The 1125865-nt window shown below is 39.4% G+C and overlaps 8 protein-coding genes and 4 long non-coding RNA genes across 72 annotated transcripts; 6 read left to right on the forward strand and 6 right to left on the reverse strand.

The window, feature by feature from the left end:
• Positions 1-1123: 1123 nt before the first annotated feature.
• LOC308193946 (uncharacterized protein) lies at positions 1124-258685 on the reverse strand. The gene is made up of 26 exons (XM_080589144.1): positions 257406-258685; positions 241629-241758; positions 240692-240810; positions 237682-237804; positions 232740-235165; positions 231638-231689; positions 211743-228484; positions 109896-110010; positions 95898-96079; positions 93939-94020; positions 89124-89199; positions 70400-75478; positions 68595-68755; positions 39030-40192; positions 36512-38939; positions 33401-33559; positions 32923-32992; positions 32665-32755; positions 31693-31828; positions 30552-30781; positions 30150-30288; positions 27337-27451; positions 18965-19014; positions 16976-17137; positions 14671-14788; positions 1124-13838 (listed from the first exon to the last, which is right to left on the reverse strand). The coding sequence occupies exons 20-24, from the start codon at positions 30627-30629 to the stop codon at positions 17034-17036; spliced, it is 486 nt and encodes a 161-aa protein (XP_080445270.1). The 5' UTR covers positions 30630-30781; positions 31693-31828; positions 32665-32755; positions 32923-32992; positions 33401-33559; positions 36512-38939; positions 39030-40192; positions 68595-68755; positions 70400-75478; positions 89124-89199; positions 93939-94020; positions 95898-96079; positions 109896-110010; positions 211743-228484; positions 231638-231689; positions 232740-235165; positions 237682-237804; positions 240692-240810; positions 241629-241758; positions 257406-258685; the 3' UTR covers positions 1124-13838; positions 14671-14788; positions 16976-17033.
• A 10763-nt stretch (positions 258686-269448) lies between these two features.
• On the reverse strand, positions 269449-288624 carry GPAT3 (glycerol-3-phosphate acyltransferase 3). 2 transcript variants are annotated; one of them, XM_080589127.1, is made up of 12 exons: positions 288392-288624; positions 281255-281327; positions 275953-276223; positions 275397-275471; positions 274808-274897; positions 274511-274604; positions 274005-274120; positions 272714-272769; positions 272184-272269; positions 271794-271922; positions 271154-271233; positions 269449-270557 (listed from the first exon to the last, which is right to left on the reverse strand). In XM_080589127.1, the coding sequence occupies exons 1-12, from the start codon at positions 288533-288535 to the stop codon at positions 270431-270433; spliced, it is 1341 nt and encodes a 446-aa protein (XP_080445253.1). In that variant the 5' UTR covers positions 288536-288624; the 3' UTR covers positions 269449-270430. The 2 variants fall into 2 exon arrangements, with proteins under 2 accessions (XP_080445253.1, XP_080445254.1); XM_080589128.1 differs by lacking the exon at positions 288392-288624 and adding an exon at positions 288211-288237.
• Positions 288625-298276: 9652 nt separating this feature from the next.
• LOC308193942 (glycerol-3-phosphate acyltransferase 3-like) lies at positions 298277-333577 on the reverse strand. Of its 9 annotated transcripts, none has more exons than XM_080589133.1 (13): positions 333446-333577; positions 320113-320242; positions 309262-309334; positions 307488-307758; positions 306753-306827; positions 305971-306060; positions 304958-305051; positions 304559-304674; positions 302708-302763; positions 302276-302361; positions 301681-301809; positions 300450-300529; positions 298277-300203 (listed from the first exon to the last, which is right to left on the reverse strand). In XM_080589133.1, exons 3-13 carry the CDS (start codon positions 309299-309301, stop codon positions 300089-300091), a joined length of 1152 nt encoding a protein of 383 aa, XP_080445259.1. In that variant the 5' UTR covers positions 309302-309334; positions 320113-320242; positions 333446-333577; the 3' UTR covers positions 298277-300088. The 9 variants fall into 9 exon arrangements, with proteins under 9 accessions (XP_080445259.1, XP_080445256.1, XP_080445258.1 ...); XM_080589130.1 differs by lacking the exons at positions 320113-320242; positions 333446-333577 and adding an exon at positions 317205-319182 and having other exon boundaries at positions 298277-299693; positions 300086-300203; XM_080589132.1 differs by lacking the exons at positions 320113-320242; positions 333446-333577 and adding exons at positions 317205-317259; positions 317384-319181.
• An 88-nt stretch (positions 333578-333665) lies between these two features.
• On the forward strand, positions 333666-385943 carry LOC308193934 (protein transport protein Sec24D-like). 3 transcript variants are annotated; one of them, XM_080589103.1, is made up of 23 exons: positions 333666-333797; positions 336851-337045; positions 338956-339082; positions 341215-341363; positions 343411-343680; positions 345022-345143; positions 348540-348651; positions 350013-350140; positions 365535-365673; positions 367365-367480; positions 370322-370446; positions 373218-373409; positions 374028-374121; positions 376317-376433; positions 376915-377085; positions 377859-377955; positions 378591-378736; positions 380337-380475; positions 380890-381008; positions 382302-382481; positions 382982-383173; positions 383689-383778; positions 384200-385943. In XM_080589103.1, exons 2-23 carry the CDS (start codon positions 336895-336897, stop codon positions 384338-384340), a joined length of 3117 nt encoding a protein of 1038 aa, XP_080445229.1. In that variant the 5' UTR covers positions 333666-333797; positions 336851-336894; the 3' UTR covers positions 384341-385943. The 3 variants fall into 3 exon arrangements, with proteins under 3 accessions (XP_080445229.1, XP_080445231.1, XP_080445230.1); XM_080589105.1 differs by lacking the exon at positions 333666-333797 and adding an exon at positions 333961-333985; XM_080589104.1 differs by lacking the exon at positions 333666-333797 and adding an exon at positions 336527-336756.
• On the reverse strand, positions 373025-384329 carry LOC308193952. 2 transcript variants are annotated; one of them, XR_013950101.1, is made up of 4 exons: positions 384190-384329; positions 382940-383171; positions 379417-379551; positions 373025-376385 (listed from the first exon to the last, which is right to left on the reverse strand). It is a non-coding gene; the product is annotated as an uncharacterized lncRNA (long non-coding RNA). The 2 variants fall into 2 exon arrangements; XR_013950102.1 differs by having other exon boundaries at positions 376251-376385; positions 379417-379512.
• Positions 385944-390183: 4240 nt separating the features above from the next.
• METTL14 (methyltransferase 14, N6-adenosine-methyltransferase non-catalytic subunit) lies at positions 390184-426463 on the reverse strand. The gene is made up of 13 exons (XM_080589113.1): positions 426416-426463; positions 414821-414911; positions 414160-414357; positions 413825-413913; positions 413015-413102; positions 406211-406291; positions 405791-405878; positions 403470-403560; positions 401755-401896; positions 399262-399354; positions 397798-397914; positions 394958-395168; positions 390184-391777 (listed from the first exon to the last, which is right to left on the reverse strand). The coding sequence occupies exons 3-13, from the start codon at positions 414334-414336 to the stop codon at positions 391464-391466; spliced, it is 1491 nt and encodes a 496-aa protein (XP_080445239.1). The 5' UTR covers positions 414337-414357; positions 414821-414911; positions 426416-426463; the 3' UTR covers positions 390184-391463.
• LOC308193935 (bifunctional heparan sulfate N-deacetylase/N-sulfotransferase 3) lies at positions 422276-811458 on the reverse strand. 16 transcript variants are annotated; one of them, XR_013950072.1, is made up of 28 exons: positions 811327-811458; positions 810482-810606; positions 673555-673632; positions 653230-653309; positions 621356-621473; positions 558276-558537; positions 546981-548099; positions 524538-524625; positions 520796-520950; positions 513484-513669; positions 510612-510740; positions 497526-497708; positions 495467-495563; positions 494533-494656; positions 491636-491810; positions 489806-489976; positions 486031-486140; positions 483785-483887; positions 483015-483125; positions 479937-480064; positions 478360-479190; positions 476567-476768; positions 475137-476080; positions 442240-442388; positions 437854-438152; positions 437566-437705; positions 437303-437380; positions 422276-426608 (listed from the first exon to the last, which is right to left on the reverse strand). XR_013950072.1 is itself a non-coding variant. In XM_080589106.1 (20 exons), exons 7-20 carry the CDS (start codon positions 547959-547961, stop codon positions 480017-480019), a joined length of 2661 nt encoding a protein of 886 aa, XP_080445232.1. In that variant the 5' UTR covers positions 547962-548099; positions 558276-558537; positions 621356-621473; positions 653230-653309; positions 673555-673632; positions 810482-810606; positions 811327-811458; the 3' UTR covers positions 479234-480016. The 16 variants fall into 16 exon arrangements, 2 of the variants coding, with proteins under 2 accessions (XP_080445232.1, XP_080445233.1); XR_013950078.1 differs by lacking the exons at positions 422276-426608; positions 437303-437380; positions 437566-437705; ... (1 more) ...; positions 442240-442388; positions 475137-476080 and having other exon boundaries at positions 476633-476768; positions 478360-478499; positions 478593-478697; positions 479094-479190; XR_013950073.1 differs by lacking the exons at positions 422276-426608; positions 437303-437380; positions 437566-437705; positions 437854-438152; positions 475137-476080 and having other exon boundaries at positions 442250-442388; positions 476690-476768.
• Positions 431075-475137, forward strand: PRSS12 (serine protease 12). 5 transcript variants are annotated; one of them, XM_080589111.1, is made up of 15 exons: positions 431075-431686; positions 437791-437934; positions 439844-439982; positions 442214-442392; positions 444551-444701; positions 447867-448045; positions 448692-448833; positions 449782-449978; positions 452964-453105; positions 457069-457274; positions 457848-457926; positions 459812-459934; positions 466383-466663; positions 468170-468522; positions 472208-475137. In XM_080589111.1, exons 1-14 carry the CDS (start codon positions 431431-431433, stop codon positions 468475-468477), a joined length of 2526 nt encoding a protein of 841 aa, XP_080445237.1. In that variant the 5' UTR covers positions 431075-431430; the 3' UTR covers positions 468478-468522; positions 472208-475137. The 5 variants fall into 5 exon arrangements, with proteins under 5 accessions (XP_080445237.1, XP_080445235.1, XP_080445236.1 ...); XM_080589109.1 differs by lacking the exon at positions 472208-475137 and adding an exon at positions 469685-471104; XM_080589110.1 differs by lacking the exon at positions 472208-475137 and adding an exon at positions 469999-471104.
• Positions 811459-838734: 27276 nt separating the features above from the next.
• On the forward strand, positions 838735-865548 carry LOC308193954. Of its 2 annotated transcripts, XR_013950109.1 has the most exons (4): positions 838735-838914; positions 861701-861739; positions 863958-864058; positions 864705-865548. It is a non-coding gene; the product is annotated as an uncharacterized lncRNA (long non-coding RNA). The 2 variants fall into 2 exon arrangements; XR_013950110.1 differs by lacking the exon at positions 861701-861739.
• A 21165-nt stretch (positions 865549-886713) lies between these two features.
• Positions 886714-915938, forward strand: LOC308194067. Of its 4 annotated transcripts, none has more exons than XR_013950225.1 (7): positions 886714-887429; positions 889925-889978; positions 904287-904394; positions 906504-909241; positions 910058-910167; positions 913882-913947; positions 914584-915938. It is a non-coding gene; the product is annotated as an uncharacterized lncRNA (long non-coding RNA). The 4 variants fall into 4 exon arrangements; XR_013950227.1 differs by having other exon boundaries at positions 904291-904394; XR_013950226.1 differs by lacking the exon at positions 906504-909241.
• A 40971-nt stretch (positions 915939-956909) lies between these two features.
• LOC308193791 (uncharacterized protein) lies at positions 956910-1027060 on the forward strand. 18 transcript variants are annotated; one of them, XR_013949924.1, is made up of 5 exons: positions 956910-957244; positions 968670-968888; positions 971022-971072; positions 1012336-1012403; positions 1018102-1018506. XR_013949924.1 is itself a non-coding variant. In XM_080588825.1 (4 exons), exons 1-4 carry the CDS (start codon positions 957060-957062, stop codon positions 999033-999035), a joined length of 321 nt encoding a protein of 106 aa, XP_080444951.1. In that variant the 5' UTR covers positions 956910-957059; the 3' UTR covers positions 999036-1001652. The 18 variants fall into 18 exon arrangements, 2 of the variants coding, with proteins under 2 accessions (XP_080444951.1, XP_080444952.1); XR_013949928.1 differs by lacking the exons at positions 1012336-1012403; positions 1018102-1018506 and adding exons at positions 979420-979513; positions 979761-981334; XR_013949922.1 differs by lacking the exons at positions 1012336-1012403; positions 1018102-1018506 and adding an exon at positions 1024835-1027060.
• A 7901-nt stretch (positions 1027061-1034961) lies between these two features.
• Positions 1034962-1105464, forward strand: LOC308193793. 9 transcript variants are annotated; one of them, XR_013949938.1, is made up of 11 exons: positions 1034962-1035692; positions 1046874-1046966; positions 1053483-1053582; positions 1055991-1056056; positions 1068908-1069054; positions 1076669-1076717; positions 1079505-1079599; positions 1081328-1081444; positions 1094642-1094794; positions 1099644-1099713; positions 1100007-1101857. It is a non-coding gene; the product is annotated as an uncharacterized lncRNA (long non-coding RNA). The 9 variants fall into 9 exon arrangements; XR_013949939.1 differs by lacking the exons at positions 1034962-1035692; positions 1046874-1046966; positions 1053483-1053582; ... (2 more) ...; positions 1076669-1076717; positions 1100007-1101857 and adding exons at positions 1078490-1079146; positions 1101876-1105464 and having other exon boundaries at positions 1079474-1079599; XR_013949940.1 differs by lacking the exons at positions 1034962-1035692; positions 1046874-1046966; positions 1053483-1053582; ... (1 more) ...; positions 1068908-1069054; positions 1076669-1076717 and adding an exon at positions 1078490-1079146 and having other exon boundaries at positions 1079474-1079678.
• The last annotated feature ends 20401 nt before the right edge of the window (positions 1105465-1125865 follow it).

Below are 1125865 nucleotides of genomic sequence, written 5' to 3' on the forward strand. Positions count from 1 at the left end.
AGTGAAGGCCAGGTTCTGGGAGACTACACGTGCCTTTCAGCCTGCTCTGCCGAAGGGGCAGGACGTGGCTGTGCCCCAGGAGTCAAGCAAAGACCCAGCACCGCTGCGGCTCTGCACCATGCACAGGCTGCCTGCAGGCTGCTGTTCTGTCCCTGAGCGCACAGAAAGCCTCACCCTGCCCAGCGTGGGTGACTGGGTGCTCCAGGAAGCAGCTCCCATGTGCCTGGTTTCCACCTCACACGTTCAGAGGACAGCAGGCCTTCTCCTTTTCACATTCCTCTGCAGAGCCAGGCTTCACACAGCCACATGCTCACCCACTGGGGCCAGGGAAGGGCCCAGGGCCCTTCTGCTGCCTGGGCGCCTGTGCCCACAGCACTGCTGGGTCCGGCACCGCAGGACTGTCAGGCCTCCCCACCGCCGCTCCTTCCTGGAACGCACCGACTTAGGAGATCCTGGGCAACACTTGGCTCCTTCACCTAGGCCTGATCCGGGCATAGAATACCCATTATATCCCCGTAGAAAGGAAGTAGGCATGCTGTATGTCTCAACAGCAAGTGAGCCTGTCTTTCTGCCAAGGCTGTTTGGGATTTTATTCCTCTTCCATATTATTCCTTCTTCCTTTTATTACTCTTCCATATTAGTCTTGCACTATGGAGCAGATACTTATATATATATATATATATATACTCTAAACAAAACAAAACAAAAAATTCCTTTGAAGACTAACCACTGTTAAAAACAAAAGCACATCCTGGAAGCAACACTGCAAATTCCCATTCGAACCCCGAAACTTTCCTGGGTTTCTCCCCAAAATCCACAAGCTGTTTTCTAACAAGACAACCTGCCAAACTCCACAAAAAACCTACCTGCCTGAGGGCAGAGAAGCACCCCTGAAACCCCCCTCCAAGCTTTAACTGACAGGTTTCCCCCTGTGCCATGTCCCCGCTAGCGAGCTCAGCTCCCAGGCAGGCAACTGCAACCACCTACACCTTAATTCATGGTGTACATATAGAAGTCAAAAATGACATACTGGAGCGTCTAAGTTTAGTAATTAACATCCATACCTTATTTAGCTATCTTTTAATTGAGTTGAACTTACAAAATTAAACTACCCATTCCAGAATGATTTCTGATTTCTTTATTCAGCTGTTACAAAGGAAGTTATGGCTTATAGGTTTGTTTAGATGTGTGTCTCTAAAACGCAGTAATTTCAGGAGTAGATGACCTATATGACTAATCAACTTCATAAAACTTAATATTTCGTATACCTTGCTGCACATATACATATACAAGCAAATGCTGGACCATTGCTGGACCAAATGCTCCACCACTAAACAGTTTCAACTTGTATGTACTTTAATAAAGGCTACGTGGTTTCATTTTTTCTAGTGTTAATTTGGCTTTGCAGACCCATCTCCCAACACTGTGGCAGTACTCATTTCCTGCAAGACCCCTCTTTTGAAAGCTGCCACAGTGGTACATATGGGAGTCTATTAGAAGAAGAAAGGCTGTTTAACAGGACAAGGTCACCATCAGCAGCCCTGTCCCCACCTCAAGTAGGAAGCAGTTTTATGGCTTCCAACTCAGAGTTCCTGCAAAATGACAAAGTGACTGCCAGCATTTGATGTCCTTGGCAATGACCGATGTGGCTGATTCCACTGTGTTCAGACACTTTTATAAACCAAAGTGAGGATATTTGGCCAAATGAAAGCTTGCATCCAATATGATTGCTTTGGGCTCCATTTCCAATTGTGTTTGATACACCGTCCCCAAGGTTTGAACCTGCCAGTCTTGCACAGGCGTGCAGGAGATGACAATCCCACTGAACGAGTTTTAACATCATCATCTTCCCTGTACTGCATTTAGTGCAGTGCTGCAAGTGTGCGACAGAGGGGAGAAAAGACCTGGTGAGCACATCGCCCTGGTAGTCATGTGGCTTTGGGCCAACGTCACCTGGGACAAGAAGCACAGAAGATGAAGTGGAAGGAAGATGGGGTGAGGCTGTCTACAAATACTGACATTGAACTGCACCCCTTTTCTGAATACTACCCACCGTTCTCAGAGTAGAGCATAAAGCTGTGCTTGCACTGCTAATAAATGGCAGCCAAATGCGACAGTCATCTCAGCATTTTTCTATGCAGAAAGGGCCGTGCCTTCTGAGCAAAGCAGCATGCTGCCCTCAACAGAAATCCCTGTTTATCACTTGGAGATGCAATAAAAATAACGAATGCCCGGGGTAAACCTAATTCACTGTGCTACTTAGTATTTGAAATACATAAATATGTCAAGCAAAAGACCTCTAATAGACCCTTTTATCCTGGTAATAGGGTACATATAATTTTCCTCTCATTAGTACAAAAACTACCTAGGGAACTATCGGCCCATCCTTCATCCATTTAATCTGCATTAGTTTACTTTTACCTTGTGTTTAATCTGCTTTCCCTCAAGGTATTTTGAATAAATCAATAGGAATACATGATTGTTTAATGATTTTTAGAAGAGCTCCCTTCGACCACAGCCGCATGATTTAGAATGACTAATTCCACTTTTTACAATTGATCCCACCACACACGGCCCATCCATTCTTGCCACGCCGGGCTGGGGGGACCAGCAGCTCTGCTCAGGGATGCCTCAAAGGGTCCTGGGCCACCAACGCACCCGTCTGGCTGCAGGGGGCTGCTGGTGGAGCTGCACCACGCCACCCACGCACAGACAAGCACATGCCCACAGGCACTGCTCATCCCAGCGTGGCTTCTTTGCCCCTTCTCATCTGTTCCTCGTACCAGGGTTTTATAAGGAAGATGACACCCCTTAGAGGAATAACAAATGAGACTGACAGCTGTTGGTAGCTCCCTAACGCAGCCCAGCCCTTTACCCAACCACCCCTCGTGTACTCATGGACTTGGGGCACACGGCAGCGCCTTGCTCTTTGAAGCGCTCCAAGGTGACAGCGGGTTTCACACGAGGCGCTGTCTGGGTGCTGCAGCAGTGACTCCCAACACCAGGATCCTGGCCGCGGGTACGAGTGCATGTACTGAGCCTTGGTGTGCAGCAAGAACTTGCCTGATGACAGACACAAAGCCCTCCTGTTTTCAGGTGCAAAGGTCCAGTCACTTCTCATTTCCATCTCTCGTTTACCTCAGTCATTTGCAGCAGTGTGAATAGACTGGTGAAGAAGAACTATCACTGCAAAGTGCTGTTAGAACCTATGTCACACAGCTGCTCAATGGCAGAAACATGCAGAGCTGTCACCTCTCTGGTCCCCAGCACTAGCTTTATACGTGCAAGACCACACCTCCCTCGGAGAATTCACAGGATGCTTAAGCCCCCAGAGCCTCTCCATCTCGACCCTCTCTTTTACAATACCGGTGGGTTCCAGATCAGGCTGTACATAAAATTTATCTGTCCTCCTAACACTAAGTTCATCTTATTTCAGTGTTAGTAAGCTGCATGAGATATGAACACATTGGCAAGCAGAGTAGCACTATATCAACACTCCAGACTGACAGTGCTACACCGCTCGAGGAAAAAATATTGGCAGTTAGCTTCAATAAGTCAGAAATCTTCTTTGATCGGGATGCTGACAGTGATTGAGACAGGCTGTGTAAGACGCTTTACAAAGAGCCAACGTATAGAAGACATTACAGTTTATGGTGAATAATCTATTTCTCAAGGGTTTTTAAGTTGACTGCAGTCCAACAAAGACTGTCAAAGCTTGCTGCTGAGCACTGGCTGAGCATTTATTATTTATTCTGTGCTCTGCTTGCTTAAGCCATTCCCAAAGCTCTTTTCAAGACAATGAGGACTTTTGGAGACACAAAGAATTCTCATGTAAAGATCAGAAAGGGATGATGTTGGGGAAGCTGGCAATGCCCAGGGGTTCATGAAGAGCCACCAACAGTCTGCACGGGAAGAGCCTGCTGCACGCACCCGAGGAGCATCCTTGGGGTATGGACACAGCAGGAGCACAAGTGCCTGTGCCTGGAACCCTGGGGCTGGGGCTGCCCAGAGCTGCTGGGTGCAGTGGCCCCTGGGGTCAGCCACCCCTGTGCAAGATAACATGGATATTCTGAGCTGCCAGTATGTGCGCTGAACATCACGCCGCTGCTCTCGCGCATGCCCCACCACCCCATCAGGAACAGCAGCTGCTGAGAAGGACAGAGGTATCGTAGGCCCCAAGACACGCACTGCAAGTCATGAGCCTCTGCAGGTGTCATTCACCATGAACTCGATGTCCACGTGGCTCTGTTCAGCACACCCTTACGATACAGCCGGGCCACCAGCAGGCTGGCGCCCTCTGGGCAGGCTGCTGAGCCTCAGGCTCCTCTCAGTTTTAGCAGGCCTCAAACCTCCACCAGACAAAGTCTGACCAACTTACATTCAGAAAGTTCATCTGATCAAGTCTGCAGTAAAATGCACGCCATATAAATGATTTCCCTGCTTCCCTCATCTAGTGTTCACCGCCACTTCACCAGACTGTGTCCATGTTTCTTGTCTGCATTGTGAGATGACAGTTTCACAGGTTGCCTCATTACCACCGCAATTCCTTTTTAATCCACATAAAATACCAGCCGCTGTTTGCCAGCCAAGGAGGTCCTGCTTCCTTAGGAAGGGCAGAAACGCCGGACCAGAGCAGCAGGCTCTCCCCAGACACCTGACACGCACAGCACCGACGCCTGCTTGCCATCAGCCATGAGCTCGCAGCACAGGTCACAGCTGTGCAGCCTCACACCTCCGAAGCTGCTCTTCAGCACTTTGTGCATCTGTCCCCAACACCGGTCCCTAAACAGAAGCTGCAAAGTTCTCCTGCAGATCTAGGCATTTAATCATACCTAGCAGGTGGATCCGTCAAGCTTTTCGCACAACACGCTTACATCCCTGAGTCAATAGCATGTCAGGGACTTCAACTCTGTCTCCAAGATTGCAAATCCCCAGGCTATATGCTTTCTCTTACTCTGCCAGCTCTTAGGAGCAGGGCTTATCATGGCTATGTGTGTGGGCAGTGAAGGCAGTACTGCTGCCACAAAGACGCAAGCAAATATTAATACCTCCACAGACCAAGTCTGCATTCCCACAGGAGGGGCTCGAGATGTTTGTGCTGGAATTAACATGACTGATGCAGCATTCATGTCTTCCACTTAACATAACCTTGTGGCAAGCCCTAAGGAGCAGATCAATTAGTTTCTGTGCTCATTTACTGCATCATTGGTCACTTTTACTACTGAGTAAAAGTGCCCCAAATATTGCCAGTTTAAAAGGCTCATGGTTAAGCCCTATAGCTTTTGAAGTGGTAAAGTGCGCCAGAAAACCGAGAAACAGAAGCCTGCACTTGTTATTTGCATTTGTGAGCGGTGAAACTAGCCTACAAGCATCACAATGGGTAGATGCAAGATCTCTTAGCTGACTTTAGAGATGATCCAACACAGACCAGGACCATTATTTATCTCCACGTATTTCTTTAATAGAGAAAACCTGGTGCAGAAATGTCTACGCTTGCACTGAGACGCTGTTTTGGGATGCCTAGCTGTATGGGCTAAACACCTCAGCCTGGCTAATCTGCCTTAGAGCAAGCTCAGCCCCTGATTAAGTATAAAGTTTAATGCTTTTACTAATATACCCTAATGCCTACACATCTACTGTCTACCAGAAGCATGTCTCCACCAGCAAACTTCTAAAAAATGTTGGGAACCTAGCTCTTGTCAAGTCTTCTATGATTTGCAAACATACGTTTTCAAAAAAATCCCACTGTGTTCTTACACATTTCTTTCTACATGGCTTTTGCAGAAGCTGGGCTGCGTGCAGGATGAGGCCCTCCTAGACCACTGTCACCTCCTGGCCTCTAAAACACTCAAGCCTCCACGAAGCTAGGATTATGTTTGACTGTGGCTCCCAAGTCTCCTGTGAGTAATTTCTGAACATGCAAAGACTGGAAAACAGTATTCATAAACAATTGCTTTAGAGCCCTTTTCAACTACAGGAACAGATTTTTTCCTACTCATCCCAAGAAACACAGGTAACCTTGTTCTTCACAGGATACCAGAAGCAACCCTTCTGACCTGACAGTAGGACAAAAGGAGTATTCAGCTGTGATCTGGGCCAGCAAGACATTTCATGATATTCCAAACTGTTGCAAAAAATACTAAGGGAGCCAGCACCCCAAGTCAACACCTTGCTTCAGGGTGACATGTCAATGGCATGCAAAATAAGGTGCTATAGTCCTGGGCACTGCCTTCCCCATCCCAGGAACCATTATCCTATTAATTGCATATAAAAAGTCTGGTAGCAATCCTACAAATGAGTAAACACAGAGATAAAAGTGTAATCGTACTAGCACAGCAAATTGGATTCAGGTCCTCATTGAACAATCCTGTTTCATTTCAGCAATTTTATTATCACTGTTACTGGAACAAATTACTTTATTAAACAGAAAGGGCTTTTGTAAAAGAGTTTCTTCTTGTGGGCAATATCATGAAGCTCTGTAACACAAAACCTGCAATTACACTTGTCAGGGGATTTCTTTAAGCAATTCAGCTAATGGCTTCTGAACATTTTGAGTCCTACCCAGCACTCAGGCCTTCCCTCTGCTACATAGATACATTTTGTCAGCACACAAACATGCTTTTAGTGAAATGAAAGCTTTGTGCAGCAGCTTGGTTGAAATTCTGCAAAAGGCAGGAAGACTTGGGGCAGGTTTACAGGTGGGATGAGGAGATGAGGCTATTTGCATCAGGAATGTGTAAGGACACTTACACAGCAACAGAGACACATATCTGGAGCAACCAAGACAAGCCCCACTGCAAGGGGGAGTGGCATAAGCAAGGTGACTGCTGCTGCACCCATCAAGCATTGAGCCAAGCAAGTCTCCAGCTCCTGATGGTTTCAGATCAAGATGGAAGGACAAGCCAGAGCTAGAAGATGTTTCAATCAAAGACAAGCTATCAGGCTCACTGCAGAAGCTGCTGGATGACACTCCGTGGCCAGGTACTCTGAGAAGGCTTGTTTGGATGCAATTCTGTAAGCTACACCATTTATTACATGTAGTAGTTGGAAGTCTGTTGTCCTAACCAAGCATGCTTGGACAAAGGGCTGCAGGACCAATCAAAGAGAAGCATCCTATAAATAAAAATATCAAAATGCTATTTTAATAAAAGATGGAAAAAGAGCTTCAAGGACAGAGACAAGTTTCCAAGTAACACCGAAACTCAGAGGTGCTGCGGTCTACCTTTGCACAAGCTATGAGGAGGCTGCCACCTCTGAGAATTAAGGCTGGGGTGCCTCATTTGCACCGTGGCTTTGACAAGGTCAGGCAATCATGCTGTCAGTTGTTTGTGGTGAGATCTCGGGTGACATTTTCCATCTGTTCTGCAGTTACCCTCCTCCTCTCAGGTTCTTCCCCATGGTTCCGTGAAAGGGTTGGCCATGACTTAACTACTGCTATGCAGAACAGGTAAAGAACAGAAAAATTTAAATTCCAAGCTTAATATGACATCAAAAGTAACAAAACTAAACTTCAAGAGCCTCTACTACCTGGGAGTTAAAGCAATGACATCAATTCCCAGGTGGCTGGGACCAAGTGAGTGTGAAGCTATGTCAGACACCTATCCTTCATTGTGCTTGCATCTGGGTTTGTCTTTTGTGCACGCTGTAGAGTAAGAAGTTCAGGAGAGTCGATGTAAATCCTCACATTCTCATTCTCCACATACATAGGCTACTAGGAGTCAATAGCAGGGCCCGCCCAGACTCACAGGAACTTCAGCGGGGAGATCTGTGCACAGCTCCATTCAGGCCTGGCATCCCCTGCCTATTCTTAAGCTGTTTAATTCCCAAGGCAAACTGTTTTGGAGTCATCTCGGCCCCCACCTCCCTCCCTTAAACACAAACAGCTCTTCAAAAAGGGAGGCCTGTGCTGGCCCTGTTTACTTAGAGAACAAACATATTCAAGGCAGCGATGTCAGATTAAAGGAAGAAAGGGGAGAGAAATCAAAGCCTCTAAACTGCACATAAAAGACAATCGCTGGCAACCAATCTGTTCTACTTCCAACTCTTTGCACTTCATGAATAAAGGTCAAGCTGGTACTGGCACCCAAATGTTAATGTTCTTATAAGGGATTCAGCTGTTAAAGCAGCTTAAAGAGCGAGAGCGACGCGCAGGGCCACACCTCGTCATCCCCGCAGACACAGCGCTGCAGCGAGACCTGACCGCAGAGCGTTGCTTACCCGCTGCACTAAGGACACTTGTTGATCAAGCACCCCTTATCCTTGTTTTCCATCAGCTCTGCCTGCCGACTGCTGTTACGTGTTCATCCTTTTTGCTGTGCAGGGCTTGCCAGGCTCCTTTCGGGTTCTGAGGCTGTGGTCTGCAGGACATGAGCTGACACACGTGCTGTCACACCCCAGCCCTGACTGGCAGGGACTCCTTTCACCTTTCCTCTTTTAAGAAAGATGTGCTTGTTTTTCATCACCTTTTTTTGTCCCGCCATTTAAGGATAACATGGCACAACTACGTATTCCCCTGTTCTGCAGCAAAAAGTTATGGGCTGAACAGAAGCCAGACCTTATCCCCGTTTTCTTTCACAGCCCAGGATCCAGCCCTCTGTAAACACAGAAGTTAACCCAGCTCTCGCTTTTGCAGGCTTTCCCTAACTGTACTCCAAGTACCACCTCCCAAAAGGAGCTAGCTATTCAATTACCTCGCCTAACTCTCCAGGAGGCAGCAAAGATCCAACAATGGCCACGTTTCCAAACAGCCAGCACACTCAAAAAGCCCCAGACCGACTCAAAATACCAGCCGCCTGCACCAGGCACTGCACAAAAAAAAAAAAGTTTTGCGTAAAAAAGAAAAAAAAGAGTCAATATTTGGGATAGGTTTTCATAAAGTCAGGACAAGTGCACTGCAGAATTAATTCATATCTGGCATTTACAAACAGTAACTTGATCTTTTAGCTGGTGCCCCTGCCAAGTCGAGCAGTTTTTAAAAATTAAATTTCTGTAAAGGTGAATTTAGTGCTAATGAAATTGGAAGACCAGTCGCAGTAGCTCGAGCGAGGCAGTGGCCTGGCAGGCTCCGCAGGGCTCCCCATGGCTGCTGGCACGGCCGCCCCGGGGAGCCCCCCAGGGCCGTGCCCTGAAGGGGCCCAGCGCTCTGCCAGCCCACAGCCCTGCAGCACGCTGACCCACTCGGGTGGGGGCAACACGGGACACGGTGCTGGTGGCACAGGGCAGGCCTCTGCTGCCAGAGTGACCCAGGCAGCACTGCCAACGGGCACCTTCGGTGCAGCCCCCAGCACCTCTTTGTGGGGCTCGATTGGGTTCTGCGGCACCAGCCTTCCCTCAACACGTATGTTCCTGTTCTTCTTCCGTCTGGATGCTTACAGTAACGCAGCCCTCACCAAGGGTTCTCTCCTCCTGCCTCTTCCTCGCACAAACACAGATGAGTCTCCAAGCCACACTTTCTGCCTGTTGAACTTGTTTTCCACGTCATTAAGTACAATTACCTACCTAGCAGGGGGATTAAAAAGCAAGCTCCAGCTCAGGCTCTCGGAAGGGCCAAGCGGAGCACAATTTCCATATCCTGGCTGCTTTTTCTCTGCAGACGCAGCAGGGCAAACCCGCCAAGGAGCGCAATAAACAAAGAGCCGGCAGGAGCACGGAGCAGCAGTGAAAAGCACACACATGGTTTGAGCCCGAATTCCTCCGCCAACAGCCCGAGTTACCCAGCAGCGCGGCGGGCCCGGACCAGGGCTCTGCTGCGTCCCCCCCGGAGCAGGGGGGCCCCATGCCCACCTCCTGCAGCCACACACGCGCCTTGTCCCCCCCCCCGAGCCCCTGAAATGCACATGGGGCCAGTCCCATCTTCTGTCAGCAAGCAAAAGAACGTCGCGATGCATTCTCGGCTTGTGGGGCTGGCCAAGAGCCTCTAGGCCCCCAGCATTTACCAAATTAAACTAAGCGAAGGAGCCTCCAAAGCACATCTGTAGGCTGACGTCTGTCCCTGCCTTTCGCTTTAGGCTGGGGGAAATTGTTCTCCATCCCATTGATCCCCGAATAGTCACGCCTGTCAGGAAGCCACATCAACCATTATCATTCTAATTTTACTGCCTTTCTTGGTCCCTAATCTAATTTGCAATGATGCTTAAGCATTTCGCAAGGCCACAGCACTTTCTTCAGAATTTCAACAAGAGCATTAAACCCCCAATTTACATTAATGAAGTCCACATTTAATTAGGGGAGAGGGTAAATGGAGGGCTCTTCAAGAACGGTTTCCGTGGTGCGGCAGGCACTCGGAGAACAGCGATGCACCGGACACAAGGCTCCCTGTCCCAGGCCTGCCTCCCACCACTACCCCGTGCCCCAGCACACCCGCAGGGCTGCGGGGAGCAGCGTGTGCCAGCAGGAGCGCCCCAGCACCAGGGCAGCGGGCACCACCGCCTGTGTGCACCGACTCTGGCATCAGGGAGGGAAGGGGAAATCAGCGCTGCCGGATCCCGCACGTACCCGGTACGGCAGCAAGGGAGATCCGTGCTCGGCAGACTCCGTGCTTTTATGCACGGCCGTGTTCACTGCCATGGCCCCACACACCCACGAGGTTTGTGCAGAGCCCTCTGCTGGGGCTTTACCCTAGAGGGGAGCCCAGGCACTCTCAAACCTCGGCTCCATGGGGCAGGAACTCCCTCTCTCCCAACATTTTCCCTACAACTGAAGCCAACCAGGCTCCACACCCAACATCAATACACACGTTACAAGGCGGCATAGAAGAAACCACGCACGATGCAATACACCGCTACAAAGCACTGCTTTGGTAAGCTTGAGCGTGCCACCCCTCTGCATGCTCAGGGCCCCTGTGAGCGGCACAGCATCCTAGCTCCCCTGTACAGTGAGGGCCATGCTACAGAGAGACAGAGGATGTGCCCTCTTCCCTTCCAGATGAAGGGGAGTCTCCTTTTCCACCCAGTTATGCTCATTGCAAAAAGCGCAGCTGGCAAAAGACAGGATGCTAAGATGCTGAAGTGCCAAGACTTACTCGTGTTACCTTCGCCTGCCATACAGCCCTACTGGCAGGAGTTACTCATGGGTTATGTGGGTCCATTTAATGTACTTCTTGTTCCAATACCACTCCTAAGAGGAAATGGAAGGCGCATTCCGCTATTAGAGGGGACTCGGGTGAAAACATGCTTTGAAACAAGCAGCGTTCTCTGAACAATTTATCAGGACTGCAAAACGTGACGAAGGGGAAGAAGAGCAAAGACAATGTTTAGACAACATAAAAGCACCACGCAAAACCTGCTACAAGAGATAACACAGAGGGGATCATGAAAAAACCCCCAAACTTCTGACAGAAATATTGTCAGGTGAACAGCAGGAGGAAAAAGGTAACACAAGAACACACAGAGAGAGATACGTTGCTTTACAAGGGGAGGAATCCGAGAAGTAAAATAAAGGAAGTGATTTAGCAATAAGCAACTGACAGAGTGGGAGCTGAGTGATTTCTAACAGCAGAGCAGCAGGAGACGAGCCTTAAGAAGGCAAGGACAAGGGCGAGGGTGAAGAGGTTAAGCAGCAGAGAATGAAGACATGAGAGAAATGTGAGAGCAATGCATTGCAATTATATGTGGGCTGTTATGTCAGCTGAGACACTTGGGGGAACTCAATGCTCGCAGCCATCCCAACATAAACAAGTCTATCAGTGCTACAGACCACCGTGTGGCATGAAGACCCTGGTCCCAGGGCTCACCTGGGGACAGGGGGGCAAAGCAGCACAGAGCTCTGCGCCCTCACCCATGAGCTTGCAGAGGAGTCCATCAACCCCACTCCTCCACCCACGGCCACTCCAGCTCCTGCTCAGACAGCAAAAAGCAGGTTGTGCTGCACACAATAGGCACAAGCCATCAGAAGCCGGGCCGGAACAGCCCACACGCGACCAATTCACGCTCCATTGGTGTGCCACCCCCCATGCCCACCCCCACTTACAGTTTGTTATCTTGCTGGGAGAAGAAGAAAGCCGGAGCAGGGCCACGTCTATCAGAGGAGCCTCACCACAGCTGGAGACTCCAGCCCAGGTCCCCTGCAGGCCAGTCAGCGCCCCAAAGCTGGATTCCCAAAAGGAGCACAGGACTTGGAGGCCTTCACACCCTAAGGTCCTCACCATAACACCCAAACCCTGCTGAGGTGAGGAGCACTGCTGAAATAACCTCCTGGAGCAGCCAGGCAGACCAGGTACCCATGATGAGCAGGTGGGCAGCACCTGCCCCCAGAGGCGGCCCCTTGCTGGTCCATTAGCTCACCACGAGCACCAGCTGGGTGGTTGCTGGCATGGAGGCCACTGCCCCACCTTTGCTTGCCCAAATGTCACCTGCAGGTCAAGTCACTGCTCTTCTGGAAGAGAGAAGGCAGAGCAGGGATGGGGAAGTGTCTGGGAGAACAGAGAAGACTGAACGCTGCTGTGAGCCTGCTGTGGGATGGTGATGCAGCACAGCAGTTTCTGGCTTACGTTGCCAGGGAAAATCTCACTTTTCAGGCCTGGGGGACGCAGGTCTTCTGGTACAGGATCTTACGATTTAACACTTGGCCGGCAGATCTGGATTTGGTTCATGGACTACTGCTATTGCTTTTTAAATGTGAAAGCAACAATGGGTTCTCCTTTCCAAGAGTTTATCATAAGCCCAGCTGTACAGTGTGGGCCATTTAACCAGGTCTCCTGGTTTGTTGACTTGTGTGTTTTCTGCTGCAAAAGGTAAGCCCTTTCCCAGTTAATAGGATAAAGCAAAATACTTGCCTAAATTCTGATGCCCCTGTGCATGGAGGTGTAATAAAATCTAGAGGACATGTGACACAGACCAAGTGGATGTGGATAATGTAAATAAAACTGAGACCTCATGCTGCCATTGCCTTCTTTCTTGGAGTTGCTCTGCTTTTTCATCCCCAGCCATCGTCCAACCCTCTGTGGGTGCTGGACAGAAGGTCTGGGTTTGGGCTGCCTGGCCTGACAGCACTGCATGTGAGACCTCCCCAGGCACCCAACAGAATGCTCCTGCCTGACCCCTGGGGCAGCCAGAGCTGCGGGCAGCAGTGGCTGTACTCACCTCACCTCCTTTCTCACAGCTGGGACAAAAAGCAGGGCTAACTATTACTGCTGCTAAGTATCACTGTCATTGCTGGTCCATGACCCAGAGGCAGACTGCTGTTCACAAGGCGTGGCTGAGCACTTGGAGGCTGTCAGCATCCACCAGTGCAGTTCCGTATGGCATCAGCAGCCTCTCCTGGCACTGTATCTGCACCCGAGCAACCCGAAAATGCCGTCAGCTAGTGCCCGACTCTGCCAAGGTCTTTGTCACCTGCATTCCTACTGCTTGCCATTGGAAATCTGCCTCACTGGTGGTGGGGTTTTGGCCCAGGAGCTGATGGAGTTTTTGCTTAACAAAGGACCATGGTATCAGGCCACGCTGCCCTCCATCTGTGCACACATTGTGCTGTCTGGGACAAGGACAGAGTTTTCTCACTGCTGCACAGAAAAGATGCTTAAGTGGCTTTTTTTTCCCCCCTTACTTTGATTTCATGGCACACAGATTGCTTTTTTCCAAAACTGTGAGCAAAAGATACAGTAATATAAAAAATGTGGAACCTTTTTTCACTCCTTTTTTCCCCAAACAGTCTAGAGGGATTTTTTTTTCAGTTCACAGGAGACGAATTTGGCCCAATTTCCTTGTAAATAAAATGCTGGATTGAAGACATATTTATATCTCCAGTCACAAGTAGCACATGAGCAGCAGGATCACAGGGTTGATGCAGTATGGAATCCCATTTCTAAACAGAAGAGTAGCATCCAGCAGAGTTGTTGAAGCCTGGAGAAAAACAAACAAAGCATTAAGGTGGAATCAAGCAAGTTAACACAGAGCAAGAATACAAGAGCAATAACCAAAATAGTGAGTTGCTTTACAAATGTCCAAACTTGGGAAACTGCTTAAACATCATTATTTCTTTTTAGTCGATCATTCACAGAAAGTGTTAGCTGTTCTTTTTTGATGTCCATGTCAACTAGATCACATCTTAGATGATAGCTGTGCTAACTCATCTGTGCCAGGAGCCTGTCTGCTGAGATGATAGCAAGCTTCTTTCAAAATTTCTACAGCTGTGCTAGTCTGCACAGGAACCTCACCGGAAGTCCTCCAAAAGGGAGAAGGAACTACCAGAGTTTTGTAGCCTTAAAAAAAGCCAACAGAAATCTCTACCAACTAACTTCAAACACTTAAGAATTCATGGAGTTATTTTCCACAATACGTTTACAAAGTCTCTGGATGTTATACTAACGTGAGTGTGCCCTCCCAGCACACCAGGACACTTTCTGAAGGCTTAAGATCCTTTTATAATTCTAATTGTCTCCAAAACACAATATCCACTTCATATAGGTTTGACCTTATTTTTTGACCACAGCATGTTTATTTAGTAGAGGACCACACACAATACATTTCAGATGGCTTTGCCTCCTTTTGGCAAATTAGTAGAAGGAGGAAGCATGCAAGTTATCCATAAGCTGCCAATTACAGCAAATTACCTGAAAACTACCGGGCTTTTAGAAATGCCCACTTCCCACTGTCGGTAGGAGTGCAGGAGCTGCTGGCCTCTGGTAGTGTCTTTATAAGCCTTGCAGATCTGAAACCCCTCCTATAAATTTACCTTGTGACCTGAGGTTAACCACACGCTTGAGACACAGTTTCAGGAATCTGATGGTCCTGTTTCAGTGGCCTCCAGAACAAGGTGGATTTCTGCAGATTAACGGAAGGCTGCTCAGGCTCTGCAGGGTGCCAAAATCAAAGTAATAATGAAATGGAGCATTTGCAGACTTCGTATCGCCAGGCATAATTCAAGTGCTAACCAGTCAGGGGGTAGATGAAAAGCACACTGATAGCATTTATGTTTTACTGCCAACTGAACCAGCGCTGAAAATAACTGCAGCCGAAAGACTGGAAGTGAAATAGCTGCAAGGCCCACAGTTGGGTACATGCGAAGTGACCCATCTTTTTAGCATCTTAATACTGCGTACTGGGGAGCAAAAGTTGATATCTGAATTGTCTAGCTCTCATTTGCCCCTGCTAGGTCCCCCATTTCTCCCCACTGAATTTGCAGAGGACATGTTGCTGAATCAGCCAACTGAGGAGGAAGACCTCCCTGGGAGGGCAGACCAGTGTTCTGCCCTGTGTGCCCACCAGCACTCCAGGCAGTGACGGTGACTTGGGCTGTGTCTGCCATGCTCACAAAGAGGCATCTGAATTTTTAGTGTGTTTTCCCAGTGGTGTGATGTTGGGCCATGTTCTCTTTTGTGTATGTTGCACTGATGAAGAATCTCAGTTCTGTTGTATGGCCATCTCCCTTTCCACTTCTATAAAAGATAGCAGGGCTAACACCTTTAAATGCTGTCCAGCATTAAAAATGTAGGCTACGAAAGGGAAAAGGAAAGATTGGTTTAGGTCTGGAAACTTTGACGAGCCTTGAAGCAGATGCTTTTTCTATCTTCTGTCCCTAATACTGCTCCAAAACAACTGCATAGGAGAAAGCAGGTGCTAGTGAGAGCAGGACCATCCCCATCTGTAGGAAATCTCAGTCTATTTTATATCCAAACTGCAGATATTCATCAGATTTCCCATTGCCGCATTGCCATTTACTTGCCCAGTGCTACGGAGGAGTGAACTCTAACGTGAATCCTTGCCTTGTAACACGGTGTAGGTGAATCCAGCACCGTGTAGCTGTTAATGAGAGCACGTGTGATACTGCCTGTCAGTGGGCTGCCTGTGGAAATGAGATGTGTGTAATCACCAGAGGGGCATTCTACACATTCAGTCATAAATAATTAAGACTAACCTGCCTTCTTCGGCCCACTGAAAGAAGATAATGTCATTTGGCTCAGGTTTGGGGAGGTTTCATTTCCCTTTGGTACAGCTTCAAAAAGCCTTATAAATACACGGCACTGAAACAATCACCTGAGGATAACTGCAGCAAACAAACGGGTTCTTACACCTGAGCCTCCCGGGCAGGGACTGCAATTAGTATCATGATCTGTGTGACAAAATATTATATACTAATTAATAGTGATTGCTCTCTGGGAAGGATGTGGATCAGAAGACAAAAGGAAAGGATGAATGAACTGAAACCTTTAACTGTTCAGAGAGGCAGTGGGAAGATAAGCACAGAAACACATTTAGGATGCAGTCCTCCAGGGAGGTTGTAATGGGTTTGTTAGCAGGAACGCATTCCCCTACAGCGTGCTCCTGAAACCGTACAAAACTGGGTGCAACAGCATCTTTCAGTGCACAATTGTCTCCTGCAGCCACGGCCTCCTGATACACGATTCACAGTTCTAGCATGTCAGGAAAACATTTCTGAGCACACACCAGCATTTTTGAGCACGCATCTGTTACACGCTCCTGAAGCGCTGGTATTCTCCTAACATAACACAGGCGTTTGTGGACATTTTTCCACAGCACAAGTGGGAAATGTGACCTTTTTGGGTACACGCACTCCACCATGCTGCACCCAGTCACGAAATTCTAGCTATCCCAAGATATTACTGTAACAGTTTGAGATGTAGTATTTTGGTAGATAACAATTTTCCTTTGCTTTCTTGTCCATGCTTATTTGCATATGGTCAACTCTCAACAAATTTACTTTTTTTTTGCTTTTTCCAATCATCTGTTCACAGACATTTCTTGACTACAGTTTGTACAGCTTTATATGCATTCAAGGCTATAAAGCATTCACCGTTAACCTTACGATGAAAGGCAATACTGAATATTTTATTGAAGATATTAATATAAAATTATTTGATTTTTGCCTTTTGGTAAACTACAAAACTTTGTTCTTGTGCAGGTGCTTGCCCTGACTAACATATAAAAGACAGATATCATGTGGATGTGTGGCCTTATCAACAGTCCACCACTGTGACTTGGAAGAGTGGAGTGGAGCAAACGAAATGGCTGATGTTTACCTGGATTCCTGAGATGAAGACGACGCCTGGTTTGGCTGCACCGCTGCAGTTCACACGTTTATTTCTGCTTGTTTCCTCCTGCTTCCGCTTTTTGTTTCCCTTTCCTTCTCCTATTTTCTGTCTCTCTATGCTTCTCGTTTCGAGTCTCGTTTTGGGCAGGTGCTATGTGTGAAGGAGAGACAGCTTAATAACAGGACTACATATTTGTCAATCACACACTCTTTCACTGAGCAGAACAACTGAAATATTAGAAACAAATTAATGATAACATTCACTGTTAGATCTCAAAGCTGGGGCTGTAATTACTGTTTCGTTGACTGAAAACCTAAAAAGCAGTAAAGGACAGAGTGATTTGACATACACTTAATGCAGAGGATCAGTGGTAGAAATTTGAGTGCGGCGCTCAATGCATTGACAATTTTAGCTACCCTACAGCACCCTCTGACCCAAGACTGCTATTTAAAATTTAAATACTGTTTAAAACGTCTCCCAGAAGTGTCAGTTTTGATGTCGTCAGTTCTTTTCAGGTGCTAGGAATACGCTCCCACAAAGATAACTTTTCTTTGCTATCTTGGTGGCGGAAATTCAGCCTTGAGCCGCACCCATCAGCTACACTTCCTCTCAGTTATTCCTGCTTCCTCCTAACTCCACACGCTGCCTTGCATGTGCTCTTTCAGGAGCTCATCTCTGGCACTGTCCTACTTTCCCTCACTCCCTAGTATGTACAAATCTTGCTTATCCAAATATTCTTGTGTCTGCTTGTCCTGGTATTTTTGGTCTCTGCTAGCACAACCCCTTCCCTAGGGTTGATTTTTTCACAGTCAAGCTGAGCCCCATTCTGTGCTGCGCAAATTGCAACTACTTAAAGAATGAGAATGAAAAACACTTGTGCATGTGTTTTGAGGCTAAATTGCTGCAAAGTCCTCCAATAGCACTGTAGCAGCTGAGAATCCCCAGAAGAGACGGTACAGTCTAAAATCATGTGAAGTATTTACTCTGGAGGGGAGATCTACCACATACTAAGCAAATTTGGAAACGGTTTTCCTTTCTCTCTTTCTGGTTTCATTTTTTCTTTCCTTTACAGTTGTCTAACACCAGGGTGCTGTTTCTTCATTAACAACGCAGAGCAAAATATATATATATATATATTAAATAAAAGGAAGAGAGTCTATGCTGAGTTTTCAAGCTTCTTCACCTCCTCGTCTGTTTGAAATGCCAGTCCTGGTGTGGGATAAGCTGCCTCCCAGAGCACCTGCTTGCTATCATTTACTGTTTCAGACTGGGCACTCCATCTGCAGGGAGCTCCACCACATCAACTCAAAGCAGCTGAAATCCTAGCAAAGATTCAAATTGGACTCTTCTTGCAGCTTTTGTCAGTAACTAGCAGGATTCAAATAAAAAAAAAATCTGTTTTAATCCTTGCAAGGTATGACTTTTAGCCAGACACCTCACTAGCAACAAGGGAAATACTTTTTTTCGTGAAATCTACACACACCCCCGCTTCCACAGCTTAGCGTAATCTGAAGCCAGTTCATTCATTCGCTTTTGTCCTCAGAGCCTTAGTGTAAAAAGAAAAACAGTGCTCTATAGTCTGATGAAGGAGGGTGTTAAGGGGAAAATGAAGCTCATGTGCTTTGTTCTGAAATAAAGAATTAGGAGTTTTCTGAAAACCCACTTGTGAGAACAGTAGTAGCCTGAGAGCCAAGGGAGAGATCCTTTAAAGGGTGTCAGTCCACAGCCTAGAAATAATTTGTGATACAAAAATAATTTGCTATTACATTATTTTAATTTTGCTAAGTGTTCATTATTGGATTAGCATATTTATCCACTTTTTATACACAGAAAAAGTGTCTGAAGGAGTTGCGGAGCTGCTGTTCCAGGACCCCCCCAAACAATCCAGAAACACTCTCCAAACTGAACCCTTTCTCTCCCTGTTCAGCCAAACACTGCTTAGTTTTAGGCTTCTCTATTCACTTTTTTTTTTAATACCTAGGCTTTCATTGGAGATCACAGACTTGAATTTCAAATCTTGGATGCATCTGAGGAAGAGAAGAGAAAAAAAACGGCAAACACAGAGGGGCTGGCAGTTTGGGTGGCATTAAAAAAAAAAAAAGTATTCAGGCAGAGTGCAGTGAGAATAGTGGTTTGAAAATACAGCCCTAAAGGAAGAGTATCCAGAGAAACAATGGCAAAGGAATAAATAAAAAGAAAGTTATAAATTCATCTATTTGCTCTTCCCTGACCCTTGCTTTTACTCCTCTTCACAGCAACTACCCTGGGAAAGGCACAATGCCTTCCCCTGTCACAATATTGAGAAAAATTGAAATGGGGAAGAAAGACCACCAGATGCTTTATTGTCTTAGGCGTTTCCACATAATTAGCTGGGAATAAAGGTCCTCTGCATGGTTTCATTGCGCTGAATGAACTTGGATATTGCTACACAGTAGTGTGTTTTATGATTCATGCTCTGTTATCCAGTGGCTTTTTGAAAACTGCCAGCTACTTTATCACTGACGGCCAAGCCCGGGCCTACAACTTAAAATGCAGCAATGCAAAGTTAACTGTGCATGACAGATGTCCATGAAATTGTTTAACACATGCACGCATGCACATACCGCACACACACAAACACACACACACACAAAGCTGTCTCTCACCCCCTGCTCTCGCTGCGAGGTCAATGTCGCTGCTAAATGCAAGTACCAGCGGTTATCGCAGAATAAACGATGGGTGCCCAGAGGAGAGGGCAGGCTCCCTCACACCAGGCCTGTGCCACCCAGCCCCGGCAGCTTCGCCGGGCTCCCCTCCCTCCCACGGCATTCTTGCCGACAAGAAATGTGAGGGGAGGGCCCAGGATTTTGAAGTTGTCCTCAGATTTTCAGAGCCCGCAAGGCTTTACCTTAGCAGCACTACTTCCACAGGAGAAATGCAAGGGGAATAAACTTCTCCCTTAACACCTTACACCCATTTCCCCCTGATTTCCTTGGCAGAGGTTCAGGCTGTGTTCCTCCTCCGAGGCCAGCCCTGGACCATGTCGGCATGGTTGCGCCCTGTACGAAGTGGCCCAGGAGAAGCAGGCTGGGGCAGGAGCAAGCTTTTGGCCGGGGGGAGCGCAGTGCTGCGGGTACGGGGTGTTCCTCACGGGAAGCACGGGTTTACCCCAGCTCCCCGGCCCACTTGTCAAACACCGCGGCGCAAAGCAAGAGACGGGCAGGCATATCCCTCTCCTTTCTTGGCCTTCCATGAACAGCTCTATTGATTGTGATTAGGTTATTAGCATGGGAAGGTGGTACCCAATGTGAATGGAAGCGACAGCAGTGAGCCAAAAGAAAGGGACCGGTGAATTGGCTCCCCCCAGAAAGAGAGGGGAGAAGTCCCCTGACCCTGCTTGGACTTACTTTGTATTCTGCAACGGACAAGCCCCTTCCCCAAGGTCTCCTGGCTGCTCCAGCAGGCGGGCCGGAAACCCTGAGAAACCCCGCAAGTGCTCAGCAAATGGAGGGGACGCAACACAGAATCAATCTGTCAGATCACAAAAACCACCCATGACAAATGAAATGTGCAAAGAGAAATCCAGACCCAGGCACAAAACAGAGAGCCTTTTGCTGCCCACCTCCTTACATTGAAACAAACACAAAATTCACTTCTGTTAACTTCACGGTATTTTGCAAGGGAAGTAATAATACCGCTGCGGGGGATATCAGGCCAACTTCTCAGCCTTTGAGCAGGTATGCTTCTGTTTTCACAGAGCTGGCCCAACTTATCCTTCTTAGAGATTTGGGTTTGTGCCTAACACTCGGTCTGCAGCAAACTAAATCCAAGCCCAAACCGAAGAGGATAGTCACAATTCCTAACAGACCTCAGGGTAACTTCTAGAAGACATTTCAGGGTGGAAATGAGGCTGCAGACAGGTGTCGCTGATACAAACTCGCCCATGAGATTTTTATTTTTTTTTAACAGGTATTTTTCTCCCCTCTGACACCCACTCATATCTCAGATCTGTTTTTAATTCCATCTTGCATGCCTGGGGCCGAGCAGAGCTGCTGTGACACAAGAGCACAGAGGTGCCCCAGAGCTGTCGGGAGCGCTGCGCGCTTGTGCTGTACCGGGGACCCAGCTGCACGACTCCCCGCTGCGGCTCCACTGCTTGGTGCGAGCGGCCGCAGCGGCGGGACGCTGCGCGGGTTGCCGTACGGCGGTGTGCCTGCCCGCCTGCGTGCGCATGTGGCCGGTGGGTGGCCTGCTCAACGTTTTGGTGGATGTTTCATTCCCACCCCTTTTACTACGACCCTGGTCAGGCCACTTTTATGCGAGTGACAGCTTCATGAAGCACAAAACATGGAGCAATACATGGCATGAAATTGGCAACAAAGCCGAGCAAAAGAAGGAACAATTCTCTGGCAGGATGTGATCACAATATGGCTGATTGGATCTGGAAGCAGATGCCAGCAGTGGGTATTGTCCTGGTGACTGAAAAGACATGACCCCCGCGGTACAGAAGACAACGAGGCCCTCCTTATGAACCACAGGGGGAGGGGAGAGGAGGTGAAACCAATGAATAAATCAGGCAATGGAATCAGGGGTGAAAAGAAAATGCTAAAGAGGACTTTTATGGGGAGCAGGGCAGCTCAATGCACTATAGCCCTACCTCCCCAGCTAGCTGAACACTTTCTCAGACAATGGCTTTTTAACAGATGGGAGCCCTGCTGAAAGGGGCCAAGTTTTGTGTGGTTGAGAATCCCTGTTTGTTTAGTCTGCTGCTCGGGCAGGTGTCTGCAGAAAGGCAGTCCAGCAGGTTAAGTGTCTCAGTGGCCATTTAATACAGCAAGCCAGCGTATCGAGGAGAGCTGGTTTCACTGGCAAGAGATGGACCTCGCTAGACTGGTGCGTGAAGCCCCGGGGACAGAGAGGAAAAAAAAAAAAGACCTCTTTTTCCTTTTCTTTTAAGGACAGATTTTCTTGTGTTGAGGCAATCGGGCCCCAGCAATAAACCCTGATGGTAAGGCTGCTTCATTTCACAGACACCAACAGGGCATGAAACAGCACAGTTTGCCAGGTCACAACTCTGTGCTCCTACAGGCGCTCAGTCTCTCTCTCCTCTCCAACAACACATTTGAAAATCCAGCTGCTCATGCTGCAGTTTCCTGAATGGGCTTCCTTATCTATTTCTGAATTTACCAGAGGTCCTTGAAATTTGTCTCACATAGCTCCAGACCTCAGCAATGGGGAATTCTCCTCTGCCACAGAGATGCTGCTGTTCCAGTCAATTACAGATGACACCTCGCTGAAAGAGCTGGGGGTCTCACCAGCAGGGTTGATTTTTGCTGGGGAGGTGCGTGGTGTGTGCATGGTGCCAAGAGAGGCCACACCGCACGAGGCAGCCCGCAGCAGCAGGCGCGGCTTTGTCCTGCACGCTGAGAGGTGGAACTTACGGCACAACACGGAGCTGTGCCTGCCCCAGGCAGCAAGACAGCTCTCCTGGCCCCCTGGCAGCCTCTGGTGACGCCAGCCCCCGAGACTACCATGGAGGAAACTGCCCCCTTTGTGGAACCCCCATGTGTTCACTCAATGGCAGTCACAATGAGGCAATTTGCTTGCGTGATCCTACCCATAATGGCCAGGTTATAACAAGATGGCCTGTTCCAGGGACATGAAGCAAGGGGAGTACGAAAGGGGAGAAAAATGCAGGCAGCATCACTCCTTTCACTCACATCGCTCATAAGACATTGCTCCCTTTCTAGCAGGGCAGCTCTCTGGAGGATAAACGGGTGTCCCTAGTTTTAGGGGTTGGATATAGCATCATGGAAGCATTGCTAACCCAGTGCCCTTCCATCCCAGGACCCCCTCTCCTACACCTCCAGGTCTGTTTTGAAAATGGTGGTGAAAGCTTCTTTCCTATACAGACTGCTTTGCAGCACGGCTACAGAGCCCACCCACAAGAGATGTACCAGAACATTTCAAAGCAATACTCACTGTGTGGGGAGCTTCGCCTCCTCCTTTCTACTTTCTTTTCAAAAAAAATCCAAACCTTTCTCTGTCTGGATTGGCTTAAACACTACAAAATACTAACCTCCGCAGACAGCTACATATGCAATTCAATCTTCGTTACCTATTTTCTGGCATCAAAAACTGGGGTCTTCAACTAGCAGCCTAGGCACAAAGGTCTTTCTAGTTAATTTCCAACCTGTAAAGCCCCTTATTTGAATATTTTTGATACAAAGTTAAACATTTTTCTTCAAAGCACCTAAGGACAATGCTAATGCTTTTTCTGAATTTTCCTCTTCCCATTTAGTTATCTTTGTACTATTCATTTTTAGAGGCTTAGAGTGGAGTTTATACGGCATTAGTATTCATAGGCACATGCTAATTTACTCTCATGTTTGGATATGTAAGTGGTTTTCTTCAGATTGAAACAGAGGGGATTAGATCTAGATCACTTGCTCTGAAGAAAAGTTGTAACACGCCTCAACTTTCTTTTCTTTGCAACGCAGAATCAATTACTAAAACTAAACTTTGTATTCCTCCTGCCAAAAGAAAAATAAAATTAATCTGCCGCAGTCTTGCAAAAAGAAAAACTGATGTATCCCAGCTGGAGGGAGTCATGTAGCCCACAACCTCTCCCTCTGCCTTCCTCCTCACTCTGCACGGAGCGGTGCCACCGCCAGCGGTCCCTTCCTCCGCCCCGGGTACCCACTCTGACCCCAGAGACCAGGGCAAAAGAGAGCCTTTGCCCAGCACAGGGCAGGGATGTGCCTGCCCCAGGCAGCCCAGGCGGCCACAGCCAGGGGAGCAGAGGGTGCCGGAGGCTGGCACATCCCTTGCCTGGCTTTAGCAGGCACAGAAATGTGCTTAAACCTACACACACAGCTGAGAGACGCTCGTGCAAAAGCACTTTCTGAGTGTTCAAAAGCGTATTCACCATATGGTTGGAAAGCAGCCGTACTGTGGCTCTGACCCTGTTTTCACTTTATAACTCAGATTTTAAATGTTATTATTCTTAAGTGTATTAACATCTCAAAGTCAGCTTGAATTCCCACTGCTTTTTCCTGTATTTTCGTTTTGGAAGCAGACCTAGCTCCCCGAAATCCAGTTACAGGGTGAATTAGATTTGGAATACGTAACGCTGTGACACAGTAATGAAGTCAGACAGGGTACGAGCAGCCCCCGGCTGCGCTCTCAGGCCACGGAGACTATGAGCCCACCCCTCGGCAAACTCTGCACGCCTTCCGGCCCGGCCCGTCGCACCACGACAGCCCGCAGGCACGTCCCCACGGCATTAATCTGGTGTTTCTTTTTGATGCCCAGTACTGCTGCCAGCTCTGCTTCGCCGCAGCGGGAAGTGAGCGAAGCGTGCAGCCTGGCACTGCAGTGCTACACGGGCAAGGCGCTCAGCCCCCAGGTGCATCTTGAGCGCTGCCAAGGATGTGCCCTCCTGCCACCGGGAAAGGCATGGGGAGGAAAAGGCTTCCCTGCAGGCACCCTTTTATCCAGGGCAGTGCGGGCAACGGAGCACCAGTAGCAAAATGTCATTACTTTAAAAATGTAAACAGAAACTACTCACTTGCTTAGGGAATGTATCAAAGACATTCAGTAGTGTTCATTACCTGATGACGTACCTCGGGTCTAGTATGATTTTTAATGGCTATTTTATATTTTTCCCTAACTATGCCACTAACGAGCATTGACAGGAGCCAGACAAGTACACAGAAAGGACCTGGCTGTACCAATTTTGCACAAAGTCAACCAAAGAAACTAACAGCTTCACTGAACGTGTGGGACAACCACGTCCTGAGCACCGAGGCCTGGCGCAGTCCGACATTGTGGCCGCATCACAACCAGGGCACTAGGCGGAGGAAGGATATGGGCAAGCAGCTGTCCAGCCAAGCAAGCCACTACGGCTTTCCCCCAGCACCCTTCTGGTCCTCACTGGCCAGCAGTGTCCCAAGAGACGCCCCGGCATGGCTCAGGAGGGTGAGCATACCTGTCCCGGGATGGCTCGGAACCAGCCGGGCGCAGGCACCTCCCTGCCCTGCCAGCTGAGCGCATTCACGAGCCAAGCCGCAGTCTGTCCCTCGGCACTGGCCTCTGTGCCTGTGAATGCTCCAGGGCATGTTTAATTGTGTCCTCTTGTATAATTCCGAGATTCACCCTCCCTTGGGAGGTGAAATTACAGCTGTTGCTTAGCGTCAAACTTTAAAACATTGCCCTGCTAGAACTTAAATGTTCCACAGCAGCTTGCTGTACAATCTACTGTGTAATCCACACAGAAGGGGATACAAAGTCTGTCGTTCCTGAGAGGGCAATGACAACCACCCACTCTTATGGTTTTCATCAGTTTGAAATATCTCTACTTGCTTTTTCCAGGTACTGAAATAGTTCTGATTCAGCCCTGTATACATCTGAAGTACTTTCCTGTTGACTTTGGCTGTAGAAATTACTGCACAGCGATACTATCATAAGCATTGCATTTTAAGAGTCCAGAAAGCAAAGAGTAAGTAAGCACCTACCTGCGGTGCTTTTAATTGAGTCTCTGCACCAGGCACAGGCAGCAGCCCTGTTGGAGGCAGGGTGGCAACACAGCTCTCTATGGCACCACTTCCCTGCTCTACCTACAAGAGCACTGTAATGCCTTCTGCAGTCCTGTGCCTGGCCAATCTCTGTTTTTACTTTGTGTTTACCCTGGAGTCCTAATGAAATCTGATTTGTTATGGACTGTGTAAAATGTACTTTTCACTAGATTTGCTTAGGTTGGTGCTTCACACAGTATCTGGGCATCCGACACAGAAAAGCTGCCTTGGGGCAGACAAGAGCAGGTGAGTGCAGACAGGAACCTGGCCACAACGATGGACCTGCTCCTTCCCAGATTTCTCTCCAACAGCTTCGTTTTCCTGCAGCCAACAAAGCCCACTCACAGGAAAAAACTGGCTGACACAGCCACTCTTGTTTAGCTAAAAAAGGTCCTGGCTGGCCTAAAATAAAGCATACAGAAGGTCACACTGCGTAAAAGAAGAAAAAAACAAGTGCCATTTAGCGATAGTGCCATTGGAACCTGCAGTTCTGCCAGCTCTCAACACTTCACTCTGAACCTCACAAAATACTCCCATTTTCTTAAAGCTCTGCTCCTGCAGAGGCTAGATTGCTTGAATGCTTCTGGCTTTCAGTGGAAGAATAAAGCGAAGCATTGCAATCCTTTGTACAGCACAGGGATGCCCAAGATCACCCCAGCACAGTTAGTGCTTCAGAACCAAAAAGCTGGGGAGTCCCCCCTCTACACATCCCCATTTGGGATTTCTGAAAAGCTTGCCATTTGCACAGCAGCTTCACACCACCTGGATCTCCATTCATGCAGGGCTCAAGCTGCACGTGTTACATACAGGCTAAAGCAGGGCTGACCTGTCTTGCGCCTCTGCCTGGGACTCAGGTGGGCATCTCCACCCATGAAACCTCTCAGGGGCAGGGACCCATGGGCTCAGCACGCGCCTGGGGCTGACCTGCCCGGCTCTGGATGTTCTCCTCAGACACCTGGGGTGCGATGTGCCCGGGGGAGAAATGTTTGCTGAGGGCTGCTGAAAGCATGGAACAGACTGAACATGTTGGCCGTTTGTAAACTGGCTTCCACAGGCAGAGCGCTTGACAGATTGGGGCTTCCGACGCTGCTTGTTTAGCAAGGAATGCTCTCTTAATTTCTTATTGTTGTGCATGAGATTTAGTGCAGATCCTTTAATTTAAATGTCAGAATGTGAGCGGTAATTTATTTCCATAAAATGAAAAGCAATAAAGTCAAATATATTAAGCTCTGGCTGTGAGAGCTGAGATTCTACAATTTATAATTGTAAAAATAAAATAAAAAAAACAACACAAACGGCAAAAAACTACACCACAAAGGATGAGTTATTGTCGCTCACTTAAGCATTTGATTCAGAGCTGGTGAAAGCAGCCACAAGAGAAAAAGAATAAAAGAGAAAGAAAAGAAAAGAGGAAAAGCCAGAGCATGTGGGACACTGAGAGGTCCTCAGGGCAGCACCACCAGCTGACGTATCTGTGCCCCCCCGAGCACTCCGTTGCTACTCCCTGAGGCTTACTCTCACCTCTCATTTTCACACCCTGGGTCTGATTCTTGGTCACCCCCAGGTCCCTCCTCACGGCCCTGGCTTCTAGGAGCGAAGCCCTACAGGACACTTCGGTACAAAGCGATCCTTGCATAGGCGAGCACTGGTGAAGCACCCCTGCCACCCAGCAAACTGCAGGATTCAGACCTTTTCCGTAATTGCTTCTTACCTTTCCAACTGCCACCAGCAATGAAGACCCCAAAAGCTCCTAATTTTGACAGTGCTTTCAGACGGACACTTGCGATGACTCACCTCACGCAGATGAGAGACACAGGTGAAGAAGCGCTGTTGGGCCCAGGGCCCTGCAGCCACCGTCCCATGTGGGGAGCTGTGGTGCCCTCTGAACTCTGCATCACGCAGCCCTGGGCTGTTAGAAAACAGAGTGACTACATTTAAAATCATGACAAAGGGACACATGCAATTACCTTGATTTCCACTGAGCCTGTAAGAAACAATGGAAAGGAAAACAATGTCCTTGTGCAGAGGTGGCATTATGCTGGGACTTGAGGGGACCAACTTAAGACTCAGCTTGTGTGGAGATACGTTGGATGATGCCTGACAAATTATCTAGACTTTTCCTGCCTTGCCCTTGTGTGAAGAAGAACAATTTCTTTCCTATTAATCCATAAATGCTGCTGGACCAGAGGTCTGCTTCTGTGTAAAGCAGCAGGTTCAAAACAAGACGAGAGGGAAGTTCCTCCCCCGGCACGCTGAGTGCCTGCCGTGGGACATGGACGGCGCTATAAGCAGGTTCAACAGCACAGAAGTGTGGCAGGAAGATCCCCCCAGGCCCTTCAGTACGGTGACATCCCGTATGTGGTAGGTCTCTGACCAGCAGGTAGCTGGCTGTGGGGGGAATACCACCAGGCACAGCACCAGCACGTAAGGCAGTAAGACTGTCCTCTCAGTAGCAGTGGCCACCTACAGTACCAGCGCCTGAGACAGCAGACCTGGTCCACAGCGTACACCAGCAATGAAATAATTCTCCACCATGATGCGATAGAGGAATTCAAGTGATGATCACCTGAGACAAATCACAAGGACTACATGTATAAGCACAGCCACACCACAGAAACACGTTTCTGAAGGTAGCAGTGGTGCTTCAGCTGCCATCTGCGCCAGAATTCTGGGATTTGGAGCTTTAATCCCTGCTCTGTCAGTCTAAGTCATCCCTCATATGACCATCAAGTAACAGGGAATATCTAAATTATCCCGGCAAAACCTAGAATTTGGAGGAAGCATGTAGACATTGAAGAGCACATTTTAGTCCTGCTACTTGTCCCTTCAAATGCACTTCAAATCCTCACTACCAGCATTTAACTGACAGAGCAGAGCCAGAACTGAGGACAAAACTGCCATTAACACCATTCCAAAATTCTGCCACATACCGCAGCAGTTTGAGCGATTGCAGACTAACAGCAGCCACTGAAGCTGAACTAAAGCAACAAACATCTGGTGGCAGTGCACCTTCTGCTGAGCCTCCCCAGGTTCGTGGCTGAGCGTCAATGCCCTGTGATGTGGAGAGGCTGAGGAGCAATGTGACCTCTGAGCCTCTTCTGGGGAGCAAAACCCAGCCCCTCCTGGGTCCTCATGGCTGCTAGGTCTGGTTTGTGCTGGTGCACATTATTATTGTTTGGTCCCTGGACACAGCAGAGGCTGCAAAAGCTGCAGTGGCAGCAGTAAGGTCACCTGCTTGCAGGAAGGGCTTCCTCAGCAGAAACCAGCTGCTGCACTGCTGGAGACCAGCAGGGCACGATCTGCTGCAGCCATAGCATGCCCAGGGACTCACAAGGACCAGGAGGGCAGAGCGCTGCATGTTGGGACCTACGCAATTGCGCCGCTTTCTCCACCTCAGATAGGCTGTAGAGCCTTCACAGCGGCTCTTCCACCACCGCTTAATGCCATCGCTTGCTGGCTTCAGTGAAACTTGAGGACACAGTGATTAACAGTGTTCACTCCGGACCAGGGCGTACGCACACCCCTCCTTTTAGGTAACCTGTAATGTATTCATTGCCTTATTTTCATACATGCTGATTGAATAGCGATTTATTCCTCCAGTGCTAGGCTGGTCCCCCCATACTAAATGTGAAATCTTTATTCGCACCAACGTCTAAATCATTGTTTTCTGGCGGTGCAGATCATGTGGCAGAGATTATTAATAGCTCTGGTCTCTACACCACTTGACACGGCGCTCCAGCTGTCATTCTGCTCCCTGGCTCGTATGATTCTTGCACTGGTGAAGTGCCAGGCCCGGGCCGAGCCCATCAGTCACTGTCACCCAGCACCCAGTGATGAATAGCCTCGCGAGCGCTGTGGCGGGGCCCCGGCTCCTGTTCACACGCGCCTGACTTTTACCAGCTTCAGCCCGCCAGCTGAGGCCGGTCCCAGCTGAGGTGGGCTGCAGCGACCTGGAAAGACCACCCCCCCGCGCCCCGGATTAGTTAAAAATGAAACAAATCCTAATGCGATCATGTCACTAATTATGCATTTAATTCAGTTATAAGGAGCTAATGGCTCCCTCAGTGACAGCTTTCACTGCTAAAAGGCAATTCATTCCTGAAACTGAGAAATCTAATTACACAAAATGCTTCGTCCTAATCCTTTCAAAGAATAATCTTATTTGTAGACATTAACATCCCAGATGCTGCTGCTGTTTGTCCATTATGACAGTGTTTGTCCTGAATAATGTATAAATAGCTCTTTCTGGACAGTTGCATGTCACTAAATCAATACAATTTGCTGCCTTCTGTTACATTAAGTCAGCCTGGGCAAGCTGGAGAAAATTAACCTTTTGTTTCCCACTCAAAAGGGCCTTTGAAATTAGAAACAAGAAAGGGCTGGAGGGCCTATAGGAATCATGAGGTCTTTTTTTTTTTTTTTTGAAGCCTACAAAGTGTTCGGCAGAATTGCAGGCTGGTGATGGATATATCTTCAGGAATATTGGCGACACATTTCCAGGCAGCAGGAGAAGCACAAAAAGAAAAATTGTGTTCTCCTTTCTCATCTCCTCCTTAAACTTTTCAAGTTTCCTTTACCGAAGCAGCTTAATTACAGTAAATTCTCACCATAGCGTTTTGTTGTCAAGGGAACAGTGCTGCTGCTGAGATGGTCCTTGACAGTTGTAGCTCCCACCGTGAGTGACAGCAGAAGCATCCCCGCAGTGTTGCCCTCTACACAAAAAGCCCTTCCAGCAGATGGAAAACCCTAGAGAATAGAAAGTCTTTTTCTCATGTTGTGCGCAACTGAGAAGATGAGCTGAAGGCATGCAGCTTCACATAGAAATACCACCGAGTGTAGAACTTGGTTTCTCTTGTAGCCTGTTTATTGCATGCAGCAAGTAATAGCTGCCTTCACCTACTGGTGTGCAACAGCTCGCACTTAGTTTTAGGAGCAGGGTTCCAAACTTCTGTGTCATGACCTAGCAGTATCCCAAGAGACAATCAGTGGATTTCTCAAAAGCCACTCACCTTTAGGAAAGCCTCCAAGATACTTGTTTCTAAGCCATAAACCCTGGCCCTACTGAAACCTCTGCCTTTGCCAGGCATCAAGAGGGCAGCTGAGCAGTGCTCAGGGTGGAGAACAGGGCTCTGGTTGAACAGGAACTCACAGCTGTTACCAAACCCATACTTCAACTCACAGTAAGGATGAAGGGTATGTACTTAATGTTCCACCATAAAGTCATTAAGAAGTGAAGTTCCTGGAAAAAAAAAACAGCACTAAGGAATTATGCCCAAGCTCCTTGCCAAGTAGAAGTGACACCTCCGGCCCTTATTTTTTCCCTGGACTTCTGTGTGTCCATTCAGGGAGCCTCAGAGCAACGTCGCTAATGCACTGCCTTCTGAAACACCACTGAGGGAACTCAGCAGGTAGAAGGACTGGGGGAAATTACTAAGTAATCTGCTACCCAAAGAGTGCAGAGTGCCAAGCAGAAAATGCCAAGGCTCCCAGTTGTGATTTCACATTATGTTTGGGTTCCGACTTAGTAGGAAAGCTTTCAAAGGGCCATCTTCAGGGCACGGAACAGATGAAAAAGGGAAACCAGAACAGAGCTTCACCAGCACAGATGCACGTACCCGTTCCTCAGACACAGGCTTGCACAGAAGTGCAAAACCACACCCTTGCCAGCATGCAGCTCTAACAGACGCTAATGGCATAGGAAGAAATCAAAAGCTTGCTCTTGGAAACAAAAATCAAATAACAGTCTATTTACCCAGAGAACTAACAGTACAATAAAGCATCCACGTCTGCCATCCTGTGAAAGGATAAATGAGGGAGCTCCTCAAGGCTGTACACGCACTGCACAGCATTAGAAAGATTCCCTTGCATGGTGACAGCTGCCATTCTGATTCCCTTCCAGACAGATAAACCACATCTGATGGCAGTACCCATACCATTTTACTGTGATTTCAGAAGGGTCCTCTCCCCATTTCCTTGTTTCACAGATTATTTTCTTCTCTTCCAAGCCCACCTGAGTTGCTTCATTTTACATTCAAACACTTCTCAGGGCAAGTTTCTGCTATGAGGGCTGCAATTCAGCTCCCCAGGATTTTTTGACATCTGCGGCTTCCCTGGCCAACTGATGGCAGCTGTTTGCTTAACCAAGTTTACCTTTGCTTCCTCATCCTACCAGCAGCACATCTGAAGTGTTACTGACACAGCTCCTTTTGCTGGCTTTCCACAGCTTTCCATGCGGTTGGATTTGCAGGGTCTCAGGCCAAATCTCCTTGTGAGAGCAGGGAGTCACCTGCAAAATCGCAGTTTTTTTCTTGAAGTCCTAACTATTGCCTTCTTCCAGACAAGAAAGGTGCCAAACACCCATCCTTCCTCCCAATCTAGGAGACTGCTATTTAAAATACCCTGGCCGCATGCCCCACCTGGGCTCGCATTAGAGGCAGAAGCGAAACACTACAGCTCTCCCATGGCTGCTGTTCCATGAACTGATGGCCTCAGCCAAAGCAGGATGACTCCACAATCTCCATACGAACACATATCTTTACTCTCTTCAAGTCAGATTCACAAGGCACTTACCAATTATAATGGTTTTGGTTGCCAAGCTGATTTAAGAATTTCTAGCTTTCTCTTATCCTAACTGCTTGGTCTGGCTCTGGCACCGGACTGAAGAAGGGGCCGGGAATGGAGCACGGTGATGTTTTTAAAACTGACTGCACCACCACAGAAAATATGAACCCCCTTCTTCAGACTCCCTGCTGTTACTGCTCTGTGGCTAGGAGGAGGAGGTAGATATGTAGTTATGTCAGGTCAGCACTTTCCACATGTACTAAATGTATTTAAAATATTCACTGTATCCATTTGAATATTTTTAGGGGGATTAATTGTTCAAATCTAAAAAGTTTATGCCACTCTAATGGACTACTAATGGAAGAAGCTTTTAAAAACATCTCTGCATTGTTCTGAGACCAGACTGTGACCTAGCCACCAGGTATAATATGTACCAATATCTATCTTACCCTGTGAAATTTAGATTGCAAATCTGTTATGATAGAGTCTGTGTCTTTATGTATTGTGCACTGCTGAGCAAGCTCACAGAGCTCAATAAATAATAAGTGGTAGGAACTTGACCTTGAATATTAAACGTGATCTGAACCATTCTTCACCTAGATTTTCGGGTTCCTTTTTCCCCAGAAGCTGTATCGTGGGGACTGAAGGGCAGCTGTGACAGAAAAGAGAAGGGAACATTGCCTTGTTGTGGGGCTGGCTCTGATTTTGAGTCATGGCTGCTTTCCTTACTGATGAAGACAGGGGGACGGCACTGCCCACCTTCCCCACAGGGTTCCTGGCTACACGTGCGGACGGCAGAAGCCTTATGGAGGAGCTTACCTGGGGCAGGAAACGCAGCTTCCCACAGGATGGCTTTCAGATCCCTACGCCAAACCCAATCCGACAGATTCTGGCAAGAAAACGTAATAAAGCTGTTTGGCAGCGTAAAGCCTGCGTCTCACCAGCTGCAAAAAGAAAAGGCCATGATTTTGTCACGTATTTCAAATAATCTTGGGAAGACCATTGCCTTGATCATCCCCCAAATAATTCCTGTACTGGTTAAAGGAAGACAAGGATAAAACACCCAAGCACCATCTACTGACCACAGTGGTTTGAGTGGGTGCCTGGAACCTTGTTTAGTTAACAGGATATCATCAGGTTACTAACTTATTGCTGTAAGTGAAGAGACCATGTAGAAAGGGCTTTCTTACAGCTCTCACGATAAATAACAGTTCCCTCCTGCTTAGTCAGTAACTATTGCTTACCAGTGGGTTTAGTTTTCATTTAATTAAACAAATCAGACATAGCGTCTGGTTACCTGTAAGAAAAGGCCACAGAAACTGGCACATGCAGAGTCAGGAGTGTGAGGAAAGCAGTTTTTGATATATTTTTCTTTCCAAAGGAGTCATGGTTCTTCAGAAAGGCCTTTTCACCCCTCATGGCATACACTGCCGCTGATCTTTGCTGTGGAAAATTGCTGGAGAGAATAAAATACACATGCAAGAGACAAGGGCTGGGGAGCAGAGCGTGATGCAGACGATCTCTACTCCAGTGGAGATGAGAACAGTATAGTATTTTGGTTTGGGGCTTCCCCGTGCAGGGGCTGCCTTCTGCTGCTGAAATACTAAGGACTGCCTTGGCAAAGCTACGAGCTACAACACTGCCTGAAGAGCTGGCCCAGATGAGAAGAGAACCACTTCTGCTACAGGAGTAGGGGAATTAAGAGATCCAGAGCAGAGAGGAAGGCATGGATGTGTGAGTATTACATGGACAAATCTGTCTCCTGATTAAACAGTGCATCACAACCGCATCGATGGGCACAATAAGGGAATCCCTTCGAATCACCAAGTCTTTGGAGCTTCCAGGTGCACTTAGAGAGACCACACAGCCAAGGCAAAGAGCTGAGCCTGTCCTGTGAAAAAGGAAAAGCACAGACTTTTATCATACCAGGGGCACACACGCGCCCAGGGATAGCCTCAGGAAAAAAGCAGGGGGAAGGAAAGACAGGGAACAGCAAGTTCCTGCCTCAGGCTTGCTGTTCTCTCATTTCCAAAGTGAGAGAGGGTGTACTCCGGGTTGTATCTAGTGCTATCATCACGCATATGAACCGAAAAATGAGCATTACAAAGCATATCCCAACTAAGTCCTCTCTTCACACTCTAGAATAGCTTCCAGAAGGAAAATCTATCCCAATGTGATTAAGGAGGGAAATTATTAATGCATTTATCCCCCCCCAAAATACTGCTGGAGAAATTGGCTGGACACTGGCTACAGCACCATACTTTCCAACTGTACTTTCATGTTTTCTAGGTTTCTTCACTATTAGACCATTTTAACAGTCAGTGAGAAATAAGAAGGAAACGATCATGAGCATGACGTGCCTTATGAAGACGGAATGAACATCAGCAGTTTCAGAACTATCAAAAAGCTATAGATGCATATAGTAATTACCTTAAAATGTAAAATAAGTGTGATGTTACTGCTTATCCAATGATCAGTGCAGCAACATTGTCATTCCAGCTGAAAACAGGAAGGTGATCCACGTGCAGCACCAAAAGGCTTTGTCCCTTGGGAACGGCACATCAGGCATACCGCTTGCACTGCGCACCCAAAATATTGAGGTCCCTTAGAGGTCATTGGAACAGCATCCAAAGAGTCAGATGCACAGGAAGAGCGGCGTCTGGCAGGCCACCGCTAGCTCTGCTCTGCCACACGGCTCACTGGCAAGCTGGTGTCCGCCTGAGCAGCCTGTGTGGTCAGGCAGAAAACACAGCTGCGCAGCAGGGCTTAGGCACCCCTCCATCACTGTCACTAAGTGAAATGGAGGGCCCTTACATCATTTCATTTACTATTTCAATGATTACATAGATCATTGCCTTCTCATTGTTTCAGTGATAGATTTAATTAACTTCCAATTAATCATGGCGGGTGATATTTAATGCTCAGACCTGCACCAAGCGCAGTGTCACAGACCAAAGAATATATTTTGAAGGCTTCAGTAATCAAGAGGTCATGGAAGATAGATGTTCCTCACCAAAAGAGAGGGAGAGAGAAGATAAATTTGTGTGTCCACTCTGCTCTGGCTAACTGTTTTAAGATAATTGTTTCACATCCAAATTATAAATTTCCAAAAGGCCCATCCATGCACAAAGCTAAATAAAAAAAAAAGCTAGATAAAAGGGAAGAAGAGGGGCAGGTTATAGGATCATCTCATAGACACTCCATAGGGCTGTAATTCTCACCTGCAGGCAGCAGCAGCGTTTGCAGCTGCAGTGGTTAAGGCCCTAACAAAAGGGTGGAATGAAAATCTCTGTAAAGATACTTCTGTTTGGATAGAATGACTTAAACAAACCAACTCAAATCAAAAACAAAAAGGGGAGCTTTGTTACACAAAGAGGGATTACAAAGCGCAAACCCCAAATCTCATCTGCCGCCTTTCTGGGGGCCAGGTGTCAATGTCAGGCCATATGCCAGTGGCCTTTCAGGAGGGGCTGAAAAGGCCTCCGTTAGAAATAAGAAGCCCCATTATTTTAACTAGAAACATTTCATTAATGGCACTCTCCTGACGTATCCTGACGAACATACTTGAGGTGCCTGTATCACTTCCGAGAAAATCAGACAGCAGGCATTACAGATCTTCGGGGCATTAAAAGCAATTTGCTTCTTTTTACTCTTTTGGCAGCATTCAGGTCAGGCTTGTGCCTAAGAGGGTGCCCAAAGGCACTACTGCTTTCCACCTCTGTGCTGTGCTGCCCGTCTCAGTGCCGCTCCTTCCGCTCAGAAGGGGTCATGAAAGGGGGAATGCTTTCAGACCCTCCTAACAAGCAGAGTACCTAAGCCCATTCTGTGTAGGGCAATGGCGTCTGCATTATGTAGAGTGAAAGCCGAATCAGTGAGAAAGAAAGGAGCAAGTCTGTGCTTGCTGAGAAATCTTCCTGGAAGGCTTTCTCCCATGCGGGCAGTCCTGGCCAACCTGACACTGCGACAGTAAATTCAGCTGTGTGCATGTGTGTGTATGTGTGAGTGGGATGGAGGCAGAGCAGGAAACCTTCTAACAAATGCAGAGTATGATTCTTCCCTTTCCTTTCCTATGGCTAATCTCTGAGTGGAAAGTAATTATCTTTCCCATGACTTTAAATCTCTCTCTCTGGTATATTCTTGCCTGTCCAACATGACTTTACAACTCCTGTATCTGGCACACAGCTGGCATGCCTCACGGTGGATTCCTCTAGAGAGCGATTTAAAGTTGCTTTCCATCAGTGTAAAACTAATGAGCAAGAAACATCTTGACACATGGTAACTGTAAGCAACACACTTGGTCAGCTGCACACGAGCAAGACACCCTCACTTAAGGCTTTCCAACTGTTCTCGTACAAGCACTCACAAGGCTCAAAGCCCAGGATGCTTATTTATTGTGATCTTCGCTCACCCAGGTGTCTCTTTTCAGATAGACACTCCACGCTTCTAATACAGCTTCCCATCTGGAAGTGCTGCTTCTCTCTCCCGCTGTTTCTAGAGATGCGCTCTGGAATTGATCAGTTTTATATCACAGGATATGCCCACTGCTTTCAATTAAAATAAATAAATAAACAAATAATCAACCTGAAGCTTTTTTTGTAGCGCTGAGCGCCACGCTACCTCAGGACCCTGTCACAACAGAATGAATATGGTCTGTTACTTTCCTCCGTGATGCCAGACTTACCTCAGCTGAACTAAAAGCATTGTGAAATCATTTCAGATTTACAAAGCCACACATGAGAAGAGAGTATGACCCCATCTAATTTATCTTCACTTCTCCCCTGTGAAACAGAGAAGCCTGAACATAAATGACACCTTGGGCCAGCCTTTTCTAACACAAATACCTACAGCTAGGCTCCAAGCAGATTCAGGCCTCTAAAGGTAAGCATCTTCATTCACTTCACCTTGATCTAAATAACTCTTGAGGGACAGGAGTTTCAGGGATTTGGCTCACTTGAGCGCTAGCTTTTTTATTTAGTACCTGGATGGGATTCTGTGGTCACTTTCAAAACCATGAACACAGCTGAGGTGATGCTCACTCAGCATCTAACAGCTGAGCATTTACAGCTCCGTGCTTCAGAAGCCACGTTTTTCATAGCCTAAATTTGAAACATGTCAGCCATAACATATCCTTAGCACGAACTCATCTGTGGAGAATGCCTTCTCCTCCCACGTGTGAGAGACCGCTTAGTAAGCACTCGGGGAGCACTAAGACTCTCTAAGCCCCTGGTGCTGTCTTACTTGAACATACGTAAGGCGAGGCTTGCATGATCCCAACCAGATGCAGCTGTGGGAAGCAAAACAAACAAAACCGAAGAAAGCCTTTACTCACAACACATGGAAGGACAGACTGAAGACACAGTTTTGTGCCTGGAAGTCTGTGTGCTTTTTCCAAAACATAACAGTCTTCCAGGAAAGAGGTTCCCAAGCCTGGAAGACTAAACACTCCAAGCCGGCCAACATTACCAAACTAACACCAAATTCACAGGCATTTTCCTTTAAGTACTGTCACTTATAAGTCCTTGGTCTACTGCGTACTCTCTGCCTTCTCAGTGCCTCCTAAGCTGTAATTACCAACAAATGCTTTCTCCTCTGCTCTTTGTGACAAAAGCACTTCGAAAACCCACCTATTTGTAAAAAAAAAAGACAATAAAGAAACCTGCAAGCTCTGTGGGCACCACAACTATTCCTCTCTGCACTGGGGCCGAGAAGGCAACACAAATGGGGTGCTGTAATGTGCACCAAAGCAAAACTAAATGGTACAACCAAAGGGAAGCGTCAGCACAGAGAGCAGCCAGAAGGGAGGTTTGTGCCCCAGAACGCCTTCTGCTGCCCCACTGCGGAGGCAGGCCTCAGCGATCTGACCAGCAGAGAGCCAGGGAAGATGCTACTAGCAACAGGGAAGAGGTTTCCATAGGACTTCTACTCTTGACAAAAATTAACTGGATTTGCCCCAGCTCTGCTGAAAACACTGGATTATGAAGCCTGAGCAGCCTTCCCCTAACACCCCTCTCACAGATGACAGTACTTGGCGATTGCCTTCGTTATACCAATGTGTGAGGGGCTCTGTAGCTAGAGGGCTTTTCTTCTTCCTGCTGCCCAAAGCCTAGCTCCCATTCCCAAATCCAGCTCCCCACCTCCCGGACAGGCACAGACCTCCAGCCGGAGGGGCACTCTCTGTGCTCCCCTCACACCACGGGAACACTCCGGCTCCACCTCCCGCGAGGGCTGCAGAGCGCAGTGACGCACATTGAGCTTCTCCCCATCACATCTCAGTGCACTTGCAACTGTAGCACTCACTACAAGGCTGCTGAAGAAAAACAAAGATCAGTCCCTTGCATATTCTAGCCTTTCTGCCCCATTACATGAGCACAGTACGAGCACTTCTTCAAAAGGAGCTCTGTCGGCACTGAGCAGACATGCAACATGGGGAGAGAGCGAGGACATGCACACGAGTGCATGCGTGGGCACGTACACGTGCTGAACGCACCACCCACAAGCGTGGCCCTGTCGCTACGTGACTGACAACAGGAGTGAGGTCTTGCAATGAGCCTGGTGTAGGAGTATCCTTCCCTTGTATCTTCATTATTCAGCAATCCCAGGCCACTTGGCCGCACTTGGGAATGCAGCGTGCCGGGGCCCTGGCACCTGCCCCTGCCCCGAGCGGCCCCCACCTAAGCAAACTCAGGCAGGGGAAGCGATGGGAGAGAGGCCCTACAGCAACGTGGCACTGCAAGATCCAGCCAGCTTGTCACCTGGCAAGCCCGTGGCCAGGCTGAACGTGATACCTAGGACATCCTGTGTGAATCCAGTGTCCTGGCCACAATCCCTCTGAAACACTGCAGAATGAAAAGGAATTTCAGTCAGGACCCCAGAGTATCTTCTGCAAAGACACATCAAGATACTCTGAAAATGAATCAGCTACAAACCTATTTTCTAGAAAACGATGTCACTGCTTGCTGAAGGACATTACTTGTAGTTTGGATAAAAATAGCAGTACAGTGCAATTCCCCAGAGGCTGTATCCACAGTACCTTGCCACTCCCTTTCCAAACAGCACAGAAAGGAAGATCCGGATGGGTATGAATGCTGAGATGAGTTCCCGTTTATTTACCAGGGGCAGACTGAGACTGCTGACTTATCCCAAGTCAATTAGGCAGCCTGCTGCCAGGGTCTTTCCGAGTCCCGTTCCAGAGTCTTCAGTTCCAGACCCTCCTGCTTCTCCTTTCCTTCCAGTGACAAGAACATGGAACAATCATGCAGGATTAACTTTGGATTTATTTTCAAGAGGCAGTACTGGATTTGGATTTGTCTCAGCTTTCAGTGAAGGCATACACAAGGATCTGAATGTAATGTAGTTCAGGAATACCACAGTGGGATCAGTTTTTTACAGGGAACTATCAAGACCTATGCTAAGCCTGAGTTAAATTGTGTTTCTTTGTCACTGCCTAGGATCCTCCTCTGATTCACTTTCATTTTCTCTGGCCAAGAGACCTGCACAGTGTGTAGAGATAAATCCAGGTCATGCTCTCTGAAGGCGGATCGATAACTCCATCAAAAGCAGAGAAGATGCGCGTTTAACAGGTCTGTGGTCACTGATGGAGTTCGCAGATCAAGCCGGTGTGCTCTCTTCCCCCCTAAGCTTGTGTAAGACGACGTTTAGAAAAAAACTGCTGTCTGAATTTGTCGCCTGATGATAGTTCAGAGTCACGCAGGTGGCCCTTCCGAAAAGTTAGGAACAGCAGGCGCAAAATCCTACTGCTTGCCGAAAGTCGTGCTGCTTCCTTAAAAATATCTGGTGCTGGACACTGCAAATGCTGGAAAAGATGAATTGCTGGTCTGATTTAAGGCAATTCTAGATCTTTCCAGCCGTCTACCTCTCCATTTACTTTCAGAGGTTATAAAACACCCAGGGATTGAGGAGGATGTTTATAGAGCTGAAGGCTCCTGGACATGCACACAGCGAGGAGACGCGACAGGAGTCCTGGGCAGCTGGATCCTGCTAACCTCAAGAGTTTAGGTTTAAATCTCTTTCTCTGCAGCTACTGGAATTCGCCTGTTCTTTGGGTCAATGACGTAAAGGCTCAGAAAAGCTGTCAGGAAGAGAAGAAAGAGACAAGAAAAAAGGATTTGATGAAAAGACTAAACAATGCACATCTCCAGTGCTGGAACACTATTTTGGAGACATCCTTAGGCTGCCTAATTGCCTTCAACAAGGTGACTGCCAGCCTCACTCCCTTTCTCAGCTCCTCCGAGGTGTCCCTCGTGTCCCTGCCCACGGGAGCCATGCAAAGCTGCTCCGTCACACTGGCCCCCAGGAATTTGGTCACTCTAAGACAGATCTCCACTGTGCATGTGGGAGCACTGCGAAACCCACCATTCAGACATGCCCACAACACTGTCAGGTGCTGGCGTTTATCCCTTCTTTTTCTCAGACGGCCAAAACCCCAGCCTAAGATCGCACCTCTCGGTACAGCACGTTGCTGTGCTGCATCTCCTTAACTACTTCTTTCTAGTGTGGTGTCCAGCTCTCATCTGGCTTTCACAGCCCAAATCACAGCTTTTCAGGTGCATTGATAGGTGGGAAAGAACCTCGGGCCGTCCGCTGGTCTGGACCTCCCTTGTAGCTCCCAAAAAAGCACTTGGAGTGTTTATTTCTGTACCCATGAGCATGTTATCACAGGCTTCTATGCTTCCAAGACAGAGCTTCTCAACATCTGAATCACCAATCACCTTTAGTTTCCCAGTAGTCTTAACAAGGTGCTGTTTCACTTGACCGCACGCTTTAACTCTACTGACCTCTTACCTTGGTGCTCTTATTATAACAAAAAAGCAAATATAATTCTGTATAACTACATGGCCAACCCCCCTAACAAATAACAAACAAGTTAAGGGGGCATCTGTCGGCACAGTCTTGATGGATTTCAATCTTGCAACCTCTGCGTCTCTTCCTCTGACTGCATCAGCTTATTTGGCCTAATTAATCTGAGTTTTCCTTGCTCGACAGAAATCATCCCCATGAAAAAGATGGAACTTGCATATTCTGAGAAGGGTTTTTCTGTTTTGAAATATGAATGAGAACATGCTCCAGGCCATCTGGCACTGGCCTTAGTAAATTCCACAACGGATTTATTACAAATTAAAAAGGAATTTTGGAAGTCTATTTTTTTCAGACCGTTCTAGCATTTACATATAGCTTGAGACTGCAGAAGCGTGGTGATGTGTAGTCAATACTTGAACAAAGGTTCCCCCCAAAATCATTCTTCACTTGTAGTGATTAACCCTAAGGTCTGCGGTATTGGTCTTTGTGTATAGGAGCAGATATTGCGGCTTCTCAAAGACAGAGTTGTTCTTGCAATAAAACAAATGTCATGGATAATTAATGTCTGGGAAGCGTTTGCCATGTTCCAGTGGGGGACGGGTGTACCCATGGAAGAAGTCAGCACGGCCAATGTGCACAACTCACCAGGCAAACAGGTGAAGTACCAGCATGCTGCCCACTCGCTGCCACTGCCTTTGGCTGAGGTGCTACCAGGCAACGTGCCGCAGAAGACACGGGCCTCCTCTGCACTAGCCCAGGCAACTGCCAACCTAGAAGCAGCAAACCAAATGCATGCAATGCCTAAGCTCATGTGGTTGCTGTAAAGGCAGGAATGATTAAACTGAGCATTGCAAACATCAGTGCAATTGCACTGCTAACGAGACCTGAGCAAGAACCTCCATACGGTGCCACGCCAAACTGTTTGGGGAGTTCAACAGGGCACGTCACATCCCTTGTGTGATGCTCATAGGACATCAGTTTCCTACAGCTGTTTGGTGGAAATGTGCCCGTTCCACGCAGGTCAGTGATACTAATCTGCCGGAGCAGCAGCAGGCAGTGGGAGCTATCATCCAGCTCAGGAATGAGCGTGGGTTTGTTTCTCTGCTTGCCTGTTGTGAGACAGGAGCAGCATTTAGTCTTTTGAGCACAAAGGAGAGAAATAAAAATAGTGGGAGAGCAACCCTTCGGTACTCCGTTGCTGCAGGAGTAAGAGCTTTAAGCTGGCAATTTTAAAAGCACAGCTCTGTTAAATAAATAATCCAAGAAATTGGGAAAGCTGATTTTCTAGTCAAAGAACAAACTCATTTCTGAGTAGTTTCACTCACTTGGGAATAGTACATATTTAATAGGAAAGAAATACCTACCAAAGCCCAGAAGCAAGATTTACATTCAGCTGAATGAAAAAGGATACCAAAAAGAATTGCTACATTTTGGTGGAAATCTTTAGCTTCTAGCATTTGTGAATTTAGGAATACTTTCATTTAGAAGAGCTTTCACTGAAGCATGGCTATCCCTAAAAAAGAAAAAAGAAAAAGCAAACTTGCTGAAAAAATTAATTTCCAGTGGTTCAGTTCTATTCCCCCAGGTCTTTAAAAATCTCAGATTGAAATGGATGAATATGCAAGTGCCACTTATTGACGGCCTCCCACAAGCAGTGAAATCCTTTGAAATCATTGTGGAGGTAATTGTAAAAGAAGTTATATGCATAAAATTACTTCTCTGGTGCAATACGGATCATAAATCAGTTCACAATCAATCCATCTGCAACTATTTCAATCTAGAAGGTTTAAAAATATGTATCTGTACGTAAAAACCCAAAGTGGAACGATCAGTAACAAAGGACCATGTGATTGAAAAATGTATTTCTCTCTTAATGTGATGCTGCACGTAGAAGCTACAGAATATTTTCATATTCATTGGATTTAGCCTGGCAACTTGCTGGCAGATGGGTTTTGTATTACCTAATAACAGCGAAAATGCTGGGACAACCCTGGCCACGGCAGTTACTGCACCAGGTAAAAGAAAACCGTAAGGCAAGTGAGAGACACCAAGATTCCTTGGGTTTTGTGCTCTTCTCTTGCCACCGCTCCGTTAAGGGTGCCCAGACCCAGACTTCTGCCTGCCCTCTGACCGGCGTCAATGCCAATCGCCACCCCAAACACCAGACTCCAAGCACAGCCCAAGTCCAGTCCAGGCTTTGAGTACTTGGTTTTGCTAATAAGGGTTGGGATTACTTTTTTCCCCATCAAATGCTGCTTCTGTGTAAGGTCAGAGGTGAATGGTTTGACTATATGTGTAGCATAATTTTATTTTTCCCTTAAACCTCTCGAAAGTTAAGAAGTCACCTGCACAGAAACACAAGGGCTCTCAGTGCTGCCGTACCTGGTCATTCCCTCTAACACTTTAATTGGTTTTAATGAACTGGCTTACAGGTGGGGAAGCAGGCACCAGCTGCAAATCGATCAGACCACTGGTGATGAGGGGAAAGCTGTGTTTTTCCAGAGAACCTGGCAGGCTAAGTATCACTAACAGCATTTGTGTGAGGTTCAAGCCAATTTGCAGCTAATCTTGCAAAAATACAAATCTCTGAAAACAAGGTGCTCTTTTTAACTGATCCTACACTTCGAAACACAACGATTTTTAAAGGTTCACAAGAAAGAACGGCAGGGTGGGCTGAGATGACATAGAGAGCAGGACCTGTAAGGTCCACACCCAAATTTTATTTCCTCCTAAGGAAAACCTTACAGCAAGCCTGTAAATCAACTGCTTCATTTTGCAACTAGGAAAATATTATAAAATGTGAAATAAATGCATTCAGTGAACCTGGAGCTTTACAGAGGAAAAGACGCTGCAAAAGGATATTTCCCAAGGACAACATGAGCAGATTCTGACTGTGTTCACATACTTACAATAACAGTAGGTGAAATACATTATTAGTGACTGTTGATGTTGACTTTTACATTTTCCAAGGGTAAGGTTTACGACTAATGAGTCCCATAGTAGCTCCATGTTACCAGAAATAACACCATTATAATATCAAAGCAGTAACCAGGGCACAGAGCAGACTGCAATACAAAGCCGGAGCGGAACTGTGCTTACGCTGTGGGTTTTCTCCCCTCTGCTTTAAAGAAATGAGTTTTTAAATAAAAAAAAAAAGGATGGTAGCTTTTCACCTCAGAAGCGATTTGGAAAACTACCTCTGACCTTCCTGAAGTTTCTCACCTCATGTGCGGTGGGGGCAGACGTCGCTTCCCTTTGTCTTGGGGCCTGCTTTTGGCTTCTCAACCTACAGGATTTCAGCTTTTTACACAAGTCTGCTGGGAGGCGATGGCCTCTCGAAGCAGGCGTTAAGGAACCCTACCAGGTAGCCATGGGGTGGTGGGAACAGCCACTTGAGGCAAGCACCCAAAATACCTTCAGGAGCATCTCTACCCCAGAGAGATAAGGTTGAACACTGACATGATGTGCCCCCAACACAAACTGCTAGAAAGCAGGTACCCCTCTGTCAGAATCATTTTATCATTCTGATCCAGAGTTCTTCGCTATGTATTTTTTTCTAACCTGCAAATTATTCTTGAACATTTCCTTCTGCTGACTTTGAAGAACCAAGGCCACCCTGGGTCTTTCTCACCATTCATGCACATTTTTTTTTTTTCCCCCCTCCCTCTTTAGATTTCTTTCTGTTTGTAAAAAAAAAATGTCTTGACATTGAAAAAGTTTGTGTGGATAAAAAAAGAAAAGTAACTTGAATTCTTCTACGGTCATGTTTTAAAAGCTGAAGTGGTTTCGAATGTTATGTATGATATAGTCAAATCTGTTTAACAGAACTAGTTGAATGGAGAAGCCTTTTTCCATTCCACTACAATCAATGCTAAAAAGAGAGACAAAGGGGAAAAACCAAAGCCTGTTCAGCTGAAAGTTTTCATTGCCAAATTTTTCCACGTTCAACAGAAAAGGCTTATCTAGTTGTACTGTAAAAAATAAATATATCTCATTTAAAGTAATCAAAATGACATATTCCTGTGATAAATATAACTTTTAAAACACTGTCCATAAAAACTGAGTGTATAACATCACTGGCACTGTGATAAAACACTCACAGGAATGACAAGATGCTCCTTTTATAGTTTTCTCACTACTATCAACAGACCTATGATATTCACACTGGAAAGCTGAGAAGGATCGTAATTAATTAGCTTTGAGCTCTGTCTACACATCTTGCTGATTTCACCAGGTCTGTTAGAAGTAAAAATCACACTCCCAGTAGCTGCAACAGTAAATCACAGTCCCACAAGTGCCATTTAACAAAAATCTATTCTTGCTGGTGTAACTTACCATCCACTCTTCACACGCCCCGTTGCAGGCATCGGAAGGCTTGCCACCTGCAGCTCTGCCCGGTAAGCCCAGGTTCGCAGACCCTTCCTTGCAGCTGAGGCTCGCATGCAGAAGAAGCACACGAGGACAGAAGCACAGGTACCGCACGGTGTGCAAGTAGTGAGCATGAGGCGATGAACAAGGCAGCAGAGGCAGACAATGCTGAATACCAAGCTCAGTGCGACTTATCAACAAACTCCCTTATTTTACAGCACGTTACAAACGGCGGCGTTTTCCTTTAGGGAAGCTGAACTGGGCCATAATGTGCCACATGTTGCTACCTACAGAGAAGAGGATACTTGCCAGATAGGGGCTCAACTGCACTTTGTATCATCCTCTAAAATATTTGAAAAGCTGATCCAAACTATGGTATCGTAAGAAAAACAAAAAGTGAGTTTTGAAGCACTGGCTGGAACAACCTGAAAGTTTCTATTCTGTATTCCATGGTCATAGCTTTTTGTTATGTCTTTTAGATAAAAGCAGTCCTGCTGGCTTCAGTGAGTTTAGGATTTAATACTTTTTCCACACACATTCCCATTTAAAAAGAAACAACTTCTTGCACGAATATCCATGGGAATAAAATACACACGTACGATCACGTCTAACCCAACACCTTTGCTCTATCACCTGGGCGATACTCATTACTTTACACGGGCAGCTCTACAGAACGCAGCCTCCCCCTCCTTAGCTAACTTGACCATTGCTCAGCTGAATAAATAAATAGTTTCAGGTAGCTATTTTTATCTTGGGTCCATATCCACTCCCAGAGACCCACACACCCCTTCTCCCCTGGCTATAATGCTTTCACAACGACTTTTTGCAGCAGGCCATAGGAGCAATGAATATCCTGTCCCATCCTTTCTCAGGGGCTGCCCTTCTTCCTTACTTCTCAGAGCTCTCAGAAACAGAGAAAGTCAAGAAAACATATACAGCTGGTATGGGTTGTACTTCTTTTGCCCCATTTTTGCATTTTTTTTTTCTTTTATTATTCCAAGTTTCCAAAATGATCATGACTTTCAGTTTAAAACGCTCCTTGAAGCACACCAAAACATGACATTACTGCTTTGCGTGATTTTCCTTTATTCCAACTCAGGAGCTACCTAATCAAGTCACAACTCTTCAGAAAGAAGCTGTAATTGCTGCCTAAATTGCTAGCATTCACAACAGGATCAGATCAGACATCTGTGACAAAGTCAATCAGTGACTGCTCCTGTGTAGCTTGCCTTCCTCAGAGCATTGTCTCCTTGGTATACGTTAAGAGGCCTTTACATGCCCACAAGCTCCAAAACTACATGATAGATATTTGATTTTAAAATGCTGTAGTCTTAGCTATGAAAGTGATGAGAACAAGGCCAGCTCACCAGCTTTCTGCTTCTCACCAGCCACCACCTTCCCACACCGTCTCCTTTGCGCACAGGGGCACACGGGGTTTACTTGTGGCAGCCCCGCGTGCACTACAGGAAGCACTTACCCGTTCTGGGGGAGGAAGCAGGGCATGGCCGAGCTTGTTTCATCACTGCAAAAAGAGCAGTCACTTCCAACAGCTGCAAATACTGAGCGAATTAACAAGACCAATTAACTGAAATACCAGGTGCGATACGCCTGCCATTTCACTTGACTGACATGCATATCTGCCCACTTACTATTACCTTAATGAAGACGCCATGAAATCCCCTAGTTACTTAAAAGGCAGTAATTAGTACAGTTTAAGCGTGCATAAACCGAGGAGTTGTCGCACTATCCGCGCGGCTGGGTAGCTGCTAGTGAAATGGGAGCGGGAAGGCCCAGCACGCAAATCCCAGTCGTCACCCCCGGGAGCAGCACGGCGGCCGTGCCAGGCCCCCCCCGGCTGCCGGTGCAGGGCTGCGGGCAGGGGCTCTTCTGCTGCACGGGCCCTTGCACAGCTTGGGCTGCTGAGAGGGTTTGAGGCTTGAGGTTTCTATCGGTGACAATGTGCAAAATTCACCCGTTTTTCTTGACCGCTCACAATATTCGCAGGCAAAACTTAGACGGAAGCATCTACCTGTAATCAGCGGGCATGGATCTTGCCAGGAGCGCTGGGCTTGCCGCAGGAACAGCCTTTGTCTCTCCTGAAGCTTTCAGTGAGAAACCGCATTTTCACCAGAAGAACTCTGGGGAGAGCAATCCCCTTCCAGCATGCCCAAAAAATCCCCAAATTCAAATTGTTCCTGGTCTTTTTCAGTGCAAAATTACTTTTCGCTAGTATAATGGAGACCTGCAGGGTAACCCCCTTGCTATGAACCCTGCCTTGCTGTGCCCCAGTGCGGTAACTGCACCGTGGGGATAGCAGGATGCAGAGGACAGAATCACACATTGCTAAGCTGAGTCGCAGTAGGAGCATCCTATCTCTTGTCTGTTGGGTCGAATTTTAGCTCATTAAACCAGACGGTGTTGTATTCATGTCATTGTAGTGCCACAGTCCTTTACTCCAGCAGTTCGGTTTAAAAACCAAACACACAAGTTCTGTGACCACGACAAGCTTGAAACAGCAGATCTATGTGAAAACATCAGCTGGTGTGAGTGGCTGCTTTAATGCATAACTTGCTGCACATTTAACTGCAAACTCCACACAGCTGATCCAAAACAACGGTCAAAATTAAATCTCCGTATCAGAATAGTTCTGAACTTATGAAACACAGCTCATCATCTGAATTATTCAGCTGAGCTCATTCTATTGGTCTTGTCCATAAAAGCCAGAGTGTTCCAAGAATGTACTTTTTAAAACAGGTCAAAATGTAGTTCATTGCCAAGTCAGTGTATTTGTTTTGAGGGTTGGGTGTTTTTTTTTTTTACATGACTGATACAGAACCACAAAGATCTTGCAGAATAAACAAAAGAAATGTTAGGTTTTTTTAAACAGAAATTTTCACAGTGATGATTAGTGGACTGGGGAACTTTTACTTTACAAAGAGACATTAAAAAGGAAGTGGCTGTTTATCCATTTCCTGGGAAAATAACTAAATGCTGGCTGGTATTTATTCAGCTGAATTATTAGAATAGCATTTGCTTCTATACTTAAAGTTGTGTCAGCATTTCCATTATGAAACTTAGCACTTAAGAAAATCAACCCAGAAGCAAATTGGTTAATAAATAAAAATAACCTCAATAAATCAAATTAGCATTTTATAAAGTTAAATTGCTTTTTAAATTCTGATGATTTAAAAAGATGTTGAAAAGAACAAAGAAAGCTTAGTAGCAAACTGTACCAAAAAGCCTTCAGGAGATGCTTTCGTTCTGAGAACTATATAAAATGTCTGTAAGGTGAGATTTGAGAATCACTGAGTTTTTTCCCAGTACATATCAGAATAAAGACAAAATTGGGCATTATCTGCTGGACAATTTTGTCACTTTTAAGTTATTTTTCTATGGAAAGAAATGAACTCTGAATTTCAGATAATTTCTGTGATATTTCTTATCATTTTATTAATGGTTTTGTTTATTAGAGGCTGCTTTCCCATTACAGAATTTCAGTGAACTGAATTCCTTAATAAGGATTTTGATTAATATAATTAAAAAGCCTTTTCTCAATAATTACTAAGTACTATTCCATTTGAAAGATATTGACACTCTCCTGAATATTTCAGGAATAATAATTTCCAGTGACTATAACAAATTGCCATATGCTTCTACTCGGGCAGTACGCATGTATCCACACTTTCAGTCCTATTAAATTGAAGCTACTCTGGTGTGCAGTTATGCACTTGACCAGGTTTTTGAAAAATCATCTATTCTTTTTTTTCCACGAGCAACAGCTACAAATCCCAAGTACTGAAATTGCCAAACATGACTGTACAGAAGGGTCTCTGCCAGAACAACATGGGCGTTTTCCAGGTGCACGCAGCCAAGAACGAAGCTAACCCAGGTGTGGAAGGCTGCCATTTAGACGCTGCAGAGCTGGGTGCTGAGCAAGGCCCGTAGAGCCCAGCTGCTTCTTGGGACACCCGCTCACCCACCCCGGGACCACCGCCCCACCCCGCACCCTCCCTGCAGTGTCCCACCACCTTTTCCTCCTTAGTACGAGTCTGCGTTTTTGTCTCCAGTGCTGGAAGAGCCGACACCCCTCAGCGGGTGTCCCTGAGCGATGTTCCCCCTTGTCTCTGCGCACAAGCTCCCTTTGCTCCCCGTCGCCTGCCCACAGGACGAGAGGGACGACCATGGGTGTCTCCGCCTTGGCGCTCCCCACGGCTCGCTCGATGTCCAAGCCCTAACACCCTAACGCTTCTCGCTGCCAAAAGGTTCACCTGCAGGACAAACCCAGTGTGCTGGCACAATACGCGCCCTGTTGTTACCGATAACATTATTACAAGCTTAATCCACGGCTCTGCCTCTATTCATGGAACCGTGTTAACACAAACATTCCTAACATCGGTCCTGACATCCTTCAGATTACATTTAATGGGTGTGTGACCGAGGGTAACCCCCCGATGCACGATCATGATGCTAAGTGGTTTATTTATTTATTCTTCCTTATTTCAAATGGTTAAGATGATTAATGCAGCTACCTTTACTGCAGTGACCTCTGCTTTCTGGGGGCTGTCCTTGAAGGACATCCACTTAAAGAAAATGCTGATAAATCTAATCTCTCCTCCTCAGGCTATGCAAATGATGACTCTATTAGACCCTGTGAACACCTACTTCATAAATGTGAAAATCTGGTGGAAGAGACTTAGAAACTTCACTGGATGTGGCAATAATCCATACCAGAAAAAAAAAAAAAAGGTACTACAGCGAGTAGCGGTGGTGTAAAACACGACACTGTTGGAGAATGAGGCCGCACAGTTCAGATCGGCTGATGGAGAAGTAAAACACAGCCAGGCAACTGGAAATTTCCAGATGTTGTCTTTAAGACAAAGAAGGGATGGAAACTTTTCTGGTGACGCCGGCAAACTCCACAGTTTTACACAGGCGGTGTCTCCATATTTGATAGCTGTTACTACAAGTTCAAGAAGAGTATTTCATGTTAAACAAATGAGAGTGATTTCTCCATCTCCTGCCTCCACCCTCCGATTTACAGGCAGATTCTGATTTTCTTGGACCGTATTCATCTGTCAGAATGGTTCACCAAGCAGTTCCTGCGAACAACCTTTTGCTCTAGAAAGTTTCTCAGGAGCATGGTTAGAGCTTGACTTGAAGGCATCTCATTTAATCTCTGCTCTCCACCTCTGTTCCAACATCTGAACACCCCCTGCAAAATCAACTGCAGATGCAAACGCACACCGATCTTTGCCAAAGATACATTTGCTAAGTCATAATTTTGCTCTCAGTTAGATCATGGGATTGCTTTTTAAGAAGCTTTTCGAGTGATCTGTTTCTTGTTTTCTATGCCTGCCCATATGGATGCGCTTACGGCAAAAGCACAGCAATGGCAGACTGTCACTTCTGGGTTGGAAAGGCTTTTCAAACGATGGAGTTCAGTATCACCTGCAAAGGACAGAGAGACCAGGTGAATGTGGCCATATCTGGTAAACAGCAGCATTAGCTGAAGGTTTGGTGGTAGTCACAGTGGTCCAAGCATACAAATGAGGTGAAGTCAGCAAGATGTAGCATCTTCTCCAAGTCTCATTGAAATCTGTCATTTTATCCCCAAAATGTGTCCATCAGTCACAGGAAAGAATCAAAAGAGAAGACCCTCTTCCCCCTGCAAGTCACACCTGGCCTACAGATGAGAATGATCCTTACACAGGTAGGGCACAAAGCGCCTTTTCCCTTTACTTCTCTAAACAAAGAACAAGGGGAGTGCCGGAAAAGATGGTGGCAGAACCTAATTGTTCCTCGTTGACTTGGTCATGGTTCCCTCTAATGTGTAACGGAGCTTAATGCAGCACACCAGTTAGGATATGATATCTAAGAAGGAGCTAGAACTACCAGCCAAAATTTCTTCCAAACCAAACAAATTTAACGCTGGGTTGCATATTTCATTGGCTAAATTATGTCTGTATTTAATTTGCACATGCCTGTGTATTTCCGAGTCAGCTGCACTACGAAGTGAGAAATTTTGAGAAAAATTGCTCTCGCGGTGTTCCCAGCTGAGTCAGAAGCCAGAAGCACCCAGAGCTCACAGAAAAGGCACCGGGCGAGCTCCCCTCCCGCTTTCTGGGCCGAGGAGGCTCCGTGCTGGCAGACCCCTAGCTGAGCACACCTGAGGCAGAGCGGGAGGGCAGCGATGAGCCCACGCCTGCCAGCCCCAGCCGCCCGCCCAGCGGAGAGGAGCCGAGGGGAACCCGCCTGCGGTGCGGCCGCGCCGAGCTCAACCCGCCGCCAGGAGCCGGCCCGGCGGCCGCGCTGCCCCCGGCGTGCGGGAGCCCTCTTCCGACCGGAGGCGGGCACAGCTCTGGCACGAAGACCCCCGCGCGGGACCGGCGGTCACCCCGAGTCCCCCGCTGGGAAGGTGGAGCAGCCTCCGGGACAACCGCTTCGCCTCCCCCCCGCTCGCAGACGCGGGCTCTCAGCAGCGGGCTTCACGCTTCTGATGCTTTGCCTTGTTATTTCCAAGAACGACATTACCTGTCAGGGGCGTTTGCTGTGTAGTTTCACCATCACAGCACAACTATTTTAAATACTACTAGATTATTAAAGCTCTCCTTCAGGAATACTTCAGAAATAATTTTGCTGCCCTCTAGCCTACTGCTGAAATCTCTCTAGCATGCCGGCATTATCCTTCACGAGCGTTTCCGAAATAGCTTTACTCACTTTACTGTCCTTTTCATTACTATTGAAACCCTTCCAGAATGCTAAAGTTAACCTTCAGCTAGATGCCAGAATAACTTTCACATTCTGGAAGGGTTTCAACACTGATTTAAAGGATATCCAAATGCACTTTTATCTCTTTTTGTTTTAGAGGAAGGATCGTGGTGGTAAGATATGGATGTATGCGCTTCACTGTGTCATGTCGTGTGTTTGCATCAACGCATATAACCACTCAGGTAGGAATAATAGTGGTCCTGCAGCCCAGAGGAAGTTATTTAGAAAAGAGCTTCTAAAATTTGACAAAGCATGAACTGCGGTGGCAACAGGGAATGTAGTTTTCTTTGCTTAATGGACCTGTAAGTGAATTCTGCTGATCCTACTCTGACAACGGAATTTTTGAGAGCATGAGCCATCTTCTTTGATTAAAACGAGAAAGATCACCAACCTTTGCCCCAAACTCTGCCTGAACCCAAATTACATCTATTTTGAGGCGTGAAAAGTTCCTTCTGTTTTCTGTTGCTACGCACGCCTGGGTGCCACAGGGGAAAACATCGAAATATTGCAACGAAGACCACGCTCGTAACGCTCCCAGCTCCACAGAACAAGAATGTCCCAAAGTCCCGGGATACGCTTCTAACTTACTCATCAACACCTGAGATTATCAGGGAGTCCAGTGTATCTGATGCAGAGAGCACTGACTATTCTCATTAATTCCCTCGGTTCAGGCCTCTGTATTAAACCAGACAAAAATATCAATCAGCCCCAGATTCCCACAGCTGACCTGTGCATTCCTGCTACTAGCTTGCTGCAAACACCAAAAAGGCTTCTACTTGTGGAGTGTGGACCAAGCCAAAACCCCACCTCTTCTGTCAGTCGGCGTGCTCGGCAGACGAAGGAAACCCAGAGACCTTCTTTTGCAGCTCAGAGCCACCCTCAGAACTGTGGGGGGCACAAAGGCTCCCTGGCACCTCCTCCCAGCGGCACGCCGGCATCTGCTCGGCCGGCAGACCTTTCCCTGGCTCGGCCCCTTCCCCAGCCGGCACGGCCAAGACGCTAGGTGCCTCGTGGAGGGCTGTGGGTACCGAAGGCAAAAGGCACTTCCACGCCCCTCCTGCATCCAGCCCAGTCAGTAGCAGAGCCCTTATTTAGGAAGGAGTAATTGTGGTGGTTGCTAGCATTTTCAGGCTCTGGCACGCAATCCTGGCTCTGCTGAAGTCTAAAGCTCTGACCAGAATCAACAGGATAAAAATAAAGTGACGAATGCCTAAGCAGTCACTGACTGCTTCTTTGCCTGCTTCTCTTCAAAGAGGTTTTTGTCCATGAGTGATTTTTCCATTTTACTCTGCAATTTCATCCACAGCTTGTGGAGATCAGCTAGGACCATGGGGTCAACTGAACTTCCCAGAAAGAGCCCAAAGAGTTTTGATTTAAAACAAAATCTTCTGAAAAGACTTCCTACTGTGTCACTAAAAAGTCCTATTAAACTTTCGTAAGGTATCCAATGATGTTTTTAAAATGGTTTGTCATAATGGAAGCCTGTAGCTAAACCAATACACAAACACATTGATGTGATTTTTTGTGAACACCTTATACAAATATTTTTTAATAATAGTGCTATGGAGAAATAAGAAGTTTGAAGAACCTGATCATATTTCATCTTTCTGTCTTAGTATAAAACCAAGACTGTGTGTTCTGTACAGGAGAGCTAACATGCTTATCCTGCTGTAAAAACCTACAGGCAACAAGGTTTTTTACCCCAGTACAGTGGTCACTCCATGCATGGGGTTGCCTGTTAAACAGACAAGCTACCTTGAAAAAAGCCATTGTCTCAGGACTGCTCTGAGGCAGCGAGCTCTTTTTAAGCACATTGTTCTGAGATCACACCTGCATACGCACCAGAGAAGCACCTACGTTAGGGTCCACAAGCAGATGTTTCAGCACAGCTAGCAAGGTCCTGCTCCAGCACAACTCTTGAACACAATCTGAATGTTAAGCACATGAGTGAGCCCTGGGGATTAAAGGGATTATAGTCTCATTTTCACACAAGAGCTTTGCAGGATTAAGATCTATTCAAATGATACAAAGCAGTGACAGGTTCTCCTCTCCAGATCATGAAAACGTCACTTGGATTAAAAGAGTACTTGCAATTGTTTGCTTTAATTCATAGCAGCTTCATTTAGTTATTGGAGGCAAAAACATGTAACTTTTCCTGTTCAGTATGGCATCCCTGATTCTTTTACAGTGCTGCTGCTGGAAGAATTAGAGTACAGTGGTAAAAGCAGTCTTGATCATATTCCCTGCCCCATCACATATTTTTACTCTTTTCCAAGTTTCCACTTCTGAATACCAGCTATTCCTCATCACGAGGGGACCTTTACTACAACAAAATATTATTTTAAAGCCATTCTAACAGTAATTAGAGGCAATTGAGTTTTATCAACTAACACAAACTGTGGGATTTCAGACTTGGATTTCAGCTGGTATTTTAATGAAGTGTGCGCTAACAACACAAAATCTTCTGTCACTCCAGCAGCTGAGTTTCATATACAGACCTTTGATAGGGAGACCATGTGTTAACACTCAGCTGCTTACAGCATGAGTGTACACACCAGCAGCCCATAGATGACTTGGGTCAATTCGCTAACCCCCCTCCCCACCCCATCGAAGGATCTGATGTGGTGGGTATGAGCTCTTGTTCAAGCCCCAGGAAAGCCAACTGCAAGGAACAATCCGGCCCCAACGTCTGTGCTCCCAGTGTGGCACCCAGCACTTTCACCATGTGTCGGCGCACACTACAAATGCTGTTATGTCCTGCAGACTTTGCAGCTGGGGCTGATCCTCTGTCCACCACAGCAGAACATTTTGCCACCAACCGAAGCAGGTGATGAGACCCTGCCCCCCTGGCACTGCACTGGGGAGGAGACTGAGTGCCAGACTCTTCAGCAGCCTGTGGCATCTTTCAGATCGCAAGCTGACTGGATCAAATCTGTCAACCAACATGATTTTGGTGTCCTATGTAATGCTTCGTAAGCTTTCTACTGGCTAGAAATATTTCACTGTGGGGGCTTCAGTGCAAACCCTTTGCAGCATGTAGCCATCCTGATGGGAAGCAGATACTCAAAGTATCTACAGGAAAGAGTCAGGAACGGACAAATCTCTTATTGGTACTTAGCAAGCTTTCTGCATGCAGATGAAAAGAAAATGTTCTGAGCTTAAGTGAAGGTTGTCTGTAATTTTGCACAAGCATTCAAAGGTATATATGTGATACTTTCTCCTTTCTCTTCAAGTTAACCACCTGATTTCATATCATACTTGACACATTCTCAACAAAATTTGAAGTATCCATGCATATGTTATCTCTTTCACCTGTTGCTGTAACAACCACCAGGTAGTAGATACGTCAAGTCTGGAGAGAACAACATGAAAATTCTCTTGCACAAAAGCAAAAAGTTTTGAGTATTTCTTAAAGCCATCAGAAAGCACACAGACTTATTCAGAAGGGTCTGTTTCTTCACAGAGCAGAAACTCCAAAATTCAACTTGAATTTGTGTTAGTTTTTTTCCTCTGAATCTCATCCTGACACAAATCACAAAAACTAACTAGACTACAACTTTGATGAAGATAAGGCTTTCTTTTTTAAGAAGCTGGCCATAAAAGATCTTACGAACTTGGTACTGAAGATGAACTACCAGGCTCATTGGTACAACAATTTGATTAACTTTGAATTCATCATCTGGAGTATTGCTATTTGAATAATTGCAAATTATGCCAGAGAAAAATAGTATGACTTTGCTCGAGATAAAGCATTATTCTTTACAGATGTGAGACCAGTGCTGAAGATGAGCTACTCAATTGAATTATATTGCAATCTGATTAGTCTAAAACATCTATCTACTGTAGCAGCTTTCTGACTTAGGATAAACGAAGCAAGTGAAAACTCCCATTAATTTGTTCTGATGCCTAGTGACCCAGCCTATTTTCTGCTGATACATCTTTCTGTTACCTTGACAAAGTTGCAAACATTTTTCCTAACATCCATTGCTGTTGATGCTAAAAATTAACTCCAGTCTTTGAAACCCTCTGCTGACTGGGCTGGCTGCAGAGAAGGTGACAGCCCAGCAATCAAAGAGGAGAATTTTGGAAAGGAGAAAAAAGATGCTCAATTTACATGCCCCAGCAATATGATAGTGGAGAATGGGTACACTTACAGAAGAGATGTTTCAGTTTGAGTCAGCTCTTGGTACAGTCATGCCTGTATGTACACTCAGGGCAGGTCACCGTTTGGGTTGGAAATACCAAAGATGCATGATTCTAGCCTTCAGAAGTCCATGGTTCTGGAGCAACGTTCCTGCAGGCAGAGTGGCAACTAAATTCTTCATTTTACATGTGAGCTTGATGAAGGTGTGACTAGGACTGCTGGATGTAAAACCTGTGACAGCCAGAGCCCAGATGCAATGACACAGAAAGCACCAGGATGATGCTTCAGTTCTCACTGCCGAAAGACATATGATGACATGATTAATAACATTTCAAAAAGAGAAAAGTGTGGCCTAGGAGCTCAACAGAGAGAGATGATTTACAAACTACCCCAATAGATGGGCTTGAATTCAGAGGGTGATTCTTAGGTGCACTTTCATGACAGAGACAAGTAACCAAACAGAGATAAACCACTACAGAGTAACATCTAAGTTTGCTTAGGGTTAAAGTTCTCCTGTCCCTGACGCAAGAAATCTTGAGAGTATTTCAGATACCAGCTTGTATGAATCGTGATCAAAGGCATTTTGAACCTTTGTTACTACAGTGTCTGTATGGCAGGAAAATATTACTGAAACCCATGTCATTCCACTGCTTTCCTTCCCAAGATACGTAGAAGAAGGAGGTTATTCTCATGCAAATGCAAACACGCACACATCATGCTGGATGCCTGCTGTCTTACCAGAAGAATTTGGCAGATCAAAGAATTCAGATCCATTTTTCCCAGGAAGAAGGAGATGTTCAAAGTTAAGTGGGTGGACAGAAAAATGTGAGGAAGCCTGAATTTGTGCTTAGAAAGTGCAACAATTGATGGACTGCTGGAGACATGGACATGCAAGCAGACCGATGAGAACAAATATTCAGTGCAAACAAACATTTCCGGCTGCAGGCCAGACGAGATGATCATAAAACTCTCTTTCTGCATCCTAATCTGCAATCTACTTATATACATGCAAAGAGAGGATTGCATGTATAAAGATGGCCACGTGAGTACACAAACCAGACTCTGTAGTGGTGCACAGTTTAGCACACCTAATTCTGGCAAGCTGATTTCTAACATTTTTTTTCCCCATGTGGTATTCACAAAAATACCACAAAAATACAACGTGTGCGGCTAACTCTTTCAAATACAGTCAGAGGAAATTGCCTTAGGACTGTATATTATTATTTTTATTATCTGCTATCCCACCAACCAGGAACCATTCAGTATGAGTTCTAAATGTCCGCATAGGAAAATTAAATATTAATCTAGTACTTCTCAAAACTGCTCATTTACATTTCTCAACAACCTTTTACGCTCAAACCACTCTTGCCAGATTTAGGAGGACTAACGCAAGTTCTTTGCTGACATGGAAAACACGTGTGAACAAGGACACCGAAGGCTTCAGCTCCCACATTCATGCCCATGCTTAACGTGTCGTGCTAGAAGGATGGCCGGGTTGGTGCAGCCAGCCCCTGCGCCCTGCTCTGAAAAGCCAGGAGGCCCAAGGGTGCCAAAGGGAAGCCCCTTGGCGGAGCCTTTGCAGGGGGCAGCAGGAGTCCCGGGTCCCAGCAGCCCGTGTCAGCAGCCACCCCACCACCAAGGCCCAGCTGGCGAGCCCCAGTTCCCCCCAGCCACGCAGGAAGGCTGTGCTGATCCAAGTTACGGGGCCAGCCTTCCTTCCCTTTCCTTCACCTCAACTGCAGTAATGCTTCGTCTCAACCATTTGTACAGCACCAGCGATGTCTATCACGGCAACTGAACTAGCAAGGATTGCATAATGCAGGCACTTTAAATATTAATTTAAAATGCAATGTGATGAAGAAAAACATACTTAATAGATGCATTAAACAGCGATACCATAAGCTGTATATACTCACAGCCATTTTTCTCTTACCGAGGCAGGTACAGCACACAGTAACTGACTTTCTGGACGGCAGGACACTGAACGTTCTGCAAGTCTCACCTGTCAAGGACTTGCTAACCTACACTAGCAAGCACTAAAAAGAGCACTGTAGCATATTTTGTTCCCAAGAATTTGATTTCGGTTTGATTTTGGCCTCAATAAGTTATCTAAATGGACACTCTACGACATTGTGGAAATGTGGAAATGAACACAGGAGTGATTAAACTTCTGCTTAAACTTCTCCACCGCCAAAGCTCAAAAGGAACTGAAGAGGGAAGCTATTTGCTGCATCCTGTGTGTACCACTGCAGATGAATATAATGCAGCAATATGATTATAACATATATAAACTAGGATAGACACATTTCAGAGACTCTCCTGCAAGAGAATTATATGTCAAAATAAGGTGCTAACAAAAACTAATTTTAAATTACAAGCTCCCTGTTTTATTTCACAGGACAGAGCTTTACATTGCACAGCTTTCTACATACCAGCATCAGAAGCATGTGACTGCTGGCAGCTGCATGATGTGCTTGTTGGTGGTCTTCGGGAATGCCTTTCAAATAACGAACAAAGATGCCTCTCTGTGGCTTTGAAAGCTCTCCGTCTCTCTTTTACAAAATCGAGCTATTCACTGATCACACATGGTGGTATTATTTATGGGAGGACCTGTGTACCTGGATACAGGTGACAGATTTCTCAAAGGGACACTTTTAAAAGAAGGACAAGAAGAAATACCACAATGACTAGTGTCTTTCTAACTAACTAGGTAGGTAATATCCCCCTTTCTTTCTAAAATGCATTACGACATGGACTGGGCTCATCAAACAACTCAGTTGCCCAACAAAAACTCGCAGCAGAGACAGAAAAAAGAAACAGGGAGCAGCCCTGTAAGTATACATGCTCAGCTCTTTCCCACAAGGACTTAGGAACCTTTATGTCAGCGAGAGCATCAAATCTCTATTATCTTACTTAAGGTTAAATGATAATAAAGGTACAATAACAGAAAACATATCCATTTAAAGAATTACAGAACTGAAAGAGTAAAATTCTTTTGTAAAAACAAATAGTCTCATGGTAACAGAGGAACTTAAAGAAATTAAAATAAAAAATGGTGCTGAAATAAATGCAAAAGCATCATAGGAGTGAATATATTACAGAACAGCCATGAAATGACTGTGATTGGTAGCCAATATGCTTATGACAAAGTCATTTTTTTCCTTAGCAGAAGAAAATACTCATTAATGAAGAATAATGCCCTGAAAATGTGATCTAAGAGCAGAAAAGTGGTGTTTATCTTTGGCTTGTGATGCTGACATCAACAATAGAGCTCTCTTATTAACCCACTGCCCTTAAAAATAAACAGAAGTGCACTTTAATCTTGGAATTTTTACTTTTAACTGAGATTAGTCCCTCGACTTTGTTGCAGTACAATTACACTGGGAGAAAACGTGGAAATTCAGCAAAAATCATGAGTACTTCTTAGAGCACAGGAATCTGATTAAATCCTAGTTCAGGCTCTTATGTCAAAACATTTCTAAGATGCATGAAGCTCTGCACCCTTCCAGCTTCATGGCAACAATCATTTGTGTAAAACGTTTTTAAAAGTATTTATGTTCCTTGTGTTAAATATTAGTCCTTGTAAACACAGCCCTCAGCGTTTGCCCCTCTGCAGTCCCCGTACCGCTGTGTTCGAAGTTTCCAAGTGGGGGAGCCCCCAGAAGTGTTGACTTCTTCAGGCCCCCATCCAGCACTCCAGAATCTGTTGCAAGTGACGCCTTTGATTTGAACTGGAAACGAATCAAGACCAAACTTTGGTGGTTAAACAAGCACTCAGTTTTCGAAAAGCTCTCCCTCGGAGTGGAATTCGGGCAGGGCACAGGGTGAGAGGAGGCAGTGGTGCAGGTCTGGCATCATCTTTCCCAACAGCAGGTCTGGGGAGGGGTTCCCGCTGCCCCAGCCGAACAGGTTTGAAGTGCCTCCAGCTCTCCCCGGTGGTATCGAGCTGTTCCCGACATCGACAGCTAAAGCTCTTTTTTTCCATGGCTCCCTTTGCCAAGCGCCAATCTGCTTCCCTGTCAGAATCGACATCCCAGTTTCTTTGGCCGTAAAGAACAAGAGGAAGCCAAGGAGAGATCAGATGGAGACTGAGACGACTCCGAGCAGGGGAATTAATGGAAACAAAAAAGCACCAATGCATGCACTGCACCTGGATTACAAGCCAAGCAACACAAACTCCTGCACTGTCCTTCTTTCAACTACAGGTCTAGATGGAGTGATTTGCTTGTCTGCTTGTGCTCCTGCTTGGTGCCATGTTTAGTGTCTTCAGGGTTCTTGCAATGAAGATTTGCCCTGCCTACCTGACCGGAGTGTGCTTTCCACTCAGCAGCAGCAGGTAAAAATGCGTGCTGAAATGTCGCTGTGAATCTGTTACTTTAGAAAGTTATGATTACTGCACTGAGAAGAGAGAGTGTTAGGGAACAAAGGCCCATTTTCTGTGCTGAGCTGCTCTAGCATCAAACATGTTACACAAAGCGCTAAAACGCAAACAAGCTGAGTGAGATTGACCTTATTACGCAAGGATCACAATGTAGTGGAAAGTTTGAGCCCAAAATCTCCAGTCAACACATTCTAACATATGAAAATGCTCCACTTGTATCACTACCCCCAGAAACGTGAAAACACAGGAGAACAAAATTAAAGAACGACTTTTTCAGTTTCTCTGAACAAAGAAAAAAGCAACAGCCCTTTTGATCCAAATCAAGGAATCCAAGAAACATCTGTTTCAGTTAACAAAACCACTCTTTTATCCGTTTCTAGCTTTTCACCACTTTCGGACTACTCTAAGCACAGCCTTTTCAGGCAGCTTGTTCCTCTCTGCATCCGATGCGCATTCAAGTGCGCAAGGTGCCCCTCAGTACATTCAGTCTTTTGTGCAAGAGCGAGTTTAAAGAGCAGACCACCCAATTGTATCCTGCCAGATTGGAACTACTGAAAACAGCACCTTACTGTGTATTTTATTTTTAAGTTATTCATGGCCTATAACACTTTTGTCTTTAAATCACTCTTCATTTTACCAACACACTAATGCCAAAACTCGGTGTGACTGCTGTACCTAGGAATTTCAGAGCTGAGAGAACAGCGAGTTAAACACTGGTTTGAAAACACATGCTGATTGTCCTTTAGAGGAGCAGCGTGACAGACAACGCAGAGACAGAAGTTCCAGCCTACAGCACACACGCGTGTCCTATGCACAAGCACCTTTCTGGCGCGTTCTGCCTTCACGCTGCTCCATCCACAGCTGAGATGAGAAGAGAGTCAAGGACCAGCTAAGAACAGCGCGTACTCATCACATTAACACTGCTGGTGAGACAGAAATCAGTTCAAATAATAAACAAGATGACAAATGCACACAGTCATTTTAAGCCACCTGTTGGAAGGAAGGAAGGCAGAGAAGGAAAATAGAGAAAAAGGAATCTCCGTTCCCAGGTGCAGAGTGTTTTCTCAAGAGAAAAACCCAAAGGGAGAGACTTGCTGTGTATCTGACCCTTTTCGGGACAATCAGAGCCAAGTGCTGTGATCTTGTAAATTCAAACAATTTTTTTGAGGATGGCATTAACCCTACACTTGTGATGTTGGCGCGCACACACAGTACCAAGCGCATTTTGGCAAAATCTTCATGTGGGGGCAAGGCTCACATACAACAAGCCTGGAGGTGGGGACGTACAGCGACAGCAGCGTAGAGCATCCTCCATCCTCTCCTCATCTGCAAAAAGGAGCACTGCAGCATGCCACACTGTGCACATCTGGCGTGGGGCTTTTGCAACGTGTGGCACGCAAGTTGCAACCTCTGCAAGCCTCCTGCAGTCTGAGGAGCCGCAAGCTGCCCGTGCTGCAGGAAGCCAGCGGCAGCCCCAGAACCGCCCCAGCCACGGTTCCGACCTACTGTCCGCCCCTTGGCCTTCATCAGCAGACACTGGAGAGCAGGGCCTGGCTCTGGCAAGGAGCACATCCCACAACACTCCTTGCTGGATGTGTCAGGAACCTTTCTTCACCGCGGGGCCACCGCCTCCTGCCAGGCCCCAGCGTCACCCCCTCGTGCTTGGTTTACTCACGCAGCATCAGCCCACGGGGCCTTCACAAAGACGCATTATTCCCCAGAGAGCCTGGTTCTCAGTACATGCTGATTTTTTGGTCTTTTCCCATTTGCTCTTCACATTCATCAGGAAACAGGTGAGATGGAGGGCACCCTATGACAGACCTGACTTTTTCCATAAGCCCCCAAAATTCTTTGAAGATGAAAATATGGCAGACAAAAGATGTTTCATCTCCCATCAGCTACAGCAGGAGGTTTACGGCTCACTGGAACTCTTCTTCCTGCATGCGCAAGCGTCTCCTGAGCATTCAGAAAGCTATGCATGAATATGTAGGTATGCACAAGGCAAGCAAAGCAGATGTTGCAGGGATCTCTGCTGGAGCATCTTAGATCACAGAAGCTAACCTACGGCATCTTTCCCAGCTGCCAATTTGTGCGTTCCTCCTCCCCTCGAAAACGCAGAGATCTCCCCTGCTGCCAGAGCGAGCAGCTTGAGCTAAAGGAGACAGCCGTGCTGACAGGGCTGTGACTGCGGCTCGCTGTTTTTCCTTGCAAGGGCCTCAGAACATGTAGCTCTACACCGCCAGCTGGCTGCAGTCACCACCACCAGAGCACCCGCGCCTCCGGGGGTGAGGACACACACACAATCCTGTGTCGTGCACCAGGTCTACATCAACTGCAACACTTAATTCTGCCTACAGAGCACAGGGGAATCACACGCTGACAACACCCTCTAAATTCACGTCTTGGTAGAACTGCAAGACTTGCAACTCCCCACAAGCCCCACCTGTCTCCCCCCACCAAGTTGGTGGGGTTTCATGAAATAGAGCATTTCCCATGCAGTTTTGCTGGTGGGGGCAGCAGGCAGCTTCCCCCGCCTTGTCCTAGGCAGGGCATGGCCTCAGCAGGCACTGGGAAGGAAAGGAAAGGGCTCCTCTCATTGCTCTGCTCTGCTAGCACGCTCTCTACCTTGCTGCCACTGCCAGATGCGGGGCATAGGCACTGGAGTTCCCACAGGGGCAGGTGAAGATGTCCTACAGCAGGAGCTGGAACTGTTTTATGGGCAAGCCCTGGCAGCTCAGGAGGATCCCGCTGTGTTGTGCCTGGTACAGAGCTGGGGGAGCAGGTGGGATGAACTGCTTTCAGAAGACTCTGTCAGCTTGTTAGGACCTTTGAAAATGCAGCTTAAGGGAGGAAGAATTAAGGTTGCAGGTTACAGAAGAGCGCATGCCCCTGTCAGCTCCCACACTTCCTACCCATTTACCTATAAAAGCGTCTGCATGACCATCAGAGCCCAGAAACCACCATGGTTTTCGGGAGAACAGTTTCTCACAGCACACAATACATCACTCCAGACCTTTCCTATCTACATACCCGTTAAAAAAAGCAAATGTGTTGTTAAACAAACCAAAGTGCATGCCAATGCTTCACATCAGAAAGCAGCAGTGAGCTTGCACTGGGAATGCAACGAGGATGAAGCCTGATGATGTCCTCTCACATTAAGGATGTCAGATGAGAAGCACGACTCTGTCACTTTGCTCCACATGATGCATGGACAGACAGCATTTTTGATAGCTCAGTGAAGGAAAAGGATTCATTCTTCTGTAACCGAGACATACGAGAAACGTGACAGCAGATAGCAGCTTGTACAAACGGTTCTTTGGCTGCTGACACTGGCCAATGATAATTGTACAACTTAAGCAAGAAGGATCAAATGACTCAAGATGTAGAAACAAATAAAAACAAAATTGAACTGATGTCAGGAGAGACTTCTGGAGATCTGAACGTTCAGGTAGACTATCTCCACTAGACAGCAAGAGCGAGCTCATTAAAGAAAGCTTGAGGAGTCAGACCCGGAAGAGGCATGGACCGAACTGCAATTCTCTCTTGCTCAGAGATGACTGCCCGGCCCCCATCTGCTCCTCAGAAAATCTCAGTGTCCTTTCAGGCATGTGCTGGGTCATTGTTCCATTTGACCACCATTACTACTGAGATCTGGTTTTAAGTTTAAGCTTCAGTTTTACAAAAAGAAAAAAAAAAAGGCTAAATGGAGAATGATACTGTCTCTTTTTAGCAGAGGATACTGAACAAATTCATAGTTTCCTCCGCATGCATGTTCCTTCAGGAGCATTTCTGCAGCAGAGATGACTAACCACACACAGCTATGCCAGCCATTTGGGTTTGTGTTCCCTTCTGTGTCTGGATCACGTACGGGCTTACAAGGCAACAGCTGCTGACAAGCTAAGAGAAGCAACAGGGCAGCTCAAGCTGGGAGACTTCAGTTTCCAGGTTCAGAAGTCTCAGCTCATCCAAGGAGCGACCATCCTTATGTCTCCGTGAGATCAGCTGCCATCACAGTGCCAGCAGTCACTCCTGATGTTTCCCTCTGCTGTACCTGCACAGCCTCCTCAGCTTCTGCCTGGTGGCATCTTGTGTGTCTCCTCCAGGGTGACTTGGACTGTGAGGCTTGCTAGCTCCATTCCGCGCACCTTGATCCTGGGGCTGCTGACCAGGGGAAACCCCGTGGCTACCTGCAGCTCCAGCTGGTTCTGTCCTGCAGGCACTGCTGCTGGGATTCGCTCACCAACTCCACCCGCCTCCCGCTACGTGTGCGGGGCGGGACAAGTCCCTCCGCTCTGTGTTCCGATCATAAAAGTCACTGCCAGTGCAACGAGGAGGGAGCACCCCAATGATTTTAGTGCAGCAAAGGATCTCACTTAGCTCAGGAAAAGAAACATAAAAACAATTGCTCAGATGATTTTGTCTCATTTTAAATAAGAGAGCAAGACCCACAAGGCTGGGCTTCTTCAGACAAAGAAAACCACAAGGGCTATCTCCAAAATGTCTGTTTAAATCTGGAATGTTTCTTTTGTATCCAGAGTGTCCACTGAAAGTAACAAATAGATGATGCTTTTTTTACCACTCTGGCTAAGTCAGAGAAGCCAATAATTTGAGGAGCAGGCATTCTGTTACTCACTTAGCTCAACTGAGGCAGGCATAAACTGTGTCCTAATGCAGATGTTTGAAGGGGGAAAAAGCTGTATTTTCCCTGGTAAAGAACGAGGAAGTGACAGACGTTGAGATTTAAATGACAGCATGTGACATTAGGAGCCACAATTAAAAGTCATTATGGGCTCCGCAGTAACAAATTATCATTGTATGCTACTCCTTCAGGAAAACAGCAACAAATTAATAGATAGACCACTGCCTTCAGTCAGGAGGGAAAAAAGACCAGGAAAAAAACGCCATTGGAGCTAAACTGACTTGAGAAGAAGGGAAAGAAGAAGCCCAGATGGCTGAGAAGTATTACCTGGGCACTGCCCATGCACCCAGCCCGGGCAAGAGAGCTGCGGGCTGAGGAGGGGGCACACGGATCTGACATGCGGTGTCTGTGTTAAGGCCAACTCACAGTTTATTATGGGAGTGTTTGGAGGAGCTGCCTTTTTGTTCCCTTCCCCATCAGTTCAAAAAAACGTGACTCCTCCTCTGCATCTACTAAAACTTCAGTTAAGCTTCCTCTGCCTGGTCCACAGTTATGGAGAATTCCTCCCCCAAATGTGCTCTGAAAGCATTCACACCACAGAACTGAACAGGTCTGGGAGAGTCTCGAGCTCCTTCACCAGTTTTTGCAGACACAATCTTCATGTAAGGGTTTTACAGAAAACACTGTATGGCTCTGGCCAGGGTAAGCAGCAAGGGATATGCTGCAGCCTGTCGGAGATGCAGCTCTGGACATACCGATAGCTGTTTGATAAAGCTTATACAATAATACTGTAATTTAGCTAAGTGCTGTTCTTTCCTGTTTTGTTATTTCCAGGTCTGGAAGCATGTCACTTCAAAGATGAAAGTCCCATTCCTTTACATTTGTCCAACTATTTGACACAATATATAAAAATAATAACAATGATCACCAAAACTCTTGATAGTTTACTAATAAGAATCATATTGGCTGCATTTCCTTGGGTGGTTCCTAAAGGTGACCATGGGTTGTTTTTACTGTCTGAATTTCACCTTCAGTGAATAAGCAGAAAGGCTATTTCCCTGCAATGCTGGAGAGAGAAATTGAGAGCGCATGGATGGCCGACAACAGGCTGTCAATCAATGCCATGTCACCGATCTGAAAGCTTATGCCTGCAAGTTACTTTCGTTGCTGGCTGAGCTGTGTGGGTCCCTAAATCCAGAGGGGAACAGCTTGGCAGCTTGGGTTTGCTGAGTACTCATCTCAGCTCTAAGTCTCTGAACCAAAATGAAACGAAAAATAAATACAATTAAATTAAAATAAAATAGAAATAAAATAAAAAGCAATAAAAAGCAATAAAACAAAATAAAATAAAACAAAATAAAACAAAACAAAACAAAATAAAATACAAACAGAGAGGCTGAGTGTCCTGAAGAGCAGGGTCACATCCTCTACATGCCAGAGCAGAGGTCTCCCTCAGATATGGGAACAAACATCTCTTGCCTGCAGAGCCAAGTGCTGTTATTCAGTAGGAAATGGCAGAGCAGGACAGCAGATGCAGCGTCTCGGTAGCAGTTGGTACCCAACCTTTTCTGTCAGTTGTCAATGTTTTCTTCTCCCTCACTGATCCCTCTGAGTTACAACGCTGATAAAACAAACACTGCTATGGCAGAACCCAACGTACTAACTCTTTGTATACTGTAAGCCCGTCCTTCACACAAAGCAAGATCTTTATTTGTAAACAAACACAAGTATGATTTTTTTTATTTCAAAAAATAGAGATGTAATTATTGTTTTATATACCTGATCAGCACCTAGCAGCTCTGCAAGAAACTGGAGGCCTACAGTGACAGGTGAGGTAGGATTCTTTTGCTTAAATCTGAAATTACTACAAGTTAGGTGTACTAATGAGAGCTAATCACTGTAGGTTGCCTTTCTGTTCAGCGTAGGAATTTCTAAGCATCAAGTTTATTTCCTCACAGAATAAGACATCTGAGATAGGTCAGATGAAATTTATCTGGGAAAGCCCAATTCCTTCTGTACACTGACTACTGACGGGACCCAGACAGCAACACCGGGTGCAAACACCTGTGCAGCAGGTATGAGAAAGCTGCCCGTCCCTTCAGTCACAGAAGGCAGTCCCACCCAGGAGCTAATCCTCTGCACACACATGCCCACAATGACAAAAAGGAGCACGGTACTTTGTTCTGCTCACAGCAAACATGCCTGATCTGACCCTCCAGGCCAGGCACCATGCCTCAGATCATGCCTTTTAACCCATCCACCTGCCGTTGGCTTGTCTGCCAGCAGGTCACAGCACTGCAAAACTTCTGTAGGAGGAAAAAAAAACTTACTAGTCAAGAAGCTCAGGAGTGGACCACCCTTCAGCTTCTCGGAGAACAAGGGACTTTTCATCGCTTTCTGAACGGATGCTCACAGGGTTTCAAAGAAAAACAAGAACTTAAGCACTCCTCAATCCTTTACAAGCGCACCACCGCAGTCCATTCAAACAGGCACGTGCAAAAATGGCAACATAGTGTTACGAGAGGCTCCTAGTTTCTCTTCCACTTTTTCATGGAGTTTGGCTGTGGTATTATTTCTGTTTTTCTAAAAATAATCCTTCTATCACCAAATCTCTTCCATAGAGCCAGCAGTTTCACCCTTTACATTCTTTAATTAAAACCAACGAATGCAAGAATAATATATAGGTCTATTACAGTACTTGTATCATATCTATGATATCCCAGTTGTAACAAAAATGTTATTAGCATATATTGAAAAGCCTGAAGAAAAACAGTATGACCTTAGAGCCAGATGAGAGCAGCTGATACAACCAGAAACAATTAGAATCTGATTGTATGATTACAAAAAGATCATAACATCTCCTAAAACCTAATGATGGGTGTTTCAACAGCAAAAGACCCATATTGATGAAAACTCAGTTACATCATCATGAAGTGGAACAGCGAAATGATTAATCAAATTAAAATCTCTAGCTCTGTAAATGAGAACACCTTTGCACATTACAGAGATGCATTTTGTTTCACTTACCTTTTTTTCCCAATACCATGACTTTTTCTACCTTGCTGTATTTATTGTGACGCAGAACAGTTCGCTCATTTTCTGAGGGCTGATTTGCTTCTACAGAAGCAGTCATATCTCTGCACCGAAGCACATACGTGTTTATACCAGTGACAGACTCACCTTTAGCTATCTTGCCTTCACTAGTGAAAGATGGCATGTGAGGAGGCCGACTATAGCCTTGCAAGACACCCAGAAGGCAAATGAGCAGGGCAAAATGTGCATGAAGCTGGTAAATAATACTTCACGATTTGCTCAGCTCTACTGCTGGATTTGCTATCTGTGGGGACCAGAAGGGCTTCCCCTTGTTAACTCACATTTGGATGCCCGGTTAGCAGAAATTCTCCTGGGCCACCGGAGAACCTGTGCCATTGTTTGCTGGGAGCAGCTCTCCTGCTCTCCCGTCCCAGGCAGCCCACAGAGCGCTGCAGTAACATACAGCTTGCAGACCAGGGGCAATCTTCTGGTACATGCACATCTGTGGGGTGAAAAAAATACTTCCTCAAAAGTTGGTCTGCTCAGAAGACTGAGCCCACCAAAAACCTCTCCTTGTCCCCTCCCCGCTCCTCCCCCTAGCTCCCATCACTCACACCCAACGTATTTATTCTTGCATCAGATTAGAGAGCAGCATTTGGATTATTTATAACAGCCAATGTTAATCATACAGACAGAACCTGCAGTTTTTATGATGTGGGTCTGCACTCAGCTGTAAAACACTTCTGCAGGCTCCAGTATGAGCAATAGGCTGAGTGAAAGGATGACCATCAAAGCCTGGGCCAGTGTCACAGAGGTGGCTGCTCAGCCTGAGACTCCTACCTCCTCTCCTTTTTATCTTTGTTGCAAACAGAGGTACAGAGACAGAAACATCTCTCTTGAGCCATTCAACCCATCTTCAATCACTTGATGGGATGTCAGTAAATACCAAATACATTTTCCTACTATTCGCATGAATCATTACACTGTAATATACCAAATACAGTTGTGTAACTATGAGGCTACCTTTCGTGTGCTGCATGTTTGCTGTAAATTGAGACCTTCAGTAGGGGCATTCCCCTCGTCAGTTCAAGATAGCTTGTCATTACAGAGTTATTCACATACACCATGCTCCGCTATAGAAACCTCTCTCCCCCTTTCTTGCTTCTCTGTTTCTAAAATAAAGGTTACGTGGAGTGAAAGAACATTTGTTTTCCAAAGGAAAAACATATAACTTAAACTGAAACCATGCTCCTAGAAACTTCTCCCTAACATGGAGCCATTCATTTGCTCTCTGCAATAGTCATATCACTGTATCTCCCTGTCTTTCGAGCTGCTTTTCATTGTGAGTGAGGAGCCAGCTCCAGAGCACCAGGTGGTATGATATAATATTTATGGGTTTCAACCTTTTCAATAGCTACTCCCCTGTATGAAACTATATATAATATATACAAGTTTGTTCAGGAAAGCAAATTGAATCTTTAAACAAATGTGGCCTACATTATGCAGGGGGTCAGAGAAGGTGTGCATAATAGTCCCTTCTGCCCTGAAAAACTAGGAATCCATGAATTTAGAAATAACTGCATAAAATACTATACTCACACCCTAAATTTTACACTAAATCTTTTCAAATATTAACGAGAAGCTGTGCAGCTGAGAGAGGATGATGCCCTTGGATCCTTGGCTAAGGAATGTTTGCCAAGCCCTCCTGAAAAAACTTTTAGCTTCTGAATGAATGAAAGCAATAGCCTTACAGGCTGGACCAGTGAGTAACGAGCATATCGGCTCATTAAAAAATCATCATCACCATCCGCACCACCACCACAAAACAACCCAAAGGCATTACCAGCCAAACTAGCTGCAAAGAAATTAATTAAAAAGCTTAAGTGACACCTCCAGGTCATTGCCGAGGCTCTGCTGACCCAGTGCCTTTCCAGTGGAGGCCTGGCAGCTTGAATTTCTCCAAACTCCTTGTGTAGCAGAGGCCCCCCAAGGCCTGGGCTTTGACAGCAGCCAGCAGGGACAGCAGAAGACCTCTGGCACAGACTGACAAAAGTGCAGGCAGGATGATCCCATTAACTCCAGCGCGCTCCCCTTGCACAGCCTGGAGGTGGGATGGTGAGCCCACGAGGACTGCAGCAGCACTCACCCCCTCCTCTCCGGTGTGTGCTGCTGGCCAAAGCAGCTAGCTACTGCTTCTCCGGGCTGTTATCCCTGCTTCCTGTACGACGTTATTGGCCCCAAGAGCTGCCACCCCAACAGCCCTACACCCCGTGCCAGCTACTGTGAAAGGCTTTAAGTGACCGTTGTTTGCTGCCTGGGGTGAAGGCAACCAGCAGACTTTTAGGTGAGGAAGAGAGACACCCCAGGATGCAGCGGGACGTGGGCAGGGATTAGATAAGAAGATAGCAGAAGCCTCCTCCAGCAGGACAGCTGCAGATGATGTACACAGGTCTTGCACAAGGCCAGCTTTGCAGAGGCAGCCAGGCTGCTTTGTTCCATTCTGGCTCTGAAGTCGCACAGCCCAGAATCCATGGTAACCGTCACCCCGTAAGCAGAAACACGGGTCCCCATATCCTGTGAGTCAGGTAAGGAGACAGCATCCTCTGTCTTTGTTAATGCTGCTCTCCTTTCTGTGCATTCCCAGGTATGCTCTTTACTGCTACAGATGTTTTCCTGTCTCTACCCATGCAGATACATACAGCACAGACCTCCCATACAGCTGGGCACAGGAGCTGCTGTGAGCTGCTCGACAGGTTGGGTTTTGGCATGCAATGTGTTTCAGAGAAATTAAATCACGTCTCTCTGAGAGGCACTGAAATCTATTTCCCTTTTGCCTCCTAATACTGCTTGAACTTGAAATGTGAGGAAAACCTCCCAGGCTTGCATGGGCGTATAGCTCAGGCTGTTCCCACTTGTCAGAGGAGATGCGGGACCCTTTTGGAAATTCATTTTCACACCCACAGTCTCAGCGACGAGGCCTTGCTCTCTCACAGGGGACAATACAAAGCCCTTCCCTGTCAGTCATCAGGATCTTAATGCTGGTGTTGAATCCTGAAGAGACAATTTGAAGAACTAGCCAGGAAAAACTGTGTGGTCTTAATCCTAGCCTAATTCAGGACACCAAGTGGTTTAAAACATCTTTGGGAGCCAAAGAATGCATCGGTGTGCTAGGGGCAGTAGCTACTTGCCTTCTGGCTAGCAGGAGGAGGAGACAGCGAGGGCTGGAAGGAGCTGCTCTTCTTTCTGAGACCACAGGACTCCCTCAGACCACAGGTGAGGATGAGCACGACTCTGAGCAGGTGGACTGACATGCACGCGACTCTCTGAAAGTACTGCTGCAAATCAGAGCTGTGGGCTTTACTGAGCTGTCTGGATCTGGACTAGGCTGCTGTCCAGTTCCATGGCTGAACCAGCATTTCACAGGTGACAGATGCAATCATCTACACGTCCCCTTCGAAATATGCTGGGATCGTTTATCCTCATACGTCTGGCGTCAGGGCAGATAAAATCTGCCGAGCTGAATTCTGCCTCTGTGCTTTCCGGGGAGATGCCATGGAGACCTGACATACAGGGGTTTGCCGACACTCTTTGTTCTTGGAGGGAAGGTTTGCTTTAGAAGTTGAGTATAAACTAAACAAAATTACAACAACAGAAGCTGCAGCCACCTAAAAGTTCCTTAAAGTTTGGCTTGACCACATCTGAGATAAGACAACACGGAACAAAGTTTTCCAAGACAAACCACCAGGAAAGCAATCCAGCCCAAAGACGTTTACTTGGCGGCTTTTTGGGCAGCGCTGCCAATGGGAGGGGGGAGGACTCCTAAAGCGGCCCGACCACCTCTGATAATCCCCACCAGTTTATTCAGGGCTGGGCCAGAAAATCCCCTTCCCCCAAGACGTAAAGGGAGGGCTCCCAGCCAGGGAACACCCAGGTCCAGCAAGCCAAGATCCTCCCTGCCTACCCGGGACATTTGTGTTACAGCCATATACGTGACAAGGTGAGCTGTCAGATGGCTGGAGCAGGGTTGCTATTACAATGTCTTTAAAAGGGATAGCCGAGAAGCACAGAAATGTTATTTAAATAACCATTACAATAAAGACCTCCTTCTTCAATTTTGGCTAACACTAGAGCAGGAAAAAATGCACACCACATTTCTTAGCTAACAGTTCTTAGTAACATAAAATCCTTCAGCGAACAATGCCCTCCCCCTTTCCCCAAATAATGGGGCACAATGGTGAGATTTACATTTCTGAAGGCAGCGTGCGAGTGAAAGGAGAGCAGCCCCTTAAAGAACTTTAAAACAAGGGGGGAGCGATATCCCCTCACAGCAAGGATAAAATTGTCTTTCCACCACGAAGAATGAAAACTCTCCTTTCCACAGATGCACCTCCACGGCTTGACTGTTCATCCCCCCGTCTGTCCTGCTTGGGCAGGGCGCCACACGCAGACGAGCTGCCGTGCCATCCATGGCAAAGCTGATAGTGCAGCCCTGCTCCGAGGGGAAGTTCGGAAAACTGTGCGGACAGGCATGCAAGCAGATTTGAATATTCCCTGGGATTTTTGAAGAAATAGACATCTAGGTGAATGCTTCCAATAGCTGCTTTCAAAACTGACCTCAGTGCAGCCAGTGGGAAAAAAGTACGATTAAATGGTGCTGCAGATAGACTGCTATCTGCGAATCACACATTCGTGTTCAAGTTGTGAGCAGAAGCAGCAGAAATAAGGCACGGAAATCAACATTTTACTACAGCTTTAGCAAAAATTAGAGAAAACATTTTTTCCCTCCTACATGAAGCAATCATGTTATTTTTATTGTATTCAACTTGGGTGTCTTTTCTTCAGCACCATTTAGAAATATCAAGTGAAGTCCCAGCTAACAACAAAGATGTTCCTGCCTTCGCTTAACTGAGGATTTTATTTATACTCCTGGCAAACCACCATGACAGCGCTGCCCACGCCATTCTAACTCTGTTGGTGCCCGTGTGTTGCCTCCATTTCTGAAAAGAAAGGAAGCAATAAAAAGGGGAGCATAAGGTGGTGTGTTGTGGCCTCAGAAAACAGATAGACAGTATGGAGTGTGGCTATTAGTCTCTTCCTCCTCTTTTGGAAACCACTGAAACGACACAAAACTACTACAAGAGCTGGTCTGGACTGGGTGCAAACAAGGAGCACTCACTGCAATAAAGAAGTTTTCTGAAGAAGGGGGCACTGGGCAGTACTGACTGTGTCCCCACACAACACCTCGAGCATCCCGTACTAAGTCCAAGCCCCCTGTATTAAGTCACGCCTCCATCATGCACCTACCTGCAGGGACGGCTCGGTCTAAAATAACCATGCTGTAACTACGCCTTCACAGACTAGCAGCTTGTATACGCAAAGTCTGAGGGCTTCACATGTCTGTAGGAAATTTACCTGCACGAAACGCCACTAGCACTTCCTTTCTTAAATGCCTCCAAATGTGCTGGGAAAGTCATTATTAGTGCATTGCTTTTAAAATTGTGCAGGAAATAATTTGGAAACAGGAAGCCTCTAAAGGGATCTATGAGATGCACAACCAGGGACGATATGACTGTCACAGACCCTCAGGTACTAGAAATCGTGTGTGCCAAGCCATGGAAAAGCCCACAGTGATTGCTTATGCATTGAGGAACAAAGGATCCTAATTTTAGAACTTCAAAACAAAACAGAGAGAGGGGGATTTGCACCTTTGTTCCCAAATGTGTTTAAAAAATCAAACTGATGACTTTTTATGCAGTTGCAGTGCACCTGCACTTATTTCGCGCAGCACCCTAGGACCTAAATCACCCACCATTCACATGCTTGTTGCAAGAGTAGACCTTATGGATGCAGGGGAAGGAAATCTGTTTGGACTTTATATCTATACATCTCGCTCTCTCTGACTCTTGTTTTAAACAGATAGATGAACACAAACAGTATGCACATGCATGAAAATATATGCTGATACAATATCTTCCAATTGCATGAGCTGGGGATAACCGCTTTAGCTACAGCAGGGAGTTTTCTCTCCCTCCACCACCCCAAAAAACATTAACATGTCACAGGGAAACAGCAGGGGAGGCAAAAAATGCGTGAAAGGAGGAAGAAAGGCTGAAGATGAGAGGAGGTGGGTCACACATTCCCCCACCCTCCACAAAGGACACAGCACTGGCTCTGTGTTACCCAACAATGTCCCCCTGGATGAAAATAACTAAATAAAGAAAGAAAGAGAGGCAATGTTGTATACACAAATCTGAATGTACCCTACAGCCCTGTGCGATGGATTCTCCATAACATGACTAGCTGCACACACCGCTAATTGCAGAGGCTGCTAATCCATCCAAGGAGGTAAATTACATTAGCATTCAACAGGATTTACATATATCCAGTCTTATTTCTGCATCAGCCAGCAATTACAGCTTAAACTGTTGAACATGCAGCTTGCTGTGGGCCTAAGTAACATTTAATAGCATTAACGACGCACTTGCCAGTAAGCCTCCCGATCTCCTTCTGGGCGCATCGATGAACACAGGAACACTGCAGCGCAGCACCGCAGCACGGCCTCCCCCGAGGCCTCTGCTCCTGCCAGCTACGGCCGGGGGAGCTGAGGAGCACCCAGGGGCCACGCACATCCCTCAGGGATGCCCCTTGCCTGTGGCTGGCTCCTCAGCACGCGGCACCTCAGCTACTCGCAGAAGCCAACAAAGTGGGGATCAGAGTGCCATCTGCATGGCACGTATTGCACAAACCATACCTGCTCTCAAGACGACCCGTGGCAAAGCTTTCGTTTTCTTGATGGAGATCCGAAGTTGATGTGGCAAAGGTAAGCGTAAAATCAAGAAATCAAGCAAAAACACAGGTGCTTTTCTGAAGCAGAGCCAAAACCCATGCAAAGTATTTAACAAGTACAAAAGTCTTTTTTTTTTATGAGTACCTCTGTAAATTGTGTTACTGCAAACTTTCCCGCCTGTAAACCCTTCTGCTAGCATTTTCTTCAAAACAGAGCAAAAAAGGTGATGTGTTTGTTCACAGGGAGGCCGTCCGAGGTAGACAGATCAGATGACTGTGAATGACCATCTGTAAGTCCTTGTGCAGTATGCACTCTGATGTGTCAAATAGTTATTACTATTACCAGAAGGATTTAATACAGTTGCTCCACAGTAATATTGTCATCCATTACTAAATCGTTTCCACTTCATTTTGATTGTCTTGGTAGCAGCAAACAGACCTTTAAAACAAAACAAAACAAAACAACACAACATATATTTATACTTTCTTATCTTAGTATTTAAGATATTAAGGGAGACTGAAAAGCCAACTGTAATATAAGGCTGTCAGCAATGCTGTGCCTTGCTCTTCTCCCTCTGTGATGTACTCAATTGACAGCAAGTAAAACAAAGTGAATCCTACTCAAGATGAGTGATCTCTTAGGGAGGCAGATGACTCTGTAAGGCAGATGACTCTGTATATGCACACATCCAGGTAAATATGGAGATATGGAGTAGCCCTTAGAAAATTACAGTACCATTCAGTGTGAAACAACTTTGGCATCCTCTTTCACTCTGAGCAAAACTGGGCTCCCTTAGTTTTCCTCACTACTACTTTGTGAGTAGAAAGGTACAGAGTGATTTTTGATAGCACTAAAGTATTTCAGGGAGATCACTCAAAGAGACCAAATGGTGTAACCAGATGAAAATGCAACTGCTATTTCAGTGCTCAGAATAAATGAACTGGGTTTATCTGATCACGACAGCAGATCAGAGTTAGTATGTACCCTGTTAAAAGTATCAGTGGATCTGCAGTAGCCATAAGCAGACAAGACCCATGACATTTCATAACCAGTCTCACAACTGCTGCCTCTCACCACCCTGCAAAGCAAACTAATTTATTAGTGCCAGCTTAGAGCACCTCGCTGACAGAGCCCCAGCTTCACTCAGTGCAGCAGGGAAGGTATGCCCTACCACTCACGATAGGGAAGCCCAACAACAAACATGATCAGTTCCCTGCTACCACTGTAAGACTACGAGGCCTCCATCCCTAACATCTGTCTGATTGTTCTCAGGTCCCATGACCAAGGAAAATAGAACCTGGATGAGAACTTGGTACAGGGCTTGCTGCAGCTTATGGCAGGCAAGGGCCCAGCTCTCTTTTTGCCATATGCACCTGTATAGGAGCAGATGTATGTTTGTTTCAGTGCAGCAAAAGATAGACACGGGATGACCTCAATATTTCAGGAAAATAAAAAGCAGATGAATGGCTTTCCTAGCACTTCTTGGATGCAGTTAGTCAGGCCAGCAGCAGAAGAAACTTGTCACTTTTATACAAAGATCACTTGAACTGATCTGCACTTTACTGCAGCCTCAAAGTCACTCCACTTTTAGGGATGTCCAAACAGATTAAATACAAAAACAAACTACAAAGGGTAGTCTAGTGAGCAGGGGCTTATGTCAGGATTCAAGAGAGAGGGTTTACAGGTAGCCTTTGGATTCACCTGAGGACACAACATGGGGAGGGAGTAAGAAAAACAAAACCTCATTAATGTTTTTAGCAAGTATGAGTGATGGCGACAAATATTTTTCTGCAATAGAAAGACAACGGGCTGCACCTTAACACAAAACATCCCTACAACAGTACCATGTCTTTAAGGAAAGCTGTGTGCATTTAATAGAGGCAAAAATGTCAATAATGAACAGAAGAGGAGAAGGTTGGAAAGCTCTGAGAAAGTGACAGACTTGTAATTTTCAGAGGCAGACATGAAGTCAAGGGTTAGAAGGTGTGGGTACATAAAATAAAATTATATACATGTGAGTGAATAAGGCAAGAAAGGCATCCAATTACACCATCATCTAGTCCTGCAAATCTGTACTGGTGCCAGTAGCTGCATCACTCTGTTTCGAAGGTGGTTTTATCACAGCTGCATTTGCACTCGGAGCTTTTTGTCTCTTCAGGACTTGTACCTTCAGCTCGGGGGACAACCGAGCGCTACCAGCGTCACTGACACGGCCATTACCATACAGCACACACGCACGGTAACTTGCACCGAAGGGCTTGGCTTCACGAGGCTGCAGAAGCTCTGGGCCGGACAGTGCTGAAGCAGCACAGAAGGACCTTATCGCTGAGCTTCTCCTCTCCCCTGGGCAGCGAATCCTGCACGCCAGGTCAGCTGCTGCCCGGGCCGGACTCCCTGGTGGCACAGCACCCCCGCGGCTCCCCGGTGCGTGCTGGCTCCCTCTTGGCACGGGGATCTTGCCCGAGGCCAGCCCGGCTGCTTCCCCGTGCCAGTACGGACAACGAAGGCACCTGAGGATCGCCACCTGCTGTCTCCTACCTGGCCGCCAAGGGCACGGCCGATGCGGACGCTCCACCTACCGTGCACCGTACTACATGCATGTCAGGCACAGGCTGGACCGGGGCAGGTCAACAGAGCTCTGCAGTATAAAGCAGCTATAAATAGGGAAGCAGGGATCCCAAAATCCCTGAGTGGCTGCTAGCTTCAATAGCAAGAGCTTTTGGTTGCTCAGATTTTTTTTTTTTTTTTTTTTTTTTTTAAATAACAGGCACCCCCTGGTGAAATATGTGCTAGGTGTTTAGGAAATCCATCCATTCTATGTTAAGCATCCTGAAATCCAACCAGTAAATCCCCCAAATCTGACCCTGTTCTGATTTAAAATGGTGGGCTTGGTGGGAACAGGTTCACTCATTAAAACCTCCCTGGAAGGGAAAGATACGATATGACTGAAGGTACCCATAGCAATCAGTAACTTCTCCAAGCTGTAGTTGTCTGCTTTTTATATAGTCAGTTAGTAAAATTTAAATGGAAGTCATTTTGTAGCAAACATTCTATACACTCTGAGCGCAGTACTGTGAGAATTTAGAGCTACCTGCCTTTTCCCACAGATGCGTCCATTTATATGAACAGAAACCTACCTGGAGAGCTGGTGCTCAGTCTCAGATCGTTTGGGTCAGGCAGAGAAGGCCCCCACAAACTTTCCTAAAAAAACATACGCTATTTGAGGTGCTCCACTATTAAACATGGACCCTCCGCAAACCACGCAGCTGCAGTCTGGCAAGGCTTTCTTTCTAGTATCATCTCTGTAACATACAGAAGATTCACACAAACTCTGGCATATACTGTGGGGCAGGAGGTCAACACATTTGGCACAGGATGAAAACATTCTCCATCACAGGTCAGAGGAAATCCACCCAGTGATTTTAATGGCTCTGGCTAAGGCCCTGTATAGACTGCCAGATGCACACAGGTCACACTTACTTCGAAGCAGGTCTTCCATCCTGCACAAAACAAATCTCGTGAAAGAAACACCCTGCTTAAAAACCACAGACTGGAAAAACTGACTCTCATTCATCTGATGGTAATCCTAGCAAATAATTCATACATCAGAAATTAAGACTGATGCTGATTTACCTTTAAAAGCACGATGTAGAACCCATGCTAAAATAAATACTCTGAATGAAGCTTAGAATTTATGCAGTGAGAGCATGATTGTTTCTAATTAAACGATGAGCACTAAAGCAATCCATGGCAGAACCCACCTGATTTAACGCTGGTGGGATAAAAAAAAAAAAAAGATTCACATTATTCAGCATACCTTCCTCTGGTACTTGCTGCAAAATTTCTCCAACGCTTTGTGCTGAGTTTATGTAACAGGATGTGCTGGAGACTGTACAGCAGATTTGGCTTGGGAAGGAGAGCTGCCTTTCTGAGAAAGTCATCCCGGGTCATCTGCTTTCCAGAGATGTAAACCTTCCTAACTGTCTGTCGACGTAGATGCTGAACTGCTCCAGCCAGGTGACTGAATTCAGGGCTGCTGTGAGGCTTGTGAAAGCACAGAAACCCATCAAGGGAATCCAGGGCTGCCTTTCACTTGGCAGCAGTTCAGTTACTTTGTCATCATTTGACTGGGCACCTGTCTCATCTGATTCATTTTCTGGTTTTGCACAACACCAACTCTCTATCTTCATCTGTGAAATTTGAAGAAGTTTCTGTGGTGTACACTGCCTGCTGCTAAATGCCTCTGACATCTGCCTGTGACCTCTGGCAAGGCTGCTGTATATGCCACAGCAGCTGACGTGGTGCAAGAGGCTTCCACAAGACGGTGGTGTATCGGAAGTCTTTTGCTCCATCTGGACAGAGCTCTCTACAGACTTCGGGGCCACACGCTGCTTTATGCCAAAGCCCAGGAATAATTCACTGCTATGGAAAGGCCACCTCAAGAGAGCTAGAAAAAAAAAGGACAGGCGGCACGATTTTCTGTTATTTAAATTCAGTCATTCAAGCAAAATTGCATGTCATCTGTCTCACATTTCTCATTGTAATGGTCACTTCATTTTCATCCCTTTCTTTTGGAGCATTGGTGTCAGCAAGCTTTGCCCAAAGCCATGTTATATTGCAAGCATGTTTGAAATGATTGGAGCTGCTGTTCCCTCCAGATAACATTGTCAGAGCTGAACGTTTTCGGCCCTAAAGGTGAACGACAAAGCTTTTGTAATGACGTATTTTTACAACTGTAAATGATCCCAAGTAATTTAGAGAACATGGGCAAATGCCTGCCTTTAAAATCAAGGGGGTGAATTGCAAGCAGCTGAACTATGCCAGCTCCTCACCCAGCATCAGAGTTTTCCTGCAGCTGCACAGCCAGCGTGCTGAGGGTGGGCCAGCCCAGGGGACCAATTCGCATCTAGCATTTGCAGATTTTGCTCTGTCCTCCTAATCAGCAATTAAAAAAAAAATCCAGAAAGGCCTTGATTGCCACTCCTTTGGGAACTATATCAAAACAAAACAAAACAACAACAGCAAAAGAAAACACCACCTTATATGAATTATTTTTGTATTTTTTCAATTTGGATTAAACCATGTATTCAAGATGACCCTGACGAGGAAATGATGTGGGTACGAGAACCTCCTGCCACTTGCTGGGTTTCGGTGCTGATGACAGCTGTCCTGCTCTGAATTTCTTGTTCCCTGAAGAGAGGTAAAACCAGAAAGCTCGCTTTCCTCTGCTATTATTTTTCCTAGAGAAAATGGCTTGCTATGTCCAAGCTCAAAAGGACGCCAACAAGTCCAAAGACGAAACACTTCAACAGCAGTAACAAAAGCAAATGAAAAAAAAAGTCCAAGCTGTTAAATGTTGGGGGACCGCAACAATACTCTCTGATGTCTGTGGACAGACTAACAGATCACACTGTAACTTCTAACAATCCAATCTTCATTGCTGCTGATGTGCAAGCTGGAAGTAACACAGTTTGACTTTCAGCTTCCAGGGAGACTGTCCGCTGCTGACAGTTTGGAAAACCATCGGACTGCATGTAGCTAAGCACCTTTGATATCAAATTGCTGGAAAAAGTGCAACAGCCTTGTGTGGCCCTCAGTTTTATAGCTGTTTGTCAGTTAGACCCACACCGCCAAATACACTGCATTTGGCTTTTCCTGTCTCCAGAGTTACAGAAATCTAGAGCTTTTGTGTTTTTAGCCTCCAGTAAAATGAGCCCCTTTTCTTGCTGTCAGGTGGAGCAGCTAACTGATATACTTGTACTATCACCAGTGAGCTGCAAAATTGTCCTTTTGTAATTACAGTCGGAGAGTTTACCATGTCAAACAACTGTGAAGAGCATAATCAAAGCTCTTACTTCCTACCTGCCTCTCTGTCAGGCCCTTCTCCACTCAAAGGCTTTAGATTGTTTCTGTTACCATCCAACTCTTTCCCTGTATATGCTTGAATTGTTTGGTAGGATGCATGACATAGATATTAAACTCATACCAAGCAGATAGTGTGTATATCCAATTAAGTATAAAATGGACACTTTTCTACATAGGAGCTCATTGCTTATGCTTGTCTGGTATATTGAAACATGCATTTCTGGGAAGCTGATATAAAGTTTCGTAAAACATACTTCATCACAGTGATAAAAATAAAGTTACATCTGCACTGAAATATGATATTAAGTAATAAGGCAGAGATTATTTTGTCTGGTGGAATAACCAAGGAAGCTTAAGCAGAATGTTTACTCTGAGTATTTGAATAGCATTTAAGAAAAGACTTGGCTCCAAATTCTTCTTGCAAGACAAGAACCATTTTGGCAGAAATATTTTTACTTTCTCTCTCTTGTGCCCTTCAGCACAGAGAAAAATGCAAACACGCTCATAGCTGTATAGCCTTTTTGGAGTGAAGCCCATAAGGCCTTGGCCAATTGAAAGGTACATCCTAGTCCATTACTATATATCATACCTTCAAAAATACGTAAAACCAACCTCTTGTAGGCCCTGTCACCGTGTCTCCCACGTCCACAGACACAGGCAGGGACAGATCTTAGCCACAAACACACAATCGCATATTCACCTAGCACAGCGTGAAGTCTGGCTGCCTGGAAAAACTGTTAATCGTTGTGGAGCAGTTAGAAAGGGGGCTGAGGACTGGAACAACATGGTCATAACACCAACTACCAGCCGCGATGTGAACCCCTGGGAAGATTCAGGTCTGACACTGGTCTTACATCATTCTAACTGTGCTGGAGTTAGGGAAAGCTCTATCCCACACTTCCAGCAGGACTGTGGAATCTGTCTCTGATTCTCCCATGATGTATCTGCCACGTATAGCCATGTTTTGTTTTCCTTATCCAAATATTGCAGATTGTGGTTTCTTTTTCCCCTGACACAGAAGTCTCCTTCTCCAAGTAGGAAGACGGGAAGGGAAATATTTTACTACAACTCTACATGGAACAGTTTCCTTCCCAGCACTGCTATCCAGACTGGATGGTTTATTGTATGTATTTCCTCTAGTATTTTCTGGATGTTGTAAATTTGTCTCAGTCTCTATGGTAAGGAAAGTGTAGAAGTGGGTTCTCAACCATTTTGCTTACTTTTTTTTTTTTTCCTTCAGCAGAGTATTTTTTAGCTCACTTTATTATTTACAGTTAAGCTGGTGCCTTCCTGCCACTGAACAGAAAGAATGAGCATCTGACAGCATGAATGCCATGCTGCTTATGAGGACTGTTTTCATTGGACAGCAGTTTGGAGCAACATAATTTATAATAATTAACACATTAACATTCCAATAAAAGGTAGTCTTCTCTGTACTGTCAGAGTACACCGCAATAACACCATCATCATAATAGTTAAAACATTACCTTAGCCTGCCAGAATCACTTGCTCGCAATCTGCAATGCTGAATCAAGATGCTCCTTCTATTCCCATACACTTTACAGGTTTATTTATTTTCAATTTAGCCTTGGATTCAGAAACCATAACCACACCAGTGCTAGGCCCACCTTTCCTCCCTTCTCCGTACAGGTCTGTACTCATCACCCCCACATTACTGGCTCTCCACCTGGACCACAGTTGCCCTTCAAACATCTTCCGTGCTGCCACAGCCACAGGTCAGGGGAGCAGCCATCCCCTGCACCCCCAGCCTACTGCAGAGGGTTGCAGACTTCAGCTCTCACCACTCCCAGAAGGTGCTTGCTGGTGTAGAAAATATCACGGAAAAGAGACCAAGTCAGGGTATTCTTAGCGTTCAATCTGGAAGATGCTATTCCTTTCTTTCATTTACTCAGCAAAAAAAATGACAGGCGTAATTACTGCACCTCATTCTGCAGCCTTGGGCAGATGATTTGCGCTGCCCCAACACAGCAAGTGAATCTCAACCACAGCGTGCCTTCTGAATCCACACACGAAGTACCAGGGAGGTGCCCTGGCACCAAGAAGAGGCAGGAGAGGGAAAGGGACCACTGGCAGTCAGAGCCCAGCTTCTGACTCTGCTCCATGTCCTACCTGTTGCTGGGTGGATGGCGAGAGCCAGCACTCCGCCATTTGCACACACAGGCCCGGCTTCCCTGTTTAGACAGAAAGCCTCCGACACTGTCGTGGCAATATGTGTGGCCCCTCCTGCAAAAGGGACTTTGATCTTTTGATCCAAACGAGACTCTGATCTTAGCCTGGGGCTCGTAGGTGAAAGTGCTGAAGAAATAATAACAGATAGAATATCACAGTGATATATTAGTTACCACACAGAACCACATAAAGCTAACTGGGGAACGTTTCTGGGCAAAGATCTCATAAATAAACTGAATGCGAATGCATAAATAAGTAGAACGCAAAAACATAGGGCCGTTATAACAGCGTATGTGTGAAACTTATTTTTGTCTCTATGTTAAGCAGTCCTTGACATCTCTTTTAGAATTTATATATTTATACTGGCAAAAGAACAATCCCGTCCACCTAAACTACAGAGAGAAACCAAAAATATGCTGGATAGCTTTACCAGCAAGATCTACTTTGTCTTTCAAATGTATTCCAATTCCTTCTAATGCCTACCTGTCCATCACATTTCTCAAGAACTACGTACTGCCACCTGAGGAAGGTATTTGAAGTTACATCCATGCTCTAATGGTCAAAATCATAAACTAAGCAATGCCTTGGAGGAAGAAGGCATAGTAAGAACTACCTAGTGAATAATTCAGATCTGGCAAATCTTGGTCCCTAAAAGGTACTGGGCTTTCTACTGCTTGCTCCGAAGAAGCCAACTGCTGCCTGGAGGTGTCCAGCCACAGCCCCCAGCACCAGGCTATCTGTGCTGCTAAGCCCCCTGCACAGCACATCTCAGTCACCTTCTTCCTGCTCCCCCTTCTCATGTGAGCTGGTTTCACGCTCCCTCGCACTCTGCCACGGCTCCACCAGGGAAGTGACAGTACCAATCTGAACATTCAACATTTCTTCTAAAACCGGCCAATACTGATAGCCACACAAACACTGGGTCTAGGGATAGCGTTGACTTAACTAACATGTACTGCACAAGGCAGGGTTTTCTCCAATATTCTGGAGCATTAAGCTCCTTTGATGAATTGCAAAGTGTATTTTATGATTTTTCTTAAAAATGTTTCCTTTAAACTGTTCAATACAGCAATCAGGATACTAATGGTTATTTTCAGCCTTGGCAAAGGTTTTCTATTATAATTCCTTGTCATCTGTTGCTTGTAATTTTCCGTAAGTTTCACCTCTCAGGCTGAGATTTTCCAGCCCTGAGGTCTGCCCAAAACCAGAGTTTTTTGGAAAGCTGAAGAAACTTTCCCTTCAGTTCAGCAGTGCAAGTTTAACAAGGGTCCCTTAGACCAGCTCAGTAAAACTCTCCTCGTTGAAACCAAAACCAACACACGTTCTGGTACCTATTGCTACAGTCAGGATGCAGAAACAGGACAAAAGAATTATTCAGGCTAAATAAGACTGTTAGATACACTAGACTAAATTCCTCCATGGTGTCAGCTACGGTGAGCTCCCCACATCCAATGGGATTACACTGCTTCACACCCAGGCTGAGCCAAGCCTGCTCTCTTCCTGTGAGTGCGCAGCTCAGGCTCTCCCTCGTCGCTCCATACTGTTCCAAGAGCTGGCAGGCTGTCCCTTTGAAGTACTTAATCCACAGAGAGATCCCTCGCCGCAAGTTCAGGACGTTTCAGTGCCACACAGGCTGCTGCTGCTCCAGACAGGGCTCGGTGAACACCCCCCAGCCCTGGCACTGCATCCCTCACGAGGCACCCTCACTCCTCTCTTCCCCCTGCCACACAACCCCAAGACAAGTGGCTAGCAGGTGGGATGCAGGAAGGAGAGGTGCTCTCAAAACTGCTGCTAACAGTGGCATTGTTCGTGTAAAACAGACCTGCTGTGCAGAGGCAGGCTGTGCATGGAAGGCACCGCTTCCACTCAGGCTCGGGAGGGCGAGCCCTCCCAACTGGAAAGTCTCCAGATGTCTGTGTCTTCCCCCTTCCCTTGCGCGTGCTGGAAGGGAGCCACGTTGCATGAGGAGCAGCCCCTGCACCCGCGCGCATCTCTGAGGTCTTCGTTTGCGCTGCTGGAGGCAGTCAGGCTCCCGCAGCACCAGGCACCCAGCCCACACAGGTCCTTCTCCAGCTCCAGCAGCCGGTTCTGCTTCCCTCTCCCCAGGGCTACAGGATCACCTGGTGACACCTGGCCACCGCTTCCGCAGGTTCTTTTGCCTCGGGCAAAGAGATCAAGAGCCGCTGGTGCCAGCCGCAAGTCTGGCAAACATGGTGAGCGGGCACCCAGTGCTCCCACAGCCCAGGCCTGCTCCCACCCTTGAGCTCCCTGCTCCCAGATCAGACCTCTCCCCCATCTCTCCAAAGACATGCACAAAGAGACGGATAAAAGTACCTACAAATGGTAAGAGGAAGAATCCTTTTGGCTCTGAAACAGACTCCGGGTCCTAAATTCCTTAGCAGATTTTTTTTTCTTTTAAAGAGAAGTTCTCCTGTTAGCACTTATTCAAGTGAAAATTACCACCTTGCTATGTTTAGAGAAATGGGCTCTTTACAGCTAATTAATTATCTGCCCATTAAACCCAAGCATTCACCCAAACATGTGTTTGCCCTGTGGGAAAAGTGTGCCTTTTTCACACCTCTCATTACAAACCAGGCAGAAACACAGGCTGACGACAGATGAAGGTGAAAACCACCTGCTCTTATTCAACAAGATCTGTCACCACAGCATCCCCTTCTAACAAACCTGTTGATTAACTAGAAAAAAAAGGATCCTATGGAGTTCTTTATTGCAATTAGAGAAAGCACAAAGAACACACGAAACAACAAACAAAAGCTACCGGGAAACATCCCAAGATTCATAAAATGGACTACTTGCTTTCTCAGCATATATGATCCATTCTTCTGAACAAAAATCTTTGTCTTGTCACATGGAGAAAATGGTTCCCTTGCTTGTACATATGGTATAATGATCCCGCTTGACACCTTGAAAGGAACCTACACAATTGCTGACACTGCTCAGCAATTTGCTTAGCTTTGGATTTTGATCTGAACTCTCCCTGGTTTGGGATGAAGATCGGTTTGAACACTGTTACAAGTACTTACCTTGTTGACTCTGAGCAGTTTAACTTGCTCACAGATCAACTGCAAAGAAGAGGACGTTAATGGCAGCCAGGAAAACTTCCCACGCTTTAGACCTGATTTGCACTTCAAACTACCAAGAGGAATTATGTGAAAACAGCAGGAGAGATCTCAAAATTTAATTTTTATGCCTGTTCCTTCTCCTTCCCCCTGCAAGTCTCTGGGTATTTGGCCTACAGAAAGATCGCAGTGTCAGCTTTCATAACCAGAACTGGAAAAAGGTAACGAGTGATCAAAGCACCCCGTCCCTGTCCTTAGTGCACGTCCCGGGAGACCGCTGCTGAGCTCTCAGGAGCAGGCAGTGCTTTGGGCTGGAGAAGAGGTCAGCAGCCACCAGCTGACACAAGAAGGGAACTGCAGCAACAGGAATGCTCACAGAGAAGAGAAGCCAACTCCATCACCCTGGAGGTCTCATTTGTTGTTTTTTTTTTTAAATAAACGATGGATATATAGGAGTGAGTGCATAAACGAAGCTGCTGAGGTGTCAGTGCCCTTATGAGAGAGAGCGTGTGTGCTGGAGAAACTGGTCCAAACCCCCAAATCCCTTAGGGTGCAATGAAACTGCATTAGTACTAACAGACTGCACAAGTCTGCTCTCTGTTTGTAAATGAGGACCCTGATGTGGGTCTGTCACCAACAGGTGAGCTGAAGGAGGACACAGCTATGCAGAGCAGTTCCACCTCCCTCTATTAGAAGATCAAACCCCGGTCCCATTGTCAAACTTCTCCAAGTACCATTTGTTCTTGGATTTCTTTCCACCAGCAGGGACAATCTTGCTATATTTAAGAACAAATCCTTCAGGACTGTTACAATTCCTAGATATGCTTGAAAAAACTTGAGTGCCGTATCTATGCTGTCCTTACATTTTAGCTACTAGCACCAGCAGTCTCTTAGGGCACTCTTCCACATAAGCTGTGCAAGCATGTCCTCCACATGACACAGCTCTGGAACAGAGATCAACTATCGATCAAAATGATTCTCCATTTTCCTTTTTATTGGTTTGCCATAATGATTCTCATGCTGCTGTTCGAGGTACCAGTTATGTTCCCAGGGATACTATCTGTGGAGTCAGATGCTGGGCTCAAGGGCCCAAGGCTTGTAAATTTCTGTCTTAACTCTGACTAGACTACAAATCTTCCTTTCTCCCACCCTTTTAAGCATCAGAGTCCATAACAAAGATCCTCCCTTAGAGGACTATACAGAAAAGGGGACACAATATACTTTTTTTTTTTTTAAACCCTAAAGAGTGGAAGAAACAGAGAACCGCCAATGATCTCCCGTTGCCGCCTCAGAAACATGCTGTATGCAACATTAACTTGTGAGTAACATAGACAGAAGATTTGCTTAAACAGGATCTCTTGATCCTGAACCCAGGAACATCTGAGTTAATGGGAAGTAGTTAGCACAGAGGCTTGATGAAATGCTTATGGCAGTTTATGCTGCCAGTATAAAAGAAGTTCATGCCATCTCCAATACAGCTAACGCTGCTGTCAGGTGGAATAACACATTTAGGCTCAGACTGCTCACATTGCTTGAATGGAAGCAAAGAAGTTTTCATTACACCCACAGTAAAAACAGCAAAAAGTTTAAACAACTTGTTATTAGCTGCAGCATCTCCCCTTGATTGAAGCCGGTGCTTTGTTTAACCATTCACAGTCAGCTGAAACACCTGTGCACAGGCACGGCGCTTTGGCAGCAGCATGAGGTCTCCTGAGTCAGGTCCGATCTCCTGATCTCCTCCTCCTAAAAACAACACTGACCTGAATAGCTTTCTGCAAGTCTCGGAGACTTCATGTACCTCATCTGTCAGTCTTTAAGAAAAATAACACCAGGCTGAATTCAGGGAATCTCATGGGGCTTAAGAGTAGTTTATAAAAGAGCAATGGGACAGACCTAAATAAAATTTGCAGCTGCAGAAGAATTTTGGCAATTCATCAAGGCCATCTCGTACACCATAAAATGCAGAAGCGATTGCTACTATTGTTTCTTCCATTTAAAATGCAGGGCATAAAGTGATACGTCTAAACATGCTAGTGAAGACAGGGTAAAGAAGTGACAATTGAATTCATTTTATGAAGAAAGTGGAAGATGCATTGCCACTGAAAGACTTAAGATCAAATAACTGTATGCCTGCTAAATGGAGTGGCTGAAATTCTGCACCACAGCACAACACAATTGATTTAAAATAATTTGGTCCAAGTGCTGCAAGAACTGCTAAACAGGCAGGGAATATAGCATTGGCTCTGAAAAACACAGTTTCAGCAGAGGAGTTTTCAGAGATGCACTGTTATCTATCAACAATACACAAATAAAGGAAAAAAGACAGAGCCTTTATAGAGTTGATGTGAAAAACAACGTCCAGAAATTCAGCACAGTATTGAAATTCCAGGAGATTAAAAGCTCCCTGGTAGTCAATAAACGACAACTAGATACATTCCTTCTCAAAGAGTTTCCCCGAACAGAAAATAAAAGCATTTCCAAAGTGAATGTTCACTGGACACAGTACATTTTCTCCCAGCTGTATTACCAAGGCAGGACAATTTTGCAAACACTTTGCAACTTGCATGGCAAATAGAGACAATTTGTTTCCAAGGAACCGTGAGGAAAACAGTAATGACAGATGGGCAACTGCCCTTCCTGGTTCTCTTCCCTCAGGAAATGTAAGGCGATTTCTAAGGAGTCTTAAAAAATAAAATAAGGTGCCCTCTACATTGTGTACAACCGCTTATATATGTTGCTGGTTTATTCTTTACAAATAGTCACTATGGGTTGGCAGGGGACCAAAGGACTATCAATCTCACAGTTAGAATTCAGCAGTCACCATCTAGAGGGCCAAAGATCATTTCGTTAGATTCCTGATCCAGGAAGAAAGTAGCCACCGACATCGTTAACAGCATAAAATGAATTCCCTCTCTCCTCTTCCCCTCAATATACGAAGCTCTACCCACCTTTTCGGCTGCTTACAAGTGGCAGCATCTGCCACTTCACACTGTTCATTGCATGTCCATTGTTTTCTTTAGATACCTGTTATACAGTGAAAGGAGGCAAAAAGAATGGAAAGGGGATTGAGAAACTCCGTGGCAACCCTGTTGTCTCCCAGTTCCCTCCCAACACAAACCAACTGCTCTCAGCATGCTAAATGTCAGCTTCCTAGCAAAGCATTAAACCAAATACACCGAACTCAGAAGACTAAATTGCTGCCTGGATTAGGGCTGACAGGCTGCAAAAGCTCACGTAGTCCCTCCAGTTTCTGAAAAGAGGCTGGAATATGAAGCAGTCCATACAATGCTCTTTTCTTACACAGAAGACAACGACAACAAAATATGGAAGGCCATTTCCTTGAGCATTAACCTCATCATTTTGCCGATTCTGAGCATACAACATGCTCTGTCACTCCTGTGGTTAAAGTCTGTCTGCAGTATAGGTAGTTCATCTTCAGGTAGTTTTATTTTTCCCAACGTTCAGTTTACGATACCACCAAATGCCTTTCTTGCATAAAGTGCTTCTCATGACTTGGAACACAATTGTTTTTTATTGACACAGGAAAGGTCACCGCTTTATATCTGCACCTTGTCATCAGTGGTAGGCATAGAGAATGTCCTTTCTGTAGATAAAGGAATGGGTCAATAGCTATTTACGTCCATAAAACCTTCACGAACTTTTCTAGACTGAAGGATGGGACAATCATGTGGGAAGGGCTGCATCATCATCTCAAAGGAGTCTCCAGAAAGCTGGTCACCAGCTCAACTTCGGGTGTGTCTTTCACACCCAAAGTCATTTAGAAAGTGGCACTTGACCCGAAAAATGTGGGGAAGCCTGCAATACGCACAGTTCATTTAGACTTGTAGCGTGAATTAAGTAACAGCTGACATATCCAGAGGACAGCGGTTAGTATGTGCAACCAGTCCTCACTACCTAATCCAACCTGAAATGTAATGCAATTGATTTCTTCTCCCCCAAAATGACTCACTCCCAAAGTCAGCTCTCAGAAAACTTCACCGATGCAATTTGTTGGCTCTCCCAGGAAGCAAACATGCTTCTGCTGCTTGTCACTAGCACTGATTTTTCTCAGTGACAAAGCACTGTCTTCCAGCTTGGGTGAGTTATAACTTCATCAGGTTCAAGTTAACAGAGAACTCAATTCTTTAGGACCTAGCATCCTATTCCTGATCAGCCTTTCCACTTCTCCACTTATTTCCAAGTCTAAAAGGATCAACACTCACTCTCAAGAGCTTGTAAGCACCACCCTCTCCCCATCAGAAACTAATATTCCCCTCCTCCTTGCTTGCAGAGCCCTCATCATGAATGCTCTGCAAACTAGACATTTAAAAATAACCTGTTCAAGGTCCTCCACAAGGAGGAAAAGATACATCCACTGAATTGAATTCACGTAATCTTAACTACCTAAGACAAAACTGGGCAAGACATGCACTGGAATCAAAACTGTAGTATGGGCAGAGAGCTATTTACAGGAAAGAGCAAGCCACAAACACTTTGTAGAAGAGCTGGGTTTAGCAAACAGACTTGAAGAGGTACACCAATGCAAAGAAAGCTCTCCTCCAACTTCCAGTGCAAGTTTTTGTACTCTTTAAAAACTGGAAGGTGCATATATGTGACATGGCTTGACAGCACTATCAGGCCAGTCATTATTCAGCTAGAGACCCATAAGCACGCATAGAGACTGGAAGCAGCTAGAAGCAAGAATGGTAAAGAATTGAGACAAAAAATTAAATGAGAGCAGTCGAAGCAGTAAGATTATTCCTGACTTGGAAGATGAAGATCTGGCAGGGGAATATGGCTTTGTTAAGGCTCATGAAGCCAGAAGAAGGATTCAAACAGAAAAAAGTCAATTATCCTGTGCTATGTGAAAGGAAGTCCATTTTGGCAACCATGTTTTGGCAGATGGCAAGGGACAATGTGACACACAATGGAGGTAGAGAGATGATTTTAGTCTGCTAGTCAAGATCTTGGCATGGACACAAGGTTTAACAGTGAATGATTAGAAGGCCACAGGATGTATTAGCCTCAATTTTTTGAGACTGCTCCTGAAGAGACATGTGCCAGCCTATGGCTTGTTCCTGCACTTTGGTTTGTCAGGGCCTAAGGGAAACACAGAAAAGCACTTAACCGTTGCCTTGGGTCTGTGATTCCATGCAACTGCTTTGCAGTACACACCAAGCTGTCACTGTCTATACCTCTGAACACAACTCTCGGCAGGAGGTCCCCAGAAAAGAGCTTAGGCTCACACAGCACAGTATAGATTGTAACAACAGGGCTCATCTACACCTGCAGTCTGAGGCAAGGCTCGTGTGCTTCTACCGAAGCACTGTGCCTAGCCAGATTTTCTGTATGAAACAAGGACTATAAGGATGTTGCGAGGCTGTGCAGGGACAAAACAAGAAGGGCCAAAGCTCATCTGGAGCTCATTCTGGCTACTGCCATTAAAGACAACAAAAAGTGTTTTTACAAATACATCAACACAAAAAGGAGGACTAAGGAGAATCTCCATCTTTTACTGGATGCGGGGGGAAACTTAGTTACAAAAGATGAGGAAAAGGCTGAGGTGCTCAATGCTTTCTTTGCCTCAGTCTTTAGCGGCAAAACCAGTTGTTCTCTGGATACCCGGTACCCTGAGCTGGTGGAAGGGAATGGGGAGCAGGATGTGGCCCTCACTATCCACGAGGAAATGGTTGGCGACCTGCTACAGCACTTGGATGTACGCAAGTCGATGGGGCCTGATGGGATCCACCCGAGGGTACTGAGAGAACTGGCGGAGGAGCTGGCCAAGCCGCTTTCCATCATTTATCGGCAGTCCTGGCTATCAGGGGAGGTCCCGGTTGACTGGCGGCTAGCAAACGTGACGCCCATCTACAAGAAGGGTCAGAGGGTAGACCCGGGGAACTATAGGCCTGTTAGCTTGACCTCAGTGCCAGGGAAGCTCATGGAGCAGATTATCTTGAGTGTCATCACGCGGCACTTGCAGGGCAACCAGGCGATCAGGCCCAGTCAGCATGGGTTTATGAAAGGCAGGTCCTGCTTGACGAACCTGATCCCCTTCTATGACAAAGTGATGTGCTTAGTGGACGAGGGAAAGGCTGTGGATGTGGTCTACCTTGACTTCAGTAAGGCTTTTGACACTGTTTCCCACAACATTCTCCTCGAGAAACTGGCTGCTCGTGGCTTGGACTGGCGTACACATCATTGGGTTAGAAACTGGCTGGATGGCTGGGCCCAAAGAGTCGTGGTGAATGGAGTCAAATCCAGTTGGAGGCCGGTTACTAGTGGAGTCCCCCAGGGCTCAGTACTGGGGCCGGTTCTCTTTAATATCTTTATCGATGGTCTGGATGAGGGGATCGAGTGCACCCTCAGTAAGTTTGCAGATGACACCAAGTGAGGTGCGTGTGTCGATCTGCTCGAGTGTAGGAAGGCTCTGCAGGAGGATCTGGACCGATGGGCTGAGGCCAACTGTATGAAGTTCAACAAGGCCAAGTGCCGGGTCCTGCACCTGGGGCACAACAACCCCAAGCAGCGCTACAGGCTGGGAGATGAGTGGCTGGAAAGCTGCCTGGCCGAGAAGGACCTGGGAGTATTGGTGGATAGTCGGCTGAACATGAGCCAGCAGTGTGCTCAGGTGGCCAGGAAGGCCAACAGCATCCTGGCTTGCATAAGAAGCAGTGTGGCCAGCAGGACTAGGGAAGTGATTGTCTCCCTGTACTTGGCTCTGGTGAGGCCACACCTCGAGTACTGTGTTCAGTTTTGGGCCCCTCGCTACAAGAAGGACATGGAGGTGCTCGAGAGAGTCCAGAGAAGGGCGACGAAGCTGGTGAGGGGTCTGGAGAACAAGTCTTACGAGGAGCGGCTGAGGGAGCTGGGGTTGTTCAGCCTGGAGAAGAGGAGGCTCAGGGGCGACCTTATCGCTCTCTACAGGTACCTTAAAGGAGGCTGTAGAGAGGTGGGGGTTGGTCTGTTCTCCCACGTGCCTGGTGACAGGACGAGGGGGAATGGGCTAAAGTTGCACCAGGGGAGGTTTAGGTTGGATGTTAGGAAGAACTTCTTTACTGAAAGGGTTGTTAGGCATTGGAATGGGCTGCCCAGGGAGGTGGTTGAGTCACCATCCCTGGAGGTCTTTAAAAGACATTTAGATTTAGAGTTTACTGGAGGACTTGTTAATGTTAGGTCAGAGGTTGGACTCGGTGATCTTGGAGGTCTCTTCCAACCTAGATGATTCTGTGATTCCCAGCACCCACGTGTGACCTTGCTGAGAAGCAGCACAGAAACGGATCCACGGTTCCCAGGGTGTCTGACAAAGAACCTCAGCGAGAGCAGAAGGCCAAACTCTCGACACAAAGTATATTCGTTGCACAGTTTGGTGCCATGCGGATGAGAGGAGGAATGTTGCCCAGGAACCCTCAAGTTCAGTGAAGGTGTTGAGAATGCCCACTGCTTTCACAGGACATCTTATTTTCACTGAGTTACCAATTTATCACATGCTGTACTTCCAACCACCAAATTAAAGACTTTTCTAATGCAAGGTAGATGGTGGAAGAAGGGAACAGCTAATCAGACTTCTTGGGACTGCAGATTCTCTCATCAAACTTTTGTTACCTCCTGCTTCAAGGCAGCATATCAATACCAAAAGCAAATAATTTCTCGGAGCTTAAATTTGGTTCTCCCAGGTTTAACCTAATCTAATCCCATCCTAATACTAAGGCTCTGTGAGCAGAGGTTATTACAAAGAAGGCTCAATCAAGTATGTAACTCACCCATGGCTTTTGAAACAAATCCAAGAGCTGCCTCTCAGTCAGAAAGTCCGTTTGGCGTGAAGGCTTTCAAAAAGTGCATTTTCTGAACACATGGAAACAAAGATCAGAAGAATACTTTAATGCTGTTACAGGCAGTTGAGCAAGCCAGAAAAACAGAAAATGAAACTAAATCAACAGGGGAGCTGATGCCACACAGGCTATGCTCTGTGCAGGCTGCAAGCCTCCTCGCTCACACACACCGAAAAGAAGCCAATTATACCAAGACTTAACAGGCGTTAAAAACATCAAGTGTATCAACAGTACTGCTAATCCTGAATTAGAGGTAGCACATCTTACTCTCGTCTACCTCATGGAAAGAAAGCTTGGAACATCATCACATCTTTCCTCATAACATTCTTGCCTGAGATGCATGTATGTAGCCCCACTGCTGCCAGCAGCAATTTGTGACTGAACTTTGGACCACCATCACCCTTCCCTCAGAACAAGGAAAACATCTCCATGCTGCTGCTTGAGCCAGAAACAAGCAGCAAAATACTCTCCTCCCATATTTCCAAGACAGGTGTTATAGATATTTTCTACTCTTAGAAGCCTATCTCTAATACTTCAACAGCACATGCTATGGAAACATACAGGTGCTGCAATAAGTTCATCTCCGCTCCCAGCAGTGACTGGCAAACCCAACCACCGCCAAGTTCCTGATAATACTGAAAGAGGGTGAAGCCTGTGAAGGCTGCACAGCAGGAATCAAACCTCTCCTTCGCGCGCACAGATCAGGAGACATGCTATAAAATGTCCCAGGTCTCTTACAGTCCACACACCAAGCTTCCCTTCTGTGGACATCAGAGGTAGGAGACACAGCATATGTGTGGCCTCTTCCCACATGGCATTTCTCCTTGGTCCAACACTGCAGGTGCAGCCAGAGCCATCTGTCAAACTGCAAACCTGAGGCCACTCGCAGACCCAACCTGAGGTCACGCTCTCCTGCTCCAACCACCGGGTAGTGAATCCTCCAGTACTGCCACATAAGCTTGCAGCACACATCTACTTCTACCCAAGTGTGCCAAGTATAATGCACGTTAGAAGCTGTGTGGCTTAAATGTGGTGGTGGTGTTTTTTCTTTTTTTTCCTTTCTTCTGTGCAGAGACTCTGCTTATTAAACACCTCCTGCACTATTAAAACAGCTGCACACTGTGCAGCTTTGAGCACAGAGGTCCCTGATTCATTTTTCTGTCACAGCTAAAGCCACGATGGTCATTGCTGGTTTGCAATAGCATGTTTTGAAAAATCACTTGCCATGAAAATGCTCAGTTGAGAGCAGCACTTTTTTTCAGTCATCTTTCACCTCTGCTTCTTCCCTCTTTTTTAATACAAGCATCAAAGGAGACTCAGCACAGGATTTCCATCAAAAGCACTGTATGTCTAAAAACTGAATCCAAAATACTTTAAAACCTTAATTCAAATACACCGGACATGCATATTGCACTTTTTTTTTTTTCCCCAACAGCAATATCCAGTCATAGAAATTTATCCATAAACATGAGAACAAGACATTCTACTGGAAAGCTACACAGACTTTTAGAATTGCCTCAGCTTGGTCTAGTTCACTCATTTAGTTTCTCTGCTTCCTGTTGTATTTACATAACTTCGTTAATATTTTCCTCATGCTATGTTTGTTTGAAAATTAGAAACTGCAAGACAGTTAAGCTCTAATGTATTAGTAAAAAAAAAGTGAAGATTATGTAAAATCAAACAGGTTGCATAGTTCTTCTGAGTGTTTTAGGCGTACATTCCTCAAGACAAATAGAGGATGCCTCATTCCCCTTCCCTAGAAAGGGGTCTAAAAAAAGCGTTCTTGCTGAATTTTCAAAGCATCTGAACCTACCTGTGGGGTACACTGCATGGTATTTCACAGCCCCTGGGAAGGTTTAAAACCTGTGTATACCTTTTTGCAGCCCATACCTTTCTGTGTGGCAAGGAGCAGGTCTGGAGGCGGTTGCAAGCACCATCTCTGCTCTGGAGTTGCTGTTACAAGAGCTGGTTGACGTGGCGCATTCAAAGGACTCCTCATCCTGGTGCGCAGTGCCGTCCTGAATCACTTCCAGTGTCAGCACACTTAAGCCACCTTCAGCATCATCACAAACCTAGACATTAAATCCAAGAACACATTAAAGGGTTCAACCTGCTTTTCTACATTGCTTTATGTTCCCTTACATCCTCACCAGCACTCACCTACTGGAAAAGAAAGGTTGGGAGGGAAAGCCTCTAGGAAGGGAAGATAACAGCACCCAAACCAAAATAACCATTTAACAGCAAACCGCCATGTCCTACTGCCACCAGAGTCATGAGTGCTGTAACAAGTCCAGAAGGAAGACCCAGCAAGGACTGAGTCTGCCCTTCAGCAGTGTCCCAAAGGGAACCTTGGCCCTGGTGGTGATGGAGATGTGGCCAACAACTGTGGTATCATGCTATTGACAACTGGCTGCTCTGAGTGTCTGGGGAGAGCAGATGATGAAAAATGGGCATGTTAAAAAAAGGGGGGGGAGGCCTGACGTCTCCCCCACACATTTTATCTCTATATTGCACATTAAGATGTTAGACAAAATGTGGGAGAGCAGACATAGAAGACAACCTGGGAGAAGACAAGGCTCAGAGGCAGGGGGATCTTATCCATGTGTATAAGTCCCTGAACGGAAGGTGCAGCAGACGGAGCCAGGCCCTTTTCAATGGTGCCCAGGGACAGGGCAAGATGCAAAGGGCACATACAGGAGCACAGAAGGTTCACTCTGACCATCAGGGAATAGTTTTGACTGTGCAGGTGACAGAGAGCTGGCAGAGGCTGCCAGGGAGGTTGCGAGTCCCTCTCCCTTGAGATCTACAAGCACTGCCCAGACGTGGCCCTGGGTGGCCCTGCTGGAGGGGCTGGGACCAGAGGGACCCAGGGGTGCCTCCAGCCTCAGCACGTCTGGGATTGTGCCATGCCAAATGACTTCCCACTGAACATGCTGCTTCTGCACGGATATCCCGGGACTTTGCAGCCTGGGTTGTCAAAGTGCAGTGCTTGCAGCATTAATTGCCAGGTAAGATGCACGGGGCAGTTCAAGGCTTGCACTGCAGTTTACAAATTCTCAGTTGTTATAGAAGAAAGGAAAACTGAATCACCCTGGGATCGCTCAAGAGCTAGAGAAAACATGTAAAACAAAAGGAAGCAGTTGAATGTATTTTTAAAAGCCTAAGACGAAGGTAGAGGCAAGGTGAGAATCAGTCTGGCTTTTGGAGATTTCTTAATGGGGCAGCAGGTTATCTGTGATTCCCAGAACACTACAAAGAAAAACAACATTTGTATTTAAGTTTGACTTGTGGGCATGCAGCGGAAAACATCAGCAGAAATGTCTCAGCCCTGCTTGTCAATGGAAAACAAGAGACAGCGTAAGTGGCCAGTTCGGTGTCAGCTGCAGGTGCTGCAGTACATTTCGCAGTGAAACAAATACTCGTCCCCCTTCCAATAATTCCTGTCTCAGTAGCATGATGACTGAATACTAGGACATTACAAATAATGGAAGAACACCACACATGGTAGAGAAAATCATGGGAAATTGGATTAACAGAGTTTTCCAAAGCTAAAAAAGAAAAACTAACAGACTGTACAGAACTAGCTTATGCATGAAGCCAGTGCCTAAAGTGAATAAAATCTGTTAGTAAAGTAACCTGAAAACTTTTAAGAAGTTAGGGTACACACGGATTTATTGAAACATTAACTAACAAGACCTGGGTCAAAAGTAGTCCAGAATTTTTCTCTTAGGCATTTGGAGGAACAAAACATTCCTTGTTCAAAAGCAAAGCATTTCATAAACAGACCTACTGTGACAAAAAGAAAATGTTTTGACAATACTTATTTTCAAAGTTTTAGATGTCATTTCAGTTGTATTTTTGCGCACTTTTCATCTGATCTCAGAATTGTGTTTTTGACTTCCTGAGCTCTCCTCTGCTTGCAACTGCAAGAGGCTGTTAGCCTTCTCTGCCAAGTATGCTGTTCTGCCTACTCTTGCCGAGAAGCTAAACATTTACTTCAACACTGTAAATGAGAAAATGGACAGAATGGTTTCAAAGGGCATCCGCTCACTCTTCCACCCCACCATCCCCATCCACACATTAGCACTCTCCAGCAGTGTGTCAGCATGCCAGAACGTTCTGTACCTCTAACAGTTAGATGCACCACACAGGTAACACTGTCAGCAGCGTCCCAGTAACGCCCACAAGGAGTCAGTGCCTCCACAGTGCTCCTTACAGGACGTTTAGCAGGGGGCTGGGGCTGAAGGCTCAAGGCTGACCAGCACTCCACAGCTCCCACAGCCCACTTGGCCCACAGCCCGCTCGGGACTGGCTCTACCAGGAGGAACGCGGGATGCCTCAGCCAGGCAGCCCTGCCAGCAGCCCGAGCGGTCAGCGCTGCTCACAAGGCGCAGACGGAGTGGCACTTGTCTGTCTGCTACAGCGCCGCGGGGGCGAGGTGTGGACTGTCGGTAACTGATCCGGAAGGCTTCTGAGCAGGTACAACACCATAAAGCTGCAGCATTAAAGTTCATGTTCTACTGTCAGCCCCGAGGCTGCCAAAAGCACGAGTTCAACAGTGAAATCGTCAAGTGCTGAGGGAATCTTTGCCAGTCGTTGCAGAGGCTAGGGCAGCCAGGCTTCCTGCACAGCCCAAGGTGCCAGCCACGCTCTGTAACGTGATCTAATCTCATCGGGCTTTACAGAGAGTTCAGTTTACAATTCCCCCAGTCTATTCCATTCATCACCGAGTGAATTCACCTAAAAAGAATCCAAAAAAAAACACACCCAGCCTGTATTTTGGTGTAGTTCTCTTCCCTTAATTTTTTCCCTCCTAGAAATTGCCGCCCAAAGTGAATACTTGCAGTGTTTCTGTTCCATAAACAGCTTCACGCTTAGCAGCGGGCAGCAGCCAGGTTCAGTTCTCTCTCTGATCTTGTGTTTACACGGAGCTGGAGGTGGACTTAGACCATCTTCCATATTTGGGATCTACTCAGAGCTGAGTGACCTCAGGGCAATCTACCAATGCTCCATCCATCTCTCTCCATCCATCCATCTGCAGAGGGGCCCTCGGAGCAAGCGGAACACAGACAGAATAGCTCCGCTGTCTCTCCCCCTGGCAGGGGCTGCCCAGGCCGGGGGCTCCTGTCCTGCCTGCGCACAGCATCTCTGCCCCACGCCCGCACAGAGCCACAAGCACCATGACTGTAACAGCCCCAGGAAAACAGCAAGCGCAGGGCTGCACAGCCTGGAGCAACGCAAGCCTCCCCTGAGGCATCTGCGGGGCCATCAGGACGCAGCAGGTCTGGAAGGGGCACCTGCCTGCCAAAGTGTGCACCATGGTGGGTGCGTTGAGCACAGAGGGGCTGTGGGTCAGGCAGCCCCGCGGAAACTGGCTGATGTGCCTCATGAGGACAGCACTACTGAAATCATACATCGTGAAAATCTGCCTTAGTGAATGCTGAAACGGGAACAACAGGAAGAAAGCAAGAGGAGCCCAATGAGGCACCAAAAGCTGTTAATAAAGACAGAAGGAATTTCTGGTTAATCAACATCGAGGTCACAGTCTTGTGGAATAAATTTCACATACAGTGAATAACTCACACAGGGCGATGGCATGTTTAGCATCAACTCTTGCCAAAGATTTGTTTGCTTAATGACTTTTCTCTTCTTTTTCAGGCCAGCCACCTCTGACAGCAGAGAGCTTGTTAAAAGAGCTAAATGCCATTGAAAATGTGCTGTTAATCCTACTCATCAACAAATGTTAACCACGAAGTGATAATAAAGAGAAGAAAGAAAAGATGTAGCTCCAGTCGGGATTATGCCTGGTAAATGCAGAGACCCCCATCACTCTCTGACAAGCAGCTCTCATACTGTTTCTCCAAATATATGTCACCATGCCTGATTTTGCAAAAAGTGCCTTGATGTTGGTTTGCAGATGGATATGCTGCACTTTTCCTTTGGCTTGTACAAACAAAGACAGGCATTTTAGTTTTCTCGGCAAATACTGTCAGATGTTTTATGTGCAGCAATGAAAATTAAGTAAATCTTTGATATTACAAGTCTTCCTGACTCGAAACAAGCTTGGCTCAGCTACTGGTGAATGTGAGGAAAAATATATAATTTTGTTCTAGACAAATAAGTTTACAGATGTTCATAATGTTTTGAATAACTCAGTACTCACCGACTTTAATGATCTCTGCGGAATCTGTTGGGAAGCAATAGTTGTGGAAATAAGCACATCAAACTGGCCTTGAGCTCTTCCCAGATTCTGACCTTTTCTGCACACACACCCTCTCACTCTACATCGTCTCATGGATCAATGTAATTCCATCACGTTGCAGGCAACTATTCCACTCTCATTTGAAGCTTGCTGCTTAAAATTCACATTGAGGGAGCATGCTAGCCTTCAAAAGCTTGCCTGTTCCTCCAAACAGACTGCTTTCAACGAAAAGAACAAAAATTCATGTCTACAAAAAGTCATCGCTCCTCCATCAATGCTCACCTCCCTCTGGGTGTGCTGTTCCATTTTTTTTCCAAGGAAAGCACTTTGCCACCTCCCCTCTACTCCTTTCAAGATCAACCAGTAACACTCTCAGGATGCCTGAGCAAATTCTGACTTGCAGTCAACTTCTCCAAGTAGTTGTGCATTTTGTTAAGTGCCATTTTTGAGCCTTCAGCTGAGTCATTTATAAACGGCTAGGCCGCTAGTAATATTATAGGGTTCAGCTAAATTTTTTCTTTATTACTACTGCTAGAAGCTACTATAAAGTAAGCCTTAGGGTCAGGGTTTGATCAAAAGCAGCACCGAAAGGCTCTCTATTTCACATGGAGGCAAGTGGAGCTAAAGACATGCTTTTTATGGCAGCTCCTGGCACTTGATGATCCTTATGGGTCCCTTCCAACTCGGGATATTCTATGATTCTATGATAGGCAGAAATAAAAAGCATGTCTTTTAAACTTGATTTTCTTGAGCAAAATCATTACTAACTGAAAAATTCATATTTTAGAGAAGGGCGTTACTGTGTTGCAGATAACCATTTAACTACTTGAATATGTCAGCAAAGATGTTTTAAGACACAATAGCACATAAGCAGGCAATGTTCCGTGAAGGAGCTATTTTCCTCCTTTAGCTATCAGACAATATAGGTGTAAAATAACTAGGCATTTCTTGGTATAGTACAGATATACCTATATAAAAGATAGGTAGGTATAAAAAAAATCCTTCCCCTGAATGTCTTTAGTATCTGAAAACCATTCAGAGTCCTGCTGTACTTCTGTAACGTTTATGTTAGAAGTGCTTCTAAGCGCTTTTTCTTGGCCATTTTGGTTGTTTTCCTTCAGCATTGAGTAACCCCGTTTCACAGTGTTATGGAATGCGAAGTGACAGAGTATAGCTACCTATCTATGTCTGCACAAGCATTTCTGTTTTGTCTTTTTCTTTTTTAAATCGGGGCCGAAGTTATTTTTGAGGTATCTTCATATATCCACTAACATTTTGCTTCGCTTTTTTTTTTTTATATATACATAGTTGCTGCTGCTCACTGCTGCAATTAACAGTGAAGCAAATGCAGCATTTTTTTTTTCCTAGAAGACAGCACTAACATCTCATGTGTTCAAGCTTCCAAATATCAGGAAGAAGCACGTGGAAGCTTTGTGAACCTCAGTGTCAATGCAAGGTATGAAGGTCCAGCTCACTCACACCAGGCTCCCTCTTTCAGAAGCTGTCAGGTCTGCCACTGCCCCTCAGTTTCACAAGCCTACCATATAGCTGATGATTTTACAACCAGCCCACAGATTAACAGGCTCTCTAAACCACGACTCTGAAGATATTACTTTTGATTTCATGAAAGCATAAACATGCTGTTTTGTTTTTTTTTTTTAAAACATCACATTTGTTGTTCAAATATTTATCAAGCAGGAACTTTATGTGGGTGCCTCTGGGTGTTTGTTTCTGACCACTTCTCACAAGCATTCAGAATAAATATAAGCACAACTAACATTACTTGAAATGAATTACAGCTCGGACTCCAGCACCACAATCCGGAAAGCCTGCAAGTCATGGCATTTACAGAAACAGTACTTGAAATGGATACAACAGCTAACAGCTCTGCTCTTTGCACTGGTTCCCAACAAAACACCAGTCCAGCCTGCAGTGCCCTGGGACTTCGCAGCACCAACAGGTGGTGCCGTCTCTCTGAGATGTGTTGCGCCGCCACAATCTGAACGCTGTCACCATGACACCGCCAACGTGAGCTCTGCCAGCACCTTGGGTGCAAACTGAGTGATTCCCTCAGAAACAGGACCTAACTTCTTTCCAAATAATGCAAGTCTGCACCGTTTTCAATAATAAATGCAAAACTTTTGCTGAATGGTGACAACCTTCTGTAAATTAGACAGAAATACAAAGTCTTGAGGGAATAAGTTGATCTGCTACTCCAGTTGGCCAAGAGAAAATGAAGGCAGAGAGAATTACCGCTACTTGGAAATTTCAAGCAAGTGCTCAGTTGCTCAGGGCATCAGAAGCAGTAAGCATCATCACAGAAATCCCAACGACCAAGGTGCACGACCGGAATCAACTGGGTTTCCATTTTTCTGTTCCTATAAAGGCTGACTCCAAGGGAAAACAGAATCCCTATTACGATGAAGTTTAGTTTCACACTTTTGATAAAAACAGTTAGGACACCCCTAACTGTCAAAGTAAAGCCAGGCATTATCGGCCGCAGTAACTTCTATCTGCAATGAACAAGAAAGAGTAGGAGACCCCCAGCAAAGGGCTATACACATTCTGCTTCAAAAGAACATCACGCCCTTCACGTAATTTTCAACAATTCTGTATATTCTAAGGTAGGTCCTTACAATTTCTTCCTTCATGCAAAGATTCACCATCTCACTTATCACCAGTGTCCTCTATCTTCTCTCATTTAGTTAGAGCTATGTCTATGCATATACCCTCCCTAAACACATTCCCACGTGTGAGCACACACTCAACCATATTGCTTTACATTTAAATAGATATTGCTTTTAAAATTTTAATGTAGATGTGACTGAAAGATCTCTGGTAGCAGAGAAATTAGATTGTGAACTCGAGTGAGAAAGACAGAAAACACAAAAATATTAAAATACCATTTTCTATGCAAGAGGCCAGAGTTTGATCTCCTCTTTCCCTGTATAATCTCACATCAACTTTTACTGAAGCTGGAGGGGTTTAAAAATGCAAAAAGTAGGACAGCATGTTTACCCTTGCTAGAAAGCAAGAGGAGACAAAATTTGAAAGCACAAGAGTCTCTTTTTCTGCAGTTGTAAGGATTTGAAGTCCTCTCAAATCCAGACAGATGCCCTAAGTCATGAGTATCATGAAAAAGATGCGTAAAGTATGCCGAAACTTCCTTTCCTAAAGTGGAGATTTCGTAAGTACTCCCGGGTGCTGCAGAAACCTGCATCAGCTGCAGGGCAATCATCACTTGGCTTCTATATTCAGGCACCTGTTCAGGGTGGTTCCCCACTTCCTGTTCTAACTTCTTATTCTTCCTGACAGACACCAACTAGAAAAACAACGTTCAAAAAGAGGACATTGCATTAGTTGCCCTTACAAAGAAGGACAAAGCTGTTAGATAAAAAGGGCACAGTTGCCTTTCTATTGAAGGAGATAGGATCCACGCAGATCTTTCAAGTGTTTTCCATGTGTAGCAAACCGCTGAACCAAAATACCCAGTTGCATTTCTGTATACATCGCAAAGAAATGAAAGTGAGGGGAAGATGAAAAACTGCCCTGAGCTCTTTTCATATACAAGTAAGGACTCAACTGGACGTTTCAATTCTTGATTTAGAGTCCTCCCCACCTTGCCAAAAGAAGCAAAGCAGCACTGCCCTTCCTAAGCCTGAACTTCTGAATTCACCCCACGTGGACAGAGCATGCTTTACCACCATAAGCTCTTCTGCAGGGATCAAGTCGATCGCTCTCCCTGTTGCCCTCACCAGCTACTGGTTCCAAGACATACTTCTAGGGGGAACAGCTAAGATGCAAACGTGACCTGAGCTCCAAGCATGGAATTATGCAAACTCTGTTTTGCGTTCTACCAGACCGAGTTATTCCTATGGTACAGAAGCCTAAATGCTGACAAATCTTAACGGTATTTTGTTACTCAGGCCTTTCAAGCTGTTGCCAGTGTTAGCAGAACGGCCCCCAAAGCACTGCACAAACTCAAGAGAATTAGTGAGCAAACGAACATTTGATAGGAGGGAGTGGTAGGCATTATCTGGGAAGGCCGGTCACTCCATGTTAGAGATAGTAAATAGTTCGCACTCTAGGCATCCACTACAACACAAAGACTCAGAGAGCTTTGCTCTCCTGCTCTCACCACCCTTTGTTATCATTAAATCAAACATTCACATAAGGTATTTAGGACCTGCTTGCCAGATTGCAAAGGTAGATGTTGCTTTTGGCTCTCCCAACAGAGCCAAGCCCTGAAACGAAGCCAAGACCTGCAATCATTTGCCTTGGTTGAAACAAAAATAAACACACCCCGTACCATATGCACTTCTGAGGTAATTACTGCCATTAGATCACAGCCTGGAAACGAATTTTAAAATATGCAATGAGACTGAGTACAAAAACCTATGTTAAAACCGTGTTAAATGCCTGATTTTACCATGCCAAAGTGAGGAGAGTACCACTGAAAGAAGGAACTAGAACTCGAGCCCACCTCATTGGGCCCAGCCACTGTGACCTACAGGATTAAGCCAAACCATCTCTTGGTAGGGGATGACCTGCAGGCTCAGCATGAACAGGCCAGTTACCACAGCTGAGGTAATTCTGCCTCTAGAAAAATAGAGGCTGTGCTTCTACAACCCTGCCTGAAGCACACATTGTGTCTACTGTGTGTTCCCTGCTCCCTGTTCTTTGATTTCAGTTTCTAGCTGTGCATCTCTGCTACTGCAAAAGGGCATACCAGCTGAGATCCTCGCAGCCAACACTCGTGCTGTCCAGCCAGCTGCCCCCTGAACTCTACAGCCTGACACTAAGGCCACCATCTCCTTGCATGGAGTGCTGGAAAGGGACATAATACATAGAGAGCACAAGCCAGCTTCAAGTTCCGGACCAGCTTCATAGCTCAGCAAAACAGCCTTCTCGTAACATCGTAGTGTGAAACCATTTCAATCCAGTTTTAAGTGATTTACCTGTGTTAAGTCAGATCTTACCTAACAACATCCCCAGTTGCTGCACTCATTATCGTCAATGGTTTCAAATGCTGTATTGTATGCTAGAGAAAAGACTGAGGACTGCAACGCATCTACAACTGAGATGAAACACTTTCTGGAAAGTGTAAACGGAAAAAAAAGAAACTAGTCTGTACTGGTACATGGGAGAAACAGCAGAGCACCAGTGAAGTTGTCGACTTGCATCGTGGCTGCCACAAGCACGCTCCTTAGCTGTAGGGTGACACTGGTAGCCCTGTCTGCCCTTCCCCTGACCTTGCTATTACTTTCAAGACATCAGAGACTGCTCCTCACTGTGGCTACAAGGTCCTTTGTTAAACTTACTGCTGCTGACCCAGTGACAACACCAGCAGATCTTTAGCTTCTGATTCAGAAAACAGTCATTCAAATGAAGGATACACTGACAGCCCATTAACTACAGCAAAGATTGTTGTTGCGGCTACAGTTTGAGAGAGACCTATTTAAAAATAGATTAGGGTTTTGGAAAGCACTCAGCTTATTCTGCCTTTTTCCCTCTTCCCTGTGAGACAAGTCACCAAACCAAATCGGGCATTTGCTTCCCATTGATCTAGTTACAACTTCATTATGGCAATACTGGCCAGCAGAAAGTAACTTATTAAATAAATGCCATTTAAGTGCTTCTACCTGGGCAGTTGTTTCAGAGAAGGGAGATGGGGCAAAGAGAGGGGCCGGACAGCCCTGCCCCCTGCTGCCCTCTCTTGCACAGCTGGGTGGCCCTGCCCAGCAGGAACCCAGTGCTGCAGTAAGAGGCCGATTGAGACAGCCTGTGCCGGGCCTCGCAAGCTGCTTACAAGCACCACAAGAAGATCCTCATTCCCATTACACAATCTCAGTCCTGTGCACTTGGACAGCTGCAGCCAGTGCTCCTGCAAGGTGTCTTTGTTGAGGGTTTCTTGTACCTCCTCGAGACCAACAGCCCCCAAGGAGCTGCCATGCCACAGGCCCAGCAGAGACCACGTCACACCAGCGGGGCAGGCGACTTGTCCCTGGAAGCTCTTCCCCATTGTAGTGGGTTTACGTGGCAAGGTTTTGGTAGCAGTGGGCCATAGGGGTGGCTTCTGTGAGAAGGATCTAGAAGCTGCGTCATGTTTGGTAAGGGCCCCACTGCTGACCAGAGCTGAGCCAAAAAGCGATGTTGTTTTGCACCTCTGTGAGAGCATATTTAAGTCAGGGGAAAAAAAATGCTGCACCACACTGCAGCTGGGAGAGTGAGAGGAGTGAGGAACAGCCTTGCAGGCACCAAGGTCAGTGAAGAAGGAGGGGGAGAGGTGCTCCAGGCGCCGGAGCAGAAGTCCCCTGCGGCCTGTGGTGAGGACCATGGTGAAGCAGGCTGTCCCCCTGCAGCCCATGGAGTACCACGGTGGAGCAGGGTTCCACGCTGCAGATTGTGGAGGAGACCACGGTGGAGCAGGTGGACCTGCACCGATGGAGGCTGCGGCCTGTGGAAGACCCCTGCCGGAGCAGATTCCGGGCCAGACCTGTAGCCCGTGGAGAGGAGACCACGCAGGAGCAGGTGAGCTGGCAGGAGCTGCTGCCCGTGGGGGATCCAGGTTGGAGCAGTTTGCTCCTGAGGGATGGACCCTGTGGTACGGACCCATATCTGGAGCAGTTCTTGAAGAGCTGCTGCCTGTGGGCAGCCCACGCCGGATCAGTTCGGCAAGGACTGCATCCCGTGGGAGGGACCCCACAGCACAGGGGACAAGAGTGACCGAGAAGGAGAGGCGGAGAAGAAGCGCTATAGACTGACCATAACCCCCATTCCCCCGTGCCGCTCAGGAGGAGGAGGTGGAAGAAGGTGGATGGGGGGGAAGGTGCTTTTGGTTTCTTTCCTTTGTTTCTTGCTTCTCTAGCTTGTTAGTAATAGGCAATAAATCTTACTATCTCCCTATGCTGAGTCTGTTTTGCCCATCACGATAATTACTGCGCGATCTCCTCGTCCTTATCTCAACCCTTGAGCCCTTTTCATCGTATTTTCTCCCCGTTCCTCTTTGACAAAGGGGAGTGAGAGAGCGGTTGTGGTGAAGCCTGGCTGCCCACCCGAGTAAAACCACCACACCCATGTACATGTTGCGCTGCAAAGCCCTAGTGTGCTGTGTTCCACCCTAGAGACGAGCACAGGTATTTCTACCAGCCACTGCCAACAAATTAACTTCTCAAGGACACGTTCGACCTCAGGCATTTACAGCAAGCAAAACCAGCCCAAACCACAATACTGCAGACTTTTGGGGAAGGCCTGCTTAACATCACCTGTTGATGCGCATCCAACACCACATGCAGAGTACCTGAAGATATCATCAATGTGCAAAAGGCTAATTAAGACCTTCGTCTGTTCATAGTGTTCATAGCACGTGCTCAGACCATCACTCACAAGGCAAATACTCCCACCACCCCCTGCCACGGCACTCAACCCCAGTTGAAGGACTGGACACAAATAATGGCTACAGAACATGGGGCACTTCTTGGTCATTTCACTGCGGTGGCCAGAGAAGACTGTGCTAGCCTTGATTTATGGTTTAGTTTTTTTTTGGACATCAAAGGGTAGATAAGCTTTAGGAAGGCATTTGAAAGAAAACAGTAATGGGACCAAGAATATCCAACCCAGCATCAGTGTATGTATATAAACTAGCCTATTTATGTGTGCGTACACACAATTCCTCCAATATTGTTGGCAATCAACAGATAATTGAAATCTGCCAGAGCGGAGCAGAACAAGAGGAATGCTCAAAGTTCATGAAACATGTCTTACGCTACCAACTTTCCGGGACGATGGGGTTCATAAAGTTCACAGGCAAGATCAGTTAGCGTGCCAGTCCAGAAGATCCCATCTTGATTTCGTCTAAGTATTCAATTCTCTGTCCGAGACCACAAGCCTTAACCACACAGAAATGAGGGCACTTACAACCACTGCCACATCTGCCAGACCTGATATTTATTCAGTGTGATTCATCACCCACACTCCCCTTCTCTTTGCTACACAATTTCAAAAGTACAATTAAACAACTTGAGGATTTTTTTATTTTGAAAGGATCATTTGAGATGGTCTCGCATTAACTTTGATTTATGTCCCCCTTTAATGATGTAATCCTCAACATCCATTTCCTGACCATTTTGCAAAGATAGCTGTATTATTAGAAGAATGTTTACTTGCCATCTAACCTCACTTTAAACCAAATGTACAGTGAGTTTTTCCCCTCTACAAAGAGAAACTGTTAAACAATCTTTTCCACAGGCCTATAATCAACCCTTTAAATCACACTTGAATAACAGACTTTCATTTATCAATTGATCCAGTGTTTCCCCTCACCCCTTACTTCTTTGGGTGCAGCAGATAGAGACCTGGCTGTACCACTACAACCCGTTGCTTTGTAACCAAACTCGGCATGAGAGAAACATTCCCCTCTTTTCTTTTTGTGGTGGGGAGAGAGGGAACAGAGAGAGAATAAGAGTTTTGTTTCCTCATTTCTGCCTCCTCTGAGTAAGCTTTTTTTCCCCTTGTTCTTTTGCTTTGTTTTGAGGCTCTGGGAGGAGGGTAATGGTGGTGGCTTCTGTTCCTCTCAAATCCTCGAAAGCCATTGTGTAGGCAGGTCAAAGAGAAACCAAATTAAAAACTAACAACTTTTGAATTTTGGCAGCCAAAGTTAATGTTGACTAAGAACCAAAAAGAAGGGGGAGGAGGGAGGAAAAAAGTGGCCCTATGGAAAGCAAGGGCCGGCGGAGAGATCTGGAGGACGGCAGGTTTAGAAGGGGCAAAGCTGCTCCTTTTGATGTGGGAGGTCTGCAAGTAACCTACTGGGACACTCCCTGGGCTATCTCATTAACCATGTCACCAAAGCCCCCCAAGGTCCAGAGAATCATAACATTATCTCTGACATTACCACACAGATACAAGGTTCCTCAGGCAGTCTATAAACATGCCTGTAGTAACCAATTCATCGTGCCTTGACACCCCTGCAAGGGCTGGATGCCCTTTAGTGAGCCGCATGAATTGCCCCAGTCATTCATCAAAGTTTCTCAGAGTGCATTTCACACAGCATTAAATTTAATTAAAGCAACATTGACTGCATTGTAATCCTCTAGAGGCTCTTTGTCAGAAGAAGCTGGAACACTTTCTACTTAAATATCTATTGTTTAGGTGGGATTTTTTTCCCTTTCATTGTCTCAACCCAAGTGATTTGCTGCCTCTCCCTGTTTCCTATTTGAAAAAACTTATATCTCACGAAAAAGTTGTGCAATGACAAGAGGAATCCCAGCCCGGGAAACAATTCAGCTCTGATGCACGTGCCTGTAAATGCTCTAAAGAATGGAAGATGGTTTAAATAAATATGCAAAACAACAACAAGACACTCGATGCACACAAAAGATGATTAATAGCAGAAAGGAAGCCGGCAGTAAAAGCTGCTTATTTGTCTGTGGGCATCTGTCCACATCTTCCCGCAGAGTTGCCTCAGCCACGGGCCAGCATCGCTTCTTGTTGCTGCTGTGACGAGCGTGGCTCCAGATCCACACGGTGCTGCACAGTCCGGGGAGTCCCTACCAGCATCCACAGTTATAGCTCAGCCCCACAGCCATGCAGGGCAACAGCAGCTAGCGTTATCCTGGTGGAGGACAGACCATTGAGGTCTCTTGCTAGCTGTTGATCCATGCTGGAATCCCATTGGTTTCCCTTACCTTGTATTTTGTTGTTCCCTCCTAGAGCAGCGCCAGAAGACGAGTTGTCTCAGGGTCCCTTCTAGCAGCCGCCAGCATTCTACCAACTCTGCTCTTACTTGGTGGGGGGATTTGCCTGGGAGAAGACATGGAAAACATGGATGGAAACATAATTTTGCACAAATGGGGACAGCTGTTGTGACCACTTTTCCTTCTCTTGACCAAGAGGAGGGTTTGAGACCCATCTTTCTGTGCGCAGCAGGCCAGGGAGTGAGATCTCATCTCTTTTCACAAGCTATGCAACACAAAAGCCACAAAGGTCCCTCGCTGTTGTAAAAGTGAACTGCAGAATAGAGTAACAAAATCTGCAGTACTACATGATCTACACTAAGATTTGCTGGTTAAACCACTGAATTTTTATCCTACCATCTCCACTCCCCTAAATAATGGATTTTGTTTCTGTTGTGCCAGTAATGTTTTGTTGTTCCTGTTACCAAATAGCTTTAGATGACGTGTTCTCAATCTGTCTTCAACAGCCACAGTAACAGTAGCACCCTCCTTGTTTTACTCCTCCAAGCAACCCTACTGAAAAATTCGACCTCATCATTACTGTTCCGGGAGCCCGACAATTTCTGTTCTTTCTATTTTAACGTGGTTTAAAAAAGGAGAGTATAATATGAAGAGCACTCATCTTGCCATCATTCATAGTTGTCAGTGAATGACAGAGAAAACGTCAAGCACAGTTTTGCATTTCTCCAAGTAAAAGCAACTAGGCTGTTCTGACCAGAATGGGACCTGCTTAGGAACTGCAGTTTCAAAGGGCCTGACAGAGGGGACTTGGGAGAAATTCTGTGTTATGTTCTGCCAAGATCAATGTTATTGTTTATTTGAGAGGAGAGTTTATTTCAAGTTCTCAGTACTTCTCATAGCTCCTCATGTGAGACCCTCTGCAGCCATGCCGTCATGGAAATGGTTCTGCAAAATCACAGGAGGCCAAACACTTCCTTTACTTCCTTCACCAGATGCACCCGTTACCACCAACACATCAACTACAGTGCAACACAGCGCGCACTACTTCGACACCTAGCCTCGTTGCCTAATGTCTGCCAGGTGTAAGATGTAAGAGGAGACTGAAAGAGATCAGCAAAGCTTCCTGCAGGTCCTGAGCCTCGTGGCACACCCTTCGCCAGGTAAAAGTCCAGATGCAATCAGGCAGAAGTAATATTAATTCCAACACCAAATTGCTATTTCACAGCTGTGGACTCAAAGCTGTCTTTCAGAAGTCTTCAGCTGATGTCAAGTGAAAAATGCTCTACAGAACGTGTAGAATAGCAGGAACCAGCAGCTGGGGAAGAAATGGCCTCTGCTCCTCATCTCTCAGCAACTCTCTCTGTGTCAGAAGGAATGAGCGCAGCTTGCGTAGACATAGCCCACAGTAATCCTGGCAACACAACTCTACCAGGGTGTGGGCCCCACTTCTCCATTACCCATAAATGCATTCCCCCCAGAAAAATGTTTCTTTAAATAAACATTTCTGCTTTCAAGACACTCAGATTACTCAAGGAATAGCCTCGTTTTTTCTTGCATTGCCATGAGTTCTGCTTTGTGCTGCTGGAGTGTGACTCTGCTCGATATGGAGCTGAAATAAGGCACAAGTCCACTATGTCTCACCCACAAGCCCAGCAGAGCGCAGAACCAGTGCAGCAGTTATGGGCTGCCTGTAAGTGCTGGATTACTGCTGCACAGCACACAGATCTTACTACTGTAACGGCGCAGTCACACCCCCTCGGACAATCTCAGTACTAAAACTTGAGCACGTTATACTTCACATGACCTCCTGCTGCTTTAGAAAACAAAACTCTAACTTTACTCCATTCTCCCTTGGTATTTACTTCAGTTTCCTTTTCAAGCTTCTCAAACACACAATAAGCTTTTGATTACCAGGATTTTAAGTGCTCCACTAGACACCCAGTGTGTATTTATGAATGGAATTAAGAAAGAAGCAATCTGACTCCATCAAGGGAGCATTTGCAGCTACTCTTAAGTGTTACCCAGTGACATAAGTGGAAATTCAAAAGACCTAAAGGTTTCTGGCCTTCATTTTTTACATTTATTTAGTCATACCCAGTACAAGCCATAGGAGTTCACGTTTGTCATTTCGTGATTTCTGTACAACCAGTTCATTTACTGAACTGAAAATTACTTGGATTGCTTGTGTGTGTGCACCTTCTAAACTATAAAACTGCTTGCCTTGCAAAGGAATGCTAATAATCCCACTGCTATTTAGGACAAAGTATTTGGGTTGAGGTTTTTTTCCTCCACAGATTTTGAAGTCACATTTTCACCTTCCCGTTGCAATTCTCTGTGAATTCTCATAGAAGTACATGAAACATGGATTGCAGATTCATTATTAACATAGGATGAGCCCAAGTGAGTTGCCCCCAAAAGAAAACAAAAAGGGGTATCTGTAAGGGGTGGTATATAAGGTCTGTGTGTCTGTTAAGCCCTGCCAGTCCACAACCAGTCCTTAACTTTATGTCCAACCTTAGCATTAAGTATTAAACGCACTTGAGAATTCTTTTTACCATCGATAGGTGTGTTTATAAATGAGCCTACAAGCTAGCAAGTTTCTTTGCAAGACACTGCCTACCCTTCAAACGTGAGCAGCCTGCCCTCTACAGAGATTTTTTTTGATGCACCAAGTATCAGGAGAAAGAGAGAAACAAAGGGAGGTGAGTGGCACTTCAGATACAACAGGGATCACAGACCAGTTCCAATATCTCCATAAACTGCCATCTGGAAGCAAGACTTCCAACACACCATGAGGAAGAGCGTGTGAGCCTTCCAAGGACATCCAGATGTGCTGTGCTCACACCTAAGGTCTTTGTGCAGGCTCACAATCTTTCCCCAGGGTGCTCAGTCACTGACATTTTTGGTAAGAATCATTTCTCATCACCTCCCTTGATTCCAGAAAAGGTCAAGTCTGAAAGGCTTGTCACAGCACCCTGCACCCGGTGCTCACCACAACCCAGTGATTTCTGGTGCAGCTCGTGCCTTGGCCACTACCTTTAAAACGAAACTACAGATGAAATAGCAGGAAGACAAGAAAGCCATTTCTCTCTGTTATAATACAAAAGGCATCACAGCCTGAAGGGGGGCTTCAATGAGCACCCACAGCATCATCCCCAAAGGAGGGAGATGTCTGGCTGCCAAACTGCTGCTACACCAAAACGTGGCAGCTGCCTCCATGTGCCAGTGGCCAGGGCACACGGACCAGGCCAGGGCTGCCAGCGCCATAGCGCCCACCCACATGTAGCAGGACACAAGGCATGGAAGTTTGGCAGAGCTTCAGCTCTCGTTGCCACAAGGCCAGACTTCCACAGGTGGTAGCAAAAACGCAGGTTTTTTCTCTTAATGAGTCATTGCACGTATTGAGGACAATATCTACAAAAATCAAGAAACGGATTAAGAAATGCATCTGTCAGTGTCCAGGCACCCCGATCTCTTCAGGCATCCAGGCGCAGAAGTTCAGTGTTCCTTGGCATTAATTCCAGTCTCCACGGTAAGGAAATACACTGGAAGTGCAGAGGAACTTCCCCCATACAGGCAGGAAGTCCAGGCTGCCCCCGCCTGTTCCATCTAGGCAGGTCCCACAGCCTCTGTGACACCTGCCACACCCAAAACCATGACGCACATCCAGCCAGCCCTTCCTCTGTGCCGGAGCTGCAGTGCGAAATGTGGGGAGCCACAAGAGCCCCGAGCCGCGCAGTGCCAGCGACGCTGCTGCCTCCTGACTCGTTGCAAGGGCCCCGGCTAGGCAAACAGGAAGACGAATGGTTATTCGGGCAAAGTTGGGCCACCGTGATGGGAGAGGTGCAGAGGGAAAGCATTATGAGCAGAGCTCCTTTGAAACAACCTGACAGTTGATAGATGAGCATCCATAAAATGACAAAGGCTCCCTCTGTAAAGCCCCATGCTACCAATGTCTTCTCCCTGGGAAACTAATTACCCTGTACCGTCACTGAAAATATTATTTTTCGGGTAATTATTTTCCCTTTTCAGTGAAAACGTGACCATGCTAAGTCCCCCCAGGTCTGTTTTTTTATTTCTTTTCTTATTGCCAAAAACTTGAGCTGAAAACACTACTCAACGCTGTTCGTGTGATTTTAGCTAACGAGAAGGGGGGTGCATCTTGGTGATGCTGACTTCCCCTGGCTGGCTCGCAAATTCCGAATCCTAGTCCTCAAAACATTCTTACATTCCTTAGCAGCAGAAGAAAACAAGCTCTTACTTCCCAGAAGAAAACATGTTATTTGATCACTCATTAGTATTTGCCTAACTGATGTTCCACAGCACCTGATGATTTTGAGGTTATCACAAGAAAAATGGGTTGATAGCAATCCAGCAGCTAGATACGAATGCAGACAGTCTAAAGTTTCCTAATCTGCATTCCAAATCCATTATGCATTAGCTCTCCTGACAAAGACACAAAGAAGAGAAATAAGCTGTCCCTCAAAGTGAGGAGCAAGATTACATTCGGCTGCAGAACCACCCACTCACAGCTCTTCTTAGAAATGAAGCGGTCCCAGCTCAGCCAGCACGTCACCGCGAGGAGCCTGATGCTGCTGCCCTTACTTTAGTGAGGCTGCCAGCCCCTGGGCCGCCTGGCAGGCCTCCGTCCCGCAGCACTGGGCACGGGTAGGGAAGGCTGTGCCCTGAGGAAGAGCTTCTGGAGGGAAGCAGCATCCTTTGTGAGACTTGCTGACACAGCTGCTGTGGCCACAGCAATGCAAGAATGCATCATAAACTGTACTGCTCCAACTAAATACTGCCAATCCTGCTCTGCAAATCCTGCTGTCAGATAAAGCTGCACCAGCACACAGAGGACTGTTGGAAGAAGTGTGCACATTCACCACCGACAACGAAGTTACCAGCATCAGCCAGCAGCAAATCCTGGTTAGAAACAGCCAAGGCCAGAGGGAGCCTTCTGATGACTGAACTGCAATTCAGAAGGCCAAGAGCTCTCTCCAGCAACATGAGCAAAGCTTCCCTGTTGCCAGCGTGTGACAGATCAGGCTCTGCTGCATGCTGCATCTCCTGTGGGAACTGTTGTCAACTTCCCCCAGCTAACACCACCAACTCCAGTAAATGTTGTCACGCCATCTACTAACAACAGAAGTTAAGTTATTCTATACTGTAGGGCACATTGAAAAATCACCTTTGTTACCACCTCTAATAAAACCTTTATTTCTTACCAAAGCTTTATTCGGAGGTGAACAGACAGAGACCTTCTCTGTCACCTTTTCAACAGTCAGGGCACAAAATAACTGAAATGGTAAATGCCTGACAACTGCATACCACAGTGCCAAACAGGTGAAATAGGCAGCACTGATATCATTTGGACAGACTTATTGTTAGAGGAGGAAACGTCTGCTGTTCAGGCTTCTTACAAAATGTTATTACTGAACTATAAGCATCCAGTCTGTGCTGATCCCGAAAAAGCTAAAAAGGCACCCGCCGGCCTATTTTCTCTGTCACAAACAACTCCCATGCTTTCCTCCCAGTCGTTTTCAGTTTAGGCTTTCAATGAACATGAAAGCCATCTGCAATTTCTCACCCCTACAAGTCAACCTGGAACAAAGACACAGGTTACTTACACAGGTATGCAACATGCTATCTATAAAATGCCTGTCCCTAGAAAGAGAATCTGTCTAAATAGCCAAATAAAAACCATATATTTAAGTCAAATATTATTATTTTTTTCCTTCTTCAGTTACAGGCTCTGCTTAGGAGGAAAGCTAGACATTCCTAATCCTGTGCCACAGTCCTATGTCACAAAGACCTTGCGTCTTGGATGTGCCAACACATTCTGTTATCTCATCACTTGTTAAGTCTCCTGGATCTGATGGCACATGCCTTGCTTCAGCACAGTTGTATGAGTCAGCTGATGGACACTGCCGGGGGAAATTTACTAAAGTGAAATACCCTCTTACCAGCCGTGTTCTTCTTTATGTAAGTATCAGCCCACTACAGCATGGGTGAGTGGCACAGACTTACTTGCAAGTATTATACTTGCAAGTGCTGTTTTGATCTTTGATGCCAATGCAAATTAGTGAAAAGAAAGTCCAGTGAACAAAGAAACGTCCTCCTTTAAGGAGCGTTGCTTCGAGTTGTTGGTTAATAAGTTTTCCTATCATGCTTCACTGTCATACATAGGAGGATGGATCACTGCACACAGAGACAATGCCATCTACAGAACATATTGTTTATCAGAATTATCAGGGGATGAAAATGTCTCCAAAATATAGATGAGCTGCTCTCACACCATTTATTTATTTATTTAAATCCTGTCTGCAAACATAGTAGGGAATAGGAGAAAACACTGCAGCGATTTCAGCACTGGTCAGTAAATTTCGCCACCACTACTCTGAACTCTTAAAGCCTGGCCCAATGGTCACAGCGAAACAGTCAAAATAATGTCACTAAGCAACATGCAAATTTACCCACTCCTCCATCAATTCCAACAGTACTGGAGGTACCATTTATTACAACAAACTTCTAAAGGAGTAAAAGACAGTCAACGTGAGAGCAACACAAGGTTTAATGCTCTCTTATTTTAATAGTCAAGCAAGACATCACCTACAGGTAAGTTACCAAAAGTCACTGTTTCATCACCAGAAAGCTTAACTGAGTCAACATACAAGTCCTGTTTGCAGTAAATGTATTTAAAATGTACAGCTATAAAGAATGCAGTGACTGGAAAAAGACCACTACCTTTTTTTTTTTTCCCCCCCTATCATGGAAAAAAGAAGGTCACATATCACATTATTCATGAAAATGCAATGGGAAATGTAAATGGAGGGATTCATTTACCAGACTGGAAATTGAACAATTGGTCAGTGTAGTTCTATGACAGGCCATGATCTCAAGATAACCAGCAAACTAACTTATTTGGTCAATGGCCAAGGCAAATAACTTTCATCCTTTGGAACTTGATAATCTGATCTACACCAACAAGGTCCAAATTCACATATAAAGTTTCCACAACTCTAGCTACATGGACCATTATCCTAGCACAAGAGGGAACATCAAAGCCCTGACCCACAGCCCAAAGCTCAAGGTTTAAATATGCCTTCGATGCACGTCTGGGAGATGGAATCTGTTCCAAGAACAAGCGACCTTCTCTTGGGGAGGAAAAAGGAAAACCAATCTCCAAGCCTTGGCAAAAGTAACGCATGTATTTCTGAAAGGTGCCACAGCAAGATTTGGAAACTCTTGGAAACATTTTAAATACCATCTGTGATCCAGAAACCTGCCTCTGCAAAGCAGGTGGTTCTCCGTAGTCCTCGTGCAATAAATAACAGGTAAAACTTTATTAGGCTGCTCCTTCGATTAAAATTTGCATTCTAAACCAAAAGAAGACAAAGTACAGAAAGTTTGTCAAATGAAATATGAGTCAACCTTCATTCTTAAATTTAACTAACATCAACAAAATGAATTGGATGAAACTTACAGATTGTAATTTAGAGAGAGCAAGTGACTCCATGTAGCATACCTGAAATGCTTGGGCTGACTCTGCGCTGCTAAGCAGTAGCTTGCATGCATAACTACTGGGTATGCAAACTGCCCCAAATACTGGTGAGGGAGAGGGGCTAATCTGACGTGCATGGAACTGAACCCTCATGGAACTCCTGTAGAGGGGGATTTTAACACTCAGCCTCCCCAGACCACCTCTGCTTCACTCCCAAGACCTCATCCAACCTTTGGGTACCCAGGCAGCCCTGCTCGCCTGGAACAGGGATGGCAGAAGGCACATGACTAGGCACTCGGCCTGCTGGCCCGTATAGAAGTCACATTTCAGAGAGAACAAACAAACACACATCAGTTGGCAGTGGTCACGAAGAAGCTCTTTCCATATGCCTTGCTACTGTAAGCTCAAAAAGCAACCAGTAGAGTTTCCATCATCTGTGAATGGGATACTTCTGCAATCGTAGCTGCCATAGTCCCCACAGAGCAACACAAAGATTATATTACAAAAGGGCAATGAACTAGTGTAGTAATTGCTATTACAAGCTCCGCAGAGAAGTCAGAGTGCATAATGTTGCTGAACTGCTGCCCTCCTGAAGTCATGCTCTTAATTCCCATATTATTTAGTAAACGTTAATTATTTCCAAATGGTGGATTTCCAATGGTGCAAATCTCCATTTCAATGCAAATCATCTCATCATAGCAACTACTTAAGACCTCAACTGTATAGTCTCTAGCCTTTCCCCCATAAAACACATTTCCATAGATTTCTAACACTGTTAACAAATCGGCCATCAGCTTCCTCTTCCTTTATGTCCATGGCCCACGTTCCATATTTTGCCTCTGCTGCAGTGAAAGATATTGCATCTACCCAAAGCAGTGAGGGCTGCCGAGGTCAATGCTCAGCGTATCACTGGCTGTCAGGATACCCACATGGGACCCCTCAAAGCAACTGCTGGCACAGGCAAGGAACTTGACAGACATTTTCAAATACCATCCTTTCAATGGCGCAACAGAAGTGTTTTTGGTTACGCACTAAACATGTTTGTCTGTCTTTATTCGTTAATGGCACATTCCCCAGAAGTAGCTCAGTGTTTACCGAAGATTTATTCATCCTGTCCCTGCAGCAGCCAGCAGCGTATGCCCTGCGAAGGTCCACAGCATGTAATCCACCCTATCAAAACTCTCCAAGCAAAATGTATTCCTGCAGTATATTCTTTTTAGCTTATGTACCTGAGAATCGCCACACAGTGTGAGGTGTTTGACACAAACATCAAGAAAAAAAGTACACACAGAGCACAACGGATGGAACAAACAGTGTCTACCAGTAATGTAAGTAATTTATGAATACCAGTTTCCATTTCCTTCTATGCTCTTCATATACATGTATATTTATACATATTTATGTAGGTAATGGGACAAAGGCACAGGATCATTTTTCACATAAACATCTTAAAGACACTGTGGATCCCCACACCCAACACACATTCTTTTCCCCAGCTTTCTGTGGTGGCATTAGTGGCAAAGGCCCTTTGGTGCACAAGTGAGATGTGCCAGCACAAACACTGACACAAGAGCACTGGGCACACCTTGACTGGAACCCTAAAATTCAACCACTGTGGATTAAACACACTTAAATCTTGTAAGCATCTGACCCTACATCTAGAAAGCCTATTTCAGGCACCTAGGTGCAAGCCGTTTTCATGATCGTAACACCCAATAACCCATCATTTTACAACACCTACACCAGTTCTCACGTGATCTGCAGAATCCTTTACCACTTGAGCGCATCCACAGTGAGCTATGGTCCATCTTAACCATCAGCAGCAGATGCAAGACAGCATCCTTTAGACTTACTGCTGCCTTGTTTGTAACCGACATTTGAATTTCTTACAAACCAAACTCAGTAAGCAAACATCCCATCACTGCCACGTAACCGATGCCAGAATTGCAGTTTTAACTCAGTTCGCTGTCTCTACGCACACATGAACTTCTGCCCAGCTGATTACACGAACAGATATCCTCCACCAGACCCCATGTCTCATTCATTCCAGTTCCCCGCTTCAGTGGCCAACAGCAAGAGGTTAGGAGAAGCATACAGAATTATGGAATCGTATCCCTTCCCAGCCCCCGCAGACAGCTGTGTCCTAACCATTTCCTAAGCTAGACATTACTATACTGTACTTAAAAGCTACAAGTAGCCTTACAGATATTTTGTCAAAACCCCTTCCTCTTTCAATTCATTCATAGTTTTTACACCAATAGAATTCAATAGACGTGACTTCAACGGGATCAGTGTGTACCATATTTCCCCCCACCCCCTTTTTTTTTTTTTTAATCCACTAAAAAGGAACACACAAAATCTTGCTATCAGTTCACTTCCTTGGGTTACTCCATTTCAGCTAACACGAAAAGTGGCAACCAGCCGTTCTCTTCACCTTCCTCGTGCTGTCCCTGAGCCTACACCTCTGTCTGTCTGATAAACTCTACTGAATAACTTGGTCAAAAAAGGGCGTTTTTTTATTTACAAGGAGGAAAAAGAAAAACCTGTCCTTGGCCTAACGGATTTGCTCCCTGTACACTATCCTCTGAGGATCGTTTTTTCTGATCATTTAAACAGATTCAGCTGTGGGGCAAGGATCCGTATCACTGCCACGTTGCGGGGTTTTGTTTTGTTTTAGAAATAGATAAATAGAAACAGAAGAAGGGAGGCAACAATTAAGAGAGCTGAGAAAGAAAATCCTTAGGTATTAAGCAATTTGTCTCAGGTTGTCCGTCATCATTTTCCCTCTCCGAGCCTCACCAGAAAAAAAGAAAAAAAGGCATCTCACAGTGAAAGAGACACGCTGGTGGATGTCAAACATTTAGAGGAGAAGATCACAGGCTGCAGTGGAGATGGCAGGCCTGTGAGCAGTGCCAAGAGCAAGTGATGCATAAAATCATTAAATGTGAAGGGCTGGGCAACAGTGCCTAGACTTATCTGGAAGTTTAATCAGAGAGAAGAATTGCAGAAGAAAAGAATAGAGACGGCTGAAAGCTGCAAAGTTATGTGTTTGACCTTTTTATAACAAACTCCCCCTTCTCCCCCCGGCCAGAAAGAGCGAAAAAAGGAAAGAAAGCCCAGGTAATCGCAGTGCATTATTGTGGCTGTTACCAAATGAGTATACACTTATTGCTCTCTCTGGCTGTCTCAGGAATGCAGATGCAGCCCAAGGACCTGAAAGTTGTTAAGTCAACACAAGCTCCACTAAAGGAGAGCCTCTTCCCATTCGTAGCTTGCAGAGAACGCAGATGGCTCGCTGTAAATGCCTGTGCTGAGTGACGCTGATCTGAAGGCAGCCAGCATCTACAGGCGGGCTTCACATATTTACAAGTTCTGCAGAAAAACTGAATGATTTCACACCAGAGGAGCTCGCTAATTCTCTGAAAGGAAGACTCTTTCTGCCCAGTCTGCAGCCACAGGTGACATTCAGCAAATGCTCCATACAAATACAGAAAACTCTCAACAGCCACAAAGCAGGGAGGAGACAAGACTATCCCTGAGGCCAAAAGGTGTCAACAGCTACTCCTATAGAGAGCTCCCTGTGGATATGATGGTGTAAAAGAGAGAAATGAGCCTGGTCATTCTCATCTTTGAATGGCACCTTCAAGAGAACCAGTCCCATTCAAAAAAGAGACCTGGAGGCTCACCGGGGAAAGCAGGATACAGCATAGCACAAGAACTTACCTGTTTTTCTCCGTATGGAGGACCTGGCCCTAGAAATCAAGTGCCAAGTGGTTATTTGGCTTAAAACGATTGCTGTTGAAACTTGTAGGAGTACTCTGAATTACAGCTATAATGCTATTATCCCACCTGCATCGCTGTGATCAGGTTTCTGAGGGAACAGTAAGCTGTGGTCCAGATCAGTGTTTAGCATGTACTTGACAAACCCATTTCTACTTACAGAGAAAGGCAACACCTCACATGATAAATACAAAATACTCTGTAACAGCAGTCATTTAGCCTGGTATAGCATTTGAATTTCAACATCATCTCATAGCCTTTGACAATCTGCAAGCAGCAAGGAGCCCCCCGCCAGGTACAGGGCTGCAAGGGGCAGCCTCGGAAGCATTCAGCAGAACCAGACGTGGCATGGGCACTCCCCACATAGCTGTTCACATGCTCGGCCCTAGGTGCTGAAGCGATGGCTGGCTAACAAGCCAGGACTGCCTGTGTAAAACACCTCCCCAAAGGGAAGCAGTGAATCAGTGACTCTTTACAGCCACACAATAAAGAACACCAGCTGCTCATATAGCTCTTTAGCAAATCACAAAAAGGGCAGAAGAAATACAAACGTGTGCGCGCAGCAGTCAGTCTCATTTCCTGACTCTGCTCCAAGCAACACAAGGTACTACTAACATGATGGACGATTTTCCCCATATTGGATTTAAGTGGACAGCTTTTCAAGAAAGCTTAACTCCCAAGAGCTCTCCTTTTTCTCCATGCAAACCACCGGGGAGCCAAGTGCTTTCAAAACTGACTCATAAAGGTGGTTAAGTGTGAACCGATCTACCCAGAAAACCTGTCCTGCTGCCCCTTCTTTACTGCATCAGGCCTTTATTGTTTTAATTCCATTAGACATAGCCAACTCCACAGACGTTGGACCTCATCTTGATCTTTTCCTGTTGGCACAAACCAGCTTCATAAATTCGCAAGCAACATGCTTATGCAGCTGTGCTATAAAGTTTTTTTTTTTTTAAAAAGTCTCCTGCAGGTCACCTCATGGTGAACCACAGCCTTCCTGAACATTAACAGTGGTACAAGAGAAGAGCTGACAAGCTGGAATTAAGTTCTCCAGTGCGGGATGTCTAAATAGCCTTTCACGTGCTAGTATCTATCCAGACAGCCTGCTTCCCCTGAACTGTTAGCTACGAGTATTACTGCGAGTGACACTGACATAGCATGGTGTGCCCCTAACTCCCAGCCACAGGAGTGCCACCGATGCAACGAGCCAGAGGAAGGAGAGCAGTGCTCTCTCAGGCTTCATCACCACATTGGTACCCAAAACCAAGTGCTTGAGAAAGCAAAGACAGCCCTTACCTTGAGGATTCTGTGAAGAGCTTCCACAACTGAATTTAAAGACTCTTCAGACTCTTGCAACAGACAAGTCTGATGCAACAGAAAAAGAAACCATTCTGAATTCTTCCGACACAGAAACATCCAAGTACGACACTACATTAATGAATCACAGTACTAAATTAAGTTGGACAACATGCCCTGCTTGTATGGGAGTTTGCAGTAGTAAGTTCCTCCTCATCTTTCACAGAAATGTGTGGGGATACCCAAATTGTGGACAGGCTGAGAATTACATGAGCTCTTTCTTCATCAAGTGGTATTTTCATATCAATGACCTTTGATAGGCCTTCTGCAAAAACTGGGATAAACAGAAGGGACTTAATTTCTCTTCCTGACCCCAGCATTTACACGAGGGGTTGACGATTTGATACACAGCCTCAGTATTTTGAAGAGACTTCATCTTCAGTGACAGAAAAGTTCGAATTCAGAGCCTCACAAAACAGATAATTATCAACTAAGGCTTCTAAGATTAACACCGAGGACCTACCTACACATTTTTGATAATTCCATATTTGCAGATCTTTCACTACTATCACCTTAAGGGTAGTTGTATACAAGTATACAAACATATTTTCTGAACAGCCAGGTAAAAAGCTAGAGTATTGACTCACTGCCATTTTATTTTTTTTGAGCAATGTAATACTATGTGTTGTCTCTTCACGGCAAATGTTTAACCTGCTTATTCTTTCGGGGAGCATGCAGGAAGTCCAGTATGTCCGAGGAACTGCACAGTGCTATGGACAGCGCTGAGTTAAAAAGCCTGAAGCACAGGAGAAGAAAAAAAGGAAAAAGCATGAAGGGACTCAAGGCATGCTTATTTCTGCCTTTCAGCAGCCAACTGCCGAGGTGGCGCACAGCTCCCGGGGGCTGTGGCCATCACTGCCATCAGCCCGGGCACAAAGGCAACGCAGAAGCAGCCGTAAGCTCTTCTGCAGGTGCTACCCGCAGGCTCGCTTCACGGCCCAGCTCCCAGCACAGCGCGCAGTGGGCTCTTTTTGGCCACTGGCTCTCCCCGCAGCTGTTGCAGTTGCTCAGTGGGGAACTTGTCTGTTCTCACAAAGAATTTAACAAATTAACTACGAACAAAGTAGCCTGGAAATGACACAGATTAACACACGCTGTGCCATGCCAAGAAGAAGCTTGTCAACTTGTTTTCACTAACCTGAAAGGAAAATTCCCAAGACCCATTAAGTATATGGAGATGTTTCCATGTTTAGATATGTTAGAAAAGAACACAATCATTGCCGAGGGAAAATAGGAAACAGTGTACATAAAAGGCTGCATAACAACGCTCCTAGGAAGCATCTGCAGCACAAATAAGGTGGAATGGGGGTGGGGGGGGAGAAGCCATCTTTGTGTAAACTCTACAGCCAAAGGAGATGCTAAGGACAGATCTGGGCAACGTCACCTACGTATTTTCTGTTCACAGGCATTAAAAAAAAAAAAGCTCAGGGTTCATGGATGTTTAGCCCCCTCTTTGCTCCTATATATGAGTAACTCACGAACCATTTGAAGTACCCTCCCAGAGAAAACCTAAGCTGGTTGCCTGCATTAGCTTGCAGCGTGCCTTTAGCCAGTACACGTCTTGACAGTTCAGAACAGAATAACCTAAATCTCCTCAAAGGAAAACTGAAAGATCAACTTGGAACCAGCTTGGCATAATCTGAAATATGGTAGTTAACAAGACACAATTTAACAATAGCTAACTTAAAGCATTAATTAAAAAATGTTAGTGGGCACATTAAAACAAAGATAGTATTTAAGCAGGGCAGTGATCAGAAAAACACAAGATTTACCACTTCCCTCTTACAGTACAGGAGCTGTGCGAAGCACTTGCAATGTGATACATGAATATTATAGAGTTGAACAACAAAGACATTTTATAAGTGTTCTGATAAATGTGTAAGAGTTGTTACATTCTGGACATTAGTGAACTTCAGCCTGAAAAGTTTTAAAGCTAACTGGTCAGTCTACTCCCGCTCCCAATCTCAAGCTGAGTATGCCCTTCATTTCGCTGCATCTTAAGATAAGCTAACACCCTGGGTTTCCCTCACACGGTACCTGTTTTCCCCTTTTTCTTACCATACATAGGATACTGGACCACATTGTGCAAGTGCTACTGCAGCAGTAACAAGACATGAGAACAGCCAGGGCCTCACTGTACATAACAGCCCATGGTCCTTGGTCAGGAACCAAGCACTGTGCCAAAACCTTGTGCTCTCCACCAGGGACTAGCAACAGGCCCAGCAAACAGCTCAAGTGACATGATGTCATGTATTGCAACCTCCATGACAGTTTCTTTCATTTCTTTCATTTGACAACTGTATCACCAAATTAGAGAAACAGCTTCTCAAGAAAACTGTTGCAAGGTGGAATTGAAGCTAGTTGGTCAGCTATAGCTGTGCCATAAAAACCAGCAGCCCACTCCTAACAGGGGAGGACCTATACTCTGTGGCTTTGCGAGGGTCTGGTGTTGCTAGATGCTAACTATTGAAAAACCCAGACACCCAGCTTCCATTTGCAACTCAGCCTGGAGTGTCTGCAGCAGTGACAGGGAGCACATGTTCCAGGACAGTGCAACATTTCCAAGCAATCCAGGTGACTGGAGAAAGAAGCTGACATTCAAAGAGGATGTTAGTGCAGGGGATACACAAACCCAGACAGGGGAAGAGCTGGTTAGGCACTGACTGCCTCCTCATATGGGTAAGGAAGCATCAGTAATATGAACACCATGCTGTTGCCAAAGCTGAACTAGTGTTGTGAGAAACACTCCGTAGCCAGTAGCTTAGGCTCAGGCGAGGATCTCAGTGAAGTAGTAATTTATTCGCGATCGCAATGGCACGCGTCCCACAAGCAGGAGCGCGCCTACTAGTCACACAGTACGGTTTATGTACTTTCTTTCTCGACGACCGGGACCCTCCCGTGTTTCCCCACTGACTGGGTATTCCAGGTTCACAACCTATCCGACGCTTCACAGACACTACGTGGCCTTCAGTTGCCGGCCTGTTCAATTTCAAATTTCTTTTGACTTTTTTACTGTTTGAAGCGGTAATGTTTCTTCACTGATCTGACTTGACGCCGTGATTTTCACCTAGCTGCTCTGAGGAGTCCGGTTGTCTGCATTTTACAAGGTTGTCTGTTAAGCTTTCTTATCACTGCGAGCCTATCTCAACACCGCATTCCTTCCCTCTAAACAACGTAACTCTGCAAAAACAACATTTTTATTCCCACACTGTGCAGGGATGTCTTACTGTCCTTATATCCCATATCACACTAACAATACTTCCATAAGAACACAGTGACCCACTTAGGTACATGAAGAGAAACATGAAAAAAACAACAGAAACATACTAACAGTAACTAGGATGCCACAGATCTAGAGAACACAACCATTGAGATTAAAGTAATTGGATCATTTTAATCAAATACGCTACAGGAAAGGGAGAGACTAACAGAAAAATACTTGTGCAAAGGCAAAAGGAATAACCTGCTCCAGCTGTCATCACTAATGGGATCAGACCCAGGAGGGCTGGGCCACAGGAAGGCTGAATCCCGTGGGCTGTGAGGAAAGACTTTGAGACGAATCAGCGACGGCTACCGCCACACCGCGGTCTGAACGCTCCGTCCTCAGGAACAACCCCAGCGTGGGCAGGCCTCTCCTCCCCCTCAGGGCTGCACCGCCACAGCAGGCTGCGGGGTGGCCATGCACCACCCTCAGCCAGCACCTCACAGCCACCACAGGACGAGAACAGGCAGAAAGGGCCAGAACCCGCCAGAATGTTCCAGAAGCTTTGGGGAGGTGCCAAAAAGCACCTGCCCTCAGGGAAGCCCCCGCCCATAGCAGAGACCCCACCTGCTAGCAGAGGCCCTGCCCCACAGCTTCCCCTCTCCTAAGAGCCAGCAGCTGGCTGCAGGAGCCCTTCAGGGCTTTAGGCAAGCAGGAAACCCGCTTACTTTGGTGGTGACCCACGAGTGTTACTTCTCCTTCAGGAATGACAAAGCCAAAACCACCCAGGGGCATGCTTTGCATACATCTCCTCCCTGCCTATTCGCTTTCATTAAGCAAAAGGTGAGGTGCAGGAAGCACAACAGCTGCGGGAAGGTGCGATGCTTGCTGCAACAACAACTCCCAGCCCTGCTTTTTGGGGTAGCAATTGTTACAGATTAATCTTTCCTTGTCAAATCCGGACCATATTTTATTCCACAGAATCAGGAGCAATATTTCAGTGCACTTACTGGAGGCCGAGGGCTCCTGCATTTGAAGGCAGTGGGGCAATTTCACAGAATGTTTCAATCCCACCGCACATTTGGACTATTCATGTAGAAGTTAATGAAAACAAGGCCTAAAAAATAGGAAGCAGCAGTGAGTCAGCAGTTTAGGTATTCTTAGGTTGAATAATTTATTGTTTTCATTAGCCCGTTGCCAGAGGAAAACACACTATGGTACCCTTTAGAGAACAAATACATTTTTCTCAGAAAATGGACATCCACAACATCCTGGTGTGGAGAAAACTCAAAGGTAACCATTTGGAAAGGACAAGAGGAAAGTAAATTAAAATTTCATCAACTGGATGCTGAGTTCCATCTGACAGCTGTAGCTGGTATTCATCTCTATTTGAATTCACCTTTTGAGCCAACAGAGAAGGACACAGGAACTGCCAGTAAAAGTCACTGGAAGCGAGGAACTCTTCTTTGCATACTGTGCATCAGCTGACGGTGCTTTCTAAAAAAAATGTTTCTGTAGCTATCAGTTTGATTATTTGGCCAGTTTTCAGACAGTTTGGAAACACACTGAAAGCCTGAAAATGTAGATATGTGAGGTTTATTTTTTTTTACAGCTAGCCAAACCTTTCTGTCTCTCACTAGGAGCCATTTAAGAAACTATCCATTAGTCCCCACCGGAAATAAACTTGAATAAGCAGCTCTCATCTCATCTTGTAATGCCACACAAAGACACAAGAAGGAAAAGACTACATCACTTCCCACCCTGCCTACACTAAGACTAAATTAACAAGACAAAAAATTAACCAGACCAAAGACAGGGAAAGCCCATGGCAGTGATGGAGCAGACAAGGGATACATGAAAGCAGCAATAAGAGTCATAAAGATATACCCTTCTGTCTCCCAATGTCTTGATACTGGTCATAGCGCTCAACATAACACCACAGCACCAAACCCATGTCATTCCGTAAAGGGCAGTAACCTTGTGGCAAAGCCGCATCTCTTCACCTGCTTGCAACTTCCCACGCCACCTCTGCAGCGCTCCACCAGCTCCTCTTGACCAGCTCAGGCCTTCCACGGCTCTCACGTGCCGCAGGTTCAGCTGGCCTCCCTGAAGAGGTGTCGAACCAAGACTCCATTAACCATGAGTATAATGGCTTTTAAAGTGAGGGACCAAGCCTGAAAAATTAATTTCACATAGAATAATGAAATGATTAATAAGGAGAGCGCACTCACCACCATCTTGATTTGGGGAGAACGGTCCACACTGTGACATGAACAGCTATACTGAGTGAGATCAAGGATCTATGTGCTTCAGCACTGTGTCTTTGTCAGTAGTCTGTGTTAGCCACCTCAGGTGAAACTGAAACCTAGCCAAGGAAGAAAAATTTCCTAGGAAAAGTTTCCTCTAAAACTCCAACGTGTAGTTTAAACTTACAGATTAAACATGCAGATTTTGATCCATGTCCAACAATCTTACTCAGTTTATGACTAGTCTCATCAACAGGACTACAGAACGGCTTTTAATAACTTCCAGTGACACCCGAGAAAAAAGAAACCATGTTCCTGAAGTAGCTGCTGACTGCACAGCCCACAGCCCAGGGCTTCTCTCAGACCACACACTGCTATTGCAGACAGAGCATACCTACCTTCACTTTTTGAAGTGCGTTCGGATGCAAACTGTGAGAGGCCAGGCTCTCCACTGCCTGTTTGAGAATCACTTTAGGACTGGGACTCATGCTATCTTGATAAACACAGTACTGATTTATTTATTTTTTTAATTAACTTATGTAAATTGGCTTAATTTTTATTAGAAAGAAATATAGCAATTTATCCAAGACGTGCATCTGGCCCTCTTTCTAATCTTGGAGATTTTGCATCTCTGCCATGTCAAAATAAATATCACAGCATGGCGTGCCTTTTTCCTTTTGTTTACTGCATATCCTAGCAATGCAGGTAGATTTCAAGAGATGCTGAAAGCATGACTAGTAGGTGTCAGTTTTTATTAGCTATACACAAGATGATCTTAGTTTTTGCAAAAAGATAGGTGGCACATGTTCATCTAAGTGTATTTGGAATGGGTTATATTAGAGCCTTTTTCTTCTAGCCCTGGATAGGCTTCGAAATACAAATAACAAGGCAGAAAGAAAAGGAACAAAAGAATGCCTGAAGGAATGATTAAGTGCTTCTGAATTTACACAGTGAAATATGGACAGTTTAAATGTCCCAGCTATTTGCTTCTCTTCAGCTGGTGAGCAGTTCGAACACTGCATGGTGCTGTAAGATTAATCGAGTTCTGCATGCTTTCAGCCTGCTTAGGGTACCAAGGAGAGAGAATTGCCACAGAATCTCTATTTGCCAAAGCAAAGAGAATATCTCATTAATGTATGATTAATAGCCATTTGTGAAGCAATTAATTAGTCATTTTGACTGTCAATTTAACCAATACACATGCCTTTGCCAGACTACAGGTTTCCTTTAAAAATAGTAGAAAAGAAAAAAGAAAACGGTTCCCCGTTCTCATATCCCACCCTCCAACAAGGAAGGGAAAAAAAAAAAAAAAGGCTTTGCATATTCTGGTCTTGTCTGAATTCATCTGGTGTGACTTTAAGAACAACATCGCTGGAATGGAAACTCTCTAACATGATTGATGGCTTCTCCTTCTATCTGCAAGTTGAAAATTCAGAAAACGGGTATTTTTTCATTGGCCTCACTGCTTATTGGTATAAGAGTTATTTCCACTTTGCTGCAGAATTGATTTGCAACACCAGCATATGAGTTTGTATATTTTTCTCACCAGCCCATCATGAAGTATCACTCAGCAAGTCTTCAGTGGCATGATGGATTGTGGAAATGAGAGCCTCACGACTCCGTTTGCCATTGAAGACTGGGATAATTGTCATTAACTTTCGCAAGTAGTGCAGCATCTGCATCCTTGCTCTGGATATCTGCATTTTTGCAAAGCATATTACCCAACAGATGTACAAAGCACATACCGCCATGCTAATTTAATTTCTTTCTAACCAGGAGGCTAGACTTCTTCCTTCAGAGCAAGCTGTCTTACTCCTAGAGCAAGAGAAATGAAAAGCAGGCTTCTGGGTTGCACACCAAGTTTTTCTTATTCACCAGGCAACCTATGGTCAGCTGCTGACCTTTCCTATACCCTAATCACTCCTCTGTAAAACGGGCACTCATCAGCCCTGCAACAGATTTTTTTTTTTTTAACAACCCATTATAGAGAATTTAGCAATTTTAGACAGGCATTATTACTGGAACCAGTACAATACTACAAACAATACGACTACAAACTCTCCGTTTTTCATCTGTATTGACAATGTTGTTGTTCATCTTATTCAAATGTCTGCAGCATCAGCAACCGTTACAGAAATGAACTTGAACACAAGATTAACTTGGAGCATGGATTTATGCATCAAAAAAGTGAATGGGATGTAACCCATGCCTTAAGTGAAGATGACATCAAGTTTCTTCATTGCACAGGGGGATGGGCTGTTTAATGTGAAAGCTTACTGCTTCACAACAAGCAACGGTCTTTCTGATGCATCCCAGATGAGTCTGAGTCGTTCAAAGTAGGGCATAAAAATGACAATTTGCCCGCTTCAGAGGAACGTTGCATTTGGAAATAAATAAATAAATAAACGAAACTGGGGACAGACTGGGATGCATGCCAATAATCAGAGAAGCTGATGAAGCCTGTGCCCTGTATATAGAGTCATCGTTTTATTCTTCTTTTGTTTTCTTCTCCTTCCTACCTCGGGATGTGCTTGAATATGTAAAGATAGGTTCCCTTACAAATTTCTCATTCTTATACTATTTTAAAGCAGTAGCTTCTCTCTGCAGCAAACCTGCCTGATGACTGACTGGACGTAGTTCAAAAGCTCCTACCCTCAAATGAATCTCTAAGAAACCGCACAGCATGACAAAAATATTCGAAGTGCTAAAATGATATCCAGTAACGTTGATTACAGAGAGCTATCAGGCCTATCACTAATACTTTATAAACTGCCTGTTCTTGAAACAGCACCTCATAAGTCAAGATCTCATTCAATTCTACTTCCTTCATTCATGCCAACCCTTATCAAAAATATTGATTTCAAAAGGGTTTTTTGGTTTTTAAGTGCCAGTATCAGAAAGATGATTTTTCATCTTTCTTTTTTTTTTTTTTTTAAACTAAGGAAGAGTTCACATGAATATTTGAATATTTATCTGTTGCAGTGGACATGGCTCTCCAGCAGGAATGCTGGCATTTTTTGCAGCGGAGGGAGAAGCCCAGGATTCAATAGAGGAAAACCAAGTGAGCCCATCACCTTTAGTAACAATTCTTTCAGGTTAAGTGTGAAAACATTCAAAGCCCATTTAACGCTTCATGTGCCTTTCTGATGCTTTCAGTGGGATCTGGGCTGTCACAGAAGAAAGGATTTTTAGGGAGCCTTACTCATACTCACATTTTCATCTTTTCTGTGTGAATAACAGAGATCCTCAGAGCCATGAGACCATTAGCCTGGCACCTTTGACCAGCAGCACATAAATTTTAAGTATGTACATACACACATTAGTTCCATCAGCCCGAGAGATGAGAAACTTTTTCTTCTATCACCAGTACTGGTGCCCTAGGCTAAAAGATTCCTTTCCTCTCACAAACTGACCTAGCAAGTGAAAACAGCCAACCCTCACAACACAAGTGGCAAATGACACTTCTGGGCAGAAAACTGGGGGCAGGAGAGGAAGCCCCTTTGCCACCTTGAGCCTTGTTGCAGGGCTTTAGGGTATTCCATTGTAACGGAAGGAGGAGAAGGCTGTAACAGTGAACTGTCAAGGGAGCATGAGAGTTTATCTGTGATCCCAGAGCACACGGAGATGTTTGAGATAGGACTCAAGACCTGGGCTAATATAGAGACATCTGAACCTGAACTCCCGTGAGCTGTCTGATTACTTCTGCAGTAACTCGTTGGTTTTATTTAGGAATCTCTCTAGCTGGGAATGGAGTCTCGTATATCCTTCAAGTGCTAGTACTATATAAATGGAATAACATTGTAAAGAACAGACAGATATCTGCACCTTTGCATATTAATGATGTGTTAACATTCTGGAGTGGCCCAGAATTCATAATGAGCATGTTTGCTTGTGCTCAAGCACACGACAGCATAGCTACATAAATAAATACACTGAAAAGCAACCAGAACCTGCTTACTCATGTCCAGGGTAATGAAGTCAATCCACGAAGATGGGGCCAAAACATTTCATTGTTCATTTAATTGTTTGCTATCTGTGAAGTTCCCGTTTCTCTGTCTCTCCCCCTCTCCCCTTCCCCCAAATAACATGCAGCAAAACTGTCTGCAATGACTGCAAATTAACCACTGTGGATAGGGCAGATCAGGAGCTGCATCCTCCATTTGTGTTCATTGCTGTGTCTTTACTCCAGCAAAACTATCCAAATTTGCAGCAGCTGAGAACCCATCCCAGTATCACTGCTCCCTGTGGTGCATGAGGTCAGCAAATGGACCAAGCTTCCTCAGAGCCCTGCACCTCCTGCACCAGCCCCAGCAGCTAATGAACGCTGTGGCACTGCAGAGAACACACGCCTGGCCTGGCCCTCCCACAGGCAGCAGCCTGGGCACTAGGAACACTGGCAGATTCAGCTCAGATTTCCACCACGCGTACCTGTTTCCCTTTCTTACCAGATGACACGAGCAGCAGTGCAGCAGCAGGTCCCTTGTGCTCCCCACAAAAAGAGCTACACCCTCGCTGGGTGCTGAGCTTAGCTGCTGCCACTGGAGCCCTTGCAGATTGCTGACCCAGAAATCCCACCTGGTCTGTGGAAATGTGCGCTCATGCTGTCTGAAGTAGCAAATGCATTACAGCTCCTCCTGAGCCACTAAAATCAAAGGAGAAAGCTTTCACTGCAGAGCCTCAGCTCAACACGCCTCGAGCACAAAAGGTTGGACATGTCCGGGTGGAATTTCGGGAGGGTCGTTTGCATCCTAGGTTACAGGAAAACTTCAGGACAGATAACGCGCTGGTCCTCCTGCTGCCCATCTGGGTTTGACTAGGAAAAACAACCAAGACCAGCTGCTAAGTCAGCAGTGCAGGCACTGAGCAGCTCTGGGAGGCATGGTGCAGATGGTATATGGTGCTCCCCACTGGACCAGATGAAGACAGGGCCCCCAGCTGATCTGAAAAAAGAGAGCACACCAAGGCAGAAGGAGGAAGCTGAGCACCTGTATCAAGGACACAAATCTAAGAACAGGTCCACTTGACATTTTTAGAAAATACCTCTGACAGAAGCAGAGCCCTGCAGACTCCTGTACCCTTCTGTGTGGGCCTGTTCTCATGAATTCCCCATGAAATTTTGTGGGACTTTTTCCCAGCAGCAGCCACTAAATACGGAGAGTGATAAATAACCACAGGCACAGAAACATGGTAGCCTGAGAGAAAATAAACAAGGACGATGAAGAGTACAGAAAGGTTCAGCACTGCCCCTCTCTGTATCAGTCCAATTTTGGGGAGTGATTTCTGTTGACCCTGACCTTGGCACTGACCCTCCTGTTTGAAGTGTGTCAGTACCCAGCCGTAATCGCAGCTACAGATCAGCAGTATCACAGCTCAGCATACTGACTATTACTAAGCAGGTTAAGTAGTCTCCTACTGAAGCTAACCCAGTCACACACATCTATTAGGCCACCACTGAATCAGGAAACAAGTTGCCACTTAATTACAAGCTTCAGAGGAATCCAGGAAAAATGTTTGCACCTGCATAACATTAGGTATTGGAAAACAGAAACAACTGTTCAACCCTACTGACTTTGCTTCAAGTTACCCCTTTAGGAGAAGGTTTTCTTACTGGAAAAACAAATCCAGATGCTTGCAACATTTTGGGTTTCCACATTACCTTAGCTTGGAATATTAACTCATCACGCTTGTTCTTTTCTCTCTCAGACATGGAGACTTCAGGAAGATAGCTGATGCTCTCTGCAAACGTTATCCCAGAACAACAAAAAAAATCCAGTATGAAAATGACCGAAGAGAAATGCAGACAGCGTGCACGTGTGGCAGGGGGGTGTGAAGAAATAATTGCTACTACTCTGCAAGAAAAGCCTGTGCCACTCCCTTGAAGCTGAAAGCTTGACAGGGCACAAAAAGCAAACATCTTTTGTAGAGATGATCCCTACTATTACATTAGCTAGGGTAGGAGTTCACAGTTCTCTCTGCAGTGATGCATTCCCACTTTCATTGGCACATAACCAGTTAGAACACTAATGGAAGCCCTGGAAAACTCAGCTCTGGCTATGCTAACGCACTGGGCTTCACACCAGCTCTTCCTCTGAAGTACCTGTACCTGTACTAACAGGTACAGATTTCATGGCCAGCACTGCAATCACTTCCTTCCTGCTGCTTCTTTTTCCTCTGCCCCAACACACCCAGGATTCTGCTTTCAGCCCCAAAGCCCTTTTCACATGCGCTGTGACTTCAGGACGCATTGAACTGGCAATAAATACACATGCACTGTAATCTAAAACTAGTTGTTGGGGACTTCACTGTCTATACAACGTGTGAAATCCAACTTTGCACAGCCTTAACGTGAAGCTCATACATGACTCAAGCACTCAAAGATCAAAGAGATGTTTAAGTCTGAAGGCATTCCCTCTGTCACCTGATACGGACAAAGAGTTACCAAAAAGCAGATCAGCCAGACAAACAGCTCTGGATATTGCTTAAGGTTGTAGACAATAACAATACAATCTAAGATAAAATATTCTATAAAATATACATTACCTATGAAATAATGTGAAGGTTTTCACCTACATTTAGAGTAACAAGCAGACAGATCAATGCTCTGGATGCAACTGACCTTTTCAGATATTTAAACATGTACTTCTATAAGCATTTGTATACCAATCGTTTGTGTAAAAGGAAAAAATATTTGTTATTTAAGCAAAAACAATCACAGAACTTCTGCATCTTTCTCTAAGGCTGTTCCTGTTACCTTCTGCGGAAGTTCAAGTCCTCGTCCAGGCTCATTAGAAGACCATCACCCCTAACCAACACCTTTGACAAAGCCCAAGCCCCTCTCACAGTGTTGATAGCTGCTCTCCAGCGCAGGAATCCCACCCAGCTGACAAATACTGGGGATGGGGCACTCCTGGGGCACTTTAACCCACACAGAAGCAGAGCTCAGCCTGGGGCACAGGGAGGAGAATGAAGCTGAGCAGAGCCTGCTCATCAGCAAGGCTCAGCACTGAAAGGCGTAACAAGAACAGGTCATGGGACAAACTGCAGGCTCTGATTCAGAGTCTGTGTTTCCTTCATCAGGACCAAGTGCCATGTAAGCCACCTCAAAAGTCCTGAGGCATCCACCAAAGCTGACAGCTTTCTTTTTGGCTGTAGCCTCTGTACTGTGCAACTTCACAGACTGACACTTTGCTCTTTAAAGAAAGCTTGTTCCCTGCCCACGTCAGGACCTTGTTTAGAGCACAGTTAAAGCACTTGCGAGTCTGAGTACAGAAACATCTTACTAACCGTATTTTAGCTGTGTCCTCAGCCCATCGTAAAACTCTGTCTGTGCCCAGTGAACTTCTCGATAGAAGCCAAAGAAACCCCCCATAGACAGGAATAAAAACCTGGCAACCTTCGACTGCAGGCATCATCACAGCACCAGTGACAGCTGCCTCACTCAGATGCCGGACAGTAAATCTCTCAGGGCTGCGGCACTCACATCATAAGCCTGGGAGGAAGCAGGAAGCACAGAGACTGCATGAAAAACGAGATGCTGACCAGCTGAAAGTCACTGTCCACCTAAGAGAGCTTCAGTCATGTAACAACTGCTTACTTTTTTGAGTAATTTATTAAAGCTTGAGTGACTCAGCCAGCATTAGCCACTCCATTTGTGCTCAGACCTGCCAATGACTGCAACAGCCCCAACCATACAGCATGTTCATTCTCAGTAAGCTTAAGGAACAATTTCTACACCAACAAGAGCAGAAAATGATTAACACGTCAGACTATGTCAGAAAGTTTTCTGCAGGTGCTTTTAGTTGAAAATATTTTAAAGAACATTTTAATTAAGGCGAATTTATATCCTTTTATACCCCAAAATCTGGAACAAGACCATGCTCCATGATCAACTGAACAGGCTTTGCACAGGGAATTTTCATATTTTATCCTCTCCTGCTGTAGCTGCTTTATAAGGGTTGAGGTCAAACGCAGCATCCAGTGGCAGAGCAGGAGCAAACACAGGCAGAGGCACCATTCTGGTATTTCACATGCGACGGATCCATGATATGGAGTGTATTTCTAGGTGTAAATAATTCTGTACCTAGTGAAATATCAAGTCAAAAAGTTCTCTCTTTTAAGAACTATGACAGCAGCAGTACTGCTGTCTTTCCTGTCGAAGCTGTCCTCAGCAGGCACCGTACCAGCACCCTCACCACTTCCAAAGCGGCCCCCTTCCTGTCCACACACACCATCCCCGGTACGTAGTGCCGTATCCAGACAGGATTATGAATGGGGTACAACTGTTACCTGTGATAGGCACAAGGACACCTTGTACTTCTGATAATATTTTGCACATGCATTATATTTCCTTGCAGATTACGTTATTTCTGCAAATGAGAAATGCAGACAGAGGCACGCTTGGGAACTCTGAGCAGCAGAGAGTGAAGCTAAAGTATAAGACCCAGATGAAGAAGAGCTGGCCAACTGCTCATGGTGTACGTTCACATTTCCAAAGGGCCCTGATGCTAAACCTGGTCAGAATGCATCGTCAGTGGAAAACACAAAATATCAGGAACCCCTAATATCCCTGCATGGTACAGCCTGACACACATTTCTTAACATTTGCATATTTTTGGATAACTAATTAATTGCTTTGGGAGGGACTCCCAAGTCCTTGCAAGGCAGACATGTTCAGACCACTGGAGACCAATCCCAAAACAAAATCATGCCGATTATTCCCAGAATAAATCCTACTGACAATCTGAAGATCTCCAAGTGGCATGTAAACGATATACCGTTTTTCCTCCTAAATGCTGGATGTGAGAAGAAAACCTACAGACATCTTCCCCCAGATTAGCAAAAGGCTTGTGTCCTGTAGTTCCACAAAGACAAAACTTCAGTTCTACCATCCTTTCACACGTTCACGTGCCTATTTGCTGCGCATTATTCCAGTGACATACGTCCTTCCAGATGTTAATGTTTTATCATGCCCTTTCTTGCAGTTTTTATCAGGTCCATTTACACAAAATGTACTATAAATCCTCCCGCACTTCATATACTATATCATATAAGACACCCTGATAAACATAAAGATACAGATATATGAAGGCTAGTAAACATAACAGGAAATTTAGCATGCTACTTGTACAGATACGCTATTATTCTTAATCGTGTGATTAATATGGACTGGCACTACTGTAGGGATTTATTGTTGACCATATGCTCTTTAACTGTCGTTGCTTCCCCCCGTTTACCCCCTCGCACATCTGCAGCATGTGTGGGCTGATGTGCTCTCCTTTTGCCTCAGCAAGATCTGAGAACAATTTCTCAGCTGGACGCCACAATGAAGAGAAAATTCCAGCAACATCTCCAAAGAGTGATTAATTTTTTTTTTCTTTTTTGGAACTGAGCAAACAGAGGGTAGGGAGGAGGGTAAGGAGAAAACTCACTGTCGTTGATGTTCCTCATCTGCGTGAGCCCAGATTAGCTGGAATATTGTTTAATTGTGAACTGCTAATGTGCTGCCTCAAAAAGACAGCTGTTGCTGGAGCAAATGGACCCAGGGAAAAAAAGACTTTCCAGTCCAAGAGCAGATGAGCTTGCAAGGAATGTGAAAACACTGCCAGAGGGCTCTCTGTGACAGGTCTTACTGATTTAAGATCCTTTTGACTGTAAAACTTGGCCGAGACATAATTCAGCAAAGACTTTGATTCATTTTGAAAAGATTTACACTACAGTTTTAAATGAAGCCCAAGTTAATTAAGTGTCTTCCTACATTACCACCGAACAGGTCCTCTAAGCTATTTTTTCCCTTGTGAACTTTACAACTTCAGTTAAATAATCTTTTTCCTCTGTTCTGAATTATACATAAGCAAAAAAAAACACACATCGGTGAAAGGATTTGGAAGCAATTGCCAGATTATTGCAATAGGTAGAACTTTTGAAGATTTTTTCCATCTCAATGCTTAAAAAAAAAAAAGTATTGAGTATTGAAAAGTACTGAAAAGCGAAGATATATAAAAAAACCTTATGTATTTTCTTTCTCTGCTGTTTAGTTATAATATTTATAAAACCTTCTTTAAATGGGACATCTCAGTGACAATAAGTGCCGTAACTTTACATGCAAATCATATTAAATTAATTAACTAAATAAATTTGCCTGCATATAAATGAGAAACCAGTCAATTTATATGCCTAATAATGGCTTTGAACTTCTTCTGTGTGTAGACTTTGCTAGGAATATTTTTCTTGTGGACAGATTTACCAAAAAAAAAAAAGGTGCGAGTTTAAAAAAATAAAAAGCTTTTTATATCTCCCATTAAAGTGTTTATGAACTTAATTTTCAAAGGGTCATCTTTTTATACGGTGCCTAATTGTTACGGGAGGGAAGCCAAGCCCAAGCGAGCGCTGTACATGCCCCCGCACTGCGGTACAGCGCCTACCCGGGATCGCATCCCGCAGCCCGCTCGGGGACCACAAACCAAAAGCTGTCGGGGTACTGCAGCCGCACGGACGCTGCCTGCGGGCGGCATCAGCCGGCCTGCGCCTGGTCGCGGGGCTCACCTTCTCCATCCTACGGGAGCTCTATACAGCTGTAGGAACACGTAGGCGAAGAGGACACCAACTTCCTTACCTGTGTAAGAAACACTTTACACTGAATAGGACCGTGGTTATTTTTACGTCCAGAAATACTTCCAGCATCTGCAACGAGACATAGCTTAGCTGATTTCTGAAAGCAAACTGCGCTATTCCCTATAAGCACTTGCCATCAAACTGTCTATCTGTCCTTTCTCTGCCCTCTGCCACCTTCAAGAAGAATACACCATGCCCCAACACCAACAGACCAAACAACAGAAAAAAGCAAGTGAAATAGTTGGAAGGGCAATAGAGCAGCAAGCAGGACCTCTGCCATCCTCCCTGCCTGCTTCCAAGCGCCCATCAAAAGGCACCCGGGACTTGGCCTGCCTGACGCGCACACCTGCAGGCGGGGAAGCCCTTGCCACGGGTGGGCGAACACTCACTGGGGTTGCGCTGCAGACCTCCACGTAAATCCACACACCACCGCCGAGCCCCTCGCTTCTCTACTACAACGCCTGGGCTGCTCCCACACTGGAGGAACCTTTGAGCAAGCTGTCAGGAGGCAACAGCAAGCGCTGCCTGCATTGCCTTCGGGCTGCGCCTCGCCACCTGTGCGAGGCAGGAGGAGGCCGCCTGCCCCTTTCCGCACCAACCTGGGAGAAACGTCTACAGGCAGAGCCTGTGGGTTGGGGTTCTCCGAGAGCACCCCCTTCCGGAGCCGGGGGCAGGGCCGGCCAGGCTCTGCCTTCTGCCTGGTGAACATCCCCGCTGGAAGGTGTCCAAACTGCAGGAGAACCATTTGGCACGTGTCTTTGAAATAGCAGATGAATGGATTAATGGCCTGCCCCCTCCCCTGCCCCTGCCTCATTGCTTTAATATCCTGTCCTTTATGAGTGACTTTCAGAGTCACTTTGTGTTATGTTATCTTCCCAGGCAAGCATTTCTTGTTTTAACATTATTTTTGCACTTAAACAGTAATACACTTTTTTTTTTTTTAAACACTGCGTTGATGCTGTCTAGGAAATGGAAGACTGCATCCATATCCCTCCAGAAGCTAAGACAGGCACCATGCACTGCACAAGGGTCATTCCCCCTCACACTCACATCCTCCCTCACTGCCCTAGGACTTCTGCTTTTCCAGGCACTGCAGATGAGACGATTCACCATTGAAGCATGTTGTGCAGAAGCACCCAAAGATTCAAGCACTTACCTGGACATGAGGAAGTCTTTCACCCAAGCAAGTGGCTTTGAAATACATTAGCCCAGGACTTCACATGCTTTGCTGATTTTTTTTTTTGTAAAGCAAGGAAATTAAATTTCTAACCATATTTGGCAGATTCATCAACACCATGTAACACACAAAATAGGAAAGGCAGGTAGGCTGAATTTATTTTTCTACAAATCTTGACTGAAGTCCAGGAAAGCTGACTTAAAAGTATGTAATAGCTATTGTGCATCTGCCTCCAAATTTTCAACAGAATAGAGGACTCTTCACCTCCCTTTGCAAAAAACACAGACTTCTGAGGCTCTGTTCCACTCAACCTTATTCTCAGTAAGATGCTGCTCAACATGATTATGGGGCAAAATCTGTGCAGGCGCCGTACACTCCCCAGTGCCAGCGACTGGGCTGAGGTTGCTGACCCAGGTCTTAGCTTCAAGGCTCAGTTAGACATCAGTTAACTTCGCACAACTTCCATGTTAGCACCAATGACAGCTCATGAACTCTGCCAGGAAAAACAGAAACAACACCTGTGCTGGGGGCAGACAATTGGTGCCCCTAGTTCAACCAAGTATCCTGCTGCTTATTTAACAGCTTACGCTGGGATAAATACACAGCAAGTCTAAGAGAGGGGAGAAGCTTGTTGTGCTTTTAAACTTGCATTTTTCTCAGTATCAAGCGGCTACAGTCAGACGCAAATGACAGAAGCATCTCTGATGTTTTGATGCTACCGGATTATTTGCTCCTGTCCCTTTGCTGTTTTAAACATTAATAAAAATGAGCTGATGGCAATATTCACAGCATGCAGACAGCCAGGCTGTGTGATAGAAGAAGCACAGATATATCCCCCATTACGGGATAATGAATGATGGAGGGGCACGGACAGTTAGGCACACAGCGGACAGTGACAGAAAGCATACTTGATTATTTTAATTTCCTAAACAATGTGAGATCTGAAAGGTTATTTAAACTTCATACTCTCTAGCATTTATCTGAAGCTATTATCTTACCCAAAGCTCTCACCTCTGCGCAACCCAAAGAGACTTCAATACCAAAACAGTGAGATCTAATCAGAGTTTATTGGTTCTGATATAAGCACTGCCACATTTTTTATCTTTTTTATTAAATTTACCAACTTGAACACCCGTATTTGGGACCAAAGGTGATTCCTGCACCCTGCCTCAGAGAGGTAGGCTATATTTCTCATGCAATAAAAAACCTTTTCTTCTAATTTGTTGGAAAAATAGGTGACTTTTCATTACCAAAGCAGGGCAAGACAACTTTTCTTCAGATTATATTCAGAGTTGATAATCTCTTTAGATAGCAGGGGGTGAGTTCCTACACCTGGACCTCTACCAGAGCTTCCCTGCGATTGTACAGAGTAATCCCATCACTCGCAGAGGACCACATTAGAATTGCCTATGCAGGAGAAAAACGAGTTTTGGGGATTCTTCCTTGGAAGCCCTAAATCAGACCTGCCTCGTACTGCTTGATATGCTTCAAGGCACCCAAATGCCACTGACACTTCACCACTGTGCCACTAGCACCTTGTGTTTCTGTAAAACCTCTCACCTGCTCCCCGGTCTGCCTCACCACCGCCCTGTACGAGCCTCTCAGGGGTCCTGCTGGAAGCACAGACTTCAGTCACCACTTGGACATACCTGTTATGGGTGACCCAGCCTTTCTTTGCTTCGCTTACCTGACTGCAGACTGCTGGGGTTTGTGTGTTAGGTTTTAGCCAGAGCATTCTACACCTTGTAGCAAAATAAACTTTTAGTTTTCTGGTTGCTTAGATTTTGTCTTTACATCCTCAGACTTTTTTAAAAAATGACGTTTCTAGAGGCTAAAAACTGATTAAAAACCATTCAGGAAATATTACATAAAAATGGAGGGAAAGCAGATGATAAAGGTGTTGAGCTCCTCGGGGTCAGAAAACAACAAAAGGAAAGGAAGGGGGATTATATTAAAACCATATCAATGCAACTTATATCTGCACGTAGAAGACATACTTCTGTGAGATGACTAGATTTGTAGAATGTCAAAGTTTGGTTTTCACAAATGTTGGCTATTTTTACATGCAAGTTTTGTGCTAGGGCTAAGAGAAATACAAATTAATTCTTTTGCAACTGGAGGACACAGGAGTATCCAGCTCTGACATGACATTAAGGAGCCCCAAGCTCTTCTTAGTGCTTTTTCTAAATGTTTCACCAAATCTTAGCATATTAAATCACGCACGGTTCTCACTAAGTCAAAAATAATACAGCTTAGGCAAAGAGCAGTAATTTTGCCTCATTTCTGAGGGTTTAGTCTGACTTGTATCAGCAAATTGTCCCTTTTCAGGCTTTTTGCTTTAATGAGAAAAATCTGTACTGCTGCCCTACTCCTGCATTGAACAGTCAATGCTCATTTACACACACTGAACAAGTTATCCACATATCGATGCTAATAGCAACAACAGTCATAAGAATAACTCACACAGCCATCTATTGAACTTGGGGGATTGACCTGCCAGGATGACACCCATGCAAAATATTTTCAGAAGTCCTGCATTCCTGAAATCTATTTATTCAAACAAAGGAGTTCGCAACAGCACCAAAACAAAATCTAAACTGAAATCGGGTATTTTTTGCAGATAGCAAAGGTTTACAGAAAATCACAAACCCAACGAGTCAGCAGTGATCTATGAAGCTGAAATCATGATGGAATATTGTTATGTTGCCACCTGGTGACAGCAATACAGCTTTTTTAAGCACGCCGATGGCATCACCTTGGCTCCTGCAATACGCACACGGCTCACCGAGCAGACCAAAGAGAAACCCAAGCTCCTCGGCGCAGAGGAGAGGCGTGCATCAAGCTGGGGTGATAACACGGTTCAGGTTTCTCCAGTGTGGCTGTCATTCCCTAACGCAGCTTTAGACAAGTAGTCAAAGCCCACGTGCATTGTGGGATGATAAAACTCACCTTGGAGGGACTTAATGCTTAATTAAAAGGACGAACAGTGCAATAAATGCTCTAATGAGATAAAATCTCAGTAATTCCTAAATCTTATGGAGCCAAAATGTCGGGCTGAGTTTTAATTAATAGAGTTCTCTACGGGTTCCTCAGAAATAATAAGAAAACCTTAAAGGAGTAAATCATGCCCCAGATCTGTCACAAACTTATTCTAAATCCTGCGACCTTTTCTCCAGGATTCCACAGCCTGCTCACCTCCAAAGGGTGTCCCTTTAAAGGCGTGATTTGACGTCACCACGATGCTTTGCTTTTAGATCCTCTCCTTGTCTCACTGTTGGTTACTGGCACCCTTTGCAGGCACGCTCCCCAGCACTTCCCTTTCCCCCTCCAGCTCTTCCCGTGGGCTCCGTCAGTGCTTGGCGCTCGAGCTCTACCCTACACATGACTGAGCTGGAGACGTTTCTCCTGTAGGTTTTCACCATTCATCTTCACCAGCCAAGACCCCATCCCAACTGAACGAGCCTTGCAGCATGATGGGAACCTCGGCACCAGACTGAGACGCAAAACCTTCCTCTGGGCATTTAACGGAAACCCTTGTGGTGAGCACAGGAGGGCAGCCAAGGGCGCCAGCTGAGGAGACCACCTAAACCCTGCGGGCACTCTCCACGCTGGCGGGGCTGGACCCCTTCATCCTCCCTGGAGCAGGCCAAGGGTGCCAGATCCTGGTGCTCAGGGCAGTGTGTCACCTCCGATGTCCCAGCGTAAGGCTCTGTCACCCTCTAGTGGGTGACGCACCGTGCTTTGCCATCCCACCTGCGCTGCGCAGGGTGCCTGCAGAGCAGGCATGGGCCCGGGCTTCAGTGTCAGGAGGTTACCAGTTCCTCTTCCCAGGGACAGCCCAGACTCTCGGCACTTGCACAGCTTCTCCATTTTCCTCTCCTACTCGCTCGACATCCAATTGTTTATCGAGCAGCAATGACGAAACACTAAAAATGTCAACATATAGTGGTGGGAGGTACAAGAATATGCCCGCATTAAACTTTTATGTATGTATTTATGTATTACACATGTACAAGTCAGCAAATCTATATTAATTTGCAGAAGACATAAATTAATATTAATATACTCATTGCACATGTTAAGCAGATTATGACCCATTTTTTGCCTATTAGTACACAAAATGTGCAGCACTGCACATTATTTTATGCCCTGAAATACGTTACGACAGGGCCAGGACTCTAAGGCAACTTGAAGGGGAATGCAAACAAGACTTTCACTCCTGACAAAGGCACCTGCAGCTTCTTCTCACTTATTTTCCGATTGTTAAAATGCTTTGTAATTCTGACCTACTGTTAGGTTAACACTGTAAATCTTAAAATAGACCAAGTCTGCTTTGGGTGCCCACCCCCTTTTGGAGTGTCTCAGCATGACTAGGAAGCTTTTCGTCTGTCACATCTCTAGCTGGCAAGGCCCAATATTACAAGGACAGGTACTTTCGGTAGGAATACCTTGCTGAAACATCCCCGGCTATCACACGGGCAATCTTCTCTGACCATCTTACTTCTGCTGCACGCCCTGCAAGGGACGGGCCTGGCACGAGGGTTACTGGGTTGCACAGGTCCCTGCAGTGCCATTTCCTCAAGCCAGTATTAATGCGAACTGCCAAGGGAACGGGCGATAAAAACACTCAGTGTTTTTATCTTGGAAAAGTAAATTTAAGAATAAAATTCTTAATAAAAATAAATAAAAATATTAATAAAAAGAATAAAAAGACAAGGGGTAGGACCTATTAGCGTAATTCCAAAATTAGCATATGAACCAAAGCCAGCAGCCTTTCTCCTTAAAACCTTCTTCCAAGTCCCAAAATCACTGCAGCCAATTTTCCCGTCCTGCTGTGTGTTATCAGGTAATTACATTAATGTGGCAAACGGAAGCACCGCATAGGGATCATGTCTACAAGCTGCCAAGACAAAATAACCGTCCCTGTCCTGATGATGAAGGCCCTGCAACCCAACTGCATGTGATGAGACCTTTGTTACCCACTCCTCTTTCAAGGTGGCAGGGGGCAGAGAATTACCCCACGAGAGCGGAGGAATTCAGCTTTTTTTCCCTGCTGCCCTGCTCCAGCTGTCATGGCGAGGCAGATGCTCACACTGTTTGACTTTATTACAGCACAGCCAAATCAAATGCACGGCCACTGCTTCCTCAGATGTCTATATTTCATTTAAACTGGGATAAAGCAAAGAAACTGGAATATTGTCTCATCGTGCATTCTAAATCAGCCAGGGTAGAAAATAATGGGGAGTTAATCAGATCACTGAAACTCTAATTCACTTGGTATCGATCGGGCAGATTCCTAATGGGACGGCAGACCAATTTCAAATTACAGTAAGCTGACTTATCCTGGAATACCAATGACTGGCTCCCGCGAGGAGCCTGGGCAGACCATGGGCTCTCCTCTTGTTATGGCACACGCTCGACCGAATGCATGAATGTATAATAGGATGCGGCATTTAGCTAATTAATAGGAGATTGATGAAAGGTGCAGTTTTGAAAGCAGAAATCTCACTTGAATAAACGTGGGATGAAAGCCCCAGCAGGAATTAGGGACGCAGAGCCTTAGAAACAATTATAAGAAAGAGGAGGTGAGCTAATGGAAGGTAATGCAATTAAACCAGGCTTTTCATTATATTAATCAGAGGCTTCATCGCTGAGATCTAATATATGCAGCATTTAATTCTGCACTGCCGTTATTTATTATTTATTTACAAAATGCTTTACATTTTGACCATGATGTCACAGAGCATGTGTACCGAGCAGGATGCCTGGGAGCAGGGGGTGGCAGGGACAGGTGACGCGCACACAGCCATGCTCCCAGGTCAGCGCTCCTTCCTTGGGGAGCCGTCCTCCCGCAAATCCCGCAGTCCCCAGGCAGCAGTGGTGTACAGGGGCAGCTGCGGTGGTGGTTTTTTTGTTTCTTTTCCTGAGCTACTGGGTGGAAATGGTTACCTTGGCTGGTATGCTCTTCAGAGCAGGGGAGGTCTTTGTCCCACTGGGGATGCTACTACAGAAGGCTGACTGCTAGAAGACATTTCTTGCACTTGCTTTCTCTCAAAAAAGCGTTTCCCTCAAAAAAGCGTTTCCCTCTCAAACAGTGTTTGTATACTGAAGATCACATACCACTCATCTACACCTCTGACTAATGCTTGCTGCCCATTTTTCACATTGTAAGTCAAAGCTACATCAGCACTTTCATTTCGAACACGCATGCAAAGACCTTGTTGCTCGCTGATGCCTGTGCAGAAGAACAGCAATACCTGCTGAAGGAACCGCTGCAGCAGTGGGCGCTGACTTTTGCCCCAAGATGCAGGGTTTAGCATGGCTTGTCTTGCTCAAGGAACTCATTGCAGGTAACAAACGTGCCTTGGCTCTGCATAGCGTGCTCACTTACGTTCTCACAGCAGTCAATGCCGAGCATGTGCAGCTGACCAGGCAGCTTTCCGAAAAGGGGGCCCGTTCTGAAGGCATACAGACAGTCCCAGGGTGTCACGGGAAGGGAAACTAAGGCTGGACTTGCTCTGCTGACCACATACAGCTTTCACTGTCAGGGATACGCAGACGTAGCCCTCCCCATGGGGGTGCATTACAGGAGCTGAGAACAAGCTCCTGAAGTACTACGTGGGCAGGGCTCACCGTCTGGAGGCACTGCTATGTACTGAGAGCCACAGCACTGCAGGGACAATGCAGACTTGATGATGAGAGCAAATATTTTTGCCTGCAGCTTGTAAATGTAAATTACTATGACAAAGGAATATAGTGTTCATTTTCAATTACTGCCTCATCTGCCTAGAACACTAATCCTGACTCCTGAAAATATCCATTATTCAGATTAATATTTTCAAGTACTTATAAACAACCGATGTTTAAGCTATGAGTACTTCACAAAATGTTCACTTACAAACGCAGCCATCAAGCTGTGCGATGGGTTCCCTGAGTCACGGTGTGATTTCTACTCTCTGATTGAAGGCTTACAAGGATTTTCAGCCAAATGCTGTACCTGGGCAGTAGGTACATTTTTCAAGTACGTTCACACAAGAATTCATTAAACTGTGTGGAGATGCCCAGCAGTCATCCAAATCTGGCATGTCATAGCCTACCTCCTGTCACGTACTGCACGAGGCCCAGGTCACCCCTTGTGTGAACAGCACTGCTTCCCGGAGGGGAACACGTCCCTCCGTCCCCATGCGACAGGATAGTAGATGGGAGCAATACAGAGCTGCAGCTGCACCAGGGCTCCAGCAGAGAGGGTGGTCCAGACAGATCATATCCCTTTTGGAAGTGGATTTAGTTCACTGGTCTCCTCTGGGCCCACAAAAGATACTGTAAATACGAAATAAATATATGCGTGCACAGTACTGAAGACATATATCAGCACAACATGCGGTAGTCCTTTGTGGTAAACTTAATGGTCATAATTAATTTCCTGTTTTAATCCTATATTTTCACCTGCTGGGAGTGGCCTGTTGAGCCCAGTCACACCGAACCATTTTATGGTCTGCCCTCAGACTGGTGCATCAAAGTAAATCATTCAAGGCTTCTCTAACAACCAGGCCTTTAGCTGAAGCAAAGGAAAAAAAAAAAAGATCCCCATTTTTGGAGGCACTTTTGCACCCTCCTTTGGCATGTTGGGTGGAAGCACTATACCAGGACAAAAGCATTTATTTCAAAAAACAAACAAACAACAACAAAAAAAAGCAGGAACATCATTGCTGAGCTAACATTCAGCTTAACATGGAGGGTTCCTCAGGGCTTTCCCCAGGCTGGTTTGACTCTGGCCAGCACGATTTCATTTAGATTTCAGGGCTGAAAGCAGCCTGCTTTTTAGCAGGTATTAAAGTTGTTAGATTTGGATTATTCTCATTAGTTGAAGAAGGCATTTACTCATTCCCACAGTATTATTCAAGCTTATTTAGTATTTCCTCCTCTCCTCCCACCCTCTTATCATTTGCTGAACATCACAAGGAGTTTATGAATATACATGAACACATATGCATTTGGTGACAGTTTTTCAATAAAACGTTAGAGAACACCATCCCAAACCGCTGGGCAATAGCTAAAGCGTTCCTCCTTGGGGTCAAAGCAGCAGGGTGAATGGAGCTAAGCCAATGGTGCCCGTTTTTGAGCTAAGTGACCACTAATGGAATAGACGTTTCCAACCAGCTCTGCTCTGCAGCCACCAACACCCTCACTACTGCTGCAAAGCTGCAAAATATCCATGGCTCACCAGAAAGGATTCAGAGGTGGAAGAGCAAGAAGCCCGGAACAGCAAGTAGGATTTTTCTCAGGATCCCTTGGCAAGGTTTGCTGTAAAGGAACAGCTCCTGCCAAAACAAACACCCTCCCCCCTGCAGAGCAGGAAAAGAAGAAAATCTTTACTGAGGACAGACTTTTCCTACAGCAAGACTGACCTTTTAGTCTGTAATTGATGGGCTAAGAGAAAGGTTGGAGAGAATGCCACTGCATTTACAGGGTTTCACGGCATCCTCATAAACTTAACTGAGGGTATTGATTGCTCTACTTCAGGAAGCCCTGGTGGAGATGCATTGCTAGGCTTCAGCTGATGCTGACTGTTTTTCGTAAAGCTATATATCAGCTAGAAATTGTTATTGATAGATGTTTTCGAAAGGCAGCCATGTTTTCTGAATTGCGCAACCAGGTACACATAGTCTGAGCTATTGCTGATCAGCGTCACACAGGATAAACCTAACTGCTGCTGATGGGCATCTGCTCACACTCATGACTGAAAACCAGCATGGAATAAAGGGAATAAACCTTTCGGCCCAGGAAGCGGCATTCTTTTTTTCCATAACACAAATGGGCAGAAGGCGAGCATTTAATGCTTCATGTTGCCGTCCAATTGCGGGGTTCAGGAACAGCCCATCAGGTGGAAGAGCAGGTGCTTCTCCGGGCAAAGCCCAGTGCTGTTTCATACAGCCAATGTACGAAATTTCAGTTTCAAACAGTTTCAAATACAGTCCAAGGGGTCACACATCATCCACAGACCATCTTTACTGTTATTGTGATTTGAACCAGCAACATTCAAATTCCTTATTCTACATGTGAGACAAGAGGGGATAAAAGGAGTGATACCATACTTCCAAAGCACGAGCTTGTTTGGGGAAGGGGCTCAGTTTTTGGAGAACCAATCTTGCACACTGCTAGGACAGCAGCAGTGGGAGGAGACCCGAGCTCATGCTCTTCTCTTTCTTGGGTGCTTTGGGAGGCCCTCTGACTTGCAATATCTCACATTGCTTCCTCTGGAACAAGAAATGCACCAGAGCCCACCACTTCATCTATGCCTGAGCAGTTACCAGCTAATTAGTTGATCCTATCTTAAATGTCATCCCCTCTTTACCTGTTACATCTTACCAGAAGGTATTTGAAGCTATTCCAGGAGGCATTCCAGAAGCTATTCCAGGAGTTGGACTCAATGATCCTTATGGGTCCCTTCCAACTCGGGATATTCTATGATTTGGGTAGCCTGATGACCTTGCTTTCAAACTTCTCTAAGGTCTAATGCAAGAGGTATTTTTACTGCAGCACGTGACCTCAATACCCAGATTTAGGTCTGTTTGTTTGTGGTTTTGTTGTTTGTTTGTTTTTAAATCCCAGTATTTTTGTGTATTTGTTTTTAGACATGTAGCTCTTTGTGTCTTCCGCTGACATTACAGCTCCCACACTCCAGCGGTTCGTTAAAATGCTCAGCTGAAACTGGGGCATGTGCAAAGTGAACTACAGACCTCCTAAGAGGTGGAAAAAACAGAAGAGAAATAAAAGCCACATTCATTTTCAAACAGTTTCACCTGAATTTGCTCAGCATTTGTGTTGTCCCCTCCCATTTTAAGACATTTTAAGCCACCGCTCATCTTGATACAACTAGCACTTACACTCGCAACCGAATAGTACAGCAGGATCGTTTTTCCAGCTTTGCTACACACATGAATTTACTTATGCTTCTTGGATCCCTGTATGCGTCAAAGGACAGATGAAACACAGCTCTGTCCCCTCCTAAGCTGAGTGCTTTCTACTGCCACAACTGAGTTCTGTGCATGCCAGATCTTCACGTCAGAGCAAAGATGCACTGCAACATCAATTGCCACTGCCTCCCGCTACCTGCATCCACGCACACATCCAAGTATTGATTTCCAGAATTTCTCCAAGGAATGCCAAAAATAATAAACAAAAAATAAATCAAAAGCAAAAGCCTCTTTCCATTATGTATTAAATATCCTTCCATGAAGTTAGAACAAATAGGAGATGTATATAGAGTACAATGGAGACATAAATCTAGTGTCATAGTAATCGATTTCTGCCTTGTTCTTTTATTTCCAGTAAATAATGATCTTCAGATCTTTCATGGTGGCACTACAGTAAAGTCTGCTAAGGGAACACAGGCAGCGTTTCATCTTTGCTGCAGCCAACAATAATGCCACTCTAAAATCATTACAGTCACTTATTTCCTGTAGCACTCTCGTAACAACATTTAGCAGGATCAAAGGAAATTTACAGAGGGTATCCCCCCTTCACTAACCTTCATACAATCATGTATATGATCAATAATGCATTTTGTATTGTTCAGCAGCATGCGGAAAGTACAGTTTTCTGCAGAAATTCATTCAGCCATACATTTTTTCTGGGCCTTCAGCTTTCTAAAGAATCCCCCTGGAAACTATAAGCACTATTCAGGCCTGGTTGAATCAATCATATTCAGAGATACTTTTTGTATGTTAATTAAAGAAACTTCTGTAAACAACCATATTTCCACAAGAACATTCACACTTATTTATTGCTAGTGCTGTGCAGAGCCTTGGTGTTGTTTTCTGTATTCAGACTCTGAAGTAGGTTTTTCACTTTGTGCATCATCAAATGAGGCTATCAAACCATAAATTGCCAATAAATTAATTAAATAGCAACCACGGGTTCATATTTACATCCTTCAAAACAACAAAAAGCAGGAATCTCAATGTACCAAATAAGTAAATTACTTGCAAGTCATTGGACGATTAATACAGACATTATTTCTCTACTGTGTAACAATGGGTAGCAAAACACCATCCTCACACACCAACAAGTTGACACAACTAAATAAAAGAAAAGCCCTGCACTATTCATGTCCAATGCAATCAAATGCACTCCAGGATAGCTGCTCATCACTTCAGTCACCATAAAGAGCAAGTAGAATTCATCTCATTTAGGTTGGCATGGCAAAACCAGAAACATTTTTAATGTTTCTGGCCTGCTTCCATGTTTAGTGTGGACAACTGGGCAAGAGAAGCTTGTATGTGGAATAATAATTTTCATTAGACTGATGTATTTTGAAGAAGGCGTATGACTTTACGATACTCTTCCCGACTTCACATTCTGATCTGATCTGAGGAAAAAGCACATTTTCCCTGATCGCTGTGATTTTTCCCACTTATAATTGTTCATTGATTAAAGATAATATTTCCAGTTAGAAGACTCCTTCTGTTGTACCCAGAAATGTACGTGGGGGATTACAACATAGGCATCCAGCTCTGGACAGTGAATCTTTAGGTGGACTTATCCCCTAAGCCGGGGAAACGCACGGCATGTAGCACCTAGTCCACCCCGGCTTCTACTGCTGTGGTTTTGCTCTTGTCCTTTTGAGCACGCTGTAGTAGTGGAACAATGGAAGCAGTTTAATTTACAAACTACCCAGCCCACACACTATGGAGAGAACAGCTTTGCATACATAGGAGACAAGCTGCACCGAAATGCAGCAGTCTGTTTGGGGGCTATTGATCTCACAGACAGGATCCACCCTTTAATACAACAAAGGATGCACAGACTACGCACAGAGGCACGCTGAAATGAAGGCACCAGATCGGGGCCGAGCAGCTGATAGCGAAGTTGTCTGCCTGACATTTTAGCCATGCTCTCACCTGTTTTATCTGATCGCTACAACCATTTAGATTCTGGTACAGTTTCTCAAAGCAGACCCACTTCGCCCTCTTACAGTGTCCTTTTCTTGAAGGTCTTTGTCCAGGGAACAGCTGCGGTAGGTCAGATGAATGGGAAGGTGACAGCTGGGTTTGCTCCCCCACCAGTAAGCACAAGTAAGGAACAGCCCCCGGTGGCGATGCACGCCGTGGGAGCTCTTAGTGAGGGGACAGAAGCTCTCTGAACAGGTTAGCATTGCAGAGACAGGAACCACTAACCATCTAAGAGTGCCATGTTAGCTCCTCTTTGGTTTGAGGATAATTGTCACAAAGAGAATTTGTTTATGGATGTTGGAGGTTTCTTCTGAAACAAAGGAGAACTCAAGATGCTGAGCAGTCCCAAACTAAAAGGATTTAAACATTTAATCTTAAAGAGATGCTCCTGAGTTTCAGGCTAAAACAGTTTATAAAGGTCATTAAAAATTAACTTATCTTGCTGACTGAAGCTTTTTTAATGCACTCCAAGTTACAAAGGAATCACAGCTGGAGCCTTTAGGCCAATGGTGTACTATATTTTTCTCCCATTAGCAAGGACAGCAAATATCCTCCACATTTGGATTTTACCACTGCATTCATTCCCAATTCATTAGTCTTCGTGTCTGAATAAAAAAGAAAGAAAAGGCATGGAGCTAGCTGGGGAGATGTATTTTGTACCTGTTTCGCTGAATACCCTTGCAGTTGTTTGCCACAATAATTTAATATGGAAACTGCTGAGGGAAAAAATGATTCCTTAGCCCAAGCCAAGTTCTTTCTCAGCTCTAAAAACCAGTCTTTGGTTTGGCATGCTAAAGACCACCTCAAAAAAAAGCTAGAAGGATGATGCTCTGTCTGCAGTAAGAAGTTTGGTTACGGGGACACAGATCAACCAGCTGCACCAGCACGTGCCTCTACGCGCATCGCTGAGATGCTGCGTGCGGAAGCTCGGGGGCCTACGGGCCCACATTGGGATGTTTTCTGTTTTCAAGGTTCCCAGCTTAGAGCCAACTTATTAGAAATGACATCCCTAAACTAGATCGTCTTTCATACAGAAAATTCAAAAGCAAGTCGGACCTTCCAAGGATGTTATTAAGGTTGTTCTTTGAAGTAAATTGAATTCTCCCCATTTGTATTAAGAGTGAGAGCCTTTGCTGCTTTATGATATTACATTAGCAGGTAGTGGATAAAACTGGAGGGTTTTTTCTATGTTACCTTTTTAAGCTGCATTTTTCCCATACCTTGATTAAAATACATTCCCACCATCGGCATTATTTATTACATATTCAATCAAGACAAGGGTCACCACTCACATCCTCCCTTAACCACGATGATGACAAACAGAAATCTGACACAGTGCTGATCTCTAAGTGCATTACAAGATCCTAGATCAAGCTTCCTTTTCCTCTGAACCAGAACTTCTACTCTTGCGGAGGAAGGGTTATTGTGTGGGCCCTTACCGAAGGGTGCTCTTGTCAAAGCCCAGATGCCAAACTCTTACCTTTTAAAACCATAACAAACAAAGAAAAAAAAAGAGAAAAGAGGCGAGCTAACAAAGGAACCTGGAAGTGCATAGACATGGCCTGCCTCTCCAACACCTTCAAAATGTTTGACAGGTTGAATTTCAAAACTGACGGTTCCAGAGGCTTTACACACAGCCATCTGACACCTCACCATACACGTCATGGGTTGTGCGACGCCCCTCGGATACAAGACTGGAGAATGGGTAGGTGCTGCAACGATCTCTGAAAGCACATTGAAGAGTCAGGGATGTCCAGGTATCCCAGTTATGAACTGGTATATTCAAACTATCCTAAAGCAACATAACTTTTATTTACTCCTAAAAGGCTCTATTAACAATAAAACTTTGGATGTTTGTGAATAATACTTTCTGTACAATACAAAACCACACTTTAAGGTAGGTCTTTCAAGATGACAGCATTATCTTAAAGGGCAGCCAAATGACAATCATAAGGTTTTTAATTAAATTGGGCCATACCCAATTAGACCAGATGTTCATCTAAACCTGTGCCTGACAATGGCCAGCAGAGATATTTATGGGAAAATGGATAAATCAGGATGAACATATGCTGTATCAGGACAATGGACTGAGTGCAAATGCACCATTTCCAAATTGTGCATCATCCCCAGTGCAAGAGCAATGAAGTTTTACTGGCAGCAAAAGCCCAAGCCCTGCTTAGAACTAGCTCTGCTAATCCACGTTCTCTGTAAGAGCCCTCCAAGAATTTGGCAACATGTTCCAAATCTACCTTACTGGGACTTACAGGCAGGTAGAAAGTAAAAATATTCGAATACTGATTTGCATAAAAATTGGCAGCCTGTTTTTCCACAAATGGTATTATCCATAGTACAAACTGTAAAAATTAAGAGCTCCAATCGATTTCAAGATCTACTCTTTGGTGCATTATAAAGTTGGAAAAGCCTGATGCAAAACACTTTTCTCATTTTATAATGCTGGGTATGTGACATACTCTGGGCTGGATTTTATTTCTTCTTATTCAATTAAGGCTAGTAAAAGTATTTTAAAATTATGCATTTTGTTTACCCGTAACTCAGCCCTTATTTCAAAGGAAACAGACCACAAAGTCAGTCCCAGTTGGATGGTGAGGGTGATGATCCCCCAGTACAGCTAAATACACTCTTTTACTGGTGACTTTAAGTCCCTTTCTCCAGCAGACCTCTTCAGCTGTACAATGGACCTCATCAGTCATAATTAGCAACACGTTCCAGGCCCCCTAGTGAAATCCAGTGTTATGCTTCCCCTCGACACAGGTGTTGTTACACGTTCTGCTTCACCCGTGCTTTCAAGCAGGCATAGGCCCTCACACAGTGTGCTTTATCCAACGCTCAGTTTTCAGATCAAAAGGCAAGATCTACCTGCAATAAACAAACTGGCTCTTTGTTCTCACGCAGCATCCTTTGAAGAACACACTGATACCAGCAGATTAAAACCTCTAACAATGTAGGCAAAGATTTAGCATCACACTGACAGAAGGAGGGGTGATTCTGGGTATATGGGAGTATCGTAGGGAATACTTAAGGCTGGGAAGAGTTGCCCAAGGTTTCTAGAGCCCATTGTGGGCACAGAGCACACCATCCAGACCTCAGCGTGGCTGCTCTGGGACAGGTATGTAATTTCCCTTCACTGGTACCATTAGCCATTAACGGATGTACCCACGGCTAAGGTGTACAGAGCCCCAAGATTTGATATCAAGTACCAAACACAAAAGGTCAATAGTGCAAGCAATGCTAAGAGCAGAAAGTGTTTTTCTGCAGTCAGAAGGACACTTAATTCACAGGATGCACAGAAAGACCATTTCTGATCCATATAGCTGACAGATCTTTGTTTTTATTTTTCCTATCCCACCTGTCCCAGAAATTTGTCCATGCCCAGTTAATAGCCCATAATCCAGTCCCCTCCCGCAGGTTGCATTTCCCTCCCTGAGCCTGTCCTGCAACCCTACCTTGCCAAAGGCTAAGGCCAAGGCAGCATCAGACGCCTCAGTCTTTTCCCTAGTCTTCTTCACTTGTTGCCCACCTGACTCAGCTGGGAGCCCATGTTTTAGTTTTATCTCTTCACATCCCACACCAGTTTAAAATCCAATAGAGCCTTTGCACTACTAACTTTGCCCTGATAATTATCTAAATATCTAAATATCGTCTAAATATCGTCTACATATCGTCTACATATCTAGTTATCCTTTAGTAATTTTATGGGTGATGTCTTTGGACATTCAGTAGCTCATCCTTATTTGTATCTCCCAAAGGCCTTTTTCTCCTCCCTCCTTTTAGTTTAAACAGGATTGCTCTGTTTAACCCTGCTGGCCGGCTGCCTTCCTCGCCTGCAGATTTTTGTGCACATGCGGATGAAAGGTTACTGTGCTTAGGGAAGACTGTCCTTGAAGATGGTTTCTCCTGGACACATTTACCCTACAGAGCAGCCTCCCATGGGATGCTGCCACGCAGATCCCTGGACAGTCAAAGTTTCCTGCCCACAGTTGAGGCTTACCCTCCTCTTAGCCTGCCTCGCCCTGCTGCGGGTCTTAACTCCACCACTTCTTGCCCCTGAGGCCAGCACTGCCATTGACTGCCACGTTCCCGGCCAGTTCCAGGTTGCTGCTGAAAAGGAGATGGCCTCCTTCAGAAAAGAGAAGTTGGAAAAAATGGAGTTTTGATTTCCTGCTAATTACTGATTGATCAAAGAAAACCGCGCTCTGCTTCTTGAGAACCAAATGGCACAATTAAACCATAGAATAAGCTGCTGAGAACTGTATGCCTTCTGCTAAAAATAAAAAAAAAAATATTAGGCATCCAGTATTATGTTATAAAATGAGGACAGTGTTTTTTCCAAGGTAAGGTTATTGCATAAGTCTGAGTAAATAAAAGGAGGCCTCATTTCTGAAACTAAATGAAAGCAGGTTTACTAAACTATTACACATGCAGCCACTTACTGTAAAACCCCGTTTGGAGGAGAGGACATCATTCAATTGTAATCAAGACTGATAATATTAGATTGCCGATCTATTGATCAGTGAACTAATTGTAGATTTTCTTTTGATCTTAAGAGCTATTGCCGTCATGCTCTGTAATGTAACCTTGAGACCGGTAGATCTCAGAGGCAAATCCTCACCAATATACAGATAAAATGAATTCCTGTAGGGTACCACTTTGCAGCACCTACCGAGAAAGACGGATGAGCTCTTACACTTAACTGAGGTGGCAAAGAGGAGGATGCATGAGAACCTGATGTATTTAGGTGCACAGAGAAGCCCCATCCCAATACAGCAAACACACAAGTACTATAGAAAAACCTTACTGGGTAGACAGAAACTCAGCATCTCAAACATTAGCCTCAGAGGTGATCTGCATTTCAGCTGAGTTTGTGAGGAGCAGTATTTACAGCTCCCTGGAGTAAAACAATAATCGCCACTATGAAGAAATCACGAACATGCATCTGTAATAAATAAATGGCAGTGCAGCACTGAATGGCCTGGCTGCATGAGGAAGTCCAGCAGATGGATCTGCACCGTGTTGAATGCAAATACATCTGCATGTTGAAGCTGAATACATTTGCTGCCTCCGAGTCACTTAACTTTGCTGACCCAGTCCATGCCCCCAAACACTCACATGGAAGGCAGCCTCTTTCCAAACAGGGTAAAAAGCCACCTAATCTTGTTCTTTCCATTTGCATATTTATTCCACGATCATCTTTGCTTTGCCCTGGTTTATTAGCCCTAGATCCTGCTACCCTCACCGCTCATCTAGGAGAAAAGTAAAAACAAAAAGCCTCCGACAATTCCATCTCAGCTCCTCGCAGACAACAGTGTATAAACAGCACTGGTGAATACTGGTTTGCCAAAATACAAGAAGGTCAGAAAAAACATTTTCTTTTGAAATGAAAAAAAGGAGGTAAAAGCTAAGAATTGTAATAACAGCCTTGACATGAGACCAACATAATACCAGCCTGAATTACACTTGGTACCAGACTCTCATTGGAAACCCTAGATTACTTTGTTCCTGTCCCTGACATAATATTCAAGACTGGGTTTATATTTGCACAGAATGGGGCTGTTCAGTAGAGTCCATGCAAATCAAACACTTGATTTATGCATCATTCCACTGGAGGGTGTAACATTAAATTTAATTTTGTAAGAAAAGCCTGAGGTGCCTCTATGCCTGGGGCTGACATTGTGAACTAGGGAGAAAGGTGCACAAGAATTCATTACTGTTTCCAATATGCGAAATGCAGCATTTGAATGAAACATTTGTCTCTTGTCAAAAGGGAGTAATGTCTGCTCTTTGTAAAAAATATTTCTCCCCCCACTTTGATTTTATCGCCAATTCAGCATATTGGGAGCTGAGGTTATAAGCATAGTTCAAACTTGTGATGATGGTGGGATGAATTACACAATGAAATGGAGGAGCATTGGTTGAGCTGTAATGTGGCTGCAGAGCACAGATATCGATGGATAAACATTAATGCCTCCTGGTAGCAGCACTTCATCAGAACAATTAACAAAACTGCTCTTTTTTTCTGACCTTACCCACCAGATCCGTGGAGAAGCCTCCTGTCTGCTTGACAGACTCTTTACAGTTGCCTACACCTACTTTTACACATTAGTTCAAAAAACAAGCTTGGAAATACCAGGAAAAAGTTTCCCAGGGAGCTTCACTCTGATGCCTAATCAAGTTAAATTGCCTGAACACTGCTGAAGGATTTTGACTGTCTTTCATCCTAGGTAGCATCTGAGAAGCTCCAGTTACAAGACTTTCCATCTCTTTTAGTTTACCTCTTAAAAGGTTCTCCAAAAAACTTTCCACATTTCAGATCTGGATAAATACGATATAGAGACAAAGATCTAAAAGCAGGGCAGGAACTAAGCGTGGTCAGGATGCCAGCTAATCGTATACTGTAGCCTGGTGGTGCTGATACCCATCAATAAGAGGAATAGTAATCCTTCCTCTCAACCCCTTCTGTTTCCTCCCCATGCTTCCCTTGAGCAAGCTTGCACAACCTAGAGAGAGGGCATCTGGTTCGGGCAGAAATCTTTTTTTCTCCTTCAAAATGATTGGAGCAAAAGCTTTTGAGTGCTTTTTTGCTTTCCAGGCCAAAACAATGCTTTGCTCCACAATCATCAGTATTTAAAGATAACCAAAACAAAATATTTTAGGGTCGACAGCAAGGTTTAGCATTTCCCACAGTTCACTGTAGGTTGGTATTCTGTTTCTGTAAGGGCATTCGTGCGCTGGGCCAACCCCGGAGAACTGCCCTGCTTTCACTGTTCAGGTGAGGAAGCCACCAAGCCCCTCCACTTCCCCACAGCCCTACTGCCATGACACGCCTGCCCACACTGTCCTGCAAAACCATGCTTTCAAGGTCACGCCGGAGCACTCCTGCCCCATGAGGCCACGCTTCTGCCTAAGTTGTACAGCTTGCCAAGCCTTGATAGACTCTTGATCTGAAATCTTGAAGCTATTTTCTTTGTTCAGCTAATGAACAGTATGGTGATGAATACACATAAGGCAAAATTGATCCACTTAATTCATCATTTGTAGATATGTATGGATTTAAGCCCTTTTAAATGGATTCTGGGATTAAACACCTATAGCTACATTTGCTAGCCGTTCAAAAATACCTAAGGGCATTTTGGCAAGTTTGTCCCTTAATTTCTGAGATTCAAGGACTGGCCCCAGGTTTAGCATCTGCAGCTTTTTAAAGCGAGTTGTTTTGCTGGCTGGTTCAGTAGTGCCCGTGCAAGGCTTCGCGCCAGCTACGTCGCTGTTGCCTGGGTAGCTCCAGCAGGTCCATCCCTAGAGGCTGCACCCAGCTTAGAACTGCTCTGCAAACAACTTTGTGGGAGGAGATAAAAAAAAAAAACAAACAGAAAATCAACACCACAACACCAAACTTTAGAAGACAGGCAAGACAGTGTTAGCTAAGAACATAAGCCAAAAGATTGAGAACTAAGAAGTAGGACAACAGTCATTGGGGGTGCAAATTTCATCGCTAGCTTTGGATCCCATTAGCTCCAGTTATCTTTCAGTCCCCAATATCATGCCTTCAAGTGCCTTTCAGGTACCACTGAAACCTTGCTCAAAAACAGCAATGCGAGTCAATCTTACACAAAAGCTTATATCTATCTAGGAAATGTAATTCAAGAGCAAACACCACGCCTGTTATCTTGGGTAACTTTCTTTTTTATGTTTAGATGATATTGGTTGCCACCAAATCGCTAGTCCCCTGGTGATCTTCTATTTTCTTTGGTTTTTCACACTTGGAGTATTTCCCTCTGTCCCTACCCTTTTCGATTTGCAGAAGCCTACAGAAGGAATTTAAACTTACCAACAGACTTAGCTTCCGAGTTGCTTTTTGCTTCTGTAAGTAGCTCTGCGGAGCACAGCTTGGAATCAACTACCTAAGTCCCAGCCAGGCTTCTGTGTGAGATCCGTTCTGCCAGGTGCCTCCTTTGACACCAGTAAATGATTTTTGTATTGCCATACAGCACCAGGTCAGGCAAACTTCCTGATTACATTAAAATCAGTCATGATTTTCAACATTTGCTACTCACAAGCTGACATTAATACATTAGGAATTGCTGTACTTGTCTTTATTAATTCAGTCACTTCAGTAAACTTTTCCCCTGCTAACTACTACCATTACCAAAAAAGGCTTAAAGCTATTTTTCCTCCAAATCTCTAACATTTATTGTCATGCAAGGCAAAAGCTTGTGATGCCTACCCTGCCCCTGAGAAGCCTAATAGCTACTGGGTTAAGAGCAGGTAACTAGCAGCCCTTGAAGTCAGCTTCTCAGACACGGGATATTCAAGCATCTAGAGGAGATGCACATGGGAGGCTCAAGCACAGCCCATGTCAGATAAATTCAGATAAATTATTTTTTATATGTTCCACAAAAGCAGCAGACATGACCATCTGAAGCATGCTTAATTGAGGAAAACAGCTTGATTTCTAGCAGCATGCGTAAACAAAATAACCAGCTTGGATACATTGCTACTAGGGTTATTTCCTCTTGTTTGACTTGCTCAGATCCACACAGCGACTTTCTTCCCCTGTGGCCCCGATCCCGGACTCTGCAGCATTATTTGCCATTGCTCCATCCTCCCTGAAAACTTCTGGTTTGTGCTTCCTGCCCAGTCTTGAACAGCGTTAATTATCTTGGAGCCACGGGTCCTGCTGGGCACTCACTCACTCCTCAGCAGCCAGCAGCTCCTCAGAAATACCTTCCCAGGCTTCTCCTGCCAGTGTTTCAAACCATACCAAGCCCTGTGCTGGCTTTGGATCATCCTACTTTCTTCATTCTAAGTCACATGCAAACAGCAAACACCAATCTCTCTGCAGCCTATCTTTCAACAGCGTCATCAAATGGATCTACAGTCAGCTCCTGTGAAGCTCTTGAAAAGAGCATTAGCAAGGCATTTTAAGGGCCCAACCCTTAAAAAGATAGCTGTGAGTTTGTGCTGACAGTAGCCTCTCCTTCAGAGATTTATTCTCCTGACAGAATTATAAGAAAACAATGATATCACCTCTGAATATTGCTAGGCTAAGCAAGTCACGCTCTTCCAGTCCTCCCTGGGATGAGAGTCAGATCAGTTCTTTAATTATCCCAAGCTCTCCTTTTTTGCACTTACTCACTGCAAGTTCATCCTTTTTGCACTTCATGCTGAGGGCAGCCTTCTGTTCTGTGCGAGCCCTCCCACGTACCTGATGCGACGGCACAGGGAGGGTACGTGCTGGCAAGATCACTGATGGCAACTGAGTGAGAGCCACTGACGAGCAATCCCTGGTGGGGAAAAGCCAGGCTGCCTTCCTCCGGTAGCACCACAACCGCTTGCTTGGCCACCACGTACCTCTGCCATCCCATTCTCCTTTCTTCTCTGATTACTTCCCCTGGGGAAACCTGCTGTGCTTTGACAAATCAGTGCCCAGCTGCTGAGGACAGGTGCTGGGTTAGTTTGTTGATTTGGTTTTAGAACAAGAATATCCCTTTTGATTCCATTCAGCATCTTTCTTCCCGTCTTCAACTAGTTCTAGGTTACATTTAGCCTAGCCTGATGTAATGGAAACCACCGAAATCAAAGCTACCTGCTCTGAAGCAGCAAATAAAGACATTAAATCTACGGTTATCCAATCGCGCAGTACTTAGGCAAGGCACCAAAACAATCAAGTCCCCTATACCTAATGCACTACTCTCAGTCAGGATACAGTCAGATGTGTCTTTGCACCACCCTGAATGAATTCTGACAACTTTGCACCTATGTATATTTAGGAATAGCTTGAATATTGTACCACCGCACTGTTATCTCACCGTACAAGGTAACCAATAACGTTATTCCTGCTGTAACCTCTCATGTAGAATGGGGCTTAATAGATGCTGCTAATTTTGTTCCTGAGTGCAGTTTTTGGGTATACCAACTACATATATATGGCCTACAGATGGAGGTACCTCTATTATCTACCTCCTAATGGAAACCCACGCATCAGAAGCATGCTGGAATATTTCTGCATTGAACCACTCGGCAGTGAAAATATCCCCAGTTGTGACAAAGGAGGAAGTCAGAGGCACACCACAAGACATGGATCTTCTGATTCCTCACTGATCCTGTCACTTGTTTAACTTAGAAATGCATAATGATAATCACAAAACTATTTAGGAACCATGCTATTCAACCTATACATGGATTTCAGGTTAAGAGCTATCAGCAGCAGGGTAAGACAGGATGAAGGAATAATACCATCACTTAATCACAGAACAGAAGTTTGCAGGTAGTTCTTTAGTTTTTATCAAAAACAAATACATACATATATACATATATATATATAATTACCAGAAACTGAAGCTAGATAAACTCATGATACTGATGAACTGTACATTCCTGGTGAGGGGGCCAAACAGCCACTAAAACCACCGCCTTTGAGAAGTAGATGGTATTCATGCCACACTCTTAAATGAGAGTTAGATGGCCATAAGCAGACCAGCAGCAGCAGCAGTCACGACCAACTGTACCATCCAAGGATTTACTCTGTTTTGTAAAATAGAATTTGTAAAATAACTATTGCTTCGATATACTTTATTGCTTATTGCAAAGTGATTGCATAAACAAAGATCCTGTCTCATACCTAAAAAGGTCTATGTAATCAAGGTCAAAATTAAGTATACCAAAGCACCCTCTGCCCTACTAGAAGTCTTTCAAGAGCCCGTATTTCATGCAGGTTTAAGATAAATCCCTAAATTTCCATTACCAGAGTGTTCCCTGCCCCCCACAAGATTTCACTGCATTTACATGGGTCAGAAATGCTTCAGACCTCATTATATGAATATTGATTTCAATAAGGAAATCAATAGGCATGAAGTAGCAGCATTTTCAAAACGTTTTTAAAAGGACTATAATTGAAACTTGCATTTGAATCTTGCACAGGGAGTGCTGATACACAAAGTGCTGCATACGAATCCCATCACACATTCTGACGCTTTGTATGGCTTTTTTGGGAGGGCTGGACCTGACTGCATTCACAACTCAGACACAGATGAGATGCCCAGCATTAGCCTCTTGCATCTTGCAGTGTTTCAATGCAGTGTTTTTTTTTTTGTGGAAGAGGGAAATATTTTCTTCATGGAGTAGAGCTAGGTGAAGGGAAATTTCCCAGACTAAAAGGAGTTTGACAACTGGAGCCTTCTTGAGGGATTGTGAAGAGTTAATTTTCATTTGCATATGAAATGTTCATATGGCTATTTGAGTCCTTCCTCACCGAAGTGAGGAGATGCTCTCTGCGTTAACTTAGGGTTGGTGCAGAGCTTGATATTGGTTTAGAACCACAGCTCATGTAAATTGGATACTTTTAAAATCAATGAAGCTACAGATTTAACTCAGCTGCATCTCCAAAGCTTAAACATGTTGTCATCAACATGTCCTGCGGGGAAAAAAATAAAGAGCGGGAGTTTCCTAAAAAGTTCTGCATTATGCTATCATATCCTTATTCTGAGCTAGAAGATATCCATCTGAGACTTAACAGCCACATTCTCATTAAAGGTATTATGATTATGATATGACAAAAGCTAGATCCCCTTTCTATACCTTGACTGCATTAGAGGCACTTGTACTTCACATTTTATCACCACACACGTCATTCAACCTGGGGTTAAGCAGAAGGAGGCAGTTAATCTCTGTGCAGAATTAGACTTTGTTAAAAATGCAATTCCTTTATATGTTGGAACTCTGAAACACTGCAATTCCTTAACAAATGAAGGATCTCTGTGCAAAAAAGGAAGGAGCGCACACACTCATTAAAGCTTCTCACAGCCTTTCCCAGGCAATACGATCCAGGCCTTATCTGTGAAAGCACCCAAAGAAGAGATCATTGATGACAACAAAAGCTCTTTGCTACACAGAGCCTCCACGCTCTTCCTTCTGAGAAAACTGTATGGGCAATAAGGGAACTACATATTTTGCTGGATGAAAGCTCCACTCGTAAAGTACTCAGCTCTTGGGATGCTCGAATAACCTGCAGATGTTCCTCTGAGCAGTAACAAATGGTGGCAAAGGCATTGCCATCAACTTCTTAAGGGGCAGCTCTTGGATTTTCTGTTTACTCCCTTTAGGTGAACATGCAGGGCATTTCCCAAGGGCTGTTCAATGTAACAAGGATGTGACATTTGAGGATTACCTGTGTTGGGCCAGCACTGCTCCAGGGAGGATGAAACTAGCAGGCATATGTTACAGAATAACTGCTCCACCACTTCTTAGTATTTACCGTCTGATGACCGCTGACAGGATGAGTCCTTGGGAGTTATCCTTTTCCAATTTTCTTATTCAAGACCATTATTCAAACTGATCTAACACAAAGGACGTTAAGAGGAAAGGCTGAGAACCCACCTGCTCCTCAGCACACTGAGCTAGATCACTACCTGGTTTCACACCTGGACCAAGGTGGGTTGGGCAAACTAACCTGGAATTGCACTTTTTTTTTTCTTTTTTCTTTTAATTACAAGCAATGTTTAAAATGTGCATGTCACAGACGTGCTCAGGAGGACAAGAACGTAGCAGAGACTGCTACACAAATCTGACACCGCCTGACGAGCAAAATGACCAAATCCCGACAGAATCCCTGTCACTCGCTGGGCTGCATTGTTCTAATATTCCAGCTGCTTCATTTCAGCTGTGGACATAGCTTCACTGAGTAAAGCACATTTACAAATGAGATGAGCTTCTTCACTACTGCACAACTGACAAGCAGCCTGAAACTTGTCCAGGAACGGAATCCAGGGCAACATTAACAGCCTCACTGGCTCCTTCCTCTGTAAATACACTGGAATGTTACTGCAAAACCAGCCATTTCGTCTACTGAACTCTTACCCTCGGACCAAATTATAATGAAAACACAGGCATTATGCCCATGGACTCAGACAGCAAACAATAAGAGCATTAAGCTATTTCTTTCAGATTTATGACAGACCTATCTGCCTTCTACACACATTTTATAAGCATTTGCAATAAATTAACTAGTGGAGGCCAGCTCAGTGGCACAAGGACAGCATCACGCATGAACAAGTAGTGGAACCAGGTATTTTGCAAGGCCGGTCATCACTCCCTGAAATAAGGACTGCAGCTTCAACTGCAAGACTTGCAGGAAGCCTCACATCACACAGCAACAACGGGAGCCATGTGCTCACCAACTGCTCTAATAATGCTACGGAAGATGCTGCATCATTAGCGGCCTTGGGAAATAAAGTTGAGGGGCAGCAGTAAAATCCTTTACGAAGCATTCCTCCAAAGGTAGTTTGGTACAGGTCAGAATCCATGACTCAGTTTAGAGCTGGAATTTTTTGTTCCCGCTGTGGTTATTTCAAGGCGGGGGGGGGGGGGGGGGGCAAAGTAATGATCACTTACGCTAGGGGATAATAAACAGTCGGTTCAGAAGAAGGAAAGACTGTTGGCTTGAGTCACACTGCAGCATGATGGGTTCTCCTTTTGAGCACAATCTGAAAAAAGAGCTCATAGCAAATCCTGAATTGTTACCACAAAAATCCCAACAAAAATAAAAATTTTGACCAGGTGTCTACAGTGACAGGAATCAATCCACTTCTCTTTTGTGTCTATTTCACCTGTAATCATGTAATTGCTCGCAGTTGATGTTATTTCTGTTTTAGCACAGCTAAGGTTACTGCCCTCATCCCAAAGACGGACAGCTCTGCCTCAACCTCCTGGGCCAGCAGAAGTCTCAGGGGACGAAGGACTGCTAGGATGGGCTTCAGAAACAGAAGCCATTTCGTGCAGTAATACTGTTTCCTTCACTGTGTACCAACTGTCCTCAGAACCTTTTTTTTACAATGGGCAGTTGCACTTCATGCAAACCTTCTGTTTTCAGTCTTTCTGCTTTCCCTCATTCCTCCAAATCATTTTTTTTTTAATCCCCTTGCATTGGCCTCCAGAGCCTGTTTGGAGCAATATTGTGAAGCAAATGACCAGACATAATGACTTTCCAAGGTCCTTGCGATTCGTTATTAACATTCGGTTAGCATAAGTCCTGACTTTATTATTGACTACATTGAATACACAATACACTGACCTCTGCCATCTGCAACTAAATCTCTTCCTGCAGATCTATCACAGTGATTTCATACACAGAGGAAGTGGAAGACAACAAAGCAGTAGCTGCTTAGGTGTTTTGTTTTTTTTTTTTTGTTTTGTTTTGTTTTTTGTTTGTTTTTTGTTTTTTTCTTGTCTTGAGCAACTTTAACACACTGTGGGAAAGGCTGCTTTCCCCTTGGGGTGTTTTGCCACCACTGGTATCGCAACTATTTATTGCTGCTGTCAAAAATACAGTGCACAGAGGAAGTACCATACCAAACCTTCCTTTTTAATTAAGAAATCTTGCTAAAATCCAAGTAGAATCATAGAATCATAGTACTGACTGAGAACCCCAATGAGACTTCTTTTTACAGACCTCCCCTAAAATTGCTGGTGGAAATACAGGATTAAGTTGCTGAAATGTAGCATCTTCAGGTACTGACGACGTCAGTATGTTGGCCACAGGAAAGGGCGGGAGAACAAGTAACATCTGTGTCACAAAGATACACGGAAACGATTATCCACTTTCAATGTTCATGAGTTATCTTCGTATCCCTAAAGGCCTGTTGTTGCACACAGAATTGTTGTGTAAGGAGAAGATGGGGTCATCCCTGTGGAAAACTCAGGGGCAAGCTACAGGAGCTGGATTTCACCCATGTTGAGCAACTTGGTAGGAACCTCAGGTAATCAATTCACAGCCCTAAACACAGAAACACCATCAGCCTGAGCAGCTGAGAAGAAGCAGCAGAAGACAACAGCCAAGAGCCAGAAGAGCATGCTCAGGAAGCTTGCTAGTGCAGAGCTAGGGAGAGTGCTTTGTTGACACAGTTTCACGCCAGGAGGACACAGATTTGGGCAATATTTGGGGGAAAATATACTTTCCCCTGTCCACTAATCTGAAGGGTTAATCCTCTATTCTGAGCACAGGAGGGAGAACACAGCTGCCTCTGCCTGCTCAGTTCAAGAGCATCCCCTTCCAAGAGCCCTAATGTCAGGTACAGTGTATGTCCAGCCCTTGCCACTCCTGTCACAGGTGAACCCACTCGTTGAAGGCTCGTATTCAGGTAAAGCTTTATCTTGCCTCCAGCCTATTTCTGCCTCAGTTCACACTTGCTATGGACTGCTGTCCAACTGCCTCCTATATCATGTGTGCACTCATCACACCACAAATCACAGCAGGAGGAGTGATCAAGGGAGCCATCAAGGTCAGCAGGCTTAAACCCAATCCTCTGTTCATCGCCTTGGCACACAACCACAGCTCTCGGTCTATTGCCCGTTTGGCTTCGTGTGCACCTGCCGTCTATCGACACAGCCACTTCGCTCAGAGCATGCGACTCACGCTAAGGGCAAGGAGGCTGACAAACAAATTTCAGAGTCTAGGAAACCAAAAAATCATTAGCCTAAATGTCTGTGAAAGATATTGCTTGCTGTTGGACTCCCCAGGACGATGGGGAGCAGAGGAAGGAGGTGACTGAGGCTGGGGCTGAGCCACTAGCGTGGCTGTGGCCTGGGACACAGACAGTCGCCAGGCTGCAAAAGGCACCCTGGAGCTCACAGAGATCTTGGCCTGAGCCACTGCCTCTCCCCGGGCCAGCTCAGGCACTCTCCATACCTCCAAGATGTCCTCTGCTCCTACTGTGGTGACAAATCGCCTGCCCAGACCGAGTTGTGGAGCATCCTGGCAAGAACACGGTCGTCTTACACAAGGCTCAGGTTCACTCATAGCACGTTAAAGCGTAGAGATTAAACCAGCCATCTGTATCCGAAACTCAACACTAAGAAAAATCCCTGCCTCCTGCTCCTCCTCCCAGCAGTGGTCAGCACGTGCTGCTGTGCTCCATCCCTGCACGCATGTGGACCTCGAGCTCTGTCCCTCTGCAGTCGGATGTCCCGCAAGCAACAGCAGGGATTGTATTTACAAGACACTGCCAAGTAGAAATGAGAAGTTCCCACAAATGCTGTTAGCTTTTGTCTGTCTTATCCTTCCCATACCATAGAATCATAAAATATCCTGAGTTGGAAGGGACCCATAAGGATCATCGAGTCCAACTCCTGGCACCGCACAGGTCTACCCGAAATTTTAAACCATGTGACTAAGCGCATGGTCTAAACACTTCTTAAATTCTGACCACCATCTTGCTGATGAAGAAATGAGCATGTGAACTCACATATAATGCTCTGGAATTAGCTCCCATTCTCCTCTTGGAAACTTAACAAAATAAAAAATCCGTTACAAATCTCCATTAACTATCCTAGAGGGGAAACTTGTATTTCATTTACTGTAGTTTATGCAAATAGGATCAGAGGAATTAACATATTGGAAGGAGCTGACATTTGTCCTGATATATTGAATCGTTAGCATGACAGAATCACTTAAGCTGGATCCACTAACATCAGGTTTCCTCTCATTATTGACCCCTGCAGAGTAGGCCTGACAAGTGGAACTGCTGCAAAGTTCATTAATAATGTGAAATAAATCAATTGTTCGGGAAATACTGAAAACGGATGACACTGAACTCAGGCTTTCTGCAAATTCAGCACATATCAGTTTCCATCAAGGACACTGGTTATAACAACGTCCTTTTCTGACCTATATTCAGGAGCTACGCTTCACTCCGAGGCAAGCTCACAGGGATACCAGGAATGCTGCCATCCCTGGAATAACGCCCTTCATTGTGAAATGAAAAGCAATGTTATGTTGCGTACGCTGACATATGTACCTACCGACGTTTTAGCCTACTGACTGACACCCTCCGTGTGAATTACGGGCAGGATGTGCTACCAGTAGCCAGGCTTTGTTTTCGTCCCAGAGAAGCAGGACTTCTCACGGACTGGCCAGGCTGCCTTTCCCAACACGGACACATGAAGGCAGAGCTTTACTAGAGGTACACCTAACGTGCACTGTTCTGATACACCCCAGCAAGTTGCACGTGGACACCTATAGTCGCCCCCATGCACACCTATAGTAGCCCCCATGCACACAAGTATAGCAAAGTACCTGCCGAGCGAGCCTCTGAAAGGCACTACCCTTTTCCAGTTGGAAAACGAGTCATTCAGCAGTAAACCACTCGCTCAAGGTCACACAAGGAGCTGACAGCAACGCAAGCCAGGACAAACCTGCGGTCTGTAATCCCCACGTATAAAAGCCTTCTCCCCCCACACCCTGAAGTTCTTTGGCATATAATCAGTATTTGAAAGAGTCTGCAAACAGAACTAAGATGGCATTACAGATGCTGATTATGTGGGAAACTAAATAGTAGACAGAGCATTTTGTGCAGAACAGTTACTGCTCTTGGCCTCTTCTTTTATAACCTTACACTTTCCAAGGTTTAAATTATTGATCCTATTATTTCTGGGCTAGCACTTTAATTTACCATCTCCAAAAATTATAATTATGATACCGTCCTGACTGTTGTGGTCTCCATGGTGGCCTTTCAGTCACATCCTTTTCATTGGTTCATCATTCTTTACTCTATCGATTACTTTTGTCAACATCCTCCCCCCAGCTCGTGCAGACCTGCTGAGGACAGGTAGAGCAAACACTGCGATGCCGAGTCAGCAGTTTGCTTGCTGATTTGAAAGGCAAAGCGTTCCAGGAAGCATGGCGAGCACTTGGCCAAGCGCAGAAGCTTTGTCAGGGTATGATATAGTGAGCATCGAACTAGCTTTCCTCCTTTATGGTGAACATGACAGGAAGGGGTGGCTAAAACGCCTCGTTTATTGCCCTCCTGGTATTCTGATATCATATATTCAGTCATTTAAGGTTTTGTGTCTTCTTGTCATACACTTACTGAACTGGTTAATTTTGGGAAAACTTGGACGCCCATTCAGTGTTCCTGGGTCATGATGACCACACTTAATTGGGAAGGTAAGGCACCCAGGAAGGCTGAACTGGCCCCGTTGCACCTCCCTCCTCTGCCACCTTGTGCTGTATAAGCAAGGTCCAGGTCTGTCCCACTTATTTCTTCTCCATTTAGTCACCACGGAGTCATAGGATCCATTAATTCAGGCACTTTTCCTAGGTGCCCGGCTCTCCATCAATGCCCGAGTCCAACTGAACCATGCCTACAGTTATGTTATGTTTATAGGGTCACACTGCTGACCTGTTACCAAGTTATTCCCTCATCTCCAGCTAGGCTGCCCTCGTGCCACACCAAAGGCCAGACTAAATATTCAATTGTTCTTTAATTAAAGCTCAAAAGTAAGAATTGCAGAAACGATCCACATATGCAGCCTTCAATATCGTATCCTTTTTTTTTTTTTTTTAAATCCAGCAAAGCATCACTGCCATTAATTCCCTTCGTAATAAATTTAGGAGATGGCTTTTGTCTTGCACCTGCTGCGAAACACATGCAGGTGAAGCGCTCTCTCCAGCAAATGCATCTTCCTTTACTGCAGAAACACTGCCAGACTGCCAGCAACTCGCCCTTCCAGAAGCAGAGGGATTTGCTCCACTGCAATGCCCCGAACACCCGAGCAGCAGGCTGCAGCTGGTACAACGTGCTGCTGCTGCGATCCTGCCCGGCACCAGATGGAGCAAGTGCGCAGTCCCCCTCCCGTCTCCATCAGCCACTGGTTGCCAGTCAAATTTCATATTAGCTTCAAGGTGCTCTCCTTGACCTATAAAGCCCTTTAAAATCTTCAGTCATGTTTTCTGCACTGATGTGATTGTCTTACACCGTTTCCTGCCAGTCTCCTGCATTTCAGAGGTAGATAGCCGTTCAGACACGGCAGAGGTGGGCGTGATATAAACATGTGAATAAAATACAGCTGCACAACAGCTGATGAAAATGTTTACCTTCTGATTAAATGATCTTAAAAGATGATGTGAAAAGCAATTCTTTAAAAAACAAGAAGCAATACAAATCGTTGCAGACCTCAGTAAATACTATTTACCTATGTTAAATAAATAAATAAACTTGCATTGCCAATATTTGTAAAAATGAAGTAAGCTCTGGACTGTAATTTGATTCGATATGGATTATTTCTTTTAACTTGTTGAGGTATTTGCATCAAAAAGTCAAACCACACTGTGCAGCACCACAGAACTACCAAACTACACTTCCACCGTGAGTCCCTGGCTGCACACTTGAGGGATGCTGCTGCTTGATTTGTACCAACGCAGGAGATTTGTCCTTCCCTTCCAAATTGCCACCCTGAATTTATCACCTGGATCATTAGTGGAGGAGGAGAAAATCCCAGGCATCTCAAAACCAGGCCTCATCCGGAGAACTGCGTCCAGTTCTGGGCTCCCCGGTACAAAAAAGACAGGGAGCTCCTGGAAAGAGTCCAGCGGAGAGCCACAAAGATGATACGGGGCCTGGAGCATCTTCCCTATGAGGAAAGGCTGCGAGACCTGGGTCTGTTCAGCCTGGAGAAGAGAAGACTGAGGGGGGATCTTATTAATGTTTACAAATACCTGAGGTGTGGGAGACAGAGGGATTTGGCCAACGTCTTTTCAGTGGTTTGTGGGGACAGGACAAGGGCAATGGCCAAAAAATGGAGCACAGGAAGTTCCGCACCAACATGCAAAAGAACTTCTTCACGGTGAGGGTGACGGAGCACTGGAACAGGCTGCCCAGGGAGGTTGTGGAGTCTCCTCCTCTGGAGATACTCAAGGCCCATCTGGACGCCTACCTGGGCAGCCTGCTCTAGGGAACCTGCTTTGGCAGGGGGGTTGGATCCGGTGATCTCTTGAGGTCCCTTCCAACCCCTACAATTCTGTGATTACGTGATTCTTTGAATCCCTTTCCAGCACGTGTACAACAGCAGCATCAGGCAAGGAGAAAGCAGAAGATGGGGAATGAATAAGGGAAGCACAAAGCTATTGAGACTTCATTTTGACTGAAAAGCTCTCGTCTTGCCACATCTCCATATGCCTTGCTAAAGTAGCTACCTATTAGCTATTTTGTTAGCTTATTTGCCCAGTAAATTCCAGGGGTAATCATCCTCCTTCAGGTTTGCAGCCTCAGGCTGCAGACCTGAGGACCAGACAAGGTTGCACAATGGATTAGCGGTACCAGGGCAAACTCAAAGCTTTCAATCTGAAGCTGCTCCTTAAATGAGTAGACCGTGTTGGCTTCCTCACCACTTCCAAGTATTTGATGGGCGTGCAATTAAAAGGGGCTAGTGCTGAACCAAAGCTACTTCAGCCAAGAGAGAAGAGGGGCGAGACATTCAGGCAAAGCTCCTGCTGGCTTCCTGTAACTTACCACGCATTCTTAAAGGCCCGAGTTGGCTTGAACATGCACAGATGAAGAAGCAGCTCAGTTAAGCAGAGCTGAAGGCAGCCTGATAAAGGGTTTTTCAGGGTTTTTGCAGACTTCCCTACAGCTACAGATTACAAACTGAGCCAGTTTTGTGAAACAATCCCATAAACCCCGCTCCACTTCAGAGGGAATTTGTCCTCAGTTATGAACCTCAGAAATGGGCCTGAGCTGAGTTTGGGTTTGTTGGTTTGTGTCTGATGTACTGAAGCCAGAACAGTGTTATAGCAGTAACGGAAGGTGGCTCAGTGCCCCCCAGACCAGTGACCCTCGGCTGCTGTCCACTCCTTACACCGCTTTGCTCTCTGCGGCAATCAGCGGCAGCCACTCCTTATCCGCTGACTAACGTGATGCAGCCCTCACCCAGCTCAAACCACCAACCTCATCCCGCATTCACCTGTCACTCGCTGAAGGACCCCTTCAAAGCGGGCAAAGTAAATGCTCCTTCTCTCTTATTGTTCATTTCCTTACACAGCTCTTTTTAACCACTGCAGGTCATGGTGCTGCACCCTCCGACAGAGCTGATCCATGCACCAGGCAGTGGAGTAGCTCAGTTTGTTCCCCGTACATTTCTAGGAAAAAAACATGTTCTGAAATAGCCCCAGAAGCTCAGAGGCAGCATGAGGCAGGGGACAACCCTGACTTTTCAAGGAGCACAGCCACCAGTGCATCATGTTATGTATATACAGGGAGAGCAGGACATTAGAGGTCAAGCATTCCCCTCCATCACCTGGGGAACATTTCCAAACTATGGAGCAATTGTTTCAAATTTATGCCCACGTTAAGGTGTGTTCTAATAGTCTCAAGACTACAAACACAGAAATGGAGAAGGTAAGGTTGAGGAATGAATCTCGCAAATCCCATTGGAAACTGTTGCACAAAAATAAGCAGGCTGTGCACTGGAGAGCATAAGGCTGCACACTGAGAAGCAGGCGTCTGAGCCTCCAAGAAAACAGTCTTCACTTTATCCCCAGATAAATGTGTCACCTGTACGTATAGGCAACATCACCCACAAGAGCTGCGCTGAGGGTGAGCAGCTTTTTAACATCATGGGGCTAACCAAAGCAACCACGACAGAACATGCCAGTATGCTTCCCAACCTCTTTGCAGCTGTGAGCCCTTCCACCACCTGCTCACATGCCTCCCTCATCCTCTGCCTTTATTGTGTCTTCACTCTGCTGTTTATGGCAGTGTCGTCGTTTAACCTTCCTTGGGGCAAGTCGGCTGTTCACACACAGGTGGCTCTCTGCCTATCTTTTTCCAGCAGACTTTATTATCAGCAAAACCCAAAAAGACAAATTTATCCTTTGTGCTGATGCAATTGACTTGTCACCCTACTTTTACAGCTAATTAGCTCTTTAGTAGATTATGCTGGATGTCAGAGGCCATCTGATAGCTGATCCTGCTAAACTGACCGTAAATATTTCTTTCCAATTGTATGCAATTGCCTCCTACTGCCACAGTCCTCTCAAATTAACATTGCACATTTAACCTATTTATTCAGAAGGGAAAGTATTAAGTCCGGATTTAAAAAATGACACCTTCATATGGCACAAGCACTCAGAAACAAATCTTTCACCAAAGACCTAACCCAGTAGGTGAAGATGTCAAAGACCTCTAACTAGAGCCTGATAACAGTGCTTTTGGTCCACAATTTCTACTGACATTCACTGCTTTCAATATCAATACCTATAGACTATGTATTGTGTATTACAGATACTGTATATTGAGCTAATTGAAAAATTTAAGTCCTCACCTCCACAAAACATTTTCAAAACAATTATCCAGGCAGAAGTTTAGTGGAAACAGCTAACAAGCAGCAGTGGGAAGCCATCACTGCAGGGAAGTTTGAAAAAAGGGGCTGAAAACCTTCCTGTTGAATTGAAGGATTTTCTACATTCATTTTGCCCCCATATAAATAAAAGTCGAAGATGCACAAGCTCTGGCCACCAGTCCTCGTTCAGCCCTCTAAAGACTCACTCATCAGAGAAATCAACAGACACACCAGTCATCTCGTATTTGGGGTTTGACTGACAAGGTTTGTCTTCAGATGCATTTTGATGGCAAAAGCCACACACACACTGCCTGAAATCTCAGCAGACAATGAAGTTTAACTCCTTGTAGGACCACTTCTACTGCAATCAGAAAGCATCTTTAGACCTGGAATTACTGAAGGACAAAGTTTAGTTCCCTTTTAAGAAAATAAAGTTGTTCTCCTGATGAGAACACCTGTGGTTTCACTGATGTGAAGCAAAGGCATGCCTCTGGCTGCTGGGAAAGTGGTGCCCGCCTGCAGCAGGGGAACCAGGGTCCCCCTGAGCACCCCAAGGGGACAAGGCTCCCCAGGAGCCTCCCAAGGGCAAGCCCCATCCCGATTGAAGCCAGAAAGCTATGAGAGACCCTACTGAATGGAAGCCACCTGCACCAAGAGCCAGCGATGGCACTGCAGCTCCATGGCCTGTGCCGAGCAGCAGCTTTCATTTAATCAGCTGATGTTATCAGCATCTCCAGGAGCCACGACTGCAGCTGAGGACTGCAGGAAACGCAGCTTCTACTGGGAGCACTTTGCCCACGTTCTGTGCTTCGGCGAGGAGATCAGTATCTGCCTGGGTCAGGTGCCAACAGCTTGTTGCTGCACCCAAAATCTCGGCCAGCAGCAAGCCTCATGGTGGGGTGGAAGGAGTGGCAGTAGGCAAGACACGCACCTCTCCAAAGGCACCTCACACCCCCCACCTAAACCTGTCCTGCTCCTGCTATGTGAACAGTTCTGTTCTCGGAAGCAAATAGAATAGAGGATGGAAGAAAAGAAAAACCACAGTCTTACAGGCCAAGGATGGAGAAGGGGACACCAATTTGACACACAGCATCAGCTACAGGCTGCTACTGTCCCCACTCTGAGGCCCTGGTTTGAGTCCTTAGATGATACCGACACAGAAAATCCAAAATTGCAACACCCTTTCAAGCCTTCGACATTAAACATGAGTTATATTTCTTGTTTATTACTGATTATCAATCTTGTTTCTACGGCACTTGGTAAGAAGCATCTTATTTTTTGACAAATGCAGAATAAAAAAGTTGATGTGTTTTTGTATTGTGTAGAACTTCAGAAAATACTCCATCTCTGAACAAAATGTCTGCCAGCACTCCTACACAAGAGGAAAACAATATCAAAGATTTCTTTACATTTTCAAGAACTAACAGTTTTTACCCCTTGAAGGCTGTAACCAAAACAAGCTCTTCCTCAGTGAAAGGCGCACTTTACCCTGCCAGCACCCCGAGTGACCCGAGGCAATCCAGAAGCTCCTCCAAGCCACGTGTCTGGGGTACGAGCCGGGGTGCCGACAGCCCGTCTTCACATTCAGCCTCACATTGTGAGTGCGCAAGTCCAAGGACTACTCCTCACGACTGGCCTGGCAAATGGGGTCATGCTACTAGCCGTCTCACTTTGAGGTGCATTTAAACTGAAGAAGCTACTGATTTTTCTCATTTACTGGGGGGGTTACAGCCTATCTTGCACAAAGCTGCCATATCTGTCAGATGCAGTCAAAGAAGTAGTTAGGCAAAGTATTCAATAATCACAGATCAATTTTCCCTTAATTTCATGGGCCAGCTCTGGGGGAATGCACAGATGTGACCAAGAAAAGGATGACTAATTTCTCTAGAACATTTTGCAAACATATTTAGGAAATCACACTAGAAAAGTATTGCTGGTTCACAGATCACAGGCTAAGTGAAACTGCTTGAAAAAAAACAGTGATTATGAAAGAAAGACTGCCAACAAGCATTTAAGAATAGGAGCAGTGCTTCTGTCTCTTTCTAGGAGAACAGTCTTGAGCAGAAGACACCTTTACCTTCAAACGTCAGGCAGCCGGAATCCCCAGGGTGTTAGAGAAGCACCTCCTCAATATTCAAAATTCCTGGCATTCAGAACTGCCTTCAGCAGTGATTGCTTGAAATTCATTTTGCTATTCTTTCTGTATTAAGAAATCAATGCCCCTTTTTTTTTTTTTTATCATTTATCTACCCAAAACTCCTCCTAATTTATTATGAGTTCATTAATGTACTGCCTACTACCTTTCAAGATCATTAAAGAAGTTAAATAATATCTTAAACCTTCTTCCTCAGCATTTTGTCCCTTAGAGCTGTATTGTATATACATGATTAAATTCACCTTACTGTTTCAAGTCTGATCACCCCTCACTTCTCCTAATTATTTTATTTTTTTTTTTTTAAGGGGACATGATTTCAGTTTTCAACCTCGCAATTTTAAGGTGTAACGACTCATTTCTGGAGGTAAAACATCCTCTGTCCATCAGGCCGTAGGCCTTCTGCTCCCTTCAAGCAGGAAGAGGCCATAATGTATTTGTAAGGCTTTGGCAGGACACCAGAGCCTCTCCAACCCAAGGCTCCCCAGTTAATTTGGGTTCTGCTTCGGGAGCAATCTGGGTGAACCAAAGCTGGGCCCATCAGTAGGGTCACCTCTCCCCCCATCGCTGCCCAGTCCCATCCAGCTCCATGTGGTATGTGCTGTTCCGTCCCCAGCCCGACGCGCTGCCTCAGAGCTGCTCCCGTGCGCTGCTTCCTCCGCCAGCCAAGCAAGGGTTTTTTTTTTTCCTACCTCAGCAGTTCAGCGGGGTGATCTGCATGCGATGGACTGGCCTTGGCTCGCATGTTTTTGTGCTGGTACTGTGTAATTACTGCTTCTAACGTTGAGGGATTTATTTTTTTACATCGCTGTGGCACAGCACGCTGATCCTCAGCCACGCGGACACCCAAGGCACCTCTGCTTATTTTGCACTCGCTATGCTTTTGAAGCCATTTGTCATCTACGACCAGGCCTTCTTCTACATGCTACCCTACATCCAGACGGCATCTCACTTCACATCAGTGAGACTTCCATTTGGTAAGGAGTAGAGAGCTTTGCCCTAAATTAGCGGTGACTTTAATGAGGAGCGATATGCCCATTCAGTCAGCAACAGACAGCCCACATTAATATAACACTAACAAACTGCAGCAGCATAAACGACTGTCACACCTGATTACAAGGTTTCATCTGACTTCATTTACACACGGTGCCTACCTGTCTCGTTCTCCCTCCATCTTCGTCCCCATGGTTGCAAACCTCCAAGCCCCCTGGCACAGCCACCCCAGCTCACCCGCAGACTGCCCTGTCACGCCGCAGCCTATTCTTTGCCATGTCCCCAATTAAAGCTGCAGCTTAATGCCAAGCACAAGATTAAATGCTTAGCTCTAAGAATCATGTTTGGTCAGTGTTCAAAGGAGTGTGCTTTAGTGAATGAGATAGAGGGAAGCCAAAGAACACCTTCCGAAGAGCTGGCTGCTGCCAGGACGGTGTGCCAGTTTGCTGAACACCACAGATGCCCCGTTCCCTTTTCCACCTTACAGCACACTCTGTCTCCACCACTTCTCCCTGTCTGGCAGGCCAGGCAGCAGGAAAAACTACTGAGTTTTGTTCTGACAAATAATCCCCTGTTCTAACCTGCAGGCTGGTCTGACACGCAGTCTGTAGCGCAGACTCACACCTCTGCTTGTTCCTCACTTCTGAGCAAGGATCAGCTTGCACTATGACTTACCAGTCCCTAGCACTAAGCACCCCCATTTTCCCTAACGTGTGTGTATCCATCATCTCCTCTTTGCATGGAGCATAATCCCCGGAACTGCAAAAAAAATGAAGTGGTCAGCTGTTTGCCTGACCCCCTTCTCAGAATGCTGCGTCTCACAGCATTAAGGCCTTTATTAGGCCTTAATACGCCGAGTGTCAAGCCACACAAGCACGCTGTAAACAGCAGTGGCAGAAGACTCTGGCTTTTCAAGCAGATATTACAAATGTCATTTAGCAGCTAAGAGAAATAGTGTATTTAAGATCAGTTACTGCTGTAATTAAATGAGGTCAAGGATCATGCGTTTTCAGTCAAGATGCCAAAATATGTCACTTCCTTTAGTGCTCTCCAACTTAAAAAAAAATAAAAATAAATACTTGGCTAGACAAGACCGTATCATTAACTAATTGGTATGATGTATTCCCTTACCACTGAAATTTCTGTCCTTGACAGGATATTCATAATATCAAAAAACTGTTATGACAAGAGTAACTTGGATCTAAATGTAATTTAGAGATTTGTAACTGGATCAAAGGACTTATCAACAGATTTGTGAGCTGTGCTGTGATTTTGAAGATAGGCAAGCATCATTATTATGTTTCCGTTGCATTCATCATCCACGCAGACTTAAATTGTACTCCTTCACACAAACTAGGGACTCCAGTGGGGGCATCTCTCCTCATTAGACACTGAAGACCGGCAGGCACCTTCTTCTGCGAGGAGTTGTCCACGGAAGAAGCTGCGACTCAGCCATCACGAAGGTCACACTTGTTCCAGAAGTCACCTGCAGCCCAGCCTCCCCGATGCAAACCCCCTCTCCTCGCCTTGCGGAGATGACGGCTGGCTCTGGCAGCCTGTCCGGCAGCAGCCCGTGCCTATGCAGTTCACCTTTTCCCTTCAGGGAGCGCAGACTGCTCCTCAGGCACCAACCTTCTGTGCAGCCTTGGACCAGCTATCAGAGGCCTTTTCCAGCATCAGGTGGAGGTTTTCAAGCCAGCCTTGCCCTTTATCCCATGAACTGCCCGAGAACTGCTCATCCAGGTACATACGGCCCATTCTGCTTCATGGGCAGCAGCTTTGCTCTAGGAGGGCTGCTACAGGCAGATCCACCATCCTCTGCAGAAACACTCAGCTCACTGACGCCTGGTGTCAAACTCGAAATCCTGGCCTGCTCGCTCCACATCTGCTGTGCATCTATTTGAAAAGCCAGGGATGGCACAGGCTATAATGGCCAGAGAGCTGCTACCAGCAATAGCTTGTTTTTGCTACCGTGTCCCCAAACACACAGGGGAACTAACCCAGTGCGATTTCACTGAAATCCTGGGCAGTGTCGCTGGAACGCTGGTTTATAGAAATAGCAGACAGGACAGTTCGCTGTCTTTAATGTTTCCAGACAGTGATGGGTGTAAGGAAAATCCTAGAGCAGTTTGTTTAGTGCTGTTCCTAGCTGTTTCTCCATAGTATCCTAACAGGTCTATTTTGGCCTGTACCAAACCAGCACCATACAAGCCTCTGCTATTGAGGTGCCGTGCTGCCTAGGTGTTGCTAGTAAGCCTCTTATTTGTTTTGCTTTTTGCTGTTTTCCTAAGCATTATAGTAGAACGAGTTATGCTTTCTTTATGTCACAGGCCTCCTGGGCTGATTTTGTACACAGAGAAAAAGAAGCTTCTGGCATTTTTCACATTTCAACCAGCAGTGGCTTGGCTGCATTATCAAAGCAGGCCTGGCAGAAACATACAACAGAGCATCCAAGACCCACCACAGACACTGCCTGCACAAATGAACTAATCGCACAGATACCGCTGGGCCACAGCAAGGAGGCCAGGGGAAAAATAAAAGCCCATGGAGACGGGGGTAGGCCATGGCTATAAAGAATCTGCTTTTCTTAGCAGGTGCTTCAAGTTCCAACATCTGCTGGCCATATAAATCAAAGCAGCTTCTACAAGCATTTACGCAAGTGAATGACGTGAATGTATAAATATACTGTAAGGCTTCTTCCCTGTTACTATTCTTGGCATTGAACCCACATAGAAGGTTCACCAATTTTCTTGTCTGAGAAAACAGTAGGCTTACGGTAATAAAAATATCTAAGACTTGTGTAGTGCATTGGGTTTTTAAAGGTATCCTCGCACAAAGTATGTAGAGTACACATAGCATTTTACAGCTGGAAGCCTTCCTACTTTTAGCTGTATTGTATATTCAACTACCACAACTGAGTCCTGATTTTATTTAACTCAAAAGGAATTTCACAAACTTGATCAAAAAGGGTATTTCCCTTCTATTGATCACATGGCTCCTGAAAGCAAGCAAAGCTGTCAAAACAATCAGAACTCCCAGCTGAAGATCAGTGGCTATCCAGGGTGCTATTGTTTGCCACCTAATTGTGTGATAAAGTATCCAAACAAAAGTTTATACAGCACAGGACAATGAAATGCAACACAGGAACAAAAACTAGGTGCTGACCAATGGCAGTTACAGGCAAGGCTGGGTCAAAGGTATCACATTCATTTCGGTTTGGGCACAGAAAACTGCAACATGAATCGTCTACCAGCAAGAACATCTGGCTGGTTGCACCAGATCAAGTACAAGCAAAACGAGAAAACAAAATACTAACTTCAAAATTGAGAGCATCTATCTGGCCTTTGTCCCCACCAAAGCTGGCTTTCCTTCAATTAACTTCCCACTCCCTCCAAGCAGTTTATTTTAAAACTGATTTTCTGTTGTACAGCTACCCACTGATCGCCTCTGCTAAGGGGGGCGAGCTCCTCACCCAACTGCTTAGCCAACAGGCAGTCCCAGCTGGGTCCCCATGACTCCATTGCGCTGGGGGGCTCCCACCATTTCAGCAGCCCCACAGTTTAGCCTTACATTCGGTAATTTTCCAAGTGCATCCCCAGTCTAGTACCAGAAATACAGAAGTTGGGTATCTGAAGTCTGAGGACTGTATGTAAAGGCTGCTGTCTTATAGCACTGTCATAAGAAGAAGGACCACACGCTTTTTAACTGTGATGCCAAAACACTTTCTGACCCTCAAAGAAGCTTTCCGAAAATGTGGAAAGCTAGCCGTTGCAGAGTGTTACTGGTGCCCAGCTTCTGCTGTCTATGGCCATTACCCCCACTTAAAGGTTCAGCCAGCCAGATTCCAGCTACAGCAGCTACATCATCCATCTTCCCATGCAGGTGTTTGCAGTGCACGAGACCTGGTTAACAGCCACCGACTGCCTGCTGTCATCAGGCAGGAGGCCAAGATCGATGCCTATGGCTTACCACCAGGTGCCCCTGCCCGAGTGGCAAACAGCACATCTGAGAGGCAGGCTCTGGGGCTCCAGATCCGATGATATTTCCTGGCCTGTTTTCCACAGTGTCACATGCTAAGTGCCATCTTCATGTTTTTAAACTAGTGTGTAATACCTTGGTGCAAAGGGTTAAACTAGAAGTGCTGAATGATTCCTTGCTGTACCTGGTCCCTGACAAGATCTCGCTTGTACAGCCACTTGGACTGGGAGAGAAACCTCTGCAGAAAATGCACTCAAATATGCTGTCAAGAACAGGCACTGGCCATTTTTGATATCAAGATTAGTGACTATTGAACATTCTCAGCTTGGGCCTGTATTTCTCCAGCCCTCAAAAGACACTTGTCACTTTAATAAATCTTAGCAAGTGAGTCTAGAATGCACTCTCGTGATTCATTTGAGCAAAAAGCAGAATAAGAGGAAAGGAGAAAACTGAACCACCTAAAAGCATTAAGGACATGATACAGAAAATACACCGTAACAGAAAAACATTATCAGGCTTGATTTGCTTTCCCACCTTTGAGCTCTTCCTCACAACACGTTTTCCCTCTTGCCCTATTTACTCATTCTAATACTGCAAGTGATCTGAAAAAAAATCCACGTGAGCATTCCAAGAATAAGCAAATAATGAAAAAATAATGACGTCCTAAAAGACAAATTCTTATGTCAAACTGCACTGAAATACCACTGCAGAAAAAGATTGAAGAAAAAAAATATAATAATGATTGATATTGAATCATTATTGCCCTGGATTTAACATAGACTATTTTGCCATATATCAGAGCAAAAAGTACTGTAAAAAGACTGTAGAACAGCGGTAAGTATTTAAATGGTACGTGATAGCTTTATAAAACAAGCGATGGGTCTGGGGAAAAAAAGTAAATCCTTGCAGAAAGTAACAAGCTCCTGTCTCCACAGCGGAGTTCACAAAATGGCAATACTGTGTCATTAGGCTGGCACGACAGCTGAATCTCTAATACACCACTGGCAAAGCATGTGCAGAATGAGAGCCCTGAAGCCACCGACTCCTGCTGTGTGCCTTGGCACACTGGCCTGGTCGCAGCCCTCGCCGCACACTCACTGGGACACACTGCAGCTAGCAAAGCACGCGGTGAGACTGGCTCTTGCACCAGAAGCAGGTCCAGATGTGTGCTCCACCTTCCGAGCTTCTCTGCACCTCCACCGCAAAGCGGGCAACAGGTGCTGTGCATCTTCAGGAGGGGGATGTCTTCAGGGCAGGGACAAAAGCAACCGCCCGTGTACCAAAGAGACAAGCTCCCCTCCACCCAGACACACTGGCGGTGCTCAGATCCTTGACGGGTCCCTGTTTGCACAGAGGAGGGGGCAAGAACCTCAGCTGGCACTGGAGCTCCACACCTGGAGCTTCTCTCCAACTACTGCACTGCCTTCTTTTACCAGCAGCTGTCTTCAAGCTCTCCCAGCATCTCGTTTTCTGACTGAACTGACTCTCCCTGCCCATTCTGGGACAGCGCAGTGCCTCCTCTAGCTGCCCCTCCGACCACAGCACGAAGGCCACGCCAAGTGCTGCATGTCTTTCCAGATCCACCTGTGCCCTGCTGCGCGGCGTGAGCACCACCCGCCAGGACAACTGCTCCTGAACTGCCAAAACAACGCACGGTTCTCATGTGGATCTGCCACCTGAGCCAAAGCGACAGCAAGACTATAGCTGTGTATTGCGTAGGCTGCCAGCCAGGAGTAATGTGCTTCAGGCCTTTGTCTGATGTAATCAAAACCCAAATATTACCAAAACAAATACTTGACAAGAGCAAAGTGCCTGTATTGTCAGAGTACTGAGCAAACAACGGTTAATAAAGACACCTCCTCCAGATCAAACAAGGTCAGATTAAATATTGAAAGGTTACAACACAAAGGTACCCTCCAGCAATTTTGAGGGTAAACTGATTAGAAATACCAACATGTAGAAAAGCCTCTAGTCTGGAGGAGGAACTTCTTTGTGAATAAAACAAGTGCAACCATCAGTCTGAAGAGGAAACTATCTGTCTCAGAGCAGAAACAAATTAATAATAATAATAGTTCCAAAAATAATTACAGAAGGAAATACACATGCCAAGCAACCTTCTGCTAGTATAAAACAGCAGAAGACAAGCTAAAATTAGTACACATTTGCCTAGCTGGAATTGAGTTATACTTTCCCTCCCCTAAACAACCTAGCTAGCATGGCCAGCTAGGATGTCATTCCTGGCTACAGAAGAAGTCTGCAGCAGATCAGCCAACTGGGACCTCTTCCCAGGTTCAGGTTCAGATGCAGAATACATAGTCATCTCCATCCTGCAAGAGTCGATAAAAAATTATGACAAGGCTCTAGAGGCAGATGCAGCCTGTAAAGACACGTGACTAAAAGTAACTTGAGACCATTTTCTACTGTGGTTAACACAAAACTTGTTGGCAAAATTAACACCCCATTTTAAACAGACATTTGAAGCATTATAGTTAGTTTGGTAAAGAAAAGGAGAATCCCTCAACTGTTAACTATACAGAGCAGGCAACAGTTGTTTCAGATGGTATTCATGGATTTTTGAGCATACACTAAAGCATTGCTGAAAATCTTTCTGTACATACAACCTAGCATCGTACTTGGTCTAACATTTCATAACCGGCAGGACTACAACTGCTTAACATTATGTGCTGATTTCTGTAGATCACCTGCTTAAATTTTCAAGTTCCCTTCAATTATATTTACAAACACAAACCATATTTACAGACAGAAAGGTGGGAGGATAAAATACCTTTGCAAAAATTAAAAAGGACAGAAAAAAAAATCAAAATAAGCTGCCTGAGCAGGGTTTGTTTAGTTAAAAGCTACCAAAGCCATGCTATTAGCTACAGCTCTCTACTACAGCCTGAAATGAGGTTGTTTCACCATCAGTTTCCTGTTCCTGCAACTTTCTGCTTGTCTGACCTTGGTCAAGTCACTTAATACCTGTTCACTAGCTTCCTATCGTTAGACTGAGGACATTGGCCTTCTCCCCTAACCACCAGACGTTTCGATATGAATGCAGTGCTTGTAGAGCAGAAAGCACCTCTGAGCAGGTGTGCAATGAGTCCTCCGTTTGGCTTGCTTTGCTCATTTTATGTAATTTAATGTTGCCTCAGCAACATGACCAAGAACTAACATAGGTCTCTTCGCCACTCACACCCCACTAAAAACATACAGCTCGGCACAGCTGAATTCCAGGATTAAAAAAGGAATTACCCCATGTTTAAGTTCTGCTTAGAAAGACCAGGCAGAAGAAGGAGATTTGGGTGGCTTAAGAAAGAATCCTGAAATCTAAAAGGATACATGAAAAAAAAACCACCACAGGATAAATTACAAGGTTTCCATTTTCTCAGGTAAAAAGAAGTCTCTGTAGGGGAAAAGTGAATGCATTTCTTTCTCCTCGATTCTTGGACGGATTAAAGGGGCATACAGGGCAATGAAGGGCGGAGACCGGTCTGGCCACTATGAGTATTGCCTACACAGTCCTCAGGCTGTGGATCCCAGAGAGATTCTGCCACGTTTATGAAGACCTGGGGTGCCTACTTGACTGCTAGTGCCCTTGGAAAAATTCTACCCATTTCCCAGCTTTGAACCCACCTCTCTCTCCCCACTCTGGGGCCTGCGAGGGAGCACGTCTGGTAGTTCACAGCTACGGCCCTTTGAAGTGCCATTGATATTCAAAGCTTGTGGAGCCTTCTGAATTGTAATGGCACCCTCAAACGCGACTCAGGCCGCACTACAAATAAACTTGCTCTGGTGAACCTGCTAGCCGCTTCACTGTGCTAACGTCAGCCTACCTCTGAGAAAAGGGCTCTGCAGCATAAGCATTGCAAAGGAAAATAAAATCCTCAGCATGGAGCCCTGGAGAAGAAAAACAGTGAGATATTTAAACCTAACCATTTCTTTTTAAATACTTGGGTGTTCTTTATAGAGGGAATTTCCCCCTCCTCTGCTCCCCACCAGAAGCGTCCAAAGCATTACTCACTTTATTTACAGAGCTTTGATGTGAGCCTCCAAATTTTTAGTTCAGCTTTTAGGAATGTGAGGGTCAACTGATTTTCTCCTTCTGGGGAAATTAGGCTGAATTTCGTACTGCCATTTACTCCAAACATGGAAATACACGGAGGAATCCTACTTTAATTCGCAACAGTCAGAAGATAAAATCTCCATCACCAGAAAGTTTAGGCAGCCTACACTGAAAACACATGCAATTTTACAGAGTGTGTTTAGCCACTGTGAATTAGCAGCATTGAAAGATCCATTTACTCTCAACAGTCCAAAATAAAGTGATATCCTTCATGGACACACATTGGGATCATCACGTTCCACCTGTGCAAAAGATGGCAAGTGAAGAAGTAAAGGACTGGGGTCCTTTGGAAAGAGTCAAGCCCGGCTTTCAAGTTGCATCCCCAGAGGCAATGCCTCTTGCAGAGGCTGTTGCTGGACCCACAGGATCCAGGCAGGCTTTCCACCCACAGGTAGGAGTGCTGATAGATTCCCCCTTTCTCAGGTAACAGAAAGGGCCTTAAACTTCATGAAGTGCATACTCATAGCCCCTGGCGTTTCCGTTTTGTCTTCTGACTTCCTTGATTGCTGCACCAGACACTTTTCCCTTTGGTACCAACAACCTCCCAGATATATTGCCTTGTCTGCTGGGATGTGACTGAACCACCATCTCAGATCCCGGAGTCTGACAAGGCACTGAAATATGGCTCCAAATCTAGGAACTGACTCTGCAGAACATTGCGGGCTTCAAATACTCCTTCCTGTAGGAAAGGGTTTGAAATGGTAAGGCTTAGTGGGCTTTGTAGAAGACATGCCCTGAGCACTGCCTAAAACAGCTATTTATTCCCTTATTTATTTAATGTCCTTGGACCCTTACTTGAAGCACATTCCTCTGCAGAGTGTATTTCTCTAGTGGACCACAGGCAAACACACATGCAGCAACGCTACGTACTGTAAGCGTAGTTATAACATGTATAGCTACAATCAACTGTTCCTGAACTCAAAAAGGGAAAGAAGAAACTACTCCCTTCTCTGCTGGCTTCATCTGAAAAAAAGCAGTGCCTTGAAGATGAACTGGTTTGGGTGTTATCAGCCACGTAACCAGTTATGCAGAGTCCACCTTCCTTTCTATTTTCTGGCCGTTTCCCATCAAACAGCACAGAAAACAGCCATCAGATTAGTTCCAGCTCTGTGCTTTGAATGGGATACACACTGAGCAGGTCACCAGGAGATGCGCTATAACTAACAGTCCCTTGTGGCTTACAAGAAGCTTGCTGCATTAAACTAATCACAGATTAAAAAGTAAACTAATCTCACCTTCAGTATTTGGGTTACCTTTGCATAATAAAGGAGCAATCAGGTAACATCAAAGGATGGCCATGCAGGGGCAAAGCAATTCTTGTTTATAATATTAGAGCATTTTCCTACTTAACTCCCTTGACACAAAAACAATATTTACTTCAAGCTGTGAAAGAGACATCAAGCTGGTCCCTGCCCTAGCAAACGTGTTCTAGCAGTATTAAAATAATCAAATACAGTTCTAACTACGACTTGGTTTCAGTGCCTTTGGTATCCCACTGGTTAAGACTGAAGTTTTAACAACATAAGCTAACATTTTCAGATGTCTTCATCTACACTTCAGTAAAGAATGCAAGTGAGCTCACTCACAAAGAGCCTGAGGTCACTCTGCATTGGTTCTAGATACACAGTAAAATGCATTTAGATGCTCAGATTAAACACAACAGCTTCAGGTCACATCTCTGCCTTTCTTATTCTCACTTGGCAGTGAGGGGATGGAATTCCTTCAACTTGTATATGAATATCCGTCTGGTTCTCAAAGTCCCAACTGTGAAATCCATATGAAGTGCAATATTCTGTATCTGATACATTTTAATAATTACATAGTTACTAAAACGCGCATATTTTGCACATGCGAAATTCTTCCACATAAAACCACTATGAGGCATTGATAGGTTTTGAAAACTAAGCCCTTAGACTACAGCACTTGACAGTATGCATTTCTAGCAATGCCAGTAGTTATCTCTCTCATCTCTGTTCCCCAAGAAAGGAAATCTGGCATTAAAACCTGCAAAACCCTTGGTGCACGTTTGGCAAGCCACTGAATGGGCTGCACACTCACTAGGGGGGCTTCCTGTGAAGGCGAGTCAAGAGTTATTGACTGCTCATTGCTATAGATGGGAACATCTAGAAATACAATATGGTTGATGCGGAGAGGTAAACAGTTCGTGTGCTTTGAAGTATATTTGTATTTTATCTTCTTATGCCTAACAAGAAGCATTACCTCTTGTAACAAACCGTGGCATTTTCCAGAGCCAGTACAGCACTTGATACAAGGAAATCTCAATGATCCCTTGGTTTTGGATGCTATTATAACACAAGCCTTCAACTGAAGATCTTGACATTCTCTGAAAGTTTGAAAAGATGGTGTATGATGTAAAGTACTTAGCCTTCCCATGTTTAGATATACTCGCAGACTCTTAGGTTAAACATTTGACTTGGTTCAAAAGCTCAAATAGTCTACTCAAGCTCTACAGATCTATTTCTTCAATTCCTTTGAAGCCCGCCGATGCCAGTGTTTCTGAGTATCTTAAATAGCAAGCTACAGTTTCCTTCAGCTTTTGGACGGGATTTTACGTTAACCAAAAAGGCTCAGGATCCCACTACCTTATACAGCTTGAAATACGCAGGACCTACTCCTTGCAAAATAATTAAGCAAGCTCTAAATAAATTCTTGGAAAGACTGAGTTTATTACAAGGGCTGGGCAAATAATTAACATGATGTTGCTTATGGTGGTAGTTTCTGTAAAAATTGCAAAGACCTTAAAAAAGGTCATCTTGTTTGTTCTCTTTTGAGGCATACATTAAGCTGGGCATTCTATGTAAGATGAGGAAATGAAGTAAACGCATACATTCTTCAGAACTACCGGGGAACTTCTTACCAGGTGACAAAAGGCACAAGGCTTTCCTGCAGGGACCTCGCCGGAGGCAGACAGCTTTCGTCATTATATCACTCTCCAGGATCTTCCTGGAGACACTGCTGTACATATGGGAGTATTGCCATGGACATCAATAAAACAGGATATCCTTGCTACAAAAGCAAGGCCCTTTGAAGTTACATTTCACGTAAGAGAGCAGACAATCCTAACATAAGCTCTGCATGCTGCAAAAAAGACAGACAAAAACCAACACAAGCCACAGCTCAGCAAGGAATGACAAGCACAGCTCTAGTTACTGATGTGCATGTACAATGTCTGCTCACCTACACATTTTCTCCACGTGCTCTTCGGGACACACTAGTAAACTTCTTAGTACCAGGAAGTCACACCGATGTTATTTACTGATTATTTTCATTTTTGAATTGCAGCTATTGCAGGAAGGGCATTTGAAGCCCTCATCTGGCAGAGGTTTAAGCAAGTGCTTAAGTGTAAGCACTTGAACATTTTCACTGACTTCTGCGAACTATATTCAATGACGTAAGCATGTTAGTTTGCCGTTTCACAGGAAAGTAATAAAGATAGATTCATTACTATTTGTCTGCAGCAGTGACGGTTACCACAAAGAATAGCACCAGGAAATTATTAAATGCATATTCATTGCAGAGTTTACGCGAGCCCCAACATTGAGCCATCACTGCAGAAAGAAATATTGAGGAGCTGTTTCGCACTTTTGCATGGTTCATGCTGTGTGCTGAAGCCGGTGCTATCTGGAAAAAAAAGCATGCTTTTATATCACTGAGGTCCGTAATAAAATGTGCATGTGCACACACACCAAATATGTGACTTTGAAGGATAGGTTACCTTAAATATGTTATTTCGCAACTTCTGTGAGCTTGACTTTGAACCTTGCAGTATCGTTTTGATTAAAAGGCTTTGGGGTTTGATTGCTTTTTCCCCCTCTGCTGTCTAATAGGTTATGCATTTACCACTGTAAAGATAGTGTATATGCAGTAAACCATCTGCAGTTACTGAAGTCTTCAACCTTGCTTCAGCATTAAATCAACCACAAAAGCAATTTATTGCTTCATATATTCCAACACCATGAACAATATCCATTAAATCTCCATCTCACAGAGTGACCACACAGCTTTATGCTTGGATTGCTGTCCTGCATTACAGCCTTGCTGAGATCGTGGATTACCTTCAACCTTGCCACGTGAGAATCATTTCAGCATCCTACTGCACCCAGATTCCTAAGACGTGCTGAGTATTTCCACCTGTGAAAAAGCAGTCCCTAGCGTCAGCATTCCTCCATCACAAGGCATAAACACCGAGCCCACGTCAGCACCTGTCCTGGGAACAGGGGAACTGCTGAAAATGCTTCTTCAAGAATCACAAGGTAAGAGCCTCGGAAGGTGCAGTAACACCTCCGCGCTAAATCCCATATGGGACATGAAAGTCTCATAAATGTACCACGTAAAATCAATTACAATGTCACAAGCATTTAGCTTGTTTTTTCCCTGAGCCTGTACATCTTGTTGAAATAAGAGCCTTTCAGTCCACTTTTAGCTAAATCTGAGTCTAATGGATATTGCTTTTTAAGACACTAAAATCACTTTTATTTCTTCCTTTGATGGTGTAGAGCAGGCTCTCATTAATGTACCATGATTATTTTTTAGACTTTCTTCCTCCACAGCCGTTGGAAACACCAATTCAGCAGTTCCAGCTTTGGTGGCTACATCTCAGAAAGGATTTACAATAAGGAATCACTATTCCATCCCAATGAGATAATTTTTGGCCAGTGTTTAGAAAAAAATCTGTCAAGCAATCCACTACCAGTGGCTTAAAAAGGCTAGTGCAACTAGTTTCTATTTCTGCAGTGGCTTCCAAGAAATTTATTGCACCTTTTTACATAAGAGTCTGAAACTCAGATGCAGACAGGCCAAAGAAACACTAGGAAAAGAGCCATCGTGCAACAGGTATCACGAGGACTTTGTTTGCAAACGCAAAAAGTTGTGACGGTGTGTCCCACCCTCCCAAAAAGAGGTGATCAGTCTTAGCTTAGGTGACTACCATGTTGGGCATTTCAGGCAGCTTTTTCAACCTTGGAGGTTTAGGCAACCTGCCAGTAATGAAGATGTATTAATGCTTAATGCAGCTTAATGTAATAGGTGTCATGTTCATAATTTACAGAAGCTCTTTCTAAAGCATTAAATTCATTTATACTCCTTAAAAGCTACTCAATCCTCAGGGCTAAGTTAGTTTGGTTGGTGGGAGGGGGCTCTTTTTTTAGGATCAAATGATATATAAATTGTTAACATATCCAAACTCATCCATTAGTGCGTGTGAAAGCAATAAATGTGCCAAAGTAGCAATAACACGATCGAGGAAAGTCATTGTGGTCATTAGGGCTGAAAGGGTTTCATTTATGGCCCCAAAGAGAATGAAGGCTATAAAATAAACCTTAGTAGTCCTGATGACCAGAAGGTTTGCCATACTATGATAAAATAAAAAATAGAACACATTTTTAGTTTCATAAACGGCCACATATCGCACCACCCATTTCACTGCCCCTTCTGTCACCGTACCCTCCTCTGGGGTGCCATGTCAGATATAGGAAGGAATACAAAGCATGATACAGGCGGACGGGTGCACCCAGGGACAACACTCATCACCTGCATCTTCCCACAGCAACTCAGAGGCACCCTGCAAGGTTGGGAGTCACCTGTAAGGGCCAAGAAAGACCAAGAATTTGAGACCTTGCAGGCTCTGGATTGCATCATCTTGGCAGCAGAGCTTGTGGTGATGTAAGAAAAGGTCTGTGCTGCCTCCTCACCAAGGGGACGCAGCATATTTCTGTCCCAGGACCTTCTCTGTTATACTTCATACCTTGCAGTCTCCTTCCTCCAAGGCATGAAACTGTAGCTGTCAAGGGCACGTAGCACCCAAGAGCACAGAGGAGCAAGAAGGCTTTATTTCCTTTTACATTCAGTAACACAAGGCCAGCCCTGGTGGTGGAGATGTCCACGAGCTGCTGACAATGATACAGACTCAGTGGTTATCAGAACAAGCCAAATGCCAAAGCCCATAGTTCAGTAAATCTTTCCTTCATGACAGCGGTGGGTTAGTCCAATTCTGAATCAGGCAAAAGCTTTGGGAACCCATGATTTTACACTTTAGATCACTGAGGAGCTGTCAGATCCATACTTGCACAACTGTATTTACAGTCTCCGCATTGTCAGAAATGCCAAAAACTTCCCATGTCCTAAAATACAGCACTATCTTTGTCCTGATACAACCATAGGCCATTTTGGAACCCCGGGGTTTAGTTAACATTGTAAATTAAAAGCTTATTTTAGCCTATTCCCATTTTGTTTTCAAAATGTTCTCAGAAACAAAGTACCAAACTCCCTTCCTGGTAGTCTACAGGCGTCCACCAGCTAGGGTCAGTCAAGCAGACCTTGAGCGCTGCTGAGAGCAAAGCCTGACCTGAGGCGCACACGCTGAGAGAAGGACTCTGCAGAAGTCTCTGCTACCTGCTCCTTGTCCACCATGTCCTAAAGGAAAGGCAGGTGTCCCCTAAGGAAGGGCTGAGCACCGGGCAGGTGAGAACTCAAAGATGCCACCAGGTTCCAGAGCAGCAGCCTTGCTCCTCCGTTGCCTGCCTGGTTTTTGGCGAGTGTTTTCCCACTGCCACAGAGACCTGCCCGCAGCTGTCAGGCATCCACATCCACCCCCAGGCCAAACCTGCTGGTACAGCGGTGCCTGCGCCGCAGGTATGGAGCTGAAGCTGCGCCTCCGTGTGCACGCCACGGGATCAGGGAGTAAGTGTGTCTAACAACCCGTAATTAAGTCATGTCATGTAGCCAGATTCAACTTGGAGAAAAATGCCTACAGTAATTGCATTTAGTTCATCTTGTAGCATGGTCCCAGTCATAACTGTTAATTCAATTGTATGTTCATTCTGCCAGCTCACTGCCATTAAGCACACATTTAATTACTTCAATAAAGGATTAATATGCAGCACACAAAAGTAAGGACATCACACTGTGCCAAAGCACACAGCTGCCCCATCATTTAGTGAGGAGATAAAGAAAGAATATCATTGGGTAGTATAATCCTGTTACGAATACATCATTATTAGATGAACATTCGGGACTTTTATTTTCATGCTTGTTATTCACCACTCAGCATATGTCTACTTCCTTGGCACCAGAAAGAGTCATAACAGGCGAGTGACAGCTCTGCCATTGTTGTCCCAGCACTGGCACCGCTGGCCTCCCTCCCCGCTCCCCCCAGCGCTTGTAAGGTTGCTCTTATCTCGTCACCAGGCGAGGGCTTACAGCAGCTACATCGCAACATCCTGAGATAAGGGGCCCCGCTTGACATTATTCCTGTCTGTGCTGCAAACAACTGACAAGCATGGCAAGTATAAAAAAGGAGCGAGAACAACAAAGACTGCTGCCCCCCCGAGCTCCCCCCTCCACCCTCAGAAGACAGATCATCAATTCTCCAGGATGTACACAATCATTATTGTAGGGGAAACAAAGACCAGTGTCAATTGTGCAGTGTTATAAAGCAGTCCCTCAAATTAAAACCATGTACCTAACTGCATCTGATGGCAGAAGCTATTTAGCAGTGATATTTAACGGAAAGGCAATGAAAAGCAATAACTGCTTTATTTAATGTATCTGTTCAATCCAGCTGCCTTGGATGGGCCTTAATAGAAGCTGTCGATCAATGTCACAGCCTTTGAAATAACTGCAGCAGATTGCAATAAACATGAAGGGAAGATAACTAAAGCTACTGATCAGCTTCTTGTTACCGTCCTGCACCCAGAGATTTGTCATTTGTTTGTGCTGGTTATAATAGCCAGGGTTGATGATTATCACGCGAGCATCAGGCTGGCCAAGTGCAAGGAAGGGGAGGAACGAAGCCAACTGGGGAGCAGTGCTGACAGAAGAAAGTTCACCTGGGACACCAGGAATTCAGAGGCCGAACCTCTGGAAGATAAAGGCCTGCCCTCCTGCTGTTTCCGTTCAGGACAGCTACTTCCTCGCTGCTCTCTGGTCTGCAGAGGAATTTAAAACCAGTGTTTGGGGCAACCCATCTTGCTTACCCTGGCTACTCCTCCTCGGCAGCAACAGCTCTTTTATGTAGAGGGTGCCTTGCCATACTGAGCGGGAACGCCGAGTTACCTGTTCACACAGATGCTGAAGGTGGTGATGTAGAAGCTGGTGGTGCGCAAGCAGCTGCCCTTTATAGGATAAGCCTACCCCAGCCAAACCAAGCAGCTACCTTTGAGAGAAGCAGCAAAGCCTGCTTGCCCAACTTGTGGGACTCAGGAAAGCAATTCATGATGCACCCCTCTGCTGTGCCAAGCATTTTGTCCTGGGCCTTGCATCACAGCTGCTCCTGCAAGAAGATCGGACAGCCTGAAACCCACAAATGTTTCCACAAAACAGCTTTTGATGGCAACAGCAGGGAGCCGTGCAGTCCCCAGTGCTCCAAGCGCTTAAGAGGCTCACACAACTGGTCACACAGTTAAGGCACAGCTTTGGAAAGGGCTATACAACTGAATAATTCAGCAAAGAAACGGAGAGAGCTATTGGCCTTCAGCTGATCCGGTTGACCCATTCACCACGGGTTTGAATGAATCTTTAAAGCAAGTTTTGATTATCTAGTTTGCTAGGCAATATTTTAAAGCTTCCTGTTGGCAGCTTTCACAGCAACAAAACTTGTGTTCAATTTAGCTCTCGAGTTTCAATAGGCTACTCTTTATTTGTTTTGCTTCAAGGAGGCCAGGGAAAACTCAGCAGGGATCTATAAAAAACTGCAGGAAAAACCTGAAAGGTCTTCTCACTTTTTGCAGTCCATATATTTTACTGAAAGATTAGAACCTATATATTTTTTTTTAATCTTACCTAAAACCTGATTTGGCAGACATTTTGTGAGAAAGGTGTCAGTTATCTCATACCCTCCATGGATATAATAGGTTAGAGAAAATAAATTCCTTGTCATTTTACATCATTTTTTTACTCAGGTAGATGACAGTAGCAACTGACTACACAGTTTGCTTCAAGGTGTACCACTTGTCAGATAAGATTTTTGTAAAAGGCTCTGGAAACAAATATTGTGTATTTCAGATTTTTTCCCCTCAGTTTTTAGTTGTTGCTAGCATTATGCAGACTTAGGGTTTATCTCAATGCATGCATAGAATCATAGAATATCCTGACTTGGAAGGGACCCATAAGGATCACCGAGTCCAACTCCTGGCACTGCACAGGTCTACCCAAAATTTCAGACCGTGTGACTAAGCGCACAGTCTTCTTGCTTCTTGAACTCCGACAGGCTTGGTGCAGTGACTACTCCCCTGGGGAGCCTGTTCCAGTGTGTGACCACCCTCTTGGTGAAGAACCTATTCCTGATGTCCAGCCTAAACTTCCCCTGCCTCTGCTTTACACCATTCCCACGCGTCCTGTCACTGATGATTAAGGAGAACAGGTCGGTGCCTGCCCCTCCACTCCCCCTCGCGAGAAAGCTGTGGGCTGCAATGAGGTCTCCCCTCAGCCTCCTCTTGTCCAGGCTGAACAGGCCCAGTGACCTCAGCCGCTCCTCATATGTCTTCCCCTCTAGGCCCTTCACCATCTTCATTGCCCTCCATCTGGACACTCTCTAACAGTTTAATGTTCTTTTTGTACTGAGGTGCCCAGAACTGCACACAGTACTCGAGGTGAGGCCGCACCAGCGCAGAGTAGAGCAGGACAATCACTTCCCTCGACCGACTAGCGACGCCGTGCTTGATGCACCCCAGGATATGGTTGGCCCTCCTGGCTGCCAGGGCACACTGCTGGCTCATATTCAACTTGCTGTCAACCACAGCCCCCAGATCCCTCTCTGCGGGGCTGCTCTCCAGCGTCTCGTCGCCCAGTCTGTACGTATAGCCAGGGTTGTCCCGTCCCAGGGGCAGGACCCGGCACTTGCCTTTGTTAAACTTCATGTGGTTGGTGATCGCCCAGCTCTCCAATCTGTCCAGATCTCTCTGCAAGGCCTTTCCACCTTTAACCGAGTCCACAACTCCTCCAAGTTTGGTGTCGTCGGCAAATTTGCTCAAAACACCTTCTAGTCCTACATCCAAATCATTTATAAAAACTCTGAAGAGGACTGGCCCTAAAATGGAGCCTTGAGGGACCCCACTAGTGACCATCCGCCAGCCAGATGTGGCCCCATTTACCACAACCCTTTGAGCCCTTCCCGTCAGCCAATTGCTCACCCATGGTATGATGTTTTTATTTAGCTGTGTTCTGGACATTTTGTCCAGTAGGATCCTATGGGAAACTGTGTCAAAAGCTTTGCTGAAGTCCGAAAAGATCACATCAGCTGGTTTCCCTTGATCGACTAGATGGGTGATCTTATTGTAAAAGGAAATCAAATTTGTTAGGCAGGACCTACCCCTCATGAACCCATGTTGGCTGGGACCAGTGAGTGCGTTGTCCCCCAGGTGCGCTTCAATAACTTCAAGGATAATCTTCTCCATAATTTTACCAGGCACTGACATGAGACTGACAGGCCTGTAATTGCTAGGGTCTTCTTTCTTGCCCTTCTTGAAAATTGGTACAACATTTGCCAGCTTCCAGTTTACTGGGACCTCTCCAGATTCCCAAGACCACTGAAAAATAATTGAGAGGGGTCCTGCGATGACGCCAGCCAGCTCTTTAAGCACCCTGGGATGGATCCCATCCGGACCCATGGACTTGTATGGATCCAGGTGGAGCAGCAAATCCCACACACGTTCAGGGTCGGTTGGGCGTTTATCATTCCCACCGTCATGGTCCCCCAGCTCAGGGCACCCAGGGTCCCGAAGCCCATCATCAGTGTTGAAGACAGAGGCGAAGAAGGCATTAAACGTCTCTGCTTTGCCTATGACCTTGTCTGTGAGGTGACCTTCCCCATCAAGTAGCGGACCCTTTCCCCCTTCGACTCTGGTTTAAAGCCCTATCTATCAGCCCCGCTAACCCCTAGGCAAAAATCCTTTTCCCCCTCTGAGAGAGGTGCAGTCTTAAGCCCTTCAGAGGCAATAGCTAATTTAGACTAAGGTGTCAGTTACCCTGACATAAAAATACACCCTTTAAGGATCTCGACTCCTACTTTGCATGCAATTCCTTCTGGCCTTGGGTTTGTATGGGCTCGCCACAGAGAGCTATTAAAAGGGGGTTTCTCCTTTTCTCTCTGGTGTCCAAATACTATTAGAACAGAGTCTAAACTGAACTGCCATTAATGACAGATGCAGTTGTAAAGGCTTGCTTTTGGATCAGCATCCAAGCATGAATACACAAATTCTCTTTGGCAGTTTCCTAACTTCCTAGACCATAGATCCATTTTTCACCTCATCCCTTAACCACATGTCCCACACCTATGCAAGTGAGTTCTGGGTGCAGGAAAGCAGGATGAAATACGCGCTGCCACTTCTGCTCCGCACGTATGGAACATAGCCCAGCAGGTAAGCTGACTCACCCAAGGGCATCGAAGAGCTGCCCAGTCCTTACCTCCCAAGTCTTTTCCCATCACTGCCCACACCATAATACTGTTCCTCACAGAAGGTAAGGCTCATCTCCTGCATTCGAGCTGACACACCCTGCCCGGGACTGGCCCTTCCAGAAGCACTTACCAACCTGGCGCCCAGCTCACACCCCCGAGCGCTGAATTGCAACAGTCTCTTGGAGAGATCGTGGCCTTCACATGTGGATGGCTTACTGCATGCTGCCGGGAGCGGCACCGGCAGCGCTGGACACGGAGCGGCACCTCCACAAAGTTCACGGCTGAACACAATTTGTAGGAGAATACAGCAAGGGCAAAGTTCTGCTGACAAGTTCAGAGACAACATGCATTGAAATGCCTCTTCACTCACAGGTCACATCCGTGACAGACCCTTACTAACTCTCGCAGCTGAGTGCCCATTCCTTTCAGCTCAGGGATGTTACTTCAGCATCCATATTTTTTCATAGCATAGCCCTCATTTGTAATATAGCACTTCACAACTTTTAAAAGAATATTTTTTCCTTACTCTTGGCTCTACATACATAAAAAAAGAAATAAATGTGTAGGGAGAAGAGAGATGTAGGCTCCTATCTATCCCAGTTGTCTAAATGAAAGCCTGCTTTGAGTTTGATCACCAAACTGTCCTTAGTAGCCCTGCCCCTCTTCCATGCAAAACCCCCTTTCCTGAAAAAGCCTGAAGGGCCTCAGGACTGGACATGGCAATTCCTGTCCAGCTCAGTTTTAATGTACTAATTCAAGCCACTTCATGTTTCCAATACAACTATCTGAAAATTGTATTAGAAAAGATTGCAAGAAAAACATACTGTGGAGCTTAAATGAATGCCCAGGACAAGTCCTGGCCATTAAACCACTACAGCTTTAAGCAGAAAGCATCTGACCAGCATCTGCTTTCAAGGTGCAGGGGCTGCATTGCCATGGCTCCCTCAAACGGCTTCGTGTGTGAACAGCACATGTGCTGGGACGGCACCAAGCGCCATGCGGCATCCAGCACGTGTCTGCCCAGCCCACGTCCTGTCTCCTAAGGCAGTCCACAGCAGATGTCTAGGGAATACCGTGACGAGTAACCAAAAGGGGAGTTCTCCTTGGAAAAGTCTCTCAGCTTCTAGTAATATTTGGTTTAGCCATGCCCTGGACTGGGAGTGGTGACTGCGTTTCACAGGACAGACTACCAGGGAGTGAAGTTTGTACCCTTTAAGTAAGCATTTTACATGAACACTTACTGGAAGTCATTTGCCAGCCAACCAGTCTCATGGCCCTCATGAACTAGCATTCAGGAAATTAGTTTCTGTTATTCCAGTATATAGGACAGAAGTCTTGAGAAGTGGTCTTTTCCGCTCAGGACTAGAGATCAGTGCTTTTTATCCCATTTTGGCCACTGAAAATCCATCAGATATCACCAACAGAAGTTTGTTAGAATTATACCAATCCCTTCCACTTTTCTGTTGGATAGTCTCTCCAGCTTAGAGACATGATGCTTCTCATTTGTGCAATGTACTGGATTAAGCTAAGAGAAACTCGAAAACTACTTTTAAGCCCATGCTTACAGATAAGTGTATTGCTTCCTAAGGCCAGCAGCAAGATGGGTCAGTGTCAGCTGCCAATACATGGAACGATAGCCTGCGCTTGAATATATCCCAATACCAAAGGGGGGAGGAGAGAAAAGAGGAGCAGAAGGAATCAATGTCCTTCCACACTTTGCCAGCCTAGCAGGGCTTTGAGCATCCAGGAGGAACAGACAGCATGCCCTCGCAGCACAGCAACTGCCCCAGCTCCAAGATCTCCGGCACTTCTCCGAGAGGAGTGTGATGAGCCACAGCTCACATTTCCAGACCCACAATCTGCATACCGTCCTCATCAGGATGGAGAGGTATCAACCAACCACATCGCACCCTCCAGTGAAGCTCATAACCCCAAGTGCTGCCAGGTTGCCAAGCCAGGGCTTGGGATCACTGATCACACAGGTGGCTAGTGCCACAAGAGGAACAGTGCACACCCGCTGTGGTAACGCTCCCCAGATAAGCTGCAGGCACTTAACTGTTTAACAGAGGGGATCCAGTCTTTGCTCTACACTCAGAGCTAATCACTGTTATCAGTCCAAAAGAAAATGGGAGTATTACAGACTTTGAGGGGGAAAAGAAAACTGTTACAAATTAATGGTGTGCAATACACTGCAGGAAAACCACTTTGAGACTAATCTTTACCTCCCACCCACGGCCCAGCCAGCTGCAGGCCAGCTGCATGTTGCAATTGTGCCCACGGAGATGGCCCTTGGAGAGTTTGCAACGTGACTACAGTGCCCAACTGCGGGCTGAACTGTGGAGCTAAAAATCCCAAGGCCATTAGCAGAAAAACATGCACAGCCTCCACATGCTGTCCTACCCTCTCCTGCTGCTGGGCTGCCCACTGTGCTTCCACTTCAGTCCTCATTCGGGAGGAATTGAAAGGGCAGGAAGTACGCAATTTAACACAGCGGCAAACACATTTTCAAAGCGCCGTGGCTCTTTAACCTGGGAGGACAACTTGTTTCTAAGGTTTTGCAAAGTAGCTAACAAAGATAAAGGCCCCAGAACAGATGCAGTAGCAGTGGGTGGGTTTTGAGGCAAGGTGCAAGAAGCAATTCCTCTAGCTAAATCAATCAATGTGTGAATTTAAAGCTCAGATACGGAGCAGATGACAGCCAGAGACATTTAAACAGCCTCAGCTCTACACAACATTGACCTCCTTATCCCACCTCCCCATTCATTTCCAACCTTGCACTTGTTCACTTTCAAACCAAGAGCAAAAGAGCTAATATTTCCATTACGTTGCCCTAACTTCAAGTTAAGTAAGAAAATAGATATAGGATTTTGAGCCAGTTATTAACACCTAACCTTAACTAAGCTACCTGCTACTTCTAACCTGAATGGGCAGTTGCTAGAATGCAGAAGTACGGTGTTTATTCTCCATCTTAAATTCTCCAGCATCAACAACAAGCTCCTTAAGTGCCCAGAAACTAAAGGCTGTCACCTGGTGATTTTCTAATCTGACCCTTCTCTCATTTTCGCAACATTTATACCCCTCCACTTCCTCTTCTTAAAATCAAAGCTATTTTTTTGTTCTCTTGCCTCTCACTATGGTAGCCTTTTCTTTCGGCTGCCCTTCTCACACTGAAAGAAATCACCATTAAAATAACGTCCCACATCTCCCACAACACTGCATGAAAACTTGATTTTACACCTTAGTTCACCCCTTTTGTGCAGCTCTGCCAGCAGTAACATCAGTCTCACTCAATGTGTTTTGGAGCAACGCCTCCACCACAACGAGGTGGCATTGTCCCAACGTTACGGCTCCCCCTTGCTGGTACAGTCCGGGTGCTGAGGCAGCCCCAGCTCCCCAGCTGCCCCAAAAACACTGCTGGCGGTCCCCTCCATCACACAAGGACTTTTAATGTAGACAAATGTTCGCTGGAGATTAGCCTGAGCTCAGTAATCTCATTTCCACTTGTGACCCAAACCCAAATTGATCCTACTGTCTCCAGGGGTGAAAGGCTAGTGTACTGCATTAACCCAAAGAAATGGAAGTGTTTCTCCCATTGTTTCTTTGCCTGTTCAAGTCTCTCCACTTAGCATTCAGCCTCTGTCCCACATGTTGGCACAAGCGTCACATAAATCGGTTTTGTTTCCCTGTTTTTCAGAGGTTGGTAGCTCAGACTTTGCCAGGTTCCCCAGCACTGACACTTCTCACATGCCTTGGAGTGCTACAGGACCGTAACTGGAAGACAAGCTCTTTATGCTCAGTCCGTCAAACATTGCACGTTACAACCAATACACGATACCCTGTACCACCTTTTAATTCTCTATGGCCAAAATACAGTGATGAAGAATGGCAAGAACTGTTTCCACACCACAGGCAGAGCAGAACACATGTGCTCTTTGAGGAACTGAGTCCCTGGGTATCCTGCACAGATGCTGTCTCTGTCTCAGCCTTCATGGACTTTCCTCTCTTTTAAAGGCTGGACGGCCAAGTCACAATGACCTGCCACTTAATCAGGAACTGGCGAGAATCAAGGCGGTGTGTGCTTCTGCTCTTAGATAAAAAGAACCCGTAAAGAAAATACTCAACTAACTTTGTTAAAGAGTTCTCAAGCACAAATATTCTTCACTGAACTGGACAAGTACAAGAAGAAACAAAGCTGTTACCACAAAAGGTTATGTGCTGCTCAGTACAGTTTCTAGTTTTCTAAAACTCTAGAGTAAACTGTGGCTCCAGAAAGTACCTATGCACAGACTAACAACAGCCAAAAAAGTTGACAGCACTGACACAGCTTGGTAAGACAAAAATCAAAACACTTTACTACTCAGGATAAGTCAGGGACGTGTTCACATACATACCACCTCAGTCTCCCTGTATTACCTTAGTAACAGGCATCCTTAGAATTGTGGTTTTACAAAGATACTGTCCTGGTTCCAGTTAGGACAGAGTTAAGTAGCTCATAGTAGCTGGTAGGGTGCTATGTTTTGGATTAGGATGAGAAGAGCGCTGATAACATGCTGATGTTTTAATTGTTGCAGAGCAGTGCTTACACCAGGCCAAGGACTTTTCGGCTTCTCGCTCTGTCCTGCCAGCGAGCAGGCTGGGGGTGCAGCAGGAGCTGGGAGGGGACAGACCCAGGACAGCTGACCCAAACTGGCCAAAGGGGTATTCCATACCATCTGACGTCATGCTAAACAATATATAGGGGTGGCTGGCCGGGGTGGGGGGTCCGGCTGCTCGGGGATAGGCTGGGCATCGGTCAGCGGGTGGTGAGCAATTGCATTGTGCATCACTTGTTTCGTACACATTATTATTATTAATACTATTATCATTATCACTATTATTATTATTATTGTTATTATTATATTCCTGTCTTAATAAACTGTCTTTATCTCAACTCACCGGCTTCACTTTCCCGTTTCTCTCCCCCATCCCAGAGAGGGAGGGAGGAAGGGTGAGCGAACGGCTGTGTGGTGTTTAGCTGCCGACCAGGTAAAACCACAACAGATACTTACAGTATGACTCCCATCAGTAAAGTATCTAAATAGCTACGGAGTTTGTAGGACATTCTAGGACTATGTCGAGCAACCCAGTATACCCCACCGCATTTTTCATTAAAACCAGTCATTTCTGTCAGTTTGAGCACATGGAAACAAAGATGACCACTGTCCATAATAGACAACAAGTATAAGATACGTTAAAGAATACTTCAGCTGGAAGGGAGCTATAAAGATTGTCAAGTCCAACTGCCTGACCACTTCTGGGCTGACCAGGAGTTAAGGCCTATTTCACACAGTCACCTCCACGTTAAGCAGCGTGTAAGGCTTCGGGAGCATTTGCCCTGCAGAGGGCTGGAAAATAAAACACTGCACAGCTCACTGACAGACAGAAGTCCCGGCGCACCTCTGCACATCTGCCAGCCTGTATACAGCTTAGCTGACTTTTCTCTTACGCAAGGGGATACGTATCTGCAATTTCATTTTCACTGCTTTTGGGGTTTTCCTCCCAGATCTTATATGCACCCGATATTACTCTGTGCAAAGAAGCTCTGCATTTAGACTGAAGTGTGCATGTGTTAAAGAAAAACCAACAAATCAAGAATATTAGACAAGAAATGATAATATAAATTTACCAGTACCTGTGGAGATGTAAGTAGAGTAGTCCCAAGGGGTGAACTAAGAATAGCATCAAAGAGCTTGGCTAGGGTTATTGTCTTTAATGGACAAAATTGCATTGACCGCATAGTGTCTGTAGTTAATGGCAAAAGTAAATTAATTTACAGCAAATGACACCACAGTATCGTCAAAAATCGGTGTGATCGGTTACTAACAAGTCAAAGACAGGTATCGAGCGAGTCCTGCAGGATAGCAGCAATACAGGGTGGAAGCAGATCCATCTTCAGTGTAAACAGCAATATCCCAAGCTGCCCACCCACCAACTTCAGACATATTTTGCTAGAATCTTACCTACATAACAAGACATTGTCTTTCAAAAAAATCTTAATTAGAGCTCTGTTCTACTTTCATTGCATTGTACCATGCAGAGTTTTCAGAAACCTTTTTTGTATTTCTTTAAGGGAGAGGTACACAAACCCATCAATAAGCTACATAAGCTTCTGTTCCTCCAATTGAGAAACAGTGCGTGATCAGTTGTAATTCACGTAGGCAGCAAACAGCAGCACGATGGCTGCATTTAAGTTGCCTGGCGAGGTTCATGCAGAGCTTTGAACTCTGAGGGACTCGTTGACACTCTAAGGGGCTGTACGTGAAATCTGTGGTCTGCTGAAATAGCAAAAGCCAGGAGTTACTCTTTTTTGAGTAAAATAACTTCTATGCTGATGGTCTCTTAAAGGTCCAGTGTCTCATCACACATCTCTAAACCTTTTTGTTGAAATACAGTGAACCTAGACTCATCCTGAGACCTGTGCGCTCCCATCAGTTTCCTATTGTTTCCACGCTCCAAACCCTTGCCAGACAAGGCCTATAAAACTCTTTCTTTCAAGGAAAGCATGTGCTGTGATGTGCAGCAGCCTGTTCTGCTGCTACAGCCTCTCTGATGGACAGGAGAGCAGGACATATAGGCATGGGGAAGCTGTGGTGGTCTCCCTGTTCTACACAAGATTCAAGCTCCACACCTAAAACAGCTGCCAGCTTTTACTAACCTCTACATAAGCTGCCTGCATCTCCAAGCCATGCTACCTGGAACACAGGAGCTGTTATCACTTGAGATCATGTCAGCAGAGCAAAACAAAATAAAGCCAGAACAGCTGGGAACCTGCAGCCCTTGCTGCATCGTTACTTACTGGATCACCTTGGAAAGCCGCTTAGGGCATCCAGGGAAGCTGAGCACCGTTCTAGCTGTAATCTCTAATACCTTGTTCCAGCCACTACAACCTCTGAGGAATGCAGCTGGTGTCAAAGATTTAATGCTTTTTCACATTAGTGATGTCAGTGCAAAATGGCCATCTTCTCTGAATAATTTATCTCCCCGCTGCATAATTTTCTTACCTCTTTTTTTTTTTTTTCCTTTTGGCTTTTTACTGTAGATGGGAAGGCAAGTGGCTCTTAGTCCTCAAAAAAACCTATGGAGCATCCTTCCCATCAATCAATTAAAAAACACTTACCTTACACTCAACATGATTTATTTCTTGTTAATACAATTGTCTCACTATATCCTTCTATTATTATACCCTTAGTTCCATTAGCTATTCACTTAATGCTCTCTTTAAAGCTGACCCTAGTCTGGGGAGAAGAGAAAGAAAAGTTCGTCTAATAGTGGCAATGCCAATAAAATTTCGAAGCTCTTCTCTTAAAATCCTGTAGGTCACTGGAAAGACAAGTCCAGAACATATCCTGCTTGCTCTACAGGAGAATATTTATTTTTCATTCGTTTTCAACTAAATGACTGTTGGCTCCAAGCTATTTTTATTTTCATATTTCAGTACCTGTCACGCTGTTCTGACGTTTTGGCAGACTTTGGCAGAGAAGGAAACCCTTTACTCGTGTCTGCTGCTCCAGCGAAGGCAGTACCGACTCGCAGAAAGGTGAGGATATCCAACCACCTCGCTTGCTGCAGCTTTCATGGCAGAGCACCTGCTCGTGTACTTCTCAGTGCGCCAGCACTCCCATTAAAGCCTTCACAGTCTCTGGCTGAGAAGCACCTGGCAATTGCTCAGGTGGGCTAGGAGCTATCACCCTCCCTCTCAGCAGGCAGGGGTTATTAAGGCAGCACACGGGCAGCAGCGAGGGTGCTCTGGCACAGCGCCTTGCTGCGGCGCTCCTGGGACATGAAGCCTACCCCTGCGGGCTGCTCACCGCACGGACAGCCTCCTCTGCTAGAGGATGGCCAAAGCCCTCTGAGAGGTACACAGCAATCAGCCCTGGGCTGCAGATGAGCCAGCTGGTGCCTCAGCAATGGAAGAAAACTCCGTTGGTGGGAGAATGCTGCGTGCCTTTTCTGACAGCTCCCTGCAGCTGTTTTCTACATACAGGCAGGGGCTCTGCCCAGCCTCCCCGAGCACCAAGAAAGCTCAGCAAAGACAAGGGCTCAGCCCTGAAGGCCGCTCGTGCTGCAGCACCGACTTTCCCTACTGAATTTTCTTCCCTTTTGGAGACCAGATACGTTGTTTCCTATTATCCCAGATGTGTTTGAGCTCATGCCATTCATACAGTCATGAAAGCTTGGTGCAACAAAACCTTGTTCTGAGCGGCTTAGAGTTCTTATCGGCAGACTCAAAGCAGAAAACTCACAATTACGGTGTGCTGCCTTCCGCCTGAGCGCCAGTGGTAGGCATGACCAAAGGTTGAAGGACCTTTAGGGAAAATTTAAATTTAAAAGAGTAATTCCTGTAGATTGTTTTAGGATCATTATGCTCGCTTAACAGCTTCCAGGCAATTAGTCTTCCCTGGACTCCTTCCCTCCTTTTTGTTTTCAAATTAGAGTAATACTTTAATAACACTGACTATGAAATATTTTCTGCCTCCCTCAGTAGACACTCAGAGACATGGATCTGAGCCAGGGGAACGGTGTTTGAACGTTACTCTGGAAGAGGTAGAGATCAGGATCTCAGACTTTGGCCCAGTCCCTTCAGGCAGTAGCCCAACAACAGGTTTCAGCTGCTGAATCTTCCCAAAGCCAGTTGAGCATGAGACCTTCCTTCATAGCACTGCCACAACAACCCAAGCGGTTTCCAAGCCGCACATAGTATAGCCTTATTTTCTTTTCCTTTTTTTCCTGTATGTAACAAGGGGTGTTATTTCTTATGATTCCCAAGCCCAGCATGCATCCCATGAGCCCAGCTGAGGCCAGCTACACAGGAAGGGCTAAGATTGTGCTCCCATCTCCAGGGGAGCCACGGTGTCGATTTCATCTGCCTCATGCAGACACTGTGCAAAACTGAAGGAGCAAAATCAAAAAGAAGTCTCCGTGCTTCCCTGAGGACATCAATATGAATCCCCCAGAAAAAAAAAGAAAAAAAATAATAATAATAATTCACGGACTAGCAGAGGACATCATGTGCCCAACCAGAGGCTCAGCTTCTCCATTCAGTTTCTTTGTTCCACCTGTATCACCAGACATTTAGCTGGTGTTTCAAGTAAAAATACATAGGTTTCAGTTACTGGTGTCAGATTTCAGGGTGTGATTTTTATTACTATCATGATCGCTGTCAGCAATTCAAGAGTGAAAGGCCCACCTTCTCTTGGTTTGGGGCAGTGCTCCGCATATTTAGCAGTTTTCAAAAAAAAATAAAGCTATGAAAAGTGAAGGTCTTTCCCAACACATGCAAAAGCTTCATAGCATCTACAACAGAACTGCTCAGCAGGCCACATAATACATTGATAACTTACCCCAGCACTCGCATTACCTTTGGCATCAGTTGGCTGAACTCTACACCCTGCAATGGACTTTCTTTACCTTGCACGTTTCCTCCTCATCCTCCTAAAAACTCCTCACTATAACACATCCTATTTCATGACAGCTACAACCAGTGGAAATTGAGCATGTGTTTCCTTGTACCTGGTACGTGTAACGGCCCTGGAGGTACATGCTGTTGGTATGTTAGGCAGTTAAAGTCGCCACAAATTAAATGGAATTCCAACTTATTACCGATTTTCTTTCAAAACTAGAAAAGGGCCCTAGAGTTTTCAGTTACTAAACTTGTGTCCAAATTAAAACCCGATACTTCATAAACAAAGCTATATCTACCTGTTCTATTTTCCCTGGTATTTATAAACATGTACCTTTAACACTGAATCTTCTGTTACGAAATGTCATTGCAGTCGTACCCAGATGTTTGATTTTAACCATGGGCCCTCCCTGCTCTGACTAACTCAAACAAACATACCTCTTACTGTAGGCCCCACACAAACAACCCTGTACCACACACATTCCTATCAGAACTCGAAGTTAATGAAATGGAAGACCGGGAAAAAATCAATCCCACAGGTAAGCAGATCAGTCTGCTGGCCTCTGGCACAAACAAAGGCTGTGCCCGCCAGAGCAGCACATCTGCACAGTAAGGGAGACGATCAGCTCCACCACTACGGAGGCGACTTCCCACCTAACAGATCATACGGGGGGGTTTGTTCTAGGTAAGCAGCTCACACCTCCCCTTGTCCTTTTAGTCTCAGCATTTCTCAAAGTACACGCAGCAGGTCTTCCTTGCCCTAGATGTTTTTAACACATCTTTGTCTATTTAAATGTTCGGCCACGTCCCCCTCCATGACCAGTGATACCTGTAGTTAGCTTTAGCTTGGTTTGAGTCCAAGCTCAAAAGCAGACTTCTTTCTGCTCTTTTTAGTTACCTGAGCAGAAAAGACGAAGGTTTAAGCCTGACATCTCAGTACATCGGTTAGAGCACACAGACCCCGACGGCTGCATGAGAAAGTTGCGTTTGTCGGTGTTTTGCTGGGAGGTAGAGCTCTGCTGGCTCCCCTCCTTCCTCAGCAGGCAGAGACGGTCTTGTGGCCATCATTACGAGTCTCACAAGCTAATAAACATGGAAGTGGGACTGAGCTTTGCACAGCCTGTCCACGGTGCTTCATTCTTTAGACTGAACTGCTTTAACAGTAGAGGAAAACTTCAGATGTGTGCTGAAGAGGAAAGGGTATAGAAAAAAATGGTAGTTTCTTTCCACAGACATGAGACTTTCCTGTAGTATCAGAGTGAAATGAAAAGGTATTTCTTCTGCCCTGGTCAGTCATAACATTTAAACCACAGAGCTAGCCACAAAATCTTACGCATCATTTAGATCTTTGATGTTGAAATGACTACACAGTAAAAATGTGTTGACAGGGCTAAAGCTCCTGCTGTCAAAAGGAAACACCAATTTATTTTTTTGAAGAGTTCTTCTCTTTCACTTTCATGAAGCTGCATTATGATAATCTCCAACTTATAGCTCTGATGAGTAATTACTCCTGCAACGTGATTAGAGAACTGCTACTCAAAATCCTCATTAAAACCCTTATGTATTTCTTCCGCATTTCCCTTCCAGCGATTACCGACTACAAAGATGTGCGTATAAATATATACTTTCCTCCTTGATGATTATGGCTATTTCTCCTGCCTGATTCATTCAGTAAGGCCACAGTTCAGTGCTTTCGAGGCCACAAGGGCCACTATGGGAATTAAGGCTGATGTCAGAAATACTGAGTTGTGGCTTCAGTGAATGAATTAGATGGGAAAATCATGCTGAATACCATTGAGAGACCTCCTACTCACACGGCCAGTGGCAACCTACGTAATATGAAATAAAGACCTCACTTTGAGGAGAATCAGTAAAATTAATTTACCACTGGGGACATGTTCTTCTGCTAAGAAGCAGAAACAGAGCACAGTTGTATACAGACACAATATACATACATATTTATATGTTTATACAGTGGGATCTTCTGTCCAGTGGGAGAAACTATTAGCTTTTGTTCACTTCTCCTGCAGCCTGAGAGGTCAAGGCCAATGCACTCCCAGGAGACCCTCTTTTTCTTTCTGAAAGTAAACAAATTTCCAGATGATGCAGCTGGTCATTTTAAAGAAAATTATCAATGAACAACAGGTTCATTTCTAATGGTCTTTAACAAAAAATAAGGTTCTTGGAATGAGAGCAGGTCCTAGATTTGTTGCCACAGTTAAAAGCTTCTTACCAAGAGAAGGCTGGGAGAAAAACACCAGTGTTACCACCTGCTTTGGAAAGCTATGCCTCCATTAATGCATCTTCAAGGGTAGAAACATTAGGAGTAATGCTCATTCAGGTCTTCTCTACCTGAGGCGGTGGCAATGGAAAAGCATACTGATGAGGCAAGAGAAGGAGAACAATCCAGCACAAACCTTTGGCAACTCTCTGACAAAGTCAAACTCTTAGAAGCAACCTGTCTGTAAATCTAAGCAGCTTGTTCATATGCTAGCTTTAGGTAATGTATACAACATCTGAAGAGCAGCCTTGACCCTCCCACCCTCTCTGGGGCAGAGGTAAGGGCTTGCATTAGGTCCCGCTACCTTCTAATTTCCCCTGTGTCCCAGAAGAGAGGATAAGACCTCTTTTCACAACAAAGCATCAGGGCTGTCTGACAGAAGACCTGCACTGTTGGCAATATTTCCTTGCTTCTGTGTGAAAATGAGGACTTGGGTATCTTTAAACATCAACAAACTCAGTGTCTCAGCTGCCCGAGAAAGTTGTCTAAATAGGGCGGCAATTTATAGAACAAAACATGATGGGTTTAAAATGCTCCAGACACTGAGACAACATTTAAAATCCATTCCCAACCCAAATGGGCTGGGAAACCCAGCTTGGAGAACTGCATTTGGAGACAAAACACCAGCTAGAAAGGTCTTCTCCACTTCCACTAACGCTACAAAGCAGCCCGATAACACATACCAATGAAATGATGCCCCTCTGAGGCATGTAAGAAAACATGTATCTAATAATTCTCTATGTAGTGCATATGCTGTCATCACAAAACAGACCAGAAAAAATCCTCCGCTAAGTGATCCTCCTTCGCAATGGCTGTCAGTTTAGGCAACAGCTCTCAGCAGGGGAAATAGCTGCAGGGCTAATGAAACACCACAGAGTAGCAGAATCAGGTGATTTTTCACCTGGAGAACATCAGTCAAATTGTGAGGATGAGACACAAACCTTGAGGTTAAGTGGAACTCAGTAAATACAAATTATTCAGTGTCTTCATAATAAATATGGCGCCAGTCAGGGAACCCTGGCTTAGGGCACTACTCTGGTGATGAAGAGTGGAAAGGGTTCCGTTTAGCAGTAATGAATCTTTACTTCACCAATGCTAATCTAGAATCCAGATACGCCATATCCAGGGGACAGAGTTGGAAGGGACAGTTAAGAACAAAAAAGCACAAGAGAACACATGTGGCCACAGAGGGCTTCCACAAATCCCTCAGCTTCTGCATCTTCTGTGCTAGAACGGTGCATCTCCCCACAGAGAGTTATCATCCCGCCAGTGAGTTAAGTTATTCTCCTGGGAAGGCTCGCTAAATTGCCCCAATATCGTATTGCATGGTCAGTGACAACGTTCAGTTTGGTACTATTGCCTAAAATGACTCTGCACTAAATATTTAAACTGTCCTAGAAAGTCAGTAAACATTAAAAACACCCTCGGATAGTCAGATACCTTTTCTTATACACTGTAGACTGAGAGCCTTATAGACGGACATCACCTCATTGTCAGGGCAGAGCAGGTTTGATACCCACAGAACAAACCAACACAACTTGCATGAGCGTAAAGACAGCAAAAGATGCAAAATGCTTCATGGCAACAACGTGCTCCTGGCACTGAGTAGCAGGAGGGAAGTTTATGACACTCTGCAAATGCAGTTGCTCCCTGTGATAGTTCACGTGTGCACAATCATTTTTATTTTTTGTGAAGAAGAAGCAAGGTAGATGCCACAGCCATCATTTTTACAAACACAGACGGTCACTTCTGTAACACAGGGTTTGAGAAGTTTCTTTCCTACTTTCTCCAAAAGCTGTACAAGTCTGAGGCTCTTATATACCCATTGAAGGGTCTAAGATGTGCATGCAGAAAGAGCAAAACTAACAGGTCACAGCTCACTCAGTAAATGTGTTTCAGCACCGTAAGTTTACTGACAAGCATTGCTACACAAGCAGAAGTTAGCCAAGAAAACAAGCACTGAATGTCAAGGGCAGGTAGGCTGCGCAGTAAAACTAGTGCATGAGCCTTTCCACAGGAGATGATCCATTTGACCCCCAGCAAGGCAGTCAGAGACGAGAGAGAATAATTCAGCCTGATTGCTCAGTATTACTAAGCTACAACATTCAAAAACCAGACAACTATTCAAAAAGAAGCATGGAGGGTTGAAACAGTAAAAAAAGCAGTTAACTTCCCTCCCCAGAAAAAAATAATAATAATAAAAAAAATTACATAACTTTGTCTTTTCCTCAAAAACCACAAGGTTATCACTTTTTAAAAGGTGAAATATGAGTTTAAGACTGCTCTTTAAATCTACACTTTTACTTCAGTGTCACGGAACACAACCACTGCTAGAAAATTTGCAACAAGACACCAACACTTAGCAACACATGGACTTGAAAAAAATCAAACACATTTTCAAGATCAGATCCAAAGCTGTAACTGACCCATAAATGGACCCTGCCTCAGTACTCTGTTAAATTCCTCCAAAGCAACCAGCAGCATAAGCACCAAAGCAGCAGACCTAGCTTCTGCATAACACACTCCCTGCCCAAGCAAGGTTCTTCCATGCCTGATGACTTCTGATCTGCCCTAAGCAGGAGAGAAAAGTCACAGCTACAAGGGTAGGAACTCTCTGCATTCTCCTAACATAGAGGTCACGTATTTAATGGTTTGCGTGCTGTAATACTGAAGCTGGCAGGTGTTTCAGTAGCTTCAAGAGCCTTCGTGGCCAAGAAGGCTAACATGCAGGACTAATCGCCTGCGTGCATCACACTGTCTGTATCCCAGTTTTGGGGCAGAAATACAGAAAACATCAAGCCTCATCTACAAACATGAAAGCTCTAAAAAGGAGATGAAAAACTGTTGAAAAACTGTTTCTGCTCACTTGCCTCAAACAAAATGAGCATGCTTATCTTTTTATGCATCTGTAACAAGGCTTTAGGAAAACCCCTTAAGTCCCAGGACACCAGCTCTACTTGCTCTCCCAGTATGTTAAGATGCTCCTTTTTTTCAGCCAGAAACTCTGCCAAAAGAATAACCTCTAGTTACTAACATGTGAGGAAGGCCATATTATTTGCAGCACTGAAACTCAGAGAAAGCAACAGACACCTAGAAGTCACAAACTCAACTGAAAATTAAAGGCAGCGAAAACACCCAGTCCCAGCGTCTCCAGGCTAGCCTTTGGGAGAGCTGGAGCTTCCCGGGAGATGGCACACTGTCTGAGCACAAAACAGCCCTTACAGCTCTTGCGTGGGACCCGAAGGCTGTGTGCTTACGTCGCAAGACGCGCCGGCTCTAGTGGCTCACACCGAGTTTAGGCAGCAGCACAGCCTTCAGTTACGCCACACAGCAGCTCTGTGACTTTCATGATAAAGCCATATACAAACTCTTCAAAGGTAGTACACGGACAGAAACAGCACTCTGCTGATAAACACATGGTGGCTATATCGCCCTCTACAGCTCTCACAGCAGTTCCAGCAGAGGAAAAGACAATGTAAAGGATGTTGATAACCCAAAGCAACTCACCAGGAGGATGACTGTCCCAGCACTGCTCTGCAGGACTGAAAAAGCTCACACTCCAGACTGTACGACCACAGCATTACAAAAGGAGAAGAAAAGTAGCATTAATGATTTACAGGTTACCACAGAAATCTCGTTATGAGGACAGGTGAGCCTACTCTGGGCAGTTAAGGTTCCAGGTGCCCTCAGGGCTTGCTCAGACACAAACATTAACTCAAGTTCCCACTACCACCTGGTGCAGGCAAACTGAATCCAGCCACTTAAAACACTTCACACTAATCTAGAAGCATCATTTTGTCACCTCCAAAAGGCAGCTGCCAGCAGGGAGATGTGTGCACATCTATGGTGCAGGCGTCCAAACGCCGCAATGGTGAATCCCTCCCAAAGGTCCACATGCTATCGTGTCCTGCTCTAGGCAGAAGACACAGTTGGAACCTGAACTATCTGTAAACCCATTTGTTCCTTACATTCATGTAAGTTTTTCAAAGCATTTTCCTTCTTAAGGAAGTTGCTGTGTCCATAGGCCCTGCACAGTGCCATAACGGAAACCATGCGGTATTGTTTCTGACAATAAACAACACATTTAAATTTTTATCCCAAGACCTTCAATTTCTGCAAACACACAAAATGGCCAGGCTGAGAGCCATTCCTCAGCACAGGGGCTTTTAGCAAGAAATGGCTCCACAATGTATTTTCCTGTCATTATGTCACGACTTCAAATATACCATGCGGTCCATTCATGCCTGGGAAGTGCTTATTTTGGACTGAGGAAAACTGGGGTTGTTTAAGAGCAAGAGATAGCCATAAATTTGGATCACCTAAATGGGAGTATCATTTAATAAAATACTTTTTATGTGGACCCTTTTTCACAATCTGGTTAGGTAAGTTGTTATAGCCACTGTATATTTTCAGCAGTTGTACCTCTAACTTAGAAATAATGGTGCTGAATTGACCACAAGATAACCCTTCTTCATTATGAGTAACATCAGAGGATATATCTTTCATACATTTTTGCTTTATTCAACAGTTTTTGCTGTGCCTGACCTTATTCTATTAATGTTAAGCAGAATTAATTAAAGCCAAGTTCTTTTTTTTCCTACTGCAACACATTTTGCTTAAAAAAAAAAAAAAGGATCTCTCCCTGATTAATTTTTCATAACTTAAATTACTACCTTTTTCCATGGTTGTCATTGTTCCATGTTTTTTTTATGAGCCACTATTTTTTTAGAGTATAAATCTAAACCTGCTTTGCTAACGTGAACAGCTGTTACACTTACATGGCCCAGGCAGGGCTCCCAAGCAGCCTGGAGCTGAAAGTTTGGCACCACGACCAAAAGACTGGCTTCATAGCAAGATCATTCTGCAGTTTAATGTGTGTTTTGGGGGTGGAGGGGGACGTTTAGAGCCTGCTGGGCCAAGAAACCAGCATTTCGGTGATGTTTGCAGCTCGTCAGGTTCACATATCAAGAAGGAGCTATTTTAAGACACACAGAACAAAATAAGCCATTTATACACAGCAGCTGGTGCTGACACTGGCTGTCCAAGTTTGAAAGCCCTTATCCATTTGAAGCCACAGCTGACAGATCCTTTTTGGCCCTGGTTTTACTGCCACCAGGGAGAAAAATTGTTACCGCTCTGTGGTATTTTTGTTTATCCCATACACGTACCTGTGCTGTACCTACCTCACAGCAGAGTCACTCACAAGCTGGCAGCTCATGTCCTCATGCAAACCAGTGCCTTACACCCCCCTTCTCATACCTGCACAGTACTGGTATTACAACATTGTTGTAACCATGCTGGTCTAGGAGAACAAGCGACAGAGGAGTCACAGTTGTTATCCACCCCGTATTTAAGCAGGGGTAGGGAGATGAGAGTCCAGGCACTCAACGTACTCTTCAGCTCCTCTGGCTCCAAGACTATTCAGGCTGCAAAGCAGCTCAGGTTGTACGTGTCTGATCTCATTTCTATATGGACACATCTGCCTCAGGTTGCAACACACCATTTTTTCACGTGCCATTTTTCTTGTAGGGGATCGATTCGATTTGTGAAACCCAGGTATGCCACAGACTTCTGGGGCAAGTGGAAACCACACGTGGATGTTGTGCAAATGGTTTCTGTCTCATTTCATCACTTCCCTAGAAAGGCTTGGTTTGTGCCTGCGTCACACGTTTGCACAGTTTAGACAGCTGCAGTGAGGTAGGGAAAGACTTTCCATGACTCTCCTGGTGAGTCTGTGTATGTGAGTACTGGAAAAATGGGATTTATATCTGTGACTCTGCTTACTATGGTCAAGGAAAATCTGTTGCTTCCTAGCACTTAGAGAATACCTCTCTGAATTCGTGGGTCACATGTGGAATCCCTTCCCTTGTAATATAGTACATCAATTCTCTATAGTTTTATGTTCAACAAAGTTTTAGATTCAACAAAGTAAGAAAACCATGTGTCAAGAAATTATGGAGGACAACACCAGTTCCTGGACCACACTACATGAAACTGAGATGACGCTTGTTTCATGAAACCTTAAGGGAAAAGCATTTCCCTGATCCTAAAATCTTTGTGAAGTAACCTGACACTATTCCCTATTAGCTCTTGGCTATGATGTGGATATGCTTGTTGCATGGCTTCATCCAGAAACTAAATCTTTGCCTGCCAGTAAAACTTGCACCCACTTCTGCAGCGTACTGAGCAGGTTTCAGTCCATCCAACCTCCATGGGACAGCAGCATCTTCTGGACACTGTAAGTGTTAAATATATTCGACTAAGATGGAAAAGTGCAGTCTTGAGCAATCTGTTCCTGAGGTTATGCTTTACTTCTACTTGACAGCACTACCTTAATTTCTTCACTGTTGACATTTGTTGCCATTCCCCGACAATTCGTGTACAGCAGCAGACAAATTAACAAAGCTAGAAGGCTTATCTGTGCACTACTGGAAAAAGTATTTAAAACCTGCTTGTTTTTTCTCAGGTTTCCTGGCAGGCTTGGACTCCTTGAAGAGTCCTCCATGAGTTCTTCCCCTGATTACTTGCCACATGCCTAATGTGTTTGAAATTAAAATGCAGGGAGAGAAGGAGAGCACGGTGGTTGATTTTTATAAGCGGAAAGGTCTGGAGTCAGAAGTGAAGCAGTTAAAGTAGCAGCAGCATGTTTACTAAGCCATTTGAAGTTGATAGCCCACACGGCCTGGCTTTTTTCTCTATCTTCGTAAACCGCAGTGAATTGATGGAATGACCTGGACTTGATCTTCAGGGCAATATGTCTGATGGCACTGCTGGATTGATAAATTGATTCAAAACTATTACCATGGTGAAAAAGCAATAAGGTCATAAAAATTGCATCAGCTGGCTAAGTAAATCCTGGCATTTCATGACAAGTAATGCAGAAGAATCGCAAGAGGATCTGGGCATGAGGCTGAATGAGTGAGCGAGAAATGACTTTGAAGAGCTCATCATCTCCAATCTATTCTTCCTGCCAGCGATTCATGCCTTCGCATAGTGCCACTTCATTATGGGGAAATAACTGTACACTTCTAGCATATTCCTGGCCGTCCCTGGCGGCCCCTGGAGGACCCTTAGCTGGTTAATACCTCATCATGGGCTTCATTGAACACTTTAATCTGCACTTGTGTGATCAATAGAATCCTGGTGTAAATTAAAAGGACAATTTCATGTAATCAAGCCTGTTAATGCTCATTTTGAAAACCATTATTTGTGGAAGGCATTTAGAGGAAAATTACAAAGCGACAGGCTGATGCACTCGGAGCCAATTCAAAAGGTGGTCTTTTTTGGGACTCTGCGCGTGGACAGTGGGGGCCATCAGCAAAGGTATCGCTGTGCTGGGGGAAGGGGGCACGAAGAGGCAGAGGGGAGGTAAGAGAAGCAGTCCAGCAGCAATGTGTGCCTGCCCGCTTGCCTTCATGCAGGGAAGAAAATGAAATTTTCCAGTGTTCTATTTCTGTGGCAAATTCAATTACTGTGGGGACTTGTTCAAAGCGGTGCAACTTCCAAGAGGCAGAAATTGAAAACCTGGCAGCTAATGAAATGGCAAATCACTAGTAAGTTCAGACAGGGGCTGTCAGTCACATCAAACACCTAGAGAAAAATAGCCCCTTCCTTCCAGTTTTCAACAGGCAGCCTTCCTCCTCCCCGCGTCCCTTTAAAAAGCAAAACAAAACTTTCTAGGGCACCTCAGATGGTCTTTTGCTGAACCTGAAATAATCCTCAGTGTATCAGATGTATCACATGCTGTTTATTCCAAAGCATGCATAAGCCTGATCCACCCAGGAAGGCACATCCTGCTCTGACCACGTATCTGGCTCGCCTTTACTCTGCTGAGTGAGGATGAGACTTGCCTGAAGCATTAAGTGGGACGTTCAGCAGGGTGGTTCCACCCTGCATGCCTGTGTCTGCAGCACTGCAACCTCCTGTTTCCTGCTGGTCAGACACCAAGAATTTTGAGCCTCTGGGAAACAGAGACGGGGAACCCACAGAACGCTTTTCAACTGTTTCAAAACACACTGCGTGACTTCAGCTGCCCAGTGCTGCCTAAGGATGGATGTCATTTGTCTGGTCTCTGTTGAATACGTTGGCCTGCCACTTGGCCGTCCCTACTGGCAGTGTATGGGCCCACGTGAGACCAATTCACATTTGGAAGATGAAGTTCCACGTAGGGACACAGCATACACCCCATTAAGGGCTAATGCTTCTCATTTGTGTCCCCTGTACACAGGATTGTATCCATTACTAAGATCTATATCCTTCCGTAAAATCTTGTCTCTCTTCATTTTTCTGTCTCTTCTGGTACAGACTAGACTTTGTTGGGTTGTCCTCTTCACCAAGATGAGCTTCCAGGCTGATATCTTATGGACTGCAGCCTAAACTTAATTCCAAAACTGCAACTGGTTCACAAGCACTAGAAAGTAACCAGCCTTCCAGGATGTCCTTCTGTGCAGTCCTTTCAGAAACCACTCCTTACTGGTGTACTCAACACAACAAGTATTTGTCTCCAGTTATCCACACTCTGCTCTCCATGAATAACCATTCAGTAATCACACAGTCTCTTAAATAAAACACTGAACCGAATGTGATGCAGTTGACTATTAAGATCAGACAGCCACTCACATACCTATCAAAAGGCAACAGGCAGTCTAAATTCCAGCTAACAAGAACACAGCACATTAAGACTTTCAAGTACAAGGAGCTCAACTTTTTACCTTCAGGGCAGTATTTATACCAGTTTATATGAAAAAAATACTCAGCTGAATTTAATTGTAATTGCAGCCACTACTCCCCCCACCGCCTCCCTGAAAATTCCATGGGAAAGAAAAACGTAGCAGGCCAAGCTCATCTTACAGTAGCTGTTGCCATTTTCAGCCCTATGCAAGTAAGGAGCCGTCATTCTCCATGAGCGCATGCCTGCCCTAAGTCCCTGCATCGGGGCTCTTCCCTCCCTTTCCCATATGATAAAGGCCATATGCACTCCGGCCTTCTGCTTCTGGTGCGGACTGGTCTTAGCACCTAGATAGGATTGAGCACCATCCCAGTCCCTTGGTAGCTGTCAACAGTAAATGACTGGGTCCTTCCACAGCAAAGGTGCTTGTAAGCACAATAGCCACATGTCATATGCAGTTGTTGCATGTCTTTATGCCGCTGTTTCTATTAATGAAGTCATCTAAACTTCAGCTGGCTCCTTCATTGCCATCCAAGCTATTTGGTTCAATTGCCCTGACTTCAGTTCTCTTTTGGAAGGGGCCAACATAAACACTGAGCTGGATGAAAAACGTGTGTGCGCATGTGTGTGTGTGTGGCAGAGTTTATTTAAATATAAAGTATGGAAATATATTTATTTCTCTACAGCCAGATTTCTCAGAGGCCTGTAACAGGTTGGTTGCACACAAAAGGAGACAGTGAATGGTGTGTGGAAGCCTTACTTTATTCATGTTTTCTTTTTCTTCCTGACCCAGCCTAGACATCCATGGAAAGGAAGGCTAAGTGGTAAAAAAAAAAAAAAAAAAAAAAAAAAAAAAAAAAAAAAAAACCTCTGAGGGAGAGAAATCCATGAGGAAAGACACTAATAATGTAGTGCTTCTGCTACTTATTTTCATCTCATTGTCTGTTTTGGAATGAAGATGTTTTCACTCTTCCAAAACTAAGAATGCAAGAGGACAAAATCCTGGTTAATGAGGCTAATCACCAGGAGATGTCCTGTGAACCTGACAGAAGTCTTTCATTGTCTCTGAAAATTTGTGCTGGCTGTGCAGACAGGAGTTCAAGTTCAGCATATTTATTTTGAGAAGGACTACAGAAAGTGAAAGGAAGTGAGAACAACATGAGTGAAGAAAGCAGAGCTTGACCTTACATATTTAGAGAAATAAATTCCTCCAAGTGAATTGCAAGTAGCAAATATGTCTTGTCCTAACAACAATTCAGATTTAATCTTCAGAAGTTTTACCAAGTTTCCCAAGAAAGTAATATAAACCTGATTTTCCATTGTCCTGTATGGCTGTAAAAGCCAATAAAAGAAAAAACAACTAGGTATACAATAGTACCCAGCGAGCATACATTTGGCTTGAATGGTAATAAGCTCCACATTCCCTACCCCAACAAGTCAATTAACCTTCACAGCAAACTTAATGAGTAAGAACCCATCCTGGGCCTAAGAATGACAGGACTGCATCCTGCTGCTGAGATACAAAATCTTCTGTAGCATTACTAAAGGAGAACTTATCCTGTACTTATGAGTAAGTATATCCAATCTGAAGTCAGTGCACAAATCCCAGAACAGAAAAGGAGACGTGGATGACATTCTTGTTTTACATTCTACTACATTACATTTTTAAATATTACAGTAATTAAAAAGGCTTTTTAAGTGTGACTACCATGAGTAATTTTCAGCGTGATTCTTCCTTATATTTCAGCCAGCGCTAGACATGTTTTTTCACTTTGCTTTTCACCAGCTTTGCTTACAGCTGTCAATTTACTCGGTCTCCCTAAAGAAACAAAACTTGCAGTCATGCTACCTGTCTGTGTTTCTGTCCCTCCAACGGCTTTTCAACCCATGAAAAGATTCTGACCAAGGCTGATGGACAAACAGAGATCTCGAAGACAAAGAATTCCCACCACCTTCTGAAGACGGGTGGCCAAGCAGATGGGACAGGGAGGGAGAAAGCCCCTGTCAGGGCCCCAGTAGAGATCAAAGCTGTGACATACGCTCACCAGCAGGGATGCAAATGCTCTTGGACTCCTTTCAGAGAGTCCACACAGAAGCACATTCCTGAGACAGACACACGCAGAGCCGGACTTTCTCGGCTCCCCCGGTAAAGGCACTGCTTGTCCCACCCCTGCAGTTCCTACAGCAGTAACCCTAAATGACTTCCACTGCCCAAGAACCCTAGTAACAGTAACAGGCAAGGAGGAATGGAGCCACTTTCACTTGGGAGATACACATTGCCAGGGCAGTTTCCTCTGTGCCAGTGGCGAGCCCATGTGCATTACAAGGCGCTCTCACATTGTGGTTATGTCAAGGAGCTGAAAAGATGAGAACTAGAAAAAGCCAGCATGTGCGTTCTGGCTTTCCTGGCCGTGTCCGAGCAGGTGCAGAAGCAAACAGAGCACATCGATGCCATCACCTTCCACCCACTTCCTCCTCGATGGCAAGCAGAGGGCCACCGGGTTCAGCACACAACTGCTTTGGCCCAAGGTAGCATAGCACAGGACCATTTCAGTATGCATTACACTGCACAAAACTTATGGCATGCAAACGAATGCTTTCTTCTTTTATCCTACCGGCACAGGCCAGGTTTTGAAACTGGCTCCACCCAGGCAGACAATGCGTCCCCAGCAGAGCTTTGCTGCAATCAGCAGAGCTCTGCAGAAAGACGGCAGCTGGGCTTGGCCTGCAGGACTGGCACTGAGACTCTTGTAAAGGAACAGAGAAAAACGGTGCCTGTTTTAAAACATGATTAAGTCTAAGCATTTACTGGATAATAAATTATTTGCTAAAACTCCAAGACGAACTGGAGCCTTATCGTGATTTTACTGTTAATTCAATCATTCTGGAGTTCTTGATGTTAGGTTAATTAATTGTTGGCATAATTATAAAATATATTCAGTTTTATAATGGGCATAAAGTTCTGAAATATAAATTGAAGATATCTCACATTTTTAACACTTGTTCCTTAACCTTTAAGGTATTTAGTTTTGTGGGGTCAATGAAGTCAATGTGAGGATTTTTTCTTTTACATATAGGACATTATCTGAGATATCATTGATCAGGCGAGGGGAGAGTGGTGTTTCCACTCTCCCTTTTCTCTGTTTGTCCCACTGTGATGCTCCCATCCTTCACATACCGCTATCGTAGCACTTCCCGCTCTGACACCCAGTAGATCTACCAGTTAGGGTCTCGTTTTATTCTGTTTTGCCTGTTTTCACTTTACTTATCAGTCACCCTTGACAAAAGAGCAGGACAATTGCCATGCAGTGGTCCAGGAGATGCCGTCATCTCATTCCAAGCATGTTCCACAACTTGGTCTGCAAAGTCTATGGCAAACTGACAGAGATGAGATAAACACCTGCACACTTGAAGAATCATGCTAGAACAGAACAGGATAACGATGCTGTTGATCTTTGTGCCTAGACTGTTACAATAGTGCCTTACTGGATAGCACCCTGATTTGTTTCCCAACGATTATCAGGTTTTGGTGACAGCTCAGTACTGGTTAGACAGCCTTAAATGTGTATCTCTGAGTGCTTGCTTTGCAATACCACTTTTTAGCAACTTGATTCTTGCAGTGGTTGCACAAACACCTGGAGAATATCCTCAAAAACCCACCGTTACAGATGGGCCTCCCAAAAAAACAACTCAAGTCTACAGAGTGCAATGACCATACTGGGGTTCACAGGCATTCTTCCCACTCTCCTTCCACAAACGATGTTTCAGTAATTAATTCCTTCCAGCTTCACTGAGGGGCACCATACAACTATTTGGGGATCCACCCTTGCTTTGGAAATCACCACCGTGTTGCCCCACATCCCTGAAGGAACTGCTCCTCATGGAGGGTGGGAAGCTGAAAGGTTTCTGTGAGCCATGAAATGATACAAGGTACTAAAAAACCTGAAGGTAATAGTAGACATAAAGTAATGAGATTGCAAGTTCTAAGAAATACAGACTTTTTCAGGGTAAGACATGATAATAATCAGTGATTCCTGCTTCTCTGCTTCTCTTGTTCCTATCAGTCACCAAAATGTCAGTAAAATTAATTCTCACAGCCCTCCAGAAGTGGAATCCCTTCAAGATGATAAATCCCCATCCTTGGGATCCTTTCCCAAAATGTATACTGCCTAGGGGATAAAATCTCCCCAGTATGGTCCCTAAGAGTTAAATTCAGAGCTTGCCTTCCTCCTCGTGGTTCCCTGTAATCCATAAGCTTGCTGCCTAATTGAAAAGTAATGAAGATATTCACACTCAGCATTTCCCCCAAGACTGTTGACTGCTACAGTCAAGCTTTTTCCTAGACATGTAAAGAATGCTTAAAGTGTTCATGTCCCTCAGGTGTTTCCAGGCGGCTTTGTTTACTGGCTGTCTGGGAAATAACTCCATCAGTCAGAGGTGCCTGCAGAATCCGAAGACCAGCGTGGTACTTAACTTGACTATTAAAAAATATTATTTATCCAATCTTCCTTCAGACCAGCAGGGAAGGATTTAGGTCTCAGCTCAGCATACGAGATAAAAAGTCACATTTTATACAATCATATAAAAAAGAGCAATGAACAGAGCTTGTTACTAGTTTTTGACATGGCTCAGTATGTCAGCAATGGAATCAATGCAAGAATTATAACATTTTGGAGTGCAAGACACCCAAACCTGTCGGGATGAGTTTGAAGGACAGTGTGCTATCAAGGAACACAAAGAATCAACTCCCTCTGAGAAGCTGCAAGGTAAAAACTGCCTCGTAAATAGGTCCTAGGAGCATCATCTCCAGAGCAGGAAGTGAACTTCAGAGGGACCATGTCCTCACACTTTTTCCTCGGGACTTACTAGCGAAGGATGGCCTTAGACAGGTTTTGGCTATGCACTCCAGGCTGTCTCCTGAAACCATTTTCTTCTCACGCATCAAGAAAACACAGCTTATTTTATAAATCTGATCCCCTCCCACCCCTCAGTACCCATATTCAAGGCAACTGCATTGCACCTATGACTGTCACCAGACATCACACACCCGTACAAAGCACCCTGCTGTTGTTTCTTTGGTTGCTTTGAATAACTTTCGAACAAGTGAGAGCTGCCAGCAGTGGCACCATTCGTAAACTGCAGTTCCTTACATACTGATTTGAAGTGGACTGCCTTTTTAGGACTGACACTGTTTTCTGTCACTGCCAGGGCAGGAAATAATCCGTTGTATGTCAGTAATAAAAGAAAAAAGTACAGATTTCCATGAAATGTTTTTCCTGCAACCACAGAGTATACAATATCACAGCTAGTAATAACAGTCAGATCTGAGGTATTTTCCTTTTGCCCATGCACACTCCATCTCCTGTCCAGGAGAACACAGCCACAAGCTTCCATTAGCTGAAGACGGCAGCATATTGATGAGGCTGTGGGAAGCTCTGTCATTTTTGCAAGTTGGCGAGACTTGCTTTTCTGACTATGGGGAGAGACGTACTCTATCCTCTGCACGCTTAAACATCATTAGAAGTGCATGAAAAATACCATTAAGGCAACTTCATCTTTGCAGAAAAGAGTATCACATGGATGAATCAATATGCCTCAAAATATACATACAGAGATGATGTAGAGGAAACCATCAGCTGCTCGAATTGATTTTTTTTCAGCTTGAGGAGGTGAAGCTGGATGTGTGACAGAACAGTTGTAAGATACATAAAAATTTTGCTGCAAACAGGAAAGGAACAAATTGTTCTCTGCATTCACAACGGATAAGCCAAGAAGGACAGGCCGTAAAGTACAGGCAGAGAAAACAAGTTTAAACATCAAAAAAGCTTTCTAATGGGAAGGACAACGAAAGCCCTCCAACATACTGCCTGGGCAGCAAGGAACATCTTCAACCACGTGTTGGACAGACATCTGTCAGGAAGGACAGAAGTATCACTGCGCCTGCTTGGGGAAGAGGGGTGCCCAAGACAGCTTTGCAACATCCCTTCCAGCCTATTTTTCTACAGATCCTCCAGCCGGATCAGGAATGCAGCTAGGGTAAAAATCACGGCAGTCAGAGGGAGAAATCCTCTGCCTTTGGTAGCGAAGAGTTCTCCGGGTGCACGTGTCCCAGCACAGTGCTTGTTTATGGGCAGAGGAATGACACTAAGAATAAAGTCTAGCAAGACCTAACGACTGTAATACTAATGCCTTACAGTTGAGCAAGCAAGTCCTTCAAATTCAGATGCCAGGTGCTCCCCTTAGTTTTTATTTCAACTAGTCTATTGGAAACTACACAGCTACTTAGTGCAAAGACAATTTGTGCTTACACCTATGCAGAATAACTCAAATGGGAAACGGATGCCCATAAGAAGGAATGGATATACCTGGGCACAAGGAGAACTAGGTGAAAGCCCAGATTTCAGTTCAGCGGACCACATTCAAAAGACGTATTTAACCTCTGTTTTACCACCTGTTCTGTGCACGGAGCGTACAGTGAGCACTGTGCAGTGCCTTGCGATGCAGCTTCCTTGCCAGCAGCACTACAGCAGCTTTACTGTTTTCGTCGGGCAGTTTGCTTTGCATTCATCATCCCAAGGCAGTTAGCTCTTGCAAGTGCCAACAGTGCAAAGGTAAGGTTACCTTTGATGTGCTGGCCTCTATAGTTTGTCAGACAATCGTGGCACAGCCATTTGCTCAGGTGTACGCACACTTCCTGGGTTGTAAATAGCTCAGTGAAAGGACTGTCTCTAACTGTCCCTAGCCTTCTATTTTTACGTCACCTAGCACAACACCGCTGACCATTCTGAGACCAAGGTGAACTGCAGCAGAAGTGTTATCTACCACACTAAGTAAAGAGGCAAGCATTTAAAGAAAGCATATGTGACTGCCAGAAGCATTCACTTGGTAGAGTATACATTTAATGGTCTATACATTTAATTGCATTTAAAAGTCAACATTTCCTGAAGGAAGACACTGGCGGACAACTACTGGGGACCCATATGAAACCCTTTTTAGAGAAACAAGTCAGGCAAAAAAGATCTCCTCTAAAGGAAATGTTTATTAAAACCTCTTTGGGGAGATTGGAGGGCCCAGTTTATGAGGCTCCCAGTCTAAGGTTCAGAAGAGAAGCAAATGTTTAAAATGCTAAGTAGGCAGAGCTGTCCATTTGACTATTTGGTTCAAAAAAGTTCAGAGGTTGCGCTTGTGAGGCACCAGGTTGAGGCTATCGTGAAAATCATGATAAATGTGTTTTCCAATGCAGTGACCTGGATGTTAGCACATTTTTTTGCTGAACATTATATGAATACTTTGCCTACTACATAATTGATTTTCCAGTAAAGCTTAGCCTCCTTTCTGATTCCAGCAGGAATCTGCAAAACATTTTCTTTAATTATCCAGCACTGGAGTAGGAAAGGGGACAGATTATGAAAGTGTAGCAGTGTTGTGCAGTACCAGAGAATAGTAGCTCTGAGTACAATCTGTTGAATTGTGAGCATGTGTGTGTGCATGCAGGTGTGTAAGTTCACATAAAGTAGGACTGCAAAGCCCAACAGGTCTTTGAAATCACAGTAATAGTTAAGCAAATGGATGCACCCCTGGAACACCCCTGGAACCACCCCTGGTGCTCGAGAGAGTCCAGAGAAGGGCAACGAAGCTGGTGAGGGGTCTGGAGAACAAGTCTTACGAGGAGCGGCTGAGGGAGCTGGGCTTGTTCAGCCTGGAGAAGAGGAGGCTCAGGGGCGACCTCATCGCTCTCTACAGGTACCTTAAAGGAGGCTGTAGAGAGGTGGGGGTTGGTCTGTTCTCCCACGTGCCTGGTGACAGGACGAGGGGGAATGGGCTAAAGTTGCACCAGGGGAGGTTTAGGTTGGATATTAGGAAGAACTTCTTTACTGAAAGGGTTGTTAGGCACTGGAATGGGCTGCCCAGGGAGGTGGTTGAGTCACCATCCCTGGAGGTCTTTAAGAGACGTTTAGATGTAGCCCTTAGTGATATGGTTTAGTGGAGGGCTTGTTAGTGTTAGGGCTGATCTTGGACTAGATGATCTTGGAGGTCTCTTCCAACCTAGACGATTCTGTGATTCTGTGAACATATTCAAGTATTCAAAAATGTTGGAATGAAACAGTGTTAAAATACATGGCTGATGTGGGTTTTTTTTTTTGTTTTGTTTTTAAGTTTGTGGGTTTTTCCCCTCATCCTCGTACTTTCAGTACAAATATATTTTTTTAATTTGCACAGTCCCTCTGCACAAAACTTTTATTATTACTATTCCCAGAATTTTCTCTAATTTGAAGAGAAACTACAAAAGCCTCCTAACAGTGAAGAATCAATAAAATGTAGTATATTTATTTGCTTTTGAAACACATGAAAGATGTTATTTGGAAAAAGACCTCAGGTCACAGGGTAGATGAAGACAGTTTGTGCTGTCCAATCTGTGTAACAAGTGCCACATAAGAAACAGAGCACATCACCTGCCACAAGGAAAAGATTCCTTTGTAAGATATCCCGTAACTTACATCATACTGACAGCAAACACTATCTCTTCTCCTACTTGATACATTCAGGCTGTAGAATTTGGTTCTGTTTAAGAGTGCTCTGGCCCAAGGCACTAATATACATATTCATCCTGCTGCCATTTCGCCACACCTGCCTCTTCCAGGCTTAACAGGCATTTAGAGAGAATGAACGTAAAAAGGGAAGGTACTAGGTGTCATGTCAGCCTGCAAGATGCTGGATTTCTCTGCAAAGCATCAAGAGCCAACTGGCTGCATCCTGTTTTCACATACACATTCCTGCAGTCACATGAGCCCACACTATCATTTGACAGCTTCTAAATATGTAAGACTGCCCCCTTTCAGTGAAGAGAGACAGTACTGGAAAAACAAATGTCCATAAGTGCTCTGCAGAGGCTTGCTTGGCACTGCCAGCAGTGCGCCGTTAGCAAGTGATGGGAGCATAGCACCAAAATGCAAGTATTTTACATTGTTAATCCTCTGAGAGTGGGTCCAAGTACTACAGAGCTTGAAACACAACTGGCAGGAAGAAAACAACAGCCACTAGCACCAAAACCACTAGAAGGGTACAGGGTAAGAACTCAAGATACCTTACCCTTTTAGTAAAGGTAGAGAGAGCTCTCAGAGCTCTCAGTAGGCTCTGGGAGAGCTCAGCTCTCAGGCTGAGCCACCCATGCTAACCCTTGCTATTCTACAGAATACTCTGAATCAAAACCATCCTCCAATGTAAAAGCCCACAACCATTTTGTTTCCTTCTCCCTCTGAAATAATCTGCTTGGCAATCCTGCTTTCCTTCAAAAGACCACCACAAACAGAGGGAAAAATGAGTGCATGAACAGCAGGAATGTGTGGAGAAGGCAGCAAGAAGGGCCCAAGTGCATCCATGCATCTACATGCTTGCCAGAGCCCTGTTTCAAAAAAGGTTCATCATATTGCAGCAGCGATGGCTTTGACTGCTTTAATTCAGAGGTATGTGTCCAAGGGCTAAGGCCTTCTTGTCATTGATACACTTGACTGGCAGGCATGGATCTTCCCTGTCAAAATATCCAAGTGTTTAAGTAATGACTAGTGCCACTTGAGTGGAAAAAACTAGGAGAGCTGTCAATACAACCGGTGTCAGAAGCACATTGTTACTCATCCTAATCACAATAATTGTACACAGGGAGAGGCAGGGAAGAAAAGGAAATGAATGCCTATCTGTTGGCAACAATGCAACTTCATTTAACCTTAACAGACCAGGCATTGATATCATTTCTTCCTGGCACTCTCTGCGATCCTGATGTCAAAACAGCTTCTCATTTGCAATGTATGACAATTTCCTCACATCTGAAAAGACACTGCTGCAAGTCAATAGACTATAAATTGCACTTGGAAATGGGATCATCTTAACTAAAGCCTGCCTGCTTTCCCCAGGAGGCCCCAGCCTGCTCCCCCTCCTTTTAATAATTTGTATGTTTAGGTGTTCGGTCAATTTACTCTACACTTGTAATGTCTTATAGCCAAGACCATCAATCAGATTCGGTGTGACAAAAATATCCTGCTACAATATTACAGGTTATTAAAGGGATGATGGGAGAAGGCTGCATGCATTTACTGGGCCCCTTTTTTCTCATCTCGGGAAAGCTGTCACAGACCTGAGCTGGTGATTCATCTTTTCTTTGCTACCAACAGGTAGCAGCCAGGAGAGGACTTGGATGAGCTTCTCGCACTGCTCTTGCCTCCCTACTCCCTTTCCCCCTCCAGCTGCACTCCTGCACCCCAATTTTCCCCCTCCTAGGAGAATGCGCAGTCCATTTGCCAATGCAGAGGCTAAATGAATTGTTAGCTCATAGCTTTCAAAAAACGCTAGCGAAGAGTCCCCGAAAAGTGTGGTTTCCATTAAATGGCTGTAAGGAAAGGCCCATCACAGCCTGTGGCAATGCACTTTTTGAGGAAGTCAGATTCACCCTGCAAATATTTTGCATAAAGCTCTCAACCAAATGTTGATGAAATGTTCCCATTCAGATATTCTTCTCAAAGGTTTTTAAGGAAATACTCAGTTAGATTATATGCAATATTCATATATGTAAGAAATACACACACATATTTTTAATTATTAGGACTTACACCATTTTTCCTGAGTTTCAAATCCTTGGGCAGAGTGGGGAGGAGTGGAAGGACAGCAGCTCACTCCCCAGTTTCACAGGCTATGAACTGCCTGCACTCAGGGTGTCTATTTATGACACTGCACATCACCACCAGAGCCACATGTCAATCCCAAAATTGAAAAAGAAAGGACTGAAATAAAGTAATAAGCACAAAGAACAACGGGAGGCATGCATGCTACCCTGGGATTTCTACAAGTGACAGCCCAGGTCAGGAAAGGTCTGAAAGGATGCAGCACGCAGCATGCAGACACTGCAAAGGGATAGGTGATCTTCCTTCCTGTGCTTTCTTCAGTGGGAGTGTCACCCTGACTGCTTGTGATATTCCACCAGTCTTAATATTTTAAACCAATGGTCTGACTCAAAGATTGTAATATTTCCTACCGTCCTTTGCAACACAGGTAATATGTATGCCTGACCCAGAACTGTAGCACATCATCCCCATGCTGGCAGATCAGACCCACAGAGAATCTTAGGGACTAACAGGTATTTATTTTCTGGACCCTGTCTGTGGAGTGATCACGAGTGGGGACAGTGTTGCTCCAACAATGAAATATATGACTGCACTGGCGAGCTCTGCTAAAGAAAAAAAAAAAAGAAAAAAAGATAGTCACAGCCCAACTTACCTGCACACTGTGGGCTGAAAGATGATATGTACATGCAGAAATAACCTAAGTGACAGACACAGATCCACCACCTTACCTCGTGCTGTGCCATATTCTGCTCCTCTTTATTACCCACAGGCTCTGATCAGCTGGTGTCAGTGGAAAGCTCCCTGACAGTAAGTTACAACAGGCTGTGTGCAGCGAGTGACCAGCAGTGAATTGTGGAAATCCATGTGTTTGTGGTACTCACCACCAGCCTTGCTCAGGACCAAGTCTTCAGTAGGACACTTCATTTAGAAAGCTTCTGTCACTCACATGATAACTTCTTGCTTCATACCTAGAAAACAGACAGGGGAATCAGAGACTGAAGTTCTTTTGGGCCCTTCCGGACACAGTATTTATGAGGTGGTTGCTGATTTCTGTGAGGGAGTGGACACAGTGATCACTAAAATCCTACATCCCATTTTTGCAAGAGACAGGTGCCTACCAATAGCAGTGAAATGAATGTAAGAAAATCACGGAGCCCATTTCCAGTGTCATTTCACCACTGAATCCTGAGTCTCCAATGACTGTTCTACTACATGCCCATTATTCAGATTCCTCCACAGATGGTTTTGTTTGCATAAGGAACAGGGAACTGGACTAAAACTTGCTGAAGATGCATTTCACATTGCCTGCCCTCCTGCCCTCTGTGCAGTGCTGCTCATGCTAGTCACCCTAACTGAACTCAGCTTCCCCCCGTAAAAGCAAAAGAAACATTTTTCCTGGGTGAAGCCCTGCTGGGAGGATTTCCCATGATCTGACAAAGACTAATACAATGATCACATCATTAGACAAAGATGTTAAGAGTTTATATTCAAAGAAATGTGGAATAATCAGTCCCAGAAGGCCATTTAACAATTAATATATGAGTGTACAAGCTGCATCTAAAGCTTTCTGTGGAATGAGTGAGGAAGGACGGACTGCGGAAAAAAGCATCCCTTGTGCTGGAAAGACCACAGGGCTCTCCTGATGGCATTCAGAAGGAGGTGGTTGTGCAATCTTACCTTCAAGAAGGTATTTTGGTTGCAGGAAACCAGCTGCATCCTATGCTGTGAGCTGACCCTACAGGCAGCCCCTGCGACATTTCCATGGCTGGTACACAGCACAAAGACCCTCCAAACCACCAGCTGTGTTTGCTTTGTTGCTTGTTATTGATGACTAATATAAGCAATGTTGTTGTTTTTTTGTTTGTTTGTTTGTTTGTTTATGTGCAATTTCAAGCTTGGCTGGTTTCCGTATACTGTTTCTTAGCAGAAAAGGTCACAGCCGTTTTGCTTTGTAAGCCATTAAGGAGGATAATCATAAGGCTCAAATCTTCAGCACAAATTAATACAGCCCTCAAAAGCAACCCTGAGCTCCGCAGTTGGCTCCTCTGTAATTCAGGCAGCCCCACAAGGGGGTTGCAGGGCAACAACATTATCTTGAAGGCTGAAGATGATGGGTACAAAATTAGTGTGTTTTTTTTTCGTAGTGGCAATTGTGCAGAGCAAAACAGCACTCCCAAAATTACAGGCAGTCTCACTAATTTACTGTTATCTTGTGTAGCAGAATTTTGACAGCAGCAGCCGTGGTGCGAGTTACAGCAAGGCGTGCTGTAAGATGCTGTGATCTTTGCACAGCCAGCTCATTTTTTTATATTGAACTTTGAACACACTGTAGCATCTGTGCCTGCGGAGAGATGGCCCAGGAAACAGCTAGAATATTAAGTACCTCGATATATGTCTCCCAAAGGAGGCTGCTGCTAATATTATACATTGCAACAACATTGCCTGAATGGTTTATTAATGGTAGCAAAACAGAGTGAATACAACATACAATGATAATAACAATAAATGTTACTTATATGGTGCCTATCCGCGACAGTGCTCTAGAGGCCTCACAAAAACACACTTAAAATGCTAGCATTACAGTATTAAAATGTGCCCAAGGCTTCAGCGAATAAAAGGGATTTGATGTTTAAAATGTGATTTACTTATATGCTGTGCCCTTAGCAGCAAATGTATGTTTTAGATAGACAGATACACATTTTTATAAAACAACTGATGATTTTTTTTTTTGCCTACACATTTGGAAGCCACCTTAAAGCAATATGAAAACCTTCTGAGCACAAGCCATCTGTAGTCAGGTTCCTTTTAGGGCTCAGAAGAGATTCCAGGGTAAAAGAAGCTCCTGAAGCAGCCTGTTACTCTGCATTATGTATGTATGCAAGTATAACTGCAAGGTAAATATCAATGAACTGACAGTCTTTGTTCCTCGTTTTATATTGTTGGAGAAATAGTGGTGCGTATTTGACAGTTCTCTATTTTCTGTGTGTTTCCAGCCTGGGCACACCAGTCAGGAACTAGGGGAAATAGACTTTAAGTTAAGCTAGTAAGTTTTAGGTTATTCAGTGACTATAGCTGGGTTAACTGACAACTTCAAACCTGACTCCTTTGTCATAAACACCACATCTGATCACATAGGCAGACCACACATGCCAGCATGGTGCCAGACGGATGAATGCCAGGCAACTGCAGAGCCATCTTCGAGTTCTGCTTTGTAAAACCACGTGTGGCACGACCCAGGGATGCCTGACCTGTTTGAAAGGTTTATTAAGGAACAGTAACAATACTTTGGCCAATGGCCTATTTATGTGCTCAGATCCTTTCCACATACACTTCTGATGGCATCACAGCAAAGCTAAGGGGAGCATGAGGTCGTCTTTCTGCCTGAAGATTTCTCCCGTTGAACACTGTTACACAGCAAGACACCCCTCGTTCCCTCGTCTCATCTTCCCATACAAAATATGTTTAAACTGGAAAGCACTGAGCATTCAGGGAGTGTGGGTAGTATAACTGAGACTGTCACTGTGCTCATCATATCCTGTTTTACAACAGTGTGCATGTGTATATTCATACTAACATTTTCAAAACCAACTATTGTAATACCATAGATGCTTGACTGCAAGGAAAATACACTAGACTTAACTCAATGTCACCTTTGATAAATAAAGATTAATAGCATTTTGTTGTGGATTAACCCGGGCAGGCAGCTAAGCCCTACACAGCTGGTCGCTTTCTCCCCCGAGTGGTATGGGGCAAAGTGAGAAAACTTGTGGGCTGAGTTACACAGCTTTACCGGTATGGAATGCTCCTTGGACCAGCTGGGGGCCACTGTCCCACCTGTGTCCCCTCCCAGCTTCTTGTGCATCCCCAGCCTCCCCGCTGGAGGGGCAGCCCGAGAAGCAGGGAACGTCCAGAGTCTGTGCGAGCACTGCTCAGCACCAGCTAAAACCTTGGGCTCTTACCAATGTTGCTCCGGTCACAAATCCAGAACACAGCACCCTAAGGGCTGCTATGAAAAAAACTGGCTCTATCCCAGCCCAAACCATACACTTTTATATACTTTAAATGCACTTATGTGAGCTTTTTGACTTTTCTGGAAACAATAAAAATCTGAAGTCACTTACAAGGAAAAGGTCTCAGGACTCCATTGGAGAGAATCTGGCAAACCGGCATGATCTAAGAGTTAAAAAATAAAAAATCAGTAAAGTACCGGAGCACTGTGAAATTTTGGCCCAATTTCGCTGTAGAAGGTATATAAAATCATTACAGTCAAACCATCTTTAATCCCAGGGATTCTCTGTAACACGTAAAAATCTCCTGCCATTCCTCTCCATGCACTAAGCATGGCATTTTTCTTTGACTGTGAACAACGACAATTTCTCCTTTATCAAAGAACCCAGGGGAGAAAAATCATCTTGTCTTTGCATAAAACACCACTCGTTTTTATGCTTTATATAAAATAATAATGAATGTGGAAGGATCACTAAGTTCCAAATCAATCACAGTCTTTTGATGTTATTATTAACTGCACATACTCCATTCTTGTGGTTTATGGTATCATCAGAACCCCTCAATTGATTTATACTCTGGTGATCTAGTTGTCTCTATTCATTATCCCATATTTAATTAATATATCCCTCAGAAGGAGTTGTCAAAAGACAAAGTTAATTATAGCAGCAAAAAAATCTAGTTGAAATCGCATCGTATTTTAGTTTAGCGACAGCTCCCACAAAAGAACATTTAAACTACTTTTGTATTTTTTCCTACTTCTCCGAATAAATACTATTGTATTTTTCCACCCAAGTAATACAGAAGACTAGTCTCTGCTATTTACAAGGCACTTTAGACTGGAAACATTATTAACATTTTACTATATATTTGCAATCTTTGAGCTACTTTTAAAGACCTGTTCCTGAAGAATGGAGAAGTTGGCAACAAGTAATTAACCTTATTCATCAGGTTCAAGTAGCACCCTTTATGAGGGAAAAGTGAGTATTACACCTGTATATAAAACCATCAGAATTTTATTCAAAATTATTCCAGCTGTACAGGCAACCTTTTCTGAGACACCTTCACCATGTTCAAACAAATGACTCCTTCTGGAGGAATGTTTGCAGAAACAGTAGATTTTAAGTTCACGGTGGAAAATATCGATATAAAATGAACATTTTAAGTCTTAAGTATAAATATTCACTGTGGGAACTGGATTCAAAGAGTTACACTCACCCAGAGATGTGGGGCTTGCACATCCAAAGAAAGCTGTCTGGCTGATATCTGTCAAAGAACACTGACGAATAACCTGCACTTTATGACATATTTTTCAGAATTTTAGTGAATGATTTTGCATTATGAATAATATTGAGCCAATCCTATCTGTTTCCAGGTATAACTTCAGGAAAGAAAAATTGGTCCTTGAACTGCACACAAGGAGTAAGCTGGGGATGAATGCCACTACGTATGTAGCACTTGTACTTTTTGTCACATGTTATGTCACACAAGAAATCTATTAAACCAATATTTTTAATACCTTCTGGTTATGGTTCATTTCTCATATTCCTCTCTTCATATGGCCACAAACTTTCGCTACTCTAGCTCTAACAGTAAAATCAGTAAAACAGTAAAAGACTGATGCCAAAAATATATAAAACATGAAAAAATTATCTAAAAGTGTCCCACTGATGAAAATCCATCTTACATGTACTCAGTTGTACACAGTTTCTTACTGTGCACCCAGATGCCTTCACAGAAACCCCTTCACAAAAACCCCTTCACAAAACTTCACCAGACAACCGATATCTCTCATAACTACAAAGATTCCCACATATTTTGGAGTAACAATCACTGCCACCTTCCAAATTTTCTCCACTGCCAGCGCTGCTGCTTAGAAAGCAGTGATTACATAGATGTTAGTCCAGTTTATAGGCCTGCAGACTGGCCATAGACCACTTATTGTGACCCCACGAACCACAGGCTATGATCTGGGAACCAGGGCTTTGAGACTCAGCTTCCCTGCTGTTCGCCAACTGCACAACAGAAACATTCATCCCAGAATGGCATTGCTGCAAAGCCATCGAGGACACCCACACGAAGAGGCAGGACTCTGCTCTTGAGCACACCACCATATGTATAAAAGCACTATAACATGTATTTTATTTCCTGAAATCTTTCTTTTGTTGTCATCAGCAGACTTCTAAATATAAAGGGGGATTTCAGGCTTCAGTTTTTCCCATCGGATTTGACTGGCTGCCATTGTGCAGCGCTGTCACTCCAGGGTAACCCACACCTTCCCTTCGAGTCCCAGAATTTACAAAAGCTTTTGAATGCTGTTTCTGATGTGGGACATATAACATTAGCATCCATGACAGCCATACTGCGATGAAGTGTGAAACGGAAATATATCTCTATCTGTGGGCAATAATAACAATTAGCCCATCAAAAGGGAAAACATGCTCCAGCACCCTCCTGCAGAAGATTAACGCTGCTTCATAAGCTGGCCGGACAACAGTAGCTTTTACAGCCCAAGCAGGGACATGGCAAGTATAGTTCCCTTCTGATCTGCTCTAGAAAACAGCGCTTTGAATGCCAACCTGCAAGAGCCAGATGTTGATGATTGTTTTCAATGCTTTGATAAATTTCCAAAAGCTGATCTAAGGATGCCACTGCAGAAGGTTCCCAGGAGCATCCCAAAAGGGGATACAATTCCTGGAGGCAACATGAATTTATAATAGAGCTGGTCAGCTTATTCTTTCTATGTTATTCAGACGATTTAGTGATATAATTTCAGTTTATTAAGGATTTCTGAGCAGACTTCAGCTTCTTGCCCATTCATTTACTGTTTGCAATCATCTTACACCCAGCTAACCCAAGCAGGTAGTAGCAAACAGTGAAAACACCTAAGGCCACTGCTTATTTAGGTATTTTCAATGTGTGACCTAAACTATTTAAATTAATGAACATAACAAACATAAGAACCAAATGAAGAATAAATATGGATAAACATATTATATAAATCAAAATTAGAAAATAAACACAAGCGTTATACACAAATAATATATACATTATTATACTTAAATATTATTATACATTAATATAAGCAAAGAACATAAGAGTAAAAAAACAAAGAACATAAGAATCAAGCTAGTCTGTCCAAGTGTCCAAAAGGAAGCTCAGCATGAAATAGTCATTCCAAAGGGGAATATACTTTTGTAACGTGTGACTAGTTATGATTGCTAAGAGTGAGACTGCGACCACAGACCAGCAGAGTTTATGACCATCCAATTTACATAAATTTACTTGTTGACTTCAAAAATCTCTCTTGAATATTCATCCTCATTCGTGAGTTTTTCCCCTTCGTACTCATGCAGTCACAGGTTTGAGATTGTTATAACACAGCTATTTAGCCCGGCTTTTTGGTGTATACCACCGAATAAAGCATGGTCCCCTTTTAATTTCAGCTCGGCCGAGATGGTATAGTGACCAGAATCATGGAGCTTTCTTTTTTTTGGGGGGAGCAAACATCTCCCATGACTCTAACACACTCCCTGCTGCAGGCACCATGTATTTAAGGATAAAGTATGGCTCCTTTGCAGTGCTCCTTTCGAGTAACATGCAGACTCTTGCTGGCACTCCAATACAGTGATAATGGATATAGGCTGAGGAAAAAAGGACAACAAAACTGTATAGGATGGAGAGTATCAATAGTCTTTCATCAATACAAGGACATTAGAAACACATTTAAAAAAACCTTCATCAGACCGTCTGTGTGCATCCCTGCCACAAATAACCGATGTTCTCATGAATTTACCGAGAAACCCAGTAAGTAAATACTCCTTCTCTCGTATAGCAAAAATGGAAGGGGAAAAAAAGGTTGTGAAGTGTCTGCCAGGGAGTATATACAAACTAAATCAAAGGTATTGTTCAAAATTTACAGCAGGTCATCTCTTCTTTTTTTCCTATTTCTTTTCAATATCGAATGAAGGGCTGACCAGCAAGGTCAAACTTTCCTTATTAATGAGGCATTGCTAGAGCTTTGTCTCATTAGGGCACTCAGAACTATGCATTTACTGCAATTTGCAGCACTTAATAGAGAAAGGTCAGAGCGGGTTACGTTCAATTTCCACTTGGCAGAGGGAGGAAAAATGGAAGCAATTCATTTGCACAAATTTGAATAATTCTTCTCAGTCTCCTTTTCTTTATCTATGTCTAGATAATTCCTGCATCTTAGCCTACTCACAATCATCCCAAACCTGCCAACAGTCAGCTTTCTATGAAGGCTGTAACGGAGCTGACAGCTTCTATGAATCCAGGTGTCAAAATAAAGCCATTCACTCACCCCCCTCCCCTCACTCACAACAGGGAATAGACGAGCTGCCTCTAGTGAGCTCTTAAACTTATCATAAATGTATCAAGATTGCTGTGGGCCATGAAACAGCTGTAGACAATTAATCTTTCCACAATTCTTCGGCATAAGAATTGCTTTCCCTGCGAAGTAACATCTGCCATGCTGAGGTGATTATTCATGGGCAATGGGTGCCACCATAGTTTTATGCATAGAGCCATCAGTGGCAATGAAGCAAAATTTATAGTTTTCCCTGGTTCAGTAAAAATAACATTTCGGCTGCATTAAAATGTCATCCATCAGCATTGTCCCAGAACACAGGGCCCCATCTCATCCAGAGAAATTAAAAAGTATTCATTTTAATGCTAACTTGTGAAGCTTGCAGTGACATTGCTTTTTTTTTTTCCCTCCTTTTTTTGTAAGCAATATTGAGGAGGAGGAGGAGAACTGAGGGAAAAGGTTACGTGGTGCAGCGAAGCTGAGGATTAAATGTGCTACTAGGGAGTAATGATATACCAATTACTGGGCTGCTGGTTCTTATTTATTCATAACCCCTGAACGCTTAATCAAAAATCCTTGAATCAAATTGAACAACTAAAGAAGGAAAGTTATTTCACAGAGCTAATGTAATTCTTCAGCTTAGAAAAAAAAAGCAAGGGAGTGCCAAATGGATATAAAGGCAAGATATGCCTCTTGCCAGAGTAGTAGGGTTAGTCTTTTAAAACATTAGCTTAAAGGAGCAGGGAAATTTAAGCCGGAAATGTAATGGTTGTAATTTACAAGCGAGTTTCTATTCTAATTCCTAGAGTAAAGCTGATTAATGCCTGCTTTGGCAGCATGCTCGAGGGAGAGAAGTGTGCAAAAACTTATGGTGTGAATTAAAAGTGCTCTGCGTTGCTAATGTGTCATGGCTAGATCTCAGCTACCATGCTGCCTGCACAGTATCTTGCTCGGGCAAACAGTGACAAAGATAAGATTGCTGTCTTTGGAGATGCCACTGGTGTTAGTAAAGACAACACACCTCAGATTAATTTTGAGGCAAATTAAGCTAAATTAATTTCTGCAGTTTGTTCAAGAGAGGTAGTAGTCTGCACATGCAACCTCTTTTAGGACGAGAATTTATACTTATCATCCTCATCTTTAAGGACAGGATTGTTTATAAAAGCTCTGCCCTGAGATTGCAGGTGAAGCACAGCACCAAAAGAAGAGCTTCCCCACAAAAGCAGCCTTCACTCTAGGCAGCTTGGAGCAAACACAGAGCAAATTTTGTCTTCACCTACTGGGTTTAACTCAGCGTGTCCACAGACAGGTTTCACCCATCAGTTTTACAGTCGTGTTTTTGCCCCCTAAGCTTTTTCTTTCCACAGTATTTCCATGCAGACAAGCTTTCCCTGAGGGTTCAAACACTATTCGTTTTGTGTTTCTGTCTTATGATCAACCACCTTAAAACATGATTACCCAAAAAGAGAAATTCAGGCTTGGACCCAAAATGAGATCTCAAATCCTTCAGAAACTTAGGTGATACCAGAACAGCTGTTGTTTTATTAAAATAATTGTAGCAGGTAGATGTACTACTATTACACTAACTAATCCTCAAAGTACAGCTTGCTCAAACAAAAATACCACCTTCTCTCTTCTGAGAGTCTCAAAACCATGGGAAGTGCATGGTAACAGACACTTCCCAGTCCAGCGCCTGTATCTGAGAAGTCAATTAATTATGGCCTGAAAAATAAACTACGTGCTCATAAGTGAGAGGCAACAGTCAGGAGCTGAGTGGTGGTGAGCAACTCCAATGAGGGACAGACAGGCTTGTGACAAAATGTTACCTACCTAGTTTGTTAATTAGCTTCTTTCTTCTGCTTCCTGTATGGTAAGAGGACTGGCTCAAGGCCCATGTCTAGAACGAAGGAGGCTGAGCTGGTCTCTAGTGCATTCTCCATTTTTTACTGATTGCTGCAGAAAAGAAAAAAAAAAAAGAAACAACAACATGAGATGCAAAGAGACCTATCGGCAGCACAGGAACAAAAAAAATCATTGTGATGGTTTGCACAAATTCTTTCAATCACACTGCTGATTCATTGGACAGGACAGGTTAAGCTCTCGGGTCCTGCCTGACCTCACCTGAATTATGAGGTGCCTTGCATAGAAGAAATATTACTGTTGGCAAGATCGGAAAAGAGTAACAGTGCCTGCCAGGCTCTCTTGAGACTCCAGTGTATCAGCCAAAGTGGCACGCTGAAGGACATAAGACCCAAGCGCGAGGGAAGTACTGAAGGAGAATCACAAGTAACATTCCGGTATGGATTAAGAGAGAGAATGAAACAGCTAGTGAGAAATTATTTAAGAAATGGATTTGACATAAAGAGAATATACAGATCAACTCATTAGGGTAGAAGGGGAAACTCATTAGGGTGGAAGGGAAAAGACATTTCATGTTTGCTAGACTGCTTTGTTGAATGGAGGGAACGATGAAGTGCAAGAAGCCAAAAGAAATGGCTATGAGAGGGAGCTAGAGAATGAAAGCAGTGGAAAAAGCACTAGAAAAGTTCTGAAAGGAAAATATAAAGTTAGGAAAAAAATCCACATGAAGGATAATGACAAAAAGAGGAGTAGAAACACAGGCAGCTGATACAGTTAATTTTCAGCCGTCTAAAGGCTCCTCTATTTGCAACCTTACACTTAGTTGTGAAATTCCATCTAGGGAACATGGATCAGATCCCTCCTCATTTCCACAGGCCATCTGAACTTTCCTGGATTCAGTCTACATGCAGAAATAACAACCTTTCAGTCACCCCAGCTGAGAAAGCACAGTAATCCAGAGAAAGTACAGACTTTGCATTTTCATGGAGATTTTTACTTTCACCTGATCTTGGCACACATTCCTTAATCTCAAAAAAATATGTTTTTTTGGCTTAAGAATGCAAAGCTCTTCATGAACAGAAGTAGTCCACAGGCTGTGGCTAACCAGCTTTTCAAAGAAAAAGAACAAAGAAGAAAAACACAAACGGTTCCAATTTTCTTTCTTTTTTTCAAGTCAGAGAGGCGAGGATAAAACAGAAACTTGAATAAACAAGAAAGTCTGCTAAATTTCATATACCTAACTCTAGGAGTCAAAATAATGCAACCTTTACTTCGCGTGCTGTGGAGCTGCCTGGATGCTTGTATTTAGGCTAGACATCAGGAAGAGGTTCTTCACCAAGAGGGTGGTTGCACACTGGAACAGGGTCCCCAGGGAAGTAGTCACTGCACCAAGCCTGTCTGAATTTAAGAAGTGTTTGGACTGTGCGCTTAGTCACATGGTGTGATTTTTTGGGTAGACCTGTGTGGTGCCAGGAGTTGGACTTGATGGTCCTTATGGGTCCCTTCCAACTTGGGATGTTCTATGATTCTGTGATTTTATGAAACTGTTTTAGGGATTAGTTAAGAATGGGGTTATCACAAGCACATAAGAATGGACTTGAGATTTGGTACCACACCTATCTCTGACAGCTTCAGGGAGCAGACTCCCAAGCAAACAGCATGAGACCAAGACAGAACATTTTTTCTCCTGGATGTTAATGCCAGTTTCCAGCTATGATTGTTTCAGGGATCTCCTGAGCCAAACGTTTCCTCTACAGCATCTCTTGTAATATCCAGTCCATCTTAACAGCACTACTGTGCTTTTGATAAAGCAACGGTATCGGGCAGTTCTTAAGACCTGCCCCTAGCTCAGTGCTATCCCCTCCCCGCTACCACCTGTCTCTGAAGAAGGGCAGTAGGAGATACACACTTGACGGGACTACTGGCAACGGAGCCTGGCAGCAGAGCGTGGTGTAAATGGCACACAGAGATCAGCTTTCCTTGGCAATAACCAGCCCTCTGACAGCAGACATGAGGGCACACGGCCTGAGCTCTCCAGATTTTCCCAGCAGCTCTCAGGATATTTGCCAGCCTGGGGAGCCGGGCTTCTTGTGCGTTCAGCGGAGCAACAGAGCTACACCAGGTGACTCCTTTGTCTCTGTGGAGGGGAAACTGGCTGAGATGATCAAGCAAGTGAACATTTTCTGGACGTTAGTTATAGACGCATGTTCTGATTTTCCATCTAAAAATGTTTCAACTCAAATGGTATGCCACAACACTTTTAAAGTTTGGATCTTTTTTAAGCTGTACAATTACCCTTCCCAAGAAACGTTAGGACAAGACTATTAACCATGTTACTGATTTTCTAAAATGACAGTCTTACTGTGACTTCATTGGGAAATCTGCTGATGCCAGGCCGTAACTACACTCAGTGGTCACACCAAGCCATCCTGTCCGACCAGGAAGGTCTCTCTCACCTTGAAGACGCCTGGCTTTCACTATGGTACATTTCCCCTTCGAGAGATTTGCGGAGAGCTTTTAATTATCATTTATAATATGTAGTTTGGAAACCCACAATGTTTTCCCACATCCCACTGCAAATTTCCTCTAACATAGTACAAAGGTTCAATGAAGAGCCAGTCTTACAGGCTGCAGCACATTCTAGCAGCCTGGATACATTCCCAGGGCCTCCAGGGAACTTGGAGATGACATTTTTGGCCAGCATGCAGCCGAACATCTCTGTCCTCCCAATCCAGGTCTATCATGCATAGTATTTTAGCTCACCTGGCTTCACAAACCAGTACAACCATACTTGCCCTTTGCTGGGCCAAAGCACCAGCACAATTGGGAACAGCACAACAACTCCAGCCAAAGGAGTTTCCCATAGGCAAAGGAGAAGAGGCCAGCCCTGGCAGGGAAGTACTCTGCTAGCCACTGATCAGGTGAGGGGATGAGGAGATCACAAGTGACCTGCTAAGAGTCATGTGAGACTGCAACCAACCTGGGAACTGTCCACTGATCCTCAGTCACACTCTTCCATCAAGCGCTCCTTCATGCTTATCTTTGTTCTTGGTACATAGAGAGACATGCTCCTCTCCAGCAATTTCTCAGCAGCAAGACCTGCGCGTGATGCAAGAAGCCATTTTTGGAGAGCTGAGTATCTTCTGTTAATTTTAACAAATCACCATTTTTTTATTTCCTGCGACACTCACAACAAAGAGAGAATTCCCACTGAGAAGAAATGACATGCTTCTGGAACCTCAACTCCCGGCCAACAGCACCCCTTTGTTCACTTTCTACTAGTAACAAAAAATATGTGGTGCTCACATCTGCAGCCAAGCAAAGAGCAAATAACATCCTTTCTCATATTCTTCACATAGGGCTGAACACCTTTTTTTTATATGGTTATTTACTCTAACTTTACTTCATTAGTGTTAAAGACTTTATTTCATGTTAAATGTTGGGGGTCTTTTAAAATAGGAGACACTGGGAAAAAATAGAGGGCTGCTTTATCAAACACATTAAACTCTTATCTCTACTTGATTTTAAAAAATTGTGAAGCACAAATTATCCAGAGCTTAGCACTCAGAGTCTCTTCCTTGGCCTATAAAGTCAACAGTTATGGTGTTAAAGTTTAATCAATCCCATAAAATGTTACTCAGAAAGTGACCCTGGTGTTATGGCTGAAGTACATCTCCTACATTAAAAAGCACTTTTGTGGAAGCCAGAGCAGTGTTACTGAAAGAGCGAGCTAATAGGTATCTAGATGAGGTTAAGAGAGGGAGGTAGGAGGAAAGGAGAGCATTCTGAAAGGCAGTAAAGGGAGGAAAACAGGAGAGGGAGGGGAAATCAGCTTCTTTCAAATGGTTCCCCATGGACCTAAATATGAATAGATGAATGATCATATTGGAAGGATAAAAAGCTCTTTAGACACTTGCCCAGAAGCTGAGTTCTTCATGAATTTCATAGTAAAGATGGATGCAGTTTTCACATTCAGTACAGGAAGATCACAGCAAACACCACCCAATGGTCTCTCACTGTAGAGAGATGACAGGGCATGGCCAACTCCTGCAAAAAAATAGGTTTCAGGATACTGTTAAGATTACATTAATCAAACTACAACTTTATCAGAACATTGTAGTTGTTGGCAAAAGAAAAACTAAAGCCGAAAGATCATTAATTACAGTCTGAACATTCTTCTTTAACTCTATCATCATGACTACCTGAGAACCTTCGTTTCTCACATCCAGCTACCTTCCACCCAAACAAAGGAGCCTGAGGCAAGATGAATATCAGGCCTTATCACATATTCTAATTGATTTCTGTTTTGGATTAAAACACCCAGCATCCTTCAATATTTTGTAATGGTCAAATAACTTTGGTTCTTATCATCAGTAAAGAACGTAAAAGGCCACAAACACTTCTGAGGGAGGCGGTATGGCTTAAAATCAGAATGGTTAAGCCTCCCAAAGAATTCAAACTGCACAGCATGCGACCAGATCTCTGCATTTCACAGAGCACAATTTGGGCTCTCTCACTCACCAACAAGTTATGAAGTCTGCCAGATTTTAGGTCAAGATTGTAAACTGTGCTAAACCCTTGGTCCAATATATCATGTCATTCAGACCCATATCTAAACATATGCAATCCACACAGATCATTATTCGGAAAAAACTAAGGTTAGTATCGTACCAGAAATAGTCCCCTATGTCAGATGCTATGCAATAAGAACTAGAGGCAGAGTCTGTGGTTAACTCAGACTTCAGAAGCAGCTGAACAAAAATTATTTAAAGACTGTAAAAGGAAAAATTCCTCTTTCAAAGGCCTCAGTCTCAGAATTATCTGCTGGTGATAAGCAAGATATTCCAAAATCCTAAATACTCCAAAGGAAAAAAAATTCATTTGCTTACTACCTATAAGGAAGTTTCTAGTGACTTTTTTCCCTCAGGCCATTCTGTAAAGATGATTCCAAGTTAGTTATACACTGAAGTGGCAATCTCATCTGCAGCATCATAACATAATAAGAAACTAGTTTCTCAGCATATTTTAACTGACAAAGATAACCCCAGAATCATAAAATGGTTTAAGCCTTTTATTAAAAGATTATCCTAGCCTGATCTGGGGTGTGTTCCAGTACTGCTGTTCCAGAGAGTCTCTTAATGCAATACGGATTTGTTGCAGCTGTGCAGAGTCGTATCTCTTCCACTTAAAACAAGGAAAGTTCTCAAATTAAGGGAAGAAAAAAAAATTGTTCAAGTCAAAGTTGCAAATTTCACCTGGAAAAGAATGCTGGACAGCTCCCTGAGCCCATGGGGCTCTCAGGCTGGCTGCTCAGCAGCGAGCCCTCCTCAGCTCTTCTCAAAAATCTGCCAGCATCTGAAAGGAAACATTCTCGCAGCTAGTTGGAGTTACATCTCAAATAACTCTGTGTTCCCTCTCACACGGATAACACACAATGCAATAGGTACCTGCAATGATTCCAGCAGAAGACAGGTATTGACTCTGAGAGCTTTGCAGGTCAGACTGAATGTCAAGAACAAGACAACAACTTGAGGAATAAATTATGGAAAGCTCTTCACATTTCCTACATGTTTGCAGTTTTGCACAAGTTAATCTGCAAATGCTATTGTATGCTAGAACCCAGATGAAGCAATTTGAATGCACAAAGGCAGCAGAACATATCATCCAGGTTCACACCTAATGATATTAATATGAAGTTCACTTTGAACATCTCAATTCACATCATAATTTGGAATTCCTCCAATTTTTGGTAGTGTTCAGGACTGAGGTTTTGACAAGTAATCTTGTAATGTATGGCAATGCAAGAAATATTTTAATGCATGTAATATTTTAACCAAATGGCAAATCATAGTACAAATTCAATTGTTACCTCTGAGAAGTTTTCACAGCTGAAACACTGCAGCATTCTGTACAGTGTTTATACCCAACTACAGCAACAATTTTCTTTGACTTACCTATGCTGAGTGCCGGGCCAAGATACTGAGTAAAATGATGGGAACACCCACCTTATTAACTTGAGGGCCTTAAATTGTTCAGGTGAATTTGCAAACATGCACATGTTGACTTCAGCAGATCAACTTCTAAGGTCTCCAGTACACTAATGGACCCCGGTCTCCAGAATGACCAAGCTACAGAGCTACAGACTGATTAACTTACTGTATCCATCACCAAGTCCACTGGAGCAGTTGATCTGCTTCCCGCCACCCCCCACCCCGTCCCCAGGCTACCTTTACACAGCTTTAACCACAGGTTTTCATCCCTGCTGAGCGACTACTACAAAGCCATGGCTGCCACCTCCGAAGCTTTCCTTCACTGTTTAACCTAAACATTTTGCCCTCCTTTTCATCTCACTTTTCAAAGTCTGTATTTCGTATATACAATAAACAATTCCTTCTTTTTTTTTTTCTCACAGAGAAGGAGTATTTGTAGACCATGATTTCTTGCTCAAAACGGAGATGTTTATATGGCAAACAATAAATCACCCGTCTCCACGCCGTGCCTCAGACTGCCAAAAATCAAAGTGAAGTTCTCTTTAAGTAATCTCACACCAAAACGAGGCCCTTTATCATCATCTTGATTGGGAACATATTGCTAGTGAACACAGACAAGTTCCAATGAGAATAAGGGATAGCATTTAGCAGGGATGCAATTAATTACAAAAATATCTAAGTATGCTTTCAGTATAAAATTTAGATACAGATTAGTGTTCAAACCCACCAGCGCAGAGGGAGGATCGCTATTTCAGTGTTCTTCTGACCAGTCTATTCAAATTATGAGCTAAAAAGGGCTTTTTTGCTGTTGTTGTTCCCTTAAGTAACTTCTTATTTAAAAGGATGTGAATTAACTTAGAATGAATGTTCAATTCATATAGTTGAATCGCCATCATCATTATTACAGGAAGCTCTAATCATTATGCAGCCACTAATATCAGACACTCTGCTGGCTTGCCTTTAATGAACATGACTCACATTTCACTTTGATGATTCCTACACCCATGTCTCCTCTGTGCCTTCTGCTTCTACCCAACCATGGGGGAAGGGTGGCCTACGCAGCTTTCTAAAGATGAAAGGCCACCTTTTAAGAAAGGAATCACTCCCAATGCCTGTTTTATAGGTGCTCATGCTGCAAAAGCCTTAGAGATATCCGGAGAGTCCAGAAATTACTCACAGCCATCTTATTTCCAGGAGTCCCAAACTGTGACACCTTTGGTGGCATACCAAAGGAGTGCTTTCCTGAAGAGGGCTGAACTGCCTGTAGCATTTCCTCCAGAAGAGTCACCTTCCCATCCTGCTCACTTCACTCACCACTACAAGAGAACGCAGTAGCTGATGCGGAGTGGGGCTGGCAGGGAAGAGGCTTGCAGAGGTGACAACAGAAAGATGCGAGTGCACTGTACTAAGGACAGGAAACCAAAGGGCCCATGGGAATATTCCTCACAGACCCTGCACCCTCCTTTCTCACCCAAATCTAAATTCAGGGCAAAAATCTGCCATTAAGATACTGCAGCTTGAGATAGCTCAAACAGTCTGCATGGTTCACTTAACTCTATCTCCCAGGGTCTTAAATATATTCACAGTACAGACCATTTTTCAAAAATCCACCTCGATCACATAGCAGTCAGAAATAAGCCTGTGGCACCCACAAACAACTGCTTGAGAAGCATTACCAGTAACAGCTGAGCACAGGCACAAAGTTTGCACTTTACACGTCAGCTACAACAAAACAACACACAACCACAGTGACAGAAATATGGATAAAAAACTGCTACTTTGCACAGGACTTGCATTGAATTTCTTAAACTTTTGTTGCCACTAATTACACCATTGAATCGCAGAATTAATTTCATTACAGACCCTGTCATTTAAACAGAATCTTACTTCTATTAAGCTCACTGCTAGAGCCAATTCAATGCCGTGTGTTAACACTGCCTTCCCAAAGGATAAGACCTTAACAGTTCGAGACTGACAGGTAGTGGTTTTATGGGTGGTGGTTACAGGTGCAAATAAATTACTTCTCTGCACAACAAGAAATCCTCTATTGCACTCATCAGTTAAATTAGACTAAAATATTTTACAGCATTCCTGCTGAACACATAAAGGAAAAGCTGAGAAGACTTTCACAGAAGTGCCTCCAAATCCATCCCAGGTGTGATGTCTGACAACCACAAAGCACTTTGCCACCGGAGGCCACGGATGAACAACACTACAGGCCCTTAAAACACTTGCAGTAGTCTAGGGAGGAAGGATGTCATTTCCAAAACTCATTGACAAGTTTAACATTACAGTTGGCTTCCCATTATTTTGTAGTCTTTAGGTTTTCCCTAAGCTTCATTATGACACACAAATTCCTTTCTTTCCCTTATTAGCATTTGAGAGGCTGGTAAAGTAAAGTGTCACCACAATTTCTTAAATGAGTTCAATTGTTCAGAACCTGTTTGGCATCCACTCTTGCATGTAGCATTGCATAGGAAGGAGGTTTGGTCTGCTCCTGACTTCAAGTAAGTGCCGGTGGGTATAATAACCTGTGTTTATGCAGCACTTAAAAGACAACCAATTCAGCATATATGCCATTATATATATATACGTATACACTATCACAGTTTCTATGCTGCAAGCCCTTGATAGGTCTGCCTGAGACATTTACATCTTTAATGGGATGGCTTATGCTATTTCAAGATCAATTTGCATGAGATATCTGTTGAGGGATAAGGAAAACAGCATTTTTTTTTGTCCATTGCTGCTTCACACACAATCTGAGGAGTTCTCACTCGTCTCAGTCAGGTCCAGCTAGAGATCATCACCACAACTTATCTTAGAAACACGTTAGTGATGCACACTGTACAGGGAGAATGCAGGAAAAATTTGAAAGTTTCCAGACTACCAAACATGTTAAACATGTGAGTTTAACACTCACATGTGCTAAAAATAAAGGAACACAGTACCTCTTGTAGTTTGCTGATAGAGGCTGACAATAGATGGGGCTACATCCTTCCTGCAGTCCTGCCTGGAAACCATGGAATGACGTTTTGGGAGCAAGGCCTCACCCTGCAATCCCTCTTCTTTAGCAGGATGGAGCTTTCCTCACTCAGTGTGCCAAGAAAAAGCTTGTTTAAGCGTCAGGAAACAGGGATGAGAGTCAAGCTCACTCAGGCAATCCTACGCGCCTTCCCAGTGATTCCATGGGCACAGCGTGCCCACGGCAGGCCTGAGCCCATCACTGCTCTGGAGCAGGCCAGGATGTATTTCTGAGCTCAATACTTTGCACCCCAGAACCTCGGTGTGATAGTTGTGTGGCTGCCACATGGGGAAGGCTGGGGGCAAGTGAGCAAACTGACAGTCAAACTTCAGAGGATGCTCCTGGGAAGGGACGAGGATGGGGCACAGTGTGTACCTCCCCTGCCAAAGAGCTTTACTGCAAGGAGGGGGAACAAAGCATCTTAAGAACAGCACAGGGAATAAAAGCGGTCTCTGATCCTGCACTACCTAAAGCAACATGGAGCAGACAGCAAGGGACCCTGTCCTAATTACCAGAGGAAGACAAGAGACTACCCTTTACCTACAATCTTTGGTAACCAGTTATACGTGACATTTATGCCGATGTTTCGCTCCCTAGTTGCATTTATTATTAGTTTACAGTACATGCCCAGTGCTTTTAAGAGATGCAGGACTTCCTTCCATTTTGGTTTGGGGGGACCACAGCTATTATTTTATGCACCCAGTTCCTTCTGCGATTGCTCCCCATTACCTCTGAAACGACACAACAGCCTTTTTTAGTTCTTTGGTCTACAGCACACAAGGATTTGTTGGGTCACAGCTGAACTATTCCTGGAAATGCTAAACATCTCATGCCCAAATTTCATTTGTAGTGCAGCTCAGCAGCTCAACTGGCCATCACTGATGTTAGCCTAACATGTTCAAATAGTTTTGGAACAGGAATGAAAGAACCAAGTCAGCTAAAATAACATCTCTGGTATGAAAGGTTGGTCAGAGCTCTTAGTGATCCCAGAACAAAGTGTTTTCCTTTGTTTTAGATGAAAACAAAATGAATATCCCCAGTACTCACTCACTGCTGTCATCCTGCTTCACACCTATTACAACCAAGAAAAGAAGTAGAACTGCCGATTACCAATGGGAAGACTGTGGTTTTTAGATTGACCTGCCGAAGGAAACAGCAGTTAACAAAGGAAAAGCTGTATGAGTTCAGAAGCCTGTGAAACCATCCTGAGGCACCCAGGCATCACCCACACAAATTCGTTGCCCAGAGTCCCCCGAGACTTTGGGGCCAAATTCTGACATTTCAGCTAATGCTGAAAAGCATCTTCCACAAGTAGCTGCACAACAAGTGAGCGTGAGCCACCAAGTTATGCTTTAACCCTCACAGGCTCGTTCAAGTTTGCAATTATCCCAAACTGTATTCTTGTCAACAACATACAACTTTCAATACATCACTTGCTTTCCAAGTCAAATTAGCACTTCACAGTCAGACTGTGCTTCCTAGACAATTCTGTCCTAATTGAGACTTTCATGATTTTATTTCAAGAGGGCAAGAGCTTTCATTTGTGATTTCAGCTGCGGGGACAGATAGATAATGAACTGTGTAAGTTTCTCCAAACAAAATATCACATCCCCTAGATGCAGCTACCTGACAAAAGACATTAGAGTACAGGAGCCAGGGCTGTGCTTAAGCTCAGACATGTATTGTTAAATGTGACATGCTCAATTTATCATTAGTTATGAAGTGAAAACGGATGAATACACATTCAATTTAGTTCAGCTGCTTTCTTCATTTATCACACTCTTTCATCATCCATCATTCTTCCCTACCACCCTTTTGATTTGAACAAATATCACACTTTCATAAGTTTAATCTAATTAATCATAATTGTAAGGTAATGTTCCCTTAATGAAGCGTATATTGGGCTTTATAAAGTTTGTTGCAATTTTAATAAAATCTGTTCCAGATAGAATCTACAAATGTTTTCAATGGAGCCAGAACCAGCCCTATCTCTCTGTCCCATTCATTACTAAGGTTGATGATGATGTATCAGTACAAAGAGCTGCTCAAGCATATTGCTCTTTTATAGAACAACTGTTTCAATAAATTGAAAGCGTTCATCATTTTATGAGACAAGACATGCAGTTAAAAAAACTTAATTGAAGTAGAAACAAATTAGGAAACCAGCCTTAAAGATTTGTCATACATTATTGCTACGAAATATACAATTCTTGCTATCTTCTGAGGGCATCTTGCATGCCAAAAAATGGAGAAAGAAGAAATTGCTCTTTAGCATCATAAGTGGTGGGCAGAGCTAGGAAGTTTTGCTGCAGTTCTCCAGCTGCAGTTAACCCAGAAGGGCCCCACTGTCTAGCAATACCAATGAACCAAAAACTCAGTGCAGAAGACCGAGTCACAACATTTCAGTTCTGCTCAGGGCTACTGGAAAACTTCTGGCCAACACAGTCAAGCAATGCCAAATTTCATTCTTCTCTCCACTGTCTGTGGTGGACAACATGCCTTACCTTGTCTTGTTTTGATTTTCCAAGGTTCATAAAGCAATTTGGAGCATCTGGGCAGAAAGTGCTGTAGACAGTCAATATGACTTATGACCATTATTAATGTGCAATTTTATTTGATCATTATTAACACACAGACACTCTCCATACCAAGACTAACATAGCCTCCATTTGCTAACATCACAGCACACTCATTTGTATCTGTTTCAACTCTTATATTGGCAGTTATTTCAAAGTTGCAAAACCAGAAACAGGACATTATAGAGTTGACAGTATTCCCACTGGCAGGCTTTCACATCTGCAGGCCACTAAAGACAGATGCCTGTCCTTTTCAAAATTGGGCTGAATATCTGGTTAAAAGCTGTACTTTACTCTGGGGGGTTCTGCATGTGTCGGCAACCCAGTCGTAAAGATTGCTGCAGAAGTACTGGAAAGTTAATACTCTGCCTATCCAACCATACATCCACGATGTTATTTCCTTATTTTCATTTCTCAAGTGCAGTTCAACTACCTTTACTTGAGCTTTGTTCCAAACTTTTGAGAAATTTCAGCAAAAGGAACAATTTTAACCATTGGGTGCTACTACCACCACCTCCGTCTCAGTGAAGACTCACCTGCCAAGGTGACAGATAACAACCCAAAAACCATCTATTCCAGTATGTGATCCTGACGTGAGTCGTTATAGGATCCTTTCATTACAGAAAAGAAATGTAGTTCTACAGCTGGTTCCCTGGTTTATATTGCAGAGTTCAAGAGCTTTTCCCTTCCATTTTGTGAAACAAACGTTTGATGATTTCTGGCAGACCATTAGACCAAATTTGCTTGTGATGTTCCCTCGTTGCATACAGCATTAGAGCTGCACAGCCGCCCGTACTCCCTTCAGACCCAGCAACTTATTTTATATACCTCACCACCAGCAGTGGCAAACAGGGATTTACTTGGTGCCTACAAAGACAGAGGCAACAGCAATTGGAAGTAACTTCATGTCTAATGTGGACTTCCCGAGGCCAATCACCTCTTAACAGTCACTGGTTTCTGTAACTCGCCCTTTGAACCATAGAAGTCCAGGGCTTAATCGTCTGCCAAGGCCTCAGAACACCTATGCAGCAGTGCCGGGAGAAGGAAATACTGCAACAGCAATAAGAACCCTTGTAGTTGGAACTTGTTGCCGTAAATTCATTTGCAAAGCAGCAATGGCAGAGATGTCCAGGTCAGTCTCTTTACAGAGACTGATGTGGTAGTATTATGTGAAAGACAGACTTCAGACATTTAACCTAGTTCTGCATCCTTCTGAAAAAAAGAAAAAATGAGGGCTCAGCTGGTGAGGGAGAAGGACGCAATGCAAGCTTTTCTCTCCACACAGGGGGCGTTTCCACATCATCTCAGCTGTGACCATTCCTGCTGTACTCCCCTTTCCCAGCTCTCTGCTCCACTCCCGTTTTACCCACAACAATTACACAGGCCAATGAGGAAGCTTATTGGTGGCGCTTTCTGTTCCTTGTCCTATGCCCCTTGACTTTTTTTTCCTTCCCCTCCCCCCAGAGCACGTCTTCTAAGCCTAAGCTGCTACAACAACCAGTGTGGCCAAAGCGCTGCTACCAATTAAGGTAAGTACAAAGTATGAGATCAGTTGATCATTTGTTATCTTTACAATGCAGTAGCTGAAGCTCCAGGGTAGGCTGTCCAATAATCTGTACAGCCCCCAAGGTGCTCATCTTCTCCTAAGCTGATCATTCATTATCCAGAGCATATCAGCATACGAAATTCTTTGTTGTTAGAGGCAACCCATCTCACACAAGTGTCAAGACTTTGAAGCTCTGGTCCGTCTCAGACCCATGAAGTTTAAGATGCCTGTAAAACGCATGTAAAATCTTAAGCAGATTTAAGGCCTGATCCCACTTTCAGTGAAAGCCAAGGGAAACCTCTTCTCGAGTTCTTGGAATTCAGATTCAACTGTTCATAACACCGACCAAAACAGGCAACCTTTACGAATGCACTGTTCTGCCATAAGCACTACCTCCGTCCCAAGGCAGAAATATGTGAGTCCAATCCAAGGGGTACACACATGCAGTAAAAACTGCCTTCCACAAATTAAATGGAGGAAAAAGTGCCATCAAGTTGCTGGTCAGGCAACGAACGCTATAAAGCATAGATGCAAAATATCCCCGTTCCTATCTTCCTTGCTCTGAAATGACTGCGACCTCTCATGCAGAGAGAATAGCAAGATGGGGATGCAAATGACACAGAAGACACACAAGTTAACTCTCTACAAAAAAACACTCCAACAGAAAGCAATGCTCACCACCTCTTGTCAAGGTTTTTGAGTAGTTACCACCACCATGATATTGAGGAAAACTTGATTTTGAAAAAAACTTGATTTTTTTTCATCTTGATATTGAAAAAACTTGGATGTACAGCCATCAGATCACACAGCTGGCTCCTGACGCCCTTTCCCCCCAGAAACCTCCCTTCCTTCAGGCCGCAGCCTCCCACATCACCTTGTATCCCACTCGAAGCACGGTTCCCAGCAGATCAGTTGCTGCACTACCACCAAACCATGCACTGGAACCCTTCACGCTGGAGCATGAAGACATTGTGGGGCAGACAGTCAATTTTCCACACAAGGAGCGAAAAGAAATCAGTTCTCCATGGGCAGGGACGGGTCTGGCTGCTGGGTGACAGCAGAGGCCCGGGACCCTCACCAAAGCACAGACCTGCAGGCGTTAACAATGCAGGCGCGCTTGTCGCGTCGGCCATTGGCATCAACCGCACTCAAGGACGAGTTATCTGAAAAACAGGTTTGCCACCAAGGAAAGGAGGGCGTTTTCATTGCTGGGGCACACAGACAGCTCATGGAGCTGCTGGGGTGTGGACACGTTGGAGCTGCACACAACGAAGCAAAGCTGGCTCTCTCCCCATGCAGCGACTACTGAGTTGTGAGTTTGTCATGATGGTGTTCCACGTCCACTCAGATATCAATTGTAAGATCTCGTGTTCGGTCCTTTCCCTCCCTCTGTTGGAGCTCCTTCCATACGATAGGGTTAAAGAAGTTTGCTCACATCTGAGCGATATGAATTCCCCACTTAAATGCTAAAGAAATCTGATCCAACTTTTTAAAGTAAGGGAATACTCCTGAAAAGAAAGCTTTTCATTTTTCCAGAATTAAATAATAATAATAATAATAATAATAATTAAATCTCACAACCAAACTTCAAAATCTACTTCCCTTCTATCTTTTCAGATCTTTTTCCACAGAAACTGATGAGGGAGAAGAAATGTTGTTTGTTTTTTTTATACTGAAATGTTTTGCTGCCTGCTTTTTCTTGGAAATGCAAGGGAAAGAAAGGAGTAACTTTAATGTGGTAGATTTCTAGTATGGCCATTCTGGTAAGATGCTTCCAAGTTAAATTCTGTCATTTCTGAGAAGCACAGAAGAACAGCAAGTTTGCAGTTTTTCGTCCCAGTTTCTACAAGATTTCCACCACCACAATGCATTCCTGGCACAAACTGCAGCCCTCTGAACACATCCAGCGCCGCACCCCTTCCAGTACAGGGGGTGGAGAAGGGGCATGAGTTAGCCCAGGGCACTTCAGCTTCACCTCCCCAGCAAAAGCCAGAGCTGCTGGACAGATGCACAGGGGGAGGCGATCTCCCTCAGAGCTATATAGGGCCCTTTACTGACACCAGCAGCCAAGACCATCTGAACCACTATTATTTTTCCAGTAGTCTTTTCTTTTGTTTTTCCTGCCCCTACAACACACACGTGTGAAGGACTTGAGGCCCCTCCAGGGTTGTGTCCTACTTACTACTGGCAACCGTGTCTGCTTCAGAGTGCTCACTGAGGCTTCGTCCACTGAAGCCACTGGGTAAGCCTTTTATTTAAGAACTAATTTGTTACAAAGAATGATCTCTTACATGTGGTTGTTGTTTGTCCAGGGAGTTCCTTTGTCATTTACTTGCTTGGTGCAAGGTATTTACTGAGCTCTGCTTTCCTGGCAGCAGAACTGAAAGTGCTTGGACTCAATTCATTAGCGTTTAATGTCGTACGCGTAGTAAGATCCACCACTTTACAAGAACTAACAAATGTTGTCACCATACCATGCTGCAAGCAAAAGATAAGACGAAGAGAAAATGTACTAATTATCATCTTTGTTAGATACCTGTCAATGCTAATTTCGCTGTATATGGCCATTATAACCTTCTTTTCAACTCTACTAGCTCAGCTCATAAAATCTGCCTCTGCCGTACTGCACAGTCTGCTCAGAGGCACATCCCGAAGGTTTAAAAAGATGGATTCTTCGTAAGAACAGCACAAGGTAAGAAACAACTACCCCTCCAGCTTCAGCAAAACCGCAACTCAGTCACACAAGCACACCCCCACTGTTTCATCTTCACAAGCATGTAACAGCACACACGTAATCAACACCCGCCCACTCCTGATCTAAGCAGGTGTATTTGTTGCACACCCATGCCCAACACAAGACAGCATTTCATCTGGGCAAGAGTTTGAGTTAGTAACAGAAAAATCTTAAGAGCATATTACTATTCAATTTTTCCAAAGAAAGCAACTATCTTCCAATGTTTTCCAGCTTCTGGTTAAGAAGGTGTTTTCTTGGAACAGTTTTAAAAATGAATTGCCAGGAATGGAGCTATCAATTAACATCAGGAAAGAGCTGCATGCATTTGGGTAAGTGTGGAGGAAGTGAAGGGAAAAAAAGAACCGGTAATAAAGGGGTAGACAAGATAACGAGCGTTGTTTCCTGTGAACTGCCTTATGTATGTTGGCACCTTTTCCCAGCTTTTAAAAGGAGAGACAGTCTAGAGACAAAATTCAGCAGTACAGACTTGAATGGTAAGAGCAAACTTAGACCCTGGCAATTACTAAATAAGAACATAATTAATTATTTCTTCAACTGAATAGTCCTGAATCCTACCACAAATCAATCAGCTCTTCTTGCCTAAGAAGCTGTGACTCTATTTTAGCTCAATAAAAACAAAATCAATGAAGGCCAATTATAGCCCATCTCCTTGGAGTACGCCAACAGTGCGCCATGTAGATGGGCCGTATTGCGTAGGGCGCTGCCGAGAAAGGTGCTCGCAGGCAAAACGCAAACGTGAGCTGGTGCTGACCCCTAGCCGTGTGTGCTGTAAAACGCCAGCGTTCCTCCCACTTAATGAAGGGAATGCAAAACCAGCAGCCAGCCTGTGCCCCCCAGCAGTTGTTCATCAGCTTACCACTCAGTGTTTTAGGACGCAGAAAGCCCACAAATGCGTCTCCGATCGCAGATTCCCGGTTAGTTACCAGAAACGGTGCATGAGTGAATTACAGAAATGAGACTGAGCGTACTTTCCATCATCTGAGACTATGAGGAAAAGGTGCTTTAAGAATACATAAATGTATCACAACAAAAGGATTTCATCACACTGCCACATAAATCAATTAAACATCTCACCCTCCCAAACGGGAACGGAGAGCTCTGTGTGCCCAGAACAGATTTCTGGCTACTAACACAGCAGTTGTAGACCTCTACCACACTGCTACCATGCTAATCTGAGCCTGCTTTCCCTCCCACAACACACCAGGGGACAAACTAACCAAACCTAAACCCATGGCCCTTCAGAAAGATTTCTCCTCTTCCCTCTGAAAATCGTGAAGGAAAAGTTTATCAAAATTTTCACACGTGTACCATACGACTCCACAGCTGTCTGGAGACAAGAGGCTACTGCAAGATGAACTGAGGAGCTGAAGCCTTCTTCCTGCCAGTGCTCCACTGCTGCGCACAGCCCCTCCACCTGGGAGAACCGACTGCAACCCCACAAACGCCCGTGCGGTATGCACGCAGTGGACAAATGTCTGCCATTCCCCAGGATCCAAATTCCCCCAAAATCTGGCCTGCCCGGCTCGCTCTGCAATAGTTTGCTCACAACAGACAATTATTCCAGCTCAGAAATCACCTGCAGGGCCTGAGTCTGCTTCCCCGTTCTCTGGCTGCTGTCCAAGCACACTTTTGGCCAAAAGCCTGCTGCATGCTGGCTTTCTGCCCCTGTAGTGGGACTCCGTGCTTAGCTTTATGGACTATTTTGATTGGCAGCTTCATCTTAGCATGTCTTGATTGCTTATCTAAAAATGAGCATTTTTGCACTGTGGCCCATATAAAACAAAATTTTATCTTCCTATTTAAATGCTGTGACATCTCTAACTTCAAGAACCATAAAAGTCTGAAACTCTGAAAGTAAAAGAAGTAAAACGTTAATTTATAAGCCGCTGTACGCAATATAAAGCACGCTCTTCACACATCTTTGAAAGTAACATGATGCTCAATAGCATAATAGTCTTCTTGAAATAGTATCCTGAGCAGTTTATTTTACCTCTCTGCTAAGTGTGGAATAACCACTCTCATTTCAGAACACGCACACACGTATTTGGCTTAAGTGGCAAGGGTTTTGTGGTGGGGGGCTGCAGGGGTGGCCGCTGTGAGAAGAGCCCAAAAGCGGCCCCATGTTGGACAAGAGCCAGCTCCAGCTGCTCCAAAAAGGAGCTGCTGCTGGGCAGAGCTGAGCCAGTGAGCAGTGCTGGTAAAGCCTCTGTGAGGGCAGATTAAAGAAAGGGGGGAAAAATTGACCCGTGTTGGAGCAGTTCTTGAAGAGCTGCTGCCTGGGGGCAGCCCCCGCTAGACCTGTTTGGGAAAGACAGCATCCGGTGGGAGGGACCCCCCATGGAGCAGGGACAGAGAGCGCAACACGGAGCAGCAGAAAGCGAAGTCCTCCGGACTGACTGCAGCCCCCTTGCACCGCTCGGGCAGATGAGATGGGAGAGGATGGACAGAGAAGAAGGTGTTACCTGCTTTCAGTTTCTCGGTGTTCTAGTCTGCTAGTAAAGATTGTACTAACCTTCCCACGGTAAGTCTGTTTTGTCCCTGATGGCAGTTCGTGAGCCCTGCTCCTGTCCTACCCTCAACCCATGAGCCGTTCTCTATTCCATTTTCCCTTACTGTTCTTTTGAGGAGGGAGTGAGAGCGGCGTGGTGGAGCTCAGCTGCCCATCAGGGTGAAACCACAGCACGCACACCATGAGAAAGCTGTCTGAGATGCTGGAGTAAGGGAATTGTGTAAGCTGTAATGAGATGTGCTGGAATTGTCATCACATGCCCATGAAAAAATTTTCAGGGCTATCGCAGGCATTCTCAAGACAGCACTTGTGCTGTCACATCCTGGGATGTATTTCCTCTGTTTTCTCTCTGGGTGACAACCAATTCAAATAGCAATTTTCTTAGTGGCTGAGAGTTTTACTCACTACAGAGTCCATCTCCTTGAGGAACCACAGAGACGTATCTAAGCAACGTTATTCTTTATCTAGTTACTCAGATAGCTCCCTGCCCCCAAACCCTACAGGAAAAGAGGCTCCACAACAGAGAGCTACAAGCCTGGCAGGAGTAACAGAAATTGCTATGAGTGCAGCAACCCGTAAATCGGGCTAAAACGTAATACAGCGTAAGCACCAACAGCAACCCCATTTGTACAGTTTCAATGCTTGCTCAACTTTATTTCAGCAGGCGATGTGGCAAGATGTGCTAGCTGAAAGACGAACGCAGCTTAAGGTCCCAAACTGTTAAGCCACCTCAACTTTGCAAAGTTAGCCAGTAGGGATTCAAATAAGTAATTTTACCTTTTTTGACAATAAGCCTGCACTTGGCTGGCTTCTATTATTTCTATAATCAAGTTTACTATGATTTAACCAGCTCAAGCTCAAACTGTTTGCTAAATTGGTGCATGTTTCCATCAGGAGGAAGTAAAGGATCTTATTTGCTCCCGTATAATAAAGCAAGGGCGGCAGTAGTCCTGCAGCAGCGCAGCTGCCAGCCCCTGGTGCTACCAGCACGGAGGGCTGGGAAACACCTACCCCAGACCTCTATGCAGAGGAACCTGTCAGAGCATTAACCTTAGAGAATCATGAAAATCCCCATCTCCCTACTACGCTGAGCCACGAAGTTTTTAAGGTATCCGTGCACGCAATGGTGCTTTTTTCAATTTATTTATTTTTTTTTAACTGTAAAGCTTCCAGAGGTTCAAGCACAAGCTAAGAATATGTATGTTTTGGTATAAACCTGCAGCCACCTGCATCTGTATTTATTAAGTAACATAACCACATTTTTATTCTTTTTCAAAAATAATTATAGCTTACCCTGGCAGCAAAACTTCTGTTTATCCAAAGATCTTGAAGGAGGGGTAACAGACACCAATGTGACTGGGAAATATTCGTCATCTAGAAGTATCCATCATCTAGGAGTGCTCTGAGAATAGGAGATAACCCCACTTTCAAGGAGCTTTTTGCCAAGCAGCGAGAGATGCGAAAAACGAGGCCGGTCATTTCGTATCAGGAACATGACAGCAGCGTATACCTAAGGCTTATTTGTTTTTCATTAACCACAGAGGCATTTCAAAGCAGTGAAAATGACCTTTTACTTTGTTGGCGAAGATTTTGCCAACGAATTCTACAGTGTTTTGGGTTCTCGAGCGCTCTAGGCTGTGTCAAAGAAACCAATAAGCCGCATCCGAAAACAGAACCGCCTGCGTATTTTTATTATTTCGCTCAGTAGTCGAGGCCGGCCGCCTCGGAGCCGCCGCAGCCGCAGCCCCCGACCACGCGCTACAGGGCTCCCTCGGGCCCCTGCTCCGCCAGGGGCGGCTCGCGCCAGCCGCGCGCCCAGGCCGTGCCCGCCGGCTCTCGCGAGAGGCTGACATGGGGCGGGCGTTGCCAGGGCAACGGCGGCTGCGCCCCGCCCTCTGCCTGGAAAAGGGCTTCCGGGGCTCCCCAGGAGGGCGGCGCCGCGCGTTGTAACGGCCCGCCGCGTGCTGCAGGGCTGGGCGTGGGGGCCCGTGCGGCGGGGCACAGGGGTTCTGCCCCTCCTCCCTTTCGAGTCAACCCTATCTGCTGGCAGCGTTTGTGACTGCAGTTTTTGCCGCGGGCTCCACCAGGCAGAGAGCTTGGCCCAGAAAAGCTGTGGCGACCCAAAGGGAGGGCTTGTCCAGAATCACAGAATCGTCTAGGTTGGAAGAGACCTCCAAGATCACCGAGTCCAACCTCTGACCTAACACTAACAAGTCCTCCACTAAACCACATCACTAAGTTCAACATCTAAACGTCTCTTAAAGACCTCCAGGGATGGTGACTGAACCACCTCCCTGGGCAGCCCATTCCAATGCCTAACAACCCTTTCAGTAAAGAAGTTCTTCCTAACATCCAGCCTAAACCTCCCCTGGTGCAACTTTAGCCCATTCCCCCTTGTCCTGTCACCAGGCACGTGGGAGAACAGACCAACCCCACCTTGCTACAGCCTCCTTTAAGGTAACTGTAGAGAGCGATAAGGTCGCCCCTGAGCCTCCTCTTCTCCAGGCTGAACAAGCCCAGCTCCCTCAGCCGCTCCTCGTAAGACTTGTTCTCCAGACCCCTCACCAGCTTCGTTGCCCTTCTCTGGACTCTCCAGCACCTCCATGTCCTTCTTGTAGCGAGGGGCCCAAAACTGAACCCAGTGCTCGAGGTGCAGCCTCACCAGAGCCGAGTACAGGGGGACAATCACCTCCCTAGCCCTGCTGGCCACACTGCTTCTTATGCAAGCCAGGATGCTGTTGGCCTTCCTGGCCACCTGGGCACACTGCTGGCTCATGTTCAGCCGACTATCAACCAGTACTCCCAGGTCCTTCTCTGCCAGGCAGCTTTCCAACCACTCATCTCCCAGCCTGTAGCGCTGCTTGGGGTTGTTGTGCCCCAGGTGCAGGACCCGGCACTTGGCCTTGTTGAACTTCATACAGTTGGCCTCAGCCCATCGGTCCAGCCTATCCACATCCTCCTGCAGAGCCTTCCTACCCTCGAGCAGATCGACACACGCACCTCACTTGGTGTCATCTGCAAACTTACTGAGGGTGCACTCGATCCCCTCATCCAGCTCATCGATAAAGATATTGAAGAGGACTGGCCCCAGCACTGAGCCCTGGGGGACTCCACTAGTGACCGGCCTCCAACTGGATTTGGCTCCATTCACCACAACTCTTTGGGCCCGGCTATCCAGCCAGTTTTTAACCCAACGAAGCGTACGCCAGTCCAAGCCACGAGCAGCCAGTTTCTTGAGGAGAATGTTGTGGGAAACAGTGTCAAAAGCCTTACTGAAGTCAAGGTAGACCACATCCACAGCCTCTCCCTCGTCCCCTAAGCGCGTCACTTTGTCATAGAAGGGGATCAGGTTCGTCAAGCAGGACCTGCCTTTCATAAACCCATGCTGACTGGGCCTGATCGCCTGGTTGCCCTGCAAGTGCCACGTGATGACACTCAAGATAATCTGCTCCATGAGCTTCCCTGGCACCGAAGTCAGACTGACAGGACTATAGTTTCCTGGGTCCACCCTCCAGCCCTTCTTGTAGATGGGCGTCACGTTTGCTAGCCGCCAGTCGACTGGGACCTCCCCTGATAGCCAGGATTGCCGATAAATGATGGAAAGCGGCTTGGCCAGCTCCTCCGCCAGTTCTCTCAGTACCCTCGGGTGGATCCCATCGGGCCCCATCGACTTGCGTACATCCAAGTGTTGTAGCAGGTCGCCAACCATTTCCTCGTGGATAGTGAGGGCCACATCCTGCTCCCCATCCCCTTCCACCAGCTCAGGGTACTGGGTATCTAGAGAACAACTGGTCTTGCTGCTAAAGACTGAGGCAAAGAAGGCATTAAGCACCTCAGCCTTTTCCTCATCTCTTGTAACTAAGTTTCCCCCCGCATCCAGTAAAGGATGGAGATTCTCCTTAGTCCTCTTCTTGGTGTTGATGTATTTGTAAAAACACTTTTTGTTATCTTTAACGGCAGTAGCCAGATTGAGCTCCAGATGAGCTTTGGCCCTTCTAATTTTGTCCCTGCACAGCCTCGCAACAGCCTTATAGTCCTCGTGAATGGCCCACCCTCTTTTCCAAAGATTATAAACCCTCTTTTTTCTCCTAAGCTCGAACCACAACTCTGTTCAGCCAGGCTGGTCTTCTTCCACGCCGGCTTGTCTTTGGGCACATGGGAACAGACCGCTCCTGAGCCATTAAGATTTCCTTCTTGAGGAGTGCCCAGCCTTCCTGGACTCCCCTGCCCTTCAGAACCACCTCCCAAGGGACTCTGCCAACCAGTGTCCTGAGCAGCTCAAAGTCAGCCCTCCGGAAGTCCAACACAGCGGTTTTACTGGTCCCCTTCCTGGCTTTGCCAAGAATAGAGAACTCTACCATTTCATGGTCACTCTGCCCAAGACAGCTCCTGACCACCACATCTCCCACCAGTCTGTCACTGTTTGTGAACAGAAGGTCTAGCGGGGCACCTCCCCTGGTAGGCTCTCTAACCAGCTGCGTCAGCAAGCTATCTTCCACGCCCTCCAGAAAGCTCCTAGACTGCTTTCTCTGGGCTGTGTTGTGCTTCCAGGATATGTCTGGGAAGTCGAAGTCCCCCACGAGAACCGTGGCCGTACAGGTCTCTGGCTGCAGGGAGTGCCAGATCCTACTGCTGCCGGGGGAGGGCGGCAGATATTGCACCTGTGTGAGGTGTGAGCAGGTGGAAGGTCTGCTCAGCATGGTGGCAGAGCTGGGAGACCAGGTTGAGAGACTGAGGGCCATCAGGGACTGTGAGCAGATCAGCTGGTGGAGTAGCTCCCTGGCTTGCCAGAGGGAAAGGTGCCATGGAGATACCCCACAATTGGCGGTGGATGCCCTGCCCTGTCCCTGTAGAAGGGGGGGTGGTGGTGGTGACCTGAGGGATGGGAAGGGTTGGGAGAGGGTCCCTGCTCAGTACAGTGGGCAAACCCCCCTTCTGCTTCCCTTGCGTCCCCAGGTCCCCCTAAGCAATTGGTTTCTAGCACTGGACATTGAAGGGGAGGTACGTGAGGAGGCATGGGAAGGTTCCCTTAAGAGGTTACCAAGGACGAGGCAGCAGACTCCATGCATTCACACTGCCTCTGCCAGGAAAGAAAGGGTGGTTGTGGTAGGCGACTCCCTTCTCAGAGGAACGGAGGGCCCCATTTGCAGACCTGAGCTGTAGGGAAGTGTGCTGCCTACCTGGGACCAGGGTCAGGGGCATAACTAGAAAACTCCCGGAGCTGGTTCACCCCACTGATTACTACACATTACTCATAGTTCAGGCGGGCAGTGATGAAATCGCTCACAGAAGCCTTAAAACTATGAAAAGAGATTTTAGGTGTTTAGGGCGAATAGTTCAAGGAACAGGAACACAAGTCTTGTTTTGTTCTATTCCTTCTAGGGAGGTGAAGTACATGGAGCAGGCTAGGAAAACACAGGTAATGAGTAAAAGGCTGAGAGGCTGGTGTCGAGACAGGAACTTTGGGTTCTCTGACCACGGAGCAGTTTACTCGACCTGTTGTCAATGGATGGAACTCACCTGTCTCAAAGGGGGAAACAAATCCTAGCACAGGAGCTAGCAGGACTTGCGGAGAGAGCATTAAACTAGCTATGATGGGGGAAGGGGGTAATACATGGCTCACCAGAGAAGTGCCTCGGGGAACAATGCTGAAGCTGGGGGTGAGGTAGATGTCTCATCTGAAGTGCATCTACACCAGTGCATGCAGCATGGTCAACAAACAGGAGGAGCCAGAAGCAATTGTGCGACAGGCTAACTACGACCTAGTTGCAATAACTTAAATATGGTGGGATCACTCCCACGACTGGAGTACTGTGATGGGTGGCTACAAGCTCTTCAGAAGGGATAGACAAGATAGGAAGGGTGGTGGTGTGGCTCTTTATATGAAAGTGTTTTGATGTTGAAGAGCTTGCAGTTGGGAATGATAAAGTTGAGTGTCTATGGATAAGGATCAGGGGTAGGCCTGTAGGGATGACATCTTGGTGGGGGTCTGTTATAGACCACCTAATCAGGATGAAGATTTGGATGAGGCATTCAATGAGCAGCTTGTAAAAGTTAAACGATCACCAGCACTCGTTCTCATGGGAGACTACAACTTCCCTGATATATGCTGAAAGTATAATACTGCACAGAGGAAGCTGTGACCATGAAATTGTAGAGTTTTCTATCCTCGGTGATGTCAGAAGGGTAACTAGCAAAAGTGCTGTCTTGAACTTCCAGAGGGCAGACTTGGCCTATTCAGGATACTTGTTGCAGGGGTCCCTTGGGAGTCACTCCTGAAGGACAAAGGGGTCCAGGAAGCCTGGATGCTCTTCAAGACGAAAATGTTAAGGACACAGCAGCAGGCTGTTCCTGTGTCCCATAAGGTGAGCCGGAGGAGAAGAAGACCGGCATGGATGAACAGGGAACTTTTACTGAGACTCTGGGAGAAAAAGAGAGTCTACCTCTGCTGGAAGAAGGGACAGGCTACTTAGGGCAACTACAAGGAAGTTGCTAAGACATGCAACGAGAGGAAGTTAGAAAGGCAAAAGCCCAGCTTGAATTCAGATTGGCCACCGCAGTAAAAGAGAACAAGAAATCCTTTTACACATGTATTAACAAGAGAAGAATCAAGGAAAATTTCCATCCTTTATTTGATGCAGCAGGGAATGTGATCACTGAGGATAAGGATAAGGCTCAACACCTTTACATCTGTCTTTAATAGTCAATCAGTTATCCTCAGGGTACTTTACGCCCTGACCTGGACATCCCCTGTGATTCAGGTAGAGAATCCCGCCCTGTGATCCAGGAAGAGACAGTTAGAGACCTGCTCCTCTATCTGGAATGTCACAAGTCCGTGGGACCAGATGAGCTCCACCCTAGGGTGCTGAGGGAGCTGGCGGAGGTAATTGCCAAGCTGCTTTCCACCATCTATCAGTGTTCCTGGTTATCTGGAAAGGTCCCAGAGGATTGGAGGCTTGCTGATGTGACTCCCATCTACAAGAAGGGCCGTAAGGAGGACCCGGGGAACTACAGGCCTGTCAGCCTCACCTCGGTTCCAGGGAAAGTTATGGAGCAAGTCATCTTGGGTGAGATCACACAGCACTTGCGTGGCATCCAGAGGTCCAGGCCTAGCCAGCACAGGTTCATGAAAAGCAGGTTGTGTTTGTCCATCCTCATCTCCTTCTACGATCGTGTGACCAGACTGGTAGATGAGGGAAGGGCTGTTGATGTAGGCTAGTTAGACTTCAGCAAAGCCTTTGACACGGTCTCCCACAGTATTCTCCTGGGGAAACTGGCTGCCCGTGGCCTGGACAGGTACACTCTTCTCTGGGTAAAGAACTGGCTGGATGGCCATGCCCAGCAAGTAGTGGTTAATGGAGTTAAGTCCAGCTGGTGTCTCATTACAAGTGCTGTTGCCCAGGGGTCAGTACTGGGGCCTATCTTGTTTAGTATCTTTCTTCATGACCTGGATGAGGGGATTGAGTGTACCCTCAGTAAGTTTGCAGGTGACACCAAGTTGGGAGGTAGTGTCAATCTGCCCGAGGGTAGGGCGGCCCTTCAGGAGGATCTGGATAGGCTGGACTGCTGGGCTGAGGTGAATGCACTCTACAACTTCCTGAAGGGAGGTTGTAATGAGGAGGGGGTCAGCCTCTTCTCTCAGATAACTAATGATAGGACTCAAGGAAATGGCCACAAGTTGCGCCTGGGGAGATTTAGATTAGATATCAGGAAAAAACTTTTTCTCTCAAAGAGTGGTCAGGTACTGGAATGGCCTGCCCAGGGAGCTGGAGTCACCGTCCCTCGCTGTGTTCAAGAAGCGCTTGGACAAGGTGCTATGAGATATGATTTAGTAGCTTAGTGGGTAGTATTGGTGATAGGACGACGGTTGGACTAGATGTTCTTGTAAGTCCTCTCCAACCTTGTGTTTCTACGATTATACAGGAAAGAATGCTAGATACTCATTGCCTATGTCATGTGGGAACACACAGTATCTCAAAAGGACCCAAAATGAGGAATATATCAAATTGAAAAGGATGTGAAACTCATTTCACAGAAGCATAGTTATTTCAGAGGCCAATTACTGTGTAAAACAATAATAATGCGAAGAAAGTAGCAGCATGCGTTAGTTTTGGCAACTGGAGACAGCATCTTCAGGGCCAATTAAGTAAGCAGGCTGTTGGTTAGCACTCACTAATGAGTGCGCACACATCAAACCTTGAAGTTCTCTATACAGCTACACGTCATTCTCAGCTCTGAGTCTTAGTCCTTAGCACACCTTCTGCCAAACCACTCCAGCCCTCTCAGTGACATCACTCTTCAGTGACAAAGCTTGCGCCTTTCTCTTGAAAAAAAAATAAATTGCCAAGTGCTTCTTCAAAAAAAGAATTAGCAACTAGATTATAAAACGTGATGAGAAAACAAGGAAAGGTGTCAAGTCCTGAAAGGCACAGCACACACAAACACCTGCTGCTGCTAAAGGCTCTGACTCTTGTTTACTCCAGAGGCATGAAGTGCTTTGGCACATCCAGCATCACGCCAACAGAAGGCTCCAACCGGTAGGTGGCAGTGCTGTGGTAAAAAGCAGACAGCAACATCTCTCCCTGCTAACCCCAACAGCAGCGAGCAATTCTTGCAAGTCACTCCATCCCATCCTAGCTTACCCTAGTTCATTAGAAAAAAAAAGTATCACCTGAGACAGCATCTCCACTGTTCTGTAAAGACAGTTTAAGTCACCTGCCAGCCAGTTTATTGCAAATTCAAAAAGAAAATAAAGAAGCCAATCGTCTTTTATGCAGTCATCAAAACAAATGCAGCACTGCTTTGCAAAGAGCTCCAAGTCCATCTCCTGCAAAGTACTGAAGTATTTCCCTGCATTAAGGTGACTGCCTTAAGGTTCTAAGGAAGATTGCTCTTCCATTTCCATGCAACTTGCTTTTGCATGAGAAATCTATGGACTTAGTACTTCACATCTTGATAAAGTCCTGATAAGATAGGACATAAGGTTCAAGCCACAGCCAAGTATCACACTCCTCAGATCCATTCTTGTTTTAAATTGACACAACTGCAGTAAGGCCAACAACTTCCAGCAGTGGAATAGCAACATGAAGACATCACACAGAGCAATTTCCAGAATTTTAAGGTTAAGCACCTCACCCTCTCTGAAATTAAAATCCCAATCAACTCAGGTCTTCTGGCGTATGCTATGCACACAGAACCTCTGGTGCTTGAAAATGAACCGGACAGAGTGCCACCTGTGGATTTTACAATAGTGTGGGGCCTAAGGACAGAGTCACTGTCCCAGACAGGAGCCCTAGCAGTGTCCTGCAACCTGGCAGGGTGAGGGTTAGACCAGGTGACCCTTCCCACCTGACAAAGATGCAGAAAAACAACCTGGAAAGCAAAGGAAGCTTGCTGCCCCGTGCCATGCCTGGCCCACAGAGTAGAGAAGGAGGGCCCAGGGGAATTTCTCTAGGCCTCTTAACCCTGCCACAGGGGCAGCTCCACTGAAGCTCAGGCCCCAGTAACTCCATACCCACCTGCCCAACAGTGGGGCCTTATCAACAGTCTATAACATGGGCAACTGACCCAAGCACTCATCCATCCCATGCATGCTAAATAAGTGGCAGTCTTATCCAAGCAACTGTACCACACTGCATGTCTCTCTAGTATTTAAAAACAAAAACAGTATCATTTTTCTCAATAGCCAAAGGATAAGAGGTCGCACATCATTACAGAGCCTAAAAGCCAGATATTAATTTTCAAGGACTGTAATAACTTTGTGATCTGTGCAAAAACTAAATTAAAAAATAAAAGACACATCACCATTCTAGATGTCTTACATGCACTGGCTTCTCTGTAAAATGAATTTACCTTTTCATTATTATTTAGTGACTGTGCTGGTATTTCATTTGTATAGATATTGTGCAGCAAATAGGGGGGAAAACAGCCTCAGAAAATCTAATAAAGAGATGGAGACAGTGAACAATCATTGGAGTCTGTACCTTCACTCCAGAGGTCACATTTCTGTCTTTATTACGTTCATTTCAGAGCAAGAAAAAAAATTCTGGATGGCAACAAACGAGAGCTGGTAATGGCAAGGACACATTCATCAGGAGCAGCACTGACAAAAAGCACAGCTGTGATGAAATCAAGAGCTCACCCTCACTGTCAGGCTTGAACAACTATTTTATCACCCAAATAAATACTCAAAACCAAAGATTTCTTAGCAGTGTCCTACTTTAAGAGCATACGCTCAGGCATGGCTGCGTCGATACATGTACTTTGATTGCAAACAAAGAGCAGGAATACATCACCACATTTGCCACCTTAGTGCTATCATCGCCACCGGCATCAACATCTACATCATCTGTATCATAGTGTACTGGACATGGACATTAAAAAGCACCTTAAATATCAGGATAAAACAATTTTGATTTTAGCCTGGGAGTTTCCAGAATGAACACAGTTACCTGTAATAGATTTCCAAGGACTCTTGATTTGAGGATTTTCATTAGTCTCCTTCCAGTCCAGACTGAGTTTTCTACAATGAGAGCCTGCATGTATTTCATGTTTGTTCCATATAATGGAAGAAAAAACAGGTAGAGGCAGAGCATGATACATTCAATAGAACCGTTCAACCATGCCTACTATGCTCACAGTAAAAAAAATTAACAGGAGAATTTGAAGAACAGGAAAAAAAGAAATTGTAGGGAAGTGATTGTCCCCCTGTACTCGGCTCTGGTGAGGCTGCACCTCGAGCACTGGGTTCAGTTTTGGGCCCCTCGCTACAAGAAGGACATGGAGGTGCTTGAGAGAGTCCAGAGAAGAGTGATGAGGCTGGTGAGGGGTCTGGAGAACAAGTCTTACGAGGAGCAGCTGAGGGAGCTGGGCTTGTTCAGCCTGGAAGAGGCTCAGGGGCAACGTTATCTCACTTTACAGGTACCTTAAAGGAGGCTGTAGCAAGGTGGGGTTGGTCTGTTCTCCCACGTGCCTGGTGACAGGACGAGGGGGAATGGGCTAAAGTTGTGCCAGGGGAGGTTTAGGTTGGATGTTAGGAAGAACTTCTTTACTGAAAGGGTTGTTAGGCATTGGAGTGGGCTGCCCAGGGAAGTAAGGTTGAGTCACCATCCCTGGAGGTCTTTAAGAGACATTTAGATGTAGCCCTTAGTGATATGGTTTAGTGGAGGTCTTGTTAGTGTTAGGGCTGATCTTGGACTAGATGATCTTGGAGGTCTCTTCCAACCTAGACGATTCTGTGATTCTGTTTAAAAACAACTACTTGCCCCAAAGCCAGTGAAGAACATCCCCATTGTTTAAGAATTTAAAAGGAGACTCCCATTTCCTTTAAAGGGTCCTCCTCCAAGTGTTAAAAAAATTAGGTCCATAAATAATAACCAATGCCCTTAGTTCCCAGCGCTAGGATGTCTCAATCTTCAAGGGGCACCTGGATTTCTTGGGCTCTCCCTACTGATACAAAGACATTTCCCAGACCTCTTAGGGAAAATAATTAATTGTACAAAAAGCCTTCTGAAGGCTGGGGACACGTGAATAGTTATCTTGAGCACTGGGACAAGTGACATTTGCTGTTCTTTGTCCCACTGCTATTATCCACTAGGGTTTACATTGCTGCCCTATAAAAATACTACCCTCAAGATAATAGACTTTTTGAAACCATTCCAAAAATGTGGATCTCAGGTCTAATGAATTAAGGATATAGTCCAGAACCATCTATTTGAAGCTACCACTGTTTTTCAGACATAGCCTGCCTGCATACTGGAGGATGGATGGACCAAGCAATGCTCCATCTCATAGCCATACAGACACTCTACTCATTCAGACCTTCTTGTAAGGTTTACTACTAATCTGTGCATTTTCTTGTGTTCTCCAAAGAGTAAAGATTTAACCATCAGTTCAGTAGCAGCTCCTTACAACTCTGAAACTCAGCTTTAAAACAAGAGACTTATTTGCCTTGCTAGATCTAACTTACCTTGCCTGTCATTGTACTACTTATGTGAGGCTCAGCAGATTTTTTTGCTTTAAAACACAGTTTTACCCTAAGCATGAACCAAACCAGTCTCTGCTGCTTCTTCCAAATCTCAGAATCCTGTTGCTGAAAGCACTTGAACATGAGGCCATCTCAGTGAGCAAAGTGAGATTTTATCATCCAATGCACTTTAACTGCTGGCAGTCTACTACAAAAGCATGATGTAAAAGGATATCAGGCCACAAATTGACTACGAACATTGTCTTAGGCATTCTGTATTTACACCCTAACCTTAACACTAGTTGTTTTATCTGTAGTTGAATATCCCACTGTATACATGAGAAGTTCCCTATGTGCACTCTTATAGATTAATAGTTTTTCGTGCACACTTGTGCATGCATACACATGCATTTTTAAATAATTTCTTACAGAAGTCTTCCTATGGACAAAACAAGCCAGCAAAGCTCCAGCTCAGAGCAAGTATCCAAAAGTTGCAACTACCATGTTCATTATCCCAAATCTTGCACAACCAGTTCATCTTAATAGGACTGCAGCAGCAGGTCAAAATCTAATTACATTCAAACAAGGCAAAAACCTCTGCTGCATCTCACTTGTCTCAACTCCCTAACCCTCCCTCTTCAACAGAAGCACTTTTGCTCTGATAGAGGTCTGTCATGCTGAAGCTGAAAGTGTTATGGGCTGGTTGTTCCCCATGTCTTCTTCCAAGGTCACATATCTCAAAACAGGTTTCACAACCAGATGTCCAAGACCAAGTGAAAAATGCAGTGTGCTTATGTAATACTCAACGAATATACATTTGTGTGTAAATGCATAGAAATAACAGAAAGAGGAAAGAAAGAACAGAAGCAACAAATAACAAACCAAATCAGGAACCGTTATTTGTAAGACTATGTGCTAATAGTATTAAACAAGATTCTCAGGTCTAGTACAGTAAATTTTTCTACTCAGTGTTAAATTCGAACTCTGATTGCTATGGCAAAGTAAGACTTACAAAATCACTCATGGTTTGTTACAAAATTAGAAGCTCGTTATTCTTTTCCAGTTAATTACAGCTAAATTGGTTGCATCTCCATGATGTGAATTCAGGTTCTAATTTCAAGTTCAGTGTGCGTGACAACTCACTCCTACTCTAGACAGGAGAAACACTAAGCCATTTCTGTTCCTTTGAGTCTGGGGGGGGAGAGAAGGAGAAAGTAAGGTTAGAAAACAGGTAGGAGCTCAGCTACAACTTCATATGGTGCTTTGTGTCACACTGACAGAATTCTGCATGACCTTCAGTTTGTTACCAGGAAGTACAACTGTTTTGTTTAAATACACATACATAACAGCATAAATGCCACACAAGACCCATTACAAATATAGAATTTATTTACTCTTTACATTAAGACAGCAAGATACTGCAACCTTGAACATGCCACTTCATGTATCATAGATGACTTACAGATCCCTATGCTTACAGTTGTAGCTATTGCTAGCCCAAAACACCACAAATCTATTTTGGCAGGGGCTCTTCAGACTTTAAAGCCTTTAGCAGCAATTTCTGCTGAAGGGTAGTCTTAAAAAAAACATAATACATCTGTCAAATCCTACCTTATCCAGCTGCTTACTCTATCTTACCTTTCCAGTTTGTGGTCTAAAGAAAATGACTTGATCAGTAGCAGCAGGCAGCGAGATTGATGACTTGCCCCTTTTCTTCCCTCTGGTAACAGTTCTCAGTAAAGGCAATTCCATGTTTTAAGGCCACCAAATTCCTCATTATCTTTGAACTGTGCTTTTGGCAGGGCAGCTCCTTTCCTATCCTTTGAGTTCTGTAGTCCTTGCTTCCCTTTCCCCTTGCACATCCAGGTGCAAGCTTACAGGAACAATGATACGGTTCTGACACCATCTTAAAACATTAATAAGTCTACGTCTAAGAAGTTTAAGCAACAGAAAAAGAAAATTGTTTAAAGCTTTGACGTACCATGAACAACAAGTATTTGCATAACCAGTGTCCTGACAGCATCTGTTCAGTGTACTTCCCTTCATCCTTAAAAGCTCAGGACAACTTGGGTGCTTTTTTTCTTCCCTTTTGTCCCTTAACTCCTTCACGTGTTCCATTTGAGAATAGTCAGAGCTGCAGCACCTCAGTGCATGAAGATGCAGATGAGCAGGGAAGTGAATAGTGAAGAGGGAGAGATACAGGGACACTGCTCTTGGCAGGCTCTGCCATACAGAGAATATGCACACACGAGGGATTTTGTTGCTCTGGTTTCTGTGTTAATTTCAATTAGAAAAAGAAAATATTACTCCTGCTAAGGCTGGTTGTGCAATATTTGTTTCGAAGAGCCACCATTCAGTCTGACTCTGTTCCTGTAGGCAGACTTCCTATTGATCCATTTCTCACTAGCATCTTGCTGTAGTTTTTCTGCTGTTCTTCCTTGAAACTATCTTTGACTTTAGCTCGTTTCAGGCCTCCATCCCTACAACAAAGCAAGAGAAAAGTAAACCTTGTTTGTCAGCAGAATGGTCAAACTATGTAACATAGCCATTTTAGTCAACTCTAGAGTTTTAACATACAAGATGATTTGGACAATTTTCTTAAACTTCTAAACCTGGACTTAAGTTGTTGGGGGGGCTGGTTTGTTTGTGCTACTTAAAAAAAACAACAAACGCCTTAAGTCTTAATGCACATGCAGTCCAAATCCAATATACCTACTGAAAGAGCCTGATCTGGTGTTGCCAACAGGCTGCACCTAGAACAAAATCTTGGCCTTTCTGGGTCACTATTTCCCCTCAACTGCAGACGCAGTTCATCTTGTGCTAAACTGTAGTTGTCTCATCTTAAATTCCTAGCACCAGCTGGGCCTCATAACTGAATCGATTGGCCCCTTCTCCATCCCTTCTTTTTATACACACTTAAACTACTCCCTTACATTCATTTTCCCATGTAGAACAAAGTTAGGCAAACAGTATTTAACACAAACCTAAGAAGCAGCATGCCTCAAGATGTTAAGAGCCCAGAGAAGTCTGTAAGTTCAAGCAGCCCATACAGTATAACAAGGATGGCATCACTCACCAGGGAAGTTCAGCCAGTCCTCCTTGGTGAGCAATGGCTGACCTCACTCGGTTGGCAAACTGAACAGCATCTTCTCCCTCCTTCAAGTGTTTTAAATTCAACATAATTAAAACAGAAATAAATACAAACTTCTGTCATGCTTCTCATCTGCTACTCCCAATTAATTCCATGCCAAACGATCCCTCCCCTCCTCATGCCAACGTAACCTGAGGCTCCTGTGTGATAAACATTGATCTCGTTTTTCAAAAGAACATTCGAGTTCAAGTACGTTTTGCTCCAAAGGGATGCATTAATGGAGCACAGAACAGTTTTCAAGCTACAGATGTATCCTTAACTCCAGCTGGTATTAGCAACCACGTACAGCAGCATATTTACTGTTATTCTTTGCATCCTTATTATGATGCTGACAATACCAGGCTGCACTCCACACCCTTTCCAGGGAAGACCCTCCCAGTACTACAATACATCAGGAAAAATTAAGTCTAATCATACATCAAAAAAGCACTCATAGAAGTCCCATATAAAAATGAATTGGAGACATGAGGGTTGCCAGGGGTTTGGAGAAGAGGGCCAAGACCCTGTGACACTTGAAGAAAGCGAGAAACTTAAATAGTCATCAGTCAACCAGATGCTCAATTACCTTTCTAACCATGGGTGGCATGTACCACACGTTGCAGACAATGGCCCAGCTGGTCATGATCCGCAGCAGATAGCTGACAATGTTGTATTTGCTGCTGTTCCAGAACGCATCTCCAAACTGAGGATCATACTGTAAGGAATCAAAAGAAGATGAAATCCCTTCCTCCCTCCACAGACCACCACAGCCTGTCTTGAATCTCAGTGGATGTTTTCAGTCACAGGTCAGGACTGTTTCAGTGACATACATACCAGGATTCAACCAAGGCAGGTGGCCCATCACAAGAGCTACTGTGCTTTCATTAGCAGCCCCACTGCAACAACTTCCCGCCACCCTGACAAAGACAGACCCTCAAGTCATTCTCAAGTTCAGCAACCAGCTTCTTCCTCATACCTTGATTGCAACAGGGTAGATTGTCCCTCCTATTTCAAAGCTCCCTTTCTTGAACATCATCACAGATGTATTATTGATACAGGTGCCTGTCCAGAAGATAAAATCAAGTTAATATTTCACACAGCCTGCCACATTTCAGTAGTAGCCCTACAGCAACATACAGCCCTTATACTGAGGAGCAAATGCAGACCCTTTATGTTAAGTTAAGCATCTCTCCCCTGCTTACTTGGATTCTTTGTCTTGTGACCAACTCCCTGAATGGAACCACAAGTATGAAAGAAAGCACAAGGCGGACATTAGATATATCATGAATAAGTTCATCTTGTCCTGTGAATTGTGTCCACTCAATTCACCTGGCAGAACAACCACTAGCCAGGGACACAGTATTGTCTTAGTGTAATCTTTAATAAAAGATGAAAAATACAAAAGCTAACACAGAGTAAGGATTCATCTGGGCACCACAAGTAGTGAAAGCAGGAACAGAGACAAGTAAACACTGAATGAAGGGAAGGAGCAGTTAAGTTTCTTACCTTCTGGAAAAATTAAGATTGGAAGCTTGCTCTTATTTGCCACATGTTCCCTGAGCCTGTGGAAGCAACAACAAAGCTAAAAAAAATAGCTACTTCCAATATCCCCCCCCCCCCCATGCATTAGAGTTACCAAACTCTTTGGTAAGAAACCAGAACTGTTTAACAGACATTAGTATGTACCTTCCACTCTGCCACAAATCTTAAGTGTTGTGCAAGGATTCCCTTATGCCCCCTCCTACAAATTACTTCTATTAGTTTTAGACTGAAGCATTAGTTTTAGACTGAAGCAAGCAACTGTCTCCTCTCCTACCTATTTTATAAATTGTTGTCTGGGAAGCCAACCTACATATGCCATTAAGTCACTAACTGATCAACTCAACTTGCAGTAGGTTGCCTACATCAGGAAAAAACCTGTGCAGTGCTCAGTCCAGGCTCTGCTTACTTAACAGGAGACTTCCTATTGCCAAAAGGATACTTCAAAATACTACAGCTCACATTACTTGAATAACCCTTTCTGAACTCAGCAGATCTCTCCTGATGTGCAGAGGGGAAAAAGGCGGTAAAATAATCATCCTGTAAAAGTTAACCTAGAACTTCTTTAAAACATTCACTGGTACCCCTCAGGGTGATATTCTATAGTAAGCTGCCTCTCTCGTTACCAGGTCTTTTTTGGCTAGTTAAATTCCACCCCCTCTCACCCCAACAAGCTAAGCTCTTCACCTGTAATGGCTCCCTTCTTGAATCAAGTCCAGACAGTATCTTTCTAAGCAGACTTCGGTTCAAACGTGAAGTCCTAAAGTTTGTGATGATCTCATACACTTTCCAAGCCGACACAAGCAAGCACATTCGGGTCATTCTGAATGGATGAGTTCACCATACACCACCCCTCCAACCCACTACAAGAATAGCCTGCATCATCCCAGCCTACAATTAAAATTGTAGTAGGCTGCTGTCCCTGTGACTGGGGCTTATAATCTGCAGTCACGATTTCGAATAAAGCAACTACACACTGTCCTTGCCAAAAGGCTCTTACAAATCAGCCTTTTGTCATCTGAGGATCCTGACTTTGTGCAAATCCCGTTTCCTGCTAAAGCCTCACTGCGCCCTTGTGCTTCTGTCTTTCCACAACCACGACTTCTAATACAGGCCTTTCCGAAGTTTTACTTCCCAAAACCACGGTCCTCAGCTGTTCGATGACAGTTCAGGGACTACCCCAGTGGGGCATCTTGTGCACTAGCACATACCAAAGCTGCACGAACAATCCAATTCCCCACTCTAACTCACACCTCACCTTTTTGTCACTAGATGGCGGTCTTTAATTTCTGAGCGCTCAAACCAGACATGAGGACAGGCCTTCACAGTTGCTCTCTGAATGACTCCCATTAGTCCACCATGAACCTGGCCAACCTGCAAGCCCAGGAGACACATTGGCATACAAGACACCCAAAACACAGTTTCACAGCATCCCTGATAGAAAAAAAAAAGTCATACTGGAAACCACAAATCAGGATTGAGCAGTGTCTACAAAAACCATTACACTGCATTTCCTTGAATGGATCTAGAAGTATGTGCGAACACCTATCTCAATGATTTCCAACAGATTAAGAGCCTGACATTGATATTTTCAGGGCAACTTCACCAGCACATAACCTGTAGTCAGACTCAAACAATTTTGTACTTTTCCCCAGTGCTCGAGGTAATCTGCCCACTAATTGATAGAGCTAAACGTTGAACTCCACAACCAATATTCCACAGTTTTGATATTCTCCCTCTCCCCCATCATCAATCCCCTCATACCATTGCATAGCATCCATCATTGGTCAAAATGATCGCATCTATGGGTGATGTGTGGTTGGCAACACAAATGCCTCCTTTCTGAGGTTTGTTTTCCCTGCAATTACAAAATTTGTTGTTAGACTGCCAGTAGTTCCATGAGCACCACATGAAGCACACAGCTCCATAAAGCAATCAGGTCAGTCAGCATCTAGCATTGACAAGGCCTGTGGGTCAGCAGTGAGCTGCCCCCTTCCTGATGAGATACTCCCACCACAGAGCATACATGCTGTTTTGTTACCATAACATAAGCTCACTCACCTGTTATGGTAATGGATAGTCCCAGACAAAGCTCTGACAAGGATCCGGGAGCACGTGAGGTGGACCACTTCGCTCAGATAGTTTTTCACACTGAAAGAGAAGACACAGGCATCTGGGGAATGCTGGAAAGCAGCTAGACACACATGCAATGTTCTCCAGCCTACTCAACTCAGGGCTAGAATACTTCCCTGGTACTCAAGCAGAGGGCTATTCCCAGCTCTACCACTCACTTGCTACGGCAGCTAGGCCAAGAGGCATGGCATGTGCTTCATCTTGTTTACCTAGGCAAGGCAGTCATCTCAAGAGGCTTTTTTTTAATCTCAGCACAGTATCTCATTTGTATTTTTATATTTTAATAAGCCCTGTGAGTGTTTATGACAGAAAGAGGGACTGACCAAAGCACCAGCCTCAGCCCCAAACTTGTCAAGAAGCCACCCCCACCAAGGTAGTGTATTTGTAGGTCGAGTGGACTATCAGTAGGTCGTCCAGGGCACGTGAAACCATTCCCGTCTCAATCCTGAGTGCTTTGCACTGACACAAGGCTACATAATCAGCCATATGACCCTCACACACCAAACAGAGCACTCACCTGCTGTTTGGCAGCTGACCTACCAGCGTTGTCCCCACAATCATCGAGGTAATCCCAATAGCAGCAAGAGTAAAGCTGTAGGAAGAGACATGAAAGCAAAGCAGTTTTGTTTATTTTAACATCACCTCCCCTTCAAAATGGGAAGGGATTACCAAAGGTGAGTTGCCCTGCAGATCCTTTACAGTCAGTTCTCTAATTCACTACTAATTCCCTGACACACTGCTCAAAATGATGGCCTCACTAAGGCAGCAGTATCAGATGCCCTGATGCATGTAGTTTCAGAACTCACTGAGCTTCAGAGATCACAGCACTACATTCACATTGCCAATATACTTGACTTGGGAGAAGCAGTCACAGAAGACATGATCACTAGCCATCATCTACTGTCCTGTGTCAAACAGGAGACAAATGTTCTGAATGTCTTCTTATCCGCTCATATGAGAGTTTAAGCAACTTGTTCTCTATCTGTAATTTTTGCCTTTGGCTAAAAAACCTGGGGAGGCACAGATGGAGGTATTCCTTGAGTAGCAGAACCCCTCAGCACCCGCGAGCTTACCGTAGCGGCAGCAGGAAGCAGTACCGCACTATAACACCAATGACCCACACAACAGTGAGCCTCAGGCTGATGTAGTGGAAGTTGACATTAGTCCTTGTGAGGAGGTTCCAGGAGACCAGCTCTTCGGAGGAAAACCTTTGGGTGACTTCATCTTCCACAATGGCCTCAAAGCCTTTTCTGCAGAAATAGAATATGTCGGAGAATTGGAACTCCATTCGATGTAGACCCGCAATTTCTTTCTCCATAGGCGTTTCATCTCTTTCTATGATACCTTGGGAAGGAAAGGGTAGCCATATGAAGAAGCAGTTCTATTAATTCATCATCCTCCTCAACATTTGCAGCTCTGCTTTGCTTCAGGATAAAAATTCACAGCCAGAAGTACTCTTATGACAGCATGCTCAGATGGGTAGCTGAACACACACCACATACCCTTCAGTAACCCAGTCCTAGCTCCCCTTCCTATATCAACACCCCAAACAAAGAACATATACGAAGTTTTGGTGTGAAATGGAGGTGAAACAAGATGACAAGATGTCTCCCACCACTTGACCCCTCCAGCTTGGCGATTTCATCCAAGACAATCCTACCCTTCCAGAGGTGATCAAATGTGTACTTGCCCTCTCCACTAACTGCTCCTGGTGCTCTGTGTATTTAAGGGTGTTCCATCTCCTCCATGGCGGCTTCCCCACTTCCTAGCCGTGATTCAAGTTTGGATATCCCAGCTTCCCACAGCCATGGTCTACTAAAACATGCTCTACTGCTACCTGTCAAAGCCTGGCCCAAACAGCTTCCATAGCATCTGCACAAGGACCAGCCATGAAGAAATGCACCCGCCTTCCTTCAGAGCACAAGTCTTTTTATAAGCACAGAGAACGCACTATTTTTATTTTAGTGTAAATCGAACAATGAAAACACCACGTCTGAGAAAGTTGGAGGGTCCTCAATGTAATGTGGTCTGCCATTAATGGTTGCATTTCTTTTCAACTCTGCCCACAGGATGTCTGGCAGTAGGAAAGTAACCTGGAGAGGTCAGAATCACGGTACGAGTATCAAGTATTTCTTCTCACTAGCACTTTTTTGTTTATCTTGTTGTCAGATAAGCACCTATAGATCACTTGAGCTTTTGAAAGCAAGGGCAAGTCACGTAAGCTAAAAGATCAAGTGGCTGCCTTCTGGTAAGCAAGTCTGGCTCCTGAAACCGATGACTTCAGAAATCCAGAATAGCATTTAACCAGAACAACCATCCCCAGAGATGCTCAACTAGGGTTACTGAGGTCCAAGTTCAAGGTGCCACTCTATCAAATGCCGACTAATTGCATAATCACTGTGCCTCAATATCAAGATCAATGGGTAGGGAGGAAGCACCCAACTGTTTTGAACTACAAGGACCTTTCCCACAAGTACATACCCTGCAGCACTGAATTCCCCACAAAATCCCAAGAAATCCCTGCCAGCAGCAGAACTCCGTGAATATATTACATGCAACATTTAGATTACAACTGATATGGGTAATCTTTCTGGCATGCATGCGTGAACACAAGGAGCTCCAAGATATACCACTCAAATCACTGAAGTAAATACTAAATAACACCCAAGGAAGACACCACACTGCAACAAGCTTTTAGTACCTGCAGCTCAACTTGCTATTGCACCAGACCACTGCACAGCACACATTCCTATCAGTACCCTGTATGAGTAAATAAATACAGCACACCCAAACACACACGCGTACTTCAGGATCCCCATTAAACAAACAAAAAGCACAAACATCCAGCAGCAGGGATTGCCCCTGGGTAGCATTTACAACCCAGATCAGAGCACTACTTAGAGGCTCCTTCCTTTCCTCCTTCAGCCGTTCCCTTAAACCCATGTCCTGCAGGACACCCAAGTCCACAGCAGGACAGCCCAGCCTCTTTCTCCCCACAACCGCTAGGGTGGGAGCTAAGCCACAGCCCAGAAGCTGGCACCAGTGCCACTGCCCTTCCCCAGTCCCAGCAGAGCTGGGAAAGCTTCCTCCTGACCCACCCGCAGCTTGGCAGCAGCCAAGCAGCTGTTTCCCCTGGCTCACACAGCAGCGGGCAGTGCCACCCTGCTAGTGCTGGCTGCACCCCAGGGCACCAGCCTGCTGCTGTCGTCACACCACACCCCCAGGCGCCTGCTGCCTTCGGGACAAGGTACTCGAGCAGGGTGCCAGCAGCACCTGAAGGTATTATGACCAGAACCAAGCAAAGCACATGCTGCTCAAGCGATATCCTCAGACTTCCTGTAATCACGAGTAACACTTGGTGGCCTTTAATCCCTTGGCCACAGGCAGTTGGCCAGAGACAGACAGCTCGAAAGCAGCATTATGCCCAAGTACAGCAAGCAACTCCCTCCACCAACAAGGAAAACAACAGCTACTGCTTGACTCGGTATTACAGCACAAGCCACAAGCCTTCCAGCTCTCAGACACCACTTAACTCACTATGCAAACTCAAACTTGACACTACATACAATCGATCACATAATCTGCATGTCTCTCAGTCAGTGTCGCTTGTAGAAGTGACCTGAACAGCAGTTCAGCATTTCTAAACCCACCAGCTTCAAAAGGACTGCCTAATGCCCAGGCAGCACCTACACGGACAGCTGAGTAATCAATCCTCAGCTGCTGAGATAAAGAACCAGCCTCCAGACACTGCTGGGCCCACAGCTACCCCTGGGACCACCACTTCAGCCCACTGCCCTCTGAACAGAGGGCACACGAGGTGACAGCACCAGCCACATCCTCATGCAGCACAAGGGCCAGCCAGCATCTCGCCTGGGGCTACTCCTCACACCACCAACACAGGCCGGCCCTTTTCAACAACACATGTCAAATACACTGGGTTTTGGTACTGGAGGCAAAGGTGGCATCTGCTCGGCCACCTTCTCCCTTGGCTTTCCTGTCAAGGGTCCACACGAGATTGAATTTGAGCTTTTTGAGGAAGAATATGGTTCTCCTGCCAGGCAAACTGGACCTTCCATGCGCAATGCTCCCTTCTTTCCTGACCCACCTCCTAGAGAGGACTGGATGGTCAGGACAAATGCAACAGGTACTGCACATGCCCCTCGTGCCAGCCAGCACTCAACACGCATGTGGGTACGCGCACACAGCCCCCTGCCTTGACCCTACTTTAATCAGCTGCTCGACAACCTCTTACCACCAGAACCTTCTCCTCCTTCGGTAAACATTGCGTAACGCCATCAGGCCTCTGCCCGCCTGTGCCCTGACACCTCAGAGATACCACGTCAGCCGTGACAGACCTTTGCCTGCCCTGGTCCCACCGCAGCTTCATACACATACAGGAACTTGGCATCCTGATCAGAAGTGGATCGGCTTCAAGAGCTCCCAAAAGCACAGCCTGGCACAGGACACTACATACCTCCTTGCCCCCCCACACCTCAAGTCAGGAGGAGCCCAGCTCTAGCTTACCGTATTAAGAGCCATGTACAGTGGGAAAAGTTCTCATTTCTTCTTCCAACAAAAGGACTTTATGAACTGTGCTTCAGGCCACAGCTGTGTTTATGTAACCTCATCCAACAGAACCTGAGCACCAAGTCAGCCTGCTGTCATCTCTATGCATTACCCCAGGGCATTTCTGCCATCACTAAGGCTCCAGCCAAACACATGCACGTGGGTTAATCCAGGTTCTCAGCCACCACATACACAGTACACCCCTCAGCCAAACATGCAGGGGGAACAGGTACTCAGCACGGCTATTTGGTGGTTTCAGAGGAAGGCAGCTCACAGAAGTGTGCACTTTCCATGTCTTCTACCCCTAGAGTTGTACTTTCTCTGGAGAAAAAGCAACCCATGTGCCTCGATGACCAAAGGTACAGGAAGGACAGAGCTCTGACTGTGCAGTTACAGCAGCACAGTCACATTCCCTGCCCTCTCAGTGACCCAAAACGTGGTGGGACACCATCACCCTTACATGAAGGAAGGTTTGCTCACTGCTTCACTCAACCTGTAGAGCACAGTAATGGGGCACCTGACAGAGTAAGGGGGAACACTACACCCCTGTCACACCGCAGAAAACTCTTCAAGACACTTGTGACTGATAGAGACAACTCTTCACCACCCCCCAAAAAGCACAAATTAGGTTACAAGTCCCATTTTGACCTGTGTTCAGAACTGCTGTGCAGTAACCTGCGGCTCATGATTACAGCTGTAACTGACAGCTAGGTCTGCTACCCACCCTGCACGCAGACAGCACAATACCCATGTGTGCCGGCATTGGTAAGGCTGCTCCTTTGGAGACGAAATGCACACAACCACTTCGGTCCCCATTACTGTACCACGTTGACATCAGCTAATTGGTAGAATCAGAAGACAATTCACTTGTCTGCTAATGGGCTCCCGCTCGCAGCTTTGCTGCCAAATGAAGTGAGACAGAAAGTGCTGACACTGAAGTGATCAAAACCCAGCAAACTGGCAGCAGTACAGAGGCAATCAAGTACTAGGATGAAACCAAGTGCTGGCCCAGAGCAGCCTGGGCAAACACCAACCGCTCTCACCACACATGCAGCCCCCACGTGCTCTCACAGCCAACTCTGCCCTAGTACAACCCTCCTGACACATGCACTGTGCAGGATATCACATAGTAAGAAAAGCTATTGCTTCATATTTCTTCCTTTAACCTGATTTTGCAACTCTTCAGCTGTCTTTATACAAACAAGGAGACCAAGTTGTTAATCTGGCAAGCAGTGAATTAACTCGAGGAGGCAGCATGTAAGTAGGAGCAGACTAATTAGGGAAAAAAAGTGTAACATCCAGTAGTCCTAAAACAGAGAAGGTACTCTGAGCTTGTCAAACACTGTCCACTAGAAGGCAGATCTCCTCAGAGACTATTAAATGTATTCTGATGCTCTTAAGAGTTGGCCAGCAGCCTTGCAAGTACTGTACTAAACACAGGTTTCAAGACAAAAGCAAACTCGTATTGCAACTGTTATTTCCCTCAACTGAGGACAGTCTCCACCTGAAACTCAGCTTTAGTCAACTTGATGTTATTTTGTACCCCTCATTTCCTCATCCCCTGGTTTTTCAACCATTCACCACAAGCCAGTAGGAGAAGCATTTCACTCTGCAGTACAGCTGTGGTGCCAGTATATTGCCTAATAACGTGACAGAAGTATTGCTAAATAATTAAATATCAAAGTTCATAAACATACTACCACCCTTCTCCATGTTTCTCACACACATGCACCTTTCCATTTGAAATGGCTTATCCTGCCTACTTTGGCAGGTTAGTCTGAACAGTATAACCAGATGCTGAGCTCTTACCATTAGCAGCAGGAGTCTTCAGCACCTCTGGCTGGGGCTTCTTGACACCTTTTTCTATCCGTATAGTGGCCCACTGTTGAAGAGAAAGAATGCATTAGTACCCCAGATGTAGTATTCACTTAAGAAACACTTCTACTGTAGCAACACTTCAAGATCAGTTGTGATTTTCTTTCTGCCTCTTCACCAGGTAATAAGGCACCTGTCTTCCTCAGACGCACACACAGAAACATATACTTCTCCTCTGAAGAACCAGTGCTGAACATATTTAATTACCAAAGCACATGCAGGTCAAGCAAGTGCTTCCTGACTCTGCTTGCCAGTCTTCAGAAGGCCAATGAGATCAACGTACTCTGCAGTGTCATTTGAGGCACCACATGCCCCACAGCCCCTGCCTGCCTCACTACTTGCACAACAGCCTAAGAGCACAGCATGAGTTCAAAGCCCACAGACATGCTGCAATTGACCTTGTACCGTCACTATTTTACCATACTCACGTAAAAAAGTCCAAGTGGGCCACATCCAGTGAGGCCTGAACACAGCTAACCCAGCTATTGGGGGTCACAGCAAGCCTGGTTCGCTTGGTTTTCGCCCATGACTCTTCACCTGCTCGTTTCCTGGCATTTCAGGGCTCCAAGCAGCACAGATTCAGGCCCAACCACACTCACACGGAGCCACTTCCCTGCCCTTAGACAGGGCTGCCAGCTCACCGGGGTTAACCTGCTGTTCTGTAGCATGCAGACTGTCAGAAGCAGACAAAGGGGAATGAAGCCATCCTGCACAGCTTGCAAAGCCCCCCACAATCTGTGCTTGCCCACAAACCTGTGTGGTGGAGGCATTCAGCACCACAAAACACCCGCTGGTTTCCAGCCCTGGCAGGACTGTAGCCAGCCCAACCTGTTCACAGGCAACAAGGCTTCCTCCACCTTCAGCTGAGTCAGCTCCACGCAACGCTGTGCAGCAGCCCCCTGCCACCTGTAGCAGGCAGGATTTTTATGGGGCTGACGGTGGCAAAAGTCCTTCGCTGCCCTGAAGCCTTGCCCCTCACTCTGGGGCAGCCCTTCTGCCCTGGATCCACTCTTTCCCCACATGGCTGCGCTGCCAAGGGATGCAAAGCCCACAGACAGCTGTCTTAAACAGTTGCCAGTGAAGACAATGCATTTTCACTCCTCCTCCATTTAAATTTTATACGATTTCTAGAAAAGCTGTGACAGCAGCTGTTCCAAGGACACTGACCCAGCAGAAGCAGCTTACACGAATCATTCTGTCCAGACCTCAATGGCTCACCCTCCACTCCCCCAGCAGTGAAGCCGTGCTTTTTAGCAGCACCAACAGGCCTCGCCGACCTGCACACAAAGGACTCAGCAATGTGGGACTGAAGTGACTCTCAGGACACACAGCCCCCCAAAATTTAGGCTTTCTGTCCATCATCCCTGTGCTGGACCATGCAGTTTGCTCCTCTTCCCTCCAACAGAGCTGTGGGGCATTTGGAGATCCACGCGCATCCTGAAGGCCCAGCATGCTGGCTGAAGGCATGGCCCCCAGCACGTAACCTCTGAGAGCAGCAGGCTGCCAGTCCTGCTTCCCATATCCACCCTTGCTGAATCACCACCTGCCCTGCCAATGCCATCACTTCTTTTCCCAGCTCTTCTGTGGCTGAAGCAGCAGCTGTTCCAGGAACTACAACTTCTAGGAGCAGCCCTGCACCTTCCTGTTACACATCATCCTTGGCAAACACCAAAAGGAAACACTGCTAAAGCAATGAGCTACACACAACACCTCTATTTCTACATTTCTTCCACTACACAGAAGTAGGGGCACAGGCTGAACTGCAAGTACAGTGACCTAATCATCCTCTGACCTGGCTTGAACCACTGAGTTAAGACGTAATTAAAGTCTCTGTAAACAGGCAAGTCACTTATTACACACAACAGCAAAAACATACTGGGCTACTGCCGGAGCCACAAATACTGCCAGAGAAATGACTTCTCCCAGGTCCTCTCAAAGCAGTCACACCTCAGCTAGGAACGCAGCATGGACTTCCCCTTACAGATGTTACAAGCTCTTACAGATGGAGCTTGTCTTCACCCTGTTTATCAGCTTTAAATATCGCATCCAGTTTAGGAGCCATCTTTGATGGCTACTGAAAAGAGGAGAGCTTACTGAATTACTGAACTGACTGAAATCTGAAGTTACACAGCACTGGATCGCTAGCGTTCCCTTGTTAAGGCCGCTGGCAGGTCACGCTAAGAGCAGATGTGGATATGCTGGTGTAGGTCAGCATCCTCCTTGGAGGCCCTCCACACCTCAACAGAAACACAGATTTCAGAGCACCCCCACACAAGGGGAGGCAGCACAGCCTGGATGCCACTTGGCGTGCTTTGTGTGAGGAGATTAATGCCAAAAGGAGCAATGACTTCAGAGTGAGGGTAGAGGGCCCTCTGGGGTACCCATGCCATTTTTTCCTCATCCTGGGGGGCATCTTAGTCACAGGCTCCCAACAGGACAAAGAGCCCAGCTTGACAGGACAGCATCAAGGGCATTTGCAACATAAATGCCGAGTAGCTTCTTTTACACCTCCACGCACTAAGACACCTTTAGGACAAGATACAAGTAGGGCTGCTGCTGTTCACAAACGGCATTTGCGTATCAGCAGTATCAGAATTGCCAGTGCTCACGCACTGGGAAATCAGGAGTGGCACCAGGTCAGGGTTGTTGACCAGGAAGATGCTGCAGTAATTAGCAACATAAATCCAGTGGAGGGCAACCCCAGCTCCACTGACCCCACCTGTGTGCCAGCAGCCTTCGTTACTAAGCCTGCTGTGCACACTGGTAGGGGCCTGCACGGGACTGGGGCCCAGGTTAACACTGTTGAGGAACTAAGATTACGCAGCAGGTGTGCTGCGGTACTGCCCCAAAACCCAATGCTGACCCTGCCAACAAGGGTCATAGTCCCCATCAGACTCCTCCTCAGGAGCTTTTATTAACCTCTGACCCAGTAGCCTTCAGCCTTGTTCTTGCAGCTCCGAGCTCTCCTCCGCCCCACAGCCCATGAAGGATGCCAGCTACACAGATATAAGGACCTGTAATGACGCTGTCCAACGACATTAGTCAAAGCTTGCTTAAGAAGCCAATGAGTTCAACAGGAAGCAGCAGGAAAGCCACAGTGATTCATGTTTACAGGCTGCAAATTCTCCCTTTTGCTTCCCCACCCTTATACCACATGCCATAGCTCCCGACCCTGACGGTGGTTCAGGGGAAAGCTGCTGCCGTTTTGAGTGCTGGGGAAAGAGCACAGCACAGCCCACAGAGCCAGAGCCTACTGTTTCACCAATGGCACCCAAAGATCCTTTTTGTCCCCAGGTTTCTTCTTTCCAACTTTAGCTCCCTTCAGGTTGCCAAGGTCATCTGTAACACCAGCACTCGGGCCTCCACCTCACAGCTACCAAATTTTTTTTTTTGTTTGTTTTTGTTTTTTTTTTTTTTTACACCCTTGCCTAGTCAAAGTGCATTCCCTGCAGGGCAGCATAAAAAAACTATTAGAAACTTCCTCTGTTACAAGGGGCCACTATTAATCCCAGACAGATCAGTTACATGATGCTAACGCACCTACGACTCCAAGCATCTGCTGCACATTACTGCACTCAAAGCAAAAACAAGCCAAGAAATGTTTCTTCTGCTAACAAAAAGCCCCAGAATTGGAAAGCCTCGATTGAAGGGAGTGTGTGATTGACACCAAAAAGGAACAATGAACAAAATTAACAACTGGAAGCTACCTGAGGGTGTTTAATAACTAACAGGTTGAGTCATCACACACAGTGATGATCACAGGAGGCAGTCTCCATGGCTCAAGAGTAAGAAATACTTCTGTTGCAAATGATTCTGTAAGCGTCAACACAGCAGGGCACCAGTAGTCTGAAGAACTCCTCACAGGAGCCAACAGCTGCTGGAGAAACTTCTGTAGCAGTAATCCAACATTTAAAAAACAAACACGTGCTAACATTGTGCCAGATATTTCCATACTGAAAGGGAATCCATAGGCAGAATAAAGCAAGCCATTTTCTCTGTGTGGCAAAGCAATTCAAGAACAATATATATGTGATGGGGGAAACAGGTCTTCTAATAGCAAGTGGGCTAACAGCAATCCTCTGCCATTAGTATAGTCAAGTCATGCTCTTCCACTTCTTTTTTGCCTTCTCATATAGAAAAGCAAGTACATGTATTTACCCACTCCATATAGAGCTTGTCATCCCCAGTACAATACTGTGTGTTTAAACACAACCAAACAATGCAGTCAAACATAACCACTTCCTCAGTGCCGCTGTCTGTACATGCTGCGTTTTGCTCAGAATAACGTTCCTTGCCAAGGCAGCTCAGCACAGAGAAAATACTGTGCACCGACTGATCTCCCTTGTCAGTAATTTCAGATGACCAGAATACAAGAACATGTTGTTCTTTAAAGGAGCTCTTCCCCTCCCTTTTCTGGGGCCACACTAGCAGCACTGGAAGTGAGCATCACACCTCCTCAAAGAAGCACACGCAGATTTATTTGTATTGGCAGGGAAAAACTCCAGTGCGAGTCCAGTATCATCCTCATCTGACTCCATACCACAGCCTCAAAGACAGCTGCACACCAGAGGCACATATTTGTCTGCCATGACAGTGGGCCAGCAGACACCACACACTTCAGAGCAAACCCAGGTACCTAGTCCCCGGACTATTCTGTCCAAGATTGCGAAGCTGGACTCTCATAACAGATAACCTCTACAGAAAGCACACAATGTTACCTGACAACATAAAACTGCACAGAAATTCAACTGCACAGTCACTGTATCCTCCCATTGTGCCCACAGGGAGCTATAAACAGGCAAAAGACAGAGATTAAATCCGTATTCACCTAGTGTCCGCGAACTGCCACCACTTGGCCAACAGTTCACACACTCTGTCCATCAAAGAAGCAACGAAGGCTGCAGTAGTGCAATACTACCCTGCAATATGCTGCAGGCCCAAGATCATACCGCTCTGCAAAGACAGGAGCCTTTCTGGGAGATCCGAGGCTGGAAACCAAAAAGGAAAAGCCTCAGGAAGCCGCTGAGGTGGCCACAGAGTTGGGAAGGGTCTCACCTGCCTGAGACTGCTGCATCCTGTGACTCAACACTGCTCCAAAACAGTCTACTGCTACTCAGTAGAAAGCCTGCAGATTCAACTCAACAGTCCAGAAGTTTTAGGCAGCACAGTTGCACAAGGCTAGCAACTACGTATTTACCACTTTCCACTGTTAATATTATTTTTTGGCAGGAAAAAGTCAGTTACAACAACATCTATCTTCAGGGCCTCTTGCAGGCACTGCTTCGAACCAATGCTACATCAAGCTGCTGAGGCAAGCATATTCACGAGCCAAGGAGAAGCGGACACCTCCTCAACAAGGCGTGTTCTGTGCAGTCTTCTCCCTAAGCAGGCGTCCTGAGGGAACGAACTATCCACTCCTCGAGTCCCCCTCATTTTGTCTACACGACACTGATCTTATCCACTCAAGAAGTGAAGTAGGTACATCTCTGCAGACTCTTCACCTCAGAACCCTTCTCAATTTGTCATTTAAATATATAATTCATATTGACATATATACGAATAAAACAGAAACCTGTAAAATACAAATACAGCAGTGTAACACATTTTAAAAGTATTAAAGATTAATCAATTAATCAATTTGTAATACATACCATATTTATTATAAATTGCATCTATTTATGAAGAAACAGATCACAGAACTGCACCTGTACCTCCAGAAGGCAGATCTAACCACATCTCCCAAAATATATGATTATTTCCTCCCTTATGCATCTCAACAGCTCGTACTCTCAGACCAGCAGGCCACCACCATCAGCATGCTGTCAGCTGCTTCTCCATACTTCTGCCCAAGACATTTCAAGTCACTTTTTGCTGCTCCATTTGACAAGACTATAAATAGCGATAATGAGATAAGAATTAAGCACATAAACGGCAGTTTGTCACAGGTAAAAGCAAGTTGCTCAGACAAGGCTATCTCACTAGGCCATCTGCAGGCTCCTTCAGGCAGACGAACCTTCACCTCATCAGCTTCTGCTACCCATTTTTAATCCTAGCGGCAACCGGTTTTTGTAGCCTCAAGTTATTCTCACACCATTCACACTATGTACGAAAAGATCTGCCCCACACCCTCAGAAAACACCTCGAATATGCCCATTCTCACCAGAAGCCTTAAAACAGATCTACTTGAGATGCGCTGAAGAGACGCCATTTCGATTAGGCCGTTGGCACTTTTTTTTTGTTTAATTTTAAAGAGAAGTACCCGTTCGCTTTTTCATTATTACTTTAAAGAAAAGTACCAAAGATCCTTAAGGCACTGAAGCAATTTTTAAGCTGAGACCTCGTAGAACAAGACCAAGCGTGACAAAGCCCACTTGCCATGACAACGTACCGATACACACCGCACCACCACAGACCCCACAGGAGATGACTTCTCCTTCGCTCCTCGCCGGGGAGGCGCAGCCCCCTCCCGGCCACGAGGACGAGGCCCCGCCAGCCGCCATTCCCTCACGCTCTCCCCAGCAGCCCCGCTCCCACGAGGGGCCGCCGCCACGCGATAAAACGGCGCCGGGCGCTCTTCGCACCCCGGCGGGCCGGGCGGCCGGCCCGGGCCCCGCTCAGTGGGCACCCCCGGCTCCGAGGCCGGCACAGGTGGCGGTGCGTTGCTTGGCTGCCTTTCCAGCGAGAGCACGGAGCTCCGCAGCGGAACCACGGACGCCTTCGCTCCTTACAGAGCGCAAGAAGGGGCAACGAGAGCACAGCTCGGGGGCCGTCACAGCCCGCGGCGCCGCCGAGGAGGCCCTCCCCGCCTGGCCGCACCACAGCTGCGGGGGGAAGAGGAGGACCAGGACAAAGCTGGAGGAGGAAGGGCGACGGCTCAGTCCTCCCCTCACCGGGCGGCACATGGGGGGTCTGCCCGCCCCGGGAGAAGGCGACGCCCGCCCGGCAGCCCCCGGCACCCCCTCGCAGCGCGTCCATGGAGGTACGAGGGCGCCCGGCCGGCAGGGAAGAATGGAAGCACTGAAGCAGGGATGAAGGGCGAGCGGGCAGCCTCCCCCCCCCGCCCCCGCCTACCTCCAGCGTCTTCACCAGCACCCACATATAGGCCTCGGAGATGCCCAGCGAGACGCCCAACGCCGAGGGCAGCACGATGAGGGCGAGCACCAAGGCGAGCCACGCCGCGCTCAGCCGCGCCGCCAGCCAGCCCAGCTCCTCCATGGCGGGCAGCGCCGCCTCCCGCACCGCCTCCGCTCCGAGAGCGGCCGCTGCCCTCCGCCGCCCTAAAGCCTCGCGGCCGGCCCCGGACCGCCCCCGGGGCCGCCCCGCTCCGCCCGGCCCGAGCCCGGCTGGCCGGCGGCGGGGTGCTGCTGGGCGCCGCTGGGGACGGAGCTGGCGGTGCCCGGCGGGCTGCCGGGGCCTGGGGCGGGCAGCGCTGTGAGGGACTGCGGAAAGCGGCGCCCACAGGCGGTTCTGGTAGGCGTTAGGTAGGAAAAGGGCGCCTTGGTTTCATACTCCAGAGGTCAGAAAGGTGTCTGGGAGCCAAGCAGCCCGGGAAAAAACGCAGGTAGAGCCTGAGGCCTAGCCCTGGCCCACAGAACTACCTCCAGGAGGGACGCACAGACTATGAGGTGGTCCAGGCTCCAAGTTTTGGCTCTGGCACGGTGTATCCTGCATAAGGCACCTCAGCTTTGCATGTGACTCTCTTCTCCCACTCCTTGCATCACCTCGCCTCTCTATGTGATTTCTCCAGGGACAATCGCAGGTGCAGTGTCTGCGCACAGCCACCGCCAAAAGAAGTCTTCCGCTCAGTCTGAGGATGTCAGCCAGCACTTAAGGCTTGTTTTCCCCCAAGTGTTTAATTGTGGTCGCACCAGAGCCCCAGTCCGTGCCACGCACACTTTAATACAAGAGTCCCTGCTCTGCAGAGCAGCAGCTCAAGTGCTGCTCAAACATGTCAGGGCTACAAGGACAAGTCGAGTAAGAGTGCTCAAAACCAGAAAGCAGTTATGAGCAGAAACTAAACAAAAGGACAGTATTTCTGGAACCAGGTACTATTTCCAACACGTGACCTAGGGTTACATTCAAAATTTGCGTTTTCTCTGTGCCTTCACTGACAGGATGCTATACAGGGCAGTTCTTACTGGCCGATGAATCTCAGGTGCAAATGGCAGAGGCCAAATGTGTTGGTTTGTTTACTCAGGGCTTCAGGGAGCTGAAATCTCTGCAAAGGACAGGTGTCGACCAGGTAGCAACAGTGCAGTCTATCCAGCTCCTCAGGTAAATAATGTGTGTGTGGACAGTAATCTCTCATGCAGATTTCATCTCCTTTACTTTACAGTTGCCTCACTGGGATAGTAAAATCTAACATAACTGTCTGTAGAAAGAGTTGCAATATAGATACACCTATGCAACACAGATTTTTTGTTTGTTGACAGAACCTTCAAAACTGAAAATAATGGATTACTTCGATCCAGTAAGTGTCCTTGTTAACCAGTGTTTCAGTAAAACACAAAAAGTTTGAAGTGGGTACAATGTCTGTCAAATTTGATGCCATGCAGCAAAATCAGGACTTAGAGAAAGCAGAAATTCGTCCATGTCCCTTAAAGATCAGAGGAAAATGTGGAGACCTCTTGTCCTAACATTCATTGCGAGGAATTCAGGTGTTACTTTTCCACTATAATGGTGTGGCTATTGTACCTCCCCCTGTCCTGGCTGACATCAGAGGCAGCCAGATTCCGACAACTCTATAAGCAAAGACTAGGAAATGAACAGTCTTCACCAGCATTTGTTCTTTTTCCAGCAGGGAAGACTGCTGGGATCCCTGCTGTCATTAAATGACAATGGGAAAAAAATTGGTAGTGAAAACAAATATTAAGAGTGCAATTTCAGGCATGGCCACTCTCTATAAACTGAACCCACACAGAGGCAAAACTGAACATGTCAACAGAAACTACTGCATCCAGGTTGCCCCTGTAACCTTACCTGAATAATTCACAGCGATGTTAAGGTTAAATTGGAGAAAAATCATTTTTCTTGTTGTGCTCCTTAAAGAAGCTTCTTCTTTGCCTAGTACAGCGCAGAGGGAAGATGTCTGGTAACCTGACATCCTCCTCACAGAGCTGCTGGCAAAGTCCTGTAGTGAATGTGCTGAAGTTTCTTATTTCTCTTTATCTTGCATTCCCATCAAACACTAGCTAGCTGTTAACTGCAAAAACTGTTTACTTATTTGAAACAAAAAAGAGTTGCAGTCTTTGCCAAGTGCCCTTCGTCTTGTAAAAAAGGTAGAGCAGTTATAAACCAGTCATCATTTATCTACTGATAAAGTAGTTTAAAATTAATGCCACCATTCCTGCTTTTTTCTCTCAAGTATTGGGACCGTACTTTCAGCATGGGCAAGAACACTTTCTAGTAGAAAGTGCAAACCATGAGAAAAAAAGATCTTATGAGAATATATCAGTGTTGATAAAATTGGAAGAAAACATTTTCATGTAACCTTATATTTTGACTTATTTCACACAGTGCGGTCAGTGCATTCAAAAAAGGCTGAAGGTGAAATTAAATGCCTCATGTTTATCTAAACCAGGTTCTCCGAATGAATCCAAAAACTTTGGGTGTGTTGACTTTTTTAAAAAAAATCTTTCTGGGATCTTACCAGATTTCTTAATTTTTGTTCTGCAAATACCAGCACTAATCTATTTTTATGACCGTCAGAAGAATGTATTTACATTTTTTGCTTCAAAAGCCCTGTATGCATAAACTGTAATTGTGACAGTTGAACTGAATCAAAGAATAAGAAAAATCACATATAATGTTCTAGTCAGCTGTAGTACACTCGTTTTCTGAACAATTTATTTTTACATTCCTTTGGGTGTAGTTATTTTATCCTGCTTGATTACCTGTGCCTGTAGAGTTTGGCTTTGTGGAGTGTAGCTGCAAAATGTCTTTCCGGGAGCAGGGAAATGCTATTGAACTGACCCAGGACAAGCATCCAGACAGAGCTGCCTCATTCAGCACCACCCTCCCTTTGCAAAGATATTGCACATATTTCTGGCTTTGGGTGGGTCAGATCTGTTAAGAAGTAGCTGTTCATTTGTCTCCTGTCACTAGAGCCAGGCAGCTTCAGAATATTGTGAGAAACACTCTGTAGCCAATAACATAGGCTCAGGCCCGGATCTCAGTGAAGCAGCAATTTTATTCGCAATTGCAGTGGCGGGCATCCCACAAGCAGGAGCGCACCTACTAGTTCCATAACAGTTTATATACTTTTTCGACGACCAGGACCCTCCCCTGTTTCTCCACTGAGTAGGTAATCCGGGTTCACAATCTATATGATGCTTCACAGACGATACATGGCCTTCAGTTGCCGGCCTGTTCAATTTCAAATTTCTTTTGACTTTTTTTACTGTTTGAAGTGGTAATGTTTCTTCATTGATCTGACTTGACTTGACACCGTGATTTTCACCTAATTGCTCTACGGAGTAGGTTGTCTGCATTTTACAAGGTCGCCTGCTAAGTTTTCTTATCACTGCAAGCATATCTCAATACCACATTCCTTACCTTTAAACTATGTAACTCTGCAAAAACAACATTTTTATTCCCACAATATCAATCAGCTTCAGATCATGTAAATATCTGTATTTTATGTGAAATAAATATGGTCCCTTACAGCATAGTTGTCTTAGTACTACCTTTTATCTCCTGCCATTTGGTAATGGCAGGTAGCCAGTGAGCCACTCAGGGGAATTCTGCACTCTTGCGTTTGTCTTCTGATTGCAGGCAGGTCATGCTTTCTCTCTACCATTTCATTTGCTATAACTCACTGTAAAAACTGATATGCTTTACACACTGAGGAGTCAGATGATTTCAGCTTCAGTTTATATCCCGGAACCAAAATGGCATTTTACCTTCTATGAACCTACCTCTGATTCATGTTGCACTGACAATACAGATAAGCATTGGCAGTAGTCTTGCTTTTGCCTAGCTTTTATGGCTAGCAGCATGTATTGACAGCTGCAGCAAACTGCATGCTGTCTCTAGCAAGGATCAGGGCTCAGAAGCACCATGCACTTCACCAACAGTGCCCAAGCATGTCCCATCCTAAACAATTTAAATTCCTTAAGTTAGGGATTATGGTTTCTAGGAGCTCTGTGATCCAGTTACAATTAGAACCCCATTAAAAGCCCCAAATCTAGTTTTTCTTTAGAACATATGGGAAAACGTGGACACCCAAAAAATGGCATTAACAGCAGCAGGCAGAAACAAAGCGGATTCCTGATGAAACAGCTACTAGGGAACGGACTGCGGCAGAGACAACTGCAGCCACAGACCGTGGCTCAAACTCTGCCCAGGGCTCTCAGTTCAGCAGCCTGTCCTGGAGACAACTGCTTCAGGCACTCCAGCCTTCCTCCTCATGTCCAAGGCACGCAGGGCCCTGAAGCACACCAATTTGCAGCAGAAGTTAAAAAAAGTCCAGTCTCCTGATGCCTGCGGAAGTAGCTGGCCAGGTAGCCCCAGGGCCATGCTTTTGCTTTTTTCCCCCTTTGGAGTTGTTCTATTTTGAGTAACCATGATATCATCCTTGGCACAAACAGTTCCCCTGCCCAGCTGAATACGTAACAGGGCTCCCGGGTCAAACTGTTCTTACTGTGCTCCTCCGTCCAGTAAGTGCTGGGTCACACATGGAGAATGCTTCTGAATTAAACTCAAAAGCCCCAAATCCAAGCCTAAAACCCAGAAATAATTCCCGGCTTCTCACTGTGCAAAGGTTGACTGTCCAGGACCAGACACGTTTACAGTGCCTGTTAAAAAGGCGGCACATAGGGCACTTGGGCTGCCCCCACACAGATGGCACGCGCTTCCTTTGGCTGCCCTTCAGCATTCCACCTGGCTGTCATTCCAGAAGGCACGGGCTTCACATGGCTCCTAGATTATTTAGCTGTCAGCCTTGCACACGTGTTCCACGCAACCTAGAGTGTCTCAGATGTGCCTATGCAGAGGTGAGAACCTGAGTCTTTAATGCTGGCTTTAAAAGAAATATGGAGGGAGCGATCTCCAGTTAGCAATGATGACAAGTACATCACAAGGGCAAATTTTCACGGGTGTTCAGCATCCAGCATTTTTCATTTTGGTAAGCAAAGCGTTGAGTTTGTGAGAATTTGTCCTCCCACCTACAGCATGATTTTATTACTAGGGATGTAACAGCTGAGAGTGTTTATATGGAAACAGTTTTTAGAAGATCTGGAGAAAGCTGTCCACCTAAACTTTTTTTTCAGTGGGATGCCTTAGTGCTTGTTCTAACCACTGGCTAAATATCCTGGCCTTTATACAACAAAAACACTTTAGCACATACTTAAAGCTTAGTCTTGCGTCAATAAAGGAGCATCGGAAGGCAACTGAGCAATGGTCTTCCCGTTGGGACAGTCCAAGCACCCGTGCTCAACTGACTTGACAGCCTATCTGGCTTCACCATGGTGTTAAATTGGGAGGGATTTGGTGGGAGTCTCATGGTTCCGTGCATCAAGCACAGGAGGAGGTGCAGACACCGTCTTCAGAGAGCAAAAAATGCTCAGAAAAGACCAGCCAGCAGACGCCTGTTGGTATCATGCCCGAGGCACAAACAAAAGGAGCACACAGGGAGGATGGCACCTCCTTTTACTGTCCACCCTGACCTGAGGCCTCGCAACCTGCCTTTCTGTTGGGTTTGATGAGGAGAAAATATATTAAAAAAATAATAATTTGTGTATATATATGTGTGTGTGTATGTGTATACATATATGATTTCAAGATTTTGGCCATCTCTTAGTAGTTTAAGCTTCCAATCTAACAAAATTACTATTTGTAATGATACTGTTCCTCTCTGTTCATGCCAGTATTGTAAGGAAGGACAAAACATGCTGCTGTGAGTAAATTAACTTACCTTTTCATCTTATTTTTACCAAAGTGCTATTAAGGTTTGCACTTCCCAGAAGACACATTAATAACGATCTTTGTCTCTCTGCAGCATTAGACCTGCATACAGTGCTGCCGCCTCCTGGTCCCAGAGCAAGAGCTGTGTCCTGGCATGGCGCACAAAGCAGACGGTTGGATGAACACCGGTGTATTTCATTCATCGCTCATAACGTGCAACTGGTGAGCAGAGCCACCAGCACACCAACAGTAACGCAACACAATGCAAAGAGGAAGGGTATGACATTGGAGAAAATATTAATTAAAAAAACCAAATGTCTAAGAGGGCGTCTGGATAGAAACCAGCTTAAATCTTGCATTTCATAAAGGCACAGTTCATGTTTTAGATACCTTTAATAAATCTGTGATATATATATATGCATAGCTTTATAATCAATCGCAGGTGCATTTCATGAAATAAAATGAATAAAAGAATGACCAATGGAGTGGTTATCTAAGTATAACAGTTTTATTGGCTGTGTCTATATACTTCTATCTCTTGTAAAGTTATACATCATATGGGTAAAGGGGACTGCCTCTAGCCATATATGATCTGCACTTCAGCCTGATATGCAAGTATGTAGTATTTTCCCCAATATTATTGTGTTTAATATGCACTGCTATGGTTAACGTTTCACCACACACATCTTCCTTTCAGTCAAATACAAATAGCAAGGGATATCAGCTGATGTCAATCATGCACAATTGCACCCAAATCATGACTACTGATTAGTAAAGCAATTATCATATTAAAAGAGTTCAGCAGGGCTCAACATACTGTAAAATTAGAAGTCGGTCAATACCATGGCCATTATATAGAATAGTATTGATTGGATATACTAAATGCTAGCCTTGATAACAATTGATCAGAATGAAGTCTGCTGACAAAGAAGTCTGGTACACTAATTGAGGAGCCATCATTAATTAGAATAATAAATCAAGGAGAAGAAGGAGGAGGGGAGAGGAGAATGGCTACAAAGCCTTTATATCTGTACAGCAACAACAAAAAGAGAAGAGCCAAGGAGGCCTCTGTCTTTGTACAAGCTCCACTAAATCCTAATCCTGCTTTTCCAAAACCAGATAAATGTTGAAACCCTCACAGGTCATCTCCATAGTTTGCTTCAAAGCTGGGAATTATGTTTGAAAGCAGGTGAACAAACAGGATTTTCACTGCAGGATAAACATTGCCAAAAGCAAGTCATCCACAGAAACTAGAAAACCCAGAGGTTCTGCCTGTGATCAGTCTGTGACCTACCACTACTGGTCTACTTGAAATCGAGCCTCTAACTGTGCACATATGCAGGATATATTCTCTAGACACCCTGAAGCTAGAAATGAACACCTCCTGTAAAGCTGCACAGGCTGCTCCCCAGGTGTTCATTCAGGGTAGGCCCCTTCAAGGGGAAGAGAGATAAAACACTGCAGAGCCAAATTTGGAGTGATCCGATGACGGTTTTCACTGCCGCTCAAGGAAATCGTACTGGCAGGAACAAGTTCAGAACATTGCCCTTACGCTGCCTTCGCCAACATCCCAGGCTTGCAGCCTGCCTCCACTCAATTTCCAAGTACAAATCAAAGCACAGGGGTTAGGCCCACACCTGATTTTGAAGCATCTCAAGGGCAGAAGTATTTCTGGATTTGGTTTGTCACAGGAAAGAGATGGCCTGGGGAAACCCCATGCAACACTGGCAAACTTAACTTGGAACAAGTATAAGCTGCTTTTGTACTATACCACAACTGATGGTCAAAGGTCTGGTGTTTGGGGCATAAAAGTTATTTCTACGTTTTCACTGTTACCCAGAAATCTAGGAAAATAAGCAGGCTTATTCATCACATTTTAAGGCATCTCCACAATAAATGAAACGTTAAGAAAGATGTACAAGGGAGAGTTTTCTAGCACTAAGTAGGCGCCACTAGATGGCAGTCTTCGCATTACCTTTAAACGCTTTAAAGCTCGTCTTATAAAAGGCGTATATACAATTACCAAAACAAATTCTTAAAATAACATCAAGTCCATCAAACAGATGCGACGCAGACTGGCTCAGGTAATTAGGAGCGAGGGAGGCATCTCCCCTTAACGTGGAGCGTGTCAGCTTAAGCCAGAGAGAAGAGCGCTGCAGATGTTCCCAAAGGTTTAACACAGATGTAGAAAGACTTCTGGAGAAAATGAGACCAAGGACTCACACGCAGATACATTACAGCAAAAGACTATTAGGTGTTTTAACCAACTGTGACTTAATTCTCACAGAGTCCAAGAGGTCACTAAGCTGATTAGACAACATAGGGATAAGTATCTGTAACATTACAATTGTTATAATTAATTTACGATACTTAAATCTGAGCTGTACTCCTAGTAAACAACAGGCACTCAGACATCCCTTAAATATTACTGCAAAAAATATATATTTATAAATTATAAATGTCTCCTAATTATAAAATTATACTGCAAAACTCTTGATCGATTTTGCTATTTGATTCACGTAAATTCTTGGAAGCCCAGGAAATTTAGAGAAGCTGTCTAAAATACCAGCTCAGAGAAGTTAAGGTAGTGGTAGTCAATTGGATGTAAACTTATGTTACACTGCATTCACACTGGAAAGTTTCAGGTTACTTTTACCCTTTTAGCAAAGCGGCACAATATACTTTAAATGTGACAAATGGTCATGTCCAAATAACCTCATCTTAGTCCGGAAGTGAAAACCCAGAAATATGCACCAGATACTCAAGCTGTTTTATTCTTCACATTTAATATAACAGGATGAAAACATAAATCATTTTTACAAGTTCTACTTCCCACCAAGGAAGACTTAGGCAGTAGTAATGCAAACATCCTAAAAACTCTTTCACTTCACAAGCTTTGGTGTCAAAAGCCTACCTGAGGAAGGAGAGACAATAAAGACCTCACAACCCTTTATGGGGTTCTGGGAGTTACCCTTACTTATTCAGAGCCACAAGACTAAATACAGGGAAGGCAGCTCCAGCCTTCCACTCAGGGCAGAAGCAGGACAGCACCAATGCAGTTTAAGGCTGCAGACCTCTCCAGGACCCACTTTTGTTCTCTAAGACTCTGCATTCTGACAGAAATTGATTTTCAACACACAGCCCACTACCTTAGGCATCTCAGAAGTATGGGATGAACACACCTAGGACCACTGAAAAAAATCCTCTCTTCCATCTAGACCTATCATTTGGCACAGTTAACCACAAGGCCCTGCTCTATCTGCTTGTGCGTAAGTATAGAATAAACAAGGACCTCAACTTCAAGCCTGGTTCCCGGGAGACTGGCAGATGATAAGCACAGAAAAAGGAAGTAACAAACATGAGTTCTTTCAATGAAAGAACAGCATTTCCTAGGAAATAAACTGCAGTTCACCAACTTCACACTCACAAATTATCATGAGAACGTGATCTTTTATTGCTAGCATGTCCTCCTGCTGGAGGAGGAGAACATACTTATCCATGGTCTTTGGGAAAACAACCAACTCCTCCACAATGTCAGCATTCTGAGGGCAGTATACAACCACAGCTAAAGGCATTTGCCAAAGGCCACTACTGAAAAATGCAAATGAAATACAGATCATGCACAGAGTATCAAGAGGAAGGAAAGGGGGAGATAAAGGGTAGGTTAAAAAAACGCCATTAAAAAAACAAACATTTCTGCAAAGCAGGGTAAGACAAAACAATCTCTATTTGAAATCAGGCTGGTATTTTTACCAGCAGGTAAACAGGCACACTTCAGCTGTCATTGACAAGTCCTTGGGTTCATCGTTTGCTTGAAATGTCACGTTTCTGTATAAAAGTACCTACTTGTCAGAGTTCTTAGCTTCTTTTGTCAAGACAGCCAAAAGATGGCAGAGAAAACAGACACACACACTGACTGAGCCCACTCCTCCCACAGCGGAACAAGAGACACGTGATACTTGCAGGTTCAGAGGCCCAAGACAAGTTATAACGATAACAAGGATCACACATCCAACAGCTCTTCTCTTGGTAACCTGGGGAAGCATTGCAGGACAGGAAGAGAGAGACACATCATCAGCTCCTAACGTCTTGCAAAGCCAAGCCCAACTGGGAAAATTCCTTTTCCAGCAGTTCTTCCTGGTCTCCCCATCTCTTCCCACCTTTCACCTGTAGTCTCTCCCCTTCCATCACTGAGCGGGATGAAGGAACATGGTAGCGTGGAAAGGATGCTCCCAACACTTGTCACATACAACTGCTACCTCTGTTAGGTACCATTCATATAGAAGTATTTCCAGCTGTAAACTCTGACACATTGAAGAGGTAGTTACACAGATAGTCTGTTACAGCATTTTGGAGTTTTATGCCAGGAAACTAAGTTAAAAAACTTAATGGATAATGGAAGCACAGCTTCCTACAGACAGGAAGGAGCAGACCTCTTTCCTGTTAGGAAAGCCTGAAGCAATTTTCCTCTGCAGACATTCTGCTAGCACTCTTCCTACCTGGTTGGCTAATGCCTTTTTAAACAGGCTGTTTCTCCTGCTGTTTATACACAATATTGAAGCTGGAACCAACTGACCCATGGAGAGTATTCATGTACTTATAGAAACTAAAGCCTGGGATGATACGTCAGACCAGGCCACATAAGAGCAGAAGTTCTCTTCTAATTGCTGTGTCAAGCAGCCGTAGGAGAGTTACCACCTCCTTCAGCAGCCCCCAAACATGCATATTAGTTTTTAATGTCTAAGCCCTAAACTCTCCATGGCTGGGCAGTACTAAATCTGTGCATGTGTATTTGTGGTCCTCCATCTCTGCTGAGACCTCACTCAATGGGCTGCTGTAATGTAAACCTTATTTACTACCCTTACTGGCTCGTGTCTTCAAGCAGCTTCAGCAAAGTAACACCTATTTGTGTGTGCTTTCTAAGTGACATACAGATCACAGGAGTATTTACATCTCTGATTCTTTAAGTGTACTCACTGTGTTTATTTGTGGATGGTAGGCTTGTGACAGCAATCAGCAGCCTTCACATCAAGTGGTAACACAAGCCAGTGGCTGTCCAGCAATAATTACAACAGAGCATAACAGAAGCCATGATGTGTTTTCTTTAATTTGCGCAATGCATGCAAACAGATACAAAAAGGGATATAGCAAATTCACAAAATAAATATTTAAAATTACGATATATTTTCCTAGGTCATTCTCCTTGATTTACACTAATTTATCCCTTTGTCACACAACCAGGCATCTGGGACACGTTGCCATTGCTGCTGTTCTGCTGCTGATCAGTGGGACCCTGGAAATCTTCCTACCTGGTAATGCCTTGTCTTGGGACGTCGAGAGTAAGGTCAGCAACTGTCTCTTTCCCTCAGACATCCAACTCTTCATCTCCAACTTGCAATTCTCAAAACGTTTTCTTGAACTTCTCCATGTCTCCTCATATAACAGGTGTATCTCTACAGCAACACAGTGCCTGCAGCTCACAGAAAAACAACTAAAACAGCTTGCCCATACAGGATGGGAAGACAGATATGTTTTATTAAAAGTTAAGAAATTAACAGGTAAGTCTTCAGGGTAACTCAAAGATTTCTTAAAATGGTGTTTTAATGAACCTAAGTAATTTTATTACCGATTCTTCTCACTCATCATTGCACAGAATTTCTCAAGTATACCATAAATATTCCTATTTTTAAATTGACATCCTTATTTAAAAAAAAAAAATACTATCTCTTCATGGCTTCCCTGCTGCGTCATATGCAAAATATCTTACAGGGTCAGCAGGAAAGGATGTGGGTTTTAATATTAAAAAAGCGCCCATTTTCTGTGTAGTTAAGTCCTGCAAAAAAAATGAGATAAAATAAATACCATTTAATAAACATTTCCATTTCCCACAGATCCATTTTCTGTTACTATCTGGCAATATTTTTTCTGTTGCTCTTCCTTGAAAGACTCTTTGATCTTTTTTCTTTTCAGTCCTCCATCCCTGAAAGATACAGATAAGAAACAGCCTTGAGTTCACTTCAGAGGCAGAAAAATGTTATAATATTTATGTGGCATAGTCACAGCAACTTTACCCTAAATGCTGGCTTTTGCAATGCAACACTAAGTGATCTGTACTGCCAAAAACATGGAAGAAATTTTAAAAGGATTCCAGGCTTAAGTTTTAAATTACAAAACACCTAGATACATTTTTAACTCCACTTCAAAGGTGTTCAAAGTTTCCTCATACCAAGGAAGTATAGACATTCCTCCTCGAGCAGCGATGACAGCCTTGACTCTGTTGGCAAAGTGAACGGCATCTTCTTCTTCCTAAAAAAGACATCAATGATTTGCTGTGCAACTTTCTCACTTGAGAAACTTTCTCACCTTTTGTCAGAGAGCGGACACTTCGGTTTATGCCACAAGACAAACGTGTGCAGCAGTAATATTCCAGTTGATCCTGAGGAATGCCACCTGGCAAGTCAGCACACTGAGTCTGCCATGTTCAGGGCCAAGAAGAACCAAGTGTGAGGCTCTATGGTTTCCGTGGCAATCCAAGGTAACACACAGAGCAAGGTCGCAGGTCTGGCCAGAGCAGGGGATGTATCTGCACCCAGGACCACAGCATCGGTCTAACCCCAAGAAGCTGCTAACACACTGACAAGATCACCTCAGAGGAGACGGGGTGCCTTCAACAGAGCTGGGGCCGGGCGCATTCAGTGCCAGTGTATTATCATGGTTCTGCAAGGGTCTGTTTGCCTGAACTGCAGAAGACTCTGAAGATGCATTACAGCAGCCTCCCTGCCAAGACTAGAGTAGGGCAAGGGGTGGGGTAGGCAGTACCAGAATGCACTGTGCTGCAGCAAAGGCCTTCACTGTCAGCTTCAGGTTGGTGCCCAGAGCTGATATACCCCTGTTACATGGCTTGATCTGCTGTTTCAGGTGTCCCACAGGATCTCATTATGGAAAAAAAAAAAACAAAAAAAAAACAGGAAACAGAAATGACTGTAAAGAAGAAGCAAGCTAGAGAGAAGATGCAAACCCTTCTTGTAAAGTTTTGCCAGCTTTGTAGTGTTAGCTGCGCAAAGATAAGCTTATTTTTTGCAGCCAGCAGGTATGAATGGTGACTGTACTTCAGTTGTCCAGCTACGAGAACTCTGAGATATCTACTGCACAGATAAATTACTATGCTATAGGAAGCTTACAGCCTTCACAGATATAAGCTTAATTTACTCCAAGAGCACACCATGAATCCTAGAGAAGGAAATGCAGATCTGTATTAGGATGGCTTTCATTGTCCTAATAGGCCACATGCCCTGATTCCCAACCTTGGTTTAATTTTAGGACTACAGTGTCACTGCCTGGCCTTTTTCCACTAGATTGTCAATAATGATTTCCTAACATAATGTGAAAAACAATGCAGGTTTCCTCTCAGAAACCCATTATGAGCATTTCCAAAACACACACAAAAGCTTAAGTACCTCTTTGACCATTGGTGGCAGGTACCACACGTTACAGACAATAGCCCAGCTGGTCATCACATTAAAAGTGTAAGTCATCATGGAATACTTTGTGCTGTTCCAGAATGCGTCTCCAAAGCGGGGGTCATACTGGAAGACAAGAAGAACAAGCATGTTTTGCCTTCTAACTGGTATGAAGAGATTTAAGGCCTATGCTCAGAAAGAATGTTAGGGGAAGAGGTAGAGTGACTGGGCTAAAGCTATTCTGAAAGCCTTGCAAACATCAAGAGAATAGTGCAATTACTAGTATCGTGCCTTTAACCCTCAAAAGCCAGTAGACCTAGGACAGAAGGCCAGATAGGACTGAACAAGCAGCACAGCATTTCCAAATGTACTTTTCAGGTTGCTAAAGAAGTTCAGCAAACTGTTTTCCATACTGCACTGGGCTGCAAGACATTTTGCATCATGAAAAGATTCAATTGTCTCAGGACTTGCTTAAGTGCCTTATTCCCACAAAACAAAGCCCCTTTTAAGGTTTGCACACAAACAGCCTCTCTGACTTGAGAGCCATCTGCAAAAAAATCCTTCCATGTTTGTGAAATTGCAAATACGTTACCTTGATTGCTACTGGATGGATGGTCCCTCCTACCTCAAAACTTCCCTTCTTAAACATCATAACTGATGTGTTGTTTACGCAGGTGCCTAGCCAGAATGGAAACATAGGAAAAGTTGAATCTACTCTAAGAGAAGGTATCAGCAAATGAATCCTACACTGCCTAAAGGAGACTTAAGTTGCTAGAGAGAAAGCAAGCTTTCGTTCAGTACCATAATCCCAGAGCCCATTCTCTCTCTCATTATGCTACACAGAATGACAAATAGACTGCCGTAGAGCTGTTGTAAAATATTTGAATCTGACCTCTCGTATCTCACAAGAGCTAATTAATTCTACACACTAAAAATAAACACCTCAGTCATAAAGATTGGATATGACAAACTGCACTCAGTGTAAAGTGAGCAGAGCAATAAAATCTATGCAGTTGTTTCCTACCTTCTGGAAAAATTAAAATGGGTAATTTGGTCTTATCTTCAATGTGTTCTCTAATTCTGTGGAGAGAAAATAAAATTTTAGTGTATATTTCATTTTCACAGAAGACTCGTATTTGACTTTTGTTAAGAATCTAAACATTTGTCATCTTTCCACCATTTATCAGCAGTCCTGGCTATCGGGGGAGGTCCCAGTCGACTGGCAGCTAGCAATGTGACGCCCATCTACAAGAAGGGTCGGAGGGTGGACCCAGGAAACTACAGGCCTGTCAGTTTGACTTCGGTGCCAGGGAAGCTCATGGAGCAGATTATCTTGAGTGTCATCACGCGGCACTTGCAGGGCAACCAGGCGATCAGGCCCAGTCAGCATGGGTTTATGAAAGGCAGGTCCTGCTTGATGAAGCTGATCTGCGTTCTGGTCACTGGGCCTGTTCAGCCTGGAGAAGAGGAGGCTGAGGGGGGACCTCATCGCAGTCTACAACTTCCTCACAAGGGGGAGAGGAGAGGCAGGTGACCTATTCTCCATAAACACCAGCGACAGGACCCGCAGGAAGGGTCAAGCCGAGGCAGGGGAAGTTTAGGCTGGACATCAGGAAGGGGTTCTTCACTGAGAGGGTGGTCGCACACTGGAACAGGCTCCCCAGTGAAGTAGTCACTGCACCAAGCCTGTCTGAATTTAAGAAGCGATTGGACTGTGCACTTAGTCACATGGTCTAAAATTTTGGGTAGACCTGTGTGGTGCCAGGAGTTGGACTTGATGATCCTTATGGGTCCCTTCCAACTCGGGATATTCTATGATTCTATGATTCTGTGATCTCCTTCTATGACAAAGCTGATTAATGATGCACAAAATCTGCTGGTTTTCAAGATACCTATGTGCCTTTCCTATGAATCAAGAGCATGCATTGCCTGCCCACTCTGTGTTAAAAAGCCTAAACAAAACATCAGCTTCCAAAAAAGATCAGAGATCAATCCAGTATAGGGGGACCATCTCCCTTTTTAAGGACTAACTGTCATAGATACTTGCTTCATGTTAGCTGCATTGCACCCTATTTCATGAGAATTTTGCATGAGTAAGAAGATTCTCTGAACACCTAAAAGGCTAACAACTGCTATACTGAGTCTTATCCTTCTCATGGCCTTCAAGTCCAATACACCGTCTCTGCCAGAAATCAGCACTGCAGGCCTTTAGAGCAGTACAGGCAACAAACACACATGAACACTTCTCCAGGATGCTCTTCCAGCTTCTAGGAGCTGGGTGGTACCTGGATCTTTTTTTCTTTGCTTAATTCCTTCTGCAAACTTCCACATGTAAGACTGAAGAGAACTGAGGAAGTTGCTAATGGGCTGTCGCTGGCTCCCTCAAATAGTCTGTTTATCTCCACAAGCAAACAGGTAAGCCTAAGGTTAAAGTTTAGTATTATCGGCAACTATCCCTTTATCCTGTACTCACAGCAGACAAAACCAGCCTTCTGATGCTCAGAGCTGATGAAAAAATGTGTCAGGGTAAGGCATGTTCTGGAAAGATGTGCTGTCAGAACTGCAATTTTGGTCCTGACATCCAGAATCATCACCCTTGAAACTGAATGAGCAGGGTCCTGCCTGGGGCAGGAAGACTGATTGTACCAACGTGAAAATTCCCAGTGGTTACAGGGTAAACGATCGGAAATTCAGAAGAGGAACGCTACACACTGCACTTTCACTGATGGAGTAGTTTAAAACCTTACACAGCCAACAACCTACAGCTGCCTGCCACAAGGAGATGCAAGGTCAGAACACTCTCAGCTCATGAATGGGCCTCACAATTAATTCCTAGACCTGACAGGACAATTAAGCAAACGCCTCACTACCTTACCTTTTTCTCACCAGATGACGATCTTTCATTTCTGAACGTTCAAACAAAACATGCTGAGTGGTTTGCATGCAAGATTTCTGAATAAGTCCCAGAAGCCCTCCGTGTACCTGGCCAACCTGCAAGCCAAAAAATAAAATAGTCACTAGCAAAAACACACAGATATTTTGTTGAAAAAAATCTAACTAAAGATGAACCAATTTCTGAGCTTGTTCACAAATGATACCAATTCTCTTGGCCAGAAGTGTGCACACACTGTGTCTATTACATCACAGTCCTAAATGGGAGATTTTGAATGCTATAAAATCCCACTCTCTCTGCCAGTAAGCTCATCCTCTTGTCCAACACTGCATCTACGAGCATCTCAACGTTACCGGTATTTAAAAACTCTCTTGTTCATACCAAGGAATAGCATCCATCACTAGCCAGGATTAGAACATCTACTGGAGATGTGTGGTTAGCTACACAGATGCCTCCTTTCCGTGGTCTGTTTTCCCTGCAACGACAGGGAAAGTCATCACTTCATGTATATTCTCCAGACTGCAAGCCCCATCAGGTAATCTATCCAAGGAATGTACATCCACAAAAGAGACCCTCAGTGACAAAAAAATGTCATGCACATACCTTACCTGTACATTCATAGCAAGTGGAAGACAAGACGATTTAAACAAGACGATTTAAAATATTAATATTACTCTGAAGTGTGTTAAAACTTCTGGCTATACATTACAACAGCTAAGTCATCTTTCCCCATACTTTCGAGAGTCCCTTCAAATTTTACTAGTTTTCATCAAAATCAGTTTCCTTATATCTGAGAATATGCAACATCACTGGAAAAGGCATTTTAGCTGCATACATGAACATTCACAGAGGCATGTATTGAAGACTTCTCAGACACTAAAACTTTAAAGTCAAAAATACTAAAGGATGGCTTTGGTTCCTCTCTGAAACGCCAATAAAAAACATTTCAGAGGCCTCCATTGCAGACATATCGACAACTCAGCAAGCATGATACTAGAAAAAAAATTACTAAATTACCATCCATAAGTTACTACAGATGAGAGTGTGAAGACTTAGTCACCAAACAAATCAGCTAGTAGAACGGCTGAACATTTTACAATGATGTTTTTCTATGCAATTACATGTTAATAAGAAATAGAGAAAGACATCTATTTCTATAATGAAAAATAGAGTGCTAGTCCACCTTTGCATACCCTGCCAATACACAACAGAAAACACAGCAGAGCACACAAACTTCTTCACTGAAATCAAGACAGACAGAGCCTAGATGACCTACACAAGTTCTATGATCCAAGTAGCAGTGTAATAATGGAATAAAAATCTTCCTCTGACACTGGAGACATCCAGTACTGTACAAAATGCCTAACAAGCAAGAGCAGAGTTGAACCACTCACCTGTTGTGGAACTGAACAAGACCACTCAGACATCGGATACCTAACGCAGCACACGTCATCTGAACCTGGTTGCTCAGCCAGCACTTAACCCTAGAAGAAAGGAAGCTGTACGTACATTTCTAGTTCTGTGTAGTCACTCATAGTGCATTATAATGCAAACTTTCCAACTTACTCTCAGTTGCCATTATTACAAAGACCATGCTAAGAGGATTTATTGCGCTAACATCACCACATAGGAGGAGCTTACTAGTTATCAGAAGAGTTGTCGGTCCATTCTTCTACTCAGATCTATTCTAAAAGGACCAGATTCAGAGGAGAAGACATTATGAGATTATAGATGGGGTTTTGTTTTATAGATTTTCTCTGAAAGCTACTGCTATTGATTCATGTATTAACATTAATTAAATATAAAAATCCTTAGCTATTGAATCCCGTTTAAGTTGCTCACACTGACAGGACATAACTTTATCAGAGTCTCTATGCAGAATTGCTCATGGTAGAAAATTAACTTGCCCTGTTCTGACTCGAGTAAAGCATCCCTTTATTCACTGTTCTAAATGGACTCTCAGCAGTACCTACCTGGGTTACATTATGTCTGCTTTCAGATGTCATTGCTGTACTTCTCACACAGAATGCTCCATGGCTTAAGAGTAGACTAAAATCATCCCACAATCGTACATATTAATCTTCCAAATTCAAGTACGCTTATGTTCCAATGCCCTAAAATTCAGTTCCTCAAAGAAATGTAGGAGAAATGGAAAGAGCCCTCAGCAAACACCTACCTGCCATTTGGAAACTGTCCTACTACCGTAGTTGCAGAGACCAGCAAGAGGATGCTGAAGAAAGCCAAGCAGATGCTACAAAACAAAATAATCTTAATTAATTGATAAGAAACAAAATGGTAAGTGTAATCTTAACCAGAAAACCTTTTAACTCTATGATTCCTTTATAGGATGCTTCTCTCCACCATACATAGCAACAAATTAGCAATAGAAAGCAGTTAAGGCCAATGGGATATGAGCACAGCTTTTCATTCAGTTAATCCTCCACTGAGTACAAAATCTTGTAGTGCCCAGTGCCAATCTTCCAAAAACAAGTAAGCCTTGATCTCAAGACATCTGGTGGTAAAGAAGCCATCACAGGAGTTCAGCATACAATCTTCCTCTCTTATTCAGACAGTTAAAGCCTAATATTAGCAACTGAAACAGCTGTTATTTTACGTAACAAAAAGATCTCCAGATCATTGCTATCAAGTCAGGTGTGGGGGGATTTAAAAAACAAATTCAATGAATAAAGACATTTGCATGCTAATAAAAAATACAGAACATAAGAAACATACATCTTCAGCACTTTTTTTAGTTTTCCTCTGGGAGGTTTTGATGGCACCCTGGAAAAAAAAGTCTTGCTACATTCTCATTTCTGCACTTGTCAATAGCACATGATGTTACAACATCCATAAAAAGTAGCACTTAAAAAAAAAAAAACAAAACAATCCCAGCAAATTACATCTGGCTCACCGAAAAGGCATCAGGAGACAGTACCGAATCAGGATCCCAATGATCCACACAACAGTCACTTGCCAGCTGACACAGTGAAAGTTGGCATTGGTTCTGCTGAGGAGATTCCAGGACAGCAGCTCCTCTGAGGAGAAGCGCCGGGTGACTTCATCTTCTGCCACTGCCTCACACGCCTTCTTGGCAAAGTACATAACGTCACCAAGGTGGAAGTATTCCCTGTGGTGGCCAGCCATCTCCTTTTCCATGGAGGTTTCCTCTCTCTGGATGATCCCTTTGTAGCAAGAAACAAAGAAAGAAAAACAACAAGGCAACTGCATGAGGAAATGAGTCTTCCTTCCCCTTAGTAAAAATAGTAAAATGACCGTGATTTTTAGACCTGGCTCTCCTACCACTCTAAGCATCATAATTGCATTGGTAGGCTTTGCTTATATACTGGCATTTAATTCTACAGGTTACTTCTCTAATCCTATACCATATCACACTAAACTACTAAGATGTTGAAGAAAGGAGACAAGTGTTCAGAGTGAGCTGCAAATAAAAGCTTGAGCACAACATCTACTTCACTGCCATTTATCAAACAACTTAAGTACACACAGTTCAAAATGTCAACAGAGTACTGGCAAGATTACAGATCCCTCCTCTTCTCTTGACCCAAAGCCAGACAGTGTTAATATTGTTATTTTTCTTGCTGCTGGTGTATAGTTTTACTTTTTCCATACTATTTTCCCAGCTGTAACAAACATCTTCCTCTGGTATTTTTTCTCGGAGACATCTCCTCCCCATCCCCTCTCCTTTAAGAATTGCCTCACTAGCAAGAAACATGAAAGCATCTAGATTTTTTCCAGAGTTATACACAGAGTGACATGAAAGCACTGCAGAGGAAGAAGGAAAACAAATTCATGTTTCACATCTTTAAAATTAACACCTCAAAGGACAGCCACGCAGCAAAGTCTCAGTGAAGTTTGCTGAGGTCACTCGGAGATCAGATTCCTACCTGGCTGGTTAAAATTACTAGAATTGCATTGTTTCATGTCAGCTAATACTTGGTACTTTTTTTTTTTGGTTGGTTTTGGCTTTTGATTTTAAAGGGGGAGCGTTAAATATGCATTATTAAAAATTCATTTAAAGTGACTTAATCAGCATTCTACTAATGGATCAGAATCACAAAATTTCCTCCAGCTACTCTTCAGTCAAACCTTCAATGCACAAAATGTCATCAGTCCTGAAAGTCACTGGTTCAGAAACCAAACAGTCTATGTGACTAAAGAAGAAATAAAAGGAGGGAATAGAAAAAAAAAATACTGTCTCAGATTCTATCCCTGTGCCTAGAAAAGAGTGCAAACTGTGTCTGCGATCCATGGGATGGTGTAGCTGCTTTACTTGAGACTTGATCTTTTGCATGCTGGGAGGTATAAGAAGCAAGAGAAAACCCATAAAGAGCAACATCACGTGCAAAAAATTTTCACTCCTCCTAATCTTATGCAGACCAAACTGACGGAGTCAGAAAGTACAAAATACACATGGGACAGCTTCCCAAAAGCTTATCAGTAATGCCTTTCTCTACTCACACTGGTCTCTTAAATGCCTTTTATTCAGAAGGCTCAATCATTCATAGCTATCTTGCCTATAATGTACTTAAGGTCTCTTTTGTTGGTTTACAAAATCAGCAATTACTTGCTCATTGAACTCTATATCAACCATTTTTTCCTGTGTAAGATATTAAAGCATCTGCCCTTATACAAGATGAATAGTGCTGTGTCACCTTCATTCTTACCATTGGAGATTAAATTTTCAAGTGCCAGCGCCTTCTGCATTTTTACTCCCTTCTCAATCTGCAGGGTGGCCCACTGTTCCCAAAACAAGAAAAGCAGATGTTGATGGTTTTCATTTTGTCATTTCCAGGTAGTCTGCAATGTCCCTACGTTAATTGTCTAAGCCTCCTTTATTGAAGCTAGGTCTCATGTATTTCAAAATTCAGCCCGAAGGCTGTCTTAAACGCCTCCTATTTCATTTGTTACACTGATTACCTGTAGCCATTGTCGTGAAAGATCATTTGGTTCAAACTCATTTTCAAGAGTTTGGCAATTTTATTTTTTCTTCAACCAAATTACTGAGCTATCTGTGAGACTCTGTGAAGTCCATGAGTCCCAAACTCTCTCTTCCCTAGTCAGCTTCAGGCAATACAGCGATGCACAATGATATCACTGACATTAGAGACATTCTGGAATAAAAGACCTCAAAAAGGATTTTAAAGAATAAAAGACATTATCTTAGCCTGAGGGCATCTGTGCCATTTGTATTAACAGAAGGCAGCAGATGTACCATTTCTTATCCACAGCACTTCTAAAGCTTTAGTTCTGGTAATCAGCTTTTACCCTTCCCTCTCTTTACCTTTTTGAGAAAAAACAAATTTCTCCTCCCTGTGCAGACTGGCACTGAACTCAATTAGCATATACCAATATGCCAAATATACCAACATGCCTACTTCTTAAAGCTTTACATTGGCACATAATGTTTTCATAATACATATATAGACGTCCAAATAGTAGCTCTCGTGAGTACTAGATCCTCCTCTATTGAAGTCAATATATTTGACCAAACAAAGAACTTAAGGTTCTCGTGTGGAGGCTGTGATCATTTTTAAGGCATCAATGATCCACTCAGCATATGTCCTCACCTGGCACGAACTCTTCCATCTACGACAGATAAGACTCCAGCCTTCTACTTTGCGGTAGGCTCTTGCTGAACAGTTTATTTCCCATCTTACTGGCATGCACAACCATTTACATCACCACACAGCTTGATCACGAAGTTTTCATCACCTGGCACACTACTAACTTGCACGTGCCATTAACTTCAGCTAGCTTCTTGCTACCCTCAAGTTTTGCATGGTCCCTACCAGCTCCTTCTGTGGCTATCAAAGTTAAACTAAATAAAAAAAAAAAGGGATAGTTTATGATGTTGTAAACAGGATGTTGTAGTTCCTTCAGTTGACTTTTGTTGCTGACCATCTTAAAAACAAACAAACAAACAAACAAAAAACAGGGAAGCCAAATAGGCACAGTGGTGTGATATTTGCAACTCCATGAAATCCATCTGATATAACACTACAGAAGATATATAAAATAAAATAAAATAAAATAAAATAAAATAAAATAAAATAAAATAAAATAAAATAAAATAAAATAAAATAAAATAAAATAAAATAAAATAAAATAAAATAAAATAAAATAAAATAAAATAAAATAAAATAAAATAAAATAAAATACAGACATTTGGCTTATCTATACTGGAACATTTTATTAAAACACAGCATAAATTTAAAACACAGCAGCTGTTCCAGAAAGCAGAAAACCACTTTATCCCTGGGAAAGCTGAACTGGTACATCAACTGTCTCAACCTGTCACAATGCATGGTGAGTCACTCAGGAGCGGGGACCCAGGGGGTGTCAAAAAAACCTGCAGCCCACACACTGAGACATGAAAGAAGATTTGAAAGAAGATAGTGCACAGCAACAAGAAAGTTGTGAAAAAAGTGAAGGTAGACATGTGGCAAACTTAAGCCACTCATTAAATTCAAACCGATACTGTGTAATATCTTTATCAGTGACATAGACAGTGAGACAGAGTGCACCCTCAGCGAATTTGCAGATGACACCGGGCTGAGTGGTGCGGATGATACACCCGAAGGAAGGGATGCCATCCAAAGGGACCTGGACAAGCAAGAAAAGTGGGCCCACATGAACCTAATGAGGTTCAACAAGTCCAAGTACAAGCTGCTGCACTTGGGTCGGGGAAATCCCAGAGATGAGCACAGACTGGGAGAAGAACTCACGGAGAGCAGCCCTGCAGAGAAGGACTTGGGGGTTCTGGTGGACAAAAAGCTCAACATGAGGCAGCAGTGAGTGCTTGCAGCCCAGAATGCCAACTGCGTCCTGGGCTGCACCAAGAGAGGAGTGGGGAGCAGGGGAGGGAGGTGGTTGTCCCCCTCTGCTCTGCCCCTGTGAGGCCTCACCTGGAGTGCTGCATCCAGGTCTGGGGCCCCCAGCACAGGAGGGATGTGGGGCTGATAGAGCGGGTCCAGAGGAGGGCCACAAAGATGATTAAGGGGCTGGAGCACCTCTCCCATGAAGAAAGGCTGAGAGAGCTGGGGATGGTCAGCCTGAAGAAGAGGTGGCTTCGGAGAGACCTCATTGCAGCTTTTCAATACTTAAAGGGGGCTTACAAAAAAGACGAAAAGCAACTTTTTGCTCAGGCAAAAATGACAGAAAAAGGGAGAATGGTTTTAAACTAAAAAAAGGGAGATTTAGATTAGAGGTTAGGAGGAAATTCTTCACTTGCAGGGTGGTGAGGCACTGGCACAGGCTGCCCAGAAAGGCTGTGGATGTCCCATCCCTGGAGGTGTTCAAGGCCAGGCTGGACGTGGTCCTGGGCAACCTGACCTAGTGGGTGGCACATCCCTGCACACGACAGGGGGTTGGAACAGGGTGGTCTTTAAGGTCCCTTCCAACCCAAGCCATTCTGTGATACGATTCTATGATACTCTGTTGCTGGTCCTCACCCCCTCCCTGATATCCTGAAGGATAGCTCTAAGGCACGAGAGATAAAAAAAAAAAAAAAAAAATGCAAATAAAGCCCATTGCCTCACTTTCTTCTCTCCTTTCTTTTGTCTTTTGTCACCTTCACCTCGCCCACAATGCTCCGACATGAACAGGCACCTGTCAGTTGGTAAGCATTTCCAGAAATCAGCTTGCTTGTACTGTCTTAAGGGATTCTGAATACCTCAGGGCACCTGCCTTTTGATTCCCAAGTAGAAGAGGGGTGATAATCACTGACCAAAGTGACTCACAAAAACATATTAACAAAGTCAAATGAGCAAGATAAGTAAAAACCGAACAAAAATTAAAAGCATTGACTAGAAAAGTAAAAAATCCTACTACTATTACCTAGTACCTCACAGCAGAGACAGCTAGTGGGATAAAAGTGGCACTCTGAAATTAAGCAAGCAACTAAGGCCACAGAGGGAGAGGACAAGACAGACAATGAAGAGCTTTCCAGTAGAGGAACGCTCGGAAAGCAGCTGGCTGAGATAATGTACGACAGGTCTACAAAACCAGGGTCGGTGCAGAGCCAGCGCTTAAGATGCAGTAACACATTCTTCCTGTACTACAAGAATGGGGGAGTATCATACGAAAGCACAGGGCAGGGGATATGAGCAGCAACAATGTAGTACATTTCCACAAAACGCACAGCCAAGCTGTGGAGTTCATTGCCCAGAACATATTGCCAGAGATCTACTGAAAAGGGTTCAAGGAGCAGTAAGTAAGGGTTCAAGTTACAGTAAGACATGGATGAAAACCATCATGGGACATAAAACACAGTTAGTTACCTCTACTAACTCATGAATCAGAACCAGAGGCTGAAGCAACGAGCAGTGGGGAGAGTGATCCTGGCAATACAGCTGTACGCTCACCCAGCTCTTAGGCTTTTCATCAAGCACAGGAGCCGTCTCCTGCCAAAGCTAGGCTATCAGTCTAGATCAAACTTTGGACTGATCCAGCAGCGTAGTTCCCATCTTATCCTGCATTTTGTGACATCTGTATGCTTCACTTGTTTTTGAATATGAAATAAAGCTTTTTGATTGTCCTTGTTTTGTACAGTATTGAGACAGAACTGTCTGGTTGGTCTTTGTTGCAAAACTGTAATGAAAGGCTATTTTAAATACCTTACAAAACCGCGGGTGTTGCAACTAATACAGACTTTAAGAGCTGAATTGAGCAACTTCATTCCTAAGTTTGCTGACTGAAAGACAACCCAGGAAGCAGGCTTTCTTTCCTCCCACTTCTCAGCTGATGAGGACCCAAGGAGCCCAAACATCCTTGCAGATGATCCCAGCTGGAATTCTGAAGACTTGACTGAATTCCAACAGTCCGTGGGAGGCTCTCTGTCATTACCTTCTTAACAAAATGGGCATGAATAATACTACATTATATTAATTACTCCCTTCATAGTACATAACATTGTAAGCTACACAATATGGAATGGTAATTTTTAAAGTTTTCATTTCTTCTGTTTTTTTTTTTTTGTTGTTGTTGTTTGTTTGGTTGGTTTTTCTTCTCCTCTTTTTCTTTTTAAGTACAGCTTGGTGTGTTGTTCTGTACTCACTTTTTCTGTATTGCATAATAATTCATTTCTGCCTCTTTTTCTTTCCATTCCCACGTTTTACTACCTCTTCTCCTGTGTCCTCTCAGAAGCTTTTTCTAATCACTCACCACACTGGGTCTTTCAGTTCTCTTCTTAGCTTTGTTCTCATGGGTGACAAAGGCACAGTGTTTAACTCAGGGTGATTACTCCACATGAAGTATTCTGATATAATTCCCAAGAGAAAGTCAGTGAGTTTTCAGTGCCAGATAAATTCACCAGCTGTGATCAAGCACTTAAGATTTTTTCATCTAGCCTCCCAGGCTAGCCTCCTTTCCCTGTTGCTGTTCCAGCCGAGAACAAGAACCCAGATGATCGGGTGATCTGTGCGCTACGTGGCAGGCCTGATGAAGATGTGCAGACAGGGACTCTCCACGTTCAGGTGTGGAAAAGTACTCACAACTCTCCTGGCTGCCCTTCAAAAGGCCAATGAAATAAGTTGAGAAAAGGCCCAGGCATTTGTCTGGAATAAAAGCAAAGCTATCATTTATCTGTTACGTGATGCAGTGGCTCGCTTGGGATAACCATGAATTTGAAAGCACAGCAGAGAGGTTCTTCTACTAGCCTAAGGGCTGGCAATATCTGCTCACGCTCCAGTTGGAGTTTACACTGTATTAGCAGCCTCAAAGCATGGGTAAGCCCAATACACAAGTAATACTCTGCGTAGCAGCTCGAAGATGTATCCACCATATGAGCCGGCTGACGCCTTTCCTACAAATGACTGCTTCTCAAAGAACTGCAATTCTCCTGTTTCACACAGAACCTCAGGTCTCAAAAACACTCCAGAAGATCCTAGGGAAATGGAGCTACAGCTGTCTAACATGCTATTGCACTCTCCACACAACTGAAATCTCAGTGTGTTTATTTCATTCTAGCAAATAGATTTTTTGCAGCTGCAGCAGTATAGAACCCGAACAACATCCTCAGCATAGCTTTGCTGCAATCATCATTACAGACAAGTAAATATAAAGTTCGGAAAAAATGTGTTATTTTGCATAGAAAAGCTTACGTGCCTATGGTAGAGAATGACCCTATTGGAAAGGATAACACTAACCACTTCAAATCCATTTTTAACGTTTTTAGAAATAATCTTAAAGACAAATGAATGGTAATAGCTGCAATTATGGGCTACCAGTTAAACAACTGAAATATTACTGTTTTGGAGTTCTTTTTCTATTATGCTATCAATATGCTCGGGAAAACAGAAAAAAAATCAGGTCTTGTTTTGGAAAAAGGTTTGTTTTGTTTCAAAGAAACAAATATCTAGATTCCTTGCTGGAGAAGAAGCAAAGGTAAAAAATTTAAGTCTCTCCAGACAGAATACAGAGCAGAGATACAAAATAAATAGATTCCAGCATGCTCTTTTGTTTCATTGTTTTCATTTCTAAAGCACTTTGGTGAAGTTGGAAAAGGAAAAAGAGGTGCCTCATCATATGCCACCATTACTCATAGCTTACAAACAGATCTGCAAACGTGAGCTCCCAGCAAATTCACTAAGGGCTACAGATATCTTCTCTTTGAAAACGCAACTTTGGAAGAAATACTATTTGATATTCAAATCCTTGGTTTCCTTGTCTGCTCTTCTACTTTTCTCAAACTGACAAAACCTGGTGGAAAACAAATCATGTGGAAAACAAATCATCCCAGCTTGTGTACTTATTTATAATATCTGTACGAAGCAAACACAGTGTTCTCAGATGAGAAGTTTTCCATTCATTTCACTACACTGTGTAACAGACTGAATCAAATGCATGACAGTGGAGACTCCAGTCACAGCATCCAAGTTTGGATTCCTTGGTAAACTACCAACTAGTTGTTAGGTACTTCCTAGAGCCCTGATATTCCTTGGATACAGTCAGTACTGTGCCGATACATTCCTAGGTGCCTGGGCTAAGGACTTTTTGGAGCGACTATTCAGAAGGCATCATACTTCACCACTGGGGCTAGCAACAATTCCTGAGGATAGTTTTTGTGCATCACTCTCTGAGTAAGATCTCAGGCAAGCAGATAATGTCACAGCTAGACACGGGTTGACATTTCACAAGGCTATCAGCCAAGCTGCTCATGTCTTGAGCAGTGGGTGTGTATAAGCCTGCTTTAAAGCTGATTGCATCCCAAGCATCACTTTCGGCAGTGCTCTCTGGAAGAAGCCCCAGGACTTCCAGAAGAGGCCCAGCACCTACACGCACAGGCTTGAAGGGGAAGGGGAAGGAAACAAAAAAAAACAACACAAATGATTTCAGTATCTGCCAACTGCAGCAGCAGAGCTGTCCAATGAGCTCCTCAGGTTCGTGCCTGACGAATTCAATTCTACATACAAGTGACACAAGCCTTTTATTCAGGGTACTAATAAGAGTTTAAATCAGCATAACAATGGCTGATAAAAAAAAAAAGATATAGCACATGAAAGCCTATATTACATACACCCCCTGCAGCCAGCCATTTCCCATTGATATCAACATCTGAACCAAGTATCAACACCTAAAGTTCACAATCATGTCTGCTATGCTAAGTTCAAACAGCTGAAGCCAGCTCCTGCCATAGAGCTCTTAATCAGTACTAAAAAAGAGACAAAGCAATTTTAATAAGACAGAAAAAAAAATGGCAAGATAAGATGTATGTAATATTAATCATATCACATTGCCATGGATACATTCTGCTGCACAAATGCTCCAGCAGTCTAACAGCAATAATTTTTCTGCCATATGTAGAAGTATACTCACAAAAAGCAGTTTTCTGTCAAAAAAGACAAAGGTTATTTATTGGAAAGCTGAAATGTTTCAGTGTTTAAAAAAGATAAATTGACAGCACCTACTTTTTGGCCACTCATGGGCATAAAAAGTCAGACTTGAAAAATGACATGCAATCCTGGCTTATTAACATGCCCCAAAAACTTTCACTGTTATCAGCAGAATTGGGATCTTAGCCATGACCTGTTCATCTCTAGAAAAATTGCACTTTCAGAAGGTGGCATGCATTCCTCTAGTCCTGTACAGCAGAACTCATGACTGCTCCATCACACAAATTTATAAATGGAAGAAAAACAAGCACAGTCCGTATTCTTACCTAGAAGAATACTCATTCATAGTATATAACTGTAACAACCGAAACAAAACCATTAAGCTTACATCTACAATGCATTTTTGTGTTACTTAAAACCTCTCGTAAACTAATGCGTCATTTTATTTATATTTTACTTTCCTGAAGTATAGCATGAAGTATTCTAACCAGACTGAATTAGAAGCAATATATCATGGAATTTCTAACATAAGAAAACCTCAAACTGGTTCCAGACTATAACCCAGCATTTAACTAGATATCATTAAAGACAACATTCATGTAACTTAAGAACAGGAAAAAAAAATAGAAAAAAAACACATATGCAAACATCTCAAAGTAAATGGAAACCTCCTTGATGACTTTTACGGCATCTGTATCAAATAAACAGATTTCTTGATTATTATTAAATATGTCCTGTAGTAAAGATGCAACTTTTTAACACAATTCTCAACTTACCTCTAACATTTTTATTAAAATTTTCACATAGATGTGAGAAATCCCCAACGACACTCTAAACATAGAAGGCAACAGAACAAGCAGCACAAACAAAATCAGCCAGACTAACAAAATTTTGCCCCCTGCGAGGCCATAGCCCTGTCTGTTTTCTTCCATGCTTGCTCCTTCAAAATGCCAACCTGCTGGCTTTCTGAGAATATTTGTTCATCTGCAGCGGAGAATCCAGCGAGCTTCGAGAGTCAGAGGCAAATAAAAATTACACATTCTAAAAGCCAAAGCTATCCCTAGGAGAGAGCTGCTGCCCTCTGAACCTGCCACCAGAGATGCTCTCAATGATAGCATAATTTTTAGCTTTTATTCCGCCCTAACTCCACCTACTGCCATATAACTGATAAGCATTTACTCACCAGATATAATATAGGGTAGAAGAAAGATAAAACAGCCAAGTAATAATATGTCAGGTAATAAGGTGCTGCCAATATGGAAACTTGACAATGTGTCAACTAGTTTCTACAAGATGTCCTGCCAATAAATTTAAGAACAAATCCAAGTAGGCGTGGTTTTCAAGCCTTGTAAAACATTCTATTCTAAAAACTATTTAATGTACATGGAGTGTTTCCGCAAATGAAGTTTGATCAAATTATTAGCTTCTTTGGGCAGACTTTCTTCTTCACAATGAAATGACTGTCTTGTTTCACTATCTCACCACAAAAACCAAACCGAAGCTTTATTAGGTTTGTCAACTACTCTTTTTTTTTTTTTTTTAAATACCTCTGAGATATAAATGTAAATTGCAGCAGGCAGGAATCAACAATAGAAGGGAATAAAACCTGCTCCCTCCGTTGCTCTACAAGAAATTAGCCAAATTATATTACAGGGTTACAAAACATACTGCGGTGATGTAACAAGTCACCTATCTTTGCATCTATCCAAATGCATAATTTAAGTATGTTAGATAAGCAGGTTTCTCCTTCTATCCTATGAGATGCCAATAATTTAATTCAGTATTTTGGGAAAGACCTAGTTCAGCCCCTTATCCTGAGCCCTCTCCTCTCCTTTTACACGCATCAGAGAAGAAACCAAAGTTAATAGCTGTATCCCTAGAACCTAAGGGGAGCCCATCAGCTGCTCATTTACAACTGATCACAGAATAAACCAACAAAATTGTGGAATGAACACTCTGGGCATGACTTCCAAAGCAGTTATATGCTGGTCTACGCAAGACCATTCCTTCACACGCGGTTACGTTCGCACGTTTGTCTGGAGCAGGAGCTGGCTGTTCAAAATGCCCTCATCCGTGGGTACCACAGTCTGGTTTGTGCGGTGAAGCAGCCTCGCTGCATGCAAGCGGGGTTCTTCAGGAATGAAAGCAGACCCAAAGACACACTCTACAAAATGAGCCCAATATGCTCCAGTCGTTAACAGAAGCACAAGAGTCGGAGTGCACTGCACACCACTAACTCCTCCTGTTCACACCCTGCACTCAGGGACACACAAGAAGGCCCCTCACAGTTTACAAGCTCACGATACCATGACATCCTTCTTGTGCTATATCATGGGGTGAAGTACCTTTTGTATCTTCAGATTTGCTGCTGAATGTCAGTCTTCTGGTCTTCATAATTCCACTGCACCTTCTTCCGCAATCTAACTTTCCTTTTGCCTCTTAATTTTCTACCTGCCTTTGCTAACCTATTTCTGAGCCTTTGTGTCTTCTGTAAGACATTGCTGTTTGATTTTTTGATGTTTTCTGCCTTCCCATGGCTTTCTCTCGATGTTTACCTCAAACCCCTTACTCTGCCGTCAGGCTGGTGCTGCCACATGAACCATTACCCACTGTTCCTCACTCCTCTCACCAAAAGGTGTAGGTTCTTCTTGGCTTCTTGAGGAACAATATTTCTTTGTTAAAAATAAAAAAGCTTTGGTCGCTTGTTCCTCTTTAGCTACCATTCCTTACATTCTCATTTCTGGCCTCTTCCCACAGCAGCTTGTCCTGCTAACACGCGTTCTCTAGGGCAGCACAGGGTAGAGGGTTGTGGATGAAGGGACGTCAATCCTCTGGCACAACACAGCGCATCTGAATAGCCTTCAGCACGGGGCATTGGCATGCACGGCGTCTGGATGCTAAAGGTTTTGTGGGCGGGAGGGTGGAGGTAGTTTCTGGGACCTAATGTGAGGCAGGAAAGGTGGGCCAAATGAAATATTGATAGCCCATCAGGACATAACAGGAAGGTGTAGCAACAATCTTAATTGGATGCCTTGGCAATCAGCCCAGGCATGGGAAAGAGAGATCACTTCTTGAAAGAAGAGGGAGAAAGACATATTTCTCTAATTTCAATTTTCCCCTCCTGAATGAGGGATCATAACATAGAATCACAGAATCACACACAGCGATAGGGAGAACTGTTTTCCATGCTGTCAGAACTTATCTTCTGCACTGCATCTCTAACCTTTACCAAGTCATATTCCCCTCAAACCACAGCAGCAGCATGACACTTGAATTCTTCCCTTCTACCTTCTAGAAAAACAGAGAGCAAGCAACCCTCCCCTGCTCACCCTTCCACCCCTCTTGAGTAACGGGATTGCAGCCCTTTGTCAGCTATAATTTTTCCTATAATTTTCCCTGGGAAACCATTCAGTCCAAGACCTTTGAGGCTTTGGGAGCTGCTGTGACAGCTATCATGAGCATATCTCCAAAAAGCAGAACACACAGCAAAGTTATGCTTGCTGAGATGCACCACTGGGATGGGAGGGGGAAGAAGTTAAGCAGGGCGCTTTGGCAATCTATTGCTTTTCAGCCAACGTGTCACATTTGCCACACAGCAGAACACAATTTCAAGCTTTTGTCCAATCGCACAGGCAAATGAATCCTTTTTGTGGCCATGGAACATATATATTCATACTGACTTACCAGTCTTAAAGACGTTACTTATGACAGAAGGCAGTTTTTCTGAAGCTTCGTCTTGCTGGCATCAGCTCAGTCCAACCGGACTCTAATGTTTATTTGCTGCTCTTAATCCAGACAAATGACTTTTGGCTGCCTGAGAAAGATGTGAGATGTTGATATTTGTATTTCATGAGAAAGAGATACACACATTGCCCTCATTTCCATCGTTTTCTCTAAAACCAAAAGATCTGAGTGTAGGCAACAACTGATAAAAATTCTGTGTGACAAAACTCAACTTTATCAAAAAACCTCAACTTTATCACTCAACTTTATCAGCTCAGCAAATTACGAATGCCAACATTCATCTGTGCCAAAATACAGGCAAAGCTTTGGCTTGAATCTGATCTTCTATAAGATCTTTATGAAAAGAAGATGATAAGATCTTTATGAAAAAAATTCTAGGTCAACCCCCCAGCTGCCCATCTGCTTTTAAGAACTGCCTGTACAAAATTCTAGCACGTTAGCACTGATGAGCTTTGGTAAACTTAAACTAGCTAAGTAATAGTACTTAGACTTCAGTGAGGCCATATATCCTGAGATGTTGTCTCTGATAGGGGGTGAAAAATGATTGCTTAGGAAAAAAAATAAGAACATGGAAAATGTACACTAGTTTTCAGGCAGCCTACAGTGACTACCGCTCAAGAAATTCCTCAGCCAGATGCAGTTCCTTTGTATTTAGTAACAGTTATAAACTTCTTTTCTATGAACTTTTCCAGTCTCCTCTCAAGCCCACATAGCTTTTAGTATTTATAGCTGATTGTAGGAAGTCATCCCTGACTATATTGTGACTTTTAAAAAAATCACCTCTTCTTGTTTGAATCTGGATCCTACAGATTTGTCTGGCATCCCCTGCTTCTTGTGTCAGAGACTGAAAAAGCAATCAGCTACACTTACCAAGTGTATTTGTAATGTTTTCCACTTACTTTATAGATATCTGTCGTACCCACCTCAGTCATCTACTTTCAAGGGAAGACAAATAGGATAATTAGTTATTCTTTATACAGAAACTGTCTCATACCTTTCATTATCCTTGCTGCCTTTCTCTATACCCTTCTTGAGGCAGGATCTGGAACACCACACAGTCATCTGACTGCAGAAAAAGTTGGGATTTATACAATAACATGATGACATTATCTGCTTTGTTTTCTAATTTCTAACCCTGGCATTGCTAACACCTGATCTGCTTTTTCAGCTGCCAATGAGTTGATGCTTTCATGGAACTATCTTTTAAAATCTTAAAATCTTGTCTGATACCAGTCGGTTCAAAGCTCATTGTTTTATATGTGAACTAATGTTGTTTTTTTCTCCAACATGCATCACCTTATACTTATAAGCCATGTTACAGTATGGCTTAGTTTTCTTACAAGCCTTTGTTGAAGGAATTTGTTGAAAGCCTTTTGTAAATCCAAGATCAATCAGACCACCCTTATCCACATGTTTTTTGATCCCTTCAAAGGATAGACTTATGTTTGTGAGGCAGGACTTCCTTTTATGAAAACTGTTTTAACTCTTCCCAGATAAGTCATATATATTTATCCAGATGTCCACTGTTCTTTATTATGGTTTCCACCTATTTGTTTTGTGTAAGTATTGGACTGACAGGCTTGTTTTCTGAACCTCTCTTGGAACATTTTTGTTAAAAAATGCCACTCTGTAGTCTCAGGTAACAAGGCACTTTTAAGTAAGTCATCTGTTGCAGCTTCAAATTCCTTTAAAACTCTGTGTGATTGATCTCAGTGACTATTTCATTTTGTTTGCCTACAATCACCTACAGACACTTGTCCATATAGATTCTTATGATAATAATCATTTATGATTCTGAACAGTTCTACTATCAGTGGATTTACCTAAAATCTAATGTATATCAACCAATTCTGTCTTCTGGATTCAGAAGACATTCCAGCAACATGAAAAGAAATGACGTATGTGACGTTTCATTCCGCAATTAAAGAAAAGCAGTCATTTCAGCTATAGTTTCCTACAAAAGTGCCCTAGGTCTGTGGATTCTTTAAAATGCAAAGCTTTCCACCCATTCCTTAGTAATGAGAAATAGAGAGAGGGAAAGAGGATATCATGATCTCTAATTTATAGGCAGCATTTTAGTGCTCTAAATATCTGAATGGTAAGGTTTTCTCCTTTTTAACATTTCATTCTTTTCCTATTTGATTTTTTTCACATAAAATCAACATAGGCTAGTTCCCTAAAAATGTCCATTTTAACTTTCGAGTAGATTCTAACTGTATCGTCTGTAAACAATTTAATAAACTACACAATTTATTGTAGTATGTGATTTTAGCCAAATGAGAGAATCAGCAGGGAAAAGAAAAAAGGAAGGGAAAGGAAAGGAAAGGAAAGGAAAGGAAAGGAAAGGAAAGGAAAGGAAAGGAAAGGAAAGGAAAGGAAAGGAAAGGAAAGGAAAGGAAAGGAAAGGAAAAGGAAAGGAAAGGAAAGGAAAGGAAAGGAAAGGAAAGGAAAGGAAAGGAAAAGGAAAGGAAAGGAAAGGAAAGGAAAGGAAAGGAAAGGAAAGGAAAGGAAAGGAAAGGAAAGGAAAGGAAAGGAAAGGAAAGGAAAGGAAAAGGAAAGGAAAGGAAAGGAAAAGGAAAGGAAAAGGAAAAGGAAAGGAAAGGAAAGGAAAGGAAAGGAAAGGAAAGGAAAGGAAAGGAAAGGAAAGGAAAGGAAAGGAAAGGAAAGGAAAGGAAAGGAAAGGAAAGGAAAGGAAAGGAGAAAAGAAAAGAAAAGAAAAGAGAAGAGAAGAGAAGAGAAGAGAAGAGAAGAGAAGAGAAGAGAAGAGAAGAGAAGAGAAGAGAAGAGAAGAGAAGAGAAGAGAAGAGAAGAGAAGAGAAGAGAAAAGAGAAAAGAGAAAAGAGAAAAGAGAAAAGAGAAAAGAGAAAAGAGAAAAGAGAAAAGAGAAAAGAGAAAAGAGAAAAGAGAAAAGAGAAAAGAGAAAAGAAAAGAAACATTGTCAGTGCTTTTTGTTTTGTTTGTTTCTTAATTATACAGGGAAAAAAAACACTTGTAAATACATAGTTTAATGGAACAAAAGTTAAAATCACAGCCATACCACTTGAGAAAACAGTCTCTTCCAAAATGAATTGAAAATGGCCTCATCTAGCAGATCTCTTCAAATGAGATTTTGAAATAAAGTGGTTTCTGCAAACTAAGAGTAATGTAAGGCAATGCAGTCTACGTTATTATCCTGAATCACTGCATAATAACATTTCTTGTTTAGTAATAATACAATTAAGTAGTTGTGTAAAATAAAAGCAAATTTTGAACACAAAGATAAATTCCATTTTCCCCAAACCTTGTAGAAGTAGAAAAAATATTCTGCTTAATTCCTAGGCTTAATTTTTATTCTCCTGATTTCAGAAACAACAAGAAACAGAGCCACATGGAAAAGATTTAATTTTTAGAAAAAGATTTAAATGATGGACAAAGTGAATGAAATATGTTGACGGAAGGTTTAAGCTGCACAGTGCCAGCAAACTTTCATTAAAGCTGATTGCTCCTCATTTTCCCCCCATCAAGTTTCTCTTGTCCTACAAGAAAATATAATAGAATCCAGATGTTTGATGGCATGAGGAACTTAGCTGTGCACTGCAAGATAAATAGGGTTTGCTGAGTGAAAGTACAGACATGTAAAGGTAGAGTAAAACAGCAATAGCAAGCTCTTAGTGAGGAGAAAAGAAATAAAAGATAAAACAATAACATACTTATTAGTTACCTTTAAGGCCAGACTGGAAAGCCCTGCCCATGCTCGTAAGAGGCCTGAGCATTTTCTCTTTGGTAAAGGTAAAGGCTTCAAATTTTAATCCCTAATGTGTATTATTAGGCTAGATATTGTGTAGTGGTTGGAATTTCACAACTATTCCTTTTGTTGTTGCTGTTGTTGTTTCCCCATTTTGAAGAATGGCAAATGAAGTACAGTAGAAGAAGCAGAGAAACGTCCTGAATCTGACTCTGATGTGAAAAAACACTTTCTCAGAAACATTAAGTAAATGTGATGATGATTTAAAACCTGAGATAATTCTTCTAAACTGAAGTACGTGGGGTTGCACTGTCACTTTCTGAAAAGCTGTAAGTCTGCAATCTGCCAAGCGTAAGGGGCAACGCTGAACAGTTCTCAGCCACGCTTCCCTCAAAGGCGGAAAAGTAATCTGTTATTGTTCTGTGCTGGAACCAAATTACCTCAACTCTACACCAGCTCAGCTAAGGTTAACGAAGTTTTAGATACTGAGGAAGGGTCAAACCTTTGCCTGTTTACCTTTCCACTACCTCTTTGTTCCCTGTCTTGCTCTTAGTGGCACGAGTAATACTAACTCTAGCCACAAGAGGAAGTTTATTAATGCAGGTAGCCCATGCAGAGGAGTAAGAACTCTGTTCCTCTTGGTGGTAGACTTCACCATAGTCACTATCACGCATTTTGTTATTGAGTTAATGTAAAGCTCTGAACTGATTGCATACACAGTTAATGCCAGACATTGCTGAGAAGTGTGTTAGATCACACTCGTAGCATTTATATATGGTTCACTAAGAAGACGACATAAGTCAGCTGAGTTCAGCTGCAGATAGAAAGTTGTCCATGCAACTGCCAGGAGGTTTTTCTCTAAGCAATTATGTTAGTGGGAGTCATTCTTGTTGCAATAGTATTATTATTATGGTTTTAGGAGCAATTTTGAAAAAAACAAACAAACAAAAATAAACAACAAAAAAAAAACCAGCTTGGTCCTCCAAACTAGAAACAAAGTTAATATCCTTGAGTATTACTGATTGATAACACAGTGAATAGAAATTCACCCAGAGAAAGCTCCCTTGTAACTCTGCAATGCACCATGCCAGGATACAGATCAGTGAAGGTCTGCTTTCTAAGTTTATGCGTAGGTAGCAATATGTCACAGACTCTCTATAGCCAAAGACTGGTCGCCATTAAATACAGTGAATAAAGATGTATTGATAATTTGAGTTTGGAGAACATATCTGTGATGTTTCTTTGGTCTTTGTCCTACCTGTTCCTACCCCAAGCCACTTCCAGATACTCAGGAAGTATATTCCTGAACTGCTGATGGAAGAGAAGCAGACTTTTCTTGTTTTTGTTTTTCCTGGCCTACTAAAGTCTTTCAAGAAGGCTTTTGAGCCTCCAGGTGCATGCACGGAGCCTCACCATGTCCCAGCGGCATGCTGCAATAGGAGCCAGATTTCCTGCCCTACTTTCTCCCACTCATTTGTATTGACCAGGCAATTTGGAAGTACAGGTGGTCTTGAGGCACCCACAGGGCCTTGGGAAAGGAGCTGTTTAGAAATATATAGAAAGACAAGGATTTCTGAATATACAGAAGAATCATCAAGCAAAAAGCTACAAAGGCCCCTCAAGATTTTGTTGTGAAGAAAAACAAATTCACTGCAAGACTTGTGAACAAGGACGAAATTTCTGCAACACTGGAGTAACATTTTAGTTAATGTTGAAGTAAGGGTTTGGGCTAGAATTTGTGTTTCCAGGTATCATTCCACCGTTTTTAGTTATGACTATGTTTTAGTAAGGAAGAACTCTTTTTCTCCTGGGATTTGGGGATACTCTTAAGTGCCTATCTCTATTTCATTTTGACTCTCAGGAGATGGGATGACCACATTTTGGCTAGAGTAGTTGGGAAAATCCTGATAAAAGATTCTAAATTAAAAAGAAAACTGTCTGTGGTATTTTCTTTCTGGTTTTGGCAGGGAAACGTTGCATCACATTCTTTTTAATAGAGTTTACAGGAATCAAAACTGTATGTTCTGTGCAAAAGTTTCTGAGTCTTGAACAGAACTCTTATGTAAGTAGAAGTTCTGTGTTTATCTGAATTCCTCAACTCTGCCATAATGCTTTACCCTGCTCTTTGAATCGTCATTTAAAGATGGGAGTTAGTTAATACAGCATCTTTTGTCTATCAATTCACCTTAGGCAGTCAGTTTTTATAATCTCCCTTCTTCCTACTGAAAAGAACCCACTGCAAACATTTCATGCCTAGTTTTGGACTAAACAAAAATATCATACTGAACTTTTCTGATGCACTATGGTGGCAAAAATCAAGAGTAACCATTTCATATTCAGTTGGAAAATAGATTTTAATCATAGCTGAGCTAAGAATTCAGCCCTAGTGGTGTATTTGAAATGATGGTTTAACATGGCTCTGAAGATTGAAAAGATCTTGAAGATTTAACATCAATCTGATGAATACTCACCCGCATTAAATTTCATTTTCTTTTGAAATTTGTTTCATGTTAGCTAGCATAAAAGTGATTCATTCCCTTTGGCTAGTTTCTTTTAAAAAGCACAGTAAATGATTACATGTATTGCTCAAGTCCAGCATAAAAATCAACAATTCTTGCATTGCAGTGTAAAGCAGGCATTGTTTTCCACTTGAAAGGCTCACCGGATTGAATTTATCAATACTAAAAATAAGAATAGGAGAAGCAGAGGAATGACTGTGTTATAACAGAGTATGGGCCTCAGAAAATTTGGGTTCCATTTTTACACTTGTAAATTTACATTTAAGTTTTGGTCTGGACCTTTAAAATGGGGAAAATACCTAATCCACGGTATAAACTTGAGTAATCTGTTTGAACTTCTGAACATCTCAGTGGGTGGTTCAATAATTTCTGTCCTTCTGTAGTACCCCGTTCTTCCTTCTTTCCTCTGCACAAACTAGGCTGTAAGCTTTATAAGGCAGTTTCTAACAGGACTTTACAAATACAGTGAAGTATTTTTTTTGGTGTCTGCTCCAGTGAGTCTGATGTTTGTGGTTCAAACTAGAGCATCTACCAAGAGGACAGTTCAGAAAGAGTTGCCACAGTATCAAGTCCCATCTGCATAAGGCTACCAGCATTTCTTTCTCTGTCTCTGGATGGTTCCCGCTAGATTTGTACCAGAGAAACAATAACAACAAAGAGGATACAACAAGGACCCTCACGCATGAAATCTTACCCCTGTGCAAATAACTGCAACAGATAAAAAACAATCCTTCGTTCCTGGCTATAGGAACAAGAATTCCAGCTCTCTGCTTTGATAACTAACTCCTCGCCAAATGGAGCACATTAGAAAAGTCTGCCCTCCAAAAACACCTTGATGTTTAACCCCTGCTGATCCTTTCCTGTTGTGCTGCATCTTCTTGCCAGAAACCAGTTTCCAGACTTCTCAGCTCCTTCTGTCTTTACAAAGGCTTCTGCTTTTGGTGCTAATTTACTGCTTAACTGGTATTGGCATGGATTTGCTGGCTTTCCAGACAACTGCCAACATCTGCAAATCCTGGACAGCTGGTTTTTGTGTACCCACAGAGCAAATCTGGTATGCGTGTTGTGAGACCTAATATAATGTAGAATGTTGGTCCTGTCCTTTCTTATTTTATGCCAGCTGCATCTCCTATCCCTATGGGTTTGTTGGTTTATTTTTGATGATGGGAAGAGAATCAAATAGTTGATATGAGAGGTATCTAAATGTCCCCCAAACAGTATTTTGAAAAATAAATACTCTTCTAAGAAATACTGATATTTGTTACAAATGATAGATCAATTTCCTTTACTGCTGTCTAGTACCCATATTATTTTCCAGTGCTCGGGTAGAAGTTTTTTTGCTCCCATATTAACAGTGGTGTAAAGCAGAAAGACAGTGAATGCGAGTGTGAATAAACACAAAAGCATTGGTATCTTACGTGCTTTCCTAGTGATTTTGAAAAGCTGTCTTTCTTATACAATATATTCATTCAGCAGTTATGAACATCTGTCAGTACTAACAAATGAACTTAACACTGTTGGTGATACCAACTGAGCAGAGAAAGGGAATTTCCTCAGTTTCTGTAGGCAATCAATTATATGTAACAAATATGACTTACTAATAACAGTAGAAATATACTTGGTTTCCTTTTTATGACAGTACACTTATTATTCTTTCTAGCAAGACTCCACTAACATCAGAAATTTTATACATGAGCAGGAAGCAAAATGAAAGCCATTGAAAGTAAAGCTACTTCAGATGCTTTTGAATGTAAAAGTGAAATGTATCTAAGTTTGAGAAATTCCATACATTCATCAGGCAAACAGGGAGAGGATCACATAACTTTCTGCTGTCCTTTCTCAGACTGTCACTGGTGGCTTAATGTTTATTCACGGTGCTTCATATATCATACATTATTAATCAGATTTTAATGAGAAGTTCTCTGCTTTTATGTTACAGTTTGTTACGTAGCAATTACAGCAGGGTAATCAAGTCTTGAGTTCTTTTCTTTAAGATCTAGTACTGCGATCTACCACTCTCACGCATCTTAGACAGTACTAAATTAATTAAAAATTATAATTGAAATTCCCCAACTGAAACATCACAGCATTTTTCTCAGAACACTGAATCTATCTCCTGTAAATGTTCCAGATCGAGTTGCAAGAATGCTGATTTCAGTAGAAAACCAAAATAGCAACAGCCAGGGAGAGGAAGGAGAGGAGCCTTGCAGGTTTCAGATACTGAAAAATTAAGAGGCCTGAACTAGCCAGAAAATCCTTCTTAAAGAAGCAGCCACAGTGAGTTTTCTAAAGCACATGCACTTTTGTAATGTTTGACTTGAACAGAACTGGTGGACCTTAGAGCATTTTATAATAATTTCTGTCTTACTGAGTTTCAGAGAAAGTGGTTTTAGGTCATAGAGACCAAGCTAACAAGAAATCACAAAATTGGCTTTAAGGCAAGTGCCTTAATTCACAAGACCCAGAGAGAGTCTCCTAGGTAAATAACAGCATTAAATACTTGCATATCGTGTTTTGCCTGTAAGCATAATTTTATGTTTCGCAGATATGCCAGTAAACTTTATCAACACTCTTTGAGGTAGGCAAGAATTGGATTGTCCTCTGTAATGGTTGTTTTTTGTCCTCTGTTGGGGGTAGCCAGGGACCGTAAAGACAAAAGGGTCTGTCACTGGGGATTGACCAGTTGCCAGTGACATTTAAAGAGGGTTGGGACTGGGAGGGAATGACACACTCCCAGTCTTTCCTCTCCTCTGCCAATGCAGAGTATAACAAAAATGCAGCCATTTCTAGGGTGGAACAATGCAGCTGCTCAAAGGCAACCAGCAATTGTACAAGTGCAACAAAACTGCACAGTTTACAGTAGGGGACAGAGAGTAATATCAAGTTTAAATGAATTTGCAGAAGAGTTCAAATAGACAGACTACAATTTTATCACTTGGAATTTCAGCAGGATGCTGGGATTTACACTTTTATTCATCTAAAATATTTGGGAAACTATAATGAGTGTCAGGACCTCTTATTCTGAAAGCAGCCTGAGGTAGAACAGCCTTGACCACTACAGAGCAGTAGGTCCATACTTAGCAGGAAGGAAAAGGGAGAATTGCTTGTACAATCCACATGCTCAGCAATTCTTAACTGTGTCTCAGTGGCCCCTCTGGCCAGACCTGATTTTGGTTTTGGGTACTCTGGCCAGCTGCTTCTCTAGTGTCTGATACTGCAAAAAAAGGGTAAGGAATTATTTCTTCCTTTACTGTGGCCCCATGGAATAGGACTAATGGACAGTGGATAGTCACTGTAGGAAGTACCTAATTAACACCAGTTATTTAGGAGAAAATTATGAAGCAATGAATGTATGCCCAGGATTTTAACATTACTGAATTATTTTTCCTGTATAACACCAGCTAGATCAATGTAATCTTCTAAAAACCCTTTGCTGTCTGTGTTTTTATTTTATATAGGGCAGTGTTTAAACGGTGTACTCCAATAATATTTTCTAACTGCCACTGAGATTATTTAACAAAGAGATCAGTATTCACTTCTGTTGTAACCCTATATATGTTTTTACTGTGCTTAGTTTTTTATATTAGAAATGCAACCGAGTCACAACACTGATCTGTTTCTTCTTTCAGTAGGGTGCTGTTTCCTGAAATGTTACATCTTTCCTTTTTCTCACATTTTTTTTGTCTGACCACATCATCACTTTTTTTTTTTCCTTCCAGAAAAAAAAAAAGTCCCTTCCATATTTGATTGCTTTTTTAAAGTTTTCTTTTGTTTTAAACAAAAATGCAACCTTTGTGAATATGCATTTTCATTTTGCTTGTGAAGTGCTTTACAGCAAACCATAAATTGTTCTCCATAGATCTTAACTATACAGAAGACAAAACATCAGAGAAGATTTTCGTGAGTATATCTAAGCAACACAGGAAAAAGAAAGGCAACTTTATATGTAAAAGACCCTTCTGATGTTATCAAAACCAAACCTGTTGTTATGTATACAGGACATACAAATGAAATCAAGTGGAGAAAAAAACAGTATCAAAAACAACAAAAAGTCTTCTAGTATGTAGAACCTTTGGAGTTTTATTCCTTGTGATGAAAGTCTTTTCTTTAAAGAACATATCCAATATTGTCTACATCTTCCCTTACAGAATAGTTTAGAATATATTTGATAGATAATATTTCACATAGCACTGAACTGCAGTGCTATGTGCTATTAACATATAGCTGTCTTGTCACAGCTATATGTTAACACATTCAATGTTAACTGTTGCAAAAGTTGTAGTATAGCTATCACCAGGAGAGAGAACATGTCCGTATCTCATGCATCACAGTGCTGTTCTCATTCTTCCTGGCAGCTTGTGCTAAGGGTGTATTTTAAAGATGTTCTCTAAATGAAAAGGTTAGGTAAGGATTTAGTTTTCCCTGAAACATGCATTGTCTTAATGCAGTGTGCTATGACATAAAGATACGGAGTTCTGCACAGTTTGTCTGTGAGGGGCTTCTGTAGGCCGCTGGTAGTTATTTCAGAGAACAGATCAATCCCAAATAATTATTAATCCTAAATAATTCTCCTATGAAGAAAGGCTGAGAGAGCTGGGGCTGTTCAGCCTAAAGAAGAGAAGGCTCCAGTGTGACCTTATGGCAACTTTTCAGTACTTAAAGGGGGCTTATAAAAAAGATGGAGAGCAACTTTTTGCTCAGTCAGATAATGACAGGACAAGGGGGAATAGTTTTAAACTAAAAGAGAGAAGATTTAGATTAGATGTTAGGAGGAAATTCTTCACTCGCAGGGTGTTGAGGCAGTGGCACAGGCTGCCCAGAGAAGCTGTGGATGCCCCATCCCTGGAGGTGTTCAAGGCCAGGCTGGACGAGGCCTTGGGCAACCTGCTCTAGTGGGTGGTGTCCCTGCCTACGGCAGGGGGGGTTGGAACTAGATGGTCTTTGAGGTCCCTTCCAACCTGAGCTGTTCTATGGTCCTATGAATTAAAGTCATTAATCCACTTCCCCCTCCCCACCCCACAAAAAAAAAAAAAAAAAAGGGTCTCTGAAAGATTTGAGTTACTCTTCTTTGGGTTCTGAGTTAGTTTGTTTGGGTTCTGTAACCAATATCTCCCAAGGTGATGGAAGACTATTTGTTTTCTTTGTTTCAGAACTAATAAAAAAATCTGAAAACTTCAAATTGGAGATTTTGGTGGCAGAGGATTTGCTATTTTTTTAATTGGGATGAAGAAAAGCATCTAGATTTAGACAAATTCCTCTACTGACTTCACCAATACTAACTCCAAATTAGGTCTTAAGTAAATCATGTTAGTTCTTGGTAGCCTTGTATAGGTACAACTTCAGGATTAAATGACTTTTTAACCTACAAGATCCTCATTACTGATGATGATAGAGAAGAAATCAGTCTGACTCATAGATTTTATGGTAAAGTTTAACTTAAACAATTTAACTAAAATGAAGTGACAACAGCTTAGTGATACTGCAATGTCATTTTTATGAAATTATTTTCCAGATCAGTAATGCACTTAAATCTTTAATGATGTTTCCACACTTCTGAAATTGAAGACCTTAAATTACTTTTAATGTTTATAGGTGGAAACTGCAGATAAATATTACTTGTAACTTCAAAACATCAGGACCATGACATGCTGGGTACATTTTGTCTCAACATTCCACACTAATGGCAGATGGAAGCCAAGCTGTGGCCTCCGAAAAAGAGGTGTTTTGATCCATTTCCAGAACTGGCCTGAAATGGGGGAAGAACTGGCAATGGCATAGCTTCTCTACGCGATCTCTTGCTGATCTCCACTTTCAGCTTCACTAGAGCTGATTTCAGGGAGGAGAAGTCTGATAGTAAGTATTCAGTGGCCAAGTAAGCACAAGGCTTTTCTGTGCTGAATTATCCACAGCTGCTTACTGTTAATAGCTGCAAGCTAGACACAACAGAGCTGGTGGGACAAGTGACTTGCCTGTTTCCACAGCAAAATAGGGGATGTCCAAACTTAGCGTCATTATTTTCCTCTCAGTGGCATGGTACTTCAAAACAACTCTGTGTAGCTGAAGGTAATTGTATGCGTCCATATAAACAGCAAAAGAGTGAGGGACAACGGGTGAAATGGCAGCGCGGCAATGATGAAAGGCATTGCTTTGCATCTTGCTTATGAAAGAGTCGCTGATACTCCACAGCCAAAACCACATGCAGTTTAACTGATGCTTGTCACCTCCTGGACTGTTTTCCCTTCTGGTTAGACAAGAGTGAGAGATTGGAAAAATTTGAGCAGAATATCCAACAGCATTAATTCCAATAACATCTAGAAAATCAGCTTATGTTATTCAGTGGTGAGTCCGGCCCTGGAGAGCAAGTGCAAAGCCTCATCGAGACTCGTTCTTGCCTCCTTGTGTTGCCTACAGAGGCTTCTTCCAAATCTGTCATGTAAAGGATGCCCCTCCATTTTTGGCATCTATTTCAAAGGCATTGTTATTTTTTCAGAATTATTTTGTATAGTAACGAATGTTTTTGGCAACCTTGTCTGACAATCTTGTCTTACTACTGAGATTTAGCTCCCTGTAAAGCAATTCAGCCCCAAAACCTACTTGCAAAAGCCTTAATGGGGTCGTAGAACAGACACTCAAAGGATGAGGCCTATGAAGCCTGAACTCCACATACACTTGAATTCTGAAGTTGTCTTTAATTGAATGACTTTTTGTTTTTCTTTTGCTAATTGTCTTTTTTTGTTTGTTTGTTTGTTTGTTTTGTTTTTAAACCTCAACACCACAAAGATTGCTCGTTTTTTGACTGGAAAGAACAGACAAACTTCATCAGTACATCTTCCTCGTCTCGTTACTCCTGTGTTTCTACTTTGTTAATTAGAAAACCATTGATTCTGTGCTGTAACCAAGGCGGTGTTTTTAACTGTGCTCGGACAGTAACTCAAACCAGAGCAGGGGGGCAGGTAAGGTACCTGGGTCGTGCTTCACTCTGTATATTCAGGAGGGGTAATTTTGCGTCTGTAAATACACGCATACTTACTGCCGCAGATGGACGTTTTAGAAGCACACGTGAGGAAAAGTGCTTGCGTTCTTAGTGCTTGTCCGTGTTTAAGGAGGAGTTGTGTCCCCGCACAGAAGGGCCAAGCCGCATCAGAGCCCCAGCCCCCGCCGCGCGCCCCTCAGCGCTCCCCCACCCGCCCCCAACCGTTCCCTCCCAGCCGCTGCGGGCCGGGCCCCGCTGCGCGCACTGCGCAGGCGCAGCCGGCGGCTCCGGGTGCGCTCCCGGCGGCGGAGGGGGGGGGGGGCGGCACGCGCGCGCGCGCGGGTTCGGACGTGGCACTCGGCTGAGCGGCGGCGCGCGAGGGCGCGCGGGGGCTGAGCGAGGCAGCCAGGTAACGGCCCTAACGGCCCTAACGGTCCTAACGGCCCTAACGGCCGCGCGCGGGGGGGGCGGGGGGGGCTGCGGAGAGTCCTCACACAGGTACCGGGGCCGGAGGGGGGCGGCGGCGACGCGCAGGTGCCGGGCGGGTCCCGAGCGGGGCTCGGGGAACTTAACCGGTGCTTTCCGAGCTTCCCCCAGGTGTGTGCTATAAAAATAAAGGGGCGGGGGGGGGGGGGGGGGCGGCGCGGCCGTGTGCTGTCCTGCGTGTCTGTGGAGGTACGCGTGGCAAGCGCTGTTTGCCAAACGGAGGTTGCGGTGTGCCCTGGGGAGGGATAGCACCGCTTCCTAGGTGTACATCGCCACGGTGCCTCTGCAGAAATGCAGAGCTAATGGCTCTCTTTCGGGTAGCGGAGAGCATGGCCTTTTATTTTTAACTCTGTTGTCCTGCCTCTGTGTGCACGCGAGGGGGTTTTACAGTTTCACAGAGGTATCAGGGAAGCGGAGTGCGGTGTAGGTACAGCAGTCCTCTGAGGAATGCTGCCAACCTGTGCTGGGGTACCGGTAAGTTGTGGAGAGGTGTTTGTGGCAGTGGTGTTCTTCAGCCTATGGGGTGTGAGGTCACCTGGTGTTAAATGAGGAAAACAAAAATCTTATTTTGACCTTTCGTGTAATGACATTGTAGTAAACAAACCTGGGGAAAGCCCTCAGTTTAGTTGATCGTCTGATCTTTCTCATGCCGTTTCCGGAATGAATCCATATGTCTCTTGTCAGAACCTGATCACTAAAATCTTAAGGGATCTGTGTCTGTTGGTACCTTGGATGTTGTCTCCAAACCAGTTTCATTGTGTGTTTCTATATGTGTGTATCTGAGAAGGGATTAAATATTCTCAGTGTTAAATAGCATCTGGAAATGTGTTGGATAAGCTTGTGTTGCCCTCCCTGTGTGTGGTTCAGAGTTCCTGTCTCTCTCCAGCACAACCCCTGCGTGTTTATAGCGCCTGTGGGAAGTTCGACGTGGCAAGATTTTGTGTGGCTGCGTGTGAGGAAGCTGTAGGGGAAGTCGCTTCCTGTGGACGCTGTCACAGTTAAAGGTGTTGGCTGCTGCAGCTGCCTCAAAGTGCAAATCTCTTCCTTTTTATACGTTTAAAGTATTTATACGTTTATATCAGTGTGTAGGTAATTTGGTGCTGACTTACTGTTTTGGAGTAAAAAACTCACACTGTCATGTCTCTTCTGATGGCGGCAGGGGAGAGAAGAAAGTATGGCTGGCAGCAAGAAGACCCTCTGTGTAAATATTTTTCCCCTTTTCCTGTGCTTATCTTCTTAACTAAGAAATGGGAGACAAACCCCTAAGCTTGCCCACCCAAAGCAGTTTAATGCTTCAGTCAAGAAATCTTATGCCTCTCTGAGGAGTGTGGCTTCGTGCCACGAGCAGTGTGTGAGGAGGGCCGGGCCCTGCACCCAGCTCCAAGTGGCTTCTTGTCTGACATGGCAGATCAGTAAAACTCTTTTTTTCAGAAATGTATGTTTAATAAGAGAAGCCAAGAGGTGGGTTTTGTGATGAGTGTAGCTTTTCTCTACTGACGCGTCAGTGCAGCATGAATTTGTCTATTTCGTGGTTTTGTAGGTGTGTCTGATTTAGATGGTGCCTTCATGCACGCTTCTGGTTCGCAATTCCTGATCCAGTCTGCATACTCAAAGATCACCTCATGCTGCAATCCAAGGAATGTGAAATATAGGGGGCTGGCAAAGCTATTGCAAAGGAACATTTAGCATATGAAATGCTGGTTTAGGTAATGGATCTCTAGTTCTTTGGGATGCCCTAGTTGGGGCTTCACAGAAGCACTAAATGCTCGCTCAGATCCTCATCATTTCTCAAAACGCTTTTAATTTAGGTTTAAAGAAAGTTAGTGGTATTCTATTTTTTTTGAATTCAACATGCAATCAAAAGTGAAGAGTCTTACAAAAGTGAAAGTTGGCAATCAAGGCTGCAGAGTGTACAACGTCAGTAACTTTTCAGATCCCTTGGTGGAAAGTGCTCTGTATTTGCAGACTGGTCATGTAAAATACAGTCATCTGATTTAGTAGTGTAGCATTCATCAGATTTTTCTGGTTCCTGAAAGTTTCCTAGAAGTATGTTGCGGGAAAAATCACTGCAGGAAAGAGAGAAAATGTCTTGTGAATGTCCTCACCGTCAGAAAACTTATTTTGATTGCTTTTAATCAAATTCTGGCTTGTTGTTGTTGTTGTTCTTTTTTTTTTTTTTCTTTCTCTGAAAACGACAGAATCAAGATGTGAAAGCTTAGGTAAAAGATGCCTTGGTAACAGTTTGGCCTCAACAGTACCATACGCTGTCCATACTGCCCTCAGAAAACAGCCTCTCACTTGTGGAATGCCTTGTGCTCCATTTCATCACAGTACAGAGTCCTTTAGTAAAAGAGCCTGCTCAGGTCTGGGCCAGTAATGTGGAAGACAGCTGGAAATAGGATCTCTGTCCATCCTGTAATTTATTCACAGTTTCACCAGCATTGAAAGCAAGCTTTTACTCACTTGCTGGGAGTAGGGATGATGTAGAAGGTTTGATGAAGAGCTAGTACTCTGTTCCATACCCCATCTAAAACAAGTCTGCTAGCATTGGAGAAAGATTTGCTAGGAGTTCTGTTCTCTAGTCACTCTGCTTTTCCTGATTTTTCCAAGTACGTGGTATCTGGTGTGTGAGACTCACTGTCTATTTTGCAGGTGTAGCAGAAGTCTAGTTTTTCCCCTGTGAAGAGAACAATTTGAGATGTTTTCTTCCACCTATACATCCTTCAGTTACAGTTTTTCTCTTGCCTGGGAGAAGTGAATCCTGTTCAGATAAATTCATTGAATTGTTTGAATTCACGCAGTGATAAGGAAAGCAACCAACCAGTTGCAGTCAAACAAAACCATCGTTTTCCCCTGACATCCAAATCCATTTTTGCTTCCAGGTTTGTCTTAGGTCTTTTTGGAAGCGTAATTTCTAAACTTTTAAAATGTCCAAAGAGTGAAGAGTAGTAGCAGGTATCACTTTCTCTTTTGCAGATCGTTAAGGAGGACCCCATACTTGGAGTAAGAATATTGCCATCATGAGTCAACAAGGTTATGTTGCAGCTCCTCCATATTCCCAATCCCAGCCAAGAACGGGAGGCTTTTCTACAAGTTTTGGACCACCTAATTCTTCACTTCATTATGGGCATTATGGCGATCCCAACTCCTCATACGCAGCGCCTCAACCAGGTATGAAATTGACTTAAAATATGTTTTCAATCTGCTTTTTTTGTGATTTTGTTTTGTATCTCTTCTGGTGTTTTGCATCTCTTCATTGTACTTGTGTCAACACACGGTGCTCAGCTTTACACTGCTGATGCACTAGGATCCTGCCCCACCTTTGCTTGCATTACTGTTTGTGCTCAGGTGTTGATGTAAGATGCCTGGTAGTGGGATTCCGACCTCTGAATTCCATTGTCGGGGAAGCAGTAGACACCAGTGCTCAATGCTGTGCTGTGATTAACGTAATACAGGTGTTTGTTAATACAGACAACAACAACAAAATTCTGGGAATAAAGAAATATTTCTCAGCTCCTATGTGTTAATGGCAAGCAGGCTCTCAGAAATGGGTTGTATTCTTTGCCATAGGACCTGTGTCCAACTAGGTTCCTGAGCACAAATGTGTCTATAAATACAGGTTGATGTTTTACTACTTAAGCTTGCTTGCTGGGTGACGTGTTTGGATAATGCTCGGTAAGTGGAGCCCATCTGCTTTCTGACCACTTAGGAGGCGGTTATTTTCCATGAGGAAAGGGAACTTGGGTAGCTTTTACATGCAGATGGCTTGTTTGCTGTTTACAAATGAAATCATGCTACAGATAATGTAATTTGATGTCCAAAAGATAAACCTGATTGTTACTGTCTCTCCTTTCCGTTTCATTCATTTTAACTTGGTATGTGGCTTCAGATTTTTCAAGAAGTATAATAAGTGAGAATATAGTGGCTGAGTTCTTAAAAAAAAAAAAATCAACAAAAGAAATTTGAGAGCATAGAACTGAAGCCCATTTTGCTGTAAGTCATACTGGTCTAATTTCAGCGAACTCTAGGCATACTAAACTTGTGAATTGGGACTGTGGGAAATATCCCAAAAGTAAGATTCCCTCTTCCTTCATTAAGTCTATTAACACACCTAGGCAAAATAGGGAGGAAAGAGAGGGATCATCTCAATATGACTTCACAGAGGAAAATGACAGTTAAAATAGTAAAGATGTCTGAATTATTTTTTAATACCAGTCAGATTATGGTAATTTACATTAAACTCAGTATTTGTGTTTGGGTAGGGTAATAACAGAACCAAATACCCAACTGCTTGTTTGTTTTTTTGTTTTATATATAAAATGTTCTTTGTAAAGACAGCAGGAGTTGTGTAGTTGTGTTACTTTAACCCAATGCTAAATGTAGTCAGAATTACTTCTGGTAATTGGCTTATTAGAATGCTAGGAAAAAATACCAGTTTAGGTGCCAAACAAATTTTTGATGTTAGAGTAATTTAAATGAAAATAATTCAAGAAATAAAGATTGAAAAACCGTTTATTCAACAGTGGTTCTTACATAAATTATAATCCCTTTATGGTTGATGTTCTAGATCTGAATTAACCCTTCTTAGCATAGATTTACTGGGCCTACATATGGAAGCAGCGTTGGTGGGGGTTTTTGTGGCTTTTAAGATTGTTCCAAATTTTCTTTCTGATGAGGTCTCTGAAAGCAAAGGGATCTCATGCTTCTCCCTACAAAAATAACCAGATGATAGGGAACTTCCAGTATCCCAAATTGGACTGGAGGGTCTGTTTCTCCATTCTTGATTCTTTCTTACTGTCCCTCTTGGGTTCTTTTGTTGGAAAGTTAACAACTACTGGTTGGCTCCTTTGTTGCTGTCTTTTTCATATATGCTTCTGTAGCTGACCAAGAATGCTCCCTTTCTTACAGAAAGGCTGAGGTTAGAAGGGACCTTTGGGGGTCATCTTCCCCCCCAGCTCAGGTAGGGCCACCTGGAGCTGCTATTTCTTATTTTTAGAGCAGGGCTGTACACTTATAATTTTTTATGATCTTGTGCTTTTTTTTTTAAGGATTCTTACATGAAAGTACTTCTTGTTTGGCAGGTATGTTAAAATCAACTGTGCCTCTTGGATCTTCAGCTCCTGTTGGGCCTCCACCACCTGGTACACATCAGTTGAGCCAGACCAACTTCCAGAATGGGCCCGGTGCAGTGGGACAGCCAATGCACAGGTGACTTTCAAGAATTAATACATGAGATCTAAGTTATTTGACCTCTCTTTGGCTGTTTCACTGGCATTTAAGTATGGCATTCCTTTTATCTTCAGCAGTTCTGACTTACTCCGGTTCTGAACTGCATCTTCTAGTTCAGTTCTCTGTGATGTTAAGCTGCTAGATCATACAGTATAATCTCATTAATTAAATTTTTAGAACAAGTCACGTCTTTATTGTGAGTTGTTTTATTTTTAACTATTTTTATATATTTATAAATTATATATAAAATATATTTATGTATTTATATACTATTTTATATATTATTTTTAACTATTATTTCTGCTTGAACCTTAGACTCATTGCTTAAAAGCAGCAGTAAGGTGCTTATATATATATATACACATATATATATGTTATATATGTAACTTATATATAAGTTGCTTTTTTTAAGTTGTTTTCTGATATCTTAGTTCTCCTTTGCTGTGAGGTAGGTACCAAGAAGTTGTTATTTAAAAATTAATTGTTGCTGGTGAGTTTTGACTAGAAGCTGGTACATGTTGGTATAGCTGTAGGTTTTTTCCCCTCTCTTGTCTTTGCTTCGTTGCTGTGGGATCACAGCCAAGGATCTGTAGGGTACTTTAAAGACATTTTATAATGCAGGTTTGATATAATTTTTCAGATGGATGACTGCTGCTCTTTTGCTCAGTCAGTTAGTCTGAGATTAATTATGAAGAATTTAAGTGTTGTTTTCCTGCCTTCAGAACTTACAGGAAGAAGTGAAGGAGATGGGAGCAGGGAAGGGAGAGAACTAGGGACAGGTTGAAGCTGTAAACATGAATCTTGGAAAAATTATGGTATGAGGGGATGAAAGGGTAGGGTAGACAAGCTTGATTACACAGTGGTTGTATTGCAGGCTGGGTTGTAAGTGGGTAAATGCACTTAACTCTTAATTAATTCTGTCAATTGTTAATTATGAGTGACAAAATCAGAGTTTGTGTACCTATAGCTATTTTAGCTTTAGTGACCTTAATTTCATGTAACAACATTCTTGTTTCAGTTGATTGAAGCCTTACTCTGCCTCTGTGCTTGTTTGGTTGTGGTGAGGTTATTTGTGTTCAAGTAAAGCCATGCGTATGTTTTATGAGGCATCAGAGAATAGGAAAGCCTGTTGTCTGTGTGTTACAACTGTGTAAAGAGGACCCACAGAGACTGGTCATCTGTTGGGGTGGGGGGGGAAAAAGGTGTACAAATGGACGGGGAGAAGCAGCGGTTGTCCTGAAGACCTGAAAACAAGGAAAATGAAAGTCAGTGACATGACCGGCCCAGCAAAATACTGATTCTCTTCCCTAAGTTTTGGTCACCGTCCTGACAGCTACACAGCCATTGTTTTTACCTGATCTTGTTTTATTCCCAAACTGCTGAGAGCTGCTACCCTAGGAAAGGAAATCTCCATATCAAAATTTCAAGGAAAGTGAATTCTTCTTCTCTTGATGTACCTAGGACTGTCCTCAGTTTTAAAAACGGTTGTGGATAAAACAATGTAGATATCTAGGAGATAGCCTGAGATCTCATTTGATCAGAATGAAATAGAGCCACGTGTTACCTCTTCCTTTTTTTTCAGTTCTTTCTCTTGCCTTTATGCTTTCCTGTGTCTGGTAACCATGCAGCAGTTTTTCCCCACCTTCATCCTCATCTTCCAGCTATAACTGAGAACTCCTTAACAGTTTCTCTGTCCATTGCCCTCTCTTTGCAGGTATTCTCTGAATACCTTTCATTCATTCCTGATAGGGGAGCTTACTTCATAAGCATGGAGAGGGGATGGAGGGATGTGCTAAATTCAGAAGCTTCAGTTTCTTTATCTTCAAGCTTTCATATAGTTACTAACTCTGTCTCTTCTCCATGGAATACTCAAGCTTCTTTGTTTCTATTAAGTATACAAACAAACATGTTTGAAAAAATGCATTCTCTTTGTGCTTCATGCCTATTTTAACAAAAATATACTTCTTCTGAGCAGAACATGAGAATTCTCTGGAAGGTTTGGTCAACCTAATTAATTGTTTCAGCACCACCCTTGAGAAGGTATTGGACCTTCTGGGATTATGACTGGTTGATGTAGTTCCTTGCATAACCGCACTCATTTTTCCCTTCAGGTTTCAAGGCCCTCCACCTCCAAACAATACAGGACCTTCCTATCCTCCCTACAGTCATCAGTCACAGCCAGCCTACCCAAATACTGCATCTACTTCATCTACAACACAGCTTGCTAACCAGCTCAACAGCATGCAGATAAATAGCTATGGTAATCATTTTTATCCGATTTGTCTGTTTGACTTTTTCCTGAGTTAATGCTATTAAGACAATAATTAGAAACTTACTGAACTTGCATATAAGCAGATAATAAATTCTTGCCCTCTATCATTTGCTCAAATTCTTACATTTTTATTCTCATCCAGTTTTTTACATCAGTGTTCTTGAGTTAGTTCTGAATCAAAATTTGTTGAGCCTTCCATACGTGTTGGTTACCTTATCTGTCATTTCTCATTATTTGTTCATGCTGGCAGTGACGGCCAAGACATGATCAATAATATACAGACATTGTTTTGTTTTTCTCAGCTTTTTATAGTTTCTCTCTTTATCTTATTCTTTTTTGCCCAAAACTTATAGTTTAGTTTTTCATTTAAATTCTGTTTGCATTTAATTTGCGGTTAAAACTAAAACATGAGGCAAAGATGTGATCATGTGATTCTTCCACATAAATTGCTTCCCATCAGTAATTTTCTGTCTTGCTATATCTGCTTTTTTCTGAGTATTTCCTGGTCAAATTTACCATTTGACTGGAAAGCAGTGGAATTTAGTTAGCATCTTGTTTCTCTGTGGCCAGGGCATTTATGAGGATGTTTGCTAAACTAAGATCACTTTAGTGGCTGATATCATCATAAGATATGTGTAAAGATGAACTTTTCAGTTCAGGCTGTACTGATGTTGTATCATTGTTCCTTGTCTGACTTGACAGGTTACGAACTTGAGATTAATGAAAGTTGTATAACTGCCAGGGGTCTGACCCTCCATTTGCACAATGGCTTGTGAAAACTTACTTCTTTACCTTAGAAAACGTAATTTTGACTTGAATTCAGCCTTGGTGCACTGAACTGCAACTGCACAATTAAGTCAGATAGTTCTATACAGGATGAAGTGTGGCCCAGCACCTCTACAGTAGCACTTCATATTCAGCAATTTCAGCACTTCATATGCAGCAACTCATATTATTTAGAGCAAAAAGTATTGTTTTTCTTCCTGCCTTTGTTATATTGCCTCCAGCAACAATTAGATAACGTTCTCGCTTATCTTGTTACATGCGGGAATGTTGAGATACCATGTCTTCAGTGGTCTGAAGGGTGTCTTTATAGTTATGCCCCTGTGTTGGGTTTTATTCTTCTGATTTTTGCTTAGAGGTAAGGCTAAGTTGGTGTAACTTGACTGAGCGCTGAAATTCATGGCTTGTTATGCTGCTGGAGCAATGTTTGTGTGTACCAATAGAGAACCTGAGCATGATTTGCATGTGACACTTTTTTCGGTTCACAAGTCTGACAGAAGATACGTTTTAATATTTATTTATTAACATTAGTCCTTTTGCTCCAAACCTAATTTGCTATTTTTTTTAGCATTCTTGAAAATTAATTTTCCATAGGTCTTTTGGGGGATGTTTGACTAAAAATGCAGGTTTTGTAAAGTAAAGAGCATTTACAGATTTTAAGTCTCAAAAAGAAAACCACTTGCAGGGTCCTCTTAATTCTAATTGGAATCTGGATTTTACAAGCAACAAACTATTCCTCACCAGTGTGTGCAAAATAATTTCCACGTTTCATCTTTTAACATCAAAACCAGAAGATGGTTGTAAAACAGATTGAGTGGGTTTAACTTCCGTTTAGTTTGTCATGGTGAAATGGGAAGATCAAACTAACAACAAAAAAAAAAAGCTACATAAGAGAAATTGATTATTAAGCCAAAAGGAATGTTGTTTCACATTAAGAATTTAAATATATCAAAAGCCAGTAGTGATTTATATGTATTCTAGTCAAGAATTGTTGAAGGCTGGCCGCCTCCTCCCTTTCCCCACCCACCCCAGCTGTAGGATTTTATTGAAAATAGAGCTGAAGGAAATAAAATTGAACATCTGAATCAGTTCATACTTAAACCGTGAGGTCTGATTTGTTTTATGAACAGACATTTAGAATCTGCTTAATGAAGCATGTCAGTATGTAACTCAGTATTCCCTGTATGTTACGAATATATGGAGTAAGTAGGTTGTCATTTTTGACTCATTTGATAAATAATTTCTTGCTCAGGTCCTGGCACTACTCCGAGCTCTCTCACATCTTCCGGGCATCCAGCATCTTTTCAGGGTCCACAGGCAACACCTCCGACACAGCAGCAAATGGCTTTGCCACCTGGATCGCAGGTTTCTCCACCAGCAAATAATTTCAGTGGCCTTTGTGCTCAACCTTCGTTGCCTACTATGGCCAGACAAGATGGGATCCCTGGATCTGGCCCCCCGAATCCTAACTTGCAACAGCTTCCAGGACAGCCTCCAGGGCCTGGATATCATCCGCAGCAAGGTAGAGAATGATTTTTGGTATCTAATTGAAAACAAACAAACAAATGTAGTGAGAATCACTGATGGAACTGTGACCTCTCACAGCTGATGTTCTGTTGCCTTGGAAAAATGAAAATTTAATTGCCTTTTTGTAGAATGGAAGTTGTTATTGCCTGTCAGTGCATGCAAGGCAGGATATAATTTTGCTCAAAAGTTCATCGTTCTATTGAGAACTTAACAAGAAAAAGATTTTTTTTTTTTAACAGAAGAGACAGGCAGGGAAGGAGGGGCAGGGATGTTGAGAAATGGATAGATTGCACAGAGCTGGCTCTGAGAAACAGCCACAGACAGGCTGAAAGCATGTGGGTAAAGGCTAAGGACCGGACCCATAAAGGACACCTTGTGGTTGGGGTCTCCTACAGGCCGCCTGATCAAGGGGAGCCTGTTGATGAGGCCTTCCTGCTTCAGCTGCAAGAAGCATCATGCACACAGACACCTGTCCTGATGGGTGGCTGCTTCAACCACCCAGATTTCTGCTGGGAAATTCACACAGCAGGCTGTAAGTGATCCAGGAGACTCCTAGAGTGCACTGAGGATAACTTCCTCGTCCAGGTATTAGGCAACCCAACCTGAGAAGTGTTACTGGGCTGGAGCACTTCTGCTGTGAAGAAAGGCTGAGAGAGCTGGAGCTGTTCAGCCTGGAGAAGGCTCCAGGGAGACCACATTGTAGCCTTTCAGTACTTAAAGGGGGCTTATAAAAAAAGGTGGAGAGCGACTTTATAAAAAGGAAGATAGTGATAGGACAAAGAGGAATGATTTTGAACTAAAAGAGTGAAGATTTAGATTAAAAGGAAATTCTTCACTCCGAAGGTGCTGAGGCACTGGAACAGACTATCCAGAGAATCTGGATGCCCCATCGCTGGAGGTGTCCAAGGCTAGGTTGGATGAGGACCTGGGCACCCTGATCTAGTGGGTGGAGTCCCTGCCTATGGCAGAGGGGTTGGAACTGGGTGGTCTTTAAGGTCCATTCCAACAAAAGCCATTCTGTGAAAGGCCTGGTTTGGGTAGCTGTAATAACCTCTACCAGCAATCCTACTGTGCTATATAATAGCAAAAACTTTAATTATGCTCAAAAAATATAATTGAAAAGTTTTGGAACTAGACTTGGCACACCTAGTTTTATGCTTACCTTTAGAATACAGACTGCATGAGCTAAAATAACCCATTTCTTGTACTTGCTGAAAACAGAAAGGAAGAAGTTGCATTTAGCAGAAGTAAGAATGATTTGTATGGCAAAAACTGATGTTAAAATTGATAACAGAGCTTAAATACTTTATATCAATGGTCATTTGTAACTGTACAGCAAACTATGGCCCTCAGATGGCAGGATCTCAACCGTCTTATCCTGGTGCCTTTCCTGGAGGTCCAGCACAGCTCTCCAGTCCACAGCAGAAGAAGCTTGATCCTGATTCTATTCCAAGCCCAGTAAGTAATGTGGTACTTATGTTTTATGAAAGTAAATTTCTGCTCCATTTAATGCCATTGCATTTACATGGCTTGGTTTACAGGTTATGTTGCAATTTTTGTATAGTCTTTTAACTACATGGGCTTTTTACTTTGTGTTGTCAGTTTGGAATAACTGAGTACTGCATAGTACTAGGTTTAGAACTGAAGAGGCTTTATAACTTTAGCTGACATGGGACATACCCACAACTCAGAGTACATTAATGGGAATTCTCAACAAGGTACTCATTATGACAGTAAGGAGTGCTGAGGGATTACTTGAATTCTCTGCAGCTGGTCACCTTTCTTTTCCACTCCAGAAAGATCCAAGGCTTAAACTTAGTAACAGGTAGACACCTAAAGTAGGACTGGTGCAGAGCACAGGTATGTGAACTCTAAAACTGCAAACATGGAAAAGCTGAGAAGACCCATGCTCAAAAGCCACGTCACTGTTTGCAGGAGTTCCTCAGGCAACCAGAACTATTTGCTTGAGCATCTTTCCACCCTTGTAAGGATTTCAGTAGCTCAGGGTATACGTAATGCTTAAGCTTCCTACAGGTTCAGAAGGCTCAGTTGTTGAAGCCTGCCTGAATGTGCACTGGTGGGACAAAGCCTCTTCTTTTTAGAATTGTGTTAGAGGAAAAGTAAAACAAGATATGGATTGTGAATCTTTCTTGAATAAAGTAGTCTAATTATTACCGAAAGGAATTGTCAGATGCAGGCTCTAACTTGTGTTTTTTTTATTGGACACAGCTGATCAAAGTAGGGGGGGAAATGTGCTGAGCTCATGGGGAAAGCACACTGATGCACACACTTACACAGGTTTTGGCGATCAGCCAAACGCGTGGAAAGGTCCTTGGAGGGTCAGGATTCTTGAAGCAGGCTATCTTGTAGCTTTGACACAGGACTTTCTACTTAGATGCATTAACCACCACACTGTAAGCTTGTCTGGGGGAAGGAATCTCCCATTTCTCTGCTGAAGCAGTACTACTGTGCAGGAAAGCGTTTGTGTTTTACTGGGAGGGGAGAAAATCACTTGCGTAAAATCCTGATCCTATTCAGTAGGGTGTAGCTTTACTTCCTTATATTGGGATTTTCCTTTGTTTTATCCAGTGATGGTTTTACTGAAAAACTGAAAATATCTTGGAAAAATGCTTTTTTTTTGGTAACCATTTAGAGGTTAATGCGACAACTGCAATTGCCATCATTGTGGTTTTAAGAAAACAAAACAACAACAAAAAAACCACCTGAAGTGAATTTTGGTATAATTAGCAAGTGTAGGTAATAGTGCCCTGAATAGGCTGACCATTCTTAGTGTTTCAGTATGGTGCTTTTATGTAAGAAGTACAAAATCATCTTGTATAATTTAGGGAAAAAAAGGCATCAGGGGAGTGGGAGGTCTGGCACGAAAACATGGACTGATGTCTTGTTTCAATTACACATGTAGAATAAACAGCCCTGACTATGACAATGATGTTAAAATAGGTTAAAAGGTTTGTTTTAGCAGCACAGAGAGGATCAAAATGACATGTTTAAAAGAAACACGATCTGGGTCAATGTCTGCAGAGGACAAAAAGCTAACTCAGAATGAGGAGTAAGTATGATCATGTGTATTTCTCTTGTTATGTTTACATTATACAATTACAGTAGTGTTGCCAGATAAATTTACTTCTTATCTGTAGCCATTGTTGATTTATATTTTCTTACATACGTTAGAGGTTGATACATTCTGTGACAACATCTATGAAAACTAGCATCTGTGCTTTGTCAACAATTATTTCCAAGAACAATGATATATTTAGGTCAGTTAACTGCAGAATACCATGGTGCATTGATCCTTTGCAGAGCTAAGTCTTGAAGTGGTTTGCTTCCTTCAGCTAGCAGACCTTTGTAGAACAAAGCCTTTTTCCTTTCTAATCCAAGAGTTACTGATAAGTATACAAGCCAAGCAGGTAGGGAAAAGTAATCAAGCAGAAGATGTAACAAGCTCCGAGGAATGTATTGTATATTTAAATTGCAATAAAAAAAACTTTAAGGAGAATGAAAATGTTATAGGCCGTAGATTAATTCCAGTGTGTTAGGAAATACCTCTTGGACAATGATCAATACACTCCGTGCTGACTAGTTTTGTTTTTCTTCTGTTTGCTTTCCAGCAGAGGCTTCTGAAGTTCCACAGCTATTATTAGAAATTCATGTGCAGTGTAAAGATACAATTGCATGGGATACCAGCAGCAGTGGCAAAGGCAGTTTCAAAAAATCCCTGCCTCCTTCCTCTTTCTCACAGCTGTTAGGCTATACCCTAAAATGGATTACTGAAAAGATAACTCCTTTGAGGATGAGAAGGAATAGTGGTATCGTCTCAGTGATCCAGTTTGTGGTGTGGACCAATATACCCATTTATATAACTTCAGTTGTACCCTGAAAAGTATCAAACTTCTGCATGTGGGACTGCAGAAGTGACAGTATAGACAGTGTACACAAAGGGAATTTGTTAAGTAGTAAAGCCAGCTTCATGAGCATTTCATGAAAATAATTCACTAGTCTTCAACCAGAATGCACATGATTAGAGCTGCTTCACCAGAAGTTTTCTGTGATTGCTCTCCTTTACTTTTTTTTTTTCTAGGAGGTGGTATGACATGGTAGTATGACTCAGGGAATGAAAACACTCAGTTCCAGGGTTGACATACTACCTCATGGCCAGACAGGCTTTTCTTGAGGATTGAAATTACTACCTTCTAAATTGCAGTGCTGAAATATAGCTCAGCTAGGAAGGTGGTATTCTCCGTAGCTTATCATTCACTTTTTAACCATCCTGTGCACAGAGCCTAGTGGGGGGAGGAATTGAGGGCCAACCCCTCCCACTATTGCAATCAGATAAATTACCCACACATTCATTTATGAAGAACAGCATCTGGCACAATTATGGCCATACAAAAGGTGGTATACGTGACATCTGAGTAAGGTGATGCAACCTGTTTGCACTTACGTTTGATCTTGGAGCTTGGAAGGCCAGATTCAGTAACAAGGCTTATTTACACAACCACTCTATTCAGTTTGCTGGCTAGAGTCTCCTGAAAATGTCTGACTCCTGCAGTCAACATGCTTTGAACAACTCCCTTGTTAAGTGTATATAGGTCTGGTCAACCCCTATGCGTAGCGTTACCTCTGCAGAGTTCCAACAGGCAACTGTAGCTGTGAGTTACACTGCTCAGCTGTGTCTATGTAGTTTTCTAGTTCTTAACTATCCTAGAAGTTTGTATGTGATGGGTTTATGGCACCTCTATATAAGACAATAGTTCTACTTGGTCTAACTCTTTATGGATGTAACTGAATGCATGGCCGATCTTTCTCACACTGTTCTCGCTTCTTATTCATCAGATTCAAGTCATTGAAAACGACAAAGCTTCTAGGGGAGGGCAGATCTATGCTACAAACACAAGAGGACAGGTTCCTCCTCTTGTCACTACAGACTGCGTAATCCAAGATCAAGGTAACTGTCCTTGTTACTGCTTTGGGGAAAATGAAGTGAATATATGTATATATGACTAAATTCTCACATTTATCACCTAAAAATGGTGTTTCTTACTCTAAATTGGACATAAAATGGGAAAATTGCTTCTAGGTGTGTGTGGGAGGGGGAGCGGGGGGGAGAACTGAATTCTTAAACTTTTGGTTAATTCCAGTGAAAGCCATGAGATCACCTTGTCCTTACCTTTTCTACCCTTGCTGAAATTTAAAGTAATATGCATAACTGACACAACTTCTCTTAACGTAAATTTTTTCAAGGTTTTCAAGTAAAAGGTCCTCTTCAGATTCTTCTGAAATTTTAAAAGATGGGCACTATAAAAAGCACTGGCTCTATCATTGTTGTGTTTTAAGATAAGAATTTTGGAAAATTGTATTCAAACTATGGGGACATAGTATGGGCCTGTCTAGTTGGCTTAATGTTTTCGTTTGACTAGTGTACCTCCATTTGCTTTAGCCTAGACCCTGTAAGTACCCTATTCTGTGCTCTTGACAGCAGACTTGATACTTTAATATAGATAAAACTGATGGTATCATTTAGTCCAGCATTAATTGATCAGTGCTTGGATGAGCTATACGAAACAGACGAACACATCAAGATTTTTGGACATTATCTGAGAATGGGATAATGTGGTTGTAATGAACAAAGAAATTCCTCTCAAGAAACTGAGCAGAACTGCAGGCTGATGGTTTAAAACAAAAAAAAAAAAAAAAAAAAAGGAACATAAGAAGGCAGTTTCTGAACTGCCTTGGACTTCCAGTGCTCATCTGCCTTGCAGAATGCAGTTTCTCTTTGAGGGAACTGAGCTAAACTGTGCTACAAGAAATGGGGTAGTGATTTCAGCACACTGTATCTTGCAGGATATATCAGCATGGTCATGTTAACACTGGTATCCTACCTTCTGAATTAGAGCTAGCTCATTAGCATGGTCTTGACAGTAAGTATCAGTTTGCTGCATTTTATGTACAGTGTTGACATTCTTACTGGGGTTTTCATCCATATTATTTCCTTTCAACACCTCAGATATGGATATTTTCAAATTAATCTCTATGGAGATTCTCATTGCAAATAATGGTGCTTTTTTTTTCTTGATACTTTTAAATCTATTCATTAAACTTGAACAGCAAGGAGAGGTTTGCCTACAGGGGGAGGCAGTGGATTGATACATGAGATGGGCAGAAGCTTCCATGGGAGAACAAAAAGCATGTATTTAACTTAGCATATGCTCTTGTTGTTTTGTTGTTGTTGTTTTTCTGGTTTGTGTTTAGGACAGGCAGATTCCTTTTATCAGTCTTTCACTGTGCATGCTTTGTTGGGTGTTCTAGGCCATGCCAGCCCTCGTTATATCCGATGTACTACCTACTGCTTCCCGTCATCTTCAGATATGGCCAAACAGGCTCACATCCCACTGGCAGCTGTCATCCAGCCTTTTGCTCTTGTTCCGCAGAATGAGGTGAGGACTAACAGAATATTAGTCCCATGTGGTTTTGTCTCCTAAAGGTTAATGACTTCTTCTCTGGTTGGGTGGGCTAGGAGGGTGACTGTGAAGGAGTTAGAGTAGAGAGGTAGCTGCAGAAGGCTGAGTTGCACTTGGGTCATGATGCAACTTCAAGGGATAAATATCTTTGAAAAGGTACAAGAGTGGTAACTATGTAATCTCAACCAGCAAGTTCCTGGTGTTGCCCCAACTATCTACTTTATGCTGTGACTGGCAGCTGCTAGAATTACATAACTATAGGCAAAGACATTAAAAGAGGATAGCCCTGAACAGTATCAACAGAGACTAAATTCATTTTACTACATGAATAGTTACATTCAAAAAATCTCACTTTTCCATTTTGTTCTTTACAAAATAAAGAAGATTAGGGTATTTTCTCTTTGGGCAAGCTGAGTCATAGAAAGCAGACAAATGTAACTACCCATTTTTGGCAGTTATTTGGAGGCACTAACCTAATCATTTTTTTATCACACTGCCATCTATGACAGCCCCTCCTATTCCAAGCATAGCCCTAGTTCATGTGCAAAATAATTCTGCAGATTCGCAGTGTCCTATGATCTCAGGATAGTTGTTACATGGGTACACAGCTTCCTGGTATCCCCAATGGGTTGCATCAGTAGCAGGGATACAACCAGTTTGCAAGTGCAGCTTGTAACTGCATCATCTGTAGGGCTGTCCTTTCTTGTCCTTAACTGCCTGCCTTCTTCATTGTGCAGCTTCTAAATTCTGCAATGAAGGTCTGTAGATGGCATTTCCTTTTCACGTGCAATGCTAATTTACTTTCAGAGTATTGTTTGCTGAAAAAAAAAAAGTGGGGATCTCATATAAGTTATAATATGTGATTGTGTCTTCAGAAACTCCATCATAAAACACGCACAGAAAAGCCTAATAAAAATTGCACAGACTTTCAGTGTTTGGTTTTGGTAGTCTTTGATTTTCTTTAACTTTGTTTTATTGCTTGTTAATTCTTTGGGATTTTTTTTGTTTTTGGAAAAATAAGTTGGAAAAAAGCAGATGTTGATCTTTATCTGGATGGATAACTTCCAATCCAACAGACTTCTGTAGTTTGAATTAAGATTTTTACTTTAGCGGGGAAGATAACTACGTAGTTATCTTCTCTGGGGTCCACAGGGAAATAGGGTGTGTTACTTACAGTTCTGCAGATAGCAAGTCTCACCATTTGTCTGCTAGACAGCAATTTTGGGTTTCATTCCAGTTTTTGAGGGGAATGTGTGGACTTGGCTTGCCGCCCCCTGCATTTTCTCCTAGATGAAACTCCTGCTGTTGCTTCCCCACTCCTTCACCTTACCAGACAGCCTTTGCTATTCAGTCCCCTTTACCCCTCTTCTGTGCCCACAGGGTTCTGCTGTCACATTGGCTCCTCATTTGCATGTCTTTCAGTCTGCTTCCAGTCACTTATGCTTCCCATACATGGCTTCTCTGTCTCCTGTACAGTGTTTGGATGAACGATCAAGTTGCTTAAATTGAAATCTCTTCTGCATACGTAAATTAACAGTATGTGCAAACACTTGGCCAAGTTCAGGAGGATTTTTCCACTGTTGGCAAAAAAGAAATGTACGCGGTGACCCCCTGGTTCTGAAGAGTTAGTGCTCTCAAGCTGTTGGAAGGGTCAGCAGAATTCATTAATCTGTAAAGAGCAGTGTTTTTTCCCTAGCTTCTTTATCGGAAGAGGCTAAAAAACTGAAGTCTGAAAAATGTCTCTCAAAATTGGCTGAAGTCCAGTGTGGAAAATTTCAGTCTAAAAAGTTGTAGCTTTGTTAGCATTCATGAAGACACATTATCCACAAAGTGATTATATGAAGGTGCTTTTATTAGGCTCCGGAAGTTAGGGGCATGCCTGCCCAAATCTAACTTCATCCGATTTGTTCACTCACATTCTCTTTTATCTCCTAAAATATTACATATGCATTGTTTTACAACACATCTATGCATATTCATTTCCTAGCTCCGCCTAGCCCCGCTTCGTATGCTAATTATTGTATCAGTCCTTCTGCGCTTGCGTACTACACTCTGGTGGTCGTCGGGATGAAGTAAGATGTCTTCATCAGAGTTGAACTTTTTAACCTTTCCTTCTCACGCATGCTCTCTGAGCCCTTGGTCTCAGTCCAAACCGCAAGGTTGGTTTGATCCAGTTCCCGGGGTCCAAGAGGCCCCAGTTATCTAGATGTCTTGCAAATTGAGCATTCTTTTAGTCCTCCTTACTCCTCAGCATGAATCGGTGCATTCTCTCATGCTATCCTTGCACATATATTTTGTATCTTCCAAGCGCAGCCCCGGAACAGTACATCGCAAATGTAACACATTAAGCAATATTGTATTATTTCATCTTCTATTACTAACACAAGTAGAGACTGTTCAGTAGAGATCGCTGACTGCTTGTATTTGATGTCCTAAGAACAGCCAGGTTAGTAACACTCAGCACATGGACACTGAGCTTCAGAAGAGCAGAGCAAGTGAAATGAGGTTATTCAGAAAGGCCCTAGAGTTGAAAGAGAGGCAACTTCCATGAAGGGCCCACAGTCTCTCATGATTACAAATGACAAAAAGCCTTCCGCAGCCAATCTAGAAAACCATAGACTAGCGAACCTTACATGTATGCTATACATGTATGCTATATATCATTAGAAGTTAAGATTGTTAGAACATTCATGCCTCCTCACCCCTGGCCAGTGTCTTAACGGCTCTAGATGTTTCTGAATCTTTATCTATAGTAAGTCTTCATTTATTATTTCTCAAAAAAAAAAAACCAGTTCATTTTCACTCCTCTGATCTGGATGATCTATGAAAAGTATTTGTTTGTTAAAGATTTTGACAATACAGTATCACTGTTTGATAGAACTTATTTTTAGTCCACCAGTGCTTCAGCAACAGTCTATAAAAATAACCAGCTCTCACTGTTATCATCATGGACAAAGCTCTACGTGAATTTGTTTTGGAGATGCGTGAATGTTTACAGAGCCTGAATAAACCATGTGATCTTGGTTTAACATTTAATACTGCCTGCTTAAAAAGTTAGTTAAAAGAGTATTTCAAGTTTTAAAATCAAATATAAACAACTCCAAGAATATATATAGTTTTAAATATTAAAATATCTAGAGTGACTTTCTTTCTTGTTCCTTAGTAGTTTTGTGTTGTCACTCTCTACAATGTTATTACTTACTTATTTGTTATTTCCTCATAGAAATACTCAGTGGTGAGAAATTATTATTTCACGTTTCTCCTCAGTAGATTAACAAGTTAAAAAGATAAAACTGGAATGGAATTGCTTCTCAGAAATTCTGGTGTTCATGAGCTGAAAGCCATTTAACCTTTTCAGAAGAATACTGAGATATGATGGTACCCAGTGCAGCTGAGCTGCTTGGAAAGCCATGTTTTTTTACAGGGATGATAGTGCATTTCCTAGGTAGAGCTGTGTCAGTTGTAAGGTTAGCAGAAACTACAAACTGGGTGAGGTGAGTAACTAGCAGGTGATGCAGTGTTACAAAATCCCTTTTCTGTAACAGAGTAACAGAGTGTGAATTTTCACTTAGACCCCAAGAAGTGGGTTTGAAACAAGTCATTCAAATGCTGAATAAATTTGAAGAATTCAGGGAAATCCCTACACTCTTGTGATCTACTGTGGGATCGGTGGGGACTCAGATTCTGTAGTTTGTATTCGGTGGCCAGTAAGAATGGCAAGCAGGCTTTTTGAAACACATTTTTATATAGGCACATGTATTTATTAATGGTTCTGTGCTTGTGCAGAGCTTTGGTTTGAGGGGACTGAGGAACACTTAGATTGTAGGCAGTACAAAATGATTTAATGGAAATACCTTACTAATTCTTCCTTTCCATTAGGGATGTGTTAAAAAGCACAGATTGCAGAACAGAAGTGCTCACTGATAGCATCTACCCACTGTAAAAAGCCATCAGTTTTTTATTTTACCCTTCGATTTTTAGTTACTGACTTGCAGGAGGATGTTCCCCAATACTGTGTGAAAGACTAGCTAATTTAAGGGCTTTTGATGAGGGATTCTATCAAAAGACTTTTAAAAAGCAAAGTACATTATATCAACTAAGTCATGCTTGTCTGCATGCTGGCTGACTCTTGACAGAACTCAATAGATTGTGTCATGACATCCCTCTGCAAGAGCCACATCAACTCTCCCTCTGTATGTCCTGTTTATTGGCGTGTCTTTTTATGTTCTCCTCCATTGTAATATCTACCAATTTGCTTTCTATGGAAGTAAGACTTGCTGGTCTGTAGCTCTAGGATCGCCCAGAAGTTCTTTGTAAAGTTTCTTTTTATATTGGTGCTGCCTTTACCTAAGCAATTGGTTTTATGCAGTTCAGCAATTTTGCACTGTGAGTCTTTTTAGATAGGAATTCCATGATTAGGCAGTAAAATTGTCCTTACTACTAGAAATATTTTTTTGAATAGCAAAAGATGATAGTAAAAAAAAAAAAAAAAACCTTTCTGAAGGAAAGGCTCTGAAAGAGCTGGGCATTTGTTTTGCTCTGCTGTCTGTTTTGAAATATCTCATCGTTTTCAGTGTTGGCTTGTAAATTTGTAATCCTCATATGGGACTTGATATAACTGAGATTCCACTTCATATTCACCACTAGTGGAAATGAAATGTCAGGGCTTATTGAATGTTTCACGACCTTTTTCCTTTGTGTAAACTACATATGACTCTTTATATTAAAATTATTCAAAATTGTTGTGTGTTTGTAGACAATACTGGACTTTTCCTCTCCATTGTGGGTGACAAAGCCTTCCTCCTCTCAAATTAGTACTCCACAGCAGAAAGAGCACCTGTTAACCAGTGAAGAGATAAAGTTTTGCTATCTCCGAATAGTAACTAGGGCATATTGTATTGCGTGCTGTGCAGTTCTCTGGATTGTCAAAGATCCAGCAGTGTCTGAGTTTTGCTGATGTATTTTGGGCATACTTCCAGAGTAATCTGTGCCTGTTGTCATGTTTTTCTAAAACATGAAGTGTGTGTGATGTAACTTAATAGTTAGGACGCAGTCTGACTATGTTGAAAGGCTTCTTCACCCTCCAGGAATGGGGAGCTATTGAGCAGTCTGTACAGCAGCGTTTATTGCCTCTGTTTAAACTTCCAGAGATGGAAGTTAGTGGACCAGAAAGAAAGCACATACACCAGTACTGCCTTGTAGACTCCAACTAGGCCAGTTAGCTTAGAGATAGGGCCATGCTACAAGACATTCTGCCATGTTCTTAGGACTGCCTTGGTATTTTTACAACCAATCCATTGTTGAGCTATTGGGAACAGTCAATCCATGTAGAAACTGTCCAGGTAGCATAAGCTTGTATCCTGAGCTCATCACTGTCTATCTGCTCTGTTAAATGTGAGCCTAAACATTACTATTTCCTCCATTTTTCAGATGTTAAAACATGTTCCAAAGCATCCCTTTAACACCTTCATTTGAGAGGGAACTGTGAAACTCTGGTCTTGTGCTCCTGAGTCTGCCTGGAATCTGGAAAAGAGTTGTTGAGCCTTGTTGCTTTCAGTGCTTTTTTTTCCCTCCTACTGACTAGCTCCAGGTTAATGTTGTGTTTTTTTTGTATAGCTCTCTGGGGTGCCTGACTATCCCATGTGTGGTGTATACAGCCCAGAACTTACATGCATCTCCAGGTGCCTTACCCTGAAAGCTTTATATCACTCGGGAGGCAGTGCCTGCGAGCTAGGTTTTGCAGTGCCTAATTTAGAGATGCATAAATCCTGTATTAGATAAGGCTTTCTTTATGGAGTATGTCCAGCACTAGTCTGCATTTGGTAGTAAAGCATTTGGAATTGGATTGCTTCCCAAGACTTCATCTTCTAGGAGAAAGTTTTAGTTAGACTATTGGGCTGTAACTACACGGTGTAACAAGAATGTAGAGCCAAAGTTAGCAAAGATTTTGGCAGCATAGCTTTTCCTAATTCAAGTAAATTTCCTTATTTATTTTTTCCCATTTTTGTTTTTAGTGTACACTTTTTAAAATTCTCTTCATACTTCTGTAGTGTGTTGTTCCATGCATCGTTGTTGTTACAGTAGGGACTTAATTCTGAAAGAGATGGGGACAGTGACTTGGAAAATTGACATTCATATATACTTTATTCATATTCTAATCAGAATCCCTGATTAATTTGCACAGTCTTGAAAGGTTAGACTGGGAAAAGTGCATTTCTAACGATTTAGGTTATGGTGATGTAATTACTTTCTGATAAGTTGGAAACTATCTGTTCTTCAGAATGGTCATGGCAGAAGAAAAGCCTGACTAAGCACCAGTAAATATCGAGGGGAAAGAGGGAATTAAAAAATAATAATCATAGCCACTTAATAGTTTCACCAACAAAAATTATACTTGTAAAAAAAATTACTTTGGCTGTTGCTAGATACATCTGTAACTCAAAATAGCTCCTCGAATGCCACTTGACATTCTGTGGGTGCATTTTCCTCTCCAGGCTGCATGTTGCTCTCCTGAAATGGTGTTTGTCTCCTCTTATGCACTGGCCAAAGCTGACCACAGCAACAGCAGTAAATTAAACATTGTAAGACTGTGCGAGCTCTAACATTAAGCCTGCAGGGATGTTACTCAGTTACCTTGGAAAACTTCACAGAGTCAGCACACCCTGGTATTCAGTTAGTTCAGGACGAAAAGCTTTATTTTGCTTTTTAAACTGAAGCTATTCTTGCATGTTCAGTTTATACATACTTTATTTATCTGTCCAGTAGTGCAGAATCATATTCTGAATGGAACAATGTATGTAATTTGAAAGGGGAAAGAAGTTTGTATTAAATTGAAAAAGAAGCTGATGTTTGATTTTATTTATTTTTTTATTATTTTAATGTTTAGGTTTATTCTTAGTATCAAACAGTTATTTGGATGTATGGACATGCTGCATCTCAAGTGAAGTTCAGCAGCATGAGGCCATATCTAGGGCCTAATCATAATAGCAGGCTCTAATGCTGTCCTGTAGGAAAATAGGGGAGACTAAGCCTTCTACGTATGTCCCTTTATTCTGTGAGAAGGGATCCTTCTCTTCTTGTAGAACAGGAAATAAATGTGAAGGAGGGGCTGCTCTTTTTTTAGTGTTTAACAGAATCAGGTAATCTGTGCTTGCTAAATAGATGCAAAGATGATCTCCTCAGCCCTGGAGAACAGGAGCAATAGTACAGGTTTTTGTCCTTCCCAGGACTGCTTAGCTCATAGCTCTTTGCACAGCCCCTTACTTGTGATGTTCAGCAGCAGCTTAATCTTTAAATAAAAGAAAGGAGCGTAGTTGCATACAAACACTTACTGTTGGGAGATCCTGGAGACTGCCTGAAGCATCCAGCTATCATAGCAGTGAAGGTATCCATGGAAGGGAGACTCAGAATATAAATACTCCTACCTGATGTTGTATTTTTAAAATAACAGCTAGTTTTGCTACTGACCTTCAAGGCTAAGCTTCTGTATCATGGAAAGGACTTAAAAAGGATATTAAACTCACACCAGATATCCTTGCTTCAGAGGTTAAGATATCCTGTGCTGCTTTTTGTTCACGTAATAAAAATTCTCCTTATTCTAAGTATTCCTCTAATTGAGGCAAGTGACCAGCTAGAGTTGGCTTGTGATTGTAGCATGACGCTTCAGGAATTCTCACTTCTTTCTGATTTCAATGGAAGTAAATTAACTAGCCCTAGAGGCATGGTTACTGAAGACCTGCTGGTCTTCTTGAACAATGTTAAGCAGAACTATTTTATACACCTTGAATTAAAACACCTGTAAGCTTGGCTTAAAAAGTCACAGCAATACCTTCTAACAAAAAAAAAAAAACAGCTCCAGGTTTTTGAGAAGGAAAGAAACCCTCCATTCAACAGATCTTTCATGCTGTAAATCTTAAATCAGTAAGATACTCTTCTCTCAAATGCTGACAAAAATTATATGTATACATTGTCTACCTAGCTGTGTGTGTATGTCTGTACAAAATAAAAGAAGAACCCCATCTGTTTTGCCACTGAATTTGACAGTAAGCCACAATGATCATGAAATCCATTTAGGTTTTGGTTTTGTTCTTTCTGCAAAGGTTTGAATAACACTGGCAATACTCTCCTGTGGCAGAACTTCATCCAGAATTGTTGCTTAAGAGATTACAACACTATGCTTAGATTTATTTACAAACTTAAATATTTGTTCCCTAAACCTAGAGCTGCATGTTCCCTGAGCACTGTTTGGTGAGTTGCCTCATTGGCTATCCTGAGGGTATTCTAGAGCACGTTAGAAACAGTCACAGCTGTGTTTGTGAAAAGTGGTCGTTGGCTACTCTAAAACAGAACTGATCTGCAGTTCATCCATTATGTTTGCAGGTAATAGGTTGTGCCTGTGTTTTAAACTGTGGTGTTAGATTTATCCTGTATTTAGCAATCCTGAAAACTTGTGTGTGTGTAATCTAACACTGATGTGACCATACAAAACATGTAGAGACCGGACCTGTCAAGAAGTCAGTAGTAATAGTATTTGGAGCCCAAATTCTGTCAGCTGTTTCGAAGATACTTTAGGCCTTTCCTGCAGTGATCTGAAAAAAATAAAATGCTTTGCTAATTCCATTTGCTTCTGTAAAATATGTCGCTAACTTTTATTTCATTTTGTGCTGAATGAATGTCAAGCTAGACATCTTAAATCAGAATGCCTTCTCATGGAAGATCAAACTCCTGATTTTATTGTGAAACTTTTGTGATCAATAAAGCTAGATTACCTCTTCTTGTAACTATTAACATTTCTGTAGAAAAGGTACGTTAAACTTGTCTTATTTTTCTATGGTTTTACAACTATTGTGACAATGACAAAAAAAATCTCAGACAAGGACTGCAGTGCTGGACCATCTGTGATACTGATGTTTGGGAAATGGAGCTGTGGATTAGTCCAGGCATGAACCAGTATCCTCTCATGATTTAACACGTGCATGTCACCCTCAGCAGTCCTAAGAGGGGGCTGAGCTGCCCTAGGGTAGCTTTGTCTCCTACTCCTTCCATTCTCACCTTGTGCGCGTGCCTCTGCACGAGCTTGTGCTTTTGCTGATTAGTACAGGTATGTCTCTCTAGATTGAGAGATGTCCTGCTTGAGCTCCGATTCTATAGTGTTAACATTTTTAAAGTCTGTTGTTCAGCACAGTTTCTTGATTATCCAATTTCACACTCCTGCTTATATCATCAGTCCATCCTGGCTGCTGACCTTGACTTGAGATGCAGCATGTCCGTACATCCAAATAACAGTCACTACTTCAAAGCTGAGAAGTGCTGGAGAGAGCTGACTTGTTAACAGTTGGTATTCCCAACCTGGCATCTTGACCAGAAGAAATTGTGTCTCTATTAAGCCTGGATATTAAACTTTTTTTTTCCCTTCTGCCACCACTGTGATACGGAAGTTCTAAAGAAGTAAGCTACCTACTTCTGGGGTTTCTTTGTGTCAAAATTTTATCAGTATTTCATGTTTCCCCCATCCTCAAACTTCTTTAAATCCTTTGAATTTTGATTAGAGCAGCCTGTATTTGCACTCTTCATGCTGCTAGCTCTACTTAGTAAGTTGCAACGTTCCCCTTAAAAAGGGAGTGCTGACTGAATAAATATTTCGTGGATAGTCTGACCTATTATTGATATAAATGACTAGATTTCTGTTGATTTTGGTACTTGCTGGATCTTATCCCATGTGCAGTGCCAACTTGAAGCTCATCTACTGTGCCCTGGTATTTTTCATGCTACCATGGATGCAGGTGAATGTTTGGCCTGGGTGGGAAGGATTTTTGAACAAGAAGGTTTGAACATACTCCTTGCATTTCACTGCAATCTGTAAAAATTGGGTTAGAGCTAAGATTGCATCACAGAGTTGACGCTTCAGCCATGCTGCATTATGCAAACAAATAAAACAGATGAAAAAGCACTATTACACAAAATACTTGAACCTGCTGTGACCTTTGTAGAGCACGCAGTACAGACTGGCTCGAGTCATATCAGCTGAGGAGGCTGATAGTGTTCAACATCCAAAATCAAGAATCAGCAAAGTTGTTTCTGACTTCAGAGGGAATGGCTTCTCAAGACAGTAGGAACATCACAAAGGGAAATGCTTTCCTGGCATTTTAATGTGAACCAGTAAAGCAACTCAAAACCGAGGGATTGTTTGTTGACTGGTTAATCTTTCTCAAAAGCAATCTATGACAGTATAATAAAAGACATCAAAATGCTTCAACAGTCATAGAAAACACAGGCAGTTTGGTTCATGACCTAGGGTTTTTTTTTGTTGTTGTTATGTTGTGCCCCCCCCCCCCCCCCCAAAAAAAAAGCGCTACATTTCAAAATTCTCTCTGTTTATCCTGTGGACTTTTTACGCATCTCTCGACTGTACAAATCAAGCACAAGATTTGCATGGGGCAGCGGTACCAACCTTGGCCAACAATCATCTCCCTGATCATTAGAAAGTTATATAGTGTAGCCTTGCTTAAAATGCTCATATAAATATTTTAATAATCAGACTTACATGAATGTCAATGTAAATAATAACTCTAGAAACAGTGCCTTTCTGGATTTTGTTGCCCTGCACAGCTTGTCTGTGGGATGAATTGTCTGAATTGAGTAACTGGCAGTTGTGTCTTTATTTCTGGTAATCGGTTGTACAAATACAGTGTGTTTAATGTTCGCTGTACTGAAGTATAAAATGTTTTATCTGCTAGCGTACTGTAGAGTGTAATTTTAAGGAGCTATCGTAAGGCATCAAGAGATATGTATCTGTGCAGCTTTCCAAACCTGTGAGATAATCTTCCTTTAGAAACAAATAGCCCTCATCTAAACACGTCAATTAACTAGTCTCCTGAAATCTCAGATACTAAATATGGTTCTTTCATGGGTTATACTTTCAAAATCATTTGTACTGAGATAATTTGCAGTTGAACAGGCAATTTGTCATATATAGTATCCAGGGTAACATTGCATAGAGCAGCTCTCTGTGTAAGCTGGTAAAGTTCTTCAAAAGTATATAGAGAAACTGGTGGCAAATTCCTCATCTTGCGGGGAAGAGGAGGAAGGGATCGTGATGGAGATACTGATGTAATTGAAAATTGCACTCCTGGTACGAGTTTTCGTGTTCCTCTTGGATGTAGCCAGATTTGCAAATTGTGTGGGTCTCATTTCAATACACGTTCCTGTTGTTTTAGTGCTGGGGTGTTAAATGCATTAAAATGATGATGGAGTCAAACTCTGGGCAAAAATATTAGTCCTAATGCAGATTCATCAGGTACTAATAGGGTGTATGTTGTGGGGGGCTAGGAGTGCGCGTTGGCATTTGCCTTACATTACGCATTTTGCCTTACATTGTATGTGGAGATTCGACTTGCAGCACAGCTACGAAAGGTTTTCTTGTAGCTCAGTCTATGTATGTGAGTCTGGCAATGAAAACAGATGGTGTATATTTTTCAGTTTGTTCTGTGATAAATAGCTAGTTCTCTTCACTGTTTGCATATGCCGCTTTTTCATTCTCCAGACTGTCTTCTGATTTTCTCTTCAGAATGCTTTTCCAGAGATGTGCCATGATGAACTTGAGCTTCAGCGCAGTCCTTGTTCCTACACTTACAATTCCCAGCTGTGGCCCTGATCCTGCAATATGAATACAGTGATACTCTGCAGGCATCACAGGGAACCCTCAGGAGTGGGTCAGGTCTTCGTTTTTATAGCAAGCAATAGTAATTCAGCTCTCTGAGACTTTAAAGCACAGGTTATAGTCCCTTTGGAAGTTTTTATGGATGTATTTCATCTTGGAGCGGTGCCACCAATGCCTATCTATTGCTCTGTGATACAGATCTGACTCCAGAGAGATGTCCTGGCTGAAATATTTCCAAAATAAATCTTGCTATCCCAGCTATATTTGGACTAATAGTGAGGTAAGTTATAGTTTATCAGATCAGCTTTCAGGGCTTGCACTGTAGTGGGGCCCTGAGGCTTCAGAGAAGGGGAAGTTTATGCAGGTCTTCCACAGCATTTCCCATCTCTTCTGCCCAGTTCCCTTTAACATAAAACCATACTGTTCTGCCTCCCAGTGCAGCTGATTCTTTCTGCCTCTCCAGTCCTTCAGCTTACATAAAAGGAATTTATTTTACAAGGTCAGATTTATGCTACTGAGTAGTAGTTTTAGTCATTGGTTTTGATAAATATTTATAATTTGATAGTGCTGGAAAGCTGACAATCAATTCCTACATGTCCAGTTTTTGAGGACTGTCTCTGTTCTCAGTCAGGAGATCCAAATAGGTAAATTGGGGAAAGCATTTTGAGGAGATAAGGGAGTAGGAGAGGTGCAAGAGCAAAACACAAATACAGTAAATGTTCAAATAGTTATGGTAGATAGCTAAATTGATTCATTTATTATTTGTAGAAATTTACAGGAGGAGAGAAGGAAAATGCTGACAGTTTATAGTTGGAGAAGCAAAAGAAAAAGGAGTACTGCATTGGTTTCAAAAAAAAAAAAGGGAATCTGAGATTTTTTGATTTGCTTCATCCCCTCCTCCTGTGAAAGTTTGCCACTGACTTCCATGGGACCGTAAACAGATCTCTTTATCTTCTGGTGTACAGTGACATCTACAGAGAGTGAAGTACAGGCTGTGGAGCGTAGAAAGCAGGGCTTTCCCATTTAGCACCATTTCTTTTGGACTGTGGATAGCAACAGTTTTCGTTTTATGTATTCATTAGTGTAGACTTTCTACTCTTTTTTTTGCTTTTTAAATGCTTGTACATTATTTATCTTTGTAAATTCCTATAAGATCTAGGTATTAAAAAGTTTTTTGACTCCAATGGAAATTATTTTGACAGTTGGAAACGTAATAGCAGTTTACACACCCAAACAGAAATGAATTTGTTGTAACAACTGTGTTGTGAAGAAGTGGGTTTGGATGATTTCAGTCTGGGTCTTTATTCAGAAGTTACCATATAAATTGCTTTATTATTAGATATGTTCATTAGTGGTGTAATAGTTTAAATTATTTTAAGAAAATACTGAACAGTAAACGAACATTTCACGTTAAGAAATCAAAAAACAGGGCTTTTTTTCAAGATTTTTCTGTTAGACAAAATCCTTCAGTCTGTTGCATGCATTTCTTGGTTAGGCTTAACTTCATTGATTTTGTTTTTTTTGTTTTGTTTTAAAGTTTTTGCAAGTTTATTAGAAACTAAAAATAGCCAGCCTCTGCAGTATGATTTTATTGATATTTTATCTTTCATTTCTCTACATAAGATTGGAATACCATTTTTGTAAAACATGACAGCATATTTTAACTTCATGCACTGCGAATAGTCTCAGTGACTTCAAGCAGACCATTTGATGCAGAAAGTTAAACATACATGCAGATTTTAGTAACCCTTAGGCTACTAGGGCTTTAAAACCATGTTACAAAAAGACTTTGTAATAAGTAAATTTTTTAATGAAGCTAAAGGGAGACGAAAGATAAAAATTTCCACTCCAGAAATGGAAAGACAAGGGAAAAAATAATAATATTTTTATTTCTGCTGTCATTAAAAAGGTAATTTATTAAGTACGTATAAGAATGTTGATACCTAGGCTCTGAACTTTATGGCATTTATTTTTATGATTTTTCTTATTCATGCTTTATAGGTAAAGATCTTAATTTTAATAAGGTATTTCAAAATATGATCATTTGAGGATAATTTTTCTTTGCTCTTGAATAGCATTAAATGTATTAGAACAGGGTTTTAAATCACTAAAAAATGTGTATAAATGCATCGGGTGTTGTGTAAGGTGTCTTTTTTTCCCTGCCTGTTCAGATACTATATTATTAATGGCAAGCCAGATCCAGGCCTCATTAAATTAATACAGCAGAATGATAATCAGAAAATTGCCAAGTAATGAACAAAACCCAGAAGTTCTAAAACTTAAGTTACTGTGGCTAGTGAGCAGGTTTTATAGCCAAGGCTCTTGTGTCTGAAAAATGACCCTGATAGTTTTCCAGCTGACATTATGTGTTAATATGCGTTAAACTCAATTTTCGTAGAAGAAAGAATATGAAGCAATGTGTTACCTCAGTGGAGCGGGAGGGATCACTTAAAACCCACATAGTAAAATCTACTCGTATGTACAAAGATCTTGGCAAAAAACATCCAATCCTTTGGAGAAATAAATAAGTAAAATAATTGTCTGTGTAAAATATAAGCAAACAATAAAATACATGTAAGCAGTGAATGCTAGAAGGACATGTATGATTCTCTAGGTATACAAAGACTCTTATGTTCCAATAAAAGATAAAAATGTATAATAGATTAAATATGTCCATTCTATAAGAGACAATAATTTTAAATTAGTGAATATGCTAGTGGAAAAGTTTTAGCATTCAAGAGTTGTCAGCATTCTTCCTCTTGTAGAGATCTATCATGGGGCCCAACTCTGGATTTATTTTCTTACTCTTACAGTCAGAGATTTTTAGTTAGGGTTGAAGGGAGTAAGAAAAAAAAAAGAAAAAATAAAAACCATGTTTGTTTATGCTCCATAGAGTTTCACAAATAATTGAACAAACTTCCATTTGTGCAGTTGTTTCAAGTATGACTTTTCTAACATAAATTACAGTTACAGGAGTCTTTCAGTTGCTGCACAGTTATTACTGCAAGAGGCATCTGGAAAATGTCTTCCATTAGCTGTGGTTTTTGGCAGAGGCTATAAGCAAGCATGGTCAGTGTAATTAAGCTGACAAGTGTTTGAGATACTGTATTTGTTTACTGTATGTTCTTTCCTTCAGTAAATATCAGTATTTCTGCTAAATCTTCTACTCTAGCTGGTGACCCTGACAGCATTAAACCTTAGTATAGCATGTAACACAGCAGCATTAGGGGGAAGGGCATTTAATTGAAAATATTAGAAGCTTTCTTAGTAGCTACCTGTTTGGGATAGCTGCATGCGATCGGTGAGTATCAACAAATTTCTTTGAGAAAAGCTCAATCTGATAGAGAAGGCGAAATACCTGACCCCAGCAGATTTCTCCCTTGTGAGCTATAAAAATCCTTTCCTGAAGAAAGTCAGCCTAGAGCCCTGAACTTCCGATGCTTTCAAAGCTTTGTAGGCTCTTTGTGTGGATGCTTTATTTCTTTTTGATAAATACCAAAATAGGGAGCTTGCGAGCTTGAAAATTAAGTTCTTTAGGGGACCTACAAGGTTGAGCCAGCGGTATTGGACAATTTAGATAAATGCTGAACAATAATTTCTTGGTCAGGTGAAATCTAACAAGTGTTAAGGCTGAGCAGCAGCTTTCTAGCTCACTTTATTTGGTTTCAAGTTTGCAGTGCTTTTTATAACTTCATGTACCTCTTCATTTAGACACCTCTTTATGTTGTAAACCATGGTGAGACTGGACCAATCCGATGTAACAGGTGCAAAGCTTACATGTGTCCCTTCATGCAGTTTATTGAAGGTGGAAGAAGGTATCAGTGTGGATTTTGCAATTGTGTAAATGATGGTAAGTGATATTTCTCTGATCCGTGATTCATACAAATTGCATAAAACTAAAAAGGAACTGTATCCCTGAAATGATTTTCTTGACTAGCTGACTTGAAAATAGTTTAGTGAGATGCAGTAGCAAGGGCTATTTCACAAATTAAAACAACAAAAAAAATACTACGTAGTAAAAATACTTAAAACACTTCTTCAGTCCAATTTTTAAAAATAAGTATAAGAAAAAATAATGCTAAACTGTGAAGTCCAAGTCCAGTCTGTTATGGTCAAAAGTTTATTTTAAAATATTATGTCAATGTAGGATAAAAAGCTGCTTGTATTGCTAACCAAAAGCAACTTTTGTGTAGATAAATTGATTTCTTAAAGAAATCTAAATGTTCAGCAAAGAATTATTTAGAACCATGTTAGACTAGTCCTGGCCATGACTGTGGATGCAGTGGTTAAATAGCCTATTAATCTTCCTGTGACAATCGTTGGTTTTCACAGAAGATACCATGCCATATTTGTTCAAGTGTGCTGCATGTGACTCATAACTGTTCTTGTGCTCTTGGCTGTATCCCAGATCTTTGCCAGAAGTAGCCTTTCTAGACATTTGTATCAAGTTGGATTTCCTCAGCTGGATCACAGTGGTATAGTGCTTTCCCTAATACAGTAATCTTTTCAACTCTGAAACGTGAACCTTGACAGGCTCATTACAACTTCTTTTCTGCCTGAGGCTCAGATGTTTGTGCAAGCATAGCAGATAGCAAATTTCCTAGTTTGTTCGCAATTTAAACTCTCATAAAGAGAAATTGGAATGCGTTATGAACATTTTAAGAAAGACATTTCAGTTGCAGTATCATTTACAATCATGCTTTGTATTAGTAGTGTCTTTTATCCAAATTGGAAAGCACTTAAAAACATTAATGAGACCTTAAAATGCCCCAAAAACTAGGTAGATATTCTGCATCCCCTGCTTTTAACAGGCAGAAATGTAAAAAATAACATTCTAAATGTGGATTGATTGAGGGAGAAAAGAGCTAAAATCCAGAGGTGACTCTTCCCAGTGTGACTAGGCATTAGACTAGCTGCCTGTAAATTGGTGGTGGCAAAACAACTTGGTTTCTTAATGCTTGCTTTGGAGTTCTACATCCTTTATCTGCAGCTACAGAAGGTTCACGATGTGAAGGACTGAAGGCAGCTTATTGTACAGTAGGCCAGGTTTGTGAACGTTGCAGAGCTATTTCCAGTGAATGGTAATGTTGCATAAAGCAGCACAGCCTTTAGGAAAAGTGCTGTTTTTAACTCCGGTGATGTGAATTAAGCTTTGAGTAGATGGTATCTTTCTAACAAAATAGCCATCATTTACTCTGTAGCCTGAGGATAGCAGACTCCTGCCTGTGGAAATAACCTGGGTCAGTTTTACCTACTCAAGCTTGACAGGGTAGAGATAGGAGAAAATTGACATTCATGGGGGAATATGCCGTATTCTCCAAATACCAGAGAAGCTGACATTACCAGAATGTTGTGAGGTTTGTTTGTTTTCTTAAATCAGTGTGAAGAAAAAAACATTATAACCTGGCTACATGTTCGCACACCTCCTTGATCAATAACAGAGGAGCCTGTGTTACCACATGGTAACTACTGAAGGAGTTGTTGGGTTGTTCCTCTCCACACTGTAAACATTTTTTTTCCTGCTCTTATATTGGTTTTTAGTCCCGCCGTTCTTCTTTCAACATCTGGACCACATTGGCCGACGGGTAGACCATTATGAAAGACCTGAGCTATCTCTGGGATCATATGAATACGTTGCTACTTTGGATTATTGCCGAGTGAGTATTTCCAATATGCAAAATTATTTATGATTTTATGTCAACACAAACAAAATTCTTTAAATGCCTACATTGGAGTAAATGCACTTATAAGCCGAATATCAGAGTCCAAGAACATTTTAGAAAATGTACAGATGTGGAGGATTTAAGCTCACAATAATGTTTTGCTCTTTTGTGCCGGATGGAGACTAGCAACTAACAATAATAAATAGTGTCTCAAAGTCATGGATCACAAGTCTTCAGCTGAGGTTCTGGTTTGGTCCTTGGAAGCATTGAGAGGATGTTCAGAGGTTATAGTTCAAATTCTGATGCAGTGTTGCTTTTTAGCTGCATGACTTACGAATTTTGCAGACAGACATGCACCTGAATTGCCTTCTCAGCTTTTCAAACCTTAGCATGGGAATTTGAATCCTGTCTTGGCATGAGTAGTTTTAGTGTTCTGACCAGTAAGTTATAATGGAATGGGTTCTCTCTCCTAATAATATATTAGTTAAGAACTTGGTCCAAAGTCTGCTCAAGCCACGGGAAGTATTTGTAGTTGATTTTATTAGATAACTATATTTTGTACTTCCCAAAGCATAAATTATTTAAGCTTTTCAAACTTTTTTACAAAATTTTTCAAAATTCCCAGCGTGACCTCATCTGCCAACAGCACGGACATATTTTTTGTTTCTTTCTGAAATTGGGTGGAATTTTCTTTCCATCAGTGGAATGTGGATATGATAAAATTAGGCAAGGAGGTTCGATCCAAGAAAGCCTTGAAGTAGGTACAAGTAACTTCCTCAGACCATCAGATTATTGCTGGTACAAAGAAATGAACAAGTTGTTTTAATTCTGGTCTCTCACAGGGGTACTGCTTCCAAGTCCAGTGAAATTCCTGAGACTGCCTTTAGAGATTCCATTGACATCTGCATTAAACCCCAGGACAGGAGAGAACTCAGTGGCTGTAATGGGGCATTATAGAAATAGCGTGGGATCCTTGGTGTACATCCATCAAATTCGGTTCAGCTTTGCTGCTTTCTGCAGCTAAGCTTTTGAAATGTGTATACTGAATAGCTCCATGCCATTTTCACAGTTCTTCTGTGTAACCCTGTGTTCGTCATCACAGTCTTGCTTTCAGTGCAGTGAATTTGCCATACAGTTTAAATGAGGGAGCTTCCATGATAAGCCATCCAGCATGGTTTGTCTTCTTGTTGCAAAGACCTGTTCCATAGACTCAGCAGAATGTTACAAAAAATAAATCTCTGATAAAATCAGCACTCACACTGGCAATGTTAAGTCACTGAATTTTAGAGAAGTTAACATTATTTTATAATTATTTTCTCATTTTGCTCCAAGTTAGAAAAGTTTAGTTCTTTTATAAATCAGCTTAAGACCAGAACTGAAAAGCCATTTCCTTTTGTGCTTATCAAATGACAAGGATGAACAGCTACAAAAAATGTTAACAAATAACAGCTGGTTTGCATTATTGTGCTCCTGCTAAGCGGATGTGGCAAGAGCACAAGTTCTCATTTCTGCCATATATTTGTCAGAAATTAGGCAGGAATTCTTTATAAATTGTGATGTGCTACAACAGTTTAGAAAGTAGTGTTTGATACGTTTTTTGAAACTAGAATCCAAATACAAAAAAACAGAACAGGTTTTAAAAATACTGTCTGGTTTTAGTTGACAAGAGTTAATCTTGATTTACATGATTCAAATGAAGTGAGATCAAGGGTATAATGTTCAGTTTTATGTGTTCTGAGGATATGACTATGGATAAGTCATAATTCAAGGATTAGATGATTTTTTCTTAAATGGAGTTTTCTGCAGTTTATTTGTAATGAGTATAATTTGGTAAGTGGTCAGAAGTCTTTATATGAAGGCAGTGAAATAGCATATATAACTATAATGGAAAAGTTGTCCTGAATTTGACACCAGGTAATGACCACTACTCATCTTAATGAGAATTAGAAAAACTGAACTTAGGCGTACGGCTAGGCCCGTGATGATTACTGTTGCTATGTGCACTCTATATGATCTTCCTGGGTACATCCGTAAGCATTACATTGCTTTGTTTATAAACAAAAATAAAGCAATCATCATCTTGTTAGTTACAGAAGCTTGGTCAGTAGCGTATATCACAATATGTATGCTACTTATATGTCTCTTATATACGACTGCGGCTAAGAAGCTGTGCCAAAAGGAATCCATACCAGTCTGAGTCACTGCTCTGTATGTAGCAGTTGCATACATTGAGCATTACACTCTAGTGCTTTAATTATGTTACAGAAGATCAGCTTATTCCTCAAAGTACAGTTTTCTTATCTGTACAGAGTGTACTGGGGCATGAGAAAGCAAGACAGAGAGGATGCAGATGAACACTCCGTGCTGCTAGGGACTGCATTATTTTAAATCTGGTTCAGTACCTAAGTCACATTTTCTGTTTCCAGATTGGTTAGAAATTGCTTAACAGTTTTTAGAGGCAAATGTTAACAAAAACTGAATTTAAGCATTTCTGTTAACAAAATGGTATTGCGTAAGCATATATGGAATACAGAAGCAAATTTGTTTAAACACTTGAATTCCAATAGAAAATGCTAGTGTTTCATCTTATCTAATAACCTGTTATCCTTTACTTATTTTATTCTATTAGGATCTATTTTCCAGTAGTACAGTTTTATTCCAAGGATGGTGCTTACCCAGTACATGCCATCTTTCTGTAATAATTACTCTTTCTAATTCATAGCATTTTTCAAATGACTAAACACAGTATTTAGATTGCCTTATGGTACCTTTTGTAAATCTTTTTGACATAACAGGACACTGTCTAATTTTCCCTGTGAATATTTTTTTCTGTAGAACAACAAGCCTCCAAATCCACCAGCTTATATCTTCATGATTGATGTATCGTACCGGAATATAAACAGTGGCCTAGTTAAACTCATATGTGAGGAACTGAAGACTCTGCTAGATAAGCTTCCAAGGTAAAGAAACGTGCATGTGTTTTGCTTAATGTACCATACTACAGTTTTCAAGAAGCTATGCATGTTGAGAGGTAAAACCAAGAAAGTACAAAAAATGACAGAATTTACAATGCAGGCATTTTTGAGGTGATAGTGACTAAATGGTAATTTTAAAATTGCTGGCAGTTTTTGAAAAACTTAGATTGATATCTGGGTTTACTATATGAACAGAAGGAATGTGTTGTACTGACTGAACATGTAGAATTCTTTCTTCTCTTTTCCTGTACTGAACTCTAGTGGTGTTATCAGATAAGTCCCAGCTTGTAGTTTTAACTTTACTTGCTGTAGTTCTGTTTACTGCAGTGCTGCTGTTCTCGTTAGATTAAGCAGAGAAATACCACAAACCAGAATCTCAAGAAAGTAAAGTCTCTAAAGGCAGTGCTGGTGGGTTGTATCTTTAGCTCTTTTTTGTTAATCAGCGGAACTCTTAGCTTGCTTTGTTGTGAGATTTTTCTGCCCTGGTATGTATCTGAGAGGGGAGCAGATCTTGTAGGCAACTGACATTCTGTTAAATATGGCAAGTTTGCTATGTCAGCGTTAAATGTGTAGTAGTACTATTACTACTCATCTGTATTAATCACAGTACATTACTTTAGTGTAGTTTTGTGTAGTTTTTAGTATATGTTTAGTGCAGTTTTCATTATCATTTAAATAATGCCGACAGTTAAATGGAAGCAGTGGAAGTCAGACTGAAAAAATTAAGTAGACAAGGTGTTTCTTAGTTGAGGCATACAAAAGGATTGAAGAGCATACAGAAAGAAAATGCATTCCAAATAACAATATTTGTAGAGGGAGAACATGCTTAAGAAACAGAGGGAGCAAAGTGAGGAAGAGTGGGAGACAAGATCCTTGAGATAATCTGAGATATGTTAAAAATCTTTTTATCATATGTGCTTGTTGGATTTCTGTGCATGCGTGAAAGAAATTCCAGTTCAGGGTGGGGAGTTAGTTTGTCAGATGCCCATGTAAGACCATCCGTTGAGCACTTTGTCATTGAAGATTACACTGGAGACACGAGTGTTTGATATTGTCCTGCACATATCTCAGAGCTTTCTATCAGGATTGGTCATGACTGAAGATAATAAAAGGCCACGAGCATATCAGCAAAAAACAATTGGCAGTTTAGGAACACCTAGTCTTGAATAGAGAAAGTAAAGGAAAAATGAAAGCAAGTGTATCTACATCACAAGAAATAACATACTCTTTTCCTCACGAGCACTCTGTAGATATCTACTGGTAAATACCCTGTTTACATGGACAAAGTTTTCATGTCCACTGAAAAAAGCAAGATAAATAAATAAATAAAGGGCAGGCCCGTGCCCATGGGTTTCTTCAGAGTGGTCTGTTGCCTTTAAACAATATGAATTAAAAAATAATAATAATCAGGCACTCACTCCACCAGCATTTGTGGTGAAACTTTTATTTTGGTGCCAAGACATGAACTTCACTGTGTTCATTTTCTGTTGCTGAAGAAAGACACCTGCAAAAATATTCTGCTGTTATCACATGAGGTGAAAACACCATGCTGTGAGTTCACCCTGTGCTCAGATTTCTGGGAGCCCAAATTCTTTAAGAGGAAAGACTTTTGGTTAATAGAGCAATGTGTGTAACAAAAAGGCCACTGGTGTAGCGGCTTGTGGCAGGTAAGCCTGTGAGAACGGCTGAGAAGTTAAAGCTAGCAAATCATGGATTAAGTTAGCTGTCTAGGGACTTTGTGTTAAAAGGGCTTTATGCTTCTGCAGATTTGCAGCACAGCAGAAAACACATTATTTGCTTGCTAGAAGTTTTAGGGCAGACACTTCTGGCTGTTTCCACAAAACAGGAATGGTGGTTTAGCATTCTTTACTGACACGAGTGTTAAAGATCGTAGACATGAAAAATCGTTTCCCTCCCAAGCTCAAGGTTTTAGGTAAAGCTTGTAAAACCAAGAGAATGTGCTATTTTATAAGTAATTAAGACTGATTTTTGGAATACAATTGACTTTTACTAAACTTAGGGCTGCAAACCTGGTCTCATTAGTCTTATTAATGATGCTGCTACTAATGACACAGTAGGTAGTGCTTAGGGGAGTTACCTCCTGAAAAACAGCTCCTGAGCTCACTGCTCGCAGTTTCTTGCTCCGCGGCAGCGGTTTGTGAGCTTTAGCTGGCCTGGGAACACACCAGGAATAACAATTTCTACAGTACATTTCCTGCATGATGCACAGCTATAAGGGATCCAAGACCTTTTGCTGCTTTTAAAAGCAGTCTTGCCAAAGCAGAAGATTGAGCCACCAAAGTCTGAAAGTCACCAGACACTGTTCAAGCCTAGTAACTGTTCTCTCCAGGCACTGATCATTAGTGTCACTGAATTACAGTGTATTCTAAATAAAGCTGATTTTCTGATTGTGTCTTGTAAAGGATTGTCCTGTTACCTCTTTCCCATGTTTTGAAGATATGGTCTATTCTTTATCTTAGATACTCTAGCCTGGTTGAATGGGATGCACAGTTGATAGGGTTGACTGTAATATATATTAAAAAATAAAATAAAATTACAACAGTTGATTTAATCAGGTTGTTTTAATTTGATCTGAGGCAAAGACTGAGGCAATTACATCTGGTTGGTTGTTTGCTTTGTTGCTCCCAGTACAGATAATTATCTGAAAGCAGCCCTGCATTTCAAAGGAATGCTTTTATTGCAAGGCCAATTTTGAAACCAAAATTACAACCACTTGTTTTTTGTTTTTCTTACAGAGAAGAGCAAGAAGAATCCTCAGCAATTCGAGTTGGTTTTGTCACTTATAACAAGGTCCTCCACTTCTTCAATGTAAAAAGCAATCTAGCTCAGCCTCAGATGATGGTGGTCTCGGATGTCGGAGAAGTTTTTGTTCCTTTGCTGGATGGTTTCCTTGTTAACTTTCAGGAATCACGATCTGTTGTTAACAAGTAAAGTACATTCCGTATCTGAATAAGAGCTGAATGCTTAGAATAGACATTTTCCCTGTTAGTCAGTTGTGTTACAGGGTTTTGGAGGATGCATGAATTTGTTGAAATGCTTTACAAGTCAGCAGATGCATCAAGTCCTGTATTTCCACCTCTTGAGGGGAAGCAAAAGTGGTAGCAGCAATTCGCAATGCTGAATTTGAAAGCCTGTTTAGACCAGCTGTGAGCCAGGCATCTTCAGCTCTGCTTCGTCAGAAGTGGGAGGGCAGGTTGCAGCTTTGTGCCATGTTGCATGTTTTTCCTGGTTTTCCTCCTATATATGTGATGCACACCTAGGTATGATCTAAGGACTCTTAAGTCTTTTATCCATAGCAGAACTCCTTTATTTTTAGCTATTTTTGATTTAATGCATGTTCCTTTATGTTATCAGCTTTGAAATAATGCATTTCAATAGAATTTTAAAATTCATGTTTCATTTTATTCTGGCTGGAATCCTAAGAAATCAAAATTTTTAAGTATAAACTTGCATGGAAAAGAAATTCCTCTATGAAGACTTGGTATGTCACGTTTTTGGGGATTATCCACAATACGCTAACCAGTTGAACCTTTCTTCTTTCATAGCTTGTTGGACCAGATTCCAGAGATGTTTGCAGACACTAATGAGAGTGAGACCATCTTTGCTCCTGTTATCCAGGCTGGCATGGAGGCGCTAAAGGTTACAACGTTCCTCTCTGTCAAAGTAGTTCTTTAATTAGGACAAGACTCCATAACCTATAGGTTGCTAAAGACCAGTGCCAAATCCTACAAATCATAATGGGAAATTAGAAAAAAATCACTGATTGTTTCCAGCACTGATATCCCATTATTTTAACAGCACGTTTGAATTCCTTTTGTTTAGAAACAACTGACAAGTGTAACATCTGTTTCCAGATTCTCCTTATTGAGGGAAACCAGTCATAGAATCACTTAGGTTGGAAAAGACCGGTTCCTGGAGTCGGTTTCTTATTCAGCATTTAAGAGATAAGAAGGTGTTTAGTCACTACAGCATAATTAACATAATTAATAGATAACTCAGGATGTTTGTACAGATTTCTAGATACATCTAAGTAACTTGCTGTATGTCAGGGATATCCCTTGAAATGCTGGCATTTCTGTGGAGCGCTGCCAATTAGAAAAATGACACCATGATCCACCACAAGATTTGCAGGGGCGGAAAACAGCCAGTGGTGCTTTAAAATAGTTGATTTATCTGTGAGCTCTGTACAAGTACATCTCAAACTTTGAGTAGATATATTGAGCCAAAATTGTACAGCATCTCTCAAATCCCATTTCTTAGATATTTAACTAATACTTGTTTTCTTCTTATTCATAGTAGTAGAATGTATGTGTGCAAAATATTTATACATTTGGTTACCACTTCTATCAAAATGTTCTTTCCCAGTATTTGACAGAACAAACTTAACACCCATAAATGTAAATTTCCTTTTGATGTTGTTCCTATAAAAAAAACACTTTTCAAACAAAATTTTTATTTAACTTGTATTTTAAAGTTATAAGTTGCAAGGATGTTCCCTGTGAATTATTAATATGCATATACATGTGTTCAAGAAAATAACTCATCTGAAAAGAGTAAAATATATTCCTCTGAGATTAATAAATCTTTAGAAATTGTATATGCATTTTAGACACATTGTCAAAAGCAGTGTCAGTAATTCTTGATGCGTATGGTGGTAAGTCAATCTTGCATTCTTTAGAGACTACTTTTTAAGAGAAATTGAAGAAATTGGCATTCATGATTAAAAGATAACTGTGCTGTTAGGGTGAGATTCAGCTCCATTAAAAGTAAGATACTGTCTTTGATTGCATTTCTGCCATAGCAAGCAAATTCCTAGTTTTCCCAGAAGAATGCCATGGCTTATTTTGAAATGTGGAGTATCTTGCGGACATGTTAAGATCTGGAGGGGAAGGAGTACCAAAGCCCATTTGTGTCGGTAGACTCGGGTATTACATTTTTAAACTAGATGTATGGTTAAGCCTGGAGCATGAAAAGGGCAAATGCCTCCTTCCTTCCTTTCACCTTCACCCAACTTCTTCAGTGCTTAAGGACTTTAGAATTCTAAGACTAACCAGTTTACGTTCCTATTAACTGTCTCAGTATCAAGTGAAAAAACTGGATTTTGTAAATTTTGGTGGAAGAGCTTGTTAGCAGTACATAGATGCCTGTGGTACTACTACCGTTGCTATTCTCTTCTTTGGAATTGAAGGTTTTTTTATCAGCAGTTTGCCATCCCAGTTTGCAAATCCTATGGCCTCATTAGAGTTCTAGATAACAATTAAAAACTTGAGTAAAACCAGCATTTACTTTATTTCTTAGTGACAGGAGTTAATCACAAGTTTTGATGCTCTGCATTTTAGTGTAGTTTGAATGTGGAATCTAGTCCAGGAATGTAATTGTCGTTCTTCTCTAAAAATAAAATGGATAACAGTGCACCCGAACTGAAGGAGCAGTATTTTCTGTTAAATTACATTTCCTTTTAATTTTATCCAGTTTAGTGTTTTTACCTTTTATCCTTGTTGCTTGTTGCATAATGCTTGTATCTAACTGAAATGTCTCTAGGAGAGGTACTTCTAGTTTTGCCCACCAAGATTTTAGTGTCCCATGTAGGAATTACTGTACCGGTGCATCATCCAAAGGATCTATGTTAGACTAAGTTATTTACTGACACAAAATTCCCAGTTTGTTTTGGGACTTCACTTCCATCAAGTGTAAAGACTAAATAAATGGTTTGGCTCTGAAGAACTTTTGCAGAAAGTCTGCACTGTTCTTAGAGACACCACAGCATATGAATGAAAATTAGGCTTGTTTATTTGAGTAACAGAATAAATGTCAATATGGTGTCTTTGCAACAGGCTGCAGAATGTGCTGGAAAATTGTTTATCTTCCATTCTTCATTGCCAACTGCGGAAGCACCAGGGAAGCTAAGAAACAGAGATGACAAAAAACTACTCAATACAGATAAAGAAAAGGTATTTTCTACTTGGAGTTCACAGGGGACTGCTATTACACTGAATTCCTCTAGTAGAGCCTTGGTCTTTTTTTACTTCTTTTCTTTTACAAAGAATTCTTGTTTAAATATATAATATTCCCAAATTATACTGTGCCCTGATGATTTAGATATAGAGAATAAATATATAGGCATTGGCCCTACAAGAACTGTGAGGCTAAAGTATGGGCCAAGCAGCAACACCCATCAGTAAAGGAAATCGATCAGCTGCAAATAATTCCACCCACCAAGAGCCTTTGCTACCTGCAAGGTGTGATTTAGTTCTACAAGAACAGACTGAGTTTTCAATGCATGTAAGTGGTGATAGAATGTATGAGCAGGGGCAACACGATTACAATCAAATCCATGTCTCGTTTTTATTTTTCATTTGGGTATTTGGATTGTGATTGGCCACCGACAGTATCTAATGTTGTCACATTTGTATTTTTTTTAATTCTGTGCAGACACTTTTCCAGCCTCAAGTAAATTATTACGAGACTTTAGCCAGGGATTGCGTGGCTAATGGCTGCTGTGTGAATTTGTTCCTCTTCCCAAATCAGTATGTGGACATAGCCTCCCTGGGTCTTGTCACAATGTACACTGGAGGAACACTGTACAAGTACAACAATTTCCAGGTAAGTGGTGCAAGTTTCCTACCTATCAGATAGTAACACCTGGGGACTGGTTGTTTTTATTTCAAAACTGCTTTGACAGTGTAAAAGTAGAGCAACTCCAGAAAAATTATTTATAAATCCCAGGGGGTAAAATTCAAATGTAGAAAGAGCAGATCAGGCTCAAATATCTTGAGACCGTAATTTTACTTCTGCATAAGCTGGTTGGTATCTTAAAATTAAACCCACTTACCTACATATGGTGCCATCTGCGCAGGGTAGTCAGTTACTCCTGCATTTACAGTTAAAAATGCTTATGATAAAGACACTCCCCCCCAAAGGAAAAGCCATAACAACACTCATTTGTTTAAAATTTCATGGGAATTTTCATGGGGAAATAAGGGACTTTCTCAGTGTCATCAGCTGATCTGCAAAACCAGTTTTTGCTGAGTGAACAAGACTACTCTAATTATTAAGGCTGTACCACAAAATCCCAGCTAGCCTGCAAGGGTAGGTGCAAGGACCGGACGTTACTGAAGACAGGTTTGATTGAAAGGAATTCTACTTGTCCAAGCTTAGTAATGAATTAACGGTGGATACTTGCACATCTGTGTTTCTGTTAATAAAGCAGCAACTGGCATTTCTTGCCATTTTTAAAAGAAAAGAGATGTTACTTGTGAAAAGATTTGCTGGGGGGAGGGCAGGGGCAGAGTTCACAACAGGCTGAGGGAGTGCTGGATTTCTGCTGGTTTGCTGCCACCCCGTGGTGAACTGCAACTTGTGCTTTGTGCTTTTAGCTCAATTCTGATAGCCCCCAGTTCCTCACCGACCTCAGGAAGGACATAGAAAAAAAGACCGGCTTTGATGCAATAATGAGGGTTCGGACAAATACAGGTAATGGTACCCGTTGGGAATGAAAATAAATATGAATGCGTATGAGAATATATAACTATAAATAATACGGTGCTGAAGTGCTCTACAGATCACTCGTAACATCAGGCTTCCTGTTTTAACTTCATTATGTACCTTTTGAACAGTATAGACTGGTAAAATGAGTGTGCCCTTACTGTATATACCTACTTAAATCTGCAAATACGATTAAGGTTTCTGATCACTATGCATGCATCCTGAAATGCAAATAAGTTGTACAAAAGAGGGTGTTGTTGCTGGACACTTACATGTTCTTTCATTACTTCAAATTAAACTAATGTTCCTACTTTTCAACCAATCATTCTTGCCTCAAATGCAAGTATTTGAGAAATACAAACAAATAAAACGGCTAAGTGAACAGTGCGAAAGGTTCTCGGGGGTCTCTGAGCCACAGCACCCCTTCATGGCCCATCAGAACAGCTTCGCTTGTCCTCACAGAAGGTGTTGACTGAGGCTGCGCATGCGTGATGGGAAATGGTTCCCATTTTAGTATGCACAATTGAATGACCAAAAAAAGAAGTCACAAAATAATGTCACTTATACTTGTGATTTTTAAATAAAATAATATGGTTTGTTTGTTTGTTTTAATCTGGCTACAGGCTTCAGGGCTACTGACTTCTTTGGTGCCATTTACATGGACAACACCACGGATGTAGAAATGGCAGCGGTTGACTGTGACAAGGCAGTGACGGTAGAGTTCAAACATGATGACAAACTGAATGAAGACAGTGGCGCCTTAATTCAGGTAAAAAAAAAAACTTAATGACATACCATGTCTTGAAATTGTGAGTAAGAACTTCTGCAGCCATAATAATAATAAAAACATCATGCCGTAGCACTGAGGGGAGGAAGGTACAGTTTGCACATACTCTGGAGTCATAGTACCACTAATAAAGTAAGTTTTCAATTAACTAGCCAAAGTTCGCTACCTTGCAATGCCAGGCTGTTCCAAAACTCAAGAAATCTGTGCTTCCCTTCTTATTCTGCAATAGGGCATGCCTCAGTAATAGTTCCTGGAAATGCGGATTAGGCAATAATTAAAACTGGCATTTCTCTGCCTAATTGCCAACACTTGTGCTAAGCCTGTGCCTAACAAAAGATGTACCCCAACCATCAGCAGATAATGCGGGGTTGCCATTTACTGTTCTAGGTATTTTGTCATGACATTTTTCTTTTATCAGTGGCAGAAAATGTTACAGCTTGCAAGGTTTTGAACTAACTTAAGCCATGGAATTATCTGAACTTTCACTTCTGCTCTGCTTAGCTTTTATCTTGCCCCTGTAAATACACTTTATAGGCTAGCAGTTAATCCTTGTACAAATACAGTACTGTGGAACATCCGGTTTGGTATGTCTGCCGTCACTTCCTGGAGCGGTGCTGCAGGAGTGACAGGAAAAGTGCGTGCCATGTAGATGTTGTGTTTACCTGGCTTCCCTGTGACAGAGATATGCGGCAGATCCAGTGCACGTCTGACTGCAGTCAACTGCAGTTGGTGTTTGCCCTGCAGACTTCGGTTTGTAGCTGTAGACAAAATGATGAGATTCTTTTTTGATTGTGGTGCTAGGAAACGAGCATGTGCCAGCAAAATGTTAGTAGTCAGGAAAGCTTGAGCTCAGTTCCTTTACTTTTCATACTTGGAAAAGGGGTTTCCCAAATGCTAACATTATATTAAAGCAGAATTGGAGTCATAAGCAAATTCTTAAATTACCCCTCCAATTTTAATATCTAAGTCAGTGGAAGGGACGAGATACAGGGGTGGGGTTTGAAGGACTTCATGTCACTTCATAAGCAATTTATTCATGTAAGAAGACCCCCCCTTCATTTTTCAAGATTACTAAGTTTTTGTGTTGCTGTTGCTGATAACATGATAAGCAGATACTTCTCAGGAAGCGTCTGATCTCTTGTATGGTGTCTTTTCAGTTACATTCCTTTGGGGCACTCTTCTTACTAGCATGTTCAAATACTACACAATTACAGGGGATGCTTTACAAATTTCTAATCAGTGGTCTCTTGTTTTCAGATGATACCATCAGTATGTAGCAAATGAGAGAATAATAAGCCTTTCAATCAGTCATGTAGTTGTACACTTTTCATGACATTTATATACTTTTAAAGCTAATAATTTTTATAATGCATTTACATGTCTAATCTACTTCCACAAAATGTACAGGTATGGTGTTCCTCTAGTTCATTAATGCTGAAGCAGCACTACTAGGCTGGGCTGTCCTTGGGACTAATTGCATGCCTTTTATGCACTTAGTGGTGGCTCTTACACAATGGACGCCTTGAGGATCGACTTTTTGTTTTAAACTCGAAATGAATGGTAATTGGCTCATCTGTTGCAGTGTGCTGTCCTTTACACATCAATAAGTGGACAAAGAAGACTGCGCATACACAATATCGGTTTAAACTGTAGCTCCCAGTTAGCTGACGTCTACAAGACTTGCGAGACTGACGCACTTATCAACTTCTTCGCTAAGTCAGGTAAAGTTATAGCAGATTGGTTTTGTTTCCTTTTTGCTTTCTCTAGGGGTGGAAGAAGAGGAAGGTAGGAGAGATGAAGTGATTGCCTAGTGGGAAATTGTGTTTTGTAACTTGCTATTCCAAGTCTCAGCAACTAGCAACTCTATTACAAAGTAGAAAAGAGAACTAGATTAGGTATTCAGATATACATACCATAAAAATAATGCTGGGGAAGGTAGCTAGAAATAGGTAATGCACAAAAGCGTATAGGCATTTTTTTTTGTGAAGATTAATAAGCATCCTCTAAAATGATACAGGAAAGACTGAAAAGGCACCCATAGAGGTAAGTTTTACTACATTAAAAACTAGCAAAATGTAGATACTCTAAAAGTGTCCCTGTTATTAACATACTCTTTTGTTCTTCTGTATTTGTAGCTTTTAAAGCTATTCTAAGCCAACCCCTGAAGACAGTCAGAGAGATCCTGGTCAATCAGACGGCTCGCATGCTGGCGTGTTACCGCAAGAACTGTGCCAGCCCATCGGCAGTAAGCCAGGTAAGGACCTCCCTGCCTAAGTCAGGCTATTGCAGCAGAGGAACAACTACCCCTGCAATGTCAGCGGTGCCAGAAAGGGAAATTTCAGGACATACTTCTCATTTTTTCATCTTCTTTCAAGTCTAATTAATGGCAGGTTTGATTCAGTGGTAGCAATTGCAGCATATGGAGGCTGTTGTTCTGGGACAAATGGCAGTGCCATTGAGGAAGCTGATTATCATGCTCATACCAGACAGATGAGACAGCTGGTTTTCTTCCTGCTGAAATTATATGCTAGTTCACAATAAAAGTTTTCATTTTTTTCTTCTGTACTGTTAAAAAAAATTAGTATTTTGATTTTTGACAATTAAGACTGTTATTGTCAAAGTTGAAAATAGCACTGTAACTCAGTAAACAACCTGAATTTACGTGTAGCTCTCTCAAAGAGTGCTGGAGGGATAAATACCTGATGTCTAGATGGGACCATACTCCTAGGGAAAAAAAAATCCATGGTGATTAAAATACAATTTAACAACTCCTTTTTTTTTTAAACCAAAGGGTAGTAAGAAGCTCTGAAACATAGTTACTTTTATTCCACACTAGTTGAAAATTCTCTCCGATTATGCTATTGCTAGCATTTTCAAATTCTGTCAAATTTAGTAATAATCGTCAGTTTCCCCTTTTTATATATACAGAATATTGGGGGGGGGGAGGGGAAGTTTACTGAATAAGGTGCTTTCAAATTCTTTCAGCAACTGTTTCTGAAAAAAGTATTTTCCCAGTTCAAAAAAAGATCCAAAGATGGATGGACTAAACTCCAATCCTATAAACCTTTAAACCTGACTTTTTCTTACAACTCCCAAGATATTGCCACATCTCTTCCAGCTTTTGAGGCACTTCAAAAGATAGCTGGAAAAGGTGGCTTTTTTCCCACTTTTCTGAGTAAAAATTGGCTATTTTCTACGTGAATGCTGAAGTTAATAGTGAGGCTGCAGCACTCCCAACAATCTTGGAGGCATTCTGTTTAGGTTATTATTTCCTTTGGTCTCCTCTAGACTGTATTTTCCAGTTAGGCTTTTACATACCATGTAATGTGCTTCTAAGAATCCCAAGTCTGGGCAATAAATCATTTAGTGACAGTGAAGACCAAATGTTAGAAACAATACCCATGAGATATTTGCTCTAGACCTATATTTCCCCTCCTATTTTTTTTTAAATCAAAGAAAAGAATTAAGCTGTAGTATGTTTGAAAGCCCAGCTGTCATTCCCCAGCACGTGGGATACATTAAACAACATGTGTTCCCTGTCCCTCAGCTCATCCTTCCAGACGCGATGAAGGTGCTGCCAGTGTACATGAACTGCTTGCTCAAGAGCTGCGTTCTCGTTGGCAGACCAGAAATTCCAACTGACGAGAGAGCTTACCATCGGCAGCTGGTCATGGCCATGGGGGTGGCCGACACCCAGCTCTTCTTCTACCCCCAGCTTCTGCCAATTGTAAGTGTGCTGCCTGCACATCTGTTCATTTTCAGTGAGGACAGCTTTCAGTGTACTGTGATGTTTTAAATTGTACAGATGCAGATTTTCTTTGTGCTAGGCAAGTGTTATATGACCAAGCTGGACTGTATTTTTACAGTGATGTAGTTGCTAGCTGAACTAAATTGAGGAGGGAGTGCAGAAGCTCTAGTTTAAAGTAAATGGGTAAGCAGCATGATCAATCCTCGACAGCAGCATCCTCTCACTGTACTTCTAACAAGATTTTTGCCCAGACTAATGAAAGGTGCCCACTTCAGTAAAGCTCAGCACTGGCATGCAAGCATCTTAATACTGTGGAGAAGTCTTCCTTAGCATGCAATGTGTAAACTGACAAAAGTGCGACTGCTCTCTCTATATATTCCTCTCATCTGGAAAGGAGCCGCTAAGGCATGATAAACCTTTTAATCTTTATTTTTTACCTTAAAATCACCAGGTTTGCAACTCTGACTTTTGTCCCACAGCACAGCCTGGATCTGAAGAGTGATGCTGTCCCAGCTGCCATCCGCTGCTCTGAGAAATGTCTCTCAGAAGGAGGCACCTTCATTCTGGCCAACGGTCTGAGCATGTTCCTGTGGCTGGGGGTCAGCACACCCCCGGAGCTCATTCAAGGGCTTTTCAACGTGCCATCCTTTGCACACATCAGCACAGAAGCTGTGAGTATATGAAGAGAAACCAGTCAAGTTTTTCAGAATTTATGATTTATGGTAGTCAGAGACCAGTGAGAGGGATTTTCAGCATTCATCATTCAGCTAAGAGGAGAAACAGGTGACCAGCAGAAGGTATTAAGACACCAAAAGCAATACAAAAAAACTGTAATAAGCTTTTACCCTCTGAGCAATTACAAGAGAGAAGCTTTCAAAGTATCTTAAACTTTCACTATGACAGATACTAAAATCCTAGTGAATATGTATTGCTCAAACAGGAACAAAGCACTTGGTAATAGCTAAAGTGTCTCCTGATAATGAATTTTAACACTGATTACTTTAAACTGAAAAATGCCTTACAGACAGATGAATTATTCTACAAGGTTTTGTGAAGGAGGTGGCACTTCCCAGTTTAGAATGAAATGCACAGTAAGTCACACCGTAAATATCAGCAACTGGTCTTGTATGAATTTGTAAGAGATGCAACTGGAATATAACAACCTGCAATGCTTCACTTCTAACAGACATTACTGCCTGACCTGGACAATCTATACTCTAAGAAAGTTAAGTCAATAATGGAGCACATCCAGAGCCAAAAGCCCTACACCATGAAGGTAAGACTTGTCTCTGCCTCAACTGGTTCCTCACAGCTGCTGAACAGAACAGGACAGGCTTTGACGAAACTTCTCCGTAGCTGTACAAGGCTTTACATAGCAGGAATGGCCATGTACACCAGGGAGTTCTAGCGTGCCTTCTAGGGGCAAGTACCTCAGATGTACCTAGTTCTCCATCCAAGGTGATTTTCAAAGATAGGCAGTCTGAAGGTCACTGTTTTTACTGTGCAAACCTTACTTTGCACTAGCTGTTGGCTGCACGCAAGTCTTGCTCCTGTGTTCCTAAACACAGCTACTGAAATGTGGGGATTTATTAATGTGTGTCCCCCCCCCCTTGGTAGCACATAATAATAGATACAGAAAAGCGGTACTAGCATTTAGCATGACTGTATCTTAAATATATATATTTACCTCTTTTCAGCTGATGATAGTGAAACAGCGGGAACAGCCAGAGATGCTTTTCCGACAGTTCCTGGTAGAAGACAAGAGTATTTATGGAGGAGCTTCTTATGTGGATTTCTTATGCTGCATTCACAAAGAGATCTGCCAGCTGCTCAATTAAGGAAACTTGAGTACATAATTTGTCAGTTGCTTTTTGATTTTGCAAGAGGGACAGTAATTGGTGCCTGAAGGGTAGCCCACAACCTCACTGTACCCAGGCATTCTGCTGTGCTTTACTGAACCTTTTCTGTGCTCTTTTTGTACAGCTTCATTTCACACAACTCTCACTGAATATTTAGTTTACTTACTCAGCTGTAGAATAGGAAGTTCTGCGCTCAGGTAGTAATCTTTCAGGAGTCTCGATTCTTTCTCTAAATTGAATTGCCAGATTTCAAACTGTCAATGCTTAAAAGCATATGATACGCATTTTCAAGTATCAAAATGCAATTTAGAAAACTAATTATTCCTTTTGCTAGTCATAAAGCGTTCTAAGAGCCAGGAAAGATGCTAAAAAAAATTTACATAGAAGAGGAAGAAGTTATAAGACGCTGCTTTTTCTAAGGCATACAGGTGAATAGGTTTTATGGCAATCCTGTAGTTTGATTTGAGTACTTCAACGTCCTGCATGTAAATTTTCTAAACAATAATCCACTTTTTCCTGGAAAAGACACGTTATTAGCTTCTACAGAAACAGAGTTCTGAGTAACCCTCTACACCCATGGTTACTCAGGACACAAAAATGCCTCGGTTTATATAAAACTGGACTTGAGTAAGTTTAACAATTGACCACAGGACAAATGGTAATTGAGCAATGCTTATTCTGAGTTGCGTAGTTAATGCCACACTGTTATGGTACAATTTCCCAGTCTTAAGGGCAGCAGTTATTTTAAAATGCTATATAATTAAATTTTCAAAATTGAACATGTTTGGCTTTATGTTAACTGGAATACTCCCAATACAACTTAGCTAAACATCTGCTTCCCTCAAAATTACAGTGGCAGGTCAACCATAAGACAGTTGACACATTAACCAAAGGTTAGTTCTGGTGCTATAAAAAGAAAGCCTCGTGTTTAATACCAGTCCTATTACAGTGACTTCCTCTCAAGTAACTGATTTATTCATCAGTTAACGCTTTGAAAAATAAACTTCTACAAATATCAATATTTAAGGTAGAATTTAGAAAGCCAAAATCCTCGTGTAAGGATGAGCTGTTTACCTCAGACATTTCTTCAGGCTGGTTGTAGCTGTAGGACCAATGCCTCCGTGCATGAGATCTGAACTTCTGCAAACTTGAAAAGCTGTTGTTACAAATACCAGTGTTTCACCGAAAGGCAGACAGACCGACCGAAAAACCACCTCAAAAGAAAGAATCAGACTTGGGCCTCAATTAAAAAAAGAAGTGCCTTTGACCATGCTAGTGTCACTAATTAGTATTACTGATTTTCATGTATACGATAAGCAGGCCAATGCATATTTTTGGTTTGACAGCTTATCAGAACAGTTGTGTCCTTGTGCATTGAATAAGAACTCTTACAACAAAGGAATGTATTACAAAAGGATACTCAAACTGAATTCAGCTGTCAAAACGAGCACTTTGTAGCTGAAGATGTTACCTTGTAAAAAGTATTTGTTGCCTTTCCCCATCAGTGTACTTTGTAAAAAAATGACACTAGCAACTCTTAAGTGTAAAGACATAAGCAATTATTAAATATAATTAGTATGTATGTTTGTCATAGACTAAGGTCTTTTTTTTTTTTTTAAATGCTCTTAGCCTCTGTCAAAAGCTACACAGTACCTCTTAAACAGCAGCATCTAAAACTAGTACCCCGGGACACTGTACAGGGCTAGTTTAAAAGAACTAGCAATGGAAACTGGCCTCAGGGTTCACACAACTCCCTCTCTACCCCTTTCCCTGGACACAGAGCAAAACAACATAAAAAGATCATAAAGAGACTTCAGAGGTCAGGCAAAATGGCAAAGTTAAATTAGCAACAACAATTAATTCCTATACAGCATAAATGTTTTTGGTATATGTCCAAAAGCAAAGACTGTGGCTTTGGCTACTGTAGGTCACCGTCTCCTACTCAAATTTTAAGGACAGGCAAGCTTATTTGGGATTACAGACTTTCAGTGTTTTCATCCTATTAGCATCAAGCCCTGTTTATGATAAGGACACTCACTGGAAGGGGCAAACTGGGTCTCAAATGTGCCAAAACAGCATGATGAAAAACAAACGAAAAACAGGACAAGTAAACTGTTTTAGAAAAACAAACAAACCAAAAAAAAAAACACCAACCAAAAACCACTTACCCTGTGAATCAGGAAAGGGGAAAGATGCTGCAATTCTCACATGGCACGCAGTGTAATTAGGGAAATGATTGTACCCAGCCGCTGAACAAATAGCTCAGGCCAACTGCAATGACTAGGAGTCCCCCCTCAGAGGCAGGAGGACAGCGAACTGCTCACACAGATAGCTCCTGCCCCAGCCATGCTTAGAAGTGATTTCCTTACCCCATGCCTCTGATGGCCAGAAGACCATGGCTGTACCACAGACATGCATCTTCGACTTAGTCGGTTCAGGCCACATAAATAATGCTCATCAGCAGCTTTAGGACACCTGCTTTACAGCTAGAATTCTGGATCAAAGCATGAACGTACTTCCATATTAGATTTTTTTTTTTTTTCAGACCAAAGCAGCAGAAAATTGATCACTGGTGCTGCAGCTAGCCAATACAGGTGGTAGCAGGTTTGCCACTTCCCCAAATTCCCCAAATTCCATTTGGCATTACAGACATAACTACATCAATAAATGTACAAAACTGGTAACACAAACCAGCAAGTGTTCAGCATTACTACCTCTGACAGGAGGTGGAGAAATACCCAGCATCACTCTCAAATGTCATCCACGTCACGTCACAGGGCTAGAAGGTAAAGGCTTGGTTTGCCTGAATGTGCCTTTAAGGAAAGGGACATCTGGTTGTGGTAGCACAGAAGCCAGACAACAACAGCACTTCTCTACTTGCTCACAGCAGCTGGGTCACAATGAAAAGGGAGCATTGCAGAAAGGCAGTGGGACCATACCCACTGGCACCACTGCTGTCCTGTTTGAGCTCCCTCTGACTACAGACATTCCCAAACCACGCTGTGTTGTGCAGCCTCAGCACCACCCCAGCAAAAGGGGAGGAAACCAGCCACGCTGAACACTGAAGTCACACACCGACATCCAATAAACCTTTCTTTGCCTCTGTTCTGCTATGCAGGGCCACCAACCAACTGCACTGAGACACCCTTCTTCTGGACAAGCACCAGGACTTTGAGCTCCACCTTGCACTGCTCTTATTGATTAACAGTTCCTATTTTTATAGACTTGAGTGTTGGCTAAGCCAATTGTTTTAAAGCTGTTACGAATGACGTGATACATAATTTGACAAGTTACTAAAAAGTATTTAATATATTCAAATAGACTTTAAAAACTAGTGGCCTGGCAAGCCAGTATTACGTATTAAAGCCAATTTTTACACTGCCCTTCACACATCATACAAAAAAACCCACAGACATCTTCCATGAATTTGGAAGAAGCAATTTGTTTTGCTAACTGGTGGAATCACAACAGCATCTATGTAATTGTAAGACTACCCCCTGCTTTTTTGGTTTCAGGCATGAGGAAATAAAAGAAGCTGTCAAAATTATACTTGGAAGAACAAAAATAACAGCAGTTACTACTTATTCAGATACTTCCATCCTCATTTCTTGTAACTTTTTTTTTCTTAGGTGAGTGTAAGCGAGCATAAACAATGAAGGAGGGGAGGACTTTTTTTTTCCGAATTGTCCTCTCATGGGGGTGGGTATTCAACAAGCTGCATTCGGGTTTATGTCCTCACACAATAGGAAAACATCTACAGCCTTCCACCTTAGGAGAATTAAGATTTGAGTAGAAGCCAAAAGAAAAGCAGAGATCCATCACAAGCAGTGTGACATTTTACTCCTTCCATTTGACACACACAAATCTAGTAAGAAGAACCTACTGAGACAGCAGAACCATTTTGTACCCCCACGTACCTGCTCTGTACCACCCGTACCATATCCCTTGACTTTCTGCTATTTAACTCCCATTTTCAGATCAAAATTGTTTGCAGCCTAAACTCCACTGAACAAAGTGTTCAGTGACTGAACATAGACACCGAGTCCATGTGCATGATACTGCATTGGAGAAAAACCTCAGAAATCTCCAAGAGGACTGCATCTCTCACATTTCAACCAACTTATCACAGCTGGCTGTATCTGAGGCAGAAACAATTCTTAGGCTGGATGTAAATCACACAATGATTTACAGCTGACTGATGTTTTGAAATCCCTTTGACGCAAAATGCCAGAACATCCTGAGTATCTTGTCAGTGCAATTGTCAAATCCTGCGCCTAATTTACAGAGGGTGTATACGATATTCAAAGTACTACAAACCTCTTCCAGAATGGAGAGGCATGACAAGACCTAGACAGGCGTCCCAAATCAGATTGGTGGCATTATGCATTTATTAAAACTGGAAAGGAAACTTGTTAGGCTTTTTAATCTTCAAGAATAACATACTCAAATTATGTCGCTTACAGTAAATGAAATATTCATGACTTCACCAATTATGAGCGTTATCCTACTTCTGTTAAAGTGTTGAAACTGAGAAGTTAACTGACCACTGGTAATAAAATTCAAAGCTTTTCATCTCTAGTCACCACTTTATATGTGGCTCAAATCATCAGTGATTAAACAGTAAAAACATCTGGTCTTTTTTTTTTTTTTTTTTTTTTTAAGTAGAATAAAAAACAGTGCAGGATTTTCTAAGTATCATTCCACAACCACAAGTATGTTACATCCATGCATTACTGTCTTACCTTTAGAGGCATGCCACCACTGTTGAAACAGCACCTTCAGAATATGACCAGAAGGCATCTTTCCTTCACAGGTGACAAGCAGGAAGCTTTATTTCCTTGCCAGTTAACCTCTATTAGAAAAGTAAGGCAAGTTACTTGTTACCAATGTAAACATTACAATTCCTTGGTGTAGTTGGCCCATCCAAATACAATCTAACACCCTCTGGAACAGCAGACTTCTTTTTTCCCCTCTTACACTACTTCAGCTATTTCAGCTTTGAAGGAAAAACCCAGAAACTCAACTTCGCGTATTCAAGAGGGATTTCCTAGAATTGTTTACAAGACCATGTATAATTAATTTCATGTCACAAGTCTCAAGCAACATCCCTGCTTCTGCAAACCAATACAGACGCAGGGCTCATTCGGTTCTTTTTTAGGTCCCATCTTCAGTGCAGCCCACTCTTCTATGTTAAGAGCAGTCTAAGAACCAAACTACCAGCTATGGACATAGAAATAAAAGAAGGAAATGAAAATTAATATTTTCTACTAACCAAGGAAAAAAAATATGTAATATGCCACTGGCACACAGGCTACCTTCTTAAGATTGATTAAGTGTCTCCAGTATTTACTTTTTGAGTAAGAACATGATTAAGGCAAAAATCAAGAAGAAAATGTTTTCTTACTGTGGCATAACACAACTCCCAAGTGCTGTTCTCAGTAGTGTTTGGCAGACTTTGCTGACAGCCAAGTGAACACAATGTTTAACCAGACCCCTTTCCCCCCTCCCCCTTCCAGTCCTTCTTCAGCTTTCCAGATCTAACAGGAAAAAACAAAATGTAAGCAATAGGTGAGTTTCATTTACCCTTTAACAGCTCCTTAATACATACAACACCAAGGCAGTGACATTGACCAGATCATACAAAAACCTCTGTGCTAAGATTTCATGCACTGAAAGAAAACTTGAGTAACCCCCCCCCCTTTTTTTTTTTTAAAACAGCAGACAACCACAATGGTAGGAAACCACAATAAAACTTACTTATTCCAAAACCTTAAGAAGAAAGTAAACCCACAAAATATTTACAAAATTATTTCAACACTGGCTTTGATAAACAAGTTTAATAATTCACTGCTTTACAGGACAGTTACTTAAAAGCTTGGCTTCAACAGATAAACACTGGGACTTAAAAGCCAATTTTCCCAAATCCATACCTAAGAATTTGAGATGCCAACAGCCAGGTTCGTTCACTCTACCAAGTACTGTCCAGGAAGCTCAGAGTTGCAGCTCTGCTGAAAGCAAGTAGTGTACATACCGCAGTGAAGCGCTTTCCTTTCATGCTGCTCTCTGGAGCTGATCACCAACAATCCATTCCCAATGCAGGTGGGGTCCACAGGCAAAGCAAAGCGATCAGTCTGATGACTGCGCCTTCTTTGTTCAGCTGCTTGTGCTCAGGAAGCACTCACTCACCTCACATCACCTCAATTTCCAGTATGGTGTCTAACGAGGTCTTTCTACTACAAACATTGCAATTGCTCTGCAGTGGGTCTGGTTTTCCCTACCAAAGAACAAGGCTATTACTGCCAGAGGCTGGGTGAAAATCCCTACTCAAGAAATGATCCAGACCTGTACAAGTTCTGGACTGGATATAAACGTACAACTTCTTGCTTTCACAAAGTACAACATGTGACTGCACAGAATCACCACTCTTCCCACAACTGACATGAAGAGCGAGTGCATATACTTCACAAATGAAAAATAAAACTTGTTCCCTATTCCCAGGAATAGTTTGGGAAATTTAAACCAAATAAGAAAAAAATAGAATTCTATTTATTCAATTTGTTCCTTGGTTTAAAAGAAGTTAAAACAGGTGTCAGTATAGACACAGCACTTTTTCTTCCATGAATAAGAGAATAAGTCTGCTATTACCATGCAATTCAGAACTGCATTTTATGCCCATTCCATCCTATTAATGCAAGTCAGCCCCAACCCGGACCTACAAGGAAGGAAAAGGAATCCATGTTTTGGAGAAAGTGACAGTTAAAAAAAACAACACACAGCTTGCAAGTTTTGTAAGCGAACAGCAAGTATCTTCGCTTCAGTCCTATGCATGGCTTGAACAGATGGTGCTCTCTGCTTTGACAACAGAAACCGTTGGGAGGCTGAGCTTAGTGCCACCAGGTGCAGGATCCTGCCTGCCAAGTGAGGTGATGTGCCAGGCCAGTCACTGAAAGGCAGAGTATTCGGAACTGCTTGCACAAAAAACAGTTTTAAAAGTCATCTAGCTTGAGTCCCCAGAATAATTCACTTTAGCAAAAGCAAGACTAAGAAAAAGGTTTGGAGATGAGGCAAGGGACTGGGGGAAGAAGTGATTTCCTAGCAGGCGTCAGCGCGTGGGGAAGCCTCCCCTGTGGGTACCTCCACGACCCCCTCTGAAGCCCCCCCTCTCACCCCGAAAGTTAGTTCTGTTCCTCTCTCTGCCCCGCTCTCCTCGGCCTGCTGAGGTGCCGCCTCTCCCTCCTCCCCTTGGAGCGCCACCACCCCGGTCGGACTTGGACTTGGGTGGTGGTGACTTGGGCCGAAGTCTCTCAATCTCTTCAGTGCAGCCAGTCAGGTGGGAATTTGGAGTAGTGAAGTATGAAGAATATGTTTCTGCGTTGAAATTGCTGTTTGTGAGGGTGGGTCCTACAGTCAGCCAGCCTAAGGAACAGAAGCAGAGTCAACCAAAGCACTAACCTTGTGCTTCAAGGCCACCACAAGCGATGGGGAAAGGCCCTTATCTACATGTCATCTGTACTGGACAGGATGAAGAGGTCACCTCTTGAAAAACCACAGTTGTTGAAAAGTTAAGATGTTACTTTGACATTTGTACAGGCTTTTTGGGTTGGGTTTGTTGTGTTTTTTTATTTGTTTTTCTTCTGGTTACATATGGATATGAGAACATTCAGGCTGTGGTTTTACAATACCACTTTGCCTGCTCTTTTCACTTGTTCCTATATTACATTTTCTAGCCCCTCTGGGACTGCACTGTAAACCAGACCAGTAAATTCATCTAGTTTAAAGATAATCTCCTCCTCTTCTTCCCCTCTTTGTGAAAGGTGTTTAACTTTGTCTCCAAGAACAAACTGTGACATTGCAGCCAGGAGCACAGCATTCAGTAAGCACACATTTGAAAACACAGCAAAATATCAATGCTGCTGAATCCCATGATATGAAAACAGAGTTTAAAGAGTTAAGCCAACATGTTCATGTACAAACATAACGTTCAGTGAGCACTTCAGCTTCACCAAGTGAACCAAGGAGGCAGGAACATACTTGATTTAAATGCCTATCTCCTCAGAATATGAACTAAAATTGGGTTTGGGCCTAAAATAAGGCTTGACCACTTGAAAACGTCACAGGAAATTTAACTTTCATTCGCATCATTTTAATGAAGAAAAATGTGGTTCAGCGATCTCAGCAACATGCTAATACGGAAAACAAGAATAAAAGAAAGAAGGTCTATTTGTTTAGGTTTTCATACTTCATAGAGCACTGTGGAGATTCACAAATTGAGTAATTCTATATTCAAAGTGCTAATCAATAAAAAAACAGCATGCTCTGCCAACTTCCCAAAGAATAAAGGGATTTAAAGTACACAACCTAATAGCAGGATAACCATTAAATTTAAAAATACAAATGTTGAATCAGAAAAACATGACATTGTGACACTAACTTATGAGAATTCACCTACTACAGCATTGAAGTAATGCCTGAACAATGCATTTCTACAAAAAAAAAAAAAAAAAACCCACACACAAACCGCACTGAGACATCACCATGAAAATTCAAAGCAAAGGCAAGCCAAAGAATAGGAAGGGCCAATAACCACTACTCTCATTAATCTACAGTCATGTAAGCAAAACCGAAACAGTACTTTGATATGTACTTAAGTAATACTGCCTACAGTTCCTCTACTGATATACCACTTTTTCCAATCACAATAAAAGAAAAAGCAGTATTTTTTCTGTTACAGATTAATATTCATATTCAGTAAAACAGACCATGGCTGGACTTGTATCCATTTCTCTTCTGCCATCCAAACTCTTCATCTCTACTTGGTATAAAACAGTGTTATACAGAACTGCTAGAAGAATCTAAATCAAGTGAAACCACAGCATTTTTACCTCGCCATCCTCCAATCTCCTTTATTTTTGAAAAGGTCATGCTGTTGCTATACACTGTTCAGAGACCAACGCTCACAGCACCTGTCAGTGCGTAAAGCATGACTGCGCTACCCATGACACCAGGTACAAAGTCGGTCACCTCAAGCACCCACAGAATCACAGAATATCCTGAGCTGGAAGGGACCCTCAGGGATCAGCGAGTGCAGCTCCTGGCTCTACGCAGTACCACCCAAAAATCAAACCCTGCGTCTGAACTTCAGCAGCCTTGGTGCCCTGTGCACCGAGGTCCCAGGGACCCTGTTCCAGTGCCACGGATAACTGAAAGAACCAGGACCATTGTGTTGTATTTCACGTTAGACTTTAAGGCAGAAGTGGCGCTGACAACTGATATAAAAGCCAAAAATTGTGTCCAGATATATCTTATTATTGCAGCCTTTACTCTCCTGCAGCAAAATTACTTCATCATACATGGCAAATTGGAAAGCCTGACCATCTAAACAAATAAAATGCAGTACACTTCAATCCATATATTTCCACGTTATCTATCATACTAAATAAAGCACCCAGTGTAAGACACTAGCTCTTGAGATACCGACAACAGGTCTAGCACCAAGCTCAGAGGGATTTAAAAATCAGTTTAGAAAAAGAAATCATGCTCCTGAGAGGTGTAAACACATGCCATGTGGGAAAAAAGAAAGCTGAATTTTGTTATACTCACTGATGAATTAAACACATGAACAGGTGAAAAAACATTGGTTAAAAAAAAATAAGCTATTTCTGAAAAAATTATAGTTGTCACAGTTTCCAAACAACACAGCTTCATGACTGACAGATCTTCACATAAATTAAACACACACCTCCTTGAAATCTATTCTCTGACCTATGACGTACCTCTGGAAACCTCTGTAGGACACTGGTATGATTTTTACAAGCAGAGAGTTCTGCTGCTGTGTCTTGCACATGATTAAGACATCTCAATTTTTACAGCTGCTGTGGCATTTACTTCACTATTAAGTCCAAAAAAATGAAGTTTAGTAGGAAGGAAATATACAGAATCTGACCTTGAAAGACAAAAAACCCACGTTTCAGTATTCCAGTAGAATACTGCACAATTTCAGCATTCACCTTCAATTAGGATATGGAGAGCACAAAAGCCTAAAGATCGTTCTTGTTGTTTGAGCAAGTATTTACTTCTAAAAAGAAGTATTTATAAAACTAAACAGAAAACAGTGGTACCTGAGTCTGTGACTTGGACTTGTTCCTAAACATAACAGTAAGAGCAGAAATTATAACCGTAATATCACTTGGTACGGTTCCATGCGATGCTCCTGCCACTAATGGAAAAGTCCCTTTGATACTGTCACAGCGATGCCTCAGTCCTTCTCTGCTGAAGAACATCAGGCTGGTTAGTTGTCCGGGAACAGAAGGGTAGGGAAACCTGGGAATTTCTCCATCCAGCAGGCTTCTCACTCCCTACTAATTGCCCCTACAGAGAAGTCACCAAGATGGACAAACACTTTGGCTCATGCCACAACTTGTTCAGAAGGTTTACTGAAATCTATACTGCACTGTCTGAAGTTGCAGCTAGTGCAGAAGGACTAAATATTACTGTCTCAGCTTCCACCAGAACCTATCAAGTGGCCTCAGATAACAGAAGAGGGCTACTAAAGTAAACTAAAATTTAACTAGTTGACAAAATAAACATCTCAGGTACCTGGTCGAATTGTACTGTCCCTTCCGAAAAGATGAAGACGTCGTCGTCCAAGGCAGAAATGCTCAATGATGTGGAAAATCTCTACAGGCTTTTCTATGTTGCCAATTTCAGGCTCTTCTGTGATGATCAGGTCAATGTCTACATTAGCATGGATGAAGTCACCATCTGTGCTGCGACGCACGGTTCCTTTAATGCCCATGAGGCAGTGCTCCTACACACAGACAACACAGAAGAGCACCCGTCACACGCTGCCACAGCACAGGCACCCGTGGGTTAAGGGAAGGAAATTCTAGGCACAGTACATCTCACTGCTATACAGAAACAGCCCGAAGCATGAACTAGAAAAACAGAACGAGCAAAAGCTACCAAAAGGGCTGTTTGAAAACAAAGCCGAGAGAGCGCCAGTTACCTGGCGTGGTGAACTACACGCTATGAAGTGCTAGAACTCAGAGGATGAGGTAAGATATTTGAACTTCTTCAATTACAGCAAAGTTAGAGCCGCTTTGGGCTGGAAAAGCTGAGAAATCGCCACAAGAAAAGAAAGCGCAAGGTAAAGGTAAAAGCAAGAGAACAGTTTATTGTATCAGCATTCTGATCCTACCTTTTTTCATACAAACAATTCCCAAAGTTCTCAGTCACACAACAGTGAAAATCAGATCTATTTTTTTAATATCGTATCTGTTACAAAAATAGCCTTTACCTTCAGATTCCTTTCTACAGGATATTGCTGCATCAAAAAGTAAAACCACTATGAAGCTATCAGTACAATCTCAGTCAATTCTGTCAGCATTAAAAGTGTTCTTTAAGTGTAACAAGCATTGCTTTCCTTTCCTCTAGGATGCTATAGATCTCTGGAACTCACTAGTACGTAGGATCTATGAATAAGAAATCACCCTAACCGGTACAGGATGAAATGCAGGCTCTACATACTAATTTCAGATTCTGTTTCTGGGAATACTAAACCTCAAATGAGCTATTTTCCCTGATACCATAAAGCCCTGATTTACTAACCATCACCAGACGGCTCTAAAGAAGATGAAGACAAAAGTATGTAATCATTTCCAGACTTCTGGCAAGGGTTTTAAGAGTTAGTGAATAAATATGAAAGGCGAAATAGGTGACCTATCAAATATATGCAGTTGATCAACTGCATGGAAGCTGCATCGTTTTTGGACATTATATGTACCTAAATAAAAGCTTGAACACTGCTAAATAAATTACCCATCAAGCAAAGCTTCATGATTCTAGTCTTTAGAAGAACTATCCAAAATGCCTTATTTTCATAATATATGGAATGTCACTCATTAGCACTGCAGATTCTACAACAGGTAGCACAGCACAAAGCCTCCATCTGGAGAGACACCTGAACTAAACACAGATGGACAGTATTTGCTATTGTAATCACTGGTAAATATATTTTGCACAACAGAGCTATTTAGTCAAAATAACCTAGTTGAATTTTCCATGTTTAGTACATAAGTAGTGACCTCAGCCCAACCCTTGTTCAATAAACAGAGAAATTCCCTAATACCAGAAACTACTCTCCTCCGTTAACAAAGACATGAAAGTGCCCCCCAAATCCTCCTGTTTTAGCCTCTCCCTCGTGAGCAAGCTGCACATATTTGCAATACCGTATACAATAAACATACAGTATTTATTTACTTACAAATATTTATAGCTAATACAACACACTTTCAAACAAACTTCAGATTAATGTAAATGCAAGTCAAAGAAAGATTCCAGATATCTTAAAGGGAAGTTTATACTTCTTAAAGCTTGCAAATCTGAGACAGAGTAGAGGATGTTTAACACTAATGAATAAGTAATGAATGTAGAATGAGTCCAGAGGTTAATGACACTTTAAATTATCAGCCAATGCTCTGCATTCAGTAAAACTGCCACAGTTATATTACAGTATACACAAAATAATTCATTAATCCTATTAACTTTTTTCTAAGGTCTTGAATAATATAAGTTTGAGTCTCTTAAATCAGAATACATTTTTTTTGTCCTCTGCATCTCTTGCAATACACATCATCTACAACACATGCCTATGAAACTGCTTAATTTAAACCAAGCTGACTGATTCTGTCACTTGTGCATGACAGTCATCTTCAGGAAGATGCTGACTAAACTATGGTCCCTGACAGTCTTCCGTCTGGTTCAAGTTCAGGGCACATACCTGAATATATATGTTTAGAACCATTAGCCAATCTTCCACAATGATTTTTCATCACTACATCAATTTATAGTCTACAGTTTTAAAGATTCAGACATCAAATTCAGCCAAGATCTTCTGCCAAGTTTAATTCCAGCCAAAAGATGTTCCTCTACCAACAACTTCTCCCCTCTGGTATGGAAAGAAGCTTGTGTGCTACACAAGAGGTTTTACTAATAGTGCTCATTTACTATTCACCCATGACTGAAATGACCCAGAAGACAAAAACACTACAATGTACAGTAGCATTTTCTATACATTTTTCCATTCTCACTCTCAGGATTTCGTTCCTGTTCCCTCAATCTACAAACCCTCTTCTGCCATCTGCATTTCAATGAGGCTCAGAAGTATCACATTTAGAATATTCTAATAGAAATTTACAATGCATTATTAAACTTAGATGATACTTCTGTACCTCACGCTGAGTGAAGTCAAGAAGGGGACAGAATTTCATCATGCATCCTGTGAATATTTTCATATAATGCACTTTGTGGAAAAGAACTCTGAAGCCTTGGTATACACTTCCCTGAAAACAGGTCACCAACTGCTGTGGAGCACCAGGTGTTCGATTAGCACGAAGGAACAGGATGGGAACAGAGGAGGAATCGAGCCCAACCTTTACCTTGGTTCTTTGGAAAACAGCCTTAGGGTCTAGTGTCTTCGTCTTTCCAGGATTGTTCTTATTCGTTTTAATCCAACAGATGTCCTCACATCTTCTGTAACCCCATTTGCGTAGACACTACATGTTACAGACATAAAACAGTTCACAGTACACCAAAAACTAAAGGAACCTAAACTGAAAACTAATATGGATACTTGACTTTTCTTAAAAGGTATCTGGAAGAGAAATATGTCACAGATGAATGAACTACTTCACTGGCATGACTGTACAATGTTTTGTCAAGCTGTCAAAACAAAACATTTACGCACACACTGATTTGTCTACATACCACTTTTTTTAATATCTAACCACTGCACAGATACCCTGCTGAACTGGGCACACATTTTTTTATTTTTTTGTTAACCTCGTGACACTTAAAAATTTAATCAGAACTAGTCAAAACAACAGATGCCTTGGCCCTGTGCAGGTATTAGTGGAGAATCAGGTAGTGTTTTACATCCAAATAAAATTCTATAAAGGACAAGATAAACAGCCAAAAGCCTTTACTATCACTTTGTGTTTTTTCTTCTTCTGTATTTAAAAACAAACAAAGAAATCATCTTACAAGCCTATTTATAAGCCTTTTTAACCTTTAACTCCTGCTTGTGCATTCTTGCAAAAGAAGGAAATTCAGCATTAGAGACCTAAGCTCCTTCAGCTACGGCTGTGGTCAAGAACTGTCCAGCTACTATGAGCAAGTCCATGACCAAAATCATACGTATGTATAAAAACTACTTTAACCAACCTCAGAATGAAAAATAGGTGATAAAGCCAATAGATTAGTAACCACAGATTGTCTTTTAACAAATATTGTATCATTTTTTAATAAAGCACTGCTCAAACTAAGAAAAGAATGTTTTGAGCATACTGGAAATTCTTAGTCCACCAGCTCCAACACGAAGCAGTGCTACCATGGTATACACAAAGATTACTCTAAAACTCCAAGATCTTCCAGGGTAATAAAACCTCACAGCTTACTACAGCAGAGAAGATCTGCTTAACAGTGCCACACACACAGTTCTGTCCTACTTTATGAAACAGTAGCACATTTCTACTAGAAAGAACATTTCTAGCAGAAAACTTAAGACTTGTTAAAAACCAATGATTTAAATGCATTAAACATGGCAACCTGCTCCTGTGGCAACATGCATGCACCAAAAAACAAGACAGAAGTACAGCTTTCTAGTCATGAACGAATTGTGCTTCTGCACAGTCACAGCAGCTCATCTGCAAAATTTTAGTATCAAAACAGTTAATGCCAGATTCACTTAAATGTATTTAATCCACTTTAAATTACATATCCTCTACCAGAGTAACAAAATATCTCTGAGCCTTTGCAGCTGAGAATTCTATATGGAGAAAGTCAATGATAAAAATAAACTTTAAAGCATGTCCCTGATAAATTGAATTAAAACACTGTCTTACCACTCGGCCAAGATCCAGACCCTCTCCCGAACCACACCATAGAAACACAAATGACCTTGGGGCAGCAATTTCTTCAATTTCCAATTTCATGATCTAAGAATAATAAAATGTTTCTGAATTAAATATTTACTTATTTTTTGTATATAACCCTCAATTATACCAGGATAAATAGCTAACAAGTGTTGAAGCATTATCACAGAAACCATCAGAAAGCACTTTTATTAAAGATGTTAGTTCAGACAGCATTATCTCTATGGCCATCTTCTTCAAATAGTTTTCCAGAAAGCATGTTGTGCAAGTTAACTTATCAGTACGTGTATATTTTCAACGTAGTTGATGATCAGCTTGATTATTATTTTAGCATAAATTCTATCTGCATAGAAAATTCCATTCTTAAAAGACTAGTACAATCCACGTGACTTTCTTTCTAAACCACTGCTTCATTGCATCATTCTTTGGTAGTAAAAAGATTTAGTAACAGAACAGGGGCGCTCTGGTTCTTTTGAGCCCTGAAGTTACTTGTGTGAAGCTTATGAAAACATGTTTAAAATAAAAAAATAATAAAAAAATACACATAGCCTAATTCCTATTACCATATAGAAAAGACATTCTCTCCATTTTCACTTTCAGAAAAAGAAAAAATAAGAATTTATCAGGACAGTGGTTCAACAATGACAAACGAGAAACATGCAGGATGAAATAACTTCAGACGCAAAGCAGCTGTTTCTCAGTACAAATTGAAGAGATTCATCTGTAACTTGCCAACACATTAAATTAAGCTTCATTCAGCATCATTGTGAAGAAAAATAATGCAGAAGAAGGCAGTCCAAGATGATACAACTCAGGACTAAGAGAATGACTCCTTACTCGAAAAAAGAAAGAAAACTTCCAGATTTTCTGTTAGGACAGAGTATTTTTTCCACCAGACAACACTGCCAGGCATCATTTCTGCCTGACATAACAGGATGGCTAACACAGAAGCTATCTATTCCTTAACATCTCCTTAACATTCCTTAACACCTAATCTATTATTACGGGTATGAATACCTTTGTTTTCAAATTCTTTCCTTAAAGGTGGACTGAGTTTTATTTTGTTCACTTGATTGATTAGTTTGACTGATTCACTTCTGAAGTTACATACTCACAGGTTTTGGCTTTAGGAGACAAACTCAATCTAATCTACAAGGAAGCTGTCCCCCTCATAACCCTCCCTCCAAACAGCATAGAAGACAGATGACAAAAATCTCCGCTACAGCTGCTTCAATCCAATGATTCACTTGTATTATAACAAATTAGCTGCTAACAAAGACAATCTGCATACCTTTCAAATAGGGTCTCTGAATAATATGTACGTATTAACTGCATATTCCAACCAATATGCCTGAATCTAAGAATTACTGACATGGTTACTGAAACAGTTTTTAACCAGCTATTCTGCTCTACTGCTAGAGATGGTCTGTTTTCTTATGGTTTCTTTGTTTATAAATGGGTAAAATGTACATACATAGACTAGGACCACTCTACTGGTATTCAACATTAGTACTACAAGATTTTTTGTTCAATGCCCAAATTAAGGAATACTCAAGCTTGGCAGCATGCTTCGTGTCACCAAATTGCTGTGCTTAATGAGATTCAGTACTTCAAGGCCTCTAGGTCTCACCCTACATTTCTAGAGCTGACTTTATAGAAAAGGTACAGACATAAAACAGTTATGTATCACTAAGTCTTGACTGTTTTCTTCTTTACATCTACGTTGTGTTACTACTGGAACAATTTTTAAATCTTTTCTGTAACTCAGTTCTCTGAAGCTCAATAAAACAAAAACACCTAAACTGATCTTGAGAAAGATCACATCTTACACGCTGAGATTTCTCCTTATTCAAAAAGCCTCTGAGGTGACCAAGTAGTAAAGGAATATGTAAATACAAGAAAAAAATCATAATCAAGATTGATCTATTTTGTCAGGCTTCTCAAGATTACAATTGGATTGTTAAAATTTCATACCTAGTCAATACTTCAGAGAAAGAAGGTACATCAGAAACATATACTCATCTACTCTTTTGACTAAAGATCAATGTATTAAAAAGCATACTTTAGAAACCTCTTCAAGAATTTCAAGAAACAAGGGACTATTTACAGTGGCGATATTGTGAATTTCAACAGCAAAAATCAAAGAGAAAAGGAAACTCTGAATTTGGGAGTAGACAGAAAATCCACTTAGTACATTTAAGTTTTCCGTAAGGCTCTTGGAAAACAAAATGGTATTTCTAATTCCTTAAACTCCTCGGGGGAAGAAATGTCTTTTAACACAAACTCTGTAGGCATATGTATGATATAAAAATTGTTTTTAATAAGAATCTAGACTTTTGGTTTTGAAACACATCCCATTTTTCTTTAAACACATCTCTAAAACATTCTGCTACCAATTTAAGTCCTCAAACTAATCCTTAAGTACATGTATTAAACCCTTTCCATAGCAAGAAAAACGCTTACGTCATCCCAGGTCCAGCACTTTTCATTGGCAGTAATGCCAGTCTCTCTGTAGTATTCTTCCAGTGGTGGTTCCAAGAGAATCACATCAAATTTGGACTTCAGTTCCCTAATATCAAAAGCTTCCAAGTCTGCTTGTAAGTACCTATTTAAACAAAAGATGATCAATTGCTTGGAGAAGTTACAACAGTGCTTTGAAACTCAGACTCCACACAGCACTTCTGCATAGCAAGTTAGGAGGAGAGACTCCCATTTAGTTCACGAAAGCTTAAACACACTAAACACAAGGAAGATGCATAATGCATTCTTGCTTAACCTAGACTGGATGCTGTTACATTACATTTTTTTAAAAGTAGTCTCTCTCTCAATAAACATTTTTTAGGGTTCTACTTAGCAAGCAGGAAACAGATGCCTAGATAGACTGTACAGCAATATCTTCTAAAGAATCACTGAACATTTCATACATTCCATGGACAATATAGGAGAAAACATCAACATTTGAGTTAAACATGCTCACTGACAGGCTAACAGACTTCTGGTTTGCTTCACTTCAGAAAAGCGGCATATTTTTAGAATTGCCATTTGTTTTATATTATGTTGAGAAAATTCTGAATACTGGAAACCTGGTTACTTTCACATAGTATAAATTTATTTCTCTATCCATGTAGCAAAAGCATAATTCCCTAACAAGTTCGTTTAATTAAATAAGCTCAAACTCACCCTTATGCCTGGCATCTACACTGGCCCACTGGGTACTGCTGTATCACTATCCAAAAAAATGATACTCTGTTCCCCCAATACCTTTCGTTTCAAAACACTTGATTAGCAGACTACCACCACCCTTCCTCCCAAAAATTTATCTGGAAGAGATGATTATTCCATGAATGTATTCACTGCTATCAGAATGTGGCATCTGATTACAAGTTTTCCCTTTTTTTGCTTTCAGGCTAAGCATGCAAAAATGCATCTAACTTCAAAATAGCAAGTTGAGTTACGCAGTTTGTGTCTCAGTTGTTTAGACAACCTCTTCAAGTTTTTTCATGTCATTTATGAAATAATGCTGTTTTTCTGGGTACAGATTAGGATTGCATTTTAAAAGCATGAGGTTCACATTCAGATAGGTTCAAACTCCTGGGAGTAACATGCTGCATGCTTATACTGCATCTAGCTCTCAGCAAAAAACTGAGAGGTAATTTGAAGTTAATAGGACAAATTATTTCCAGACAACCTAAACTTTTTTGGTCTTAAACCGCAGAGTAACATCTGATTAATAGACACTGAGACGACACCTGAATATTATAAAAAAACACTTTTAAAAGAACAACTAAGGTTACATTGAGGCCAGTTTTCAAAAGGTTTTCTTGTTAGCATATACTACATGATACAAAGAGATTCATGATCATATGGTGTATTTCTTTCAGTTCCCAAATAAAAACCTGCAGCTCAATTGCTTGGCAGCTCAGTCTTAAAAAAGTAAAGCTTCACATGCTGTAAATAATCACACATTGGAAGAAAATTTATTTTATATATTACATTAAACATCTAAATTAATGAAAACAAACTGATTTTATTCTTCTGAAGTTTCAATTAATTTGTATGCACAATCAGAAATAGAAAATGTAAATTCTGAACAGGTGCTAAAGATAGAAATTTGCAAAGCAGACAGCTAACTTCGAACCGGTCTGGAGAAGAAAGGTGTCTTCCACAAGAACACTTACATGGGAGGAGTGTTAGATTTAGATATCAGCTCGTCCTTCAATCTGATGAGCTCTCTAAGTTTTGGATATTCTTCAAACCTATCTGCTAAGCCTTAGAAGAAGAAAACATGAAGTTAACATGTTAACACTTAGCCTTATTTTATTTTTTGTTAAAACAAACCAAACTTTTCAAAGCAGTTTTTTGTTCAGTACTTAACAAAAGCTTCCTGCCTTTACCCAGTTAGCTATGGCTAATGCGGCTGGATATTATTGAATTCAGCGTCCATATTCTAATCTTCTCTAGAGCACCACACTGATCAAGAGTTCACAACTCCTTTTATAGGAAGGGATATCTTTCATTTAAACTAATAGCGGAAGAACGATGAGAGAAAGCTATTTTGTTGTTCCCCCATCCATAAATTTATATTAAGATATAATTAACACTAATTTCCACCATTGTTTTAGTTGATCTTTGAGGACTATCTCTACAAAAACAATTGGGTTGTAGCTGGTTCCCTTAGGCCCCTTATACAGAGATCTAGTGCTCAGGTAAGTTGTGGAGACTTGAACATGGGTATATTTATTTATTGGATTTCAAGACTTAGCTTTATGATTGCTAATTTTCAAACTTTTTACATGCACTGAATTCACAAGGGAGAATCCTAATTAGGTTTTCTGCAGTAAACGTTTCTAAAAAAAATAAAAATAAATCAGTACTCTACAGTTCCCCTCCAAAAACGTAGCCAGAAAGAGTATATTTCTGTTATTGTTAACAATAGTCTCAGCAGAAGCTGAAAAGGTCCCAAGCAGCTTTAGAGTTATTTACAAAGCCTCATGATCATTCACATTTACTACTTCAATGGAGTGAGAAAAACAAAAACAAAACTCCTCTCCTTTAATTCAAACTTCTGAACTCCTAACCCTAGGCATTACAGTGGTAAAAGAGAAGTTGTTAGTATGCATCCCTGCTGTCTCCACAGTTACTTATGTATAAGAAAACCAGAAATTATTTTCATCTTTTCCCTCAAACACCTAGCATCTCAAAAACACCACCATGTTGTTCTGATATCCACTACTGTGTTCCTTCCAGTGGAAGTAAAATACTCCTGACCAGTGGAAATGGAAGCTGGTTACCAGCAGCTAGGCAACAGATAAAAAAGAATTTTCAATCAAGAGAACTTTAATTGTTTAAAACAAAACAATAGAAAACAAAAGCATTCTCTCAGATGCTAAGTGTCTCTCCCTGGTATTATGGGACCACTACCTCCCCTACAGCTTTTTACAGCGTAGCTTCCAATTTTGAACTAGCACCCAAGCAGAGTCTCAGTGTTCACGCAGAAAACTTATGCTAACCAATATGCCATTCTTTATGCAGCACAGAAGTGAGAGTAAATAACATGGGCTGACATCCACTCTCTACATACTCAGTTCCAAGAACAATGTACAACTACTTGAAGTGTGTAACTGTGAGGCCCAGATATTTTTAAAATAAAGACATAACTGAGTCAAAACAGTTTTAATACTAAACATCCTGACGCGTTTTACAGAAGCATTCACAAAAATAGAGAGAAGAAAAACTAATACTAAACTAACTGCCTCAATAGGCAAACAACCCCTTTTTAGGCTGGCACCTATATACACACCATTCTTTCCCTGACAACTGTAAACATGATAAAATATGGGCTGAATAAAATGTTGCAGACAGCTACAGACAGGAAAGTGTCCTGCCTTGTTTTAAAGCAGGTAACTACTAGGCACCCATTCTGGGAAACAGGACCAAACAGGACCCTTGGTTTTGAAACTATTAAATTCAGGCTTAATAAATTAAGACTTCAAGAGCAAGTCCTTAGATGGCCCAATAAACATAAACTTAAAAAATGACATCCTCTAAATGCAGTAATGCATTGGGACTTCTAATGAGTTGTCAGAAGTTACAAACTTTAGCTGGTAAACATTATCCATATTGCTTACTGCTTTGAATACTTAAGTATTATCTGTACTCTACATGCTCAGTTACATTTCCAAAGGCTTCAAAATCTGCTCATTAAACTCATCCACCTCATTAAGCTTAGTTTTAAAAAACTTTTCTTGGTTAAATACTTTCAAATAAAATCCCAAGACAGGCTGGTTAATATTCTCCTAAACGATAATAATCTTCTAAATGATTAAAAAAAATCATTTACATGAATTTATACATTGATATGTATGCACAGAGGGACAAAACAATGAAGTACATACATGTGTATCTACATTTTCCAGTAACTGTGAGAAATTAAGAAAGGAAAAAAACCAAAGTGCTAGTGAAGAAAATGAGGTAATGTCAATCAGTTAGTATGACATACCGACATCTCTGATGAAGTTCTGGGGTCTGTGTCCTGTATCCACAAAATGCTGACAGTAATCATTGTGGGGATTTAAGCTCTGAGTACCCTAGAGAACAAACGGATATCAGTGACAACTACAGCGATATAACTAAACACACACACACACTGCATGTGTTAGTCTGATAAGAGAAAGTAACTGATTTTTTTTTCAACGTGCCTTTGTAAGCCAAACTATTCAAGATTGTCGCATTCTTCCTCCCAAATCAGACTCCCCATTACTACTGCTCATTGTTACTCTTACATCTTTCATGAGAACCTGTGAATTTCAGTTAATTACTTCAACCTTTAAGGCTGTGTTTCAAATGTAATAAACTGCAGAAACAGTTTAACACAACTATACCATCTTTGACTAGACTTCTAATTGCACAAACTGCTCACCTTCAGAAAGGTACTGGAATCTTTGTAAATCTCTTCTTCGTAGGGCAGGTTCTCTTCATCTTGCTGCAGCTCTACTTCATCCTGGGAAACAGAGCAGATTTTAGAGGTGCATAAGATCATGCTGTTTCTCTCCTTGTTATGATTCTGCTTCTTAATGAAGTGAGCGAGCTGTCTACAAACATAAGTCACCTGTAACAGTGCATCATGAATGGTTCAAGAAAAGTTTTATATTAGGGGTGAAGGGGGAAATGACCTGTAGCCAAAACGCTCTCTCTCTCACCACTGATGACAGGGTTACTGAAAAGGGGTCAGGTGAATAAAATAAGAAACCATTCATTTCTAGACACCAATAGTGTAGATTGCGCTTTACAAGGTGTAGAACTTCAATTTTTGTCCCAGCATTTTTTCACTCCTTGAACTAAAGCGAGGGATAGATTTTTTGAAGTTCTTCACTAGTACAATCTTTTTCACCTTAGCAGCTGAAACCGTCTCCCTATATAGATCTGTTACAGTCCACACCATGAAGAAACACTGCATGGTATACAACAACGTCTCATTTGGACTTTTTTGAAAAGTAACTTTCAACTTCCAACTTGCCAGTCTCAAAACAAGCAGGAAGGAGGAATTTTATCACAATTTTTCCCCAGTTAAAGTCAGCAATTGTCCATTCAACAGATTTCAGGGATCTGTCACACTGACACACTCTGAACTTCCAATGCAGCATTCACAGAGAGAGCAGAAACAAAAGAGACTCTCCACGTCACTTTGTTTTTCTGTTCATCCTGAAAGAGTCCATTATACATAAATAAAATTGAAGAACCACTGAATAACATCATCTACCATATTTGAGTAGGACTCACATACTCTTTCACACATTGCTGATTACAACAGAAAACTTAATCAGTTAATATGGTGCTTTGTACGAGAAAAGCTGTGTGAAGGCTGAAATACAAAGAAAAGACATTTTAAGATAGACATTTGATTTCTTAAGACAGATTTCTCTTAGAAAACAACTCCCCACCACCACCACACATATTAAGTCAAAAGATGCAGAGAAGAGGCTCTTACTATCTCTGCATTTACCCCATACTAGATAAGCTGTTTGTCAAAAAACAGAACAAGAAGTTTTCTCCCTGTTTTGATCCCTCCAGCTGTTGAAATTGTGAAATAAGCTCTGTGTTCTTTTCAACTTGGAGCTTAGAACCAACTTCTGAAATGCCTCACAAAATCAACGGGTCAGAGACTTTCCCCTCTCTTCCCCATCTCCCCAGTTATTTTGTTAGATAAAAAGAGTAACTCAGGGCAACAGACTTTTTTTTGTTTCCCTTAACCAGACCCCTCCCCCCAAAAAAGATTATTATCAGAAACAGCAATAGTATTTACAAGGAAAAGGAATGAACAGCAGACAAACACCAGCAAGTGCTATTCAGGGGAAAAAAAAGCAGAAAGCTCGAGTTTTACTAAAAACTGCTTGTGTGATCATAAGATAACACCTGTTTTCCCTCTCCCATCTTCCTCTAAATCTTAGCCTTCTGATGATAAGCACTTGTTAGATACCTTCTAACTTCTAGACTTCTGAGTCATCCCAGTCCTCTTTATGCCTTCATAATAAATAAAAAAAAATATCTTGCAGCCGCAAAGAAAAAAACAAACATCAACTTTCCAATGCCAAAGCACAATATAAAGACAGATACAGAATGAAATTAATAACAGTACAAGATAGGATGTTCTTGTACTGGATTTACAAATTTGTTTTATTGTTGCTAAGTTGGGGAAACAAAAGCTAACCACAATTTTTAAGTGCACAGTTTTTTCAAATGACTAAAGATACATTAAGCAATTAGGAAGATTAAACAGAGTAAGATTATTTCGACATCCCGAACAATGACAAGGAGGCATTCCAAGCTCACAGACCACTGCTTGCAGAAACAAAGCGAAAAAAAAGTATCAAATTAGGCTGGCAGACAGCAAATTCGAAGGACGTGTAATATTGTACTTAGTAAAAAGGTAAAACTCTGGAACTCTTTGCTACAGGACTCTGTTGACACCAGACATTTATACGGGTACAAGCAAAACCGATGAAATTTACACCTGGGGAAGGGGAGAGATGGAGCATCACAGCTCCCAGAAGCCTACAGCCAGGCTGGGAGGGGCAGTAGGTAGCCTAGTCTTAGTACGCATCACTTTCAGTTACAGGCTAGGGAGCTCAAACTAATCCTGGTACAACTGTTACGGTTTGACAAAAACACAAGTACTGCACAAGTTCTTCAGAACCAAAACTGAACCCTCTGACCTTAAAATCTCCACTATTCATTTTTGCTAGTGAAGCATCTGTCCCACATCCCCCACCTCTGTGGTGCGCAGTGCAGAGCCCAGCTCCCAGGCAGAAGTCAATCTGCTAGTGTGCAGCTGGACAAGCAGTCTGCTCCACGACATGCAACTCACACAGTGAGGAGCTTCACATGCAGCTAGATGCTACTGTGGCAGCCTGAAAGACCTAGAAAGATTTCATAGAAAATAGTCTTTTACTTTGATTTTGTCTCCACTAAACATTTATTCTTTTTGCATACTCTTTATTTCTCTATGCTACTTTGCTTCTGGTACTTGTAAAGTCAGCCTTGTGGATCAGACAGAAGGATCTGGTTTTTTTTGGGCTCTACAATAGATTTCTTCTAGTTTCATGACGAATACCCATTTCTGCCTTCCCTTTCTTCTTTATGAAAAGAATACTGTATTTTACACTGTCGGACAGCCAGCACTGCTAAAAATATACGAGTGTCAAATTGAGGACATGATAAAACTGTTATGCAAAGGACTTGTCTAACACCACAGACTACCCATCAATGAACATCCCTCCTCATTTAACTGCTCCATCCCCTTCCACTTCACAACATTCTTCTGACAAAAAAAGTTGATTACAAATTTGGGATTTTAATATATTTCAAAAAGAACTTCTAATGCAGACTAGCATTTAATCGGGAGACATTAAATTAAACAAACATAATACTTCAGATGCGACAATTTACAAAATACTGATATAAGAGTTAAAACTCCTTACATTTGAGTTTTTCTTCCAAATAATCAAAAGAATCAAGAAACGGAAACGTCTCAGACCTATGGACAGGACTCAACAGAGCCTAGTCTCTGGGTCCCTGGTGGTTTTCTTTTTTTTCCTCCCCCCCGCCTCTACTTGTAGTAGCCAAGTTTTTGACTCTTTCAACCATAAAAAGAAATCCTGACATTTTACCAAGAAAAACATCCCATCCTCTTTTTCACTAAGTAGCCCTTTATTTTCATATGAGATGAAAGCTTATTAAAAATCACCACCATAACTTAACATTTATTCTACCAAAAACAAACAAAAACACATTTCTTTGCATCAGAAGTTCCTAAAAGGCTGAGATTAACACACTTAATATTTCACAACAAATCCTGCTCTTAGACTTCCCCCCCAATAATGAAAAAGCCCACAAAGGACTGACTGACTGCCTCACGCAGAACCCAACAATTCAGCAAGTCAGGGTTGTACAGATGTACCAGTCACTTTCCATCAGAAATATTTACCTCTAATTTTCCTAACAAAATGGACACATTTGTAAAATCTGTCTGTAACGCTGGTAGCTAAGGCTACTATTGCTTCTTCTAAAACACATTAAATTCAAGCCAATCAGGCTTGATACCCTAAGTATTTAGATTTTTAGACCAGTTCATATTACAAGACTAAATTTGAACTTGCTCAAAGTACTAACAAAAAGGTTATATAAACACACAGGATTTTACCATGTTCTTATCTCCTTGCCAAAATGGAATTAACAATGTCTGCAAAAAACAGCTGATGGCTCCATTATAGATTTTCAACTTGTGCATTTCATGTTCCGTAAATCTATTCATCTGCCAGATTGAAGTTGATCTGAGATAGCATTACTGTAACATTTTTCCAATTCCAACAATATAGCAAGAGTTTGACCCCCTGTAAGTGGTTACAGCCCACCTCAGAGTAAGTTTCTCCATGTTAACGACAAGATTCATACGCTAAACACAACTAAAGTGACTTAGCCACATATATCACACATACGCACAAAAAATCGTTTAACCACATACTTGGTGAAAAATGGATAAGGTATATAATAAAGAAATATGAACTGATCATGCGTGAGCATGTGCTCTTAAGCACTTCACAAATATTGCATGCACTCTGAAAATCCTTTCTTTGAGACAGTGATTTAATTGGTTTGCTAAACAAGATGTAGAGACTACCACTTAGCACATTAAAAAAAGAAACGTCTCTCTACTTACAGATAGACCTCAACACTAAGCCATCAAAAATGTCCGGTCTTACATCTACTTCTGGTTTTAATAAGACAGTACTATTGAAAGCTTTATAAAACTGAAGACAAACGTAACCTCACTTTAAAAAATAAATGCATCTATTTTTAGGTGCCCAGGGGAACAGCAGACATTATTTATTTCGTAAATAAACTGAGCTTGATTCTACATAATCACAGAAGCAAGATTATGAGGACAAGGAAAAAAGGAAGAGGGAGGACGCATGCTGCAACAAGATACAAAGCAAATTAGAAAGACAGCTGTATCATAATCGTACTTTTGTTTAACCTCCTTTCTCTACTATGTTAGCCAGAGTGCTACATTAGATACGAAACAAGAAAGCTATCAAACAGCACTTGGAAGATTATTTGAAAAATGAAGGGCATGAGAGTTTGACAACCACTCATTTTTCAATGACCATGGAGGCTTTTTTGTTCCACCCCAACTGAACTTTTCCTGGCTATTTTTGAGACTTAAGGTATACCCCGAACCAAGCCTCCTACTACCCTTCCCTTAAGATCCCTTAGTTCGTCCATTCATCCAAAACAGTATTATTTTGCACTTAGCAGGGAGGCTGGAAGACACCCTCAGCTTCCCCACACCTCATCTAATGACCTGTGCAGGCTTTTCTTCTGACACAAATTTTGCTCAAGATTTTTTCGTGTAGCCATGCACATACACATTTTACCACTTCTTCCCACACAAGACAACCAGCAGTGGCACACTGCCGTTCCCTGTGGGCACTACCACGTGAACCCACCTTCTCCAAGGAGCTGTGCTAAATAAACTTCCAAACATCAGGTTCTGGTGAGCTTCCAATGCAACGTACCTAAAGCACATCTGGAGAGAACCATGCTGGCTAAGGTCTTTGGAAATATCCTTGATATCCTTGACATTTTCTAAGGAAAATATCAAGGAAGATGCTACTGAAGGACGTATCACAGAAGTCATACAATGGTTCAGGTTGGAAGGGACCTTGAAGATCATCTAGTCTAACCCCATGCCATGGACAGATACACCTTCTGCTAGACCAGGTTGCTCGCAGCCTCACCCAGCCTGACTTTGAACACTTCCAAGGATAGGGCATTGCCAGATTCTCTGTGCAACCTGTTCAGTGCCTCACCAACTTTACCATGAAAAAATTTCTTCCTCACAACTAACCTAAATCTACCCTCTTTCAGTTTAGAACTGCTGCCTCTTGTCCCATCACCGCATACTCTGGTAGAAAGTTTTTCTCCCTCCTTCTTAAAAGCCACTTTATATATTGAAAGGCTGCTATAAGGTCTCCCCAGAGGCCTTGTCCATGCTGAACGACTTCCATGCTCTCAACCTTTCTTAAGAGAGGTGCTCCAGCCCTCTGATCACTTTTGTGGCATTCCTCTGGTCCCACTTTAGCACATCCACATTCTTGTACTGGGGATGCATCTTGAACTGGATGCAGTGCTCCAGGTAGGGTCTTACAAGAACAGCGCAGAGGGTAAGAATCATCTCTCTCACCCTGCTGGCCGTGCTGCTCTTTGTGCAGCCCCTGATACGGTTGGCTTTTGGGGCTACAAGCGCACAGTGCTAGCTCATATCTAACTTTTCATCCACCAGTAACCCAAGTCCTTCTCTGCAGGACTGCTCTCAATCTCTGCACTGACATCAGGAATTGCCCTAGCTCAGGTGCAGGACCTTACACTTGGCCATGGTGAACTTCAGGAGGTTCACGAGGTCCCTCTGGATGGCATCCCTTCCCTCTCACATATCAACTGCACCATTCAGCTTGCTGTCACCCACAAACCTGCTGAAGGCACAGTCAATCCTACCATCTACATCACTGATGAAAGTATTCAGTAGTGCTGGCCCCAGCACAGACCCTTGGGGGGCACCACTCTAATTAGTGGCTTCCCATCGGACACTGAGCTGCTGACTATAATTCTCTGGACACGGCCATGCAGACAATCCTTTACTCTTTAGCAGCCCATCTATCAAACTCACATCACCCCAATTTAGTTGCAACAATACTGTGGGAAACTGTATCAAAAGCTTTACAGAAATGCAGGTAGATGACATCAGTAGCTCTTCCCTTGTCCACTGATGCAGTCACTCCACTGCAGAAGGCTGCTAGATTGGTCACCTCCCTGTATTCCACACGTTTTGTTGTAACATCCAGGAGGATCTGTTCCATGATCTCACCAGGCACGGAGGTGACAATGACTGCTCAGTAGTTCCCAAGTTCTCCTTATAACCCTTCTTTAAAATGGGTGTAATATTCCCTTTTCTCCAGTCACTGGGATCTTCACCCTACTACCATGACTTTTGTAATATGATGGAGAATGGCTTAGCAACTACTTCAGCCCTCACGAATATTTAAAGAACCTATACACATCCCATTTATTTTTATTTATACATGCACACATACATGCACTTTATGTGCCTCTCAGGGAAGCATGAGTACCAGAGAAGAAAAAAGTCACTTTTTCCTTTTTGTCCTACCTTATATTCTTCAATCTCTTCTTCATCAGCTTCTCCCTCATCTGGATATTTGCGTTTTGCATTTGGAGCAGAAGTATCATAAGAAGCCCTAAAAACATGCATAAAAATCCTCATACAAAACAGCTTCTAACACTCCAGAGAGAACATTTCTGAAATCGCTGAAGATCTGTCTTAGCTGCCTGCTTCCATTAGTTTGAAATGCTTCTGAAACTTCACATAGGGGAAGTTGTTCCCCTCTCAGAATACTTGACACAAGTACATCTTCCTAATGACAAGACTCCTGACAAGAGCTACCTTGTGTCGTTGTTCTTCTGTTCTAACAGGTACAGCTTATGCTAACTGAGGCAGTACCTATCGCAAATTGGGCCTGCTCACACATGAAAATCTGCATTACTTACATGTGAGAATCAATAAGCACCAGCTACTCCATCCTAGTTTTTAACTGAACGTTTCTCTCAAACTGTAAGAACTTTTAAACTAAACTGCACTGTAACTGCTCTTAGTGAGAGCTGTGGGGCAGTGCAGGCAGCATAGCCTAAACTAACACCTCAGTTCAGCTTCACAGAAACTTTCTAACACAAGAAGAGTGTTGATTTGTGAACTGATGTTAGAGGTTTTGACTAAACTGTACACATCTCATTAAAAGTTCGGATGTGAGTAATTCAGGCACTGCCTTTCACCGACTTGTATGTTTATACATAAGTGGTATACTCTCACTTTGCTGCCTGGAAAGCGACCTCGCCCTACTCTCCTAGCAGTTAGAAAGCACAGAGGGCTGCCTGCTGACGGCGGGGGCAGGCCGATACTGACCGACACGTCTCTCTGGTCTCGGCGATCTCCCGCTGGTCATCCTTACTGTTCAGCACGGCGCCGATGCTGTCCGCGCTTTCGGCTCCCAGCTGGAGGAGAGGCAGCACAAGCTCACGCCCGGGTCCCCGCCCCAGCACCCACCGGAGAGCTGCGCGCCCCGAACCCCTGCCGGGCACCGCCACCCCCCCCCCCCCCCCCCCGCCCCCAACGGCGGCCGGCGACCGTTAACGGCACGGCCGCACCTGGCGCTGCGCGTGGGGAGAGGGCGGGGCCCGCGCGCGCGGCGCGGCAGGGGCGGGGCGGGGCGGGGCGGGGCGGGCAGGGCCCGTCGGTACCTGCTGGGCCAGGAGCTGTCGGCGCAGCTTCTGCCGCTCGCGGATCTCCTGCAGCCGGCTGTTCATCCCCGCCGCACCGCGCCGCGCCGCGCCGCGCCGCCGGGATCCCGACCGTGCGTCACTTCCGCCCCTTCTGCCAATGGGGGAGCGCCGTGGCGGAGGAGTGGCCGGGGCCATGTTGGTTGAGGGCAGCGGGGCCTGGAATCACGGAATAACGCGGGATCAGCTGGTCCAACCACCCCCTGCCGCCAGCGTCACCCGCTAGGCCATGTCCCCAGGCACCACGTCCAACCTTTCCTTGAACACCCCCAGGGATGGTGATGCCACCACCTCCGTGGGCAACCCGCCCCAATGCCCGACTGCTCTTTCTGAAATGTCTCCTCATTTCCAACCGGAACTTCCCCTGGTGCAACTTGAGGCCATTCCCTCTAGCCCGATCACTGGTTACCTGTGAGAAGAGGCCGACCCCCAGCTCCCCACACCTTCCTTTCAGGCAGCTGCGGAGAGCAATAAGGTCTGCCCTGAGCCTCCTCTTCCCCAGACTAAACACCCCCAGCTCCCTCAGCCACTCCCTACAGGACTTGTGTCCCAGGCCCCTCACCAGCTTCGTAGCCCTGCTCTGGACACGCTCCAGGGCCTCGATGACATGGACCATTTTTACCTGTAATTGTTGGACCAAAAGATGTGGGCACCACAGCTGCACAGCGACCTTCAGCTCTGTTACATGCTGCACGGTGTTCCTCTCCCAGTATCTTGGTGCCAGGTGCCATCCCAGTACCACGATACAAGCAGTATCCACACCGATGACGTTACGCAGGTCACACGTGAAACAGAGAAAGATACATGAGGAAAAGGAAATTAGAACACTGCAGACTAATGCAGAAGCAACACTTCCAACGTCCACGTTTCTCAGTGATTGCGCATCATAGGAAAATGATGGAGCTTTTAACTGTTAAAAAAATACCAAGAGGTGATTTATTATCTCCTTAGAGAATACATTACTAGTTATACTCTCCTATCTATGGAAATGTTATGGAAAAGGAAATGCCATCCCATACTATTGCACGCTTATTTGATACTGTTGGCTGTAATGAATACAGTGGAAGTGCCTGCACAGTAACAAAATCACTTCCTCCTGGAGGTGATACGATGAAGGTAGTGTGAGCTTGCATTCCGTTTTTAGAACTGGTTGCTAAGACAAGCTAATCTTTACAGACACTAATGGCTATAGAAAATGTTATGCTATATACATACACTGCTTCCAAATTAAAAGTCTGTATTTTTGCAGGATGTTCCTTGCCTTTATTTTCTGTGCACACCACCCTTTTGGGTTTCTGAGCTTAGTCTGCAATCTGTGGTCTTTTTTTTGTTTGTTTGTTTTTTTCTTTTAAAATAATGATCAGGCCAAAATTTGCTCATCTGAAGTGAAGAAGAGCTACACACATGCATATACCATACCATACTCCAATCTACAGGTATGAGCTTGATTACTGATACTGGTGTGTTTTCACTACATCATGATTTTCTATGTCCTTGAACCTTACCATGGAATCATCAAAAAGAACAAATCAAATTGTCTAACTCATCCTCATACTGATGCCACCCCGAACATTGTGTCAAACCTACAAACGTGCAGTGCTGGAGATGCATCAGCTTCCCTGGGCAATCCATGCCAGAATTCATGGTACTTACAGTTAGATTTTTTTTTGGCTACTCTGCAGTCTGAATATTTGTTGCTGGAATTTATAACTGCTACTTCATACAGACAGCAAGAGAAATATACTTCATGCTGCTCACCACGAGCGTTCAGAATTTATTTGTTTCTCTTCTCCAACAGTCCATGCTGTCTGGGAAGACTGCTGCTGCATTTCTTCTCACCCTACTGTCCTGTGGACAGAGACTTCTGATCTCTTTCCCTCCTGCAGTTTCATCTGATCGAGTCACCTCTTTCTCAAACGGCTTTTTTTACAAAATGAGGCATTCAGCCGCAATGATGTGTGAAATACAGACCTGGTGTAGTATGCGCTGTAGGCTCCAGACCTGTTCAGGGATATCAGTGCAGGTTTCCTCATTTTTGCAACAAATGATTTTGTTAAACTTCATTCAGCTCTGATCCATTACCCAGATTTGCTCCTTCAGATTTAAGAAACCAACTGTTTTCTCATCCTCTTCTTGTTTAACTGGTTATTCCTGATTATCTTATCCTTCACTTCTCTCTACTGAACTGTATCCTATGTTTTTAATTATTTCTATTGTTGAGACAATTCTAATCCTGTCTTCCATCATACTGGTATCTACTTCCAGCTTCTAGGAGACTTTCTACGCTACTTTGTTTAACCATTTATAGCACTATAAATTATTTATAGAACACTACCAAATAATGGTAGAATTTCAAAGCAATTTGGGATTTGTGTTGTACTGACATCTATTCAAGCCTAATCTATTCCATTTAGCAAAAAAAAATCTTGTTTATTTTGCATCAGTACAAATGGTTATAAAAATTGAAGAGAAGTAGGCCCAAGTTGCTTATTTTATCACTATTCTCACCTTAGTAATTCTTCACATTCCAAGCCTCAAAATAATGCCCAAATAGATGCTCAATAAATTACTTAATTAAAAGCAGTGAATGGTCCAAATAAATTAAATAAAAGAGCATGTTCTCTCTTTAATCAGACAAACAGGAAATTGTTAGCATGGAATAATCATAGGCTCTTCCTATTGCATGACCCTTTTCCCATGTTTCTAGTCAAGTACCTAGATCTACCTCTTTAAAAGCATCTTTAAAAGTTGGCATCTTCAATTTTGGGGTCCATTTTGAATAAGCAAGAGTATCCATAACAGCTGTGACTGTGGCTGTGCCTGAAGCTGTGTCTCTACAAAATGGCAAACCTGACCTTAAGGGCATATTGCAAAAGCACTACAACCATGCACCTGTACAAACTCCCTATGGTAGTTCACGTTTTGTTTAAAAATCTCTTAGAAGTAACTTAGGCCCAACAGAGGTTTTATTAGGCCCAGTACTACTTGCCCTCAGTAAGGCAACACACAGCCTAAATAGAGCCTTCATAAACACCATACCATGCTGTTTGGATATTTTGACAGACATGTACTGTGATTTCACACTTCATTTAGATCAAATTTCATTGCCATTCAATCCAGCATTGTATATGTCCTTCGTAATCAACATGAAGCCTTGGTGTTGCGTGTTGCTCACAGCATGAGAGCAGGCACCACTGGACCAGCTCATCACAGCCTCCTTACGAACTTGGAAGAGGCTATAGGAAGGAATTTTGAAAGAGCGAATTTCATTTCTTTGCTTTTGCATGGTGTCATATTTCATCCTACTTTGTCAGCAAGAATAAGTAACTTATAGAGAAATATTTTAAAAATACACAGAATAAACTCATTTAGTTTTTTTAAAGTTCAGAGCAAAACATTGTTCTGTTTTCTTCAAGCTGTGTTCAGCATTGCCAGAAGGGCTGCAGCATTGGAGTAGAGTTGGAGAAGCTTTTTGATCTGAATTTTATTTTGCTGAAAAATGTGGATAGGTCAAAAGAACATTTTAAGAACTTGTACTGAATTTGCTAAATTGTTGGGAATTAAAATGATCCTCACTTTTTAAAGTTTCTCCAATAAACATTTTTTCCTAAAATCTTCAAATTAAGAAAAACATAGAATATATTTTTAATTCAAGATGTCCTATTTAGAAATTCATTTCAGATTATTAATATAGTTTTTTTATTTACTTGATTCTACTTTGAAGGTGAAATTGTTTCACTTAAAATTACTAATTTTATTTTTTAGTTAAAAGCAAAAGCCTCCCTGTTTCATTTTTAGCACTACAATTAAAATGAAAAATCAGCTACTCTGAAAGCAGCTCAGCGGAACAGATATTGTTCCTTCTCTGCACAGGAGTACAGGGAATTTCCATCTAACAACTTGAAGGAAATTCCTCACTGAGAGTGGTGAGGCACTGGCACAGGTTGCCCAGAGAAGCTGTGGGTGCCCCATCCCTGGAGGTGTTCAAGGCCGGGCTGGACAAGGCCCTGGGCACCCTGATCTAGTGGGTGGTGTCCCTGCCTGTGGCAGAGGGGGTGGAACTGGATGGGCTTTAAGACCCCTTCCAACCTGAGCTGTTCTATACCTTCTATCATATGAACCTCCACTGACTGAACTTTTAATGTTAACTATATGTAGTCTTATCACTATACCACCAAAAGCTGTATATGCTGACATTTGTAAAATGCTTCTGCTCATGCAACAGCTATTTTTTTTTGTAAGCTTCTAGTGCGACAGAAATAAACTCCTTCATTCTTTCTTTCCTTTGTGTTCATTTCTACACCAAAAGGTAAGATTTAGTTGGGGGGGGCGGGGGGGGCTGGGAAGTGAGAAAGCTGAGAAAGCAAGCTGTTTTACATTTTTTCTCTTTTGCTAACCTCTTTTTTGGTTACCTACTGCAGAAACTAAGTACCCACTTGTCCATATGCTTTAAGGTAAACCACATACAGCCATGGACCTCAGAACTGTGAATTTGCTCCATAATTCCCATGTAACCTGGGCATTTGGGGCATTTCAGCACTCGTGAGGCCACAAGACAGTTGTACTGCACCATCGCAGCTCACACAATCCCTTCTGCCATTAAGAGTTCCACTGAAGTCACTGGGACTATTCACAGAGAATAGACCATACTATTAAATGTGAATAAGGTTGGCACAATATGACCCGAACTCATCTTCCTCACTGTAGCATATTGTTGTGTTATTTATTTATTTATTTATTTATTTGTTTATTCTTCTGGAGCTATAACGATGTGTGCCTGGTACCTCTCACTGTAAGGATTTAGGTGCTAAGCATATGCAATTTCAAAGATGCTACCTTGCACACTATAGTCATCCCCATAGCTTGCCAACAGTTACATCCATATTTTAAGAAATAGATTAACACAGTCTTTATACAGATTCAACGAACCATGAAACTAATCACAATCGTCCTTTTGAATTAGCAAGAATTTTAGCCAAATTGGTCCCCTGAGCCCCCAAAATTTGGAGCTCAATCTGGCTACTGCCGTTAAAGATAACAAAAAACGTTTTTACAAATACATCAACACAAAAAGGAGGACTAAGGAGAATCTCCATCCTTTACTGGATGCAGGGGGAGACTTAGTGACGAGAGATGAGGAAAAGGCTGAGGTGCTTAATGCCTTCTTTGCCTCAGTCTTTAGCGGCAAGACCGGTTGTTCTCTGGATACCTGGTACCCTGAGCTGGTGGAAGGGGATGGGGAGCAGGATGTGGCCCTCACTATCCACGAGGAAATGGTTGGCGACCTGCTACAGCGCTTGGATGTACGCAAGTCGATGGGGCCGGATGGGATCCACCCGAGGGTACTGAGAGAACTGGCGGAGGAGCTGGCCAAGCCGCTTTCCATCATTTATCGGCAGTCCTGGCTATCAGGGGAGGTCCCAGTCGACTGGCGGCTAGCAAATGTGACATCCATCTACAAGAAGGGTCAGAGGGTAGACCCGGGAACTATAGGCCTGTTAGCTTGACCTCAGTGCCAGGGAAGCTCATGGAGCAGATTATCTTGAGGGTCATCACGCGGCACTTGCATGGCAACCAGGCGATCAGGCCCAGTCAGCATGGGTTTATAAAGGGCAGGTCCTGCTTGACAAACCTGATCTCCTTCTATGACCAAGTGACGTGCTTGGTGGATGAGGGGAAGGCTATGGATGTGATCTACCTTGACTTCAGTAAGGCTTTTGACATCGTTTCCCACAACATTCTCCTCAAGAAACTGGCTGCTCGTGGCTTGGACTGGCATACGCTTCGTTGGGTTAAAAACTGGCTGGATGGCCGGGCCCAAAGAGTTGTGGTGAATGGAGCCAAATCCAGTTGGAGGCCGGTCACTAGTGGAGTCCCCCAGGGCTCAGTGCTGGGGCCAGTCCTCTTCAATATCTTTATCGATGATCTGGATGAGGGGATCGAGTGCACCCTCAGTAAGTTTGCAGACGACACCAAGTTAGGTGTGTGTGTCGATCTGCTCGAGGGTAGGAAGGCTCTGCAGGAGGATCTGGATAGGCTGGACCGTTGGGCTGAGGCCAACTGTATGAAGTTCAACAAGGCCAAGTGCCGGGTCCTGCACCTGGGACGTAACAACCCCAAGCAGCGCTACAGGCTGGGAGATGAGTGGTTGGAAAGCTGCCTGGCAGAGAAGGACCTGGGAGTACTGGTTGAGAGTCGGCTGAACATGAGCCAGCAGTGTGCTCAGGTGGCCAGGAAGGCCAACAGCATCCTGGCTTGTATAAGAAGCAGTGTGGCCAGCAGGTCTAGGGAAGTGATTGTGCCCCTGTACTCGGCTCTGGTGAGGCCGCACCTCGAGTACTGGGCTCCTCGCTACAAGAAGGACATGGAGGCGCTCGAGAGAGTCCAGAGGAGGGCAACGAAGCTGGTGAGAGGTCTGGAGAACAAGTCTTACGAGGAGTGGCTGAGGGAGCTGGGGTTGTTCAGCCTGGAGAAGAGGAGGCTCAGGGGAGACCTCATCGCTCTCTATAGGTACCTTTTAAAGGAGGCTGTAGAGAGGTGGGGGTTGGTCTATTCTCCCACATGCCTGGTGACAGGACGAGGGGGAATGGGCTAAAGTTGCGCCAGGGGAGGTTTAGGTTGGGTATTAGGAAGAACTTCTTTACTGAAAGGGTTGTTAGGCATTGGAATGGGCTGCCCAGGGAGGTGGTTGGGTCACCATCCCTGGAGGTCTTTAAAAGACGTTTAGATGTAGCCCTTAGTGATATGGTTTAGTGGAGGACTTGTTAGTGTTAGGACAGAGGTTGGACTAGATGATCTTGGAGGTCTCTTCCAACCTAGACAATTCTGTGATTCTGTGAAAACCTCATTTGCTTGGAGAGGTCATGCATTACTGGCTTCCCAACACCTTCAGAGTGTGTTAAGATACAACTGGCTTTTTAACTAAAATGTCTGTGTATATGCCTCAAAAAATAGAATGTGGAGAGTGCAGGGAATGCAGGTTTATGTTGCAAACACATGGATGTTATATTACACCTAGATATGTATTTCCTCCTTCTCATTTTAAAACTGCCCAAAAATTAGCCCTCAGTGAGTGCGGCAGGACTCCAGTGCTGCAAAATCTCCAGTAACTGCCAGAACTTCAATGTTACATGTTCTAACACTGAGCAGAATTTGATCCACTCCCCTCAAGGGCAGTATAAATCTAATTACATGACATCCGCGGGCTTTATTATTATAATTCGAAGTGTTAAAGAAGTGTGAAGAAGTGTGTTATGTTTTGAATAACAAAGAAACTTATTTCTATACATGTCAGTATGAACTTACAGACTTAAATCTATCAGCACTGAGATGAGAAAATATTATGTATCATTTTTCCTCTTTCCCTTTGTTTCTCGCACAAGATATTAAAAGTATACTCCCAGTTTTATCTTACAGACAGAAATGTGTCCTATAATACTTACAAAACAATGCTATACATGTTTATGTTTAAATAAAGTACTGGTACATATTTTACGTGATTATACCACCCTTACTTTGTCTCAGATGTTTTGATGTTCCTAAATTACAATAAAGGTGAGTAGATTATGCTATTTACAGAACATTACAGTATAAGCTTTGTATACTAAAAGTCTCATGTCTGAAGTCTTCGTATTCCATTCTTATCTATTACATCATACGCTCTGTACTTTTCCATTTTGTATTTTAGTATTATTTAATGTTTTCCTGCATATCTCCATAGCTAATTAGGCTGGAGTAGTTTGCATCAGCATGATATAGTTAAAATATACAGGTTATATACAAACATATTCCTGAACTTATTGTTTACCTTTTTTTTTTTCTAGTCTCCCATTTGCTTATGTGTGTTTCAGAGCATTTACAGCATCATTAATTAATTGCTTCTATGAATCCTGCATTTTTCATTATCTACATGTTAATACTTTCTTATTTAAGTTTACAGCACACTAACAGCCCCTTATTTCCACATTCATGACAACCCATTCTGGTTTTTGTGTGGCTGTGCAACGAACCAGATCAGGAAAACGATCTAGCTAAAAAATGTTTGTTTGACTTAGCTTTTTTTTTTTTTTTTTTTTAGTGTTGCTTTTTTTTTTTTTCCCAGCAAATGTGCAACACAGCCTCAGAAGTACCAGAGGTACAGACAGAGGGCAGTAAAGAAATCTGAACAATGAAACTGTTACTCCAGAAGATGGCTTGTAGTTAAATCCTGCAGAAGTAAGTTATTCTCCTGCTTTTTACTTTTCCTGGGTTCTAGGAAATTTGGAAGGAAGCTTCGGGAAGAAAAATCTATGTGTACAGAAAAAAGAAGGTGCAAACATGAACTACTCATGATCTGAGTTGCAAGTCCATCTCCTACAGTTCCAAACAGGAGTTACTTGTTTGATATCTAATGGCCAAACAAAGATTCTGTTGAAACTAATAGCAAAACTCGAACCTGTTTCCAAAACAGGACAAGAATAATATTAAAAACAAGAGATTTTGGGAACTTACAATTAATAAACTTAGTATTTCTAGTGAATAAAACCTGTGTATTTAGTCTAGCAGGATTTAGTTACACACCAGGATGCACTGGGCAAAATAAAAAAAATTTTGCAAGGCTAATATCCAAAAAGTAATGTGTACACAGTGTTTATTTTATTTACAAAAAAAAAAAAAAAGGGTGTGCTAAGCTGATCAACATAAAAACATAAGAAGTCACTATATATCTTTTGTATAACTATACCCATGGCAAAAATCCTTGGGTTTTCATAATCCAATGGGTTTAATTTTCATTTTTTACCTAATGAAAAATCATTATCCCAATCAAGATGACTAAACATGAAATTATTAAATTGGAATGTGTAATTCCACATTGCCAGTAGATTATCAAAAAATAGCAATGAGGAAATCATGATGGGACAAGAGGGATCAGGAGAGAGAGGAAGGGACACCAGTCAGAAGTCAGGAAAGAATGAGGGATGATTAAGCCAACAATGCAGATTATAAGAAAGCAGTTTGTTTTGCCAACAGCTACAGCAGTGGATTGTGGCTTCTCTGCCCACTTTCTTCATCACCTTCCTTCCATGCCCTTCCCAAAGTTCCTGACAGACATTTTCCATATTCTGCAGTAATGAAGACAATCTAAGTGTAAATGCACACAACAGGTCTGCGCAATGCCAGCATTGTTCCAACTCCAAGAGTCATAGTTCAGTAGTGCAAGGTCAGTCCCACTTTATACATGATCTCCTTCCACCTGGTAGATAGTATCCTCATTTTATGTATTTTAAAACTTAGGTAGTTGTATTTGAAAATTTCAACTAAAATGTCGAAAGGAGGCACAAATAGCAAATACACCTTTAGGTATCACTTTAAAATACTGTTCAATGTGCAATGGTTGCTCAAGCAAATATGTGTATATTTGTGAAAGCAAGCTAGGAGCTATGGAAATTTATATTTTAAAAAATTGTAAAGAATATGGGCAACCTAATGATTGTCTTTGTAACGTACAAAAACTATTCACTAACATGAGAAGATTCACTGATTTTGAAGAAATTCTTAACTAATACGGCAAACTGGACATGGTTCATAAACACTTATAAAATACACTCTACTTTGTAACTGTGAAACTTGGCAACTAATTGAAATTGCAAGTGAAAGAAAAAATATTTTAAAATTAGCCCTACTGTTTCCAATACAAACCCAAAAGAGAACATGTAACAAACATGTATTATGAACATGTGCTGGTTATTTCCAGGTGCTTTCAATACCCTTGTGAGGGAAGAATTAAAATTTCTAGAATCTCTTCTTGGTAGCGCAAGATTAATTTTTTAATTACAAATCCCAACCTCCCTGAATCAAGTAAGTACAAATGGTTTTCTTAGCTTTCCCTTCATTAGATAGGGGAAACAGGAACATTCACGTGTTCTTATGTTGTAAACTGCTACTAAGGATAGGAGAATGCAGCTGTCATGATTTATTCCTCAACAACAACAAAATGGAATTTTAATTGCATTATCCAGAAAAATCAAGTTGTTATTTTAAAAAACAAACAAACAAATAAACCCACTAAAAATAGGAAGGACTGAAGTTGGGCAGTATTGACCAAACACCTGTTTCAGTGGGGAGTCAAGAATATGCAACACTTAGCAGAAGAGACACCAATGTCTCCACGGTAGGTCAGGTCTCTCTTTATAATCTTGATAGAAAAAATAATTTGTGTCTGAAAATAAGAACTGGCAAAATCCTGCTTTCTTTTTGTTTCAACTTTGTGCGACTAATTGTTTTCAAGTTAATATACAATGAACTTCTCAAATTATATACAGTAGTGAAATCTTTTTAAAAGTTTTTCAGTGCTCTGATCAAAAATTACAGATGAAAACCATGACTTTTGGACAAATGTGAAATTCCTCACATCCTCAACTATATTCCAGCACTTGGAGCTGGACAGGAGAGCAAATCTATATTACAGTAAGTGTCTGGGGAATTACGTTTGATACCTCTGTGTCCCTTTGGGAAAATGTGTACTGAAACATGTTAACACCTCTTTTGAAAAATATAGCAATATTTTTATGTTAATAGGACATTTTACAGAGTCTTAAAAGTCAAATCTATTGAGTTAAGATCACATTGAAGAAGCGTATATAAAAATTACAGATGTATAAACCAGATTTTTATTTTAAAAATAGGTACCTCCCAAAATATTTTTCTGTTAAATAAATAAACCATATGGACCAGATTATAGCTGCATACACACAGAGGAGGGGAATGATGGAAAAAGGAACATCTTGCTTTGTACTTCCATTTGTAGACCAAATGCCCTTATGGTAAGGCTTATGCTAATCTGAAGTGCTGGCAGCTTTTCAAGATCAAAAACAGTCAGAAATTCAAGCTCTATAACAGGCTAAATATGGCTTCATGGACAAAACTATTCCTAATTCAATAAGTATTTATCTTTTCCACCCCTTTTTATGCTTGTTTTATATGTTTTAATAAGCTAGTTATATTTTAATTGTGTATTAGTGATAATTTATTAAAGACCCATGCTTGCAATACGGATGTATTATGCTTGCATTATGCACGTTTATGCATAACGGTAAAAATAAAGCTCTGACTCACTTTATCCTCTCTCATTCCCAGTAACAGAATCTTAAGTTAATTAAGATAAATCAAATACTTGAAGGGTCACTTCATATATCTAACTCTAGCTCAGCACATAAGTTATTCTTGCATCCCTCTGAAATTATGGAAAAAAAAGATTTATTTATACATTATACACACAGTGCTGTAGGATTTCATGCAGAACAGAGAAATCCTTGCAGGAAAAATGAGAAATGCCTCGTTCCATTGCTGCTAGTGGGAAGCTGACACTAGGGTTAGGTTAGAGATGAAAACACAATCCAAGCCTGGTTGACTTCTCTTTCTGTGCTATGTGACTTTCATTTCATAGGCAATTTCATTGCACAACAATGAAGTACAATATTCTGAGATATATTACTAGGAAATGTTTTCATTCCAAAGAGAAGATACCTGCTACCATTCCAGACATAAATAATAGTGATAGGACTACCTGGATTACTAATGAGAGAAGAACTTATTTAAGAAACTGCATTTATAAACTATTGTTTACACCAGGGAACCTTCTACAGCATGAATGTCAGAGGAAATTGTAGAAGGTCATATATCTCAGCTCTGTGAAACAGTTGTCTTCACTGACGGGGGGTGTTTTGAATACAAAAGGCTTCACCCAGTTCCATGGTAGGCTGACCTAATGTTGACTAACGTACAGGCCACTTTCTACATGAAAAAAGAATCTAAAATGTATGTTGTATGATGATGAAGGCAGGAAAACAAACAAACAAAAAAACCTCTTTTTTCTCACCTTATCTCTCTTAGATCTAAGCCAAAATGTTAAACATTTCAACAAATTTTAAATATTTTAACAAAGGTGCAGCCTGCCTATTGATCTTTTTTTCTTTTGAAGTGGGTTGTTTCTCCAGCATGAGAACAGAACGTATCACAGAGCTTCCTTAAAGGACAGACTGACTGAATCAAGTGCCCAAAATCATATGCATCCAAGGTAGTCACGTTAGAAACTAAAGTTCCATCTAAAGTTCCATTTTTTAGCAAATCCTTAAGATTTACAAATGTTAACAAACGCCATTTTCCATTCCAAATGCTCTTTTAGCATATCCTTTCCTCTTTATGTGTGCTTATTTATAGAATGGCCTCACAAACTCACCTTTCGCCTAGTTAACAGCCTGCAGCACACGATGCCATATTGACCTCCTCCTCTGAGCACCAGGAAATAAAGCAGCACTTCTGCAGCATTTATACAGCTGTGCTGGTGCACGCCAAATCTTGCACTTGAGTCTCGCTCCCCGCTCAGCTGCAACGTCTCCATGGCACAGCACACCTGGGATCTGCCAAACGGCCTGGTGAGGAGAGGAACACAAAGGTGTGCCTGGGGCTTGCTCCTGCTGCAAACACCATCACACTGTGACTGCCCGAACAAGACTGTATGTTGGACCTCTTGTATGCTGCTCTGTGTGATTGAAATAGGAGCAACAGCATGGATAAATTATTTCTTCTGCCATCCAAAGTTTTACACATCGTACTCGTGTAGCCTACTTTACACATGGACACATTACAGTATGCAGATGTTAACTTACTAAGAATGAGGTTACTTATTTGTAGAATTAGAGCCTCTACTCTACTGACTGCAGTATTTTTATTTTTATTTTTAATTTAAACAAATATCTTTATATTTTTACTGCTATCCAAATAACCATTTTTTTTTCCTGTGGAAAACTATGATACTTTTAAAATTACATCCAGTTATGTTGGACGTATCAAAATTATCTCAGTTATCTCAGCATTTTTTTCACTCGCTGTATTAAACAAAAAGTGTTCATCGCTTTTGCAAGATTCAATTACTTTTCAGTTTTAAATTCACTTCATGGATGCCTGAATAATCCAGTTTCAGGCACGTATATATATATACCTATGTATTGAATTGTTCCAGGAAATTGAGGTACTTCCTACGTTATAATATGAATTTATCCTGTTGTACAAGAAAATACTTGACACTTTAAAAAAGGTTTTTCTGTGATCTCATTCCTGTGCGCACTGCGTTATGTGGTAATGGAAACCTCATCAATTGCAGGCTGTTCACTTACATCCTCTCTAATGTGGGGTCACCCTATGGACCTTATATACAATTACAGACAAAAGGCCTATTCTCTTCCATATAAGTATGAACCCAAATTACTTTTGACTCACACTTGGCAGGACTTCAAATTTCTGCTGCCTGTGTTTGTTAAAAAGAATGAGATTACTGAATAAAAATATTCTATACGAGTGCTGATTTATACCCTAAAAATGTTGACTCATTACAGCACCCATTCTGTGGCCCACTTTCACCATGGAAATCTCCTTTATGTGAAGCCTTGCTTCCTCTCCTAATCCTGTCTTCAGAGCCTGTCTGCTGCTGTTTGATCTCACTCAGTGCCCACTAGGTCGTGTATAATTTTTTCCATTGATTCCAGCGGCTGATCTATTGGCCCCAGCACTCTTGAAAGTGAGAAGAAACGATAGCAAGAAATTACTAGGTTGATATTCTGAAAATCATTTCAGTATGTATTATGCCTAGCTGTTTGGCTACATTCTCTGCTTTGTACTTGTAATTATTTCCTGGGAGAACTTCTATATAGGGACTGAATTTTCCTCTGCACTGCCTTAGGTCAGCCCTCGCTCTGATCTTTCACATCTACATTGCTCTTCACCTCTAATCTGCTCAAGAGGGAATACAGGAGGGAATACCATGGCTTAGGGGCATCCATGGCAGTAAAATAGGTCTGACTCAGGACTTCGTTTGTCAGTAGTATTTTAACTGAATTCCACCAACAGCTGGAAATGCTCAGCTTTTCTAAAATCTATGCTGAAAGCACACTGTACGAGCCACTCTAAGATAAAGGTAAGTAGCTTTACTGCACACAGGAAGAGGCTAATCAGTGAATTTTGCTGTTGATTTGAATGGGAGCAGAATTAGGCTGATTCTCCAGCTGAGTTTTAAATGCTCAGTATGAAATGCTTTCCAAATGCAGAAGGACTACTATATTTTTGCAAGTGTAACCCACACATCAGATACCTTCACCTGTTCACAAGAACAATTTATTGAACATTAGTGCCTATTAAGGAAAAGGAAGCTTTTGTGTAAGTTTCCTTTTAAGCTTTGCATATGTGAATAACCCATGCTGCTGCTGTATTATGGGAGTATTTCTGTTATTTGCATTTCTCAGGTATCTGATGAATATGATGAACCTATGCATGGAAATATAGCAGGTGTTTGGGGCTTTTTTTTTTTTTTTGAAGCAGTCAGATTATACAGTTCATACCTATGAATTATTTATGATTCCTTGTTTTATCAACAGTTTGGTATTTGGACTGTCAAATACCAGGAGAGAAAAAAGCAGCCAACCCTGTGGCATTGCACACAAATTAAGACCTATTCTAGTAGATGATTTCCTACAATCACTCTCATGGAAGTTTTTAGGTATGTAGCACAGATTTGTTAACTTTGGTCATAATCATTATTCGATGGGCTTCCATGGGACTGCTATCAAGAAGTACTACCTCCATGCATAGGAGCTGCAATCCAAATACTAAGCTTAAGTGTTGGAAATGTTTTGTAAAGGGCAGAATTGCTATGGGTTTCAGATGGAGCCAGTTCACCCACTGTAATGTCATTTTAATGGATTATTTTCTCTACCAGTGTAAAATGACCAAAGCAAGCCTTTCTTTCCGTATAAAAATGTGGGCCTTGTCAAATACAGATTACTAACTTTAAATCTCACAATGTTGCTGAGGGCATAGAACTAGCACAGTTTTAAAAAATGTATTATTTTCTCAACATTTTGCGTCATTTTCTGAAAAGTTTGATACTGTAATTTCAGGATCAAAATTGTATTGAATTTCGAGATCCACTGAGACCATTTGAGGTTTAATTGCCTATTTTTCTAATTGAGCAAACGTAACTTCTTTTCTTTTCTTTTCTTTTCTTTTCTTTTCTTTTCTTTTCTTTTCTTTTCTTTTCTTTTCTTTTCTTTTCTTTTCTTTTCTTTTCTTTTCTTTTCTTTTCTTTTCCTTTCCTTTCCTTTCCTTTCCTTTCCTTTTCAATTCAGTTTGTGAATGAATTTATATCAGTTTATCCATTAGTTCCGGGATTTTTAGAAAAGAGCCTTGCCTACTTAGTGTCTTAAATGGAAACTGGACTAAGTCCCTAATATGTAAATTCTAACAAAAGTAGTATTTCCTGTAGCTCATTCCCCTTATATGATTACATCAAAAACAAAAACCATGATAAAAATCAAAATCTTCAAGTCTGAACCTGTGCACGTGGATTATCCGATTAAACCTGAATCGCATCTTGGGAAAGGGGTCATAATGATAAGTACTCTTTTCTTCAAGATGTTGCTTCCTAACCTTCTCATCTGTGTAACCTCTTCTCTTCCCATCCCTCCATGCCCCCCACTTAAGTACCATTTTGTAACCTAAAATACAAATTCCCCTACCCTACACAGGCAAAGAAAGTTCCCTGCATGTGAGATTCCTGCAGGCCCACACACCTAGGGGAGACAAATGAAATCAGAATACATGAATAAGTACCAGACTCAAAGCTTTGCCTGAAGGGTTTTACAAGATTCATCACACTCATCTGCTCTCTTGCTCCCGTGCTGATCTGCAGAACCCTGCCTCTTCCAGGCTAGAGGGGGGGAAAAAAGAGCTTAGGTCAGGGAAAATTAAATTTTGCTGTTATTGTAATGCCAAAAAGTGTTTACTAGGTAGTGAAGGTAGCCTTAATCAGCTAGGCTGAACATGCTTTTAACCCATCCTTCCAAAGAATGAAAGCAACCGACTTGCCATGACAGCAACGAATTTGCTGACAATTAAAGAATGGCCATAATGAGTTGCTTTCAGGCTAGTATCTTGTACACGCTCCATTTTTTTTTGAGACCAAATTACACTCTTGCCAGTCCTGACAGTTTCTAAACTAATGCATACACATGTGCCTCAGAAGAAAACTCAGAAAGCAAGACCAACCTGTGTGCTTAAACCCACCCAGAAATGCAACAGACACATGCAACAGCATAGTTGTCACGCTGCTGTAGAAACCCTAGCAGAGTGCTCTTTAACTTCGTGAGGGATTAAAGTACCAACTGTATTGTCACAAGAATACTTTAATCACAGATCAGCACAACTCAAACGAATACAGGTGATACCAAATGCTGTAGTACCTGCTTTTCCTTAGCACTGGTGCTCTTTTGTCCTTATAAGCGAAAGCTTAAATTGGCAAAGCAGCCTTCAGCCCCTTTTGAGCAGTTTGAAGGCTGCTGAAGGGAGACCACTGTTTAATGGTGTTACATGGGGTCCTGCATGGAAAGCAGGAAGCACGCTCTCTTAGACCCTTGCCACAAGGCAAGGTTGTGCAACTAATGATAAGCTCACAGAGAAGCCAGGTGAGCTCTTCTCAGCCAAAAACATTTGGAGAGGACAAAGATCCTCTGCAGAGGTGAATGTGACAACTCACAGGACAGACAAACTGGCAAATAAGGGGTGTGCGCTCTATCAGGCAGAGTCACACTTGGCAAAAAATGAACAGCAGAGAGCAGAAACGGTGGTAAATAAAGGATAACAAACAGCCCAACCAGTATGGTAGGTGGTAAATAAAGGATAACAAACAGCCCAACCAGTATGGTATTGTTTAGCTGGACGATACAAGACAGAGGTGAAACTAACTGACGGCCGTGCCGGTAGGAGGGAGAAACCAGAGATGATCAGCTCACGGAAACCACCGCGGCGGCTGGCAGTAAGCAGATTGCTATTCAGAGCACACGGGATAAACCTGACTCCTCGAAGACGTTGCTCCCGGCGGCGTTTGTTCGCAGCCCCTTTGTTTGATGGCTCTCTCCATCGCTGTGCCCGCAGCCCTACCTGCGGCCCCACTAAGTGCATGTCTCCCCCGTAACAGCCGGGCCGGGCTCTGCCCGCTCCCCCTCGGCTCCTGGCGAACCCTCCAACACCCCAGGGCGCCAGAAGGGCCGGGGGACTCGAGGCGCCCCCGAGGCCGTGCTGCGGGGGAGCGGCGGGGAGGCGGGAGGGAGGGGGATTAGCGGGACGCCGCGGCCCCGCCTCCCCCCTTCGCATCACGGCGGCGGTGCGAGGGGGCGATGGGCCCGAGCCGGCGGCACCGGCACCATGGCATTCGGCGGTCTCCTGCTGGCGCTGGTGCTGGGGGCGCTGCCCGGCGCCCGCGGGCCGGGGCCGGTCTCCGGCGGCCTCCCGGCCCCGCCGCCCCCCGCCGCCTGCCCCCGGCCGCCGCCGGCCCCGGGCCTCCCGCAGCGGGGCTGGGCGGGCCGGGGGCCGCGGGGCCGCCGCAGCTCCTGCGCCCTGCCCGGGCCCCGGCCCCGGGGCGGCCCCGGCAGCGGGCGGCGCCCTGCCGAGGGTGAGCGAGGTGAGCGGGGGGCGGCGGGGGGACCCGGAGCCGGGCGGCCCGTGGGCGGGGAGCGGAGCGGAGCGGGAGGCGGCCCGGGGGGTCTCCAGCTTTGACGCCCGCGGCTGCCCCGGCAGCAGGTCCCGCGTTGCGCTGTCCCTAGGCTGTGTCGGCGCCGGGCAGCCGTGAGTGCGCCGCGGGCTGCCTGGCTACCCAGGGCTGGCCAGCACGGCCGGATCCCGACTTTCTGACCTGGGGCGCTTCTCCGCGGGGCGCCGGGCTCCCTCCCTCCCTCTCTGTCCCGAAATGTGGGGGGAAAAGCGAGGAGGCGGTCGGCAAGCCCGTGTGCGCACCCCGCCGAGAGAAGTCGTGCTGCCGCTTCAGCACCCAGCCCCTGGGCACTTGGGCAGCCGTAGGTTTGGGTCTTTAGCACCTCCGTAGAGTTAAATGTATTTACGTACAGGCGGGTTTGGAATGACTTCACTGGATGGAAACATTGCCTTCTGCATCTCTTTGGTATTATCTCCTACCTAAGTAAGAATTGCATCCTATCTATACACATACTAAAAACGATCAAGTATAATTGCTGCAATGAAAATTAAGACTCTCTTCTTTGTTGCCCTGCCATTTACATATTTCATAATATTGCAACACCGACAAGGGCATTAATTACTAATACCGGTATTAATAATTTTGTTCTTGTGGAAGTTTTTCCTTTTTTTTTTTTTCTCTTTAAATTTCTTCTCCAATCCCTGAAGAGGATGGCTATCTTTCTCTTCCAACGATAGTCCTAAGAAGGCGTATCAGATACAGAGCTGAAAAAAGGATGATAATTCGAACAATATGATAATTATACATATTGGTATAGAGTATCACAGGAAGAGCAAATGGAGGCACCGAGGTCCATAGTGTTAATCTATGCATTAAAAAAACAACGCAGTTTCCAAAGCCATGTTCAAAGTCAATGCTGTACTCCTTCAAGAAGACCGAAGGCTGTTATGTATTACAGATGTTTCCTGGGAAAGAATACCAGGCAGCTGATGCCATGGTGGAGAAAACAGATAACTAGACACAGATGAAAAGAATCCAGAAGATTTCACACCCTTTAACTGGTCTCAGTTTGAAAAAGGGTCCCACAGTTGCTTCTTTAGTTTAGTCTATCATATTTATAGCTTTTTCCAGAATCGTCCAGTCTGGTTTACAAAGTACGTTGTAAGGATTTTGAACTAATCTACCAGAGTGAGGAATAATGTATCATTTTATTGCTAAGAACCCGATTGTACTCTTACTGGAGCAAATTCTAGAATCCCCTGTAAGTTCAGTAAGAACTTGATCATGAAAAAAAATGCCAAAAATGCTGCATGATTTGGGTTTAGCTATGTTTCTTCACTCTTTTCAGAGTTTTTTTGTTTGTTTGTTTTCCTCCCTCTGAGTCTTTTGGACTCAGCAGTAAATTCTCAGTGATTTCCATGGGCCAAAAGTCTGCTCAAAAGTCTTTGTGGAGGGGAAACCAAAGAATTACGGAATGTATGAAATGGCTTAAGGTGGAACAGGGAAATACATCAAGCCGTTTGACCAGAAATAGACATTACCATAACTTTGGTCCTGAAATATGTTTCTTTCTCACAAGAAGCAAAGAAATGCAAGCAAGGCAATGTTATGAGGCAGTTTATAGCTAGAGGACAGACTAGAGATAATCTTCCTGCATCTGTTGCGTTAGTACATGTGCTGAGGAAGCCCACACTCAGTTATTGGGCACCTGCAATAACTAAATACAATACTGTGTTCAAAGCCCTAACCGCAAATCTCCTGGATTTTCTAGCTTAAATATTAAGACTAATGTGCAAAGTTAATTGGTTAAACTTTGTGCATGCATATATATTAAAGAGCTTTATATTTTAATATTAATGCTGGAAAATAAAACAAAACAAAAATGCCTTTGCAATTATACCACATGATACCAGCCTAAAATCAGATTAATAGTTTAAAATAATATATTTTGGTGTTTTATTTCCTCCTTCTAAAATGAGAGGCATCTGGGTAATGTTTCTTATTCAATCTTTGAAAGCAAGTAAACCAAATACAAATAGATATAAATTATCATGATTAAACAAGGAAATCATAGAGGAAAATAAATGAGTACAAGAGTATGCTGTACACAGAACCAGCAAAATTTACAATTTAGCAGAATTTAGAATTTTAGGCATTGCTAATAGCAATTTAGCTGTGTGTACCTTACTTATGCTTGAAAACAGAAGTCCCTGTCAGCGCCTGGAAGCAACTGCTGCCACACAATGTTTATGTGGCATGTAGCTACAGTATTCTGCATGATATGTTGTTACGTATCTAATTTAAAGCTCTTTGAGTAAAGTGGGTTAACTGTTTTTCTTTGTTTTACAAAGGGGAAACAATAAAAGAGAGGGTACATTTCTTGCCAGAGGTCACACTACCAGTCAGTGTCAGAACTGGAAATCAAATACACACCTCCAGAACATCCCAAGTGTGGAGTCTTTCCATTTGAATCTCTTTCATCACAGGGTAATTCCACTAATGCCAATCAAATAATGCTTCACAAAAGTTCTGGGAGAGAAGAATCAAGCCTCAGGCTCATGTTTAAACGTCAGATTATTCTCCCTACTTGTTACACTATGGTCTGGGCAGTTGATGGAAGGTATTTTGGGACTTTTTTTTTAATTATTAGCATAAGGTTAAAGAAAAAAAAGATGAAAAATTAAACGTGAATGTTTATTTTCTCCTTCTAAGACTGAAGCAGCTCTTCTGGAAACTTTCTTATTACAGCTGCACAGCATGAGTCCCCCCTCAATTTCTACAGCTCTGTATCACATAAGATAATTGCAATCCTTTAGAACCCATTACATTCGTAAAATTTCATTGTGGTTTTTTTTCAGAGCCTTAAACCATTGGTTGTTGACATGATGAACCTCACTGCTACAGAGGAACCAAGTCAGCACATTACATACTCAATATATATAATATTTATGAAGGCTCCTTGAGTATGCAATAATGCTGTGTACTAAAGTAGATCTTACAAAGCAGTTCTGATGGATGCACCCTTTTTCAAGGTGTAACTACCAAGAGAAAAGAATTATAATTTTAGACTGAAAGTGGTGGACAACTGCACTGGTTACAGTGAGCATCATCCATTGTTTTTCTGAAGTCAACAGGAATCTTTTATTTGATTTAATCCAGGGATGGCCCTGGGAGGAGAGCAGAGTTTCGATTTATTTGAACTGGTGTCAGACTGGGCCTATGATGCTGGTAGATTTTTTTTCAAGAACCTTGTGCAAACCAATGTGTCCAATTAATTCTGAAACTGGGACACTTTTATATGTATTCTGAATCCACTAGTGTTTGGAAATACTAGAAGTTGTTAGGTGAGATATAGAGCATGTATCAATGGGCGACCCTTACACGTAGTGTTAATTTATACCTAGTTAATTGACTGTGAGGCAACAGAGATGAATTATCAGTGCAGGGCCTTTCTGTGGCACTATCCCACATCGTAACACCTTGCAAATTAAAGCAAAAATAACATTTGCTGTTTCTACAAATTTCCAGAATTGTAATATTTCTTTTGCTTTCCTTCAGACCTCTGAATGTAGCACCAGAGGAGAAGGCACAGGAAAATTCTCCTTCTGATTACTCTTGAAAATCTACATTTTATACCCAAACTACAAGCCTTTGAACACAGGTGTTATGAAGAAAATACTGGTACACCTTTATCATAAACCCTATCACTGCAGTACTTACACATAAGCAAAAATGGAAGTGATTCTCATTCTATTTTCAATTCAGCCACACATAGTAGCAATGCTTGTTCTCAGTGAAATGTAGAAAATAAAATAGGGTTTGAAGTTATCCAGCATCTCTGGGCATGGGAATGGTATAGCAGAAGAGCCAAGTGGACCACTCATGTTGTATAAAGCACAATTCCTTTGAAGCACTTCTTTTTGGAGTTTATTAAAAGTTGGCTGAGCAGTTTTCCTCTTTTTTCTTTTTTTTAATTGCTGTGTCTCAGCTTGAGTCTATATGGCAGGTGCTGCTGAGCAAGTCTCAGCAGCACCCACTGGATACGCTTACTTCCTTGCATTTGCAAGTATAACTTAATCTCTTTTAAACAGTGATAGCAGATAGGAAAGATTCTGACTTGGGCAGATACCAGGGCAACTAAAATTACCAGACTGTATGTAAACAACGTGATTGACCATCAGTAACCTCGGGCAGAACATAATTGAAAGAAATGTGTACACATTTTGAGCATATATAAATGATTGAGTTTCTGTGAAGATGGTAAATCTGTATTCTTCAATAAAGGGCTGAGTGAATGCCATCCTAAGACCCCAATATGTGTCCTAAAGCTGCCTGTCAGTCCCGCTTTGTGCTCATGTGTCCTTTTCTCTTACTCTTGTGGGGTCAATTCACCTCTCCTGCAGGGGCTCCTTCCTCTTTCTGACCAGTGCTGAGGAGGGCACTGAGAGCTATGGGCAGGGTCCCTGTACTCACTTGCATTCCCTGTTATTGAGCTTGGTGCTGAGGCAGTAAGGGATTGATTAGCACTTCAATCAGAGGCTTGACACCTTACTGAGCTGTGTGCATTTCTCAGAGCACTGCATGCAAGCCGGAATAGATATTACTGTGCTGGCTCTGCTCCCATCATGTTTAGTTTTCTTCAGCAACCAAACCAGCCCAAAGCTTGCAGCTGAAAAAATCTGAGATTCTGCCATATCTACAACTCCAGAAACCTAGATGTTCCATTACATATGCTGAAGCTAGACCTGTTTGCTGAGAAGTAATTCAAATGCTCTTCTGCAGAGCTGCCCTAGGGAGAGCACAGAAGGAAGCCACTTGGAACACAGGTGTTGAAGTGCAGTATGGACTTGTGGTGTTAAAATGTAATAGTAGAAGACTTAACCAGTGAAATTAAGAATTAAGGATTAATAAAATTAAGATTTAACTGGTATCCTTTTGATCATACTAAATATTAGTTTTCTTGCTACCTATGAAGTAAAAGAGTGTTTCCTGCTCATTTTAACTAGGCAAACACTGACTACCCTACAATGAAGATACTAACACATTCTTAATAACAAAGATAGAGTCATCAGCTAATAACAGTAATATAGCATAAATATACATGATGGTAGATAATGTTGGTCAGATTGCAATTCCCTATGATCCGTTTGCACATGAAATAAATCTGTTTCATTATGAAGTAAAAGTTTTGGAAAGTCTTTTGGAAAGGAAAAATAACCTATTGAAGCAAAGCGACATATTTTAAAGTTCTGTTTTTTGAGGTATCAATTTTACTGTAATTAATGCATCTCTTGATCCAGTAAAATAACCACCAGGGGCTGAATACTGCAACATTTTGAATAAACTACAGAACAATCATTTTCTCATTAATTTGCTCTTTGGTTTGCTTGCTACATAATTATGACATCATAAGCTAACACATACTTCAAAGTGCATATGAAACATATAGAGTACTGTATCATTTTACTTTTGTTAGACTCAGTGCTGAAATACTGAGCAAGAAACACTTAGTCTGGGCTTCGTAAAATACTAAGCAACCTTCTGAGGGGAGGTTCAACTTTTATTTAAAAAAAAGGCTTTACTTACTGTTTTTCCTGAGGAGCAAATGCTGGATTTTGCCATGGATATTTTAGGTTAGGCATAGCTGTAGATATCAACACCAGCCTAAGAGAAAAGTATGAATCAATGCAACCATGTTAGAAATGGTTTTCTTATACCATATATTCAGTTAATAGTTCAGACGTAATAAAAGGTTTAATATTAGTTACATGTAACAATAGGCTCTCTCTTTATTTCCTTTGAGATTATAGGTTAAAATCAAGAATATTTTAAATTTGTTAAAAATTTACCTTTAATAATCATATTGTGTCTTTTTCCCATATGATGGTAGCTTGTTCTTTACTGTAATTTCTTGTGAGATAAACAGAGGTCTGTTATATATTCTACTGTCTTTCAAAGAATGTTGGTGTTCCTATAAGCAGCTGTAGATCTGCAGGAAAAAGGCAAACCAAAATATTTTGTTGAGATATGAGATTAGGTTTTTTTTAAATCCTTCATTTTTTGTTTTCCTATAGGTCTTGTCACAGAGGCACATGGAAATAAGGCTCTGTCCCTTCCAGTCCTTGTCCCTTCCTTACCGACTGATACCAGTAGTATGTTTTTCCACCTCAAGGAGGACCATAAGTCACCTGGGGTTCTCTGGGCAAGTGGGCAGCAGGGTAAAGCCTGTTTTCTTTGTTTAACAGTATGTGTCCACAGTGAGATCTCCATGCTTCTCAGACTTCTTTCATGAGGCTTCCATTAGACAGGCAAAGGATTTCACATTTATTTTGTTTTTAATTGTTGGGAAGACTTGCTGATGTGTGAAAGTTATCTCTGGTATCATCTTTTACTCTGTGTACATGAATAAATTCTTCCATTGTTGCCATTGGGAATTCTGCAAGTATAGAAAGAGCAGTTAGCCACATTCTGCCATGGAGGCATTAGAAGATAATTTTAATCGTCTAGTACTCCCTTATCCAAATATTTGCGTAGAAATGCTGTATAATGTGTACTCAGGAAACACTGTATCTATTTCAATAGGTGTCATGCAGGACCTTAAGCAATCATGTACAAAAATAAACTCATTTTTGGAGACGACATCTTCAAACAATTTCTGGAATGGCAGGAATCATTTTGCTATGACTACAATTGATATTTGAAGTGGAAATAATAGTCTACACTAAAGTCTGGTGATGAGCAGAAATAAACAAAATTCCAGAGCCTGTCTGTATGTGTCAGAGAAGCATGAAAAGAAAGACTATAAAGACAGAAAAACAACAAGCAATATGTCTACAGTGTTGCTATAATTAATCCATTAATCATCTTCTGTGCTGAATGATAGCTCACCCTGTAACATAAGTTGAATAACTTTTGTTTGTAATTTACTGCACAGTAAGTTACCGCTGAGAAAATAAATAGGAGGCAAAAAGGGACACACAAAATCAAATTTGAGGTTAATTAATTCCTCAAGTCATTTGGCAGTCATTTGGCTTGGGAGTTTTATAAACTATACTGAACTAAATTCAAACCAGAACACAATCTGAGTGAAAGCTGAGAAGAAAAAGTAGATCAACCTATTTTTGCTATTATTATAATTATTATTATATACTCATATATGAACACATATACAACGAAGGCAGGGACAAACATTGACTTTTCTACTGCTAAAAATGCTGCAAGCTGGATGATGGCATAGCTTCTGATTTTAAGTAGATCACAGAGCAGAGGCAGATGGATTAACTGAGATTTCAGGCAATATTAATGCAAACAATTAGGCTGTTTGATAATTTAACAGAAATTCATTCTTGCTGAATTACTGTTCTGACTCTTTGTTCTGCTTCTGTAGAGTTAGACCTATAATCAGCTTTTTCCCACCTTTATAAGTGCCACTTGGCTACATTCAACAGCAAATACATCTTGCACCTCAAGTAAAACTACTGTAATATAAAAATGCAAAATCTATTAATTTTCTTGGATTTGTGTGTTGTTGCTCTCAAGAAGCAGACTTTTTTTTTCACTTATTTTAGAAAATTCCTAATGTTTTTAGCTTGTTTTGTCTGAGAATTTCCTTAAAACCCCTCATGAATTAATAGAACTACATCAAGTGTATTCCTGTCTGAGAACAAGTATGAACAAATGCATTCTTTGGCTAAAATAAACTACTGACATACATGACATACATAATCTTACATGGCTCAGAGCAAAAGCTATGTGTTTGTTTTTTTTTTTTTTTTTATGCTGGATGGACTTATGTGGAAGATAAAAGCGTAACATGTAGATAGATTTTGCTCATTTGGGTAGAGATTATACAGTCTGTACATACTTTCTTTTGGTGGTTAGCTCTTTAACTAGGTTGTAGCCTCAGAAGAATCAGAAAAGTTATGGAATAAGGTTGTCTGCTTTTATATATCACATATATATGTTAGATATGACAGAGTACTTCTTAGCTTACAAGTGTGCAAAGTAAGATGGTAGTGCATGAAACAGGAATTCACTCTGCTGAAGGAAAAACAGATTCGGAATCTATTATGTAGGATAAATGAGCGATGGACCATCTTGGAGACCTAAGTTTCTTCTTTTAACTAGGGTCAGTGAGACTTCAAGGTGGCAAGAATGAGTTTGAAGGCACAGTGGAGGTTTATTTGAATGGAGTCTGGGGAACAATCTGTGGCAGCCATTGGGACAATAATGATGCAACAGTCATATGTCGGCAGCTTGCACTTGGGTAAGTTTTAATCTGAGTAAAAGTCAGTGGACTTATTTTAATGACATTACAATGTAAAGGGTGATCTTTTGCTTCTTTAAATTGTGTTGTATTTCAAAGAGGTCACTGTGTGAATCAGTATTTCATCTGAAAGCTGTGTGTGGGATCTGACGAAGAGCAGAGGAAGGGTAGATCTGTGCTTTCAAAGTAAAACAAAATCTGCTTTAGTAGGCATCCAGGAGATGTCCATGAGCACAGAAACATGAGGTCTGATCCTAATCTCGCTTTTGTAAGTGTCAATTAAGGGCAGCTCTTGTTAAGTTACTGAGTCTATAAAAATGTAAATGTGGTCAGAATTAGCCTCTCCATGGCCTCCTAATCTTAGGAATATTCCTGGTTTCCAGGAGCATGGTGTTACCCTGGTAATCGTCCATAATATCCTGCCAAAAGACATCTGGGAGGCATCCTAGATTTTTTTGGGAAATGTGGTATTTTTGCTGTGTGCATCTTCCTGCAACTAGATAATCTGTATGGTTTACTTTTACTGTTACACCTTGATAACTAAACACACAAAAAAAATCAAATTTTGCAGCTTTACGTTCTCATGAAAACATTTGATAGGGTCAGGGTAATATTGCAGTGTTTGAAAGTCCCTGAACTGTGCTAACAGCTCACTGTCCTTATTGACCACTGTTTCCCTCTGCTGTCAGAGGGGATTTAATCAACAGGACCTTTTAACATAATTTAGTCATTCAACTCTAGATAATGCCTATAGTGATGCTGCAATTCCAATAGCAAGATGAAACTGAGGAAAAGGAAGAAAATGCCCATGCCTTCAGGAAGCTTTAAAAATGCAAATTCAGCTTCTAGAAAATCAATATTATCCAAGTTAGGCAAACAAATATTACTTGGATATCCTCCCTTAGAACTCCGTTCAGTTTGCAGTTTCTCAATAAGCCACAAAGTATGGCTGGATTTATTGCCTTACTAACATTTCTTGCAGTTACATATCAAAGAAGTGATTATGTTTGCTACAAGCAGCAGGGGCTAGGATACCATATTTGCATTGTGGCATTCCTAATTGTTATTCCACTTTTTAAGACTGCAAGCCAGAACAATATCTAAGCTGTTTTATAATGTTCAATATTAATCTGGACACACCATGCCAACTTAAAAAATACAAGGATTAGATGGGATAAAAGTTCAGCCATCTGGAGGCTGTGATTTTGCTTATGACTTAGGTGCCTACATGCAATATTTCCTTTCCTCATTTGAATTTAAGTCCTTTTTGCCTTCCATATCCATATCCATCCCATTCCAATAAACATTTCAGTTGAACAAGACTGTTATTAGCAAAAGTAGTTCAGTGATATGGGTAAATGGCTGGGTCTTTTTAACAGAAATGTCTTAAACTTGAATCCAGGCCAAAAAAAAAAAAGCAAGTGTTTGAAAGTATTTGAAATAGCATGTAGTTGAAAGTTTATGTTTATGTTGTCTTGAGTATTTGGCAGAAATGTGGATCTATACACCACAAGGTGAATTCACTAGGTTTTAGTGATGGTTTTCAGGCGCTTCCATTTTTCTGCTCCTTTGACTTTACAATACTTGGGTTTTGTTTTTAATTTATTTTTGTTGGGCATTATATGGAAGATAACATTCAGTAAGTAGATTCAGTCTGGGAAGGAAAGGAAGCTGTTTATAAATGTTCAGGGGATGGATGCATGGATGCATGGATGGATGGGAATGGCTGAAAAGACAATAATGGACATGAGCCTGACCTAATGCGGCATGAGGTGATTTTAAAGCCCTGTAGCATAACCATATTATATGACATGCATATGGGGAAGGGAGAAAAAGGCCCCTCTGCATTATTTCTCTTGGAAGTGTATCTGTTGCGGGATGGTACTGTAGGTTCACGTATGGACTGTGGAAGGAACTTCTGTGTTGATTTTTGTAGTTAAGAACTGGGAGAACAGGAATGTGGCTGGCCTTGCAGCAGCACAGGCCAGTATACTAAAATATCCCATGATAAAATGTCAAGATCTGGGTCACATATGTAACACTGTTACTTTGCTCTGTGCAGAAGACAATGCTGAACTGTATGAAAATGTGATGACTTTACACTGTTCAAGAAAGCCCTTTCTTTTCTACCCCAAGATTTGTATATAAGTACCAGGAATGAACAGATTTCACAAACAAATGTTCCACTCCCCTTGCCCCCAACTCTAACATCCTGATTATTCTTCTTACAGTGAAAAAGGTACAGCAAAACACATACCATTTTCTGGACTGGGCCTTATTCCTGTTTACTGGAGCGAAGTGCGTTGTCGTGGTGATGAAGCAACTATATTGTCATGTGAAAAAGACATCTGGCAGGATGGAACATGTCCTCAAAAAATGGCTGCGGCTGTCATGTGTAGCTCTTCCCTGGGTAAAAAAACAAAACAAAACAAAACAAAAATATGGTATTTACCTTATTTAAATGGAAGTAGTAATAATTAATCATTATTAAATAAATAAACTTTGTTAGACTTCTTGGAACAGGAAATTAAACAGATTGACTCATAGCATCATTAACTATTTCAGATTCCACTATGCTGTGCAAGCTGCAACTTAGCAGAACCACCTTTTACCTTTTTATAATCAAGAAGCACATTGTTGGTTTGAGATCCAGGTTGTGAGGAAGGGTGAAGCAGCTAGAATCCCCCAGGGGACTTCTGGCTGTAAAAGTAGGATCGTTTATCCCTCTCGTGCTATTTATTTATTTATTTACTTACTCACTCAGAGGTTCTTTGGTAGCCACACATGCTACACATCAATTTGTTAGCTTTTCTTGAACAATAGGGAGGAGCACCAATTTCACTCAGAGGCTAAACACAACTTTAGTACAGAAGTGTCTGATATCAGAGTCCTGGGCTTACATTCCTTACTGTAACTGTGTCTGGCATTGCACAAAGAGCTATAAAGTTTTTGTCCTATTCTGTGTACATTTAAAACAGCAGTTCCGAGGTCTCCTACCTGAAGATTGCCACCTCACACATCACTCATACAAATCAAGTGATATTACCAGGAAAACGTATTACCAAGGCTTTTAAGGTATTTCATATCATTTTAACTGACATGATAAACAGCACGTAAATAGGCAGTTATGCCACCAGGTTTAAGATGCTGCTGACCGCAAGGAAGGCTGGCAGTGCTGAGAAGCTTGCAGTGGCAGTTTCTTCAGCTGTAAGCAAAACATGTTGTATGGCTGCAGCCAACCCTGTGCTTCTTTTCCTCTCCTACTTGCATTCCTACCCAAAGGTAGATGCATTTTTGTCCTAAAGCTCCACTATTCACGAGGAATATTTTGATGAATGACTTCCCAAACCATAATTTTATTTTTAATTTAGAAAACAGTAGTGTAGAGGAAAGAAAAATCCTTAAGCTAGGAAAGAACTTGAAGGCCAAGGCAAGAGAAACAGTTTTGCCTAAAGAAACTGAAAACTATACATTTGGAAAATTATACCTTTTGATCATAAGGTTTTCCTTCTGCTTATAAAAATGTTCACCAGAAAAGCTTGTTTTGTTTAGATAAATATATTGAAGGCATTTTGTCTGTTTCAATAATGCTGAAAGCAAGATTATCAATAATTCAGAGCCCAGGACATCTGAAATTAGTTAAATTGATCCTGAGATTCTGCAGACTAGATGAAGTTCACTGAAGTTGCCTGTTCTGCAGGGTTTACTGCCATTAGCATTTTAATTAATTACAAAAGAAACAAACCCAGCAACAACAACAACAAAAACATTTCACACCACTGAATAGTAAGATAGACTTGGAGAAATTCCCTCGATTTTTTTTATTTCAGCCAATAAATAGATGAAATAGTAGCATTAATTGGTTGGAAGGCATACGCAAAAATGAATCACGTTGTACACCATTCAAATGCTATATATGGTTAAACTTTGAAATAGTCTTTTAAATACAAAAGTGACTAATTTTTTTACATGGTTTTAAGCTGTTTCTGTTATAGCTTTCTGTGGAAGTGATGCTTCCAAGAACATTTCCTGCTGCACCACAAAAGGTCTAATTATTTGAAAAGACCAAAAGTGAAACCACATCTCAGAAACAGGCTGACAGGTTAAGGAAGGACACAATACTTGCACAATTAAAGTGAGGCATTATAGTCAATGAGATTTCCATGCTTTCACATGAAAACATGAGGGTGAAATTCTACTTCTGTGGCAATGAAAGAATTTTTTGCCTCTTACAGATTTTGTCTTCTGGGACCAAGCTTGTACAGCACCAGTTTTGCCCTTATTGGTAGAAATGCAACCACTGACAGGGTGTAGTACTTGGTCCTAAGTATCTGTGGACACTTAAGAAACTCGAGAGCAGTACGGCTTCTTGTTTGTATAATATTTTTCATCTTCTGAGAGTGGAGCTCAGGGGAAGCTTGCTAATTTCTAGCAAGTTTAATTTCAGGTTTTCCATCTAATTAGAAAAATTAAAATCTAATTCTTGAGCAGCATCAGAGAAACCCTCTTTTCCCTTTACTATCAGGATAACAAAATGACCTGTTCCTATAATCTGTGTTTGATCACAGCTTCTGTCTTTACTCCGATCCGGCTGGCTGGTGGAAACAACGCTTATGAAGGAAGAGTAGAAGTCTACCATGCGGGCCAGTGGGGCACTATCTGTGATGATCAGTGGGATGACGCAGATGCTGAAGTTGTCTGTCGGCAGCTTGGCCTTGGGTTTGTTTTTCTACATGTTTTCTACTCCAGCAGCAAAGCAGGGAAGGTAGTAAGATACATAGCCTGGAGTTTTCCAAAGATGTTCCTTTAAAATTGCACTAATTCTTCGAAGCAGAAACTACGTTTATTTATAGAAAGGTCAGGTACAGTGCCAATACTTTCAAGTCTCTGGAACTTTGATTTATACGATCCGGTTTTCAGTGTCATATGATAGATGCAATTTTGTCTGTAACACAGACAAAGGATCTTTCTCAGAATAAATTCTGACTTTTTATTGAACATGCATTACAATTTCAGAAAAGTTGCAGTCAAAAACCCTAGGTGAAGACAAGGAAGTTGCTTTTACTGTTAAAATCCTTGCATCCATTTCCATTCAGCTGAAGAGTTTTAACAGCATCCTTGCTTTGGAGCGAGAGCACTGCTTTTGTCAGAAAGGATAATCTTTTTGGCCTACCTGCGAGAATCTCTGAAGATTTAAGTCATGAATCTCTGAAAACTGTCAGCTTGCATGCACTGAGTAGATACCAGTTTGAAATTTTGAAGTAGATACCAAGTAAGATGCAAGTGATTCTGTCTGAACTAAGCATGGTCCATAATCTAGTCATAGCAGCACAACAGAATTTTCTTGCTCCTCTTCTGAACAGCCAGGGGTGATTTTGATACCACACAGAGGATAACTATCCAGTACATGACGAAAGATGCTGCAGAACTGGGAGGCAAAGTGGAGAACTGCTGAATCACAGACGAAGGAGATGGGGACAACTGGGATAAAAGGCAGATGGGTTGGAGAGGGAAAGAATGAGCAAGATGCAGAGACGATACTAAGATATAAAACCAAGGAGGACTAGGGACATATATGAGACAGCCTGGGCTGAGAACTAAACAGGTCAGTGCAGAGGAGATTGGGATAGAATTCACCTGCAAAACTCTGCTGGAATTATGAAGAATTAAAAGAAGTGGCGGTGAAGGCAGCAAGCTTTGTAGTGTTAACCGGTAGCCCACAGAGTGCACTCATTTTTTAACCTGAAACTGAGGCCATGTACTCCTGCTGGTGCCATTCAAATTAGCTCAAAAGGCTGAGATCTGTGCTGTACTTACAAAACTTCTAAACGTACTGGTGAGCCGTGTGGGAACCAACATGCTCCTTTGACACCAGATTTCCATTTTTCCCCAGTTTATTTTCCTTTTAAGTCTAAGGCTTACGTAGAAAAGACTACATTAAAAAAAAAAAAAGTCAAAGAAAGGCATTACAGGTATTAGTAGCATGTAAAGATTGTGTAATGTCAGTTCAGTCCTCTTGTGTATATGGTTAATGATAGAATCATCATTAGATGACCATGCATGTTAATATGTTATTTGGAATTAGAAAGGTCTTTCTAAAGAAAAGGTAATGTCTAATTAAAAATCTCTCAAAAAAAAAAGGTACTAGCTTCAGACTGAATTTACTAACTTGCCCTGATAAATTCCCAGAAGAAAGCAGAATGTGTTTTGCTAAAATGTTACTTGCTGAGTGCTCGAGGATATTTTTGTTTTGCTCAACTGCTTCTCTGAAGCAATTGCAGATCACAGCTCACCTCCCTACTGAGTAAATAAGACTTGCTTTTTGATATTTTCCGTGCACCCCACTACTTGAAGAAGGCATCTGGTCATCAGAGAAACAGTCTGAAAATTCACAGCACTTTTAAGACTGAAGCGCTTCAGCTTAACAATATGAAAAACAAACAGATTTTAAACAAGACATGAATGGAAAACACAGATTATTTAATTTACCTTTCTCATATGCGCTTTTATTTACTGGGCACATATCATCTACATGGTATCTACCACGACTTCCTACTTCCTTCCTTTTCATAGAACTTTTTTCTGATCTTGATTTAACTTTTTGTAAGCCTCTTATTGTTGTTATTTTTCCCATACCCCTTTTACTGTTTATTAAGAATTTGTATGATCACAAACTGTAAATTTAGTATTGTTTTCCTATAGAAAGAGAGAACAGATTGTATAGCTTTATACAAAGCAGTAGAAATGAAATCCACATCTATCTAAATCCATATACGGATCAATAAAGCACTGCCTTAAAAACATGAACTAACGCAACTCACATTGAAAAGGTCACAGCAATGGACAATTCTGACACACCTTTGCAAAAGCCTTTTAAGAGTTTGAATGACTACAGTCTGAAACAAAAAAGCCAAGATCTGTCATGTGTTCAGTATAAACTGAATATCCCTTTCCTGCTAGGTGTTATGTAATGATATTCATAATAAGACAGATATTGAAAACACTTGCATAAAAACAAGACTGGATATATGAATGGAGAAACCATTGAGTGGAAGGAAAACAAACCATGAAAAATCATTTAGATATGAAAGACATTTTATCTTAACAAATAGAACTGGAAAAATCCTGATAGATCATAAAGTGTTGAACATTGCATGATTTCTGTAATGCTGAACCAATGGAGTGTTTTCAGTTTATGTAGGTTTTTGTGCTCAAAATCCCCTATGCTGACATAATGTGTATAACAAGCACAAGGGTACTTATTGGTCTGTTTGCTGTTCTTATTTCTACAACTAATTTACCTCAGGACGTTGTCAATTCACTTAAGATCTCTTTACCACGGTTTTTAAATGACTAAATGGAGAAAAATCACGTTTAGCTGCTTCAGACATGTATTTGAGATTTGTTTAATATGCTTTGGGGTCAACAGATGAAAGTCGCTGTAGGAATCTATAGGATTATTATGACCACATATAAATATTAGATGAAAATTAAAAGTGGAAGCCTCGTACCCATCTGTAAATCTACAATCTTTTTTTAGGAATGTTATGCTTAAAAATTAAGAGACAGAAAAGGAAAGCGTCATAAATATGAAACAATGGAATTTGATGTCAAAAGCACGTTCAAACTATGAAAATGTCAAAACAGCATGCTTAAGTTCAGCTGTAGTTGAACTGAAGCTGAGATGGAATCTGGGCACAGAATGACATCGCAGTAGAGGTATAACACAGGCTGCACTGTCAGCTGGTTACCTGAGCAGCAGCTTCTCAGGCAGTCCTGTTTGCTATTTTAGAAGCTGGATATGCAAGATTTTAGCTGTTCCCACTGCACCCAAGACTCTTCAGCTTGCCTGTACTTGACTCGGTGTTTGTTCCATTCTGACAGGGGTGTTGCCAAGGCATGGAGCCAGGCTTACTTTGGAGAAGGCTCAGGCCCCGTGCTGCTGGATGAAGTGCGCTGTACAGGAAACGAGCTATCTATAGAACAGTGTCCAAAAAGCTCCTGGCAGGAACACAACTGCGGCCACAAAGAAGATGCTGGTGTCTCCTGTACGCCTCTTGCAGGTATTTCAATTACCGATAAACACATAAGAACAACAGTGACACATGCAGAACTGTCATCTCTGGAGAGAGAATTTTTAAAGTCTGCGGTTGCACAACCCCCCCCAGTAATAACATGTTGTGGCAGTATCAAAAAGAGCTGGCTGTTGCCTGTGAAAATTTTAGAGGTACAGAAAACCTCATTATTCCACACAAAGCCTTGGTTCTTCTGCAGCATGCTAACTGGCACTTACTGTACAGGGCACGCCTTAACCATGGATCGCATCTATCAGTAACAGTAAAGCATAAAAGCAATGGGAAAGAGCAGAATACATGAAGAAAATGCTAGGGTGTCTGTACAATGACATCATGCAATTAGAACCCATTCCTGTGAAGTTGGCGTGTAATAAGGGCTTGGGGGATCAAAATCTCACACTTTTTCTCTGGCACTTAAGCAATTGTATTATGCAACACTTCCCAACACCCTGGGCGCATTATGGCATTTCTTTCATCTTCTCATTAAGTGGCATTCAGTGACCAGCACTAGATTTAGTAATCGAATAATGAGATACAGTAAAATATGATGCTATTCATTTTATTTCAGAACAATAATTGGACCTAAGAAAAACTGATTCTTGTTTTTGTTTTTCCTTACTTGTTAATGACACAGATGGTGCATTAAGGCTTACAAGTGGGAAAGGCGGTCATGAGGGACGCCTGGAGGTCTATTATGCTGGGCAGTGGGGCACAATCTGCGATGATGGGTGGACAGAGCTGAATACACAGGTGGTTTGCCGGCAGCTGGGATTTAAGTAAGATTACTTGGTATTAGTTATCTGACTCTTTGACTTGACAATGATGATAGATATTTACATGAACCCTATATTCTTCAAGAGGCTGTTTTATTAATGTTAGGTGAGTACTTCCTAGAAACTACTGAGTTATGATCCATTAAAGCCTGCTTCCCTCAGTCTCCATCAAATATTTATGGCTTCAGTTTAGGTAGGACAAAAAGCTTCAGCTCAGTCTATGGTTCAGCAGTCTCCATTCACTGAGATCCTTCCAATCATCTTTTTGGCTAAGTGATCCACAGAGAATAATAGATTTGTTGTGTTCTACTTTACCTAAAAAAGATCAATTCTTCAAAATCTTTGCTCACGGAACAGTCTTCAAAAATCACAGAGACTTCCAAGGTATAAATCCTTGTGGATCTAGCTCAAAAAAAACCCACAGTCTAGCCCTGAGACACTGTTATGTATTGAAAAATATATTTTAGAGAAATTCCCACTAGTTTCATGAATTCGTTCTTAACTATTTTTCACACTGGCTGTGGTTAGAAGATGCACTCTCACTAGGTAATCATTGTTGTGCCTTCATACCATATCAGATCACATTCAAAAAAGCCGAGACCCTGACATTAACATGTATATATGATACTAAGAACATGCTTTAAGTCCCAAAGTCAGTGAGACAGATGTGTAATTGGTTGAACAGAGGCCTTAATCAAAGGTGATACATTCTCAAGTCTGGTTTAATGTAACAGTAATGCCTTAAAAATATGCATTATCAGGAAACATATGGTGCTCTCATTGATTTTAATGCTAACTGAACCTGCTCTGTCATGGTTAATACTGTCCACTGTTACACTTGAGAAATCCTTACTTCTTAAGAAACAATTCATTTCCATTCTAGTGCTGAAGTATCACATGCCCTCTGATCACTGTGGACCCAAACATTACGTACACGTGTTTGTTACGCAGGTACAGAAAAAGCGTGCCGGAGAGCTACTCAGAAGGAAACTCTGCTCCCATCTGGCTGGATGATGTCAGCTGCTCAGGGAAGGAGACAAACCTCCTGCAGTGCTCAAGGAGAGAGTGGGGAAAGCATGACTGCAGCCATCAGGAGGATGTCAGACTCATTTGCCACCCAGATAATGACAGCCATAAGCTCTCGCTTGGTAAGGCAGCTCTTTGGTAACATCTCAACTGGAGTAATGCTGTGGGTACAGATCCGAGCAAAGCACAGTGTACTTAAAAGGGTGCCCAAAATCTTAATGTTTGGCAGAAGTACTCAGTTTAAGACGAGGAAGGGGAAAAGCTCATTTTTTTCCTGAAGATCATAAGGAAACAGTAGAGAGAGATCAGCATGAATTTGTAAAGTAGCAAAGTCAGATTCCAGCGGTCCCGTTTAGATTCTCTAAATCTAAATGAAGATAACTTCATTGGATTTTAGAACTTTTCAGCCCTTCCCAGTGGTACACTGCATTGCACTCAGCACTCTCCAAGTTCTAAGGAACTGCCTTGTATTATCAAAAGTTGGAGAGGAAACTGTACATTGGAAAATATAAATCAATAGTATATCCTCCTATGGCCTTACATACAGCCAGTCTGAAAAAAGAGCTACAAAGAAAGAAGGCAAATTCAGAGAGAGCAGGAAGAAAGGGTGAGAAGCATGGCATCCTTTCTGTATTACTATTGTCTCTCACCTGATTGTGCCTGGGTGCTGACCAGGACAGAATGACACAAACACAGATCGAAAAGCCAATTCCAATGCCAAAAAGCATACAAACTTGCATGAAGAAAGAATAAAAAACAGTTAAGAAATCAGAGAGAAATACCAACTACATAGAGATATTGTAGAACAAAACACATACAATTGTTTTCCAAAGATTCCTAAATCCAGATGTAGATAATCAAACAAGAATTGTGGCTATCAGATATGCACAATAAAAAGACTGGAACAATGTGTTGCTCAGCATTTCTGAAAACAGGCTTCAGTTTTTTGATTTGCTACATACGAATGTCATTACTTGCCAGGAACTTTTTACAAAATTCTTGCCAATATTCTTTGAAATTTAACCAGGTATATTTTAGTTGATTTCAAAACTAGAATTAACAAAGGAGCTAGTGGAATTAGACTCACTGCTTCTCCTGAAATCTAATGGACTTGTATGTTCTCTGGAAATTACAGACTGAAGGCCTATGTTGGAAACTAAGACATGGATTCACTGCATGGCATTGCTACCTGTTCTTAAAACAATCTGCACTTCCACATGCACTTTTCTAGTCTCTCCCTCTTTCTGGTCTTTTTCTTTACAGCCTTTTGACCTTTAAGAATCCAATGAATGTTTTATTTTGCAGTACAGTTCCATTATGTATAGATGATGTTGAATCATATTTGGTAGAAAGAATTTTCTCAGACCAAAAATAACAGGAATCCAAATCATCACTGCTGTCTTTGCAGATGCAAACCATCTGTGCTGCTTTGCTCAAGTTCCTATAAAGTGTAATCTTAGCTGAAGGAGGTCCGGTTCAGTTAAATGCATCCACATGGCAACATTCTCACATCCCCATTACCAGAAAGTCATATTAATTTTGTGCTCATAAGTAAATACATGCTAAAACACAGGCTGATGAGTTAACAATAAAACAGATATACTGTATTGTGAATATCCCATGCCTCTAGCTGGGTAATATAATTTACACCTAAATCACATTCTTCCAGTGCAACACATCATTTCAACAACAAAATGAAGATGGTGTGTCTAACATTTCCTAAAGGCTTCCTGACTAGACAGGGGACAAAGACTCTATTGTTGCTCTTTGCTTTCCAGCACTTGAAAAAAGCATTTTTTCTCTCCCTTTAAGAATGAATTCAGTGGAAAAATATGAGTAGATGATATAACTTGAGGAAATACAGACATTAAGGGATACTAAAAATACAATACACCATAAAACCCAAAACATTTGTTTAGTGTATAAGATCCTGACAATGTAACTAAACAGAAAGTTGATGAAGCAAACACTTGTAACTGTCCAGGCACTATGAACTCCAATGAGAACAATATGCTTTAAATTACATTTGAAGCAAAAAGACTTTTTTTTCCCTAATTTAATCAGTGAATTAAACCAGATTTAACCAGCTCTGCACCAGATTAAGGTAATTCATGCCCTAAATTAATCTGAATTAAATTTCAAAAGCAAGTATCTCAAAACAGGCTTTTATTTAAGAGCAAAATTAATTAATTTCTCATCCTTACAGTGTTAGAAGAGATTTGGAATAGATTAGAAGGATGAAGGACAACCTTACCAATTATTCAAAATAAGGAATACTAATCAGACAATAAAGATGGCATAGTAGAAGATTCAGAATGTGAGTCTCACTTAAACAGTATAAAGACACCTCAAAGGAATTCGTAACTGTTTTAAGGCTACCTTCATACTATAAAGGAGTCTTAATGTAAGTAAGAATCAAATATGTACTTCACTTAATGTTTCAAAATTTAACTATAGGCTGAGCACTGAACAAATCATGATTAATCAAGTCTGACTAATCCATGAGTGAGATTTTGTATTATGAACATATCTGAATTAAAAATCAATTTAAAATGCTAGAAAAATAATCACACTTTACTGTAGATCATTATGCTATCACACAAAATACGCTACAGAACAGCATGTATAACAAGTAAGTAATAACTGAATTTCAGCACGATGCTGTACTTTTATGATGAGATTGTGGTAAGACGAGTGGTAGCAACCGGTCTGAGAATGGATTTATGAACTCAGGTATAGTTACATTTATCCACAACGTTTCTGCAAGGAGAAGGTGTCCCATGGATGGCTACCACAACAAACACACCTCAGGTGTCTTTGCCATTAAGGGGAAAATTGTTCTGTGCCCACTGTGGTCAAGTTATGCCCTATGCCCTACGCACTATGAAGTTCAAAGCACAGAGAGTACAGTAGTATTTCATAATGCCTTACACTTTGTACAAACTACTTCCTTTTGTCAGCTAGGGAAAAATATGTGACTACTTTATCAGCTGACATTAGGCTTGCTGAGCATAAAGATCAGTTGACCCTGTATGCTGAATGTAATGACTTAAAGTACTAGTTCTTGCTTATGTTGTTGTGGGTTGACAGCTGTAATTTATTCCCAGGTCCTCCCATCAGGCTGATGGATGGTGAGAATAAGAAGGAAGGACGTGTAGAGATTTTTATCAATGGTCTGTGGGGCACAATTTGTGATGATGGATGGTCTGATAAGGATGCAGCCGTAGTCTGTCGACAGCTTGGCTACAAGTAAGAAAACTTGTTGAGCTGTTTCTCAAGTTATCTGTTTGCCATATCTAACAATGTTAAGTTTATGCAACCAAATATCACCAAATTACGTCTGTTGCATAATATATGTCTTCTAAAATTCGTCTGTTTGGCGTAATTGCTGTATCTAACAAAGTTTGCGCAACTCAATATCACTGATTTATGTCTCATCACATAACAGATACATTTTAAAAGTGGTATGTTTGGTATTCTTTTAGAAAAACATTTATACTGTAAGTAGTAGTAGATTATATCTTCAAAACAACAAAACTTGACTTGTATTATCTCTGACTGAATCATCTCTTTGGTCTGCTCCATCCTCAGCCTCTCTAGCCTTTTATATTTCTCTCACAGATGACCAAACTCAATCACTTATCCCCACCTTCTACTTTAAGTCTTTGCAGAGGTAGGCAGTTGGATGGATTCTCAATTTCTGTCATGTGAGAACAGGGGTTTAAGATTATAGGATACAACAAGATACATGTTTCCTGAAGGGCTAAGGATAAACAAATTTTAGAAATCTAAAACTAGGTTCCAGAAACTGGGAGAGCTTGTCGGAAATACTGGATATTGGCGACCCTGTGTCTAGACAGTCGCATTCCACAAACCTGACTGTGCTGTTAAGTACAATGATGAGCTGGAATTGCTTCTGGGCCTAGGAGTTCATGCACAGATCTTTTTGTTGAAGTTTAAATTATATTTAGTGGTGACTTGGCTGTTCCAAAGCAAGATTGGAGCTACTGGGTTCATGCAGCTGAGCTTGGGGGTTGATGAATGTTGTTTCTTTAGTAATAAACACGATGACCCTTTCCTGGGAGGAACTCAAAAAGCACCTAACACTGAAGCTGACATCAGTTTTCCTAAGACTGATCACAGAACTAAACGTTATCATTCAACTCCCTTTACAATGCTATGTTTAGTTCCCAAGTCTTTCCTGCTGGGGAATCTTTAATATACTCAGCCTTGCATTACATTCCTTGGAAAAAAATTACATATTTATTATTACAAATGCGAGAAATGACTGCCTTAAAAAGGAAGAATTGTGTAAACAAAGGGTAAAGATTGAGAACATGTACTTAATTTTTCCTGCATATATTATTCATAATGTCCATGGTTGTCTGTACATTTCTTTAATGAAGTCCTGCATTGGAAAATTCTCAGCTATTTTTTAGAGTTCATTTCTGAGGCCGAAACAAGAGAATCCTTGAATTGGAAAAACCCCTAGGTTCAAAACAATACCAGTTTTAAAGATGCGTCATTAAGCTGGTTTGTCAAACTTGGGATTAACGTTAGGAAAACAAACAAAAAAAAGAAAACAGCCTTACTAATTGGCTAAGAAGTCATGAAAACATAAAAATAATTAATAGCAACCTAGTCAAAGTATATTTGTAGCAGGATAAACACTAAGAGAACGTGCACCTTTTCTGAAGTACTATCTACAACGTGATCGTGTTTAGCATACAAAAGAGTATTTTGATAGAGTGAGCAAAGAGCAAAAGAGGGTTTTAGAATCTCCTTCATTTTTGTAACGAATAAATAAAATTCAATAAAATTGCATTCCTTTCATTTAGGACAAGGTTATAAGAACACACACGTGTGCAACCCCCCAGATAAACACATATCCTGCCGTTAGTGCTCCAAAAATGATCTAATACAGAAATAGAAGTCTTCTCGGCTAGATGGCCCTCTGTATTAATCAACTAGATTTCCTCATTAACAGCATTATTAATAATGGTAATACCACTTCTGAAGAGCTCAGCATGTTATTGTCTATGGCCTTGTGTCTGAGAAAAGCTGGAGGATAAGACCTGAGCCCACCCTTCTCTCCAGGGACAGATCCGAGCAAGCAAGGTTATTTCTCTGATGGTCATTTCTGTACAGACAGCTGTCTTGGCAAGCAACAATTAAGTGACACATGCACCTTCGATAAGGGTGGTCTAAAGGCTAAAAACATTTGTAAGATCATGTTCCAGCATGTAACAAACACAAGACTTTTAACGCTTTTACACTTAAAGCCTTCCTAATTATATGAAATAATTTACTCTATTAACCTGTACTCCTTGCTTTAGGATGCTATGATTTTTATATTTGTTTTCTGGTAGATGTTCTTAAGCAGCTTTGTTCATTTGTTTTTCGTCGAATGGGTGTGGACATACTTCTCATAGCAATTACCTGACAGATTACTGATGCACAGTAAGAGACAGATAGCTATCACATAAAGGTATCAACAGTCTATGCAGTACAAGTTCCATGATTTAATTCATGGCAACGCACGACTGCAATCCACATATGCTAAATTTCCTCCTCTCTGTGTCTTTCAGCTATAATATTTACATATGCAACCTCATACATGTCAGTATTCTTTGAGATTTGCCTGGTAAGCCAGTGGAGGCAGCGCCTGCAAAGTCTGTACAGACAATTATCTACTTCTCTGGGAAAGGCTAAATCTACTGTGGTGACTCACAACAAAGGAGCAACTTTAGAGCAATGCCCTAAAGCAGAAACTTTGTATTCTGACACAGAGATACCTAAAGCAGGTTAAGATTTTGCAATGACAGCCTGTGCTGTCCCAGTATTTTGTAAAACCATACATGGTTCAGCTGCCGTTCGGTATCAGGGAGTTGGACATACTTTCTAGTTCTCTGTAATCAAAGTATTATTCACAAAAGAAAATATTTGGAGCAATAAGAGACACATTGCTTGTGACTGACAAACTAAATCATCCTAAACTCATCAGGCAAAGATTGTCCTATACTGGTTCCAAAGTCAGTTAAGGCTTTGGATTATCTGGTAAATACTTGGTGGCCATGGAAATTAAAAATGTCTAAGGACAGTTGACCTTGTAGTATCATCTCTGTGAGATAAGCATCATGCTTCCCTTTCCTGGCTTTTTACGATTTGTGAATTCTAAATAACATTTGCTATTTAGAAATCCTGTCCCCTTCCCTTCGATACATGGAAATGAAATCCACATAGGCAAGGCTTTCTATGTGCAAGTTTGAAAAACGGAGGAAATTTGTATGTATTGCTTTCATGTTTGAATTACAATATATTCTATGTTATGAATTAAATTATACCAATATGGGCAATTAAGGGCTGGATTCTTTGAGTTTGATCCAGCAGAAATCCAGCGTTAATGAGACAAATAGTTTTGCAGAAATGTGCCACAAATCTGACTTACTTATATGGTCAAGGAAAAGCAATGTTTGGTAAATAGATTTATCCCTTTTTATGTTACTGTTATTAATTCTTGCTGCTCTCACTGACTCAACACTTATTTGTTGGACAACCCTTACTTGCTTTGTATGGCCTCAAAAAGATCCATCACTAACTTTTTTTTTTTTTACATAAGTATTGCAACAGTTACATTTCACTGCCTTTCTCCAATTACATTGCCATTTTAGAATTTAACTATGGAAGTGCACTTTAAAAATGATTTGATTTGTACTCATGATAACAAAATATGTTAATAACTATTAACAACTAATAGATCGTGGCTCCTACTACACTTCAAATATACTTTCCTAGTTAACTAGTCCGTCTTTCTCAGGGAACCAAAACATTAAAAATATATTTTTAGCATTCACAGATGCTGATTTTCATATAAGGATTAAAGGGATTATGAAAAAGCAGCTTTCACATAGTTTTCTTTATAGTAGATATTTGTAATGCCATTACAATGTAAAATACTTGGCATAGTGCCTTTTAACTAGAGACATAAAAGCACTTTTAAAACATTAATGAAGTGCAGCGATTTTGTCACACTATTATTTTTTCCTACTTACAGATGCCATAAGAGAAATTGTCATCTAGTGAATCAGTGACATGACTTGGAATAAAACCTTGGTATCTTCATTTCACTACTGATACTCTATTTCAGTTGTGTAGAACAATGCCTCAAAATGTTTTAATTAATATCTATATCTATATATGTTCTGTTTCCAGAGGTCCAGCTAGAGCAAGGACAATGGCATATTTTGGGGAGGGCAAGGGCCCGATCCACGCAGATAACGTGAAATGTACTGGAAATGAGAGATCCTTGGTGGACTGCATTAAGCAGGACATTGGAACACACAACTGCCGTCACAGCGAGGATGCAGGGGTCATCTGTGACCACCTAGGCAAGAAGACTCCTGGGAACAGCAATAAAGGTGAAGTCCCTTTTTGAGTGGTAAATAAACAACTTTGGATGGGGAACTGGATGGGGATCCGTCGGGATAGGAAGAGATGGAAGTAAGCAATCCCACCTTATAGAGGAAATACTTATATAAAAGAATTTCTAGAAATGCAATTGGAAGGAAATTGTCTGCCTTCACTGTTTAATCTTACTGCTGTGCCAGCACTGCAAATGAATCATTAAGACTATTCCAATGAGACAAGGCATTTGTCTGCCATAATTTGCTGCAACCATGTTTATTAAAACATACAAGGGACATGAAAATGCAAAAGCCTAGACAGCTCCTCAAACCTTTTCAAGGTATAACATATCTTCAGCTGAGGATTGAGACCCATGTGGTACATCAAGTTCCGCTTACACTTTCATGAGGATAATAAAGAAAGAAGCCCATAGAAAGTCCTAGGAGTAAGTCCAGATGTACACTTGAGAAGCAAGAAGGCTGATAAAAACTGTCATGAAACACAGGTAGTGTTTTTTAGTTAACTCTCACTGCAAAATGGATGCTTTTTAAAGTTTAACACTGTCTACATCTCTGATTCTGGCTTAGATTCTCTTGCTTCTGTTTGTGGATTGAGGTTACTACACCGCCGACAAAAGCGAATAATTGGTGGGAAAAATTCTTTACGGTAAATATTTGGTAAAGTAACATCATTTTCAATATAAAGCTTCTAAGACATCTATTTGCAATATGTTGTTTGCGTAACTTATGCTTTTACTGTAGGGTTATTTTGGTTTGACATGAGAAGCAGAAATACACTCAAAGCAAATTTGGTGGGAAATTCAAAAATGTTCATTGGTAAAATCTTGGAGTATTAGTTGAAAATCTGTAAATACTTATGGCTGTTTAGCTACTGGATTGGGTTAAATTTCTTACTTTCGAAATAGTCATTTCACTTATTTTCAGAGGATATCTTGATTCAGGATGTGAGCTATACTAAGAAAGCTATGAATATGGTACAAGGCTATAAATACTACCTATACTGAAAGAAGGTCTGGGTACGATTCACTGCCTGATTTTCCTCCACAAAATGCACCTTTCTGATGAGGACACAGCTATAAAACCAAACAGTTAATTTCAAACAAAGATCCTTTGTAAGTGGAGGGGATTCAAAGAACCATAACAAGAGGAACCTAGAAAACACATTTAAATGCAGTCATAGCAAATTAGGATTACTTACTTTAGTAGGAGACAAATGAGAATAATAAAGAGTGCATTGTATAGAAAAAGGAGGTTGAGAATTATTCTCAGAATACACATACAGAGGACACTGGATGAAATGAAAAGATGACAAGTAGTGGATTGCACAGTTAAGTCTAAGCAAGAAACCTGGTCTCATAATAAAGAAGCACAGAGACATTAGATGAAGCAAAAAAAGTGAGAGAAACCCAACCGTACACTTAGAAATGCTTCAAAATCAAGAAAAAGAATATATGAATGAAATCAGAAAAGGACTCATCGTCACAACAAAGCTCAAAAAGGAAGTGGAAGCTTGCATATATACCAGAAATCCAAAGTTGTCTGAATTACCCCCAGTTTTGGAAACAGATACTAAATTTAAACAGCAATTTTATTTATTTTTTTTTCAAAGTCTAACGTTTTATGCTTTTATGCCTTCTGGGAAGTAAATTTCTCCACCTTACTGACATTTAGCACTGGCAACTCTGAAATAGCATGCTGGTCTAGATGATCTCGGGCAGCTCCTGTACTCCAGCACCTATTCAAACCTATATATTCACCTATACACCTATAACACCTATATATTCAAACCATACACCTATTCAAATTGACAGTAGTCAGAAAATATTTGTTGCTTTTTCCTGATGTTGATGTTGCTTACAGAAGTATCCCTTTCTCTCCCTCTTCCTTCCTCTCAGATTGTGTATTTTGCTAATCTATTAAACTGGCAAAAAACAATCCATCCTGTCTTGATAGGCCTACAATAATGCATCCCGAATCTACTATCCAGAACAGAAGATAGCAGGCTGAACCAAGGTGTTAACCTATTACTTGTGTTTATACAGTTGCTTTAGACCTCTTGATCTGTAAGCTTCCTTTTTCAAACAGCTCAGGATCAACAAGGCAGATAGCAACTCAGACAGGAAAGCAGTCTGGGATACATTTTTCAAGAATTTCCCTTCTTTCCCTTCACCAGTTGACAGGAAATTTCTGGTTTGTTGTCTTGGATAGTATTTGGCGAGGAACCCATAGAATTTATTTCTGGTACAATGAATGCAATCTGAGAAGGGAAAATTAAAATTATTCACAGAGGGAGGAAGTGCTCAGAGTGCTGGGTGTCCAAACAATCCATTAAGTAATCCCAACCATTGTTAAATGGAATTGTGGATGCTGCAGGAATTTAAAGGTATTCTCAACTGCTACTCAATACATACCATGATTTGTAAGTTCTGTCAGTCAAAGAAGCTTACATGGGATTTACAGTCAAGGTAACTGACAAGCTACCTTACCTTTCCGCTTTTGTACCCTGAAAGCAATGTCTGTGCTCTCTGCAGGGGTGGTTGGCCATGGCAGGTTGCCCTCCGACTGAAATCTTCTCATGGTGATGGAAGACTCTTGTGTGGTGCTACTCTCATTAGCAGCTGCTGGGTCCTCACTGCTGCACACTGCTTCAAAAGGTAGGTCTGTCTCCCTTTAGCAATGTAGTGCATTTTCAAACTACATCACATTTCTGGGTGTAGGCAAAAACATTCTGGTTCAAGCCCATTGAAAACTGTTCAAAAGAGTTCATCTTTGACTTAAAAAAAAAACACCGAAAAACTGACATCCTTTGCCCCCAGATAAAAACAAACAATAAAACTATTCATTGAAATATTCCAGGTGTCATCACCCAAGAGATTTATATTCAAAACTTCAGCATTTCCATGCAAAAGCATAGCCAATACTTCGGATATTTTAACAGATCTTTCTATTCCAACAAAACTGCAGCCTATGTCTTCTAGCTTATAGCAAAGACAAATGAGCAAACACTGAACACAGGAACTGTTTTTTTTTTTTTTTTTTTTGGTAAATGATTGATGTTCTTATAGTGACTAGTTGTATTAGTCCCCCAAAACTCTTTGTAGGGTAAAGCATTATTACGTATTTTGCAGAGTCTAATAGGAAAGTAAATCCGTAAACTGGACACTAGTGAGACTGAAAAAGTTCTGCTCATTCTTCACAAATAGGCTGGAGCAACTGCCTTACTCTGTTATTTCACAGCACAAACAGAACTGTGTCTTTTACAGCTATCTAAATAAAGATTGTGTCCTCTTTAATAGAACTTCTTCAAACAAAGAAATAGTTGCCTAAAATGCTATGCTAGGATATTTTCCGACACTGGTATCTAGCAAACTATGCCCAATTCAGCTTCTTTCCACGTAGACTGCAATTTACACTCTGTTATAAATCACATCTGGTCTACTTGGTCTAACTTCTTCTGCAGTTTCAATATCAAACTATTATCTAGCTTTTCTAAATGTCTTTTCACATTTTTGCAGAAACATGTTTTGTTACTGATGATTCTCCTATTCGGTTTTTATTATATGCCCTTTTCAGTATTTTTGACATCAGAAACTCATTGCCATGAAGTTACTGTAGTAAAAAAACACCAACTTGCAAAGTAAGGAAGTTGGTGTAATATTTTAAGCTTTCAACAGACATTATTTCACTGGAACTCCTGCAGAAGATTGCAGTACAGACTGGAATAAAAGTGTAAAAGAACTGCATTGCAGTTCTGAGGAAATTTGCTAAAATTGGCCTGAGTGGGCTACAAATGTTTAACCTTTGGACTTTCGAGCCTTTCCTGTTGTACACTAGTAAGTAAAAAGAAGAGTCAGGCATATTTTTACTCAAGTGAATAGGAATCATTACCTTTGCTTAGTGCCAGATGCACTTCTTTTTGTTCTTATGGTTCATGAAAATCATGAAAGATTTTTCTTAGTAATATTTCAAGTTGAAATGGTCAAACTCAATAAAATTACTGCTTCCTTCCACTGGTATTACAGTTGTTTCTGTGGACCTATGAAAGCACTTCGGCTGCTGTCATCAAAATTCATATAAAATGGCTTCATATTCCCATTGATCATCTCTATAGTGATTACTAAGGATGCACCTTAAACTCTTGAGAAAGCCTTTGATTAGAGGCTTGAAAACATGCCAGTCCTTTCTGTTGTTTTACCTCAAAGATCTTCTTCAAGCACAGGGAAGAAAAGGAGGTCACAGGAAGGCAGTTACTGTGTGCAAATCAAGATCTTAGCTACCCAGCTGTCCTCTTTATTAGAATGTTTTTACACATTCGATGATACAAGTTAGTTACTGCTGTGCCTGGAACTGTGTCCTTGCAGTTCCCACTCCCCAGAGAACACATTACCTGCTCTTCCCTATGGCTTGCTTATTTCACTGGAGCTACAAGTCATAACAATGTGCTGCCAAAAGCATGCTCATTTTGGATCCTTTCCTGAACACCAACATAAGGGGAAGCTGAGTGGCTGTTCATTCAGCCACTCAAGGGTCTGTAACAGACTCTCCTAGAACTGTTCATTACATGTTTACACATTGTTTTACCCCAGATGTTGCATTTAAAATAGCTAAATCTAAGCATGTGGCTCTGGCAGACGACGGATGCACTGTTTACTGTAAAAGAGAGAAGACCCCTTTGGTTCCGAGCTGGCACTGGACAGACAGGACAGAACTTCCTAATGCTCTCAGAGTGATTTTCTTTAGGGCTAGGATAGGTTTCTAAGAGCTAACTATAGATCAAATGCCTTCTTCACATATTTGCCATGGACAGACAAGAGAAAGTCTAGTATACCATTTCCTATATCCTGGAAATCAGAGTACTGCTTAAATAACAAAAGTGACCTCAACTGTATTATAGATAAAAAATTAAATACTTAAATATTTTTTTTTTGCATGATGGTAGAAATTGTTTGCCAACAGTATAGAAGCATTACTAGTTTCTGTGATCTCATATATTCAATTGAGATAGAAGGTTGTTTGAAGCTATTTTTCCTTTTACAACCCACCCATCATCTTATTAGCAAGATTTGTCCTGAGTGGTTCTGACAGCTACAGGGAATTTCCAGTCCTATACATGAAAAAATATTAACTTTGGATAATTAGAAATATGAGGCATGAAATAAAAATGAAATTAGAATGACCACGTCATTTTTAGAATAGCACTTACATGTGATTTGCTGCACAGAGCCAAAAGTGTATCTATAAATTATACGACAGTATTTTCAGTGACCTTTTGGAAATGTTTTTGGCAGATTACGTCAGGCAAAATATATTCAATGCTAATGACCTGGTACATTTGTATTCTAATATAGTAACACTCACATGTGTACCAAAACGCAGTCAAATATTACTTTCAAGTATTCAAAGATAGTATCTAGCAGTTCATTCTGGGGTATAGAATCCTACTTAAAACAGCTTTTAATGGCAACTAACAATGTTATAAACAATGACTAGCAAATATTATCAAACCATTTAGTATTGTTAATTGGCAAAGAAACCCATCATTTTACTTATTTTATTGGGCTTAGTTCTATCATTTAGACGCTTAAGTGGAATGTCATCACAGTTATGAAATTTGAGTGGAAAAATATAACTGAAGGAGATGTCAATAACAAACCCATAACCCTTCCACCTCCTATTTTAAGTGGGGGTTTTACATTTAAGTTAGAATATTTCAAGTGAAAATAATACAAAGCCATTTTACTGCAATAGTAAGGGAAGTATTTCTGTGCCAGCTTCCTTTTTGTAATTTACTCTAGGGAAAATAGATCCTACAAAGTTGGCTAACGCACCAGCTGAGGGTGTTTGTAATCTCACCATGTGCAAGGAGTGACACCGGAGAAGCACTCAGTCGGCTGCATAATCCACCCCAGTGCTATTACACACTTAGATGCCATGCATCACTTCTGTTCTGCAAATAGATTTTGTAACAGTGAAAGAAGACCGCTTAATACTGTGCACCCTGAGCATTCAGCTACCAGTCTCACACTGCCCTCGTCCACTTTGGAGGGGGGCACAGAGCTGTGCTGTCAGTTCTGCAGGTGGGTGTTTTATTCCCCTGCTACCCGAGTTTCAGAGCGGACCAATGCATTCATCAGCTTACACAAGAAAACGAACTACCGGTGTCTGTCAGTTCCGTTTTCACAGTGTATTCAAACTGCCGTATATATCATAGTGACATGTCTTCGGTCAAAGAAGCAAGCACGTTACGGGTACTGCCATGAAAAAAAGATGGCCAAAGCAACCAATACAGAGTCCAAAGCATAACTAGAGAAATAGTATTTCCCCCCTAATTTTTACTTTTATATATGAAAGTTTCTAACTTAGAATGTTAAAGCATTACTGAAAAGTATTTCTCATGGGCCAGGAAAACTTGCTTTGCAAGTCTATCCATATGTAAACATGCTAAATCACACTTTGAATGATAGTTTCTAAAAATTTCCAGAAGTAACAATGAGCAAATATATAAAGCCTATTCAGTACAAACTGGCACAGCAATATCCAAGGCATTTTACTGTAAAGATGCACAAGTTACTCACAAAAAATCCACTTTCACAGAAATAACACTAGAAAAAAAGCTGTGTGAAGTAATGCCTATACTATACAGTATTTTAACTTACTGAAAATGCATAGCTTTCTCCTTTATAAAGGAAAGCCACATAGATGGCAAAAGGAAAAGAGAACAAGATGAAACTCACCCAAGGTTACAGAACAAATCACAGCACTGCTATAAAAAAAAGTGTTTTCAATCCGGTGCCAGATTATACTTTTACTGGCTCCCACATAATAGCTCAGAGTAATGATAATATAAGGGTAGACTGATAAGAGCATACTGTCTCAGCAAAGTACAGTGAGATTAGCCTTTTCTGATGTAATATATGTGGTAACAGGGACCCGAGAGGGGATTCATCAGTTTCAGAGCAGAAATTCCTGGCAGGTGGCAGATGGCAAGGATTTTGACAGATTATCTGTAGGGATGCAGAATTTAGGATTTCACTGACGTCATACTTCAGATGGCCAAATATGACCATACATATCACTCCAGAAGCTAGTTAAGACCTATCAACCTTTATTACTCTGAAAAAACTCCTTAAGAGCAAACAAAAGTAAAAACAATGTATCAGGTGCTAATTCCACTCCCATGGAATTTTGCCATATATTCTATCAGGAAAAGAACTAACTGTGAGGTCTTAGTGAGCTTTTAAAACGAAAAAAAAAAAAAAGAGACAGACTAATCTAGAGAAAGTGAGATCTAATGCAAGAGAGTGAGATACATTCAAGTGGTTTTTGTTTGGTTTTGGTTTTGGTGAAAGAAGCTTACAAAAAATACTTCTAGAAATTTCAAGGAGCTGGAGTCAGAATGCCTTTAAAATCAGAATCCAAGCTTCTGCCTTTTCTAATGTCTTATTCATGCTCTGATTTCTTAATGGAAATTCCTACTGAAAACTGATGCTGTGATAAATTATAAAATGGTAGGACAGCGATAAATTATAAAATGGTCAAAACAGAAAGATATTAGCAGTGTGACACATACAGAGCTTTTGTTCTTAAATATCTTTAAGGTAAACTTACTGAAACAAATCTTTTGAGGTATTTTTTTTCAGGTAGGAAATAAACAATGTGTTTGGTTGAATACACAACTTATTTTTTTCTCATTCTCCCTCTGAGACTAAAATCAACACGAAAACTTGTTCAACACACCTGATTACATTAAAAATACTGCATTAGTCACAACTCTTCACTTCCAGCTGCTATACAGTTTTGATTTCCAACCAGAAATTTCAGTATATCTGAAGAGCGAGCACTTCACACATACTACAGAGGATGACCTGGCAAGTTTTTTTGTGGCAGACAAGTGACTTCATTTTTCCTACACAAGTAATCTTCAGATGAGTAAATGTTTGGTCATAGCCTGCAGCCTTCTTTTCTTACAAGCCTAGAACTGAAATTTTGCTCATACAAGACCTGAGGGAGGCATGCAGAATTTACAAAGAAAGCTCTGCAGATAGCCATGGATGCAACCTGCGATTAGAAGAAATATTCCATGGGATGTTGTTCAGAAGCACTCTAATGTTCCTGCTTTGCCCACTATTCCTCAAGCAAGTTTTCGTACGCTATGGGGATCAGCACATTGCTGGAAGGTATTAAAAAAAAGTGCAGTTTAGAAGGTGACTGAACATTGTGGGCTATTTCCTGCACATGTATTACAAATTTCCTGTTGAAGGCATTCCCTGTTGAAGGCATTCCATAAGGGAATGGGACAAGTCAAAGCAAAAATATTCGGGCAAGCTTAGGCAGATTTTAAAATAAATAAATACACTCAACGCTACTCCCTTGTTTGCATTTTCCTGAGAAGGGCTGTGTGCCCTGTAATTCAAAATCTCCAAAGGCATGCATAAAAAATTGTTATTTCAGCCATAGCAATCACCTCTAGAGTATTTACCATTCTGTCTTAAATGCTAAATAGATTGGGATCATAATAACAAATCTGACTTACAAGCTTTCTGTCACTTCGAGAATAGGTGTTCATAATTCACACACACTTCATTTTCCTTAATATACCTTTAGTTAACCAAAGATGTTTTTATCAGGTTATCTGTCTCTAGAATTAAAAGAGCATTTTCCTTCCTCAAGATTTTTCACAGCCAACCCCCAAAGCTAGCTTGAATACTGTTTTCATTTCAGTAATTATTTAGGGCATTACAATGATGTTAAGTACTCAACTTTTTGTTAGAATCACTGGCAGTTTGTATTACCCTTATTAAATACATTTATAACACACACTTTGCTTGCACCTTTGAAGTTAAGTGTCAGTCAAAGCAAATGGCTGTAAGAAATCGAGCACATGTAAATATACAGAAAGGAACATCAGCTAATCTGGAACGCCAGGAAAAGTTAGAAGGTACTCTTTAGGAGACACCTGAACTTCAATCTAAGTATCTGACATAACAGTTTTGCTCGTAAAAAAAAACAGTAATGTTGGTATTGCTATATGTGAGCAATAAAGACACTGATCAAATCTGACTTTGCATGAGCGAGCCCTATTTGCTTTAATCTCAATTTCAGGTATGGCAATAACACTCGGAACTATGCCGTGCGAGTGGGAGATTATCATACGCTGGTACCAGAAGAGTACGAGGAAGAAATCGGAGTCCAGCAGATTGTGATGCATAAAGAGTACAGGCCTGACAGCAGCGACTATGACATTGCCCTGGTGAGGCTACAGGGCCCGGAGGAACAGTGTGCCAGATTCAGTACCCATGTCTTACCTGCCTGCCTGCCCTTACGGAGAGAGAGACCACAGAAAACGGCTCCTAGCTGTTACATCACAGGATGGGGTGACACAGGTAAAAGTGTTTTAATGATTTCCACCCTCTGATCTCGCTACCTGAGGCTGCTTACTGAAAAAAGGGAAATTGAATACTTGAAGCGAGGAAATGCTAAAAAGTAACAATTTTAAAGAAATATTTTCTCTCCTGGTCCTGAAACAGGAAGGACAACACTTTGTTTAGTGAATTTAGTTTGTGCTTGAGAAGTGGTGATTAACCATGTCATACAAACCAGTTGGAATAATGGCCTCATTAAGATTGACAAGCATGAAGGAAAAGCTTATTTGCTGCCTGGCACACCCTGAATAGCAGCAGATCACCTCCCTCTGCCTCAGAACGTAACTAGCAGCTCTAATATATTTAAGGTTTTTAGGTGAGTACAAGAGATACTTGAGAAAGGTTATCTAAATTACTCTGCTTCAATGGAGGCAGGGATAGAAAATAAATACGTAGTAGAATTTCCAGTAACATTTTTAGTCTTTCTTGTTACCATTGACATTTTTAATCAGCAGTTGGATTTATATGAGAAAAGATCTTGCCAAATCTTGAGAGCCTCAATACAATCTGCAATCCAGGTTTCTGGAATAAACTAGCTAGTCACTTTTTAAGGTCAGTACAAGATTATTATTCTTCAAGGGTCTTTCTCCTTTAAATATTTTACAAGTTAATAAACACGCTTTACTGTCATGTTTTTGTGAGGTTGAATACAGTGCAAGACAGCAACCGCACTTGATGCTTTGTTCCACTGATTCACTCGAACTGGCAGAGGCAAGGCCAAGTATCAGTTCTTCCTCTTTATATGCATCCAACTGTATGCACAGATGTCTAGCTCAGGGTACTAAAAGTAAGGAGATAAACTTGTAGGTCTGGTTTTTTTCCTTTTTTTTTTTTTTCTTTTCTAAGAACAATTGCTAATTCATTACTTAGCTCTTCTCTAGGCATTTTACATGATTCACTGAAAGTTCTGCGGTATTGTTTAGTTAGGGCATCTATTTAAGAAAACATTAGCTGTTGCAATAATTGCCTCTAATTATGGTAAGAGATTACATAATTGCAGTGCTTCAGCTGAAATTTCACTCTCACTATATGAGTCATACTTAAGTCACAAACACTAGGATTTTACCTTAGGAAAAAAAACTTTCCACTAGCTTTAGTTTCCCATGTTTCCAACTGAAAAAAGGTGCAAACTAGAGAAAAAAAATAGATTCCCCAATGAAGTTTTAAAGCATATATTCTAGAAGTCACAAAAAGTGGGTTTATAACACAACAAATTCAAACCTTGGAAGGATCCGGTGAGATTTACATGAGGTGTAAAGCTACATCTTAAACTCTGAGCTTTACAAAAAAGTGTTTTTCTATATTTACGATCTTGTATGTAACACACAATTTTTTTTCAATACTTATTTTCAGTACACTTAATGCCGAAACAGTGAAAAGGATTGACAGCATAAATTGGATTCAATGCTATTTATGTTTCTGAGACAAAGCATCATATTGAGACAGTAAATTGAGTCCTCTTTTCAGGAAGGGCTTATTCAAGAACATTACAACAAGCTGCCATCCCCTTACTTCCCAAGAGGGTATGTGAAGAGCGTTATAAAAGGAGATTCACGGGAAGAATGCTCTGTGCTGGAAACGTCCAGGAACAGAAACGTGTCGACAGCTGTCAAGGAGACAGCGGTGGACCACTGATGTGCGAACGCCCAGGGGAAAGCTGGGTCGTGTATGGTGTGACCTCCTGGGGCTATGGCTGCGGAGTGAAAGATTCTCCAGGTGTCTACACCAAAGTTTCCTCTTTTGTCCCCTGGATAAAAAGTGTGACCAAACTATGAATGTCCTTAATCAAAACCAAACTTGATCAACAAAGTTTGAGGCAGGTAAGCTTGAACAGCACAGTGCACGCAGCTGGGGCCCACAGTGGGTGGAAACACACGTTTTCCTGATTCACATGGTGGTTTTTTTTTTGTTAAATCCAAGCTGTATACACACAACCTTTCCAGTCAGGGATTACTATGCAAACAAAATCCTTCTGTTTTGAGGAAGTTTATATTGCATGAACAAGTTACCATGCACCTAAGATAAGTGGAAAAGTGACCTCCAGCTTAGAATAATGTTGGAGCAGGCCAGCTGGAGAGGTCCCTTTCAGACTCGCTGTTCACAGGAAGCTCTGAGCTATTTATGCTCCAAGCTTTTCTGGAACTAATTACAGATCTCAAAGTTCTTTTTCAGTCTAGTTTATTTCATCAGTTCTTGACTGCTTTCTTATTATTCCTATGATCTTACACTCAGCTTTCTGGTTTTGACTTATGTTTCATTAGCTGATGAGACCATGAACAGGGTGATTCTTGGTAAGTAATTCTATGTATTAAATGTTAGAAGGAAAATAAGTGTTAATAATCAGAAGCCCAGCTAGCCTGATAAACATTATTACAGCTTACTTCATAAAGCACATTCCCAAGTGAAGTAGGTAGTATGCTGGAAGGTAGTTTCCCTGCAAAGCTTCCCTACACAGCTGTAAGAGTGAGATCAAATACTGGAGGTGTTCAGATAATGCCTATCTGAAAAGGTCTATGAAGTCTTAAACTACTGTTTTCTACAGTAGTTTGTAGAAATAGTAGTTTGTACAATACAGTAGTTTGTATAATACTTTGATAACACTCTAACGTTTAGGTTCAATACTGTTTCAGATTGGTCTCATAGGAAAAGTGAGAATTATCTGAAATCAGTAACTGCAAAAGTCTCTTTTTATTTTTTTATCCAGTAACTGCTCAAATTAGTCATAGTAATTTATGATACTACATGAAGAACTAGTTGTCATGTTCTCTAATGCCCTCTTATATTCTAAATATCATTTAGCAATATCTACGAGCTACAGTTTTCTACTTATAAAGTATTTATATATCTTGATTCCCTGTGTTAATTCCTTTCACAAATACTTTCCCCATGCTAAGAAAACCTTAATGGTTTATTATAAAAATGCACCAATAAGAAGTGACTCCAATGTCAAGACAAAAATTAAACAACTTACTATCTTTTTAGAAAGGGCCGCCTCCTTAAACTTACAATCACAGAATCATTTGGGTTGGACAAGACCTTTGAGATCATCAACTCCAACCATGAACCTGACCTACTGAGTCCCACCACCAAACCACTTCCCTTCATTCCACGTCCACATGGCTCAAATACCTCTAGGGATGGGCACTCCCCCACTTCCCTGGGCAGCCCCACCCAACACCTGACTGCCTTCTCTGTGCAAGAATTCTTCCTAATGTCCAATCCGGTATTATCACAGAGAACAGAGGAAGCAAATACCATTTTAGTGCAACACTAATTGGGATCGGTCTTTCAAACAGTTTGCCTGAGACTGACTCCAGTCAACAGTGAACCATGAAAGTCCATACTACACCTGTAAGCTCTAAGGCCAACTGGGCTGCCTCTAAGTGTACCCTGCATAGTATGTTATTAACAAACAACCTTCTTAACATGACGAAATGAAAGCCGTGGGCCGTGAAACACCCCAGTGAGACAAGTGTGGCAGATGTGTGTCACCACATAGTGACTGTACAAACTGTGACTACCAGTTACTGTTCTCCTGTGTTTCCTTTCCCCAGTCACTCAAGCTGTGACAGTATTGTGTGGCCTTTTGTGAACAAAGTAGGATGCTTGTATTCGTGTTGTAAGTGGGCATTCATTCATTTCTGTATGCTTCTGTGTCTCTCTGCTGTTGTAACAATATCCAATACAACTTGATTTGCATACAAAAAGTGGCAATGCTATTGCAAGTGATTGCATACTTGGCCCTCAACTTCTCTCTGACCTCAAATTTAGTCTTCAACTAGCTTAAATGTCTTGTTGGAACTGGTGCTAAAATAGTATACATGAGGTGCTTTTATATTTTAGTTTTCTCTAATTCTGCACTATTGGATTGGTGTGAAGTATATTATTTAAAAACCTACCATAAAATTATAGTACTATGATCACCTGCTGGTAGACCTATGTGAAAGACTGCTAGTCAACTTCAGAACCATTGACGTTCTTATTTCTACACAGCCCTTTTAACAAGGACGTAAATCTGTCAAAAGGTAACCACCTGTACCGTCAAAGTCTTCCTATAAAAGACCCATTATTTTGAGACTTGTGGTGAAATAGACTATGTAGTGCAATACATGTGTGATGCACAGGGGAAATCATTTTAAAAGTTGCACGACAGAAGTACAATACAGAGAAGAAATTGCATACTAAATGGAGTAAACATTTAGTACTGTAGTTCATTAGTTTTTCTCTTTTAATAGAATGCTTTAATAATTAGAATTTAAAATGTTGCACTACAGTTTCCATGCAAACAGCATGCCTTTTTTAGTTTCTAAAGAAAGTGAAATTGTCTTTACGTTATGCCATTCTCATTTTTGTTCAGTGAGCCTGACGATGTAAATGTACGCAATAAAAACTGCCACACTGACTAGAAGTTCTATACATATCTTACAAGCATACACTGCAGGGACATCAGCTGGGTAAACTGTGTGTCAGTTTTCGTAAATGAAGAAGGCTGCTCTTGAAAATACTGAAAAAGCATCTAAGCCTGAGGACATTTTCTTAGGGATGAAAGTTTGTCCTGTACCACGGAATTCCTAGTGCTTGGTGTGCTTTAATTTAGACCAGTTAGGCTGTCATGAACAAGTCTAGCCTACACTATTAAGAACATTTAAGAATTTCTTGACTCTTGCTGCACTCCCCTTTGTTTAACTTTTTAGTACATACATGGTTGTGGAGGTTTTGTTGTTAGAGCAGGCTGATCACATTGCTTACAGTAGCATAAACTAAGAAAACACTTGTCACTTCTATTACTGGATTACATGACCACCTTAAACAGTGTGTAATTCATCTAATTTCCACAACATCAAAGATCTATAGTTAGATGTAGTCCCTCTGAACTTCCTAAGTTTTTGTCTATCTTCCAGAGAAGAAACATCAGAATCAAAGAACAGGGAAGCATTACTGGCACTGACACACAAACTCATTTAAAATACATTCTGAGCCTCAACAACTCTCTAAAGTATAGGGCATGGTACATGTAAGCACTAAACCACAGATAAACCAAGATCCCATTTCTGGGCATCATATACAGAATATCTACAACCTCAGCTGTCTTATTTCTGGAAAAAAAAATAACCACAGCACCATAATGGCTTATATTTAACAAGAAGTCAGTCCTGAATAAGTACTCTCTATCCTTTTTGTGTGTTAGAACAGGACTTTCATACTTTCAAGTGCTACAATATTTATAGTCAAAAAAAAATTAATGCTGTTACGATTTCAGATTTGCAATTACAGAACATCATTTACCATGTTAGAAGGCTAAAACAATTAGGCTGATATAGCAGATAGGAGAACAAGAAACTGCAGGAAATCTGTAAGCTAGTGGTAACAAAAAAAATGGATTTTTTTTTTTGTACTGGGTAACAGCACATGCAGTTAGCTGAGGTATTAAGACACCAGACCTACCTCATCCAAACTATACACCTGTTCACATGCAGCAATTCCTATTCCATTTATTTTCCATAGAAAACAGAAACTGATCACAATTTCCTGCAAATGTAACAAAGCAAGGATGAACAAATTCAAAAAGAAACTGCTATTTACCTTTGTAGAAGTGCAAAGGAAAAAGACTGGGTTGGATACAAGGTGGAGAGCTATGAGCTGCTGGATGTAACTGCAGATGGAGCAGGGTGCAAAAAGTAAGTAGCATCTATGAAGGTAAGAGCTAAAATGCAAGATGAATGGATGGGAAAAATAGAAAAACAGTTGTTTGGGAATTAAATTTTAAGAGAAATCCTGAAAAACAAACCATCCTAAACCACAGAGAAAGGAAAAAGCTGCTTAGTGTAAGAATACCTCTGTCATTACTTGAGTAACGAAGGAAAACAGATTTTAACTACCCTCTGTGCAGGGGACTGCATGCTTATGGAAAGTTTCTATCACTGGAAAGGCTACATAATCTCTCTAAGAGCTCTCACAAGAGATACTTGCAACAAACATCAGAGTTCAAACTCTTCTATTTGACCGTAACCCTGAAAAAAAAAAAAAATCCTCTCTTGATTGAAACCCACTGTGTAAATGCTGAACATACAGCAAAGGAGCTCCAAACTAGATGTTCACAGATCTGACCTGGAAGCCAGGTGAAGCTATCAGACTTGTTACTTCAGCCTGTGGCCTGCCTGCCACAACATGTTCCCAAGAATCTTAAAGCTACTTCCCCCTGATGATGAGACTCAGGTGGAAATACCAGTGACTTGTGATTTGGCTCCCACAGGGAACTGACAGGAGAGCTGCATGGCCCTCCTGCGACTTACAAGCACTAATGCAAAAGGATCCTCAGTTACAGGAGCCAGAGAGATTGGACAGTTGATTTCAAAGGGCAACTTATTAAAAAACAACTTATTATATATACACTGAAACTGATGAAACATTGATCAAAAAGGCAGCTATTGCCTGGTAAGAGTGGATATGAACATTCAAGGGCTTTGGGATAACACAGAGACAGCCACGAGCATACCATAGCTAAAGGCTGCCACCAGAAGGCCTAAACTCAGCACTTCAGCAAACTTGAAAGAAAATGCTTCTCTGTAGACCTCCACGTCATTTTCTTGCATTTTGTACTCTTTATTAATACTGTTTAATGCCTTCCACATCCCTGGAGAAACTGATCTCCAACCCTACTCCTGCTTCTTCCTATTTTGTTTGCCTACATCTGGCTTCTTCCATGGAATCAAAGCCAGTCACAGAAAACAGACCTCAAAACCTGAGCAAACCACTTTGCATGAGGGGTCCCTGACAGACCAGCCATCCCAGCTGCACCTGGGGCTGTAGCACCTTGCTGCCCTCACCTCGTCCTAGGCATAGCCACAGCCCTCTTTTGGCCACCAGCAACCTAGCATTTTCTTGTTTAAGATAATCAAATAACTGCCCTTTTAGAACAGCTTGGCTAGCTTCTTTTAGGAAAGCACTCGTTACTGCAGAAGTCCACTTTCAGAGAAGAGGAAGTTCACAGTACATGCTCATGATTGTCAGCTACCAGGTTTGGCAGGCACAGATTTGGAATCCTACATAGGAAATGTTATATGATAGGGTTGTATGCAGGGCTGCTTGAAAGGGAAGTAATCACACACCACCAATTAAACAGGTGTAGTAACACTTACAGCTCCGCACAGAATATGCATTGTTTTATTTTGTCATCAGTGGCAGTACTAAAAAACATTTCCTATGATGACAGCTCCCTGGTCTCCCTACCAGACTTTGCTATTCCAAAGCTTCACTAACAGTCATTTCCTGAGATCTAATCCATGTTGTAATTTAAATCTGCAACTCCCCTCGCATCCACTTCAAATAGGATTTTATTACTCCCTCAGTCATCAACTACACTGGATTTACTGCAGTGCCTACCTGATCTCAGTTCTAGCTTGATGTCTACCCCCCCCCCCCCACCAAATCGTTTCCCAGTTCTTTCAGAGCCATCCACTTCAATTTTTCAGTTTGGAATGATTTGCAAAGGATTTCCTTACTAACAAAGATATTCCACAGGAAGTTCTGACCAGCAGAGAACTGCTATTATCTACAACTAAATTTGCTTATTTATTTCAGAAGTAAAAGCTTGACCTTGCCCCATTCTTTAAAACACATTAAGTAAAACATCCCTCAACAACTAAAACTGAGAAATCAGTTATGTTCAAAATCACCCTTCCTCCCCTGCAGCAGTAATGTCTGATTAAGACCATGTGGCTTGTGGAATGGCTCCCAGACAGTATCAGTCAGTCACTACTTTGGCCTGAAACCACACAGAGCTGCAAACATGAGGCCCAGCTACCAAAAGGTGTATCCACAGAGCAAGCACGTTTGGCCACGCATCAGTGATTCCCAAGTTCATGTGCAAGTCTAGTCTTTGTTATCAGTACACTTGTAAGGAAGAAGTGACACTTTCAGCGTAACTCAATGTCTTTTTATTGACTCATTAATACATTTGAATGCTTCACAATAGCATATATTGAAATGAAGACTGTGGATGTTCACGTGCATTTTCTAGACTTCCCAAACTTACCTTTGTCTTTTGGACTACACATATACTCCTTGAGACCTTTCTAAGGCAGTTTATTTAGCAGCAGAAAAGCAGCACTGAAGGCGCACATCATCAGATTTAAGAATATTGCAGTATGGTCAGCCACATGACAGCATAGCCACTGAACAACTGAGAGACTGTAATAGCTTAAAATTTAGAGATGGACCTAAGGCAGGAGCAGACAGATTTTGGAAAGCAGCACAGAAAAAGAATAGCTGTCCTGTTCCGATTGCTCGTAGGGTAGTTTGTGATTCACCCACAGTGAGATTAAGACACAAACAAGGTCAAATGTTGTCTACCAGATTTCTTTTATATGTGGATCAAAAGAGTTAAGAAAGAAGGAATAGAGAAAGTATGGAAATATAAGCAAAGGGATCTTACAGATTGCAAGAGATGGTCACCACCATGGATCCAGTAGCATCCCATTGGTCTGCTGTCTTCAGTGATTTGGTGGGGAGGGTCCCTAATGTCTTGCAAAAGTACTGTCTCTTATAGTGTTCCCTTGTGGTTTTTCCCCATCTGGTTTCCAGGGTAATGGCACATAGCCAGTTCATCACCATGCATAATCTTGCTAGACCAGACAGCACACACAGTAACCATGTGTATTTACGATTGGTCAAGACCGCTCTTACCAGGCGGGGAAATCTCTGCTATCACGTGGTTAGCACGTGCTATACTACCATCTTCCTCCTGCCCACACGTGGTACTGCCCTTCATCAGGCGTCCTCAGTGGTTGTGCACCCCCATAAGGGTAGGTGAACCTAAGTTAACCTGACCAATGTGCCTGCGCACTTGCTTGTTATGCTGGTAGTTTTTGTTAAGCAATTTCCTGTTCCTCCGTAAGTTTTGTTTTGTGGCCCATGCATTCCAGTCTGTTTGGGCACCAGACAATCAGAAAGAGATGTGTTTGCCACATGGACAGGCAGGTCTACATTGCTAAATAGGAAACACTGCAAACAGTGTTTGAGACAGAGCTGCAAGAGTCAAGGCTAATTTCAAGCACATTAAGCTACATCTCAGGTCCTCTGTGCTCTTTGTAAAGAGCAGAGAGAGACTGCAGAATGTCTAAGGCTGTAGGTTTCAACTTAATTAGAAAAGCTCATTTATGTCTGAAGTGAAATTAAGACCTAGCCTAAAAGTAGAATTTGCCTGCTCTGTTTGACAACCAGAAATACTACTGCTTGCAAAGAACATTAATTCTGAAAGCTCAGACACATCCACCCTTCAGCTAAGTAAAAATTTGAAATTCTAGTCACAACTACTCCAAAAATACACATGTTGAATTTAGCCCCATCTTCTTCTGTCATCACAAGAATGTTTTTCCCCTGTAAAAACAAATTTGAGGCAATTTAATATTGCTACTGAAAACACACAAGACAGAAAACATTACTGAACAGTACAACGCCTTCCTAGGAGGAGATGTAATCTGCTCTGAAACAAAACTATTAAAATCAACTAGACACCTCTCCCTGCTCCGGCAATTCCAGATCACTCTAAGCACTCACTTCACTAAATTAGCAATGCGCTGATCAGAAAAGATATGCTCCATGCACAGACAGCTCCTAGAAATCTGTGGGTTCCGATAACTCTAATTTAGCAGGCAAAGTTACCACAATACCAGTTTTTAATCACAACCCACTATTCCTAGTACTCCTAATGTATCTATACCCAAGCCCAGTTCTTAGAAATGCACACTTTTGCTCTTGGTTATGTTTTTCTGTCAGTAAAAGATGAGCATCCACATACGAGTCAAGCATGGCTTAAAAAACAGAATAAGTCAAAATCAAATTAAATAAAAATCAAACCCATACCTTGATTTCAGTGCTGATCAGTCAAATCTCTGCTAGTTTCGTATAGTGATTAAACTGCAAAGTGGTACGAGGGTATTATTTCTGCTCAAAACCTCCCTTCTAAGAACTGATGAAGGCACGTACCCAGCCACGTGGCTTTTCGGCGGGAAGAGAAGCTGCAATGGCGTCTCTGCACTTCCGGCCTCTGGGCTAACAAAGAAACCTTTAAAAAAAAGTATAAAGACTCGTTTAAAGCCCGAGTTCCGACCGCTTCAGGGAAAACCGAACAAGTCAAAGGACCGCCAACCCACCGCGCCGCGCCCCTCCGCCGGGCTCGCCGTGTTCCTCGCTACAGTCAACGACTGCTACCAACGCGCTGGTAGGAGCTTTGCCAATTAGCAAGGAGCTGCTCTGCCATGCCTAGGAAGGGGGACAGCCACGGGCGGCAGCCCCCATGGAGACATGGAGCGCACCCCCCCCCCCCCCCCCCCCGCCCCGCCGCCATTTTCCCCTCAGGTGCCCCTCACCTGGCGCCCGCTCCCCTCACGGAGGGCGCGAGGCCCAACGGCTGCGCCAGCGCGAGCCTCAACCGCCGCCCCGCGCGCCCACCAACGGTCGGCTGCCGAACGCGCGACTCCTGGCAAAGGAAGAGGCGGCGGGGGCGGGGGCGGGGGCGGCTCCAGGCCGTCCCTCCGCCCCTCCGTCCCTCTGCCCGACCCCGTGAGGGGAGCGGCGGGCAGACGCGCCCACAAGAAGGCGGTGCCTGCTCGCAACGGGCGTGGAAGAAGGGGCTCGGGAATGGCGGGTGTAAAACGCTTCCCGTCTGGAAATCACTTGGGCAGTAACATAAGAAATAATGGCAGGCCGGTTCTGGCAGGAACCGTGCGGCAGGAGAATAGAAGTTGGTTCAGGGCTGGGGCTGCCGGGTTGCTTGGCCTCAGCTGTGTGCCAGGGTATGGAAACACCAGCGGATCGAGTATGTGGTTGTCCAGCAGTACCACAGAATAACTGCTAGGACTGTACAAAAGTACGGAGACAAAATGCAGCCCTACCATGTCCAACAGTCCTGCCGGTGCCATATGAGCCTCGGCTGCTCTCACCTTGCACCGTTTGTGTACAGAAATTTATCTCCACTCTGTCAAGTGCATGACAGCAGTGGCTCCTGCCTTTAGGTCATGATATTTTCCTTCCAGAAAGCAGTCGATAGCTGAAATACATGTGTCGTGTTTGTATAAACATTTACACACATTTTTTATTTTTTTATTATTTTTGTTATTTTTTTTAAATTTTTTTATTTTTGTACCAGAGTAAATTGGGTTCAGAATTGAGCTGAATAAAGGAGCTTTACCGGGAGACTTAATAGCAGAGACATTCTTGATGAGACAATGGAGGAGACAGACTAATAGATTTCTTTAAGGGTAAGAGTCCGTTTCCCTGATCTGAATAACAAAGGTTATGGGAAGCCCCTACATCATGGTTGAACTAGGCCACATCTGTTAGGAAAGACTCCTACCTTTTGGAAGAGATCTGGTAGTGGCCTTGTAGTACTAGACTGACAGCTCTCCTAGGTATGTATATAGCTGAGCAATTAAAAGTACATAAGCCTTTTCTGTCTCAATTTCTCAAGACAATGAGAGGATCAGAACAGAAAAAGGGAACTGAAGAAAGAAAATAACTATTAAAAAAGACAGAAAAGTTACTTGACAGAAAGCAGACTGGAGAATAATCAAACTCACAATATGCTTTTCAGATCAATCACCCTTAATTTGTCTAAATTCCTCCTCTGTTCAGGTTTCCTTGGCCCTTGGTTTCACCTGTTAATTCCTTTCCTGTTCCTGTGCTTTGTCCTTTGATGCTGACTATTATGCTTTCTTCATTCTTCATCCTTGTGGTCCACAGAGACAAAAAAGGGCATCCTTTGCCTTAGAACTCTGGGAGGTTTGGGTTGGAAGAACTGAAAAGAAATATTAAATGAAAGCAGATAAATTGTATCCAGAGGTCAGCCAGGTGCTATTTGTAGCAAAGATCGTTTCTGTTTGCTTAGTACCTTTCTGTTATTTCTTTACTGTTCCATTTGTTACTCTTAGAGATTACAGAGATGGGTATTAGAAAAGAAGCTTAGACTTCTGAATGTATATACTACATCATTTCTCTGTAACGAAAATAATATTTTGTTAACATAGGGTTTGTATTCTCTACGCCTATATGAAGATATTAATCAGCTTTTGCCCAGCTAGATACTGCAGTTTTCTGTTCTATTCTGATTTCATTGATAACAGCAAATTTTCCTTTGGACATTTGTACCATCTTTTAGACATTTCTCCCAAAAAAAAGTTCTTTCCTGTCTGTGTAGGCTGATGCATTGGCACAACTAGTGAATCCCCAAGGCAAATAATTTGAATAAAGTCTGCTTGTTCTCTTAAAAATAGCCAAGCTCTGGAAATGTTTCTGTAGCACATTAGCAACTTCTGGCACAAGAAGTAAAAAAGTAAGAGAGTAGCAAAAGCAGTAAAACGAGCAGCTGCACAAAGCAGTAAGATTCACTCACAGAGAGAGTAAGCAATATTTTTCATTTGTGAAAACATTTCATGCTGCTCCCATGCTCCTGGGTTGTGTTGTAGCTCAGCATCAAGCTGCTAACAAACCTGGAAAAGGACAACTTTTATAAAAATCACCTCCACACATCAGTACATTTTCTTATCAGAGTTTATTGTTGCACTTCAGATATCATGCCACTATCAGAATAATATCTATTTTTTATTTAAAAAAATTGAGAAAAATGTTTCCAGCAATTTTCATTCAATGTGAATGACAAGAGTATTACATCTATAAACACTGAAATATCTAACTAATTTCTTCCTGAGGAAGTTTCACATCTTTAAGCAATGAAAAAGGATATTCTGTACAAGATAGTCTGCAAATCACTGAAACTAATTCTTTCTGCACAAGTAGAACTGGGAAGATATCAGTATTTCAGGAATGTTTGTTCAAATAGTTAAGTGAATTCATATCAGACTCCGTGTTTACACCCCCTAATGGTCACTTTCTACTCATACTCACACATTGATTTTTAATGGCACAGATATTTGAGGAAATCAAATTTCAGAATCGTATTTATGAAAATAAATGTGAAACTCACATAATCAAACATTTGTTAAAGGAACTGCTTGTGCAGTTATCAACCACGGGAACAAAAACCATAGCTGTGTTACCAACCACAGTAAAACACCTGACTTTGACTAGCAAGTATAAATTTGTTGTGATAAATCACTGTTTTTTAAAAGTTTTAATAATGATAGTTTATTTCTGAAAATCAAACACTGATTGTAGGGAAGTTGTAAACAGAGAGGCAAAGTTTGCCAGGTAAATTCATGTTGTATGACTTGCTTACTCAGCTGTACTCATATGCATCCTGTTATCTGGGGAGTAACACGTGTAGCTTGTCTGCATGCTTTGCTCAGACTTCATTCTTCACCAAGTTGACTGCACATTAAAAGTCATTCTGCTTTTTAAAGTTTCCTGTTAAATGTAAGAACATCTTTAAATAGAATAGTTCTGGAGGAAAATAGCATGACTTCACATTGTCTTTGTATAAACCAGTAATAACCCAGTATGACAAACTCAGAACTGCAAAGACCACTAGCTGTTTGCCTTTACTTCTCTACTGCTCTGGAGCCGGAGCCTAGCCCACCTAGTCTACCAGCAGCTGCCCCTCCAGCACTTCTGGAGATGCTAATGCTTAGCAGCTGCATCTCAGTAGGAGCTCTGACTTAACACACGTCCAGGATCATGCCCTTTTTGGATACACAGTTCCAGGGCCAAAAGGTCAAGTTACTTTGTTCACAGTATTGACCCAGGTGAAGTTAGCAGAGGAATCCATTGAAGATTTGCCCAGGAACTCATTAATTTTGTTTCAACCTTAGGAAGGTCACTAGGACGGTACAACAGCTCCTCCACCAGGGCTTGAGAGCCAACAAGGCACTTCTTGCCAGAGGACAACCTTTATGTGTGGCTGCCAAACCAAGCCTAGTCCACCCAAGGCACAGCTGTGCATGTGGGGCTTATTGTCCCAGTTCTGCTGGGGCCTTGGTTTCCCAGAGAAAGACAGAAATGGAGCTCCTGAAAACAAAGACTGAACTATGAAAGTGGCTGAAGCTCATTTCTCCAGCATGTAGGAAGCACTCAATTTGTGAAGATCTCAGGCATTTTATAATGCTCAAAGTTTTTCCAATTTTCTTCTATTATACATTTTCTTCTATTTTAAATGTTTGAGTGATGTTACATCAGGTTATATAAATGGTAAAATCAGTCATGCCAGGATGAAAAATCGAAGTATTTTCTCCAGTTAGTCAATTTACTTGTAACAAATCCATATAAATGCTTACAGAGCACATGAGCTGTCCATAGCATGCAGAGAATTTGCATTTACAGATATTCAGAATTCAGAGTGTTTCTTTTATCAAGTAAGAGTGTTTTAAGACAAGTCAGCTTTTGGGCCAAATCCATATGACAGTGAATGTCTAAAATGAAATGTAAATTTTCATTCTCTCTAATAAATAATAAAGATGTTCATCTTAAAAATGTCTACTCTAATAGGTCCTCATCATTAATCATGCATATTCCCTTAGCAAAAATGTGCTGTGTAAAGAATATTGTTATATACAGCAAATTGGTCTAGAATTTTGCTTTACAGGCCTATCAAAACCAGCTAATACATACACAAAATCAATAAATAATAAAGTTTACCAGCTAGAGGTACAGTAAGGATCTCAACATCTGTTTTCTATTTAGGGAGTAACAGACTGCTTTTCATTCTATTACCTTGAAAGTTAAATTATGAGATTACATAAATGTAGTAAAACAGCATTGAGACGTAGAAAGTTTTTCCACCATCTGATGCATGTTTTTATCTAGTCATCCCAAAACAAATTATGATAATAGTACAGATCTACTGTAAAAAGCGTTGCATTTAGTACTGTAGCTATCTTTTGTATTCACTACCCCTTCATGTCTTTAGAAACATTCAGAGCCAAAATTCAGTGGAGAAACAGTAAGGCCATACTCAGCTGAAATTTTCAACAATCTTCTTTCTCAACTTTTAAGTACTATTAATTTGAGTTTATCTCACGCTTAAACTGATATATTATGAGATGTGTTACTGAAATGTACCAAAAATGTGAGGCTGGATATTTGTGTTTTTTTCATGATTAGAGCCCAATTTTCTACCATGATTATACCAAGTTTTTTTTTTTTTGTTTGTTTGTTTTTCGTAAAGCTTATTTCTAAAATTTAATACCAAACTTGATTAAAATGTCTGGAAACAGAACCATTACTTTCATCTGGAAAACAGACAGATTTTTGCAGCTGACATAAACTGAAGGTCACTGCACGATGCTACAGTTTTGATCAGGCTGAGGGTTCTTGGAATACACACAGCATAGATTGAAGGCAAATAAATTAAGGAAAAATAGTGGTGCAAATTAAGGCAATCTAAGTATGGATCTGTTTCTGTTCTTTACCAGTTTATCATTTGAGTGGCGACATTCCTGATTCACAGCAATGTACGTCCAGCGTGCTGTATCCGGATTTGGCTGCTCATAGAAGCCAGGAGTGAAGGCTGTTATTGCACTGCTTCAGTTTGGTTCACAATTGTTGAAGTGTAATACTGCTCAGAAGGATTTTACTGCATCATTCGTGCTTTACATAGCCAATTAAATTTCTGTTCAGACAGGCTACATTCTGTATTTTGCCACTGCAGTCAGTGCAAAATTAGGCAGTAATTATGGACAAAGGCCCTTATCGCATTATAAGGATTTGTTGTTACAGGCTATAATCATACGAAATGTATTTTTTTTTCTTTTGCTACACTGCTTCTGCCTGTGGATTCCAGATTTTGCTCCATGTGTTTTGTTGCTGTGCACATCTAAATCGTGTATGATGGCTGTACTTCTCACCCTTATTAGTATATACTTCAGGTATTAGCAAGCTGATTCCAATGGCAGAAGTACACTTGGCATTTTATGCTACATTGAATTTTCTTATTTTATGCAAGACACAATAATCAAATACAAAGAAAAACTGTCAGCAGTTTAACAATGGACTACAAAACCTACCGGAGACACAATACTTTTAAACTGATATATAAAAATGTAAATATTTACTGTGAAATTGGACAGGTCATGTATCTCTGAAGCTTATACCAGCTGCAATTAACTTCCACATATGTGCACAGTAGTCCACAAGTCCACAGGCCCAGAAATGTTAATGAGAAAGATCTGGCCCACGCAAGGTCTAAGAAACACATGTATTTTCACAATCCACATGCCAGCATATGGAAATAATTTCTATCTTTTACTCTTTTTTGCAGAGGTATATTTTACAAGATCTTCTGGTAGCTACTGGAGACTTTAAGTAGGATTACTGAAGTGTGGAAGAGATTTCAAAAAGCCTTTTTTCAATGCTATCTTACTTTCTGTAGTTCCTGTCTCAGCCACGATGGCAGAGGTTGTCCCAATTTGTGTAGGAGTTTTGACAGTTCCACATTGTGATCTCTGTAGTAGCTTGACAGAAAAGCCCTGCACTGATGGATATAAAAGCAGATATTTTTATTTAATAAAATGCTGTACTGTAATTGCTGTGAATTCTTAGTTTTAAAGTTTCTCTTACCTGTGTCAAAACTTTACTTTCTCCTATGCAATTTATTTTTTTTTATGATATCTACTGCATACAAGTTTAAGCTCATCAATGAGCAGCTGAACTTTAACAGATAATTTCAAGAAACAAGAGGTGTCCATAACAAACACTGATGTCAAAGCAAAGGATCTGGTCTGCTCTCAGACAGACATGTAAATTAAGAATTGCTCTGCAGCTAGTACAGCTACTTTGAATTTACTGAAGTTTATTTTTCAAACAGGTGCCAAATTTCAAAATTAATTTTTATTTTTTTTTCCTTAAACAAAACAAAACAAAATAACCCCACCACCACCACCAAAAAAAAACAAAACCAAAACACCACACCAAAAACCCAAACACAAACAACAACTTAAATTCTTCACATTTGATATAATGAACTAAAAAAAAGGTCCACTCCACAACTACCTTGAAGGCCTCATCTGTAGGGAAAGGTAGTCAAATAATTAATGGCTTTTGTCTTCTTTCTTTTCTTATAATTTTGCCTTTGTGGTGTCTCATTTATGGAGGCTAAATCCCTGTATAATGCCAATGAGTGTAATGGTTTACCTCAGAATCCATCGGAGGGTATTTTCTACCCTTGCTCTTTCCAAGACACTTGGTTTTTCCTTCTTCCAGAAGCTGACACCAGAAACCTTTATGTGAATCGAACCTGAAACAAGTATTTTGTACACTTTCAACGCAGAAATATAATAAAATAAGAGCTTAAGAGCTATTCTTAAGAGCTATTTTTTTGCTCCAGTAAATTGTCATTTCAGGAAAAAAGGCATCAAACAAGTGGGGAAATGGAGAAGCTGAAGGGAGTTAACAGGAGCAAGTCATTAAGAACTGGCTGCAGACACAACGCATGAAGTAAATAAAGAGAAGAAAAAGGAGAGAGGCAGGAGCCAACAGTGATCCTGGAAAGACTGCATCTTGCAGTGTAAAGGCTACGAGGTGCTGCAAGGAGGATGCATCTCTGAAGTTTATACTGAAGAAGATGGTACCTGCTAATGATACAATGAGGTGATTATTAAGATTACTGTTGGGGAAGACAGATTTAGTGTGGGCAGATACTGGTATAATAACTGTAACAAGAATACATATGTGCAGTCTATATATGTTAACGTAGACTTTGGACACAAATTTTAGGCACATTTTAAGGATTACATCATGTCTTCCAAGAACACATTCTTAGTCTATGGAGAGTAGGCATGCAGAAAAAAAGGCAGGGCTTTTGCTTGCAACACAGACATAGGTAACATCTGTGTTCATTGTTTCAGACATATTATAGTTTGGAAGTCCAACAGGAAGCAACGTATTTACCAGACAGCTACACTGGGCTGAGCAATGGGTTTCATCTTTTCCCCCAGAGAGCTTTTGACAGCAAAGATGGAAAACACTTCTTCCAGCTGGACTTAGGTTGATTTCATCAGTACAGTGTAACCACCATGCACATTTTTTTCTTCTTAGTTATCTCTGCCCAAATTATAAAACATGAATCTTAAGATACTTAGCCTTCAGTTCACTTCCAAATCTTTCACTCCCATTCTGTAAATTTGGTATATTGGTATACCAATATACATAAAATATACACTATTGGCATGCCTTGCAGGCAGGACAGTACAAACCTAGATGGTACAAAACACTTCTAATTCTTTGGAGAAAGGATACACAAATCCAAGTGTTTTTTTGTTTCACATTGCTATACCGCAATCTCAAAATTATGAGTAAAAATAATTTGTATTATTTGCATCTCTTTTGTAAAAAGACATGTGAGAATGAAGTCATTTAAAGACAAATTAATTACTGGTGTTAGCAAGCTGGTAATAGCTGAGGAGACAAACTGGTATCAGTGCACTCTAATGGAAAAAGTTGCTTTATTTCTGTGAACATTACCTGGGTACAAAGGATGACATAAAGGAAAATGCATGCAATAGACTTAGATGCAGATGGGATTAATTCACAGTATCCAGGCCAAAGGCTTCAGTGTTAAAAAAAAAACACAAAAACAAACAAACAAAAACAAACAAGCTACCACCACCATCACCAAAAACAAACCAAAAAGCCGAACAAATGAAATATGTTTTCAATAGAGTCAACTTCAGGGATTATTTGTCCCTTTATGTCTTTACAATGCACTTTACTATCTCATGGAAAATGAAAGTCTGTTTTGTTACCTGTGCCATAAAAGAGAATAGAATACAACTAAATGAAACCATTAAATAAATAAATGTCTAAGAAATGAAAACATTCTTTTCTGCGAGCTTCCAATAAGGACAGATAATAGACTCCTATGGAAAAGAGTAATCCTATCAATCTTACTTTAAGGGAAACCAAATCTAAGTGTCAGAATCCAAAGAATTTGTGTATGTGTGTATTTATGACATACAGAGTGGATGTTATATTCTTGACTGATACTGTTGAATCTTGCAGCTTATGTCCAAACCAGAAACTAAGTCTTCTTCCTTTCTCCTTATGCATGTCAGTATACCATGTTCCATTTGCTGATGGAAATAAAATTCCTTTTTATTCATCCAAAATTCACATGCAGTTCTCACTAAGCAATATTTATTTTGTCCATTTGTCAAATGTCTACTCCAGTAACAGACTCCACATTTAGTAACTTCAGTGTATGATTTACAGGAAATCTAACCCTGTATTGTGCTCTTTTCCAGACACCAATGAATACATCCTACTACACTCACATGAGGGGAGAAGTATGAGAGGCTTTATTTTGTAGTGACCTTACTTACAGACTAACTGGTATTTTAGGAACATATGAACAAGCAATAACGATGACAAAATTAACTCACGTTAGGGCTTCAGAGTAATTATAATGAGGAGAGACTCCCAGAAATTTCTGTACTTCATCCATTACGGTAGATGGATCAGTTCTTAGCTGCTGGCCATCAATAATTAGCAACTACAAAAAAATAAAATAAATGGAAGTTTAGTTTAAAATTCATTATGTCAAGTTTCAAACTGGAACTTCTACCTCTGTCAAAATCATTCATTATATGGTGAGAAATACCCTAGATAATTGGTCCAGTTTTATTTGTCATGATCATTAATGAGCAGGATAATGACATGTTAATTAAATCTGAAATGATATTAAATTGGAAGCTGTTGTGGCAAAAGAGAAATAGCAGTGAAGGACCTAGAAATATAAGAAACGTTGCAGGAAACTGAATGAGACTTGTCCAGAAAAGAAAAAAAAAAGCTATTAGTGTCTAAAGAAATAACCTATTAATTCTCACAGACACAGGAATATACAAATATATGTTACAGTCATGTTGAAAGGCTTGTCACTGGAAATGACCAAAAAGACAAAAAATAGTAGGTAGATGTTAAGTTAAATGCCTTACTTCTGTAACTATACAAGAATACAAAATATTATGAAAAACACTTGAGAATATGAACGAAGGTAAAGAAGACATCATGACAGGCATGCAGATACGGAATGTGCGACACATCTCTAAGAAAGCCAGGTGCTGGTAAGCGATTTCTTCTTTTTGTAACTGCTTGATCATATATGCACTCACACAAGTCTACTTCAGATAGGGCTACCCTTTTACCTGGACATGAATCTTCATGGAAATAAACACCATGTGAGGATTATATCAAATGTAGTATCATGCTTAAATGACCCACCGAAATGGATTAGGCAAGCATTCATTTCCTGTCATGGAAACAGCTCTACATTTTCAATCATGTTTCGGTGATGAAAAGGAGGGGGCAACAAATCTGCAGACGGTTCAATGGTCTCATTCCGTATGCAGTGCTGAAGCTTGCTCTTTATGCAAGGACAGAGGCTATGATTTGCTTCCAGGATTGGATGAAGCTTATAAGGTTTGCAAGACTATAAGGTTTCAGAGCATAATCAAAAGGGAGAAAATGTCTTTTTTTTGAAAGATCAGTCTTTGGAATTACTCATATGTGGATTTAGAGATGTGGATTAGTGAAGTATCAAGCTGTTCAGAAAGCAGTAGCTCATCCCAGAAGTCTTTCAAATCAGATGCATTATGACTGCTTGAGTCCAAAAATGAACCCGCTGTTTTACTAAGAAGTAAGCTCTGAAAGGCTTCGTAGCACAGAGGTCAAAAAGGATCCCAAGTGGGGTATATATCCATCCGAAAGAAAAAGAGTGAAATTTCTTCTTCAGTATTTAACAAACAAATAGGAATATCTGGGCCATCCCTGCTTCTGCCACCCAAAAAAAAAAAGATGTGTAAGAAAAAGTTTTGCCAATGGAAATTGATTCCAATTCCTGACACTTTCAGGGAGCAGATAACAAAATACATTAGGGGAACTTTACCAATCCTTGTTGCAACTTCTACCACTTACCATATGCCTACTGACTTTGTAACAGCTATTAAGACTTCAACTCACACATGTAGAGACTCCACAATTTAGACAGCATTAAAAATTGTGTATAGCTTTGGATACCCCAGGGAAGAGCCCTTCTTGAGAACAAAGGCTCTATAAGGCTGTAATTCTACGCTGATCTGTTTTTAGGTCTAGCTTATGCAACTGTTTCATGCTTCAGCAGTTCTCTGAAATTGCTAACAAGTTTGGATATAACCTACCATACGCTGTTGCTTTTGCAATGCAAGTTAACTCCTAATACTTTAACAGAGAAAATATAAAGCTATCAGGGCTTGTTCTTCACCATCATTGTGGGAGGCAAAATCTGGCAAAACTCTGTCTGATGATGTGAACTGTTCAGTACTCATCGGTTACTTTGGAGAAAACCTAATGAAAATATGTTGTAGAAAATTTCATACAAGTATCATGATATGACAGTACTGTGTATCTCATGAATTCTGCAAGGCTGTCCCAAAAGAGAATATGTGAAGAATAACACCAACTAGAGGCTACAGAGCTTCTTTGGCACACTCTAGGAAAACTGAAGGTGTGGACTCCAGCCAAATTGTCTCAGCTAAGCAAGTCCGGGCTAAACAGAAGGTTCAGGCTGCAGCCAACCTCCCTCAGCTAAAGTTATCTTTAAATGTTGGGTGAGGAGTAGTGCCAGACACACTGTTAATGTCAGAAAAATCTATTCCAGAAATAAATCTATGAAGGAGATACTGATCATGTGATATTGTCTGCCTGTTTTTGTATAGCAGATGATGCTCAGGGCTTAGGATGTAAATCTCTTGAGGCCTGATTTTACACAGGGCCAGAAATAGACTAATAACTTGTATGTTGCATACCAGCAGAAGTTTACAGGGGAGATCCAATTTTCAGATTGCTTATGCTCTATCTGTACCAAAATCTCTGGGCCCATAAACAGACACCCTCTGAGACTCAAAGACACACAGAAAAACTGGCCTTAACACAAAGGATATGTCGAGGATTTTCAGGCTTGGCAATGGATACCAAATGTAGGTGATTAGGAGCACCAACAGTTACAGAAAAGTCATTAGGCAAACTATGATTTCATCTAAAAAAATGGTGATGTCTGAGATGGCAAACACACTGATGTACACAAAAGCTTTATTTATATTGTTAACAAAAACAAACCAGAGGCAGCTCTTTGTTCTTGAGACTAAATGGCATAAGCATGACTTGGATCCACATTGCTAAAACCTCTCACCCACAAAACCAAACTGGCTGTGTCCAGACTCCCTGATGGCAATGGTTCTTGTTATCCTTTGAGCCATGCTTTGGAACTGCTTGGGAAAATGCTTTTTGTTACGGGTCCAAACTGCCAGAAATGTGTTAAAAATCATGCACATGGATAGCAGTGGGCCAGTGTGTGAACTTTTGCAAGGTACAGGTTTATTCATTACTATAATCATAGCCTAAGGAGGGTGACACAGTGGCAGTGCGTGAAAGAACCAAGGACTGGGTGAAGACATTGATGCATTTAAAGACTGAAGTGTTACAGCTTCACTAGATCACATCCATTTTCATCTGTTATTCCTTATTTTAGATGGAAAAAATATTGTGTATACCCCAAAGTCTTCAGGTGCCAAATCTCTTCTGAAGAGAGATTTTCCCCCTTCCCTCCCACATACAGAGGGAAATATTCCAGCTTACATCTCTTGATAGTAGATGAGACTTGTTACTGTTCAGAGAGGACATAAATATTATTGAGCAGCATCTCATTATTTTCCATCTTTTTTTTTTTTCTTTTGTGAAGCTTGATGGAATATCTGGTACTAAAAAGACCACAAAGCACTGCATGCCTAGTTCTCTTTTCCTCAACATTACAGACAAAGAATCAGACATACAGTGATGAAAGCACGAGCAAATTAAAAGAAAAAAAGAAAAAAAGAAAAAGCTGTAAGTTAAAGGCAGTTCAGGGTACAAGAGCATTCAATAAGCACCAGTGAAGTTTCTTGAACTTCCAGATCACTCTGATCTGTTTTGCAGAAGTTCCCAGCTGCATGGTGCTAATATCCATAGCAATGTCAGGTCAACTAATCAGAACATAGCTATGAATAATCAATGTCTTAAAGCATGTTAGAGTGTACCTAGGATATCCCCTGAGGATCAGCACTCATTAGGCAAGACTATTACTAAGGTAATCTTTCAGGATATTATATATGTAAGTTTAGGATGTCAAGTTACAGTTTTATTCACCTGATAAGGTGGGAAGTAAGTTAGCCATCTTTCAATATGTGTAGCGTACCATCCAGGTGCTAGGCATCTCTTTTGGAGAGCTCTAAGCTCAGAAGGGGCTCGAGGTCCAGCTGTGATCACCTGATAGAAACTGAATTTTAGAGCTGCAGGATCTTCATGTGATCGTTGATGCTGTAAAACAGGTTACATTGCTGAGTTTTACAGACCACAAAAGTCGTGAAAATAAGAAAAAACTGGTCAGTCTTACTGATCTTGCCATGCATGATTATTCACAATAGAAGTTGCTTTAGGTTACTTTAGGTTAAGAAGACCTCATCTGTATTCATTTGTTGAAAATGCTGGGATAAACACTGCTAATGTTGTTTGTACCAAAAGAAATTAGAAGATAGACTAATGCTAGCAATAACAAAATAGAATGCATAAATGTTTATTTTTTAATAAACCGAGTGGCAGATTTTGTACAAATGAATCTAGCATAACTTACAAAAATACCATGAAGCTCTGTTTCTAGTAGTTTCATATTTTATTTTTTCCAGCTTAAACAAGGCAAATACTCAGAAAGGAAAATTTGAACATTGGTATTTATGAGGACCATTAGATAACTCAGGTCAGAAGAGCTCTCAGTAGGTTTCTAAGTCAAGCCTGCTACTCAAAGCAGGGCCAGACTGGATTTATGGCTTTCATTTCTCCTCATCATAACAATAACACAAAATATGTCATAAAACTTTTTTGTATTTGCATTTTATCCAATTTCATGTGGACCAGAAGAATAAAAATAGCTTAATCTAAGTCAAAACTATTAACTAGGATTAGGACCGGAGAAGTAGAAATCTACTCTGAACATAGCTTACTATCTGTGCTTTGAATATCTTATAGCAAGGTAACTGGTACCTAGCTTTTAATTGTATGCAATTGTTATACTGTTGAAATACTAGGTATGAACGACTGCACTGTGTAAAGGATTTCATCATCTTTTTATATGGATTTTATGGTATTTTATTATTGTTGCTGTTACTAAAATATCTTTTAAAAATATTTTAAAAAGAAGCATCGGTACCACAATCTGCCCCGATTCTTCAAAATGCATTCACTAGAGAGCCGTGCTTTGTATTAAACTAACCTTCAATCATCCCTTTTAATTTTATGCTATGTTCTCAACTCCACTAAATATTTACTATTGCTTTGAATAAATGTTGCAAATTACGTATGGGGAACCTATTTATTTTCATGGTTTGCAGAATACTCCTTCAGCATTAACATAGTTTCTTCTAATATTATAACAACAACAACACAAAGGAATTCCAATGCTTTAGTGCTATGAAACATTAAGGTATAAGTACTGCAGTAAAAAAGCACTCAGTGCCAATGGTGCATTTAAGATGGAAGTTCTACCTTTAATTGCAGTTCAGCTATTATTTCTGCACCTGTTTTTATTTTAACTAGGTGTGTGCAAAACAACAAGATCATGGACACATACAAACCCTATATTTTGAACATGAACCAGGCCAATGTTTGTATAAACTAATTTATCTATGCGCTGATTACATACATTAATCAAGCGAGCAAGCATTTTGATATGCTAACATTAGCAAGACTTTCAAAAATGTGCTTTCTGGTATTTTAACCTTTAAAAGATTTTTCAGATTTACATGGACAGATACAGTCTATGGTTAATGATACGTGGAGCACCAACTGACCAATAAAAGCTTGTATTGTCCAAGCCCTTTATATATATATATACAGACTGAAAGAACATAGAGAGTAGATTCAAGGTGGAAACCTGACTTATTTATCTGACTTGTGACTGCCTGTGTTCCTCAAAATGCGTACCTGATACCAGGAATATGCCCGGTCAGATGGGTCAATGAGGATGGTGATGATCTTGGCCTTGGGGACGAGGGAAGCAGCTCGTTTAGGAGCTTCCTCAGAATGAAAATAGTTAGCACTTTTCTCAAAGAGGAAGTCAGTGGTGATATTGGAAGGAGTAGGGAAGAAATCCATGTACCTAGGAAAGCAACATTGTTCTCAGAATTACTTGAAAGCCACAGAAAGGCTGACAAATCTGTTAAGTACATTTTATTCTGCAATAATCAATAAAAATAATAGCCTAATTGGTAAATAAAAGCAACAAGAAGTTTACATTGTATTTTTGATCATATTTTACTTGGTACTAGCTTTGTTCTTTTCACTACATATAACTAGACATTGCAGCTATTTTTCGTAGGTGGAAGAAAACATGATATTCAGGTATCTTTTTACGATTAGAGAATTCTAACTCTTTGGTCAGAAGGAACTCTGACCAATCAATGTTAAAAGTAAAAAAAGAGTTTTCCAAATTTGGTCCTTTGCAGACACCAATTATTGTGAAATATTGTAAGAAAAAGATATTCAGTATCAGAACTGCTTTTGCTAAAAAGCAGAAAACAGCTTGTTTATATGGGGTAGATGCACCAATAAAAAACCACCACAGCTTCAGCAGGTGAAACATTTCTAAGCAGTGACAGCATCCTCCTATTATTGTTCTATGAATGGAAACATGGGTTGAATTCCTTTCAGTTTTCTTTGCGAGCTTTCCTCATCCATTACAAAATTTCAATTAATGTCCAATAATCTCATATGTCACATACAGACTTCTTTATTCCTAGCCCTCAGACTACTTCTGATTATCGTTGTGGAGAAAGAAGAAACGGGAAACGTTGGTCTTCTTGATTTTTCAGTTAAACCTTTTATCAATAAAATAAAGGGCATTTAAAACAATCTCTTCTGACGGTCATGCTTAAGTACTGAAATTTCTTCCAGTGCTCAGACCTTGTTCTATTCATAGGACTGAACTACTTTCAATATAAATGACATGCTCTTGTTGTCTTTGAAATTGTAACCATTGCAGGCACAGCCAGAAGACTTGAGAGGTTGGAACTGACTGATGCACATGCAGTTTTCCTTAGGGGACACACATCATTAGCATACAGGCACTGATTACAAGGTATTTAGAGAAAAGGAAGGAAGCTACAGTGGTTTAAAGAAACTGAACTTTGTGACATCTGGTTCTGAGAAGCTAATTCTTACAGAAAATTTATTAAACTCTAACGTTAAAGCTGCGAAGGTTTTAGAGAACTGCTGTTTGTGACTACTCTTGCTTTGAATGAATCCTAGCCAATTCATGGACTAATGAGGAGAGACCATATACTTAATTAACACTTGGTAAGCTTGTTACATGACAGCATTAAAATACTCTATTAGACTGAAGGTCTGAGAGATCTGTCTGGCAGACAGCATACAAACCTAAGAGTTAAACAACTGCATCAAAAGGTAGCTTGGAATGTCGAAGACTTACCTGTGAGAACCTGCCAGAGGTGACTGGGGCAGGCAGCACAGATAGACAATAGCCAAATGGATGTTTTGGAGTGAGACCTGACAAAATGATGTACCTGGTCTATAAAGTTTATCACTGGGAGCCTTACGCACCAGTGCTGTGTTAAGATGAAGGTAATCTGGCACATGTCTAGCAGACAAACTGTATCTGCATGTTAGGGAAGTGGTTAAGGCAGGAGGAATGAGAGAAGCAGCAAAGCGATCTTCCTGCCACATGAAAATGATGATTTTGTAGAACTGGCTCACTGAACTTAATCTGTCACCACCAGCGTAGATCCACTATGCCTTGTTTGCATGTCATCTTCCCTGACTTCAGAAAGCTTAACAGCAAAGATTCAGCTCTTTAATTTCCAGTCATTCAGCCAGAGTCTCTCAGTTGGTATTAACTGGATGACTCACCACGCTTTGTGTAAGAAACTGCTGAAACAATTATAACTCTGTAAAAACTAAGTGACTTAAAAAGAAATTGGATCTGACATATCTACACTACGACCATACAACCGTGTTCACCCTGCTAATTTTATGGATGAATACGAAGTCAAAGGCAATAAAACTATTTTCCCTCAGACTGGGGAAAAAAAGAAACAAGACAAAACATCAATAATCTTCTAATGGTGCTCCTCAGCCACTACTGGATGTTACTGTCTTTCATCTTGTAGTGTTTTATAATGAAGCACTTTCTGAAGGCAAGAGAAATCAAGAATGACCTTCTGGGTGTAGATACATCTGGTGATTCCCTGGTAGCCACAGTGAACATGGCAGCAGTGAAACATAGTCCTTTTTAGCACTACTTACCTACCCTACTGAGCCATTAACATTCTGCTAATTACTACATCTTTGAAAAACATTTTGAGAGTCTCTCCTTCTTCCCGCTTTACCTGATTGCTATTCCTAAATTGTAGGTAAAGGAAAAATTGCATCTCTGATCTATTTCCTTTTTTTTTTTTTTGTAAGAAGTGAGATTTCTAATAGGAACATATTTTTTTGCGTCCATATATATTCAACTAACAACAGTCACTGTCCCAACTTCAGAGGCATATGTAGTAAGGAATAAGTTACCTGTCATAGAAATACATTACAATTTACCTTTAAAGACTTGGAGAATTAAGAAATTAATGTTTTTACTCTTTCTGCATATATTAATACTTGGATATTTACAAGAAAGCCTCACAAAAATTACTGCACTTATGATATGCACTATGACTGTTATTCACTTGAATTTACTTATTTTAGAAGGACACTGAAGGTTATTTTCTTTATCTATGTATAAACAGTTAACATTACCAACAGCAATGCCATTTTTTTATTGTTCACAATATATAAACTTTTATATTTATACTAATAACCCATCTTACCAATCAATCCCCCTGTGGTAGTTATTTCTATTAAAGAACTGTACCTCCTCAAAGGTTTTTGGGCTGGGGGAGTTACTAATGATGGAAGGATGCATGATCAGGAACAAATACAAGGCTGTGGTACCTGCAGATGGGATAAAAATCCAAGATTAAAATACACATGCACAAACATATTTTATGGGTCATACCCTCAGGTGGACTAAACTGACTTTATTCCTTTTCACATCAGCGAAGGGATGTTGATTTACGTCACCTATGAAGCTGTATCTTCTATGCTTTTAAATCCAAGGGATTTAAAGAACTCTAAATAGGTAACAGAGAAACTAGAGTGCCCATGCCATTTTTCATGCTTTTAAAAACTGCTTTAAAAATTATTTTTCATGAGATTGTTACAAAAATAATTTAAAAGGTGAAGACGAAAGGAAACAGATAAACAATTTCATAATTACAGAGAAGAAAATTAACCATGAAGTTATTTCATGAACTATTGTAACCTTGCAATTCAAACTGTCCATTAGGAACATCTTCACATAAAGTAAATTCCAAGAAATAACAAGTTTCTGTAAAAAAGACACTTGCAGCACAGACAGAAACTTGCAGTTAAGAATCTACATGATTGGAAAAATGTCTGTCTTTCTCTCCCTCACCTTTGACAAGATCTTGTCAATCTTGTTGACTTAGCACTATTACTCATTTTGAAATAAAGCTCACAAAAATCTGATGCGCACCAGAACACTGCAAATGTTTATGTAAAAATGGATATGGTCTTTTGTTGTAACTTATATTATTAAACTGTATTTGGATGCCTGAAAATAAAAATACTATTAGATGACGAAGATCTATACAGAGCACCCTGAGAAAAACCTGATTAATTGGTCTAGTTACTTCAACTTACACATAGCCTACCTATCTTGATGAAATAATAAACTCTCACCAGTTTTCTGTGGTCCTACAACCAAGAATTTTGGTAATCGATCACAAGTTTTTTCTTTAGACCAGATATCTCTGTGCCGTTTGTCATCACAGGGATTCTAAAATGGAGAACAACAACTACTAAGAATTTTATTGATAACCATACCTGACATGGTTCTTAAATTCTGTTTACATAAATTAACAATTTGTCATCAATATGCAAATATTCTTACCATAAACTACTATTTTCCCTTATGATAGAAAACCATGTTATGTATGAAAGAACTATTTCAATAATTTATTTTTGTGGGAATAGACAATTTCAGACGAGTATGCAGCAGAAACACAGCTTTCATTTTAACTCATTCCTATATATAGTTGACCAAGCTACTCAACAGACCCTGGGACAAGATCATTTCTCGAACGAATGTCAGTAAATTTAACAGAATTATGCCAAAGACAGATCTGATTCAACATATGGTAGATTTGGGAATAATTCAAAATCAATCAATTACATAGAGATTAAGAAGACTTAAAATTGCTAATGAAATCTCTAATTACTTTTTCTTTTACATTATTTTAACGGGTATCACTTTATATATACCGCAGTTTTAAAACTAAAATGGTGAATTAATTATAGTAGAAGGATTTCCATTCACATATACATCTTCTGATCCCCCAGTACAAATCAGTACAGACTACTGAGTTCACAGTGAGTCCTGATGTAACAGGTTTTTTTCACGTGTTGCTTTACATCTGAATCAGTTTAAATTTGTTTTACAAATGCTACTTGCATACAAATTTTGACACTGCTCTTTGGCAGTACTTTGCTGAGATGAAGGGAATTACCAATCTTCTAACTGCATTTACGTTTATGTGAGTTATAGACAAAAAACACCACTTTCAGTAGATGTTAGTCATTGTTACTCAAAAATGTCTGCATTATATTATACTAATTACTCAAGTCCTTTGGCTACAGGCTAATTTCCATTTTTCAAATTCATGTTCTCTTAACATTATGCAAAGTTCTCAACATATCTTCCGCTAGTTCAATGCTTTATTCAGGAGCAGCACGAATTTCAAGCTGTAAATTTAAGGCCAAATTTGCAATCTCATATTCAGATTCTTACTAAATTGGCAATGCAATATCTGATGCTTGAAAACATTTGAAAAAACAAGCTTAAATTCATTCTAAGGTTTTGATTTAGTAAAGCTTGCTCTCTAGAATATTTTGAGTCACCTCACAAATACGATTATTCAGGATATACAATATCCAGGCAAGGTTACAGGTATCTATAATACTGAGGCATTCCACTGAACTGTCACCGAGTGGCTGCAAACAGAGCATCACAACAGTCACTGGTTCCTGCAGTGGTTTCTCTTTAGGGACTGTGTTCTTATCACTGGGTCACTGGCTGAAGAAGTGTCAGCTGCAAGGTAGTGCAGGCTTCAGCCATAGCTTATCTTCAGATTCCTGACATATTGAATTTGCTCACTTAGGAGAGTGGCTTAATCAAACAGCAGAGTTGACAATATCAATGTACTACTACGTGCTGGTCAAGTTCTTGCCTGGACACTTACCCTTTTGTGAGTAATTTTCTACTCTAATCTACTTCTGCTTGGTGAGTCGATTTTAGTATTAAGGTACCAATGGTCTTAGTGCTGTTTGCTCTTTTTGGATTCCCTCTTCTCTTCACACACTTGTTTCACAATAAAGTTTGCCTTTAATGGCCAATTGTTAAAACATGCATATACACCTCTCTTTCAAATGCTTCAGTCTTGTTAGCTTAAAAAGGAGAAGACGAGAACTAACACCAAATGCCTTTCCTTCATTTCCCACAATTCTAAAAATAAGTAAAGACATAAATAAAACAAATTAATTTTTACTATACATGGTAGTACGTATTAATTTTGCAGTCTGTGGAGATTAAAGTAATAGCAAGCCAAGCATTTGCTTGAATTGAAACTCAGTAGCAAATCTGAAAATATTACTTTACAAGAAACTGAAACAAAGAACTTCACAAAAAACACCATCAAGACCATTTTTTTTTCCTGATCTCCTTATCAGCAAGCCTGCCTACCTGCCAGAGAGGGTCCTTTTGCTCAGGGAATAGTTCAAAATACTTGTGAGCCAGCTGCACCGGAGGAAGAGTTTGCAGTTTCAGGTTTGTCCACGTATGAACAAAGTTGGCCAGATTCACAAAGGTGTACAACCCCAGGCGATCGTTGCCGTAATTAGACAAATGTGTCATGAAGATGCTAATCTTTAAAAAAAAAAACAAAAAAAAACACAAAATAAAGTATACATTGACTCTTTGCGTCACTAGATGGCAGTGTAACCATAGATAATATAAATCCGATTTGCATTTTGCTCTGCTTTAGACCTGCAGGACTTTGACCACATCCGTGCAGATTTTACTCTCCCTCCTCTTCATTGAATTACATCCTCCTTCTCAAGTCAACTCAGTGGAATCACTGAAGAAAACTGTGGAATAGGTACCAGGAGCTCTGTGTGAACTAGGATATGCCATCCAACCCTGGGGTTGTATAATATTTACATAATCTTTACATAAATTCACTTAATGGAGAATACAGCAAAAGCAGTACCTGCAGTTTCACTTCAAGTGAAATACATATGCAACAGGGAACAGAAATTAATATTAGAAATGTAAGTCTGTTTTAGCAGAAGAGCAAAGAAGTCAGAGACCAAAAGGAGAGCTGACCTCTATTACAGCGATTTAAATCTTGCTGGTCCAGCTGTAAATTTCATAGGATATGTAACTCATTGCTTCCACAGAGCTACTCCTCAAGAACTGGGCAGGTAGTTAAATCACGTGCAGAAACAAAAAGTCTGAAGCATGACTTTTAAACAATAGTTCATAAAATATTCCACACACTCACATACACACAGAGCTCCCTATCCTGTCAATTGCAAGGCTGCATGCATTTTGCTCTTATCTCACTGTGAAATTGTGACGCAAATAAATCCTCCCTGCTACATCGCTAGGTCCAAACGCACTCCCTCACTCCACCTGGAAGCAGTGCTTGCCATCACGGTTTCCTTCCAGGAGAGAAACACGACTTGGATGCACATCAACCGTTGTGCTGAGCAGAGCAGCAGTACCCAGCCTGTCAGGATGCTCTCTCAGGGGCTGGGGAAGGACTGAAGACTGAAACCTCTGATTTGGAAAATGATCTATTTTAAGAGTAATTTTTACTGATGAAACAGTCTGTTCTTACATTGACATCTGACATCTGTGAACTCCTGCTTCTCTAGCAGGGATTTTTTATATATATATATATTTTTAATAGGAGAGCTCTCCCATGACAAATTCTCCATACTCGTTTCTATTAAAACATTAGAAACAGGGCTCTTCTTATAAATAAATCTGCCAATGCCATTAATGGGTAATTTCTATTTCAAGTGCAACTTGAAGTAAACCACTTGAAAAAGACCTATCACGACCAGAACTCTGAAGTCAGCTCAGGAACTGAAATTAATTTTGTAAAGGAATTCCAGCCTTCAATTTAACAAGGAAAAAGAAAGATGAAAAATGTGGATCCACAGCTTAATCCTTTTGTTTTAGAGTATTTAAAACACTGGCTTCTTACGATAGTAAACTTTCAAAGCTTTTGAATTTCTTTCCTTGAACACCTCACTATAACACTACGCATTACTTGCAGTGAATGAACACATTATGTTACAGGAAATATGTTTCATTAATAGTGTCATTTGGTGACACCTCTTTGGCCTACAAAGTAAACGGAGGGCTTCATTTTGTCACTCAGGTAAAATAAGGAGATACACATCGATTAATCATTAGGGTACAATCTTTCATCTCAGATAAGAGCAAGATTTCTTTTTAAATACTCCCCTTAGGCAACCAACAGCAAGCATTTTGCTAAATCTATAACATTTCCAAGTTTCCTTTTTTCACTTCTGCTCTCCAGGCACGAACACCCCAGCCACAGGACTGTGTCATTCTCAACAAAGATACAATCAGAGTGTTTCCATAAAAAAGGTTAACTTGCTTTCTTGACAACCCCTTTCTTTCCCACACATGGGCTGACCTCTGACATTTCTAATGTCAGTTCACCTTCTGGCAACTCCTTACCTGCCAACTTCAGCACTGCACTGGAAGAAAAAAAGAAGAGAATTTGAAGAGATTGCTAGCTCAGGGAAAATATATAGTATTTTTTCCCTGAGGGGAATATCATTGTAATTTGAAGAATGTGAGAGTGGAGGCTAAAAAATTGCTTGGCTACATCATAATAAATCATTTCCAGCATATGGAACTGTGTCAATGAAGGGCAGAAATATCAGAGATCTTAGTTCCATTTTACAGTCTTTTTTTTACATCAGATACTTTATGGATAATTATTTACAACAGCAACAAAAGGATGAACAAATGCTCTTTTAGAGCACTTTTAACTATACCTTGTAAAGAAATCTATATTTACTGTTACCAAATGTATGACCTAATCTATAACTTTGCATGGCAGAAAAGGTCTGCGTTACTTATATAGCATCAAAAATGTTGCAGATCAGCTAAGATTACCTTCCAATAAAGTTTGAGCAGAAGTTTTTCCCCTCCTGTTGCTACTGTGCAAGCAAATTCCTAGGACAATCACTGCCACTACCACTGGGCCGAATTAGCAAACAACAATCCTGTGTTTCATAAAACAAGAAAATATTGCTGATCCAGGGCCTAATTCACCCAGTCTGACCTGAGAACTGCTGACTTTTGCTCTCTTTATTGGCTAATCTACCAGCCTGTAAAACCAACAGGAGCACGATGCTGTAATGGCCGTATTTACATTTTCCCGAGAACAACCCTGGAACAGTTGGCACACGGGGGACTCCCACGGGAGGTGCGTCACAGCCTACGATGCCAACTTGCCAGGCACTCGCTGCTGCTCCAGGGGCATTCCTGAGGGCCTGGTGACAACAGTTACACAGCCATGGCATCAGGGAGATGCCTAAGCTCACCCTCCCATTTCCCTGGCTACAGCAGAAAATGCCAGCCAAGCACCATCTGGATGGTTTTCAGCTTGGTGTGAGCCCAACTGCAGGGATGGTGAGTTGCTAGCTACCTCCCTGCTTTCCCACCAACCTGTGCAGAAGAGTATTTAGCAATTTGTAGGGCAGAACAGATGATGGGAACCGATGCAATTGTTTTTCCATTCACAGGTGTGCAGTTTCATACCTAGGCAAAACATAGTCATTATTTTTTTGCCTTCTGTTTGAGCCATGACGCGTTGTTTCGTTCCATCATACCAGACTCCAAGTTTTATTCAAACAAGTCCTAACTAATGAGGATGATTACTTTTCCATCCCAGCTAATAACTACCATACTATGCTATTAAAGATTTATTCTCTTAAAACTACAGATCAGGAGATATAAAAAGAATCCTTTGTGGGCATCTCAGAAGGCTATATATAGTAAAAAAATATTTGTTCAATAATCTTGCACCTTTGGGCAATGCCATGTAATATAAATAGAGCTTCATATATTTCTTTACTCCTTCTTCAAAAGGGAAGCAGCTGTGAATGGATTTCTATTTATTCTAACAAGCATTCTAGCCTCTCTTTCAGCTAAAAAGAGCCTATTTGATTTTATTATTTTTAGCCCTCTTTTAAAACCATTTCTTCCAGGGCATCTCAGCATTTTCTTTATCCAAGTGCAAGAAGGATCACCCTTTTTAGCTCTTCCTCATAAACAAACTATCATCTTAGTTGCACTTCAGTACACACTCTCCACGGGATTTAATGTCTTTCATGAGGGGACTGAAATGGAATGCAGACAATATTTAAAATGATAGCTTGGGACTAAACCTGGCCTCCGGGCAGCAGCTCCTTTCTCACTCCCACCTGTCTTTCCTTCCATCTTCAGCTCGGAGTAGCAGAGGTGCTTCCCTGTTCTCTGCCTTCCCACAGAGCCTTGCAGGCAGCTGTAGCCTCAGCTCCTTTCAGCTGCTTCTCGGCACTTCTGTATTCCTTCTTCTCCAGAACAAAAAGGCATTTTTGTTTTGCTCTCCTTCCCATTACTAACCTTGATGATATTTGGGATTCTGACTACTACTGCAGAGATGCAGGGAAACGAGGACAAGCATTCAGGAGAAACAGCTTTTATCTTTTTAAATACTCATTTTGTACTGCATATTTTCTTACTACAACAATATTTCCCAATTAGAGGCAACAGCTTCTAGGTCAACAAATTGCAGTGAAGACTGAGATTGAGTTGCTGTTATTAAATCACATGTATCAGGGAAAGATGAACTGGCATGATCTCATTTAAGTGTCAAGAACTGAGAAAATAACACAAGCTTGACAAACAATTTACACAAAATGAAGAAAAAGAAAAAACAAACCACCTGCAACAAGTTACCCAGCTTCTAGAGATGGCTGTTATTGCAGCAGGGTGGATATTCTAATAAATATCAATCATCACAAAATCAGTATTATTAGGACGCAACATCTGTTAAAAATCACACAGCAAGGACATTACTAACTAAGCTCCTACAGTTTTGACAACAGCGGTTTTCCTGACAAAAACAGAGGAGCCCACCTCCCAAGGGAATTACGTTATCCCTTCATCCCCAAATGTGAGAAGCTGCTCCTATGGCTGCAGGTTTGTGGCATGTTTGTGTCCCAGGCTTTCTCACGTGGAAGCAAGGGGACTCTACTTCTGAACAGATGGGGATAAGACGACCCATTCAAAGACAGTGGGAAAGACTTTTGTAAGTTCCTGTAAAGGTCGGGAAGGGTGAATTATGAAGCCCCTCTACATGGGATATAAGTGATTTATGGTGAGCAAGACTAGCTGCTCCTATGGAAAGCAGCGGCATGTCCAGCATGCTCTGTGTTGGGCAACCTGAGAATATTCCCATTCCTTTCCATTTCTCCAGATAAGCAAAATTTACTTTGCCTCATATTCAAACTCCATTTTATACAACTCTTTTGAAGATGAATAGGTTTCACTTACACCTCACTACTATTTTTCATACTCCTTATCTGTTTATACTTTCTTAATGGTGTACCTCAACACAAGGACTTATTACTTTGGTTTCAGTAGCAGTAATAATGAAGGAAAAAAATGGTTATGTCTACGGCAGAGTAAAACAAATTTAAGCACAAAAGCCTGGAGAACAGTAGCCCACTAGGTGAGTGGTCTCCATACTTCTTTGGAAGTGCACATATATCAGTGTTTACTTATTTATAAATTACATACATCTACTGAAGTTCTATTATATTCTTCCCACATCCCAGTGGATTATCTTGGGTACCCTCTGGGGTGCACATACCCCCCTTTGGAGACCACTGCACTAAGCAGTCAGGATCTGACTGTGACACAAGATTACACAGCAGACAGAAGACTCTCCTGTTGGTGATTAGCTGTTCCCTCTTTGGCTAGCATTTGGAAAGTGAAGGGATGACAGAGACTGCCAGTGACATTGGCCTTGAAAACCAGATTTATTATTATTTTGACATTTTGAATCTGGAACTAGAAGGAGTTGGTAAAAGAAAAAGCTGGTAATCATTTCTCACAGAGTGGGCAATTTTTTTTTTTTTTTGCCATATACATATCTATTGCAGGCAATTTCACTTCAACTAATTCATATTTTCATACTATTAAAGCAGTCATCAAGGTATTTTTGTCATGGGCATGGTGTCATCCTCCAATCTGTGCAACAACATTGTAAGGCAGCACCAAGGTCTTCCAATGAAGTTAAGCACAACATCTTAAAATGAAGTAAAATTATGATTGACAATTAATTAGGTGACCTCTGCTAGGCACAAGAAGCAGATGCACTACCAATTTAGTATATTGCTGTTATTTTAGCTACTGAACAAATGTTTACAGGCCACAAGAGTAAGCCTAAGTCTCAGAACACCTATATTCCAATTAATTTGGCATTGTGTACACTCTGTTTGCAGTTCTGATATTGCCTCCATATTACTCAGAAGAATTTTGTTTCAGGTATTCAGAGACTCGGTAACAGCTGTTTTTGCTCCATTAGACTCACAAAGTGATAGAATAATGAATTAGATTGCAGCCTATGCTGGAATATATATTTTTAATAGGTTGAACCATATTCCTCTAAGACCTGTATGCTACCAGAAAAGCTGTGTTCAATGCCACAACACAAAGATTCCAGCTTGCAACTCACCTCTTTGTTCCTGGGCTGTACTGCTAGTTTCAGAGCTACCACGGATCTGCCCACTTGCAGAGACAGCAGGGCAACTAGTTGAATTCGATTGGCATAGCAGTGTCTTCTCTATAAATATGACAGTGCCGGGGAAGATTTATAAGATCAAACAAAATTACATATTTTGCATAGTTCTGAATTATTAGTCTGACCGTCAGGAAACCTGAGTTTATTTTCAGCTTTGGTACAAGGTGTTGTTTTGTGTCTTTTTTTTGGCATTCTCCAAAAATTGCTTACTATGCTTGTGACTCAATATCCTAGCTGGTAATAGTGTATTATTTACGAGCCTGTCCAAGAGACTTGCTTCACTAAAGGTTGTAAAACACTTCTATAGGATTTCCCATTTGAGAATTCTGAAGACAGACAAAGCTTTATTTAAATGCATTTGCTGTACACTGCTACATGGAATCACCTCTAGATAGCTTGTCTGTTCCTTGGACTTTCCATTGTACCTGCTCATTTATTTGTTTCTACATTCTCTCTATTCCATCCAAAAAATACCAGATTCTGGCTTTTTTTGGATGGGTTTTGAAGAACAGAAAGGCAAAGAATATTAGTACTTTGCAGTAAACCAGATGCCAGGCATAACTGACTTCCCTTCCCTCCCCAGCTCATGGCAACTCCCTGAACTCTTGTTGGAGTTCCCATGCGTTCCTGAAACACGCAGGAGTGAATGAGAAAGAGATGAAATTCTTGCCTTCCTCACTCACCTGTGATGTGGGATGAGCCTGTTGAGCGGCAGCAGCCTGCAGGAGAGGTCAGGCTACACTCCTGATAGGGCTGTGGTAGGAAGGCTACAACGACCCCAGCACATCGGGGCTCAGGGAGGTACTTGCCCATCAGAGTGCTTCTCAACACATTTGCTGTCTTTGCTGCCTCTCGCAGTTGGTATGATTAAATATGAGGATGTGGAAAGCAGGACAGACAGAAATGGAAGATTTGAGCCTGAATACCTTTGTTTTTGTATTTTTCTCTGTAGTTCCAAGGCCTGACTATTCAGCTTGCTCAGGGTCACATTACGATCCAGTAGGTTATGCTGATGCTCATATAAACCCTCTCATTTTCAGTGCTAAAGGAGATAATTTCTCTCTTGCTGCAAGTCAATTAGCTTAATAACAGTTCTACTCACTGTAACTTGGGAGAGGTAAAAATTAGAGGAAAATAATACTTAGAAGTGAAAGCATATATAGATTACAATTATTTTAAAATCAATCAGCACAGGGCCTAAACCATTAACAGTTTCCTCTTGATCAGTACTGCTGTAACCTTATAGGGAACACACAGCTGGCTACACATTAGTTTCATTGTTGGGCTGTCAACTATTTGAAGGCTTTCACCAAATTTCTCTCCACAGGGCACTTTCCTTTTTCTTCAGATCTGCAGACACAAAGTACTTTGTAAGGAAGTGCACGTAAGTGCATATAATGCAATTACTGTATTTTGTTCTGCTTGTTTTTCTTGGAGGCAGAAAAGGCATAGAAGATTTTCATGGACCGTTGTTTGCCTTAAACATTCATCTTGTACAATAGCAAAGCTCCCGATCTGTATCTTCCACAGTTCAAAGGAAAAAACCCTGGGATGTTTGGCACAGGGTTATGCATGCCTGCTACTGATTTAAACTGGTACAGCTTAACTTTTATCGATGTTAATGGAAAAGGAGAGGCATATAATATTGTTTTGGACCATGTCTCTTATGGAAGTTACAGTCGTATATTAAGAAAAACTGGGTTTATTAGATTATTTGGATTCTAGAATCAAAATACATCTCCCACGTAAGGATTTGAAAACTAAAGCAATTAGATTAACAAACTGAAATAGACTCTAGCGATAAAATCTAGTGAACTGGTAGGAAACAGGTGAGAGATACTGCATTTAATATCATTGGTCTGTTTCAGAAATTTAATTTTTATAATTAAAACTTCGTACTTAAGAAAAAAATAAGCTCTTCCATGTTAAAAATGAAACAATGAAACCACTAAATCTGTCCTGCATTTAGCCTATCCAGTGCTGCATGATGTCTACAGAAGCAGATGGTAGCAGATGTGTATGAGGAAAGTACTGCACAGACTACAGCAGGGAGACGTGAAAAACAAGCCTCAATAAAAGTCTTCCCTGTTCTTGAGGGTTACATAAAGCATGGAAGTTTACACAGAACCTTGTCTTATCAGCTATTACAGGCGTGAATATCCAACCGAATTTAATTCTGTAGTTCAAATCTCAGCTAAATTCTTAATGTCAAAAATGCTATCTTGGAGCAAGATTTTGATACAATTCTCATATAAATTCTCATCCTCATTTAATTGCCTATACTCTGTTTTTCTGTTTCAGGACATCTAAAGGGAGCTCATTGTTTAAGTTCTTCGTGAAATTTCAGCTTTTTTTTCATATCTTTTCAAATATAATCAATCTTGATCATTTTGATTTCTCTTCACAGTGGAGTTTTTCTTACTGCTTCGTAGTCCTCTTCAATCAACTGCTTCCAGTTTTACACAAAAGACTGAGTCTACTGAGGGTGTTGGATAAGCTTAGATTTCCACAATGTCATTATACATATCTCTGCATTATTTTTCAACCTATTCCTTCCACATAGTGTTAGTGCCTTAAAAAGGAACCTGGATATATTTATCTCACTGATAAGAATGTCAGTGGGAAGGAAATGGGAAAAATCCCACTGATTTTGCTGTGCAGATTGGCACATTATGGTTATCAATTAGCGTGTGTTCTATGGAAACCAAACATACAAACTCACTCTAAGCAAGTTATTTCAGAGAAATAACTCCACTGTTGTCTGCGTAGCGCAAACTAAGGTAACACATCGGTCATGTGTCAACTGAGGCTGCTGGCCATGCAGCCTCTAGGAGGACAAGAACTGTTCAACCTGTTTGCCTTTTTCTCTGTAGCCTCCATCAGCCTCATGGGAAAGTTGAGCGGTCCTTTACTTTGCGCTCTGTGTGATTGTCAAGTGTTCATCTGGCAGTAGCTGCTCTAATACCTAATATCTAATAGCTGGTCCCACGGGAGAACATGTACATCATTAGAGAAAATGCTGGAATATGCAGTGCTCTCTTTAGCAGAATCCTGACAAAGGACATTTAATGGAAATCTGTTTTATCCAAAACTTCACTGAATATTGCAGGCAGAGATCGATAAATCTGGAGTCACTGAAGATTCTAACAAGTGTATCGAGCAAAATGCTTGCTAAATGTTTTAACATCAGTACAGACTCCTAATTCACTTAAATATGCTGACTTTTTTTTTGCAGAAGTTATTTGGGAATTATTTTGGAACACTTCCGGTGCAGCTAATGCAAAATAAATAAATTGATAAAGGAATAATATTTTCTTTGTACGGGGATGCCTTATTTCACAAAACTAGCAGGAAACTTTATTTACTCTGGGATAAGCAGTTAAGCATAGCAAAGATAGAACATTAAGTGTTCAAACATTTCAAAATGAAGCTAAAATGAAAATATATGCTTAATTCGGTCTCTTTTTAATTGACAGGATCACCCCTCCCTGTGCTTCTCTTAATATGGTTTCAACACCACTTAAAAGTATGTTATACCTCTTTATTTCCAACTGTTTGCACTGACATCCAGGTTCTTTCCTATAACAGTTTATTAAGCAGTGGGAACAAGGAGAAAAACATCTTCGTGCTTTTACATGCAACCACTGCTACTCAGAAAGTAAAAATGGAGAAGAAAAAGAAGTAACAAAGTGAAATAATAGAACAAAGATAGGAAGCTATCTTTCTGGATAAGGGATTTATGTTCTCACTAAAGACTTCTACAATTCATGTCTTCTTTTTAGCTTTGTCACAGATTTCCCTGGCCAAATTTGTGCAAATCAAACAACATCCCTGTTAGTCAATTATCTAACTGATAAAGTGGGTAAATTAATAGCTGTGTACTAATAATACAGTACTGCTGAAGTTTTTTTTTTTTCCTTCTTTTTTTTTGTGGGGTGTAAAACGTTTTGTGCAAGATCTTGATATAGTACAATCTTGCCTAAGGGCTGCTGTAGTCAGCAAGATCTATAACAGAAGACAGACATACAAAACATTACTGGAAAAGTAGATAGCATGTTATAGTACTATTTAGTCTCTTTTTCAGCTTGGTGACACTTCAGCATTCTGAATGCTTTACAAACACAATGGGTATAGCTGTCACGATCGTTTTACAACCACTGTCAGATCACAACTTAACCAGCAGTGTGGGCACATAAACGCATACCAAATAAATACAGCTTGCAGACCACAAGATTAGCTACTCCAGCAAACCAATTCTTATTTCCCAGATAAAATATTACCAGTAGAGTGTCTGCAGAGCAGGATTTCCTGTGGAGGCTGATGCTCTTTTTACCTGCAGGGCCTCTGACTATAGAATGACCTGGGAAAATGGCAGTAATACTGGTTCTCATGTCAAAAGCTTACACATTCACATATGGTTTAGTGCTTTTTTGTGGTTTATACTGCAGTTTGTGGTTGATTCTAGCATACTATAGGGAAGCAGAGCCTCTCTTGTGAATAGCTACCATTACACAACCAGACAGCAAAGAAAATTTGGATTTTATTCTTAGGGACGTTTATTTCAGTATAGGGCACTCGTTTCCTAAAGCCAGTCTAACAACTTATACCTCAAACTATATTCACTTAAGATTAGCTATCCAAAATGAACATGTGAATGTAACGAAGGCCTTTGTTAATATTTACATTTAATTTACACCTGCACTTTCCATTTTTTTGAAACTAAATATTTATTTACTCTTTTTTGAGATTATACGTCTGACAGCGTAATGATTCCTGGGTAGTGTTTCTTCTTCATAGGTTTTGCATCAGTGACCAATAATATTTAAAAAATGCCTTGTAATGGAATTTTTGCATCCTCTGAAAGTTTCATGTTTGCATCCTCTGAATGTTTCATGTGAATTTATTCAGAAAGGAATCCCAGCAATTTTAATGAAACACAAGAAAGCCTATGAAACCCAATATGCCACTACAAAATTTGACAAATACCTAAAACCTTGACTTATGAATTGCAGTACAAATACATTTAATACTTAAATAAAAAACGACCAGTCAAAAACAAAAACAAAAAACCACCACAAACAAACAAAACAACAAACAAACAAAAACAAACAAAAACCTAATTTTTAAATTGATTACCTGCCAGGCTAATGCTTACAACCTTAAGAACTGTTTATATGCATATATTTAAAATGCAACATATCATCTTTTTAAAGGTAGTGCTTAAAAGGATTACAGTAATTTGTTTTGGCCATATTTTGGCCTGATATTCATTTACAGTTGTATTTATAAAATACTGCATTTAACATCTATTCTTGTAGCCAGCATTGTATTGGGGATAACATATTTCTCAGAACTATGTGATCATGCAGTCTACACTGCAATGCACAAATCGAAGATCACGTAACAGTATCTAGAAAGACATTTCTGTACACGCTTTCAAGTATGTACGGCAGGATGCTGAAATATGTATGATCTATATCAATAATCATGATTGTTTTACTGTTTCTCTTCCCCTCTATTCTCTTTGTTCTTTTAATTTGAAGGGGCTAAGCCTCAAGCAATCATACTAAATTTTGCTGTTTCACTGCTGTTGTAAGACAGTAAAATAGCTTTTTTGCTAAGTTGTAGCTGTGTTTCCAACACAGAATACAATTTGTTCTAACTCAGAGTGTTACAATATGGTTTCCGCAAAGTCTCATTAGTTGAGCTAGAAACTCTTAGTTAGTACGTACACATTGCCAAAGCACCACTAAGGTACCAATAAATTCCATCTAAAGAATTCTCCAGGTTTCACCTCTGTTTATGTGCCTTGCCTGACATGATATATATCGTCAAAGTTAGGACTGGGATTACTGCCATCCCCTAGCAGGGAGACCAGATGTGTGCTGAGGAAGTTTTTATTTCCTAAGTTTGCTATGTGAACACGAAAACAAAGGAGAACAAAACACATTAACTACTCTTAGAGAATCAAAATGATAGCCTTGAAGAATTTGAGGCTTGAAAAAAAGACCTGCATATAAATTGGTAAGGTAGCTGGCAGAAGTTTGTTTCCTTTGGACTTGCATTGAATTATGGAAGATTAAGAAATGGCACAAAAATACTTTGGCAATTATTTCAAAGAATTTGAGTGTAAATATGTTATTTTCTCTTTGGATGTTCTAGAAAACCTAGCCCAAGTGATTAAATTTGTATAAAACAGGTACAGTAAAATTTATTTACATGTTTCTGCTACAAAACAGCTTCTGCCATTATTCCTTTTAATTTCAGTTCATTTGAACTTTGAATGAAAAAGTCACCTAAAAGTTTGTCTGAAAGGTCAGTTTAGATGCAACCGACCTAATTTGGTGCCATTTTGAAATACTGTACTGTTCTGTTCTAGTTTGTTCTTTATTCTTCCAGGAAAGGTAAATGAAAGGTTAAACAGACATATTAACTTTGTGGTTCATTTACTCGATCTCTTCTTTGAAGCTATTATAAATCAGCAACTGAACATTCTCAAAACAGGTTTAAGTGCAAGCACTTCTTGCTTGCAACCCTCACAAACCAATGGATGTTCCCAACCTGTTTGTGAATTCTGAAGAGCAGGATAATCAACGTCACCTGAGGTACTTGTTTCATGGTAATACAGTTCTTAATGCTTGAATTCTCTTAAAAAATACATTTCAGAGTTCTTTCATGCAAAAGTAAAGCAGAACAAGAAAGGTTTCTACTACTACATTACTAACAAAACAGTATTCAAGAAAAAGTTGAGATTATCTTTGTACAACAGATCATATATAACATTAATCTTAAATTCATCAATTAAAAAGACAGAAGAGCTTACACAATCATTACTATTTGGAGAACCAGTTCTGATTATCCTTGAAGCATTAGTTCAGTTCTCCATTAATGAATTTTTTAAAATCACTTCAAAAATACACTGTACTTACTGGATTGAGAACCACTGTGAAGAACAATTCCCCACCTTGAATACTTTTGTCTAGTTCCTTTGGGCCTCCAGGATATTCTTTATAGAAAATAGTGTGTGTGAATAAGCCACAAGTTTGCCTAGGAAGCACCTGAATTTGTAAAACCAAACCAAAACAAAAAAAAAACAAACAACAAAAGATTCAAGAGAAATTCACAAATCAAAAATGTTTATACTTTCTATGAGATAATAAAATCCAGATAAGTAACACAACTGATCGTGTTTCTTAGTAATAACTACTGTGTAGATTTGGCATTGCAACATTGCCAAAAGTCAACAGTGATTTAGTTTCATTAATACACTGACAGATCAATAAATAGTGCCCACAGAAAGAGACGAGGTTTTTATTATCAGTTACATCATGTCGTCCAAAAATTCATCACACTTTGTTAGAAACTGGAGATTGATGTCAGTAGCTGTTACAATTCAGCAACCTCCTCAAACCAATTCTGTCCATTACACCTGGTCCTAATATCATATATTTGAAGTTCATCAAAGATTTCAAGTCATTAAAAAAAAGTAGGAATGTAATCTGAAATATCAATCTATTTTGTATTTATTACTTCCAACTTTTATTTAAGAGATAGATTTAGATGATTTTCAAGGTCCCTTCCAACCCAAACCATTCTATGATTCTATGATTTGCTGTAAATTTCAACTGGAACTTGAAAGTTAAATTTTTTTGGCTTAGGCATTGTGACCAATGGAACGTCTCTGCTGATGTGATGATTTTTACTGGAAATGCTCACGTTATAAAAATATTTGCTTCTCATTCAAGTGTGCTGGCTTTGTAAAATGAGTTGCAATAAAAAGTAGCATAAAAAAGCATGTATTTTTAAAAACATTCAAAGAAAAAATCTTTTGAATAAGCAAAACCAATAAATGTATTTAGGATTTCCAGTAAAACTTCAGAATGTTTTCTATCAATTTCAGAAAATAATTCGCTGGGGAGTATTTCAATTATGGCTATTTTTATGGAAACTCAACAGCTGAATATTGATTTTCATGTATAATTCTTAAACTGAGACTGTTCTGAAATATTTTAGTCCAATTTAGGTCATTTATTATAAAATAGGTTAAACTTTTAAAACATGCAATTCCCTTAATTGGTGGTTTTTTACTCTTTTTTTTTTTTTTTTTGCAGATACATTTCTCAACATCTTTTAGTGTTGTACAGGATGCTGTGGCTATAGATCATAAATTCTGTGTTTTCATAAGCTGTATGGAATTTGCATGTTTGCTATAAACTTGCATATGCTTTTTTAAAACCTTCGGATTTCAGTGATGAAATATGAGAACAATTCTTTACTGAGACAGGGAATGAAGCTGTAGTGGATGGGAAATGCTCTGGCAAATCTTACACAACAATTTTATTACTGCATGTATTCATCACTGTAAGCCTGCAGATGTAAAATATTTATGTTTGCCCTGGAGAAGTGAAAGCTTGAGACTCCTAGAACAGGTGGTTTTATACGACTGCTCTTAGTAAATCGATGTTTGGCACCACTGTCCTTACTTTCAAAACTTATGTTAAATCTCATTATGTGTATTCAAATGGTATGTTTTTACAAAAAGTTATGAAAGAGATTTCTGGAGATTCTCAGAGTCAATCAATCTTACTCAAATGCTCTATGCCCCCGAGCACAACCAAAACCCATTATTTTACATGCCGCTAATGCTTTGAGGAGAACAAACTTTAGATCAAATCTGTATGGTGTCAGTTTTTTTCCTGGACGTCTGGAGATCATTTCATCTTGCTTCATCCAAATATAGACCAAAACGTTAAAACTTTGCCATATTATTATTCTGCTTAGAAAAGCAGTATCCATGGGAACTGGAGGACAATACCAAAATTATGTTATAAGCTCAGCGGCAGTCTTGTGCTGGGGCACACAACCCTCCAAAACTGTTGGGGCATCCAGATGTGTAACACAGTACACACTGTAGTATCTTTCCCATTCACCACTTTCCTAAATGCTCCAGAAGAAGGTTACTCAACAACATGCCATCAAGTATTTTTTCAAGTTCTTTTGAAACACTTCTCAGATAATAATGACATCACTTGATTCAGAAATAGCTTAAGTCCTGGTGACCGGATGGTATTAGTGTAATGCCTTCCACGTCAGCAGCGTACAACACTTTTGGCAAATACTGCTGTCAGTGAGCTAAACTGTGAATTATGTAATACAGAAAATGTGTGTGATTTGATTTGTAGCTGCGTCAACTGCGCAGTTTCATAGCCTGAGGGGAAGTCTTCCTTCCCTCAACCTTCTGGGTGTTAGCCTTGCATCCAGACAGATCACCTGGGCCCAGAACCTAAGTGAGGGGTTAAATCACAGTGCAAAGCACAGTTCATGTTTCTGTACATCAAGAAGCAAAACGAGGGCAACTGTGCATAGTTCATATGGAGGATAAAATATTTATGCATAAAGATCCAGATTTTCAGATGGCATAAACTGGCAAAGCTCTTCTGCAGTTAATGGTACTATGCAAATTTAAAACCTGCTAAAAATCTAACTCATAATATTCTGTTAAAAGATGTGAAGTAGACTTTTTCCTTGAGCTCTCTGAACCAGTATTTAACAGTAGGAACAGAACAGTTAACAGCCTGTTAACTGTTGACAGCAAGGTTCCTGGAGGCCACCTTCCTCAGCAATAACATCAGCAACAGACTGATTTTAATTAACAAGATACTGTCAAATATATCTTGCTACTTATGCACAGCAGTATGTGCTTCTCACAAAGTGAACTTTCAGGATAACATGCTTTTTCGACTTAAATAGTTCATAAAATGGTAGACTGGTTGTAACATGGACATCATAAATACAACTCACCATGATATTTTTGTGGATGAAGCCTCTTCTATACCTTGCAGGCTTCAGATGAGGGTATTCTTCTGTGCTGGTAACTCTGATATTCCAGACCTTTTTCCAGGCATCGTAAAGTTGAACATGCACTGGATAGACTCCAGAATGGTGTGGAGCCACTGCATAGCCCATGTCAGTTGGAATAGCATGTTCCTAGAACAGAAAAGAACGACTGCTTTCAAAAATTTAAGAAACTCAATGTTTGGGCATTTTGCAAATTCTTTGATTCTGAGAGATTGAGAACAAGTCCGAAATACAAATAATGGTGACATTAAAATATGAGGTATAAAAGGGAGATTGAAGGCAGAATGGTGAAGATAAAACACAGGATTTTAATACATAAGCCTTTTAAAAATATTTCTGTTAGTATGTAGGAAAAAGTGATACAAATATATTTTATGTTGATTTCTTTAATCAATAATTATTCACTACTGCATTCTTTCAAGTTCTTAAAGGGAATGTGCTCACAAACTAAGAATTCACAGAGAAAACTACTGGCACATATGCAACAAAACAGCTAGCATTTGGCATTTAAAATTAAGAAAAAAAAAAGTGATATCCACTACATTTCCCTACACAATTACTTAGTTGAATTTCAGAGGATCACCAGGTTTCCCTTCTAATCCAACAGAAGCATAAACCATATTCAAAAAAAAAATAGTAACTATTTTTGTATCATTTTAAAAAAGAAGAAAAATTAGCCACTTGTAAAATGCTGAGGATAACAGGCAGATGTTCTAGATTATCACCTTTTGTAGCACATCTTTCATTTTTGCAGATTTCTATCATTTATCTTGTTTGCATACTCATCTTGCCAGTGTTACTTTATCTAGAAATTCAGTTTCTACTCTTTTGTTTCTGGTTTCCAATGTACTCTAAGGAGTTCTGACACTTCATCTGTTTTCTTTCAGGTTACTTTTCAAAAGACAGTATACAGCAGATATTTCTGTGATATCTGGTTAGTACAACACACTGTCCATAGGATGTTGTTGTGGTGGAATGATTTAGGAAAACTGCCTTTTGCACAACCGTTGCATTAGGCTTAAGAGCTTTTTATATTGTTTATATTTGTATCATCTTCGCCACATTTTAAAATCACACTTTGTGTGCCAAGGTAAGATACGGTTGATACCTGGGTTCCTTCCATTACATAAGCCAGTTATTAAGGAATTTGAAAAACTCTAAGTCTTCTCTTAAAAAAAATGGGTTCATGACATTCGTAAAATAATCCTTCATCTTTTCTGGAGGAGGACTGGACTACTGCGTGAGATCAAATGTACTGGATGGACAGGACAACAAAGATGAGGAAAACAGGGTAGACTCTTTAAAAACCGGTGTGCTGAAAAACATGGGAATTTTCCCAATTTTTATACAAGGGATTTAACGTAAAAGGAGATCAGGTAGAAATGAAAGAAGTCTTTCCAACCAGAAGGAAAAGCCTGAGCAGGAAGTGAATTCTGTAGGAAGTGCTAATAACACACTGTGAAGATTGTTGAACAGATCCCACACAATACAGTGAGGAAGAGAATGCAAAAAGAGACGTTCTTCATCTGCCTACATTTGAAAAGTTCCTGTGCTGCCTGAAGTATAGAATATGCACAGCCTTATTTGTTTGCACCACCACATGGTCACAAAGGTTTGGTACATAAACGCACAAGGACGACCCCTGGGAGGCATGCCTAAGCAAATGGGAATACTGGTATTCGGAACGAGTCATTCACATTTCTGTAAGAAGGTTAAGTGCTTGCTAATTTTCTGAGCCATCTGGGTCTCAAGAAATAAAAATCTAAAAGGTAACTTCCTCTGAGAACTAGCACAGGAGCAATAGCATCAGACAGTCGTCTCCATCTATAGGTTTAGGTCCCTCGGTGTAAGGACATCCATTCTGCCCTTTGACAGTAAGGCTCCCATACTCAAATTTTCTTCACCTACTCAGAAGTGATGTGTAAGCAGATTATTACATGGAAGCCCGCGTTACAGCAATAAATATATATAAGGAATGTAACACGCTTAACAAACTCCTATCGCTTTGACCAGATACAGTAATTTAAATACCCAAGTACTTTACACAAAAGCCACAATATTTTTAAAATCACACCTATTGCACCCACTGTGTTTCCAGACACATTACAGAAAGCAGCAGCGCAGTGTTTGGGTGTTTGACACCAAAATCTGGATAGCCACCCACTCCTTCCTTCCCAAGTGCTGTAAGAGATTTTTTCCCCTACTTCCACTAGTTTAATGATGTAAAATTGGTGTGTGCTTTGCTTTCCATAACAGTGAATCTCTTGAATTTTGCTGTAGTTTTCATCACAGATCTCTAATTCATTTAATGAGAAACTCTTCAACCTAAACTTAGCAGCTACCTCTTCCTTACCACAGGGGTAAATCCTCTGTGTGTCACAAGTATCATTAAGTGCATATAGGGTTAAAATTGCATGTTTTTGTACCCATATGTGGGTATATGTTGTTCATGCACAAATGAAGACACACCTATGCATTCGTAATGTCTGCTATTTGTGCTAAGGTTAAACATTGAGGACTCAATATGAGACGTATTGGTTATAGGTAAGATATTATAACTTTACTAAAAGCTCAGAACAAAGCAAACTCACAAGAAGCACCGTTTGCTTCTGCTCCAGAAAAACATGAGAAAGAAGACTTAAAAGATATGAAGCCTTCAAGGGAAGAAAGGCAATTTTTCCTAATTTAAGGGTTACTTTGAACGTAGTGTAATGGTGTGTGTAAAGGCACATAACGTCTAATCTCATTGGAGAATCCTGATTTTTTAATATTTAAAATACTGGTATAATTACCATTTGTCTGTGGCAATTCATGGCACACTAGGAACACATAATGGGACATAAGATTTTATCGCCCCGAGGTCAGTGTAGCTTTTGCCTTGTTGCTCCTCGATAAGATCCATGCACCCGATCACACTACACTCATGGACCACATCGTCTGTGGCTCTGCAGCTGGGGTGCTGTATGCATAACGTGCCAAAGCAGGAATGAGCAAGATCTGTCCTATTGCTTTCAGCGCTTGGGGAGATGAAGAACGGCTACACAACCCTTTACACAGCTTTACACTATTTAATTCCATCATCAATATTTCAATTCCTCTTATCTTAATCTCGTCTACTTCACTCAAGCATGCATAAACATCAGAAAGAATAATCTTTATAGAACACAAGAAATTGCATTCTCTAATGTCCTGTTTAATCTTCCTCATTCAGCTGTAAACAAATGTCTGAATTTTAATTTTTTTCCACACGTTTTACAATATGCAGTAATAAATAGGTAATCAAAATCTTTCATTCTAATTATGAGCCTATCATCTTCAATGTATTAGTGCCTCCATTACTTTTCAGTCACTAATTCCCAAGTTGAGCATTTCACACGCATTGTACACATCCAGTTTGCTGATACCTCATGTATTATCATTTCCAGACTCTTTCAAATAAGCAGAATGCTTATCTTTGTTATTAATCTAAATGCTTTAAGCAAACGAAACAATGATTAGCATGGTACTGTAATGTAGCTTCAGACATAAAAAAAGTTTAACGTTTCTATAAGTATTAAGAGTATTGAAAGTAGTGAGGAAAATAGGAATTGCTGAAGTTACCTAAAAGAGTTGAATATGAATTATTCTAATAACATACCTTACACATACTGATAACATACTTAATAACATACTAATCCTGTAGACTAATCCCAGGGGATGTCTTAGGTCCTTTTGCATCACACCAGAACTACAAAAACTCATTTCATTTCCAGAGGATCTTTAAACAGTACACAGATTCACAGAGAAAAAGGAAGGTTAAGAAAACACACAGGGTGTTCAAATTTTCACGATTCTAACTTTCACTGAAATACTCCTCTAAAGCAAACAGTAAAATTGAGCTGGCCTGTACTCAGTACAACTACAGTTTACAGTAGACTTGGTAAAATCTTTGGTAGGAAAAAAGGATGCACGTTTCTTAAAATGTTTTCAAATACAAGTTTTAATTGCTTGATATTCTTGGTCTATACATTCCTCCTTCACTCACTGACACATGACCATCAATCAGCATGCTGTTTTTTGTACTGGTACTTCAAAGCTGTCTCTTCTTTCAAGGAGCAAAGTCATTGCCTACCGGCTAAAAAGCAACCACTGTGTTATAAACAGAGGGAAGTAAAATTAGGCTGTTGGAAGCGTAGAACCTTTTCTGCAAATGAGCTGTGTTTTTGGAGGTATTTTGATGTAACACTTCTTTATGTCTTTACGTTCAACCAGTTCAATAGCCTCCCATTGTTATTAGCCCTCAAATCCTATTATCTACGTAAAACACAACACTTAAATAGTAAAACTTCCATTAAAGTTTGCCAGCCTAAAAGACCATTGAGAACAGCAGAGAAGGATTTATAGCGGCAGATCTGGAGCGCATGCTTTGTACCATGCTCTGCTTTTGTCTTCCAGACATCTGTGAGTTGTTTACACAGCTCTGCTGCTAAAGCATTTGAAAACATACTGTTTCCAAATTTTATCTATTCTGTCCTGCTTCTCTAGAAGTGCAGTAGTCAGGGCATAGTGGGGTAGTTGATGCTCTCAGTGCACCTGGGTAGCTCAGAACACAGACAGGGTAAGGTCATTATCTGTGTTGAGACTTTAACTTCTGCCAGCTGTTAGCAGCTCCATAGTAGCTTTTGTATTACTCAGGGACTTTAGAGGCACAAGAGTCTCAGGCCCTGTTTCTGTCACCCTAGCTGGCTGAACATTACTGTAAAATTCTGTATACAGAAAAGCTTGCATCACCAAGCCAAATGCAGCATGATAGAGACCAAACTGTCAAATAGTCCATTAAGCCTCCTCTCCGCTTCCTTGCCGCCCTACAGCTGTAAAGGCAGAAAAATTGGTTTCTGAGATTTGGGTTGTGATATTTAATTTTTAATTGATTACAAGAAAGCATATTTTTCAGACTGTAAGCTTTATAAGTGTGCGAACAGCAGAACTGGAAGGGCCTTCATCTCAATTTAACAGTTATCTGTATAAATCGTATTTTCTTTTTGTATTTTCAACACAATTGACTAACTGCTGTTGACTAACACACTGCATCTTACAGATCTAAAACAAACCTCAGCTTTCACTATCTTTAAATCTCAATGTCCCTTAATCTATCCTTGGAGCACAAGTATGGTAACAGTGGACTGCAGCAGTGGGTATTGTAGTTGAAAACCACAGCTGAGAGTGACCAGGAATCATCATGGGTGATTAAAGATACTCTGCAACATGTCATGGCAGGATAGGAGGCTACTCCAGTACAGAGAAAGTTTCCTTATTGCTCCCCATAGTTAGACATGAGGTTGAACCAAGAGGTTCTGTTTTTTTTTTTGGATAAATTATATGCTATGCCTCCTCATTTATCTCTTCTCTACTGAGAACACTCATGTATTATCAGTTTATTTCATAGGACTACTTCTGAGCTCCTTGTCTTCCAAATAAAATCCTTAAATAGCTAGTCATTCTCTACATAGCAACTTTACAGCTTCAGAACACCTGGTAGTACACCTATACACAACAAAAGCCAACTTGTACTTACAAGGGGCACAATTAATGGGGGAAACTGCATCTGGTGTAGTCAGAGCGGTCTGAGCATGCATTTTTTGCATTAATCAAAAATACAAGTCACTGTAAAAGTGATCTTCACAGTTACCTAACAAAAAAGACAGTACCGGATTATTAAAATTGTATAAAAACTGATAAAAAGTTATAAAAACAAGGAGGTTCAGTGTGAATTATTTTTCTTAAATGTGTATTCTCCAAAAGGATGAGAACAATGTCTTCCTGAGCTATTTTACCATGTGTGTGCCCTGTAGGTGAACACAGCTGTTTACAACTCCCTCAGGTTAGCCCCAGTGAAGTGCTCCATCAATTGGCTGAGGAGCCCCCCAGCTGTTCTGGTGGAAAGATTACTTAGCACAACCTCATGCCTCAGGAGCTCCCTTAGTCAAGTGGTGCAAGATCTGTGGGAGAGCAACTTCACTTGAAGTCCAAATCTGGGGACTATTATGCTTCTGAGGCAGCGCAGACCTTCCTCTTCTATCACATCCCCAGTGCAGTTACACTAACTTCTAAGAGAGTCACCTTCTTCGACAGTGATGGGAGCAGGGAGGAAAATGGAGTATTTATAGAGCAGAGGGGAGGAAGGAACCACAGTGGCCACATGATGCCTTGCCAGGACACAGAGCCTACCCAGCATTCAGGAGCTTTTCCAGAAACTGTCATTCCAGGGTTACCAGTTTTGGTAATTTCCCTTCATTTTACTTAATCTATAATTTTGATCCCCCAAATAATACCTCACTTCAGTGTGCTTTATGTAACTGCCTTTTTCTGGTATTTGCTTCCTCTTCTACCATTTTATCTAGTTTTCTTATACATGGCAGAAATAATGTAGTCCCCAGAATACTCTTAAATGTTGAAACCAATCTTTTCAAATAAGCTTAAGTAATAAGGTATATTTATAGTCAAATATAATTTAAATTTAGCAACATCCATTTATCCGGACAAGTAATATACTGTATTACGTGTGAATGTTATGGTTTGGTTTTACTGTATGCAATTAATTATTGAGAAGATATAAAGATGCTTTTTTTTAGTATCAGTAGGCCTAAGGATCTGTTTTTATTTTTTCTTCTGTTCTCACTTAAGTTTTTTCCAGAACTTTGCTGTAAATAAATAATTAGTAATGGCAATGGCTTTCAAAACAAGTTTTGATAAAGTTGATCTAAAGGGAATATATGGGATGTTATTAGATATCACCACAGAAAAGCATCTTTGAAAAAGTGGCACACTTCACTAATTCTAACATGCAGTGTTTTCACAGTCTTTTGATGTGTTTTGGCAGGAGTATTTATTCTAATCAGGATTTTTTTTTCCCTAATTCAAACAAGAGGTTATTTGGACAAAATTCTATTTAGAAGAATTCTGCACTAGAAGATTTTTTTTTTCTAATACACCTTTCCAAGACTGGAACATAGTCATTCTTCACTCTGAAACATTTTTTCCACTTATTTGTTTTTAATAAATACAAACTCAAACTTTTAATTGAGAAGGAAATTCAAACTGTAGAGAAACAGAACTTTTATACCACAAAGTGACTGTGAAAATCACTTTATCAAATATTTCTTTTTTCCATTCATTGGGATTTAAGTAAATCCTACAAGCACTGATTTTCTTACAGAATAGAAAAAGTGGTTTCTGAACGCTCAAAGTCAATATAAAATGTAAAAATATTACTTACTAAGGCAAATTTTTTGTTGAGGATCATCTGCTCTACCAGTGATGATTCATTGTGGAAAAGATGAGGCTGCATGTGACTCCACATATGGGGAAACCACCAAAACTCATCCACAGACCTCAACAACAGGTCATCACCTTCATCTTCCTCCTCAGTGCCTGAAAAAAAAAAATAATCTTGAAGTATAGTTTCTACTTCTACTATATTCTTACAAATATTTGGAAAAGAAGAAAATTAGCAAAATAAAGTTTGACTGTTGAAATTACTAAGAATTTTAAATGTTTCCAAGTATATATTCCCTTTCCTGAAATAACCATAGTCAGGTAAAAGACTGAGAGTCCCATTTTCATGGCATCTTGAATGTATGGCACAACACTGTTCTCACATTCGCATGCTGTATCAATAACATCAGCAATTAAGGGACAGAAGCAGGGAAATTGTGTACAAGACTGTTTAGTACTGAGGATAAATGAAAATATTGACAACTCTTTTTTGGTATTCTGTAACCAAATGAAATTCACTCTGCAATCAAATTTCTTTTCCTTTTGTTACCTGTGGTATGTGGAACTAATTTTTCTAGCATCCTTTTCAGAACGTTATGCAAAATACAACTGCTTTCTCTTCCCCTGCATTCCAGTTACAAACTATTTAGGAGTTCCCAGAAATCTGCATCTTTGAAGATAAAGAGTGGCTGGAGCCCACCAAGTTATTCTCAGCCCCCAGATCTGTCTTTTCAGGTGCTCTCCCTGCCTGTTCCTAATGATGTGGTGCCCTGGCACAGACCCTGCGGCAATTTCTAACTGGTGTGCTGATTAATAGGAACTGCTCGGGCAGCAGTGTGTAGCTGTGTCGCTCCCCTAGACCTCTGATGCTACAGCTACAGCAGGAAATACGACAGTGACAGGGCCTGACCCCGAGCCAGCTGGCCACTTGGGTGCTCATAAATCCTAGCCTGCGAGAGCAGCAGCTGCCTCCCAGCTCCCTGCTGGAGTGGCTCCTTGCCCACGCTCCCCGCCGGGGTGCACCCTGGCACTGCGTGGAGCGGGGGCTGGCCTGGGCCAAGAGCACTGCAGAGACCATTCTGGTAACCTGACAGCCATGACCATCACCTTCAGCACTCACTCCTGGGCCTCAGCTCTGTGCAAGTTAGCAGAGATTTAGCCTGCATCCCTGACAGCACCTCGGGGCTGGGGAGAACCAGGGCCTAATGAGCCGACGGATCAGGACACCCACTCCTCCACCTCCAAGCTCAGGTTATTTATCCTAGTCCCAGTGCACTTTTACTGATAGGCTAGTCCTGTCAAAGACAGCTATATTTAAACAAACCCCTAATGGGATGCCTTATAAAGATTGCATGAGCTAAACCTTGACAACCTATTGCTTAACAAATCTTTATGGTGTGCATATTTGCTACTTGTTCCTACTCCTTCCAAAATAGTCAACACAACTTTATAAATCCTTTTTCTCTCTTAGCATTTTGCAATACCTATTCTCTTTTATTCAGTCTTTTCAGCCCCTGTGTTTTCTCCATCAGTAAGGCTTTACTCTCATTAACCCTCTAAGCCTATTGCTTTTTCTTCTTTCCTTCAACAAACCTTGTCCAACATTCCTTCACTGCTATGTATTTCCCTTTACCTCAGAGGGAACTAAAGCAATGAAGGAAAAATGTGTGCAGAAGCATGTGATGATGTATCAGTATCTGTTGGATCATTAGATTTTAGGGCTCCATGTGGCCCTATGTGATGTTCACATGCTACCAAAGAAAATGACTGGAGTGGGTAAAGGTTATAAAACAGCCAGGTCAGGGAAAAGAAACTTTTCTTCAAGAAAGGAAGAAAGCCACAGCAGGAGATGGGCTGTAACAGAGCGAGGCTCAACTCATTCAGTTTACAGCTGGTAACTGGGTCAGTTTGTACTACAAACATGCAATACCTTTGCCAAATCTCGATCAACCAAAAATAGGCAACCTATGTGCATGTTCCCTCCAAAGCATCTGAACTGTTAACTGAGGCAAAAGAAGCGCACTGGAAAGCACCTTTGCCTGCTGAGGGACTGGCAGGTGACGGGCTTGACAGCCAGGACCTTTTTACTGGGCCATTCTAGGCAAGAGAAAGGAGGAAAGGATGGGACTGAATGTGAAAAATGTAAGGCATCTCTGGTCTCTCTGAATTGTGCAGGTGACACCTGGATGGCAGGGGTCAAACATTTAGCGAGTCTAGCTGATCTGTGCTGTACCCAAAAGAAACCTGTGAAGGACTAATCGGTTGTAAATAACTGACTTCTTTCCCTGCCTCTTCGTCATGTGGCAAGTAATACTGACCAAGGAGCACAAACAAACACAGAAAGAGTTATACACATCCCTCTGCTACGTAACACGCACAGCAATCAAGCACTGTCAAGTTCCGTGTTTCTTCAGCTTTGAATAGAGCCTTTTTTTTTTGGTTTCCTAGTCTCAGCCAACTTGTCACTTTGTCTCTTTCATATTACTATCCCTCAACTATGACATTATCTTGTACTGTCTTCTGTCTCTCTCTTCCAAGCTCTCATGTTGTGCTGTTTTGCATGCATACCTTTTTCTTTGCTTCTTCTATATCACATCCTATTTAATACCTTATCTTTTATTTTTTCATATTGCTGCAGTGGCTTAAGTATAACATTATTTTAATGAATAATATATATTGCTATGGTATCTCTACAGTAGAGGTTAAACTATCCAAATGGACAAACTGTGGTAGTTCAAAAGATCACTCAGTAAAGTCAATAGGAAATTTCATTTGATTGGTGGAATTTACCACTCAAAAAAGGTCAAGAGGAACTGAATTTTAATAAAAGGGGAGGAGGAATTCAATCTGTTCCCCACAGGCAGCCACTGCAGGTAACACACCTTACTAAAACTTTCAGATTCCTCATCCTAAGATGCTCCAGCCACCTAAAATTACTACCTAAGTTCTCCGGGTACTCAGGAAATGGTTGCAGAGAAAAACTCATTTCACTACTCTACATGCTTCCCTCTCCCCATTTCCTTGGACAGGTTCTGTAGTAAGCATCTAAGCTGAAATTTCATGTCCCACACTTTGTATGAAAGCATGAAGAAACAATATGAGATGTTTTTATGACACCATCAGAACTGATTGAGTGTTATCCTATGACACACGTGTAAACACATATAAACCATACAGAAAACTGTCATTCCAGACATGGACTGCCTTTTGCAAGTTTTCTTCCTGGCCCTGTGACTCTGGCATTTCTGCGTGTCTTGCTGTGCAGGAGGAGAAGGGAACGTTCCTCTTACTCAGGAAACTTAATAGCCTGACAGGACACTTTTCTGAAGGGCTTAGTCTTCTCAGGCTTAGAAACTACAGCTTGGCTCTCCTGCTTCCATGTCATTGCTCTCCTTATTGGACTATTACACAAAGAATGAATGCAATCATTTTTTAAGAGAGAAATGTACCTGCAAAGAGGTATTTATAGACTCTACCTACACGATTATTTCCACAGAGACTTAGCTCAAACAAAAGGTTAATCCAGAATAATAAATTTAGGAGAAAAAAATTGATTTGATAAATCACACAAATTATGTCCCACAGCAACCTGGAGGAAAGAACATTTTGTTTTTTCAGTTATACTAAAATGAAGGAAATAATTACTCCCTCTACTCAGACCGTTAGTCCCTATCATTCGTATGTCCCTCAGTACTACAAAAAACACCATAAAAATGAAAATTGTTTTAGTTTTTCATTCTTACCTGTGTGATAGAATTTCCCTGAAAATCCCAGGTTGAAAGTAAAATTTGTAATCTGAGCTCTCAAAAGATTCTGAGTGTCAAGCAGGGCCTGAAAAAAAACATATAACTGTAGCAAACTACATCTGGCACAGAAATTTAATGTAACAACATAAATACTTTCAAAGGCATGTATGTTTCCAGTTGTTTTCTCACTATAAAAGCCGCACTTCATGTATGACAAAGAAGTGATATTTTAATTACCATTTAAAGATTAAAGACGGGATGCAAACTGCATTATTTTTCTTATAAAGGTGACCAGCTACTAAAAGCTGTCTTACTCCCTGGGTCATTAGATAGGGAGACAAAGGCACATGCCAGTGAAAATACCTTTCTCTTTACTCAATAAATGTGGAACACGGCCAGGATCAAAACTCAGATCTTGTGTCCCAGACTGCTGCTCTGTTTGCTAGGGTGAATAGCACTTATTAGAATTACTTTTCTCTAGATCAGGTCAAGCACATACACAGCATTTTATTCATGTTTTGAAATTACTGTCAATGAAAGAAAAACACACAGAAGGACAGAAAGAAAGAAGTTAAATGAAACCTATTCCACATCAAAGAACTTAATCCTACCCCCAAACTGTGACTCATTTCTCAGACAGTTATCATCCTGGCTGTCAGCATAAATGTACTCGCACTACATTAGTACAAACAAAAAAACAGCATGCAGAAAGAAGGGGGAAAGCTATTACTCATCGGATACAGCTTCACTCTTTGATTTCAATATGCTCCCCTTCATCTGTCACTCCCAAGATTTACAGATTACTTTCAGGAGTTATCTCCCAAACTCTCCTACTCTGCTGTTGTTGTTTACTATTTCAATTTTTCAGGAGTAATGGAGAAAACCTAGCTCTCCAATACAAAAAATACAAAAAGCTAAACCCCTCTGCAAAGCAAGAACAAAACTTAAAACCAAAAAGCCTCCTCTAACACGAGGCCCAGACCACTCATTCCTCTAAACAGCCCGCCTCGAGCTCGAGCTGACAGTAGCTACTTTCTTAGCACATTGGGCTCCTTGAGATTTGTGAGACTGCACACAGCACAGCCGAGCTGCACGGCCAGCCACAGCACATGGACATGCCCAGGCACTCGTGCTGACTGCTAAGTAGCAACACCTTTGAAAGAAAGCAAAATTTGTACATCAAAAGTCATCAAGGAGTTTTCAAAGTCAACATACATTATACCATAGTTGTTTTAATACACTAGTTAAAAACAATACCCTTGTTGGAAGTAACTCGAAGTGTGTTGTGAAAGGGGTGAGTATTTAAAATCACAAAAAGATATTAAAATCACCAGAAATTTTCAAAAGTTTAAAGCTGAAGTAGGCATCCCGCTCTTTGAATTCAATGACAATTTGCTGCCTTGAGATACATGACCCTTATAGCCATTTTCATTGTATTAGCAGCTAACAATTTATTTTTTAAACCAAAAAGCCAAAGACAACAAAGTATTAGCACAGAATTCAAGTCCAGCTTTGGAAATAGGCATAGCACAGTTAAGTTTCTTAAAATATGGCCCTGTTTCACCGACCACAGTGATATCTACCTTATCAGACAAGCTTCTGGGCACACAAGCTCTCCTTCAGGTCTTTTAGAGGGTTCACCTACCTCAGTTCTAATAAAAGTACAACCTCTATCTACAAACTCAGTCAAGCCTGCCTCCTAAAGCTGTTGTACCTACGTTGCATTGACAAAGCCCAGCAAAGGCTGACAGTTGCAGGGGGCTGCCCTGCACACTAACCTCTAGAGGCCGAAGGCAGCAGGCGCAGAGAGCTCCCCATGCCCAGCGAGAGGCAGCTGCGCACCACAGCGGGTACCTCCACCCTGCTCTGCGCTCCCCTCCCACAGCTGAGCATTTCACCTGGCCCTAGCGACAGACCACAGCGCCTGAAGGGGAACACAACAGCCAACCTCTCTTTACTAACCCATTCATCACTGCCACAACAGCCCCTCACCTCCGTGGCTTCTTGTCCCTGGCCCCTCCGCTGCTGCTGGGACAAGAGGAGCCCTGGGGGAAATGTGGGGTGAGGCCACGGCCCCCCGAGACTGAGGCTGCAGCAGCTCAGCAGCCTGTGGCTCCGCCTGGCTCTGGGAGGCTGGTGCTTGAGGGCCCTGCTCGGCAGCAATAGGAGAGACAGTCCTTCTGTCCCCATCCTGGAGGGCTGCAAAGCTGAATTTTGCTGACATGGCTGACAAAATACAAGCACTTTCACTTCTGAGTCATCATTAGCACTTGCCTTGCTTTCCATTTTGGCAGACCAGAGCATTAGGCATTAAAACTACATCAATCACAAAGGTAAACCTACGAATGAGCCATCATGTTTCTGCCTCCCATGCCCAAAGGTCCCCTCGGGTCAGGAAGGCCATCATGTTGCCTTCCCATCATCTTGCCTCTCCCACCGTCCTCTTCAGCACATAGCTCCAGCAACAGTGAGAGGAGGCTTCACGGAGCAGTAGCAGTAAGGCAAAGATCATCCTCTTCCACTGGAAAGGAAAGCCTGAAAAATGTCCTGCAAACCACGACCTTTAAAAAGGGATGAGTAAAATGAAGCACAGAACAGAGATCATTGAAAACAAGCTTGAGCCTTCTGAAGTGGAATATTGAGAGAAATTTTGCACCAGCGTAGCGAGGACTTTTGCACAGCCAAACTGAGCAAGGATCGCTGAGGAGGCTCCTTATCCTAATGAAAGGTAGCAAATCTGCAGAGGATATTACTAAAACCATCCTTGAGCTGCTGGAAACTGATTCAGTGAAAAATTTATCTTTTTAGCGAGAGGCACAGTTAAAAACGTAGGAGGTAAATGCTATGGCTATACACTTCTTAAATTAACAGTACGTAACTTCAAATGAAAAAGACTCAGTACAGCTTGACAGCAAGATGACATGAATGGGCTGTAAAGCTCTGCTCCTCGGAATTAGGCTCAACAGACCCCGCCAGAAGAATGAAACATATGTTTAGAAACCCGTCAAAAATATCATTCTGAAGGCGTTTGCGTACCAGGGAAGTAGGTTCCTCAGAAACCCAGCAGGGAGGCAGACCTCTGGATTTTCCTATGCTGTGTGACTTTGAAGAAGTTTAGGGAAAAAATTACATTCACTGTGGTGAAAATTTAGTCACACAGGATAAAGTCAAAGTCCCGAACGAACAGATCAGATTGGTAACATGACTTTATTTCTAAATGCGTAATATCAAATATAAAAAATCTCAAAGCTATCTGCCCCCTTCCCTGCAAACTGGAGGACTACTGTGTGTAGTCTCTGGCTCCAAAACATTTAAATTCTTTACGGTGAGTTTACTGCCCCTGAGCATTGACCTCTGAACTGTAAGGAACTGTGATTTGTTTTTGAGCTGATGGTCTTATCCTCTACCTTTCTAACATCTTCACAGCTTCCCAGTGATGGAAAAACAGAAAGGAAGGAAAGCAGAGAAGCTGGAAATGCTCAAGCTTGGAAGAGCTTGCTGCTGCACTTCCAGGCGTGCTGCAGCCACCTAGCTGACAGGAGAGCTGTGGTTTTGGGTTTGCAAATGGCAGGTGAGAGAAGGGTAGCAAAAAGCCCACCGTGTTTCCATGATAATGCAATTTAGGGTTTACTTCTTCACTGGGAGTTACTGTTAGTGGTGTAATTATCACCTTCTCACATCCATAGCTGCCTGGTGGCTGCATCTTCTTTAGGGCATTGGTCACTAAGACATCCCTCGCTCCACTCCTGACTGATCTCTTTCCACCACAAATAAAAAGGAGAGTAACAGAGATCTGGAGTTCACCTGCTACAGAAAGAACCTCAAAAGAGAGCCTGTTGTTTTTTTGGCCACCTTATTCTCCTTAAAACCAACAGGTGTTTTGCTAGAATCTAGTGATGCTGTTTGAAAATGTACCAGCTAATACCAAGGGTGTAGCTGCTCACCTGCTCTATCTTCAAAGAGGTTGTGCAAAAACCTACTGTGAACCATCTTCTGTACAGACAAGCTGAGATAACATTTGAGTTGTCGTGCCTATGATTATTTTCTTGGTGGCTTGACATTTTATGCATTTTTCAGGTTCTAAAAACAAAATGTTAAAACTCATGACAAATATATAGTAGCAGATGGCGGGGACTATTACTGTGAGTTTCGATTAGAGACACTGAAAGAGAAGCAGGGGGGAGGAAAAGCCTGAAATTTCATTTCTAAATGCTATTCTATACACTGAAGGTAAGCTGGTGATATTTATTTTATGATTGCTTTATGAAACATCTCTCTGGGTATGAGATGTTACATAAATATGCTAGTAATGAAGAATATATTTTAGAAACTGTTTGGTAAAATCTTCACATGTTTATAGATTATTTAGTATATTTGTTGTACTTCCACTGGCACCTGTAAGGAAAATAAAGTGCAGGATGTGTAATCATTGTTAGGTATACAACTACAATGGAGTATTTTCTTTTAAACTTTTCCTAGCTCACATATTAGGTTTAGAAAATTCCTTTCACCAGAAATCAAATGTGAGAATTCAGTATATGATGAGAGACCCCTTTGTTCTCCAACAGTCCAAAACGATCTCAGAAAAAGGCCCTGTTACAATCCAATGAATAGATGCAATTTGCCCTGACAGTTTAGAGTTCTCCCAATCCTTGCATCTGACATGTTTATAGTATAATGAAAGGAATATAAAAAAATCGTGTATGTTGTAAATAAAGTCGGATTCTCAGGTGATTAATCAGCTCAGCAAATGTAAGCTGCTGTAACTGCCAGTGGGATCTCATGGAATTTTGAATTTAAGAGAAAATGGGCTCTAGGATCACAAATAGAGCAGGAGGAGCCGAGAGAATTATTCTTGAATTGAAATATTCACACAATGAAAACGCATGAAAATCCCTGCCCTTGTATATAGATGGTCTCCTTTCTTGACAACCATAATATTTAGCTCTTTTTATCACTTTTTATTCAGATATGTCAACTATTTTACAAAAGAAACAGTTTTATTTCATTTGTCTCCTCTTGCAGACAGGACAAACAGAGACACAGACAGATGACATGGGTTGTAAAAAGCTTTTGCTCAAGTAAATCAGCAGTAAAGCCAAGAACAAAACTCCTATTGCCAAACTTGCTTCCCGTCTCCATAGTCAGGAAACCATTCTTCTTCATATATCTCCTTGTATGATTTCACTTTATAGCCTGTCACAGATACCAGAAGTGTCAACTTGTCTTTGGTAAACAGACAGTAGTAATTTCTTCAGCATCAAATTTTTCAGACCCAAACATCTTGGCTGATCAACCAAACAAGTTGGAAACACTAACTCTTTTACAGAAAATGAACTATTGTGTATTTCTGTAGTCATACCAACGTATTTATGACTATTTTCCTCCTCAAAAGCTGCTGGAGAAATTAGACACCTGAAAAGCAAAACAGTTCATAACACTTAATTTTACTTGTAATCAATTTTAACTAAATTGGCAAGGAAATAGACATAGCCTAACAATGCTGCAGCATTAAGATACTAAACTTCAAATTAATACTTGCTTTCAAGTTGGTAAGAAAAAGAAGAAAGGTCAGCTTCATGATTTTCCAAGAAAGTCTATCTTCTCCTCCTTTTTCCAGGAAAAAAAAAGTCTCATTTCTAGAACACTTGCTTTACTGTTTCATATTACATTAGTAATTACTTTGCTTCTTACGTCATACTGGCTCTTTATAAAAGGCAAGGATTTTCTGAAAAGCTAAAACAATTTAGTAAGTATAGTGTGAAAGCACGAGTTAAGCACAGTCTTACGCAGAAGCAGCTTTAACTTTCTGTACCATGTTTCTGTACCATGTTTCCTTTATAGGTTAAGCCCTGCGAGAGAGAGAAGAAACAGAACTAAAGCCGCTTTGACTTCTGACTGGAGGTCTTAATATAAGGCTTTAATGAGCTGTAACTGATGTGATGTCCTTTTACCGTACACTTCTAGTGCCATTGTTTTGCCTTTCCTGAGCTTGTCCAAACTCTGAGGAAAGCTCTGCAACTGAAGCTGCCTGGGTACGTACAAGCACACCACCTGCCTCCCTCCATCCTTCCTTTCTGCAACATCCAACCTTTCCTAAAGTTCCTATCCACACTGCAAATTCACTTGCTTAAAAGAAAAAAAAAAGAGACAGTGGGGGAAGAAATACAGAAGTGAGGAATGTTACATACGGCTGAAGTTTGCATTTATGATACATTCAAAAATGTTGATTTTTAGAGCACTGTGCTTTTTTTTCAGCAGTTCAACAATCACTGTTTGAAACTTCCCATGTGGACTTTGAGGTTTCTCCATTATATTTTACATACCAGCCCCCAAGCTTTGAAGCAGTAGCAAGTTGTCCGGCGTTAGAAGCGAGACATGGCTCGGTGTGGCAGCATGGCACAGAGCAGAGCCCAGGCTAACAACCTGTGCCTCAGTACCAGCTTTGGGCTTCTGGCACTGCTGGGGTTTATGGCAGAAAAGGGAGAAGGAGAGACACACTGCCTAGGGAAGGGAGAGATGGGGAGAGCTGAAGGGATCCATAAGAAACGTTGCAGGAGCGTGATAAGGGACTGAGAGTGAGTCCCAGTGACAGAGCTACCAGGAGATGGGAAGGCAGATGCAAGAATTTGGGGTGTTTGGAGGCAGCATGGCAAGGAGAAACAGAAGGCAGTGTCAATAAGGGTCCCTCCCAAATGGCTGGGAATCATTATTTTATTAGACAGACTATTTTGCTTCTGAGGAAGAATGTTTCCCTCATGATAAATTATGTATTTCAGAACATCATTAAAATTCAATATCTATTCTTCCTGGATTTCCAAGACTATCATCTTAACACCCATTACCATAAACATTTAATCTATGCAGGAGAAAGAATAATTGCTTTGGGTATACCAGGTATATTTTGATATCCTTCAGACAAAAGGAGAAGACCGCTTACATTTTCCCTGTGCATTTTCTTAACAGAGTTGATGCTACAGAGAGGGCAAGGGAAGAAAACTAAAAAAATCTCCAGCCTTTTCAGCAAAGTGTTTGTCAGGCAGAGTCTGTAAATTATGAACAGACCCTAAACCATGTAAGCATGGAGAGGACAGTGCTCTACAGTTTGGCAGAAGCAAGGCGTCCAGGAGGAAACAATCCAGCAAAGATGAAGACTGTTGAAACAGGGATGGAAAAGCTAAGCTGCTGACAGTAACTATGTTCAAGTTTATAAGGCATCAGATTCTAGGTGAGCTGAGGACAACTGTGCCTGCTACTTTGTACAACAAAACTAAAATAGGGAAAAAAAACTTTAAGATACAGTAACTTACAGAAAAAATACTCTTTCAATTAAAAACAGATTTTGAAAAGTCTGCCAAGTCCTTTAAAAAATTAACAGTTGAAAAGTACCATACGCCAGCAAGATGCCTGTTTACAAAGTACATAGTACAATTTAAAACAGAAAATGTGTGAAAAATTCTTTGAGGAAGAGTTTAAGTCCCTGGTGTCAGTTACTTAAAAATCATTATGGTTTACTGACAGCTAGCTTCTACCTGCAGCAATTAGCTAACAGGAATACCTCAGAGCCCAAATCTTTAATGTGCAGGGCAGGAGAGCTCCCACCAATGGCATTAGCTTGGACTGTTTGCCCCATCCATTCATCTGAGGATCTTAACAGACCTCCTGTAAATATTAGGGACCATAGCCAACAGTTAAAGAAGTCAGTGCAAACCTTCTCAATAAATTCAATAACTTGGCAACTCTGCTTCTCTTCCAAGTGTTAATAAATTGAGGTATCACGCTGAAGCCTGATTACGTGCATCTCGTTTTTAAAGTGTCCAATATGATACACAGCAGACCTGATTGTCAAAAAATTCAGGGGAGACACCTTCAATTTGTGCACACGAATACTGTAACTGTGGTGACATGCAACCTTGATACAGGGATCTGAATTTGATGTCCACTAAAATATACTAAAAATGTACAAGTAGCCACTTTTGAAACAAATCATTTGAGACATTTTCCAAAGTCTTCTATCAGAACACACAGTTTTAATGTTACTGGGTCTTCCTTTGGAGACTTTTTTTGTCACATAAATAATGATCTTGATGATGGTCCAATTATACATTTTCAAGCAATTAGGCTCTTTCATCTAGATATATCATTTGTACAATCAAGAGACTTAAGAAATACTTCTAAGTTCTTTAGTCAACTTTTCACTTCTTGGAGGTTGAGATAACAGCTAATGAGAATAAGCTAATTATGGCAAGGTAAATTGAGGGTTTTAAATACTTGGTGCCAATGATATTTAATAAAGTCATGTAATTAGCATGCTGTTTTCAGGATTCTGTATGAAATCCTGCATTATTAGCTCTTAATTAAACTGTACTTTGATGAAAGAGGTGACTAGCACTAAACAGCTAAATGATCTCAGTATCCTGCAGTTAAGAGAAAAAGAGCCCTGCATTTCTTTTAATCAGAGGTCAAAACACCTAGGCCAACTGAAGTAGAACTAATACACACCCTACTACTGCATAGGATATTTTTCCTGGATTGTGGTCAGGCAGAATTCAGTGGAAAGCTTGTTGGTTCTTGCATTTTTGTCTAACACATCATCTGCTTGTGAAACAACACATATGAAGAGGTAAACTCTCAGTATAACATATCAAAGTATGAACAAAATAACTCTAAAATACTTTTAAAATCTCCTCATAGTAATCCAGTTAAATTCTTGTAAATTGGCAATTGTTGATGAACTAGTACAGCTGGAAACTGAGGTCTGTTAGCCACAGTGCAAGCATTCAAGTACCTGTACTGCAAAGGTACACACACCACTCAGCTGCCTCAACTCTGAGCACAGACCATCTCTTAGGGTGACAGATCCTATGAGGGAGCTCTTAGGGTCAGATCCTATTTCAGTTCACCTCTTGGCCACTTTGCTGTGACTGCTTAATCATGTTTGCCTACACCACATCCCATCAGCAGCAGAAAAGTTACACAAGCTGTTTTTTGATTCATGTAGACACTTTTCTTGGTACCTGCAAGTGTCAGGCCTCAACCACTCAGATGCAAAGCATTTCTACCTTTGCATCTCCTCTTCAGACAAGACACTTCGTACCTGGTTTGGTGAGATGCATGGTATTTTGTCAAAGAAGTCAGAACATGAAGGCTATTCAATCCAAGGGTGCCTGTATTTTACAGAGGTATTACCCAAGCTCCTAATACTATATTCATTATCAGCATCTTGGTGTCTTATTTAATGCTTCCTTCCAGCTTTCACCACTAGGCACAGCAGTCAACGTTTGGCTCAAGGACCAGTGGCTTGTGTGGCCACTGTGTGGCTCCATATAGCTGCTGAACATACCCAGAAGGTTCAACACTAAGAATTTCCAGGCCTAATCTCTGCGCAGGAGAGACCCCAGTGGCTTAACTAGAATACATACCAAGCAGCAGCAGCCATGCAACTACATGTGCCTTGTTTGCATGCGATTATCGGTGGCTGTATGACCCCATCCAAAATGGCAATGTTTTTAGAGACGCAAGTTAGATTTCAGGCCCACCTTTTCACCCACGGCCTGCACACAAAACAGTAAACTTGTTCAAAAAAGCTTGTCTTCTTATAGATATTTGTCCCCCAAACCTACTCCTACCATGCAGTAGCCTGCGTTCTCTCCCATGCTGCTACCTAGGACACACCTCCTTTCAGGTCTCCAAAGCCCCTCCATCTAGACGAAAAAGGGACAGTAGGTGCCATGGGGAGCCCCAGGGCACAGAGTGCTGATCAGCCAGGGGCAGGTCAAAGCAAAGGAATAAACACAGAGCTCACTCTGAAAGCTCTGCTGTAGCACAGGCACTGATCTGTGTCCGTGTCTTATAGCGCCCCGATTCCCCAGCAGCCAGGAGGAATTCAACCATCTTCGAGAACTGTCCCTATCTGTCACATCGGATTGAAACTGGCCAGCAGGTTCAAAAGTCATTAGACTGATGGATTGACGAAGGCAAATGGGAACATTAAAAACACATGATTTCTTCAGGAACGGAAAGTTAAAATACGGTGTCACTGTTGTGTACGTCAAGCCCTAACAGTCTGTGACTATGTCCTTCTGAAAAAACTCAAATTTATTTCTTCAGCATCAGTATTCTCAACCTCAGTGCCTGAGCCTCGATATGCTCGGACTGAGCTGTCCCATAAGCCCAAAAGCTTGTGCTCCCTCTTCAGCAGGGGTTTAAACAAACAAGAACTTGAAATTTTGTCTAAATCTTTACACAGATGATCACAGCTCAACAGTGGGTGGTATTTATCTATTTTTCCAGAGCATACAAAAACTTAAAGCAGTTAAAATTTTATATTTTTCCAGCATTTAAGGGTGATCGCTACACAGTAACTGCAATTACAAAATAAACTTGTTATGTGGCCATACAAAAACTCAGATCTCAGACTAAGGAAAAACAAGTTGCAATTTAGGTAGCTTGAAAAAATGGATATCACATGATATGTCTAAAACACTGGTACCAGACAAAGAGATATCCTTTGGTGTTTTCCTGTTTCCCAGGTTATCCTCTTTTTTCCTGGTAACACTATGGCTTCTAGACAAGCACAATAATATTTGTACTAATGTTCAGCTGTATATGGTGGAGAACAAGTAAGGGATTAATGAATGAAGACTCGATAACATGAACATTACAGTCCGTTCAGAAATAGGTTTCTTGTTTCTTTCTCCGTTCCCCTCATGGAGCCTAGAAGATGCCCGAGCTTCTCTTACTACTCAGTCTGTGTAAAACCACCTACCCACCCATCTATCCACCTCTGTTTCTTGTCTTGGGTGAGCTGATGCCCAGCAAAGCTTTTTCTATTTGTGCTCCACCTTTATTGCGAGGAAAAAAAAGTCTTTGACCAAAAAGTTTCATTGTCTCTTTCTGTCTCAAAACTTGATGTCAGGAACAGCTAGGAATTCAGCCTTCAGCCTGCTCACCAGCTAAGGGTCACAAATACCTATGTTTTTAACCCTTCTTCTTTTCAGTAGTCCCCACATTGTCAAGTGAAAGTTCTCTGTTACATCACCATTGATATCAAAGAATTTACAGAAAATGAAAAAGCAAGAAACGAAGGCCAGCATGAAACAGCTGACATATAAGTCTTCTCAAGTCCTATGCTTTATGATTATATGTAGCCAACACAGAAAGACATAGTAAGAACTTAATTTACCTTAACCTAAATTTGGATAGCTTCATAGGCTATGTATTATGTAAGAGTCAAAGAGAACCACTTTAGCAGAGGAAAAAACAGGATTTTTTGTGAAACATGAGACATTAATAAGAGAAACAGAGGGGGAGGATTTAGTTTGAAGTGTTAATACACCTTTCCTGGTTTTGCATGAATGTCTGCATTTCTGAAAGACAAGATTACAGAAACTAGAACCAGGTAGATAAATATCCCAACTGACAAAATCCTACACATGGGGACTCAAACCAACATACAGAGATCTAAACTGAACTCCACATTTCATTACACTGTACAAGTGTGAGAGTACATCTTAGTACAGATTCCTTGCCAATATTACACTGCTTCCAATAGCATATTTCATCCTCTCTTGTTGAATCTAATTTTTAAAGACTTACATAATCCTTTTACTTCCTTTTGGATATTACCCCACATTCAACCACACGCTATTATAAAGAACTTCTAGCAGCTCTTCAGCCAACACTTAAAACATCTCAGTGCCTTACATCAAATAATGTTTATCCAGCCTCATTGCTTATACCCTGCAGACATCTGTAGTCTATTGCTTTTTGCTTTGGTCATCATCACTTGCCAAGTTCTTTAGCCTTTACTTTTTCAGTCTTAGCTCAGAAACTTCCTGACTATGCTGGTGTCTCCGTCTAAGCAGTCTCTCAATGGTTCTGATTAAGTGGTGCAGAACTGAGCACAGTCTAGAAACCTCTTCAGCCAGAAAGATGAAGTACTTGTCTGTTACAAAATATGATTTTTAATAGCTTAAATTTCGATCCACGTTACATTGCAAATTCAGGTGTAATTTCCTATTTATCTCATTTTTAGGACACTTTCAGAAGAACCATTTAAAAAATTTCTATTACCTTTAAGGAAGGCAGTAAGAAAGAACAAAGGATAAGAGAAAAGTTTCTCACACACACACACACAAAAACACCCCAAAAAACCCACTAACAACTCTTTTTATAGAAATAAAGGGTTTTTCAAACTCCTTTTCGGTTCTGTTAGAGTTCTATCATAGGCAAGTCTAAGTTACCTTTATTCCAGGTGTTTTAAAATGGGAGCAGAGGCACTTGAGCTATTCCCAGGAGTGTTAAACACTGAAAGCAGACCTGCATGAGATAGATGTAGAGCTATGTGACTTGTTAGCTCCGCAAAATTTCAACCAGTGTTCTCAGACCTAACCTGGCACATCTGTACAGCACGGCATGGCCTTTGCCATGTAAATTTACTGACTTGGGTTAGAATGAGTTTATAGATTCCTACTTTGCACAGTCACTGACCTTTTATTTTTCTCCCCCATTTGTACTTACAAATATATCGCAGTCCTTTTTTTTTTTTTTGCAGTACACGATTATATTTATGGTTTATTCCCACTGTGAAGCTATATTTTCAGGGGCAATACTAATTCATCTCAAGGGCTGTAAAGCGTCAGAAGGAATCTCCTAAGTATTTTTAAAAAGTGGTCATAAAGTCTTTATGCTCTGTCAAACAATTTTTAAAGAGGAAGTAACACTTCTATCTTGTTTTATCTTATAAAAAGATACTGAAGTTTGCACAGAAAAAAGAAAAGGGAATTGGAAGGAGATACAGCACTTATTTCATGAGGAATTACATACACGCTGGCAAACTACTGAGTTTTTTTTACTTGGTTTCCTAAGCATGGTCATTCAGAATCAGCCATGCAGTTGCATGGACTTCTTGCAGACTGAGCAAGTAATAAGTAAGGACATTTTCCATGCAGCTGTACTGTAACAGCAGCTATGGAAACACAGCCCCACTTTTACTCCTCACTCTCCTCTTCTTGCCACTGTGCCTTCTTAATATGAAGGAAGTGGGAAGATGTTAGGCCCAATTTTGTTTTACAGTTAATTATTGACTTTTATATGTCTGCACTGTGTTTCTATTTGTTGGTCGTGAAAGTTTTATTCAGTTCTGTGAGCAGCAGGAATTTGACAGCAAACTTGTCATTTGAAAAAAGCCCAGAATAAATCTTGCAGCAGCCATTCGTACAGTGATGAATCTGTACAGCTCTGCAATAAGCCGTAGTTGCATTGTTATTATTTGTATTACCTAAGTGCTTCTTAATGCCTTTGACATGCCCAGAGGCTTAATAAAGAAAGGTGCAAACAGAATAAAAAGAGCCTCTGACCTAGAGAGCTTGAAGCATAAGAAAGGAGAGGGACTGACATGGCAGCTAAGGCATACACTGCCTGGATAGCAGTTCCAGCACAAAATCACTCCTGAGTTAGGATGCCACGCACGCTGTAGGAAGTTTGACCGTTATCTCAGGTCTGGTGCATTAAAGTAGAGAAGGTACTTACAGGGCTTTGATGTCCCTCAACTTCCGTTTTTCTTTTACTCTCTGGATGCTGTTATTCATTGAACAACAACGTTCAGCTTTGAAAGTACTGATCTTGAAACTTCGAAAAGGCTTTTTCAGTGGAGGAGAACTATCCAGCAGAGTTGAATGCCTTACAGCGCATACTAAGGTTTCAGTATGTCTTGACTCACATTTCACTTCATAAATTTTGGAATGACTGGTTTTGCTTTGACAGCCATATGGATGAACCCAAACAGAGCTGAGCTTAGGTTATGTTGACAATACTCAAAGTAAAGTGTGCAGAATTACATGTGTTTTCATCTCATCCATGAAAATATTCACATACATTCCTCAAGTATAAGTTTCTGAGAAGAGAGAAGACGACAGAACTTGCTAGCTCCATGGCTGCGAACCAAACATGATTACTTGAGTATGGCATGCTTGGTGGACAGAAGCATTTGGTGTGGATTTCTCTCTAAACAAAGCCTTATGCTCAAGTGTAAAGATAATCTCTGCATAATAAACCAAGTCAAGGGAAAAGCAGAAACAGTGTTAGGATCAAGTAAGCTAACTGAAAGCTTCCTATGAGAGCATAATTACCGAATTTTAAATAAAATAGGTCTTACAACACAATTCCATTAAGAACAGGAATGAAACTACAACAGGCAGACACCACTGGTAAGGTAATTCATTCAGCCTAAGAACAAAGTATTCACCACTACACAGAAAAAGCAAATTAAAAAATGAAAAAGATTACTGTAATTGCTAGAAACATATATAGGACTGCATCCCTACCGCACGTCTACTTATTTGGGAAGTCAACAGTAGATTCATAGAAGAAATTTACTTTGGTAAGTCAGGAAGTGTGCTAATTATAAAAGCTGTGAAGTTACGTCAACACCAAGAAGTGCAGCATTTTTTTCCAGTTGCACAGCAGTTAAACTGCAAGACCTGGGATATACGTAAGCAAAACAGCAGTCACTTAGCAGGGACACAGGCAGGAAGCGCAGTATTTTTTCCCCCTTAAATGTACTTAGAGTGGTTTAACCTCTGGGCAAAGAAATAATGGGATCAATAACAACGTTGTCTTAAGAATGCTAATGAGCTTCCTGAACAGCAGCAAATCACTATGGGTGAAAGGAAGCCCTCCTGCCATATGTCATGTGTGACAGTCCTCAGAGCATTCGCCTTCATTTGGTTATAAAAAGGGAGTCGTATTTCTTCTATTACTTCCATATGGCAGCTGCTAGAACCACAGCATATTAGTTAAACTGCAGTAACATTTCAGTGGAAGCACACGTATCTGAAGATTATTGCAAAAAATCAGGAACTTCCTTTTCCTTAATCTCTGTAATTTTACTAATAGCATTATAAGCAAAAACTTGAGAAAGTACTGTGTACAAATGCTATATGGGAACACCCCACCACATGGAAAAAGACCCACTGAGCAAGTAAAATGACTGCAGTCAAACAAATGAGGAGTTACAGCAAGAAGTCCATGGCTTCCTTTTCAGCAGTGGCCCTTTCTCTTCTGCCCTACATTTTAAATAATTCCTTTCCTGAAAAGAAATTGATTTAGTCTCAAGTCATCCATTGAAAAGCATCTGCTCTCATATATAGCCTAACAAAACTCATGTGTGTTCAAGTAAAATACCAACCGCGGAAAATCCTGAGTCTTCATTGGCCAGACTCTGGGATTATTTGATTTATTTTGTTAGTACATGCTAAAGATGCAGTTCATGAGCCAGATCAAGTGGAAAACTATGTTTAGCCACGTGTTGTTTTTTCCTTCCTTTTGTCTCTGGGGGGTGTCCATATATTTGTTAGAAAAAGGATGGCCCATAATGAGGTGACATCAGTTTTATATGGTACATTACAGATATTTTTACATGGCTAAGGACAACCTTCAGATTCCCCCCTTGACCAGATAGAAACAGCTGTTAAGACATGTCCTCCAGAACCCCATCAGCAAAATAAACAAAAACAAGCTATGAATTCCAGCAAACACAGAACTAACAGAAGACACTAAACTCACAGGAGGAATGAAATTTAGTTTCTGTGTATCTGATACAGCACTAAAAATTAAAGCTTCCTCATGCTTAAAGCACCAACACAAATTGATTCTGAGCAAGAAAGATGAACATCTGCAGATCAACCAGCGTTTACTTCCACTTTTTTAATACAGAGCAATATGGCTTAGACACACAGCACCCTCTTCACAGCTGTTGTGCCTGAGAAGTTGTGCACAAATGAACAAAATAGTTCAACCAGCCAGTGAGAATGGGTCAATACAGTTACCCTTTCGGCACAAGAAGCACGACTGCCAGTGCTGCTGCTTGACACACACGCCCTACCTGTAGACTTCATTCTGAGGACCACGCTTGTCCCACAGCCCCAGGGAAGCAGGCAGCATCATTTGTGCAAACATGTCTGAGCCTTCTGGAAAAAAAGGAAGATCTCCAGCCCCGCAGATCACCATCCTTCTTGGACATCAGTGGTGACCCAAGCACTGTGCACATCCCAGTCCCTCCCAGATATAATACCTGTATGAAGAATAGACCAGGAATATTTTAACATGAAAAAAATGGAAGCCTGCTCTCCTTTGGCCTGACAGTCCACAGAGATGCAACACAGGTCCTGGCTATTATTAGACACATGGTTACTGTGCAAAGTTTTTGTCTTCGTGCATTTAATACAGCAGATAAACCGTGCAATTAATCTTTGTGCCAAGCTCGTTCCATTGGGTTTGGTTGTTTCTAGTGGTACACAGGTGCAGAGATGGAAGAGCAAGGATACACGGAAATGCCCAGCACTGCCCTGGCAATCCCAGGGGTAGGGCATGTGAGACAGACCCAGCTCTCCTCTCTCCTGCCACTCCTTTGCAGCCTCTCTCCTCTGGTCAAGGAGTTTTACACAGCTTTCTGTTCAAACATCAGTACACTCCTTTGAAAACAAATGCTGCCCTGTGCTGAGCAGCAGTTGTATCAGTCTTGCTATATTAAGATTCACAGAAGTTGGTACATAAACCAAATTGCTTTAATAAGTCAGATGTTAATAAAACTGACTGGTAAAGTGTTACATAAGCTGGTTGCAGCCCATAATACACATAAAATAATTTTATAACTTTTTCTGAAGTTGTATTTTCGGTCTGAGCTCTAGACAGTGCGGAACACTTCACAGTACTGTGTCTGAACCAACATGCTCCAGCAGTTAAGTCAGACTTCCTAAGGCATCATCCGGCCAGAGAAACATCACAGTTTCTATTATTCCCTTCCTTTGCCTCTTTTTAGGCATGTACTTTCTACTTATCATTACGGCCAAGCCAGTATAAAATACCATAGGAGCTTCAGATCAAATTAAGATAGAACGTACATACAGACGCAGTAAATGCATTGAACAACTGTACAAAGGTAACATGGCTCATGAACTGGGAATATAAAATGATTTATCTAATCAAAAATTCCTAATAGTTAATTCATGCTGTCATTTAAAGTCTTAAAAAAGATCTTTTGAATTTCCCCAGAGGAAAGATTTGCAGCTCAGTGCAACTGAATTGACAGGGGCACCTCCGGCAGTTCTGTAACCGACACATTTGATGACATATCTATCATTTTTTATTGATAACCTTCTGGGTGATCCTATAGGTAAAGAAAATTAACTTGCAGAATTAAGACTCTCCTGTGACAGGAACTATCTTGTGTCTTGACAGTTCAGGCTTTCTGGCACCTTCCAGCCACTCTGCCTCAATATAAAATAGATCTAAGCCTCTCTGAGGCAAATATTCAGGTCACTCCTGTGCAAGAGAAGTTGAAAAGATACGCCATGGTATTTTGAAAGTTTGTATCCAAGAGGTAAGCTTTACCATGGGAAGTTCTTATTTCTTTCCACATACACTGCAGGAGGGAAAAGACGCTTTAATATTTTAAATAATAGTATTTATTTAAACTATACTGACTAATGTGGACAAATTTGCAATGTACAGAATAAACAATAAGCTCTTAGGGGAGAAATCTGATGCATTAAACAAAAGACCAGGCCACTGCCACAATGAGGAAATATCATAACGATGACAATGCTGGCTTTGGAACACAGAATGAGATTCATCTGACCAAGAGCAAATGTTTATACTTCGTCTTAGTCACTCTAGAAACATTTTATGAGCAACAGAAAAATATATACTTTTAAGGTGCAATTAACTTAACCACTGTCAGCCTAAAGAACTACTTGTTTATGTTGTCTACTATGGAAAGACAGAGGACTAGCTCTGATATAGATGTGTACATTATAAACCTCAAAGTCTGGGCAAGATGACAGACTGCGAGTGATGGAGACTAAAACACTATTAATTTATTCTTTCTGGCTAACTCCTCTCCATTATCAGCACACTGCTTGGAACAGATGATATGCAAGAGAATCACTCAGAGGACAGCTCTTGCTGTCTAACTCTTCACTGAGTATAATGCAGAAAGACTGCAGATTCAAGCTTTTATTTCCCATATGCATGTCTCCTAACAGATGCATCAGCTAAGTGCTCACAAAACAGAACAAGAAAAAATGAACCCCCCCCCCCCCGAATGCACATGGTTAATATTAAACTTTTTCCTTGGCAATTATGAAAGAATAAGAAAATACAAGTACCACCTATCACAATATTTTCACGTGTTAGCATGATCACATTTGTGTTCTGTTTGTCTACATTATATGACCAAAGATGCTCATTCAGACCAGAATCTTCCCTAATAACATGACCACCACTGATCCAAAACTGAGCACAGGTAGGAGTTACAAGAGGAGAAAAAGATTAGTCTTACATGAAGAAAGTGGAGACATCTCCTGATTTCAGTTCAAATTACCTCTTTTGAAAAGCACATAAAAGACCAGACAATAAAGAGGAGATCACATAGCTAATGGTTTTAAAAAAAAATAAACAAAAGAACCCCACAGTATTCTAATTTTTCATTTTGAAAGCATGATCATTTCTCACTGAAATACAGAAAGGGCACATATTGGGGAAATGAAGGAAAAGGTTGACCAACTTATGTCTATGCCATTATGCTCCACCAGCATTGTACAGTCAGTAGAAAAAAAGTCATTTTTAATTTTCCTCCTGATATCAGATGGCTTTTCCCTTGAAAAAAATCTCAGTGCTTTACAGTCTTAAAATTTTCAAAGAGTAACTGTAACAAAAAGAGACTGTATTAAATTAGTAGACTGTCAGTGGGGACAATCATGGTCTATTGAGATAAACTTTGTGAATATCTAGATAGATTTTTTCTGTACGTCCATTTTAATGAATTATTTGCACTGCTGAGACTAAAAGACAAAGAAAAAATGTAACGCTGTCACAGCATAATGGTCTCTCCTGCTAGACAGATATTAAGAGGAAAAAAAGAACTACTGAAAAATGAATGCTGAGATTACATTACCACGTTTAAATTCAAAGTGGGAGGCAATTAGACTATGAAAATGTTCTCTTCCATTATTTCTATTATTCCAGAGGAAGATAAAGTAAATAAATATGAAGATGGATGGTTGTTGCTGATACAGTGACTGCTATTCAGTATGGTACCTTGAAGAGCTATGTACTATTGGTCCAAGTTTAATATAGCAATACTTGAATCACAAACAGGTAGTCTAAAAATCTCAAGTACAGTTTCAGGGTTTGTTGTTGTTGTTTGTTTTTAAACTGAAAAAACCTGTGACAAAACTAGTATAAGCTTCATTTGTTGTTTAATAAGACAATCCATTTATCAGTTTTATATAATTTGCATTGAAAAACCATGTCAAATGTTTTCCAGGAGGGCTCTTTACACCTTGTATCCCTGACACTACGGATACTCAATCTGAAGTAGCACCACTCTGCCTAATAGAGACGCAGAAGACACTCATTTTAGAGGGGCTGCTTTTGACTCAACCTCTTTTGAGGCCAATATATACTACTGAAAAAACTACCACTTAACCTTACAACAGCAATTTTCAGTTATGCTCAACTCCAATTCACGAAATTTAAAGATGAAAACAGTTTAGCCTAACATCCAAACATTGACTATTCTGGCCACTTTGCAAATCTCATTTAAGCACCTGAAGAAGAAATTCCCTTGAAAACCTGGCCTTACTTGCAATCAGAACCTCCCTCCTTGAAGTTCTTCAGAAGCTGCCTGGACACGGTCCCGGGCAGTCTGCTCTTGGTGGCCCTGCTTGAGCAGGGGGCTGGACTAGATGGCCTCCAGAGAGTTCAGTACTGAATCACTAACAAGTGATTATTTCTGCTACCTCATCTGTGATAACCCTCCAGTTTCTAAACTTTACCCTATCCAGTTAGCAGAACCAAACACAGCTTTTCTGGATGTTGGAAGCTTTCTGAAGCGTTCTAGATTACATTGCATTAATTAACAGAGTGCATGTAGAAACATCCACATTGCTCTAAGTAAGCTCAGTCTTACCAGACATGACTATGTCCAGAAAATTTTAACTAGGAAACACATAAAACCAAATTAAAACACAAAAAAGCATTATACCCCATTCTATATTGCTAGTATTTAAAATGTAATCTTAGTAGAAATGAGTTAATTGCGAGTACTGGATATACAATCTTCATTTAGCAACCTCTTTCCACACTTGTAGCACGCAATTCTCTGTCACAGTCAATGCAACAGAGCTCAGTAAAACACTCATGTCTAACAGGATGTCATTTATGCACAAATACACTATACAGTAACTGATTTTCAACTACCACAATTTGATTTTATTTCATTCCTTCCACGTGTCACTGTGCCACAGAGGGTAATTTCTTTGATAATAATAGTAATGAAGATGCATTGCACCTGACAGCCCTAACAACATGCTTAATAGAACATTTTAACTTTTAAGTAGATAAAGAATCTGAAGGGAACACTTTTTCACGTTCCACTGTTTCAGAACACAGTTCTATATAAATGAAATTATCCTACTTAAAAGTTATTTCCACTTTGATATTATTTCTATTCAATTTGACAGTTTTATTTTGGGAAGATAACATTCTGACATACTGCAAATTATTCTTTCAAAACAACACAGTTCAACCTTTTGTATCTGCTTTAATCAAATTTGTCTCAATAGACTCTTCTTTCTGCTAAGTAATTCTGGCAATTCGTCATTTTAGGATAAGTTGGAATGATTATCTTCAGGTGTCATTCACAGAGACAAACAATATGAAACATGCTATTTCAAACTGCTACTGCAAGACATAGTGGGAGATTTACTCAGGCTTTATTTAATTTGTTAATAGAAATTGCTTCTTTTGCAGAACAACAGGAGTTTAGCCACTGATGTGGGTCAGACCTTCCTTACTTTGCTTCTGTGATTTGACTTTGCCCTTAAGAGACTCTCAAAGAACGCTTACCCACCTAACTCAAACGCTGCCACCACCTCCTACACAAAAATTCCATTTATTGGAGTTTCATCTTTACTCCATCCCTTTCCCATGCAATTTTTTTTTTGCATAAGGAAAACACCTACTTATCTGAGAGGCATGTTTAATTGCAAATGCAGAGGACATTTCAGGAACTAGCATATGATGCAAATTTAAAACGAATTGAAGTAAATACAAGTTCAAGTCTTTTGTTTAATAAAACAGTAAATGCAGGGCTACTGCAGCTTGACAAATAGATTAGCACTGAAAAAAAAAACCACAAACAGAAAACCTAGCTAAAATTGAAAAAAAAAGAAAAGCTATCTACTGCATGCAGTACTACTGGAGTGCCCTTCATTGTTCCACATTCCTCTTTCAACATTGAAAGTTTTCACAAAACATTTTCCCTTATTTCTAGTACAAACAGGGAAAGAATCAGCACCTTATAGACTTTTACCTTCTAGACCAAGTATCAGTTTTGCAATGTGCTTTTTTCCCCATCTGCTTTGTAATAACACTTCACAAAAAGAAAGTGAGGTATACAGTGAGAAATAATGTTATTCCTACCAACACTGACCTACCACCTCATCTGAACAGCACAATACAGAGTGAAAAGGGACCTTCAGGAATGTACCAACTTAAAATGTTAAAATGGAAATCTAACATTTTTAACATTGAGTCATTTAGTGACAGAACAAGATTTTAAGACCTACATTAGCAAAAACCTTGCTTGCAAGCAAGAGCCATAAAAGAGAGATAAGAAAGGTGAAATGCTACAAACAACCAACTCCTGACATTAGAAACCCGTTTCAAACAGCTAATAATCCAATCTGTTTTTCAAAATTTATGTTGACATTTACTTTTGTTCACTACATTTACTTCCTGCTTGTAAGTCTGGCAACATGTACGTTACGTACTAATAGATCTTAGGTCCAGCTCTGAAGTCCTGTGCTGTTTCCAAGCTCTTTTGAAGTATGTGTTTAGATAGGTATCATCGGACTAGAAAGTTAAACACTGCAATTATTTAGTTAGAACAATGTGTGTTTAGGAGGGGGCAGTGAAAAACAAAAACACTACCTCTCTTACCCCCTTTCTTTTAACAATTACTTAGCAATTAGTCATCTTTAATTTCCTTTTGGGAGACTATTTTCCATGTATCATAGAGAGAATGTAATTCAGAGGTGTCCCCACCACCCAGTTTACAGAACATAGCTCTGGAAGGACTTGTGTCACTTGAGAGAAAACAAGTGATATCTTATTTTCTTTTTTAGTAACTATAGAAGCAAAGTTGTGTTGACTCTCCTCCAGCCTGGAGCAGGAAGGAACTGCTACACCTGGAGTCAGTGACCACTGAAAGCCAGACAAACTGGCTTTTCTCTCAAGGCACAGTTTGCATTGCTACTTTGTGTGATCTGTGTCCTTTCTGAGCTGCAACTATTAGTAACTGTTCACTTTAAAAATAAGATTAAAAAACAGGTACTTTGCTCTAACAACTATTAGTTGCTGTACATCCTTTACCTGTACATCGTTGGCGTTCATTCTTGTTCCCTCCTTCCCAACGAAGATGTCATCTATGTCAACCAGAATGTACCTATCCAAGGATAGTCTGAGCTTCTTTCCGGACAGGAAAGAGACGGCATCTATGAAAATCAGTTTGTGCAGCCAAAAATTCAAGTTATTGCCAAAAAGGACTCGTTGAATCCCATCGTGGAGTCCCAGGTCATGAATTACTGTGGCATGGAGAGCACTTTTAGCAGCAGGTGGTGAAAGGTTTTCTGGTGTCTTTACTTTTGCAAATATCACTGGTTGGTAAGCAGTATGATTAATCTGGAAAACTGCCCAGTCATTTCCAAGCAAGGGACCTTTCTCAAGCTTGGAGGATTTAGTCACATGGAGCAATGGGGAATGAGGGTTAATGCAACAGTCCTTAATACCCAGATTACTGTGGACATGGAAAGGAAAGCCCTTCAACTGGAAGTTCTGCAAGCTGTTCTCATTGCCTTTATGAAATCCAATAACACCTACACTATATTCCATACAGTACTTATCTAGAAGACCTCTGTTCCAAGAGTCCATATTCACATATTTTAAAATATTTTCATATACTATGAGAGCGTATTTGCCCTTATTTTTGTCTATAAGCACCGGGAGGTCACCTTTACCAGATGCAATCTCAATATGGTACTGAAATCTGCTGGATTCTAAAATGGTTGTTATATCTTGGCCTAACGTTGAATATTGACTTTCCACAAACACCAGCACTACAAGATCTGTTCTCAGGGGATCGATAGGCTTCATGGTCTTCATCTCCATCAGCTTGTATGGCAACAGTTGAAGATCACCACATTCCACTTCTGAAGAGATTTCAGGAAGTTCATTTTCCTGTTTGTAGCCATTATACAAGTAGTATGCAGAAATAACAATGCTCACCATACAAAAAGTGGCCAGCAAAATAACTGTTCTTTGAAAATGTCTGTGAAGTTTCATGATAAAACTCATGTTGTTTACTTGCCTTAGATTGTTCCAAGCATTAAAAACAAACAGATTCTCAGCAACTTGTTCCAATCCTCTTAAATATTTATGTCACCATTGCAGCACACGCATCTATCTTCCACAAAGCTTTACAGAAGATCTAGTCTAGAAGAAAAGAAAATCACAGATTTAATTGAAGCACCACAATTTGTTAAGTATCATCACATTGAAACTAATGGAGAACAGAGAATCATTGCTAAACCGAGGTTTAGAAGTGAACAGTTCAAAAGCTTTGGTAGCTTTCTTCTGAATTTTTGCATTAGTAGCATTGTTTCTTCCTGCTCCCCATCATTAAAAAAAACACACAGCTGTCACTCTGCTTTTACTAATAGCACAACATCAAACTATCTCTAAAGCAATTGTGTAAGCATAGAAGATGTAGTTGTAAGAACCTCCACTTCAATCTAACAGAAACCACACCTAACATTTCAAGCCCTAAAAGCCTGAGTCCAAGAGTTGAGCAAAGAAGTCCAGCAAGGCTTTGCTTATCTGGCCCTTCCAGAAATGCCACTGGCTGCCATCTACATTGGAATGTCTCTAAATCTCACAGGCTCCTCACTCCCTAAGACTGTGTAAAACAGGGTTCACACAGGAGGCACTGAAACACAAGACATAGTGGCAAAGAACTTACTGCTTCCCTTAGATTTTTCTTTTTTTTAACCAAAAGACAAAAAAAACTCCAAATAAACAACTGCTGACAACCCAAACACTGAGGAAGTTTCATAATCTTCCTCCTTCAACACCAAGAAGCTGGGGGAACATTAGTCTACATCATTAAATGTATTCTCTCTAATGTTAATTTTGGAAAAATTGGAGAGTCCTTAACCCAATATGCACATTTTAACTGTTCAATATACACCCAGTCAGGTATACTATATATTGCATGTGCTGTAGGAGTGTTTTTTTTTTAAACAAAATACATTTTTTCCTGCAGCATTAGAAGCATAAAAATCGCATTTTACCGAACAATGTACCATTGTTCTGTATATTGTTAGAAGTGCTTTGTATTTCTGCATATTAAAAAAAGCATAGAATAATTCACCTCTTAAACTTGAGAAAAGAGAGTAATAAATCCACAGCTAACTTAAGAGGCAGATCACCTAAGGACATATTTATGCTCTACCTTGTACCTACGGAAAGCAGTCATTTTTCAAGCCAACAGTACAATTGCTGTCAAAAGTTTCTAATAGAATAAATGAAAGATGTGACAAGCATAAAATAATTAAGTACTAGAAATTATAAAGGAAGCTTAACAGAAGATTTTGGAAAATATTAAAGATACAGAACATGCTGCTGTAACTTCACCATGCAGCACACAATCTGTAATGGCAATGGAATAAGCTGCATGTGTATTTAACATGGTCACTTCCTGAGTACTTAATCCTTACCTCCTCTTAAAAAAAAAGGCAGGGTTCAAAAAGTAAAAAAGCTACAAAAGTATAGTCCGTATCAAATATGAACTTTTCTACATAGATTGACAGAGCTAATGATAATAAATGATATCTAGTCAAGCTCTATCCCACCTTTTATACATTGAAAAGTTTACTTTTTTTTGTTATAACTTTTTATTCCCAGAATGGCTGGCATCCTTGAGTGCTAAATCATGGAGCAAATGATGATCAAAGAATAAGGCATACTTGTGATCCAAAAGAAGACTGAAGTATATAAAATATTAGTTAAAAATCAATACAGAAAAAGGAGTTGGGGATAAAATAACACTAAACAAAACCAAACAACTTGTCATGTACCTGGGCCATTCAACTGCTTCACAATTTAGGATGAGGAGCTCTTGTCAAAAAGGTGGTCTTTCACTCTATGCTTTCAGAACAAGTTAAAACAAATGATATACTTAACAGCACCTTTGTAACTTCCATGACTTTAATTAAATCCCAAAGACTGATGCTCCCAGTGCCAGGTACATAATAAGCACAAAGTAAAACAAAGTGAGTAGGAAAATAAGATAAGGGATAAGAGAGAAAGTACATGGCATCCTATCTATCAAAACAGCAAAATTGAGCACAAAGAGTAATTAAGCATACGTAAACTCTCTCATTCATAATTCAGACTCCCTTTAAACCCGTGTATCATCAGATAAGCCCACCTCATGGGCATATTCTACTCTTCTTAACTTCTCTACCCTTTCTGCTCTTGGTGGACTTAAATCTGGCCTTGAATCTTACCTGCAGCTGGACAAAGCTTTATACATAGCTTTTAGACAACAGACTTGCCTTTCACCTAGAGGTATAGATGCATTATTCACTGTTAACCAAAAACAATGTAATTTGTACCTGTAGAAAGTGGTGGCATGTATCTGCAAAGAAGTTTAAGAATGCATGAAGACCAAACTGAGAGATCCAAAAGTACCTCTAGAAGAACTCAAAAGAATATTTCAGTATTGAGCTGTCTAATTTTTGTCATGCTAACTTCAAGAACATCAATTCAGGTATCCCGTTTCTGCTGTTTAACCTGGTAAAAAGTCAGATGACAAAGAAGCAGCTCCATTTTACTTAAATGAGTAAAACTAGATTTTTTAAGACATGTTTCCAGACAGATGATCTCTCTTATGGGCACAAAGGATTCTCGAATAAAACTGTTTTTATTTTTCATCTCCAATGCAGTTGACTGAATGCCAAGAAACTCAATTTTAGTGGCTAAAATTAATGCTTCCTGCATTCTGTGAAAAACTCTATATGCCTGCCTATCCACATACCTAGTTTTCTTAACCCCACAAACAGCTTAGGTCTGGTTAGTACACAAGAGAGATGAGAGCCTGCGAAGTGGAACTCTTGCTTACCAAAGCACCATCACTTCCCTGAATAACAGTTGGTCACCAAACAACCAGCAGCACGGTGCTTCTTTTAGTCCCAGGCTCCTCTAACACAGCCCTAAATACTCCTGTTCTTAGGACAGAAACCATTCAAGTCGTATCAACAGGAAGCTCCCACCAGCAAAACCTCGATGTTTCTTTCCTCACCAGCCTATGCTCCTGACCAGTCGCCTGAACTTGACAATCCTGCCTGGAGAAGGAAAAATACACAGTGCCCTTAGCTGATGCATGAGAGGGCTGACTAGATGCAGCAGCTGTAGACGGTTGTTTCAATGAGATAATACAAGAAGGGTTGCAACTCGAGGGCTGCTGAAGGAAGAAGCAGGTGCACTTGAAATATTTGCAGCAAGGATGTCCTAATGCACCTCCATGGAGCAGAAAATCTGGAGGCAGCCCAGAGACCTGGATTATTTATTTATTACAAGAAAGCCCATGCCATTTTAACCTTGGCTCCTAATTGCAGGTATCTCCTGGGGCTACAGAGAGCAGCTGCAAGAAGGAGCGGATGGGAATGCTAAGACAGATCCAAGGTCTCACTCTGAGGAATGAAGAATTATCTGAGACCAGCAGAACAACAGCCAGACCTGGCATCCTCAACACTGAGAACAGGAAGGAAGGAAGGAGAATGAAACAATAAGCAAGCTTAGCTTATTAATTTCAATGGAGCCACACATGAAAGGAGGACATGGTCCCACCTATATCTTGAAAAGGGGTGCCAGGCAATATACAAATCCAGTGGTCCACAAAGGTGTCACTGAGAGAAGTCTTTATAAGTAAAACAATTTGTATATTACTTTTCACAGTCTGAAGCAATAAAAGCTGCTTCAGTGTTCTGTGTCTAGAACCCTGTTATTTTAGAAGAATTTGCATTTGATCTCTTACAGAATTTTGCATTTTTATGCAACCATCCGAAAATTGAGACCAGTACCTTTTATCTATTTTGTTGTTCCAAGTGTAAAGTATTAAAACATCTCTTAAGGTGAAAACTGGTAAGAAAAATTATTTGAATATATGTTTGAATATTTAGAATTTTGTTTTTAACTTGGAGACTCACTATGCAGAGGATCTTGTTAAGAGTAAGCTGAGTCATGGAAATAAGCTTCCCATTTTATTCTGAATGCAGCAAGGCTCAATATCATTCTCTTCTCCTGCAAAAGCAATTTCTGAAGCCCCAGACAAGTTCTCATGAAAATCTTGTGAGTACAGGAAATAAGTATCACCTTATTCATGGGAAGATTTACAACTCTGATACAGTACTGCTGGATAGTCACAGTTACAGGTGTCTTCAGACAGCCAGAATGAAACAGATCCACTAGAACAGGGATCGTGAACTTCTCCCCCCCCACCACCTCCACCCCTTCTTCTCCAAATTCCCTACTAAGATGGTACTGATGAGAGAACAAATACCATGATGAACTCACAGGACTCCAGTGAGTTCCTACCATTTGTAGCTGTCTTTAGTTTGTTGTTTAATTGCACACCAGAAATGACCAGATCCCTGGCTTCTACAAGTCATTTCAGCACAACAACCATACTGGAAATACATGAGACAAAATTGGCTGGGGATTTCCCCTATTAATGAGATGCATTAGCATTCTCTAGCAAACATAGAGAACATGAAATTGGAAATAGTTTTTTTTTTTTTTTTTTTGTATTTACTGGCAGTAAAGCTAATATGATATCTAAGCAACTTCTGGGGAAGTCTTTGCAGTTTGCCTGGAACCCAGACCTTGGGCTCAGGCTCTGCACAGCTGCTGAAAATCTACGCTGCGTGCATGTCGTGGCAACACCACAAACATTGTGCCCTCACTGCTTCATTTTTGCACCAAGACTTCCACAGTGTGCACAGCATGGGCTCAATACAGGTGGCTTGACCATGCAGCAGAAACATGCTATTTTCTGGACTCAGTAACTCAAAAGAAACATGGCTCTGGCCATACAATTTCATAACTGATAATTATACTTTTGGAAACTAAAGAAAAAAGTTTTATCAATTCCATGTTCACATCTTCATACTGCAAGGAATACATGCCTAAATAGGAAACCAGGTATCCCCATAAACACAGACACAAAACTGCATAAAGTTTTATATTTAGAACAAAATTAACCTGCTGAAGTTGTGTCACGAATATCAGTCAGACTTAAAACTATGAAAAACATTTTTCTTGAACTCACTTATGTTTTAAACTACCAAGATTAAAACAATGGGCTAAACTAAAATAACCACAAACAAAAGAGAAATTGCTCTCAAATTACATTTTTAATGCCAAATATGAAAATCAGGTTTAGTTTTACCTCAGAAATGTGCAAAGTCAGCTATATATCATGACCTCTCAGTAGGAGCAACAAAGTTGTGTCACACATACACAAAAGTTAAAAAAAAACAACAAACACATTGTTACAGGCTAAAGAAAATCCTTTTTATCAAGAATGGCCAGAATGTGCTGCAAATTCAGGATTCATTAATCAACAATATTAGTTACTATGTTTGTCTGGTTAGCTACACCTGCATGTATTTTTTAATGTCTCCCGTCCTACTAGACCCCGTCACTATCTTCTGTTCCTGCTCCTTCCCAAAGTGGCTGCTACCACAGCGATAGCAACAAACTCCTCATACGTTAAATGAAGGACAAGATCTAAATCACAAAGAGGCAAAGAAACAGACATCCTGTTCAGTGTGTTAACATGGGCACTTTAAATTTATAGCGATTAGAATGCTATATAATTGCTCTGAACAGAAAAGCCTGCTTTGGCCAGGCAGTGTGAAATACAGCTTCAGGGGAAGTATTTTGAAATCAGCGTTACCACAAGGTAGCTGTTCAGATACATGAATGACAGGGTAGAGAGCAGCAAAGCACATCTGAAAACGACTACACCTGGGGTGGGCAGTAGTGCTCAGGTTTGCGTAAATCAACTATGAAAATGGGAAACTGCTCTCCAAATGCTGCGTACCTCGACTTACATCACTCCGCTGACTGAAGTATTCAGGCAGTAATAACTCAGATAAGCAAACACAGGTTGAGAATGAGGTCTTATGACTGGATATTAAGAACATATTTTCAACTTGAGGAGATAGCACTATGAGACACAGACTGCTGACAGCAGTCATCAATACTCTTTAGCATCGCATAACAAGTCCCGTATACGTGAGTATTGAAGGGCTTCCATTTTCTCACATATTTTTAAAAAAATAAAAGAACAGCTTACGCAGAACAAAAACTCTGTCAGACAGATGCTTTTTTCAAGTCCTTGGTGAAAGCAGCTTTCAGTTTCTATTGTACCTGTTATCCTTAGCTCTGTGCTGCACTGTTTTAGCCAGTATCTTACAGGACAGGAATTAATGCTTCAGAATTTGTTTTTAATAAAGTTTATTTATAAATATCAAATATATGGTATTTAAAGTCTTGGAAGCCTTTACTTCAGTACAAAAGTTGGTTTAGAGCTTTAAATTACTTTAGCTGTGATACTTTCAGCCAAAAAATCTTAAGATACCTTGTACCTCACGCAATATTTCTGAGATTATTCCTATTATTCCTCAGCGACCGAGCAAACAAGCAAAAGGCAGGGCACTGCCAGCCCCTCTCCCCTCACACCCCAGCCGCAGAAGCTGAGGCGGCAGCAACCGGCGCCCCTCGCAGCGGCCCGGGGGGCGACGCCACAGCTACTTTAATAAAGAAAAAGGCAAAAACTCACCCCGCCGCGAGCTATCCCCCAAGTAGCTCTCCAGCACAAAGCAGCGGTTCAGTCACCGCCGAGTTTTGTGCCGCCTCCCCGAGGTCTCTTGGGACAGGCCCCCGTTTCGGCACGGCGCCGAGGCGGCACCAGCACCCCGGGGCACCCCGGCACTCACCTTGCTCCCTCACGCTGCCACCCCACAGACGCTAGAGGGCAACAGCGCCGCGCAGAAGCAGCCAGAGGGAGCCGAAACGCCCGGCCGGGTATCCGAAAGGCAGCGGGCGGCTTGGCCCGGGGAGCTCACTGGGCGCCAGCCGAGGGAGAACGGGGGGCGACCGGACAGCTCCGCTCCGCTCCGCGCGGCACGGCCCCGAACCGCGGGGGCTTCCCCGGGCCCCTCGGCGCCGTCCCCCGCACAACTTTCGGGGGGCAGCCTCGCCGCGGTCCGGAGATGGGCGGCAAAAGGCGCCCCGCCCGTCGCCGGAGCCGCCCGCCGCGGCCGTTACCTCAGGCCGCGGCCCGCCGCCATACCGCCGCGCCGGGGCCGCCGCCGCCGCCCACCGCTCTCCTCCCCGCGGCGGGCCGGGAGCTGCCGGCTGCAAGCAGGCACGGCGGTGCCGGCCGCCCAGGGGTGCGAGAGCCGCCCCTCGTCTCGCCTCGCCTCCTGGAGGAGGGGCCCGGCTCCGCGCCCACCGGCGAGGGGCGGGCCGGGGTTGGGAGGCGCCGCCGCCTCCGAGGGGGTCCCGGCCGGCGGCCCCCGGGAGCAGGCGTGGTGTGAGAGTGCCGAGCGAGGCGTTTGCAGCCCGGATCCGCTTCTTCGTTTTGTTTTGACGCCCCCAGCCCCGTCACGTAGGGGTCGGGGGCTGCCCGCTTCGCCCCGGCGGGCTGTCTGCTCCCCTGGTGCCGCTGGGGAGCCGCCGGGCCCCGGCCTGAAGTGCGCTGGCTGGCTGCCAGCCATCGCAGGTGGGAGCTGAAATTGATAAATGCCACAAGTGCCCTCCTGATCCGAGTAATTTACCTCGCAACTGCACGGTGCCCGCTAGCTCACCTCACGGCTGCGGATCCGGTGCGCCGCGATAAGTCGGGCACTGGCGGTTGTCTGCCCAAGCCCTCCTGTTTGTGGCTCACTCCTGTCAGAAACTGAATGGGGAAGAGCCGACGTCTTCTGAAGGATTTTTTCTCCATCCTTTTCCAAACATCGGCAGAATTTACAGTTCTTGATTCAGAAACGTTGTGATTAACTGCTTTCTCATGTTTCATTTTTCCCCCCTCCTTTTTATTTCCGTAACCGACTGAAGGAACTCCTCACATTCTAGTGTCTTCTAAGCTTCAAAAGTTTGCAAAGCCAGAGTTCCAATTAAAATTTCCATTATATTGAAAGCACATAAAAATTTTAATGGAGATGATCTAATCCCTTATTGCTCTTGCTTTAAAAAGCAGCATAAGGTCACAGGCCCCTACGTGCAGAAGAATTGTCGACACTAGGGCTTGGTCTGCATGAGGTTATTAATCTGCAGGAGTGTCCATCCAAAATGCTGTTGGCCTCACGATATGCCACACAAAGGGATTTTCTGCCACACTAAGATTCTCTGCAGCACGGATATCCTGATACAGTCTTGCTTTGGGGCCTCTCTATTATGAAGGCGTTTTCCTACAATGTACTATGAGGTACAAGGTGGAAGGCAGCCAGAAGTGACTGAAATTCTTGGATGTGAGTTCAAACTCACAAATGTGCACCATCTCCCTCCTACCATTCTTTCTGAGTAGCTGGTGCTGTGTTTAAGTTATCACTGGCCAATGTGGATGGAAGAGCATTACACGGGGCTTGTCCTCATAAGCACCTGGATGCTCACAGAGATGTGCTAGACATCTCACAGCTGAGGGCTTCAGCACTGCGAGTCAGCAGCTGCAGTACTGAGCAGTTTTGGCAGGAATATTAACAGCTTTGATCTTTCTTGGTGCTACTTTCAGTTTTTTGCTCTTGAGCTGTCATTGTAGTGTGAACTGGGCATGACGCTTAGCCATTCTTTCAGCAATACATCTTTAATACAATGCTCATTATGCTCCTGGCCAAGTTTTCTTCCTGGCTCCAAGTCCTTCACAAAGCAAGCTGTAGCAATGTGGTGTTGCATTATCACAGAGTGCTACCACAAATAGCATCATTGTGGCTGTGTGTAAGGATCTGAGGTCACATCCAATGTGCGTCACCCAAGAACTGAATGGTGCACACAGGTCAGTGAGCAGTTAATTCAGGCAAGGAGATAGGTGGGAGGAAAATTGGTGGACTACTAACTGCATGCAAAACAAAAGTGCTTTCAGACAACTGCTAGTCTGTGCTGAGTGGCTGCACCATGAACTAAGGCAACATCTGTGCTGCTGTTGTCACACAAGACAGAGACCAAATCCTGTCTCACAGATGTACGTACTCACTGGTGTCCATATATTCAGCATGGAACAGATACTGAAGCAAACTGCCCTCTGTTCCAAACCTGGAAGCATTTGCCAAGGGAGATACTTAGCTCATTTCAGATGGTTGCCACAAACTAACTGTATTCCAGATAAAGCACTCAAGACACTAGGATCTAGGCTAACAGTACAGATCACCAAATGGCTGCAACCAGCTCAGAAGCTGTCTGGTCCAACCCCTGGCTCAAGCAGGGTCACCAGAGCAGGCTGCCCAGGAGGCTTTTGAAGATTTTCAGGGACGAAGACTTCACAACCTCTCTGGGCAGCCTGTGCCTGTGCTTCATCACCTGCAGAGTAAAGAAATGCTTCCTGGTGTTCAGAGGGAACCTCCTGTGCTCCAGTTTGTGCACATGGTCTGTCACTGGGCACCACTGGAGAGAGCCTGGCTTCATCTGGTTTACACCTCACCGTTTGGTATTTATACACATCCTCCCCTGAGCCTCCTCCAGCCTTCACCAGTGTCAAGTAAAGGGAAGAACCACCTCCCTCAACCTGCTGGCAATACATACCTGCTGGGATCCTAATGCAGCCCAGGATACTATCAGCATTCTTGTCAGCAAGAGCACATTGCTGGGTCATGTTCAACCTAATGTCCACCAGGACCCCCAGGTCCTTTTCTGCAAAACTGCTTTCTGGCCAGCATGTGCCAGCGCCTGTTCCTCCCCAGGCGCAGGACTTTTGCACTTCTTGAGCTGCAGGAGGTTTCCGTCAGCCCACTTCTCTCCGCCTGCTGAGGTCCCTCTACAGACATACCACATGCATTCAAATATGAATTCCCTTACTTCCCATTAATGGGTGCCTTCAGTATATGTGAACACAGGTCATTTCAGCATGAATTAACTAAACTTGGGAAAAATAAAATGCTTTGTACACACAAGCCTTCAGTCACATATTGAAATATGTAAATTAAGAACTGAAATGCCTTTCAGTATCTGGCCTTTAATCCTTAGTGTGAATATCTGTCCTGTTTCTGATAAATTGGCCATTTTCAAGCTAATTACTTTGAAAATTATACCTTAATGAATTCCTATCTATATAAATCACATCACGTTCTGACAGCACTGCTGACTACTTATGTCTTACATACACATAGATATGTGTGCTCACTTACACAGACATGGAAGTTGGTAATTCCAATTAAGCTCTTTTTCCTTGAATATTATAGTGGAAAAAAATACCAAAAAAAAAGTGTTTGAGAACCTCCAGCAACAGTTCCATCTGGGTTTAGCTTGGCTTTTTAGTTATCCCCTATCTGGAACATTTTAAACCTGTTTTCTTGCAGCAAAGAAAGACTTAAAAAAGAGGTGGCCTACCTTCCCTGGTGATATCCTCAGCTTTTTGCCTTACTGCTGGCCTCTGCACATGCATGATCTCTTCCACAGTCAAATTTTTCTTCACATTCAAATCTTCCCACAGCGCTTCCTCCTTCTGTATAATCAGCAATCTTTCTCAAATGTACTGAGTCCTATCTTGTCTGGTGGTCTTCTCTCTTTCAGGCTCTCACTCTGAGAAATGGTTCTGACCATTGGATGTCTGTTAAGTCTGCAAATGATCTCTTGGTCCTTCAAAGTCCTCCTGAAATCAGTGGAAAATTTAGGTATTTTTGTTATGGTTGTCATTAATACAACTCCCTCCACAAATTTCTCTTTCTAAGATACACGGATTGATTACTTTGGGCATCATTCCATAAACCAGGAAAAGGTAATTGGTTGGGGAGTTACACATAAAAACAACAGTTTTCAATTACTAAAGAAATACTTTTTCTAGTCCTGCCATTTCAAAGATTGGGTACATCTTTTATCCAAACACTAATTATTGTTTGTATTATTTTTGTTTACATTTTCTTGCAGGGAGCCATTACAGTGACATAGATATTTGACAACAAAGACAACCTAGGTAATTGCCTGTTATTAGTAATTGTATGGTTGCTTTTTTAAGCTATTAGAAGTTCTACTAGCCAAAATGTAAAGTTATTCTAGATTCATAATGCTCTTGGATTAATCAGAAACTAGATTTAAAATCAAATCTAATAAATACTCAATCTCAACAATACTTAAAATACTTTAAATCTCTAAGTAAATGCAAATATTAACTAATGAGTCCTTACAGGGTATTTTTGTCATGAGTGTTGATATCAATATTGCTGTACGCATACTTGACATAGAAGATTAGTCCATGAAATTGCCCAGGATTGGGCAGTGGCTCATCAACGTTATGATTGGAAGTCAGAAGTTTTTGACTCAGGGCTGAGTTCAGAGCACCACATCCTATCACACTGTATTATAACTGACGTTGTCTGAAGCCAGGGAATGCTTTTCCATGTCAAAACACAAAGACCTAATTTCTCCTCTTGGTTAAACTGAAATACTTGTTTACAAGTTGCATCCATATAATGACAAGAAAAATGTGGTCTTTTCCAACCTTAATGATTCTATGATTCCATGATAAGCAGTCAAAAATGTAATTGACTAAGAGGCTATCTCAGAGGAAAAAAACCACAAGTTCAAGTTAATAATCATAGAATCATAGAATCATTAAGCTTGGAAAAAGACCTCCAAGATCATCTGGTCCAACCGTTCCCCTACCACCTGTATTTTCCAATGCCCTTCATTTCTGAAGTGATTAAAGATTATTCGGTAGCAAACAACATGGGAAACCAGCCATGCTTATGCAATTTCTCTAAAACATCACTAGCTTTGAGATAGAAAATACATCTATCATTTCTCTGCAGTAGTTTCTATTTCATTTTCAAGACCTTGCCCTGAAGAATCCTACTATTTGCATGCATTGTAATAATATCTTTTAAACAGTTGAAGGCAAGCTGCTAATTACACGCTGTTGGTGATGACTGCTTGGCAGTGGAAAAGCATTTCTATCTCTAGGCTTAGAATAAACCATTGTTATAAATATGTTTTGTTCCATTTTAATCAGGGTACTGAAACAGTTGTCTTTTTTTGTAGAATGATAAAATAGCAAGCTTTGGAATTCAAGAAGCTGAAGAAATCATTAGGTATTTCTGTTCTGAGATACTGCTCAAGTTACATGCCATGTAAAGTGTAAGACAGATTCATTAATGAGGAGGACTAAGTATGTTCTGTCGTAATAATCCAGGAAATTAGCATTATGAAAAGAGAGGACAGACTTCCTTCCATTATTTCAGATTCATAAGTTTCAAGTTAAAAATATTAAAAAATATCAGTGCAGATTCAGAATGTATTAATGTAAGTTAGCTGTTTTGATTATATGTCAATTTGATTGAAAGCTCCTTAGTAATATCGAAATTGGATAGAGGAAATTGATAATGGGGATGGAAAAGAATTAAAGAGAAACCAAGCTGTTATAAGCACAATCAGCACTCTAAAGTATCTTTGTCCTTTTAAAGCAATATGTAATTAAAGCTTCTGTTAATAATTGATTTTAGGATATGTAAGAAAATAGGACAAATTCTGGGCTCAGAAGAACTTGCTTTATTACCCTACAAACAACTCCCAACAATAAAGAAAGAAAAGTCCTATAAAAAATCTTTTAATTTGCAAAACGGAAAAAGAACTAAATTGATACACCCAGTTCTTCAGTCCAGCAATAATCCAAACTCTTCCAAAAGCAGAATCTCAGCTGGAAAAATCATCATAATTTCATCTTTGATTTCCCTCAGCAAATGTAACTTTGAGACCAAGGCTAATTTAGCTTTTTTTTTTTTTTTTTTAAAGAACAGAACCATCCTTCAGCACTGCCTTCAACTTCCACATGACCTTCACATTTTTCTATATAAATAAATTCCTTTTGCCTTCTGTGTTCCTTGAACATGCAACACCTAAAACACAGCCTAGTTTCCCTGTGCCCTTGGAGGCAGCAAACAAAGAGCAATAAACAGAGGAGTTTGCACGGGAATTGTAGGTTATTGAGAATGCAAGTTAACGCATTGCAGGATCAATGACATGAATGTCTGCTATAAACTGGGAGTTCATCAATTGGAAATCACTGAGGTGAGAAAGGACATGGGTACTAGTCAAAGTCAGAGAATGTCTATCAACTGCCAAAGTGATGTGTCTGTGAAAAATAAGAAAATACCACAGAATTGCCTACAGAGGAAAAGAGATGGAAATGTTGAAAGTGTTGATGCTATTGCATAAGGCTGCAATAAGTCCTCATCTGGAATGCTGTTTAAAGTTCAGAAAGAGTAATTCAAAGTGGGAGAGGTGGAGAGAAGAGCTGCTACCATGAGCAGGGGAACATGCCCTGTCTTATGACAAGCAAGGTGAAGGATGAGATTTGATGTAGATGCTGCATGTGAGGGAAGGGATAAACAAAGAAGTGTAACTAGCCATTCTTTAAGATGAAAGAGACTTTTGGCATACAAATAATTGCATAAAAACTGTGCACATAGTTAGGGCGGAAATTAGAAGAAAGTTTTAAATCATCAGAACGAAGCAAACTGATTCTATGAAAAGTGAGGGCAAAAAATGTAGCTAACTTTAAGACGGAGCTTGAGAGACTACAGGACATTATTCATAAGAGTGGTAGATTGGACTTGATGACTTAAGAGGATCTTATCAATCAATAACCCTATATTTTTTATTATGCTGGCATCAACAACAACTAGAACATTGACAATAAATCCTCATCTTTGACATCTGGAGTTGCTATCAGCTGACACAGCTGCGGTATTTTCTTTGGCACATTGATTGTTTCAGGCTGTCTGTAGGCACTAGTGAAAAAAAGCACCTGCATTCTGTTCACGTGAATATGAACATCACCTTCCTAGTCATAATTTTTTAATGAAAGCTTGCATTCTGGAGCATAAGATGTTAGCCTCCAGGGAAACATATTAGGTTGTCACCTGTCCCAGAAGTCAACAGCTAGAAAAAAGAAAAGAGAGAGAAAAACTGAAGTTCTGGAACAAAAGTGAATGTTTTCCTGCCTTCGGTTCTTGCAAAATATGAAATGGACTAAAATATCAGATATGCTGGTAGGACTTTTATTTTTGTCATATTTTGATTTAATCATCATGAATTACACTAATAGGTTGACCATATGTAATCATGCACCATGCGCAGAGATCTTAATTACCCAGTTCATCAAATAAGGATAAGGATATATAATATCCTATAATATCCTATATAAGAATATATAATATCCTATAATAAGGATAATAATAAGGATAGCACATATCATCCAGAGTATTATCCTATATTGTAATATCTGATACCACATGAACACCACATAGGAGAGGAATTTAGAAAAGGTTACAGGCTAATAAGAGTATTTTATTCCACTCATAAAACTCAAGAGAAACAGTTCTTTGCAAAGATCCAGAGACCATAATTACATGCAAAAAGTTAAGTTACCTTAAATGTAAATGCTAACCCAGAAACAGTGAAGATTAAAATTAAAAGCTGAAATTTCCCATTGTTATTAGTGCTGCACTGCATTAGATGTTGTGCAAATACATGAAAAAGGTGGTTCTAGTCACAATGAGTTTAATTCTACCTTTCAGTCTGTGTTTTTCTAGAGAAGAAATTGTAGCAGGTTTAAGCTAGCAGCTGGTGGTCATATAATAGCACTGAATTACAGTGCTTTAAAATACCATGAATGTTGTATGTTATTCCCTATGAATTTTTCTAGGGGCTTTGCCTAGAAAATGATTCTTCAGTATAGCCCCAAATGTCAGATTTACCATTTAATTCTATTTACCTTAATGTGCCACACCCCATGGGCATCCCGCCTTGTCTTAGATTATAAACTCCACTGGACGTGGATGCAGAAAGAGCTACAAGAAGGAAGCTGACACATAAAATCCAGATATGGCTCATTGCCCATTATTTGCCCATTAAGTTGTATTGGGTTTATGTGGCAAGGTTTTGGTAGCAGGGGGCTGCAGGGGTGGCCTCTGTGAGCAGAGTCCAGCAGCTGCCCCACATCAGAGCAGAGCCAGCTCCAGCCAGCTCCAAAAGGGACCCGCTGCTGGCCAGAGCTGGCCAGAGAGTGACGCTGGGTGGGCCTCTGGGAGAGCAGATTGAAGAAAGGGGAAAAAAATGCTGTGCAACAGCAGCTGGGAGAGAGGAGAGAGAACCAGCCCTGCAGCCCCCCAGGTCAGTGCAGAAGGGCAGGAGGTGCTCCAGGCACGCAGCAGCAGTTCCCCTGCGGCCTGTGCAGAGGCCCCTGGTGGAGCAGGCTGTCCCCCTGCAGCCCACGGGTCCCACACGGAGCAGATCTCCACGCTGCAGCCCGTGGAGGAGCCCCCGGTGGAGCAGGTGGATGTGGCCTGGAGGAGGCTGCGGCCCATGGAGAGCCCCCGCAGGAGCAGGCCCTGGGCCGGAGCTGCAGCCCGTGGAGAGGAGCCCACGCAGGAGCAGGGGGTCTGGGGGGAGCTGCCACCCGTGGGGGACTCCTGATGGAGCAGTTTGCTCCTGGGGGATGGACCCCGTGGTACGGAGCCGTGTGGGAGCAGTTCTTCAAGAGCTGCTGCCTGTGGGCAGCCCCTGCAGGCTGGGTTTGGGAAGGACGGCATCCCATGGGAGGGACCCCACGGGGAGTAGGGGCAGAGAGGGACCGTGAGGGAGCAGTGGAGATGAAGTGTCAGGGACTGAGCGCAGCCCCCACTCCCTGTTCCCCTGAGCTGCTCGCGGGGAGGAGGTAGAGGAGTGTGGGTGTGGGGAAGGCGTTCTTAGGTTGCTTTCAGTTCCTTAGTGTTCTAGTCTGCTAGTGATAGGCAGTTACATTAATCTCCCTATGCTGAGTCTGTTTTGCCTGTGACAGTAATTGGTGAGTGATCTCCCTGTCCTTCTCTCAACCTTTGAGCCTTTTTTCATCATATTTTCTCCCCACTTCTTTGAGGAGAGAAAGTGAGAGAGAGGTGTGGAGGAGCTTAGCTAGCCATCAGTGTGACACCACCACAGAAGTGTCACACACTTTATGTTACATATACTAACAGCAAGTGATACTACTGTCATTCTTCAATTCAGCAGGGGGAGCACAACCAGCATCTCCGTTGCATGACAACACTACGGCGGTTCTGTAATACTATGCTGTATGCTCCAACACAATTTATTTTTTAAAGTCTTGGTCCTGCAAACCAATCAAGCATACACTGAACGGCACCCATAGGAGTGGGCTCTGCATGACTTCAGATTAAGAGGACTGGACTCAGCTACTGAGTCGGCCCCTTCCCTCCTCCCTAGCGATGCCTCAGGCTTACATGCCTGGGCAAGGAATTGACATGATTTGCAGCACTGCTATGAGAGTACAAAGAATTCTGGTATACCAATAAGGGACGTATGGGTTGGGTCAGGGGGCTAATGTCTCCTCCCATGGCTGTAGAGGGCTGAAGCACATTCAGGGTGGCATGCTGCATCGCTGCATCCCCTGCTTCTGGGCTTAAATGAAGGCTGGGTTTTGGTGATGGCTGCTGTGGGGCTGGTTTGCTCTGCAGGACCTACCAGCATAGTGGGCTGGAAAGGGCTGCGAGTACATGGGAGACAGTCTGCCCCTTCAAGGAAAACAAACGTATCGCTATCAACTGAAGAATGAGTTCAAACAAAAATAGCAAGCTACTTACAAGTCTTGTACTTCCTCAAGTATTATTCTCCCACCGCAGTGAAAGCCCTGATTAATTCTCAAAGCCTCTTCTCTTCGAGAGGCACTTCAGAAGGGCTAGATTACCAAAGCCAGGCGGGCCTGCAATGTGATCCCAAGGAGCACATGCACTTCTCTGTGTGCTAGGCAGTGCCATTTGCTACTGGTGTGAGTAGGGCAGAGCTCAGATATAAACTGATGTGAGGCAGCCACGATGTTCTCCTACCAGTGAAGGGGACATCTGCAAAGCAGCTACATCCTCATCTCTCAGAATCTCCCTGCCTCTTTGGGGAATTGTCCCTTCTCCCTTGGTTTCCTTTTCTACCAGCACGCTATCCCCATGGCCTGAAGCGAAGTTTCCTCTTCAAAAGGGCTGCAGATAGGTAAGGATCTTAGACAGACAGTAAGGGAAAGGATTCAGTTTTTCCCCTTTTCTTTCCTTTCCCTTTCTTTTCCTGCCTCCCTTCTTGATTTCTCTCATTTTTTCCCTTTTCCCTTCCCTTCCCTTCCCTTCCCTCTTTCCCTCTTTTTTCATTTTTTAATTTTTTCCCCCAGGAGCCAGAGATAAATAAGGTCTACATGTTCAAAACAAAACCACACATTATACAGAACTACAATAATATTGATATCAGCAAGGATATTATTAGATGAAAAAAAAGACAAAATCTACTCTGTAGTAGTGGTGCTCCAAAAATACACAGAAGGATTGTCAACTTTTATATGCCAATTTACACAAATGTATATTTAGCATCTGTTAGTCCCTATTAAAACTTCTAAGCTATCTGATTAGCAATCCTTGGCTTTAGAGGCTGTCAGTGATACTGCACTGTGATAAATCTCACCATGGTGACTGACCTTCCCCTCCCTTTCTCCTCCATTTCATTTACTTTCCATATAAATCAGATCCGGAAGTTTTATAATTTTAGTAATATCAATATAACATCCTAAAACTGAATGTCCGTAGGCTAGAGGACAGGTTGTAATTTTCCAGCATAAGAAAAAGGTACAGTAGAACAACTGGAAGTGTTAGTAATTGTGCATCTCTACTGTTGGGATGTTTGGAGGCTAATTACTGATATCTCTGCTTCTCATTCTGTTCAGTGGATGGGCCTGATCCCCCTGTTCAATTGAATGGCCTTCAGTCTCAAGAACACAGTGGTTTGCTATGGTCATAGACATGTTGGTAAAGCTTGAAGGTTTCCTGAATCTAAATATTCAGTCTATTGGTCTCCTTCGTGTTTCAGACAAATAATCTTGTGATAACATTTATCTTGTGAACTTTTCCCCTGATACAGTACTCAACTGGAGCAAAGAGGCAAAATACCTCTTTGGTTTTAAGATTATTAAATGCCATAAGGCACACAGGAAACATGAGGCACACTGAGTTTAAATAAAAAGCCCAAGTTCACAACGTCCGAGTGGCAGAGTCAGAGGATCAACTAAAGGGCTCCGATTCCTATTGATGTGCTTCCACTGCAACACATTTTTGTTTAAGATATTTTTCATAGAGTTGCACTACCCTACCCCTACCAAGCCCACTTAGACTGTACATGGCACTGTTTTGAAATGAATTAACTGGCTAGAAGTAGCCTTTTTAGTCTTCTAGATGCTATTTGCCATTTGAAGCTCGCTCCTGATTGCACGCTGGTGGAGGTGTATGTTTTGCCTGTAGCACAGGAGGATACTCCTTTATCTTAACACTGCAATATTTCTTCTCTTTGACATGAACAGTGTCCAAAGTACTCTAATCCCATACACGAACTGTACAAATAGAACAAACAAGGAATGATTTATGCATACTTTACTGTGCTCTATATCTTATTAGATGAAGACGAATTACTGGATAGGGACACATTCTTCTGAAAAATCCATCTTTGTAGATTTCTAGTGCTCAATCTTGTGTCTTCTGAAAATGTATTTTAGCATGCTGCTGCTATTTTCCATTTGGTGATCTCTGCTGTGCAATGCACGCTACATGTGGCCCTGAAGGAGTCCTGAAATAGGCTCCATTGCTAGCAGGCTGCCATAGCTGCAAGATGCAGCTCTTTACCTCACTTACAAACGATGCTGCTGTTGTGTTCTATGACAGATGTCATTTCCCAATTTCTGCCAGCTGTTGATGATGTTATTTAAGCAAAGGAATTAATCCTCTCCTTCTCTCCCTCCATCATTATTATAGACACAGTACTCTCTGCCTTTGTAGACACTTCAGAGACAAATCTGACAATTTACATACAGATCAATAATTTAGCTTTGTTGCTATTTGACAGAAAGCCTAGAGCTTGCATCTTGTGAAAAGTCATGCATAACTATCGTATGTAATTTATGATTCTTTTCTATGGAAAACTTGTATTTGAAAAAGCACATATTGTTGATATGTGTTAATTTGGTATCAAAAAAGGCCCAAAGCAGTTTGCACTGAACTCACTGGACAGGTGTATTAGCTCTTGCTCAAACCAACAAAGCAGTAAATTAACAACATATAAGCTATATTTTCCTTCTCCTTTTGTTTTCTTCATTTTTCAAAATGAAGCAAACTCAAATTTAATGTCTCCTCCCACAGTATGTTACTTTGTACCCATGTACATACTGAGTAAAATAGATTTTCAAGCTCCTTCTTCCAAAAGAAACATACTGACAGCATTCATGTGAGACAAGCTGCATCACAGTTTTTAATAAATCAGTCTTTATATAAGCATTTTCAGAAATCTTCTAGAATTGGTGAAGTAACAAAGACTGCCCACTACCTCTTAGTTCTCAGGCTGGCATATTGCAATACTTTTCAGTAGTTTTCAAATTTCCATTAATATTTTAGAATGAGATCTGGGGTATTACTGTTACTATTGTGTGAATATACACACCCAAAGACAAAATAATTACCCAGGCATTCTCTGTCTACTGAGGAGAATAGCAAGGGAGAGATGCAGTGATGGTCCAGGAACAAAGCAGAGACTGAAAGGCCAGAGGAAGAACAGCTAGAAGCAGTGCTTGCATTGCAGACAGGTGTCCTGGCTTGTCGCCCTTTGCACACATCGCACTCCCCAAAGTGGGGTGACTCATTATACTCAGATAGAAGGCAAGGAACCACCTCAGTTGAACCCAAGAAATCAAACCCACCTACATCGATAGCAGCCATGTATGTAATATAAATAGTCCCCCAGACAGATGGTGGATCAACAGTATGATACAAAGCTGTAATAGACAACAGCATTAGGAAGGGACAAAAGGACACGCTGCAGCCTGGCAAGGCAGGCAAAACCAGGTACCTGCCTGGAGTTTTAATATTTCTTTCAAAAAATAGCTGTCTGTGCTCAGAAACACTCTAAACAGTGAAGCATATGGATACTCTCCTAGTATTGTGCTGTGTTGATATTAATTGTTATGAAATATACTTAAAACACAGTGTTGGACTGCTAAGAAGTCCAGTGGTGACCACTGCTTTAAAGCTAGTTTTGAGACTACACATTTCTACACTACACTAGACTACACTAACACATTTCTGCCTAGCTATGCAATGGATTGCCTGAGGCTAGTGAAGAATTTCCCTATGCCAAACAGAAAAATGTTTTGTAGAGATTTTTAATTACAGTCCATGTTCTTATTTTACTCCATCTTCTTCTTCTTATTTTTTTCTTTTAACTTACACACTGTTTATGAAAGAGAAGATTTTCAGCAAGTGAATCTTTTTGTACTTCTCACTTCCCACTTGCTGAAATAATGGAGAGGCAAACCTGTACGTCTCAGTTTGCAAGAGCCAGTACTCTGTGGTTGCAGGGTCACAGGTAGCAGCAAGTGGGTAGCTACCTGTTCATTTGCTGTGTCCCAGCTAAGACAGAACTAGCTGTGGTGGTGCTGGTTATTCTCTCTGCCAAAGCCATCCATTGGGAACTGAACAGGGAATTCTCACTTCACAAAAGCCACTGAATAGCAATTACAGGAGGTTTATTATGAATTCCTTGTGCATAGAAAGCTACCACTGACTTAAGAGGATTTTTTTGTGTACCAGGAAATGTAGGAACAGGTCTCAGATGGTGGTGATTTCCAACTGGTGTGGACACAAGCCAGCTTGAAATAGCAGCTCCAGAAGCAAAAAAAAAAAAACTGTGAGCATAACTATGTCCTTAAGGCACCTTGTTATATTGGCCTTCATTTTAAAAATAATGAATTGCATCCCTTTCCCTACCCCTTTAAATCAAAAGTATAGCATTTTTCCATCTGATCAAAAGGTTGCAAAGGCTGCATTCTCAACATAATCTACTGAGTGTGATGACAACTCCAGTATTCTTCAAAGAAGTTATATGACTATTGTGCTATAGACTGCAGAGAAAATTCCCCTTACATTTTGCAGTAGATGTTCCCTGGTGCAGCATTTTTTCTTTCAGCCTTAATTGAACTTTGAAGCATTCGCTTGTTCCTGTTGTTGTCCGTGCAAGCTTTTCATTTTTCTTTTTTGAATTAGATGCACCATTTACAGTATACCTTTCACCAGAACAGAAATCCAACTTTACATAACAGATGACAATGCAAATTTTAAATCAAGGCAAGAGTTAGTATAATGCAGTGTTAATTTTATTATGGCAGCCAGAATATGACTTTTTTTTTATAGCCCTAGTCATTAACAAACACAGTACATTAGTTTTACGTTTTGAAATCAGGTGGTTGCCATGAGCTTTGTCTTTAAAACTATTTTACAAAAACAAAGAAGAAAAAACCTCATACTTATTCAAGAGCTGGGAAATTGTCACCACGTTGAAAATGCAGCTCCTTCTGCATTAAAGTGACAGGTAAGTAGTATTCTTATAGGAGAGCCGGGATAAGTTAAAACACATTAACCCCCCTGCCACCTCATGTTCAAATGGTCATGGACAAAATAGGTGTTTAAATTATACTGCCTGTTCAGTTTGATTCATTTCTTCAACTGCTGACCAAAAGCAGTAGGATTTCACAAGTGATCTCTCTTCCGGTATTAGTAATTGCGCATTTTCTGAACTGCCACTTGGTACTTTAATTTTGTACAAAAGGGAGGAGTGCTCTGACTACTAGCTGGGGCCCTGGGTTTACTGAAACTTTGTGTGAGCTCTCCAGTGGGTGTTCAGTGATCACTCAATGCCCAAGGTCAATGCAAGAACTCAGCTTTATTCTGTGCCCTCTTCCAACTGACTGTGCATAATAGCAACAGTTTCACATGTGTAGACAGGCTGGAAAATGTAAAGTACGAGAAAAAGGACAAACTAGAAAGGCATCTGTGTTCAGAAGGATGCCTTTTTAAAGTCACAGCATCCAACAGTACTTCTTCCTTTCCAAACCAAAATTACTGACAAGAGCAATTGAGAGCTAACAGTTAACTAAGACGAAGGTGTACATACAAACAACTTTATGGTGACCTGCAGGCATACTTGTACTGCTAACTTTCAGTTACGCAATGTGTTATTCAGATCTCCTTACCATAAAAAATGCAATGCTATTTCCCAGAGAAATAGCCAGAGTACCCTAAGTATCAGATACAAATGAAACAGAAGTCTGAGGAGAAAGCTTCTCTGTCAGCATGTGCTGTTTGTGCAAGAACGCCTGTATGGTTTTCAGAAGATACCTGCCAGAATCGTTCTGCAACATCCAGGATGGAAACACACCTGGCATTGGCCATCTCCCCAAATGCCACTCTCCCTGTGGATGGTGGAAAACATTGCCTTTTGACACTTCTATTACTTTGAAACTGTCTCATTTTCCCTCTGTAACAGCCAGCACAACCCACTCTCTACTTGGGCTGGGATTGCCAATGAAATCAATCTACCCAGGTACTCTTCTGGGCTATCAGGCCAAGATGAACATCATAAGGATCTCAACTATGGATCCACGACTCATCAATTAGCCTCTTGTGAATGAGGTGAAGGACTTCATACATTTTTCACCAGAAAATACACAATCTTTTCTTTGATACTATTACAAGGCAGCAGTGTTACTGTATATAAGGTGCATCTGTTCAAAAATGCTCCTTCTGTATGCTTCATGACATGCAGTTCTCCTCCAACATTTACAGGAGTTGCTTTGTTAGCTTCTTGCACCTGGCTTAATGAAAGCTAATAAAAACATCAGGTGCTCCAGTACCATCTTTTTCATAAAGTTTCTGTGCAGCTGTCACCCACTGCTTCCAGATAGAGTAAACTCCCCATCGTTACTCCACAGTTTTCCAAAAATTCACTGAATTTTCTCATTCTTTTTTAGCTTTTATACAATATAGTGCACAATAAAGCACTACGTGGTGCTTAAATTGATTGAAAAACATCTAATAAGCCTTATCCAAATATTCCTGCATAACAAAATCTTTCCTGTACTCTAGTCAGTCTGTGAGACTGAAGTTCAGTCTTAAAGGCTCATTTTTATTATATTCTCTAACAAGAGAAATCCTGGAAGAGAATTTCTTCAGAAGGAGCAGAATCTATCTCCAGGATGCTGCTGAATTTCATTTACCTGTATGAGAAGATACTGATTTTCTTAGTGGGATTTCCAGCTAGTAGGGTATATTATTACACTTTCTATTCCTCTTTTAAATGCGGCTGATAAGACTCAAAAATATGATGCTTGGATGCAGATATAAGGGGTCATAAAGTGACAGAAGTAAGCAAATTCAGAATAGCGGGGATCCAGTGATACTGGGTCTGTTCAGTGAAAGAAGATTGTACTGCTGGGATAGACTCAATGAAAAGATTTAAGTAGGTAATCCTAAAGTTATTGAAGGGGGGAATCCATAATGACCCTTGAGAGTTGTGAGAGCCAGAAGAAAAATGTGCTGGTTGGGAATGTTGCTGTGGTTCTCTTGGAGTCGATCGCATTCAGCCTACCAATAACAGAACTTAAACTTCGCTACCTTTTCCTCCAGTTCTCTGACACACAAATTACCTTATCTGAGACACATTTCTATATGAATGGAGTTTAAGGGAATTTAAGAGAACAGCAAGGGATCTAACATGCATATGCATGCATTTAAGACATTACCTCTATAAAATTGGTAGGTAGAAGCCTTGTTGACCTACTGGAACCTGCACCTCCGTCCCACTCGCTACTGATGGGCCAGGTCACACTTTGTATAAAAGCAGTAATAGAAAGCAAAAGCAGAATGCCCAAAGCAAACCAGAGCATACCTATGGAGAATCTGCTGCACCTCTTGTGTGAGGAAAGGCTGAGAGAGCTGAGACTGTTTTGCCTAGAGGAGAGAAGGCTCAGGGAGGAGTCCTCAATGTGTACAAATATCTGAAGGGATGGTGTAACAAGATGGACGACCCAGGCTCTTCTCAGTGGTGCCCAGTGACAGGACAAGAGGCCATCTGCACAAATTGGAGAAAAGGAGGTTCCCTCTGAACACTAGGAAGCACTTCTTTATTGAGTGGGTGATGGAGGTTGTAGAGTCTCCATCCCTGGAAATCATCAAAAGCTGCCTGGACATGGGCAGCCTAGGCAACCTGCTCTGGGTGACCCTGCTGGAGCAAGTGGGGTTGGACCAGATGACCTCCAGAGATCCCTTCCAACCTCACCCATTCTGTGATTCTGTGAAGCAAAAGGATTTTACTCTATACTTCCTGCTGCAGTGAGGAATTCTGCCCCAAATGTCTTAAATTCAATTCTTAAAGTTTCTCAGTTTCTCTTATAGTCTCTGGTGAGATGTCTGACTTGCTTGAGAACAAATCAGTTCTCTCATTCTCTCCATACACTCTTTAGTTTTTCTTACATTATCTTGCTCCTGTAGACCTTATTCAATGAGGCAAAACCTCCACTGATTTTAATGATAATATTGCTGTAATAATTACTCTATGTATGAACCCTAGAAAACCATAAAACTTTTCCTTTGTTTTCTCAAATTGCATTTTTAGAGGAAAATCACCTATGGTGCTTCCTGCAGTTTGTTTATGCTTCACAGCGTAGGAATATACAACTTACAACTCTTTTACTGCAAAGCCGTTTGCTCTGCTGGTAGATATGATTAAAAACAAAAACTACATGAATTTAGACTGGTGTTATGTCAGCAGTCATACAGCCTCTGTGCTCTCAGGTATGGGTGGGATTCTGATGTACCGAGTTAACAGCACTGGCCAACCTTGGCAACTGCTGAATGTTACAAGTTGCTTTGGTTTAATAGCAGACTGTAGTGCTGAGGATAAGTACCAAATGTATTACCAGCAGATACACAGACACATTCTCTGAGGCACAGAAGATGTTCTTACAGGAATGTTCTGCTCTGCTTAGTACAGTTTTCTTGGTCTGTAACTTTTAGACTATGCTGAGACTGGAAATAATTCAAAAGCTAGAAAAAAACACCCAACTCATTTCAGAGAAGCTTGCAGTCATTTCCAAAGAAAACTCATTAGTTTTCTATCCTTGAGACCAAGGAGCATGTCTTTTTCTTCTGTCAAACCTGAAAGAATTATGGAACACAAGCACAAGTATATGTCATGATGCTAATGAAGTTTTTCCTTAGTTTCAATTCACTGTATGCAGAAGCAATCAGACTGGATTACATTCAATGAAAAAAAAAAAAAACAAAAACAAAAACAACAACAAAAAAACCAACACTAAAAACCACAAACGAAAACCCCAAACCCAAACCAACCCCAAATCCTATTTGCCTATTCTCTTGACCTTCATTATTCACATAATTTGAAATTGGGCACTGCTCTTTTCGATTGACACTTGACCTATATTCAAGAAACGAAGCCTGAAGAATAGTCCACTGCAAAAAATGAAATGAGATTACTACTATGGTCTTATCATGATGAGTACTATGAGAGTCTTTGTTCTTATTCATGAATATATATATGTATCTGTCCTTAAAATTAATTTATTTCATGTCACTCTTTTGGGTAAAAGTCTGTGGGAATGGCATACCTGGGAATGTGGCTGTGAAAAAACTCCTGCTTTTCCTAAGCAAGTTAAGAAAATTAACTGTTTTGAAGGTCAAAAAGCTATTTATCCTGGTTTTATTGTTAATATAAACAAAGGAATGTGCATTCTACATAAGATGCAGAGTGAAAGAAATGACACGTATAACTGATTCTTATATATACAATTCAGAGTTAAGGTCAATATAGAGAGATTTAAGAAATACCAACTTTATTTTTGTTCAATACCCTTGTGCTTTCATGCCTTGCAGAGAGATGCAATCAGTTTTTGTATTCATGTGATAAGTATGTGCACTGTGGTATTTCCTTTGTTGCACAGTACAAAATTCTACCTCTCCAACTTGTTAGCATGTTGGGATGGGCTCCTGCTATGAGTGAGTGGAGACGGTGTCTCTAAGATACATTGGCTGTGTGAAGAAGAATAAGAAAGGAACAAAAACTACAAACTTCATTAAGATGATAAATGTGAAGGGTTGGTGATTTATGCATATGGCCAGTTTTTTATTGTTGTTGATGTTTTGTTTTGTTTTTTACTCAAAGCCAGGAATATTTTCCTATAGGCTGCATGAACAAGGTACAGAATGAGGACTTTTCAGAAAATGAGAAAACAGAACATATGACCATCTCTTCAAAAGAGATGTCTCTCGATACCTTAAGCATTTTGCCTTACCCATACTAAACATGACAGCAAACCTTCTTTAAGTAACAAGTTGATGAAATGCTTGTGTTTAAACTCATAGCAAGGTTAGAGTTAGCAAAGAATCTTGGTGTAGAAATATTGGAACACTTTATCCTAATAGTTATTGCCAAAATTATTTCCTGTAAGCCCTTGACATTGAACCCCCTCACTTTGTTAACTGCTGGACAAACACAGAATAAAAATGATTCTCTCTACTGAAGAATACAAACATCACGGAAGAGATGGATACAGACAGACCAAGGGCACACAAAGAAACTTGTCTGAAGTGATTTTAATGCTTTCAAGCCATGCAGGCAAAATTAAGGACAAAATAACTGGGGGAGATGAAGTAGGAGGATCACAAAAGTTGGGGGACTCTGGGCTGAGGAAGCTAAGGTGAAGGTCAGTTGGGTTTTGAAGACCAATAAGAAGCTGGAGAGAATTTAAATACCGGTGGGATTTCAATATTGCTCTCCTTCCTCAGGAAACCAGCCTGATTTTGAAACATCTCTGCTCCTAGGATCCTCTCCCAACTCCCATTCAATCCTTTATGCAGCCATCTGTAATAGGGCATCCCTGCCCCATCTTCTCCTCCCAGCAAGAGCTGTGTTCTTGCCTCTTTCCTTGTGGCTGTGTTAAGTGGAGGCAGGAACTACAGAAGGAAGCAGGATGGCCATGTCTAACCGTGCAGAGGAAAAGCAGGGTCTGGTTGCTTAAGAAACAGTTGCTTTTCAAACAGGTAAGTCCCCTGCCTCCTCCAGCATGGGCAGAATGGCTCATTGCTGCTGCCATTAGCCTGTTGCCCCAGGGAAACCGCCTACCTTGTCCTAACCCACAGCTGGTCCTGTGTCTGAATTACAATCATGGAAATTGAAATGCGTTACATTAATATTTCTAGTGGTTTGTAATAGCCAATCACTGGATTCTGTACCAGCAACTGCATAGGTCCACACAATGTACACAGAATAGGGAAAAAGAATTTACACCTTCTGCACAAGATCTGAGCTTGTGGTCACCTGCTCCAGTCACTGGTAGTATGTTCACCCACAGAAATAAGAAACACTCTTTCTGAGGCATCAGGATGAACAGGCTGTGTTGTACTTAATTTACACTATGCATTAGAGGTACTGCATAATCATTCAAATGCCTTTCAGATATCCTGCAAATAAGACTTACCATCACAAGAACTTCAATTGCATGAAGCTATATATCTTCTTAGACCTAATAAAAATAAATTTGAATAAACAAGCATTTACATAGGGTGAAAATATACAAATCAATGGAAGAAACAATCTTTTCATCCCCGAAATCCTAACTCTGACATGCACTGACATTTATCTACGGTATTTCCTTCAATTGTGCTCATTAAAATTGGACTACAGTTACTTGTAGCCTTGCAAGGTGTTAAAATGCAAAAAAAAAAAAAAAAAAAAGTACTTTTGAGAGCAGTTAATTTGGAATTAAATTAGTTTCTTCACAGATCAGAAGAAAAGTACATAGCAGAATCTTATTGAATTAAACCAGCATGCTTTGCTATGTAAGAAAGAGCAAAGGACAACGAGACATTACTCCTCACAGAATTGCAAAGCTATACCCCCAATCAAATCCGATCAAGAAAAAAGGAATATGAAAAAAAAATCTGTTCTGATGACTTGTTTTGGATGGACTGGTGTGCCAAAAAGAGTAGTCCTACACGCAGGCCTCATTCAAATTGTCAGGCATTTTTCCACTGACTTCAGCAAGGGTCTTACTTGTCTAAAAGGCTCCACAACCCCCATGGGCTAAGTCTGTTGTAACTTGATGATGCATGAGGAAAAATAAATCATTGGACTAAACACTGGTAGTCATTTGAGGAGCAGTCATCTTGACCCTTCCAGGTCCAGTTTGAGAACCGGAAAGTATACCAACGTATTGGAATTATTTCCCTACATGTATTTCAAAGGAGTTATTTTTTCCAAACTGGCAGAAAATGTGAGAGAAATGGGTTGGGAAGAAAATTTATAAAGAAAAATATGAATAAAATGTATTTTAAATCAAAACTGTGCTATAAATGGAGAGGATTGCAGGCAACTTCTGCTTCAGAAATACAGGCGACAATAAAAATAAAGCCTAGTTCTAAGCATGGAATACCCAAGGAATAGACAGATGTCAATAAAATTACAGGCTAAAAAGTATAGAAATTTCATACGGGTTGTTAAACAAACAAAGATTAAAATGCACGGTGACCAGAGGGCAGATAAGTACTGCTGTTACTAGAGATGCAGAACAGATGGAAGTACATCATAAATATTCTTTTGAACTTTGAAAAAAACAGGATGGTGCACCAGTATCATCTGAGAACAGGTGCTTTCCAGTCCATCAGTAGCTAAGAGGATGCTACACCACAACCAAGAGGAATAAATGCATTTTATTCAGATCTAGACTATTTTATTCATAACTCTAAAATTTTGGCTTGTTAATTTTTATTGATATTAATTTTTAATACATGCTGTAATATCAGCGCATAGGTAGGATATAAAGGTACCAAAATCTTGTGCCAGTATTTTAAAGCCTTTGCATGGTACACTCTGCAAATACAGTGACTCCATATAAAAAGCACAGTTTGGTGAAAATCAAGTCAGGTGAATTGCCTTTTGGCAATTGGGGCATCTGAGCTGCAGCTGCAAGCAAAAAAGGGTTATGGCATACAGCTGTTCAGATAAGCCATCAGAGTGACTCCCTCAAATATGTACAGGAGACTTATCAGCAAAGGAAGACAGAAGACTTGAAGTTTAACTTAAGAGTGACTAGCTAGATAAAGAAAAGTTGGATGTAGCAATGTTCTACAACAAATCAAAACTGGGGGAGAGAAGGAGGCTATAGGGCGCAAAGGAATCAGAATCTATAGGCAGTAAAAGCAACTTAATAAAATAGGTACGGAGAGACATGATTAGTTACACTTTTGATTTAACAAAAGATTGACAGTTTTGTTTTTCAAATTCAGAGAAATAAAAACTGACTGTAAGTCCAAATAATCTCTTTGGTTAAAAACATGGAGATAGACAAAAATGCATTTACTTATACTCCTCTGAACAAGGCCCCTGTGTTTTGAGCTGCAAAGAAAATTAATGACTTAATTTTTACCTTCATCCCTACTGGAGAAAAGCAAGCAAACAAAGCAGTGTTAGCTAAGGATTCAGCTGGTTATAAAAGTAGACATGAGTCAGATCTGCATAAAACTGTTGAATACTCATGTGCTCGTGGGGGCAGAAGGGTTGCTGAGCGAGACCCAGAAGAGCTGTATGGAGAACAAGGTAGCTGTTTAACAGTGAGCACAGAACTTAACATGGACTGAAAAGGAGTGGACAAGTGGGATAACCATACACCAACGTGTTGCAAGATGAAACAAGTCCACGGCTGATGGTGCTGGACCACTTGGTTCAGTGTACAGACAGAACCAAAACAGAGCACGAGATTCTGAGTCAAGGTGGGAGAAAAGGACACGGGTAAATGTATGCATCTGGCCTGACATGTGTTTTGGCTTTACTCTGTGGAAAGAAGATACATCTTCTAAAGAAATGTCACAAAGAACAAGTGATAAATAATGAATAAAGATTCTGCATTGTTTATTTATAGAATATCAAGAGCATCCTGCTAGATGCATTTTCAATTATCATTCATTCTGCAAAGCCTGACTGATTGCTTTAACCTTGATTTTAAGAAAGATGTAACAGTAATGTGCAAGCATATTGATATATCCATGGTTTCAAGGAAAGAATGGTGAAAAGTGTATTTATAAAGCAGTAAAGTCATATTAAAAGTGCTATGCAATAAAAATACTTTGTAGGCAGCATCTGGGAAAAGGGTATTCACAAACCAATAATAACCTATTAAAACTAATGTGCAATAAAAGCCTGCTATAGAGAATTTGTAATAGTTTTCAGATCAGGGCTCTGGAAATAGGTTTTTGACCTTTCCTAGTATTGCTAGCTTTAAGTTGACACTTCAGGTATTACTCAGGAAGCACCCAGAAAACAGCTTGGTTTAAGAAATGAGGTTTTTTTTCCCCATTAATCAAAAAAAACACTTGCAAATGTGGTCCATTAAACAGTTATGCAGCAAGTAACCTTATTCAAAAAAAAAGTACTCCTGAATCTAACAGAACTTTCCTGAGGAATAACAGAATGAATGTCTGCTTCAAAAAACAGGGGCTTCATATAGCACATTGTCCTCTTTTCACAAATGGTACAGTCCTATACCCAAACTGCAGTCAGAGTCACAGTACTTAAGAATAAATAATGATTTGGGATATTTTCTGGCAGCTAAACAAGCAAATAAACTTGTGAATTGACCCAAAACAATTCTTAGCTTTTATCACCCTGTCCTGGTTCCAGTTAGGACAGAGTTAATTTTCCTCCTAGTAGCTGGTAGGGTGCTATGTTTTGGATTAGGATGAGAAGAGCGCTGATAACATGCTGATGTTTTAATTGTTGCAGAGCAGTGTTTACACCAGGCCAAGGACTTTTCAGCTTCTCGCTCTGTCCTGCCAGCGAGCAGGCTGGGGGTGCAGCAGGAGCTGGGAGGGGACAGACCCAGGACAGCTGACCCAAACCGGCCAAAGGGGTATTCCATACCATCTGACGTCATGCTAAACAATATATAGGGGTGGCTGGCCGGGGTGGGGGGCCGGCTGCTCGGGGATAGGCTGGGCATCGGTCAGCGCGTGGTGAGCAATTGCATTGTGCATCACTTGTTTGTACATATTATTATTATTATTATTTTATTATTTTATTATTTTCCTGTCTTAATAAACTGTCTTTATCTCAACTCACAGGCTTCACTTTCCCGTTTCTCTCCCCCATCCCAGAGAGGGAGGGGACAGGGTGAGCGAACGGCTGTGTGGTGTTTAGCTGCCAGCCGGGTTAAACCACAACACACCCAACTGACTCTGCTATTATATTTTCAATTCTTCATTGTTTTAAAGAGACAATAAATGTAATCTGATGATATAAATCTGAAATGAAGAACATTTTTCATATTTTGTTTTCAGAGCTTCAGAATTTCATTTTTTGGATAAACAATCTGCTGAGCTCAGTGCCAATTTACACAGATAGGAGGGCATGTTTTTAGAGAATCAATTACTTGATTACAATTTGAACCACCTTTGTTACATTTCTGACTCTTTCCTATAGCGGGGATCATCTAAAATCCACTGAAGTTGATCGTAATCTTTGAGTGTCAGTGAGCGAATGTCAAATTCCCCACTGCTCAGATACTGTTATGCTAAGGCAACTTGATACAGAAACGCACAAAAAATGAAATGTAAGCACTGGAAAGTAAAATTAATGTTTGTTAGAACTGCAGTGGCTTTAATTGAGGCTATTCTGCAATTGTAAACAACCCTTTTTCAGGGTAGATGCAAAACAGCATACTCAAAAAGATTAGGGTTCTGTGAAGCTCCAGGACTCTATTCAGGATATAAAAACCAGCAAGAAAACAGGAAGAAATGTGGTTCAAGCTGGATTCTGTAGTGACACAGATACAGAGGAAGCCGCTGGGCTGGGTACCAGACAAGTGACTTCATGAGGGACCACATTCCACTGCCATCCGCCTCTCCTGTGCCCGCTTGCAGGAAACAGAAGGCTGAAGGGTGCCCCCCAGCCCTCCTGGTACAAAACCCATGTGAAAGCTCTCAGGACATTATGGACACCAGTGTAAATGAGAGCAGCACTTGACCATGCATTAGTGCCTTTAAGGAGACCAGAGGACAGACAGACATTCACCTGCCTGACAGATTTTGCATCCTATGGAAAGAGATCTAGGCTCTGTGTTCTGCAACCCAAGGGTAAATCTTTCTGGGGGTCTTCCTGAATCCCAGATAACATTTTTTTTCTCTGTACATGAGATTTTTCCAGATTTGTTAAACTAGAGCAAAACTCACCACCACTACCGCAGATGTGTCGTGCTTCTTGTACAGCTGGTCCTATTAGCTCCTGTGGATTATTTACCCTAACATAATGTCTTAGCCCTGAACCAAACCCTGGAAATTCACACATATTCAGTATACCATTATAAGATCCTTCATTTAGTTCTTTACCAGAAACTCATCTCATGTACATTACATACATGAATATGCGGGCCTCATGTTTTAAACATCTGAAAAAGCCAATTAAGCTTGTCCCTGATCCTGTCGTTTCTTTCTTTTATATTAAGGCTTCTTTATCGTTGAGATCCCTAAATGGGCTATGTCTCCAACAACAGTAACATAAAAACAAGGAGCTGAATTTTATTCCTCTTGCATAATTAGCTTCCAGTATGGCACTTACAAAGACTCCCTTCTTATGTAAAATAAGTAAGAAGGATTAAAAGAGCAAGGGTTGTATTTTACTTTCACTTATCAGCTGTGGCTCACAGTTCTTCCATGAACTGTATTATCTAATTAAAAAAACACTCAATGTCATGTTGCTCATTCAGGCTCTATGGAAAGCTGTTCTCCTTCTGAGGACAGGCATCACAAGAAATGTACTGTGATAAGTGACAGAAATGGCAGGGAAGGATAAATCCAAAATGAGACAAAGGCAATAGAAAAATATTCTTCCAAAGTGACTCTGCTTATTTTGGTGGAGATTTATATTGAGGTGATGGGATCAAAATTTGGATTGGGATCTCTTTTCTTTTTTTCTGTGAAAGGAAAAAAGAAGTGTAAACTAGATATGCATACAGGCTCTTCTTCACTGCAGAATAAGAATTGAGGAAAAGTTAGAGATAAGCAAATACAGCTCTTGAAAGAGCACTTATCTTGAGCCTCTCGACTACTGACATTTCTGCAAAGCTTTGTGGAATGGGCTCCCTAGCATAATTTGGGCTACGGCAGCCCAAAGTAAAGAAGCGAGCAAAAATTCAATGTTTACATCTTATTTTTTTGTGCAGTTTGTAAACTTAAGAAAAAGCTAGTCATGGAAAACATTTAATTCCTATTTACTTCACTTGAAAGAGATTGCCAATGTCTAAGCATATTTTTCTTGAGGAAAGAAAATATATTTTGGGCATTGGAGGGGTTGCAGATTATTATTTGAGCAGGTTGTTAGCATCTGCTTTTACCTGGTCGCTTCTTGAGGAGGTCCTTACCCCTGAATCTACAGGGGGTCACTATATGAACGAGCCCTCCGTTCAAGGGATTATCACAGCTCAGCCCAACATGCGTCTGTGCCTCATTAAAATTAAGCACATACCCAAGTACTTCCCTGAACTAATGCATCTTAACAGGCTTTGGCTCAGGACACATTTCAGAGCTACAAAAAGGGCTGAAAATAAAGTACTGGGATGATATTTGAGTGTTTTTGTTTTTTTTTAAACTCAATTTGTAATTTATTTATTTATTTTTTCCTACTGGGAACCAGGGAGTTTATTAGTGTAAAGGGATCGTTCTGGCATTTGTGCATTCATCTCTTTATACTGAATCAGAGCATGTCAGCCTTGGTCTTAAATGATAATACTGGTGATTGCAATTTTTTACTCGAGATGATTTCTAGATGATCATGCTAAAAATTCTTTTCTAAAAAATTGTGAAGTGGGGAGGAAGGAGGAAGTTTTCCATCAGAATACAAAGAGAAATGATTGCTCTTCTCCAGGACTAAAGTATGAACTGAATACATTTAAAAGCAATGTAGTGGTTCAGGCCTCTATTTTTCTTAATTATTTCTGTTCTCACAAGAAAATCACAATGGTTTGATTGAAAATAATAATTAGGAAAGTTGCTGTTGTGTTTCACATCACAAGAAATTAATCTCTGTTTTCATCAGTCAGCAGGAGTGAAACTTACCCATGCAGCATCTTAGAATAAGGGCTTCCCCACACCACAGAGGTAAAATGTCAGTTTATTTCTATCCAAGGGTTCGCACCGCTCCTCCGAGCAGGAAATGACCATCTCTGGGACAGGATGTATCCCCAAACTGCCCCGTTGTTTATCCATATCATATTGTTACTACTGTCTAATTTGTTGACTAGCTTCACCTCAGGGTCTCTTTAATCATTACTATTTCCCAATTTTCTCTTGCTCATTGAATGTGTGCTCTCAGGATTATTTTCCCCAGGAGACATCTGCCTGCATTTTTTCCAGCTTGATTCTCATTTTGCATTTCCAGCACATATATATTTCTCACTAGGCACTTTTTTGTTCTATTACGTCTCTATTCCCATAGTGTTTATAGCACCTCTCACCTCAGTATCACCTGCAAATTTTATTAACAATCTCTTTCCCCATCATGTCTGGTTCGTAAATTTGAAAAGATTACAGCTGAAAAACAGTATAATTCAATATGTGAAGTCTAGGAAATGCAGTCCATGCTTGTACCTGGTGCATAAAATATGATCATTTCTCCCTAGTGAGGCTCAGGCCCACGTGTCTTTATGGTAATGGGAAGCCTAAGGCGGGTGGGTGTATGCTCTTGTTCTCTGCATGTAAAACCACTAGCTGATGTTGTTTATGTTCCTCCCTTTCATTTTGTCATTGCTTTTTGTTGATGGATGCCATTGAAACTGTTCACTATTTTGAACCACACTTTCCCTTTCTGTTTTATAATCTGTGTTGGGGAACTATAATGAAGGAAATCTCCTTCAGGGACATCATACACTTTTCAAAGGGCTTTTTTTTTTTTTTTTTTCCTTTGAAAATCATTAAAATGCTACAAATCAGAAACTGTGTTTGCAGTGCTTTCCCTTGACTGTCTAATGTACTTTCTCATGGTTGCTATCTCAGTCCTTGCACTGTAAGCACACTGCTATTTCCTCACCAATTCCTACTTTGAAGACTGACATACAAATATTGCAGGAAAACACATTTACAATAACATCAGAAAAATAAAAAAAGGACCAAGATTTTGCATTTGGACTACTTTTCCTTAACCATGGATATGAAACAGGCCACATCATAATTATGTATTTTGTACCTTGGTGACCTTTGCTGCATACCAACATAATCCTAGCCTTCCTGACATTGCCTGACCCATGTGGATTTTTTTTCCATTATGAGATGATTACAAACAATGTTTTTCTTATGGTCTTATTGCAAATATTCATATCAAATAATAGCACAGAATAATCATTACAATTTGTGCAAGGAGAATCCACAGGCATTATTTTTCTCTTTATTGAAGAAGAAAATTATAATGTCGGGCAAGCTGTTCTTTATGTAAATGCTTTCGTTTCTCATCATCAATACAATGTCCTAGTTATTTAAAGGTTTGTGAGTATGCCATGAAAAACATAGTCAATCCGTGCTTCAGAGACTGACAAGATTTATTTTTAAATTTATAAACAATGCAGTGAAGTTGCTGCAAAGTAAACACCCTAAAAGGAAGCAGGAATAAATAAGGTCTTAGCAGAGGTACAGCCAGGACTGTGTGGAGATGCTCATCCAGGGCCTGAGGAAAGACTGTATCCCTCTACACTTTTGCCAGGCAATGGACACAACATGGGGATACAGGGAGGAGGCTGTGGATCTGTATCTTACCTACTCTCCAGCAAATCAAATGTTGGAGCATTTACACCTGGGCAGCATGCCTGTTGTTTGACATGAGATGTAAGGACAGCAGGTATGCTTGGTCCCTGTTCAAAGGAAGTATAAAAGTCATCACGAACTCTTGACTAACTTGCATGATCATGGTTTATGACAATACCAACTTCATGAATACCTTGTATTTGAGCCATATATCAGTTGCCCAGCACTGGCTTTAAAATACCTGGACTGCTGACTGTATGGTATCTTCATGTATGTCAGGAAAAATGAACAAATAAATAAAAAAGCTATTCATATAGACACAGATAATATAAACCTCAGCACTGTCCAAATAGCATGCTCCTTAAGTAGTATACTGGGAGAAATGTTTCCCTCTTGGGATCTCAAGATAGACAAGAAATACCCAGAAGAAGAGCACTTTTTCTACATGTGAGCAGCAACAGAAAACTGGGTGCTACAGAAAGAACAGTGGAAATCTGAGAAATATGAACAGTATCTAAACAAAGAGAGTGTTTAGGATGGTGACACAGAAAGGTGGCCTTATAATATGTATTGTCTCCCTGTTACAGACTTTAAAAAATAACAGAGCAAGTTGAAGTCTACCTGCCGCTTTGTAGACAAACAGCACCCTACAGTAACTGCTTACATCCCTTTATTCCAAGGAATAAGGGTGCTGATAAATGATACTCTAGAGCTGCATGAGGCAGAAAAAAAAAAAAAAAAAACCACCAGTGAAAGCAAAACAAAAGCAGAATTACAGTAATTAAGCTCATAAGGATGGATTACTTTTGTAAGGTCAGTACAGATAAATAAAGAGAATAGTTCAGAAATATTGTGTGACTCTTGGAAAAACAGTCTTACACTCTTTCAGATACAGCTTTCTATAGAAAAGGCATGGTTAGGAATCACTAACTTTGCCAGGAAGCTGGCTAAGTACTTTTCAAAGTGCTTTCTGGATAAAAGAGGATAAAGAAAGCAAAAAGAGTCTCTGAACTAACTGCTACCCTGTATCAAAACTCTGCCTTATAGAAGCAGAGAATAAACCACCTTTGGGGCTTCAGAAAACATATTAGGTCTAGTACCTGCTGCTAGCAACATCAGATATTTTCCAATGGGAAAGCCTGTTCAGTTGTGTCATGGGCTATGACAAGCAGGAGGAGTTAATGGTGTCTCACTTTGTGTACAAGGTTATGAACTTGGCACATCCACATCAGGATGAAAACTTAATTTCTATCATTCTCCTTTAACCAAACTTCTAAAAAAGGTTTTGCCAGTCACAAATAGAAAATTGATTCTACTGAAATAGAATTCTAAGGTAGAAGAAGTATTTTGTACACCCAGTAAACACCTAAGTGCTGTAACAAAAGAAGAAAAAAATGCACAGGTATGATAAATAAGTGTTACCCAGAAGAGATGATGGAAGTCAAGATGGGCTCCTCTGCACAGGCTCTGCTCTAACTCCTGGGAGAGTCTTGTAGTCTGTCTTCACATGACAAATGTGAAAACCTGAAGTCAACTTGTAAACTTCTGATGCAATTAATGGGCCGCTTTATTCTACTTTACATGATACGGAATAACGTGTCTCTGTGTATTGAATTGGAAGCATGACCATAAAGTTTAGAGAGGGTATTTCATAATCTGAAGCTTCTTTATTGCAACAGATCTATTGGTTTACAACCATGGTTTTATACTCACTATTATTCATTTCTGTTCTATACAACCTTATTCTTCTGCAGTACCGAGGACTCTTAATCTTTCTATTGATAGAGTTATGTGAGAAATCTCTTATCTAATGAAGGTAAGTAGGAACCCAATTATCCATTACTTTCCTCTATGAGTGGGTAATAGGATAACAGTAGAGCTGTCTGAAATTTTTAGATAACGCTTTTATAGGACTTCCCATACTCAAAGAAAAAAAAGGAATAAATCCTCTTACCATCTCTCTAAGAAAAGAAAATATCACTACTTCCACTTAACAAGAAGAAAAACTGAGGCTGAGAGATCAAACCTCTCCAAAACCAGATGCCTAAAATTTAGGATTAAATTCAGAATTATCTGCCCTAAAGAGTGACCTAATTATCAAATTTCAACATTTTCTAAATCAGGCTCTCATTTAGGCCTCGCTATCTGATGCTTTCAGTTTGTATTTGATCATTTAGTTCTGATGGTTGGTATGGTGTTTTTTCATTACCGCTGAATTAGTATCTTGAGCAAATAGACATATTTCCAAATTCATAATTGGTTTTCAGCAATTTAGACAAATGTTTATATATTATATTTGCCAGTTGTGTGCACATTTGGCTTACTAAACTCGTTCAGTACATAGGATAAAGAGCAGGCAGAAAAGGATGTAAACACACAAAGAGAGAATTTGTAACCCCCAAATAAGACATCTCTGCAGTGCAATTCTGTATTTATATCCAGTACTGAACTTCAGATCATGTGTTCATATTACTAATGACTCACCGTAAACAACTATCAAAATTTACATGTGTAAGTTTACTAAAAATCTTCTGGGTATTTGTGTATTTCTTTATTTTCCTGTTCCTGGTCTCTCCCAGTCATAAGCTTCAGGGGTTATCAATCATCGTAGCTCTAACAATTTCAATATTGCTATGATGATTTGTTCCCCAGCTTGCAAGCGTAACAATAATATTAATTTGAACCTTATGAATTTTCCTCATTTTGTTAATTGCATTAGGCTTGGATTTAAACTATTGGTTTATATTTCAACAATAAATTCATTTCAGTTTAAACTTCATAAGCAAATTAGCACTAATTCTATTTTATGAAAGGAAAAGCTTTAACACCTTTTCAAATCCAGACTTAATTTGCTTTTGATATATTAAACAAGTGTCTTGCTCACATTTTAATTTAGATTGTGCTAGAATTGTATTAAATACAATAGAGAAAATGGTCTTCTCATTGTGAAATGTTATAATGGCATGTGCCTTTGTTAAAAAAAAAAAAAAAAAGTCAATCACAAAGCATTACTTCTATATATTAAGGATACCCTGACAGTTTGATAGCCTGATCAAAATCTCATGGAACTCAACAAAGGGATTTCTTGGACAAGGAAGCAAACCAAAATTCAAAAGCTGACTGAAATTAACTCAGGTAAAATAACGGACAGTCCCCCTGCCACCAATGCTAATTTCCATGTAATTTTGAGAAGTTTGGTTTCCACGTTTGGATACTGCCTTCACATTCTTATTTCACCTTTATATTTCTAAGAACAAATTTCTGATAGCTGAACTGAGTTTCTGATGAAACTCACCACATAACTCTTGTTTTCTGGCAAACAGGGTCCCTAGCCCTCCCATCATCCTTTTTTTTTTCTGGAGGCCATAATCCTTTGGACCACACTCTCCTCTTTCCACAGGTCCTGCACTGAAACTGGTGCCATTCCCTATTCACTGCCATGGAAGCCTATTTTTTAAGGAAATTTTCAGTCTCCTGTATGACAAAGCCCTAGAGAAGACTAAGTGGTTTACAGGATGATTCTCACTTGGATTACAGTCTTGCTCTCAGTTTCAAAACAAAATAAAACAAAACAAAAAACCTGAACTGGCTTTTAGGAATATATTGATATTTGTGATGTTTATCCTGGAAAGAGATTCCAATAACTACTGCTACAGTTAGGTCATTGTCCTGAATTATGTCCTGCAATAAAGCTTTATTTTTTCCAGGAGCAATTTATTACTCTCCCTCTTCCTTCACCAGAAAATTACAAATAAAACCAGAATTTATTCATGATTTCTTGCTGCACCATCCTGGACTAGAGCAGAGCACTGCTTCCCAGCCACTGAGGTAGGACATCTGCCAGCAGCAGATGATGCATGGCACAGTGTAAAGTCTATGGCAATGGGCTCTGGTGGGCCTTTTAGTCGGTGCTGTTAGCCAGTGGCAAGGGTCTAAGCTGGGGAAGTTGGTTGTCTGGAGGTACTGGAGGAGTAAAAAGTGGTGACAATCAGGCTTGCTTCAAAGGATTATGTAGTATAGCATTCACTTTAGGAATGCTCAGCCCTAGGACATGGAAATGATGCAGCTGAACTAATTATAGGAATACTGTACATTATATATATTTGGTATGTGGAGAGCGATGGGACAGGGATATAATTTCCGATCTAGTTCAGACAAGACAATCGGGTCAAAGTCACTGTTACCCATCTGTCGCTACTTTCCTTATCTCCTATAGTCCTTCTGCCAAATCTGCCCTGAGTTTCAATCTGTGCAAATAACCTAGAAATCAAGAAGGAGACTGCAAGCTCCAAATAATCTCAACAGGAGAGGATGGCATGAGGAAAACTGGATAGATGTTGTTGAGGAGTAGCAGCCACTACACAGCACAGTGGCTGGCAGAATGGTCCAAGAGATGCTGGACCGTTAGGCAGTCCCCGTCTTGCCTTTGGATAAGGAATTGGTGTCTAGTAATTACCTGAGTAATTGCCTAGCTGCTTATCTGCAGGGTACGACTTTTCCTTTACAATGCTGAAGCAAAATGTCAGCTGAAATTGGCAACAAGAATGCTAATTGCAGCTAGCATTTCATGTGAGCTGCAGAAAATATGACTCTTGAGATAACATGAATTTCATCCCCCTCATCTCTCCATGCCTAGCAGTTAGGAAGCTGTGGCCGTCCCCTTCTAATGCTAGCAAATGTCTTGTTCCACTCAGAATTCTTTCAGGGAGGAACAAATCCCAAACGCAACACAAGACTGTCCACTCCAAGTAGCTGAAAAATTACTTTTATCAATCAAAAATTGTGAAATTACTTCCCGGAGGTAATCAAAGCTGTTGGAATTGGAACTTTTGGAACTGACAGAGCTAACAACCAAACTGAGCTCTGATGACTACTGTGGCAGAGAGGGGGCTTTGCTTGTGCGTAGAGCATTTTAACGGCAATAACTGTTAATGCCCTGTTGTTGTAACATAAAAGGTCTTGGATTTTAGAAAGACAGCAAAGCACAAGATGAAATGTGCAGAAATAAAACAAATGGTCTATGAGAATCATCTGTTGTCTGTGAGTAAATGGTTGGCAGCAAGCAATTCAGCTTGCTTACAATCTTGACAAGCATCTCTCTCCGTGATGGAGAAGCTAACATGCCTCAGCACTAGCTGCAGAAGTAGCCCAAAGTGATTAAATCTCACTCTTTCTTTCAGGAAATTGCCTGTGATGCCTTGTCTCACAACTACATTATGTCTCATTAGAAGTTCTCTCTCCTATATTGATTGGACTTCAGTAAAAAAGTCCCACGGAGCATCTGCTGTTTAAGATTTGCTATCAATATGCTGCAGATGACAGGAGTATGTTATACATACATCATTGGAAATTCGAACATTTCTAATCATGTCTTAGGAACATTTGCTCTGTAAGTAGAAACATCTTTGCTTCTGTTTGCATTTTTTCTTTACTGGAGCCAGAGATGGTGGGAGTTCCTTTTTGTTACTTTGCTCTTGAAGGTGGAGAAACTTTCTTAATTCGGTAGAGGTAAATTCCTCCAACCTAAGACAGCCACCGCAAAAACTTCTAGAAGATGAAAAAATCCCCATTATTTTTAGGACAACATTAAAATAAAGGGCAATTAATTGTGAAAATGTTGTTGTGCATCAAGTCGCCAAAGGACAGTTATTGTAGGCAGGTGTCCATCATTCTTCAAACAAAGTGACTGATACCTGGGCTGAAAGAGTGAACTTGTCTCCCGAGAATCGTTAAAAGAGAAAAAAAATATTTTCTTCAGTGAAGCACACCCAAACTTCTAAAAGTGAATAAACAGACAACTTTAAAGTACAAACCACTTGGAAAGATATTTATAAACAGTAAAGTAGCCATTTAGATTTATTTTCGTATTTTCAGATGATAAATAACTACTGAGGAATTGCAATATACATAGAAGGATGTCCTGAGGATTTTGCTCTGATACTGTTTCTGCTACTCTTAGAGACAGAACTTCAATTTTTATCAAAGCTTCCTTTGCCTTTTTTCTTTTGCAGCTTTTAATCTGAAGCTGTCTAAGCTATCTCACAGTGCTGGCTGAGAATGAGATCCCACCTTTCAGAAAGCCCTCCAGATAGACTGAGAACCTGACTCTGGAGGCTCCTTTGCACCAGACTGGATGAGACTGGTCTTGCAGAGAAGAATGAATTCCCATCAGACACGGTCTAACAAACTCACCACCTCCAACTGCCACAGCACAACGGTGAAGCATGAAGGATGCTCCTGATACATAGAAGGGATTTGGGAATTCAGTCTGTTCCTTAAAGCCCTTGGCAATGCCACTGCTGCCTTGTGGTGTCTGCAGGCAAACAAGCTGCCTCCAGGGAACCAAAGCCAGCCATGGTGCCATAGGCATGTTGTAAAGGAGCGGAACAGCCCTGAGCTGGGCCTCACATATGGCAATGAAACGTTTTCTGTTTCATATAATATCCAAATATGCTGAAGAGGATTAGGCATTTGGGGTGTGACACTGATTTATTTTTTATAGTTTGCTGGGATTTTTTTAAACAAAACACTACTGCAAACAACAGACATGACTGACTGTATTTTTCTCATATGTTCCCATGTCCCATCTTAAAAATATTTTTTCAAAATTCTATTATTAAACCAGGGAAAGGCACAAACGTGTGAGGACGGGACTTTAACTCCTTCCATTGTCATCATCCATTCCTGAACTATGTATGCAGTGTTCTTGTAGATACCAGTATGCACTCTCCCCTCACGCCAGTTAAATCAAGCCGTATCTGTGATGTTCTAGAATACACCACCTGGCAGTTGTGAGGAACTACTGTAAATTGGAACTATACAAATGAATTTTAGAGCAGCCTCCTCTGTTAATAACGAGCTTCCATTTCAGATACTGGATGTTTTTAGTAATAAGATCTGTACTTGATTATTACAGTATATTATTAAATGTAAATGTGATTTGTTGTTTTCTATTTTCTAGACTATGAAGTACTTTGGACGGTAGAAAGAGGGCAGATGCACACAGTCTTCCTCCCTTAGGAGAGATGAAATCCTAAGGCTTAACATTTCTCCCTAGCAGAGCCACCTGCAGAAAACACCACAGAGCAGCATGTTTTGCAAACCAGCGAGTGCTGCACCAGCAACATATATTCATCCTTGACAAATTGCAGTTTATCCACAATGACCAGAAACCCTCAGGTGAAATATGCTACAGATGTTAGTAGGAATGAACTGATTGCATTTATTCGCAGAGAAGTCCGTTAACAGTATGTTATGACTTAATCAAAAGGAAGCAATCAAAAGTAATTGAAAGGATGAAATCAGAAGGAAGCCTAGAAATCTGGGAGGAGAATGAGGGATGGTGTGAAACCTATCTGTTCTCCTATTTACACGCAGAAGGTGCTAAACAACATAATTAGTGTACCTATCCAGTATACTCATTCATATACAACTCTTCTGAGCACTGTTGATTTGTTGATTTGAATTACAGCGGCTTCTACAGACCCATCATGAAAAATTTATCCCAAGTCCTAGACGAGCACAAAAGGAGAAACAGTCCTGCCCCTGAGGATTAATAGCCTGACGAGATGAGTGACAAGGCAGAAAGGAACTGTGTCTTACCTGATTCTGGCACAGGCAAATAGCAAAACCTCAGCTAAAACTTCCCGTTCTGCAGTCTTACCAGAGCACCATACCCAGGAGGAATTTGTAGTGCACTCTACAGAATATTCATGATTTGCTCTTCTGTAATGCATTTGTTGGAGAAAGCAAGCACCCCCCTGTACTCCAGCAGGAGTCCCCAGTACTCCTCAGGCAAGCCTCCTCTCGGGCATTTTTGGTACCATTTCTCCTCCTAGGTCCAGCCAGGAACAGGATTTGATCTTTCTTACACAAAGTAAAATGGAACAGACAAAAATGGAAGAAAGGAAAGAGAGAAAGGGAATAAAATCCTTTGTGGAATTTTTCAAAGCTAATACTTATCTAGGAATTAAAAACAAAGAGTGAAATAAAAAGTGAGTGGTGAAAGACCTGTGCAACATCTTTGCTGATTTCCATTTCAATGGGATGGATTTACAATCCTCATCTGAGTTCACGACTGGTCTCTCTAACACACAGTGGCTGCACTGTGAAGGGGGAAGCTGATGATGCTTTGGAACAGAAATTCTGTAGATGAACAAGAAAAAAAATAGCCTCCTGGTTTGCTATCAATAATACTTTCATAAAGAGACAAAACCAACCAACAGTGTGCAACATCAAAAGAGAAATATTTAAACTTTGATTGATTGATATGTATAAAACCATGTCTTCTACCATGTCCCCCCATTACTTTAGATTTCTTTTCTTTGCTCTTATTTCTGCTCTTTTCATGTATGTAACACTGTCAGCATAAGAACGACAGCTGTTCCCATGTGCAGTCTATCAAATTTCCCAGTAATTTCTATAGCATATGCACAGAAATTGTAACTACAGTGCGATGACAGTTGTCTGATGTGCAGTGACACAGTAAATTGTGAATCCAACACGATGAAGTCCATTTAGGTTCACAGATGTTACCATGCAGACCTGTATCAATACCATAGTATTTTGGTTTGCATTTTCAGATAGCTTCCCTTTTTCTGACCGCATTATTTTACTTTCTGTTTTCAGAGTTAGCTAATAGCATAAATCTTTTTGCATGAATGGCTCTGTACCTAACTTCTTCATGCAGAGAAAGTTCCCATATGACCAGTAGGGATGTTGTGAATGCTCAGGGTTAAATGGGACTCAAGGGGAAACTTGAGAAGTGCATGTAAATCCTTAAATGTTCCTGACTACACTGAAACCACACCCACCTGAACAAGTCCTGGGGGCCACCAATAGGTGAGGGCTGACACAATTTTAAGAAATTTCCCTGTCTTCATTCTTCCCCAAGCACCTGCTTATGAATTTTTTCTGATGGAACACAAGGAAGTTTGTGGGCAGTCGTCAGGTAGTGGAATAGCTACCCTGTGTTTTATACTATTTTTGATCTGCACTTGGTATCAGCTGACATTTCCCAGAAGAAGCTATTTGGTGTGTACTACATCAAAGATTATCCAGGACAGGCACCTCGGGTGAGAAGCTCTGCACTGTAAATTAAGCCCTATGCTTACCTCCCATAATCGTGTCTGTAAGGACAAGCCCTGATAAAATTCCTAACACTGCCACAGAATAAATCAAAGCTGAACAGGAATCACACATTTCACAGAGCCTAAATACCATGTAAGGCTTCCAGTGGTGCTACAGGATGAATGACAGCCATTGGAAACAACAGATGAAAGTGGCTTTGTAACATCCCTGAACAGCTGACTTGTTGATACAGCCATTTTAAACCAATTTTAGCAGTTACTTTTCCAACTTCTACTGATGTAAATGGAATTGCACCGTAACAGCTAAAGACTGATCATGTATTAGACATACATACACCACCACTGATGCTCCAGGGGAAGTCCCTAGTTTTCATGTGGTTTCACCTATCAAATCATTTGTTGGACCAAGATATTAATTCTCCATTCTGGCTGCTGCTAATAACAAGGTAGTAAGTTTCAAATGTTAGTCTATGTTCACATGTCAACTTTACGTTTCTATCTGGTAATCCGATTTCCTTTTTTACACTGCCACATAGCTGAAGTCCAAGGTTGCTAAACTAATGTATGGCTACACATGCATTGTCATTTGCTCCGCAGCTAATTAGTTCCAAAATGACATTAGTGGGGTGTGGGAAAAAAAGAGAATTGCACTTTTTTACTGTAAAGGAAGAATAGCATGCCTGATTTTATACAACCATCATCATTATTTATCATGTATGCAGAATCAAGGAAGTATACATTCATTTACAGACAAGAAAAAAAAGAGAGTTTGTACTGCAAAATTTTAAAAGATGTAGTCCCAAACATCTACTTTCATTTGGGACCACACGTGGTTTGGGACCATATCTATTTTAATTTCTCTGGATATATCTTGCTCAGAAGGGCTGGAATCTCTCTGTTAAAAGGCTGGTGCCCCAGCAGAGTGTACTTAATATGGATTTCACTGCCATGACACACACGAATAACATAGAGAGTTTGATTTTAATTTATGTGTAAAGAAACAGGAAGTCTCTGGCAAAAAATCATTAGGTATTTTCATTGGATTTGTATTTTAATATATTTCAGAGTAAGATCATACTTCAATGGGAATGAAATAAGACATGAAAACAGATTTTTCAAATAAACTGGAATTAAAAGGCAAGAGTATTCATATTACATTAGAAGATCAAGATTACTTTGGCTTTAGACTGCAAAATACCTGAATCAATCAGTTATTCTATCGAGCAGGATAAATTAAATTTGTCTGAAAGAAACATCCCCCCTGCCATGTTTTGAAAAAAAAGAAAAAGTAAATAACTAAATACAGAGTGCTAAACCACTAGTGAAACCAGAGTCTTTACTCTCAAAAAGATGTTTCAGAGATGCCAGAAGTGGGTTGCTGTAATTTTACATATAAGATTTTAAATGACTGTGGTGATGCATGCTTATATAAAATGCTAAAGCTTTAGAGGAAGGAGCAGATGTTTCTGCTTGTAACTGAGCTGCCAGGAGCTGCTTTGAGGGCTTCATCCTTCGGCACCAGCACCCTTGCAAGTGCCCAGCTGGGAGGAAGAGGGACATGCCGGCTCCCAGCACCCTCACCGGCTGCTGAGGCTCTTTGGGGCAAAGTGCAAGGCCAGCACCAGCAGCCCATGACAAGGACTAATGTCCAAGGCAAAGCAGGAGCGGTCTGCATGCCATATGAAACCCAAATCAAGGGAACCGCTTCCATCGGTTTTACCTTCTGCCAGCCATTAGCGAACAAGACATTTCTTGCTCTTCGGTAATGCCACTAACACCATCTCCCGATCTTTGAGGTGATTTGTTGTAGACACGGAGCTTTCACATCCTCGTCCCTCTTGTGCAGGAGGATTTCTAAGTATTTGTTTTAGAGGCTGGATGGTCTAAAGGTAACAGACCTTTGAATTGTACATGGCATGAAACATTTTAGGCCACATGTAGTGGACTCATGGCTCTGGCTCAGCATCTGAACAGTGATTTCTCTGCTCGTGACACTGTCATCCAAACTCCCTGATTGTGCAGCCTTCCACCATCCAGCATCACTGCTTGTGTGCCAAGAACATAGAAACAAGACAGTGAATAAGCAAGTCATTCAAAATCACTGTGGGAACTTTGGTTCTGATTAAAAATGTGCATCCTTATAATTTGCATCCTATTAGCTCTATTAACACGCTAGTTTCAAATCAGTGTTGACTCATTAATTGCATGTCAATAATTCATGCAGAAACATTGTCTGCGTCTCTTAAAGGAAAGGCAGGACCATAGGAAGGCAGATCAGAAATAGGTTTCAAAACCACAAGCATTAACTTATCACACTCTCCACAGCCACAGTTAGGCACAAAGTGTGAGAATAAACTCTGAGACTAAAACCAGGCTCTAAATTAGAAAATCTGCTGGCACTACAGTTTTATCTTTGCTCTCCAGAACAAACTCCACAACCAAATGGAGGTTAAAGGCACACAGTTGATGAACACATTATTTGGTTCTTATAAAATTATGTTTTCTTTTTGCAAATATTTCCTTCACTTATGCAAAAAGCTGTACTCTTCTTGCCCTACTGCGTCTGCAGCTAGGCAGCCAAACAATAGCACCAACGGAGATGTGAGCTTCCTGCTCACTCCTGAGTTGGTCACCTTAGAGCCTGGATTTGTTCATTTACATGTTAATGCTACTAGCAAGCAAGCAAAACACAAATGAATTTTTAAAAAACTTTTTTTTTTAAAGACAGCTGGGCTTGTTTTGGGGTTTTGACAGTGAAGGCACACAAGGCAAATCAAAACTCAGCGCACAAAACAAAACCAACCCAGATGTCCTACGCCAGCTTAGAGGAATTAAGGAAAGGGGAAAAAAAAAGAACAGAATAGAAAAAAGTGTTTTCTAAACTGCTTCTTCTGAGCTTTTATCTAGATTTAACAGATACATTAATTCAATTGATGTGCAGTTTAGCCAGCCGGCAACACATGAATACCTTCCACAAACGGTAGGATTTGCCTTTCTCCCCCCTCCCCCCCGCAGAGACATTACCACAGATGTGAGCTTTTTCCTTCTGCTCTTTTCCTTCCACCCATCCCCCCTCTGTGTAATATTTTAGCAAATAATGAAATGTGCCGCATGGCTCAGAGCAACCAGGCACAATAACGCTGAAGTGAGGCTGCTGCTGACTCTACACGGTTTTGTTACTGCTGTTTCTTTCTTAACTGTGCCAGTCTTTTAACACAATTTTCTTTGCTTTTTCATTCTTCGCTGGGAAAATATTAATATGCTAATGACTTTCAAATGAGCATCCAAGAGCATGCTGTCTTAAGTCTTTTTAAAAGCGTGATAAACAGATTTCTTTACCTGTGACTGGCATGGTGTCTGATGATAGGCACAGAGAGAAGCAAAACTGTTCCTTAGCAAGAAAGGATATAGGTAGATAAATTCTTATAAAAAGAAACTAATGGAATGAATGCAAAAATAAAGTGAAAGAAAAGGAGAAGACAGTAGCGGAAGGGAAATCTGACATTTAAACCTAGGCTCCTGGCTGGTGCCCATGGCAACTCCATTGACAAGTTGGTAAAAACTATTCTCTCCTTTGACTGCTTTCAAGGATAATCCTTGCTTCTTTTTCCTGGGAACCATGACAGATTTTCTCTCTTTAGGGACGATGCAGGAGTTTCTTTTATAATGGCTCTAATAAATAATGGAGTGTTAATGTCCTTTAAGACAACTAGCTGTAAAAGTTGATCTGTTTAGGACACAATTTCGCACTTAGATACAAGTGAGGCATTATGTGGTAAGAAATACAGGTATCTTCAAATGCTTTATGTCAAGCGTTATGCAATTGTAAACATTCAAACTAGAATCCAGCATTAAAAAAAATCATTTAAGGGAAACCAACTTGAATTGCTTCAATGAGCTCAGCATGTGGCATTCACGGTTTCTAAATTTAAATAAGGTTTCTGTCTGCTCTGTTGTTCAAGAATCTCAGTGAAAACTATTAGAGAGAGAGGGAGAAAGTGAGCATACACATACTTATGTGAGGTTATGCTTTACTTGTGGGATACTTCTGAAGCACCTCGATGATCTTGAGGTCTCTTCCAACCTATAAATCTGTGATACTGTGCAGTGTAACAGAAATGACAATAATAATGAGCTGCAGGAAGAGGAGATCAGTACTGCTCTGATTAAAGAGGACACATCTTAGGGAATCTGTGAAACCAGATCACAAAGTGTTGTGCAGCTAAACTGTGCATTTTTATAGGTTTCTTTATAAGATAAGATCAAGGAGGATGTTTAAAGGCAAAAAATGTAAAACTGATGCCATGAACTGCAGAATGAACCCACCGCCACTAGCAGTGAAGGGTTCAATGAGGTTTGAAAAGATGTACCCTTTTATGCAACCGTAAAATCCATACATCTTTCTAAAATCAATAATAAAACCCTTCCTAAATACAACTATAAAATACTACAGATAGGTTGAAGAGGGAGTACCTCAAGAAGGAAGTCAAGCATTAGCCTCATTTTCACTTGCAAGCACTTCCATGTAGATCAAGACGATAACAACTCGTGCTCAAAGTCAGGCAAAAACCTGAGCAGCTTGTAGAACTTGATGATTAACCACAGATTAACCAAGAGGAGCCTCCAATGTGGTTTGTCCATTGTCCACACTGTCACCACACTGTAACTCTAGTACTGCACTTGAATTCTCTGGTAAGATTTTCTTCTCTCCAAATCTACGGCTGCTCTGCTGACAGAATATTTGACAAGATGGAGCCCAGATTCATTTTTCTCTAAAGGGATTTCAAAAATATTTTAGTAAATGGCAACAGGATTGAGAAAATGCGTTTGCTTTTAAAGCAGAAAGGAAAGAGGTTAGGCAAGGATGGAATAAATAGCCTGGAATAAGCAGATGGTATGGTGGTTGTGATGGACCATTAGGAAATGCCTTACTACAGCTGGAATGCAAGCTAAGTGCGTCTCAGCATTCCTGCCTCTTAACAGAAGTACATCCAACTACTGTGCAAAAGCTATATGCTTTTTCCTTTCAGCCTTTGTTTCCCTCCAGTTTAGCCATAACAAATGACCACACAGTCATAAATTAGTTTGGAAATTTCGATAATATTTAATTTAATGACAGTTATGTGCAGCTTTCAAAAAAAGAAAAAAAATAAAAAGAATGCAAACCTTCTGCCTTCTCAAAACCAACTAGTAAAACAGCTGATGAGTCCCATTTTCAAGCAATTTTCTGCAGCCATGAGGGCTTGAAACTTTTGTTTCTATATGGAAGTTGAGACTCCTTATTCAACTGCTCGAGTACAGAAGCTGACACTTGAGGAAAAATGTCAAATACAGCAGCAATCACAAATTAAAAAAGACATGAGTTCTGATCACAGAGATTGGCTGTTCATCACAGAGATGTACTGGAGTGCTAAAATATGCTTGTATTACAGCCTGTTCTGGTGGTGAGAGCATTTGTCTGAGAATGATAAGCTCTATTTGTGGCTTCCAGCAGTGTCGTTTGGGGCAATTATAAAAAAAAATGCCTTTAGAATCATTTACCACTTGTATTTAGAGAAAAAGCATTGAGTTTATGAATCTGTATAATGCTTAGGAAAATTGGTCCCCAATTTCAGCTGGGCTGTATGTGTAACTTCGTTACAAATAACAGCGAGCAAGAAACTCCAGTGACCAATTTTTAACTCCTTGTCAGAATGGGAAGTCACAGGTAATCTTTGCCAAGGTCCCAGCTACAGCAGAGAGCGGGGGTTCAGAAATCTTAGCAATAGCTGCTTCTTAGCGGTGTGTATAGGGAACGTGTGTAGGTCCTAATCTACTCTTCCCCTTCCTCTGCTCCTTGGAACTGAACCCAAACACACATTTGTACACACATACACACATCATGGCTCAAAGCTTCAAGTTCACCAGCTCAGTGCTGGGACTATTATTTCTAGCAAAGACATACTCCAGCAGCATCAGGGGCTGCATTTCTCCTAGCTTCTCTACCTTATATTTCTTTAATAATTGGGAAGCAAGAAAAACTCATCTAAATGGAAATACCATCTAAAATATATTTCCTAAAATACACTTTTGAAGACAGATTGAAAGCCTTTTAGTATCAGCCAAGTTGTGTGGGAGGGCGCAACAGGACACTAACAAGGCTCATGGGAAAGAGGGGGGAGATGAATTTCCTATGCAAATGTGGAACATGACGTAGATGGGAAGGGGGGAAGAAATCAAGCACAAGTACTACCTTTTAGCCCAAAAGCTTCATATCACTTGTATTATTTACGCTATTTGTTCCATAAGGTAATCTGTGGAAAACAAGATGAAGAGTTTCCTGCCTTTCAGAAGATAAACTATTTTCTAAGAGAAAGGAGGGAAGTGCTAACCGCTTTACTGTATATAACTTTAGTACATGATTCTTTAATGTATCACAGTAAAATCATTTCCATGACATGCAATGTGAAGACACTATTTCAGTTATAGCTCTTGATGAACATACACAAAGCCAACATACAAACACCTGCACGCCCTTGAGGTAAGCTAACTGATGATTTGAGTACTGAAATGCATCAGTAATTGGGATCTGTGTTTAGAGGTTACCTGAGAGTTACCTGTGAGGGCACTTTCTTTAGACATTGCATTTGGACTGTAAAAGAACACATTGTTTCTGCTGCACTAAGCTTAAAGCAGAATACCAAAACTGCTTTAGGATATATTGATTACAGACTCGTAGATATGGAACTGGTTTTTCTTTTAACATGCACAAAACTGCTTTCCTAAACCAGTTCTTTGAGAATAATTCCCCTGTAACCCACACAAAATCCGAGTTGGTGGCAGAGGTGGAAAATGGCAGGATCAAATACTGCAGAAGACAGCAGAAGCAGACTGTCTTCTACAGCCAGAGACAGAAGAAGCAGACTATGTATAAGAGTTCAAAGGAGAAACAGGGAAAAGGGGACTCTTGATTCACTTGTTCTACATGTAAATAACATGTAGAGTACACTCCATTTGCTCAGCTTTTTAAAAGTTCATAATCTATAGATATCTGAGATCTATGACCACAAAGTTATGAGAATTCAGATGTGATGAGGAACCAGAACAATGGGCACTATGCTATCAACTTCCTTCTGCATTTAGGCTAGATATTGCCTCTACAAAACAAGAACAATGCTTCCCGCTTGCAGAATTTCTGTAAAAGGGAAAAGCTGAAAGTAGCAGGAGATGAAAGGAAGTACTCAAGTTTTCAACCTCATGCTACAAAAAGTCCTGCTCTTTGCAGTAACGGCAGACTGAAACCTCCAGCCTCGAAGACTGTGGGAAAGTGGCTACTCCTGCTTTGTGCAGAGCCCCAAGCCTCGAAGCTCAGCTGGCCCTGTGGGAGGTCCCAGGAACAAAATTGCCATCGCTGGGCAGAGGCCCTGCAGGTACCACAGCTGATTAACTTCCTACAACTGCAGCCTCACTGACCCCTGAACGGCATCAAAATGGAAAGAATGAGTGTGCTTCGGCCCAGCAGCTTCTTGCAGGGTGTGTGGTACTTGCGTGAGCCAGGTTTCGTTACCTCATTTCCAGGCAGATCGGCTCAGGAAGTGACTGCAGGACTCTCACTCTTTCGCCCCCTTTTTCCCTGCAGGTGTCCTTTGCCCTTTGAAAGAGCAAATGAGGGTTTTGGCTCTCAAAAGACTGTTAATCGGTCAGAAACCTCTGTCAGAATTGTAGCACAGTTCCTCTAGAAACTCTTTCCTTACCCAAGGCGGTCAGCCAGTCTATGCTTCTCCCTCCCCGGCAGCAGCACATTTAACTCTTTCTGAGAGCCCTCACCCACTCCATTTCCATCGCCCTGGTGCAGCTCCCTGGCTCCGGCTCCCCTTTTGGGTTATACCTCAGCCTCCTTCCAAATGCTCTACCAGGACAAAATCACGTCTGCGTATGAAAGAGGAGGAAGTGGTTTCTGTGCTGGGATATATAAAATCTACTGTGAACTTTAAAAATGTCAGCAATAGAAGTAAAATTTCCTCTCTGAACAATTAAAAAGCAGTGTAGGTGCAAAGACATGCATCTAACAAGCCTCAGAATATGCCACAGAAAGTAGTACTAGCTTTTGTTGAGCCTACAGCTCGCCCAGTTTTGTGCTAGGTGCAGCCTTCCCAAAACACTGCTACTTTGGCAGCAAGGTGTCCTTGGTCCATCTGATCAGACTTCTCCCCTGTGGACAAAACTGCAAGGAGCTGATATGTGTGAGTTAGTTAGAGATTGTAAGCTACTAGCTGGACTCTATTTAGAGTACAGAAGTACAACAGGATGAAAACACAACTCCCTGCACTCTCATTTCCCTCCAGCCGAGTTGCTTTCAGAACATGGCAGAAGTCCTGGGTCATGAATTGGCATGCTGTTCTTGCATAACACAATCAGATCCTGTTATTTTGTACATGCCTAATATTTTGGAGGACTATTATATTCATTGATTTGGAAACAACTGAAATTTTTTTTTTTCTAAAAACCCACTCAGGACAGACAATTTAACACCTGTGTATGGGTCAGCACTGCAGTATCTGCCCTTGCTCACAATCAGCAATCACCTCTACCACAGCTGAAATACCTCTATTTATAGGAATGTAGACAGCTTGAGCTCAAGGCATTACTCAACAAGTGAGATTAGAAATGAGAAAAAAAAATACTTTATGTTCTCCATGAAATTTTATAAATAGGCAGAAATTGACTCCACAGTTCAGCAAAACTCTTTATGCTTGAATGTTTTCGGGACTCTTGGAAAACAGAAGCCCTCCGCCTCCTAGGTGGCACAGAGCCGCCTAGCGCTGTTTAGCACTTGCTTCAGTGATGATCCACAGAGCAAAGCTACTGAAATTGCCAACATCATTTCATGAAACACTCTGCACATCTCAAATCGCAATCACAGTCCAAGATGATAGTTCTGAAGTAGAGTAGCAGGCAGGGCACCTAGCAGAATAACAGAGTGCACCTGTAGAAAGAAATGCAGCAACAAGCTTTTGCTTCACGTCCGTAGCAGGAACACTGTTCACAGGGCCTGTGGAGGCACCGTCTCAACAAACAAATAAACAAATAGGGGAACACAATAACATATTTTACATGTGACATTTCTAGGCTGTATATAAGTAAATGTTAACTCAAAATATCTTGGTCTTGGCAACACGTTATCCTATCAGTGGATGATTTGCCTTGTCCTTCCTTTAACGGACGAGCGGGCAGAAACCAGAACCTATCGAGCTCCTATCAGCTGGAATTTCTTTGCAACTCAGAAGGATATTGAAACCACTATCCACTATGCATGCAGATTTTCTAATAAAATACTCATCCCTGCTTCCCATGAGCAGGTTCAATTAATTCATTAGATTGGCACTTTGGCTCCTCGCTGAAATTTAGCAGCACTTACATTTTTTAGAAATCTGAAGGGCTAATGAGGAAGAGACCAAATTGCGTTTCTGCTTTTGTCAGCCCATGAAAATGACAACATCCTTCCCAAAACCCTCCAAAGTCTAAGGCTATAGATGTAACATTTAATCTTCATCTGTATTGCAGGTTTATACAGCAGTTGGGTAAATGTTCCCTGTAGACCTCCACACATTTTTGTTTTAGAACTTATTTATGAGCTGAGAGCTGTGCTTATGGTATTCATATCCCTAAAACTGAAAAAAAGTTGAGCATGAGTGATGGGTATAATTTGTTAACAGGACTTAAAGACTATTTGTCTGTTTTCCATTTTCATTTCCCTGCACGGTCATAAATATGTGCAAAATTGATTCAGTGACCCAGATATTACTATTTCACAACTTGGTCATTTTTATCTCTTGATCAAAATGGCTGTATACATGAAGAATCTTTATGTGTTTTTCACTCATGCTGCCATACTAGTAATTTGCAACATAAATGCTAAAATGGCTATGTCAAAGGAAAGGCATTATTTTTACTGTAAACATAACAGAATTAGGCAAATCTTCATTCCTCACCCTTTTGATAAGATTAGCTCTCTTTGTCATCTGGTGTCCAATTACCCCTGACAGATAAACTGTGTCTTCCACAGAGAAGATAAAGGCTGATTGAACATCTTCACTTGTGCAATGTTTCTCTTTTGGTCCCTCTTGGTGAGATAAAGGTATGAACAGTCACACATTTTCCTCTGTCTTACACAGGAAGCTTCCCATCTGTCTATAAACAAGGGTTCATTTTTATTGCTTAGGAAATATCCTAGGGAACAGAAAATACCACTGCCAATTTCTGCCCCAGGAAGTATTATGTTTGATTTTAATTATATTTCTAGATCTCTTTTAGGACTAATGCATTTCTAATTATCAGTGCAAACTGAAGGTACCAGGAAGTAATGTCCCCTTGACATCCTAAGGGCAGCAAAACAGCTAAGTTAAACACGTTGCTCCCCACCCCCCCACACACGTCTTGTGGTATTGATTACTGCCAAAGGAAAGATAACAGATTTTATAAACCTCTCATAGGCGCTGGGGCAGCAAGCGGTCAGATTGAGAAATGGTGCCTGAGAAGATGCTTTATTGGAGGTCCCACTGGAGCATTCTGTCATGGAAGAGAATCATGTAATGACTGGAGACATTCCAAAGCTCCTGCAGAAAACTACTGCAAACCCTCTGGACTACCTGACCCTCAAATTAGCACTATAAAAGTACAAAAAAATACCCCAAACATTGGACAGTGAATGCACAGCTAAGAGAATGTGTATGCTGGATGCATACTGAGTGAGAACAGGGAGAAACTATTTCCATAGTCGCCTACTTATCCATCGCTCACCCCACCACTGCTCCACTCTCCTGACGTAGTGCTGCAGAGGGTTCCAGCTTTGGTACTCACATACTCATCAATCAGTAACAGAACTTAGCAATACACAAACTGGAGAGACTGGTGAAAAATAGAGCAAGCATTCTTTCTAATAACTGTCAACTAACAAGAAAGGCTTTTACCTCTTTTTTAATTACAGAACAAAGAAAAGCTTTCAGTAAAAATAATTAAAATTTACTAAGGCTTGGAGAACAATGGATTTAGTCAGTATGTGAACTTCTTTTTGGTGCTGTACAAGTAATCAAGATGCAGAAAAACAAGAGAGAAGGCTTTATGTTGTGAATCAAGACAAAGAATTTCAAGACAAAAGCATAGCAATCGCAGGGACTGACTTCTGAAAACAAAGTTATGGAAAAAAATCTCAGGAAGTTCTCTGCAGTATTTAATATCAAGGATGGCCACAAACAGTGTCAAGGAAACAGCTTCAAACTCCATCACAATAGCATGTAAAGGAATAAACGAGAAAAGAATCAGGTACATGAATTGTCAAAACCTGTCTTGAAATAGGTAATCAACCATTTGTTGTCCTCAGATTTACTCAAAATGCCCGTAGAAGTCATATTAAAACTTTGTTTTAGAGACTGTGGAAGGAAATGCATTGAAAAAAAAGCTTAAATACAAATAAAAATACAAAATGAAAGAAATCTTTTCCCTACCGGCCTGAACAGCAATACAAAATGCTGAAGCAGGATGGTATAAAAACTCCACACCAGCAAGTAGGTAAAGCATGCTCAGGTGAAGGCATGCAGGGGCATAACATAGCTTGGGACATATGGTCTACAGCCTGAACACCTTTGTACAGCTTTTGGTGAGCAGCTGGTTTGACCATGCACTCTCATGACGGAGCTAGAGGAGCTCATTGTTATCTTTGAAAACAGACAGAAATGAAGAAATACAGCAGTGTAATGTAACTTCCTCAACCTAGTAACTAGCTAAAGCAACAAAAGGTCATGGGGTTGGTATTCCAGCTCCCTGATCTCCTTGCAGAAGAGACAGCTCATTATTAGCCTTTTTATTTGATAATTACTTTCTCAACCTTATGATTTTTTGATACAATTAAACATCAGTCTTCCAAAACCTTGTACGTTCTATGGTTGTAACCTGACTTCACTTCAGCATACACAAGCACTGTCCTTTTCCTGGCTGTCCTCTGTGACAAGACTTACTGTGGAAGATAATTCAGGCAAGTGGGCTAGAAAAGAACTGTGGTGTACTTTGTCCAGGTCCCTGGTCTGGACAGAAAGGCCCTGAGGACACTGCAGAGCCTACCTGTAGACATACTCATACCATTTCTCCCATGAGTTACCTCCTCTGAATGCCTACCCATTGCTGGCTTGATTCTACCACATTTAATCCACGTTTACTCGTCTAAAATCAGTAAGTGCATCTGTGATACTTCTGTCAGCACATGGATACTGTCAAGCACAACCTAAAGCCCTGCTGGAATGAAAGAGCCAGTTTTCCAATGGGATATTAATTACATTGGTCTGTAATCAAGCACAGGATCACTGGAGTTCACACAGGAGTTTTTCTCTAAATAAAAATTTTGTTAATTCCAATCAGCTGTCTCTTTGCCAAACTAGTTACACATAGGAAAACCAGTGCATTACCATCCTGCTGCTTGAGTGCTGTAAATTGTTTAGAGTAGATACAGTGAAAATAAAAACAGTCCAGAGTTTAAATTCAACTCTTGGTTATTTTTTCTGAAATTACATTCAGCACCAAGATACTGCTCAGTGGCTCTTCCAGACTGTATAATCTTAGACTGCTTAGTCCTGCAAAAGGTAGAGAAGATTCCTGCTACTCCAGATGTGGTACAGCTTGGTGTTAAAGAATTAACTCATCTATACACTAATGCTACCTGTAGGATGTCTTAATAGCATGGGACAGTACAAACTCATGTCTGTTTTTGTTGTTCTTTTTGTTCATTTGTTTTCTGTTTTACAGACCAGATTTAGAATTCCTACGGAAATAATTGTTTACTTTACTTACAAAGCTAATAGCAACTAGGTGTTTTTATACTGTCTCTTTCTCGTTATAATTCACTGAAATTCAAACAGCTGAAAATCTATATCCAACAATGCTCCATCACTGCTTTCAATATCATAAATGCATGTATGAACTCTGAAGACATAGATCTACATGCAACAATTCAACACAGGCAACACATTAAACTCACAATGAGCTATTCATTATAAAGCTTATTAAAGGGTAAAACTGGCTCAGTTCTCTTGGTGAAATGATGGCTATCCTTTTTTTTTTTTTTCCCCCAGCTGTTTTCTGAATTGCACATTTCTGACAGAATTTCATCTCTCACTTAGTTAATTTTTGGCCTCTTTCCACTTCCTGGCCAAGACCTTGTATCCTGCTTGACAAGGTGTGCCTACAGCCCCACTGGGGTTTGTCAGCATGTTTACACTATGTGAATGTATCTGTTCTGTGTCTCTTCAGTTCTACTCCCATTCCGCCCAGACACTGGTTATCGTGTTCCTCTGTAAACAAAAAGCATCGGAAGCAGTTTATTCATGAACCATAAATCTGAATTCATTCAATATTTATTAGTACAGCCATACAATATCAGACATGGCCCAAAACAGAACCTGAGGTACTACAGCCCCAGTCTTTGTGATGCATGGTAGAGTTTGAAGGAAACTGCCAATGAATCACACAACTTGATCTCCTCCCCCGTCAGGTTTCTGAGTTGTTTTTCATTTCTCATTCCTACTGCACGTGAGTGTTCATAAGAGAACCCAATGAGCTCAGTGACATTTTTCAGCCCTGATACAAATGCCTAATGGGATTGAATTTAAATTCTCTCACAGATCTTTAGAAGCAAATAAATAAACCCCACAATAATTTGTGTGCACTCAGCTTTGTTCACATCACATATATCTTCACCACTGCTCTCCAGTGCTTCGGAGACCTGCTCTAGAGGGAGAGAACCTACACACGTGCACTAAGGTTAAAATTACAGGCATCAGACTGCAAAACATCTTATGCCACTAGACAAATCTGTCCATTTTATTAATTCTACTTGATTAATAATTAGTCAGCCAACAATCCAGACACCAATGTTGGGTGTCACTGCTGGGAGAACTAAGTTAATGCTTGAGAAATTAAACTGAAAATCATAAAAACTCTATAGTAGTTCACTGTTCAGTAGTTAGTTACAAAAAATGAGGAGAAATCAGAAGTTCTCACTGCTTTAGCTCATCTACTTGACAGATAGGTATTATACTCGACCTTTTTAATAGCAACATAGAGAATTTAATCACAAAGCCAGAAACCTAGAAATACAACTTACATTGTATCTGTAATTGAGCTGAGTTATAATTAAGGCTGAAAATTTTGTTGCTACACTCCTGATGTTTTATTGTTTTAGCGATACAATCATAAAAAAAATTTTTACTTTGAAAGTACTGACATAAATATTGCATCTACTTAGAAGACTCCCTTTACTTGAGTATTCTGACATACATCTGCAATTTCAATGATTAGAATAGGTCCTCTGTGCTTTTTATTGCTGATAATGTTAGAAAGTCAGAACATGAGTAAAATACATCAGTCCTCCTTATCAGTATCCACAGAAAGATTTACTAAATTAAAGTTTTCCATCTCAACATGGTGCAATAACCCCCCCCCCCCCCAATTTACTTTTTCAAAAATTGAAGAACTGTTTAGAAATTGGATGTATATTTCTTTGCTAACCAACTTGAATTCCCATAAATTGGAGTAAAAAAGGGTTTAGGTCAGTGGTTGAAATTAAATGAATTTTAAATAAGGTCAAAGTATCAGCAAGCAGAAAGCTAAAGCGGATCAGTGAGTGCACCCTCCTGGGCAACAAGGTTTCTCAGTCAGGGTGCACAAGTGAAGGTTTCTGTGTTTGCTCGGACTACAGCAAGAAGGAGCACACAAGCAAGAAACATTATGAACCCAGATCGCTAGAGACAGAGCAGCCATCTAAGCCTGGGAGCTGGTAATTGACAGGGCAATAATCTGGGTAAATAGGGACCTAGCTATGCAGATCCTTATTCATGTTTTATCGGATAAATCTCTGCTTTAACAGATGTGTAATCTGGTCTCCCTTGAAGCTGAAAGGACTGAAATCAATTCCAAATCAGAGATAAACTTCCTTCACTTAAAAAAATAAATAGTAGGAAAAATACTCTTTTTGCCTTTGTGTATTAGTCTAGGGAGAAAGGCTCCTTGATACTCTGCTAATGGGTGACAGCACAACTTGTGAGAAGCTACTGGCATGGTAATTATTAGCAGAGTTGACTAGAAAAAGGGATAAAATTCCAATTTTCATCTCACTTTCAGAGATTTTTTTTTTTATTTCTGAAAAACAAAACACTAGAAAATATTTGTTGAGAACCCAGTAATTTTTACAACAGACTTGGATGTGCCGCAGCCATCCATTTTTCAACATCTAGACATTAGGGGATTCTGTTTGTGACTTGTGGAGGGGATAATAATCATCAGATTGCAAGCAGTGTCACATTGAAGCCAGCATGTTCTTTCTGGGGGACGGTGTGACAAAGGCAATCGGACAAGAACTTATTATTATGGTGTGAAAGACATGGCCTCAAATCTCAACTACTGAGCTGTCTGTGTCAACCTAAGTTATCTTAGGAAAGGGACTGACTGTATGGCCCAGCAACACAAGGTAATGAGGTCTTGATGAGCTCAGTGTCACAAAATAAAGAAAAGTAGCAAGAGGAGCAAGTGAATGAGCACATCCATCATACATGTTTTCTTTCCCTAAAGCTAAGCACTGATTTTAGGGCAGGAAAAGACCCATGGTTTTGATATACGCCTTGAAATACTGTTTCAAATAGCACATCACAATTGCCGTTTCAAAGGGAAAGTGGGTGCAGTCACCCCACCAACAGGAAGTAATTATTTCTACATTATTATTGGGAAAATGCTTATGTGGTAGGATTGTGTGGCCTCTCACAGATCTTAGAAAATTTGGTATGGCTATGATTAGCCAAAACACTGGGGTGTTACCAACCCCGTTTTACTCACAGATCTAAAACACAGCACCACACGCACTGCTATGAAGAAAGTTAACCCCATCCCAGCCACATCCAGTACAACAAAACACCCTGAATAAAACAGAAGTCTTTCTAGTAATTCGATGGGCAGTGAATCTGGGCTTGAAAGGGTTAACATCGGCATTATTTATTTATTTTTATTATTTTTAATGCATCAGGATTGCTTTAGGCTTTGCCTTAAACTTTGACTGACATTTTGGCAGCCGCTTGCCACAAAATGAACCTACAGGGATCAACAAAACAGTACGATCAACTTTTTCCACACTGAACATGAAACAAACTTGTGCCATTTATTCTGTTTCCAGAAATACTTTTTTAAAGCCTACTATGTCTCCACTGGGGAAAAAAAAAAGATACAAAGAAAGAAAAAGCAAAAAATAAAAGAAACCTAATAGCCTACACTTTTTTTTTTTTCCAAGATATCCAAGGTGTCTGTCAGTGAAGTAAAATAAACTATTTTTTCCCCAAATGAATGTTTGTTACTGGGGTTACATATAATCTAGATAGTGGATTTTACCAAAATCAGATCAAAGAAATAAAATAACAAATTGGAAAGATAGTATCAGTGGTCAAGTAAAGCTTTGCATTGCTCATTTCAATGAAACGAACTAAGGATGACGATGGGCAAAAAAAGAAAAGTTTGGTTTTGTCCTAAGATGAATGGCAGCAGCACTGTTCCCACTCTAGAAGACACCAGCTGCACAGCAATTCAGGGCTAAGGTCTTACCTGAGACATTTACAGCAAGAACACAGAAGCAGCACAGAGGAGTTTGGGCTGCTGAAAGCTCCCTGTACTATTAAAAAAAATTAGGCATAATAAAATAAAAAGTAGTAAGAGCTCATCTGGGTTCTAAATTATTTTATTATACCTAAACTAAACAATCATATTAGTCAGTAATCATCCAGCTACTTATTCTGCCCTCCCATCTTTTAAAGCTCTCAACTTGCTTAACGATCATCACAATAAAGTGCTTACAGATTTTTGTGTTTAAATAAATAATACCAACAAGGACCCTTTGACTACCTGTTGTTTGTTATTGCCTCATTCCTATTCTTCAGAGGATGCATGGCTGAAAGTAAACTGGAGGAAAAGGTAAGCTATACAGAAAAGCTCACATAAATAAATCAGACTGTCACAACCTCAAAATCTCCACTTCATAGAAGAAACTAACAAGAAAAAACATTTTCAGCTGCAAGGAGACTGGCAAAAAGAAGAAATCCATCATCTCTATCTTCCTTCAGCCTGCTCCTGCAGCTTTTATTTTAGAAACTCTCTATTAGCTTGTTGTAGGCACACTTCTTACAGTGAGAGGAAATCATCACACAGAAGGCACTGCATTGACAAAACGAAATTCCCACAAATAAGAGCTTATAAACTGCACTGTTCTTGATGCAAGCTTGAAGGAACTGAGGATTCCTCTCAAAGTCAGATCTGCTTGTTAGAGCCCAATTTCTTAAAGAAAGAACACAAGGCAAACAACAAAACACCTGCAAGCTGAAGCTTTTCCTTGGCCTTTGGAAGAGTTTTTTTCCCAGTGTGGGTGATTCATTAGAAGATGGATTTCAGAAATTTAGTCCGTGCCTTTCTAAAAGCAGTGTATCTTTCACAACCACAGAAAGGTAATGGAAGGAAAGATTTGTAATTTTTGTTACGCCTCTAATAATAACAGCAAGATAAATTTAATCTGTTAATTCGCTGTGCTAGTAGAAAGCTCATATGCAGGGTGTCTCTCCAAACCTAATCAGACTTAAAACACTTCAGAATAGAGTATTGAAAAGCTTTTACAGATTTTATTTTTCAGGGAAAATACCAAGTATTCAAATAATCGACCTTGTTAGCTGCAATCCGCAGCAGGGTCATGCAGCAGTATGATAGGACCTGGCCCTGTCCATTACCAGCGCAGGCACCAGGGGCCACAGGCACCAGAGCCGGGCGAGGACAAAGCCACCTCCAGCAGCACAGGCACCACCTGCTGGGACCCCCACCAGACCTGAAAGTGGCTTCCATGATCTGAGGACCCTAAGTAAGTGACTAGATCTCCTCCAGCATCAGGGAAAACGACCTAAACCGGGGCCAGCTCACTTCTTGTGGCTTTTTCTACTCGCTTGACCTGCCCTTTATTGACCAGGCTTTTTCCTTCACTGTTTGCTTTGCTACAGTCAGACGACTCATGTATTTTTCAAATCATGAACAGAGCTTTAATGGAATAAGAGCATTTATCCCTGAGATTTAAAATATTCAGCAATGAAAGTGAATGAGAATGTCATTTGTGCATTAATATCTGATGAATGGGAATATTTTTAACTTGTTCTTTTGATCTCATAGCTACATCTTGAGTAGCCAGTAGTCTGTAAATGGAGAGTAGTTTTGGAAAACTGCACTTCACAACTACAAACTTCCTGGAGAGCACATAAAACAGACTGATGAACAGCATAACTCAAGGTGAAGAAAAGCAATTTTTTAAAATTGTAAACTGAAGTGATTACTGTTCACATTGTATAAAGCCACTTTTTACAGAAAGGACTTATAAAAGATGGAACCTAAGTGCTAGAATTGTAGCATGCAGAAAAATTGACAAAAATGTATTTATGCACATTACAGGTTTATTCCTGAAGGGGATCACTGTTGGAAAGTTTATTGTAAAAGTTTCTAAGAGAAAACTGAAATTAACGGAAGACCACTTGGTACACAGGAGAGAGTGTGTTTCACACCCGAGGGCATCATAGAAAGCTGACAGATACAGCACTTGTTGAAAATGTGGGAGGCAAATCACAGAAAACAGAGATGAAAATTGGCAATGAGTCTGAGGAGTTCAAGCTCAGCTTGGAGGGAAGAGATCAAAAAGAAAAGGTTTGGAGTTCAAGATTAACTCGCCTGAAATATATGGAAAGACAGACAGACACGTTTTCTCTATTTTACTTCTGGTATACACAACAAGAGCAAGATGAGCAGGGAAAAAGGCAGAAGAAGAAAGTCACAATAGCTGAGTGTCCAAAAAAGCTGGTCTTGTGAAACCATTTACAACTGCTTCTGAGCCCTCCCACTAAGCAGAGAGCAAGCACTTGCTATAGCACTACATTCCTAATTGTCATTATCCTTACTAAGGATTTGGCTATTTTGAGTTATCTAGTACGAATGATGAAAAACATATTCCTCCTAAATGCTTTTGCATGTATAAATAGGCTTTCCCTTACATATATATTACCAGAGATGTAAATACAATTACCATCAAAAGGGATAAGCCATGTATATATGAAAACAAAAGATATATAACATCTTGACATATGTTGCTCTCATTCTCTTATAACAGTGAACATTAGTAGTGTTTTTCCACATTGTTTTTTTGTCCCAATATAGAACAGACATAAGTGTGTGTCGTGTCACATTGACAGGTTAGCAGAATTGAGAAATCTTGGAAAGATACCGTGATCTTTGTTGATAGTATTTATTCAGAAGAACTTTAAAGTTATAGCAACCTAAACTTCAAACAATTTCCACCACAAAAAGCTGCATGTGATTACTGGTTACCGTGCTCTTTGCTTCAGATTTGCATTCACGACCACAAAGCAGAGTTAGAACTCAATATAAACACCACCATTCCCTATCTTTGTCAAAAAAGTCATACTGAGATATTAATTTACTATATTCATAAGACCATACTATCAAGTCAGTTAAGGTACCACCATGGTTATATCTAGTCTTGGGAAACCTGAGGCTCTAAATAATATAAGCGAGGAATTCTTCTTTTATACCTGGAGTCTAAATAAAGATACTAGGAAGATCAACAGACTGAGGGAAAATTTGTCTTAGAGGAGACCTATAATTTCTTCAGGTAAAAAAAAAAAAAAACAAGAGAAGAAGAAGAAGAAGGAGGAGAAGAAGGAGGAGAAGAAGAAGGAGAAGGAGGAGGAAGAGGAGGAGGAGAGCATTGGAGCTCTTTGGAAACAAGCTTATCTTTGTAGCGGCAATACTGTTACTTTTTATCTGATAATATTCAATGATTCTTACATACAACATGTGGCAGCTCTACCGAACAACCTAAATCATAAGAATTTTTGTTGTATTTCCTATGTCTTTTTCACTTTTGAAAATACTGCAACAGTACTTCTCTGTTATCCTTATCCTTGAATTACACTGGCCCATTTTGTTTCAGCTAAGTGGAGATGTAGTGACTTGCTCTGACCTTAAGAAGAAAGATTCAGTCAGGCCTTTAGTGAGGGGATCCAGTTATCTGTCTCTTTAGTGGGGTACAGGAGGTTGCTGCTTCCATTTGTTTCCCCTTTCATTTAGATCCTGTGAAAGCAGCTGGCATTTATTGCTCCCATCCTGAAATTACTTTTGCTGGTGTGCAATGAATATCCTTATAAAAACTCAATGCCAAAATGCTGCAGACTCAACAATTAACCAAGTATAGCACAGCAAATAAGCATCTGGTTCTCTTCTAACATGTATTGGAGTTTAAGTATCCCAGGGATCAAGACACTGAAAAGCAAATGGTGGAGGAGGCTTCAGGTGAGACCACAGCACATAAACAAGGGTCCCCCTTTTCGGTTAAAGACTAAACTATGCAAATGGTGGTACGTCATGCACTCGTGTCCTGTTATTCTAACACAACTCCTACACATTGCTGAAAGAGGACAGTGACTGGAAAGACAGCATGGGATCTCGCACATCAAATAAACAGGATGTGATTTTTTTTTTTTTAATTAACATTTGTTGAAAAAAAATAGCCAGAGACAGAAAATGTTGATTGTCTTACTCTGCATTTTCTAAAGGACTTCCATTTTGTTTTTAAAAATAGTATCAGCACACATCTGTGGAAAAAGATAGGGCTGTCTACTATCTACCAGTTTCCATATCAAAACAAGTAAAATAAACCCCTTTTGCTCTAAAGGTTTAGAGCACTGTTTGTGTCGCAGCACCATGAGAGTCATTACTTTACCTTCATTAAAAATGAGATAAGCACATCATCTTAATGTGATGACTTTTTCAATTTTTTTCAGTTAGCAGGGACTGTGGTCAAATTGGAATAAGCGAGTGTGAAAGGGAATAATTTACTTTAACTCGGTATTTGTGAAAACACAGGTGGAGGAAGGAAGGGTCATTGCCACTGTGGGTGGAAGTTACATACAGCTTCATGCTTGCTGTTCCGTTTCAAATACTGGAGAGCTGCTATTTCCACCAAAGCACACAGGGCTCCAAGCCAACAACTGGTAGGAAAAAGCAACACGGTGGTAAAGCAAGGCCACTGGCTGTGCAACAGGGGAATGTACTTTCACGAATGGAAGAGTCTGCTATGCCCTAAATTGTACCTTACCGTCGGATGGTCATCCCTGTGAACTAAAATGTAATTGAAACTGCTATTTGTATCTTCAATGTTTATTAGTTTTAGTTTTTCATCAATGTTTTTATTTTTGACAAAGGAGAGGGAAGACATTATGATTAAAGTCCAGCAAAATCCTAGTTTGTATTGTTTCATGGCTTCTAGGGAAACCTCAGTTCTGCTTGCATTCCCTGAAACACCTGTTCTGGACACATAAGCAATGGAGTAGTTAAGAAAAAAAAGAAAAAGACAAAGTAAAACACATAGCAACGTTTCCTTATTGACGCAGAAAATCTTCATCAAGAAATATTTTAGCAATCTGAACTGCGAAGAGCAACAAACCTCTGGAAGCTTCTGGCCCTTTCAGATCAAGCTGCATTGGGAACCCTTAGCAGGCAATAGCTTAAGAACTGCTATACACAGGAAGGCTTTGGGGTAAAGATGGTAGGTCTAATGATGAGACTTGATCTTCAAGCTAAGCAATTTGGCAGGAATGGCTGACATGTTCCTAAGTAATTGATAACTGTGTAGGTTATTCCAGGCGGACAAAATTACTGACTTCATCTAATATTTCTTGCTTAATGAATGGCCAAGATTTAAGTGACTGACAGCTTAACATCTCTCTCACTTCCTTTAGAGACTCTGAAGGAAAAGAAATAATGTTTCATTTTGTAATGTGGAAAGCTGACACAGAGCTGTCAGACATTTCATTTCAGCTAATCTTCCCTAGGAAGTGCAACGTTGTGTGAGCTCTGAGTTCCCCGGGAGTTTATCGATCTTGTGTTTGCCAGATAAACAAGTGACATCAGCACTGCAGACTTACTGCTGGAAAGTAAAATGGCAGTTTTAGTATCCGGATGCAGGTTGGTTGGTCGGTTGAAATCAGATGAACACAAGATGCTGAAGGTGCCCCAGCAGATCTAGCATACAACACGTGCTGGGATGTAACCCTGAAGACATTCTCACTGAAGAGCTGTTTATAAATACCATTTTCTTGTATACTGAAGGTCACTCAGTGATGAAGTAGCCCCATGCCATTTGCTTTAACTGTAGTTGACAACGCATTGCTTAACTGACTAGTGCTAGCTAACCAAGCATGATGTACTTGCACGTGAATATGTGCAAGAAGCAGCTTCCTGAATATTTAAATGGACAGTGTCAAGGCAGTCACAAATACTGTATTACATTAGCATGACTAATACGGCTTGCTATCTGGAATGACAGAAAAAAATCTCATTGCTGAGCACAATGCTTTTTGTAGCCTATTAGTACTTAGCATCTCCTGTCTGCCCTCGTTCCTGGAAATGCTGCTCGTTTATCAACAAAAGGTTCGCACAGCCTAGACACTCCATAAGCCAGACCAGCCAGAGCCGATTTCATACATCAAGGAACTTATTAGCCATGGGTATTTCAGTCCCTGGTTTTAAAATCAGCTGCAGCTATTTGTTATACAACTCACAGGTGGGAGCAAAGTTATACAGAACACTGTATTGCCAAATATATCTAGTTCAACTATAACGAGCAGGGCAGCGCAATTATCAAAATATGGCTGGTAACTAATTGCTTTGAGAATGAGGCTTCAGACACTATCTGTTCTCCCAGTGCAAGAGTGAAGCATAAGCAGATGGACGATAAAACACACACATAGCATCTCAGGTGTAACCCTACACTTCCGTTTAGCATGGCATGTATTACTTTGGAGGAAACAGCCTAAACCCCTTAGATTCTACTTCAACCTGAACAGAGAACAAAAAAATAACAAACCCTTTTCATCATTCTCTTCCTAATTTATAGTTACTTTCAAGAGCAGTCCATGGAATAAGTGTTGAAAGACTTCCCTCTCTGCAGACACAGCTGCACAACAGAGCTGGAGTTTGTTGCTTCTATAATTTCCTTGATTCTAAAGCCTGCTGCGGGTACGTTTTAATAGGAATCAAGAAAATGGCTTTTTTGACACTATTTTATCTACAGCTTTACATCACTAAAAGGAGAAGGAGGATTGTTGTCTCTCCAATCATCTTTTTGAACCACATTCTGCGTAATTTTTATTTGAGAGAATTACATTTCATCACTTTTCTTAGGGAAAAGGTTTACCCTTCTTCTCCCTGAACTTTTTCTGATTGTTTGGTTTCATCACATTGCATTTTTTGTTTGCGAAATTTGTTTCAAGCCAATTCCTTAAGTGGCAATGGTGTAGTTCTATACGAGGAGCATACTGTGCTCACAGGGGTGAAATTACCTTGATTGCTTCATATCCAGCTACTATTGTTTTCTGCAAATGCTTTTTGACTTGTACTGCTTCCTGTTTCCATCTCCATTAGATTTCTGTTGATGTGTTCAAATATGTTGTTTCATTATGCTGGAGAATTTGGTATGAGCCACATTGTTGCACTCTTGCTGTTAGTGAGTAACATCTACTTTTCCAACTGGTTCCCTGCTGTCTCTGGGGCTGTCCATACTGTCCTGTACTAATGCCCACATCACCCACTGCATGGACGTGGCAGATGCTCATAATTCTCACCCCTGAGGACACTCCTGGAACAGACAACACACCATTTAGCACTTCTTTACATCTTACCTTATTCACACCAACAGGTCGACTGGAACTTTCCCTGTCAGGGCTGTACTCAGGGAGCATCCCGTGAGATAGGACTGAGCTGCCTTCCTCAGAGAAGACCATTATGGTAATAGTCCCCATGTAGCACATCACAAGCTCCTCTCCCAGATCATCTGGCTGCCAGACCTCCTGCCTCTGGCTTTGGGCTGCCAAGACACGATAGCTATGAACACAGCCACAGTCCCACAATGACCAGCTAAGCTGCTACAAGACGGTAACCCTCTCCTTCAGCACAGCATTGAGCTGGGTTTCTGTACGCTTTTGTGGATCCTGCTGGAACAGGCTTCACCACAGAAGAGAAACTCCTCATTTCTGACTCATGCTAGACAAACAAATGCATATTTGGGGTGACTGAGTAACAAAGCTTCATCAAGCAATGCTCTGCAAGCAAGTACTATGCACACTAATTCCCAAAATATTCCTATAGAGACCAACTCCTTTGGAGGCTCCCTTGTTTGTATCCGTACAAAATGCAAGGGTCTTTCTTCTGATTGCTGCTTGGTAATCTCCACACTGCTTTTGCAAAGTCATTTTGATTTATGTTCCCAGTATCAAAGTCTCCATACCTTGAGAAGTAATAATTAAGTAACCAACTTCTACAGATAATTTTACTAACTCATTGCGAGTGGAAGGTTTGGGTGGGGTATTCCAAAGAACTAATATGAAATTAAATTCTAGTGAAACTCAGCTGGAACTGATTGGAACTACCTAGAAAAGGGTCAAATCTGAAAGGTACATCTGAAAGACAGTGAATTCCTTAAGGAAACTAAATCAGAGCATTATCAACTCTTGTAGATCCACATTTAGCATTCATATTTTGTACTGGGAGAACATAAGATAAAACTTGTGAAAGGGTTGAATAACAATTGGTCCCTAATGAAGCTCAAGCCAATGCAACTACCAAAGATCTCTTTCCAGATATTGTGCTGTACTCTCCTGTCTCAATCTGACATCCTTAATAAATAAATAACTTACTAAACATACTTAATAAATAAATAACATACTAAACTGGAATTAAAATTATTTTTCCCTGTTACTGGCTACATCTTATCAGATGCATTAAGAAGCACAAACACCAGAAATGGTTCTATTTCTAATCCCAACTACTAAGAAGAGACACGTTGTGTATTCTGTACAAAGAAGGAAAGGATGGAATTATGGTGCTTCATAAACGATACCCACACTTTCATAAGGCTGAACCCAAACAAACAAACAAACCAAGTGGTACGCTGTAATGAACTACTTGCATGCCCTGTCATACATGAGAAGTGCTGGGCTGTTTTTCCACTTGCTGAGCATTCAGAGGAGGGCTCAACATCCCTAGCATGGTTGGAGTCTTAGTACTTCACCTGTCCTGCAGAAAGGTAAACTTTTACAAGAAATAGTTATTATCGAATGAAAATTATTCTCTAGAGCCCAAATTTCTCCACTAGATAGACAGATAACAGGACAGGGTGGCTTAACCAAAGAATGGAGTTCTGAGTCCATCTGATTAAAAATGAAAGTCATGTATTTTCTTTTGGTAGAAAAAAAATAAAAGCAAACATATTTTACTATCCTATGCTCAATGTTGTACTTGTAACATTTTTATTCTCGGCATCAGTGAAGGCGAAGGTGAGGGGGTCTGAATGTTACCAATGCTTGCATGAAGCTGGCCAGAAGGGCTATCGAGATTACTTAATGATGTGTGCTTTGCAGTTAATGAACCATTCCTCAATTTTGTCTATTTAATAGAGAAAAAATAAGTTACTCTGAGGAGTGCATTTGTCATGAGGGGATGAGTGGTTTTGATGCTTACTATTATAAAAACACAGTATTGGCTGTAAATACAGCCAATATATATACAGTCTAAAACATTTTTCCCTTTTTTTCCTGAGCATAGTGTTAATAAGAGATGGACCACTATATTGAATGTTCATACATTAAACATTTTTTGATAACATATGCTGTCTTTGAAGTTACACACAGGTAATTTTGTGACATAATTAATAAACCTTGCCTTAGGTATGCTTAAAAATTTAGAAGTAGTGTAAGGTACTACTGATTTCTTCATTACAGTCGAGAAATTGCATTTACTGTGAAGAAAAACAGAATATCCTTGTAATATGGAATTACAGTTCTCAGGTGACTGACTCAATGAAATATTCGAGAATTTGCTTTACCTGACTTATTATTTCACGAACATCTATTACTACTTAGTCCACAAGCACAGATTAAACATACTGCAAGCAAAATTATATATATATACACACACACACCACAGTATATTATATACCGATATATAAGTATCGTATATATATATATATTGATATATTTTTCCCTAGAAGTTAATTTCCAACTATTTTTTTTCTCTGTTTATTTTTTTTTCCCTCCAGGAGGTTGCAATTTCTTTTCACTATGAAAAAGAAGACATTGAAAAAATCCCACAAAAAAAACATAGTACTGAACCTCATGGCAGAAGACATAACAATTTTCCAAAAGCAAGGGTTTTAAAGACCAACAAAAACATTGACGTTCTTGTCATAAGGCCTCTTCTTTATTCCTACAAACATAATGTTATGAAACTGCTTTCACCTTAGCATGAAAAGATCAGAATTGCTGTCTTGATAATGTTTGTTGGCCTTCACCAGCGAATGCAAAGTAATGTCCCTAAAGGCAAGAAATCAACAAGGCTCAAACACACAGGAGCTCAGCCTGCCACTCCCTAGGCCAGCCAAAGGCTCAGCTCAGTACAGCCAATGTCCATGTACATGCACACATGCGTGCTCTGAAGTTCTGCTTGTTTCATGTTTTATTATTGAAAAGTGATACAGTTTCTCACACTTTCAAGATACTAAATATGACATGCATATGGCACTAAGCATCCTAAAGACACAGAGATTTGTCCTCAGTATGACGTATTATTTATAGATACCCTTGAGTGTGGTTAGATCGCTGTGTAAGTTTTTATGCAGTGTTCAATACAACATAACCTTTGCATTTTATGAGTAAAGCAGAAACTGAAAAATCTAGATAGTGTAGCAAGATATTGCTAACAGGTGTTAGCTGAAACATACTTTACTATTAATTGTTCTGATCACTGTCTCAAGACATTTTTCTTATTTTGGAATAGCTACACCTTAACACAACAGAAAACAGAGTATTAACATGACTGTTGCCAGGGTAAGCAACAAGAAAAGGATATAAGAAGAAGCTGAGATTCCAAACAGACATTTATTTCTTTCTCCTACAAAACTACATTTATTTTTTCTCCTACAAAACTACAGCAAGATGCAAAGAGCAAAGAGCAATACTTCCAAGTATCACCTCCAATTATTTTGTTGTTTGTATTTCAAACTAAACTTAAAGCTTGCTATTGAAACCAATGTTCTTTAAAATTTTAGGTGTTGACACTGAATGGGCAAACCTGAAGGAAGAATATAAGCCCCAATTTCATGCTACAATTTCATTTTCAAATTAGGGCACTGTGAAGTTTTGTCTCAACTCAGTGACCAAAAGCAGATAGGAGCCCATCCTGGATCACAGATTCCATCTATTACCTCTATTACCGGAATTTTCTGTTTCATTAGGACATCAGAGCACGCCACCTAACTGAATAGAGGATTTCTGGGAAGATTTTCACTTACAGCAGAAGAAACTAGGGGCACTCAAAACCGCTTTCTATGCCTTTACTGTACAATTTCAATGATTTTCTGCCAATTACAATCCTCAGAAATGCTTGAGAAAAGCATCGTTTATTGTGATATACTTTGCAAATAATGCAATATATAAAAATACATATTTGTATGTTACTTGCTTATATATTTTATTATGATAACATATATATTTTTTTTTAAATAGGGAGAAGTGAGGACTTGTTCTCAGCTTTTCTCTATACCTATTTATTTAAGCAGGAGATTAGCAAAATTCATTCAAATGCCAATTAGCATATATTTAGCTGAAGCAATTTCACATAGCTCACAGCGTCTGTCCAAAGATCAATCTTCACTTATTTTGGAAAGAATGCCAACAATCCTTTGTAATTGAAGTTGTCCTATTACTACACTGCTTTTTTTTGTTTGTTTGTTTTTTCTTTTCGCATTTTATTGGGCTCATAGAGCATTGGCAATGATCTTTACTACTACAATTATCTCGCAGAAGAAAACATTTTTCTCCAGACTCTGCAGCAGTACTTTCAGATAGCATTTGTTATCATTTCAAAATTTTCATGTTTTAGGAGAATCACTGCCTCCTATAGGATCTCTTATATGTGGAATTCAGTGACAAAAACAAACAAACAAAAAACAAAATAAAGAAACAAATTTCTTGCCCCAGGTTATACATTTTACTTCATCGAGACTCAAAATCCAGCAAAATACAGCTACACTCCCTCATGATACATTAGTATTTGCATTACTGATCATGCAAAGAAATAAAAGCAAGCTGGTGTCTCAGCCTTATCTAACATAAAGTGCTAAACAGCACAACCATGTTTTCTTCCACTTACACGCATTAAAGCCTTAGATCTATTCCTATTTCCCAGTCTGCCTTACTCCATCAGAAAGCAGTACATTTCCCAGAAACCTTGTTCTTCCAATAAACTCTCTGAAGCGCCTATTATCCTAGTAGGATTCCACCTTGTGAGGATGTACACATGAGTTTTTTGTTTACCAAGTTCAGGGTAGAGGGCAGGTGTAAGGGAGTCAGTAGAATTGCCTCTGTACTCAACTCCGTAATGACAATCAATTTTTGAGACTGTTTCCCGTGACAGGCAGGCAATAACTTCAGTGTGGAATTTTTGAAAGAAGTGATAGCCTCTGCAACTATACCATAATATGTGTGGATGTGTGCATAAATGAATTCAAAATTTCACTTACATAGCAATCATACTTTGCATTATTGGCTTCTCCTCCCTTGTGAAGCTGTTCCTGCAAGGCTCTCGATGCCTTCTCTCACTTGGCATGCTGGTAATACTCCTTTAAAAGATGGATACTGCTATAAAGGAAAATGAAAAGCAGTGTTATATTATTATTTCTTTGTCTTTGCACAACTCTTTAGATAAATCAAATGTCAAACTTTTTATTTATTTTTATTTTTTTTAATAAAGCCTATAATCTCAAAGCTTCAGGTCCACAGCGGAGATCAAGTTCTGCTACTGCCTGTCGACATCCTTTGCCTAATAAGGCATCTCAGTCCAGCTCAAGCTTCATTTCAACTGTTTTTATTACTCCCTAAATATAGTTTTACTAACTTGCTTTATAAATTACAGTTGCCCACTGGCCTGCCTGCTGGTGGTGAAAATTGTTAATCCATTATTCAGAACAGAATCATGCAAACATTATTATTAACAAGGGAGAAGACACTGTTTCAGCAGTGCCATTTAACCTCCCCCTCCATAATGGAAGGTTAGGTAATGACTGACAGCATAAAGAATAATGGAACCGTTAATATATGAGGCCATCCTCTCTGCTTCTGTCTATCACAAGTATTAGAATCGTTTAAATGAAATACTTTATGTGACTAAAACACATTTCAGATGATATAATGAGTTACAGCTTTTGCTGGTTGAATGCATATATTATTCCTCAAGTTAGACTCAAGTCTGAAGGCTCAGTTTTGCCCTAAATTACACCTGTGTAATTCCACCACTCTGAATCATACGATAGGAGGTATATTAGTGAAATATTACATCCTTGAAAAGTCTTTTTGCTACACTTTTTGAAAAAAAAAATTTTGAAAACTTTTAAAATCAAGTCAGTCTGTAGAAAAGCTGTTGTAGAAAGAAGTACTGCTGATTTAGTAAGACAATTACACAACGTAATGTGAAATGGATTCTAGTAAAGGATTTTTCTCAAATGCAAGAAATTCAGATCATGGGACAGAAAATCAAAGTGCATCTACAATGAACAAAGAATTAAAACGATTAATTAATTTAGTTATGAAGTATTGCAGTTTTGCACTCTGAAGGGTATGCGTTATGTGGATTCAATGTTCAATAGATATTTCTGGGTTGACCCTACTACATGATTACTCCAGGGTTTCAAGTCACGAGATCCTACACCACTTTATTCTTGCCAGCACTGTCTTTCTGTCTTTCCAGTTCAGGCTTAGAAATATAAAAATGCTTTTTTTTTTTATTTATTTTTTTTCCCCTCACCCCCAGCCCTGCCTACTCCATGCCCCCTCCCCTCTGCTATGAAAAGCCGATCAGGACACCAATACAGAAAACATGTCTCAAATTAAACAATATTGTTAGGTATTCACAAGACTTCCAATTTCCACTGAGCCCAAGTGTGCTTGCTGTCAATTTATAGTACCTAGAAAAACAACAGAAGGCTAACTTGGATTTTAGAGTTGACTCAGCTATTGTTTGTCAGAAATTGCAATCTTTGTCACCTCAGCTGAATGACAGGCTGAATCATGTAAATAACTGCACCTTCCACCACTAAAAGAAAGATCATTTCAGATCAGTTGAAAAAAAGCTTTTTCATTTTCTCATGGGAAACAAAACAAAATGAAAAACAAAGAAGTTTCCTCTTGTCAGCCAAACCTTTGCTTATTTTTTTCCTCAAGTTATAAAAGTGAAACATTTTTAACATTTTTAAAACAATTTTTGAACATTATTTTCAGCTCTCTTTCAAACATTTACTAACCTTATTCAAATTCATATGTTTGCTTTCTTTTTAACATCATTAAATACATTTAAACAACGAAAAAAAAAACCACAACCACAACATACAAAAGAAACATTGCCTGGCTTTTCCTTCTAGTTGTCCTCTTGAAGAATATTCTCTTTGGAATTACTCTGAATTTACAGCACAGAATGACATACACAATACAAGCAGCAGTCTTAAAAAACATGAACTCAGAAATCAGTCAACGACTAAGCAGTTGAAAATAAGCCTTGAAAAAAAAAAAAGTCTAAAATAGCCATGGTCCTTAACTGACTTGCAGAGGTTGTCAAAATGAATATTTATGATTTATTAACGAAATCATCATCGCTTCCATTAAACTGCTAAACTTGCTGCTATGTATAGAGAGTATCTAAAGCAGACAATATTCCGTTTGTAAGTCTTGTAATAGAAACGCTGTTTTTAAATAGGTCTGCTTGCCTTTTAAACATGCCAGAGCCACCAAAAGCTTGCAGTCTCTAAGAATATCTTTCATTGGGAAATTGAAATCTCATTCTAGAAGATGTGAACTTTTCTGAGTATAAAAAAAAAAAAAAACAGCCAGACCTCCTGGGCTCTCTCCTAGTCCATAACTTTTAGTGGCTTCCCAGCTCGAGCACCTACATAACGCATTCAGCTTGGGCTTCTAGGAAAGTCTTGTTCTTACCATCATTTCTGAAGTTTGATGTTTGTGTTTGCTCCTCGCTTCATGCAGGCCCCCTCTTTCTTTAAGAAATCTCCCAGTTTGCCACTCAGCCACAAGCTGCTTGTCAGGCCCTTCCTGTGCCTGAGATTTCCCCACCTGGCCATGCTCAGCTGCCCCAGGCAATAGCTCCAATTCCCTGGGGCCCTGGTGCCCAGCTGCCAGGACGAGAAAATCGGACATCCCACTGGCTAGCTGTGCCTTCTCAGCACTCTCTCCTGTGTGTCTTTGGCCAACAAATCCAGCAGTTTCATTACTTATTGTACCCCACAGTATAGGAAGCCCGAATCAATTGTTTCTTTGCTTTTGACACCCCTTGCCCCATTTGCATTTTTATACTTCTGTCTGTTCTGTAACACCCATAATAACGTCTGATCAAAGATGTGCTGTGCTGACCTTCTGTTAATCACCCGCCAAATTCTCTCTTCTATTTGGGTGCCAGCTGGCAGTCTCATAGGATTGTGTGTAGATTACATGATCAGGTTTATGGACTGAATCTACCAGCAGAAGGAGCGTTTCTATGGTTTACATATATATTAGCAGAGAGTGGAAGATTTCTTTGGCTGCCAGGACAAGTTTAAATTTAATCTGGAAAGGACTGAATGCTAGAAGTCTATGACGTATTTGGTGGTCATTCTTATAATTTTCTTTGGAGGAGGTGTCCCCTCCAAAAAGTGAAATTTATTTTCTTTTAGCTAGTTTCAAAAAGTACAAAAATATGTAGGTCCTCCAATTACTATAAACAAAAACTTGTAAAATTTTATCTACCATTTGTTAATGTAAAGCACACCTATTGTTGAACAAGCTACTGCATTTTCTGATGTGTCTGGAGACCTTTAGAGTTTTAGGCTGTTTCCAAAAGACAGAATTTTTAGGACCAGATAAGGCTAGTTAATAAAAAACAAAAAATCACAACTTTTGTGCACTGGGAAATAAAGCATATAGCTTCTATGAGTTCTATTTATAGGGCCCAAATTGACCTTTTGTTCCAAACAGCTAGCTGGAAAAGTTTGGACCAGTTAGGGTAATTATTGACCTATCACCTTATGATACCTTGAAAATGTGTATGTGATTTTCGAGTTGTTCAAGCAGTTTCAAAGTACATAATTCTGAGAGATGCCAAGTACCTCAGGACTACAAATTGAGCATTTGTTCTATGTAATAATCTCAGTGTAGTTCCTTTTGTTTTCTTCTGGTTACTCCATTTTTTTTTTGTTTTTATATCAAGCTTCTAAGAGTGTTACACAGTCACACATGAAATATATCCTTGTGTGTTTTTTATAAGAAAAGGCTCTGAACAGGCTATATTCTGCCCACAGCCCAGGTCCCCGTTGCCTTCGCCAAAGAAGCACATCAGAGTACAAGAAAATCAGCTTCACCAATTAGGAAGAGAGTGAACCCAAAGCTGTAGCAGTACTTTCCTCTCTGAACTGCAAAGACAATAACAAGAAGACTGGAAAAAATTGAGAAGAAAGGCACCATGACATCTGTTTGTTTCATTCAACTCTTCTCCTTGCACTTGGAAAAATCACCCATTCAGGGCATTCATGTAACACACGCCAAATGAGCAGGTAGGACTTGAGAACAAGCAACAGTCTGGGAAATGATGGAGTGTTTGAGTTAGGTGAGACATGAATCGTGGAGGAGTAGGACAGAACAGTCCAAACAGGTCAACTGTTGTTCATGTTCCACATCTGGAAGGAACAATAATGAAGGACTCAATCTCTTCTGTCACCACGACTACTTTTGGTACCAGTTATTTCATCTGGTATCTTCATTTTACATCAATAAGAGATTTTTATTTTTTTTAATTTTTTAATTTTTTATTTTTTACCTCTGTGAGAACCAAACTACTTCTTAATGAATCAGAATCATGGCTTACTTTTTAATTGTTTAGTGGATACTACTAAGTAAAGTTGAAAACCAGCTCATTTACAAGGCTATGCATTCTTCAAGTGGCTTCTGCTTTGATCTACAGTTATCTAATTTTTCTGCTTTCCACTGAATTTCATGGAAATCACAGTACTGTAGTTAATCACCCCAAAATACACATATATGCATTTATATATACATATTTAAAGCAAACTGAAGCTGTCAGGTATTTTATGGGCTGGATTGTGTCATAGGTGTTTTGATTAATCCAATGTACTTTTGGTGGCTTACTAATGTGACAGTGCTTAGTATTGCCTCTTCCATTCTCCCAGTATACCTCCCATTCTTTGCTTCAAATGGTGACATATCTTGTAGCTCAATATCCATAATATATGAGCTCAGCCTTGACAGCGCTGCACAGAGTCCTATAGTTGATATGATGCTAAGAAGTGGTTTTCTTCTTGCTTCCCATGGGGCACTTTCCCATCTCAGTGTGCAACCAACTGCTGACAAGATGGTTTATATGCACTGACACCAAGCACAGCTAGCTATCTAAAAGAAAATTAAATCTCACACCGAGAAAGGACCCACTATCAGTTAAGCCTGCAATGAGCTGTACCTGTGCCAAGTACCGTCGTTAAGAGCCAATTTATTTATTTATTTATTTATTTATTTATTTTTTATTGGTGTTCAGTACAAGAGATACCTTCTCTAAGCAACCTATGCCCCCAAAGAAAAGACTAAGATTACAGAAGGCAGCTATTAATTTCCACTTTTGTTATGTATAGTCATAAACTTCAGAGTAAAGACATCTAACTGCCTGCAAAGGGAAGGAGATAAAATGGCCATAAGAATGAAAATGGAATTAGTAACATGGTAGATCAGGCAATTTTTGAATAAATTGGAGAGAACATGCAAGCTAAATAAGAGTCGTGGACCAGAATACAGGAAAAGAGAGGGACTCTCTTTCACAGCAACTTCCCTCACTTCAGAATATACTTTCATTTCCCATTAGAAGCCAAACTTTTCAAACACTTTCAGGAAAACATTGTTTTTTCCTGATTGAAAAACTAGGTTTTTTAATTCACTATGGTGTGAAGATGTATCAAAATCTTTCCTTACACGTAGGGATTATGCAAGACAAAGTTCAAATATCTTTCCATCTCATTCAGAATGATTTTATGCAAAAAATCTTCTACTTGGAATCCAGTGAAGAGCAGAAGATATTCAAGACACTCACTCTTCCTGGTCTAGTGTCCCTGCTGCATGGCTACAGACTGTGACTGAGGCAGAGTTTTTTGTTAAAACCAGTGTATCAGCATATCTAGTTGGTAGCAAAACTCCTCAAATCAAATCCAGTTTAAAGCTTCCCAACTAAAGTGATACTTTTTGTTTCATTCTCAACTTCCTTTTCCATATTATTTTTTTAAATAAAAAGTGGCAGGAGAAAAATTCACAAAGTTTACAGAATTTTATTTTTTAGCGATGTTGACACACACAACAGCATTTGCCCTAACACTCAAGAAAACCATTTACATTTCATTTCAAACTACTTTCAAAATGATGCTATGCTACTTTTTTTCTTTTGATATTTCTAAAATGACAGGATGTTTTCAGTAGAAATTCTAGCATTTGCTGTATGAAAATTCTATGAGGGAAAACTCCTGTTTCTTAAAAAATACTTCTCTCTTAAGAAATTTCATGTACTTTTTTTTTTTTTCTGTACAGGTATTCTGTTTTTACTGTCATCAGCATTGAAATCCTTGAAAATACAGCCAGAAGCCTGAATTACATTATATTGAACTTGTTTAAACTGTGTTTTAAAATTTATTTCATTAGACTGGTGCAAATACTACTGTGCACCCACTTAAATAATTTAAAATCTGATTTATATTGATTTAGGGTAAGTCAAATACTTCTCAACTTAATGTAAGTCACTACAGGATGGGTTTAATTCACTTGAAGGCTCCCTGCATGGGAGTTTAATAAAATCGATTTAGCACCCAAACTTGATTAATCAGTGCAATCTTGCATGTAGCCAAACCAGCAGAAGCACAAGAAGTGCTTTTATTGTCTAGATATACACTAATAGAAAAAGGAGAACCAATAAAACAGATGAAATTACTACAGGATGCAATTGCGCACATGCATCCTATGCTACGATGCACCAAAAACCCACCAAGAATTCCTGTCATCAGATACCTACCTCGAACTGCTTCAGGAACCTAAAACCATGAACTTCCAGGAAAATGCTTGTATGTATAATTAGCCCAGGATTAACAATGCTTTCTATGATTTTTCAGAAAATAGAAGTGTGAATGGCATTTCAAAACTGTGCAAAGGGGTGGTGTGAAAGAACCAAAGAAAAGCCATGGAACTCCAAAATACTGTCACTCTGTATTTAACATTTTTGCTCAGATCCAGGAGTGTCTTGGTCATAAACCAAAGCAAATCATCAGAAAAAAAAAACACATAATGCGTTTCCCTAATATGCTTTAAAACTACACAATAGGCAACAATGTTTGATTCAACACAACTGCTTTTAAGCTGGTGGTTGAGCTCTTGGCCCCAGTGTTCTCATATGAAACAATGCTGCCAAGAGCATGCATAACAGATGCTAAATATGCATGTCTCACACATTGCTAGAATTTGTTCATCACTGACTTCCTTTGGGATAAAAGAGATATTGTCAAAATGATAATGATGGTGTAAACATTTTGGCCACTTCAAGCATTTTCTGAATGCCAGATAAATTCAGAATAATTTTTAGCAGTACGCTTGCCAGAGCATCAACTGAAGCCTTCATTATAGCTATTCATATCCCTATAATAAGGGTTGCATCAGCAATTCCATTATAAACACTCTTTCAGAGGATTTGATAGTTTGGCTGCAAAAAGTATTTTTGGCTGAAACTTTGTCATATAAGTTGTCTTAGATTTGATTTCTTTAAGCTAGTTTTAAACTGTTCATCTGCTTTCTAGATGGAGGAAATATGTTTTAGAGGGTTTGAATTATTCTTTTTTTGACTTACATAAAAAAGCAAGAAGTTTTTTCTTTTGCAGTACCAATTATATAAGGAAATGAAGAGCTAGGAGCCACATGCATTCCAGTCTTGTAAACAATTAGTTACCTGTGCATGTTTACCCTTAGATACATGCTAATTACATGTGCCCTGGTTAACTGACATGATCCAAACGTCAAGGATTAAATGGGTGGGGATACATCCCATGGAGGAATGGTGGAAAGGGATAAAATTATCAGCCTGAGGTTAAGTAATGTGCTTCTAAATAACACAGTGTAGTGGACAGCCATATTATAAATGTAGTTTTGAAGGAAAAACTTGACACTCCATCCAGGTTTAATGTAATCACTGAATTAGTAGACTGATTTAGTAAATCAACTACTTTGATGGCACTGACTTCTTGTAGTGTGTACAATACCCACAGCCTTTGTTGGATGTTTATTTTTCACCCTAATCTTTTTAGGTAACAAAGCATCGTCTACATTTTTAAGGAAAGGGGCTCAATAGATTCCAGCAGGTTTATCCCAATGGCAAGCTCAAAAACTGGTAAGTGGATGAAAGCCCACAAAATGTCAGCATCACTTCATCTCAGTGAGAAGGGTACAATACTAGTTTACGCTTAACTTAAAATCTACTAATGCCATACTCACATTCATTTACAAAAAAAGAGAGATGGGAGCAAGCTTCCTGTTCACTGTCTTCTAATACTCTGTGATCCACTGGTACATCTCACTATTTAGTTCAAAATCTAGAAAAGTCCTGAAAAACTTATTCAGTGTAAGATTTGGGCTACAGCAGTCACCTCTCCAGCACAAGTCTTTTTTCCAGCAGGTGCCGCAGGTAAATTGTAGCTGTTGCCCATGTGTTTGCAGGAGATTATGAAGTCGAACCAGAACTGGAAGCTGTCCTTGCTACACATTTCTGTTCCCTTTTTTAAGCATGGAAGTTCACGCCTGTCTTCAAGAAGCTCCTGAACTCTAGTAACAATGGAAAGAATAATAGCACTAACCTGCTGCCAGCCAATTTCTGCTCTCCAAAAAGTGAGAGAGCATTGAGATTCTTCCTTACAGAGGCTTTTTTGCAGTGCAGAAACAGAATAAAGGTCTACACTATAAATACTTTCAGGAATAAAACAGAAATATTCATTATTTCCATTTCTGCGTCTTGTAAGGATTGTTCACAGTGCTTGTCACTATGGGAATAAGCATGCTTAGGTTTCCCTCTGAAAATCCAGTGTTTAATGTTGTACACTGTTATGGTCATCTAAATTAGCAGAAAAGCCAGGTACAGGATAGACTATACTGTGGAGAAAAAAATAAAATAGCAATAATGAAAGCTTCAAAGAATCTTATCCCATACTGGGTCTCCTCCAATACCACTTACATATTGCTCTTTTTACTCTTCATTTCTTTTTGTTTTCTGTTTTTCTCTCTAATTAGGCAACTAAAATAATCTCAGTTATCCTTCTAGATCACTGCTTTCTATCTAAACATTTACATAATTTATTTAGACTGAGATAGAACAATTTGGAGATATTTATTTTTCTCGTGTTGTGTAACCTCTTTGTAACGGAGGTGGCTCGTGGTTACTTGTCCCTTTTGATGGGTAGGTATGACACTCAGCTCCCTTGCTAGCAATCCTGCATTTCACTGGACTTGTCTGACATCTTTACTGGCAGCTAAATCATCCTTTCTTTCCTGGGATGGCTGATATAACTGTGTCTCCCAGGCAGGGACATATTTCCCCCTGTCGCAATTATATTCTCTAGAGCTGTGCAAGGAGAGAGAGAAGCTCGAGCCCACACAAAAGAATGAAAATGCATTATATGGTAGTAGAAAAGGAAACCAAATTCACAAATGTATTCACGTTTGGATACACGATTAATATAGTTATCATCAGGAGAGGGGTTATTACTGGAAAAGGGGGAAAAGAAAACTTTTTCACAAAGTGAAATGAACCTGGGTGAAACTCACTTCTAAAAACCTGCATATTAAAGCCTTATGAGTAGTAGAGAATGAACATCTGTTCACAGGAGACAGCAAAAGCTATAAAGAAATTAACCTTTGTTTACGTTCTTTGCTGGCAAAGATTTGTATTAGGAAATTAAAACAGTACCATACAGAGCAAGGGCTCTCTTTGCACTTTTTGGACACACACAGAGTGTCTTTCCTCACTGTCCTCATGAAACTGCTGTGTCCCAGTTCTGTACAGCAAGTCACTAGGGTAAGACTTATAGCACATGGTTCGACCTCTCTTTCCAAGACATATTAAATCACTTTCAATTACCAAAAAAAGTGAGCTACTTGACAGAAGGCCTCAAAGCACTATCCTTCATGGTTCATTACCAGACTCTTGTAAACAGGAATAGGCTTTTCTTACCTGCCTGTGAAGATGCTGCTGAATGTCTTATTTCTGGAAATGCTGACTATAAATATGCTAGTGCTATTCCGTGATACAGAACTTCCAGAAACTGTTTTCCTCTTAGCAAATTAGCTAAGATGAGTCTGTTTTGAAATTACATCTGCGTACAGAATTTTAATACTCTCACATTTCTAAGTGCAAATCTGCCTTTACATGGTGCCTAATGTGCTCCGGATATGTTGTTGCAAAAAGAATAAATGTAGAACAATCCTATGGACCCACCCTGGATTTACTCTCAGCAAATGGTAGAAGAATTTACAAGTCCGCACAATTCAGTCCCCAGTTCCTCTGCAACATATGGATGTGTTCACTGCATATACTGGGCCTTAGAAATTGCTCACTTTTTGCCAAAAGCATGATGTTGCAATCAACATGGATGCTAAAATATACTGTCTTTTCTTTCTACATATGTATTAGCAGATTAAATATGCTTACAAGAAAAACTGGAAGTATCTAACATTAGAGATACATTACCACTTCTGGCTAGTGTTTTCAATGTGTGTTTGCAATGGCCAAATAAGTTTTTAGACTTTTTTTTTTTTTTTTTTTTTTTACACACAACAGGTCTGAATAGTAAGAGAAATCTAAAAGCAGATGCTCAACTGTCAAATTTCAGGAGACTTCTTGGATAGCGTGGATGAGCGCAGGGAAAGAAAAAAATCAGTTTGAAGTACTTGATTGGCTTTTAGCTACCTGGCTCAGGCAAACTTCTGTATAGGACAGACATTCTGTTCTGAAGTAAAGACTACAAAAGATACTGTGAATCTTTCTCAGACGAGAGTTTATAAGCACTCTCTATCAGCTAAGATTTTCCTGAGTAAGTACAGGACAGGACAATGCAAAGCTAAAACAGCCTATCATTACACTTTGCTATTCATGGCAGCTGGCATTTATTTGTAAACAGAAGAATAAATGCATGAATATTTTGTGTGGTATTAGAGAAATGGATATTTTGATAGAGCTTGAACTGAAAAGATTAATTGTTACAAGAAATTTAGTTTTTTAAAGTAATTTAGAATATGGCATCCAAGGGCTGCAGTATAAGCATAGTAAAACATAGTAGCCTAAATTTTATGAGATTATGTTTGGACCTCAGAAATGGCAAAGTCTGAGAAAAGACACAAAAATATGGCACTTCTTTGATCTTAGGGAAGATTTACAAAGTCTCAAAAACAATTTATATGAACTCCTGAGATTCTTTGCCAGTATATATTTTTCAGCTTATTTTTAAGAAGTCTGTGTAAGAGAGATGCAAAAGTTGGGGATTTTTTCAAAGAATTTACATTGGCTGAGTTAATTTACTTCCTTTCTTGAAATTCAAAATGCTCATTTTCCTTTAGGCCTTTTATCCATAGCAGTATTGTAACCCTTCTGCAGGAAAATATACAGCAAAGGTAAGAACCATGGAGAAAGCACTTAATATTCTGAGATAGTTTCTCCACCAATTCCTCAAGGAGTGCCCTGGCCAAAGTGCACCAGAGGACAACGTCAGCCTTCACCATGGCGTGGACCCTGCAGTAATCTTCAGAACTTTATCTTGGGCATGTGCTCTACTCCAGTAAGTCAAATCAGAAAATCTTCAGCAATCTGAATGAAGGTGTTGTAGCATTTAACACAGAAATGAGTAATTATGGTAGTAGCCAACATTATTTTTACATTTATTTTATACCAAAGGTGATTTAGTTCATATTGTCTCTAAATTATCAGCATTTTTCAATGCTAATGTACTGATATTGTACAGATAATGTACGAGTGAATTACGGACATCTTTGTGATGAATGCCCCTAGTTTTAGCAGCTGGTAGACATGGAACAGCTGGCGATTAGGTAATGAAAAAATCACAGGGAACTGCTTGCTATTTGCATGTTTGGCTGCTTAAGTAAATGTTTAAGGTGAAAGCGGTGAAACAGTTAACCTTTTCTTTGAGAAAAAATAGACTTTTAGTTTTTATCAATTCTGTTTATCAAATAGAAATGAAGAGGATGACAGTGTATGATCAAAGAATTTACTCAGAGCAGGGAGCTGGTGAAAAGAGTAAGGGATGGGAAAGAACTTTTTCTGTGTCAAATGCTTCAGTTTCTACTGCAAGCAGAACATGCAGCTCAATTAAAAGGAGCCATCCTGGAAAAAACAAACAAACAAACAAACAACTACATGCATTTTTTGACTTATGTGTTTGAGGTCAGTAGGTATTTTTAAAATCAAAACTCTTGTTGGAATTTGGAACTTTTGTTCTCCTCTTTCGGCATCCTTCTTTCAGCCTACATCTATCCACAGATACAAAATACTTTAGCTATTTAGGTAATTCTGCTTTTCTTTCAGATTTATGGGTTAGTAACACACATGTGGTACAATTCATTTTGTTCACGGAATACTGCTGCACACAACTGTAAATGGCCACAGGCAGTTTCAGAGGCTGCTCTTAGTGGCCAGTTTAAATGTACAACTGCATGATACACCACTGAGTTTTAATTTCCCAGCTTCTGAATAAGCATCACCTTACTCTACAGACAGCCCAGTGGACTACCATGGGCTTAATTAGGAAAAGACTACTGGTATCAATAAGGGTGGCAGAATCTAGTCCTTTACAGCTGTGCCAGGTTCACACAAGTCACTGCAAAGTTCATAGGAAAGCTCAAAGGCTGTGACCTTCAACTTGTTTGCTGGGAGGAACATGGCCTGGGAAGAGCACGTGGGCTCTTTTGTGTGGGGAAAAAGAGTTTTTACTGAAACTGTTCTTCTGGAAAGGCTGATTTCTCAACCAAGATGTGACTGTGTACAGCATTACAGATACTGTCTTGGGCTTCTAGGTTGGGATCTGAAGAGCAAACGTTGCTCTGGGTTGGTGGAACAGACACCCATGATGATTTTGCTGGACAGAAGGGAGTGCAATTATTATTTTGCTTTAATTGAGGTGCAGGCTGGATACACACCCTGACTGACAGAGCATCCCTATGCATCACTATAATAGTCTATCTTAATAATAATATTATGGTTATTAGACAAAAGATTCTGACTGTAAGTATTTGAGAGGGTTTTTGTTTGTTTATTTGTTTTGTTTTGGTTTGTTTGTTTGTTTGTTGTTCAAAAAAAAAATCAAACCATTCTTTTCAGGAAAAGAGGAAATTACTTTCGTTGTACAAAATATCTATAGGCTCAAATCCTCCATTCTTACATCTTACACTCCAGAAAAATTCTTACATTATCTATAACTAAATAAACTAAGTCAGTATAACGCCACTTTCCCAAGAAAGCTTTTTGTTTATGCGAGTGAACCAGCACTGTCACAGCTCCAAAATCCAATTGCCAATAACACGAGAGCAGTGCTAGGAAAAGCATAGCTAAGCTGTGGGAGGCTTCTCTGATCCTAAGCATCCCAGTAACTGTGGAAACTAAAATCATGTAGGAATAAAGACCAAATCTCCCCTGCTATAAACATCTACCCTTTGCACTGCTGTGCTGTTAGAAAATTCGATTGTCACTGTTTCGGCTATTGCTTCAGATTTTCTGTTACCTTTCTTATGACCTGTATTATGATTTGTGCTTGCTTTTATTTGAATGAAAGGCAGCAGAATATATGGATGAAAATTAAGTTGGGAGGTTGCCAAGAATTAAGTGTTTTTCATGTTTTTCTTCCTTCTTGGGCTATAAAACAGAGCAATAGGGACAGGACCGCCAGACTCACTTTTAACATGTGATCTACAGCGTATCTGAACTGCAGAACGTGGAAAGCTAGTTTATTATTCTATTGCACCACCTAACCCCTGATGTGATGTCAGTGAAAGTGTCACAAAACCATTCCACTGAAATAAAGATTGTTTCTGTAAAAACAGGATGGTTTGTATCCATGTGTAGATTACTGACGCTTAGAGACAAAATAAGAATAGGAACCACAAGCTGGTTTTTATAAAAAAGTACATTTTTTTTTTTTAGGAACTGCTTTTTAGAGGAACACAAATTATTCTTATCGTTTTAAAAGGATCACCTTCTCCCTCCAACTCTTCCGCCTACCAGATATATCCCCTTGGCTCTTTCCCAGTGCCCACCCCAGAGACGCAGGATAATGGGGATTGCACTCAATCACTCTCTGCAAGGACCCCCTCATCCCTTTTCCTATTGAGAGACTGGAAGGATAGCCAGTGGATCTGCTGCTACTTTATGAAGATTAACCACTCTTCAAAAGAGGCAGGAGCTAAATTACCTATGAAGAAGTAGCCTATGCACTTCTATCCCTCTATCTATGCTGTCCTGCCTGTGCTTGTCTTCTGGTTCTTGTACTGTAGCAAGGCCAATACTAAAAGGAACAAGTTTTCTGTAAAACTATACTGACTAAAAGAGAGACAGATATAGCAATGAGAAAACTGGAAGCTACCAGCTGGGTATATTTGTCATTGCTTTAGTGCTAAACAGAAGACTATAACCAGAACTTTACACAGGGGAATGTCATTTTAGAATCTAAATCATTCAAACCAAAAGCAACTTGAAATTCTAGCTAGAATGATACAGTGACTGCTACAGGAATTTTGCTACCACACCTCACAGCCAGACAAAAAAACAAACAAACAAACAAACAAACAAAAAACCCACGAAGATCTTTAAAACACTGGCACATGTAAACAAAGAATGTGAAGAAAGTCAAACTTTAGCATCTAAATTTCAACACTGAATTATCTGGAGGCACTAAACTATCACACACATCCACTAACAGCATCAATGTGTGGCACACAGTGCTTGTGTTTATTCTTTAAACACTGTAAGACACTACTAAAAATATCATTTTTGTTGAACAGAATACACGCCCTTCTCCAAACAGTAGACTGAACCCTTCAAAGACTCTGGAAACATATGGTAGTTATATTCAGGAAAACATTAGTGTGTCAATAGGAACACATCTTACCTGAGTCACTCGGTAGCATCACAAATTCAGTTCCCTGTTACTTACCTGACAGAATATATTTGACAGCAGCTGTCTGTTTTTTTCCAGTAATCACCTGGATTTCAATACTATCATTTTCAGCAGAGGCTACTGATGCACCATTTGTGCTATCTAACTTTAAGGAGACTGACTACTAATTAGGTATTTCCTTCCTAATTGGTTTCCTTCACACAGAAATATGACACTGATAAATACACGGTCTTCCTCTTATCATTTAGTCCTCAGAGACCCAATTTAAGGACAGACTCTCAATGCTTTGGGTGCTGAAGAACACAGCCTAGAAAATCATCAATTCTGTTCATTTCCTTAAGCACTAAATTCACTGCATCCAGGCTCTGAGTTAATTTTTAATATATTTGTTCTGCCTTCATGCTGTTAATGCAAATGTGAATTACAGCTTCTTGTGTGCTTATAAACTTTAGATTAATCCTGCTTGTCTCTTAAAAAGCAAATCCAAGAATGTAGATACAGAATAAAAATCTTCTTATGAAACTACATGCTCCCCCCTTGTCCCCCCAAGGCTTCTGAGCAGGAGCCCCGCTGAGCAGAGCACGGCATATGTTACTGTGAGAAGTGGGAAAGTGACAGATGTTGAAGACATTTCTGAACAACACAATTGGGTCCATAGATAGATACAACCGTATCTGATTAGGTAGACAGCTCCATTTGTCTATTTGTACAACAGCCAGGAGGTCTCTAATTGTTTTGCAGATCACTTAGCAGTTAATGATGCTATTGCCCTTGGACAGATCATGCTACAGATCAATATTTTCTGGCAAAGTCAAAGCACTGAGTAGACATAATGATACTGAAGTTACTCTATTAATAGAGCCCACAGGCAAAGGCCAGGGTGTGAGACTTCTTGGACAAGAATTCTTCTGTCACAAGCAAATATTGTTTATATTGATAAAGTGAATTGGACAAACCTGAATAGGAAGTAAAATAAATACCAAAAAAGATATTTACATTTCCTTCAACTGACAGTAACTGTTACTGTATGTTGCTTTATGTAAGCAATTTCTTGAGTGTATCATATTTTCTCAAATTCTCATTACAAATGATCACAGCCCTTTTACAAATTCCATTTCACAAAAGTAAACCTATATAAATTTTAGCACCAAATCAGAGGCAAGACTGCAAAACGGCAAGGCTACTGATCAGACTTATGAGTGAGTAAATGTGAAAGTCTTAAAAAGGAAGTGGAATGATCCTACACGGAGCAAAAGCAGAAGGGCTACAAAGGGTAAGAGAGCCTGGGTTAAATTTCCCCCTCACTTTTCCAGCACATGCATGTTATCGATATTGCTGCTGTGTAATGGCTTTGTTTTAAGACATAATCCTCATGTTACAAACATTAAAATTCTTCATTTGAAATACTGGTTTCTCACATCTCTGCAGACTGTACAAAACACTCTGGAACTAAAGTGATCAGATTAGTAGCCCAGAGTAAGCTTACGAAAGTAGTGCATTTTATGCTACCAGGGTTGACTTTCCTTCTATTGTTCTCTAGTGAAATCTCAGTCCTAGGCACAGGGTAGCATTAGGTTTCATCACGGCCCATAGTAAAGTTTCAGTTGATTACACCAGAGTGGGGATTTTTATCCATTATTTCCCTGATATGAAAAATGGCCTCCTGTTTCCTGTTTGGAACACACTTGAAATCCAAACCAAAATCAATTGTAATATATATATATATTTAAGTGCAAAGTTAAATAATTTATAATAAAAAGGCATTTTTTTTACAGCTCGCTTGACTCAAAATTGGTATTATACCTAAAAAAACACTACAAGTGAGGACTTGCTTGGATTGCTATTACAGCTTTAAATTATAGCTTTTGAGTGCCCCAGGATAATTTTAATTGGGAAAGAACTGTATTTTGAAAATCAATTATTTTCAGTAATCTGTTTCAGTTCTTCACTAGCTACCCATACAGCTCACTGTGTAAAACAAATCTCAGCCTAATCTCAACTACTTGGGAACATCTTGGTAAACAACCAGGTATCTGATATACTCCTACAATCTGTGTAACCACAAATTCTCCAGTGTGGTTCTATCAATTTCACTACAATTATGCCAACACATAACTTGGCCATGAAAACCTACCTTGGGGGAAGACTGTTCTGTCCTTCAGGAAACCTATGGGAGATCAATGAAGCGATGGGAAAATTCATTTGAAGGGTAACCTAAGGATGTAGTGACAGTCTCATCTCTTGGGAACTGTATTGGCATTCCTCATGTACTCCACATATATTTAACATAGAAAAATTCTAACAGAATTTATAAAAAGATTAGAAAGTCTTACCTCTGTTAACTCTTTACAGGAACATATTGAGAGGGGTATTGAATATCCTAAAAATAATATTCTAAATCATCTAATCACCTTCTGTCTCTAGATGTTTTTATAGTGCCATTTCACCAACAAGAAGTCCCCTACAAAAGCTGTACTTGTCATCAGTCCCTTTCTAAAACAGTTCTCACTACAGAAGCAGATGAGAAAAGGAATAACAGAAGGGACGTTAAGAGGCCATGTAAGCCACCTCTCTGCCCCAGGACATGATCAGTGACAGCTCAAAAATGACTGTCAAACTCATTCTTAATGATGGAGGCTCAGCAAACCCCTGACTTTATCAGTGCTTATTAGGACTTCCTCATGCATCACTCTCTAATTTTAGCAAACTTTATTTTTACTAAGACTTTTGAGGATGTGACAAAAAATCCTCTCCAAATTGGCCTACTCAGTTCTGTGGCGGCAGTTCAGAGGCCATCGCAGCACGACTGATTCCACTGAAAAAGAGCAAGGGCTGCAAGCCAGGAGCAGGAAGCTGGAGGAAAAGCTCTAGCCTTCCACACCACTGTCCCACTGCCCAGGCAGCCTCCTAGCTGCGAATCAAGGGCTGGGGGTGTGAAAGTCACAAAGAGAGGCCATGCATCCCTCAGTTACAGGCTTCTTATTCTGGCAAAAGCATTTGACTGGTCTGGCCACCAAAAATAAGTTGCTTGAAGGAATAGGTCTGCTGTTTCTGTGATTTTACTTCTGCTTATACAATTGCCTATTCTGTTTTTTTGTTTGAACTCATCCTTGTTACAGTGCTTAATTAACCTTACCATTAGGAATGTTTTCCTGATATTTATGGTATATCTTGATGCATTTCAAGTTTATTATTTCTTTTTCCTACCCATGGACATGGACAATGAGTTCTTTGCCATGTTGAAGCTAGCTTTTATGTATCACTCCTTTAACTTCTCTTTACTATGTTAAGCAGCTCCAAAAATCCTTCCTCAGAGGTCTTTGATGATATCTAAATATTCTTTTGGTCTCCTGTGGATTCCTTTCAGTTTGCACAGGTCTTTCTTGCAGTGCAGCGTCCTGCCTTTGCGCAGGTACTCCTCTTCTGCATACTGAGTAAAGCAAAGGGATTAGTGGATGTGTTTTGTGAGGGGTACTGCCTGCTGTATAAACCCCGATACAACAACTGCCTTCTTGATAGCCGCCTGCCTTCATCCTTTGTGAACACTAACTCCCAGATCCTTTTCTCTCAGAAATTCAGCTCTGCTATCTGACTGGAAGACTCCATATCTTCTGGTAACATTTAAGTTACCAATTTAGAACTAAAACCAAACCTGAATTTTATTATTTAAATTGTTTAACTTTTCTTTTTCTTTTTCTTTTTCCTGCCAGTAGAAGATTTAAAAAGGTTTAATTTAAAATTTTCTTCACTTTCATGCTACAACTGCTGATTTTAGTTCAGACTTAAACTACATTAAACTACAAATGAGTTTATAATTCTAAGGCATCTTATGCATTGTGGGAAAACAACACATTATATTATGTTACAGTTCAGATACTTGTATATTTGCAAGAAAAGTCATCTAGCTGTGCTTGCACACCTTGACTCTTCAGAAGCCCATGGGATCTAGCATCATGCATGTACATTTCAGCTTTACTATATACTAAATTATACTTCTGTTTCTTCCACATTCACTTTCTCTTAGGCACATTAAATGACAAGAGAATACAGAAATAATAAATAAAGTTCAAGAAAGTGTATGAAGGCAGCATTATTTTTTTCTGCAGTTCACACTGTTTTGATGTAGACTTTCTATTCTACAGCTTTTTTGATAAAACATGATTTAGAAGCAATCAGGTAGGTAGACAAGCTGTTAATGGAGGATATTTTGCCAGTAAACAAACCATCAAACAATTTTTTGACTCAAATACATCCTTAAACATGAAGAAAATAAATTCAGATTAGTATTAATTTCAACAAATGTTCATGGCTTTGCACCTGATTTACTCCACAGCGTAAACAGTCATGTTTCTCTTAGTGGACACCGGCACATAGCAGCAAGGTATATACCAAGTCAGAATGCACACCACTCTGTGCTTTAGCTTGAAGATTGGCTGTCAGAGTAAACACACTGCCAGAACATAACAGTGGTTTTGAATAGTGTAGGTCACAAAATACATCTATCTTTTTAAATTAATATCTCTTAAGAAAAGGCAACGGCTTGAGTCACTACTTATTCTTGCTGGACATATATAACCTTTCTCAAACACTTTGTCAAAGCAAATCCCCGAGGCGTCCGTAGATGATCAACAAAGCTCTGACTGAAATAGGAGGTTCCAGCTCACTAGAATCCTGGTTATTATATGCTTGACAAAGTCATTGGGCAGTTGGGAACTGAGCATCAGTTTCAGACAAGGGCAAAACAATTTAGCTAGGATTGATGCCCACACACCAACCAGGGGAATGACAGTGCTGCTGTCAGCCTCTGTGGTAAGAGAAAGATTATAAGTGGGACATCTGAATTGGAGTATAACATTGAAAGTAGCAAAAAACCCACAGGCCTCTTCCAAATTTTGGAATGGATCCAAGCAGAGCTTGCAAAGGGAACTTGCAATAACTCTCAAACATTTTGCTGTGTTTCTTAAGTGTTTAATCAAAGACATTACGAGCATTAATGTTTCTCATATTGAGAACAAACTGAGAGATCTTGCAAGTATAGAAAATGATTTTTTTTTTCCTCATATAAAGCAAGTCAGAAGAATTCAGGAAACTTATTTGATAGCAGGATTTTTCAGCAGGAAGATGATAATATATATATATATTTTTTTCCATGAATAATCAGTGTTTCATTGGTTTATCTGCTGCTTGTACAGGGCATGATAGGATGAAAGCTATTCAAAGAGAGTGATTGGCTCTGTGCCTCATAAGGTGAGACAGATTCTTTCCTTTTCAGGTCTCTTGTGTACATTTTGATCCAAGTTGCTGGTGAATAAAAAAAATGCCTTCCAATATATATGAGACTAATTCTCTTGCCGACAAGGATTTATATCACACTAATAAAACCCATCAAAACTGGGCTGGCAAACTTGCTGGCAGTTTCAAATGAAAGCCAAGAATTAATTGGACATGGAGACAAACAACTTTTCCAGTCTGAAGACGAATTCCTACAAGTCAAGGTTGAGTTACACTTAACATTGCCTAGAGGATTTTCATTTCCAGGAGTGCTTGCCTGGGACTGATAATAAAAACTATGGAGAATATCCTAGAGTTCTATTTTAGTGAGATTTTTATACTATGTCCATTACCATGGTAGTTGGTTGATATATATGAGCCATGGGGCTCTTCCAGTTCTGATGGCCCATTATTCATAATAATGATTCTCCCGGATTATATGCACATAGAAGCAAATCTTGCCTCTTCCTTGCAGCAAAACATCTTTTCCTGAATTGGGCCTAGTGACAGGAAAACAGATAAATCATGTGTTTGTTTTACTATCTGGCAGTTCTGTGGAGAGATCTACTTGAATAAAACTGGTAACTTGTCAGGCCGTTCTAAAACCAGAAAACTTGTACTTTATTTAGAGGATAAGTTCACCTCAGCAGACCTCTGGTTTAAAATTTTTCCCTTCTGGATAATTAAGAACAAAGTTTTGCTAAGATAGCTGTTTATTCCAAAAACATCCTACCAAATTCGAGATATTTAAGATCAGTGTAGGATTGCATCCTAAACCTGACGGACCCTCACAGAACAATCTCTGCAAACACTATATTCTCCTGTAACCTCTTGATGAATTTTGCAAATGCTATTTGAAGGCATACATGAGCTGAAGAAAATGTTCAGCAGACATGCCAAGTGAAGAGAGGATAAACTAAGGCACACTCTGCATTTCTAAGTGACATGTATCCCTAGAAAAATGGCATAAAAATACCTAAGAAATGTGGTTATACCAATCTTTCAGAGACATGAGGCTGCATGACAGGACTTTGAGCTGCGTTTCCTTTCATACGACTCTTGATAGAGGAACTTTAAAGAGAAGCCAAGCCAGTTGCAAAGGATGGGCTATATATAAATATCTGAAGCTCACTGAACTGTGGTCTCTGGAATCTCTCTCTAGAGATCTGCAAGTGAGCTGTATTTATAGAATATTTTTCCTATTTCCAGAATTTCTTATTGGCTTAGAAACCTCTCCCCCTCCAAAACAAAATCAGTGCAAATCATGGTATTTAGCCAAGAAAAAAATGAAAAGTGCATTCAGAAGAGCTCCCTGCTTTGTCAAGCTTTCCACTTCCACAGCAAGACAGCAGTGTATGCTGTCTCTCTGCCCCCTGTACCTGATGCAGGATGTCAGCTTGCATTTTAAAATCTGCAGCAAAGGAAGTACACAATAAAGAATGTACAAGAAAAATGAGAAATAAAGTAGAAACAGACAAGTCACATCTGAACTAAAATTGTGAAATTATGGGAACCATCTATATGAAAAAAAAAAAAACTTCTTTATTTAACATAAATGAAATTGTGGGAAAATTCACAGACTGCCCTAAAATCTGAAGGGTCTAATGCTATTGCTAAGGCAACAGTTTTAGTAAAATCTGTAAAATATAGAGTCCCTTGGTGTTGTGTAATCCTGTAACTGTGCTTGCTAATATTACATGCTTTTAAATACCGCTTAGGTTTTCTTGTTTTTCTATAGAAGAAATACTTCTCCTTCTACTATTTCATAGTGTTAAATTTTCAAAGACAGGCATCTTCCATACCACTTACTTCCTTTACATCAAGAGAGGCACAGATGATGTGTCCAAATCATCCTCATCTCCTCCACTTACTGCCTTAATATGCCATTGCTATGACGCTTTAAACAAATTCAGTACTTGTGGAGCTGATGTGCTGGAACCACTGCTATTTTCCTCAAAGATTCAGTATTCTGTTTCTCCTCACCTGTCTTTTGCATCCACCTGTTCTCTTTCAACTCGGGGTGATGAAGTAACTCAATAAAATGAAAAAGAGTCCTTTTATTCTTACTTCGTTGCATATTATCAGACTAAAAGTATTTATCATAAATAGCTTCACTGCACTGGACACATATTGTTTTCTTCATATTTGTGTATTTTGAACAAACTTTATTGTTTCATTTCTACCTCTGGTTTGTATTCCCACACATCTGTCTCTACAACATGCTTTGGTCTTTAGATGTTTCTGGGAGGATGTAGAAATCCCTCCAAAACAACTGGAAATTTGAAAACACCCAATGCTCTTCAGAAGACAGCAGTATCTCCTTGTGTCCATGCTGGGCAGTAAGTAGGTATTTATAAGCTCATTCTACTGAAATAAGATTAAGGTAACAGTAATATATATTTTGTGAGATTCAGACTCACACAAGTGTTTGTTACTCTTTCCTGATATTAAATCCACTAGCCTACTATTAACTCCAGACTCTGTAGGAAAGAAATAAATTGGCACCAACTGAACGGGGATCTTTCACCCTCAAAACACAAGATTACAGAAGAAAGGATGCAAAAGCAGGAATGAAATTACTAAATAGTTTTACAGACCTACCCCTAGGAAAAAACAGAGCACAGGACACTAAAATGCATGAAGATAAACAGAAAACATAAGTTTAAAATGAAGGTACCTCTTCATAATACAACCATCAATACAGCCAACATTTCTTATGACCTGATTAAGAGTCCACAAGCATAATCATTCATGTAGCGTAGGTTAACGGAGACTCCTGAAAAGAGCTCAAGGTTTGTAACTTTGCTTCAACTAGCAAAGGTGGGGATTTAGCAAGGTGGGGGTTGGTCTATTCTCCCATGTGCCTGGTGACAGGACAAGGGGGAATGGGCTAAAGTTGTGCCGGGGAGGTTTAGGTTGCATATTAGGAAGAACTTCTTTACTGAAAGGGTTGTTAGGCATTGGAGTGGGCTGCCCAGGGAGGTGGTTGAGTCACCATCCCTGGAGGTCTTTAAAAGACGTTTAGATTTAGAGTTTAGTGATATGGTTTAGTGGAGGACTTGTTAGTATTAGGTAAGAGGTTGGACTGGGTGATCTTGGAGGTCTCTTCCAACCTAGACGATTCTGTGATTCTGTGAACTAGTAATTCAAACAATCCACCTACTTTATAAAAGTTGACTCATTGGCAAGGCTGCAGCTTCTGTTAATGAGAATGAAAGACAAAAAGAGAGAAAACTATCTAAAGATAAATGAGAAGTGTGGGCCAGAAGAAGGAGGGAGAAAGAAAAGCAAAATGCTGGTTATTGTAAAATATAAAAGATCTACCATGAAGTGAAATAAAACTCCTGTATGGGAGAAAAGCAATTTAGCTTTATGAATAGCTGCCTCACAGAGGGTCAGGAATATGAGCAATTAAAATTAAACAAGTTGATTTTAATATGTCTTGCTAACTGTGATTGATCTTACAGAGTTGTTGTTGACTGTACATCAAGAAACAATTTAGGATCCAGTATAAAACAAAGTTTATAATCCTTGTTTAATGGATTTTAGTACCTTGGGCAGTACAGTGGTGTAAAAATGATTAAAACGTGCCCTATCTCTGTGTAATCAATAAAGCTTCCCACTACGAGATTGGTTCATTTCCAGGGACTCCTCAGCATGCCTGGCCATGCTGTGTCTGTGGAATTCCAAATAAGTCATCTATCATTATTTCTATACACAGGACTCATTAGACATCTCATCCTTCAGCTTATTAGCACTGAAGTCAGCCAAACAATCAAATCAAAAGGTCACCTTTTAACAAATACGCAGCCAGACCAAAACATACATCAAAATCGTAACAGATATATGTCAAAATATAGTAGCAGGGATGGATAACAGACTGACATGAACTGCAAAGTGCCTACAAATGGAAAGTGGGTGAATTTTATCTGGTTTACCAGGGGAAGTCTACCAGGGCAGGTTAAGAAATGGGTCACACATCTTAATAGACATGAGAAGGAAACCCCACCTCTCTGGCCATCAGAACTCTTACACCACTGAAATCTCTTCACATTCTGTGAAATTTGATGTAAAATCCTTAAGATGTAGAGGACATGACAACCAGCTGGGGACTCATTTTTGCCTTTTTTTTCTTTTTCTTCTTTTTTCATTTAAGAAAGGGTAGCTAAAAAAGTGATAACCAGGTTTATAAATTCTGTATCTAGAAAAGTGTACTTCCTGTTAGTCTTCTCTGTAACATGTTCTACAGCGCTTTTCACTGAAAAAGAGAAAGAATAGTGATACTAACTAGACCTAACGTCTACAGCAGTGGTAACAATGACTGCTTGGGGAAGAGCATTAAGTGGCTGGCATGAAGGGATACTTCTTTGGATTGTTTCCAGACTTGAGCAAATTACATCTTGGACTTTATTTGCATTTGTGCTTGGTAGATTTGCACACACTTGTCTTTCATAAATTTGTCATATTTTTAAAGCTTAGTCCAGATAAAATCCTATCCACTGGGAAGCAGTGGATGAGATGCTCACACAGGTATTTATGGGGCAATGTATTCCTTAAGGAAAATATCTCTGCTATGTTTTGCATACAGACCACTGCTAATGATTGCCCACATAGATCAAATCAGGTGTGTGAATGCATTTCTAACATTGTATTTGAGGCCATTAAAAAGTACATATTGAACTCTGATATTTTGGCACTACTTCTTTCTTTTCCCTAAATATCTGACAAAATAGTATGGTACACAAGGTAGAGTTTACTATCATTTTCTGTTTTATTTCCATCATAATGCTTGTCTGCCACATAATCCCTAAGATAATGGTTATTTGCAATTTGATGAGATACAAAGAAAATGTTATTTTCACATTTCTATTTCTCTTCTTATATCTGAATATTAGGGAGCATATGCTGAGGTCATACTGAATTAACTTTTAATTAGAGCACTACATAACCACAATCCATGGGTTATCTGCCGTGCTATTTCCCTAAGATGCTGGAAGAATTTTCAGACTACAGTGAGTCCTGCACTGCACTGGCAGCATTTCTATCATTGGCTGAGCCAGCTGACTTATAGCTAGCTTGGGAATGTTACATGGACTTGAGTTAGCATTAAAGACATACATTTGGATTCTGAACTGACAAGCTAGATTTTAAGTACTTGCATGGCATTAATATAACCTGAGACAGATGAGGCAAATAAATTAGGAAGCTTTGGGAGAATTCACTAGAAGGATGCACTTTCATAGGGGTAATACAGACTGGACTTCGTGTACTTAATATTTAGATAGCACATATGATAGATAGCACCCTCAGCAAGAAGAAATTCTTCTTAATGTCCCATCTAAATCTCACCTGGGGCAACTTGAGATCATTTCCTCACATCCTATCACCTGTCACCTGAGAGAAGAGATGGACACCCTTCTCGCTGCATCCTCCTTTCAGGCAGGTCTCCCCTCAGCCTCCTCTTCTCCAGACTGAAAAGCCCCAGTTCCCTCAGTTGCTCCTCATAACTCCTTTTTTCCCGTCCCTTCACCAGCTCCATTGCTCATCTCTGCATACGCTCGAGCATCTCAATATCCTTGTAGTGAGGGGCCCAAAACTGAACTATTCAAGGTGCGGTCTCACCAGTGCTGCTTATAAGGCGACAATCACTTCCCAGCCCTGGTGGCCACACTACTTCTGATGCTGACCAGGATGCCATTGGCCTTCTTGGCACATATATCTGAGTATTTGCACACACACACACACATATAATCACTGTGTGCCAATGCCAACATACACACATTTTCTAACTGATTATATATTAGACTAGTCATTTAGTAACAGTTTTATGCATAATGAAATGCTCTCTAGTGACCACATCTTACCAGCTGGAGATGGAGGGAATGGCACATGAGCTTCCATGAGATTTTACCAGTACTCCTGCTGGGAGCACGACTAGAAACAGGCTTCAGGAGCCAGAACTCTTCTGTAATGAACGTGTATGAGGCAAAGGATTTGTGAAACCGTACTTCAGGATGTTCTAAAGACAAAACCCGGCTACAGCAACTGGACATTATGGCAGCATAGAAACTACTGGATATAAATAATACTTCCATTCCTTACTCCTGGCTTTAAAATATTCAGTTTTCAAATACCAAAGAAGAAATAGGGATGAGAAACAGTTTTTTTTTTGTTTGTTTGTTTTTTTAAGACAAAGTGACTTCCAAGTGACTAAAAGTCAAATTCTAATCGATTTTTTTTGGAGGACTGGGGTAAAAGGAAATGTTTTATTGATACGACGACTAATAATACCACTAGATGAAAAGTTCATTTGTTCTTTCAAAAATCTCCTTTTTGTTGTTTCAAAAATTAAGAAAGTTAGTTGGAATCAGACCTCTGCCACCGTGTGATATACAGAATTTCTATATGGGAAAAGTGCAGCAAGGAAATACTTAACCACTAAATAACCTATTAAATGGATAAAGAACAAATGAAAACGCCACTGACATCTGACTGAAGAAAAACACAAAGGATGAATTTTGCAGAAAAATTCCTTCTGGTAGAGTCCTACTAGAGTCTGAAAAATCAAGCAAACAAACCAAAATCCCACCTTCGGTTTTCAAAGAAAATGTAGCTAGTACCAGAATTGCCTTTTATGTTTTACTAGCTATCATCAATAATACCTTTCTGCTGAAAAAATAAATAGAAAAAAAAAAAACTAGTTTAATAAACCATGTTTGGAGTTCCTTCCAGCAGCTTTTTGACTTTTTACAGGACAAGAATTGAGATCTAAGTCTGGGTTGGTTCATCTCCATCTGTGCTTATATACAATGAAAACATACATGAAAGAAGACCCCAAGTTTTCCTCTTTATTACTTATTTTATTCTTGCACTGTATGTCTTTCTTTTTTCTTCTTAATGAAGAAGAGATCAAAATGAACTCTTCACATGTGACTGGAGGCCTGAATTCTAGATAAGGAAATAAATCTCTTCTTGGATAAATGCTTGCTTTGCTTTCCCATCAGTCAAAATATCTCTTCCATATCTGTTATATGCCAGACTAAACAACACCTGCTTCTACTTCCTATTTTTTCTGCTTTGAAAATGGTGAGATTTTTCATTACATAAAGAAAGGTTTCTGATATGAAGATGAATTATTTTTTAAATCAAGCAATCCAAAAATGAATTATCACCCTGTGAACCCTTTGGCATCCCAACCACTCTTGTGTTCTTAGGCTTAATCTGATTCTTTACTTTGTTCTGTATTTGTCACAGATCAAGTTATTTTTCTAACTGAAAGCTCTAAGATATCATCCTACTTACTGGGCCACAACTTTTGTTTTTCACAGCTGCAGATTTTGCTTTACCAGACTTAGCTCTCAACTGTTCTTTTATCAGAACATTCATCAAATATTGTTGTCTGGACTGGTATGCAAAAAGCTCTGGTTTCTTGAGATAGTTCATAATACTGAAATAGATCCTGCTGAGAAATATATCAGAAGTAGATGTTTTTGAGACCTCATACCTCCAGTTTGTAGGAGATCTGGTTGGGTATTTTTCTACAATTACTGTAATCTGTATAAAATCACACATAACAAGCACTGATAAGACAGAACACAAAGATAAAAAGATTTAAATATGGAAAACTGGTTAGCCTGGATAAGCAACCTTTTCATGCTAGCCCATTAGGCAGCTTAATGATAAATGAAATTTTTGAAGAGGAGAAGGAAAAGCTAAAGTTCACAGTAAAGCGTGGGATTCTTTCAGAAAATCTAGCTCAAGGCAAAGAATGTATCTTTGATTACCTATTTATTCTTTATGCCTTTACTCAGACTTTTGGCTACCACTGTTACTTAGAAATCCAGGCATAATTAAGATTTCAACAACTCTTTAATAATAGTCCCCTGTGAGAAAAGAGAAACTCATTTCTGACCCTTACCATAATCACTCTTTTCCATGAGCTAGCTTCCTCTCAGTTTCATGAAAGTGTAAGAGGTACATTAGAAGCTACAAAGCTCCTTGAAGCTTATTCTAAGATTAATATCACCATTTGAAAATTTAACCTCAAAAACGTTCTATGTCAAAGTATTTCCTGAAATTGTGTCACAGATGCATACCCTCACTTAAAACCATGTAAAAAATTCTCTAATCTTCAAAAGTTAGCCCAAAGTTACTGAGATTAATATGTTTGTTAGGAAGAGTCCCGTATCTCATTTTGCATTTCTCTACTATCTTCATCCCTTAAATTACATGTACATGTCCCTACTTTTTCTATTTGTGTTAATTATACATAAACACAATGCAATGTCCTTTTCATGTGAAATCATTCTTATGTTCAGAATTTAACGGCAATTACATTTGACAATTTCACTGGCTTTAGAATAACCATGGAAATTGATCCATTAATATAGGTTTATATCTGCTTTGGAGGAAGAGGGAATGTTAAATGTTATTTAGATGAACTGTACTACTGGCCAAGCAGTGACTAAAAATATGCAACTGAAATGAAAATGTCATAAACCTTAACATGTAGAGTACTATTTTTGGCCTAAACCTGCACATTTCCTGTTGCATTTAGCAGCACTAAAGCCCTCCTCTGCACAAACATATGACACGTACTCCAGTGAGCACCATTTGCAGCCAATGTTTTCACACATCTCCATTTAGTGAACTACACTTTGCAAGTTATGGCCTTAAAAAGCCAAGAAATGAGAGAAATAAATTCAGAAAATACTGAGTTAATATTCATCTATTTCTTGCCTAACTTACATAAAACAAAAAATTGTTGGCAAAGTAATGCCTCAACTCATCTACTTGGCGAGCTTATGCTTTTTTAATGAAGGAGCTCTCTCATTTACAGGGATATTGAGAAACTTGTCAACTCTTTGTGGGAGGTCTGTTCATTCTTTCATCAGAACTTTGGAGAAGCATTATTTTAAATTTCTTTAACTCTCTTTCAGGAGAACTGCAACTGTATTGCTAAGTCAGACACTTACAATAAATCTTTCAGCACTGCTGAACTTTGCTAAGTAGGAGCTCTTCCATTAACTATTTGCAGAGAAAAGAATCTATACTTACAAATTGCAGGGTTGTTTCTTTTAATGAAATATACCTTTTAAAGTAATTAGCCTTGATTGTAGGAAATACTCAAAACAAATAGCTGTAACAGTTTGTATTCCAAGAGCACCTTCCAACAGGAAGTGGTTAACTAAGTAGTTAATTAAAATTATTAGTAATGTTTTATGTAATTCAAGAAGAGATGGGTATATTTTTCTTTATTTCATATACAAGATTTCATGCTGATACTTTTTACCTACATACATTTTTAATCTCTTCTTTAAAGAAAAACATTCCTTATGTAAACAATATTTAAATCCTGCTGCCAATAAGAAACTTAAAACTGAAATGTTCCTTAAGGATTCCTGTCATCTTAGGCTATCTTCTGCAGATACTTTTCCAGCATACAAGCATTAGCATATGTAAGAGCATTAAAAATATAAGCTGGCCACTAGCCACTTGAAAAATCAGTTCAAATCAGAACTCACAGCTATGATAGAAGCTTATTTTATTTGTCCAAATGCAGATGGTGCTGTGAAGTTCCCCGAGACTGTAAAGTACAGTTCCAAAACAGTAATCTTACATCTGTTTCAAACCAGACAGTTTCCCCCTAAGGACAGTTTTTATAACAAAGCTGCTAGACTTCCAGGCCTTTACCTGCACCCTCCTCTGACATCCCACTTAGTTTGGTCTGGAAGTGGGCAAGCCATGCTGCTGAGAGTCTGAGGCATGGACCTGCCTGAGTGGCATCAACATTTTTAGAATATTGTGGTGCTCTGGGTGCTGAGCTACACCTTGGTCCTCCCTCATCATACTGTGACAAGCTCATTAAATGGAGACCCTCATGGTCGACAATCATCCAGTGGGTCACCTAACCAAGATTTCTATGATGGATAGGCACATTACCCACCCAAATGAAAGCAGACACTTGAACACTGGCCAGGATGCTGAGCCAGGCGAGTTTAATTGAAAGTAATGCCAACTGCTGAAGTGAGAATTAAAGGCAAGAAATAAACAAGTTTGAATAGAGTTTGCAGTGAAGATACCAGAATTGTGGCAGAAAATACCAACTATCTTAAATAACAGGACTCACCATAGGGCAGCTTTTTTGGATCTGAAGACCTGTATCTGCCTAAGCCACAGCCAGTAAACCTACACCTAAATGGAAGACGAAGGCCTAAGAATGCAGAATTTGCTGATGTGATTACAACAGAAGTAGGGGAAATGAACTGTTGTTTTGGTTCAGCAAATACAGTAATGTAAATTTCAAAGATAAAGGTGTCACAGCAGTACTACAAAACACAAAATATGGGCCAACTAGCTCCTCTGTGACTATAATCATTCAGATCAGATAGGCTTTGCATGTCCTTTGGTACAGCCATCTTCTGCATATGCTTACAGAAAATTTCTTAGGAATTTTCATAGAAGAAAGTGATTTGAACATTGGATCAAAGTAGTACTTGGTTTCAAGAACACTTTTGGCTTCAAGCTATTTTCACTTATGACTCTTCCATTTTCTAACATCAGTTAAAACTCGTATCTGATGCTACCCACAGTGGACACCATTGTTGACTCATAATACCTTCTGTATTTAGCAGAGATGCCAGTTTTTATAGATAATGTTGTATCGACTCAGTGGACATTTTCCTTTTCTATGCCTACATTAAAAATATGTACAATTAAAATGGGCTTTCCAATATGATGATAACATTTTGGGAGCAATTCCCTTAACAGATAACAAAGACAATTCTGGGAGGAATTAAAGCAAAATGAAACTGAAAACATTATTCAGCTAATTGAGAACTTCTTAATTACGCTAATTTTGCTTGGAAAAAAATAGGTACCAAATAGCATTAAGTTCTTATATGAAAATATGAAGGACAAATGATACACATTCAATTAAATTTCAGATTAGAATAGGCTACTGTATATACCAAGCCTAAATCTACTGAACAATTTAATCAGCTAATTTATAAAGTCATTAAATGCAATAAAAACAGCTGCTTATACTGTCATGAAATCAAGACTGCCTACACCATTAAACTCCTCATATATAAAATTATACACATTATTGAAACAATAAAACAGATAAGCAAGAGAGTTAAAATGTATTTGTCCAGTACTAACCTGACATTTTTAATGTAGCTCATTAATGATTGATTTCTCCACTTAAAGTGGTTATTTCACTGAATTTACACAGAAAAAATTGCAGGTGCCAACTCATCGTAATTTTTCTTGCAGAATCTCCACTTGGAGATCATTGCCACGCTCTGTTGTGTTGAGAGCTCCAGGCAGAAAACACACTTCTCAAAGGCAGATTTCACGAAATAGCAGCAAGGGAGGAATTCTGCTGTTTTATGTGTAAGTAATAGCCTCTGAAGATAGTGGAGAGATGGAAAATGTTGCAAGTGCTTATCGCAGCAATTCTCGAACTTTTCAGCTTATTTCAGTGCTTTACCCCCACCCATTTTTTTCCAGTGGACGTACAGAGCCCAGTACATAGCCTAGAGACAATGAGGTCACTCTTCATGGCAGAGAACACTTCCTTGAACCATAGACCATTAACACCAGGGACAACGAACCACAAGGTTTACCAAAGTAACTGTGACTCTGAGGACAAAGACTGAAAATCCTTGGCACGGCAGAACTTACTCTTACCTTAGTAATTCCAGTTATATCAACACATGGTTCTACTTGCATTTCTAGAAATGCTGTAATATTTACTCTCCAGGAAAAAGGCCGGTTAGTGGCAGCATGGTATCAGCAGCATGGTATCAGTGGCAGCAGGGTATCAGAGAATTACAGAACTGTTTTAATGAAACAGATTAAGCAAATATTGTAATACTAACCTGAATGTCCATCCTTGAAGTGTCATGCATTCTAACTCTGCTGTCCACAGCAGCTGATCTTTCACTTTGTGTTCTAAGTCCTTAAAAAGAGAGAGAATAACATTTATTACACATTCTCTAGTTACTAAGCCAGAAATACTTTTTGTTAGTTCTACCAAGTAATGTTATTTTACATAACAAGTCATATGGTTAAAACTATAAACTGCCTATAGAAAATTTTCTATACAGCTTAGCTGTTAAGCTGAAAACCCCACAAGTCTTATAAATGTCTTGCACAAGAGGAAGTTACTTATTAAATGATTTCCTTGAAGGAAACTTCTAATTTGTGATTTTTTGTTCAAAACAAATTGGGAAGTTAGAGAAAAAAATTACCTTTCTGTAGGGTTTGCCTATATGTAGTGAAAGACTTTTTATATCACACTCACAGCAAGACATCTGGATGTCCAATAATTTTAGGGACTTCTAAGTTTTACATGGGCTCGAATTCTCTTAATTTCTACCATTATTACTTTTTTTTTTTTTTCTTTAAATCTGGCCTGATTAACATAGCAGCAATAATTGATTCAAGTAATGATTCTAAACAGTAATTAAAAATTACTCAACAGATGCCATCTCTCAGTTTCCACACCTAATATGTCTCTTTATTTAGAGAAGGAAATAGGCTTGAATCAAACTAATAGTATCTCCATGAATTTCAAACTTTATTCTATAGCACAACATAGCAGGAATGACGTTCCTTTCTGTTGGCTATATCAGCTCTCATTACGCAGTTCTACCCTGTGTAAACGGAAAAATCTTTAATCCTTACTGAATAAGACATTGAGTGAACTGTTTTTAAATCTTTTTATCAGAAGTCTTCATTCTAAAGGCATACAGACCCTTGATATTAAAGGAACTGACTGTTCAAGAATACTTACACCTTAAATTAGATTATTTCTTCTCCAGAACTCATCATCAACAGAAATCTTTTGGGAAAATACATTCCCAAATTTCTAATAAAATATAAAAGTAACTATGTCTTTTAAGGGCTTTTGACTTAATGTTACAGAACTAAACCAGACTATATTCTATCTGACATTCACTTCTGTAATGGTTCCACATCTCTGACTGTGCAATGGATTAGTTTTAGATTGTGAGCAACACTGGTGTTTGTTTTTTTGTTTGTTTGTTTGTTTGTTTTCCCCTGATTAATAGTTTTTTTCCTTCCTCAGTTTTGTGAACTATTTCACACTAACACCATGAACTCAGTTATGGAGGATACACTTCCAGCCCGGGCTACAGTTCCACTCTACAGCTGAGTTGTTTTTTTTGTTTTTTTTTTTTTTTCCAGGGTTAGCCAGCTGAAGTGATTCAGCAGAGTGCAACAAGCACCAGAGCCAGCACAAGGCCTGTGGGCCAGGAGCAGAAATACTCCTTTCAGTGGTAGTGAACAATGCAGTTGGCGCAGGCACACCACACAGCTCTACCCAAGGATAAAATATCCCAAGTCAGCTTTATATGAGCTCACTGGAGTCATGTGCATTTACACTGGCTGAGGATTTATCTTCATAAATTCATACTTCTGACTAAGAGCATAAAAAACTCAAGGGCATATACACTATGACAGGAAACCGTGCCTCTCTTATTTCTTAAAAAAGTCAAGTTCCTTTGTTCAAAACCATCCTTTGTCAACAGCTTCATGTAATCAAATGGCTCAGTAATCAAATTATTCTGACAGGCTTGTCTAAAAAGAACAGGATGCACAGGATGCTGCTTGTGCACAGGCATGATATTTTCCTTTCGCCTGAAGCTTGTTACCTCACCTGTGTGAGAAATAAAGGGACGTGGCAGACACTGTAGTAAACATAACCGGTACTTAAATACTGAAAGTCTGGCTTCAAATTGTTAAGGTCAGCAATTCTAGAAGGGTTATTTATTTTAAATGTATATATATATTTGCTCTTAAGTCATTTCATTCCACTGAACCCTAAACTGACTTGGCGTAACGCATTCACTGAGACAATAACCCTGTGTTATATACACTCCCTCCCCACGACAAACAGGAAAGAGGGGGAAAAGTTGACACTACAGGGAAGCTTCAGCCAAAAACGTACTTCCACTCCACTCCTTCCTCTGCCATTTTGCCTCCCTTTCTTTTGCTCCTTGGTCCTATGCTATATGATCCCATCCTCTTCCTTACAGCCCAACTACTTCTCCTTGCACCTGATTTGATGTTTGTCAGATCCCCTCCAGGTTAGTGAGCTAAAGAGGCTCACAAAGGGGTGTGTTAAGTGGCAAAGCCCACGTAAAGGGAGTTCCCAGAGCAAGTGGACAGTAATTGCAGGGTATGGGGACAACGAAAAGCATATAATGCTGCCCCTTGGCAAAAGTGAGGCATAGATGGGCTCAGAGATGCGGTCAATCTATGCCTTGAGGCAAGCAGAATTTTGTTCTCTTGTTTGAATCAGCCTAAGCAGAGCCTGGTATTCATTAATTGTATATTCCCCTTCACCTTGCAAGCTAAAGACAAGGACATTTATGTCCATCACAAATGAGAAAAAGGGAACTATGAATGCTTCTTGCTCTTTGAGCACAGGATTTTCTACAAATAAAAGATACTAAGATGGTATCACCAGACTTAAGAACAGTGTAATGACTCCAGCAAATATTAGCAATGAGATAAAAAAAAAGAGTTAAAATGTTACTGGTTTTGATGGAGTCTGCTCCAAAACTGCTCATCAAGGATGCACAGAAGAAGCACCTGATAAAGTGAAAACGAGAACGCAGAGCAAGCAATACATTTTATATTTCTCAGACAAGTTACAAGTATGAAGGCTCAGTGCAAGGCTTTTTATAATCTTACATGGATATAATGGCAGTCTGCCTTTGCTGCCTTTTGTATTCTGCTATCCTGTGTGGCAGCCTCAGCTGATTTGTGTCTCCTGCTGTTCAGGACCTCCTACATGGACGAGCTGCTTGCATAGCTCCCTACAGCTCTGACCTACTCTCCTGCCTTGAAACGAACAACTGGATGTAATGGGACAAGAGGTTATTACAGCTAATAACAGCTCCAATGCGTACTGGGCAAGGGCTCGTAGAGCACATTCTGACATCGCTAGGTTTGTTTTCCTACTCATTGCCTGAAGAACCCCACCAGTTTTGAACAACTGAAAAGTAAAAACACCAGGTTCTTTTCCAGATTCTTTTGTCTGTTTATCTTAACTGTTTTTTAAAGTTATCTCCTATAGCCCTATTTATCTGCTATAGGTTTCTTTAATCCTTTTTGTCTGCCTACCATCTGTTTGCAAATCAATGAAAGAGAACTTAAAATGACTAAGTGTTCATTTCCTTGTGGCTAGGTTTTATTGTTTTGTTGTTGTTTTTCTTCTTTATTATTGCACATGAAATACAAGGACAGACTTTCTAATAAATGGAAAGGTATAATTCTCTCTTCTATTCACAGTTAGGTACAGTAATAGATAGCTAGATACAGTAATCCTCCAGGACAAATTTTAATTTGCTGAATGTACATGTTGCAACACAGGTAAGGGACCTCTCAGAGCGCTGATCATGGCTCCCACAAGTTCTGACCAAACCCGATGCTAATAAAGCAGATTGCAGCGGTCTGTCATCTGGAGGAGTACAGGCAGCACAGCAGAAGCCATTTGAGACTGTTCCCTGCTGTTCTCTGAAGGCTGCAACAAGGGTAATAAAGAGATGTAGAAAAGGTTCAATACCACCAAAAAAATTCTCCTTATGTACTGACGCTTTCGCACAATGACAGTGGGCCAAAGAAATAAGGGTTTAAAATTAATGACAAACTCTTTATTCCAGTTTTCTATTCCATGCTATACCAAATATAATGAACCTAATATTCTCTGTATCAAACTAGCAACCTTTATTTTTGTATATGTTATAAAGCAGAGAAAATGAATTCTCTTTAGATATATAATAAATATAGCTGAAAAACAAGCATTGCATTCTATAGGGAAAAGTATCTACACACCATTTTGGCTCTATTTTTGTCTGCATTAGGTTGAAACCAAGTCCTTTCCAAGAGCATAAGATATCAACTCAGCACACAACCCAGTCAGAGCATGTGACCAAAACACCTTGAAATTACTGATTTTTTTTTTTTTAAGATAATCACACAGGGAGAGAAGTATTAAAAATAGGAAAGTTCCAAAAGAAACCAGATATATGCAGTTCCTAGGCAGAGCTGTCAGGGTACTTATCATCCCCAGTGTTGGCACCTGGGTTTGTTACCCTGCTCTGGTGTGAACTGAGTGCCCTGATATGCTTTTAGAGATTCCTCAACGTTTGGAGAAGCTAACTGTGGAAGGCAATATGTCTCTGCAAAAAAGGCTTGCTGAATTACTGAGACTATAATGTTGGGGAAACAAACAAACAAACAAACACTGATCAGTTCTTTATTCTGTTTGGTGTAAGAAACAGAGCAAAATGCATTCAGTTGAGGAGAGCACTTTTAAAAATCATGTTACTTTCCCCCGCCTCCCCCCCCCCCCCCCCCCCCAGAGGAACAACTTACTTACAAGTTTTAATGAGAAGCAGAACAATACTGAATAATTAACATGAAGTCCGGAAGCTGTGGCCATTGAAAAATATCTGTTGTTTGGCAAATTAAAATTAAGATGGTAATGTGAAAATGCATTTGCAGTACTCCTGATTGTTTCCAGTAAATCTTCATCTTTCATACACACAGAGAAACTATGGCTCTGTTCCAGCATCACTAAGCATTATATGAGATTCCTCTAACTGACAGATCTTTTACAAATGTAAGCCAAGGCCACAAGGCAGATGTGTAGATGGGATCTTTTTGGAGTAGATGTGATCCTTTTTGGATTTCAGCAAAGCTTTTGATATTGTCTCTCACTGCATCTTTGTGGACAAAATGTCCAGCATACAGCTAGACTAATACACGATACGATGGGTGAATAAATGGCTGACAGGTTGGGCTCAAATGGGGTTACATTGGGTTGCTGGTGGCCAGTTGCTAGTGGGATTCCCCAGGGCTCCATTTTGGTGTCAGTTCTCTTCAGTGTTTTTTATAAATGATCTGGATGCAGGACTCAAATTCATACTAAGTAAGTTTGGAGATGACACTAAATTAGGAGGAGCCATTGACTCTGATCTTGAGGGCAGAGATGCCTTGCAGAGAGATCATGACAAATTAGAGCAATAACCAACTGCGCGAAGATTAAGAAGAGCAAGTGCCGGATTCTGCACATGGGAAGAGGCAACCCTGGCTAAAGGTACAGACTGAGGGATGAAAGGCTGGAGAGCAGCCCCACAGAGAGGGAGATGGGGGTTCTGGTCGAGTACTGTGTGCAGTTTGGGGCACCACAGTATAAAAAGGACAGAAAATTGTTAGAGAGCATCCAAAGGAGAACAACTAAGGTGGTGAATGGTCTGGAGGGCAAGACATGAGAAGCACGATTAAGCACGATTCTGCTTTAGAAATTAAGATTTCTCTTTTTTATGCTATTGAATACATGCTAAAAAACCACTTATTTCTCTTCATTTACTATAAAGGGAATGTAGATTACAAGCTCAGATATAGATATAATACATGCTTACATTTGGGCAGTTGAATCTCATCTTAATGTTGTAAAAAGCTTTCAAAAGAGGCTGTGTAATCAAAATTTTTTGCTTTAGCGTTTATACCACTTTGAGATTTCATGGTTTGCTTTGATATGAAATCAGAACTGGATGTTGCAGGGAACACTTTTATATTTTCGTAGTAAAGTAACAATTTTAATTGCAAAAAAAGTTAGTACACCTTTGGATTAAAAACAGGTTAAAGGCCATAAGCAAAGACCATGGCTGAATATCGGGTGGAGAACAAGACGGGACAGAGTATTTGGAACTGCCAGCATATCTAGTCCTGCTTAATTTTGTCAGTAGATAGCTAAAAAAAACAACAACAACAAAAAACCAATACCATTCCAACAAATCTGTTCATAATATTAAGTTTCAATGCAATTGAAATATCAGTTTGGATTAAAAGCCAGCCAACCAACCAACCAACCAAACATTCCTGGAGTAGCAAAAAAACTGACAACAGTTCCTCCAGGAAAGTAAGATTCAGACTGGAATAAATGCAAGCTAAAAGAATGAAAATCCCAGTGATATTCAAGAGAAGTGAAAGTTTGGAAATCAATAATTTTGAAGCCAACCTAGGGATGACAGTGGAAAGCTAATTAGACCTCTATTCACAATGCAATGCGTAAGCCTGAAAGGTTAACGTAATTTCTTGTTGCATAGACATATCCATTGTATAAACCAGGAAGAGCTACCAGTTTCTTCTCCACAGCCTGCCTACACCTGACTTATCGCCCTGGGTTCTAAGAAACTCATTATTATGATTTAGAAGACTAACTTATGACACTTAATCTCAATATTTTTGAACAACTATGTTCGGATGGCATTTCTAAAACAATTTTAGGAGGATTTTGTCAACTTTAATAAGCTGTACACTAGATAAAACAGAACAACTGTGCGATCCATAATGAATAACCATGTTTTCCATCTGATTGTCGTCTGTTTTGAAAAAAATGTAGGCCTAATACAAATTTTTAATTAACATTTTTGTAAGGCAAAAATTCTAGACACTGTGTCATCTCACTTCTCAATACACTGGCTAGGGTACTGGGAAAGTGCAACATCTACTCCTTCCCCATAGAGCTAGTCTGCCCTTTACACACCCAGCAAACCGGTGACTTGTAGGCCCTGAAGTTACAAACTTCAAAGGTATTTTTGAGGTGTGCTGGGATTCATTGTATTAACATGTTAGTTAAACAGAGTAGACAGAAGGAACCTGACAGTTTGGAAATTATTTTACCTTAAAAATGGCAGTTGACAATGCAGAATATTTAAAAATAAAGCAACAAACCAGCCAAATGTGATGCAAAAGAAAACCTTTCTCATAGAAATGCTCTTTGTGAATACTTCTGCTAACATTACCATCATATTTTTGCCTACAAGTGAGGATCAAGAATGCAATAGATCCATAACGGGAGAAAGCTGAGAGGAAACAAAGTCTTTGGTTCAGAATTCTGTTAAAATCTTTTTATATTTTTATACTTCCAAAGCACAAAAGAACCAAAAAGGATATTAAGTGCAGGGAAAAGGCTTTTCTTTGCATTTTGTATTGATGACTGTAACAACTTTTCCTATGATACTGTTCTTACAAATGGATCAGAACAAGCAGAAATAGGCCCTTCTCTGGTGAAGCTGCTGAGCAGTTCCTTGAGACCACACCTAGGCTATAGAAATCAGCAGACCTTTGTTGATTTATTTCTGCTTAGGTGGCTCGGCAATGGTTTGAGGTGACTCACTGTTATAATGATGAAAACCCCAACAAACACAGTCTGTTGAAAAGTTTGCCCTTTTTTTCATAGAAAAGTTCTTCACCTAGGCTGTCAGCTTCACCTTTTTTTTTTTCTTTTTTTTTTTTCAGTCTGTTCCAAGAAACAGAGTGAAATGACTGACTGTATTATTATTATTTCCTCCATGCTCTTTCTCTGCTAGCAATCCAACCATTGTAGGCAGTGCTTTTAGCCCTTGCTCCTATCTCTGAGAATGTCTGGAGTTGCTATTATCCTTTGGGAACTAAATAGTAAAATTTGAAATTGTCTTTCAAAATAATTTGAAGTGAGGCATGATAAGTTCATAAGCTCAGGGTGCTTGTTTATCAGAATTTGAATCCCCGGGGAAAGGCTTGCTGTAAATCTCAACATGTCATTGATTTTCTCTCTACAGAAATGAAGCTCCTATTTGGATTCTGCAGCCTGCTACCCACACACATTTGAAAAGTAGATGATTGTAATTTTCTAGCTTAAGAACAGTTCTATAAATACAACCCAACATTCAGTTTTACAGCAGAAAATGTGTCTGGATGAACTATGTGTGCAAGTGTTCTGCTAGTGTGAGTAATCTTGCTGAGAAAATGGCACCAAAACGTTTATTTTCTGTAGCTTGTCAATGTGTCATCAGAAGACATTTCAGCAAGGGACTGTTCCATGAAAAATGAATGTGCTACACAATCAAGCTCAAAAGAATTTGTCAAATCAGCAGTTGATTTGCTATATAAGCCAATGTTGATGTAAAACAAAATAAACACTTTTTATCCCCGCTACTTTTAATGATCTGGAATGTTACACTGCACAACCAGAGAGAGAGAAAATAGTAAACACTCTCAACTGCATGACTGCAACAGCACTGTACTCACAACACTAGTGGCTACTTTCTGGCCAGCACAAACCATCCTCTGGGTGGTCAGCTAATGAACAGATCCTCATTTCCCACAGAGCAGCACGGCTCCACTTCATAAATATTTTCCAATGGTCCTTTGCTGAACACAACCTACCAGCTAAAATCGCAACTGCCTTTTAAAACGTTAAATGCTATCAGCAATACAAAAAATATACTGCTGCTGCTGAAAAAAATCCCTTCCTTTACCAGGAAATACTATCTATAATAAGCTTGTTGTTCTTAATGTTGCATTTATTTGAGGAAACTGAGTTGGCTAATTGCACAAAATGTAAGGGATGATATTTAGTAAAGGAGACTGCGTGACATAAATGTAGTGAATCCCCTTAACTGAATGTTTACTTTCCTTCTTCCCCAGTTTCAAGGAGAATCAATAGAGTCTTTTTCTTCTCTTATTACTCTCCTGCCTTTAGAAAATTAAAAAAAAAAAAAAAGTTTTCTTTCAGTATTCAGAAGATGTATTTTATCAAAAAAATTCCAGATCTCCAAATCCCATGTATTTCAGTGTATTTTCTCCACAGAATTCCAGTCAGGGCTCTTGTTCATCCCCATCGTTTGAAAAAACTCCCCTATTTCAAAATTGCTAAAATCTCTCAACTGCATGTGTTAATATCGTGAACTGATTGATTCAGACAAAAACAAAGTGATGAAGCATAACTGTGTAAAGCGGTACCTGCACTGGTATCACTGTTGATGAACACTGGCTAGGAAGTGTTTCTCCAGGCTTTTCAAGCTTGGTACCTTGGGAGTCAATTTTTTTTTTTGGGGGGGGTGGGGGTGGGGTGGTATAACCCTCCAAAAGTAATTACCATCTCAACTGTCCTTACAGATTACATTGCACTGGTCATACAATTTGTATAAGCATGTCTGAAAAAAAGAAAAGTATCTTAGAGAACACTAATGCCAGTTCATTTTATCCAGATAAAAGCACAGTTCATGCAGCGCCATTTTATCCTTGCTTCCTGAAAGCCCTTCAGACAAGAAAAATCCAAAGCAGGCAATACTTTGAATCCTAATGGAAATAAGAACAAAATGCCAAGCGCTGGGGGGGAGGCAGGGCAGGGACTCGGTTGTGACTGACAGCCTGAGTGCAAACAGGTAACCCTGCACAGAGCAGGCATCTTTCTGACACATTCTGTAGGTAAAGTTCACCCCTACGGAGAAAGGTAGCACAAAACCTATGCCTGTTGGAATATTGTGAAAGCCCTTTCACAAGATAAATTACACCATTTGCAAATTCAAAGAAAAAGATAAATATTGTGAAAATCTGGACTCTTAATGCAAAATTGAATTGGTCTGCACTTAAAAAGCTCATTATTTCTCAGTCAGAAGTCCAAAGTATTACTTTAGTCTTCTAAAAGCTTGCGTTCACATAGCTGTTTTAAGCCCTTCTCTGATGCATTCGTTTTAATTCTTTGTTAGCACAACCATTTCCATATTCAGACTAGGGAAGTTAGGCTGCACAAGGCTGCGAGCGCTGTTCAGCCTGCTGCATGCTGATTACCTTTGGTGCCCAGAGATGTCCAACCCGAGCCTAATCAGCATGCAGCTGTCAATCAGGCACGCACACCTCCTCGGTCACTGAATCAAAGGCATGTCTGGTCTGCCAACACCACTGGGTAGTGTCTGAGCTCCAGAGGACTCAACAGTTGATGCCATGAAAAGAAGCAACAGTCCCTAATAGATCTTGAATATTCCGGAGGAAAAATCTTGTCAAGCCAATTATTGACTGAGATCTTTTCAGATTGTTTTTGGCATCAATTTATTACATGAATGAGTTTGGTGTTCATCTCAGGCAGGATGTTTCCAAGCTAAATTTTGCACTTAACTGAAAGCAGATGTTGCATTACAAATAGTGCAATATCAGGAGAAACGTCGCTCTCTGTTTTTATTTTATGGAAGGAGTTTGGTGTTCATTGACTGGAACTCAGTTTCCTCCAAGAGACGTAGGAAAATTAAAACATAGATTTGCTAATTCAATAACTGACTCCCTGCTTCTCATTTTCTGCCCATGACATTGTACAGCAGCCGTGCAGGAGGTCTGGTCAGCAGGCTGCCGCGTGGTTTCCCTTGCTGGCCTGCTCCTGTTCAGCACTTGAGGCCAACCAACAATCAACAGCACTCACCACCGCACTCCTTCCACTCTTTCTGAGCCCTTCACCAATGTCCTTATGGTCAGGAGAGTGGCTGCAAAGTTTTCACTCCTGGAAACAGCAGGGTCAAAGTCTCAACAGCTGATGTCCACCGGAGACTCATTTTTCCTCAAGGCTCCTGCCTCCGATTGATGACTCCCTTCACCATGACACTACATCCATGCTTTTCCACCTCTCCCTTTGGCATTTCTGTAAATTTTGTTCACAGACATACTTACAATACACACAGTGCAGTGCAAGTAGAGACAAGGCTGGTCCCTTTGCTCACTGATATGAAAAGAAACCCCCAGCCCAAACCAGAAACACATGGCAGCATGAGAAAACTCCAGCCTAAGTTTCAATCCTAAGTTTTAAGCCTAAATCCTTCCCATTTACTAGCTTGCACTCAGCATTGAAAAAACAGTGTTAAGCCTTCAGACCATGGGCTTTTCTCATTAACATCTGCTGACAGTATAGGCAACTACACCTTTTGTCTGTCATTGTTCCTACAGATGGAATTCTGACATTGCTTCCCCTGATGCATTAGACTTGCTCTTATTACTTGCCCTGGTTTCTCTCTTAGACTGGCCATACCATTACCTGCTCACTGAAAAGTGGTCTTGTTTCCATACTTTTTGCTGCTGGCCTTGCTGAGCAACAGAAGCTATGGTCTGTAGTAGTCACACATTCCCAGGACAGATTTCAGCCATGGAAGCCAATTAGCATGGAAGTGCTTGTTTCCATTTGGCTAAATAGTCAAATGAATAGCTAAATAGTCCATAATACCAAAGAGGTCCAAACAAGTAAAAATTACTGATGCATGCCCAAACCATGCCTGGGAATTACTTGGGAGGGTGTTAGTCAGCCCAGGACAAAACCAAGCTGAGATTTTTTTTTTGCAAATTTAACAGCAGAAGTGAATGAGACCCAGTACTTAGGAATGTTCCCTGTCACTGCTTAAATTGTTAATGTAATGAAAACCAGAAAATCCAGCAAACAAAATGCATTCAAGAAAAGAAGTTAGTCACCAGTTCACTTAAATCTCTTTGTACACATCCTAGGTAGTTGTCTAGCTAAGATGGCTTGTCCTGAAACAAGATGTTATGAACAGGATATACAACAGGACTGTTCACTAAGGGAACTCAGGAGAAACTTCCTTGTATACTGTACAAAAACATTAAGTGGAACTGACAAATGCAACAAAAAGGGTTCAATCTTTGAGTAATTTTAGGAATTAGTGACATAAAAAAAGGATGAAGTAATTATATAAAAGAGAAGAAGGGAGTACAAGTAAAAGAATGACGAATGGACACACGGGACATATAAGGGTTGTGCTATCTCTCAGCTTCCTGAGACATTCCACATAACCATTTACTATTAGCTTTAATTTACTTCAAATCAGCAAAAGCACAACGAGGCTTTTGCAGACAAGTAAAATACACATGCACTGCTGGGTATCACAGAAAAGAAGTGTAATTATTTCAAGAAAGTTATGGCTTAGCAGCTGATGAAAAGGAATAAAGGAGGTAAGAGTTATTCTTTGCATACTTTTCTTAAACCCCCATTGCGCAAATATCTTACTCAAACAATGCCACCTTATCTTAAGTGACCACCCTAGGGATAAGGTAATTTAGTTACCTTATGGAGATCAGTGCTTAATTAAAGGTCAAACTAAATTGTACTTGGAAACCTTAGCAATATTTTCAAGTTTGTTCCTGTGCCAAGCTGCTATTGGATGTAGCCTTCAATGTTGGCTTTACTACTTTTCATAATAATCACCTGCTGCTGACCATTTAATCATCATATTTCTCAGTTAAATTCTAAAAGAATTCATGTCCTTTTTCACACAAGTCATGTTGTAATAACACAAATCAAGTATCAAATTTTATTATCAGCCTGTCAGTATAACGTAAAATAATAATAATAAAAAAAGCTATACTTCTTGACAAACAAAGCATGGTATATATGTTCATTCATAATATGTACATCAATCACTGTACCATATAAGCACTTATTAGCACAGCTATTCTCACATTAAATTGTACTGGCTTTGCTGACATACAAGTATGATTTAGCTTTCACGTTACATTTGGCTAAATATTGTACAGAGAAATACATTTTTTGCAATATAGTCTAACGATACATGTGCCACTGCAATGAAAAAAAAAAGACTCAAAAATTAATGCTGCAAATAAATCTTGTATCAGCATGAGTAAGTATGTTCTGAATTAGAAATGTTCTTAAATATGAATTGTAGGTATTGATGTTAAAGGAACCAAAAGTTTATCACTAACATCCAAGAGTGTTAATTGCAAATCATGGAATTTTATAAACACTTCAGTTTTCAGAGTCAAAGCCAAAAGCTTGTATCAACTTTGGAGACCCCAGCACATATTTTGGAAACAAAACATTTTAACATCTAAAAACAAATCTATATTTATGCTTTTTATCTTTCTACTCCACTTTAACGTTTCAAATACGAATGCTTTCAAGAGGATAGTGATGCCTACAAATCTAGGACTGTATTTAATTTAAGATTTTACAAAGCATTCAGAAAATAATTCTAAGCATATAAATAGATTAATTCTCCTAAAGAAGAAAAAAGTACCTTTGATAATAGCAACATTTTGATGTTGAATTAAAAACATTTACTGACAATTAATGCCTCTCACTGGTTCTGAGTTAAGTTTTAAACAGTGCCCAAATGCCCTTTATGTGAACTTGGCTGGAGGTCTCAGAGGATGTAATCTGTAGTGCAGAGCTACAACTGAATTGTAAGCGGTAGACAAGTAACTTGAAAACCAAGTTTGACCACAAAGAGCTCCCTGAAAGACAAAACTTTCTGTCTCCAGTATTTTCTTAACAGATGCTTCCAAAAAGCTTTTGGCTCTTGCATCAGCCATGAGCATACCCTCTGTCAAGTTGCTGACTGCAGCGCAGCTGCTGCAGCTAAGTGCCGTGTGTCTTGCAGCAGCATACAAGAAAGATACAGTGGTCTAGTGTTCTTCCAAGTGTGAACCTGAACCTACTGCAGCTAGAGAGGGACAATTGAAGGCTTGTATGCATTCTCCTATGAGCACAGGGAAACACAGCCAAGCTGCACATATCATATGCTATGTCAGTTCCTTGTGTTGTGTAGAATCTGCTGTTACACGGAGTAATAATCAGGCTCTCTGAATGCTAATCAGGATGGAAGAAAGACCACAATGGTCTGCAAATGCCAGTTTTACATGAGTGTTGTCTTACCGACCTTCTGATGTGAATTGTCTGTTTTGGAAATGCCTGATGTCATAGCCTCTCTGTGCCTAAGCAGAGAAAAATCATAGGGCTTATAACACTGTTCTCAGCATCACAGTTAAATGGATGGATATAGCCTGCAATCGACAGCACCAAAATCAATACAGTTTGACTACACCAACTTCCAGCTTAATGAATATTTATTATTGCCTATTGATGTTTCTCATTGTAGCCTATTTTATTTTTTAAGCAAACAGTAAACCTGCTTGTTAAGGAGTCTTCTGTAATCTAGATACAGTACTTTTAAAATAGTTACAGAAAAGCTCTGGGCCTATGTTCTCACATTGTATTTTTATTCCTATCGCACTTACCCATCAGAACAGAGGAAAATCAAGAGAAACTATTTTAGTTGCAGTCTGTTATGGGAATAACTTGGTTGTGAGTGGACTGATATCTGCAACTGAAATCAAACAATTTGGGATACAGTATTATATGGCATCATGATAGAAAATGAAATAATGAAATATTTAAATATAAGTTTTTTTGATTTTGCCTTGTTTGAGGGATTATTTCAGAGCTCATTTTGGGGAACATACAAGGAAGAGTTGGCAGATCTTTTATTTATTTCACGAGCCTCTCTGTATAATAATATAGGTCAACTGTTAACAAGGTATAGAAAAAATAATCAAAGGTGATACACAGAATGATCTGGCAGACAGGGGAGCTACGCCAGCAACCTGTACTTCAGTCCCTTTAACTGCACTGCCTGGTGGCATACATTTGAACATATCATATTCCATACCTTTCAAGTAGATTTTAAATTATTTCTTAAGTGACCTATCAAAATCACTGTCACCGAAAGGCCTTTCTGGAAACGAACTCAATTAGCCACAGGGCTGAACAATTCCTGTGAAGATCCTGAGGGAGAAGGAGGGATCAGAATACCTAGGGCTTCAAAAAAACATGCCAAGGACCTCCTGCTCCAGCACTTACTGTAATTAATCGAAGTCTTTCCACTGACTTCAATGAGCAGTCAGGTCAGTGTCAGGTTATACACAATTAGTAAAACTCTAGATGTTTTCAATTCCAGTGACATAAGTTTGGTCAGGACTTCGTTCAATCTTCCTATAGACTGACACCACCAAGACAGAATCTCATCATCAATTACAGGAGGAGTTTGCACTGGCAATAAACATAGTTTTCTTATTGGCTTCTAGTACTGAATCTTTTTTTTTTCTTTTTTTTTTTTTTTCCCTGAGAATAACTGTACTAGTTGTGACATGCATCAGTACCAATAATCTTCAATTCAACATAAGCTTATATTTTTGGAGGTGAAACCTCCTGACTTCCAATGCAGTAGCATGGTAAAGAATCACTGCAACATGAATAAATGCCAGAGCCTAAACTAGCTTTTATACCTTTCATCTTATGCTTTTATAACAAGTCATGAAGCTGCTAATTGACACTTTCATGTATTATGAAACATTTACAAGTTTAACATTACTGTAGATGGGCATGCTTTCAGCTGCCTTCTGTTTATGCAGAGTTTTGAAACTGTCTGCAGAATGAGTTAATTTCAATGCAGTCTTTTCTTCTTGGAGAAATCTTCAGTCACTTATCAGTGCACTATAATGCGGGACAGATTCCACCAGCTATTATATAACTCTGTCCTACACTTGGGACAAAGATAATGAGAACAGAAAATGTATCTACTGCATTCTCCTGACTGTGCCAGTTTTTTCTTAATGGTCAGTTATGCAAGTGTCCCATGGGAATTCTGTATAGTAATTTTGCCAGAATTAATACACTTAGCTCAAAAGATATTTTTTTTTCCCAAGGTATCATAAAAGTGAGAGATGACAAAAAGTTCCTAGGTCACCTTACTCTTTCTCTTACTGTATTTTACACTTATGAGTATGTTCTATCCAGCTTTATTTATTGTTGGTCTGGCTGTGAAAGAATTTCACTGGTGCATATCACTGAAAGTTCATGGGAGGGAAGTGGACAAAAATCTGTTTAATTCTAAGTAATATAAACATAATGATCTAAGTTTATTCTCTTCAGTAAATCAAAACATTCACATAAATATGTAGGGCTGTAATTTTGGGTAGAATTACAAAAGCAGAAAGACACAGGATGTAATTTTGATCCTCCTTACACCAGTACAATTCACAATTGTTTTGGATTTATCAGCAGTAAGCAGTAATAAAGTTGTTCCAATTTTGTTCATATTATTACTGTTAATATTAACAAAATAGTAATATTAAAAATAGTAATCGTACTAAACTAAGAGAACTATCAAGAGCAGGCCAAAAATTAGAACATTAGTGCCAACAAGTAATTCAAAAGTCTAAATATTTGTGCTTTTTTAACTCATCCAAAATGCATCATGAAATTAAAAATCTCTGGTTCATTACGGTGAAGTAAGGCTTTATCCTGAAATATCTTTAAAAAATACCAGAATGTGGCCCAAAGCTATTAGGTTATATTCCAGTTTCATAAAAAGAGAAAGACCAAATAGGAGAGCCTCTCTGATAAACTCAGAGATGGCGACTGAGTTGCTCTATGCCATGTACGTATACAGTCAATCCAAATTTCTCTTGGTAATATATATACACACAAGCTTAGGGAAATATAAATTACGGTAACCTTAAGAGACAGTGCTAGAACTGTACGTGCTTTACATAGATAGCAATTCTAGCATGACATTGGAATGTCCCCATTGCATACACCTGATCTATCCAGGTTGCATTCAGACTCCCTACACGTGCCTAGAGAGTCTGTGAGCTGTTCATTGCTTGTGCAGTGGTTGTTGGTCTAGAAATGCAGCTGAGTGTCAGGAAGGTAGTTTGGTGCATTACCAAACTGGACGAGGGAGCAGGTTAGCTTGTTAGAAGAAACAGGTGCAAGAAAAGCAAGGAAGGGAAATAATCCTGATAGATTTCTGATAGTTATTTCCATTAAATGCCTGAAAAGATATTGTGACAAAACAAATTACTGGCACTAGCTAAAAATAAAGCCAGAAAGAACTAACTCCAGTTTTGAGAACTAACCACGCATCTTTGTCATTTAGACAGTGTTCTAGTCACTGCTTAAACATTCAAAACAGAACAGCCTCTCCAGTCAAATAGCCTCTAAAGTTTTCAGCTGAATGTCCATCAAAAAGTTTGTTTTTACCATATCTTCATAATTAAATGATGTTCATTTTTTTAATGACCCTTAGAAATGTTTCATAAAGGACATGAAAATATATATTACTCTCCACCCAAACTATGAAAATACCTGAAACACACCAATGAAAAAGGAACAATGATAAAGCTATCAAAGATGACCACAACTTAGTAAATAATACACATTTAGTAAACTGACTTATACAAAGAGGACTGAAAAACAAGTTATATTTAAATTAGGCACTTGCTAGTCCTATAGTTATGACAGGTTTTGTTTTGAATGACCTTTCCAGGTCATAAACTTCATGCTAAAAATACTGATTTTCTTCACTTTTATTCTCTACTGTTTCTAGAAGTCCATTTCTGATTTTCATAGCGTTTTAAAAATGGATTTGCACTTCTATTTCAACCCCCCCCCCCAAAAAAAAAGAAGTAAAAGCTCGAAAAGCATTATTAGCGTGCTTATTGGTTACAAATACACTTTGAAATCTTTAGAGAAACAGATTAAAAAGCCACAGCTATAATACGATCAATATTGCTCTTGAAATCTGGTATTCCTGACTGTTGGGATATCTTCAGTAATCATGGTGTCATAAGTAGGAACAACTTTGGCTCGTGAAAGGCTGTGCCAGAGCGGTGTAACAGAAATAAAAATATTTGCCATATAAATAGAAAAAAATAAGAGGGTTTTCTTGGACCTGGGTACAAGGCAATAAAACTTTGTGTTATGTATGTGACATTAATTTGTTGGATGTATGTGATGTTGAACACAAAGATCTTTTAATACTGGGTGTTTGGTATACTTTGGTAGGTTTTAAGAAAGATTAGGTTTGCTTTGGCACCTGGTGTATTGATAGGTCTGTAAAGTCATAATAATTTTAATGATATGATAAATATGCACACGATCCACACATAAATAGAGGGATGATTATATAACCCTAATGCAACAAATATATTATGGAAGATGAGAAAATGTACATATAAATTCAACAGTTTAAGATTAGGAAAAAAAAAAAAGGTTTATAGAGTGGTTCCTTGGCACTGTCCCTGTTCTGATGTTTTTAAAATTTTTTGGTTGTCTTTTTTTTTTTTTAAACCAGGCCAAGGAGATCATAAATGTGAAATGGTTTAAACACAGAACTGATTGCAATATTTGCTTTTTAAAAGTGCTCTTTTGCTCTTTAGTAATAGAGGTTGGTAGCTTTACTTCTTGATTTCTAAGGCTCTGTTTAATAGATAGCAGAGCTCCCCCCTCACAGCTGAAAGAAAAACTAATGGAGCCTCTTACAATCTCGGTGCGATCTGTAAAGAAGCTGTAGACTGTTGGGGAGGTGCAGAGTTATATAATGTCTTGAAGACTCATCTTCTTGAGGACAAGCCTAAAACCAGCATTTTGTTGCACAGCAAGATTACAGGTTGTATACTTCCTATTCTGCTGCAGCACAGTCCTCCGAAGTGCCAGGTTCCTGAGATGACCTGTTTCTTGTATCTTTGGGACACAGCCTGAACTCTTGACAGCAAAGACCGTAATTACCAAAGTTGCAAATGTGGAATTGCCAGGCTGGGAGGAACTGGTGCATTCATTGCCTCTAAAATCTGTGCAGGGACCAGGAAAGTCTGGTCTGGAGCAGGAAAACTGAACTACTGTTCTTCAGAAAACTGAAATATTTGTTCCAGAAACTGACATTTTATTTTCTCAGTCCATTTCTAGCACATCAGCTAAGTGGTCCCTGATGTATATTGTTTAAAACAATAGACTTAATTTTACATGATTGATTTTGGACAGTATCACACAGACCAAACAAAGCATTGAAGAATCCTACTAAATATAGACAGTTTAGAGGGGGGGAAAAAAAAAAAGGAAGGAAGGAAGGGAGGGAGGGAGGGAGGGAGGAAGAAAAGAGAAAAAAAAGAACTATGAAGGGCTTTAGGAAATATAAGGATTCAAAAAGAATTTTGGTTTGATTGCAAACCATGGTACTTCACACCTATACTGCTGCTAATATTCAGGTGGGCACCTCAAAGTAATACTTTCCTTCCACCTGTAAATTACAGTGAGCGCTTTATCGGATTATGAGCTGATTGTGGTCATCAGCAGAACCAATGCTGAAGAGACATCCTAACAATGTTTGCTGATTTGTAATGATGAAAAAGTGATAAAACAATTATCAGTGAGATGTTGAGTTAGCAAGATAGCATTTAGAATGGAGTAGAAAAATTCAATCAATTCAAAAGCCAGTAAACAAACTGCACAATTCTTACTGCATTATTTTTTTTAATGTTTTTAGGAAAGTGCTATTTCTTTCTTTGCCAGTAAAAGCAACAGCTGTGTAAGGTGTGGAAAGCTAACCAGATTATCGGCTGGAAATGTTTCCAAAGATTTTTAGTATTTTGGAAAAACGATGGAACAGATGAAAAGACTGGATGGATATAGGTCAAAACCAGTAACGGTGGCAAAGGTAAATTAAGCCCAATTAATGAGAGAGAAGAATTAGGCTACAAGACTCTAGAATGGGAACTTTTGTGGGAAATGGAGAGGCTTTTATGTTGCAGAGTACTGTATTAGGTGAACTAGGAACAACGTCTTCAGGCTCTAGACAACCATTTTAGGTTCAAGACAGTTAGCCTTGCTTAATCAAAGTGATTCATTAAGACAGGGATAAAGGGTACTTCCATTAAATACTGTGAGATAAAATAATGCATATAACCATGTTTATTCATGGAACGACTTCTAATGACAAGTACTGAATATTTTAAAAAGATCTCCTCCTTAATTCTCTACTACACTTTCTATTTCCTTTCTCAGCACAAGACTGAAATAGGAATTACACAACATTGTAAATTTCCAAATTGCTTTTGTGCCAAAAGTGAGAAACAACTTTGAAGTCCAAATCTGAAAAATGCAAAAAATTAAATGTCACCTTTTATTAATCATTTACCTATTTGAACTGGTATCAACTTATTTTGCATAAAAATAAGGCTGGAGTTTACATAAATCACTAATATTTAAAAAGCATTTTTAAAGCAGGAACTTCTCAGTACAGACCAGAGAAGAAAGTTTTCAGATGTTAGGATGGGCTAAGTGACAATGAAACAATATTAAAAATCTGAAAATACGCCATTTGAGATATATTCACTAGGGGCCCATTTAGCAGGATTTCTGCACTGAACTGGTTTGAATAATTATTATCTATTTTCTGTCAGCAAATCTTTCCAAATCTCAAATGAAATCAAATGTTGAAACTGTTAACTCACTTACAGGAGAAATTCTAAATTAAAGATTACCAAGGCTGTCTGTATTTTTATACATCACAGACCTAATGTGGTACAGGTATTTGCTGAAAGCTCTGGAAAAAAAAAAAAAACACAACACGTTCCCAATTGCAACCTGAGTGGGAACTAAATGATACACTGAGAAAAAAGCAGCAGAGCTAAGATGAAACACGATACAATTATGGACATCAGCTGCTTCAATCATGAGAGAAATAACCGTTAAAACAGAAAAACTTGCTTACCTCTGCGGGCATTGTGAAGTTTTGTAACTCATGTCTGCAAATATTTCTAAGATGTAGGGGATGGAAACTGCCATATACCTAAAAAAGATAAGAAAATCATTTTCTGAAATGGCTAGGCACAAAAGCTGATGTTGCAGTATTGCTATTATTAAGACAGTAACTGCCATTAGTAATATAAAATCTACTTCACAGAAGAATCTGAAAATCTGTTTGGCTTATTCTAGTTGTAAGTCCATACAAGTTTTGTGTTTAGACCTGAAAACCACAGCAAGCTGAAGTAGTTCAGCTACTTGGTAATTATAATTTACTTGCAACTGCGTTAGCTCTGGACGTCACCAGCCAGAATAAGGGCCTCCAAAGCACTGTGGAAACTATACGGGAAGAGATTACAATCAGCTCTGAAAGAAGGCACACTAATGGGAAGGAAGAGAGAGGGAAGTGACTGATAGTAGAAGTGGAGTATATATGCGTATATACACAAAGAAACAGTCCCAAGTAATCAGAGTGTTTCTTTTCTGAAGTAAAGAGCAGAATGTGGCTAGAACAAACATGCTCCATCCAAACAGACTCAATAGTTTACATCATAGCACAGTGGATTTTTGGAAAAAATCTGAAGACTGGACAGAAGTCGTGATTTATTTTGTATTTCTTCCCATCAGCATATGTATATCTCTGTCCTCCCATTTAAAACACTTTCTTTAACTTCCATTCTGAAACAACTGCTACGTATTCTGTGTGCTATCCCTTAATCTGATATTCAGCACAAGGAACTTTGCTTTGCTTCCAAAATGTCAGTGGGCTGCAGATATTGCATTGTGAATTGTCACTGGGCTATTAGAGCAGTCAGGGGTCAGGCCGGACACGTTGGCAGCTAGCTGGAGACAGATGGAATTTCTGGCATATTCAGAGAATTCTCCCTGGGGAATAAAACGGGAATGACATCTATTGATTCAAGATTTGAAAAGATCTCAGTAGATCTATAATCACTGCTGTCAATTTCCTTAGATAAGCTGTTCCTCCATGTCCCCTCCTTGTCCTCGGTTTTCTCCCTCATAGCCTCATTATCCACCTATTTCACAAATATTCAGCTGCCGAGAAGCATGCTGGCAGGGTGGGCATCTGTTCACTGGGATCTGGAGCTCTGCTGTTCACTAGATATTCCTCAAAATAGAAAGCATTCTATGTAGAAAGCATCAGGGTGCCACAAGCAGAAGCAAGACTGGCAAAGCTGAGACATCACAGTCTCACTGAGGGCGTTTAGATACAGGTATGCCTCATTGGCTTATAGTAAGTTGTCAAGATCACAACTTAGTAACCTAAGGATCTTTTTTAATACCTACATTTTTAAATTAATTTGTCATTTCAAAATCTTGTTGTGACACAAGTGTTATTTAAGTGGCAATAGGAAATATCTGAATTAGAACACTGAATGAGAACTGGCCTTGCTTAGAGATTAAAACTGGCAGATTCTTATGCCTGAATGCAGTAATGTTCAGAAAAACAAAATATCAGATCAAGAAAAGGAACTAGAGAAGATTTATATCAATTCCAACTGTTTTTTTTTTTTTTCAAAAATCTGAGATCTTCCTCTTTTTGTTTGACTGTGGTTGGTAATAAAATCAGGAGAAAAAATAAAGAATAATAATTTAAAATACTGCAATGGAAATATTTTGCACGATCCTCGCAGTAAAGCCCAGGAACAGCAGAGATTAAGAGAATTTTCTTAGTGTCATGGCTTGATAAAAACTCAATAAGCAGAATACCAAATTAGCAACAGTACCTGCACATCAGATGGCATTGACATTAAGGAGGTCAGTGTACTTTCCTGTACTCCAGGAAACTTTACAAGTATGGATTTTCTTCTCAGTCGCTACAAATAAGTATCATTTCTGGTCCCTATCCATGCCACCTCTACTACCCTGTTAAACAAACAGTGACCTGGAGCTGTGTGTGAGCTAGTCACCATTGCTTCTGTAATTGCATTACAAATACCTGGTAATGAAGCACTACGGAAGGCTTCATGCCTGTTGTCCTTCCCTTCGGCTGGAGCTTTGGCAGAGGAATCCCTGCAGCTCTTAAAAATTGTTCTTTCTTATAGCTTTCATGTAAACTACCCTCAGACTTCATTTCCTGACATACCTCAAACCCTTTCAAGCACTGATGAGAAATACAATCATCTTTGCTCCAACGTATTCATAAAACTTCTCACCTCTCCATCCCCAACTAAGACCCCATAAAACTAAATGCATGCTTATCAAAAACTGCGTTTAATCTCTGCCCCTAGTGGTCTTCAGCGTTCACAAAAAACATACATTTAGAGGAGACACAATTATTAGTTTGGTAGTTCAGGACAGCTTCTGAAAATAAGAATATTGTATTAGCCCATAAAAGCAAAACTCATGTAAACAGAAAGAAAATAGAACATGCTCAGAAGGGAGAGATATGCAGAGAGCTTTACAATGCAAAAAGCTGCGACTAGCTGACTGCCATCATATAAAGCCATCATCTGTTATCTTCTATACACATTAGTTCTGCTAACTGGTGTCTAGGATTTTCACAGCCGTTTCAGCACCTCCAAGGTAACATCTAAAGGGAATTACATTTAACATCATTAATTGCACATAAAAACATATACATAAGATGGGTTAAAACCCATTATTATGGAATCCTTTAAAAACCTTTAAGTTTTGTGGTTGCTGTTCATCCACATAGAATACTAGTGATTTGTATCTTTTAAAATCTCTGCTCGATTTCATACATGAGAAAGGAAAGGATTCATCAAGCATGGAAACCTCATCCTTCATACATAATTTCCTACATTACTCTTGCAAAGATTTCACTCTTGCTGTGGTGTGTGTAGCTCTCTAGGACTGGGTTATAACTGGTACTTCTAAACACTTTTGGATTTCCCATTAACAGATTATGTCAGTTCTATGAATCTGAACAGACTTTTTTCAGTTTCTTTGCTACTTTCAATTCTTGTCTTTTCTGTCTTTCCCTGACTGTACTGCCGTGATGAGATGACCTACTTGCAGTGCAGACAGAAAGGAAGTAACCTTTGGAGACCAGATGTCAGCACTTCCAACGAGAGCAATGGGAAGGCTGGTGGAAAAAGAAAAGGCTCCTGCCAACAGTCTAGAGAAACTCAAACTAATTAAAATCTCTATTTTAATGCTGGGCAATTGGCTTAAAAATATTTATTAGAATTAATATATAATTAATTTATAACATATTAACAGTGCTTCAACACACTCTGCATCATATTAATATATCATGATTTATTTTAACAACTAGGGTATAACAAATTGAAGCTACTGAGCTGCATGACGTTTATAAGCAGTATCATTTATGGTCGGTTTTCTCTGGCACGCTTTCTGAAATCCCATTATCAGTTGTTTAACATTTTGCAGGATTTAAACAGCTTGGGCTACAGGCCACAGGAAAAACTGGTTTAGAAAGTTTTTTAAAAATGGCTCAGCTTTTTCCAAGAACAAAGCCAGAGAAAATACCTAAGTTTAGCAACTAAAAGCAAACAGACAAACTTATAATTGTTTAGTTGATGAGCTTTCAAGCCTTCATACTTTTGAAACATGGACTGCATATCATTGATTACTGCCAGATTACTGGCAAAGATGATGGTCATGAATTAGGGAGGTGCTTACTGATACCCAACACGTATCTGCCCAAGTCTGAATGAATTACAGTGTCTGAAGCTGCCATTTGCAAATATTCAGTGAAAATAATTAAAGACCGGCAAGGCAATTCTCAGAGGAGTCTATAATAATACCACTGCTCAGAAAGAGTTGTGAAGATAAACCTGTTAACATTTGTGAAACACTCAGATGCTATGATAATGAGCAGCACTGTGAGAAGCCCATGAGAATAGTAATAAATCTGTAATCAGTGTAGTATTAGGATGTAGTATAGTAAATAGACCTGTGTACCTGACACTGAACACTAAAATAATTATTGAATTGCCACTCAATAAGTGATCACTGTCTATCCTGCGGTCTGCCTAAAAGAAGGACCATAAAGAAAATAACACGTATATATTGATATAAAGAGATAGAAATGAGGGATGGATAAATTCCAAATTAGGTTCAAAACTGTGATTCTTTGCATAACCTTTGAGGGTTTGACTTTGCAGCCTTAACTCCTTAGTGCTTTGTTTTAAAGTGCTGCTTGTTTTTATGTATGTGACTGAGCGGTGTCATCATGTCAGCTGAGTAGAGTAGAAAAGTAGCCTGATAATAATAAAGTGTGTCAACTTCTTAAGCACAGTCCATTTTTTTTCTGTACAGGTGGAATCACATGGGAATATATACCTAATTTAACAGCACATCCTCTGAAAGAACTCATAATTTGTTAAAATGTCATCTTCAAGGAAAAGTTGGATCCACCATTGTATTTTACAGCTGTAGCTGTGTTCCCTGTATGTTTGTTCAGATTTACAAACTGCACATTGTGTTCCCTACCAGATCCTTGACCTACTGTACACTACAAATTTATTTCTCCTGGCAGCAAAAAGGGAATGATTAAACTAGGTGAACTGATTGCATTCACATATTCATGTATAAAACATAGCTCAAATTATTTTGGCTTAGATGCCTTGCAGTGTTTCTGTTCATATCTTTATCTATGTTGGTTTATTGTATTATTTTGTTGTTGTTGAGGGAAAATCATGACACCGTTGAAACCAAATAGAAGCTATTCTGCCCTTTTTTTTTTTCTTTTTTTGCCTAAGATTGAACTCCTTCAACTGTATGAGTAGATATGAGCCAGTATTTCTCTAAATGTAAGTATCTTTTTCTATATAAACATCCATTTGGTCTGATTACAAACCAAAACTCTAAAGTAGATTTTTCAGCTGTTAACCAGAAATGCAAATACTAGTAAATAAATCCATTTCTCTTCATGGAAGATCACCAAAACACATACAAAACCCAACCAACCAACAACAAAAACCACCTCTTGAACTCCAACATGCATACCTCACTGGGTTACACTGTCTTCCAGTTAAAGAAGATTGAAGAACCACTCAGGAGTCTGTGAGCAGGGAAAGACAATTCTGAGTCTCAGCATTTTCAGTACAGTGGTGGGCACAGTACCTGAGAGATTCCAATCACTGAGTGGCAATTCAGTAATTATTTTAGCGTTCAGTGTGAGGTGCACAAGTCCATTTACTGTACAACATCCTAATACTACACTGATTACAAGTGGAGAAAGCACGACTTTCCAGTATGCAGCATCACTGTGGCTGTTCAAAGGAAGCACTCACTCCGTTATCCACACAGAAAACTTTGTAGGGTGTGGTGGTGTGGTTTTTTTTAGCTTAATGTCATTCATTCATTCATTCATTTTAGAGGACTTTGGGAAATGAAAGCTATACATTTCTGTATATATCTTTATAATTTTTTATAATTCCCTGCATCGATAACCTCTTTGATTCTCTTTTATTAGGGGAATTCAAAGAAGGAAGTACTTTTAAAAATTTTAATTAATCTTTTTATTAAATTTTAAGCTTCTGTGGTAAAACTGTTACACTGAGGGTATTCCAAAGAAGAGAAGCTGGTCGACAAAAGGCACAATTTTGTTAGTTTACTATCTGTAATAACAGCATAAACAAAACTAACAGAGATCAGCTGGGAATCACATGTGCTTCCAGATTTCATTCCACTGAAGGGAATGTTCCTCTGAAGACACAATTCGCATCACCTCCCTTCTAACCTGATGAGCCAGGACAAACAGGACAGATCCTTCCTAAATGAAAACTGGGGTAAAAAAATACAAAGCAGCACCAGAGCTAACAAAGCATCTAGCAGACCTTCACTGTATTTTCTAAAGGCTGATCTTTACAATTAGGACTAGCACTCTTCTGTACTTTCTCCGCTGCTTAAAATTCCATCTTCTTACTCTTTGCTTCTTGGATCTCAGAGCTGTAACAGATCTTCTGGACCATCCCAGTGGGTATTCCCCCTTGGGCTTGCTAGAAGAGCTGACACAATCACTTCATCTCCTTCAAACACCATTCAGGGCACGGCACTTACACTGCTCCCTGCCTTCCCTACTCATAGCCTCTGCTTTGCTGCAACAGTAACTCCCTTTCCCATCCTTCCTTCTTCACAATTCTCAGCTTTCATTCTCCTCTGCATTTCTCATCCCTCTCTACATTCTTTTCTATGATACAAAGATATATATAAAAAAAAGATGAATATAGCTGAAAGGAAGAAATGCAAATATCATGACTGATTGCCTTGATGAGGTCACATAACTTCTCTCTGTTGTGAACTCAACTCTACCTGAAAACACCAAGTCTCTCTGTTACTTAATGCAATGGGTTCCCAGGCCTATACAGAGCCCATCACCGGGACCACCATATAAACAATACAACAAGGACAACACCAGTTCTCATTTCATTTTCTTTGAATATTCACATACTCACTCTCTTTTCCTCACAATAACCAGAAGGGATGCACTGAAGACAACAGTATTCCCACGATTCTTTTGGTAGTTGGCATTTCATTTGTTATAGTCAGAAACCTCCAAAATACTAATAGCTCTCTATAGAGAAAGAATTCCATAGAACACTAATTAGGCAAGTTTTTAAAGTTTTTACACATTATGCCATATTTCAGAAATGTACTTAATTATATGGCCACAAAGCCCAAGACAGAGATATTATTGGCCTCTTCCAGATCCTTCCATTTTTGAAATTTGAAGCATTTATATTAAAAGACAACACGTGAGTAAAAGAAAAGGCAACTGGGAATTACTGATTAATTTAGCAGAGTCTACCCACTGAACTCCTTATTCTCCAGATTAACATGTGACAGCAGCTGAAGAAGCCCGAATATCACTTATCTTTGAATTAAAATACAGTTTTACAACAACTTCACCATTTGTAATTATTATCAACCTGATGAAATACTGCCTTTCACAACAAAACACAATTAAGACAGAGAAATGAGCCTAAGTGGCTCGAACTATTACATGAACTATTACACGAGCACTTATTTACTTGCTAATAGATGCCCAGTACAATTGTATTTCTCTCCAGAAACCCTTTTTTCAAAGTCCTTTGTGCTTTAGGTTAATTTTATCTGTCCAGTTACGTTTTTAGGCTATTAGTTTGCTGTACTTTTGACCCCTGAATTGTGAAGTCTTGAGGGGAAAGCACACCGTTCTTTACCAGCATCACTGCCAGCTTCAGTCTGTCTCTAGCGAGAGAAGCAGGGGGGCAGGGGCACGGCACAGAGACATGTCCCGGCAGTGCTAGTGTAACGTCAGGAAGGGACACACCTCTGATGCTGCTATGACCGTGGGTCGGTAGTCTGATGTGCTAATGATCTTGCAAATTCAGCTCATATCTTAATAGGAGGTCAAATCACCATTAGCACTGGGATTTTGATGGCCTTACAATCTTGCTTATTTGATGAGAGTGCATTCTCTCGTGGTGGGACCTTCTAATGCACAAAACACTGGGTTAACTCTTCCCTCCTGGACTTCAGGCGGGAGCTTTGGTAACTTCAATGTGCCAGATCAACACTGAATGCTTTTAAAAATTCCAGAGCAAGTTTGCTATATTCTCTGTCTCCCTTCCCTTAGCACTGGCTATTTAAGAAAAAGAATATAAAACACAGGAAAAGAAAGCTGCTGATTTACTTCCCAGTCCAGAGTCCCTCACTCAGTCACCCTGCCAATACCTATTTCCTAATGCCAGCACTAGTGTGTGAAATAAGCTGCTCCTTCAAGCTGCTCCTTCTGCTGCATTCAGGATTTCTGCCACAGCTTCTGTGGCCTTCATGCCCTTAAAAGAACTTTGAAAAAAGACCAATCTGCTATTAAATGCCTGCTTCAAAAAAAGCCTTTGAATAAAGACAAAAGCCACAGTCCCTCACCAGTTTTCTGCTCCCAGCGTTTCCATGTTCCACTTGGAGAAGAGGGACTATGTTTCTGGGTGAGGTAATCCCTGGGAAGGTTGCACTGATAATCATCACTTCATTTTTGGTTAGCTAATAAAAACAAGCAGTATCGCCGGCTCAGTGGTAGTGTGTATCCAGCACAGGCAAAAATGGAAGACGGTGAAATAAAAAATAAAATAAAATGAAACATTGCCCTTCCTAACATGCAAAAAGCACCCTTCCGAGAATCAATTGAGAGAGTTGCCTTATAAATCTCCTTCTTCAGTTGTCTTCTCAGTGCATAAGATGTGGATGTCAGAAGCAGTGATGAAAGAGATTAAATAGGTTTAGAGTGACTTTGTGGAACAAATGTAATAGATTCCAAAGACTGCTGCTTAGGGTCTTGCTCACTGGGTTTGCTGCATATCAAGCAGCACACTGAGAACAACTGCTCAGATCTGCACTTCGTATTTCCCAAGGTTTGCTTTCCTAAAGGCAAGAAGGACAGGGGCCTGATTGCTAAAAGTACAGTGTTCAGAATCCTCTATCTTATCATGTATTTTCTACCTTTTGTATCTTTGGGTAATATATAAAAACCAAAAAAAGCTCTCATTCAAATGTGGCATCCCCTTTCCTATTCCCACAGCTTCCATCACAAAAGTGTGCACCACATTTTCCCCCTGCTAAACAAGAGGGCACTGCAATTTAGAGTTCAGGGCAGGAGATTAAGGCACTTCCATTGGCTAAAATAAAATATCCAGAAATACAACAAGGAATAAAACGGGTTCACCTTCTGCATCTCCCAGCAAGAGCATTATGTAGGAGACAGCAGATCGGCTTTCTGTGCCACTCTCAGCAGGGTAGGGGTGGAAAGTTCTTGGCTGACCCTTCACTGTCAGTGGATTTGGGGTCACTGGTCCTGTGGCTATAGGGCCTCTGGACAACTGCGGATCCATCAGACACATGTAAGAGGGAGCCTAATCCTCTAGCCTACTGATCAGAGCCACATGCACACTGTGCTTTGTAAGTAATAGACCACGAGGTTAGCACTTTTACTAGTAGTTCTGTATGCAACCAAATAAAAAAGCTAGGAAATACGGACAGTATAGTATTGATCATTTTTTCAGTACACCACCTCTATTAAGGCTCCCTTACCATAGAGGAGAATTTGCATGATGGGTATTTGCGGATAAAGTAGAAGCAGAGAAACAATAAAAAAGGTTCCTTAGGTACAGCTTTACTTCCTGTATCATTCCTCCTCCTGAGCGTGTGGACATATCCAGACCTTTATAAGAATGGAAACACTAAGTCTGGCCAAACTATGTACCACATGATTGAGAAATACGAAGTGTACGGCAATCCTACATAGAAAGGTTGCATACGCAAGTCTCGGAGCGGTGAGAGACATGTCTGTAGCTGTGCAAGCATAGCAGGATGCAAGGAGTTCGATCTCAGAGGAAAGGTTGTTAGTTCTGAAGCATTGACTTCCAGAAACTGTTCATGAGCAAACTTGGTTGCTGTCTTAACATCTCTGATTAGAACAAACTTCCACGTGAACTAAACTGATCTTGTTGTGGGATGCGTGATCAGACTGCTCACTGAGCTACACGCTGGCTGCTGGAAATCCTGAAATCGTCTGAGGAGCTCTGACTGGAGTTCCGATAGCAGACAAGACTTAAGCATGCTTAATTGATATATCGTATGGTATATTCATTCATTTGCCCTAAAAAATCACAACAGAATGACAAAATTTCTTTTCCCTTCCTCTGGACTGACTTTTTTTTTTTCTTTTTAAGGAGTTTATAAAACCAGCCTTTTCACCCTTAACTTAAAGTAATCAGTGAACAGAACTGTAATTCCAAATAACAAAGGACTTAAAGTTTAGCAACAATGTATCAGCCTTAATGATATAATTACTAACATTATCTTTTTAGTAAAGAATTCATCCATTTGTTTCTGTTTGGGCAATTCATATGGTCCCAGCTGCAAGGCAAGAAAGAACTTTTTTAGAAGAAACAGAGGGGCTCATCCGTCAAAATCCTAATCACTTCTTTTAAGTGCTTGATGTGCTGTGTGAGCTCCAAAGCTCCAAAGCAAGCAGCCAACCATGAATGCTGTTAATTTTATTATTTCCAGTAGGTTCACAGAAAGTCACCATCCTTAAAAAAAAAAAAAAAAAAAGTGGCAGTATTATTGGACTTTATCTTTCCCTTCCAGCATCTTCACTTCTTTGAACTATTAATGCTGTAAATGTTGTGTTACTTCCTCGACCCAAGTGAGAAGGCACCTAGTTCTGACAAAACAATTTTAGAACTGGCTGTATCACCCCCAGGCCCTGTACACAGCCACCCACAAATACACAGTCTTGCCAGGAAACATAAACCAATGACTCCAGCATTATTTGGGGTTCTTCCCCTTTTACGTCATGCAATCAGGCCTCAAAAACTCCAAGGACTTTTATGACCACAGGTCTATGCCTGACAGTACTTCTCTGCCCTTTGAGAAAAATAACAAAACCTCAGCTGCTGGCTGAGACGTGCCAATACCTCCCTCTATGATATTATAGACATGAGGACAGATGGCCAACTTGAATGTGTATTTCTGTGCTTCCTTTCAAATCATTTTGGCACGACCAGATGGTATTCTGTGTCTGCATGGTATATATTAGACCTTCAAACTGGCTACAGCACTGCCAAAAAGCAATCCATCCCACTTCCTTTCAGGCACAGTCTTTCCCAAAGTGGGGATGTCTCCCTCCATGATGACAGATTATCTGACTAGAAATCTAGCACGACAAAAAATCCCAAGGTAACCATCACTAAAACGGAAATAACTGAGGTTACGGCATGGGAACGGCTATACAATAACACAGGGTGCGGATGGTAAGGCATTTGCAGTGAAAGAACAAACAAGTTTAAATGCTTGTAACTGCCAGCGCAAGATCTGTGACCAAGGAGTCGGGATGCTACTGCTACAGTGGGGTCTTCACACCGTGTAATTCACCAATAATTTCACCAATTGCTACAAAAAAATCGGAATTATTGGAGATTCTGAGTGAAAGTCTTAAATCTAAACATTGTATAGAGATAAGGGAACTGTTCCTCACTCAATTTTCCGTTTGTCTTACCCTAAGACAGGTTTCTATTTTACCCTTCACTGATGCACATTTTTTAATTACTTGTGATTCCATATCACATGGTTTTATTCACAGAGAAAACAGTGACAATGTATTATTTTTTTTTTGTTTGCTTGCGTCTTGATTGAGGGATTTAGCATTTGTGAAAGTAAACCCAGTAATTCTTATTATTTTTTCCCATGTAATTCTATCATTTTGACAGCTAGCTCTGAACAACAGCATTTTTGTTACCCTAATCAGCAGCCTCTCAGGAAGATCTTGTATCTGGTAGTAAAAGCCTGCAACGTCTTATCGACAAACAAATATGCCAGGGAGTGTTTCTGGGAAGATCAAGCTGTTTCCTCCTTGTAAGCAAGGGAACTGGATCCCGCTATGGACAGTGCAGTATTTACTCAGGCACCAGCTAATCTCTCATTCTCTCTTTCCCTCTCTCCTTGCTGCCATTCCCATTTCTGCCATCCTGCTCCGACCCCCCAAAACACACATGCACATATCAGTGTGCATGCACTGAGAATACAAATGCAGGCCTAACGGTGCCCCGGTGCCACATGCATGTGTAGTGAATTTGGCAAGTGGAGGTAATGCAACAACAGCAACTGTAACAACCTGGTAGCCTTCATCATCGTTTTCTCTGCTTCCTTTTGTTATCCTATCGCTCCTTTTATTGGTGAGTTTCCTCTGTCACTGGCATCATGGCGAGTCCTTCTTTTTCTGCTACTCTCAGAGTTTTATTTTGCTTATTTTCCTCATTTAAAAATTACTGCCTTAGGGGAAAGAAATGTTTCAATCCTTTGAGCCTGTCTATTTAGGAACTGCAGTTGTTCACTGATGCAATCTAGTTCTCTCCTGGTTCTGGATGCTTCTAAGTTCTTCTGGATTTCCACAAATCTATTGTTTACTATAATGGATAATTAGGAATGTTATCACAGTTGTTTGTAGCAAGAGGACTGGATTAAACAGCTGACACACACTACATTCCCAGTCTCCTCCTCCCTACTATAAAATCTGACTAAACTCGCGACTCAACAGCAACTGAGACCCTTAGGCACTGAAGTTTCATGGCAAGTCGACATAGATGAGGCTTCCAAGTGCCTCAGCAACTACTGAAAATTGTTCTACTGAGATGCCCAAGGGTAGAACTGTAACACATAGAGGTGTAATTGTGCTACCTCTAATTTAATTAGCTAATGAGATTGGCAAATATCAACATGGAGAGGGCTGTGTCTCCCATGTAGGTGTGTGGTCTGGGAGGGATTTAGCACAGCTAGCTCTGGCAGCTCCACCAGGTGCCTTCACTGCGGCTGCTCACTTGCAGGCAGCAGGCAAAGCTGGGGAGGTGGGCAGCTATTCATGCTGTGTTCGCTACAACATGCAGGCGGCTAATTCTCTACGGGCTTTGGAGGGAAGGGCAGGGGGAAGAAAAGCAGTCTGGTGCACATCATTGACTCTAGAGATATACCACAGAAACAGCATTTCATTTTGCCTCTAAAAATGGAAAGAGCAAGAGAAAGGACATCTTCTCTATTTCCTATCCACAGTATGCCACACTGTGCTTAAGAGAAAGGTTAGCATGCTATTCTAGATAGTCAGAAATAACAAGAGTCATTATAATCTTATCAATATTTTGAAGGTATGCTACTATAAAGAAAGAGATCTGCACAAACTGTTGTTTCTCCCAGAAACTGAGGACACTACCTTTTGCACCAAATGACATTTGATCTGCCAGAAGTTCTCAGAGTCCTTACTCTTACTTGAGGTGAAATAGATGATGTGTTACACAAAGTGTGGCTCAGCTGCTCCATCACCTTCCCAGGGACTGAGGTGAGGCTGGCCAGCCTGCAGTTTGTTGGGTCCTCCATCCTGCAGGCAGAGGGACATTTGCTTTTCTCAGTCCTCGGGCACCTCACCCAGCAACCCCATTCATTCGAAGATGACCAGAGTGGCCGATCAGTGACATCAGCCATCGAAACTGCACGTGAAATTGTATCTTACAGATAAAAAGAAGGAATTCAGAGACATTTGTAGACACTTTGTCCAGAAGACTCAATCTTGTTTGTATTCCAGAATACCGTACTTCACCACTAACTTATCTACAGCTAGAAGAAATGTGAACGTTGTTTGGATGTTTCAAACTTATTCCACTCCAAGTGGCAATTGACATTTTCTACATTGAGCACGGAACACAGGAAATGCTAAAGGATCGTGTGCCTTCTTATGCTTGTTAAATGCTACTTGAATTTTGAATACTACACCATACTTCATCTTTGATTAGCCAGACTTCATGTGGTGCATAATAATACTGCTAGCCTTTTCTATGGACCCCTCCCCCCCCAAAAAAAACACAAAACAAAACAAACAAAACCCAAAGCAAACAACAACAACAACAAAACACAAAATAAACACATCCAATACTAGAGCTCTTGCTTCTTTAGATTAGTTTCCTTGTTCTCAATTCACTGTACTAGTCTTAATTTATGGCAGCTCTACTGAATTTCAAATACTCCAACTACCCGCTATAGCATATTTAACTTTATATACTATATAAATTGTATATATGTTTGGTTTAATTAAGGACTCAATTGTTTAGTTGTGTTTTCTCTTTAATGCTTCAAATAACTAATAAAAGTTCTCCAATAGGTTCTTTCCAAATATCCAAGCTTTGTGGGCAACCAAAATTTCCTAAAGGAAATAAATTATCCTGAATACCAGGATAGCTGATCCTCTTCTTTCAGTAGGAACATAAATTTCTAAAGGGAATGACTGTGCCATTTGGCTGTCATGAGTTATTACTAAAAGAGAAAAAAAAATCTAAGGGAATGTTTCTTAAAGCTACATTAACTACAGAGTCAGAACAGTAGCTGTCATAATTCAGAGAAAGCAGGAGAAGCTTGTGAGTAAATCTGTGTTATTTTAAAAGTAATGCCACTGTGATGGTGAATGCTGAGAAACATTACAAAATAAGAGTAGAAATTTCTGTTTACACTCAAATGTTTGTCAATAATTAAAGTGGAGGTAAATATCACATACACTGAGTGATCGATGAGGTACAAGAATATCTGGCTTGTTTAGCACATGGGCATTCCTCTACATTTTAATGAACAACTCATTCTGGATACCCTCTCAAATAAAGGTGTGGGTGGTAGCAGAACATCATGAGTATCCTTTGGCTCCACTTATCTGTTTTCTGAATGGTTTTAAACTTAAAGCAGGCTTTATGCTGGCTAGGAGTTGAATTTCACTTCCATGTGAATAAGGACTTCATAGAAAATTGTCATTCTGTTTTAGAAGGTGGTCTTATTTTGTGTTTTGCAGGGTGCCTAAAATGCTTTGTAAAATTTGCTTTATGGCTATTGTCTAGTTTCAGCATTTTTGAGACAAACACTAAGAAAAAAAGCAGTGTTAGAAGTGTTTCTGTTCTACACAGAGAGTTTGTGCCTATATAAGATTCTCCCCAGATTGATTTTGTGTCCTCTATAATATGAGGTTCTCTCCTTACTAAGCTATGCTATTAAATGAAGATATTGATCTATCTCAGGCTGTAACCCAGTGGACAGCTCAGATCATATTTTGAAATCTAATTGAAGCATTACAATCACAGATTACAGTTCAGGCTGGTGAAAAGGGAGTCCGGTGCAAAAATCTCTCCTCCTCCCACTTTCCACTACAAAGAAGTCATGAATTTTAAGACCTCAAGAAAACTGTAGGGGCCAAAACTCAGGTTCAGTGACTTCTTAAAATTTCTGTAATGTGCTGTGACTTTCAGGAGATTGCTCTTGGAAAAGCCTTTTCATGGCTCTGCTTTCATTTCGGGTCTCTGCATAAAGATTCCATTTAGAAAAGTTTCAAATGTATTTATGTGCAAGAGGCAGTTTCTCCTCTTTGGTCTTTTTTTTGGACTGAGTGGGATTGAAGAAGGGATATCTTGCCTCGAGCATTTCCTTTTTCTTCAGTTGTCTTCTCTGGACAGACAATGATACACTATATTTGTTTTAATGCATCTTTGTGTGCTATGCAGAGTTGTTGAATATTGTTGCTTGTGAAGAATGCTTTGGTCTACATCGCTGCAGGCTAGGAAAGCTGTGCTTACAAGTTCTAATGCAGAAGGATATAGAGCTGTTTTTAGTCAACATATTGCAAGGTTCAGATACACAGTAATATAATCATGTTAGATTTTTAAATACTTGTGATAGAATCACAGAAATACAGGGCAGGAAGGGCTGTCAAGAAGCCTTACCCATTCTCTGAGACAGGAATAATTATATTTTGACCACCCCCAAGATGTTTGTCTAATATAATGTCAATTGAAGGACATCACAGCCTCGTGCAATAGTTCACTATGATTATAGTCAGATATTTTTCCTTTTCTTTTGCTCCATTATTCCTTGCCATAGCTCCAACGGGCACAAAAAATGTTATTGTCACCTTTGAAGTAAAAAAGCAGCTGTTCCCCCCACCTTTTTTTTTTTTTAAACATAATGTGAGACAACTATTGCAGCCACATTTCCATACTATTCTTCTTTTTTTTTCCTAGACTAAGGAAACGACTTTCACTCAAGAGTAATACTCAAACCTGGACATTGTACTCTAACCAAGGTTTCTATTTCTTGGTATTACTGTGAATTACAGAGTATTATACTGCATTTTCTTTCTAAATCTACAGAAATAAATAATATACCTCCTCTAAGGCACATAGAAACAATCCTGCTAACACATGTTGGCTATGCTTATTTTTGCTCTACACCACCATATTTTTAACCATTTAATCTTGACTTCTGCTTGTCCTGTGATTCTTTATTTTGTATGCAGCTGGCTCTCCTTCCTAACAGTACTAATGTATTTAATTTCATTTTCTTGATTTTATGCAATTTCTCCATTCTTCCTGAGAAATTTTTGTAGTCTGTTCCTGTCCTCCAAGAGGCCTCTCAGCTTGTTGGTGCAGAATAACATACATGTTCCTCACCATGCCATCCAACCTGTTAATGAAACTGCTGCTTAGAACTGGACTGAGAAGAAGAGAGGTTTATTCAGTCTGCAAGACTAGAAGATTCAACTCTATGAAGTTTCAATCAGTTTTGTAAATCATAACCCATTTCTTTCTTTCCACTTCCCTGTTCTGCTGGCCTCACAACCAAAGGAAGAAGCTAGATTTGCTTGATGTGATTTGCGCCTGACAGATCTCTGCTGATTATTCTTTGCAACCTTACTCTGCTCTTGTGGCACACAAACCAAGTGTCGCAGAATCGACCCTGATACCTGCCTGAAGACTCAAGTTATGCTCACCAGACTTTAATTCTTCAGGCCTTCCTCAGTCTTTGACCTCCTTGGACACTCCTTACTAAACTCCGGCTAACACTTGCTATTGAAATAACTCTGAAATACTTCAACCATATTCTAAACTCACCATTTTATTCCCCTATTACTCTTGTTAAAATTGTGTTAGCTAAGTGATAAAATTCAGGGCAACAAAAAGAATAAGTAAACTAGAAAAGCCTGTGAAAAACAAAATCAGAAGACAAAATAACACCAACTTAGTTATTAGCATGCTATTGCTTATAAATTTTAAAGGGATTTTCATGGTCATATAGTCTGACTTCATGTAATAATTACTATAATAATATTCATCAACAACATTGGGTAGTATTTGTGCATGTAATATAGCATATATTTCATTGATACAGATTTTATTTGAGCGAGCCAAGTCATGCACATACATATGTTTGCAGAATGCGGTCATCCTGGTAGCATCAAGATGTTCTGTGACAAAAATGTCACAGACATACTACAGAAAGAGCAAACTATCACAACTGGAACAAAATGATGGCAGAAATGATAAAAGATAAAATTCCAGACTAGCTTGAATAATTTAAAGTGCATATACCTTTCCATATATGCATGCATGCACATACTTTATTATATATGATCTATAAGGATAAATTGCTCATATATTATACATTTTCAGTTATTTTATTCAGTTTATTATGCATATTCATATATATTAAATCAATCAGCACTTAATATAGGCAGTGCTGTGCAAATTGCCAAATAGCATCTCAGTCCTCAGGGCTAATTTGATACAACCATATGAGTTAGATTTTCATTAGCTTGAAGTTTAAGAATATAATTATAGTATAATTTTAGATATCATTTATTAAAAAGGAAATGGAAGGGTTAGGATTAATAAAAAATGAAAATGATAACACTGCCTATAATACATTTTTCCATGCCTTTTCGAGCTATTGTTTCCTATCTATTTTGAATTTAACATACTGAGATAAAGTTCACAAACTGAGCAAGATTTTACAGTATCATTTAGCTCTTCAAAATGGTTTCACTTTCCTCTGGATGTGAAAGGTTTATTTTTCTTTCCTTCCATGACAGAAAGGCTGAGAGAAGGGCTTCTCCTAAAATTTAATGGGAAACAGGGCACCAGACTTGCTTTTGGTTACAGAAGGACTATATTGACTTCAAAGTGTGAGGCATATTACCTGAAACACTATATAATGAAACACATGGGAGGGTAACATTTATCCTAAATTACAGTCTGACTCATGCAGCGACTTAACACCTGTGAACCGGAGCCTGACTGTATTAGATGCTGCTGTTAGTTGGTCTTGGATGAGACTGGTCAAAAGGTGTGTAGACTCTGACCAGAACTGTAATTTCATGCCATGGAAATGACCCTGAATGGCCTCTCCCTTTCTCAGAGCAACCAGGACAGAAACTGGGACCTTGAAATATCAGATAACATCAAAACTGGAAGAGCATCTTGACACATTTCATGTAGGATGCTCGAAGTGCTCAGGTCACTATTGTTTGTTTACTTTTATTATTATTATATATTATTATATTTTATTATTATTATAATATTATTTTATTATTTTTTTATTATTGTTTGTTTATCACTTCATAGAACTGCAACATACAGAGAAAGTTTTTATTTCCTGACTGTAAAAATTGGTCTTGATCTTGGAAAATGATCCACAGAGACACTGGGATCCCTTGCCATAGACTAACTCCTGGATCTTTCCTTTAACTATGTTGAGAAATACTGGAAGTGTAACTGAGGCTCAATGGTTCAGAAATAAAAACATGTTACGTGACTAGTGGAAACCACATAATAATACCAGTAATAAGATATCAAACAATTACAGAGGTGCAGTACAACATCTCCTTAGCTCTTTATCTTTTGTTTTCACCTCCAGAAATCTGTCCTTGATTCTGGCAACACAGTATAAGTTCGTAAGAAAACAGAGCAAATTTCAGACCTCATCACTAGACACCCTCCCAGGAAGCTGAGAGGTCAAAAGTGGATCAAAAGCAACACTTCCATGGGTGTGATTTTGCTAAAACACTAACTTCTAAGAGTATAATTTGGTAAGCACAATCCCAATATAATTATGAACTCCTATTACGCTTCAATGCTGCAGCAACAAGAGAGAGAAAGCAAATAACTACAGACACACCACCAGGTTGAACTTATTCACAGCTTGCAACTCTCCTCTGTACCTCCCAGCCACAGGGCTGTGCTGATGCAGTTTCTGCTTGTACCACTCATGTAAACGCTCCGCCAGACACCCCTCCCTCCCTCTGCAGCATCCTGCAGAGCAGATCGCAGTAGCAACGCACCCTTTAAGGAGGCATTATAAGCCCTGATTTACTTCCTGTCCTTTCAGCTGCATTTCATGTTGATTTCTTCCACAGGCTGCCCTACATGGGTGTTCGTGAGATACGTGCTCACAATGCTAATTTTACAGTATCGAATGTGATTGTTATGGTTTAGTAAGCTTTTGGCACACCCGAAACATGGCTAAATAGCTTGCACTTAATATTTTAAGTATTCATTGCCTAGCAATTACAGAACTAATTACCAAATTATTAAATATCTGCTTTATAAAAGGTTGCAAGAATCCAGCATATTCTTATAAAGATTGTTTAGCAACATTTCCTTTAAGATAAACACTTAAATAAATGAGTGTGAAAGACCTAATGATGATTAGCATATCTTACCTGCTACTTTGTTGCAGGGGAATACATCAAGGACAGCCTTCTGACTTCAGAAAGTATTTCTGAACATGTGCCAGTGGAAAAAGAACTAACTCACACTTTGAATATCTGACATGTAAACATTCATTCAATTATTTTTACTTCTGAGACACAGATCTACAAAAAGACAGAGATGCTGAGAGAACTAAAGCAGAAAGCATCAACAACCAAGCCTGCAAATCTCCAGTCACCATCAATCCTTTACACGTGCATATTTATAGCAGTGCTTAGTTTTTTTTTCCCGTGTGATTAAATTTGTACTTTTTGTGCTGCATCTAGAACTGATTCTGTCTTCATGGAGTTGAGCAGTCTGATGGCTATTTTATGGCTACACTTCTCTGGGAGCATCAAAATAAATGTGCACCCACCTATCTTCACTGTAGTTCCAACCAAATGGATGCACTTCAAACACATGGCACATGTGCTCATATACAAAGCCCAGCCTCTGAGCACTCCCTTTTCACACAACAGCTCTGTGGTTAGAGTGTCTGCCTGGAAAATAAAAAATCCACATTCACTGTTTCCTTTAATCTGAAAGGATTCAAATGAAGATGTCTTAACTGAGTGTAAACCCAACAGAGCATAAAATGTATCCAGCTGTGAATTCCGATATATGACACAGGCTCCTGGCACCCTAGAGCTGTAAACTTAACCTGCTGAGAAGGGAAGCATTACTTTAGGCCCTCCTTATCAGCATTTCTTTTTGGTTAAGCAAAGGCTCCTTGCTCAGCAAGTTGACTTCCCTGACTCTCCACCTACAGCATCTAGTACAGAATTACAGATGTTAAGGGAACCAAAACAACTAAAAATTACACAAAGATGTCCTTTTGTGGTTCCAGACATTCTGTCCTTAGCTTGTCATGGTCTGGTCTTTTATAACCTTCCCATCCAAGTTACAACCTTCTCAATGGGGGCTTGAACTAGATGATCCTTAAGGGTCTCTTCCAACCCAAACCGCTCTATGATTCTGTGAAGGAAGAAATTAAGGAACGGATTCCTCACTCAGAGGGTGGTGAGGCACTGGCACAGGTTGCCCAGAGAAGCTGTGGATGCCCCATCCCTGGAGGTATTCAAGGCCAGGTAGGATAGGGCTTTGAGCAGCCTGATCTAGTGGGAGGTGTCCCTGCCCATGTCAGGGGGGTTGGAACTAGACTGTCTTTAAGGTACCTTCTAACCCAAACAGTTTTGTGATTCTATGCTCTTTTGTAAAGGCCCACATTTCCTACCATTTTCAGAGGTAGGAATAGGTGAAGTCAGAAAAATGATATTTTTCAATGCTCATGACATTTTCTGGTGGCATGAAGATGATCACTAATATATATACAAATGATTATTTGAAGGATTTTCTCCTATCAGGAGAGCTCATGTTAAGCAAAGAAAGAAACAAACAAACAAGAAAAACCACAAGCCAAAGTGAATGGTGTCCTCTCCACATTTCAAGTCAATGGCAAAATTTTGACTCACTTCAGTAGGACATACTTATGAAGTAACATGCTCAAGTATGCTACTCCAAATATACTTAGAACAAGTAGTATATGAAGAATAAATAGTATATGAAGAATACAATATGAAGGTTTGTCGTGAATATAGAGAAGTCAAAAATTGGAAGCCTTACATCTGCAGCAATATTTGTTCAAGAAGCTATTTTAAATAATTTGCATAGACAATATTTACACCACATATGATATTACATCTCTGTTGACAGCAACGGTCCTTTCCGAAGCCAAAAGTAAAAATCCATGTGCCAATGCCTATACTACATACATGTATAACAATATGAATTAATTATAAACTCTTTTCTGGAAACAAAACTAAACAAAGGAAGGCAAACTAAAGCCTTTTCTGGTGACTGACATTATACTGGAAAAATGTTCATTTTGGAGAATCAGCTACATGCAGACATCCTAGATTGAATCCTTTCACAAAGTGCAATCACATTTGAAACACAAAACATAAAAGAAGCAAATCCTCAAACCTCTCCAAATGCCTCCAGTGCGTGCCACCCTGTGTCGTAATTAGTCATGCCATTGTGCTTCACACAATGCCATCCTCTTCACAGATTCTATACTTCAATGTGTACAAAGTTAATACACAAGTTTAAATGAAGAACAGAGGCTATTATAGGAAAATCCTGCTGTGAGATAAGTTGACTAAAACAACTATGAAAACCAAAGAGTAAAATAACTATGTAAAATCCTTAAGAACTAAAACAGGATCTTCTAAGACTTCTCCTCATTGTTTATTATGGCCATTAAAACGTATTAAAATGAACTATTAAAACCAACCTGGTGTAGGGATTGTAATGAACGGTATAGACTAGACTTAAAACACTCCTAAGCACTTGATCATGCAGGAAACCCTTGTTACCAGTTTAATATTCCTATGATTGAGGTGTTCCATCTTGGAGTGAGGATCTAGTTTAGGGAGTAAAGTAAATAAATAAATAAATTTGGTAGGTAGGAAGAAAGCAAACTGCTTTCCCAATTATCTCTGTCAAGGCTAGTTACTGCAGAAAAGGCTCTTTTTTAAATATAGAAAGCAAGTGGGAAGTAGAAGAGTGTATTAGTAAGCATGAAGATTGCATAATTGAATTTGATAAACTGACATTTTCCTAGGAAGTTTTAAAATTTCAGAAGATAAATAAGTAACAAAAATAAATCTATTTCAGCATTTTTTTCTCTGTGAAATGGTACTCTTTCATTCCATGAAGAAAAACATCCATTTCTCCTCCCTCTTAGAATAAAATCAATACCGCCATTCCCCCTTATAGCCCCTCTCCTCAATAGTTAAATAAATATATGATAATAATCCAGGAAATGCATCCAATCCAGGGGAATGCTAGAACATGGAAAATACTTTTTATATGGCTTATTAAAGCACGCCGGAAAAGCTTTTTTCTACAAATTTAGGTCTACCACTACCAAGAGGGCATACTACAGCCAAATGCAAACCAAGAAACCAAAGGACACATTTTCCATTACCTGGGTAGATTCACAATGACCTCTCCTTTGTCACTCTTGCAGACAGGACAGTATCATGATTCTAAGGCAAAAGGCAGGGCACAGAGAACTTCCCATCCACCCAGTTCTACAATTCATATTACTTTAATTATTTAAGATTTTTGAAAAGTCATTTTAATGATGATGATGTAGAAATGTTGTTTCTTAAAACAGATGATAAATTGTAGTAAAAGCATGTAACAGACATAGGTCTCCAGTTCTAAGTTTGTCTGTTCTTTGTTTTCATTGCTGAACAATAGAGCATAACAAGACAGCATCATTCGAGAAAGTTCTTGGATTACAATTTAGAGTATGCATAGATGCCTCTGTTGTCAATGTTTTGCCCCTGATGTGTCAAAGAAGAGTCTCTAATCCTGTAATCTGTGTACACCTCATCTGAACTGGCTTTCAGGTACCTCAGTCGTGTATGGTTACAATTGAGCTTCTTAGCCCAGAGCTCAGAGTAAACCATCAGATTCAGTTTTCACCTGGCACTTTTTTTTTTTTTTTTCTCAGCATTGTAGGCACAGTCAACTTCCCCACACAAAACTAAAACTTTCCAGGCAGCAGTCTGGTTAGAAATGTGGAGCTTCTGTCAAATACCAGTTTTCCAATGAGAGCATAAGCCTGTATAGAGAAAATTATGATGAGTGGCCAGAAAATGCAAAGTATTAATCTGGAAGTAAAAAAGTTCATAATTTTCTCTTTCAGAAATGCAGATGAGCTTTTAAAATCAGCACAGAAGCTTTGAATTCCAAAGCTGAAATTTCAAAAGGAGTTTGTTGGGAAATGAGCACTGAACCTCAGAGCCTCATTTAGTGTTTAGTCACACAACTCCCTATGAAACCAACAGAAACCCTAGCCTGAAAGCTGTTTTTCTCTTTCACCTCAACAGAAATAGTCTGTTCACAGTGATATAGACTGAATAATTAGGCAAAGCTAGAGAACTTGGAGCTGCTGGCTCACAGATGGGTTACATCACACAGTCAGTCTGTAGGATGCCCTAGGCAACATGCAAAACCTCCTCTTCCACAGCCTGAATGAGTGAGTAGTGCAATATTTGAAAAAATCTGGACTTGCCAAACCTGTGCCTCATAATTACCTCGCTTATCAATATGGATCTAAGGCTGCCCATTTCTATAATTTTACAAAATGTGATGTGAAATCATGAATAAGTACATGTGCACTAAGCTTCACAAGAAAAACAAAAGTGATTTCTATTAATGAATGAGATACCAGAAAAAAAAAAAAGTTTATTTGGCAAGGGCTCTGTAGAAGGGGCTGAAGGGGCTGCAGGGGTGGCCTCTGTGAGCAGAGCCCAGCAGCTGCCCCACGGCAGGTCAGAGCCAGCTCCAGACGGATCCAAAGGGACCTGCTGCTGGCCAGAGCTGAGTCAGGAAGCGACGCTGGTTGTACCCCTGGGAGAGCAGATTGAAGAAAGGAAAAAAAACACCTGCTGTGCAACAACAGCTGGAAAAGAGGAGTGAGAACCAGCCCTGCAGCCCCCAAGGTCAATGCAGCAGGAGGGCAGGAGGTGCTCCAGGCTCACAGCAGCAGTTCCCCTGCGGCCTGTGGAGAGGCCCCTGGTGGAGCAGGCTGTCCCCCTGCACCCATGGGTCCCACACGGAGCAGATCTCCACGCTGCAGCCCGTGGAGGAGCCCCCGCTGGAGCAGGTGGATGTGGCCTGGAGGAGGCCGCGGCCTGTGGAGAGCCCCCGCAGGAGCAGGCCCCGGGCCGGAGCTGCAGCCCGTGGAGAGGAGCCCACGCAGGAGCAGGGGTCTGGGGGAAGCTGCCGCTAGTGGGGGACCCGTGCTGGAGCAGTTTGCTCCTGAGGAATGGACCCCGTGGTACGGAGCCGTGTGGGAGCAGTTCTTCAAGAGCTGCTGCCTGTGGGCAGCCCCCACAGGCTGGGTTTGGGAAGGATGGCATCCCGTGGGAGGGACCCCATGGGGAGCAGGGGCAGAGGATGACTGTGAAGGAGCGGCGGAGACCAAGCGTCAGGGACTGAAGCCCCCATTCCCCGTTCCCCTGCACCACCTGGGGGGAAGAGGTGGAAGAGGGCGGGTGGGAGGAAGGTGTTTTTAGGTTGCTTTTAGTTTCTTATGGTTCTAGGCTGCTAGTGATAGGCAATAAATTACATTAATCTCCCTATGCTGAGTCTGTTTTGCCTGTGCCAGTAATTGGTGAGTGATTTCCTTTCATTCTCTCAACCCCTGAACCTGCTGTATCATATTTTCTCCCTTTTCTCCTTTGAGGAGTGAGAGAGTGGTTGTGGTGGAGCTCAGCTGCCGACCAGGATAAAACTACCACACCAACTCAGTGAAAAATTGTAGACAATGACAAAAAAAAAAAAATAATCCAGCGTTTAGCCATTTAAATGCCAGAATCTTGAAGACCCAGAACAGGACTTTGAAGTTTATGTTGTCCAACCCCATTACTGAGCAGAGCTATGAATAAGAAGTAGCACTTGCTGAACAAGTTATGGCACTGAAAGGAGAACCAAGTCAGGGCTGATACCAGAACACTAAAAGGTCTCTTGTAATGAGAGTGCATAAAGAGCTCTTCAGATGAACAGCTGTATCAGAAGCGACACCAATGACAGCTCCTGATCAAAGTGTCTTACAAGCTAAAATATTCACCGTCGGATGCTTTACATCCGACTTTGCTCTTTGGAAAGATGATGGGATTTCATTTCCTGTTTTTTTTTTTTAATTTATTTATTTTGTTTTGTTTTTTAATACTAATAATTTTGAGGATAATGGAGAGCTTGATTGTTGTTGTCAGAGCATTATCTAGTATGATTCATATTTTTTTATTATTATTATTTTGGAAACAAATAATAATTCCAGTCATATACATCTTTTTTTTTTCCTCCTATCTAAAAGTGCCTCACAATATCTCCTAGAGACACAAATATTATTGTTTATGTTTTATTTATTCACCAGCACATCAAGGCAAACAGGAGTCATCCTATCTGCCTTTTTGCCTCCTTAGATGTTTAGTATATAGGGGTGGTCACAGGGCAATTCAAATCCTCACTGACTGCAGGAAGCACTAGAACAGAAGAGCTTCTAAACTCCAGCTAAGTGCTGCAGTTCCCAGGCATACGTGCTTAAAGCCTGTAACTTTTCACTGGCAGAGCTAAGAGCAGAGCTGTTATTTTTAACGTGCAAATGCCTCTAAATTTCTGGAAGTAACTGCCCATTGTCCAAAAACAAGTTGTGTTTAGAATCTCAGTGTTGGCAGCTTGATTTCTTGGAGGAAAGTGTATTTTTACTTAATGAAAGAAATAAGAATTGAAGCATATCATCAATTTCTGTAGGAGGCTGTCTATTTAGCTGCCAGTATTCTTTAGTTATGCTTCCCTGCTTTATCTCTGGACAAAATCAAACTTATGCTAGTAAAACAACAGTTGTATCTGCAAACTCTTACATACTATTACATGTCAACCACAGAGAAGGCATTTTTTGTAGTGATAGAGGACTCTTGAAGGTTAGATTGACTGAAAGCCAACTTTCTTGTCTTTCCCAACTTTCCTGAATGCAAACCAAACCAAAATGCAAACCCAGTTGTATGAGCCTAGACTCAGACTTGAATCTCACTTACCTAAGATGTAATTTCAAGTAAGTGCTTTGGTGTGAATACTTCAGAGTTACTTCAGTCACAACTGAGTATAAGAATCTCTTCTCTATGACTTTCATTTTAGACATGTTATCTACATAAAGAAGACATAAAGAAGAGAACCTTATAGTTGCTTATTTTAACGATCACCACCGCATTTATTTAGTTTGTTTTAATCAAGAAAATTGAATGGATATGGGAGGATTTCTGACATGAACTGGCAATATTCAGTCTGTCCCTTAAAATGAGCAAAGTTTGAAATATTTCTTTATCCTATTCTTCTGTTCTTCCCTCTCCTACAAGAATGAGGGGGAATCAATGAGGACCTTAGCAGCTCTGCTCTGTGAAGAGGTCTGAGGACCATTTCCTGTCTCATGGATGGAGGCAGGAAAAATACCCTCCACAGATGAAGGGTATGAGGCAACAAACTGGAGATGCCATGCTTGAATACAAGTGCTCTCTTGAAAACGTTTTCCTAATGCCTATCCCACGTGGTGCACCTGTCACTCTGGGAGGTTTCTTCTTATCCTCTGAGTACAGTGATTCTTTTTTTTTGGTCTTTTATTTGGCAAAGTACTTACAAATTGTGAACTTGGCACTTGATTTCTCTTCTTTGTAGATTACAGAACATGCATGAAATTCCCTGTCTCTCTTCACATATCCTAAAGCCTGTTAGTCATGTGCACAGGAGGTATCTCTGTAGTTTTTCCACTTCTGTAATTGTGATACATGGTGAGAATCAGAGTTGCTGCTATCAGACCAGATGTAATTGCACCAAGCAGTGTAGCTTTGTACTGCTGTATGTGACTGGCTACTTTTTATAGGTTGCATTACAAAATAAATATTGTTCAGGGTGGTCGCAGGAAAAATTTGCTAGTGGCCATATCTATCTCTAAAAATACACAATGTATGAAGTTGCTTGAAGGAAAAATACCTTTTGAATGTAAGATCTAACAATGAATTCCTCTAAGAAGCACAACATCTGAAACTGAAATAACTCAGAGGTTTTGCAATAAACTTTTGTAGGGAGGGATATAAGGCAGAAAGTACATTTTTTCCCCACTTTATTTTAGGAGAGAATACTCTGTTTCAACATGCATGAATCTAAATAACAAATTTGAATTGCTTATTTGTTATGCTATTGGCAAAAATCCCAAACAAAGCAAAGCGAAAACAAAAGAACAAAAGTCAGGTCATGTTGTATATGAACTGTACTAACACTTTTCTGCCAAGCTAAAAAAAAGATATTCCCCAGTCATAGAGAAGTTCCTTCTGTTAATGTATTATGAAGACCACACAAATCAGACTCTTCAATGACTAACTGAATTCCAACAGAGATGTAATCTAGCAAATACATTTAACAGTAGAGTTATTTACCTGAGTAATTTCCTGTGTGAGCTTTGCGTATTTCTACTTACGCTTATCTTTGTATTCCACAGCGGGATGAAACAGTAATAAAAAAAATCACCATAAAGGACTGTTTCCTGTGGTTATGCAATCTGTCTTCAAATTACTGGGAGGCTAGCTACAGTGAAGACAGATTTGGGTCTTCTATGCTCCTTAAGGAAGAACATTATTTAAAAATAACTGAGATAGTTGTCTCAGCACTTGGACTCAATGATCTTTGTAGGGCCCTTCCAACTGAGCTATCCCATTCTGTTCTTCTGACCCGACAATCCCCTGTGGTGTGTGCTAAGAATTGAGCTCCCCGGCGCCCAATGTAATACGGTACCTTTGTGACTTCACTAAAACATTAAATCATGGGTGTTTCCAGCAGCCCCAAATCAGAAACACCATTTACTGCACCTCTTATGTACTGGGATGCAACCAATGACAGCGATCATGTCCCACAGACAGAGGTCTTCACACTCTACCCAGCAATATTGGACTTGGATTCTGTCCTTCACCCAGCTCTGCCATTTCCCAGACTGAAAATAGCAAGTTGCCTCAATCTGATCCTAACCAAGTCAATTTGAGAAGTGAAACCAAGTGAGCTTCAAGTATATTCTTTCTTCAGACCAAAACTACGGGGAAAGAATAGAATACCTTTCTGTTGTAGCAGTATTTTCTAGGCACCTTGTACAGCATCATTTTCAAAATAATTTAAAAACAACTTGAAGGACGTTCACAAATGGAAGAAAGCTTGAAGCTTGAAAAGCTCTTTGTCTCCTACTGTGAGGAAATTACAAGGCAGATCTGTCCTGTAGCTCACTGAACTATCCCTATCCTAGCTTGATCACCTGCTGCCAAGACTACATGTAAGACTACAGAATCCCTAGTTTTCTTTTTTTGTTAAGTTGCAGCAAAACGTGAGGTACTAAAATCCTGAATACTGTGAAACCCACAGAGGTATTCCAAGGAAAGAGTAATGGTAGGAGTTAACTTGCACAGACATATCAACTTGCAACCCCTTTTCCCCTTCCCTGCTACCTTATACATATTCCAGGAGGTACATGCTAGGATGACAGAAAAGGAAGAAAATAGTTTGCATCTCTGTAAGTGGATGTGACATAGATATGAAGTGGTAGAAAGGCAATGTAACCGGAATGGTATCAAACAGGATCATCAGGTATGCAGACATGCAAGTGCAAAATGGGGAGAACAGAAGACATGTTGTTATTCCTGTTTCTTTAAAGCTTTACCCATCAGCTTTTTTTTTTCCTCCTTTTTTTTTTTTCCCTGTGACATTTATCCTTTCCTTATTTTTGTCATGTGCTCTCATCCACAAATGATACTGTCATCTGTGGCACCATTACATTTAAGGTCTCAAGTAAAATGAAAGAGAAATTATGGGAGCAAATATCAATAGCAAATATTCATATTAAAAGTAACATCAAGGACCAGGTAGATTCTCATTGACAGTGAAAACAGCAGGGAAGAAAAATCTTAGGTAAATGCTAGCCAGATTCTGACAGGAACAAGAAATACTATGGGAGATTTTTATTTTTTTTTCCAGACCATTTTCAGAGAGCAAATGAAAAAGAAAAATAAAGCAAACTAAAAGCAGTTCCTATTGGCTTCCACTGAAAGACGAGCTTGGTGACAGCAGCCAGACATTTGTCTGAAGCTATTTCAAAGTTCTGCTCTATTATGCAGGTGACTTGAAATAAAACCTTAAGCTTCTCACTACAAAACTCCCTATATGCATAGTTATACTTTCATGGGTCTACATATGCATATATACATATAAGCCCTACATACATCCCCCTATATAATAGCACTTATTTACCTCACATTATTAGGCTAAATGCATTAAAATATGTAGTGGCAGGTATTTAAAAGCCACACACACACACAAGATAAAACATAGTAACAGGAGCTGGTTCAAAACAGAATTCACTATAAAAATTAAATTTATTTTATTGAAGTTTTATGTTTTTTTTTCAGTAAAAATCCCCCCCTCCCCCTCTTCCCCGGTATTATTCCTATCACCCATTTTATTGATTTATTTTTTGCTTTTTTTGTTTTGCTTCCAAAAAACAGAGTACAAACGCAGTGAAAAAACTAACGTCTAAAAAACTGTGATAAGGAACTGAAAATGAGAAACACATTTAAGGCCAAATATAAACAGTGTTAATCAATGTTGCTGCACGCACTTGTGCTAACACTGGAACTGTTTTTTCAGGTGGAAAACTTCTACTTTCAGGTGGAAAATACAGTTCAAGTGACAATTCTCAACATGTTTCCTGGATACTAGCTCCATATGCCTTCCACGTCTAATTCTAAGGTGCTTGTAATCGGTTAACTTTATTGTAGCCTTCCGTGAATCTTGTTTCATCTCATCATCGCCAAAGGTTAGTGGGCAGACGCTACTCACTGCTGCCATCTAATGGTACAGAGCCCACCCGAAGTGCTCAGTGAAACAACGGGAAGTTTCTTAGAAATTTCTCAATTTCACAGGTGCTTGAAAGCTTAGAAAGCTGTGTTTCTGACCACTTTAAGTTTTAGTTATGCTAGTAAACAAATGAAAAATTACAGGTGTTAGCAATACTCAGGAAAAGAAAAAAAGAAAGCGTTATGACTCCAAATGGACTGAATCCCAGGTCACCTTAGAAAAGAGTTTTACTGGATGTAGTGTTCAGAACATTCATAAACAAAAAAGCACCTCTTCAGTATAGTAGGGAAAACCTACTTGAAAGTATGTTCTTTAGAAAAACAAGGTATGGTCTGATGACTCTATTTGCTATATGTTTGTTCCCTTTCATTTCACGCAAGCCTAATTAATTGCTTAATCAAAGAAAAAAAGTATTTTTCTGGAAATGTCTGAGAATTCAAGAGAGTTTCATTGAATTATATTTTCAATGCAGTAAACTTAAAAAAAGGGTACATACTGATGAGTGAAATACTGAATCTGTTACTGAGGTAGTTTTGAAGTACTGATCGAGGCCCAGGCATTAGTGGCAAAAGCAAGGACTGTTGAAAACAAGTATTCAGCCCCCAAAATATCCTGCATTAGCACTCAGAGTGAAGTTTACTGTCTATTCCTACAGCTCTGATGACATCAAAGGAATTGGACCTTTGGTGAGGGGGTCAGCCCATGATAAGAAATTGTAACATGGATGTCTGGTGAGGGAGCCCAGTGAATATAAAAGTAAGGATAAGAGATGGCTCCTTGCTTAACAGCACATCGGGATCTAAATACTGTATGCTTAATAAAATGTTTCTTTGAGAATTGAAAACAAAAGTTAGTACCATTTTCTGAGGAAAGCAAAGATTTCCTGAAAAATCCATTTCAGTTTCTGCACATTCTAAAACAGCACTTTCAATGAGGTCTAGCCTAGATACATGTAGAAAAGCAAAATATATACTTGTAAGATGAACCGGAAAACAGGATATAAAATAGTTGCACTTTATGGTGTATATAAATAAAAATGATAGTTTTTATTTTAATCCACCCCCCCAATAAATATTTCAAGGAAGCAGTAAAATTTCCTCCATTCAAAAATCCAAAATGAAATCATGGTGCTCTGAATCTAAAGATTTACCAGTCAGCTCACACAAAAGGTGACGCACACAGAGTAAGAGAAGAAAAAGAGAAGAAGGGCCTAAAAGCAGCAATTCGACAACAAAAATCTTTGGTGTTTTTCCTTTCAGAGAGCAGACCACAAGACCACTAGTGAGGACTCTGACTAACAACTTGCCATGTATTGGCAGCACCATCAACTATTTGAGCAGAGACTAAAACAAGGTCTGAGGAAGATTTGAATTAAGTAAGGTATAAAACATTAAAATTTTAAAAACAGCAAGGCTACCAGCCTTAACATAAGCTGTGCTTTGTCAAGAGCCCAGAGGAAGACAGACACACACATAATACAAGCGTGGTCATTCACACCAGGGAGTCTGTTTGCCGCAGTGCTCTGGCTAGGCTGCAGGCTACAGACCTGCAAGTTAATGCCTTGCTAACAATTAATATTTGAGTGCTAGTTTTGAATCCCCAGTATGTGCATTGTTATTCTGTGGAAAAAGCAACTTGTATAAGCCATATAAGAAGTATCATTCATAGCCTATGCTTCCTGAAGTTTTCTGTTGGATAGGCAGAATCGCACGTAACACCCAGCACGTAGTTTGTTACAGCCATCTGCATAGCCTCCTATTGAGGGGCTACCACTGAAGTCTGCCTATGTGCACAATGTCACTGCATCACAAATGTCATCTGTAAATACAAACAAGAATTTTATTCTTCCAGAACAGAAAAATAAGGAGGCCTGATTTTACCGCTATTGTAAAACAGATCATCTCTTCACAATACAGACTGTATCTCAGCACAAAAATGAATCATTTGTTCTTTGTCACTGTGATCTAAAACTACCTTGTAAATAAATAAATGTTTTCATATTACTGTCTTGAAGACTCTGATTATTTCTCCTCTTTTGAAATGAGTAAGCCATACTGCTCCTTATGCTCTTTGTTTTACATGAGGAATAGCTGCAGAATTTACTGTGAGCCAGGTTCCCAGGGCTACGAGATCTCTCACTGATTGCTGCTGCCATATCCGTGTCCTGGAACCACTGAAGCACAACTAAGGCATGATTATCGGGTTCCTGCAGTATAACCTCCCTCTGATTTACACAGTTAGGTTGTCAGCTCTTATGTTCAGCTTTCTACATTACTTGAGATGCAATTATGCAACAGGACAAAAAAAACCCTACAACCTTGAACGCAAATGTCATCTCTTTATGATGCTATATGTGTGTTCATTAGACCTCTTGGTGTCTATAATGTTTTATGAGTGTTATGCCTCAAGGTTTTGAAGGAGAAGTGATAAAGTCATAAAAATTCTGATATTTGCTTCCTTCTTCTCACCTTTCATCTTCTATTTACATAAAGTTACACTAATGCTGTCAATTATCCAGGCATCATTTGGTTTTTGGAAGATGGTACTTTTTCTACCTACTGTTCAGATAAGAGAAATCTCTGAACTGTATAATTTCAATTCTTTATAGTGTGTGGAAAAAGAGACAGAGAGGTTATTCCTGAATTTTAGAATGCTCCCAATTTTATTTATGATTTCAGAATTGCTTTTCATTTTTAGTGATAATGACTTGCTGTCTTTGATAAGGATTTTCAAGGTCCTTTGTGAATTCTACCTTGTTATGGTCTCTCATATAGATACAAATAGATAATGCTTTATGAGTAAAATTACCAGTTAAAATATCATAAAACCTGGGATAAAAGAAAGAGGTTTCAAACAACTCACAGAAAGACAAATCCTAGACCAAAAAATAATAAAGCTGTGCTTTTCTGGTTGTAGGAATTTCCATCCCTATGATATCCTGCTGTGATACATGTTCATCTAGTCCAGTGAGCTGGTTTTGGTATAGATCAGACCTGATTCAACTACTGCCATCATAATAAGAGGTATCAATAAATACGAACAGTCCTGATTTATTTCTTAGAAAAACTAGAACAACAAAAAACAAACTACTAATTCACTTAATGTAATGCTCAGACTTCCAGGAATGTTGCTTCTCTTCAAAGCTGTTATCGTTCATATGTAAGTACATACATACTTTGAGTACAGGCTGGGAAATTCTAGTTTTCCAATGATCCAGTAATATTCACGCTATCTCAAACTTAAACCTATAAATTATGTTTTCACACCATTTTATTGTATGTTACTAACACGTACACTACTTCACATGACTTTTATTATACCCAAGATTCATTGAAATGAATAAATGGTAGACAACTGTGTGCAAGTCACATCACTGACCTGCATCTGCTTGGAGGAAGAAGAAAATAAAAAGCAAGAATGAAAATAAGGAAGTGGTAAGGTTAGAGCACCTCTGGAATCTCATGCTTCTCTGAAGCAAAGCTACCACACTGGGGCCTAAAAAGTAATCTCTGTTCACTGCGTGACTGCCAACACAAACACTTCCCACAGGCAGACACCTTGACTTTTCCTTAAAAAGGAAATGAAGATAGGTAAGTCTTTAAAATACAGTCTGTGAGGGACAAGGTACAAAGACACTGTGACTGAACTTGAGTCTACCTCTGCAATGGTGGAACAAACACGGGGATCAGTTGATGCTCTGACCAGTTTGTCATTCCATCCATGGGGACATGTCCACTTTTGCCTGGAGCAGAGCCTGTGCCTTGCAGAGCCTGCTGTTGCTGTGTGGTGTGCAGTGATCTTTTGCAACTCCTGCCAGGCTCCAGCTGGAGGAACACCTACTTTGGCTCAGAGATGCCTGATGGCAGAATTGCTCAGCCTTCCCAAGTCATCGGCAACTGTGGACATGCACACTCTGAGTGTATCCTGCAGAGAAGCTAGCTAAGCTGCTAACGGACCACATAAGAAAGAACATTCACGTGTGTAAAAGTACCAAAAACCAGGTACTGAGGTTTTCAGAAGTCACCAAAAATGTCAGTTAGATCATTCTAGAAACCTAGGAAATACTGATATAACTGATATTACTTTTCAAAAATCTAGGCATTATTAGGTACCTACCTCACCATCCTCGAAAATCTCACTCTGTGTTAATAAATCCCTCTTAGAAATGGGAATAACTTATGCTTTTACATTTCTACCCAGAATAAAATATTTTTAGTGTAGGATTTTTTACTAGATTACATTATCACTGCATGATAAATAAATTCTGTACTTATCTTTTATTAAATTGATATACTGAGGAGGTTGAACAGGATTACTTCAAAAATTAACAACAAAACCCCTCAAAGTTACAGCTTGCTAATTTTTCTTGTCATCTCTACATCTGTCACTTACATTGAAAAACCCTTTGGGAAATGAACTATCATCATTTGCTTTTCAGAGCAGTGAGAAAGATGCACAATTTTAAATAATAAAATTAATAATGTATTTACATGCCAAATCATACAAACATCAAGGAACTTATTTTATGCTGTTTTTCCTCCTCAATCATTTTTTTTTTTTAACATGGAATCTGAAACCTCAGTAAACAGCACAGAATCGCCAAGTTTTATAATAATGCTGGCCTAACTGCAAAGGGAGCAATTCTGGCTTCTCACTTGAATTTTGCTCTTTTTTTTTTTTTTTTCATACAGCCCCACAGATTCATCATCTTCAGGTTCTCCACATATGCATGTAACGATGAATAAAAAAAGGGGCTGAGGGAAACCATAGTATTTCCTGGGGAAGGTGCCCGAATCCTTCATTACAATCTCTCTGCTTTTTTCACACAGCCTCTGGTGTTCTTCCCCTTTCAGCATGAGGACTTTTCAGGAAGGAACTGAGTGCCAGCAGCTGCAGCTGCCAAGAGAGCAGAGCAACATGGAACTACATCACAGACAGAAACTGCTCCAGAACACACCCTAAAAATCTGTGGGGAATCAAAGGGATACTGGAATCAGCTATTGGTGTCTTCTGTTTGCATGGGGATGATCCTGAACAGAGAACTGAAGCCCAGAACCACCCTCTATGACTACAAGTTGTATATACCTTCAATATATAACACCTTCAATATTCTTGACTTTACAAATGTACCAAAAAGATGACAACTATTGTAACTCAAGCCTATCAGAATAAATCCCATCCATATTATAGTCTAATTATAGTAGCTGTGGCTGAGTATTTATAGTAATTCCTCTTGCTTATTAAGCATCACTATACCCTCAAGCCAAGTTCAGTAGCAGAGACCAGTCAAAATACATTTTTAATGCTGTCTATATTCCCCATGGCACATCAGCAATTTTTTTATTTTTATTTTTTCAAAGAGATATGCCTTCTGGGCACCAAGGTTTCAGGCTTAAATAAGACCAAATTGATTCTGCGTCTGTACCAGTGTGCCTGTGATTGTTTGTTTGGGGTTGTTTTGTTTTTATTTTGTCTTGCCTTTTTTTTTTTTTTGTCTCAGGTACTTTTTTAATTAAATGTCAAATCCAGCTCGGCATTGGAAACACTGTGAATGACTCATATTTGAGGAAAAATCGTCAGCTTGTCTCTTCCCCTGTCAAACTCCCATCTGCTTTACAGAGATTAGTTTGGGCTATGGGATCACCATTTGGCAATGTATTATTCTGTATACAGCTCAGTAATATACAACATGGGGCAAGAAAACAAGACTACCTACCTTTTGCTTGGGTTTCTGAATTACAGTTCCTAAAGCATTTAAAGATATTTTGGGAATTTTCTATGCCATTAAATTAAAACAGATTTAAAATACTATTTAGCATTAAAGCAAAGGCACAAAAAGCCTATCTGTTCACATCTACCACTCTTCAAAACAGTTTTTAGCATTAGTTGAGCTATATTTACCTTAAAAACCTCTGTTTCTATAAGTGACATTTCTACATTCTTGTGGCTTAGTAGATAGAACAAGGTTTTAAAAGCTGGGTTCCTGGTTGTCTTGTAGACTACTCACTTTATTGCACAGCCTCAAGGAACGCACTTAACTTTGTTAAGACTCAGTTTTCATTTTGCTAAATGGTTCTTGTTTTGCATTGATACCTTTAGTGCCCTAGGATTCATCCAGGTCACTACTCACACCCATTCCTAGCTGCATATATGCACTGAATGTGATTAGCTTTGCTATTAGGTTTTGGTAAGGCCTTAATTATCTTGTTGAACTGGGCACTATTTACTAACAGTGATGCTATGTTTTAGGTAGAAGATGCCAGATCTATACTGAAAGGATGCATCTAACAAAGACTATTCTGAGCTAGTGATGGCAATGCCAAAGAGTACAATGACATTTTATACAGTTGGTAGGTGCAGAGGGACAAGAGCTACAGAGCTGACGCATGTGAGCTGAATGCCAACCAAGACTTTTCCCTCATAAGACAGAAATAGTATTTTTTTTTTTTGACTCTATTGAATGAGAAACAATGATACTAGTAAGTTAGACTTGCTAGATTAGAAGGACATGGCCAGAAAGTTCATTTATTGATATTATGAGTAGCTTTTGGTTTCGTTTTGCAGAGCAGACCATAGTTTTGGAACCCTCCTTTGCAACCACACCTGCTTTATACCATGCATGCACAATTGGCAAAACCATGCACAAAACACAGTAATTCTAGGTGCACAATCAAATTAATTGTGCATGCTTAATGCAGTTTTAGGCCTAAAGCCAGTAGCTGAAAAATGCCATTTTGTAGTAATTTGGCCGATAACTATGTTTTAATCTTCATTTTATTTAGATCATTTGGAATCCATGATTGTGTGCAAGTCATTCAAAGATATCCGATGTAAACAGCCAAAAATTACAGCAATATCCATAAAAAGTGCTTATGACTTTAATTATGTCTTTCACTAATTGTATCTGCAATCATAAAAAGCAAGGAAAATACTTCAGGGGATTGGAACCTGATGAAAGACAGCTCGGAAACAAGTACTTGGAGGTCAAATTATGCTTGTGAAGCTTTGAAGGAAGCAGGATGGTCCACAAGGGTTCAAGAGTATCGCATACAGTCTTTCCAGAATTTGCTGACTGCTGCATGAAGTACATACATCGTAGCTCTCTTGAAATTTAAAAGGTGACTGCTGCAATTCAGCGGCATGTTTTTGACAGTGCTAGTTTATCTTCTCCTTGTTGTCTAACTTAGATACTGCTTGGGTCAGTTCTGCCTCTACAGTGCTATGAAGTCACATAAATAACTTTGAAACTACAAGAAAATTTGATTATGCAGGAACCAGCAACACATTGCTTTAATGGGAGCTATCCCAAATAGATCATTGCAATAAATGTATGTCATGTCAATATCAGAACAGCTCGTCTGCACTTTGTTATAGATCTTTCTACCAGAGCCTATTAAGATTTAACACCTCTCTTTGATCCAGTGGCTGTTTTTTCTCCACAGAGATCAGAAACCAGGATCAAGTGAAGCCCCTTTAATAATCTCACATCACAGCTTGTGGCTCTGAGATGGAATCTTTGAAGGGTTTACCATGAATAAGAGAAACACAACAGGGACACCTTATGCGATAGGAGAATGGAATCTAATTCACTGCTACCTTCTTCACATGGGCTAAGCTAATTAAGACCACTTTAATCACCATAAATTTACCATAATGAGGAGATTCGTGCATTATGCACAATAGTATGTCATAGCACATTTCATTTTTATATGCAACAGAAGACCACAGATAATAGAAGATAGAATCACAGAATCACAGAATCAAAGGGGTTGCAAGGGACCTCGAAAGATCATTGGGTCCAACCCCTCTGCCAAAGCCGGCTCCTTAGAGCAGGCTGCCCAGGTAGGTGTCCAGATGTGCCTTGAATATCTCCAGAGAGGGAGACTCCACAACCTCCCTAGGCAGCCTGTTCCAGTGCTCTGTCACCCTCACCGTGAAGAAGTTCTTTCACATGCTGGTGCAGAACTTCCTGTGCTCTATCTTGTGGCCATTGCCCCTTGTCCTTTCCCCACAAACCACTGAGGAGAGGTTGGCCAAATCCCTCTGTCTCCCACACCTCAGGTATTTATACACATTGATAAGATCCCCTCTCAGTCTTCTCTTCTCCAGGCTGAACAGACCCAGGTCTCGCAGCCTTTCCTCATAGGGAAGATGCTCCAGGCCCTGTATCATCTTTGTGGCCCTCCGCTGGACTCTTTCCAGGAGTTCCCTGTCTTTTTTGTACCGGGGAGCCCAGAACTGGACACAGTATTCCAGGTGAGGCCTGATCAGAGCGGAGTAGAGGGGGAGGATCACCTCCCTTGACCTGCTGGCCATGCTCCTTTTAATGCACGCCAGGATCCCATTGGCCCTCTTGGCCACGAGGGCACACTGCTGGCTCATGGTCAACCTGTCGTCCACCAGGACCCCCAGGTCCTTCTCCTCAGAGCTCCTCTCCAGCAGTCATCCCCCAGCCTGTACTGATACATCCGGTTGTTCCTTCCCAGGTGCAGGACTCTACACTTGCTCTTATTAAACCTCATTTGGTTTATTCCTGCCCATCTCTCCAGCCGGTCCAGGTCTCGCTGAATGGCAGCACAACCTTCTGGTGTGTCAGCCACTCCTCCCAACTTCATGTCATCAGCATACTTGCTGAGGGCAGACTATTCCCTCATCAAGGTCGTCGATGAAGATGTTGAACAAAACCGGACCTGTACTGACCCCTGGGGAACGCTGCTAGTCACAGGTCTCCAGCTGGACTCTGTGCCACCCATCACCACCCTCTGAACTTGGCCAGTCAGCTAGTTCTCAACCCACCTAACTGTCCACTCCTCTCTCCTGCACTTTCTCAGCTTTGCTATCAGGATGTCATGGGAGACAGTATCGAAAGCCTTGCTAAAGTCAAGGTAGATGACATCCACTGATCTGCCCCCATCTACCCAGCTGGTGATGTCATCATAGAAGGCAACGAGGTTGGTCGAGCACGACTTCCCCTTGGTAAATCCATGCTGACTACTACTCATAACATTCTTCTCTTCCAATTGCTTGGAGATGGCATCCAGAACGCGCTGTTCCAACACCTTTCCAGGGACAGAGGTGAGACTGACTGGCCTGTAGTTTCCCGGATCCTCCTTCTTGCCCTTGAAGACCGGAGTGACATTGGCTAACCTCCAATCTTCAGGCACCTCTCCTGTTCTCCAGGACCTTTCAAAGATGATAGAGAGTGGTTCGGCTATCACCTCTGCCAACTCCCTTAGCACACGTGGATGCATCCCATCGGGACCCACGGATTTGTGTGCATTGAGCCCACTCAGGCGCTCCCCAACTACCCTCGGGTCAACCAGGTGGGAGCCCTCCATTTCCCAGCCCCTTTCTCCCCGCACCAGGGTCGAGGAGTCCTGGGGGGGGGGGGGGGGGGAGTCCTTGAAGCAAAGAAAGCATTCAGTATCTCCGCCTTCTCAGCATCTCCCGCTACCAGGACTCCCCCCTCGTACAGCAATGGACCTACATTATCCCTAGTCTTCCTTTTACTGTTTACATACTTAAAAAAAACCTTCTTATTATCTTTTATCTCTTTTGCAAGCCTCATCTCTAGGTGGGCTTTAGCCTTCCTCGTCGCATCCCTGCAGGCCCTGAGAACACTTGTATACTCTTCCCAAGAGGACAGGCCCTTTTTCTACATTTCATGGACCTTCCTCTTCCTTTTGATCTTATTGATTAGCTTTTTGCTCATCCACACAGGTTTCCTGCCCCCCTTCCCCGATTTCCTACTCTTAGGGATGCATCGATCCTGAGCTTGGAAGAAGTGCTGTTTAAATGTAGCCCAGCTCTCACAAGCACTCTTGCCTTCTGGCAACCTAGCCCAGGAGATACTTCCAAGCAGGTCCCGGAAGAGGTCAAAGTTGGCTCTTGGAAAGTCCAAGGTAGCAATCCTGCTTTTAGCCTTACTTCTTCCACCAAGTTCCATCTTGAACTCCACCATCCTGTGGTCGCTGCATCCCAAGCTGCCCCCAACCTTCACATCCCTGACAAGCCCATCACTGTTGGTAAGGACAAGGTTCAGAAGCACCCCCCGCCTTGTTGGCTCCTCCACCACCTGCGTCAGAAAATTGTCTTCAACGCATTGTAGGAACCATTTGGACTGCTCGTGCCTGGCCGAGTTGCTTACCCAACAGATGTCTGGATAATTGAAGTCCCCCATGAGAACCAACGCCCGTGATTGTGAGGCTACTACCAGCTGTTTGTAGAAGGCCTCATCAACCACGTCCTCCTGATCTGGTGACCTGTAGTACACCCCCACAACAGTGCCTCCCATACCAGTCCACCCCTTAATTCTCACCCACAAGCTCTCCACTTGTCCTTCACCCTGGATCTTAACTGATGATCACCCTGGATCCAGAACTTAAAGCAAGTTTCATTAGGTCATACAGATTTGTCCCTCTTAAGCTCTAGCTTTGAAACCAGGTACAGAACTAAGATCAGGATACAAAAGTGGATTCCTAAGAAATTTGAAGCTGTTCCTAGCACTTTTTTGCATTAAGATGTACTGTGTACAGTGCACCAAAAAGAAAATGCAAAAGTCTTTAAAATAAAACAGTTTAATACTATTATATTTTTTTAATAAAAAAGGGGGAAAAAAACAGTTGGCTACATTAATATTGAAATAATGCATTTTTTAAAAGAATGAATTAAAATGCTTTGAATGATATCTAGCAATCCAAAATGATGTTCAAGTAACAAATTTCAGACTAGACTAGCTGTGAGACAGGAAGACTGTTAAGCAAACATAAAAACAGCTTTTCAAGTGGGCTAAATATATACAGATGTATATATTTTATCTCAGCATCAAAAGCTCAGAAAGACGCAAGCATCTCCTGCCTCAGACTTGTTTTCATCAAAGACTCCCCTGGTCTCCCATGCCATGTTATCTGATCAGCCACAAAATATGTGAGATTTCTAGAGCCAAGGATTGTTGAGAAGCTTGGAAATGGGAAAGACAATAGCATTGGCTATACCATGTACCTACTAATTCTTAATTTCTAATTTCTTACAGGCATCAGTACAAGACCGTATTGTTTGTTAGAGGCAGGGCTAGAGCAGGTAAGAATCCATTTTAAAGGTCTAATAATTAAAGTGTATAATATGAGAAAGTCCTATACATTCAAGTCCCTATACAGCTCAGTAACTCTTATTAAACAGAACTTTTTGTAACTATCTTCAGGACTGAAGTTTCCCATGCCAGAACTGACTCTGACCATGAATTCATTTAGATTCATTGGAATCAAATCTCACACGTGGCACAGTAACACTTGTCTTAATAATGTGAAAACTAGAGAACGTAGGTGTAACCTATGTAATATCACAGCTACCCAACCCTGCCCGATTAAATTTGCTATGCTCTGCAAGAACACAAAGGTGAGGGTGTTTTCATACCTGTACATCTTTTCATCTGAATATGCACTTCAAAGTCAAATTTACAAGTGTTATTCTACCTGCTCTGACAACAGCACCAGAAGTGACATAGAAATTACTGCTGGAAAAAGTTGACAGCTTCTGCTTAACTGCCTGGCAGAGCCCAACATCTCCTTCGTATCTCCTTCTGGGAGCATTGCAGATTCTGTCAATACAGTGACTGTGGAGAATGAGAGGCTGCACAGAACTACACAGTTCAGCGTGCCTGGATACCCTGCGAAGCTGATGAATGGATTGTCAGAAGTGGTAATTGGCTAAAAAGCCCAGTTTGGGGTGCATACGTTACAAAGAGTACAGCTGAATATACACGCCAAAACAACCAAGGATGGGTAAGTTAACAATACTATAAAATTTGACTGAATAATACATGAAATGAAAACAGAGCCACCAGACTAACAGAAAAGGACTCAGTGTTCAAAATTAAACTGAACTTCGTTAAAACTTGTCCCAACTTCATTTAAACACCTGACTTCTCCAGAATCAAATAGACTTAGCAATACAACATGTAACATGTCATACAATAGGCAGCATCCTACCTTGTGTCCAACAGTTTAACTTGTTTTCACAAATATTTACTTGAAATTTCATTTGCTCTGAAGACTATAAGCCATGTGTTGACAAAACAGAGGATCTGACATGTATTTTATTTAGACATGGCATCATGTTTTTCTTCCAAATTTTGTTGTACTATGAAGAAATAAACATAAAAGACACCTGCTTATTCTTATAAAGTTGAACATACACAGTTCTAACCTTCTACACTCTCAACTAACATAATACACCAACTTTTTTTACTCCACTAATGGTAACAAAAAGGAAAATGTAGATGTTTCCAAGTTGTATTTTGCTTGCAATTTATCTGCCTTCATGCCTGCACATGTTAAGGACATGTGAACATGTACATGTAAATGAATGTCAATTATCTCAGTAAATCAGCTATTTGAGACTAGTTAACTGCACAAATGTATTAGTTATTTGAAACACAGTAGCAGAAAAACTTTATATATGAATGTGAAATACTTGGTATTTGAAATTAGCTACCTATGATTAATTATATATACAATATAACATATAGTAATACAATTCAAATAATCAGGGAATTGAAGAGTCCTGAAATTTTATTTCCTGGGAAAAGACGATACACAGAAAGAGAAGATGTAAGATAGAATAACTAGATGCTGGCTTTCTATTTATTTTTTAATCAGAGTAGATGTTGCAGGATTTCCTCCTGTGTGCTTAATAAAGGAGTACTTTAAACATTCTGGTTGTTTTTAAGTATTTCCAGCGGAAATTAAGCAAATTACATAATATCAGTCTTGTATATACATAGATTATTTGAAGAACTAAGAGGCAGGACTAGCTGATTTTAAGTGTCTGTTTTCAGCTACAGATTACTTAAAACAGACTAACATTTTAAGATTAGAAAAAAACAGCTAGCTAACCACAACAATCACTTCTGTTCATTTACTGAGAAAGAATCAAATTTATAACAGAAAAGAAGACATCTATGTCCATATTTGATATTTCTAAACTATCTAAATCTCTCTGAAGTCACCGAAGACTTACGTGCCATTTGGCATTAAAATCATACGCCCAGGACATGCTGACAGCCTGTACTCTGAGATGCTGAGAATGGGAGTTACAGCTTTTGAAAGCTAGAAAGCAATGCCACATCAGGCACTACATTGATTTTGCTAGATGTGTTTTAAAAAGAGCATAACATCAAAAGCTGAATGAATTAAAAGCCGTAAACATTGTGCCTCATACTGCAGTCCATATTCAGGTCAAATGTATTCCAGCGTTAGAATGCACTGTATCTTAAGTATTTTCTGCAGTGTCTTTCAGGTTGAATAAGTAAGAATATTCAGGCTGCACCTAAGAGAGTGAAAATTCTGGGCAGCAGAAGGTTCTGTCTGATCACCAAATTACCACAGTGTGACAGGTAAACATTTGATTTTCTTTGATCAAGCGCACCGCCTCTGAATTGGGTACTTTGTGCTCGAGGAAGAACCTGATGTTCTGATGGCAATCGGTCTGCATACTCTCACGACATACACCTCTCACTCTCACATACGCTAGCTCATACAGTGTGCTGGAGAATTGCACCATGGACTGGAATGCGCTGCACAGAAGCCACCAACTCATTTTAAAACACCCATTAGAGTGAAATTAGGCTCTTGTGTTGTTGCTTCAGGTTGAAATCAGGCATTTGCCTGCCACTGATCCTTAAGCTTTCCTGTGTCTTCACACACAACTTAGAATGAATGGCTCCTCTCCCAGTTTTCAAAGGAAGCAACTTGATTTATTTTCAGTTTCTATTTTTCTACATCAATACAAAAAGCAGGAAAAATGGCCGGGTCCTGAACTTTTATGTATCCAGCCTACAAAGCCAAACGGTATCACATAAATTGCTTATTAGTCTCACTTCAGTTTTGTATGACATGAAGAGAATAAGGAAAATATTTACATTGTCTTCCTTCTCATTTTCAATTTTCTGTGTAAAAGATATTTTCTTAGTCTTATTTTGTCCCTTTTTTCCTTTCATTCTTGTTATTTTCCTCCTTTTTTCACTGGGAATGTTTGCCTATTTTTTTTTCCAGCTCAGAGAGAAAAGGATAATGGGAAAGATCTACAATTATTATTATTATTATTATTTTTTTTAGTGTTTTGGGTTTTTTTGTGCTACTGACAATGAAAGTCAGTGGTCTTCTCCAGCTGAAACTTCAGACCCTGATAATATTAAACCACAGCAATTTAGAAGCTGAAATACAGATGAATTTTGCACATTTGCATGTAAATGCAAACAGAATTGATTCAGCACACTGTAATGAACATGGTTGCTTATCTCTTTGTAAGTAGCTCTTCTGAGTTCAATTGAAAGCAACTAATGAAGATAAAGTGTGACACTCCTTGAAGAGCTAGGTATAAAGCTTTTATTTCCAGAATTAAAACAAAACAAAAACAACAAAAACAAACAAACAAAAAAAAAAACAACAAAAAAACAAAGCCCGTTAGAAAAACTAGATGATGTTTGTAGTTACTAAGCTGTGATTATAACCCCACCTTTTTTTTTTCTTGTTTAATTTCTGAGGCATAAATGAACTACAAGTCCTTCAGATACTTATGACTGCTAACGAAATTGCTCTTGTATTTAAATATTTTTTTTCAAGCAATTCCCATGCTAAAGAGAATGAAAATCCAAAGAGGAACAACAAATTGCATACAGAATATGAGCAGAAGGCAGAAGGGCTTTCATGCTTGTTAGCAAGTACCTTCCATTTTCTAAAGCTGGCCTTGTATGTTTTAATGTAAATCACACACAAATGAGTGTAAAATCGCGTGTTCTCCAAAAATATAATGTAGCAGTTCTTGTGGATTAAGAGAACATTTCAAGCAGTGGACAAAAGACAGGGGAAGGAAAGCAAGTGCCTCACCTTGGAAGAAGATTTTATGATTTTTTTTTCCCCCCAGAAATTAACAATAGTCAAAAGCACTCCTGTTTCAGTGGAGACTTACAAAATCTCTTCTGCATATTATTCTGAAAACACCATTGTTTTGAATATCTTTTGCATGGCACTGAAGGCCTTTTCCTAAAGGACATATTCCTTCAAGGAGAAGAATTCTTTTTGGTGACTTCTGAATTTCTGGATCAGGACCTGTTAGAAGCAGAAGATCAACAGAACACTTCTAGATGTTCCAGAGGTGTTCTGCTTTGGCATTAACAGCTCACACAGACATACCAAATGCTTAAAAAGACAGAGAAAGTAGAAGAAAGATAAGAAAATTATTCAGATTTTATTTAAAAGACCAGTCACTATTCAAAATTGGAAAGTTCTAAAGATAGAGTAACAAATAACTCTTGGCCTCATTCATATTATTCTTCTACCTGCATAAATCACCAAAGAGGAAAATTTCCCAAGCCAACTCCACACTTATTAACAGAATGCCATTCTATTGAATTCACATAAAATCTGATTATCCTTGGCACAGTTAATGCCTGTTCAAAACTAAAATTTGGAGGAAGATTTTTGTCGTCATTATTTTTTACATCAGGAAAAGTAGAAAGAAATTTTACATTGGAATGTACTGCTCCTTTTACGCTGGATAACTCTGCCACTTGCTGGTACTGAGATTTTCATTCACACAGGTATAAAATCACCAGAGCCCTAAAATCACCATTCTTCACAAGCACAAACTGCCTCAACTATTTTATATTTCATTTAAAAGATGGAACATGAATCCAAAATTATTTAGTCCTGTACCTTCCTATGCTTTTTGTTATAGCACTAAGGTACACCATTCAAAGAAAAAACACATTTTATAAATTGGTTGCTAATATTGCTTTGGCTGTCTAAAAAGAAAGTATAGACAGCCTAACCTTTTGTTATTTGTACAATTTATCTGCATCAAGTTCCTCCTCCTCTCTGCCATCACAACCAGCCTTCATCCTCCTGCCTGAGCTTCTTCAGGAAAAAGCTGCTTTGACACTTCTAAAGATACCCAAAAGCTAAAACAATGTCCATGTCTGGACTTACCAACTACAACAGCGACAGAAGCCTCCTGTCCTACAGATATTTCTTCTGCAAATTTCCATTGTTCCAGAATAGCCCAAGAGTGAATTCCAAAGCACCAGCACCAGTAAAAAAATTGTCAAAGTTTTGAGCAAAATAAGGCTAATTTTCTAGCTCATAAAAATATCTCTGCAATGAGGAGCACTGTTAACCTATTTTTAAAACAGCTATATATACACTAATGGGAGAGTATTTCATTCTGTCACCCATACTATTAATTTTTTTTTTTTAAAGATCCATTTTTACTGATGTTAACTGTCAGTAACACTATGTAACCATAGTCAAAAACTATGGCAAGAAAGTAAATCTTAAAGAATGGAGCAAGATTCACAGGAAAGGTGTAATTATACAGTAGATTTCTATCATAAAGAAGTTAGGGTGGTTCTTTTCCACTGGACCATTATTTTAGAGTTGAAAATTTGGTGTTGTGGGCAGTGATGCCTTTCTCAGTCACACCCTTAATTCTGTGACAAAGTGAAAATGGACCCATGGTGCACAAGTCACACTCTACTGCCTTCCCACCAAGTGTTATAGGTATCCCAACAACACTTGTTGTCATTTTCCTTAGTCATAAATACTTTTTCCTTACTGTTTCAAATATGAGATGGAAAAACTTCAGTCAATGTTTATTTTAGCCCAGATTTTTGCATTATTTGACATCTCTGCTGGAAAAGATCAATGTACAGACTGAACCTAGAAGTACAACTGTATAAAACATATAGATTTATTTTGACAGATGAAGCTTGGCATTTGGAGAGCTGTTATTATTCAGATTTTAGTTTTTAAAGGTTGTTTAAAATTGTACTGCTAAACAGGAACAAACGGGAATGGAAAATTCAGGTTCTAACAGAAGCAGTTCCTCCTTATTTTTAAAGTAAGGTTTGGCTACTATGGGTAACTGATTGGATGTGCATTTGGACATCAGGGAAGGGAATAATTTAAATTTCAAATTTAAGACAAAGCTTTGAGTTGCTGAATTGTATTTGCAAGGTAGTGCTCAAGAGAAATTGCTCTTATTCCCCATGTTGATCGACTCTATTCGGCAGTTTCTCAGAGCATTTCTGGATCTGAATGTTAGTTCAAGTGACGTTACAGCTATTTAATCTTTTATTTCTTTTCTTTTTTTTTTTTTTTAAAAAAAAAAACACAACATAACTAATATGGTTCTTTCCAACACGGTCTTTACTAAACTATTCACACAAGGGACCTAATAAATTTTAAAGTAACTTTAAATCTTTAGATGGGAACAGTGCACCAGTATCATTTCCAATTTGATTTATTAACAAGATCATTATCTTAAGACTTGGAAGAAAAGATGAAATTGTCATCTTTGATTCCTGGCTGTGAGATGCTAATGCATCCAAGGGTGAATTGTGTATTCAATCTCCTTTCATGCTAATCTCAGGCGTTCCCAGTGGCTTTAACACATGATCAGGTTTAATGGCAAAGCTACTGTCTGTCAGACCACAGTTTTAACCAACTAAATTAAACAAAATATTATTTTAAACATAAACACCACAAAATGTGAAGTACAAGGCTTATGAAGCCATCCTGCATAAGCACCACTCCTCATGCATACTTTCTTTTATGCTTCATGCCCACACTTCCATCTTTAAGATGGGTAGCCAGACTGAAGGTTGAAATGTGAGCTTATTCGTTTATTTTTATTTACCTACAGTGAGGTATCCCCAGGCAGCCCACAGGTATACAGAATCATACAAATATCTATCATATTCATTGGGCCCTCTGGAGGTCTTCTGGCCCAATGTCCCTGCTCAAAGTAGGGTAAACACACATTCTGCAGGACTGGATATTATCAACCAGGTCTCAAGTTAAAGTGATGTATTCAAGTACCCACTTTCATTTGATTAAATTGAGATTTCACTGGCCAAGCAGTCAACTGTTGCACCCCTAAAAACACCTTCTCCTACAAAAATGGAAACCAAACCCAATCAAGTGAAAGGAGGATGAATAGCCATGGAGGATAGAACTGGGTCAGCCAACTCACTTGACATTTACTGTAATTCAACTTTCTGTAATGAGTGAACATTACTGAAGGGTTAATTCATGAACCCTTCCTTTCTAAATCCACAGTGAAGGTCTAATCTCAGTATATAACTAAATAAATATATTATGGCATATTATATATGGCATATATATGCCATATTATATATGGCATATATTATGGCAGAATATTTTTTCAAATGCATCCTTTGATGCAGCTAAATATTATTGCATAGGCTACAATAATATGTGCATTACTGTCCCCTCAGTTGGCTCCTGAGGCTCACATTGCTCTTCTGCCTATGTCACTTTGAATGCTAATAAGATCCCAGAAAGTGATAATTACCCTTGGGGACTACATGCAGAAACTGTCCTTTCTGGAGGGGAAAAAAATAAAAAAAAGGCTACTTCATATCTCATGTTAATCCAAATTTTAAAGGAAACCTTATGCCACTTACCAGACTCCTGCAACTTTCAAAATAGCATTATTTGAACTTAATGGTCTTTATCTTTAAAGGCTGTTAGTTCTTGAATCCAGAGAAAATAAAAGTGTGGATGGTGGTATTCTAAAAAATGATGTAATTAAAACAATTTTTGTTTGTTCAGAGAAGGACTAGACTGCCAAATATAATATAAAAATGCAAACAAACCCAAACAATGGGAAGATACCAGCTATAAATTGTTCCTATAAGTTTCTATAAGTAATCAACCATACAACTACATAAACAGCAAGAATAAAGAAAAGATTTTAAAAAATCATATAAATACAGGAGACAAAACTGCTCTCAAGGAGGTTGATGCCCAACTCCTGTCTACCTTTAGATATTTACAGGATTTAAGAAATGAAGTTATACAATTATTCTTATAAATCATTTAGATTTGTGAGAAATTTCCATGTGGATTTTTTTTTCTTTTTTTCTTCCCTCTGGGAGAAACATTACCTATGAAAATTGGAGTCAATTTAATTCTTACTTGTAGGGTTTTGTTTGAATTACTTCTCCCACATAATTTTTGGCTTTTTGGTTTTGACGTTGGTGAATTGCTAATTCTGCACAGCCAGTATACAGATGCTTATATCATAAATGAATTTTCAAAGTTTTCAGAAAAATAAATATTTGTGCTTTAATTTAGAAAGCTTTGGAGACTTACTATCATTTTCCCAAATACCTCCTGGCTACCAAAATAATCAAATTAAATGTAATTTGAAATCAAAGCAGACAGTGAACAGTGCTTTTATTTGAAAAAGTATTTATAAATCAGGTTTGCATTGCTCATTTGTAGATGATGAAGTACCATGAGCATCATGCAGGTGACTAATGATTACTGAGCACATTAGCTTGGTTGAGCGGATTATTTAGTTCTTGTCATCTATCATCCTTTACCTCCCTCAAAATAGCAGGACTTAATCTTTCATCTTTCATAGCCTCCCCTTAAGTTAATCAGATGCAATCAAAATGCAAGCCATAAAACACAACAGCTTAAAATCAAATCAACATTAATATCTCTCTCTCGAAATAAAATACCCTGTTCAGAATTCTTTGTCTGCTTCTAATCTGGTTTTCTTCTGATGCACAGGCAGAATATACTCAATGATAGATGTCAGAGAAACTGAAATTAAAGCTGCTTTATGTGAAAGCCCTGTAATATGTTTGTCTTAGGAAAATAGGTTTTCATGATATTAAAATTTTGTAAAAAAATGTTCAGAAAGCACAGTTTATTAAATTTGAGACATGAAAAAATCATTTGCTGTTATGTTCTGGTTTTGCACCTTTAATATTTGCTATTTTCATGAAATCTACTGTTGTATAAACATACAGGACTGGTAGATAAGCATGCGAGCACTATGAACCTCTGTGCCAAACCTCGCAATGCCACACGTGCCCTTTTGCAGGACAAAGGAAGGATGGCTTGCTCTGTACTGCAGTGTGCCCTGGTTTGGGGAATTTCTCACTTTCCTCATTTCCTGTCTTAAGTCTATTCATGAACTGTCTAAGCCTGTCCTTTTTATTTAATATTTCAATCTCTTGAATCATCAAGAACATCCACTCCTTTACACCGCAATCTTTTGTAGGAGGTCTCTTGCAATTTTCCCAACAGGCCGTATATGCTAGGCAGCATTACCCACAAGCTCGGCAAAATGCTGTATTAGAAAGAACCACCTTTTCCTATCTAGTGCTCTGCAAATTCTGAAAAGTTCATTTTTTGATAATTGTATTGAATTAAAGAGTGACATCCACAGGGTGTAGAGGCAGATACAGTCCCTGAGGGAATCCAATTCTATCTCAATGTCTATCTGAACCATATCTTTTCTCCCAAACATCCCCTAATAGCTCCTTATTGCCTGTGGTTCCTGCTCCATCTAAACAACTTCAAAATCCTTGTAACAGGATAAGAATTTTGTTGCTGCACTGCAAAACTTTAAGTTAAACTGTTAAACCTCAAACTAGCATGCTACGCTTGGAATTCAATGCTAGTGTTTGAATAAAACTTTATTTCTATTCTTTTCATAGTGTTTAGCCGTAATGCTCCTAATCAGTTATGCCATTGGTGGGTTCATTTCCTCCTGGACTGAAGTTCCAGAGTCAATTCGGCAGACAGAAATGCCTTGTGGGACACGCTGCGGCATAAACTCCAGGGTTCGTGCTACCAATAAAACCAGGACTCCTTATCAAACATGGACTGAGCTCATGAGCAAGGGAAGCAAGAGCTAGAGGATACAGGAAGAGTCAGAAATACGGGTTAAATGAAGGAGGTGCAAGACTAAAATGCCTCATAAGACTAACATTTCCAAAGACTCTAAGCAAACGAGGAATGAGTTTTAGCCTGGTACATAACTGGACTGAATCTTTACATTAAATTAGCTGGAAAAAGCTAATTGACCTTATAATTTAGTCATAGGGAGGGCTTTTGTTAGCTAGCTGAAACTTCAGCAGACAGCAGAGAGGAATGAGGGAAGGAATGGGAAGTACCATCATAATGGAGCACCTAAATTACAACAAAAGATGACTGTTGCTAAACTGACTGTAAAAAGGAGTGGATTATTTCCTAGTCCCTGCCAAAAGTTGAATGGATGACTTGGATAAAATATGAATATGAACATTTAATATACACAGAGTAATCAAGTTGAAAGGTCACTGAGGTAGCAGTCATTGTGCAAAGTCATTTACAGCGCTGTATTTACTGGTCCAAGTATCTGCCACACAGAAGGAATTAGTATGAAGGTGTTAATTTACAACAGAGCAGGTTTCATAAAGAAAAAAGTAAGAGACAAAAAGATCTGTTCGGATTATCAATATAAAAATCCCATTTGGAGAACATATACTTAGATGGATTTTTTTTTTAATTTTATTTATTTTATTTGAAAAGCTATTCCATGTTCCTGAAATCTATACTTGCTCATTGTAGAAATTCTTGTTATATATTAATGGCATCTTAGTGCCTTGCCTGTGAACAAGAGAACTTTACTGTATCCACATAAGCAGTATTTTAAGAGGCAAAAAAGGAGTTTATGCCTAACAATGAGATGCTCAGAAACATCTGTACCTGCCTGGTAACATACAGACATGGCGCATTACTTTGCTAAGTATCTGCATTGGTTGCCTTTTCTGAGAAAACAGCTCGTACATACTGAAAAGAGAAAGGTTTTGTCAGGCGAGCTGTTGGTGGAACTGGCCACAAGTTACAGGTTCTATTCACACATAGTTTGGGGTCCCAGGAAAAGTCTAAGAGGCACTGTGAAATGTTTTATGCTTGCTTAATTTTACCCGGACTGGTAGAGTTTAGGAGTAACAGTGTCAGTATTTCAGGCTGTCAAATCCTTGCAGGTAACTGGGCTGCAAAAATGAGACCAGACACGCATGCATACACAAATGCATGCCTGGCATTGCTCTCACTCTTCCAAAGAGCACACCACCACACTGTACAAGGCACTGGGAATAACTGTTTCCCCATCTGACCCAAATATTTCCAACGGCTTTATTTAGAGCAAGGTATTGCAAGAGATGTGAAGGGTGGAAAATAGGACAACTCAGATACCTCAGCCTTTGCTGTGAAACCGCTTGTTCCACCTACCACCTCCATTAAAAAAAAAAAATCCCTATCACTTCAGTATCTGTGTTCCACAAATCAGACAAGTGCTCATGAATAGATATTCCAAGAGTATTACATGCTTTTTATCACACCTCTAAGTGAAACCTCCTTTCTGCTTTGTGTCAAATCCTAATTTTCAGTCAATTTATCATACCATAAATAAACCACTTAAAGAAAATTTTGGAAAAGACTGACAACAAAAAGGTACAATTAAATGCAGAAGTTTTTTCCTCCCTGACTTCTCTTCTGGAACCATCTTATGAAGAAACTGAAATCACGAGAATGTTCTCAGGCATTTGCTTTGAATTTTGCTTTGCATGTTTATCACCATAAAATTGTTCATGTGTATGTAAAAAAATAAATAAATAAAAAATTACCATGACAATCTGGTTTTAAATCAGGAACTGAGTATAAATAATTGACTCACTTCCATTGACCTAATGCTTCATTTTTATTCAAAATGTTCAGTTTCACTTTGTGTACATATGCCACAAGGCCCATTGCTGTTGGCAAAAGCTCCCACACCAAGAAAACATCTGTTAGGCCCGCAGAGATTTTGTTATTATCCACCACTTCCTTGTTAATGCATGGTCAATACTGCGACAAGAAACCTCTCAATAAATATGCAGTGGGAAGACAAATCACCAGAAAGTTGGAACTACCAGCTGTCAATACAATTAGAGACAAAAGAGCACTAGAGCCAGCCTCTAAGGATCATACAGCCACTTGGGAATTGATTTCCTCGGAGGTTACTCAGTCAGACCTTTTTATGCACAAACAGAACCTATTTGTTGAGAAGTACCATTTGTCAGCCCTTTGCTACATTTACATGTATATTTCAGCCCTTCCTTGCCCAGATTAATATTCTTTTAAAATAAACTATTTTTTAAGATAACAGAGATAAGTACACTTACCGTACACTTTTTCTCCAGTGATATATGGACGTCTTTTTATTAAATTCTAATGGCTTAAGCTGTAAACTTTGAGATCTAGACTGCAAATAACATAGTATTCCTGTGCAAGGGATCCCCCACTTTCCTGTTACCATATTGAGGTTTTTTATAATGAAAAAGAATACAGTGAAGAGGGCACAGAATGGAAATCAACCTCTGGGAACTGAATGGAGATTGCAAAAGACAGGCAATGAGAAAAGGTAAAATGAGCATTTCCTCTCTACCTACCTACTTAGCAGAATGATTTGTGCTGGATAAGTAAGACAGTACAATATCCCATTTTTTCAGGCAGAAAGTCACTGCATGCCTTGCTCTTTCTTGAAAAATGAAAATGAAAAACTTATTTCAGTCTTTTTCATAGTAGCGTGCTTTCAAGGCCTTCAGGCTATGCTCATAAGCAGAATAAATCCTCTCACAGGAAAAGTTGGTTTTTCCTGCAGATATCAGTCGGTCAAAACTCTTCTGACAGAACAGCTTTTGGAAAGCAAATGCCAATTTGAAAGAATCCAAACACTCTGGAGAAACACATTGATTGCATCAAAATTCTGATGACATTTACTGGAATCCTGCCCAGTTTCATGTCTGCTCATCTTCCATCTTTTCAGCCAGTATTTCTAGACTCACAATGAAAATAAAGTGTAAAACCAAAGTTAAGAAAAAAAAAAAAGCATTGAAATGAAAGAGTTCCATTTCTATGCAAATGAATTGTTTCAGTGCCTTCAGAAATGCATTATTCCAGAGCTGATGCTGCATGGGAATTTACCAGCTATGGTACTGTCTCAGACTACGCTGGAATTCCGACTAAAGGGAAATTCCAAGTTCCACCCAGCTACTGCTGTTCAGAAAGCAAAACCAGCACCGTTTACTTGGGTCACCGGCCGTGTCTGCAACAGCAGGGCTGTCTGAGCCGAGCTTCCCATGGCAGTCAGCACAAAAATGAGCTCTGTGCATAGGTCTTGCTTACAGGAAGTCCCAAATTGTCAAAATGCCAACAGCTGCTCACATAGCTCTTAGACCTCCTCACTGCTGAGAGCTTCTTTCCTATGCAATGACTTGAAAATTGCAGGAAACATCATGCCTAAGCACGTACTTCTTGTGACTGCTTCAAATCGAAATCAAGAATAGCCACAGGTCAGTAATAAACTTGGTTGTGCTGCATGCCAAACTAGCATTTACCAAACTATCCAATGCCAGAAGGGAACTGCACAGTTATCCACGTTATGCCTACACTTGTGCGCAAAACCTTGGAGAGTCCCGAAGAGAGTAGCTCTGACCCAACCAAGCACTGCGCTTGTTCACCCTTTGCATCTTCACTTTTTTACCATAAATGCATCTTTGCTACTTTCTCATTTTCAACTCTTTCTACGTTTTCATACAACTATGATGCCTCCTTTTTTCTTTCTTTTTCAGTTACAATTACAAACAACATTATTGCTACTTTACAAGCAAAGGGAAGCATAAATCAAAACAGGAATTGAATTAAAAGAACAAGTAGTACTATCCCCTGCCTGGCCAAATTGCACTGATATTAATTAAATTCTCTGCATTTGAGCTAGTGCTTTATGCTTCTTTGAATTTATCTTCTCCAGCTCATTTGTTGTTAACTGACTGTGCAACATGCCAACCATCATTTCACTGCAGCACTGATTATCTTTTATCAGCTACCATTAAAGGACTGGTAGGCAGCACATAAGAAGTGTCTTGATATTTAATTCATCAGTAGTTGTTCCACTTTTGTTTTAAATAGTACCCTCTTACAATCTATCATATAGCTTCCTGTTTCACTCACTGTAATTACCATTCATTAAAATACAATACTAGGGTGGGTTTTTTTTGTTAACATGACAGCCTTGTGATTATATAGCATTGTTGTGATCCATGCCCTTATTATTTATTCCATAGTCTCAAACTCAGCTTTATTACAAGAAACAAGCAGCTTTAAATGTTAGTAATTTGTAAGGTGAACAAAGTATCAGATCCATCAAATAGAATATACTGAAAACAAATACTGATATTTAGGTATGTTAACTAAATTCCAGCAAGTAGTTATAATGGAGAGAAGAGGGAAGAAGGGCAAGGAAGGACTGCGGTGACCCTGAGTAATTTCCTTCAGAAAAGGCTACAAAGTTTCTATTCAAAAACCAACCAACCATCACACACATTGGTCATCCTAGATTTTTTTTCTGGACTGGTGACTTTCCACCACACTACTTTGAAACACATACCTAAAAACAAAGAACACAGATATAATTTAATAATCCTTCTCAAAAGTATCCATCTCAAACAACACTCCAAAGTCCTCCACCCCAGTCTGCTGAATTTGGATGGCATTCTTCTTTCTTCCACTATTCTCTTCAATATGTCTGGTTTGCTTCCTTTCCTTACTGACTGACCTACACTTATTACCTTACACTGGTGTAACTGTTCTTTTAAGTTGATTTGAATTCTTCCTGAGCATCTCAGAAGGTAGTGTTTTAACTGAGTTGTGTTTAATATAGTAAAAAGGAATACCCTCAACTGTAACTAGAGTTCTAAATGGGCTGCCAAGAGTCATGCAATCTTTTTTCCATAAAGATCCTCCACACTCCTATCTGTTTTCTGATGCCTTGTCAGCAGCTCATTTAAAGTAGGCCTCTTTGCATCAAGGATTAAATATCATCTATGCTGATGTCTTCTGGCACTCGAGAGGAACATACAATTCTATAGTGCAATTTGCTTGATTTACTTGAGCAGAGAAACAAAGTAAGTTAGACAAATTGCAACCCAGAAGAACGTGGTTCTTGCCAGTGAACACACCGTTCGTCTAGGTGACTCTCTTTAATGTAGGCAATTGCATGGTACTACAGATCTGCAGGTGTCTAAAAAGTGATGAAATTGAATCCCACCCCTGCTTTCTCTGGGTTAAGAAGGTAAAAATCTTTGTTTTTCAGGAGGTTCTCTAGATTCCCTTTTTTGCATGGAACAGGACTAATAACAGCTGCTCGATTCCATATGCTTAGTCTGTGACTTAAGAGTTTTCATAAAAATCAACCCAATGTCTTAAGTTTTGGACACATTCACTGAAAAACAAAACTTGAAACGTTTGAGAGCTTTTTTTAAACTGAAGTGGGAAAGAATCCAAAGAAAAACAGGGAACTGGGAAGGGCGGAAAATAGAAGAGGCAAAGAAAATCTAAATTGAATGAAACAAAACATACCACCACCACAAAACACAACAGCCAACCAAAATAAAATCAAATCACCAGAGAGCATCATCACTATCTGCTAACTTTAACTTTAGAATTAATGAAGAGCTTGACATTCTTTTTAAAGAACAGCAAGCTGAAAAATCTGACCTGAATTCCTTTATGTAGTCCAGCCTGGCTCAACATATAGCTTCACCATGCAAACAAAACCTTATTTCCAGACTGAGACTTGAAGATCAACTTCATGGATTTGAAGAAGTAAAAATTAAGTATTTCAATGAAGTTGAAATATTATGAAATGTGTAATTGTAAAAAACAATTAACATTATTAACATATTTTGTCAAATAAGGGTCACAGCATGCTTTTAAATTGTAATATGAAAGAGAAAAATTTTAAATAGTTCATTTCCAGCTTCTTTAATCCAACTGAAGCCACTGCTGTGAAATACCTCTGTTTGAAAGACACTGCCTTGTTTCTCCTGCTCGGAGAGCACCATCCTATTTGTTAAACCCAGTTCTACACAGTCTACTGAGATATTCCATTTCCTCAAAGTCTTTATAACTAGTCTAGTCCATGTCAAATCATTAAAGACAAGCATGTTTTACCCAAAATAACAGTTGCAATGTCCTTCTCCAGATCTTTGTCACACTTGCTGTGCTCTACCCACTCAACAGCAGAAAGTTTTCTTCCTTATGTTGGACCCCTAAAAAAACCCGAGTGTTTATTATTTTTCAATTGCAGTTCTATCACTGTTTATGACAAATGTGTGTTTTTCTAAATCATAAAATATACTGAAAATGACGGGAAATATTCTAAAACTAAAGAACTAGTGGCAACTTCTTGACCCTGAAATAAACAGGATATTACTTGTTTACAGATCTGAAAGACCAAGAATGTTTTCAGGTTTAGAATGCAATTTACAGAAAGTTTCATTACTGTTTATTAGATTAACATTTTTTAAAAGTAGTTAATATATCAATTGCCAAGTAGTTTGACAAACTGCAACAAAGCTGGGAAATAATTTTGCCATTATTCAATTTCTTTGTAGTATTACATCTAGCTGCCCCTATGTAAATGTTTTACACTCACTTAAGAGCATCTAATTTAGTGGCAGTGATGGAACAAAAGCTAGGAATTGGGCCTACTGAAATTAGGGAACATTACCGAAAATAAGAAGAGCACAAACCAGAATAGCTCAACAGGCCTCAGTCAAAAACATACCTTAATACAAATTAAAGACATTATCAGTAACACTACATTAGCATGCTTATTGAGGTGTACAGAGATGAGAACTACAATAAAGAAAGAAGAAATATATGGAGAACTGTAGTGAATTACTGAAAGCATAAGGCAACTGATGAAATTTGGACAGTATGGAACCTATCCTACCTACTGTGTTACAACAGTAAGTTTATAAATAAAGTTCATAACACTGAGAATTCTGTACAAATGAAAAGAGACTGCTTTAGAAAAAAAAAATCAAATCTCTTTGAAATGAAATTACTCTAAATTAACCTCAATTAGGTTAAATTACACTTGATGTAATTCCTTTTTCCCCAAACTCTTGATATTAACTTCTGTGTTTTACCGAATTACACACACTGTGCTTTGCATATGAATGCCTTTGTATGATGAGCTGTCTGCATTAATTTAAAATTAATTTAATCAGGTTAATACTGTCTGTTTTGACAATTATAAAAAAGTTTCTGAAAGACAGCAAAGAGAGATGAAAAAGGACACGCTAAAATATGTTCTTATACTGGCATCTACAATTTTTTTTATAGAATAGGGCCTAGTGTTCAGACTCTGCATTTAAGGCATACTAAAAGAATATGAAAAAAAATTCTTGCTCTTAAGGTCATAAAGCAACATTACAGCTCATAAAGAGCATTTTTTTCTTTGGCTGAACTGTTGGTTGAGGGCTTTGAACAAGAGCTTTCTTTCTGAATGAACTAGATCACATGAATCACAGACATATGATTTTGAACAAAATACAAAGTTACCCCAGATTACTTTTCTGTCCAGAGCAAAAATTATGGCTAACAAACTTATACAATCTTGATGACTTCAATAGAGCTGACCAATATGACCATCAAATTATGGACAAATTTTATTTCTATAATCTGCTCAAGAATCTTTATCCTGGGAGTACAAGCAACAAATCTTGGAGGAAAAAAAAAAAAAAAAGCATTCATATGAGATTCCCAATCAAGTTTAGTAGACTAAGGAAAGCCAGATTCTTCCAGAAGCTTAGCATTGATCAAAATTTTTTTTTTTTTTTACCAAATACTGATGTTAATTATGAACCTAAAATGCCAAGACTCAGTGCCTGCTAAGCAGAAAATAATTAATTTGGCCTTTGCTTGTGGTTGTTCAAATGTTGCAGGGTACAAATCAGAACTGATATTCATGCTGTTTTGAATTTGCATAAGCAGTTCACATTTTCAAGCTCTCAGAGCCAAACTGGGCATTTTAACTGTTTTGACAGTAATGATTTGAAACAGGCTTCATTAGCTGCTAATCAATGAACTGAATACATTTATGGCAGTATTCTGAAATAGGATATGGACCAGTGGTCTCCTGATCCAGAAGCTTATTAAAAAAACTTAAGAATTTTATCCTTAAAAAGGATAAAGAAAGATAGGATGTGGAAAAAACCAAAGTATCCACATGCACATATAACTCCAGTTATCGGCAGCGCCTCATTCATTTATCCTTAAAGGATTGTTATTCTATATATTCATTATATTTATATAACCCCTCACTTCACTTAATTAGATTTTGAAAGAGTTATTAATATCACAATAAAAGGTATTTGCAGTGGTACATCAGGCTCAACAAACCTGAAAAGCACGTTTTTAGAATTATTATAAAAGACGTCAGTATAAAATCAAGTGCCTGATTACATCTTCTCTTCCCTGCTCTTAAGTAAGGACCAAGATTTACAGGAGCCTCCCTTTGATCTCCCCTTTAGCAAGGGACTGAAGTCTCCAGATCTCACTTTTCAAGCTCACCTAAATACTTGGAGAAATGAAATGATGACAGAGGAATGAATGACACCTCTTTTACCCAATTGCCACTGGCATGAGTTAGGACCACAGGAAGAATCTACAGCTTCATGAAACTATCTGGTATAATGGTTGAAATAAAGTGACATTAATGAACTCCTTGAAAAGAATTATAACTAGAGGCAAAAGGCTAATGTTGAGAAAGGAAAATACAGATTGCTGAGTAAACCTCCTAACTGTGATGAGCATTCAGCTAGTTTCCTAGGATTACCTACAGAGCACCAATATTGCCCAAATACAGAAAGAATAAAAATAGAAATAAAAACAATACCTGATATTTATTTGATCTCAAAGGTAACCCAAGCAACCTATTATGCACATTTAAAATCTTGGACTTCAATCTGTCAAAATCTTTCAGAGACTGTACCACCTCAATGTCTCCCTGGCTGTTGGCTCCCAAAATCCTGCACTCATGGCATCATGACAGGAAACACCCTTACTGAGCCACTTTTCTCTACTGCATAGTATCCGAATTCACCTTCTGTTTCTTAGGTCTTTCATTTCTTACAGCTTCTTCTGGACTGAAAGAAAACTTTACCTGTGGAGCAAGAAAACCTGAGTTTCTGCCCATCTCCATTCTTTTGCATAATGATAGTAATGAAGTTTTAGAAATTTGGGGGATTGTTAACATTGGAGAAACAAAGGGCCTCTCTTCTAAGATGCTTGGTTTTCTTCTACTTTGTAAGCACAAAAGGATTTTTCACATTTATGAAGAGCAATTAGCTATCGCAGAAAAGTATGGTAGTTCATCTGCTGTAAAAACAGTGACGATGAATTGGAAGATTTTTGGAACTAAATGCTTTGTTTAACAGTAATGATGCCGTTCTTGGTTGGACTGCATTTAAACTTACTGTAAAATTCAGCTAATCAAAACTTACAATGTTTCTAAAAAGATATTAAGGAAAACCAGTAAAGGTTACATGCATGTATTAGCTTACTAAATGTTATCTCCACAGGCAATACTGCAATGAACGATAATCAATAATCGATTAGCTTCTTATTATTGTGAGTCAAATTAAGAAAACATCCAGTGGAGTTGAACCTAGTGTTCTAGTAAAATAAGTGTCCTCCTATTGAACTTTTAATCTAATTTTTAGTCATTACAGTAGTGTATTTCATTCAGACCAGACTGTGGAGGAAGTTGGCTGAAGAAGTCCACACTCACTGCTTCTTTACTATGTTAAAGTTACACAACCACAGATGCATCTTATTCCTATAAACAGAAACAGCCATAAAAAATAGAAAAGAAATTACTGTTGACCCAGCAGCTTTCTGTTATTTTCCTTTACAATCTACAGAATAAGGCTATCATTATGGAGTTAGCTTATTTAACTAGGGTAGCATGGGATGGGGCCCAAACCCTCATTATTTCCTTTGTGATTAGTCTTTTCTAGAACTAATTGTTGTGGATTACAACACAACTGAATAGAAAGAAAGCCCCAAGCTGCAGTCACAGGAGCTGACTTCAAACTTAGCAGTCCATTTGGAAAACAAACAAACAAACAAAAAAAAACACCAAAAAACTGCAGTGGGAGCAGATTCTGATGATGGCAAATTCTGGCAGGGGGGAGGAAGAACAGTTTATGCAGAGTAGGACTGGCATGTACCAGAACACTTTTTTTTTTTTTTTTTTTGTAAAAAGGTCCTGCATGAGGAGAAACATTTTTCTAGGCATTTGTGACAGAAGTTTAAACAAAGTCTCTTAGAAAGACTAGCTGTCTTTGGAGTATTTTAAGTCTGTGGAATATGTTTAAAAGGAATATCTTTAAAATATCTTTCTTATCCTATAAGAAATCCAAACATTATTTTACATTTCAGATTTTAAAGCTGCCATACAGAGCCAAGAGGAAACAGTAGTTACATATATATCTCAGATTTTAAAAGTCTAATGTAATATTATAAAATGTTCTAGAGGATAATTTAGTATGTTTTAATGAGAAAATTCAAAGGTCATTCCTGGCAGCAGAACACCTAAGTTAGTTCAAGATAACAAATGCAAGGAAAGCACCAGTTCTTACTGTATTTACACTTCGAAGCGTGGACAATCAAGTGTAATGAAAGAAATACAGACTTGCTCTGCAAGAGTTCATTTTTCATCAGTTTGTAAAATAGCCCAGTTTCATAAACATCCCACGAAAGAAATTTACCATGGTATTAAGGGTAAATATCAAAAAAACAACTGAAGAACATAACCATGTCTCAGCAGAGACATGCAAAACAATGAAGTAAAGGGTAGACAACTGAAGGCTTATTACTTTGAGGGTGAGAGTAGTAGTAAGCAACATATGTCTGAAAGGAAGGAAAGCAGGGTTTGCTAACAGAGAAATTGGACAGTTGGTCATTGTTGATAGAAATACACAAAGATTTGAGCTGAAAGGAGACATTGATCCACCAGAGAATGCAGAAGCACCTGTTTGTACTTATGCAAGTAAGCTAATCCAGTTGCCAGGGGCCATTCTTGCCTATTAAAGTACTACCAACCACCTGCCCAGCACAGGGGGAAAAGGACACCAAGCAAAAGCAGGAAGGAGCCGTATGTGGGATGATGGAACTGAACGGAACTGGCAGGAAAACTGCAGGTTGCAGACTGGCAAATTACCAGAACTCCTGAAATCCCACAAGGGTTTATATCTGGGAATATATATGATGGAAATGAGAGAATGTAGCCTGTTTTTTACTCTAACAACAACAACAAAAACCACATTGAATAGTGTAATTTTCTGCATTGACTGTAACTATAGCAACTATGATTAAATGTAGGAAAATCATCATCTGTACATCTGTACCCTCAGCAATAATGAAACATCTGTCCATCAAGTCTTCAGATTACAAATTTGTCAGCTCTGAAGACTATTAGATCATGAAAAGACTTATATCATAAAGAATACCATCATAACCTGGATGTTTCCTCTCCTCCCCCCAAATGGTATCTAAAATTCAGCAGGGTGCTTTTTGAACTAACAGCATTCTCCCTAGTAGAAGTAATGATAATCTGGCAACATTAGTGAAGGTACCTTAAAAATCAGTCACATTTCATGTAAAAATTCTTTTTGATAGAAAAATTACTGTAGTTAAATTAAACAGTAAACACAGAGGCAGAGAAAAGGTCTTGGCAAAGGATCTCTACAGAAGACAGCCAAAACTGAAACATGCCTTTGCTCCTGTAGGACTGTAAATACAAATAGGTGTGCTTACTTACCTATCATGTTCTGAAAGCCTAAAAGGATAGTAAATTGCTGAATGGACAGGAGAAGGAAAGATTACATAGAGCTCACTACTTTACAGAAGAACTCCCCACAGAAGTTAAATAAAGAAGTACTTAGCATCCTATTTAAAGGGATTGGCCAGATTTATTTATTTACAACTGAAATAAAATGGTATGACCTTCCTAGATCTTTTCTTCTTGTTTAAATGTTTGAGGATACATGTTTTGTTTTTTCTTTTGTTTGTTTGTTTCAGTCTTCAACAATATTTTCCATTCTTCCCATGTAGATCTTAGTTGTTGCCACTCTAACCTGACGCATTGTCAAATACAACCCTCAGAGTGCAACATGCTGTAGTGTAAACTCAGCCTATAAAGCTTTAACTCAGACTAGAGAAGAGTTAACCTTCAGTTGCACGCCCTGATTAACACACCAGCATGCAAATGAAATTCCTGCCTCCCATGCTAGTGACATACTCAATATGAAAATTTCCACTTGCCATGTATTTTCCCAGTCTTCCAACAAGAGAATGAATTCACATATTGACTTGCTGTGTCACATAAGCCTGCCATACACTACTGATTTGTCATTTTTGCTTATATCTCTCTCTGCACAGGAATATGCTAATTATCTTCATAACAATACATCTCAAATCTAGAGGGAAAAACAAGGCTTGTAGCCAGTATTCAACAGTAAAATAATGAAAGTCTATAATATAAATGCTTCAGAGAAAAGTCTGTACTGTCAGCAGACATGGTAGACTGAACTCTCCTCATTGTTTTTGACAAATTCCTGGTAATCAGAGATGCTAATGTTCACCTACACGCCGAATACTAGAAATTTAGTTAAAAGTGATGCAGTTGAGAAATTGCCAGAAATGAAGTGCTGAAAGCTTACAATTCCAAAACTTCGTAATGGTAAAAGAAATTTGCAGTGGAAACCTGAAGCAGTAAACCCCACCCCCAAAATGTCTTCCAGTGTTTCCTGACTTCAAATATACAGCTGTGATCAGGCCCAAGTCCATGCCTTCACATACTTGCGGGGTGGTGCATTATGCTACATGATCATGTACATCTTTTGAAGCTTCTCCTCAAGCAGTACAATTATGCAAGCTGTGCATGTTGCACTGATTTTAATTTAGCATATCTTATGACAGAAGATGGTGAAATCCAGGCAGTCAAATGATCAGAAAACTAAACAGTGACCTGAATATTCTACTAGATGACTTAAATCAGCAGAATGATCTAATGATCTAGTGCGTGGCAACCCTGCCAATGGCAAGTGGGTTGGAACTGGGTGATCTTTAAGGTCCCTTCCAATCCGAGCCAGTCTATGATTCTATGAAATACCAAGATACAGAGAAGTCAGAGATACCTATGATTATGAGATGTGTCGTATCATGTCACCAGCTTATCTTTTTTACGTTTGTTTGTTTTCCCCATAGATTGCAATCAAACCTAGAAAAGTTCTTTCAGGATTAAATTACTTTATCTTCTAGAACTTAAAATTTTATTTCCAAGAAAGAACATCACATGCTTATATTGCACTTCAAAGGAGAAAGAATATCTTGTAGCTGCTTATCATAAGCATTCAGTGCTTGGATGGCAGCAGTCTTCTGCAGTTGCTTCCATCAGTTGTGGTTTTTGCCTTTCATACATCTTGTAAACATGACTCAACATCCTGTTTGTGTCAAAAGACGCTCTTTACATCAAATTGCAAGGGGAAGTTGTCATAACAACATGACCTCACAACTCGGTATTTTGTTGTCATCTAGGTGAAACAAGGAAATATTCTTAACATAGAAACAAAAACACTATGTCCTGTTACCTGTGCTTAGGCTAAACATGAGTACTGCTATAAAACATCTGTTACATACTTAGAAGACAAGCTGAAAAAATGTGTGTGTGTACATATGCACGTAACTGCCAGGAACTAAAGGGTAAATGATTTTAGCAGAGATACAATGCATACAGTTCCTTTCCTCTAAGGTTTTAGTTCAACTTATTTTGTTTGAAAATGTCCTTTGCTAGATATTCAGAGCTGACAGGAAACCAGCAGCTCACTAGTTTCATGCTCCATGCTAACATTCTCACTTGCTGAAGGCATTTATGAATGTATACCTTATTTATGTAACTGCCATTATTCTGTGAAAACTTGTATCCATCAGACATTGAACTGACTGCATTTTCCTTTGATTTCTGTTTGTTTCAGACTCCGTAAAGCCCTTTTGCTACACTAAAGCATGACTTCTGCTTGCAGGAAGAAATCATTAAGTTATCTTTACAAAGCTACTCACAAGGGTATGGAACATCCTTCTGAAAAGGGGCAAAACTTTTCAGTTTTTTACTTTCCAGTAGTTCACATATCCAAAAGCCACGAAAATGGATGGAAGTTTGTCCCAAATATGTTTGGATAATAGAAAATCCAGTTAGCAGAAACAGGAATAGAGACAAATTGGAATGGGACTCCTCTGACCAAATGAAGGGACCTTTGCCTGGATTAGCTTTCCTAAGGTCCCTTCACAGATGGAGAGAAACAGGCACACCAGCTTCCCCTGAGGTAGTCACCAGAAGAAGTCAGAGGTATCACACCAGCAAAGCTCCTTTGTCTCCACAATGGCTACCAAGGGAGCATATATGAGACATCTAAATTAGATACAAATCCTATTCCTGCTGTGCCATTAACTCATTGATTTGGGACAAAGTTCATTGTTGTGTCTCAGTTTGCTATCTTTTTCATTGACAGGTTTGTCTCTGCCTATTAAGGAGGAACACTAGAAGACATGGCTGCAGTATTGCTAAAGCACACTGACCTATAAATCAACTTTTGTACTCTTATAGCAGTGACAAATAAACCTCCTCCCCAAAAAAGCTCTGTACTTTGCATTCTGTACTGTTAAAAAAATAGCAAAAATAAAAAAGCAGAAAATATTGTGATTCCTTTTCAAAACATTAGGAATTAGAACCAAGCATTGTTCTGTAGCCTGCTTTTCTTTATTTCTGGGAGTCAGTGCCTTCCCAAATATAGCATGGCACCCTTCAAAAAGGCTGCAATCTTCTGCAGATGACAGTCAACAAAAGGGTCAGAGAAATCCCAGCCATCCACATGCACACAGTTTTTCAAAATCAAAGAGTGACTAGTTTTTAGAAATGTTCTCAATACAATTACTATACGAAGGTTTCCAGTGTTAATTTTTTTTTTCCCCCCAAAGATTCTGGACAGGTTTGTTTCTTCTCTGACTGTCTGGCAGTGGGACCTGTATATTCCCAGGGTAAATGGCCTGAAAGAATCTTTTCTGCGAAAGGAAGAACCTGGAGCTAGCTCTCCAGGATTCGCATTCAGGGTTGTGAAGACTTGTTTGAAACTCTTCTTTGCTTCCTTGTTAGTAAAAACAGAATTAGCGCTATTTGTTTCACATTACAGACTACACTTAAAGATTGCATCTGTAGCACAGGGCACTAGCAACATGCTAAGTATTACCCTTACCAGGTAAGAAAAGTAACAGATGATTTTGCCTAAAAATGTATCAGGGTTACTCACAGTAAAAGAGTAACCCTGGAATTAGGAGCATCACCTTGATTCTTTTTTCTTCCAATGTTACAGTTACTAAAGTACAGGTCAGGCTGAAAATGTGTATTTTTTTTATTTTTAAAGATTCAAACATTATTTTATGCTGGTGAGTAAAACTCGACTTTTACTTCCCCCCTCCCGTGCTTCTGTTTATGTTAACAAATGCATAACAAAACATTATCACTCTTATTTATAAACAACTCATATTGCTATTAAAATTACTGTTTTTTTTTTAATGAAAAATTCCAATACAAATATAAAGAGATGAACTGATGTGTCTAGCGCTATGCATAAAATTAGGAGTGGCACAAGAAAATAAGTCAATTAGTGGGACAAGAAAATAAATCAAAAGAAGAGTATCTCTCATAGAAACTCTGGCCTCTGTGTAACAACAACAGTATGTCCCATTTAGTCTTTCTAAACCACTGACATTTCCTCCAAGTTGGACTGTAACAGAAGAGCCAGCAGTCTGCCTTACATATTCTTATTTGGATAGATGTGTGGTCTTCTCTGCTAAGGTTACCTATCAGATTCCAAATTCGGGACATAAACCAATGTAAAAATGAAATTTCTTATCACATTTTGTGTCATTTGAAACCTGGTGTCACTGGCAGCTAGATTTAGCTGCTCATTCCCCATAAATAAGTTAAAATTCTGAGAATGTTTGCATATAAGGAGCACTCATCTTGTTTCAAAGCTAATAAAAACAAACAAACAAAAAAACGCTACATCAATGCCACAAAGATGAGGGATAGCTAGATTTTATATGATATGTGTTCATTCTTAAAAGCTGGCAAAGGACATTGCAGTTACAACCAGCACAACCTATCCAACATTCTCATGTCAAAAATCAGGCAGAAATAATAACAAATTTAACAGTACTCTATTTAAAAATAATAGACAAAATAATTACATTCCATGACCCTGCCATAAGCAGAAACAATTTAGTCACATAGCTAATGACTTCAATTATAGCTTCAATTATACTGTTCTACTTCCTTCCTCAATTTTTGAGGCTGAAGTCAGACATATTGGAGGACAAGAGGAAAGGTACAGCTGTGATTCAGAAGTGGAAGCCAACAGAAAGTTCGAATTTGCTTTTTAAAGAATGTACAAGCTAAGATTTGTGAAAAATGGACAATGTCCTTTCATACATTCTGCTAGCAGGCACAGATAAAGTACAAATTTGCATTGAACCCGTTCTTCCATCAGCTTTTAACTACCAAGAGCAGGAATTTAGGATGTAGCATTAACTAATACCACAGAGAAAACTCCAAGTTTAGTGAAAAAAAAAAGAAAAAAAAAGAAAAAAAGTGGCCAAAGATTGATTGGAATAAGTGAGAAACCAGCATAAAATACCAGAGAATGATGGCCTACTGTCTACTAATAGTTTTATATTAGTAGCATACATTAGCACTTTATATAATACATGTTATCCAGTCTACCTATATGCTCAGAATGCACTTCTCTGTTACAGTAACTGCTAGCAGCATCTTCTCTGTTTTTAAATTAGAGATATGAGACTGGGTGGCTGGCTGTAAAAATGCCCTGTGCTGTTATGATTCCTTCCTTTGTGTCACCTCACCATCTGTTTTTGGAACAGATGCACCGCTGTATGGTGCTCTCATGAATATCAGCTGACTGCTTGACCTTACTTCAGTGTTGTGCTAGAATAACAAGTGGCTACGCATGCTATACTTTTTGCCAACAGCCAAAAAAGACTCATTACAGCTTTTATTTGAATGATATTCTACAGATTTTCACTGAATCATTTCCATTATTGGACTTTGATGTCATTCTTTTAAAAAGCCAAGGCATTAATGCTCTGGACCAGAGCTCCCCATGAAGACTCCGGACCACACAGTTCTTCTGGCCAGATGTCCCAGACTCCACTAACCACAGACTTATTAGGGTTGGAAAAGACCTCCAGTACCATCTGGCCCAACCATCACCCTACTACCAACGTCACCCACTAAACCATGTCCCTAAGCACCATGTCCAACCATTCTTTGAACACCCCCAGGGAGGGTGACTCCACCACCTCCCTGGCAACCTGTCCCAGTGCCCGATCAGTCACACAGACTTCAGTAGGAGGCTTCTGTCTACAGAATGCAGAAGCAGGACAGACAGTCTTCAACAGCATTTTACGTTACATAATAACAAACTATCCAGAAAATAACAAGTCTGCATGTAGGAGTATGTGACATTGAGGACTGATGCAATTTGACACACTCATGGGTACCACCCTGTCACATGTATGACTGCTTTAATGTATTGAATAGCAGCTATCAATATTTCAATATTTTATCATTTATACATTTTTCCATCGAAGAGAAAAGCAGATCTTTGCTTAAGTGAAAAAATTGAATTAGAATGATTAAACATTTTCTAGAAGAAGATGACAACTTTAAAGACTTTCTGCTATTGAAACTTAAACATTATTTTCTGTTCACCCATCCAAATGTGAACAGATGAAGGTGATAGCTCTGAAATAGAGCCCTGTTTACTTGACTTTGTTCTCTCAGGAACAATAGTCCCTGTTACACAACAATCCTGCTGCACAGAAATAATTTAATCTAATACAGTGTAATTGGAAGCCTCTGTTCACCCTAGATACTGGTCAGCAGCAAAAGAGTACAAACACAAAATGATACAAGCCTTTCATTGCTGAAGGGCAATTATGACAGTGCAGGGTTAAGAACTGAATTGAAAGAGATACCTCTTTCAACCGTCTTCTCCAAAATTACTTCCTATAATGGCTTTGTCCAGTAACACAGGAAAATGGAGTAAACAGATGATCGTAGCAATAATGAATGGATTACTCACAGACTTTTCCAAATATCTTCTGTGCTGTACCTGAATAGTTACTTACAAATGGTCGAAGCTGGTATCATGTTGCGTCCCTGCCCATGGCAGGGGGGTAGGAACTAGATAATTTTAAGGTCCCTTCCAACCCAAACCATTCTGTGATTCTATGATACAATATGATGTGCCCCAAAGAAGCTGAAGGAACTGAAGATGCTTAGCAGCTTAGAGATCAGGGGTACTGTCTTCGCTCTGGTCACAGAATATCCAAGATTAGGCAGGAGGCCTCATCTGCACACTGCAGATCAGTATCAGTCAGCTTTCCTTTCTACAGTGTATTAGAGTCTACTCATAGTAAGTTATTGGCAGAATAAAATGCTACATGCTACAAAACGGTTATTTTTGTTGGCCTTGTTTCTGAACAAAATTATGCTCAGTACCAAGTAAATTCCAAAATCCACATATTTTAGAACGAAACAGAATTCATGATGCAAAAAGAGCAGGATATGAATTCTGGTTAGTTACAGTAACACAGGGAAGCTTTTTTCCCCTCATCCATAGCAACTCCACACTCCCACCCCCAAAAATAATGTCTGCAGACACACTTCACAGTAGCTTTACAGTTTCCAAAGACAAGGTTTGCTCTGGTTCTAAGCAACCTGGCACCAAGTGTCCTCTGCTATTGTACTTGGAGTGAGAAGCATACCAAGGTATAGGACAAGAGTGAGCTTATGGCCCCATTCCTAATGGCCATTAACTCCAGCACAGTGCTCTGAACCTCATGGTTATTAGTGCAGCAGATGGTTGAGATTTTTGACACCTGTCCCAGCAGTTTTGTTTTTGCTACAGCTTGCAGAAATTCACACACAAAAGACATTTGTCAAAAGCTAATTGACAAAAGCCAAGTTGGGTGAAATTGTATTTGCCAAGAATAAATTTATTGCTAACAATAGGCAGGTCTGAGTAAGGAAATATTTCTCTCTGATGTCGATAATCACTTCTCCCTGGATATACTAAAAGGCAAAACTAAGAAATACACTCCAGACCACTAACAGTCTATTATCTTGGATAAATAAAAAGAAAACAATGGGTGGCTTACAGCATATTACTTTGTGCTCGAACTAGCTATGTAAGATTACACACGGGTAATGGTTACCGACAGTATTCTCAGGTGGGTGCATTTATCACAGCTTTGTTTCTCAGTTTCTGCTTCTGATATGTAGAAAATGTCATTGGATTCAATTTTATAATCCTGTGATTTTAGTACTGTATGTAGAAATTAAGAAAAGAAACGAGTTAAAGCACACTCTAAACTGTTCAGGGGTACTGTAACAGTAACTCAGTTTTATCTTGAACTTCATGTTAAAAAGAGCTAGTTAAAGCACACAAGCATTCCAAACTACATTAACCGCATGTTTTTTGTTTTTTTTTTTTAATATTCCCTTTACAATATCACTAGTAATTACTGTAATTACTTCAGGATTAAGGATACTTACACACTGAAGACTGTACTAAGAAAAACACATTGGTAATTAGGTAGGGGCAAGAGCTCAACCTCAAGAAGACCGTAGAAAGGCAGTCCAATGGAAGAGTTAGGGTCAGAAAAGGGTGAGAGATTTAGAAAAGCCTAGAATGTGAAAGGATGTTTTTTCACTGAGAAACGGACACTTACAGGCCTTTACTAAAACTTCTGTTGCCTGTCTCGAAGTACAGCTAGAAGGTACATGGGGACTGATTGTTCATAGTCCCTCCTGGTAAAAGAAGTAGTGTGAAATCAGAAGGCTGATCCAAAACAAAGCCAAGGAGATAGCTCCTTATGTAAGGGCAGCAAAACACTACAGCTCCTTTCACTGGATGTCAAAAGTTCAAATGAGTCCAAGGCAGACTGGACAAATTAATGGAAGAGAAAGTCACTGAGAGTTAGCAGCACACAGGAGTCACATCTGGGTAGGGCTGTTGTTAAGCTAGAGGCCTTGGAGGTCAGTAACATACTAGAATGAGTGTTAAACCTTCTCTACCTGTCACGTAAGTTGCTAGCTACTGGGTGAGACAAACCTCTGGTCCGATCTACAGTTGTTTCTATGCTTGCCACCATTTTCACTGGTGACCTAAATCATTATAAAGGATTGATTTAGACATCCTAAACACCTCTGAACTCACTTATTCGCAAATACATTATTAAGCTACTATTTAATTGTTCACAAAAAAAATCCAAAAAAGAAGTAACAAAAATTCTCAAAAGATAGAAAGTTGTAATTATTCAACACACACACATCAAAAAAAAAAGTTTAAAAAAAACGTAAAGAACAGAAAACCCCCAAAGAACTGTATTTTAGCTATCAGTCCAGCTGCGCAGAAAGACGTCTAGATTTCTTTTCCTTACCAAACCCTTGTGAATAGCTGCAGAGTGTTCTGGTAAGCATCCTGTAGTGGCAAATGCTGTGCTTGTTGGACTATAGAAGGCCACAGGCTTTGTGCTGACCTGACAGCTCAGGGTCTCGGGATTGTCAAGAGCTTGTTTTGGCTTGAACTAGTTTTAGCTTGTTTCATATTACGTGGATAGCAGGCAAGTGACTACTTCCTCCCAGGCAGAGCTTAGGTCTGGCAGTGCTGTGGGTGGGAAAGGCCTGACACTGCTGGGTCAGCCATTTCTAATGAAAACCAGCCCTTTGGGTGCCCTGAGGCTGGGGAAGCTGCGGTGCTATGGTCTGCCTTTAAGTGGGAGACACTGAGAAGGAAGCAGACTGTGATAAAGAAAGGCATACAAAAGAATTTAAAGGTAGACCTAAGACAGAAGAGGAACAGACTTTCATCATGATCATAATATTACTCCTGGTGAGGACCCTGAAATGCTGACAACACACTGCAAAATGCAGTTTTTGAAGAAGACAAACTGTCAACATTACGGTCCAGAAGGACATGGCAATGAAGAATGATTTTAAGAGAATGATATAAAATGATCTCAGTGTTCTCACTAGCTGAGGAGAACCATGAAGTCATTTTACTTTAATGCACAGAATATACTCTGCTTTAATAGCTGAGCTATTCATTTTAGTCTCTCAGTGGCATTTACTGAAATGCCATCAATTTAAATTAGTTTTTATAAACTACAGTCTGGGACTTTGGAACAGCATCCTCTCCCCAGTATTATTTTACCGATAAATATCAAATTAATTAAGTGACATCTGTTAAGCAAATAGAAAACGTAAAGTAAGCATACTTTACGTATTCTTTGTTCTGAGGTAGATGGTACTATTATAAAAACATAAGCGGTACCTGCTTCTATTAACATTTGCAAATATATATGAACCTGATACAGAAAGTGACGTGCTTGCCAAAATCATCCATCCAATCACGGTGCCATAAAAAATGAGCAGTTTACAAGAGGTATCTGGCAAATGCCTTCATTCTGGGGAAAAACATCTCCTTTCTTCTCCTCCTCCTCAAAAAAAGAAATGAACAGGAACGCTTTTTCCCCCTTTTTCTTAATCTAAGCAAAACAAACAAAACAAAAGCCAGAGATAGTCATGTCCTTCAAGAAACACCAAGATCAATGGTAATTACTGTAAAAACTTTAGCCTGCTGAACTTGAATCAGACCATATCACCTTCTTTTCTATTTTACTATTGCCCCTTGGACTTAAAAAACAAAGAAGTTTGGTTCGTGCTAGATTTTCTTACTCCTTACATGCTTAATATTACAATGAATTCCATCTTTATAGGCCTACAGTAGTGAAACAGAAGACAACTGGTCTGATCTAGAGCAAGAGTCTGCAAAACACTGAGAAGGGCACGGAATACCACTCAGCCTTTACTTCTGACAAGAAGAATGACTTTAACTTCCCTATGCCACCCTCCTCACAAATTTCTTTCTACAGGGGACATTAATCACTGTGTGTTGCTGACATGGTAGTAGTCAGCCCTCTTGGTTGTTATATTGCTGCAGTGCAGCTTCACCCAGAGCTGCCACCTGAGCTCAACCCTGAGACTGCTCTCAGTATCACTTGCCAACATGATGACAGATGATTGAGGCCTATACGTTTGGCTGCAACACCTCTGTTTTCAGTCTGGGTTAGCCACTTTTAGTGATTCAATAAACATAAAGGGGAATTTCCCTAACACTTTCATGCAATTTAATTTTAATTTTTAAAAATTATTTTTGTTTGATTTGGTGACACTTAGAAGAGCTACCAGAAGACTGCTCATTAACTATTTGCTGTGATTATTTCTTACAGCACTTGGCACACAACATTTCAGTTTTTTATTTACTGAAACCGCATCTCCAGAAGTATTTGTATGACTCCATTTCTTCCACTGGGTCATAAAAGAAATATGACACCATGATCATCTTTTTTGGGAAACTGAAGAAAAACAGATACCAAATGACTTACTACAACTACATAAGAAAATCATGGCACTGTCTGCAATAAGAACTGAATTTAACTAATTCCAAATTAATGTCTTCGATACCAAGTCAGACTCCCCCATGTTCTGTTTTTATTTCCTAGGTCAAGTACCCAAATTAAACAAGGAAAGAAGAGATCTCAAACCTTATGTCCTGTAACTTTGATTTACACATGGGCAGGCAGGCCGAAAGCACCATAGGTGGAGACAGTGCATCTACAGAAAATAATTAGGATATTTTAAAGTGAAGTAGACTATTGTTATAAATTCAAACCTAGTTTACACAGAGGACAAAGATAAGAAGAATGGAAACTTTAGAAAAGTCTTATGTATAAAGAAAAGATTCATCCATGGAAGAAGTAAATTCAAGAATGAAAACAAAGGAACTTCAATTACAACTAAAATTCACTATCTCAGCCTCCTTTCTTCAGTTTAAGATAACATAGTTTACATTTTTATGCAGTTTATTGTTTGCTGCCACTATCACCACTGATATCAGATGGAGCATTTCAGAGCTTGCAAAATTAATTTTTCTTACTGTTTCCACTGAAATAAACTGCATTTTATATGGATGTTCAGAAACATTTCAGTGCCACAATTAACAGGGTTTTAGTCGCCACCTAGAAAAGTACTTTAAGCATTTTGAGAGGTTCACAGTAACTTTACAGAAGTCACGGGATTGCTTCCATATTGCTCATCTGGGAACTGCTTAATCAGGATGCACATTGCTAACTTAATGCAATACTTCAGCCTCTAGATTATCCTAGTGTAAGGGCTCATGTGAAAAAAACATTTCTCACAGAAATGTGACTTTTTCAAGTAACCCCTGCTGGTGGCATTGATGAAATCTGGAGGTTGCCCTCTGAAGCAGAAAGGAGAAATTGGCTTAACCTGTAGGCATTAAATGGATCACTTGGCAGAAACAAAGAAAATCACTACCAAGTGAAAAAAATGCCAAGAAGAGTTAAACTTTCCTGATGTGTTAAAAAAAAAAAGTTTTCTAAACTGAGAGTAATTATTTCATTTGAAAACAAAAAGCCACAGCACTTAAAGTAGAAAGGATTGTTATTCTGTGTTCACATGTGCATAACTTAATATTCAAGTCTATCCAAAGGAGCCTTGAAAACAACAGTCCAAGAAGAGGATGTGCTGTTGTCATCTCCCTCCCTCTCCATTGCATTCCAGGCTGGAATGGCATTCCAGTCCTTACTTCCTCTCATTGTGCATGAAGACAGCTGAGCAAGAAAGCTTCAAATGGTAGAAAGAATGAACAATGTAGACATTTTAAAATCAAACACAGGTCATACATTACAACGCAGACCCATCGACAAGAAGTGAACTGTAAGCTATAGAGAGAAAGAAAAGTAGATACAGCAGCTGGTAGTTTATCAAGTTAGCTTCTAGTAATTTTACCATCCACGATCAACTTAATTATGTTTCCATAGTAAGTGTTTTCAGTACACCTTAGCACACTGCTTTGCAAAAATAAATACACCTCTCTACTTGCAAACTTCACCTGTTGGCACTCAGGAAACACAGCACCTCTCACCAATTCAGAGGCCCAGCAACCACAGATCATACCAGGTAGAGAACTGAATCCTGATCCTGTCTCCCTTGCTCTCTTCCTGACAGAATAAGAACTTGTAAGTAGAGTATTGCTTTGCTCTGATGTGTAATAAATTCTGAATGGTAACTTCCCCATTTTAATTGTTATTCGGAAAGATGCTGTAATCACAGGAACTCACAGCTTGCGAAGGGGAGTGACAAATCAAAGTCCCGTAAGTTTATCACTGTAGTCCCTTCTTGTGTGCTGTTTAACATGGGAAAACAAAGTTATTCACTGTGAGCAGGTCTGGAAGAATACATCTGATACTTTGACCCTACCTGATGCTGAATCAAAGAAAAAGTTAGAAAAACTTCCTTGAAGTAAATACTACTACCACAGATGTAAAGCAAGTCTTAGCTCAATTCAGGAACACAAAGCTTCAGAAATTAGAAGAGGCTAGTTCTGAAATTGCGATCAAAGAAATTTATTTTGGTAGTTTACATTTGGAGAACTTGAATTAGAGATGAAAAAAAGTGTATCTGCATTTTATTAAGGGACTGGCACAACACAAGTATTTGCACATCGCTGCGGCATGAAGTGATACATATGGGAAACATGGATAACAACAGCCACTAGGTCTGTAAATAAAGTGAAAAGCTTAGTGGTAATACTTAAACATAAATAAGAAAGGATTTTCCAGTCCATCTGTGAAGGACAGGAAAAGACCAGAGCTCAGCATGCTACTGCTGACATGCAGCCACACTCATGGTCCCATGGTAGTTCTGCTGCAGCAAAAATAGGCAGGCGGTTTTATTCACTTCACAACAGGCTGGAACATTTTAAGCCCCTGTCTTTGGCATTGCTGCACATGTTCCAGTCCTAAGGATCATGCACACTTTTATTTGGCATAATTGCTAATATTTATTTTTTTCCCTATTTGTGAAAATTGTTCTTAACTCTGTTAATTTATAAGCTTTCAGTAGCTGTTAACATCAAAACACCCAAAGCTATTTGCTGCTTTGCTTTTCAGCAAGTATACTATTCCATTGCCTGCTTTTAAGCGTATTAATCTGCAAAAGAAAAGCAAGAGGATAAGTCTATGCTAAGAAATTCAAGCAACTAGAGGTTTACGCAGAGAACAGTATGTAAACATAGGAGGACTTGCACTTCACTATCCGTGTGGTGTTGTTATTATATGGTTATTGCATCCCTCCCTGCCTCAGTCTGTTCAACTAACGCTGACCAGGTGCTTGCTCCAACTCCGCATATTCAACATACGTCTTGAGCTACATTCTGAATTCCACCGAGCTCAAAGACCTGCTCTGATCTAACACTGGACCCAAGTGGTGCACAACCTTGCTCCTCAGTGGATGACAGACCTACTATCAACAGGACTCTCAACCACTTCTTTCCCTGAGGGCTGCAGCAGGGGTTGCAGTCTGACTTGCACAGTCTGATTTAGTTCTGGAGTCCTTTCCTTGCCAACTGTGCTACACAGTCACTGCATATCCTAGAGATAAACAAAACTGCAATTTCTAAACTACCTTTCCCCTACAGTTTGCAAGGTAAAAGCAGTTTCCAAAATGAATTTAAATACTTACTAAAAGACACTATGTGAAAACATAATAAATAAAATTAAAAAAATCATTGCCTGCCTGCTACTCTTTTGATACAGACCTACATTTATTATACAAGAAGCATCAGCAATGTCTAATTAACAACATCTTCACTCAAGGACATAGCAAAAAACAAGTTAGTTTTCTTCTGCTTGCCCCACTAAATAGGGCAGATATCGATTCCTTCAGTAAGTACAACCTGTACACCCAGATTTCATCTAAACGTATAAAGTTATGGATGTGCATGCATAGTTTAGGCATTTAATGTATACCTTGCACAGATTCATGCACGTAAGTATTTAAATTTCAATGTTGAATTCCTTAGTAAACTGATTTTGGCTCTCTGCCTTCTGCAGATCTGGCAGAAGTGAAGCCTGTATCACTACTTTACAATTCTTATGGAACTTCAGAAAAACGTTCTTCTAGCACATTAAAACAAAAGCCCTACCCAAGCCTGCTCCAAAACACCTTGTGTAAACGAACCCAAACCTGCTTAATATTCTGTATATATGAAAAAGCAATAGCACATTTCTGAAACAGCCCCCCCACTTTTTAATCTTTGCATTATATTACCCAAAAGGGATTTTTTCTTTTGTCTCATAAATGACTATAAATAGAAAAACTTGATCGCCTGTGAACATATTCTTACTTAGCTGGTGTCTTCTTCTCAAAAGTATATTACTTGGCACAAAAATCCTCTTTACATGTCATAACTGGTTTAGCTTGTAATTATTTAAAACAAGACCCTTCTATAAGCCTATTTCCTAAACCATTCAAGTAGATCATTTTATAGGAGTTAACTTCAAATTGAAAAATCAAAAAAGGCCAGATTTTCATGACTACCTTACTATATTCAGGTACCTGATTGCATCAGACACACTGTTATAAGAACAGCTTGTCTTTCATCACTGCTTCCCTCAGTCACAAGCCTGGCTGATGAACTACCATGATTTGGTATCTCAGACTCCTCTTGCATTCAAGATCAGCTTTTGATCATAGGCTCTTGGCACTGCAACTGAACTGTGTCCTAGTTCTCTTTCCCTCTTATTTTGAAAGGGGTTATTAGGCCTGTCTCTTAAGACCATGAGATAAAGAATAGCTGTTGAGTTTATTGTATTTGAAGGTCATTTTTCACTCTGCCTTCAGCAATGTCTATTCACAACTTGACCGACATCTGTTGTGTAGAAACTGTAAATCCTTTATGGGAAAATAATGGAATCACTAGACAGAGGAACACCAATATGAAATACATTGCCATTAACTCCTTTCCCCACTTTCAAAGTTCACAATCTGCTGTGAGAGGTTTGTTAGAATGATGTATGTATTTAATTTAATCCAAATGGGAAATACAATACGTTCCAAAATTTTAAGCATGCCATAGCCATTATTGCCACACGTTAGCTGTGATTCACAATATGACCCCCACTTCCCCAATAATTCAGGAATTCCTATTTCTCTGCAGTTTATTATTTTTCCTCTTCCATCTTAATTCACACATAGCCACGTATATCTTCACTATACAACAGGAAGAAGAGGACACCTTGTTCCCTGTCCTCTTGGCAGCCCCCTATAATGAATGCTTTCAGACAGGCCAGAATTAGAGATCAATGCAGGAAATAAGGTTCTATTACTGCTGTAAAACTTTACTCCTCGATTCCCTGAGTTGCTGGATAGGACATGTAACAAGAAATTTATGAGTAACATTGGTGTACTTTTATAATTAAGCTGGGCAAAGACAATCCATAAACCTCCCAAGCATGCCATAACTATATGTAAATATCCTAATGGTTCTCTTCTGCAGATAACCATCCCAACTATCACAGAGGCAAGTACCTAAATATAAGTAAAATTGTAAACATGAGTTCTACAACTTTTTCAGAACTGCTTAGTTCTAAGTGCTAGTAACCTCATTAGTAATGAGTTGCATTTGATTTCTGATTTTTATTAGCCAGGGTTCAATTTCAAGATATTTTTTGTTCCATTTTGCTCCACAGAGCGAAGTCGCTATATAGACATAGTTGTACAACCACTTTGCGCTATTCATTTTCAGGAGTTAAATTCAGAGCTCTAAGAATCTCACTGCAGGACACTGGCATTTTTCATCATTTGTTACCTCAGCAGTGATCAAATGTTCATTATCCAATATAATTCCACTGATATATAATTCCTATTCACTCCCTCCACTCTAGAGAGCAGCTCACTCTATTTTAAGTATCAGTCCCAGTCTTCACCTCTAGATAAAAGACATGCCATTTGGTGAAATTAATGTATTTGATACATACTAATCAATTTAAGAAAATATTCTTACAAAATTGCACTGCTAAGGGCAATATACCCATTTCTCAGCACATGGCCAGTTATTGCTATGCAAGTCAAGCACAGAATACATTAAGAAAGTTAAAGCAAATGCAATTCCAGTACTATCCAATACACTTATTCTAACCCTGCAATTCACACAGCTATTGACAAAAACAAAAAAGGAACCACTTCAGTCTTAGCAGAGAATAAACCAAATAATTATAGTTTATTCCCAACTTAGTCCTCAAAAGCCTCTTATATCATTTAAGACTCCAATCTGGTCCAGCACGTGCAATTGGATTGCAAGACATACTTGAAGATGAAAGTTGCTATATTGCGTAAGTTGTACTACAGAAATCCAATGGAGTACTTAAAGAAGCCAGTTCTGTAGTAGAAAAATATTTTTTTAAAGGATTAGTCTTATCTCCTGCCAATCCAGGATTGCTGGACTGACGCTGGTGACCATTTTGTCACATTCTACTGTGAACACACGCAATGGGGCACTTCTCATTATTTCTGAGAAATGCTCACATTGGCTTAGGAAGGCTCTTTACTGGGGCTATAATGGCCCTACCTCTTGGCATAGCACATCAGTTGAGTGGCAGACTCCCATTAATGACACAACACTGCTTCCAACATTCCGGCTAGCTTGGTTCTGTTCTAGCTCTGCCATTCCTGTATAGTGTTGAGCTGTTGTGCATGAATATTTCTAAAAATACTGTAACAACTTTATTCAAGTTCCCCAGTGTCTTCTTTTGGATCTTATCAAGGCTGCCCACATTACAACAAAAAAAAGACAGGTAACTTAAACTTTCTGTTTTTTTTGGGGGGACTGGAATATATGCTCCATTAGAAAAATGATGTAATTATCACACTGCTTTCCACATACTTCTATTTCATATTCTTGTCTCTGTAACTGCACATTTACATTAATATATCTAACAAAGTTTCAAGCCTATTTACAATACGTACATGTAGCTATCATCTATTCAGTTGTTGTGTCTGCTTCTTAAGGTATGCTTTGTCTTCTGACTGCACTGTAACTGCAAAAAATCTGGTCACCAAGTGAACTTTAAAATAGAATCTCTATTAAATAATCTTATTTAGAGGTAGATAAAGTATTCCACTTTCTTGGGTGGCATATTCTTTTCTTTGGGCTACATGCTGTATCTTAAAGATGGCTTTTTATCAGGTTATGTGAAAGATGGCTTTTTTTTTTTTTTTTGGGTGGATGGCTACATACTGACAATTCCTTTCTGCAAGACATAACTCACAGAATCACAGGGGTTGGAAGGGACCTCTGGAGATCATCAAGTCCAACCTCCCAGATTCCCTACATTAGGTTGAGCAGGAAAGCCTCCAGGTTGGTCTTGGATATCTCTAACACAGGAGACCCCACCACCTCTCCGCATAGCCTGTTCCAGTGCTCTGTCAACCTCACTGTAAAGAGGTTCTTACACACATTTGTGTGGAACTTCCTGTGTTCCAGTTTTTGGCTCTTGCCTCTTGTCCTGTCACTACACACCACTGAAAAGAGCCTGGCCCCATCCATTTGCCTCCCACACTTTAGATATTTATAAACATTGATCAGATCACCTCTCACTCTTCTCCAGGCTGAACAGACACGGGTCTCTCAGCTTTCCTCGTACGGGAGATGCTTCAGGTCCTTAATCTTTGTGGCCCTCCTCTGCATGCTCTCTAGAAGATCCCTATCTTTTCTGAACATTTACTTTATGAAATGAGGACAAAGTACTGCACTTAGTCACCCATCTCCAACATGCTTTAGTGAAATCTAGGGATTAACAGTTGGATACCTTTAAAGATACAGTTCTGCACTTCCAGTCCTCTACACAGAAACTGAGATACAGCAACAACAAAGGTGTTTCTGTGTGTGACTTAGCAGCCACTAGTACCTCTCACCCTTAAACTGAAATTAAATAGCAAGATAAATTGGGGATTTAAGTTAAATCTGTGCCTTGGAACCATTTTAATTAAATAAATAACACTGTATCTCCTCTATACACAGCAGGAAAATAAGTGATTCTCTCCTAGATCCAAAACCATCATTAAAATTCTTCTCAAGGAGGTCACTGCCTGATCAATATTCCCCACCAGCTTCTTCTTGGCTGGTACATTAGCCTTAGTAGCATATTCATCTTCAAGTGAAGGATTCCTGAGCTGGCCATTCATAATTTAAAATTGCCATTCTCACACTGATCATTTCAGGGTACATACAAATACACAAGGTATATTGCACAAACTGGGATTAGTGAAGACTATTTTTTTCCTCCTAGGAGAGTGGCTTCACAGAATGCAGGCATTGTCACACTGTAGGTGAATACAAGTCAAAGAATAAATCACTCAAGTTATGCTAGTCTAGCTTTGGTCACAAACATGTAAGAGCAAAACATTTATTCATATGTGCAAGAGCACACAAAACACCATTCAAACTGCTTTGGAAGCACACAAACGGATCAACAAGTTGTACCAAACTTAGAATATTTTAATATTAGAATATTTCTGAATTCTGAGCTATGTTCTAAAACAAACAAACAAAAAACCTAACCAACCAACCGAAAAAAAAAAAAAACACTAAAAAACAGTACTGGTGGAAACAAATTAAGTTCTAACAACATATTTGTCTTTGGTTCTACTAATGATCCACCGTTTAGAGAGGGGATGGTAAGGTCCACTAGCAAACTATCAGAAGTACAGAAATTGGATCCTGTTGTATAAACAACCTGGATGGGGGACCTTGAACTCTGTTTATCTATGCCCTTGTTATCCAGAAACTTCAGATATGCATTTTTGGTGAGCCCAAAAGAAAATATACGGAACAAACAATAATAAAATTAGAGAAAGCAAAAATCAAGGTATCTAAGGAAACAGCAGAATTAATAGGATTTGTGTCAGGATGCAATTGTTCCTTCAAATAGTTATTATTCTCTTCCAGTGCTTTTAAGAGTCATTCAGAGTAGCCCTACCAACAACACCCTTGGCTCTATGGAGTTGCGAACAGATTCAAACCTCTCCTTAGAGGCATAAGGAACCACCCACTGAGGTACTATTGGTGACTTCGAAGAATGCGCTATTCCAAGACATCTGACTTTCTGGAACTCCCTAACAGAAGTTTCCAGAGTTCTGGCATGCTGCTGCAAAGCCACTTCTACACAGAACAACACAGAAGGGAAAGTGAGGAAGGGCTCCAAACTCAGGGTCCTGTGTGAAAAGTAACCAAATATGTTTGTGCAAATTTACACCAAACTTCCTGTTCCTTGCCAGCTTTTGAGCTGGGGGGGGATTTTGTACCTTTCGTTTGAATTAACTGCATGGATAAACACTAGATCTCATCTATAGATGTTTCTTTTGAAGTACTGCTTTAGTTTTGCATGCTTTATAATTCTTGTTAATTATATGCTTATATAGCTCTACTTCTGTTATATTAAAAGTATAACTACCACAGAGCACGCATGCGCAAAATTAGAGGTAAAATTACAAAGATAAAACAGCGCAAAATAAATGAGAACTGGAAAAAATATATCAGAGAAACTTCATCCTACAATATATTTGGCTTGTTACTCTCATAAAAATAGTAGCCTGCACAGACAGCTTTCCATTCATCCACAAGAGCTGGAGGTTTCCTGTGTGCCTGTTTGCATATCTTAACAAATAAAATCAGAGATAGGACCCATTACACATTCAGACTTTTTAATAGGATCTTATTGAATAAAGAAATGCGAGAAGGTTGAGGGAAGTGATTGTGGTGCTCTGCTCTGCACTGGTGCAGCCTCACCTCGAGCACTGCATATGGTTTTGGGTACCAGAATGCAGGAAGGACATAAGGCTATTAGAGTGTGTCCAGAGGAGGGCTACAAAGATGGTGAAGGGCCTGGAGGGGAAGACATATGAGGAGCGGCTGAGGTCCCTTGTTTTGTTCAGCCCAGAGCAGAGGAGGCTGAGGGGAGGCCTCATGGTGGCCTGCAGCTCCCTCACGAGGGGAGCGGAGGGGCAGGCGCTGAGCTCTGCTCTCTGGGGACAGCGCCAGGACCCGAGGGAACGGCATGGAGCTGGGACACGGGAGGGTCAGGCTGGGTGTTAGGGAAAGATTCTGCACCCAGAGGTGGTTGGGCACTGGGACAGGCTCTGCAGGACAGTGGTCATGGCATCGAGCCTGCCGGAGCTCCAGAAGCATTTGGACAATGCTCTCAGACATAGGGTATATTTTTTTGCGTGGTCCTACGTGGAGCCAGGAGTTGGACTTGATGGCCCTTGTGGGTCCCTTCCAACTCAGAATAACAGAATATCCTAAGTGCAACTGCAAGTTCATACTTCGTAGAAATTTCACTTTTTCCACTGATATCTAAAGAACGCTCCTTGCTCAAATTAGCAAAGTTGAATTTTATTACTGTGGAGTAAAGAAATTCTACAATGTGTACACACAATTTAAACAGAGACTTTGTGTGCAAGTCAGCCACTGAGATACAAATGATACATGGTCAATATACATAATAATAGATAAAAGCCATTTTAGATAGTATATGACTCTTACAGAAAGAAAAAATCCTTTATCTGAAAGCTAAGCTCTTTTGTGGCATGTGCATATTCCATGCCAGGCCTCAGAAATACACAAAATCTTTTAACCTTGGTAAGCCCAAGTGAAGCAGCATTTGATGATCTATTTTATCATACGTATGCCAGCAACAGCAAATCTTTCTCCTTTAATGTTATAGGAAAACATTTCCTGGAAGACCAGTCGAGATATGAAGAGCCATTCTTTACTTATAACTTAAGAAACGTGAAAGAAAAAGTTAAGGGAAAATAATTTGAAGGGGATAGAAAAATGCGCTATCACAGTTGAAGATCAAAGCCTTTAAGGAACACCTTAAAGTTCCAAGTAATCCTACTGATTTAAAATGGACTACAGAACTTGCTGTACTGGAGAATGAACGGAAGAGGACTTACAGGACTTAATGACTGCAGCTGGATGGCTTAAAATGATAGAAAACATCAGTAAATCTCAAAAGTGTATGTACAGTTATATCCTGTATTTTAAGAAAAAAACGCAATAACTGCAGTAAACAAGGAGCTTTAAGATGAGCACCACTGTAAATCATGAAGGACAAAAGCATAGGAAGTGTGACCAGTTGATTGCGATTAATATGCTTCATTCTAATGAGTCTGGGTATCCATTCTGTAGGATTAGACAGGAAAATATAGCCCATTTTAAGAAGTTAATAAATACTATAAGCATACCGGGACACATTCTACTGATTAGAATGACAACAGGAATGCAAATGACTATTCTTGTAATGAACTTGCACAAATCCTTTAGATAGATCTAGATGACCGTACTTTCTAAAATGAGCTTTAGATCCCTGAGGGACTTTGATACACATCAGTTGCGGAGGAAAGCGCAAAGCACCCAAAACACTGACTGCCAAAATTCCAAGATACCCGATGGGGATTTTGGCTCATTAAATACGCTGACACAGTAATGTTAGAAGGCCACCTTGCAGTCCCTGAAAACAATCAAAAGAAATATGATATCAAGCCTTTTATGCTGTGGAGTACAAAAAGAAATGTACAAGAAAATCTTTACACAATTTGAACTGTGGTAAGCTCAGAAATACTACTCACCTTATGCCTAACAGAACTGAACAGGAAATGTTATCCCATAGATAAAACGTTGAACATATGCAACGAATCTAAAGACAATTTGGGTAAATACTGTCAAAAGATGAAATAATCAGCAGTCCAACCAGAGGAGATTTATACTAGATCCACCCTCCACCCCCCAAAAATCACTGAAATAGCATTAGAGACCAGTGAAGATTCTGAAGATGCTCTGGGCTAAACTGTCCCATGCTTTCATTGATGATCACAGCACAACAAACACTCTTTCATATGTGTAGCCAATACATAAGCCAGTGACATCTTTCTTTTCCATGGAATTTACCCTGTTGAAAGGCAGCCAGCACAAGAAAAGAATATCTTCCATTATCAATACTGTGCCTGCCTCTGCGCAATACCAAAGGGATTCAAAGGCACGGCATTTCAGACCTGCCCCCCTCTAAGGGTACAACATACCTACCTGTAACCAATTAAGAACACTTACAGTGCCAAAAGGAAATCAGGTAACATTCTTTTGTCCTGTTCCTATGATGACATAATAATATAGTTACTGATAAAGATACGGTTTCATCCACTGTGTTTTGTCCTTAACACTGCAACTGTCTTACAACTCCTTATTTTGATTTCCTAGAGACCCAATCTGGCATATCTGGCCCAGCTTCAAAGCACAGTGCTCGTTCATTGAGAAGGGGGGAAAAAAAAGCCAATAACACTAGAGAGAGCTATAAAAAATATCTGGTGCTCTAGATTAATCTTTTAACCAATATATTTTTTTTTGATATAATACTGTTGTCCAAGTATGTTTCTACTCAAGAGTTCATAGTGTTAAAAGATTGAGACCCGCATTGTAATTGTCCTGTACCATCAGTTTTTGTCCATTTTCCTTTGAAATGAAAAAAGAGCCAAAGGTTTGTCTTTTTTCCCCACTTCTCGCCACAGCTTGTATTTGCCCAGAAACATTCTAACACAAAATAACTTTTTAAAATGAGAAAAATCAAAATATCACAAACACTGAATTAAGTTTAAAAAACAAACTATTTAATCAAGGGAATCTTTTTGTATTTATGTGAATTTCTTTTGTAAACTCATAAGAAAATAAATTGTGTGAAGATTGATCATTATTAAATTTACCAGGGGATTAGAATGCTTTGAGTTGAAACAAACAAACAAACAAAACACACACCAAAAAAAGCCAAAAACCTGCAAGAATAAACATGAATTTATTTATTCCAATTCAAAGTCCTGGGTAATTTAGGCATCTTCTTTCAATAGTTCTAACCCTACACTCACATTTTGTTCATGTTTTGAGAATTTCCACTGACTAATCAAATCAATGGAGACCCCAAAGCTAACTAAGGAGAAACCAGCCACAACACTAAAACATGTAAATCCACTCACTAAAGCACTGAGCATCTTGTCCCTTATCCCACAAAATATTGCAATATCTTGTGCTCAGCTTTGAACAGGTAAGGAATTGCATTCAATTTATCAGGAGCCTTCATTGTCCAGAGAACTGATGGCAACCCACAGAACTATAGAATTGCTAAGTCATATTTAATTGTGCTAACTACCACTTGCTCTCCATTGAGCTTTAATATCTGATCTTACCCATCAAAGTGAAACCACACATCTACTAGAGCAACTACAGCAAGTATCTTTGTTGGAACAATATGGATTAAGATTTGTTATTTGTTCACATTTTTGATTTACTGATGAGCCTTTGTTTTCATGCTGAGCAATACAGGTACCTAGCAACACATTAGATTGTGACTCCCTTCATTAGGCACTTTATCAGTAAATCATCTGCCATTAGAGCTAAGAGGCAGATGTTTCTTTTCTTTAAGACTGGCACGTGCTAGATGCAACATATCACCAGTGACCCGCTTCAGCCTACCAACAGCCAGGATGATGCACACAAAGGTTAGAATCCAGCTCCCTGCTGAACAGTTCTCAATTTCGTGACAGTAATTGTTGGAAAAGGCACAAAAAATTCAAAGCAGATGCAATTTATTTATTTATTTTTTTTTTTTTTTTAAAAACAACCCTACCAAGTCACACACACAGGCAAAATTATTCTGTAGATAGGGGTATGGGTACATGTGTATGGGAGCTACTTTTGACAATGATCTAACATGTAACAGGTGCATCAGCATAAATCAAGAACTGATTTATTATGGACAACAAATGGTCCTTCCACAACAGTATCCTCAATTTATCATATTATAATTGAAGTGTGGCCTCTCCACAGCCAACCAATATGCCAAGCCAGATGGCATATACTTCTCAGAGCTCCAGATGTCAGGACTCTGCAGCTCAACCTTTGAAGCTAAAAGGATTGCACCTAACAGTATGAGAGTAAAGAGCATGGAAGTTTTACAGCACACAAACATAGAAAACATAACTGAACTTCATTTTACAGTTGGCTAGACTTTACCAGGCATACAATACATACCTGTGACTTTCTGGCAGTTGCTAGATTTTAAGAACTTTCTATCACCCCATTCCTTTTTTTAGTGTTGGGCCCATCTTAGCATAACATTCATTCAGTCTCTTTGCTCTTACACTGTTTCACATTAGCAGTAGTATCATTCTTCTTCCTCTCATTGAATGGGTGAGAGAAATACAGAGCTACAAATAAAGCTCCCAATATATAAAAACAGACAGATATGCCTAACCCCAGGTAGCATTACAATATTTTTCCCAAAGGTTTTGAATCATTGCCCATTTGTACTCTAAACTTGCAGCTCTATTTTTAGCCACTCCATCACTCCTCCACATGGGAGAAATGAGAAATGTCAAGAACCACTGAGCACAGGATTTCCACAGTTGATCAGCACGTCACTACTCAAAAGAGATGTTCTTGTCATCATGGTGCACTGGAAAAACATCAATGCATTCAACAGTTTACAACCATGACTCTTTTTATGGTGTTCCACACTAGCCGTAGCTCTTAAATATCTAAGATTTGGAGGGGTTGATTTCTTCTGAGAAACTCATCAGGTAAACTTCAACATTTCAAAGGAAAACTGAACCTTAATATGCTTTACACTGTTGAAGATTTGGATATCCTCATAATTTATGAAAACAAGTTAGATGATTTCACAGAGTTAGGGTGCAGGGACACAGGCTCTGGAAGAAACACACAGATTTCATCTATTCTAGGATTTCCAAAGGCATTGGGATACCGTACTTTCCTATCACTCTTCATTCTTTACTACCTTTATAATAAGCATACATACTTCTTATACAATTAGAAGCAAAAACATATTTCCCTCCCAGTGTTCATCTAGATATTAAGGAAGAAAGATGCCAAAACACTAAAGAAAAAATAATTGTTTGAACTCCAGTCACTCAAAACAGGAAGATACACAGGGTTATTTAGCACCTAATAAAGTCCCACTTACACCGAAGGGGGGAAAAAAAACAAAAAAAAAAACAGAAAACAAATATTAAGATAATCCAGCCAAAGAAGCAACAGCAAAAGACATTCTACCGAAAAATTTTCTTCCCAGTCACCAGTATAAATCTTTCAACACATACTTGCTGAAGAAATACTTAAAATAATCTTGAAGCATAATATTAGATACATATGAATTCCAGCAACTTTTTAAACTTAGCTATGACAGAAAGCAGTATGACCTCTCCACTTCTATACTGTATGCAACTAAATGAGCCTACAGGTATCTCTTAACAGCTTTACAGGTTGTATTGTATCTCTCACACCAACGAGAAGTTCAGTATTTAACATGGAAAAAACTTTCAGGAGTTAAACCAAACTCATTTCAGAGCAAGTGACATTTTCACATAACAAGACCCTTGAGAGACAAGAGAAAAATCAAATTGCTAGCTGCTGAGACAATACTGCTTCACAGTCAACTTCATGCCTGGTGACTAAACAAGGCTTCCCTTATTGTATGTCACAAAACCTCCCCTAAAAAAGAAAAAGTTAAAATACTGACAAAGCATCTCCAAATAACCTTTAAATCCTTCAGCACTGTGGACAGCACCCAACTGGTTTCAAATCAGGTGAAAAACAGAGCCTACGGAAGTGATACCAAGTGCAGGGTGGTCTCTGCTCCACAGATCAAGGGCAGCTGCGCAGTTCAGAAGAACATGCCTGAGGGGTTGCTGACCAACTTTTCCTCTCCTTCCAAAGGTGATAGCTGCTGAAATGGCTCTGCTCAGTGTTCTTTTCCACTACAGCAGCTCACGCAGGAGCATATGCTTGGAGCTCACCTTGTGTGTACTGGTCATAAAAAATACCAGATGCTTCAAGGAGGAGGAATAATGATTTAGAGAGAATGTATTTAAGTAAGGCCAGTGTTGGAGGCAGTGAGGATTAAGCAGATACCAAAATATTATTTTAGTCTCAGCTGGTGAAAGGAGGAGGTGTGATATTTAATCATGCTGCAAGGTTAGTACTATACATAGCAGCTGGCTGATACATCCTGTAAAAGGATAGCCTGCCAGTACTTTGCTTGAAGACTCCCTTTTGCTTTAATATCAGTCACAGAAAGCAAACACAGACAAGTGTGTTCCTTTTCCCTGCTCTGCTTTGTGCACCGAAGTCAGTACTGATGTGAAGGTTTTTTATTTTTGTATTTTTTTTTCCTTTTTGATGAGCAGCTGATAAGAATATCATTAGAAGCACCACAGCTCAGTGGAAGGAGAAGCGTGATTTTATGAAAAAATACATGGGGCAGTGTCCTACGCAATTACTTTAGGTCACAATCCACAAGCAATGACAGTCAGATAACAGAATGCAGTAGCAGAGGGATGATCAACAACTGCAAGCGAACCGGGTTAGACACTTCAGTGGCCACAGAATGCAGCAGGGATGCCACTAATTAGAGATGGAAGGAAAGGAGGCATTGCTCACTGTTTTGAAAATGTGTCAAAATATATAACATACCGCTTGGCTGTAAGATTAAAATTGGTATTTCTTCTAGCCACAGCAACAACGTACTCATTTAAGTACTGAGTTGCTTATAAAGCTTAAAACATTAGAACAAAATTTCCAGAAATAGCAGTGGTTCCATGTCCTCTTATCCTAGTAAGCAACAAAAAGGCAGCTCTCTTGACTGACAGACTTGGTCCTTCTAACCTGTAGAAACAGTGAAAGCCCTACAATATTGATAAAAGATGTCTGTTACCAAATCAGCAACAGCTGCTCACAGCTCAAGTTCTAGAGGAATTTAGCAAAGCTCTGCTTTTATTTGATTAAAAAAAAAAAAATGTAGGAAGACCAGCACTGCACTTCATGCATTTTGTAGTATTTCCTTAATCTCCGTTAAACCGCTTTGTGTCTCAAGAATCCGACAAGTTGATGATGCTGTGTGTTCCCCCAACACTTACTGTTTTATGATAGAACTGAAAAGGAGAGAATTTTATATGGCTAGCTTGCATCATTTGATGATATTCAAAAGAATATTACCACAGTTCTAGCACAATGTTTCACCCGCTCTTCAGGATTCAATTTATTCTATAATAAACCTAAGTGGCATAACAAGAACCTTAATATTTTCAATCATTTGTCTTTTAAAATTTAAAAGCTGAAATTTTCAATTCAGATTATTATTAGAAACCAGTAAATTCATATAAAAACACAGATTTTAAAGTTTCCTCAAATACTACAGAAACACACCAAAATATATTTAAAAAAAGGAAAGAAAACAGACATAACTGTTATGTCCAGACATAAGTGCTGAAGCCAAATATTGTTCCCTAGTGTCTGTGTGCCTCTCTCAACTATTTCCCACTTCACTGGAAAAAAAAATGCAGAAAAATAACCGTTTCTACTGTGTTTCTCAGAAGATGAGAAAATAAGCTTTCTTTCACAGTATTTCAATCAACATCGGCTATTACTATCACTAGTAGAAACCTCTGAAATCACAGTAAGGACAGATTCTTCTTCAATTCTGTTACCTGTAGGTGACCTCAAGCAGTTGAGATAGTTTGTGTTTTCAGTTGCAGTTTAGTTGGCGGATTTACCCATTTCTGTTCTCAACACTGTTGCCAGATTTCTGTGTCTCTTTGGTACACTGTACAAAGATGATTTAAACCAGATCCAGGTTCTGCATGACATATTAGACATCCATCTTTTTATCTTTCCATTGTTTTATTACATAGAAAAAGCACCACAGCTTAAATGATCAGTTTACAGCTTTTATCTGGTCACTACAGATACCAACTGAGAAAAAAAAATCATGAATCTCTAAGTTGGTCATACTGAAACACATTGAGGAACCTGATCAGACTATTTCCAATAGCGGCCCAGAGCCCACACTGCTTACTGAAAAAATACATTCATTTTTATTAACAGCTACTGAAAAAAAAAGTATAAACAAAAAATCAGTTATTCATAATTAAATTTAATAAACATTTCATTCTTAAAACTACCTGGAAAAAATTCAAAACAAACAAAAACACACAAACAAAACAACAAAAACAGAAACAAACTTTTCCACTGAGCATATCATTGTAGTAAAGAACCTACTGAATTCAAGACAATCTTTAGTAATCTGCTTCACCTCAATCAGTCACGTCTCGTGTAACTGAACTGATGCAGGTGATTGAGGACTCAGCCTTCTTTAGCACAGTGTATGAGAAAATGAAATATACCTCCACAAATTTCATATCCAGACCAACTTGCAGACTACTGATATAAACATTAAATCAAAAAGAAACTATAAGCTTTCAAATTTATAACTACACAAAGAATGATTACTTAAGTATTAATACTTACAAATCTCCCTACCAAAGAAGACTGTAAGGATATGGTAGGACCACGAGTCTGTTGGTTATGAATCTGATTCATATAACTTTACCAAAATAAACACAGCACACCTTTTTAATGGTTAAACCTCCCAAAGCCAAATATCAAATCAGGTCTTCAGAATTTTAGAAATGTCTAAATCACTTCAATTATTCAATTTCTTAGACAGCAATTCTTACGTTCAAGTTACTTATAAGAGAGAAGTTTTAGTAAAGGTTTTAGGGAATTTCTCTCAGAAACCTTAGTAGCTCCTATCTACCCTAAATTACCAATGACAATCCTGATCCTCTTCCTCCTTTCCTTCTCTCTCCTTCCTTCCTTGAGAGACCACAGCTTTCCAACCTGTATCTTCATGATTTAATTTTTTTTTGGCATGCTAACATTTCATTAAAAACAGGACCGTGTCTTTGCTTTCCTCACCTACAGTCAAGCAGGCTAAGATGGGCTGACACAACCAACCAAAATAAACCACCAAAGGATGCATTTACAAATAGGGACTAGGCCAAGTTTTGAGAAGTCTCCCAGATTTAAGTCAGAGTCAAATTTTACATTTGCTAACAGAATGATTTCTCTCAATTCTGAGCTTCCATTAAGTGCAAGGAGAGACTGAATCCTGATATAAATTCCATCACTTCAGCCTTCTACCATTCGTAAAAACTGGTGGTGCCACAAAGAAGAAAAGAACTTTGGAGCGAACATCTCTTAAAATTCAAGCACTAGCTCACGGAGTTTCTTCAACTGTAATTCCTGAAGAGTCTTGAAATCTTCTTCCATACTTTCAACCACAGAAAAACTAGATCTAAAATTTCTACATTTGCAGTAGTGGTTATACACATAATCTAAACTCCATTTCCTCTGCTCCTCTTATAGAAACTGAATACTTTCCGAATCTGCAGATGTTTCTCTAGGAAGAAGCAAGAGAAAAAAGGCTGCAAAATGGCGGAATTATGCTGTAGCCATCCTGTAAAATCCTATCTAGATCCTAACAAATAAATCCACTTAGCAAGTGCACTGACTCAATACTAGATAGTATGAACTAGCATTAAAATCAAATTTTGAAAAAGCCTTTCCATATTTTCATTTCATAACTTAAATCTATTATTTAAGCTTGTGAACTGAGAATCCACAAGCCACTCCATCTTCAGATTTGGTGGTAAAAACCCTTTTCAGAATCAGCAAAATAGGCAAACCATTTAAGAATCCCCGTTTTTTGTAATAACTATATTATCCTCATCATCACTTGAGTATATGTACTAATACATGACATTTAATCTTAAAGAGAGCTATACAAAATGAGAAAATACTTAAGAGGAGAATCTGAGCAGAAAACAAACAAAAAAAGAAAGTGTTTCATAAGTAATATTCAAGTTATTAAAACAAACAAGCAAACTGGGATAAATCAAAGGTGTCATTTATCAATAACCATGTGAGAAAAACGGAAGGAAAAGCTGTAACATGACTAAGCTGCTGAGGAAGAAGAATAAAAAAGGCAGAAAGCCTCCTCAAAAAAAGCTGAGAAATGTCCCACTGAAAAAATGAAAGGATCATGAACTTCGATTGAATATCACATACACACACACAAAAAATAAAATAACTTGCAAGCAGCATAAAAACTAAGAACAAATCTGTGGTGGGAAAACTTCCAAGGAGTCTCTGTGGAAAATAAAGGCAAGAAATGAGCATTTGGAGAAGGTAAGGCTACAATTCAAAAACCCTGTGAAATTTTTACATGAGTTTACTGTGAAGGAGTGGGGGGAATTTCCCACGCTGGACCTCTTCTTTAATTGATGGGTTGGTAGACATCCTAGAAAAAACTGACAAAATGAACAGTAACAGATCACCCAAGTACTCTCTAGGAATTTAAAACTGAAGTAATTGAGATGCTAATTGTGGAGTGTAACCTCTCACTTCAAAACCACCACAGCATTTCAGAAACAGAAGGTAGTGGACACATTTTTCAAGAAGGGCTCTACGGAAAATCTGAGAAATTACACATCAACAGCCTAATGCCCACACTGAGTATGGCACTATGCACGACAAATAATCTACTGAGGAAGAATCAACACAACTCTTATTAGGGGAATTCACCTCTTGTAGACTTTGTTCTCAGAGTCTTTTGAAGTAGGTGAACATGTAAGAACTGCTCAGCAAGGTCCCACTGATTTCCTAAAAGCACAAAATGCCTTTTCAAAAAGGTTTTTGAAGAAACCAGGCAGCCACGTATTGGGAGAAAGGCTCCTCACACAAATAAGTGATTTCCAAAAACGGAGAAAGAAGAGTAGATAGGTAGTTCTCAAACTGGAAGGAAATAACGTTTGTAGATCTGCAGGAATACTTGCTTTGTGCTCCTCAGTTCAACAAACCTCGTAAGTTGTTTCTGCTTGTCCTAAATCCCTTATCATTACCATAGACAAAATAGCGGAATAAAAGCAAAGTTGTAATCTGTCCCAAAATTGTTGTTTCTACATCCTAATAAACAATTAGGAATTTGACTTGCAGCAACTGAAAACGAATAACCTACAGACTCTTATGATGAATGCTGTATTGTTCTTTACAAGTCCATAGAATCAAGTTTCTGAATCACGGTTTAAGATTCTTGTCATATGCATCCTTATTACATGTTTTTACATTTAAAAACTTCCACAAAGGTTACGGCTATTTGAAGGAAGCTTATTAGCTGAGGTTCTCCTACCTTAAGGTATCACTTTGGCGCCCCTAAAGCTTTTTTACATTATGAGGCTTTGCAAGATTTTATTATTAACTATGTTAGAAGAATGTAAGATACCCTGATTTAAAAAAAAAATAATAAAACTCTCAACTATATTATTAATGGTTTCTTTATTCTTACCATCTAGTGATGCAGTCCATAAGGCTAATGTAATTCCACATTCTGTTTCTAAAACAGAAACTTTGATACAATCTCAATTATAAACAAAACACCTTTGATTTTGCACTTCCATGAAAGCAGGTTCAAAGTAGTTTAAAAATCTTAAGTCATCTGTGATCTATCTACACATACAAATCACTCACTAATTTCACAAGATCTTGTTCTCAGGAAAAACACTGAACCACACTGAATTTTACTTACGGTGTTGTAGCAGTGGGGTAGTCACATACTCCAGGAATATAGCTTAGCAAATTTTTACACTGAAGTTGAAAAGGGAGAGAGATATATAGACCAATAATACCTAATAACTACACAACATGTAGTGAGTTTACTTAATTTAAATAACACCAAAAAAAAAATAATAAAGGTAACAGAAAGATACACGTGCAGCTAAGAGAACCAGAGTAAATTGTTATCCTGGACAAGACACCTATTTGCAAAAAGCAGCTAGAAGCTACTACCTCTGTAACTGCAGAGGCCATAACACTAATTAAAAACAGCAAATAAAAAAAAAAATCCTACATTTAGCATAGCTGTTTTTACTACCTGCCATATGTTTAAATCTCTCATTCCAACAATACGAGTAGCTATACCATGTATAACACTAATCATTTGGTAGTCATATTTTATATCCTATAATATAGTACTAGAAAATATCTCTTCCATTGGGTTTGGTACAGAAACACCAAATATATTTTATTTTCTCTTAAATCGGTAGTCTAAGAAATTAGCCGTGATGCAACACAGTGCTTGAATTTCTATAAAATATTATTTATAAAAGTTAAAACTCTTACAGGTTGTTATGAAGTCGTTCATTTCAACATGAATATCAACAGCAAATCTTAGGCTTCTAATTAGAAAAAAAGCATTTTCTATATACAACCTTCTGAAAAACAACAACTCAGAATGGCTATAAATGAAAGATGGTAGCCCTAATTCCATGAGAACAGACTAAAGAAAGGAAATAGACTTTCTACTTAAACCACAAATTTCATACCATGTGTTTGGTTAAATCTCTCCTGAATTTCCCCCCAGCCTCTCACTCAGATACAGCTGACAATTTCTCTTACCACTTCATCCTAAAATTGTATCTTCCTTCCATTACAATACATTTCCCTTGTTGCACTAAGCATGTTACTGTGCACTGAGGAATACAAAACTCTGCTGCTTATGTATTGCCCCCAGATTGTGGGCTGAAGGACAACCCACTCAAATGTGTGACTGCTCACTAAAATCATGACAGACAGCAAGTATGCTGTCATACAGGGTAAAGGGAACGCCTTGCTTAAAAATCAAAATCATAGCGCACAACTCACCAAACTACAAATTGATAAAAATAAAGCCAACATTTCAGTCTAGGTCTAGGTAAAAGGTCTTTCCACCCTCCTACTTCCTCTATGACTGTCAATTACTTTGACAAAGATGACACAGCAGTTTTCTTAAGAAATAAAAGTGCTTTCAAATGAATACTTTTGTGACAAAATGGATTTTTAAACTGTCCTCTAAGCCATGCTGCTTGACCATTAATTACATAAATAAGGAAGAGAGACATTAAAGATTTATGTTACCGATTTTAGCAAATACTAGCTTGCCAAACGCATCAGCAATACATATATCAAGAGACCAGGCAGCAAACACAAATACTGCATAACGGTCATTTTCACTTTCCAATGTGAAACCACAATTAAATTAGCACAGAGAAGAGTATTAATGCAGATTTTAATCTCCAAAAACATAAGTCTGAGCCTTAGTAATATCTATCTGTTTATAGAACAAGGGTTGACTTTCACAGATGAAGCATTTTTTCATCAGTATTCTGGAAGCCATATACTCAGTCTGTCATGAGGAAACAGTTTATAGAGACATTTAATGGAACTGGAAGTCTTACTATTCAGTCTTTTTGCAATGGAATAGAAGACTCAAGTTCTGTATTTTAGGTGATTATATTCAAGAACTTAACTGAGAATGTACTATATACGCTCGTGAAGTAGTTACTCACTGTTCACGAACTATCAAACAACATTGTATAGCCCAAGCAAGTTACTTGGATTCAACGAGATCCAGCTCTGAATTCCTAGTTCACAGTAGCATTTGAGTAGGTTTCCTTTCAGCATAAGTAATACTTTGATTGCTCCTCATTATTCTAAATCATCCTAATTCAACCCACAGAACACAAGCAATATCCCAAACTCCAGAATATGTGATGAGGGTTTAAAATTACAGATTGTTTCAAAATACCAAATTATAAGTCATGACTGCCACAGTAAATAAATAATAAATAAATAGGCATTTCTATTTCAAAAAGGTCTTAAGTTTTTGCTGCTTTAGACATCAGCAGGACAAGAGTCAGAGTTAAAATGTACACAAAATACCTTCTAGCTGAACTTTGCTGATACCTGCAGGTCTCACAGACAACCTCTGACCCATGGCTTGCTGCAGCACTAGCATTTAGAGTAGCACTTAGGTATGCATTACTCAAGATCAAATCAGCAGAGGGATTTACCCTGATCTGCTTCCAATAAAGAAAACCATTTTTCTTCTAAGTTGGGGAGCAAAAAGTCAGGGTTACTTGTTTTTTTCTCCACTGCACTGAAATAGAAGGAACCCTGAATTGTTGAAAGACTTAACTCCTCAGCACACTGTACTTTTGACTACCACCCTTTAAAGAAGGAGCTTAGATGCTAAAATATAAGATTGTTAGTGCACAGCAGGTGATGCCAGTGGCATGAAACAAACCCCACAATATTAAGTTTTCTTGACCAGCATTGGACCAAATTAAAAACAGAAAAATGCACAACCAAACACACAACCCACAAATGTAAAGTTTTTGGGCAGCAGAAACAAAGTTCTTTCCAACCAAATGTCTGAGACTAGCAGCAGGAGTGCTGCCTGTTCCTGCTCTCTGACAACACAATTCAGGGATTACAGAGATACATGAGTTTACGAAGTAGAGTAACAATCTACCTAGTAATCAATGAAGGATTTTGTAATCTCAATTGCAACAAGTCCATCAGTTCCCTGATTTCTATAGCACATTACTTGGTTTTCGAAAATAGTCTTCCACTGCTAAATTTCAGTGTCAGGACAGATGGCTAGCCAGGTTTGCCTGGGTTAAATATAGTTAACCTCTTAGTTTACAAACAACAACATAAGCAATCAACATAAACAATTACTTTTTTTTTTTTAAACCTCGTTCTATAGCACACATCAACCCCACATTTTATTTGCATGACCAAACCACTTCCTCCCATTAGCTTAAAAATTCCTTGTGAAGTATGAAGTATAGCTCTTTTCTTTTCATAATTCTCAATGCCTGGTTCTTCAACACCCTCCCCTCCCAAAGTTACCTAGAAATTTTAGACCGATATTTATTACTTTTTTTTTAAATTCACTTTTTCCCCCCCTCCTGTTATTTATAGGTGCAATGCTTATTCCCATAATTAGTTTTACGCATGCCTGAATATTGATGAAAAACTTCATAGCATCACTCAGTATTAAAATAAGAATTATTAAAAATAGTAGTTGACTGCACATGGTGCGCTTCATTGGTTGCCCAACAAAATGCCAGTAGCTTATACCCTGGCAAAGATTATCACACTCATGAAGAGAATATCCCATTAAAAAAAATTCATGTTATTTACTTTTCTTTAAAACATGTTTCACATTTATGTTCTTCCAATATTCAGTCTGAATAAGGACAACAACACTTAACTCACAGTAAATATTTCTGCTACCCTGTAATAAATATTTGGATCACAGTGAAGTATTCCAGTACTGCTACAGAGCAACAGTGAGGTTGGTTTGGAATTTAGGTTTATTCTGTATTAAAATTAAAAGAGCAAATATGCTGCAGATAAGAACAAAAGAGTTTTTTGTTGTTGCTGTTCTTAAAGAAAGAGCAGTTCCTGACACTCTTTCATTCTAAATTGAACTACTAAAGAAGCTATTCTTGTTTTATAAGCCTACAGAGAACAAGAATACACAGAAGATAATACCTGATGCTTCAAAGGAAAACTAAGACAAAACAAAAGGAATTTCAGTGACAACAAACCTGACAGGGTAAGTTTCTCAAGTTTCTACAGGTAAGTATTTTTCTCATTTCCACTTTCTGTCTTTTTATAAACTGGCAACATGTCTGAACTAGTTTCCTGATTTTCTTTACTTTAAACAGTTGTAAATATTCAGAATTGTAAAAGTAACCAGCCACATCAAAAAGCTGGCAGTTATTTTTGTTTTGTTTATATTTTGTTTTGATGTGAGGCAAAAAACACTTTTTTGACCATGCACTTAATGTTCAGTGTTTCTCTTTACCTTCACACTCCTCCAGGCGTAAGCACTCTGTAGGAAAGTGTTCAGGATCAGCGCACTCTGCAGCCAGCTCCACCAGCACCTGTCCTCCCATAGCACGTGAAATGGAGAAGTAGCTCCATTTTCTCAGCAGCAAAGCACAGTGTTAACAACACCAGGGCATGCTTTATTGCCTTGTTTGAGTCTTCCCCAGCAGCTGCTTCTCCCTCTCCTCATATCGGTCATGTCTCTTGCCCCCTTTCTTGATCATCCCTCAGGAGCATTATCTGTATAAGCATGCACCTGTTGTGTGCCATATCCCAACATTTTGTACTGGGTCACTTGCTTTATTTTTTCAAGGAGACAACAACCCAGAGGTACCCTGTTGCCACTCTCATCATGGTCCAGGTGTGAGGACTAACACTCCTCGTGAACATGCTGGTCCTTCCGTCAGTTCATGTCTCTTTCCAGGCAGGACCGTCTACTCCGGCCCTCTCTATAAATTTCAAGATCTTATTTTCATCATCCCCATGCTGGTGTGACCACTTTCCTGGTGGCTCACCGGCTTCCGCTGACTGACGGAGCCCCCATCGCCCCGCCGACCGTTGGGCACACAGGCGGTGCCGCCAGAAAATGGCGCCGGCAGCGCCGCCCTGAGGCGAAGGCGCGTAACGGTCGAGGCTTCGCGCCGCCCCTGCCCGCTCCGCGATTAAAGTTCAGCTTTCTTCAAAGTTTCACCAAGCCCCGAGACGAGAGTTTGAGGCACAAGGTTTCTGCCACCCCAGCTCTGACAGACAAACAGTTCACTCTGGGAGCTCCAGGGCTTCTTTCCCAAATGAGTCAGCCGTGGTTCCTAACCAGAGTGGCAGATGAATCAACTTTGACATAAGCTCACCCCACTAATTGTGGAAAAAAGATGATTAGGAAACAGGAGCACAGCAAAGCCACCCATACATCACGTGACCAAAACAGCAAAGCCAGAGAATCTTACAATTAAGTGAAGCCTAAGAAGAACACTGCATTTTTTTTTTTTTTAATTTGCTGAGGGCAGATTATATAATACTTAGCCCTTATTAAGGAGGCACCTTCTTGTTCATGTAGTGCACTTCATGCGCTATATTGCATCAAAAGATGTAATCAGATCATTTTTAGATGAAAGCCATTTCCATCTGAATAAATGAGAACTGTGCCACTGATAATAAATGACATTCAATAAAGCTTCTATATGGTGAGGCAAAAAAAAAAAAAATTATCATCATGGCCTGTGAAGAAAAGTGGTGATTAGGCTTTTTCCATGAAGTGAAAGTCAATCTAAAAGAAGCTAAGAAAAACGGAGACTAGGAATTAATCTAGAGTGACCAAAGACTGATTATTTTCTTCCTCAGAAGGCTGCTGTGAAACAAAGAGGAAGCAAACAACAGGCATTTGGGTTGTTTTTAATCAGCAATTTAGCTAGAAGGTACACTAGTAGTTTTAGAGGGAAGAAACTACTCTTCTGTGAGACAGGCCTGCACTTGCAGCTCTTCTGGATGCGGTGGGACTTCTAACTATGGTACTAACACAGCTCTTCTCTCAGAGTACTAGATGACATCAATTGCCTTTTGAAAGCTTTGGAAAGAAAAATAAAACCTCAAGGCAAGTCTCCTCTGTTGCTGGAATGACTAGACCAGCCTGGGGAGGCAGACAACATGTTGACAGTACAGTATTAATCTTAGCACTGAATGAAAAGGACAGATGTACTCACTTTTTCCTTTGAAGGGTGTGAAGTTGTATTGGGCAGTTTAAGTAAGAGAAAGACAAGTAATTTACGTTATATTCTTGATGTTTCAATAATAGACTTCACCACTCTGTAATAAAGCTTTTGAGGTTTCCCAGATTCTCTCAAATGCAATCCTAGCATAAAGTGATTTTTATGCATGGATGCAGTATTTTCTCTTTATCTGCTATATATTAAGAACAAACTAGAACGTGCTCTAACAAAGTGCTTTAACCTACTCCTCGAAGCATAGACAAAACAAAACATTAATAAGCTTAAAGAGAAAAAAAAAGTAATGGAGAAATGCTAAAAACACATAGTTCGTTTCTGCCTGAAAGGCTGATTTTTGTGCAGGCTGAGCTACTAATTTTCCTGTAGCTGTGCCACGTTCTGCTTTGACCTTTCCAGTGCAAGGGCTGCAGGGACAGTTAGTCTTGCTGAGCATATGGATAAGAGATCAAAAAAGGAAGAAAACTGGACTCTGCACTTAGTCAGATGGCCCCCTTTCCTCCTGAGTTGGGGCCTGAACCAAGGCTGCTAGCCTGCAGTTTGGGGCATGTGGGGTGGACGACTTGCCAACTCTCAGACAGCCTGCACAAGGACAAACAGTCCCAGCCACTTGTGTCCTTGAAAACATCCATGTTTTGTTTGTAAAAGACAACCAAGAGGAAAATTGCCTCAGCTTGGGAGTCACCCAAATTGGGCAGATGGAATCATGTCACTTAGCTTACAAAGTTATTCACATTCCCACTTGGATTCCGCTTATCTTCCCTTTAACCACAGACTAAAAAGTCGTGTTCTTCAATAGATTGACCTTACAGAGTGAGACACACTCATTTAACTTCTTGTTAAAGCTTTGTTCACGGTCATAGGATTTTTTTATTTTATTTTTTTTTAAGTACAAATACTGATTTCTAACCATAAATCTAGAAGTTGTATCAAAGGAATATAACAACATTTCCTTTTGATAAGAGCATATTACTCCAGGGAAATTTATCTGCAGAAGAGGTGGCACATGTAATCTATATAAATTCAATAATTTTGTATGTGATGTCCTTTTCCAAAAGCCATAGCAAAAACTGGCATCCCAAATAATTTCTAGTTTGACAGCATATTGAATGAGTTAATTCTATTAAAAACTGTGTTTTACTACAGGACAAAATATGAAACATGTTTCAGGTGACCGACAGGATTTCAGAAAAAGATCACAAATACAAGACAAATGAATGCGACACAGAGAGGGCAGAGGCCTGCACAGTTCACTAAGAACTGTAAGAATATTTCAGCAAAGGCACAGGAAACCCATAACACAGTGACCTGACTTTTTAGGTACAGTCACAAGGCCACTGGAGGTGGCTTTTTGTGCTCAAAATTTTGGGTCAGTATTTAAGCTGCAGGAATATTAGGGCACCTCAGAAAACAGATGGATACCATATGCGTATCTTCTGATTCTGAGCCAGTTACCAGCGAGGCAAGTGAAATGGAGAAGAAGCAACAGAAACAGCAAGAAGAAAATGTTTTGAACAGTTTGGATCGATCCAGAGTCACTAGTGTCAGATTCTGCTGCTATTACTCTATCACCTGTTAAAAGGACAGATTTAAGAAACTAGAACCTGAGGCAGATTTCATCAGGAGCCTTCTGGCATGTCCTGGCAGAAGATAGCACTTGGAATTGATGTAACTCTCAGAGGAGACAGTGCTCTTAAAAAAAAAAAATCTGCAACATTTTAAAGGGAAAAATTATTCAGAATAGAGCCAAGTTTTAAAATTTTCAGTGTTCATCCCTGATCAGAGAGAAAGAGTCTTTCATGTAAAGTGGCAGTATTTCTGAAAAGATCAGAACTAGAAGCTAGAGTGACTTCAAATGCTCTGCCAGCAAAGAACCTTTTCATTTTATGCTTTATTGTTTGTCATTATGAAATGAGTCAAAAAATGTATTTAGCATTCAATTTGAAGTTCTCCCTGGAAATAATCATAGTTTATAGCACTTCTGATGGACTGATCATCAGCTAAATATTCATGTATTGAGTTAGATATGTCAACAAAAGTTCAACACAAAATTGCTTAGAATATAGGTTTTTCTGTATCCTATTAATTTTCACCAAATACCAAATAAAGCTGTACCTTTGTTATAACTTATGCTTTCATGCTTGTTATAGTAAGTTTAACTTCTTGATTAAACTTCAGATGGGTACATTGCAATTTCTCTCTCCTGGCTTTCTTTGCTGATAGATCTCAGAATCCTTGTAGAGATTAAACTTTAAAACTTAGCCACCTACAGGGATTCATTCCTATATATCTGTCTGCCAGCCAACAGGTCACACTTCACACATGGCTGTGATCTCATTAAACATCTCTGTATAGTCTCACTGCATTCAGGAAAGCTCTGAAAGGATAAACATGATAGAACTCTGCTTAAAAAAAAAAAAGCTTTTTTTTTTTTTCAGAAAGTATCTATCAATATTAACTACAAGTCACTATTCCACATACTACAATTATTAGTTGTTACCTTAGCCTACCTCATTATATTTAATGTATTTATATAGGAGGCTTTAATCACTGAAGTTAACTATGCTTTCACCTCACAACACAACTTGCGCATCATACTTTTAAGGCAGTGTATGACTCTGCTATCCACTGTAAGTCACTGCAGAGCAGCAATAATTAAGACTAGCATTGCAACAGTTTTTGAAAACATCTATGCAGGGACTTTGCTGTGAAGAGTTAATTCTGGAAATGAGTTCTGATCCAAAAGGTGTAATGTTGTTCTATTTCAGTTACAGACTGAAGAAACTGGAAATATCCCAAACACACACACCTCAAGAGTGGAGGGGGGGTGACTTCAAACCATAGTTCTAAAATTCACGGCTCAGTACCATGTCTATCACTTAGCATTTCACACAGCTAACAGATAATTGGCTGTTATTCTTTCCTTCTCCCACAGCAACAGGTTATATGGTAACCTCCAATTACAGGACGTTAAGCAGAAGATCGTTTTAAAACTTCCTGCAGAAAGCACTCTTAGCTACCTTTTGGCCTAACAGTAAATTTTATTCTGCATTTGGAGAAACTGAGTGAAGCTCCAGTGCCATTTAGCATCTTATTTCACAGACAAGGTATCATCCTAGGCAATTAAGCACCTGCAATACAGAGCCTGGTGAGAGTCACTTCATTGCCAAATGCCTCTTTCACTGAACAAACAACAGTGAAAAATGAAAAATAGGAGTCCTTCTGTGCTCCAAAGTGGTTTACAATCTTTTGTTTATTATTATTATTTTTTTTGTAGCTGCTGTTCTTAATGACCTTTTCTTTCACAACTTGTTACTGCTGTGAATGAAGTATTGACAGGTGTCTCAATAAAAATGCCAGTTTTCTAGTCAGTGGTACAAATTATTTTACATTTTTATTTGCAACATAGTTGCTCTAAATTGTATTGGAACCTTTGTAGGAGAGAGAAAATGATGTTCTCCTTGCAGAAGATAGACTAGAAAGAGATCAAGGATAATAGCACTAAAAATGAGAGTAGGGAGAAGGTCTAGCAGTGGTGTCATCCCTAAAATACTTTTCCATAGGTGGCATGCAATCCAGAGTAATTTTCTGGAAACTTAGTACTAGATGATGTGTGAGCACTCACTGAAACACTAGGAAATGCCAGAGGGATTTGGTGTAGGCTGAGTGGTGCTACAGATTCGTGGTTGGGCGGTTACTGGCAACACAATCATATTGCTTCCAAAAATTCTCAACTAGGAACACAAATGCTTCTAGACTAGTAAGGGGGATAGACAGAAGACTGAAAAGGAATTAGGGAGGCCTAACCTGAATGTCTTCTGAACATGAGACATTCTATAGGAATATGGGTAAATATCAACCTGGTCCCCAGTTGTTCAGCACTAGCCTGGCTGCGATGCTCAGAGATGTGTGGCTGTCCTTGATCCTAGTCCATGGATTCAAGTTTTTTCTCAGTCAGAACTCAGACACCTTTGGTTGGTAGAGGGAAGTTGTTAATTTCTGCATCTGTGTTCCTAGGATGCAACCAAGGTTCTGCTGTTTTCCTACCTGTGCTCATTTTGTCACAACAGGGATACTTGCAATTTCGTAACTAGTGGTATGCATAGCTTTCACAGGGTATTGAGGGATTCGCAATTTTTCCTCTTCACTCTTACTGCTGTATATGGAGTAGCATTGATGGAGCCTATCAATTCTAAATAGCATGATATATATACACGTTCTTTATGAACCCATGAGAATAAAATACATGTTTGCCTAACTATTTGCTTGTTAATCAAAATTTAACATTTTGGCCACTGCAGTCTTTAATATGACCTAAAGTAAGTGTGGTTACTCCCATGACAACCACGCTTCAAAATTTTATTTTTCTGACCATATATTTAGGAAAAACACATGAAAAAAACATTGTTATTCATCTAGTGAAAACTCTTATAGTTAGTCCCTCACCTAGCAAAGTGCTGAATATCATTTTCATGCTCACAGCCAAGTGATGTTACTACTTACTACCTTCATGAACTGTTTACCTTACTATTTTTGTCCTGGATGTAAGATACGTGATTAAAATTTTTTGTGACATGATTTTTTTGTGACATGATTTAATGATGTCTCAGTAGAACACAGCCCTAATTTCATGTATAAGGGCTCACCCAGTTCAGCAAACAAATGAACAAACAACGTAAGCACATAAAGCTTATATTCAGCTTCATAGTGCATGCTGAAACCTTATTGACTTCCCAGTTTCCCTCTTTCACAAGTATAAAATGTTCCTATGCAAATGAATGTTATTCTAACTAGGAATGGTGTTAAGCCATAAAGTTCATATGCAGACATTTAGTCCACATTCAGTCATTTGCTAAACTGAAGGCCATTGATTGAAGCTTACGATAAACAGAGACAAAAGCCAAAAATTTTTATGTAGACCTGAAACTTTTCCTCAAAATTCAGCACTTAGATCTGTTTTAAGAACGTGTTCATTTCTTTAAAAAGTGACAGAGAAACCTTGTCTTCTGCCCCAAACCAAAAGTTGAGTTACCATGACTTTTTTTAAGCTTGGGATTTTAATGAGACAGCTTTAAAAAGATTATTAACATGGAGGACTACTTCTCTAATTATAATAACCTTTCCGATTCTTTCGGAATAAATTTTGTTAAACACATTTCATGCGATTTGCTTCATTATCTTTTCATTTAAATCATCCTCAATGACACACCATTTAATTAGGTTTGTTGTGCAGGTACTGATGGTTAAACTTGTGCATTCAGCACATGCACTTTCATTTGACTAATGTAATAAATCTTATTCATGCCAATGTCACCATCTATAACAAAAATTAACAAGGCATCATCCAGTTAAATTCAGTTTGCAAGATGTTGTTTATGAAGAATTTTTCTTTCACAGCATTATAGGACCATTTATTGACAAGCTTCCTGGTGTTCTATGATCCTAGTCATGAATAAAGATTTACTTGTCAGCATATGCTGTAAAATGTTACCTGTCAGGAAGTTAGCCAGTGTTCTCCTCTAGTCATAAATATGTTCCCTTTGTTGTAGTATTATTAATGTTGCATTTTTTCCCATTATGAAGTTTTATAGCCAAGAGAAGGAAGAAAATTGCCTAGTAGTTAATACAAAACATTTTACAAAAAACACCAAAAGAAATCTCACATAATAACTTAGGAATTTATGTTGGCCTGCAGCAACAGATATATATTCACATATTGTTAAATTTGCAGATAAATATGTAATCCTATGCACAATATTTTTATTGTCAAAATATATTGTTCAATAGCTGAAAACGAATCAGCAGAATACTTCAGAAGGAATTCTGGCTACAACGATTAAGGGTCCCACAAATGCCCCCTGTACTTCCATTTATTTTTGTTAAACAGCTTCTTTTTCAAATGAAATAAGATTTGCAGGGAAAAGTAATATACTTCCCTAGATCAGCTGATATAATTGGGAAAAAAAAGGATAAAATTTGGGGCTGCAATCCCCTCTGTAGGTCTGATTCTGATGATGTTTTCTTTTAGATATTTAGCAGCTGCAGATCAGCTGAGGTATGAATGTTATTTGGCAAGCATCAGTCATCAAAGGTCAGTGGTCACTTAAGCTAAGAGTAGACTAATTAGAGCTGAAGCAATACTTTTCTTACAAGCCACTAACTGAGTGGAGATCTTGGCTGTTACCTGAAACTGAAAATCCACATCTTGAATTTTGTCAAACAGAATATAAACAAATGTGCTAGTGAATTCTATAGATTTGTTGTGTAGCATGAAATTAACTTATGGCCTGCTGATGGACCCTGTTCTAGGACTATTTGCTTAGAGATGGCACAAGTCAGGTAACACTGAAGAGCATGACACTATTTAAAAAATCCTTGGTTGACAGCCAAACTGTATCACTTGCAAACAGTGATTGTTCTATCTGGAAGTGTGCTTGCTGGATTTCCAGTGTTTCACTGTCTGCTGAAGGAGCTCCTGGGCCTGTCTCCTAGTAGAGGTGAGGTACAGGATTTTGAGATGGCTTAGATGGTTTCTACAGTGCTGCCACTAGTCATTAGTTTAAATCATTATGGCCTAAAATGCTTCAGAAAATATACTGGATGGTGGAGTGCCCACTTCCCTTTGAGCACAGCTGCCAGAAGAGGATGAGGATCTCTGCACCTCTGCCTGCTTGCATCCCCTTTTCTCAACAACATGCTGATGCATAGCCCCATTACATAGGCAGACCTGGCTCCTCTTCCCAGCTCTGCTCAAGGGTCAGGATCATAGAACCTCTTTTCCAGAAGGGTGCTTCCACCACTGTGCTACGTTCCACTGTAAAATAGCTTTACTTTCAGCTTTTCTCCAATAAGCTGCTCCACTTTACAATAAAAAACAAAATTGCTGATACCACAGCAAGAAAGAATGACCCTATTCATGGTGGCATTTATCTGCATCTCTTCTCTGAGGACTGTGCATTCAGTGACTATTTTCTTAATGAATATCAGGCAAGTGCTCTTAGGTTCAGAAATTCATGGCTCAGATGAAAACAAAGCCAGACATAGTAGATCTTTTGAACTCCCACAGGACATTTGAGGAAAAATGAGTAAGAGCGTCCAAGGGCTCTATTCTCCTCTGATATAATAAAGCTACTCTGCAGAATAAATTCACTGCAATGCTATGAAAATGCTTATGGGATCAGATGTTCTACATAAAGACTACAATGAACAGACATGGCTGGTGTGCATCCACCCTTCTTGCATGAAAAACACTAATATATTTTTATTCCAACTGCAAAGCATAAGGAAATTTTGAGATGTTCACCTCTTGTTCTCAGCCTTTGCATTAATAGGCATCACTACAGCGCTAGAGCATCAGAAACAAGAAAGTCCTAATAGCTGGTTTGAGGACAGGTTTTAAACAGGTCGTTGGTCGTAGATGCAAACGATAAAGAGGAAGCAGCCCAAAATGAAGACAGAAACAGCCATCACTACACTAATAAAAGTAATGGGAAAAATTTCAGGAAAAGGAATTATGATGATTAGAACAGAACAAGGAGATAGATGGGCTGGGCTTTAATTCCATAAAATAGTTAAGGCTAATATTTCCAGAGTACTCTGTTTTGTGCAGTTAACCAAATTAATCTGTGGCTGAAATATATAAATACATATTTCAAATAAACATATTTCAAATAAAAATAAATTTCAAACTTCTCTCATTTCCTGTCCTCAGCATATGATATTAAAATTTAAGGTCAAAACTAGAATTCAGTGTATACATACTTAAAATAAAAAATCCTGCACTCAGAGAAAGGTGCAGTGTAAGGTTTACGTTCAATGTAAACACACAACTATTATCTGTACCGTTATGTGAAAGTTTTCAAGGACAAAAGCGAGACTTTAACCTCTGTATTTTACTGCAAGTTGAGAAAAGATAAAAATCTGCTATGCTGTGTTAAAAACAAACATTTTGGGGTTATATTTTATAGATTGAAATAAAAAGACTAACCTTAAAGTTTCTTTTTTTTTTTTTTTCCTCTTTATCTAGATTTTAATCCAATGTTATTCTCCCTCAGGGTAACTATTTTTTTTCTTGGCTGATATCTCTCACTCCTGTATATTTGGATGTCATGGACACCGTACTCAACCCAGCTTTTTCTGTGTTGTCAGCAGTAAGAGCAGAGCATCACTGTCTTGTGTTTACATTTTTAAATTGCAAATTATAATCTGTACCCATAATTGTTTTATTTGCAGGAGAATCTGAGCAGTACATAGAAGGTGATAGACCTCATATTAGGTGTTTATCCTCACATTATAAGAAAAGCTCACACTTTCAATAAAGGAAATTAAACTTGTAAATGGTAGGATCAAAACACTAAACAGACTGACTACAGTGCTTAACGTCATCTTTGTTTTAAGAAGTATGAGGAAAAAAATAGGAGACAGCAGTAGAGCAAAACAAAATTAGGTAAAATACAGAAAAACAATATTCCATATTTACTGATACAGTGAAACAGTAAATACTATCAGCATTCAAATTCACTAAGTTCAGATTTAAGTTCCTCCAATATTTTTCCCCCGATGTCATCTGCATGCCTTTCTTGTATGTGTTTGAAAATATCTTTTTGAAAGTATTTTGATATTATTATTATTAATATTTGACCTTTTATATTTCAATTTTAAAAATGTTTTTCCTGTTCTCAGGAAGTCTTTTTCATTCACCAATGTACTTGTGTAAAAATAACGGTCATGAAAAAGAGTAACACGACAGAACACAAAACATTTAGATAAACCAGTCAACGTTACTGGTAAAAAAGCCACAGAACCATAAAACCAACACGATTCCCCTGACTTGATATAACAAAGAACAGAGAAGAATTCAACCCTGATATTAGCTGCATTGTTTTTATTATTATTTCTGTTATGATTGTTTACTTCACAGGAATACATTTTATACACCCTTCTACAATTCATCCTCCCTCCTTCTCTTTTATCTCACAGACAGGGTGTTCTCTGTTTCCTCACAGCTGCATCAGCCCTCATGACTTTGCTGCTGAGAGATCCATCAGAGGCAATCCCCCACCCTTCCCCTCCTCCATTGTCTCTCTCCTCTTTCATCAACTGCTGGTCTCTTCTTTTCCCTTGCTACTGTTACTTATTTAAGTCAAACTATAATTCATTTAGCTTATTGCTTAATCAGATATTTTTGGTGAGGGGCACATTGCAGGGTATCTAAGCTATCAAAGTACTGCAGGACTATGTAGCAATGGAAAAGGAGGTATGTATATCAATGAACAACTTGCTGTTAGGATACACATTAGGAATAGCTTTTTGTGTTACTTGTACTTGGGAGCAGAAATGGAGATAAGACTTAAAGAAAAACTTTAAACACAAGCATTTACAAAGTTAATCTGTATGCTTTGCTAGACCACAGCAATACAATTTCATTTCTAAGGAACATGAAAATTGGTATGTAAGTAGCATTCATGCGTAAGGACAAAACTGAAGTACAAAAACAACACCAACTTAAGATGTGTACTGGAAACGTTCCAGTTACCGTGAAATGGTTAAACTGAGTGCTCTGGAAAATGAGGTAAATCAAGGGGGTTATGGTATCATTTTCTGCTCTCCTAGAGCTCCACAGAGTAAAAATGAATAGCAATTAAGAAAACCTACAGACAAGCATCCCTCTGACACTATGCCTCAGTTGCTTTCAGTCACCATTTAAAGAATGCCAGGTGGCTAGAGAGGAGTACAAGAGAAATCAACCGCTAGTCTACCACAGAGAAACACTTGGAGATTGTACACTTGTACATTGGACTCTTTAAAACAGATTATTGTAGTTAGTTCAGCTCAGCTTAAATAATTGCATAGGACTGAATAACAAAGAACTAGTACAAGGAGAGCTCTTCAAATTAATCATACATTGAAAGTGCTTGAAGTAAGAGCTTTCAACTTTCATTTTTCACTATCCTTGATTTTTGTCACAGCAATAGTTGAGTAATGTTGTTACAAGATTTCTCAGAGGCTGATGAGATGAATTCAGACAGTAACAAGATCAAAGAAAGGATACCATGATGAGCAGAAGAACAAAGTGTCTAAGATACAAGAAGAAACTTGGTTTCTTTAGCCTCACAAAGACAGATGAGATGCAGCTGCTGTTTATCAATACTTCAGGACACTAAGCAAAATAGGAAAAGAACTGCTTAAGATAATGGGTAATCCAGTCTCTTTCTCTCCCCCTCCCTCTGTCTCACACACACTAGATTTCACACTGGCCAAGTACAGACTTTAAAGCCTTGCTCTTTCCAGAAAACAAACAAACAAAAAACCAACCACCAAACATCAGAGCTCTGTCGGAAGAAAAGCCAATGTCTTCACATCAAACCTTTGTGGCTGTCACTCCTGCAGCAAGTCATGCGTTGTGGGCTTTTCAGCAAGCAAGTGCCTCAGTGGTCCCAACTCCTTTTCCCAGCTCAGAGGCTCCAAAACAAGGAAAGCTGGGGACACAGCTTTTTGCTCTTCAGTTCTCTGCCTTCTGATGTGACAAAGTACCTAAGTCAACAAGTTAACTGTTCCGTACTGCCATAATGCCTATTGCTTTTCACTCTTCATCAAGACTACTTCCTTAACACAGTTATTCACAAAGAAATCTCATAAAATTTTAGCCACTTGCCTACTCATTAATATTACAAAGAATTTTCTAACCTCCCTTCTTTTCCACAGCATGTTCCTCTCAGCTGTCAAATTATTTCAGCTTTCAGAGATACGCTGCTTTGTCACAAGCAGCTAGACCTAGGTTATAGGGGTATCAACAGCCTCTCTCAGCATCTTTGTCTCTTTATTTATCTAGGAGAACACAGAAGATAAGTCCTTAGATAGGAAATGAGATAGATGTCAGGTTTCCATCCATTCTGCTAGTGGATGTTTAAAGTGGTGGAGCACAACGAGAGGAAACTGAAAATCTCATATTTTTTCCTCAGCACTCCAGAATAAGTAACTTTTAGGTTGGTGATGACAACAGGTGAAAATATTAGATTTAAGATTTCTTCAGTCACAGAAGGGAGCTGAAGTTGGGCTTCTGTATATCCCCTGAAAAAGAGTCATTTAATAAATGTATCTTTTCAACAGTTTCTCCTACTGAAGCCCACACAAATATCTAAATATTTATCCTGATAAAGAAAGGTGTGTCACTGCACTAATACTTGTCCATGTTTCCTGTGTTCTTCCCTTTGGAAGAGGGAAGAATAAGTCAGAGCTGTCCCTGTGTTGCTCTAATGCACTGTATCAGGGTTTACATGTCTCTTCTACTCTCTGTGCAATGTAACTGCACTGCAGGACCCGTCCTTATGCATTTAAAATAATACTCCAGTCTTCAGTGCCACTGCAGGAGGCAGACTGCTTGCTGTTGCCATGCTCAAACAGCAAACAGCCACAAAAAAAAAAAAAGCAACACAAAATAACCTTCACAGTAAGACTCTGTCATTTAATCATAAAGTTTTTATAATCAAGCAGGCTATGCAACTGGGAATGCACATGAAGCTAGAAGGTAATAGAGAAGAAAAACAATTTAAGTCTCATTCAACACACTGAAGATGTATAAAGTGCAGCCCCCAATTCCATTCCCCCCCTCCCAGAATTTGCCTCTTAACATTAACATAGAGCTGAAAGTCATTTAGAAAATAGTTTCAAGTCTCATAGACACCACACAGCTTCACACTACTTTTCCAGTATGCTTCATAGATCCTGCTGGATGCCCCTTTCTCTGTCTTCCACTTTTTTCCTTGTAAAAAAAAAAATGTTAGGCTACAAGTGCATTTATACCATTCAGATAATTTATAAGAGTTGAAGCTGTTTCTATTTCTACCTCAACTTTCCCTCTCCTTTTTCACCCATCCCCTGAAGCATCTTTAATTATTAATTAAATTAATTAATGTAATTAATCAGAAATTAATGGATGCCTCTCACACTACTCATCCACTAACCTGCTAGAAGCTGCATATTTCAAATGTGGTACAAGGTGGCATCTGTCTGGATGTTTCCAGAGGTTGCAACTTCTATTGCCCATATTTCCAGGATGTAAGATGTGGCTGTATCACCAGTTGTTTTCAGATGTTTCCTTAATTGTCTGAACTCCAGATTATGTAATTTTGGCAATAACAATGGATGGAAACCTGACTGCATCATCTTCCAGGGGTTTGGAAATAACAATCCCGAGCAGCGATTTTACTGTTCAAGAGTATATTAATTCAGACCTGTCCTTCCAACTTCTAAAGCATAAAATGAAGAGCTGAAAATAGCTCACCTATTTCTTTGCAAAATATTCTCAAGGTTGTTACGATTAAAGAAAATTTATGCCTGATGTTATATGAACCATATAGAAGATGACAGTGCCCTATTGCATGAGGTAAAGACTTGATGTGTTTGATATTAAGGAAAGATAAGCACCAATATATCATTTCTTTAATAGTCCAAAAACACATAGACACTATGAGAGGATTTCACAGACCATAAAAGCCTCACACACAACTCAAATTTCTATTCAACAAATATAAGTCAGCTTACTTCTCCCTATCTCCAAGATCTAAGGACTAGATTTTTCAGTCACAACACAAAAGAAAAACCTTTATAGCTATTTTATATTAATACAAATTCAGGTCTATTAAAAATGAGTAAACTGGAATCCTAAGGACACAGTAGCACTTGCAACTGACACAGGTGGAAATTCAGGGTACCTGACTTACCAGTGCTTTTGCGAAGTTTTTTCCTACACTATTTCTTTCAGTAAATACATTCAATGAAACACATTTATTATGTCCCTGGGTGTCATGGATAATGACTTAGATATCTTCGACCTAGTTCTTCACTCAGGTGGGTGACAAGTGCAATATTAGGACATGAATGTTTATTCATGTTAGGACTGTTGTTTTTCCTGCACTTTGTGCAGTTCATCTTGCTACTCCTACATTATCCCTCACAATTTTCAAAACATCTCCTGGAAAAGTGGAAGTGGCCTAAACCCAGGAAACATCTGATGACAGGCCGAACACCTCCAGAGCTGACAGAGATTCAGAGATTGTTTTAAACTGCTTCCATTTTCTTATGAGACTAATATTTCAAAAGAAATAAATAAAATATGTCAGCTATCTCTATGATATGTGTATTTAAGAGAAGGGGTTTGCTTGTTTAAGAGGGTTGTACGCCTTCAAACTTCTCAATAAAGGAAAAGGGAATATGTCCAAAAGGGCAGGAATCAGTTTCTTGTCAAGACCTTGGAAGTGATCTTCTGGTATTTCTCTAAGTTTTCCCTAAAAGGCCTTACAAGAACACTTTAAAACAAAATACATGATTTTCCAAGCTACGGAACTTGTGACCTTATACAGACAAAATATTTCTGCAAGGTTAGTCACTCAAATCCCCCTACCTCCTGCCCTCAGGCTTGCATGTTCCTGCAATGTTTTATTATACCATTTCTGACTGGATTTCCCCCCCCAAGCCTTTCACTTCGAGTTGATTTAGAAGCATTGACTGTAAATAGCTACCTACAATAAAACAATTCAACCATCGTCCTTGACCACACTGATCATCAAGTATCACCAAATGAGACTTGTTCCTTTGAACTAAAAAATTGCATTATAAAACTGTACATTTTTTCACAAGGGCAATTGCTAGTTAAGTTTTATTTCAAGCCTTTATGGAAATCATTATGATTTTTACTTGCTGTTTTTATTTGTGGGCCAAGTGCTGTTATTCTTCATATTTCAGCCTGTGAAAGAATGCCCTCTTTATAAGCAATTAAAAAAAATCATGAATATCAGCCTGGAAAATCAATTTTGGTGTGATGCTGATGAAGTCTGCACTTTTCAACAGCTGTGAAGGTGGCTTCAAGGGTGAATGGTGATTTCATATTTAAAAACCAAAACACGACTGATAAGTAGCATAAAATGATAAATTAAAACAAAAGCTGAAAACCCAAGGAAATTACTGCTCAAAGGTAGTCCATACACCACCATATAGGATAAAGATAAGGTATGTTGTGAACATGTGTTGTTTGAATTAACGTAAATACTATTATTTTTAGTATTTAGTATTATTTCTAACCTGAAAACCAAGAAAAAACATAGGCATTTCAAGTAATTGTGGGCATGATGTATATTGCACACAGAGCACTGAATATCACAAACATATTGATCTAAAAAAATTCTGTATTGGTGGAGGTGACATGAACGTGCAGAAATATCAATATGAGTGAAATAAGCAGCATTTGAAATTCTAGGCAGATAATGCCCATGGAAACTCTCATGAAACTTGTAGTACAGGATAGAAAGCTTAGACTGATTCCTCCCTCCCCACCCCCATTTTGCATGTAAAAGTGGGCTGAATCATTCCTTGTTTCAATAAATACAAAATTCAGTATAGTTATAGTGCTAGTCTTCTCTTATAGGGAGTCAGCCTAAGAATTGATATTAATCTTCATATAAACATTACAGCGTTTGTAATTTTGGCCAGTATTTTAGAAGTGAAATGGATAACACAATACTACTAAAAAAAAAAAACAGACACACAAACTTTTGAAGAATGGCTTTCTTGAGAGTCTGCTAGTACTATATTCATAATATCAATATCAGCCATCCCAAACTTTAAATTTCTCCCTCATGTAAAGCAGAAAAAGCAGATATTCAATGTGATGAAAGTATACCTAATTGTCAGGTCTGTATTTTGAAAAAAAAAATATTATTCCCTATTATTTATGTTAGAAATTCACCATTGAGTTACATACAGTCTAAGTTCTGTTTACGGACTAGTTTAAAGTACTTGTAGTTACGAGGAAGTTAAATGGCTACAGACTAATTAGTCACAGCCTACGGGCTTCACACTGTTTCAGATACATTAACAACCAGGGTAACATCCAAACGTTTGTTGGGGATGATATCTACACAGCAATATACTTATAAAACATTTTGGGTAATTTCACTTGGCTAAAATTTACCAAAAACATTTACTAAATTTCATTTCTTGAGGGAAAAATATTATAACTTAATCCAGATAAAAGAACAATCATTTTGTTTTCACTACTGCATAGAAAATTCAAAGCATCTGTAATCTAAAACACACCTCTTTGTAGACAATATTTTTGCATATAATTGCACCAATATATCCTGCATCATTCGGTGAGTTTACTAACTGAGATGACCCAAACCTTCTTTACGTGTCATTAAAAGCAGTTAGACAATGAAAACTGTGTAATACACTAAAAGGCACATCTTTGACATCTGTGTGTAAGTACTATATATGTACTGTGACTTTCTAATAAAACAAGGAGTATGTTGCTTTATATTTGGAGTGATCAATCAACTTTTTGAAGCAGGAACTTAAATGTTAGGCATACATACCTATATTTAACCCCAAGATATTAACTCATTGCATATCACTAAGAAGGATAGCAGGAGGATAAGTATTAGCTAGGACAATAACTTTTACTTGAGTGAATATTTTTCTTATATATCAGATATGTCCCACGATAATGGTTTAATGGAGTTATAATATCATTATAACACTATTTGAATGGAATGATTATTCATGTTTGTAAACTACAGTTCACTAGAGGCAGAAAAAACGAATGACATATATGAATGACAGCTCCATATTGCTTCCAGCCATCCAGTGGTGTGCATGTACTGAAGGATTGGAAAGATAAAGTAGCAGAGTCAATTATAATATACAGACATCTAGAAAAAACACCACAGGTGTTGACTGAGACAGTTATGTTGTGTGAAAACTGCCAAGAATCATTCAGGTAAGAAAGCGATAGGAAAAAATAAGGATGCTTCACGTTTTAACTAGTGGGTGAATGTTTAGGGCTTACTAGAAATAAAGGGTTTACTGCATTAATAAATGACTTTTATGAGGATATCCCTGCCTTGAAGACAACTTGAAGACAACACCCTGTTTCAGGACACAATTTGAAACATCCATCAAAAGTGAGGTACACCCTGTATTCTTCCTAACAAATGCAGATTACAGTTAGCCATATTTGAATTCCACACAAGGAATTCATTAGGCCATATTGATTTATTGATACAAGAACCTGATCTAATTTGCATGTGTAAATTAGCAGGAAGAACATTTCCCATTACTTAGCTATATGGCTGGAATGACTGCTTACTTAATTTCCTCCTGCACAGCTCTGCTTTTTGCAAGATGCATTTGCAAGTAAAGATGTCGTCCCAGATTTAGTTACATGTTGCACATGCTTTATAAAAAGGTAAAGCAGCACAAACTTAAGTGCCTGGGAATTACAATTTGCAACAGGTCATAAGGCTCTCAAAGTAGAATGCATCTATCATTCAGAGCACTTGCGTTTTTCCTCCACGGAAGTACAGAAAAAATCCTACTTGAATCTTAAGTTTCTGCTAAGAAAATGTTTTCTGTCACCTTTGATACAATCTTCTTAGACTCACCCCATACACATCTTACTTTCCATGCCTTACCTTTGTGAAAGATGGGCAGTAAAACTCACTTCAATGAGATAATACACCTGTTTTATTACCTTTTAAAAACATATATGTAAAAAGAAATGGACATTTGGACACTTCTCAATTAAATTGAATGAGGTGAATCGAGAAACAGAGTCAAGATGAGATTTTATAGTACAATACTGCATTTTAGCAACGGCAGAGGATCATAAAGTTCAACAGATTCAGTGACACTAGTAGTTTTCCTTCAGAACTCCAGAAAAGAGAAAACAGGGCAAGCCCATGACCTGAGGATTAATGATGCATCAACTTCCTACATAGTTGTTCATTAGAAGATTTAAAACCCTTTTAAGACCTCCCCAACCCCCAGTGATGGAGATGACAAAGAATATACAAATTCAGTGTAGCTGGTTTGCAATACCTGTGCAAAGTGGTTCAGTGGGAACTGAACCAAAGAGTACGCCTTGCTCCAAAAGGTCTGCTCTCAAAAAGTGTGGCAAGGTAAAGTAGGGCAACAAACTTCAATCAGAAGTTAACTTCCAAGAAGTGACTCAGTTGTTTACTCTGAGCCATGTAACTAGGCAACAATTACGTATTGGTTAGTAACCCAGAAAAGGATAAATAAGAAAGTGGGAGAATACTAAGGCTATGACCTTATATTTTAATTCACTGGAAAGCTGTTGTGAAAGAAACTTAAATGACTGCAAACACTGTGGCTACTGATCTATCCAAAACCCAAGAAGGTCACAGCTGTTCTAAAGTAGCAATGGAACAGTATTCCTACTTTTTTCCCTGTACTAGTAAGAAATTCTTGGAATGCTTCATTTTATGTTCAGTAAAGTCTTCTAGATAACTGTAAGAGCTCACAGCAGATAAAGCACTTCTATAGAGAGTGCATCAGAGGACCTGTATCAAATTGATGTGTCATCGGGAAAGTTTCTGGCAGCAAGGACAACAATCAAGACAACAGATTCAGATGGCTTGCATTTAGGGATTAAAGCTAAAATAAACGAGTTATTTAGAATCAGGGTATGCAATGCCATTCAAAAACACCTTGTTGGTAGGAGACTGGAAGTTGACAAGAAAAGAGGTAATTTTTGTTTGTCTGTTTAAATGGAAAATTTCTCCCAAATTACCAGCCAGTAATTCTGAAATCTGCTCCAGAGAAATTTTTGGAAACTATAGAAGATCAGAATTAGCAAAACCACAATAAATAGGATCTGTTCAAGAAGGATCAACAAAGCTTATATAAAGGCAAGGCATACATCAAAAATACATTGTAAAGTTTTATAGTCAATGATAACAGAGTCAATAAGAATATTGATGAGATAGATCAAGTTAATACAGCATACATACATGGTCTTCTACAACACCCCTTCTCTACAACCCCTTTTAACAAGTGTTTCAAATAAGCTGAGCAGACATGAGAAGGAAGGGCCTCACATGAATAAAACAGCTGACTAAAAAGAAAGATGTTGAAGGTTAGTGCAAAAGTCATTTCTCTCTCTGAAGAGAGATACCCAGAGTCTTACAGGATTTATTAGAAACCCTGGTGTTCAGCATCCTTTTAAGTTATCTGAAAAAAGGAGTGAAGAGTGTGATGACAAACTTTCAGGCTGCCACTGTTATTCATGGTGGTAAAAATAGGAATTGACTGTGAAGAACTGAAGAAAAGCCTTGCAACTGAGCAACTGAGTGAGATAATGGCAGATGAAATTCAGAAAGGATAGCTGTGAAATGATGCACATGGAAAAAAATACCTACAGAGTGATAAGCCAACCACTAATACACAGGAGCAGGATGTTAAGGTCACTGTATATAATGCTGTGAAAACATAAATCTGATACCTGGGACTGGAAAAACAGAAAAGTGAGCATTAGCAATTACTGAAAAAGGAACAGAAAAAAGAAAAACAAACAAAAATATTATTAACTCATTGTACAAATCCATTGCTCTGTTGCATCTGTAAAACTATATGCAGTTTTGGTCTTCCCTTGCAGAGAGGATAATTAAAGACATACAATGGCTTTCAAAAAAGGAACAAGTGGATACAGTAGCCCCTCCCAAACTGCAAGCAAGAATGTTTGTTTTTTGATGGTTCTACTTCCACTGCTGCTATAAATGGATAGGAAGATGGAAATTTCAGAACATATTTCAGTGTTTTGGAGCGGTGTTGTGGTGAGGGGTCTTCTGATTCTGAAAACAAAAGCTTTCAAGCCTAAGGGTTTAATGTGAAAAACTCGTACACGGATTTCATAATTTGCAATGAATAGAGGAGAACTACCACGAGGAACCACTGGAATTCAATAGATAGATATAGGAAAAAAAAAAAGAAAGATCAACCACTTTTTTTTTTTTTTCCATGCAGTTAAAACAACAGAATGCTGAAGTTACAGGAAATCTCATTTAGAAATTATTAGTAACCTAACACTTTATTTTTCTCCTAGCTTATATTGGTTAGCCTTTGAAGCTAGGGGAGAAATTATTCTTTTTACTCAAGAGCAACTAGAGAACTTAAGTAAGAAATCAAGACCAGAAATCAGGAACCACTTGAATTTATTACTGCTGGGGATGAATCAATACAATATGGTATTACACAGGTATTCATTCTCAAGAAACCAAATTTTAGAGAATGAAGTTAGCAATCAACATGCAATGGGAATATATATATATATATATATATGTAAAATTAGGAATCATTAAACTGGAACAGAACAATACTGTTCCTTGTAATCCCATTTAAAGTGGTGTCACCCAGGAGCTGAAGTAACTGGCTTGTACTGAAAGGTATGTTATTAAAGAAGAAGTTACACAGAGTAAGCAAATTATACAGGAAATACATACCTAAAGGCTTTTAAGATCACAGCAGGAAAGATACAATATTCTATCTTATGCTTCAGAGAAAAGAGCAAAAGTCTTAACTCCAGGAAAAAGGATTATGCCCTTACCACTTCAGGCTTTGGAGTTTAAATGAATACTGCGTAGCATTATCATCATCATGCTTGTCCCACTGGCCTATATAAGCCTGGTTAAACTCAACACACAAAGCAAAGATGATTCCTCAGCATTGTTGCCAAGAATATAGACTTGTTTGAATAACACTAGCCCCAGAAGTAAATTAAATACATTTTTTTCCCAAAAAACTGTACTACACATCAACCTAATGCTGGCAGCTCAGCTAGCGCAAGTTATTTCTATTTGAAAAATTAAGCTTAAATTTCAGTTCTTTGTGAAAGGTTGCAACACATTTTTAAGACCAAGGAGAAATATATTACTAATACTGGCCCTGAGAAGCCAGCATTGATAATTCAAATGTGGAGGAGACTGAGGGACAGAAAAGTACAACGTAGTAATCTGGAAAGAATTATTTAGAATTCCACCAAGAGAGGCATAATTGCAAACTGCAATTTCTATTGTGCTTTTAGTTCTCACTTTTGATGCAGTACAACAGAAACATTGCATATTGGTATTTTGTATATGCAACAGAGGAAGTCTTCAGGCTTCCGGTTTCTAGAAAATCACATTTTGACTTGGCATAAGTGGAGTATTTTAGAAACTATGCATGGAGCACTTAGCACATCAGAGACACAGGATTTCAGTTCTTAGATAACTACATTGTTGGTATCATTGAGGAAGGCTGGATCTGCTTTTGAGAGAGGGAAAGGCTTTTTATTCTGTAAGGATGCGTTACACTAGCAGGCTTAAAAGCTTTTATCAGGTACCAGTCAGACCCTAAGAGGTGTTTCTCCTCCCTCTGCTGCTCAGCCTGCCTTCTGGACTTGCCTTGTCAGTGCCTCTGAAGCTTCAGACATTTTCTTCATATAAGACCTTCGAGAAATAAGGAGTATTTGGGCACTCGTAAAGGCAGGATTAAAATTTCTCCTGTGTTAGTCATGAGCAAGGAATGCAAATCCAAGTCAACTGCTGACATTCAGATCAAAAAGAAATCTGCTCCCCTCTTCTTCCTGACTCCAGATCAGGTCACAGGTTAATTTGTTTATTTTGTGTTGCAGAACAGTAATATCGTTGGTGGTTTTGTTGTTTCCTGTTCTGATCTTGTGGCATATTATATTTATGTCTTTTGCTTACTTCTCCCAAGATTGTTCATGCTTCTAGAAAGTGTTGTGGCAAGGGCAGAGGGAGTGTAATGAAGAGAAGATACTTTGGGGCCCTCACAGACCAGCAATGTATTGCATGGATTTTATAGCCTGTATTTGGATCAAAACCTTCAGGTTCTCCCATTATTTTACTCTTGTATTTTCTTTGCAATAAGAACTTCAGAAATTATCGTGCCATGTCTCAGTACTATCAACCACAAAATGATTATGAGGTCCTTATTATCGCAACTTGACCTCCCTTTAAGCAATGGAAATGTTGATCTAACGTGGTCCTACTTAAGGAAAGCATACCCAAGGAAATACATTAACATAACTTTTGAGAAAGAACATCTATTTTCACTCTACCATAATTCAATAAACTAATATTTAGATAGTACCATATTGTCCAGCTTTCAGCTGGGGAAAATAGAGTAAAACATGAATATGGAAACAGTAGGAATAGAAAAGAAAATGGTGTTAGGATCTACTTAATTTGGCCTTCCTCCCTAGGAACACTGTTCAGTCATGGATGAAGAGATCACAGAAGGCCACAGCCAGATGTCACATAAGCACCACAGAACTCTTTCAAAATTACTAGAAGGTTACTTCCTGATGCATGGTGATGAAATGATGGATACAGTATAAAATTTAGGATTATTCTATTAGATGAGGTATTCCTCACTTGCAACTATACAGAGTGGCTACCCCGTTTGCATTCAGCTGACATAATCCTTCATGAAAGTTGGAGGTGGAATACAATGTATATTTTATGTTTATATGTGTGAGGCAATGGCTGAAATGCTTTTTAGCTTTTAAAGGATGAGAGATATTCTGATACCTGAAACTGAATTTCCATATGTTTCTGCCATCTCTGCTCTTCTGAAAAGAAGCCTGCTAAGAAACATCCCCATTCATGTTTCTGAGAGCTGTGTACACACATCATGGAAAAGCAGTAAAAAGCATAACTCATGAACATTTTTGAAGTGTCAGGAACAGGAATGGACTCCTGAGCAGAAGATTTTGAATTGGCTCCCTCTGATAACATGCACACTGTATGCACGTCCATCTCCATTTTACTTTCCCTGCCACTTAACTCCTGCTTTCACAGCAGGTACTTCAGTTTTGCTGGTGTAGCTGATCGTGGAACTAGCTGAGAAAATGGACAAAGAAACCAGCTAGAAGAAAGATGCCCAGTATGGGAAGTGTGGAAACTTTTTTTTTTTTTTGTAATTCCTGTCTTGTTTATTATATTATCAAATAAAGAGCTGCAGTGATACAATGCTGGGGCTAGAACAGAGATAGAAACAAATCATGGAGAAAAAAAGTAGGTGTGGGTGTGATTAAGCAAGATGTTGATACGGAAAGGAATTTCTTCAAAAGACAACCATAACAACTTGGCTCAGGGCAGAGATCTCTCTGGTTATTTCTTCAGCAGAAGGCTCAGGAATTGGCAGTAGTAAAAGTACTAAGATACTGTGCTTCATGTAAACAGGACCAACATAACTTCTATGCTTCTATGCTAATTATTTCTTCTTTTCATTTTGTCTTTTCCATTGTTTTTCCACACATACATCCCAAGAGTATCAAGTTGTGTCATGTGAACAAACCACCAAGTACTCAAAGAAAATGAGAAATTTGTCATTTTAACCTAAATAGCTACTTGTTTATGAAATAAAAGCAGTAAGACAGAGATACCCTGTATCTCCAGAAAACAACTTTAGGAGTTAGTATAGAACCATTATTTTAATAAAAATACATATGACAGTCATTTGTTGCAAAAAGACCTAATAAATTGAAATCCACATATTGTAGCATTTCTTCAATAAGATATTATAATAACAAAATTAACAAATAAGCTCAAGCAAAAGACTTATTTAAGTGTGGGAACAGAGTAAGTGCACACTATAAAAAAGGGAAGAACAAAACATCACTCAACTGAGGTTTAATGTTTTAAGCTTCAACAATCAACACCACCTTTAGTCCACTAGTCAAATATATATACACACATAGAAGCACTATACTAAATTATACTTATATTTTTCATTGACCTACTTCTGTTCCAGCTCATTAAAGTGACTATGTTCCCCTCTTGTCCCCTCTGGCTAGGTTTAATAGTGTCTCTGCCTTCTGGCTAGGTGATAATTAAATCTACTAAATGAGTGGCAAGTAGGTGGGAAAGAAACTATTTGTGCTTATCCAAAAGGGAGTGGCTCAATTAACACTTTGTTTAGGAACTTGACTTTTAAAAATTTATTATAACTTGAAAGTAATTCTCAACAATTCTCAACCCCAACCCAACTATACCATAGTTGTTTTTTTGGTTCTTCCTTTCAGGTCATACACTTCAAACAGAAGCCTATACAGGAAAGCCAAACAGACAGAAGCTAAAAGCAAGGATCTCAGTAAAGGTCCATTAGCAGAGACTTAGAATTGCTTTAATATATTAAAAAAATAAAATAAAAAGTGTCCACAGCCACTACCCTGAAAGCTGGTTTCAGAACTGCTGAATCACTTTACAGGTCTCAGTGTTTAAGGGAGGGTGTAAGCAAGGAATATGAGAGGACGTGTGCTCATGAGTAAAACATCTCCCAAATTTCAGTGAAGCAGGGACAGAGAAAGCTGTGGTAGAACAGTGTCTGGGATTGTTCTTTGCAAACTGGGTGATGATAGGCTACAGCTGGGTGCAAAATAACACTGGATTGACCCACCTGCAATGGAAATAAACTGATGAAATGGAATTTTGTGGTTAAAACTATTCTTAGTGCTGTCTTTTACTTTATAATCATTTCAGAAAATTGTGTAGGCAGACTGCTTCATGAGCAGAGTATTATTTTTTGTAATTTTCACTTGGTTTGTGCTATTCTCATCTCTCTACTTAAAATTCATGTGGTTGAAGAGAAGATGACTAGAATTTTCTGAAGACAGAATATAATAAGTTAATGAGAAAGTAATGCACAGTTGCATCTAGCTACATAAGTTATGTTCAAAACCTCAGGAAACAGCAATCTGTATTGTATGCATATTATATACATACATCTCCACAAAATTGATATGCAGTTTTCTGAGGTTGAGATTACATTGCCAGATCAGACTAAACGCTTCATTAAGAGGGTACCATCTTCCTCATACCATACCATATTTCTTCCTCATACCAGAGTCTTGCTTTGAATCTAAATGGATTTCAACAAGCATCCACCAGGATTGCGAGGGCATAAAGGAACACTGGAAGATTTGAGACCAGGCTTTAGAGTTTTTCTTTCTGGCCTTCTACCTCCCAAAATCACAGCTTTCTAACAAAGATAAAGGCCCCACGGTTTTGAAGGAGAAAAGTGCATGTTTCCTTTTAAAGTGCATAAGAAACACCACTGAATTAAGTCTTCTGTGTACAAGAGGGAATGAAAACAAAAAAAGCTTCTAGCAAGTTTCTATTTGAAAACATATTTCAGTTGCCAGAAGCATCATCAAGGATTTGCATGCATTACCACTGAACACGTATACAAACACAAAGGCAGAAATGGAGGCTTATTGGTCTACTCTGTTCCGGTCTCAACTGAGCAACAATAAATTACAGTCCTATTAATATGAAGCAGGTATTAACTAAGCAGCAAAATAGTTCTCTAGACCATTAAGTTATCCTGACGTGCCAACTTCAGATCACAAACAGCAAAACATTATTATCCAAATCTTAGTCATTAGAGGTTACAGGGAAACGTTCAATATTTCTATCAAAAATATTGAAAATACGGTTACCATACAATTTTTATCTTCCTTAGGTTCACTTTATCTGCTGAAGTTGTTGAATGACAAACAATACAAGAGTGGATAAAATATTTTCAGGAATATATCTATTTTAAATTGGAATGGTTATAGCTAATTCTCCCATTAGTAAGACTAAATATCCAAGAATTACCATAAAACTAAGATTTCATAGCTCCTAATGGCATTTTCATAAAAGAGCTTTCAGTCAGTTTTCAAAGATTCAGTTTTTCTCCACACTGTTCTAAGTCATAAAGACTTTACCAGATGTAGTGGGGTAATGAGGGGAAACAACAGCAAGAAAAAGGAAAGACAGAAGAAAAAGAAGGAAAGGAAAAGACAGAGGCAGAGAGAACAAGTGAGATTTTTCTGCTCTTTGCTTGCCTTTTGCAAACCAAAGTATCCAGCTAAATTCAAGGAGAAATTCAAAGCAGGAGATTTGGTATGAATTGCCCTTTTCCTAAAGGACAGTCCAGATTTCCCATCTGTCTTAGGCCAAGCTTTTCTTTACTCCAACACTTTGAACAGTAAATCCCATTTTCTCGTAGGGATGCATTCTGACCAGAAGGTCAGAGTCCCTTGAAAATGCTAAAAAATTCAGAGCAAATAGTGCATTTCTTCTGCATAAATATAAATTCAAACATTCTCCTAGCCATATTGTCACTTGGAGGACAAATAAAGAGTTACTATAGAAATGAACAATAGTTTGCTTTCCCTACAGCCACCTATTTAGAGAGCTGAAAGCATCTTTTGCATTTGCAGGTAGGTTTTTTTTTTGTTGTTGTTGCTGTTGGTTTTGTTTATTTTATTTCTCATTTCATCACAGAGAATCAAATGTCATGACCATCCTGATCTTTCGGAATCTGGCACAGATTGACTAGAAATAAGGTAAAAACACAATTCTGATTCTACCACATAGAAATGACTGAGTGACTTCCACATGATTGAGAGCAATGAATCTGATATCTTTTGAGGTTCACCACGTTCCAATGCCTCAGAATTTATTATAATATTTGTCTTGTAAGGACAAAACTAAAACATATCTAGAAGCAACATCTAGTAATTATAAAGTCTATGGTTATGATGTTACAACCTATACTGTCATTATTGGGGAGAAAAATTCATGTGGTAAATATGTACTTGTCATTCTTTTGCTTACACACTGACATATTGCAACTCCATGCAACTTTCATCTGTTTACACTTTGTCACTGCTTAAGATGTCTTGAATCTTGAGATTTTATTTCTAGAAGTCATATGGTTAAAAAAATCTGCATGCACTTCAACTCTTTTCATTGCTTTCTCTAGAGGATGATGGGTCAAATGTCTAATTAAGCAGTCAGCAATTGTTGTTTTGAATTACAGAAATGAAAGGGTAGCCAGCACTGAGTGCCATTTCTTTCAGAGATGTAGCAATAATATTTAATCAAACATTACCGCACCATTTTCAGATGAGCAAATAGGTCTGTAACAAGTCTCTGAATCAATAAACCTTATCTGTATTAATAGCGAGTAGCATGTCAATGGACCATCACATTTTCTTAACTATTAGGTCTAGCAGTTCTTCAGATATTATCTGAAAATTGAAAAGACTGTTTGTTTTTTTTTTAATTTTAATTTAATTTTAAATACAGAAATGTAGTCCAATTTAATCTATAGATCCTTTGATGACATTTCTCTCAGTATCACATTCACTGATTCAAAAAAACAACTAGAAGTGTTCAGACTATAGTAATTACTACTAGGATATTTGCTACTGCTCTTTCAGCCTATTTAGTTAAGCCATTAATTCTAGCTAAAATAGTTATATTACCTGAAGCACTATACTCCATCTTTGACCTAATATCTACCATATTAAAGTCTGTACAACCATCTTAAATAATTTAAAGTTTATGAACATTGGGCAGAACTTTTATTCCAGCTATTCTGAGACCCCTGACATCTGTACTTAAAGATTATTAAATCATCTGTGCATATTGTCTAATCCACTTCACTCTTCAAGAATTCCAGCATCTTCCTCCAATTACTTGCCTTTACTTTCTTCCAAGTCCTACCTCTTTCTAAACAAGTGTTTCTTTATAAACTTGATTTTCCTCTTTCATCTGCTCACCAAAATAATTGCTTAATTAGGGGATCTGACCTGGTTCATTTTTGCCGCATAGGAGATGAACAGAATTCAAGCTTTGCAGGAACCATATCCTGGATGTGAAGCTCTTTGAGCAGGAAATTAAAGGTGATTTTTACATAGTATACCACGCAGTTTTTGTTATCTTCGTCAGTCAGGCTACAAACAGGGTCGTCGAGTAGGACAGTTCCACTCACTTTTACCACTAATATTTTTCCAACAATCTCTCAAAGTATTTCCTTTATCCTGGCTTTGGTACCCAGAGTCCAAGCAGGATAATTACAAAAATACTGCCAACATATTATGAAGGGTGAAGCTCCAGTTTCTTTATCTACTGTTTATCATTCATCATACCAGATGCATTTTTCTTTGTCTCTATAGCAGGCACCACTACAAACTTACATTCAGTATCAAACCACTGCTGCAGTCAAAGGAACGTTGTAGACAATCAGACACAAGCATTGCTGAGAAGAGTTACAGAGACAGGTGAAATTTTACTAGATAGAGAAGGTATTAGTTACAGAAACATATACCAGTGTTAGCATTCCCCGTACAGATTAGAACATGCCTACAGAAAGACTGTACTGCATAAAATTAAGTAGTTAGAAAATACTGATATATTATAAACTCAGACTACACTATGTATGAGCAGTATACAGAGCAAAGAGAATTATTTGCCCAATGAGTTTACAAAGTAAATTTTCATCACAACTTCCTTTCCTTCCTTCAAATTTTAGTTTAAGTCATTTCCTTAAAATCAGCAAAAGAGTAATTTATAAATTGAGCAGAAGAGAGAAATATTTCAAAAACACCTAGGTAAGATGCATTCCCTCCATCAGACATCCAACTAAACTGGTGCAAGTTGTACATGGAGCATGTAGTTGAAAGTGTTCAGCAAGAAACATAATAGATCACAATATTTTTGAGGGTGGGAAGGTGAAATGGAGTTAACTTTCATGTTCATTTGTGTTTGAGAACCAGATTACTATGATTAGGTGTAACCATGTGCACCTGACGCATAGAAATGGTCCTAAATGTGCCCAACACTTTTGCAAATTGGAGAAAGAATCCAACTATAGACAGCTTTAAAGAAGCACTTAGACAAACAGTCCTTACATTTTTTCCCCTCTTAAGAGCCTTCTTCAGCAGTTTCACAAAGCTTATTTTATAGTTTCTCTTTCCTGCCCTGCCTAGAGCTAACCCCTCCCCATCTGCAATATAAAAACAGTAATCATCAATTTGAAGAGATTAGAAACACTTTCCTAAAACTCCTATTCCAGAAACTAATTTTTTTTCCCTTTCACACTCTGCTAACCTCATCCAGTGACAAATGGAAATAACTCAACCTACAATATTCTTACCCGACAGGTTTTAAAAGCTGCAAATACTATACAAAATATTGAAAGGAAGAAGTAGACAAGAGCTAAACAAACAACTCCAGTGTTGGGCCATCTTTCTATTATGCAGAGTATATAATTGAGAACACAGTCTGGCTGTTAAGATAAACTCTTTTTCAAAGCTACATTCTGATTATCCAATTGGACCTTTTCAGATTATGTCAAAGTTGCACACTGATTTCCAAAAATGAATGGCTGTATCGCAGTCCCTGTATTAAACACACAGAAATCCTCCTTTGCCTACTACATTGGATAAGAGAAGAAATGCTTTTGTCTGGAGGATAAAAATAACAAGAAAATGAACGGTAAGTTTAGTGGGAATGAAAGGCAAGAGACAGAAGGAGAAAGTGACAGTTTGAAAATTGCCTCCTTCTAGAAAATCTGCTCTCAGACTCAGGTAACAACATGTCTCCTACAGCCACGAACTGGATACTGTTCAAGAGTAGAAATAGCTGAAAAAAATAAATCTGTTTGGAAGTGGCCAGAGATTTACTGGGCTATTGATGTGACAGGAAGGATAGTCCAGTGGTAGTTCATCCTTACAGAAAAAACTACTCTTTCATCAATTTATAACTTCAATAAGAAATATCATTCCTGATAGACAGACACAGCATACTAATTACCATATAATTTTACAGTTTGACTTTAAATGGCAGATACATTTATTTAATTTGCCTTTAATCAGAACTTCCCTAGGAGATGTATTTGCATACTAAAGGTATAATTCTCAAGCAGTTAAAAGCCTGCAATCTTGAATGTCACTGAGCTGTGTCTCAATTCCTCATTAGCTAGATGTCATCTTTTTTCAGGTATGCAAACTGTCTTTAGAAGGTTATTACAAGACTTACAGTATAGCAAATATATTGGCAGAGTAGGGAGATAAAATTTTATACTGTAATTTCTTTAAATGCTTAAAAAGGTATTTTTCTAGCAATTATTTCTTCCGGTATATAAATTTAAGGGATAATACTGCCTAGAAACATGTTTCAGAATTGAAGCAAGCCAGTACTGGATCTTAGGGTGAAATGTGCAATTAAAACTTTTTGTTCTGCTTAATTCCCATTTCTCCAACAGCAAATACCACTGCACAATTGCAAAGCTGCTTCATTTTCCTATTTGGATATCTTCTAATGCAATAAAATAAAGCTTCTGGCAATTCACATCAGATTAAAACATATCACTCCTTAAGTGCTGTGTGTTTCAAATGTAGATTGTGCCATGATACTCAGAATACACCATTCAGCGCTGTTTAACACTTGGTCTTCTTAAACAATACTTATACACCTAAAAGAGCCCATTCAGATGATTACATGAGTTTTTCCTGTGTCACAACAATGAACAAATACTGATATTCACAGACTTTGTCATATAATTGTTATATCATTGTTCTGCTTTCTAAAACAAACTTCTGAGGATCATTATATCATAATAAAGACCAGCAACTTCTACATGTATGAAAAAGTAACTTTAGAACTGTGAAACTATTATACATTCCTAAGCTTCCTTGTGCAGAGATTTCTTATAAATTCAAATGAAATACTTCAATATGGAAACACAGATTAATATTTTATTGCATATATATGCAGTTTGTGATTAACTAATAAATAACATAGAATGGCTTACAGCATTTTGCACTGGAAATTAAAAAATATTGTAATGAATATTGTTTGTGGAAAGTGCTCAGTATAAGAAAAATAATATAATAAATACTCATAAATATCATCTATTCCAAAGTTCTCAAATTCAAAACAGTGCCAGATAAAGGCTGCTAGTTTTTGTTTTCACTCACAAGTAAGCGCACGCACGAAAAGGGTTCATAATAGATGGCACCAAGAGCTGATAAGTTCCCTGCTGTAGAATGCACAGCACTAAAGAGCAGCTAAATGGGCTGCCATTTAGGCTGAGCTTTATACGTCTTAAAGAGCAGAGTCAATTTAAAGTGCTTTTGGAGGTTTACCTCAAAGCTCAACTTGGACCTAGTAAGTGGCTTTGGATCAAGACCCTGCTTTTTGTTTTGGCTAAGTCAGACTTGAGATGGTCACAGACCAAATGTGGAGGGGAGCTCCCATTCCCAGGAGGAGTTGAGCTGACTATCAGAAGCTATTCCTACACTTCTTTTGCCACATATTTTGGAGCTGCAAAAATGTTTCAAGGAAAAAATGTTTCAAGGAAACATTTTTGTGTTTCTGTCTGCCTCCATCCATGAAAATTCTCTCTGTAATACTAAGTCTCATTATTCTTCCTGTACCACCCTGCAGTCATAGGCCCGCAGGCTTTACTTTTGGGCTGAGCGATCACAAATAGAGGAAAACCAAGAGCAAAACGCTGCTTCTGCCAGAAACAGTCATCTAGTCTGGCTGAATATTGCTTCACAGAGACCTGGCCTTGTAGAAAGCAGAAGACACAGGAGGACTTTTCATACCTTCCTTCAAGAGGAGAAAAACTTATTGGAGTCTCCCTACCTGTTTAGGGCAAGGATAGATGAGCATCTGAGCAGCTTCCTGAAGAACTCCCTGCAGCCTCACAAGGAGGTGGTCTATCAGGTTATTTGCTGCCACTGCCTCAAGTACTGTTCTCCAGCACACACTTCTCATGTGAATAACAAAAATAGGGAAGTATAAGGGAGATGGTAGAGTATTTTCATTTTAATCTCAGTATTTCAGGAAAAACCTCTATATTTTAAAGTTTTGTAGCAAGGTGATTCAGCCAAATATATTTTCCTGTTTCTAAGAGGATCCTTATAAAATAAGGACATGACTTTCAGGAACAAAAGAATCAAATGTTTTATCTTGGACAGCTCTCACTGTTCTAAATTAATCCCCTTTTCCTTTCTTTCTCTAGTATGTTTCTCTCATTCTCTAGTAACATACATCATAATTCTGAAGCATCATAAAGCTAGGTAATATTAAAAAGAATAACACCTCCAAAGTGTGATTGACACCTAAAAAAACAAAACAAAAAAACAACCACCACCACCACAGTTGGGAAAAGCCTTATTTTTATAGCCAGAAATTCAACTTTGATGGAGAGTAGAAGAAAAATGCTTTCATAGAAGAACCAATCTTACAAAACCAGCAATCTCTAAGAAATCTGTGACACAGCACATAAATCTTTACAACTCACTTTTTTCTTATATCTTACAGGAAAACCCCATTACAATCAAAAGTCTTGTCTGATGTGCAAGAGCACAGAATAAGAACTGGAGTTTTTAACATCACAGCTCTTTGTAGCAGACACTTCAAAGAGTTAATCTAAATTCTGATTCAGAATTGCATAAATTACAGTTATGGAAACGTCTGTTTCAATCTGTTTGAAAATGCACATACACTTTCTGAAAAAGATTTCACCCTTTGAGTTTTTAGCTTAATGTTACTTTTACCTTTGCAGTCTGACATTTGAAGACCACAGTTTTTAATTTCATAATGAAAGCTATCCAATTAAAAGAAAAAGTCTCTACTATATATAAACAAAGAACAATTGTGTTTTTAACAGCAGTTCAGTCATTCTTCTATAAATGTCACTTCCTTTCTCTGAAAAATTAATGTAAACAACACAATGACCAGAATTTCCATTCCAGATGTGGGGAAAGAGTGTGGGAAAGGAATGCTATTGAAACATTTAAACACTGGAGATTTGAAATCAGGAAAAAGAATCATTTCTGTAGAAAACTATGAATTGGAAGCCTGAAAGCAGGACACGTCATAAAGGGAGAAAAGCAACCCAAGCACCCAACTTGATTGCCTGAGCATCTGGATGCATGAAAAAAAAGTTAGCTGCCTGGTATCCTTCATGGGTTTTAAAGTACTCTTACTACCATACATGTCTGTTGAATCAGCTTATTCAATGAAATGAAAAAGTCTACTCTGATGCCAACCTTCCAGGCATCAAGTAATTTGCTGCTGTTTTGTGACACTTCTTAGTTTTCAGTGCTTTTAGTAGCAGAGAGAATTCTCAAAGCACAGGTAGCATATCTGTAGTCCTTGATGCCAACAAGGGAGACTTGTCAAGTACTTGGAAAAGTTATGGGTTACTAAGTAGACAGGAAAAACTTCTAACTCAGGAAATCTTCTAACATAAGAATAGATGGAAATAAAAGGAAAGGATATCAGAGGAATTATCATACATGTCTGCCCTTTCTTAACTCTGCAGTAGGCATCTGCTACAGGATACTTTTGGAGACAAGAACTACCTTTGCACTGTGATCATTTTCAGGTTGTACTTGATATTCATATTCGGTTGGCTGGAAGGAACTTTTGGGGAGAAAAAAATTACTCAGATGTTCTATATACAGGTCAAACTTTTTTTTTTCTTTAAATTTAATTTATTTAAAAAAAAAACAAACAAGCACAGGAACAAGAAAGGGGAGATAGAAAGGATTCTTATCCAAATTACTGCTTTGTATGGTTGAAAACTATGTTCTGATTAAAATTACTGGTTATCTGTTTTGAGTTACCTTTAGGTAACATCACAGATGAAGGAAGATAAAAATAGGTGTAGTAATTACAAAAATGAACTATATTGTCGTTATTAAAGGCTGTAATCTTCTGGTTTAAACAACTGGAAAAAATTGTCAGGTTTAACAAGACATCTTCAGCTTACTGAAAATTCTATGAAGAACAATGAAGACCCTGGCACTCCTGAAAAATCAAACTTTTCTTGTGTGTCTTCAATATAGATCAAAGCAGCAAAAAGATATTGGTACATACAAACATACACTAACGATAGATATGTTTTCTCCTGCAATGAATAAACTTAAAGGAAACAATATAACGACAGATTTGTATCCGGACTATGTCAGGTTATACTAGATCTGAATCTAGACCTGAATCCATTTGGTCAATAGCAGATGTTGTAGGCCAGATCAGGAACGCAACCAGTTTGAACTTTGTGGGGCGCATTTTATTCCAATAAATTGACAATTTCGTGCATCACATGTAAGTTACGCTTTATGTTGAGGATTAATGATACGACTGCAGTAAACTACTGAGAATTCAGCAAAATATAAATATAAGTACGTTCATTTTCCCATGTTGTGATAATACCATGTAACATTAACAATCCTGTTGCTTTTTCCTCAAAAGTTTTACAATATGCGACTGCTCTAAAACAATCATGTTTTTGTCATTAGGGGGCTATATAAAGAATTTCAAGCTTCTATTAAAATAAGTTTTTGTCACTCATAATTAAAAAAAATAAAAAGGAAAAGAAAATAAGTACACACTTTTCTAATAAAAAAAGTGATGTCTTTACTTATCCAATTGCTGAGTTACAATGGAATTTAGTTTTAAAAATCTGTTGAAGGAAACCAAGAGTCAAGCTCCTGTACATTTCATTGAATCTTTTAAACTTTTTTTTCTCATGTTAGATTTGATTCTAAAAGAAACATTACTTCTGGAACAGATCAAGATTATCCAGCAAAAATAAATGATTCGTTTTTGAGTGACCATTCTTTATTGAGTGACCACTGACATTTTTTTAAATTAGCATGAAGTACAGAAAAATGAAGAGCAATCAGAAGAATAAACAATAAATATTGGTGTAGCCAAAACCCCCTCCTAATAACCTTTAAAAGGAAGGCAGAACTTTTAAATAGTCCAAACCATAATCAAACAAAGCACATCAGCTTTGAGCCTTTAAATGTAATCTTGCGTTTTGGATTACTGTAAAATGATTTTCAATGTCTTTAATTACTCAAGCATATTGTAAAGTCTTGTATTCAATAGTTTAGTGTGAATTGCTTCATGAGAAAAAATAAGAATATATGCCAACAGAGAAGAAAAAGAGCTAAACAAAGAGAAGACTATGGGTATAACTTCAGTTTGGCTTAGGCTTGAATTCAGAGATGATCATGTAAGCATAATTTCACCACTGCTGTTCTTTTACCTGCCAGGGTGTAGTGGGCTTACATGGCAAGGTTTTGGTAGCAGGGGGCCATAGGGGTGGCTTCTGTGAGAAGGATCTAGAAGCTGCGTCATGTTTGGTAAGGGCCCCACTGCTGACCAGAGCTGAGCCAATAAGTGATGTTGGTTTGCATCTCTGTGAGAGCATATTTAAGACAAGGAAAAAAAAATGCTGCACCACACAGCAGCTGGGAGAGTGAGAGGAGTGAGGAACAGCCTTGCAGGCACCAAGGTCAGTGAAGAAGGAGGGGGAGAGGTGCTCCAGGCGCCGGAGCAGAAGTCCCCTGCGGCCTGTGGTGAGGACCATGGTGAAGCAGGCTGTCCCCCTGCAGCCCACGGAGTACCACGGTGGAGCAGGGTTCCACGCTGCAGACTGTGGAGGAGAGCACGGTGGAGCAGGTGGACCTGCACCGACGGAGGCTGCGGCCTGTGGAAGACCCCTGCCGGAGCAGATTCCGGGCCGGACCTGTAGCCCGTGGAGAGGAGACCACGCAGGAGCAGGTGAGCTGGCAGGAGCTGCTGCCCGTGGGGGATCCAGGTTGGAGCAGTTTGCTCCAGAGGGATGGACCCCGTGGTACGGACCCATATCTGGAGCAGTTCTTGAAGAGCTGCTGCCTGTGGGCAGCCCACGCCGGATCAGTTCGGCAAGGACTGCATCCCGTGGGAGGGACCCCACAGCACAGGGGACAGGAGTGACCGAGAAGGAGCAGTGGAGAAGAAGCGCTATAGACTGACCATAACCCCCATTCCCCTGTTCCCCTACACCGCTTGCGGGGAGGAGGTGGAAGAGGGTGGATGGGGGGGAAGGTGCTTTTGGTTTCTTTCCTTTGTTTCTCACTTCTCTAGCTTGTTAGTAATAGGCAATAAATCTTACTATCTCCCTATGCTGAGTCTGTTTTGCCCGTCATGATAATTACTGTGTGATCTCCTCATCCTTATCGCAACCCTTGAGTCCTTTTCGTTGTATTTTCTCCCCATTCCTCTTTCAGGAGGGGGAGTGAGAGAATGGTTGTGGTGGAGCTCAGCCACCCACCCAAGTAAAACCACCACACAGGGAAATAGGGAAATGGGAGTATGAGCAAATACGACACCTTTTTCCTGAAGGAAGAAGTGACACTACCCCCTCCTCCCTCCTAACCAGCCCTTTTCAATCCCATAGTCACTTTTCTGACTTTAACAAAGTTACCAGCCCTCCCTCTCTTTCTCACGGTTTTCAAGTCATTCACGGCAGATATAGAAGAAAAATCTCTCGAATAGAATAAGAACAAAAACATCTTTCTAAAAGGAGGTTTATAAGAAATGTCACAAAATAATTCAATATATTTTCTTATACTGAAACTTCCATTTCTGTATGCTGAAGAAACTTTTTACAGAAGGCTCATTTACAGTAGAAGAATATCAGAGAAACGTTAAGTAATGGATGGTGCCAGAAAGATACTAAGAGTTTTACTATTGCTTATTCCTATTCCTCCTACTCTCTTGTGCTCAGCAGCATGCTTGTGGCTTATGCTTCACTGTTCTTGCCCATTTGGCTGATTTTTCTTCCAGCAGTGCCACTGATAGAAGAGGTACATTTGAATTCCTAAGGAATAATTCCAGGAATACAGCAGCTGGTTTAGAGATGAAAATAAAAACAAACAAAAATCTTCCAGGAAGAATGAATTTTCTCTCAGCACAGCTGAAGCTGCTAAGCCTGGGGTTTGTTTCAGACTTTAGCTATACTTAGAAGCCTGAAAAATACTGTCATATAAAATAAAGATATCCTGTTTGTGAAATGTTCTTTTGACTTCCAACTAGGTAAAAATCCTAATCATCAAGTGAAGCCATAGTAATGGTGGCAAAGCAGAGTTAAAAAAAAAAACACACATGTGAATGACCTTAAAGTATAGTTTCAAATGCAGATCAAGAGCTGCACTACTGTGAAACTTCATGGTAAGTGGTGAAGTTCATTGTAATAGTTCATTTACATTAGGGTCTTGAAACCATAAGCATAAAGAAGCAGCATTAATTGCTACAAAGAAAAATGACTTACTTTATAACACTGCAAAAAAAGCAACGTTCATTTCAAAATCGCGTATGAAGAATAAATGTTTTTTAAAAAAACTACAAACTCACTGAACACCAACAATTATTAAAGAGTAAACCTATAGTCTCTTATGACAGATAGCTGATGATCAGCAAGTTTCTCACAGTATCAGTTAATAACATTCTAGTAGCCTAAAGTAAAGCATTATCTACTTAAGTTTACACATGGCCCAAAACTGGAGAGAAGAAATTGTAATACAGAAGTGCTGCTCATTTTTAAATATTATTTTTTATTCCACTGCATAGAAGTTCTAACTAATTCCTGTACACACATTTGCAATAGTTTCAAAACTAATTTTTGAAAACTACTTGATATTTGGAAATCAAACATCTGTATGCATGAACACTCAGACACAGAGGACAATGGCAGATTTGCATTTGTCTCAGAAATGTATTTCAGCTGACATCTGAGGTAGCTGTCTTGCAATGAAAAAGTACTATGTTTTGCAAAAAACTCGCAATTGGCTCTAATCCAACCTCATAGTCTAACAGAACTGGCAGAGGTCTTTTCATCTGCTTACAGTCTTTTACCCATCATAGATGAGATTAAGAAGAAATCCACAGTGCAAGAAGTAATAAAGTGGCTTCTCATATTTACATAATACATCACTTACGCGTAATATTTTAATGGAAAAATCTTCCTCTTCAGTGAATGTGACCACCTGGTATATTAGGTAGCAACATTCAATTTATTCATTTATTACAGAAAACAAAAACAAACCAACCATTTATTTTCTTCTGAATGCCTTTGAGCACAACTAAAATAACAGGGCTTGGGTTACGTGTCCATCTCCAGGAGCACACAAACCACCAACCATTATTGCACTCTCCCCATAAGCACTTTAGCTGCGTATGAGAAAGCCACAGACTTCCCATTTACCCTGCCCTGTTTCCATACATGGTTTTGGGCTTTCAGTTTAGGTAAACATGGATCTAACAACCACAGGATCAACCAGACCTCTTTTGTCTCCAGGTTCTCTGTAAAACAGCATGGCATGAGTACTTCCTCACAGCTCCTAAGGGTCCCAGATGGGGCTCACCCCAGACTGGCAGTGATTGCATAGGTTTAACTCTAAGGGAATCTTAACAGCTGGGATCCTTCCCCAGCCAGCAGCATTTTCTGTATGTGCCTGATTCAAATCAGTCAATAACAAAACTTATGTTGACTTTAAATGGATTCTTGAGCTGTAGCTGAGATTTTATAATATTAACTTAAAAATATTATCAGGTTTCTTTGTAAACCTAAGCTATCCCTCTAACTTTGATCAAGCCTCTGCTTTAGCAATTTATTTCTGTTCCAGGTTGAGCTACTACATAACATCAAAGAACTGTTAGAAATTGATCCCCAACAGTTTCACAAAAACCCCTTTTCTATCACTTTAGCTTTACAATATCCAAAAGCATGAACCCTGCTTCTAGTGCCAGAGTATAAAGGCTAACAAAGAACTTGGAACCAATGTTAATTTCATACCTGTCCAGAGGAAACACTGAAAACAGTCCAATGACTCTTCCATTTGTAGATCAGGGTGAGTGCAATTAGCAAGACCAAAGCAATTAGTTGATCAGGACTTCACAGCTAACATTTCCCACATTCTGCTGGAAAACAAAAGCAGGTATCAGAAAACTCAAAAGAAGAATTAAGTCTACCCTCAATAAAGCTTAGAATTATGAACATTATAGCTCTTCTTTATAATAAAAATTCAATGCACATTGTTTGGCAGGACTTATTGGATAACAAGTTAATAGATTTCCTACCTTAAAATAAAAAAGCATCACGAGAAAATTGAAAATGAATTCATTTTAAAGAGATATTGTTACTAAGAATCACACTTCAGCCCTGGTGTCTTACAGACAAATTCTATGAAACCAAACTGACTGAAATACAACATCCAAAGCATGATTTGGAGCAGATTTTCACCTTAAAAGCTGAAAGGGACATAACATATTTATTGCCTTCCCCTTGTTCTCCAAGTTCGACTATTGAAGTAAGCTATTTGATATGGTAACAAAAAATTGCTTAGAATTATCACAGAATTGCTTTAAAGAGTTGTGCACATTGATAGACCTTTATTACGTGCATTTTTACTATTTTGAAGGTACACCAGCACAGTAAATCAGAGAGGGTTACAACACTGAGGAGCTGCAGCTACAGCCTGACCAAATGCTAGACTGTGCTTTCTACAGCCAGGACGTGAAACACTTCAAACTTTAAGCTCTACCCAGCTTGACTGATAACATGTTTAATGTGCAGGAGAGTCATTAAGTGCCTGATTATAAGACAAAAGGTTTAAGTATAATCATGAGTTTTCAAGTTACCTCTTCCTTCCAGTTCTGGTCACTGCTACTTTAGGAGCTATACTACACCTGTTCTTGAAAGATTCATTTCTTACTCCTTTTTGTTTCATTTGTTTAAAAAAAAAAAACAAATCAGAGGAGAGAAACATCAGCCTACGTAACTGTAACAACTGTGAAACACCACTTGAGCTGATACCACGGTATTTCAACTCTCATGCTCTGGAAGTGAGAACTTTGTAATGGAAACGACTTTCACCTGTAGGTAACCCCCTTGGCAGCACCAAGCTCCGAAGTAAGCAAGCACAATCCCACTGCTGCTTTAACAGTCGTGAAGAAACTGATGGCCCTGCTGGAGGGTGGTGAAGTGTTAATTGGCAAATTAAGGCTGTTCTGCACTGAAGCATTGAGGATAAATTACTGCACTGAATATGCATTTTCAGGGCTTATAAGGAAATTGAGTGGAAGATGCATAAAGGCAGCTAGACATGCTGCTAGGGAGATGGGAGTGACCCAATTTATTTTCTGATGTGTCTACAGCAGTCTCCCCGCACTGAGAACATGATTTGTGCTTTTAGGGATATTGTTTAATTAAAGAATAAACTTTATCTGTGAAAAGGTATCTAATACCTCAGCTAGATTTCCCCTGTGAAACTGCTCAGTTCAAAAGGCCAGGGCTGGGTAGAACAACCAGGATTGGCTATTGAATGCTGCTTAAATTTAAAGCCATTTACATTCCCGACTCTGTGTAGAATACAAATTATTAGAATTAGACTAACAATGAAGACTGTTGTCTACAATGAAAATAAAGACTGGCTGCTGTGTTGATTGACTATGCTGCTATAACAAGCACATAGTATTTGCTATTATCCTAGTTGGTCTGAGAAATACTTTATTTAAATTTTATTCTGGTATCTGCTGTAATTCAGCTGTCCTTGTTCCTGATCAGTAACCCACAGTTTCCAACCAAAGAAGTCAAACTATGTCACCCATGACATAGAAAAAGTAGTTAAAAATCCTAATTCCATTTTTAATTAGGCAAGCTTTAGCCTGGCCTCCACTGCTGTGGAGGAGTCAGAGAAGGTGAGTAGGACAGAAAACCCTGACACCCCCCACCCCATACACACCGCTTTTCTCTCCAGTCCAAACCACAGAACATAACCATACATTAACCATACATCTTCAGAAGATGCTCTCCCTTTGCCACATTTACTTTTTGAAGTTGACATGACTGGAAGGAGTCTTTTATTTTTTATTTTTTATTTTTTATTTTTTATTATTTTTTATTTTTTAATTTAATAATATGGCCTATCATCTCTGTGTGCTGGTATTGCTGCATATGGTGCAAGTAATCTTAGAACCGTGTGTAAAGTTTTGGCCTAATGCTTCGTTTTTTTCCATTTAGTCACATTTGATAATAACCTATACTGCCAAGCAGACCTGAAGCAGCACAGTGACAGGCAGGACTCCAGTGAGACTGTGGCATTTTGAGTCTTTAGTTTTTAAATTACTGAGAGTGTGTATACATAAAACTAGCAGGTGTCTTGTTTGAAATTTGCAAAAGTGCTCAAGCATTTTTGACTCTTAGTAGTCCACTTCTCTTCTGAAGTCAATGCAATGTAAGATCACTTTTGAGAATGAAGCAACACTTCAGTGAGTAAGTGCTTTCTAAATGTTATCTTATCCCATTTTGCAGCCAGTGGGGAAAAAAGAACACTTGACAGAACACAGCAGCTCTCATTACCATAAGCAAAAACTGTCCCTGAACCACTTTTACCACAACAGGTCTGGAACAAGAACAAAGTACACAAGATTGTGTACTATTTCTACTGTGAGTTGTGAATGCCTCCTTGAAATGCTTAGCATCAATTTTACTTGGCATCTTGTTCCAAACACCTTTTTTGGAATTTTCATTCCCCTGAATAAGGAAGGTTTTTCATTAGAAATGGTTTTCAGGAAGGGTAACTTCTCACACCAAGATTCTTCCAACCCTCCTTCACTGGTGTCTTGAAATGAAATAAAGTTTTGGAAGATAAGTGCTGGAATAACTTTTCTGGAGGAAAATTCATGAAATCTGGAATCATTACCAACATATCAGTACTGTGGGTAGGTGCTCATTAGCACAACACAGTTATATAAAATAAATTGTACCCAGTAAACATTTCCTTGACAAGCTCTTTCTGTGTAGAATTTGTCTAAAAGTATTACAATTGTTCAGTGTTTTCAAACTCTATTCTAATTCATGTACTGATTGCTTCATATTATATAACTGTTCTATATATGTATAGAATAGATTTGTTTTTGGATTCTAAGTAACTCTCAAGAAACAGGAATAGTTCTCCATGTCCTTTTCTTAATAATTTTTAACTAAAATTGCCTAACAGGTATTTCATATCCTTAGATAAAAACACTGGTTTCTATGATATGTTATTTCTGGTATGGAATCAAAATTTTTTTTTTGCTATTTTCACTTTGGTAATTTTTTTTTTAATTAGTTCTCTTGGAATAAAAAAAAAGGTTTTGGAAGCATAGAAGAAAGTGAAATAATGCTCACAACTACATAAAGCAATCTAACTTTCAGAAATGCCTTCTACATTCAGCACTTCTGCTACCTGCAGAACACTTCTCCATGACTTCCATCCTATTTTCTCAAGTTAGCCTATCCCTCCATGTGGCAATAAGACAAATGCTGATGCATTCATTCATGTTAAAGTCTGAAGTTTATTACAGAAGTATTTTACTGTCAATATTTCAGAAAAATTGGAGGTTCTGAGCAAAGAGGTGAAATGAATAACTTGTGCACTCACATAAGGAATAGATACACTGCTGCAATCCTTAAAGAAGGAAATAGATCAGTTAGAAACTAGAAATTAAAACAGATTTGCACCACTCTACAATTTGGAAATGGTAGCTGTTTTGCTAATTCATACTGAACAGGAAAAAAGTCAATTGAACACAGATTAAAAAATGTTTATTTGATGGTTAGTGCCTTTTGAAAGTCAACGCCTGGAAATTTGAGACCCATAAAATTCAAGACAGACATATTCACAGTATAAACGAACACAATTCTCCTGCCCCTGCCAAAAAAGCAACAACAAAGAAACCCAAAGCTCTTTAAATAATAGCAATTATTCAAGAGAAGATAATATGAATTATTCATGAAAGGAGTGCATTTTTCCCCATGAATGAAATTTTCTGTCCTGTGATTCTGTGATACTTAACTCTCAGGTATTAAGTAACACTCCTCGTAAAAACTTTTGCATATCTTTTCCATTTAAATTACTTTCAGATTTAGTTGGATGGATTTGTGTATAATTTTAATTTTCTGGTTTTAGATTATATGTCTTCAGAAAATGACGTGTATTCAGTGCAAATCTAAAATGGTAGTTGAGTAGAACTGTGTGAAAAAGACAGTCTGCTAGCTGTAGTTCCAGTATTTGGTATTATCGGAAGGAAGTCCTATTTCCCATTGTTTGATCTTGTAAAAGTAATAAATAGTTTTACACACTTTTCTACCCTGATTTAAATCAGAGTTGTGACTCCTCAAACATACAGATGTCTTCTGGACATCAAATACAATACAAAGCACAACAGTGTTTCACAGGTTTGTTGGCCAGCTATTTCAAAAAGACTGAGTATATCTGTAAGATTTAAGTTGAAAGTCTGACATTTGAAAATGTTGACAAGTACTCTTTTCTTCTTTTTTTTTTTTTTTTTCTGATGACAATTGACATGTATTACATATAGAAATTCTATAAAGGTCACTGCAATGTGTAAATCCCTTCCATTTAAAAATCTTCACCCCAATTGGAAGACTCAGGAACATATGACAGTTCCACTTTAAAAGGTGTAAGGTTTTCACACTTTGTATGTTTTAAAGGAAAACATCAGGTAAGTGTCCATTCATCAGCTGAATTATCTGAACATTAGAGGTCTCCAAATGCACAGGTGATGGCAAATTATTTTCAGATGTACAAAGTGAATACAAGTTAAATGGGGCACGTATAATATATGACTGAGCCAAGGAGTGCTCAGTAATACTCAGTGCATAGGCACAGAGAGTTAGTATCACTATATAGTTACTCTATAACTCGTAGCATATTCAAAGTGTTCTAAAAGTATTAAATATTTCCCTTACATTATTTGAGAAAGAACTTCCAGAAACTTTAAATACCTAAAATTTGCTGAATAAATGAATATCAGAACAATTAGACAATACTGCTTTTTGTGGGAAGTGATATCTTTCATCCTAGCTTAATACTTATGCTGAAAAAAAAAAAATTGTTTCCCTTTTCTGTTTAAACAAAACAGCAAAATATTTAAAAATGGATGCAGTACTATATCCCACAACAAGCTTTTGTTTGAAAAAGAAATTTGTTTTCACATGCACCTATATTCTGTTCAAGTGGTCGTGTTAAGCACAGCTAGTAGAAATTCACAGGTGTAGCTTTACTGGGAGAAAAAGGGAAACAGAAAAAGAAGTAAAGCCATGCTAAGGAGCTTCAGCTCTGCGATTCCACAAAGCCCAAAGAGCTACCGCAGCAGGAATAACTTTGGTTTGACAGAGCCTGCTTTATTCTGTGCCCAGGTGCTAAAAGCTGACAACTATTGCAAGAAAAAGGTAGAGGGATAGGTTGAGGAGGGACACAAAACCATGATCTGCAGCTGGAGAGGGGCTACAAAGGGGCTGCCAAAGGAAGTGCCAGCCTATGTATTTAGAATATTGAGTCTTCATTCTTTCCAAGTGATGTTATTAATTTGAGTATTTATTTTGTATTAAAAGAAAAAATATTATTATATATTTTATATAAAAATAATAAAAATATTAAGAATAATATATATTATTTTTTCTTTGTATTAAAAGAAAAAATAATATAATACATATATATCTTTACTTCAAGGTGAGCTGCCAGAAGGATATTTTAGAATCTGAAGAAAATGACCAGCTAGACCTTACATTTAGTATCTCCAGCAGTGAAATCCTTGGTGATTTCCTGACGTAGATGATATTTCATAGTTCCTTCCCATGATTTGCCCTAATGTTCAAACAGGGTTCCAGAAAGCAAAGCACACCTTTAGCTTTTCTTCGCTTCATTCTTACATAAACATTTACATGAAACATCACGTACATTTCTCATTTCAAGCGCCTAAGCTTCATTATCTTCTGTGTTTCAAAGACTGCGGGACTTCTCCCCCCCACACACACATATTTCCATGTTATTCATTTATTTTTTATGCAGCTGTATCTGTAACTATACATACATAAACACGTGCAAGTGTGGTCAAATGGTAGTAATAATTTTATGACCTTCATATTGAGGAAAAACTCCTAAAAACTCATATGACTTCATAGAATCTATACTGGTTTTAGGGGTTAAAAAAATATTACTATACGGCCTAAATGCATATATAAGTCCTAAATCTCTATTTAATCCAGACCTTTTAATTTTAAACAGCTAAGTAATCTCCAATGGCAGAACAGAAGACCTGATTGTGCCACACTTTTGTTACCCACTTGCTTATGCAGACACAACAAAAAGTCTGCGGGCTACTGACATTTCCTACCCAATCTCTATTCACTGCCCTGAAGACCTGGGGTAGTAGCTGTGCAAGCAAGAGCTTCAAAATAACACCAAAAATCTTCTAGCTACATAGTAATGATATATGTAAACATTAGATTCCAATAAAGGACCAGCTAGGACTATGCAATTATGTATTCACAGACAAATAAAAACTTACAGATTTCTATAGCTTTTTGACTGTTGAAAAATAGAGGGTTAAAAAAATATTCATGTTTTGAATAGTCTTTCAGTAGCTTATCGTAGGTGATTTGCATTTGTCAGCATAGTTAGTCATGTGAAAAATAAGGCTGACTGTAAGAAAAAGCATTGAATGGTTATTTTGCATCCTGATAATGAGTAATAAAGTTAAACTCCCCAAACAGAAATGATTTTTGATTTGAAATGTCTGAGAGTATATTAAGTAGAAGGCTATTGTAACTGTGTCTGTTGGTAAGACTCAATCAAGAAAAGAAAAATAAATGTAAAGCAGTGCTGTTAAAGATCTGTGCTGTTCTTGTTTCTAATGGAAAAAAAATCATCAGACCACAACATCACTTTCTAGGCTGTCTGCATAGCTACAGGTAGCTAAGAAGTGTGTCAGGAAGTGAAACAAATGGGCAGTTGATAGAGGCTCATTTGGATGCATACCGCACAGCAGGAAATTCCAGCACAGTCTGTTTCACCCAGTGTCCTACTTCAGCTCCATTATAAGTGACACGGCCGCGTTAAGGAAGGCACTTCCAGCTCTTAGGGCCACATTATAAGCTAGTAATCAGTTACTTGCCGAACACAGGCAAACAAAAGGCTTTCACTACACTAGTACAGTATTCATCAAAGCCTCAGCTATTAAGGCAGCTGGAAGAGTTAGGAAACAAAATACTGTCACCTTATCCCAAGTTTTTCACAAAACAATCTTTTGTAGCTTTATTCTGATTTAAGGGTACCAAACTCCATAGATCATTTGCAATTGCCTTTTGAAATGATCTTGCTTACAACATTTAACTATAATATATGTAATTAATTTCATTATTACTAGCAAAAGATAACTCCCCTACAAAAAGATAACTTTCCCAGTTCTGTGTATAATTTCAAGTATAAAAAAAAAAAAAAAACAAAAACCCAAAACAAAACCACAACAAACAACAAAACCACAACCAAACAACAACAAAACCACAACCAAAAAAACTCTGCAAACTTTGATTGCAACCTCACCTGTCAGAAAAGCAAAGTCCTGAAAGGCTGACTCATGGAAGTAATACCCATAACCCTAAGCACTGCATACTTACCTCTAACTATAATGTACAGCATAGATTGAAAAAGTATTGTTTCATTTATCATGAGACTAGACACTGCTTAAAAGCCAAGGGAAATATCCAGGCCTTTTGTACTTCTTTTGTACTTTCATCCTAAGGAAGAAAGTAATGATCACAGTAAAAATACTGATGAGATTGCCAAGCTTGTATAGGTTCTGGACAAGAGCTCTCGTGCACGATCAGTTACTACAGCTCAGATGAGAGCCGGACGCAGAGTCACAAGCAACAGAGCCATCAGCCCCTACCTCTGTTTGGGAAGGGTGCTCAGCACCACACACCAAACCCCTGCTTTGAACTTCTCCCTGGTGTTGTTAAAGCTTGTCAGTGTGATATGTTGAACCTGAACAATTCGTTACAGTTAGCATTATCACAGAATTAATAAGTGATTTTTAAGGTCACTGGAAAAGGCATTACTGCCACAAAAAAAGTACAGCCACGAAGACATGCACAATTTCTCACTAGTAAGAGAAAAGAATCAGATTAATGACCCAAAGAGCTGCCAAATATCTTTGAACTGGGGATGAGGGAGGATTTTATTTTGTATATTTCCAAAGACTAGTGTGGATATAAACAATCTTTATTTTCCACCCCTAGAATGCTAGCACTCTACTACAAAACCACTGAACTACAAAACTAGCCTTTTAAAGACTGTAAATTTGGGTGTTTTAATGCATTACACTTCTTTTCCATCTGTTCCTCCTCTGTCTCTCAATTTGATGGCTTAGAGATCCACCCTACCCTTCCACAACAATGTGTATTGAGTGCTCTTTAAGTTGTAGATTATTAAACACATTTGCTAAACTCCCTCGGTTAAGAATAATGTAATTAGGCTGGACCGCCTTCAGTGATTTAATTTACTAGCTTGTCGGGATATGTACTGCTTGATTCATGCGAGTTAGATGGATTTGTGCTGAACTTCTGAATCACAGATTAGCTGGAGCAACCATGAAAAACTTTTGGCTTGCAGAAAAGTCTTACCCTAGACAAAGCAATAGGAATGCAATACTGATCTGAATGAAGGCACGGAATGCATATGTATGTGCATGCTGATGCATTTAAAACGCACAGCATTTGGCCAGAAGAGAATTGTACGTCAGTGCTGTTTCTTATAAGAATCGGCAAGATATAAGAAAACCTTATTTTCCAAACCACAGATTACAATTGTGTTATGCAGGCACTATTGATATTCGAATACTGACTCACTTTAATTTCAGTGCCTTAATCTATTTTTACCAGACTAAATTTACAAGACCCAAATCTGCAAGTATCTTGAGATGCGCAGACACATCTGTTTCAGTATATGCATTTTTAATTGGCTCAATCTTCTTCAGCATGGAAAGTGATAATGAATGGTGATAAGGGTCAAGCTGTTGCTTTCCCATGATGCAATAAAATGCTGAAAATAAAGTACTTCTCTAAAAAATAAGGAGCTACTTTCAAACATCAGAAAAACTAATGATTGGCATTGAAATAAGGATTTATATAAGAGTTGTTCATGTTCAGCATTGGTTATACAGTAAAACAGTACTGTAGGACGCATGAAATTTCCAGCAATGCTGAAAATTCCAAAGGTACATTGAAGCACAAGTCTAGAAGACAACAGAGGACAAACAGGGGACAAAACCAAAGGAGGAGAATAAAAAAATACAACCCCTCAAAGGTGTATTTTCTGTACAATCCCCTCACTCTATGTTGGTGTGTTACTTTATTACTTAAAATATTTATTTTATGCATTTCATTGTAGCTCAAGCCCAGTGGATTGCTCATTATATTAACCAGACTTTGCTACTGTCCCCATTAGGAAAAATAAAAAAAAAAGGAAACACTGTCACAGGTTTAAGGCTGAAAAGAATGTCTTGTATTGGTAAGGAAGACCACAAGTCCCAGCCCACTGTGCCCAGGACACTGCTCCCAGTGGTGACAGCGAGGACGGTGTTTGTCACACCTCCAGCACGACCACTGCACAGACCATGTGTTGGCAGAAACCTCTGCGCCCTAGCAGGACGATGGCAACAAGGCTGCAGCACACTGCACACACCATTCCTTTTCCTGTTAGCTCAGTGAGAAAACAGAGTATTGATGTATTTTTCAAGCATATTCCAAAGTAAGATGGCTAATGAGCAGCACCCTGGTCTCTGACACATGGAAGCTGAAAAAAGTAAATTTTCTCATCCAGCGGATGCCATTTCCAACAGTTAAGCTTCCATAAATTTTGTAACAGGTTTTCCTGGTGTTTCACTGTCATATAGCATTGTTATGTGTTAATGCCCTAATTGATGTTAATTAACATTAATTATATATGTTAATATTCTTAGTGCTAGGTATCTCTCTTTAACAAAGAGGTTGCTAAGAAGACCAGATACGATTTAGGAACTTAGAGGGTTACACAGAGTAATTCTTGGAAGCCATGAAAAAGTAACCACCAACCATTGCCTCATTAACAATTGCTATCCTGATGTATATAGGAGATCATGCTTGTTTTTGCCATTTTAAAGGTTAGCTTTTACTCACTGCATCTGCAGTCAACAGTTTTCTCCTCTGCTTTATACAGTCACTACAGATAGTGGTATTTCCACAATGTAGGATGTGGGAAAAAAAAGGATGAAGTATGGCACTCTTAGGCTGCATATCGTAGCAGACAGGAAATCTTTGGTAGACATGTACATAGATGACATGATTTCTTCTGAATTGACATAACCCCTCTATCTCTAGCATCACCAGAGAGCAAACATTGTTTTGATTTAGATTTCAGGCTTAAATTCAAGGAAGAATTCATAAAGAGCGGTTATAATTAACTGGCAACTTACTACTCACAAAATTACTTTTTTATATATTTGTGTGGGAAACATTCAGCATAGTGTCAGCTTAAAAATAAAAAACACTTCTGGCAAGGAAGATGTTAGTGAAAAAATGTAGTGTTTCAAGAATATTAACAGAAACTCATAAAGTTATACATAAATCATATTTCTGCAAAACACATGCACCCAAGGACAAGGACTTTACCTGATTTAGTGGAGCTCGAGGATCAATCTGTTTTAATGTATTATTCTGTCACTATAGATTGGTGGATTGATCACATCGTGAGTTGAGCTTTACTTGCCAGCGAGTACAAAGTAGTCTGCCCAATTGGTTTCGCTAGCATACAGTCACCAAGCACTAACTAGATCTGATCAATATCCCCTGCAGTACAACAGCTTCTGTTTTTAGCGTGTGACAGACTTCAGAGGTAACAAATCAGTGTCAGCGAAGTTTAGCAGTGATGGCTGGACTGGTGCCCCACACAAAGCATGTCTAGTAAGAGTGGCTTGAATGGCACACTTTCACAGTGATCTTATTTACGAACTCCTGTCACAGTTTCGCTCTAGCACAAAGAGAAGGCCTCTGTCAGCAGGGACGTGCAAGGAGGATGTTATTTAGGCACTAAAGAATGGCAGGCCTAGCTTTTTGTTACTCTTACTGGTCTAAAATAATTGTCATTATAAGGCCAGTTAATTATAGTGTATCACAAAGGTGTAGTCAGGTCCACATGAAAAAAATGCCCTATTTCTAGAGTACATCACCATCATATATTTCAGAACTGTACTTTCTGACAAAGAGGATCTAAATGCTAGATAGCAGGCTGCATTGTAAGACAGGCATGAAATGGTGACGCTAGTGAAAAAGGAAAGGAGTCACAAAAGTAGACTGGGACAGTAAACAGTCATTTAGCTGCCAAGCTTCTTCTTGGTATTCAACTGAGGCGTCTCAAACTAGATCTGCCATCTGAATTCGACTCATACAACAACTGCATCTTGACTCAGGCTTTGCTTTGCCTGTGCTAGTCAGAGGCTTGGGGTGATTGTTTTTGTGGTTTACAAAATGTGAGGGCAGGGAAGACAGCAGCTTTCCTGAAGCTGCTTCGAATCATAATGGAGACACTGCTCCAGCTGAAGGGGGCTTTGTTGATAAAGGCCTTTGGAGGGTTAATTGAAACACTTTCAATTAAATTCAGTTCCAAAGCTGAACGTTTCACAGAGACATAGCAGGCTGAGAAAGACTGTGTCGAGAATGTGTCTGGTGGTTTTATTTTTATTTTTATTTTTATTATTATTGTTATTATTATTTTAATTCCCTAAGAGTGGGTGAAACTAATTCTTTCAAAACAGGAAGGCTTCTCTGTCATGGGTAAGTCTTGAGTAAAGATTTTTGTGGAAGTGACTATACTAAATGCTGTGAAATCATAAGAGGGAAAAAAAGTGCAGAAAATATAAAACTTTCCAATATCCAAGATAAGCATATAGGCTAGTTGTAACAAATATTAGTATTAAATTGTAAAACTAAATGCAATTTTCAATTAGTGTCTGTACAAGGCCAGCAGAGTGGATTATAAAACAGTTTTGCAGGGTGCTGGTGAGCATTCATGGGCCTTGCACACACAGGAGAAGTGGAACTTCACAGGTCAGTGAAGCTGCTCTATTTAATAGCTCTCTCTGGAGAAGGAGGAGTCCCTTTGGAGAGAGCAATAGTGTAGCTCAGCATTATACCAGTTTGTGTTTAGTCCCAAAGACACTTACATATATCTACAGTTCAGGGAATGAATCTCACAAGACTACCTTCTGAGACTGACAGGATATAGAAATTTGAATCTATGCTTGGAAAAGTTTTAAAGAAGTCTCAGATAAAAAAAATCCTCAAACCAAACCAACCAGTACACCTATAAAGACTTAAACTGCCTCTTCTAAAATTGTATTTGTATTCTTGCTTTTTTTTATCAGATTAAATTAATTTTCATCAACTTTCCATCATGAGATTCCCAGTTCATTTTTATTCTTCCAAGGTCTTTCAAAACCAGATCAGTAGAGGCCTCATGTCAACCTAGTACGACAAATAAGATGGATGTTTTGCTCTTCACTCAGTAGATTTTGTCACTACTGAAAAAAAGTATCACTTATATTTATGCATCCATACTCAACACAGAGGCTAGTGACATCATATTAAAGGAAACTGGATTTAATTTAACAGAGCTGTCAGCAGTGCCAAACACATATAAGAGGATTTGCAATGCTGGAATCAGTGAACTATGGCTCTTTTACCACAGCCAAAGCTGAGCGTGCCAAAAGCCTATCAAGCCAACAGCTGTAGCATCCCCATCCACCCAGCTAAACAATGCTGTTTTAAAATGATTATATGACAATAAACCACAAGGAAGCTGATAAACCATTGAAAGTAGCTACTGACTACTAATTGTGCTATCATCACAAACTGTTTCTACAACCAGTTATTCTAATTTATAGTATTTAATAACTACCGCGAATTAGAAAAAATAATTTAGGCAGAGCTTAATAAATGTTTGCTGCCTCCCTCCTCTTCTTTCCGTGGAAGGCTTTGCAGGCTTTTGAACTCTGTGACAGCTGAAACCACTTGCTCCCTTTTAGTTTTTGGTGATGCCTCCAGGAATGAGAGAAAATGTAAAATGCCCAGTTCAGCTGTTGCATATTGGTTAACAAAACCAGTGTATTACACAGCCTCTGCCCCCTTTCATTTGTATGATAAGAAGTTAAATTAAATCTTCCATACAATAAATGTACTTTTATACTGTACATTCTTTCATGAGCTAATTTAAAAAACAAAAACAAAAACCACCAACAACAAGAAAAACATAAGGATTCATACAAAACTGGTGGTGGAGAAGAGGACTACCCACCAACACACCATTAGCTATTGCATCTTATGTTCTCAAATAAAACACGCTGTGTAGAAGAGATTGCCTTGGAAGTTATTGGTACATTTGAATGCAAACTACCAAACCATGAAAAATGAGGCATCCATTTGCTATAAAAATAAATTAGGAGGCAATGCTTTGCTGGCAAAGCCATTTGAGTACCACAGTTCATAACTATTCATGGTACCATTAACAGATGTCTTTGCTTGTACTGTGAGCCACCTTATGATATTGCCGTATTCAGCAGTACTTTATATTTAAAGTGAGTGCAAGCAACTTTGTTTTAGAATATAATAAAATCTTGCCTGATGTAGAGATCCTATGGGAAATTATACAATAATGTTACCTACATAACTAATTTTCTTCTTATGAAATCATGATTCCCACTACACTTTTAGAGCTATTCCAAGTATTGTTTAACATCACCATTTCCATGTTAATATCTCAATAAATCACAGAAATACAGTACTTCACATGAAAAGTGAGCCATACCTTGGGGAACATAAGTTTTCCTTTCTAAATTAAAAGGGGAATAAAATTGATGCTAAATGTACTGTATGTTGTTCAAGGGTAGTAAAAACACCCTAGTGCTTCTAGCAAAGCAACTCTACATACGGTATGCGCACACACTTGCATAAGATATCATGTAATATTGCTTAACTGTTTAACACTATACCAGGAAAACTGGGAAAGTGGTTTAAAATACCCCTTTAGAAAAACTACTGAACGTGCTGTTCCTCCACACACTCAGAACTAAAAGCAAATGGACAACCAGAGTAAACTTCCCACCGTTAAGGCGCTTGTTATAATGCTATTAGTTGTTTTGAATAAGGATTTCTTTGAACCATTGCTGGAACAGTCAAAGACATGCCCCAACTCTGATGCCTCTTAAAAATATACAAATAATTTTGAAAAATCATTTGGTGATTTTGGTAAATCCCCCACTTCGGGAAATGCTAAGAAAATGTTCAGAAAGCCCAATATAGACTGTAAGAACAGAAAAATTCAACATGCTTGCCATTGTTCCCCATCACCACCTTGTAGCAATGAGCTTTATAATATGCTGATATTACTGTGTTTTAGTGTTTTCTTCAAATCAGAAGTCCGGTAAAATAAATATGTACACAGACCAGAAGACTAGTGTAGTGTAGTCCAATCAACCCAAACTGAGTCACACCAGTGAAGAACAAGACTAATAAGTGTAAGATCAGGCCCTGAAGTTAAATATTTTGGAGTTTATTCTCCATACACTCTATGTTAACTTGATTCTTTAACACAGAAATGGAGTTTGATGTGGTACTATGAAAAAGGTGAAGGTGTCTTATTTTGGCAGCTTCAGTCACTTGATGCCTTCCACTCTGCTGTTGGAAAGAAACTAGAGTTGCATTCAGTGTGTCCCAAGCAGCTTGCCTATTCCAGACTGCAAGCATAGATTCAGTGTCCCGTATGTTAACCACCACACTGGTACACCAGGGAACCACTCCTATAGCTACACTAACCCCACTTCTGTTTGGTTCTGCATACAACTTTTTGTTTACAATTCTCATGTGGGTAATTAATTGCCACCACATTCAGATTCTCATTTTAACTCTCATTCACAGCATGTTAATCTGTAGTTACAGAATAATTTCTACCCCTTCCCTACAGTTACTCATCAATGTACAATTCATCAGTGCACTGTTTTCCAGCAAGAATTCAGTTGAGATGGGCTACAATTGAGCATTTCAAGGAAAGAGGAGCTACACAAACAAAACAAATGCATCTAAAATTAATAGAAAAAGAAAACATCATCCATGCAATTTATTTAGCTTTTTTTTTTTTTTTAAGTTTTAGTTTTAGTTTTGTTAAAATAGCTTCCTGCCCTGTCTACTCTGCTGATCATCTCTGTGCTAAATTATACAACCCTACCACAGCTACCTTGTTAAGTGCTTTCAGTAAGATACCGTTTTGCCCTTTCTGGTCTTGAAAAATAGCAGACAAACACCAATTAAAATGTTCCTGCTTTATGTTTGAAGGAAATAAAAATAATAATAAAAAGAATCTTAAGATTTTTGCCTTTTTTATTACATTTCTTTTTGTATACTTTCTAATAGGCTTTTTCTAAACATTGTCTAAAAATAAATGAGATTACCTTAATTCAGTGAAGAACAATTCTCTACTTAGTTAAATTTCATTCACTGAATCTGAGGAAACCCACCATTATCTTTCTAAACCAAGTATTTTTGATGAAACTCTTAATTTGTGGACCTTTAATTGTCCACAAACACAATATTTTGTTTTATTTTATTTTATTATTTTAAATAACAACCAGTAGCCATAAGTAATAGCTATGAGAAAAAATGCTCAAATTAATATGATAATTATGGCTAAACATTAGAGCTGGATGATTAATGATATGGACAGGAAGAAAGAACTTCTTTAACACATGCATAGTGTCTGTGAATTGTGTTTCTTGACATTTGCATAGGTTATTCCCTTTTGTTTCTTAGTAAAGATCTTGAAACTACTGCTTGACTTCTGAAGGGAATTATATTTTATTAATTTTGTATTATATTTTGTATTAAAGTGAGACAGTCAGTGAACAAAAATGATTAAGTGAAAATGGATAACAAATACACTCACCCCAAGTCATGAACAGAAAAGGGCAAATTATACTTCAGATCATGGAAAGGTATTATTTTGAAAGAATTCCTAGAAAGTGTACTTTAAAAAATTAAGAAAGAAAAATGTGTTACATTATTCAAACAGATCACAGAAAATAGACAGTTACTTGTTGGAAGTGTCCAGCAAGAGTCTCTGGCAGTAGATAAAAATAGACAGTAGGGAAGAGATAAAACTTGAAGAAAGCACACGATGATACCTCTGCCAAATCTACCTCTCAAGATTTTGCAGCTTTTTCAAGTCTTTGCATTTTATAAACTTTGGTGGGTTTTTCCCTTTGAATTTTGGTAGTTTCTTTTAGGTTATGTGCATGTTTAGCATCCAAAAACATGACAGACTTTCCCAGCTCATTTCTAAGTTCTCTGTAGATTGGCCTCCCTCTGTTTCAAACTTGTTTTTGACATTTTCATTTAGGAAAAATTTTGGAAGAGGTGGGGAATGAGCTCTTTCTCTTCTGTTTACAACTGTTTCATCACCTCAGTCACCTTTCCTGGCTGAAAAACTCTGAGATTGCTTAACTGCTCCTTGTAGAAAAGCTGCCCCATACCTTTGATTATCTTTATTGACTCCCTCTGAACCATTTCCAGTTTTTACTATATGTTCTTTCTGAGAGGGAGAGGGCAGTGCTGCACACCACATTGATAGAGCTGGGCACACAGTCAGCTTGCACAGTGACATAAGGAATTTTTGTATTTTGTTCATTATTTCTTTTCTGGTAATTCTTAACATCATTCAGTTTGCTTTTTTTTTTTTTTTTTTTCTTTTCTTTTGATTACTGAACACTGGGCTGATGTTTATGGCAATATCTCATTCCCAAGTGGTAATCCTTCACTCAGAATCTATTATTTTACAGAGAATTAGGTTTTCTTTTTCCACCCTGTGTGAATGACTTTCAATACATCTATGCTGAATGTAATCTGCCATGTCCTCTACCAGTCACTCAGTGTCATAAAGGCCTTCTGTACTTCTTCCCAGTGAGCTCTTGGCTTTGATATTGCAAAAAACTTGCTACTACAAGAATACTCCTTTTACTATTCACTATAGAACATTTTGAAGAACACAAAACCCAGCCTAGCATCCAGCAAGAGGGACTCTATTCAGCTGCCCTGCACAATGGAACATTTTCTCCTCTCTACTTTTTTCCAATGCAGGAGCAGCAAGGATGTGGCTGCTGCAGGTGGGAGAGGAGCAGTAGAGGCAGGGCACAATTCCACCATCCTACCCCCTGCCACACCGGGTCATGTCCTGGTTCTCCCCAGGCAGTCTGCCTGGGAGGAGTACGAAACTGGTCTGGAGGCAGGGTTGGAAAAAGGGTACCTACAGTGCATGTCCAGAGTCCACCTGGGGAAATCAGATGGAAAACAAGGGCTACAGGAGACAGGGCTGGGCACAGGGGCACAGCTCTGGGTGCCCAGGCCTGAGTCTTCGTGAAGGTCCCAGCCCGCAGGCAGAGGGTGGGTGGATGGGAGTCAAGATGAGGCTGGTGAGGGAGGCTTAAGGCATTTTAGTGCAGCTGGGACCCTGACAAGCCAAGGCAGTTTTTCTTCTACACGAGGAGCTCTTATCCTTGGCTGTCTAAATTCCTAATGGCATTTTGGTGAGGAATTTTGACTGAATGCTTTCTGGTTATCCAAGCAGACTGTACTTGCTGGTATAAGCTTGGCAGCTGCCGGAAAGAACCCTGCCAGGTTTCTCTTTCCATAAACTATTTTAAGAACTCTTCCTCACACATATTTACCCATGTGAATACTAATTAAATTACTGCACATTATATTTGATGATACACCAATTATGCTGTCAGGCTAATACATATTAATACATACCAATGATGGTGTTAAGCTCACTGGTTTCCATTTTGAAGCTTTGAAAGGTCTTGATGTTTTTCACGACAACTGAGGGATATATATATATATTTTTTTTAATTGTGAAAGCCTAACTTTTAAAGGTAAAATATTCTCTCACCTAACTGTTGCTGCACATGCTGTGAAAATGAAGCTGGTCACTGTAGTGCAGCCACAGTGGAGTCAGAGAACTGTAAGGTCTCTAGCAACCTGCCAGCATACTGCAGAAAACTAAACAATTTCCTTCTTCTATCTCTTTAAAGCTCTGTCTGTGTATTTCAGTGGAATTTTGTCAAATGGATAAGCACCTATGAAATATTTCCTATGATATGTCTCTCCACAAATTTCCTGGAGGTTATAAATACTACGTGACAGAGCTATGTAAACAGCTCAGATCTCCTGACTCAGTGTTGTGGTTTGACAGTACGACCAGCTTTCATCCTTGCTTTGTTCCTCCTTCTTTGTGTTTCTTTACTGAATTAACTAGAGAAACAGCTGACTAGTTAATAATCATCTTTTAGAAAATCAGTTATACTAAAGAAATTTCTATCTAATGATATTACACTGCAAATAATTAAGTAACCCTCCTGATTTTTTGGATCTCTAACATCAGATAACAGATTTCACCTCTTCCATTTTATATAGTCACTAAAAGTCTGTTTGCAGCTTTTTGCCTGGAATCAGGCTGCTTTAATTTGGTCATGCATATTGGTTCTTATTTCCTAAGAGAAAGCAACATGCTGTTGATAATGTTACTTACAAAAGTGCCACAAAACATGATCAATAGTGCACTCTGCATGAGAAACCTTAAAGCACAAAGAAACTTTTTTTTTTTTTAAGCTCCTTAAACCTCAGAAATTGTATATTTATGTATATGTCTGAGGTCAGAAAACTTATAGCTACTAACAGTGGTAAATCTTAGAGAATTCAAAAAGGTGCATGTTGGTCTGCATCCCCTATGCATATACAAATATCATTTTGTATCACAGAAGCCCTGTTTTTCAGAAGTAAAGCCAAACTTTGTCTCAATACTTTCCTAAAGTATATGATGAGAAAGAGTAAATACCAATCATCCAGGCCCTGCATGAACCATCATGTTCTAATTGCTATACCCAGCATATACCATCCATCTCTGTAATTTTATGCTGAAACCTCCTCCCCCTGCTTCAGGCGTTTAACTGCCTGTGATCAGGGTCTGCTCTGATGTGGTATAGCTACATAACCTTGGATCAGACTCCATGAAAACAGCAGCTATATTTCTTTCCCCGTCCGCTGTCTCAGGAGTTGCATTTAAGCTTGGGATGCTCTATGTTGTAGTTATGCCTGTGCCCTACCTTGTACTTGGCTGATCTTGACCCTGCCCTGCTCACTTCACTTCCTGACTTGGTCTTGAACTGTTTTATCACTACAGGCTTGTCTGGTGATCACTGAACTGTGGTTGCTGGTTGCTCTCACCAGACCTGAGCTGCTTGCCTTGCTCTGGTCTTGGGAGACTGCATGGCTTGTTGCTGAAGGACTGCATCCCTCAGCTTCCCCTCTGCTGCCCTCTGAGCAGCCCACTCATGCTGCTCCCTGAGACTGATCAAGCAGTATTTTAGCCAAGGGTTCTCTTGGGTGGCATATTGTAGGATTGCATTTCATTGCTAGTAAGGAAAGCAATCAAGAACAATAAATTGCTTTTACACACCTGGTATTTGTATGAATTAGTGGAACACTATGGCTGGCTGTAATTCTGTATGGCTTTGAAAAAAAAAAAACACAAAGCAAAATGAGACACTGCAGGGTTTCGTTTTAGAAACTGAGGCTAAGAAAAATACTACAAAATAATCTTCACATCCGTGAGCTATGTTTTCTTCTCACCCAGAAGATGGCATTAATAACATACATTCTCTGTGCATCTGTGTTTGATGACCACAGGGATTCATATGCTGTTCCACCCACTAACTTTCTGCTGCTTTATATTAGAACAAATTCACACTTGTGCCAAACAGAAAGCACTTGTTCATCTACCAGCTTCTTTCAAGGTGAAACCAAGTTGTATAGGAGAGAGAAATATTCCTTGAAAAAGTAGCCCTTCTACTGGAGCCCTCTACCATTGTGTTAGAAAAAAAAAAAAAAAAAGAGAGAGAGAGAGAGAGAGAGAGAGAAAGGGAGAGGCGGAGAGAGGAAAGTGGGAAAGACAGGAAAGAGAGAGGAGTGCCTTTCTATATACATACTTTCCGTCTCAATTGATACAGATTTTTCCCTAGCTTCCAGATGAATGTTTCCTGTAATACTTTCCTAACTACAAATTCAAAGCTATGCCACATCGCGTTGATAATTATCTGTGCAACATAGAATTCAGGACTAATAATTTCTTTGTAACACATTAATCATGATCTAATGAAATAAAGTAATGTAGTTCCACTTAAAAGTGTTTTAAAGCCAACCATAACCCCTAAAATTATTTTAAATTGCTATGTGTCATTCTGTAAGCATAATTGTCAGCCCTCATTTCAGTTGCTGTCTTGGTTGATCAGGTTAAGTTGGCAATTGCTCATTTGTGCACGATAACTTTCTGGAACTCATTGCTACAGATTTGCTCTTGGTTGATGATATAAGAAATTGATTCCTCTGTAATCAGCATAAAAGAGTAACTAAAAAATATTCTTACAGTTTGTTACCCAGACTGCAGGGGAGACAAATCTAACACCATGGTCATTTACATCATTATTCAGGTGTTAACTGAGTTTTTAAATAAATATCTCAGGAAGTGTCAGAACATTTTGCTCCAGTATGTTTTGATGTTATAATAGTGTATGATCTGAAGGCTTAGCATTCTCTATTCAATATCTTGGAATTCCTTCAAAAGATGATACCTATCATGACAGGAAAAAGGATCATCTAAATTCTACTTATTCCTACAGGCAGAGAGGTGCCAGTTTATGCTTGTACCAATTTTAATATCCCTTAACATTTAAGCAATTAATAAATTAATAACAACACTTACATTATTTGAAGACCTCTAAATCAGGGTTTCTGTTTTCTTTTTATTAAAATTGCTAGACATGCAAAGTTGTTGTAAATAATCTATGCCCAAACTTAGCTCTGCTGCTGCTTTATTCAGGTCTTTGTACTGCTTAAGTTTATCAATAGCAGCTGATTAAACATTTATTATGTCACTGAGATCACAATACTACTTTCCAAGCTCTGTTGGTATTTCCTTGCTAAATCCCAATTTTCAGGGCTTTATTACTCTATTATCTCGTATTTCACTGAGCTTTCTTATAATAATAGGGAATTTTGTCTGAAACTTAATTAGTTCAATTTTATTGATAGTACTTATTAGGTCCCCAGTTTATATTCCACAGCTATTGAATAAAGAAGATGCAGCCAGGGAGCCCCAAAGAGAAAACATTTTAAAAAGAAAATTCAATTTAATAGCACAGAAAAATAATCAGAATATCATTTAAAAGGTCTGAAGACTTTTCTGGGCAAAGAGACAATATGAAGCAGTGATTGCAAGTTTCTGTGCCAATGGTATATCTCTAGAGCCTCTGGTAGAAGGTTCACAACTTTCATTTCCTGGCAAGAATCCTAAGGCCAACTGGAGTCAGTTCCTCTGGGGAAAGCAGGCGTCAGTTCTCAGGAGATGTTATGCACTGAGACTACATATGACATTTGTGATTCTGCTTGTGATTTGTAACAAACTAGGGTTAATCTGAGCCAAAGCAACTGGCAGATAAACAAATGTGCATTTGCTTTAAACATACTATTTACTTCTCCATAAAACATGACAACAAATAAATGTTGGATCAAAATAACTCCAACTGATCAGACTGACACATAAAAATATACAGTCTGCTGTGTGAACAGAGATTTAAAGCTATAGAAGGGACTTTTCCTGTTGGCTTTGTAAATACTCATACACATTGCCAATAACTAGGGAGCACAGTGTTCAAAGCCTGCTGTCAGTCACTATAGAGAGAGTTTGGACACAGCATAAAGCCCTGAGAGGTGAATCCACTAGAACATATAGGACATGATCTCTTACAGAATGCTATTCCAGGACACTTATTCTGCACATTAGTACAATTGGTTTGTTCACAAATGTGGTGCATTGTGGAACAGGGGGGGAAATGGTAACATTATGATAGCGCCAAGGACTTTGTGTAGTACTTGCATTTTGTGAGGACCCATGCTACTTTTGCATTAAGATACCAACAGTGCTAGGCTGTGTCAGGCTTTTCTTAATTTTCAGGGAGCTAAAGATTTTCAACACTCTTCAGAAGGCAGCAAATAGGTGCAGTGACTGATGCTGCTTAGACAACCACAATTCAATCTATGTAGCAACAGGAGCTTTAAAGTACATCTGGAGCTGCTAAATGTTTTTTTTTTTTTTTTAAAGCAGCTGTTTAAAGCTCAAAATGGGTTAAACTCTAATTACTGCATTTCAGAAGCCTTCTTCCTGTTGCAATTCCCTTCTTCTACAGTGATGCTTCAGTTCCTGTATGAGGAGTAAAGATCAAAGTATTCTCATGAGGATGTTCAAAACAGAAGTAATCAGAACAACAACAACAAAACAAAACAAAAAAAAACCCCACATTTCAGACAGGAAAATGCACTTGCATTGTTGAATTGCGTCACACTAAGGCTTATATTTCTTCTTACTGATTAGGAAAAGGACAGAGAAAAAACATCATTGCTTGTTGGGTGAAGAAATTTGTCAGAAATGAGTATAATATAATTTAAGATAGGAAAAATAATACAAAATATAACTTACTGTCCATAGACACTGCACAACCTGCCATGGTTATACTTTAAAAGGTTTTAAAAGGTACTTTAAAAGGTTTAAAAATAACTTAAAATTACTTGTAGGGCATTCTCCTAAAAAAATAAATTTTAGAATGAAGTGCATTTAATAAATAAATTTCAAATTATTCGCAAAACATAGGACATCTTAAAAATGCACAAATAATTTCCCCCTTTGGATGCTTCTGCAAACATGAGAGAAAGTAATATGCCTCTTTCCCTTAATAAGACTTCCAGATTTCTTAATAAAGTATAGAAGGAGAAAAACTGGAAGGAGTCCATAGAAAACTATAAATCCTGCATGCAACACAGCCAACAAATAGAATTAATGCAGAATAGCCAGTTACTTTGTTGTTCTACACTCTCACAAAGCAGATTTTTCTCATTTGAATTTGTAAATGAGTCCTGTATATCTACCAAAGCAAGCTCAAGCCCAGCACTCTTCCCAAAATCAAACTAAATCCAGCTGCATGTTTTGACCCCATGTTGACGTACACTATTGCATTATTTTTGCATCTAAATACTCAATATCTGCCTGGAAACAGTATTCTACAGACTTCATCTTTTCAAACTAATTTAACTGCTAATATTTTTCTCAGTAGCTGTACAAGTTATTTTGTACCGTCATGCTAATTAGTTGTGAATTTTCACAGATTCTAGCCTTTTCTGTGTGTCTTTTTTATTACAAAATGAAAACATATGGCTCAGTTTCAAATGGCTTTTTGGCAATATCTTCAAGTGCTGTTAAGAGGTGCAATTGTATCTATAACACTGATAATTTGATTGTGTTTTATTTAAGACTAGAAGGTAGTTCAGAAGTCAACAGATGGCAGCAGATATACTTCAGAGAAAAAACAAATGAAATAGTAATTTACTTCTATTCCTTTTGCAAGGTTGTCTTGCTATTTACTGAAGTAGAGTTTGAAATTAGGGGCTGAAATGCAATGAAGAAAACTCCACCAGTAGAAAAAGACTGATAGTAGACAGTTTTGCTTTATTCATCAAGATGGCTTCAGTTAATTATATATATATATATTTTTTTTTCAGGCAAGACATGGTAATCCAATTGTTATAGACAAGTGCAAAACTTCACTTCATACCATATGCTGTAAAGGAAATTGCCTTAGGGAATGGGAACGGCTTTTCACTCATACTGCTAGCATATAAGTGAGTTACATACTGCAGACGAGGTTAACACTACCACAGGATTATACATTGGTATAAAGACTCTTAAGTAATTTTGATGATTTAGATCTTAATTACCCTCAAGAGTATTTTGGTATCCATAAGCAATAATAAATCTTAATTACTTATTTTAGTTGGGATAACTGCAACTTTGGATAAGCAAATCTAAGTCTAAGTGATTTTGTTATAACAGAAGAGTTCTACTAGGTAGCTGATTACAGGACTGAGATGAGCAGTCCTTTGATGAGCAGGTATGTGGCTCTTACTCACGTGAACTACTTGGCATGGCACATACAAAGTCACTTCCAAGCAAATGACCAAGCCAAAAAAAAAAAAGTCTTTAGATCTTTGTCTTTAGATCTTTTGGGAGCATATTCTCAAGAAAAATAAGCAAATATTACTTTATAAATATGTAATCCCCTTTTACTAATCTAAAAAAATAACTTCTAAAAAGATTGTTTAGATTTAAAGTTAAAATGCAAAGGAAGGATCTTTTGCTTGTCTTATAATGGAAGAACACTATTAGTGATAAAAAATATAAAATATTTATATTCTTACAGCTATTTTAGACATTTTATCTTTGATTTTTCATAACCGCTCTAAACCACAAGCCGTTTAGTTTTTAATATTAATTCTTTAATACAGTAGTAGAAAGAGAACAAACCAGATCATGGCATCATTTGAGAGATGTGTTGCTCCAGTCTCACTTTATAAATCTTAAACAGAAAACACCTTTACAGAAAAAATGTGTTTCATTATAAGGAAAGAAAAAATCAATATGCTCTTTGAATTCAAGGTGTGCTGTGAGCAAAGTATTCTATATATCCTCAGCTCATGCATATATTTCCAAATTGCCATCTGGTGCGCATACAGTATGCATTTGTACATCCATAGGTATTATTGCTTTAAAATGTAAGTTATGAATGCTAAGTACAATATATCATAACTGACAACTCATTTTTCCCAATGGCTTTTGAACAGACATGTTTATATTATCTTCATGTCATACTGTAATGTTCAAAAAATAAGAAGACATACTTTGTGAGAATGAATTAAAGTATAACTAACTTCCAGCCCTTAGTACATGGTTTTGGTATGCTCGGTGTGTAGAATATATAACTTTTAGTCTTTTTGCCTGCACAGACTAGAGTTGGTTTTGTGATGTTTTGGTGCAGATCAAAATCAAGATAGCAACTTTATGCTCTCTTGGGGTTTCTGAGGGTAACTCTATTCTCTTCATTAGATCATAACACTCATTGACTTAGCTTCAGACTTCGGAGCTACATCCAAAATATTGCATGCTTTTGATGTGAGAATGATTTTAAGATCCAAACCCAGTCCCTACATGGCAATATGCTGTCTCATGATGACACAGCACTGTGCAGTCACAAACTGAATGTATAAAAGCTGTTTGTAATATATGAAAAAATTCATATTACTGGAAATCTCTCTGCTAATCTATTAGTATTTAGGATGCATATATATATAAGGACTTTTTTTTTTTTTGTGCAACCTTCCATACTTTCACCTACTTGGCTTTGTTTGTTTGTTTTTGAGGAAACTGAGATTGCAAAAGATTGTTTTCTAGTTTCCACACCATTCCCACAAGTTTAGGCACTTTCAACCCTGTTACATAAACACTTAATGGATTTTTGCCTTTTTTTTTTCCTATATATATATATTTTTTTTCATATATATATATATGAAAAAATATATATTTGCCTTCACAGATTTTTGCGTACTGGACATAAAACTCTAATCCCATACTTCAAGATAACTTTCATGTCATTTAAAAGGTGTACAAAAACCTTTTGAAGCTTTATCCATTCTTTCTTTCTGCTGTTGTTTGGTTTTAACGGTGAATAAGGTATTTGGTGGAGTTTTTGTCCATTAGTGGAGGTTTTAACCAATATCTGAATTTTGTCTGCAGGGAATCCTTAAGGATTTTGTAAGGGGTTGATAACATGAATGAAATTTCAATGACATCAGAACTAATGCGTCTGAGATTCTCATAAATTTTGAGTATTATGATAATTTAAATTATTAAATGTTAATAAGTTAGGTATTCAGCAGTAGGATAGAAAAAAATCGTTGGTAAGTTAGAGATGAAGTTAGTAAGCAGAAATTCACTGATCTACAGCAGCTCGTGTAGTCACGGCACAAAAATTTAGAGATGCCACAGTTAAGGGTAATTATTGGATCAGGATGTCAGAACAAAATTCTGCAGCTTAAAAAATGTCCTTGTATATAAATTTATATTTGCAATACTAATTTATTATTGATATTTCTAAAGACACTCTATCTGTGCTGGTGCTATAGGATACTGTCAGGTCCCTTGATTTTTTTTTCTTCTTTTTTTTTTTCTTTTTTTTTTTTTTTTTAAGCCTGCCATGTTCCTGTAGATTAATCTTAACTGTTGTATATGCAACAGTCATCAAATCACCACTCATTACAAAATAGCTTTACAACTATGCACGGAAACAGATTACTGGCAGTGTAATAAATATACTTAAAAACATCAAGCATAGGGATTTTACAGATCACTGACTTTCATGTATAAATATTACAAGGTATACAAATAAAACCCCAAATAGTGCTTATCTGGAGATATGGTGCCTTCATTATTTCCTAACATTAATCAGATTTTAGCCTCCTACTTCCTACCGCTTATTTAGGCATTATACAAACACTCACAAGCAAGTATATGATCTTTTTGCTCAGGTTACATCACTTCACAAGGAAAACAACCCTCACTTGTTTGTCAAAGCATCCAGATGAAAGGGGAAGAAAGAAACTGAAAACGAACTGGACACATAACTAAATCCGAAGTACAAGACTTGCCACACTTGTTCTTTGTCTAATTCAGTAAGTAAACTATGACAAGAGAAAATTTGTAACATTGAAAAGGGGTTATGTAGCTTTTAAAGAAAAAAAATCTGTTGATTTTAAAAGAAAATTATTACCACAAATTCAAAAGACATGGAAGTAAAAATGATAGAGGACTTGCAAGGCAACACTATGTAATAGTTTTATGTGAACTCTGAAATTAAAAAAAAAAAATCCTAACTACTATTTTGAACCAGCCATGCATAGTTGAATAAGTAGTTTAAACAAAATATATTTGTGAAATTAAAATTATCAATATTCGGATCAAAAACATTTCCTAAAATATAATATAAATTATGCCAATTGGACTCTCTTTGGTTCACTGTCACCAAAGAAATACATGATCTAAACTTGTAAGAAAATCTCAGTCTCTCAATTGCTTTCTTTCATTTCATTCCTCTTTTGGGCGGTTCAACTGAACATTCACTTTTACGCTGGGACCTGCCAACCTTCTGTTACTCTTATAATATAGGTAATACATATCAAAAAGGCAAAAAATCAAACTGAATGACTGAATCAAACTGACTCTCCTAAACTGTATCCACTGATAACAACTCACTGAACCACGATTTGATAGAAGTTACTTTCAATGATAGAAGCCCTTTCAATAATCCTCCTTTTGGTGGAGGGGCAGCAAACTTCACTGTGCAAAATGAACCTAAATCTTATTTCCTTATTTAATAGTAAAAGGAATTCAAGCTGCTCAGCAACGCATGTTCACAATCCCCCACTGCACACAGAGGACATAAGGGTACAATGTGTTTTAACTTTTTTTAAAGTGAATTTTCAATAGTAGAGATAGATGCCATAGTAGGTTTCATAGAGAGATTACTGGTGATATGCAAAAACAAATTGCATTTCATAAATACCCTTTTTGTCTTCATTCAATTCTAATATTCTTATATAAAAAAAGAATAGTTAATTTTTTTACAGGATGAATGTTATGTAATGAGAAAGCATGTATAAATACATATGTGAAAGAGAGAATAAAGCACCACAGTTATCTAGGGAAACATTACAGCATTTAGCTACAGCTATTGTTCAAGCACAGACTTTGCTGCATACCATTATGTAAAATAATGCTATCCTTTTCAGAATTAAGAAGAGATTGTAATTAAGGCAATGTTTTGACCTCCCAATTTCTCATGAACCAAACAAACCAACGCAAGAATTCCCACATGTGTTATAGTAGATTCATTCTGGTGCCTGCAGAAAGAAATCTAAGACCAAATTCAGTATCTCAGCCTTCGCTCTACAGCTTTTTTTTTGAACTAGTAATAATTTTGTGTGTACTAGAAAAAGGCCCCTGTCTGACTGGTCTGACAGTGCAGGGTCTCAAGAACTTGCCAGACCTTGTTGTGGCCTGAGCCATGTTGTCACTCAGCTAGAAGGCCATTCATTGCTCACCTGCTGTACTTTGGGAACACCTGATGTGTCGGCAGCTGCAGTGCAGTCAACAGCAGCTTTTGGAATCAGGGGGCTGAGGGAGGCTCTCCTGAGCTTCGCTGGGCGTGGCTGATAGGGGAGCAAACTGCAATTTGAGTCTGTATTAAAAGGCACATGTGTGTGTCCTGTGGAGACTCTGGGATGTTGGTAACCTGCTGTGAATTTTTGCTCTCTCTCTGAGAGTGGCTAGCGATCTTGACCTTACATTCAAGAGAAATGTTGGAGCTGTGAGTATAACAACAGAGAAAAGGGGTGCATGCTAGTAAGTTTTCTTCTATAATAATTTTTGAGGTATCAATAACAAGTCTTTTCTATATTATTTTGAATTATACTGAGTGTTAATATTATTGTAATTAAACTAGTAATATCTTGGTAGATTTTGATTAGATTGTAAAGACTTTAAATGGGCTAATGATAAATTCTTGGCTCCATGTTCTTGCCTTGCTCCCACTTGCATATAAGACTTTGAGTGTAACACTTGTGATGCAGAGTGCAACCGGGGAGTATAAAATAGAGAACAAAATTCAGGGAGAGCTTTTATGAATTTATATTTTTATTATCCTCTCAGAAGAAATACTCCTTATTTATTCTTTCTAGTTCTGAATATACGGAGATGCACTGACTGTTTTGGTATGAAAATATTGTCAGGCAGTGCCTTGGCAACCACTAAAATTACTGAAGTGTGAAGTTATCCAAAGTAGTAAAGGCCAGTTTCTTCTGAACTTTCATGTAGGACTTTGAGGTGGGAATTGCTTGCATTCATTTAGACAAGGAAAGAAGTCCTAATTAATACTGGTCACAAATGCTTATTCACTTATTCTGGAGAAAATGATCTCCCGTTAGCAATTAAGAGGTAATTAGCAGTTTCCTGACTAGAATAAACACATTGAGTCAGTAATTTTCCATTGTCAACCTCAGGGCAATTGAACTATTGCCAGTTGCAGGTGTTTAATGGTTTCCAGCCTCAAAACAGTTCACAACTTCAGAAATGGCGCTTTAAGCATCTTAACATAGAGTTGCATGTAATACATCAATTTGAGAAAAGATAGCTTTTATTTTCTGTAAGCTCTGATCAAATATCCTACAGCAGATTCAGACAATGAAGTTTACATTCCCTTCAAGTGTGCATGTGGATGGAGCACTCTATGACTGTTGCAGTAGACAAATGCTTGTGTCAATAATTACTATTTGTTTGTATGGCCCATTACAGAAGAACAGATAAAATAATCAATAAAGGGCAGATGCATATCTCTGTCTGGATCTGGGAATCTCCCCTCTCCTGGAGCCGGGGACTTTCTATTTCTATTATGCCACTAATATAGAGTAGTATCCTTATTCTTCTAATAACTTGCCAACTCTCATTAGAGTAACAGAACAGGGCTGGAAATCTCACCTATGATTTCTATTTTCTTTGGCTTATATTTGAGCAATTTTCTGCATCAAGGCAGTGAGCATGTACACTTTCAGAATAAACCAGCTTATGAGCTGCTTGATGTATTGCTTAGCTTTCAATAATGAATTTGTTAGAGATATTCTTATGTGCAGAAGGTACTTTTTTTAGACTGTTTCCAAGAAAGATAGTAACATTAATGTTAAAGTGCACAGAACAGTTAATAATAAGGAAAACACATGAGCTCCATAGGACATTGCTCCACTAATATATAAAGCAGTGAAAATAATGTTTATCTTAAAGTTTGTGGCAAACTTTTAATCAGTGTACGGGTCCTAAACTAGTTTCATAGTCTCTTGCATGCTACTTGAACTACTTACAACTGCTTCAGTACAAAACAGCTGCATCCAAAAGCAACATATAAATTTTCACCTCAAAAGTGACCACCTAAACTGAAAGCAAATTGATTCATATTTCCTTATATTAAGTATACAGACTTTTTTGGTTTTGTTTTTGTTATTACTATAGCAGTGTCCTGAATTTAATAAAAAATGGAAAAATGCAGCAACAACGTAAGAGGTCATGCAATGTATAGCATGACAGAGCAAAGAAGTTGAAGTAGTCATGTGATTAAAAAATAAAAAACCCAAAAGCTGTATTACTATATTCAACACGTAAAATACTGTCACTGTGCATATGATTATCCAACAGGAAAATAACTTCTTTAGATGACTTAGCAGGACTGTGTTCCAAACAGCATCTTGACTGCTTCATGAGGTGGTGTTGGGGAAGACAGGATCGCAGGTTTAAAAATAAAGCGTGTTTCATGTAACATGCATTAAATGCATTTTAATCTCATCACATCTATCCAAGAGAGACGAAAATATAAATCTCTCTCTCTATATAATCTGTACCTAGCTATTTATCTATACATCTACATTCCCATATCTCAGCCAGGGACTATTAAGAGCACAGGAGAGTAGAACTTGAAAACTCCAGAAATTTGAAACACAGAAAGCCTGTTGGAAACTGAAAAAATATTTTAAAATATAGATTTTAACATTCCAGCAACCAATTTATTCCCTTTACATTTCCAGTTTTCTAGAATGTCTTCGTATCAAGTATAAGAATTGCACAATTAGTAGAAATTACCTAATAACCTCAATTTTGATTTTTTTTTTTGTGTGTGTGAAATCATTATTTTCCCAACACTAATGAAACCACAGGTTATTTCATTTCACATAATTTCTATTTTGGTAATCAGAATAATACAGAAGGTCATAAACATAAAGAAGGGATAGCTACGGGATCATTGTCAGGAACATTATCCCTAGAAGTCTGAGATGGCTGCTGGTATGTAATTTTGCCAGTGCTTGTTGTTCCGATGCTTTCTACTAGAGGGTGTTAATCAAACTGCCTATGTGACCAAGTGACATCCAGGGGAAGTACCCATGCAAAAAAAGATTCTTATTGAAAAACTTCATTTCAGTAAGGTTTTCTAGATATGTTACACTTGCTCACACTGGATGATACAGAGTGAAGTTTTGAAGAAACTAAGAATTTGAAAAAATAAGGTGGGAGGTGTAGGGGGGAAGCAATCCAAGCCTACACCTGGTATTTGTGAAGCTCAGCCAGGCAAATGGCCTGCTGAAGGTCTTTCAGCATCTTCCTCACAGAAGAAAAGCACACTTTTCCTTGGGAAGTGCCACATGCAGATCTGCACCCATACCAGAGCTCTGCTGCTACATGAGCTGGTCAGTGCCTATGAACCTCTGCAGTCTGCCTCAAATGCAAAGGGATTGGGTTAACTGTAGGTGAGTGAGCATATCTGCACGGCAGCAGTAACCTATTCAAATAGAAATAACTGAAATTAGGTTTGGGATATTGGAATTTCAGATGTTTAACTCAGATACAATATTTAATAAAGAGAGACCCACATACTTGAATAGAACTGTGCAGGAAAATGCAGAAAGCTGAATAGCTACTGTGAAGACAAACAGTGGGAAAATCTTGAATGACAACAAATGCAACAAAAATGCAACAACAAAATTTTAAATTATTTTGAACTTTCTGCATTCTTTTGGCATAAAAATTTATTCCTCCTTATTTAAGGAAAGCAGTAGAGTGTATCAGGAGTACTTTTGATCCTAGAGTAGGAGAATATGAGTGAGAGGAAGAAAGTTCTATAGATGCTTAATCGATGTTATTGTATTGAGGCAGATATTAATATCTGAAAAGAGGATAACCTCTTTTTTGTTTAAATTATAGATCAAAAACGTCACTGTGACAGAAAAAAACAATTCTTACATTTAAGACTCCTTCATTTTCAATTGAGCAGTTCTGTTAAACTTAGCAAACCTTTCACAGCCCATTTATTTTATTGTTCTGTTAAGCTCATGGCATTTTTTTTAAGCAGTGATTCAAATAGCCTTTTAAACTTTCCTAAGTAGTGCATCAAGCCCATTTCTTAAGATCACCAACCATTTGCTGCTGTAAATTATGTAGTTCTGAAAGTTTACTTGCAATTTCATCCTAAAGAGATTTCTAAAAGTTTTAGAAAGAAAGCTTAAATAAAGCTCATACAGAATCAAGCATGAAGTTCATATGTACCCTGTGTGCTGTGGGGTTTGGGAAATGACCTTGTGAAACCATGCTTAGTAACAAAAATAATGAAATTTGAATGAGGGATCTTAAAAGAAAACAAAAACAAGCTTTAAGGGAGGTGGAGAGGAAAGACAACAGGGAATCCTCAGCCCACTTTTCCATAATTGTGATAAAAGGAATATCACAGAAATAATTCAGTTACCTTGTTTTCCCTGAATAGCACCTGATACTTAGACTCCCAGATACATGAACTGAATGACACATTTACTTAAGTATCTGAAGTAAAATTTGCTTCCATTTCAGTATGCCAGTGAGGAACAGAAATACAAGTGTAACAACAATTAAGGATTTGTTGCCTATGTAACTGTTACAAAATAATCTGTCTAGAAGCTTTTTCTAGTAGGGAGAAAATGTTTGTTCTGTCTAAGCTAAATCATATGCCTTACATTTTAGGGACTGAATACACAGCTGGGCAGGCCCTTAATCTGAAAGGTGGCAAGAAGAAGAATTTGTATGACTTGCAGAACTGCTATCCACTTCTGTTTTGTAGAACCCATAACAAATAGATTTGGGGAGCAATTACTTCTGCTCCAAAGCAAGAGCACTACATAGCTCATTCCTGGCAGCTGCTCGAACAGGGAAAGTGTGAAAGATCTACAGCTTCACAGTTATCTGTTCCCATGCCTTACAATCTTACTATTAGAACCAAATTATTAATCTAAATGTTCTTGGTTGATATTTTTTTAAGCCTATTAATTATTTTCCTCTCTGTTTATGATTGTAAAGAATGTTTTAAACCTCTCCTCTTGCAAGCAGACTTCTACGAGTTTAAGCTTTTATAACCTCAGACTTCTCATCTGTAGACTCAGGAGCCCCAAATCTGTCTCCATTTGGTCAGCAAAGAAAACAGACATACTCTGGCCACGCTACTAGAATAAACTGTCTTCCAACTCTTAAAAACTATATTTTTAACTATAGTTATCAGAACTTAGCTATAAGAAAAAATTAAAGAACTGGCAAGCAGACATTGGAAAAATAAGAAGGTTTGAGCAGTTAGCATGTAGTCTGGTCACAAATTATAATTAGTTCCATCTGTTCATCTGCACAGGGAGCTACATGGTAGGGAAGGTGCCATTCCTCTATTGCTTGGTTCTATCTTCATGTAGCTGCTTTGGAGAAATTCTGTACGAATTTGCGTTTTTAGACTGCTGCATTAGCAGCTGGATTGTACAGAAATCCTAAATTTAGACCTGAACATTGAAGTTTTGGCAATCTGTTGCCTGGTAGAATCAGATAGAAGGAAGTCAGAAAACAGTTTACATAACAACCTTGCAGCATCACTATCTCCTACCCTGCTTCTTAAGTCACCTTTGTTTTTATTCAGTCTGAGTGTTTCCTCGTTCAACAGCTTACTTAGAGAAGGAGGGTTTCATAAGGTAATATCTCAAAAGCTCTTTCCCCCAAACCATTTGCTCCTATGTCAGCTTCTGCTAAGTCATGTATTTATTACTACTTCCATTTCTAAACACAACCAAGAATATGTTGAAGCCACTTCTAAAACATAGCAATCAACTAAAAATGACCTGAGTACTGATTCTGGGGAATTGTCTTTGTCTTTTACTTTTTTCAGGAAGTTCATAACACATTTCATGTTCTGCACTCTGATAGAATGCCAAATATCAGATTATTTCCTCAATAATGAACAAATTCCAGTATTTGGGCCTGAATTACCATCTTTCTCTGATATTATTCTTTTTCTTTGTTTCAGCCTTCAAATAATGCGATTACCTACAACCTCAATTGACTAAACAAGTACTATACGAGCTACAAAATTACTGCTCAGTTTCTTGCATGTATTTCTCATTTTCACAACTCTGACTGTAATAGACATCAGTTTTAAAAAACAGACTAACTGCAACTATTTCTATTTGACAAACAGCTATACCAGACTTCCTCCAACTGTCTAACAGTATGTGCTGCTTTGACAACTGTAATGTACATATACATATTTATTTCACTATGTATAGCTGCATGCATTAGGGTGAAAGAAGCTGATATGGATAGGTTCTTACTGTGCTTACCAAACCTCCTGCCATCATCTGTCTACAACCCACCTTCACTCTCTGTCTTAATCCCCTGTAGCCCTTGAAATAACTCACTCTGCTTTTGGTTTTAGTGTGGCTAGCCCAAACTGAAAAGCATGAAAAATGTGCTAAAGAGCCTATGTTTCTGTGTACCAAAGAAGAGGAATTGTTTGCACACACTCTTGAAAAGAAAAAACAGAGCTGCGTGCATTGAAGTTTTCAGTGGTGCTTGCAACTAAAATATGTATAGCAGTTTTAGGAAGTGCTATAATGTTAGTAATCCAAAACTGAAGTTGTTCTGGCAGCACCAAAAAGAAAAATTGAGGTATGAATGGGAAAAGTCATTCATATTTCCAGGCTTCTTGAAAGTAAGATTATGACAGAAGAAGCTAGCAGCCAAGCCTATTAAAATCAGTATTATTCTGAACAAAATTTAGGATACTTAATCTAAATTATGCCTGTAATACAATTCTCCATAATCCAAGTTCTGCTCTTGCCAGGTTTTATTTGCACTGGATTTATGAAACATAAACCAAGTATTATCCACTGTAAATGTTCTTCTGTGCTTTGTTCTCTGAGTCTTTCACTTTAAGTTTCATAAAACAGCTACCATTGAAGACCTTTTGTTATTCCTGGTATTCCGTCTGATGAAACAATTTAACAGCAAAGCTTAAAAGTGCTTGGATTGGGAATATTATATTATTTCTCAAAAATAATGTAATTTAGCACCAAGTCTCAGGTCCCAAATTTCATGGAATTCAGTTTTACTTCAGCAGTTTTTTTCCTTAAATGTGAAGGTTTGCAAAGGTTTTAGAGAGATCTATAGAGAGGTTGAAGCGTTGCCTGTCCTACAACCTCACATCGATCTTTGCTCTCTCTCTTCATTCAGTAAAATTCTCACTTTTAAAGAGCAAAAATGGAAAGCTCTTCTCAGCTGAAACTTGGGAGGCTCACTTCCAGAAGAAAAGCAGTCACTTGAAGCCTAATTGTTTTCACCCGACAGGATGAAGGTGTGAAATGTGGAAAAACACACACTCCTACTTGATTTAATCTAACTAGTAGTGCTAAAACCACCAAGGGGTGGCAGCATGAGCTTCCACTTGGACAAACAGTTGGCACTAACTACACAGGCTGCAAAGGTGGTTCTGTGTACTGTTATCTTGTCTTACTGCTGCTGTTTCTCCCGTGTTAGGAGGTTATCACTTCCACAGCTGTTTATGATATCTGTAACGCTCTGTAATGTAACAGGAAGACTGTACACAATGCTTTGCAACTGGTAACTGCCAGTCTGCGTTTTGATCTTAAATGTCAAAATAACTCCTACTATGCGACTCAGAAGATTTCTTTTCACCAGAGGTGAAACTGGGGCAAGAAGCTTTTATTAACCACTTTATTAAGTGGCTATGGAACAAAAAGGTGTAAAAAGTTTTCATTATTTTGCTGAAGTTTCTAAGTTTCAAGCACTAAGCAAAGCAAGATACATTTTCCATATACTTTCACATCCCTCCCTGGTTTCCCATCAATACGGAAAGTCCCTGGACCATATGCAGCATCACTGTAACTCAGAAGACTATTACTAGGAGAATCACATCTCTGTCTTTTCAAAGAGGTTAAATAAATATCATCCATCAAATTGATGCCAATGGAGAGTCATTGCCGGTAATCTTGTGGGACACTTTAAATGTGGTTCCTCGAAGCAAAATAATTGCCTTCACTTCAGAAAGGAAGCAGTGGACAGAGAGTACTAACTCTCCCAAGACATACCCATAACTTTAGAAAGAGAGCTCAGTCATGGCACGTACCAGAACTCAGTTGTGACATGTGACAATGCAGTTCAGGGAAGCCTCAGGCAATGTGCCGCCCAGGGAAGCTACAACATATTTCCAGCCCAGCTTTGCTGGTTCTTTATTCCACTGCTTTATGTTTTTATTTCTTTTTATAGATTGATGAACCCATCTGAGGAAAATACAAGCACCCTGTTATGACTCACTTTATGTATATTTTATTCTCATTGATTTTTACTTTGTTCTTCATCTTTCTCTTTTCAATGTATTTTCTTTTTATCTCCATATACCCATTTTCCTCTCATGGCAAAATTCTTTCTTTCGTGGCATCCATCATTTCTATATATTTTGTTTGAGTGCTATTTTTTCTTTTATTTTGTCTTTTAACGTTCCTAGATATTAGCTTCCCCACGTTTATGACCCTTGGTCATAAAGTCACTTATCATAGAACCATAGAATATCCAGAGTTGGAAGGGACCCACAAGGATCATTCAGTTTCTCGTGCTTATCACAAAAGCCATTACCAGTTTTTATTAATCACATACACATAATCAAATTCCCAATATATTTGTTAAGGCAGTCTTATTTTTTAAGTTAGGATTTCTCTTTCACTAGTCAAAGTATTCGGTCTGAGTGAAGCTTAGCTCTCACAGTCAAGACAGTCTTTGGCAATCTCAGCATTTTCTTACTACTTTTGCCCCAGTGCCTTATAGTATGGGTATCGGCCTTCACCTGTACATTTCAATTCTTTTCTTGCTGGCCTATATATATATTGTGAATGAGAAAAAGACAGAGTGATAGAACAAGACATGTTCTATCACTATAGATCTATGTTGCTGACGTGCAAGACTTTATTATTCTAGAAATGATTTGCAACCTAAGAAACTGTTCATAAAAGGCATCGAATGATTATTTATCTGTCAGAGATGGTTTCATAAATGTTGATAAACATTCATGAAGTTTGAGAAGTAATGTTTTGTGGTTGTTTTTTGTGGATTTTGTTATTTGTCTGTAATGCACTCTCCAAGGTGAATGTTAATCCTTGGGAAATTCCCGTTTCCTCAATTATTCTTGCTTGATTGTGTAAAAGCCATTTAAAACATGACACAGTTTGGAGCAGACTTTCTTAGCAGCTTTTTGTTTATTTATTTATTTTTTAAATGGAAGCAATATTCTCCTGAACTTCCTCTAATTTTCTGTGAGGAAAACACACATGAATTCCTGCATATGATTAAGAAATTTGTGCATGTTTTCACAAATCTAAACATGTATGAATTTTTATTGAATATCATGCAACATGTGTTCTTGCACGGAACTAACGTGGGAAGAAAAAGGCATGAAAATTCTTCCAAAGACAACAGTGTCAGACATAATATGCATTTATTTCAGCCCTGATTTGCAACTGGGATTTTCATATGTCCTATGTGTTTGTTCAGATGTAAACATTTGTGTGCCACTTTTGATACTTCCCCTTGGCTCTGAAATTGAAAATAACATTCAGGAGAAAGATGATATCAGGCAAAAGACCAAACTTGTGTGTGTTTTTAGTATTTTCTCTCTGAAAAGATGTCATGAGAGAAAAACAATACTAAAATCAAATGTTGAATTTTCCTGTATTAGCAACTTATTCTCGGTTTGCTTTCTGATTTTCTATTATACTATTTTTACTCTGTTTAGGTAAAACAAAATGCTCAAGATGTATTAGTAAGGAAAATGATTATTCTGGGACAATCCAAGGAAATGCATCTGTACTTGTAGTTTCATTAGGTCCAAAAATAGGAAATGTTTTCATCTAAGTAGATAAGGCATTTCAGTTTGAATTAAATGGGAGATCTCAAAAGTAGTAACAATATTCTATATATCATGACATTACGTAAAGAGCAAACCAAAACAAATATAAAGAATGTTATGAAGACTAAAGTTTAAAATGAAACTTCAAATCTCTGGGTTTTGATTTGAAAATTAAAAATTATGAAAATTTTCTTTGTGTTTCCATTTTAAGTCAATATGATTTTACGCAATCTCTGAAAGCTTGTCACAAAAAGTTTTGATGAAAATTTTCTGCTTGCCTCAGCTGAAAGAGATACTCATCCTGCAGGAAGAAGAAATAAATCACACTGAATCACAGAATTGTAGGGGTTGAGGAAGGGACCTCAAGAGATCATCGGGTCCAACGCCCTGCCAAAGCAGGTTCCCTAGATCAGGTTGCCCAGGTAGGCATCCAGACAGGTCTTGAATATCTCCAGAGAAGGAGACTCCACAACCTCCCTGGGCAGCCTGTTCCAGTGCTCCTTCACCCTCACCATGAAGAAGTTCTTTTGCATGTTGGTGCGGAACTTCCTGTGCTCCATTTTTTGGCCATTGCCCCTTGTCCTGTCCCCACTGAAAAGACCACTAAAGGTAAGGGCAAGCACACAGAATGTCAAAAACAACTGGCTTGGTTCACATTTTCATGAATTCTAGCTCATCCAGTACAGAACAGGGATGATGCCAAACTGCTTGATACAGTCTGAGTATTTATTATTTAACATTGAATATTATTTATAGTGCCTAGGGAAGCTTTCAGACTAAAAATGAAGGCTCTTGATGTACTCAGAAAATATGTATCAAAGTAATACAGATAATTAACATACATTGAATATCCCAGATTTCCTTTTGGGTGCTTTTTGTTCCAGACTTGTTTTCAAGTTCAATAAACTATTTTTATTGACAAATTAAAAAAAATAAATCATAAATTTCAGCTGTGGGCTTCTGGTGGGACAAGCTGTTATATGAGAGCTGTTAGTGATATGAAACCAGTCATAAAAAATTTCTACATCTGTCAGTAGAACTTTTCCTCATTAGACTTCCCAAATGATAAATATCTTTCCTTGTAGATTCCTTACAGTAGTGACGGCTGGTACTAAGTTCTTCTGACATCTTCTGGACTGTTTTATACTAGAGGCTATCTATTATTATTTAATGATGCCATGACTTAATTTTTCCGTGCTTTCAAACCTTTGGAAGACAGCTTGAGCTAGGCCAAAAAAAGATGCATTTTGCTCTCTACATTGCTCATGGACAGAGAAAAATGAAGCAGGCTGAGTTCAAAGATTTGGTGAGGGAACTGTGAAGTTGAACAGAAGTGTATACAATAGTTTAAGTTATATTGGAGGAAAAACAATCATTCACTAAACCTTTTTTTTTTTTTTTTTTTTTAATTTAGATACAGGGTTAGAGCCAGAACATAAGCTCAGGTTCATTGTAAATATTAATTCATGGCAGCTGATCTGTTAAATATGTTTGCCAAATAGTTTAGCCATTGAGATCTGCCCCTAAAGACAATTCAACCTCATCTGATGAGACAGGATCTGGTCTCTGTTACAGCTGAATAAATCTGGTTAAAATCTGTTGAAGTTGACAGTATCACTCAGAATTGCAAGGGCTTATTCTATCACTTCTGCTAGTTCCAAAAAGCAAACTGGCACATAGTTAGCCACTAATTTCTGAGGCTGACTGAAAAAATAAATTCATACTGTTATCTGATAGTTTTTTGGTGCTTAGCAGTATCATATCACCCATGGCTACATATTCTGCTTTCCTATTAATTATAAGTAGGAAAGCAAACACTGATGATACAAGTACTGATAAATGAGGACACAAGTATCAGCCAAATCTGATTTGAAATTGTTACTTGAATTAACTGTTACTGTACTATCCTGGACTGTCAATTGAAGTCTCCTACCTAAAAAAGGTAGCTTTACTTGGTAACTAAGAGTTGTCTCTGTCTGTGTATGTTTCTATTCCAGTGCCAGGCAGCAAAGCATCTGAGGTTCTGCCATTTTTTTGCTGCTAAAATGATACATGATGCACTTCATCTAATTATTTAATTAGGATTCTGTAAGCTGTCTAGCTTCTCCTATCACTGCTAGAAAAGAACAAATATTTTTATTTTGAAGTATTCTTATGATTTGTAATATTTTCGTTTTAAATGTTGATTAAGTAATCTTGCACATAAAATGCTTAATAACTATTCCCCACTAAGGCCAAAACAAGATAGAGACTCTAGCATCACAAAAAACTATATTTGGCTGTGGATCTATTTAACGCAGTCCCAACACAGTATTAGTTCTGTATATTCAAAATAACTATTTGTAAAGACATTGTTTAGGAGAAACTTATGCCAGGCTAATTCACAATGTGTACTGCCTCCTTCCAGAAACACAGGCAAACATAAATATTCCTCATGCACTCAGTCAGGCCTGTGACCTGATCCTCAGGAGATGATCTGTGTACATTAAATCACTGCAGTGAGTGGGGCTTCACAGAGACATAGTGGTTGCCTTTTAATATTAGAGCTTTAGTCAGATGATGGCTTTAAAATAACAAGAGGAATCCCTTTGTTCCCTAAAAACCTTACCAGTACAAATGAAAACAGGCTGCCGTAGATCTGCAGGGATTGCCACCTTCTCAAATGATAGAAAATATAATGGAGAGAGAGAATAACTCTCAATAAGTATTGCTTACTGTGAATAAAGTTGCAGGATATGTTCAGAAGCAACATGAGTAGAAATCTATTAATTAATAAGATAGCGGTAATCAAAGAGAATATCTTACTGAGAACTAAAGATTGTCTCAATTGTCTTAATTAATGTATTTTATGACCAAAGGGTAATTATATTTGCGTAAATATTATTTTATATGAGCTTTTTACCTTTACAGGAATGGTCATTCAGTTGCACAAATCTTTGTCTTCTTTATACCTATGGATATTAATCTGAAGCTTTATGTTGATGATTATAGCACCAAAAGGACAAAACTGAGACCAAGGCACCAGCCCTCTAAGGACTACACACTCACTTGAAGAAGAGACAGGCTATGGGTCATAAAATGGACAATTTAAATAGACAAAGTAAACACCCAGGAGAAGCAGTGGCTTTCCTAGGTCACACAGCAGGTCAGCGCAATGTGAGGATGTGAGTCTCCAGACTCAGTCATATTATGCACTCTGCCACCAGTTTTACTCAGCTCATCTTTATTAAATTGGGATTTAGTTATGTTAGACTTCCAGCTGTTTTTCGTACTTCTCCCAACTGCAGTTAAGTTGGAAATCTGACCTTGAGATAACTAATTATTTTCAGTTTGCACCTATGTGCTGGGATGCATAAAGACACGTTATGATCCATGCATGCCTTTCTTTCTGCAGTATCTGTTGTTTTCTAGACTGATAGAAAACTGACAAATGGTTTTATTTAATATGAGCATTACATGAGAATATATATGCTATTCTTTATATTTCTTTTTGTGCAAAATGAGTTGAAATAAAATAAAAGGTAACCAGGCAGATTACTGTCCTTAGTGTGGGTATAGTGAGCTTTATTCTCCTTATCATTTTTTCACTGACAGGCTACTGTTTCCCAAAAGGTTTGATTAGGCTTTTAATTAACTTGAGCTGGAGGTGATGTGACCTCTAATTAAGTTTAATTTTGTTTCTCCTGGCAGTATAATAATGAACTTATTCAAATGAGACTTACAGATCAACAAACGCCAAACAAGTCAGCAACTCATAATGAGTTGCCAGTAAATGTGAAACGGGTTTAAAAATAAGTTTTTAGTCTTCAGATTAATCTGGTTTTGTGAGCAGAAATTGAGTCAAATTCTCATCATAAATATGTCAGTACTCTGTACAAATCCTTGTAACTCCCCAATTAATATCAGTTGAGTAGCTGGCCTGCTAAATAATACAATGATATTTCAAAAAGAAATTTCACTCATTTTGTAATATCTACCTATGTCCATTTACTTTCTTTTAATACTTAAACTGGGTATAAATTTAAAAAACGCACATGAGGAAGTTTAATCTGCAAGGCACAAAATCATAGGCAGAAAAGGAAAAATGAGAAATCCTCTTCTATTGTTAAGTCTTAAAACCGTTGTCACTGCAGGTACCTGACAGCCAAGTGAGGCTGGCTGCCTAGTTCATGGGCTCTGCAAATTGTATCATTCACTAATGTATTTCTTTGTGCCAATTCTTTTTATGGTGATTATTTTCTCTATAATAACGCCTAGGCATCCCAAGGAAAATGAAGTTCCCATGTTTCTGTGTAATGATTGACAGTCTATACCTCAACAACTTTAAATTCTCGATAGATGTTATTTCTGAGCCAGATAGAAGGAACAAAATATTATTTTCAAGGGTGATGAAGATTGACTTTTCCAGGAGCACAATGAAGCCTGTGGGAGTTTCAGGAAAAGAACTTTTAGATCTTAGAGGAAAAGCCAAATTCTAAATTACAAGATTCTTCTTCTTTTTCTAATCTCTATTTAACAAGCGCCTAGGTTGTTTCAGGCAGGAAAAGTTTATATAACAATTAACAGATCAGTATTTCAGAATTAATACAGATGTCTCCACAATAACAACCCTGGTGAATGATGAATGTTATTTTGACTGTGATGCTGGAACTGAATGAAATTTAAGGAAAAATCATTAAAAGAGTGGACATTTCAGATTATTTCCAAACTTGTATACTTTTTTTTTTATTTTTAATTTTTTTACCTGAAGACTTTTCACTTGCACTACCTTGCATGCACAAATATTTTCACTGGAAAAAAGGTCACAAGGTTTTGGTGTATTTTCAATGTAAATTTGGTGTGTGTGAAATTCTCCAAAATATTGGGTAGGAAAAGTTCAGTTTTATGTGTAAATGTTCCCCTCCACCCTCCCCCCTACCCCTCCTGAATGAATTTAGATAGTTCTCTTCAGTTAAACTCTTACAGGTTTCTTTCAAGTTTTGTATTATGAAGAATGTAAATTAAGTTACCTTATACTTTAAACCAGCTAAAATACATAGAAGGTAGAATTATATGATAGAGAAGCACATTTAAATTCAGCCTTAAAGCTTGCCTTTAAAAACTGCCCCACTCTTCCAGGCAACATAATTTAGTTAGGGCTATATTTTCTTGCTTCAAGATGATGTTATTTTTACTATTCCACTGTGTTTCTAAATGCTTTCTACCATAACATTTGACTCCTGGTTATTCAGAATAAACTACTGTGTACAGAATTATATATATATATATATCTTTTTTTTTCAGAATGTACATTTTTTATCTAGACAGCTGCACTAAATGGACCTGTATTATGGAGACAAAATGCAAATACAATTCTTTCTGTCTTTCAAAATAATTTCAGAGGACAAGAACAGGGAAAATATTTTGTCATTTAATAGAGTTACTTTGCTTGTGTCATGTCTCATTTTGCTTACTGAAATAGTATGCTGCTGAGTGTTGTCGCACAAAGTATTTAAGATGCCTGTTATCCTAGTATTCTGGCTGTTTGTTTTCAAAATGAAACAATTGGTGTCTAGTGATAACTTCCATTAAGCATTTGGAATGTGCTGAGGATAAATCTCAATAAGCCATAACAAGGTCCTATGCTCTTGCACTGAAAGTGAAAGAAATTATATTTTTGGAAAGGAAACTTTGAATATGTCCAAATAGATAGAAAATTGATTTTGTTTGAAAAGACAATATGCATGGGCAAGCAATAAAAATTAGAGTTGTGCTACCTGTAATCACTTTACAACAAAGGAATTTTCATTGTCTCTAAAATAGAACATACTATAAATTCATAAGTATTGCACTTTTGGCCTTGATTTCTGTTAAGTGACTGAAATGCTTTAGAGCTTCCTTTAATAAAATAAATAAAACCAGGATGCTATTATAAGAATAGACTTGTGCATCATACCACTTGATGCCAATATAAACAAAGCTTTTAAAACAAAAGAAACTTCCTAAAGCACAGCTTCTTGCAAAGATATTGGTATAAAATATAAATCCTAACATTTTAATTCTTACTATTAGATCACTGAAGTCTTCTGTGTGCTTTTAAAATATTAGCTCTGGTTATTACTCTGTTTTTAGTAAAGTTTTCCTTTATCTTCTAAATTTTTACAATTCCAAAGTTTCTTATAAAAATGTGTACGAACATAAGAAACTTAAATGTCATCAATTTGCTCTGTAAATTAGTGCACTATTAAGTGAGTGGGAGAACTCCCTCACTAGAGTCTTAATATTATGGATCATTCACACATGCATGATTTGTTTAGAATATTTAACTGTTGTGGACAATGGTTTGTCCTCAGTTTCATTTCAAGAAAGTCACCTAATATTTTCAAAGGCTTAACAGATGCGATTGAAAAGGGAGAGCTAAAAAAGATGATTCAGAATTTGTGCTGCAGTGCTCTCTAGAGATTCTTTTATTCTCCACTGGCTTTAGGCTTTTAGTCTAGGGAAAGCAGAATCTTGATTTAAATGTTGCTTGAGCCTCCAGTTACATAGGGTAAAGGGAAAAAAATGAAAGAAATTTGTTATGGGGCAATTACATGTGCTGTTACTTTTTTCTTTTGAAGACTCTCTAAGCTGTACCATTTTTTTAAATATAAAAACAATGCAAGAATTAAAAGAAACTGGCATCAAAATTTAAAGCATTATTTCATAAGAACTGAAGTGAAACAACAGGCTTTTTTTTTTTTTTTTCTAAAAATTAGAAGGACAAATTTTCCTTTCAATTCCTTTCTTCCTCGGAGTTATGAAAAATGATGTTTAATTATTTCAGATGCCATTCTGATGTTATTAGACTTTTTTTTTCTTTTTTTCCCTTGGTACAGTGTGCTGTGCATGCAGTATGGTTAACATTTTTATGGAAGTAAATTGCATTCTGTAAACTGAATACCTCTGTGCTCTTTCATTGTGCTTATAACCTGTAGTGGCTTGCTATGTGGCTTCTTGCTGTTTTCAGCCAAGAAAAGATGAACTACCTGAACTTTAGAACATGGACTTTGATTCTGAGCTAAGTTTTGAAAGGTCAAATGCTAATTTTATTCTAGTATTCAGGAATCAGTGTCACAGACATGTCATTGCTGGCAGGTGATCTCATGGTATGAGAATTATGACAGGCTTGTCAAATGGTACAATTGAAAAAAACATTAATAAGTCTGTCTTCAGTCAATGAGAGCACCTGGTACAAGTAATCCCCTTCTATTAGTGATAATAGCTGATCATTGTTTGTACTGAAGTTATTTTTGCTATAGTGATAAGGTTTCTGTTATGCGTATCTAAGATTTTTATGACAGAATTAAAATTTGAGGAAGTGTCATTGCAGATTATCAGACCGTGATAATATGTAATGTTAACATCATTTTTCATTTGTGATTGTTGCATTCTAACTGCTGCTCAGCAAAGCATGAGTGTGACATGAGTACTACTATTTCTCTTACTGATCCCATCTCTCTCTCTTTCTCTTCTCCCCCTCCCTGAGTAGAAGGGAGAGGGATCTAGAAAGTCTATCTACTAAAGGAGAAATAAGCAAGTGCCAAAAGTTTAATAACAGAAGAATTGCTAACCCAGGGAAGGAGATTCTGGACAACTATTCATTCTATTGTACAACATTACAGCTATCTCATATGCCTTGCTGATACAAACTACGCATCCCATATTGGAAAAGAAACTTAACTGAGGTAGGAGTGAGTTTAACAAGAATGTTGAGACCTACATTACAAAACCTATAGTAAGAAAACAAGGGATTGCTTGAAGAAGCTAAGCAAATTCAGGGCAATTGAAGTTAAACTCTACATTGTGTGTAATTACCCAGAGGAGCTATTGCTACTACACAGGATTAAGGATTGTTGCACTTGGTTTTTCGACTCTTGTGTGCTATAATCAGCTTGGCACAGAGATTTTTTTATTTATTTTTTCCTTTCTGGTATATGTCTGTAATTCAAAATAAAGAATCATCACCTACTTTTATACAGCTGTTTTTCCATAATCACAAATGAAATGAAACACAAGATTCTAATATTAGTGCCACATCCCTTCTGTATTTTTCCCCTTCAATTCCCAGGTCTTTACCAGCTGGAGATAGTAAAGCATGCTCATCTGCTGCCAGCTTGGTTTCCAGCAGGTATCAGGGAAGTGCTTAAGTGCTTAACTTTGCAGAACTACCTCCCTCTTCTAATTTCTACAATTGTTGTTCTGTTTGTCTAAAAACTTTGAAGCATGAAGAGAATTAATCTTCTTACAAAAAATGTGAGATGCCAGGAAGCCTTCTCCATATCTCTACACTTGCACATTTTACTACCTTTGAAAATGTACCCGAGTGTAAAACAATTCAGCACACCGTATCTCAGCAATGTAGGTTATAGTTTCAAAGTGTGTCTCATGTTCTGACATGTTTATGCATTTTAGTTTTTAAATCCATGTCTGCTGAGGCATTATCAAAAATATTTTCCCATTTACTACTGGAAGGTATTTTTTCCTTTTATTTTTGTCTGTCCAAGTCGAGGGCCATGCTGCTACATGGCATATTATTAAGGCAGGCACAGGAGAAATGGTGGTGTTTTGACAGCTGCCTCAGGTCCCTCAGACTTGATCCAAGGTGACACGCTGTATAGCAATAAAGGTAAAGGCTTCAGGTACACTGCCACTTTTTTGTTCATGAGAAATGTTTTATCCAGGTAGAAAACAGAAAGTACACTTCTCTGTTCCTTTCTCAGCTGAGCAGATATTTCTGCTTCATTTCATTGTTCAGTCTTTTTCACTAGTTTAAAACAGTGAACAGTATTAACTCCCATTTTATCTTATTCTTTACATTATATGAAGTGGGAATTACTTAAAAATAATATTAATAATAAAAATCTTATAATTCAAATGTAAACACCTCAGGCTTTTAACATCCAGTTAATCCTATTGACAGCAACAGGCACAATTTAGCAGCATGACAAGAAAATCCATTTTGCATCAGTGGTTGCTACTAGGAAATCCTGTCCCATTCCTGATTCATGACAGTGAAAAATCCTCTTTTGAGGGCATTACTTGATTTCCAATTTAATGTAAATCTTTGTCTAAAAATTCTACAAGTACTTCTTTGTTTAAACAATATCATCGCTTTAATGTCAGTGTTATTAAGAGATTACTTTTGAATATGTAAAACCAGATATTTATAATTTCATTTTCTTTACTTGGAGTCCTTGATCCTGTAATTGTTTCATAGTTTCCATGAAAAAAAAAAAACAACAAAAAACAACAAAAACACAAATAAACAAAAAACAGAACCAAAACCCTGCCCACTGAAAAAGTATTATTCTTACTCTTCTCTCCTTTCTGACCCCCCTCCCCCCCCATTTTTCATGCTTCATTTTCAAGATGCAGCAAAATGTTTATAAACTTCTTTTAACGATAGCACTGTTTTTCATCTTTGTTTCTAATTTTGATTGCCAGTTCTGAAGCAGCCACAGTGTGGTTAACAATAAGTAATGAGCAAACATTAATGCTTGAGTCCCAGCTATGCTCACATCATGTTTTTACTTAATCACAATTTATTTAAGACAAAATACATGTGCTATGGGACAGTTTTAATGATTAAGTTTGTCTTCAAGGGCTTTAGGTAGCAACAATCCTTTCCTTTCTCCCACAAAGAAGTAAAGTAAAACAGAAATCAGTTTGCAGTCCAAATTCCCTTAGCTTTTCAAATACAAACAATCTGTTTTCAGAACTTCATGGGGAAAATAACACAACTTCATCAGAAAAATAGTAGGTGCAAGTGTGTATATATGCATATCCATACAAACACACAGATGTGAGTGAACACATTTATGGGTACATGTATGTAAATGCATACACAAACAGTTCTACAAAGCTTCTGCATGTCATGCTTCCTTCAGCCCCCAACTGAAGGCCTCTCCTTGCTTTCCCACTTCTGAAAGCACAAGTTGGGCTTCTTAAGTCTGGCAGTGAGCTGACAGAAGAGCTCTCAAAGCCCAAAGAGAAGTTGCTCACATATTAATCACCAAAGGACAATCCACTAACTCATGGAAAAAAGGGAGATTTAAAAAATATAAATTAAATTTGATATTAAAAGAGACTATATGAGGCTAACCCAGGATTTCCCTGCGCAGAGGTATATGTGTTATTGCTACTCTTCAAAGGTCAGAGGAATCAACTGTATAAGAAAGCAATAAAGTGTATCAGAAGCCCATTTAACTGGCACTTGGTAGGCAGACAGGAATAACTAGGAAATTTTTTACAAGTAAACATAGTTTGTGATATGTTAGAACTTAAGGAGGATTTTATTATCTTTTGTCTGAAAAGATTTCCCCTTTCTCTGTTTGTACTACATACCTAGGACATTATTTTCTGGATGGAAAAAATCTGGATCATAAAAGCAAAGGCAGTATTCTCTCCTGGTATTTTAAGAAATGATTATATCTCAAGGGAACAGAATCACATTGGATGATTAGTGTATGTAGGAAATCGATAGCTTGATTGAAAAGCTTCCATCTTTTTTGGTCAGTTAAAATTCAGCTGAACGTTATCAGTAGACACATTATTGACCTTAAGATGAATTTCTGAGATAGTAAAAAGCATACCCACTTAAAAATGTGTAAACAGCAGATGAACAGCAATATTCCTTTTTGATCTCAAGAGATGCTCATGATTTTTAGTAAGAAAAAATACTATTTGAGAATCTCCTTAATGTATTAATATGCTCTTTCAAAAGGGAAGTTATGGAGTAAGGAGAAGGTAAGACAAAGGTGACGTAATATAAAGACTTGGATAATACATAGAACGGATGAAAATAAAAGATAGGCCCTGCAATGTCATTTATCTATTTAAAATCAAAGGCATTTTACCAGATTAGTATGAAAAGAAATATCTGTATATTACAGATGGTTTAGCAGCATGCTGTGTTAGCTTGTCCTAAACTTCAGGAATTTATTTTTTCTCCCAAAGGTTATTACATACAATACAGTTCTACAATGTAGACATGCTTTAATTCTTTGTGTTGCTGGAGACTGCTGTTTCCTAGGACTACTTTCTCTTTACCCACCATTGCATTAGATTTACTTTTGATCATCAGCAGAAGAAAAATACATCGGAGGAACTCAGAAAACACTATCACATGAGTTGCCAAGACATCAGTAAGCAAAGTATTTCAAAGTATTGAGGCAGAGGACTAACTTTCATGCTACAAAGAATCTACGTTTGTCTAATTTAAGTGCCAGTTGCTCAGTGCTTTAGATGACACTTCTTGGGCCAATGGAGATTCAAGGGGGCTGCTTAAAAGCTGCCAGTGCAACAGCTAGCTAGGGGGTCATTCATGTCCTTGCAGCATCCCACATCAATGAAAAATCAAGATGGGTCTTAAAAAATTAAGTTTAAATCCTTTCTTTTGCTCATTTCCAAATGTCATTTGGTGACAATGGCTAAGATCTGTGACAGAAGAAATTAGTACAGTCTTTATGTACTTTGAAATGTACTTTGAATGCTATAGGTTTCTCTATATATTGAATATGTGTGTATATATATATATATATACAAACTTATATGTCGAACAGATGACAGCAACGCATTACGAAGCTCTAAACACCAGTGGGTTTTATCTAAGTGAAATACTACTTTTTGGAGTAATTCACATTTAGGTATTTCATTTTATTTTTTATTTATTTCATTATTAGATAGCTACTTTATTTGAACTCAGACTTACAGCAGTGAAGTAGGTGGTCAGAATCCTCCCTTACTGTCACAATTTTGTGCACAATATTCGATAACTGTACCTATTTATTTTAACTTACCTCAAATTCCTAAGGCTCTATTCAAAGAGATTGCCTCCAGGTTAAGTGCTGGAATATTAGTAGCTTATACAGGGGAAAAAAAGATCTCCTTTTCTTAGAGGGTCTTTGCCTCATACAAATACATTATTTTTAAAGTGCTTGTATTATTCTTAACTCAGTGAAAGCTAGTTCATCTGCAATCATTTAGTAAGGTACAATGATCATTTTCAAATTTAGTTGAGGGGAAATCACACTGTGAATATGAAATATCTGGCCTTACCCATGTAACACGCTAAAATTTTTAAGCTAGAGTGAAATCGAACATCTAACATCTTGATTTAAACAGAACAACTTAAAAACAATTTATCATATAACTGCATATGTTTTCATATTGCAGTTTTCCTCTCCTTGCTATAGCATTATATTGAACTTCTAGCATTAATTTACCCGCTTTTAGCTAAATGCACTCCTTTTTCTTTGAGTACCGAGGCTGCTTTATCAGAACACTTCAAAAATAAGCACTTTGAAAAGTAATATATAGATCACTAAGCTTGCTCTTTGGTATCCTAAATAAACTAAGCTTCTTAGATGCCTCCCTGTAAGGCATATTTTTATTATCTCAGAAGGTCCTTATAGTTTATTCCTGAACCATATTGTTTTAGTCCTGCCATTGTGAATTTAACATAAATGACAGTTGATTGGTATTTCAGTAATGAAGTGACTACTGATCCACAGAGGGAAGGATATTTCACTAAGCACTAATTGTAACAAGGAGGTGACATGACCTGTGAAATGTTGTCAAATAGAGTATCAAAACCAGAAATAAATAATTCTCAGTGAACTTTCATGCATTCTGTTCATCTTTTCTTTTTTTCTTTTTCTTCTTTTATAATTAAAAAACAATAGATTACTTGGCAGTTGACTGAGGTAACACATAGCAGCTCAACAAACCAATCATCATGTTTTAACCTTCTATTAACTGACTTTATTGTCAGCTACCTAGTCTCTGACTCCTCCTGTGGAATTCGTTCCCACAACAGATTGTAGAGGCCAACAGTACAAATGGTGTTGCTGGAAGCTAGGACTTTTATCAGGAAAAGGAATACTTTATATACAACTTCTGCAATTTATTTATTTATTTATTTATTTATTTATTTGCTGCTATTGCAGATAAGTACTGCAGATGAGGCTATGCAGACAGCTGATCTGATTCAGAAGGGCCCTTGTTCAAATTTGTATTCACAGTAACTCTTAGATTTATGATCACTGTGTTCCTCTGGTCTCATGTGAGGTTACTTTTACTATTTTGATTCTGCTCTTTTATTTCATCTAATGTTGTATTTTAGTTTTCACATCTGGATTTTGCCATGTTATCTCATTTCAGTTTCTCCCCTAGGCCTGATCTTTGTCATAAGAACTACAGTTTTGTATAGCTATACAAGTCAGCATGAATTTTATTAATGCCAAGTGTAGCATCATAATAATGAACTTCCTAAACAGTAAATTATACTAAAGCATTTTTGTTTGTTTTCTCTTCGATTTTTTTTTTTCTATGTGTATAGGCACAACTAAATTTTGGCTGATCAGGAAATTCCATCGTTGTAAGTGTTTTCTTTTTCCACATTCCTAAACCTGTGATTAATCCTTTTTTTTTTTTTTGTTATCAGTTTATCTGATCAGTGGATACTTCTGGCTACATAATGTACTCCCACTTATCAAACCTTCTCCCATGAAAACGGTTACCTTTTTTGTTAGATACTGGTGTCATCTTCCTGGGACAGCTTACACAGAAGGAAAGTTCTTGCTGTTGTAGCAGGAGGATTTTGTGAGGCTCCATAATGTATCAGACCAGGACTTCCAGGCAGCCATAACCAACTTATGGTTATCTGAAAAGAAAATTTCACTTTGAAATGTTAGTGCTATCATTCTTTTTATCATAAAGAACTGAACAAAATCAATTCTAGGTATAGAAATAATTTAATAATGTTTACTTCCTCCAAACTGAGAACTGTACTCTGCCATATGATCTAGATCCATCAGACTATAGAAAGGCCTTGCAGTCAATATTCTTCCTTAAAACCAGAATTTGCCTGATTGAGACGCTTGATTCCTACTTTGAACCTTTTAGTTTAACAGTTACAAAGAGAGGCCTCTAATCTATACTGTTCAGCTGCCAAGATAGCCTTACTTCTGAGAGTGGTGGCTAGATGAAACATGAACCCCTTTTTCAATATTCCAACCAGCTTCCTATTTTTGGTTTTGTTACATTCATACTTCTTATCCTATTGGTGGTGGGGTTTTTTTCTTTTTTTTTTTTTTTTTTTTTTTTTTTCCAATGCCTTCTTCCAGACCTCACTATTGCAGGTCTTCATCTAAGTTACTTCTGTGTTCCCACTTCAACATAGTCTTGTGACTGGAGAGGCTTCTCCCACTTTATGACAGCTTAATAATACAAACTGTAAATTCAGAAGAGTTTGTCTGTCTTCTAAAAGATTCATTGGCACCCAATATGTTCAGTATTTAAGATCTCATACCACAGATAAAACATACAAATCAACCTGGGAAAAAGACTGAAAATAGTTAATAACCACTGTGTTTAAAATATGACATATTTTAAAATCATCATTCTCACTTGACATGACTAGTTCATTAGCCATTAAGAGCCCAAAGTACATTTTCAGAAGCAATTTACTATTTAGAATATGTAAGAAATTCAACAGATTTAGAATCACTGTTAATTTTTAGAAGACGCTATATCTGAATGTTCAATTCTTTCAAAAAATTTTGATATAATTACTGAACAAAACAAAGTATGATTCAGTGCCAGTTTTCAGGAGATGCATAAGGTACACTAAACCTGTATTCATGAAAAACTCCCTTGCTCATCGAACATAATATTGCTGTTTGCTGTGTAACATGGAGAACACTTACAGAGTTCAGATAGGCTAACTTATAAAAGATCAGCTCAAATAAAGACAGTGAAGCACTCGTGCATAGTCTCAATTCAATAATTTATTTCCAGTAATAAGACACAATTAAAGACATGACTCCATAAAAAAGTAAAGTACTGCAATGTAAAGCTTGCCAGAACAGCAAACAGGGCATCCCAGTCATCATAATGCAAATATATATGAGCTTAAGTTTTTCATGCTGCAGAAGTAGTCATCCTGTCAAACACCTTGCCTGTAGAGAGCAACAATAAATTGCCAATATGATAATAACCCCTACTATTTTTCTGAAAGAAAATTTTCCTAAGTTTCTCAGTCATATCTCGAAGTGTAACAGAAGTTTACCATACTGTAAGTTACTTTCAACCTGGGAATAAAGGAAATGAAGTATGAACACAATTGTAATGCACCAGCTCTACTGTTGGTGGTTTGGTTTTGTACTTTTCTATAGCAACCAGAAATCATTCACAAACCTTTAATTCGGGCATTTCCCATGAAATAGCTGGCAAGTCTTCTAATCACGAGTGTGGAAGCACAGACAGGGATGAGACTTCCAGGTCCAAGCCTGAACACGCAGATGAAATAAGTCTCGATGTGCACATTTCAACAAAGGTGTTATGATATTTGGAAGGAGGAGTGGTAGGAAAAAGAATTTGCTGGATACTCATTATAACATCTGGATTGGGAAACAAGTGTACTTTGAACAGGCAGTTATTTTGAGAAGCCTCTCTGACGTCCTTGATGAAAGAGTAGCTTTGTTTGTAAATATATGCTCAGAAATCTGATGTTTCTGGTGGCTACTGGTATTGTTTATCCAGATGGACTGAGGAGTAAGTCTTATTAAACCATATACAGCTATTCTACTCTTCAGGTAAAGGATGAAAAACCTGCAGATGAGTTGATGTTCTTTCCACCCACGCTGTCCAGTAGGCAAGATTCCAGCATGAAGAGGAGCACCCTGAACACAAGCTGGTATCTGTGCATATTGTATCATCAGAAGCACCATCTTCCTCTTAACGTTCTGTGAAAAACAGCTCTTAGAAAAGAGGAAAGGTGTATTTGAACATCAGTTTACTAGCTTAATATGTAAGATTTTGTTGGGGCTGAGGAAGAAAGATAAAGGCTATATATAGCCTGGTAAAAAAACAGGATAACCTAGACAAGATACTAAAGGATACCCATCGTCTGGTAAAGAAGGTAGGATGAATAAAATACCATGAGACCTCAGTAAAACATTCTTGTTGGGAATATGCATCAAATTTGTTGCCATATTTTTAGACAAGGGAAAGAAAACAACAAATTTATCAATCAATGCAGAAATGAGTCTGACTCTCAATAAGCAGTTAAAATAGAAGTTACAGATATTAGGGTTATTAAAGTATTTATATCATGACAGTGGCAATACTTAGAAGGAAAATAAAGTACTAAGCAGAGAGGGCAGCTCCTGATTAGCAACACTTGAGCTAAATAGTTCTCGACTTACATCTGCCCTTCTGCTACCAAGAAGCAAATTGGACTTTTGTCTCTGACCTCTTTTCAGTAAGGTACTCTTTCCTGCTGAGGATTCCCATTTTATGCCTTTCAAGAGCAATTCAATATATTTTTTTCTTGCCTGTAGGAGTCCTTGCTTGATCCTGTAGTGGCTAGCCACTGAAACGCTCCTGAACTCTACTTGAAGACATTGGAGAAAGAAAAGCTGAACAAGATGTATCTAAGGAAGATTTAACAAGTGACACGCTGAGGGGGGGGACTCAATTGCCATTGTTATGCCTGCGACATCCTCATTTGTCTCCAGCTGCTTTCTCAGCAGGGAACACGGCTTTTTGTTTTGTGTCGTATCTGCTAGCCCTGTGATGGTCTCCTGGACACCATAACGCATCTCAAATGACACAAGACACATATGAACATATACCTGAGCCCTATTCATTATGTCTTTAAGAGAATTTTGTATTCAAGAGGTACAGAATGTGTAAGAAACCTTTGCTTGTGCACCAGTTCTTCTAGCTTGAAGAAACAGGCATTTAGGGTAAAGTGAATGAAAAAAAATCCCCATGAATTTCTTGGGTAATTCTTTGACTTTTCAGTATAGGATTGCAGCAACTGCCTGGTTAGTGAGGGTTTTATCTGAGTTTTTACTGTAAGCTTGGTGGTTGGTTTCTTATCTGAAATTTGGCAAATAATAACTATTGTGCTGTAGTAAACAAGCCTAAAAAATGGACTGAGAAATAATGCTAACTGGGCCCTACTTCTCCAGTCAGGCGTATATTCAGAATCATTATTTTGCATAAAGAAATTCACCTATCCAATATAATTCAATTTTCCAGGGAAAATCAGTTCTGTGACCTAGATAGTAATAAACAGAACCCTGTGCATGCATTAGCCTCTGAACAACAGTTAAGGCCACAATAAATTTTGCACTTACAGAGAAACTGAATCTACTCTTTCTCATGAAAAATTCAGACTTCATGCTGGAGGCTGGCATGGGGGGGGGGGGCAGAGGGGGAGGGAGTGACACTTTTTTTTTTTTCCCTTTTTAATATGTAGAAGTGTAATAGGAGACAGAGCTTTGTACAGCACAGAATTTCATTAATACCAGTACTTTGCAGTTTTTGCTCAGGGCTGTTGAATCTATTCACTTGGGATCCTGAGCAATGGTGCCAGAATAGTGCCACACAGAAAAAACAGGTGTACTTGATATATTCCTTTAATATTGCTCAACATGAGATGCTATGGAATTTGTACAACAAAAGAAGTAAAACATGATCTTGGTTCAGGCAGCACTATCTGCCATTCTCATCTCCGCTCTAGCAGGTGTAGAAGTGTCCAGAGCGGTTTGCTGCCTGTGGGTTATGGCTCCACTAAGTGGGCATCACCCCTGGAGAGGAGAAGCCCAGAAGTACAGGCTGTTTTGAAGCTTAGCTCTTACCCCACTAAAACGTAATTTTCACTTAGGCAGTGATCTTTTCTACTGGACATGAGTATGTTTTAATAAGCAAGGAACAATCAATCATGCAACCTCTTATGAAGGAAATTCTGTATTTGGAGGGAAAAACTCCTCCTATATAATGCTGTTATGCTTAGTTTAATCATCTGGTTACTCATTCTGAGGGATCATTTCTCACATTTTATGGAGAGGAAGGGGATAAATAAGCTTATGTGAGGAATGTTTATTCTAGTAAGACACTTGTGTCTATTTTTCCTGTGCTATATTGTTTCAAACACTGTCAAAGACACATAAGAAGGTAAAAATTAACACAATGTACGGGACTACTCAGAAACGTAAACTCCATGTATATTTGCTGTACATATCTGTTATTAAATATATAGTATAAAATTTAATTAATAATTTCAAGGTGAAAACAAAAAGACAAATCATCCTCCTTTATTTTTTTTTTTTTTCCCTTAGAATATAGTGATCTGGGATGCAGTGATATCTCTAAAATGAAAAGATTTGTGAATTATTTCTCTCTTTATCTCTTATTTATGTCCTTAAGCTATACTCCCTTAAAATGTTACAGCTGTTTATCTGGTGTTTACTGAGCTAGTAATATTATTTCATAGATATAGCCTGTGATTAGAAATGGAGCAATTCCCATGTAGTAAATGCTTTTTGAAATTTATTATTCTGCTTATTTCCAGAAGCAATGAAAATTTCATTATGCAAAGTCAATTTACCTAAACAAGCTCAAAGGAAAGGACTTTGCAGGTGAACTAAAATCCTACCTTTGTGTTTCAAAATTCAAAGGGATAAACTGATGTTTCATAGACTAACAGACCGATGCAAATGATTTTCTCTATTGTTGATTCTTGGCTAAGAAATCCTGAAAAAAGAGCTCTAACACTCAGTGTTTAATCTGCTTCTGGGTCTGTGCAGCTCACTATTAACAAACATAGAGCTGAAAAAAATGGAACCTGAAAGGAGAAAAGGAAAAAGCATGCCCAAATATTTTTGAAGCTACCCATTTCTAAAAGTCAGTGAAAATCCATCTTATGGATCCACATGACAGGAGATCAGTTTTATCCATTCAGAGCACATGGTGTTTGGTATTCATTAATGATTTTATGACAAATCAGATAAGTTTTCATCTGCAGGTATAAATGCAGCACTGAAGGTTTCATTTCTCAAAAAAAGCATACAGAGTATGAGGATCTAAATTTAAGTTTGATTTTTGTTGTTGCTGTTTGCCAGGAACCCTTTGTGCATTTCATTTAAAATGCATTCATATTTGAAATGACTTATCTCAAGTAAGAAGCATCTTTAGAAGCTTTCTTTGCCAACAGTCTGATCTTACACCAGAGAGCTCAGTTTTTATGGTAGTTTAATCCTCCATCCTCCAAACACATTATACTTATTTAATCTCTTAAAAAGACCTCACAGCTTTTAAACTCAGCATGTGGTGAGCAGTCACTAAAAGTGGTCATACTGTATAACGTCAAGCTTGGGACAGTTGTAACATGGAAAGAAAAGGAATATGAGGGCTCGCAATAGTCATAGTGCTATGACAGTGACACATCTACTTTACTGTTGATTCAGTTACTCATGATTTTTGGCAATTACAGTGATGCTACCTCATGAAGTAAGTAAATGTACAGCCTGAGCCTTAATGTGACCTAAATAGCACCTATGACCAATCCTACTTGGGTTAATTGGGAACATGGAAAATTCCTTTAAAAATTTCCATCAGTAAGACCCAATAGAGCAAACAAATTAAATGAGATGACACACTCTTCTGGTATTTTTTCTATTATTTTGTTTGATCAGGAGAGTAGATTGTTCACCAGTTAAAACTTCTGAATATCCTTGGCAAGAAATTTTATATGATGAAAGTAGACGCAATTCCATATTCATAACAACAGAAGACACAACAATAAATAATTCTAGCTACCTGATTATTAGGTTTCTAAATTACATTACTATATTTACATCATCCTGAAGTATTGGACTTTGATGTGGACATAAATGTATTGCCTGGTCGGCTCTATCTTCTCTCATAGATAGAAATATTCAACACGTAAGTGACCAAAATTACATTCTTGTTGGGTATGAGCATCCAGACTGATCTCTCAGTGGCACATGAGAGGTTAATAGTGTGGCAAAGAGGAACTTTAAAAGGGGAGCCACAAAGCTTGTTCTTCCTAGTATTTTTTGGAAGGTAATATTGTTGAAGATAAATTGTCAGTTAACAAAAGACACAAGGAAGAGAACAGATAAGCTTAATTTTACAACCTTTATACAGGGGCAAATCCTTACTTATATGAATACTGTCACTGAATTCACATGTGAATAAAAATACAGAATGTTAGAAATCTTATTCTGAAATACTTGCTTTCCACTGAAGTATCACATAAAGAAGTACTTATGTACTTGTTAAAATCAGCTTATAAAGTACTTATATATTAGATATACTTATATCAAGCACTGTTGAGCAAGCCAGAATCTGCATTTGAAGAGTTACACAGGCATTTAATTCGCTTCAGAATCTCACAAGTAAAATTACAGAAGCTGTTATTATCAAGGGAACAGAACAAAAATGAGATATCATACCCCAAATTGTTAAAATTATAGGTTTAGTTGTTCCTCCAAGGCTGCTTCACTTCAGCTATACTATTCCAAAGCATGTACAAAAGACAAAGGTTTTAGATCAAGGTAGCATATATTAGAACAGATATTAAAATAAAATAAAACAAAACAAAACAAAACACTAGACAAGTCCTTCTTCAAGTCTGAAATACAAAAGCAGACTTCAGAACAAATTCCAAGTCCAGAGTTTAGCTGTCAAAGTACAGTTGTGCATCTATCAGTGTGCCCACCTTTGACAGGAAAGCTTTTAACCTTCTGATGAAGCTGAAATAAGCTGCCTTATCCCATTCTTTCACGACATAGTTACTACAAACAAACCAGGTAAGCAAAAAGATTCAGAGATGTTTGTGATTTGCATAATGATCAAATAGAATAAGTCTCTTAATAGTTATTTCATTATTTTTCAGTATTATTTTAAAAGTTTTAGCTACAGCACTCTTCAGAGCACTATGTATCATATGAAAATGCAGAGATTCTCAAGTTGCATAGTTTCTGATTCTTTCCTGTAATAACACCATCTGGTAGCTTAACTATATACAAGGGCTCAGGTCACAAAGGAAGCATTACTGATTTTCAGCAGTGAAACAAAACATTTACATACAATAGAAAGCATTGCAGCACCTCAGGGAAAGTGAATCTAGATAAACTACACCTTCCATTATACATTTCTTTTGGTATTCCTTGAAAGAAAAAAACAATGTGCACTTGCACTATCTTCACATTGAGTTCTAGGCCAAATTTTTTATGAAATTGTGCTTGTTTAAAAAAGTTCAATAAAACCACTTAACTGCTTTGCAGCAGGAACTTCAAGCCTTGCTTCCTTTCCTTATGTTAGTTAAAAAAAAAAAAAATCCATTGGGGATTGGTATAGCTATGCATACACACACAGACACAACATATTCATAAACATAATCAAAAAAGAAAGAAATAAGAAGGCACAATAAATAATTTTCCATCCCAGATATATTAGAAATAGAAGAATTCTGACAAGTAGCAGCGCATATTTAAGCACATTCCCTCTGTGAGTTTAGAAAGATGGAGACTTATTTGTAAACTTCTGTTTATTTCTATTCCATTTAATATGAATATTTTCTACTTTAAATAAGATTGTTGTTCATATGTGTGTTTTAATAAAACTTCAGGCTACATTCAAATCTCTGTGTTTTTGGTTTAATTCAGAATCCTGGCTGACTTGGAATACTGCCACAGAGAATTTCAATGACTATATTAGTCATGTTTTGGACTGAGAAAAAATAAAATAAATAAAATGAAATAAAATAACATAAAATCTTTTATCAGCTTAACAATAGTCAAAACTGTAATTTTAAAGGCAATAAAATCATAAGCAGATTTTACTGATATTTAAGGCAACAACTAGAATGCCCACTTCTCTGGCTAAGGGGTGTAAAGATTTTGTGCAAGGAAAATTTATAGGACATTTGTGCCCATTTTTTATCGCAACTGTTAGCAAAACTATCCTTTGAATATGAGATGCTAAATTAAAAAGCTGGAAAAATGGAATCCTAGGTAGTCAGATTTAAAATACTATGATAGTACATGCAAGATGAAGCTGCTGTTAGGTGCCTTCCAGGAAGCAATCAGCGCACTTTCACAACAGTATGATCAGAAGGGAAGACCATTGGCTTAAATATCGTGACTATTATATCGAATGAATTTTAATAATCTCAGACTGAGGAGCAGGACTTGGCTCGATGTACAAAGTTTAACATCTTTCCTTGTGAGAGTTCCACCTGCTGCCATTGCCAAATGGTGCCTGACAAACACCACTTCAGAACAGAGAGGGGGGTTTTTCATGTTTGTCATCTTCTTTTTGTTTGCCAATTACAAACATGATTTACAAAATGAATAGAAACCTGGAAGAGATTTAAGGATTTCAGACAAGGTTCCCAAAGGCATTTGGGAGCACTATGCCAGGGCAAGTTCAGAGTGAGAAAATGAGTCTAATTTAAAATTCTTATCTGGTCTTATCCACAAGCTGGACAACGACTGCTGAAGCTATACTTCCAGGATGATATCCTGCAGAAAGTAAGTTAGGTTATTAGCACAGTGAGGCCAGAAGAACAATTTTTCAGCCTACACAATCAATCAATAGGAAGCTCTCAATTACTTCAAAGGGAAGCGGGGATTCTGCTTAAAGGACAGTGATTCCTAGATGGCTTGAAAACATTAGAATTGTACAAATATGGCATCTATGAGTTGGAAAAAAAAATAGAAGAGGAGAGCTGGAGATAATTTGTACTGAGGCTCAGGTGGCCAAAGATACTGAGGAAGCTGTCAAAGCTTACTGCATATGCCAAAAATGAAGGCCAAGTTCATAAAGACCCAGAAGATGGCAGCTCCACTACAAAATGACACTGTACACATCTATGTTGAGAATGTGTGATTGTAACATGCAATTTTGTCTCAAAAGACATTTGCTTCAGGTTTATGAGGTTGTCAGCCCTAATGGACATACACTAAAGAAAACTGCAGCTCCACAATGAAAGGCAGAGACAACAGCTACTCAAAGTGAGGAAAGTAAGAGTCAGACAGGAGAAGGTACTGTTTGATTAAACAGACTTGCAGAATACTAATATCAGAAAGGAGATTGTCAAGTCCAAAATACAATGCGGATCACCAGAGTATTTATTTCACACTGTATAGTATTTTGCTTATTAGGCTAGCTATAAGGATTAAACTTTCAGAGTCATATGTGTTCGAGAAGATTATTATGAAAAGTGACTTTCAATTGATAATACAGAGGCAGTGGAAACTCAGATGCTAAACAAGGAAGACATATTGCAAGCACTTTGTCTCAGAGAGTATGTCTTCGCTGCCTAACAGCGTCTCTGTCCTTGGTCCCCTTATTGTGTGCATTTTCTCTGCAGTGACTCAGTTTCCTCAGAAGTAAAATCTCTCTGTGATTCTGGTAATATTTTATTCAAGACCCTCGAATAATCCAGCTGGACAGCTTCCAGGCAAGAAAAACTGATGGAGAGCGTCTTCTCACCAGGCTTGCCTAGCTGGGCAGTGTGTGTGTCCCACATCTTCAGCACAGGTGGGGAATCTGTAGCAGCCCTAAGCTCCTGTGTGACACAGGGGCTCACTCTCAAGAGTCAGTATGGACACGACAACACCGAGTTTGTCTTCCTCTTCCTCTCAGTTTGGGCTATCCCAGCTGGGTAGCGGTGGCCTGGTGGCCTTTTTTATGCTTTGCTGAAGAAAAGTTTTTTTTTTTTTTTTTTTTTTTTAACATCAGCCTCAACACAAGAGTAATGGAACCTGAATATTAGAAACTGTATTTTACAAATTAAATTTTATAACCCTGTAATGATATGCAGATCTTTATTTACTTTCTTATATGAAACCTTGCTTGAGCATGTTTAACCCTATGCATTTGAGGAATCTTCTCAATTTTAATAGCATCAATAACTCTCTGATGTCACCCATCAGTTGTATGAGTGCTTCAGTCTGAACTGAGTTTGAAAAGAAAATGTTAGTGGGGCAAAGCATTTTTATTTATTTATTTATTATTACCAATCAATTTTGGTAGCCTTGCTAGGCAGAGTTCTTGGCCCTGTTAATTACACTAAAAGTATCTCTTTTTGCTAGAAAGATATCTTTTGTGATGGCAAATTGTGAGATTTTTGAATAATCAAATCAAAGAAGAGAAAACACATTTTATTAACAGAAAAAAAGGAGTGATTTTTAAAAAAATTAAATAACTTACTCTTCACAGAATTTGAATAAAACTACTTTTATTCTAACTTCCATCAATGTTGGAAATATCTGGGAGGCATAATAAGGCTTGTAAGTAGCCTTTTACCATTGTTTGCACTTAATAGGCCAAACAGTATTAAACGTGGAGAACAGAAATTCTGTATTTAAACTATGAAATAAGCAGTTACTTAGTAGTAGTAGAACTAGTGGTAGCAGTTGTTGTTATTGTAGTAATTAAAGTAGTAATACTTGTATTTGTGGCTTAGAAGTAGCAGTAGTATTTAACTCTTTGGAACCTTAGAGACAAGGTAAGGACATGAAAACTGTATTGGGAGCCCTTTAAAAACTGAATGCATAAAGTCTGAAATTTTGTATCACAGATTCATCCTCTCACATGCTGCAGAGTTCTCTGGTGGCAGACAGTGACATTATAGTGATATCCCAGCACTGCTATTTATGTTTGCCTGTCCATTTTTCTGTGTGCTTACGTACTTTCTAGGATTGCTTCAGTACGCAACACACATCTTAAAGTGATGAGATAGTGCTAAGATTTCAAATTCAGGATAATTTAAAAAAAGACTTCACAAAACCCTCATCAAATCCTTCAGAAATTATGGTTTTGATCCATGAGGTACATGCACACACACATACATACACATACACACCCATTGATCACAGACACAGAGGACATAAGGACTAATTCTGTCACTGAATTGAATTACACCTTCCACCAAATAATAAATGCAAAGTTATGAAAGATCTTTTTTTTTTTTTTCTTCCATGGATTCATCTACAATAATAGAAATGTCCATGTTGTGAGGCTTCTATTCTCTCCTGCATGTAACTGTCAGTCAAATTATTGCTTTATATGAAAAGTTATAATCAAATATAATTTAAAACTTATGCTAGGTGGCATGATATTACATGAGAACCACTTTCAAAGATACAATAACCTCTTTTGTCAGTGCTTCTCTTATGAAGTCTGGTTTTCATTGGGTTTATAATTTATTCATGAGTGTTTATGCAAACTTTGGATGCATTTGTGCATAAATATAATTAAAACATGGTTATTTTGCTTTGAAAAATATGAAGGTAATTACTAATGTAATGAATTAAAGGTCAGAGCAATCATGCACATTTTTTCTTGGTTTGTACATATAATTGTAAGTATCTTTGCACATGTGCTACTGCCTTGCTGCTTTGGCACACTGGCGTACACAATTTCCATTATTCCCTGTTTTCAATTTAAAAATCCCATTCTAACAGGTTATTGTAGAATTTCTATTTCCATTACTGGCAAACACCCACATATTTAAAGCATAAAGGGCTTTTTATATGAAATAAAACTGTTGTCCGTCTTGGTCCAGAATACTTCCTGTGTTGCAAACTCTCTCAATTTATTTTTTCATATATATCTGAAGTCTGAATTCATATGAATAACGATATTTACCTCAAAGGAACTATAAGAAAACTATAAGAAAATTTGTGGTGGGAAATATACAGGCCCATGGATGGTGATAAGAATCTGAGGCCTGATGAAAAGGAAACACTACAGTAGACAGGAAAATTCCCATTGCCTCTATTTTTAAACAAATTGTTGTGTGTGTGTGTGTGTGTGTCTTCCCTTCTCTCCTCTTTCCAGTCCTGTCTGTGGTGTTCTTCTGTCCCTTATTTGAGGCTAGGTACTGCACATTTGCCATTTATATTTTTGCTTGTTCGATATATTTTTTTTTTCCAGCACGTTACATATATATATATATATATATAATTTTTTTTCTCTAATGACAAATGTAAAAGATGTGATAGTGATGAACTCCTTAATGCTAGGGATTACATTGCTTATTTATTGGTTACAGAGTGCCATGAAGATTTCAATGAAAAATTCTGTCTGACTGCAAAGTAGTCAGAATACCAGACTGGAAATGCTCCAATAGCTTCACTCACTGCTGTGAACAAGGAATTGCTGTGTACATAGACTTCTTCATAGGTGCTTAAGGAATCCAGAGGAGAGGCCTAAATCCAGAAACTGTTTTTCAGTCTTTTAAGGCAGAGATGGTTTTAAGACAGGAAAGACACAGATGTCAAGAACAAGCCATTTCTATAATCATTAAAAAGAAAGGAGAAGCAATTAGGAACACAGCAAAGTGTTCAAAATGTTTCACCTTCCACAAGAACCACCAGATTTTTTTGCTTTGCTCCCCCAGCAAACAACAGAAAACATATTCAAAGATCATTCCTTTTAATATCCCTTTAAATTCAGAACTATAAGAATACAGTCTGTAAAATATAGAAGGAAACAGATTTACTCTTAAAAGTTAATTTAATTCTGGTAAACCATCCACTCCATCTGTCAGCAGGAACATAGTGTTCTGTGATACCACAAAAACGTGTAAAAAGTAAAATATGTTCCTGAAAACTACATTAAGCTGATGCTTTAAAGGTGAAATTCCTTCCATCTGTGGGATGCTTGAGTAATTGGGCTCTATGGTTAAGTCTTTGTACAGCTAAAAGTGTATCATAGTACACGGTATCTACTCCACACCTAGACTGTAAGTACAGGGCTTTGTAAATGACCAAAAAAGAGGTCTGGATTCACATAAAGATGAATCCTGCTGGTCCTTTTTTGGTGCATGCACTTTACTGAGTGGTGCAGTGCAAAGAGGGAAAAGACTGGAGTTTGGTCTAGTGCATCATTTTGGAACTATAATAGCAATGCATATTTACTGGCAATGAAATTCACTTGGTTGCTGGTCCTAACCACTTACTGGCCTTGTAAACCTAGTACTCCACACAAACCTTTCATTATTAACAGGACCCTCCATTCATGCCCAGGGAACAAAGTGTTGGAGGAGCTTATGTCTACCCTGTGACTGGGTCACTTTACATGGGGATGCAGGACAGGGATTCTACCTTGATTCCATTGGCAAGGAAATAACTTTGTGTGCAGTGCTATATTATACTGTGCATAACACAACTCCGAGCTATAAAAGCAAGGGAATTTAGCACCTAAAAAGAGCTACTTCAGAGCATCAAATTACTAGTTGAGATACACCTATTGTACTCTTACACATTAATCTACATATAGGTCATTCTGACAGCATGTAGAAAATGTGACTGTTCAGTTGTGTTGCCCTGAACAATTTTATTAATAGGTACGTGGTATTCAGTAGTTAGGTAGGTAAATTAATGCTGAATGGAAAGTCTTATGGTTTGATGTTTTCTGATAAAAAACGCTTTATAAATAAAGAACAAACATATAATACATTTTTTATAAACTTTCTAGGAATCACGAGAGAGATTTTCTGTTTGGTATTGCAGGTATCTTTTCAGTAAACAAGCAAAACGCAGAATACACTTTACTTAGGATCCTGCTATAAGGTGTGCGAATGTCTCTTTGGTGTGCATAAAACAGTGTTAGTCACTTGCTTCTGAGATTCAGACAAGAAAAAATCAGTTTACAGCTTTGCTTGCAGTTTTTGTAATTGCAAACGATTGCTCTTTCTACTGTAAAAGAATAAGTAACTTTTGTACTGACCAGGAATACAGTGTCTACGTAACACACACAGTTTATACACAGTTCCATCCAAACCACAATCTTACAACAATAGGCAATTGTTTGGAAATATTTTAAAAAGGACATATTTTGACATACTTTAGAAATAATCAAAAACATCCTACAAGTCTTTCAGCTTATTATTGCAGAACAGCAGTGGTCCTTGGCTTCAGTATATGTGCCATAGTGATTTGTGCTAGAGATGTACTCCTTGAAAAATCTGTCATCACCATGGTAAAGAAAAAATAAATTCATAAACAAGGAACTTGATTACAGAGAGATTAGGGTAATATTTCTAAAAAAGACTAACTGATTTACCACTGTTGTCCCATTGTTTTCTGTGTATCTAAATCTCTTTCGCAAATGGATCTTAACTACATCGGAGCACTAATTTCTCAAAGATATGGGAATTAAAAAATAAGGAGCTAAATTCTGATCTCTCACAGCTCAATCACTTTTCTATCAATCCAATGTTTGCTAGAGAATGAGAACCAAAATATGAAATAAATTAGCACTTATGAATATAACTGCAATGAGAAATATTATAATGAAATCACAGAGAGAGTGAAAACTGGATCTCATTTTTTGTTTTTATCATCTAAAAGTTCTGGTAGTAATTGAAATAAAGAAATAAAAGTTTACACTTTGTCTTTCTTTGTGTGAATGCATTCATTGATTGCATGGCTCTACAAATGAAAAATTATCTTGTTCACTGTAACACTTCCAATGAATCATGTTTAAGGTGACACTATGCTATTATACTACAAAGTCATGTAGTAGAGAAACATAATGACCTCTTTTCTAATCTTAGTGTTTTCAATGGAGCATCCTCACACAGCACTAATTTGATATTTTGCAGTTAAAAAATGTAATTGAAAGCATTTTTATTGGGTACATTCTCATTACATAGCCACACAGCCTTAATTTGATAAAACTGTTTAATGGCAGATTGAAAATGAATGATCAGTTAGAATGGAAAAAACACTGATGAAAAAGGAAAATAAAAAGCCTGGAAAAATTTTAATCACTGTAAATTTTGAGATAATGACATTGTTCTTCAAGGTATTCTGATTTTTACTTTGCCAGCATTCAGAACTCTGTAATACATTGAATGCTTCACTGCAATCTTACAAGATTTTCCTAAAATTTAACCTGGCAAAACTGAACCCACACTGAAACAACAGCGTTGTCTCACTTTTCATATGGGCTACCAAAGTCCTCATTTTTCTTATCTGTTTTCATTCACTTATTTGATATCGTAGCCTTCATTTCAGTGCTAAGCAGCATTATGAAGTACTTAAAGACAAATAGAAGTTTAGCTGTCTTTCAATAATCTTGCCATTTCTTACCTGTCTTCGTTTTTTATTTTTTATTTTTTATTTTTTATTTTTTATTTTTTATTTTTTATTTTTTATTTTTTATTTTTTTACTGCGTTTCAGCTTTCATAATTAGGAACTGACACTACTTCTACGCTTCAAATTCCCATGACTGAAGTGGAAGATTGGTGTTTTGTAATCAAGGATGATGTACATTTCAAATTCAAGAAATTGGCCTAACGTCAAAACAAACAGCTAGATTTAGCAACTGATTATGTCCTGTGATCCATTTACCTAACATGAAATAGAACAGAATTATGCCAAAAATTCAAAACATAAAACTCTTAAACAGCATATTTTTCTAGAAGAATAACAAACTACCACAAAAGGGATCAAAAATAAACAAATTAAGAGATCCATCATGCTCCATTTTTTCTAAGACTTTAAGATCTTTTTTTTTCACTAAAGCGAGTCATAGCAATTTTGAATTTTTTTCTTGCTCTAAACTATAAATCTTCCTCAACTTTGTTAATTTGTTTCAGCAGTTCCCAAGAGACCATTATGATTTATATGAGCATGCTTATATGTTTATTGATTCAGAGACAATAGACAGAAAAAGTATAAAAACAGCTTATAATAGAGAAGTAACTTTCATTGTTGTAACTATGGACAATCTTTTCTCACTTAACAATAAACTACAGTTAGATTTTTCTTTTGGTAATTGGCAAATGAAAGAGCAAACAACACCTACATGTTTTCCTCTTGAAGTTTCACGCCTTGTCTGTTCTGGAATACCTGCCTTATTTGATATGGGGATAATGAATGGATTTAGGGTGTTGGGAAGCTGAAGGAAAATAAATACTTTTATCAAATAGAAATTCTTCTGCTTATTTGAGCAACAGAAATGTAGACAAAGCCTCAGTCTCAGCTTCTAGTTTAGTTCTTTTACAGTACATATGACTTTTTCTGATACACTTCTTTCTCTCATATTACCTGGAATTATTGTAGTCACCCAATACCATTCCAATCTTCTGTGATCTAAATGTTTCTGCTATGTAGCCTTTTTTTCATTTGATCTATTTATATTTTTCCTTCACTTCTTTCTTCACAACATGGTCATGGCTTAGACTGGAACTCCTAAGAGGTCTTCAGAAATGACTTCTCAGTAAACCATATATCCTCGCCTCCCAACTTCATTAACTGGTAGAAGTGTCAAATATTCATTTTCCTACTATATTTCTTTTAGATGTTTTAAGTAGCAAAGAATATAATCCACTTTATCTAGTTATTTCAATTTTTAAAGGGGAAAAAGCGGTATTAAATAATTCATGATGATTACCTCTGAAATCATAAGATTCAAAATGAAGAAGCACATCTTCTAGAAAGGCTCTTTATTTTTATATTTGTTTCTTTGAACAGTTCTTTTAGAGGAGGAGAAATATGGTGATAACATCAGCTATTTATAGAAAACAGAGCACTGGAGGATACAACTGCACAAATAAAATACAACTGTCTCCAGGCTGATTATTTCATATTGCCTTTCAGATATCTGGATGAATTTAGACAATAGATCAGAGCTCCCTACTTAAACAATGTCTGTGACATCCTCTCCAAGGCAGACTGGAAGGGGACAGATTATCCATTAATGTAAACGAAGCACTGATAAGCCTAACAGTTTTTCTGTCACAAATATAATGGTAACAAAACTTTCATTTTATATAGTTTATTTTCTTTAGTTTTAAAAAATACTACCAGTTACTGCCAGTTTCATACATATAATATTCACAGTGCATATTTTATATACTATATACTATACATACTAGATAGTATGTATAGTATATATAGAATATATATAGTATATATAATATAGCGTGTAATATATAGTACATATACAATAGTATACAGTATATACTTTGTACATAGTGTATATTTTTTCATTTTATATACTCTATATATGCTATATAAACAGTGTATATATAAAATACACACTATATATATACTATATATTATAAACTATAAATTGTAAACAATAGTAACATTGATTTCAGGTAAAATGAAGGGATTTTTTTTTTTTTTCTCAATTCACTGAGGTCTCTCAATATTCTCTTAACATGTGGGAAAGCTCATAGCAGGAAAGAGATTTTAGCCCACAAAATAGTTTCAGATGGATTTTTATTAATCTAATCACTTGGATAACCTCAAGATACATTGCAAGCCCACGGTTCATGCATTCTACTGGTCAAGTGTAATTGTTATTCTATTTCTCTGTTTCAGCTCAGGTTCTTAAGAGAGCAATATGCTGAAGATTTGGAAATGCCTCTTGGAAACATGGTGCTATAGAGAATTTTCATAACTCCTTGTGAACTACACCAATTTCTGAGATACTTTCATTAAGCTGTGAGTAATGGGCATGACTTTTGTGTTCAGACAGACTTCTACTGCAGTAGTTTTTAGGTATTCCAAGTCATCAGGAAGTGACAACATAACGGACTTTGGCAATATATTGGAAAAAGCCAGTGAGACTAATAGGTAAACAGTAACAAAATGTGTATTTCCTGTTCCTTTCAGAAAGTAGATGTTTATATGCTGTAGTTCAGTATGATGCAGTTCAGTATTAAAGTCTGGAATTTCAGCCTGATCTTCTCTTCTATGAAATATGTAAAATTGCAGGCATAGATGTTTGCATGGATATGTATGCTCAGTTAAGAAACATCTGTGCTGCTTGGGATTGGAGTGGCCTTTTCTTTTATTTCTTTTAGACTATTTGACTTTTGGATATAAGATATTCACTATCTTTTTATTCTAGCAGTGCTGACAATAAGAACTTGTATCTTGACAGGTGAACAAAATGATCTAGGAAATATGGCCTGATTTTATTTTATTTATTTATTTTCTCTCCAGGCAATGAGGCAATGGGGTGCTACTACCAACTCATTTACTGGGAACTGCCACCTGTAGAAACAGCCAGATTCTAGATTTCACTTGTACATGAGGGTTCTTGGAGATCCCAATGTGGAAAAGGATTCCTCTCAGGATGTTCAGATCTGTGTTGTGTCTTATTGTGTAATATGCCAGCTTAACAATTTGCTGGAAAGAAAATACTGAAGAATTCAGAAAAAAAGTCAATATAACAGCATATAAAAATATCATAGTATGGCTCTTAAAATAACATGTTTCAGAAGAAGAATTACAGATTTTTGCTAATGAAGACATATGTTTGAAATAAGAAAACAAGTGGAAAAAAGGAAAAGGTAGAGTAGGAGAGGGCAAAAATGCCCTTGGTAATCATTGCAACAAGAAAAAAAAAAAGAAATGAAAATGTGAAAGTTCTCCTGTAACAAAAGTTGCTTTAAACTTTGGGAAAAATAAGATTTTTTTGAATGTATTTCACAAATTAATCCTCTTGGCAACAGCTTTTCTGGAAATACTGTTGACATAAACTAACAGATGACAATAAGCAGAGTGATCAGTCTGCTACTGATCCTCTGATGGTTTTGAGGCAACAGATTAGTATGAGGAGGAAGATGGCAACTAAAATAATGTCAAGACCAGGTGAGACAGCAATGAAAGCTTATGTTTGTACAGGAAGGTTTAGGAGATTTCTACATTTATTGAAGAATCTCGGAAATTAATAAGTTATTAATAACGTATGCATGGTTCTCAGTTTGTTTCCACAGTGTAAAATGACTTGCTACAAAGCCCTCAAACAAATGTAAGGAAGTAAAAAGAAGGAAAGGGATTTTTGTCCTAGGATAATTAAAATCATCTTATCCGAGGTATGCCAGGCTTCTCATAAAGAACAGCTGTGACATTTCTTCTCTTTGCATATACAGTTCATCTTTATGCAAGGAACAAGGCTGATGTTGCCTTTGCAGATTCAATTCCTCACCCACGAGTAAAACCATTATGCATTTCTAAAAACTGCTCTATGACCCACGCACTGATCAACACTGCATTTCAGGTAACGTCTGTGTTCAATGAATATATGTTGTGTCAAATTTATAGAAATTAATTGGCTGAGTATAGAATTACCTAGCAATTGCGGATGTCTGGTAAATTCAAATGATCAGCTAGTAATACTCACTACCCAACTGCTGGGTATGCCAAGTCTAATGTCTTCTTATTGTGCAGTTGGTGTGAACTACTGCTAGGAATATTCACAATTAAACATAAATTTGCTCCTGTTATTCTTTTTTTTTTTGGGGGGGGGGGAGGGGGGAGGGGAGTCTGTTATATTCTAAGAAATACATTTAAGCTTAGGAATCTTTGTCCATAAAATGTACCTAACTGCATACAAATGCTTCTCTTATCACACTCAAAATTATCAGATAGCATTAACTAATCTTTTAACTAATCTAATAATTTATTTTGCTTTAATGTTCATATAACAAATATTTTATTTTAAAATACAGATTCATTTCCATTTGAATTGATTCATTGGCCCTACAAACAAACAAAAAAAAATGGATCTTTATTTTAAATACATATAAAATCTATTTGTTTCACTGTTAAATTTGACAGCAGTATTTTTCAAAGATACACCTGTTGCATTTTACAAGTGTTGTGGTTTAACCCGGCTGACAGCTAAACACCACACAGCCATTCGCTCAGCCTCCCCCCTCCCTCTCTGGGATGGGGGAGAGAAACAGGAAAGTGAAGCCTGTGAGTTGAGATAAAGACAGTTTATTAAGACAGGAATATAATAATAACAATAATAATAATAATAATAATGATAATAGTATTAATAATAATAATGTGTACGAAACAAGTGATGCACAATGCAATTGCTCACCACCCGTTGACTGATGCCCAGCCTGTCCCCGAGCAGCCGGCCCCCCCACCCCGGCCAGCCACTCCTATATATTGTTTAGCATGATGCCAGATGGTATGGAATACCCCTTTGGCCAGTTTGGGTCAGCTGTCCTGGGTCTGTCCCCTCCCAGCCCCTGCTGCACCCCCAGCCTGCCCGCTGGCAGGACAGAGCAAGAAGCTGAAAAGTCCTTGGCCTGGTGTAAGCACTGCTCTGCAACAATTAAAACATCAGCATGTTATCAGCGCTCTTCTCATCCTAATCCAAAACATAGCACCCTACCAGCTACTAGGAGGAAAATTAACTCTGTCCTAACTGGAACCAGGACAACAAGTCATTTTTTATATTGTTATGGTAAGATTAATTACATGTCTTCCCATATGACTGCAGACTGTAGATATGACTACTCTGTGTACTGTTTAAATTAACAGGAAAGCTGCAACAGTTTTTTTATTTAATAAAAGTTACCCTATTCCAGTCATGCAACATCTGTAACACACAGAGTTCTGTGTTTGAGATCCTTAATAACCATCTTACTGGCCATGCTAATGCATCTAAATACAGTTTATCAAATTCAATCCTTACCTAATTTCTCATGCCACTGAGCTTTCCTAATAGCATGTCTTTTGATTAGTGCCATGGCATTAATTACATTCATAATAGCAATCATTTCTAGCCAAAATTTCCAAAGAATTTTTGTGGAATATATATATATATGCTTCTCATTGCTCTTATGAAAATCCAATTTCTTATACTCAGCTGTAGACACAATCTGAAGTATTTGTATTTGCATTCATAAATATTACATTCTTATCCAGTTTATATGATTATAAAAATACACTTACTAGGTACCCCTCTTTGTCAGATCCTTCCAAGACTACCAGAATTTCTACAATGCTCTTCAAAAAAAAAAGCAGTCTATCTACAAGCATTGCTAAAAATGATAAAAAACAAACTGAAAGGAAGGATGAAAAGGGAGAAATGTCTTAGCCTGCCTATTACAGAATTAACTGTAATCTGAGTATTAGTAGTAATATGTTTTCACCTCAAGTTACAAAGATAGTTCCTATGAACACACGACTGGAATGCATCCCATTCATTCAAAAGTTGCAAAAAGTTTCCAAAGGGTAGATATTCCTGCACTCCACACAACTTTTATCTTAAGAATTTCTATCTACTGTAAGGACACATTCTGAACTGGTGGAATATATATCCCTTACACACAGCAAATATTTCTGTAACGGCTCTTTAAATCATGGCCAACCACTCTGTAGAATTACAGAAAACATTTAACTCAATACATTTTTTCATATCAAGAAAAAGGTCAAAATACCTTCTCAACTAAATCACCCCTCAAATGTTCTTGTCTGAGTAGAGTATTTATACAAAATCACTCATAAAAGTCCAAAGACTTTTAATGAAAATACTACAGAAATCCTACAGATGCCACATGAGAGATGTCCCCAGAAACCTATATGCAAATACCTGAACAGCTGAGTGCTCTGAGCTTCTGAAATTAGGCAGACTTGCTCTTCACATCAGCCCAGAAAAAGCCAACACTTGAGCTTTAAGATTATATTGGCAAGGAAAAGCTGTGCAACAGTGGAAGACATTCCCTTTCTCAACGGAAAAAGAGATTTTACAGAATGTATCTTGAATACCCAGCCAGCCCATCAGTGATCCTTACAGACCAAGCGCTTGCTATGAAAAGAAAAAAAGATGTACTGAATTAGGAAAGCAGGCACCCACTGGATGACCTCACAGTATCAGTGCACTAAAAGTACTCATTTTCTGACCCATATTGTAAGAACTCACTAAGGGCAGTGGAAGACCCAACATGTAGAAGTACTGAAATGTAATTGTTTTGTGACGAAGGGCTTCTTTCTTTGAAACTTCTTCAACATTTACTAATTCCTGCATGCACCTTTGGCTTTGTTTTAGACTGGAGATGGGATGGCCCATGAGTGTTTCCTAAATGGCATATAGCTCAAAACTGGTGTAACTTTCATGTTAGGCCTTCAGAAAAAAATTCTCAACAGAATCAACAAGAACTGTAATTGGAGAAGAGAAAAAGTTAAGAGCTTCTCTCCTTCCTCCTTCTTGTTCTGCTTGTTACCTCCCTTAGTCAGCAATCTGTATTATTTTCAAAATCTGTATGAATATGATCATACTCTTGTAGGAACCTTTTAGTATATGGGATACATACATGAGATGTTTTGATGAAAAAATTGATAATTGCTTTAGGGAAAGAAAATCTCTTAATGTACTGATTAGACTGACAGATGTGCACATGTATTTGCAATACAGTATCTATAGTACAGTAATTTTATTCAATGAGTAAAATTCTCATTCTAAAATCTAGAAACAGCTACAAAAATAAACTGATTCAGTAGCCATACAATTAAGCATTTAAATCTGCAGCATTCATATATCAGCATAACTGCTGCTGAAATCCAGTTTGGCAATCCTGATTTTCTTCAAATTTTCCAACTATACTCACCCTGATTTTCCCCTCTGAAACGTTTCAGCCAACACCCCTTCCCCCTTTCCAAAAAGATAGCTTAGTAAATATAGGAAGTGAATAAAATACAGAACATTTTAAAAGACATTGATTGAATTCACTGAATATTGCTGAGCATTTGGGAGAAATAGTCAAGAATAATGTTGCTTCAATTCTTGAATATTTTCTGTTTAGAAAAAGAAATCCTTGGGGCATGAGGTGACAGAGGTCCTGTAGCAGCATTATCAGTATGCTTCAACAACATTTTCATGGATATATGTTCTACGTGCCACTTCTACTTTCTATTGCTATGTACTGTTTGCCATCCTAATCTGCTGTAAGGCAGAGAAAATGCAGTGATAAATGCTACACACCATCATAAATTTAACCAGAGTCTGACAAGAATACTCTTTGCAGTCAGTAGTGTAAGTTATACTTTTGGCACAGAGATAAAGTCTTAGTATACAATACAATGTCCTACTCTCTGTGCAGGCCCATGATTGTCAATAAATAAGAAGGCGAATTTTCTCAGTCAGAAACATAAAAATAGTATGTTGCACCTATGCAAGGAGCAAATGATTTTTTGAAAAATTGGGTTCTTAGATCGTTCTATGTATAACAATTCTTACCATTGTAGTTCATCTATCCAGATAAAATGGTACCCATTTCCTCTTTAAATGTCAAATATGTAATTTATATTTTGAAATAGAAAGGATACCTTAGGGTACATGCTAATGTACTCCCTTCAATTACATTTTATGATTATGACCTTTATTCCAACAATAATTTAATGTTTTAATTAAATTTGCAACCATTTTAATTTCTTCAAGATGTCATTCATCTCTCTGTACTGTAATTTAATGAAGTGATTTTCAATCACAATCAATATCTAACAATAAATTTTAATACAATTTTTCAGGAGTCTAATATGATCTTTCATGTTTTAAAACAAACTTCATATCAATACCTCGGCAAGAAATCCTTTACCTTAACTGAACAAAATGCATTTTAATTTTGTGTCAGTCAAATCTTGAGATTAAATAATTATTAAATATTTCATTCAATATAGAGTTCTAATAAACCAGTCTTTATATTAGGAAAAATGGAAGAAAAAAAGAAAAAAAAAAAAAAAGAAACAAAACTGTTCCAAATACCACAACACTTTGAAAAAGAAAGTCCATTAGTAATTATGATATATCTTAATTTCAATTTACAATGTTTCTTACTAAAAATCAAAATTATGATGCAGGTTACTGATTTCAGTGTCAACTCATTTACTTGTAGTACCTCAAATGTTCACAAAATCATTTACTAGGAATATATTCATTAACATTTGAAATAATTATGTTTGAACATCTTCTGACAACATTATGATGTCATCACAGAGATTCATGCAAGGAGTGACTTATGAAATGCAGAAGACTTCTGAAAGTGGATGACAGAAGAACAGATAGTTGAAGCACAAAAACCAATATTAGGATAATGGAAATCCAAAGTCATGTTGCTGCATTGAGCCAAACAAAATATTTTTACAAGAAAATTTAAATTTTAATATTCTCCCTGAGAAGCCAAGAAGGCAGAGGATATAACATCTATGACTTGATTATGTCAGTTCACCTGGTAATTGAAAGAGGAGTCTTCATTGGCTTTATTAATGAGAACTATAGCTGATGGTGAATTTCTCTGAAAGGCATTATTTGGTCACCCAAAATTTTTAAAGACATAGTGTGAAAGGCTTATGGACCATCAACTAATACTCACCTAATCTAATATATTTTACAAGGAAATTACTTTCAAAAATGGTGAGAAATTTTCATCTCTAAAATACATTACATTATACACCCTCAAAATATTAAAACCAGCTGTTTTCTTTTGAAAACATCAGTCTAGCATTTATTCTTCCCAGGAAATTCTAACAGACTTAATTCTTTACTTCTAGCTTCTATATAGATTTTCTTTTTTTTTTCCTACAGGCTTATGCTGCCTGCAATAATAGGAAACAGGTGGTATAGGAAAGGGGAAAAGAATACCAGGAAAATTGGTTGGAATATTTCATTTAGAAGAATAAGATAAACTACTACTGTATCTTCTTTACACAACAGCAGCAACTCACAAATTCCATATGTGTTTGCATATGAGTGGGGGAGCAAGGCAGAAGAAATAGAGAAAACATTAATATTATTAAACCAGAGTCTTAGAAAAAAAAAAAAACTTTTTTTTTTTTGGTGTCTTTCTTGCACATAAATTCAAAGTGTTTTGGAAGCACATAATAGTTTTCCTTCCCTTTTTGTGGTATTTCATGAATAACGAATTAACAGAAAACTAAATGAGAATATGTAGAAGTTCAGCTTCTCTTTAACTTGGAAAATGCATTGCCTTGGAAAAAAAATTGGTTGAAAAGGAAAATATTCAGAACACCCAAGTCTGAGGAAATGTTGTCAGAGTCTGACAACACCGGTTTTATAATACCAGTCATAATGCTAGTGCTGAAGCCAAGCCTTACAGAAGCTGGTTTCAGTTCCATATGGGTCTACAGGCTTGGGCCTATAGTTGGGTTCAGACTTAGCAGCCTGATCAAAATCACCTGAAAGTAGCCACATGAAAGAATTACATTAGTTAGATGGAAGATGAAGGTTTTCTGAAGCAAGGCAAGAGAATTGAAGTGCTGAATAGAAACAAGAAGAGTTAACACAGTAGGGAAGATCTAAAGCAGGAACACAATGGCACATGTGGTGATGGTAAAAAATCTGGATTGCAGTGAAGGTGAAAAGAACTGAAGCAGAATTTCTATACTGATAAAGAAGTCTGATGAGATGCCAAGAAATAAGTCAGATTTTGAGAAAATATGATGAGAGCTGTAAGGTAATGAAACTTATATGATGTGAAACATTTATTTTTTACTTTACTGCATTCTTTCAAGCCTTATGTAGAACGAAACCTTCTACTGTGGATCTTTGTATCCCTGTATCTTGGAATGTGGTAAGTAAATTTTATTAGTTACATCAGTAGAATTTGAGTAAGCAAAATAATGATATGCTATATGAACCTCTGGTGTGAATTTATACAAATAGATTCACACACGTAATAAGGTAAATGGCTAGAAATGACTGAATCCAGTTCTGTCTTCTGTAGACCAAAAGCAACTAAATGCTCTCTGTTCATCTCATGCAGTCATTGGTTTCAGTGAAACTGATTGGTTTCAACTATGCACAAAATTCTCTTGTCTCCTGCCAGAAGTTGAGTGTCTTGATTTTAAATGGTTTTGAGATACATCTGTATTTGTTTCTAAATGTTCTTCATAGCAAATTCAGTCTGTTTATCAAGGTTGTTTTTTACCGCTCTTCTGCTGCTTCTTAATTTTAAAATGTATTTAGCTCAGCCTGAGACTCCATTAGTTAAGGACTTGAGTGATTTATTGATCCTATCTAACCTGAGCTGCTTATCTTCTCTGCCTCTTCTCATTTCATGAAATGTAAGTCCTGTCTTTGGCAAAACAGCATGACATTCTGTTCTGGAGAGACTGAAGTATTAGTTTGCCTGGCTATATCTTAATTTGATTTTTTTTGTGTATGTGCAAACAATAGACATTATTTTTGTCCTAATGGTAGGTTTTCAGTTTTCTTTCTCCTGGCTGCAGTTTTGAAATCCTCCAGAGAACCACTTACGTAAGACAGAAACTGATTCTCAGAAAATATATCACAAATTCCCCTGTAAGGAGAATATAAAATCTAGTGCATTAAAAGGATAAAATACATTATCTACATTATATCACCGAAGCATAGGGAAGCTGTTTCTTTGTAAAACATTTTGTTGAATATTCATTAATAAGACATTAAATCAAATATAGCTGAAAGAGAGAAGCTGAGTCACTGAGAGCCCCAGTTTCTGCAGGTTTCTACAGAAGAGCAAAGGATCAAAACAGTAACAATGATCAGACTTTCCACACAGCATTCAATCACTTATACAGGATTTATGCCTCTCTTATTTGACGGTGTTCTCACACTTTAGCAGTATGTTTACTGACCGTAACTTGGGCTATAACTCTGCTTCCTCTTGCTAAATGCAACTCAAGTTAGTTTTGTCATTGGATTTACCACACATCTGAACATAATATCCATTTTTAAATTGTACTCTGGCAATCAAATAATTGTTTTTAAAGTATCTACCTGTATCTGTCACTTACCACTGTACCAAAAGCCTCATTTACTAAAATCATCAGTATTTCTTGAAAAGTTCAGTTTTGAAAATACAGAACAAAAAAAATTACAAATCTGACTCCTGCTGGGATATTGATTGCTGAAAAAAAAAATTTAGTGATTTTATTTAGTTGGTGTATAATTTAGAAGATGGATAAAAATACTCCAAAATATTTACCATTAAAGCCCATATCTATCATGTATTTCCACACCATATCTGAAATGGTAAGGTTAATGGAGTTGGAATAGCTTAGAGTATTCCGTTCCCTGGCTGAGCTCAAATGATCTGAATCTCTGTTTTTAAGAGTACAGAGCTGATTACAAGTTGTGAGAAACTTCTAGTCAGATTGCGTACAGCTGAGATGGGATCTTTTACTCTCTCACTAACTCTGGCCATAAATATAAGCTACTGTCTGAGATTAAATCAAAAGCAGAAAGATACCTGATCATATTCCAATCTGTTTCAAATATAAAGGTGTCAATATGTAGTTGGCTCTGAACAGAGAAAAAACAGTCTGACAAATTAAAAAGTAGTTCAGGAATCCAAAGAATGTTTGAATGTAAATACGTATTGCTCAATTCTGTACCAAAGGACGGTCCTGGAAAATGGGTTATACAAAAAGAATGAGATCCACTATAGTAGTATACAACTGATGCATAGGTACTTTCCATATGGAATGAAGAAAATAAATTATTTGTTTAATCTTGCAATTATAAACTGTAAATAGTGTTTTGTATCCCTATTGTAAAAGAATCTGCAGGTTAAACAAAGTGTTTTGGAACTGAATTAAGAGTAAAAATTGAGAAAAACACTATGTAGCTGTCCTTCCAGAAATTTTTATTTTAAATGAGAATGTCAGGAGACTTTGTAGCTGACTTTAGAACAATGGCATCTCAAACTAGTGTTCTCAAGACGTGAACATATAGCAACACCACTGACTTGCCTTTCTTATGCTGCATTTAATAAAAGATCAGCTACAATGGAGTTCAAGATTTCACCAAGAAGCACCTGGGAATAATACCTGTTTTAAGGTTGTTTATATATATAGTATAGCTATGCATATCCACGTGACAGGGTCCTATGACAACACTAGTTTGTATTAGTGGCTTGCAGGCAATTTTAAGAGTTTAATACTAACATTTTTAAACTCTGTCTTCTAGTGAGTCAGTGGAAGTATATTAGAATAATAGAAGGAAGACACAGCAAAGGAAGTGGTATGTACTCTTTCTCTTACCTATTGTAGAGTTTTCATAGAAATTTTTAAGAACCTTTTAAAGGCATCAGGTCCTGGATGCAGGACAAATGAAAAATTATTATTTTTTTTTTTTTTCAAAGAATGATCTTTCTTTTCTTCTGGATGTAGTGTGGTCCCTCTTGAAAAACTGTAGCTTAAATATCTACCAGTGTTCCTGTGAATCTGTTTGGTACATAGAATTTTGGCACAGAATAGATGAAAAATACTGATATGACAGTTAAGTAGGGGTCTATCACAAACTGATTGTTGTGTATTGACAAATATATATATATATTTTCCCAAGCAGAGAACTGGATTTTTGAAAAATATTATAAAATATAAAATGTTATATGTATGGCTTGCAGGGACATCAAAATCTAGGGTAGAGGTGTGAGTCATATAACAATATGCTTTTTTTTTTTTTAATATATATGTATTTAAACTTGCTGTTAAGGGAAATGCTTGTGTATCGGAGATTCTTAATGAAACATTTCTGTGCTGATGCACCAGCACCATTACCGTCAGAAGAGTAAAAATCTTTCATCTATATCAAACATTGCAGAAATTAACTCCCTCTCTGCCTTCGCAATCTGTATATATAATGAAAGGCTGAAGACACCAAGGTGCTCACATTGAATAAATTCTGCATGTTTTACAGAAAGAAGATCCACAAAACATTTCCTTTAAACATATCAGCCTCTATTATTCACATATAATCACAACACCTGGTCAACATTGCATTTATCCAACAGAGTTATTGTCAAGGGGTGAGAAGGAAATTCTGAAAAACCAAGCATCATGCTCAGGAATCATGGTCCCAGCCTGCCTTCTACTCTAAGTCAAGTTTTTGTACTAGGCACTTCTGAGTAACCCTTCAAAATTAAGGTCAAGAGAATTAATTTAGAGCATCTATATAAGCATTTTATGACAACCACATTAATATTAAATGAGTTCATAATCATCAGTATTATTACTATAATATCAGAACAATTAAACATGATAGAGCCATTATTTTAAGACATTGTCGAGTTTAGACCTACTTCACAGTATGACAGCACGTGCTTCTGAGCTAAAATACAGTTGATCAGCAGAAACAATATGTGGAGTGGTACTTAAACTGTTAGTTATCTATAAATAACAGGAAGTGTCTGAAGATCAAGATTCTCTTCTCTTTGTTGTAACTTCTTTTTAACAGATAAACTTGGAAATACAAGTCTCAGACTCTGCTTGTACAGATTTCTTACAACTGAAACTTATTTATTGATTTTGGCAGGAATGCTTCTCAGCTAACTGGGGGAGAATAATGTTTATGGTTTGCACTTAAAGTTGCATTCATACAGAAACAGAATTTGCTTATTTTCTCCTTTACCTGCTATGGAAAAATCTGTGGGGCAGATTTTTGTTTCTTGCAATTTTGAAGTACTTCTGTACTTACTGAGGGAAATATTCAGAATCTTAGAGTTTCTGAACCATAACAAGGAAACAATTAACCCCCCAGCCCCACCAAATTTTAATTAGGATGGCAGTACTAGGGACTGTAATAATAACTCATTTTTGGCATCAAATAACAATAACAATAATAACAATTCATTTGTTTTATAGTCTTCCTCTGTTTTAAAATAAGTAAGGCAAAAGAACAGCTTTGGGCTATCATTACTCTTAAATGTTTATTTGATGGAATGCTTTAAACTAACCAACTTCAAATTCAGTTACTTGTTCTCCTTGAAGTACTGGAATGACCTAAAGAATGACCTATAACTTAACATTTTCACAGTAGCAAACCCTTTTTTTTTTTTTTTTTAAGCATAAGTGTATTTTTGCTTTAATGCTTTCCCTGTCCATTTATATGCATTTTAAAATAATTTCATTTCTTTATGTTTTCACTGTAGCTTCTTTCTACAGCATGTCTTGCTTTTATATGAACTCCTGACATTCTTGAAGCAAACCTATCCTACGTGTGTATTACCAAGACATCTTTATCCAAAATCTGTTGAATCCTTAATTTATTTTTTCTCTTCTGAGCAACATAAAAATGTCCACTTTCATTCACTATTTATGAATTTTGCACACGCATCTGTATTTATACAAGTCACTATACCTGACAATGATTTTATATCTGGAAGTATAATAGCTTTGATATAGCTTTGATGTGTTATATTAAAGAAATAACTTCAAAAATCTGTGAGAAAACAACATTTTTGCATTTTTGATAATCAGAGATATTTATGCTTTTTTTTTTAATAGACTTAGTAAAATCAGCAATGCGTGAAACATTTACTAGAAACCCTTCTACAATGTATTGTTACTGATACCAATATCCATGCACAAAACTAAAAGCATGTCTTTTTTTTTTTTTTTTTCCCCCAAATTCCATTTGCTTTTGTTCCAAAAAGTGTCATAGTATTTAATGAGAAATTCAGGTTAGGAAATAAAGAAGTGTTGGTACTCAGAGTACAGATCATATTCAACACTTGGGAATAAGTTAGCAAAATAGCATTCTTAGCTATTAGCTAATAGAGTTGTAAATATTGTATTATTAGTTAATTTAAGAGATTTTTGTTGGTCTCATATAATGTATTTCTCTTAAATTCATTCTAAGTCATAACTAAGTTATACTGCAGTCATTATTGCTGCAGACTTTGAAAAGTCTTATTTATTTATTTTTTTTTTCCAGCAGCTCAAGCTGATGTTTTTAAATAGAGTTCTGGTGTCTTTTTTTAAAGAGCAGATTTACTCTTTCAGACAGGCTAAAGGGTAGTATAGCCTGCCTGAGTGGCAGATGGCCTGCAACAAAGCTTTTAGCTGCTGACATGATCATAAAGGAGCATGTTGCTATAAAATTGAGCTTGCTACTACTCTTAATTACAATCTAATAAACAATGTATAAAGCTCCGCCTGAATTTTTAAAATGTGTTTCATGCATTGCTTAACACAAATTATCAGGAGACATAGTATACTACACAACAGATACTTTTTCACACAATTCAGATGATCATTGCAATGCTTTTTCTTTGCACTGCTAGATTTTTTAAGTAAAGCAGCCAAAATAAGGAGAAGACCAGATACTGGATTTCAAAGCAACCTTTGCTTGTTTCCACCACAGGGGCTTACTGTCAATCCACCAATGTATACTTTCCCACATCTTTGTGTACCCAAATCTCTTATGTTTGTAAAAATTCTTTGCAATTTCATTTTTAGAGGTCGTGTGTGAAAACCTGGTATAAAAACTTATCATAGATCAGGTTAGTGTCTGGAACTAAATTCAGATACTTCCTAATGGCTTTAAAAGAAATTAAGTTTTCCATTGCAGTTCAGGATAACACTTAAGTTTTTAGAAGTCTTTACAGCTATCCTAAAGAATCAATGGAAATGGTAATTTTAATACAGAACAAGCTATGGAATAAAACTTTCCATTAAATCATTTAGGACTTAAAGTGTAATTTTTAAGAAATACCCTAAGCATTCCTTTAGTTTCATTGCCCTTTATGGGACTTTGTCAGGCCACAAAAGCTTATGTAGCCTTATCTCTAACAAATAAATCCATCTTCTTCCAGAATAATTATTTTTCAGTGCTATGAATTCTCACTCCCTCGTGTCTTTCCCAGGCACTGAACTCTTAAAAGTGCAGCATGCTTACAACATATGATGAGTTAGATTTGGAAGACCTGTACTTTGATTCCATAAATTTCCTTCTCACACAACAATAAACAGCTCACTAGCTCGAATTCTCTATTCCTATTATTCCTATTATTATATAAGCATATAATATATGCAAATAATGTTATCATATATGTAAATATATACGCAAAACCTAAAGCTTTATCTTGCCTTCATACAATGCCATTCCTTGAATTTGTTTTGAAAAATGATAAGCAGTATGTGCTACCACAGGCACTCTAATTGATTTTATACATTTGATGATAACTACTCCTGTATTACAGATTAGAACTCAGTAACGTGTACCCTCTGACTATTTCTTTAAAAATGAAAATGAATGAAAGTGTTTTGTTTTTTATATTCTTAGGAGTTAATTCCCATTTTTATGTCATTATTTATTATTATATCAATTGTTTTAAGAAACTTAAAGAGAGATGTTGTCTCTTGTTAGAGGGTTTTCAGGAGAGTCAGTGTTCACCCCCCACCCCCCCAACCCTATTTTAATGGTGTAATCAAACAATTATTTAACACCTAAGTCTTGCTTATCATGGCAGCATGTGAGCACTCTCTTCCTCTTTAAGAGAGCTAAATTCAGCTTGAATTATAAGTAGTATACATAGTAGTATTGTGGTCAGAAGTAGTATCTTTTGAAGGTGACATTTCTCCTTTATAGAATGGTAATGAAAGAAAAGAGCTAAAGAAGTAAGAATGAGAAATGTTGGTATGTTCATATATGAAAATCCCCTTTGTCATCAGTGGCATGTGTCTATTTCAAGGAAATGTATTGTATCTATAAGGAATCTATACTTGATAAAAATTGATAATTGATACTTGATAAAAATTGATTGATAAAAATGAAAAAATGAACGAACACGTGTTGCTTAGGCAATATGAAGTTTATACTACATATTGGATTCTGAGGTATAAAAAGCCCTTTGCCAGAGACTTTCTGCTTTAGCTTTCACATGTTCTGTCTGCTATGTCAAAACTCAGCTACTGCTTCACTTGGCCTCCTTTATGAAAGACTGACAAGTATGAAAAATACTTTCTTAAGAAGATTTTTTTAGAAGAAGTTCTTAAGAAGATTTTTTTTAAGTATAATTGTTACAACTTAAAAAATCTGTAGAAAAATATCTGATCTTTGACTAAATCATATTATCTGTTAGGGATAGTTGCGCAAATATGTCAAACATGGTTGAATAGTATGAGTATTTGACACTCCTACCCAGAAGCAGCTGATTTCACACAGCATTTCTATCAGCCTAACATGTTAGAGCTTTGTATTAAAGGATGACTTGCCAAGAATGAAAAATAATAAATCATGAGAATTTGCGGACTGCAGCTAATTACCAACCAGTAGCACTAACTCATTGAACTGGCATGCAAAATGATGGAACAGGTTTGGGCAGAAAGTAATACTTGAGGTCCCTTTAAAGATTCTTGATGTTGGTCAGAAATGAATGTTACAGTTATCTGCTACAGGGGTGAGCTAAAGCATTTGCCATCATTATTTTGTACCAGACCCAAAATAGAAAGTTGTGTAAGGAACATTTTCCATGTGAAAAAATTGTTCTAGATGTTAAATTCTACAAATTTATTATTGAGGTACTTATCTGTATCTTCTAACCTGTAGCAAAAACAAACCTTTTCTGAGACATTACACAGATATATGCCAGTCTATTCATATTTTTTCCATGAAAACGATATCTGATAGTGGCATAATCTCTCATTGTATTCCAGGACAGAATCTGTAAATCAAACCAAAATTGAACCAAAAGTTTTGTCTTTTACAGTCACAAGCTTCAACCTATTTTCACTAGTTCATGCTATCTAATTGCTGTTAATTTATCAATTTGAGTATGAATGAAGCAGATGCTACCTAAAGAAGATTGAAAATTTAGTATTTAAAAAATATGGGTTATAACATTCCAAGGATTTTAGTATAGACACTGTCTCCTTTCTCTCTCTCTTTGTTTCTTAAATATTTAAAATGGAATGACTACTTTCTACACAATATTCTTAATTTCAAAATGTTATTGCTCCTCCAACCTTTTATTTGAGAAAGATTTTTCTTCTCCTCTCTGCAGATACCTGCTTAGAGTGGCCCTTTAAATTACTTGTTTTCATCCTAGGTTTCCTGCAGTTATTTTTGCCTGTTAAAAATACCTTGGTTAGGAGAGAAAACTTGAGCAAAGCAAATCTGTTATACAATTTTTGTCCTCATATATTCTCACAAGCAGGTGGATGAGAATGACATTAAGTGGCTGTGAATCAGTTCTGAATTTACTAAGTAGTCACAGAATTCTGAATCTCATTTGAGTTTGAGCTGTTTGCCTTTATGCCACTTATCTCCAGCTTCTATTTTATGTATTTCATCATTTATCTCCAGGTTTTTCACTTGCATGTGACTATTTCCTAGGTCATCTTCCAGGCTTAAACATGCTACTTCATTTCAGATAAACTAGACCTATTTTGCCAGTTCCCTACCCCCATTTACCAAATAAAAGAAACAGCTTTCTTCTACCAGCTCTGTTTGTCTTGAACTTATTGGTATATTTTATCACACTGATAGAACATGCCCCAGTTGGGTCTCACAGTTCTGCTGTCTGCTCTAAGCCACTTGACCTTGCTGTGGTGCTATCCCAATTGACCGCATAATGTTCTGCATCTCTGCACTGTAACATGCATGTTTTTTGTTTCTCTTGGACCATTTTATCTCTGATGTAGATTGTCATGCTATAAAAAACAGTATGTTCTATATAACAAGGAGGGAAGTGGACCTTAAGAAATCTTGGTCAGATGCTTAAGCAATTTTGCATTAAATATAAATATACATATATATATATTTGCCTATATAAACATATATAAGAAATATTCTACAAATACTTGATGCTGCAACATACAGCCTCCAAAACATCTAAACTTGAACCCCAAATGCTCGTATTTTCAAATTTTTATTTTACAGTAATATCTACCACAAAGCTGCCAGTAGCTTCAACAGCTTCTGAGGCTGCTGGGTTTTCATGGTAGTTTAAGGTCCTTTAATTTTACCTCTCTCAAGTTCTAGGAGTAAAAATACATGATTCAACACATAAAACAATTACACAAACCATTCTTTCCCAAAGAGATGCCAAACAATTATGTTATGTATGTATGTAAGTTACAGCAATGTATACAAGGGGCTGATCTGTAAGTGTGGTGTGTTTGTTAAATTTGATATCAGCAGTCTTATCAGTTATTACAAGAAATAGTTGGCAGATATTTTCCACCAAAATTTAAGCATAAAGTTACGTGTTCCAATAAAGCTTATTCTTAGCACTTGCATCTATTATTGAAGTTCCTATTCTTCTAAGAGTGTGTTGGCCCATTCTGCTATATAAAGAATCTGTGAAATGCTCTAGATTACTTACAAAATGTAAATATTTTCCTTTGAATTTATCAATTTTTGTTGGCTAAAAAGAAAACTTTATAATCCACCTTTTTGTTGCATGCTCAATATTTACATTTTAATGTAAAATCTCATGTTAAGACTGTTGATTGAATAACTTCGAAGTCTGTTGCGCTTTATTATCAGTGCCACTCATTATGCAGGGTGTGATGACTAACAGAAAGCCTTTGCCTCACAGCTCTATGAGATACAGATTTTCTTATGATATGATGGTGTTCAGACATGAAATGAATATAGAAGTAGTAATAATTAAAAAACAAACAAACAAACAAACAAAATCTACTGTTTTACAATTTCCTTCCAAGGATAGTCAGCAGTTTGCTTTTATTCAGACTTTGTTATCATACTGTATGTGCCTATTTCCTTCCAAATATATGTACTTGATAATTACAAATGAGAAAAGTTTAAAAAATAATAAATTTGAGTGATACAAACTTAGTGTTGATGAGAAACCTCTGAAAAAGATTTCCAAAATGTATTCTCTGGCAGCTGTATTTGCCCGGTCTTTGGGCTGCCACTACAGCTTTATTCCCCAACCCTCGATCAATACAGTCCAATTACCTTAGAAAATATCAGCAATTGAGTGCAGTTAACAGTAAACTGTGAAGGAAGAGCTCTTTAGAGTGAAAGGCACACTATACAACCAGGCAAAGAGAGGACTCCTTATCTCTTCATGGGACGTCTGGCAATAATTGCTCTTAGCAATTGAAATCAGAAAGTAACTTGATCACATCATCAGTCTGGGTCAACAAGATAGATCTGCCTCCCAAGAATACATTTAGTTTCATTAGTTTAATATTTATTTCTATCTCTACTAACAGGAATCCTAACAATAATTTTTCAGATAGCCTCATGATACAGAAAACTGGTTGTCTTTAGAGGCATTTTTTGCTCCAGTCAGGGTGCCATTCAAAAATGAATGGTGAATAATAATCTTTCTGTGGGTAATATACTCATAGTCCTGTTTCATGTAGCTCAGCCTAGATGTCTTCCCATTTTAGAGATCTTTACTTACCTTGTTTATGCTTCCCATTTGACCCTTCTCATCCACCATCATTCTAGCACCCATATCTAAACTATGTTTTATAGTTGAAGGATCCCAGTTACAGAAAAAATAACTCATTCATTTAAAAAAACAAATGGAAAAATACATCACAAGGTGATGCATAAACAAGTGCTAATAAAGAAACAAACCAAAACCCAACACATATACGTATGTTCTTGAACAGAAACCATGTGTATGACTTCTCCATACCAGATAAATAAGGATTTCAGTGGCGTCACAACATATACGCCTGAAGAAAAACATACACATAATGTTTTTCCTAAAAGGTTAACTATAACACTTCCTAATCCATCAAGTTTGTAAGAGATTATGAAAATAAGGACTTCCAGCTGAGTTTCACAGCATTTAGTCCGTTAGTCAGTGTTTCAGCTCTGAGTGAGAATATTGAATTTTGCTAAAATTTGTCTAGTTTACGTTATTATAAATAGCTACTTTTTCGTAAAACAAGTGATTTCAAGTTTCTTTCTGTTATCTGTTACATATTGATTTTTAAAAAATATTTATTGTATACAGAAAACATTTAGAAAATGTGACATTTACAATGTAAATGTCACATTTTCTACTACAAATAATGCATCACTGAGCATTTTCAAAAGCATGTTCCCTGACAGAATTTGTATACATGTATGAAATATATGAAATATTGAAATATTATATGAAATATTTCTAATAATATTTCATATTATATGAAATATTTCTATATTCATATATGAAATATTTCTAAGTTTATTAACTATTTTCAAGGCAAAAAGAAAAGCAATATTGAGTTATCAAAGAGAAATGAAAAACTAAAATGCACTGACCTAAAAAGAGACTATTTTTAGTTTAAAGGAAGTACTTAAGTAACATTCTGTGTACCACACTTTAATCATTACCCTTATCAGGATGACAAGTGATGCCAGGATAATAAATAAAGTCTTTGATTAGAAATGAAATTGCTCTGACAGAATTTAAAGGCCATAGGGCCCTTTCAGTTCCCCTCCTCTCTGTCAGTCATATACATTCCTCCTTTTTCTTTTCCATAAACTGTTCAAATTCAGAAATACACTGTAGGGAAGAATCGGTAAAGATCAAAATCAGAAAACAAAACAAAATAAAATACACAGCTGCCAATATAAAATTTTCTAGCCATAAACTAAGCCTAAGGAGAAATAATGAACTGTACAATTGACAGCATACACAGTAAAGTCTTCTGTCAATATCAGTCGCTTTTGTTTTACCAAAATGAAGAAATCATTCTTGCTCTGTGTTATAGCTCCAGATTCTGTCAGAAAATACAATAACTTAAAAAACATACTGCAGGTTCACTTCTTATTTGCACAGACAGCAATCCTGCTACTATGCTAGTATTGTAGTCAGGAAAGTAACTAGCCACAAATGTCCTATTTCCAGGGAGAAAAATTCAGTTTCTGGAATATTCTAGTATTATCAACTCCAAACAAACGTGTCTCAAATTATGCTTCTATGGCCAAGGTTTTTCTGAGTTAACTACATTTACAAGTATCAGTAAGTACACTTTGAACAATCATTTGACATTTAATTAACTAACAATAACCATCGTTTACATACATATTAAGTACTCACCAAAGAATTAATTGAATTTGATATATTACCATGTTATCTGTACTGATTTGATTAACAACTTTAACATTGTATTACATTAGTCCTTGCAATATAAATTAACATCAATAGGATTTGATATAACCACAATACATAGACTGCAGAAGGTAATAAAAAGCTCACCTTCTTCTTTAAACTGCAGTTAATAAAAATGCTTCTTCAATTTCTCAGGTTTGTCTCCAGGACACACTAATCTGAAAGTCCCAATGGGCTGGGCAAAATTTAAAATGTATTGGGCATCTGTGATCTAAGGTGTGGGCTTTTCCTCCTGTACTATACAGCTGCTTCCCATCTTACACCTGTATACAATATTTTTTAAACGCATTTAAAGATTAATCTAATCCCTGGTTAGAGATGGAGAAATGAAATCGCAAAGAACTGAAAGGATGTGCCCTACTGACCAATAATGACAAAACCACCAAAGTTAAGCCTTTCTAGTACATGCTAACCAGCTGAATTTAAATGCATTGAATCCAGTTACAAGCAGGGATGCATGACCGTCTTCCAGCGGCCTGAATATTCAGCCAAGCTGCAACATGGCAGCCAGGAAGAATTGTTTTAATGGCTTGGTAAGACCTGTTTGTGTCCTTTCATCTCACTGATATCGACTCCTGTAATCACTGAAGTAAATCCTTCATAAAATAACTGTCTTCTTTCTCAGTGTTTCTTACAGTACACTCTTCTGTGCTGGTTATTTATGCAGCAAGGGATTGAGGGACAGAAGAAAACAGACATTTTCCCTCATTCTTTTCTGACATTTTCAGCCAGACAAGCATAGTCTTTCAGTTCCATTTTACACAACCTGCTTCATCAATCTTAGTTCCAGAGAATTCAACTTGAATTCTGAATGCTCTCTCAAATGACCACCAAGTCACTGTCCAACTTTCTTCCATTCTACACTTTTCATAGGCTTAAAAGTTAAAAATCTGCAATATTTATTAGATCACCTAGAGCTGTACGACTTTCTTTTTTTTTTTTTTTATTGCTATGATACATTAAACTGCTTTATTGGAAGGGCCCTTAAAGATCATCTAGTTCCAACCCCCCCCCCCCCCCCCCCCCCCCCCCCGTATTGGGCAGGGATACTTGAATTTTTGTAGCTTAAACTGCTAAATTAATAACTCCTGCATTTCTACATGCCTCAAATAAATAGCCCTTATAACCCAACACTAGCACCTATCATTCAACATTCATTCATTTTGGTTTGGTTCCCTGATTTTTTTATTGTTTTATTTTTGTGTTACATTTACTTATTCTAGAGCTATACAACAGAATATTATTATTAACATCTCTCATGATGTGTTGAATCTAGGCATACAGTCCAAAAATGTATTATGTTCTTGTCGTGGCATACTCATTAAAATGTAATTTGCCATCCACTGCTGGGAAGAACATTAACAGTTAATAACTTGTCCAGTCCTTCTAATAGCTTTTAACCATGGGCGATACAGTTTTGATTTATATGAATTTGTTGCCTGCTGAGAAAAACTGAATTACTACCTTTAATACACATGAATTACAACTGAAGTGGATTTAAGGGAAAAATCAGAGTTGGACATCATGCCACTGACATTTGTGCTCTATTATTTGATTTTATTTTTTACCTGAGGCATATAGTCAGGCATCTAACATGGCTGCAGATGATTTGTTGGCTTTTGTGCAGCTGATTGGGTTAATATAATCTGTAATTTTATTTCAATAAATAAAACAATTCCATTTTGTAGACAAGCTGCTGCAAAAGAACACTTAGCTGCTTTCTGAACTGGCTGAAGATATTCCTAGGCAACTAATTAAGAGCTAGTACCTTTCCATAAAGGTGTTCTTGACCATAGATGTGTCATTTTGTGCACTGTTGACTGCAGTGATTTGCTGTAAATCTGCAGCCTCTTTTTTAGAACGACATTTTACTTTCCAATCTCCATCTATTGTAAGTTAGAGGAGAACCATTCTCAAACTTGGAATGTTGCGCAGGGAGAAAACAATGCAAAAAGCTGTAAATTGTTCAAGAAATGATACCAGAAATTAGAATATGTTCTTGATGAAGCTGTAAACTTCAACTGGTAGACTTATCAAAATAAGATGACATCCTCCTGCCTAGTGATGAGTGGGGTGAATACCACTTCCATCTGTTGTATTGTAAAGAAATAATATCGACTTCAAAGAGAACACTCTTAACCTGTTTGTTTTGGTGAAATGAAAATACCAATCCAGAAACTCATATTTCTGAAGCAAGTCTGTAGTAGTCATAATATTTTTCAGTTGCCAGATGGTCTGCTCTCCTGGTCTGCATCTCAGAATAACTAAATGCTTGTATTTTTTAATGTATCATTTTAGGGTAGTAAATGAATATGTAAAATCACTAAAAAGAGAAGCCCTGAGATTCAAACACAAACCTACCAAATTCAGTGACATTTCTGCCATTGACTTCTGTAGTGCTATATTTTTATCACTGTGGTACAACAGAGGTGAATATATTTCTGTTCAATTTTGATGATGACTTTTCAAGACAGATAGATTGCTTCCTTGTATTATTGCTTCAATATACAATCTTTAGGATATGAGAGTGGTGCAAGGAAGCATTTAAGGACATTAAACAATGACATGTTAAGAGTGGTAAAGTCTAAATCTTTGTTGGACTATTATTTTGAGTGACATTTGATAATGCATGTATTTTTTATTTCTTTTGCACCTATAAAAAGACATTCTGCTTTCCTCTTATTGACAGGTTAGTACAGACTCAATCTGCAATTGTTAGCCTGTAAAAAGCAGGTGCTATTAAAGCTTACTGAAACATGTTTCATTTCAGATGTTTCTTTAGTAACTTGGAAGTGAGTTCTTGTAACCAGTTCAGCTGACAAAATATGATGTTTTGGATATGGTTTATGTGTTTTCACCTAATTTTAAGGTCCCTGAAGAACACTGCAATGAAAATAAATGCGCAGGTTTCACAGATGTTCAACAGTAAGGCAGAGATGCCTCTGAAAACTGCTTGATGTAGTTGGTGTCTGTCTACCTTGGGAACCTAAATTTAAAAGCCAAGGCTTCCTTTTTTATAAGATGTCAAAACCACATCCACAGACTATAAGATACTAGAAGCATAAAAATATTCACTAAATTCCTAGAGTTATGTATGAGAAAGTTAGGTACCTATATTAGATAGATGGGATCTTTCTTCAGGTGTGCATCTTTGGAAAAATGATTCACAAGCTCTGGCCCATTTCCTCTTCTGAAGTTATTAACAGTAACCACAAAATGTGTGAGAATTTATGGTGGTAAATTACTATTTGGCTTAGTTAGTGCCCAAACCCATCTGCCTGTGATGTTATTTCACTGACTTAAATGAATGCAGCTTTCCCCTGCATTGTACGTTATGCAGAGAATATGTAAAATTACTAGATCAGAAAGGTCTTACCAATTATCCATGTAGTTAACTGGAGCTGTCCATGTACAAACTGACTGCATATGACATATCAAAACACAAAGATCTCCATCAGATTAAAGCTGTTCGTACAACAACCATTACACCTGGCAAGCATTAGAAAAACATGTACCTCTGACACTAAACTCATTCAAAACAATGAGCTACAAACTCCAACAGGACTAGAACCTGGTCTAATCAATTATGCAATGAACTCTTGTTATATTAACCTATTTATTATATTTTTTTAGCTAATAAGATGGTGTTAGACAACTACTGTCCACATTTGTTGTTGTGCTACACTGATATCATCTGTTTTGTCACGCTGATGTAGCATTCAAGATGAGCTGAAAAGTGACTCAGTAGTATATTTATAGAGAATTCTGTGGCTAACTTTGCTCTAAATTGGGCATGTAATGAATGCATTACTGCAAAGCAGGGAAATAAAACCTATTATAGGCTAGAAATGAATCATTGCAATGGCAAATCATTTTCTAAGCTGCAGTATTTTCTCTGTTATTGCTTTGCTTTAAACCTTGGTGAAAAGCAATTACTTTATTCTTTCTCTTTACTTTTATTACTGGTGATTCTTATGCTAATTTTCCCCTCTATATTTGATTTGATTTTGAAAAGCTTTTTGGAATTTAATATTAAATTGAATTGGTGATAGTGCCCTGCCATCTTCACCTCCTACCTTTCTTCTCCCCATCCCCCACTATGAGATCTGAAGAATTCTTTAGAAAAACAGAGCAAACTGAGCTACCACATTTTAAATTGTTTCTTGTTCTAGATAAATGAGATGTCACTGTCCCCAGAACTTCAGAAAAATAAAAGTAATTTAATTTCTTTGCAATTCTTTTTCAGTTCAATGTTAAGCTTGTTATTAATGTAGTACTTTGAAACAAGAAACGAAAACATTGTATTTGAAAAAAATTACCTATATGAATTTTCTCCCCTTAAAGAATAGCACATCTCCTGTATTTAACCAAAAATGTTCACTCGTGGAATCTTTGCTGTTCTATATCAGCTGCTTACATCTGTATAAAACATACTTACAAGCTTTTTTTTTTTTCTTGAAGTTAGAAAACAGAATGCACTACTTTTCAGAATCATCAAGAATCCCTTCAAGTAACCAAAAAATAGAATCTGAAGTCAGACAACTTACAATTCTAGCCACAAGCCAAGAGGTACATTTCCAACCATTCATTTTTATTTTGTACTTAACCACAGAATAATTATTATTTTTATTACCAAGTTACTAATAGGGCAAAGAACTACTAATTTACTTCATTCATTACTTATAGCATGGCATGCACTGAAGGATTCATATGGGTTAGGACTTGGTAAAGGGTTAAAACCCCTGACACTGAAAGGTAGTGTTAATATTTCAATGCTATGGTCTTATATTATTTTTTCATTTGTATTCAGTGAATTCAGATTAAAAGTCAACGAATAGGATTAAATTTCAAGGTTTAAGAACATGTGATTTTGATCAGTACAACCTTTCAAAGTCTATTCCAAGAATGCACTTAAATTAATAAGAAATTGTGAGTAATAATATGCTATTGCTTTTACCTTTAAAAAAATAATTAAAATACTTATTTCACTTTTCTTAAATTAGTCTACCTTTATCATGATCATTCTAAATATTCTGTGAGTGAAATGTTCAGTCTATGGAAAGCCAAATTAGACCCACACCACTATGCTAAACTGAACTCTCCTATTTGACCTAGATTATCAAGCCCTACATTTCCACTTGAATGAAGAGCATAAATTTAGGACAGAGTTCTCCAAAATCCCCTGTGTTGCAAGAGGGAAAGAGACTCTCTAGGTGCATATCTAGAAAATCATCTGTACTGTGATGTACGTTAGTTATAGTTAGGTGAAATTTAACCTCAGCTTCTTTAAAACAAATAAATTAATATTTTGCTGGTATAATTATACTTGATTACATGGATATCTTTCAGATTCAAGAGAGAAAAATATAAAATGACTCCTTCTAATTACTGGATTTTTGTTTTAGAAAGGAAATGTACTGTATATAAAATAATGCTGGAAAGTATATGATTTAAATACAGATAGAATATTATTTTATTTCAAAACACAAAATTAGCCTTTAGTAAACTTTTAGGTAAGATATGACTAAATCCAGAACAGCAGAAACATCTAAAAGGTATTATTTACTTATTTAAAGCCTTAGCACTCAGGTAGCATCAGACAATACTTGCTATTTACATATACAATTAACAATACTATTTTATGTATTCATTTTGGTACAATACACTGAAAGCACTGAAAACTGCAAAGTCACGATTTTCAAGATTGTTCAATCAATCTGAATTGCCAAGCAGACCATGGCACACTGGCTCTGAATTGCCCGTGCATCTACATTTTTTAAGTGTTGAGAAGAAAATAACATCACTTGCAAAACACAGGACAGAGTCCTGCATACAGTAAGGGACTTTTATTTTGTGAGTCAGTAGCCAAATTATTTCTTAAGAACACTACTGCAGTAACAGCCATTCACCCTGAAGCTGCTATAAACCGATAAAAGTCAGTATGTTTATTTCTGTAGGTATTAACAACTAGGCCTGGTAATATTTTTGTTAATGGTAATAAAGTTTATAGAATACATATTTTTAAATAATCCCCTCTAAAATACTGATTAAATAACCTGATATTTCATTACATAATTCTGTGCTCTAATTTTTTTCCTCATATACTTATGATTTTGATTGACTAGTCTTGATTATTTTGGTGCAGCATTCACTATTCAGTAAGTCAACAGGAGCTCATGTAATAACAGTATTGACAAGTGTTCAAAAATATTTGAGAACATAGGTTGCAAAAAAGTCACTAGAAAATATTGCAAGGAGACCAAACAGCATGAGTTACAACATAAAAGTTAACAGAATGAATTTGAAATATAACAAGATCAATGACAACATTATGGTAGAAGAAGGGTAAATGCAACTCATGATGAAATTATGCTTGGGCCATATCACAGCTAAGTTGTCATTTAATTCTGGTTTTCAGACACATTATCTATCTGATTCCTAACAAAACACACATCTACGCCATTGACTTGACATAACTTCTCCTGGATATGAGTGACTATTGTCACTCATACTGTTGACTATTGTCAAAAAGAAATAGGAGAGCATTTAGTGTTTTTTTTTTTTTTAAATTATTATTATTATTATTTTATTTTTTCTTCCTATTGTTAATAAAATTGCAGAATTGGGAGAGATGCCAGCAGTTAACACATTTCCATTCTTTCCTTGCCTTTATGAGAGACAATTTACAGCTCCAGCATGGGGATTTTTGACAAGCAAGCTTCTGGAAGAGTGAGAGATGCCCACGATGCAAAAGAGATGCCAAACTGTATCTATCACCCGTGATCTTGCATATATAGAGAGAATGCCTACTAGACAGCTAATCGAAGTGCATTCTGATCTGCTGCATTTTCTATGTATCTTTCACCTCACTTTTACGGTTGATCACAGATTCAAGATTATGCCAACTTGCTGTTAAACACTAGCTATACGTAAAAAACTAGTTTGGCAAGAAAGACTATTTAAGCCTGCAAGTGTGATGAAGAACAATGCTGCTACAAAGGCATTTGCATATTTTCTGAAAAGTCTTTCCAATGCAATTGCTTTCCCAGATGAAGTCTGCATATATCTTCAATGACTGCAAGGAATAATTTCCTTACTTCAGGAAGTTCAGATGACAAAGAACCAGAATTTGAAATGACAGTTTTCCTAATGTTGGGTCAAACATAGCGGAAATATTTTCTAAAATCCATAAAATGTTACAAGGAAATAATGAAATAATTTTTGAAACAATTAATGAAACAATCTTTTATGCAAGCACATATAAAAATGTCCTGAAAACATGAATTTGGAGATGGATTCTTGTTTTTCTGCCCTTTCCTGAACTCATTGGCCTGGGACATCATGTACCATTTATGTTTGTAATGTTAGCAAATGCTGAGCTTTCATTCAATTTATTTTGAAAAAAAAAATAGGACAAAAGACTTTCAAAATTCTTGCATAGGCTTCAGGCAATTGTACGTGCTTTGTTTCAGAACAGACAGAGCAGGCTATCTAGAAAATCATGATTGTCTCCTGGTCACAAAGAAGACAGTGCCACATCTTTTCATTCTTATTCTGATGGAGCTTAGATGAACTAAAAAAACCTTAAACATTAGACATTAAAAACAAAAAAAAAAGCTGGTAAAATAATTTATCTAAAAGAGCATTAGCTTCATTTTTTTATGATTTGAAAACTCAGAAAATATAGCTATGGCTTAGGCAATCACCATGGTGAAAAAACAGAAATGCATTTAAAAATCAGAGAGAAATTCTTTTGTTTATATTAACAGAAATTTCTTTAAAACCAAACTGTTTGTACAGATTAAATAAAAACCAATGTGACTGGCAACGAGCCATGGGATGAATGATTTAAAATAGATATCCATTCTGGCCCCTGATTTACTAAAACTGGAAGCTAAACCCTAACGTTCCTAGTAACAGCTTATTTTCATAAAAACTCTGCAGCACTAATAACATGATTATATTCTAGTAAAAGGCTATATTTATTGCATAATCCAGCTAATTAAAACTACAGTTTTCTATAGAACAGTTTTGTTAAATGTATGTATTTATCTCTAAGTAATGTTAGAAACTTGTTTAAATGCTTATAAGGGTACCCCTTTTAAAAATAAATTCTGTACCACCATGTGCATTTCAGAGCAGGAGTTCCATGTTGATTTAGGTGAGATATTTCAACCAACACTGACAGAAATTCACAGATGTTGGGATGTGCTCCTGAAATACTGTCCAGGTATACTTCCAATAATTGTACATAACACACTGTGGTTTGGGTGGACCTACGTGAAACAGGACAGAAATAATGACATAAAGACTGAAATAACTAAAGTATAGCAAAACCACCCTTTTAATACCCCAAATTTAGCTTTGTTCTTAAAAGTTGAAGGAATACGGGTAGTTTTTTTATTAAAATTTTTGAATGCTAAACCAGCCTTCTCAGGATGTTTTCCAAGAGTTTGAATAGAAACAGTACATTAATTCTTATATGTAGATTCAACACTGGATAAACATTTGCAATGCATGCTCTCTTAAAGATTCATCAGACCTTGGTTAGCATTTGTCATTGTGCTAGGTAGCACAGGGTCTTTATCTTATTTATGGCTGTCTTGCAAAAGAAGCAACACAGCTTTTGAATGGATAACATTTACGTTAACCATAAAACAAAAAGTGAACAGGCAGATGTGTATGATGATAAGAGGTTTCAGGAAAGCCATGTGACTAGTTTCTGGGAAGCAACCTGGGCAATAGACCAGTTCAAGAAGGCTGATGATCACATGTAACTGATTCCTCAACAAATAACCTTTAGAAGAAATCCTCAAAAGGGGGAAGACTGAAGTAGTCAGTGCCTTCATGATTTGGGGCCAATTTCAAAGTTAGGGATTTTTATCTATTAGCTGTTGGGCTTTTTCCACTTGTTGTTTTTGTTTTGTGCCTTCTTCATTAGCATTCACTATCTGTATTTTTTTTTTTTAATGAAGTTTACTCGCTTCTTAATAGATCACAGCTGGAATAGGTGAAGTAAATTTCAGTTACTGCATTTAAGGGTGAAAATAGTATTTAGCTTTTGGTGTTTGTTGGGAGGATTTGCTGTTATTTTTTTAGACCAACGGAGATACTGATGCTGAATAAGATCAGAAGAAACTACAGATCTCTTCTTATTAGCTTTATTTTTCTTATTTTGACTAAAATTAGAAGCATTAAAACTGCAGCTAACTTTCTGAGATGACACCACCACATATGGTTTAGGCGATCTTTGTGACATAAAACCAGAGACTTCTATTTTTTCAGAGTTGTTCTAAGCAGCTGGATGTTGTAACTGAATGGTTTTATTTTGGTACATAGCATTTGAGTTACGTTCAAAGTCTAAAGAGCCATTATTAACATTCATTCTGAAGAAGCAATTATTCCACCATATATGGGTGAGCAGATTGTAGAACAAGGTCCTTTCCAATTTGATTGCACATGATAGACTGCGATTATGTTTTGTTCAGCAAGGCATTTGATCATGCATTAATAAGAATTCCTGCTTGTTTGTGGATCCTAATTAAGACTGCAGTCTTAATTGTCTTCTAAACTTTAGAGGAACTTCACTTGTAAGAAATAAGAAGCATTTCCAGCAGTGTAGAATTATATTTAGACTCAATTTGTATTTTATTGCTAGTTGTGTCCCTATTAAGATATATGGGATTAGAAGTGCATATCTCCTATTAAGACTGTCTGCAGCACAGAATCCTCTCTCTCTCTGTTTCTCTCCCTCCCTCTCTTTTTGTCTTTCTCCATCTAAAATCAAAGAGTCCCCAATAATTAAAAGGTAGAGGTGAAAAAGTTTTGATTTGATGTATCAGCAGTGTAAGTCAGTGAACCTTCACTTTGTTATATTTCACTTTAATTATTACACTAAAAAAAAAAAAAGCACTTCATATAAAAAGCTTTCTGAAAAGACTCAAGACATTTTATAAAAGTCTATTTGAACAGTTTTTCTGAATGACTAGGAGAATACTTAGAATCTTAGGGGTAATTAATTGTTAACTACTGGTCATTAAAATAGATTTATAAAAGTTACATAATATGTACATGTGCAATTTTTGAATATACGACATTATTCAACCTTGCACATTTCAGCATGGCACATGGAATAACTAATTTCCAACTTGCTTTGCCTTGTAATTTGTCATTGTTCTAGAAAATTGTAAAATCATTTCAGTCTCTTATCCTGACTTGATATTCTGTTTCAGAAGGTGATTTAAGTGAGAGTTAAGCACTAGCGCTGTGGTCCTTCGAGGAGGAATGTATTTAATGCATATAGACCTACTGAAACCATATTACTGAAGATACACACAAGCAGGTAAGGAGTTAATATGTAAAATATGAATAGCCTTACAGTTTATTTCTATCAACAAAATATAGACTATCCTTTTGAAGCTTTTCAGTTATAAATAGTAGTTCTGACACGAAGGATAATTTAGACTAGGCATTATGCACTCTCTTTTTTTTTTTTCTTTTTGACTTTAAGTCTTTGAATGCAAGGGGCTGTACAAGTAGAGCAGAGAGAGATTACAGGAGAAATTTTCAAAAGCAAGAAGAATTCTTAAGGACATACAGCCTATTCTAAATCAGTGAGAGCTGGACACCTAATTAGCATGGGTACTTTGAAAATCTCCCTCTAATTCTCTTTTATGCAAGTCCCCTGCTAAAGAACTAGTGCAGAACTAGAAGTCTAATTGGGAAACACTATGCTGGCTGTGACTGGGAAACAGAGGTGAGGAAATGGAATAACTGCATATTTAAAGACAAAAACTGCATCTCAGAAATGTGTATTGCACTTGGTGGCTGAAATCAAAACCAAAACCTTTACCAACATGCAAACACTTAATTCAGTCTTTGTCTCATTGAATTTCAAGATTTGGACCTGAAGATATTCTTTAGAAATGAATGTCCTCTTTTTCAGCAATGTAATTTGTTTTATTGCATATCTTTTTGATGTTATCACTTGAATAAAATGATATGAAGTCATTTATATCTATGTTTAAAGAGGAATAGGGAAGATCACTATATATATATAACAGTTACAGAGAAGCAGATGATCGTTGCCTTCCTGCCATTCTCCCTACTCTCTCAAGTTTCAAACAAGACCAAGGTATTACTGATAAGAAAGAAAATTATTTGTTGAAGGCTCATCAACTCTAATATCTTCTGGAAACGAAAATGCACATCTCGGCATAATAGAACAAGTTGAACATTCCTATTATAGCTGAGATGCCATATTCAGCAAGATCAATGTTCATATTAAGATGCTTGTTAATGAAACACCTAGACATATGGCTAATTTATTCATCTTAACTTCTGCAGGCTAGCTACTGTGACTGTCATAAAATATATAGTTGCCCAATTTATCCAGCTAGATTAAAATCGTGAGCTCATATTACATCAATGACAGCTTTATACCTTCACTTCTGGTCTGCACAGCAAAGATACAAAATGCAACTTTGCTAACCCTCTTATTTAATTAAAGGAAAAAGAAAAAATAAGTGGAGCTATTATAAGACTATCAATTCTACTTGACTTACAAAACTTTGAAGATATGTCAAATTCAGTGTTAAACACATTAGTACTTGGTATACTGTGGAAAGAATCGAACTGGCTGACTGGCATCCTAATGGACAGATTAATCTATGTGAACTCCCCTGTTGAATATGCATTGCTCAGCCCTCCATAAAACTTTATTTTTCATAGTATAAGACATCTAAGCATTTTTTATAATTAAAAGTATTTTTAATAACCTCTTCCTCAGCTCAAAGGACCTACAGTCAAAATGTCAGCTTTAATCTTCTTTTGGTAGAATGCAGCTTCTTAGAATAGATTCTACCTGCACTGATACAGTACCAAATTTGTTTCTGTTAAAGAGGCAGGAAGATTGTACTGAAAGCAAAAATGACTACGCTGTTTTTTGTTATGGGTCTTTAGTTTGTCTCTGATATCTGATTTATAGCTTCAGCAAACATATGTGTGCCAGTAATGAACACAGAGTAATCACAACCCAGAGAAGGCTTGAGAAAATGATTATCTATAGGCTGTGAAGAAAGCCCATTAAAACCTTAAATCAGTGACACAAGGATATTAACTAAATATTTCAAGGGAGTATCTTACTGTAACACCTCTCAGAACATTTTTTCCAGATGTTCCTTCAATGTCCTAGCCTAGCTGTATTTGGTCATTATTTCTACCTCAGCATTCTCTTTCAGATACTCTTTTCTGCTCTAAGCAGTTGTGTATTGCTAAACGGTTCCTATGGTCTGTCCTGTAGGTAATGGCTTGTCAGAGGTATGAAACCCATCACTGTATAGAAGCAAAATATTGCTAATTGACGTTGCTTTTGTAGAATTAGACAGATCTGGGACATGGATATAAGTAAATAAAGAATTTTGCTGAAACTCAGAGTGGCATTAACCCCTGTCAATGCTAGAAATTAGAGCTTTGTGGCTCTGGAACACTACCACATATTCTATTTACCCAATCCCTCTGATTGTTGGTGTTTCTCAAAGTAGTTTCCCAGTCATGGAAATGTCCACCTGCTCCAGAGTCAGGAATACTGGAACTAAAAAAGATTAAAGGCTTTCAAGATTCTGGCTTCAAAGGAAAGTGTGTGGATAAGAATGTCATCATTTAGGGATAAACTGCCCAGAATGACAGATTTTGGGAGCACCCAGTCCTCTCAGTGACTTTCGTATTCTTGTCAGTCTTTCTGCCAACAGCAGCAGTGTAACTGATGAGAATATGAATGAAGCTGCAGGGTCTGCTTCATTTCATGTTTTGGTGCTTTTGAAATGAAATTCTGTCTGCTTTCAGTTAATAGGAATTTTGAAACTGTGATTCTGAAGAGATCTAGACCCAAATCAAAATTAGGAAAAATCCAAATTTTCTGTCAACCAGTAATCCTTTTTTTTTTTTTTTTTTTGTCAGCTTTAATATTCACATCAAAAAGAAGAATAAATTTTCATTTCATCCTGCCATAGGCAAAGTTGCAAGTTTACAAGTCACGATCACGTCTGCATTCTAAGCAGAACAGAGTTTATCAGTAACAACAAGAAATCACCTTGAGAAGCAGAATAAAATAAAGTAATATCTGCTCCTAAAATATGAGCTCTCCACATAAACTTCTTTGTAACATTTCACATTTTAGGGTAAATAATTTGTCTGCTCATCTTGAATTATGGTAATCTTGACTTTTGCTCTTCTTAAGTAAGAGTGATAAACACAGAAATAACATTCTTAAACCTTGGAATGTGTATTCTAACACCCCCCCCAATTTCTTGTTCATGGTCATTATTTCCAGTCTTATTATTATTATTATTATTTTCATATTTATTTTATAAACTAAGTGCTCTTTAATGGCAGTTTAATTTCTTGAACTGTAGCACCCAGCTTTTATCTGGCCAAATGCCAGCAGACATGTAAATGTTCTGAATTTGAGCTACATATTAATTCAATACTGGTATTGAATTTCTTTCATCCTTTTGCCCTCATCTCTTAAATCAAATGTCAATTATCAGGTCTCCACAGACCATCAAACAGATTTCTCAGGCCAGTTTTTCTAGCTCACCTTGTTGAACAAGAATAATTTATTTAGTAACAGAAATAGAATTATAAATAAAAGCACAAATTTCACTATTTTAAATAAAACACTTCCATTGTGTATTGTATCAAAATCAGTAAAAATGTCACTAATAAATAAATCTTAATAAATGCCAAACCAAAGAAATGGAAGTTAAATGTTGCTAAGTGTAAGTAGTGTCACAAGCTCCTCTGTCTTATTATTATTTCTGTAAATAGATATAAATCCCTATCCTCTGCACCACCACAAGCAGACAAAGTTAGGGCAAGCTCAGTGTAAAATGTAGAGTAACTTCAGGCAGTAGGCTCAGAGAAAAGCAGACAGCTTTCTTTCCCTGTCCTTTGGGAAATGGGGAACTGACTACCTTAGCCTGAACAGTCCTCTTGCAGATACCTTTCTTACTGGAATCCTCCTACAAATATAATTCTTACCTGTATTGTCCTACAGATATCTTACAGATAGCCTTGTGTGCTGAGTGGAGCTGCTCCTACTGGAGAAACAGAGATTGCCGAGGTATGTGCATGAGGATTTTTCCACTGGCAGTAACCACAATACCCAAAATCAACATTCCCTAACCCAGAAGCATCAGGACCAGTAAATTCAGCTTTCAAAAGCCATTTCTTTAAGACAGCCCCTAGCCTGTATTCTTTCTTCTTTACGTTACCTTGTACTACCACGAAATGGCTGAGACGGATTGAGGTGGATTCAAGCAAACTTCTACAGCACAACCAGGTTTCTCACTAAAACTACATTCTCCCTTTGTGTGTTTATCTGTGTAAGGGAAATACTTCAGGAGAGAATCCTTTTATTACTATCCACGCAGTATCACAGAACCTGCACTGTAATTTGGGAAATTTTATCCCACATTTCTCTGTATATATGGAACACTGCTAACAGTATTCGTATTGGTATCAGGAGATACCAGTTAGTACTGGTATCACCATATATTATCATACAGGTACATATTTAGCTTCAGAGACTTCTCATCTTGTCCAACCTATGTAGATTATTACCAGATCACCAACAGTTATATGCCCAACTTCAGAAATGCCTCCTCAATAAATTTCAAAATTCGACTCTCTGAACGATTAAATGCTACATCTTTAATTCAAAGAACATGAACATGGTATTTTTATCCTATGTTTCCAGGACCGACACTGCTCCCAGGGTATGGAGATTAGTTAGGCTTCGCCTACAGGTCAACACTCACCCTGCCCAAAGAACAGTACCAGTGGCAAACAGCTGGTCTGAGTCACAGCCTGTGACTTCTCCTGTGGGGAGATTGAACTCTGCCTCACTCCCCACTCAGAGCTTCAGTCACAGTAGAGTACTTCAGGGAACTTAAAAAAAAATGACTTTGAAAAAAATACCAAAGAATGAAAGGTGTCTAAAATGTAGGATTTGATAATCTGTTATGTATGCCGTGGGATTTTTATTTATTGCATCAACCATTTTGCTTGCAGAGACACAGGCAGCTGATTATCTTTAAAAGGAATCACGCTGTCCTACTTGTAGCAGGTTGAGTTTCATCATAAAAAAATCCATTTTCTCATGTTGCCTCAAGCATAAATTGCCAATGCCATCTTAAATAAAATAATTACAGATGGATAAACTGTACAGCATTTAGTTTCTTTAAGCTGCACAAACCTGATACTCTAGAGATTTGTTAAGAAGGTGGTGCTGATGCAAGTCCTTCAAGTTGGATTTAAAATTATTTGTGCTGAATATTCTTTTCTATTAAATACAATATTTTTTCCTATTACCAGTTTGGTCTTTTACAGAGTTATCATGCCACATAAGAAGAAACTTTTATGATTTCCCTTATTTTTCTGAAAGTGTATCCTTGTCCTACTGAAATCAATGTCAAAAGTCAAACTGACATTAGAACCCTCGGTAAGCAGATCTCTAAGTGGAATTAATATGATTAGTAATCAGTATAATAATTTTATCAACCCAGTAAATCAGTAATTTCTCCAATTATGTTAATCTGGTATGTGGCTGAAATATTACCTTACTCCACACTGGAAATACTTCCTTGAAAGTTTTAACTTATTTAATAGATATTATTTCATTGATTCCCCCTCCTTTTCCTCTGAAGCTCTTTATCAAAGTGTTCATTGCGTCCTTCTGTCATAGCAGCCTCGCTGTGTGTATATAACTTCTTCCCAAATACCACTAATTATGGATAAGATAAACTATTATTTAGATACAGCATATACAAGATGGATTTTTTTTCTTTTGAAAAGGAAACAAGTGCAATATTTCAGTGCATCAATAGAGGATTTCGTAGGAAGCAAATATAAATAAAAACAATACTTCCAAAATAGGAAACTTACAACTGAACTACTTAGAAAAAAAAGAAAACACATTTTTGAAACAAAGTTATCACAACTGCATTTTATGTATACTTTAAACTTTTGGTGTATTTTGTCTTTATAGTAAAGAAAAGAAATTCAATATACAATTCCAGTTTTATTACCTTTGTACTATTCCCATCAAATAAATCTGTCTATGTGAAGATCTTTCTCTGCTTTTTTAAAAGATCATTCTTGAAATGAAACTTTCTTTTCATTTCAGTGCAACATATCCTGTTTTAATAAAGATTTTTTTTCTCCCCATTGAGAGTATTTTGACAAAGGAATAAGATTGCTTTTGTTTGCCATTTAATTTACCACTGGATCAATAGACTTAGACGTAAGTACTCTTGGTATTAAAACTCTCAAATTCTAGGGGAAATGGAGGTTAAATTGTAAACAAAATATTTCATTGGCATTGATCTCAAAAGCAGACTGACAGTATTGCTAAAAAATCATCAGCTTCCGTATATAAATCTCATCAAACTGACAAGAGATGGATTTGGTTATTTTGCTTTGAAAGGGTCATTCCTTTAAAGCTGTAAGAGTTTATCAATTTTAAAAAAATTAAATGAACCATATTTTCCTTTAGTTCCTGTCACAACTCTTTCTTGTGATTATCCAGGGTTGCTCAGGTTATGTGAGTGACTGATTATTTTGCTCTCTGTTTTAGGGAACCTCAGATTTACAGAATTTATGACCCATGCTAGATCATTATGTATGATCAATATATTATAAAGAATACAGGTAACGTGGACTTACTTAATTTAATGTGATACACTGCCAGGATTTACAGATGCTAATATTGCCTCAAGAGTATGAAAAAATGCAGATAACATTCTCCTTTAGGCAATATCCACCAAAATTAAAGTCACAGCTTCTTTCTTTAAATGAACAAGTGCAAATTTTTACGTACATGGTAGCTAACAAAAATGTCTTCTTTACCCAATGTTTTCCCTTTTCCCTTACTCCAAGAAAAATATGAGTAGACTAGTTGCTTAGATAACACTGGTTGCTCTGTTTCAATCCTTAATTGCAGATGCTTTTTAATGAAAAGAAAAAGGAACACTTTATCAATATACAAACCTTATAAACTTCTGCATGGAATCTCTGCTAAAAGACTACCTTTCTCTGAAAAGCACTTTTCAAAGGGTCATTATTTGGACTCTCACACCCTCAAAACCTTAAAACTGTGGTTCTATCTTAACTCTGCTGATATCCTTATCAATGGATCAAACTGACACCCAGACACAGAAGATCAATACTTCTCCAATGCTGATGTGAAAGCTCTCCAGGAAAAACTTAGAATTCTCTCCATGGTGTCTAGTGCCCAGAAGGCATAAATTCCTCCCTAGTACTGATCTTTCTGCAGCTTTGACAGCCAGAATAAAGGCAAGAATCTGTGTCATGCTAGGAGTCAGTAACGATGGTGGGATGATAACAAAGATCCAGTTTTTTGTTCAGATGTGGTACAGCCTTCAGGCTGCTGCTCATATCATAGATAGACTCCTACAGTGCAGTTTTCTTGGAGCTCACAGGGCTAAGAAAATGTTTGGTGATAGTGTGTCTCTAAGTATGAAGAGAAAGCAAGCCTGAACACCACAATAATGAAAAGAAAGCTAATGAAGTTAAATATAAACATTGCTTTTTAAACTTCTTTCATCTGTTCCCGTGCATGTAAAGTTAGTGTATTTCTTACCCTTGCAACTTAACTACACTATCAAAAAAGAAGCAGCAAATAAAAATTGAAGTAAAAATCGTAACATTTCAGCCTATGACTGTATACAAAAAGGTATATATAAAGCTTTACAATTAGGGAATTTAACAATTAACTTTGTTTTAGTTAAGTATCTAATCCAACAGAGTATTGTCAGTTTATGGAATTTACCATGTTCATTGACCCACAATAATTGTATTCAGAGATCAGTTAGAACTGTTTATCAGGAGTAGAGTTTACAAGTATAAGAGAATTTGTGTTGTCACCTAGCTGTCACCTACCTAAACCTAGCTTCAGGATAAGTAATGGATTAAAACTGTTTACAGCTATAAAACAGCAGCATGAATGCCACATTCCCAATGTAATGACATGATCTTGTCCAAAGAACAGCAGAAAATTTTCTCATTTAAAGCCTCACATTTGTCTTCCATTAAACTATAATACAGACTAGATTTGGAGAGTTGCCTCTGGACTGCAGTACTAATTTGGGGAAAGCAAGACGCTGCTATATAGCATATCAACTACACTTGATTCTCATTAAACAGAGTTTCTTTAGTAAGCATGCAGAAAAGGTTTTGATTTATTAATATTTTTTTGAAGTGAAAGAACCACCTGTTAGTTGTTACTAGCATTGTTCTGGCTAGTATTTTGAGATTCATCAGTAACATGAAGATAGGTCTTGACTATTTTAAGAATGTTCTTCCTACCCTGAACTCAGGTACCAATGGTATGGCAATGCTAGGGAGCAGGCCCTCTTTTCTAAGTGTTTATGACAAGCAAGATTCTCAATCAAAAGCTCTTTCTAAACACCATGATTTAAAATTTAGAATTATTAAAACCAGGTCTTTTATTCACTGAACTTATTCACTGAGCTCTTCCACCACATTGTGGAAACTCTGATATCCCAACAGAGGTTAAAATCCACTAAAAAATGAGGTCCAGGAAGCAACGTTTTCAGACACAGATATGTTAGAAAAACCCTACTGAACTATATGTACATCCACCAGTAAATGAAGAGCAACTTTTCATTCAGCTACAGTGTGCAGTGTTAACTGATAATTTTATTTTTTGCCAGGTTATTGGATTTTTTGATACAGGGTACTGCATTTCTCTCCTGCATCCCCGTCAAGAGCATAAGTGAATAAGTTTAGCTACAGTGTCACTTGTGCAGTGACAAACAGGAAGATGCAAGATCTACACAGCAGCATCTACATTTTACAGACAAATAGGAAGTGAGGGTACAGAGGGAATATAGAATAAACCTGGGAAAGCCAGTTATGGTGGCTGTATCTGTTGCTCACAGAATCTACTCTCTCCTTCAGTGGTGCCTTGGTTATAAATTTAAAGGTGTGAGAGCATAAAAACCTGAATAATCACTTGACTTGTACAGTTCAGCCTCACTGTTGTCCAGCACTTGGAGAGCTCAGGTTTCATCCATGTATGATATGATGAAACTTGCTGATCTTGCAGCAACAGGGAACCAACACCAGATGTCACAGTCACAGCTTTATGAACTGCTTTAAAGAAGTTCATGCCCTACTTTCTATACTTTCAGCAAAATTGCTCCCTTTGTGTTACTTCTTTGTGATATACTTGGAGAACAGCCTGTGACACAGAAGGCCTTGGTCTTAAATCATCATGTTAAGATATGTTCTAGAAGGTTAGAACATGAGAAAGAGAGCAAGGAAGTGAATGGCATGTATACTCTCCCTCTGACATTTGCTCCAGTACACAGACTGGTAGGAGAGGGTAGCAGCTTTGTCCAAGGAGTTTCTGACTTCAGACACATTTACCATAGTACTTTCCTTCTTTCATTTCCAGGTAGAGACAGTACAATTTTACTTATGGAGAATTTCAGACTTAATTTTGAAGACCATTGTTTTGACCACAATGTTCTCATGACTGTAGATACGTATGCTTTTGTGCAGTATAGCTGATGGGCAAATGTGGCTTGTTAACCTAAGTAGTTTCTCCTGATGCATCAGAAAATAGAAGCAGACAGAACCTCCCCTTCCCCTCTTGGTTTGCAATACTCAGGTAGCTCTTGGCTAGGTTACAGTCCTCCCTGTTTACCAACAGGTGTCAGAATCAAGCTTCTTTCTCATTAGACTTTAGGACTTGCACCAGAATAGTTATGTGAGCAAACTGTTATCTGACAATATTGAAAATGTGAGCAAAGACCAATAAAGCCTACACTGCTGGTTTACTTTACAAAGGAATTTAATGTTGCTATAGCAGTTCAGAGCAACCATAGTAGCATTGCTTCCGTGGTTGCCTTTACAAGATGAACTAACAAAATGTAAGAGAGATATACGAAAATGTTTGCTTTTTCTGAAACTGTTTATCACTGACATTCTGATCTTAAAATTATTATTCAAGCAAAACTTCTCTTAAGGTATTTTGTATTTCTTCACATACTCTTAGTATCATTTTCATTTTTCAATATCTTTGAAACAGCTTCAAACCTGCACTGCTACCATTTTAGCCAGTACTAGTGAGTTTTTGGTTTATAAAAATTCCACTGTAGCTGTTCAAACTGTCCTTTACTTAAACAGAAATGAAAAGTGTTATGCTATAGAGTAGTTTCGGTTACAATTTTGCTTTATTTTTATGCACTAGCACATTTTACAGGAATTCAGTCTAATAAAAGCCAGCTCAGTTAAAAGTTCTTTACCAGCAATTTAATTTGCTTTCATACTGTATTTATAATTTTATAGCCCCCCCCCCTTTTTTTTTGTTTCAGATCCCTAATAGCCATTCTAAGCATTTTTGTGTCAATATTTCAAAGATTCCTGTATTCTAAAAGCTACCAGTGCAGCTGATGTTTTATAGCACGTTAGCAACTTATCAAGTTTTGATAAGTATTTCCAGTAGTCTACTTCTATCACTCCACACGTAATTATCTGCCTGAGGCCACCATTCAGAACCTTACTATCTTAATGCATAGATCAGCGAGACATTTTTCCTTCTTGCCTGATTTTTTTTTTAATTGGATTCTAATTTTTTTGCTTAGTCATCCAAGAACAGTATATTATTAATAGTCATTTTGAACAGCAAGTAAAAAATTACAACATTGGTATATTTGCTAAATATTATTTCAGCTGCAAACATACCAAAGTGGCTCAGTGCAGGTAAAACTTAGAAACTTGTAAGTACTGAGAAAAATGACAGGCATAAATTTTATAAAATTATATTATCTGAAATTACTGGATCAAAACAGACAAAAAAGATTTTTTTTTTTTTCTAAGGTATTTCTGTCAAATATTTTTGTTCAGGAGCTGCATACTTGCAAGTCCCATTCACCCAGTAATAAAGCTTCACTAGGGTTTCAAAACTGATAATAACTGTCAATTTTCAATAGTTCTGTGTTCAATAAATGGGGGGAAAAAAAGCTGTTCTGGATTTCAGTTAAGACAAAATAATTATTAGAATGGAAAATGACAGCTTTCAGAACTAATAATCCTAAGTAATTAGAACTACTGATTATTCAAAGTGATAAACTGTACATAAAGGACAAAATCAAAACCTATGTAAGCGGGCCCAATTTGTATAGAAACTTAGATAGCTTAATGATGATGGAAGACAAAGCCTTGGAATAAATATATTAATGCTATTTAGGCAAAAAGAGAAAATTTCTTAACAACATCTGACATTGCCAGAAGTTATTGATAGTATGAAGTTGTCTTTTTGAACGTAAATAGAAACATACTTTAAATTTCAAAATTACCAATCCTGGGTACAGGGATACAGAGTGTTTATTTTCACTGAGTTATTTATGTTGTGTTTGGTTAAGAGAATGCATAACTAGACTGGTGCAACTTTGCTTCTAGTGACCTAAGGAATGGAATTGTGACACTGGCATAACTGTAACTTCTTGAACATTCAATCGTTTGAAAAGATTTTCTGACCTAAGACTTACCCAATCAGAGTAGAGAAACAGTAAGACCTAGTTGACCACTTAAATAATAGAAATAGCTAACTGCAAAACAAGTCACATGGAATATTTTTTGATGAACATAAAACTGGTAAAAAAAAAAAAAGTTTTTTCATGGATAATTCATTAACACCAATCAATCATCCCATAAATTCTCCACTGCAAAATAGTCCATAAAGGTCTTGTAAGAAGGGACAATAAACAAAGCCATGAACAAAATGTCCAGTGAACGTGTATTGCAAGCAATAAAATAAGAAGGAGGCTCATGCTTGGCACTGTAAGTGGCAAAAAGAAACATCAGCCTCCTTTCTCTTGGACAAAAGACCAGCAAAACATATACAAGACTTATCAGGTTTTATGCATCTCCTTGGTACTTTTTAAAATCATGTGTTTAGATACATGTTGATTTTGAAGATACATTGTGAGTGCTCCAGTGAATGTTTTAAATATATTAAAGATAGGTCAATGAAATACACATTTTAATGGAATGCTATGGTTGCATATAAAGCATTAGCAGAATGCTTACTAAACTGATTTCAACTAGTGCTCTCACCACAACAGCATAACAATGGTAAAATTTATGAAAGATGTTGTTGACATGTTGGAAAATTGTATTTCAGTATTGGAAATACAATACTCAAATGATTTTGAAATACAGAAGCATTTTAATTAGCAGGCAAGCATAAAATTTGGATGAATTTATTTGCTGTTGGAACTGATTCAATATTGTTAGGACATTAAAATAAAGTACAGAAAGTATACAGTTCACACAAGGATCAAGTTTGTTTGAATAAAAGCTATGTATTAACAAGGAACTGTCATACCCTTCAAACCCTCAAATGGCTCCTTCAGATTCAAAGTGCAAAAACAACTCAAAAGACAGAAGGTAATGTAAAATAGAGACAAATCTGTATTATAACAAAATGAGAAGTAATCCAAGTAAGACCTCCTACTTCCCCCTATTGAATTTAGAGGAGTTTCACAGTGAAGCTACTGTGATTATAACATACAGGCTCATCCACCACCACCCAGAGGGCAATCTCATACTAAAGATGGAAGCTCATATTGATTGTAAAATGCTAACACCCAAAAACAAACAAACAAACAAACAAACAAAAAACCCTCTGTATTGCTGTGATGCATTTATTAAAAATAAGAAAACCTGTTTTCTTCTCAGTAAATCTTAGGTCATTATAAGAAATTTATGACATTCCAGAAAAAGAAGCCTTTATAAAGTCTAAGGCCAATCTACCTGAGTAAATGTATGATGATTGGTATTTCAGAACTGGTTTAGGAATGACAGATTTAAACTTTTAAACCTTATATATACATATATTTAAAAAATGAGATGATTAAGTTGTCAATATAAACTACATTCTCTGTGCTCTTGAGCATTCTAAAAAGACAACACAGGTTTTGTTCATATATAAATACATCTGTAGCCAAAGAGACACATAAGCTACTTAAGTGAGCAAATGTAAAGGACACATGGCAGAATTCTTTACTCTGGACATCCATCCCCATTTATACCGGTACCAGAAAAAGAATGCTGCTACCGTTTTCTGCCTCTGTGCCACAGTGAGATGTCCCAATCTCAGGGAAAACATGATAATCCTAGGAAAAGAATTTATTTGCTTTCATATATTATTTTTGATGCTACCTGAGAATACCTTGATGCATTTTCATGCAAAACCACAGTAGTAATATGCCTCAGTTGCATAAATCTGGAAAAGATACATACTTTCATGTATATATAATCATCTTTTAATGACAACTATTATAATTTGGGAGATATGAATGCAAGATTAGTAAACATGGCATTTTTTTGTATCATCTTTCTGAAGATGTATTTTCCGGTTTAATTATTTCATTTATATCCATCCCTTTGAGCTTACTATGACCTCACTTTCAGCCAGTCAGCAAAAATAATAAACAAAGAAGCTTTGCGCAGCAGATTTCTCTTTTCACTTAACTGCTTACAAAGCCATCATTCAAAGATTGTTTGGGAAACAGTTGTCTGACTCACTAATATTGAATGGAGGATTTCTCAGAAACAGGAGAGGGGGAAAACAACAACATGCAGTTGCAGCAAGCAAGTAAAGGAGTGGCTTCTGAGACATACTGTTTGCAGACCAACAGACAACTGACCTTATTTAAAGAATTAAAACCAAATTTTCAGATGACAGCTGGTATTACTGGGGGTTTGATTAATATAGGTAGGTTTGCTGACAGTAATACAAACTAATCCTTTCATAGAATCCACAGATCTCAAAACATTTTACAAAGTAAGCAGCATTATTATCCTACTTTATAAATAGGGTAACTGTGGCACAAGGTAATGAAATGCTTATGTTATGCAGTAGGCTTATGATAGACTTCAAGATAAAAGCTCAAGTCTGCAAGTCCTAGCTCAGTAATGAATTCATGGATTTTCCCCTATAAAGAGATCAAAACAAACAACTTTAGAGAGGTTTAATTAATCTATCTACATTTTTGGTGAGTATATATTTAACTAGATTTAGAAGGGAACCAGGAGTTTTCTCACTAAAAGCAGACCAAGAGGAATGTCCTGATTTAGGAACAAGACAGCTGAAACGGAGCACCTTGTTCTCCACTGTGATCAGCTAAACAGAGAGGATGCCAGAACAAGAATACACCGGGCTTGCATTTGGAAGAACAGGAGCAGGTATCCTCTGTTTGAAGTGGAAGTTGTAAAGAATTTGTGCTTTGTAAACTTATTCAAGAAGAACTTGGTTGTTCTTCAAGTTACAGCTGCAAGCCCAGTTTGTTCTCATGAGCACAATCAAGTAGAACACAATCAAACAGAGAATATCACTAAAATACTTTTTCTTAAATTCATTATTTACTTTTCAAGGTTGACAGAATCTTGACCTATATCTAATCGAATCACATTGGACTACAATACCTTATACAATGTACTAAGACATGACTGATGTAATCTAATACTAGATTTCATAACTGTATGTATGACTAAGATATTTGAGAAGTCGAAAGACCATATTCTTGTCTGGCAGAAAGTGACCTTGCTTGATTGGCTTCCTTCAGGGAGAAAGTACAAGACAGCACATGCTTACACTGCCAACATTACACCGCTATGTTTGATCAGGTATCATTAGCTGTATTATTACACTGATCATGTACCAAGAGCCGATGTAGCACACCTCCTTCTATAGATACTTGACTAGCCATGTAAAATCAACTCCTGGGATGCAGCTAGCAGAAAATAATCTAGGCAAGACTGAAGTGGTGCTATTTGGCAAAGAAGATGTTTCAAAAGTTTTCCCAGTTGATGGTTTCTATTTGTTAACCTAGTTCATATGTCTAGGTCTTGTTTGGGTCTTTCCTAACCCTGGAGATCCATGCATTATCAGAATCCAAAACATGTCTTTGTTCGTTCATTTTATACCAGTTTCTTTCTGCCTAAGGAAGGTTTCTCTACCTCTCCATGTTCATCATTAGCTGTCTTTGTGTTCAAGTTCAGAAGACACGGCATAACTTTAATACTATCTGCAGGCCCAAGCCTATGATACGTATATAGATAAGTTCCATAGAGCATGGCAACAGAGTCTAACAACTGCAACCAAAATCTTTAAAGTATGTTTCCAGAAACAGGAATTTTAATCGTGACTATAACTTTGTTGATAACACTAGAACCAGTTATGAGGGGTAAGCATAGTTTTTAAATGTCCGTCTCAGACTTTCAGGCTCACAAGGGTGTCTCAGTCTCATCTGCTCCTAAATAAGCATTTGGGGCACAATCACAAAATTGAGTAAATTACATATATAACCTTTTGAGCAAAGGCAATGTTCTAATTCATTTGTTCTCTGCGCCATAAGAATTTCAAAAGTGTGGTGTTTTTTTTTTTAATTTTTTTTTTCATTAATACACCTATAATGAGGGTGTTCCACATTATAAATTTAAGGTAAATGGCAGACAGTAAAGCTAACAAACTTCAAGGCCATATTCTTCTGCCACTCAATGAGTAGCTGCTGTTCCATCCAAATATTCACACCAATGGATAGGCTGCTCAGAAGATGTTTTTTTTTCAAACTCATCTAAACCAAATGTTTAAAATCCACGTGTTGTGAATATCTGGTTCTTTTCTGTCAATCATAGAATTAGATTAGCTTAAGTAAAAAATTCATTAACAGTTTTTTGCCAGGTTTGACCCAGTATTACTACAGAAAGTCTGCGTGTAAAAAGTAAAAGCCAGCAGCAATATTCTATTTATTACTAAAATCAAATAAATAGGTTTACAAAAATAATAAAAAAAAAACACTAGCCGTTTTTTCATGCTTTCCATATTCACAAATTTACCCTAAACTGAAAAACAGGTGTAAACTATCATTTGTAAGTGACTTTTAAAGTACAGTTCCTTAAACATGTTTTTTACAATCAAAATGACTATTTTACCAATTTCTTTACATGCACTGCATAGTATGTTTACCATAATGTGGTTCAGGGCACATTTGCAAGCTAGCATAAATTTCATTGAATTTACAGTGGATCTATATTTAAGTCATTCTTTTCCCAATGACTTTACAAAGATTTTATGAAAATTCTTTAAAATACAGTGACTATTTTAATAAGGGCTCAGAATGTCTTGTCAAAAATCCTTACAATTTTCTAGACACACTTTGATTTAACAAAGGCTTTATTAACTGGTAAACCTTTAACCCTCCCTCCAGCCAAACAAACAAAATTCCTGGAAAACTGCTAATTATTCCTTTTAAACTGCAAAATGTTCAGCCAGCTGAGCCTTTCTCACAAAGGGACAACTAGCTGCTCTGATATTCCTCACTTGCCAGGGGACATGCCAAAAATACATCCTTTGTTCTAAGGCATTTCAATTTTCCTTTTCTGGTGCAGGAATTATAAAAATGAAATGTTTAGATTTTACCCCATCATGGAGGCAGGATACATCCAGAGTATGAATTATGCTGAAATATGCTGAAACACGTGCACAGCCTTAAGATTCACTTCCTTTCTACCTACAGCCTTACAGTTACAAGAAATTTTCAGATAATCAATGTCATTTAGGCATTAGCATGAATATCATTCAAAATAAGTTCTCTGTTTTGAGATTTAGTTACCTCAGAAAACCACAGCTGATGTCTGCCCAAGACTTATTTGCCCCCGCTTCTAAGATTAGGATGTGTATGACACTGTGTTTTCTACAACAGATTTAAATCTACATGCATCTTGAGGTTATTGTGAAACTGCCATTTGTGACCCTTGCATCCACAGACAGAAAACCATAAGAACATTTTCATGGACTGAGGTATAACACGGACTTTTTTTTTTTTTCCAACCTTTTCTGTACTACTACTTATCAGAAAAAAAATAAAAATAAAAATTTGAGGATCTTGACATCAATTTCTAATTGTACAAGCATTTCTATCTTTAGTTTTCTTCAGAACAAAACTTGTACTAGATGATAGATTCAGCATCCTCCACTTTTTATAATTCAACAGGGCATAAAAATGATGAATGATTGACTCAGACAGCTATTTTATTTGCTGTTTTGTAATTTTGTCTTCATTTTTGGAAAACCTGTTCTATGGAGAACTATGGTGTTGTATGCTTGGATGGTGGAAACTGATACCTCTACTTCATTGTAATATGAAGTCAGAGATTACTGCACCAGTTATAGTACATCCATGAAAAATAATTAGATACACACCTTCACAGCAACATCTACTGAGATTGTTCTGGGGGACTGAGAGTAAGTTTGGGAAGGTTATCTTTATTGTTAGTTTTACCTTTTCCCCGGGGGACAAATTAATACACAGAAAAACCGTCACAGTTATGATCATACATCAGAAGTTTCTGTCAACAATTTTGAAACTGAATTTAATTGCATATTATACTGGAAAAAAACTTATTCAGGTAAGTGATGAAGTTGTACACAGAAACACGTGATCTCTAGTTCCATAAATTACTACAGAACTGTAGCTGTGCCCAAATCCTATCATGAAGTGAGCACAATTCCATGTATTTTATATTTGAATGTCAAGACTTAACAAGCATAAAATGCATCTGTGCAGAATATGATATGGTCTTAATAAAATTTAGGATGAACATCTTCAAAAAAGATGTATTTTGCTTTCTCTTCAGTTAATAGAATTTATCTAAACAGCAAATTGTAAACTACCATTTTATGTACATATATTTAAGCTAGAATATTAACTACAGGAAAATAAAAGTCATTTGACCTAATTGTTTGCTCTAGTTATCCATTTAAAATGTCCTCTTATTCATGCCTCACAGAAACCAGCTGATTAAATTTTATTGTTCCTTGTCAGTTATTTCCATATATAATCTAATGTACTTGACTTTCAGTCATTGTATTATAATTTCATTTCCTCATCATGCACATGGGAAAGAGCAGAATAAGGGCAAGGGGAAAAAGGTAAGCATAAGACAGGTAAGTTGCACACAGAGCCATAAAATGGAAACATAGTTGTAGCTATATTCTGAAAAGAAGGAGACAATTACGTTAGATTCTGAATTAAAGACTGTTCCAGCTGGCCAGTGATTTGAATATATTATTCTTAGACTTAAAGGCCAGATTGTTTCACCTAAGCTTTATCTTCAAGCACACTTCTATTTTCTGAGACAATGAACAAAAAATTCAAAGCCTTAGGGCAAAGTGCAAATTACCTTTTTCTTTTTTAAACTATTTTAAGAATTGACACTAAGAAATTTTCTTGCAGAAAAGTTAACTTAGCCTTGTTGTGAGCAATACATTCTTCAGTGATAGCAGAGCTGCTGGTATGTGTGTGTGTGTGTGTATTGTTGTTCTTGTAGTGCATTGATTTTAAACTGCTGGCAGCCAGAGTTCACATTAGGAGCATTTGAGAGATTGACAAGAAGATTGGAAAATATGAGGTACTTCTTTCCACCACTTTAGTGACTGCCACTTGGATGGCTTAGTTCAACAATGATGAATGTTGGAAGACATGTAAATAGGAAGAAAAAAGGTCTCTTATGAGTGACACCTTCTGAGTGCAAGGTATATATCACCTATAGACCTGTAAGAGTGAAATTGTACTGTCAGATATGTACAGGCTGCATCATGAAGTTCACTGAAGGGGACTGACTCTCATTAAGAGAGTCCAATCTACTAGGTTAATTTCACAGAGGAAAATATAAAAAGACAGAAGAAAAGATCTGTAAGTTACTGTCCACTAAGTTTAGCTTATGGTCAAAACTGACGTTTATGGAACATTGATGCTTACCTGCCCATGTAAATTTAAGTAGTTTGACCATTACTTAAGAAAGATAGGAACTACCTAAGCCTTTCTTCCTTTCCTCTAAAGATCAGGTTGTTTTCCAGTGGAGTTTAACATTACAGTATTATAAAAACATCATGATGTTAGATGTCACCCATGAGAGTCCTACCTAAATAGAACTGTAAAGATGGTGCCTGCTTTATTTCTTTGCATAAAAAAAAATCTCTCATGGTAATGCCTTATCATACCCAACATAACTTCAGTTCAACACAGTTGAAAAATTAATACACATCCAAACTTCTGGATTCTCATTCAAAACGATTGTCTGAATTGACTGTAATATGCTTAAAAGACAAATGTATTCACACTAGTGAAAAGGGTCTTGAGGACTCAAAAGGACATTTACAAATAGTGCAATGTATAAAGAAGTTTTACAGAGCTATCAGGGATATTTCTCAAATGGATATGAATGAAAATCTTGAGAATTTAAATCACAATGAAGTTTAAAACAACAAAAGAATGATATTCTACTCTTAAATTATTAAAGAAGTATCTTGAGGAATTACTTTCTGTAGCTTAAAGAGAAATCTAATTCCAGTTCCACATTTTATTTTGTCTCAGTTCACACTGAACATGTTGTCAGCCGTGGGATAACTACTGTCAGTGCAGCTGGTACCATGGGGATGACATGATGATAATCAAAATCATGAAATGATCAAAAATTGCTTCCTAAGTTTGGCACTGGGACAAAGACAAATGGTTCCTTAGACTAAGACAAAATTGTTCTCCATCTGCCTAAGGTTGCACCAAACTGGGCAGCCCACAACCAAAGGCCACAAACTGTGTCACTGTTCTCTAACTTGAACTATGGGATAGTCAAGAACAGCATTTTTATCTGGCAAGTGGCTAAACTCTGAAGAAAATAATGCAGTTTGAGGTTTTTGAAGAAACAAAAACTGCTGCTTATTTTAACACAATGTTAAGAGCAACATTTTTTAAAGGAAGTGTGCCACACAAACTATAATACTATTTGAAAACTAATTAGATACTAAATTTAGTCTGTAGATGTGCCGTTATGTGCTGTATTTTCAGCAGAGCTCTGACAAGATACTTGTGTCATGGTTGCTTATAGTTAGCTGTACAGTTCTGCCAGTTCTCTGCATATGCTTTCAAAGCTTATTTTCATTTGTATTAAGTTGCGTGTTGTACACATGCCCAGTGACTCTCATGTTGGTGGGCAGGTCCTAGGCCACCTATAAACGCTCACCAATATTCACCTCCCATTAGTGTTTTTTTATCTTGGGGAATCCACACCTATATTTGCTCTTTTATGAATTGGTAATCATGATTTTTGAGTTTGACACATTTTTGACTACAAGACTTTGAGTAAAAGAGAAGGAAGAAAGGGAAATATATCTTTTGCAAAGGATCCAGTTCAAAAAACATTTGAAATTTCTCATCTAGAGTGGAAAAGAGGGTATATTTTAATCCAGAATTTTCATTATATTATTAAATAAGAAAACATAAAAAAAAATCTACATTTAAGTCTAACTCCAGGTGTTGAATTTTATTGGAAACTCTTGAACTACTTCAACTACAAGATGAAAATAATGAGTTAAAGTGATCACAATATAGATAATTTAGTCTGAATATTTGGTTTTCCTTTTACTGAGTGCTAGTGGTTTATTAGCTGCTATGTCAAACATACAGAGATGGGGTGTTAACAAAAACACACGTGGTGTGAAAAGACACTAGGCGCAAAGGGGGAAACAGACTCATGATACCTTTACCATATTTCAGAACAAATACTTACCAATGCATTCACCTGCCTTATGTTATATTTTATCTAAGAGCGAATCTATTTGTATGAATAACAGACGCATACAGAAATAGATTTATTTTATGTAGCAAAACATTCACCCAAAAACTAACACCTGAATCTCATCTTCTAAAATTGCACCTTCTGAAACCTACCAAATTGGTCAAATTCATCTAGTAATTCCAATGCTTAGTAAAGGACTCAGAGGAAGGATGTTTTTGTATGCTATTGTAAATAATGAGAGCTTGTCCAGAGAAGGGCGACGAAGCTGGTGAGGGGTCTGGAGAACAAGTCTTACAAGGAGTGGCTGAGGGAGCTGGGACTGTTCAGCCTGGAGAAGAGGAGGCTCAGGGGCGACCTTATCACACTCTACAGGTACCTTAAAGGAGGCTGTAGCAAGGTGGGGTTGGTCTGTTCTCCCACGTGCCTGGTGACAGGACAAGGGGGAATGGGCTAGAGTTGCGCCAGGGGAGGTTTAGGTTGGATATTAGGAAGAACTTCTTTACTGAAAGGGTTGTTAGGCATTGGAATGGGCTGCCCAGGGAAGTGGCTGAGTCACCATCCCTGGAGGTCTTTAAGAGACGTTTAGATGTTGAACTTAGTGATATGGTTTAGTGGAGGACTTGTTAGTGTTAGGTCAGAGGTTGGACTAGGTGATCTTGGAGGTCTCTTCCAACCTAGACGATTCTGTGATTCTGTGATTCTGTGATTATAAATAGTTTTTGTTTTGTTTTTGTACCTCTACTAGTAAGGTTTCAAGGATAAGTCAAATTAAGAAAGTAATTGCAGATTGTAAGGAAAGAAATAATTATTTTTGTAATAGAAAATATTTCTGTAGTTTGTGTAGATTGTTAGAGCCAATTTTAACTTCATTAATTGAAGTAGTTATTCAGCATACATTAATTCAGTGCCCGGAATTTAGAAGTGGCAACAAATCAATAAAAATAAATGAATATTGATATTGCAGGACTTTTGCAATATTGTATTTATAGTGCCCCTGAAGGAAGTTAGATCTTACATTAAAAGATCAATAAACTAATGCAGAGGCTAACGCCTTGCATTCAAAAAGTCTTGGTGTCAGGGGACAACGGGAAGGAAACTATTCATTCCTGTATTTTTGATGAGATTGTAGAACTTTTTCCTCTTACTTGTATGATTGAAAGTGGGACATTGATTACCTTTCTGGTAGAGTCCAATGACATTTTATAATGTTCAGTCAGGATCCATATATCAGAAATGGGCTTCCTTTTCCCTCATGTTCTAGTACTCCAGTATGTTGTTCACTAAAGAGAAAGACAAAACATTCCGTTTTAATCAGCAAGAATGTAGCTCTTTATACTCAATATGCTGCTGAACTCTACACTCTGCTTTCAAAATAAAAGGAGAATCATACTAAAACCAAATCCTTTTCACTAAACTAAGTATTTTAAGTATGCAAATTATACATTTTGTGTATGTGCATCCATATATGCAAATTATGCTATATGTATACTATTAAAGTTTACAAACACCAGGCTAAATAACTTAATACACAGACTTCAGTAACAGCAGACTACAGTATTATTGCTAGAATCTTGATTAACTGCTAGCTTTTGCATAATAAATATAATATAACATAATGTGTGGATACACAGAGACACACAAAAACACCTTGTATTAATGCAAAGTTGCATTTAACACTTGATTACTCAGAATTTAAAAGTAGGCACATTGGCAGTGAGAGGTTTGTGCTGGTTATTACCTAAGAATGTTTGCTATGATTATTACAATTTTAGACCCGTTGTTGTTGTTGGAATTTATTTTATTTTTTAAGAAACAGGACTGAAACCAACAACCTTGCCCTCCTAATTCTCATGAACATTGTAATCTGTCCTTAAAAGACCACTTATGATTAAACAAAGACTTTAAATTGCTGACTGTAAATAATATAATTGAAGTAAAAAGAATACAGTCTTTGCTCAAACTTCCAATATTTTTACAAGATATAAGAGCTGACTCTGTTTCTAAATTGTTGCACTGAAATTAAGATTGATGAATAGATATTAAAAGAAAATAACTTTGAGTTAGATGCAATAGCTTTTAATTGCATCATTTAAATTCCTAAGCATTTCAATTTTATATTCATTCAGGGTTTTGCATAATTAATTTGCAGATTTTCAGAATGCATTAGGATGAAACTTTTAAATGGATAGATGGTTATTAATGGATGATAAAATATATATTATTCATTATTTTTGGTTGTCATTGTAAATTACATTGAGTACCTCTGAACAAATATTAAATTCAACATCATCCCCTGAATTCAAAAGCAAAATGTATTCTCAGTGATAATTTGTTGAACTAGAGAAGACTTCATGTGTCATTTCATAACAAATATTCTGTAACAAAGTGCTAGAATTTGTTAATGTCACACTTTCCTTCTCTCTATAAGATGGCAGGATCACCCAGGCAAAAATGAATTTCGATTAGTCAGCCTCTTCAAAGAAGTCAACAACAGGCTGGTCTAGTCTTGTCAAACAGTAGGCAAAGGAATTGTCAAAGCTCTAATTTACTAAGTGATACCTTTTAAAATTTGTATGCTGACAGAATGCCATCAGAGGGAAGAAATGTATTTGTATCAAAAAGTACCAGAGAACATGTATGCGAAGATGGCCACAGAGAAATGCTGACATATACTGGAGAAAGAAAAGGAAAAAACATAGTTTGAGCTGAAGGCCAAAAGAGCTCTGCCAAGTGCTGTTTACAGTAGGTGACACAAATATCCATGAACGATTCTTATCACTTAGAACTCAAAACACTCTGTAAATGTCTCTTTTTTAGTTTTTATTTTATCCTTCAATTCTAAGCCATTACATTAATCATTACTACTCTGCACATAAAATAAATGAAAAAATATATACCATATCATTATCTGGAAGATTATCTTTGATTTAATGCTAAGGCAGTCACACTTAGTTTTTCACATTCAGCTATGCAGATTGTACTTGCAACAGATGAAGTTATACTAAAAATTAGAGGAAGGGAAGCAACAAAACAGCATACAATCTGTAACATTTTCCAGAGATCAAGATCCCTTCGGAAAACCTGTCCTTTTCCTGTTTTTATCTTTACCTAAATAATCTGATATACCAGCACAAATTTATTTAATTTAGTTCTGATGAAATAAAATATTATAGAAATGCAACTCAGCAAGCTGTTGGGAGGCAGCCTGAAGACCGAAGCCCTGAAGTTAATTTACATTTTTAGCTTTGTTAAGATTCATTGAAGTCAGTGTTAAAGGCAGATACAGAGCGAGTAGAGAAAAGAAATGATATTTTAAAAGGATATGCCTTGAACGGATGTTTTCAGGCTCTCAGTTAAATGACAGGAGGACAATCGTCCGTGTCTAGATGTACTGGACTGCAAGGGATAATTTCCACTTATCCCTTCCAGTACAGTAACACAGAAAAAGAAGAAGAGCACAGAAATAGAATGTCAGTATAAGAAATATACTGGCATGACTTACTTTTGAAAAGTGCTAATGAGAGAGTAAGAGGCTGATGCTGAACCAAGCAGCACAATTGGAAGTAATTTTTAATCCTTTTATATTATACAAAATCTAATGAATGGAGAATTACACTAGTGTGGTTTGTTTAAGGCCCTCATTTTTCTCTTCTACACGATGGCCAAATATTTCCATGAGCTGTCACTTTCTGGTTGATTAATCAATCAAGCAGTTTTGCATGTACATAATCAAACTAAGTAGTCCTTCAGAAATTTTCCATGTGGATTATGGCCTCAGTGCTCTGGCTGCAATTAAAGACTTTTAATCAGGAGTGGCTTGTATAGCTTTAGCAGCTCTTCATAGGTAATAGACTTCCACAACTGAAAACTTTAGGGTATTTCTCACATTCCTAGTTTTACTTCTTTTCCTCCTTTTGATACCACCTCTTACATTTTCTATTTCCATACGTTTGATTATATATAGTCTTTTGATTGTATTTATGAGGAGAAGTGTTTCCCAACCCTTGGAACATTTTTTTTTTTTCTATATGGATAACTAGGATAATAATGTGGACAGTAAAAAAAAAAAAGCCAGGAATAGAACTGAAATGTCCAGAGTCCAACTCCTTATGTTGCACAGACTGAACTTATGATAAAGCACAATGCTTTACATTGAAGACACAAACACAAATGTATTCAGTGAAAAATCATGTTATATAGTTGAATGTTGTATAAACACCAAAGTGTGTGTGTGTTTGTGTTTAAACCCTTATAACTGTGAGTCCATTATTCCCACTGGTTTAATCAAAATTTCTTTTTCTTTCACTTTTAGAAGGTCTGCCTTTTGAATGCCAACATAAAGCGTATACAGACATTTGCTTGTACTTCCAGGTTTTGTTCATGAGATATGTACAGTGCCAAACTCATTCTCAAAGCACTTGCTGGTGGCTTACAATGTCTTGGCTAGTCACGCAATGATATTTTCTCATTCCAACTTCCATTGATTAATTACGCCGTATTGATATAAAGCCAGAACACACTGATTCCAGCCCTTGTCCAAACCTGATTTTCTGATTCATAGACAGAATTTACAAAAGTGTACATACTGAGCTGCCACACACAGAGGTCTAGCCTGCATGACTGAAGAGAATTACAAATAGCTCAATAGTATTAAACTTTACACAGCACACATTCTTTACGTATGTAAAAGCTGCCTCCTCTTAGTCTCAGTCTGGGACAACATTTGTCTGAAAATCAATTTTCTTACAAGTGGATTGGCCCTTAATTTTCAAGATAGAATGTGCTACTGCTACTCTTGTAAATGTCCATGGTTGTAATCCACAGTGAAAGCAATCTCCCATAAAAGTTCTTACTCTCCCACTGGATGCAATAATAAAAAAACATAAGGCAGCGGGAACATAATTCCTAAATACTTCTTGATTCTCCAAAATAAAGACAGTCAGAGAGACCAAACACACTCTAGAGAAGCAGATCACTCATTTAAATGAAGCATTCTGTTAAACGACAATTATTAACTTTTCAGAGAATTTTGCAGCAGCTTAACTGTAATGTCCCATCTAATGTTTATGAACTAACAGTCAAGAGTCCTCTCTTAAATACCCATTGTAAGTGTGTAGCGGTTGGTACCAAGTCACACGCTGACAAGGAAGTCATTGAAAGAAATCAGCCTGACTTTAAATATAAATAAGAAAATCTGTAATCAAAAAGTAGAAAACTATTTTTCTTTATGTGAACAGGAAATAATTCTTAGATAAGACTTATTTGTAGAAAAAAGAAAAAAAAAAAATTTACAGGTGATGCAAAACAACCTATTCAGTCCTATCAGGAAAGCAAAGAGTCCACTAATATCCTCAAGCCATGCAAGTTCTCAAGTACAGCGACAGTAATTGGCTCATGGAGCCCTCTTGAAAGCCAAAACCCCTGAAAGAATAAAAAGCCAAAATATATAAAGAAGATACTATGAGAAACATAGGTATTTATATAACCCTTACCTCATGAAAGAAAAGGAAAACCAAAAACTCAACCTAGTTTATCAGTGCCCATGCACTCACCCTAAATTTTTACTTAAAATCAGAATTAGGTTATGTGCATTGTATTTTGCTCTGAATAGTTTTAAGCCAGTTGAATGAACCTACAGAAGAGGACCAGTAAGATTAAACTAAGAATTCAAAAAAGCTTCTGACACAGCTTTAATGGTGGTCTTGCTGCCCCTACTTTTTTTAGTTTTTCCTTCTTCTGTCAACTCCTTCCTTTCTTTTTCAGTACTATTGCATCCATCATCTCCTGTCTGAACTTCTATGCACCTTTCAAGTAGGGAACTGGAGCCAGAGTGCTGCTAAGTCTGTGCTTAGAGCCAAAGCCAATTGAGCTACAGCAAAGAGACAAGCGTCTGGCTGCAGATGGACAGAACTGCCTAAGTTCCACCATTAACATCTCCCTGCACAGTATGCTGAAGGGTGAACTGAGAGCCAATTTTAACTATGATACTACTATGAGAAATAAAGTGGGACTGGAAACTAGATACTCAGAAGGACTCTTCGACTGTCTTTGCACATGGAAGGGAAAGTCTACTGGTTTTCTCTTTGCAAAAAAACATAAATTCCTGACACACAGATTTGCATGAGCCATGATGAGAACCATTCACATGAGATGTGGAAACTGCCAATACCACTCCCTTACATCTGAAAGTTACTGAGACAAGCAGAGCTCTAACAAAGAGGAGAAATTAGATATGTCAAAAAAGAAAAAAAAATGTCTGCAGTGCCAAATCTCTCAAGTAGTTCTAGAGATCAAAACCAAACAATTCTGTAATGCCACTCCTGCAGAGCTAATTTCTGTGCTTTTGGTTCAGTTGTGAAGCAATGACACAGGCACAGAGTTTGGGCCTGCAACTGCAGTGCACAGACAAAACTTGAGTAATTGAAGAAAAAGTCAGTTCTAACAGTGCTGTAATTTACATTTTGCTCGGTCTCATAGTTTTAAACCGATCTACATAAAAACAAAACATGCACTGCAAAGTAACAACCAGCAAGGTTCTGAGCAGACAAGGACATAGTCAGTGGGTCACTACTGAGACGAAACATGAGAAAATAGGTAGGGAAGGCCTCTACTGAGGAGAAATTATCAGTGGGAAATCTGAATTGAGTCTGTTATGGTCTTTGTATCTAGCAAATGTATTCCGCAGATTTCAGCTGCAGTACTACTGTTAATCTGCTCAGGTAGTAAGTAATATAGCGATAAAAGAGTTAGAGGTTAGGTCTTTATACAAAAGTCTTTTTTGACTCCAGCTGGAACTCCCTGCATGCAGTTTATGGATAGGATTTCAAAAGAATGTTACAAATTAACAAGGCTTTTGGTAGAACTGATAAGCAGAGGTAGATTTACTTTGCAATACATTCATTTTGAGCCACTAAAGTTTTCTTATATATTTTCCCTACACTGATGGTCTTTATTGTGTTTTCATGAATAAAAAACAAAATATTAGAGCCAGTTGTCAGTGTTGGGATGTTCTAAAAGTCAGTCAGAGCTTGAGACTATGTTTGAGATTCAGAAATAGCAGCTGAATACTTAATATTGAGATGATGCATTTTATAAACACCCTTCCTTCTACATGTGAAAAAAAAATAATAAACAGAATCATTGCTATAGCTACAATCAACTTATTATACATTACATATTTGTTTAACTTGTGTTTGTATTCTGTAAGATGCTCATGGTATTCTGTATTACCAATGTCATGAGATCTTTCCCTTGTAATTAGATGCAAATCATACTCTCAGCCAAGTAACTTCTTCCCTGGGAAATGAATCTAGTGAGAATCTTTAAAAATATACTGAAGTTATTTAGAGTGCCATGTTAGCAACATGCAACCAAGAAAAGGGCCTCATTTTCTTCCCACACATACACTACAGTAGAAGTACCAAAATTTTATTTTATTTTTTTAAATAGACTTGTTGCTTTAAACTAGAAGCCTTACCATCTGTTCTACACTCATTAAGAATGCAAAGAGAACACATTTCATAGTTACATCAGTACATAGTAAAATTAAACTGTTTAAATGACTAGGTAAAAGCTTCCCATGCTCATACAACGATATTTCCAGCTGTGTTTCTCATGTTTGTGACATAAATAAGGAAAAACGATACCCTACATATCACAAAAGTTTTACAGTTCCCAAATACTTACTGGTATCTGCTATTAGATACAATGATCTGTCAGCTTAGGGCCGCTACTCAGAGGAGGCATTTTCAAATCAAATCTAAATTTTAAATATGCCTTTGAAGTTATTAATTTGCTTAGACACCTTGCCTTTATGGATGTACTCTTAGACATTCTGATTTGATGGAATGCAAGTGCTGAGGCAATGTTATCAAAGCAAAGGTTGACAATGTTTGCCTGATGTATCTGAACTATCTACCTCTTGAACATTAACTTCACTGCTGCCTCTGAAAAGTAATGTTCAGTTATAAACAATACTGATGGAAATCTAAAACTACTAATTTGCAAACGGTTTCTAGTTCTGCACTCAGTATCAACTAGATGGAACAGTTTCCTCCATTTTAAAACCCCCTAACTTAATTGCAGTTGTGTCAGACAGTTCGTCTGAATCTGGACCAGGAACTCAGCACAAAGCTGAAGAGTCAGAATAAAGAACAGCTTAAATTTACTTAGCCATAAAACAACTTCTTAAGGTAGAAGAATCTACACAACAACTGCCTTAACTACCTTAGCTAACATGGAAACTACCTACTGGCAATGAATATTAATCATATTTACTGAGATACTTTCATTAATATCTGGGAAATTTAACAGGCTGTAACGGAATGCTTAGGTCAGAAAATGACATTTTGCTAGTGATAATCATAAAATGAATTATCCCTTTGAAGAGTAAAATTGAACATATCTGAATCTGAAGAAAAATTACAAATGCAGAATACAATGGGTGAAATGTAAACAGAAATTTTAGAAGCAATCCAAAGTAAGAACATATATTTAAATACACAAAAAGAAGTCAAATTGAATACAAAGAATGGGATTGCCAAACTGTAAGAGAAAAAGGGGACAAGCAAAAGAATTCCTTGTCTTTTATGACAAATGAGATACCAACAGATTCTGCACCAAGGCATCAGTGGGACCTTTAGGCTTCCAGAGACAGCGGTAGGTTCAGGTTAAAGATAGGAACTGCCATGGTTTCTTTAAATAAGTTTTGTAAGCCATGTATACAAAAGTTTATAGAATCATCCAGACTTCTGACTATAAAACAGTAATAAAATGTGTAGGAGATGTTTAGTAGACTGTATAATAAAAAATTATTCTTGAAATTGTTTCTAAAAACAAACTCTGCATAAACTAGCAGTGTTAGGGACACTGTGCCAGACGTGCAGGGAAATTTCAGGTTCTGACTTTCCTCATTTCTTCAGACTTTTTTTAATAACATGTCATTTTATAAATGTAACTTCTGTTATAAAAACAACCTCAGAATAAAGTCGCACATGGAAACCAATCCGTTCTAAGTTCCATACCATCACTGCTCTTTTTTTCCCCCCTTCTGCTTCGACAACTACCTATCATTGGACAACCAGGTGCAGTCAAAGCGCTGCTCTCTGGGACTGTCTCTTTGCACAGCCCTTGTAGATTTTTGTTTCAGGCTGTACATTTTCACCAGACTTCCTTGGACAGAGAATCTAGTCATGCAGGCTTATTATTATGAGCATCAAAGCTGAACCACTGTGGTTCTTCACTTGCCCAATAGTAGCTTGCTGCAATTATGAAATGGGATTTAGCTCACAAGTGTCCCTTTGAGATTGAAATACTGAGTTTGTGACTAAAATACTGTGTTTTACACTCAGGTTGAACTAAAATAAGTGGCTGCCCTAAGCATAATTTGCTGAGCAAAACCACGGACACAGCCCTGCTGACTGAAGGCCTCATACAGCCCTTGTAACCAGGCAGGGAACATGGCTTTATGTCACTCATCTCACTGACCCACCTGCTTCCAGCATTTGAGGAACAGGAAAAATAAAATAAATAAATAAACAAACAAACAGATAAATAAAAACTTTTTTAAACCCACAGAAGAAAAAGTCAGCGGTAGGCCTCGAGCCTCGGCCACCAGCCCAGGCTGAGGGCGGGGCCTCCCCTCAGCGCTTCCCGCCCTTCGAGAAACTTCTCCGCGTCGTCCGCAGCCGTTACAACGGCCGTGAGGGGGCGCTCTGGTGCCTCCCGCCGAGGCAGAGCTTTCCGTCAGGCCTGCGGGCTGCTCCCTTCTGGTGGCCCAGTAAAACAGCAGGATACCCCGCACATACCAAATACCCCGTTGCTTTTTTTTTTTTTTTTAAGTTGGTAGCACTTTGAGAATCTGGTTAGTGCTGGGGCGATCTTAACGCCTCAGTCTCTTTGCTTTTGGCTCTGTCCCTGAGCAGCTAAGGCTCACCTGTCTCCTGTTAGCAGGCAGAACTTTGCTGCTCATCGTGATGTGTCAAGGCGTAATTGTTTTCCTTATCTGTTGGCAGAACTCTTTTTCTGTTTAATAAACCAAGCAGCGGGGTACTAATAAAAGAAATTGCTATTGCTAAAGTGTGTTTCTGTTCTATAAGAAAACAAATGCATGATTTTGTTTTTATCAGAGTCCAACATCCGTTAAGGGAGTAGGATAGGTTTAAAGTAGCTATTAAAATTATTGCTGGGAAATGAAATTTGATTAAAAAAGCAGCAGTGACATTGCTTAAAAAAAGCATTCCTGTAAAATCATGCTGTTACAGGCCATTATGTGAATTCCAAGTCCTTTTTTGAAGATAGCTGACTAAAATATAACAATATGAAATGGAAAATTCTCTAACTGGTTATTTAACATTTGAACAACAAATGCAGGTCTCTGCAAAGTAAGAAGCTTCCTTTCCCTTCTAGGAAATGCTCAGTATTCCTGTAGCAGGAAAGTGTTTTAAACTGTGAACTAAAGCCCATATGTGAAGGTGTGGTATACATGCTGAAGATCCATGCTTTATGGCCACATAATGTCACAACTGAAATAAGTCAGCTTTTTGTGACTGATGCTAAATCCATAGTTAGAAGTAGTAATAGTGCCTGTGAGGAAGCTAAAATACCAAGTCACTCATTGCCTATAAATAAAAACTTACTGACATGCTGCCAGAGGTAAAACACCCTAGTAGCCCTTGACCCTCATGAAGGTGATACTAGTGGTATTAGATAGAATGAGTGGCAGTGTAAGCTAAACAAACAGTGGGAAGACCATCTCCTTTTTGTTCCACCAAAACAAACTATAAACAGTGTGTTGCAAACATTTTACTTACTCATGGTTATTCTGCTGAGTAAAGAAATCTTTTGTTAGAAGGAGAGAGTATCAATAGGATACTGTAAATAGAAAGTGTGGGTTTATGTCCCTGATGTGCCTGCCTTAGACCAGGGCATTGAGTGGGGGTTACCAAAATCCTAGCTCTTTCTCTGTTTTTTTAACTTAAACGTTTGGTTTCCTGTTGACATGAATGAGAAATTATAGCTCTGAGCTTAAAACAAAAAGAAACAAAAGAAGCATGGAAACTTTTATGTCCAGTTTGGAAAGTGTCTATAAACAAGCATCAAGTGGTTTATAGGGTAAATAACTGTGTCCATCACACAATAAGTACTAATATTTCATGAAATACTATTACTGTCTTCACAAAGGAACATTTCAGATACTGGTTCCATACATGTGTAGTTTTTGCTCTTGACATCAACTATAAAAATCTCAATGTTAATGCTTGTATTAATTACAATGATTTTATATTATTATGTTCCCTCTTGGACGTAGGGAAGCTGATTATATTTTACTATTACTAATATTTTACTGTTACTGATATTTTGTTATGCTCATATTGAGCTTTTTGCACAATGCTGAATAAATATTTCCAAGGTATTTAGCTCATGATATGTTAGTATCCTTAGCATCAATTTTTCTCTATGCCTTTGTAGTGGCTTTTTTTTTTTTTTTAAACAAATGGGTTTATTGATAATATTAGAAATGAGACACACTAGAATGCTGAATTCTTTTCTAGAAATAATTGTTTTGCCTAAGTGGAAGTGTGAAGGTGTGTGAAATAGCCACCTGTACATTTTATGCAATTCAAACTGCATGTTGTCCAACAGCTCAGTTGGCTACTGGGGAGAAACCTGCTAAATACATATTCAAGCCACCTTTTGCAGCTTCCTCTGGCCTTATGAAATTTTCCAATAAGCAGTTAAAATGGTGGATATATCCTGTAAAGTTTGAATAGCTGAGGCTTGACCCCGGTGCTTAACTAAAAGGCTTTCTTGCATATCCTCTTTTCTTATTCATGCATGTATGTATGTATAACAGGAGTTCTAGCAGAAAATTTGTAGTGTTACTCTAAAACATTTCTTGCAGATACTTGAAAATAGTGAAGATGGTGAATGTATGGAAGGAAAGTTTTCTATCCTTGGTGAGAAAGGTAGCTAGAAAAACTGCTGTCTTGAACTTCTGGAGGGTGGACTTTGACCTATTCAGGTCACTTGTTGCAGGGGTCCCTTGGGAGTCACTCCTGAAGGGCAAAGTGGTCCAGGAAGCCTGGATGCGCCTCAAGAAGTAAATTTTAAACGCACAGGAACGGGCCGTTCCTGTGTCCCATAAGGCGAGCTGGAGGGGAAGAAGACCCACATGGATGAACCGGGAACTTCTGTTGAGACTCCATGAGAAACAGAGAGTCTAAGTCTGCTGGAAGAAAGGACAGGCTACTTGGGGCAACTACGAGGAAGTTGCTAAGATATGAAGAGAGGAAGTTAGAAAGGCAAAAGCCCATCTTGAACTCAGATTGGCCACTACAGTAAAAGAGAACAAGAACTCCTTTTACAAATATATTAACAGCAAGAGAAGAACCAAGGAAAATTTCCATCCTTTACTTGATGCAGCAGGAGATGTGATCACTGAGGGTAAGAATAAGGCTGAGGTTCTCAACACCTTCTTTACATCTGTCTTTAGTAGTAAGATCAGTTATCCTCAGGGTACTTTACGCCCTGACCTGGACATCCCCTGTGATTCAGGTAGAGAATCCCGCCCTGTGATCCAGGAAGAGACAGTTAGAGACCTGCTCCTCTATCTGGAATGTCACAAGTCCGTGGGACCAGATGAGCTCCACCCTAGGGTGCTGAGGGAGCTGGTGGAGGTAATTGCCAAGCTGCTTTCTACCATCTATCAGTGTTCCTGGTTATCTGAAAAGGTCCCAGAGGATTGGAGGCTTGCTGATGTGACTCCCATCTACAAGAAGGGCTGTAAGGAGGACCCAGGGAACTACAGGCCTGTCAGCCTCACCTCGGTTCCAGGGAAAGTTATGGAGCAAATCATCTTGGGTGAGATCACATGGCACTTGCGTGGCTTCCAGAGGTTCAGGCCTAGCCAGCACGGGTTCACGAAAGGCAGGTCGTGCTTGTCCAACCTCATCTCCTTCTACGATCGTGTGACCAGACTGGTAGATGAGGGAAGGGCTGTTGATGTAGGCTAGTTAGACTTCAGCAAAGCCTTTGACACGGTCTCCCACAGTATTCTCCTGGGGAAACTGGCTGCCCGTGGCCTGGACGGGTACACTCTTCTCTGGGTAAAGAACTGTCTGGAGGGCCGTGCCCAGCGGGTTGTGGTTGATGAAGGTAAGTCCAGCTGGCATCCCGTTACAAGTGGTGTCCCCCAGGGGTCGGTACTGGGGCCTATCTGGTTTAATATCTGTATTGATGACCTGGATGAGGGGACTGAGTGTACCCTCAGTAAGTTTGCAGACGACACCAAGTTGGGAGGTAGTGTCAATCTGCCCGAGGGTAGGGCGGCCCTTCAGAAGGATCTGGATAGGCTGGACTGCTGGGCTGAGGTGAATGGGATGAGGTTTAAGAAGGCCAAGTTAGGTGAATAGAGTGGTTTTGGGGAGGAAGAGGGAAAGGGGAGAGAGAGAGAGAGAGAGGGAGAGAAGAACGGAACTGGAAGATAAAAGCTAAATTGAATTTCCTCCCATTTCACATCCTGTCTACTTTCTTTCCCACAGTTTGGGAATGCTAAGTTACAATGCCTTTTTCAGTTTCCACTAAGTATTAAAAAGGCCGTCTTTCCATTAGAAAATGGAAAGTAAGAAGAAAATAACTCCTCCTCCCTGCCTCAAAGTAACCTTACCTAAAAAGGGTTAAGCAGTGGTAACACTCGGATAGTGCCCTTCCCCTGAGGGAGCTTCTGCTCCTTGATGTGAAAAGTACCCAAGTCGCTGAAATATCCTGTTTTTGTTCACTGAGCACTGGGTTCTAGTGTTTCATAACAACCCCAGAAGAATGCTAAGGGAAAGGAGTTTAAGGTCAAATGATAGAAGAGGTGCGTTCGTGGTTCACTGGTAACATCATGCAAATTATCTTGGGATCAGTAAACTCTAACTGTGCTGAGTTTACAGTTTTTCAAAAAATATTGAAACTTTTGTTCCTTTGGAGACTTTCACTTTATTTCTTGAAGAACTAATATAACATTCACAGACTTCTGTGATGTATAAGGCATACTCCCTTTATAGGTAGCAGGTATTTACAGGCAAAATTCATATAAAAGTGATAGTCTGTTTAATCTCTTATATTTATCCAGGAGTATGGAAGAATAGCATGAAAGAAAAACAATAAAAAAAAAAATTGGTTCGTCTATCCTTGTCTATATTGTGAGGATAGCCTGTAGCACTGTAATTATCTCATGCATAAAAATCTTGCGTTCAGATAATTACACACTTATTCAACCCTAGTATATTGCATAAGACTATCATGATTAAATTACAGGAATAGATTAAATGTGAAATGCAAACTTTTAAAGGAATTGGCTAGTTCTATACAGGGGCATTATTTTATTCATCTGAAAGCATAATAAACCTTTAACTTCCACAATACAAATGCATCTGCATAATTGCTTGCTGCTGTTGGGTATTTTTCTTCCACAGAGCTAATGATTCTAGAATGCCTATATAATAGAGCTTTTTCACAGTTTAAAGGAAGGTTGGATTAAAATTTCACATGATCTTAGTCCTATTTTAAATTCTGACAGGGTCTAAAAGAGACAGATCCTTTTAGGATTAATAGGCAAATTAGAAATGTACCTCATGAACTGTATTGTTTAGACAGTCTTTGCTTGAGTCTGATTGGCACAGATTTCACTGATTTTCCCACAAAAAACAAAAAAGGTTACTTTTTTTAATTTTTATTTTTTTAACTGCTGCTCATTATTAAGCCTAGAATATGTCTTTACATTAGGCTCAGTGATGTGCTAGAGTTTAATAAGACAAACATACATGATTTGTTTGCTAATTATCTTGCTTGTTAGTTGTAATGGGAATATTTAAGAACTAATTATAAGTGTAACATGTAGTGCTTTTTTTTTTTTCTTTTTTTTTTTTTTTTTCCAACCTTCTTATTAAGAAAGAATAATACATGGAACAGTGGAAGTACAACAGCCAGTTCTAACTTAGACCTGGTGACTTGTGCCTCACTTACCTTTGTACTTTTATGTTATTTAGTGGAGGTAGTTATTCACATTGCTCAGTTTAGAATATGCTTCTTAACTGAATAACGAGCTATGTCATTTAGCATATTACTTAGAGGCACATTTTATATTGCATATATGCTGTAGGGAAAGAATATACTGTAGAAATAGTAGGCACAGAGAAAGGGAGTAAAGACTAACTCACTCCAAAAATTATGGCAAGATTGTTTATTAGTTGTTATATTTCATAATGTGATACGTACAAGGTTCCTTCCTGTGCTGTTTTAATGTCCTTGTGACATTGACCTAATTAATTAAACGAGAAGCCAGAGAATGGAGGAAGAAAAGGTTTCTACACAAGTTGTCCAATATGAAATGAGTAGTAGTGGCCTTGCACTGTGATGAGAAAGGAAAATATCTCATTGAAAGCATCTCAATGTTGTTGAGGAGGAAAAAACCTCATTCATTTCTGATTCATAGATGTTTCTGATGGATTCCTCAGCATGTTTGCTTCTCTGGAGGCAGCACAGAAAGGGAAAGTCAGGGACACCTGAGATCTAAGATTAGCTGTGTGGAAATGGACCCTCATTTGTAGAATCTTAAAACTACTAATAAGTAAAAAAATATATATATTTTTTTAATTCGATTGCTTTGTCATTGGCTGAAATGTTTTTGCTCTATCCTTTGTTTCCTGATATATTAAATTTGTATTTTGTGTTCATATTTTCTTTTGAGTTGACAACAACTTTTGCCATTTTAAAGAATTTTTATTAAAGGACGTCACAGTTAGATTTAAGTTTCCTGAGGGTTCAGTGAGGTTCAGGTTCTCATTGGTTTCACTTCCTTTATTTTTTTTTCCCTTTACCATCTCAGCATCATTACCAGATTACATCTGTTCTTCCCATTTACAGCAACCAAAGAAAATGTAATTCTGTTCAAATGACTCAAATTTCAAATTAAGGACAACTAGGTCTTCTGTTCTATAACTAAATGCACCATAATTATGAATCTAATGCTGGGGAGAGAAAAGGAGTTAGCAGTAGACTAAGCTGCGTGTAGTAAAGTCAGTAAATTATAAATAGATTCAATAAATTTATTCTTTTCCTTAGAATAATGAGAGACAATTGTTAATAAAAATCTGTGTAGACACATTGCGGAAAGGGTCCATTATTAGTCTGTGTAATGAAACAAATCAGATTCTGTTGAACAAGTTTGTATTCCTGTTGAAATTTAACATTCATCTACAACTGTTTCTAGTTATTGCTCACATGAGATGCTAACAATGAAAATTGAGTGGTTTGGGTTGGAAAAGACTTAATACAATACAATGCCTGATTCATTTCCCTGTTTTTGTTCTTTTTTTTTTTTTTTTCCCCCTGAGAACTGTTCAACCCAGTCATAAATAGCCCAAGCTATTGATCATCTTTCCTGATACATCAGCAAAACCTTTAATGCCAAGGCTATAATAAGGATCTACCTATTTGCTGAGGTATCTGTAATTTTTGCTGAAATGCCACAGAAGACTTAATTTCTACTAAATAGAAGCCTGTATTTCATTTTAACTTCTCATTGAAAGAACATCACTTCTAACTAAATATACAATTGCCTGTCTGCCACACTCTTTCACTAAATCTAGTGTAAACCCTATTTCAAGCATTTAAGTGAGCTAAAGAAATGCATCAGATGAATTTTTGTCATCTTATTTGGAACAAAATTTACCTTCAAAACATATAGAATGTATGGGCCCAATCCTGGTGAAAAAAAAAAAAAAGTTTGAAATCAGAAGCATGGGATAGGATCCTGTAAAACTAGCAAAGGTCTTTTCCTTTGACTTTATTGTGCTTTGTAGCAGGTTATTTGTTTCTGTATGCATTCTAAAGTGACCTAGAAATTAACTCACAATATGTCATCATATGTGTTTGGCTCTTCCAGTTGTTTGAAAACAAACTCCTAGTTTATTTTGCTTGTATCCAGAACTGACTTAACACTCTATTAATTAAAACAGCAGCAGAAACGTGATTTATACTTAAATAGGAAATGGACTTCAAATACAGCTTCTGTAACAATTGTTACGAGAGTATATGGTGGTACAGTAAATTGAATGAGATAACTCTAAAAGGAAAAGGTCAAAGGTTGCCACCTTGTCTATTATTTGTCAGTCTTATAGGTATGAATGTTTATATTTGGCTTGTTTTGTGGGCATGCTGGAATATAGCATGCAGTGAAATACAACTAAAATGTATCTTAAATAAGATATAAAGTATGGATTGATGATCATTTATTATAGGAAATAATGCACATGCCTTATTACATCATCAGTACTTACATGTGGCTATAAGCTTTCCAAGATTTGAATAGAGTTTTCTTTCTGCTTCTTTTGATACCAACCAACTAGCTGATAGGATATGTGCTGTGCGTACTCGTGTGTCAGAGACACCAAGGAGGGTAGAAGCTTTGTATTGTGTAAAATGTCAGCTGAATTGTGACTTTAATTAAACAATATTTGAGTGATGAAAACATGCTTTTTCATGATCTTAATATTACTTTATGGAATTCCCAAGTCCTTAGTGGATTTTTTTGTTGTTGTTTGTTTGGATTTCCTAGTGGTCCAGTTTTGTTTAGGTTTTACATGGTAACATTGCACTTATAGCAAAGTACTTTAACGTTTATAGACAATAATTTTTCTGGTAAATGTTAACATAGAAACCTATATATAAAACGTCATAATGTACAGCGTGTAAACTTCTACCTTGTAGAAGCAGGAAGTACTTTATTGCATTCTTAGGGCTTAGGAGTGATTTGATTTTAAAGAAGTTACAGCAAAATTCTATTTTTGTGTTGAACACCATGCTTTGAATGGAGAAATTTCTAGAGGAGATATGTATATCAAGGTCAGCAGTCAATACACAGAAAGAGTTACTTCGGAATTAAGTATTTTTAATAGTAATTGTAACAGGCTATCAGATCTAGATGTAAAGAGGACACCATGATTTATGTCATCATGTAAGAAATGCATGCAAGGGTGACCATCAAAACTGTAATAAAAGTGGACTGCAAAAACAGGCACTAGTAAAGTAAATTGAAGTTGAAGTAAATTGTAAAATTTAGAATTATGGTATGCTTAAGAATGTAAACAGATCAAACTGAACAGCACTCTGGCATTATGAACTACCAGAGAGCAGACTGGGAGCAGTAATTTTGCATATTCAGTAATAAAAGCAATGTAACTGAAGTTGGAAAGATAAGGGAGGGAGATGAACAGCAATGATCAGTCTCGGTTAAGGATTATAGCAGCTATTAAAGCTACAGGGGTACAAAGACAAAATAATTTCAAACATACAAAGTTCGGTAAAAAGGGAGAATAGTGTGCAGTGCAACTGAAAGGGAAGTCCTTGGGAGGTCCAGGATTAGGATTCTTTAAAGCAAGAATTATAGGCCTGATAGTCAACCTATGAGCAGAAGCAGTCCTGCTGAATGGTGACCTGATGAGCAGGCATTAACTTCTGCCTTTGTAGCCATTTGCAAGTTGCTTTGTCACTGAAAGCAGCTAGTCTCTGTGTGTCATAGATCAGATGCATGGGCTTCTGCATGATTTTCAGTTCCTGTTGATGTAGGGCTCCTGTAGGAAGAACATGACATGTTTCAACTACAGCACAATTCTGGCAATCTCTGGATATGAGGAATTATTGCAGCAACTTCAAGAGGTTGTAATGCTGCCCTCCTAGACCTTAGCTTAAATCAAAGATGTGTGCCTAAATGTTGGCAGTGGTAATTGTGAGATGTTTCTTGCAACTGAAAAATACTGAAACTGGGTATAATACTCTTTGAATGTGGTCTCTGCAATAATATTTTAAAATAAATTCACCTTTATATAACTGAATTTTTATACAAAAATTGTAAGGCTTGCCAAGATTTTACCTAAGTTACTAGTTCTGTTCAATTTTCATTGAAGACTGACGAATGTGAGAAGACATAGTGAAATCCTCCCAGAATCTCATTGGGCTTTACAAAAAAACATTTTATAGTTAAAAATGCAAAGTCTGTAGCAAAAGCAAAAGGAGTTTGTCCTACAGCAATCTCAACTACAATTAGTTGTCATTAATAATCCAGTGTTGAAAAAGTTTGCTGAAGAAATTCAGAGAATTAATATTTTATAGTTGCTAATATGCTTCGATTTCAGTTCACATTTTCCTACTTGAGCCAGGGAAAAGTGGTTCTGAACAGTGTTTTTCTATATGAGTAGAGTAATATTAATCATTTTCTCAGGAAACCCCCATGGGAAGTTGCATCTTAGCTTATTTTCAGGCTACTTTCTCATTCAGGTTGTTCTGATTAACATTTAACATTTAAGTCCAAGTGAGGAATCTTGGTCTGCCAAAGCCTGGAGTAAAAATTCACTGGTTATATTTGGAATGAAATACTGGCCCTATTGATAACCAAAGTTTGACAAGTGCCAAACAGTTGAATGAGATCAGAACATAAAAGCTCCTTCCACATAACCACTTTCTAACAGCTAGTCACTGGAGTTTTTTCACAATCCTGAGGCCATACAGCCTAAGAATCTGTTCATCTGTTCTAACTTCATCAAAAGGAGTTTTGTTGACTTTGGTGATTACTCACAATGGTTGATAAAATGTAACACAGTAAAAGAAATTACAGTCTGTCAAATCAAAGTGGGAAGGGAGTATTATTTTCTCTGTATTTCAGAGGTGAGCTAAATGAAAAACGGACTACAGCATACTCTGCTACTGGCAGGCACCTCTATGTGAAGAGCACCACCAGAAACCAGAGACTTTGTGAAACTTTTCATTTTGTGAAAGGTTGCTATAGCCATGATCCTAAGAAACTTCCTTAAAAACAGACAGCAAGTCTGTTTGAAATCAGGAGGTATGAATTACTGGCAGAAAGAGGCCAAGAATAATGTTTTTGATATAATTAAATTAGTCCTTCTGGATATTTAAAATGGTCCCTTTCTTGCTGTGAATTTTTCATTGATTTAGATGACTTTGAAATAGTATTAGCTCTATAATTGCCTATTTTGATCACTAATAAACAAATTAGTCTTATGTCTTATCATAATTTTTATTAAGTGATGATTTCACAGTTATTTCACTAGAAAAAGAGGTATTAGGGCACTGTGGATGGAATTCTGCTCTACCCTTAAAAAGACTCTATCACTGAAAGATAGAAATCATATTTCTCTGAATAGCTATTGAAATTAGAATTCCTTGCAACTGCAGTGATCACTACAGCATATACTAATGATTTCATTTAAGTCAATATGTCCTTTTCTAGGACTTCACAGGAAGGTAATGTTTTAGGGGATGTTATTAGAATTTTGGGTGAGAAAAAAAAAAAAGAAAGAAAAAAAAAGATGCACTTGTTTATTTCATGTTTGTATAGTCGGGGTATGATGAAGCATTATGAAAGCTTTTATTTCTCTGCTTACTGCTATATGACAGTATCTATTCATCTGCCTGCTCCAGAGAGCTCTTTGCCTAAGCTGTGATAGTCTTATACCTTTGAAGGAGAAAAAATCAGAGGATATTACTGGATTAGTTTAATTTTTTTAGGCACAAAGAGTTATCAAAATTTGTCTTTTCTTGTGATAACTCCTAATGAACTAATTAAGCATGATTATATTGTCATTGAGTCTCAAAAGAATCCTCCAGTACCTCCCAACTCTTTTTTTAAGCTGCAATTCTGTAGAAATAAGTAACTTTTGGTCAGTGATTATTTTGGCACAGTGTAAAGATATAATAGCTATTTGACTTAGCTTATATGCTAATAACCTGTCAGTATTTTGCCTTAAACAGTATAATCTAGCTGGCCTTTTTGTAATTTTTAAAGTATGTTTCCTTGATTCAAAAATCCTCTATGTATTTATTGTACTAAGAAGCATTTTCAGTACAAATATGTCATGCTCATTGTCTTAAAGTGACATCACAGAGGGTAATTACTTTAAAGATTTATTTACTCAGAAATATTCTAGATTACCCCATTCATTAATTCCCAGCTTATTAATGGCCTTGTCAGCATTTAAGACCAGCATGACTAATCAGATGTCAACAAAATGCAATTACTACAAACTGAAATGTAATTTTCATCCTTATACTTAGGGTTTTAATGAGCCCAATACAAAGCAAATTCTCCTGTAATTGCAATGCTTCTCAACTACTCAGCATAAAGTTATGGCTTGGGCTTCCCATTATTATGAGAATGTCCTTTGAGAAAAGGACACAGGGTACAGATTTATTTATTATTATTTTTTGAATCAGTTTTATAACTACGATAAATCAGTCCCCTAAATGATATTTTGGGGCTTTATTGATAGTTATTGATTAGTTTTCTGAAATACACAAGTGTTAGGGTTTAGTCATCTATTCCTGGACAAATTTATTTAGAAATTCAAGGGATTTTTCTCTGTTAAAGAAATTCTGAAGTTTGGCATCTTTTTGAGTAGTTGTTGGAAAGGAAAATCCGCTTCTCTTTGTGAAGCTATCTTCAGCTATTTTTACAGTTCTGGGGATTGGAGAAAATAGTTAAACCTTAATCTCAATGAGAAGTTTTTGAAATATTACGGTCTATCCATGTTTAGATGAAGTGTCTATTACAATTCAAAATAATGAATTAACACAATGAGATACAACTTTCTTTGACCCAGGAGGAAAAAGGACCCAAGGGCAGATTTTTTACTAAAGTTCAGGCGTGATCATGAGACCTCTCCTCCATGGAAGTCCCTGCTCCACCGGGCTTCCCTAACTTGTGGTCTAGGTCCCCTCTTTAAATGGCTGGGCAGTCTCTTCAGTGTCCTGGCTGTTTACAGTAACTGCGGCAATCCTCTGGTGGTGCTCGATCTCTACTCTGATTCCTGCTTCTATGATTTCTGCTTCTTTCTTTGCCTCCCCTTAAAATTCCTTCCAAGCAGGGCTGCTGCCAGCAGGCTTCCCTCGTCCTTCCACTGCTTCCTCTTTTGTCTAGCTTTTATCCGCATCTCTTCCATTACGCACAAACAGCTATACTCATTACTTCTCCCATTGATTTACATTGCCATCCTGGGGAATGCTTAGTAAAATATTTCTTGATATCACTTCTTTTTACCAAGTATTTCTAGATATAAATATTCTTTGGCAGTAATGTGTCTTTTACTGATTTTTTCAGCATTTGCTGGGAAGAGCGTTCTGAGCTGATTGCACTTCAAACTCGTAACTACTCTTAGATCTGGGTGAGAGCCATGAGTTATTACCCACTGTATGGAGAAGAGGCTAAGTTTCGTGTTTGCATTTCCTGCTCATCTGTGCAGTGTGAACACCTGTATCCGCTCCTATGGTACTAACCAGCTTTAAAACAAATAGAGAAAAACAAATCTCCACTAAATTGTTAGCAGGAACTTTTTCTCATAGACATGTAGCTTTTTGCACTAGTTCTTTGTTTTTCTTAGATAATCTACAATTGCATTTTCAGAGTTTGTTGCACCAGAGATGGGAAGAAATATGTCTGGGACACCTATAACATCACTTCTGCTTAATTGTTGTCAGTCTATGTTTCCTGGTGTACTAATGGCACAAGTGAGAATAGCTCACTGGAAGGGTATTGGAGCACGTCTGAAATAAGCTCCTCTCTTTTGCTCAGTGGCTGTAGCTTGCTGTAACCTTCTAGAACAGTTGGCCTTTGACCAGAATTATTATTATTTTTTTTTTTAAAGTTTATTAATCCCTACTCTTCTCTGATGAATTTGAGAAGAAATTATTACAGTTATTTTTCTTTTTTTTTTTTTTCTTTAATCCTCTCATGGTTTTATCACAAGATCCATTTGACTTAGGATAAGGTAGATATTGTTAATGATGAGTAAGAAGAAAGGTTGCAGTCTCCTTGATTTATTTGAAACATTAGTAGAACACAGAAAAAAAACATTACTTCCTCTCTGTACTATATTATGAATACATTTTGAATTGTATCTTCCTGATTATGTTCTGACCTAAATTCGGGGTCTCATGATTTGACCTTTTAAGGGAAATTTATGAGAAATTTGCCAGAAATTGTTTTTAACTTTTTTTTTTTTTTAAACTATGTGAAGTAAAAAATATTTTTCTTCATACATATTCTCTATTTGTTGTCAGTGATTAAAAAAATCCTTTAAGGAAATTTAATCAGAAAGGAATATTTTTTGAAAAGGTTGTCTTAAAAGAATGTTTAAATGTGTAAGCGTTTGGAAAACATTGACTGTTGTTCTTTCATAATAATAAAGAACAATTGGGTATGATTTTACTCTTAACTGGTGATTCTGTGCTTAAGAGATTTTCATGTCTAGCATCTGTGAAAATTATGGTTACTGAGGATGAGTAAACTCTGCTATAGTTTTCTTGTTTTGTTGTGTCTCAGACTCCACAACAAGCTTTTGTTTCTTGTGAGATTTTCAAGTTTATTACAATGGAATAAGGTAACCCTTGGTATAAAGGTATTTGATAGCAATCAAAGAAAGGTTAGAAGTTCATATTGACCAATGAAAAATATGATATAGTGGGTTCCACAAACCGGTGAATTGTTTTATAATGCATGCTGATCTGATTGCCTTTTGCTTCTTGAAGAGTTATCTTGTGAATAAGGTCTTTGGGAAATTCCCTTGCAAGAAAGCTGATGTGAAATGTTTATAGAGGAAATAACACTAGTTAGAATATGAAAAGAACAATGAGATCAGATTTTAGTCAGTCAAAACATTCAGAAACCAATCTTGTATTTTTCTGCTTGGTTAGAGCTCAGTAATCTGATTATTTACACTTATTCAATTTTAAAGATTTTTCATGCCATTATTTTTTCCTGTAGTATCTCAGGAGCCAAGCAAATCATGCTAATAATGGGAAGGGATATCAATCTGAACTGTATGCTTGTATACAGTATATTGTCTACTATATATTGTCTATTGTATACTGTCTACTTGTACAACTTGTAGAGTTGAACAAAGTAAGAAGGGTAATATTTAAAAGTGTAATTTTTTCAGGAGTTGAGAGTTGTTGGGATGGAACTTAGTTCATACTGCAACAGTCAGTGTCTCATTATTATTTTTTAAAATTCTTCAATCTTTGTGATACTGCCTCATGTACCACATATAAGATATGCAAGTCTGAGTTATATCCATGTTTGTGGAATTAAGTTACATTTTTATTAAAAGAACGACTGATATATGGTGGACTCACTGCTGGTATTCATCCATGAATTTTCAGAACAGTTTTCCTTTGCTTTGCCAAGTTCTTCCATCCTGCAGTTACCTACAAATCCACAGCTGTCTGACTATTTCAATATTAGGGAGAGCACAGTTCATTTATACAGTATAAAACATACAGCTTGCTGCCATCTCTTAAATTTCTGAGACTGCCTTCAAAAGTCATCTTAAGCATTCTCTCATTTCATACCCAGCAACTCAGTCCCTATGTTAATCACCAAGGACAATGAAAGTACGGAGTTTTTTTTTCAGGTGGTGGGTATGTACCTGGCCTTGGAAAATATTTATCACTCTTCCAGATAAGGTGCAATAAAACGTAGCTGTTCTTGGACTTAAACATTTTAAATCAAGACTCAACATGTTCTGCCCACCATGGTATTTTTGTAGTGCATTTATAGGCTCTTATGGTACCTTGTTTTATGTCCTCTACAGCCCTGAAGCTGCATGGCATTAACTGTCTTACAGATGTCATCCTTTTTGGCATTAAACTCTCCTTGTGTTCTGAGAATGAGTTTGCCTACAGCACTAGACCAGAACATACCCGCAGGCCTTGTCCCTCCCAGTGCTGTCAAGCCAAAGGTCACCTGTCTGGAAAGGATTATTGCAAGCATCGTGATTTTGGTCAAAGGCACTTAGATTATAAATTGCATGAGTTTCATCCCAAAGGAGTTAAATGAACCAGGATGCCTCAAGAAACATGTTAGATATTTAGTGAGCTCCTCAATGACATCTAGAAAATTCTCAGGATTTTATCTGTCCATCTGTGAACTAAATCATTTAGTACCATAAATCTGTAGTCATAAAAAAAAAAGGGGGGAGGGGGGGGATGAAAAAATTCTGAAATGTAACACCCTACTTATGCAAATGGTGCATCTGGTGCTTTTTGAGGTAGTGCCAGTGATGGTTTCAAAGCAGGCTTAGACACCCACAGTCAGCTGATGGCAAGATCAATCAAAACTATGTCCTACTACACTATGTCCTACTTCATTTTTTGTAGAATTGTAGGAGAAACTAGGGTACGCCCCACCTATACAAAGATATAAAAACATTATCTGAAGATGTGTAATTACTAAGTGTACTTTGACTTGTAGTGGGATGTCTTCATGATCAAAAGTTGCTGTTACAGCACATTCAGATAGATAAAATTTCATTTCCTTTTCCAAATTTTCCTTACTATACATCTTTAACAGTACAAGACAGAAAAAATAAGGAAATTGTATAGATAAACTCTGTATGATGTACTACATTAAAAAAAATAATAATAAAGAACAGCCCACTTGCCCCAAAAAATCCTTTTAGCAATTTGTATGCCAGTTTGTGTGCATCATTGTTTTGTGCCCTGAATTCAGACCAGTTGAAGAGGGAGTTCACGGAGGCCCGGCTCTTGGTGGTGTATGATAGGGAAGATGCTTTTGATTGTTTAGTTTTTTTCTTTTAACTCCCTCATTAACAGTCATCTGCTGCTTTTCGTAGTCAGATATATCACTCCTTTGAGTACCTCATATTATAATATGCAACCCAATGGTTGCTGAGTCTGAGCAACAATAGCAACAACTGTTTTTTTTTTTCACTATTTTGAACGTAATTCATAATCTCTCCCATATATATTATTGAATCTATAATTTACTAGAGATAGCAAATTTAGAATTTTCTTCTTCCCATTCAAAGGAAACTAGCTCCGTGGTAAGGAAAAGTAATCTGTGATTTAGTAGCCCAAACCATATACAGACTTGGGCTTTCCTTAGCATGAGTGCTATTTTTGTGTCAGTGCCAATGTGAATTTCAGCAAAGTTGTTTTCCCACCTGTCCTTGTTATTGTTTTTTTGGTTTTGGACAACCAGATCAGCCTAAGACACAAAGAGTGCTTCTGCACCTCACTCTTTACCAGTAAAAGGTAGATAGAAGGGCTGGGGCGTGACCAGAGTTGCAGAGAACTTCAACTGTTGGGAAAGTGCATGTCTGCCCTCACCTGCAGCCTAAGGATAATTAGATTCAGGGGTAGTATATTATCAGAGTATTATATTATCAGATTAGGCTTCTGGTAGTTTTGACAGCTTTTATCTATGTCTGGATGCTGTTCTGTCTAAATTAACCTTTGCCTTTGTGCTGCTTGCATCAAAACGTTTTACTAATTACTACAACTCTTTTTAAAGGTGATTAACAGAAATTAAGAGAAAACGAATGCTTGTGATAAGGCAATATCACAAGTAATTTATTTTCCAAACAACACAAGGTGCTTGTATCTTCAGACTCCAAAGCCCTGCACCCTGCAAAACTAGAGCCTCCAGTATTCTCAGTCAGGCTTCTGAACTTCTTCAGTCAGATGGCTCAACAAAATCATCTGGACTACTTTGAAAGTAGTCTGACATCTGTTGGCTTGCTAAAGAAATTGTGGCATCAGCTGCAACAGTTTGATATGATTATGGTATAAGTAAAAATGGGTACTGCCTTACTTGGAGGTAACTGTGTTGTAGTCTCTTTACACCTTCCGGATTGTACTAACCCAAGGCAAGGAAACTTAATCCAAAGTCTGTGAACGTGTATATATATATATATATTTTTTTTTCTTTTATTGGTTTCTACTGTTTGATTAGAAAACTGCAAACATCAGAAATTCACAGTATGTCTTGAATTAGTTTGGAGAACGTAGAGGAGAATTTTGTGCAGCTTTAGAAGCTGACCAGATTTCCCCCTCTCTTGGGAGATATTTATTTGTTCTCCAGTTTCGTAGCGAGTGTTTTACAAAAGTAAAACTACATGGGGTTGCTTGTATTGAATCGGTCAAGATTGCTGAAAAGTGGGAAAAAGAAAGAATTATTATTGTTTTTCAAACAAGAAACCAGAGTAGCTAGTTGTCTGTCCAAAAAATAACATAGTTGCCTGGGTCATAAAGAGAGCCGTAATGTGGCATGGAACTACCTTTCCCAGTCTTCATCCAAATGGATGATGATAACCTTCTCATACTTCTGAAAATGGTTTCAATAATAAAAACAATTGAGATTATCAGTTTCACAATGTTGCATTGAGCTATTCAAATATACTTTTAATCTTTTATAAGTTCTACTTTTATTTCTATATCTATATATACACATACAATAGCATTATAAATTATTGGTAAGGCATAGCTCAGAATAGGCTATATGCTCTCATGCATCTAGGACTATTTCAGTACACTGTAAATCTGCCTTTTTTCTTTTTTCTTTTTTTTTTTTTTTCCAAGAATTAACTGTGCAGTGAGTAATCACATAATTAAAAAACACAATTTTGCTAAAGAGTTGTTTATCCTACAGTACTTGCTTTTTCTCAGTGTTATTTTCTTCGGATTTAAAATTGCCACTGATTTTATTAAGTAATCTGAATAGCTTTTTATGTTAATACTTGGTTGGAAGGGAGGAGCTAGCTTGCTTCTCCTGAAGTTTTTTCCTGTTTGGTTTTAAGCTGATAAGTCATATTCACTGCTTAATGTCTTAGTTTGTTTGTAGCTGCTTATAGAGAGGCATAATATTTTTCAGAGCCAGATGGTAGTACATCTTGCATCTGTAGTAGACACAAAATTGGCACCTTGTGCAAGTATTTTCTGCAGTTTCTTTTGATAAGTTTCCATTCCACTATTCCTAATAACACTGGGTGCTTGCATTTTACTGAGGGAGAAGACAGAGATGGAGAGCTTTTTTTTTTTTTTTTTTTTTTGGAAATACAGAAATTTGGCTTGTGAGATCCTACCAGCACTCATTTTGACCTGTCAGTTTATGCCTGAGTGGATTTGAAACTGCTGGCTAATTTCAACCAAATGTGAACTAGTAGTTAAGTCTGAAAGCTTTATGAGCAGCTACCAACTTACCACTCAGCAAAGACAGAGTTGTGGGCTAAAGTAATGTGTTGCATTTTCATTTATTAAACATAATTTAAATGCATACAAAGAAAAAGTGAACTAAATTAATTAACATGTTAATTGTGCCTATAAAATGATAAATTTGAGATATTCCTGGTGTTGTGTTTTTTTTTTTTTGCTTTGTTTTGTTTGTTTTTAATATATTAGATTTTATTTATAGGATTACAAATCATGTATTATTTGAAGATTTGGTCTGGTCAGACATTTTAGGTATTTTTTCCAGGATTATGCAGGTTTTTTTGGACATCATCTTTCCTACCTACTTCATTTACGAAGTTTCTAATCCAAACAGGAAAACATGGCTAATATACTCACTTCTGTAGAAATCCTTGATTGATGAGTAGCTTTGCCTGACTTATTTTCAAGGACCTTGTTCTTACCTAACAAGCAGAGGTGGACTGAGAAATCAGAGTATTTTACTCTCTCTTTAAAGTTCCAATTCAAAAGACTGTAGAAATAACAAGGATAGTGTTGTCATTCTTCTAGTATGTACCTGAGCCCTGAGGTGGCTGTAAGTAACAGTGCATCTTAGTTATCTTTTATTTATTATCCTTGTTGACGTGTTGATTTGTATGACCATGTTCTTCCAACTGACTATTCTTATTTCAAAACCTGAGATACTACCGAAAGCTGCATCTAAGCGATCATGGAAAAAATCTGTTGTCAGTCATGAAGATGAAAGCCTTTTCATCACACATCAGCGTGTGTTTTCTCTGAATATCTGCAGAATATCATCTGCATACTTGCTGCTTTTGAGAACTCTAACCTTTTATACTTGTAATTGCAGGAGTCTTTAAAGAGTTTCATGGAGATTTGTAACTTTTCATGAAGAAAAGTAACCATTTTGTTCACTGTTTCTGTATTCTCTTAATCACAATTTACTAGATTCAAAAGTATGCACATTATTTCTTCTAGTGGTACCTCCATAGATTTCATAAGTATATATATATATATGTATATATATTAAGACTGGACTCCTTTTCTTAACTACATTTTAAGTTACAAAATTATAGTATTTCAATTGTTTGGACCTGAAAGGAAGGGATTGTTTCAGTGACAGTGATTCTTTCTTCATGTATGTATCTAGTTTCATGTACTCCTGCACAATCTTTACATGGTATTCTGTGCTGTTTCATAATTAAATGCAGTATTTTTTAAACTGTTCTGCAACTTCAAAAACTAAAGAAATTGGAAGAAATAAAAATGTGGTACAAAACTGAAGTAATCATAGGTTTTGTCAATAAAGATGTGTTTTTATTTATTGTATACATACATGGCAATGAATATTAAGGTAAAGAAAAAACATTGGCCTAATTCTGTGTCCTTAGAAAAACAGAATAAATTCCCCACAACTTTCTGAAAACGATTATACCCAATACTGAAGTAGATCATTTTATTACAAGTTTTGGTATCAAAATTGTTGATATTGTATATTATTTTGTTGGAGGGTTCAAATAAAATAGGATAAGGTCCTGTTACAGATATGAGATAAACCACTTAGTGATCTAGTGCATGAATAGGGGTCTTTTCACTGAAAGGGGGAAGAACAGGTCCTCCATAGTAAAACAAAATGAGGAAATCAAATCAGGCATTCCCTTTAAGTATAGCCAAATAGACTAAACTTTGTCCTGTTCAGCATTTCACGAAGACTGGTCATTTACCAGTGATTGCTGCAATTAATAGAAGTGTTCTTCTTGATCTTAATGGGTCCTGGATCATGTGCTGGGTTTGATAGATCCCGTAGAAGTGTATCAAACTCACGTGAGAGAGCTATTTCATGTATTTTGCTAGTAGCAAGTAGAAAAAGTCAGTTTGATCTTGCAAAAATTCTAAAACCATCTACTGAGAAAATGAGGCTTACTGACTGAAATTCTTTGAACCTCACACTAGACTTTTTCTTCCTTTCACTGTTGATGCTACCGATGCACGCTGTCCATAGGAGTGGACATCTGTTCAGCTGTGGTCTCTTCCATGTTTTGCCTATTACATTCCCTATTAATGTAGTTTGTGGTTTCTGATTCCTTGTCACTTGCAGAGAAACACAGATATCTGGTAATGAATGTACAAGAGTGACTGTTAAAAAGGAAAGGCTAGATTCTCTGCTGTATGTCTATATGAATAATATGGTTTCCTTGCTTTTTCTCTTTTCACAGTGTTTGGTTCAGCAAAGCTGAAGAATACTAGAATAATAGAAAATATTTTTTCCTGTAGCTAGGTGCTAATTATAGGGGAGGACAGAATGGCTATCTTCATACATATCCACTACATTTTGTGCAGAAGCTCAGGAGTAGAAACAGTTATATCAGTATTGATTTGAATTTAATTTTATGCTATAGGTATTTAAATGACAAGACTGGTAATGGAGGTTTACTACTGTTGTGCAAACCAAAATAAATGTCTTGCATTGCTTGATGAAGCATTTCAGCGTGAACATAAGGCTGAAGTGTTGATGTGTTGACTTGTATGTCCATATTCTTCCTAATGATTATTCCTATTTCAGTGACAGCAAGAATTAATCGAAGGTATAACTGTGTTTGAAAATAACGTGAATTATCACCAAAGCAGATGGTGCACAACAGTAACTGTGGTTAATAAGGTATTTTTACAGAAATAACCATTTTAGCAAATGTGTCCAAAGAGGTGAGGAATAACAAACCTGCCTGGAAGGCAGTTCCGTCACAAAGAGGGGCTGAAGTGAGCTGTCAAGTGATGATCAGAACATACTCATTTGGAGTAAGTTCTGAGGCTTGCTAGTGATGTTAGTAGTTCACCTATGCAGAATAAAACCAAGCAGAAATGCGCTACTGAGTGCAGTGACAGGACGAGGGTGTGTGAACCCAAATTTGTAACATGGGAGATGCTAATTAAGTATGAGGAAGAACTTTTTGATACTTATAGCTGAGCAGCCTGATCTAGCTGGTACTGCTTTGGGAGCTGGGATTAGAGTAACTGGCTTTCGGAGTTCCTTTCCCACCTGAGTTGTTCTATGAGCCTGTGATGAAAAACTTCCTGTATGCTAGATTTCTCAGTAATACTGACATGGAAGTAACTGATGCTGAATAACTGGATATAGACTTCGATGTTTATACATTCGTGTTGATATGAGGGCTCTGTGTAGGGCCTTTGAGTAAATCATACAGTATATCTAGCTTCAGGGCTCAGAGAATCAGATAAAAATGAAATCAAAATCCCACATGATGCAAAATGTCAATTCATTGTAAACTCACATCGTTGAATCCGAAAGAATCCGAAATGTTGCAGTGTTTTTGAGGTACTAAGTTTCTGCAGGCAGGGTTTATGTTCATCGGGGTAGCATCCCTCCATCTCTTCCTTTCTCTTTTCTGGATCATGTATCATTTGTCCTCCTACAGCTGTCATAAATGTGGCATAAAGTTGGCATATAGTTTTTGTCATCTGTTCTGGCAGTTCTCAGAGAAATTTAATCCTCTTCTCACATCTGATCTTGATTGTATTTGTACTGCCTTGTGGTCTAATACTGCATGGGTTATGTAAAACAACCTGATTCTACTTAGCCCCTTCTTTGAATGCCTGTAAGTTTTATTGGGAACTCTTCTTCCTCCAGCTTAACGACATAAAGCCCAAAATATGTTACATGAAAAGTGTTTGAACATGAACTTGAGTCAATAATAAACCATCAGGAGATTGCCTATAAGAGGGCAGTATGTGTTTGGGCAAAGATTCTCTCTTTTCATTTACTGAAACGAATTTCCTTCTTTTCACTTACACAAGCTGGTGAGCATTGTCAGCTTTCTCTACAAGGAGAAATGGGTGTTCTAAGGGATGGTATTTAAATGAAAGCAAGAGACATTTGTTATGAATATTGAGTTCAGTTGATGATTGCATAATTAAGTCAGCTTTGGTAATTGAAAGAAGAGACATTGTCATAGCAGTGTGGACACTTAGTTGTGGGTACCTTGATAAGACTGAGATGGTACTGATCATGGATGTCAGACAGGGACAACAAAGTCATGGTTCAGACAGGAGTACGGCACCTGAAAATGCCAGAGAAATCTATTGGAAACCCAGGGAATAGGTAGGAGTGGAGTTGAAAGTAAGGCAGAGAAGAGTGTGTGAATTAGTATGTTTTATTTTCTTGTTTGTTTGTTTCTGTATTCATTGTGCAGGCTAAAATGTGAAGTGATTCCTTTTGAAACCCTTTGCAAGGCCACACAGTTCTGTCATTGCTTTTTCAGCTTTTAATATTTTTGAAGACTTGTTTCTTAGTTTCTTACTATGTGCAGGCATAATTGTAAGTTCTATTTCTACTTTTTGTTGTATGTATTCAACCTTACTTAATAAATTATCAAGTCTGCGGTGAAATTTTGAACTATGATTTTTCTGACATTATGAAAGTTTTTCCTGTGAATTTTGACTATTTTTAATTTGGTTTTATACTTTCAGCATTGATATAATTTATCATTATTATAGTCATTATTTGAATGTTGATTTTATCAATAATTTTAATAGAAATGCAGTTTTATCCTGTTATCTCCTAGTGTTGAAGTTTGAGTAATATCCTTATGTCAGCAATACAAGATTTTTTAAATGTATTTTACAGTTAGTGATAAATCTGCTTACTGATCTGAATACACTCAGTTTCAGTAAACTGTAAACAAAAAAACAGCTGTCTCTAATTTTAAATCTTGAGATAATTATAATAAATGGATTTGGGGATTTGGGTGTATCTTGACATTATTACCTATTTGGTTGAGCTGTTCTAATTTTTTACTACTATCATAAGTCATCAAATAATGATGATAATTATTAGTGTTTACATAATTTATTTTTAAAAGTGCAGTAGTTTTAACAACTAAGGAGAATTAGTCTATTACTATTATGTCAGCAAATATTGTTGAAAATAACTGATTTATTTTACCTTAGGAGGGATATTCTTGTTTTGTTCACATGGCTCAACAAATCTGTTCTTGAAAATGCTGATTTGTTTTGTGTTGCATGTTTTGAGAAGTGCTCCCCACCTCTTGGTGGCAGCAAAAAAGCAAACCTTTGATAATCATTGATAGAAAAATGATATAGATGATTAAGAGTCTCTGTTCAGTGCTGATGTGGTCAAGATTGCATGACAAGTGCCCAGAAAGTATATGGACAGGTTTTAGTATCTTATGTGTGTTCCTTAGTCTAGTAATCTAATTTGGTGATGATCAATTCTTTAGTCCAAAGGCTGAACATACGTTGAAATATTTAACGGTTCACAGTAAATTCTCAGGAGTATTTTCACTGTTTTGTTCTCTATTTTACTTGAGTATAAGTTATAGTTGCACGCTTGGTGATTAATAACTTTTTTTTAAAAAAAAAAAAGCAATTGATTAAAAAGACACTATTTTTAAATTGTTTTTACTTATCAAGTAGAATTATTTCTAGATACTGCTTTTTGTTAGTTTTGTTTTGGTATTTGTTGTCTCCTATGACAGAAATTTCAGTTTCAAATAGTTCTTTGTGGTCATATTTTATGTATTGTGCGCTGTCTGGGTAATGCTGAGGGCTTTTTTGCAAGGATAACAAGAAGGTTAAATAAAGATTTCTGTCTGAGAAGGTCATATTACCAGTTGGTGGAATTGGTGGCCAGCTGTCAGATCTCATCCCTGTTTGTTCTAGTTGTGTTGGCCATGTGAAGCACAAAATGTGAACACATCATACTGGTTCTGTGGGATTCTGTTGGGCAGTCCATTGAAGTCTGCTTTAAAAGCCCATCTGAATACAGTTCATGCTTCAAACAAAAAATTTGAATCCTCTAAGGAGAATACAGACTTTGCTTCAAGCTTCATTTCCTGAGCTAAGAAGTCTCTGTTGAAGCTTATATTTGTAACTGCACACTGCAACTGATAGTTTTGTTCTAAGAACCTATGATCTATAACTATTCACATGTAAAATGCCTTGGGACATATCAGTTGTGCTTTAGGGATTTCAGTAGCTCAAGTCACCAGTCAACATCTGCTCCGTGCCTTTTTTTCTATGGTTTCATGTTTTGCCACCTTACGCTCCTTGATCTACAGCATTTCTGCAGTGCCTTGCCTTTGCTTATTGAGACACTTCATTAGCTGACACAACAAAAATCTGTGCTCTCTCTTACTGAAAGCACAATTTCTCTTCTGTGTAAAGTCCCTTTTAGGTTGCTCACATCTTCATAAAGATCTTTCCCTGTCTTTGATGCTATCATGGGGATTGCTAATTAGGCCCACTAATTTGTTTTCCAGTGGAGTTGGCATAGTTCAGCACATGCGTAATTGAACAGCTGGATAGAATCTTTATTTTATATAGGCACTGCTTTATTTCCTAGTTTATGGAATAAAATCACATTTTCTAGCGTTTTCTATCTTATGTTAATGATGTCTAGTTTCTACTTCTGACCTGTCAGCTTAGGTCCTGGTGCTGCAATTCTGTATTTGTGGGCATGGCAGCCCACTGATGAATGCTTTTCCTTCAACAGATTTTGTTGTTATTTTTGCTGTATAACTTTGAATTACATTCATGCTCTGAATTTCTCTGTGCGAAAATGTGTGCACCTTTCCTGGCTGTGTAAACCTGTAGTCCAAACAAACTGGTTGGGTAGTTGGTTTATCCATTTTTTTTCTGCATGAGTTACCTGTTTTGAGGTTTCCCTGTAGCAGAACATACTCTGAGATTACTTTTTGCATTGTTAAAAAATAATACAAAGTCTATTTTCTCAATGTAGATGTTTCAGGTATATGTTTTGTCAGAACTCTTGAACTTGATATTGAGTGCCACACTGTAAAGCTGAAAGTGTAAGTATTTGCTAACTGCATGTGATCTGTCTATAGTTGTTCCCTATTTTCAGTATGAAAATCTACATGAATATCTATCTCACAGTGTAGTGCTAAGTTTGCTGACTCAAATGAATAACACAGAAACTTTTCTTCATTCTAAATCACATCTGATGGCTTTGCACAACTATTTTCTGTGGAGCAATAGAGTATGAGGATGCAGATACTGATTTCCAGTTCCTTCTCTTCCCATTCTGCTCCCTTCTGTCTGACTTCAGAACTGCCTTAGAGTCTCTAATGCCTGAATTAAATGTACTATATTGCATTCAAGTTTAAGGTAGGAAATGTACACGACGTTCAGTTTTCAGTTAAATTTAGAATTAAAATCTGTGGAGCAATAGTGTGATGCCTAAGAATTTGAGTTGGGCATATGCCCTATTGTTAGATGTCTTGTAGCCCAGATAGATTACTATATAATGGAGGTGAAAAATAAGTAGAGGAGAATTTCCTTTTTTCTATCTTGCTGGAACAGCAGTGTGTGTTAGGATCTACTCAGAATGTTTGTTTTGTGTCTTGAGGGAAACACCTAAAACACCTATTGGTTTAGAATGCTGGAAAGAAAGCATTGAGACCATGGTGGCTACTGAAAATGAATATATATATATTATATAATATTATATATATACACACACACGCATATAGATTATATATAAATTTTGAAAAATACATTTTTATTGTAATCCTTCTGTGTGCTTGCTGTTAATTAGTGTAAAATAATTTGCTCTGTCTGCTGGCTTTAGGGTTTTTGATATTAATATCAAACTATGTTTTTCAAATGCTTATCTTCCTACCCTGTGTGGCAAACTTGTGATTATATATCCAGTGTAGAGCTGCAACCATTGGTGTTCAGAAGTTAAGTCCACACAGTATTACTCAGACTGAATTGCACTTGTGTCAGACTGTTAAATATTATTCAGAGGAGCTGTCTGACAAGTTTGACAGTACTTATTGTTGCTCTTACCTGTTTGATTTCTAAAAAGTCTTTTTTTTTTTTCACTTTGAATTGACAGAAATATTAAAACTTAATAGGCTACTTAAGTGGTGAGGAGTTGAGATAGCGAACAGCCAGCCCCTGTCCTTACTAGGATCTCACATGTCCATTTCCTTTTGAGTGGACAGAACTTTTTGGTTCACTAACAAATCCATTTTTTGATTTGGTAGATGACAGCTTCTCCAACACAACCAAAGAAAGAAATTCTTCATTTAAAAAAAAAAAAAGTTTTTTTTCTGTACAGTAGCAAAATCTTTAAAATTACATTTCTGTGAAATTTTAAGAGATTCTTATCTGAGGTTAATGCTAACAAGTTATTAGCCATGCATGTTCTTGGAATTTGCACAAACTTGAACTGCAGAGCACTGCACAACATCAGGTTTAAAAAAAATGGAATTTGAATATTTGATATTTTCAGCCCTGTTACGAACATTATAAATATTTGTTGTGCATTTATAAAACATGGCCTTCTTGCCTTTCTTCTACTTCAGTAGAGAGAGCAGTTACCTTTCTGTTAGGTCTTCAGTTAAAAAGGAAAACAAAACAGAAAAGACAATTAATTCCTTAACCTCCACTTCTGTCTGCTTCTGATGGCTCTTACCAGTACACATAGTTGCCTAATGTTTTGCTTGCTTCTTTTATTACCTCCTAGACTTTGTTTCCATGCCTGCAGTGGTATGAGCCATTGATCGCTAGTTTTAATGGTCCCAGAGAATAGGTTTTCTTTCCTCCCCTGCTTTGCAGAAGGTGCTCTTAAAGTGGTGGCTGCAGGTAAAGCAATTAGGAGAAGCTGCATTTTCAACTTTGAGTGTTTAACCACCCTTTTCTCAGGGCAGTTCATTATGAGAAGTCATGATGTCTACATCCATTCAATGTTAATTATTTTTGACTCTATTAATTTTTGGATCTCAGTTTGTATTTCCAAACCCCCTGGACTAAAAATTGTTTTCATTATTTTAATAGAAGCTAAAATTTTTATAGCTGTCTCATTTCAGAATTCATGGCTTTAAGGTAAAAAGCTTCATCTATTTTAAAACTTGCAGGCCTACACATCAGTCTATCTTAGATGTTTTCTGGTAAGTCAGAATCTGTGCCCAAAACTCATCTGTAGCCGGTCTCCTGTTGAGTTTGTGTGACTGAAGGCTGACCTATGAACCTGGTGACTTGGGCTTTTGTACCACCAAGGATGAAATGCCACCTTAGAGCTGCTTTTTCAGTATCTCATGGCATCGTTGCCATCAGTTGTTCTTTGCCCCAGTTCTGTTTCACTGCAAGCTCCTCCTGTTTTCTCTTCCAAGAAGATAGATGCTCACATGGGCTTTTTTTCTTGGGTTTGTTATTCTCTTGCTTTCCTTACTTTATGTGAAATTTGATTCCTGTTATTGAAATTAATCTAGACCCAATCACTGGGCGTGACTGTTTCCTGGGGGCATCCTGTGGTAGGTTTTGTTCTGTTTAGTCAACACTTAAGTTTCCAACTTATATTGAAAATGCACTTAGGACTGTATGCGTGTATTTTTTCAAGTAAATTTACTGCAGGAATTTCACTGCAGCTGTTCTTTTGTATGTTTGTCCCAAACTTGCAGTTAAACAGTCTTGCATCGAGAGAGCATGTCAGAATGTAGGAAGTTTTGCTACTTAAGTTCAGAAACTACCTGAGAGTTCTGACTTAAGATTGCAAAGATGTGTCAAGAGGCAATGAGCAACAGAGAGGTTTAGCATTCCCTGGATCTATAGACAATATGAGAAATGGAAGATTTGAAACGTTAAATGATTTTAAACTATTGAAAAACAAGACTGGTTCTCAGTGCGGTATGATGGATTCTTCTTTAAATTCATTCTTCTCAAATTCATTTGCTCTATCCAATTTTATTTTCTTTTCCTTGGTCTTCCTCATTACAAATATTACTGTTTTGTAGCTATTGTTTCTCCTGTGTGTGTAGTGTTGACTGAGGAAAATGCCTTCTTTTTGTGTGTGTTCAAATAACATCTAGAAAAGCTGAGATCTTGCTAGTAGTATTCAGCTGCTGTTATAGGGATAATCCTGATAAATACCAGCAAGGTCAGAACAGTATCTGTTTGAAAGATTTATGTTACAAAACTGCTGCTTTAATTGGTACTAATTAGCCTGACTATTACTGAGTTGTAGAGAAGCCAAGAAACACTTTTTTTTTTAAGTGATGTTCCTCAATGTGATAAAACCATGTTCATACGTTTGCACTTCCACAGATATTAATTTTATTCTCAATGACTGTCAGCCACGGATCCTTCACCAACACAGAATGTGTCAAAAGCTTTTACAGAAGTAAACTAACAAGCAGAGGATAAATAATCGACCGTTTTAGGTGATAATCCTGCAGTGAGCTCTGTGTGACCAGACATTTTGCCCAGCAGAAAGAATATGTTTACTTCAAGAGGAACCCATTTGGGTGTTCCCTTCGGTACCAGGTGCTTATTCATGGAAAAGAAGAATTGTTGAATATAGCTGTTCTCAATGTTAAACCATATTTTGCTTCATTATCATATCAAAAATAGAAAATAAGACATCTGGAAACTTTTATGTTGTATTAATGACTCAGAATCGTAGCTAAAATATGTAATTTAGTTTTCATGAGCCTGAAACCACAGCTGTTCACTCTTCAGAGTCATACGTTGGCATCATGAACTGTCTTTTCTTGTTTTTTCATAATATTTGCATCCTTGAATCCTGAAGAATTTCAGTAGCTGCAGGACTAAAATGCAGCTTAAACTGCTGATTTCCTTTGACTTGATTCTAAGATTGCTGGATAGGAAAAGCCCAACAAATGAAACCTGTTTTTGTTTATTGTGGGTTCCTTTTAACTTGTAGAAGACGAACTTTTTGTCAGATGGTAGATTGAATTTTCCTGCATGTAGATCAGTTTGAAATATTTGATTTCAGCAACAAATAAATAAATAACTTATTCATTTCTATTTGTATATAAAAAAATAATCAAGTATTTGTGCTCACTACTGTCATTCATGTATGAATGTATTTGTTCTGTGTACTACATGGAAGACTACAAATTCCGCTATAATGATTTAGTGCATTTTTGGAATAGGAATAATTACAAGTATTCATAAGTGATTTTAGTTTGAAAATATTTCAAGTCTTTTATTCACCAAATCAGTAGTAAAGTAGCTGAAATATCTGCTTTTCATATCACAAAAAAAAATGTCCAGTTATCTGTTGACTCTTCTGAAGATAAGTCATTAAAAAATTTTGTTTTTCTCATGCTGATGCCTAATATGAAAAAAATAATAATAATGTGATCAAATATTATGTACTTAGCTCTCCTCATTGAATTTGTGTTGACATGGTTCTGTTTTGACTAAATATTAGTGAGATATACTTTCTGTTTTCTTCTTCACCTGCAAGGCTAAAGCATGTGAAACTATATATCTTTTGTAAGTTTCTGATTTATAAAAATGTTATTTGTGGCAGTCCTAATTATTCTTTAAGTGTAGTGAACAAATTCCCTAGTTAGCTTCAGCTCAGCTTGTGATGGTGTTACTTTACAGATCAACAGTTACATTCACGAAACTTACACTTCGTAGATATTCTAGCCACTCATAGTTTTAGCATAATTTATTATTAATTTATTAATTTATTTATTATTTATTATTATTGTCTGATTGTCAAGTCTGTCTGTTGAGCCAAATTATGGCTCTCAGCATGGATTTTCTCCATGTTAGGTGGAAACCATAGCAAGCTTTTTCAATCCAGTCTTGAATGGGACAGCCTAGGTTTAAACAGGGCTGATTTGTCTGGGTTGGTAAGAAGTTGGTGGTGAGAAGCTTCAATGTCTGTATAAAGCGTAGGCATTCTAGACTGATGTCAGCTTTTTTTTTTTTTAATTTAAACCCAGTTCAGATGGGTAATCTTTCTGTTTTGCTAATCTCATTTAACACAATAGCAACAATTTCTCATGTTCACTGCTAAAGTCAGTGTGGTTTTGGTTATTCATGTAAATTTAATTACAGATCTTGTGCGTAGTTTTCTATTTTAGGGAGTGAGAATCATTTTTAATTCTTTACATGCACGTGGCTGAAGAAATGTCAGAATCTGATGTGTAATACTAATGGAATAATGATTTAGATAATGATAATTTTAGATATTTAAACAATTTTAAAATGTTGGTATATATTTAGTTTTACACCAAGATGGTGTCTGCTCCAGGCTCTTGTTTTTGAGCCAGCAGATGAATAGAAAGAAAACCTTCACTTTATTTTTAGAATACTCTGTGAAACTGGAAAAAAAGAATTCGACACTTCTTTTTCTTAAGAAGCAACTGGTGGTAATTTACTCATCTGTCAGCACTACTAGAAATAGGACTAACTCTGTGATAGTATGAAGTACTAGTTCTGCAGCATTTCAGTTTTATCTTTTTTTTTTTTATTGCACTGAGTCTAGTCAGGAAAACCACTTCATTGGGAATTAGTTTCATGCAGACCTTTTGCAGGAACACCATTCCCCACATAGGTGTTAAACTAAAAAAGTCTTTGTCTAGCTAGGGATTTGAATATATCTGTGGAATTAATTTTTATTTTTATTTTTTTTAGGTTGGCATGATCTGGAATCTTCTATGTGAATTCAGTTACTACAAAAGAGAGGTAAGAAAAGCAATAAAACTAGTGAAAGTGATAATGTATTTGAAATAGATCTCTAGGAAGCAAATGGCATGCATGCTGCCAAATCACTGCTGATGCACACAGTTTCTTGGGCGGCTTGGATTTATCCAGTACATTATTTTCACAGAGACACATATTGAGCAGTTTCCTGCTTCAGTAATTCTCATTATAAGGAGCATAATTCCTACTCATAATCATAAATTACTTATGCATTAGGTCTTTTTAACTCTTGAAAACTTTCCCAACTCCAGATAAAGAAGTTTAGTGTTTTAGAGACCAGACAAATGCATCCAGAAAATTCTTTATAAATTGTTATCTGAACTCTGCCTTTATCTGCCGAAGACATATGGCCTAACTATGTGCGCACTGTAGTTTTTTTTCTCCCTCACGCTTGATCTTATGTGACTTGTTCTCCTTAGCTATTTGTGATACCTCCTGCAGCATTTTAAAATTATAACACCCACGTCATTTGCAATTTTAAAATACTTTTCACATGAAAATATATCCTTAGTAGTGCTTTAATTACTTCCTTTATGAACAGTTCCACAATCTTGCTGCAACTATTCTTCTATTACATTGTTTTGCACCTGGTGTTTGCTGTTAATCTGAGTAGTTCAGCAGTGAGTGTTGCAATATACTTAAAACACTCAGCAGCATGCAATCACAGAATCATGGGGGTTGGAAGGGACCTTGGGAGATCAAGTCCAACCCCCCTGCTAAAAGCAGGTTCCCTACAGTAGGTTGAGCAGGAAAGCCTCCAGGCAGGTCTTAGATATCTCCAGCGCAGGAGGCTCCACGACCTCTCTGGGCAGCCTGTTCCAGTGCTCTATTACCCTCACTGAAAAGATGTTCTTAAACATCTGTGTGGAACTTCCAGTGTTCCAGTTTACTGGGGAAAAAAAAAAATAGTATAGGTTTGCAGCCAAGTGTTACATTTCTAGTAATTACACTACTAGGAGGATTTGGCTTTTAGTGTGTTATTGACTTTTAAACTTTTGTGTTTAAATAGGAAACTCTGGAGTCTGTGTATACTTTAGAAATTTGCAGGTGATATGTGTGAAAGACGGAAAAAGGCTTTGTGCTAGGATAATTTCAGGCCAGGATTGTCACGTGATTTCTGCTTATTTTGAACTCTAAATATGAGCTTGATACAGAAAAACCCCAAACCATACAAAAACAAAACAAAAAAATCACAAAACCACAAAGAACCAACAACCAACCAAACCTAATGGTCTGGTTTTAGAGCCCGTGTCAGAAGATTTGGGATCCATTTTTTCAGATAATTTTTTTTTTTTGAGGTTAAAACTGCTGACTGATAGTTACAAGTGTTTCTAATGTAAAACTTAAGATCTGAAACTTCACTTTAATATTACACATTACTGGTAGGAAAAGTGCCTCAGTTCTGGATAGTAAAATAATTTAAAACCTTCACATACTCACTTCCTTCTAGTGAGTCATATTGGTCTACATAGCACCTGTGAAAGCACATCTTTTTGCCTTCACAATACCCTTAAAATGTTCTGGGAGCTGTAGCAATTTACTCACCTAATTCATAAATTTGCCATGCATGTCCTTAAGAAACACAGCTTTTAGCTATCTGGTTGTAATTACTTTTAAATGAGTTAAAGATAAATGAGTAGTATTTATTAAAACATCTAGAAGAGATGACATAAGAACAGAAATTCATTTAAAAAAAAAAAGTACATGGGGTAAGAAATTAAAGCAGAAAATATACTTGTCTTCTTTTGCCAAGGCTAAATTGGAAAGGTCTCTCTCTGTTGCGTGTATTTAATTTCCCTTGAACTTACTCTAGTCTATTTACTGTCAGCTCACCTCATGAACGATTCCATCTTCCTGTATGCTCAGTTACATTCATGAGACAGAATCTTTTTCTTTGTAATATATGCTAGCATCCATGAATAAATTTATTTTCAGAGTCCTCTAAGGAATTTGGACAGACTTGATTCTTTTTACAAAATTTATTTTTCTTTCCTGTTCCTAAAAGCGTGTTCACTTCTGACTGACTGCAAGCATTATCTCATTGCTTTGTAGATACAATTGTCACATTACTTAGCACTGTACACGTTATTTCTTTGGTTCAGTAATAACTCCCTTTCTCTTGGTCAGGCATGCAATCACCTCCTTTTCATGACTTGGTGTTCAGCTTGTAGTATGGAGAGTCTTCCGTCAGCGGCATCCTATATATTAATTCAAACAGTGCTTTAGAAAGCATGGTTGAGAAACATTTATGTGTGATTTGTGTGTGTTTTTTATTATTGACAGCAGTCAACCAGTCTTGTGTGAATGTACCTTTTTAATGGTTATCTTCATTGTCAGAGTGGCAAAATGTTTGTCCTTTTCTATTCTGAAAAGAAGTTCCACAGTGAAGGAAAATCCCCAGAACGGAATTTGTGCTTCAGTCATGTTCCTGAAGATATTACATTATTTTCAAAATTAAAGTCACTAAGAAAGTGATGATTTTGAATGGAATATGGGAAGAGAAGCTATAGTCGATATTCTCGAAGGACCTTGGGAGTTTTAGTATTACATTTAAGCAGCACTGTGATGGATCATTCCTGTCTTTTTCATGGCAGGAGATTCTGACACTCAAGAATTTTTATTTTCTGGTAATTCTTAAATTTTAAATTTTATATATATATATATATATATATATATGTATGTATATGTAATTTGTATATAGATACATATGTATACATATATATAATTAAAAGAAAAACAATATATATTGTTTTCTGAGGAATCTGAACAAATACTGATTAAATCACAAAAAGGTCAACTTTCTGATGTCATCTGTGGCTTGATTCTTTTACTCTGAGCTTTGTAGACAATTATTCTCCATTAGTTTTTTGTCAATTACATTTTATGTCTTTGAATTAATGAAGTTATTCTTTTTCTTATAATTTATGGAGCTGTAGACCACCTTATGAGAAAAACATATTTTAATTAATGCCATTTTAGTCTACATATATGCGTATTCTTTTGGTTCTCTTTATTGGATAACTTTTTTACTTTTTTTCAGCAAATGAATGTTTTTGCTTCTAAAAAAAAAAAAAATACATCTTTTAACCACTTCTTACTTATGGTGAAATTACAAATCTTGTATTTTCACTGAATTGTTTCAGTCAGCTGTTCAGAAACATCTTCACTAAGGATTAAAATAAAATTCCCCTAGAGACTGTGATAGATCCTGCAGTAGCATTTATGAAAGAAAATGACAGTTGCAGGAAATACGAGTCTTTTTTTTCTTTCTTTTTTTTTTTTTTTGCTATAGTGCTAGAAATTAACTTTTTAGGAAGATGTAAAGATAATGAGGACACTAAAACTTACAGAACATATTTGTTGGTGGCAATGATTTATATTTTTTAATGGACATATGTGTGTGTTTGCTTTTAAGTTTCTGGAATCATATGACTGTTAGTGGCAGTGCTTAGTGCAGCATGAATGAATCCAAATCGTAGATACATAGTTGGAAAAAAAATATCTAGCAGCATGGTTTTTTTCAAATGAATTTGAAAGTGATGATGAAAATGATTTTGATGTTGAAATAAGACTTTCACAGAAAGAATGAACAAGGGAGAAAAGAGTTGAGTAAAAATAGGCTACTTGGCTTGCAGAGAAAAATATGATAAACTGTTAAAACCCTGTGATAGTGTTTCTCATGCATTTTTGTGACGCTTGGAAACTTAATTTTCCTTTTGCCTCTGTTGAATATTTGAATGTACTTGATTTTTGGTCACTTTTTTTTTTTTCCTGTATGTTTAAATTTTTTAAGTTCCACATACTTTTGAGGTCAATGCAAACTGGAAACAATCTTGTGCATTTATGACCAATAAGAAAGCAGTCTGCTGTTTCTGCCAGTTCACATAAGCTGAAGAATTTGTCCTTTATTTTCTAAGAATTTACTGTTTCCCATTTAAAGCATGCATTCAATATTCTAGTAAACAAAATTAAAACCAGATTGATTTTTTTCCATTCAGTTTATGAAATTAAATTTTAAGAACATTAAAATGAGACGGTAGCTTGCTGTACCTTCCACTCCTTAGCAAGGTTGTTTGCCTGTGAGGAAGGAAACTGGAAGAGAAATAGCATAGCAGAGAGACATGAGTAAGGGCAAAGAGGCAATGGAAGTAATACTGGGATGGAAATGATGGGGTGGAAAGGTAGCAAAAGTAAAGTAAGTACATAAAGAAAATACTGAGGAAGAAGCAGGAGAGGACATGGCTGTGATGCTGACCTGAGTTTATTTTGATGCACTTCTAGAAATAGCAGTTTGAAAGGAGAGCACTGCACCTTTTTAGTCTACATTAAGGACAAGATAGTAGTTTGGAACTTACAACCTAGGAAAATGAAAAAGGCAGCTGAATACAGATGGTATTCTCTTTAAAACATGGTGCTCTGGTATGAAAAAAGCTCTGATTTAAAGGCAGAGCAGCCCCATTTTCAGCTGTACTAAAGTCTGTTGTTGATGTGAAGGGAAAATGATGGTTTGTATTGATCTCCCCTACCTCCAAAGCCTCCACCCAATGTCAAAAGTAATTGTGCTAGAAAGAACCAAAAGAGAATGATGATCGTTAAGTTATGTAAGGTTACCATCTGGTGTAGTACTACACCACATGACACACTTGACTCTTAGGGCAGGGATGCAAAATTTAGCAAAGAAAATAGCAAAATATCAGCAACTTCTTATGTATTTGTTGGTTTCTTTTAAAGAACTGCCTTTTTAGCTGGTTCTGTTTTGAAGCACGTACACCTGGCTTAGATCCAAGGGAAATGGCATGCTTGGATATTAGGGCTTAATTTACGTGCTTTTAGAAAATTGTGCTGACCTCTCTGTTCTCTCCCTGACAGAAAAAGAAATGATGAAAAAGTAGTGAAAACCAAAAATCCAAGACTTCAGTCAACCTTTCAGTTAACAGCAATCTGAAGTTGAACGTTAGCTTTCAGTGAAAATTCCAAAATTTTTGGAAAGACAAACTGGTGTGACTTGTAATATCAGTGATTTATTTTTCTCTGTTGAAGGTATTTTTAATTTCACTCATTTAGCTTTTCTTACCCAATCTCCAGAAAGACTTTTTTTTTTTTTTTTCCGGTAGCTTGCATAAAAAGAAATAGCGATGTGTAACTTGAAAGATTTTTTTTTTCATGTGTTTGTAAATCTAATCTAATTTCTAGGAAGTGTCCAAGATTTTCATGAGATTTATTTTCTTGGTTTAGAACATGAACTTCCATTGCTTTGCAAGTCACATTTACCCTCTTCGTAGTCCAGAAAGTTCTGATCAGAAATATTCTCCATTTAATGTCCCAAGAAGAAATGTTTGCATGGAACTGCAGTCACATTGATACTTTTTAAAAAATATTTTCTGCAACCAACTGTGATTTTTGGACCATTTCAATATGAAAATAATAAGCACATTTACTATCTTTATTTCTGGTTCATAATTTGGGCATTAAATTGGTGATTCCCTACACCTCCCCAAATTGGTTTGATGCTATTCTCTACCTTCTCTCAATTTTAATATTTTTATCAAATTTTATTAACATATATTTTTATTTCTTGAATAAATGAGAGGAACAGAGCTAGCTGTACAGAAACATGTAAAATGCTGTAATTTTTGAATATCAAAGCTTTCCGATAGTCACTGAGCATTTGTTCTTAATTTTATTTTATTTTTTTTACCAAATCAGTGTTTTTAAAAACAAACAAAGAAACCCTGCCTCTTGATACTGTCAAGAGGAACAGAAGAGAGGTGGTGATCCTAAGTACGAGAAGTTTTGTTCTTGAATAAGGCCACCATAGTTATGAACGGACTGTGAATCCCCCAGACTTCAGGTGTATGTGCAGCTCACCTGGTGTACCATTTTAGGTCATACCACAGAATGAGTAAACAATGAAGGGAGCTCTGGAGATGATATAGTCCAACCCCTTGGTCAAATTAAAGCAAGGTTAACCTGAAAGTTGCATCAGATTGCCCAGGGTCTTGTCCAGACAAATTTGGAAAATATCCAAGGTTGGAGCATCCACAGTCTCTGTGCAGCATGTTCCAGCGCTTATTGACTCTGACTCTTGAAAATGTTTTTGCTTTCTAACCAGGTGAAATTTTTCTTGCTACTTGTAACCGTTTTCTCTTAACCTTTTGCTCTTTGCTTTTAACAAGAGTCTGGCACCATCACCTCTATTAACTGCCGTTTTGGTAGTGAAAAACAGAAAGCAGATCTCCTTCAGCCTTCTGTCCTTAAGGCTGAACAAACACTATTCTCTCAGCTTCTCCTTGTACTTCATGTGTTTAAGCCTCAAGCCATTTTGGTGAACCTCCTCAAGACTTAATCAGTCTCACTTGTCAGTCTCACTGTTTTGCTGTGAAGACCAAAATCAGCACAGTACTCCAAGTGCAATCTCACATATACAATGATTAATTCCTTGACCTATTACCTCCTCTTGCCAATGTTTAACTAGACTTCATCACTGCAAGGGCTGGTTCATGTTCATCATATTTTCTAGCAGGACATTTTCTATTGAGCTGCTACCTACTTAGCTGATCCCAGTTTGTAGTGTTGTGTGGGATTATTGGGATTATAATCAACCAGAACCTCAAAGACAGTTGCAAAATTCTGTATCTGGGGTGGAACAAAAATTTGACAAAGGAATATCTTAAAAAAATGATTTCAGGGAAGTCTTATGGTATGTGTTACACAGGCTTCATGCTTGTACTTGTCTCTTCAGGATTTAAAACTTACGTAACCCTCCCCATGACAATACATAAAGCATGCACATCAATAATATAGCAATACTCTTGTTGGTTCTTTCTTCCAAGTTGTTGTCATCTCTGTGTCTTGGCTGCCCTACAGTAATCTTTTGCTCCTCCCAGTTTGGTGTGTCATCTGCAACTCTTTTGAGGGTTCAATCCAGCCCATTGTGAGGTTGCTAATGAAGATGTTAAACAATAATGACTCTGTTACCAGTCTGTTGTGCCTCATTTATAACCGACTGCCAGCTATACTTCAAGCCATTAACTGCAACTACTCTTTGATCTCATTAGTCTGACCAGTTTTTCCACACACTTGTAGTCTACCCATCCAGTCTGTATCTCCTGCTTTCACTACAAGGGTGCTATGGAAGACTGTGTTCAAAGCCTTGCTAAAATCAGTGACATCCACTGTTTTTTCCTTAGTAATAGAGCCAGTCCTTTCTTCAGAGAAGTATTTGGGTTTGGGTGGGCAAGAATGGTAAATCTGTGATGACTTTTCCCAGTCACCTTCTTATTCTTCATGTACCTGGAAATGGTTTAAGCCATAATGTCAGGGAATGAAATGAGGATGACAGCCCATAATTCTCCAGCTATTCTTTGTCCATTTTGGAGGTGTTTTTTTTGGTTTTTTTTTTTTTTGGAATGCCTATTTCAGTCACCTCCAACAACTGTGACCTCTTAAAGATGGTAAACAATAGGCTTGCCAGTGGCACTGGCCACCATCCTCAGCATGCTTGACATGCCGTGCATTGTTTGAGTAAACTCACACATAATGTTTGGGAAATGGTGACTGTTGACTTGAGATCACTACAGCCTAAAATAGACAAAAAATAGATACAGCCTAAAAAAAAAAAAGTGCCAGTATTATGTAAAACAGTAAAATCATGATAATAGTAATTACAGTAGGAAAATTGCTTGTCATCCAGAAATGTTGTATTGTAATTTGTTGTGATGGAAAAGGGATAGTGTGCGTGGGAAAGTCAGTGAGTTGTAAATGCCGATGTGAATTCACAGTGCACTAATTCTACATTGCTATCCTCTGTGGAAACACTAGGTGTGGAAATAGGTTAATGAGCATGGAGATTGTCTGTGTGGGAAGTTAGGGCACATTAGCTTGTCAGCCCATGGAAAGGTAGCATGTCATGCTACACCTTTGTTTTGCAGACAGCCCTTACCACTGTATGCTATTAACTCCAGATTCCTGTTGGTTTTTTTGTTTGTTTGTTTGTTTGTTTTTTAGGCACACCTGAAGGCAGACATGCAACTGCAAATATCTTCAGGGAATAAAAAAAAAAAAAGGTTTTGAATTGGGAAGATCTGACTTGTTTACATTTATTTTGTTTCTTCCTATTCTCTTCCCTAGTCCGGAGTTAATTATTATCTTACTCTTAGTGTCTACTCTTTGTCTACTAGTACCGAATTTTTGACTCAGAGCTCTGATACTTTTTTCTTTTTTTTTAAACAGAAGCAATGTCATTGTTAGCAGAACGTAGACAATTGTTTCAAACTGCTAACAGCTGAAAGTAACTTCAAGTTTCTTGTGTCATTTGTTTTGGTGAAAGATTTTGTCACACCTGCTACATGTATTTGACAAAGCAATACTTCTGTGTGTTTTGACCACTGGTTTGCAGAACAAATCAACACAGTTTGGGAATAGTAAGTAACCTTTTTTTTTTTTTTTTTGAGTACTGTACAATGGAATGAGTCTGCTAATGAAAGAAATGTTACTGAATTCCTTCCATGGTAAAACAGTGTGTCTAATATTACATCGTAGCAGTAAGCATATAAAGCAGGAGAAAAAGGGAAAATTTAATTAACCAGATTTGATGGTTGCTACTATCAGTAATTAAAAAAAAAAAAGTGCCCTTTCTCTTATTTCAGGTTTTGTTTTCTTCTCATTTAGGAGAATGATGTTCATTCTGAAGAGTTGGCTGCTTTTGTTACCAAACCCTAGAGCTGCAGGCCATTGCAGGATGTATTTCTTGCTTCTCAGAAATTCTTGGCACAACAAACTTCAAAATCAAATTCACACTCAGAATACTTGACTTGTTGCTGACCTCTTGCAGAACTGTTTACATATAATTTTTAGATACTTTGGAAGATGCACTTTGTAGCAACTAATAGTATCCCTATAGCAGTGCATGGGATAGTATTCCTATACTGATGTGCATGGTTTGCGTGGTAAATAAATACTAGTCATGGAAGATTTTATGGTGTTAAAAGAAGATTTTAAATGTCATTGTAGAAAGTAAATGGAGAAAGCATTTCTGTTTTTTTTTTCACTTTAAGAATTCTTGGGCTGAAAACAGTTTCAAGGTTAAAATGTTCAAATGATACCGTAGTTTCAGAAAGGTGGTAGCACAGTGCCTTCTGAATCATAAATGATTCACGTTAGTGTGAGAAGGGTTGTGTGTGTTTTAAATCCAGAAGAGAAAAAAACAGACGTGAAACTATTGTGACACTTCCCTGAAATTATTTTTTGTTTTATTTAAAAATATTCCATTATCAAATTTTTGCAATTCTAATTAAACTAAGGCAAAGAGCAAATTTGCAGCAGTGTCAATACCTTCACTTTTTAAAATGTTCATCTTACTGCACATTTGCCTAGCTTTATCTATCTTTCAAGAGATTTTGCTGCTGTATATGACTACTTTCAAAGTTTTCTTCTGCATGAAAATGGACATAGATAAGCCAGATCTCTCATCAGTTGCTGAAATGTAATGTGGGCACAATGGCAGTTGTATCAGTGCCAATCGTTGAAGCTGTATATAGTGTCCTTTCTGCACCCTATTCTAGTTGTTACACCTGGAAGCATCTCTTTCACTCTTGGGAGATTTCATTGTGGAGCTAGAAACAGACAATAGCACAAGGAGGAACAACATTTGCCTTCTGGAGTCTTATGTGAGACACTAGAAGAGAGGATGGCAAGAAAGTTAATGCAGCCCACTGGAGGAAAAGAGACCAGAATCTCCACCTGGTCAAAGCAGGCAGAATTAACACTTTGTGAGGATGTTTTTCATAAAGCTCTTTCACTGAGATTTCATTGCACGTGTGTCAAGAATCTAAATGGTAAAGAACCAGAGGAGCTGGTAGAGGGACTCAAGGTGTACCTGTTCATGCTGTTACCTGTATGTGGTGTCCCTGTGAAAGATACTGAGTTTATGCAGGTGTATATAGTGAGAACCCATACTAGGGGAGTGATATTTTGCATGTTCATTTGCTACTGCAAAAGTTCTCCAAATCAGATACCTTGAGGATAATGCTTTTATGGAACCATTAGCTACTTTTCCTGTTGATATGTTTATTGTATCTGTTGTTGGAGCAGAAAATGGGGTCAGAATGATTCAAGGAACTGGATAAAAATCCCAATGTCCTATAGTATGAGTGGAGAAAAGGCTTAAAAATTTATTTGCTCCTTAAAGTTATATTGAGAACTGTAGAGATGAGACTCCTTTGTAAGGGTATAGATGAAACTGCCTGTAAAAAGTGTTGGTAAAGATTTGGATGGTTCTTGAGCTGTTTTCTTCAGATACTGCTCACCGAAATAATGTGATATTTCACCAAAATGGCACAACGAACACATCTGTATTTGCAGTCAATTTCACATCAGCTGAAGGAGTATCAACTCTAGTAAGTTCTCTGTAAGGCTGTTTGTTCCTAATCTGTCATGAATCTTTGCTTTATATTCAATGGAAGAAAAGGAATCGAAGGTGCCACAGGAATAAAAAAAATAAAATACTCTGTTAATCTTTCACACAAGTGGGAATATAATTTTATGCCTTCTGTTTAGAAGTAGTCAACTTTATTTTTATTTTTTTCTCTTTTGCTCTGCATTGGTAAATGTAGTAGGATGCAATGTGTTCACTTTACATAGGTTCATATAGGTAGTAATTAAATATCTCTAGAAGAAATTTAAAAACTCCCCTGCCATGTCGACTCCCTACATGGCATCTGCTGTGTGTCACAACAATAAGAAGACAAAAATAAATAGTGTGTTTAATAGAACCATAGAGTACTGAAATGTTTCTGTGTAGAGAATCCTGGAGTTAAACTGAGAGCCGGCATTGATTTATACATCTCATGGCATAACAGTCATTCTTTACTGAAAGTATTACAAAAACTCTATGGTGTAATTCTTCACATAGCCCTTTTTCCTTTGCATAGTTGTTGCAGTGAAAAATTCAAAGCTTTAATCATGCTTGTCACATTCATGAATGGAATGAGTTTTGTCCATGAGTTTTGTCAGAAATAATCCTGATTGTATACATCTCTTTATAGGCTTTAAATTCTATTTTTTTTCCTTATGATGAGTGCATTTTTGAGGCTTTGTCTTTTCTGATAGTTATCTTCTTACGAAGAAAGAGAGAGGCATGCTGTTTCTAATTAGAATTGTTGTGTACCAGATTTGGCTGGTAAAAAATTCAGTAACATGTAAAGCCTCATATATAAATATTTATGAGGCTCCATAATTAATCACTAAGATATCCATATAAATTAATTGCTGTCTAATTAACAGTGTATTTTAAATATTCTACCTTAGTTATGTGAGTTATGTGGCTCTCCAGACAGAAAAAAATAAATGGAGAAAAGTTTTGCTTTCCCTTGCATATTTTACAGGTTTGTAGTGCTGTTACTTAGTGTTGCCCCTTCACCTGTCAGTTGAGCAGCACTAAAAGAGTCCAAATGGGATCTAACCAACACTTTCTTAGAACACAAATTCGTTGTAAAAGGCAATCACCTACAAAATCCTGAAGACTGGAAGGGTAGAAAAAAAATAACTTTTTTTTTTTCAGCTTCTAGTTACTCAGGCAAGTTAGTATGTTCTGTATTATAGACATAATCTATCTTTTTACGTAATGGTAAAATGTAACTTTAATTCTTTTTCATCATTCAATTTTGAATTATGACTATTTGGTAACATTTAAAAAAATATTTCCCTTTATTATCCATTTATGTGATCTGTAACCTCATCGTTCTCTTACTAATAGAGGTGCCAGTACTGACTACTGGAATTTTTGCCTTCAGAGCCAGCTGGTGCCTCAGGACCTGTTTTAGAGCATATTACCAACATTACCAGCATAGCATGAAAAAGTACCTTACCAAGAGAAATTATCCTACACACTGGGCCTTCTGAGCCTTGAAATCCCAACAATTTTAGATCCATGTTTGTCGGTCTGTGAAAGAATTATATGCAGTGGTGTCTGCAGAGGAACGTAGCCTAGGATAAAGGCAAAGAAACATGGAAACTGCAGTTAAAAGTCATGTCTCGTGGATATTTTGTAATTCCATTTGTCATAAAGTGAGAGGAATTTGAAATACACTGCAGAGCAAGTTAATTCCTAACATTATTGCCTTATATAGTGTGACATCTAACCTAAAAGAAAATTACCTTATATTTAAGCAACTGTATCACAGCTCTCTTCATTTTCTTTTTTTCTTTTTTTCTTCCCTCTCTTTAAATGTATGGTATGTTGATATATTGCATGTAATGGGTAGGGTAGGCAAAAAAGAAATATTGAAATGGTTTATTTTGGATACATATACAAGTAAAATAATTTGGTTTCACATTCAGTGCTTTGCTAAATACTAATATTAGAGTATTAGAAATAGTGTCATTCTCTTATGAACAGTCTTGCATGCTGATTTTAATTATTTTGGACAATTGTGATAGAGGACTCTGAACCTGAATATAAATGCTGGTGACTTACATTTGTCATACTGAGTTATAGGTTTCTAATTATATGTATGTTTTGAGCCCAGTGTAGGCATTTGAAGGCTTTCGTGCATGTTTGCAGTGCTCCTACTGATCTGTTAATTTCTATTTAGTTTATAATAAATGCTTAAATTTTGAGTGAGCTAATGGAGGTAACTCTATGGTTTTTTGTCTGAATTAGGAAGACTTTTGGCACCAACCAATACTTAAAAAAAGAGCTAGAGTGAAGGAAATCAATACACAGATTGTGAGGACTGTCCTGTTAGAGAGATTTCTTCTATGTTTTCATCATTGTTTTATCAACAGTTTGAAAGAAAATTTTAATCTGAGTCACTGTCATTCCACCATAGGCTAATACAGCTATGTCACTTTTTGAGTTTATACAGTCTTAAATGTATGTGTTTACAGGTCCATTAGGAATAACTTTAAATACCTCCATATGGTGCTATCATTTGCTGTATGTATATGTATGTAATTCAAAAGCAATGAAAATTCTAGAGGTTCTAATGTCCTAGATTTAGGAATTCTCAGTGTAAGTTTCTTTGGAGTTCATAAACTAAAAATGTAGTCGCATTTCTCCTGATGCAACTTTTCACTTACATATAAGGAATGTATTTTCCTGTGGCTGACACTATGAGGTCATGCTACTTGATAAGTTTTTTCTGAAGTGTAAAAAAAGGTAAACAGTACAGTAGTGAGAACTACTGAACTGTGGACTGCCAATGCAGCAAGGCTTGTGCATCCTCTAGGATGTTGAAAGAAATTTTTGCTTTTTTATAGATCAGAGATCTGAGTCTTCTCAGTGGTTTTCTTCTACCATGTTTACATTGTGGACACACACTGATTCTGAATGTTTGCTGAAATTTTAACTTAAATTTATATTACATTATATGGAAAATTCATGTGAAATATTTGTATATTTTCTTTTCTGAGGAAATGCTTCAGGTGATATAACAGCTTGTCAATATGTTTATAAAAATAATTAAGTTGCATTAAAATGCACTTTATATCATCGTGTTATCTTATTCAGGATTTGTGTTTTGGGGAAATACTATTTTCAGGCAAAAATGTTCATTTAATCTTACAGTTAAAGATTAACAAATGCAGAATGCAGTGCAAATCTTGGTTAAAATAGAAGACTTCCAGTAGTTTTCATCTCTAAAAACAGAAAGGTGAAATCTGAAAAAAGGTATGTAGGATTGTGTCACTTCACACAAGAAACAGAAAAATAAAACCTTATCGGTGATTTCAAGCAGATTCTAATTACAATTTCTGTCATTTTTAATCCAAAACAATTTGAGGAATGCATATTAAATACTGAGATACATGAAGCTGAGAGCTTAGTGAAGCAGAAAGATAACTGTATTTTCCACCTGGGCAACCTATTGCTAAACTTATTAATTTATATGTAGGAAACACAAATGTGTTCTGTTCCTATGTTTAAGAAGATTAGACAGTATGACCAGTAGTCAGTAATGAAAATCTTTATTAAATATAGTTGCAAATTCTCATACAGAGAAAGCTCTCAGCAGTGAAGCCAATTTTATGCAATTGCTATGCCTGTTTTTCTGAAGTAAAGAATGTACCCTATAACATTGGAAGTGTGTGTGTATATAAATTTGGACAAGATATATAACAGAATTCTATTCTACAAGTCATCTGAACTACTAAAAATTGAGAAGTGAGATATCTCTAAGGATATTTGGGTAACATTTTTCTGGTATCTGTGAGCAGCAGGTCTGTTGCAGTCTGCTCCTTGTCTTTGAGAAAACATGGGGATGTAAAGTTATGAAGGGTGAAGAAATGGCGGAAACATTAAAGATAAGTTGCTGAAAGCACTTCATACTCTAGTATTTCTTTTACAGTTTCAGAGCATGTTATTAGTATTATCATACAATATTTAGAAGTACGGAGTTGTTTTGGCTAAATCTGACTTTCATTACTTTTTACTAGACGTAGTAGGTTAATATTCCATTAAATGAAAAAAAAATCAGTGTATGTATTGTTAAGGTGTTTTTTCTACTAAAAAACAAAATGGCCCAAAAAGTAATGGACCAGAAGAAATTTCAAAAATATAAAGTTATATTGTGGGGGGGAAAAATGTATTTAAATGGACACGTATAATTATACAAAGAAGGGAAAAAAATAATGGTAGCAGATGGAAATCTTACTATTATATTTTGAATATCTTAATTTTACATTTATTTGAAGTTTTATTCTTTTGTATTCCCTTTCTTCTTTCTTCTCTGAAACTGAAACATGAATCATTGTAACAGTTAAAGACAACAGTATTTTACTATAATACAATATTGTAGTCTTCAAAATTCCCTGCAGTTTTCTCATTTATTTATTTTTGACATGTCTCTAAGGTAGTTGCATCCTACACGTAAACAAAGTCATAGATTCAAGATTTCTTGGCTCCATTTTTCCATCTTAATATAGATCCTCCTCTAAAGTGTAGTTATTGCCATTTTTTTGACATGAACTCAGTGTGTGTAATTTACAACATAGAATTCTTGTAAGAATGGCTTATAAACATTTATGTAATTTTATAAAGTGTCATCTAAGAAGCAGTACTGCTTTTTTGTATGTGTGCGATGTTACTCCCTGCAGAAGACTGGCCAAAATAATTCTGTGATGGCTAGAAATATTTTTCAAGTCATGTTTATTTTTGACAAGGTTGTTCCTATTTGAATACATGTAAGTGTTCCTTCTTCTGTTATGTGATTTGTAATCCTGAGTTGCTCACAGCTACATTCAGTAAACCCTGATTCTCAACATCGTCTTGCTAACTCAAGGAAGACAAGATCATCTAATTGTCTGATACAACTCATCGTTTAAACAGTATTAATTGTGGGCTTTATATAATATATATATATATATATTTACAATAGTACTGTTGCTATTTATTTCCTGAAGTAGCTTATTTGAAAGAAAAAGTACACCTAGACAAGGTATCTGTCTTTAAGCTGGTCCAGCTTAGTCGTGTACTGTTAGTTTCATATTTTCAAAAGAATATTTTACTCTACATATATACCAAGCCTTCATTGTAACTGCGGCGTGCAGTGTTTTAGCAACAAAATTGTGACTGCCTTTCCTGGGGACCATATAATTGTATTAGGCAACCTACAGAGATAAGCTCAGCCCAGACTCAGACTGCTGCTATGTATTGTTTATTTTAAAGTGGAGAAAACAACCTGTTCTTGTTGTCTGAAAGACTGTAAACGAGCTGCTGTCATTGCCAGCACTATCAAGGGTATGTCATCATTCGTGTTTTTTTCAGCCATGAATGGAATTCTTTGAAAAGTGATTGACACCTGAAAACAGAGTAGTTGGGTTCTGAACCTGTAAAATCACTAGTAATTTAATTATTCAGACAGGTAAGAGCTTGCTGAGAAAATATTAAGATAGACAGGAATGGAGCAATGACATTTTTGTCACATTACAATTTTTTTCTCTTTAATTTATCCAGATTTTTTTTATCATAAATCTTGCCTTGAAGTAGACTACTTAGAGTAATTGACAGAAATTGGCTGCTTCATAGCTTTATTTTAATATAGTTTTGCTGAACTTTTGGACAGCTTTCCAGGTAGTGAGCTACTTTGCAGAAGAGTCTTGTAGGAATTACATGCCTAAGTAATTAGTACATTATTTCTCCTGCCACTCCAACATTGTCTTGGTCTTGCAGATTTGAGGAGCTAAACTTGAGCTTAAGCTTACATACTCTTTCAAGGATGAGGTATGAGTGACATGGGTTGAATAAAAGGCCATACCTTTAACAAGTATATGAAATCCTCTCCATAATCAGACATGATCACATGGGCACAAGACTGTTCCATACTTTTTGTGGTCAGGGTTCAGCAAAATCCTTTGATTTATCTAACAGTTAAGCTGGACAGAGTTAGATGTTCAGTTCTGGAGATTTTTGTCCCCTTTCCCAAACCATCAAAGTCCATCAGCCTGTGTTATATGAAAGACTCAGAAGATAAGAGCATTGCAAAAAAACAAAATTAGTACTCACATTAGTATACCATGTGAAGGAAACTGAGAAGATAGCTGTGCTAGGACTCACTTTGTGGGGTTTTGTATCAGAAAGGCTGTCAGAGAAGGGAGAGGAAGTGTTCCAGGCACCTGAGCAGATTTTCTCCTGTAGTCTGTGGAAGAGACCATGGTGAAGCAAGTATTACCGTGCAGCCCTTGGCAGGGACCATGGTAGGGCAGATATCCATGCTGTAGCCCATGGAGGACCTCGTGCAAGAGCAGGTGGATATTACCTGCTGGAACTGCATCCTGTGGAGGAGCCTACAGAGGATCAGGTTCTCCTGACAGGAGCTGCAGCCTGTGGAGAGGACCCATGCTGGAGCAGGGGAAAAATGTGAGGAGGAAGAAATGACAGAGTAACACTTATGGACTCGCTGCATCCCCCAAGTGCAGCCCGCTGGTATTTTAGTTTTTGTCTTTGTTTCTCACCATCCCCAAGTGTTTCGATCTTGATGGTAATTTATAAGTGATTTCCTTGTCTTTATCTTGACCCTTGAGCTTTTTCATTGCATTTTGTCCCCGCCATCTTTTTGAGGAGGGAGAGTGAGAGATTGGCTGTGTGGGTGTCTGGCAACTTGGCAAGGTTGGCCCACCACATCTCTCTTGGAAGAGAGTGGGTGTGGGGGAAGCAAAAACACTTTTTTTTTTTTTTTTTGATAGGTATTTGTCCTTACATTGAATGTATTCCAGTTTGGTAGGCTTACTGTCACAGTCATAGTCATTTTTCTTTCTTGTTTCTCCTAAAGGAGTAGTCTTCAAGAACGAGAAAAATCCCACCTTCCCTTAGCAGGCACATGTAACTGGAAGCACAGCTGGTATTTACTGTTCTCTGCAGCGAGAAAACTTTGACTCCCAACAGATGTACAGCCCCATGGTAATCAGTATACTTGTCTGAAATTATGATTGACATTCCTTCAGTTACTATACAGCAGAAACCAGTTATTATGTGACACAGAAGAGACATAGATAGCAAAGTTGGTATAAAAGCAATTTTTAGATTTTATAGGATTTCAGTGCAGTGAGAAACATTGTTTTTAAGATTCATGGTTTTTGTAGTCAGCTAATTACCATTCAGCAAAATAACTGATAATCAAGCATATTCCTAAATAGTATTTCTTTTTGAACTAGTGCACTTTTTGCAAATTGCTTACTGTATACTGTGAGAGCTCTACAGGAAATATGAGGTTATAAACAGCAGAAAATGAGCAGAAGATCTGGGGTCCGTTTTGTAGTGATGGTACCCATACTGTGAGATTAGTTTTTCTCAGTTAATAAAGATTTACCATAGTCCTGAAACAATGGAATGATGCAGTTAATTGACCATTAGCTGCTTTGCTGACATGACAGTACCAAAACATAAGTCGTCTTATATAGTTCAGGATAATGCTGGAGGTTTTCTGAGCAATTATACTCAAACAATTTGGGAAAGCTGTTAATTTTTTCTGAATGGTATTTGCTTCAAAAAACAACTGATTTAATGAAATGGTAATATATATACATATATATATATATGGTAATATATATATATACATACTACCTAATGTGCATCATTGTTCACTACAGTCATTCAAATTTCAACAACATAATAAAGTATATTTCCTATGTAAAATTTACTGTTATTGCTATGAAAACAGATGCTGCTATTAATTATTTTTCTCTTTGAAAACAGATTTTAATAAGTGACTCAAAAACGGAAGCTAATATTTAAGTGATGTACAAAAAAAAAAAAGCCTCTAAATAATCACATTAATGGGCCCAGTGCACATTTCATTATAAAAATGCACCATAAGCAGTTTGCACTCCTAAAATGTAAAATAGAAAATGGCTCATATTGTGAAGTTCTTCACAGCTGTAGATAGAATAAAAGGATTAATATTCATGCAAAGGCTTAATCTCATGAAAAGCTATAACTTGATTGATATCACCTTTACCACTTGAGTTAGAAAAACATCCATGATAGGTATTAATATATGAGACACACCAGTTTAAGTCATTTACTTTAAAGAGAAAGTATAATTGTTAGCAAAATTTCTGCTGTCTCTGCATAATTGTTGTACAGCTTAACATATGATAGCACTTAAACACTTATGTATTTTCATGAACAACACTAACAAAATACTTAAACTATTGCTGCAAAAAAAATATATGTTTACATAAGATTAAAAATTAGGCCTTTTTTTTCTATCTATCTTAAGCACCATTGATATGGAAATGCAGATAGACCAGCTATACCAAGACTTCCCTGTTGTGTTGTTTCAAATTAAGATTCCTAACCTATGAACCTCTGTATTTTAATAAGCTAGATAGCAATCTTGTGCATGTGTATTAGTTACTGATGTTGGTAAGTTAATCAATGGGTCTTAAACCCATGACTAGGGGGCAAAAAAAGAAAGATTATTTTTACATTTCCATGTGAAGCTTTGGGATTTTAAATTTGAAAGGGAAAGTCCCCTAAAAGGAACAACATAAAGTGAATTCAATGTTATTCTCCTGTAGTTTTTCTTATTAAATTACTTTAAATTGAAATACAGACTTGGCTTTCAACAGAAAAAAAAGTAGTTAATTTGGTCAATATCAGATCAGATATTCTAATCAGTGCTGTTTCAGAGTTAGCTCCATGACAGCCTAGTACTTACACGTACTTTTATAAGGATGATCTTCCCAAGTCCAGTGCAGCCTTTTGAGTGTGTTCTCACAATTAGTGAATTACTGGATGTTAACTTTCAGAAAACAGATGAGTCAGAACTGTTTTGAGTTTCGCATCTTTAATTCTGATGCAGGGAGGTACTGATTTTCCATTGCAACTCACTGAGCATGTAGACCCCTTTGAAATTTCCCTTTTGTAGACATATCCCTGGAGAGATGTCAGAAAAAGATGCTGATATCCTGAATTGAATATAAGAAAATGTGTCAGAGCTGGTTGTAGGTCTGTGAGTCACCAGAGAAAAGAATGTAGTTGTGATCACAGGAATGAATTAGCTGATTCAATGAAAGCCTCTAAAGGGAGTTGAAGAGAATACAAATGGCATCATAAAGCAGTGCCACATGGGGATAACTAAGCTATTTCTGAACCAAACAGGGCATGAAAAGCAGGGCGTACTAGTACAAGCAGAATGCTGTGCCAGTGTAGTTGTAGTGCTTCTGCTATCAAATGAGGTAGCTTGGATATCCCTGCACACCTCTATTTTGTCAGATGCTTTTGGATGATGCAAGTGTCAGAGAGAGCTAAAACAGTCTGTTTTCTCAGTGGCTGTGTGCCTTCATGAAATGGACAGGGACTGATACTTCCCTCAGTTTTTTTGTTTGGCACAAGGAACCCAAGCAGTTGAGTGAGAAAAAAAAATTGTTATATTCAGTCATAATTTTTTCTGATTATAGGGCACATATGTAGCACGTAGATGGATAGGTAATTACTCAAAATTGTGAAAGACACTTAATGGATTTGGTTTGCAGGCTGTATCTTAAAATAACATACATTAAATGGATTCCTTTTAAGCAAATAATGTAATAATAAATTTGAACAACCTATGCTCATCTGTTAGTACAAGTTCCTTCTGATTTTCATATGGTCAAAGAGCAGGATGAGGGTTGGTTTAATCTGATATTCATACTTGGTGTCTTTTTATTTGTGGCTGCTTGTATTACTATCCCAGCTTTACCTGTAAAACAGTACCCATGTTTTTCTGATAGTTATAGCTTATCCTAGTACTCCCAGAGTGAGTCCAGAGGAGGGCCACAAGGATGATCAGAGGGCTGGATCACCACTCCTGTGAAGACAGGTTGGGGGAGCTGGGGTTGTTCAGCCTGGAGAAGAGAAGCCTCTGGGGGAGACCATATAACGACTTTCCAATACTTAAAGGGGGCCTACGGAAAAGCTGGGGAGGGACTCTTTGTCAGGGAGAGTAGTGATAGGATAAGGGGCAGTGCCTTTAAACTACAAGAGGGTAGGTTTAGATTAGATATCATGAAGAAATTCTTGGCTCTGAGGGTGTTGAGGCACTGGCACAGGTTGCCCAGAGAAGCTGTGGGTGCCCCATCCCTGGAAGTGTTCAAAGATCAGGTTGGATGGGGCTTTGAGCAACCTGGTCTAGTGGGAGGTGTTCATGCTTATGGCAGGGAGGTTGGAACTGGAACTAGGTGATCTTTAAGGTCCCTTCCAACCCAAACCATTCTGTGATTCTATATCCTTTCAGAATGATACAACCTTAGATGTGCTCCTCTACCCCCAACTAAATCAGCAAATTGGAATAGTTACACAGTGCTGTTACCTGATCATAAGAAGTGATGCTATTGGATGGCTAGAATTTTCTTAGAAGTATTTTCTGTTTTGTGGAAGAATTTTAAATTTTTGATTGTTTCAGTAAAACTGATCACGTGAAAAACAATAGTTTCCCAACATTCAAGAAGTACATTTATTCTCTTGTTTTAAAAAGGCTGTCATTGTGATCCCCCACAACAAGTTTAGCTTTGATTATACTTACGACTTTTGCCATGACTGCAAGTTTGGAAGCAATTGCTTCATACAGATCAAAAATACATAAAGTAATGATTCTGTAAACATTCTCCCATTTTTTTACTGGGCAATTAAGTTAGATTTAACTCCGTTAGTTAAGACACATGTTAGAACTGTCACATCACACATTTTATTTATACAGTGATCTTTCTTTGAGGTGGTTTGCTAAAGAGAATTTCATAAATTGAATTAAAAAGATATTCAAAGTAGAAAATCTGAGAGTTTTAGTACTATATCAGACATTTTTAGTAATGAGAAGAAACAATCTGAAACTACTCTCAAGGAAACAACAGCTGCACGTACTGGTCTGAAAAGTAGAGATTATAATGTTCTTTGTTTCAGGAAGTGAAAGAATCTCTTCTCACTATGACTATACTACATTTTTATTATGGGTCAAGCAGTCAAGCTTCTCAGTTGTGTTAGGAAGAAAATAATGCATTTTTGAAAATCTTGTTTTGCTCTTGCTTGTTATTTTTGTTGACCTAAAAATCTTAGGTGCTTTGTATTTTCACCTCTTCTGAACTTTTATAATAACTTGCCTGATACTCAGAACTTCAGATGAGGAAAAAATAAAATGCTCTCAATAACCCCACAATAAATCTATGAGAATGCAAGCAGATTCTTTATATATAATGGGATTTGCTTGGATAAATTAGTTGATTCCTGTATTGATTAGAAGGCAATTATATAACACTGGATAATTTATACAACAAAGAAAACAGAAATCAACACAAGTAGTGATTATTATATTTTTGTATTCTTACAAAAGCTGTATCACTATGGAAGTGATAGACTCACAAAATGCTAATAGATCTGCATGGTTTCAGGTGTGATTACTTGGGCTACAGGAGACTCAGGTTATGCAGAGTCAAAAACTCCTTCATATATTTGTCTTAAAAGCAGCATTGTTTTTTAAAGTAGAGCAGCCGGCATGTTTCTCTGCTCTTGTATTTCCCAAATGATGCAGTTAATCACCTTTTTGTCTCATTAATCCATTTTTTTCTACCAGTGATGTACTGGGCAAAATCTTCACTAACCTGCCCCTTAACAAGTAGTAAGAGACTTCAGGTGGTCACTAATGTCGTTGAAATAAGTTTGACAGTCTTTGGCCATTTCTTCAGCCTCAGATACTTCACTGGCAGCTGTTGTGGTGAACAGATAAAGTCTGGACATCTAGCTAGCATGGAATAAGAATGTACTACATCAATACAAATGGACATTAAGACAAGGCAGTAGCAGGGAAGAAAACTAGACCTCATGAAAGGAAGGGGTGTTCTATAACTGGGAGTTTCTGTCCCGTGCCTGTGAAGTTTCTGAGCCCAGTGTGACTCAAGTAGATAGTTGAGATACTGTGTGATGCTGAATTAAGACATCAGTGTTTCAAAGACTGAGGCTCAAGTGAGGTGAGGTAACTTGGAAAATTATTTTGACTTATCATTCTGTTCAAACCTATGGAAGGGCAGAGTCTGACTTACTTGAGCCCTAGGACTGTATGCTACTTACTCTGTGTGTACCACTGATTGGAAGATAGCTTCCTGGAGTTTATTTTTTCCAGTTTGTTTTTCCAGGTCTATATGATTTATGCTACCAAAATGTTCTAGACTATTTCACTGTCCTAATATTTTGCTGTCTCTGTCTTCCTCTGTCTGCTTTTGGGGTGGTCATTCCACAACCCCTTCTGTATTTAGTTCAGCATGGCATTTTAGTAGGTACACAAATTGGGTTTTACATACCAAATCTATCTCAGACTTAATAGCTGGAGATTGAATATGAGTGATTGCAATGCAAAGTAAAGCAATGGTAGGCACTGCAGAGAAAATCAAGATTTTTTTTCACATTTCACTAAGAAAGGTGAAAAATCATTAGATATTTCTACTAGGTTGGGTAAGACTGAATTTACATCATACAGAGGAAAAAACTATCTTTAGATTCTTTAGATCTTTCAGTGGTATAAGGCAAAGATCTGATGCAGATACTGTTAATGCAGATGAGTTTGATCATAATGATTACAAGAGGCTTCAGTGCAGTGTCAAGAACAAAATGTTCTGAGATTTTCAGCAGTTTTACATTGGTCTGGAATGGATTATAATATACTTTGGAAAAAAACATAATGGTGCAAACTTAAGTAGATGCAATTCTACTGAAGTCCTTTTTCAAGCATAACCTGAAGAGTCATGTCTTCTTTTTGTCTGCTACAATAGTATTTCTTTTCTCTATTACAGTAAGCCAGTTGGTGCCACTTAGTTTAAATACGTTGGTTTCATTTTACTGTAGAAGTAGAGGCAAAACTCAATTGAAAAAAGTTTTAGTACAGTTCCAAATGTTTCTACAGGGTATGAATTTTGGACTACTTTAAATTCCAAATTGGTGAGGATTTGTATTCACAGAGTCCCGCTATGAGGCATGATGGGCAAAAGATTAGATTTTACTTTTTGATTGCTGCCTGTTAGTCCACAAAGTCACTCAGAGTGCCTTTTTTCCACAATGGTGTAATGAAAATATCTATTATAATGAACCTTGTGGATTAGGTGTTATTGGGCAATAAAGTAGAATTACTTCATGGTATTGTTTGGAGGGTACAGTTACTAAATCTCTGAATTTGAGTATTTGGATGAGGTAGATATGGACTAAATTAGGAAAAACTTTTCATTACCCATTAACATTTGCTTGATAGTATGATTGATTTTCCCTGAACTTCTGATTTTTTTTTTCTTTAACTGATTCTCATCACAACTACTTGCAGAAGGGAGCAGGGGAGCAGGCAAGCACTTTGCAAACATGCTTTGGTAGAAGTACCTCTGTTAACTGCATTGCTACATTTTTTTTTTTTTTTAATTCAGAAAGAGACAAATAACCACAGGCTTGTTGGAGCACTAAGCAACTGGGCTACTAAATTTCGGCTACCAAACATTTTGTAAAAACTGGCTGTATGGAATTTTAACTTAATTCCCACATAGCAGTGTTAAACTATCTGATAATTTTTCTAGGATGGTATATTCTTATATGTAGATATTCTACTCTTAATGTATTTTAAATACATATATATATTAGTTATACTCTTAAAAAACATTTTAAGCTAATTATTTTTTCCTAGTAAAAGTAAAATACCACATGTAACTTATAGGGGAAGAAGTAAGCTGAAATCTAAGGTGGTAGTCTCTGAAGCTCTCCAGGAAAGAAAAGTGATTTTTCTTCATCAAAAATCAAAACAATTCAAAGAAGAATCTGACTCTCAACAATTTGTATTTGGAGCTATATCAGGGATAGCTTACTGAGAATACAGATAGCAGAGCACGAAGAAAATAATTTTTATAGTGACAGTTAATCAAACATCAGGACAATCTGCATCAGGGTAGGAATGTCTAAGCCAGAAGTATTCAATGAGGAGTGTCCAGGTCTCCAATTAAGAAGCAAATAGTCAACTTGCATTTCCAGATTACTTGGAAGTCCATTAAAAGCTTTCCTGGATGTCTCCTACCCTGTGTTTTCACAGAACCAATTCCCACCATTATGTTTCTGCAGATGGGGCAAAAATGACCACAGTAGTAACATATGCTTCCTGTTGGCTCCTGCCCATCCAGATTAAAATCTCTCCATTTTATAGTTTTTCCTTTTTTTTTCTTTGTTTTTAATTTTATTGTCTTCCACAGAACCTTTGGAACTTAAAATTGGTTTAGTGCTTAAATCTTTATTTCGTTTATCTTTTCCAGTCAGTGGTTATTGGCATGGGTATAATTTAATTTGTAAGTTATTATGGAAGATTATGGAAGTTCTCTTTCAGTTCAATTCAGTGGAAAATCTGGGAAACTGTTGTTAACTCTTAAATGATATGTATTGAACCAGATCCATGAACAACAAGCACTTCCACAGCCAGACTAAGGCAACACTGGAGCACCCAGCCAAAATCTGTGACCAAACCCCGCAGTGTTTGGCACTCAGTCTGTTCTGGGCATCAGGCTGCAAGTCGCTTCTCCGAGGCCTGATTGTTTTGTAGGCACCTGCAGTGCAGCGTTGTGCATGTTCACAGTCACTGCTGTTGGAGTGGCTGGCTCCTGGCAGTGCCCATGCTGCACAGAAATTGTGACGCCTTTCACGAGGGGTTGTTTTCCTGATGTTGTCTGGATGGGCAGAGTTAGGTCCCTTGCAGAATACAGAGCAGCTACTTTCTTCCTTTTCCTGTGGAGTGTTTAAAATCTCACCCATTTGCATAGTTTAAGTCAGCCAATTGGATATGCTGAATAAAAAGCTACATCTTAAATTACCCCCTTCACGAAAAATGGCTGTATGGGGGAAATGTGTTCTCCAAATCTCCTGATGAAAATACTCCTCTTAGTGTTGAATAATTAAAGCTAATAAAGTGTGACTCGTATGGTGAATTTCTGCCCCATTTGTGCTTCTCCAATGTGGAAAAAATAGCTGGGAACAGTTATCACAGTACTTATTTTCTGATGTTCTCTGTCATTTTAATTTCTACTACATAATAGATGCAATTTCTGGAGGACTCAATTTTTCATGTGAGTGAAGTGAATGCAGTGGATGAGGCTCAAAAGAGAGGAGGGGAGAGTGCAGTTGTGATAACTTTGTCATTTACCTTGTGTTGTACTGGTCATGAGAACAAGTATTTCACTCATTACAGTCAGTTCTAGACTTTTTGCTTTCTAAACCCAGTAACTGACAGCTCTGGTCATCTCAGGATGTTATGCTATGCTATTTCTAATGTGGTAGGAGGGAAAGGGAGTACGGCCATGACAGGTTGTCAAAAGGCAGGTCTAAGATCTTAGAGATGAACATCAGAAGTATGGAGTGGCTTGCATGTGAAGAGCCGCTGCTTCAGACAATCTCTTCAGGTTGGAAAAGCAAGAACTGGGCAGGGGAAGAGAGGGAGAAAAGGGTTATGAAATAACTAAAACAGTAAATTGATTACTAGAAGCTCAAATAAAGCAGCAGGTCATAAGTTTGAAATAAAAGGGATACTTCTTCACACACTGTAGTTATTCTGTGTAATTCGTTGCAACAGGATTTTGAGCATGCCAAGAATGTGTATGGGTTCAAAATGTAATGAGACATTCCAAGAGAAGTCATTTGAAGGCTGTTAAATGTAAAATGGCATGTTTGGCTTAAGCATCTCTAGGTCATGAATTACTAGCAGTTGGGAAAATACTCTGGAGAAATTTCACTGCATGCTTGCCATGCCCTTGTATTTTTTAACAGAAACTTATTTTAACACTGGTAGAAGACTGATGAAATGAGATTCTGTTTTGACCAGGGTTGGCTGTATTTATAGTCTCTTATATTCTTATTGCTTATGATTTCTACTAATAAGCAAACTTTCTGAAAAATTCACAGAGAGGGACAAGACTACATGTTAGATGCCTGATGTGTTAATTACATTGCAAACACATGTAACTAACAAACCTGAGCTCAGCTGAAAGATGTATGCTCCCCTGTCTGGAGAGATGCAGCATGAGCACTGGATTTTTATGCCTGCTGTGTGAGTGCTCATACTCTCGCACACAGGAGAGATGTTCACACTGAAGTAGAAACATGAGATGGAGGCAACAGGAGTCCGCTACCTGAGAATGCTGGTGCTCCTTTGGTGACAGTAATGAATGGCCACTTCTTGGGGGTCACTAGGGACCAACACAGAGGTCATCAGCCTAAAATCGATCACTCCAAGAGAGTTACTATCAAAGCAGATGGTCTTCTGGCTCTTATCACTAAAAAAAATGTTGGTAGTATTTTTATGAAACTTGCTCTGTGTAGCCAATAGAGAGTACACAAATTAGCACTAGTTCTGGTAATGAGATGAGACTGGAAAGGGAGCTTTGGTTTGTGTGGAAGGAATTTCTAAATATTCCATATTTAACAAATATATGTGGAGAGCAGTGAGGGAGTTCTACTTTTACAGAAAGACAGGTAGGAAATGATAAGTTTTTCGTACTGTGTGAGTTGTCAAGATTTTCAGAAAACAGAAACCACTTTATGCACACGTGCATAAACCCCTATACAGGCACATGGCCATGCACCCATGAATAGGCAAGATGGTTTGAAGTTGCATGAGAAGTGAGAGCTGTTATATGGAAAAATGGAAGGCAGTCATGTGCAGGGCTGTCATCTGGAATAAGAGTACTACTCTCAGGACAAGAAGCAAATTGAGCCTCAATTGCAATGCTACAGATAAGTTCCATAGCAAAAGTGCCATCGGTATTTGATTTCCTGGAGTGTCTGTGACGTGTCTCAGGACCCTAGTTCTGAGAAACTTGCTGTGATAAAAACGTTCTTGGATGCTGGTATCTTTTTTTTACATGATTTAGCATTTTTCTGTGGGGGAGATCACTTCTGTGTTACAAATCCTGAAATACTGTCTGAGTTCCTTCCAGATGTATAATTCCTTATAGGCTGAAGTAAGAGGAAATGAGCTGTTTGGAGTATTGCAAGAAACATGTTTTCAGCAAGTCCTGGGGAATTTGGTTTATTTAGTTTTGAAATCTGTCTGTTTTCTTTAAAGTAATTTAATGGTATTTTCTAAGGTGGCAATTCTTTTTGAATAAAGTATAACTTCAGATAGGTATTTTAGTTTTTAAATGAGAATAAATATACAAAATACAAAACGTATATGAGATCTAATTTATAAATAAGTAGATTCTTTCAAAAGTTATAGTGTTTCAATTTTTGCATCAGTTTGTGGGTGCCTTGCAATTTAAGAAGGGATGTTCGGACCCCTTCTTTTGCAATAGAGGTTTGAATTGCTTTTAGAGCAAATTTAAAGAACTGGTATTCAAATGGTATGCAGCTATAATTTTTATTTTTTTTTAAGGCTTCCTTTTTATTCTACAGAAGGAGTCTTTTGGTGTTGCCTTCTGCAGGAACTCTTTGACTCTAAAGATTTGGAGAAGATCATTGCATTATGACTTTGCTCAGTTTACTTGGAGGACTTCCCATTCTGTGCATAAGATCTAAATGGTGCAAAGAAGAGATGGATTCTTTCTGTATTGATCTTAAAAACACCATGTGTATGAGAGGTTGTCATTGCTTACTTTATGGCTGAATATCTATTCAGCAATCTTCCAGCTGCTAAAGCCTGAATTAAATTGGAACATTATGAAAAAAAAAATATATATATAAACATATTTTTACTTTAACTTTTAGTGTACATTTATTCTTCAAATTATGCAGGGATTCAGTCTTAGAAACCATGAAAGAATATAATTGGCAGTATTTTGGACACCATGCTGTCAAATGGCTTTTTCAGAAGTCATTTTTAAACTCTTTGTGTAGATGAGGCTTTTTAACCAGTTCAATTATCCTCTTGAAACCTCCTAGCCTCCTAGCATTCTGTACTAACTCTATTACAGTCAGCTTGTGTTTTCTCCTCAATGAACTCATTTTTTTGCTTGGTCTTTGCAGCCATTTTAAAGAGACACAATTCTGGCTTAGACACAGCTGTCATCATTAGCTCCAGTGAAAAACTTCTGGCCCAGCATATCATTACATGCTGGGCCAGGCCGAGGGTCTAACATCTACAACTAGTAGGAGTGAACTAGGGATCCCTGTGGTAAAGGAAGCATGGGAGTAAATTTTCAAGTGACAAGATGAAGATGTCATAACAAGATTATTCTTACAGAGAGTTTAAACTTATTTAAAAGTGATCTCAAAATTCATGAGACATGACTTAATGGTGAGAGTCCTAGTGATTGCAGTAAATAATTATTTTATGAGCCACTGTGTAATAGTAATAACAATAAATTCTCTTTCTCCCGTATTGAGGTCACTTTTCCTGTCTGAAGTACATCTTGTGGCCAAATTTTCTTCAGGTCTACCTCAGAACAATAATCTTAGTGTAAATAGAGAAAATAAATAATCCTATTTCCTGCCAAGCATGAAATAGATTGTTCTAGCTTCACAGTTCTTTCAAATAAGTCTTGTTCACTCCCTTCTTGGGGTTCTTTCTGTTACTTGCTTGTATAGTATCATGGAAGTTTGTCTGAAATTCTTTTTAGAGAAGATCACAATCTTATTTTTAGAAAGTTACTCTTTTAAGTGATCATTCTGCTTTACATGTGCAGGGATAAATTTATCAAATGTGCTGTCACTTTTGTGTAGGGTTTAGCAGGACTATTATTTTTGTCTGTGCGGGTGATATTAATAGGGCAAAAGACTTGTAAGAAGGTCCACCCCTAAAATCACTAATTTTGGTGGATTTCAATAGCAAAGATCTCTCAGAAGATTAGTAGAGTCTGATTATTACTTTATCTCCCAGTTACCGTTCTACCATTTTGCATCTGCCTTTGTCTGTTATGGGTACCATGTGGATAATACTCTCTTTGCCAGTGTCATTTGCACTTAAATTCCAAACAGCCATTGCTGATGGGTGATGATGTATTTGTGTGCATTTAGTTATAAATTTATATAAGTGAATGTCTGAATAGTTAGTTTTGTCACTGGTGTAGCATACGTAAACATATCACCCAGAATAATAAAACCTGACTACATCTGCTCAGTTTAAATAGACTAGATTAGTCTGATATGAGTTGGACAGCAAAGAAGTTGATGAACTTCGTTATGCTGTTACACAGCTGTCACTGAGTTAATATTAGTGGTGGGAGCCAGAGTCTGATGGAAGCGGTTATATGACTAGTAAAGCCTATACCAACAAATTAATATAGAAAGCTGCAAATGGAATAATAATGAAAGCTGCGAACTGTAGCCCCTTGGGAGGCAATGCAGTAAATGGATGTCCAATGCCACATGGAACCTTGAATCTAAGGAGAGAGAGTGGTATATGTATCATCCATGACACTGTCAGTTCAGTTTCTAGAATCGAGTGTCCTGTCCCCTGGATCATTGCTATTGTTTTTTAGTATTATGCTGCTCTAGACTGGATTGGTGAGATTGAGACTGGTTTATATACGTATTTCTGTTTTGTAGAATGCTATCTACCTCTTTACGTATACTGGCAAATAAGTAGATTCTACATTGTGTGTCACCCCATCCAATCACCCTTAGAGACTGCTAATACAGATCTCAAATTTTCTGGATTTTGATGTTTATATTGCAAAAGCTTTTTCTTTTGACTTAGGACTGTATTTGCCCTTTAGGATTGACTTTTTTTTTTCTTTTGTAAAGTATGTCTTAATTTCAGTCTACTAATAATCTGACCTCCTGAATGGATGTCACGTATCCTATCCAAACTGTTTTGCAGGGTATCGTAGAAGTTTTTCTGCTAGCCACTGTTTCTTATTGTAGTAAGGAAGTGTGTTTGTAACAAATAGTAATGTAGGGTGAACTGACTGTGACCATACATGGTAGTCTTAGTTTTCTGTGATATTCCTTCACCTGAAGTTCATGGATTGCATATATACATATATATTAAAGAAAAAAAAAAAAAAAACCACCATGTTCATGTTTGAAGTTCTCCATATTTTGTGGCTCTAAATAGAAAGAGACACTCTAGGGCTTACGTAAACTTCTATATGAATAGCAATAACTTTCCAAATCCTGTTTTGCAGGTGTAACTTATAAAAGACATATAAGATAATGACTTAATGTGTACAAAAAGACAACCTAAGTGTACTTCCAAATACAGATCAATCTTTATAGATATGTACAGGGTAAAATCCACGTATCGGCTATCTGAGAAGATACAGCCAAAGGCTTTATGTTAATCCTGCTAGGAGAAACAACTGTTTTTTAAGCTCTTTGAAAGGCTTTTACGTTTAGTTTTGGGGAACTGTGAAATTCAAATATTTTTTTCCAAACACTGCAAAACTACTTTGGTTGGTAAATCAGTTTAGAAACTTAATTGCCCTGTTGTCCCATGAGATGTCTTTTTCATTCAGTATGCAAAAACTTCTCATCTTATGCATAGCTATACATAATCAGTGTAGTATATATCATAATATATGTCTATCAGTTGCAAAAGAATGTTTCATTTCTCAGCGTGGGAGCAGAGAAGTTAAACTTTTACTGTAAACAAGATTAAGTATAGAACTTGAGAAAAAGAAAACCCAAACCCTGGAGGTTCATTTTATATTTTTAAATACTACTTTCCCAATTCAAGAAATGTTTGTTTAAATTACTGTTATACTAAAAGGCTCTGCTAATGATCTTGAATTGGACTTTTAATGGGCACTGAGGAAAATATTGCACCAAATACAAGTAGAAAGCACATATTTAAGACTAAATAAGTGTGGAAAAACTAAACTAGTTGGACAAGCATTTTGAGAGCATGTTTGTTGTAAATAAGAAGGTATGCCTGAGAGCTGAAATGGAAGCCTTGGAATTTAAGCTTTTATTGGGAATCCCATTTCAAAGTTTTCAAAATAATACATGAAAATGATCAAATTGTTTGTGAATTTTCCTCCTATAGGTATATATTTCTGTTTTCATTCCATTCTACTGTTTTAATTGAGATTCGGTCATCCAAATCCTCCTCTCAGCAAGTGCTTAGCCACATGTTGTTTTGCTGTAGGAGCAGTAAAATCAGCTGATGGATAACGATCTCATTCTCTGACTGAACTGAGCAAATGGGTTCGGTTACATGTTGTCCTTCTGAGGATATTCAGTCCTTTATACAGAGTTTATGCTTCCTTGTAGAGGGAACTGGCTTTGCAGCGTTGATGCCAATGGAGAGCAGAAAGTAAATTGTGGTTGCACCTGAGCAGGAAATAAAGGATATAACTATCAGCAAATGGAAAAGTAAGGATCAGAAGGGCAGAGGTAGAGAGGTGGAGGAAAAGAAGGGCAAGAACATAGTGATGGAAAATAGTACTAGCAGTGGAGAAGAAATACTAGAAATGCTTAGGAGGAAAAAAGTGTCAAGGAAAGATGGTGTTAAAGGGAAATAGCACTGTTAATATATCCTATTTTCCTTTTAAGTATTTAATTTACAAAAAAGGAGATAAAATTATATTTTAAAAATGTTTCATTAATAAACTTGGTTCAATTTAATTTTCAGCACAGTGAAATGTGCTTTCCCTTAGCTCCCTGTGAAAGTTCAGAAAGGAGTGGCTCACATAAGGGAATACTAATTCAGCTGAACTATACCTGGCTAATACACTGAAAGGCAGACAGATTGCAGGTGTAGAAGGTCAATAAACACTCGGACACAGTTCAGATACTTGATGACAAGCGTTATCTTCTGATGTATAGGCAATACTAGTTTAAATAAGAGCACAAGACCAAATCAAGTCTTTGTAAAATAAAACTTTTAAGCAGATAGAAAATCAAACTGCTCTGCTGTTCACTTTAATGCAAGCCAGGAAGTTTTTCTTCACTGGTGGTTGTCAGTGCACCGCTCAGGCTTTAATTCATAAGCTGATACCATCCTAATTTAAACTTTGACTTCCTATTACAAAGTATAAATCAGAAGATTAAAAACCTCCTTCTATAGATTTTTTAATAGAAAGTGACAGTTTAATTTGGCAGAGTTGAGCTGAAGGGATACTTAAACCTAGTAGAGAGTGCCAGCATCAGCAGCTCCAGATTAGTTGAAAATGAAAGCAGAAACATGAATAATTAACAGATAAGCTCAAGATCCTTTATTTTTTTTGAAATTACTGCAGAAAAGCTTTCTCCTGCACTAGATCCCAGAGTTGTGTTGTAAGTTGTTTTTTTTCTTTTTTGTGGTCAGCCTGGTTTTGCTTACTGAAAAAATACTGAATATATTGAATATATATATATATATATACACACTTGTTAACAAGAAAGTGTTTCTTCTGAATTTTTATTTTTTATTTTTTTTTCTTTTGGCTGAACTAATTAGGGATAAACTCATAACATTTGTCTCATAATTTGATTTCTTCGTTTCTTATAATCACGTTTCTTTCCCAAGATACAACAACATTTAAAATAGGTGTATTCATTTGTTTTGTTGGCTTACTTAATGCCAAATGACCTGCAGATTTTAGATGAAATCTGAGAATGAATGAAATACATGAACAACTGAAGCCTTGTCAACAAGGCATTCTATTCCAATGTGCAGCTTTATGTAACAGCGTTGAACTCTTAAACATCTGAGTTATTCCATTTGCTTATAGTGAACAGCACTGAGAAAGCTATCATCATGACAACAGCACAGGATATACTACTTTTTTTTTGGTATTTATACAGTCTATGAAATTCTGAAATTAGTTGTGCTCCAACTTGACAAGGTGGGATATAGATGACCACTTGTTGGAATCAAAATTACCCATGAAATAATATGCACCTCCCCCTCCCCCTTTTCGAATGCTCATTTATGTATTTCAGCCTACAAGAGTCTTTGCTAACTCAGCTTTTCATTTCAGTTAAGAAATTTGTTTAGAGCATCTTGGTAGTAAAATGTACACAATTTTGCTTTGACAAAAACTATTCTGCTCAGTAAGTAGGATAGAAGTATATTCTCCCGAGTTCCCTCTTTCCAGTGCTATAAATTGGAAATTTGAGGAAGGTATACTCTTAGTATGGGGAGCGAGTAAATTTAATTTTGGTCCTACCACTACGACTTCTGGTTCAAGTGAATTTCCAACATCAGGTACCAAATTCAGCAGAAATGATACTAGTACTTCTCTTTCTAACAGTGATTATACCGTACTTTGGCCTAGAAATAAATAAATAATGCTCAGCAAATCAGCAGTAAGACTTCTCTCAATATTACAGCGTACTTGAGAATGATCAATGTCTGAGCAGAGCCTCTGCCAACAATAATATTAATTATGTCTTCTATAATCATAGAGTAATTTAGGCTGGATGGAAATATGGAGGTCAGCAAGACTAACCTCCCACTCTGAGTGGGTCTAACTATATAAGGTTGTTGAGGATGTTTTTTTGAGTATTGTCAAGAACGAATATACAGTATATCTGAACTGTTGGTTCCTTTTGTTATAGAATGTGTTCTTACTAAACTTCTCTCTCCAAAAATAAGATTAAAAAAAAGAAACCCTGAGGTTGTTGCAGAAAGATGACTGGCTTTTTTGTGGGATGGCTTCCATTGTCCTTTATGATGTGTGAATAAAATAGGTTGGAGTGTCCTTACCTTTTATTTTGCCAGCAGAGGGTTTTAGGGGAACGCTGTCACTGATGCTTCTTCTTGTAGTGGAGATAAACTCATCGGTCAGAACAAGGAACAGTCCTAGTCATCTGTGTACTAAGATGCCAAAAGATATATTAAATAGTAAAATATTATTATTTATTTAACTCTACAGAAGCATGAAAGGTGTAATACTGTTTAGAAACAAATAAACAAAAAACACCAAATACTTTAAGAACACATTGAAACAAATTTGTCACATTTTACACAAAGCTGGTGCATATTGTCAAACTTATGGTAGGTAAAGTAATCTCTGAAAGTATTCATAAATGTCAAGTCCCTGTTTTCTGCTGGATATAGTTTTCTTTTATGCTGTTACTGGTTTCTGTGTAAAAAACAATTCATAAAAGTAGAATTCCTCCATACCACTGTATAGGGTAGGAAGACTTGTAGAATCAAATACTTAACATAATTTTTCTCCCAAGGTAGAAAATTGAAGTCTTGGCCTTATGACAACAATGTTTTTCTCTCTGGGATTATTGTTGTAATTAAGGAAGGAGGCCTAACAGTGTATTCCAGTGAGGTATTATGAAATCTGTAGCAACAAGTGGTACTATCAGCCTATATTTATCCTGAGGCATAGTGTCAGGGAAAAGAAAAACACAGAAAACCCTAAATGTTTATTAGTATGTCAAAGCAGCGGACCTCTAAACTGTGGTAGTGCATTATTTTGCTGCTGAGAGGGTGTGAAGAGCTTTTTAGAAAGTAGAATTGCTGAAGTGTAAGACCAGGTATTCCTCCTTTTCTAACACTGCTTATGTAATGCTGTAATGAAAGAAGTAGTATAGGACTGAAGTGCTTTTGGGCTTAGGATAATTAAGTAGACAAGTGTTCTTGTTCTTTCCTTTAAATGTCAGATTGAGTTCTCATTATTTTGAGAACTCTAGTTAAACAGTAATTGGTAAGGCATTACTTACATCAAACATTTTGGTACATGTGCCTTAGCTTCTCAGATGCTAATCCCAGCTATATTTTATCCTTATTAATGCAAGAAGAAGCATGGTGTCATTTTTCTCTTATTTTTGCCATCAGTGAAAAGGTTACTGGAAAAGCATGGCTCTTGATTGTTGAATTCTCTGACTGTTTTCAGTTTTAACTTTCAGGATGCATTGACAACATTACTTAGAGCTAAAGATGACTTTCTTATTGGAAAAAATTGTCAGATACAACCAATTAAAATCCCTTCATCTTAATTTGAGTCTTATAGTATATATATTTTTTTCATGTGTATTACTTGAAATTCATTAGTCTGTTTAAATAAATGCAGGCCCCTGTTCTTTAGGTTATTTGTCATAGGAATTCACAGCAGGATGTTTTATATTGATTTTATCTTTTGGGACTTTATCTGGAATGCTGAATTTTCTGATACCTGTGTATATTTTATTTATTTATTTATTTATTTTGCAGGGATAAAGTATAATGTCATAAACAGATGAAAATTTAGATATAATAGAGCTCTGGGATTTAACAAAGATATTTGAAGGGGAATATTTTTATCTATATGTTAACATATGATTTTGATATTCCTCTTGCTACAATGTTATTCAACACATGGACTTCTGCTTCAATGATTTTTCTCTAGCTTCAGCTAGAGAAGGTGATCTTGAAAGGAGAGTACACAAATCTAAACCTCTGTAGGGAAATCCTGCCAAACTGTACTTTTTCAAGTTATGGCCAATATAAAATCATCAGTATTTGCTTATTCTATCCTGAAATTTATAAGAAAACCATGTTTTTACAGATGATATTGACAAATTGGCAATATCAGAGTTACTTCTTGATATCTCATTTTTTTTGTCAATGTATTTTTTGTAGAAATAATCAGATATTGAAGTAAGAGAAATATTTAGGGAAAAAATCACAGTTGGAGTCATCTGCCATGTCAATTCTGGTGGACCATTCTGTTTCTAGTTAAACAATTTGTAGTTAAGCTTTGGAAAAAAGTTTTTGTTTTTCACAGGAACCTGTAAAAAATCTTGAAAAACTAAGTATCTAAATTATGGGAAAATAAAACAGTTTCCTAGAAAATAATAGGGATTTCATGCTAGTAATAGCTCATGGCACCTTCAACAGTTCATTCTACACAGTGGTGAATACGTCACATCTCATGAAGGCTATATTCTGCAGTATGATGCACGAAATCCTTTACAGGTTCCATGTATGAAAGGTAGTAACAGCACAAATAATAGAACAGTAGCTGCTCTGAGTTACCAAGATACTGTTTTTGAGAGATGGACCAAAACTTAATTTTCATTCTCTGAAAATCCAAAATTTTCCAGAGTAATGTTTTCAGTCAGTTATATTCCTCAGATACCAATGACCAAAGAGAATTGTTTATTGAAAAGGGAGAACAATGACTCTTTTTTCTTAACCTCATTATTGTATTTGAATCATGTCTAAAATCATTGCCCAAGGAACAGGACATGTTAGAATATTTTCTGAGTGGTAGGATTCAAAAATAATCAGATATTCTTTTTGTTTATTACCTGCTAAACAGCACAAGTTGAGTCTTGAGAGAAAAATACTTTCTGTTGCTTTATGTGCAAATGTCCCTCAAGGGTAATCCAGAATACAAACATCTGCAGAAATTTGATGAAATTTTGGGAATCTAATTAATTTCCTATTTAACAAAAATGCGTTTGTCAAGCTTGTCAGTGTGCAAGCAGGACACGAGCTGGAAAACATTGATAAAACATGACAGAGCTTTTAGTGTGTTTGATGTGTCATTCAAGTGTAAACAAATGCTGCAGCATAAAGCAAAAATGTATGGCAAGGAGATGGAAAACAGTGGAAATGCCTCGCCTGCACCAAGACAACAAAATAAGCAAGAAGGCCATGTCAAACCTACTTTGCTTCTGCACTTCACCTGAGAATGCTGTGCACCACAACACTTACTTTTATTTCTCAGCTAAAACTCTAAGTGTATGATGTGCAAAATAAACAATGAACAGTGGCAACTTTGAAGAGCAATTTCTAGCTTACAGCTAATAAAACTGAAGTCACCTATCCTCTCCAATGATGCACAGGAATTTGTTACCATGAATCTTATGAAGCCAAAGATGGATCTATTTATTCCAAATGATGCCAAGGCAGTTAGGTTGTGAAACTGAATCAATTTATTCAGAATACTTGGGATGAAAAGCATTTCTTCTGATGGTGTTTTTAGAAAGGTTTCTGAAAAGTACTAGACTGGCTGCTTTTTAGTTATCTGGGACTTCATTTGTGCTTGAAAGAGAGGATTTTTTTTTCCTTTAGGGTAAAAAAAAAAAAAAAAATTTAAAAAATCAGAGAATGTAGGAACTTATTGAAAATATATTGATATATCCTTTATAGTAGACTTAACATACAAATGTTGCAGCACAGGGAAATATAAAGTACCTGTACGTCTTGATTGATTTTAGAAAAAAAAAATAAATAGTAAGAGCATAATTTTACATGTTATGTGAAAAACGAGAATTTTAAGTTTTGCATTTTTTTCAGTATTTCATCAAAATATAGAATTTCTATGAATATCTGTAAGACTTTCATTTTTTGGTATATCAATTTAATTTTGTTTAAATTGAGGAAACCAATACCAAGGTTGCTTTCCTGAAGGAACTGCACTACTGTGAATTTCGCTAATTGTTGACAAAGCACACATCTGTGTGCACTGGTGGCCAGTGATAATATGTGCTCCTAAAGAAAAGCTTGTGATGTGCTTCAATATCTTTTCAGGTGTATGGAAAGAGTAGATGGATTAAAAAAAAGCCTTAAATTCTAGCCAGTGTGTGTTTCTTCTCTCTTCTAATACTAAATTCTTCTGTTAGAAGACTGATACACATGGATCATCTCTCCATATCTTTCCGACCACCCATCCTGTCTCCTATTGAAATATACATTAAGCTCATCTTTTATGAAATAAATCCTTGCAAATCTCTCCAAAACAGATTTACAGGTGTAATGGATTGAATTAAAATTGAGAGCGGCATACTTTTTTTTTTTTTAAATACTTGGTAAAAATAATTAATCCTGATAAAAGGGACAAATACCTTGCCTGAAGCAAAGATAACTTTGAACTATAAATAATGTAATACATTTTAATCAGTTTCACTGCAACAATTTTTATCTGGAAATAAGTTAGCTTGCAAGCTCTATTAAAGTAACTTGAAGAGTATCATTTGCTTGAATAGAATTTTAGTAGTGAATTCTACTTAGTTTAGAATCTCTGCATGTTTATAACTGCACTGTTACTTTCTCTATGAAAAAGCAACTAAAAAAAGTAGTTGCTGAAAATGGCAGAAAGTAAAAGCATAGATGAATATTTTTCAAAGTGTTGATTGACTGTATTTAGACAAAAAGTTGTGGGAGACTGGTAAGTCTTTGCATAGTAGAGCAAAACTCAGTTTCAGCAGAGAACCACCACAGTGCTGTGGACCATTAAAGCTTGTCATCACTGCTTATAATAGAAAGATGATACCTAACACAATTTAAAATCACTGTTGATTTTGGCATTTTGTTTGATATTTTAGCATTTGAACTAACCATTTTGAACTGTTTGTAAGTTGTCAGCAATGTTTCTAGGTTTCTTCCTTGACCAGATAATATAATTTAACGAAAGATAAAGCTTTCTATCCAACTCTAGAAGTTTAATACAGAACCTGTATCATGTTCAAAATATACTTCTCCCATCTAGGGAAAAAAAATAAAATAAAAATCCTAAAAGGACTTCAGCAGGGTAGAAATGAAAGGGACTCATTTTTTATCATCTCGTTTATTGTGTAATACTTTACATGTTTTGGAGCAGTGATGTAAAAATGCTGAACTGTGTCCATGCTTTGGAACACATGGTACCTTTGCACAACTGCTTTACTTCATTGCACAGCACTAAATAAGACTGGCAACTAGTATTTTAAGTATTTTTGCCATAGAACTTTATTATTTTTCATCAGTTTGGATTTTGGAACATATGTTGTATAGTAGACCGCAGAAATATGTTCAGTCTAAATACTGGGAACTGAAATCAGGAGATAGTTGAGGAATATAAATGGTATTACTCTCAATTGGTTGTTCCTGGCACTGGAACCCAGTACATTTCAGAGTCTGCAGTGCACAAATTTGACCTGTGAAGAAACAAGAGTTCTTATGTTGACACTGAGAATTTATTTTGGTGTTAAATAACTTCACACGGTTTTCAACGTCTGGCTGAACTGAAGAGAATTAAGTAAGAGACTGGTCATTACCAGTCTGTTAGAAGTGTTTCAAGAGTTTTCACTTTTTTTTTTATAATATTTAATATATTCAAGCTAATCTTGTCATAATGATGTATATAAACAGTTATTCCTCAGTGTGGATTTTTTTGATTGTTTGTTTTGAAAAGTAAAAGTTCTGAGTGGCACAGATCTTCACAGGAAAAATGTATATTACGGAAATATCCTTTGGGGTGGGAAGTAATAGCACAAAGGTCATATTAATAATGCACATCAGATTTTTGTAAGTACAGAGTAACATTATGAATTGTAATGTTTAACACTGCAGTTGGCTAGTTTATTCTTTGAATTGTTTTTATTCAGGAGAATTTTCCTCCTTTATTTTTTTTCTTAATTCACTGAGACAAATTACAATTCTCACAGCTTTGCATGTTCCTCTTTCTTGCTGTAGCTTTCATTTTGGGCCCAGATCAGGGCACCACAGGGTAGTGATTGGTGCCAGCATCAATCCCTTGTGATGTACCACCAGTCCCTGAAAACAGTGTGAGGTACAAGGCATCGCAGAAGATGGAAACATTTTGGTGGGATTATTTTTCTCTGGCAGGTGGGTTGGTGGTAATGCCGGAGGCACGAGAACACGTCAGACCAAAGGTGGCCAGTGCTGTCCCCCCACTCCCTTCCTGCTACACTCAGCAGCATTTCTGGCTACAGACTGCGGGATTAGATTTGTGGTGCTTTGTCGTGGCAGTCTGGGTCCATCTGCCCTCAGTTTAGGAACCCTGGTGTGCAGAAAGATGCCTTCTTGATACAGTTCTGGGACCTACAGATGAGACTGTTTTTGTCATCTTATGCAGGTCATTTTTAACTGATTATTTGTGGGAAGGGAAAAGTTAGCATGCTGATACTTCTGCAACAGTGTTTTTTGTATTTTATTCAGACAGAGGAGGCATACCTAATATCCTTTGTATCCTTTGGGTTTATGCTCATGCCTCTCCCCCAGTATTTGCTTATTATTAAGTTGCTGATATGTGCATCAGAATTGATAGTATTCAACTAAAGTAGTTTTTTTTAGTCAACTAATTTTATTACAAAAAACAAAGCAGTGTTTTACACATATATAGATTTCTGCTGTATCACCGTTTGATTGTCCTTTGTTTTTGCTAGCCTTTTAAAAATGAAACTTTGAAGTTTTTAATATTTTATAATGCCTTCTGTATTCATTGCTATATTTTTATTGTCATCACCTCTCACAGTTGGAGACAAGACTGATCAGGGAGTAACGGGTCAGAAGTGATACAATGCTTATGTCAGGAGAAGAATGGCTTCTGAAGGAAGAAGATGTTTCATTTACAGTAATACTCTCCATGACTGATTGTAATCAGAAAAACTACCCTTCTAGTCTATGGGTTTATTTTTCAGAGGCTTCATGAAACGTGTTAATTTCATTTTTTTTTTTCTAAGAGCCACATATTTTTCTTTCTGCATTTCCTCATATATGCTAGCATGGTGCCTGCATTTTCAGCAATGCAGTTTAAGTCAAAGCCACGTATGGTGATGTCTTGATTTAGAAAGTAATTTCATATTACACCTCACCATATAAAGACTTATGCCTTTACAATTGTACTAAAGTGTCATAAATTTTGAGATATTGTTTGCGGTAGACTGGAAATGGGCATCTAGCTCCTGCTGATAGGAGGTATCTTCTGCAGAATTAAATACAAGCATTACCTTTGGCTGAACCTTTAATCAACCAGACCTTTAAAGCTAATTTGGCTGCCTTCTCCTACAGTGAGATTTTTCTAAAAGATCAAAGTTAAAACTCAGGATATTTTTTTAATTCTTATTTTTAGTTTGTGGGTTAGAGAGTTGCTGAATAGAAATTTTCAAAGGCTTATAGACTAATCTATCCTTACTTCCAAGTCATTTTCTTTAAGTAGTCTCTCTTTAATTTGACAGCTAGCTGCACTTTGTTTTTGTCTGCAAGCCTTGTTCACATAAGAAGCAAGAGGACTGATATGCTCGTGGTGAGGTTTGGTTTCTCTTTCTTTGAAGTTTATAACTGATTTGCCTGTGAACATAAATGGTCTTTGTTAGAAACCTCCTGAGGCCTGTTCACTTTCTTGGCTGTCTGCTTTATACAATAAGTTCAACTCTGGCTGTTCTTTACAAACACCTGTGCTAGTACTAGCCTGAGACAGACTACAGGTATACTGAAAGGAATTCTATGACAAATATTGTCACAGAATTTGCCAATGGCAGGTTTTCAATATCTTTGGGCCTTATCATTAATACGGGAATTAAAGCATTCTTTTTCCCCATTAGATTTGTTCAGATTTTGTCCCTAGGCTAAGGACTGAGGTTATGCTTGGGATCCACTCACCCTACGTGCTTCCTGAGATACCTCCTCACATGTCCTGTTCTTGGAGGTGGCCCACAACATGTCCTGGTGTCTGGGGTTGTCCTTTCCCAGGTGCAGGACTTTGCACTTCTTTTTACTGAACTGCACGAGGTTCCTGTCAGCCCATTTTTGCAGCCTGTTGAGGAAGCATACCCTTCCTTCTAGACACTTTGTTGTTTAAATGAGGTGTGCCATCTGTGCGACAGTGCTTGAAGAGGCACAGTGTACTTGGCAGTGGAGGAAACTGGAGAATAGAATAGGGATGTTGTGGTATTTCTTCCTTTTGAGGATATGCATGACAGTTTCAGCAGTGGTGCTCTTTAGTGTGGGGTTAGCCTGCCTGAGAGTGAACATCAGAGGGAAGTGGTAAGAATCACATGTTCTTTTGTTTTCTCTTAACCAGACATATTTTAGTTGCCTAATTCAACATTTCCTTAGTAAAGCCAAGGGTTTCTATTAGCTAGACAATGAGAACAATTAGGAAAGTTGAACTTCTGGGACTTTGGTTTTGGGATTGAGGCAAATTTAATTTCTGAATAGCCAGATCCACCAGGCTGGTGGTCCTGATCTCTCTCAGAGAATTCCAATTGTCCAGTCAGTGCTGGTATATTTTTTTCTATTTTTCACCTAAGTTTTTGTTTGTTTGTTTTTCCTAACAGCCTCTTGATACATCTTAAATGTAATGGCAAATAAGAAAAAGAAAGATTGTTTAACTTGAAGTTGCTCCAACTTACTTCATTCTCAACCCTCCTTTTTTCTCTGCTTTTGTTAATTATCAGCCTTATGACATAAGTCTACCCCACGATGAGAAACATCCTTCTCTGTAACAAGCTACCCAAGTTCTATATTAATTCAGGATAATTGCTTTAGTCTTTAATTTGTAAAGCATTCTTACTCATTGAGGTACTATATACAAGCACAAAATGTGGATAATAGTTTATGCTAGATGTAATAAATTTCAGTTCAGCCATAGAGTATTATAATGGCTGGCAATAAAGCAGTTTTTACTGTAGACTTTTGCTGGTCTTAGAGCTGGTGTCTTCTTGTCTGATCTAACTCTAGTTTGTGGTTTTTGTAAGGTTTTTACACAGTGTTTCAGCACTCACTGTAGTAGCACTTGACTTCTTTCGAGGCACCCTGGCCAGTAACCCCAAATATGTAAGCAGTAGAACAACCAGTATCACTGGTGGTGCACAGTAGTAACAGAACAGCTTGTGTTACCATCTGCTATGTTTTGTGGTACATATTTAGACTGTCCTGCTGCTACAAGAAAGGTAGCAGGGGATTGCTCCCTCTGAAGAGGGAGGAAAAGCACTTTGAAATGTCAAGCATTTGAGAAAGTTGTTATCAAAAGGCTGGAATGTTTTCTTTCCTCTGTTCTCCCTGAAGTCCGATTAGCCTGTGATCTAAACTACAGTGTTGAAGGCTATTCAAAACCCAGGTAAAGGATAGAGATAAAATAATATGACTTAAAGTACATTTTTATGCAAGTACACTGCTACCTTTATCCAAGGCTCATAATTTAGAACTGACAGACACATGTATGTATAGAAAGCAGTTAAATCTATAACTGGAATGGTGAAGTGCCTGAATGGGCATCAGAAGTTTGAAACTTTTTAACTTATCAAAATAAACCTAATGCATTGAGTACACCTATTTCTTCCTCTCTTCAGCCCATCTCCCTGCAAAGATATAGAGTATTGCTGAAATGGTGACAATGTTAATGAAAAAGCTGCAGTCACATCCTTACAAAAAACTTAGTGAGTAGTGTCAAATCCCTTCCTTGGCTGTAATACTGAGCAATTTGGTAGTTAGCTATACAAAGCCCAGACAAGTATGCGTCTTGGCACGTGGCGTGGCCTGGCTTTCTGGGACGTGATTTTCTTCAGCAGACTCTGAACGGTTTTGAGACCTAGATTAAATGAGTAGCTACTATTAACTCAGGAAATCTTGTTTTCATCTCTTCAGTCTCTTGGAACAGCCTCAGCCTTCATGGAAAATTTGCAGCTGTTCATATAACAGCAGCCCCAGAGTGTTTATTATTATTATTATTTTTATTGTAACTCTTCAAAGTATACTAGCATATTTTTTTCGGGCAGTACTAACGTATTTTTTTTTGCATACAACGCACAGCTATCAGTTTCTTTCAATTTAATATGCTGTCCAAAATAAAATATTTTAGCTCTTAAAATGACTTTAAAATGTACTGCCTATGTCAGTGTGAGCTCACAGTCTTTTGTCAGTTTGCAGTGGGTTCTGAGATGACCCGCTAGACAAATAGGTAGATGTCTCTCCAGCAGAATAGTTGAGAATAAGTTCAGATGTTCTGTCTGACACCTAATATTAGCTGTCTTCTGGCAAATGTTAGTTTTAGTAGTATTAAACACATTACATGAAATAATTTTCAAGAAACTAACATATCTTAGTATGTTGTAACCTATCATAGTATGTAGTATGCGAGTTTCTTTCTCGAAGGGGATATAAGCACCTTATCAATGGCATTTATCTGGATGAGGTTAGAGACAAAGTATGAATGCACAAATTATCGCCTTTGATATTTTGACATGTGTTTATAATGACACTGAAATACCATTGCTGTCCTCCTTATTACTAACAGTTTTGCTGATGGTTTAGCATACCGTAATACAAGATGCTGTCTGTATATAAATAACTTCTTCAGTTATTACTACTTCTACCTCAACAAGTAGTAAATCTGTGTGTTTGATATTCTAGGAAGATTTGACCACTAGTTTAGTCTTTTATTTAAGTCTAACCCACTACCATCATCAGTTAGACAAAATAATTTCATACTATTACTTTAATCCATTGAACTTTATGAAGGCTGAGGGTGAAGGGACAGGCAGTGTGTTTTAATGTTGCTTCAGTAAATGTTTTGTGTTCCAGAACCTGCTCTCTTTCAAGTAATGCATTCTAGAGAAAATTAAATCATTGGTTTCATTCTTTTATAATACACCGAACTAGCTACAGTTAGTGCTTTAAGAGAAGCTGGGCAATGCTTACACTGAAAATGAAACTTACAGAAAGAAAGATGAATGGTAGTGGAGTGGTATGCTTATTGGGACACCGCAACTCATGTAGGCAAGAAAAGCAGCAATGAACATGGCAGAGCAAATAAAGTCTGCACTTTCTACATCTCATATACATTTGTTATAAAATCAATACAAGTGTTAAGTGCTGATATTTGAAAGGCTGTGAAACAAGCGTGAAGGAATCTGAGTATAGTTCTGCTGACTTTTCTTTCATTTGTATTTTAATGACAGTTTCGTGCAATTATTTTCCTATAGGTCCATCCCAAAATAGACACCTAGAATAACCAGGGTTAAAGAAATAATTTCACCTAGAGGAAGGAAGGATACAGTTTAAAATATCTACAATGCAGAGCTCATAACACAGCAAATGCTGACTCTCCTATAAAATACCAGTTAACTTTAGTATCTATAATAAGCAGATTTTTTTTTTTGTGGACAATGAAAGGCAAATATTAACCTTGACAAATGAGGTGTCAAGAAGATTACATTTAATGCAGAATTCATATGGTGAAATGCTGCCTTTCTTTTATGGTGTTCCAGTCCTGAAGGGAGAAGGAACTCATTAGAAAGTTTTGAGCTTTTGTAAACTTAGTAACCTTTTAACTAAAGAAAAGAAGTTTTAGTTTTTTTGGAAGGTTTTTCAGACCAGATACTCTTACCACTAGTGGAGTTCATCCCTACCACTTAAATATTTGTAGCGTATAGTCTATTTGGATGCTGTTTCTGCTTATGTATTATTAATAGTTCTGAGAAGGTAGGATTTTCTTGCTATTACTTGATTTATGGACATTGTAATTGACACTGAACAAACTTTTTTGAACGTTTGTGAAATAGCATTACTGATTTTGTAAAGACATAAAACTGACATAAAATATTCATCCTAGCTCCTGTTACTGGCCTTATCTCTTGAACTGTCATAAAACATGGATTCATATCCTTATCCGCTAGTAAAAACATTATGCTACCTGTTGTACTAGAAATTCAAGGCAGTAAAATCCTGTGTCAAACAATTTTATAGAGAAAAGTCTTTGTTTGTAAAAAAATGCCAATGAATATTGGTTTCATTTGCAGTCAGTTCAGGTACCTGCATAATTTTGATGGAGTTTCATTTATTCAAAAGGAAGGGCTTTTTAACAGTTTATGCCAAGGACTTTATGGTTAATTAATTGTAATGGACACCTTAAAGCTGAAAGCATTTTATTTGTGCTGTCATGTGCATTTGGGATAGTACTGAAATAGGATTTCTTTTTATACATTATATTGGGAATTAAATGATGGCTAGCTTGCATGTAAATGAGATCAGCTACCGCATTCGCTATAGCAAGAGATTTCCAACCATAAAGCCACTGGATGGCAGATGGACTACGAAAATCCTAAATCCAAGCATTTAATGACATAATTGTTTAAATGAAGCATGTATATTCACCACATCTAATACCAAAAATAGGTTATTAAGTTGTAATTTAGACCATAATTTTCTGACCAAAAGTTTTGAGCAACAACAATGAAATGTAACACTTTTTGTAATGGTTATATTTTTAAAGTAGATGACAGAGTATTAGTTAAAATTGGTTGAAGTTATTGCATAATTTCATCACTGACCTGGTTTATCATTCTGCTCCTTTGGTGTTTTCAACATTGAATTGTTTGCTTTTCTTTCTTCGTCATAACCATGGCATATTTTTCTTAAGCTATATTTTAGCCCATAATGAGTAAGAGCCTTAACACATTATCTTCAGATTATAACCAAAATCTTCATTTCAGTTTTTCTTCATTAATCTGCATACCTTTCTTATTCAACTAAGAGAAGTCTGAAGTGCTAAGAAATATAGAGTTGGTTTCATGTTTTTTAAAAATACAACACCAAAAAATTCTTCCTTATTTCCTACCGCTGTGTAGAAAACAAATCTAGCTCTACCACACAGATTTCTGAGTGATTTCATACTGTTGTTTGTGGGAGACTGTATTTTGCCAACTGACCTGTCATTCCATTCTCATGTGCAATGAGTTTTACTTCTTTTGCTTTAATTTCTTTTTTTTTTTTTTTGGTGGTTCTGATGCAGGAAGATCTTGTTCATAACGTACTAGAATAAAAGTGTTCACTTTAAAAACAGTGCATTAGAAGATACCAACCCATGAGCATATTATGCAGGCAAAAGTTCTCCACATGAATATTGTTCTCAAGTGCTGGATTAGAACTTAAAAAAAAAAATAGCTGCAATAAAGTTCTTTGACATAGACATTTGTAACCAGCTTTGCATTTCCTGTTTTCAGATCATCCTGTTTTCCTGGCATCTAGGCCAGGAAAAGGCCATCAGTGACAGCATCACTGTCATTCTACTTGCCTGCCCTCCAGTTGTGCCTGTTAGGGGGTTTGAAGACTATCCACAGTCTAGTTCTTGAGATGCAGTTGCCAGTTCTGGTACCACTCATGTGACAAGCAAACACTTTTACTGCTTTATCCAACTTTCCATCTTGTACAGCTTCTTGTGTTGACATAGTTACAAATACTTATTATTTGAAGCGGAGCCAGGTTGCTGTCAGCCAATTGCCTTTCATTTACACTGTTCAGTTACTCATCCATGTAAAAATAAAATGCTGTTGAGCTTTATTGGACTTGCTTTCTTTGTAGATGTTTATTATTTTTATCTAGTTCTTAGAAAATACATCATTTTAGAACTGGACCTGTTACCTTTCAGAAATTATACTATATGTTTTGACATCTAGGCCTATTCTGAAAGTGACTTGTTTTGACTTTTCATGTGATTTTACCTGCAAAAAGCATTAAATGCATGTACCTTAAAAAATCGCAGTGGTAAATTTAAGCACTAGAATGAACTATAAATTCTATAAACTATAAAAATATAAATGAATTATAAATTTTTAAGATCAGAATGCGTATATCTAATTCTTGCTTGCTTTTGACACAAATAGCAGAATTGCAGGCAATAGAATAAAGTCAAAGTAGTGAGGTATTAAGTGAGCTTCCAGTTATACAATTTTGTTTGAGCTGTTATTTTCCTTTTAATATAGATTTTTGATATTTTTTATGTAGTAGGCTCTTGTAGTAAAGAATATAGGTGTTTAAATATTGGTGTAATTTAATATTTAATACTTACGAACAGGATAAAGTTCATTGCGAGAGCCATGGCAAAGGATTGCAGAGGAAAGGTCCTTCCAAAACAATCAGCTGTTGAGCAGTCAACCACCAGCAGCCTGCAAGAAAACACACACAAAAAAAAAGTCTTAATTTCACTTCTTGTTATGATGTACACATCTCTGAAGTTTGACTGTGTAAGAGCATTCTTCTCTCTCTGAGACCATAGCTTTTTATTTTGTCACAAAGAGAACTTCCTTCAACCATCCTTTGGTTGCACTTTCTGATCAAGCTTGATGTTTTATATAATAGCCCTCTGCCCTTCCAGAACACTTAGCTGACATGCTGTTTTGAAATAATCATCATTTTACCTAGTATCCTGTCTGACAGTTAAACTAACCTGCAGTTAACTAATGCTTCCCAGATGTATCATATGCTATTTTGTGGTTAAGCTGACCTTGCATTTTCAACAGCCAAGGTGCTTTGAAAAGAATGTGCATTCTTCATAGTACAGTGTGACAGAAACCAAATTTTGTCTTTTTGCTACTAAAACATCAATTTACAAGAGGTGTTTCCTTACTTGAAACAAACAAACACTGAAGGATTCAAGTTGTCATCTGTTTTTAATAATGTTATAGCCTTAAGGCACTATGACAGAGCATGAAAATTGTTCCCAGTTAAAACCAAGACAGGTATGACAACTGGTTTTGTTTTTATCCAGTGCATTCTTGTGCCAAATGATATCTACTTTCTGTGTCATTAATATGAGACTGATAAAGTATGTAATATACTTTTTTTTTTTTTTCAAAAAATACGTATATGTTTCAATAGGTATGTGGTCAAGTGGAAACTATCCAGACATCTAAGTATTTAATATATTATCATGGATATTGTGAAGAAGTAATACATCCTATGGTCATTCCTCTGTCTTTGCTTTTCTGCTACAAGGAAAAGGCAACGCTTGTTTTAGTATTAAGTATCATGATGTTTAAGTGCTATTCAGGATAATTTTTATACTTTAAACATTCCTGTTAAAATGCTTCAACACTAAAATAATTCATTTTGTTTGAATATAGTCATGAAGTGAAATGTGAAATTGCAGGAACTTTAATAGATTCTTTAAAATGAATAGATGTTTCAGTGACTGAAGCAAGAAACTTAAAAGCAGTGTTTCATAAGTATTCTACATTTCCTCAGGGAGAATGTGAATATAATATTGGACTAATTTACAGTCAGCTTTCAAGTCATTAACTATTAAATGTAGCCATCTACAGTATCAGTACAATGGTGTGCATACATCTGATCTCAGTACCAACTATTAGGTACAGAGAAAAATAATATGTGACCTAGCAAGCAACTGGCTTACTAAGGGGAAGTTTAGTAACTAGCAACCTAGTGATGGCTAAGCAGCATATTCAGTAGAAAGACTAATGAGATATTAAGTTCTTAAAGTGAATTTCTTCCCTTCTTGCTGCTAGAAGGGAAAAACAATCCAAACTGCTAATAGGACAAAATAGAAGTTTCAAGGATTTGCAAATAGAGCAGGTAACATGCAACTAGCTGCAGTTGTAGTCTAATTATATTTTGTTACGACTTTAACAGGTGGTTTCTTGAACCACAAAGGAAAAACAGCTAGGAAGAAGTCTTTATTTTAGACAGAAGTATGGTGTCTGTGTAGCTCTTTTAAACCTCTAATTAATCCACAGATGAATACGTCAGACCAGGACATTTTAAGGTAAAACTGTGATTAGTTTGTGAGAATTTGGAGTGTTTTTTATGTTTGCAAATGAGCCTTAGAGCTGAAGTTTGAAGGAGGAAACAATCTTTCTGCCTCCCCATTTATTAAATTTCTGAAGACTACACTGTTAATAGATGGTGGGGTAAAGGGGAGATGTATGGGGAAGAATTAGTGGGAAAGCTGAAAGTGCATCAATTTACATATACTACTTAATTGTATTTAGAAGGTATTCCTGTTATATCATGAAGTGATGCAAAGCTTTGACTGTAGCGTGCCATAACAGCCTGGGCCAGTCAGCTTTGCCTAGTCATGTCTGTAGCAAGCATTCACTGTAATCTGTAGCTAAGGGTCACAGAAATTCCAGGGTGAAAAAAGGACAAGAAAAAAATAGGAAAGACATCCTCTTTTATTTTTGAGACACACTCTGAAGAGAAGGTTTGAAAGCACTCTTTGTATGAAAGGCCCCTTTCCAGCGCTGTGTACTCAGTGTTTTACTGAAGATTGGAAGTGTCTGAAGCTGTAGCTGTTGGCTGAGCATCTCACTGAGTGAGAGCATTGTACAGGTGTCCTGGTTCCAGTTAGGACAGAGTTAATTTTCCTCCTAGTAGCTGGTAGGGTGCTATGTTTTGGATTAGGATGAGAAGAGCGCTGATAACATGCTGATGTTTTAATTGTTGCAGAGCAGTGTTTACACCAGGCCAAGGACTTTTCGGCTTCTCGCTCTGTCCTGCCAGCGAGCAGGCTGGGGGTGCAGCAGGGGCTGGGAGGGGACAGACCCAGGACAGCTGACCCAAACTGGCCAAAGGGGTATTCCATACCATCTGGCGTCATGCTAAACAATATATAGGGGTGGCTGGCCGGGGTGGGGGCCGGCTGCTCGGGGATAGGCTGGGCATCGGTCAGCGGGTGGTGAGCAATTGCATTGTGCATCACTTGTTTCTTACACATTATTATTATTAATACTATTATCATTATCACTATTATTATTATTGTTATTATTCTTTTCCTGTCTTAATAAACTGTCTTTATCTCAACTCACAGGCTTCACTTTCCCGTTTCTCTCCCCCATCCCAGAGAGGGAGGGGGGAGGGTGAGCGAACGGCTGTGTGGTGTTTAGCTGCCAACAGGGTTAAACCACAACAACAGGCAAGGAGAACCACACAAATTGCTGTTTGAGCAGGGGCTGCAGGGGCTATCAATGTAAGAGTGGCATCTATAGATCAACAGTTGCTTGGATAAACCTCTCCTACATAGGGTGGGAGGTGATAGCTCTGAGAGACAGAAATCCTAAATTCTGAGTGAGGTTTTCCCTTGGGAACTGGGAGGCAAGCAGATGCTTAGCAGTTGTCTCATTGTGAAACAACTAACAAGGATATTAGACATTTGAAGCTATGATTTAGAAAAGCAATGCTTTCACACTTCAGCTATGTAGTGTATTTTTAGCAGATTGATTTATGTCTGGAAATGTAGAAAGTTTGCTCCCAGAAGGTTTTGCTTAATATCCCTAGGGATTTTGGCTGATGATTTTTTAATAACTCTTAACATTTGATTTGACCTTTCTCTATAGATTGTCTATCTCTATAGATTGTCCATCTATACCAGGCAGAAAAGCATTCTGACAATCCAGAAACGCTTTTATTTTTTTTAAAGAGTTAAAATGAATCTTATTTGGCATGGTCTTAACATATTTATGCTATTACTACCTTACATATTTGTCCTATTACTACCTATTACTACCTTACTAATAATTAAAAAAAAAAAAAGGATGAAAAGATAAAAATAGGGAAATCATTATGCAGTGACAAATACAATAGAGTTACAGTGTTGTAAGGGTTCCAGGAAGACATCTTGTAGTTTAGTTGACCTGGTGCTAAATGAAGGGGTATAGGAGTGATCTCTCTGTTAGGAGATGAATGTTAATGCATGCTAGATCAGAAGGGAAGTGGACATTAACTGAGTGGATGTTTGCATATGGCTGAAGTGATGTCTTTGTATGAAGCGAATGGAACAGTTGTAAGGAGTGATGCTCAAGCCGTTTTACAATATGGGCTATATTTTTAGAAGATTGTTTTATGCCAACTTTTATTGCCTCACTGAGGACATCCTTTGACACTCACAGGCCTGTGACCTCTGTAATAATGAAAATGGCATACAGACAAATGTTATAATTAACAATCTTTTTTTTTTTTTGTCAGTGCAGTTTCTCAGGTGGAAGGAACCTGGTGAACTGAGCACTGTGACTAATGAGCTGTCTGTGGAGCACCTGGAATCTAAATACCTGTATCTCCACTGAAAATAGTCTGAAAACCTTTACCTTAATGAAACTTTAGACTGCATATCTAGAAAAGGTTATCCTGTCATTTCTATTGAATTATTTTTTTTACAATACCATCTTTTTGTGCTTGAATAATCCTGATCAGTCACAGTCTACTCAGTTGCATTCTGTCTAATTTTTCTTTAATGTAAATTCAAATCAAACGGATACTTCTTAGAGATGCTGTTGCACTCCTTTATTTTTTCAGGTTCTTTTTAGAGTCAAATACTTTCTTTACAGTAGTTTCTTTGAAATGTCCTTAAACTAGTAATAATAATTAGTCCTTAATTATTTGTCTTTAAAATAATAACAACAAAAATAGTAATGACAAATATTATTGCAAAAGTCAATGACTGTGTTTCGCTTAGAAACTGAGAATTCTTTTATCGGTTAATCCTGTATTGGTGTGCTGATGGCAAATTTTCAAGTGCTGAGCTAGAACCATTACATAATGAGTAAGCTGACTAGGGTTTCGCCCTAGTGGGCAGACATAATATTTGGACCTTAAGTTATTTTCCAAAAATAAGTGTTTCCACCATTCATGTGCTAGTATCACTAGGCTCCTTCTTCTGTTTTGCCTTAAACCTATCGACATAGCTTTGTGTAAATCGTTTGATCTCTTGATACTTTACCCTGTCTGTTACACATACTTTATGGCTGAAGAGGAGTTTTGGAGTATAGTGGTGTCAAAGATAAGTGGTTCCTCAGTTACTGAAGTAATAAAACCTGTATATGTAACTAAGATTACTTATCTCTTTTCCAGTAATTATTTTGAATAGCCTTTCATACATTAGCTTCACAAACCAGTAATATGATACAGCACATCATACTTCTGTAGCTCGATAGCTATTTGTTTTGTGTGCTTGTAAAACAGAACAGTAGCTGTATGATAATTTCAAGATATAGTGCCTCAGGATTTCCCTTCAGTGCAACTGTGATTGTGACATTAATATTTGTTCATGATAGATTAATCAACACAACAAAGCTTGAACCAAATACTGGGAAACTATGATTTGTAAACGCATTGGATTAACTGAATAATTCAGTCTGCCCAAAAGCCAAGGAAACACTAGGTACAGATTTTAATAATAATGACTGGTGTATTTCAACTAGGAAAATGTAAGTAAAAATGTCATTCAAGTGCATCTTGTAATTATTTTGTATTATTACTTCCTGTAAGCATATCTGAAACGGATCACCAAAGGCTATCATCTTTTACTTATTTTAAATGCAAAGAAGAAGTTGCATCAAGTTGATTACAGTCATTATTAAATGTCAGTACCTGGTAAAATATATATAAAATAACATTTTTATCAGTACTAAGTGTCTTCTTTTGACTACATGCTGAAAATCAGAAATAATCCATGAAGTATTTTATTAACACTAAATTTTTAATAATACAGTGTGGATTTTATTTCTTAAGAATGCATCATGGTGGGTGATTTATAGGTCTAACCATCAGTAAGCTCAGCAAATGCGTTATGCACTGCAACTTCCTTTTGAGAAGAAGCGAATAACACTTTGTTATCAAATAGTCATCAAGCTCGCAATCATAAACCTATATGGTGCTGTTAGCTAATCAGAATCATTCTTCCATGGATAATATTTACCAATAATGTTTTAGTAAATTCCAAGTTTTACTGTTTTAGTAACACAGTAACCATCCCGTTTTTTGTGATTCACAGCCTGGACAGGTCCCTTAAGAACATGGAAATCTTTGAAGTGAAAAGATGTCGTTATCTTCCACTATATAAATTAATTTTAAAAAATAAATTTAACTGTTAATGAATAGGTAGGAGGGAAGAACAATTTCTTCTTTTTTTTTCCTTTTTTTTTTTCTCCCTATGGGATTTTATAGGTGACGCCAAGGACTCTACAATCTCAGTGCCTGAAAGTGGGTGGGATTAGTATTACTGCCTTGAATGGATGTTACTGCTGAAACCATTACAAGTCTGAAAAGCTTTCTTTCCTGTAGCCAGCTGGAAAGGTGGCATACTGCTGAGAAGAGAACCTGGAGAGATACATGAAATAGATTCTGAGTGCTTGAGGTAGAGGAAGCCAGTTGGAGAAAGAAGGATACCTATTGTTAAGTAGCTGCAGTTAAATGGCTCCATACCAGGCTCTTATAGCATCTTCAGAAAATTAATGGTGCTTCTGTGTATTCTGAAAGTTATTAAATAATAATTCTAAATTGTTAGTGCAATTGTGACCATGTTAAAAAGAATTTATTTTATTGAGATTTGATTAAAAAAAAAAAGTTTTATTAATGCTCTGTGAATAACAGCCTCAAGTGATTTATCTCACTTTAATAGTGCAGCAGCATACAGATCTGCAATGTGTACTCTCATTATTAAAGAGTCTTAGTGCAAATATTTAAATATCTAGTGATTGGAAGACTTGACATTTATTGGAATGTAGATATGGGAAGGGTTTAATAATGCTTTTAATATAACTTGACAGGACAAAAAAAAAAAAGTGCATTAATTCCATTATCAGAATGCCTTAAAAGAAAATTACAAAGTGGTGGAACTTGCATTTGTACTTTCTTTCCACCTTCTGTGTCTGAACTGAACTGTGCTGTGATTAGAATATGCTCAAGTATTTGGAACAAAAAAAAAAAAGTATGATGAATCTTAAAATGCAATTTTCCCCTCATCAAAGTAGAGAAAACCCATATAACTTCATTTAGATAGTAATTATTTCTCGAAATATTCATGATCTGTATTTAGAAACAGATTTAGCGTTAAATGCCCCAAATTGATAGGTGGAAAGGTAAAAAAGAAAAAAAGACTCTTTGATCTGGGAAAACTCATAACAAAATTCTAAAAGCTGAAGTTTATGATAACATCTTTCTCATTCTGCTACTCCAGTTAGAGAGGATAGCAAGCTGGTACAGTGTCCCTAAAGAGCCTAAGAACTGGTGCTCATAATATTTACACAGCCTGTACAAAGTAGGAGTAAAAAGGGGAAGAGTTAAATTTAAGAGCACAAACTCTCTTGTCTACTGCAGCCAGCACTGATTGATTGGCCTGCAAATTTAATGGTTTTGGCAAATACGAATTATTTTTTTTGAGAAGGAAAATTTATAATTTTATTTTAAAAGTGTAACAAGTTTAGCTTAGTACCCTGATTTGGGTTTCTCATTTGTTATAGATTTTGTACAGGCTCCAGAGCTGAAGGCTTTTAGGTCCTCCCTAAATATTACTGTTTAATCATTATTATAAGTGAGGTGGTTCAAGGCTGCCTAGTAGTGAGTGCCAGGTATCCATCTTGCAGAGTCATAAAAATGAGTTGAGCTGAAGCTTGAAGAGAACCAGAATAATCTGGGGGTTTTGAGTGGGGCTTTGGGACGGGTAATTGGTATATGAGATAGAGAGTCTGGGAGGATTTTGAGATGTGAATGCTTGAAGCTGTAAACCTTTTCAGGTTGAGAAGTCCATGAAATTTTGCATGGAGAGAAAAGTCAGGAGTAGTCATTGGAGCTTTGAATAAGTTCATGTCCACCTCCCTGTGGGGATAGAGGAGTACTTGAGTTTATCTCTAACCTGAGAGCCGCAGCTCTTCCCATAGTTGTTCAATGGCAGCTACTTATTTTCCAAGCTGCCAGGAAGAGTTCGGGATGTAGGACTTCTGCCATCATCTACGCTTTCTCCCTAAGTAGCAATTAGTGAATGGAGAAGGCCTGAAAGAAGAAAACGTTCTATTCCTGTTGCCCCTAACGTTGTTGGGTTCGAGACTGCAAAGTGTTTTATGTCTTTTCTTCCCTGGAGGTCCTTGTATGTCTTTTCTTCCCTGGCGGGGACAGTATCAGGAAATGCACAGAACAGGATAAGGAAGAGGTGATATCCTTGCCTCATTGCTGTTATAAATTGCTGCCTATGTTGCTCATGCATTGAACCAACACTAGTTGTTATGTTTTTAAATTTTGCTTGAGTACTGATGTACCTGAGATACTTCAGTAATTTTCTTCTCAGTTGTGACATATCTTCACAGAATAATGGGTGCTTATACAAGTCAGTCCCAAAATGGGCTGGATAAAACCACATCAGGGTATTCATGTCTTTTTATGTTTCCCCATTTAACTTTAAACATGGAATTCTCTCAGCCTGCTGCTCTTTAGAAGAGTACATATTGACAAATGACAGTCTTTTAATGCTTTCTGACAATAAAAGTGCTTTTTGCCAATTTCTGCTGCTAATAATGACTGTCTGTTAAAGCAAGCAATTAATGAATGTCTCCAAATGACCTTTTAGCAACTTCTGCCTTTTAGAGTTAACATTAACTACTCTACAGTGTTTTCACCTTCCTGTGGAATTGCCAGTGCTTAATGTAAAGCATATAAAGGTAACTAATGTAACTAACCACTGTACATAAGGTATTTTGAATGACATTGGTAGAGTAACAACTAGGCTAGTTCTGTAATTTAGGATGAATACTTGGGGGTTTATTGAGGGCTGACTTGTAGGGACAGGAGAAGTGCTAGTCTGTGTGCAAATTTCTCATATAAATGGAAACTAAAAAGCATAAAGAGCTGTTCTTCGTGGCTTCATGTCAATACAAATGCTCCTGGCATGGCCTGATGGCAGCTTTAGTTTATAAGAGAGACCAGGATCATGTGTGAGCAGTAGTGACTGCCCTGAGGTTCATAGAACATTTAATCAGTCTGCACATCATTTTTGGCTTTCTTTTAAAATACTTTAGGGCTCTGTCCATCAATACCATTAAAAAGAAAAAGGACGTGTCACAATCAGTACTGTTTCTCTGTATGAGTTAAAAAGGAATTTCTTGATGTGTCCCAAATTCTTGATTGTCCAATAAACATCTGCAATGTGTGAGCATTAGGGAATGAGCTTTAGAGACTATTGGATCACATACATCATGTAGTTCAAAATCCTTTGGAACGACCACACTTTCCTAGAGAATATAAGGAAAAATACATTGAAGGGACAGAAGCTAGAAATTGGGAAGGAAATTTACAGCTCCATGACAGACTTCCTGCAGGGCCACTTACCCCTTAATACAGGTGTAACTCTGGTACTATAGAATGGAAGTAGACCTGGAAGCTTATCTGTAAACTTGAATTCAGTTTTACAGAGGTGTACAAAACAAACGTGGCATGAGGGCTGAGAATCTGAGTGGAATTTGAAAAAAAAATCTGTATATTTGCATGTCATAGCATGGGATGTTCTGAATGTCAGCTTTCAAAACATATATATATATATATATTTTTTTTTTCTCACAAAGCTAAGAAGTTGTTATTCTTATGTAACAGTGCTAATGGAGAGAAAAGGCTGTGTCTAAACTGACAGAATCAGAATTCAGGGAGTACCATTTTCCTAGCTTCCCACCAGCATACTGGGCACAGGTTGATGCCCTAGCTTTGCATGCTGCTAGCTTCATGTTCTGTTTGCACTGGATGATGCTTTAAATCCACCACAAATGTTTTCACTAGTTCAGCAACATGTAATAGGTCTAAATTGTTGTCCTGTGTAGGGAATGGTATAGTAAAACTGAATCCTTAAAGTACAGCTTGAAAACTTTTGCTCTAGTAATGTGAGGCACCTCTTGATCATGGAAATGGCATTCCAATCACCAAAATGTCACAGCATTTTAAACAATTAAAGCACCAAATTTTTAATGGTAAATTTTAAGCCGGTCTTACTCTTGGACTAATATAAGTTTAAGAACAACCCCCCACCCCAGACAATGCCCAAAAAGGAAACTTTTGATATTATTTCTCTCTGTAATATAAAAAGAAAAACCCAGAATAAAATGGCTTTCTGTGAATATATTATTCTCTTCAGACTACATTATTATGTCTGAGATAAGCCTTGACCTTGACCATAGCACAGATTGCCATGCCATCATGTACTTTTCATCATCAACATGTGGTTCTGTTGATACTAAAATGTTTGCTTGCAATAAAATATTTTATGTGTGAGTTTTAGTTGCAAATGTATTCTTGATATTATTTGTTGGATTAAAGTCATACTGTGTGTATAATCTATACGTTAGTACACATTGGCTTTTGACACTTGAAAGACAATTAAGAGTAGAATTGGATATTGAGAATACCAGATGTTGATCATACAAAGGCTATAGAAACATGTTAAGCTGTCACAAATTATTTTTTTTAAAAAAGCTGACCAAATTGGTGAATTTCTTAAAGTAATGCATGCAGAAAACCTCAAAAACCTGAACATTAGCTGTATGGATATTATGTAAATAAGAATTCAAAGTAATAATTTTCTAAAGATTGGGAAATTCAAAATGATAACTGATTATTAGTATCTTATGGCTTTTTTGTTGTTGTTGTTGTGATTTTTTTTTAAATTAATCTCAGAAATATCTCTTTAGATAATGCTTTACCTTTTCTGCCTGGGTATTTAAGTGCAGACCTCCTCAAATGCTTAAATAGAGGAACACCTGCAGAATAAAAGGTTGACGTTAATTTTCAATTTAATGCTCTGTTTCTTCTCCAAATCCAAGAGAGAAGCACAGTTATATTTGTGTGGTCTAATCTAGTTTTTTATCTACATGACTGACCTTAACAAAAGTACATGGTGAAATTTATATTCAGTGTGTATAGACAGAATGAAAACAGTTGAGAAATACTGCTTATTACTAGGTTATTTTAAATACAGAAAGTAAAATGGTATGCTAGACTGGCTTCTTGGCAAATTACTACAATGGACAGATGGTTTTTTATTATCTGTTATACAGAAATACAAGGCTTGCAACAGTGTGTTTTGTATTGATGCTTATTCATCTGTGTGAGAGTAATTTTCAGACTGCTTGTCCAGAAAACATTCTAAATCTTCCTTTGCATCTGCAGAACATCTGCTTAAACTAGGATTGTCAATGTCAATATTTTATTGTTAGTAAGCCACAGGCTGTCTTAATATCTTCCCAAAGCCAAAGAAATGAGTATAAAATAGGATTTCAGGGATGTGATCCAGGGTTTGCTGTCTAGATGCATTCTTCACTTTGGATGCTGTGTAAAATCTTACTCAATACCCATTCTACTCCTGATAACATATGGTTTCAACAATTAGCACAGGAAAAAACAATTTCTCTTTGTAACAGTTTATAAATGGTGTGGAAAAGACGCATTCAGTTTAGATATTTATTTAAACAATATGTTTGATGGCAAGAAAAATTGTAAACAATAAAAGGCCTTGTTGTAAACATCTTTGTAGGATGAACTCCTCAGTTAATTACTCTAAGGAGAGAGACAGAAGATTTCACATCTACGTTTACATTTTTTAAAGATCTAAATTACAGTCTCTCTTTCAAAGCCTCAGTATGGAAGTTACTAGCAGATAACAAGGTTTTTCAGTTCCCTTGGGAATTTCATTAATTCTTTGTGTGCCAGTGTTGTTGTTTTCCATTGTACCCCTCCATTTGATGGGTATTGGAAGCATAAGCCAATGTATTAAGGACACCTATGAAACACCAGATGGGCTCTGTCATTAATGTAGATTGCAATCAACTAAGAGTACTAGCTCTCTATTTATAGATTTTCTTTTTTCCACATGCCCCTTGGTCAGTTGCTTCACTTCTAAAGATTATTCCTTCTGGCTTGTTAAGATCTGAAAATTTACTAGCAGAGAAAAGGTATATGGCAAACACAGTCATTCACATTCACAGTCAGTACCACGAACAATAACAAAAGCCTGCTGTTGTCAAAGCCCTTTTAAGACCATCTTGTTTATTTATATATTTGTTGGAAACTGGTATTTTTGGAAATGAACACTTCTGAAAAAGAATAAGATATGGCACGTTTAGTCAAATAGATTACAGTAACATTCAGCCAGCCAGCATAAAATGTCAACTGCCTTACCTTCATTCAGGTAAAGAACAGAGCACTCAAAAAAACAAGGGCAAGTTATGTAAGTGCAAAGTTTAATAAACAGGTTGAACTGTTTTTCAAACCTTCATGTATGTGTACATTGTTAGGACTCTCACTAGACTTTTATTTTTATTTTTATTTTTTTTTAAAAAGGTGGTCTTTTTATCCCACAGAACTTTGGGATTTAAAAAGATACTGAGCAAACCTCTAGAGTTAGTGACATGTAAATGTAGTATTGAAGGTTCAGGCTTAAGAGTTGAACTAAACTTTCCTGCTTTTCTTTGCCCAAATTTAAGAACTTAATCCAGCTCTGTTACATCCTAGATGAGAGTCTCAGTCATCAGACGTAATCAAAATTAGAGGACAGTGGCAATGGGCAGATTTAATACCAAAGGTTTTAAGTAACTGAAGAGACAAGTTTGAGAAAGCTTATTTATGGACCAGTGGTTTCCTGAGGGCTATAGCAGATATATTATTAGTAGTATAGTACGGGGCCTGTAGAAATCTGAGGTTTCCTGAGGGCTATAGTAGATATATTATTAGTGGTATAGCATAGGGCCTGAAGAAATCTTAAGGTAATTCTCTGAATTAGACACAGGTATTCCGTACGTGTACGAGCATATAAGTAGTAGTTTTTCTTCTCTGTTGGTCAAAAATGTCATTTGCTCTGAGAGATATACTGAAGATTATTAGAACTGTCATTACGTGTATCAGCTACTGTAGCGTGAATGTAGTGTGTCTGTACATTTTAGTAAATCACTGAAAATAGTTGTATTATATTCCCTAAAATGGTGAAATATTTCTATAGAATGCCAAATTCACCTTTTCAAGTCTTTTGCATCTGGCTAATTTCAATGAGAGGTTAGTCCTGATCTCATCATGTCAGTGATAACTTAATTATGAATTATAAACCCACATGGATGTGAGAAAATGTCATCCTCACCCTCTAATGGCAAATGTTAGATACAGGTCTATATTTCTATAAGTGCTCTCTATTGGCTGAACTCTCCTTTCACCAAAATCAGTGGTCAAAATTATTCTTGTTCAGTAAGAGCAGTATCTGGGCAATGATGACTTATTTAGAAAATCCTGGGCGTAAAATTTAACTGTCCTTCCCCAAATCTCAAAGCAGTTCATGTGCATGCATTCCAGTCATTTTATAAACAACAAGAACCTAGCGAGCTTATTTAGAATTGAGAAATGTATTAGAATTGACAGAATCATTCAAATGTTTTTATCAGTTCCTGCTGATGTTAAGTGGAAGTGGCTTAACAGAATGATATATAGGAGGAATTAAGTTTTTCAAACATGCAAATGGCGATTCAGTATCTAAGTCTCATTGACTTTGGATAGGAGCTGAATGGCTAACTGACCTCTGTGCCTTTGAAAGTAAAAGATCAAGGACATAATTTGCTGAGACGTGACAGATTGTGAGGGAATACTAGTAGGTACAGGAAATTGTTGACGGGTCTGAAAATGAAGGCAGTCTGACAGATATCCTTCCTTGATTGTGACATTCTAACTTTCTGACTGAAAACACTGTTGCTGAGAGTTTCCTTTTTCTGTCATCAGATGTTGTGTTTTGTTGTTCTTGTTTGTTTTTTAAACAATGGACAAAACAAGCAATTTATTATATAAAGGGATGTCTGTAATCCAGTGCTTACCTTTGTTTTTCACCTGTGCTCTTGTTCCTTTGTCTTCCTGATCACATTAATTTTGTTCAAGGTGAAGGATGAACAATATTACTAGCATATTTTGATGCAGAAAGTTTCAAAAGTCCTATGTCGGGGGCACACATATTATATTTGCACAAGAACCTGGGAAAATCATCTTGCACAAAATCTCTTAGGAGGCATTATGCAAAATGCCTGATCCCTCACGAAAGAATCCTGAGAGCCATTTTCTTTCATTTTAGAGTTTGAAATTAAACATATACCTTTCGCTTCACAGACAGGGACACAAGTGACAGTCATATACTGGCAGGGAAGCATGAGAAGCAGAAGAGTCCTTGGTTCTGTGCAAGCACTGCTCTGCAATAACTGAAACATTGGTGTGTTGTCACCATTATTTTCATCCTAAATCCCAAACATGGCTCCATACTAGCTATAGTGAAGAAAATCAACTGTCTCACAGCCCAAACCTTGATGCTCTTATATTCTAGACATGAGTAAACTTCATTGCCTTTATTCTATTTTGATAAAAAACATTCTGAAAGTGCTATTTTTTCTCCCTAGAAACTTTACACACTTATTTCTCTTCTCTTCTTTTCTTTTTTCTCCTTACAAACACAGGGTAAGCATAAATTTGCTGATATGTATTATTAAAACATACCTAATTACACGGCTTTCCTTTGATACCCTTTATTTTGCATAAGGATTGGCATTCAGGTCTAATGTGAGGAAGTGAATTATAGGTATAGGTTGCAGCTGTGAAGATGTTCTGATTGAAAGATGCACAGGAAAAATGTTAGTATGTACTAAAGCAGCTAGTTTAGTTGGTGCTTCTTTCAGATGACTAGTGTACTCTGGCTTGTAAATGCAAGTGCAAGGACATAAATACAAAAGGTGTTTCTAGATCAGTATTTTGAGATAACAGAGTTTCTCTGTGTTTCATTTACTCTGGCCTTGAACCACTTGAGAAGAGTCTAGCCCAAGAATATGACTCTTAGATTCCTGGTCGAAGAAAAACTTCAGTTTTCACTAGCTATATTTCCTAAGTGTATAAACCGACAGTGTTTAGTGCTGTGACTGCCACAGCTGGTAAAAGCTTCTTGATCCCACTTCACCTTGAGACCACTATTTTTCTGTGGTTACTTACAGAGGTGGTTTTTCATTTAGGAGTGACAAAGGGGATGACTTCCCTTTTTCAGTTGCAGACATTGTGTGCATCTAATAAACTGATACACAGTTATAACATTGCTCTTAAAGATGGAAAGGTTCATCAACTGCCTGTCAAGGTTCCACGCAGACAGCTTCATTAAATGTCAAGAACAGCACTATGTATAGTTATATGATTTGAAAGGAATCTGTATTGTACTTTATTTTCTACATATATTAATTTAGGTATGATACTTATCTCTGTGAGGTAAGATTGAACATATTATAAAGCAAAGGGGAAAAGAAACTAACCCTTCATTTGATTCTTCCCTATTTTCCAACTTGTAAATCTGTAGTAGGTCTATCTAAATAGTGGGAAATTGTTTAGAAAAAAATCATTTCAGTCAATCTGCTGGAAGTTTAGGATTCATAACATTGAATGCTATTTTCAAAATTGCAAATAACTGTAGATGATTACATAAGCTAAATCAGACTAGAGTTTTTGTTTGTTTATTTTAAATTTTGAGAAGGCTTTATGTAATTTCACTTTCACAGTGTGTTTCCTTAGATGTTGCTGCTGAGGAAAAAATGTTCACAATACTACAATACTGATCTGCGCTTTTTTTTTTTTTTAAATCATTTATTATAATGATCTTTTCTACCTGTCTTGGTTTGGCATGAACTTTTAATTTCTGTGTGAAGTTTTCTTCTGTGCTAAGGGTTTAATTAGCTACATCTCCCCTTTACAAAGAACATTGCCTTCCACATCTTAATTTGATCAAGGATCAGCTTGTAAGCATGTGGAATGAAACCATTCAACCACACACACTTTTCATCTTAGCACAAAGCAACCTTTTTCTAGGGAATATTTTGTGTCAAAATTTCAAGTAGAAGAAAGAACTAATAACACAAAGTAGATGAATAAATGAATGTTACCACATTTAAAACAAGCATTAGGCTTTTCTCTAATATTATAACTTGTGAAAATAAATGTTTTTTTTTACACACCAAATGATATTAATTTATAGCAACTGAAGTAATTTAATGTGGGGTGCACAGTCTGTACCTTTGGTTGCATTAAATATTTGAAAAACAAGTATTAAAAAGAATAGAAATTAACTCAGAATTATTTGCAAAAATACAGCATTATTAGAATATTTTGCTCATTCAGGTAAATACAGAGTGACCAAAACCAAGAATATTGACTTTAAACATTTAAACAAAATCCTCACAGACAATCTCACTTAGGTGTATCTGCTGAGATTTTTTTTTAATATGTGAATATTTTTGGTACTAATTCCAGTATTAGTGGGATGATTAACAAAGGTAGGTTAAGGTTTATTGGCAGGGTGAATAAAATAGCAAGTATTTTACCAATCAGTTTTTGAAAGCTTTCCAAAATGTGTTTCTTGAATCATTCTGAATGATGACCTGAGGACAAGCCTGTCAACCTCATGTCACTGAAGAGTTTCCTAAATCCTTCAGTTGCTGCTTTTTTATACAAAACAGAATTAACTCTTACAGATTTATAGTGTAGAGACGCTGTGTCCTAAGAACGTCCTACATTATCCAACCCTTAGGTGTACCCGTATTTAAACTTCCAAGGATCAACATGACATCCTCACTGTACTTTCAGAGATCCCCGTCAGCCTTCCTGTTCATTAGTGGTAGTGCAGATCTGATTCATGTCAGCATATTTGGAACTTGATTTCTGTGTGGCACTTTTAATTGTAGGATTTTGATGCTAATCTGTACAATCCAAATAAATAAATAAATGTTGAGTGTTTTCTGTTCGATGTATGAAAATTTCTTAGAAAGCTATTTCTGTATATGGATTTATGGATTACAGCGTGATGAGATTAAATTTGTAGTTGCCGTATGTGATTTAAAATTGCTTGAAATGTTGTGATCCTCGAAAAAGTATGTTGCAGAACTCATCGTAATCTGAACGACGGAGAGACTTCATAAAAGAAGATGCTAGTTACCTAGCAATTTCCTTCTGTGTTAATTGGAATAAACAGCTCATCAAGACAACCTGAAATTTTAAGGTAATGACATTGCTCCTTATGGATGTTTTCTCAGCATGATGTGTATAGCCTTGTGGTTATTAGTACAGCAGGTAACTGAGTTTTCTTGACGCTTGTTCCAGCCATTTGCTCTGCTGGAATTTTACAGATACAGATTAATGCTGAGCCTTATACTGCCATGAGAATGCCCTTGACAAATTAGCCTGCTGAGTCTGCATATAAAAGGAGGTCTATGAACTGATTTCATCTCAGTTCCATAACCTTAAATTTCATGTTTTTTGTAGCAGAAAGTTCTGGAATGTAAGGATGCTAGACAAATCAGTGTTGGATCCTGTGAAAATTAGTAACTAACTTTTCTTTGTTGCACTACCATTTTATTTTTATCTTCCTTTTATGATTGCATTGCTTAAAATAATTTTTGAATATGATAGTCCAATTTTTGTGACAACGGATGTTTTAAATTATATATTTTTTATTTTGCTAAAGCAGCATAAGATTAGCTTTGTCAATGCTACCGAAAAAATAATAGGATGAGATTGCTTCTCTTTTGGACAAAGTAGATGTTAACTACTGTGACTAGTTCTCTCTAGAGAACTGCTACTAGATTATGAAAACTGTCTGTACATGTCATGAGTCTACTCATTATATATATGTATATATAAAAATACTGCACTGTATATTATGTAAACTCTGAGTTAGACATTGGGCATTGATGGTACCACTATGTGTGTTCTCAGGTACATTTTCCACAGAAGCTGCATGGCTTGCATTTCTCTCTTACCATGTTTTCTTTAGCACAGTTCAGCAAGATAGGTAATGGGTAGCAAATGGGTAACTGTAGGAAGGTTGGGAAGGTCCATGGGACTGGGAAATGGTTATGTACCGTCCTGAATCAGAATCCTTGATCTGATTGTGTGATATGTACTGCCAAATCAATAACTGAAAATATATGGCAAGAAAAATGATCGGCTTCTGGCCATCTGATCCACATATTTTGTATATTGAAAGGAGGAATGTAATTTCTTGTATTGAGAATGAATTTTTGTGGTGAAAAATGGACTCTGAAAAGGGTGTTAGTCAGCATTTGGCCAAGTTGCAAAATTGGCAAACTGAGAAAAATAAACTCATTTTGTTTTACTCACGCAACTTTAATGACAGCGAAATGTACAGGAAATGTCTGTGCAATAGTATCTATTAGAGAATATACAAAACTAAAAAAAAAAAAAAAGCATTCACTTTCAGAAAGTTTTGTTGTTGTTGTTAAACAGCCAGAATCAGAAGACAAAGGTTAATTGCTGTCCTGCAATGGAATACTGTCTTCTCAAATTGGTAACAGTGAATTTAAAGCAGTGTTATCACAAATTTATTGATCTTCACAATTCCCCATTCCTTTTATGATTATCATTAAATTTTTACTGTTGGTTGTTATTGTTTATTTTTAAAGATCATGCCATTTTATCTGTCTATAGAGAAATGGCTACACTTATTTACAGTGGCACATTAGTTAATTCTATATCTACATAGAATTGGGGAAGTTCTGGCAACTGGGGAAATAAAACTTGAAAATAGCTATTAAGGTTACCAAAAGGGAAAAAAATACACTTCCTTTTTTACAGTAACAGGAAGGGCAACAACAGTTTTGTACAGTAATGGTATTTACTTATAATTATAAATATGCCTGAGTTTTCATAATATGAAGTGATAAAACTTTTGCTTACATTAGTAACTTTTATTCTAACATTGATGTAAGGGGGGGAGGGGGTAGTGTGGGAGAAAGTAATAGAATAGACACAACTAGAGCATTTTAAGTTCTATAATTCCCTAGAATAGCTTAGGTGTAAATGAGCATGAAAAATGTTAGATTAGTTCTCACATACGAAATCTGCAGGAAAGAATCAGACCAGCTGATTGTCACTGATTTTACTCTTAAAGGAAGTTCTGTTGCAAACAGTAATTGTGATATTCTTTTTACATATTGTCCTTCAAATCTTTCATAGCTGCACATAGTTTTCATAGACCATCACAGAAAACTTCAGGTCATTCAATAAATGCATTAAAATGCATGTAAAAGTTTCTTCAACAGATGAGGAATCAAGTCCATTTTTTTCAAATTGTGGGTTGTGTTTTTATTTTTTATTTTTTTCTGTAATATTGGATTTCTAGTATTACAGATGGCGTAAAAGTAGGAGAAAGAATATTTTCTACAGGGAGGCTTAGCAGAGGAGAACGTCTCAAATTCCTTCCCTCCTTCATGCAAAATGAAAAGAACTTGAAGCTTTATAAACTTAAAAATATTGTGGAGACCTTCCAGAGTTAAACCAACTCAATGTAACTGAACTTTGCTCTCCTGTGTGTCGGCCTGTTTTGGGAAACTATGGCTAGCTATTTAAAAGAAAGCTCAGTTTCAGTTTTATAGTTTTGAAAAATATGGAAATCCAAAGGGAAAATAAAGTGTAATTCAGGATACGGGATGAGATGTTACAGTTTCTTCAGGGTTAAGATATTCTCTTGGCAAAATGGTCTTCCCTTTGAAAACAAACTGCACACACGAGTATAATAGAAAAAAAAAAAAAAACATTTTAGGTAGAATTAAACATTAATCCTAATATTTCCAGACACACTGTCCCTAAATCCCAATTCAGGCGAGAATGCACAATTCAAATTCCACTCGATAGTCCATGATGCAGGGAAAGAACTCCTTAGTTTTCTTAACAAGACTGTTCAGGTGGCCAGAGATTGCTTGTTTGCTGGAGAAATCTTTTCATGGGCTGTTTTTTCCCTTCCAGTGTTATGAGAGAGAGGAGCTGGGGAAGATAGGAGATTTGACTCCTCCCTTTAACAGCATGCTATATGCTGCAAATGTATTTGGCATAAGGTTGTAGTTAAAGATCCAACAGGACTGATGAAAAGTAGTTCCTCCCCTTTCACATCCAAGAAAGCTCGTTTTCCCTTGTCCTTTGTGAGTCTAATATCTGCATTGCCCTCTGGAAGCTCATGTAAATGTTTAGCTGACTGATGTTTCCACATTTGCTTTATCTTTCTCAGTCCACAGATAATCTTATTCTTCTAAAATTTAAATGCCACTCCAAGAGGAGTGCATTGTTGCTGAAGGGGGTGGGGGGGGGGGGTGGGGGGGGGGGCTGGTGGGGAAGAAAAAAAAAAAGAAAAAAGAAGAGTATGAAGAAATATTTCAGTTGAGTGATGGGAACCTAATGGGCCATTTACTTCTGTAATATTTACAGTTGATATAAAGAAGAATTCTAGCTTATTTTTTCCAAGACTTCTGTATATTTTTCCAAAGATAATGATTTTATATTTGTTTACTCTTCAGTTATGCTTTTGGAAATAGCTGATAACAGATACTGAAGTGTTCAAATCTTCAGTTTTGTGCAGTGCTATTTCAAGATTGTCCTCTTCAATAAAAAGTTAATTGATGAGAAGTAATTGTAATGTAACAACCACCTTGTAAATCCTTCATGTTTTGAGATGTTGCCTTGCCTTCATTAACTTTCTTCAAATATATTGGGCTGAAATGGGCAGAGTCAAATTTATATTCAAATATGTAGGAATTCAGTACTGTAAGCCTACATGTTTGTGGTTCCTCTTTTTCAGGTCACACATTTGAAATCAACAGAAAATCTACACATTCCTGTTACTAAATTTGAAACAATATTTGAAACCAACTTGCTGAGCTAATACCATGGGAATGTAAATGTTTTACCCTGTGTCTCTAATTACTGACATTTTTGGGTAAAAATAAGGGAAATTTTAGCTGCTTGTATTATATACAAATCCATCAAAGATAAATCCAAAATAACTTTATAATGATGTGGAATTATAGTACTGATGTTTTTGAAGATAGTAGTCCTAGAAATGTATTTAAAAACAAAAAAAAAGTTGCATTTAATTCTAAAGATATTATGGTATAAAGAAAGAACAAAGGGATTTTAAAGGACCATGTCTCGTGACAGTATTCTTAACTCTCAATTTTAATCAACACCTATTTCTCTAGATGAACACTTAGGCGTTCTCACACGCTTTTTGTCTTCAGAATTAACAGAGGCTCTACACAAGCCAAAAGTGGAGGATCAGCCTCTGTGAGATCTCTGCTTTCTTTTAGTAAAGAAGAGACTCTTTATGATGTCTGTGTTTCTGACTCTGAGAAATAGCTGATTGTATGCTGCTATACATCTCAAAACAGGGAGTATGACAGAGTTTGCTTTTACTTTTGTTTGGCCGTTTTAAAATGTTTTAAAAATGATTAAAAATGAGTGATCCCGAAGGCAAATTTTATAGCCTTCCCTTTTGCATTTTTAATGTTAATTGACCAGTTTCAATATGAATGAAAAGTTACTCCTAAATAAACTCAAGGTCATATTTTCAGCAAGGAAAAAGATGCTCATCTTTTGTTTCATACTTCCATGGGGAAGAAATCAAGCTTTCTACCTGCTTATACTCTCCAGTCAGTATCAGGATATAGCCTTCTCCTCTCAATTGCCTCTTTCTTTCTGGTTCCCTATTAGTGATAGTATTTGATCACGTTCTCCTCCATGGTTTTTTAAACTGTTTTCTTCTATATATCATTCTTCAGAAGGGTCTTGCCCGCTGTTCTTGAAAATGTTCATGCTTTGGATCTATTTTCCTTAAAATGTTAATTCTATCTGCAGTAGACCTATGACATCAGCCTTCATCATCCGTTTACTAATTTTTGAAAAATTATTTTCAGTTGTTCAAAAATCATGCAATTTCTACCATGATATTTCTAAACATCTGCAAACTTACTTAATTGCCTTCTTTTAAATCTTTTCCTGTAACTCCTCTCTGCTCTTACATCCACAAGAAGCCCTCACAGTCCTCAGGCAGTTTGTATTTTGAGACCACATCCCATCACTGTGACCACATTTGTTCTTGTTTTCTTGTGTTTTCTAATGCGTATTGATTTCTTTGATTTAATTTCTGATTGCAAACTCTGAAGCGGAGATAGATTTTGGGGTGTTTTTACAGTACAGGATCCAGGTGGATACTGGGACTAGACTAAAGCAATCCCCACAATAAAATAAAACTTTGATATAAACTTTGTAGGGGGACTCTTGGGGATATAGCTGTGGCAGTATTGGAGACACACCAGTGAAATTTCTTCATATAGTTGTGAAAATTTCATATCCTTCAGCCCAGGTACTGTGTTATAGAACTGTTGTCACTGTTGCCTTGCAATTTAAGTATCATGGAATTAGTTCAGAACATTTCCTAAGACAATTCAAAAATTTTTCATGCAATGTCTTAAAGCAGTTAATCCTTTCTATATGACACCTGGGAATCAAATCCTACAAACAGATCTCCCCATATGAGAAGATTTTTTTTTCCATGCAGTGTGCAAAACATCTTGCATCCACAGACTTCTTGATTTTTATTTATTTATTTAAGATTTCAGGGCTCCTAAAAGTCTTTCTAAGAGCTGTGCAGTTCCTCAGCATTTGTACTGCTGCGTACTTTTCCCTGCTTCCATATGCCGTGAGTTGTGACATATTGCTTACAAAATATTTCTGATTGTTGTTCTTTAGGAGTCGAACACAGTAACTGTAGTACTTGGGTATGTTAAATCAAATTTAGAAAATTAAAGCATGTTATTAGGATGTAATCCCTTCCATGTAAATTCTGGTTAAGGTTAATGTGACATAAGCTCCACTGCTATCCTCTCTAAGTCACAAGCTGTGTGGTAAAAAGTATTAAAATGATTTGTTTGATGCTAGCTGTTGGGTCTTTGGGGAGAACAAACAACGGGATTAAAGCAAAGAATGTACTGCAAGAATTTGGCAGGAAAATCTATAACAAAAGGATTATGTAACTGTCCTTAATGAAAGACAAGCAACTGAAAGCATCTTTTGGACTGAAAGACAAAGGGTTTTAATGTAGTTTCATTCATTGGGACTTATAAGATCTGTTTAGTCCTTAAGTTTAGAATAAAATGCAGTGTCACTGGAAAGTGATAATATTCAGATAAGAGGAACAGGTAAAACTGTTGTTGCACTGGTTCTGTTTCTTGTCCAATTACTGCATGCTTAGTAAATTGCAAGAGAATTTGGACTTGATCATCTCTGTCTCAAGCTAAATGCAACATAGGCAACTGAACTTCCTGGTTTTCTGAAGTATCTGAGCTCTTCTGTAAGCCTGTTTGCAATCCTCTGTTGCCTGCAGAGGATTAAAACTCTCAGCAAGATAATATAGAAAACAAAACAAAACAAAACAAAACTGTATACTGCAAAATGGTAAAAAGAATGACTATGGATAGATAGTGAGGCAGGAACTTGCACATCAAAGTATTCACACTAGTTTAAAATGGTTGCTGTTCTGATGTGTTGATAATACAGCATGAAACTGAGTTACGTTTCAATTGACAAAGCGTATGGCTGCACTGTCAGATGGAAACATCATCAAGAGACTTACTGAGGCATTATCCTATGATCTTCAGATAATCTCTTAAATTAAAAATATTTGGAATTTGTTGATTTATTGTTGATTGTTATTTTATTGGACTATGAAAGTGTAGCACAGAAAATGGTTGTCCAAACGTATTTTTTACCCATCCATCTTTATGAATTGCAGAAGTGCATCACAGCTCCTATAAGCTATAATGCAAGTGAATCTTCTGCTTCCTTCTACCAACTACTGCATTTTAAATTTATTGCTGCCAGTGAATGTAGTCTTAGTCTAAATTAGTTTTGTAACCATGCATCTTGTACTGAATGACAGCATTGTTACTGCCATGTAGAGCAGTTACTAAAAGTAGTCTGAATGTTTCTGAACGTTCTTAGTCTTAGTCTATGCTTATTATCTGTAAGTGACAATGGTTAAATATTGGTGTTAAATACAGTTATGAAGCTATGATTCTTCTAAAAATCCAATTCCATAAGCTTTGCCAATTTAATCAAGAAATAAATTTTACCACATAATCTTTCATTAAAGAAATTCATTTTTTAAATATGAAAAGTTCAAATCACTTTTGTGCAACATACAGAATAAAAAGCATTACAGAAATTGCTGGCAGCTAATCTATTATAAGCAGTACACAGTCCTGAATAGTGCTCATCTGTCCATCATTATCTTTCCAACTGTGTATAACTACTGTCAGCTTTGACTGTGTCTACTTCTGTGTTAAATCATACCTAAGGACCACTGAGATCTTCAAGGAGACATTCCCTGGCTGGGATGTTCTATGAGTATCTCTACTGTAGCTCATCAGAAAGTCTCTAGACCACGAAGGATGGCAAGTATTAATTTCATTTTATGCTGTAAAAGATGTCCTTGAGCCCCTCTCCCACATATCATTGCTCTCTTTGAGACGCTGTTGTGCCCTCCATTTTTCCTTTAATTCTCTTTCTGCCAGGAAAGTTTGTCCATGGGCTGACTGCATGCTTGGCTCAAAGTCAGGAAAACTCACGAGAGGACAAAACATAGTCAATTCATGGGGGATTTTTTTTCCATTCTTTTAGATTTGCATGTATAAATTGATTACCTTATCCAGACTGGAGTTGAAAGACCACACAGATATATCACAAAAAAGGCTCTAAGCAACAGCTGAAAAAATCCTTTGTTATCTCACTTTGCTCTGGAAGAAATCCTGTTTTCTCTTACTTCATACAGTCCTGGACAAAGGCAAGGTCTTTCATGAATGGTAGATATAAGGCAGTGATTTTTTAGTCAGCTAAGTTCTATGAAAGTCAAATTACTTGGCAAGAAGGTGATACTCTGTCTTGTGGTCTATTCTAACATCTTTGAAACTTCCATCTATTAGGCCATGTAGTACAAGCAATGTCAGAAGGAACTCCCACAGTAGCTATGCTGAGAGTATTTTGCCCTGAGCTACGTAAAACTGCACTAAGAAAACATCGCTATGCCCCAGTCTGTCCTTCCAAATCAAGAAAAAAGTCTGCTTCCCTGCTATGGAGCTGACCTGGATAGAAATAACGTAAGGTAGCCCACAATTCCCAGATGAAACAGTACACAAAACACTGCAAAGCCTATTCATAGTTCTGTAAAATGTGTGGTGTCCATTCTTGCCTCCAGGTCTCAAGATTATGAGCTGTCTTTACAGCAAGACCAGCACTTGCTCTTGTGGTGTAGCTGTGCTGGTCTGTCCCAGCTGGCATTCAAGTGTAGGAGTGAGGCAGTGATTAACTCCTCTTCAGTCCCTCCTTGGCAGCCCCTGTGGGATGCCCTTTGAGTTCCTGTCCTGGTACCTTGCCGGAGGAGAGGAGCCCAGGAGACAGGGCCTTTAATGAGGGGAAAAATGGAGCCATAAAGGAATTGCCATTGGTACCCCTGCTGCAGTTGAAACAGACAAGATGTTCTGCCTTCATTGATTCAGATCTGATAAATAATGTGAACCCAAGATTTTAATGATAACTAGATTTGTATTTTCTGTAGAGCATCATAAATTATTGAGAAGATGGATTGATTTTGTTGTTTCTCTTTTCCTCTGGATTTTACCTAGACGTTATCTGAGTGCTGGGAGAAATCATTTAAAAGAAAAATCTTTACAAGAAAGTATGCAAACTGAAGCAACCTACATAGCATACAGAAGATTATGGTAACGGGGTCGAGATTTGATTTGCACAACCCCCTGAAATACAAGGGTTAATTGTCTGTGGAGCTGTGGCATGTGGGTTAATACGAACAGATTAGATTACCATGATTAGTGGTGCCTGGGGAACAGCATAAAATGATTCACCATTTAAAGTGGTTTGCTGCTGCTAGAATGAAAACAACTTATGCAGAAAAAGTCAAATGATCATTGTTGAGGAAATAGAACATTAATATAACATTTTGGGGGTAGCTTTTATATGTCTAATTCAGCCCAACTAAAGCAATTCCCAAATTCGTTCGGAACTCAGAAAATATATCTGAAACAGAACCTTAAGGTGTTGCAGCGAGCTGAATTGTCTGGAATACCATATTTTTAAATGATATTCCCTAAATATCATATCTAAATATATAGAATGTTGAAGGTATATTGTTATTTCTTTTTTGTTTGTTTTTGGTTTTGAAATGTGCCATAATTAGATATAAATAATTTAAAATAAATAATAATAAGAAGGATTAGAAAAGTTACTTAGAGTAACAAATACTGAAGCCTATTGGTTTTTTTTTTTTTTGCCACATTTGATGAAAACTCTACATAGAAATAAAAGAATATTTTGAGAAGCAGGATTGTTTCCAGTTTGTGTTTTCAGACAGATAACTGTCATTCAAAGAAACTTTGCATAGCAGGATTTTTCACCACATTCAATTTTTTTTTTTGGAGTAAATTTTTTGAAAAATAATCTTTAATATGAGCATGTGTTAAATGTAGGCATGTGTTTATATGTATACTCTGTCTACTTTCCTACTTGTCAATGATAAATGATTTTCAAAGCTGACACTTGCCATTAATTTTGGCTCTTAGTCATGCCCACTGGGTATTGGTTTAAAGATTTAATCACACAAATTATTTTGTGTTACTTACAAAGTAATGCTTGGACATTACTATTAGATAAAGCCTGAACACATAAAACTTGTAATTGCTGTATATGTATCTTACTGCTAATGTGATTATATAAATTCATTGCTAATCATTAAACTGCATATAAAGTCTTTTTACTAGTGCAATTTCTTAAAATAATTGCTCTAGAAATTGTTTTCCAGTTTAGATTTAAAATTGTTCTTCATAAAATCTATTTATTAAAATTTGGACTATTTATATTTTATAATTAGTAGTTCCCAATGATCTTACTAAGGATTCACTTAACATTCGACAAATAACTACTTCATAAATCTTAAGTGTCTAGCCAGTAGTCTAACATTTAAGAACAAGGTGTAGGGAAATAGAATATATATCTGGTACTTAGCTATACAAAGGAGTGATAACAATGACTTTATTTTATCATTTTATTCTGAACATGCGTACAAACATAATCAAGAACTAAGATAAGGCTGAGTGAATTATTCATAGAAGACTAACTCAGATTCGTCTGGACAGTGTGTATGGCACTGCTTGGAAATTGACTCTTTTTGAAATAAGAGTCAAAACTACATTTTTCACCAGGGAAGCTCTTGGTGGGGAGCAGGAGTAGTTTTGGCTTAGTTGTTGCAAGCAGTTCATATTGGGTTGTAGCAATGGGCAGAGCCAGCAGAAGTGAGGAGCATGATTTATAAGAAGAGGTGTGGTTTTGCCTCTCCCATTTCTTCAAAACAATAAAAACATTGTGTCCCTCTCCAACATGTGCTCTGTCTGTCCTCACACTGAGGCAGCCAATAAGGTTATAATTTATCTATCATCTGAGGCTCTTTGATTAAGATACATGATTTTTTTTTTCTACCACTTTGCATGTTTCACTGTGTTTCTTAAATATATACAGAATTAATTGATGGTAAAAGGATCATTATTCTAACAAAATCCTACATTAATAATTTAGTTTCATTAATGTATATGTCAAAACTTTGTAGTCAATTATTATAATGAGCTGGTCACTTAAAACATTCAGAGTAATACTTCAAAGCATTTCTTATCAAATCAGGTATGCTGAAATACTGAGAGGTTATAAGGAATATAATCTTCATAAGGTATTTCTTACTAAAAATTTAGGCTGCTTTTTCTTTGTTGTTGGCACTATTTTAAGTAATTCTGAGCTTTTACAACATGCTCAAAACAGTTAAATATTTATGCTCTCAAAACTGAATTTTTAAAGAACACTTTCTGTTTAAAAGAATCAGGTTTGCTTTGGTTTTATGGCTTGTCTTACAGGTTATAAGATACATCTTTTCTTCAGAGGGGAAAAAAATGCATATTTATGTGTTTGCAAAGACTTTGTTCTGCTGAGAAAGCAATCGGTAACCTGAGTATAACTTCCTGTGTTAATCACTCTTTCTATTTTAAAGTGCTACTATTTACAACAATTTTGTTTCCTATTAGGCCTGGAATTGGAAGGTATTTAAAACATAATAAAACCCCAGATTCTTTTCCCTGTTCCTCTAACAGCAGCACAAGCATGACTATTATGGTTTAAAATGTAAATGAAGTACAACTTTTGATTTTCAGCAGGTACCCAACTGGAACTTCTGCAAGTGCAATACCTTAAGAATTGAAACACCTAGCTGATTTTGGCTACAGACGTCTGTGTTTATGAGTCATTTATGTCCTCCTGCTTCTTTTTGTGGTTTCTACAGGCTTTATGGAAAAAGAAGTACTTGTTTGTTTGCTTTGAAATTTGGCAATCCAGACAGGCAACCAAAGCAGGTACACTGTGGCCAATTTTCCAGGTTAGTGCACATACAGATTCATTACACAGACATTCAGACATACCCAGAATACAGCCAGGGTTCTATGTTTTGGATCACAGTCAATGATTTCAGCATGTTATTATCAGCTGATTCCTTTCAGCCAACACTTTTTTCATCTCAGTTCATCATCATTTTTGCATGGGATCATCAATTAAAAAAAAAAAAAAGAAAAAAGAAAAAGCTGAACTACAAAACTAGGTAAGGAGCTTTCCTCCTATAAATTCTCCATGCTGGAGGAAAGTGTTATGCTCCAAAATACTTGTTTTTCTGCTCTCCTCCATGGCTTCAATGTTACTAATAGCTTTTGCTTGAAAACAGAATGTTAGGATGTGTGCTTCTCACATTGCCTAGAAACAATATTCTTCCATGACCCCCCCCCCCCCCCCCCCAAATAATTCATAATCCCACATTAGCTTCAGAGAACACAGAAAAAAAGTGGATAATTGTTAGGATTGACTGGGACTAGAACATTGTTCCAAATGTCACTGGATGTTGCAAGCATTTGACCACCTTTGCTTATGATTTTTAATTTGCTGTCAAATGGTCATATTCCCTAATCTTCCAAAACAGCAGATTTGCAATGCAGTAGTATAACACAGGAATGTATAATACGTTATAGTAACATAGTGTCTAAAAAACAGATATTTAGCAAAGTAGTAGGGCAAACAATCTGCATTGTGGTATTTGTAAATTATTGTAATGCTATAGAATCTCATTCTTTATTTTTTCATTTATTCACATGCTTTTTTATATTAACAAGGAAGTTTTTCTTTTGACCAATTTTCATGTCAGAGTGCCGGTGCAAGATCAAGATTTTTTTAGTGTTACATTTGTATTTCAGTAGGCTTACTTATATATAACAGAATATTATGATAAATAATAAATTTTTGTGTGACAGTACATCCAAGTAAAGCATACTCTGGTTCATTCTCCTTAAATTTTTTCCTAATGTACCTACTGATTCACAAAATTCTGTCACTTACAATTTAATCTTAACTCATTAGTGTAAATTAATTACGAGATTCTATACTGAATGATAAAATTGCACCTACCTTCCTTATAAACAAGTTATGAAGATTTATGTAACTATTGAAGTGTATTGTTAGGGAAGATATTATATAACTGTTTATTTCATTCATTTGATTAAAGCTTCCAGCATTCAGTTCATTGAGTAATGGCTGTAGTGAGAACGTCGTAAAAACGGGAATTTTTAGGGGGGGAGCTCAGTCTTTTATAGCTTTATACTTTGTCTTGTGATTTACACTTCTGCAAAATGAGTGTAAAACTACTGCCCTGTCAGAAGGATAGGATTTTCATATCTTCTTTGCGAAGGCAGAAATCACTGTGGCAATAAAGATCAGGATCAGAGGGGCAAATTCATCAGTGGAATTCTGTTTGCTCAGTGGTAGTAACGTCAGGTTTGAGTATGTATTGCAATCTTCCACTGATCCTGAAATATCACTGGTTATATATATATATATATACACATATATATATATATATATACACATATATATATATATATATAAATGAAAAAAGAGAGAGATAAAATTAGAGAATTTAGATTAATATTAATGCTACTTGTTTCATTACAGACAAATCTGGTGCGGCCCTTCAGTGACTTTTCTGTTTTCATTAACTGGAATTTTTTTCAATATTAATAACCATGCCAGACATTGATGGGCTGACTTGTTCCTCATGAATTGCTAGATCACTAGCACTCTGACCATTATCGGCTGCAGAACTGAATCACAGTCAAGCTGTTGATATATAGCTCATAACTTCCTTTCACAGTGCTACCTTGTCAAATTTCATCTTTTGCCTTGGTTCATCTTCCCACTAGATATACATTGAGAAGAGAACTGATCCTGAACTAGGAGTCAACATTAACCTTTGATTATGCCTTTATAGCTCATGAAAACACATTAACCCTCACTTTCATTTTGGAACATGAACATTCTTTGGTAAAACACTAAATTGTAGCTTCACTAACATCACCTAGAACAAACTTCTTCAGTGGTTCAGGAGCAAGCTCTAAAAGGCATTGAGATTGTGAAGACCTGGAATCATTTGTTTTTCCAGACAGCATTTAGCATATCTCCCCTGCAAATCAATTAATGTATCATGGAGCTCAATTACCTGTCCATAAAATGGAAATGATACTTCCATAAATCAAATAATTGTTGCTTAGAACTATGAGATTACAGTAACAAGACCAATAATGATGCAGTAGCTAAACTGCTGTGAGAATACTGTCTTGGATCTTTTAGGCTATTTTAAATTTGTAGCAAGTCACAGTGAAGATGATAAAGTGCTGACATACATTAAAAAAAAAAAAGTCAGAGGAGGAGAAACTAGCCTTGCAATGCTTTTACTTTCACACTCAACATTACCAGCTACCATATGTGATAATCAAAATGTTGGTTCATACTTGTAAAATAAATAAATAAGTAAATAAAACGCAGTCATTTAGATACACTGACAAATATTAAGCAATTTCTATAAGTTAAGTCAATTCTTCAGTTCTTCAATTCAGAAGTCACCTCTTCCAAATCTGTTTTAGCAAGTCATCTTATATAAAAATTTAGGGAGTCAACATTTCACTTTTTCCCAGATTATTATTGTTTGATTTTGTTTGATTTTGTTTGATTTTATTTTATTTTATTTTATTATTGTTATATGTTTTTATTTTATTTTTATTTTTATTTATTTCCTTATGTTCTGAAGGATGAGTCAAACAACTGTAGTGGTGCAATGAGCCAGGCAAAATAAAATCAGTTTAACATTCTTAATTGAGGACCTAATTTTAATAGGCTTGCAGAATAGTGGAAAAGATTAGATGTTTGTATATAATAAAGTAGGGGGGAAATAATTAGGCTCTGAAAATTGACGTCACAGTAAACTTTTCTGTCAGTGATCACTACAGGGACTATTTACATCCAAAAATTTTAAAAGGAAATCACTGCATAAACAGAAGTTCAAAGTGACTAAAAACAGAAGTAGTGGATGTGGTAAATCCTCCGAACAAAGGGAAGGGTGAAAGGTGAAATTAGTTTGGTGGTGCTCTGAATTTTTATTTCAGAAATATTATTCATGCTTTAAATACAGGAGAAAGGTTGGGATTTTATTTTCGTAGGGGCATTTTTTGCTTGTTTTATAAGAATGTAATCAAATATATATTAGTTTATTAATACTAAAATCTTTTTATAACAAAGATGTCTGTAGTTTTTACACACATTACCCTCCTCACTGAATTTGCTAGGGTTAGGTTTTCAGGGTCCTTAATGCAGAAGAACTAGTATTTGCTAATAACTTTGTTTAAAATAAATCTATAATATTGTATTTTAAAATAGTTTCTAAGAGAAAACAAGAATTGATATTTAAAGCTAATAACAAGTATTCTAGTTGGCAGTTTTCTATGGAAAATAGTGATGTAAAAAAAATATGTAAAGGAGGAGAGAGGGCATAAATATGCTGCAGGAATGCATTATGAGAAATAAAAATAGCTTCTCAAAAGACATCCTATGCTAAAGCAGAGTGGCCTAAGAGTATATTGTCCACTGAAGATATGGGAGGGTTGAAATGAGGGAACGTACCACTGAGCAACTGTACTCCAGCAAAAAAATCTTCTGAATTAGGGCTGACTGTTCAAATGGCTTTGGCAGATCACATACCAGGGACTAACACTTAACTTAAATTGGGAAAAAGAAAAAAAAAAAAAAGATTGAAGTTTCTGTTATCTCCTGTTTCTCTATTAAAGCATGGATTGTGAATGCTATCAGATTTTGTCATGAAGCCTTTCTTCAAATCATGGGTATCTGAAGGAAAAGATGGAGATAAAGAAAGCTGGAAAAAGAGAATGACATTCTTGCATACTTGCATAGTGAAGCCCCCCTCCCCCCTAGTATTTTTCAATTTTTCTGATGTAAGCCAATGTGCTTTGTAATGCAGAATATATATTTCCATGAGATTTGTTTTTAGAAAAATAAAAGGCCTTGGTGCCATCCTGAGAGTCAAGAACCCTTGGAATGTGAGTGGATTCAAATGGAAGGGCCATCTGTCTCAGAGCATGGGTCTCCCACATCACACATGCACCATTAGTATTGACTAGTTCAGGCTTAGTCCTGCTGTCATAATATTTAATACTTGTAAATTTGTATTTTCTTACAGGCAAGAGTTCACTGAAAATTTCCAGTCAGCTCAAAAGATTTAACATTTTGTATCCACCATTGTTTGTGACAGCTGTTTTACAAAGTGCTGATTCTTTAACCAGGTGATTATATTAACAAACATCATTTGTTTACTTGCTGGCTTGTGCACATTACAGTTTTGCACAAGTTAGATCCAGATTCCTGAACATTCTGTACAATGATTTTACTGTTTGCTCTGTTCCTGCCTATCATATTTCATACGTAATTCCCCCCCCACACAGTTTTTTTTCTGTGTTGTTTCTGTTTATCATCAGAGATTAAATGCACACTACGAATGATTTTAATGGTTTTCTGTTCAGTGCTATTTAATCTTTTAAATTGTTGAAGTATTGCAAAAAGAGTTTACACATTGCTTTCTGTTTTGTTTTAGCTTAAATTTATAAAAGCACATACGCAAACACTGAACTACTTCAGGCCATCGTCTGGCCTAAATAGAGAAATAGGGGAATGCAGGGTGGGGGGGAGCAACAAACCCAGCAGTGTGTAGTGAGTATTGTTTGTGCTGAGAAACTTGCAATGCAGGGAATATGACTATCTACTACCATAAAAAGTACTATGAAGTTGTATGGCTGTCGATATTAAAGAGCTGAGCAAGAGAGTTGGTAATATTGCCAAAGCCACACAGGAAAAACTGAAGTAGCTACTGTGGCCTAGAGCTCTACCAATCATCTGTGTTTCAATGTTTTAAAATTGGGCATACTAATTCATGTGTAGTCACCAAAGGCAAAGTCCTTTTCAGAAATACACTTTCAGAGATACGCTGCTGTTTGGGTACTGATGGATATCAGTGGATATCTGACTTCAAGCACCAACATTTTCAGGGGCCTTGTAAATCAGACAATCAGCAAAGATAATGGCTTTGTTTCTTTGAGTATGGAGAGATTTCCTATTTCTTTGTACTCAAAAATGGCAAATAACTGATAATAATGTGTTAATAATCGCAGTCTCCTGCAATTGATCCACAAAGAATGAGTGTTCTCAGAATGTTTGGTTTTTGTGTGTGTGATTTGTACCTTACCTTGTAAAGGTGCAACTTAGCACTATTTTAAAAGCAGTTACTGCTGCTCCTTGTGTGTCTAAGTCTGTCTTCTTCATATTCAATCATAAAATCATTAGGCAGAATGATAAAAGATGCAGGGTCCTGTGGTATAAGGCTCTGGAGGGAAGAGGAGCCCAAGGAAAGCTAGCTAATGTTGAATGATTGGAGATAATATATTCAGGTTATTAAAAAATAAGAAAGGTTGGAGATCCACCTGGTAGAGAGACTTAAAGGGAAGATTGTTTCAAAACCTCAACAGAAAGATTTGGGGCATGACCAGAGAAATAGTCAAAAACAGAGCAAGTCAGCTGTGAGTGTTGTATTTGGCTGCTTCTGACATGATTGTCAGAGGGATAAATATCTGATTCATAAAGGTGGTGATGATGATAATAAAAAAGAAAGGCTGTTTTTCCTTCTTTGCTTGATTTGAAGGAAAATAATAATCCATTGTGAAAAAAAAAAAAAACCTCTATTAGAAGAAAGGTGGTTAATCACATGGGAAGAATATGTTAAAAAGGCATTTGAAAAACAACACTGAATTCATAGCAAGGAAACACCCTACATTCAGTGCCTCAGACAGTTTAAATGTACTGCTAGCTTGTTTGCAAATTATTCAGCAGTGATCCAGAACACAATCCCCGGTAGTAGCACATACTAATCCAGGACTAAATTTCAGAATTAATAGGTACCTGCAAAAAATGCCATGATTTTTTCCATACAAACTCTCATTTACATGAAATAGTGCATGCTTACTTAGCTGCATCTCTAGTTCAAGTTCACTAGGGCAAAGGAAAATAGTGGTGGAATCAAATTTTTGTTATAAAAATTAGGACATTTCCATTCTTAAATACATAAACTTCCAGTGTTTTCACTAGTCATAAAAGATGATGATGTACAGCAAACTTCCAATTTATACAGGAATTTACATTAATTTCTCACCTTTAACTTTTCTGAAGATGATTGAAATAGTTCAAAAATGGTTTAAATCATTCTAGATTATTTTAAAAATCTGGGGAAGCCATAGCTAACAAAGTATCGGGATAACCCATTGGATACATCAGACAGTATGAATTCATCTTCTGGCTGATTTTATTAATTAAATTATTAGTCGTTAAAATTAAATTATAGTTGAATCAACACTATAACTCCATTCCACAGTGCACGTCCATCTCAAATAATCAAGGGAATTGTAATGACCTTGTTGGCCACTCATTAAAGCTAGAATTTCTCTTTCTGCATTCATAGAGTTTGGACACTGCCCACCAGAATAGATTTTTTGCAGCAGTAAAAGTGGTTGGACACTGACCTTTAAAGAAGAGAATACTACATTAGGTCCCTGACTAGAGTAAGTCTGCAAGTAAGTTTGGGGTGCTGCTTATCAAAGGATAAAGATGACAGACAAATAAAAATGATAATAGAGAATTTTATAGAGTACAGAATGCTATAGAAATGGTCTGAGGTTGTCTCTGATGTTTTTTTAGCACTGAACTTTTAGAAACTCTTTCTATGCCACAATGGAATTAAGAGTCCTAGTAGTCATACTTATGGCTGCCTTGATGTTGAAGTAGAAAAAAAAAAAATCAGGAATGTATGTATAAGAAAAGTTCTGTAAAATTCAAGGATCGGGTGATGAATGCTTTTGGCTAGGTTTTCACCCCTTCAGAAGATTTGGGGCAAAATTCTCACACTTGGGGACCATGTAAGTTGCTCAAGAATGCAAAATTAAAACATCCTGATGTCACCATTCAGCTGTATCTCATGGATAGATGGTGTTAGAACTTCTTTAAGATGATGAGGCCTCCTGAACTTGATTTTAGCTTAATCTCAATAGTAGAACATTTCATCCAGTATAGCTCTGCTGTTCCTTCTGGTACTTTTCTCCCTGTAAGCAAGCTGTTCTGCAGCTTTCTCATTCTTACATTGGAGGAGTATTTCTTCAGTCAACAGCAGTGGTAGTAGGGCTTTCCAGTTGTCTATGGAAAAGAATTTCATTCCTGCTTGTTTGCACGATGACCTCCAGATTATTGTGGTCTTCCTGCTAGAGCATGGATTTTTGTGCAGTGGGTCATAATTTGGAAGGAAAGCCTACTTGTAGTGAATATTCCAGTTCAAGTGTTTCATAGAAAGAGAAATCAGAAATGCATTTCTTGCATTTCTGATGTAGGTGCCTGAATAATCCATATGGACAGCTAGTATGATCTGACAGTTTTCGTCCAGATATTAAGAGAATATTTTGCCTGTATATTTTGCCAGCATTTTAAAAAGAATCCTAGTCATTTACAAGCATAGCAAGTTCTCCCTCTCCCTCCCACTAATATTTCAGTCAAAAAGGATCTAACTAAACCTGCAAAAATAATACCACACGTTCAAATAAAATTTAATTTCTTTTTTTCCTCTGTAGCAACATTCTCCAGCATATACATGTTGCTGCAAATTACCTACTTATTGTAAATATCATGTAAAGAACAATAGTTGGCACATCAGACTGGTTAGAACTGATCTAAGTCGTTCCCAAGAAGTTTCTTTGCTTTCCTATTTTCAGTATAAATCTTAAATGTTTGAAAGGCACTTTGAAGATAAGAAGTACTATTTTGATATTTAATTTGAAAAGTAGTATATTCCGTCACTTTAATGCAAAATCTACACTGATTTATTAAGAACTCCCCAGGGAATTTAGCATTATTTTGCGTTAATTCATTGTTGGGTGGCTGAATTTCTCTCCTGATTGAAATATCGCTATTGTCTTCTGGTCCACTTATTCAGAGGAAAAAGAAGACCCTTCTTTCCTGAACTTTCTACCCTGTCTGTCAGCTTGTACTTTTTACATCAGGTCTTTTTGCTTTCAACTACAGTGTGAATCCTGCTGCATCATTCTTTGGCAAATACTAAACTCCTTCCAGCCTTCTGTATTCTGCCACCCCCTGTCCAAATGCCAGACTACCCAAATTGTGAGGCCAGCACATCCACAGCTTTAGTGAGCAATTATCTGAGTTCCTCTAATGGATAACACTTTGACATAATACTTACCTTCGTTTTGTCAGTAATGTTTAACAGTGCAGGGTAACAGTTCATGTGCTCTTTTCATCAAAAGAAGCTAAGATCATAAATATTCTGACATTTTCCAAGCTGCTCGTAAAAAGGGCTTGGGATTGTATCTTGTATATTCTTTGTTAGCAAGCTGGCAAGAAATGCATATGAAGAAAGGTTCACATTTCTCGGTCTCTTCACTCCACAAATGTGTAGTGAAAAACTTTAAGCAACAGAGATTTTTGAAACAGTATTCCCTCAATAATTATTCTGTCTACTGGAGAAAACAGCACTTGTAGGACTTGATAAATTTGAAGTTGCTACTGGAGTAATAGACAGCTATTTAATCTTTCTTACAGGAAAGAGCTCCATGGTTGACTATTTTTTTTTCTTTTCTTTTTTTTTTTTTTTCTTTTTCCCTAGAACTTTGCATTTTGTAGTTATTGTTGGCACTGTCTCTGAACAATAAAATATCAGTAGTTCTAGTCTCACTATTTGGTTTCCAAGATTATGACATAACAAAGTGTGAGTCTGATTCATCAGTGTTATTGCAGAGTTTTGAAAGGGTAACTCCTTTGGAATCAGTAGAGTTATCACAATTTGGAAATGAACTAATGTAGTGATGAATCAGCATTAAAATGAGACAGTGTAGGAAGGAATCAGCATTACTTCCACTGCACATAATTCATTAAAAAAAAAAAAGTGATAAAAATAATTTTCTTGTAGAATTCATTTGTAGATGGATATACCTGAGGAAGTCTGAAAAAGGAAGAACTCTCAGAAGACAAAACTGTGAGTACTATAAGTAGTGTTCAATAAAACATGGAAATTTTATCCATAGAACTTTATATCTTAATATTTTTCTAGTAATTATTTGTATATCAGCTATTTCACAGTGCATTGAAATGTTATAAAAAGGTGCACCATACTAAATTAAAAAATCATATTTACATTGGTCACGTTCCAAAATGAGTCATTTTAAGAAATAACTTAATTTTTTTAATTACTTTGCAAAATGACTTGAATGACAGAAATTCTGTCAGCAATTCAAACACTGTCTATTTCACTCAGTTATTTCGTGAAGTGCCTAGATATTTCGAGCATTTCTTGAAATGACTATTTCATTGCTACTACAGTCATATAAACTATTGCTTTGAATGTTCTATTGCGGTGCTCTTTTGTGAAAAGTGAATGGTTCCATGGAAAAATAAGAACCTCAGGAACTTCTTTACAATAAGGATATTAATAAATAACAGATCATGAAAATGATCTTATACATGTATATATGTATTTGACTTCACTGTTCTAAGTTTTCTAGGAACTTTTGCTACCCTGATTCATTTAGTAGACCTTGTCATTTATTATTTTGGCTACTTCTCTCCACTGTATATTTGAGATTGCAGGAAATGTTTCTTTGGTAGTGTTCATCTTCTGAGCCCCAGTACATCTGTATTCTTTTTAGAATAACTTTTTAGAGTATTTTATAGCTATAGGTATTTGTTTCACATTTATTGTTGAGATACCAGGCTTAGACCTATGTTTTCTAAATGACTTGCTTAGAGTGAGTCAGATATCCCATTAGTCATGGTCTTGAGTATTTCAGAGCATGCTATGATGAGAACAGGTTCCTAGATCTGGCAGCCTTGATGCTGGGAGGAATGGTTTCTCTTTTTTTCTCATGGACATTCTCAAAGACTTCACAGGCTGTAAAAATGCCTTATGAGGCTCTCCTGAGCTCTGAAGCAAACACTGTGGGTACAGTCTCTGTCCTATTTGGAATCAGTTTAGCAAAGAAACTTCTGTATCATCTCTCTACTAGGGGCTATCATGGTATCTAGTTCCTGTCTTTCCAAGCATCAGCCATCTGCACAGTCGTTCTTGCACAAAACAGAGACTCTGTTCTGTCTGTGCTAATAAGGGATCCATGCACTTCACAGTTATCACAGATGACTGTGATTCCAACAATACACCTACTTTTGATGTTACCAGGGGCACCATACCACTATGTTAGAGTGTAAAACATGACATTTCATAGAATTCTAGTCCCTTTGCTAATTTATTTATATTTGTTATTTATATAACATGCATAGATCTGTATATTGTATCCAACTGTATATGGGATTCTTTCTACATTATTAGAATTCTATACTAAGCCAAAGCTTGATTATTGCAAAGAAATACCAATGCCATGTTATCATTCATGCTCATCTATAAAGCAGTGGATTCAAAAATTAAAGAAAGCATATTTCTCTTCATTTTTTCTGAAATGTAAAGCTTGACCATGTAGTCTTTTTATCTAACGAACTCTCAGGTAAATCAGAAGATTTGGCTTACAGATGAAGTATAGTTACTGCAAATTTACCCAATAAGTCTGATTTACATCTGTTTCTACTTGACTGCCTATTTTAACTGTGTAATGCCAGTAATATCAGGTTCTTCACCTTCCTGGTCCAATTAAAGATGACTAATAAGATAAATATGGTGGCAGGGGATGCAGAAGTCATCCCAAAGCCATCTCTTTTTCTTTTTGATGTAGAAAATTATTTAAATATTTTTTTTCCTTACCTACAATTGCATCATATTTTCTAATGGTTTTGTTATTATACTAATTCCATTGAAAATCACTAACGAAGTCTCAGTCACACTTCTCATGGGTCTAGTTTCAGAATCTTCTGTACAGAGAGAAGTAATGCTCCTCAGCCACATGACTAAATGAGTGACTGCTATAGTGCAACATTATCTATACTATCTTTCCTTGGGAAAAAAATCATTGCATAATGGAATGTGCTTAGAATGACTGAAGGGGATTTCTCTCAGAGCTTTAATACCTTCAGTAGGTTTGAGGTCCACAGAATGAATGTTTAAGCCCACCCTTCATGAAAATCTAAAGAAGCTAAGAACCTGGTCATAGTTTTTAAGTTTATAGCCATAGTTGGTTGAACTAATATTTAGTGTAAGATATCGTATTCCTAGGGATATTACTCTCAAATCTGAAATAAGAACACAGTTAGCTTGTGACCTCATTATAACTGACAGTTGCATTTGCTGTTTTGCATTTTTGTCATTGAGATTAAATTGAAAGGGAAAAAAAAGCTGATCTCAAAGGTGAATGGATAATAAATCTTGCAGACCATTAATAATCTGCTAAAGCCCACAGTGCTTTGTCTTATGTACTTTTTGTCAAATGGTCATACTCTCCTAGACATTTTCTAATTAGCCTCTTTCAATCTCCTTCCATTGGTTCTATCAGTTTCATTTCCCTGTACTACGCTTAACGCATTTCAAAGCTTGTATTTTTATGCTAAATGCTTCTGCTGCATAATTAATTTGTCTTAAAAGAGAGTGTGTATAAATAAAACAGATTAATATTCTTCCCACTCCTTCACAGTCTGAATTTATTTTGGAATACTGTTAAGAAAGCTTTTCTCACTCTATTTCTGTCCTTGAATGTAATTCCCTAGGCAATATTGAATCTTTTGCACAGAGTAGAGCAAAGACTTCAGCTGTTGCTGCAAATTCTCCCAGAACATCTTTACTGATGCTGTACAATTCAGGGTAACCTGACCCTATTTTTAAAGTATAAAGGTTATAAATAGTGCTTTTGCAAAATAAGAAGAAGCCCAGTAGTGATTTTAACTTTAAACAATAGAGGGTAAACCAAATACACCTAAGCCAAATGTGCCTGTACCTTTTGTTAGTTGCCTTTCTCCTCTACCTGTTTCATCTTAAGTTTTTCCCCTTCTCTGCACAGAGTAGAATAAACATGTAAGTCCTAGTACAATACCCACTGAAGCAGGGGAGAGTTTTCTCTATAACTTCAGTGACCCAGCTATCCCTTTTCACTCACATGATCATGTAATCACATGAGAGCATTCTTTTAAAAGAAGTGACATATCTTTTGCTTCTCAACCATAAAAAAAAGTGTGAAAATAATTTTCTATTGTTTTAGTTCTGAATTATTAGTTGTATGAAAATTGCAGGTCCTCAGACTTTTGTCAGTGTCCTATCTTGCCATCACATTTAACTCTGTAGTTTCCATTTTAACTCCTTCTTTTCTAATGTGACTCTAGGTAGCAGTAATCCTTTGGTTTGGACTCAGTGATTTTGTGATTCAGTCAAAAGACTGTAATCATATGACAAATGAGAAGTGATTAAATAATTTCAAAATTATTCAGCCACTCTTGACATAAGGATTTAAATGTGTTTTGTTACACTGTAGTGCTTTAGAATATTTTATTTTACTTACACAGGCATGAAATATATAACCCATAAAAAAAGGAAAGGGCCTAATTGCTCTGTGCATGGATTATTTATAACTAAGTGGTCTATGAAGGAATAAGAGTCCATAAAAAGAATGTCACTGAGTGTTAAAAACAATCTGTTTGCCTCATTTTAATTAGGATAAGAATATTAGCTCAGAAGTTTCAGCAATATTGCCATATAAATACAATGATTGCATTCTAATTTTGAAATGGAAAGATGAAAATTCGATGTTAATTAACAAACCTTGTGTATCAGAGATGATACATATGGATTTGATAGATGGATGACTTGGTGAATAAGGAATTGACAGGATGGTCGCACTCAAAGAGTTGTGGTCAACAGCTCAGTGTCCAGGTGGAGACCAGTGATGTTTCTCAGGGATTAGTATTGGGACTGTTACTTTTTAACATTTTTGTCAGAGACATGGACAGTGGGATCAAGTGCACCCTCAGCAAGTCTGCAGATGGCACCAAGTTGTACAGTGTGATTGACATGCTAGAGGGATGCCATACAGAGACTCCTGGACAGGCTTGAGAGGTGGGCCTGTGTGAACCTTATGAGCTCATGAGGTTCAACAAGGCCAAGTGTAAGCTCCTGCATCAGGGCTGGGGCATCCCAAGCACAAATACAGGGTGGGAGAAAAATGGATTGAGAGCAGCTCTGAGGAAAAGGACTTGAGCGTGCAGGTTGATGATAAACTCAAAGTGAGCTGGCAATGTGCACTTGCAGCCCAGAAAGCCAACTGTATCCTGGGCTGCATCAAAAGAAGCATGGCCAGCAGGTCAAAGGAGGTGATTCTCCCCCTCTGCTCTGCTCTTGTGAGACACCAACTGGAGTACAGCATTCAGCTCTGGGGCCCCCAGTGCAAGAAGGACATAGACCTGTCAGGGAAAGTCCAGAAGAGGACCACAAGGATGACCAAAGAGATGGAGCACCTCTCCTGTGAAGACAGGCTAAGGGAGCTGGGGTTGTTCAGTCTGGAGAAGAGAAGCCTCTTATAGCAGCCTTCCAGTACTTAAGGAGGGCCTATAAGAAAGCAGGAGAGGGACTTTTCATCAGGAAATGTAGTGATAGGACAAGGAGTAATGGCTTTAAACTAAAAGTAGGTAGGGTTAGATTAAACGTTAGGAAGAAATTTTTGACTCTGAGGGTGGTGAGGCACCGAAACAGGTTGCCCAGAGATGTTGTAGATGCCCCGTCTTTGGAAGGGTTCAAGGCCAGGTTGGGCGGGGCTTTGAGCAACCTGGTCTAGGGGAAGGTCTCCCTGCCCATGGCAGGAGGGGTTGAATTAAATGATTCCTAGGGGTTTCTTCCAACCCAAACCACTCTATAATTCAATGAAGCCACTAGGCCTTGTGAGATTTATATTTGCCTTTGTTCAAAAATGTAGATTGTTACGTATGCTAAGGAAAGCCATCTTTCCTGTATGTATTTCACTTACTTTGATACTTCCTCAGTGGAAGTGAGCAAGAGCTAAAGATCTCAGCCTTGTGAAAACAGATTCCAGAACATTGGCTGCCTCAGTCATATTCAGTTCATAGGTTTACTGCCTAGATTAGACAGTAATGTCTTCTAGGACAGCGAAGTGGGAGTATTGTTCTTATGTTTTTTCCATTTTAAAGATTATAGACAAACAATCCTCTTGCCAAAATCTGTACTGTTAACTTACTTTTAAATGGACTTCTAAATGGTTATCCTAATTACCTCTTTATCACAGTCAAGGACTTGATAAAGGAATTAGTGGTGCATTCTATTGTAAAACCTCACAGGGATGTTATTTGCAATTTGAAAGTCCAGCTATTGCAAGATATTCTGTGACTGTATCTGCCAGACCCTAAGTCAAGAAAAAAACTTGTGAAATAATAACCTCAAAGGAGTAGCATTGATTTACTTGGGGAAGGGCAAGGAGAACTCATGATCTTTTTAACATGGGATTTTCTTCATAGAGTAGCTGTATCTGCATATGGATTCATGGAGGCATGAGCAGGCATAACTCCAGTATGCAGAGAGTGCTTATGTCAGCATACCTCACTCTGCTTTTTCTCAATTTTATCTTGGTTCATCAGTTCTCTTGTCCTCCTTATTGAGCCCAAGGATCTTGGCATTCTCTCAGTTTCTGGAGGATGCTAACACAGGCTATACCGGAGCATATTTTTTGTGGAACAATCTTGGACCAGAATGTGTTTCAAGTTGGCAAATGGGGATGTCAAGCATGCAAAATATATTTAATTTTGTTGAATGTGTAAAATAATTTCCTCCTGAACTTCCTTAAGTGCCACAATTCAGCCCAGAGTCAAGTTTTACATCCAAGTTGTTATAGAAATAGTAATACCTTAGCCATATAATGGCTTGAACAGTACTGTTATAATACACAATTAAAATCACTCCCTAAGGTGATACTAGGATCCATTATCACTTTTGAAAGCTACTATGGACACTTGACACTTTAAGTGATACACCAATACATTAATGCTCAACTTTTGCTAACTTAACAGTCTAATTTAACTCAGCCCTTTACTGAAGCTACAGCTACTGGTCTCTATGTAATTAATAATTTTCTTCACTCATAGTCCAATATCCATGTCTTTCAAAAAGTACAATTCAGGGAGCTTGTGATGGGTTTCTATGTGGGAGAAGTAACGATGGTGGCATTACCCGTATGGATGCTATCTGAGGGAAGTTGATGTACTACATTTGTCTGATTTATATTTCATGTGAACTAATATTTGATACAGATGACTGAAAAGAAACAACAAAACAAACAAAAAAAACCCCACAAATGCATAAGACTGCATGATGGCAAGAGCTGTACACAGAAAGTAAAAATGAACATTAACAAGATAGTATTTGCAGTTGTGCTAGATATAGTGGCAAATTACTTTTGTTCTGAGAAACTGAGGGCAAAATAATATAAGAGGTGAAGAGTAACATTAATACTCAAAGGTCAGGAAGAAATAATGTATGTCCATTTCCTTAACAGCATATTTTGATTCTGAGTTTACTCTAATAATTGGCAGAACAGCAGTATCTATATTTAGCAATGGCAACAATAAATGTATGCCACATTCCGTTTAATAATTTTACCCATACATTAGGAAAGGAATTCTATTTATTAAAAAAATAGAGGTATAAAATCTGAATGGAAACACTTTTCCTTAGTAAAGTAAGTCTTTTGTTAAAATGTCTTAAAAAATAAAACACTGGTTTAGTAGAGGTTCCTATAATGATATACCTATACATTGCTAAATGTATATATTCAAGTAGTTGGTAACTTTGTTAAATTTATATACCCATGTAGCTAACAGTGCTCTCTCTGGAGACACCAGGAAAGATTAAGATGCTAATTGGATATTTTTCTTGAAAGAAATAATTCAGCTTCAGCAAATTGTCCACCAGTGTTGAAGGTTGTCAGATAATACATACTTTCCCATACCTTAAGTACCACTTGCCTTGAAATTCCATTTCAAATACTTTTACCTTAAATAATAGAAAAACTGAAATCCCCAAAAAGATATAACACTAATGATATATGTGAAATGAGGTTATTTCTCTTCTATTTTTTAATGAAAAATTGGTCAGACTTTAAAAAGAAGCAAGCCTCTGTACTGTTTTGAAGCTAACTGTAAGATCACCTATTTTTGTAATAAAATTATTATTTAGCACTCTTACATGTGGTAACAGACAGTATCAGGTCAACCATTAAGAGTTAACAGTGCATGTAGAATGCATATTAATTTTAATTTATGGTGGCATAAGTTTCAGAGGTGTAAGACCTGCAGCAGTCAGCTATATCTGGTGTCCAGTCTGTATGTTCCTTTAGGTTTTGGTTTGATTTACAAGTCACCTCTGAGACCCCTTCCAAATGTTCACAAAAGAAAAAAAAAGACTTTTTGTCCTTACCAGAATACACTACATTAAATTGTCTTAGGTATAGACTGGAGCTTAAGCAATCCAAGTGAGAATTTATCCAAGTTCCTCAGTCATAAATATTGATATTAGGGCAACAAAAAATGTTCCTACAAGGGGAAAGATCCCTTGTAGGGAGTGCATCAGTAGTCTTCTTTTCAAAACAACAAAGATGGAAAGTGGGGCTGAATGAAGTGCTTTGAGAGTCATTAATATGTGCATGTGTGTACCCATTTTTTTGGTGCATGTCACAGTGATATAGCTCTTCATATTTTTTCAGAGAACCTAAACAGATATCACATCTTGTTGGAAACCCAGCTGTTAAGAATAAATCACAGGTATTATGACAGAATTCAGTTAAAAACAAGCAAACAAACAAAATCTAGTAAGTAAAATTCACATTTCTTTTAAACTTCTTTGCACTCTTTTCTCTGACCTATGACAGTAGTGTGTCATACATGTTCTAGATGGAAGTTTGTTTCAGACAATAAAGTACCTTTTTTTTTTTTTGTAAGTCTTTCATGTAGAAAACAAATCCTAGGCTGATTGACTTGTACAATTTATGATTCATCCTTGGTTACTGGAGCTTAGAGCAGAGAATATATTCTAAAAATGCCATGTTATCAGTGGATTGTCAAGTCATTTCTGATTTAGCCCCTGGCTCTAACCAGACTGTCCTGCTTTCCAACATAGTAATAAAAAGATGAGCCCTGGGACTTAGAAAAAAAAAAAAAAGCTCATTTGCATTCAGATGAGCTATTCCTCCAGCATCTCTGTCTATTTTATCTTACAAAAATTATAATAGATTTGATCAAAAGCAGAAGAAAAAAAAGCATAAATCTGAAGACAGGTTAACAGCAGAGTTTCTTCTTGTGATAACTTCAGTAGATAAGTGATGTTTACAAAAATGTCTTTCCACTCACTAAAATCTAATGTACAGTGGACATTACATGTATATTACATTATTGATCAGGAGTATTAAATATGATACTGAAAAAATACTGAAATATGATACTGAAATGTCAAATACCTTCACCACAATAATATAGAAATATAGAAATTCATTTTTATAAGGCTCCTCATAAATGCTGCTATAGTTCCTTAAATTTGATCACATTTAATAAGTCTCATTTTGGCAACCATTGAAGTGAGTATGCAAAATATTTTATTGCTAGTAACAATATTAAAGGGATATATGAATGTGATCATAATACATACACTGTACACAATATTTTCAAACACTTTCTCTGATATGCCCCTAGTAGTAGCCTATAGAGCAGTCTATTTATGAATTTATATACAAACTCTAATAATGCAATGTCCTTGCATGTATTTAGCACAAAAGAGAGAATATCCTCAAGCAGTATAAAGTTTTTGTTCCACTGGCCCAAGAACATTCAGTAGGGTTGTTTACCAGTGCCAAGTTTTGGTAGAATGCAGAAATGTAGCTCCTTCCCATGCAGGGCTGACCCTTTTCAAAGAATCCTTTAGGCTGTGCAAATAAGATTATGGGATAGGGATTAGAATTTGGTGGCAGATGGTAAACACTGCTGTTTCTTCCTCTATGACAAACATTCTTCAAGGGCAAGTCTGCTTTTAGTAACATTTTTGACCAAATAAATAAAACTAAAATTCAGAAGATAAGCACCTTTGGCAATGGGTAAATTAAGAACATAGTTTAAAATAGGTTTCTACAAGATACAAAGGAGATACTATTCTTGCAGGGGTTTTTTGTTTGTTTGTTTGTTTTTTGAATATGAGGCTTAGCTGTGAACAGTAGAGATATTTGTACGACAACTTGTAACAGAAAAGAAAAAAAAAAAAAACACAACACAGAACCACCACCAGCAAAAAAAACAATTGAAATTTCTGCTCCCAAAGAAACCAGGAGTCTGCTGTACATTACAGCATATTTTGTGACTGTCAGTGGTTGGACAGTTACATCATATGCACAGTTTTTAGTGGAAGTGAGCTGCATAAGCTCAGACAAATTTAAATTTTTTTTTAAAGGACTGAGCCACTCATTGCATTTGTTTATGGAGGATCAAAGTTGTTGATTGAAAACTATTTCAGTAAGTAAATATTCAATTTGTAAAAAAATGAAAATTGGCAGTAGAACAAAGTTCTGGACTAGACTGAGTTAAATTAACTTCCATTTGTTGTGGACTAAAAGGCCACAGTTTGGTTTCATGTGCAACCTGTTCCAGTGCCTCACCACCCTCATCGTCAGGAATTTCTTCCAAATATCTAATCTAAACCTACCCTCTTTCTGTTTAAAACCATTACTCCTTGTCCCATTACCATATTCCCTGACAAATAGTCCCTCCCTAGCTTTCCTGTAGGTCCCCTTTAGGTATTAAAAGGCCACAGTAAGGTCTCCCTGGAGCCTTCTCTTCTCTAGGCTGAACATCCCCATCTCCCTCACAGGAGAGGTGCTCCAGCTCTGTGATCACCCTCGTGGTCCTTCTGTGGACTCACCCTAATAGCTCTATGTCCTTCTTGTGATGGGGTCCCCAGAGCTTGAATGCAGCACTCCAGGAGGCTCTAGGTAGAGAGGGAGAATCAACTCCATCGCCCTGCTGGCCACGCTTCTTTGGATACAGCCCAGGATATGGCTGGCTTTCTGAGCCGCAAGCACACCTTGCCAGCTCATGTTGAGCTTCTCATCAACCAGCACCCCCTGGTAGGTCCTTCTCATTAGGGCTGCTCTCAATCCATTCTCCACCCAGCCTGTATTTGTGCAGCAAATGGTCTGTCTGTCATAGTATCAGTGATGTGACTGATACCCCACAGATTTCTTTACTTTCTGGTGTCCAAGGTCTTGTCCCTAATTATGTAATTTTGGCCAGATGTATTTCATTTGTCATCCAGAATACAGGCAAGGAAGAGACCATTGGAAGATGATGAGAATCATACCTTTACAACTCTGAACCCTCGCATAACAAACTTTTATTTCAGAAAGGTATATTAGATATTGATTTCATATACACATACATTAAAACAATATGTAAAGAACAGAGAGCTTCTACGGGGATGACTGATAGTCACCTGTAGTGTGTCACAGGAAGGCAGCAGGAAGGATTCCAGCACCATCCATCATATTCGGGGTTGCTATAACAATGCACAGTTTGTCAAGTAAATTTCTGAGTGGTGGGGAGAGAAGATATAATACTACCTCACTTTTTAAAAAAAAATATTATTATGATAGTGTTTTAACCACTCTTATGAGAGACTTTGTTCCTTTGCTCCACCACTAAAATATTCTTTTCATTTCATTTCATTCCTTTCATAAAATAATTCCTTTCATTGTAAAGTAAGAGGGACTTTTACCCAAGGTGGAGTTTTGCAGTATTAGGGAATATAGTGCCCTATAAATATTCTGAGCATGTTTCTCATAAGGGTTTATGTATTATACAGAGGCTAAATATATTTGGGTGCAAAGGCTGATACAGTTCTAATCAGTTCAAAATGAAAACACTTTGCTTTATATAAGAGACAGCCATTCTCCCTGTTACTGACTTTCTCTATAGAGAAAGAGTTTTTTTCCTTTACTCAGGCTGAAGAAAAATATCTGGAGATGAATGAGAAAATGCATAAAGGTGATCATTACAGGAATGGTTAAAAACTTCAGGGAAATGTTCTTGGTACCATCATACTTGAGAACAATATTCTATCTTGCAGTTATGACATGCTTTACTTTATTATCATCCACAGTAAATCCTTTAATATTTTAAAAAGTAAATTTTAAAAAGTTGGAAAACAATTAAACAGAGTCAAATTATTATAATTTTCTTCTTCTTCTTCTTCTTTCTTTCTTCCTTCTTCTTCTTCTTTCTTTCTTTCTTCTTCTTCTTCTTTCTTCTTCTTCTTCTTTCTTCCTCTTCTTCAGTTTCCAGCTTACAGAAGGTTATGAGAGTCTTTCCCTTATAGTAGTTTTTCTACCAGGATGCATCTATGGATGCATGGGGAACTGAAGCAGCTTGCTGATCCAATGGGCAGCTAAGCCAATGAAGAAAAATAGCCTATCGTGAGACTTCTTGAAGTGTAACGAGAAAGTACCCCCACATATATTTATTGTACACTGAGATGTCATTAAAAACGTGCTTTTCCTTTTAGCTTATCAGTAGCATGGGGTTTTTTTTGGTTGTGTTCTCTGGATTTCATTTTTCTGGACTTTGTATTATTTTTACTAGCTGATGGCTTTGGTGGCTTATGTGCTGTGACATAGCTAATTTTGTGTTGAAATAGATTCTTCATCCAGACAGTCTAAATTTTCAAAAAATTGCACTTGCCCCTCCGTAGGTACAATTTCAATATCCATGTTTCTCAAATCAAAAGGAAAAAAACAAACAAACAAACAAAAAAAAAAACACATTTTCTGTAGTTTAATGTTTTGCTTGCTTTTCATGCAAAAGCAAACATTTTTCTTACCCTCAGTTCCATGATTTTCTTATATTATTACTGCCAGAGTTCTGAGCCTTTTCAAGTTCCATGTGGTGAAAAGTCATCACTAAGGAGAGCTGAAGTCAAAAAGGCTCTTTCCTGACTTATTTGAAAAAGTAATTGGCACAGGAAACATTTCTAATCAAATCAGAAACAGACCTTTGATTGTACTCTACATCTGTGAAATAGGAAAAAAAGGAAAAAGAAGGGGGAAGGAGAGGGGAAGATAGTTGCCCTTCCACTCTTTTTAAGCCAGATTTTCAAAGAAGAATATAAAATTACATTTGAAGGTGTTTTTTTCTTTCATGTGCAGTCTAAAAAGTGCAAATTTACAGGTCTACTTAAAATTTGTTCCAAAAAAATCAGTCCTTTGCTTTGCATTTTGGGAACTTCTTAATCTTCTCAGGCTATTGAAGGTTGATCAAATGCTGCATGCGTTTTTCTTTCTCTAGTACAGTTTGTTTATTGAGGTTTGACTTTCAGTCAAAGAAATATATATTTTCTTTTAGCAGTTTGGCAGTTGTAGCATGGAACTCTGTTCAGGTTAATTTACTCTAGAAAGATTAGCTCCTGTGAGGATGTATGGCACCTGGCCCTTCTGCTTCATAATATAGCATACTTAAGGCCGGTTTGGGTGTTTCTGACTATTCTAAGGTCTGTAGGGTTCACATGTATTTTTCAGTATGTGTTTTTAAATGTTAAATATGTGTCTTAGGTATAATCACTTGTGGAAATGAATAAACTTTGAAGCAACTACTTAACCTAGTCCTGTTCCCTCTCATGCTACCCTGAAGGTAAATTAACCACTTTTCTATGGAATCAGGTTCTATCCTATAAGATAATACATAGTAAATCATACACTGCAAAATGTATCTTTTGTTCTAGTTTCCTAGTACTCAAATTTTTTGAATTGGAAAGGTAAAAGAATAAGAACCTGTGGGTTGAGATAAAGACAGTTGACTAGGTAAAACAAAAGCTGTGCATGCAAGCAAAGCAAAACAATGAATTTATTCTCTGCTTCCCATCGACAGGCAGGTGTTCAGCCATTTCCAGGAAAGCAGAGCTCATCACACATAACAGTTTCATGGGAAGACAAACGCCATCACTCAGTGTTCTCTCCTTCTTTCCCCCAGCTTTCCTTTTTCCCCAAAGGACTTGTCTGATACCACACTACTGAGGTGAGTAATCATCATCAGAGGAATCATTTTCTTATTGCCAGTCCTTGTGCTTCATTTTCTTTCCCCTCCTAGGGCCCTGCCAACTTGTTTCCAGACCAGCTTGGGTAGCACCTCGGTTATTCTTTCCAGACAAGAGCAACGACGTGGAAAGCTAGACTGTAGGTGTAGCATTGTAGTGACAGTATTGATGTGTGCTCTGTGTCTTAACTGGTGTCTTGAAAACAATGAAGCTAAGAAGAAAAAAAAAAAAAAAGTGTGAGAGAGAGAGGAATGTGGGACTAATGAAATGCTCTTTTGGAAGATTCTTTGGATAAAAGGTCTCAGCATTTTAGCCACTGATTTACTGCCCCTGTGGGGAAACCTTTCATCATCTCCTACTCATCCTACTCATACAGATATAAAATTAAATCACACCATCTGCTCCAAATTTGAAAGAAAACATGTACACACTTACCATTTTGGAGTAGGTTTGCCTGGATTTGGCTTGCTGTAACTGGTTGAGAGGATCGGAATTCAAAGCATGTATTAGTCACCATGCACAGCAAAGATGGACTTGGCTGAAATCTAGGATTACTGATGTTTTCTTTCCACTCACCCTCACTTCAGCTGTTTGCTGAATATGAAAAATTGCCATTAATTTGTAAAACTATCTTTGAGATGATCGTGGGCTTCAAATTTATCAAAGAGTCATTCTTGAAATTGATTCATTGTGAAGAGTGAAAATGCTGCCAGGACAGTGTTTAATAGATAACTTATTTGCTTGATCGAATCCAAAAACGTACTCAATTTTAAACTAAGTAGGATTCTTCCTGGACAAGACTATGAAGAATATAATATTTATGCACACAACGTACTGGCAATACTGTAGAAAAATTTACAAGCAGTTTGGCAAGAAAGACTTATTTTTTCTTTACAAAAATTCTACTAGCAAAATTCATAAGCTAGTGTTATCTATCTCTACAGTGGAAAATATTTTTTGCTTTTATCAACACGTTGTCAAGTTCTTTTGTTTCTTTTGGTTAGTTCCTGTTGGTTCCTGAGACATGTGGGGTTACTGTTTTTCCAAAGCAGAGGAATGTGCAAACACTTATATTTTGATTTGGGGGAAATTGGTGCATATGACTTTACAGTTTGCTTCTGAAAAACTTCATAATGAGGAATATTTAACAGAGAAAATGATAATATTTAAGATCAGAATATGTGAAAAAAAATCATTATAAGAATTTAATTTTAGAAAAAGGAGAAATTAAATAAGTTTTTTTGGGAAAGCATGAGGTGGGTTTTATATTGATTTGGTAACCTCAGTTTCTTTCCTTTCTTATCTCTTTCTGCTAGACCTGTTCTAAACTTATATCCAAGTATAATGTTGAATTTTGTAGTGGTTTTATTTCATTATTTTCATTTTCATTTATTTCATTATTTTATTTATTTGGGTTAGTACAGTGAATATCTCTGAAGGATGCTAATATCAGCAGTGTCAGTAGTAATGCAGTTGTGAGAGATGAGTGAAACAAAAGTAATTTGCAAAAATTAAATATATGCATTATTTCTCTGGTATAGTTATGTGTTCCCAATTAGTAGTACATTTTTCATGAAACAAAATTAGATTTTTTTCCTAAGTGTTTAATTATCCTATATGTATAGAACTGTTTTGGATGAAGCAAACACCAAGCAGATTCAAAGCAAAAAAAAAAAGTGCTGGCTAATATATTTTGATTGTAGACTATGTACAAACAAGTATGCATTAATTTTTAAATTATGCATTTATTTTAAAATTTCAGCTATATTTAACATCATACCTTACGGATATTGAAATTCAGACTGAGGAATATTAAATCAAAAGCAGACATAAAATAGTCCCTTTAAATTCTCCTAATTCAGATGCAAACTATTTTAATAAGGTTTTTTGTTTGTTTGTTTGTTTGTTTTTTCCTATTCATGAAATGGCAAATACTTACTTATCTAGCTACCTCAACATTTTCCACCGCCATTATTCACAATGATCCCTGCAGTGATAAGTGGTCAGTGACCCTAGTGCAGGGTGAACTACAGCAGTCTCACAGAGTTGCCTGTTATTCATCACAGTGGTAGAACAACTGTGACAGCACAGTGACATTTTGTTAAAAGCTCACATTTTTCCCAGTGGGTTATTATACAGGTGGAATAAAATCTTTTCTTAAAGACCAACCACATCTTTTCTCCATCTGAAAGGTCACTTTGATTTGTTCTTGCTTATTTTGCTGAAAGATAAAGTTAACAAATGAAGAGGAAACTCCAGAACTACCAAATGGTAGTGTTTCTGTGTAAATGTCTCCTTCTAAGCACTCTAACTTGCTCTTGAACAACTTGGAACTAGATTTATTTTATTTTGCTTCTTTGTTAGGTGGTTTCAGCTGCTGATTGTCTGAGTATGTGAGATGAGCTTTGCTTCTACTTGTTTTCTGTGCTATTTATATATTTATATATAATATTTATATAATGTGCTAGTAACATTTTTGAATGTTGCTAGTACTGAAATTGTTTAAATTGTTTAACAGTTGGTGGAGTTGCTTTTACATCTCTGAAATTGTGAAGCTGAGTTGTAATCTTTTCTCCTTTTGGATTTGTATGAGCAGCTAATTTTTTGGACAGAGCACTGAGAAGTTATTTTCAAGTCTCTCCAGGTGTATTCCTTTCCCACATATACACACCTTTCAAGTGAAGCTGAGATTAAGAATATTTTGTGCTAAGATGCAACCCATTTCCTGCACTGGAGTTTGGGTTCACTGTGTCTTCTTCTGTCACTGTGCACATCCTAGAAGAGGCTGGATCTCCTTCCTGTTCCCTCCCATGCTGATCAGAGGGGGAATAATGATTACTTTCAACCTGCTTGCTGCACTTCTGCTAATGCAGTCCAGGATACTGTTGGCCTTCCTTGCCACCAGAGTACACTGCTGATTCACGTTCAATTTTTTGTTAACCAACACTCCCAAACAACTTTCTGTAAAGCTGCTTTGTAGCTGATTGGCCTCCTGATCCTCCACGGGCTCCTCTCCACGGGCTGCAGCTCCGGCCCAGGGCCTGCTCCTGCGGGGGCTCTCCATGGGCCGCGGCCTCCTCCAGGCCACATCCACCTGCTCCAGCGGGGGCTCCTCCACGGGCTGCAGCGTGGAGATCTGCTCCGTGTGGGACCCGTGGGTGCAGGGGGACAGCCTGCTCCACCAGGGGCCTCTCCACAGGCCGCAGGGGAACTGCTGCTCTGTGCCTGGAGCACCTCCTGCCCTCCTGCTGCACTGACCTGGGGGGCTGCAGGGCTGGTTCTCTCTCCTCTCTCCCAGCTGCTGTTGCACAGCATTTTTTTCCCCTTTCTTCAATCTGCTCTCCCAGAGGCCCACCCAGCGTCACTCTCTGGCCAGCTCTGGCCAGCGGCAGGTCCCTTTCGGAGCCGGCTGGAGCTGGCTCAGATTTGACATGCGGCGGCTGCTGGGCTCTGCTCACAGAGGCCGCCCCTGCAGCCCCCTGCTACCAAAACCTTGCCATGTAAACACAATATATCTGATGCTGTTGGTGGTGACTTTGCAGTATATAGTTGAGAAACAAGCCATCAGAATTTTAAATTTTTCTTTAACTAGAAAGATTCTCTTGCAGAATCTCTGTGTTAGCAGAGATGATTAACTGGTGGTGATGTAAAATAAGCAATATGCAGAATGTGTCACAGAGAAGTCATTTAAGTAGGGAATACACGTAGTTAATTCTTAAATCTAAAATCAGTTGGGTTTTGTTTTGAAGGAAAAGGCTTCCTAATGCTGTGCTGAGTTCTGTGGCAGAGCACATTACAAGAAATTAGTGTATTTCTCATGACCACTATGAAAAGGAACATTTGTGCGTGTTGTCATTTCTTGCAGGTTCACCCCAGACTTTCCTTAGCTTGGCAGCTGTCCTAGTGAAAGCAAGTCTGTTTTAATAGGTGTTTGAAAGGCAATCATGCACAGAGCCATCTCAGTAAAATGCTGTTGTTCTAGTACTACTGAGTTTTGGGGATGACATGCAAAACCTGAAAACTGACTCCTTGGTGAACTAGTAATCTGACAATTTAGATTCTAGGGAGATTCAGTGCTCAATATGAAGGACTAACGCAGCTTTCAGGAACAGAAATTCTGAACGTAGAATTGCTTATCTTTGAAAGAAAAAACATTTTAAATCTCTTCTGTGGACAGGAGTTGCTTCTGTGTTATTTCACATAACCCATTAAAAATTTCATGCCTGGAGAAAACACAGCGCTATGTTATTTCTCTGATATAGTTCTTTGGAATAGGTTTTCCACCATTTTATGAAGCTGCCTACAGAAATTTTAATAAAAGATCTCAAAGGCAAATCAGTGTGTTAACCTGTGTAGAGGTCTGCGGTGAGTCATTAGTCAAGTAGCTGATTATATATTATGTGGAAAACAGAGTATTAACTGTTTTGCAGCTGCATGTATTGTTAGAAACAAAGCATAACATGACAGAAAAACACAAGTATTGTGTGTGGCAAGATGCTCCTTTCCTCAGGTATGGCATGGGACAATAAGACAACAAAACATTTATACGACCTGCTTGCATAACCATTTTATACAAATAAAACTGTGATTTATCATATTGTGGTCCTTAAAGATATCAACGGACTGTTCACAGGTGATACACAGCTGTGCTGAGCCACTCTGTCGCTCCTGAATGGTCTAGGCAATGTTCTCCTCAAGCATATGGATAGACTATTCATCAGACAATAGTGATTCATGAAACAACAGCCTTCTAGAAACACACCTGGCACTGTTTCATCAGCCAGTCAGACAACTGAAAGTAGCAACCCAAAAATAGTAACTCCTCAACTCAATGTCATGGTAGCTATCTGTTGCTATGTCAATATTGTGATAATAGTTATGGTAATAATTATGATAATAACTGGCCACTGAACAAACTAACACCTGATTTATATCTGATTCTTTTTATTTATTTATTTATTTAATTAATTTGTAGTGATAGGACAAGGGTAGCAAATATCAGGTAAAAGACGGTAGGTTTAGGTTAGATATTAGAAAGAAATCATGTACTGTGAGGGTGGTGAGACACTGGAACACGTTGCCCAGAGAAGCTGTGGATGCCCAATCCCTGCAGGTATTCAAGGCCAGGCTGGCTGGGGTTTGGGCAATGTGGTCTAGTGGAAGGTGTCCCTGCCCATGGCAGGGAAGGTTAGAACTAGATAATCCTTAAGGTTCGTTTCCAACCCAAACCATCCTATGATACTGTTCTATGATTCTATTTTTAATCAGTGAACAGACTTTTAGACTTTTAAGAACTGTATTTTCTTTCATAGCTCAAGCATGTGTGGTTCTCACTGGCAGGATGACTCTTATTGCTTTGGTTCCATAGAAGAGCAGTCTTACCACAAGAGAAGATTTTTTCCTTTTCCTCATTTTCATTCGTATTTTATGTATTACAGCCTGACAGGTTGACCTTTTAAGGTTGCATGCTGTGAAATGTTACTACTAAGGACAGTTGATATCAAAACAGGATCTTTTCTAGCCCTTATTAAAAATATTGAAAGATTTCTAATTAAGCTACAGAACTGTGTATTATTAGAAACTTGTACATAAAAAAAAAAAAAAAAAGGATGCTATTTCCCTTCATGTACCTAGAAAGACAGTTAGTGCCAATTGAACTTCTGAAATTGTATGTCGAGTTCATCAGCGGTCACCACAAATGGTATTCAACTTTGAAAAACATCAGTTTTGTTAGAAATAAGTGTTTTGCTTTAGTATTATAACCTTATAAACCAAATTGGAAAAATCGGTATGCCTTTGCACATCTGCACATTTATTTTTATATTAACTATGGGGTTGAGTTTCCTGCCTTTTTAGTGCAACTGCTTCAAACGTCAGTTTTATATACTTGCTGACTTTTTATTTCTATTTTTTAAATGGTCTGCTTTATGAACATAACTTGATAGCATTGTGAACATTGAATTTAATTTTTTTTTAAATCTGTCTTCATCAGATTAACTACTGTGAAAGGATTAGGAAGTTTTTTGAATAATAAGATGTTAATAATAAGATAAAAGGGAATGTATAGAGACTGGTTACAGGCAAAAATATTTTTGAACTATATTTTTCAATATAGTTATTATTCTAAATACTCAACACTGTTCTTACTGTTATATACATATATATTAATACACCCTAATAAGGTGAGGAAAACCTCTTGTTATTTGCAGTTAAGAGAGAGGACTTACTAAGTTTTGTTTTCCACGGAACCTATATAGAAAGCTTGCAACTAAGCTTGGAGGACTTGCATCACTTGGTCCAAGTGGTTAAGCTTGGACAACTAAACCCAAGACAGACAAAAACCAGTATACCTTCTGCTATGATATTCTTCTAGAAAAAGGTAAACACACTTATTCTGTTTTAAAAATGATAAGAAACTAACCTTACATGCGAAGAAGCTCTAGGAGGAAGCTAACTGTTGAAAAAAAAAAAAAGTATTTACAGAAAATTCTTTGTGCTTCTAAGTCTTACCTGTTAGTTTGTATATAAATTCCAATGATCCTCTGAAAGAACTGGCTGTTACAGTGTTTAAAAGTATCTGATAGTTTTTAAAGTATATTTTTATTTCAGTTACTACCCTAGTACGTACTATAGTTTTTATTCTGTCCATCTGATGTCCCTAAGATACTAGAACTAAAATTGAATTTATCAGTGGATACATTCAATTTAACTACCCAGTTAGACTTCCTAGCATAAATTAGAAAATTCTTATACCAGGTCCTTAATATTTCTTCTTCTGTTTTCAACTTCTACATTTCAAATTTTCTAAGACTAAAGCTTCTCTCTCAGTGTTTAATATTCAAAATGAAATACATTTTTGTTCTTGAGTTAGGCCAAAACTTTAAAGCAGCTTTGCTAATAATATGAGGGCAGTTTTGTCTCTGCTCATTTTCCTATCTGGTATGGATCTATTTGGACTGGCAGATTTATTGGCAGTAATTTTCATTTGTAATCATCTCAAAAAACATTGCTTGCTTATTTCAGCCATATTTTTTAGCATCTGACCAGTTGTATTTCATAAACAACAGCTGCAGAGACATTGCGTCATTTTTCTTTAACTGAAGCTGTATGTATTTATGGTTATAATTTAATTTGGATCTCTGTGACAGTTAGCTTTGTAGCTGTCTTGAGTACATAACGTAACAGGACAGAGAAGATAAAATGTGGTTTAAATAGACAGCAGCTCAGTGATTACAGTCTGGCAAGAAACTGAGTAGAGCACATCTGCATTCTTCCCACAACTCGTTTGACACCATGTTCAGGGGGCACTGAAGTCAGTCTTCCTTCTTGCCACTTGGTCCCAGTCTGCTTGCAATCCTGCAGTCTGCTTTTTCACAGGACATGGAAGGTGAAGTGATGCTGCACAGTAGTGGAAACTGGAAACCTTGAACTTCTATCCAGCTTTAGGAAAGCATTTTCTAATGACTATTTCCCCATAATGTATTGGGGGGTGGACTCTCTTATGCAAAAATTGTTTTTATAGAAAATCTAGCTGACACTGGGGAAAGAACATAATATACTAATTTGACAGTTAAACTATTTTTCTTACTTTACAGCTCCAAATCAAAGATGGGTGGCAGGTATGACAAGGAAAACGAAGAGCATGTAAGTCATCCTCTAGTCCTGGAGTTAACAGTACATAATAAGATCTTTTGAGGAACAAGTGAGTAACCACCAAAGTTAAGAGGATAACTAAGGGAAGGATTAACACTGGATTTAGCCTTTCTTCCTACATAGCCAGTTTTTTATTTGCGATAAACTGATACAGCCACACTACAGAAACCATAATTTAAGTCATGCACAATCATCATCACAGTCTGAGATATATTTTTTGTTTGTAAGCTAAGGTTTATAGCCTCTTGAGAATGAGCATGATGAGTGACCAGAATTCAGACTGTCTCAGTCCAATTACCTGGCCTCGCACCAAACTTTCTTTTCTAGTCTCTAAATGGTTCACACCCTTCTATCACATCTGCAGGAAACTTTATTTTGCTCATGCAGCAGGAGATGCAGACTTGACTCTGTCACACCACCAAGTGACTAACAAACTTTCTTTCAGATACTGAACTCAGGGATTCTCTAGTCAAGTAAGAAAATGTCAAATGCATTTAAATGTTTTCATGGTTTGAAGGCATCTTAGCTAGATCCTAATTATCTAAGCACTCTTTCAATACAAGCCACAGCTCTTACACCTTATAACCATTTCATGAAGCTTTTCAAAATGAAACACTTAAAAAAAATAAATTAAAAATGATGAACAACAATCTTATAATGACAAAGGTCTGATCTTCCACTGACGTCTGGCAGAATTTATTTATTTATTTATTTATTACAGAATCTTTTTGAAAGTAGATGGACATCCTGAATTGATTCCATTGGTATTCATGAAGTCTATCCATTCCAGTGGAGGTAGAATATTGCTTAAGCTGCATTTCTCTTAATACTTAAGAAAATACTTAAGTGTCACTTAAGATACAACAGTTTTTCTTAATGAACAAAAATTCATTTCAAAAAAATGGAAGTAAAATGATATGCTTAATACAGTTTTTGGAATTTGTGTCTATGATGTTGTGGTGGTTTTACTCAGGTGAGCGGCCGAGCTCCACCACAACCGCTCTCTCACTCCGCCTCCTCAAAGAGGAATGGGGAGAAAATACGATGAAAAGGGCTCAACGGTTGAGATAAGGATGAGGAGATCGCACGGTAATTATCGTGATGGGCAAAACAGGCTCAGCATAGGGAGACAGTTAAATTTATTACCTATTAGTAACAAGCTAGAGAAGTGAGAAACAAAGGAAAGAAACCAAAAGCACCTTCCCCCCCATCCACCCTCTTCCACCTCCTGCCCCTGAGCAGCACGGGGGAACGGGGTTTATGGTCAGTCTATAGCACTTCTCCGTCGGTCACTCTCGTCCCCTGTGCCGTGGGGTCCCTCCCACGGGATGCAGTCCTTGCTGAACTGATCCGGCGTGGGCTGCCCACAGGCAGCAGCTCTTCAAGAACTGCTCCAGATATGGGTCCGTACCACGGGGTCCATCCCTCAGGAGCAAACTGCTCCAACCTGGATCCCCCACGGGCAGCAGCTCCTGCCAGCTCACCTGCTCCTGCGTGGTCTCCTCTCCACGGGCTACAGGTCCGGCCTGGAATCTGCTCCGGCAGGGGTCTTCCACAGGCCGCAGCCTCCATCGGTGCAGGTCCACCTGCTCCACCGTGCTCTCCTCCACGGGCTGCAGCATGGAACCCTGCTCCACCGTGGTACTCCGTGGGCTGCAGGGGGACAGCCTGCTTCACCATGGTCCTCACCACAGGCCGCAGGGGACTTCTGCTCCGGTGCCTGGAGCACCTCTCCCCCTCCTTCTTCACTGACCTTGGCACCTGCAAGGCTGTTTCTCACTCTCCCAGCTGCTGTGTGGTGCAGCATTTTTTTTTCCTTGTCTTAAATATGCTCTCACAGAGGCGCAAACCAACATCACTTATTGGCTCAGCTCTGGTCAGCAGTGGGGCCCTTACCAAACATGGTGCAGCTTCTAGATCCTTCTCACAGAAGCCACCCCTATGGCCCCCTGCTACCAAAACCTTGCCACGTAAGCCCACTACAGATATTCAGGGCTCAAAGGGCTGTAACTGAAATTATATTATTTATAAGAAAGGAAGCTCTGTTGAATCAAACGGTGCTTAAAAGGAACATTCGAGAAAGGGTATTCAGGCATGCTGATATCCAGGGGAGCAGAGAGACTACTGCTGTTCTGTATGAAGACTTAATCAGTTAAGACAGTTGTGCTCCCTTTGCAATCAAGGGGATGTGAAAGAAAAGGTCAGCTTCAGTATAAGAAGGCAGTGCAGAATGAAGTACTATGGAAAAGGAGCAGTTTTTATATTTCTGGACATTTTACTTTATTAAGTTGTAGGATTTCTTGATATTTTGACCTTTTTTTCTCCTCCTTGCTTCTGTTTCCTGGGCAGTGGGTCATTACAATGTGATTCTTTTTTTTTTTTATTACTATTTCTTCGCTAATTATGAAATTTTAAAATAGGTAATCTCTCTATAACTTTCATCACAACTTCAGTATATTGCAGAATATTGGTTCTGAAAATAATTTTAATCTTCAGCGTTTTGAATGAGCCATTCAAGAATTAGTCTTTGTCAAGATAATATAGTGCTCTTTGACACAGAAAAATAGTGTATTTTAAAGCTACTATAAAAAAAAAGTTATTCATTAAATACATAAACTTTATTATATACATTTCATATTCTAAAACTCAAATTACTAATTAAAAATCTTCTCAATGTGTGTAAGAAAAGCTAGATAAACAGAGATCAAAGATAAGATAAACTAGCTAATCTGTTGTTGAGTTTTCAGGCTGTAATTATTAACTGTCTACTGACCTAAGGGAGGTCATAGTCTTCAAGACAGTACCTAAGGAGAGATGAAAGCAAGGATGATGGTGTCAGAAGCCTGCACACCAATTTAGAAGATAAAAAAGAGGTGAGGACGTATTGTAAACTCTGCCAGTTTCTAGCACAATGATAACTTTGTCACCGTGTTCTGAAACTCCTTACTGGAGGTGACTATTCCACAAATAAGAAGTCAATTTTGTGTCCCAAAATAGCACTAAAAAAGAAGGATGGGCTTTTTATTTAGTAATTTTATGCTTATCTGAAATACTGGTTGCTGAGAACTTTGAAGCATTTGGAGCCAAGGCAGAGCTTTAGACTTTGCCTTTGTCCATAGATGGCTATAGGAAAGTTAGTAAATGAATGTTATGTTCCCTGTTCTCTTTTACTGACTTGATGGTATTTTAGTTCACTATAAAATAGTATAATTTTCAAATGAGTTAGGGATGGACTTGAGCATCTTCAGTGCTGTGGATGGGTAATCTCACATTGACGTGTTCTGTACAAGGAATACTGATACGATTTTTATTTATTTATTTTGGTTATGTGTCTCCTGATGCATTTGGAGATGTCTTTTGAGAACATACCTTAGATCATATCACCAGCAGATTTCAAAGCCATTTTGTGAATACTAGCAAGGTGTAGGCATGAGATAAGTCCCTGGACTGCCATTTAGCAGGACCGAAGCATTTTGGGCATGACCAAGAGCAAAAATGTAGATACCTGATAACTTTGATTTTGCAAATATGGGTACCCAGAATTTGTGAGCAGCTTCCAGTCTTAGAAATACACACTCAGCTGCTAACTAGGCCTAAAATTTATATTTACGTTTAAGATGACTTGTGAATTCATCCTACCTGTTACCTTGTGTGTCTAATTCAAAGTATGTAATATATCTTCCTGATATTTTAAGAGCTCTAACTTACTATCTGCATTGATGTAGGTAATTAGATGCATACTTTCTGATCACTGATTATAAGTACAGTCACATGTATGACATATTATACCTTAAAGTGCAGTAACAGGTAAATCCTGTATGAACTATTTTAGTAAAATTAGATTCATTAAACCATTTCAAAGCAATTCTAAGGAAGAAATAGATATAGGAGGCTTGAGTGTGTCACAGTTCAACAGTAATGCAATTCAGTGCAGTAACCTCTTTTCTAGCATATGAGTTTTCAAAAGAAGAAATGAAAGAGTTCATTTTCAGGAATTCCATTAACTGAGGTAAATCAGCCAAACATCTCTTCTCCTATACTAGCCATTTATTGCACTATGCAAATGATTTTTAAGGCTAACCACGCAGTTTTCTTTGGAAAATAATGCAGGTTGTATCAACACATTTTTGCAATTCAGATGTCTTGGGGTAGACAAAACAAGTCTGTAAATAAATGAAATATATCTGCATCCATGAAGTACACAAAAAATGAGAACATGTGACACTGTTTAGAGGAGACCGGCATTTTGTATACACAAGTAAACTTAACAGTAGCAACTTGAGCGTGTTCTGAAGTGCAATGCTTTAGGCCTCTCTTTGCTTAGCCAGGGAGTAGGATTTAATGCCATGACAAAAATTCAAGCAGTGAGGCAAGCTGTTGATACAAAATTGACTGCTGTATGAGCAACACAGGGATTTAGTTTTGCTTTTCTCTGAAGCACTGGCACAGGCAAGATAGCAGACTTTATGCACCAATGCTCTGATAGGGTATAGCAAATCTCATCTTTTGAAAATTTGCTGCTTGCATGGCTATCAGAATAAAGAGATTTTAAAGCACCTAGCTATAGGTGCTAGGGTTTTTATCTTTTATTCTTATTTCAGCTCTCTGCTGCGAAGGCAAATTATTTTCCTCCAAGAAACAGATACCTTATGCAAAGTTTATCATATTAAGTAATGTTCTTTCAGATCTAAGTCACCGTTGGAGGACAAGAAGACAGGGTGAGTCAGAAAATCCGTTTTTATCTGGAATTTAACGCCAACATGAATATGTCTGTATGCTTGATACTAAGCAAGCTGTTGCAATCTGATTAGAATAACTATCTTCCATAGACGGCTAGAGGAAAAGAAAATAGAAGCAAGTGAAAACAGTTACAGGACCAAACAGGTAAGTCTTGGTCATTAATGGGCAGGAAAGAGCATTCAACTGCTTCCTATATGGTGTATCAGGGCTTGTTACTGCATAATCTCTAATCAGAGGAAGAGAAAGAGGAGGGCAGATAGGGGTTTCTTGGTTTGCTGATATGTCTCTGGAAGAATGGCTGATGGTTTGCGTAGATGCTTATAAGAAGCAGTCTAGAAAGAATAACTCAGTCATGAAATCTCCAGGTTTCTCTATTCTACCTCAGTTTGTAAATCTCTGTAATCTCTGCAACTGTACTGAGATAACAGCATAGGAGAGGGTTTGAATCAGTTACTACAAATAGTAGTGTGACAAACAGAAAATGAAACTTAATTCTGCAAACTTGCTCTTAATTCTAAGTAGTCTGGACTACTCTAGCTGAGGTACTTCTTTCATAACAATTATAAGCATTGTGATATTGAAATATTCTGAGACTATGCAAGGTATGGAATGTGAAACAAGCAATGCTTACATAAAGCTTTAATGTTGTTGGGCTGTCTAGCATAAAGCTGGGAGTGTGCTAACAGGCATGGTAATTCAGGTAACCTGTGAATTTCAGAGCAGGAGGTCATAGCTTTCAAACCAGTCTTACCCTACACCTAAAAAAAAATAAAATAAAAATTCAAGGCTCGGTAGCTTTGGCAAATACTTTTGCCAGTTGAAAAGACTAATAGCAAAACACCCATGCTTCAGCGGGAATATGCACTATTTTAGTTTACTAGTGCTTTGGTTTGTCAGCCTGTGAACTCATATTCTGTACAGTATCATTTGTCAGAAGTCCATTTCACTTTTACAGTCCCTCTGGTTTCCTACTGCTGAATTATGGTTTTCTCCAATTCTTTTATATAGGAAATTCTTGGTAAGAAAAGTAGTATATGGTACCAAAGTTACTATGTTTCTGATTGGATTTTCTTTTTCTTAGAATCGTAGAACAGCCCAGGTTGGGACGGTCGCTGAACGATCATCAGATCCAATCTTTCAATAATTTAAATATTATCTTATAATAATTACCTTTTGTTTCTATCCTGTGGAGAAATGAGTTTAAAATTTCATTTTTCTTTTTTCTTTCCAATTGCTAATCTTACTCAGGCACTAAACCATGAAAAAAAAAAAAAGTTTCAGGGAAAGCACTGTGTCCTTATTTGCCCATGAATTAGTTAAAATATGGCTATATTGCTCCCTATCCAGGTTCTTAATTTAATTTAATTTGGTAGAGTTTAAAAACCTCTTAATGTGAAATAGCTGCCTCTGTGATAAGTAAGACTGCCTATTCACTTGTGTTTAAGTGATGGGAGTGTATCCCAGGCTCAGTTTAGAAATTTGCTTTTAAAATAGTAATGGTTCCTTATACAAATCCCATTTTGTGTCTGTGTGTGTGGTTTTGCTTGAACATATATAGGAAGAAATTCCATAAAATTTCTTATCTGAATTTAATTTGTATTTTAGAGCTCAACAGGGTATGTCCATTATTTTTTTAAAGGCATGAAGGACATAGACTCTTGTTTTGGGACGGCAGTCATTTCTGTTTGTTTTCTTAAAATGCTTAGCACAGTAGAGCTGTGGCTCTGAAGGGCAGGAACATTTGAATAGGATGAATAATTAATAATTTATATAACTTAAACTGATTCAAACCTGACACAGCATGGAGCTTAACATTAGAACCAAATTTGTCCTCAATTGTAAGTATAATGGCACTCTTAAAAAGTTTTGCTGTTCAAGAGCTCCAGTCTGAGATGTGTAAGGGGTTTACATGGGGGATGAGCAGTTTTTAAGATTTGGCTTTCCCCCTGTGGGGAGTCTTACAGTATTATGCAGGAATGGTAAGAGGTAGATGGATGTAGAATGTAATAAGGATTTGGAAGATTAGTAGATTGCTGCTGGGAGAAAAGTCTTCTGATGTCATGAAGCCACTACTAGATAAGGTAATGGAATAGGCTGTGAAAAAGGGTGTTTTCGTTGCATATAATTTTCTTGGAATGCAGCTGAGGCATAAGATTTGCTATGACTAATAGGATTGAAACAAAACAGAATACAGACATTCTTCTTGTAAGTTAGTGAGGCATCTTTAGATCCTTGGTCATCCCTGAGCTGAGAGCTCACTGTGCAAGGCTGAAAGTGAATGACATGCTCTAAAAATATTTTGGTCTTCGTGACTTTTGGAAGGTGAATGGAATGTAATTCCTTTGCTCATTGGGACTGCATATTTTAGTTTTGTTTCACTCCAGTGTTTCTAGGCAGTGCTAAAAAGGTGTGTTATTTCCATCAGGTTAGATGGCACTAGAGACTGAACTGATTAGAATGGATGGATATATGATTTGTAAAAATAAATAAATAAAGATGTCAGGCAGTTTTTAAACCACATCATAAGCAATCTCAACAGGAAAAGAGAAAATAAATTACTGTTAAAATTTCAGAGATTATTCCTCCAGAATAACAGTAAGGCATGCTATTGGACAGAGTAAACCATGGAAGCTTCTTGGGCTATTCTCACAACTTCTAAGGATAAAAAGAGAAGCTCATAACACTCCATCAGACTGCATTGCACTCAAAGTTTTTGTGAGAGGAATTGGAAAAAAATGTGGGTACTGTTTACTATATTCCTTGAGGTAAATTAAATACACATTTGTGCTTAAAGAGAGTTAATGAACAACTCAGTATTTCAACACTAGTTGAACTAATAGTTCAACTACAACTGGTAGTTCAACTACTAGCGTTGAACTGCTACTGCCCTAAGCAGTTCAGCAAGAAGTCTGTGACACCACAGCATGAGATGATTCCTTATATACTATTGTGCCAGCATCAATCAAATCATTACAATTCAATACTGTAGCATTTCTTATCCTATCTGCAAGGGAATTTACACTGTCTTATGTGGAGTTTATGTGCTTCCAGCATTCCTGCTTCTGCAGTTCAGCCTGGTTGTGGAGGTAGGCCCTTATATTGTCAGGCTATATCATTCCTCAGTTATGAATTGCCATTGATGAGCAGTTACAATTTGAATTTTCCCTTCAATATAAAAAGCCAAAATTATACTGCTAATCTAATTTTATTGCTAATCTAATCTAGACTAATTAAATCTAATCTAATAAATACAGCAAACCACTGCTACTAGCATTTCAGTTAGTGTTAGTAGCACTCCCCGATCTGGCCAAATGATCTAATTACCACAGAAGTCTCATTAATAATACAGTTTAAACTGTTATATAGTAATACCAGTACCCTTCCCCCAGTGGTATGCTCACATTCCAATGGTCCTCCTGCTCCTAGGGTGGTGCTTCAGTGTTTGTTTCATGCAGATATATTTTACCTACATATGTTGATTTGGTGAAGATTTGTCAGAATTGGCACTAGAGTAGTAGTTACGAATCTAATGGAGTCCCACATTAATGCTCAGTGGACTAGTATAGTATAGAGGAAGGCAGAATACGGTATAGGTAACTTGCTGATATTTATTAATAAGATAATAGAACAGGTGGAAATATGAGCTAAAGATAAGTCTGTAAGAGTGTCACTGTGTAGAGAAAAACACATGCAGCTCCAGTATTACTAAGATGTCTGAGTTAGAGAGTTAGTTTGGCTTCTTTTGAAGGTGTGAATAATAGTACACTGTGGATGCATTTTTAGAAATGTGTTCCTACAATTATTTCTGTTGTGCTGTCAATTCTGTTAAATGTCTCTAGAGAGATACAAAGAATCCCCTGAAGTATGCCCTAATCCTTTCTTGTGAACGTGCTCCTCTTTGCTGATGTTTGACTATTGAATATCAGCTGTTTGCACCTACTGCTTTCTCTTTTACTTCATGAGAACTACTTCCCTGAATTTGTTGACTAAAGGCAGTTGTTAGCTTTTGGTGTTACTCATTTATTTCCCGACGTATTATACTGAGTATTATTGGTTACACGTACCTGATTTTTTTCGTTTCTTTCCTCTTCCCCCAGTGACTTTAAAACTACTTAAATGTACTTTCAAGATGTAGCAGCTTTCATGTGAGAAACTGCAATATTATATATCCAAACTGCTGAAAGTATGCATTAACTTAAATTTGAAATGTGTAATCACATCTCACCTGGAAAAGCTTTCCTGTGAAACTGGTAGCAAAGACATAGGTTTTAGGTTGTTTGAATAAGTGCTTGGCTTCCTTAGCTTAGAGTTCTAGGGTACAATCACCAGTGGAAAAAAAATGATCCATGGAATAAATGCATAGTCATAATGTCTGGTTCTCTTAAAACTTGCCTTAATTTTCATGATCTAAACAGATTTTAACCTAGCTATTGAAGCAGAAACTTGCAGTTCAAGTATAATCAGCTTTTTCTGCTGCATTTACTGGGGACATGCATTTATATCAAGGGTTATGTTTTGCAGCAATTACAGTTCTTCCTGTTCTGCCTGTTTTCCCACACTGGCTGTGTACCCAGCACACCCCATTCTGATCCTTTCCTCTGGTTGTATTGTATTACCTACCTTCTGTACACCTTTGCTTTCACATCAGATGGAATAACTGAAATAGAAAACTTAGGCAAAAATGTTCTTATTTGGTTTACTTTATTAAAATATTTTCGTAATTTCTTAAATCCACTTTATGCTTTTATCTTTGGCTAAATCCTAGTGCTGGAATACAGCAAATGTTGTAAATCTGAGTGGAAATGCTTCAATGAACATAAAGTAAATATGTTTAGAAGAAGACTAATCACCACGCTTCTACAAAAACACTTAAATTGAGCCTGTGAAACAATATGCCTGATAGTGCTAACTAGTACCTGTTGTTTGTAATGCTTAGTAACTTTTATTTATTTATTTATTTTTCCCAAACTGAAAGGGCACTTGGCTATCTGATGTGGTCGTGCTGTTAGTGCAACTTAATGTTGCCATGCTGGGGCATGCACAGATGACCAGTTCAACATTTTCTCTCCATTTATGCATGTGATTATGGGGGAAAAAAAAAAAAAAGAAAAAAAAAAATCCTGTCTTAGACTGAGACAGGTAAGTTAGCATCTTAAACCTGATTGTGGATTCTAGGTGTCCAAAACGCTGTGTGACTCTGGAGTAGTCCAAATGGCCCTTTCCTGCTTGAATATGACGTGAATGTCGGTGGGACTGCTGGTGTGAAGGACTGATCTTAAATCCTTGCCCAGGAGAGGCAATGAATGAGCAGGGTCTCCAGAGGTCAGAGTTAGCAGGTCATGATGTGGAGCTCAGCTGCATTTTAACTTGTCTCTCTCCCTGGAGATGTAGTAGAATCACTTAATCTCCTGTTTATCATGCTGGGAACACCCACCAGTAGGTCCCCAGTGAATGGACTACACCTCAGCTTGCTCTTTTCCGTGGTAGCATCCTGAGATGTGTCATGTAGAGTTAGAGGGGACAGTTATTCATCTCATCATTGCAACCCTTATGCTTTAGCAGACCTAAAATAAACTTTTTTTTTTCTTTCTTTTTTTTCTCTTTTTTTCCCCTCCCTGGCTTTCAAAACAGTTTCTCAGCTGGTTGTCTGTAAAACTACTGCCTCCTGGGCTTTGTATGTATTTCTATCTAGTTCCTCTAAAACATCAAGAGGTATTCCAACTACAATGTGGCTGGATAGTTGCAAAACAAGACCGTAAGAGATTTATAAATAAGACTTGAGCAGCTGGCTGCCAGCCTTATTTTCAAGCATCTTTCTTTGCTCTGCATGTGTTGTGGAAGTGAAGATGTCTGTTAGGAAAGGTTTCCTTTCAAAAACAACAACATAACAATAATAATAATAAAACAATCAACCAAAATCCATAAAACCCCAAAGCAGGACATTCTGAGAATGTAGTGTTAATGTTTCTTTGTTGTAACCAGACATTATTTAGCATGATTTTCGATATGCTTTAACTGAGGATCAATGGATAAAAAAATGTAAAATCTGAATGCATAAGGGAAAAAAGAACAGGAAAATCTAATTATCTTCCCTTCCAGCCCCCAGTCTCCAGATGATTGGTGTATAAAGCTGGATTGACACAAAGAATGAAATATCAGAACAGATCGGTTTCCTGATGCAGCAGGTGAAAGGGGGAAGACCCACTGATTTCTACATATTGAATTTTATAAATGTTCTATGAAGGTTTTAATTCCCAAGGAGAAAATTAGGGATTGGATTTTACCCTCAAACTCTTTCAGCAGGAATTCTTCTCTTAGGACAGAGCACCATGCAGATTTCATGATGGCAGGATGCACGGATACAGCACAAAGCCGTACCAGGGTAGGTTAAGAGTGGACATTAGGAAAAAATTTCTTTATTGTGTGGGTGGTCAAACACTGGCACAGGCTTCCTAGTGAGGTGGTTGATGCTCCTTGGCTGTCAGCATTCAAGAGGCGTTTGGACAATGTCCTCGATAATGTGTTAAGTTCTGGTTAGCCCTGAAGGGGTCAGGCAGTTGGACCAGGTGATCTTTGAAGGTCCCTTCCAAGTGTTCTGTTCTATTTGTTGTTTATAACTGTGCCTCCCCCACCCCCATGCTCTACTCATGCTTACATAAACAGTTTAGATGAATAATGTGTTGGCATAGCCTGGGATCTGTGTTCATCTGAAGTACAGATGATTGCCATATCAACATTTGTAATGCGCTCGAACATCTTTGTTGGAATTATAGGATGCAGCTGTACGGCCAGCTCAACTTTTCAGTGCCAGGAGGTGATGCTGAGCATGCAAGTGCACACGAGTGCAAATATAGTACCTTCATAAGCCTACCCCCAAATGTGCAGATGTTCCTGAATACCTTTTTACTTTTTACCAGTTAAGACCCCTTATGGACTGTGTTTCTGTTGAGCACTGATGGGAGATAATTGTCAGAAGGAGTCTTCTTTCCTCTCCACAACATTTACGAAGCAGGACCTAGTCAGAATACAGCCTCATTTGGTCAGACTGGGTTTTATTATTTCTGTCTACTCATGTCCAATATCAATATTGCTAAAATTAAATATTTTTTCTGTTATCTCTAATTTAATAGACTAGTACTACGTTTTTGAAATGTTACCTGTCCGCTTAAAAATTAAGGAAATATGTACCCTCCTCAAAACCTGAAAGTCTACAGACTTCATGGCATCTTCAACTAGAAACAGGGAAGTGGTTGAGAAAGTTGTGTTCAGAGAGGTTAAGTGAAATCAATAGGAAGCTGTGTGCTTCAGCAGTCAGATCTGGATTAGTGCAGTGATGTTACCGAAATATTTTCTATGTCATTAACAGACAAGTCTGATTATCTCTCCTAGACTCCATACAGTCCTCATATATAAAACTGAATATTTAACCATCTTGTTGTTTCAACTCATATTTCTAAAAGATGATATGAAGGACCAGAAGCTATTGATATATGAATAGATATAGTATCCTTCCTTAAGGCTTACAATAGGTTTACTATGTCTTTTTTCCTCCTCATTCTTAATACCAGGATCACAATATAGGATCAATTTAGTCTCCTTACATTCTAATTTTAGCAGAGCAGCAAGAAACAAAAATTACTGTAGATGACATTTTATAATATTTCAGGCTGTGTTGACTGCAGTGAAAATCCAGATCTTTGAGTGCACAGATATGCCTTTAAGCAGTTGAGTTTTGAGGTCTAGTATCAAGTGCCTAAAATATGTCTCTATGCTTTGTCATGTTCTAAGGGCATTTGTTCAACAAAATATTCTTCATCCCTTGCTCTCTTCACCATAAATTGCTATGTCCTTCGGGGTATATCAAACAGCTTCTTTCCTTCCTTCCTTCCTTCCTTCCAGCCTGTACTATTCTTGTACAACAGGAATTAAATTAATGGAAAAAAATGCATGATGTGCTAATATTTTCAGTCAGCCCCTATACTGGATTCCAATCTTTGGGTCAGATTGTTATCAGGTAGTTAACTGTTTAACCAACTGAATGTTCAAGCATAATCAGGTTGATCATATTCAAGTGGTTGAAAGTTCAATGCACAAAGATAAACAGGATAACAATTATCTTCCTAAATTCCTTTACATGAACCACAGGAGGTGCTTGTACTCAAGACTAGAGTCCTGAATAATTTGTATCATCAACACAATTCTGTTTTTAGCTTCATAATGTGTTTTGGAAAAAAAAAATCAGCATGGAAATGATTGAAGTCAATTTTTATATTAATCCTCAGACTGCTGTGAGCAGGAGTAGGAGATGAATGTGATTTCAGACTTTCAGCAAATGAAAGTCAAGCAGTTAAAATTCTGAGCTCTGAAAATGCAAGACAACTGCTTATTCCAGGTATTCATTAAAAGAAAATCCTAGTATATCCCAAAGATTAAAAATGAATGTTGTAAAAGAAAATTAGTTTGCAACTAAGACAGAAAGAAAACATAGTGGCTAAAATAATGTTTTCTTCTTTGTTCTTTAGGATAGGCAAAGCTCTTGCCACTTACATATCATACCATACTGTTGTTGCACCTCTTAATACATTTTGAAGGTGTTTCCATCCAATAAGTTTTGTATGTGGAACAGTGGGGAGAGGAGGAAATGAAGGACTCTTGTAACCAAAACAGAGATCTTGGGAAAGAGATAGCTTGTCATTTCTAGCTGGTAACAGTACAAAAGGCTTGGAATGCGCCTGTATACTAGAAATATGGCATTAAATTGGATTTTAGACAGGTTTTTTTATTAGCCTTTGAATACACATGATATTTAAATATTTGGTATATGTATCTCTGTAGTCCTTAGTTGTTTATCCTCAAATAATAAGTATTTTCTTAATAAGAAGGCTCTTATGTATAGGTGCATACATATTTGGTTCAAGGCACAGGTAATACCACAACCAGTATTTTGACATACTTTTTAAAAAGAATATCTTAGGATGCACGTAGGCTGAAGAGGTAAAATCTTGTAGGCCTTGATTGAGCAAAACTGTTCATGTTAATGAAAATTTGCATGAGGAAGGACTGAAGGGGAGAAATACTGAATTGGTATGAAAATTAAGTTCACAGGATTTTCTGATGATAAATATTCAAATCGTTGGTTTTTTTTTTTCCTTCTTCAGCTTGACATCCAGGTGAATTGTTCATTCACTGCTTAGCAAAGATCTTATACAAAGTAGAAGACAATCAATATTAGTGCACTGTTTTCCAGAGCAGTGCTCGAGTGTTGCTACAAATGTATTAGATAGTTTATGAAGTTCTAACTTCAAATGCTCCCAGCCTGAAGGTAATATATCTATCATCATCGTGGTATTGGGCACACAGGTGATTTATTAAACACCTGTGGCTCATGTGTTGGAGGTATTATAGGCTAGATGCCATGGTGGATTACTCTGAGCAGCACTGAGAATCAGAAAAGCACAGAAGATTTTTTTTTTCTTTTTTAATCATCTTCAGTCCTTAAAGGCTTAAAGAAATTGCATGAGTTAACCATTCAGACATGGGAAACTCATGTGAACCACCACAATTGAAGTAATTTATGCTTAATCATCATAACAAAGGGCAGATATGTTAAAACAATAATGTAGGTATAGACATTGCTTATTTTTTCATGAATATAGTTTCATACTTCTTTTTCCAGTGGAATCTAAACCAGTTGTATTCATGCAGTTAAAGTATGATTTTTATCCAATGGGAACTTTTTAAAGTTGTTGTTTTTTACAGCTTAATTTTAGAGGAATATTCTCTTCATAAAGGTCACACACAAACGCTACGAAGCACTGAGGTCCCAAATGCATTTAAATAGGCATGTTGACATTCCTGTTGTGTGTGTAGGCTAAATAGAGCCCTGTGTGGTTTTTTTAATGTTTTACTAAAAAAGGAAAAATGTTGTCCAATTTAGATATGCTTATGTTAGAAATTATAATAGGTGCTATTGTTGAAGCTTTTTGTTAACATTTAGAGCTAGGTGTTTTGTCTGACTATTAGCTTAAAAATTTTACACTGTTGTCACATGAATTTGAAATACTTTGGCTTGATTCATTTAGAATCTAATGAAATTCAGTTTCAACACAAAGCTTAGAAAAATCTAAAAGGAGAAAGAAAGAGACCAAAATCCAAAATATGCTTTTGTTGTTGTTAATACACCTTTGCTATCTGTCCTCTAGAAGAAGCACATGATCCAGTAATAATTACACCATTGTTTGGCTGATCATTGAAACAGGAAGAAATTAATGAAGTCAGGTAACAAGCTGAACAAGTTTAAAACAGTGTTTTTTATTTCACAGCGCTTTTAAGATAGGGCTTCAGAAAAACTGTGAAATCTTGTTCCAAGACCTGAAAAAGTAGGTTGCTTCAGAGGCTTGAGTCAAGCCTGAATTCCCCATTTTCTTGATAGTACTTCACATATTTTTGTGATCTTTCCAGTTGATGGAAAGTTCCTTGGTGACAGTAGATGATGATTCGAAGTATGGAAATTTTCCTGGATATATGTAATTTAAACATTATCTTTTAGTAGACACAGATTCTTGCTGGTAAACATTAGTTCAAAATAGAGATCTAAGTACAAGAAGAAGTTAATCATAATCAACAGCATGTAATGATTCCTTCTGTAAATTGTCATTGATTACACTGAGGATTATATGCTCCTCTGGTTAATGATTCGTAATGCAAATATGAAAAATGAAGTGCATACTTATTATTTCTTGTATAAATACATTTTCTAGTAAATGATTTGCAAAATTCTCACCCAATCTGATATTTTCTGAACAATTGCACTTGAAGGCATTTGTCCAAAATGTTTCTCTGTGAATTTCAAGTGCATTTCTTCTTCCTCTGAAATACTTAGGATATTCAACATCCAGTTAAAGAAAAACAACAACAACAAAAACAACATATTGTATATTGTAATAAAGAGAGCTTTCACAGGAAACAAGTGTTTCATGTTGTAGGTGAGAAGTTTTACATCTTAATACGTATTAATTGAAGATATTTCTCCCACGTGCCTGGTGACAGGACGAGGGGGAATGGGCTAAAGTTGCACCAGGGGAGGTTTAGGTTGGATATTAGGAAAAACTTCTTTACTGAAAGGGTTGTTAGGCATTGGAATGGGCTGCCCAGGGAGGTGGTTGAGTCGCCATCCCTGGAGGTCTTTAAAAGACATTTAGATGCTGAGCTTAGTGATATGTTTTAGTGAAGGACTTGTTAGTGTTAGGTCAGAGGTTGGACTAGGTGATCTTGGAGGTCTCTTCCAACCTAGACGATTCTGTGATATTTTTGTAATTGGTTTTGGTTAATATTTGTAAGTAAGCAGGTGTGAATAGCAGTGTGTAAAAGACAGTGTTTTGAATGAGCTGGAGGTTTCAAAAGGTGTACCAGAAAAGGACCTGATTTAACGTTATACAAAATAAAAAAACAAAATCACCTGATAACAATGGTGTGTAGTTTCTTGGCTCATACCTAGCATCAATCACAAGTTTAATTAGTTTTAATATGGCATTCCTCTGCAGTTTCACCTTGTCTTCAGTTCAACCTACTTCTATTCAGATGGGTCACATTTCTCACTAGAAATTTGTCCCAGTTGTCCTTGATTATTCCTCACACATAAGGATCTCCTAAGCATAAATGACTACTTTTACTTGGGGGTTCCCATGTATTCCAATGCTTTTTGGTTTTGTATTCAGTATGATCTGCATTCACTAGGGAGCAAATACCTTCTCGGAACCATTTGAGAGGTACCTCACATTTGTAGAAAGAGCGCTTCAGTTGGTAATTTGAAACAAACAGACAAACAAAAACCCATTGCCTTCTCCCCTTCCAAGAAAGAATCATTTGAAATTGTTTCCTTGCATAAAACTTGTAAGTTCTCCATCTTGTATGACAGTTTCCAGTACTTTCTGTGGCTAACACAAATGTGGTGAGAATACAAGGTACCCCATGTTCTCAGGCAAAAAGACACTGTCAAAGACTAAATTGTCAAAAGAAAAACTGTTAATAAGTAAAATAGCAACAATCCCAATGACCAGATGGTGCTCATAGAAAACCTGAGAGAATTAATCATTTTGTTCTGTAGGCTGGTAGCAAAAATATGTTTTCTATATTTAAATGAAGATACTTTACTGAACAGTTTCAGAGTAATTGCAATTTTCTTAAAACTTTTTGTCAAAATCATATTAAATAACAGTAGGCCATGTTCCCAGAACTAGGGAACTTGGTTCAAACATTAAATGATGGTAATTTAGAGAAACTGTTTAAATACAGGTAGAAGAGAACACCAACTTCTTTGGAAGAACAGTCAATGACAGCTTCATGCCTTCTTTCAATACTGTCTTTTATTTAGTCCAAACCTTTCTCTCTTCCTTTTCTTTCCTGTTGAATGTTTCTCCTTGTGAATGATACAGAGCATTATATTGTGTCATCATCTGGCCAGGTGTTTGGCAATATAGAAGACTTAAAAATAAATATAAATTAAAGTATTAAAGAAAAAAATTGAAGTAGACTGTGCAGTTGTGTGTTGGAGAATAATATATTTTAGTATTTTTTAAATTACTCTTTTGAACCCCAATCTCAGTGATACCCACAGTGTTTTCAGAAGGGCCATGATTCTTAGCTTGAAGAATCCTAATGCATTCACTATTGCTTTATACACCAGATCACAGTTTAGATAGCTATGAAAACCTTTTTCACACTTTAACACAGTTTTCTGTTTTCATCTTTAAGATACATTTTATGACTCATGAAATTTCTTGAAAGTTCTACTACAGAATTTGAATGCTTACTAGTTAAAGTTTATATTTTACTGAGCTTTATATTGTGTGATATTATATATGCTGGAGCTTACACAATAGTGTAAGCTTTTGTTGGCTTGCACTCCCTTGCTGTTGATCGTTTTATTTATTGTGATTTGGGAAATAAATAAATAAATAAATATTTTTAAAAATAAGAAAAGTAAAGAAAAAAAGAAGAACCAGAATGCGCCTGTTTTGTTTCCATTGTCTGGCTAAATTATATGATGCCCCTTCCCTTCATTCTGGTGCTATTGCTAAGCCTGCAAACAATAAGAGACACTATCAAAAATACTTATTTCAGTGTTTTAGCGCAGAGACATTGCTATTAATGTTATTTTATATTTTATTTTTCAGTTTTTTACTTTTCTTGTCACTGCTTGATGGAGAAGTGTATATTCTTTTATTCAGAAACAAACAAGATCCATGAAGTTCTTAAGCATAAGAGATGCCCCATTGGTCTTCTCTGGATTTTCCTCATTATGTCTGGATATACTGAGTCTATAAAATGTAAGAGGTACTTATTGCAACCAATACTTCTTGTTGTGAACAGCAGTGATTCTGTGATTCTCCAGTTATACATTAATCTCTTTCAGTATTCTGTTGCTTTCTAGAGTCAAAGTAAACAAGAGATAAGAGTTTCTACCATTATGGGCAGGCAGCTCTCTTCTTTTTTTTTTTTTCTTGTCTGTCTTTAAAATGACAGTTCAACTATAAAGCTTTTTCAGAGAGAACGTTTTGTCAATATATACACATACATACATAAATATTATTTATCTCTTAAGATAATAGCATTATAAGCATTATGCCCGGGGTACTCTGAGAGTATTATTTTCTCCATGAAATGCATAGGAGAGGGATTTATTTTATGAATAGTGTAAGAATAAATATTTTTACACAAATTATTAAAGAGGATAGGTATGAACAAAAGTTTGTTGGGATTGCTAGCCTCTACTCAAACTAACATTTTCAAAAGTATTTGGTAATGAGGTCCTTCATTCTTGTCAATAGTAATAGAGTTTTTAATGAGTGTTTAGGCCCTCAAGATTTTTTTGCCTGTCTATTGTTTAATTATGGTAACAAAATTATTTTAAAATTATCTATACCTATTTGTGGATTTAGGAAGCAATGTGTGATTTATGCTAGCTATTCTTCAGTCTAAGAAATGTAGTGTTAAAGGTAGTGGAGAATAAGCCTCAATTAAAATCAAAGACAAAACAAACATTAGTAAAACTGATAGTATGTCATGTAATTACAGTTATGTTGAGCCGTAACTTTACATAGGCAGCGAGATTAAATCAGCATAAAATTAATATAAAAGAATCAGGTAAAGGAGAAAGGGAAGCTTTTTTTTTTTTCCTTATATGTAGCCTATGTTAGACTTTCAATTTATCTTTTTGTCTCTCTTGCTGCTACAACATTGACTTTTTTGTTTCTCCTTTGTTCTTCTGTTGTCACAAGTTCTACTCAAATCAGTGAATTCTGCAATTTAATTGAAGATATTACATCAGTCATGTCACACACCTTTCTTTCAGTAATGAATGTCTGTTTCTCTAGTTTACTCTTGTACAACATGACAAAAACAAAAGAAAACAAACAAACAAATGAAGGCATTGGCTGATCTTCCTTCCTCCTCCTTTTTCCTCATAGGAGAGGAAATGTTTCTGATGGATTTACCCTTGGAAGACAAATGAGGACATTCAAACTTTTGTGGATTGGAAATCAATGTGCATAAAGCAAGAAAAATGGGCAATGTTATCAAGCAAATAGTTTACACAGTCTGTGAACTCCAGGAAAAAAAAAAAAAAGTCATTTTACTATCCTGAGTTAAGCTGGGAAACTGCAGCATTATCAATTCCAGCTATATTCCCAACTCTTACTGGTTTAGATATATACCTTTCTTTTAAAACATTGCCCTTTTTGCCACAATGCACAGTGCTTGTGGTTGCCTTACAGTGGTCCCAGATACGTATTGGTAGAAGTTTAGTGCTTTTTTGGATGCTACCTAATTACTTTTTTAAAAAAATATGGTCAACAATAATATTTTTCTCTGTATTTGAAATAGTTGCCCACACTTTGTATGCCAAATTTTTCATCTTTCTTTTTTAAAGCTTGTACTGTGAAATTTTCTCATGTTGATATGCTCAGGTCCCTTATTGGGAACTGTATTAGGGAAACTATTTGTAGCTCACCACATTCAACTAAATCCAGTAGAGCTCTTTCATGATGAATGAGTCCTATAACCAATTATAGAACAGAACATTTGCTGCTCTTTTACATCACAGAATGTGACCTTTGCATTGGTTAGGCTTTGTACCTGTTGATAGTGCTTTTTAAGCATAAAATTGTCTATTCTAATTCTTACCTATTCTGTCCTGGTGTCTTCCATGTGTAGAATGTAATTACAATGTGTAATTCTGCAGAATATCTGTTAAGTGAAAAAGTTTAGGTGGAATCTTGGCCCTATTAAAGTAGATTAAAAATGCCATTGCCTGGAATGAAGTAAAAGTCTCTAATTGTGGTTTTGTACAAAATAGGCTAAGAAGAAGCACAAAAAAAATGTTCATCAGTTGTGGGTATTTTTTATCTCAAATGTAAGTTGTCCAGAGAAACTAAGCTTAGACTGCTTAATTTCCATGGTTTAAAATCTTCTGACCCTTTCAATAGTAAATTCCCAAATTATCCAAAAAAAAATTATGAAATCTGTCATTGAAAACTCCAATTTGTTATAAAAGAATCAAGGGTGTAAATCTCTAGAAAATAGTCATTTCAGTCAAATCAGGCTAGATTTTTTGGCACTGAAGCTCTTAGTCTCTATTTGAAAATGTGTTCCTTTATTTATGAGATTTAAGAGTTTAATGAAAATAACTGCCTTGAAGAGGATGCTCTTTCATTAATGCAGAAGTAACTGTAGGTTAATTTTAAAGGACTTTTTGCAGTCAAATTATTTTGATCTGCCAGAAAACGTACTCAGATCTATATGAATATTTTACCTATTCACATTTATTTGAATAACAGAAAGTCAGACCATTTGCTTACTTATTCTATAAAGAGACATTAGGTTTAAATTTCTAAAAGCATACTGCTGGCTTTACATTTGTACATTATAAGTAAAATTACAGCTACCACAGAGAAAAGGTTTGGATTATTCTCTAGGAAAACAAGGTTGGGCATTCTTTATGGGACAGAGAAGATTCTAAATCTAAAAACAAACAATGTCTACCCCTCTTCAGTCTCTTTTCTAGAAGACACTATCCACATTAGCTTGAAAAATTGACAGGATAGCATATAGGTAACAAGTTAACCTTATTCCTTTGCTTGTAAATAATGCTACAATCAACTTTACAAATTGAGTTCTATTCTCTGCTTATCTTCTGTTGTCAAAAGAATTTAAAATCTGCCGAATTGGAAACACGCAAACAAAGCACACTTGGTTTATTTTGTCTGGAGTACATAATAACTTCCTGAGTTTGCTGGCCATGCTCTTTGAAATAAATTATGCTTGTTTCATAATATTGGACGATATATATATATATGTGTATATATATATCATCCTATATATATCCATATATATACACCTATCTACAGGTATATATACCTATGTATGTGGATATCTATACCTGTTGATAGTATAGCACCTTGTCACGCACTTCAAAAACGTTTGTGAATGCTGACAGCTCTAGAGTCTTGAATTTTGATTAAGGAATAAAACTTTGAAAATACTGTTTGCTTCTCTAAAATGTTCATTACAAATACCGTTATTGCACTTTGATTTTTGTTTCCTTTAATCATCTTCATTGCTTAAAGGTGAAAAGGCAAATTAAGTATTAGGAGTTACTGGGAAAGTAGTAGAAAATATTCAAACCCATGCCCACATCTAGAATAATGCATGCAATTCTAATTTCTTTATCAAAAGAAGTGCATTAGAAGTCTGGAACAGCTTACAGGAAGCTAAATGGTGTAAGACATAAATAGGTGTCCATATAAAGATACTTTTACTGATGTGGAGGAAGAATATGGAGTGAAGAAGGAAACAGAGTAGAAGCAGTATTAGAATTGTGTTAGAAATGGGCTGAATTCAGAAATTATAAGGTACTAATACATCATTTGCAAGGTCATTCATATGTTTCCCAAGGGACAGTTAATCGAAAAGTGACATAAGTTTTTAGTTTTCTATGATTCAATGAAAGCAGTGTTTCATCAAAGGACACACATTCCTTTATGAGCATGAGGTTGTAGCATGTTTTTTCTTTCTTCATATTTGATTCTTCGGTCAACCGATTTAATTTTTTTTTTGCATTAATATCTAAAGCTGGAAATGATCAATAGAGATGATTAATGCAAAAATGGCCATTATATCAGACAGTCTGTGATATGGATTATAAGCGACATACAGGAATGAATAAAAGGCTGAATAATGATAAGGAGAGAACTAAACAATAATGGAGAAAAATGTTTTCCCAGACTAGCACACACAATTCAAACCCATGGATACACCAAGGAGGAAATAAAATCTTTAGGCATTTTCTAGCCTCTAATAAATCACAGAAAATGAGTCAATCTTCATCAAACTATGTTTCAGAAACATCAGCAGATCTCCTGGAGTGGTTTCTGTTTTGGGTACTTAGGGATGAAGGAGTGAGAGGTGTTCATTTTCTTAGAAAATATAAGGAAAAATATTTTCCGCTGAAAGAAAATGTATTCCAAATTAAAGCATACATAAAAAAGTTTCAATTAAGAAAGGTTAAAAAGTTTCAATTAACAAAGGTGGCCTTTTTTATAGCAACTCTTGCTGGCAAGGCCAGACTAAAGACTGCATGGGGACAGAAACTTTTTAGATGACAGTCTTCACCTATTGTAGACAATGTTGTTCGTCACTTGAAAATATCCCATTTTTAGACTCTTTCCAAAAAAAATGGAATTTAAGGCATAAATGTCATTTTCCATAGATATACAAAACTCATATATATCATTGTGATAACAGGTCCTAAAAAACAAAACTTTTTTTTTTTTTAATTAAATATGCATCCTTCACTAGTAATGACTCGGGGTATGGAGAGGGAGTAAACTCAGCTGCTATTTGAAAGCAGTAAGGATGGAAAGAAAAATGAGGGATTACACATCTAGTAGCTTGGGCCTTGACTCAGAGTTCACATATTGATTGTTTTAGAGCCATCTTCTGTTCTAATTTCAGAGACACATTTGATTCTCTTCACCCACTGTGTATATGGAAATACTGTATCTAGCAGTAGCAGAAAATTTCCTTGCTTATGTTAAACAGTTATGTAAAAATAGTCTATATTATATGTGGGTTGTATTTATTTATTTATTTAAATTGTATTTCTGTTTTCTTTAAAAGGGAAGAGAAAGAGATTAATGAATAATTGGACCAGACTCTTACTATCAACATCAGTAAGGAAGATATCAGTGTAAGTTCAATTTAGTGGTAAAGGAACCAAGCAACATTATTTTCTCAGATAATAGAATGATTATGTAGCGAGATCAATGCATGTTCATGGGAAAGGCTGTTGGAGTCATCTTACTGCAATATAGTTTTGCTTTGTTGGTCATGTCTTTCTCTGCTCTTATCACTGGCTTTCCAAGTTCTAGTGAAAACCAAATCAATTTTATTTTTTAATGAATGAAATGATTTTTCAAGTAAAACGTAAGAAATAAAATTACTTTCATGTCTTACTAATTTATTTTTGATTTCTCTTTGCAGTGCATGTGCTATTTCAGAAACTGAGTGGAATTAGCTTTTTATAAGTAACAGTATTTTTGATTATTACTATTCTTTTTGGGGTAATTTCTATGTCAAATGTTTATTTCTTGTGCAAATATTTGCACACACAAGGAAAGCTTAAGCTGAAGGACCACTATCTAGGCCCTAAATACTGTTGTTAGTGTTGCAGGGCTAATGTGAAGTATAATCTTGTGGTATTTCTTCGTATATGTGAATTTATTGTGAAGTCAAGCACTGAGTCTACGCTTTAGTCCTAGAAAAAAAATGGTTTGAAAATGCAGAATAATTGGGGATTTTTCTAGATAAAAGTGCCTGGAATTTGTTGGATTATTTGCAGATGGGACTTTGAACTGTGACTTTGAACTGTGACTTTGGTTTAATCAATATATTTATGAGCCTCAGGCCTCTGTGCTCTTGCCTTTTGCCCCACCTTAGTATTTTTTTTTGACTGGATGTCCACTTTGAGAAATGATCTGTCCTTTCATATGGACTGCAGGGTATGTGCCATATTTGGTATTATTTTCATTAAATTCTCTCTACTGTATGAGTTGCCTTAAAACCAATGCCTTTTATAAAGAGGAAAAATAAAACTGTCAATGGCTTGCAACAACTTTAGGAACTTTCAAAAATATCCTATAGAATCCTTGTAGGCTTGTCAGTGAGAGGGAGGTGTTTAGGAAATAAAGGCTAGTGGTTGGGAAAGGCTTTTATTAATTTCCATATCTGCTTGTAAAGGAAAAATTAACAAGTCAATCATAAAACTATGTAGTTTTTCTTCATGATAGATAGCAAGAATTTATTTTATAAACCAGGTAGATGATCTGGAGGAAATGATAGAAAAGGAAAATGACCTACTATAAACGTGAGAATGGCTGTGAGAGACCAAAAAGACAGAACAGTGAAGAAAAGGCAAATGTGATTGTAGAATATGTCCAGCAAGATATTTCCAACAGACAGAAAAATACTACTGAACAAGATTGGTGAGATCTCATTTAGGAAGCCATATATGGTCCGAGTCACCAATTCAAGAAAGATGGGGCCTGGAGAGATGCAGAGAACCTAGAAGGGAATGAAAAATTTGTAAAAGAATAAAAGTGCTTAACAGGTTTAGGCACAAGGGAGACTGACAAGAGAGGGTATTATATGTATATTAAAAATGTGTCAGAAGTATGAATACTAGAGAGAGAAGCAGTTTGAAAGGTAGAAGACATATAGAAGTACATTTCAACTAGCCATAGATACACCTATTCTGAAAATTAAAAGTAGATTTCTAAATATCAAAAGTTGCAAAGTTTGCAAGTCTCCATAAGAGAGAAGTCAAATGTGTTGGGTCTGTCTGGGATGGAGTCATCTTTCCCTGCAGCAGCCCACACAGTGCTGTGCTCTGCACTCGTAGCTGGAACAGTACTGGTATCACTCCAGTGTTGTGTCTATTGCTGCATAGTGCTGGCACAGCATCAGGACGCCCTCCAAGCCCCCAAGAGCCATCAGGCTGGGGGTGGGCAAGTGATGGGGAGGGGACATCGCCAGGGCAGCTGACCTAAACCAACCAAAGGGATATTCCATAACACCTGATGTCACACTCAGCAATAAAAAGGGGGGCTCTCGTGGGGGAGAGGGCTGTCCTGAACAACCGCTACATGTTTTGAAGCCCTGCTTCCCAGGACGTGGCTGAACATCGCTTGTTGATGGGAAGTAGAGAATAACTTTTTTTTCTTTCTCTCTGTGCTTCCGCGCGGCCTTATTGTTTCTTTTGTTTCTTTTTCTCCCCATTCCCTTTCCCTTTAATTAAATCATTCTCATCAAAAAAAAAAAAAAAAAAAAAACCAACACTGCACCACACAGTAGCTGGGAGAGTGAGAGGTGTGAGGAACAGCCTTGCAGGCGCCAAGGTCAGTGAAGAAGGAGGGGGAGAGGTGCTCCAGGCGCTGGAGCAGAAGTCCCCTGGGGCCTGTGGTGAGGACCATGGTGAAGCAGGCTGTCCTCCTGCAGCCCATGGAGTACCACGGTGGAGCAGGGTTCCACGCTGCAGACTGTGGAGGAGACCACGGTGGAGCAGGTGGACCTGCGCCGATGGAGGCTGTGGCCTGTGGAAGACCCCTGCCGGAGCAGAGTCCAGGCTGGACCTGTAGCCCGTGGAGAGGAGACCACGCAGGAGCAGATGAGCTGGCAGGAGCTGCTGCCCGTGGGGGATCCAGGCTGGAGCAGTTTGCTCCTGAGGGATGGACCCCACGGTACGGAGCCATATCTGGAGCAGTTCTTGAAGAGCTGCTGCCTGTGGGCAGCCCACGCCGGATCAGTTCAGCAAGGACTGCATCCCGTGGGAGGGACCCCACAGCACAGGGGACAAGAGTGACCGACGGAGAAGTGCTATAGACTGACCATAAACCCTGTTCCCCCGTGCTGCTCAGGGGCAGGAGGTGGAAGAGGGTGGATGGGGGGGAAGGTGCTTTTGGTTTCTTTCCTTTGTTTCTCACTTCTCTAGCTTGTTAGTAATAGGCAATAAATCTTACTATCTCCCTATGCTGAGTCTGTTTTGCCCATCACGATAATTACTGTGTGATCTCTTCATCCTTATCTCAACCCTTGAGCCCTTTTCATCGTATTTTCTCCCTGTTCCTCTTTGAGGAGGGGGAGTGAGAGAGCGGTTGTGGTGGAGCTCGGCCGCCCACCTGAGTAAAACCACCACATCAAACAATTGCAAAAATTCTGTAGGTACTGAGGTCATACAGTACCTGAAAGATTTTATTTTTTGCTTAGTAATTGACAATTTTTATTTCTATATATATTTAACCATTTTTATCAGCAGTGACCTAAAAAGTACGCTTTGCATGGTTTGAGACTCATTTTCAGGCCCTGCAGACATGCTTTTATTCATTAGACTCCATGATGCATTAGAGCTACTTGTCTGCTCTTGGATGTTATGAATACAAACATGATTCAGCTGTTTACAGAGTCAGCACTGAATAGGCATATGTGAATTACCAGGTGGTTACTTTGTGTTAGGTGTGAAAGATCAATGGCATGGTGTATTCTTATTTTATTATCTGTTTATTTTAAAGCACTTAATTTAGTGCTGGGGGAGTAGGTTCCCCTGAAGCCATAAACATCTGTTACAGATGTTAAGTCTGAGCATTTACACTTCATAATGTTCTTGTTCTTTCTGCTACTAGAAGGAAAAAAAGGAAGCACCAGGATGGTATGTGTGAGGTGAAGTGTGTGGGACTTGGGTGTGACATGGTTGACATGGGCATACAGCATTAGGTAGGAGTTTCTTTTGCCAGGTCCAAAAACATCTTTTCTGTTGTAGTTCACACATAAACAATATGAAAATCAGAATGTAAATGATATTCTAGTATAAAAATAATTTCAAAATTAGTATGTTCATCTTGAATCCATATATACCTTAAAAAAACAAACAAACAACAGAAAAAAACACAAACCAAAACCTACACCCTAAACATTAGTGAATATTGGTGCATTTTGGCCACTGTTTTAAAGCTTAAAGTTAGATTTCCACGCAGTTTGGACAACTGACTTCTGACATTTAACTTTTGACAGATTTTAATTGGTCACATTTAACTCAGGTGACTGGTATTCCATAGATACTAAACGTAGACCTGATAGCATTTCGTAATTGTCACATTTCTCCATCAGTTTTTACTGTATGACCTTACTTCAGGTATCTTTATAACTTTAAAATGCAAGCACAGTGACCTTCCCTCCCCTTCCCCTCTCCATATGCTCTCTCTTTTAGATATCTATTTTTCCTGCTATTTCAGCTAAAATAGCTTAGCTATTTTCTGAAACAGAATTAATGCAAAATTCTTATTACCCGTGCTAATAAAATCATATAACCATTTAATCCAAATGATCTCATATCCTCTGTATGTTAGAGCAGAGGCTTGAGATCAGAGGAACTATATTTTGCCTGAGATGACTTTTTCCATCTTTATGAAATTTGCCTCTCAAGTCACTAGTCTCTGAAAAATCTCATTTTACATATGTTTACTTGAAACATATGAAGTTTGGCAGCCCAAGTCTCTGAAAATGCCCTTGGCACTAAGCCTTCTCCGGAAATACAACTTCTGAGTCAACTGTTGCTGTTATCATTCCTCCCCTCTGCAATTCTTTTTCCTGCAGGGATTTTGACAATGGGGACCACTTAGCCTGCATTTCTCACTGTCTCCCTAATATAATAGCATCTGCAAATGGTATCTGTGGGTGATAGGAGAGAGGATTCCATTCCGTCTGGACCAGAATGACTGACCTTGATTGGTTATGCTGTTGTTGGTTCTTCATTACAGAACATACCGAGACAGTAAAGCATTGATTGCTTAGGACACTGCAGCTCACATAGAAAACTGCAGTGTCCTCTTGAATGTGGATTGCGCAGAACACAAATGAGACCCATCCCTTACACAGTGAACCAAATTGCTGTATAATGTTTAATTAAATTCAAGATCTCAAGTCCATATATTTAGATGTACTTTTCTGACTTTACAAAAACTGAATTTAAGAATGCTTTCCAGATAGGTGACTGACAAGATGAAACATTCAAGATCTAATTTTTTACCAGCATTGGATTACTTTCTTTTTGTATTTTATTTTTCTTCTGCAAAATTTTTTTCTAGTGAAAGGAGGAGGAATAAAAAAAGGAAGTGATCTGTCTTTTTTTTTTTTTTTAAGGAAATTCAATTTCTGTAAAACTTTCATCATAGTGATGAACATAGTACAGGAACTGGGAATTACCCGAAGAGAAATTGTGCCCTTTCAGGAAATGAAAGGCCTTTTACTCAGCACTATGTTTAGATATGTAGTGAGGAAAGCGAATTAAAATTAATACTGAAAATGGGCTCACTTAGCAACCATAGAGCATATAGATCTCACCTCAGCATACTCGCATATTGTGCATTCAAATTGCTTTTAGTACATACCTACATACCTTCCCATTCCCTAGTTATGACATCTTTATTAGATGTTGTTATAATGAATGAGATAACTTTACTTTTCTGCCCCTTCATCTTTTTTTTTTCTTTTTCTTTTTCACTTAATTATTAAGTACAAAGTGTTAAACATGGCAATTTTAATATTGGAGGAAACTTTTTTTTTATGACTCCATCTTTCTTTTTGGTATATTTCTCAAGTTCCATTTGCTTTATACATGTGAAAAGGTTGCAAAACATATACCATTCTGAATCATATTTTCCAAATCGTTTTTGTCATCTTCATTTTTCTCATCTGCTTGGTTTTCAATTTGTCTCTTTAAAATGTCATGTCCCAAACTGAATCCAATCAGTTCTGCTGTTGAAACTTGAGTATTGCTGAGCAGAGCAGGATTATTGTACTGGTTTGACACATACTGTTACGGTTAATATAATCAAGTGTAGCATTTGTCTTTTCTTTTTCTTTCCTTTTTTTTTTTTTTTTCAGTATATGCATCTTATATTTGATTCTCAAGCAATTTATATTTTAATGTGTAATAACATATCTATATTTGTAGGAATGTTCCTTGGCCCACATATATTTTAAATGTAATAGGCTATGGAAAACTAAGGCAAAATAATTTGTTTTGACAGGTAATATACAGAGAACATGTTACAGATTAAAGGATTTTTTATTTTTATTTTTATTTTTTGAAGATAAATAAAATACATGAATGGTTTAATACAAGAAAGTATTTTTAAGGGTCCCCACCAGAGAGAGCTGTTTGTCCAAAGTACTAGGAGCAGTTTGGAATTGTGATGTGGTTTTAAGTAGATGCAGGAAAACTGATGAGAAGATGATCAAAAAAGTGACTCCAGGAAAAAAAAAAAAAAAAAAGGCATAACTTGGTTAGGTCATGTAGTAATCAAGATGTGAGATAGGTAAATTCAGGTGAAAAGACACACTACAGAAATATGTTTAGCAAGTGATCTTGACTGAAAAGATAGCTCTGCCCAGGAAACCTGTGGCCTGGTAGTAGAGAAAGCTATTGGGTAAATTAATTAATGCAAGTTGCTAAATGCCTTAGCATAACTGAGGCAAATGCTTATACATTCACTTGTAGATGTACAAATTAGCAAGTCTCAGTCTTATCAGATACCTGATATAGATCAGTTACAGTCTTTTTTTTTTATGGTAGATCAGCATCCCAAATATAACGTTTTCATTGTTTAATGAATCTGCAATAACTTCACTGAGTGTAATCATAGAGGATAGATAGCAGTGTGTTACAACATTTTAATCATTTTGACTTACTGCAGTAGAATGCAATAATATTGCTATTAATTCAGGAAGAATGAACACAGTAATGGTGACATTTGAAACAGAAGGGACAGTAGACACCCATTGGTAGTGTTCAAAAATTTGCTACCAAGATGGTTTCAGCTACAGATGCCACCTCCTGAGTGCTGAAATTGATTTCAAAATCAATAGTTGAAATAAATTGAAACTGCTACTCTAGGTCACTTTACTTTTTCACCACCAAATGGGCATGCAACCATGCACTCTGCTGCAGATGTAAGTAATGTAATAGATTGACACTGAGGTAGGAGGGAAAAGGCTAAACTAACTTATCTTGGCTATTAGATGTTTGCATATAGTATGCCTGATGGATGGTTGTTTTTTATATGAGGAGAAATATTCTTAGGAAATCCCCATAAGATACTACCATCACTTATATTGCTGTAGAACCTAGTTAACCCAACAGATCAGACTCCTGCGAGTATACACTGTACATGTAAATACTTTCTTGGATTCAACCTATTTAAATAAAAAAAAGTCTACACATTTTAATTTCTGTTCAGTCTTTGAGACGGTGATATTTTTCCCTTTGCAATAAACCAAGTATTTTGACTTCTTAATTTGTAAATTCTAAGGGTGCAACAGGATGATTTTTCTGTTCTCTCTCCTTTGTCAAGGCTGGCCAACTTAAATATCCCCCTCTCCCAAAAACAAGTAGAACTCTTCAAGTTCCTGTTGACTCTCAGAGAAGACTATATACAATTTTACTAGTGACTGTTGATCAGAGAAAAAAAGATAGAACTTTTCTGAAATCCTGAGTTTCAGAGGGAGGTCAAGAGTATTTTCTAGGCATGTGGAGGTCCTAGGAAGACATTCAAAGCTCACAGATGTTAAAAAATCAGGAAATCAGAAATATGAGATAACCAGTCATTGACTGTTGTTAATGAAAATGTTCTAATATGTACTTAAACATAGTCAATCTCAAATAAAGATATTATCTATAATGTAATTAATGCATGGATGTACCTGTACCTGGAGACTTAGGTAATATTGTTTTGTTTTGTTTTGTTTCTTTGTTTGTTTTATCTAAACTACTTTTAACTTTATTTATTTAACTTAAGTTGCATATAGTATCAGTATGGGTTACAAACTGAGGTTTTGTTTTGTTTTTTAAGTTATGATTTAAATATTTCTTCACATTTATATTCACTGTACTTTTCACCTTTAGATTCAATGTACTTTGAGGAAGGGTTATAAATAAATGGGAGAGACTTTTAAGATAAAATTGATGAAAGACTTATTTGGTGTTTGAGAATCCTGTGCAAGCAGCTAAGAAAGTCTTTGGAACAGAACCAATCTTTCTGTGAAAGCTTTATTGATTACACAGAGAAAAGTCCATTTTAAACACTTTCATAACACTGCACTGCCTGAGGAAGCAAAATCTATTACATTTAGATTATGAACTTTTTGTTTATGAACTCAGTTGTCTTAGTGGACAGCTGGAAGAAACTAGCATTATTATTCGTTCTGTCTATAAAGCAGAGTTACTAAAAAGCCCCTATTTTTCCCATTTTTGTACTGCTGATGTTTTCAAAAACGTATGTAGCATAAAATGTTTTGCCACGTGCTCCAGCTGTACTCAGTGCATGTGGGCTCATGGAATGTTCTTTCAGGACAGACAGTTTCTCAGGTCCAGACCCTTGGGGCAATGTGTGTGCCACACACATCTAGTGGATAAGATCTGAGCTGCAGTCCCTGATTAATATTTTTATAATTACTCGAGTTGCTTCAGGCATTAATCCAGCTATAGTTGATTTAGTTGTGTTAGGAGCATGACTTGAAATACATCTATGATTAAATAAGGTGTGAAATAAGTTACCCCCCCCCAAAAAAAAAAAAAATCACTCATCAGTGTGAATGCTGCTTCATACAAAAAAATTTCATTTCTGTTTGGCCTAAGGAGGGATGTAAGCATGAAAGATGAGGGAGAAGAAAGGGAGTACTTCTCTTTGCTTTCACTCAGGCTGGGTGCATGATAGGCTGAAGTTGAGGTGTGAGTCTAAGTTTGGAAGCTTCCTTCCCTTGCAAGGAAAGGCTACAAGAAATCTCCACGTCATAGGAAGAATTACAGATGCTGGTGCTGAGGGAGTAGGAAAAAAGTAGGGCAAGATACAATGAAGCTCAGAAAGGGCACAGTTTCTCAGTTTAAACTAGCAGTGGCTCTGAAACTTGTGAGCTGTGCAGGTCATTTTGGCATGCGGTGTCACTGGGGCTGAACAAATTCTTGGAGACCAGAAAAGGTGAATTGCATGTATACCGCATGTTCACATATTTCTTGTGAACCTGGCCTGACATTTGACACCTCATTTGGGCAGAAATGATGTGACCTAGGACCATGTCTTTTTTCAATTGTGTTCACCTGATCAATCCAGCTGAAGCTGGTACCTGGAAGTGCTTTAACTCCCAGGAACTGCGCAGTTGATTAAATTGACTCAGAACCAACATCTTCAAACAATGCTTTTTTCCTTCCCTCAAAGGCTTAAAGCATGTAGTGAAAGGGTGAAAATGATAAAAAGCCTTACTTACTTTCATCTAAATCTTTCCTTGGAGTTTACAGTTCTTTTTGGTCCAACTGACCCTCATTTCTGACTGTGAGAAACACTGCACTGTGCACAGCATGTTTTCTCTGTCTCTTGTAATACCTTTTGCTAGCCTCATGACTTTTAATGACTCCTTGGAGCTTTTTTAGCAAGAAAATAGAAAGGGATGTGAGAAAGATTTCTTGCCTGTAATATCAAAAGTTAGAATATGCTCATTTGTACAGTAGTGTTAGTTACTCTTTTACCAGAGCTTCGAGTCTCATACTAGTTGTAGACAAACACCTAGAAAAACTGGAAAACTGCCTTAAAGCTTTCACAGCTCTATTCTTTTTTAATCATTCTGTGTTTTCAATACAACTTTGAGAGGTAGGTTTAGCAGTAGAATTCTGACAGGTTATTAGATTCTCAAATAGTTAAAAGTTCTTTCTTAGGAAGGCTATATTTCTCGGGGGGAAATGGAAGAAGATTGTAGGAAAGATTTGCTGGGGATGTAAATTATAATGCAAGGAAATGACAAGAGTAGCTATGAAAAGAACAAACTCCGTACATTTAAGATGTAGGCATACCAACTTTCATGACATTGTTAGCTATGGACTTGGATTTTCTGTGATAGTATTTTTAAAATAAAATAAAATATGTTAAAACTATAAAACATGAAAAACATTTGATTCTACAATAGACTGTTAGGACTAGTTAGCACTTCTCTGTGAAAAAAAAAAGTATTAGTCAAAATGGAGTTTGAGAGCAGCTCTCAGCTGCAGGAGCAGCTGAGGTGCCTTGGTTTGCTCAGCCCCGAGCAGAGCAGGCCGAGGGGAGGCCTCATGGCGGCCTGCAGCTCCCTCACGAGGGGCAGGCGCTGAGCTCTGCTCCCTGGGGACAGCGACAGGACCCGAGGGAACGGCATGGAGCTGGGACAGGGGAGGGTCAGGCTGGGTGTCAGGAAAAGGTTCTGCACTGAGAGGGTGCTTGGGCACCGGGACAGGCTCCCCAGGGCAGTGGTCATGGCCCTGAGCCGGATGGAGTTCAAGAAGCCTTTGAACAACTCTCTCAGATGCATGGTCTAATTTTGGGGTAGTCTTTTGTGGAGCCAGAGTCGATGATCCCTGTGGGTCCCTTCAAACTCAGGATATTCTATGATTCTATGAAAAATAATCCAAATGTTTACTTTTAATTTGTACAATAAGGGTTTGCAAAATTGCTGCATGCTTACCAAACTCTATGATTGGATATGGGAACTGTTTTCCTCTCAAAATTGATTATTGACATGAGTTTCGTACCTACCAGCATAAGTTCAGCGATCAATTTGCACTGGTACCATCTTAAAGCATTAGCCATGCTTAAATGTTTAGAAGTTCCAGAGCCTCTGTAGGGAGCAGTTTGGAAATCATTGGGTTTAGGGAAATATGCTCCTGATTTCAATTAACTAGTGTTTTGAATGATGAAAATACATAATTCTGCCTCACCAGATGGAATGCTCATATTGGTCTCTGGTATAAGTGTATTTGGTGAAACCATCAATTTTATGAAGTGATATGGCACAACCTGGGGCACACAAGAGTAGGCTGGCTCAGGTGTTAAGAAGCTATCTTTGCACTCTTCTGATTTTGTTTTGCTTCTGGTTGTGAAGTACCCCTCACAGTAATTCAGGTAGCCACCTTTATACAAGCACTGTCAGATCAGTGTGAGAAGAATAATAGAAGGAAACACACTAAAGATTCTGGACTCTGCTGCCTTTAGAAGATGTTTCCAGAGAGCCCTTCAGACTACCTGCCTCCTTTCCGCAGGAAAACAAGTACCTCAGCTGTGTTTTACTACTTTGAAAGAAAGAAATGAAACATAATAGAGAGTGTTATTCTTAAGTCCCTTTTAGCATCTAGCTCAACTATTAGACAGTGAGATACTTATCACAATGGGCTTCACAGCTTAAGTATGAAAAAAAGATGTGAACCATCTCTATTTCAATTTCTGTGGATATCCCATTGTTCTTTGATAATGATAGAACCTTAATAAAGGTCCCTGATTCACTTTTTGGTAGAGATCTTGTAGGTGCTTCTCTCATGTTGAAGCGTTCTACTCTTGATATAAAGGCCCCTTAAGTTAATGGAAAAGTACTCTGGGTCTGGGTTTTGATTTGCACCCCTTACATTAAGCCATATCTGAAAGCATACTCAGATCTGTGAGCAGAACTCCATAGTAATACAGTCAGTTCAGTTTGGGACTACATAGGTACTCACACATTTTGAACATTTCCATTTCTATAACCTTCATTCTAGATAAGAAAAAAATGCAATGTTGCGTTTCTTTTGGCAGCCAACTGTGAGTTCTGCTCTTTTCCCCATTTACCTGAGTTTCTCCTACCTGATGTCATTTTGTAAAGCAGTATAAGCTCGAAGAAATCCATGTTTCTTTTAAAGATGTTTTACCTCAATTTAGAATTTGTCAAGTACATTATATCTTCTGGAACATATTTACTCTGTGAGTAAATATGGACCACTAAAATTAAGCAAACACTGTGATCTTTAAACAATTTACCTTAATTTGAGGTTTATGTCTGACAAGGACACTTGATGTATTCTTGTTGTTTAAAAACACTCTATTTGAAAGGATGAATGGTATTGACAAACTTTAAATTGGTCTGTTTGGCTATACTGAATTTTAATTAAAAAAGAATTGGAGTTCCTTAATGTACTCACTTCAGGTGATATTAGGGAAAAATTGTGTGGGTAATTCACAAATACACCTCCCAAATATCAATCAGACATTTTCATTGCAAACTGGACTCCTTTCAGGCTACATCAATTGAATTTAATTTCATTGACCTTTAACTTCTTACATAGTGTTAAATTTTTATATTTTTTATTTTTTTTATTTTAGGCTTTAGCAGATTGATGTGCCAGTCAGAATGGAAGATACAAATTTCTACAAATAAGTATGTGAACAGTTGTTATGGGCAAGATACAGTTTTGATAACTAGCTGTATGCTGGTAGGAAATAATGATGGTTCAAATTCCCCTTCTAAGCCCTGATTGCTTCCTCCATACTTTTATAAAACATGTAGTCTTGAAAAAGAAGCATCCCACTTTCTCCCCAATGACTGGGATGTAGGAAATGGGCAAAAAGGGATTTTACCCATTGTCACCTACTTCGTGCTCCTTATGACTCACTCAGCTCATTCTCAGAACAACATAGACTACTCTTGCCCCAAAAGAAATTGCAGAACAGTGCAGTGGTATTGCAGAAATTGCAATGGTATATATGCTGCAATGAAAGAAAAAAAAAAGAAAAAAAGAAAAAAAAAACATTCAAGAGTTGAAGAGCAGTAATGTAAATAGCTAAAAAAAATAATAATGGGGGGGTGTCTTGATTTCTTTCTGAAAGTTTTCTCAACTTTATGTCGGGGTGGACTTTTGATAGATTGCAACCATATAACTAAAAATGAAACTTTTTTTTTTATTGGTGTGTATTATTAGTAACATGGTGGTAAAAGCTTGCTTGCCCTCATCTGCCATATCCCCACACTAAATTATTTTCAATACGTAGCAACCTAGATCTTTCAGCTGGGTATAAATTTAATGTACCTGTGCCAATTTATGCTAACTTTTTAAAAATAATTTTGAAATCAAGTGCATGCCTCATTAGTGTGATTTGCAGGAAATGGAGAATTAATAATTATAAATAGAATGCTTTAAACACAGCTTAATTAATTCTATGTGTGAATGCGTTAGCTAAATATGGTTCTGCTATTATAAAAGTAATGCTTAAGATAAGCTGAGTGTTTCAGCTTCCCTTTTAAATCAGCATCTCTTTGCCTCATATATATACATATATGTGTATATGGTTGAAGCTGGCCTTCTCTTTGCATAGTGTTTTTTGTAGGTGTTATTGCCATGCTACTGGCTGTAAGGTAGGCGTTTAAAAACTGAGCTTGTGACTTTAAAACAATGTCTTTGGTAATATGGAGTTTATCTGAGAAAGCAGGTTTCAGTCCACAGCTAAAGCGAGGCGGAGCCTCAGAGAATTCAGCAGCACCTTTGAGAGTCCCTCCTCACTCACAGCAAGCCACAGCCATCCCCAGGTGGGCTTCCAACCTTGGGGGTCAGGTCACAGCTGCAGCTTGTGAGTCCAAAGCCAGGGACCGCAGTAGGTAGAGAACAAGTCAGCTTTTGTACACACAATGCACAGTGAGCTGAAACGGGTGCCAAGTTCCCAACTGGGTAGCCGGGTTCAAGTAACAGAAATCACTGAAGTCATTTGTTTTGTTACAGAAGTTGTTTCAACTTTAGCACTTCCTACAGGAATTAATGAGGCCACTGGCATCTCTGAGACATCTTCATCTTGTATCACTTATTAATATTTCAAAATATTTTCATTTCTGTCACCAGTAACGTGACATGTGAGAAAAATGTGTACTTCATATAAAGTTTGCTCTTTCCCCATCACCAAGGCAGTACCGTGCTCCTAGGGAACCAGCAGCACAGTTTCCAGATTTCTACAGCTGATCTGTTTATACCATCCCAAACCCTTGAATTAAAACAGAGCTGATATCCTTGTGCAAACTTTCAGACAAACAGGACACAGGTCCCATTGTCTGGCTCTTCCAGCACTGAAGAAAACCTCCCTGTCAAGTGAACGCTGGAAGTTCATACCAATAGCAGTAAGAACAAATTTGCCAGCTGCCTCTTGGCCTCCTGCTCAGGTTTAATCAATTTGTGCTTGACTGTGAGGTAGATTTAGCTCACTTCTCTGTTCCTTCAGTCTGAGGGTGTACATTTTTAAGTTCAGTCATAAGGTTGTGCTTGTGGTGGGTACTTGTATAAGCATGTGACATGTTCTTTGTGAAACAAAATCTCTCATGACTATTTTCATGCTGCAGTGATTATACTCAGATCTAAACGCCTGCTTCTGTTTGGGAAGGTGTCTTGGTAAGGTATTCCATGATGCTGTGGGAGTGCTCTTTAAATCTGACCTCCAAATAGATTTTTTAATCTCGGATTGCTCTGAATCCTGTAAAGCAGGGACTTGAACCGGAGCCTCCAAAACTGAGGCAATTATCTTGGTCTTCTGATCTTGAGCAGGTGTAGGAGCCTGCTGCTCCTTCTAAGTAGTTTCCCCTTCTGATTAGCCACTTTATAATCCAAAAATAAGTAGAGTTTACAAATATTTTCTTAAATTTGATTGAACATTGTTACTGGAATGTTCCTCTTGTTTTTCTGTTGACTGAAATAAATGATTCTACTTTTTAGGGAGCGTTCTGTACTTTTTGTTGTTTTTGTCGATGGGCAGTCTTCTTATGCAGTGTTCGCTTTGAAAAATGCTTCTGAGCCAAAATCCAGTTCTATTCTTTAACCGTAAAAAAAAAAAAAAAAAAAAAGAGAGAGAGAGAGGAATTGTCACAACAATACTGCAGAAGATTTTTATTGTGCAGTGTTTGAATGGTGGTCACACATGACATTTTCTTTGGTGTCTTAGTTACATACATCAGAGAGGAAATACATTGTCAAAGCTCCAGGTACTGAATAATCTGTTAGTGGATTCTGACCCAAATTAGGTTTATCTTCTTAAATATTAAAATATTACAGTATTAAATTATTATATTTGATTCCCAGTAATGCTCTTAATTTCTCCATTAGCTGTACTCTCTTTGTATTTTTTTTTGCTTATGCTTTATATCTATACATATATTGTGTAGTATGTTATAAATAGTTTAATAATTTTATGTCATATATTAAACATAGTTACACTTAGCTTTTTATTTATGATTTGCCATACACAAATGATCTTAAATAATCTTTTGAATTAATCAGTGAATAAATCACATGCTTGTTTGGAATACAGAGTGGTTCAGTATTGTTGGGTTGATGGGAGATTTTAAATAGTAATTAATTTCTTAATGTTAAAAAGTTGATGCTTGCATCATGGTGATTTTCAAATAGTAAAAGGTATAGAATGACATTTAAGAAGATTGGTTGCAAAGTAGTCTAGACAAGCAAAGGTCCAGAGAATAGTCCTACATCTTGACAGGTCATATTTTAAGTTCTTTTCTGTTGTTTTAATAAGCATCACACAGATTTGTCTTAGTGTGAAGTTTCTGTTGAATCACAGGTGCATATGGTAAATTGTAAAATAACTTCAGAATCTTGTTCTAGAATATACTTAAAACTCATAAGATGAAGTAAATAGTATAAGATGTAGAATAAGAAAACTTTTAAGGCTATTAAGGTTGTCTTGCACAAAGGCAAGATCAGTTCACCAAGGTAATCTATCCCAGTACTGCATTAAGTCAGTATTCCTTGCTATTCTTTGAAGCCACTGCACCTTATTTATGGACATGAACTGAAGCTTCTTTACAGCAGGCTTCTATGCATTTGAAAATTGTTACTAAGTCTTCCTCAGGCTTCTCTTCTGTAGACTGAGGAATCAAAGAACTGTGTATAGTTCTTCATATATCTCACAGATCACACATTTATTTTCATTTATTTTGTTGCTGAAATAAATCTTCATAGGCTGAAAATAATTTGTCTGTTCATATAAAGCAAATTTAATTAGAATGTGTACAGAGCCAAATCATACTTTTTTCTTTCTTTTTTCTTTTTTTTTAAAAAAAACTGTTATTAACTCAAGAATTAAGTGAAAACCTTATACCCCTGGTTCATTAATATGACTGTTTAATAGGTCCACTTTGAATACAACTGAATCAGAGTACCAAAATTTGCATATGTTAAAGCGGGGGAGAAGTATTTTATTTGTGCCTTTGAGGGCCTTACTCTTTGGAGCTGTGATATGGACAAAAGTAGTTGTAGTTTGCACAGGAATTAGCAGACTGAGGTTTATCTTTGGCATACTAACTCATGTGGAAAAACACAAGCTGCCCCTTTTCCAAGATTTATTTTATATTGATTAATGCAAGAGCATGCGCTACTTCTCCCTTTGTTCACCCAACCTTGATGGGCTAAAGGTTAGGTTGGAATTTTTGAAATGCAGCTAAAAGGACATGTCATATCCTTAGAAGATGAATTCCTTTAAATACAGCAGAAATGTGTCCTTAAAAGGTGTTCACAGCTTAGCAGACATACAAAAATCAGCTGACTAAACTGAACTGAAACTTTATTTCTTATACAGGTTTCTCCCAATACAGTATAGGATTCAGAGAACAAAATGCCCTTGCTGACCTCAGTAAGTACCTCAAGTTTAGCTCACCCATACTGCTACTGTTGCTCTGCTTCCTGTGTCTGAGCTAGCTACTACACAACCAACTCAATTATACTACACTAATGCAGATATTCCTTTTCAAAATCTCTTCCATGTATTCATGTATTTTTATATAACTACTACTTTTTTTTTGTCATTATATTTTTGTCGTTTTATTTGCTTTATAGCAATAAATGCAGTATGAAAATCTATTCCTGGTTGTAGCTTGTCTCTGGATGATGTCAATGGAATTCTTTGTAACAATCTTTACTGTTTATCTATTTAAAAAAATCTTTAGAAATCTTACGTAGATGGCATATTAGATTCAAAGATATGTACTATCAGGACAATCCTCTTACTTGTTGTTTTTGTTGCTGTTATTTAATACAAAAGAAGCAGACAAACTGCCAATGTGATCTTCCAGGAAGGATACAGCTTACAAGTTTACACATGTTCTCAAGTGTGTATAGAGAAATACACAGATGTCGTATTGCATGCTTACGCTGATACCACATTGAAACTTTAAATCAGTATTATGGAATCAAAATTTTTTTTGATGTTTCAGTGTAATTCAAATCAGATTCAGACAATTCATAAATTATTAAATGTATATTTTGTTTCATAGAGGTGGAGAATCTAAATGAAAATTACATCTTTACTAAAGAAAAGAATGATACGGAATTCAGGAAAAAAGATTATGAGTGTTTTGATAATTCTAGTGGATGTGGCATGTTAGCAACATCACTTAGTCCATGATACTTTTTATAATAATTGAAATCTCTGCTTATTTTGCAATGGTAGTAAGTCATCCATGCACAGAAGCCAAAGATAGAGACAATTATTTGGAGACATTCATGGTTCAAAAGTAAATTCAGAATTCTTCACATAGAGATGGCAGTTGAATGTAGGCTGGCAGATGAGGTTACACAGACATAAAGTATGGAGAAGAAAAAAAGGCATCAAAAATTGAGCATAATGAGATGCATTATTGAAAGCTGGAGGGCCAATGAGATAGATTTCTGCAGAGACTGGGTTAAAAGAGAAGTTAGTTCCATAGACAGTGGACAAGCAAAAGATGGGGTGAGAGAAGTCAGGTTAGTAAAAAGTAGTATAAAAAGAAGTATAGAAAAAGTAGAAAAATGTTAAAGGTGATTGACAGGGCAGAGGGTATGAAAATCTAGTAATGGATCAGAGACTGAAAAAGAGAAGGTCATTGCAGGCTGTCAAGAGCAGTTTCTGTTAACAGCTTCATTTTGGTTGGTGCTGAGGGAAGGGGGCCTCAGGCAGTTGCTGTAAACAATGAGAGGTGAGAAGGAGAAGAGTGATACTTAGCCCATGAAACAGGGTTGAGGTTGGGGCATAAGTACTTGCATCTAAAAAAGTCAGCTAAATCATACAATGTCAGTGGGTAGTCTCAGATTTTAGGAGAAGAGCCAATTCTAGTGCATCCATTAATTTTCAAATTGTGTTTTATCCCAAATAGAATAGCCAGTTTATAGCAAGGTTAAAACTATAGCTAGAGGAGTATAGAGTTGGGCTGCAATCACAGATTTGCTTTAGTGTTCATGAGACTTTGCCACGATATCTGTACTCCAGTACAATACATAGTTGAAAATAATGCATAGAACTTGTGTATCTCAAAGGAAGAGTTTGAGATTAAAGTTTTGAATCCTGTAATCCATTAATATGAATTTTTATAAATGTTTAGGATACATTACATATATTTGAAAACTACAGTGATTTGATTCTAAATGAATGGCTAGAATAACACGCCAATGTTTCTGTATGGAATATGTTTGTATCTTTCAAACTAATATCTCAGCTACAGTGAAAACAATTCTTGTTCAAAAATTTTCTGTGGACAGTTTGATGTTTCTATTTAGTCTTATATTCTAGCTGTTAACACTAAAAGTAAATCATGTTAATAATTGATTTTGGTGTTTTCATATTTTACCATTGAAAACTTTAATTTCCATCAAGGGTCTGAAAGCAAAATAGAAAACTTCCCATTGAGGTGCTGTGTGACATATAGCTGCAAATGCTCAGTTGTTTGGTTTATCTATACGTAAAGTGGGTTCAGCAGTGTTTAGTGTAACTAGTTAAGAAGCTGGTAAAGTACTATCCTCAAAATCATTCATGATGTAACCATTGTCAGAAATACATTTTTTTTTCTGTACTCTCATTTCTTAGCTATAATTTCTGTCTTTCCTTCTTTTCTCTTTTCTCTTTTCTCTTTTCTCTTTTCTCTTTTCTCTTTTCTCTTTTTCTCTTTTCTCTTTTCTCTTTTCTCTTTTCTCTTTTCTCTTTTCTCTTTTCTCTTTTCTCTTTTCTCTTTTCTCTTTTCTCTTTTCTCTTTTCTCTTTTCTCTTTTCTCTTTTCTCTTTTCTCTTTTCTCTTTTCTCTTTTCTCTTTTCTCTTTTCTCTTTTTTCTTTTTTCTTGTAGAGCTCATAGTTGGCTACATTTATGGAGAACTGTCATTATCCTCCTTTTTTTTTTTTTTGACTCTTCAGTTAAGTTTATATGTAGAAATGACACTGTTATATCACATCTACATAATCTTTTTCTTTTAGCCAGATCACGTTTATCTCGCAACATTTTCTTTATATATTTTTTGATGTATTTAGAGACCTAAAATGCCAGAGCTATATTTGTCCTTTTAGAAGATACAAGATATTAAAAGAAGTCCTCCTGTTAAATGAATTTTTATAATGTAAGCTGGGCATGAATTCAAAGATACTATTACACTTTGAACATAAATGTGTTAGACTGAAATCACAAAATTACAGTAGACAATAAATAAAACTCCAGGGCTGCAGTTTTACTGCCATGGTAAGATGAATTCCTTTTAGTCATTGAAATTATCACAATATCATTAATGGCAGAATTTTTCTGGGAAACACACCAGATTGTCTCATTCCAACAAGTTCAGGCTTCATCCATTAGAGTTCAATCAGTGCCATTCTTTTAATTGTTGCAAATTTCTGTATACATTTGTTGTAATGGAAGCATTAGATAACAATAGCAAAACCCTGTAACACCCATGCAGAGCAAATCCTTCTTAGTTTATTTGTGTCAGAGAACAGTACATGAAAATCACGTGCTGTTCTCTGTATCATGTACATGTTCTCTGTAATCAGAGAACAGTATGTGAAAAGAATTAAAAGATTGCTATTGGTCACTTAATGTAAGGTTACAGTTTTTTATTGAGTTTCACTGAAACAATTCTTTTTCTACACACTACAGCATAATATTTAGCAGAATAAAATTGGAGTTGAGTACACAAGAGAAAGAAAGGCAGAAGTTAAAGAAAGAAATGATATAATTAGAGTTCTGAGTGTGGTCTCCCGTTCAGTTTAAGATTTGGGTGTGTTGACATTCTGTTTGATAGTTTATTTTAGAGATCTTAACTAAAAGGATCCTCCTATATCTTTAAATACTTCCCCTTGCAAAAGGGGGTTGCTTAAACTGACACAACCAAGGGAGTTTCATGATGTCAGAATGGTCATTTGTTGTACACTCTTACAAAATCAGAGTCTACGTGAATCCAAATTTTTGGCAATTCCATTTGAGAAATAACCAAGACATTGGAATATGTATTTAAATCTCTTCTGTCTGAACAACTGGTTTGTAAAACCAAGAGAGCTAATGTAGGCTTAAATTAATAAGGTGCATTTCCACTGACACCTAGCGAGTCTTTCATAACATTTCTGGTGAATCAATCAAGTAAAAATTTCCTGAAGTAATTTATCTAATTTCAGCAATATTCCATTCCTTTACAATGTCCTAATAGCTAAATAAAATGTTACTCTGTTTTTAAATCCTGCATCCAGTCATCTGCTATTTATTGTTTTCAGGATTTGGTGCTAATAGCAAAACATTAGAAATAGCAGTCCTTGTAAATTAAATATATATATATATAAAATATATATAATTGTAGTTCATGTAGTTTCAAGACCTCTGGGAAACAAATAACCTGCTGTTTTCTTATATACTGTGTCTACACATAATTGCTTCTTTTTAGTCAAAAGCCCTATGTGTGCCTCCTTAATAGTGTCATTTTCAACATTTGGAAGAATCACTGTTTCCAGGAGACAAGGCATTATTAAGTTTCATATTCTTACAGCTTCCTTTCAGAGCCCAGTCTTTAACTGTTGGCCATGGCATTTAGACAATAGGTACTTTTATCCAGGAGTTTGGATTGAACAGTTCTGATTTTGGTTTTTAATGTGTGTGAGAGGTGCACTTTAATGTGAGAGAGGTGCACTTTAAGCCTTTGCTTAACTGGTCTTATCTGAGATGACTGTGGCCAGGCATTTTCTCGAAATTTCCCTGGAGAGCATGCATACAAAGCTCCTTGTAAAATTTAATTTTAATAGCTATATAATCCTAACAATATTGGTCAAGAGAAATGTTATCTAATGTCCCACAGAGAACCTTTCCTTAAATTGGTTAAGAATGATTATAGACTTACACACAACTAATTAGCTGTGCCTATCTTAACTGCAGAAAAGAGATCAGGATTTATCTATTTGATTGTTTTCCAGCACTTTCCCTTTTTCTTTTTCAGAAATAACAGGCAACACATTATCAGTGATGTGCACTGTTATTAAAATGCTGTATTTTGCAGTTAATAAATGGAAATTTGAGGAACTAATTTCAATTACTCCGTTTCCTCTATTATTCACTCTGTAGAGCTCTCTGCACTTGTACCTGATTCCGAGGATTAAAGTTGTATAGATTCTAATTAATAATGAATGTGCTAGCAGGGTTCCCATAGCACTCTTGTTTATTTCCCCCTATGCTGGCATTTGTGAGCTCCCAAACACATATGGAGGGGAAAAAAATAAAAAATAAAGCTGCTCAGAATCTGTGGTTCTATTCATTCCTCTCGTATGATCATTAATGTCATGATCTGGTCTGCTCAAGATCTCTTGGTCCAGAATCCAGTTCTGAAGTCCTGTCTAGGTGCTAGAAAAAACTCCTCTGACTTTGCAGAATCTGACTTTTGGCTCAGCTTTTTTACCCTAACAGAGGTCAATCCCATTTTTCTCTGTTGAGATGCAGTTTGTATTACAATGATGTCTAGTTTGTTGCTTGTGTTTCCAGTAGGCTATTATTTTATTTTATCTTTTTAATCACCTGCTTTAACCAGGATTGGGACAGTCAGAAATTGATTATAACATACACAGAGTCAAATACTGTATACTGTGTGAAGTAATCCCCATCAGCTACATTTTAGAGTACTAGCTGGTCTTGTCAGATCCTATTTGAAATAAGGACCCTGAAGTTAATCTGCAATCCTTTCTAAAACAGCAGCCAAGTCATCTGAAATAAACTTCAGAACTGTCTGGATGGAAGACTGACATACTTGTGCTACTCTAAAAATTACAGATCTTACCTGCATGTATCAATGGAAACATGAAGTGTGCTCCTGACTTTAAAAGGGTCTGAAGTTTAAACACATTTCATGGTAAACAAATACAAAGTAACTTGATGAAATGAAAACGCCATCTGAAATTTTGGCTGAAGCTGAGATTTAAGATGCTAACTAAGATTCATATTTCGAGTAAGTATGAGTTTCAAACCATGTAGCTTTATTGTGTGGGTCTCATTGACACACAGGTATTTTATTTTTCTTTTTTGTATCTCAAGGATAGTTGGAAATCTCAGTAATGCATCTATTGCTTAAAATATCCTTCTGATAACAAGGCCAGTAAAGCATAAATTGCTTATCTTGACCTATAGTAAAAGAGGCCTTTCTAACAGTGTTAGTTATGGCATCTCTGGTGACACATGCAGCCTTAGGATCTGAACTCACAGGATCTGTGCTTTTAAACTTGCAGGATCTGTACTTCTAAAAATAATAATAATAATTCAGGCTATTTTGCTCCCAGAAACCAGAAGGCATGATATGACACAAGTTCATGGAGCTGAACTCTCTTAATGTCTCAAACAGGATGGCTGCATTGAGGCTGCCTAAGGAGAACAGTCTCTGGGCTGTGTTCGTGCCTGACTAGTGGTCAGGAACTGTTTTGGGAAGTGCTAATTGGTACTGGCCAAAATTAGGCCAGGGACATTGCCACAGCGTAACAGAAGAGATGGCTGAGTGCTGGGTCTCTGCCAGAGCAGGGGTTTTTAGTTTCCACTGCAGGCACAGCTGTAGTGTTCTGTTACGGTGTTAAGAAGGGAATATCTTCCTCTTTGGACTGTAAATCTAAAGGTTTATTTTCCCTTGATCATAACGATGTCTCTCACCATTAAATGAACTTTTTTTTTTTTTTGGTCATTCATTTTCTTAGTTTGTAGTTGTGGGGAGGGGGCATGGTACTTGTGATGTTTATTTTCTTCTGTGAAGAAGAAAATAACATCACTCAGCTGTCTTCTAGCAGTTCATTAAGCCTTACAACTAAGTACTTTTCACAAGGGAAGGGTAAATCTTGATATGTATGCTTTGACAGACTTCTTAGCATGTTTCCTAGGGAAACTAGACCCTTGCAATCAGATGGTGATGTCGGAAGAGATGAAGGAAAGGAAAAGAGAGCAGGGGAGATGGAGGAAGGGAAGGAGTCTGTTTATTTGTGTGACCCAACCGTTGTACTATGGGCTGTTTTCTCCCCCTTTGTCAGCTGATTGTGTTGGAAACTATTAGCTGCTGTCAGGAAGGTTTGATAAAGAATACAGTGACTTTTGAGCAGAGAAGAGTTCTCAGTCAGAAATTCCCTAACGAAAAGAGAAGTTGTAGCAGAAACAACCATCACCACAAACTTCTGAGAGAGAACTTTTATTCTTTAACAGCAGGAAAGACTTTAGCCAGACCTTCTTTGACATTGAGATAATCATCCAGCAGACCAAACTCATAAGAAAGTGGACTTCATTAATTCTTGTGTTAGCAGAACTGCTTTTTTATTGTTATTATTTTCGTAGAAACTTTAAAAAAAAAACACAACACTGTATGAACAAGAAAAAATCAGTTTTGCTGAAATACTTTTCTCAAATAAAAAGTCTTCTAGTATTATAATATACAAACGTGTATACGTACATACAACATATGTTTTCTATGAAAGATAAGCCAGCATACACACACATTTCTTTCTTTTCTTTTTTTTTTTTTTTTCTCCAAAGAAATCTTCGTAGTTTAAAGTTGCATCATAATGTCATTATTTTTTTGTTAGGTTTGTCTTTCCTCAATTGGTAGATTTGCATTTTACAAACTGGCTAAAATAGTCTAGCTTTTAAAATCACTTTGAATTGTCTGGTCTGATAGACTTCAGATGAGGGCAGAATTATTTTTATCAGAGTTAATTTTTGTGCTGAGATCCAGCTGAAATTCAGTCTGAATGCCTGAAGTCAGAGTCACTATGGACCATCTTGTTGATTATAAACACATCACATTCAGAACAGCACTTTCTTTTTCTTATAAATCCACATGCTTTTATAAACAGTGGAAGAGAAAAATAGCCAAGTTTAAATCTGATAATGTTGGCAGTATCCTGGCTTCTACATAAACTGAATCATGCAGATAGCACTTCTTGGTAACATCCAGATGCAATACTATATACCACAGCTATTCTGCTGTACTTTTAAAATCTCTACAATGTTGTTTAAACTACAGAAATAATATAACTACAGAAATAATATATAGGAATGGAAAAGAAAGGTAAACTTCCAATTGTGTGATTCTGTATTCTATCCTTGCTAAGCAGAAAAAATAGCAGAAAATAGAATAGCATATGCATGTGATATATCAGTATTTTTTTATTCTTTACCTTTTGCAGTTTTCAGTCTAGTAGAAGCAGAAAACATTTTTGCAAAATAGCTTTGAATAAGTCATGAAGCTCTGATAGAATAGAAAATGACAAACGTTAGTTAAATTAGTTGTGTAGATGACTGGATGGATGGAACTGCCTATATATAAAATAAAAGTTCATAATGCAGCAGTTACTGCAAATGCTCCTCTGACTCATTGGTAACACTGAAGCATTTTCTCAAATTGGACATAAAGACAAGAGCATTTTAAGCAGAACAATAAAAATATTGAAACATTCACAAACATCTATTAAATCTACTTTGTGATGGAAATTATGTTTTTGTTTGTTTGTTTGTTTGTTTGAGTTCTTATATCCTCTGTGTCATTTCATTTTTCACTGCTGTAATGAGATGGTGAAAAAAACCCACTAGAATAAAGCCTATGAAATTCTGGAATAGCAGAATCATGTGGATTTCAGTACCCACACACACGGTAGCAAGTTTATGCAGTTGCTAGACGTACCAATGAAGCAAGAAATGTGCAAGATTTAAAAGTAAATAAAAATGTTCCTTTCTAACAGATATAGGTAACATCTTGTAGCAAAATAGGAGAAAATCTCTTGAAGCTTTTAAGTTCTCAGTGAACATTCACATTTTAAAAATTATGTGTGTTCTTGCCAGATGTCAATATGCAATTCCTTGTTTGTTTAAATGAATAAATGTACATGAATCACTCTGACATTTCAAATCTGTATTCAGAACAGAATAGTACTTAATAAAGGAAGCCTTAGGCCACACATTAAACAAAGTGAAGAAAACTAAATGCTGAATGGCTGCCCATTTATCTGAGCATTGACCACTTTGTATGGAGAGTTAAGCAGAAGTCCTCTGAAGAGAATTTGTCCTTGGGCAGTTACATTTGTATTTAGAGCAGACGCACATGAGTAGCACAGCCTGCCTACATTCTGCATTTACCGATATTTCAGTGCTTCTGTTTGCTTTGTGTTTCATATCTAATTAATGTGTTTTGGAGGCAAAAGGGATGGGAACTTGCTTGTGATACTTCATTCCTTTTTGTTTTTAATTTTTGAACTAGAGAATCAGACCTTACAAGACAGACAGTGACACAGTGCACCTCTGTCTTGCAAGAGACTTCTTTGCACGGAGAGGTTTAGCTGAAGGATACAGTGCTAGTGCAAATTCACTGGCAACACAGAAGACTGAGAGCCTTCTCCTGCTAGCACCTGTCATGTTGGCACACATTTCAAAGCATCTCTGTGGTGTGGTGAAGATGATGGGGTGCTCCATGCTGCATTCGAGGTACTGCTGCCACCATGGGTGCTTGTGCACAGTGCTGAGAGCAGGAGCAAGGCTGTGAGGTGGTGCAAGGAGAAGCAATCTTGTTCCTCTTTGGGAGAGACTCAGGGCTGCACAGTTCCTGCTGCTGAATGAACCACGCAAAAATCAAATGCTTTTGTGCACTTTCTTTGCGCTACTTCCAGTCTCTTCAAGTATTTTTGAAACTTCATAACACTTGAATGAAAAGTCTCTTCAAGAAATCCAAATAGTCAGTGTCGCTAATGCGGTGAGCTAGCTGTCTTTTGTCCATACGATAGAATTCATGGAATGACGGTTTTATGATGGAATTGCAAGGAGGGCCATACCATGCGATGAAATGTGGGTCAGCATTTGATCCATCATCATCTGAATTCCTTCTAGGGCTGGAAGTCACATTGTCACAGCAGTACAGCTCTGAGACTAAGGTAATAAGGGTCTTCTAAAGGGTCTTCTAGTCGGATGTGAGAAACAGGAAGTTTTCCTTCTGATCGGTGTTGTACCACCTGGGTAGATACCAGAATGAGATCACAGTATCTGGGATCCCCACACTGCACAGGGTAGGCAAATCCCTAGTTTATCTGTTGTTACCGATTTTCCCTTGGGATCTAAATTTCTCAAAAATGTTGACAAACAGAACAGGAAAATGATGTTGGTGGTATCTGTGATTTTTTTTTTTTTTTTTCAGATGCAAGACTTCCCAAATGCTGTAAGAACAAGAAACATGATTCTAAAGAAGCCAT

The sequence above is a fragment of the Anser brachyrhynchus genome (assembly GCF_964034855.1).
Source record: "Anser brachyrhynchus genome assembly, chromosome: 4".
In the NCBI taxonomy this organism is placed as follows: domain Eukaryota; kingdom Metazoa; phylum Chordata; class Aves; order Anseriformes; family Anatidae; genus Anser; species Anser brachyrhynchus.

Bases quoted from the DNA above. Each gene is read 5' to 3' on its own strand.
- LOC308193942 (XM_080589130.1), bottom strand. From the start codon at position 317,360: ATGGAAGAAAACAGACAGGGCTATGGCCTCGCAGGGGGCAAAATTTTG. The intron at 306,061-306,752 runs GTAGGTGTTTGC...CCTTTCTTCTAG, and splicing joins GGACAGTTTCCAAATGGCAG to GGTTAAGTGCTGGCTGAGCA. The intron at 300,530-301,680 runs GTACTTAAGCTT...TGTCTTTTTTAG, and splicing joins TGCCACCAATGGTCAAAGAG to GAAGAAGAAGATGCCGTTCA.
- LOC308193946 (XM_080589144.1), bottom strand. From the start codon at position 30,629: ATGCCTGGCAAAGGCAGAGGTTTCAGTAGGGCCAGGGTTTATGGCTTA. The intron at 30,289-30,551 runs GTGAGTGGCTTT...TCTATTCTCTAG, and splicing joins TCTTGGAGGCTTTCCTAAAG to GGTTTTCCATCTGCTGGAAG. The intron at 27,452-30,149 runs GTGAGAATTTAC...GTTTTCTAACAG, and splicing joins CTTGACAACAAAACGCTATG to CCCAGGGCTGCGTGATGCAG.
- GPAT3 (XM_080589127.1), bottom strand. From the start codon at position 288,535: ATGGAGGAGCTGGGCTGGCTGGCGGCGCGGCTGAGCGCGGCGTGGCTC. The intron at 274,898-275,396 runs GTGAGTGCTCTG...CTTCTCTTTCAG, and splicing joins GGTCAGCTGCCAAACAGCAG to TGTGAAAAACTATCTGAGCG. The intron at 272,270-272,713 runs GTAAGAAACTTA...TCTTCTGGACAG, and splicing joins AATCTTAATTTTTCCAGAAG to GCACCTGTATCAATAATACA.
- METTL14 (XM_080589113.1), bottom strand. From the start codon at position 414,336: ATGGCCCCGGCCACTCCTCCGCCACGGCGCTCCCCCATTGGCAGAAGG. The intron at 403,561-405,790 runs GTATGTCATACT...TCTTCTTCTAAG, and splicing joins GAACTTCATCAGAGATGTCG to GCTTAGCAGATAGGTTTGAA. The intron at 391,778-394,957 runs GTACCTGAGATG...TCTGTTCCTTAG, and splicing joins GGACAGTACAATTCGACCAG to GCTGGCTGACTGTAGGACCC.
- LOC308193791 (XM_080588825.1), top strand. From the start codon at position 957,060: ATGGCTCAACAAAATCATCTGGACTACTTTGAAAGTAGTCTGACATCT. The intron at 957,162-971,021 runs GTATAAGTAAAA...TATTTTTTTTAG, and splicing joins AACAGTTTGATATGATTATG to GTTGGCATGATCTGGAATCT. The intron at 979,514-998,961 runs GTAAGTAACCTT...TTTATTCTACAG, and splicing joins ATCAACACAGTTTGGGAATA to AAGGAGTCTTTTGGTGTTGC.
- LOC308193934 (XM_080589103.1), top strand. From the start codon at position 336,895: ATGAGTCAACAAGGTTATGTTGCAGCTCCTCCATATTCCCAATCCCAG. The intron at 380,476-380,889 runs GTAAAGTTATAG...CTGTATTTGTAG, and splicing joins CAACTTCTTCGCTAAGTCAG to CTTTTAAAGCTATTCTAAGC. The intron at 383,174-383,688 runs GTGAGTATATGA...CACTTCTAACAG, and splicing joins CACACATCAGCACAGAAGCT to ACATTACTGCCTGACCTGGA.
- LOC308193935 (XM_080589106.1), bottom strand. From the start codon at position 547,961: ATGAGTTTTATCATGAAACTTCACAGACATTTTCAAAGAACAGTTATT. The intron at 483,888-486,030 runs GTGAGTTAATTT...TACTTGTTTCAG, and splicing joins AATTACTCTGAAGCCCTAAC to GTTCGATTCACATAAAGGTT. The intron at 480,065-483,014 runs GTAAGATAGCAT...TACATTTAACAG, and splicing joins TGAGACAGGAACTACAGAAA to GAAACTTTAAAAAGCAGAAT.
- PRSS12 (XM_080589111.1), top strand. From the start codon at position 431,431: ATGGCATTCGGCGGTCTCCTGCTGGCGCTGGTGCTGGGGGCGCTGCCC. The intron at 437,935-439,843 runs GTAAAGCCTGTT...TCTTTTAACTAG, and splicing joins CTGGGCAAGTGGGCAGCAGG to GGTCAGTGAGACTTCAAGGT. The intron at 459,935-466,382 runs GTAGGTCTGTCT...TCTCAATTTCAG, and splicing joins GCTGCACACTGCTTCAAAAG to GTATGGCAATAACACTCGGA.